At 39.5% G+C, this 860,000-nt stretch overlaps 20 protein-coding genes, 1 long non-coding RNA gene and 1 pseudogene across 29 annotated transcripts; 6 read left to right on the top strand and 16 right to left on the bottom strand.

The window, feature by feature from the left end:
- Positions 1-4,491: 4,491 nt before the first annotated feature.
- On the bottom strand, positions 4,492-5,809 carry LOC135706362 (uncharacterized). Its single transcript, XM_065227977.1, has 2 exons — positions 5,632-5,809; positions 4,492-5,516 (listed from the first exon to the last, which is right to left on the bottom strand). The coding sequence occupies exons 1-2, from the start codon at positions 5,807-5,809 to the stop codon at positions 4,492-4,494; spliced, it is 1,203 nt and encodes a 400-aa protein (XP_065084049.1).
- A 21,783-nt stretch (positions 5,810-27,592) lies between these two features.
- On the bottom strand, positions 27,593-29,163 carry LOC135706361 (uncharacterized; annotated as a pseudogene).
- A 5,252-nt stretch (positions 29,164-34,415) lies between these two features.
- LOC135706360 (uncharacterized) lies at positions 34,416-35,893 on the bottom strand. Its single transcript, XM_065227975.1, has 3 exons — positions 35,552-35,893; positions 35,377-35,491; positions 34,416-35,314 (listed from the first exon to the last, which is right to left on the bottom strand). The coding sequence occupies exons 1-3, from the start codon at positions 35,891-35,893 to the stop codon at positions 34,842-34,844; spliced, it is 930 nt and encodes a 309-aa protein (XP_065084047.1). The 3' UTR covers positions 34,416-34,841.
- A 430-nt stretch (positions 35,894-36,323) lies between these two features.
- Positions 36,324-38,058, bottom strand: LOC135706411 (uncharacterized). 2 transcript variants are annotated; one of them, XR_010518164.1, is made up of 4 exons: positions 37,727-38,058; positions 37,419-37,657; positions 36,852-37,354; positions 36,324-36,785 (listed from the first exon to the last, which is right to left on the bottom strand). It is a non-coding gene; the product is annotated as an uncharacterized LOC135706411 (long non-coding RNA). The 2 variants fall into 2 exon arrangements; XR_010518165.1 differs by having other exon boundaries at positions 36,852-37,351.
- Positions 38,059-39,150: 1,092 nt separating this feature from the next.
- On the bottom strand, positions 39,151-40,184 carry LOC135706410 (uncharacterized). The gene is made up of 2 exons (XM_065228019.1): positions 39,703-40,184; positions 39,151-39,639 (listed from the first exon to the last, which is right to left on the bottom strand). Exons 1-2 carry the CDS (start codon positions 40,141-40,143, stop codon positions 39,151-39,153), a joined length of 930 nt encoding a protein of 309 aa, XP_065084091.1. The 5' UTR covers positions 40,144-40,184.
- A 131-nt stretch (positions 40,185-40,315) lies between these two features.
- prom (prominin) lies at positions 40,316-84,517 on the bottom strand. 4 transcript variants are annotated; one of them, XM_065227901.1, is made up of 9 exons: positions 84,337-84,517; positions 43,826-43,937; positions 43,605-43,767; positions 43,461-43,516; positions 43,160-43,395; positions 42,817-43,100; positions 41,042-42,764; positions 40,885-40,986; positions 40,316-40,555 (listed from the first exon to the last, which is right to left on the bottom strand). In XM_065227901.1, exons 2-9 carry the CDS (start codon positions 43,826-43,828, stop codon positions 40,393-40,395), a joined length of 2,730 nt encoding a protein of 909 aa, XP_065083973.1. In that variant the 5' UTR covers positions 43,829-43,937; positions 84,337-84,517; the 3' UTR covers positions 40,316-40,392. The 4 variants fall into 4 exon arrangements, with proteins under 4 accessions (XP_065083973.1, XP_065083969.1, XP_065083972.1 ...); XM_065227897.1 differs by lacking the exon at positions 40,316-40,555 and adding an exon at positions 40,583-40,762 and having other exon boundaries at positions 43,461-43,531; XM_065227900.1 differs by lacking the exon at positions 40,316-40,555 and adding an exon at positions 40,583-40,762.
- A 1,162-nt stretch (positions 84,518-85,679) lies between these two features.
- Positions 85,680-86,764, bottom strand: LOC135706335 (caspase-like). The gene is made up of 2 exons (XM_065227952.1): positions 86,583-86,764; positions 85,680-86,526 (listed from the first exon to the last, which is right to left on the bottom strand). Exons 1-2 carry the CDS (start codon positions 86,636-86,638, stop codon positions 85,689-85,691), a joined length of 894 nt encoding a protein of 297 aa, XP_065084024.1. The 5' UTR covers positions 86,639-86,764; the 3' UTR covers positions 85,680-85,688.
- An 11,769-nt stretch (positions 86,765-98,533) lies between these two features.
- LOC135706336 (caspase-like) lies at positions 98,534-99,612 on the bottom strand. The gene is made up of 2 exons (XM_065227953.1): positions 99,509-99,612; positions 98,534-99,452 (listed from the first exon to the last, which is right to left on the bottom strand). The coding sequence occupies exons 1-2, from the start codon at positions 99,562-99,564 to the stop codon at positions 98,636-98,638; spliced, it is 873 nt and encodes a 290-aa protein (XP_065084025.1). The 5' UTR covers positions 99,565-99,612; the 3' UTR covers positions 98,534-98,635.
- Positions 99,613-100,113: 501 nt separating this feature from the next.
- On the top strand, positions 100,114-101,728 carry LOC135706344 (uncharacterized). Its single transcript, XM_065227962.1, has 3 exons — positions 100,114-100,340; positions 100,398-100,670; positions 101,386-101,728. Exons 1-3 carry the CDS (start codon positions 100,140-100,142, stop codon positions 101,665-101,667), a joined length of 756 nt encoding a protein of 251 aa, XP_065084034.1. The 5' UTR covers positions 100,114-100,139; the 3' UTR covers positions 101,668-101,728.
- A 14-nt stretch (positions 101,729-101,742) lies between these two features.
- Positions 101,743-572,178, bottom strand: Tdh (L-threonine dehydrogenase). Of its 2 annotated transcripts, XM_065227947.1 has the most exons (5): positions 571,013-572,178; positions 388,504-388,742; positions 376,567-376,748; positions 376,344-376,497; positions 351,883-353,270 (listed from the first exon to the last, which is right to left on the bottom strand). In XM_065227947.1, exons 1-5 carry the CDS (start codon positions 571,089-571,091, stop codon positions 353,016-353,018), a joined length of 909 nt encoding a protein of 302 aa, XP_065084019.1. In that variant the 5' UTR covers positions 571,092-572,178; the 3' UTR covers positions 351,883-353,015. The 2 variants fall into 2 exon arrangements, with proteins under 2 accessions (XP_065084018.1, XP_065084019.1); XM_065227946.1 differs by lacking the exons at positions 351,883-353,270; positions 376,344-376,497; positions 376,567-376,748; positions 388,504-388,742; positions 571,013-572,178 and adding exons at positions 101,743-102,258; positions 102,316-102,691; positions 102,756-102,904; positions 126,417-127,041.
- Positions 186,552-222,882, top strand: atk (artichoke). Its single transcript, XM_065227860.1, has 6 exons — positions 186,552-186,907; positions 217,587-218,027; positions 218,092-220,336; positions 220,399-220,777; positions 220,835-221,155; positions 221,246-222,882. The coding sequence occupies exons 2-6, from the start codon at positions 217,825-217,827 to the stop codon at positions 222,742-222,744; spliced, it is 4,647 nt and encodes a 1,548-aa protein (XP_065083932.1). The 5' UTR covers positions 186,552-186,907; positions 217,587-217,824; the 3' UTR covers positions 222,745-222,882.
- Positions 222,980-224,040, bottom strand: mRpL15 (mitochondrial ribosomal protein L15). Its single transcript, XM_065227955.1, has 2 exons — positions 223,858-224,040; positions 222,980-223,787 (listed from the first exon to the last, which is right to left on the bottom strand). Exons 1-2 carry the CDS (start codon positions 223,960-223,962, stop codon positions 223,026-223,028), a joined length of 867 nt encoding a protein of 288 aa, XP_065084027.1. The 5' UTR covers positions 223,963-224,040; the 3' UTR covers positions 222,980-223,025.
- Positions 229,717-254,214, top strand: LOC135706296 (alsin homolog). Its single transcript, XM_065227864.1, has 7 exons — positions 229,717-230,765; positions 240,196-241,737; positions 251,701-252,271; positions 252,336-253,088; positions 253,150-253,329; positions 253,391-253,536; positions 253,613-254,214. Exons 1-7 carry the CDS (start codon positions 230,006-230,008, stop codon positions 253,861-253,863), a joined length of 4,203 nt encoding a protein of 1,400 aa, XP_065083936.1. The 5' UTR covers positions 229,717-230,005; the 3' UTR covers positions 253,864-254,214.
- LOC135706354 (ATPase inhibitor A, mitochondrial) lies at positions 230,669-231,300 on the bottom strand. Its single transcript, XM_065227970.1, has 2 exons — positions 231,142-231,300; positions 230,669-231,048 (listed from the first exon to the last, which is right to left on the bottom strand). The coding sequence occupies exons 1-2, from the start codon at positions 231,189-231,191 to the stop codon at positions 230,823-230,825; spliced, it is 276 nt and encodes a 91-aa protein (XP_065084042.1). The 5' UTR covers positions 231,192-231,300; the 3' UTR covers positions 230,669-230,822.
- On the bottom strand, positions 273,792-275,905 carry LOC135706409 (alsin homolog). The gene is made up of 5 exons (XM_065228018.1): positions 275,564-275,905; positions 274,903-275,499; positions 274,574-274,750; positions 274,075-274,214; positions 273,792-274,010 (listed from the first exon to the last, which is right to left on the bottom strand). The coding sequence occupies exons 1-5, from the start codon at positions 275,902-275,904 to the stop codon at positions 273,814-273,816; spliced, it is 1,452 nt and encodes a 483-aa protein (XP_065084090.1). The 5' UTR covers position 275,905; the 3' UTR covers positions 273,792-273,813.
- LOC135706359 (alsin homolog) lies at positions 328,004-329,959 on the top strand. The gene is made up of 5 exons (XM_065227974.1): positions 328,004-328,344; positions 328,411-329,031; positions 329,174-329,350; positions 329,409-329,548; positions 329,611-329,959. The coding sequence occupies exons 1-5, from the start codon at positions 328,004-328,006 to the stop codon at positions 329,808-329,810; spliced, it is 1,479 nt and encodes a 492-aa protein (XP_065084046.1). The 3' UTR covers positions 329,811-329,959.
- A 12,797-nt stretch (positions 572,179-584,975) lies between the features above and the next one.
- Positions 584,976-586,033, top strand: Prosbeta2 (Proteasome beta2 subunit). The gene is made up of 2 exons (XM_065228017.1): positions 584,976-585,141; positions 585,211-586,033. The coding sequence occupies exons 1-2, from the start codon at positions 585,080-585,082 to the stop codon at positions 585,989-585,991; spliced, it is 843 nt and encodes a 280-aa protein (XP_065084089.1). The 5' UTR covers positions 584,976-585,079; the 3' UTR covers positions 585,992-586,033.
- A 489-nt stretch (positions 586,034-586,522) lies between these two features.
- Positions 586,523-587,660, top strand: RpS16 (ribosomal protein S16). The gene is made up of 3 exons (XM_065227853.1): positions 586,523-586,618; positions 586,701-586,745; positions 587,106-587,660. Exons 1-3 carry the CDS (start codon positions 586,610-586,612, stop codon positions 587,496-587,498), a joined length of 447 nt encoding a protein of 148 aa, XP_065083925.1. The 5' UTR covers positions 586,523-586,609; the 3' UTR covers positions 587,499-587,660.
- Positions 587,661-600,485: 12,825 nt separating this feature from the next.
- LOC135706316 (uncharacterized) lies at positions 600,486-623,732 on the bottom strand. Of its 3 annotated transcripts, XM_065227924.1 has the most exons (8): positions 623,697-623,732; positions 621,901-621,979; positions 621,777-621,834; positions 607,988-608,088; positions 607,465-607,670; positions 604,153-605,421; positions 603,590-603,641; positions 600,486-600,944 (listed from the first exon to the last, which is right to left on the bottom strand). In XM_065227924.1, exons 4-8 carry the CDS (start codon positions 608,085-608,087, stop codon positions 600,637-600,639), a joined length of 1,935 nt encoding a protein of 644 aa, XP_065083996.1. In that variant the 5' UTR covers position 608,088; positions 621,777-621,834; positions 621,901-621,979; positions 623,697-623,732; the 3' UTR covers positions 600,486-600,636. The 3 variants fall into 3 exon arrangements, with proteins under 3 accessions (XP_065083996.1, XP_065083998.1, XP_065083999.1); XM_065227926.1 differs by lacking the exon at positions 623,697-623,732 and having other exon boundaries at positions 621,901-622,123; XM_065227927.1 differs by lacking the exons at positions 607,988-608,088; positions 621,777-621,834; positions 621,901-621,979; positions 623,697-623,732 and having other exon boundaries at positions 604,153-605,198; positions 605,273-605,421; positions 607,465-607,582.
- LOC135706373 (uncharacterized) lies at positions 609,440-620,082 on the bottom strand. Its single transcript, XM_065227985.1, has 2 exons — positions 620,037-620,082; positions 609,440-610,719 (listed from the first exon to the last, which is right to left on the bottom strand). Exons 1-2 carry the CDS (start codon positions 620,080-620,082, stop codon positions 609,440-609,442), a joined length of 1,326 nt encoding a protein of 441 aa, XP_065084057.1.
- Positions 623,733-642,234: 18,502 nt separating the features above from the next.
- Positions 642,235-658,776, bottom strand: verm (LDLa and CE4_CDA_like_1 domain-containing protein vermiform). 2 transcript variants are annotated; one of them, XM_065227938.1, is made up of 5 exons: positions 658,372-658,776; positions 646,532-646,667; positions 645,624-645,736; positions 644,290-644,439; positions 642,235-644,222 (listed from the first exon to the last, which is right to left on the bottom strand). In XM_065227938.1, exons 1-5 carry the CDS (start codon positions 658,421-658,423, stop codon positions 643,069-643,071), a joined length of 1,605 nt encoding a protein of 534 aa, XP_065084010.1. In that variant the 5' UTR covers positions 658,424-658,776; the 3' UTR covers positions 642,235-643,068. The 2 variants fall into 2 exon arrangements, with proteins under 2 accessions (XP_065084010.1, XP_065084008.1); XM_065227936.1 differs by lacking the exon at positions 645,624-645,736 and adding an exon at positions 645,980-646,110 and having other exon boundaries at positions 658,372-658,773.
- A 99,649-nt stretch (positions 658,777-758,425) lies between these two features.
- serp (chitin deacetylase-like protein serp) lies at positions 758,426-829,711 on the bottom strand. The gene is made up of 5 exons (XM_065227943.1): positions 829,109-829,711; positions 793,522-793,679; positions 781,228-781,477; positions 769,633-769,954; positions 758,426-760,277 (listed from the first exon to the last, which is right to left on the bottom strand). The coding sequence occupies exons 1-5, from the start codon at positions 829,155-829,157 to the stop codon at positions 759,449-759,451; spliced, it is 1,608 nt and encodes a 535-aa protein (XP_065084015.1). The 5' UTR covers positions 829,158-829,711; the 3' UTR covers positions 758,426-759,448.
- Positions 829,712-860,000: the final 30,289 nt, after the last annotated feature.

Below are 860,000 nucleotides of genomic sequence, written 5' to 3'. Positions count from 1 at the left end.
AAAGCATGACTGAGATAGTCCTATGGCTCGACTGGCTAACTCGTGTGTATATATTTTATACATTTTACATTACACACATTTTAGACCAACTGAGTAGATTCTTCTCGTTTAGATTTGTATGTAACCATAAATTCGACGTCACATTCCTAGCAGCGTAGGAATAGCGGTATAATGAAAGAGATGATAATTTCACTAGGCCTTTTCTTTTTGACTTTGGATGTACCTACACATTTAGATTTTTTTTGCCGAGATGGGCACCACCGAGCAGCTTGGTATTTTATTTGGCTGGATCTCAGCGAAAAACTTGCCACGTGGTGAGAAAATTCTTAGCTACTGTCTACCAGACAAAAAGTCTTGACCCCCTAAACAACTTTGCCCAAGACAGCAACTTTCTAGCTGATCAAGATCTCGACCCAAATATGCGAGAAAGGCACGTATATGCTAGCGCCGCATAGTGAAAAAATTCTGAACTATTGTCACCCAACAAAAAGATTTTAACTTCCCGAAAAACTTTGCCGAATACATTTACTTTCTATCTGGTCAGGATCTAGAGATATTTTATATGCGAGAAATTCACATGTATAGTAGTGCTGCGAAGTGAGAAAACTCCAAACAACTGTTCACCTGCGGAAAGGCCTTGACCTCCTGAATAACTATGCCTAAGACAGTACCTTTCTATCTGGTTGGGAACTCGAGATATTTTATATAAGAATTTCACGTGTATACTAGCGTCGCATAGTGAGCAAATTCTGAACTATTGGTGCTCAATAGGATTTGACCTCCTGAAAAACTTTGTGGTAGACAGTAACTTTCTATCTGGTCAGGATCTCGATATATTCCATGTTCTAATAAATGAAGTCAAATCCCACGTAGTATTGCCACAGTTTACGCGATTTCCATTTACATTTTCCCTATTATCCACAATTTTTAGGTGTTTACTGTAATCAAAGTTTAGCTTGTTTAGATCAAAACAAGTTTTTTGAGGAATACTCCTTGGTTTCAGATCGACTGGTAACTCAGCAACAAAATGGCAATGGAAAACTCATGTGTGTTGTACAAAGTACACCAGCGCGAGTAACGGAGGGTTAATAAATGTATAATAGTGTCTAATTAAACATTATTTCACATGAGAATCAAGCGTCTATTGTAACGGTCACTCCATGTTGTAAATATTAAATCAGTCAGTCACTCCATGTTGCAAATATTTAAACAGCCAGTCACTCATTGTTGTAAATATCAAATTAGCTATAATTAAAGTAGGATGAAATGAATCTAATCTATACGCCAAAAACTACGCCAGTAGCGAAACGACACTGGTCGATTTACTATAAAAATAGAATATCTCGTGAGTAAAGCCACACGACCTTGTGCAATTTCTCCCAAGGCCGAGTCCAGTGAAATCTTCGGGAAAGTTGGGAAAAGAGAGAGTTGTGGCTACACCCGACATTGAACGAAGGACCAGCGATCGGAATGATCTCTCGCATTGCCGATCTAGTTCGAAGAAGTTCGCGGGAAAATCGAACTTCCGTTAAGTTCGGCCGAGGTCACCTTCCCTAATCTGAGGGTCACGGTTTCGCCTCACTTTCGTCCGAACCGCAGATAACAGTGGAAGTGTGTCCTTTTTTTGTTCGCGTTATTTGATAGTTTTGTATAGTGAGTTAAAGCAACGTGGTTTTACTTTATTCTTGAATTCTAATTTCTCCTCGTTGACTGTTTAGTTATAGCTATCAATCTAAAAGTAGTGTGCGTCATAGGCTAGACTTTGTGTGTGCAAAAAACAAGCTAGACCAGGTAATGTGCTGCTCGGTAAAGAAAATCTGTGCAATGTGCTTAATGGTATTTTCAACAGCCGACGGCTACATCCTCTTCCAACGCCATCATCTGCATCCCCGGGGCGAAAGATTCCGGCAACCGTCACCTTGGCCGGTGGAAAGCGATCCGCATCCACATCGCTTGTCGGGGTTTGGTGGTTGTCAAGCGCCACCTGTGGTAGAATTACCATCCGTCCAACCACGTGGAAATCGTTGGCCGTTTAATCACCAACGGTCGAACGCTAAGTAGCACCGTCGCCGCCCGTAACAGCAGCGCAGCAATCAACAGCAGCATCATCAACTGGTGAGTCCGTTCCAATTGTTTCTTTGTCGAGTGTGGCGTCCGGCGAGGGCGCCACGGAGGACCTTTTTTGCCGACCATAAGGTCGAAGAGCATGAATTGCTAAGATTTGGATAAGTCCAATATTTGTGAGGTTGGGTGTCGGCAGGTGGGTGCACACGTATCGTAATATATGGATGCCCACCCAACCCTTTAATGTGAGACACCTGGGTGCCAAGCTTTGCCGTTCCCCGCTTGCTGCATCGTCGTCGTCGAGATTAACCGAGAAGAAAAACACAAGAGCACAGCACAATATAATAGGTAGATAGAAGAACCGCACGCACACAAGTATAGGTAGAGGAATAGAATAAAGAGGAGTAGGAAAATACAAGCAATCCAAAGTTCTGAAAAGCATGAGTTTACAATAAACCTCAACTTACCGTTTTCCGTTATAAAATGAATGTTTGATTTGAATTGAATGTAATGTTGTTGATCAGTCCTATTAAAACTTTTGAATGAAAGGAAGAAAGTGTCTTCACGTTGTTTCGGGTCCGGGTAATTATGTTGTCTTCCACGTGGTCGGTATTTGACTTGTATGTGGCGTACCTCTTTTGTTGAAGCTGCACCTCTGGCGGAAATAAGTGGAACTACCGATGAGGAAAGCTTGACGTGTAACGTCGTTTAGGTTTGTGTGATCTCTTACCGTGAGCTTCGGGGAAATATTTCGGGGTGTGAGAGATTATGCTGTTTTAGCAATAAGGTTTTCTACCCGATCAATTTCGGTGGTAGTGAAGCTGGCTCGATCTCTTCTTTTTAGGAAGATTACACTTGGACTCGCCCTTGAGGCAGTCTCATCCGGGCAAACTCAACATGGTATGCGGTCTCCTTTATCGGAGTGGCGCTTAAGCCGCATACTTATTCGAGATCGACCAGTGACGGCTACACTATATACACACACCTTTATACCATCGCTGTTTAAGGAAGTAATTATGTCTAATAAACGCTGAATAATCAAAAATTTGATTGAATAAGCTCTGTTACCACTTATGTATGTCGAATGAAAGCTTCTCGACATATTTTATTCAACACCAAATATTTCGATATTTTGGTTGAATAAATTCTCCAAATTTGCGTGAAAAAAGCCTGAACAGAAGTTATTATTAAAAATAGTACAAGTATTATTAAGCATGAAGTGGAATAAAATCGCCAAGAAGTCGTTTCTTTAAAAGGCAATTGTTTGTTGGGTAGAGTACAAGTTTGATAATCGCAACGTTTCGGAGTGCAACCTTTTTTTTCGTCGGCATGATTAATTTCACTCACTAATACACTCCACATTATTTTTTCTGTGTTTGACACCTGTCAAATTCTTTATACCTGTCAAATTCACTTTGAAATAGTCATAATCAGCGATTTTACGACTCGCGACTCTGGGTGAACGCTCACGAATCATAAAATCTCTGATTGTAACACTCTGGAAGCGAAATTTACAGGTTTTATGCGTCAGATACTTGCCTTTCAATATCTTCTTGTATCTAACAAGTACAAAATATCATTATAACGTCTAATGATTTCAAAATTCAGAAAATCATTTTTTTTATAGCAAGTGAGTGGAAGCAACCATGGTCTCCACTAATATCCTGCGCTGATGAATCCCTCATAATGGTAAGCAAATCTCACATCCTTCGGTTGGGTGTAGCTATATAAATTCAAGATTTCGAAATTTGAAAAAATCTCAAGATCTAGAGTTAAAAAAAAAATCCCAGCCATTATAAATAATTAAATGAGACATTTTTAAAGATCAGAGAGCGAAAACTCGGGCCATGAATCAGGGTCATGAAAAATTGGAAAATATTTTGATAATCCGGAATTAAAAAAAATCAAAACCCTCTTACATGAAAAGATTAAAACCATCTAAAACTAAAGGAAGTATTCGATATGCCAGACTTCACAACATGCTTAGGATTGTATGTCTGAAACTTCGATAATTTTTAAGAATCATCTTCAAGTTGAATTTCCAAACAAACTTCAAACCAACTGCTCTTTCTTTTTCATATGATTTTAATGTTATGTTATATTAAGACAACTGTAGAAAATCTCTGCTCTAAGACAAAAAAAAATTGGACAACAATTATCAAATAAAGAAGAATATATATAAAAACAAAATGTTATGGATACTAGGTTGTTTATTGATACTTCAATTTGAAGGAGGCATTATTGTTATTTACAGTAATTTTGCCTATTTACACAAGAACTGGTTCGAGTAAGACTTAGAACTAAATAATATTTGCCACTTCCCAATCACGAATTGCTTAACAACATATTTACACTCACTTTAATAACAATATTTACAACACAAAATGTACGATTCATTCTCCATGCTGTAACTTGACGATGGCTAGTTTACCACCATTTATCATCCTCAGTCTCACTGCTAGCAGTCCGGAACCTATTACCCGTATCGATCACGTCAGCCCGTTTCCTAGCGTGGTGTCGTGCCGCCAGCATTATCAGCTCATTAATCGATGGATTCTCAAAGTCCCCCGGACTGAACCTCGGCTTGAAGTCAGTCATAAAATAATCATCATCAACTCCACTCTCATCGTACGCATAGTCCGGCGAATGGCCCTCCAAGCCGTTATTTTCACCCGACGCCCAACCGTCAACGTTCTCCACCTTTTCACCGCTGGCCTTAACCGTTTCAGTCGGCTCGTGCTCCACCAGGTAGTCGTCATCGTCTTCATAGTAATCATCATCATCCTCGACCCCACTGCTGTTGTCGTCGGCGTCGTCGTCGTCGTCGTCTAGACCATTGTTTCCAATCTGCGCGAGAACGGCTTCCATAATTGCCGCCTCGTTCGCATCGTCGATGTGCCGTTCCTCCGCCGATGTCAGACCAGCTGTCCTCTTGATTGCTACTCCCGAGTAGAGTGATCGCTTCGCCCGTGGCACCTTGATCGTTACTTCGACGTTTTCCAGCTTGATCGAATCCGATCGCTTGTTGCGTGTTTTCTGCGCAGGTCTCTCCCTGTAGACTTGCTGGCAAATTGCGGCTACCATGCGGAGCAATCGCTGCGAGGGTTCCATTCCGGGTTCGTGCGAGAACTTGATCGTTCGGGAATTGTCCGGATTGTACACCATCTGGACGGAGTTGCCTTTGAGGTCGTTTTTTAGGTGATTTCTGATTTCCTGCTTCCCAAAACGAATCTCGCGAGAACTCAACAGATCGGACAGAAGATCACTTCGCGGTTCGGAGCGTTTGCGATGGGCGTCTTCCTCAATCAAATCCCAAAAACTGCCGAAGATCTTTTGCAGCGCAACAAGCTCATCACTGCTAAGCTTGTGTTGACGAAGTTGTTTGATCGTCACTGGGACGAGTTGGAGCACTTCCAGTTCATCGAAATTTTGCACGTTGATAGATGAGATGTCTGTAATGGGGAGAGAATCATTGCATTAGTATCGATTCAGTGGGTGCTGGATGGAAGATTTTTCACTCTGTCACAAAGTGAAACTGTTACGCAACGGTACGAATGCTCAACTTACCAAGTTTTTTAGATTTAGGGAATAATCCTTCGATCTGCAGTCTCTGGCGATAAGATGCCAGAGTTTTGAAATAAACACTGTAGTCTTCGTTCATGTGTTGTTTTTCCCGGATAACGGATCCAGCTGCGAAGTGCATAATTGTGCACATTGCGATCAACAACACTGCTTTTGAGTACATTTTCGTTACTGTTTTTCAAAGTCTTCACTATCGCAAATCACTCGAATGTTGTTCTAATTAATGACACTAATCACTATATTTCAAATTTCCAGTTTCACTTCAGAATTGACGTTGTTGCTTTGAAGAACCACTTGCGAATGTGTATCACTTCTACTGAATCCAAACTTTAAATATCATATCTCTACCTCCCTTCCCCTGGGAGTTCATTTCTATGTTCTACCATGCATTGTACTCCAAGCACTTGTCTTGATTTTCCTTTTCACTCGTTCAAGAACGGCTACCCATTGGCGACGCGACCTTCTGGCGCACGCATAGTCTATCTCTGTTTACATAATTCTCAGCCTTGCCATTCCTCCTACCGTTTCCCAATGGAATGCATAGTCTGGTCGAGGATTGGTCGTCAGGAGGAAAATGTGTCCTGTGTAGCGACTTCTATGTACAGCAAAGGACACCCCGGCCTAAACCTGAATGGTAGGTTAAGTAAGCAGCAGCAAAGAAGGATAAACCACAGCAATCATGAGCTACTGGTGGAGGCGTGGCGCTTGGCTCCACGATAATCAAAACAAACGGATGGCGGCACGGGTGTTGATGGGATTTACTTTGATTGAAGCGATTAAAGGGTAAAAATGGGTTTAATCGACTTCATTTTTTGTAGCTGTTCTACATACTTTTTTTGAAGTAGGTACCTGAGTTTTTATTTTTATCTTTGAATGTTTTTTTTTTTTGTAATTAAAGAGAATAGATATTTTTACCTGAAAATCAGACCACTTTTTTCAAACGCACGCCATTTTGTTAAAAATCAATATTTTTACAATCGACCATGTACTTCACTAGTTTAAACATTCTAGCTTATGAAACTTTTATCCATGTTGTTCTAGGACTACCTCCGGCTGCAAATCGTTTCTGCCCGCTAACCGTTTCATGCCGGGGATGCTTTCTCTTAGACGACTGCAGCGCACCCTCGTTGCACATTTCAAAAACCAAAATTTAGGAAAATGATATTTAAAATATTTTCATTAAAATGCTGAAACCGCATTCTTTTAAGTGTTTCCGTTCGCCAAAAAAATGTGAAATTTACCCTTTTTTTCGTCTTTTCACTAGCCTAACCTTTAAGGTCATATTTACGGAGATAAACGGATTTAACCCTGTAATGGTAACCTTAAATCAAGGACCTGGGGCTGATATGCACCCCACACCAAGTATTGCTGTATCTCAAGATCTTAATTATTTAGAAGGGTGATGTCTCAAACAAAGTTGATCATGAGGTCAAGGTTTGTTTGATGGTGGACAGATAAATTCGGAATTCTGTCGCTAGGCCGCACTTTTGAGCATCCCGTATGTACATATTCTGAACTGCTGTATATCAATATTAGATTATATTCAATCCAGATTATATAGCAGGATAATGTTTCCGGCAAAGTTAATCAGGAGCATTTAAACAACAATTCCGGTGGAAGGTCGTAAGATAAATTGAAGAAATCTGAAGCTATTTGAATTGAAAAGTAAAAGAAAACTGCATTTCAGTGCATTGGCACAAGAAGATCCTCCAACCAACCTATGGACTAATAATTCTTCTTCTTCTTCTTCTTCTTCTTCTTCTTCGCATTTCAAGCTTATTGCATATCGCATATTAGCTTAATGTTCTAGATGCACTTCCACAGTTATTAATTTTGAGAGCTTTCGAAGCCTGTACCATTTTTGCATTGGTATAATTGTGTGGCAAAAGTCAAATCATACTTCTATGCCCAGGGAAGTCGAGAAATTTTCCAACCCGAAAAATTCCTAGACCGGACCGGGAGTTGAACCCAGCCACTTCCAGCTCTTGCTTTGTAGCTGTGCCTTTACCGGCTGAGCTACGGGCGGCCCCTATGGAGCCTATGGACTACTACACTACTTCATTTCATGAGGACACCCGTCTCCACAATTATTTCCAGTATAGCCTGAGTGATACAATTGATAATCCAGCGGATCGGGTTGAATTGATGCAGTTCGAACCGTCTTCTACCGAGCCTTCGCAGAATGGTAGTTGTTATCCGGTTGTGATTTATTCCGTGTTGTGTTTATGTTTGACAGCTGCGGATGTTGCTTCTTCTTATTTGTGAAATGTCGATGCATGCTAAGATTTCTGTGAATCAGCAATATACACTTGAGTTAAAACCGTTTTCAAATCCGTTATTTCAAATCCGAAATAGACCCAAATGATGTTGTTCCATTACTAAGTGGCCCATGCTTTATATAGAAGAGTGATGTCTTCGGCAAAGTTGACCAAGACTTATGGCCAAATAATGCTAGGAGGTGGACAGATCAACTCTGAAATTCTACCACTAGTGCTAGTGAGCATGCAAATATTTTTTACTGCTGTATGTCCACATACTGAAAATATAGAAGGGTGATGTCTTCGACAAAGTTTACCACGGGTCAAAGGCTGCCGAGGGGCTGACCGATCTCTCACTAGGTGGTGCTTGTGTGCATCTCACATGCAAATATTATGTGCAAATCGCGATTATGACCAAATTTAAGGAGATAAACGGGATTAACCCTGTAATGGTAACCCCACACCATGTATTGCTCTATCTCAATATCTTAATTATATAGACGGGTGATGTTTTGGACAAAGTTGATCAGAAGGTCTTGGATGGTGAACAGATCATGTTAGAATTTCTGCTATATATTTCCATTTCTGGGAAAAATTACGACGCAGCTTTGCCAGGTCATTTTCAGAAAAATCTGACCAGGGCAAATATAAAATCTGGAAAAATCTGGAATGCTCAAAAGAATCCAGTTCTTAACTTTATGCTATTGAAATCAAAGTGATTTGCCAATCTCCGGGCAGTATAATCATCTCGAATTTATTTAAAGTACTAGAATGGTTATGAATTACATGTCTAGATCAATTATATAAAGCAAATAACTTTTAAGCATTGCTAAAATCATACAAAAGTTAAGAAAAGTATTCACACAGTGTGCCTAAAAAGTTTAAATATCCATTACGCAGCATTTCAAAAATTGAGTTAAATTGTGGATAAAATACTGCAGAAAATAATTTTAGAATTTGTTTTAAACTGTAACTATTTTTTGAAAAAATGGATGGGTTTTTTAAGCTAATAGTCGGTGTAGTCCTTACTATTTGATGCGGTACCAGATTTTGAAGATTTTATTAGTTCTAAATAATTCTAATATTACCCTGAGGTTGACCAGTAGACCCTTAGGCTATTTTATTTTGAAGTAAAATTCACCTGACTGAAGTGGGAATCAAAACCTAACATCGTGGTACTCACACACAGTTTACCTAAACTACGGATAACTCCACTATTCGTATGATCATTACGAATAATTTTATGCCAAAGAATAATTTTATTATTTCATTTTATGATGTACAAGGGGGTCAGGGGCCATGTCACCGATATGAATATTCACACCATCCATAATACACCAGGGAAGGGGAGAGGAGTGAGCAACACAGCATCTTTACCCATGGGGGTTCTGTGAGGTACACTTATGGTGAACCAGCTGCTCAGGAAATGTAGAAAGGAAGAGGGTTGGGTAGGTTTAAAATGCAGAATTAGATGCAGAATTAGATGCCGTCACGATTGAATGCGCATGTTTAAAAAACATTGACCTGTCGTATAAATTTTCATATCATCTAGTTGTGGTTATTATCAATAATACTTACATTTCGATAAAGATGATGCTATCTATTTTACCTTATATGTGATACTTATAATCACATAATCCAACTTTGAATCGTAGACCAGGTCCATTAACAATACACTCGTTCCGAGAAGGGGGTCATCCTGTATAGTCATCTTTTTCTTCTTCAGGTTCGCTCACAACTCGGAATGAACGTTCAGTGTGGTTAGTAATATCAAATAGTGTTACATGCAAACGAAAAGCAGATACAGCAAGGATTAGTTTTTTAAAGTAATAGTTTCATCTGAATACCAAACTAACTATATTTCAGTGACATTGTCTCACTCTGAACCTACATTTAAATAATGAGAGAGAGAAGGATTAGTATTTTCCATTTAATTCCACTACTTTATTTGCTTATCCTTGACAGATACGCGTATTTCGTCTACAATGTGCAGACTTCTTCAGTGTCTTGTACTAATACTCGACTGAAGAAAAACATCGCATTTACCGAATATATATTAATACAGGTACATTTTCTCTTAGAAACTAGGTAAACTTAAATTTAATTTTCTATAGGAACAGGTACTCCGCTGCTTACTCGTTGATATGTCCTAGGTAGTAACTTGAAAAGCCATGTGTGTCCGTTTCCTTGATCCCTGTTGAGTAAAGTTGAATTACGTTGTTTGTTGATCTCGAGGCTTTCTGCAACATCCAATTTCCATGGTGTAGATACGGTTCGTAAAATCGTGATGTCCTCCGTCGATAGTTGGTGGTCCTCTGTGAAGATGTGTTCTGCAACCTTTGATTTAAAATCATATGTTAGGCCTTTTTCCTCTTGCTTTTTGGCCTTATTATTCTGTCTAGGGCCAAGGTAGCAGAGGAGTGCGAATCGGATAGGAAGCGGAAGCTGCAGGATAGGAAGCTAAACAGACTACGGCAGGAGTCTCAACGGAGACGGACGACACACCGAACGGGTGAGCAGATACCATCAACCATCACCACGGCGCCGAGGGTTCACTCCATTGATGGGTTGGTTGTCAACCGATCGACGACCGCATTCACGGAAGAACAATTGACACACCTCAACAAGGGGCTAGGATACGCGGTTACAACCAAGCCAGACGTGGAGCAGATCATCATTGACGTAGAAACAGCGATTACCAAGACGCTTCCAACAACATCACAGAATACGGTTAGGACTATTACATCGAACATAATCAAGGACGGACAGGACGGACGCGCCAACGAAAAAGAAATTCGGATTGTAAAGGAGCTTAAAAGTAAAGCAGTATACTACGTAAAGGCAGACAAGGGAAACGCGGTCGTTATCATGGACAAGGACGATTACGATAATCAAATGGCAACGAAGATTAACAACGGACCGTATAGACAGCTTCGAGTAGACCCCTTACAGAACATAGTGAAACGCGTGGAGAAAGCACTGAAGGAGTGCAAATCGATATTAGGAGATGGAGCAGGTCGTATACGGGAAGCCAATCCCATTCTACCCAGGATCAAAGGTCTTCCCAAAGTCCACAAACCAGGAAATGAAATGCGAGAGATCGTGTCTGCAGTTGGTTCCCCCACCCACAAACTAGCGAAGTGGCTAGTCAAAGAGTTCCAGAGTATGCCGAATCAGTTCCAGAGCAAAGCAGTTAGTAACACCCAGGAGTTCACCCAGCAACTACAATCTTCAGGAGACATCAACGAGGACGAGATTATGGTATCTTTCGACGTCACAGCTCTTTTTCCCAGCGTACCGGTCAAGGAAGCGATCAACCATTTGGAGGACTGGCTATTAACACAACGAGAGGATGCAGCATGGAGAAACAAGGTTCGGACGTACCTTAAGCTGACCCGCCTTTGCATGGAAGAGAACTACTTCTCTTTCCGAGGTAACTTCTACAAGCAGACGAAAGGAGCCCCAATGGGAAACCCCCTATCCCCCTTCTTGTGTGAACTTTTCATGGCCAACTTGGAGACAATCCTGAAGGAGAAAGGACTATTACCAAACCGTTGGTGGAGGTTTGTTGACGATATCTTCAGCGTAGTTAAACGGGAAGCCCTTCCACAAATTTTAGATGAGATCAACAGAATTCATAAGGATATCAAATTCACTCACGAGGTAGAAAAAGACGGGAAACTCGCATTTCTCGATCTTCTAGTCATCAGGGAATCGTCATCATCTTCCTCGCTTGAATACGAAATTTACAGGAAACCAACAAGCACCAAAAGAGTTATCCCCTATACTTCCAACCATTCGTTCCAGCAGAAAATGGCCGCCTTTCACCACATGATTCACCGAATGCAGACTTTTCCACTCAGCGATACAGGAAAGGTTAAGGAATTACAGTACATCTTCGAAACAGCAAGACTCAACGGATACAAGGAGACCACAATCCAGGCAATCATCGATAAAAAAGCGAGAATTCTACAAAGGAGATTATTTACAACCCTCACCACAGCACCTGAACCATTAAAACGAGTGTCCGTTCCATTTGATCAAGATATTACTTGTAAACTAAGACCACAGTTAAAACAATTCGGATTAGATTTAGTTTTCACCAGTAGACATAACCAGTTGAAATCATTGTTAGGATCCACTAAAGACCCAGTTAATGTTTTAGGTAAAGCAGGTGTATATAAAATAAGTTGTAATCATTGTAACAAAGTATATGTAGGACAAACCAAGAGAACTTTAGCAACTAGATTTAAAGAACATATAGCGGAGGTTAATAAGGTCAAAAAGCAAGAGGAAAAAGGCCTAACATATGATTTCAAATCAAAGGTTGCAGAACACATCTTCACAGAGGACCACCAACTATCGACGGAGGACATCACGATTTTACGAACCGTATCTACACCATGGAAATTGGATGTTGCAGAAAGCCTCGAGATCAACAAACAACGTAATTCAACTTTACTCAACAGGGATCAAGGAAACGGACACACATGGCTTTTCAAGTTACTACCTAGGACATATCAACGAGTAAGCAGCGGAGTACCTGTTCCTACAGAAAATTAAATTTAAGTTTACCTAGTTTCTAAGAGAAAATGTACCTGTATTAATATATATTCGGTAAATGCGATGTTTTTCTTCAGTCGAGTATTAGTACAAGACACTGAAGAAGTCTGCACATTGTAGACGAAATACGCGTATCTGTCAAGGATAAGCAAATAAAGTAGTGGAATTAAATGGAAAATACTAATCCTTCTCTCTCTCATTATACAGGTATTCCACTAAGACGCCCACATTCATCATGATTCTACATTTAAAGTTATTTTGTGATTACAGTTACTTTGGTACTCACATGAAATGTTGTGCAAGTACCACAAGTTCAACAACGCCCAACTATGGACAGCTCAATTTTAATACCATTTACTCTTTGAATCAGCGTACACCAACATGATAATCTACTAAGAAACACCTAAGAATGTATAGAGATAAAGCTCAAAATTACAATTTTAACTGATGGTACTTTATAAACATTAAACTGTCCAATATTGGACCCTGCCAACACACGGCGCCTGCACGGTAATGTGGACCGTCAGAATGGTTCATCGGTTGCGAAGTGAAGTGCTTCTCAAACTGAAGCGATACATTTCTCAATTTTTCAACGTTATCCTAACGTAAACTTAATATTATCACCCATATGCCCGTCCACGCCCGAAACCCATCCACCACACAAAATCAAATAAAAATGTTATTTAAACGAGAATATGGGTGTATATCTTCACTGTAACAACTACGGGTAATCATCGAAAATACTTGCATTTTACTCAGGCACTTTTGAGCAAACTGCAATCACTCTCTCATACACGAAATGTGCCACGACCAAATTGGCACAACGACGCCCTATACGCTCTCTTACCAAATCGCAGAGTATGCCAAAGAATAATTTTATTATATAACAAAAATGAAAGTCTAATAGCGTCATTTTAGAAGTCTCAGGATTTTGAATTGATTCTAAATTCTGGAATTCATATTTTCCCTAGGTTCCAGATCATGACATTTTTTGTTAGTCTGAATTTCCTTGGAAGTCTTCACAGGATACTTCGTCCTTTTTCCGAGTTTCATTTGAATCATCCTAGAATCCCATCGTACTTATTTTCTGGATTCCCCTAAAATAATCTTGATAATATCCAACTTTTCCAGTAACATTCTAAGAGTTCTTAGCATTACCTCCTGTAATCTCTTATAAATCACTCTCCAATTCCACAATTCCCTCAAACTGATAATAATTCCCAAGAATTGGCAAAATATCGTTTCCATTTTTCTCTATGAAATTCCTTCAGAATATTCTTAATAATTTTCTTGGTACACTCTTCAGAATGACCGTCACACTCTACTCAGACTTATCCGATCATTCCCTTTGAACTACTTTGTAGGTAAGGTCAGAATTGTTTTGAAATCCTCTTCAGTATTTCCTAAGTACTCAAGTACTTTGCCAAAGTAGCCTTGAAAGTTTCCCATGCCCATGCATTTATTATGTCATGTTAAATCTAGAAAAATTTTCTACCCCCTCCTAATAACGTGACGATTTTCCTATATCTAATGCATTGCTTGTCACCAAATCTTAACCCCCCCCCCTTAGAGCATGACATAATGTATGCATCAACCCTTAAATTTCCTAACATTTTATTAAAATTAATCTTCATAGACACATTGAACAAAATTCCATTCCGATTCGTATCAGCATACTCCTTAAGTTTCATAAAAGAATTTTCTATGATTTCTCTTCAGTATTCTATTCACAAAATCTCCATGCAATTGTGATCAGAATTGACAAGACAATCGACACCGTCTTCAACCAGAGGTTGCACAGACTGAATACTTAACACTAGATAACAGACACTAACAATTTTCGCAATGTAAACGCTTTGCTCATTTCATTTATACAGCCTCAAGCTGTATTCAAATGTTATACGATATGAGGAAACCTTTACTCAACCTCTTTGCAAACAAATCTGGCGAACTTAGTCAGCTACTTATAGCTGTTGTGACGGTTGAGACAAGCTCTTATTGCATATCTATTTACGCTTCTATACAGCTGATATCCTGCTGTTTAGTTGTGTGTGAACTTGTAAGGCGCTTACTCAACCTTTAATCGATTATCCAATAATCACTACACAGCTTTCTCTTGACGCCAGGTTAAATATTGTTTACGCTTTTTTTTTGTGTTGGAGGAATTTATCATGTTTATTTTACTGCGAATCAATTAATCGAAATTAGTTATAAGCACACCACCAAGTTGATTGACATTGTACCGGAACTTGGAATCGAACTCGAGACGACCACATTGGCGAACCTTCATACTACTAACTTCGCTACGCCAACACTTTGAACAAGATCGCTGTATAGAAGCTTTATAAAAGTGCACATGAATCACTTTTCTCGACTAGTTAATTCAGCTTTGTAAAGAAGCAGAGTAAAAGCTGTAAAACTACACAAGTCTAAAAATAAACCTAGTTGACTGTAAATTAGCTTCCAAAGAAGAGCTAACACAGTGAATTAGTTGAGTACAGGTAGTTTAGTTGTTGAAAAAGCACTTTTGATGTTTATGTTATTCAGCAAGAGTGGTTGGTTGTGTAGAAGCCATTAAGTAAGTAATATATTCGCTGTATTAGCTTTGTTTTGAAGCTAAAAGTTGAAAGTTGATTAATATTTGCATAGAAGTTACATTAGCGTTTATTGGGTGATGTGATTCAGTGCGTCTGACAAATTGAATAATGGTTGTGAAAAAGTTGAGTTAACGCTCTCCAAAACTATTTTGCAAGCTTTTGCTTGTAACTGTATCTGCAGCTTTGTTTCAGCTACTTTACAGCACAACGCTGGAAAGGTTGGCTTATAATGCTGAAAATGTTAGTTAGGAACACACCACACCCAGTAGACCAGTAAGGAAATTTTCAGATTGCCTAAAATTGCACCGGCTGGAGTGGTAATTGAACCCTCACTTTGTGGCACTCACAATACGCCTGTACGACGGGTGATGCCGCACTACCACGAAGCCCACAAAGGTGGATGGAACTCTACTCAGAATTAACTTGAAATTCTCCTTTGATTTCACAAGGAATTCGCCTCACACTTCACTGTGAACTATTTTCAGAATTACCTTAAAATTCTGAAATTCTATGGCAATTCAGAATTCTAATGAGGTAACTCATTATTCACAGGTACTTGAAACCCTAATGAATTATCTTAAAAAATCCATCCGGAATCAGGAGCCCCTTAACTGAAACGAGACAGGAACAAAACCAAAAAAAAACTCTGTTAAAATATGTTTCAAAGGAGTTCCTATCTGGAACTTCCACCCCTACCTTTTTGAGAGCCTCCCCTCTGGAGGTTTTAAAGACAAACCAGCCTAGGGGTGAAAGTCTTTTTAATACAGAAACAAACAAAAATTCTCACGAACATACATCACTTTGCTAAGATTCAAAAGCCTTGCTAATTTTCCAAAGCTCAATTTAAGTCTTAAATCCTGAATAGTTTTCGATTTCTCTAAATTCCAAATTATGAAAATTCCTCCATATTGAAATTTCGATTATTCTAAATTCAGCATTCCATCAAAATAAATTATAATCAAAATCTAAACAAAAACTCAAAATAAAAAATCCAGACCCGATATTTTAAAAAGTTTGAACTTTTGTTTCAGTTAATAATCTTAAGAAAATGTCTCAATTTTCATGATTCAGCAATCAATTAACATGTTGGAACAATTCCATGTACGATGTTGCAATAATGTCCAACGTTGATGGCCTTTAATAATTAAAGTAGCAAGGTTGGCTTTTATTTTTTGATTAGGGTAAATCAATGGCAGTGATATTTTTAAAGCAACATGTTAAAACAATCTGGGAAAATCTGGAACATATCAAGGTTGCAAAGACTCATTTCAGCTAAAATAATGTTTTTCGGAATAATAAAACCAAAAGATGGTATGATGGCATGTTTTACTTGTAACTTACAAGAAGAGGTTACAAAGTATGCGTTGGAAACATAAAACCTGTAAATTTTGCTTTCTATGAGTCACAATCAGCGATTTGCTGATCGCTGAGTGAGTGAGTGAGTGAGTGAGTGAGTTTGTAAAAAATCGGTGATTGTGACTCTCATGAAGTGAAATAAACAGGTTTAATATGTCAAACACATTCTTTGCAACCTCTTCTTGTATCCTACCAATTTAAAATTTGATCATGGCATCTAATTATTTCATAATTTAGAAAAACATTGTTTTAGCTGAAATGAGTCTTTGCAACCTTGGAACATATTTAAAAAATCTAGAAATATACGTGGTCTGTCTGTGTATCTGGAAAGACGACTAAAAATTTGGAAAATCCAGAAAAATGTGGAATACTGGCAACGCTGGTCGCAGCATGCTATTAAAGTTGATAATCTGACACCAAATGCTATGTTTTCTATGTATTGGCAATAACTAACCGTAGGTTCTATTTTGCGAGATGTTTAGGAGTTGATACATTTTGAAAACATATAGGGAAACGCTCCTATAGTTGCGGTACGTTAGAAGCGTTAGGTTCCTATAGTTGTGTATGGAGACTCAATACACAACTATAAGATCCAAACGCTTCTAACGTACCGCAACTATAGGAGCGTTTACCCTAGTTTTGTAGTGAAGAACTTGTCTATGAACCACAATGCAGTTGATCACTAGAAACAAATCCTTGATTGCTATGATATGATAGATGCAGACCACGAATTTTGATCATCTTCCATCATCAAGGTCAATCTCATATTTTTATAAGCTTTGAAAGAGATGCTTTATGATTAAAATTGTACATGAGGTAAGAACTAGCTAGGGATAGTGAAATGGATGAAAGTTTAAAATTGATGGTTCCGTTAATGAATGGCAGTGTGAAGTTTGAAATTGAAAACTAGCAAAAGTGTGCCATGAATTGAATTCCAATTCAACTTAAACAAATTATCAAATTTGAAGGTACTATGACAGAGGAACCGGTATGTTCCTTCAAATGCGTATGACTTTGATTCAAAGTAGCCTGGGGTGCATATGCACCCAACGTTTACTTTACAGGGTTAAAGATTTGGAAAACCCAAATAATTATTTAGGCCAAATCTACGGAGAAAATCGGGTTCAACAATTTCGAACACCAAACACCCCTCAAATCGCGATTCAGGCAGGATCAAATCGCAGAAGATTGGCTTTAAATGTATACTAAATTTACGGTTCTGACGTTCTGGGTACTCTTGGTGAAGTAGCCATATTCTGACATGAATCAAAACTCGTAATGCGACACAGATCAGTTATATATAGCTGAGTAGAGCCAAACATTCAAAAGAGCTCAGAAGTCACGTAGGTAGTTAAGGCCCACGCACATTACATCCGGATCGGACGCGTTGCGGCAAAGTAACAGCTAAATCTATTGTCTATCTGTCAAATTTACGTCAACGCAACGCAAACGGATCTAATGCGGGTGACCCTTTACTGTTTGAACCAGAAGTAAAGGTGTTGCCACAAATTAAGAATTATTATTATGAAACTGTCGAAACATCAATCTTAGTAGGCGGATAATGTAAATCATCGAGCGTGATGCTCGAAAAAGTGTTTTTATTTGATATTAATAATGTCAAAACTGGGTTGCTGAAGCAAGAATGTAATCAAACTTTATAAGAGTCATGTGAGCTTTGTGGGCAGGTGCTCTCCCATCACCATGTATACGTTATTTCTGGAGCAGAGGAGGAGAAGCCAAGCGTTCATTTCAGAGCTGTTTTCATTCAAGAGCTGTTTCAGCAAAACAATTTGAAACTTCGGAAGATTTTCAAGATGTTATCTAGCTCACTTGAAAAATAAAATCGAGAGATATTTAGTATTAGGATTGTTTGTAGCCGGCGCCGGAGGTGTAGAGGTAAGCGTGACTGCTTTCTCACCCAAATGGATCTGGGCTCAATCCCAGCTGAGATCGGTGGGATTTTTCTGAGGCATAAAAATATCTGGTCACGTCTTCCTTCGGAAGGGAAGTAAAGCCGTTGGTCCCGGCCCATGTGTATTTGAATGGGTGCGATATCCTAGGCATGTGTGGAAGCTGCCTTCCTGCACATTCGATTGCCGGTGTTTGGCACTAGATTGCGGAACAGAGACCGACGTTAAATAAAGGAAAGAAGAAGAAGAAGTACATTTACGTACATTTCAAGCTTTTTGCTTTTCGCATATTAGCTTATTGCGTGCTCTCAACTTAGTGTTCTAGGTGCACTTCCACAGTTATTGCGATGTTTCCGATGCCTGTACCAGTAGTATAATTGTGTGGCAAGTACAATCATACTCTATGCCAAGCGAGTCGAGAACCGAGCCCAGCCACCTCCAGCATGTTTTGCTTGGTAGCTGTGCCTTTAACGACTAAGCTAAGGGAGGCCTCAACCTTGCGCACACCAGTAGGACGTTAAACCACATAGGTTACACTCGGACATGATACGGGTGCTCCCCGAGAAGTGGTCAGAATCTTAACCAAGGTCCATCATGTAACGGATAAAAACACATAAGAAATCAAGATCAAGATACAAAGTGACTTTGGGGAAAGGGAATCAAACATTATTAAAGTTGATAGCTCCCAAAATTGGGTTCTATAAAAATCCACCAGCAAGCAGATCAGTCATCCACCTGCTGGATACAGGCAACAAGTCTATATGATATTAGGTACCCAGAAAGCAAAGGATTATCATTAGCTTTCACGCACGTCGAGTCAGTCAACTGTCCGTCAGCAAAAGATTGACTCCTAAATGCTTCCTAAGTACCCAAAACAACAGACACAAACACGCAGCATGGGGACCGGGGCGATCGGATTATAAAGTCTCTTTCGTCAAGGGTTGAAAGCAATATCGTTATTATCGGTCCCTCGCAACATTTTCTCTTCTAAACGTTTTCAATACTTCGACTTTGACAGGGGCTTCATAAACAACCTCCTCCGACCCGGTTCGGAATCGTATCGTCTGATCGGAAATGGAAATCAAATCAGGCGCCTAGCCAATTTCCTGTATGGGATTCGGGTTTCTCTCTGTCCAGACGTTCCTAAAAAGTCAAACAAGTCTTGTTTGTCACACACAATGAAAACAAGAGAAAACCATCAAGATAACGTTCACCCGGGAAGGAAGTGAATTTTATTATTCTCGTTTTATTTTTGGAAGGTTTATTTGCATCCGAAAAAAGACGACGACGACGAAACACAGCGGAGTCCACCCAGGAGATGACGAAGAGGTGCAACTCCTGGAAGCACACCAAAGGATTTGATCGGACTCAAGTGGCGCTCCACAGTAGGCTGGGAAATTGAGCCACTCTAATTGGTCTACGTCTAGTCATCCTTGTTTTGTTGATTTTTTGGGCGTACGTCTCATCTACTGTTGCCTCTATAGGGGTCCTGTGCTGGCAAGTGGCTCGTGGTTAAAGTTTGTTAAAAGGTTAGGAGACAGTTTTTTATGCCCGTTGTTTTCGACGAAAGGTTAAAATCGTAGACGATAAGTGGTTGGGACTAATTTGTGGGAGAGTTTACCGAATGATGTATGGTTCTTTGCTTAACAGAACATGTGTTGCCTGTCCTCTCAGGGTGGACGGAGGGAGATTTATTGATTTTCAATTGTTTACCCAAATTACGATCACTTAGTGTTGGAAATCTGTTCCGCGACTTCTTGGTTGGAGGTAGAAAGGCAGAGTCAGACGTCTGATATCCCGGTGTTTCCATTGAGGTAGAATTGGGCTAACTTGAAATTGAAAGGGGGCAGATACGAGTTCAAGTGGGTAATAAAACTGAGCTCTTTTTAGCAATGCTCACTTGTTCCGGGAGACGATAAAACAAAAGGACAAAATTTACATTCTGAGTTTAAAAAAATAACAGACGTCTAGAGCTAGCCGACGGCAGTAACGATGTCGTGGATGAATGAGCACTGATCGCTTGACGACCGGAACTTTGCTTTGTTTGTTGGAAACAGTAAAGCCTTAAAAATAACAATCGTAGTCGCTTTGACTGATTGGAGGGTTTTTCCAGACAGGGTTTCTTTCATTGATCAGATCCAGGTGCAGAGATAATAGGTAACATTAAATAGCTTTTCATTCTGCCATGACGATTCCATCAAGTGTCATATTGTGTCATATTGGTAATTATCAATTAATGTTTTGTATTCTCTGAATTCATATATAACATGATATTGGCTATAGTCTGAACTTAGGCTGTGTTCCATTTGGTAAATATTCACTTAAATTTTACACTTAGAAAATGAATTAAGATGTTCGAAAATCCCTCTGTTGCTGATCGACCGATTTTCGAGAAGGTGTCTGTCAAAATTGATTCCTTTTTTGTCAAAAATATGTCAGCTGGAATAGGTTTATTTGAAAATTTTCCATGTGTCACATTTAAGTGAAAATTCACCAAATGAAACACAGCTTTACTATTAATCCACAAATCACGCCATTTTTAATAGTTGAAGATTGAAGTGTGCTTCTAAATGCACGCGAAAAAAATCTGATGCAAAATTGATTGTCTATTCTTTTTATCTTTGTGGTTATCCGAGTTTTATCTAGAGATGGTTTTCCAGCTTTACAACACGATGACATTTTTGAAGCGTAACAAGTACAGCTGTTTGTGGCCAAACAAAGGCTATTCCCAAATGTATTTATGATCGGTATTTTGCTCGTTGGAAAAGTCGGAGAAAATTCTTGTTGTGTGATGGTGCGGCGGATGATGTTCTGTGTATGATATAATAAGATGATAAGAGCGGTATATAAGAAATAACTTGGTGATATGATTCGTCTCCTGTGCAAAGGAGTATTTAGATGTCACGATCGTTCAGTTACTGGTTCTATATTGTTTCAATAGTTGAAGTTAGAACCGACTGGATGGAATTACTGGAAACATTGGATTCATATGGTAAGACCTTTTCACTTCTTCTTCTTCTTCGCATTACAAGCTTATTGCATATCGCATATTAGCTTATTGCGTGCTCTCAACTTAGTGTTCTAGATGCACTTCCACAGTTATTAATTGAGAGCTTTCGATGCCTGTACCATTTTTGCATTGATATAATTGTGTGGCAAGTCCAATCATACTTCTATGCCCAGGGAAGTCGAGAAATTTTCCAATCCGAAAAATTCCTAGACCGGACCGGGAATTGAACACAGCCACCTCCAGCATGGTCTTGCTTTGTTGCTGCGCCTTTACCGACTGAGCTAAGGGCTTATGTTCCACTTATTCCATGACACATTATAATTGTAATCATGCTTATATAACTAGGAGCGTTTGGTATGGTTTGTCAACGCATCCCTACAACCCTGTGGATTGAAGAAATGCTTCGTTATTTGAATATTTTAAATTTATCTAGAATCATTTCTAAGAATCATCTTTGCGGCAAATACAACACAGTAGGCCTGGCGTTTTGATGTTTGTATCAAAGGTTTCTCAGATTTGCTGCAAGTATCACTATTGACAAGTTGATTATTACTGCCTACTATGTTCCAAATAGCATGTAAGTTTTTACGGTAACTCTCTTCAGAATTCTCTTGAAATTCCAATTAGAATTGACCAGCAATTATGCTCACAATCCCAGTGAAATTGAAATGGCTCTGATGTTGGCCTATGGATCTAAGATTGGGCCCATCGCTAAAAATCTGCTATTTATCAAATTTATCTAGATGAACGCGTCATTTGGACGGTACTAATGGATATTTTGGTCACTATTGAAAATTTAGTCGATTGCTGAATTTATGTATGGGCCCAAATTAGGGGCATTTAGGCTGACATTACTTAGATCTCTTCTTATAATTTGGTTGAAGTTCTTCTCACAATTTCCTTAGAATTCTACTATCAATCACCTTTGAGTTGTTATCAGAAATCTGCTGATTTTTATTATTATTTTTTTTGTTATCTATATTAATGGTTCTCAACCTTACGTTGATTGCGACCCACTTTGAGAAATTCAATAATCTCGTGACCAACCAATGTTCTTATAGTTAAAATAATAGTTCTTCGGCTTCAAATACGGGAAAATCGAGGGTTCTAGAATCGCCAAAAATATCAAGAATCGATAAATTAGTCTCAAAACTTTAGAAGTTTATTAATTCCAAAAAGGACTGACCCAATGACAAAAAAAAACGCAAAAAATGTCTTGACAACTCCAACAAAATAGCATTGAATCGCCCTAGACAGTCTTAATAGCCATCGTTTGAAAGTGATGCGGTTTTGGATATTCACAAGCAGTCGACGACTACTTAGCACCCGACAAAAAGAAAACAATTTTTAATATTTTCATCAGGAAAAGCGCAAACGAAATTAGATTACGAGAAGCTATGCTAAATTTTACTTGGAAAATTGCAAGCAAAATTTACTCGAAACACTAAAGGGTGATACGGTCAAAATTTGGTCAATATCAACTTGACGTATTTCTTTCAATTTTGCATTTAAAAAACCTGAACACCCCTCATTTTGAAGGTGTGTGTGTGTAGAATGTTGCTCCTATTTTGATTTTGGAATTCACTCTTCAGTTGTCAAAATGCCGTCCAAGCAAGAAGAGCAGCGTATCAAAATTTTGCTCGCGCATCGCGAAAATCCGAGCTACTCGCACGCAAAGTTGGCAAAATCGCTAAAAGTTGCCAAATCAACCGTTACAAATGTAATTAAAGTGTTTGGGGAACGTTTGTCGACAGCCAGGAAGTCTGGATCGGGGGGAAATCGAAAACCGGAAGCCGCTGAGACGACAAAGAGAGTTGCCGGTAGTTTCAAGCGAAACCCTAACCTCTCTCTCCGAGATGCCGCAAATAAGCTGGGTGTATCGTCTACAACCGTGCATCGAGCCAAAAAACGAGCCGGACTATCGACTTACAAGAAGGTAGTGACTCCAAATCGCGATTATAAACAAAATACGACGGCCAAAGCGCGATCCCGGAGGCTGTACACGACGATGCTGACGAAGTTTGACTGCGTGGTAATGGACGACGAAACCTACGTCAAAGCCGACTACAAGCAGCTTCCGGGACAGGAGTTTTATACGGCAAAAGGAAGGGGAAAGGTAGCAGATGTTTTCAAGCACATGAAACTGTCAAAGTTCGCAAAGAAATATAGTATAATGGTTTGGCAAGCCATCTGTACCTGTGGCTTGAAAAGCAGCATTTTCATAGCTTCCGGGACTGTCAACCAAGAAATTTACGTGAAAGAGTGTTTGAATAAACGTCTGCTGCCTTTCCTGAAGAAACACGGTTGTTCCGTACTGTTTTGGCCGGATTTGGCATCTTGCCATTACGGTAAAAAGGCCATGGAGTGGTACGCCGCCAACAACGTGCAGGTGGTTCCCAAGGACAAGAACCCTCCCAACACGCCAGAGCTCCGCCCAATTGAGAAATACTGGGCTATTGTCAAGCGGAACCTAAAGAAGACCAAAAAAACTGCTAAGGGCGAGCAGCAGTTCAAGGCAAACTGGCTTTCTGCGGCGAAGAAGGTGGACAAGGTGGCTGTACAAAATCTGATGGCAGGGGTCAAGTGTAAGGCCCGGCAATTCGGATTTGGAAAAGCGGAAGCCTAACTGAATATTTTTCCTGAATTTTATACTAATTGAACTTGAAAAAGAAATTTAATTTGATTTTTTAAATAAACGATTTCACCAATTTACACGCGTTTTTCCTTTACCAAATTTTGACCGTATCACCCTTTATATACAAATTTGGACTACAAGAAGCGAAGTCAACTTTTACTTGGAGGATTGCAATCTAATTTTTCTTGGAAAATTGAAAATTAATTTAGGCCTCGAGAAGCGAAGTCAAGTTTTACTAGGAACATTGCAATCGAATTTGGATTTCGAGAAGCGAGGTCCAATTTTACTTGCAAAAGTGCAATTGAATTTTATTACGAGATGCGAAGTCAAATTTTATTTCAAACATTGTAATCGAATTTAGTTTACGATTTTTTTTAATTGGAAAAGTACAATCGAATTTGGTTACAAGAAGCGAAAGCAAATGCACATTCGAGTTAGGATTACGAGTTGCGAAGTCAAAATTTTCTTGGCTCATTTCAAGAAAGGAAGTCAAATTTTACATGGAAAAGCGCAAACGAATTTGGATCACGAACAAAAAATATGTCCACATACGCCAAAATTGCACTTTTAAGGTTATTCCTTGTAGAGTCCACAAATGGCCGCCACGTTGGCTATACATGCACTTCCACTTCGAATTTTCAATTCCACAAATCTTGGAAATCGGTGCCCCATTTCAGGAGATTGCAGCAAACGTGGAGTAACAATTTGAATGTTACACGTGTCGTAGAAGCTGATATTTGTACACTTAAAGTTTCTAAGTGGTTCCGATAGTAAGGATGTCACAGCGATTTACCTTAATGCCAACAAACTCAGTTTAATTAATAAAAATTAAGTTTTTTTTTATATTTTAAGAAACTTTATTTTTAACTCTAAATTTAAGCCGTTATTAGCATTTAGCCACAGGTGTAAATTTCAACTCAGGGTTGATTCACCTGACGATACACCTAATTTAAAAAAGAATACTACGACCCGCCTATGGGCAGCTCGTGACCCACCGGTGGGAGATTGAGAAACGTTCAAGGGCAATAACGGCGCACCAGCCACGTCCTTACGGTCACCGGGAGGGAAAGGATTGTTAGTTCGACACCCATCGTTACTAGAGACCGAGTATACCTCTGCATCTCCACGGTTGTCACGAGAAGTAAGTTTTGTTAGAGGGAATGCATAATCCGATCTGCAGCCCTTACATCACAACAAGCTACAACCGACGATCGTTCAAGTCCGGGTAAAAGAAGCTTAGTTAACAATGTGTTTCAAACCGGTTCAAGCAGATGTCATGTCTCAAGAAAGGATCGTCTGATTTGAGCTGTCTTTTTTATTTTGTTGTGTTCATCTCCGCCCAAGGAACATTTTTACAATAGCGGCCTGGGATGGATCCTATTATCTACTCCTGAAGGGTGTCCCACATCAAATTTCTTCACAGAAAAAACGCTGTAGAAATTACCCAATGGGTATTTTCTCTTGAAGTAGTTTAGAGTGTATTGTTTACACTGTATTTTTATCGCTGTCACGCTGTCAGTTTTTTGAATGTTGGAAAAAATGGCACCACCCGAAAAGCAATGTCACGAATTCATTTTACGCAAGCACCTGGAAAATCCTCAACTCTCTCATCGTTACATCGGAAAACAACTCGGAATCGTGCAGTCAACGGTGATTCGTGTGATTAAACGTTGCTGCGAAACTCTGAGCATCGAACGGAAGGAGAAATGCGGTCATAATGGGTGTTCTATTAGTGATCAGGATCACAAGCGTGTCGTGAAAGCGTTGAATCTGTCCAAGTATTTCGTTCAGCGAGCCAAGGACCGGGAGTGACTGCATACGTACAAAGTGCAGAAGGCTCCAAATTGTGACGAACGGCGAAATATGGTGGGAAAGTCACGGACCCGGAAACTGTACACCCAGATGGTGACGAAGATGATGAGACTTACGTCAAGGCGGACCTCCGGCAGCTTCCGGGGCTACTGTTCTTTACCGCCCAGCACAAGTTTGTCGTGCTGTTAGAAGTGCTACCTTTATGGTGCCGGAAGAGTTTGCTGAACGAATATAACAGCATGCACCATATGCATTCTGTGAAGCGTCTGAAAAGAAATGCAGCTGGATCGACGTCGGTGTAGAACAGATGACCCATCGCTCGATTCACAGGTCATTAAACCGAGGTAGTTGTTCACAGTAGGCCAGCCAACGCTCCTTGATCACTGCTGGTAATTCCTCGTCCCAGCCCAGGCTTCACCGTTGTTGTTTTTCAGCGTGCACAGCTCTTGCATGAAGAATTATGCCGATGTTACCACAGGTCCGACTAATCCAATCGGATCGAAAAGTCGTGCAATTTCCGAGAAAACTGTTTGTTTGGTGATGGTAGCTTCTACAGCGTCGGGGGAGAGAAAAATACGATAGTGGAGGCAATCACTAGAGAGTTATCAGTGCAGTCCCAGCGTCTTTATGAATTGGTCACGATCGAAATCTACAGATGGTTGTAGTGCTCGATTATCGGGAGAGACATCATGGAGAACTGCAGGAATGTTGGAGGCCCATTTGCGTAGGGTAAATCCTCCCTTGGAAAGAAGAGTGTCGAGCTGTTCTCGAAGTTCGATGGCTTCTTCTTCGCTGTCTGCTCCGGAGAAAAGGTCGTCTACATAGAAGTCCTTTCGCAGTACTTCAGCAACTCGGGGAAAGTTGTCTTGCTCGTCGTCGGCCAACTGTTGTAGAACTCTTGTGGCCAGGAAAGGTGCGCATGCATGCTGTCCCACAGGTTACCGTTTTCAATTCGTACGTGTCCAATGGTAAGTCGGGAGAAATTTGTCATACAATTCGTAGCAACGGGGTGTCGCGTTCATCAACCAGAATCTGACGAAACATCTGCTTTGCCTCAGCAACCAAAATGATGCGGCGATGATATAGACGGATGATTTCTTCAGCAAAGTTAATCAGAAGATCAAGGACTGTTGGATGATGGACAGAACAATTCGGAATTCCTCCGCTAGGTGGCGCTAGTGAGCATTTGAAGTGTATATGTTTGTGCTGCTGTATCTCAAGATCCTGACTATTTAGACGGATGATTTCTTGGGCAAAGTTGATCAGGAGGTCAAGGACTGTTGGACGATGGACAGAAAAATTCGGAATTCTTCCACTAGGCGGCGCTAGTGAGCATTCGAAGTGTATATGTTTGTGCTGCTGTATCTCAAGATCCTGACTATTTAAACGGATGATTTCTTCGGCAAAGTTGATCAGGAGGTCAAGGACTGTTGGATGATGGACAGAACAATTCAGAATTCTTCCACTAGGCGGCGCTAGTGATTATTGAAAGTGAATATATTTGTGCTGCTGTATCTCAAGATCCTGACTATTTAGACGGATGATTTATTCGGTAAAGTTGATCAGGAGGTCAAGGACTGTTGGATGGTAAACAGAACAATTCAAAATTCCTCCGCTAGGTGGCGCTAGTGAGAATTCGAAGTGAATATGTTTGCACTGCTGTATCTCAAGATCCTGACTATTTAGCCGGATGATTTCTTCGGCAAAGTTGATCAGGAGGTCAAGGATTGTTGGATGATAGACAGAACAATTCGGAATGTGGCGCTAGTGATTATTGAAAGTGAATATATTTGTGCTGCTGTATCTCAAGATCCTGACTTTATATACTCTTCGATGAGTTCACCGGAGTCATCCGCTTTTCCATGGTTTTCATCGCTGTCATCTTGTTTCAAGGTGTATTCGTCCAGCCTCTCTTCGAACCTGGCATCAGTACTTCTCGATTGTCTGCTCTGGTTAAAAAAACAGGCAAGCTTTGGGTCAGACCTAGTCAAAGCTTCGGTCATCATGTCGGTCAAATTTTCTTACGGAGACGTTTTCCGAGCTAGATGTGGCCGAATAAATTTGTAAACCTTATGGCAACGTTCACCGGACTGCTCGTCAACAAAGTTCATGGTATAAGGCTGGATGTTTCAATTGAAGGAAAAGAAAACAAAACATTTATGATTGTGATTCGATATACTATTAAATCTAAGCTTACCAATTTTTCAATGAAATTTGCTAGATGCATGTACTTATGTATGGATGGCGGCAATTTCATTAGGTATGGGAATTCATTGAAAATCTGCTTTTCAAAAGTGTTATACAACTCCATAACTTTGGTAGGATCCAATACTCTAGAAGAAAGCGCCAGGCAACTGATGAGCCGCAGATTTTCCACCAGGTCCTTGTGTACGCCGATGATTTTTGCAAATTTTCCAGGTTCTGCCAATAAACGGCGGGCCATATTGCCGTTATTGCAGCTTCCGGACCCACCAATCTTAGGACGGTTGATGTTCATGCCATACTCACGTTCTAGTTCATCAGCTATTTCACGGGCTTTCTTTTTAACTAGGGGATTCGTGTATGCCGGGTGGTCAGGAACGGATTTTTTCGCTGCATTTTTGATCAACCATTCAACGGCGTTGAGACGTGAATGAAAAAACGATGGACCAATATGGGGATCAGCATTCGGAACACAAAGCGGACATACATGTGTATCCTGATTCCCTACAATTGCATTGGCCGCTTTCCCATCTATCATTGTATACATTGCCGAAATATAAACGCACACACGTACATCACCGGAAATTACTTCCACCGGATCCAGATTCAAGGAATCAACCTCTGCAAAAAACTGCTCAAACATGGACTTGGTAAGCGAGTTGGTCTCTTTAGTCCAATTCATAGAGCGTATTCTGCAGAACGAATCTGACTGGGGATTCGGGTTCCGCCAAATATCCTCTCCTCTTTCGGATACTAACAACAGGCTCATAAAATGCTCGGAGAGAAGAGAATCATCCTCTTTTAAAAAGCCAGTCTAGTTGTAGTGCGTAAAACCTGTAGCAGAGTCCGGACCAGCCGTGACATGCAATTTACAAGTCAACACTTTCTGGTTTAACTTTGAAATCCTGTCTGCTACATCATCCAGTTGTAGAATCCGTGTCAAATCGCATATAACCATATCACGGATTAAAACGCTTGATGATAAGTATCCTTTTTCTCGGTTTGGAGTTGAGAACGGTGGAATTATGGTGTTTCTAAATTCAGCTACTTTTTTCCAGGGCTGCAAAATTGCAATACCTAAATGGGACAATATGAAGGGACTAATAACAATGCACATCTCTAAAATTGATCAAAGATTTAGAAACTTGACCTATTTCAAACAAAAAAATGTTCTACTAAGTAGGGGAAATGTAGGTAATGTCGGCCTACATGTCCCTAATTTGGGCCCATCGCTAAAAGTCTGCTATTTATCAATTTTATCTAGATGAACGCGTTATTGGGACGTTACTAATGGATATTTTTGGTTGCTATTGAAAATTTAGTTGATTGCTGAATTTATGTATGGGCCCAAATTAGGGACACTTAGGCCGACATTACCTGCATTTCCCCTATTTCTTTTATATATACGTTAATTAAACTGTCATACCTAGATGCTTCTTAGTGAATCGAGCCAGCTCTCCATATTTGGTTTTACTTTACCCAAGTTTTGATTTTATTGCCAAAGATGACTCCTCCGAACACAGAGATGTTCCACGAACAGAGTCAACGGATTCGATGGTCTCTTTTGCCCAAACCTCACCGCCGCTCAACAAGTGCTGTAAGATTTGAGCAGTTGCTGGATTAGCAGCCTTTATGGCAGCAATTTTGGCTGAATACAGCAAGTTATCAAGACCTTGTTCTTTGAAAAGTCCGATACTGCGTCTGTATTTCGAAAATCTTGTCAACTGGCTAAACTCCTTGCGCTTTCGACCTCGAGGCTTTAGGGTTGACGGTGTTCGCTGACTGTTGGAACTGGTATCCAAATTCGGAGTGGCAAAAGGAGGTGAAATAGGAGAAGATTGTGACGAGGGATCTTTGGGTTTCTTTGAATGGACCCGCGTTTTTTTCGAAGGCCTGGATCCTGAGGGTTGGTCTTCAACCTGATAAAATAATTGATTATGAATTATAGTCAAGCATTTTTTCGTAAAATTTAGAGTCTGTAGTTTTTGTTTAGGATTTTTCTAAAATATTCATACAAATATCAAAGACAAATCTTCTTCTTATCGCGGTTGATGCTATTGATTATTTAGTAACAAGAACAAAAACAGATTTCATCAGTAGTATGTCTTGCTTTACATTATCGCATTTCCACGCTTTTACTAATTTTCATTCAAGTTCAATTTAAATTGGTTTGGAATCCGTTGTTTTTTTTTTAAAATTTAGCACTTCGCTCAACAGGTACAATTTTTCCGAACTGTTAATTTTTTTAATGTTCGACGGTATCGTATTAAAAACATTCCTTCGTTAATTTATGCTGCTTTCTAAAATTAAGCACGCCCAGAGATTCTTACCTCGAATATGCTTTCAAGCCATCCTGCATTCTTCTTAAAGAACCGATCCTTACTGTGGGTTTTTGACCATCGCCGATTAAATTGACCAATCCAGTTTTTAACACCTTGCGCAACATCCGCAGGTGCTTTCGACAGTGCCCTAGACACAAAGTCAAGTAAAAGGTTTTTATCTCGACCAGACGCAAAATATTCCTCAACGATATTTTTATTTGACAGCATTTTGCTTAATGAAATTCAGTAGAACACTCTTAACACCACGTAAGAATTGCACTACACTGAGCTTCTGCCACGCAAGAAACAAGAGTAAACAAATAATTCTTTTCGATTGGGTTTCCATGACGACATTTCACATTTTCGGGTCAAAGTGGTCTTCGTGGTTGAGTGGTTAGCGGCGTCACCCGTCTAACAGCTATTTTGCGTGTGCCATGGAGTGAGGGTTCGATTCCCGCTCCAGCCGGTGGAATTTTTTGTAAAGATATAATATATACAATAATGACCCGATTTTATCAGCCCCCGTTTTAAAAATATTTTCCAATATTCTACGAAACCCATGCGCTATTTCAAGGGTTTTATTGCACCAAAGTTTATCCTAAACATCGATCAAGAAGATTAATGGAAAAGATTTCGAATTATGGATATAGGAAATTACTGAACATTAAAAGAATAATGCGTGAAGGGACTGATAAAATTAGGTCATTACTGTAGTTTATATTTTAATGGATATTAAGAGACCAAACTTGCTTATATGTATAGGAAAAATCCCAATTTATTCACCTATGGTCTGACCCTATTAACACTCAATATGACTACCAATGATCTTATTTGAAAATTCTCACGTCATTTGATGTGGCACATGATCAACCATAACTGAAGAAATCATCCGTCTAAATAGTTAGGATATTGAGATACAGCAGCACAAATATATTCAATTTCAATAATCACTAGCACCACCTAGTGGAGGAATTCCGAATTGTTCTGTCCATCATCCAACAATCCTTGACCTCCTGATCAACTTTGCCGAATAAATCATCCGTCTAAATAGTTAGGATCTTGAGATACAGCAGCACAAATATATTCACTTTCAATAATCACTAGCGCCACCTAGTGGAGGAATTCCGAATTGTTCTGTCCATCATCCAACAATCCTTGACCTCCTGATCAACTTTGCCGAAGAAATCATCCGTCTAAAAAGTCAGGATCTTGAGATACAGCAGCACAAATATATTCACTTTCAATAATCACTAGCGCCACCTAGTGGAGGAATTCCGAATTGTTCTGTCCATCATCCAACAATCCTTGACCTCCTGATCAACTTTGCCGAAGAAATCATCCGTCTAAAAAGTCAGGATCTTGAGATACAGCAGCACAAATATATTCACTTTCAATAATCACTAGCGCCACCTAGTGGAGGAATTCCGAATTGTTCTGTCCATCATCCAACAATCCTTGACCTCCTGATCAACTTTGCCGAATAAATCATCCGTCTAAATAGTTAGGATTTTGAGATACAGTAGCACAAATATATTCACCTTCAATAATCACTAGCGCCACCTAGTGGAAGAATTCCGAATTGTTCTGTCCATCATTCAACAGTCCTTGACCTCCTGATCAACTTTGCCCAAGAAATCATCCGTCTAAATAGTCAGGATCCTGAGATACAGCAGCACAAACATATACACTTCAAATGCTCTCTAGCGCCACCTAGCGGAGGAATTCCGAATTTTTCTGTCCATCATCCAACAGTCCTTGATCTTCTAATTAACTTTGCTGAAGAAATCATCCGTCTATATCATCGGTATCTTGAGATACAGCATTCAAATCATGCAAAATAGGAGATTTTAGGGCAAAACTGTGAAAAACCCCAACTTACCCTATCGTGCCCAAGATGAAACGTACTCCAATCGATTCCTGAGACTTTTTTCTATAAGAATGACTATTTTTTAGTCTCTTGTTCCAGCGAGCACCGAAGTTATTGAATTTTAACACATTGTTTCGATTTTGTCCCCAGTGTGCGTTGGGTGAACTTCTTCGGCTGACTGTACGACGATGACGACGGCGGAGTTTCTACGCCTTTTCCATGAAGCGTTTGGAGGACGGATACTCTCCTCTGAATGAAGCTAGTGAGGTCCTTGAACGAGCCATCGTCCTTTGCTGATGAAAAATCCTCCCAATCGTGACGAGTTGCGGCATCGAGACGAACGCTGAGCATACGAAAGAGAATAAGATCCCAGAATCCCCCGTGTAAGTCTGCCGCTGACTCACGTTTGAGGGAGGAAAACTCGAACAAAGCGTTGAGGTACGACTGCTTCAATCGGGGTTTGTTCTGGAAATGCTTCTCAAGCATATTCCAGGCCACGGAGTAGTTCGCCGCAGGTATCGTCTGTACAAGTTTGAGGGCGTCGCCAGAGAGGGAAAAGTGAACCAAGGACATGTACAGGTCGTGAAAATTCATCCAATAATCCAAATTCCCACTAAAGACAGGCAGTTTAATATCCGGTAGACGCACATGGGATGACGTAGGACCTTGGAAGTTCGAATGAGAAGTCGAAGCGGTTGGTGTCGGGGAAGGAGGTGTCGATTTATTGACGGACAGGAGGAAACCTTTAACCTTATAGTGCGACGATTCGTATCCACACAAAAATCACAGCAGATCCATCGAATTTGAGTATCACTGCTCAGACTTCATTGTTCAGATTAACACTTCACAAACTTCAGATCTCTATTTGCTTGACTTCTAGTTGTAGAGTCAAAGTCTTGATATCCTCAAAAAAAATCACTCGTGCTCCTCAAGTAGAGAAAAATAAATTAGAACATCCGAGGTTAGAGACATATACCCTATGACTAATTTTTGTTGCGTTAAAATTGTGGAGGATGCTCACACAAACAAATATTCTGAAGACAGTTTATGGCTAAAATGAACGGGTCAGGCTCTAGGAAAAAAATCCTCATTTAGCCTTTTGTTCTGGACATGTTCCGAGTGCTCCCTGACCAAAATCTGCCATAAGTCGGAACGTATCGCATGGAAATTCAAACCCAGGCCCACATTTTAGAAATTTTCTTAATGCTCTTCCCAAGGGGCAAGTCACTCAGATCCAGATGGGCAGATCCATCGGCACAATCTCATAGGCATCGGATTGTTGTAAATAAAATGGGAGCACTGCTGGATAACTGTCATTGAAGTTGTTCACAACATTACGTGCACTGATAAATTAAGCTATTTATTTTAGCTTGAAATTTAATAAATTTGACATTAAACTCAGTTTAATCATATCAAATGATTGAAAATTAATACTCTCTTTCCAAAAAATAATCATCTGATATTAAACCCAGTTTAATCTTAGGTTTGATCATGGTTGATTAGATTGAAAATTATGTTTTTATAATAAATTTTAATCATTTTTGATTCTATTTTAATATTTTTATTGAATTTTAATCAATTTTGATTATCTATTAATATTCAAAAAGAATAAAATTTAATACTGGAAAGATTATTTCGAATTTAATCCTGCATGACTACTGCCGAAGTAATCATGGCTCAGACTCAATAAGATGAAGCGGGAATCTGCATACTTTTTAAGCTTTTTTGATTTAATTTATCTTTGAGTGTGCTGCTTGACTGTATATTCAGGACCATCCTCTACCATAGGTATACCAGAGAAACTCAGACTACGATTTTAGAGTGGGCTCAAGAGATAGACCCCATTAATTCAAATAATGATGCAACTCACACAAAACAAATTACATAAGTCTATTCATCATCCTCTATAGTCGGAACCAACAATATTCCCCACCGGTTCCATCTCTTTCCGGCCGCTGATAAAGCGTTGCTTTTCACAGCACGATAGTCGAGGTTTCTGGTCTGCCTTTGAGGGCATTTTAAAACCCTAAAACACAGGATTTGTATGATGCTATGAACATAAAACACCAACATTTCGTACACCCACGACTTCCCGCGTCATCCTCAATCCGATTTATCCTTGCGATTTCAAACCAAAACATTCAAGGTATCAGAAATACTGGGTTGCCGGGATGAGTATTTTACAAACAGTCGCAGCATGCTCTATGACCGGCAAAATCGGTACACGGAAATGAAAAACTACCCAAAATTGGCTTCTTTTGACTCAACCTTGTACTATCGTTCAATAAGGTAAATTTGGGTAAAAGTAGATATACCTAATTTTGGGTAAATTGGCGAAACTTCCTGCTAGGTAAATTGATGCAGTCCCAAAAAAGCCACCGTTGCGTAAAATTAACTTACCGGTAGGTAAAAGAGATTCGGAGAAGATCCAGCCAAATAAAGCCAGCAAATATAGGTGGTAAAAAAGATCAATAGGTGACGTTTTCATTGAATTTACGATATATATAAATCTGTAATAATTTCTTCAGACAATGAAGAAGAACCTAACGGAAAAAGAAGCTGTTTCAATCATCAAACAAATAAAAATACAGTTTATAAAAGTTTTAATTGACCACTGAAAATCAATTTTTATTGACCAAATCAATATACAAAATTTTTCACATTTCATTCGACTGTTGAATTATTCAAAAATTCCTTGTATCGCACAGTTAGCTCTGTGACGGATTTACATTTACTGTAATGTTTCGTTCCCCAGACATTTACCGATATCATGTCATTGAGTTTCCGGAGCAACATTGGTACTTTCAAGCCAAGCACAGCAAACGATTTGAACAAAATCTCGATAGCCCGTGTGCTTGAATCGCCACAAGGAATGACGTTTTGATTGAAGACAACGTACATATTGCCTTGTTTGTATCGATCAGCTACGCAGATGATAAGTGGTCCAACAACTGTTGCGGATGATTGTTTCACCGCAAGCTTCTCATCAAATCCAATGTCTGTTTGCGTGTATTTAGTCCATCTAATCAACGGTGCAGCGGTAATTTCCTCCATGCTAGCATTTTCCATAATTATGGTTCGCTTGATGCCTTTATTTGACAGCTTTTTCATCAGCCTCAAAGCTCCTCTGACAAAATCTGAATAAGGAAAAATAGAAATATATAATTTTAACGTGCGATATAATAATTAGCTTTCTTACCATCTTCTACCATATTCCAGCTAGTAGTGTCGAAGAGCAGTCCTACGCGAAGTAGTGTTTTCAAATCACCAGCTACATAAATATTTGCCTGGATTCGATCGAATGCCTGTATGATCTGTAAAAAAAACACTGTTAATAAAAATTAGTTTATGATACCCAATAAAGACCTACTTACCATCTCTCCCTCATAGGAAAGCAAGTGAGGAAATGTTTCAATAATGTCTTGGATGTTATTTTTCTGTAGGAGTAATTTTAGTAAATCATTCGTTTGTGCCATTCCTTCCGCTATTTGTCTAGCATTTGCTGCTGTAGGAATAAGTGCAGCAAGATGTGCAGCATGTCGAACGCATTCGTCCTCCACAATAATGATGTCCTTCTTAGTTCGCCGAAACAGCCTATCTTCGGGCAGTAAGTCCTTCCGTATGTTGCTTACCCTCGTTTCGATCAGGCCTGTGTGAGGTCCTTTGCCCAAACCTCCGTTGTGCCAAAAGAAGTAGGACTGTAATAAAGAAGTCATTCATTCATTCATTCATTCATGTTATTTCATTTTAAATAATCCTTCAAATTGTAAAAGTAACAAATTATAGGCGAAGGGTCAATCCTGATTGAGGTAGAAACAAATTTAGGTTAAATTTAAGACAAATGAGAGTAAATAGTAAATAGATGGTTTACAAAGCCGGGAGATCACTGAAGCACAAATAGTGAAATTTGTTTTGAGCTGATGTATTTTAATACTCTCCCTAATAAAAACTACCATAAACGAATGATATGCCAAATGGTTGAACCATTCTACAAATGGTTGAGATGATACCCGAAACACGTAGTTAAGCAAAATAACCATAACAGTTTATTAGGGCTGTATGAGATCTTTTTTGAATCAAGGCCTTGAAAATACGTGAGTATGTAGTAAAACAAACATCTTAATAGTTGATTTTAAATAAAAACATATCACACTTACCAGTGAGCTTTTCATAGGAACCGCCGTCCAATTTTTTTTGCAGCCGTTCCATTCCGTGATATCATCAATTCGAAACCGTTTGACGTTTGATTGGACTGTACGCCAATCGGAAGCTCAGACAAACCGAAAAACCACCGCAAGTGAAATGCGCTTTGCGCAATCCTTCTACCAATGCTGCAGAGAGAAATTTAATATATAACCTAAAATCAATCAATGTTATTAAAATAACATCATACTTACAAGATACTGCCAACTAGAACGGTCGGAGGTTTAGCCAAATCAGCAAGGGGCTCAGCCAAATTCAGAAAATCCGCCGCAAGGGAAGAGGAAGCGTAAAAATTACCGGGTACTGTTGTCAACTGGCTGCTTCCACTGCAACGCCTGCCAGGAGCTCAGTCAAATCCGGAAAAATCACCGTAAGTAAAGTGAAAGCGAAATCCTTCTACAACTGCTACTGAGAGAAGTTGATTATATAATTAAAAAACAATCGTTGTTGTTAAAATAACATCATACTTACAAAATACTGTCAACTGGAACGGTTGCAATGTTATCTGTCAGAGGTTAAGCCAAGTCCGGAAAATCCACCGTGAAGTGGAAGTGTAATCCAACTACAGTTGTCAACTGGAATGGCTATTGTTATGTTGCCAGCCGGATGCTTAACCAAATCTGCTGGAAGCTCTGCCAAATCCGGAAAATCTGCGACAAGCGAAATGAAAATGGAACTGCTGCTGCAGAGAGAAACCTAAAATTAACATAGAATTAAAAATCAACCAATGTTGTTAAAATAACATCATTCTTACAACACTAACCCGGAACGATTATTGTACTGTAGCCGAACGGAAGCTTAGCCAAAGCTACCGGAGGCTCAGTTAAATCCAGGAAATCCACCGCCAACGTTAACCAGGGAAGTGGTTAACAACTGGAACGGCTGTCGCACAACCACTCTACGCCTGCCGGAAGCTCAGCCAAAACCGAAAAAACCACCTCAAGCGAGGTGAAAGCGCAATCCGGCTACCACTGCTAGAGAGAAGTTTAATGTTAAATTAAAGATAAAGCAATGATGTTAAAATAACGTCATACTTACAAAATACTCTCAACGGCAAGGAACAATACCGGTATTGACCGGAACGGTCGTATTGTAGCTGGCAGGAAGCTTCACCAAATCTGCCGGACACTCGGCCAAATCAAGAAAATCTGGTGATCCAATTACAAAACAGCACTGATCCTGCTGTAAGCTCGAACGGCTATCACACAACCACTGCTAAGCCTGCCGGAAGCTCAGCCAAATCTAGAAAAAAACACAGCAAACAAAATCGGAATCCACTGTTGCAGAGAGAAGTTTAATATAGAATTAAAAATCAACCAATGCTGTTATAATAATATTATACTTACAAAATCAATCAATCAAAAATATCAGGAGACGAGACAGGAGTTGTCCACGAATTTTGTGTTTAAAATAATCCTTAAAACTGAAAAATATACAGAAACCAACTTGCCTTGTCAAAGATCGAAACAATTATGGCGCCGTAGTTTGCAATAACACTGGAGGAAATTTTCATCCAATTTTAAGTATATTTTACGCAACGTTAACTATACTTGATAAACTTAGCGTTGGGTAGTTTTGGACTTGCTTATTTTGGGAAATATAAAATAAAGATCGATAAGACATATTATAATATGCAATTAATGCGAAGCACCTATATTCTCGAAAAGCGAGTGTTTTAGAGAATGTCGAAGAGAATCTAGACTTATGTATTTTTTTTTTTCAATATTTTGGTATCACCATGATTATGATAAGGGCATAATTACAAGTTTTTTTTTACTCAACGCTAGGTATTGTAATATTTACTCAACCTATGAGTAAAAAGTATTTACCTGTCAGTTCAACTTTTACCCAACGGAACACTTTAAGCAATATACTCAATTTTGAGTACTTTAAACCTATTTTTTTGGGTATTTTTTTATTACCGTGTACACCTGCGGCACACTGACAAAAAAGATAACCCAAGATTGGTGTGCAGAGTGACCTACCCCTTGGCTCTTCCCTAAATGCAGAAATATCTTTTTGCTGATTTTTAGATTCTGAAAATGTATTCTACTAATAAATCCAAAGGGGCACTTGTCATCGCTACTGATTTATGATAATCATTATCTGCCGATGAACCACAATAAAAATCCTTCCCAAAAGTATCTTAAATACAGTATTCTGCTGAATCATCACAGCATCCATCAGTGTGAGAATGTTCATAAAACGAGCGACACGTGCTATTAGATGGAATCTTCTTGCACTGACAGAACAACACACGCATCACAATCATAACTTTTAACGCACGGACAAGCCAGCCATCAACCCCAATCAATCCAGCAGTCAGGTTCTCAAATGCAGTAAATTTCTCTACCCGAAATTACGTAATGTAGTTTAATTGTGACCCGACTGCGACTAACTGACTGACAGACTGCGGAGGGGTCTTGTCGTTCGAAGAATCGCAAATCATGCAGGTCAGACATGTACGGTGTCGGTGGACGGCGACGGCCGTCGTCTGCCTGTTTGTAAACTCCGTACCTACCTACCGACCATCTGGTGCGATCCGAAGAGCCTCATTTGAGGTGAGAAATTACTGATAATCACCTGTGCTACACATAGGTACATAGTCCGGACCATCAGACCAGAGCGACATTGTCCCCCGTCGTGTCTTTTGCGGTGTAAACAAAGCAAAACCGAAGGTGTGAGGTGTTTTACTTCATTTTCGTGTATTCAAAATTTATGCCACTTTGACACAATTTTACTGTATCTACTGCGTCGAATAGAGGGAACATTATACACTAACGATGGGTCGAAATTCATCGGGATGAGTGACGTGATAGTTTTGCAAGTGATCGGGCAGGCTCGCTCTGAACGACGATGGGTCGAAAGGTTCGACCGTTGTAAGACTGATCTCGGATGGGTCTTGGAGGCTTCCTGAGTGTTGAAAGTAGGACTGTGAAATAGGTTGAGGGAAATCCGCCAATTCTATGGGTTGCGATGGACGTTGGGAGGTGATTGAGTTGTCTTCAATTATGGGGATGGCAGTGCCGTGAAGCATCAGAGGTTCTTCCGTGGTTGATGGGTTGGTTTCGGTGGGGTCACTCAATTCAAGGGTAGATGTTTCCAATTGATTTTCATCTTCAGCCATTTGATCATCGGTCGTATCGCTTCGCAAAGTGCTTCGGATGATGCGGGTAGAAGGAATCTTGGATCGTTTTGATTTCTTTATTATCCTGGATTTCTTTGGCGTTTCTTCGGTCGATTCAGCTGACGATGATTCCTGGAGAAAGAGGATAAAAATTTGTCAGGAACATAAAATAGTTTGGAAAAAGACAAAACTCACCGCCACTGGATCAGCAAACGTCGGTCTTGGCTCAATCAAATTGGTAGTAACGTGCGATCCAAATTGTCCAGGTTGCCCAAAACTTCCACCAAACGCCGCTCCATCAAATCCATCATGCCCACCATCTGGCCGGATAGGGATTTTTATATTGATCGTCGGAACTGCTCCGTAATAGTATGGATTGTACGCATACTGGTAGTACGATTCCGGTCTTCCAATGTTGATCTTCACTATCCCTGCAGGAGGTCTGAATCGAGGTTCATTGTCGTCGAAGGAATCCACCAGAGATAGTCCTGTTAGAAGCCCTAGCAATCCTAGGAACCGACCTCTTCGAGGAGTACTTGGGTGTAACTGCAAATCTTTCTGACTGACTTCACTCGCTACCAATGTTGAGAGTAACGACAACTGAACCACAACTGCTACCGTTATTAAAAACCGCATCTTCCGCAGAAAGACAATAGCGAACTGATCGCGTAGCGATTCAACCATCAACTTATAAAACCTATCAGCAACGTATGCTGCGGAAAGTGAAAGTGTCATCCCGCATCTCTGTGCAATGCCAATTAGTTCTTATCGCTCCCGGTAGCACTCTCTAAATGAAACGAAACCCTACTTAAACTTACATCATCATTCTCGTTTTTATTAAATATAACCATTATGAAGCACGCATAAACCATGTCAGTAGAAAATTCAAATCAAACACTCTCGAAACTGGGTTGGATCGTCGTCGTCCATCTGCAGCTCTATGTACTCGATGACGACCTCGCCGTCCCGATGGGCATCCTCGTCGTCCGCAATAATCTCGTCGTCGGTGCAGCTCTCCTTGGCAGCGGCAATGTGCACCGACACAGATCTGATGATCCGCATTTGGCCAGAGGGAAGAACAACAACAAGAAGAACAAGAAGGGACACAGTTGGTGGCGCCGCCGATCGAGTGGAAATGGAATGAGGCTGGGAATAGCTCTTTGCTTTTTTGACAAATTCTGTGGGTTACCAATTGGACCTATCAATGTCCGGAAGCACGTTGACTGAGGTACCGGCTGAGGAAGCCATATGCGGTCTAAATGTGGAAGCGTCAGATTGCCAATTTGGAGTGCACATGGGGAGAGAGGTTAGAATTTTGAATTAGTTCAGTGCGTGGCAATGAGACTGTGAAGTGCCATATTTCAATGGGTAAATTACCTTTGGGTAGACCAATGACTAGATGTATCCTGCTGCTGTGTATAATGCTGCTGGTGGTGGTGATGATGTCCTTGCCGCTCGGAACGAGTTGAACTGGAATTGCTGAAACAATACGAATTGCAGATCAACTTCAGGAAAACCAGATCACAAAACTTACCCATAGTAGTTGCTATTAGAATGCTGCAGCTTTCCCGAAACCATCTCCAGCCTCCGGTACGTGGTTGACATCATCAACGAAACGGGAGTTGCAATCGCCCACAGGAACAGACACAGGAACGACGAAAACCACAATCCATTCATCGGATCCATTATGTGATGACAGAAAAGCATCCTCATAGCGTCAAACACCTCGAACAACGGCCTACAGCTTGCGCACTTGTCACTCAGAATGACATTCGTATGATTCCGATAAGCATCAAAATGTCCCTTTAACCTTCTTCGAAACTGCTCACTCTTATTGTGACAAATCTCCGCCGCTTCAGCGTCCAAGTACGATTGAGCGTTGCGCAGGTGGATCAAGCTTTTGTTGACCTGCGTCGCCCATGGGGAAAGCTGAAACTCCAGCGCCGTCAAATGGTACACAATGTCACCGCGGAGTTGCTCCAGCGGTGCCAAAAGTGACACCTGCAACCGCTTAGCCCTACTTCCAAGCGTCGTCATCCGAGAGGACGTTGCCACATCCTGAATCTGAGCGGAAACTCGCTGCAGCTGATCAATGAACGTGATAACATCCTTATCCGGTGAGATCTGAGTCAAATCCATACGGAAAGCAGTCAGATTGATATCCGAGTCGGTCAACATGTCCTCCAGGATCGCTTGTATCTGCTTCGTGAACCCGATGAAAGGAATCTCCGTTGCAGCCAGCTCTGCAATCGCATGATCCAGATGTGGATAGCTGTGGTAGTCCATGATCGACGAGACATTGAGTAGTCCTTCCAACTGGAAGGTCGAAAATGTTCCTTTGTTACGTTTGCATTCGTTGATAGCTGCTGCCAGTGGCACGTTGACAGAGAATGTCCGGTTCGGGTCTGCAGACTTCAGCAGTGCGTCAATTATTCCATTTTGTGGTTCAACCGGGTAGATCAATCCAGGTTTGTCAATCAGTTTACCGAGAACGGTGTAGTTCGGTTCATCGTACAGTGGATGACAGATGAAGACTTGCCCATGTGCACCCAGAAGCATTTCAACCATGGCAAACCCAGACAAAGCCATACTTGCCATGCAGATCACGATCGACCCAACTACCAGCGTGATTCCAGCCTTGTTATCAGCATGACAACATCCGCAGCTCAATGCTCCTAGCAGTATGAATGTGACCAACAATGTGCTGACGGTCGCTGTCAATCCTGTTAACCACTGGATAGCTCCCACTTCCCGGTAGTAATCGAAGAATGAGTCGGAAAAGTTCGCCGTCTTTGTCACTTCCATGACCAAATTATTCAAAGTGTTCGAAAACGTATTCGTCGACAGGAGCGTCGCATTACCCAAATCTTCCAAATAGTTCTCGATGTTCTCCTTGGAAGGAGCCGTCGTATTCTTCAACTCCGTCTTATAGTTCCGGAAGATCGATCGCGCCAACGTCAACTCCTGCGTCAGCATCTTCATCGTACTGTTCTTACCGGCTTCACCCATGGACATCAGCTTGGCCAATACGGGATCGTTTTGCAGTTTCCGTATCTTGTCAATCAATCCGGATTCTTCGAAGTTCTTGATCTTCAGCGTATCGCAAAGCGGTCGATCCCGATATGTACACTGACGCTGCAGCACAGATAACTGGATCTGCAACTCATCTAGCCGATATTCAGCTTCATATGAAATTTTCGCAGCCCTAGCTAGAGTTTCCTGAAGCAGGAAAATCCGCCTGGACAGATTGTTGCTACCTGTAAACATTCTTCTGTTAGAAACAGCTTGCATCGGATAATCAAAACTTACTCGTGCTGATTTCCATGATCGACTCAAAGATGATCTCGATCCCGGTGAACAACGACAAGTGATTCTGTATCGGTTCCCCTAACAGCTTATCCAGTTCGTTCAGATCACTCCGTATCCTATCCACGGTCGTCGCAAGACCTTCAAGCAGCACAAACGAAATCTGTTGTTCCGTATCCTTGAGAAACGTCTCCGCATCGGCCAGTGATGACCTCACCACCATCGGCGTCTGGTCGATTGCAGATGCAATCTGCTCGTTTGTTACAAACATAGCGATCACACTTGCTCTGAAAAATCCAATAACGATTAATCTTCACTCCAACAACCTCCCCAAACCAATGCTTACATCAGCAACAGAATTATAACCTGCAACATCAACCCTAGGAAACTCCTCCGACACTGCAGAGACTCTTCCAACGATAGCTCTTCGGCTTGTATGATCGCATCAACCGTCGGTCCCGCATTGATGTCTTCGTCCACGGATTTCGAGCATCCCCACGCGATCGTGTAGCACAGTGGGATCAAGGAAATCAGAAAGAATATCGCTATGAGGCAGATGTATCCGGATTCGACTTTCAAAGCCTGTAAGTCGAGAAAAAAAACTGTTGCCGAAAAAGAATCACGATCTACCACTCTAGAAACCCTACCTCCATGATCAGCTGCAGAAAGGAAACTCGCGTGTGGAACGCATCTCTCAAAAGCTCTAAAATACAATAGACTTTAATCGATTTTTTGGAAACCTGTGAGGACGTGGCCGCTGCCCGTGGAGGACAGACGACGGGACCGCTTACCTACTGGCAGATCGTACGGGGTGATGTACGAAAGGAACGTCGAAAGGTAGGAGAATACGAAGGTTCCCTCGTGGAGACCGAGCGTCGGGATAATGTACGCATCGGTTGCCGTTGGCTCGGGGAAATCTTGCGGAAGCGTAGGGGGACTTTGTGTTGGTGGATCCTGGGGAAAGTTTGAATGTATAACGATGTGTTAAGTGCAGCCAAAGAAGAGGTCTTACCATATCCTAATGGCAGTATTGATCACGTGTTTTCTGATTGTTGGTGTCGTTGAATTTTGGCTTTTCATCGTTTTCGTGTGGTTGTGCGGCTGCTCATGGTTTTTTTTTTCTTCTGAAAGGAGATATAATGTTGATTGAGAATGTTTGATCTATGTTTGAATACGGGAAGCGTTTAGAAACCATACACAGCATTCTGTTGACTCGGCTTTGGTGTATTTATCTGATTAATGTATTAGGTAATGATGCATAAATATATACTGTGTTCTAGTGGAAGTTATGAATTGGGTTCAGTGCCGTATTAACGGTAGGGGCCAGTGCTGCAAAATCTTGACAATACACGGTGATATTGACAATTCTGCTTTGGTTACTCACTTGAGCTAACAGTCATAGTCAAGGCAAACTATGTCAGTGGTCAATGACAATGATGTCAGTGACGTACGTTTTATTAACTAAATTTGTAACGACATTAAATGACTTGAGCAACAAGACTTTCAATGACAATGACAATGTTCAGCACTGGTAGGGGTCCTCTGCTCAAAGACATCCATCATATCCTTCGCAATAATATGCTTCTAAAAAAAATTAATCTTTGGTTAGTTTTGTATTTGTATCGAACACTAAAGCTTTGGAAATAAGGAGCAATAAATCATACAATTTAATAACATGAAAAGAAAAATAAAAACTCTCACACATACTGTCCGATTACAGAAAAACATTGGGACAGTTAGGTTGGTAGCATGTCCAAAATTCCTAGGGCATATTTCCTGCCGATTTACAAAGATCAACAAAGGACCAACTTTTGACGGTTTCTGTTTAAATTGAACATCCTAGGAAGATGGTTTTTTTGGGTAAAGTTGTGCATTTCATAATAGAGAAATGCTACCCGAAACATCAAAGGCCTGTGATTTACAAAAAGCAGGTCTACTTTTAAAAAATACTCAGTGTGGCCAGTAAATTTTCATTTTAAAATTCCCTGGTTTTCCCGGTGCAAACCTCAAAAATTTCTATGTTGTTCATATTCAACAAGAGACGAAATATGTTTAGAGTCTTAGACTATTTGAGAACAAATCAATCTGGGCCTGAGAGAATATTTCAAATGTTCAAGATCCCAGATTCTAGGCTTTGAAACTTCAAAGAGCTTTCAGGGATCTAGCTGCTGAGAATACCTTTGAAACGTTGGGTAAATTTTAACAGATTTAAAGTGTAAATTCAAAGAAAACGCTGTGGACAATTCCTGAAAAATCCATGGAGAAAATTTAAAGGGGCTGTGTCCATAATTCCAAGAAAATTTTAAGATATAGTTCTAAGAAATTCTGAGGTGAATTCCAAGGGGAAGACGAAAGGAAGTTCTTATCTGATTTCCTATGTTATTCTGAAGAGACTTGCATTTGAATCGTGAGGAGGATATCAAATGAATTATAAATATAATTCAAAGAGATTTATAAACATAACTAAAATGGTGCACTGTAGATAATTTCAAACGAATACTGAAGAAGATCCAGAAAAGTTCTGCAACGGAATTCTAATGATTGTTCCAAAAAATAGTGCGCTTCTTCTTCGCATTTCAACCTTATTGCCTGCTCTCAACTTAGTGTTCTAGATGCACTTCCACAGTTATTAATTGAGAGCTTTCGATGTCTGTACCATTTTTGCATTGGTATAATTGTGTGGCAAGTCCAATAATACTTCTATGCCCAGGGAAGTCGAGAAATTTTCCAACCCGAAAAATTCCTAGGCCGGACCGGGAATTGAACCGAGCCACCTCCAGCATGGTCTTGCTTTGAAGCTGCACCTTTACCGACTGAGCTAAGGGAGGCCCACAAATAGTGCACTAATCAAATTAAATTCTTAGGAATGTTTCAGGAAAATTCAAAAGTAAATTTCAAAGGATTTCTGATTATAAACCAAAGAATTTCGGTGGAGCAATTTTAGTTTTAAAAAATGAGATTAATTTCAAAGGAATTTTATTTTTGAAACAGGAAATTTAATAAGGATTCCAAGGTTATTCTAAGGAAAATTTCTAGGGAATTTCAATCAAATTCCATGGTAATTACGAGAAGAGTAGCTAGGGAATTTACCGTTAAGTTTAAGGGGAAAGGGGACGTCATTCATTTTTGGAAATTCAAAAACAGTTTTTTCGACGTAAACCAAAAGTTTTCGTCAATGAAAATGTGTTCTCTGTGTTCCGGTTACGAGATGAACTAGCCATTGTGTTAATCTCGCTAATAAAGAAAAAAATCTGTGTTCCGGTAGGCAAATTGAATACAATGAACACATTTTCATAAACTTAATTCTGGTTTTGAATTTTTGAAAATTATCAACGGCCCCTTTCACCCTAAGGATAATTTCATGATAAATCTGGATATGATAATATTTTTAACATGTTATGTCAAAAAAGCAATATCTTTTCGCAATGTTGAAGAACAGAACACAAATAAACATAAACCAAAATTTTGTCATTTCAACTATATATCCTACAACAGGGCTCTACGGATGCCAAAAATTTAGCCAGGACATCGTACAATATCTCTTTAAGTCTGTAGAACATCAAGATTTGAACTCCTGGATTATTTGGGGAATCTTAGATATTTTGTTATCACAATTTTAGAATGAAGATCTTATTGCGCCACGTATTTACTGATCTTGATTTCATATGGTGTTTGGGATTTGCGAGGATATTTTTAACATATACATGCAGAACATCTCTTTAGCGTCTCTGTTGATCTTTTAACGATGAAGGTCTAAACTTCAGAATTATTTGGATGTCCTACATCATACCAAAACATTTTTATTCGGAGATTTCTCTGTTTTTGAACTATTATAGCTAAATTCTAACAAGAATCGTTAAAAGTACAATAAAATATGCCATAGAAAAAAGAACTGAAACGATTAAACTTGATGAATAAGGTTTTCTCCTCCGATATCCGATAGCTTGCTTCCATTCTAGCAGCATTCGCATCCAGCATACCCTGGGCATAGATGTATGATTGGACTTGCCACACGATTATACCAATACAAAAATGGTACAGGCATCGAAAGCTCTCAATTAATAACTGTGGAAGTGCATCTTGAACACTAAGTTAAGAGCACGCAATAAGCTAATATGCGATATGCAATAAGCTTGAAATGTGAAGAATAAGAAGAAGGCGATCTTTTACATTGGAATGTATATTTTGAATTACCTTCTAATCGTCGATAAACAGCCATATAACACCTTGCGCATAAAACTTTCGGATACATTTGATCTGAATCATTATATAACGGCAAAAACTGTCGAACAATTGTTTACTTTCATTTGTCGCGTATTTTCCTCGGCGATTTGACTTTTTGGAAACACAAAGCACAAACTAATAGCGAATTCGTTTATTATCGGGGTTGGAACCAGTTCCAACCCAGTGCGAAACCGAACTTTTTGTCAGTGCGAACCTCAACCTGAGCTAGGTTTTAAAAACAAACGAGCAAACTGACGTTTGTCAGAAAACAAGCAGACCCAATCTTGATACCCGATCCAGGTTGGAACTGAATAATAAACGAATTCGCTATAAATTACGGCACTTCTCGTCAGTCCGCATCGTGCTCTCTTGCCGTGCGGATCTATTTGTTTTTTGCTGAAGGAAGTGTTACTACTACCTAAAGCTACAACAAATTTAAACAGCACTTTTCAGTGCTCAACCTGTAAAAATTTCTACCTTGTTCAGCTTTATTCCTCTTCGATCCTTGTTTGGACCCTACCCGAGGTAATCCTTCTTGGATATCGATTTGGAAAATTCCTCTTCGATCCTTCAGATTCTTATAGTAATCTGCTTGGAAGTCGATTTGGATAAAAATTTACTGCCGCCATGGCGCCTAAACGCAAAAGAAAGGGGCAAACTCTTGACCCCCCTTCTGAAGAAATTAATTTGAGTAATCAATTTGATTTGCTCACGGATGATGAGAATGATCCATCATCCAAGAAAAATTCTAGTAAACTTTCCCGGCTTAATGCCAAGAAGGAAAAGATTCCCCCTATTGTGATAACCACTTCCGATTTCCATGCTCTTTGCATGGAACTTTTGAACTTTGTGAAAGTTAAGTTTTCTCTACAAATTGGACGTCGGGGTGAATGCCGTGTATTGGCTGAAACCTTGGACGGATTTAAATGTCTTCTCAAGTATCTTACTGAGAAGAAGCACAATTTTTTTACTTACGACACCAAAACTGAACGTGTGTTCAAGGTTGTCATGAAAGGACTGCCCAGTGGTGAATCCCTGGATCAGATCAAAGATGAACTGGCAAAATTACTTGGAGTTGTGCCACTCCAAGTAATCAAAATGAAAATGAAATCCCGTCCTGGCGATTCGCGCAACGGGATTTCTAATGATTTTTATTTAGTTCACTTCAAGTCTAGTGAACTAAACAACCTTAAGGCCTTAGAAAAAGCTAGCCTTATGCTCCATGTCCAAGTGAAGTGGGAACACTTCAGGAAGACTGGAGGAAATTTCCAAAACCTCACTCAGTGCCGCAAGTGCCAGGGTTGGGGCCACGGAACTAAAAATTGCTACATGCCAGCATGAATTGTGGTGATTCCTCTCACGCAAAGGACGACTGTCCTGTGAAGGAAGATCCTAAGAAATTTAAATGTTCAAATTGTGGTGAAAACCACAAATCCAATTTTTGGGAATGTAAGACTCGCAAAGCGATCTTACAATCTCGTTCTAACCGACAGGTAAGAAACGCTCCACGTTTCCGACCAGGTACAAATTCCTCTGCTGTTAACAATGTTCAGCGAGTTAATGGAGCTACCTATGCTGCTATTGCAGCGGGTAGAAATCAAAATACTAACCAAAGTAATTCTAACGGAAATTTTGACAATTTTGACTTAGGAAGCGTTACTGCCCCTAAAATGGATTTTTTACAGAAATCATTCATTGACATGATTTCTGATATGCTTAAATCTAACTCCATGTTTGATGCTATTCAAACTGGAGTAAAATTTGCAAATAATATTGTCATGACTTTAAAATTCAGTAATGGATTTTAAAGCATTAAATATTGTAAATTGGAATGCTCGATCTCTTAAAGATAATGAAGACGAGCTATTTAACTTTTTGAGAGTTTATAACGTGCATATTGCCGTTATAACTGAAACGTTCCTTATACCTGACCATAAGTTTAAGAAGGACGCAAATTACTTGATTTATAGAAATGATCGTCTTGATGGACCCTGTGGTGGCGTTGCCATCATTATTCATAGACGAATCAAACATAAAATTCTTTCTTCATTTGAAACCAAAGTTTTTGAAACTTTGGGAGTTTCTGTTGAAACAAAATTTGGACAACTTACGTTTATAGCTGCCTATTTGCCATTCCAATGCGTAGGCCAGAAAAAGAATTTTCTCAAGGGTGACCTCCAGAAACTTACCCGTCATAGGTCTAAATTCTTCATTATTGGTGATTTTAATGCAAAACACCGCTCATGGAATAATGCTCAAAGCAATTCCAATGGTAATATTCTGTTTGATGATTATTCTGCAGGTTATTACACTATTCAATATCCAAACAGCCCAACATGCTTTTCTTCTGCAAGAAATCCCTCCACTATTGATTTGGTCTTAACTGATTCATGTCAACTTTGTAGCCAACTGGTTACCCATGCTGACTTCGGTTCTGATCACCTTCCAGTAACTTTTGAAACATCCCAAGAAATAATTTGTAATCCCAACAGCTCCACTTTCAATTACCATAGAGCTGATTGGGAGCAGTATCGAACATTTATGGAATATAACTTTGATCCAAACATTCCTTTGCAAACCAAAGATGAAATTAATTATGCTCTTGAATCTCTGACTACTTCTATAGTTGAATCAAGAGCTGCCTCAGTACCAAAATGCGAGGTTAAATTCGATTCAATTATAATAGACGACGATCTTCAGCTCTTGATCCGTCTTAAAAATGTCCGTAGGAGACAATATCAAAGAACACGCGATCCTGCCATGAAGTTTATCTAGCGGGATTTGCAAAAACAAATTAAAAAGCAATTCTCTGCCCTGAGGAACAAAACTTTTGAAAATAATATTTCTAAATTAGACCCGAGTTCCAAACCCTTTTGGAAACTCACAAAAATTTTGAAAAAACCTCAAAAGCCTATTCCAGCGCTTAAAGAAGGTGGTAAAATTTTGATCACAAATTTGGAAAAAGCTCAGAAACTTGCTAAGCAATTCGAGAGTTCCCATAATTTCAGTTTGGGTCTTACTAGTCCTATTGAGAATCAGGTTGCTCGGGATTTTCTGAATAATTAATTAATTTAGCTTTATTTAGGAGGCTTTCAGCCTTAGGCTGGTTCGCCTCCGATTTTCTGAATATTTTCTCTCGGGAAAATATTTTTGATGATTCCTGGGGGACTGATTTGGACGAAGTAAGGTCTATAACTAAAAAATTTCAAAATATGAAAGCTCCAGGTGATGATGGAATTTTCTATATCCTCATCAAAAAACTCCCAGAGAGTACCTTGTCTTTCTTGGTAAAATTATTTAACAGATGTTTCCATTTGGCATACTTTCCTGATAAATGGAAAAATGCAAAAGTTGTTCCAATTTTGAAGCCAGATAAAAATCCAGCTGAAGCTTCTAGCTACCGTCCAATAAGTTTGCTTTCTTCAATAAGTAAACTTTTTGAAAAGATAATTTTGAATAGAATGATGCTTCACATCAATACGAACTCAATTTTTGCAGATGAGCAGTTTGGATTTCGCCATGGGCATTCAACTACTCATCAACTCTTAAGAGTTAACAATTTAATTCGTTCAAACAAATCTGAAGGCCACTCAACTGGAGTTGCTCTTCTAGACATAGAAAAAGCATTCGACAGTGTTTGGCATGAAGGTTTGATTGCTAAATTGAAAAAGTTTAATTTTCCACTTTATATTATGAAATTAGTTCAAAATTATTTAACTGACAGAACTCTTCAAGTAAATTATCAAAATTCCAAATCTAATCGACTACCTATTAGGGCAGGAGTTCCTCAGGGTAGCATTCTTGGGCCTATATTGTATAACATTTTCACTTCGGACCTCCCTGATTTGCCTCAGGGTTGCCACAAATCTTTGTTCGCTGATGACACAGGCATCTCCGCTAAAGGAAGAAGTCTTCGTGTTATTTGCAGCAGACTGCAGAAAAGTTTAGATATTTTCTCTTCTTATTTACAAAAATGGAAGATTTCTCCCAACGCTTCCAAAACTCAACTTATATTATTTCCACATAAGCCTAGAGCTTCGTTTTTGAAACCTAGTAGTAGTCACATAGTCACTATGAACGGAGTTCCAATTTCCTGGTCAAACCAAGTGAAATATCTTGGATTAATACTTGACCAAAAATTAACTTTTAAAGATCACATAGAGGGCATTCAAGCCAAATGTAACAAATATATAAAATGTTTGTATCCTCTTATAAACAGGAAATCCAAACTTTGCCTGACAAATAAACTTCTAATATTTAAACAAGTTTTTAGACCGGCCATGCTTTACGCTGTGCCAATATGGTCTAGTTGCTGCACTACCAGGAAAAAAGCACTTCAAAGGATTCAGAACAAAATTCTGAAAATGATTTTGAAGTTGCCTCCCTGGTACAGTACAACCGAAGTACATAGAATTTCGAATGTTGAGACTTAAGCACAAATGTCCAACAAAATAATTAATAATTTCAGGCAAAAATCGTTGCAATCCTCAATTGCAACGATTAATTCCCTTTATACTTAGATAAGATTTAGTTTTAGTTTTTAGTTTTAAGATATCAATTGTTATACTGACATGCAGGTTAAAAAACCTGTTTAAAATACTGAATTGCCAAGACATGAACAATGTAAAAACACTTAGATATATATCATAACAATTAAGGCTGGTACGTTACTGCAGTAACTGGAGCACCTAGGTTAAAATGAAATGTAATTTATTTTGAATTTGGAACAAATAAAGAGTTAAAAAAAAAAAACTAAATTTATAACGACATTAAATGACTTGAGCAACACAATTACATGGAGCCGTTCAAGTGAACAAGCATCTACGTCCTGAACTGCTTGGATAACAATAATGTAACACAGAATGCACGAAATTACACTTGCTGTTGCCAAGTGAATCTTTGTCATTGATGAAACAATGAATGAAATTTTGACGAAGATTTTTTTGAGGATCAAGTCTGTCAGTGACTATGTGAAAAACAATTTAACCAATATCGCGCGAAAGACTTTCAATGACAATGACAATTCTCATCACTGGTAGGGGTCATCTGCTCAAAGACATCCATCATATCCTTCGCAATAATATGCTTCTAAAAAAAAATTAATCTTTGGTTAGTTTTGTATTTGTATCGAACACTAAAGCTTTGGAAATAAGGAGCAATAAATCATACAATTTAATAACATGAAAAGAAAAATAAAAACTCTCACACATACTGTCCGATTACAGAAAAACATTGGGATAGTTAGGTTGGTAGCATGGCTAAAATCCCTAGGGCATATTTCCTGCCGATTTACAAAGATCAACAAAGGACCAATTTTTGACGGTTTCTGTTTAAATTGAACATCCTAGGAAGATGGTTTTTTGGGTAAAGTTGTGCATTTCATAATAGAGAAATGCTACCCGAAACATCAAAGGCCTGTGATTAACAAAAAGCAGGTCTACTTTTAAAAAATACTCAGTGTGGCCAGTAAATTTTCATTTTAAAATTCCCTGGCACAACAAAAATTTCTCTGTTGTTCATATTCAACAAGAGACGAAATATGTTTAGAGTCTTAGACTATTTGAGAACAAATCAATCTGGACCTGAGAGCATATTTCAAATGTTTGATCTTTAAAAAAATAAAGATCCCAGATTCTAGGCTTTGAAACTTCAAAGAGCTTTCAGGGATCTAGCTGCTGAGAATACCTATGAAACGTTGGGTAAATTTTAACAGATTTAAAGTGTAAATTCAAAGAAAACGCTGTGGACGATTCCTGAAAAATCCATGGAGAAAATTTAAAGGAGCTGTGTCCATAATTCCAAGAAAATTTTAAGATATAGTTCTAACAAATTCTGAGGTGAATTCCAAGGGGAAGAGGAAAGGAAGTTCTTATCGGAATTCCTATGTTATTCTGAAGAGACTTGCATTTGAATCGTGAGGAGGATATCAAATGAATTATAAATATAATTCAAAGAGATTTATAAACATACCTCAAATGGTGCTCTGTAGATATTTTTTTTTTTTTTTTTTTTTTTTGTAAAATATTGTTTATTTATGTAGGTCTTAAATAACATATTCAAGCTATTTAAAAAATATATCAATCTTCTAGAGTCAAAATGAAATCTAGCTCGCCTACATCTATTCTATTTAATATTCACATTGACAAAGTTGATGTACTTAATGAACGTTTTTAAAATTTGATTTCTTCTCGCTGTTGTCATGTTACCCAAGATTGGCCGTACAAGATCGTCGAAGCTTAGCCTCTGCCAGCCGCCGAGCGTCGTCGTCAATTTTCGCTGGATGTGTGCCCAAGCTGCAGCAACTCGAGGGCATTCGCAAAACTTATGTTGCAAAGTCTCGATTCCTACCGCACAGTGCTGACAGTTTGGGTCGTTTGCACGGCCGATGACGTTCATCAGTCTACGGTGCTCCGTCTTCTCGTTCACTAGCAGGTAGAGATCAGTACGGTGGCTCGACGATAGCCTTCTCGATGATATGTTCATCCAGATCTTTTTCCAATTGATGCCTGGATGGTTTCGTTCCACTATGGATAGCTCAGTTTGTTCCTAGTAGAAACGATGGATTTGATCGCTGGAGGGGTTTTGTTGGATGTGGTGTGGAAATAAGGGAATTTGCTGTGTGAGAAGTTTTAGGCAAGGAAGATTGGCGGGGGGAGGAATATTTTGGGCGAGAAGGGACTGATAATAGGGAAGGGAAACGATCTCCTGGAGGTGACGATTGACTAGAAGTGCTTTGCATTTGATCGCCGGCAGTTGCAGTTTCAATCCACCCTGCTCTCTGCTGCGCGCCAACTGCTGCATTGGGACTCGTGCGGGTAGCCCACGAAAAAGGAAAGTCCCCATCGTTGATGTCAGCTTCGCCGTGTGAGCACATTGCGTTGGAATAACAGACGAGAGGTACCACACCTTCGCTGTAATGAAGATGTTCAGCAGTAGCACTTACTGCTGCAGGGAAAGGGAGCGTATGTTATGCAACCATATGAGTTGCGAGATCCTCGATACTAAAGCGTCCCAGTTTAGTTTAACCATCAGTCGCACTGAGTTGGTGAAAATAACGCCCAGTACCTTGACATTCTCCTTTGTCTGCAGCCCTGGTATCGTCAGTGGATCTCCATTGATAAAACCAACATCGATCGCCACTGTTTTCAGTCGATTTAGCTTTGCCCCGGATACGATCTCGAAGCTACCAAACAGCTGATAAATACGGTCGATCGTGTGTTTTGAGGTGGCAATCACCGTGATGTCATCAGCATACGCAACACAAAGGTCACCAGCGCATACACGCTCCACCCGTGTGAGGAGGGGATGAAGATAGAGCACGAACAGCAGCATCGACATCGGGTCTCCCTGACGTACGGACCGTTCTATACGGAACGGCTCTGAGAGGCACCCATTCACTAGCAGCCGTGATGAAGAGGCAGCAGCGACTCGAGAGAGCCAACAGACGAAACCCTGGTCGAAGCCCAGAGAGAGCAAGGTCCGATGCAGGAACTCATGAGAGACTCGATCGAACGCGTGGTCAAGATCGAACGAGATCAACTTCCCCTTCTGCTTCCTCGCGATTAGCTGCGCAATACGATCTTTGAGCGAGAGTGTAGCTTGGAAAATAGAACGGTCGGTATTTGCGCATTTTTGAGAGGCGCTCAGGACTCGATGGATCCGCAGTACTCGTTCCAGGCGGGCCTTCATCACGCGGGAGAGGATTTTAAAATCGACGTTGAGCAGGCTGATCGGACGGTATGCTCTTGCTGTTCCATCCCCACCTCGCTTTTTAACCAACACAATAGTGCCATCGGCGAATTCAGATGGGAGCTCATTCGTCATAGCTTCATTAATAACGAAGTAGAGCTCTCGATAGATGACGTCGAAAGTTCGTAGGTAGAACTCTACCGGCAAACCATCGATCCCCGGTGATTTACGTTTTTGCGACGTTCGGATGGAGTTTTTCAACTCGTCAATGCTGATCTCTGCCATTAGAGCTGCGTTGGCTTCGTCGTTCTCGGGTACGGCTCTCTCAGTTTCGAACATTTCTTCCCCCACCTGCCTCGTCTCTTCCGCCGCATACAGGTCCCTGAAGTATCGAAACATGTGTTGCTCGATCTCCAGAGAGCCTTGTAAGGGAGAACAGCCCATAATGCACCCCTGGGGTAAAATGCCCAGTTATAGAAAAACAGCGATAACTTTTCCTCAGATGCATTTTCCGGGTCACGGATTGTGTTTATTTTCAATTGGAGGTTTCACAAATAATTCTTGATCCTAAAATCATATATTGACCTAATGATTTATTTAAAAAATAGCATTTTGTGCAAAATATGACACAGTTGTTAAACTCGTCGACTGCAAATTAAGCTTTTAACAGCAAAATCGCAAAAAATTAACGAATTCACATTTCTTATATTTTTTTGGATGTTTTACTTCATGAATCACAGTTTAAAACTCTATTGAGACATTATATCAGATATAACGTAAAGGAATAATCATTTAAAATACCTCATCCCTTTGCATTATCTACTTGCAGGGGTTATGGTTTGTCTATCATTCGGTGCATTTTACCCCAGTGTTGTGGTGCGTTTTGGGCATTGTTGTCGTGCGTCTTACCCCAATGTTGTGGTGCATATCGCACCATGAATCAGGCGTTTTGCCCCGCTATCATTTTGGAACCAATTTATAAAATACCTTGAAAATCATGAAAATTCATCATTTTGTAGTTCGAAATCACTTGATCTTCGTAGAAAACATGGTAATGAACCATACACCATTACTTTCTACTTGATTTTAGCTTCCATACGCCAGCAATTGACGGTTTTGCTTAAACGGTGCATTTTGCACCATCCTACCCTATTTGCTCTCCTCGTTCGTTCTGCAGTCCTGTTATGGTTGTTTTTTTACGTCGTCTATCACCCAACTGGAAAGTGGATATGCTCTCGCCGGCTATAAACGTGAAGAAGATCCAGAAAAGTACTTCAACGGAATTCTAATGATTGTTCCAAAAAAATAGTGCACTTCTTCTTCGCATTTCAACCTTATTGCATATCGCATATAAGCTTATTGCCTGCTCTCAACTTAGTGTTCTAGATGCACTTCCACAGATATTAATTGAGAGCTTTCGATGTCTGTACCATTTTTGCATTGGTATAATTGTGTGGCAAGTCCAATAATACTTCTATGCCCAGGGAAGTCGAGAAATTTTCCAACCCGAAAAATTCCTAGGCCGGACCGGGAATTGAACCCAGCCACCTCCAGCATGCTCTTGCTCTGTAGCTGCGCCTTTACCGACTGAGCTAAGGGAGGCCCACAAATAGTGCACTAATCAAATTAAATTCTTAGGAATGTTTCAGGAAAATTCAAAAGTAAATTTCAAAGGATTTCTGATTATAAATCCAAGGAATTTCGGTGGAGCAATTTTAGTTTTAAAAAATGAGATTTATTTCAAAGGGATTTGATTTTTGAAACAGGAAATTTAATAAGGATTCCAAGGTTATTCTAAGGAAAATTTCTAGGGAATTTCAATCAAATTCCATGGTAATTACGAGAAGAGTAGCTAGGGAATTTACCGTTAAGTTTAAGGGGAATGGGGACGTCATTCATTTTTGGAAATTCAAAAACAGTTTTTTCGACGTAAACCAAAAGTTTTTGTCAATGAAAATGTGTTCTCTGTGTTCCGGTTACGAGATGAACTAGCCATTGTGTTAATCTCGCTAATAAAGAAAAAAAAATCTGTGTTCCGGTAGGCAAATTGAATACAATGAACACATTTTCATAAACTTAATTCTGGTTTTGAATTTTTGAAAATTATCAACGGCCCTTTTCACCCTAAGGATAATTTCATGATTAATCTGGATATGATATATTTATATTTTTAACATGTTATGTCAAAAAAGCAATATCTTTTCGCAATGTTGAAGAACAGAACACAAATAAACATAAACCAAAATTTTGTCATTTCAACTATATATCCTACAACAGGGCTCTACGGATGCCAAAAATTTAGCCAGGACATCGTACAATATCTCTTTAAGTCTGCAGAACATCACGATTTTAACTCCTGGATTATTTGGGGAATCTTAGATATTTTGTTATCACAATTTTAGAATGAAGATCTTATTGCGCCACGTATTTACTGATCTTGATGTCATATGGTGTTTGGGATTTGCGAGGATTTTTTTAACATATATCTGCAGAACATCTCTTAAGAGTCTCTGTTGATCTTTTAACGATGAAGGTCTAAACTTCAGAATAATTTGGATACCCTACATCATACCAAAATATTTTTATACGGAAACTTATCTGTTTTTGAACTATTATAGCTAAATTCTAACAAGAATCGTTAAAAGTTCAATAAAATATGCCATAGAAAAAAGAACTGAAACGATTAAACTTGATGAATAGGGTTTTCTCCTCCGATATCCGATAGCTTGCTTCCATCCTAGCAGCATTCGCATCCAGCATACCCTGGGCATAGATGTATGATTGGACTTGCCACACGATTATACCAATACAAAAATGGTACAGACATCGAAAGTTCTCAATTAATAACATTGGAAGTGCATCTAAAACACTAAGTTGAGAGCATGCAATAAGCTAATATGCGATATGCAATAAGCTTGAAATGTGAAGAAGAAGAAGAAGAAGAAGAAGACGATCTTTTATATTGGAATGTATATTTTGAATGGCCTTCTAATCGTCGATAAACAGCCATATAACACCTTGCGTATAAAACTTTCGGATACATTTGATCTGAATCATTATATAACGGCAAAAACTGTCGAACAATTGTTTACTTTCATTTGTCGCGTATTTTCCTCGGCAATTTGACTTTTTGGAAACACAAAGCACAAACTAAATTACGACACTTCTCGTGATCAAGCTTGAACGAGCGACTAGTCGCGACTAATCATGAATGCGCAAATGTCATGTCAATGTTTATTTATTCACTCGTGTTGCTTAGCACGTGTTTTGGAAACGAACATGAAAATGGAATATCTAAGCAACCTGTGTATCTTCACATTGATTCTATCTGGGTGTGGCCAATTCGGTCCATTAAACTCAATATTACCACCAACGACCTTAGTTTTGAATTTTCATCACATTCTAGGTCTCATATGATGAATTTCAGCCCACGTCGGAAACTGACCACTTCTCCGGGGGCAACCGAAATATGTCAAGCTATGGTCAATTTGGTCCTAGACACTCGGTATGACGTTATATCTTCGTTTTGAATTGTAATGTGATTTGATGTGCCACATGATGAGATGATAATGTTTTGGACAATTTTGTGATGCTGACCATGCACATCGTGGACATATTGTGGTCATATTTCAGAACCGAAGGACCAAATCAAATTAGTAGGTGATCTTAAACTTTTAGAAGAAAGTATCCTTAATTTGACGCAGAAATTTTCCAGATCAGTGCACTCATGGCAGAGATGCTGAAATCTGAAAAAGTTCTTTGACTATATGTTTTAGTATTACTTCTACGTGAAGTCAACGATTTACATAGTTGAAGATGCTAATTTCAAATAACAGACTTTAGTGGTAATTTTTATACGATAGATGGAGTAGATGAAAGCATAGAGTTGATAGTTCCGTTAGAGTACGGCAGTGTGAAGATTGCATATAGATATTAGAATAGCGAGCTAGAACAACTTTTAAGGAAGGTACAAATCGGTTTTTTCATCTCTCTTTACCAAACTCCCCCTTTGGAGAGGGATGGTGAAGTGCGGTAAAAATCGGTAGAACTGTTTCAAACACACAGTTGGTACATGAGCGGGTCGGTTTTCATCTCTTTTGCCAGTGGTGGCGGGGGGGGGGACACCCCTCACCATCCCTTTCCAAAGGGGGAGTTTGGTAAAGAGAGATGAAAAAACCGATTTGTACCTTCCTTAAAAGTTGTTCTAGCTCGCTATTCTAATATCTATATGCAATCTTCACACTGCCGTACTCTAACGGAACTATCAACTCTATGCTTTCATCTACTCCATCTATCGTATAAAAATTACCACTAAAGTCTGTTATTTGAAATTAGCATCTTCAACTACTAAAAAAGTTGTTTTTATATTATTCATAAGTGCAAAAAGGGTGAAATACTAAAATCCCTATTTTGAAACTTTCACAGTTTTTTTTTAACTCTATTGACTAACTTTTGATGAAGAAAGATCCGAGATTCATGCAAGTTCGATAATATTCATGTTCCGATACCCCGTGCAACGTTCCTAAATGACATGAAGATATTGACACCTAGTGTCTTCAGCAAAATTTCTTGTGTGATATTTTCTAAAACTTTGTCGAAAACACAAATCCTGAATGTGATATTTAAAAAAATTTGATCTCACTTCTAGGTTAAAATCAAAAGAAGGGGCTTTTCATATCCTAAAACTTTCCCAAAGACACCACTTATATAAAATGCTAGATTTACGAAATAATTACTTTTGACCGTACTTTCACAGTTCTGGGCCACTGTGCGCAGGTTTTTTGTATGTTTTATCATGCTCTTTACGTGCTTGGGTTTAAAACTAAAATTTAATTAAATCAAAGTTTAAAGCGATGTATGCTCCCCATTTAAATGGCATGAAAAATTCTATTTTTTTGCTGTATATCGGTAAAGGCGCAGCTATAAAGCAAGAACTTGCTGGAAACGGCTGATTCAAATCCCGGGCAGATCTTTTTGAGTTGAAAAATTTCTAGAATTCCCTGGATGTAGAGTATGATCGAAGACAACAAATCAAGAAGACTGGCAACTCTTCCATTTTCTCATACAAATGCTATGAGACAGGTACAATCGCGTCATCTGCCGCTCAAAGGTTAATGCTTCGAACGAATTTGATAGCAAAGATTACATCCTCAGAAGAAGGGTTTGTGTATTTGCTCATTTTTCTATGCGTTGCTTCCACCTTCACTCAAGTGCAGCGCTACTGTATCTGTCGCTTGGATTATGGCAAAGTTGCCAGTCTTTTTTTTTTTAACTCTTTATTTGTTCCAAATTCAAAATAAATTACATTTCATTTTAACCTAGGTGCTCCAGTTACTGCAGTAACGTACCAGCCTTAATTGTTATGATATATATCTATGTGTTTTTACATTGTTCATGTCTTGGCAATTCAGTATTTTAAACAGGTTTTTTTTTAACCTGCATGTCAGTATAACAATTGATATCTTAAAACTAAAAACTAAAACTAAATATAATGAGAGAGAGAAGGATTAGTATTTTCCATTTAATTCCACTACTTTATTTGCTTATCCTTGACAGATACGCGTATTTCGTCTACAATGTGCAGACTTCTTCAGTGTCTTGTACTAATACTCGACTATTAGTACAAGACACTGAAGAAGTCTGCACATTGTAGACGAAATACGCGTATCTGTCAAGGATAAGCAAATAAAGTAGTGGAATTAAATGGAAAATACTAATCCTTCTCTCTCTCATTATACAGGTATTCCACTAAGACGCCCACATTCATCAGGATTAAAACTAAATCTTATCTAAGTATAAAGGGAATTAATCGTTGCAATTGAGGATTGCAACGATTTTTGCCTGAAATTATTAATTATTTTGTTGGACATTTGTTCTAAAGTCTCAACATTCGAAATTCTATGTACCTCGGTAGTACTGTACCAAGGAGGCAACTTCAAAATCATTTTCAGAACTTTGTTCTGAATCCTTTGAAGTGCTTTTTTCCTGGTAGTGCAACAACTAGACCATATTGGCACAGCGTAAAGCATGGCCGGTCTAAAAACTTGTTTAAATATTAGAAGTTTATTCGTCAGGCAAAGTTTGGATTTCCTGTTAATAAGAGGATACAAACATTTTACATATTTGTTACATTTAGCTTGAATGCCCTCAATGTGATCTTTAAAAGTTAATTTTTGGTCAAGTATTAATCCAAGATATTTCACTTGTTTTGACCAGGAAATTGGAACTCCGTTCATAGTGACTATGTGACTATTACTAGGTTTCAAAAAGGAAGCTCTAGGCTTATGTGGAAATATTATAAGTTGAGTTTTGGAAGGGTTGGGAGAAATCTGCCATTTTTGTAAATAAGAAGAGAAAATATCTAAACTTTTCTGCAGTCTGCTACAAATAACACGAAGACTTCTTCCTTTAGCGGAAATGCCTGTGTCATCAGCGAACAAAGATTTGTGGCAACCCTGAGGCAAATCAGGGAGGTCCGAAGTGAAAATGTTATACAATATAGGCCCAAGAATGCTACCCTGAGGAACTCCTGCTCTAACAGGTAGTCGATTAGATTTGGAATTTTGATAATTTACCTGCAGTGTTCTGTCAGTTAAATAATTTTGAACTAATTTCATAATATAAAGTGGAAAATTAAACTTTTTCAATTTAGCAATCAAACCTTCATGCCAAACACTGTCGAATGCTTTTTCTATGTCTAGAAGAGCAACTCCAGTTGAGTGGCCTTCCGATTTGTTTGAACAAATTAAATTGGTAACTCTTAAGAGTTGATGAGTAGTTGAATGCCCATGGCGAAATCCAAACTGCTCATCTGCAAAAATTGAGTTCGTATTGATGTGAAGCATCATTCTATTCAAAATTATCTTTTCAAAAAGTTTACTTATTGAAGAAAGCAAACTTATTGGACGGTAGCTAGAACCTTCAGCTGGATTTTTATCCGGCTTCAAAATTGGAACAACTTTTTCATTTTTCCATTTATCAGGAAAGTATGCCAAATGGAAACATCTGTTAAATAATTTTACCAAGAAAGACAAGGTACTCTCTGGGAGTTTTTTGATGAGGATATAGAAAATTCCATCATCACCTGGAGCTTTCATATTTTGAAATTTTTTAGTTATAGACCTTACTTTGTCCAAATTCCCCCAGGAATCATCAAAAATATTTTCCCGAGAGAAAATATTCCGAAAATCCCGAGCAACCTGATTCTCAATAGGACTAGTAAGACCCAAACTGAAATTATGGGAACTCTCGAATTGCTTAGCAAGTTTCTGAGCTTTTTCCAAATTTGTGATCAAAATTTTACCACCTTCTTTAAGCGCTGGAATAGGCTTTTGAGGTTTTTTCAATTTTTTTGTGAGTTTCCAAAAGGGTTTGGAACTCGGGTCTAATTTAGAAATATTATTTTCAAAAGTTTTGTTCCTCAGGGCAGAGAATCGCTTTTTAATTTGTTTTTGCAAATCCCGCCAGATAACCTTCATGGCAGGATCGCGTGTTCTTTGATATTGTCTCCTACGGACATTTTTAAGACGGATCAAGAGCTGAAGATCGTCGTCTATTATAATTGAATCGAATTTAACCTCGCATTTTGGTACTGAGGCAGCTCTTGCTTCAACTATAGAAGTAGTCAGAGATTCAAGAGCATAATTAATTTCATCTTTGGTTTGCAAAGGAATGTTTGGATCGAAGTTATATTCCATAAATGTTCGATATTGCTCCCAATCAGCTCTATGGTAATTGAAAGTAGAGCTGTTGGGATTACAAATTATTTCTTGGGATATTTCAAAAGTTAATGGAAGGTGATCAGAACCGAAGTCAGCATGGGTAACCAGTTGGCTACAAAGTTGACATGAATCAGTTAAGACCAAATCAATAGTTGAGGGATTTCTTGCAGAAGAAAAGCATGTTGGGCTGTTTGGATATTGAATAGTGTAATAACCTGCAGAACAATCATCAAACAGAATATTACCATTGGAATTGCTTTGAGCATTATTCCATGAGCGGTGTTTTGCATTAAAATCACCAATAATGAAGAATTTAGACCTATGACGGGTAAGTTTCTGGAGGTCACCCTTGAGAAAATTCTTTTGCTGGCCTACGCATTGGAATGGCAAATAGGCAGCTATAAACGTAAGTTATCCAAATTTTGTTTCAACAGATACTCCCAAAGTTTCAAAAACTTTGGTTTCAAATGAAGAAAAAATTTTATGTTTGATTCGTCTATGAATAATGATGGCAACGCCACCACAGGGTCCATCAAGACGATCATTTCTATAAATAAAGTAATTTGCGTCCTTCTTAACCTTATGGTCAGGTTAAAGGAACGTTTCAATTATAACGGCAATATGCACGATATGAACTCTCAAAAAGTTAAATAGCTCGTCTTCATTATCTTTAAGAGATCGAGCATTCCAATTTACAATATTTAATGCTTTAAAATCCATTACTGAATTTTAAAGTCATGACAATATTATTTGCAAATTTTACTCCAGTTTGAATAGCATCAAACATGGAGTTAGATTTAAGCATATCAGAAATCATGTCAATTAATGATTTCTGTAAAAATTCCATTTTAGGGGCAGTAATGCTTCCTAAGTCAAAATTGTCAAAATTTCCGGTAGAACGTTGGTTAGTATTTTGATTTCTACCCGTTGCAATAGCAGCATAGGTAGCTCCATTAACTCGTTGAACATTGTTAACAGCAGAGGAATTTGTACCTGGTCGGAAACGTGGAGCGTTTCTTACCTGTCGGTTAGAACGAGATTGTAAGATCGCTTTGCGAGTCTTACATTCCCAAAAATTGGATTTGTGGTTTTCACCACAATTTGAACATTTAAATTTCTTAGGATCTTCCTTCACAGGACAGTCGTCCTTTGCGTGAGAGGAATCACCACAATTCATGCATTTGGCTGGCATGTAGCAATTTTTAGTTCCGTGGCCCCAACCCTGGCACTTGCGGCACTGAGTGAGGTTTTGGAAATTTCCTCCAGTCTTCCTGAAGTGTTCCCACTTCACTCGGACATGGAGCATAAGGTTAGCTTTTCTAAGGCCTTAAGGTTGTTTAGTTCACTAGACTTGAAGTGAACTAAATAAAAATCATTAGAAATCCCGTTGCGCGAATCGCCAGGACGGGATTTCATTTTCATTTTGATTACTTGGAGTGGCACAACTCCAAGTAATTTTGCCAGTTCATCTTTGATCTGATCCAGGGATTCACCACTGGGCAGTCCTTTCATGACAACCTTGAACACACGTTCAGTTTTGGTGTCGTAAGTAAAAAATTTGTGCTTCTTCTCAGTAAGATACTTGAGAAGACATTTAAATCCGTCCAAGGTTTCAGCCAATACACGGCATTCACCCCGACGTCCAATTTGTAGTGAAAACTTAACTTTTACGAAATTCAAAAGTTCCATGCGAAGAGCATGGAAATCGGTAGTGGTTATCACAATAGGGGGAATCTTTTCCTTCTTGGCATTAAACCGGGAAAGTTTACTAGAATTTTTCTTGGATGATGGATCATTCTCATCATCCGTGAGCAAATCAAATTGATTACTCAAATTAATTTCATCAGAAGGGGGGTCAAGAGTTTGCACCTTTCTTTTGCGTTTAGGCGCCATGGCGGCAGCAAATTTTTATCCAAATCGGCTTCCAAGCAGATTACTATAAGAATCTGAAGGATCGAAGAGGAATTTTCCAAATCGATATCCAAGAAGGATTACCTCGGGTAGGGTCCAAACAAGGATCGAAGAGGAATAAGAGTTGAACAAGGTAGAAAATTTTGTACAGGTTGAGCACTGAAAAGTGCTGTTTAAATTTGTTGTAGCTTTAGGTAGTAGTAACACTTCCTTAAGCAAAAAGCAAATAGATCCGCACGGCAAGGGAGCACGATACGGACTGAAGTTGTCAGTCTTCTTGATTTGTTTTCTTCGGTATAATTGAACTTGCCACACAATAATATTAATGCCAAAATTGTACTGGCATAGAAATCTCTCAATTAACAACTGTGGAAGTGCTCTAAGAACCTAATTTGAGAGCCGGTGTCTGTACCCAACCACAGTTTGAAAGATTGTATTATATTATTGTATTATAGTTATGTATAAAAGATATACAGAATCTATACTATATATAAAGTATATGAAATAAAAAACTGTACTCAAAAATTTGTAGTACACCCAGCTTGATCAAAAATGACCCAAAAATGGGTAAACAAAGTTATGAGCTACAATTTAACATAGGAATAACATCTTCAATCCAAATCCTGAATCCTGAATCCAGATTTGAAATTTTAAACAAAATCCAGTCAAAACGTGACGGGTCCTATTTGCGACTTCTCCCACAGCTGCACTTGCCATCTCATCATTTTCTGTGCAAATTTATAGGGAAACACGAACTTAAACGTGGCAGGGACGTTTCGTTATCCTCATGGATGCTTATAGGTGCGCTTGGTCAACATCTTCTAGTGTGATATTTGGCCATGAGGTTTTGCTTCATACTTCTGCTTGGATGCGTACTTGCACTAAAATAATTGTAAACCATCCCGCAAACGGATCCTCCGAACGGTATTACGGCTGGCACCGCATTTTCGGACGATATCACGATCTGAGATGCCTGGATTATTCCTGATAGTGCTCTGTACCTCCAGTAGTATGCAGTGTCCTCATACGCTCCCTTGAACAGAATACCGTGGTCCGGCCAGCTCATGAGTGAGCTAAGGGAGGCCCCAAGTTAGCTGGTCACTTATCTTAGATAACCGTCAAACCACTATCTTATCCAATATAAAAGCTTTTAAACCGCTCCCTGATAAATTTACGATAAAGCCTATTACTGAAAGCTAACGACAACTGCTCACCACTAACCAATTTAGTAACTCCTAAAGATGGGTGACTACAGCTAATGACTGATGGTTCAGTAAAGGTTTTACACGTTGAGTTTACTCGTAAATCGGATCGAACAACGTTTCATAACCGAAAATATTTCTTAGAAGAAGGCATCATAATATATTCTCCATTGCTGCCGTGCTGCGTCATTCCTTATTCGTGACACTCATAGGTTGTGCAAGGCCTTAGCAAGTGATTATGTGAGAATCCAATTCGACTTTATCATTACAATCAACACAAGCAGTTCAAGGAAATACTGCGATAAACGGTATGGATCGATCACGTCCGGTGTGTAGCCGTGTGGAAACATTGGATGATTTATTATCTCGAATGCAACATTTTCTCGAGATCACCACCAACAACATCAATTCAAAACTTGATTCCTGCAAATGTGAACTTCAAAACGAGATCTCAACGCTGCGGACCGACGTGCAACAGTTCAAAACAGAATGCCAAACCGAGCTCGGGAAATTGTCCGATTCGTTTGACCAAATCCGCGTGGATGTTATTCGCAACAACGAGCGCCTAGCTGTGATGGAGAGAGCTAATGACCTATTGCTCTCGGGAGTTCCTTATTCTTCAACAGAAAGTCTTTGCAGCATTATGTATTGTGTTGCCGTAGCACTCGGATATGGAGAGCATGATATGCCACTAGTCTATACGAAACGATTGGCACGCATCCCGATCTCCGATGGTGCGTCTCCTCCTATTATTCTCCAATTCGCCTTCAAGTTTGATCGAGACGATTTCTACCGCCGATACCACTCAAAGAAATATTTTTCATTAAGGCATATTGGGTGGAACGTGGACAAACGCATCTTCTTGAACGAAAACCTATCTGAATTGGGACGAAGGATCAGAGGAAGTGCGATGAACCTAAAAAAATCTGGAAAACTACACAGCGTTTTCACCAAGGATGGATGCGTGTACGTGACGGAATTTGCCGATACTGAAGCTCAGCCGATCTACTCGTTGGATCAGTTGCCGAATTAACCATCACTTCCTAGCGACTGATGCTGCAACTGCTACTGTTAATTCTATGAAAACCTGCTGCTTGTGGTTTAAAGGCGGTTAGTCTTTTTTTTTATACCGTGCTTTTATTTTGTGTACAGTCACGTCTTTAGAGTTAAGTGGTGTTGGATTAAAATTAAAATTAGGACTAGTGAAGGTTATTAGAAAATTTGAATTTTGTACAAAACAAGTGGGGTGAATCGCAATTACACTGCAAGTCATTGGTGAAGTTGTCTAAAATCAAAAGGTGGTGAAACCCCCCCCCCCCCCCCCTCCACAAGCAACAACACAGAGGCTACAACGGGTCCAAGAGAATAACGAGGAGCGCCATTGCTCAGAAAGTTACAGGCGTGTGTCTTCCTAATTTATAAGTGAGTGGTTTCCAGCTAAAAAAGGTGAGGAAGACGGATTCGTCAGGACCTTTTGCCCTATCCTGTTAAATCGCCATATTGTCTGATCAGAGGCTCGACCAGGTGCACCCAATACGGCGTAGAAGACTTCGGGTTGCTACGTCTAACTACAAAGGACCAATTCCAAATTCTGGGCCAGCGTTAAGGATGATTTCAAGCTTGGGGTCAAAACCCCAACCCGTATAGGAGCATTCCCCTTTTGAGATGGTCACTCCGGTATCGTCCTGGGCCGTGTCTATCTCCGTCAAAGAGGGAGGACGCCTGAAAGGCTTACACAGCCATACACCATCAACAAACATCGCCAAACCATCGTGCGGTTAAACGACCATATTCGCCGTCAGTAGCATAAACAGTAAGTATCAGGGTACGAACCGAAGAAGTTAGTTAATGTTACCCACACCCACACAATCCCACTAATATACCAATTTGCTAAATAAAAAACCTTGTTTCTCTTCGAAGAAATCCTTTCAATTCACACTACACAATATCTCTAGGCAGGTGACCATACGCTGCACCGCGAAGCTCTTCGTGATTACCAAGTAGTAAACCGACCCTGAGACCCAGCTTGAAGGCGTCTCTTGCTACTGAACATGCCGGGACAAACAAACAGTTGAAAAACTACAAGGGACAGCCCTATGGGGTTGTACGCAATGGTGACGTAGGACTACGTGGTCTTATATAATATATATTATTTGTTAACTGCAGCAGGAGCTTGAGTTTTGTGTAGGAATAGGAACTTGATCGGGGTTATCTCTGTTTATACTCTTTAGTATGACGCGTTTGACATAGATGGCCCACAGCGACTCACGAAGAGCTACTGATTCCGATCAATAGCGGTGCGGCTTCTTCTTTCTTCTATGGATACTCATGTGGGCTGCAGCTCGCTGCTTGCAGGCGGCCTTTCGTTGTGTTCTGGAGAACACCACCCCTCACCCCGCGGTGATTGAATAAACACCTAAAGGGTGATACGGTCAAAATTTGGTCAATATCAACTTGACGTATTTCTTTCAATTTTGCATTTAAAAAACCTGAACACCCCTCATTTTGAAGGTGTGTGTGTGTAGAATGTTGCTCCTATTTTGATTTTGGAATTCACTCTTCAGTTGTCAAAATGCCGTCCAAGCAAGAAGAGCAGCGTATCAAAATTTTGCTCGCGCATCGCGAAAATCCGAGCTACTCGCACGCAAAGTTGGCAAAATCGCTAAAAGTTGCCAAATCAACCGTTACAAATGTAATTAAAGTGTTTGGGGAACGTTTGTCAACAGCCAGGAAGTCTGGATCGGGGGGAAATCGAAAACCGGAAGCCGCTGAGACGACAAAGAGAGTTGCCGGTAGTTTCAAGCGAAACCCTAACCTCTCTCTCCGAGATGCCGCAAATAAGCTGGGTGTATCGTCTACAACCGTGCATCGAGCCAAAAAACGAGCCGGACTATCGACTTACAAGAAGGTAGTGACTCCAAATCGCGATGATAAACAAAATACGACGGCCAAAGCGCGATCCCGGAGGCTGTACACGTCGATGCTGACGAAGTTTGACTGCGTGGTAATGGACGACGAAACCTACGTCAAAGCCGACTACAAGCAGCTTCCGGGACAGGAGTTTTATACGGCAAAAGGAAGGGGAAAGGTAGCAAATGTTTTCAAGCACATGAAACTGTCAAAGTTCGCAAAGAAATATCTGGTTTGGCAAGCCATCTGTACCTGTGGCTTGAAAAGCAGCATTTTCATAGCTTTCGGGACTGTCAACCAAGAAATTTACGTGAAAGAGTGTTTGAATAAACGTCTGCTGCCTTTCCTGAAGAAACACGGTTGTTCCGTACTGTTTTGGCCGGATTTGGCATCTTGCCATTACGGTAAAAAGGCCATGGAGTGGTACGCCGCCAACAACGTGCAGGTGGTTGAGAAATACTGGGCTATTGTCAAGCGGAACCTAAAGAAGACCAAAAAAACTGCTAAGGGCGAGCAGCAGTTCAAGGCAAACTGGCTTTCTGCGGCGAAGAAGGTGGACAAGGTGGCTGTACAAAATCTGATGGCAGGGGTCAAGCGTAAGGCCCGGCAATTCGGATTTGGAAAAGCGGAAGCCTAACTGAATATTTTTCCTGAATTTTATACTAATTGAACTTGAAAAAGAAATTTAATTTGATTTTTTAAATAAACGATTTCACCGATTTACACGCGTTTTCCCTTGACCAAATTTTGACCGTATCGCCCTTTATAGTGAGACCGGATGGAATTAAACTTTGAAATCTGTGTTTGGAAAATCGCTTTTCATAGGCAATCCGTGATAATTTTAATGATCATAGAAAAAGTTGTACATTCGTGCAATTTTCAGCAGTAACACTTTAAAAATTGATAAAGTCTTAAATTTAACAGACGCGTTGAAATATTTCTGATCGATTGGTGATAAAATAATAGAAATTTTGTTACATGTTCCATTTTTGGTTTTCACAAAGTGTACCCCCATATAGAAATCACAGACGTAGTCCTACGTCATAACATTCAGTGTCTTTCCTTGATTTATTTTCCGTCGATCTTGTTTTTCGTACTGAGTACCAATGCTACCGACGCACAGTAGTACCAAGGGTATCAAAACACGTGCTTTTTTAATTACGCTGAAATGGTTGATTAAAGTTACCAGAAAACGAGAAGTTTCTCGGGTAACAACACTCCTTCTTATGGTAAAAGAAAATTAAAGATTAATCCACCTAAAAGTGAGATGCAACATTTATTTTTTTAATATAATGAGATACAAAATAATTGTGTTCGACAAAGCTGTATAGAACTTTACTGTGAACAACTTTGCTCAAGACTACAACTTTCTAGTAAAAGGTTTTTTTTTGTGGAAACATCGTTAAACTCAATTTTGTACCTGTAACTTTTTCTACAATATTTCTACATGTTTGGCATGTTGTACAAAGATGTTAGAAATATCAAAAAAACATATCTTTTAAGAAGACTGCAAATAGCTATCATTAATATTTGAAAAGTTATTTACATTGTTTGGTTTAACATTACCCAACTCCCAATACCAATAACTTCTAAATGGGCAAAAACGAGCAGGCCATTCTTTGAGCAACTGAAAGTACAAGAAAATGCAATGAAATGGTGAAGAAACCAGATCGCCCCCACCTGACCCTTAACCGAAATACTTGCATTGAAACTTGTTACTTTTCAAAATTTGAAATGGTGGTTTTGTGAAACCAAGGGACTGTTATCGAGTAGGTGTGAAAAGAGGCATACAAATGGATAACCAAGCAACCTGGGTTATTTTTAGTGACTAACAAAATGACTCAGGATCAAAACCAGGCCACCCCCAAACGACCCTTGATTGAATCGCTTATGTAATTTTAATATTTTTCGATTTTGTCAATAAATAATACCAAAATCATTCATGTTTAATGTTTATTACGTTCCGATTCAAATTGTAGGAATCTCAAAGAGCGCTTGCAGTTTCCTCTTCGTCGATATCGCTGTTCTCGCCGTTGTCATCTGTGATGGCCAAAAGTTGCTGAGCATCCTCGGAGCTCACCTCACTTTTGTTTTTCAGTAGTTCGCTCTTGTTGGAAATTAACGGATCAGAAGACGGTGAAGAAGATCTGTATTCGTGGCTCTCCAGCGATGTTGCAATTCTTCTTCTAACGGTTCGTCCCAGGTCTTCTTAATTTCTCAGAGCTCTTGCATAAAGCATTTAGCGAGTACGATGACAGGGTCTACGAGTCCTAGGATCGTAGAGGCGCGCAGGATCAGAGAGTGCGATACGTTTGGTGATGACACCTTCTTCATTCCATTTCGGTACGTGGAAACCGAGTTTGTCAGAGGCTGGTGTCCACTTGAGTCCCAGGGATTTAACCGATGAAGTGGAATCTAAGTCAAGAACGGAACGTTCGTCGCGGAGCTCAGCTGGGATGTTTTCCAGAATTTCTGGGGAATTTGACGAGCATTTACGGAGACTAAAACCGGCGGATTGCAACAACTCAAGGAGCTGAGTACAGTTTTTTCTTGAAGACACTTAGGCTCTGAACCATTTGGTGGATTATTTTAACTTTTGGTTAAAATTTGACAGATGAAAAGTTATCGATTAACCCTGCTATCCGAGCATGGTTATTTCTGACAGACAAGAAGTTAAATTTTGACAACCGTGGCTCGAAAACCGGTCGATCGACAGCACGGGGATTTTCGAACATAGAAAATAACTTTCGAAATATCACTTTTAACCACGAGTTAAATTTAACTCGGCAAATGGTTCACAGCCTTAGTCGCTAGGTAGGGTGCAGTGGATGTTTCGTACGTGACAGTCTTGAGTTTGAAGACCCGGATTGATCCACCAGGTTTGTTTTGCCACAGAATTTGCTTTCGAAGTCGTTCCATGAAGTTCATCCATATTTGACGATACATTTTCTCAATTTTTGAGATAGTGGCATATTTGGAAATCGGAAACGTAAGGTAATGCAGACTAGGTCTTTCTGAACTACCCGACCCACCAATTTCAGATATAATGACACACCACGCAGTGGTGTGGAAGAAAGTATGTAAAAGACGGACTTTATGACTCGTTGGGAACATCCTCCATATGCCCAAGCTCGAGGTATTCTTCAATGAAAGCCGAATAAGCTGATTTGAGTGAAGGATGTGCTCCGAGACGACGACTCAGCAACAAAAGCCGACGATGGGCTACATCGTAGGAGATCAGAGATTTTATGCCTCAGGAAATCCCGGATTGAACCCAGGCCCTTTGGCATGAGAGGAAATTACGCTTACCACTACACCACCGGCGCCGCTAATAAATTTTATCTTATGAATGCTACGTTTTAAATGAAAAATGCTTAATGAAATAAAATAAAATGATAACTTCGAAATGTTAACTATGTTATAGGTTATGTTAAATTGTTCATTCCAGAAATTATCTTACAAATGTTTCATATTAAATGTTGAACACATGTTAAATGGAAATTGGTTAAATGTTAGACTATTAGAAGTATAAAATGTTATATCAAAGTACATATACATTTTAACAATAAACATTAAAATTTAATTTATTTAGATTTTTTCATTGTAAATTCAAACCCTAAATAAAAAATAAGTTTTTTTCCTATGCAGTTCCAGTCCCGGTCGAACTCGGTGGTCGAAACAACCGCAGCCCCACTCGAATTTATCGTTTTAACTGCAATTCCAAATCAATCTTACATCCGACAATAGGGGATACTGAACACACTTGATTTCCCCCTGGTTTCTCGAAATTCTGAAGTTGGAGGCGAACCAGCCCCAGGCTGAAAGCCTCCCTAATAAAGATAAATCAATCAATCAATCGAAATTCTGAGCAGATTTTTTTGAGGTAAGCTTCAGCAAAGTTTCGTCTAGATGGAATGTATTGTTATGGTGACATTTGCGACTGAAGAACGAATACTATATATTGTTGAGACCAGTTCGTGTGTTTTCACTCAAATAGACTTTTATTTAGCCAACATGAAAATTCTTAATAACATTTTGGATTTTCAACCAAGACGTATACAACTTTCAGAGCTCAAATTCTGTGAATTTGTTGAATCGAATCCTTATCATTGAATTTGTGCTGTTTGTTTTGATTTATTGTTCAGTTTGATATGAAATTGACAACTCAGTTGGATGCTCGCTAAAATTAACATTCAAATGCATATAAAAAAAGGGGGGACAAGTGTCGTCCAATTCTTAAAATTGCGTTTCCTAGCAAATTTTAGAAAACCATACACTTAGGAATGTGTATATTAGGGTGGATTAAAATATCGATTTTGCACCACCCCATTCAATCGATTTTTAATAAGGTCTTGATTATTCTCCATAAATTTGAGCTCATTTGTTTGTGATCTCATACTGCACTCTAATCCTAGCCTTTTCCGTAATGAATTACGGGTAAGCATGCTATCTATTCTTATATTCTATTTAATCAGCTACAACTTTGCTCAAGACCACCTTCTGATTGAACTTCAAGATATTTAGGTATACTGCCATTTTCAACGATCTGAGACTAAGTAAATCAAGAGGTCTCTCTGAGAAAGAACATTGAAAGCATTACAAAATCATGAACTATGAATTTAATTTAAAAAAGTTAAGATTTCATTCTAAGAAAACTAAATTACGGTCCCGTATTATGTCCTGGGTCTTAGAACAATTTGAAGCTCATGGTCAAACAACTCATAGGTAGGAACAAGACAATCTTAGCCTATTAATTTTCATTGCTGATTTACATAATTGTATATACACAGCAAAATAAATTGTAATATCGATCAACGTAGTTCAAGCTGATGTATGAAATAATGATGTAATAAGAAAAAGCAGATGCAATATTACATCAACGGATGTAATTTAGTTTACAAAATCGATGTACATCGTACAAAGTAATATTACACAACCAGTGGAATGACCTCTGTGCAGCTGTTTGGATGTAATATTCAACAACTTTTTTTTTCTGTGTAATGTTCGACCTTAGTTTAAAAAAAATATTTCAAAATTTCAAGCATTCAAAATAAAACTAATTCCATATATCTTTTGATTCATTTTCAGTTAATTCGTAGTTAGAACATTTTTTTTCGAAAGAGTGTTTGCAACCGTGCACAGCAAAAAAATAATTTTGATATCACGTCAAAGTGGATGCACTACAATCATGTCGAAAATATGGTGTAATATTACTTGCTAAAAAGAACAAAATTATCATTAATACAATGCATGAACTGACATTACGCTGCTTTTACTGCATTTGTTTATTTATGTGGTCATAAAAATTACATGAAATTTTCGACATGATTGTAGTGCATCCACTTTGATGTGATATCAAAATTATTTTTTTGCTGTGTGGAGCAAAAGTTTGCAAATTTAATAGTAGTTTTTAAAACGTTTTAACATTAGTGGTGCTGGTGGTGTAGTGGTAAGCGTGATTATCTCTCACCCCAGCAGGCCTGGGTTCAATCCCAGTCAGCGCCGCCGGGATGTTCTGAGGCATAACATCTCTGATTACGCCTTCCTTCGGGAGGGGAGAATTTTGGGAGAATAAATCAAGACCTATTTTAGAATCGGTTGAGTTTGCTGGAGCAAAATCAATATTTTGAAGCATCTAATGTGGCATCTTTATGTCCATTTCACCATCATTTAAAGATTTGTTGTGTTAAAACTTCATTCTTTTTCCTAGATTTTGTTTTCCGTCGATCTTATTTTTCGTGCTGAGCACCAACGCAAGGGAGGCAGCTCCCACACTTGGACCCTGCCTATCGACTCATCAACTCATGAACCGGGGACCAATGGCATAACTTCCCTCCCCGAAGGAATGTGTGATCACAGGATAATGATATCTAGAGTAACATTTGAAATGGGCGTATATCCAAAACGTAAACAAACCAAAAAATGAATTTGAAATTTTTCCGACACGATTCAATTTATATTTAAGAAAACTGAAGTATTTTAAGCATCTATATTGTTCAAAATAACAATAGTAACCTAGATAGTAACTGTATATCAGTATACAACATCCAAAATATGTGAAAAGGTTAAAAAATAACAATTTAATTTCATAAATTAATAAGCCTTTATGTGAATCTTTCAATGGATAGGCTCTTTTTGTTAAGCCGTTGTGCTTGTCATCAGAAATGGTACGCCCCTTGCTAAGCCTTTTCCTAACGTCAAATAAATTCAAAACAAATCACACCAACATCTATACATGTACGAACCCACACAACTGAGCGGACGGTACAGCGCAAATCAAAACACGAAGCGGTGTCATCACTCATCGTCTTCATTCAACTTCGGCTACTTCCGTTTGCGTTTGCTTTCACCGGCGTTGACAAATACTTCCTACGTTATAAAATAGGAAAGTAATGATTATTCCAATGTAATTTTTGAATAGAATGCGTGCTGCGTTGGCCAAAAAAGACGGCATATTTTATAACGTTTAGCAATGATTTCGATACGTTGCATTTCCAGTGACTGGGGTGTTGGAATAATTCTTTAGAAAGAGTGAATGCTTTTCCCATGTTTACTTCTATGCACCAGCTCCGCAAATCATCAATTACTATTAGAGATTTGCATCTTAATGACACCGGTGGTATATTGAAAACTCTTTCGCTCGAAAACCTATTACAAACACATCATGACGCACGTTTGAATGTGTGATTGTTTTCTCAAGTGTTTCTGTTGCGTATAAAGTGGTAATGATTGAAAATCGGAACAATCACAAACAAGTAAGAATCTTGCTGTCGTGACTCGCAGTTCCACGGCTATTTTTCTCCATACCGATCACTGAATCAGGGACTATCGTTCGTTCAATTAATACACTGCTTTTTAACAACGTGTCCTTCCACCGCGAAATATGCCAGTAAACTGATTTATTGAATCGTTCTCTTTTTCTGCATTACATTCGCTCTCGCAGCTCAGCTAATACATTCACTGTCCTAGCAGTTGACGTTCTCTCTATTTTTCTTTTCTCTCACTCGCTCATCCCGTATATTTTAACTCATTTGCAGCTCACAGTGTTCCAATTCTCATCTATTGGCGTTGACGAGAGCTCTGTAACTCTTTACTCCTATGGAGAAATCCCATGTGTAACTGTCAGTCTATGTGTGAAATATGGCGGACTTTTTCTTATTCTCTCACTCCAACGCAAAACCCCATAAGGAACTGTCAAAATGTGTGTGAAGAAACGTCACTTCGGGACTGTTGTCAAGGCGAATTCTCTACACTTGCTATCGCAATATCAGTGCCAACATTTCAAAGGGGCGTAATTGCTTTTGTAAACAATGACTTTACCCGTAAATTTCTCGCGAATGAAATCTTACCTCTCCAAAATAACAATGCTAGATGGTAAAGGAAACATTCCTCTACCTGCTGGTGTCATTATTTTTCATGAGTGAGCTTTTATTCGCGAGAAATCGACGGCTAAAGCCATTGTTTACAAATACAATTACGCCCCTTTGAAATGTTGGCACTGATATAATGATGATGACATCGAGGATGATATCGTCCTCTTTCCTCGGCTGATCATCAACGTCCGCATTGACATCTATCATGCTGACACCTGTCAGTTATTGAGCCCAGGTGGTAAAGTTGGCGGGGAACTCCCAACAGTTTCAATGTGCACTCAACAGATGGCACTGCGATCACATACGGGTGGTAATTATATGCCTTGTATGAGGAATTGATTAGTGGGATATCTTGTTAATTAAATATCTTTGGTTTAGCTTTGGTTTGAAATTTTTCAATCATCGGCCCTTCTACGTCACTAGGCTTATCAATGAAATGAAATAAATGAATGGGTGGCCGTTTTAGTGTGCGGGCCATGAATCGAAAAAATTCGTTGTTTGGCAATTTCGAAATTCGAGTTATTTTTAATTATTTTTCTCGATTATGTCGAACTTTCCTACACAATTAGTAGCTATCAAGCGGTGCTAAAGAATGGTATCAAAAACCCGATCATTTGTTTACGTTTTGGACATAAAGCGAACCCACACATATCAATATATTGACGCGAAGGGGAATTATTGACATTAATATAGATGATGTGAATACAGAAATATTGTCAATACCGATGTATTGACGTCAATATTGAGTGTATTGACAATACGATTATTGTCAATAAAAGCAATCGTGTAGGGTCCACTATAGGCCCATTTCAAATGTTTCTCGAGATATATTACTTGCCTGCTTTGTTGCAATATACACGGATGAGGACATGCACTCAAAATAATTGTCACGTCAAAGCTACGAGAAAACATATGTGGATTTTTTCCATCGCACTTTTCACGGAAAACTTACGTGATTTTCATGTAGCCACTGGAGTTTCATGTAAATATTACGTTATTTTTTAGTTTTATCTACGAAATCTTTCAGTAGATTTTAAATTAAATTATGATACAATTTATGTTAAAATCAAATCAAAAGTAATACACTGGAACCTCCATTTACGAACCAACACGGGGGTTCGTAAATCGAATTAGTGCGTGAAAAAAACCTCGTTATTTGGGATTTACTTCGTAAAAAGAAAACTCCTTATTTGGGATTTACTTCGTAAAAAGAGGTTTTTGAAAATATTGGCAAATATCCCACAATATGGGTATTTTTGAAAACAGGGTGACGTGAAGCGACCGAAAATCGATGTTTGACGCCATTTTGAAATCCAAGATGGCGACTTCCGGTTACAGAAAAACTTGGAAATTCTGCCAAATACCCCACAATATGGGTATTTTTGGAATCGGAGTGACGTGTAGGGACCAAATATCGATGTTTGAAGCCATTTTGAAATCCAAGATGGCGGCTTCCGGTTACATAAAAACTCGGAAATTCTGTCAAATACCCCACAATATGGGTATTTTTGGAATCGGAGTGACGTGTACTGAATATCGATGTCTGACACCATCTTGGATTTAAAAATGGCGTCAGACATTGATTTCCGGTCCCTGCACGTCACTCCGATTCAAAAATACCCATATTGTGGGGTATATGACAAAATTTCCAAGTTTTTATGTAACCGGAAGTCACCATCTTGGATTTTAAAATGGCGTCAGTCATCGATTACCGGTCCCTACACGTCACTCCAATTCCAAAAATAATCATATTGTGGGGCATTTGGCAGAAATTCCAAGTTTTTATGTAAGCGGAAGTCGCCATCTTGGATTTCAAAATGGTGTCAGACATTGATTTCCGGTCCCAACACGTCACTCCGATTCCAAAAAACCCATATTGTGGGGTATATGGCAGAATTTCCAAGTTTGTCTGTAACCGGAAGCCGCCATCTTGGATTTCAAAATGGCGTCAGACATCGATTTTCGGTCGCTTCACGTCACCCTGTTTTCAAAAATACCCATATTGTGGGATATTTGCCAATATTTTCAAAAACCTCTTTTTACGAAGTAAATCCCAAATAAGGAGTTTTCTTTTTACGAAGTAAATCCCAAATAACGAGGTTTTTTTCACGCACTAATTCGATTTACGAACCCCCGTGTTGGTTCGTAAATGGAGGTTCCAGTGTATTACTTTTGATTTGATTTTAACATAAATTGTATCATAATTTAATTTAAAATCTACTGAAAGATTTCGTAGATAAAACTAAAAAATAACGTAAAAAGAGGGACGTAAATTGAATACTGCGTAAAAAAGACTTCGTAAACGGAGATTTCAGTGTAGCATTTTTGATGAATTTAATCTTCTTTATTAGAATTACTGTGATTTAATGTAAAGTAAATGTTGCAATAATTGCATTGATTTTTACATAACAATTAATTCAAGCATTGAATGCTATGAATATTACGCAATTTTTGAAACACTATCAGGATTACAACAAGCCGATATATTGTCCACTGTTTATTATTATAATGACAATGAATACTTATTGACTATTTCACAGTGGTTCAGAATTATCTGTATTAAACCTATTTTTGACCCGGAAGAAGAAGTGTACCGTCCAAAATCTGCAACAAATGACCGGCGATCTCTAAATCACTTAACAGCTCTTGCGGTGGCCATGTTATTATTATTAGAAAGTACGTAAAAATAGAACTGTCAGTATCGGCAGGATGATGTTCCCAACAACGGCGCCGGTGGTGTAGTGGTAAGCGTGATTACCTCTCACCCCAGCAGGCCTAGGTTCAATCCCAGTCGGCGCCACCGGGATGTTCTGAGGCATAACATCTCTGATCACGCCTTCCTTCGGATGGGAAGTAAAGCCGTTGGTCCCCGGTTCATGAGTTGATGGGTCGATAGGTAGGGTCCATATGTGGGAGCTGCCTTCCTGGCACGTCGGTAGCATTGGTGCTCAGCACGGAAAACAAGATCGACGGAAAAAACAAACCAAAGGAAAAAAAAAAGATGTTCCTAACGTACGTGATTTTCACGTAAGTGTTATCGGTTAACAAGGTGGATGTGAAATGTGTTTCAGAAAAAAAAAACCAGATGCTTACAACTAAATTCTACTTGTGTCAGGTAGCATAACAATCAAAAATACTTATTTAGATCTACGTTATTTTTCACGTAACTTTGACTTGACAATTATTTTGAGTGTAGCTTGATCTAAATCGAGAAAAGGCATAACAAAAAATTCCCATTAAAACACGTGTATCATCTTTGGCTTTACTTCGTGAAGCAAGCGCCAACAATTTGATCGTTTCTTTTAAAGAGCCTGAATTGGGTAGAGGCGACAGCTTACCCATTTGACAGGTATTCTGCTATTCTGCTTTGACAGATAATCGATTGTTCCAATTTCGACATGTCGTCTCTTTATAAATTTAGCCTCTTAGTCAGTGATGCAAAATATCATGACATTCACGTGACACTCGTCTTCGCATCAACCGACTATCGCTGACAGATCGTTTTGTCACGCAGTGAGAGTTAGAGCCATGGCAAACAACAATCACCAGTAATGGTCGCGGCTCACAAGCAAAACGTTACACTCGCTGCTGATGATGAAAAGCACAACGAAAACAGTGAAGACTTCTGCAGTACGATCATGAGAAAAAGCGAAACGACAGAAGAAAATGAAAACAATGCCTACGCATTCCAAGTACGTCTCGGCAGGCGCGACTGTGTGAGCTACAAACAAAGCAGGCAACATGAAACGGAAGCTGTTGGGCTCACTCACCAACTCACTCACTAACATAAGCAAGCAAAGCAGCAACTGCTTCAAAACGAGCACAGATGAGTGTCGTGATTGTCGGGAATGACCAGATCGGTGATGGATCACAACAAAAGACGACATTCATCAGTTGCTTTTTACTTCTTTCGTCAACTTGATGGATGATCATGTAGAGAGCTTCGACGAGCACATTGATAGGAATGTACAAAGCGTTAATACCATCAGCTGTTTGGCGATCGTGATTGTGATAGGTCACAACTCTGCTCTTAGTTTCCTTATACCGCCCCGAGTGAGCTGTGCCGCACGGGCTGCTTGTCATGAAAAAAGGAATAAGATTATATCATTGATAGCGCTATGTCAGAAGTGGGGCATAGCGCTATCATTCGGTTCGTTGATCGCTTGTCATTTTGTCATTTGGAGATATTTTTGAATCCTTGAACGGCACACATAAAGGCTCACAGAAACGAACCAGCCAATGGCTGAAAGTCTCTATAATAAAGTAACCTTACCTTACCTAAAATGAAGGTTTTTTAACCTTTTAGGTTATAAACTTTCTATTCAGAAATCGCATCTGTTTGAGTACTGGACAAAGTTGTTTTGCATTGTATTTTCAATGCAAGTTGAAGGTTTAATCAAAATTAATTTTTTTTTACAGAAAGTGAATACCTAGTATTGTTCCGTTTCCATACATTTTCCCATGTATGGCTGAAAGTATCTTAAACTGACAGAACCCCACAACTTCCTCAAAGAACCAAGGCTGCACACAACGTGTCGATTCATGGTTGACATGGCTGGTTCTCGACAATCCAATGATCAATCGCTATGATTCAGCCACCATTCAAAAGGTATGGCTATCTTCATTTGAAACAGATAGAATCCCGATTGGACCTGCCTAGTCGGAAAAGAAAACCCAGAAGAGTCCTGAAAAAAAACTGCGTGTTGTGATTCATGCTGACATGACTATTTCTCGGCAAATTGTGTAACGAAATTTTAAGATTGAGAAACTATTTGAAAGGTACGACCAGGACTGGAAAGCACCTCAGAGCGTTAGCAAAGCAACTTTGTGCATGTATCTCACAACACTCGACAAAGAGTGTGTGGTTCTCCCATTTGATTCGCACACTCTTTTCCAACTAATCCGTGAGAATGTGATCTACACAATGAGCGGTACACTCCGTGCGGCGCAGGGAGCGGGTGTAATACAACAAACGCTAATATCTTCTTTAAATTCTTAGCAGACTTTGCTTACCACGACTGCAAGCATAAGAGATTAAGAAGTGCATAACGAAGAAGAATATTGCCATTTTACTAGGTTTCCCATTTGCAACCCTACACTGAGTCTAGGCGCCTAATATATAGGTGCCACAGTCGGAAGAAGTGTTAGTTTGTTTACTAAAATGAATCGCCCATTTTGTTATGGCAAGTTTTGCTATAAGAAATGCTCCTCGTGTTTATTAGCGAAATTCACATCAAAGCTAGATTAATTGCGTAGGAAATCAGTTTGGCACGGCATTTGTGACCAGCTTACACCTTCCGGTGGTATGAAACAGGTCCAAAACAGTTCAAATCCGCAGATAAAAAAATTTGTTTTGAATTTCTGTGTAGCACAATAGTGAACTTTTCGTGAACATTAACGGCAAAGAACTCACCAACACTGGGAGACCGTGAGTTCCTGCCCACCTGTCATAAAACCACAAACGAAGTGACAGACGGAGCGACTCGAAAACTTTGGTGACTAACCTGCTATTTCAATTTTTCAGTGTACCACATGGCAACACCACTACTACTGGATTGTACCACATGGCAACACTACTATTAGATTGAACTAGCATTTTCACCAAATGTACTAGAATGTTTTGGTTCTATCTCATTCACTCTACTCAAAACTGAAATGCATAAAAAAATAACAAAATGATACGCACTCTTTGCACACTGTCAAAGAATCATTGTACACAAAATCAACTTTGTTCAAATCAAAACAAAAAAACTAACCCATCTGGTGGATGATGGCACAAGCTTCCAAGAAAATTCTATTACAGTGAACCACATTATTTTAATGGATTTCTTCGCCAGTATGTCGTCTGTAACTTCGTTTTTTGATAAAACCGTCTCGACACTGAGTGGCGTTCTTTGCATCAGACCCGTCGGGGCGATGGCTATACATTGAGTTTTCATTATTTCTGGGTGTGTATCTGTCTTCTCTTCTCGACTGCTTTACACATGCGCAGGGAGAAAGACAAGCAAACTTTGTGTTTACTTGATTCTCACTTTGTTTATTTCAGAAAATCAGTACATTGCGCACATTGAGCGATCAGATGACAGCCCTGGGTACGACTATCTACTTTCGACCGGAACAGACAGGTAACCAAAAGGACTTGCGCTAAGGCAGTCGGATCGGGAAAACCCATAAGAGGTGGCTCTCCGGAAATTCAGATTCTTAGGGAAAATGGTCAATTTCAGAAAGTATACCTAGAGATCCGCGTTTTTTTTTCTAAATTGCATAGAATCATGAGCATAGGTAAAATATGCATATAGTTTCTTCTACAGGGTGGTCAGAAAACGAACCTCTGCATATCCGTAATCACCGGACAAATTATAAATTCCTGATTTTTGCTAAATTGCAAGCAATCATGAGCATTGTTCGGAAAATCATTCTCATATCGCATTCATTGAGTCTCCCTGCGATAATAAACTCGCGTGCGAATGCGGCAAACAAAATTCACACCTGAGATTTTCATGCATATTCACGCACTCACACTCACAACGCTGGAAAATCATTCCAGCTTTAAACTCATAAAAAAAAACCCCTCAAACATCAATTGATATCATGCCTATGCATGTTGTGCTAGTTTTCCAACCCCTGATGCACAAACAATAGTAAAAACAACGAATAACGCCAAAATATAAAGCAATGAATTTTTGAACCTGAAAACTCATCGGTGATTTTTGCGACGTTGAATTTTGCAAGGCAAAACTCATAGGCGCATAAACTCATGCATGAGATTTGAGTTTTTGAGTTTTTCCGAACACTGACAGGAGTATAGAGGAAATACCGGGTGGCCAGAAAACGGTCCTCTGGATATCCGGAATCGCCGGTAAAATGGTCTACTCCCGAGATCTAGAGATCCGCGTTTTTTCTAGATTACATACAATCATAGGTCCATGGCATAGAAGAAATATGCCATCACCAAATCGGGAGGCCAGAAAACGGTCCTCTGAATATCCGGAACAACCGGATAAATTGTCATCTCCTGAATGTAGACCAAGAGATCCGCGTTTTTTTTTTTTTCTAAATTGCATACAAGGAGGAAATATGCCATCGATTCTGCTACTGTGTGGCCAAAAAATTATAAATTTTAAATCGCTTATATTTTTCGAATGAAGTACTTTTAATTAAATTGATTGTTAGTGTGAGGGATTTAAAGTCAAAATCTACCTTTTTGAACCGCTTTCATCAAACTAGCCCTTGAGCATTTATCGCCCGTAGAATCATCGAAAAAAAAACTTTAATTGATAAATAGAAGCAATTCAAAATTTAAAAACCGGAGTGGACTTTCCCAATAATAATGCGAACATTCCTCTTAAAACGTCTCGTCATTTACATAGCAAAACAGCACACTAATCTGGTAGGCAGCATGTAAACACCTGCCAGTCACCTGATCTACCACACGAAGGATGGTGCAATACATGGAGCCGGATGGTAGCTAAATCCTTTCCATCCAACCGAATGCATCAAACCAACTTGAGTCGGCTCTTGCAGGTGAAACACGATCACTTTAAGCACGTGATGAAGCAGAAAAGAACCAGAAAACGCCGCTAAGTAGACAGCTATATGATACGTGAATGAATTTTCTGCTTTTCCTCCTTCTTCCAGTAGCACAGTTTTCCTTATTCAGCATACCGACACTGCGTTTTAATGCTTCGACACTCTTGTTCTATGAATATTGGTGAACTGTATGCATTTGGTGAGTACAAGAAACATAAGCCAACTAATCACTAAGCATTGCCGTTCGAAGGAGCTTCACTGAAAATGCATGATATCCCTTAGGCGTGCTATTGCATTTCGGACACTTGCTTGAACTCTGTCACTTTTCCATGGATTCCGAGTTCTGTACGGTCGATTGAATTACAAACGGCTACAGTCACGTCACGACCGCACGTTCCTGGAACTTTCCTGCAAAAATAAAGCACTACCGCAGAACATTCATAAGCAAGCATAAGCTAATCTCGTGAACTAAAATTGTCCAAATCTGAGTCGAGTACATCCTATTAGGCAGGTCTCTTCCGTTGGGTTAGTTTTTTCCAATCAGGTGCTTCCGTGCATAATCTTCTCATAATAACCAGAGGTCGCGCAACGTGTGAGCGACCTATTCGTTACGCACCATCACGTGTTCATGGTGGAAGAACTGTACGAACGTTGATTAAATATCACTGCAGGAAGAGAGACACTCTGTTCAATCAACACCATATATTTAGTTCACCGCAATCGCCTCATTTCAATGTTGCATTAATTGAATTATCGCATCGATTTTCCAGCGCGACACAATTTTCCACCACTACAAAAAAAAACCCACCAGACACCGATACTTTCCCTTTCAACTTGCTGTCAAGAAATCAAGTCAAGTGTTATATCCGAATCCCATCCCCAATCCTTTCGCATCCACCAACCAAAGCTTGTCGCCAAGGGAATGCTCGACGGTTTACCGGTTCTCCCTCGAAGAAGCACCACCTGTTAATCCAATCCTCTCGCAAAACGCAAAGCGTGGGCCACGGGGCAGTCCAAAATCGCGGCCGGGTTAATCCAATTTGGCACTGCCAGACCTGTAGACACTGCCACACTAACACTTCACTTCACTTCAACCGTCGGTACAATGTTCCCTTTCTTCCTTCCAATCCGGACAACCGCACACGCGAAAAGCCAACGAAAAACTGAACCAGTTTTTTCAGCGTAGACTGCAAGCTGGACCACCGACTACTTCGGCCAATTGGGAGGGAAGCCCTAGGACTGTTCGTGTGGGTGGTGGCTAACGGAGTTACGAGACTGTAGCCAGAAGTAGGATTGTACGTTGTTAGGAACCCTATTTAGTTGGTTGTAACGTCTCTAGTGATGGCATAAGTGGCTAATGTTCCAAAAATGGTAACTACGAACGGAGGTGTCAGGTTCAATTCCGGTCCGGACTTGCGGTCTATCTGGGTTTAGAATGCTCTCAAATAACAATTGTGGGATTACGTTGAAAGTGCTTAAATAAAGCCCCGTTAAGGTTGAAGCCAGGGCTGTAGAGTCGGAGTCGAAGAATCGGAGTTGGAATTGAAAGTAGGGTTAAATACCCCATTTCCGGCCTATTAAGCACAACCCGCACTTAATCTTTCTTAATCTGGCGCAGTTTAGCACCAAAAGGAATGTTATTAAAACTGATGGCTTCCAAATGTATTTACCTTTCCGTACGGTAAGATTATATAAAAAGAAACCAATCGTTGAGATATTGTCAAAAGTCTAACACAGCTTCTTGACGCCAAACTCGGCCTACGGATTCTATACTCGGCCTAACGCATTGAAACGCCATTGAAACGCGAATGAATTCACTTCGGCCCATCGGATGAAGATAAAGATTGATTCGCTCGGAGCGCTTCATTTGTTTTTGAAAATATTGGGTGCAAACATTCATATCACGCGTTCTTATTGACTTTGTTCGGTAGCGTTTGAACTAAAGTATCGTACCAAAAGCATAATTTACCTGTTAACGCCGAAATCATTGATTTATTTGATGTTTTCTGCTTGATAGGCCAAAAATGGGCGCTTAGGCTGCAGTAGTTCTCTACCCTATTATTGTGAAATGATCATGTGTAAATCAGATAAAGATAAATTATAATGTATTTAGAGCTCTATAATTTTAACTACAATGAAACTAATGCCTTCATAGTATAGCAACACGTTTATTCAACTCCTTAACCAGAATAGAGTTCCATGCTTCTTTGTCAAGCCCTTCAGTTTGAAATGACCAAACTAAGTAGAATATAACGAAGTGGCAAGACATCGTATGAACAAATACATATATTTTTAAAAGAGATACATAGCAAAGTTTAATCGATATCAGTCACCACCTTACTCTTGGTCTTCTTGGCGAAATAGAAAACCTTCGTCAGCATGGAAACGATACAGGGGATCTGATTCATGGCGTCCATCCGCTCATCATGCGGCACAAACGTCTGATACTCGAAGACAGTCCTTCTCGTAACCCCAGTCAATAGCAACAGTAAATCTTTAGTACGTCCATTGTCCGTCAACTCCTTGCATAGAGACTGTATGAACCACGATCCCTGCTTGGGGTTTCTCCACAAATAGTCCCCATCGTAGTTGGAATACATCACCAGCAAATCTGCCATGGCCGGAATTGAGTACACGATTGGTTCTCGCCGTGAATCCACCATGTCCTTGGGTCCACGAGCTGCCATGGTGACTTCTTCATCGAGTTGTTCACCACGACAGCTCTGTATAAAGAACAACTTTGGTTTTCCAATCAACGATTCACATGATTTTCCTATGAAATTCTTCCACAACGAATCCACGGTGTATTTATTATCTCGAGCGTACAGCATACCCTGTTCCCCATGGGACATCACAACCACCACCAGGCAGTCATTGTCCGTGTGGTCCTCTCGAGAAACTTTCTTCAGCGTTTCCAGCACCTCGTTCTCACTTAGGTCATCAAAAACGCGTACCTCGAAATCCAACCCATAGAGAACATTGCAAATGTCATCGCGATCCTTATCAGTTCCGTTTCGCTTAACCATACTCGAGAAGTTCATGTGGCAAAACACCAGCGCTACGCCCCGGCGATTGTTCGTTGTGTCGTAGTACTCGTCCAGGGTAGGACGGGAAACCGCACTTTTCTTGGCTGCATTGGATGATTCATTTGACCTGTGAATAGATTAGTGCTAGGTAACTATTCCATTAAAGAAAATCGATTAACTCACTTGCTGCCAAATTTGACCACGTCCAGCTCATCTGATGTATTCGTATCAATTTCCATGGTCCCCGTGAAGGATTTTGCGATCCGATGTGCACCTTTGTCGGATTAAGACTAACTTTTGTCGTATTTCGTTTACCGCATCAGTCATCGTTAAGTGTCTCCGGGAAGACAGATAAGTACGATAGAACGAACGAAATCGAAATCGTAGATTTGATAAGAACTATGCTGCCGTTATCTCAATACATCCAACATAGGATTTCCTAACAAAGACCTTGATATCGGTGACATGAGTGTTGGTAGGAACAATGGACAGTCCGATGATGATAGCGGTGTTGGTGGTGTATGTATTTCATATTGCTCTGGTATCGACGATAGTGGCTCTTGCAACAACAGTTGTTGCGTCTGCTTTGACGACGGCACTCTACGTTATTCTGGATCAAACAATGTAGGCTGCTCAATGCGTGACTGTGGGAACAATCGCTGCTGATACTCTTTTGTTGGTAGAAACGAGACCGGTACTTGTACAGATGGTGACTTTGGCAGTAGAGGTTTTGAGAACAGCGATTTTGGAATAATCGGTCGTGGAACCAGCTTTGTCAGTATAGGCAGCTGTAAGCACCGGTGGTTTTGGTACGATTACCTTTGGAATCAATTCAACAGAACGTATGGGGGTAGACGATGTAACTGGTGCTTTAGTACCGGGTATCGAACACTCAATCGCAGGGGTTGGTTGTTGAATTTCAGGTACCAACGTCCATAGGAATTGTCGGCATTTTTGATAAACTTTGCTAGAATTCCAGTATTGGGTAGAATACTCGCATTTCCCACTCCAGCTCTGTTACTAATTTCCACAACTTGTTCAGGAACTGGGGCACCTCCAGCATGCTTGGCATGCACAGTTGTACACACCAACTGCTCATTTGGTAATAACTTTTCACTCAGATGTTGAAATTTATTTTTCTTTAAAGTTCTTGATAGCTTAGGCTCATAGTTTACTATAGATATGCGAAGATTAGGTAAAGCTTAACATCTGAATCAACACTAATCAATTTAACACTTAAATTCTGAGATGTGTAGTGAGCATTTCTCACCTCATTTTTACAACGCAAAAACAAATACAGTTTACTACTAGCATTAAAATCTACTTTTTTTTACATATATATAACAAGCTTACACTCTATTCTATCTACTGTTTCAAAAAGAACTAAGTTCCGTCAACTGTGTGCAAAGTTATTAGCAAATGAGCAGTTCGTGACCAAAACTGTGTATGCCAAGCATGACCTCCAGTAGCTTCATCGACTTTCTGTACCTCAACATTATCAGGAACTGTGTTGATTTCCACATCTACATCTAACACCTGTGACTCCGTGTCACAATTTCGCTAAGATCTAAGATTTTAATTCTATTTGTGTAATTAATTGAGTTGATACAAATACTGAACCAAGGAGAGGATGAGTTACCTATTCAAGAAGGATGGGATCTTTTTTATTGAATTATCGAGTAATTAAATGATTTATAAGACTAAATCAATGCAGGTTCTTATTTTCATTAAATCCTAGCCAATGGTATTTTGCAAATATCAACAATAGGAAATTTCTTACTGCAATTTCATTAATGTATAATGTACAATGTCCAGTTGGAATAATAAAAAATAATTGAATATAACCTGTAACCCTGAAACTGCTACATTGCTGCATTTATTTTTATCACTGCCCCCGTAAAGATCATTGGAATATTTTGAGAGCCGTGTTTTTTTTTTTAATTCAAGGGCCAGGTTAACCAAACGTCTTCTGGTAAATATGTCCAACTAGAAGGCTTATACTTAAGGTTCTACAAAGGGTAAGTAATTTTGTGTTCCTAATTTTTTTTAAATATCATAAAATCATCATCATTAGTTTACACATACATTCATGCATTATGTTTGTTTGTTACATACAAGTTTGTTTTTTTGAAAAACTCGAACAGCTGTTACAATTTGGATCTTTTGCGTCTTAAACGGAAAAGGGACAAATGGTACAATAAGTTTTGTAGATCAAATAATAACAATCATTGGACTAGGTACACAATCGCGCGTAATAAGTATTCACAATCGATAAAGAAAACTCGTTGTGAATATGTTCAAAGGAAGATTGATCAGCATCAAAACAACAGCTAAGAGTTATGGAAAATTTTGAAATCTTTATTAAAACCTAGTAATTGCAAACCGCGGTCCATAACTTTTAATGGCACATTAAAACAGTCATAACAAGTAATTGCATCTAAGTTTAATGATTATTTTGTTGAAAGTGTTTCACCTGACGAAATAAAACAGCCAGTTAATAGTAGTTGCAGATTGGAAGTTTTTCACCCAATGACATTAGATGAACTTAGAGTTATTTGTTTTTCATTAGGAAAATCGGCTGGAGTAGATAATGTTAATGCTAGAGTTATTCAAGATTGCTTTCATGTCATTGGCCACATCTTGCTGGACCTTATTAATGAATCATTACAAACTGGACATGTGCCACAAATTTGGAAGGAATCCTTAGTGGTCCCTATTCAAAAAGTTGCTGGAACGATTAAAGCCGAAGAGTTTCGTCCCATCAACATGTTGCACACATTAGGGAAAATCTTAGAACTTGTTGTTAAAGGCCAGCTGTTGGAGTATTTGAATAGCAACTTTTTGTTGATACCAGAACAGTCAGGATATCGGGAAGGTCATTCTTGTGGAACTGCGTTGAATTTGGTGTTAGCAAAGTGGAAAGACAACTTGGAGCGTAAAGATACGATTGTTGGATCTGAAACGAGCTGTTGAATCAATTTCTAGGCCCTTACTTTTAAGTACAATCAAGCGCTTTGGAATTACGAGTACTGCATATATATGGTTTGAAAGCTATTTGTCTGACAGAACGCAACGGACTGTTTTTAATGATTCTGTTTCCAGTTCCGTGGGGAATAACCTTGGAGTGCCCCAGGGAAGTGTATTAGGGCCCCTTTTATTTATTATGTATATTAATGACTTGCTACGTGTTTTACGGTTTTGCGGCATAAATCTTTTTGCAGATGATACTGTGTTATTCATTGCACCTAAGGATTTAGAAGTTGCCGTCTCAAACTTAAATGAAGATTTGCAGTATCTAAGTAGATGATTGAAGTGTAAGCAGTTAAAACTGAATACAAGTAAAACTAAATGTATGGTAATGTCGTGGAATCGATTAAATGAGAACGTCTCATGATGATGAGACTATTGATCGCGTTCAGGAGATTAAATATCTTGGCGTGATTATTGATGACAAACTTAAGTTCAACTCTCACATTGACAATGTCATCAAGAAAATTGCCAAGAAATATGAATTCTATGTCGATTGAAAAACGATTTAACTATTGCCAGTAAAATACAGCTATACAAATCAATCATCTCTTCTCATCTAGACTTTTGCCCATCCATTTTATTTCTGTCCAATGAAACACAAATATCGAGATTACAGCACTTGCAGAATAAAATAATGCGTTTGATTTTTCGATGCAATAGATTCACTTCCTCAACTTTGATGCTAGACGCCTTACAATGGTTGTCGGTGAAGCAAAGAATTGTATATTTGACTATGGTGTTCATTTTTAAAGTAGTTAACGGTTTGCTGCCTCGATATTTGTGTGATCGAGTTGAAAGAGGAAGTGATTATCATAGATATAATACTAGAAACGCGGATGAAATAAGAACACCACATTTCTTCACTTGTGCTTCACAGTATTCACTATATTTTAAAAGAATAAATGTTTTCAATTCGATGCCTACACGCTAAGAAAAGTTGATGTAAATTTAGGTGCGCTGAGACTGACATATACGAGCGTCAATTTTGACATAATATTGAGTCATAATAAACGCGAAATTCAGCTCAATCAAATGTACTTTCGAACTTTTCAGCCTCGGAGCACCTAATTTTTTGAAGCCATCGGAGTGGAGGTGAGCTCATCACTTGGCCCAATAACCATCATCGCGGCCTACTGCCCCAAGCAAACCAACAACAGGGACGCGTCGTCAGTGGCCCTCCGGAAAGACATCATCAAACTCACCCGGAGGAGCGGGAACCTTATCATCGCTGGCGATCTACACTAAGCTTGGGGCAACGGTCGGAGCAATAGAAACGGCATCATCCTCAATGAAGACCTGCAAGAGGGCCACTATACTATCTTGACCCCGGACTCTCCCACCCGGTTGAGTCGGTCTGGGTTCCATGCGATCATCGACATCCTAGTAAGCAACATGAGACACAACATATCGCAACCTGTGGCATTCCAGGAGCTGAGCTCGGACCACTACCCGGTGGTGGCCGAAGTTGGATCCTCGGTTAACCGATTCGAAGCTTCCCGGCGCAACTACCATCGAGTCAACTGGGCGCAATATCAACACTGCGTCGACACAACCTTCGACTACCATGTCCAACCGGTGACGTCCGAAGATGTTGACCGGTGTCTACAAACCATCGAGGAGGCGATTTCCCGGGCCAGGGAACAACACGTGCCAATATCCAGACAGGTGAGTAACACTCTGAACCTTGACAGCCCCACCAAAGATCTCATTAGACTCCGTAACACCATTCGTAGGCAGTACCAGCGTACCAGCGGCCTGCCTAACTTGAAGACCAATTGTAATCGATTACAAAGATCATTCAGGCCAGGATGGTGGATCTCAGAAATAACGATTTTGCTAGTAGGATCCGCTCTCTACCAGATTGTGCTAAGCCCTTCTGGAAACAAACAAAAATTCTTAAAAACAAGCCTAGGCCCATTCCACCACTGACCCCACTGGATCGTCCCGGCGACCCAGTGGTTCATCTGATAACTCCTGAAGAGAAGGCTGCCGCGATAGGTCAACACTTTGTCAGCTCCTATAATCTCGGACAAAACATCGTCAGCCCTCATGAATCTGAGGTTGCTGAAAATGCAACCAATCTTCTTCAGATTCCTAACATGGAAAACCAAGTGCAACATCTTGATAAGATCGTTGTATCCACTTATCAACAGGAAGTCAACCCTGTTCCTGAAAAATAAGCTTGATGTCTACAAACAAATCATCCTTCCCGTCATAGAATACGGTATGCCAATCTGGAAGAGTTGCGCAAAATGCCATCACCTTAAACTCCAAAGGATCCAAAACAAGATCCTTAGGATGGTCCTAGCTGGAATTCAGACATTAGAAGAACGGAGAGTATTCATCCTTGAAAGGCTCAGAGACACCTGTCTGAGATCAAATCATCAGATCATACGTGATCTAGCACGTTAGGTTAAGTTATACTCGAAGTTAGGTAGGTTAGCACTTTTTTCAATTCAAATAAAAAGGGGTATTCTGTAAACTAGTTGAAAAACGCAAATATTAATTTAGAATATCAAATTAAACAAAGATGAAGAGTCAGGTAGGGTAATCAATTAATATGATTGTCATACCTTGGTTAAATAACTTTGATATATTTCCTTATTGTTACCTGTAGTTAAATTACTTTGCTTTAGCTTACGGCAGCTGCCAACACTTCCCCCCAGCGCTGCCATTTATACAGATTTATCTGTATTATACAGATTTTTTAATCTTAATACAGACCTGATACAGAATACAGATTTATCACAGATTTTTAAATTACAATACAGATTTATACAGATTTTTATAAAATGCTTGAGAAAAAAAAATTCAAAATTTATAAAAACAAAATAACTTTTTTGATTGTATGGGGATTTACAGTATTAATTGAATATTTCCAATATAAGCATGTATGTTAAATACAAGAAAAGTGCCCGAGCACATTAAAATGGTACAAATACAAGTACTCGTAAACACTTTACTTGCATTGAAAATGTATTTCGTAAGAAATTGCGGATTTTCTGATATTCTCCATACTGCAAAAATGATTTTACAAGCACTGGCGGGGCGACATCTCTCGACTTTTCGGTGTAACTACCACACAAATGATGTAATTTAATTGTATTCATCTATATTAAAAATATCAAATAGTAATGAACTCGTGCACTTTTTTGCATTTAAAACTGCTTATCAGGAAGATAATGAATAGAAACTAAAATCTCCATACATTTTCAAACGGCTTCATATCACTCTTATAAATAAGTACGGACGATATAACAAATGGCGCAATTATATCCCGTATGGTTAGTACGATAGCCCGAATAGGTGGTTAAGCACTTTTTATGGCTATTTTGTATGCACTGTATTTGTAAAACAACAAAACATGATTAATTAAGAAAAAATCGTCAATACAGAAAATACAGATTTTTTAATAGAGTGGATACAGATTTTTTATAAAACCACCTGGCAGCTCTGCTTCCCCCGAGCAGAGAAAGAAAAGAAGTTTGTTCATTAAAAAGTTGTTATTAAATAAACACGTAATTCGTACACGCCATAATTCTTGTCCGGTCTTAATTAGTGAAATCCTCCTGAAAACCTTTTCTTGGCCACCGTGTAATCCGAATCTGGAGATTGATGATCACCCGTTGCCGAAGGTGGAAGAGCTTTTCGCCCCTGAAGCTGGTGGAGAAAAATTTACCAAAATTGATCTGACTCAAGCCTACCTGCAACTGGAGGTTGAGGAGGGTGATCGTGAGATACTAACTCTAAACACCCATAAAGGTTTGTACCGGCCTACACGTCTAATGTATGGCATTGCGTCTGCGCCTGCCATCTGGCAGAGGTTCATGGAACAGGTGTTGAATGGTATCCCGGGCGTGACTGTTTTCTTGGATGATATTCGTATCACAGGGCCGAACGACTACATCCATCTACAGAGGTTGGAAGAGGTTTTGAAACGCCTTAACTCGTACAACTTGAGGATCAACTTGGACAAATGCCAGTTCTTCGCAAACGAAGTTGAGTACTGTGGCTACCTGATCAACAAGGATGGTATTCACAAAATGCAGAAAAAGATTGATGCTGTCCAGGATATGCCCATACCAGAAAATAAGGACCAAGTTCGTTTTTTCGTAGGACTAGTCAATTACTACGGAAGGTTCTTTCAAAATCTAAGCACGACCTTGTACCCTCTCAATAACCTCTTGAAGAATTCTGTTCCTTTCGTGTGGTCAAAGGAATGTGCCGAGGCGTTCAGCAAGGAAAAGCAAGATATGCGTCCTGGTCTACTACGACACAACGTTGCCACTTGTGCTTGCTACTGATGCGTCGTCTTACGGAGTCAGCGCAGTGCTCAGTCACGTTTTCCCGGATGGTTCGGAGCGACCGATCTAATACGCATCGCAGACACTCAACTCTACTCAGCAAGCCTACAAGTAGGTCGATCGAGAAGCGTACGCGATAATCTTCGGAGTTCACAAGTTCTACCAGTATCTCTACGGCCGGAAGTTCACGCTGATTACGGACAACGAACCGCTGAAGCAAATATTTTCGGATACGAAAGGACTTCCAAAGATGTCGGCGCTTAGAATGCAACACTACGCGACATTCTTGCAATCTTTCAACTACAGCATACAATTTCGCCCTACAAATCAGCACGCTAACGCTGATGCTTTTTTTGCTTTTGATTGCCGCTGAAGGAAAGAACTCCCGATATAGTTGTCGAGGAAACGGATTTCCTGGAAGTAAATATCATCGAAACGTTGCCGTTGACTGTGGAGGAGCTTCGGCAAGCTACTGCCTTGGATTCAACAGTGAAGGTGCTTGTGCAGGGTTTGAAGAACGGGAAGCCTGTCAAGCCCAGGGATCGCTTTGGAGTAGATCAATCGGAGTTCACACTTCAGAAAGGATGTGTCCTGAGGGGAATACGTGTCTACGTTCCTCCAAGCTTGCGGAGCAAGATGTTGTCAGAACTACACTCGACACACTTTGGTATCACCAGATTGAAGACTTTGGCCCGTGGATATGTCTAGTGGGAAGGAGTAGACAGATGTATTGAGGTTCTAGTGATCAACTGCAGTCTATGTCAGTCCACTTGCGCTGAGCCAGCTAAAGTACCTACACATTGCTGGGAGACTCCCTCAAAGCCGTTTGAGCGAGTGCATGTCGACTTTGCTGGTTCGTTCAGAAACACGTATTTCATCGTACTCGTGGATGCCTACACAAAGTGGCCTGAGGCAAGGATTATCAACAATATTACGACTGCTACTACGATCCAGGTGTGCCGTGAATACTTTTCCACGTACGGAATTCCATCAGTGCTTGTATCCAACCACGGGGTATAATTCACGGCTGAGGAGTTTCAGAGATTCCTGAAAATGAACGGAGTCTACCACAAGATGGGCGCACCATACCATCCTGCGACGAATGGACTGGCAGAAAGATTCATCCAAACTCTGTAAGCGTAGTTGAAGAGTCTTCAGTGTGACAGAAGTACAATGCATGCTGAACTCTGTAACATTTTGCTGACCTACAGGAAGACCATCCACCCAGCTACTGGAAAGTCGCCATCGATGATGCTGTTTAACCGACAAATCCGTTTACGGTTGGATCTGCTGATTCCTGAATCTTCTGGAACTATGAAACTGGTAGAAGGAAAAGTACGCGATCTTCCAAAGGGGGCGTGAGTTGCTGCTAGAAATTATTACGACAAAACCAAGTGGAAGTACGGAGTAATCTCGGAGAAGTTGGGGAAACTGCACTACTACATTTATCTGGATGGTGGAAGGACTTGGAAACGACATGTTGACCAGCTACCGGAAGTCGGCGCAAACCTATTTGGTGATAGATTCGTTCCCGCTATAGTGCTTCCGGATGAACCAGTCGTCCCAATCGTTCCTGAAGCTTCTTCTGATTCTGGTGTTTTGCCCAATGCTACGCCGGAACAATTGCAACCTCAACAGTCAAGTCATATGCTGCCGCCGCCTGCGCCAAGGAGCACACCAATCGCCGCGACGATCGGGCAGAATCATTCGTCCTCCGAGAAGATTGAATTTGTGAAGATTCAAATATGTAATTGCATACTTTCAAGGGAGGAAGAGCTGTCATACCTTGGTTAAATAACTTTGATATATTTCCTTATTGTTACCTGTAGTTAAATTACTTTGCTTTTGCTTACGGCAGCTGCCAACACTTCCCCCGAGCAGAGAAAGAAGAGAAGTTTGTTCATTAAAAAGTTGTTATTAAATAAACACGTACTACTACTACTACTACTACTACTACTACTACTACTACTACTACTACTACTACTACTACTACTACTACTACTACTACTACTACTACTACTACTACTACTACTACTACTACTACTACTACTACTACTAGTACCATAGCATTCGTGATAAGGATTTAATCCGAGGATAGTACCGGTTGGAGTTTACCACCATCAGGGGTGTAAACACAATTTCATAAGCGAACCCCACACGTACCAATATATTGACGCGGAGGGGAATTATTGACAATTATATTGATGATGTGAATACAGAATTATTGTCAATACCGATGTATTGACGTCAATATAGAATGTATTGACAATACGATTATTTTAAATAAAAACAATCGTGTAGGGTCCACTATAGAGATTGCTAAAGTATGATTATGCACTATAGTACACAGTTCAAAAGAGTAGTGTAAATTTTTGTTCAGTATGATGCACATAAATGGAGCGTCACATATCATAAAAGTTTACATTAAATATCATGTAAAGTTCTGTGACATTTCATGCAGTGTAGCAAATATTGTATACAAATTCCCATTCTTGTAAACAACATTGTTTACAAGTTGCTCGGTTGCGTGAAATGAAATACAAGTTTACGTGAATGAATGTTTACATCACTATTAACATTCAGAATTTTTATCTGTGTAGGTAGTGTGAGGTCACATTTGCTGTTGTAGTGAAATGAAGGAAGAAAAGAGATGGTTAAACTTTCCTCACCATACCAGTTGATATTTATGAAACATGGACAGTTTTGGCACGTGACATGCACTTCCAATGAATTTTACCAATACATTTAGAAAATGATGATCGAACAATATTTCAAAAAGAAGAAGTAGACAAATTATTGACCCTTTGTAGAACCTTAATCTGAAAACGGTATGGAACAATTAAACGTTTAGAATCGATTGGTGAACATGGGTACTGAGTCAATACAAACAGAATTTTGAGCAGCTCGAGTTACTCAGAGTAACTTAAAATTAACTCCGTTCTAACTCATGATCAAAAGCTGTCTTGCCCCCAGCTTGAATGCGGTATATTTCCGAAGGAATGGAAAAAAAAACGCTACTTAATACCCATATATAAATCTGGTGAAAAATCCGATATGATCGTGCTATCATTTCAGGATTGCTGCATTCCAAAACTCTTCGAATCGTTTTTGGCCAATTAAAACAAAGAATAACTAGTGCACAACAAGGCTTTTTTAAAGGCCGTTCAACCCCCACAAACCTTTTGGAATTTGTGAACTTCGTATAAATGCAATGGATAGAGGTAACCAATTTTTATTACATTCACTACGTAAGTTAGGTTAGACGGCTTTTCCTCTCCCATCATATGAAGCACGTTGCTTGTTGATCAACATTCAAACATTGAAAGAACCTCGGGTTTACGCAAAGATTTCTTTATTAAACAATATCATTTCGCAACGCATTGCATTGGCTCAGCTGATCTACTGTCAAGATTAAATTTTTATGCACCTTCCCGACAATTACGCAATCGAAAAAAACGCAGTAGGCTCTGCCCGCGAACGGTTGGTTTTGTTTTCGCTGGCGCTGATTTCATCTGTTTTTCGCATATTTTTTAATTGTATCAAATCAAACAAATATTAGTTTTCGCGTGTGGATAAGTGTCAATTAAGATCTATCACGTCTTAAGAAGTTTTTTTAGTGATATTGTAATTAACGTGAAAAATTTGGGACAAGAATTTGTTTCGAGTAGCTGTGTTGCTGTGGTGTCGCGTCGGTCGGTTTTACATTTCGCTTGTTTTTGGTGCTTTGCCTCCCTCCCAAGAAGAATTTTTTTTTTTTTTTCCTTGGTGCTGGCGTTCTGCCTTCCGGAGGATGCACGCGAATGAGGTGTCAAGCAAAAATTCGGTGCAAATGAAAAACTTCGAATGTGATTCAACATGTCGTGTTGGGTTGTAAAAACAACGCGGAAGATTTTTTCGATTACCGCGAGTGAACAAACCGGTCCTTTTTCGGAGGCAGAATTTGGTGAGATCCATCTGATTTATAATCAATCATAAATGCATATTTCCATATGTTACTAAATACGCGCCAGATTTCTAAACATCACATTTCGAAATCTGGAAGTGTGTTTGCAGTACCATTATTCATATGATAACGGTAGTGTTTACATGCGGGGCTTATTGTATGTGAAAGTAGCCTCGGAATAGACGTGAATTACCAGGCATTCTGAAATGGGTTGCTGAATCTGCAGTAGAGCTATCGCTTTCTAACTCCCGGACTAAACTTGCTTTAAATTATTACATCAAGGATTGTCTTAAGCAATAATACTACTGCCGGCCAGTGGGGGTTAGATTGAATACAGACATACACACACACACACACACACACACACACACACACACACACACACACACACACCTTCCCGACAATTACGCAATCGACACTTGTTTGCAGTAGATCGCCATCGGACCAATTACGCTAAATTTGGACCGATAAATCAGATGATGACTGTTTATAATCATCATTGTGAAATGATTTACCTAAATATGCCCTCAACAGAATTAAAAATATATTTCAGAATCCTGCGAAGTCATAGAACATAAGCCCTAATGTTAATATGTAGTCTACGATTTGATTGATTGACGAATAAATAAATATATAAATATTATGAGTGAAATGTTTTTTCAGTATTAATGTAAAATGATCATGTATCAGCTTTGAAATGAAGGGTAACATAAAGATAAATCGTAATTTATTTTGAGCTCTATAATTATTACAACAATGAAACTAATGTCGTCATAGTATAGCAACACGTTTATTCAACTCCTTAACCAGAATAGAGTTCCATGCTACTTTGTTAAGCCCTTCAGTTTGAAATGACGAAACTAAGTAGAATATAACGAAGTGGCAAGACATCGTATGAACAAATACATATTTTTTTTAAAAGAGATACATAGCAAAGTCTAATCGATATCAGTCACCACCTAATTCTTGGTCTTCTTGGTGAAATAGAAAACCTTCGTCAGCATGGAAACGATACAGGGGATCTGCTTCATGGCGTCCATCCGCTTATCATGCGGCACAAACGACTGATACTCGAAGGCAGTCCTTCTCGTAACCCCAGTCAACAGCAACAGCAAATCTTTAGTACGTCCATTATCCGTCAACTCCTTGCATAGAGACTGAATGAACCACGATCCCTGCTTGGGGTTCCTCCACGAATAGTACCCATCGTAGGTGGAATACATCACCAGCAAATCTGCCATGGCCGGAATTGAGTACACGATTGGTTCTCGCCGTGAATCCACCATGTCCTTGGGTCCGTGAGCTGCCATGGTGACTCCTTCATCGAGTTGTTCACCACGACAGCCTTGTATGAAGAACAACTTTGGTTTTCCAATCAACGATTCACATGATTTTCCTACGAAATTCTTCCACAACGAATCCACGGTGTATTTGTTATCTCGAGCGTACAGCACACCCTGTTCCCCATGGGACATTACAACCACCACCAGGCAGTCATTGTCCGTGTGGTCCTCTCGGGAAACTTCCTTCAGCGTTTCCAGCACCTCCTTCCGACTCAGGTCATCAAAAACGCGTACCTCGAAATCCAACCCGTAGAGAACATTGCAAATGTCATCGCGATCCTTATCAGTTCCGTTTCGCTTAGCCATACTCGAGAAGTTCATGTGGCAAAAGACTAGCGCTACGCCCCGGCGATTGTTCGTCGTATCGTAGTACTCGTCCAGGGTAGGACGGGAAACCGCACGTTCCTCGGCTGCATTGGATGATTCATTTGACCTGTGAATAGATTAGTGCTAGGTGACTGCTCCATTAAAGAAAATCTATTTACTCACTTGCTGCCAAATTTGAACACGTCCAGCTCATCTGCTGTATTCGTCTCACTTTCCATTGTGAAGGATTTTGCGGTCCGATGTGCACCTTTGTCGGATTAAGACTAACATTTGTCGTATTTTATTTATCGCATCAGTCATCGTTAAGTGTCTCCGGGAAGACAGAGAAGTACGATCGAACGAACGAAATCGAAATCGTAGAGTTGATAAGAACTATGTAGACTCAATGTTTTATCTCAATACATCCAAACCGCATACGCGCGCGGTGGAGATAAGTGAAGGAACGAACGGTTGCACCGGTCTGTTTGGTACGTAGACTGATAACGTTATGTTTACGCGCTTTGGCGCGTCGGTGAAAGCAGCCATTGTCGATGCAGCCATTTATCGAGTGTATTGCTCTGTCAATCCTTATCAAACACGTAAACAACTCCTTTTCACGGCGATGACACCCTGTGCGCGCGGAAACTAAAACTGGAGCACGGTTAACTCGCGGCAATGTCAAGTTTAGCACGTGCTAGGCGACCAAGCAGCGGGATGGCAACCAAAGCTATCGATCCAACTAACGGCGGTTAGTTCTAGAACTTGAATAATCCTACATATCACTCAGTGCTCGTTTACTTCTACTAATGGAAAGATGGAAAACTTCAAGAACACCAGTGAAGATCCGATGATTCGGAAGAGGTTCTCCGAAAACATTATGGACATTTTGCGACCGCTGTCGGAAGCGGAAATGCCAAAGCTGGACTGGGAGGACGCTGCGTCCGAGTACAGTACACTCTCGGAGCCGTTCTCCGACCTGGATGAGTCCTACATTCTATTGGACCAACGGAAGAAGGTTTGTTTTTACAGTTCATGACACGTAATTGTAATTGATTTGTAATCAAACGCACAGAAACCGGGAGATGACGAAGGGGACGAGATGCTGCTGAATCAATTTACGCCGGAATTTCGGCGGGTCTACGACGAGATGATAGTTGCCAGGCAGGAGGGAAGGGAGGAAAGTGAACCGGATTTTTTGACGGACGAAGGGGAGAGAGATCCGGGACCGGAACAGGCACTGCTTCTGGACGATCCGGGACAATTTAGTCCGAAGTTTCAAGAGTTTATCGAGGATCTGTTGAAGAAGTGCGAACTTAACTCTCATTTGGAGGAGAAGAAGAAGAGGGTAAGTTTACCGTTTTGCTTGTACTTATCTTAAAAAAGTATCAAAAAGTGTAATAATTATAAATTTTATATAATTTGAATTGAATTATTCAAGAAGGTATTAACCGCTACCAGTACCGGTACACTATTGTTAAAAAGCATGTATTTTACACCATACGTTTATTATATAAAATAAACTGTTGTAGAGTTGCAATTTTCTTCTAGATTGGGTTTTTAAACAGTCAGGACAAAAAATTCCAATATCTTCGAATACTGAGAATTTCAACATTTTGTACAAGTTGTTAAATTAAAACGCCCCCTATGACTTCCCAAAGACTTCAAATCGTGAAAATGTTCCAATTTTCCTTCAAGATTGAATTCAGAATTCAGTTTTTTTTTGTTTCATAATCTTAGGGCAAAAAATCAAAATGTGAAAATTAACATCTAAAAATGATTCTATTGTTGGGTTTTCCACATCAAAATAATAATAAATCGATGAATTGGAATTTTCTACCATCTCAGTACGAGATCTTAGATCTTATCTTATCTTATCTTAAAATTTATCTAAAATCTCCTAATTTCACCCAAGTTCTTAAATCAAAAATTGGTTCCATGATTTCCATTCCAACTCTATATCTATAGCTATATGCTTTTATTTACTTATAGACAAATGCTAAATTCCCGTCCAACTTCTCAGAAACATTTTACTAACACAAAGTTTCACCATCCCCCTTCAGGACGCTCAGAAGAAAAAGGAACGCCGCGTCCGGCGAGGCACCTCAAGCGAATCTTTCGGCATTCCGGACACGGACAGCCTGTCCGGCGTATGGCGCATGTTGGATGCCGTCTCCGTTGACAACGGGTTCCCCATATCGCACAACTACTACAACCTGTACGACGATCGGCGCTTCGAGTGGCTCACCCGCGACGAGGTCCCGTGGGATGAAATCGAAGCCTCGAAGAAAAAGTGCGAACAGTGGCTGAAAATGAGCCCTTCCAAACCGGACACTACCAAGTAGAAGCATTATAAATTATAATAAGCGAAAAAGGAAACTTGTAAGGAATATTGGACACAACAACGAACGCGCGTGGGAAACTTGTCCGTGTACTTTTATTGAGATTGCATGCTATAAAATAAAATGCGAAAAATGGCGACGATGGAGCTTTCCAAGTTTACAACTTGCGTGCAATCGTTTTTTAAACATTGCTCAGCCCTTTATTGATGTAATTCTCTCGGACGTCGTTGAGCATGAGTTCTACCAGCTTCTTGAGGTCGTACTTTGGCTGCCAACCCCAGTCCCGGCGGGCTTCGGAATCGTCAAACACCTGGGGCCACGAGTCGGCAATTTCCTGGCGGCTGTCGGGACGGTAGCTGATGCGCAGCTCTGGAATATAGTTGGCCAGCTCGTTCGCTAGCTCCTCCGGGGTAAAGGACATGGCCGTTACGTTGTACACGCGACGTTTCAGCTTCTCTTCGGGAGCGGTCATAAATTCGTGCAACGACCGAAGACAATCCTCGATGTACATCATTGGCAGTCGGGTGTCGGGTTTCAGGTAGCAGTCGTACTTGCCCGACTTTAGTGCATCGAAGAAGATGGCCACTGCGTAATCTGAATATTAAAGAGTGATTTATATCTGAATTATAAAATTAAGTTACTAATTCTTACCAGTGGTGCCACCGCCTGGTGGATCGCTGGAGATCACACCCGGAAATCTCAGACAGCGGAAGTCCAGGCCAAACTTGTGGTGATAGTATTCCCCCATCAGTTCGGCGTGCACCTTCGACACACCGTAGATCGTCTTGGGTCGTTGGATTGTCACGTTCGGGGTGGGATTCCGTGGACTGTCCGGTCCGAAGGCACCAATCGTACTCGGTACGAATATCCGCAGTTTGTACTGTTTTGCCAGTTCGATCACATTGTGCAAACCTTCGATGTTGACCCGGACGGCCAGTGGGACGTTCTGTTCGCCGATGGCGCTGAGCAGTGCGGAAAAGTGGATGATCCAATCGACGCGGTGAGTGACGACGATTTTTTGCAGGCCCTGTGTTAAGAAAAGGGCACTTAAATCATTCGTTTTGATTCGGGTTGAAGTTGTGTAATCTCACCTTAAAATCTAAAATGTCCGCAAAAATGTACGGCCCACTATCGGCAATCTCCTGACTCGGTTTGATGATATCGGACAGGATAACGCTCTCCTCGCCATATGTGTTACGAAGCAATTTTGCGCATTCTGTCCCCAGCTGACCTAGGCCACCTGGAATGAAAATAGAAGATGGAAATTAACATAAAATTAAGATTTAGTACTGCTACTCTTCAATCTTCAGGACTATACCCTCTCTATCAGAGATGAAAGGTGTATTTTGAAAAAATCTTCAGAACGATGAGCGGGAGGGGATCTAGTGTTCAGATTTATAAAATTTAGTATTTACAGAAGTTTTAGAAAGTTAGATCTTCTTAAAAGTGCAGGAAACGTGGTAAAACTTCAAGCAACTTCAGATAATTCGTAGAGCTTCAGAAAAGCTCGTAGAAATTCAAGGAACTATGTAAAATGCAGGAATCTTCTAAGAGTACCCGCACCAATGCGTTGCTATTCGGGCTGCTAGTTTGACAACTTTAGTCATTGCTATTTTAGTTAGCAACTTGTTTACGCACCGGCACGTACTATCACGATTGTGTATTTACGTTTTCGGCTTTCGCACCGCTAAACAGAGATTCGTGATTGTTTTTTTTTTACAATATTGATATACCTAACCATGACCATTGAATATAATAATATCCAACTACAGACCCAGGTACTCAAGAAACGGTCCTCCGGAAGATCCGAAACATCCGTAAAGGTTATCAATTCGCAAAAAGATCCATAGTCCAGCATTTTTTGTTAAATCACTTGTTGTGATGCACATTAATGAATTTGAATCTGGGACCAGCATCTCTGGGAGATCCGGAACATCCATAACAGTGGTCAATTCGTAAAAATGATCGAAATATCAATCTTCGTATGCTCCTCTTACAAAAGTTGCATAAAGGCATTTTCGGATGTGTTTAAGTGTCCGAAATTTGAATCGGCACGGTATTTTAGCTTGTGAACGTAAAGTCTGGACTCGGAAAAATGAGACACACAAAAATGATCACCAAAAATTCATTTTAAATCGGATACTTCTCAAATTTTCAGGGATTAAATAACTAAATATTAGCTATGTTTTGGCATAATTTATTTAAAAGGCGAACACGAAATTATTGCGACACCGAAAATGTCATGCCAATTTTCTTATAATGTTTAGAATCAAACCAAAATTTTAGGGTAGTTTTATACATATATTTACTTCAAAAATCAAAAGAAAAGTTAATCGATGGAGCCTTGAGTGTAAAATTGAACGCATTTTCGCTTGATGCCCTCCATCAAAGTCTTTACAGTGTCATCCGGTACCAGTTTCTCAGTTTTTTTTTCCATTTTCTTAACATGTCCTTCTCGTCTTTGACTGTCTTCTTGCTCTTCCGAAGTTCCCGCTTCATTATTGCCCAGTACTGCTCCACCGGGCGCAGCTCCGGACAGTTTGGCGGATTCATGTCCTTTGGAATAAAATGGACAGAATTGGCCTCATACCACTCCAGATCACTTTTAGAATAGTGGCATGATGCCAAATCTGGCCAAAATAGCGGAGCTTTGTCGTGCTGCTGCAAGAACGGCAAAAGGCGCTTCTCGAGGCACTCAGATTTGTAGATCTCGCCATTTACTGTGCCCTTTGTCACGAAAGCCTCACTCCTCAGTCCGCAAGAGCAGATGGCCTGCCAAATGAGATATTTGGAGGCGAACTTCGACATTTTCTTCTTCTTAAATTTGTCGTCCACATCGAACTTGCTCTTGCCGGTGAAAAACTCCAACCCCGGAATTTGCTTAAAATCGGCTTTTATATATGTTTCGTCGTCCATCACACAGCAGCCATATTTTGTCAGCATCTTCTCGTAGAGCTTCCGTGCCCGAGTTTTAGCCGTCGATTGTTGACGCTCATCGCGGTTTGGGAAGTTCTGTACCTTGTATGTATGTAGTCCAGCTCTCTTCTTTGCATTCTGGACGTAGCTCTGCGACATGCCGATCTTTTTAGCCAAATCACGGCTTGAGACGTTGGGATTTGCTTTAATCATCCGCTTCACCTTTCCCTCCGTCTTTTTGTTCTCCGGTCCCAGTTTTCTTCCAGCTCCTTTGAACCGCTCCTGGAACCGCTTCAACACTCTGGAGACGGTTGAATGGTGAATGTTCAACATTTTTCCCAACTGCCGGTGCGACAGGTCAGGAAATTCCAGGTGTTTTTAAAGAATTTGTTCTCTCAACTCGCGTTGGTTCACCTCCATTTTTGTTGAATCGAAAAACACGACTTCGAGTTTGACAGCATGTACACAATACACATCGATGAGAAAGTGTGCAAAATTTGGTTGATTTTTACCTAATGGTAAAAAAGTTATGCCCTGTTGAATGTGTCGCAATAATTTCGTGTTCGCCCTTTATTGAATTTCTTCCCCCAAGCTGAATGCTCGTACATTTCTATTAACACTTGGGCGGACTTTGCCCATCTTCCTTACACAATTTCTCCCAGTTTTTCTTCAAAGCTTCATCGGTTTTGAATGTTTTTCCGCTTTTCTTCAACTTCTTCTTCATTATCGCCCAAAACTTTTCGATCGGACGAAGTTCTGGTGTATTTGGCCGGTTCGCCTCCTTCGGGACCACATTAACGCCCTTCGCTTCGTACCAATCCATTACAGGCTTGGCGTAATGGCACGAAGCGAGATCCGGCCAGAACAGCGTGAGACCACGGTGAGAGCGGAGGAAGGGTAGCAAGCGCTTCTGCAAGCATTCCTCTCGATAAATCTGCCCGTTTATGGTGCCGGTTGTAACGAACGGCTTGCTGTACCGTCCGCACTCGCAGATCGCCTGCCACAACAGGTACTTCTTCGTGAATTTGTTCATCTTTCTCTTCCGGAACTTTTCCGGAACCTCCATGCAGGACGTACCGACCAAAATTCGAGGCCGGGGATTTGTTTGGTGTCCGCCTTGATTTATGTCTCGTCGTCCATGACGAGACAGCCTGGCTTGACCAGCCACTCACGGTACAGCTTCCGCGCACGCAATTTGGCCACCGTGTTTTGCTTGTCAGTCCGGTTTGGCGCCTTCCTGACCTTAAAAACACGTAGCCTAGCCCGCTTCATGGTCTGCTGGACGAACCACTTCGACGAATTGACCTTTTTGGTTACTGTTGGATGTTTTAGTATTAAGCAATAATTGAATTATTTAAAATTGAATTTACAACACTGGTTGATACAAAACTGTTATACATTCACCACATATAGAAGACACTCACTAAATACTTACACTATTAGTACCTAAATGAACACTCAATACGAATAGAACACGAAGAGACAATTCCTAGGTATGATAGACAGATAACGAAACAGTGAGTTTAGTTAGCCAACCGATAGCGAACGAATAAAGGCAAAAAATATAACGCGCGCGCTTTACAAACCCCTTACAAATAAAGTGTATTAAACTTTGGTCCTGAAATAAAGTGTTTGGAAGTGGAATTGGTTCAGTTCTATTGCAATTGTGGAAGGAAAGGAAACAAGAGGAGCAAAAGGATACCTAGGATGTTCGGAAAAGGATCGGAATTGGAAGGACAAATAGTACGATTCTGGAAAAACACACAACGTAGGATCTAAGGTACATGAGGTGGCTTACAAGGTGTATATTTGGAGCACGGAAAGGCAAACGGAGTATTCAGCTCAACCAACGAACCTAAATCCCCCAACAGTCACGTCTCGGGTGGAAAGGTTCGGGTTATTCTTAAAGTACTGCCTTATCTTCCGCGCCTTCTCTGGGTATTCCGTTTTCGGTTTTCGGCCGCACCAGCCGCTCGATGGTCTTCGTCTCCTGGAACATCTTCACAACGCGGGACACGGTGGAATGGTGGATTCCAAGCCTTTTGCCGATCCATCTGTGCAACTGACCAGGATTACCGATCTCCGCGCCCAAGATTTGCTGTCGTAGCTCTTCTTGTTTCGAATGCATCTTGAAAACTACTTGACAGATCGCGATAAAATTTTGCACACGCTCTAAACTAGTATTACCCAAAATTTCATTAATTTTTGCCCACGCGATAAAAAGTTACAACCAAAACAAAGTGTCGCATTTTTTCCGAGTCCAGTCTTTATACATCTCGGTTAGTCGAATTTAATACGGAAGATTTATTAACATCAGGAAAAAAAAGTTGAAAAGAAGTTCTGATTGATTGAAATTTGGGAAAGTTAAAAGATCTTTAAGAGTAATTTTCGACAGCTCCAAGGCAATCTAATTGATTTCAGGAAATTTTATTGTAGTGAAGATCAAGCGCTTCATGGCAGTTCCATTATATTCAGGAAAATTTAATTGAGTAAGTTACGTGAACTCCTAAAACATTATGTTTGTTTCGACAAATTTATAGAATTTATTTCAACAAAATAAAGATAACCATCAAGAAGTTCCGAACATTTAAGGATAGTAACATTTATGGAATATAACTTCGATCCAAACATTCCTTTGCAAACCAAAGATGCAATTAATTATGCTCTTGAATCTCTGACTACTTCTATAGTTGCAGCAAGAGCTGCCTCAGTACCAAAGTGCGAGGTTAAATTCGATTCAATTATAATAGACGACGATCTTCAGCTCTTGATCCGTCTTAAAAATGTCCGTAGGAGACAATATCAAAGAACACGCGATCCTGCCATGAAAACTATCTGGCGGGATTTGCAAAAACAAATTAAAAAACGATTCTCTGCCCTGAGGAACAAAACTTTTGCAAATAATATTTCTAAATTAGACCCGAGTTCCAAACCCTTTTGGAAACTCACAAAAATTTTGAAAAAGCCTCAAAAGCTTATTCCAGCGCTTAAAGAAGGTGGTAAAATTTTGATCACAAATTTGGAAAAAAGCTCAGAAACTTGCTAAGCAATTCGAGAGTTCCCATAATTTCAGTTTGGGTCTTACTAGTCCTATTGAGAATCAGGTTGCTCGGGATTTTCTGAATATTTTCTCTCGGGAAAATATTTTTGATGATTCCTGGGGGACTGATTTGAACGAAGTAAGGTCTATAACTAAAAAGTTTCAAAATATGAAAGCTCCAGGTGATGATGGAATTTTCTATATCCTCATCAAAAAACTCCCAGAGAGTACCTTGTCTTTCTTGGTAAAATTATTTAACAGATGTTTCCATTTGGCATACTTTCCTGATAAATGGAAAAATGCAAAAGTTGTTCCAATTTTGAAGCCGGATAAAAATCCAGCTGAAGCTTCTAGCTACCGCCCAATAAGTTTGCTTTCTTCAATAAGTAAACTTTTTGAAAAGATAATTTTGAATAGAATGATGCTTCACATCAATACAAACTCAATTTTTGCAGATGAGCAGTTTGGATTTCGCCATGGGCATTCAACTACTCATCAACTCTTAAGAGTTACCAATTTAATTCGTTCAAACCAATCGGAAGGCCACTCAACTGGAGTTGCTCTTCTAGACATAGAAAAAGCATTCGACAGTGTTTGGCATGAAGGTTTGATTGCTAAATTGAAAATGTTTAATTTTCCACTTTATATTATGAAATTAGTTCAAAATTATTTAACTGACAGAACTCTGCAGGTAAATTATCAAAATTCCAAATCTAATCGACTACCTGTTAGAGCAGGAGTTCCTCAGGGTAGCATTCTTGGGCCTATATTGTATAACATTTTCACTTCGGACCTCCCTGATTTGCCTCAGGGTTGCCACAAATCTTTGTTCGCTGATGACACAGGCATTTCCGCTAAAGGAAGAAGTCTTCGTGTTATTTGCAGCAGACTGCAGAAAAGTTTGGATATTTTCTCTTCTTATTTACAAAAATGGAAGATTTCTCCCAACGCTTCCAAAACTCAACTTATAATATTTCCACATAAGCCTAGAGCTTCGTTTTTGAAACCTAGTAGTAGTCACATAGTCACTATGAACGGAGTTCCAATTTCCTGGTCAAACCAAGTGAAATATCTTGGATTAATACTTGACCAAAAATTAACTTTTAAAGATCACATTGAGGGCATCCAAGCCAAATGTAACAAATATATAAACTGTTTGTATCCTCTTATAAACAGGAAATCCAAACTTTGCCTGACGAATAAACTTCTAATATTTAAACAAGTTTTTAGACCGGCCATGCTTTACGCTGTGCCAATATGGTCTAGTTGCTGCACTACCAGGAAAAAAGCACTCCAAAGGATTCAGAACAAAATTCTGAAAATGATTTTGAAGTTGCCTCCCTGGTACAGTACTACCGAGGTACATAGAATTTCGAATGTTGAGACTTTAGAACAAATGTCCAACAAAATAATGAATAATTTCAGGCTGAAATCGTTGCAATCCTCAATTGCAACGATTAATTCCCTTTATACTTAGATAAGATTTAGTTTTAGTTTTTAGTTTTAAGATATCAATTGTTATACTGACATGCAGGTTAAAAAACCTGTTTAAAATACTTAATTGCCAAGACATGAACAATGTAAAAACACTTAGATATATATCATAACAAATAAGGCTGGTACGTTACTGCAGTAACTGGAGCACCTAGGTTAAAAATGAAATGTAATTTATTTTGAATTTGAAACAAATAAAGAGTTAAAAAAAAAAAAAAAAAAAAACGAGAGACGTCATTGTTTACAAAGGCTGTTACGCCCTAATTCCAGCTCTATCTAGAATTGATCATCATAGATAGCATTCACGGCATTCAGGCAAATCAATTGGGGCTTCCAATGTACAAAATTTTGTTTCACTTACATATCAACAGATTCAAAGCGTACGCAACACAGCCTGGCACTACCCAGGAATTGCTGTTTCCGGATCCATTTCGCAAACCAGGCACACGGCACAGGAAGTGATCTTTCGGGAAGCGAAGTAAGCTTCGTTTTACCGGTGCAGTTGCAGTGTAGCTGCAAAACATCGCGTAACATCGTATTTCAACTGCTTACGAGAAACGAAAAACGATCAACTAGATACTGTCGTTACAAGAGAGCCATGAACAGCTCATGTACTGATTTACTGTGTTTACCTGAGTACTGCGAACTAACTCAAAATGCTTGACATCTGGGAGCCGAGTCAAACTGTCAAACGGGAGCCAAACATTCAAAAGAGCTCAACCGAAATCCGAACGCCTCCGTTAGGGATGTGGCTAAGAAGCTGCACCTAAGCCGAAGTTTTGTCCAGAAGGCCAAAACTAAGGCTGGGCTTCGAACGTTCAAGGCACAAAAGGCCCCTAATCGCGACGAGAAGCAGAACAAGTCCGCCAAAACCCGTGCCAGGAAGTTGTACCTCAACATGCTGACGAAAGTTGAATGCTGCATCATGGACGACGAAACATATGTGAAGGCCGACTTCAAACAGATCCCCGGCAACCTGTTTTTCACGGCCAAGGATAAGTTCAGCGTTCCGGAGCATGTCCGCACTCAGAAGATGTCCAAATTTGCGAAGAAATTCCTGGTTTGGCAAGCCATCTGCACGTGCGGGAAGCGGAGTGCACCTTTCGTGACCCAGGACACGATGAACGGACAGGTGTACATAAAAGAGTGCCTCCAGAAGCGGCTGCTTCCTCTCCTGAAGGCCCACAACGTCCCAACAATCTTCTGGCCGGATTTGGCCTCATGCCACTACTCCAAGGACGTGCTGAAGTGGTATGCGGACAATAAGGTCAATTTCGTGCCGAAAATGTTCAACCCTCCCAACACTCCGGAGCTCCGCCCCATCGAGAAGTACTGGGCGATTATGAAGCAGCACCTTCTTAAACGACCTAAGGTAGTGAAGACAGTCGAGGAACTGAAGAAAGTATGGGTTTACATGCAAAAAACGGTTGATTCACAGGTTGTGCAGAATCTTATGGCCGGGGTTAAGGCCAAGGTGCGGGCATTTGCGTATGGACTGTAAATAAAATACGAGTAAAATGGTAAAATGAAGTTTAATAGTTATTTCTCAATCCCTGAAAATTTGATGGCAATCGGATGAAAACTCGAATTTTGCGAATCAATGTTGTGTGTGGCAATTTCATCGTGGACACCCTTTATTATACAGCAATGCCGAATTATAAACAATAAATTGTGACAGTAAAACATTCCTCTCATTTCAAGTGCAGTAAACACAATGTGGACACAAGTGCTATTATTGAATTCTATTTTTGAAATGCAGTATGAAAATTAAGTGCAATATAAAGTGGTGAACAGACAAAACACAGGAATACTAATGTTAATACTTCCGACGTCGTCGCAGCCCACTTTTAGGTGGAACTATTCTTGAAAAGCTCCTCTTCCTTTTCAATTGTCTCTACTGCTGGTGCTGCTTGGTATTAGAAAGGTAGGCAGTGAATTTAGAATAACTAAAATGTCGAAAATGCAACAAGTGAGACTGACGACATTTAACAAATTGTGCTATAAATTCATATTATTTTATCAGGCTATCGGAATATTTGTAGCGCATTGCTGATTTGTGGAGTAGTATTAAGCTTAAATAAGTCTTGTTCAGTCTTTATATCAGCTAACTTACTGAGGTTGAATTATGGGGATACAATTCGCTTCATGCACTACTAATCAACTGTATATTCAGCCTGGTGTTAATCAGCTTCGTACACCTTAAATCAACCAATAATCAACCTTTGTTCTTACAATTCAGCTTGAATTGTTACTTGGGTATGACCTGTTTTTTGTTTATTATTCCGTTCTTATAAATTATCTAATTAAAACAAACAAGATTATCAACTGGGAAAATCACATCATGATAGATTTGCCGTTGAATGTGATTGAATCGTCTTTTCTCAATTTTCAACTTCTGCATGTTTTTCAAACGATATGAAATGAATGAATTGATTAGCATAGCTAGCATTCATGGCATTCAGGCAAATCAATTGGGGCTTCCAATGTACACAATTTTGTTTCACTTACATATCAACTGATTCAAAACGTACACGACACAGCCTGGCACTACCGGGAATTGCCGTTTCCAGGTCCATTCCGTAAAATATCAACCAGGGACACGGCACAGGAAGTGATCTTTCGGGAAGCGAAGTAAGTTTCGTTTTACCGGTGCACTTGCAGTGCAGCTGCAAAACATCGCGTAACATCGTATTTCAACTGCTTACGAGAAACGAAAAACTATCAACTAGATACTGTCGTTGCAAGAGAGTCATGAACAGCTCATGTACTGATTTACTGTGTTTACCTGTGTTTACCAACTTGACACCGAGGGGAGGCAACCAAGAGGTGACTATGATGTGTCTTTGCCAGATCTAGGTTAAAAGTGGCCAAATCAACTGTCACCAACGTAATAAAACTGTTCGGGTAACGTTTGTCGACAGCCAGGAAGCCTGGATCGGGGAGAAATCGAAATCCGGAAGCCGCAGCGACGCCAAAAAGAGTGGCCAGCGGTTTCAAGCGGAACCCCAACCTCTCCATCCGAAATGTCGCAAACAAGCTGCTTCGAGCTAAAAAACGAGCCGGACTGTCGACTTATAAGAAGATAGTGTCTCCAAATCACGACGATAAACAAAACATGACGACCAAAACACGCTCCCGGAAGCTGTACACGACGATGCTGACGAAGTTCGATTGCGTGGTAATGGACGATGAAACTTACGGAGACTTCAAACAGCTTCCTGAGCAGGAGCTGTATACGGCAAGGTGGAAGACATTTTCAAGCATATGAAACTGTCAAAGTTTGCTAAGAAATATCTGGTTTGGCAGGTTATCTGTATTTATGGCTTGAAAAGCGACATTTTCATTGCAAAAGAGACCGTCAACCAGGAAATTTACGTGCCGTCAACAAGTGTAGGTGGGGCCATCGCCAAACGAAACCTGAAGAAGACCTGAACTTATACAAGAAAAATAACAAGTGACAGCCCTATGGGGTTGTACGCAATGGTGACGTAGGACTACGTGGTCTTATATAATAAATGTTATTTTTTAACTTATTGTTTTGTGTAGGTATAGAAGTTTGAGCGGAGTTCTCCCTGTTTATATTCTTAAGTATGACTATGATTGCCCTGAAAAGAACATTTTGATATAAATTTTAGTTGGGCAGATAGCGGCAGCCTTGATAGCTAGGTGCTCGGCGGGGAGCCTTTCGTTGTGTACTGGAGAACACCATCACTCACCACGCGGTGATTGAATAAACACCGTTCGATGAGACCGGATGGAATTCAACTTTGAAATCTGTGTTAGGGAAAGCGCTTTTCGCAAGCAAACTGTGATAATTCGCATCATCATAGCAACAGATGCACATTCGTGCAATTAAAAAAAAATACATTTCGAAAAAATGATAAGGTCTTTAACAGATGCATAAAAATATTTCTGATCGATTGGTGATAAAATTATTGAAATTGGTCCAGGGGCAGCTGAGTTATTAACGTTTAAAATCTTTCATAATTACGTTAGGGTAGAGCGCTACTTCGTCGTAATCGCCCATTTCCGTTCTATCGATCAGAAAAGATCAATAATATCAATTATTTCACCGTGCACAAATCAATATTAGGTTTGTTCCAATGCGTTAGTTCATTAGCTACAACATAAACCCTGTTAGAGCGCATTGTATGAATATTTACACTCATTGTTCTCAAAACAAAAGAAGCGCTCCTAGCGAATCCCCCTTTTCTATGTTTATCCGTAGGACGAAGAAAATCTAATGGCGTTTCAATGCGTTAGGACGGAATTGAAACTCGTAGAACGAATTTAGAATCAAGAAGCAGTGTTAGATTTTAGGCAATATCTCAACAATTTGTGACTCTTTATCAAATCCAACGGTACGTATGGAAAGGTGTATAAATTTGCAAGTCATCTTTGACAGAAATATTCCATTTTTTGTTTAAACTCGTTCAGAAAAGAGAGGTAAAGCGCGGGTTGTGCTTAGTAGGACGGAAATTAGGTCAAAAACCCTACATGTTCCATTTTTGGTTTTCACAAAGTGTACCCCCATACGTCAAAAGTTTAATAAATTTACACGGATTCATGTTTGACCAAATTTTGATCGTTACACCCGTTATGTACAAGTTTTATGAACTCCGTAGGGGTTTAAGGAACATTGTTTAGTTTCAAGAGACTTTATAAATGTGTGGGACAGTCTTTAAATTTCAAGGCACTTCGTTTAAGTTTAATGGACTTTAAATAGTTCAGGAAAATTCGTGCAACTTCGCTAAAAATCAACGAGAAACGTAAAGGTACAATGAACTTCTTAGAAGTGCAGCCAGCTTTGCAGGAGTTCAGATAATTATGTAGCAATTACGAAAGATGCGTTAAACTTCACAGAAGTATAGGGAATTGTGAAAAAAGTTCAGGGAATTTCGTAAAAAATCATAAACGTTTTGTAAAAGTTCAGCAAACAGCAAAGAATTTCAGGGATCTTCGTTTCAGTTCAAGAACTTTGTAGCAGTTTGTAAGAGATCTTACATTAAGAATGCGCAATGGGCTTCCAGATGTTCAAGAATATTCAAAGAAAAGGAAAAGGGGTTTACCGGAAGCTCGGCGATGTTCATTAATGTTCTGAGTTTTTAGTAAAGTTAAGAGAGCTTGAAAAAATTTGGAACTTGGGACAAGTTCAGGGCAGTTGCGATGTTTCTATAATTTCAGGAAATATTCAAAAAATCTCCAGATAGTCAAGATTTCAGTAAAGCCCTCTACATATTATTTTTCAAGGCTTCAGGCTGATCAAGTATTATTCTGAAGATCTTCTTCTTCTTCTTCTTCGCATTTCAAGCTTATTGCATATCGCATATTAGCTTATTGCGTGCTTTCAACATAGTGTTCTAGATGCACCTCCACAGTAATTAATTGAGAGCTTTCGATGCCTGTATCATTTTTGCATTGGTATAATTGTGTGGCAAGTCCAATCATACTTCTATGCCCAGGGACGTCGAGAAATTTTCCATCCCGAAATATTCCTAGACCGGACCGGGAATTGAACCCAACTACCTCCAGCATGGTCTTGCTTTGTAGCTGCGCCTTTACCGACTGAGCTAAGGGAGGCCCTGAAGATATCCAACCATTTAAAATATAAATAACGTCTCTTAGATATTCATCTGAAACGGCAGGTTGATCAGGAAGATTAAAAAATCTCCAGCTGATCGAAGATTACAATTAGTGCGCTTAAAGGAGTGCATTAAGGATTCAACAGACAAGGCATTTTCTTGTAGGTGATCTTAGAGGATATCTAAGTATTATAAAAAATTGGCAAAAATAGGGTCATCCACGAAATTCATCGGTCCTGAACCATTCTTTGGACTTTCTTTTTGTGCTTTAAAAATGGAGCTAAAAAACTGGGAAAAAACAAAGTTACAGTACAACTGGACCAGTACCTTAAACTCTCGGCAATCTAAACGTTTTATAAAGCCGAACGCTTTTCATACACAAAAGTTACTTAATCTTTCAAAAAAAGATTTGAGTACATACACTGTCCTTGTAAATATCACCTGAAAATCATTGGTAAACTTCATGAAGATAAATGTCGCTTTTGTAACTTAAAGAGTGAAAGCTCTGAACATTTGCTGTGTGACTGTGTTGCACTATTTCATAAACGATGCAGATATCATGATAAGGGTCTGATGAGACCTTGGGAAATCTGGGCTGCTGCTCCCAATCAGGTAATAAATTTCATAAGGAATGTATTACCGGCTTGGGATGATTGCTTACAACAGTAGAGGTAGTTACTCAAACAATAGTGGCTTACCGCTACGTTATGGCATAAATAAAAAGAGGATACACCACAATAGATCAAAGTAATGGTCGCGGTGGTATTATGTCCCCAACATAGGAAAAAAAAGTATTATAAAAAAATGATATCTATACTCTTCTAATAAAAACGAAGACTGGATGCAGACAAAATATCATTTCGATCGTTTATACAATGTGACAGACAGGCATGGAAAATCATGTACACTCATTTCGTGCTGATGATGAACAAATTAGAGGCTAATGAATATAAATGAATTCAAGAAATGAATGTAAATGATTTTCCATGCCTGGTGACAGACCCTGATCGTAATTTGTGGAAAAGTAGGGGACTAAACATCCGTCCAGGATCAATTTTATTTTTATACAGACGGTTCAAGATTGCATAATCGTGTAGGAGCAGGAGTAACTGGTTCAGGGATAGATATATCAATATGTATGAGTAACTGGTATACCGTGTTCCAATTCTTGAAGGCTCTGTAATATGCTTGCTTAGAAATTAGAGGCATTTGAATATCTGCAGTAGCAGCTGAGTAGCCTTAAATGCTTTAAAATCAGCAACATGTAATTCAAGACTAGTATGGGAATGTGCTATGACACTTTAGAAATTGGCCTGTCGAAACCAAGTAAACCTGTATTGGAATCCTGGTCCTGCGGAATTCAAAGAAATTAAAAAACCCGCCACGTTAGCAAGGCTAGGATCATCTTTTTTTCCCTTGATTTGTTTTCCGTGCAGAGCATCAATGCTACCGATGATAGGGAGGCAGCTCCTACACCTGTACCCTACCTATCGACCCATCAACTTATAGACCGGGGACCAACGGCTTTCCTTCCTTAGGAAGGCGTGATCAGAGATGTTATGCCTCAGAACATCCCGGCGTCGCCAACTGGAATTGAAACCAGGCCTGCTGGGGGTAATCACGCTTACCGGCGCCACTAGGATCATCTCAACAATTCATAGAACCAAAAAAATTCTGTGAAGTTTCTGTGGAGATCAAGAAATGGGGAAAAAAGTGAAAGTGGAAACCAACTGGGACAACACTTCCATTGCTAAGCAGTCGAAACGTTTTATAAATCCGAACATATCAATGACTAGCAAAATTCTTGAATCATAAAAAAAGATCTCATTGTCTATACTCGGTTACACCAGCAGGAGAAAATAACTTATGAATACCTAATTCTGTTCCTGATTCCAAAATTTGGTGTTAATCAGCCTGACATAAGAGGTAAAATACCAAAACATAATACCAAAAAAAATGTTCCCAATACCAAATAATGAAAATGCAATACCAAGCAATACCACACAGGTAAACTTTTGGTAGAAAAGGAAGACTCTGACCTGCAAAATATGCTGCAGTGCTGCAATCTTCAATAAACGGCGTATTTTCTGGATAATGGGCTGGCAGAACCCTTTGATATTTGGAATGCTTGTCACAGTCAAGAAATACATTTCATTCGAAATGTAATTCCTGGCTGAGAAAAGGCTTTTGGTCAGTCCATGCTGGTCACTTCACACATTCTCTTATCCGTTTTCGGAATTGTCACAGGATGTCAGCCCTTCACAGCATAATCCGAATCGCGTTTGCTTCTCCGACTTCGGCAATTCAGTATATTTTGATTGGTTTACGACGTGAGAGATTCGTGGAATTCTAGAGCATCATCGCTCAATGATTGCTCTGCTGCAAAGTTTGGAGAAGTTGATTCAGCAAGATCGTTCTTCACCGATGGATCACTCTTAGAATCACTAATAACGATTTCCATAGCGCCTCTTGAATGCTTCAAGCTCTTTGTTTCTAATATTTCGCTGGACTGGCGACAATACATAATACGCTAGAGACTATCGCTTCACTATCACCGGATCACTATTTCATTTTTACGAATAGTCTCAGTTCTGTAGCGGCTATTTGCTTCATAGGCCGATAAAGCACTGCTCGTATTTGCTCATGGAAATACAAGAGCTTCTAAGTGCTTTATCTTTACGTTCTTTTGTGAGCACCTTTGCATGGGTCCCATCTGATCGCTTGATTTCTGACAATGAGAAAGGCGAAATTTACGATCGATAAATCGTCTACAATGATGTTTTCTTCATTCACCGTCAACAGTCACTCGCTAGCTGGCAACCATGGTTGCCAAGTACCCTGATTTATCAGAATTTACCCTGATATTTTTCTCCATCCTGATAAAAAATAAAGGCCTCATTTATCTTGATTTTTATTTGAAAAAAAGTAAGAGGTTGTATCCAAGACTCGACCGTAGATTTCACGTAGGATTACGTGCTCGGTATCAATATTTGGCGATTATGTTAGGGAAACCACTATTTGCAGGCAATCGGTGATAATTTTGATCACCATTGCAACAGTTGGATATTTGTGTTATTTTCAATAGTGACCTATTAAAAATTGATAAAGTATTCATTTTAGCAGCTTTGTAGAAAAATTACTAATCAATTGGCTTGTTAAGAATTAAAATCCATCCGCTATTGACAGAGTTATAAGTGATCACAACCTGACCACTTTTCGTAACGCGGTCGATTTTGTTTTTTGTTTTTGTTTTTTTTTTTATTGCATCCCCATCCCCGAAAGACGTAATCCTACGTCAAAAACCCTGATTTATCCTGATTTTAAATAATTGATGCTCATCACTTCCAAAAAATTCCACTACCTGATAGTGGTGGTATTATTTGTGGGCGAGCTACGAATTACGTCACACCAAAGATCAAATGCATTGTTTACAAAAGCTTATACGTCCCTTCGAAGAAGTAATCAAGAGATAGCTGTTTAGAAAATGGTATTTAAAAAATATGCATTTTACTGAAGTAGATCAAAAGAGACGAACCAGTTTAAGGCTGAAAGTCCCTGTAATGAAGCCGAACAAAAATAGTTCAAGCTCCACAAAGACTCAACCAACCGCATACCAAAACCATACCGATAAAATTTGAATGGCTAATAAAATGGCCCCAAAATTGCACATTGTCTGGAAATCTGGGGGCTCACCAAATGATAAGGGAAATGGATGTAATGTCGGCCTAAATGCCCCTAATTTGGACCCATACATAAATTCAGCAATCGACTAAATTTTCAATAGCGACCAAAAATATCCATTAGTACCGTCCCAATGAAGCATTCATCTAGATAAAATTGATAATTAGCAGATTTTTAGCGATGGGCCAACATTAGAGCCATTTCCCCTACATAAGAGTGCTACAAACAAACCTTTGGGAAATGTTGTTTAGAGGTAGTCCCGAATATATTCTTGAAAAAAAGTTCATTTTCCATTGCTATAATATCGAAAAAAATGAAACCTAACCCTTTTAAATTTTCTACAGATTTCTAAGGGTCCAAACTATTAGAGAATCAAATTTTTTCGCATGTTTTGGATCAAAGAATCCCAATAAGGTAAGTGATCCTATTATTGGCCTATAGTCCTATTTTGGGTCTAACGCAAAAACTCAGTCGTAAAAGTAGGTTTAGGCCTGATTTTTCTGCTGTAATAAAGTTAATGAATTGTATAATATCATTAGTAAATCAAAATAAGTGACATGTTGCTTCAATCAGGCATGGAAAATCATTTGCATTCATTTCGTGCATTAATTTACATTCATTTGTCCCTAACTTTTTTCAACAACAGAATTCTGCAAAATAACACATGGAGTTTTTGTAGGTTTTCTTATTAATTACAACTTTTGTTAACAACTCAAATCTGTATCTCTTATGCATGACGAACCAGAGCGAACAGAAGCCACTACTGTTTTTCAGTGAATGTATTTTACATTCACTGAAAAGCAGTTACAACTTCTGCCCGCTCTAGTTCGTGATGCATAAGAGATACAGATTTGAGTTCTGGGCAAAAGTTGTAGCTAATAAGAAAACCTACAAAAACTCCATGTGTTATTTTGCAGAATTCTGTTGTTGAAAAAAGTTAGGGACAAATGAATGTAAATTAATGCACGAAATGAATGCAAATGATTTTCCATGCCTGGCTTCAATCCCGAGTTTTAGCGTTAGACCCAAAATAAGAGCATAGGCTGAGAATAGATTCCGTTCCCTATGTATCTAGGAAATTTTGAAAAGAAATTCTGGAATTCATCTAAGAAAATCCAGTTCAATCTCAGTCGGCAGTAAAGCCGGTCCCCGGTCCATGAATTGATGGGTCGATAGGAAGGCCCGTTCCGATCGACCCATCAATTCATGGACCTGGCTGGCCCCAGGTGTGGAAGCTGTATTGTCAGACCACCAATAGAAAAAAAAGTTTTCAAATGTTGTACCAAATACTAATATTTTATATTTGGGTACTATTCAACAATACATAAAAATGGTAAGTTAAAATTCATATTTGTATGACATCGTAAAATGAATTTTGTTATTTTACTTAAACTGTTGAAATAACACTTTAAAGTAGGGTGACTCATCTCACTGCGTCCTAGCAAGAAGTACGGTCGACTTGTTTCGCGCTCCGTTGTTTTGGAAGTTTTCTCGGTATTCGCTTGATATAAATTATCAGTTTTTTTCTCACTAAGTGACTCCTGGCATAGTTCCCGGTAAATTGATCGAAAAGTGAGTTTTTTTTGTAGTAGAAAGTGTCATTTTCGGAACGATTAATCCGTGCTATTGGTAATTCGCAAACCAATTTGGGCATCATCGTTGCGTGGTCACGCATACGCGCTCACGCATACCCGCCCACGTATCATCATCATCGAGTGTGAGCACCCGATTCTACATCTACATCGTTCATCAATCATCGTGCGCCTGTGTGCGCTGAGTACCGAGCCTCGATCAAGTGCACCACAACGAAGTTAATCCACGCAGCGCGTCTCTTCCAGCCATCTGTGTAAACGCCTACACATATAACGCTCGGTGGTAGTAGTATAGGATTATCAGATAAGTTTTTGTTTTTTTCTTGTTTCTTTTCCTCCCCCATTAGTTAAATTTTCATTTTGTATTTCTGTGTTTGTAGTGTTTTCTGTGTATTGTGTTTGTGCGTTCAGTGGGAGAGCGTTTTGCGCTCCCACTAGTTGAACAAAATGGATGTTTTGTCAGAAGACGACATGGATGACCATTCATCTCAGAATAATGATGATGTCATCCCTGGTTCGTCGTCTCAGTCTGACAATGGGCAGGCTGAGAAAAGCTCCAGATTGCGGGCCTACCCGAATGACTCGACTGGCCCATGGGTTGTCTATTTTCAGCCCAAAAACAAACCTTTGAATGTTGTTCAGATATCTGATGATCTGACAAAGCGATTCTCTGCCGTGACCGAAATAACGAAGGTTAGGCACAACAAACTTCGTGTGACCGTCGCTAACCTGAAACAGGCCAATGAAATTGCTGTTTCCCAGTTTTTCACACTGGAATATAGGGTGTACATTCCAGCCTCTGATGTGGAGATCGAAGGCTGGTCACTGAGGCGAGCCTGAACCCCGAGATACTGGAGAAGCAAGCGGTTGGCCGATTCAAGAACCCCTTGCTTCCTCCGGTAAAGATACTGGCCGTTCATAGAATGAAGTCAGTATCGCTCAGCGAGGGTAAAAAGAGTTTTACCCCCACAGACTCGTTTCGGGTGACCTTTTCTGGATCTGCCCTTCCTCAATACATCGAGCTGGGAAAACTTCGTCTTCCTGTGCGGTTGTTTGTACCTCGGGTCATGAACTGCCAGAATTGTAAGCGGTTGGGACATACGGCCTCCCACTGCGGCAACAAGGCACGCTGCTCCACATGCGGGGAGAAGCATGAGGATGGCGCCTGCGCAGCTACTGCACCAAAATGCGTGTACTGCAATGGAACTCCTCCTCATGCTCTCTCGTCGTGCCCGGCGTACAAACAGCTCGGGGACAAAATGAAACGCTCCCTTAAGGAACGTTCCAGGCGGTCTTTTGCAGAAATGCTTAAGACAGCCAAGCCATCGACCAACGAAACAAATCCCTTCGCTCTTTTGTCAGATGACGAGTCTGGCTCTGACTTGGCTGAGGAGGGAGTTTCTTTCAGTTTTCCGGAAGGTTCTGCCCGGAAACGAAAACGCATCCGTTCGCGGAAAGTTGCAGATCAAGAACCCCAAATCAGCTTGCCCAAATCAAGGAGTGGTGGAAAAAAGGAGACTTCTACTCCTCCTGGATTCCGCAGAACTGATTATACCCAGGATTTTCCACCTCTTCCGGGGACATCCAAAACCCCTGATGCCCCAATTTTAAGAACAGAAACCCCTTCTTCATCTGGGCTGTTCTCATTTGATGACATTGTGGACGGTATTCTCAAATACCTCAACATTTCTGATCCTCTGAAAAGCATTGTCCTCACATTGCTTCCGACTGTGAAATCCTTCTTGAAGCAATTGACTTCAAAATGGCCCCTTCTTGCAGCTATCATCTCCTTCGATGGATAATTTTCCAAACGAGGTCGGGGATTTGATCACTGTTCTACAGTGGAATTGTCGAAGTCTTATTCCGAAATTAGATTCGTTCAAGTATTTAGTCCATAACAATAATTGCGATGCATTTGCCCTCTGTGAAACATGGCTTTCTTCAGAAATTGATCTCCCTTTTTTTGATTTTAACATTATTCGATTGGATCGTGAGGATTCACGTGGAGGAGGGGTACTTTTGGGGATCAAAAAGTGCCATTCCTTCTATAGAGTGAATCTTCCCGAATTCCCCGGTATTGAAGTTGTCGCATGTCAGGCTACCATTAAAGGTAAGAGCCTTTGTATTGCTTCTGTATATATTGCTCCTAGAGTCTCTGTTAATCGCAAACAACTTTTCGACATATGTGCGGTACTTCCCGCTCCATGGTTGATCATGGGAGATTTTAACTCCCACGGTACAGGCTGGGGGGAGCTGTACGATGATAACCGTTCTACTTTGATTTATGATCTCTGCGACAACTTCAACATGACAATACTTAACAATGGAGAAGTAACACGTTTGGCTGGTCCATCCTCGAATGGTAGCAGATTAGACCTCACCTTTTGCTCCAATTCACTATCGTTGGATTGCACTTGGCATGTAATCCAGGATCCACACGGTAGTGATCATTTGCCGATCAAAATTTCGATTGCCAGTGGGTTCAACTCGTCAGAATCCGTTAACGTCGCGTATGATCTAACCCGTAACATCGATTGGACTAAGTTCCAATCCGCGATAGACGATACAGTATCGTCAGTGGAAGAGCTTCCGCCGTTGGAGGAATATAATTTCCTCTCTAATCTCATCGTCGACAGCGCACTTCAAGCTCAAACACGACCGGTGCCGCGATCGTCTATTCGTAAGAAAACACCATCGCTCTGGTGGGATCAACAATGCACGGAGGTTTACCGTAAAAAGTCCGACGCGTTTAAACTTTTTCGGAAACGCGGAACACGCGAGCATTTCGACGCATACACATCTCTTGAACGCGAACTCAAGAGCCTCATCAAGGCCAAAAAACGGGGTTACTGGCGGCAGTTTGTAGACGGATTGTCGCGCGAAACGTCTATGAATACGCTTTGGAGTACGGCGCGAAGAATGCGTAACCGGTCTACTAACAACGAAAGCGAGGAATGCTCGGATCAATGGATTCTTAAATTCGCGCGAAAAGTGTGTCCGGATTCCGTGCCGTCGCAGTTGATTCCTCGCGAAACCGCGAATTCGGTAGACGAAATCAGTCAGCTTTTTTCAATGGTGGAACTTTCACTCGCTCTCCTTTCGTGTGGCAATTCTGCCCCGGGATCTGATAGAATCAAGTTCAACTTGCTGAAAACCCTCCCAGACGTCGCTAAGAGGCGCATGTTGAACTTGTACAATCAGTTCTTGGAGCTCAATATTGTTCCCGACGATTGGAGACGAGTAAGGGTGATAGCCATTAAAAAGCCTGATAAACCCGCGTCGGATCACAATTCGTATCGGCCCATCGCGATGCTGTCGTGTATTCGGAAATTGATGGAGAAAATGATCCTTTTTCGTCTCGACAAATGGGTTGAGACGAACCACCTTCTTTCAGATACTCAATTTGGTTTCCGTAGGGGTAAGGGAACGAACGACTGTCTCGCGTTGCTTTCCTCGGAAATTCAGTTAGCTTTTGCTAAGAAAGAGCAAATGGCTTCTGTGTTCTTGGATATCAAGGGGGCTTTTGATTCAGTATCCGTTGAAGTTCTTTCAGAGAAACTCCACGTTTGTGGATTGTCTCCATTAATTAATAATTTTTTGTACAATTTACTGTCAGAAAAACATATGAGCTTTTCTCATGGAAACTCTACAGCTTTTCGATTTAGCTACATGGGTCTCCCCCAAGGCTCATGTTTAAGCCCCCTTTTGTACAATTTCTACGTTAGAGAAATTGACAATTGTCTTAGTGACAATTGCACGTTGAGACAACTTGCAGATGATGGCGTAGTGTCTATCACAGGGCCAAAAGAGGTTGACCTGCAAGGACCCTTACAGGATACCTTGGACAATTTGTCTACTTGGGCTATCCAGCTAGGTATCGAATTCTCCACGGAGAAAACTGAGTTGGTCGTTTTTTCTAGGAAGCATAGCCCAGCACAACCGAAGCTTCAACTTTTGGGTAAACCGATCACTCATTCCATGTCCTTTAAATATCTTGGGGTCTGGTTCGATTCCAAATGCACCTGGAGATCCCACATTGAGTATCTGAGACGAAAATGCCAACTAAGGATCAATTTCCTTCGATCAATTACCGGAACGTGGTGGGGAGCCCATCCACAAGATCTTCTGACGTTGTACCGGACAACGATTTTATCGGTTTTAGAGTACGGTAGTTTTTGCTTCCAGTCGGCAGCTAAAACGCACATCATCAAGCTGGAACGGATCCAGTATCGTTGTCTTCGTATCGCGTTAGGATGCATGCACTCGACTCATACTATGAGTCTCGAAGTGCTGGCGGGCATGTTGCCACTATCCGTCCGTTTTTCAGAGTTATCTCTGAGGCTCCTCACCCGTTGCGAAGTAATGAACCCACTGGTGATCGAAAATTTTGAGAAGCTTCTGGAGCTAAATCCTCAAACATGTTTTATGACTTTGTACTACCTATATTTAACACAGGATGTCAGCCCTTCAAGAAATATTCCCAATCGTGTAATATTCTCCGATTTCGGCAATTCAGTGAATTTTGATTTATCTATGACGCAGGAAATCCGCGGAATTCCAGAGCATCATCGTTCTATGATTGCTCCGTCATTATACGCTGCAAAGTTTGGCCATGTTGATTCTGCAAGAACGTTTTTCACAGATGGATCTCTAATAGAGGAGTCCGCTGGTTTTGGTGTATTTAATGAATTTCATAGCGCCTCTCGAAAACTTGAAGCTCCTTGTTCTGTGTATGTGGCTGAACTGGCAGCAATTCACTACACTTTGGAAACAATTGCTTCACTTCTTCCAGACCACTACTTTATTTTTACGGATAGTCTCAGTTCTGTCGAGGCTATCCGTTCCATTAGGCCGGTAGAGCACTTCTCGTATTTTCTCTTGAAAATACGAGAACTGCTTAGTACTTTATCCGTGCGCTCTTTCATCATCACCTTCGCGTGGGTCCCTTCGCATTGCTCAATTTTGGGCAATGAGAAGGCGGATTCACTTGCGAGGGTGGGCGCTATGGAAGGCGACATTTATGATCGACAGATCGCCTATAGTGAATTTTTCTCTATTTATCGTCAGCAGTCGCTCGTTAGCTGGCAACATCAATGGAGTGAAGGGAGCTTGGGACGATGGCTACATTCAATTATCCCTAAGGTGTCGAAGTTTGCATGGTTCAAAGGGTTGGACTTGAGTCGAGACTTCATACGCGTGATGTCTCGTCTCATGTCCAATCACTATTGTCTAAACGCTCACTTGTTCCGTGTGGGGTTGGGAGACAGCAATCTCTGTGAATGTGGACAAGGTTACCAGGACGCTGATCACATCCTTTGGTCTTGTGCGGAGTATCGTGGAGTCAGATCACATTTTTATGATTCCCTTCGGGCTCGAGGTAGACAACCTAATGTTCCAGTTCGGGATATTTTGGCTAGACGCGATCTGGAGTTTATGAAACTCATATATGTTTACTTTAAGGATATTAACCTTAGATTGTAAGTTTGATTAACCTTGTGTTTAGTTCGTATTTTGTACGTGTGGGTTTTTTTTTCAATGTTTGTTTTCAAGATGAATAGAAATAATTTCATGCTTTAGGATTAATTAAATAGTTGTATCGTAAACCACATTTCAAACCTCCTTCTTCCCTTTTCCCATCCAAAAAATTGTAAATCTCCACTAACCTCGAGACAACCGCGAGTACTCGGTCCAGTTCCTTTAACTTTAAATTTAAGACAGTAATAATGTATAACGCAAAGAATAACTCGGCTCTGTAAAGTTTATTCGATTGAGCCTGTACAAATAAAGTAATTATATAAAAAAAAAAAACACTTTAAAGTAAAAATGTAAACCAAAAATTATGATCAACTCAGAAATAAAATTCCCAATTCAATGCAATTCCGAACCAGTCTGCCACAACTATGTGCAATCAGAAAACTTTCGATTTCAATCTTTGCTACCCGTGTGCAACAACACACTGCAGCTGCCAAGCGACATCAAGCAAAACAGGCTCATAAATCTTCTAATCCTTCAGCAATTAGTATTCCAGACTCCCGCTCACGTGCTATCACATCCGGTCCGGTAGCCAAAGGGTAGTTTGATCTTGCACGTTTAAGGTTAGCAACATACACCGTACCGGTTGTTAGAACGCGCGAAAAGCCGGTCAAGATCGTACATTTACATATGTGCTAGAAGGCGAGAGCTTTTATCCGTCTGATCTTTCCGTTCCACAACGGCACAGTGAGAGTAATGTTTAGGTAAATTGCACTAAATTGATTCAGATTATGTTATATCACTTAAGTAAATGCGAACACGGAACAGAGTTTAATGTACGCAAATTGGTACCGTCTTCCGTCGATTTCAAGCATGGAAAGCAAGTAGTATGGATTTTATGGTATTTCATCCACAAATCCCCGTTTCCATGTGACCTTTACTGATTCACGTTGACAACCGCCGAACACTGCTTACCTGTAATCAATATTTTAGGACTTTTCTTCCCTCCATTGGAGGAAAAGTATCTGGCCAGTTGAAATTGCTGCTGTTGCAGTTGTTGTTGCTGCTGTGAAGCAACCGTTGAACAACTTCCGCCAACCTGGCGGACTAGTCCAGCGGTCAGTAGCCTCCTCGGGATCATCCTAACGACAATAACCGCACTCTCACACGCCCACGCACTATCTCGCGAAAAACGAAAAAACGTGTGCGATCAACCGAACGGCTCACGGAAAACTGTTTTCCACGCCACACAAATTGTCCGTTTGGGGCAATTCTTCTTTTACAAGGATCGATTGACAGCCAGCCACGATTGACTTGTCCCCGACCGGGAGATGACCGATGGAAGCCGTACAAAGAAAAAAAAATGTTCGGTCAAAAATAACTCCCACACACTTACTCTCCAAATTGGTTTGGCCAAAAGTAGCACCGCGACGCACTTGTCCCGAACGAAAATACGCTCCGATAAGACAACGATGACGACGACGACAACGATGACAGGATGAAGGTTGCCTTTTCTTGACGAAATTATTTCAAGACCACGAACGCGGATAAGGGACAGAACTCCAATGCGTGCGGCTACTTTCGCAAAAACCCAACAGGACGAACTGACTCCCGGGATCGTTGATTCGCAACTGACCGCGAGATATGCGCGAGAGTCCAGTTCATCAGGGCAATTTGAATATTAAGTTTGATCGAATTTCGCTGCGCTCGCTTGGTGATCCGTCTGAATGGAACGCGGTATGCGAAATTGAAGACTTCGTTGCAAATATAAAATGAAGCAATCTAATATTGCACGCGATCCATCTCGATTTCATAACACCGTCTTGGATAAATTACGATACAAGTTGCTGTTTGGTTGGTGATAGTAACCGGCACTGAGGTGTAACCTGCTGGAAGGCTGGAAAGAAGTAGCGTATCGTTGCTCGCTGCTGCCATTTCACGTGCTTTTCGTCGCGTTTTGTTGCTAATGGTATGGAGGTTGTTTGTTCATCAGGCCATCAGGCTGGAAGAAACATCACCAGACCCGGTGATACAAGGAAAGGATTCGCATAAAAACAACTAAGCGGTCGCATGGTGGGAAAAAATGGATAAAATGGCCATTTGTTCCCAAAAAAAGTACTTTAGTTAAGTTCAAAATTCTCCCACAACTCAGCACTATAGTGTAGCTTGAAACAAAATTCAATCAAAACTGTAAAAAATTTCCACGATAAGTTTAGTGATTGTTGATCTTTAGAGTACTTTCCCTAATTACATTGATTTTCAGAAAATTTCCTATTCGTTTGATGATGTTTTATCATGAATCAAAAACAGACTAAATAATGATAGATAAAAATCATGCGGGGTAAGGTCGGCCCCTCCTATGGGTGAGAGGGGCCACTTGGAATATATCATGATCCTTGCCATATGAAAGGTTACTGTCTTCGGCAAAATTGCACAGTAGGTCAAGGCGGATAGAGAACAGTAGTACAAAATTTTCTCACTATGCGACGCTAGTGTGTAAGTGAATTTCTTGTATGACATATATCTTGAGAACTTTACTATTTAGAATTTTTTCGTCTCGGGAAAGTTGTTCAGGTGATCAATGTCTTCACATTTGTGGGTTAGTTAGTTCACCCGAGCAAAGTTAGATATCAAATTGAAATCAGAATTTGCTGTTATGATGTAACTTATTTTGAATACTCTATTTGATTTCATTTTGGTTGACTTAACGGTTAACACAGCAAACATGAGAGCAACATTTTAAACTGTCGAATCAAACGGAAAACTAATCCTGCTTTCAATTAAATCAATTTAATTGCTGATTTTGCATTCATAATGTTTAACTGAATACGGGCCTGGAGCATCCATGCTTTTCACGCTGAAAGACTTGATCTCAAATCTCACCTCGGTTTAGTCACGAATGACCTAAAATGTGTTAAACAAAACAAATAAACGACATATGAACTTAAATCAAATTTTAAACAAGAAATTAACAGCAGAACTTCAAGTTAAGTTGCTTTAATTTAAAATGTCTTGACTGCATAATGAAAGCACAATATGAAATCAGACTTCTGTCGCGACAACTGAAATCAAAATGAGTTTTCATTATGATAGGAACTGCAAACTTTAATATCGATTTGCTTTCATTTTGTTAACCGACTTTGCTCGTGCAGAAGTCTCTCACTACGTGACACTAGTCTACGTGTGGACTTCTGGTGAGGATTTAAATATATAGCTTATAGATGCAGAAAGTTTACATGTACACAACCGCCGCGTAGTGAGGGAATTCCTAATTTACTTTTGCACCATCACCATTTGGAATGCCTTGATCATCTTACTAAGCTTCTTAGACGTCCTGAATCTAGTTTTAGGAATTGACTGCTTTTACGGATGTTCTGGATTCTCTGCCAGATTCATCGGGGTCTCCATATCACGAACTCATACTGATTACAGAACTACAAATGTTTTCGAAAAAAGCCTGACATATTACAGAATTTTGAATATATATTATATTGATTATTGAAAAAACGAAATATTTTCAAAGTGATTTTATGTTGCTTCATATGCGAAGTTTGCGATTTTCAGATTTTTTTATTAGCTAGAGAATGGTCTTTAGGAGAGGGTAGGTAGATAGTTCCGTTAGAGTACGGCATTATGAAAATTGAATAGAAGTTGAAATGAGCGAAGTGTCATAAATGCGACAGTACAAAGTCAAACGCACACCTTTCGCCTAACCCGTACGATGTACGCGGAGATTTGAAGTATGTCTTCAAATCTACAGGCAAAAAGTGTGCGCCTGCCTTTGTTTCATCACTACCTAAAGCCCCACGTTGCCGAAAGCATTTCCAGTCGATGGTGTGTTATAATGCAATTCTTGTTTACCCAACTATTGTGTTGCTCCTCTCGTCATGACCAACGTAGTCATCTCAGAGAGAAAGCAGTAGGGTGCTTGTTGCCTACTGTACCATCATCAGCATTGTTGACGGCTACTCCCGCCTTGAGTTGTTACATTCAAAGTGTTTTTATGTTACTTCATACGCGAAGTTTGCGATTTTCACAGTTGGTTGGAAATGCTATCTAACATGTTAATCAAAGAAAAGAAAAACACATAGTAGCCATGATTTTTGTGCTCTATTATTTGTGCCAGAAACACCAGCTGTTCAATGAGCATAATCATAAGACACCAGCGACTTGAATCATAAATAACTTTTGTTCCTTACATTCTATTGAAAAGTGGTTTTTAACAAAGTTGTAGCTGATAAAATTTTCTACAAGCACAGTTATCCGTTTTCAAAGAAGCACGATGGTGAATTGTTAGATAGATATGAACAAAAAAAAAGTAAGGGGTTGTATCCAAGACTCGACCGTAGATTTGACGTAGGATTACGTGCTCGGTATCAATATTTGGCGACTATGTGCTTGAGGGAAGCTATTGACAGAGTTATAAGTGGTCAAAACCTGATCACTTTTGGTAACGCGGTCGATTTTGTTTTTTTTTTTTAATTGCATCCCCAATATGTTACCGAGAGTCGTAATACTATGTCAAAATGTAAACTTTGCGGGAGACGATGTCATAACACTCGAATGCAATTTTGTGAAATATGAAGTAAAACAAATCCTAGCTAGTTCTGCATGATGATTTTGTTTGATTGTATTTATTTGTAAAGTCACCGGGAAATACCAGCTGGCGAATTGTTTTTTTATGATAATTCCTTGCTTGAAAACAGGCAAAAACTCACTAACAGGCTGTTTTTTTCATGGTATACGGAGTGCTAATTCAATAATCAATTAATTATCTCAACATTTACTGGCAGATAGTTCATAAATGTTGGTAACATAGGGGAAATGGATGTAATTTCGGCTTAAATGCCCCTAATTTGGGATTCATACATAAATTCAGCAATCAACTAAATATTCAATAGCAACCAAAAATATCCATTAGTACCGTCCCAATGACGCGTTCATCTGGATAAAATTGATAAATAACAGATTTTCAGCGATGGGCCCAATCTTTTAACCGTAGGCCAACATTAGAGCCATTTCCCCAACAAAAAATCCATAATCCATATTAAATTTCCTATGTAAGTGCCGATCGAAACAAACTTTTTGACGTCACTACAACCATCTTCATCACTTAACCATTTTGTCAAGCTTCTGCATTCATGTTCCATCAGATGTCACTGCTGTTGTTGGCGGTGGCATCTATCGGAAACTACACATAATTTGTTTTCCAATAATTGTTCACAGAGGACAGTGCAGTGCAAAACATGTCTGGTACCTCTATATATGCATTTAGATTAACAACCGAAGTCCCTCCTTCTTTACACATTGTGCACTCAAAATAGCTCACCCCTCACAAATTTCCTTCCGAATTATATTAATGGGGCAGGGCAGAAAGTATCGTTTGTGCAGAATATGTAAAAAAAAAGAGGGACTCGAATGTTAATCTAAATGCATATATAGAGGTACCAGACATGTTTTGTAGTTTCAGGTACTCTATCTTGTAATCTATGAAATGGAAATCACAAATTGGGTGTCATAAAAAACATGGCATGTTGAGAGATTGAGAGCTAATTTTCTGCCACAAAATGGAATTGTTTGGCTTTCTGGGGATTCGTAATAAAGCAGGTAAAACTGTATGGGGAAAAATCATTTATATTAAACAATAATTTCCGGAAAAAATGAATGTCCCTGACTAATTTATTTAGCTTGTCGTTCACTTTTTTGACCTGAATATGCACCTGACGCAAATTATTCCCATTTCTATATGTGGATTTTTTTTTTCCTACCAGCGGAACAGCGCCGTCTCTGGAAAATGGGCGGACGATATGATTAATCTCACCAATACATTCGGGCCTACAATTCCACACCTTCTATAGACCAGGTTGAGCCTTGATAGCTAGCTGCTTGCAGGAACTGATGACCTTGACAAATGTACAAATAATACTCTTTAAAAAATTTATGGTGGTCCTGAAAAGGACCGTTTTGTCGTGATGGTTGGCTGAGCTGAGCACGACGAGCTACTGATTCCGATCCTAGCCTAGCGGTGGGACTTCTTCCTCCTTCTCTATGGTTGCTCGCTGCTTGCAGGCAGCCTTTCGTTGTTACTGGAGAACAATGGTCAACGCCACACGCTGAAAGCACTCCTGCTGCTACAACTGCTGCTGCTGGTACCGATGACCGAACACCACCACACACGGTAATTGAATGAGCACCGTTCAGTGGCACCGCATGGAATTCGATTTTTAAGTCTGTGTTAGGGAATGCGCTGTTTACGGGCAATCGGTGATAATTTTGATCACCATTACAACAGTTGGACATTTGTGTAATTTTCAATAGTAATTGGACTTTGCTCGGGAAGTCAGTACCTTACTAAAGGTGTTAAAATTTTGGGAGGTTTATCAGAACCCATAGGAACCTTTTGAGCACAGTGGAGCAAAAATTTCAAATATTGCGTCAGTTTAATGGGTCCGTAAGTTCGGCGTGTTAATCCTATGGAAGTGGCCCATAATTGTGGGTGACCCATAATACTAGGGTGACTGTAGTTGTTTTTTTTTTAAGATATTAAGAAGCAAAGTAAACAAGATCGGAAGGACACGTGTGTATGAGAAAATTTTCCAAAAAAAAAAATACGGCGATAGGTGGGATGTGAACCCACAAATCCCATTCACGGGTGCGTTTCCAATTATACTACTAGGCTACCGCTTGACTGTACACGAGTATTTGGCTAATGAACGTATAGCATTCAAATCCGTTTCAGCTAAGGTAGAGAACTACTTCGGCCTATTCGCTCATTTTGGGCCTATCGAGCAGATAACTTCAAATAAGTCAATGATTTCGGAGTTAACAAGTCAATTATGGTTTTGGTACGATACTTTAGTTAATAAGCTACCGAACGAAGTCAATGAGAACGCGTGATATGAAGGTTTGCACCCATAATTCACAAAAACAAAAGAAGCGCTCGGACCGAAACAATTTTTATCTTCATTCGATAGGCCGAAGTGAATTCATTGGCGTTTCAATGGCGTTTCAATGCGTTAGGCCGAGTTTAGAATCCGTAGGCCGAGTTTGCGTCAAGAAGCACTGTTAGACTTTTGACAATATCTCAACGATTGGTTTCTCTTCATCAAATCTTACAGAAAAGTAAATACATTTGGAAGCCCTCAGTAATAATAACTGCGCTAGATTAAGAACGACTAAGTGCGGGTTGTGCTTAATAAGCCGGAAATGCATTTTATTCGCAAGCGTTTTCTAATATATATACAGTTCGAAAAAGTAGTGAAAATGTTCGTTACTATGATGAACATAAATGGAGCGTCATATATCATACAAGCTTACATTATAGATCGTGTAAATTTATGAGACAATTAATGAAATATTCAAAATAGTGTATGCAACCATCCATCTTTGTAAGCAACATTTCTTACTTACCTTACCAATCAGGCTAAGGCCTTGTTGTCCTCTGCTGTCCGAAGAAGTCGTCTCCACTCTACTCGATCCATGGCCACAGTTCGCCAGCCTCGTAGTCTGCGAAGGGTCCGCAGGTCACCTTCTACTTGGTCGATCCACCTTGCCCGCTGCGCGCCTCTTCTTCTTGTTCCTGTTGGGTCGCTTTCTAGAACCATTTTCACTGGGTCGTCGTGCGGCATTCTTACGACGTGCCCAGCCCACCGTAGTCGCCCAATTTTTGCAATGTGGACGATGGATGGTTCTCCCAGCAGCTGGTGCAATTCGTGGTTCATTCGCCTCCTCCACGTTCCGTCATCCATCTGCACTCCACCGTAGATGGTACGCAACACCTTCCGTTCGAAAACACCAAGGGCGCGTTGGTCCTCCACGAGCATAGTCCAGGTCTCGTGGCCGTAAAGGACCACCGGTCTAATCAGCGTCTTGTAGACAGTCAACTTCGTGCGGCGGCGAATTTTTTTCGACCGGAGCGTCCTCCGGAGTCCAAAGTAGGCACGATTCCCTGCCATAATGCGTCTTTGAATTTCTCTGCTGGTATCATTTTCGGCGGTCACCAGTGAGCCCAAATACACGAACTCATCGACCACCTCGATTTCGTCACCGTCAATCTGAACTCGGGGTGGGAGGCTAACATTGTCTTCCCTAGAACCTCTTGCTTTCATATATTTTGTCTTTGATGCGTTGATGGCAAGTCCAATCCGTCTAGCTTCAGCCTTCAGTCTGATGTACGTTTCCGCCATCATCTCAAAGTTCCGTGCCATAATGTCAATGTCATCGGCGAAACCAAGGAGCTGGATGGACTTCCTGAATATCGTGCCACTCGTGTCTATCCCAGCTCTTCTGATCACACCTTCTAACGCGATGTTGAACAGCAGACACGAAAGTCCATCACCCTGCCGTAACCCCCTTCGAGATTCAAAGGGACTCGAGAGTGTCCCCGATACTCGAACAACGCACGTCACTCGATCCATCGTCGCCTTGACCAATCGCGTCAGTTTATCCGGAAATCCGTACTCGTGCATAATCTGCCATAGCTGATCTCGATCGATTGTGTCGTATGCGGATTTGAAATCGATGAACAAATGATGTGTGGGCACGTTGTATTCGCGGCATTTCTGCAGAACCTGCCGAATCGCGAAAATTTGGTCCGTGGTAGCGCGGGCACCCATGAATCCCGCTTGGTATTGCCCCACGAACTCTCTTGCATATGGTGACAGACGGCGGCATAGAATTTGGGAGAGTACCTTGTAGGCGGCGCTCAGCAGTGTGATCGCGCGGTAGTTGCAGCAATCCAACTTGTCGCCCTTTTTGTAGATTGGGCATACGACACCTTCCATCCACTCCTCCGGTAATATCTCCTCCTCCCAAATCTTGGCAATTACCAAGTGCAGCGCTCTAGCCAGTGCTTCACCACCGTATTTCAATAGCTCACTTGGTAGTTGATCTACACCAGTTGCTTTGTTGTTCTTCAGCCGACCGATCTCCTCCTCAACTTCTTGAAGATCAGGGGCCGGTAGCCTGTCGTCCTCTGCGCGTGCTCCAAGGTCTGTTGCCGTGCCACCTTCGTTTTCTGCTGCTTCACCGTTGAGGTGCTCGTCATAGTACTGCTTCCACCTCTCAATCACCTCACACTCGTTCGTGAGAAGGTTACCGTCCAAGTCCTTGCACATATCGGCTTGCGGCACGTAGCCTTTGCGCGAACTATTTAGCTTCTCGTAGAACTTCCGTGTGTCGTTTACGCGGTACAGATTTTCCATCGCCTCGCGATCTCGGTCTTCTTGCTGACGCTTCTTCCTTCGGAAAACCGAGTTTTGTCTGTTCCGCGCTTGTCTGTATCGCTCCACATTCAATCTCGTGCGGTGTTGCAGCATTCTCGCCCGTGCTGCATTCTTCTCCTCTACTAACAGTTTGCATTCGCCGTCAAACCAGTCATTTCTTCGGTCCGGGATTGCAGTACCTAGTGCCGCTGCAGCAGTACTACCTATGGCTGAACGGATGTCCCTCCAGCCATCTTCAAGAGAAGCTGCGCCAAGCTGCTCTTCCGTGGGTAGTGCAACTTCCAGCTGCTGCGCGTAGTCCTGGGCAACTCCGGTGTCCCGTAGTTGCTCAATGTTGGGTCGTGGCGTTCGACTTCGACGTGTGTTATGCACCGTCGAGAGTTTTGAGCGCATGCATACTGCAACTAGGTAGTGGTCCGAATCTATGTTCGCACTGCGGTACGTGCGGACGTTGATAATGTCGGAGAAGAATTTCCCGTCGATTAGAACGTGATCGATTTGGTTTTCTGTGTGTTGGTCAGGTGATCTCCAGGTGGCTTTGTGGATATCCTTGCGGGGGAAAAAGGTACTTCGAACTACCATACCCCGGGAGGCTGCAAAGTTCACGCATCGTTGGCCGTTGTCGTTCGATACGGCATGCAGGCTGTTTGGCCCGATTGCCGGTCTATACATTGCCTCCCGTCCTACCTGAGCGTTCATGTCGCCGATGACGATTTTGACGTCCCGTTGCGAACAGCCGTCGTACACCTGCTCCAGCTGCGCATAGAACGCTTCTTTCTCGTCGTCGGGTCTCCCTTCATGTGGGCAGTGCACGTTGATGATGCTGTAGTTGAAGAAACGGCCCTTAATCCTCAACTTGCACATCCTCGCGTTGATCGGCTGCCAACCAATCACGCGTTGGCGCATCTTACCCAGCACTACAAAGCCGGTTCCCAGCTCGTTGGTGGTGCCACAGCTCTGGTAGAAAGTAGCCGCTCGATGCCCGCTTTTCCATACCTTTTGTCCCGTCCAGCAAAGTTCCTGCAGTGCTACGACTTCGAAGTTGCGTGGTTGAAGTTCGTCATAGATTAACCTATCGCAACCCGGGAAGCCGAGCGATTTGCAGTTCCATGTTCCGAGTTTCCAATCGTAGTCCTTATTTCGTCGCGTAGCACAGTGGCCGGAGGCCGGACGAAACCCAAAATTTTTTTTTTGTTATTTTGAGTATTTTATAATTTTCCAAGCTTTCTTACACTTTGAATAACGTTGTCGCAAAGTTTCATGACTATTGGATGTTATTTTGAATTTTGACAGCACTTTGAAGGCTGCGGTGTCAACAAATTTTAATGATTTTTGGTTCAAAAACTACATTTTTAAGGCTCACTTCAAATGGCTGTTACTCTTCCAATTTTAAACCGATTTGAGCACAACAAGTTTCATTTTGAAGTTTGATGGATAAACTTATTGTTCCATTCAAACCCATCCGTTTAGATTACTCTAAACTATGGAAAATGTTGATAATGTATGGTTAGTGGTATGATGAAACCTTATTTTTTTTGCAAATTCGTACTGTACAATCTTCTGAAACAGTCCGAAAAGGTCACATGATATACATTCTATAGGAAATTTCCTCAACTTTTTGAATTTATGCATCCCGACTTGCCCCTAGTTGCCCCAAGGGGTTAAAAACATATTTTAACCCTGTAACACCCAAGCCTGCTTTTTGGCAAGGTACGCTTAAACTGCTGGGACCAAACATATTGAATTTTCTACCAAATGGTGTGCACATGGTTAGAAAGATACATTGTTTATCTATCATTTCCATGAACATTTCAAGATAATCCGATGCAAAACCTTTCTGCTAAGTTATGATGAAAACAAATATTCGATGATTTTCTGAAAAATTATTATTTTTCAGATTTTGTCTGTAAAAAGTAAATTTTAATTTACCAGAATTCGCTCATTAATTCTAGACGCAACTGGCAAAATTTGGTGAAAACCTGTGCTATAGTATGCAAGAAATTAAAAAAAAACAAATCTTTTTTTACGAAAACTGCTCTAGACCAGCCGAATTGATCTAGATCAAAAAAAATATGTCAATTGTTCATATTTTCATGAAGGCCTATCGAAAGAAATTATATAGAATCAAATAAAAAATTTGGACATACGATTATTATTTTAGCTAATTTTATTAAGAAAAATAATGGTGTCTTAAAAATACTACTTTCACTCTTAGTCTTTTATAACACTAGCATTATCCTTACTACTTAATCGTCATCTTCATCAAAGATCAACAAATTAAGAACATGATTGCACTTCCTTTGGGAAATCACTTTTCGGTTTCGGCTTGTTGTGTCGGAAACTGGATACAACTGGATCTGATGCAACCAACAATCCATGAAAGATGTCAATTATTGTCCGTTCACGGGATCCTTTCCAAGAATGGCTTTCACGCATTCGACGAATCTCCTTGTTCATGCTTTCTTGGGCCTCTTCAGAGAGCATACCGATTGGAATTGAAGATTGGTCGATAATTTCACTTCCATGAATCAGTAATTTATGAACTGTTGTTGGCATGTGATACCAACTATACAGTTTTACGTAGTGGTGAGCTGTTTCCGTCGCGTATGACTTGAATTTTGAAACATCAATGCTCTCACCACTAGAAATCGCTGTTAGTAAAGTCCGAAATCGCAGTATCAAATCCAAATCAATTCCTGTAATCTCCGAAGATACTTGTGCATTGGCGAAGAATCGTCTAGCCGTATTACCATTGTTGCTGGTGCCAAATCCTGAACGCGGTTTGTCGATGTGTAAACCCAGTCTATTGAAGAATTCATCTTGTATGCGCTTTTTGGCACGGTTGAATTGTTCGATATGAGAAGTTTTCACCCATTTGCAGAAACTGAGCCGATAAGCGATATGCAACAGGCACTCAAAACATCTTATCCAGCAATGTAGACTGCTTAGACCCAGATCTAAGAATTGAGTAACAGGCTTTTTCAACATTTTGTCAATTTCGTTGAATTCCGCTGACGTTGATTTACACAAGTAGCATCTTTGGGCGGATGTTGTGTGTGTTACGGCATTGATGGTTTTACCATCTACCATACTCATGATAAGCTCGAATGTGACACTGAATTCTGTGTCGTTAATTGTTAAAACAAACGGGTGCAACTTTGCGATTTCGGTATTCATCCGATCATATTCTTGACGGGTTGTGTCACTAGTTTCCTTAGCTAATTGTATTGAAACTGGTCGACAGTATCGGGTTGACGATGGATAACAGTTTTCCCAAATTACATTTACCCCTTCAACCAATTTCAATGGAACAAGAGATGTCAAGATAACATTAGCGTCTGAGCTACCAGCTTTTTCAAATTTTTGATTGTACTCAGTTAAAGTTGTACCATCCATTCCCCATTTTAGGATAAGACGTAAATCTTTATGACTCCAATTCATATAGTCTGACTCTACAAGATTGATTAATCTTGATGTAGTGTGGTTCAGAAGCTCTTGCAATTCAATTTCGCAATGTACTTCTGAAGAATTGAAATATTGGTTCGAAGGATAACACTTCTTTTTAGCGGCAGTGATTTTGTCATACGATGGGTAGATGTTTTTCGCTGGTTCTCTCACGATATTATAGCTACGCTTTGATAACTTTGCATCGATAAAAATAGCTAATGCTTGTTCATCAGACAACGTTTGTGAAGTGACACCAGTCTTCAGAATGTTTGCAATGTCCCTCTGACCTTCAGACCGCAAAACGACTTCCGTAGCAAACCGCAACTCACCTATGAAAAGTATGAAATAGATATCTTCAAATATTAATATAATGATGGTGGAGTAAAATGAACCTACTAGAGCTACATGTTCGCCGCAAATCTTCAGTTTTGCGACGCTTGACTCGGTTGCAGTTATCGTCAAACTCCTTTGAAGGACGACCACCTTTATTTCTACCTTCCTCTGATGTTGATGAGCTAGGTCCAGAAAGCACAAGAAAATCTTCGAGCCATTCAGCGTTTGCTTTTAAGAAGCGTTCCTTCATCCGTTTTGCGTTGTTCCATCGACGCAAGAACTCTCGATAGAAGATTGAAATATGTTCCTTACATTCTTCATCAATATTTCCAGCATATGTTGCAATGTAGTTAGTAATTGCAGTACGCTTTTCTTCCGAATCCGGTATAGCATAGACCGCTTCCAGTATGTTTTTTCTTTTTAAGAACATTTCTAATTTAATAAAAAACAATCATTAAATGTAAATAATACATTTTTTCAATATAAGATCAATTACCTTTAGGTTTAGAACACATTTTACGACTGCTTGTTTTACTATTTTTTTTTTCAATTCCTGCCGGATAAAGTTCACCGGAAACTTCCAGTATCAAAGTCAACACATTTAAACTTTTTAAACTACTCTGGTATTCGGTTGACGTTTGAACAAGCTTCTAGGAACATCCGCATTTTACATAAGAGCAGCACAGTACTTTCTTATGAAATATTTCAGTGTCATACTGAATACCCGAGTAAAACATCTGAAAGAATGTAAATTTTAGTTTATATTGAATATGGAAACAAAGTCCAAATATCGTGTAACGCGAAACATTTAATTTGGTATGGGACGATCCACAAATGACGTAGCATTTTAGAGGGGAGGGGGTTTCAGAAGTTGTGACCAGCCGTGTATTAGGTATGGAAAAATACGCTACGAGGGGGGAGGGGGGACCTAAAATTGATCAAAAATATGCAACGTCATTTGTGTATCTTCCCTATGGAAACTGAAATGTTTCGCTTTACGTAATGTTTAAACGGCCCCTATATTTGATTATTTAAATTATTACCGGATTCGATGACAAGATAAAATGAACTTAAAAATATCATGTGTTGAAATAACTCAATAAATTATCAGTCATTAAATTTATTCTGATCCGAAAGATTATTTCGCACTTTAGGGGGATTAGTTTGCATTTTTATTGGTTGTTGACTTCAAAAATGAACTCAGCACCCAAAAATTAACATAATATGTCATTTTCAGCCAGTTTCATTGACATTTTAGGTTTCGTCCGACTTTTGTTCGCAGTGCCGCCACTGTGCGTAGGTCTGTGCCGATTGTTCCGATCCGTATTTCTTTCTTCGGTATTTGCAACTTTGTTTTTTTTCCAGGGCGGCTTGTTGGGCCTGCCCCAACCCCCTGTCTCGCCGGGGGACCATCGTGCACAGCTCTGTTTAGAGTCCCACGCTGGCACTAGGACGGTGATCAGCCGCTCCTAACATGGAGAACAGACGCCGTTTTGAGCCGCACCTCCATGGTGAGCAGACGCTCAGGTTTGGTGAAGCATTTCCTCTATCACCGTACTATGGTTACCGCGCCAGTGTTCGCGTCGCACCTCTTCACTTTGCTATTGCCGGACTGGCAACATTGCCCAGGCTACGCCAACCAGCTGTGTCCATGTTTCAGCTGGTAGTCTTTTGTTATCATATGACTCGAGGAGTCGTGAAGTAGGAACTTGTGAGGACCAGGGCTAGGTATTCCGCTCCTTCCAGGTTGTCAACTCACCATTTTGTCAACATTTCTTGCAAGTAGCTAACTACGTGAAAAGGAAGTTTACAGGCATTAATTTTTGCATGAATGGATGTTTACATCACCATTTAAATTCAGATTTGTTTTCATACATACTTGTCTCCTCCCGATCAAGGGTCTAGTGTAGGAGAGGAGCGGATTGAAAACAAATTGCTTTGGTGGTTTCTAAAAACACTGTAAATGCAATCAAGATAGGCGCTTCTCGATGGGCTCTGTCTTTGACAGTTCGTTTGACTCAAAACCAGCCAGTCAGCTCCTTTCTTATACTAGACCATACACACTTAGAAAAAATCATGTAAATTTAGGTGCTCTGAGAGTGACATATACGAGCGTCAATTTTGACATAAATTTGAGTCATAACAGACGTGAAATATAGCTTAATCAAACGTATTTTTGATCGAGCAACGAACTTTTCAGTCTCGAAGCTGGGGGCGACCCCGGCGTAGTGGTTCGCATCCATACCTTTCACGCCAAAGTCACGAGTTCAAATCTCACCCCCGAACAGGTCACGAATGACCCAAGAGCGTTAAAGTGACTATAATAAAAAAAAACTCTCGAAGCACTTAATATTAAATGACAAGTTTGTTTACGTCTCATCTTTTATGTTAAAGATGGATTCCGTCACGTGTAAAACTAGTTATTTCTAAGTGTGTATCTAGTACACTCTTTTTATACACGGGGGCTATGTACCATGTAAAAAAACCTACCGAGATTTTGATTTTTCACATGCTTAAATATTTTTAAAAAATCTGATTTTGATGCCATTCGTAATTATAGCTGGACAAATTTTTAAAATCTCTTAATTCACACCGAAATTTTTAATTTTTTTATAGTGTGCTCATTCGATTACCTATAGCTTAAAACGGATAATGTGATTGAAATCAAGTCGATAGATTTAATCGTTGTCGAGAAATCGTTAAAAACGTACCGTGTAAATCGTGACTTAGCGGCACTAACCGTGTAAAAAAAACCACGTTAAAAAAGACTTCACTGTACCTAGCTACTGAAAAGCTAGATGATGAACAAATTTGAAAGAATTTCTTGAAATTTGCAGCTTTAAAAGAACATCAAGAAGCTATAAAAATACAAATACAATTGTTGGTTTGTCAAATTACTTTTAAGCCATATAAAATCAGTTTAGGTGAGTTTATTAAAAATAAAAACAAAATATGCTTTCCTATAAAACAGCAAACAAGGGTTATCTTCCATTTAATTCCACTTAAATAATTTTGGTATCTATGAGAGATACGTATTTCGACTACAATGTGTAGTCTTCATCAGTGTCATTCCCACTAAAGACTTATCAAAAACCTAACCCCCTTAATGCATCCCCTAGGTAAAAATGTCAAGATCATAGGTCTAAAAATGAAACTACAATGTGTAGAATCGGAACCTACTTAACTAATAATAACCAAAGGTTTTAGTAAAGTAAAGGAGATAAATCTATGCAAATCTCTTTCCTGCTACTCGTCACAAAACTCATCTTTTGAAGCTGAATCATCAGCAAAAAAACCAAAATAAAAAAAAACTTAAACAGCAATAAATGTTAAAAAAAATCACTAGGGGCATCCCACTCTAAGCTATAGCTCTAGTATCAATTAAGTATTTCCAAGTATTTGATAAATATTGTTAAGTATTTTTAAGTTTTGGATTTTTTAAATCGTAGTGACCGGTTACTAATGTAGTTGTTTGTTGTTGTATATTCCGTTACGTTTAATCACGTACTATGAATGCTAGTTTCAATCTGTTTTAAAATTAAGGAAGTAGTGTAATCATGTATGTATGAGTAAGTATTTTAATTCTATTTATGAAATAGTTCATCAAAAACCAATTTTCTTTCAGCGAAAAAAATATTTATGATTTCGAACTGGCTGTTCAGTACGATATCAAACTTTAGAGTTCTATAGCTTAGCTGGAGACTAATGGTGCAGATGTCGTTCAGACTCGCAATCAGATTCCAAACTGGCTTCCAAACCAACCAGCCTGAATCGCAAGCTGCATGAGTATGACATTCTTGACTTTAAGCAGGTCAATGATGGTAAGACTACGCTGGTTATTTACCAGAGAACAATAGCAATACAATGAAGTGTAACTGCTAGCAAGTCGTTGGATTGGTTGACTAGAAATTCAAGCGATTGCAATTGGCACTGGTGGTCGTATCGTTCTGCGTTTTGCGAAACTTACATCTGTAAAGATGAGTTACGACGGACTGGCGAAGAAGTTTAGTGAGTATCCTTATAGTAACCGAAGGAATTACGTGAAATCAACATGAATTTCTCACTTTTAGGCATCGAAACCAATAAAGATAACAAGGAAAAAATTAATTTATTCTGAAATATTTAAAATCTAAAAATTTATTTCAAATCATTGTTATACCAAATACAACGGTTTAGTTCGAAAACGTTACTTATGTTTTCCCATTTCTTGTAAAACAATTCTAAGTTAGAATATACAAATTTGTTTCAAACAATTCCCCAAACATATGCCCAAATATTCTCCTTAATATCCCCATATTTATGTTTTGATACGTAACAACCGTTTCTGATGAATGATAGAATCAATTAGAGAGCAGTTCCGAGATTAACACCAAGCGAATATGTTGATACGATCATGTCCAGCCTTAATAATAAGCCTTAACCAGGAGAGCATCGAAGGTTCCAAATCCGAGGAAATGTGATTAACTTCTACAATAAACTCATTCGGCGGCAATCTAGGAGATGCGGCTTTCCGGATGTTATAAGTGCGGATGGTGCGGAAAGCTTTCACAACTTCTTATTCAGCTTCAATCCGCGTAAATGCCTGAAGCTATTGTCCGTTGGATCAAGATTCTATTGGACGAAAAATAATTTTGTATGGAGAGATGGTTTTGGGATGGAAAAATGTGTTTATAGGATTTGCTTCCACACCTTGTTCCACACGCAGTTTCTTCCACAGTAACATTCCAAATTAACCACTTCATTCGAGCAGTTAAAATAACGATTACTATCACTCGAACTTTGAAATAAAACATTATTTGGATATTTTTTCTTCTAGAACCTCGAGAAAAGAAGCCAACATTTGTGCGTTTCATAAAAAAATAGAAATTAGTTGGTCCAGTTTTGTGAAATCGATGATAGAAAGTCACGCCAAAACTGCTTGACAAAGTGGTCAATAGTTTCTTATTCTCCCTTTGAATGACAGGTGAATCGGTTTGGTAATGTAATATTGCTTGAATCAAAATTGTCTCCTCCTCGATTCCTACAAAAAAGGAATAGGGTTAACTACCCCATTTCCGGCCTATTAAGCATAACCCGCACTTAGTCTTTCTTAATCTAGTTCAGTTTAGCACCAAACGGAATATTATTATTATTGATGGCTTCCAAATTTATTTACCTTTCCGTACGTACCGTAAGATTTGAAAACGAGAAACCAATCGTTGAGATATTGTCAAAAGTCCAACACTGCTTCTTGACGCCAAACTCGGCCTACAGATTTTAAACTCGGCCTAACGCATTGAAATGGGTGCAAACGTTCATATCACGCGTTCTCATTGACTTTGTTCGGTAGTTTATCAACTAAAGTATCATACCAAATGCATAATTGACTCGTTAACTCTGAAATCATGGATTTATTTGATGTTTTCTGGTCGATAGGCCCAAAATGGGCGATTAGGCCGAAGTAGTTCTTTTCCCTACATTTAAAAATAATAGTTGATTTTTCTAAATACGTATACACCAAGTCCCAGATGACACCGGGTTAATAATCAAATGAAATCTGTCTAGAAACGGTGGTAACAAGCTACCGCTAAATATTTCTTAAGTATTTTAAAGTATTTTTAGGTATCTGTAATAGCTTTCTGAGTATAATGCGAGAAATACAAAATTTAGAGTGGGATGCCCCTAGATTTGTCATATTACTTTTGAGCACTACTGTATGTTTTCATCAGTAAACGATCATCATCATCATCATCTTTTGCCATCTATTGTAGAAAATATACTCTACCTGAGAAAGGGCATCCCTTACCGTACTCCTACGACATAAAGATCTTCATGACCTACTCGTCTTTTCCGCAGTTCAAAATTTTGACATTTACGCATCCTATCTCGTCCAAAAAATACCTTCCCAGGAAACAATATGAATCATCCGGAAATTCACGTGACGCCGGCGACCCCATCGACCAGCACGGAGTCGTTTGAAACGGCTTCCTCCAACAGGCACGAGTGGGACCTCACGCCGTACCAGTTCAACTGTCCTCTGCTACCGGCAGTAGACGACTCCAGTAAGGAACTCAACGAAATTGCCACCGTCCGTCTACCGGAGTACCACCGTCTAGTAGACCACACCCTCGGAGTAGCATGGAGGACCATCTGCAACGGTCGTCGAGACATTGGCAAGCTATCACCAGATCAGATCGCTTGGGCCATCAAGGTAGTCGAAGCTCATCGTAACGGACACAGTCAACATTCCGACGATATGCGGCTGTTGATCCAATACTGGCAGGAGATTTTGGTGGCCATGTACGTTACCATTCCCACCGAACGTACCGCAGACCAATCGCAATTACTAAAGGAAACCCCTCTGGAGGACAGTTCCTTCGTGCTAACCAACATGCGACCGAAGGGGACAGCAACGCCACCCACTACCTTGTCACCGTTGACGACTTCGACACCGCTGCCAAGAACAGATGAACGGCCGAGTTCTCTGAGCAGAACGCAGAAGGTGTTGAATCGGAATTTGGAATCGCTGCACCACATGCTGGTCCGCTGGAAGAAGGACCAACTGCGACGAATCGACATCGACATGCAGCAACTGGAGGCAATCGAGCGGTTGCTGGTTTCGATGGCAGCCGAAGATCGTACCCACAGTCAGCAACAGACAAAATCCACTGCAGACGGAACAAATTTTGGTAATGAAATTGAAAATGAGCACGAAGAAAATAAACACACAGGATGTTGGCCGTAGCGGGGATTAGGTTTTTAGTCGATGGCTTGCAAAAACATACAAATATTGTAATTAGGTTCGTTTAGAATACATTCTATGGAATCGTTAAAAAATTGGGCGTCTTAACATTTCAAGGAAAAACTTGAAAATGCAGGATATGAAGAATGCCATCAGCAGCCATGAATGGGTTGAAATTAGTGCAAAACGTGCCAAAGACACGAACTGTAAGTTATGTACTAGCAAAAAAGTGCGTGGATCATAATTTATGCGTTGCTAGTTTGATGTAAATGCAGCTAAATTTTAACGGGATTGTACGTTCATCTATTATAAGATCATTCTGGAGAAACATCCAATCTAAATATGAGGAGAACATTGCTCGTTTATTCTTCTTCTTCTTCGCATTTGTGCTTATCGCATACTACCTTATTGCGTGCGCTCAACTTAGTGTTCTAAATACACTTCCACAGTTATTTCGATGCCTGTACCATTTTTTGATTTGTATAATTGTGTGGCAAGTAGAATCATACTCTATGCCCAGGGAAGTCGAGAAATTTTCCAACCCAAGCCACCTACAGCATGATCTTGCTTTGTAGCTTCACCTTTACCGACTGAGCTATGGAGGCCCCATAGCATTGTTCGCACATATTTTAAACAGCATAAATTATTTTTGGCCAAAATAACCCAAATTGCGTCAACTGTCCCGAAGATGCTTGAATGAATAATATCGCAATAATTTTGTGGCAAACGGTCAGCGCTTCTTACATACATGCCTACATGCAAATCCTACACCGCCCAAAACGCAAGCCAAGTGCATATAGAGGAATCTGAAACCTGTTCCGATTTTGATTCGCTTTGCATTCTTTGTTGCAACTTTTCGCTGTTCTTTCCCTAAAAAAAAGTTTACCCCAGTCTCGAGACTTTTAATTCCACACAATTATGCTCCAAAGAGGAAACTTCGCTAATGTGGTTGTCGACCTCTTTCTCTCGCTGACGGTGGTAGCAGCAGAAGGGAAACCCAATTGGTACCTACCCACACGTGTAGCGACGGGTCGAGACAATCATCCGATGATGGATGCGCATTTTCTCAATCATCCAATCCAGTAAACAAGAGCCAAAAACAAAATTCCCTCCGATCTATGACGTCTTCTATTGCGCCGACTGTCACTTAATTTAACCACTGATAAACTATTTGAATCAATTTAAATTCTAATAGAGCTACATAGCAACTAACAGCGTGCTACGCACTACCAAACCGCTTGGTCAGCATCTGTCCAGCGAGACGAGGGAGATGACCTGCGTGCTCAGCAAATCACAACCGCCTAGCTGAGAAGTTCAACGAATGACATTGGCCCTCACGGAAACGCAATGAAGTCAGTTATGAGAAAATATATTTTTGTCTATTTCTGGGTAGTTATCGGATGATCCGACAACAACAATGGAGAACGGAACGGAAGGGAAATGAGGAAAACACAGACCCGGCAGAAGATGAGATAAATTCGTCCACAACGGACTGATGGACGGACGAACAGTTGTTGATGAGTTAATTGACATAACGAGCAGTAAACAAGGAGTAAGTTGGTCCGTTGTCAATGCGTAAACTGGTGGCGTGACACACCTCCAATATTCGTTCGTTGAGCACTTAAGTGCACCCCACACGACAGATGTTTCGTCAATATTTCCATCAATATTTTCATGTGTATATTTTCAACAATATTTTCGAGGTATCATTAATACAGGGTCGCTCCTCACTAAATTGTGGCATCCGATGGAAACTTTCCGAGAAGGAAAGGGGAAAATGAGGGGAACTTTTTTTGATTTTGCATCAATACGTTCATCAATATTTTCGTCGTGAATATTTGCATCAATATGACTGTCAATACATTCGAGTATTGACATTTTGTTTGCCCGTGTGGTGTCCGCTTTACACAATTGCGCATACGGCTGAGAATTATCGCGCAACCTTGTCTCAAATGACCCAGTTATTTAAAGCATCATTATTTCAATCGCACGTTACACTAGAAATTCCTTTAAGAAGATCATTACAACCACCGAAATGGAAAATCGTTCGAACAAGTATGTCACAACCCGTCCCGTGCCTGTCAACCTCGAATGCGCGCGTGCTTCATCGTTTGCGTCATTTTTCCTGCCCGACTAACTTATGGCTTGCATTGTATATTGTACACATTTGCATCTTCCGTAAGGAAAAAAAATGTATGCTATTATCTAACCATGCAGTGGCAGAAAGGTGTTCGCTAAGGTTAAACATATTGTTCATAATTTTATTATACACATAAAACCATCAAGTATAAACTATTGCACCGTCCCGGATCCACAAGATGCTTGGTTTTCCCTGGAAACCGTTCATCAAAATGACACAATTGACGACCTGCATATCACTGCAATTGTGATTGCCCTACGGATGGTTCCTAAACAAACACGTTATCAAACGGAACTCCGGCAGCAAACAGTTACTTATGTTCTGCATTTGGCTGAAAATACTCTATGCATTGACGTGAATACAACATCGGGCAGGGAAAATTCACCCGCCGGAAATTATCTTCAAATTTTGCTCAGAATTATCTTGGAGTTCTTTTCTAATTTTTTTTTTCTGGAAATTGCATTGAATTCTCATTAGAACTCTCTAGAAATTCCATTCGAAATGCGCTTGGGATTATCCTAGGAATTTCCTAATAGATCTTCGCAGAATTATTTTGGAATTTTACCTTCAAAATGAGCTTTCCTTGATATTTTTCACGAATCCTGTAATCCTCTTCACTCTTGGGAGTTCTAGTAAAAACTCTATTAAAGAATTTACCAAAGCTCCCTAGAAAATATTCTCTGAAATACCGTGATGTTATTTCTAGAATTCATTTCAAAATCTGTTCAAAATTGTTTTGGAAAAAAAATCTGAAATTCTCTTAATAGTTCTTTAAAGTCCAGTCCAAGGGTCTTGAAATCTTATTGTTTTCGATGGGATTTTTTTTCTTTGGTTTGTTTTCCGTCGATGTTGTTTTCCGTGCTGAGCACCAATGCTACCGACGCCAGGAAGGCAGCTCCCAAACACCAGGACCCTACCTATCGACCCATCAACTCATGAACCGGGGACCAACGGCTTTACTTCCCTTCCGAAGGAAGGCGTGATCAGAGATGTTATGCCTCAGAACATCCCGGCGGCGTCGACTGGGATTGAACCCAGGCCTTTTGGGGTGAGAGGTAATCACGCTTACCACTACACCACCGGCACCGCTGTTTTCGAAGAGATGATGATGTACATTTTTCCAGATCTGTCATCTTTCGGTTTTTTTGTCGGTGCCTTAAAATTCTTAGCTTTTTACCAGTTTTCCCGGTTCACTGGTCACTCGGCATTATACATATGAAACACTTGTTTTTAATCCTATTATATTTGATTTGCCTTGAGCACATTTTGAGACCCAGCTTCGCAGTAAAATTATTCCGGATAATACGCTTAATCAAAAGCTAATTCGCGGGCAGATTCTTCCAGTGGGAAATCGTAAAAACAGCACTTTCACCTCTAAAATTCTGTAAGTTAAGGCAGCCCTACTTTTGCTCAATAAAACAGATGAAATTATCCTTAATAAGTAAAAAAAATCTCCTTAAAATAGATCGGGTTGCTCCTTAAATGATTGATCAAAATATGTTAAAAATCTTAAAATGTTCAGTAAATATTTAAAGTACGCTCCCTAAAATAGAGAAAACTGTACATTAAGCATTTGAAATGCTCCTTAGTATGCACCGCTTTGCACCATTTTGAAGTGTAATTGTACCATATATCATCGGAAAAGCTGCTGTAGAAAGATTAATAAGTACCATGAAATCAGCTGAAATGTACAGTAAAAATGCACAAATGAACACAACGATTTACTGAACATTTCAGCTGATTTCATGGTACATATTTACCTTTTTACAGCAGCTTTTCCGATGATATATGGTACAATTCCACTTCAAAATGGTGCAAAGCGGTGCATACTAAGGAGCATTTTCAAATGCTTAATGTACAGTTTTCTCTATTTTAGGGAGCGTACTTTAAATATTTACTGAGCCTTTTAAGATTTTTAACGTATTTTGATCAATCATTTAAGGAGCAATCCGATCTATTTTAAGGAGATTTTTTTTTTACTTATTAAGGAACATCGTCATTGTTTAATGATTCATTTACATTTTTACCGTAAGTTAATTCCATCCAATTTGCAATAGCAGCAACATTACATCACTAAAATTTAACTAAGAAGCTACTTTTACGACCTAACCAGGTTTCAAATGGAGATCTAGAATACTCAATAAAGCCACTCTATGCTGTCAAAGCAATGCTTGTCTACGTATATTTGAATCATTATTAAATCATAAAAGTGCAAGACAATTCTTTCATTTCTCATTTAGTTATTTCTATGAGTTAATCAAGCTGTTAAGAACATATTAACGAACCATTACTAGAAGCATTCAGAAAAAAATCATCGTCTTTTCTTAAAGCTGAGTTTAGCCAAGACAAAGTCAATTGATCAACTCAGTTGAAACCATGCCATTCAACTGACTTGATCAACTCATTCGAATTGATACAAGTTGAACCAGGCTTAACTTTTCAAGCCAATTGAATTGAACTGAGTTGATCAATGACTTGCCTTGTATAAACCCAGTTAAACCCATTATTGAATTTACTCAAAGGTGCTCCAATTCCCTCAAGGGATTATTGTTGGACACAGCTGGATCGAGCAGACACACCAATCTACTCGAAGGTTAAATTTTGTCAGACGCAATTGGGTGTAACATCTATTAAGAGACGTACATACCCATTAGCAGCTTAAATTTTGCTGAATTTATACTAGGCTCAAAATCATCGAAATACCCTTTCATTTGAGTAACTTTTGCTCAACTTGCAAAAATGCAACATCAAGCATTGAACAACACCAAGTTCGCAACTCTATTTAAAATATGAAATGAAATACCATCATCTAACTACACCGAGTAATTAAGTTGTTTGAAACTAATGCAGGTAGTCATACTTATTAATAAGTTTCTGTTATAAAGATACATTTTCCTGAATTTGAATTAAATTCCCTGTCATTCACTAATTTTCCGGGTCCAAAAATGATTCCCTGATATTCAATGATTTTCCAGGTTTTTCCGTAGTCGACACCCTGTATCTTGTTGAACACCCGTGAATATCAACAATGTTCTCTAAAATTCTACGAAGTTTCCTGAGCTTCAATGAGAATTCCTGTACTTACACAGAGTTTCTTGAACTTAAACTCAGTTCCATGAACTCAAACAAAGCTCTCTGAACTTCTTCCCAATCCATTGAATTTATCCGAAGCTCCTTGAACCTGTACGAAGTATTCTGAATTTATGAGAAATTCTGCGAAATGCTGGAAAGTTGTGACCATTTCTACGAAGTTCCCTTAACATCTATGATCATAGCTTACACAAACTACAACTGAATTTTTACTAAGATTTCTTAACATGTATGTGTTTCCTATAACTCATACATTATTTCCTGAACATTTTTTTTTTATTATACCAAGATGTCAGAACATCCATACCAATTTGAAACCTACAAGAAGACCCTTAATCTTTCAACGTATTTTCCTGAGCATAAGGGCGAAGCAAAGTTCCCAAAACTTCCAGGAAGTTCCAGAAAATCCTGAAGTTCTTAGAAGTTTGCTCAACTTCTACAATATTCCTTGAGCATCTTCGAAACTTCCTGAACTCCTTCTGAAAAGCTTCTTGAAAGAGTGAAAATTGAACATTATTGCATTATTACACACCATCGCATCACAGACAAGCAGACATAACACATTAAATACTTCTCACTGTAAAACATTGTCAGTAAAACATTACCGCCATCCGTTGAGCACACTGTGATGGTCAGCACGCTGAACAGATGGCGGTAGTGTGTAAACGTCAAACGCAAGGGAATTTACTATGCGCGCCACATGTAGCGGTACTACCAACTACGATACTTTTATATTGACCGTTAAATGCGTGTTCTGTTTGTCTGTGATCGCATGGAAGTGCTTTCGGCAACGTGGAGATTTAGGTAGTGATAAACGTCGCTAAAACTATACAATTTCCTCATTGTCTCATCATGGATCATGAGACATATGTCAACGCGGACTTACGGTAGCTTCCGAGGCTACTGTTCTTCACCGCCCAGCACAAGTTTGATGTTCCGGTGGAATTAAGGAAGCAGAAACTTTCAAAGTTTGCCAAGAAACACATGATTTGGCAAGCAATCTGCTCATGTGGCAAACGGAGTACGCCGTTCGTCACTACCGGGACTATAAACGGGGAGATCTACCTCAAGGAGTGTCCACAGAAGCGTCTGCTTCCGCTGTTGAAGCAACACGAGGGCCCTACGATCTTATGGCTGGATCTAGCTTCCCCAAGTAACATTTTACGTGTTATGAAATACTACCAGGCTACTATAAACAACATTCATAAAACCCTGGTCAAGACGGTTTTGCCTTTATTACATCCACCAAAACCTCATTAAGACTAGAATCTGTCTAGTTAGCCCACTCCGAAGAAGGTTTTGAAGGGCATATTTTCGAGGCACTTCAAGATTGATTTGCTGCAAAAAGGTAATACGACGAAAGCATTGAAAACCTTTTGAAATCCTTGTCAAAACTACAACAAAAGCCATTTGGCATCAATACTTGTGCCATTTGCCCTTGAGGCTTGCCAACCGCACTGAAAATGAAGCATCAATCAAGATAAAAAGGGATATAAATATCATCAGATTCATTGTTCAAAAATGAATCTTTCAAAAATCTTCTTAAATTTCCTCATCTAATGTTTAAGAATCACCAAAATTATCAAAGCAGTTCTCATTTTACGGTCTATTCTCGAGTCTATTTTTAGGTGACAGAATAAATATAATATGAAATGTGCTTCAAAAGATCGAAAAAAATAAGTCCACCTTCGGAAATCGTTGATTAAACTTATTATGTTTATTTTAAGAAACAACGTATAGTTATGTTTTATATCAATCATTGCGTCCAGCCGAAATAATTTAAAGATTTTCGAAATCTTTATTACTGCTCATTGTTGAATTTATGAGATTAAAGTTATTTTCATGGAAAAACATCTTGAAAAACGAAGATAGTAGAAAAACAAATGTAATAATAGCAATATGGCGAATCAATCGCTAGCAAATACAAAAAGTTTTAATTTGGTTTTAATTAAGATAATTTGCAGTCTGAATTGTATTTAGCTGAGGCCATTTTGCTTGATCCTGTTCCGTTTAGTTTTATGACGGCATTAATGGTGCTTGGAAAAAGTAAACGTCAAAATTTGTTAACATTTCGATAGTTTTGTTGCGCGATCATTGCATCGAGCTTCTACTCCTGCGTTGGATCAACAAGTTGCGTGGCATCCTTGATAAGGGCAATTAAACAGGAAGTGTATCTGCATAACTTGGACATGGAAGCTCAATCGTTCCCAAGAAGGTTTCCTTCTCCCGGATGATCCGAGGAAGTTAATGTGCGCTTGCTTGGATATATTGGAACAGTTGACCCTTTCGCCGAATGAAACCGCTGGCGCTGCTATGGTTCGGAAGACAGTCAGTTTCCAGCTGACTGACAGTTTCTGAAGTTCCCTGTCGGCAGTTTTCCGCATTCCGTGATTTCTGGAGAAGGTTGGTCTGTGTTTATTCAGATCGTGTCCCAAATGCCATTGATAATATTTTGGGTATTCCTACCAATTGTAACCGTCTAATTTGACGGCTTCCAGTGCTTCACTCACCCTTATCAGTCGACTGTTCTGTGTACAGATGACCGGTTCAGTCAGAGCTGCTGGGCCTCCCAGGAAGTTCTGGAATTGGAGTTCTTTTCCTTTCCGTCGACAGCATCGCTACAATTATTCCTCCTACTATTGCTAGTATTATTATTCGGCATTTCCTTCTGATTCTTCGTTTAAAAGCTCAAATCGATTTATTTTTTCTCTGTCTCTAAGCGGATTCATATTTTTAGATTAATTTGTAAACAGTAGGGAGTTTTGTGATACACTTTATTGACACCGAAAAACAGTAATATATGCTTTTTGTTCCCGTTTGAAACCGAACGGTTTTATAATTACTTATATTATGATAAAATACCTTTATGGAGTATTTTGTCGCGGCATCAATAAAACAATAACGAGCAGGTTTATGATTGACTTACTGAACAGTTTTATACAGGGATAGAGTGTGGCTTTATATTCATTTTTAAAACCAGACCCGTTTGGACTTTATCGTCAGACCAAGGGGTGGTCACTCTATACACTCATGTTACGCCATTTTTTTTTCTCAGTGTACCTCAAGTGTGCCGCAGTTTTGCCGACAGTGTCAGTCATCAAACAGTCTGCGCTTGTTTGTGAATATTCAGGCATGCTTGGTAACCCGTTTTTTCAGATAGATTGAGTGTTTTGGTTTGATCGAGCCACTCAAAAATATTAGTAAATCTAAAATAAATTCAGCCCTTAGATTAAACGGTAATCTTTAGTAGAAAGTCTTTATGCATAAACATTTCATGTACAAAAAAGGAGAAAGGTATCAGTTTTTTTGTCGAAACGTGATGGTGTTATGAAAATTAACATGCAAAGATCATTATTAATTTCTAGAAATGTAAGGCAAAATGATCGAAAGGCATAACATCCACAAATTGGAAATCAGTGTTACTTAGCGCGGAAGTGAAATACCAACTATCGATTGGAGATGAACAGCATTATGGTGCATCCTGATGAATGTGGGCGTCTTAGTGGAATACCTGTATAATGAGAGAGAGAAGGATTAGTATTTTCCATTTAATTCCACTACTTTATTTGCTTATCCTTGACAGATACGCGTATTTGTACTAATACTCGACTGAAGAAAAACATCGCATTTACCGAATATATATTAACATTAGAAACTAGGTAAACTTAAATTTAATTTTCTATAGGAACAGGTACTCCGCTGCTTACTCGTTGATGTGTCCTAGGTAGTAATTTGAAAAGCCATGTGTGTCCGTTTCCTTGATCCCTGTTGAGTAAAGTTGAATTACGTTGTTTGTTGATCTCGAGGCTTTCTGCAACATCCAATTTCCATGGTGTAGATACGGTTCGTAAAATCGTGATGTCCTCCGTCGATAGTTGGTAGTCCTCTGTGAAGATGTGTTCTGCAACCTTTGATTTGAAATCATATGTTAGGCCTTTTTCCTCTTGCTTTTTGGCCTTATTAACCTCTGCTATATGTTCTTTAAATCTAGTTGCTAAAGTTGTCTTGGTTTGTCCTACATATACTTTGTTACAATGATTACAGCTTCATTTCCTCGCCGATAGCTTGAAGTAGCCGGACGTAGTTTGTTCGTGTCTCCGTTGCGGGTATTGGTTTCGTAGCCGGTGGAGTTTTTTCCCACCACAGTGGTTTTTTATATCGCGCGTTATTCCTACCGTGGACGAAGTTCAGTGCCCAAGGCAACCGCAGTCAGCAGAGGAAGTAGCCACCTTTAGCGACGCTATAGGTGGTCTATCATCTCACCGTCATCATCTCATCACCACTCCAAAGCAGCAAGCAACAACAACAAAGCAGCAAACGGAGTGGCTGCACCAGCTCACACAGCCGGCACCGGCCGGTGTTAAGTATACCTACTATACAATAGTCTTCTCTAGCCCATTGCCGCGCTTTTGTTATTCAATTTTTCGCGTGGCTTTGCCCTCTCCCCTGATAGGGTTGTGAGGGCTATAGTGGTGCAACTTCTTGCAACTAATAAAAAGTTTTTTTTTGTTTTGTTTTTTTTTTTTTGATAATTTTTTTATTGTTTTTTTTTTTGGTTGTTCATACACTGGGCAACAAAATATTAACAACTAGTAGTTAAGTAGATTAATTGGTGAAGGTTTTTTTTTATATTTTTTTCCCTTTTTAAGCGGTTGTGCACCGCTTTTGCGCAACACTTATGGCGTCTTCGGATGTCTACGTTGCGCGAACCAGGTACTACCAGCCGTCTTCGAAAGGACCATGGGTTGTCTTTTTTCGGCCCAAAAATAAACCTTTGAAAACTCTCGACATTTCGAGAGATTTGCTGCGTAAGTATCCGGGAATCTTGGTACACAAAGAAAGATTCAACAAACTGCGTGTAGAAGTCGGTTTATGATGTGGCAAATAAAATTGCTGAACACGAGCTGTTTAGTGTCGAGTACAACATCTACATCCCTTCTCGAGATGTGGAGATAGAAGGTGTGGTCTCCGACGCGAGTCTGAGTGTCGAGGACTTAAAACAAGCATCGGGTTGCTTCAAAAACTCGAAAATCGGAGAGCAGGTACAGATACTGGATGTCAGGCAACTGCATTCAGTATCTTTGCAAGATGGCAAGAAAGTTTATCAGCATTCAGACTCGTTTCGGGTGACTTTCGCTGGTTCAGTTCTCCCAAACTTTGTTAAAGTTGATGGTGCTTTTTTTCCGGTGCGGTTGTTTGTACAGAGGGTATATAATTGTACCAACTGCAAAAGGCTGGGACACTCGGCCAGCCATTGCGGCAACAAAACTCGTTGTGGCAAATGTGGTGAAAACCACAAAGAGGATTCTTGCCACAAAGAAACAGTAAAATGCGCATATTGTGGCGAGAATCCTCACCCCTTGCAGGAGTGCCCGATGTACAAACAGCACTCCGATAAAGTGCAGCGTTCAATCTCTGGACGCTCCAAGCAGTCATATGCACAAATGGTGAAGGCTGCATCAGCCGTCCAAGATGAAAACCAATTTTCGATTTTGTCAGCTGAAGAATCGGACTCTGACTCATCCGATGAGGGTGACTCTACGGTGGTACACGCACCTTTGAAAACAAATGGATCCTCAAAACGAAAATGCTCCTCCCCGAAAGTGCGCCGTAAGAAAACTAAAGTCACTCCCAGAGGATTGCAAAATTCCCAGGGTAATGGGGATGAAAAAATTAAATCGAAGGCTCCCACTGCTCCACTTCCTGGCTGCAGTAAGGATTTTCCGCCATTACCCAACAAAGATAAGAAAAACAAAAAAGCTGCTCCTCAAACTTCTCAAAAGAAATCCAAGTCCGAACGAGGTTTGCTAGCTTTTTCGGACATTGTGGAATTCATATTAAATATGTTCAACATACAAGACCCTCTTAGAAGCTTAGTTTCTGCCTTGCTTCCAACACTAGAATCATATCTTAAGCAATTGACTGTTTCATGGCCCCTCCTTGCATCAATCATATCTTTCGATGGATAATTCGTCGAACGAGGTTGAAGATATGATCACTGTGCTACAGTGGAACTGTCGTAGTCTAGTGCCTAAACTAGACTCGTTCAAATTTTTACTTCACAATTCTGATTGTGATATATTTGCTCTCTGTGAAACATGGCTTTCTTCCGATAAAGAACTCAACTTCCACGATTTTAACATTATTCACCTGGATAGAGACGATTCTTATGGAGGAGTACTTTTAGGGATCAAAAAGTGCTACCCTTTCTACAAAATTTCCCTTCCTGCTCTATCCGGCGTCGAAATCGTTGCTTGCCAAATAAATGTGAAGAACAAAGATCTTTGCATAGCTTCAGTATACGTTCCACCAAGAACCTCCATTAGCCGTAGTCAACTCTGGAATCTAGTTTCGATTCTTCCATCCCCAGTATTAATTCTGGGTGATATGAACTCCCATGGTACTGGGTGGGGCGATCTATATGACGACAATAGAGCGGCTATTTTTTACGATTTATGCGACGATTTCAACTTGACTATTTTAAACACTGGTGAAGCGACACGTATAGCAAAACCTCCGGCTCGAGAAAGCCGACTCGACCTATCTTTGTGTTCTAGATCGCTATCATTGGATTGTCTGTGGAAGGTTATCAATGATCCCCATGGTAGCGATCATTTGCCAATCATCATTTCAATTAAGTGTGCCCCTCACTCTGTAGAACCATCTCGAGTTCCATTTGATCTTACAAGGAACATAGATTGGCATAAATATGCAACGGCGGTGACAATCGGTGCCGAATCAATAGATACGCTTCCACCATTGGAAGAATATCGATTCCTCGCCGATTTGATATACAAAAGCTCACTGGAAGCACAAAAAAGAAAAGTTCCAAGTGCGCCCTTCAAAAGGAGACCAGCCACACCTGGATGGGACGAAGAATGCACAAAATTGTATGTAGAAAAATCTGATGCTTTCAAAGCTTTTCGTAGACACAAAACCTCCACATACTTCGAGGATTATTCCAAGCTTGAGACAAAGCTGAAACAATTAGTCAAAGAAAAGAAACGCGGTTATTGGCGCAATTTCGTCGAGGGACTCTCACGAGAAACCTCAATGAACACCTTGTGGAGGGTGGCTCGGAACATGCGTAACCGCTCATCTTCTAATGAGAGTGAAGAATACTCCAACCGATGGATATTCGATTTCGCTAAAAAGGTCTGTCCGGACTCAGCTCCAGCACAACACATTCTTCGAGAAGCGTCTCCGAGCGGCAGCTCTCTGGATAGACCATTCACAATGCTGGAATTCTCTATGGCTCTTCTTTCATCGAACAACTCCTCACCGGGAAGCGATATGATTAAATTCAATCTTCTGAAAAATCTCCCAGATATCGCTAAAAGACGCTTGCTAGACTTATTCAATTCCTTACTAGAAAACAACATTATACCGCCTGAATGGAGACAGGTCAAAGTAATAGCCATTCGAAAACCTGGCAAACCAGCGTCTGACCATAACTCATACCGTCCGATTGCGATGCTTTCGTGCATTAGGAAATTGTTGGAGAAAATGATCCTTCGGAGACTCGATCAGTGGGTCGAAACAAATAACTTGTTATCAAATACACAGTTTGGGTTCCGCAAGAGCAAAGGAACAAACGATTGTTTAGCGCTGCTTTCCACAGATATTCAACTGGCCTTTGCGCACAAGGAGCAATTGGCTTCAGTATTCTTGGACATTAAGGGGGCTTTTGATTCAGTTTCCATTGAAATTCTGTCAGACAATCTGCACAGATGTGGACTTTCCGGAATTTTAAATAATTTCTTGTACAATTTGTTGTCAGAAAAGCAAATGAACTTTTCCCTTGGACAACTGACAACTTCCAGAATTAGCTACATGGGCCTGCCCCAAGGCTCATGTCTCAGCCCTCTTCTTTATAACTTTTATGTCAAAGATATCGACAACTGTTTGGCAGAACAATGCACGCTAAGACAACTTGCAGATGACGGTGTGGTTTCCGTAAGAGGTCCACATGCCGTGGACTTGCAAGGACCATTGCAAAATTCCTTAGATAACTTGTCTTCTTGGGCTATGAATCTAGGGATCGAATTCTCGCCGCAGAAAACTGAACTGGTAGTGTTTACTCGAAAGCGGTACCCAGCCCAAATGCAGCTTAATCTTTTGGGCAGAAACATTACCCAATCATTGTCTTTCAAGTACCTTGGGGTCTGGTTTGATTCAAAGTGCACTTGGAATACTCATATTACGTATTTGAAGCAAAAATGTCAACAGAGGATCAACTTTCTCCGTTCAATTTGTGGCACATGGTGGGGTGCTCATCCGGGAGACCTCATAACGCTTTATAAAACAACTATTCTCTCTGTTCTAGAGTACGGCTCTTTCTGCTTTCTCTCGGCAAGAAAATGTCACCTAATAAAATTGGAACGAATTCAATATCGTTGTCTGCGTATTGCTCTCGGCTGTATGCACTCAACGCATAACATGAGTCTCGAGGTTCTGGCAGGAGTAACACCCCTCCAGAACCGTTTCTGGGAGCTCTCTCTCAGAATACTAATCAAATGCGGAGTGACAAACACACTTATAATTGAAAATTTTGAAGAAATTCTTGGGCTGAACACACAATCTCGATTTATGAGAATTTACCACCACTACATATCGTCAGATATGTGTCTTCCTTGTTACACTCCAGACCGTGCTCACTTCACCAATCGCAGTTCCTCAATTGAATATGATCTGACCATGAAACAAGCAACTCATGGGATTCCAGATCAACTTCGAACTATTATTATCCCGCGTATTTTTACTGAAAAGTACCAACACGTCAATTGCGTGAAAAGATATTTTACAGACGGGTCACGTCTCAATGGGTCCACTGGCTTCGGTGTCTTCAATGAAAACTCTAGCGCCTTCCGCAAACTTCAGGAACCTTGTTCTGTTTATGTTGCTGAGCTGGCAGCAATCAACTTCGCATTAGGGATGATTTCCAACATGCCCGCAGACCATTACTTCATCTTCTCGGATAGTCTCAGTTCGATTGAGGCTATTCGGTCGATGAAACAAGGTAGGCACTCATCTTATTTCCTTTCAAAGGTAAGGGAGCAGATGAGTGTACTGGTCGAAAGATCATATATGATTACCTTTGTATGGGTCCCCTCACATTGCTCAATCCCAGGCAATGAGAAGGCGGACTCTCTCGCAAAGGTGGGCGCGCAGGAAGGCGAATTTTATGACAGGCAAATTTCACACGATGAATTTTACCATTTAGTGCGTCAGAGTACCCTTTCGAGTTGGCAAACCGATTGGGACAATGGAAATCTTGGACGGTGGTTACATTCAATTATTCCTAATGTTTCTTCGAGAGCGTGGTTTAAAGGCTTGGGCTTAAGTCGTGACTTTATTCGCGTGATGAGTAGACTTATGTCCAACCACTACTCGCTAGATGCGCATCTCAATAGAATAAACCTCGTGGACAGCAACATATGTCGGTGTGGAAACGGTTACGACGACATCGATCACGCAGTTTGGCAATGTACGGATAATGACGCCGCCAGAGAGCGACTTTTGAATACCCTCGAGGCCCAAGGAAGACAACCCTGTATCCCTATCAGAGACGTGTTGGGTACCCGCGATCTCTGCTATATGCAGTCGATTTATGTGTTTCTGCAAATGTCTAGTATAAGAATTTAATTCGTTTGTCTTTTGTATCTCTTTATTAGTTTTTGTTTGTCTTGTCCCCCGTCTCGATGAGCCTCATCGTCGCCCACTGGTCACCATAGCCGGTCGAACTCCAGACGAATCTAGAACCACACTACCGTTCACACTGGCGACAACGCTCTGATGAGGCAACGATACCCTACTCCCAAGCTCCTCCCCTTTTCCTATCCTTCGACAATGTACCCTTCTAACCTCGAGTAAGCCGCGAGTATCCGGCCCAACTCCTACTAGACATAGAATTAAGTGAATTTTGTTACAAACAAAGAACAATGAATTATCGGCTCCGTAAAGCTAACGCGATTGAGCCTTACAAATAAACGAACTAGATAAAATGATTACAGCTTATTTTATATACACCTGCTTTACCTAAAACATTAACTGGGTCTTTAGTGGATCCTAACAATGATTTCAACTGGTTATGTCTACTGGTGAAAACTAAATCTAATCCGAATTGTTTTAACTGTGGTCTTAGCTTACAAGTAATATCTTGATCAAATGGAACGGACACTCGTTTCAATGGTTCAGGTGCTGCGGTGAGGGTTGTAAATAATTTCCTTTGTAGAATTCTCGCTTTTTTAGCGATGATTGCCTGGATTGTGGTCTCCTTGTATCCGTTGAGTCTTGCTGTTTCGAAGATGTACTGTAATTCCATAACCTTTCCTATATCGCTGAGTGGAAGAGTCTGCATTCGGTGAATTATGTGGTGAAAGGCGGCCATTTTCTGCTGGAACGAATGGTTAGAAGTATAGGGGATAACTCTTTTGGTGCTTGTTGGTTTCCTGTAAATTTCGTATTCAAGCGAGGAAGATGATGACGCTTCCCTGATGACTAGAAGATCGAGAAATGCGAGTTTCCTGTCTTTTTCTACCTCGTGAGTGAATTTGATATCCTTGTGAATTCTGTTGATCTCATCTAAAATTTGTGGAAGGGCTTCCCGTTTAACTACGCTGAAGATATCGTCAACAAACCTCCTTACTCCTTCAGGATTGTCTCCAAGTTGGCCATGAAAAGTTCACACAAGAAGGGGGATAGGGGGTTTCCCATTGGGGCTCCTTTCGTCTGCTTGTAGAAGTTACCTCGGAAAGAGAAGTAGTTCTCTTCCATACAAAGGCGGGTCAGCTTAAGGTATGTCCGAACCTTGTTTCTCCATGCTGCATCCTTTCGTTATGTTAATAGCCAGGAGATTATTTACAACCCTCACCGCAGCACCTGAACCATTGAAACGAGTGTCCGTTCCATTTGATCAAGATATTACTTGTAAGCTAAGACCACAGTTAAAACAATTCGGATTAGATTTAGTTTTCACCAGTTGAAATCATTGTTAGGATCCAATAAAGACCCAGTTTATGTTTTAGGTAAAGCAGGTATGTATAAAATAAGCTGTAATCATTGTAACAAAGTATACGTAGGACAAACCAAGAGAACTTTAGCAACTAGATTTAAAGAACATATAGCGGAGGTTAATAAGGCTAAAAAGCAAGAGGAAAAAGGCCTAACATATGATTTCAAATCAAAGGATGCAGAACACATCTTCACAGAGGACCACCAACTATCGACGGAGGTCATCACGATTTTACGAACCGTATCTACACCATGGAAATTGGATGTTGCAGAAAGCCTCGAGATCAACAAACAACGTAATTCAACTTTACTCAACAGGGATCAAGGAAACGGACACACATGGCTTTTCAAGTTACTACCTATGACACATCAACGAGTAAACAGCGGAGTACCTGTTCCTATAGAAAGTTAAATTTAAGTTTACCTAGTTTCTAAGTGAAAATGTACCTGTGTTAATATATATTCGGTACATGCGATGTTTTTCTTCAGTCGAGTACACTGAAGAAGTCTGCACATTGTAGACGAAATACGCGTATCTGTCAAGGATAAGCAAATAAAGTAGTGGAATTAAATGGAAAATACTAATCCTTCTCTCTCTCATTATATTATGATGCAGGATTTGTGTTGGTTGCTGAAGATTATCAGCTTCCGAACGAAGAGGAAAACCGTAGGATTGTTGGAAAAAGGAAAAGGTTTTCGAAACCTGTTTGATGGAATCTATAAAGGGATGCCAAGGTAAGTTCCTTGTATTTTTTTACATAGTTCAAAAATTCAATATGCATCGTTGGTGTGAGCCATCGATTTGTAAACCATTTCTTTCATCGGTCCAGATCAGTGCTGAAAAATTTCAACTGACAAATTGGAAAATGACAAACCAAAATATTTCAGTGTGGTGTTTTCTCTCTCACTATCATTATTTTCGCCTTTGTGAGAAGGATTGACAGGCCGCCGTGAGCACAATCCATCAGTGATTCTTACACTCGCCTGTTTTTGTTCTTTTCACTCTTTCTCTCGATTTCTTCATTCTGTCTGGTGTCATTTCGAGAATGACTAGGCAATGGTGCTTCGTCATTTTTGGTTTTTTCTATATCACTTCCTCAGTCATTCGCTATGTGACATGACAGGCTAAAGTGAATGACCTCTGCCTTTCAAAAGGTTCGTTCACGGCCCATGTCTCGCCTCTTTCAAATAAAATTTGACACGTGCTCAAGTAAAATTTTTCTTCGCTTCTCTGAAGTAGTTGTATTTGCCTAGGCTTGGTGAAATTCAGGTTTTTTTTTCGTGATTTTTAAGTGCTAAGTGAAAATATCATACCACCAGCTAAAGGGTATCCAAAAGAACATGTTTTTATGTATTTGTAAAAAGAAATCTAGAGAAAATAGTGATAATTTACCGAGCTACAGCTTTTTTTCTCGAAACGCATCAGTTTTTATAGCAGTTGCGGTTAGCACAATATCTCCATAATAAATTCACCAATCGATCTGTTTTTTTTCATGAGCTTTTGCTTACTATAATAGCTAGTTCGTGAAAAAGGAAACGGCGAATTAAGTGTTGGGAAATCCAGGGTTTTTACAAACATTTGCGGATTTCGTGAATTTTGCGGATTTGTCGCGGATTTGAACTTTCAGTCGCGAAAATCCCGGAAACATTAAATTATATCACGAAAATCGTGAAGAGACTGACGTGCTATCACATAGTTATGTATAATTTATGATAATTTTTAGGAAAAATTATCACGATTTTCCATTTATGTGTATTATGAGGTACAGAGCAGTGAAGTGTGATGATGCCTGGTGATGCCTACATGGTCCAGGTTTTTAGGACGCATCTAGTTAAACAGTTAAAGTTTGAAATCTTCCACTTTTTTAAAAATTCATCCAGTTTTCCACTGTTAATAGCAAAATATGTTGAGGTATGATTACCAGTATGATTGGAATAAAAATCTGGAAATTGCAGTATTCAAATTAAATGCAATATTTCAATTGAAATCTGCAAACTGCGTGGCGATGATAAAATCAAGCTCGCTTCACGGCAATGAGACAGGCGTGCTGTGTCACAACATCGACACGTATTTTGCAGGTTCTTATGCAGTTACAATTTTTCATGTTGTTTGTTGTCTCACAATACCAAAGGAGCTTGTAAATAAATAACAAGCTTGATATTGTGTTCCAATATCACTAGAAAGATTAAAAGCGAATACGTTTTTTATCGGGGTGCGAAACCGAACTTTTTGTCAGTGCGAACCTCAACCTGAGCCAGGTTTTAAAAACAAACGAGCAAACTGACGTTTGTCAGAAAACAAGCAGACCCAATCTTGAAACCCGGTGCAGGTTGGAGCTGAATAATAAACGAATACGATATAAGAGTCTTTGAGTTCACAAAAAATCAATTAAGTGATAATTATGCCGTCACTTAGTCCGATGATTTAGTTTTCTGAGCATTAAAAATACAATTTCCATCCAAATTAAAATCCCTTCGTCCACGAGCTAGTTAGATCAACCCCTGAACATTTCAGATCGATCGGTGCATTTGTTGCGGAGATATTGTGCACAACGCAAAGTTTTCGTAAAATGTAATTCGAGTTTAAAGTTGCACGCTGCACTCAAAAGTAGAACTGCTAGTGCTAGTGCTCGGATCTTCATGTTCACTTAATACGAATATGAGCGCGCTCTTTCAAATAAAATTTCACTCCACTTCTCGTGATCTGCATTCGAGCGCTCTTTCAAGTAAAATTTCACTTCGCTTTTCTTAATCCGAGTTCCATTGCTATACTATTGACTGTACCTCTCAAAATCCAAATTTGAGCGCGCTATTTATTGCAAGATTTGACTTCACCTCTCTTAATCCGAATTTGAGCGCACTCTTTCAAGTGAAATTTTACTTCGCTTCTCTTAATCCGAATTCGAGCGTGCTTTCTAGTCAAATTTGACTACGCCACTCAAAATGCAAATTTGAGCGCGCTTTTAAGTGAAATTTTCCTTCGCTTCTCTTAATTCGAATTCAGGTGCCCTTTCTAGTGGAATTTGACTCCGCTTCACATTATCCAAATTTGAGCGCGCTCTTCCAAATAAAATTTCACTTCGTTTCTCATTATCTGAATTCGATCGCGCTTTTTCAAATAAAATTTGACTTTGCTTCCCTTGATCCAAATTCAAAAGCGCACTTTATAGCAACAATTGACTACGCCTCTCAAAGTCCAAATTCAAGCGCACCCTTTCAAGTAAAAAATTACATCGCTCTCGATTAAAATTTTACTTCAGTTCTCCTAATCTGAATTTGAGCGCGCTCTTTCAAGTAGTATTTGACTTCACCTCTTGTAATCCGAATTTGAGTGCGCGAGTAAAATTTCGCTTCGCTTTTTGTAATCCAATTTTGAACGCTCTCTTTCAAGTAAAACTACACTTCAATTCTAATACAAAGTCGAGCGCGCCTTGTAAAGTGAAATTGACTGATTTGAATCCAAATTTAAGCGCACGTTTTCAAGTATAATTTCACTTCGCTTCTTGTAATATGAATTCGAGCGCACTCTTTCAAGTAATATTTGGCATAGCTTCTTCACATTTAAATTACTCATTTGTATATTTTCCTTGTATTGAAATATTTTTTCCCTTTCAGCGAAGTTCTGAACGTATCCAAAATGGAAAATCAAAATAACATGGAAGTGTCACCCGCCGGTAAGAAACAAGTTGGTAAAAGGCGCAGTGGTTCCAACGAAAACCAAAGTTCTTTGACGGAAATTGCTTCGAAGTTCATCCTGAGGAACGGAAATAAAGCTTCATGTCAAATCGACCCAAGCAGCAACTGTAAATACACGCAGGGATCCTATGACGTTGGCAACTTCATTCGCCATTTTCGTGCTCGGCACACGGAGGTGGCAAATGCAAAAGGATTACAAAAAAGTCCTGATGGATCCAAAAAGCCTCGAATTGCTGCGAAAAGACCCATCGCAATCGACAAACAACTGTTTGTTGATTCAAGCATCAAAATGGTATCGTACCACAATATGCCACTATCCTGCTTCGAGTGGGAAGGAATAAAGCAGCTTTTTGATCCGATCGCAGCAGCTGTTGGTGTATGTATTAATCGAAGTAACATAAAAGTCCATTTAAAAGTGGCGTATGAGATAATACACGATTACATAAAAGACGAAGTTCGTGGAAAATTACTTTCGATCAAAATCGACTCTGCTTCCCGGTACAACAGAAGTGTACTAGGCATAAATTCACAGTACACAGTAGATGGCGTGGTTGTAGTCCGCACATTAGGTTAGTAAATGTTTTCTAAAAGATTCTGGTTACGGAAGTCTTAAGCGTGGAGGTCTCTCTATTCTTAAACAACTACGCACAATGGATACGATTTTGTTGCTTTGCCCTAAGTTAGACGGATAACCCATGGGTTAACTGCCAAGCTAACGTCAACGCAACGTAAACGTATACATTGTGCTTGGGTCTTTAGCATCGAATTTTCATTGAAATTAATTGAAACACATGCGAAGAATTAAAGTTTTCCTGCTCCGTAAAATTAATGCAATTGTCCAAACAAACAATCTAGCTAGAAAAGAATTTGAAACTTTTTTCGCCATTTTTTTAAAATCAACATTGCACATTTAAGGTTTAAGTCACGAGTAACAATTCTGTATGCAGGGGGAAATGGCCTATCTGCTGTGATCGATTCTTTTCATCGACTTTCTCTTTTGAAAACCACAAAAACGTTCAAATTCAAAATCGTCGAACAGAACAAATAACGTTGTCGATGTATAGAGAAGCGATTAGAGCAGATAGGCCATTTTTCTAGCTCTGTATAGAACTAAAAGCAATGGCTTCTAACGTTAATTTAACGGAACTAGTCACGTTGATGGTAGTGCGAATTTGCGAAAGCAAGCTAGGAATTCCATGAAATTGACGTTTGAAGTCATAGTTTACGTTAAATGTGAACAGATTTTCTTATTTTCAACCAAATGACTTTTCAAATAGAAATGCTTTCTGCTTATTGTTTCCATGTCCACCAATTTCTCGAGAAAGTTTCAAATTGTTGAAAGCTAAAACTGTTAAAAATTACTTCACATGTCAAATTCTGAGCAGTACTTAGAATTTAACGTTTGAAATTTAGGGGAAACGAGTCAGTCAAAACGTAAAAAATAACATGTATCGTCGATTTCTCATGAATTACAACACCCACGCAAACTAACTAAATCATCTGATAGAAAATTTTTTGATCTAACAGATGGTGTACATTAAACGTTCGCTTACTGAAAAATGTTTACTTTTTAACTAGTGAACGGCATTCACTAACTGAAATGCAGTTTTATTGTGTCGAACTAGCTATCATTTTTTTTTCAAAATGCCAGTGTTCATCAGCTTCTGTCAGTCTCTCTGACATTTTGAAAGTTCATCATTTTGACTGATAAATGCTCTTTAACTGAAAAATAGTTTCAGTAAACGGACATTCAGTTAAAACCATTCAAGTTAAAAGTCTATTGCTAAGATTGCGTGGGCATTCGCGGGAAATCTATGTTCAATGTTTACGTAAAATTGTGTACGTTTTATGTTAGGCCATTTTAAAATGTTTCCCCTGAATTGTTATTTCCAACCTTAAGTAAACATTCTCGAGATTTTAGATCCTTTGACCAATTAAAAAACAATGTTATACCTTTCAATTATTACGTAACATTATACAGGTATGCTGGAAGTACAACAAAGACAAACTGCTTCATTCCTTAAATCTAAGGTACTGGAAATCATTAATGGTTACGGAATAACCATTGAACAGATTTTTTCTGTAACATGTGATAACGGTGCAAATATGATAGCAACGGTGAAGCTTTTGAAGCGTGAACTTGAAACTGAAATGTTGCGTTGCGAAGATGCTGAAGAAGATGCTGCTAGTGACACTGAACAAAAATTTCTGGAATCTTTGACAGAAGAGTTTCAAGGTCAGTTAAATTTGGTTAGGTGTGCAGCGCATACCATTCAACTAGCCATATTAGACGTAGTGAACAAGGGAAACGAAAACGTCAGGCAGATTACAGATGTGGTAAAAAAATGTAAACAAATCAAGTACCGAACGAGCTTTGAACTATACCATGCATCATACCCGCCGGTCTGGAACCAGACGAGATGGTGCGGCATTTATTTAATGATGGAAAGCTTAACCAAGCAAGAAGTATTTTTCCGCCACCTTGCTGAGGAGTTTCCTGAGTTAGGTAATTTTAATCAAATATTTCAATGAAAACTGAAGGGCTTAACTCAAAACGTAAACAACAGCTTGAATCGTTAGTTCCTCACGTTCTATCAGAGGGTATAAACAACAATCAATGCGAAACTATCGATTTTAAATTGGCTCACTACTTGACTAGCCTATTGGTCCCAAGTAAATCGATTAACGTACCCCATTCTTGTCAACATTCTAGTACTACACAATGTTTGTTTTGATTCGCTATGAAAGTTTGACAGATAAAATGAGGGGTTAGTGGATTTTCCTATGTTTCGAGGGGTGAATCGATTAGCTTGGGACCGAAGATAGTACCAGAGCTGAGCCAAAAAGTTGAACACGTTTCTTCGGGACCTTCTAGTCTTAGAGTTACCTCTATGGTATAAGCAAAAACGAAGTGACAGACGGAGCGGCTTTAAAACTTTGGTGACGAACCTACTATTGCAATTTTTCAGTGTTACACATGGCAACACTACTACTGGATTGTACTAGCATTTTCATCAAATGTACTCGAATGTTTTGGTTCTATCTCTTTCATTCTACTCAAAACTGAAATGCCTAAAAAATAACAGAATGATACACTCTTTGCACACTGTCAAAGATCATTAGCACACAAAATCAACTTTGTTCAAATAAAAACAAAAATACTAGCCTATCTGGTGGCTGATGACACAAGCTTCTAAGGAAATTCTATTACAGCGAACCACATTATTTAATCGATTTTTTCGCCAGTTAGTCGTCTGTCACTTCGTTTGTGCTTGTAAGAAAATTCTATTACAGAGGCATTCCACGAAGGTTCACAAATTGATCCTGACCGATCATTTCCAATTAAGCTGAAACTTTGCACAGTTGTTCCTTTTAAATAAAGATGCCAATTTGTTTTATCAGTTCTTCAAATTGAATCATGACTACTTTTTGAAAAGGGCCTGTGTAAAAATAGTACTAATGAGTTTAAAAACATATATTGTCGAAACGCTTTGTTCGATTGATTTGGTGTTCTCAGCAAAGTTGTAGATATTATTTTGGCAATTGTGTAAAAAATAGACACCGTAAAAAATTTTGTTTGTTTCAATGAAAAAAATTATATTTATTATTAAAAAAGTTCATTTCTCAAAAAGTACATTTTAATACATTGCAAAAACGGCTTGCTTGATTGCTATGGTGTCTTGAAGAAAGTTGTCCAAAATTTAAATGCGATTCTTGAAAAAATATACACGGTTGAAAAACATGTATTTTTAATAAAAATGTAAAAATCGTGAAATTTTCAAAAAATCATAACTTTTTTGTTTTTGAGTTTACCATCACCAAACTTTGCCAGTTTGTAGCAAACTATATGAGCTTCAATAAGGTATAAAACGAAATTTTTTAGAAATTAACTTTTTTAATAACAAATATAATTTTTTTCATTGAAACAAACGAATTTTTTTACAGTGTATATTTTTAACATTATTGCTAAAATTATATCTACAACTTTGCTCAAGAAACCAAATCAATCCAACAAACCGTTTCAGCAATATATATTTTTAAATTCATTAGTACTATTTTTACACAGGCCCTGTTAGAAAAGTAGTCGTGATTCAATTTAAAGAACTGATAGCACAAATTGACATCTTTACTAAAAAAGAACAACTGTGCAAATTTTCATCAAAATCGGAGCCGACAAATTAAAAAAAAATTAAAAAATTCGTCAATCTGTAGAGAATTGCTCTACAGCGAACCACATTATTTAATTGATTTCTTCGCCAGTTGTCTGTCACTTCGTTTGTGGTATAAGTGGTTAACGTGGATATTGTAAGAAATCGAAGTTCATAGTCATGTTTACGTTTCGAGTTAGATGCTTCTGACATGTTTGCCCTGATTCCTAAAATAAAATTCATAAGATTGAAAGTTTCAAGGGGTCATCCACAAATTATGTAACGGATTAGAAGGGGTAGGGATTCTCAGCATTTCGATTCAGAAACTTTTAAAATCTTTCTTAGATTTGAGTGAGAAGGGAGTTTAAATGGCAATCTTAAAGGGTCTTACAAGGGAGGGTTCCATAATCAAAGTCCCTTACATAATTTGTAGATGGCCCCCAATTGTTAACAATGACTTCAAACATTAATTTCTCAACACTGCCAGCTCAATGATCTGTAAACAATGAGCTTGCCGTCTGTTTCGTTTGCTACACTCCGTCATAAATTTAAATAGCCGAGTACTAAACAGACCTCAAATGCACTAGTCCTCACCTGTTTACATCTCATTGCTGCAACTGTGTTACCTGACTTATAGCGAATAATACGAATACACGTTGGATACGAGTATCTCAAATACAACGTATAGCTCGTCTAATATTGAATTGCAAATGCTATGCAAAATTAGGTGAGTTGTACGTTGTATTCGGGGTACTCGTAAGCAACGCATATTCGTTATAAGTCAGGTAACACAGTAGTTCACCCACGTAAACAAACACCAGAAGAAGGTTGGATAAATTTCCCCCTTCCTATTGATGGTGCTAGTCGTGGGCGAGCTAGTAGTGTCGTGAAATGACGTCATTGGGTAAAATTGTTCCTTTCGACCATATGACAATTTTCTCGAGATTATTTGAGTGTTAATCCTTTAAAAAAAAATAAATGTATTGTTGAACAATTGCAGAGCTCTCCAACTACTGGTCATTCATTTGTCAGTATGAAACAGCTTTCCGCCCTCTGTACGTATGTACTAAGAGAATGCAGGCCAACCACTTGCCACTGTCTGAGTGTTATATTCAGTGGTTGATGGTTGTTAATGAGATTCGGAAGCTAGATTCTAACCCGTTTGCAGCCGATCTCACTCAGTCGCTCAGCAATCGCTTGGAAAGTTTACGGACATCTAGAGCCTTTAAAATGGCCATTTATCTAGACCCCCGATTCACATACTTAGGATCGAAGATAATTGAACATGACCAAAAGGATATAGTACAGGTTTGTTTTTAATGTATTATCTTCCATGTGGTTAAAATATCATGCTATTTTTATTATTTCAGTCTTATATTGTCGAAACCTGGAAGCGGATCTGCCAGGTCAATCCTGTCCCAAATGAAAACGATACAAACACCCCAGTAACTGTTGGACATGATTTCGATGACTTCCTAACAGAGATGTTCGGTGGGTCTTTGACATCTCCATGCGCTGCAAGTGGCTCCTCGACATTCATGGAGCAGTTAAAAGCGATTGATGTTGGACAGCGTCAGCCACATGATTTTGATGTTTGGCAATACTGGGTTAGCCGAAAAATTACACACCCCGAATTGCACGCAGTTGCAATGGTAGTGTTTGCCACTCCTGCAACTCAGGTAACTGTGGAGAGAGCATTTAGTGCCCTTGCTCTAGTGCTTACAAGTCATCGGAGCACACTTGGTGAAGATACCCTTCAGAACATTTTGACTACCAAGCTAAATAAGGACTTGTACGAGAAACTGCTTCCAAATTTGTATAATTGGAGGGAGGATTCGCTGGATGAAAAGCTTGATGCGAGACTGGATGCTCTAAGTACTTCCTCGAGTACACTTCAAAGTCCAAGTACTACCTCGAGTACACTTTTAACTCCGAGCACATCATTGAAGTAGTCGGTTTGATGTCCGTCCGTCCGTTACCGTAGACTATAAAGTTGAATTTAACACTTAAATCCACGATTAGACACTTGTTGTTTTTAAGTTCCATGACGAAGGTGATGTTTTTTCAAGATCAAAGTATGTTTAAATAGTAAATTGTTATAATCTGCAGAGAAATAAGCAACAAAATTAAATTAATTGTTTAATAATAAACCAAAAAAAAAGAACATTTTATAGGGAAAATGGCTTTAAAATTGACTTTTGAAAAATCTTCTGTTTCCTGTAGATTGCGCGCAATCCGGCTCTCTTGAAAAAAAACACTCGTTTCCGTGCAGCACCATTTCACCGATGCCGGATTTGGCAGTGTTTCGCACCTCATTGTTGGACAAGAACATGGGCAACTGCAACTCGACCCAGTTCGCAGTAAACACTTTCAGGCCACGGAAGCACTCGTACAGTACGCCAATTGCAAAGGTCCGTCGTTTGGTTTTCTCCTGGTCATTAGAATAGTCAATGGTCAATGATTGGATAGGGGCCTAAGAATCGATAACAACTTACGATTTTTTGAATGAAGGCTAAACGCTTCCAAAATACACGGTAAATTTGATCGGAGGTAGGGCACTTCCAAATTTAGCCAGAATACCAAACCGACTCGATGATTGCCTCACTGACTCGCTTTCCTCTTGCTCTTCTTCGACTGGTTCATCAAATTTGCAGACTACTTTACCGTTCAGGACATCAACGACACACCCAAAAATGGCATCCTTCTGTTCTTCTGCATGCATAGTAGCAGCACCAACTGCATCCGTCCAGAGCCGACTTGACGATGATCCGTTCCTCGTTCGTCCGGATAGTATCGCTCTGCTTGGGAATCAAAATCCGAAAATTTTTAATGACTTCCTCGACGTTTCTCAGCTCGTGGAGCGACACGACGAACCGCTTCAAGACATCAATCGAAGCTTTGCGGATGTCTTTGTTGCGGTAGATAAGTTTGTAGATTTCTTCGAAAGCGGTTTGATTGAACGGCGCAAAGACTGGTTCAGTATGTTGGGCAAATTCCATCAATGCCAAGATAGCTTCCTCCTCTTCGTCCACGCAGGCGTTTTCCACTCTTTCGTCGTCGGCACCGTTCACTGCCAGATCATCCCAATCATCCTTGAACGTTGGCACGATTCCTTCCGTACTTTTGACGCTTTCCAGCAGATTCTTATCTTCGCAACTGATCAAAACAAAACAAACGGATCAAAACGTCAACTTTGATTTTCGCCCGTTTCGCTTGATATGGAAGGAGCAAAAGAGACAAGGAAAATGACTAGAAGAATACGTGAGTGATGAGATCGCTCGTTCTGAGATGCGAGCGACGAGAATTTTATTCTTTTGTCATTGACAAAGCGAATGAAAGAGGTGAAACCTTTGTCAGTGAATGACTGGGGATGACTGAGAAAGTGTTGGTGAATGACAAGAAATTGTTCTTTCTCGTTGGCGACTGAGCAGTAATAAATTGAAAAGTGACGATAAAAGAATGTAGTTTTCGGCGAATTTTGATAGTTGATAGTGATAGTTTTCAGCACTGGTCCAGATACACATTTTACATTGGTCCACCGTTTGCAATCGGGCGCCACCATGGCGGGCCCTATTCTGACCAGAACGATGAAGGATGTTTCAACCCGATATGCCCACCAGTAGGAGTACGTGGATATGTGGAGCGCCAGATTGATTGGAATTGTCATGGGTTGCCGGCCGTGTACGAAATCGAAAAGACATCAAGGCGTACAACAACGAGTGGCGGAAGATTTTGATGCGCTATGCAAAAGACTGGGAGGAGATTGCAAGCTGGACGGTGGATCGATTTGAAGAACGTCTGCAAGATACTATATCCTTGGTGGTAAACGGACTCAATCTGGTTTGTGTCCAAGGAGCTGAAACGTCTGCGGTGATGAGTTCATTAGCATAGCAAATTACTCTACGAACATCAAGGAGCACTGGGACTGCAAATCCAGTGATCAATCTCTCAGCAGTTCTATGACAATATCCTGTAGAAAAAAACATGTCACAAAACAATACACTTTATACTAGAAATATTATACAGTAGAATTAAAAATAAATCAGTTGAAATAACATCCTTCATTAGTTAAAACGGAAAACATCAACATCAAACCGTCAGATATATACATATTAAAAAGAAGTCTTCTGCAGTTATTAGTGGAACAAGTTTATGATAAATCATAAAATTTATGTAATTTTACCTGTTCGATACCGGAGTCCATGTCTGTCGGTTGCCGTTGCCATGGATATTTTTTCACGAAGCATAAGGATGTAAACAATGATTTGAAGCGTACTCAGAAACAGCGCGGTGTTGCCAGTTTTTTTTAATATTACATGCATTTCTGAATAGGGTGCCCAACAGCCCCAATACTGGTGCCAGAGCTGTGCCAAACCTGTTTTTGGTACACTGTGTAGAGTAACCACCCCCTTGCGTCAGACTTTAAAAGGTTTTTAAAACAGCAAAATTCTGAACTACTGACCAAGAATGTGTTGCACTTTTAAATGCTGTATATAAACTAAAAAGATTTTTTATTGCCATTAAAAAACAACAATAAATCAGTGTGAAGCCAAAAGGCTCCCAAATTGTTGCTTGGGTCGTGCCCCTATTCAAATGTTGTACTGGAGTGGTACGAAGCCAACGGGGTCACTTTCGTACCCAAGGACATGACCTCCCCCCCCCCCCCACGAGCCGGAACTAAGGCTCATCTTAAAATGCTGGGCTAGTATGAAGCAGGAACTACGGAAGCATCCCAAGGAGGTCAAATCTGAGGACGACATGAAGAAAAAGTGGGTTTCCGTACAGAAGAAGCTGCAGCCAGATGTTTTAAAGAACCTAATGAGTGGAGTTAAGCGTAAGGTGCAGGCGTACGGTTGTGGTATTGAAGTTGATGAAATAAAAAAAGGGCTTACTCATAGTAGGTTACATTTCATTGTCTGAAAGATTGAAAAGGATCGGTCAACTAAGTTATTTGCTACAGCGTTTTTACCATGATGCAATTTGATGTGGGACACTCTTTAGTAGCTTATTCAGCAAAAAAGGCACCACCCAGCACTTTCAGGGGGTTCCTGAATTTTCGGGCTATAAATCAAATAGGAGGGTGGCCTATAACATTGCAAATATTTTTTTTTTTCGGAATTTAGCATCCTAATGTGCATTTTCAAAGTTAGAACAATGAATTCTGTTTAAACGCGATGTTTTTTTTATCGATCTCTATGTTTTAAAATCACAAAAAAATCAAAGAAAAATCAGGTGATATTTAAATTGCATCCCGTATGAGGGCAAAATCAAAACATAAAAATCGCGTAGAAACTGAATTGAATTGAAAAAATCCACAGCATCATTCACATTAATTAAGACAACTCCAATCGACAGCTTTCCGTTGATTTCTTTTTTGTTGTGGTATTTTTTCCAGGCGTAAGACTCATACTGATTAATATCCTGTTGGATCAATTCCAAAATGATCCATCAATTCAATTATCGTCCAATGGATTTCAAATTCAATTAATTTCGCAAAGGTCATTACCAACGGTGCATCTAAACATTACATTCTAATGTAAATAATGATTACTTAATCACATTAGATCAATGTTGCATTGTTGTCAATATTTTCGTGCTGCCCGTCGATTCATGGGATCAGCTAAATAGCTTAATCAAATCCATTCGATCAATCGATCATGGTCATTATCGATCCGATTGAAAACCGCCGCACTTTTGCAAACAAACGAATGGCCCTCGAAAGGTATGTATGGGTGGTGGGCGGTGAAAATTTATGCCACAAAGATGCAATTCGTTTATTTGAATAGAGCCCCCACCGTACTGTATCGTTCCAATCGTTTGTTCGATGCCGTATATTGTTGCATCATTTGGGGTGCCATTTTCCATCGTTGATCGAGAACGGGCTTCCATTGTTGGCGATCAATGGTTCAAACAGTTTTGCTATTAGTCAATCAATGTCAAAAAAAGCTAGGCATTTCAATTTGGTTTGTTCGTTTAAATAAATGCAATCGATGACCTTCGGCGCGTAAACTCTGCAAGAGGCTAGTTAGGGACGCCCAATTAGCCGTTGACAAAAGACATTCTTGCTTTTTCTCAGCTGGAAACTTTTGAGGTCGCTACACTCAGTCACCGCGAAGGATTCAATTTCACTACGTACGCAACTCGAAAGACAATTATTATCCACACTTCCTTGAGGCACCTCTCGGCTTCTCTACATGATTTAAACCCTTTTAAACACCTTGAGGTGGCTAGTTTTGCACCGTGTGTGTGTGCGGTAGGTAAAACTAGGAATTCACTATCCACCAAGCCACTTTGGGCGAGAACAATGCGACAAACCTATAACGCTTTGGTGCACATGACAGGTGCGGTTAATTTGAACCTGGTTGGCGTTGGCGTCGTCGCCAACATCACTTGCTAAAATTAGCCTTGCCCAAGAAGTAACAATACCTTCAATGGGCTTACCGAAAAGGGTGACGACGACGCGGTGGTTTCAGGTTTGATGTATGCAAAAACTAACGCAAGAAATGTGTACTTCTATGAAATGGCATGCCTGGGGATTGGTGCGAGGAAATTAGTATTTCCTCAATTTGGAATGCATTGTTTTTCTTTTGTCTGTTTCAAATGTTATTATAGTCACTTTTAGCTAATGCTTTCTATTCCTATGAGGCTATTTGACAATGATGGAAAAACAGAACAAAAGCCGCTTCATGGGAAAGTTCAGATGTAACATTTTGAAGTGAAAAAGGACAAATATGATGGTTGTTATAAAAATTCAGGCTTCACAATCTATTTAACGCATAGCTATCAGCAAATCAGCAATAAGAAAGAGATAATGAATAATAATTTGGATTTATTTCAACAACCTTAAGTGCTTATCCTTGACCGATACGCGTATTTCGTCTACAATGTGCAGACTTCTTCAGTGTTTTGTGCAAATAATGGACTGTAGAAATCATCTCTTAAATCTAATCTTCAGTATGCACAGGTAGTCCACTTCACACCTGTTGATGTGTTACAGGTTATAACCTGAAAAGCCATGAACGTTCGTTTCCATATCCCTGTTGGAAAAGTTGAAGGTCGTTGTGTGTTAATCTCGGAACTCTCTGCAACGCCCTATTTCCCCGTTTAAGGAAATGTTCCAAACTGTTTCGTTTGAAGATATGATCTGTAACCTTTGATTTATAATCTTTCAGTAGGCCTTTGGTTTGTAGCTTTGTTTGCCTCAGAAATATGTTCTATAAAACTATTTTCATTACAGTTTTCCTGGTCTGTCCTACTTATACTTTGTTACAACATTTAGAACTTATTTCATTTATTTTATATTGAGCAGGTTATTGCGGATTGCTTTGGTTTTTAGACTAATGTGAAAATATTTGATAGTTGAAAACATATGTTCACACATCAAATTACAAAGGGAATAGCAGGTAAACAAACCAATTATTCGATACGCCACCCTAGAATGCGCCCTCGCTACAGGAAACTGTAGCATCGAAATGAACCAATGTATGCTGAAAACGGTGTGAACATTTTGTGGTGTGACAAAATTATTCTGCTGGGAATCTGATTGGGGGAAAAATATACAATACTCACTAATTTTTCATATGTGCGCCCACTTTATGCAGCGGCCATAATTTTAATTTCGAAATGTACACACAATTTAGTTTACTTTAAACTAGGATACGGGTAAACTTGTATGCTATCAGCTCGCCTTTAAACTTAAATAAAAAAAATACTATTTTTCGAATATTGGCTATTCGGTTTAACGATGGATGTTTTATGTTCAACAATTCGGTCTTTGGACTTAACCTTCTTCAGAATATATAAAGTTATTCAGCTCAAAAATCTTTACAATCTCAAACTAAAACTAACTCTGCTGAAGATTCCAACCCTTGAATCAAAACGTTGACGATGATAAAACTGTTAAACTATTTCTTGAAGACTGAATGCCGAAACAAAATCACCAATTCTTCAAGATCTATCATTTTCCCGGAAAGTCTAGAATTTTCTGAAGTTTTTGAAATTTACCTGAAGTGATTGGAACTGCCGTAAAGATCTCTGAACTTCAATCATGTTTCCTATACCTGAATTTCTCAGAGGTTATTGACGTAATTTTCCTGAAGATATTTGCACTGCTCTGAAGTTCTTTGATCTATTCTGAAGCTCCCACATTTTTTCTGATGTTTGCAATACTACTCATGGAACTTCCAAACACATTTCAAATCTTCCCTGCAAGGTGCCTTCCATTCATTTTGGATAAAAAAATGTTCTCTTAAATTATGGAATAATAAGATATTATAGTAGTATTTTGTTTGTGTAAGCAACAAGAAAAGACTGCGAAGTTTGTGTTTGACACATAATACCTGCCAATTTTGATATACGAGTGTCGCAATAAGCGATTTTGTCATTTATCTCACCCACTCTTCGCCCTTCACTCTTCGCGAAGCGGCGATTAGAAAATCGCTCATTGTGACTCTGCCAAAGCTAAATTTGCAGGTTTTATGCGTCAAACACAAACATTACAATCTTAATCAATCAATCAATTACATTTTCAATAATAAGATATTATAATGTTATTTTGTATGTGTAAGTAATACAAAATATCATTATAATATCTTATTATTCTATAATTTAATAAAACATTTTTTAGGCAAAATGAATGGAAGGCACCCTGCTTCCCTGAAGTTTAATAAATTTTCAAGAAGTTCCCAAATTTTCTTTAACGTTTCCTATTTTTTCAAGTAGTTCTCGGAACTTCTCTAGTGTTCCAACAATTTTCCAAACATTCATGGAACTTCCCTGAAGACCTCAAATACTTACAGAAATTTTTAAAACATTCCTGAAATTATCGTAATGGTTTAAAGATCCTCGGAACATCTTGAAAGTTCGTGCAATTAATTAATGAAACTGCTCTGAAGATCTCTGATTTTCCTCGAAGTACACAGATAAAAATTCTTAATTTTAATAGTGATGTAAACATTCATTCACGTAAACTTGTATTTCATTTCACGAAACCGAGCAACTTGTAAACAATGTTGTTTACAACAATGAGCTTTTGTATACAATATTTGCTACATTGCATGAAATGTCTCAGAACTTTACATGATATTTAATGTAAACTTATATGATATATGATGCTCCATTTATGTGCATCTTACTGAACAGAAATTTACACTACTTTTCGAACTGTGTACCTACACTGAGATTATTATTCCATCAGATTTCATAGAAATATCGTATGGTTTTTTGCGACAAGATTTTATGTTGGATTTCATACGATCGGACTATGAAAAACTGTCAGATGTTTTCAACCAGCCATCGTATGATTTTTCACGTATACAACTATGAATTTGAATACAAACGAATGATGGATATCATGGAATTGAACTATTGATTTCGTACGTCGTATGTTTTTAATTTATTGGATTTATTTACTCGTATTTCATTCAATTAACTTCATTTTTTAGAAAATTTCACGAGTTTTCTATTGGTAAATCAAAGTTGGCACTCGTCGAGAATAGACGAACTATGAAAGTGATGATGGTTTTAAAAATTTTCCGAGGAGAGCTATACGAGTGCAATCTTAAAATGCTTTTATTTTGAAAATGTAGCATGGTATTTAAATCTGGTTGTTGCTACAGTTTTAGAAAAGCTGAAATCTATGCATACACCTAAAAATCTGAAAAGAAATTATTTTTTCTATATTATATATCTATTGAGTAGTCCTTAAGTTTTCTACTAACGTAGCATTAACCAGATTTAAATAAAATGCTCCATTTGCAAAATAAAGGCATTTTAAGATTGAACTCATAAACCTCACCGTGTAAAATTTTGAAACCATCATCACTTTCATAGTTCATCTATTCTCCACGAGTGCAATCGGTGAAGAATAGACTATGTTGGTGCGAAAACTAGAAAAAAAGTTCGAAGGATCCAACAAACTTCTCGTTCCATTAGCGTTCGACTTTGATGTAATTGGGGAAGCTATTCGGTCAGTCGGTGCAGCTATGTGCGATGGATGCGGAAGAACCAGAAGCTAATCTGCAAATGTAAAACTATATAATTAAAATCATAAATAACTTAAATTTTCTTAATCTTACAGGATTACGAAGCCTTATACAATGTCACGAAACTGCATCCGCCATCTTTGTTGTTATTGTGATTTGAACTAACCTACTACCTTTCATACGATCGTCTTATGACTTTTTGACATAAGTTGCGTCAAAACAATTCATAAGAAGGGTTTATGGAATTCAAATATTTTTCGTGCACCTTTTATTGTATCCATCTATAAATGCTATAGATGGAGTATGAATTCATACGATACCTATGAAATTGGATAGAGCGCATATTTGTATGTGTTCATACGATGCAGCTTATGTAAATAGAAGGGATAGTTTCCTCAGAGTAGAACATCTCTGAAAAAAATTAAACTGCTTGAAAATCATTAAACTTCTCTAATGTTCTATGTTCTTCATTGAAGATGTCGCAGAAGTTTTCGGAATTACTCTGAGTTTCTTGGAACTTCTGTAAAGTTCCTGTAATTACCTTGAAGTTAATTGAACTTCCTCAAGGTTCTTGAAGCCATCCTAAACTTCTTGCAGTATTCTTGAAGTTATTGGTACTGCCCTGAAATAAACGGAACTGTCCTAAACGTCTTTAAACTACCCTGAAAATCTCTGACCTTCATTGAAAGTCACAAAATATATCTTGAATTGTCTAGATATTTCAGGAATATTTCAGAAATTCCATGAACTTGCTGACGTTCATGATGCTGTCCTAAGAACGTTCAAGGTTTTAAAACCTGCCCGAAAGAAGGGATGTTGCGGTACTTCGTGCCATACCCCCTCGGGCAGTGAAGGCGGTTAAATGACCAAACCGGTGCTATGAAGACCGGCGCACAATAGATACGTTTTCGGGTTTTTTGGCAGATAATGCATGGGCTAGCTGTCAAAAAACCCGAAAACGTATCTATTGTGCGCCGGCCTTAACGTCGAAGACAAAAAACTGACAGCTTGAGGAGTGTCTTTGATAGGTTGGTAGGAAGAGTAGACAGAAGAATCGGAATAAGAAGAAAGAAATAACAATTCATGCTGCCAAGAGGGCCAGAAATTGTTAGTGTAGTTAAATTGTATAAATTTGGTTTATATACAGTGAAAATTAGTTGGAGAAGGCATAAAAAGGAGTAAGGATATAGGGGAAATGGATGTAATGTCAGCCTAAAGGCCCCTAATTTGGGCCCATACATAAATTCAGCAACCGACTAAATTTTCAATAACGACCGAAAATATCCATTAGTGCCGTCCCAATGACGCGTTCATCTATATAAAATGGATAAATAGTAAATTTTTAGCGATGGGCCCAATCTTAGATCCATAGGCCAACATTAGAGCCCTTTTTACCCTACCAATGTGAGTATTTTTTAAGGAAGTAATCAATATTTAGTATGTATTAATAAGAAAATAAGGCTTTTAGCGTTCGTAAATTGCACGCCGAATGTGATTCCTTTGTCTGCTGAAAAGAATTCCGGACACTCCCCCCTCCCCCCAACAGTAGGGACGCCCTTGAAGTTATTCTTAAAATGACAGCCTTAAGATCTCTGAGCTATCCCGTTAATCTCAAGACCTATCTTTCCTGAGAATCTTGGAACTTCTCCAAAGTTTCCAAAATTTTCCTCAAGTTTTCGGAACATCTCTGAAGTTTTGTTGACATTTCTGAAGCTCTTTTGATATCTCTGAAATTCCTATAACTTCCGAAAAGTTCCTGCAGTTTTCCTGCAGCTGATGGAACCACAGCTCCCAAATTTTACAGAAGTTTCCTTACTATCCCGCTGTCCGTTCATGAAACTTCTTCAAAATCATCGGTATTTCCTCGAGGGGCTGTCAACTTGAGTATTTTCGATTCAACTAGCTGAACTCAAAAGGTGCATTTAGCATTTTTCGTACACGCTAACTTCTGCTTACTCACCAGGTGAGTCGATCGTACTCACTTTCGTCCGATGTATCGAGTTGTCAAAAATTGAGTAAACGAGAAATGTCAAACTGAGTAAAAGCCACTCAGTCAGCAAAATCCTGGGCTTGGAAAAAATGCCAGTCATGTAGGAGGAAACCTCATAGAAAATGTTACTCAAAACCGGCTGAAATGCCTTCAGGTAAGTTTTTTGCTCCGGTAGAATGAATCCGGAGCAGGCAATTTCCATTTCCTTGAATAAAAATCAAAACAAAAACCCTCCCCGCAACTGAAAATACTGGCGAGTGGATTTGACTCAGTCTACGTGAGAACGTAGTTTACTCAAAAGTTAGTCAACATAAGGCTACACAGATAAAAATTCTGAATTTTAATAGTGATGTAAACATTGATTCACGTAAACTTGTATTTAATTTCACGCAATCGAACAACTTTTAAACAATATTGTTTACAACAATGGGCTTTTGTATACAATATTTGCTAAATTGCATGAAATGTCTCAGAGCTTTACATGATATATAACGTAAACTTATATGATATGTGACGCTCCATTTATGTGCATTCTACTGAACAGAAATTTACACTAATTTTTCGAACTGTGTACTCAATTTTGAGTACACACTAAAAAAATCTGAATTTTACTGCTGATGTAAACATCCATGCATGCAAACATTCATGCATGTAAACTTCCTTTTCACGTAAACTAGCAGCTTGCAAGAAATGTTGCAAACAAAGGTGGAAAGTTGCATACAATATATGGAATATTGCATGACATGTCTCATAAATTTACACGATTTATAATGTAAATTTGTATGATTTATGACGCTCCATTTATGTGCATCATAGTAACGGAAATTTACATTCCTTTTTTTAGCTGTGTAGCCATACCTGCCGCTGAGATGAGTACATTCTACTCAATTTTGAGTTGACCACAATAAGCGTGTATATATGTATTTATAAGTTTTGTTTATTTTTGTATTAAAGTGTATTAAATTCATTATGAAATGGATTTTTCGGGTACAAAGTATTTTCAAGGTATTTTGTGTGTATTTTATTTAAGGTATTTTAGATTTAACGTGTACACATTAGCGTATTTTTGTGTGTATTTTTTGAAGTGTGTATTTACAATTCAGCCGATTTATGAAGTTGATCGCCCCTCGTATTTCCTTTAACTCCTCAGAAGTTCTTCAAAGTTTCTAAAATTTTGTTGAATGCCCTGAGGTTCTCTTATCTTTCCTGGAGTATTTACTATTCTTCCCAGTTAAGGGGGGTGGGGGAGAGAGAGGTTACAAAACCAGAGAAAAATATTATCTCATTTTACTAAAATATCTTAAAATGTTATTGGTATGGTGTGTTCCATAACGTGTTAATAGCATATTCTGCTTCAGAGCATAATTTTCTATTGTTTTGATATTTTGAAAACTAAACTTAGTATTTAAAAAAAAAACATAAAAGTAAATTATGACAGTAGAATGAGTTATTAATTAATATGATATTGATTTTAATTATTAAACAACAAACCAACAGTTGTTAGTTTGCTATGTAACTTCTCCCGAGATTAGCTGACGCTTCGGTTACTTCGTCGAATATAAACATTTACGCAAACAATTAAAACCACATACTAATTAATAATATCAAATACGCTGACAACAATATCTTATCCGTAACCATTTGAGATATTTTTGAACATTTTGAAAATCACGCGACACATAAAGCAGATCGTGTCATATTTGAAAAGTAATGACTAACGAAAAAACTGTTGGTATTTTTTCCTCCTACCTTCAACAAAAAGATACAACTGCGTGGTCAGCACACGAGACAGTCACGCAAACAACCTGGGTTTAAGACTAGTTGAATCTTTACTGTAGCTTTTTTAATTTTTATATTTCTGTAATTATAATATAATATAATATTGAGTATATTGATTTGTTATAGTAAAACTCAAAAACTGTGATATTCATTAGATATGCCAATAGCTTATATTTATATTACTCAGTTAGTAGCCCATTGGTTTTCTGATATTATTTTTGATATTTTATCTCTTAAATCTATCAAACAACAGTAAAATGAGTTCTTTAGATTTCCTATTTTAATATCAAAATTTGCTTACTTACCTTACCTTACCAATCAGACTAAGGTCTTATTGTCCTCTGTAGTCCGAAGAATTTGTTTCCACTCTACTCGATCCATGGCCACACTTCGCCAGCCTCGTAGTCTGCGATGGGTCCGCAGGTAGCCTTCTACTTGGCCGATCCACCTTGCCCGCTGCTCGCCTCTTCTTCTTGTTCCTGTTGGGTCGCTTTGATCCTCCAAGAGCATAGTCCAGGTCTCGTGGCCGTAGAGGACCATCGGTCTAATCAGCGTCGGGTAGATAGTCAACTTAGTTTGGCGGCGAATTTTATTGAACTGGAGCGTCCTGCGGCGCTCAAAGTAGGCGCGATTCCCTGTCATAATACGTCTTTGAATTTCTCTGCTGGTATCATTTTCGGTGGTCACCAGTGAGCCCAAATACACGAACTCGTCGACCACTTCGATTTCGTCACCGTCAATCTTAACTCGGGGTGGGAGACTAACATTGTCTTCCCTAGAACCTCTTCCTCTCATGTATTTCGTCTTCGATGCGTTGATGGCAACTCCAATCCGCCTTGCTTCAGCCTTCAGTCTGATGTACGTTTCCACCATCGTCTCAAAGATCCGTGCCATGATGTCGATGTCTTTGGCGAAGCCACGAAGCTGGATGGACTTCCTGAAGATCGTGCCACTGGTGTCCATCCCAGCTCTTCTGATCACACCTTCTAACGCGATGTTGAATAGCAGACACGAAAGTCTATCACCTTGCTGTAAACCCCTTCGAAATTCAAAAGGACTCGAGAGTGTCCCCGATACTCGAACAACGCACATCACTCGATTCATCGACGTCTTGGCCAATCGCGTCAGTTTATCCGGAAATCCGTACTCGTGCATAATCTGCCATTGCTAATCTCGATCGATTGTGTCGTAAGCGGATTTGAAATCGATGAACAAATGATGTGTAGGCACATTGTATTCGCGGCATTTCTGCAGAACCTGCCGAATCGTGAAAATTTGGTCCGTGGTACCGCGGGCACCCATGAATCACGCCTGGTATTGCCCCACGAACTCTCTTGCAAATGGTGACAGGCGGCGGCATAGAATTTGGGAGAGTACCTTGTAGGCGGCGCTCAGCAGTGTGATCGCGCGGTAGTTGCAGCAATCCAACTTTTCGCGCTTTTTGTAGATTGGACATACGATACCTTCCATCCACTCCTCCGGGAATATCTCATCCTCCCAAATCCTGGCAATTACCCAGTGCACCCAGTGCTTTACCACCGTATTTTAATAGCTCACTTGGTAGTTGATCTACACAAGTTGCTTTGTTGTTCTTCAGCCGACCGATCTCCTCCTCAACTTCTTGAAGATCAGGAGCCGGTAGCCTGTCGTTTTCTGCGCGTGCTAGAAGGTCTTTTGCCGTGCCACCTTCGTTTTCTGCTGCATCACCGTTGAGTTACTTGTCATAGTACTGCTTCCACCTCTCAATAACCTCACACTCGTTCGTGAGAAGCTTACCGTCCAAGTCTTTACACATATCGGTTTGCGGCACGTAGCCTTTGAGCGAACTGTTTAGCTTCTCGTAGAACTTCGGTGTGTCGTTTACGTGGTTCAAATTTTCCATCGCCTCGCGATCTCGGTCTTCCTGCTGACGCTTCTTCCTTCGGAAAACCGAGGTTTTGTCTCAAAATTTGCTATTGGTTTGATATTTTATTCTACTCGGGATCTGATGATGTTTCTGGACATGCCCTGAAATTAATAAGATAATCCTTAAGACCTCTAAAAATCACGTCATTAATTTTTGAAGGTTTTTGAAGGTTCTCGGTATTTTCATGAATTTAATACTACCCTAAAGTACCCAAAACTCACCTGAATTTTTCGGAACAATCCCATAATTTTCCTGATAATCATGAAACTGTCCTGAGTTGTCATTAAACTCATAGGATCATTAGGATCATTAAACTCAACTGAAGTTTTTCAAATGGAAGCTTAATTTTCCCTGAATTTAGTAGAACTGCTCTGAAGCTCTTGCATCTTCACTGATGTTCTCGAAACTTCCCTCAAATCTATGGAACTGCCCTGAAGCTATTGAAACCTTACCTAGAGATCTTAAAACTTACATGCTGTTCTAAACGTTCTGGACGATCTTGATGTTTGCAGAATTTCCTTTAAATTACTGGGATTTCCATAAAATTCTCAGATCTATACAGTAAATGTTTCAAACAATTTACAAATTCATGCATTGGATGACATAGAAAGCTCTCAATTAATAACTGTGGAAGTGCTTTTAAGAACGCTAACTTGAGAACAGACCGAGGGGGGCGACACATCTAAATCTCAAGTTTAGATGGTCAACAAATCTCACACTAGCGAATCAATCTTCGAACAATCTTCTTTCATTTGTCGCATCTACTTACATCGTTCATCAATTTTTTGAAGGAAATCTTCAGAATCGCCATCAATCTTCTTTCTATCTACTCAGCGTGCTAGCCACAGCAAAACACAATCTTTTTTGCATCGTAGATAGAGTCGTCCCCCTTGGAACAGACACATGCTCATGTAAGAACGTCAAAGCCAGGAAGAAGAAGAATAAGACCTGCCATACTTCCTCAAACCTCTCGCTCTCCGAAGTTCTTCCAAATCAACAACAATCATCCTATATACCAATGAGTTGGTGCCAAGATTCACGGCTCAGCTGCTACTCCCCATAGAGTCCGGTAGGTATAGGTAGTATGCCTATTACGAAAAGAGATCGCCACCCTCCGTACCATCAAATCATGCATCGGCTAAGGGAGGAGGCTGAAAAGCAACAATAGCTAAACAACAAAACACCACCTTCCTCTCCGACGCTCGAGCACGGCGGAAAAAAAGGGGCAATCCATGCTGGAAAAACCTCAGCAGCACCAAAACGTTCACCATTCAGCGAGCGGTTCGTCAGTTGAGCCTCGGATTTCCTTCGGAACGGTTGCCTTTTTTCCCTAGTGGGCGGAAAATCTCAAAGTGTCTTACTTGCAGTTCATAGCAGTAGTAGCACCAGTGCAAGATTGCACACATTTTCGGTGCAGTCAAGCAGTGCGAAAAAAAAACGACGCATCAGTTACGAAAAAAGAACCCATAACTCCCATAAATTTATTCACGACGACCATCACGACTCTTATTATAGCAGCACAGTGAAGCCTTTTTAATTTTCGCAACTATTAGGCAGCTGTCGAAATCGGTCGATGTGCGGTGCACGCGAAGGATCGTTTAAGGAAAATTCGGTTTGAACAGTTCAAGTGCGCAATTTTCACAGATTCCAAAAGAAGGTTCCTCTTCTCTCGTCCGAAGTCAAGTGAAGTCGAAAGTGAACACAACATGACCACCACAACGCATGCCAACACTTGGTGGTGCTGGAGCTCGAAATGAGAGTGAAAAGGTGGAAAACCACCAAGCCGTGTCCGTTTTAGTGTGGTGAAGATTTGATCATCGCCTAAAGGCAGCAAGAAAAAAAACAAAAACGATCAGTGGTCAGTGAAACTGCCTGTCAAAATCGAAGATTTATTGTCGTTTAGGAGGAAAATTCGGCGCAGTGCTTTGGCGGTTTGAGACTAATTACCGAATGGTACAGCTCATATGAGGAATAAGTGCTTTTCTCCAATATCCGTGTGAGTGATAACCGGAGATAAGTGAAAGGTTGTGGACCATGATGATTTAAGGCTGTTAAAATTTAGAGATTAATTTCCTAATAGATTGGAGAGTGAAAGTGATTTCCTAAGCCGGCTGGTGGGTTACTGATCGAAGATGAACTGATTGGAAATGATCAGCGTAAAAAAAAAGTTATCGTGTGTTATGCAGAACGAATCAATCTACCACGCGGCTTAGATGAAGGGTTTGTAATGAATTTAGGTGTGAAGCGAGTTGTCGATGAACTTGCGATTAAATTAGACGTATGAAAATTCGAAAACAAACCGAAGAAGTAATCATGGGTCTGCGATCAAATAAAATTTCACTGCTGTTTCAAAGCTATGATCTTCCTAGCTTCATTTATAATTTCAACAGCCAGTAGTACCAATGGTTATGCCGTCTACAATGAAACACTATTTCTTCATTGATACAAGGCTCAAAGTACAGACACTTTTAAAAATAATTTTAAAACCGTTCAGAATATCATACATATTTATTTTGCAACATAATAATAGACGTAATAAATGTCCGGATCAAGGGCGCTGCTATTAATTTGCTGTAAAAAATGTTTTTCGGAATAACGAAAGCATTACCTGTATGTACCTAATGATAGTTTATTCATGTCAGTTACAAGAACAAAATATCATCATAACATCTAATGATTTCATATGATTGGTTTGAAAATAATACAAATTAATGACTGAAAAAATCGACTATCGTGACTGGATGGGCCCTACATATATTTGAGTCTCAGAATATCAATGAATTCTTATTTGGCCACTATTGGAGTGAATTGGTCATAAGGTAGAATTTTTGAAACTTGATCTTATAAAAAGTTCGATTCAGGGAACAGATTTCGTTTTTTTTTTTCAAAGATTGAGGATTTAGAAAAATGTTCAAATAAGATTAGATAATTGTCTAGATCATGAGGGTTGGGTTTTGTTTTCAGATTTGGAACTTCTTATTTTTTTTTTATTTTAGACACAGAAAAATAATTCAAATTTGGAGACCTTTTCAAGATTCTTGAACTAAGGCCAATTTAAAAAATTTCATGGATTTCAGATTTATACAAAAAATCATCAACCAAGCTTTGAAATAATCAGGATTCTGGTTAAAAACATAGTTTTTGGTTCAGATTCTGGTCTGGTAAAAATTTTTTAGGAGGAAAAACAAATCAGATGAATTCAAACGAGGGATCGAAGGGGCAATATTGAAGAGAATTATACAGATTTTCAGGAAAATTCAAGAGAATTTTCGAAGAATATATATAATAAATAAATCCTGCAGAGAATTTCAAGGAAATTCTTAGGAGATTTCCAAAATAACATCCAAGGCAATTCTGAAGAAAATTCATAGGTAATTTCGGAGGGTATATCATTGCAATTCTTCTGAGACTTCTATTCCAGGAGAATCGTATTCTAAGAAAGGGTGGTCCTAGAGGCGCGCTATAACCGACGCAGGCAACGGCTGTAATTGGGTTGATTAACTTCGAAAAAAAAAACCAATTTTTACACATCATCTGATAGAGCTTCGTTTTCTGAGCACAACGATATTTTTATCGATCCCGTAGACGTTCATCTCGATTTTTAAATCAAGATTTAAATTTTTGATCATTGACACTAAATCTATTCGTTGACAGCTCGCTCCGATACAAAGTCCCACCAAAGGGCGCTAAGATGGTGATTTTTGCTAATGTAATCGAACTTATTTACAATAGTTCCAGTGTACCAAAATTGATGAAAGTTTGGATTTCGGTTCCATTTTTAATGCAGATAACGAATATGTATTTACCTCAATACCCCTAAACACCCCTAAACACCCCAATTAAATTAACTCCATGAACTACTGCTTTAATTACATTAATTACACAGTGTAGAATCTTTACAACTTTTCAGGTTCATTAATTACAGTCGACTTTTCGTAATTAAAGTACATTAATTGCATTTCAATACTTTTAATTACCGTCAGTACTACTTCAAAACGCATTAATTACTTTAATTACTTTTGATTGCATTTTAACTTCAACGTCAACTTTGCCCCAACATTTTTATCAGTGTGCCTGTAGTGTGCTGCGCTGTGCCGAGAGTTCCAGTTCCAGACCTTGTGTGTGAATAATTGTATGTTTGGCAACGCGACATTTTGACAGTTCAAATGTATTGTTTTGGTATGTCAAACAGTACGCACGCTATTTTGAGGCTACTCATTTTTGAGTCGAAAATCAGTCAGTCCAGCCAAAAGGGAACCCCAATAAAAATTGTATGGTTAATTTGCTTAACGACGTGTTCTGCGTATCATCCAAACCATTTGTGGAATAGTTCAATGATTTGGGTTATCGTTCGTTTATGGTTATTTTTTATTAGGGAAGTTACCCAAAAATTCCAATGGAGGAAACTGGGTAACGGTTACTCAGATGATGACATTTGTCAACTGAGTAAACCTTACCCATTTCGATAGAAACGCATGAAGGCCCGAGGGGAGTGACTATCTACGATGCAGGAAAGATTTTGTTTTGCTGTGGTTAGCTGCGCGCATGCTGAGTAGATAGCAAGCAAATTGATCACGATTCTGAAAATTTTCTGCAAAGAGATGATGCACGATGCAAGTAGGTGCGAGAAATGAATGAAGATTTTTCGTAGATTGATTCGCTAGTGAGGCATTCCACGAAGGTTCGCAAATCGATCCTGACTGATCATTTCCAATTACGCTGAAATATTGCACAGTTGTTCCTTTTTAGTAAAGGCGCCATTTTGTGCTCTCAGTTTTTCATATTGAATCACGACTACTTTTTGAAAAGGGCCTTTGTAAAAATAGTACTAATGAGTTTGAAAATATATATTGCCGAAACGCTTTGTTCGATTGATTTGGTGTCTTGAGCAAAGTTGTAGATATTATTTTGGCAATTGTGTAAAAAATATACACTGTAAAAAATTTCGTTAGTATCAATGAAAAAAATTGTATTTATTATTAAAAAAGTTATTTTCTCAAAAAGTGCATAAACATACCTATATTGCAAAAACGGCTTGCTTGATTGCTATGGTGTCTTCGGGAAAGTTGTGCAAAATTAAAATGCGATTCTTGAAAAATATACACGGTTGAAAAACATGCGTTTTTAATGAAAATGTAAAAATCGAGAAATTTTCAAAAAATCATAACTGTTTTTGAGTTTTCCATCACCAAACTTTGCCAGTTTGTAGCAAACATTATGAGCTTCAATGAGGCTTAAAACGAAAATTGGGTTCTTTAAGGGTATTGAGGTACATGCATATTCGTAATCTGCATTAAAAATGGAACCCAAACCCAAAATTTCATCAATTTTGGTACACTGGAACTATTTTAAATGAGTACGATTACATTTGCAAAAATCTCCTTATTAGCGCCCCTCGGTTTCACTTTGTATGGGAGCGAGCTGTCAGTTTGTCAGTTTAGTGTCAAACAGTGCAGTTATTATTTTGCTTTAAATCTTGATTTAAAAATCTAGATGAAAGTGTGTGGGTTCGAAAAAAATATCGCTGTGCTCAGAAAACGAAGCTCTTTCAGATGATATATAAAAACTGATATATTTTTCAAAATTAAAGAACCCAATTGCACTTTTTGATAAATAATAATAATTTGAAGAACTGATAACACAAATTGGCATCTTTACTAAAAAAGAACAACTGTGCAAATTTTCATCAAAATCAGAGCCGACAAATTAAAAAAAAATTAAAAAAATTCGTCAATCTGTAGAGAATTGCTCTAGTGCGAGGGGGATGACTCTATCTACGATGCAAAAAAGATTGTGTTTTGCTGTGGCTAGCCGTTGACGTTCAACAGCGTGACTAGTACGGTGGACAAGAATACTCGGCTCCGTCACCCGTATGACGCAGTGGTACACGCTGGTGAGGCACACCGGGAAGGGCGCGTACGGGTATGTGAAGCTGTGCTACCGGAACTCGGATAGGTTGCTGGTGATATCGAAAAATGATACTAAAAGACAAAGTCGAGCCACAGTTTATGTTTAAGACCTCGGAGAAGCAGGAAATTCCGATGAAAGTATAGCCGTTGTAGCACGTGAAGTATCCGAACGTTATCAACATGATTGATTGGTTCGAGAACGACAAATTCTTTCAGGTTGTGATGGAAATCCACGATTCCGGGATGGATCTTATCAAGTTTATCGATCAAAGACCCGTGATGACGGAGAAGCTGGGTTGTTGGATCGTTCGACAGATTGCTAATGCGGTTGCTTTTCTGCACTAGTTGAACATTCTGCACCGGGACATCATAGACGAGAACGTTATATCAAGCTGATTGACTTCGGATCGGTGACGTTTGTACGGGAAGGGCAACATTTTTCTACTTTCTACTGCCCGACCGAGCACTGCAGTTCGGAAGTGTTGGTAGGCAACCGCTACTCCGGCCCGGAACTGGATATGTGGGCTCTCGGTGTGACACTCTACGTGTTGATGTTCTTCAAAAACCCATTCGTGGACGTTATGGAATTCCTCCAATCCGAACTGGTCATTCCGCACGAGTACGTGTTGCTTTCGCTGTTGGACAAAAATCAAAAGACTCGGATCATCATCCAGGAGCTATTGGAGATGGAATGGATGCTACAGGAAATCAATTCGTCACTGTTTTTCCAAAATCGTCCCCTGTGAACCATACGAAACCAATCCGGAGAAGTATTACGTAAATGCGAATATCTGCTCCAGCCAGACGGGACTGTACACCCTTTCCATGGTAGATGATGTCGGTGGTGAAGATGACGATAAGCTTGTCCACATGGATGATTCGTTCATGGATCCCGACGAGATGCTGGACGATGATATTTTTCCTCTGTCGCACGATGATGAGATTGGTCTAGATGACGATATCTCCGGCAGAGATATGAATATTTTTCAACCAATCTCACCAGTTTGTATCGGAGGGTACCGGACGGCGAAATTATCTGTTGTGGATGCCAAAAATTGTTTGTTTCAACAATCAAATTTTGACACATCCGCACTGCACAGGCGCAGAAAATTATGTACCATGGGTGCCGAACGGTGCAAATGAATGTGCCATGATGTGCCCTACTTTGTGTTTGGCTTACGGTGCTGAGAGACCAACCCGTCGATTCAAAGCAGGGCTGGAAAGCACCTCAGAGCGTTAACAAAGCAACTTTGTGTATGCATCTCACAACACTCGACAAAGAGTGTGTGGTTCACCCATTTACTTCGCACACTCTTTTCCAACTAATCTGTGAGAAGCGATCCACACAATGAGCGGTACACTCCGTGCGGCGCACTGAGCGAATATAATACAACAAGCGCTAATGTCTTCTTTGAATTCTCTGCAGAGTTTTCTTACAACGACTGCATGCATAGGAGATGAAGAAGGGCATAACGAAGAAGAATTTTGTCTTTTTGCTGGGTTTCCCATTTGCAACCCTACACTGAGTGACGCTTTGCGTCGGAGCTGTCGGAGCGATGGCTACACATTGAGCTTTCGTTATTTCTGGGTGTGTGTGCAGGGTGAAAGACAAGCAAGCTTCGTGTTTGCTTGATTCTCACTTTGTTTATTTCTGAAAATCAGAACATTGCACACATTGAGTGATCAGATGACAGCCCTGATTCCAAGTATATTTGATTGTGATACGTTTCTTCTTTTTCTTTTCCTTTTTTGGTTTTTCCGGCTCTCAAATTCCGCAGTTATAAATTGAGAGCTTTATATGCCAAACAATGCAAGAATTTGAATATTGGGTTACCTCTATGATAATACCATAGAGGTAACTCTAAGACCACTGGGTCCCGAAGAAAATCATTATTATTTTTGGCTCACTCAGTACCAGAACAACGGTCCCAAGCAGTCCCAAGCTATTTCACTCACCCCTGCATGTTCTGCATGAATCCACACACCCCTGATGATATCTGTCAAACTTTCATAGCGAATCAAAATAAACATAGTGTAGATATAGAATTTCAACTAGAATAGGGTACGTTAATCGTTTGCTTGGGACCAATAGGCTACTAAAGTGGTGAGCCAATTTAAAATCGTTAGTTTCGTATTGATTGTTGATAATACCATACCACTCTAAGACCAGAAGGTACCGAAGAAACGTGCTCAACTTTTTGGCTCAGCTCTGGTACACTCTTCGGTCCCAAGCTGATCGATGCACCCCTCGAAAAATAAGAAAATCCACGAACCCCTCATTTTATCTGTCAAACTTTCATAGCGAATCAAAACAAGCATAGTGTAGTACTAGAATTTTGACTATAATGGGGTACGCTTTTAGACTTACTTGGGACCAATAGGCTAGTCCAGTAGTGAGCCAATTTAAAATCGTTAGTTTCCACCGGTTGATAATACTTTATGCACAGGGAAGTTGAGAAAATTTCAAGTACGAAAAATGTTCTCGACCGGACCGGGTATTGGGTTCTTTAATTTTGAAAAATGTATCGTTTTTTATACATCATCTGAAAGAGCTTCGTTTTCCGAGCACAGCGATATTTTTTTCGAACCCACACACTTTCATCTCGATTTTTAAATCAAGATTTAATGCAAAATAATAACTTCACTGTTTGACACTAAACTAACAAACTGACAGCTCGCTCCCATACAAAGTGACACCGAGGGGCGCTGATAAGGTGATTTTTGCAAATGTAATCGTACTTATTTAAAATAGTTCCAGTGTACCAAAATTGATGAAATTTTGGGTTTGAGTTCCATTTTTAATGCAGATTACGAATAGGCATTTACCTCAATACCCTTAAAGAATCCAATTGAACCCACTATGACTGACTGATAATATTGTGTCTTAATCAACTAGGCTATCAATGTGTAAACCATTTCATGGAATTTCCGTTAACTATCCTATGGCACTCTAAGAAGAATTCAATTGCAATTCAATTCAAAAGCAGTTCAGAGGTTTATCACCCGGTGGAAACTAACGATTTAAAATTGGCACACTACTTGACTAGCCTATTGGTCCCAAGCATATCGATTAACGTACCCCATTCTAGGCGAAATTCTAGTACTACACTATGTTTGTTTTGATTCGCTATGCAAGTTTGACAGATAAAATGAGGGGTTCGTGGATTTTCCTATGTTTCCTATATTCTCTTCGGTCCCAAGCTAATCGATGCACCCCTCGAAACATAGGAAAATCCACGAACCCCTCATTTTATCTGTCCAACTTTCATAGCGAATCAAAACAAACATTTTGTAGTAATAGAATTTCGACTATAATGGGCTACGTTAATCGATTTGCTTGGGACCAATAGGCTAGTCTAGTAGTGAGCCAACTTAAAATCGTTAGTTTCCACCGGTTGGTATTACCAACCATCAATACGAAACTATCGATTTTAAATTGGCTCACTACTTGACTAGCCTATTGGTCCCAAGCAAACGATTAACGTATTAACGTACTACACTATGTTTGTTTTGATTCGCTATGAAAGTTGGACAGATAAAATGAGGGTTAGTGGATTTTCCTATGTTTCGAGGGGTGAACTGATTAGCTTGGGACCGAAGAGAGTACCAGAGCTGAGCCAAAAAGTTGAGCACGTTTCTTCGGGACCTTCTAGTCTTAGAGTTATCTCTATGGTATTACCATCCGGAGGCAGCGAGTTCGATTCCCGGTCCGGTGGAAGCTGAAATTTTGCAATACATTCCTGGGCATAGAGAATAATTGAGCATAGAAAGCTCTCAATTGCTAACTGTAAAAATGCATCAATAACACTCGCAAAATAAACATAAAAATCCTAGAAGAAGACGGTAGATAATCCATTATAAAATCTAAGGATAATTTCAAGAGAATTCAGAGCAGACAATTTTAGAATAATTTCAGAAGCATTCCAAGAGATTTTTGAGGAAAATTATAAGGAAACTTTTGGAGAATACTGAGGAAATACTGAGAAGAATTTCAGGAGCAATCTGAGGATAGATTCAAGATAATTCTGAACACAATTCCAACGGAACTCATCTCGATATTATCTTCAATTTAGCATGAAGCAATTATTTGCCATCGATCTGTGTGCAAAAACCAACATGACACGTTTTCAGCGCTATATTTGTGTAAAATGAAAATAACCATTTGGCATTAGATCCTCAAAACCATCCTTACTACAGATACTATAGATTCCATAGAGAAGCAGAGGCACAAAACGTTGTTTTGGCAACCATGAAAAATAAATGATCTTACTGGCATCGGTGAAAAATGTTCATGTCATCATAGAGCTCTTCGTTATGCAGTTTAGTTTTGTGTTGTTTTCTTTCCTGCGCAAAATTTCAAAATAAAGTGCAAAGCAACAGTCCATCGAGGAGTGGTTTCCTTCTTCCGTTTTCCGCGAAATAAGTCGGAATGTGGAGTGTAGAAAGCGTTTTGTGCTCATAATATTACAATACTTCCCCGGCAAAAAAAAATCACGATGACGTCATGCTCGCTTGGCTACACTAACTGACAGTTCGTTTGGCTACATTCTACTTTGCCTCCGCTTATCTATATAGAATCTATATAGTATCTATAATCCGCACCAAGAAGAAGACGAATATTAATATTGACAACAACAGAGGCGTTAATGAACATCCAGCCACGAATGAAGAAAAGCAAATGTTGATTTCGATACTCAGAGGTTGCCTTGATCAAGGGATTGCTGTTATGCCAAAATTCTAATTCATGCAAGTAGTAGTTGGTCTATCTGCTAAGGTTGTCTTCATTTTCAGCTAAGTTGAGTGTCGATTAAATGATTTTTATCACCACTGTCCTTGACTAGACCACGCATCTCCATGGAATGTGCTTTATCCTCTTTTGTTGATAGCAAAAATCAATTTTCTTTATGGTTGTACACATATTCCCTGTCTTCGAAAAGACATCTACGAACCTTTTTGCATTTTACTCTATACTCGCGTGACGAAAATTGTGAGCCTGATGTGCAACACACGTCTACCTCATGCACCTACATACATCATGCTAGAGGTAGGTAATACTGTCTTCGGCAACTGCTGTAGACTGCAACCCACATACATATTGCCAGCTGAAGGTTTATTTCTTTGCAGCTCCCGAAGCGTGAAAAATAAAACGAGCTCTCAAAATGAGTCTACAGCACACTTAAGAGTGTCTACTGTACCGGAGTACGATCTATTTCGCTACCGGCTGGCAAAAAAAAACAAGCCCCAATATGAAGTGATTTAACCTATACAGTGCAAGGAAAGACCGCCACAGAAGATGACTTCGATAAAGCTGGCAGTTTTACATAATCTTACACACTAGCAGACGGTTCAAACGGGGACTGAAATGATCAGCGAGGATGTTCCTCTACAAAGTCTTCGTTTTGCAATCGTTTTTTGATTTATTTCGTACGCAGATCGTGGAAGTAGGTTTTGCCGCAAGACAACAACACACTGGTGCGTGGTTATGATTTTTACGGTTTTTCCTTTTGTTTCAAATCGGATCGTGAAGGTTTGTTTTCTTTGAATATGATGGATTTGAGGAAATGATGAAATCTTCACAACTATACTGCCGTCGGCAGACGCAGCCAAGCTACTAAAAGGAAATCAATTTTATGTAGAGGTTTATGTTAGGTTTGAGAGTTTTGCAACCTTTGCATTTTGCTAGATGTTAACGATTAACTGAACTGCATTTATGTGAAAGGAAATCGTCACATTTCGACATTTTCCTAGCATAATTATTCGACACAGTTTGTTGGAACGACCAGTTTAATATTTAACAGTTTAGCTCGCAATGCCCACTTTGTCGCAATCTGATTCCGTGGGGCGGCCAGTTGGATTCAGTTATAGTTTAGTTTGCCATCCACACACAGTAGGTTAATAAATTAGCATCGTCGTTAGGATACATTACATATTCCCTCAAGCCAAACATTAGTGTCCCACATTTTCCCGACCAAATTGTCTCTCATCATAATTCAGTCATTACGGATCGACTGCTTTCTTCGGATCTAATCACCTCCACGTTGTTGTTTCTTTTTTCTGTCGTTGTTGTTATTATTGCATGCAAAAGATCAGCATGTTCGCCGAGAGGCACAAAACTCTAAACTGTCACAAAGCGTATCTAATAGTGTTAACCGTAAAGTTATAAATAGACGCTGAAGATGCTTGATTTTCTCCATTTGGGATAATTTAGCACGCTATTTGCTTTGTATGGATGATCATATCATATAGCAGAAGCCGTTGGGTCGAACTCTTGGGAGTAACTTAAAACTTGATAACGAAAGGAATTGGACCGGATCAATTCCATGTTAATGATGTATTAGCAAACTGTCCTTGAAAGATGTCAATACGGATAAAGCGATTTGCTTAAGACGTTTTTCATCTTGGTACTGTGGAAAGGGGGAGAGGCAATTGTCCACGGGTTAGGTATATATTTTTTTAATTATGGGTGATTGTCCACGTAGAAAGAGAGATGATCGAAAATCTCTCGAAAACAGGCCACGTGGTGTGCGTGGTCAGTCCCTTATAATAACAATAAATTAATAGTTTTCTTTCTATCGGAAAATCATGCCAATCAAAGCTATAAATATTACAACTTTGTCACCACAGTGTTCACAATATTTAGTGCTACTGTCTCCTTTCACTTGCATGTGCACTTCACTCCTGCATTTTATTCTATCCACTGGTGGGTTGATTTTGCCGCGGTATCGTTGGAAAGTTTCATTTTGTTTTTTGCCGATCGACATTGAACTGCTGATTCTGATTAACAAGATGAGTATCGATCGATATCGTCACGGTGCTAACACCAAATTGAAACGCCATTACCGGGCCTCTCCCTTTATTTGCGTTCGTAATTTCATGGAACCATTGTACGAATATGAACCATTTTTTGAGTTTAATAGATCAATATCGCAATCATCAAAAAACTAAAACGGTACATTAATTCAATATCAGATCATAACTATACGGTTAGATGGTTTACTCTTTGTGAACAAAATTTAATCAAAAGGTGAAATGATCTTTCAAATGTTTGATTAATGTTTCACCAAGTACGAACTTTCGACAGTGTTGGGAATACATGCTCAATAAATAAGTATTACATATGACATGAAACGATGTTAAGATCGATTTCGCTGTAAGAAACTTATGATTTGGCAAGGGATTCGCCACTGCAGACGAGAAACCCAGGTTTTCGTCACAAACAAGACAAGCAAGAATGCCTGGACAAACGCATTCTTCCTTTCCTTAACCCGTTTTGGTTCGACATAAAAGATGGAGTTCGATAAACTTCCATGTAGGGGAAATGGTTCTAATATTGGCGTATGGATCGAAGATTGGACCCATCGCTAAAAATCTGCTATTTATCAATTTTACCTAGATGAACGCGACATTAGGACGGTACTTATGGATATTTTTAGTCGCTATTGAAAATTTATTCGATAGATGAATTTATGTATGGGCCCAAATAAGTGGCATTTAGACCGACATTACATCCATTTCCCCTATATATTCAGCAGCAAAACTACAGGATTTTTTTAAAGCAAATGTATTCAACTAAATAGGTCACTTGATCTATTCGAAAATAGATCTCTTCCGAGGGGGCAGCAACACGACAAAATTACCTTGAATACGGGAGGTATTCATTGGATGAAAGGGACCGTGAAAGAGGACACTGAAATAGAAAGTGTTTCTTCCGACAGTTTCATCTTAGTATTCATCTTTGGTCCATCACCCTGCCGTAACCCCCTTCGAGATTCAAAGGGACTCAAGAGTGTCCCCGATACTCGAACAACGCACATCACTCGATCCATCGTCGCCTTGACCAATCGCGTCAGTTTATCCGGAAATTCGTACTCGTGCATAATCTGCCATAGCTGATCTCGATCGATTGTGTCGTATGCGGGTTTGAAATCGATGAACAAATGATGTGTGGGCACGTTGTATTCGCGGCATTTCTGCAGAACCTGCCGAATCGCGAAAATTTGGTCACCCATGAATCCCGCCTGGTATTGCCCCACGAACTCTCTTGCATATGGTGACAGACGGCGGCATAGAATTTGGGAGAGTACCTTGTAGGCGGCGCTCAGCAGTGTGATCGCGCGGTAGTTGCAGCAATCCAACTTGTCGCCCTTTTTGTAGATTGGGCATACGACACCTTCCATCCACTCCTCCGGTAATATCTCCTCCTCCCAAATCTTGGCAATTACCCAGTGCAGCGCTCTAGCCAGTGCTTCACCACCGTATTTCAATAGCTCACTTGGTAGTTGATCTACACCAGTTGCTTTGTTGTTCTTCAGCCGACCGATCTCCTCCTCAACTTCTTGAAGATCAGGGGCCGGTAGCCTGTCGTCTTCTGCGCGTGCTCCAAGGTCTGTTGCCGTGTCACCTTCGTTTTCTCCTGCTTCACCGTTGAGGTGCTCGTCATAGTACTGCTTCCACCTCTCAATCACCTCACACTCGTTCGTGAGAAGGTTACCGTCCAAGTCCTTGCACATATCGGCTTGCGGCACGTAGCCTTTGCGCGAACTATTTAGCTTCTCGTAGAACTTCCGTGTGTCGTTTACGCGGTACAGATTTTCCATTGCCTCGCGATCTCGGTCTTCCTGCTGACGCTTCTTCCTTCGGAAAACCGAGTTTTGTCTGTTCCGCGCTTGTCTGTATCGCTCCACATTCAATCTCGTGCGGTGTTGCAGCATTCTCGCCCGTGCTGCATTCTTCTCCTCTACTAACAGTTTGCATTCGCCGTCAAACCAGTCATTTCTTCGGTCCGGGATTGCAGTACCTAGTGCCGCTGCAGCAGTACTACCTATGGCTGAACGGATGTCCCTCCAGCCATCTTCAAGAGAAGCTGCGCCAAGCTGCTCTTCCGTGGGTAGTGCAACTTCCAGCTGCTGCGCGTAGTCCTGGGCAACTCCGGTGTCCCGTAGTTGCTCAATGGTGGGTCGTGGTGTTCGACTTCGACGTGAGTTATGCACCGTCGAGAGTTTTGAGCGCATGTCGGAGAAGAATTTCCCGTCGATTAGAACGTGATTGATTTGGTTTTCTGTGTGTTGGTCAGGTGATCTCCAGGTGGCTTTGTGGATATCCTTGCGGGGGAAAAAGGTACTTCGAACTACCATACCCCGGAAGGCTGCAAAGTTCACGCATCGTTGGCCGTTGTCGTTCGATACGGCATGCAGGCTGTTTGGCCCGATTGCCGGTCTATACGTTGCCTCCCGTCCTACCTGAGCGTTCATGTCGCCGATGACGATTTTGACGTCCCGTTGCGAACAGCCGTCGTACACCTGCTCAAGCTGCACATAGAACGCTTCTTTCTCGTCGTCGGGTCTCCCTTCGTGTGGGCAGTGCACGTTGATGATGCTGTAGTTGAAGAAACGGCCCTTAATCCTCAACTTGCACATCCTCGCGTTGATCGACTGCCAACCAATCACGCGTTGGCGCATCTTACCCAGCACTACAAAGCCGGTTCCCAGCTCATTGGTGGTGCCACAGCTCTGGTAGAAAGTAGCCGCTCGATGCCCGCTTTTCCATACCTTTTGTCCCGTCCAGCAAAGTTCCTGCAGTGCTACGACTTCGAAGTTGCGTGGTTGAAGTTCGTCATAGATTAACCTATCGCAACCCGGGAAGCCGAGCGATTTGCAGTTCCATGTTCCGAGTTTCCAATCGTAGTCCTTATTTCGTCGCGTAGGTCTGTGCCGATTGTTCCGATCCGTATTTCTTTCTTCGGTATTTGCAACTTTGTTTTTTTTTCCAGGGCGGCTTGTTGGGCCTGCCCCAACCCCCTGTCTCGCCGGGGGACCATCGTGCACAGCTCTGTTTAGAGTCCCACGCTGGCACTAGGACGGTGATCAGCCGCTCCTAACATGGAGAACAGACGCCGTTTTGAGCCGCACCTCCATGGTGAGCAGACGCTCAGGTTTGGTGAAGCATTTCCTCTATCACCGTACTATGGTTACCGCGCCAGTGTTCGCGTCGCACCTCTTCACTTTGCTATTGCCGGACTGGCAACATTGCCCAGGCTACGCCAACCAGCTGTGTCCATGTTTCAGCTGGTAGTCTTTTGTTATCATATGACTCGAGGAGGCGTGAAGTAGGAACTTGTGAGGACCAGGGCTAGGTATTCGGCTCCTTCCAGGTTGTCAACTCACCATTTTGTAGCCCCCTACACCCTACACGATTGCTTTTATTAACAATAATCATATTGTCAATATATTCTATATTGACGTCAATACATCGAGATTGACAATATTTCTGAATTCACATCATCAATAATTCCTCTTCACGTCAATATATTGATACGTGTGGGGTTCGCTTAAGAAAACGATGTGCAACGGAATCATTTTTGTGTCGAGTCAACTCTCAGCTTGATTTTGGCACGTTGTGAATAGTCTCGCAATATCAAAGGAGCTTGTAAAATCAATATCAAGCATGATATTTTTTTTCCAATACCACGCGTGATATTGAGAGCCGAAAAATATCATTTGATTGATGATTTTGCCAACACTGGTGTTGAGTACTTGGCACTGATGAAGTCTGCAAGTCTAATACGCGTATCTGTCAAAAGATAAGCAATTATAACATAATTAAAAGGAAATAAACCAACACACTCAAAGCTCTTCATAAAGGGATTCAGTTAAGAGGTTCGACAAATTTAAAAGAATGAAAAACATGTTTTCTCTGGTGACATAGAATTTTGATGACATGGCAAAGTTGAACTCAAAAAACGGCAAGTTTCCCGATAATGTTTTGATCACGATCAGTTAATCATAATTATTAATCTTGGTTGTTAGCCAACTGGGAGCGATCTATAGCTGGGAAGTATATGAAAGGTAGACCAAATTGTAAGCAGAGAATGATAGGATTAAAAATTGTTTTAGAAATCTTGAATTTGATTATTGTTTTTTTTTTATTGATTTATTTGATTTTTTTTTTTTTTTTTCCTTTATTTACAAGGCTTTCAGCCATTGGCTGGTTCGCCTTGGAATTTATTTGATAAGGCTCAAACGAATTAACTTTACAGAGCCGAGGATTCTTGGTTACTATACAATACATCTTAAAACTATAGTCAAAAGGTACAACACAATAAACACTTTATCTTCCGCTATCCAAAAAGCCTCCTCCATCAGAACGGGAGCCGCTTCCAGTGGTTTTATTGTATGGCAGTATTGCCAACGGGGGTCAAAGCGCTTCTATTGCAGCAATGGATGCAAAACGTGGTCAGCACTCATACGCTCATCACTAAACGGTTGCTTTCCAAAGTCAACGACGCATTGACCGAAAGAACTGCTGATGAAGAACAATGAGGAGGACCACACAATGGTTGCTGCCGAGAAAACAGACGATCGCGTGGCACACATCGATAGTGGCCTGCTTTTGTCGACAGCTGAGCGAACACTGATTGCAAATTAGATGTAGGGAAAATTCTTGGAGACAATAGTTTGAAACTTCATTTTCTGTACTAATAGAAATCTTCAACATTTGCAGGGTCACCAATGAATTTTCATGTTGAAATTCCCGGTTTTCTATCGGTTTTCCCGGTTAAAATCTCAAACATTTCCCCGATTCTGGCGCGTGATCGGCCGTTTGTTTTTCGGTCATATCCAAGGGGCAAGACAGCTGTACTCAGAGTAAATATATTTGCTGCGAGTAAATTTGGGTTGCTCATATTTACTCAAAAATGAAAAAAAGTAGTCTCGTATTTTTCATCATATGAAGTTCTGGAAACAACCACCACCTGACAGAATCTTTTGATTAAATATTTTTAATTAAGAGAAAATGTAGCATTTGGCGTCAGATTATCAACGTTAATATAGCATGATGTCCATGAAACGGCAATATTAAGTTTTCATTATTAAATGATCCAACTTACATTGATTTTGTCCAGGCCAGGGGCCTCTTTTGCTTTTTAGGGATTGATGATCTTCGAAGTTTTTCGTGATGTGGTGGTGTGATTTCAAGACCAAAGAAGTTGGAATTTGACCTAATATTTTGAGACGATTATTTTAGCTCATGAACATTAATACTCAACATCTCAAAATCGTTCTAAGAGACTTCTTGTTCTGTGGAATCTGGCATGAGGAAACTCAACATTACTAATTATTTAATGACCAGCAAAATTAAATTTACAAGCTTTCAATCATCAAGTGTAGGATCGATGTATACCCCGGAAAATTTTTCGCTATAAAAAGTCAGAGTAATGATCAACTGTCACTAGAAACTTCCGTTGTTTCCCCTGATACTCTTAGAAAAGGACAGTTGAAAATTGTGATCAGAAACGGGTTAAATTTTCATCGCCTTGTGCTGTTGTGATGATCCACATTTAGCAGAAATCGAACATTGACGAATGCGGTCTTTTATGTTGCTGTTCAGCCCAAGTCACACTAGATTAGTTTTGGCCAACTTCATAGTTGATTCTATTCCGACACTTACATGAGCGATCGTCGAAGGGATGCAGGAATCCCTTCATCTCTTTTTTGTCATGCTACTTAGAATTGTTCAGAATCCTCCATTTGGGATGGCTGCAGTTCTCCCTGAGATTGTCTGGAATCTCCCTGGAATTGTACGGAATCCTTTCTGGGATTGTTTGGGATCCTCTCTGGACTGTCATAAATGCCCCTCAATTTTTACTGAAATCGTACTTTTGGGTTTGCCCGAAGTCCCCTCTGATATTGTCCGGAAGCCGTACTGAGAGTGTATGCAATCTTTTCTGATAATTGTCTGGAATCACTCCTAGGCTAGTTCAGAGTCCCTCCGTCATAAATCTATAGACTGGAATCCTTCCAGAGATTGTCCGAAGTCTTCTAGGGATTGTTCAGAATCCCTCTGGGACTGTCCTGGAACCTTCTTGTGATTGTCCATCAGAATCCGTATTAGGTGGCTGCTAATGTTTCGCAGCGTGCTATACGAAAGTGAAATTGCTGAAACATTTTCTCGGTTAAGCTTTAGTTTGAAAGGGCACCGCTTAAAATGTTGAAATACGTATTACAAATTTACAAATGCAATTACGCCCCTTCGAAATGTTTCCACTGAATTATCTTTGCTTGACAGAATCGGTTTCCACACAACAACCAGGTTGCTATGTGTAAATGTTGTTGAGCAATGGGAGTTACTCAAAATTAACTCCGATTATACTCATGATCGAAAACTGTCTTGCCCTAAGGTCATATCTTAAAAACGGTATCCTACACTCAGAAATTTTTACCAGTAAAAGATAAGAAATTTTCTAACACGTATTTTTTTTTTAGAAAATTTACTTCTTCTTCATTCCTTTATTTAACGTCGGTCTCTGTTCCGCAATCTAGTGCCAATCACCGACGGATATCGATTGCCATCCATTGACGGCAATCGAATGTGCAGGAAGGCAGCTTCCACACCTGCGTAGGATATCGCACCCATTCAACACACATGGGCCGGGACCAACGGCTTTACTTCCCTTCCGAAGGAAGACGTGACCAGAGATTTTTATGCCCCAGACCCATTGGGGTGTTAGAAAGCAGTCACGCTTACCACTACACCACCGGCGCCGGCTAGAAAATTTACATTTAGGTTAAATTTGTTCTTCTTGATTAACTTTGTAATTTCCTTCAACTGAAATAATTCGAGGAAAACCTTTTTCAGATCATTTTATCTCGGATTGCTGTGAAAAAAATGTTTGATTGATAAACTTGGCCCATGTGTTATAACTTTCTGGAGGTTTGAATTTGAACTAAAATATTCCAGATAATTTTACCAAGCCATTACCTCAAATACCATATCTAACCCATATTTCGGACACCTACTTTTTTCCATTAATTTATTTGATAAGACTCAACCGAATTAACTTATCCGAGGATTCCTGTTCACTATAAGAAAAGACTCCTCCATCAGAACGGGAGCCGCTTCCAGTGGTTTCATTGTATGGCGGCAGTATTGCCAACGGGGGTCAAAGCGCTTCCATTGCAGCAATGGATGCAAAACGTGGTCAGCACTCACACGCTCATCACTAAACGGTTGCTTTCCAAAGTCAACGACGCATTGACCGAAAGAACTGCTGATGAAGAACAATGAGGAGGACCACACAATAGTTGCTGCCGAGCAAACAAACGATCCCGTGACACACATGGAGAGTGACCTGGTTTTGTCGACAGCCGAGTGAACACTACTTTCATATTTTGGACACTTTATAATTATTTCTTGAAATACCGATACATCTATATGATAAAAATAAAACAAATATCACGCGGATTTATGACCACTTTAATAAGTATCACCGCTGAATGATTACATTGCAAATATTAACGAGCTACCAATATTTAAAAAAATAAAGGGTCTGACATATGAATCTCATTTTATTACTGTGAATAAATGTGATTCGTACATCGGACAAGACAGGTTTATTCATACACACTTAGAAAAATTCATGTAAATTTAGGTGCTATATACGAGCGTCAATTATGACATAAAATTGTCTCATAAGAGACGCAAAATTCAGCTCAATCAAACGTACTTTTCGTCGAGTAACGAACTTTTCAGTCTCGGAGCACTTAATTTTACATGACATGTTTATTTACGTCTCATCCTTTATGTCAAAGATGGATTCCGTCACGTGTAAAATTAAAAATAATAAGTGTGTATATTTAATAATTGCATTAGATTAAACTCATGTTTAATGTATACACATATAACGTAAGTACACACTACTAAAAAGTCATGTAAATTTCGGTTGCCTGAGACCGACGCATGTAAGCGGCTATTTTGACATAAGAATTAGTTGAAAGAAACAAGAATATAATTTCAATCAAACATTCTCTTCGTCGTCTTGCTTATGTTTCTGTTTGAGAGCACTTAATTTGGCATGAAACGTTTGTTTACGGTTTTGGAGGCGAACCAGCCTAAGGCTGAAAGCCTCCTAAATAAAGCTAAATTAATTAATTGTTTACGGTCCATGATTTACGTCCAATATGGTTTACGTCTCGTGTAGAAGTAGCTATTTCTAAGTGTGTATATGCCTTTATAATGCACCACCAACGTAGAGGGCACCACGCGAGTTCGAGAGGAAACGTCAACCAAACCGTTTGTTTACATCAGAAGAAGGATTTTTCACAACGCAAATTAAAGCATTTTTCATTGAACATCTTTTCAATTTCCATCAGTAATTGACTTCTTTTGCGATTTTCCACACATCTGAAATGATTTGCACCTAAACTATTCACACACAAGCAATCCGGAAGATCATAACCACTAAGGAACTTTTATAATTTTCCATTTTTCTCAACAAAAATATTCCTGGACACTAGCAGGATCCTTGCAAAAACGATACAGAATTAAATTTTTCAACTGTAAATCAAGTTTTGTAGCATCGCAGATGAATCAATTTATCAGGAAAAGTAAAAAAGTGTTCCGTTTCCTATGTCTCACGGCAAAAATTTCTGCTAACAACACTCTTTTTGACGTTCTCCTATTTACCAGCAGAGGTTGAATCGATCGTTTAGTTTTTATTAAAAAGGCGTATAATAAACGAATAAAATTAAATTATAAAGGGTGTCCCACATCAAATTGCATCACGGAAAAAATGCTGTAGAAAATTACCTAGTGGACCGATCCTTTTCAAACTTTCAGGCAATTAAATATAACCCATTAGTAAGGATTTGGCATATTTATTTTATTCAACTTCAATACCATAACCGTACGCTTAACTCCACTCATTAGGTTCGGTACAACATCTGGCTGCAGCTGCTTCTGTACGGAAACCCACTTTTTCTTCATGTCTTCTTCAGATTTTACCTCCTTGGGACGCTTCCGTAGAGCCTGCTTCATAATAGCCCAGTATTTTTCGATGGGCCTCAGTTCCGGTGCGTTGGGGGGGGGGGGGGGGGGGGTCATGTCCTTGGGTACGAAAGTGACCCCGTTGACTTCGTACCACTCCAGGACAACATTTGAATAGTGGCCCGAAGCTAGATCCGGCCAGAAGATCGTGTTGCTTCAACAGAGGAAGGAAACGCTTCTGTAGACACTCCTTGAGGTAGATCTCCCTGTTTACAGTCCCGGTAGTCACGAACGGCGCACTCCGTTTCGCTTGCCAAATCATGTATTTCTTGGCAAACTTTGAAAGTTTCTGCTTCCTTTTCCTCCGGAACATCAAACTTGTGCTAGGAGGTGAAGAACAGTAGCCCTGGAAGCTGCCGACACTCCGCCTTGACGTAAGTCTCATCATCCATGATGAGACCATGAGGCTTCATCAGCATCTCTGGGTGTACAGTTTCCGGGCCCGTGACTTTCCCACCGTATTTTGCCGTTCGTCACGATTTGGAGCCTTCTGCACTTTGTACCTCCTTGGCTCTCTGAACGAAAGACTTGGACAGATTCAACTTTTTGACCACATCCCTGACCGAAGCATTGGGATTCCGCTTAAACGCTTTCACGACACGCTTGTGATCCTGATCACTAATAGAACATCCATTCTGACCGCATTGCTCCTTCCGTTCGATGCTCAGAGTTTCGTAGTAACGTTTAATCACACGACTCACCGTTGACTGCACGATTTCGAGTTGTTTTCCGATGTCCCGATGAGAGAGTTGAGGCTTTTCCAAGGTGCTTGCGCAAAATCAATTCGCGACGTTGCTTTTCGGGTGACGCCAATTTTTCCAACTTTCGAAAAACTGACAGCGATAAAATATACAGTGTAAACAATACACTCTAAGCTACTTCTACCCAAATTTTCATGAGAAAATCCCAAATGGGTAATTTTCTTAGATAATGACTTTTCGAACACTGATTTTCATTACGAGAATATTAAGTCAAGAATTTTATAAACAAATACATAATCGCCATGGAAAATTTACGAATATCACATATTACTTCCAATTTAATTTGAAAATCTCACCAAATAGACTGTTGAATTCTTGGCTAACATGACGGAATTAAGAAATTGTGACTTTTTCAACGATCTGCAACGATTCAACACCATGGCAGAGAGTTGAATGTTTGTATTTGTTTCTATTCTTTGAGTCAATTCAATTCAGAACCAAACTTTTGTTTTCAAAGCCGTATAATATGATTTCCATCAACAACTTGCACTTTCAATCCCATTCGTTCCATTTCCAATAAACTCCATTCATAACAATACGGACATTGCACCTGTAACCCAATTCTATCAATTTGCTTTGTACTCCCACAATTTGCTTTGCACTGCATTCCCCATATTTCAGGTCGTGCTTTCCTACGTCAAGTCTCGGTGAGCATCACGCCACGCTCGGGTGCATATCCCCTTTTATAACCCTTTTTCGTTTCTCTAACTTATAAAAAGAAGAAGCTACGGCAAGCTTGAATCTTTGTTCGCCATCAGCTATATAGCTTCACCAAACCAACAAATGAAAACGAAAAATGCTTAGGAAATTAGAATTACTTTCTCTCTTTTCCTCTATAATTGGTGTCTAGCAGAATAGCTACGCAAGACTGTATTGAATTGCTGTGATTCCTGTTGGACACTGGCTCATTTCACAAACAGCATTGAATTCGAAGTTAGGCGAAGCAACTTGCCTGCTTACAATTTATGAGACACCCGCTCTAAGCTGAACAATTCACGCCTGCTCCATAGCTAGCTGCCGAACAATCATCGTGAACAGGTCGAGATTCGAAAAATATACGTTGTCTACCTTTGTGTCCGGGCCCAAGCACCTCAAGATGTACAAAAGTGACGATGGGGATTCACGCCTGAGTGAGTTGAATATTCTTATGGCTTTGCTATTCAAACTTCTTTAATTGATTCACTTTTTCCTCCCATATCTGACTATCGGTTTAGTACCGGCAGCGCATACCTAACGTATAATACCCCCAGCAACTGCAGTGGCAGGCACTCAACGGATTCTGTTTGTTTTGGTCCACTGACCGGGTGAAAAATGACCAATGATGCATTGTTCTTGCGTAACCTCCAAGCGCTGCGCCAGATAAAATCGGCGTAAGTCCTATGCTACCAGATGCCGAATGAGGTTTCAGAAGACCTCCAAAGCATTCGGTTTGTTGGCCTGCTGCTGACTAGTAGCTGTGGCAGGTACGGAGATTTCCATACCCCAAAGCTCAAGGTTAAATACCGCGGCGTCCCATCGCATTTGCATTCTTCCACTTCTCACCCACCCGCAGGGTGGTTGGTCGGAAGTTGAATCCGAATCCACCTTATAATTTTACCTCGGCAACGGCAGACGTCACGTATGTTGATCGTTGGTTCAAAGGAAACGCGCAATGGGATTATATAAGCACAATGAAAATTTGTTAACCAACTGACCATTAAATCAACGCATTTTCCCTTTTGCGGTCAACATTTCATTTCTTTGGCTGGCTGGGTTATATTTTGGTTTCGTCGGTTTGACCTTCCTTCAGCACTGAAACGGTTTTCACTTTCTTCGATTGACTAACTAGTTTTGATTTTACAGTGTGATTAGCATGGAATTTATTCACGCGCTAACAAGATTTGTTTTATGTTCATTAGATTGATCCGAGCAAGATTTCAGTATGCGGTAAGTATGGAAGCAACGAATCGTCAGCGCAAATAGAGATTTTCTACTTAGAAATTGTTAAATAATGTTCAAAGGACATAGAATCCGATATTCTTCGTTTAATACTTGTATCCCAAGTTCCCCGATCAGACCAAGGGGTAAGACAGCTCCTAATCATGAGCAATTTTAGAGTTGCTTTTGAGGCACCTAGAGTAACTCACATTGCTCAGTGAGCAAGATCACTGTCATTTGCTTTCTCACTTTTCACATCACAGCAACATATGAAGATGCGAAGCCGAAAAGCTGCTGTTAAGCAAAACAACAACAAACAACCGGCTTGATGTGGTAGAAGTACTCGATCCGCCTGACCAAATTGGGTTGTTTAACTTCGATAAATATACCGATTTTTATACATCATTTGATAGAGCTTCGTTTTCTGAGCACAGCGGTATTTTTATCGATCCCGTGGAAATTCAGCTCGATTTTTAAATCAAGATTTAAATTTCTGATCCTTGACACTAAATCTATTCGTTGACAGCTCGCTCCCATACAAAATCCAACCAAGGGGCACTAAGATGGTGATTTTCGCTAATGTAATCGTACTTATTTGAAATAGTTCCAGTGTACCAAAATTGATTAAATTTTGGATTTCGGTTCCATTTTTAATGCAGATAACGAATATGTATTTCCCTCAATACCCCTAAACAACCCAATTCTCCACATCCGGCAAATTATATGAACCCCGCCGTCCTCCGATACTCGTCGAAGTGAACCCGTTCCCATCGCTCAACAACCTGCGCTTTCTGCGATACACCACCGAGATTCTGTTGCGGCCGTCGAAGTATGTCTCCGTTGAAGTTGAACATAACTTCTTTAACACTCCGAATACGATGCCTCCGAAAAACGTGTAACGGCAAGTTTGCAATGGCACAAATTAGCTATTTCTCAATGAATTTCAAAAATTGTGGTACCTTTAGAATTCCTAGGGTTTCTAGATGATTTTGATTGCATAAAACTTGAAAATAGAGTCGTCTACTTTTTTAAAAAGCGAAAAGAGTTGTTACACGTTTTTTTGAAAGGTGTGTTTGTAGGGTTTTGCAAGTGGCGCAAGATCTGTAATTTAGATTCATGGGCACAAATGTTCACAATGGATCCTGGAGACAACGGAACGGTCCTCGAAAAATCCGGAACATCCGTAAAAATGGTCAATCCATGATCCTGATCCTAGAGCTCTGCGTTTTTTTGAAAACATTAGGAACTGTGATATAAACAAATATTTGGGGTCGTGACATAAACATGTACCTGGATGGCCATGGGACCGTCCTCCGGAAGATCCGGAACATCCGTAAAAGTGGACAATCCATAAAACCGATCCTAGAGCTCCGTGTTTTTTTAACATTAGGATCTGTGATTTAAGAATGAATTTGGATCATGGACCCAGATGGCCATGGACCCAGATGGCCATGGGACCGTCCTCCGGAAGATCCGGAACATCCGTAAAAGTAGTAAATCCACGATCCTGATCCTAGAGCTCCACGTTTTTTTTTTATAAACAATAGGAACTGTGATGATAGAAAGAATTTGGGCTTGTGACATAAACATGAACCTGGATGTACATAGGACCGTCCTGCGGAGGATCCGGAACATCCGTAAAAGTTGTCAATCCACGATCCTGATCCTAGAGCTCCGTGGTTTTCTTGAAAACATTAAGAACTGTGATGATAGAAAAAATTTAGGCTTGTGACATAAACATAAACCTTTATGTCCATGGGACCGTCCTCCGAAAGATCCGGAACATTCGTGAAAGTAGAAAATTCACGAAACTGATCCTAGAGCTCCGTGGTTTTCTTGAAAACGTTAGGAGCTGTGATATTAGAATGATTTTGGGATCGTGACATAAACATGGACCCAGATGGCCATCGGAACGTCCTCCGGAAGATCCGAAAATTCCGTAAAAGTGGTCAATGTATGGCACTGATCCTAGAGCTAAACGGTTTTTTTTTTCGAAAACACTTGGAACTGTCATATATAAATTAATTTGCAGTCGTGACATAAACATGTACCCAGAAGGCCATGAAACCGTCCTCCGCAAGATCTAGAACATCTTTAAAAATGGTCAATCCTCGAAACTGATCCTACCCAAGTAACATTTTAAGTTTTATGAAATACTACAAAGCAACTATAAAACAACATTCATAAAACCTTGGTCAAGGCTATTTTGTCATTAATGCATCCACCATAACCTCATTAAGACTAGAATATGTCTAGATGGCCCACCCTGGAGAAGGTTCTGAAGGGTGTATTCTCGAAGCTCTTCAAGATTGATTTACTGCAAAAGGTTGTATGACGAACGCATTGAGAACCATTTGAAAGCTACAATAAAAGCTATTTAGCAACAATAAAAACCCTTTCCGAGCCGTTTCCCCTAGCCGCATGCTGAATCCACTAGGAAAGCATCAATCAAGATAGAAAAGGATTTATGAATCCGATCATATCAAAATAATTAAATTAGAAACTGATGGTATAAAAATCTTGTTGAATATCCTAATTTGGCACTAGTTTTAAGTGCCATATTAAATTTTATGTGAAATGTACGTGAAAACATAGAAAAAATTAAGTCCACCCTCGTTAAACGTCGATTTGACTAATTATTTAACATTGTAAAAAGAAATATATTCTTCAGAACGAGCTTGGCCGAGATTTTTTTTATTAAATGTTTGCTCATTGCCAAATTTACCAAAATATAGTTATATCTAAGGAAATATTGATTGAAAATCGAAGATTGTAAAAAACAAGCAAACTAATTGTAACATGGCAGTGGCATAAAAGTTGATTTTCGTGGGTCATTTGTGAAAAAGTTGTTTTGCTTTCAAGAATTCCTTAACAAATTAATAAGGTTTTAAAATGGCTTTTATGAAGGAAACTTGCAGGCTGAATTTTATTTATCTAAAGCCATTTTGCTTGATCCTAACCCGTTCAGATTTATGGCAGCATTTATGGAGGCAAAGTCGCCTGCAAAAGTAAAACGTCAAAGTTTGTTTATCTTTCGATAGTTGCGCTGTGAGATCCAGGATTCTTCCAGGTGGTTTTCTCCCGATGGATTGGGAGCAGTTACTCAGATAATTTGCGCTTTTTGAACAGCTGGAAGCGCAATCGTTCCCGAAAAAGATCCCCTTCTTCCGGATGGTTACAGAAGTGCACCATCCAATGATGCAGAGATGTACGGTTGAATGAAATTTTCGAAGAGTCTTTGGCCGAACAAAATCGCTGTGTTGGATCGGAGACCAGCTGATCTCCGCTAACTAACAGTTTCAGTGGTTTGCTGTCGGTTGTTATTTCGATTGTCATCGCAAGATCGGGAGAAGGCTGGTATGTTTTTCAACTTTAGAAAATGTTTTATGAGTTCGAGGGCCCGCTCACTTTACTCTTCTCCGACAGATGGTCAGCCGTTAGTGGTGTGCTGGTTCTTCTAAAGAAGTAAATTTATCTGAAATTGACTTGATTTTTTCATCCTACTTCGTCTATCCTTCGAGATTTCCTTGTCATAAATTTGGCATTTTTTAACTATGAGGAACCGTCTTTTAAGCTCAATTTGTAAACAAAGTAATTGGGGAGTTAATGATGCTTTTAAAAAGGCTAAAAAGCAACAATAAATGCTTTTTTCTCTCATGCAAAACCTAATTGTTTTATGGTTGCTTTTATAATGATAGAACACGTTTATAAAGTATTTTATCATGACATTAATAAACAATTGCTAATGACGTTTATGCTTGAATTACAGAACAGTTTTAAGGAGGAATTGATAACTGTTTTAAATTTATTTTTAAAACAAGGCAGTTTTTGACTTTCTTGCCAGACTATAAAAGGTTTTTAAAACAGCAAAAAGCTGAATTTCTAAGCAGGAATGTTTTACACTTTAAAATGCTATATTTAAACTAAATGGATTGTTCATTGCCGTTATAAAACCATCATAAATCAGAGTGGATGCTAAATGGTTACTGAATTGTTACTTGGGTAGAGTTCTACGGTTTTTTTCGAAAGCATGTGGAACTGCGATATAAGAAATATTTTGGGGTCATGACATAAACATGGACCCAAATGGCCATGGAGCCATCCTCTGGTAAGTCCAGAACATGCGTAAAAGAGGTTAATCAATGAAACTGATCCTAGAGCTCCGCAGTTTTTATCCAAAAACATTAGGAACTGTGATATAAGAATGAATTTGTGATCGTGACATAAACATGATAGATAGCCATGGGACCGTCGTCCGGAAGATCAACAACATCCGTAAAATGGTCACTTCATAAAATTGAGAGGTGGAAGCTTTACTATGACGAGCACCTCAACGGCGATGCAGCAGAAAACGAAGGTGGCACGGCAACAGACCTTGGAGCACGTGCAGAAGACGACAGGCTACCGGCCCCTGATCTTCAAGAAGTTGAGGAGGAGATCGGTCGACTGAAGAACAACAAAGCAACTGGTGTAGATCAACAACCAAGTGAGCTATTAAAATACGGTGGTGAAGCACTGGCTAGAGCGCTGCATTGGGTAATTGCCAAGATTTGGTAGGAGGAGATATTACCGGAGGAGTGAAGCAAGGTGTTGTATGCCCAATCTACAAAAAGGACGACAAGTTGGATTGCTGCAACTACCGCGCGATCACACTCCTGAGCGCCACTTACAAGGTACACTCCCAAATTATACGCCACCGCCTGTCACCATTTGCAAGAGATTTCTTGGGCAATACCAGCAGAGATTCATGGGTTCATACTCGCGATTCGGCAGGCTCTACAGAAATGCCACAAATACAACTTGCTTACACATCATTTGTTTATCGATTTCAAATCCGCATACGACACAATCGATCGTGATCAGCTATGGCAGATTATGTACGAGTACGGATTTCCAGATAAACTGACGTGATTGGTTAAGGTTACGATGGATCGAGTGATGTGCGTTGTTCGAGTATCGGGGACACTCTCGAGTCCCTTAGAATCTCGAAGGGGGTTACGGCAAGGTGATGGACTTTCGTGTCTGCTATTCAACATTGCGTTAGAATGTGTGATCAGAAAAGCAGGGATAAACACGAGTGGCACGATTTTCAGGAAGTCCATCCAGCTTCTTGGCTTCACCGATGACATCGACATCATGGCACGGAACTTTGAGACGAAGGCGGAAAGGTACATCAGACTGAAGGCTGAAGCTAGGTGGATTGGACTTGCCATCAACGCATTAAACACAAAATACATGAAAGGAAGAGGTTCTAGGGAAGACAATGTTAGCCTTCCACCCCGAGTTCAGATTGACGGTGACGAAATCGAGGTGGTCGATGAGTTCGTGTATTTGGGCTCACTGGTGACCGTCGAAAATGATACCAGCAAAGAATTTCAAAGACGCATTATGGCAGGGAATCGTACCTACTTTGGAGTCCGGAGGACGCTCCGGAGAAGCTGATTAGACCGGTTGTCGTCTACAGCCAAGAGACCGTGACTATGCTGGATTGACCAAGTAGAAGGCGACCTGCGTACCCTTCGCAGACTACGAGGCTGGTGAAGTCTGGCCATAGATCGAGTAGAGTGGATACGACTTCTTCGGACAGCAGAGGACAACAAGGCCTTAGCCCGATTGCAAGCCATAAAATTGATCCAAGAAAGAAAAACCGTGGAACTGTGATATTAGAATGAATTTGGAGTCTTAACATAAACATGGAACCGAATGACCATGGGACAGTCCTCCGGAAGATCCGTAAAAATGGTCCATCCATGATACTGTTTCTAGAGCTCCGTAGTTTTGTCGAAAACACTTCTATATGAAATAATTTAGGGTCGAGACATCAACATGAACCTGGATGGCCATTGGAATGTCCTGCAGAAGATCCTGATCATCCGTAAAAGTGGATCATCGATGAAACTGTGAAAAAACCGTGGTTTTTTTTCGAAAACTCTTGGAACTGCGATTTAAGATAGAATTTAGGGTCGTGACATAAACATGGATCCGGATGGCCATGAGACTGTCCTCCAAAAGATCGGGAACATCCGTAAATTTATCATACTGAGAAACTGATCCTAGAGCTCTGCAGTTCTTTTTTAAATACTGTGATATAAGAAACCTCTGGATCACTTTTACGGATGTTCCGTATCTTCCGGAGGACGGTCCTATGGCCATCCAGGTCCATGTTTTTTTTTTATCTTTATTAAGGAGACTTTCAGCCCTGGGCTGGTTCGTCTCCGGTACGTGTTTATATCATGACCCCGAATTCTTTCTTATATCGCAGTTCCACATGCTTTCGAAAAAACCGTAGAACTCTAGGATCAGTTTCAAGGATTGACCATTTTTAAAGATGTTCTAGATCTTGCGGAGGATGGTCCCATGGCCTTCTAGGTACATGTTTATGTCACGACCGCAAATTAATTTATATATGACAGTTCCAAGTGATTTCGAAAAAACCGTGGAGCTCTAGGGTCAGTTTCATACAATGACCACTTTAACGGAATTTTCGGATCTTGCGGAGGATGGTCCGATGGCCATCTGGGTCCATGTTTATGTCACGATCCCAAATTCATTCTAATATCGCAGTTCCTAACGTTTTCAAGAAAACCACGGAGCTCTAGGATCAGTTTCGTGAATTTTCCACTTTCACGGATGTTCCGGATCTTTCGGAGGACGGTCCCATACCCATCAAGATCCATGTTTATGTCACGACCCCAAATTCATTCTATCATCTCAGTTCTTAGTGTTTTTTTTTCAAAAACTGCGGAGCTCTAGGATCATTTTCATTGATTGACCACTTTCAGGGATGTTCTGGATCTTGCGGAGGATGGTCCTATGTACATCCAGGTTCATGTTTATGTCACAACCCCAAATTATTTTTATCATCACAGTTCCTAATGTTTAAAAAAAAACGCGGAGCTCTAGGATCAGGAGAGTGGATTGACCACTTTTACGGATGTTCCGGATCTTCCGGAGGACGGTCTCATGGCCATCAAGGTCCATGACCCAAATTCATTCTTATATCACAGATCCTAACGTTAAAAAAAACACGGAGCTCTAGGATCAGTTTCATCGATGGTCCACTTTTACGGATGTTCCGGATCTTCCGGAGGACGGTCCTATGGACATCCAGGTTCATGTTTATGTCACAAGCCCGAATTCTTTCTATCATCACAGTTCCTTATGTTTATAAAAAAAACGCGGTGCTCTAGGATCAGGATCGTGGATTTACTACTTTTACGGATGTTCCGGATCTTCCGGAGGACGGTCCCATGGCCATCTGGGTCCATGACCCAAATTAATTCTTATATCACAGATCCTAATGTTAAAAAAACACGGAGCTCTAGGATCAGTTTCATCGATGGTCCACTTTTACGGATGTTCCGGATCATCCGGAGGACGGTCCCATGGCCATCCAGGTACATGTTTATGTCACGACCCCAAATATTTTTTTGTATCACAGTTCCTAATGTTTTTTAAAAAAAACCGCAGAGGTGTAGGATCAGGATCATGGATTGACCATTTTTACGGATGTTCCGAATTTTTCGAGGACCGTTCCGTTGTCTCCAGGATCCATATATAGGAACCATGACTGTATTCTGGCTAATTGTGAACATTTGTGCCCATTAATCTAAATTACAGATCTTGCGCCACTTGTAAAACCCTACAAACACACCTTTCAAAAAAACGTGTAACAACTCTTTTCGCTTTTTAAAAGAGTAGACGACTCTATTTCCAAGTTTGCAATCAAAATCATCTAGAAACCCTAGGAATTCTAAAGGTACCACAATTTTTGAAATTCATTAAGAAATGGCTAAGTTGTGCCATTGCAAACTTGCCGTTACACGTTTTTTTGGAGGCTTCGTAGTCGGCTAGTTTTTTACCCACCGTATTCGGAGTGTTAAATAATCTAGGTCCTATTTAAGATTATATCTGAAAAATCCAAATCTGGTCAACGCCCACCTAGAAATGATTTAATAGATAATAATGTGTTTATATATAAATTTACATAAGAATCACAGGAAAATACTGATTTTCAATGATTTATGATATGTTTTTCCAATGTTTTTAGAAAAAATAAAATCGTGCCAAAAAATGATGTTCATTTCGGTATGCTTCGCGTTAAGAGCATATTTGAAGTTTTAATTAAATAAATCCCATATAATCACCACAAGCCATGCGTGAATAATTATATTTACCATAACACACAATTACTGACTAACGTTAACCTCTTCCAGCGAAGATGATGAACAGCAAAGCTCATCCGTTACCCTTCCTTTATGTTCAGCAGCCCACGCAAAGAATGCACCCATAAACCTACGAGTGGCCACAGGAAAATGAACTACCACCAATTGACGATAAGATAAAACCTTGCCGGACTCTTTTGTTGTGCATTTATAATGAGATATGAAAACATTGAAAGTGAAAGTACCGAACCGGCAGAAAATGAAAACAGATTCACCGAACGATAAATTTGGATAGTATTGAATGCACATTACCGTTCCGTCTACGACGAGATCCGAATCAAGATGGAGAAAATCATAAAACTGTTACCAAAATGTGGCAGACGATCGAACGTGAAGCCCTCGAAGCTTCTGTTGACGATCGGGTTGCTCGCTGCCATCGCCGGAAGCTGGCACGGTGCCTCAGGTCAACGGGACACAATTTGTCCTCCGCAAGATATCATTCTGCCCTGTCGATGTTCCCAACGGGGTAGCGAAATTCAAATATGGTGAGTATGACCCTCCTATCCCGCGAAACGGTTAGTGATCTTTGGAACAACCTTTCATCCACAGGTGCTCGCACAGCGATTTGCCACGTGTACTGACCGGTTTGAAAGCCGTTTCCAAATCCATCAATAGACCCATTGATGAATTGATACTGGAGAACAATTTCCTCCCTTCTCTACCCGGACGAACCTTCGCTCCGTTGAACATCCTTCGGTTGATGCTGCGACACAATGGTCTGGAACGAGTTTCCAACGGGTGGTTGAACGATCTGGACAAGAGCTTGGTCGAGGTGTTCATCGTTGAACGAAATCTACGTAGTCTTCCGGTGGACAGCCTGGCAGGTTTGCGCAAACTGGAAGCCGTAACGATTCAGAGTGATAGTTTGAAGCGATTGCCGGACTTTTCCAGTCTACCGAAGCTGAGGTACATCTCGGTGCAGAGCTCATCCCTGATCGAGATGTCTCCACAGAGTTTCCGAGATTTGAAGAATCTGGAAACTGTTAGCATTGCCGGTAGTCGCACGTTGACGCGGTTGGAAGGTGGATTATTCAACGATCTGCCCAAGTTGAGTTTGATCAACTTGTCTGAAAACGGGATCGATTGGGTCCATCTGAGGGCATTCGCTGGACTACCAAGTCTAAAGACGCTGCAGCTTAGCGGAAATAAGCTTGCCGATGCTGGAATGATCGGACGGGCAGTGAAGGACATTCCTAATTTGACAGTGCTGAAGCTGGACCGGAACGTGATCTCCAAACTAAACGAAGCTAGTTTCGTTGATCTTCCGGCATTGAAGGAATTGTACCTGAATGACAATACAATTACGGAGATATTTCACGGTGCGTTTCATAGGACGCCCAGCTTGAAGTTGGTTCACTTGGAGAACAACTATTTGAGACGAGTTCATCCGGAGTCGTTCCTGCAGGCTTCCGGAAGCGGAGTGGAAGTTATCCATCTACAGCAGAATGAAGTTGCTCGCGTTGAAGAACTTCGCTCACTGCTGGATGCCCTGCCGATGCTTCGGTTCTTGGATCTGAGTTACAACAAACTGGAAGCGATCCCATTCGGAGCTCTACGAGGTCATGGTACTTTGGAACAATTGTACCTGAACAACAACAAGATTAGGATGATCGAGCGGGATGCTTTCATGGCTATGCCAGGACTTCGCGAGCTCCGTCTGAGTAACAATTCCCTTTCGGATGTGCTTCCGATGCCCTTCTGGAATCTTCCCGGGCTCAAGGGCATTGACATCTCGTACAACAACTTTCACCGCGTAGAACCAACCCTCCTGATTGGAGTGCCATCCCTGCGAAGATTCGACATCAGCGGAAACTCGCTGAGTGTTCTCGATCCAGCTGCCTTTGTAAACAGCCCGATGCTTGAAACAGTGAACATTTCGTTTAACGAATTGAGTTTGATCCACCCAGCAACTTTCCGTGATCTGAACCACCTCTTCGAGGTGGACGCTGGCAATAACAAGCTTCAGGAGTTCATTCCGGGACTACCGCTAGCCGTCGAAAGGGTAAACCTTCAGCGGAATCAAATCGCAACACTACCACAACCACCTTCCAACATCCTGGATCTGCCAGCTTTGAGAATGCTGGATATAAGCGCCAACCACTTGACTCGACTTGCCAAAGGTACGTTCCAGTCGACCCCTCAGCTGCGAATCCTCGGCTTGGCCAGAAATCAGCTTCAAAGTATAGACGAAGGCAGCCTAACTGGGATGAATCGCCTGGAGCTACTCAACTTGCAGGACAATCGGCTACTGGCTCTTCACGAGCGGTCGCTGAGTTCACTGGAGAACCTACGGGAGCTGAACCTGCAGGGCAATCGGATCGAGGTGCTTGTCGATCACCTTTTGGATAGCAACGGAAACTTGGAGCGGTTCGATGCTTCGCGAAACAGTATAGTGGATATTTCGGCAAAGGCTTTCCGGAATAGTCGATCGCTGCAGGTACTTGATCTGTCTGCCAACAAGTTGAGAGAATTACCGGAATCGTTGACTGGATTAAGTGAGCTGCGGGAGATTGACGTTAGTTTCAACGAACTGACGGATCTGACGCCGAATGTCCTTGGCTCGTGGAGAAACCTGGAAGAGCTGAAGGCTTCCAACAATCGGGTGAATCAGCTTCATCAAGGATCCTTGAGAAACCTACCGCTGCTTCAGTACATGGATTTGTCAAGTAATGAGTTGACGAATCTGGAGCATGGATCGCTGCGTAATTTGCCCGAACTACAGGAGATAGTATTGGCTGACAATAAGCTCACCGATTTGAAAGATCGAGTGTTTGAAGATCTACCGAATCTACAGGCGAGTAGCTTGAAGGTTTAGCTTAATTATGAATAACTGTATTGTGACTTTTTTCCCAACAGGCCGTTCACTTGCAGCAGAATAATCTGCAGTTCGTCGCATCACAGACCTTCTACCGGTCACCGTCGATCGTGTATCTGAACCTCTCATCGAACCAATTTCGCAACTTGGATAGCGTAGGATTACGAAGTGTACGTAATTTGGAGGTGCTGGATCTGTCCGGGAATTTCATCCGAAAGATCACGCCCAACCCGCTCCGTGGTCTAGATTGGATCGTCGAACTGAAGCTCGACAATAATAAAATCTGCGGAATTCAGGGCGAACCGTTCGCCACGATGCCTAGACTGCGGGTGTTGAGCATTCGCAACAACCAGCTGATTCGGGTCCCGGAATCGGTATTCCGTAATTTGCGAAGCAACATTGCCATTCTGGATATTGATGGTGAGTTGCGGTTGAATTTGGTTTTTGGTATAGAATTATAAAGATTGATCATTTCAGGTAATCCGCTGGATTGCAACTGCGATATGCTGTGGTACCGTGGTTGGCTTCAGGAAACGGGAAATCTCTACCCAGGTCCGCGATGTCGGGACGGGAAATTGCTCATGGATTTGCGTCTGTCTAGAAATGAATGTAACACTGGTGCAAGAGCTGGCACTGGTCCAGATGAACGTATTCCATTGACCAACGATCATGGGGACGTCTTCACGCGTGGTCTAGATTTCGATGATTGTGAATCGGAGAGCTACGAAACGCTGCCTCCGGGACCGGCACCGGGAATTGGTCCTGGCAGCATCGCCATCCCGCCATCGCCGGTGGAAAGTGAGTACTTCTTGGACCAGTACATTGACTACCCCAACGCACTGAACGATAGTAACCTGGTGGGACAAATTAATGGATCTACTATTTCAGGAGACCCTCAAGGCCCGCACAACTTCAGCCAGGGTTTCGTCAATTTCAACAATAACAAATTCAACAACCTGTACAATCAACCACCACCAACAGTGCAGAACAACTCGCCGTTTACGTTCTTTGGAGTGCCGATCCCCAGTTTGAACATTGGGAAGATGTTCGGAGGATCCGGGCGAAGTTCCAACAATAGAGCATCTGCGGGAACTAGGGGAAAAGGAAGGGTTCAGGTGTACCGTCCAAATGACCCGGCGGGCCCGTCGAATTACAAAAACGGCGATCGACTGGATTCGGCCATCGCGGTGAAAACTTCCGACGATAACCAAGAGAAGAATCCAGGAGCTTCCAACGACAACAACCTTTTCTATAGGCCTTACTTCCAGACGTCCTTCCAGAAACCTGACATCCAAAAGGGTGGTTTCACTCCGGTAATTCCTGGCAGTGAAGGTGGCTTTAAGCCAATAACCGATCCTACGATCAAGATCATCAAGCAGAACATCTCCGGCCCTGGAAAGTGGCCGGAAGAATTCAGCGATCGCGTTCCTCTGGTATCCGATACGACGCGCTATCTGCAGAAGAATAAATTCGAAGCGACCATCAAGCCGTCTCACCATGCTCCCTACTTTGTCGATGGAATAACCCACGGGAATCCACCACCCACGTCTCACCACGCTGCACCACCCAAGGATTCAGAAAACACCAAAGAAAGCACAAATCGTTCCGAGATAACGGAGAAACCGAACCCTTCGAAGAACTCCGAAATGGAAGAAGATGACGATGAGGACGGCGAAGAAGAAGAGGATACGGAGGAGGAGATTGACCAGGAACCAGCTACACCATTCCGAGGAGCTTCCAAATACGAAGAGTCCGATCTTACCACGCGTCTCTCGATCGAACTGGGAACCGCTACCACAGTTGGGCCCCTGAGTTTCAACAAACCTTACACTCTGCACAAGAACGAACCCACTATGACCCGAGAGCTAACCCGTGCACCAACAAGCGAGCTCTACGACGGAGTCAACCACTCTCCAAGCTCCCTTTCGGCGCTGGTCTCACCAGGATCAGCGGCTCAACAGAACACTGTACCCAGTGGCAGCGGTGGAGGATCAAGTGCCACAAAGCGACCGCCCGGCAAGTCCACGATCGTGAAGGTTGCCTCTCCTGTTTCCTCTACGGTGACCCCGTTTGTGGGAAGTTCTCCACGTGTGGACGAATTCTCGGCCGGGACGCATCGAAGCGTGTCCAAGTACGACAACGGAGGTGACTTTGTTACGCAGAATATCGTCGATCTGGCACAGCACCATCATCACCCGATCGAGGGCAATGAGATACGGAAGCGAGAGGACATGGATTGGTACTATGCCACCTACAATCGAACGCCGATCTACGATGACTTTGATGGACCCGGGTTGAATCCGTTCAAGAGCGGTTCTGGAAAGAGGCAATGGTCCTCGGTGATCTTGGCTGCTGTCGTCGGAATCGTGATGAGGTTTTTGAATTAGATTTATTATAAATAGCTTTATGAATTGTAAGATCCTAAGATAGTACGTAGATTTCAATGCGCGAAAGAAAAGATGTTACAATCAGAGAAGTGATATAGTTTTAGAAAAGCCGTTCATTTGTAAAAAGATTTCATTCTACTAAATTGTATGTAGCTATTATATTGAATAAAAACCCAGATTCTAACCATACTTCTCTCTCGAAAGGAATTTCTCCGAAATAACACCGCAACATCTCAACTAGTACAACACACAATCTCTATTTCCACACAATTCAAACCCTACTACTCACCTCCCTTCGCCTTAATGATCGCTCGATCCTTCAAGCTGACCACCCATCCCGGATTCAACCCATAGAAAATCTGCCGAGGGTCCTTCGCCTGTGCCAGCATCTCATAATCCGGATCCTCCTCGATCTTCGGCAACTCGTACCCATACTTCTGCGCCAGCACCAACCGCTCCCTACTGATCTCCTCCGGATCCGCCAGATACCCTCGGTTCTTCGCATCTGTATAGTAATCCACTGCATCCTGCGGTGGTAACATCCTCCTCGGAATAGGAACACCCTTCTCGAACCACTTCTTCGGATTCACCACTGCAAACAAACTGTGCGGATCGTAATAGGCCGTCCGGATAACTCCTCCAGCTCTCTCAATCGCCGCTATCACCAACTCCGGAGCATGTTGCACCTCCAGATTAATCTTTGCACGGAACTCATCGGCGCCCTCGTCCGTAATCTGTACTCCATGGTGCAACTGGTCCGGTCGAACCTGAAACAATCCGGTGTTGCAAATCGTGGTCAAATCGATCGGTTGACTAGTATCGAGCCGGTTGGTGTCGATCATCTTCTGCAGCTGGTGCAAACTGATCGGGGGATATTCGCGCTTCAGATGGTGACCCTTGTAGTACGGTTCGTAGCTGAAGCGCAGATAGAACGGCGAGTTGCCCGTTTCGTAGCCCAGTCGCATGTAGTTTTGTCGCTGGTTGGAACCCTTGTTGCCGGCGCCGTGTTTGTCACCACCGTGTTGTGCGCGGCCGCGCTTTTGCTAAAATATTGAAACATATTATGCTGTTATAAGATGGGATTATGTAAACATGCAACCGAGGGCCACTTACCGGTTTCTTGGAATTCGGATTATCCCTGATGTTCGCAATGGAAACGCGCGGTAGGGTTCGAAGCAATTGCAATGCTTTTTCGGTTGTGTGCTTTATTTTCGACATTTTCCCAGCAGAGGTATTTTAATCGTGAAATAAATAGGAAACACGAGTAACGAGATGTGTACAACGCACGAGAAAAATGTTTTTGATTTTCGGTTTGACAATTTCGTATGATTGTTTACTTATTGCAGGGCTGAATCAATGGGTGAAAATACGTTGTAGACTTTTATTAAGGGTCAATCAATAATTACGAAACACGCGTAAAACAAAAACTCTCCCCATTTTATAAATATTAAACAAACAGATATTATTTTACACATTAAGGGCCGATTTCTTCACCTCCGCTTAAGCCTTAAACCAGGTTTAACTATATGAGTAAGCCTGGTTTAAGATTTAAGCGGGAGTGAAGAAAACGGCCCTAAGAAGATTGAAATGTGGTTAACCACGAATTCAAAATTATTCTAAGTTTTGAATAACGGCTTGGAATTCGTTCAGTGTATACACTGCAACTGCCATGTACCCATTAATGGGTAAAAAAGGACCCATTTTTGATGACTATATGAGGCTGTCAAATAATGGGTGAAGTTCAATTTCAAATAATGGGTACTCTTTTACCCATTTCTCAGAGCGCTTCGGGCGAGAATAATGAGTACTTTTTTACTCATTAATGGGTGCAAAGCAACTTAGATAACATCTTCCAGTCCTCGCTTCAGTCGCAAAGTGCCTTAACGATGTCGAATGGAAATTGCTCGTTTGAAAAGTAGGTACACACAAATAACTAAAATTGTTGCTATAAAAATGATGCAATTTCAATATAAAAGTTTTCTAAATTTCGTAGTTTTAACTGTGAAAATTTTCAAAATGAAAGTTATATCATAGAGGTAACTCTAAGACCACTGGGTCCCGAAGAAAATCATTATTATTTTTGGCTCACTCAGTACCAGAACAACGGTCCCAAGCAGTCCCAAGCTATTTCACTCACCCCTGCATGTTCTGCATGAATCCACACACCCCTGATGTTATCTGTCAAACTTTCATAGCGAATCAAAACAAACATAGTGTAGTAATAGAATTTCAACTAGAATAGGGTACGTTAATCGTTTGCTTGGGACCAATAGGCTACTAAAGTGGTGAGCCAATTTAAAATCGTTAGTTTCGTATTGATTGTTGGTTATATCTTTGGTTTGAAAGTGTTTCTTTCATTTCTGACTTGTAATTTTAAAAGTACATTTTTTAAAATAAAAGTTGTTCAGCTATCAAAAATACCTCTTCATAGTAAAGTTTTTGGCAGCACTGAACTCCACTTAATTTACCGCCAAATTTGAGTTGGCGAGACGAGGAAAACAAATCGTTCTACGGAAATCAAATGCGTGGAATCACTATTTGATAGATACCTCCGGTGAAGGTAGTACAGTGGTACTTGATTGTGATTCCACCGCTACAACAGCGAATGATAGGGGAGTTGGATTTTTGTTTTTCTTAGGATCGATTAAATTTATTTTAACATTGTAGCTACATTGATCAGCCCGCTAACTATTGGCAAACAAGCGTTTCCGTCGGGTGGTTCCTGGTTGTCACCGTATACATCACTGTCATCATCGGCCAACAAATCCCGTAACAGTCTAAAGCGTCTCTCTTGGAAGAAAATACAATCCGCGCAAAAAACCCCGTAACATTGCACCAAACCCATCATTCCGGAATCTGACAGCCGATGGTATGTGGATGTAGAGCGGCTGAACAACAACACAATGATGTATGAATTATCCTGGACCATTAGTGATCTAGTTCGGGTGGTGGTCGTTTCCAGTGGCAGGTGGTGTTCTTTCATCGGTGTTGATGGCATTTGAATCCTAGGACTCGGACAAAATCTGCACTGGTTCCAAAAACAATGATGTATTTTCATTTTCTATATAAAGTATATGAATAAAGACAATTTTTATAAATGGTACAAATATGAGTAAGGGTATTTGTCTTTAATCTTGAAAACTATTAACCTGATAATATTTCAAATTTGAGATAAAACATATATTGTCATGATAAAAAAAAAAACCTTTTTTATTTGAAACATTTTGTACTTTATTTTAAAAGCATTGGTTTTTCATTTGACAGTTCTACAATTTGATTCGAAAGCTTCAACTTTTAAAATTAACGAGGGGCTTAACTTTTGATTTGACAGGCTACACATTTTTATTCTGAATGCTTCGGACTTTCTACCAAAAAGAACCAACGAAAACTTTTAATTTGACCAATGGTTTTTTTAATTTTAGAAATGATTATTTTTTGTGTGTATTTCTTATTTTATTTCTTTCTGCCCACATCTAAAAATCAATCTGAAACTTGCAGGGACAGAACTAGCCGAATCAGCAAGGTGATCCCAGGAGAGCTTTGGGAGCACCATTTCTTGCACGAACGATGGAAAGACCGCTGGATGGAAAATGGTGAAATAAAGATATAAATATAAATAACGTTTTGTATTCTTAACTATTCATTGTGGCTTTTTCAATGATCCATAAATCATACAAATTCTAAAAGAAAAATCCTGGTTTAAGGATTTCAAAATTGGGTACTTTGTACCCATTTTATAAAGACAATTATTATTTAAAAATGGGTAAAAAAGTACCCCATGATTTGACGTACAAGGTCTTTACCCATTAATGGGTAAAGACGTTTTACCCATTAAATGAGTTTATCTACTTTACTTCGAAATGGGCACTTTTTCACCCATTAATGAGTACTTTCCAGTTACAGTGTACCAAGGTAAATATACACAGAGATGAAAAACTACCCAAAATTAAGCACTTTTTTCTCAATTCCGGGGTTCAGCCCAGTAACCCAAATTTGAGTAAATCGCATACACGGTAACCAGCGTAAACACATTAATGTGTAAAATTTCACACATTTCGAGAAAAAATGGGCCTACTCATAAAATGTGTAAACTGCGTTTACACATTTATGTGTAAACCCAGCAAACGTCAAAAGAAGTGTATTTTTTACACATTTTTCAAGAACGGGTTTTACAGCAAAATGTGTAAAAAGTAATCATTTCTAAAACTTAAATACAATGGTTGCGCATGGTTTTTTATTAACTTCGGAATTTTCTTATTTGTGTCAAAGATTAAATAAAGATTGCTCGAATACAATAATATTTTATTAAAAAGGAATGCCATAAAAAAAAATCAGTAACGGCGCCGGTGGTATAGTGATAAGCGTGATTACCTCTTACCCCAGCAGACCTGATTTCAATCCCAGGCGGTACCGCTGGGATGTTCTGAGGCATAACATCTCTCATCACGCCGAGAATCGCGCCTTCCTTCGGACAGGAAGTAAAGCCATTGGTCCCCGGTTCATGAGTTCATGGATCGATAGGTAGGATCCAGGTATGGGAGCTGCCTTCCTGGCGTCAGTAGCATTGGTGCTCAGCACGGAAAACAAATCAAGGAAAAAACAAACATCATTATGAAGCAAGCAAGCGAGACACCGGACATTGATTATGATTATTTTTCTAAAACTTAACTATGAAAATAGTATAAACCACCTACCCTCTAGTATGTCCATCGTTGCACTGTCCAGCTTGGACCGTAGTTCTTTCATTTTCCTGGTGTACTTCACTGACATATATACAAATTACGTGCGTAAACAAGGCAGGATAGAGCAAAGTTTGAAGTATTTTTTTACCCATTAATGAGTATAAAAATACACATTTTTTGACTGGAACTACATTCTTAAAATGTGTATTTTTTACACATTTTAAGATCCCCAAATTTACACATTTTTTGACAGCTGCATATAAACCTAAAAAATGTGTATTTTTATACTCATTTATGTGTTTACGCTGGTTACCGTGTATAGTAGTTTATATTTAACACCAGCAAAAAAATACCTACTCTTAAGTATGTTCTACCCAAAATTAAGTTTAATTCACGTAAATTTGAGAAAATGCAATTTACTCAAAAGTAACTCATTGGGCTAAACTATATCGTTGGTTCGAACCTCTTGTTCCTTTTTTGACAACAATAACGAGTGCAAGTGAGAGACTGCAGTCAAAATTAAGTACAAAGAACTCAAATTTTGGGTGGTATTTTTTCTCCGTGTACAAAATTCAAAGCCTTAGGGCATCGTTAGCGGTGGTCTGTTCTAGATTTAAATTTATATCACTTTTGGACCAGTCAAACTAAAATAGACCAAGGTAAAATATAAAAAAATGTGCACCTTCACACTGGTTGGTCGATTTTTAACCGCTCTATTGTAGCCATTTTTTATCTTGTTCAGTACTCGTTTTTATCTAATTATACTCGACTCGGTGGATAATCTTAAAACTACGTGCATTCAAACCGCAATTTTTCAACAAAAGAACGATAATTGAAATCCAGAACGCTCCGAACAATAGATACTCGTAACCGGTGAAAGGCCGGTCTAGTTTTCCTGCAACATCATAAAGTTTCTGCTGGGACTCGAGTGTTCAGTTGAACAACATTGTCAACGCCACCCGCCAGAAGTACTTGTCACCGGTGTTGGATTATGCTTTTCACGTGAGTTATATCAAAAATCAATACGAAACTAACGATTTTAAATTGGCTCACCACTTTAGTAGCCTATTGGTCCCAAGCAAACGATTAACGTACCCTATTCTAGTTGAAATTCTATTACTACACTATGTTTGTTTTGATTCGCTATGAAAGTTTGACAGATAACATCAGGGGTGTGTGGATTCATGCAGAACATGCAGGGGTGAGTGAAATAGCTTGGGACTGCTTGGGACCGTTGTTCTGGTACTGAGTGAGCCAAAAATAATAATGATTTTCTTCGGGACCCAGTGGTCTTAGAGTTACCTCTATGCTACTACTGTCTCACTGCTGGGAAAAGTAATTATTGTCGAGATTATTGTCAGTAAATTAAAGCGTAAATTAATATTGTGGGGTGAGATTTGATTTTTTGATATTTTCCCAACACTGACATTGGCATTGATTGTTACTCTGTTTAATATTTCTTTTGACACTCGTCCTGCTACTGATGAGATCCATGTGCCATACACGTTAATTTGATAGTAGAAAACATTAGAACAGATCATACACGAAACGAAAATCAATTATTTTATTCATGTGTTTCACTTATACATTTTTGCCAAAACATCAGCCTTATACATTCCATAAGACAAACCTCATAGGTCCTATAGTAATGCATAAATGGTATGTGTGACCGCTTATACATTTCATTTGACGCATGATCTTAATTAACTTTTTGCAAGGCGTCTGCTTATTAGTTGACTTATACATTTTATGAATAATCAACAATACAAATTTGCCAAAAGGTATAAGAAGATTTCTATCCGTATATACGGAGGTCCCATAAATTTCAATAAGTAAACACATGAAATTATAGTGTAGTTTGTTTTGATTTCACCGACAGCTAGGGCATGTGATTTTTGGACATTGATGCCATTAAATGCGAATGTAAATCACATGATTTCATGGTGACTGGCAAATGGCAAAATTCATATTTGAAAACACATGAATGGAACGTGTGGATTTTTTTGAGTGCAGGAAAAGAAAACTACTTTAACCCGCTTTACCTACTTTTGGGTTCCTGCACTAGTGCCGAGATGAGTGAAAAGAACTTACTTTTGGGTACTTTTTTCTTACCGTGAAGATCTCCAGTGATGGTCTATTCTGTGTAGACTTTTGCTACATCCCTGCCGTTCGATTTTGACATTCTTCTTTGCGCTTCAATGCGCCAATCGATAATTACGAAATTAGGCCACAAAAAAGAATTCCAACCAAAACATTCCATAATTTTTCGCGTAATGTCCAGTCCGTTCGATTCCGTTCCCATTCTTATCACATTGCAAAATCAGTGGATCAGTGGATTAGTATCGTGATAATTTTAGGTAGCCTGATTTCGCTTTGTAGGTGATAACGTAGTGAAAGGTGTCGTTTTTCTTCGTTTGCCTGTGAATCGGATACGAAATTTGTTGGCCACAAAAATTAGGTCTTCGGTCTGGAGTGTATCGTAAACAAAGGATCCGCACAGCAGCAGCTGATCTCTAACTTGATCGCGGAACAAGAACGGGTGAACAATGAATCAGTAGTGGAAGGGGAAGGAATCAAATATGTCTGCAGGAATTTCCGTCTACAGTGAACTGAGTGACGCAAGTCGACTGTCGGTGTTGGTCAGTGGAGATCTGGAACATCCGCTCACATATGGAATCAAGTTAAAGGGTTGCGGAGAGTACTACCTGCTGCTGACGGTGGATGGAAAACTGTTTCTTGGGGAGCACCGACTCCGGGACAAGGCAATTGAATTCCGGTTTCTGAGAGATGATGTTGCTGATTTCGATACGGAAGGGAATTGGGTTTACTTGGTGAGCAAGTTGGAAGGGAAAGTGTACCAGGGAAAGAATGGTTCGTTCGAGCTATGGAGCCAGCTGTTCGAAGATAGTGAGATAAGGTTCGAGAAAATTTGCTGCAATAACAATGGACTGCTCGTGACTAGTTCGAGCGGAGATGAGTTGTACGCTCAGGGGGATTTTGGAAGTTTGCTGAATTATGAGGAGCTGGCTCCTGTGAAAGAGATCACTTCGGAAAATGTGGTTCAGATTACCGCCGGGATCGATTTTGTTATATTGTCTAGTAGGAAAACGGCAAAAGTGATAGTCGACGTCAAGAAGGATCCATTTTATGATCGCTACTGTTTGCAAGAAGACGGACGATATACGGATTGGAAAAATATCTATAGGGATTTGAACGTTAGCTTCGAGCGGACTCCGGTTGACAGTGATATCATTAATAATGTGAATGTGGACTCGGTCACCGTTTATGGACAAATGATACACGAAACTGGAGTCGCCAGCTTTGGAAAGGTCAACAAAGGTGAGTCACTTGCATTGAATTTACATATTTATTGTTTTATAAAAAAAAAACTACAATCTACTTTTTGGCACCTCCTTGGGCCTTGGGTTCGCCTCCGGCACCGCCATCAGTCTTGGGTTTTAAATTTTTCAGCTGTTCCTTCTGCTGTTTGTAGAAGTATTCCTCCTCGTGAGCAGCTTCCATTTTTCCGAAGGATCCACCAGCTTCCCGGATGCTTCCACCACCACCGCCTCCCTTTCCGGCACCGGCACCCAACTCACCGACTTGGCTCATTTTTGCAATCCTGCCCGGCAAAATAAATGTTACATAATTTGTTTTTGTAGTTTGCGGTTCACGAGTGTTATCTGAGCGTAATGTTAAACATATATCTAACTACCTTAATCCGCTAGGATAGAGTCGTGCAACGTTCCGTTGAATAGACTGCATTGAAACTTGACAGAATTTCTACTAAATAAACAGTTTTCCTAACGCTCCTATTTATTGATTGGACAAGTGCACTTCTACGTCTTTAGATTTGACTGCAATTTGCTAATGATGATGAAAGATTGACACAATATGGTGAGCAGTGTGCCGAGCGAAAGTGAATCATTCTTATTTGTACACGCTTCTCACGTTTGCTCACTCTGGTTTATTTTTGGATGGATTTTCTGATAGCGATTGGTGAGAATGCAACACCCGTTCGTTTTTGTTTGTTTCCATTTACCGTCTCACCATTTGAGTTTACGTGAAGAGGATTGGTGGTTTATCAAATAATGGAGTATTTGGTTTTTAGGGTAAGAAAATCGGGTGAATTCAAGGGCAAGTTGTTTGGTCTTTTAAGAAGAGTAGAATTTTTTGAAATTTCACCGCGCTTCTTGGAGGATTGTTCATAAGTGTAATTTAAGTTTAGTAGTAGTAAATTTTTTCTTTATTTTGATTTGTTATGCGGTTTACAATTACTAATACACTCAGGTCTTTTTTTACACGGGGGATACGGTCCGTGTAAAAAAAAAACCGTGTAAAAAAAACCTACGAGATTTTGATTTTTCGCATGCTTAAATGTTTTTAAAAAATCGGATTTTGATGCCATTTGTAATTAAAGCATGATATGGTCCATATAGACATATTTTAAAAATTTCTGTATTTACACCAAAAATTGTGATTTTTTTTTTTAAGTATGCCATTCGATTACAAATAGCTTGAAACGGATAATGTGATTGGAATCATGTCGATAGGTTGTATCGTTGTCGAGAAATCGTTAAAAACGTACCATGTAAATCGTGGAAAACCGTGTAAAAAAAACCGCGTAAAAAAAAACCGTGTAAAAAAAGACTTCAGTGTACAGGGCAAGAGGTTAGCCAGAAGGGCTCTTCATCTTTGGTGGACTTTTTGATTTTGTGTTGTACATGTTGTTTTTTACTGTGTAATGTTTTTCAATTTTCTTCTTGTGAGGTATGTTGTTTGAATGTATTAATTTGTTATTCTACCTACTTAACCTAACGTGCCAGATCCCTGACGATCTGTTGATCGGATCGCCTACAGCAACCTCTGAACCTTGCGATGGAGTCAGCTCTCCGTAACTCCAGTATCTGAAGACCAGGCCAGGCGGTGGACCTCAGAATTTCTAGTCAGCGGGGGACTGTTAAGGATCATCCTAAGGATCTTTTTTTGGATCCTTTGGAGTTAGAGGTGATGGCAGGCGCATTTCAACAGGTTGAATAGAATGGGGCCAAGGATGCTTCCTTGTGGAACCCCGGCACCGATGTTGAAAGCATCCGATGTGATGGTATTCAGAGAGACTCGGAACGGAATCCGATAGATAGTTGTTTATTATCTTCACTAGGAAGATTGGAAGACCGTACTGCTGCAATTTGAACACCAGGCCATCTTGCCAGACATTGTCGAAGGCTTTTTCAACGTCCAACAACGCCATGGCAGATGTTTTCGACACAGACTTGTTCCGTCTGAGAATGTTTGTCACTCGAGTCAGCTGGTGGACGGTCGAACGACCTTTCCGAAAACCAAACTGTTCCTCGAGTAAGATGTTGTTTTGTTCGGCAGATGTTAGGAGCAGGCTTCCAAATAGTACAGCCTTCTCGCGACAGTTGGTTTATACCTGAACTGACTGTTGCTTTGTGTGCTTTACTGCCGCTTGCTACCGTACGTTCAGATCTGAATTCGAAGTGTATTGGCAACAGCGCACGCACGAACGAATGAAAGCTGTATTAGGCCGATGACATATAGCGAATTCGTTTATTATCGGGGTTGGAACCAGTTCCAACCCAGTGCGAAACCGAACTTTTTGTCAGTGTGAACCTCAACCTGAGCTAGGTTTTAAAAACAAACGAACAAACTGACGTTTGTCAGAAAACAAGCAGACCCAATCTTGATACCCGATCCAGGTTGGAACTGAATAATAAACGAATTCGCTAATAGTAACGCGTTTAGCGAAGCGTGCGCGTGCGCGTGTGCGTGTGCGTCTGAGCTGCTTTGATGAACGTCCATGCAAAATGCTTGATGAAACGCTTACACATGTCATAGTACACGCGTTGCGATGCGTCAGCAATAGCGTCAAAGCACTCCTTGAAGTGTTTTCACGCGCGTGCACGCAAAAGACTGTTGTAGTGCCATCGAATTTAAATGGTGATCGACTAGGAAACTGCGATAACGTATAAATAGCATCGGTAGATCGGACGTTTTAAATATAGCCGTTGTTGTTTTGTTTAATGTTACATGTTAAATGTTAAACAAACTGTGAATAAGAAATTGTTAAATGTAAAATGTTAAATATTACATAATAAATTCTAAATTTCAAATGTAAAATTAAAAATGCTTAATGTTAATTGCCAAATGATGAATTCTAAAAGCTGAATGTTAAATGTTACATGCTCAATGCTAAAGGTTGAATGCTAAATACTAAACGTAATATGTTAGATGTTAAATGAGAATTGTCAATGTTAAATGCTAAATGTTAAATGCTAAATGTTAAATGCTAAATGTTAAATGCTAAATATTAAATGCTAAATGTTTAATGCTAAATGTTAAATGTTATTTGTTACATTTTACACGTAATACTTTAAATTATTAATTTTAAATGTGAAATGCTAAATGTTAAATTTGAAATTTTAAATGTTAAATGATAAATGTTAAGTGTTAAATATTAAATTGGTTATTTTTAAATGAATGTTAAATGTTTAATGCCAAATGATAGATGGTAATTGCATAAATGTTAGATGTTAATTGTTTAATGTTAAATGTGCATGTCAAAGTTTATTTGCTAATGTTAAATGTTTGATGTTAGACGTTAAATGCTTAATGTGTATGTCAAACGCTAAATGCTGAATATTAAATGTTACATGTTAAATGTAAATTGTTAATTGTCACATGTTACATGTTCATTTGTCATCATGTTAGTATCAATTTTGAGTAGCCCTAGTTTCGACGGAATTTGAGTAGATCGAAACTAGAGCTACTCAAAATTGAGTGCTAAAAGTTAGTACTAACAAGAAGACAAATGAACATGTAACATGTAACAATTAACAATTTACATTTAACATGTATCATTTAATATTAAGCATTTAGTATTTGACATACACATTCAGCATTTAACATCTAACATTAAACATTTAACATCTCTACTCAATCTCTTTTACTGAAAATTGGGTAGTTTAGGATTAGCGTAAAGACCAGTTATTTTAACTGACAACAATGCGAGCTGCGCTTTTAAAAACGCGTTGAGTATGTCATAGCACGCATCACTCGACGCTTTATTGAAATTCAGCAAACGTGAACAACACGCGTTGCTCGACGCTCCGCGTTACTATGTCATCGGCCTTAGAAAAGTCGCATCTACACCCGCTTTGCTAAAATCATCGTGCTTGGAACGTAGTGAACCGAATGGGCTGTATTTATACATTTCTTTATGAACAGGTTCTCAATGTTTCTGTCGTCATAACAGCCTTCATAAACCGACGACATCCCTCAGCTTACCCAAGTGGCTGTCACGAAAAGGCTGTCACGAGACATTATATACAATTGATATACGGCAGTGGAGTATGGAAAAAACACAGAAGAATGATCCCGAACAGATATGTCGGCCCGATGTCGGATCAATGTAAGGTCAATTTATGGTCGACGTCGGCCAAATGTCGGGTCGATGTCGGGTCAATTTTGTGTTTATGTCGGGTCAATGTCGGGCCAACATCGGGTTGGGGTTTGGTAGAAGTCAGGTTGGTGTCGGGTAGGCTTATATTTTTCGCCGGAGACCGCACGTTTTTAAAAAAATATTGGATGAAAATTTTGCAATGGGCCCCGCATAAACGCGAACCATTAATTGACCTTACCTAAAATGGTTAAAAATTGTTTATAATCCCTGCTGAACTTCAACTGAAATGGTTATGGAACTTTACATGAACGTTTAATGATAAAGTTTCAACCTTATGTATTATGGTTTTTTGGAACTGGACCTTACAAATAATGGGTTGTTAAGAACCATTACCGTTCCAAATTCTTGTTTTCTCCATACATTTTCGGAAAGAGAACTATATTAGAACCTTTTAACTTATGGTTTGAGAACTTTAATGGTAATGGTTATGGTAGTCAGTAAGGTCCACGAATGGTTTTGTAACATCGATCAACTTTATGTGGAATATATCGCGAATTGGTTGCCTGTAATTTACTGATTACCAATTCACGATATATTCCACGTAAAGTTGAGCGATAATACTAAACCATTAATGGACCTTACTGACTACCATAACCATTACCATTAATGTTCTCAAATCATAAGTAAAAACGTTCTTATATAGTTCTCTTTCTGAAAATGTATGGAGAAAACAAGAATTTGGAATGGTAATGGTTCTTAACAACCCATTATTTGTAAGGTCCATTTCCAAAAAACCATAATACATAAGGTTGAAACTTTATCATTAAACGTTCATGTAAAGTTCCATAACCATTTCAGTTAAAGTTTAGCAGGGATTATAAACAATTTTTAACCATTTTAGGTAAGGTCAATTTATGGTTCGCGTTTATGCGGGGCAGCACGAACGTGATAGCAACCGAATGAGCTCCGGCGCCACACTGGTAGTGTAGTAGCAGTCTTACGACATACAGACAAAATTTCAAAGACAGCAGCAACGAATCGGCAGTTCACCGAACTGCTTGTTGTATGTACGAGGAACGTTACGAATGACCATCCGAGGCTGTCATAGCCGAACGAACAAAATACATGACTAAGAACGAGCTGTCGTGTACTGCACAAGACGGCAACGTTGCATGTCGTATAACAGCCTCACTGTGGGCTGTTGCTTATAGCTCAATCTCAAGGCTGTCGTAGGGAAAAGAAAGCGACAGCCGTTGGAATACTGTCATGAGGCAGTACTTTTGGTATGCCTGGTTAGGAGCCGGTGGTAGACTGCTCTTTCGAACAGTTTTGATAACCCTGAGAGAAGGCTGATTGGTCGATAACTTGAAGGTAAGGACGGATCCTTCCCAGGTTTCCGGATGGGTATGACTTTAGCTGACTTCCAATACGAGGGGAAGTAGCCAAGTCTGAGGCACTGATAAAAAATCAAGTGTTTGAGTTCCAGATTCAGGATGTTGTCGAAACCTGGGCCCTTCATGTTTTTAGATGATTTGATAAAGGCCAACAGTTCGTCAGCCGTAATCTCAGATTCCTCTGGAAAAATGTTAGGAATCTGATGAAGATTGGTTGCATTTTCAGCAACCTCAGATTCATGAGGGCTGACAATGTTTTGTCCGAGATTATGGGAGCTGACGAAGTGTTGACCTATCGCGGCAACCTTCTCTTCAGGAGTTATCAGATGAACCACTGGGTCGCCGGGACGATCCAGTAGGGTCAGTGGTGCAATGGGTCTTGGCTTATTTTTAAGGATTTTCGCTAGTTTCCAGAAGGGCTTTGCACTATCTGGGAGAGAGCGGATGGCTTGGATGGTTTTTGTAAGACGATTGCAATGGGTCTTCAAGACACGTAAACCAGAACGCTGGTATTGCCTTCGGATGGAGTTACGGCGTCTGATGAGATCTTTGGTAATTCTATCAAGGTTAATTTTTTTTTTTTTTTAATTCTTTATTTAAGAGATTTTTAGCCTTAGGCTAGTTCATCTCTAAACGTATCAAGGTTCAGAGTATTGCTCACCTGTCTGGATACTGGCACGTGTTGTTCCCTGGCCCGGGATATCGCCTCCTCGATGGAACGTAGACACCGGTCAACGTCTTCGGACGTCTCCGGAAGGACACCGTAGTCGACAGTGGAGTCGACACAGTGTTGGAACTGCTCCCAGCTGACACGATGGTAGTTGCGTCGGGAAGCTTGGCTTCGGTTGATGGATGAGCCTACTTCGGCCATCACCGGATAGTGGTCCGAACTCAGCTCCTGATGAGTCACAGGTAGCGAGATGCTGTCTCCCATGTTGCTGATGAAGATGCCTATCGTGGAGTGTACGCCAGATCGGTTCAACCGGGTGGGACAGTCCGGTGCTAATATGGTGTAGCGAGCCTCTTGCAGGTCGTCGTTCAGGTTGGTGCCGTTTTGGTTGCGTCGACTGCTGCCCCAAGCCTGGTGTTTGGCGTTCAGGTCGCCAGCGATGATGTCCCTCCGCAGGTCTGCTGCCGACCCGTCCCTGATGGTGACTTGCTTGGGGCAGTAGGTCGCAATGATGGTGATAGGTCCGACAGGAGTAGAGACTTCTACCCCTAAAGCTTCGATGGTTTTCAGGTGAAAGCTCGGCAAAAGCCGACAGCAGATGTTTCTCCTTACAGTAATGGCTACTCCGGAGCTGGTTCGATCAAGTCTTAGAAGCCGGAAGTCAGGAAGGTAGATGTTTACCTCCGGTTTCAGGTGGGTTTCGGTGATAACGGCAATGTCGATGTTTTGTTCGTTGAGGAAGTCAACGAACTCGATGATCTTGCTCTTGAGCGAGCAAGCGTTCCAGTTGGCGATCTTGATGGTTTCACGGTCCATAACTGAGCATGAAGGTCAAGCCACAGCTTGGAGCTGGTCGGATTTGTTCTTGATGGTGTTGGCAATGTCGTGCATCTTGAGGAAGATGATCATTAGTTCCGCTGCGGTGAACCAAGAACCATCGTTGATTTCGGGCTGCGGTAGGGACGGTCCATCCTGACGCCAGTTTAGCCCAGGGGCTGTGGGGAGATCCTGAGGCTGTGGAGCAGCGGTCGTCTTTTGGCCTGAGTTTGCAGGGACTCTGGCAGTTTGAACTTGAGCGGTGGCGGTCGCCGTAGCAGCCAATCGTTGATTGAGTAGCGGTGGCAGCACTGTAATCGGTCGTCGAGGTATCGGTGGGAAGTTCTGGTCATTAATTTCCGGCACTTTCTTGCGGCCAGGCTGGTTTTTCGTCGATGCTTTCTTCCGGATCTCGATGTACTCGGTGCGCTTCGGACAGGCCTTGCTTGTAGCTTTGTGATCAGCACCGCAGATGGCGCAAATGGGATCGGCTTCATCGAGTCTGTCGCAGGCGTCGGTTTTGTGTTGTTTGCCACACTTGATGCAGCGGCTGACCATATGGCAATTCTTCGTTCCATGCCCGAACAGCAGGCAGTTCGAGCATTGGGTGACTCCACGACTGACCGGCTTGTACCGCTCCCACTTCAGGACGCGGATGCCCTGGAGGTCCATCAAAGTTGTTGAGTTCTTCTCAAGGTGGACCAGGTATAGCTGGTCGCGGTACTTGACGGCCTTGTTGTGGCGGGCCATCTTGTAAATTTGGACCGGCTTTAGTCCATTAGCCACCAGCTCTTCCAAGAGGACGCCTGTGTCCATGTCGTATAGTCCTCGCAGGACTACCTTGAACGGCTCAACAGCCTCGATGTCGTGGGAGAAGTACTCCACCTGTGCTTGGTCCAGAATGGCCTGAACCGCGTTGTAATGGTTCAACGCAGGAACCATCAATTTGTATCCTTCCGTGCACAGCTGGATGGTGCACCGGACGCCCTTCGTGATGTACAAGTTTATTTTTTCCCGCAGTCCGGGAGGGAAGCCTTTCACGTAGAAGGGCGGCATTCTGTCCTTTTTCGGCGGTCCTGTTGTTACCGTCACCGGTTCTGCACCGTCCTTCAGAACGGAGAACCGATTGTTGCCGAGCAGCTTCTTCGCGGCAGTCGCACTGTCACTGTTGTCTTCAGGCCTAGACCGTTTCCCGGGATTGCCGGCACTCGCGTTACCGCGCGATTTTTTACCCATGACTGGGTCAGAGAGAGCGTCACTATTAAACGCGAGGAAAAACGGAACAACGCAATCGAACGAACGAAGAGAGCGAAAGAAGAAACGTCGACTGTACTGCTCAACAGTTTGGCAGCGAATGATGTACACGGCGAATGAGAACGACCCAAATTTGAGTTTAGTTCACTCATAATCGCCAAAAGTGCAGGAACTCAGCGATGAGTAAAATTTGTCCCATGGTTTCCTGTAGAAAACCTAAAAAATCTGCCGGAAAATGAGGAAATTGACGAAAATTTTATTCAGTCTCGGAGTAGTACCAATAAAATGAGTGAATCCAATCTTTACTTTTCTCAAATTCGCGATTTTTTCCCTGGAAAATCCTGGAAAAACCTGGGAAAACATGAGGCAATTTAACTCATCGCTGAGTTCCTGCACTTTTGGCGATTATGAGTGAACTAAACTCAAATTTGAGTCGTCCTCATTCGCCGTGTAATTTAAGTTTGCATGCTTGAGTACAACCTCCTGTTGTCCTCTGCTCTTTCGATTTGTATTGAAGTTCCCAACAATTACGCTGAATTTGAACGAATTCGGTTGCGATCTGGATTTGCGGGAGAATTTTAAAGTTAGTATGAGAATCGGAAAGGTAATTTTCAAAAATTCACACTTTTCACCGAAACTTAAATTTAACAAACTACGCGAACAACTTGTTCGAACACCGCAAATCGATTCGACATATCATATGAAAAAAAAAATTACAGCACACGGCGAATGAGAACGACTCAAAATTGAGTTTAGTTCACTCATAATCGTCAAAAGTGCAGGAACTCAGCAATGAGTAAATTTGCCTCATGTTTTCCCAGGTTTTTCCAGGATTTTCCAGGGAAAAATTCCTGAATTTGAGAAAAGTAAAGATTGGATTCACTCAGTCTATTGGTACTACTCCGAGACTGAATAAAATTTTCTTCAATTTCCTCATTTTCCGGCAGATTTTTTAGGTTTTCCACAGGAAACCATGAGACAAATTTTACTCATCGCTGAGTTCCTGCACTTTTGGCGATTATGAGTGAACTAAACTCAAATTTGAGTCGTCCTCATTCGCCGTGTACGTACACCTATAAGCGTATATGAGATCAGAGAGCTTGTGCTCGAGGTGTCCTGCAAAATGTCACATGCCCCACCCAATTGTTCACACAGCGAACTTTTCCCATACATTAACTAATAATTTATTTTTGTCAAATCTTCTCCCAACAGGTCAACTCGGTACCGGCGATCACATCCGGAGGGACAAAATCGTCCACCTGAAGCTGTTCAATGTTTCGAAGATTGCCACCTGCTGTGACTACTCATCGGCCCTGACGCTCGATGGCAATTTGTTCCTCTGGGGTGACACCCACAAGAATCAAGCTTCCCTGGACAGCAGCCTCTCGTTGAGCAGTGCCAGCACTCCCACTTTGTTCAACCGGTTCCTGCACATTCTGGACGTAGCTTGCGGGAACTACCAGACCTACATTGTGACAAACGATTTGCGAATTCATGACGTACGAATGGACGAAGAAAGCTTAAATTACGAATGTGCAGATAGAAAGCAACAGCTAGAAATACCCAACTGGATTGCCCCGGACGAATTGCCTCTGATATTGGCAACCGATAGTCTTATCATCGTGAATCACCTCCCGCTGAACAAAGAACTGATACGAGTCTATACCAAGGAGCAAACAACGACTCAAAAATTGCTGAAACATTTCAAAGAATACGACATCACTCGAATATTGAGGAACCCCTCGAATATCCTAGCACCGCACTTCTTCTACCGTTCCTGCACGAGACTATTCTATCTTTTACTGCTTAATTTGAAATCTCTGTACAAATGTGCTCTGGATAACGATCTCACCAAAATTGTATCGCTACTGATGCACGAAGAGGTACATTTCCTGTACAGGCAGATCGTAAAATGCTACTGCGATAGCGACTGCCTCGGACTGATGCACGAGTCGGAACAGAAGCTGCTCCAAATCTACCTAGATAACGTTAAAAATTTCATCGAACTGATCGAAGTTCTAGTCAATGCAAACAAATCGCTCAGTGAGGAGGTGGAAAATCGACTGCTCAACATCAAAAGCGAGTGGCTCAGATTCCTGAACGAAGAGGTTAGTGAAGAAATGGGCAAGTTTACCAAAACAACCAAAGAATTTTGGCTGAACGAGGAAAACTTCCGATGGTACGCCCTCAGGGAATGCCACCGGAGGGTGATACTGGATTCGACAGATGTGCCATTGAAACTGCTGGAGGTGAACATATTCTCTTCGTCTCCGCGGATCGTCCTGTTTTCCGACGTTCTGTGCTATCTTTCCGGGATGCAACTCGTCGAGTACCCGCTGGAGCTGATTTGGATCTCGGCGGAGATCAAAGAAACGCTGAAAAACAAGCATCGGGATAAACTGCGCTTCATGATAAACATAATTGCTCCGGAGGAAAGTTTACGTTGCTATACGATGAATTCGGCGGACAAGGGGGTTTGGCTGAATACGCTCAAGGCACACGTGATGCGAAACCTGAAGAAGGAACCGTCGGCAAAGCAACCGATGTATCGATACAGCTCGTATCGGTTCACTGAGAAACATGCCAAGTACGGTGGAATGGAGTACAACGGAATTTGGAAGGTCGGGCAGATCGATGGCATTGGGGAACTGAAGGGAAAGGAACGATCGTACAAAGGAGAATTTTACCATGGGGACATTACCGGTTACGGTTGCATGAATCGAACGCTTTACGGAATCGGAACGGTGTATGAAGGTAAGTTGCATGTGGCTCTCGACTAGTATTTTATTTCATTCCTATCCAATTCAATCGAAAAATCCGGAGTTGCGCAGTCTCAGGGCGTGGTCAAAAATCATGTGTTTGTACACGAACCGGCAGGGCACGTTGGGTGGTGGGACGCTGAATGGGTAACAGCAGGGGTTGCAGGGTCTTCCACGGGGTGCACCGCAGTCATCGATGTTTGGAAGAGCTCCGCCGGGGTACATCTTCTTTTGACTAGGAGAACGTCTTGAAATGTATTTTGAATTTAGATTACCTTGCTTCCGAACTGTTCAAGACTCAAATGGTTAATGACGTTTTTGAAAAGAGTTTGTGTATGTGTGGCCTGCTGCGTGTATAGATTGTGGATCGAAAACCACCGAATTAAATTGATATTGCCGGTTCAGGGAAAATAATTCGACGGAACTGACTGGCGATTGCATATAAATAACGCTCAAAAAGTAAGACCAAAGAATCTCCGGGCGTAATTCTCCACTCTCAATAATTAATAATTATTTCTCTCAATAATTAATTCTTCACTCTCAATAATTAATTCTCCACATAAATTTGCGAAGGAAGAACCAAGGCGGAACAAAAAAAACATCCCGAGGGTGTATTTGCATGGTGTATCACTAGTGTTGGCAGTTCAAATGGTGGATGATTTGCTTGTAGACAGCAAGCTTATTTTTCAGGGACAGGGTGGACAACCGATATTGAAGTCATCCGATGTGATGCCATTCAGAGAGACTTGGATCGTCCTTGCTGATAGATAATTTTGTATGATCTTCGCGAGGAAGATGCAACCAGTACACCAAGCCATCATGCCAGACATTGTCAAACGCGTTTTTAACGTCTACCAATGTCTATTTTTATTTTATTGTTGTTTTACATTAACAGGTTGGATGAAGCCCCAATGATGTTAACCTTATCAACTATAGTAAAAAAAATACATTCAAGCTTGGTCATAACATAAAAAAACATATATCTCATAGTCAGTTACTCCTGCCGGCGAAAAACAGAAGAAAACTTTCGACGACTTCACGGGAGAGATGAAAGTCTAAAACAGATGCAACTCTGTTGAATGTTCTCTGCAGTCCGCAAATCGCACCGTATGCTCCATAATGTGTGCGACGTAGAGGCAGTCTTAGCATAAGGTTATTACGAAGCGGTCGGGGTTGAACATTCAGGTCAATTTGCCCCAAGATAGCCTCGCAATCTGTCCATCCTTGCAGGATATCGGCCACAGTTAGGATTCTGCTTGTGTCTACTAGTCCGGAGAAGTTCTAGGTCGATAATTTGACAACGGCTTTCGTAACTGGGTAATCGAGACGGATCATTCCAAGGCAATCTGCGCAACGCAAAACGAAGAAAGCGACGTTGAACAGATTCAATTCTCTCGGCACCGTTGTTGTAGTTTGGGTTCCAAACCGCTGAACAATGCTCAAGCGTCGATCGAACAAGCGAACAATAGAGAGATTTTAGACAGTAGATATCAGTGAAGTTTTCAGCTATCCTAAAATGAATCCTAAAGTTCTTGACGCCTTATCAACAACATATGCAATGTGTTGCTTGAATGAAAGCTGCGAATCCAAGATCACACCCAAGTCTTTCACCTGATTCACGCGTTCGATTGTCGAGCCAAGCAGGTCATAGCTAAATATTATCGGTTGTTGTTTTCGTGAGAACGTAATATAGCGGAGCATTTGGCTGGGTTCACTACCATTCTGTTTAACCTGCACCAACTAGCGAATACATTGAGCTGACGTTGAAGAAAGTGACAGTCAGCAATTGCTCCGATTCGTAGGAAGATTTTGAGGTCATCTGCATATGATAACCGAGGAGCTTCGATGACCAGATGCACGTCGTTGAAGTACAGTATAAAAATTAACGGTTCCATGTGGCTTCCCTGATGTATACCTGATGTGGCAAAGAAGCTAACTGATCTGCAATCTCCTATGGCAACCTTTAGTTGCCGACCGCATACACCGAGCTTGTCGAGTTTAGAAATCGCAATAGCATGGTTCAACTTGTCCAATGCTGCGGATAGGTCTGAATAAATAACGTCCGTTTGAACCCGATCCGACATGCTTTCGGTTATATACGATGTGAGACACAGCAGATTGGTGGTTGTAGAGCAGCCGACAGTAAACCCATGTTGATCAGCACTCAAATACTGCTTGCAATGGGTCAGCAACTTCGGATAGCTTCGAAACGGCACTTAACGATGTAATTCCTCGATAGTTATCCACAGCTCGTTTCCTTCCTTTTTTGTCGACGGGCAAACATGACACTGGAGAGCGACATTCGGAACAGGCGAAGAAGCGGAATTAACAAGCTAGCAATATGTCTCTTCAAAAATACATATGAAACTCCATCAGGTCCAGGATTGAAGGATGACTTGAGCAGAGTCGCGGCCTTAGAAATCATCTCAGCATTAACATCAATTGCACCCAGCGTTTGATCATTTACTGGAACGTTCCTGGCAGCCAGGTTAATATGGTCGTCAGTTAGTATCTCATTAGTGAATACACTGGCAAATTTTTCAGAAAAATTGTGACATATATCCTAAACGGTCGTTGAATTCCATAGACGATGGGAGGCCGGATTCCCTGCGTTGCTCGTTCACATAGTTCTGAAAAGATCGGGTTTAGCTTAAGTTTGCGCTGGATGCCTCGTTGGAAACTTGAAAAGCATTCACGACTGACTCGCTGGTACATGTGATTCAGCCTCACATAATGTAGTTTCAGAGGAAGCGTGCGATACTTCGTAAATCTTCTCAATGCTGCTCTCTTTATTGACTTCAACCTACGCAGCTCTCTCGTCGGCCAGGGAGGGTGAGACACTTTGTGGTATGTTCTTTTCGGGACGTGTCTGCACGGATAGAAATCTCCTTATACCTTTTGGCAAATTTCCATTGCTGATTATTCATAAAATGTATAAGTCAACTAATAAGCAGACGCATTGCAAAAAGTTAATAAAGATCATGTGTCAAATGAAATGTATAAGCGGTCACACATACCTTCTATGCATTCTAATAGGACCTATGTGGTTTGTCTTATGGAATGTATAAGGCTGATGCTTTGGCAAAAATGTATAAGTGAAACACATGAATTAAATATTTGATTTTCGTTTCGTGTGTCAATGTCATATGCCAAGACATGTGAAAAGGTTTGCGCTGCAGCCTCAACGTCATCTGGATCAAGGATGTTCTCCCATACCATGCTAGACAATGCATCTATGATGCTACGGTGGTCAGCTTTACGGAAGTCATAAGAAACCGTAGCAGGATAGTCGTCGAAATCACACACGAGTTTGTCCTCAACAGTGACAATTAGAGGAGGGTGATGTGAAACTAGCTTAGTTAGCGCAAAAGGAGCCGAGGAAATTGATGGAGCCCTGTCCTGTGTGCTCACGAAGCATAGGTTCGAACAACGATCATTTTCGTTAACTACACGGTTAATTTGAGAAAGCGTCGCTGCCCTGTAGTTGTCTAGAAGGCTAATAGCTCCTGCGTGAAATGTAGAGCTATCAGGATCTGGATACAGGAATCCGATTGAAGTCACCAAAAATGAATAACTCATCAACTGGAGTGGCACTGATCGACATTGAGTATCGATGAGTTCATTGTCCCGGACTCGATCAGGTGGAATGTACAGAGCGCATAGATTTCTGTGAGTGTGCGATCACCCAGATTGATGGCTGTCCAAACCTGCTCCACATAGTTCCATGAATCGTTCTCGATGGCCTTTGCCTCCAACCCGCCACGGACAGCTACAAGGACACCTCCACCAGTAGATTTACGGCTGTTGTTAGTATTCCGATCGCAACGAATGACCTCGTAGTCAGGACCAAAGACTTGACTGGAAAGCGTTCGATAATCGAGCCACGTTTCGCACAGGACAATTATATCGTAGCAACAATCCGATACAGCTAGGCGGTACTCTTCAACATCAGAATTCAGCCCACCGGCGTTTTGGTAGAAGATCACGACGTCCTGCTTGCGACAAGGAATCGAACGACTGCTCTCCCTGGAAATCACAGATACATCAGGCAATAACTGACCATTATCAAGTCTCATTGGATACTCGCCATAGTGAGTGGGTTGGAAGAGGGGCTCCACATCCCACAGCAGGTCCAGGACGACTATGCTGAACGCTGGCAGGAATCAGCACGATTATGCTGGAGGAACCAGGAGCTTCCAAAGAGCGGTCTATTGTGCGTCCCGGAGATGAATTAGGATTGTTCGAACAGTAAAGCGGATGTTGTCAATGAGCAGTGTCAGAAGTGATTCTCAACTGGAAATAGCCGGCAGATGCTTGAGGCGTTGCACTGAAACACGGAAGCTGATCAGGAAAATTACTGTAACTAATGTATGCATACTTGTCTGAAAACGATGGTTGGAAGACCCCACCACCGAACTCGACCGCAGGTCCAGAACGACGTTGATGGCAGGAAATAGATCGACTTTGATGGCGGGAAACAGCTAGCGCGACTGGATCGAGTGGTTCGAGGTCTCCCATAATGCGACAGGCAGTGAGTTCTGGTTTACTGTACACAACCTTTGACCAGCTTCTCGATTGTTTCCGATTTCACGCTAGGATGTATACGAGAAAGGTACAGCCAAAACAGCTCGGTGGGTTCAGGGACAGTAAGGTCCTCGGTAAAGACATTGTCATCCGTTACTGCTTTAGTGCCACCAACAAGGGATTTGTTGGTGAGCGAGCCTTCATCGCGGCACCGTTTTAATGGCGGTTGACGCATAAGATCGCTGGAACTCAAGTGTGTTGGAGTTGTCAATGCGATTCGTTTCGACAGCTGAGCGATCTGCTGTCCTTGTTTAGTCATTTCCTTCCTACACAGCAAAAAAAAAATGTAATATCGATCAACGTAATTCAAGCTGATGTATGAAATAATGATGTAATAGCAAAACGCAGATACAATATTACATCAATGGATGTAATTTTGTTCGCAAAATCGATGTACATCGTACAATGTGATATTACACAACCGATGGATTGACCTGGTTGCAGCAGTTTCGATGTAATAGTCAACAACTTTTTTTGCTGTGTAAGCTCAGCGTGTGCCATTTCCTGTTTCTTGGTGATAGAATTAATCGCACTACCAAACGACGAAACAGCAGTTTTGAACCGGGCACATTTCATCAGCTTCGCGCACTCGTTGCACCTTCAAAACAAGTTCGGGCTAGTGTAGAGCAGGAGACGGATTCTTCATCGCCTTTAACTGGTTTAGCGCATTGGTCACAAGCGGAAGTCATGCTGACTCAGTTTCCAAATCTAATTTAGAAACAGCGGTGGAGATGCTCTAATATGCAAGGAGCAGTTGGATTCGGCAGAGTGTCTGATATCGAAAATAACAACAGTAAACACTACACGGCGAATGAGAACGACCCAAATTTGAGTTTAGTTCACTCATAATCGCCAAAAGTGCATGAACTCAGCGATGAGTAAAATTTATCTCATGTTTTTCCAGGTTTTTCGAGGATTTTCCAGGGAAAAATTCCCGAATTTGAGAAAAGTAAAAATTGGATTCGCTCAGTCTATTGGTACTACTCCAAGACTGAATAAAATTTTCATCAATTTCCTCATTTTCCGGCAGATTTTTTAGGTTTTCCACAGGAAACCATGAGACAAATTTACTCATCGCTGAGTTCCTGCACTTTTGGCGATTATGAGTGAACTAAACTCAAATTTGGGTCGTTCTCATTCGCCGTGTACAAGATGACCGATTAGATAACTTTTTCACTGTTTTCACAACACGGAATATTGGCTCCAAATAGACGATTATCACAACGAACTGCACTTTCCAGTAACAACCGGTAAAATTTTGCAAGTCTACAGAACGGGAAAAACAAAGAACGATAGCCCGTGTGATAAAAAATCATCAAATTTAACAGCGCAAAATCACACCGATCTGAATAACAACACAGGTCGTAACGGTAACCTGGGTTATCAGATGAACCACTGAATCGTCGGAACGATTCAGCGGTATCAGTGGTGGAATGGGCCTAATTTGGGTAATTTTGGTAAGGCGATTGCAATTGGTCTTATGGACAGGCAGACCAGAGCATTGGTACTGCCTTCGGATGGTGTTACGGAGTCTTATAAGGTCTTTGGTATATCTGTCAAGGTTCAAAGTATTGCTCACCTGTCTGGGTACTGGTATGTGTTGATTCCTGGATCGGGATATCGCCTCTACGATGGAACGCAGACACTGGTCAAAGTCTTCGGACGATTCCGGTTGAACATCGTTGTTGACAGCGGTGTCGACGCAGTGTTGGAACTGACGCTTCAAATCGGTTCACGGAGGAACTAACTTCGGCCACCATCGGATAGTGGTCCTAGCTGAGTTCCTTATAGGTTGAGCGATGTTGTTGCTGCTTATGTTGCTGATGAAGATATCGATGGTAGCGTGAACACCGGACCTCGGGGCCTCCCTTAGCTCAGTCGGCAAAGGCGCAGCTACAAAGCAAGACCATGCTGGAGGTGGCTGGGTTCAATTCCCGGTCCGGTCTAGGAATTTTTCGGGTTGGAAAATTTCTCGACTTCCCTGGGCATAGAAGTATGATTGGACTTGCCACACAATTATACCAATGCAAAAATGGTACAGGCATCGAAAGCTCTCAATTAATAACTGTGGAAGTGCATCTAGAACACTAAGTTTAGAGCACGCAATAAGCTAATATGCGATATACAATAAGCTTGAAATGCGAAGAAGAAGAAGAAGTGAACACCGGACCGACTCAACCGGGTGGGCGTGTCCGGGTTCAAGATATTGTAGCGAGCTTCTTGCCGTTCGTTGTTTAGGATGGTTCCGTCTCTGGTGTTGAGTATTACTTGGGGCAATAGACCGCAATTATGGAAATGAAGCCGATAGAAGTGGCTTCGATGACTTTCAGCTGGAAACTTGGTAGTAGTCGGCAGCATATGTTCCTCCTTATAGTGACGGTCACTTCCCCTCCCCCGGAGCTGGTTCTATCAAACCGCACGAGCCGTAAGTCAGGAAAGAAGACATTTATCTCGGGCTTCGGGTGCGTTTAGGTAATGACGACAATGTCAATGTTTCGTTAGAAGTCAATGATCTCGATGTTTTTGCTCTTGAGCGAGCAAGCGTTCCAATTTGCGATGCTGATGGTTTCACAGGCCATATTGAATGACGAAAAGGCCCAGGGTTTGAATCTGATCGAATCGGGGTTTGCAGCTGCACAGAGAGTTGGACAGCTGGGTGAATAGGGGGATCAACTGCTCCGGTGAGTATGGAGCATTAGTGTTGTCGTTGGTTTGTGGTTTCGATTCCTGATCGCGACGCCAGTTAAGGTCCAGGCCCCGGGGAGGGTTCCGAACGTGGTGCAGCGTGCAGCAGTCGTTTGCTGGTTCGTGTTTGCAGCAACTGCGGAAGTGCGGATCGATGCACTACACAAGGGACTGTGAGTACAAAGACCATAAGTGCGCTAAATGTAACCAATATGGACGTTACTGTGAAAGTGATCGAAAAGTCCCCTCGGAAGCAGGTGAAGAGACGAACGAGAACAGTGGCTGTAGACACGAAGACTGTCCAAGTCGCAGTGAACAATGTACGAGGGAGAATCTGCCTCTGACATCACCGTCGTATCATCCGAGACCTGGAAGCAGCTAGGAAAACCACCAATCAGATCACCGTCAGTGAACGCGAAAACCGCATCGGGCGATCCTCTGAAGCTACTAGCGGAGTTCGATTGCTCGATCACCGTCAATGACGTAACGCAAGTAGGAACGATCTACGTCGTCGTGCAAGATCTACACATCCTAGGTCTGGATTTGGTGGAAGCATTCCAGCTCGACTCCGTTCCGATGAACGTCTTCTTTCGAGAGGTCAGCAATTCCTCTTCATCCATCGTAGAGCACCAACCTCGGACGGTGTACGAAAGCAACGGTAAAGTTCGACCTCAAGTCAGGACAAAGGTCAGTGTTTCGTCCAAAACGTCCGGTGGACTACGTCATGTACCAGGCTGTCGATGATGAGCTTGACCGTCTCGAGCGCTTGCGGATCATCACGCCAATCGACTATTCGGAGTGGGCTGCTCCGATTGTGGTGGTTCGGAAGGCAAACGGCAATATTCGGATTTGCGGTGATTATTTCACGGGCTTGAACGACGCTCCCCAGCTGCACCAATACCCGTTGCCGCTGCCGCAAGACATCTTCATCAAGCTCGCCAACTACAAGGTATTCAGCATCATCGACATGTCTGAATCGTACCTGCAGCTTGAAGTCGACGAATCATTGAGTAAGCTCCTCGCAATCAACACCCACCGGGGTATGTACAAAGTCAACCGACTGGCACCCGGAGTAAAAGCTGAGCCGGGAGCGTGCCAGTAACTCGTTGACATCATGTTGGCGGGTCTCAAGCACACTTGCGGTTACATCGATGCCATCGTAGTCGGCGGAGAAGATGAGGGACAGCATTGGCGGAACCTGCACGCACTTTTCCAGCGTCTGCAAGAGTTCGTCAGCAGATTAAATATCTTGGACACTTACTCGATCACCATGGAGTTCGTCCTGATCCATCCAAGATCGAAGCCATCAAGCTCATGTCGGCACCCACGAATGTGTCGGGAGCTCGGTCGTTTCTCGGAGCCGTAAACTTCTACGGGAAATTCGTACTGCAGCCAGACGATTGTTGAGTGGAGGCGGTGGAAGCACCGGGATCGAGAGCCGTGGAAAAGTTGTTATCTGGAAACTTCTTGCGACCGGGCTGGTTGTTTGTGGAGGCGGATTGCCACGAAATCCGCCCGTTTCAGGCAGGTCTTGCTGGTGGCCCGTGGTTGCCTCACAGTTGGCGCATTTGTAGTCCCCTTCCTCCATTGTTGGGATGAGTTTACACTTTGTGGGTTGTGTGTGTGATAGCTTAAAGCTGCAATTTAGAGTTTATTTCAGTAAAGATGCGTAACTTATTAATTTTAAGACTTACAAATTTGGTGTACTTGCTCTGGAAGTGGTATGACTCGAATTCCCACTCTACTTCTTCAATTTAGACCGTACTATAATTTTAATTTAATTAAATGAATATTAGATAAGTAGAATAATAGAATAAGGATAATAATAGATCAACAACTATGTCAACTTTTGTTCTTCGTGTTTGTTCTTCCTCTTTTCGTTTGACGCTATTCTCGTCGTCTCGTCGTGACATCCATGCTTTTGTTGCAGCGAGTGGCCATACGGCAGTTTCTGACACCGTGCCCGAACAGTAGGCAGTTCGAGCACTGAGTGACCCCACGGTGGACATGGGCGTAACTGCTCCCATTGCACCACGATGTGGAACAGGGCCCCAATGTTCTGCAGACCCTTCAGGCACGGTGAGTGTTTCTCCAGGTGGACCAGATACAGCTGGTCTCGGAACTTTCGACTGGTATCATGACGCGCCATCTTGTGCACCTGGACCGGTTTGAGTCCATTGCCCTTAAGCTCTTCCGACAGAGCATCCGTTCCCATGTCCGGGAGTCCTCGCACAACAACCTTGAGTGGTTTGTTGGCATCGTTGTCGTGGGAGAAGTATTCAACCTTCATCTTTTCCAGCATGGTTTGAACCGCCGGAACCATTAGCTTGTATTTGATGGTGCACTTCAGTCCTCGGGCGATGAAGAAGTATATTTGTTCCCGTAGGTAATCCATAATCCCTGCCGTAGGTATGACTAGAGAAGCTGAATTGGAAGTCCAAGTTTAGCCTCTGTAGTTTTGGTTGGTTAGTTGTCTTTATTTAGGAGACTTTCAGCCCGAGGCTGGTTCATCTCTGGCCCTGTAATTTTACCTCATAAAACCAGTCAATGTGATTTCGTTTAGTCATAATCACCCTAACCCTTTCTAAGAACCTTAACAGAAATCCCAACTTGAAAGCTGATTCTAGATCTGTTTCATTTGCAAATTTGAGTTATAGGTAATCGATTTTCAATTTTCTCTATACCCTAGGCGACTTCTACGACGGTAAGTACAACGGCTTCGGGAAGCTCAAATCCTCCAACACAAGCGCATCGCAGTACTTCAAATATCATGGATACTTCAAGGACGACAGGTACAGCGGCTACGGTACCTTGATAACCAGTGCATATCAGTACAATGGCAACTTTGTCAATGATCTCAAGGAAGGTTTCGGGGTGATCGAGGATAGTCTGAATGGGGTAAAGTACATTGGGATGTTTGCCAACGATAAAAAGTATGGCAACGGGATTCTGATAACGACCAACGGGACTTACTATGCGGGACTGTTCGCCAACGATGTACTGTCCAACTCCGCTGGCGGATTGGCAATTTTTCCGAGTGGAATCTATTATAAGGGCGAACTGACGATCGACGGTCCGAATGGGAAGGGCGTTTTCTACTATCCGGAGAGGGAGATTGAATCGGAGTCGTTCGAACTGGACGATACCAATACAAAGATGAGTGGACATACAATGACGGGAACGTTCGCCGGCACGTGGGATAATGTTAGAATATCCAATGGGAGCATGGCCATGAATCAACGGTTCAACAAGGTGCCGATGTAAGTTGGTTCCGCATTTCTTGATGAGTTGTTTTACTAGTGAAAAATTGTTTGCTTTGTATAGGTTGGATCTAAAAATCAACGCCGAGCGGAAATGGGCTTCCATCTTTACCTGCTTCCATCAGTCGGTGTTTGACACTAGTGATATTAGTAAAATGCGTTCCATGGACGTCAAGAGAATTTGGAACAAAATAGCCATTTATATTACCCGGGCAAAACGGAAAGAGCAAATAAAGACGAATAATTTCGAAACGAAACTGGTTGAATTCGATGACCAATCGGCAGCACAAATCTGCCAGAATGGTTTCCGGTTAACCAATCTTTCTGCTACTTCATTGAGGTCGAGCATTTCTGATTCCAAACTTTCGCTCAATGCTAACGGAACGGCTAATGGAACAGCCGACTCCCTGGCAGCATTGGACAACATCTCCATGCGAAGTTTTTCATCGATTGTATCCAGGGAATACGATGACGATTTCATGTTAAATCCATCCGGCGGTCAGAGTCGAACTTCACCGTTTCGTGATCTGGAAATCATTCCGGACTTCTGTATCTCCTCAGTCGACAAGCAAGGCCTGGAGCTGCTTCGGGACTACCTCAGCGAAGCCTTCCGTAACCAGTATCATCCGTTGCATCAACTGTTTGAAAAGCTGTCGAACTGTTTCTACTCAACCTACAGCTGCTGGAAGTTTACGCCGAATTCGATCCTCTGCGAGCCGGCCATGAACGAGTGGATCTCGGTTGTAAGCCGGATCTATACCCTCGTGATTACGGTAATGTTTCCAGCGCTGCCGAAGGATTCCACCATCGTAGATGGGTAGGTTCGACGAATGATTCTTGAAGTGTCTTTTTCATCCACTAGGTTCTGATTCTTCCAGGGAACTACTATCATATCAAACTCTACTGTATCCAATTTTAATGACTCAGGGAATCTATTCGGCATTGTTCGTACTGTATGCGAGTAAATGTAGTAAAAACGACGAAATCTACCGTCAAAGGATATTGATCTGCGAAAAGAAGACGGATGAGAATCTGATTCAACTCTTGGATATTGATAGGTCTGTTTCAACGATCCAACGTATTCGTAGCATTTTGTAGTTAAGGGTTCTTTTGTTGCAGGGTCCTCATTCCGATCATTCAAAGTTCGCGCTACCAGGAAGCAATAGAGAGTTTGAACCGCTTCAAGGAAAAGTGCTGTCCAAGCGAAATGATGAAACATATCAACGAGGCTTTCGAACTGGTCAATGCTGCTAGTAAAGAATATGGTAACTGGATCCCTAAATTTAAGAAGGAATTACTCATAGAAAAATAAAAACTTACCAATTTTCTCTAAATATGCAGATACCACCTTCCACATAGCCGCCGACAGTCTGCTGGAACTAGTCATCCTGCTCATCATCAAGGCCAACATACCTCAGCTGGGGGCGGAAATAAGCCTGCTGGAAGACCTGATGCAGAACGACGCATCCGCCGGCGATTACCACAGCAGCACCCAGAACGACTACTGTCTTACCACTTTGAAGGCTTCCTACCAGCATATCATTAGCGATAACTTCTTTGTCAACAAAATCTTCGACGGTGAGAGTTCTTAGAAATGGCGACGCTTAGGCAGGTCAACGTCAGCTCTGTGATCTGAGAATCATTCCCCGGATGGTAGTGAATTTTCAGTTTTGTGCTTGCTCATTTTTTTAAGTCGACAGTTAGTTTTATCCGAGGAAATCCAAAAGCAATCACGGTTTAGAAAAATATGTAGTGCTTCTTGGAATATATAATTGTTTTGTCAGTGCAGCATTAAGCAATATAGTTAGGTACTGATGATTCTTGTTAAATGTTTGTAGTTTATGGTTCATGCTTTGTATGTTTTGTGAGCATTTAAAAATATGCAAATAAAAGCTATAAGCGAATGATTGGCAATATCAGTATATCAGTACTAGTATAGAGAAAGGAACCATGGTAGCAGTCTTCTAAGCGGTCACCGTAGTCGACGCATTTTCTGCGACAATAGACTGCCTTTCCTTTCGACACTTGCAAAAAAGGCTATCAAATAACAGTACCAAACTAAAATGTCATATGACCAGGCTTTGTCACACGACACTGTCGCCGAAGACCGTCACGAATGTATGTATTTTAGTTTTTCTCATAATAAGAGCAGCTGATGTTGTGCTTGTGTGAATTCTGAAGATAGCAAGCAACAACGGTGTCCTAGCAATAACATTTCTGATCAGAAATGGTTAAATTTACACCAAATTGACTAATTAGAACGAAATCACACATGTCATATGTTAGTTATGTGATAATTTTATATTTGCTCGAATGTTGTTCTTCCGTTTATGGTGTGTAAAAACTGACGACGGTAGAGCACAAACGACAACGAAAAACGTCAACAGTTTTCAACTCCTGCATGGTAGCAACCAATCCAAACGAACGAATATATTGTTATTGTTATTGCTAGTGAGCGCTCAACTTCCGAGCTGAACAGACGCGCTTTTGTTAACGTTCTGTGGAAGTCGAACACAAGCTAGTTACCAGTGCCAACTGTGTTTTTTTTTCTTTTTCTCTCTCTGCTCATCGCTGAGCCGTTCCGTGTCGCTCCGCGTCCAAACGACTTCGCGATGGGCCGTCGAGAAAACACCTTTCGCATAGATTTTGCGAACGTGTAGAAGAAACCGGATAATGCCAAAGTGCACAAGTTCTGTGCGACCATATTAGGTCTGAAGCAAGGTGAAGTGCTACGAATCCAAAACAGTAGAACCCTCGGTGTTTCCTTCGTGAAAGTTGTCGACCTAGCATTGGCGCAACGAATTTTCGAGGAACACGACAACAAGCACGAGATTACAGTCGACGGGAAAAAGTATCCGTTGAGAATCACACTGGAGGAGGGAGCAGTGGAGGTGAGGCTGTACGATTTGTCCGAGGACGTGTCGGACCTAAAAATCGCCGATTTCCTAGGAAGATACGGTGATGTCATCGCTGTACGAGAGCAGCGAAATGGAACCGAAGTCGATTTTCCTGGAATCTCAACCGGTGTTCGTATGGCGAAAATGGTCGTTGAAAGGAACATTGAGTCGTGGGTCACGATAGACGGGGAGATGACACAAGTGTCGTATTTCGGGCAACGTCAAACTTGCCGACACTGCCGGGAATACATCCACGTAGGAGCTACCTGTGTGCAGAATAAAAAACTGCTCGTGCAGAAGACGTATGCCGATGCCGCAAAGCAGATGAGTCCATCACTTAAGACTTCACAAACAACGAAGCAAACCGCATCCACTGCGAACCCAACGAACACAATATTAAACTTCGTCACTCCTGGTGCCAACCAAACCAACACAAACTTGGCAAGTATGCAGCCGCCGAAACAAATTCCCCAACGAAAACAACAGAGGTTGTTACCACCACCGGTCGTCACTGATGAAAATTTTCCTACGTTAGCCTCTACCTCGGCTTCGCTTCACCCATCGGATAGCGGGCCGTTGATCCCCTCTACAGGTCAACAGCCCCCTGCTAGTGGCGGAGTGGATCGCAAAACTGCTAGTGGTAAGTCCGATGGAAACGAGACAGATTCATCTGTCGGCTCATCCAGCTCCAAAAGGCATCTCCGCACTCGTCCACCAGGCAAGAAGCCTCGAGTGGAGAACGACGACGATACGCGAGATGGGAGTAACCGACCGTCCTAATGGCTGAGTTCTCCAGTTATAACCTCGCAACTATCAACATCAACAACATCACGAACGCAACGAAGATCGGCGCACTTCGGTCTTTCGTACGAACGCTGCAACTGGACATCGTTTTCCTTCAGGAGGTGGAGAATGAGCAGCTCTCTCTTCCTGGTTTCAACGTCGTCTGTAATGTGGATCACGCGAGACGGGGAACGTCAATCGCGCTAAAAGACCTCATACAATTCTCGCATGTCGAGAAAAGCCTGGATGGCCGCCTCATTGCTTTGAGGGTGCAAAATACGACTCTCTGCAACGTCTACGCACCATCGGGGACAGCTTTTCGTGCGGAAAGAGAGAGGTTTTTCAACGGCACGATCGCTTCCTACCTTCGCTTCAACACGCAACACGTCATCCTTGCCGGTGATTTCAACTGCGTGCTACGTCCGAGTGACTCTACGAGTGCCAACTCAAGTCCAGCTCTCCAGGCGACCGTACGGCAGCTGCAGTTACACGACATATGGTTTAAACTGTACCCCACATCCCCCGCACCCACGTACGTCACTCACAATGCGGCGTCCAGGCTCAACCGTATGTATGTCAGCGCTGGGCTATGCGAGCATCTGCGAAGCGCTGCCACGCACGTATGTTCATTTTCAGACTACAAGGCTCTTACAACACGAATTTGCCTTCCCGACCTCGGCCGCGAACAAGGAAGTGGTTTTTGGTCCCTCCGCCCTCACCTTTTGACTGCCGCAAACATTGACGATTTTCAAGTCCGGTGGCAGTTTTGGACCCGCCAACGGAGGAATTTCCCCAGCTGGATGGCAGGGTGGCTTTCATACGCGAAGCCAAAAATCAAGTCATTTTTCCGCTGGAAGTCGAGCGAAGCATTCAGCATCTATAACGCTGAACACCAACGTCTGTACACGCAGCTACGACTCGCATATGATGCGTACTATCAGAATCCCACCATGCTGGTGACTATAAACCGCGTCAAAGCGCAAATGCTGATGTTGCAGCGACGTTTTGCACAAAATTTTATCCGCGTCAACGAGACGTTCGTTGCGGGTGAGAGCTTATCCACCTTCCAGCTGGGCGACAGACGAAGGAAAAAAACAACTATAACAGAACTGCAGAACGAGCGAGGAGAACAAATACAATGCTCCCTGGAGATCGAACAACACATGTTCCGATACTTCAGGGACCTGTATGCGGCTGGAGAGGCGAGGCAGGTTGGGGAAGAAACTTTTATAAACGAGAGAGTCGTACCCGAGAACGACGAAACCAACGATGCTCTAATGGCAGAGATCACTATTGACGATTTGAAAAATGCCATCCGAACATCGCAGAAACGAAAATCGCCTGGTACCGATGGCCTGCCGGTAGAGTTCTACCTACGAACATTCGACGTCATCTATCGGGAGCTGTACTTCGTAATAAATGAGGCTATGACGAATGAGCTCCCCTCGGAATTCACCGCTGGCACAATCGTGCTGGTCAAAAAGAGAGGTGGCGATGGGACAGCGAGAGCATACCGTCCGAGTAGCCTGCTCAACGTCGATTATAAAATTCTTAGCCGTGTGATGAAGGCCCGTTTGGAACGCGTGCTGCAGATACATCGAGTTCTGAGTGACGCTCAAAAATGCGCCAACACCGACCGCTCTATTTTTCAAGCTACACTTTCGCTCAAGGATCGTGTGGCCCAGCTTATCGCAAGAAAACAGAAAGGGAAGCTGATCTCGTTCGACCTAGATCACGCGTTTGATCGGGTCTCTCATGAGTTTCTTCATTGAACCCTTCTCTCTCTGGGAATCAATCATGATTTCGTCGGCTGGCTCTCTCGAGTGGCCGATACCTCTTCATCACGACTGTTAGTGAATGGGCACCTTTCACAGTCGTTCCGCATAGAACGATCCGTACGTCAGGGAGATCCGATGTCGATGCTGCTCTTTGTGCTCTACCTCCATCCCCTCCTCACACGGGTGGAGCGTGTGTGTGGCGGTGATCTTTGCGTTGCGTACGCTGACGATATCACGGTGATAGCAACATCAACGCAAACAATTGAACGGATCTTTCAGCTGTTCGACTGCTTTGAAGTCGTTGCCGGGGTAAAACTAAATCGCCATAAAACAGTGGCAATCGATGTTGGATTCATCAATGGGGATCCACTGTTGATACCAGGAGTACAGAATACAGAGAAGGTGAAGGTTCTGGGTGTTATTTTTGCAAACTCAGTGCGGCTGATGGTGAATGTGGCGACGAGAACCTCCCCGCGATGAAGATGCCCTACGGCGACGGCGCCGTACTCGGTACACTGGGACAGCGAGTGCCAACTGACACCGACAGACAGATGAGCGTGTTGTTTATGATTGATAAGAGTGATAGTGCCGTGATAACACCACGCGTGCATTCATTGAAAGCGCTATTAAAGTCTAGATAAACCTAGTTAATTAGTATATACAAATTAAAATTAGTATTTACAGTTACTACAAGTAAGTAAATCTTCAAATATAAAATGTGAAATTATATGCTAAAGCTTACATCTAACACGCAAAATTTACTATCCTAGTTTCGTAACCTAAAATTGAAAAACCACCTAAAGGGAAGAATCTCGTTGTTAAAGTGAAGATACTGAAAATTTGTAGGTAATATTATATATATTCTAAACATGTATACTTATAATAAAACACTTACAGCTAAAGCATATTCCAATAACAACAACCGTGTATTGGATCGCTTGAAAGAGTTTCAGTGGCTACAGTGAAGCTAAACTGGGATACGCTAATCAACAAAATTCGGCAGCTTATATGGATGCATAACATGCGCTCCCTTACCCTGCAGCAAAAGGTAATATTACTTAACACCTTCATCACAGCGAAGGTGTGGTACCTCTCTTCCATATTACCACCGCAATGTATCCACACGGCAAAGCTGACAGCGACAATGGGGACTTTCCTGTTTCGAGGATTGGCAGCACGTGTCCCAATGCAGCAGCTGGCGCGCAGTAAAGAGCATGGAGGACTAAAACTGCAATTGCCAGCGATCAAGTGCAAAGCGCTTCTCGTCAATCGCCATCTTCAAGAGATCGATTCCCTTCCCCACTATCAGTCCCTTCTCGCCCAAAATATTCCTTTCCCTGCCGATCTTCCCTGCCTAAAACTCCTCTCTCAGCAATTTTCCTTGTATCCCCACCACATCCAACAAAACCCCACCAGTGATCAAATTCACCGCTTCTATCTGGAGCAAACCGAGATACCAAAAGTGGAACGGAACCAGCCAGGCCTGAACTGGAAGAAGATATGGGCAAACATTTCATCAAGAAGACTGTCATCGAGCCAGCGCAGCGATCTCTACTTGTTAGTGAACGAAAAAACGGAGCACCGCAGACTGTGATGAACATCATCGGCCGTGCAAACGACCCACATTGTCAGCACTGCATGGTGGTCACCGAATCTTTGCAACACAAGTTCAGTGAGTGCCCCGAGTAACCGCGGCATGGGCGTACGTGCAACGAAGGATGACGGTGACTCTCGGTGGGTGGCAAAGGCCTACGTTCGAAGACCTTCTACGCCCGATCCTGGGTACAATTGGAACAGAGACAAGAATCAATTTACTTAAAATTTTTATAAAATACATCAACTTTATTAATGCCAATATTAATAGTAGAATCGATGTAGGTGAGCTAGAGTTTGTTCTAAATCTAGAAGAATAATTAAATTTTTTATCTGTTTGAATGTGTTATTTATTATTAAAAACTAAATAAACAATATTTTTACAAAAAAAAAAAAAAAAAAATTGCTCAGTTCACACCCTGGCCGGCTGCTGCCTACCGATCTGCACTTAAGCCAGGCATTAACCTACGGAAATTTAGTCGTGCCCTATGCTAGACCGTATAGCATACCGACTTTCCTTTCACTAGCAGGCTTGTTGGTCCCACTAGCGTCCGATTAGGGGATAGTAAAAGATTAAAAGAATAAAGAGAGAGATAGAAGATTTTGTTGTTTTGCTAAAAAAAAAAACGCCAGCTTGCAAACTGCGATGCAGAAGATATTAATAGCAAACTAATCTGGAACTGATCTAAGACATATAACCCAGTGAGTGATTTACTAGAGTATTAAATGCAAAATGCAAATGCAAAGTAAAACTTGACAAAACATTGTCAATCCCCTTATTCTTGGGCAGGGCCTAAAATGTGAATCTGATTTTGATCAGTGAACGGACCCCATATTGTACATTTTCTCACTATGACCCTGTCATTTCTAACCCATCTGAACTATTCAATAAATGGAAACCATAACATGGGTTACGCTCCCCGTAAGCGGGCCCTCCACATCCTATCTCAGTCCTATCTCAAATGCCAATGGTTTGAATGTATCAATATATACATTGGAAATGACGTTCAATCAAATAAACCCATACCCCACTCACTTGGCCAGGCTTCAGAATCGTCCAGTGGGCAGTGAGCTCTACACTCCAAGTTCCCTTTCTTTCAAATTCACCCCAAATTTATATTTTACACCTTTGAGTATTGATTAATCACAATGAAACATTGTGACAGAGCACGGACTTGAGGTTACTAGAGTATTAAATAATCTAGGTCCTACTTAGGATTATATCTGAAAAATCCAAATTTGGCCAACGCCCACCATGGTAGCAATCAATCCAAACGAACGAATATATCGCAGATAAAATAATGAGTAGGTTTTTTCGCTACACGCTTAATTTTATTTGTCGAATCTCGACAATAGACTAAGACCAACAATCAATACGAAACTAACTATTTTAAATTGGCTCACTACTTGACTAGCCTACTGGTCCCAAGCAAATCAATTAACGTACCCCATTCTAGTTGAAATTCTAGTACTACAGTATGTTTGTTTTGATTCGATATGAAAGTATGACAGATAAAATGAGGGGTTTGTGGATTTTCCTATGTTTCGAGGGGTACATCGATTAGCTTGGGACCGAAGAGAGTACCAGAGCTGAGCCAAAAAGTTGAGCACGTTTCTTCGGGACCTTCTAGTCTAAGAGTTACCTCTATGCTAAGACTGCCTGATTTACCATGGTCGGAGCTGAGATCGTTGTGCGCCTCCGGTTTGGATAGTCCGATGTTCGACAGTAAAAAGTCCAGGGTGGAGGGATCTCCCGCCGGAGTGATTAAAGTTGGATCTTCCGGAAACTGCACAGTGTACAGTCAACAATCAATACGAAACTAACGATTTTAAATTGGCTCACCACTTTAGTAGCCTATTGGTCCCAAGCAAACGATTAACGTACCCTTTTATAGTTGAAATTCTATTACTACCGAGGGGGGCGACACATCTAAATCTCATGTTTAGATGCTCAACAAATCTCACACTAGCGAATCAATCTTCGAAAAATCTACTTTTATTTGTCGCATCTACTTGCATCGCGCATCATCTTTTTGCAGGAAATCATCAGAATCGTCATCAATCTTCTTTTTATCTACTCAGCGTGCGCGCAGCTAGTCACAGCAAAACACAATCTTTTCTGCATCGTAGATAGAGTCGTCCCCCTCGATTACTACACTATGTTTGTTTTGATTCGCTATGAAAGTTTGACAGATAACATCAGGGGTATGTCCCTTCATGCAGAACATGCAGGGATGAATGAAATAGCTTGGGACTGCTTGGGACCGTTGTTCTGGTACTGAGTGAGCCAAAACTAATAATGATTTTCTTCGGGACCCAGTGGTCTTAGAGTTACCTCTATGGTACAGTCCATGTTGTGCGTGGTCGAACAATAGACAACCGTTCCGGTTTCACTGGTAGTTCCGTCAAACTTCATGGCGGGCATTCAGGTCACCCCCAACAATGAATCGGGAGCTAGTACGGGTGATGGCAGTCAGGTTGTTCTTGAATTGGATTCCTAGTCCGTTGCTTGCAGTACACTCATAGAGGTAACTCTAAGACTAGAAGGTCCCGAAATAACATGCTCAACTTTTTGGCTCAGCTCTGGTACTCTCTTCGGTCCCAAGCTAAACGATTCACCCCTCGAAACATAGGAAAAACCAATAACCCCTCATTTTATCTGTCAAACTTTCATAGCGAATCAAAACAAACATTGCGCAGTACTAGAATTTCGACTAGAATAGGGTACGTTAATCAACAATCAATACGAAACTAACGATTTTAAATTGGCTCACCACTTTAGTAGCCTATTGGTCCCAAGCAAACGATTAACGTACCCTATTCTAGTTGAAATTCTATTACTACACTATGTTTGTTTTGATTCGCTATGAAAGTTTGACAGATAACATCAGGGGTGTGTGGATTCATGCAGAACATGCAGGGGTGAGTGAAATAGCTTGGGACTGCTTGGGACCGTTGTTCTGGTACTGAGTGAGCCAAAAATTAAAATGATTTTCTTCGGGACCCAGTGGTCTTACAGTTACCTCTATGCGTTAATCGTTTGCTTGGGACCAATAGGCTACTAAAGTGGTGAGCCAATTTAAAATCGTTAGTTTCGTATTGATTGTTGGTACACTGGCGGGGGTAGGAAACAGCGATAAACCGGACGTTGCCAGTTGGTGATTCCACCTCCACATTAACGGCCTCGATGATAGAAGTGCGGATGTGGGGCAGAGTGCAGAACTTGATTCCCTTTTTGACGATGACCGCTACACCACCCCCCTGGAGCTGGTGTGATCAAGCCGGATAATGTTGTGGTCAAGCAACCAGAAACTGTCACCGGACTTTACTATCCATAATCGCATATCAGTCCCATCTTTGCTTGATTTCCTATCCATATGGGACTGATATGCGATTATGGGCAGTTTAGGTGGGTCTCAGATATGTAGAAGACCCACGTCGATGCTGTGCTTGCGGAGCTCTTCCAGTGCAAGCGTTCCAGGTAGCGATGGTTAGCGATTTAGAAAACATACTGGATGATGAACTTACCGAGCACTTGGATCTGTTCGGGCTTATTGCGGCACTTACGTAGAACACCGGTCATGTTGACGAAAATTTCCATCAGTTCATCCGCTGAAAACAGATCGGGGATGTTGTTTTGCATTGTTGGTTGTCTCCAGAATCCAGGGGAAGATGGAGTGCTTTGTCCAGCAGAAGATCCTGACGTTTGAGAGGGAGCAGATCGCACCCGCGAATTCGCTTATCCTTCCTTCGTCCTGGTTGATTGTTGGTGGACGCCTGTTTTCGGATGCGCTTGAAATCCTCACGTTTAGGGCACTGCTTGTCAGATCCTTAGTGAGCACCACCACAGTTGGCACATTTGGACGCCACAGCTTCATCCGCAGCACATTCGGGGGTGGCGTGGTTTTGAGCGCAATTGCCACAGCGTGGCTTAATCAACAATCAATACGAAACTAACGATTTTAAATTGGCTCACCACTTTAGTAGCCTATTGGTCCCAAGCAAACGATTAACGTACCCTATTCTAGTTGAAATTCTATTACTACACTATGTTTGTTTTGATTCGCTATGAAAGTTTGACAGATAACATCAGGGGTGTGTGGATTCATGCAGAACATGCAGGGGTGAGTGAAATAGCTTGGGACTGCTTGGGACCGTTGTTCTGGTACTGAGTGAGCCTAAAATCAAGAGCAAATTTTCATTATGTCGTAAGTAACATTCGCACCAATCCGAGAAAAATAAAGTTTTGTTTTGATGACCGAAAAGTTATTCCTATTTCCAAGTAAACACATATAATCTCATAGTGATAGCAATGTTTAACATATTTAGCAGGGTTTTAATCATACAAATGCAAATCGCTAGCTTTCATGCTAAAAAATACTGGTTTTTGAGTCAAAAGTTATTATACGTCGTTTGGTGGCCCCTATTGTTACTTAAGTCAAAGTGTATTTACCAGGATATTCGGGACAATTATCAATTACATCTTCTTACGTGCAGCCCATTCATCATTTTAGGACTACCGAAATTATCTTAGCAACAAACAGTTCGATTTATTCACTTTAATAATGAGAAAGCGAAACGACGAACGTACACTTTTCACGGGTTTCTCAGCGCTGTTACTTAAGTCAAACGGCATCTCCATAGAAATTGGGTGACTTAAGTAACATCGAAAACTATTTTTATCGGAAGGTGATTACGTCAAAAAGCAATTTGACTGGCAAATAAATTTAAAAATAGGATTTGATCCTATATTCGGACAGTATATAGTGTAATAGCAGGAGAATTGATTGACACTGATAGCTCGACTTTGTTTACCTTTGTTACATTCGACGTAATGAAAATTTGCTCTTGAAATAATAATGATTTTCTTCGGGACCCAGTGGTCTTAGAGTTACCTCTATGGCTTAATGTTGCACTGAGTCACATCGCGAAGGCCGCCACGATATGGCTCCCAGCGGATGATGATGGAATTGATGGAGCGGATGGCTTTCAGCGCGTTGAGCGTCACCGTTCCCTTCTGGAAGTGGGGAAGGGAATCCGGATAGGCCTTCAAATTTTCGTCCTTCCTTGTCATCCGATAGGCGGAGCTTGGGGCCAGCTTGTACCGGTTCCTGATTTCATGTTCAATAAACTTCGGGTCGAAGTTTGGAAGGCCCCTGATGACCACCTTGAACGGTTTCTGACCGGGAATGTCGTGGTTGAAGAATTCCACCTTGGATGTCCTCAGGTTTGACGCCCAGCGACGCCAGATCCGCGAAGAGCTCGTTAAGATGGCCATTTTTCACTACCAGCGGCAGTATTTTCTTTTTCGGCAGCGTCACCGAAATCTTCGTTCGTCGCAGAGGCATCGTCGCGACCAATCGTGCCATCGGACTGGCCCCGAGTTTTCTTCCTCTTCTTGCTGCGTTTTTCCGTCACAGCTGGCTGGATATTCTCAATCATGGAGAGAACAGCAAACCTGTTGGATGTATGTACATCAGAGCTTCCTTCACCGGGGTTCTTGTTCTTCACCGCACAGAAAAAAAACCGCGAAAGAGAGAGCGCGAACACTATCGCCAGAAACTTTTCGAACAACTCTGAAGAGTGAGCTAACGCTGAACTGAACTGCTTGACGATCAAGCAGAGAATCCATGAGTTGAGGCTAGACAGCAGCGCTCTTCTATATCTTTTCAGGTTAAAACAGAATGATGTGCAACCAATTGTTACTCGATTATGACGACTGGGTTTGGGAAGAACATTTATTTCATGAAAACCGTGATAAAATTATCACTTTTTATTTGTACATTGGACAATGCTTGACATTAGCACATTTTCAATAGTTGTTGAAAATCATCAGTCGGAAGTATTGCGTAGAAATAATTCTGATCGATTGGTGATACAATTATTGAAATTGGTCCAGGGGCAGCTAAGTTATGAATGTTCAAAATCATTCACAATTTTCGATTTTCACAAAGTGAATCCCCATATAGAAATCAAAAATATAAAATTACCTTCCTTTCCCTTTTAGCGAGCGAAACTACGACGACGATATTTTGTTTGATCATTCACTCCCTGTGCCAAGTCAGTTTCTTACCCAAAGAGTTTAAATTTTGGGAGCGATTGAGCACTGTGGAGAAAAACTTCATAGTCTTAATCACTTCAAACTAGAGAACAGTGAATAAAAGATTAGGAATTACGTAAAATTACTTCCTAACTAGTTTTTTCCTTGTTTCAAGATCATCCTCGGTGGACAGCGCCAAGTCGTGTCACTGTCAACAAGGCATAAGCATAAAAGGGCTAATATGTGTTCATTCGGTTACAAAAATAATCCTGTTCCTAGTTTGAAGTAGTTTGGACTAGGCTTAGATGGTATTCCTTAATGCTAGTAACGCACCACGAAAAGATAATCTACCACGCGTTTTTTCCTCTGTTCGGGACCTAACACCAGTGTCTGCTTTTATCATTTACCAACACACGTAAGGAGTAGCGCTTCAACCCAGTGTAGATGAATTGTGTTTGTTTTGAAAATCTTCTCTGTCACGTTCAAGCGAAATGAACAAATGAGTTCATTATACATCATCGAATTGACCAATGCACGGAATGAACTCATGAAAAAAATTGACTTTTGAGCGGTGCCGTGTTTACTAAAAATGAACACATGATGTAATGCTCGCGTAACTTTAGAAAAGGTCCTATCAACTTTTATAAACAACTTGTTAGGCCCTTGTCTCACGAGCCGAAGAACACCCACGCAAACCAAACCACTATCGGAAAGGGGATAATTCACGCTACCCGATGGTGTTGTTGGTTTGCATTGGCGAACTTCGGTTCGCGCGAAAAATGTCTAACAAGTTTTGTGCACATAAGTTGATAGGCCATTTTTAATTGTTACGCGAGTATTATTCATGTGTTCATTTTTAGTTAACACGCACAGAAATTCAAAACAACCCAAAATTAAGTTCTTTTCACTCATCTCCCATGTTCCGTACAATAAGCCAAATTTGGGTAAACCGGCTCAAAGTAGTTTGCATTTAAGCACGGCAAAAAAAATTACCCATCGCTAAGTAATTTTCAATTTTTTCTACCCAAAATTAAGTTCAATTAACTCAAATTTGGGTATATCGCATATTACTCAATTTTGGCTTCTTGTACGGAACTAGACGGTTGAGTCGAATCTTTCGTTCTATTTTTGACAACAATAGCGAGAGGAAATGAAACGGACAGAGGTCAAATAACTCAAATTTGAGTTTAAAAAACCCAAGCGGTGGGTAGTTTTGTTTTTCTGTGCGGCACCGCTCAAACGTCAAATTTGTTCATGCAGTTCATTCCGTGCATTGGTCAATACCTACACTGTACACAAACATCATCCTCTGATCGAATGAAACCTCAGACCATTAAAAACAAAACACCGAAATCGCTTTTTCGAATGATACATGCAACCGGATGACGGTTGTTTTGAAATCAGATGATTTTCCTCTAGAATACTGCATGAAAATTATTATGAGAAGGGATAGGGCCTCATTTGAAATGCGTAATGCTCTCTGCAGAATGACTGTCATACTAAATGGAAATGCATTTGGTATTGGTTCAGCCCCATAACGCAAATCATTCAAAACGATGATGTAAATAATTCTATCGAATGTCATTTGCTGATCTGAGCTGACAAGCGAGGTGGAAGCATATGCATTGCTATCAGAGCTGTTACGAACATAGGTAAAGGATGAAAACCAATGTTTGGCTAATTCGTGGTGGAGGAGGTTTCCTCCACCACGAAAAAAATTTGTATCCATAATGGAATGGCTTATTATGGCTATTCAGTATGGAAATGTAGATAATCAAATTATAAAGCTAATTAAAAGCACTTGCATGTCAAACTATTCTTAAATGTTTGTCCTCTGAGTGTCGTATGTTTTATAGCTAATTTTCAAACGAAAATCATCCTGTATTTGGATGACAGTCATATGGATGTTCATCATCTGACGACGAATTCAACCATAAGAAAATCATCCGAAATTCAAATGTATATTGTTAAAGGGCTCGAGCAATGCAATAATCATTCGAAGTATTGCGGATGTTTTGGATCAGTGTAGTGTCTAGTGCATAGACGAGTGCACGGATGGATTTGAGTTCACTCACTCCAACCTGGTCTATAGTGGACCCTACACGATTACTTTTATTGACAATAATCGTATTGTCAATACATTCTATATTGACGTCAATATATCGAGATTGACAATATTTTTGAATTCACATCATCAATATTATTGTCAATAATTCCCCTTCGCGTCAATATATTGATGCGTGTGGGGTTTGCTTATACAAGGTGTGGAATTGTAGGCCTGAATGTATTGGTGCACTTCGTTTTTCACTCGGCTTTCATTCCGCTTCGCACGATTCGTTTCTTTCGTTCACTCAATCACTCTTGTAGTGACGTCATAGCGTTTGTTTCGATCGGCGCTTGCATAGGAAAATTAATATGGATTATAAAATTTATGTATGTTACCAAAATTTATGAATGGTCTGCTACTAAATGTTGAGATAATTAATTGATTATTGAATTATCACACTGTATACCATGAAAAAGCAGCCTGTTTATGATTTTTTGCCTGTTTTCAAGTAAGAAGTTATCATACAATAAAAATTGCCAGCTGATACTTCGCGGCGACTTTACAAAAGAATACAATCAAGCAAAACCATCATGCACAAATAGCTAGGATTTGTTTTACTTCTTATTTCGCAAATTTTCCGTTCGAGTGTTATGACGTCTTCACCATCGTCTCCCGCAAAGTTTACATTTTTCCCTCTATACCAACACATACGTCAGGGATAGATCTCCACACCTTGTATACCAGGTTGCACTCACTCGACAACAAGTGACACAACAGCGCGGCCCTGTTTACTAAAAATGAACACATGAATAATGCTCGCATAACATTTGAAAATGGATTATCAATTTTTCAAAACAAGTTGCACGAGAACCGAAGTATGCTTACGTAAACCAAGAGCACTATCGGGAAGGGGAGAATCTCATCTGCCCGATGGTGTTGTTAGTTTGCGTGAACGTATTCTGTCCGCGTGAAAAAGGCTTAACAAGTTTTGTGTACATAAGTTGATAGACCCGTTTCAAATGTTACGTGAGTATTATTCATGTGTTCATTTTTTAGTAAACAGGGCCCCGCTGTTGTGTCACTTTTTGTCGAGTGAGTGAACTCAAATCCATCCGTGCACTCGTCTATGTCCATTGAGAAATGATGAAGTATTCGTTTTTTTACACTTGTCATTCTTGCATTTATCGCAAGGATCCGACTCTAATTCTAGATAGAGCTGGAATTAGGGCGTAACAGCTTTTGTAAACAATGACTTCTCTCGATGATTTCTTGAAACCAGAGTTACATTTTTCTCGTGTGTGCAAAAATGTGCTGCCGAGACTCTCAACAAACCGTCTCCCGTCGCAACGAAAACAACATGTGACGAGCGAGAAAGAGACACGCGAGAATAAGATACGAGCGAGAAACAAACGCGACACCCAAAAATCCTGGCGAAGCTAAGCTCGAAGTTCTGGAAGGTGTAAGTAAGCGAAATACAGGCTGTTGAAACTTGGTTGCTTTGACCGACATTTCATTTGCGTTTGCACAAATTCTATTTTAGAGGAAAGGTAGCATATATTTGCAGTGCTTAAATTCTTGAAATCCTCTAATAGCAAAAGCCATTAATTTGCCGGTCAATTAGAATATTCTTTGTTTATTTTTTCCGGTTCAACACTTAACTGCACTTGCATGACTAACACACACGTTATTTTCAAAATATAGAATGGACAAAAATTCTACAAAAAGTGAATCGGTATTGTTTAGTACGGGGATTTGACCGTTGCATGACGTTCACACATTTTCAACGAAATTTAACCATTCATCGGCAACACAACTGGTATATTTTGTTAGATGGAATTCAAAATACGAATAGATTATATCGGAATGCTACAAATGCAGCAATGTTATGATAATTCAATGGGTGATAGATTTTTTTGCAGAACATTTTTTCTTGGCGTATTACCTTTACACGTTCACTTGTACTTTGTTACCATTACTTTAAAAATGTTCAGATTTTTTTTTAATGTGCCTCATGCGATCGAGCATTCAGATAAATTCTATAACAGAAGCGGTGACCCACTGGGTGATGGCGCGGTATATGCTAAATAGTTGCAGCAAAATAGTGACATGAGCGGGCATCGTTGGCTTTAACTCAGATGAGCGTGTAGACCAGTGCAGTGATATATTTACCATTCCAATTATTAATATCACCAAGTCTACCGACCTTCTGTTCTGTTCCTTCAAATCGCTTTCTGGTTGGCACGGTACGATCTAGGTGGCTTCTGCTGACCATTGCTCTGCGGATTTCGATGGCATCGTTTTCGCGTCAATGTCCGTAATCGCTAAGAAGAAATAACCTTTTCGGTTAGATAACGGGGCGACCTTGCCTTTGTATACCAACAGTGTCAGAAGGAAGTGCCTGAGTATCGGCACCAATTCCACAAAGTGACCACCATCTCGCTACAACAAACCAGAAAGTGGTACAGCCATTGCTACAACCTGCAACAGATCAACCGATCAAATCACCATGTTGCCACCATGTTACCAGAGTGTATGGTTTAAATTTGGAAAATACCGTGTTGAAAGTTGATCTATCCATTTGAAAAATTATGATATTCAAAAACTTAAGCACATTCTTAAGTCATCCTTTTTTTAGCAACTCTCTAATTCAGATCAGAAGAACATCAGCAAATGCTGATCTTTTAAAACTTCCTGGCTGTATAGGGAGCATATCTGAAAGAATATCCTGTTACTTATGCAACGTTTCCTGAACATCTACAAAATTTCCTTAGGTTTTAGAAAATTTACTCAAATTTCAAAGTACCTTGAAATTAAACGGTGGGCCAAAATCTTCATCTTCAGGAAGTTCATTGAGGTTTTTAAAATCTCTGGCAAACTGCTATGAAGTTCCCTAAACTGAAACGAAGATCCCTAAAGTATTCTATCTTTACGAAATTCCCTAAACTTTTTCAAAATGCCCTGTACTTCTATGAAGTTATACGCAGTTCCTCGAATTATTACGCAGTCCACAAAACTTCATCCAAGCTTGCTTCACGTCTACGTTTCTCGTTGATTTTGCGCAAAGCTCGACGCCCGAAATTTACTGAATTTGTGCGGAATTCTCTGAACTATTTCAAGTCCATGAGGTTTCATCAAAGCTCTGAAGTTATAAAAAAGGTCCCTGAATAATAAAGAGGTTCCCTGCCATTAAACAATAAACTTCTACGAAGATACCTAAACTTGTATAAAGTTCCCACTTCTACGAATTTTTCTGAACTTTTCCATGATCTCATAATTTCAAATAATTTCACTAAATTTAGCTCATGATTCATCTGACATATATTGGTCTTAATGCATAAAACATAATATAATGTTCTAGTGAAAACAGTTAACGGAACATTAGTGTCAAACGAAGCATAAGTGTTACTAATCACATTAGCGACAGTATGAATAGCCTCATTCAGCCCATACTGTCAATTACGAGCTGCAAGGTGTATGAAGTGTCGTTGTCTTATAACTTTTTCAGGAACGTAGAAGAAAAGTTATCGAAGCAGTTCGATGAAACTCTACGAAGTTCAATAAGGTTCAGTGAGCTTCTACAAAGTTAGCTGAACTTTAAAGAAAAATCTGCACTTCAAGAAATTTTCCTGAACTTTTAAAAAGTTCCCTGAAGTACCAAGAAGTTTCTTGAAGAACTACAAAATTCCTTGCAACTCGGATAGCAGTTCGTACCCTGGTGTAGTGGCTGTAGGTGCATTGTCAGACAGCACCAGCAAATCAACAGAGGAAGTGGTAGAAGTGCTGCATGAAGAGGTAGTGATAATGGACGTGCCCTCAGGACCAGGAGGCCGATAAAGCATGCAAAAACGAACATCAGCATCCTCGACAGAAAGGGTTTGTGGATCTGTCGAGATTCGATACGTTGCAAACAAAAAAAAAATAATATAGGAAATCGATTTAGATCTCCATTGGAATATTTGTTTAGTCCTTCGGCTCCACAGAGCTTTCAAAGATATTGAACCTACTAAATAAACATTTTGGAAAACATGGTTTTCGATTCATATACTGACCGTTGAGTGTGACAAACATGTTGGATTCATCCCAAAATTTACAATCCAGTTTTCTTATTTCTCATCATATTTTCAGGTTGACTTCTACTTGGGACGAACATACCATGCTTTTTGTCTAAATATATTTGAACAGTTCTCAAATTTAAGTAGATGTTTGAATTAACTAGTTATGTCGGCTACAGCTTGAAAGGCTGAAAATACTGATGGATGAAGTCATACGAATCAATTTCAACAACGAAGTTTTTTTTAAAGGGCCCTCCGAACTATTGGTTCTCTGCCAGCTGCAAAATACCTATCAATTTGATCCACCAAGATCAATCGGATCCAAATCAGGCTGATCAATATCCCAAAATTTGAACTAATTTGGTGGCGAACTGATTCTGCACTGGCTCTTTGAAGTTTATATGGGAATTACTATAAGAAAAGTGTATTTTTTGTCCTCATCGTTCTAGCCCTGCACCATAATGATTTACGGAAAAGTTGTCCATCAGAGCCCCCCCCCCCTCTTACGTGAAAATTTCCCAGCTACAACTTTGTTGAATGTCAAGAAAATTTGTTCTTAATTAATTTCCAAGTTGATAACGTGCTGGTAGGATTAATCGGCTGTTTTCAGGGCAACACTGCATCTTGCCCTTATGACATAATAGCCTCAATTTTTTGTCTGCTGAACAGTAAATGAACCATGTCAGAAGAACATTATCTTCCTAATCAATCAATAACTAATAATCCTAACGTTCAATTTTCCAATTCCCACAAAAACTTCAAAGGGCCAAGTGCAATATGAGTTCGCATCCTATTGAGAACAAATTTTGTGAGAATTATTATTATTATTATTATTATTATTATTATTATTATTATTATTATTATTTAATTTTATTCATCGGACTATTGTCTACATGAAACAACCTTAAAGCTAAAACAATTCAAGTGTTTCTAATCCGTGCCAAAAAGCGAGATGAAGATTCCCCAAATTCGAATAATTCTTCGACAGCCGTAAACGTACGCATCATAGTTGTTAGTGGTTCGTTGTAACCGAACGCCGTTCGATGATCAGGTATGATCAGGTGCTGATTTGAAATCGTTTGAACTTGATGGAGCTAAATCAATATTTTGAACCATGAAAATTCCATGCGCATGGATCGGTAGCAAATAACCCCGCCGGTAATTGGTTCGTAATCGTTTAACACATCTTCCGCTTGAAATACTTCTATAAAACCACAATCTTTCAACTCTCAAAAACTGAATATCAACTGATTGAAATCAATCAGTTGTACCAGCAACACGAGAATGTGACAGGACTACAACAGTTCTCCACCAACCAGCCACTTTTAGCATGCACGCAGGACGTAGGTACGCTGCCGATCTCCCTGGAGCTCGCCGAGCTTAGCTCATGAGACACAGCACATGTGACACGAATGAGGCACGCAGAAACAAAAAAGAAACGCGAAATAATACGTCTCGAAATGTACCAGGCACCTACGATCTTATAGCAAGCGTGTCTCTATCACGCGGGATGGATGCACGTGTACATTAACTCTGCTTGAAAGTCATGGCTCTCACTGGCAAATCGACATCACCATCGAGTAAGGGAAGACTTACCCTGCCCGATGGATATGTTGGTTGGTGTAGGCGTGCCTTGAATTCTTAGAAATCAACGAGATAAGTCATTGTTTACAAAGGCTGTTACGCCCTTATTCCAGCTCTATCTAGAATTGAAAGGTCCCACTATTTATACCCTTCAGAGTATTGAAACACCCTCCAAAGGCGCGCCCCTTTGTCAGTCAAAATTGTATTCCTTAGCAACAAAATTAGGGAATGGCACCGATAATGACCATGCATCAGAACCCTAGTCTAGGGAACAACGAATAGAATATTAGGAATCACATAGATGCCCAACTAACTCATGTTTTCCTTGTTTCAAGATCATCCTCGGTGGACAAAGCCGAGTCTTGTCACTATCAACAAGGCATAAAAAGTAACAAGAACTAAGATGTGTTCCTTGGATTACTGAAAAATCCTTCCCCTAGTTTGAAGTAGTCAGAACTAGGAATCGGTGGTAGATCTTACATCCCGTAACGTACCACGAAAAGGTGAACTACCCAAGTTACGGGGCAAACCACCACGCCTGTTCACGTTGACCACTGAATGGGAATGTTTTTGGCTACATGATATTAACGTAAATGTTACGTGAAAAGTAGGATGGACGAAAGCTACTTATGTTTTCACGTAGATCGGACGTGCATATTTTTTTGAGTATAACAATCCGCTTGTACGATTGACCATGCTACAGAATATATTTTCGTAAATAGGTACTACAACGGTCTGTACAAAGCCACTTCTTAGCTTTACCACTTATCAGTTTTCCGGCATGCATAGATTCACATTAAGCAAATGTTTGTACATGGCTTGCAACATTGTAATTAAGTAATCGATGTTTCCATCAAAGGTCATCAACCCTGTCAAGGTACTGATTTCTGCACCAAAATGCGGTACATTCGCCTTCACTACGAGTATCTCCGTTAGCGGCATCAGGGCATCGGCGCCGTCTTTTTCTATAAGAATTAAAATTTGCTAATCATTTCAATAATAATTAAAAAAAAAAATCATCCAACTTACTGTTCTCAACCAGTGTGGTGTTGAGAAGATTGAAAACTATTCGTATAATATCCATCGTTTTGCAAGGAGTGCGTTTTTCCTTGATGCTGGTGAAAAGATCCACCGCTTGTTTGAAATTGATATTATTCAGCATATAAGCCCTGTAACAAGAAGATGAAGTGTGTGGAACATGATAAAGGTAATAGCACAGACAAACAGCACAGCCGAGCTCGGTAGAAAAAAAAAACTAAGTGTGTAACACTCGCAAGTTGTTCATTGAGCAAGCATTTAACGGTAAATTTAAAAGTATCATAGTTGGTAGTACCGCCACCTGTGGCGCGCATCGTCAATTTCCTTACGTTTACACGTTTACACACTACTGCCATCCGTTCTGCGTACTACCCACCATAGTGTACTCAACAGATGGCGGTAATGTTTTAGCGACGATGTTTTACTATGAGAAATATTCAATGTGTTATATCTGTTTGTCTGTGGCAATAGTGAAATGAACAAAACATACTCTTTGTATTCCATATGCTGCATGATAAACTCATCTGTTCGACCTTCGAAGAATAGCATCTTTTGTCGGTATAGTTCGTCCAACTTTCTATACTGATGTACGTACAGCTGAAGCAGTGATAGATAGATTGTATCGGTCAAAACAATCGGATACATCAGTTCAAGCGGATTGAGGTCACTGTATGTTGGAAAAAAACAACCATTTAGTAACCTTCAGGTGAGTGATAAACTGACGGCGGATGCATAACTGTCCCATGTGCGTAGATGACAGATTACATTTTTGCGTCCACCGGCAGTATAGTTAATCTTACTTCGGAGCTACTTCCTTACTTGTTTAAATTGTTCAAAGCTGGAAACATACGCACTATAAATGAGGTGTAGATACGATCGATCATTGCCATCAGTTCTTGCTTCGCTACTTCACAAAGGAATGAATCCTTTTCCGGTTGAGAGTATGTTCCGACGAAACAGTTCACAAGAATATCGTAAAGATGGTACAGCGGATGGACCTTGTTCTCAAATGCATTGCTAAGGTATTCCTTCAATTTCCTCCAATCTTTATCATCGATTTCGGTCCTTCCGAATTCAGGAACGACATTCAGTATGTCTGATAAAGTCAAATTGTTATCTTTTAAATCTACCGTGTCATTCAGTGATTTTTCTGGCGTTTCGGACGACAAAGTCAGTTCATGACCTTCCTGACAAAATCTAGCGATTGATTCGTAGTCGAAATCGGAAAATTTGTCCTCGAAACCAGCTTTTTCGAGCAGCTGTTTGCGCCTTGCCCGACCCATGTTGATGGCTATCTTGTTCCAGATTTCGGCTCCGTCACCCAGTTCGTCAATGTTATCGAGCCCGAAAACGTGCTTTGCAAAGCTGGTAAAAACGGATGACCATATACTTTCGACTGGGATGTGATCTTTTAAGCTGTGATTATTAACATTGATTAGAAATACTTAACCGAAATTGCTATAGATCAAAAGATTCTCACCACAATACAGCACTTGTCTGTTTGGTCCTTTGCAGTTTGCCATTGCTAACGATAACATCATCCCACGTTCCTCCAAAGCATCCAGAAAGCCCATATCCGCTTTCTTCGGTTATATTAGGATTTATTGCATTTTTTTCCAGATCATTGCTGGGTAGAAAGAAGGTCCCATTTCCAATCGGCCCCTCAAAGGTAAGCGGTCCTTCATATGACCTTCCATCGCGAAAGATTGCGACTCCTTTTTCGGAGTTATGCAGCTTATCATCCTCAAAATGACCAACAATACACCAATTCTTATCGATACACGTTGTATCATTAATTACCATGATTCCTTTGCCGTTCATTTTGTCATCGGAGAACATGCCTATGTATTTACTTTTCTGATGATTTTCTACATCATTATACACCAACACGCCAAATCCTTGCTTTAAACCTTTCGTGAAACCTCCTTTGTAGCAATGGTTTCCCTTTTCCAATGTTCCGAATCCATCAAACTCCTCATTTGTCAAGTAACCCTCATATTGCCATTGCATTGTAGGTGTAGCGACTTTCAGTGTACCATATCCGTGAAATTTTCCATCGATGAAATCACCTAACCGTGATATAATTAAAATAAGTGCTAAGTTACTTCAAATATTCAAATATAAAGTTTAAAAAGTACCTTTATACTCCTTGACACCATCGTTGTCCGCCCTCGTCATTCGCCCATATCCACGTATTTCACCTCGATGCAGCTCTCCTTCGTACTTCCAATGCTGGCCATGCAGTTTGCCGAATCCATCAATTTTTCCCAGCCTCCAGAAACCTTCGTACTGCATGCCACCATATTTGTCGTGTCCTTCCCGAAATAGATACGAACCACTTCGAAACTCTAAATTCTTACGAATATAGTGTTCTAACTTTTCCACCCAGATTTTTGTATTCTCCTTATTCAACGCATAACGGTATATCACCTCGTCTGGTGTGTACAGGGTAATCAGGCATAGATACTTCTGCTTGAACTTCTTATCCGGCTTTCCATTGGTCGTCAGCCAAACCAGCTCTAAGGGATACACAACCAGCTCCTTATCGCCGCTAATGTAACCGATCACGTCAGAGAACAGGACTATTCGTGAAGACCATGAGAATATTGATAATATTGACTGCTTCAAAGGATTGCTCAAAGAATCCAGCACAACTCGACGATGAGGTATTTTAAGCGAGAACCATGCTTCGTTCTTCTGATTGCTCCAAAAGCTTGCAGTAGATTGAGCCAACTCGATCTCTTCAGCTACCGTATCATTTAATTTTTGCCAGACTTCTTGTATTCCTGGTAAACTCAAACCATCTACCAGCAAACTGATGCTTTTCAAGTTTTCTATAAAGACGTCAAATATTTTGAAAGTTGATTGCTCCAAGGACGTCACTCCAATCGAGATAGCATTGCAATAATTTGTCAGCATTTCTTGGTATTGATGAACAAGCTCCTTGTGCATTTGTACTGCTATAATTGCTGAGGCATTACCTTCCAGAAGAAATTTGCGCAAAGATGTCACGTTCAGTATCAGCAAGTAGTATAAATTATTACAAGACTGTTTAAATTTTTCCACCAGTACAATGTTGTTTATATACTCCAGATCGTTCAGCTCATGATCCGAAATCTTTCGCTCTTCACTACAATGATTGGAGATTTTTTCACTCAATATCGAAATAAACTTGCAAAGCATCACATATTGGTTTATGGGTGCTTTTTGTATGGGTAGCTTATTGACCAGGATCAGCTGGTCAGTTGCCAGTATCATCGGTACATCATCCAAATCAAGATCCTTCAGATGATCCTTTTCTTTTGTGTTGGCTTTATGATCGTAGCTTATATAGTTGTCCTTTGAATTTGCATCATATATCTTAAGGTCATGCGTAACGACGTATGTTCTGGATTGTCCACAGGTTACGTCCAGCACATTTTTGCCTGAAAGCAGCAATTCTGGAGATGGCGACTTGCTCAGAGGATTTCTGTTTAGGAATAAATTGCCGTCTGCTGTTAAGATGACCACGTGGTTGGCGCATGAGGCAATCTTGGTGATGTTGGCAAGTTTTAGGTCGCGGACATTTTCAGGCTGGATATGTACATTGAGCAAACCTGGGAAGGGGAAAGGATTACTAACAGTATAAAACGCATACCAATATAATTTCTAGCTTAGCATTCGCTGAAATTGGAATTCCGATCCTAATGCATATTTTTTCACAGTTATCAATTCTTAGAACAATGCAGGACATACACGGCCGTTCAATCTCACTCAGAGAAGAAAGAAATACAGTGACTCAATTCCGAATTCGTACACCCTTAATGGGTTTGATCATTATGCTCTCACATCTACATCTAAGATCTAATATTAAAGGCATGGTGTGGATGTAGTAGTGTGACTACCATCTATCATTGCGCAGTAGTTGTTTCATTCGAAAAATCATGTTTTGGTTTCCTACGCGTTGAGCCATATTTTAAACACGGAAAAACAGGTCAATCCCGAATTCGTACAGTTGTTTTCCTTACTAAGTGTGGTTTTTTTTCACTCAACAGCATCTGTTAAGTAAAGGCTGCGGATCCAAATCTTTTCGATGGCGAGGAAGGGTCAACATACGTCAGTTGTGGAGCGAAAGCTTATCGTCGCTCACCATAAAGAGGGGAAATCACTCAGTGAAATTGCGACCATGGTGAAAAGACCCAGATCAACAGTTCAGTACATCATTAAACGGTTTGTAGAAGAGAAAATGATTGCCGATTCTCCTAGAAACTTAAATAGGAAAAAGTTGACAGCGGCAGATGAACGATTTGTAATGAGACAAATAAGAGAAAATCCAAAAACAACAGCTGTTGACATCACGAAAGAACTGAATCAGCGAAATGTAGTGAAGGTCTGCCCGGAAACGGTTCGTTCTGTGTTGAGAAGGAACAACTTCAACGCCCGTGTACCGAGAAAAAAACCATTCATTAGCAAGAAAAATAAAAAGCTTCGATTTGATTTCACTAAACAGCATGAAAACACTCCATCGACCTACTGGACAAATGTCATCTTTGTTGATGAGTCCAAATACAACATCTTCGGCTCAGATGGTCGTCGTTTTGTCTGGAGAAAGCCAAACGATGAACTGAATGTAAAAAATCTGAAACCGACGGTTAAACACGGTGGAGGAGGGGTAATGGTATGGGGTTGTATGTCTGCTAAAGGTGTGGACAACTTGGTTTTCATCGAAGGCATAATGGATCAGAATGTATATTTAAACATTCTAAAAGAAAATTTGAAGCAAAGCGCCAGCAAAATGGGATTAAATGAAGAGTTTAAGTTTTACCAAGATAACGATCCAAAACACAAAGCACATAAAGTACGTTCATGGCTGCTTTACAATTGCTCAAAAGTTATTGATACTCCACCACAATCTCCGGATATCAACCCCATTGAAAATCTTTGGGAATATCTTGATAAAAAAGTTAGAAGCCACCATATTTCAAACAAAAACGATCTGAAGAAACATTTGCTCGAAGAATGGACAAAAATTCCCACTGAATACACCCAGAAACTTGTAGACAGCATTCCAAAACGCCTAAAGGCAGTAGCAATGAGTAAAGGTATTAAATGGCAGTAGCAATGAGTAAACGAAGTATTAAACCGAAAAATTGTACGAATATGGATTTGAGTTTATTTTCGGCATTCATGCTATTTTTTATTATTTTCAAGAAAATAATATTCATTTTATCAGAAATAAAAATAATGCATTGTTTTTCACATTTGAGGCTATGACTGTACATACATGAAATGTCTAAAAAATATTTATTGACTCTTAGAAACTTAGGAGTAAAAATCTGTATGGTGGTGTACGAATTCGGAATTGAGTCACTGTATGAGTATATGAGGTATTCTCAAATTTGAGTCATTTGAACTCAACGCGTAAGTAATTATTCTTGCCGTAGTCAAATGTAAGCGGATTACTGAAAATTAGCTTATTGAACGGAACATGGGAGAGGAATGAAAAGAACTTAATTTTGGGTAATTTTTCGGTTCCGTGTAGGTCTATAGGATGCTGCACGCTGACGTCTCGAATTAACGCGATGAACCCACGTTCATCAGTTTAACCTCCAGTGGTGGTTTGTTTTTCTTTGCCTGTTAGTCGATTCAAGTGGATTCGAGTTTTTAAATAAAATGGAACAAAATATATGCTATCCGACTATTTTCTTTCAAAAATTCAAACCACCACCTGATGTCAAAAAAGTAATGTTCAACCGACCCTATAGGGAGCTGCATCGTCAAGATAACCTCACTTCTTTTTTACATCTGGCAGTTCTTTGTTTACATTTTGTAATTTTTTTTTTGTAAATGTTTTTAAAAGGCAGATTTTTGCCGGCGTTGCACAGTGGGACGAAATAAAAAAAAAAAACTACAAGCCCAATGGGGTTGTGCGAACAGTTGACGTAGGACTACACTCACATATGTTAACTATTTTGAATGAACGTTATTTGTAATTCCCAATATTATTATGACATCCGTGAATTGCTTCCGAAGCGTAATAATTGGTCAGTGTCCATTTTCCTTTTAATACTAATAAGATTCTTTTTCAGTTCATGTGTAATTATTCTTGTGTTAGAAAATATTCCAAACTAACTCTTTCTTTGAAAATTGTGGTGGCCCTGAAAAGGGCTGTTTTGATGTTGCATGGCCCTCGAAAGGACCGTTTTGGTGATGTGGTTTTAAAATGAACGGTATGTAAGGTGACGTTGTTGTAAAAGGATACTGTGAACACCCAGTTCAAAAGGTAAACATCCTACTGCCACTACTGTGTCGTCGGTGGCTATAAAATAAGGCAAATGATCAACCATATTCAAGAATTATTCCGAAACTTACAGCAGACAACAAGGTAAAAAAAAGGGGCGATGGTACGAAAAGTACGTAATAAACCTTTTGGTTGGCAATTCCGGTATTTTCCTTTCAAACACCAAATCGATGCCAGTGCCACCCAATGTAGTCGGCAGTCTAGGGTCTGATACGAGATCGAGTTGCAGAAAATTCGTCATAAATTGGACGAATCGAATATTCTCAGCTTTCGAGATGTCTACGTTGGAATCCCCCGCAACGATGATTGGATTATCTTTCGTTCTATAGTGGAACAGATTCCTGGTCATGAAGGTTTTGGCTTGCTTCATCGTAGTATTCGGTGCCAACACAAATATATGAATTTTGTATTGTGTGACAAGTACACAAAGTATGCTGTGCAGAATATGTAAAAAGGAAGGGACTTCGAATGTTAATCTAAATGCATATATAGAGGTACCAGACAAGTTTTGCACTGCATCGCATCATTCTCTGCTTGAACGTCAAGCAGTACAGTTTGGTCTTTGCTCGCTCTGTCGAGTTGTTCGATTAACCTATGGTTTGTTACAAACGTTCGCAGATATACTGCACGTCGCGTCGTCAGTAGTGTCGGTCGCATCGTGTAATGGGAAGACAGCGCTCCCGGAGCAGACTTCGTGACCAAGCTGAGAAGAAAAACAGTGGTGAGGGTAGCTCGGTACCTACCTCAAATAGGTACGCTACTCTTCCCACCGATACCAACCCAGTCCCGGTGAAGCGGACGAAAAAGAGGAAGAAGAATCAAGGACAGTCCGATGGTACGAGCGGACGCGACGATGTTTTTTTTTTTTTTTTTTTTTTCTTTATTTTTGTGATTTTTAGCCGTAGGCTAGTTCATCACATTTGATAATCGAGGGTCAGGCTTAGGGCCTGCCTCGAAAGAAAGCGTTTCAGTCTATCATTACATAACGTACAACTGGCTCTGATTACCCACCAAAAGGGACAGACAACATTTTAAAAAACTTAATGTAAAGTGGGAGTTACATCGGGACTGTGGTGAGGAATGGATGCGCGAACAAGGTAGAGCTCCACCGTAAGAGACAGTGCCCCAGTCCGGCAGAGATACCCCGACGGCAGGAAAATAGGAAGGTGAAAGAACACGGACAGCGCAGCCCACGACGAGAGGGCTAGATTTGGTTGTATAGGTGAGCGTCCTTCAAGAATGCAATCAGCGCAGTCAACGTCGAGGGGTCGTTGCCAAGTAGCTCCCTGATGCTCTCTGGGAGTCGGTGTTGTTCGCGTAGCCTCTGAAACTCTGGGCAGACACACAGCACGTGTTCCACCGAGGCAGGGATGCTGCAGATTGGACAAACCTTGTGGAAGGGTGTCCCACCAAAATTGTGGGAGATCCTCGCATGGCCGGTCCGGAGTCTTGAAATAATCCGCTGGTCTTTGTACTTGTGGCTGTCTTGCCAAGGTCGTACGGTTTCTTTGATCTTTCTCAGGAGGGTGGTGCGTGACTGAAACCATTCCTCCTGCCAGGCTTCCATGATGATATTCGCAATCCAACGCCTGACGTCTAGGAGTGGTACGTTCCTGGTGAAGCGGGGTCCGGATGGACCAGATCCCGCCAGCCTGTCCGCTGCCTCGTTTCCAGGAACTCCGCAGTGCCCGGGAATCCACGTAAAAACGGTTGAGGGTGGGGCAAAACGTGTAATGGCTTGTATCCAGGGGTGGCTCGGGGCTTCGGCTTCCAGCGCCTGGATGACGCTGTGTGAGTCCGTTAGCACAAGGATCGGTTGATCTGCAGGAGTGATGGCGGCGTCAAGAACAGCAGCGGCTTCTGCGGAAAAAACGGAACACTCCTCCGGAAGACTTTGACTTGTTGCGGTGTTTGGTCCTGCCACTCCGAGTCCCACTCCGGCCCGTGATCGCGATCCGTCCGTAAAGCGATGAACGTGCCCCGGATAAACCGACCTAAGAAGTTCTGCAACAGAGCGCCTCAACGCTACAGAGTTATCTCCGGCTTGGAATCCTCTCTTAATCCGCTTATCTATTTTGATAACGTTTGATCGCCAACTTTTCTCTCCATGCCAGTGGACCCTGGCCACCGGGGGGAGGTCTACGTTGGCTGCAGTGCGGAGGGCTCTGTTCCCCTCGTTGAGGAGAAAGACCCTATCGTTCCCGGATGTCTTAGCAGCGAGGGCAGCGGCTTTGGTGGCAGAGGCTGCAGCAGATCGATAGCGGAAAGGGAGGACTCCGGTTTCTGCACAAGCGGCGTCTGCGGGCGTGGAAGGTAGGAGGCCGGATACGATGCGTACGTAGGTATTGTATACCGGAGCGAGGATGCGGTTCAGCTTCTCGGTGGCTAAGCAGGTAATTTCGAGGCCGTAGAAAAGTCGACTGTCGATAACAGCCCGGGCGACACGAAGGCGGATCTCGCGGTTACTGGAGCGGTGCGGACGGGAGATTGTCCTGACGATGTTGATGCGGCTACGGCAGTTTTCTTTCACCGTTCTGAAGTGTTGGTCGAAACTTAGAGTCCGATCCAGAACTACCCCCAGAACGCGGACTGTTTTCTTAAGCGGAATTGGATGGTCCTGGATGGTGATCGGTGGTCCCCGCGACGATGTTACCGCGACGAACGCCAGCGACATCGGTGATTTCGGCGATGCCGTCGAAGCCGAGAATTCTGCCGGCCCGAGTGGGGTGAAAATCAATCCACTGGAGGTGAAGCAAGTACCACTCAACACGCTGATTGGCGATCTCTCATCGCTGGGCGTTGCAGCTGAGTTTAAGCTCGGCAGGATAGGCACCAAGGTGATGCTGCGAACAAAAGCGGAGTACGAAGTGGCCGTGAAATATCTGAAGGATTCCAAGGCGGAATTCTTCACGCATGACATGTGAGAAGCCCTTCAAGGTAGTCATCAGGGGTCTACCAAACTTCGACCCCAAGATGGTCGAAGCTGAAATCAACCGGTACAAGCTAGCCCCAATCGCTGTATTCCGAATGACAAGGAGAGACGAAAACGTGAAGACGTACCCGGATTGCCTCTTTCTGGTGCACTTCCAGAAAGGGACGGTGACTCTCAATGCGCTGCAAGCCATCCGATCGATCTACTCCATCATCGTACGATGGGAGCCATACCGTGGCGGCCATCGTGACGTAACGCAGTGCCAGCGGTGCCTCAATTTTGGACACGGTACCCGCAACTGCAACATCAAGCCACGCTGCAGCAACTGCGCTCAAGAACACGCCAGTTCCAACTGCCCTGCGGATGGAGCCGTGGCGTTAAAATGCGCCAACTGTGGTGGTGCACATCAAGGTTCCGACTGACAGTGCTCCAAACGCGAGGACTTCAAACGCATCCGAAAACAGGTGGCAACTAACAACCAACCAGGACGCAAGAAGGACAAAGTCCCGGCATTTCGGACGGAGGATTTTCCGCCTCTTCGTGCTCCTCAGCAAAGGCAAGCGAATTCGCGGGTGCATCTCGCTCAAGCAACTTCCGGTGATTCTGCTGGCCAAAGCTCTCCATCCCCCCTGGATTCTGGAGACAACCAACAGCGCAAAACAACAACCCCGATCTGTTCTCAGCGAATGAACTGATGGAAATTTACGTCAACATGTCCGGTGCTCTTCGTAAGTGCCGCAATAAGCCCGAACAGATCCAAGTGCTCGGTAAGTTCATCATCCAGTATGGCATCTAAACCGCTAACTATCGTCACCTGGAATGCTTGCTCTGTAAGAGCAAAAACAGATTGAGCTTGCCGACTTCCTCCGCAAGCACAGCATGGACGTGGGCCTTCTAACCGAGACCCATCTAAAGTCCGGCGACAGCTTCTGGTTGCCTGACCACAACATTATCCGACTTGATCGCACCAGCTCCAGGGGGGGTGGTGTTGCGGTCGTCGTCAAGAAAGGAATAAAATACCACACTCTGTCCCATATCCGCACCTCTATCATCGAGGCCCTTGGTGTGGAGGTGGAGTCAGTCGTCGACTGGATACGTCCAGTTCATCGCCGTCTACTGCCCTCGACAGTGTGCCGCCAGCAGTGGACTAGCGGCTAAATTTAAGAAGGACCTGTCCACCATCACCCGTACCGGTTCCCGCTTAGTAGTTGGAGGAGATCTGAATGCTCGCCATGAGGCCTGGCGGAACTACCAGCAGAACCAGAACGGTCGTCTGCTGTTCGACCACTCACAGCATGGGCTGTACTCCGTTTGGTTTTCGGATGAACCAACATTTATCTCACCGGCGGGCAACCCATCGACGCTAGACCTGTTCCTGACAAATATCGGCTTGTCCAAGCCGGTAGCCTTGAACGAACTCAGCTCCGACCACCACCCGGTGGTGGCTGAACTGGGCTGCAACGTGGCTCCTGCTTCAAGCCTGCGCAAGGATTACCATCGCTTAAACTGGGCCCAGTTTGGACGCGTGGTAGACAGGCACATCATCGACAACCCGCCGCTTGATACCGTGGAGAACATCGACCGAGCGTTGGAAGGACTCCACCAAGCCATAACCGTGGCTGACGAGGCGTGCGTCCAACGAGTTCCTGTGAGGGGTAAGTTTATTGCCATTGATTCCCACACCCAACTTTTGATTCGCCTGAGAAATGTTCGTAGACGCCAGTTTCAGAGGACTGGAGATCTGGGCAAAAAACGTGAAATGGCCGATCTGAACAGACAGATTGCTTCCAGAATGGACTCACTCCGAAATGAAAGTTTCGGGCGTGATGTCCAGAATCTGGACGACCGCTCCAGACCATTCTGGAAGGTAGCTAAGGTCCTGAAAACTCATCCCAAACCCGTTCCACCTCTCAGAGTCGAAAATGATGACGATCGGCTTTTAATCACCCCACAGGAGAAAGCAAATGCGATCGGCAAGCATGTCGCTTCATCGCATTTGCTTGGCTCGAATATTCAAAGTCCGCTCGAAGATCAGGCTACGCAATGCGTTCAACACCTTGATGCATCCCCTTGTGTCGTGCCTCCGGCGGATATGATTACAGTACAACAGATTTGCTCAGCGCTGAAATGCACCAAGAACATGAAGGCTCCCGGGTTTGACGGTCTATTCAATTTGATCTTGAAGAGACTCAGCATGAAAGTGCAGTCTCTTCTAACCGCTATCTTCAACAGATGTTTGGAACTGCACTACTTTCCAAGCATCTGGAAAGTAGCAAAAATCATACCAATCCGCAAGCCCGGTAAGGATCCAACATTGACTTCAAGCTACAGACCAATCAGCCTCCTTTCAGCGCTGAACAAATTGTTCGAGAAACTCATTCTCAATCGTTTGCTCAAGTTTGTCGAGGAAAATAACATTCTCTTTCCGGAACAGTTTGGGTTCAGAAAGGGGCACTCCACCAATCATCAGCTAGTACGGGTGATGAATAACATCCGAAGTAACAAAGCTGTATCCAAGTCCACAGCCATGGCCTTGTTAGACGTTGAGAAAGCGTTTGATAATGTCTGGCACAATGGGCTTGTATACAAGCTTAGTAACTTCAACTTTCCATTACATCTGGTTAAAATCACCCGTAACTACCTCCAGCAAAGGTCGTTTTAGGTATCGTTGAATGGTTGTCTTTCCGACACGTTTTCCATGCCAGCAGGAGTACCGCAAGGCAGTCTGCTGGGCCCCTAGATTTACACATGCGTTCACAGATGATACCGCAATAGCCGTCAAAGGAAGGATGCCTCGCGAAATAACGAACAAACTTCAACGATGCCTTAACGCCTTTGCTGATTATGCCACCACGTGGAAAATCAAAATCAATGCCTCCAAAACACAAGCGATCATGTTCCTCCATCGGTGAGTGGTCTGCCGAAATAACCTATCTCGGGATGTTGTTCGATGAAAAGCTCCTCCTCCGTTCGCATGTAGAGAAAACTGTAGTCAAGTGTTCTACCTTGGTTAGGTGTCTGTATCCGCTGATTTGCCGCAGATCCCGCCTCTCAAGGGTGAACAAACTGGCCGTCTACAAACAAATCATAGCACCTGCGATTCTCTACGCAGCTCCGGTGTGGGAATCATGTGCACAGACTCACAGGAACAAAATTCAGGTCGCTCAGAATAGAGTGCTGAGGATGGTACTTGATCGTCCTTTCGACACTAGAATAACGAATTTACATGAAGAGGCAGGCATTGCCAAAATAGATTCAAGAATTAACGAAATTAAGAATAAATTTGCACAAAAATGTAATTTATCAGAACATGCTTTGATAAGCAATTTGTATATAGTAGATTAGGTGTATATAGTAGTTGTAGGTTAGTTATAGTTGTAAATAGTAGTTATAAGTAGTCTTCTTTTTCTAATTTAAAACAAACCAATCTCACCAAGGTGGTCATTCTTAAAACAGGCCTGATAGGACTAGGAACTGTAATTAATAATAATTGAAATTTCAAAAGAACTAAAGTTGAAAAGACGCATCTGTGTCGCTTGATAAGTTATACATGTAAACCACACAAATTCAAGAAATATAGATCATTTAAAGTCAAAAAAAGTTTTGCACTGCACTGTCCTCTGTGAATAATTAACGGAGTGAACAATTGCGTAGTTTCAAACAACAGCAGTGATGGAAAATGAATGTAGAAGCTTGACAAAATGGTTAATTATCAAAATCAACTCTTTGGTGGTAAAATTAATATTGGCGCCCCGAACAAGACGGTTTTGTGTGAATTTTGTTCAGGCGGGTTTTGCTTCTAGAAAATTTATGAAAATTAACTCTTTAAGAGGAATCCTATTTGTTTTTTTTTTTGTTAATTACTTTATTTGTACAGGCTCAATCGAATAAACTTTACAGAGCCAAGTTATCATTTTGTTTATACATTATAAATATCTTAAATCTAAAATTAAAGGATTGGAACCGATTGCTCGCGGTCTTCTCGAGGTTAGTGGATGACAATTGTTTGGATCGGGAGAGGGAAAAGGAGATTTGGAATATGATTTATGATTCAAAAATTTCACTATTTCTAAAACATATACTTAATCCTATCGACGTTATATCAACTCTGTAATTATACAATTATTACAGAAACAAATCTACAAAAAAAAAACACACACACATACAAAACACAAACTAAACACAAGGTTAATCAAACTTACAATCTATGGTTAATATTCTTCAAGAAAACATATATGAGTTGCATAAACTCCAGATCGCATCTAGCCAAAATATCCCGAACTGGAACATTAGGTTGTCTACCTCGAGCCCGAAGGGAATCGTACAACTCGGATCTGACTCCACGGTGCTCAGCACATGACCAAATAATGTGATCTGCGTCCTGGTAACCTTGTCCACATTCACAGAGATTGCTGTCTCCCAGCCCAACACGGAACAAGTGAGCGTTTAACGAGTAGTGATTGGACATGAGGCGAGACATCATACGAATGAAGTCTCGACCCACATCCAACCCCTTGAACCAAGGACACTTCGACACCTTAGGGATGATTGAATATAACCATCGTCCCAAACTCCCTTCACTCCATTTATTTTGCCAGCTGGCGAGTGACTGTTGACGATAAATGAAGAAAAATTCGTCGTAGGTGATTTGTCGATCGTAAATATCGCCTTGCATAGCGCCCACCTTAGCAAGTGAGTCCGCCTTCTCATTGCCCGGAATCGAGCAATGAGATGGGACCCATGCAAAGGTGATGACAAAAGATCTTAAAGATAAAGCACTTAAAAGCTCTCGTATTTTCATGAGAAAATACGAGGAGTGCTTTACCGGCCTCATGGATCGAATAGCCTCGACAGAACTGAGACTATCCGTAAAAATAAAATAGTGATCTGGTGCAAGTGAGGCGATCGTTTCTAGCGTATAGTGTATTGCCGCCAGTTCAGCAACATATACGGAACAAGGAGCTTGAAGCATTCGAGAGGCGCTATGAAATTCGTTAAAAATACCAAAACCAGCGGACGACTCTATTAGTGATCCATCTGTGAAGAACGATCTTGCGGAATCAACTTGGCCAAACTTTGCAGCGTAAATTGACGGAACAATCATGGAACGATGATGTTCTGGGATTCCACGAATCTCCCGCGTCATAGATAAATCAAAACTAACTGAATTGCCGAAGTCAGAGAAGCATACAGGATGAGGATTATGGTGTGAAGGGCTGACATCCTGTGTTATGTACACGTAGTACAATGTCATAAAACGAGTTTGGGGGTTTAGCTCAAGAAGCTTCTCAAAGTTTGCAATCACCAGTGGGTTCATAATTTCACAACGGGTGAGGAGCCTGAGGGATAATTCCGAAAACCGATCAGATAGTGGCAACATGCCCGCTAACACTTCGAGACTCATCGTATGAGTCGAGTGCATGCATCCTAACGCGATACGAAGACAGCGATACTGGATCCGTTCCAGTTTGATGATGTGCGTTTTAGCCGCCGACTGGAAGCAAAAACTACCGTACTCTAAAACCGATAAAATCGTTGTCCGGTACAACGTCAGAAGATCTTGTGGATGGGCTCCCCACCACGTTCCGGTAATTGATCGAAGGAAATTGATCCTTAGTTGGCATTTTCGTCTCAGATACTCAATGTGGGATCTCCAGGTGCATTTGGAATCGAACCAGACCCCGAGATATTTAAAACACATGGAATGAGTGATCGGTTTACCCAAAAGTTGAAGCTTCGGTTGTGCTGGGCTATGCTTCCTAGAAAAAACGACCAACTCAGTTTTCTCCGTGGAGAATTCGATACCTAGCTGAATAGCCCAAGTAGACAAATTATCTAAGGTATCCTGTAAGGGTCCTTGCAGGTCGGCCTCTCTGGGCCCTGTCATAGACACAACTCCGTCATCTGCAAGTTGTCTCAGCGTGCAGTTGTCACTTAGACAATTGTCAATTTCTCTGACGTAGAAATTATACAAAAGGGGGCTTAAACATGAGCCCTGGGGGAGGCCCATGTAACTAAATCGAGAAGCTGTAGAGTTTCCATGAGAAAAGCTCATATGTTTCTCTGACAGCAAATTGTACAAAAAGTTATTAATTAATGGAGAAAGGCCACATGCGTGGAGTTTGTCTGAAAGGACCTCAACCGATACTGAATCAAAAGCCCCCTTAATATCCAAGAACACAGAAGCCATTTGCTCTTTTTTAGCAAAAGCCAACTGAATTTCGGTGGAAAGCAACGCGAGACAGTCGTTCGTTCCCTTGCCCCTACGGAAACCAAATTGAGTATCTGAGAGTAGGTGGTTCGTCTCAACCCATTTGTCCAAGCGAAAAAGGATCATTTTCTCCAACAATTTTCGAATGCACGATAACATCGCGATGGGACGATACGAGTTATGATCTGAAGCCGGTTTTCCAGGCTTTTTAATGGCTATAACTCTCACTTGCCTCCAATCATCCGGAACAATATTGAGCTCTAGGAACTGACCAAACAAGTTCAACATGCGCCTCTTAGCGACGTCTGGGAGGTTCTTCAACAAGTTGAACTTGATTCTATCAGCCCCCGGAGCCGAATTGCCACACGAAAGGAGCGCGAGTGAGAGCTCCAGCATTGAAAAAGGCTGGCTGATCTCGTCTACCGAATTCGTTGTTTCGCGAGGAATCATCTGTGCCGGCACGGAATCAGGACATACTTTTCGTGCGAACTTAAGAATCCAACGATCTGAGTACTCCTCGCTCTCGTTGTTTGAAGACCGGTTACGCATCCTTCGCGCTGCATTCCACAGCGTATTCATCGACGTTTCGCGCGATAATCCGTCCACGAATTGCCGCCAGTATCCGCGTTTCTTGGCTTTGATGAGGCTTTTGAGTTCGCGTTCAAGAGTCGAGTACGCTTCGAAATACACGGGTGTTCCACGTTTCCGGAAAAGCTTAAACGCGTCGGACTTTTTACGATAAACCTCAGTGCATTGGTGGTCCCACCAAGGGGAAGGAGGTTTCCTACGCAAAGACGTTCCAGGAACCGACCGAGTTTGAGCTCGAAGCGCGCTGTCCAAGATCAGATTGGAGAGGAAGTTATATTCCTCCAACGGTGGAAGCCCTTCTACCGACGACACGGCTTCCTCTATCGCGGTCTTGAACGTTGTCCAATCGATATTACGGGTGAGGTCGTACGCGACGTTAACGGATTCCGACGGATTGAACCCACTGGCAATCGAAATTTTGATCGGCAAGTGATCACTACCGTGGGGATCCTGGATCACATTCCACGTGCAATCCAACGATAATGAGTTAGAGCAAAGTGTGAGGTCTAATTTACTTCCATTCGAGGATGGTCCAGCCAAACGTGTTACTTCTCCATTGTTAAGTATTGTCATATTGAAGTTATCACAGAGGTCATATATAAAAGTAGAACGGTTCATACAGTTCCCCCCAGCCTGTACCGTGGGAATTGAAATCTCCCATGATCAACCGTGGAGCAGGAAGTACCGAACATATATCTGAAAGTTGTTTTCGATTAACAACGGCTCTAGGAGGAATATAAACAGAAGCAATACAAAGGCTCTTACCTTTAAAAATAGCCTGACATGCGATAACTTCAATACCTGGAAATTGTGGAAGATTCACTCTATAGAAGGAATGGCACTTTTTGATCCCCAAAAGTACCCCTCCTCCACGCGAATCCTCACGATCCAGTCGAATAATGTTAAAATCATAAAAAGGAAGATCAATATCTGAAGAGAGCCAAGTTTCACAAAGAGCAAATGCATCACAATCATTATTGTGAACTAAAAACTTAAAAGAGTCTAATTTAGGAATAAGACTTCGACAATTCCTGTAGAATAGTGATCAAATCCCCGACCTCGTTTGGAAAATTATCCATCGAAGGAAATGATTGCTGCAAGGAGGGGCCATTTCAATGTCAATTGCTTTAAGAGGGTCTTCACAGTAGGAAGCATTGCCAGAACAATGCTTTTCAGAGGATCAGAAATATTCAGGTACTTGAGGATATCGTCCACAATTTTATCAAATGAGAACAACCCAGATGAAGAAGGGGCTTCTGTTCTTAAAAATGGGACATCAGGGGTTTTGGATGTCCCCGGGAGAGGTGGAAAATCCTGGGTATAGTCAGTTCTTCTGAATCCAGGAGGAGTAGAAACTTCCTTTTTTCCACCACTCCTTGATTTGGGCAAGCTGATTTGAGGTTCTTCATTCTCAACTTTCCGCGAACGGATGCGTTTTCGTTTCCGTGCTGAAAAACAGAAAGAAGTTCCCTCCTCAGCCAAGTCAGAGTCAGTCTCGTCATCTGACAAAAGAGAAAAGGGATTTTTGTCGTTGGTCGATGGCGTGGCCGTCTTAAGCATTTCTGCAAAAGACTGCCGGGAACGTTCCTTAAGTGAGCGTTGTAATTTCTCCCCGCGTTGTTTGTACACCGGGCATGACGAGATACCATGAGGAGTTCCCTTACAGTACACGCATTTTGGTGCAGTGACTGTGCAGGCGCCATCCTCGTGCTTCTCCCCGCATTTGGAACAGCGTGCCTTGCTGCCACAGTGGGACGCCGTATGTCCCAACTGCTTACAATTTTGGCAGTTCATGACCCGGGGAACGAACAAGCGCACAGGTAGTCGAAGTTTTCCCAGCTCGATGTAGTGAGGAAGGGCTGAACCAGAAAAGGTCACACGGAACGAGTCTGTGGGGGTAAAACTCTTTTTACCCTCGCTGACAGATACTGAGCCCAGGTTTTGGACATCCAGTATCTTCACCGGGGGAAGCAAACGGTTCTTGAAACGGCCAACCACCTGCTTCTCCAAGATCTCGGGGGTCAGACTCGCTTCGGTGACCACACCTTCGATCTCCACATCACGAGCTGGGATGTAAGCTCTATACTCGAGCGTGAAGAGCTGGGAGGCAGCAATCTCGTTAGCCTGCTTCAGGTTAGAGACGGAGACACGAAGTTTATTGTGCCTAACCTTCGTGATTTCAGTCACGGCCGAGTATCGCTTCGTCAGATCATTCGTAATTTGCATTACATTCAAAGGTTTGTTTCTGGGCTGAAAGTAGACAACCCATGGGCCAGTCGAGTCATCTGGATAGGCTCGCGATCGGGGGTTTATCTGAGCCTGTCCTTTGCTAGACTGAGACGATGAACCAGGGATGACATCATCTTTCTTCTGAGATGACGTACGTTTTCGACCCTTCTTGCCATCTCGTGGCAAAGTGGTGTCATCTTCCGACAAAACGTCCATTTCGTCTTGCGACAAAATGTCCATTTTGCCGTACTAGTGGGAGCGAAAAACGCTCTACCACTGAAACGATAATCACTCGGACACAATACACAAAAAAAAACTACAAACACAGAACACAAACTTAAAATTTAACAGATGGGCGAAAGAGAGAAACAAGAACAAAAACTTATCTGATACTCCTATACTACTACCACCGAGCGTTTAAACAGCAGCAGCGGAGCGACGCGCAGCGTGGATGATCTTCGATCAGCGTGTGCGGGCGGTCTTCGTTGGTGTGTGCTTGTATGAGGGTCGGCACTCAGCTGAACACACGATGATAGATGAGCGGTGTAAATGCGGAGGCAGATGCTGACACTCGATGACGATGATCCGTGTGCACAGGTATGCGTGACCACGCACCGATGGTGCGCTAAATGGTTGGCGAATTGGCAATCGCAAAAACAATTTTCGATGATCCCGAAAACACACTTTCTTCTCAGAAAAAAACTCACTTTTTGATAAATTTATCCGGAATTATGCCAGGAATAACTAAGCGAGAAAAACTGATTATTTACGTCAGATAATAGCGAGAAAACTTCCAAATTAACGGAGCGCGAAACAAGTCGACCGTACTTCTTGCTAGGACGCGGTGGTGTGTGAATCCTATTTGTGTCGCCCTAAAAAGGACGCTTTTGGTTTGATACGCATCGTCGTCTGTCGAGTGGCAAGCACATTACCCGGCTGTTTGCCGATGAACAACACACACTATATCGTGAGCGTGACACCACTTACCACAGGTTCGTATTCTTCTGGACGCGACACATTACCGGGTTGTTCGATCTTTGTCGTGGTTGGAGAATTCTGAGACCTCCACGGATACGGTGAGCTAGTTTGAGCTTGGGTGAGCTTCGACATGACGATAACGTGCTTGATAACGATGGCCCGGAATACTTTCTCACGATGAGCAACTGTACCCAAACAGTGACAGTGTGACTTCATCACTGCTACTCTATCTAGAGCGCTCTTGCCAGGGATGCCAGATGATTTTTTTTAAAAAGTCTGTATGAGTGTCAAAAAATATGTCTGTATTTGTCTGTACACTAGAAAAATCGCCTTATTGCTGATTACGTATTTCCCACATGTATTTTGGCTATAAAATTGCTCGTCACACACTAAATTGAATAAATAAGCATTTTTAACTTAAAAAAGTGCGTTGTTGTGTTTTTTTTAATATTTATTTTTAGTAGTATACGAAGTCAAAGTTTGAATAGCATTTTGCTGTTATAAAAATAACGAGATTTAAAAGACTTTTGAAATTTTTGATGAACTTTCTTCGCCGTCGTCGTGTGCGAGAAGACGATTAAACGTCAAAAAGGCCAGGTTCATAAACAGTAAATCAAAATCTGGTAGGTGCACTGAACTAAAACATCCGCAATACATCGAATGATTATTGTATTGCTCGAGTCCTTTTACAATAAAGGGTGATACGGTCAAAATTTGGTCAATATCAACTTGACGTATTTCTTTCAATTTTGCATTTAAAAAACCTGAACACCCCTCATTTTGAAGGTGTGTGTGTGTAGAATGTTGCTCCTATTTTGATTTTGGAATTCACTCTTCAGTTGTCAAAATGCCGTCCAAGCAAGAAGAGCAGCGTATCAAAATTTTGCTCGCGCATCGCGAAAATCCGAGCTACTCGCACGCAAAGTTGGCAAAATCGCTAAAAGTTGCCAAATCAACCGTTACAAATGTAATTAAAGTGTTTGGGGAACGTTTGTCGACAGCCAGGAAGTCTGGATCGGGGGGAAATCGAAAACCGGAAGCCGCTGAGACGACAAAGAGAGTTGCCGGTAGTTTCAAGCGAAACCCTAACCTCTCTCTCCGAGATGCCGCAAATAAGCTGGGTGTATCGTCTACAACCGTGCATCGAGCCAAAAAACGAGCCGGACTATCGACTTACAAGTAGTGACTCCAAATCGCGATGATAAACAAAATACGACGGCCAAAGCGCGATCCCGGAGGCTGTACACGACGATGCTGACGAAGTTTGACTGCGTGGTAATGGACGACGAAACCTACGTCAAAGCCGACTACAAGCAGCTTCCGGGACAGGAGTTTTATACGGCAAAAGGAAGGGGAAAGGTAGCAGATGTTTTCAAGCACATGAAACTGTCAAAGTTCGCAAAGAAATATCTGGTTTGGCAAGCCATCTGTACCTGTGCCTTGAAAAGCAGCATTTTCATAGCTTCCGGGACTGTCAACCAAGAAATTTACGTGAAAGAGTGTTTGAATAAACGTCTGCTGCCTTTCCTGAAGAAACACGGTTGTTCCGTACTGTTTTGGCCGGATTTGGCATCTTGCCATTACGGTAAAAAGGCCATGGAGTGGTACGCCGCCAACAACGTGCAGGTGGTTCCCAAGGACAAGAACCCTCCCAACACGCCAGAGCTCCGCCCAATTGAGAAATACTGGGCTATTGTCAAGCGGAACCTAAAGAAGACCAAAAAACTGCTAAGGGCGAGCAGCAGTTCAAGGCAAACTGGCTTTCTGCGGCGAAGAAGGTGGACAAGGTGGCTGTACAAAATCTGATGGCAGGGGTCAAGCGTAAGGCCCGGCAATTCGGATTTGGAAAAGCGGAAGCCTAACTGAATATTTTTCCTGAATTTTATACTAATTGAACTTGAAAAAGAAATTTAATTTGATTTTTTAAATAAACGATTTCACCGATTTACACGCGTTTTCCCTTGACCAAATTTTGACCGTATCACCCTTTATTCTGTCGAATTTCGGATGATTTCATTATGGTTGAATTCGTCATCAACTGATGAGCATCCATATGACTGTCCTCCAAATAAACGATGATATTCATTTGAAAATTTGCTATAAAACATACTGTGCTCAGAGAAAAATAACTTTTTTATGTCTTGTTGAAATTGATGATTATCCATGGAAACATTGTAGATGAAGTCATTTGAAGGAACTTTGTCCAAGACGTCAATTTTCCATCTCTCAAGTGGACGAAATTATAGGGTGAAAATGGACATAGAGGTAACTCTAAGACCAGAAGGTCCCGAAGAAACGTGCTCAACTCTTTGGCTCAGCTCTGGTACTATCTTCGGTCCCAAGCTAATCGATGCACCCCTCGAAACATAAGAAAATCTACGAACCCCTCATTTTATCTATCAAACATTCATATCGAATCAAAACAAACATAGCGTAGTACTAGAATTTCAACTAGAATGCGGTACGTTAATCGATTTGCTTGGGACCAATAGTCTAGTCAAGTAGTGAGCCAATTTTAAATCGTTAGTTTCCAACCGGTGGTAGTACCCCCTTAAAAACCGTTTTTTACCATAACTTTTTAGTTTGAATCTTAGATTGTTTTTCAATGTTCTACAACGTTGTAAATGCTCTAAAACTGCACATTTTTGCTGCGAAAAACAAATCGCTATCTCTTTATTTTAAGGATTAAAGTCTTTTTATTATTTTTAACGCTATCTGTAAGGAGTGTATCTTGCAGGTTAGCAGGTATTAGCAGCTAATTTGAACGTTATTTTGTTCTGCATTTTCTACTCTACTGTTACATATACAATTCATAGGGTGATCCAATGGGATGCCTAATTAATTTTCTAAAAAAAGTAGATCAATTCCAAGTTTTTACATAAGAGTGGGTTTGCCAATGCTCTTTCAATGCTTATTCTGGTCGCCAACAACTTGGCAAAATTTGAACGAATTTGGTAATAATCTCGATTGGCGGGAGAATTTCTAATTTTGTATGGGAAACGGAACGATCCTATTTATTTGCTTACCAAAAATCCAAATATTACTCAAATTTCACCAAAACTCGCACTAAGATTGAGAATACTATACTAAACAACTTTGTCGAAGCTGCAACCTGTAGTATATTAGAAAATTCATTAGGCAACCCCTTCGATTCCCCTATGAAATGTACATGTAACAGTAGGGAATAAGTTGCTGAACGAAATTACGTCAAGTTTAAACCTTTAAAGTTAGTGTTGAAAAATTATAAATACGTATGTAAATCCTTTACATGAAGAGATAGCGATTTGCTTCATTCAGAAAAATGTGCATTTTTAGAGCACTTACAACTTTGTAGAACATTGAAAAAAATTAAAAATTCAAACTTAAAAGTTATGGTAATAACAGGTTTTCAAGGGGGTACTTGCGTTAGTACTCCATGTTCACCCTATAACTTCGTCCACTTGAGAGATAGAAAATGAACGTCTTAGACAAAATTTCTTAAAATGACCTCATCTACAATGGTTCCATAGGAGTTCATAAATTTCAACAAGACATAAAAAAGTTATTTTTTTTTATCTTAGTGTATACCCCCTTAATCAAAAATGTTCACTTCTCAATTAAAGTACACAAAAAAATGAAGAAACATTCTTAAATACATCAAAATGCTACACTCAATAGTTTCGTCGCAAATAGCCATGTCCCACTATTTTTGATTTCGTCCTACTGTGCGCCGGAAAGCAAATCGATATTAAAGTTTGCAGTTCCTACACTCAGAAATTTTTTCACTTAGATGTTACATGAAAACATACTTCGATTTTTTCCACCTTGTTTTTCACGTAAATTTTACGTTTTTCATATGTGGATTGGTTTGAAAGTTCTAATTTCAATCCACATACAACTCTAATAGATAGTATAGGCTTTGGAAGTGAATTTCAGCTTATTTTCATGTAGCATCTAAGTGAAAATTACTCAAAGTAAAAAGATCTTTGACCAATCCACTAGAAAACAACATAGATTTTATGGTACTTTCTAAGTAAATTTTATTATGTTTTCGCTTAAATTTTAGTAAATTTCTTCGTAGCATCATCCATTGTTAGGAATTTTAAAATAATTTTTCAAGTTAATAAAAATTGTATTGTTCAGAAAGCTGATAATATATTCCTAATAAAAAAAACCATAAGCGAACGATAGCCCAAATAATAGAACTATTCCACAAATGGATACCCAAACACTTCGTTAATCAAAATAACCATAACAATTTTATAAGGGATGCATGTTCCAGCAACTTCTGGCCAGCTGCATTTCCTCTGCCAATCTTTCAGGTGAGATCATTCCTGGTCCGTCAATTCCTCGTTCTAAAAACATACCATAAATAAATGGTGAATTATGACAAAAATAAAACATCATACTTATCAGAAAATTCAACAAATCCAATGGTAATTGTGAATGCAGCAACAATTCGTCAGCAATGCACCGTTTGGACGCCATGTTAGGTTTTGTTTGTGCCATCACCACTCAGAAATTTTCACACTATAAATTCATGTAGAATCTAAGTGAAATTATCTCACATGAAATTCATTTGAAACTTATATATATATATTCATCTAAGTTTCAAAGCGTATTACATTGGTTTTAGTACGATTTGGTAATAAATTTTATTAACGTCATGTACTTTACAGACAATTCTTAATATCCGAAGGTTACGTGTTTTTTCCAGTGAAATTTATGTGACAAATTTTTGAAAGGGTGCTGTTCATTAACTACGTAGACAGTTTTTTTTGGGATTCTTGACCCCCCATCCCCCTGCGTAGACAATTGTCCATACAAAAAAATTAAAATTTGTATAAGCCGTGGATAATTGCCAACCCCCCCTTAACTGTCTACGTAGTTTATGAACAGCGCCAAACTCATTTTGATTACAATCGTCGCAACAGAAGTCTGATTTCATATTGCGCTTTGATTATGCAGCCAAGTCATTTTAAATCATAGCAACTTAACTTGAAGTCTTGCTGTTAATTTTTTGTTTAAAATTTGATTTAAGTTCATCTGTCGTTGAACTAACGATTATGGTTTATTTGTTTTGTTTAACACATTTTAGGTCATTCGTGATTGAACTGAGGTGAGATTTGAGATCAAGTCTTTCAGCGTGAAAAGCATGGATCCTAACCATTTACGTCAGGCCCGTATTCAGTTAAACATTCTGAATGCAAAATCAGTAATCACATTGATTTCATTGAAAGCAGGATTAGTTTTCTGTTTGATTCAACAGTGTAAAATGTTGCTCTCATTTTTGCTGTGTTAACCGTTAAGTCAACCAAAATGAGATTAAATGGAGTATTCAAAATAAGTCACATCATAACAGCAAATTCTGATTTCAATTTGATCTCTGGGTTCAATCCCAGCCGAGGTCGGTGGGATTTTTCTGAGGCATAACAATCTCTGGTCACGTTTTCCTTCGGAAGGGAAGTAAAACCGTTGGTCCCGGCCCATGTGTGTTTGAATGGGTGCAATATCCTACGCAGCTGTGGAAGCTGCCTTCCTGCACATTCGATTGCCGTCAATCGATGGCAATCGATGTCCATCGGTTATTGGCACTAGATTGCGGAACAGAGAACCGACGTTTAATAAAGGAATGAAGAAGAAGATTTTAAAACTTGGATCCACTTAAATCGACTTACAGGCAAAGGTAAAAAAAAAACATTGCATTTGTTCATTTCGCTTGTACGTGACAACGAAGATTTTCAAATCAAACGCAATTCATCTACACTGGTTTGAACCGCTAGTAATTGCTTGTTGTGGTGATTGATAAAATCAGACACTGATAACACTAGCAACCCCTTAATATTATGATGCTTATGTTCACGGTGGACATTCAGCCAGAAAACTTATTTACTAGCTTACAAAAAATATATTCAAAATAAACCAAGAAACCGGTTGTTTCACTACGAGTCACTATCATAATTTAAAAACAGATAGAAGCCAAGCCCCCCGATGGCGAACGACTTTTTTTAATTCCGCTATGAGACTAAACCAGTATTCCGAAAATCCCCTTTTAGATCGACTTACGCTTTATTTTCGTTTTTGATACTCACTTATGTAGTTCCCGAAACTAGCCATTTCGGTTTCATGCAGCATGTGTCCATAGGGTACAACCGAGCTTGCTGCTGCTTCAAATTCGGATGGCTGTTGCAACTCACTACTGCTGGGATGTTGATAAATGTTCTTCCAATTCAAATATCGTTCGAAGTCAATATTGTTTGAACACTTTTGACGCATAAACGAACTATTTTTGAAATCCGCCTCCACTGCATTCGAATTCCGGTTTAATAACGTCACAAAATTACTTCCAGATGTAAGTGCAACAGTTTTCTTGATATCTCCGAATATCAACCGGCGGAGATCTTTGTTATATATATAGACAGCCGCATCATCCTCACTGATCAATATCAACTCGTTCTTCTTGATGCAAATTTGTGCAAACCTGACCTGGCTTTCTTCGCATACCGATTTCCATTCAGAAAATGGTTCGTCACTTCCTTCGTAAACTTTGCCATCCTTATTGCTGATCACATACACGGATGTATCTGAGATATCGAAATCGGTCACATGCGTTCGTATTAACTGGAAGTCGATTAGCTTTCGTTCTATTTGATATTCTCCAACGAGCAAATCGCCACTGACCGTCAACAATAGATGATGGGATCCAAATTGCTTCAACTTCTTACCGCAGGTTAGCGAGCGGCTCGAATTAGAAACCACCACTTCCAGAATGCTCGTTTGCTTCAATTCATTGAAGACTGAAAAGGCAGCCATTTTCCTTGGAACTTCGGACGTTTATTTTTCAAAGATCTGCATTTCAATTTTCTTCTAATTGATGATGGGATATTGTCCCACTAGAAAAAAAAACTACGAGCCACGTTGATCCATGGGAGATGGCGTGTGTGTAAATTGAAAACCTCGACCGTCCGCGACGCGAACCCGTAACCACATGGAGAGTCGTCTCGTGTGATAGTTTATTCCGCGATTGGTAAAATTTCGTGGTAACAGTGTGGTGAATTTGGTGGTTTTGAAAACTGGATTCTCTTCTCACAGTACACTCAAGTCTTTTTTCTACACAGGGATACGTACCGCGTTATTTCAAAATTCGTCGTAAAAAAGAACAGAGCAGTGTGCTTGAAAATGTTGTCTATAGACAACATTTTCAAGCACACTGCTCAGTTCTTTTTTACGACGAATTTTGAAATAACGCGGTACGTATCCCTGTGTAGAAAAAAGACTTGAGTGTACTATATACTTCTAAGTCCTGATGGCCTAGAAAATTTTCAGGAGTCGATTCTCTGCTTGATCGTCAAGCAGTTCAGTTCGGTGTTAGCTCGCTCTCTCGAGTTGTTTGAAAAGTTCATTGCGATAGTGTTCACGCTCTCTCTTTCGCGGTTTGTCGTGCGGGTGTGTGTGCCCCGTAATGGGGAAGCATCGGTCGCGAAGCCCGGCGAACCCCGGTGAAGGAAGCTCCGGTGTGCCTACCTCGAACAGGTTTGCTGTTCTCCCAATGGATGGGAATATCCAGCCAGCTGTGTTGGTAAAACGTAGTAAGAAGAGGAAGAAGAATCGAGGCCAGTCCGATGTCACTGCGACGAACAACAGCGATGTTGGAGATTTCGGTGACGCTGCCGAAACCGTGAATACTGCCGAAATGAGCACGGCAAAAGTGAAGCTACCTCCATTGGTAGTGAAAAATGCCCATCTTAATGTGCTCATTGCGGATCTAGCGACGCTGGGCGTTAAAGCCGAATACAAGTTGGACAGAGTCGGCACTAAAGTGGTGCTCCGTACCAAAACGGAGTTTGACGTGGTCGTCGCCCACCTGAGGACTTCCAAGGTGGAATTCTTTACCCACGACATTCCCGGTGAGAAGCCGTTCAAGGTCGTCATCAGGGGCCTACCAAACTTCGACCCGAAGTTTATCGAATCAGAAATCAGGGACCGGTACAAGCTGGCCCCAAGTGCCGTGTATCGAATGACAAGAAGAGACGAGAATGTGAAGGCGTATCCGGATAGCCTTTTCCTGGTACACTTCCAGAAAGGAACGGTGACGCTCAACGCACTGAAAGCCATCCGGTCCATCAATTCCATCATCGTTCGCTGGGAGCCATACCGTGGCGGCCATCGCGATGTGACTCGGTGCCAGCGGTGTCTGAACTTCGGACACGGTACCCGCAACTGCAACATTAAGCCACGCTGCGGAAATTGCGCTCAACACCATGCCACCTCCGAATGTGCTGCGGATGAAGCTGTGGCGTCCAAATGCGCCAACTGTGGTGGTGCTCACCAAGGATCCAACAAGCAGTGCTCTAAACGCGAGGAATTTCAAGCCCATCCGAAATCAAGCGTCCACCAACAATCAACCAGCACGAAGGAAGGATAAGGCCCCGGCTTTCAGGACGGAGGACTTTCCGCCAAGCGACAAGCGAATCCCAGGGTGCGATCCGCGCCCCCTCAAGAAACGTCTGGATGTTCTGCTGGACAAAGCTCTCTCCACCCCCCCCCCCCCTGGATTCTGGAGGCAACCAACAGCTCAAACAAACCCGATCTGTTCTCAGCAGACGAACTGATGGAGATTTTTATCAACATGACCGGTGCTCTACGTAAGTGCCGCAATAAGCCCGAACAGATCCAAGTGCTCGGTAAGTTCATCATCCAGTATGGTGTCTAAACCGCTAACCATCGCTACCTGGAACGCTTGCTCTGTAAGAGCAAAACAGATTGAGCTTGCCGACTTCCTCCGCAAGCACAGCATCGACGACATCTTCTAACCGAAACCCACCTAAAGTCCGGTGACAGCTTCTGGTTGCCTGACCACAACATTATCCGGCTTGAGCGCACCAGCCCCAGAGGGGGGGGGGGTGTAGCGGTCATCGTCAGAAAGGAAATCAAGTTTTGCACTCTGCCCCACATCCGCACTTCTATCATCGAGGCCGTAAATGTGGAGGTGGAATCACCAACTGGAAACGTCCGGTTTATCGCAGTTTACTGCCCCCGTCAGTGTACCAACGGGCTAGGCGTCCAATTCAAGAAAGACCTGACCGCCATCACTCGTACTAGCTCCCGATTCATCGTTGGGGGCGACCTGAACGCCCGCCATGAAGCTTGGCGGAACTACCAGCGGAACCGGGACGGATGTCTATTGCTCGACCACGCACAACATGGACTGTATACACTGTGCAATTTCCGGACGAACCAACTTTCATCTCTCCGAGGGGAAATCCCTCCACCCTGGACTTCTTCCTGTCAAACATCGGACTATCCAAGCCGGAGGCGCACAACGATCTCAGCTCCGACCACCAACCGGTGGTGACTGAAGTCAGTGTCAACGTGGTTCTTGCTAGAAGCTGCCTGCGTAAAGACTACCACCATGCCAACTGGGTGCAGTACGGTCGAATGGTGGACAGCAACATCGATGAAAATCCACTGCTCGACACCGTAGATGACATCGACCGGGCGCTGGAAGGACTCCAACAGGGCATACGAGGCTGATATTTCACGGTAGTTAGGCGCTGATTGGTATTAGGGTACCGTATGCGTGATAATGTTTGCACCATCGTACAAATAAGGTTCCCGTTTCACCTGTGCATGCAATACCTTGTTTTTCTTTGCATGCACACGGTAACAAAAAAGGACCTAACGGAAAGTTCACTTTTACCTACTTTTGACTAGTTTATCTCCTTTTATCCTTCTAATGTTGTCAAAAACGGAGGAGCAAAACCACCCAACAGGGGTAGTAAAGTGAGGGAACCCAACGTTGAGTATAATCATCACTAGCGTGCACAGGAATCTTGTTAAGGAGGGGCATTTTTTTATATGGTGCATTTAATCTGGGGATGGGGGAGTACTCCAAAGTATGTGGTGGATGGTGCTGTCCACCTCCCACTATTTTCCTACTGTTCAATTTAGCTAATTTAATTATTTTTTGCTCCGGTGGTGGTTCATCCTCTTTAACGCAAACTGCTTTCAGACAGCCAATGGAAATATGCAATTCAATCCCATCGACGATGTCGATGATGATCGGTTCGTCAAATGGTTGCGATATTAGGGCTTTAACCGAAATGATACATTTGCTGAAACGTTGTTGTCTTGGTGGTTGGGTTCAGCTGAAGTCACGTCAGATGGTGGTGATAGCACCGACAAACCGACATGAATGACCAATAAAGAATCGCATTCTCCTTTCGCATGCACACTGCTTCGACAAGTACAAGGTTTAAACAGTGCGCATAGCAGTGAACAAACAGTATATTGCTCTTGATCAATCCAATCTTGATCGGTGGTGTTGAGTACTTGGCACTGATGAAGTCTTCAAGAAGTAGATGAAATACGCGTATCTGTCAAAAGATAAGCAATTATAACGGAATGAAAATGAAATAAACCAACACACTCAAAGCTCTTCATAAAAGTATATGGTTGTTTTTGTCCTTGCACTTGGCTTGTACTCCAGCAGTGCTGCCAGCCATTGTACTGGCACTGTCAAAACATACTGCCATCACCTGCTCCCAAGAAATCTGCATCGCTGTCAGGACCTCAGCAATAGTATTGAAGATTGTCGTCGCGTCTGTTTTCAACACCCGTCTCACAACCACCGAATGTTTCCGTCGGTCAATTCGGCGTTATTAATGCCCCTAATTTGGGCCCATAGATAAATTCAGCAATCGACTAAATTTTCAATAGCGACCAAAAATATCCATTAGTACCGTCCCAATGACGCATTCATCTAAATAAAATTAATAAATAGCAGACTTATACCCACTTTTCAATTAGGGAATCCAAAAGCATCTTCAACCTTTGTACAGTTGCGAAAAAGTCCATCCTCAGAATACCTTGAGGTTCTTTTCGAAATTTTTAGAACTCTATGAGCTCTTTTGAAATTCTTCTCAGAATTCCACTGGAATTATTTTTAGAACTCTTCTTGACGTTTACTCAGAACACCTTGAAACTGAAATTCCCTTAAAGTTTCAGAAGAATTTCCTCAGTAGTTTCAGAAATTTTTCCCGGAATGAGCTTGAGATTATCCTCGGAATTCGCTTTAAATTTTGCGTAAAATCCCTTTGGAATTTCACTCAAAATCTAATTTTTCTCGGTCTTCTTTTCGGAATTATCTTGGAACTATCTGCAGGATTCACTAGAAATTATTCACAGACTTTTCTTGGAATACTCCCCAAAAATCTTTTGGAACTGTCCTCAGAATTCAATATCCTTAAGGTTCTTCTCGGATTTTTTTAGAACCCTCCTAAGAGCTCTTTTGAAATTCTCCTCAAAAATCCACTGGAATTATATTTAGAACTCTTCATGTTTTTTTTCTCATTACACCTTAAAACTGAAATTCGTTTAGAGTTTCAGAAATTTTTCCTGGAATGAGCTTGAGATTATCCTCGAAATTCACTTTAAATTTTGCGTAAAATCCCTTTGAAATTTTACTCCAAATTTGATTTTCTCGGTATTCTTTTCGAAATTATCTTGGAACAATCTGCAGGATGCACTACAAATTAACCGCAGAATTTTATTTGAACTCTACCTAGAAATATTTTAAAACTGTTAAAGAATTCAATATCCTTGAGGTTCTTCTCGGAATATTTTAGACCTTTTTTTTCTCAGAACACCTCGGAACAGAAATTCCCCTAAAGTTTCAGAAGAATTTCCTCTGAATTCTCCAGAAATTCTTCCTAAAATGAGCTTGAAATTATCCTCGGAATTTCCTTGAAATTTTCCCCTACATACCTTTGTAATTTCATTCAAAATTCGATTCTCTCGGTATTCTTTTCGAAATTATCTTGGAACTATCTGCAAGAATCACTAGAAATCATTCGCAGAATTTTCATGCAATCATCCCCAGAAATCTTTTCTTTTGGAACAATCTTCAGAATTTAATACCCTTGAGGTTCTTCTCGGAAGTCAAATTTAAGTTGTCCGTCCATCCACCAAAACGTTGTAGTTTTTCTACCAGAAATGTTCAATAAAGCTTGCCCCTTAATTCACCAGAACTGTGCAATTTTTACATAAGGAATTTTCAATTCAGCCCACCCACCATGCAGCAGATTGTTGCAAATTTTACACCAGAAATTTTCAATACAAACTTGTCCCCAGAAAATTTCATTTGATCAGAACGATGCAAATTTTCCATCGTTAATGTTTAATAAAAATTGCTTCTCCAATCTTCTGATTGGTGCAGATTTCCTTTTTTTTTCATTTTCCTCCAGTAATTTTCAATATACCGTGCCGATTCAAATTTCGGACACTTAAACTCGAATTTCGGACACTTTTAAAAGTTGATTATCTCGGTCGAATATGATCCACATGTCTTGTAAATTTTAAATTTTTTTGACTAGTGCCCTCCACGATCATCTAACATTATTACTTTGTTTCTAACTGGATGTAATATTTAATTAAAAATGAAAGTGTCCGAAATTTGAATCGGAACAGTAGCTTGTTTCTCCTATCATCAGAATGTTGCAGGTTTTCCACCAAATAAAGTTTGCCCTATTTTCAGATTATTCATCATAAATTTTCAGTAAAGCAGCTTCCCTTCAATCATCAGTGCAAATCAATGGTGCAAATTTAACACTAGAAATTATTATTAAAGTATGTTTCTCTATTCAGCAGAAGGATGCAAATTTAAGACCAAAAATTTTCCGAAAAGCTTGCCCATCCGTTCATTGTTGTGGTGCAGATTTTCCACCAGATATTTTCAATATAGCTTAATTTTAAATAAAGATTGTGCCTTCACACTAAGATTTTTTTACAGTATACCGTAATTTTTTACCGAATATGGAACAGCTGAACATTCGGTAATCTATTCGGTATTTTTTTATTTACAATCCGTTCGGTAAATTTTGTTCACTTTGTGAGCTGTCAAAATGTACGGACCAGGACTGTAAATTTTGCTGAATGATCGGTGAAGTTTGCAATATAGCGTTCGGTATAATTTTTACCGAATGGCTGTACTTAATTTGCCTGAATTAATCATTAATAACATGATTTTTATTGATTAATTAATCATTTATTTTACTAATAATCTATTTATTATCTATAAACATACATTTTCATCGTGCGTCCGTATATAAAGTAAGAACCTGACCGTGGTTAGCGATCCAGTAGCGAACCGTGCACAAATTCGCTTTTTGCTGTTGGGGACGAGGTTTGTGTGTGAGATTTGGCCATTTAATGTCCATGTCGTCTGAAAGCAATTGTCGAAGAAATGAAGAAGCATTATATAATTTATACTTTCGATGTAAATTGGACGGATTATAGGAATGACAGCAAAGCTTTACAGTGTGAAGTTTGCAAATCTGTTCTGTATTTTTTACAAAAGTCTGGTACATTACTGCTGTTTGTTTTTGTAAAAGATTATATTTACAGCACATTCGTCACAATGTTTACAGTATTGCGGAATTGTAGCAATTTACGATTTAGATCAGTAATTTTGATTTACAGTTTTCGGTAGATTTCTATAAATTACGGAAATTCAGCAGTTTTGATTGCGGAAAATTGGTAAATCAATACTTTTACAAAGTTTTTGGTAAAATTTATATTTTACAGAACGAATCCAGCAAAAAAAAGTACCGAACAAGATTTAAGAAATTTGGTGTGTTCATTTACCAGACCGGTGCAAGATTTCCACGAGAAATTTTCTATTCATTTCATTTATAAGAGCGATGCAAATTTTGCACCAGAATTTTTCAATAAATCATGCTCCTCCATTCATCAGAACGGTGCACCAAAAATTGCCAGTGAAGTTTGTTTCACCATGCACCTTTGTGGGTCAATTTTCAGGCTTTACCTTTTCATGCACCATAATGGTGCAAATTTTCCACCACAAATTTTCAATGAAGCTTACATTCATCAGAACGATGAAAATTATGCACCAGAAAAATGAATAAACCTTGCTTCTACATTTACATGTTGCGAATTTTCCACCAGAAATTTTCAGGTAAATGTGCAGCTCCAGATTTTTAGTGTGATTCAATTAATTCATTACGATCAATTAATTCATTACGAAGTTTAATTTTTTCAACCTTAAATTTGCCCTCTTGTTTTAACCCTCCATTAGCCACCTTAAAAAAAATTACACCAGAATTTTTTTGTACCGGTGCCGGTGCGGTGCAATTTTTCGACCAAAAAAATTCATTCAAGTTTGTCCCTTCATGCACCTTTGTGGTGCAATTTTCAGGCACCATCTCAAAGGATTGATGCAATATAAGGTTTTCATTTACCTTCAAATCAAGTTCAGGTTATTTTACCTTCAAATCAAGTTATTTTATATCATAATTTTGTATATGTGAAAATATTTTTATTTTTAAAAGGGTGGGCAATTGCCCCACCTTGCCCCACCCTGTGCACGCCAGTGATAATCATATTTACCTACTGTTGGGTACAACTAACTTACTTTTGGTGAAAAAGTCAGTGGAAAATTCCATACGAACTGCACACAAGTAAATGAAAATTACTTTGACCCGCTTTACCTACTTTTGGGTTCCTGCCCTATAGTGCCGAGATGAGTGAAAATAACTTAATTTTGAGTACTTTTTTTTCTAACCTTGCACGTAACCTATAGCTCATACCGTTGTAGGCTGTGTATAAAAGAAAATGATTTAGGGTTAACTACCCCATTTCCTGCCTATTAAGCACAACCCGCACTTAGTCTTATTAATCTAGCGCAGTTTTGCACGAAACGGAATGTTATTTTTACTGATGACTTCCAAATTTATTTACCTTTCCGTACGTACCGTAAGATTTGATCAAGAGAAACCAATCGTTGAGATATTGTCAAAAGTCTAACACTGCTTCTTGACGCCAAACTCGGCCTCCGGATTCTAAACTCGGCCTAACGCATTGAAACGCCATTGAAAAGCCACTGAATTAGGTGCAAACCTTCATACCATGCGGTCTCATTGACTTCGTTCGGTAGCTTATTAACTAAAGTATCGTACCAAACGCATAATTGACTTGTTAACTCTGAAATCATGGATTTATTTGAAGTTTTCTGCTCGATAGGCCCAAAATGGGCGATTAGGCTGAAGTAGTTCTCTACCCTACTTAGTTTGACAGTTGCACCATGACGAAGTGGCAGCGTATTCGTGATTTTTTCACGCCCAAAAGTTGCAAAAAGACATTTCAATCGCCGTGGGAGTGTTCTGGTGGACCGTCAAAAGGGTTTTAGACCGAGAAAAGAAAGGACAACTATCCACAGGTCGTCCGAGGTCAGCTCGGGATCCGAGGGTTATCGCTGCTATCAAAAGGAAGATTAGGGTGAATCCAGTGCGTTCAATAAGGAATCGATTCCGTATCAAATTCCAGAACTGACCAGTATATTAGTTCTCTTCCGGTAAAAGACGTGGCCGACGAGCACAAGAACGTGTATCTGACCAAGCATCCTGCTAGCGTTATGGTGTTTGGATTGGTGGCTTCCGATGTCAAAAAAAAATGAACCCGGTGTTTATCCCAGAAGGCGACAAGGTCAACACGGAGGTCTACATCGGAATTTTAAGTAAGTATGTTCTTCCGTGGATCAAAGAACAGTACGGTCCGAAGCCAAATGTTGTATTTCAACAAGATGGGGCTCCGTACCACACCTCGAACCGCACTCAGAAGTGGTTGCAGGAACATCTTCCGTTTTGGGCGAAGGATATGTGGCCGCCAGCCAGCTCCGATCTTAATCCGCTGGATTACTCAATATGGCGCGTCGTGAAGGCCAAGGCCTGTTCTATACGGCACCTGAGTACAGCAAGCCTCAGACAAACATTGACCCGTACCTGGAGAGAAATGGATCCAGACTACATTATTAGAACCTGCCGTGCATTCCGGAAGCGTGTGGAAGCCGAAATTGCAGCAAGTGGAAACTCGATCGATGATTAACATAGTTTAAGACTCTGAGAAACATCCCCCCTTTGAATAAATAAAAAAAACTCGAATACAAAGTTTTTGAGATTTTTTTTTATTTTAACATTGCTCAATGGTGCAAACATTATCACGTATACGGTACATCACGGTACATATAAACTTCCTGATTATGGTGTTCCTCGAAATCCCGATCATCGTGAATGCTGCAGTGGAGCATTGCACGCCAAACAGCGAACATTTTTTTTGCTATATTATGGAGACTTTCAGCTGTTAGCTGGTTCGTCTCTTAAACAATTCATATCTCGCAACAGTCAGTACCAGATCGTGGCCGCAGAATTATTTTCAAATTAACTTTTTTACCCCAATCAACACCGGCTGGAATGAATCTGTAAACTCAATCAATCGCACGAATTGCCAATATTATAATAAATAATAATAATACCATAGAGGTAACCCTAAGACTAGAGGGTCCCGCAGAAATGTGCTGAAATTTTTGGTTCAGCTCTGGTACTATCTTCGGTCCCAAGCTAATCGATGCACCCCTCGAAACATAAGAAAATCCCCGAACAAATCATTAGAAATCAAATTCCCCGTGAGGACTGGCTCAACTCCAAGTACTTTTGTCAATTTATCTTTGATCTCATCTAGGGATTCACCACTGGGCAGACCTTTGAAGACAAACTTGAACAGAAGATCAGTTTTGGTTGTTGGGCACAGCCAACAGACACGAACGAACACGATTTTTCTTGTTGGCTCACTGCCAACGAGATCGACGGACAGACTGATTGTTGGCCACTGCCAACGATGAACACGAACTATGCTTCGTTGGCCCACTGCCAACGACAAACGATGGAACGGATTGCTGCTCCCGGAACGGAGTGGGCACTAGTTCTGCTGGTGAAGCCACTTACCACACGATATCGGAAGTTCTGAAAAGAACTCCGATGAAATAAACTCTTTTGGAAAAGTGATAATGTGGAAACACGCAGCAGAAAACTAGTAGGACCATCTCAGAGCAGGACGCTGACGACCGGAACTTCAAACAGCAAGCAGACGAAACCAATCAACAGCAGGAGCAAGCAAACTGGAAGACGTTTCTTCTTTGAAATAATACTGCCCAAACCTTTTTACTTGTTGTGGTTGATTTATTCTCCAGGATGCAAGAAAGACTGACAAAGTTTTTAGTAGCAGTAAAATTTACGTTTATTTTCTGGGTTTTATGTTTCAACATTTGATTTAACATTTCAATTGGTTAGCCTTTGGCTCTTCATCTTTGTTCTAGTTAATTGGTTATTCTAATGTGATGATTGCGTTTAGCGCTAATTTACAGGATACCCTTTGTGGGATTGTTTTGGTTTGAATTTAAAAATTTGATAACCTACCTACTTGAGCACCTAACTACTTAAACTAGGTTGCCAAATCACGAATGATCTGGTGGTTTGATCGCAGACAGGCGACTCTGAACCTTTCCAGCGTGGAAGTCTTTCGCTCCTCGAGTGTTTGAAGACCGGCCAGGCGGTGAATCTCAGAATTACGAGTTCGCGGTGGACTGTTAAGGATCATTCTGAGGATCTTGTTTTGGATCCTCTGAAGCTTTAAGTGGTGGCACTTTGCACAACTCTCCCAGATTGGCATACCATACTGAATAGCCGGCAGAATGATTTGCTTGTGGACAGCAAGCTTGTTTTTGAGGGACAGGGTGGACTTCCTGTTTATCAGAGGGTAGAGCGACCTGATCAAGATGTTACACTTGGTGGATGTCTTGTCCACATGGGATCGGAATAGCAATTTGCTATCGAGGGTGAGACCAAGGTAGACTACTTCACTCGACCATTCAATGGGAGTGCTATCAAGATGGATCTTGACGTTAGCAGGCGGAACAAGCCGAGGTGAATACGAATGTGGAAACAGAATGGTTTGTGTTTTAACTGCATTGCACAGTGGTACAGAATGCAGATTTAGCTGGAATGATATGTTTGGAGCCTGAAATTGAAACTTTAGACTAAAAGTCTCTTCTACAAAGTTGTTCCTTATAGTTAGGCCCTCATTTTTATGAGAATGAATTCTAGGGTGGTTCCTATTATCATTAAAATCAAAAATCTAACTTTTTTGTTTGAATAAATTAAGGTATACATTCTTTGGCAAAGTTATAGCTGAGCTAATTTCAAGCAACTTTGTTGAGAATAATTTTTTTGTGTCTCTGAAATTGGCCGATCTAGAGCTATTTTCTTGAATTGAGTTAGGGTGACTCTTAAAAAAAACAGTTTTTTTGCTCTGTTTTTCTTATTTCGAATTTCTCATCAAATAACTTCACATATCTTTTAGATCTTAAGAAGACGCAAATTTTTGCTGCACAAAGCTTGTCAATATCTTTCGCCGATCAAGAGTTATTGACGTTTGTATACTAAAAATATGCACTTTTCAAATGTTAATATCTCTGGTTGGGGCAAACAAAAAAAAAGTTTTTTTGCAGCATTTGAAAGGGCGTATGTTATTCTCAATAATATGAAAAAAATGGAGGTATGTTATTTTTTAAACTCGTATAAATTCAATTTGAATTCATTCTTATTTTTTACTACATTTGAGTTTATCTTTTTTATTAGAAGAGATACAGGCAACAAATTCAGCTATAAAACATTCGTCTTAAAGAGTTTTAAAATGCTCTAGAAGATAACTTTCATGAGAATTTTCAAATAAAAAAGTTATTGCTAAAAAACTATTTTTTCCATGAACACCCTAAGTCAACTCCGAAAAATTACTCTAAAATGAGAACGTTAAGAGATAGAAAAAAATTTCTTCGACAAAGTTGCTCGCAAGTAACTTATCTACAACTTTTTTGAACAACACATGTTTATATTTTGTAAAACAAAAAAGTTAGTTTTAAAAATTCCCTAATTTGAGGACCACCCTGACGTCTGCAATCACCAAAAGAAGGGAATTTTTAAGAACAAAAACTTCTTCGAAGACACTAAATGTCCAAATATTGAACCAAATGTACTAGCACATTTTATATAAATTTGTCATTAGAGTGGTCCTATAAAATCCATCTTTTGCCAATAACTTTTTTATTTGAAATTTATTATGAAAGTCATCTTCTAAAGACTTTTAAAACTCTTTAAGACGAATGTTTTATAGCGGGATTTGTTGCCTGTATCTCTTCTAATAAAAAAGATATACTCAAATATAGTAAAAAATATGAATAAATTCAAATTGATTTTATACGAGTTTAAAAAATAACATGCCTCCAATTTTTTCATATTATTGAGAATAACATACGCCCTTTCAAATGCTGCAAAAAAACTTTTTTTTTGTTTGCCCCAACCAGAGATATTAACATTTGGAAAGTGCATATTTTTAGTATAAAAACGTCAATAACTCTTGATCGGCGAAAGATATTGACAAGCTTTGTGCAGCAAAAATTTGCGTCTTCTTAAGATCTAAAAGTTATGTGAAGACACCTTTGATGAGAAATTCGAAATAAGAAAAACAGAGCAAAAAAACTGTTTTTTTAAGAGTCACCCTAACTCAATTCAAGAAAATAGCTCTAAATCGGCCAATTTCAGAGACACAAAAAAGTTATTCTCAACAAAGTTGCTTGAAATTAGCTCAGCTATAACTTTGCCAAAGAATGTATACCTTAATTTATTCAAACAAAAAAGTTAGATTTTTGATTTTAATGATAATAGGAACCACCCTAGAATTCATTCTCATAAAAATGAGGGCCTAACTATAAGGAACAACTTTGTAGAAGAGACTTTTAGTCTAAAGTTTCAATTTCAGGCTCAAAACATATCATTCCAGCTAAATCTGCATTCTGGACCACTGTGCATTGATACAAATCTTCCAGCTCTTAAAATAGTCGGACAAAACATACAGGCCTGATTGTAGTTTACTCGCCAGAGCACGGATCACTCGACCCTTATAGATGATGGAGGTGTCATCTGCGAACATTGACACGATACCACCACCCGGCAGGGGAGGAACGTCTGACGTGAAAATGTTGAATAGGATAGGCCCAAGCAGGCTACCTTGAGGGACCCCTGCATCAACGTTGAACGTATCAGAGGAGACATTGTTCAAGTAGACCTGGAATGATCTGCCCGACAAGTAGTTTTTGATGATCTTCACGAGGTAGTTCGGAAAGTTGTATCGATGCAGCTTGTACACTAGACCATCATGCCAGACATTGTCGAACGCCTTCTCGACGTCCAACAATGCCATGGCAGATGTATTGGAAACGGACTTGTTCCGCTTGATGATGTTAGTAACCCGTGCGAGTTGGTGGATGGTAGAGTGGCCTTTCCTAAACCCGAATTGCTCTTTGAGAAAGATGTTATTATCATTTGAAAACACCAGCAGACGGCTGAGTATCAATTTTTCGAATAGCTTCGAGATGGAGGACAAGAGGCTGATGGGGCGATAGCTTTTGGCACTGGTAGGGTCTTTGCCAGGTTTGTGAATTGGAATAACTTTGGCTAACTTCCAGCATGCAGGGAAGTAGCCAAGCATTAAACACTTGTTGAAGACCACTGCAAGGTGCTTGAAGAAGTCAACACTCAAGTTTTTCAGCTCGAGGTTGACCACTCCATCGACACCAGCGGCCTTCATGTTCTTTGTTGATTTAATCGCTGCTATCACCTCATCAGCCGATATTCTACTTTCGTCAGGGACTACGGGGGTGGCAGCGACACTAGCCATTGCCTGTGATACTGTAGGCTCGTGGGGACTCACCATGGCGTGGCCAAGGTTATGTGAATTTACAAAGTGTTGTCCAAGAGCATTGGCCTTTTCAAATGGGGTTATTAGTAAAGATGGGTCCGCATTTTGGTTAGGAGAGGAAAGGGGAGGAATGGGCCTCGGCTTATTTTTCAAAATCTTTGCCATTTTCCAGAATGGCTTAGCACAATCTGAGAGAGAGCGAATCTTGTTTGCAAAATCGATATTTCTGAGATCCACCATCCTGGCTTGGATGATTTTGTTCAAACGGTTGCAATTGGTCTTCAGGTTAGGCAGACCAGTACGCTGGTACTACCTACGAATCGTGTTGCGGAGTCTAATGAGGTCTTTAGTAGGCCTGTCAAGGTTCAGAGTATTACTCACCTGTCTGGATACCCTGGCCCGGGAAATTGCTTGATCGATGGAGCGCAGACACCGGTCAACATCTTCGGACGATTCCGGTTGGACATCGTAGTCTACAGCGGTGTCGACGCAATGTTGGAACTGACCCCAGTCAACACGATGATAGTTGCGCCGGAAAGCTTCAAATCGATTTACGGAGCATCCCACCTCAGTCACCACCGGGTAGTGGTCCGAGCTGAGTTCCTGATAGGTGATAGGTTGAGCGATGTTGTTGCCCATGTTGCTGATGAAGATATCGATGGTAGCGTGAACACCGGACCGACTCAACCGGGTGGGAGTTTCCGGACTCAAGATGTTGTACTGCGCTTCCTGCAGGTCATTGTTCAGGATGGTGCCGTTTTGATTGTGCCGATTGTTGCCCCAAGCTTGATGTTTGGCGTTCAGGTCGCCAGCGATGATAAAGTTTTCCCGTCGTCGTGTTAGCTTGATAATATCTCGTCGCAGATCTGCTGCCGATCCGTCCCTGATGTTGACTTGTTTGGGGCAGTAAGCCGCGACGATGGTGATGGGGCCGATAGGAGTAGAAACTTCCACCCCTACGGTTTCGATGATCTTCAGCTGAAAGCTGGGCATCAGTCGACAGCAGATGTTTCTCCTTATTGCAATAGCCACTCCTCCTCCTCCAGAGTTGGTTCGATCTAGCCTCACGAGCCGGAAATCGGGAAGGTAGACGTTTGTTTCAGGCTTCAGGTGAGTTTCAGTTATGATGGCAATGTCGATGTTTCGTTCATTGAGAAACTCAACAAACTCGATGTTTTTGCTCTTCAAGGAGCAAGCATTCCAATTTACGATCTTGATGGCTTCACGGTCCATACTTAGTGACAAGGGACAGGGCAGCATGAAGCTGTTCAGATCGAGTCTTGCAGGTGCGCAAGATGATGATGACCTCGGCCACGAGCGTCACAAGTTCCTCCGAGGAGAACGGAGAATCGTCGACAGGCTCACCTGAGACAACACCAGCGTATGATAAACCAGGGGCGGTGGAGGGACCTGGCATTGGCTGGGCAGCAGCAGCAGCGAGACGATGCTGGACTGTTCGATTGTTAGGAATACTCACATGCTTGACTTGTTGGTTGTTGAGCGGAAGTGGTTCTAAGTTCGGAACATGTCGACGGGGCTGGAGAGCTGGGTACTGGACTTCCGTGCGTGCAGGAGGCGAACGATGATTACGGAGGCGACCGGGCTGATTATTGATCGTAGCCTTCCGACAGATACTGATGAACTCCACTCGCTTGGGACATCCGCGATTGGAGGCTTGGTGGTTACCACCGCAGTTGACACACGTTGGCTCGATGTCATCATCTTGCTCACAGGACGCAGTCGAGTGAGTTCCAGCACACTTGCCGCAGATAGTCTTCATATGGCAGTTTTTGGTGCCATGGCCGTAGGAGAGGCAGTTCATACACTGCGTAACATCACGATGTTGGGATTTGTAATGTTCCCAACTGATGATGACCTGAAACAGGTCCCGGATTTTGGATCTCAGAGCCGCTAGACTGGTGGATCCCTTCGTGAAGTGCACCAGGAACAACTGGTCACGGAAGCTGGTGTTGTGGTTGGAACGCCGGTTTATTGGGAACACTGCCTCAGGTTTGAGCCCAAGCCGCTCCAGCTCGGATTTAACCACAGCCGCCTCGAACGACGGTAATCCACGCAATACCAGCTTCAGTGGCTTGCTCGATGGCAGATCGTGCGTGAAGAAGTCAACGTTGTTTTCCTTTAGGAAACATCCTGTTTGATTGTACTCCTCCAGGCTGGAGCACATGATTTTGGTGCCGATGCTGCAAAGCTTGAAGCGAGGCAGCAGCTTGTGTTTTGCCAGTTCGGCACGCAGCTTGGCAACATCCTTCTCCGGCGTGAAAAGCGGAGGAATCCGCTCTCTTGCAGCGATGGGAACGACGTCACCATCGCCATTTTCTTCGGGGAGCACCGCAAACTGGTTGGCTTGCAGTACCCGTTTTCCGGCGTCATCCTGCGACGCGCTGTGCTGGATTACCACCTTCTTTGAAGGGCCCGCTGCTGAATCATTGGTACGTTTACGCACCATTTGTTTCGTGTTGGCAAGTTGCAGTAAACTTGCCAGAACGCGCGAAGGTGGCGACGCTTCCACGGCGCAACGCGACAGCACAAACCGAATCGAAGCGAGAACTCGAGCGAAAAAGAAAACGAACTGAACAGCTCAACAGTCGAGCAAAGAGTGACAAAGTTTTTGGTGCGTACTCTACTTTTAAACATTTTAATATTTCATCAGCCACTGCTGATTGGGTGTTACTGCGCAACGCAAAAAGGGAAGAAAAGTGTACTTTAAAATACAATCTTGATTGTGATTGGTTGTTGTCATGTTAGTAGGGAGGCCGTTTTCCCGCCGCTATCTCGGGGTTAGTAAAAAAAGGATGAGGAGGAAGGAAGGGACATTTTTTCTGCTGCTGAAGCGTTGACGGTCGGTAAACCCAGGACGTTTACAGTGCCAGCGGCGGTGCAGGATCGTCTCGAAACTTATTCGCTGTTGCGAACATTGGTGTCGTAAAAATTTGCGTTGATTCTCAGTAAAATACTTGAGAGGACGTTTGAATCCGTCTAAGGTTTCAGCCATTACACGTTGAATACCGAGGTAACTCTAAGGCCAGAAGATCCCGAATAAATGTGCTCAACTTTTTGGCTCAGCTCTGGTACTCTCTTCGGTCCCAAGCTAATCGATGCACCCTTCGAAACATAGGAAAATCCACGAACCCCTCATTTTATCTGTCAAACATTCATATCGAATCAAAACAAACATTGTGTAGTACTAGAATTTCGACTAGAATGGGATACGTTAATCGATTTGCTTGGGACCAATTCATCCCGACGACCAATTTGAAGTGAAAACTAGATTTTAACGAAGTTCAAAAGGTCCTTCTTGGCGTTAATCCAGAAATGTTTAATGGAATTTTAATTGGATGAAGGATCATCCTCATCATCTGTGACGATATCAAATTGATTGCCCTTTTCTTTTGCGCTTAGGCGCCATGGCGGCAGAAGAAAATGTCTCCAAAATCGACCAAAAATTTTCCAAATTGATAATAAGCAGGATTACCTCGGGTAGGGTCCAAACAATGATCGAAGAGGAATAATAATCGAACAAAGGTAGAATATTTTCAGGTAATATTTAGCACTAAGAAGTGCTAATTAAATTTGTTGTAGCTTTAGGTAGCAGTAACACTTCCTTCAGCAAAAAGCAAACAGATCAGCACGACTAGAGAGCACGTTGCGGACTCCCCGTTCCGTGTTTGTTTTCTCTTCAGAGGAGCCCGTAGAGAATCTCCACCGAGACGATCTGTGATTCACCCCAGTGGTGTATACCTTCAATACTGCTCAAAATTCTGAAATTCACCACTCTCGCGTGACAACTCTACATTCAGTTGCTGGATCGTGTCGCGATCAGTCGGGGTTTTCAATGTAGGCAGGCGTGCCTAAGTAAAACGTGATTAAAAAAATTGTATAAGCATATCCCGCGAAGTTAAATCAGAGAAAAATGGCTGCCTTTGCAGTCTTCAGTGAATTAAAGCAAATGAGCATTCTAGAAACAGTGGTTTCTTTTTCGAGTCGTTCGCTAACGTACGGAAAGAAGTTGAAGCAATTCGGGCCCCAACACCTATTGTTGACGGTCAGTGGCGATTTGTTCGTTGGAGAATATCAAATAGAACGAAAACTAGTCGATTTCCGGTTTCGACGATCCGATGTGACTGATTTCGACATCTCAGGGAAATCGGTGTATGTGATTAGCAGTCAGGACGGCAAAGTTTACGAAGGAAGCGTCACACCTTTTTGTAAATGGAAACAGATATGCGCAGAAAGTCAGGTCAGATTCGAACACATATGCATCAACAACAACAATTTGATACTGACCAGCGAGGGTGGAGCGAAAGTCTATACTTTTTCAAACGATCTCCGTCTTAAGGAGTTTGGGGATGGCACCGCGATCAACAATACTGTTGCAGTTACATCTGGAAGTAATTTTGTGTCGTTGTTGAACCGGAACTCCAGTAATGTGATGGCGTATTTCAGAAAGAGGATCGATCGATATCGTTCGGAAATCCTTTACTTCGAACGATATTTAAATTGGAAAAACATATATCAACATTCCTGCAGTGATTTGGAACAGCCATCCGAAGTTGAAGCAACCGTAAGATCGATTATACCCTATGGGCAGATGCTGCAAGAAACCGGAATCGTTAGTTTCGAGATGAGCAATGCATGTGAGTATCAACAAATCCGACATCAACTTAACGAAAATGTAGCGAGCGCCAATCGAAAGGGGACTTCCCCGGTAACTCGTTTAGTCTTATAGGGGAATTTACGTATTCTCGGCAACCTAAGCAGCGGCCTGCTTTCTGTAGCCTTTTTCTCTATGGAACGCACACATATGCAGTATTGGTTTGTTTACAATCTTTTGCTGCCAGCTGCTCTAACAATTTCAGTCGAAAGAATTGTCAAAAACTGTTTTGAAACACTTTTACAAAGTTCCAATCTTCTCTAGTGAGAGCGAGTATTGTCGGCAACCAGTTTTTCTTCGGCAACCGTTCCATTTGAACTGCATGTAAATCTGCTGTTCTATTATCGGCAACTCGAAATCAGCTACAATTTGTAGTGCATGTGTTTCATTTCAAGAAAACCCTGCTAGATTGCTTTTTCTCAGTGGTAAAAATATAGTCAAATTGAAGCTGAAAGCATAAATAATCGTTTGCATGCATTCAGCGAAGTGTTTTCGTAAGAAAATCCAGTGAAAATAGTGTTTCAATTTGGGTTGCCGAAAATAGTCTGTCATGCCGAAGCCGTCATTTCCCCTATTTCGGTTCTCTGATATTTCGTTAGCATGCCGTTGTTTGGCGTTCTCCGGTTACATCATGATAGCGACTCGTAGTTTCTATGATCTATGTTGTAGAGGGAGATCAATCTTTTTATTGCACCAACAGGTAGTATTTTGGAATTAAATGCTATTCTAATATAAAAATATACTGGCGCTTGTAGGACCTATTTTGACGAAACACAAGGGCTGCACTTTGATCGATGACGAAACATACCGTATGCGTGATAATGTTTGCACCATTGAGCAATGACAAAATTAAATTATAATTTCATTTTCGAGTTTTTTTTTATTTATTCAAAGGGGGGATGTTTCTCAGAGTCTTAAACTATGTTAATCATCGATCGAGTTTCCACTTGCTGCAATTACGGCCTCCACACGCTTCCGGAATGCACGGCAGGTTCTAATAATGTAGTCTGGATCCATTTCTCTCCAGGTACGGGTCAATGTGTGTCTGAGGCTTGCTGTACTCGGGTGGCGTTTAGAACAGGCCTTGGCCTTCATGACGCGCCATATTGAGTAACTCAGCGGAATAAGATCGTGGCTGGATGGCGACCACATATCCTTCGCCCAGAACGGAAGATGTTCCTGCAACCACTTCTGAGTGCGGTTCGAGGTGTGTCACGGAGCCCCATCTTGCTGAAATACAACGCCAACGTTTGGCTTCGGACCGTACTGTTCTTTGATTCACGGAAGAACATACTTACTAAAAATCCCGATGTAGACCTCCGTGTTGACCTTGTCGCCTTCTGGAAAGAACACCGGGTCCAATTTTTTACCATCGGAAGCCACCAATCCAAACACCATAACGCTAGCAGGATGCTTGGTCAGATGCACGTTCTTGTGCTTGCGGGCACGTCTTTTACCGGAAGAGAACTAATATACCGGTCGGTTCTGATACGGGATCGACGGTAAACATGCTCTCGTCGGTGAACAGGATTACCGGATTTTTTCGCTTAAGGAAGTTCAAGATTTTCTTGCATCGTTCGACTCGTAGCGCCCGGATGCGGTTGGAAATCATGTGAGTTTTTTTTCCGTACCCTCGGCTTCGCCCCGCAATCTTCCGTGCCGTAAAGTCACTGATCCCGTGTTTCTTTGCCATTTTCCTTATTGAACGCAGTGGATTCACCCGAATCTTCCTTTTGATAGCAGCGATAACCCTCGGAACCCTGTGGCCACCTTCGTGGATAGTTGTTCCTTCTTTTCTCGGTCTAAAACCCACTTCGTCATGGTGCAACTGTCAAACTAAGTAAATCATTTTCTTTTATACACAGCCTACTACATCAGAGAACCTTAATTGCGGCAAAGTCATCTTTTGGCCCGATTTGGCCAGCTGCCACTACTCCAAGGTGGTTCTGGAGTGGTATGCTGCCAACAAGATCGATTTTGTCCTCAAGCTAATGAATCCTGAGAATTGCCCGGAATTTCGACCAATCGAAAAATAATGGGCAATTTCAAAGCAGCGACTTCGACGAAGCGGCGGGGCAGTCAAGGACATCCAAGCAAATGCGGGCATAATGGAAGAAATGCGCTGATTCCGTGTCCGTTTCCACTGTGCGGGCGCTGATGGGCTCCATCACGAGGAAGGTTCGAGATTTTGTTCGAACTGGATAATTTTTAAACTGATTGAATCACGAATAACAGGTCTTTTAGTGCATACCAATTAACTTTTAGTCAGCCTTTATTGTGGAAGCGATTTTCATCATTGTGCTGGACTAACGTGCGTTTGTCTCGAAAAGGATTACCTATCACTTCCGACGAAAGGGCACTCGGAAGTATTCTACAGAACGACGAACGACACCGCGTCGAGAGAAGGTTAGCGGTACACTTTTCCAAGCGAGATTGGCCAGTCGCACAGTGGCACGAATATGAATAAAGACGGTCAAAAATATTTTCTACCCTTTTTCGACGTTTTAGAGACTGGGTGTCTTGGGGGAAGTTGCTCAAAATTATAACTCGCATCTTTTGAAATACACACCTGAATAATCTTTAAGCTAGTATTACACATCCAAATTCTAACTTTTTCCAGTTACGAGATAATGTCCATGTCTTGGACAAAGTTGCAGAGCAGTTTATTTTATGAAAATTTGCTAAAGACACCAAATTTCTACATCATAGCTCTGTTAGACTACCGTAATATTGGTTTTTTGAGTGAGCATTTGTAAACAAACTTTCTAAGGCCCTTTACACGCGAACCAAAGTACGCCCACGCAAACCAATACTACTTTCGGAAAGGTGATAGTTGCCCCTATCCGATGATGTTGTTGGTTTGCGTGAGAATACTTTGGTTCGCGTGTAAAGGGCCTTGGAAAGTTTGTTTACAAATGCTTTTGTGCCGTTATCAAATGTTATGCCTGAAATGATAAAATTCTGACTACGGTTCTAAAGGGTTCCAACTTTGGACCTACCCACCCCACCCTCTTTTCAGAACATGAAACGTGACTTCACAACAAATGTTTGAAATTTCCGCGTGCACATCGCTGAACGCTGCGCTGCAGATGACTATTTTGCGCTTGACGTTTTGGCGATAGCAAAAAGCGATAGGGTTCATTTAATTATCTAGGTGTGATTTTTTTCACGAACAACTTGTATTGAAGTTGTGGTTCAGAATAAATTCATTCAATCTTTGTCGGATGGAATTGTTCAAAGTGTGGGCGGAGAAGATTCACGGAAATTGTCATGTCAAATATTATCGAAGATAGTCAGGTAAGGAGTAGTTAAAACATATTGTTTTCAATATTGGCATATAGACTGTTCCAGAAAGTATAAGTACACTTTCAAAATAATAAAAAAAGTCATGTTTTTTTAAGTTTTAATAATTTTATTTGGCAAATCATATTTGTATTTGTATTTCAAATGATATCTTACTCTCGTTTAATCAACATATTTAATCATAGCCAAGACTCGTAACTTTTCCTCGAACATGACCCATTAGCTTCTGCACAGTGGTACTTCCCACAATTTTGACCACTTTTGGCCAATCTTTTTTGAATTTTTGGATGTCGTCCGCTGGTTTTATTAATTTTCGAAGCTTTGCTTTGGTTAAAGCCCAAAAAGTCTCGATTGGCCGTGCCTCCGGGCAGTTCGGCGGATTCATGTCTTTCAGCACGAAACATACATTTTGACTTTTGTACCATGGAACGGCGCCGGTGGTGTAGTGGTAAGCGTGATTACCTCTCACCCCAGCAGGCCTGGGTTCAATCCCAGTCGGCGCCGCCGGGATGTTCTGAAACATAACATCTCTGATCACGCCTTCCTTCGGATGGGAAGTAAAGCCGTTGGTTCCCGGTTCATGAGTTGATGGGTCGATAGGTAGGGTCCAGGTGTGGGAGCTGTCTTCCTGGCACGTCGGTAGCATTGGTGCTCAGCACGGAAAACAAGATCGACGGAAAAAACAAACCAAAGGACTTTCCTACTATTCTAAAGTGTCCTTTGCGTAATGACATGACGCCAAATCAGGCCAAAATACTACTTGACCTTCGTGCTGCCTGATCATCGGCAACAATCGCTTCTGGAGACATTCCTTAACGTATTTCTGAGTGTTCATCGTCTCCGTTGTAATGTACGGACTATTTTACCACACTCGCATATTGCCTGCTAAACCATAACCTTCTTACCGAATTTTTCGGTAAAAATTGCCTTCTCCGTTTCGGGGATGTCCTTGCCTTCGCTTACAGTATAGAATTGTGGTCCGGGAAGCGTTTTGTAATCTAGTTTCACGTACGTTTCGTCGTCCATTATTATACACCCAGAATTTCGACACAATAACGAATCGTAGCGTTTGCGGGCCCGTGGTTTCACAGGAAACACAAACACAAAACTGAGCACTTTTTTGATGCTATGTCATTCAGAAATGAGCAAACAAAAGGACGCAGCCAAAACATGTTGAAATATTTCATTATATTCAAAGTGACCGTTAAAATAAGGTGTGCTTATACTTTCTGGAACAGTCTATACTCAAAATATCAAAGTTCAGAATATACAGTTGATGAACATAAATCAATAAAACAAAACAAAAAACAATAACGAAAAAAAAAGTTGATGAACAAACCCATTGATTACATTTCAAGATAATGCATTTTTATATAGTTGTAAATTTTATCATGAGTAAGTAGCACACTCGTAGCACTGGGGGAGAGGTACCTCATCGATTCTTCCGGTTCGCCTCCTAGCATCGTGCTATAAGGTACCAGGCGATAACCAGGGTAGTTGATCGATAGCTCGATGACGTCATTTCGTTGGCGTCTGCAATGGGAAATTCTCATAGCAAGCGTTGACGATGGGACGTTGTCGAGTTATTGAATAGCAACTATCGTGGTAACTCACCGATTACCTGTCGATCTGCCAAATTTGGAAAGACGTCTGCATTGAATTGTCTCATATAATAATATTCCGCCCACTATATCACAAGAAATTGCGAGTAGCTGAGTGGAATGGAGATAAGTTAAGCATTGGGTACAGGACCAAGTCTCCGCTGGGTGGTGCCAAAAGATGAGCGCAATAGAATCATCAAGTTGCCATAAGGCACGGAATGAGACTATTGCATGGTTGGGTAGTCAAAGTCTTCCATTCGTTAGTCATTTCACGTGGATTAGAACAGGTTTAGGTTTAGGGTGGGCGTTGGCCAGATTTGGATTTTTCAGATGTAATCCTGGATAGGACCCTGTCATTGAACGTCGCGTGAAAGTGGAACTTAATGAAGGTCTAAGTACTTTTTCGTAGTTTTTAGTTTTCGGATTTGAAAGATCGTCGGTTACAGTGGCCTGCTTACTGAGCAGAAAAACGCGGTCCCAGGTCCTTACATATCAAAGAGATTTATGGTAAAATCGCTTGTGTATCGTGTATTTTGCGAAACTCGTTGTTGTCGTTGGTTCCGGGTTTGAATGGATACACAAATTTGAGCAAAGGTATTATGTGATATGAGGGGCTCGGTGGCCTTAGAGCAACTGTTTTTGCTTACTGAGCAGAACATCATGAGTCTAATCTCAGGCTCATCCACATTCAAGATTCGTCAATCGTTTTATTTGTTAATATGACTACATGGTAATAACAGCAACTCGGTGATTAAAAAGGTGCTCGTCTGCCTAGTGGCAAACGTTTTTGCTTACTGAGCAGAAGACCGTGGGTTTAGTCCCAAGTTCCTTCGCGGTATATGATCGTTAGGACATCAATTCAGCTTATCGTTTACCAAAACGAACCCTGCTGCAAACCCAACCCTCTTATCCAACATCCCAGTGATTCCTCGTGGAAGTGCAGAGGTGTTCTCGGCTTCCATCAAAGCGAGTGTCATGTGAACACAATCCTTCCCATTCCTTTCTTGACCTGTGTTCGGGCGCGGCCGGCGCTGGTATTGCCTAATTTAAGATCACCAGTTTTTACACATTGAGGATGATTGCTAGTCCCAAGCATCGTCTATTGGTTCTCTGTGTAATTACAGCTGATCTGGCAGTAACAGAGTAGCAACCGTGGGCGGTCAATCAAGCTCAAGCTCAAGCTCAAGTAAGTAGCACACTCGTAGCACACTCGTAGCACACATTGGTTTATAACTTGTACTAAATATATATAAACGAAATTTGACTAGGTACCCCTCGGTACCCAACGCTCAAATTTTCAGGAGTACTATTTTATAAGGTGATCTTCCAAATACAATCAGTTTTCGACTACATCAAGGCCCGTCTACCCTATTTTCGAGCCATTGAATATGACGTCACAAAAACGCATGATGGGGTACATATAACATTGACTATTTCGACTCGAGATTTGACTAGATACCCCTGGAAACCCAGCACTGAACTTTTCAGGAGTATTATTTTATAATGTAATCTTGTAATCAGCGGTAAAAAAAAAACGCTATTTTTAGAAGATTTTCTGTAAAATAACTTTCTCAGTGATAAGCGCATATTTACACATGATGTTTTCGAAAATTTCGAAGGTTATTCCGACTAATGAATGACCTGAAATAGAATGTTTATGTTTGGTTAAAATGTTGTGAAAATCGATCTTTTCCTTAGAGGGCTATTTTCCAATGGTTATTTTAGAACTAGCGATGGAAAGCTCCAACACATTTGTAAGATTTGGAAGATTTCTCCCAACAGTTCCAAAACTCAACTTATAATATTTCCAGATAAGCCTAGAGCTTTCTTTTCGAAACCTAGTAGTAGTCACATAGTCACTATGAACGGAGTTCCAATTTTTTTGGTCAAGTCAAGTGAAATATATTGGATTAGTACACAATAGAGCTAATAAACTATACAGGAAGAATAGCGCTGCCGTCGCTGTCGAAACATCTTTTCCTTACATCTAATAGGGACACAACTAGCTGTCAAAGCGAGAAGTAACTATGCAGTTTGACAGTTCTGTACCCGGTATTATTCAACATCGGAACAAAGGGAACACCAGCGCTATTCTTCCTTATAGTATATTAGCTCTATTTAGTACACCCAACCGGGGGATGTAAGATTCGCTTATAATTATGTGGGATTCATCATTAGAGGATGTAAGTGGAGACCGCATGAACCGAGGATGCGATATACCGAGCTGCGATCCTATGCAAGAAATTGGAGAAAGAAAAATGTGGAGTGTATTAGCAGCCGGTGGTAACTAACGATTTTAAATTGGCTAACTACTTGACTAGCCTATTGGTCCCAAGCAAATCGATTAACGTACCCCATAATAGTCGAAATTCTATTACTACACTATGTTTGTTTTGATTCGCTATGAAAGTTTGACAGGTAAAATGAGGGGTTCGTAGATTTTCCAATGTTTCGAGGGGTGCATCGATTAGCTTGGGACTGAAGATAGTACCAGAGCTGAGCCAAAAAGCTCGTTTCTTCGGGACGTTCGGGTCTCAGAGTTACCTCTACGATTGTACCGTGTATGCTACCAGTTGGTGTTTGCTGAAATTTCTCAGTAAATGTATATTTTTCGAAACATTTTGATCTCTGGCACACTAACAATTCACCAATTTATGAATCTAAAAGAGTTTCAATTAGTTACTGACAATTTTATGAGGGATGCAGATGTCTCAGTTCAAATTTTAGCAAGTACTAAATTAGTAATAATTGTTATGAATTGCATGATCACAATAATTATTTCTTTCAGCGGAAAAAGTTTGCGATTTAAAACTTGCCAACATCACCAAGATTGCCTCATGCGCCAACCACGTGGTCATCTTAACAGCAGACGGCAATTTATTCCTCAACAGAAATCCTCTGAGCGAGTCGCCATCTCCTGAATTGCTGCTTTCAGGCAACAATGTGCTGGACGTAGCCTGTGGACAATCCAGAACATACGTCGTTACGCATGACCTTAAGATCTATGATGCAAATTCAAAGGACAACTATCAAAGCTACGATCATAAAGCCAACACAAAAGAAAAGGATCATCTGAAGGATCTTGATTTGGATGATGTGCCGATGATACTGGCAACTGACCAGCTGATCCTGGTCAATAAGCTACCCATACAAAAAGCACCCATAAACCAATATGTGATGCTTTGCAAGTTTATTTCGATATTGAGTGAAAAAATCTCCAATCATTGTAGTGAAGAGCGAAAGATTTCGGATCATGAGCTGAACGATCTGGAGTATATAAACAACATTGTACTGGTGGAAAAATTTAAGCAGTCTTGTAATAATTTATACTACTTGCTGATACTGAACGTGAAATCTTTGCGCAAATTTCTTCTGGAAGGTAATGCCTCAGCAATTATAGCAGTACAAATGCACAAGGAGCTTGTTCATCAATACCAAGAAATGCTGACAAATTATTGCAATGCTATCTCGATTGGAGTGACGTCCTTGGAGCAATCAACTTTCGAAATATTTGACGTCTTTATAGAAAACTTGAAAAGCATCAGCTTGCTGGTAGATGGTTTGAGTTTACCAGGAATACAAAAAGTCTGGCATAAATTAAATGATACGGTAGCTGAAGAGATCAAGTTGGCTCAATCTACTGCAAGCTTTTGGAGCAATCAGAAGAACGAAGCATGGTTCTCACTTAAAACACCTCACCGTCGAGTTGTGCTGGATTCTGATAGTATTCCTATGAGAAACTCATTATTGTTTTCAAGAATGGTTCTGTTTTCTGACTTTATCGGTTACATTGGCGATAGCAGCTTGGTTGTATATCCTTTGAATTTGATATGGCTCTCAACCAAAGAAATTGATAACAATCATCGATTTAATGTGAGCTTGTATACGCCTGAGGAGGTGATACACAATTATGCGGAAACAATGGAGGATAGAACAATTTGGGTGGAAAAATTGACGCAGTATATTCGCCAGAACCTGGATTTGCAGTTTGTGGAGCATGCAGTGCTTCGAAGTGGTTCGTATCTATTTCGGGAAGGACATGTAAAGTATGGCGGCATGAAGTACGAAGGTTTTTGGAGGCTAGGAAAAATTGATGGATTTGGAAAACTGGAAGGTCGGAATTGGAAATACGAGGGAGAGCTGCATCGAGGTGAAATAAGCGGATATGGGCAAATGACCAAGACGGAAAACGATAGTGTCAAGGAGTACGAAGGTAACTTTTTCAAATTTTATATTAGAATTTAGGACTTGATACTTGGAAGCAACTTAGAACTTTTTTTTAAATTTGTTACGGTTAGGTGATTTCATCAATGGCAAATTTCATGGATATGGTATACTGAAAGTCACTACACCTGCAATGCATTGGAAATATGAGGGTTACATGAAAAATAACGAGTTTCACGGATTTGGATTTTTGGATAGGGGAAACTGTTGCTACAGGGGAGGCTACTCGAAAGGATTAAAAGACGGTTTCGGGGTTTTGGTAAAGAATGAAAGAGAAAACCATCACGTCAAGTACATAGGACTGTTTTCGAAAGACAAAATGAAGGGGAAAGGAATCATGATTAGCAACGATACAACGTGCATCGATAAGGATTGGTGTATCTTTGGACAGTTTAAGGACGATAAACTGCACAGCACCGAAAAAGGAGTCGCAATATTTCGCGATGGAAGGTCATTCAAGGGACTGCTATCCTTCGAAGGACCGCTCGGAAATGGGACCTGGTTCCACCCCGCCAAAGGTTCAATGAATATTTTCACAAATCCTGACGAAACCGGACAAATCGGATATGCTCTTTCCGGATTTTTTAGAGGAACGTGGGATGATGTTATCGTTTCCAATGGAAAACTTGAGAGAAGCGAACAGAAAAGTGCTGTGTTGTGGTGAGAATCTGCAGAACTATCGTAATTCCTATTAAGTATATTACTAGTTATTCTTTAAAATTACAGCTTGAAAGATCACATCCCACCCGAAACCATATGGGCATCCGTCTTCAACAGCTTTGCAGAGCACGTTTTAGGGACCGATAGCATTGACGAACAGGTTGATGGAGGCAAAATATGGATCAAGATAGGAATCTACATGGCTCGGGCAAAGCGCAAACAACAACTCAAAAAAAAAGGGTTCGAACTCATATTTTCCGACTTCGACGAAGACAAGATTGCTCGATTTTGTCAGTACGGTCATGCACTGACATTGCTGTCAGAAAAGCCACTCAATGACGTGGAAGGCTACGGTGAAGCGGACGATATGGACAACGACCCTCATCTACATTCGACTTTATCAAAAGAACTGGATGTCGCGCCTGAAATCGACTGTAACGATTGGGAGAAATTGCAAAAATATCTTGGCGATGCATTTCAGAACCAAAGCCATCCACTATGCCATATTCACGAGCTTCTCGGGAACTGTTTTTTCGCAACATATTCCCAACCGGAAAAGGATTCATTACTTTGTGAAATGGCGAAACAGGAACTGATCGCAATGTGCAGTCGTATTTACACCTCATTAATAATGCGTATGTTTCCAGCGTTGCCCAAACTGGTTTACGATATGGATGGAAATTCAATGTAAGATTAACTTTACTGCCGAAGGACACTGTCCCATGTCCTAAGTATGGAATTTTCTATACACATGGGATAGTTATGCTTCCACCGGCAGTTTATCACTCACATGTGTGCAATTTAATCAAAGTTTTATTTCAACAAACAGCGACCCCACACCGTTTCAATTGATGTATCCGATTGTCTTGACCGATGCAATATATCTAACACTGCTTCAGCTGTACGTTCATCAGTACAGGGAGTTGGACGAATTATACAGTCAAAAGATGCTATTCTTCGAAGGACGAACAGATGAGTTTATCATGCAGCATATGGAATGCAAAGAGTATGGTTCGTTCATTTCACTACTGTATTCACTATTTTCAATATTCTTCTTCTTACAGAGCTGATATGCTGCAAAATAACAATTTCAAACAAGCGGTGGCTCTTTTCTCCAGTTTCAAGAACAATCGCAATCCTTGCGAAACGATGTACGTCATACAACAGGTTTTCAATCTTCTCAACAAAACGCTGGTTGAGCACAGTAAGTTGATTAGACATGTTTTTACGATCATTGAAATGCTTAATACTTTTAATTGAGCTTAGAAAAAGACGGAGCTGATGCACTGATCCCGCTAACGGAGATGCTCGTAGTAAAGGCGAGTGTGCCACATTTTGGTGCAGAGATCAGTACCTTGACAGGGTTGATGAGTTTTGAAGGAAACAACTGGTACCTAATAACAACGTTGCAAGCCATGTACAAACATCTGCTTAATGTGGATATTTTCCAGCCTGATGATCAGTGATAAGGCTAAATAATGGAATAGTGTGGATCAAGGCAGACTATAGTATTCAGCCATTCCATAGCAAAACGATATAGTGGTTCTCAGAATTTCGTAAAGATGGGTAGTTTTGTTCCTTATCGCAAAATATTAGACCCGTTTTTTTTTATTTTGTCATTAGGGTAACCAGTCGCTATAAATCGATGGGGACGCATGGTAAAAACGAAAAAAAAAACACATTTCTAATTTTGTGATCTCTAATCAAAAATCGAGAATTGCGATCGTCACGAAAAGGTGTTCGGTGAACGCTTATAACTTTGTCATTTATAGATGAAAGTAAAATCCAAGTACACCAAGAATAGAAAATAACTCTGCGAATCTGCTGAATAAAATAATTTAACAATGTCCCATAAAAAAGTTTTTAAAAAATGTTCAAATAAAAACAAGTAATGTTATCACCGTTTTCATGAAAAAAAAAATCAAAAAATCCATTCACTAATATATTAATAAAAAAAATAAATGGTTTATAAACTTAACTCCAAAACGAATAATTCATTATTATTATTTTTAAATTGGGCGGTTATTGTGGGGTTCAGATTAGTACCCATTTGATGCTCTTATGTTTAGAGTAGAGATGGGCGCTTCGTTCTCGAACGGTTCAAAAGAACTAGGTCCCGGCAGTGAACGAAGAGCAAGAACGAGAAAGAATTAAATGAGAAGACTGAGAACGACATGTAACAAGTCGAACGAACGATAGCTCGGGTACACGGAGATGAAAAACTACCCAAAATTAAGTACTTTTCCCTCAATTCACGGGTTCAGCCCAATAACACAAATTGGAGTAAATCGCGTATAGTAGTTTCCACAACAAAAAAAATTACTTACTCTGCCTAAAATTGAGTTTCATTCACGTAAATTTGAGAATATGCAATTTACTCAAAAGTAATTAATATAAAAGTTTTTAGTGTAAGCATCTTAGTCATTCTGTACAGGTAATCATACTTCAAAAAAATTTGCAAATGATAATGTAAAGCTGGAAATTTATCCAGTTTTAATTCTATAAAAACTGGAAGATTTCAAACTTCAACTGTTTGCGAACTGGTTGCGTTTAAAAACTGGAAGAATCCAGCTCAAAAAAAATGTTGGTATCACCTCGGGCATCACTGCTCTGTACACCATAATTCACGATACATAGAAAGTCGTGATAATTATTCCTTAAAACAATTCGCGTCATCACAATGAATTTTCGCGACATCATTTAATGTTTCCGCGATGTTCGCGACTGACAGTTCAAATCCACTACAAATCCGCAAAATCCGCGCATGTTGTAACAGCCCTGCATATGTCATAATGTCATACCCAATTAGGTCTACACGTATTGTAGAGTATTCGATAAATTTTGCCAAACCCGTCCCAATAGTTCCCGCGATTAATGTGTTCAGATCAAGGAATGAAAAATATCTCCAAATGACAAAACGACAAACGATCAACGAATTGAATGATATCGCTATGTCAGAAGTGGAAGCAAAAATGATTTAACCTTCTTTTTCATGACAAGCAGTCCGTGCGTCACAGCTCACTCGGGGCGGTAGAAGGAAACGAGCAAATTGTTGGCAAGCTGCTTCACGAAGTAAAGCCGAAGGTGATACACGTGCGTTAATGGGATTTTTTTTTTGTTATGTCTTTTCTCGATTCAGATCAAGCTATGTCCTCATCCGTATATAGGGTAGGTGTTCCAGTAATAGTGGTGTACCTATAGTTGCGGTATGGAGGTTGTGCCGGAATAGTGTGGAGGATCCGGATAAGATTATTTTTCAGCGGTAGCTCTCCTAAAATAAAGCATATTTGCATATTTCAAACTTAAAATATCCCCAAAAATGACGGAAAATAATTAATTTTCCTTAAGATTTTCACTCCTTTGCACCTATAGTTGCGGTAGTGTGCCTATAATAATAGAACCCATAAGAAACCAACGCATTCCACTATTATAGGAAACAAAGTTAGCAACTACCACAACTACTGGAACAGTGTTTCTATTAATGGAGGACGATATTTCTAAAATTTTATGCAATTTTAATACAATGTAATATTTTTCTATCAAAATAGAGGTTGAAAGCTATAGATTGACGTATAACAATTGTGTGTACATCGTGTATTTATTTTTAAATTGATAAATTGCCTTAGTACCTCCACTACTGGCTCACCCACCCTACGTGGTTTTCGATGTTCCACTAGCCACTACATATCAGTCTAGTTTTCAAGCTTATCGGTATCAAATGTTTAAAAAAACAGTATTTATCGGTATTTACTATTGATGTAGAACTACGCCTTTGTCGACTATACTGAAGTGCAAAGCAAAAAAATATGTATGGTGAAACAGTGTTAGGTTTTAAACGCTTGTAACTTTGCCATTTATTGATGAAAATAGAATCCAAATACGCCAATCGATTGGATAATACATTACGAATCTGCTGAAATAAATGTTCTTTTTTTGATTTTACTTTAAAAAACATTTTACAAATGTACAAATGATAATTTTATCTCTGTTTTAATGAAATAAACGTTTTTCCTAAGCCCAGTCATCATCATCATCAGGTTGCACATCGTTCTGCTTGAACCTGAAAAGATATAAAACAGCGCTGCTGTCGTACCTCTGCTCATTACCGCTTCGGACGGCGTGGCACTTGATCCTGCACCAAGTCAGCGGATAAAGGTGGATCACGGCGTGATCACCTTCTCACAACCAACGATGGGCTGAAATATAACTTGGTTTCCGTTTAACTTAAACGACACACGGAAAAGTTATATAACACCCAATTTAAGATAAAGGATAATAGTCGAAAATGCATGACATACATCAATTTTGCGTGGTTCTACGTCATACTGCGGTTGTGTATAGAACACAACTCTTTATTTGTTTTTTAATTATTTTTTTTTATTTTTATCGTCTTTAATGGCGAAAATCCAAACTTTTGGACTAATAATGAATTAGCTTCTGACGGAAATCGAAAAACTTTCAGAGAGAGAATAAAGAAACTCTTTTGGTGGAAGATTGAAGAAAGTTCTAAGAAAAGTCGGAAAACATCAGTTTCGGAAGCGAATTCCAGGAGTATCAATTTCCAGGGGAAGCCAGAAGAAGCTCGGAAAAACCTTCCAATAGAAGTCAGGAAAAAACCTACGTAGAATGGCGTAATGGAGAAACTTCCAGAGGAAGACGAAAAAATTCTGACAGAAGATTAATGTAACTTCCTTTATATATATGCTGGAAGAAACTTCTGGGTCTCTAGACCAGTCGAAAGAAAGGAGAAGTTGGGAAACAAATCTGGAAGATAGAGATTTATGGAGGGTGTTAGCACAATATTACCTGAAGTTCCTTACTTGTTCTAATGGTCCAGCAAGTTTTCTGGTATTATTCCCTGAAGTTTTCGAAACATTCCTGAAGTGCACATCGGAATATCACATAATTTTTCGGAACTCCTTGAATGTTCTTGCAATTTTCCTAAAGATCTTCCCTTAAAATGTTCTCAAATTTTTCTGATGTAACTTCCCTTGCATTTCCAGGTTTATGACAATACCTTTCGGAACTTTTCTGACGTTTCTCGGAGCTTCATTAAAACTTCAGCAATTTCCTTGATGTGATTAGAGCTTACCTAATGTTCTCTCTAATCACCTGAACCAAAATGAAACTGTGCTGAAAAACAATAAAATTTCCCTGAAGTTCTTTGGACTTGTGAAGTTTTCGAAATATTTCTGATGATTCCTTAAGTTCACTGGAGTTTTCTGGACTTTCCTGAAATTCCTGGGTTCTGGAATTTTAGCAGAACTTAGTGAGAACATATTTAATTTATTGGAACTTACCCTTACAGATCTTTTATGTAACCCACAATTCTGGATATTTTTTTCAAGTTTCAGAACTTTTTGAAAGTCATCCACTAACTTCGAGAAGACCGCGAGTAATCGGTCAAATCCTTTAATTTTAGATTTAAAACATTTATAATGTATAAAGAAAATTATAACTTGGCCATGTAGAGTTTACAAATAAAGTAATTAACGAAAAAGGAACATTTTGAAAGTTCCTGAAGTTTTCCTGAAGCTAATGGAACCGCAATAAACTCTGGAAGCATCCCTGAACCTCAGGGGAAGTTAGAAAACTGGCGGGAGAAGACGGAAGAACCTTTTTAGCAAAGCCAGAAGAACCTTCCAAGGGAAGTCGAATTAACTATCCGGGAGGAATCGGAAAACAACTTACGGGGTATGGTGGAAAAAATCCAGGGAAAGTTGGAAAAAACATCAAAGGGAAGATTAAATAAAGTTCAAAAAGGCTAAAAAATGAACGAATTGATGGTCTTATAATCCTAAGCCTTAGTAGATCCATAGATGCACTGAATAAAAGTATTTCCCGATTCCTAGAAATTTCCAGGATGAACCATTTCTCGATTCCTGGGTAGCCAAAAACGGGGAAGAAATGAATACATTAGTCGAAAGAGTATCACACATAATACATTTTTAAATATAATTAATTTTTAAAAATTTTGAGGCTAAAAAAATTTGAAATATTTAAAGAGATAAAAATAAAAGAAAGTCTCTCACAATAGTTTTTTGTTCTAACTGTTCAGCCGGGCAGGTAATAATCTTTTTGATTATTAAAAAAATCGGTATAAAATCCCAAAAATCTTCATCTGCATATCGGTATCAAGTTTAAAAATCGTTATAAATAACAATAAATCGTTATATCTGGCAAATCTGCTGTTTAAAAGTTCGTTCTTGTTAGTTATAAATGAATCAGGCTGCAAAAGAGGAAAACGTTAACAAATTAAATGACGCATTTAGCGCCAAATCGTTTTCGAAGCTGGCAGCACCCTCTCAGATTTCAATGAAACTTTATGGATGTGTGGACCTTGACTAAATAAGCCACTTTGCATGTACTTAGTTTTTCCAAAATTTATCGAGACTGACCATTGAGAAGGGCCAAACTTGTTTTGCCGATTTTTTTCAAAAAAAAATATTATGGAAAAATGACAACTCCTACAAAAATGTGTTGTATCGATGACTTTTAGGAAATTGTCCAAATTATCGAAAAAAAAATACTGAACAAATTCCTAGAATCCTATGAAGCTCAATTTGCGATTCAATGTTTGCACTTAAGTTCACTTTGATATATCGAGAATTTTATATGATGCATTTCTCGATAAATCGTATTCGGAATTGGCAGCACCCTCTCAGAGTTCAATAAAACTTTCTGGATATGTAGACCTTGTCAAAAATATAATTCCCTTATTCTGTTGTCTACTACTGAGGCAAAATCTGATAATATGTGAGAGAGAAAAGACATGCTATTTTTTCATATATCATTTATTTATATATTTTCAATGTTTTAAACCTTTTTTCATACATGCTATTTTTTCCTTTTTCCAATCAAGTAAAATATTTTTGGATCTTCTGAATTAGAATACCTTTTTGCCGCTACTATGTCACCAGTTATAGGCACAAAACTGTGGAATTTCTGTGTGCCAAATATTGTCTTTGTGCTAATATATAGTTCTTTGAGTTCTTCTGTCATTTCGATGTACTGTTCAGTGGATATGTACTCGAAACGTAGTTTTGTGACATATTCATCTGCCAAGTTATATAATTCTCGTGGAGTTGTTATGGTGTTTCCATAATCTCGAGCAAGACTAGCTCTCTTTGCCATCCAGGGCTGATAGCGATCAATGCTGTAAAAAATAGTGATTTTAGTGACCATGTTGAAGAAATAAGTGACCAAATAGTGACTTATAGTTGTAAAAAAGTGACTAAAAAGTGACCTAAGTTTAGCAAATATGTTTGATATTTTAGACTTATTCAATTAGATTCTCATAAACACTTAAATATGTTCTATAGGAACCTTTAAAGCGAAAGATTCAATAGAAAGTTTATGACTAAACCTCTAAGCTTCTACTACCTGGAAAACCTGAAAAACCGGAACTCGCAGAGAATTTTATTTTTCCTGAAAATACTTGGAAGTCTCAGGGAATCTTATCATTATTCAGGAAATTTAATAATTTTCTTACTTAGAATTCATTTTAAAATAAAAGCATTTAATACTCCTAGTTATTTTCATTCACACATTGAACTTTATAGATCCAGCATGGATTAATCTTCAGTAACAAATAGATTTTTAAAATTCAGAAGTTTAAACGATTTTTTTTTTTGGTTCTAAAATATGCATATTTCCCACAAATTTTATAAACTCTTAACTGAAAAGTTATAATACTTCAAAAAATGTTCAAGAATCTGGAGTCCAATTCCTTGCACAGTTTTAAGGCTCATGGAATTTTATTATAATTTCTAAGGACCTCATTCCACGGGAGTTCTGGGAAAAAAAATCTATGAGAAGAACATCAACTGCAATCTGGTTTCATGGTAGTTCTGAGGAATTTTAGACTTCATGAGATTTTCATGAGAAATCTCCGTTGAATATGGAATGGACTATTCTGAGGTATGCAGAACTACTTGAAAATTACCAAAATATTCCTGAAGTTTATTAAATTGCCTTGAACTTCTTTTGTAGTTTGAGAAACTAGCCTGATCCTCGCAACACTTATCAATTTTTTTAACGTCTCTAAAGTTTTTCGGACTTCTTAAAGTTTCCACAATTTTCCTAACAATCATTAATCTTCTCGAAAGTGTTAAAAATACACTGAATTTCTAGAATTTTTTTTTAAACTAATGTAATTTACCTGCTCTGGAATATCTCTGCTCTGAGGATATATGTTCTTTTTTGAAGTATTTTTTTTATTGTTTAGAGCTTTATAAGCGAGATCACTATCTTTCTTGAAGTTCTCGAAACTTCTCTTAAGTGTTTGCAGTTCTCATGAAGCTACCATGAATTTAATTGAACTGTTCTAAAAATGTTTAAGCTTGCGTGAACTTCTGGACTTATGTGAAAACCTCAATGGAGTTATTCTGAAATTTCAGGAACTTATATTAAAATCTCCTAAATAAAAAAAGAAACTTCTTTAAGTTTCCGCTGATATAGTTCTATGATTTTCACTGAAGGTCTCAAGGTTAGTCTAAAGTTCAAATTATGGAAACTAACTTCTTCAATAGTCTAAAGTTCCTGATGTTTTTAAAACTGCCAAAATATTTCTAAATTTCCTTAAAATTCTCTAGATTTCCCCTAGATGTCTTAAAAACGTTTGCGTTAAAATCATATTAAACATATTTATATTTGTAACGCATTTCATAAATAGCATTTTTATTATAAACCTGGAAATTATCCGCCAAAGTTATGGAAAAACCTGGAAAACTCAGGGAACTTCATTTAACCTAATAAGTGAACACCCTGATATAGACAAGACCGATTAAACGTTAAAAAAACTCTATACAAGGTTGTCAACTTAGAATTGTTAAAAAAAAAAATAGAACAAAATCTAGGCCTATTCAGAAGAATGATCAATCTTGAAATTAATTCACGTTTAAAATAGTTTAAAATAGTGACTTATTACAAGAAAAAGTGACTATAGTGACTTGGCTTTTAAAAAAAGAGACTTTTTAGTGACTGGCTTGAAAAAAGTGACCAAGTCACTAAAAAGTGACTCGCTACCAGTCCTGCCATTCGCTTGAGAGTGCCACCAGTGGCATCACAGGGACCTTTTCCATGAGACGTTGCAAAAAAAATGCCATTCTGCTTATAATCCATGCTTTGACTGAAATCTACACAGACTAGCAAGGTTTATTTTTTATAATTTTTGTATTGTGATGCTGCCCCATCTGACATAAAAGTAATTTTAGAAAAATCTATCGATTGTAGAATAAAATCTATCATTTTTGAGATGAACAACTGAGCTGCAACTGTATCGTGAGTCATTACTTCTGATATGATAATGAAGCTAACATTTTCAAGTTTACTGTCTTTCTTATAATAAACTTCAAATTGATGTACTGTTGCTTGAGAATTATTCCAGTGATATCCTTGAGCAGCGCTTTGGATAATGAAGGAATAATTTTCAGAAAAATCTCAAATTGCTAGAATTTTCCCTTCCTTTAATGATTCTTTTTTATTTCTTAGAAAAGATGACTGTTGTTTGTAAATAAAGTCATGAGTTATAAGTTTGTTAATTTTATCAACGAGATATGGAACAAATTCATCAACAGACTTGATAATCGTTTCCAAATTACAACGATCAGTATTCAGCCACTGTTGAAACAAAACATCTTGTTTGTCATTTGATTCTAATAGCAAAGTAAGTTCCTCTTCAATGTGTTCATTGGAAGCACACTTTTCGCAAGCACGGAAATTCAACGTTTCCACAAAGCCATTAAACTTCTCAACATTGTATGGGCGTTGCAGATCATCTGCTGATGGAACTGACTCCAATGATGGAACCGATGGTACCGTATCTGAAGGAAAGAAGAAAATAAAAAAAAAATAATAAGGCCGGAACAAATCACAAGTTTTTCTTTTGTCACTCGATGCTCGCACCAGTCGAGGGAGAGGCGGAGGAGGATAAAAAATAAACCAAAAAAAATAAAACATTTAAAATTCGTTTTACATTATATCTAAACTGTATATTTCAAACGCTAACATTTTTTCTTAGCCTTCGCTTTAGCCTTATACTTCTTTGAAGCCGTGATTTTTAACACTAATGCCACAAATATTGACTTTATTATGTGTAACACTCGAGTTATCAACAAGGAATTCAAGGAATAACATTGGTAATAATGTAGATGAATAGGATCAAAGCAATTGATTTTTGAGTATTGATAAATTCCAGATAAACCATCAAGCGGAATACCACAAACGTAACAGTTCTTATGAAAAAAAACGTTCTGTTTTCGATACTTCCTCCCTATCCAAATATTACTCAGTTTTCTTAACAATTGTTCGTGCTTCAAAAAATCTAACTAGACGTATGGGTTCAGGAAGGTCTATTCAACAAAATCCAAGCGTAATATTCAAAGAAAGGAGCCAAAATCCATCTTGGCTGAACATAAAAACCAAATTTTAACAAAAATACGTAGTTTTGTCAATTTAAACCTGACTTTGGGTGTGCTTAAAAAATAATCATCACATATGAATTCAGCAAGGTCAATTCTATAAAATCTAAGCATAACTTTCAAAGGACAGTATCAAAATCCAACTTAGCAGAAAAGGAAAAGCAAAAAAAAACCTTTTCGAATTACAAACCCGGTTCAACCTTCACGTATGGATTCAGCAAGGTCCATTCTAAAAAATACAAGCCTATTTTTCAAATATATGAGCCAAAATGCAAAAGAAAAACTTGATATTTGTTCCGGCCTAAGTGCAATTAGGAGGTTGCAGTTAAAAGTTGATAGAATCATCAGGAGGATGTTCTTACCTAGCTCATCTACGGATTGATGGCCACTCGTTGGTAAACCTGGATCATCACTATGCTGCTGAACACTAGTTGGATGTTTACTTCTTTTACAACCGATCGGCGTTTTTTCATTGGACTTCTATTATGAGATATCACGCTACTCACAAATGCTCATCGTTTCATCAATTTTGTGGTTATATTCCATAGAATGTATTTTTTCTACCATCGTTGACGATATGGCCCGTAACTTATTTCGGTTGCATCTCGGATTATTTATATTTGCACAACATTTCAATCCTTTGAGCCTTAATTTACTACTTTGGTCCATGGTAATAATTTTACTAAAACTTGTCTTCACAACTTTCGTTATCAGATTGATTGCTGCTTGTATGAAATCAAACTTAGTTTTATAGTGCTCATAGGTAGAATGTAGTGGTAGGTATATAAAGTTAATGGTTTAGGTATAAATAACAGAAGGGCATACAGAATTATGATGCGATAGGTGGACTTCCCAAATCGTTGTTGATACGAAAGAAGATCTCAATTTAAATTTTATTCATATTGCTGATTGCATCTGAAACTGGACTGTCCCAAAAATGCAAAAAGTGTGATAAAAGTGCACGTTTCCGTCAAATCGTTTTGATGTCTTCGGAGCCCTTGCAGTTTTATCATACTTTTTAATAAGTGAAAACGCGCTTATTAGTCCAATTTGGTGTGAAACGCGCAATACCTATGCCCTTATTACGGGTGTCACTTCACGGTGAAAACGAAGTGAAGTGACCACTTGTTACTCACGGTGAAGTAATTGCCGTGTAAATCAAGTGGGAATCACTTCACCGTGAGTGATAAGTTGTCACTTCACCGTGAAGTGACATCGGTAATAAGAGCCCTAAATATTTATGGATAATTTTAGCTAAGAATGCTAAGTTGCTATAGAAGTATCGGATTTTCCTCAGGACAAAAAGTGACCGGTTTCAGCGAGAAATGCTATTTTGACGTACATACGACTACGTCTGTGATTTCTATATGAGAGTACACTTTGTGAAAACCGAAAATGGAACATGTAACGAAATTATTGAAGATTTTGAACATTAATAACTCAGCTGCCTCTGGACCAATTTGAATAAATTTATCACAAATCGATCAGAGATATGCACTATAAAAACTTGGGCATCCGTCCCGTGCAGTAATATCGAGTGAATTGACCCTCTCAACTTGATGGTTAAAACGTTAATCCTTGTATATTCAAATTCTTGACTTAACCTAGCTCTTATTTACTGGAGGTATCCGAATTCTTATATATTGAGCAACCAATCAGTGACCCATGCACGGATCGGGAGAATATGCTAACGAGAATGCGCATAGTCGGTGCTGTCGCACCACATGCTTGGGAACAGCCATAGAGTAATAACTCTGTAAAACGACACTTTCTTATTGAAAGTGCTTATGCAATGCAACGGTCATCGACTCGACGAGTTGCTAACTAAAAGAATCTAGAATTCGACTCAGCATGAAACAACGTGTGAGTTCTGTTGAACTTAGGCATGGTTCGATGACATGTGTGAAGCACATGCCACAGATATTTCCACACGTCGATAGCAAAGCTGCCGACTGTTGATTTTTAACAAGAAACTATTGAAAAAGTGGTAAATGTCAAGCATTGTCCATAAGCGTCGAAATAACTAACAAATCCACCAATTAGGTACACGGATATGCTCTTCCCCAACACTGTCGTCAGAGAGTAGTAAGTAGACGAAACAAGTCGAAGTGGCATTCGCCTCCGATCTTCGGGCGTGTGCGAATAGGGAGGATGAAATTGCGTAAAATTTTGCATACTCATCGACATATTAAGAACCACACGCCCCCAACGACCATACAAAATGCTATCCAGAGTTGTAATCGTGTAACCAAACTTGGAAGCAGGGTTGCAAGTGATTTTGATTTCTCTTCATCGACTTTCTGTTTCGTTAATAACTGGACGGCAAACACATTCATTGATACGTTTGTTGTTCTGGATGATAGAAGAGCATAGCAGAAATAGTGCAAAATGGGTTAGTTAAGCCATGGTCATCAAAAAAAAAAGAAAAAATGATGAAATCGATGAAGAGAATTGACTTTCACCCCTCTGCTTCTTATTTACTTACTTAAGGGGTTACGCCTACCTGCAAACTTTCAAAAAATCGATTTTTTTATTGTCCTAATCGAAAGTATATAAAGTCAAGAATATTTCCTCAAAAGATCAAGTTGATCCGATGAAAATTGTGAAAGTTATGCGACGTACAAAAATATTCACTTATAGTGGACTAAACCCAACTTGAAACTTTAAACGCGATTATCTCGGAATCATATTTTCAAAACCGGTGCCAAAAATTTCTCGAAATGTATACATTAATTTCGTCCGATTCGTTTTGATTTCTGTTCAGTACTATTTTGTGCAGTCCACGATCGTTCGGATTTCGTCTATCATTTAATTTCGATTTTTTACAGCCGATCAAGGACAAATTTTAAGGATCAAAAATCGGCACTTCAACTTTGCAAGGCCGCCATTTTGTCAAAAAAAACCGAACGATCAAGGACTAGTTTAACACATGCTTAACGATTTGGCATGGTTTTTTTTTATTTCAGATGATTACATCACAAACCGCAGTTGGCACGGCAGAAAGCGTTTTTTAGAACATCGTCCACGGGGAGCAGCCGTACGGGGCACCAGGACCTCGTTTTTACAGCATCGACTGATAAATGTACCATTTAATGTGTGTTCAATAAACGGCAGAAAACCGATTTTCAATATGTTGCGTCGTTTTCGAGAAAAAATCCAAACTTTCGCTTTTTTTCGGTCTTGCAGGTAGGCGTAACCCCTTAAGGGTCCTGTGCACCACCAGTGGTGCAAAGGGCCAACGTGAAAGACTTCCATCCTGGGCTGCTGCTCGCTTTTGCCTTGACCTGGGCCCAGGTCAGATTCCTATCGACGTGCTTAATTTCCTTATTGAGGCTCCGCCGCCATAAGCCCCTGGGTCTGCCTCTACTGCGATGTCCTGCCGGATTCCAATCCAGCGCTTGCTTGCAGATTTCGTTTCCGCCCCGTCGAAGTGTGTGGCCGACCCACCTCCACTTTCGCTCTCGAATTTCTGCTGCTATCGGCTTCTGATGGCATCGACGATGGAGCTTGGCATTCGAGATCCAGTTGTGAGGCCACCAGGCACGAATTATGTACCGCAGGCATCGGTTGATGAAGACATGCAGCTTTTGTGTGTTCTCCGCTGATACACACCACGTCTCGCTGGCGTATAACAACACAGATTTCACGTTTGAGTTGAAAATTCGAATTTTGGTGCATTGACTTATCTGGTTGGATCTCCATACGTTTCGTAAACTCGCAAAGGCAGCTTAGCCTTCTTGATTCGTGCACCTAAAGGGTGTCCACGATGAAATTGCCACACACAAAATTGATTCGCAAAATTCGAGTTTTCATCCGATTGCCATCAAATTTTCAGGGATTGAGAAATAACTATTAAACTTCATTTTACCATTTTACTCGTATTTTATTTACAGTCCATACGCAAATGCCCGCACCTTGGCCTTAACCCCGGCCATAAGATTCTACACAACCTGTGAATCAACCGTTTTTTGCATGTAAACCCATACTTTCTTCAGTTCCTCGACTGTCTTCACTACCTTAGGTCGTTTAAGAAGGTGCTGCTTCATAATCGCCCAGTACTTCTCGATGGGGCGGAGCTCCGAAGTGTTGGGAGGGTTGAACATTTTCGGCACGAAATTGACCTTATTGTCCGCATACCACTTCAGCACGTTCTTGGAGTAGTGGCAAGAGGCCAAATCCGGCCAGAAGATTGTTGGAACGTTGTGGGCCTTCAGGAGAGGAAGCAGCCGCTTCTGGAGGCACTCTTTTATGTACACCTGTCCGTTCATCGTGTCCTGGGTCACGAAAGGTGCACTCCGCTTCCCGCACGTGCAGATGGCTTGCCAAACCAGGAATTTCTTCGCAAATTTGGACATCTTCTGAGTGCGGACATGCTCCGGAACGCTGAACTTATCCTTGGCCGTGAAAACAGATTGCCGGGGATCTGTTTGAAGTCGGCCTTCACATATGTTTCGTCGTCCATGATGCAGCATTCAACTTTCGTCAGCATGTTGAGGTACAACTTCCTGGCACGGGTTTTGGCGGACTTGTTCTGCTTCTCGTCGCGATTAGGGGCCTTTTGTACCTTGAACGTTCGAAGCCCAGCCTTAGTTTTGGCCTTCTGGACAAAACTTCGGCTTAGGTGCAGCTTCTTAGCCACATCCCTAACGGAGGCGTTCGGATTTCGGTTGAAGGCCCCAACTACGCGGTTGTGATTTTTGGTGTTGTACGGAATACTTTTTCCTTCACTTCTGGGCTTCCGATCGGTGGTCAACCGTTCCTCGAACCGCTTAATCACTCGCGACACCGTGGAATTCGCGATTCCCAACGTTTTAGCGATGGAACGATGCGAGAGATCCTTGTTCTCGTGATGAATGCGCAAGATTTTATCACGCACGAGCTGTTCTTTCGACTCCATTTCCGCGAGTTTTGATCACAGGACTTTAAAACTTGCAGGATGTAAATAATGCACTATGAACTAAATCCACCCAAATTTTCATTAAATTCTACCCAACGGTTAAAAAGTTAGAGCAATTTCATAGTGTGGCAATTTCATCGTGGACACCCTTTATGTCGCTCTTGGTCCCGCCGTCCGACGCTATTTGGCTACCAAGATATTGGAAACTTTCGACCTTCTCCACTGCTTGCCCCGCTACCGTAAAGTTGGAAGGGTTGCGCGTGTTGATATCCAAAGCAGCCCACGGTTCGGTACAAGGTCAATTGCACCCACCGTGATCTCGTCGATTACGATGAGAAACAGTAGCGGTGATAGTATACATCCTTGCCTCACACCAGCAAATACCCGGATATGGTCGGACAAGGCTCCGTTATGCAGAACTCTGCTCGTGAAAGCCTCATACTGCGCTTCGATGAGGTTGACGATTTTATCCGGGACTCCCTTGCGTCTCAGGGCGCCCCACAGATTCTCGTGATTGAGACGGTCGAAAGCTTTTTCGTAGTCAATGAATACCAAATAAAGGGACTCTTGGAATTCATTGACCTGCTCCAGGATGATACGGAGCGTGACAATATGGTCCACACAAGATCTTCCGACACGGAATCCTTGCTGCCATCGGAGAGTCGCGTCGATTAAGGATAACTTTGCACAGAACTTTGAGAACAATACACAGTAACATGATGCCTCGCACAGAGTCTTGTTCGAAGTTGTTCGAAGTGCTAAAACCAGCGTTTCAGCTGGTCAGTGGGGTCGGTAAGCAATTGTCCAGTCGTGACCTTCACTGGCATCCTCGGGTTCATCCTTGCTCCACTCAGGCGTCGTGAGATATCGTAGAGGAGGCGTATATCACCAGTGTTTGCGGCTTTCTCCCCTTCGTCGGCCAGGGAGTTCACCCACGCTCGCTTGTCCCGTCTGCAAGAGCGCTTGACTCCCTTCTCTATAGCCGAGTACCGTTGAAGGGCTTCGTTCTTGGCTCCTCTGGTTCTCGCCCGCTCTATCGCGGCTTTTGCTTCTCTACGCTCCTCAATCTTCCGCCAGGTTTGATCTGTGATCCACTCTTTCCTCTGGGTGCGTAGCTCACCCAAGTTGTTCTCGCTTGTTTCTATGAAGGCATTCTTGATGGCCGTCCATTGTTCTTCTACGCTGCCACCTTCTGGAACGTCCGCAGCTCGAGTCTCAAGTTCTTCAACAAAAGACCTTTTTACCGTGTGTTGAACCGCCGCCCGAGTCTCTCCTCCCGTCGCTGGATCCGCGCCATGCGTAGGCGGATTTCGCCGATTAGAAGGTGATGGTCAGACGCGATGTCGGCGCTGCGTTTATTCCGGACATCAAGGAGGCATCGTGTCTCCATTTTCGGCTGATGCAGATGTGGTCGATCTGATTCTAAGCCCCTTAATTCAGTCTTCGTCATAGCAATGGAAACTAGCATCACACCGCTTTTGGTTCTTAGGTTACGTTTGCTGGTTGCAATTCTGCTGTTCGACATTTTCGAAGGACCACCTAAAAACATGAAATTACACTATTTTCTAGGAATGCCTAAAAGTCCAAAGTCGTAAAGATTTTTCCAACTAGGCGATTAAATATTTATCGAATTTTCAATTACTCGACATCCCTTCTTAATTCTACTCATTAGATTTAGTGAAGTAGAGAAAATAAATAAAGTACTAATTTATCTGAACAGGCATAGAGAAGAACCATGAAATGAATCAGGATCATAAATTTGCCAAAAAAGTATTAAGCGTTTTTTTGCTAAAGACTAATATTTACCAACTTAATGAGAGAAGGAGTTTAACGAGAAAAACTAAAAAGGGAAACAGCTTCAGCTGGGTGGACACTGATATTCTGCGGTCTTCCAACCTGTCGCAGACACCAGTTCAACCCATCTAGATAGAGCTGGAATTAGGGCGAAACAGCTTTTATAAACAATGATTTCTCTCGATGATTTCTTGGAAGCCATGGCTCTCATTGGAAAATCGACATCACCATCGAGTAGGGGAAGACTTTACCTACAAGATGGATATATTGTTTTATGTAGGCGTGCCTTGAACTCCTAGAAATCAACGAGAAAAGTCATTGTTTACAAAGGCTGTTACGCCCCAATTCCAGCTCTATCTAGCCATGTCCAGCAGCAGACGGCCCGAGACTCCTGCGAGTGCCCAATCATTGAACAGAAGAATATGCACACTTAATTTTTTCTACCGAGCTCGGCTGTGCAAATCTCGGCAAAAACAAGTTTCACTGAGATCTCAGCAAAAGTGACATTTGATTACAGAGTCTCGGATAATGCTTAGCTGAATCTCAGCAAACAAATGAAATGTTTGCTGAGATCTCAGTAAAACTTTTTTAGCCAAGATTTGCACAGCCGAGCTCGGTAGAAAAAAACCAAGTGTGTGGGATTGTCCGGATCGATTTGCTGACCAGCTGTCGACCGTTTTCAGGGCCTCAAAGCAACGAAAACGCTTCTGGATGGGAAAGGGTAAACAATAATCGAACAGTTATGAAAAACAGACATAACACATTGAATATTTCTCACTGTAGAACACCGTCGCTAAAACGATTATCGAATAATGGTACGGTAGATCAGATGCTATCAGCTTTTTACGAATCTCTCTCAGAAGTTATCAACCGTCATGTACCTCGAAAAAGACAAAAATCGATATCTGTTTTCAACCAACCGTGGTGGACTCCTGAGCTACGTAACCTTCGTAACAATGTACGTAAGACGCGCAACCGATATTTCCTTACAAAAACTGGGTCTGACAAAGCTAGACTCCGTGAGCTTGAGTTGGATTACAAAGTCATTCTTTCTGCAACACATGAAAACTATTTGCTCAGTATTCAGTCAACCGTCAAGCACCGCTTCTGGGACTTCATCAAGAAACGGAAAGCTGGAAATGGAATCCCTGGCTCAGTCAACTTCGATGGAACTACTTCTCGGTCAAGCTCAGAAGCAGCCAATCTTTTTGCTACTTTCTTCGAGAGCGTGTTTAGTAAAGCATCACCCGTGCAACGTCAAAACTGTTTTGAACAGATACCGTCCCATAACATTAATCTACCGTGTATACAGTTTTCTCCAGACGAAGTACACAAAAAGTTCTCGATGAGCTTGATTCAAAGAAAGGACCCGGAACAGACAGCTTGCCTCCTGTGTTTTTGAAGAACTGCGCCGCTACGCTGGCGACGCCCATCGCTGCTGTTTTCAACCGTTCGCTCCAAGACAGAACGTTCCCAAATGCATGGAAAATGGCGTCCATAGTACCGATCCATAAATCCGGAAGCTACAAGTGTGTCACCAATTATCGAGGTGTATCTATACTTTGTAGTGTCAGTAAGGTATTTGAGAAACTGATCCACACCGTTTTGTACAGAGCTGCTGCACCGATCATCTCCAACAGTCAGCACGGCTTTATGAAGCATCGTTCAACAACATCGAACCCAATGTGTTATGTATCAGCGATATCCCGTAGCTTAGAATCGAAGCAACAAGTGGATTCGGTTTATGTTGATTTTGCGAAAGCGTTTGATACAGTACCGCACAATCTCATCGCTGCCAAAATGAACCACATTGGATTTCCGACATGGATCACTGAATGGCTCTATTCATACCTGTCTAATCGCAATGCTTTCGTGATGGTGAATTTCGCACGCTCCAGGACTTTCAACATACCATCTGGCGTGCCACAAGGCAGTGTTCTCGGTCCTCTTATTTTTATCATTTATGTTAATGACCTGTGTGACATGCTCTCATCATCCAAACTTTCTTTTGCCGATGATCTAAAATTTTTCCGTGTGATTGTTTCTCCCACTGACTGTGTCACGTTGCAAGAAGATATACATCGTGTGATAGTCTGAACGAACACATAAACATCGTAACTGCTAACTGCTGTGCTTGGTTTTATTCGTCGTCATGCTTCTGGTTTCACCGATGTTTATTGTCTCAAGACGCTATTCTGCTCGCTGGTTCGCAGCATTTTAGAATATGCTTCCCCGGTTTGGTCTCCATTTTACGTTACGCACATCCTTGCGGTTGAAAGGATTCAGAAAAGTTTTATAAGGTTTGCATTGCGTCAGCTCCCCTGGAATGATCCAGTCAATCTTCCAAGTTATCCCGACCGATGCAAGCTGATTGATTTGGAATCCCTCTCTGCCAGGCGTCTCAAATTGCAACGACTGTTTATCTTTGACCTCATAACAGGAAACGTGGACTGTCCTGAACTTCTGGAACTGATTCCATGGAATACTCCTCCTCGACGATTCCGTAATTCCCCGTTACTTGCAATTCCCTTTCACAGAACGAACTTTGGATTCAATAATTGTTTTAATTCTTGTTTGCGTTCCTTTAATGATGTTTGTAGCGAGTTTGATTTTATTTTGACCAAACATGTGTTTAGTGCTAGAATAAGGCGTTTAGATTAAATTAGGTTTTAAGTAATGAGTCTGTACGACGTAGTCGAAGATGGTGATCAAATAAACAAATAAACAAATTACCGCCATCTGTTGAGTACACTGTGGTGGCCACTACACTGAACAGATGGCGATAGTGTGTAAACGTCAAACGCAAGGGAATTGACTATGCGCGCCACAGATGGCGGTGCTACCAACTACATACGATACTTTTAAATTGTCCGTTAAATGCTTGTTCGATGAACAACTTGCGAGTGTTGTGTCTGTTTGTCTGTGGTAAAAGGGTAAGTTGCGAAGGCATTTTCTGATTTGTTCTAATAAATTAAAAAAAAATTGTTCATTTGGTCAAATAATTATATAACTTTGTCATCGTAAACAGGGAAGTTGTGATACATCACTGGCATTTCAATTTCTAGGTCGTTCCAACAAAGCTAAATTAACAAAAAAAATTACAAAAACTAGGCCAAACAAAAAACTTCATACTAATCAAATGAAATATATTATAACGCATTTTTCTCAATTTTCCAGTTGTGCTTAAATACATAAATGCTTAAATAAAAAAAAATAAAATAATAATATTTGATTCTTTGCATCTCTCTGTATATGAAGGTGTGTGTGTGTGTGTGTGTTCTTATTCCTTGCAATATTAGTTTAACCTTCCACACTCTGGAAGTTGCTTTCCTCTCAGCGAAAATAAATACGTGCTCAAACCGAATGTTTTCCCTCAATTTTGACCATCGAGACGTACGGATTCTCTTATCATGAACCCAATTTCATCTCTTTCCCTCTCACTAGACACAATGCAAAATTGGGCACTCTAGGATGCATGATTCTGCACCGGAAGAAAAATGATCAAACCAATTACTGTTTGATTTTTGTATGCAACTTTTGACTACTTAACATTAGCTTCTTAATGTATTCTAATATGGGGAGAGAACTGTAATGTAATTTTCAAACGGTTCGCTTCAAATTTGTTTCATGCGTTAAATAAAACCGAAACGAATAACGGTAAAATCATGTTCAGAAATAAAGTACTGTTGTAGTGGTGCCACCTTTCGGGGCTTTTCGATCTGTTTAATCTTCAAATCGTTGCAGCAAACTTCCAATATACGCATTTTTCATCAACTGAAAATACACTTTGTGCAAATTTAGTACCGTCTATTAGATGCTTCAAATCTTTCAGAAGCTAAATATGTTAAAACAAAAACAACTAAGGATTTGACAGCTGGAGAAAAAAAAACTTAATACTACAACAGAAGGAAAATAAGACTTTCAATCGTTCTTCTATGGTCGATTGTGATTGCTTCTTTTTAACTGATTAACCGTTCCCGTTCATTCCTTGCGGTCGTTCAAATTCCATTCATTCGTTTCATTTCGCGTGTTCATCTTTTTATTACGTACGGCAATGCGTCGATAGCAAAACAGACACTCGTTCGATTGATTTTTTTTTTCGTTATGATTTTTTACGAAAATTAGTTCCATGACTTTATTGATTCTATTACTATATTGATTTTGTTGGTTTTTTTTGCTTCTCATGTGCTTTTTTTTTATCTTTTGCAACAATACACATGCACATGCACAGACATATTCACGCTCGCGATCACTTTCATTGCTTTCTGTAGAAAGTTTCATATACCTACGCTTACAAAAAAGTGGGTTCTATTGTTCGCGGTAGCTCGCACACTAATGCACGCACTCGTTCTGCGGTGAGTGCTTTGCTTTCTTGGTGTGTGTGTGTGTGTGTGTGTGTGTGTGTGTGTGTGTGTGTGTGTGTGTGTGTGTGTGTGTGTGTGTGTGTGTGTGTGTGTGTGTGTGTGCAATCTGTGGGTATCAAATCGCTTGCCACGCGTTTTTATTTGTGTTTGCTTTGTTCTAGTATGGTACAAATTTTACAGACAATCTGTTTGTTGTATTAAAATACACAATGTGTGATTTGATTTGTATAATTTAGCTTATCAATGTATTGTTATAAGTTGTTTTACGTTTTTTTTTTGTTTTGTTATTCTATTACTTTCTTACTACAATTTATTATTTTCATTTCCTTTCATATGTGTATATAAAAAATATATACTTTATTCCTTCGTCACTGTTTTCAATCTGTTTGCACTAGTAGCTAGAATGTCACTCCTGCTTGGACACTCACTGACCAAAGTACTTACAAAAATGTGTATGGGAAAACTCCCATCGTCCTATGCGTTTCTCTCAAAGTTTTGTTTGTTTCTCTTCCTCACACGCTGTAGCCTGATTTGCGACACAGTTATTGTTTGCTTACTTACTCAAATATGTTACCGTCACACAACACGTCATCATTCACATGCATAGATGTATCAAAATATCGACGACAAGTTGAACGGCGCGTTTTTGTATGTTATACTACACGGGAACCAATTCAGTTGTTATGATCTACGTAAAGTAAGCGAAAAGTAATCAAAACGTCATTCAGCTAAATGCAACAGTGTTGTGTTTTATCTCTCTCTCTCTCTTTCCATTCGAACAATCAAGTTGCAAAAACAAAACAGAAACAAGTATGCAACAACTTCCCGATTGATTGAAGATTTCTTTTGTTTGTTTGTTTGTTTGTTTGCGGACAAAGCTTTTTGCGTTTGAGAAATGTATTGGACCAGGTTTGTCTACGATAGAGGTAGTAGTAGTAGTAGTAGTGTGGTAGAAAATTGCTAGTAATAGTTGTTGTAGTGCAGTTGCAGTAGTAATCAATTTAGCATCAATTCGTGTAGTTTTGTATTTCTGCTTTTGGTAGTCAAAACGGACTGCAGCATCCTTCTTGCGTGTATGTGCTTTGATTTTTGATTTGCTGTTGTTTTTTAGAACAAGGTTTTCGAGTAAGAGATTTTCATATTTCCCTCTCGCTTTAGCTATCTACTTACAGATCGGTTAAATTTTGTTGTTGTATCAATTCCTTTTCCCTAATAGGTTCGACTAGTGGTCAATTTTTGTTGCTTGTTGATGCTTCTTGTTATGGAGTAGAACAGTGTTGAATAAATGCAACAAAATCACTTTTAAGGAACACTTCACTTTAGCCACTCTGAACGAAGATGTTCGTATTTTAAAGAAAATAGAATGATGTTTTTCTTGTTTTCTTTGTTATTGCTCAAATCATTCGACTCGGTAACTCATTATTCCGACTCTGATTGTTGGTATTGCATCGCGTCTCTCTAATCAACAGTCAAACGTTTCTGTTGGTGAAATTCTTAAAAAGATCACAATGATAACTGAAAACAAAACCTACTTCGGAAATGGTTGAAATATTTACAAATATTACGCACAGAATACGTTAAATGTGAGTGCCACGGGGAAACTGAACGTTTGAATTTTGGCAGATGGTGTGAGTAATGTTTGCAATCAAAACTTAAAACTTAAACATGATTTTTTACAGTCATAAACTCACAAAAAACAGATAGGGGAAATGACGGCTTCGGCATGACAGACTATTTTCGGAAACCCAAATTGAAACACTATTTTCACTGGATTTTCTTACGAAAAAATTTCGCTGAATGCATGCAAACGATTCTTTATGCTTTCAGCTTCAATTTGACTATATTTTTACCACTGAGAAAAAGCAATCTAGCAAAGTTTTCTTGAAATGCAACACACGCACTACAAATTGTAGCTGATTTCGAGTTGCCGATAATAGAACAGCAGATTTACATGCAGTTCAAATGGAACGGTTGGCGAAGAAAAACTGGTTGCCGACAATACTCGCTCTCACTAGAGAAGATTGGAGCTTTGTAAAAGCGTTTCAAAACAGTTTTTGACAATTCTTTTGACTGAAATTGTTAGAGCAGCTGGCAGCAAAAGATTGTAAACAAACCAATACTGAGTATGTGTGCGTTCCATAGAGAAAAAGGCTATAGAAAGAAGGTCGCTGCTTAGGTTGCCGAGAATACGTAAATTCCCCTACTACCTAAAGGGTTCCAACGTTCGGTTAACTATCAGAATAACCGAAGAAACGTCTAAAAAATGACTGTTTCATCAGAGTTTTCCACCAACAAAAAAGCACCGTAAATAAATGACTTCATTCACTTTCTCACGTTCCTACCAAGTGCCAACCCTACAAAGAACGTTACGCACGCTACGATCGTTCATCAAACGGCTTTGCTGTCCCTGTCTTTGCACTAATCCTACAATTCGGTACAACAACTTGCAGAAAACCTATTTAATTCCCTTCTATCCTCTACTCAACACACAACAATTTCAGCCACTTTAGTAACGGATGTGCTGTATGTATGTGTGTGTGTGTCTGTTTGTTTGGTGTATAAACGAAGTGGTGATATGTACGATGATATACATTGTTCCCTATCGCTATCTGATCGCGCTAACTCTATTTGTCTTCCACCGTTTGATTACTCATCGTAGCGCGCCAATCGCTGTTCACCACGGTTGGCATCATCATCATCGCCGACTACATTCGCCCAACACTGCTCCACTCCTTTTTGCTTAACCTGTGTTCTTCTCGAGAGGCAGTGTATTACAGAAACCAAACAATACAGTGTAGATGTCCCCAAAAAGTAAGCAGAAAGCGTAGCTTATTTATTTTTCTTTTTACCTCAAAATCATGCATTGCATACATACATATACTACTATCTCGTGGTATATAAATTAATTTGTTTCCCGATTCGATTTTGCCTAATAAAATGGGTAATTATCAATTTGTTTTTTGTTTTGTAAAATCTCCTAGCTTTTCACAAATAATTTGTTGCACATAAATCGCTTTGCCATTTTCGAAAAAAAAACCTAATTTGCGGGGCCTATTAAATAAGTTTTATTTAATTTAAAACATTTTTTAAAATAATAATATTAATAATAAACAACTGATAAAAACTGTTTTCTGTTATTTTTTTTTTTCTGTTTTAAATTAATCATATAATTTTGACAAACATTCGTTGCCAATGTTACGTGTTGTTTACATCGGTCGAATTGGACTGTGATTGTTGTTGTTGCTGCTGCTGCTGTTGCTGGCTTGGGAGCAGATGATTCTGGCTGGATTGATGTTGCAGCTGCTGTAGCGACGCCTGCAGCTGGGACTGCGAACTGGAGTTACATAATACGGTATATACAGAGTCGACCTTACTCAGCTTCTCAAACAACGGTATTAGATCTAACAGTTCCGAATCACTAGTGTCGTCGAACCATGATTTCACTGGCACCTGAAGTTTCGGATTTTTATCAGGGGTGGGAGAGTAGAAGAGCAGCAAATTGTTTTAGTTGGTTTGAGTTTCATTTACTTGGGTATTTTTTTTTTGGTTTTTGGTGAGCAACCGGAGTACAAATTAGCTGTATTCGACGGATCAATAACAATGCTTTACTATTTTAATTTTGTCTTGATTTCGAGTTTAGCAAAGTGGCACTGTAACGTAAACGGGTATTCCGGGCTCGGTCCTTTCCCTAGGATCTCGTTTTAGTAGGACTTATGGTGAAGTTTATTAAAATATAACTTACGAGTCAAAAGACATTATATGACGGAATTGAGCTCGGAGATGAACTAGCCATAGGCTAAAAATCTCCTTAATAAAGAATTAAAAAAAGGAATTGAGCATTTCCAGGCCAAAAAGCAAAATAATCATGAATTTTAGACTTCTAGATAGAGCTGGAATTAGGGTGTAACAGCCTTTGTAAACAATGACTTCCCTCGATGATTTCTAGGAATTCAAGGCACGCATACATAAAGCAACATATCCATCGAGTAGGGTAAGTCTTCCCCTACTCGATGGTGATGTCGATTTACCAATAGGAGCCATGGCTTTCAAGAAATCATCGAGAGAAATCATTGTTTACAAAAGCTGTTTCGCCCTAATTCCAGCTCTATCTAGATTTGACCTTTTCCGATTTGCATGAAACTATGCATAATTGGGTGTGTATTATGTATTCAATCTAACCCCCACTGGCCGGCAGTGGTATTATGGAAGAAATTTGCTTACAACAATCCTTGATGTAATAGGTTAAAGCAAGTTTAGTCCGGGAGTTAGAAAGCGATAGCTCTACTGCAGATTCAGCAACCCATTTCAGAATGCCTGCAGGGCTGGTAGCGATCACTGGTGTCAAAATAGTGATTTTAGTGACCATGTTGAAGAAATAAGTGACCAAATAGTGACTTATAGTTGTAAAAATAATGAATCAAAAGTGACCTAAGAGAAAATAAATGTTTGATGTTTTAGACTTATTCACCAAGTATCTCATAAACACTTATGTACTATATGAACCTTTAAAATTAAAGATTCAATTGAAAGTGTATGGCCAAACCCACGGTATTAGTCAGGGTGTCTACTAACTGCAAAAACCTGGAAAACTAAGGATATTTAAAGAAAAGAATGAATTTTAAAATACAAGCATTTAATGTTTCTCGTTATTTACATTCACACTTTTAACTTTATAGATCCACATTGGAGTAATATTCAGTAACAAATATAAAAAAAAAACAGAGGCTTGAAATGTATTTTTTTTGGTTTGAAACATGCATCACAGACAAACAGACATAACACATTGAATATATCTCACTTTAAAACATCGTCACTAAAACATTACCGCCATGTGTTGAATACACTGTGGTGGGTAGTACGCTGAACAGATGGCGGTAGTGTGTAAACGTCAAACGCAAGGGAATTGACTATGCACGCCACAGGTGGCGACTGGCGGTACTACCAACCACGATACGTTTAAATTGATCGTTAAATGCTTGTTCAATAAACTACTTGCGAGTGTTATGTCTGTTTGTCTGTGCATGCATATTTCCTAGAAATTTTAAATTTGAACTAGTTCTGGACTTAAAAGCTATAATACTTCAAGAAACTTTCAAGAATCTGGAGTAAAAATCCATGCACAGTTTTAAAACCTTGTGGGATTTTACTTTAATTTCTAAGGACCTTATTTTAAGGAAGTTCTGGGAAAAGGATCTTTCAGAAAAACATCAAATGCAATCTGCTTTTAAGGTAGTTCTGAAGAATTTTAGATTTCTTGTGAAGCCTGAAAGTTTTGACAAAAATTTGAAGAAACCCTGAATTGAATTAAAAGCAAATTTTAATGAAAACTCTGAAAATTTCTGAGCAGCACAACTTCTTCAGAGAAAAATTTCAAGGGCCTTCTGATGATAATTTTATAAAGTTGTGGAAGAAAACTAATCCGGAGCATAAGTCCTTGGAATCTTTTTGAAAATACTAAAAGGAGGATTACAATTAAATCTGAGAATAACTCCAGAACATCTTCAAAGGAATTCGGAAAATAAATTCAGGAGGGTTTGCCAAACAAATTATGCGAAGAAATCTAAGGAATTTGTGAGGAGAAATGCCACTGAATTCTTAGGAGACTTTCAATGTGAGTAGAATTCCAAGGGAAAGATATCTGAAACGAATTCAATGAATATTCGGAGAGTTTTTTCAAAGGGTTTCTTATTGTGGAGAATTTCCGAGGAAAACTAAAAAAAATTAAATTAGGAGGATAGCTTTATTGAAATGTTGAGGAATATTCAAATGGAAATCAAAATAGACAATTCTGAGGTCTTCCGAACTACTTGAAAGTTCCCAAATTTTTCCTGAAGTTAATGAAACTGCCTTAAAACTCTTTTGTAGTTTGAGAAACTATGCTCACTGATGCTCACAATACTTCTCATCAAATTCTTAAACTTCCCTGAACTTTATAGGCCTTCCTAAAGTTTCCGCAATGTTTCTAACGTTGCCTTGAAGTTTCGACAATTTTCGTTAAGTATTATAACCATTATAGACACTCACTAATTTTCCCTGAATTTATCTATGGTTACCTAAATTTGTTTAATAATCCGGCAAATTTTGTGATATATATTCATAATTCCCTGACGCTTCTGACGTTTTCCGATCAATCATAGAATTCATAGAATACCCCATAACGGAACTCCTTGTAAGTCTCTGCAAATTTGCTTAAATTAGTGGTATCATTCTGAGGCTATCTGATCGCCATTGAAGTACTCGGAACTTCGCTGAATATCATGAAACTATCTAAAAGTATCTAAATTTATAATGAGTTCTCTGGAATTTCTTGAAGATATCACTGATTGCTAAAAGTTCTCACTGATTGCCATGTCTTTGGCAAAAGTTTGGAAAACTCATGTAATTCTATTTAGAAAAATGAGTAGACACCCTGTAGATAGAGAAAGACGATTAAACGCCACAAAGCAAAGAATGATCAATCTTGAAATAAATTCACGCTAAAATAGTTGAAAATAGTGATTGATTACAAGAAAAAGTGACTTTAGTGACTTGGCCTTAAAAAAGAGACTTTTAAGTGACTGGCTTGAAAAAAGTGACCAAGTCCGTAAAAAGTGACTCGCTACCAGCCCTGTGCCTGGTAATTCACGTCCATTCCGAGGTTACTTTTACATACAATAAGACCCGCATGTAAGCACTACCGTTATCATATGAATAATGGTAATGCAAACACACTTCCAGGTTTGGAAATGCGATGTTTCAAAATCTGGCGCGTATTTAGTAATATATGGAAATATGCATTTATGATTGATTCATAATCAGATGGATCTCACCAAATTCTGCCTCCGAAAAAGCACCACTCGCGGTAATCGAAAAAATCTTCCGCGTTGCACCAAAAAAAAGCGAAAAGAAAAACCGACCAACGCGACACCACAGTTACTCGAAACAAATTATTGCCCCAGTGTTTTCACGTCAATTACAATATCACTAAAAGGTTATTGAAACGTGATAGATTTTAATTTACGCTTATCCACACGCGAAAACTAATACTTTTTGATTTGGTACAATTAAAAAATATGCGGAAAACAGATGAAATCAGCGCCAGCGAGGACAAAACCAACCGTTCGCGGGCAAAGCCTACTGCGTTCTTGCATGAAGCTCTGCAAAATTGTTTGTTTATTGTCATTCACATTTTAGCTAAAATTAGACCATTTATAAATTTCCAAATGGTGTAAATTATTGCTCAGAAAATAATATTGATAGCCTAAAAAAGGTTTTTCGAGCAGAATTTCACAAAAGTTGGTGTACGGTTTTTTAATGTTTAAGTGTCCAACTAGAAGTCGATTTATATGTTTCTGTAAATGTCTAGTATAAGAATTTAATTCGTTTGTCTTTTGTGTCCCTTTATTAGTTTTTGATGGTCTTTTCCCCCGTCTCGATAAGTCTCATCGTCGCCCACTGGTCACCATAGCCGGTCGAACTCCAGACGAATCTAGAACCACACTACCATTCATACTGGCGACATCGCTCTGATGAGACAACGAAACCCTACCCCCAAGCTCCTCCCCTTTTCCTATCCAATGTACCACTCTAACCTCGGGTAAGCCACGAGTATTCGGCCCAACTCCTACTAGACATAGAATTAAGTGAATTTTGTTACCAGCAAAGAACAATTACCTATCGGCTCCGTAAAATTAACGCGATTAAGCCTTACAAATAAACGAACTAGATAAAAAATGTCCAACTTGATATTTGGTAAGATCAGTTTTTAGGGGTCATGATTTTTTTTTTCAAAACACGCTCCTGCACTAAAAAAAATTTAAAATTTGGATGAACTCTCCTCATCTCCTTCCATCAAAATCTTACTAAGATTTTCCAAATTACCAGGATTTTTAAATTTAATCAAGAAATCAGGGCTGGTAGTCGATATGTAATATAAAAGTAGTGACTTTAGTGACTAAAATAATGAAAATAGTGACCAAATAGTGACTTTAAAGCAATGAAAAAGTGACTAATAGGGTAACCAACTGATTTTGGACCCCTAGAGGAAGTGAGATCACGTTTATGTCAAAATAATATTATTTGTTTATTATTATTATGCAATTTACATGCGGTTGAGTTTGAAAGCTACTCATCTTGGATGTAAAATGTCACTGGATGTTTTATTTATTGATATATACTCGAAAAATAATTCTTTTCACATCATGATATTCACATATTTTGGACCCTTCCACTTGATTCTGGACAGTGTCCATAATATATTTTGGACACACTGAATGGTAACGAATATATTTTGGACATGCTGAAGTTCTTTCAACCTATGAGCCTAAAATTAATTACGACGGTCACTTCTTCCTATCTCGCATTTGTTAGGTCCGTCTAGGTGGGAAAATTTTCAAAGAAGGTGCCGTAAAACGGGGTGAAATTGATCAGCGGGGTGAATTTGATCGCTGAGTATACCCAATATTGTACTTATGCATAATATTTTTACAATGTATACAAATATACATTCGTACGCTTAGTAACGAAAAACATGTTACACATGAAAAAATATCACGAGAAATTTCAGCGATCAATTTTGCCCCGCTGATCAATTACACCCCGTTTTACGGTATGCATAAAAGTTAACCCCCCGTTACTCGCGCTGTTGTACTTTGTACAACACATATGAGTTTTCCATTGCCATTTTGTTGCTGCCAATCGATCTGAAACCAACTTGTATTCCTCAAAAAACTTGTTTTGAACTAAAAAAGCTAAACTTTGATTACAATTAACCCCCAAAATGCGGATAATAGAGAAAATTTAAATGGAAACCGCCTAAACGGTGTCCATACTACGTGGGATTGACTTAATTGGTTACAACATGGAATATCTCGAGATCCTGACCAGATAGAAAGTTACTGTCTTCGGCAAAGTTGTTCAGGAGGTCAAAGCCTATTTCTTAGTGTACAATAATTCAGAATTATCTCACTTCGTGGTGCTAGTATACATGTGAAATTCTCGTGTATAAAATATCTCTAGATCCTGACCAGATAGAAAGTAAATGCCTTCAGCAAAGTTGTTCAGGAAGTCAAGCTCTTTTCGTTGGTGGAGTAGTTCAGAAATTTCACACTACGAGGCGCTAGTATATACGTGTAATTCTCGCATATACAATAGCTCGAGTTCTTGACCAGCTAGAAAGTTACTGTATTGGGCAAACTTGTTCAGGGGGTCAAGACTTTTCGACTGGTAGACAGTAGTTCAGAATTTTCTCACCACGTGGCGTTTGTATACATATACACTTCTCGCATATGATATATCTCGAGATCCTGACCAAATAGAAAGTTACTGTCTTTGAAAAAGTTGTTCAGGAGGTCAAAGCCTACTGCTTGGTGTAGAATAGTTTGTAGTTTTAGTATACACGTTAAATTCTCTCATATAAAATATCTAGAGAGCATGACAAGATATAATGTTACTGTCTTGGGCAAAGTTGTTCAGGGGATCAAGGCCTTTTGGCTAGTGGACGGTAGTTCAGAATATTTCACTTCATGGTACTAGTATATACGTGCAATTCTAACATATGATATATCTCAAGACCTGCTAAAAATGTACTGTAATCGGCAAACTTGTCCAGGAGATCAAACCCTATCGTTGGTGCAAAGTACATAATTTTCTCACTAGGTGACGTTGAAAGACACGTGAAATCCTTGCATATAAAATATCTCTAAATGACCCGCATACTAGTGCCACGTAAAGGGAAAATTCTGAATTACCGTACACCAACGAAAAGATCCTAACATCCTGAACAACTTTGCCGAAGACAGTAACTTTCTGTCTGGTCAGGATCTAGAGATATTTTATATGCGAGAATTCCTCATGTATACTAGCGTTGCAAAGTGATAAAACTCTGAACTTAAGTCCACCAGCAAAAAGGCCTTGACTTCCTGAACAACTTTGCCGAAGACAGTAACTTTTTATATGATCAGGATTTCGAGATATTTTATATGAGAATTTCACGTATATACTAGCACCATATAGTGAAAAAATTCTGAACTATAGGCTTTGAACTCCTGAACAACTTTTTCGAAGACAGTAACTTTCTATCTGGTCAGGATTTCGAGATATATCACATGCGAGAACTTCACATGTATACTAGCGCTATGTAGTGAGTAAATTTTGAACTACTGTCCACCACCAAAAAGGTTATGATCCCTTGAACTACTTTGGCAAAGACAGTAACTTTCTATCTGGTCAGGATTTCGAGATATTCCATGTTGTAACCAATTAAGTCAGAACCCTCGAAGTATGGACACCATTTACGCGGTTTCCATTTACATTTTCTCTATTATCCGCATATTTTGGGGGTTAACTGTAATAAATATTTAGCTTGTTTAGTTAAAAGCAAGTTTTTTGAGGAATACTCGTTGATTTCAGATCGATTGGTAGCTCGGCTGCAAAATGGAAATGGAAAACTCACACTGTTGTACAAAGTACAACGCGTGAGTACTCGTGTTACAAAAGTTGGCGCGAGTAACGGAGGAAATATAATATAACATAAGGAAACAACTGATCATACCATAAAAAAAATCATTCAGAAGTAAATCTTAATACGGAGACCTGACTCTATGCTTGCAGTCCATATTATTTTTTGTATGGGCTGTTCATAAACTACGTAGACGGTTTTTGAGAGATTTCAACCCCCCCCCCCCCTTCCGTAGAAGACAGTCTCAAACACAAAATTTAAAAAAATGTATGGACCGTAGACATCTGCCAAGCGCTCCCACCCCCCTAAAGCGTCTACGTAGTTTATGAACAGCCCCTTAGTTAAATGCGTTTGGGAGATAGGAAAACTTTTGTGCAAAACTAGGAACTAGGAAAACTAGGAAAACTCAGAGTGGACCACTCTACGTGTTTTGCCGTTTTTCCCATTTTGAATCGCCTGATAAACAAGAAATATATTTAAAAACAATGAATTCATATAATTTTGATTGATTTACTTACCAATTTAATCAGAAATCTGAGATAATAGCACGATCGACCAACCGGAATTTTTTTTTTGTCGCTCTTTTGATGATTCTCATTTGATAAGTGTCCAAAATAAGTTGGTAACATTTTTTTACGATCTTTTTTGGACACTTTTTATTTAATACTTTTTAAGTAAAATCTTAAGGTGAAATCTTTATAAACACGTGAAATACATCTTCCAAAGTCAGATAAACTGATTTGATAAAAAAAAATCATTGAATTGTATATTTTAGACCAAATTTAAAACAAGTCCACTAACGCCGATTCCTCTTGACAAACGTCGAAACGTGAAACTTTTTCGATAACATTTTCTAAAACTGCATAAATTGAGCAATTGTAAGCAATTTTAGGTGAACTAATGATCTTGAGACATAGCAAGTAATTGAAAGAATGTAATTACAACATCAAACGAGATGAATTTGAAGAAACTAGACAGTAAGCGAGAAAAATATATGAAAAGGGTCCAAAATATGTAGGGGTCCAATCCAAGTTGGTTACCCTAGTGACATTTATTGATCGGAAAAAAATGGTTAGTAATTTCGTTGACTGCGACCCACTTCGAGAAATTTTATAAACTCACAATCACAACCCATCCTGAACATTTTTCATGCTCCTTTAAAATAAAACAAGTAATGGATTACCGATCCCATAAATTTACCTCAAACATTATTATTTATTTATTATACAGTGAACCAGGAATTCAGGAAAACCGAGAAAAGGCCGCGAATTCGAAAACACCGGGAAAAAATCGGAAAAATTCCGTGAATTTCGATGACAAACCGGGAAAAATAAGATTCTGGACCTTAAAAAAATTGCGGGCCCCTGGACTGGAAAATATTTTCAGGATACAGTCACTTTCATGAACTAAATATTATGAGATTTTGAAAAGATTTTAGGATGAATTCTGCAGATAACAACAATGTTTTTCAGAGAAAAACACCAACAGATCTTTTTTAAGAACTCTAAGAGAGATTTCACTAGAACTCCAAGTCATTTGTTTTGGGACTTCAGACGTTCAGAGTAGAATCTTTACGTAGTTCTTTTGGAAAATTCATGACGATTGTGAAGCGGATTCCAGGTCCATTTCAAATTAATATTCAAAATAAGTTCTTAGAAGAATTGTGATGGCCATTCAAAGAAATTTTTTAGAAAATTTAAAGATAATATCAAGCGAATTCTGAAAAGAGTTTCATGGATCTCACAGTAAAAACCAAGGGAGTCAAATTTTGAGGGAACAATTCCAAAGGAATTCTCATGTGAGTTTTATGAGAATTCTGAGTTTAATTCCAAGAGCATATCGAGAAGAATTTAAAAGGGTATTCTGAGGAGAATTCCAATCGAATTTTCAGAAGAATTTAGTGGAGAGCTCCAAGATAGTTATGAGAAAAATTGTGTGACAATTCTGAGGATAATTGCATGTTAATTATAAGGAATATTCAGACTAATTCTAAATAGAATATAAGGAGTATGTAAGTAAGTTTCAGTAAGTTTTTACGAAGCGAATCTTAGGATGAATTCTTCGATTTTTTTTCCTGAAATGTTGTATAGACATTTTCAACGGTCTCTCGGAGAGAATCTCAAATTAATTTTAGAGAAACTCTGAAAATAACTCGTTGATAGAAAATGATTCTAAAGGAAATTTGAGAACATTTCATAAAAATCCTGTAAAGAGTTTCAAGCGAACTTTTTTTCAATATAGTTAAAACATCGAAAAATCTTAATGACTTCTTGATAAGAAGCTAACGATCTTGTCAAAAAAATTTGGTATTTCCCTGTTGTGAAATATACATTTAAATGAAGCATATATGCAATTGAGCCGAAGAGCTAGCTAAATGGGTTATAATTTAGTAATCAGAAAATTTCCTTGGCTCAAATCAACCGGGAAAATCACCAAAATTTCGGGAAAGCCCCGGAAAATTACAAATTGGGATTTGCTGGTCACCATGATTATGACTAATGCTAATTTGATTTTTGTTTTATGTCACCCAAAATTTGAAAATTTGGCTCTTTTTAAAATTATTTTTCACTCTACGCTTTATCCTTAAAGTACACAATTTTTTTATTATTGATTTAAGAATTTATCATTAAATGAGTAACTTACTCGTCCTATTTGAGTGATGTCGGACATAAAATGAAAATATTATTTGCATCATCCTTATGCCTTATTAGGTAATCAAATAATAATAATAACAAGGCAAATGTTGACAATTTTTAGACAGTAAATTTTAAAGACCTCGGATATAGAAACTTTTGAAACACCTCAGATTTGTAGCGGTCCAAGAAAAAATCTCATTATTCTGGAACGAGGAAAATTTTCCAAGATGGAAAAATCGTGAATACACACGGCAAATTAATCTGACTCATATTTGAGTCAAGTTAACTTAAATTCGCAAAAACGTAAGTCAAAGAAATGAGTAAATTTTTACTCAAAGATGCGTAATTGTCACTCATTAATGAATAAATGGCATTCAAATATCAGTGATATTTGCTCCTATTTCAATAAAAAATTACTCAAATGCAAATTTTATTGAACGGGACTCACATATGAGTCAGATTTATTTGCTGTGTAAAATAGTTTGCATGCGCCACTTAACATCTGGAAATCGAAAAAAAAAATTGAAAAATTTCGGGATATCGAAATCTCTAAGACAAACAAGTTAAGAAACTTGTGCGGCCCGGAATAATTTTCATATTTTGAATATAGGGAATGTAAGTTCACAGTCCTTGAAAAATTTAAATTAGTAAATTTTCGTAGACCATTTTTTGAAATATCTAAGATTTGGAAAACTTCCAAGATCACGAAGTAAAGAAGCCAGGATGTTGGAATCAGATTTTTTTTTTATCGAAACTTCAGAAAATTTGCGATTAAATTTTCTTTATATTTCAAGATCACAAGGCAAAAGAAAAACTAAGAAATTTTAAAATTTGGTCTGGAAAAAAAATCGAAGATAACGTCTAAATCACGGAGATGTGAAAAAAAAAATATTATTGATTCCATCAGCACCAATTGAACAGTTGTGGTCTGTTCGCAACTCTTCTTTGTCGTACTTTAAACTCTGATTTTTAATGAAACTTTTAACAAATTTTTTTTTTACCAAATTTGATATGATTTTTTAAAAGAAAATTATTTACTCTTGACATTATTAGTCGTAAAAAAGTGACTTTAGTGACTAAATTTTAAGAAATAGTGACTATAGTGACTTTTAGGTGAAATAAGTGACTTTTTAGTGACAGACTTGAAAATAGTGACCAAGTTACTAAAAAGAGACCTGCTACCAGCCCTGCAATAAGAGCCATGGCTTTCACGAAATCATCAAGAGAAATCATTGTTTACAAAAGCTGTTTCGCCCTAATTCCAGCTCTATCTAGATTTGACCTTGTCCGATTTGTATGAAACTTTGCATAATTGTTTGTTTATTGTCATTCACATTTTAGCTAAAATTCGACCATTTATAAATTTCCAAATGGTGTAAATTTTTGCCCAGAAAATGATATTGATAGCCTAAACACGGTTTTTTTTTAACAGAATTTCACAAAAGTTGGTGTACGATTTTTTTTAATGTTTATGTGTCCAACTAGCAGTCGATTTATGTGCTTCTGCAAATGTCTAGTATAAGAATTTAATTCGTTTGTCTTTTGTACCTTTTTATTAGTTTCTGATGGTCTTGTACCCCGTTTCGATGAGTTTCATCGTCGCCCACTGGTCACCATAGCCGGTCGAACTCCAGACGAATCTAGAACCACACTACGATTCATACTGGCGACATCGCTCTGATGAGACAACGAAACCCTACCCCCAAGCTCCTCCCCTTTTCCGATCCTTCGACAATGTACCCCTATAACCTCGGGTAAGCCACGAGTATTCGGCCCAACTCCTACTAGACATAGAATTAAGTGAATTTTGTTACAAACAAAGAACAATGAACTATCGGCCCCGTAAAGGTAACGCGATTGAGCCTTACAAATAAACGAACTAGATAAAAAAAATTCCGACTTGATATTTTGGTAAGAGCAGTTTTTATGGTTGAATGAACCCTCCTCATCTCCCTCCATTAAAATCTTACTAAGATTTCCCAAATTACCAGGATTTTCAAATTTAATCAAGAAATAGCAAAAATTAAGCAACTAATTAAGTTCAAATTTTTAACTATCACAGTATGTTATGGGAAAATAAAACAAAAAAGTTTAGTGTGAAGTGGCACAATCGTATTCAGCAAATTATTTAAATAGCTCGGTGCAGGAAAAATCAAGAACTCTGTATATATAATACATTATAAAAAAATAATTATATAATTATATATATATGATTGGCATCATGAATTTCCGAAAAATAACTGTTGGAATATAATGATAAAATCATTTTAAAGCTTATCCACGTCATTTGATTCCACGCATTTTACGTCTTCTGAACATGTTGCTTGATTCATCAAATTTAGGAAAGAACGTCAATTGTTTTAACCCCAGATCTTTGGGAGGACAGTCTCAGAACCACATTCTGATCAAAACTAAAAACTTACTCTCATATCGCAACTAAAAGTGTTCCAGTTCTTTCGGAGAAATCATTCGTTTGGGAATTCTTGAACTTCAAGCACATCACAAAATTCCAGAAATTCTGAAAACCGAAGATTTTTTCTCTATTTGAAACCAAAGTTTTTGAAACTTTGGGAGTCTCTGTCGAAGCAAAATTTGGACAACTTACCCCAAGTAACATTGCAATTTTTATTGAGGTTTTAAAGCATTCTACAAGTATAAATCATGGTCTACAGAACCCTCATAAAACCACAATTGTTACTTGGGACACTTATAGCAGCCTATTTCCAATGCGTAGGCCAGCAACATAATGTTCTCAAGAGTGACCTTCAGAAACTTACCAGCCATAGGTCTAAATTCTTCATTATTGTTGAATTTATTGTAAAACACCGCTCATGGAATAATGCTCAAAGCAATTCCTATGGTAATATTCTGTTTGATGACTGTTCTGCAGGTTATTACACTATTCAATATCCAAACAGCCCAACATGCTTTTCTTCAGCAAGAAATCTCTCAACTATTGATTTGCTCTTAACTGATTCATGTCAACTTTGTAGCCAATTGGTTACCCATGCTGAACTGACGGTTCTGATCACCTTCCCGTAACTTTTGAAATATCCCAAGAAATCCCTAATCCCAACAGCTCTACTTTCAATTACCATAGAGCTCCCAATCATATCGAACATTTATGGAATAAAGCTTTGATCCAAACATTCCTTTGCTAATCAAAGATGAAATTAATTATGACTCTTCTATAGTTGAAGCAAGAGCTCAATTCAACTATAATATACGACGATCTTCAGCTCTTGATCCGTCTGAAAAATGTCCGTAAGCGGCAATATCAAAGAATACGCGATCCTGCCATGAAAGTTTTCTGGCGAGATTTGCAAAAACAAATTAAAAAGCGATTCTCTGTCCGAGGAACATTTTTTTTTTTGAAAATAATGTGTCGAAATTAGACCCGAGTTCCGAACCCTTGCAGAACTTAAAGAAAGTGGAAAAATTATGATCACAAATTCGGAAAAAGTTCAGAAACTTGCTAAGCAATTCGAGAGTTCCCATAATTTTGGTTTGGGTCTTACTAGTCCTATTATCTGAATATTTTCTCTCGGGAAAATATTTTTGATGATTCCTTGGGGACTGATTTGGACGAAGTAGGATCTATAACTACAAAGTTTGATAATATGAAAACTCCAGGTGATGATGGAATTTTCTATATCCTCATAAAAAAAAGTCCTTGTCTTTCTTGGTAAAACTAGTTAACAGATGTTTCCATTTCGCATACTTTCCTGATAAATTGAAAAATGCAAAAGTTGTTCCAATTTTGAAGCCGTATGAAAATCCAGTCTAAGCTCCTAGCTACCGTCCAATAAGTTTGCTTTCATCAATAAGTAAGCTTTTTGAAAAGATAATTTGGAATAGAATGATGCTTCATATCAATTCGAACTCAATTTTCGCAGATGAGCAGTGTGGATTTCGCCATGGGCACTCATCAACTCTTAAGAGTTACCAATTTAATTCGCTCAAACAAATCTGAAGGCTGCTCAACTGGAGTTGCTCTTCTAGACATAGAAAAAGCATTCGACAATGTTTGGCATGAAGGTTTGATTGCTAAATTGGAAAAGTTTAATTTTCCACTCTATATTATAAAATTAGTTCAAAATATTTAACTGACAGAACTCCGGAGGTATATTATCAAAATTCTAAATCCGATCGACTACATGTTTGAGCTGGAGTTCCTCAGGGTATCATTCTTGGGCCTATATTGTATAACATTTTCACTACGGACCTTCCTGCTTTTTCTCAGGATTGCTACAAATCTTTGTTCGACGATGACACAGGCATTTCCGCTAAATGAAGAAGTCTTCGTGTTAAAGGGTGATACGGTCAAAATTTGGTCAAGGGAAAACGCGTGTAAATCGGTGAAATCGTTTATTTAAAAAATCAAATTAAATTTCTTTTTCAAGTTCCATTAGTATAAAATTCAGGAAAAATATTCAGTTAGGCTTCCGCTTTTTCAAATCCGAATTGCCGGGCCTTACGCTTGACCCCTGCCATCAGATTTTGTACAGCCACCTTGTCCACCTTCTTCGCCGCAGAAAGCCAGTTTGCCTTGAACTGCTGCTAGCCCTTAGCAGTTTTTTTGGTCTTCTTTAGGTTCCGCTTGACAATAGCCCAGTATTTCTCAATTGGGCGGAGCTCTGGCGTGTTGGGAGGGTTCTTGTCCTTGGGAACCACCTGCACGTTGTTGGCGGTGTACCACTCCATGGCCTTTTTACCGTAATGGCAAGATGCCAAATCCGGCCAAAACAGTACGGAACAACCGTGTTTCTTCAGGAAAGGCAGCAGACGTTTATTCAAACACTCTTTCACGTAAATTTCTTGGTTGACAGTCCCGGAAGCTATGAAAATGCTGCTTTTCAAGCCACAGGTACAGATGGCTTGCCAAACCAGATATTTCTTTGCGAACTTTGACAGTTTCATGTGCTTGAAAACATCTGCTACCTTTCCCCTTCCTTTTGCCGTATAAAACTCCTGTCCCGGAAGCTGCTTGTAGTCGGCTTTGACGTAGGTTTCGTCGTCCATTACCACGCAGTCAAACTTCGTCAGCATCGTCGTGTACAGCCTCCGGGATCGCGCTTTGGCCGTCGTATTTTGTTTATCATCGCGATTTGGAGTCACTACCTTCTTGTAAGTCGATAGTCCGGCTCGTTTTTTGGCTCGATGCACGGTTGTAGACGATACACCCAGCTTATTTGCGACATCTCGGAGAGAGAGGTTAGGGTTTCGCTTGAAACTACCGGCAACTCTCTTTGTCGTCTCAGCGGCTTCCGGTTTTCGATTTCCCCCCGATCCAGACTTCCTGGCTGTCGACAAACGTTCCCCAAACACTTTAATTACATTTGTAACGGTTGATTTGGCAACTTTTAGCGATTTTGCCAACTTTGCGTGCGAGTAGCTCGGATTTTCGCGATGCGCGAGCAAAATTTTGATACGCTGCTCTTCTTGCTTGGACGGCATTTTGACAACTGAAGAGTGAATTCCAAAATCAAAATAGGAGCAACATTCTACACACACACACCTTCAAAATGAGGGGTGTTCAGGTTTTTTAAATGCAAAATTGAAAGAAATACGTCAAGTTGATATTGACCAAATTTTGACCGTATCACCCTTTATTTGCAACAGACTTCAGAAAAGTTTACATATTTTATCTTCTTATTTACAATGGATTTACCCTCGCAATTCGGCAGGTTCTGCAGAAATACCGCGAATACAACGTGCCCACACATCATTTGTTCATCGATTTCAAATCCGCATACGACACAATCGATCGAGATCAGCTATTGCAGATTATGCACGAGTACGGATTTCTGGATAAACTGACGCGATTGGCCAAGGCGGCGATGAATCGAGTGATGTGCGTTGTTCGAGTATCGGGGACACTCTCGAGTCCGAATCTCGAAGGGGGTTACGGCAAGGTGATGGACTTACGTGTCTGCTGTTCAACATCGCGTTAGAAGGTGCGATCAGAAGAGCTGGGATAGACACGAGTGGCACGATATTCAGGACTTCCATCCAGTTCCTTGGCTTCACCGATGACATTGACATCATGGCACGGAACTTTGAGATGATGGCGGAAATGTACATCAGACTGAAGGCTGAAGCTAAGCGGATTGGACTTGCCATCAACGCATCGAAGACGAAATACATCAGAGGAAGAGGTTCTAGGGAAGACAATGTTAGCCTCCCACCCCGAGTTCAAATTGACGGTGACGAAATCGAGGTGGTCGATGAGTTCGTGTATTTGGGCTCACTGGTGACCGCCGAAAATGATACCAGCAGAGAAATTCAAAGACACATTATGGCAGGGAATCGTGCCTACTTTAGACGGCTTTGGAGGACGCTCCGGTCGAATAAAATTCGCCGCCGCACGAAGTTGACTGTCTACAAGACGCTGATTAGACCGGTGGTCATCTACGGCCACGAGACCTGGACTATGCTCGTGGAGGACCAACGCGCCCTTGGTGTTTTCGAACGGAAGGTGTTGTGTACCATCTACGGTGGAGATCAGATGGATGACGGAACGTGGAAGAGGCGAATGAACCACGAATTGCACCAGCTGCTGGGAGAACCATCCATCGTCCACATTGCAAAAATTGTGGGCTGGGCACGTCGTAAGAATGCCGCACGACGACCCAGTGAAAATGGTTTTAGAAAGCGACCCAACAGGAACAAGAAGAAGAGGCGCGCAGCGGGCAAGGTGGATCGACCAAGTAGAAGGTGACCTGCGGACCCTTCGCAGACTACGAGGCTGGCGAACTGTGGCCGTGGATCGAGTAGAGTGGAGACGACTTCTTCGGACAGCAGAGGACAACAAGGCCTTAGCCTGATTGGTAAGGTAAGTAAGGGAGGAGGTTTCAGAAGTTGTGACCGGTCATGTATTAGGTGTAGCAAAACACGCTTCGAGATAGAGAGGGGGGTCTAAATTTGGTCAAAAATAGACTACGTCATTTATGGATGGTCCCTAAGTTGGTGCAAAAAACACATCATCAGTTATAATAAACTTATATATTCATAATAAATAAAAATATAACCTATAACCATCTATTAGGCTGTATTGATATTTCCCGGTTCTCCCATCGAATTCTCTAGTTTTTCCCGGTTTTCCAGGTTACTTTTATGATCCCCGGTTATTTTTCGGTTTTCCTTGGGCCACGAAGAATAGGGCAAACATATAAGGCTACTATGTCATGTACTTGGACATCAATTAATAACTAATTTCTTTGACGTTCAAACAAAAAGTGGCCTTCAGCAACGTTGTAGCTGAAGTAAACCTTTCCGTATATCATTATGGAGAAGGGTTAGGACGAAGAGTACAAAAAGGTTTTCCATAATAATTCCCATATAACTTAAAAGGGCCAGTGTAGTAAAAGTTCGCATCCAAATGAGCTCAAATTTAGGGACCTGATTTGGAATCGATTGAATGGGGAGCGAATTCGATATTAAGAAGAACCCTAATTTATAGCCAAGTGGCACCGAGTTTCATGTTTGTTTATTTTGTTTTAATACATTCAAAAGAAAAGACAATTTGGCAACAAACGACAAAATTCATTGCAGTAGAAGATCGCAGTAGGCCGCGCTTGAAAGCTGAGGTTTTTTTTTTCTTTTGCTGCGTATTTTTCGTAAACACATTCTGGCTTTAAATTTATTAATTTGCGTGCTAAAATTTAGTTGCAAGTGTTCATAAAGTGTTTTGCCTGTGTTTGCCTTGAATAGCTCAGTTGAACTTGAATCTAACCTCTAAAATATACAACGCAGATTCAGTTCCATTGTTCGGTGTCGATTTTCATTGCCTCCCGGGAGCCCGGTTCTCCGAGTTCGGATGCTACATTTTCGGCGTGTAGTTCTATTGAGAGATCGGTCCGGTTGGTGAATTAGCCCGGGAACGTGTCGATAATGTGTCCGTCGCGAGTTTTGGTGGTGATTCAGTTGTCGACGCTGCCGTGAATCAGCAAGTTTTCCGCTTGCTAAAGTGCTCGGCTGCTGATCTATCACCGGTGTCGGAAATTGCGAGCAATATGAAAGATGCCTCGCTGGATACGCCCAAGACTAGACGGGTGGCAGTTGGTGGCCGCGAACTGTTCCTGGGGAAAGCACTACATGCGAACCTCCTCCCAGATGACCATGGCAATGCAAGAAAATTTGTGTTCGTTAAAGGAAGTATGCGACATTGTAGAGAGAGTTCTTCCATAATAACACTGCCGGCCAGTGGGGGTTAGAGGGAATACACACACACAAACGACAAAATTCGATGCAGTAAAAATTGAACAAATCATTATTACACAAGGAAAATAAAAAAATCTTTCTAGAAGCACCATCTCAACAATTATTTGTTTTAGCAATTTCTTAAGAACTGCGTACAGGGTTACGAAATGATAAACCAAAACTTTTTCTTGAGTGTTTCTTGTCTTGTGTAGTAAGCACGTGAAAAAAACAAACTTTTCAACACGGCATCGAAAAATATAAAACAAAAATTCGGTTTGCCTTGTTGTGACTCATACGGCATACACTCCTCTTTGATTTCGGGCTGGTGTTCTTAGAGCACTACCCTATCATGAATTATCCGTTTCCTAAAAGGGGAGAATAACTGATCCATCTGAATATCCATCCCCCAATTTTGTTCGAAATCATAACCAGGAAGCACACGCCATTTAGTGTATTCCTTTGATTCCCCTAAAAATCGAACCCAAAAGTTTTAGGACTGAACCTTCCTTCACAAGGAAGCACAGAAACGTAGAACGCAATAAAACCGATGCACCAATAATGCTTCCATATTCTTGGCTCATACCCTCATACGTATAAGGGAAGTACGTACGAATGACAGCACCACACAGTTGTTTTCAGAGCAATGCAAAAAAATAAAAATGGCCTTGGTCGCCGGTCGGTACGGTATCGTGTTGCGCGACGGAATCGACCACCCTCGCCTTTTGCCATGTTGCCTTTAGAACATGATCTCTATCGCCCATTGCTCAAGGATACCCAACCGAAAAAGGGGAGCAAGGAAAATCCGAGCTGACGAGTCGTAAAACACGTCTTAGCCGTAAAGTGGCTGGTTTTAGTTAGTGCAGCGTACATTTTTATGCTCTGTACTATTTAACCTCCTCATGACTGGTGGAAGTGTTGCCGACCGTTGAAGCACTTAGTGCTGTTTGTTCACGCGGAGAGAAGTTATCCTGGCAGCCACGGTCTCAAGGCAATGCCACTTCTTCCTCACCGCACTCTAATTTTCGAGTATGAATAAAAAATGAGTGCAAGGACTCGGTTCTTCCAGGAGTTCTGTCTGACTCACACTGGCACCGCCGTCTGATTCTGTTTGGCCACGTCATGCGAAAGAAATTCTAGGCACTTTTTGTTTCGACGCAACTTGCTTTCAAGAAACGATTTCGCTGAAAAGTTTCATCCCCCTGCTTTCGAAATGAGAGATGTGACTGGAATACGAAATGATAAATTTGATTTATACGGGTGAAATTCGATAACGTACTTCGAGGCCTTTTGCCTTGAGGCTCTTGGTTTCAGCTGAGGAAATTGAATCGGAGGACTGGTAGAATATTTGAACTGGGAAATTAATATATTAGGCTCGCGGTTCTGAAGGGAAGGGTGACACTTTTTTAAGAAGGGAGAGTTAATAAATTTGCAAATTGAATGTTTAAAATCCCTTGAAGATTTTCTTAAATACCATCAAACTTGAATAATATATCAACAACAGTTTTCACGTCGGTCTTCCGTGGTGGAGACTTCCAACTTTGCTACAATAAAAGCATATCCATCGAAGACAACAGATCGAAAAGGCTTGCGATTTTGTATGAATGGATGACTCGACATTTGGTCTGTCTCTTGGCGTTTGTACGAGAAACCTTAAGAGTGACCAACAATCTCTGGACTTGACCCACAAGGCCACTGGATTTAACCCATAAGACCTTCGGAGTTGACCCATAAGACCATGAACTAAGTCTTTTAAGTAAGCCAATACATTTTACGCACTTGGTATACTCTGAAAAATGATTCATAGACCTATATTTTTATTTGAAAGGTAAAGGTTGAGAACAAGGCAAGAGATATTTTTAAAATCTTAGCCAATCTTTTAAATTCTGATTTTTTTTTACTTAGAGTGTAAAAAACGAGACTAAGAGAATATTTACGATGTAATTACTCAAAATAAAACTAGAGTTCTAGGACATTGAAGAAAATGATCGACGATTTAACATATGTGGACATTGCAAAGAATCGAAATTTTAAACTCATCAGGTACGCGAACTTGATGGAATTTTAGATGTGTGGATACATATTTATCTTAAACCAATCAGAAGATTAACTATATATATATATAACCAACCATCACTACTTGATCTTAATTTCTTTATTTAACGCCGGTCTCTGTTCCGCAATCGAGTGCCAATCACCGACGAAAAATTACTACTTGATGAAGTGTATGATTTTAGTTGCAATAAGGTTTTTATATTTATTATCACGAATAAAATATTTTACATGGATATTTCAGACTGTTCAGTTATTGGTAACAAAACAAATTCCAACTTTCGGTATTTAAAGTTTCAGAGAAGCTTAACGCAAAATTCAGCTCCGAAACAACTTTGGAAATAATTCCAATCTAATTAAGAGTGCATTTTAGTTCTGAGAAGAATTCTATGATGTTTGGATGAGGATTCTAGGCCCAATTCTAATAAGAATTCAAAATTAGTTCTGAAATTTCGCTTATGGGAGCTATGAAAATTCCATGAAAATCCCGTGAACTAGAAAGATGTTCTCTGCCGATAGTTCTAAAAGAATTCTGGGTGAATTCTGAACATACTTTCAAGAGAATTCTAAAGAGTTCTAAATTAATTCCGAGAAGAATTCCAATGGAATCGAATATTGAGGGTTCAATTTTAAAGGAATTATGAGAAGAGTATCAAAGTTTGTGATAAATTGTTTTGAGAATTCTGAGGAAATACTATGGGAATTCTAAGGAAAATACGAATTGAATTTCCAATCGAAGGCAGAGGAGATTTCCAAGGTTATTCTAAGCAGAAATTTCTGAGGTTAATTGCATGGATAGAATTTCTGCAGGTTAAATTGCATGGATAGAGTAGAATTCAAATAAATTTAAAATGAATATATGGAAGGAGCCTTCAGGGAGTTCCTAGAAGAATCAATAAAAATCGAACATAATCTACTTTAACTAATTATGTGTTATTACTTCATGCGTGGAGATTTTATATGATATATGATGATATATCATATGATAGATGATGAGATTAAATTATAGAGTTAATAGTTCCGCAGTGTTAGCAGTGTAAAAATTGTAAATACAAAGTAGAAAGCGAGCAAAGGACAATTTTGAGGAAGGTGTGAATCGGGTAGTTGTTTACGTCAGATGGCGACTTGAGTGTAAAACAATCGATAGAACTGTTTCCGCACATCGAAGGTACATGAGCAAATCGGTGATCATCCCTTTTGCCAGTTGTGGCAGGGGGAAACACCCCTCACCATCCATCATTAACGGATTAGCTTGGTAAAGGAGATGCCCTATCCGATTCGTACCTTCCTCAAAATTGTCCTAGGTTCGCTTTCTACTTTCTATATACAAATTTCACACTGCCGTACTATAACGGAACTATCAACTCTTTACTTTCATCTCCTCATCGATCGTATAAAATGTCCTCTTTAATTCTGATATTTGATGTTAAGAATTTCCAACTAGAAAATCATCTATTCCAAGAATTTTGTTGATTGTTCTGCAAAGAATTTCAAGAATGCAATATTATTTTTGTAAAAGCTTATTTGCCTCTAAGTTTAAGAGAAGGGGAATTATTCTAAAAATGTTCTTGAGATCATTCTGCAGAAATTCTGTGAAAAGTTCTTAGCGAATTATCAAAGTTACCTACATAGATATATCAAAATTTTAAAGATTTCGAACGCAAAATCAAATTCAAGCTCATAAAAAAAAATGAGAATTACTATTTGCTAGTCATCATGTATAACGTAAGCAAAAGTAAATTATTCAAAATGTTCTTCACAGGAGATTCCGTTGTGAGATTTGATTAAATTAGAGGAATTTATGAAATTTGATTTTAAGCTCAATGATTTCAATATCAAACCGTACTTGAAATTCTAAGTTACCATATAAATGGTTACTTATTTTGTATTTACAAGTCACTATTTCCATAATTTTAGTCACTAAAGTCACTACTATTATATCGCATCAGCACTACCAGCCCTGTTCTTCTCGTGTTTGTCGTATTAGAAGCTTGATAAAAGCTTCTTTCATCGATCGATCATCAAATAGCAGAGAATGTCTTAATATGGCCGTGAGGATGTAAAGAAAAAGTCGACGAAGAGAATCTGTTAATATTATTTAGGACCTAATGCATTACTCAGCTTGAATTGAATTGGAATTCTCCGTAAAGTTTAGAAAATAAATGCTTTCTAAGTAGCCCTTGTAATTATCCTCGGAATTTCCTTCCTATATCTAGAATCCATTCTAAAATCTGCCCAAATTGCTTTCGGAAAAACGTTCTTATAAAAGTTATTTAAAGTGACTATATCCTGAAAATCTAGTCCAGTTCGACTTGATTTTTTTTAAAAGAGGAGAAAGTACATTTTTTAATGTGTGCTTTGATAATGTATCGCCTTCTTTCTTCTGCGTACTTTTCCGTTCGTTAGTTTAATGAACACCCAACTAGGAACTAAGCGTACTGTAGCCCTGTAACAACTTTTATTTATTTTTTGAACAAATTTTCCATTGCAATTCAAGCAGGTATGGCGAAAAAAGGGACTTTAGTGACCACCTTTAAAAAAGCAACCCGCTATCAATCATACACAATTCAATGTAGATCACCTAGGGGAAATGACGGCTTCGGCATAACAGACTATTTTCGGCAACCCAAATTGAAACACTATTTTCACTGGATTTTCTTATGAAAACACTTCGCTGAATGCATGCAAACGATTCTTTATGCTTTCAGCTTCAATTTGACTATATTTTTACCACTGAGAAAAAGCAATCTAGCAGGGTGTTCTTGAAATGAAACACACGCACTACAAATTGTAGCTGATTTCGAGTTGCCGATAATAGAACAGCAGATTTACATGCAGTTCAAATGGAACGGTTGCCCAAGAAAAACTGTTTGCCGACAATACTCGCTCTCACTAGAGAAGATTGGAGCTTTGTAAAAGCGTTTCAAAACAGTTGTTGACAATTCTTTCGACTGAAATTGTTAGAGCAGCTGGCAGCAAAAGATTGTAATCAAACCAATACTGCATATGTGTGCGTTCCATAGAGAAAAAGGCTATAGAAAGAAGGTCGCTGCTTAGGTTGCCGAGAATACGTAAATTCCCCTATGTCAATAATTGAGTTACGAAAAATTTCATTGTAAAACTAGTTTTGAACAGACAGCTCATTTGAAAAGTTCACCCAACCATCGATTACAGATCAACAACAAAATTCATACTTACAGCGTTGTCCGGATGGAAAATATAACTAGCAGGTGAATTATCAACAATAACTATCTTTTGTAAATCTCTCCCTAGTTTGTTCAGATCCTTCACATAGTTGCCCATGTGATAGACGCACGATTCGCGAAATAACCGCGCCCGAAACACGTTCCACCTGCAAATGGGGAGGATGCAAAATAAAGTAAATTTCATGTACGTGATTAAACCATAACAAGGAACTTACTGATCCAACAGGTCCGCCACAGGGTCAGCATACTTGGCCAGCGACGCCGTAAACAGCACGCACTCGTACAGCTCGCCCATCTTCTTCAGGAACTCGTCGACGTGCGGTCGCTTCAGAACGTACACCTGGTGCACGGTTCCGTCTATTTCAACTGGCACTATGAAATCGGCGTTTGGAATTGGCTGCAATAAGAAGATCGTATTTGTCAGAAATCAGTGCAATTTTGGGTGGGGGAAAATATGAGCGGATCTGTCCGTCCCCTGGCGGCAGTTTCGGTGGAAGAGTGAGCTGAGGATAATCGGGTGCAAAAGGGCAACGCAAAAGTCGACCGACAATTGCGACAACAACGGCCAGGGACAACATCGTTGACGACGACGACGACGATGATGAAGGATAATTGCATTAGGCAATTATATTGTCATTGTACACACTGGCTACGGTCGTCTAGTCGTAAGTTATATCGACCATGTGGAGGAGAATGGTCCCCTGGTTTTCTATAATGTTAGGGGTGATATGGTGCGATGGATGGCGGAACTATGGCGACTGATGTTTGTTTGCTAATGATTGTGAAGAACCCATAACTCACGGACAGGAGGTATTATGGAATGACGTCTTATCTGGGTCGGAGAGCTAATAAGAAATTATGAACTTTTTGTGACAGCATGTTACGACTTTGTTGGTATTCATGTAATGTAGATTGCGTGTACAGAATCCTACGGAGTGAAGAATTTAAGTGAAGTCAAAAAGTAATTCCGCAAATTACTCATAATTCATTCTTGATATCAATCTCAATTGCTCCAATCAAAGCTTCAATCAATCAGCCACTTTCATCCTACACATCATTCGCCGCCACTTGGGAAGAAACACTCTGTCGATTCCGCGCAATGATACACACACCAACCTTCGAGAGTGGGATGAAATTACCGCTCCATCTTTCATATAGATTGAAAATTGCACTCCTTGCATGCATTCATGTGCATCACTGTTGAAGTGGTCGGCGGTTGTTTAGTTAGATGAAGAACACAGTGCTACTCTGCTCCTCCAATCGACAGTAGCCGTAATTATTATTGTTCCTCATCGCGTGCAACGGCACAGTCAAAGCAATGTGCACACGTACACCACTCGAGGAGAAAATTACAAGTACAGGTTGCGGAGCAGAACTTCAAACCATATCAATAAAAAGGTAAACAGTGCAGCTAAACACCTTCCTTCCACTTAACCTTAAGTGAGTCACACACGTTTCAAGTAGAAGGGATGCAAATGCGTTATTTTCCTTGCAATCGTTGAATAATTCTAAATACAGGAATTTGATCACCTTGGATGGTGGGTGTGGAATGCAATTCGATGTTGAAATTTGAGACCTGCCTAAAGGACAGTGGAGGAGCGAGAAAGGGGTGGTGGGAAAGAGGTCAAGTAGTGTTGACAAGAATTACCAGAACAGGTGTAACATTAATCTTGTAATCACGTCCGTCGGCCTGTTCGATTGTTACGAAGCGAGCAAAGCGTCGGAGGCGAACATAAATTCACAGCTGCGCGCTGGAGCAGGAGTTTTATTACTATGGTGCCGTTTGCTGCAGTAGTTATAAAATTGAATAAAAGGAAACCGAGATAGAGAGCGAGACAGAGAGGAAGGACACGGGCGGACGATTTTGTTAAACATCTAGCATTATGTTTGTATACAAGAATTCAGACATGGATTCACGTTTATCCTTTCAAACAGCAACGTATACAGTGGATGGTCTAATGCACCACAGGTAGAATTTTCTTTTTTGTGAATGAAACTCAAACTGAATCGATCAGAATATTTCTACGCTTCTGTCAAATTTAAGACTTTATAATTTTTCAAAATGTCGCTATTGAAAATTGAACGAATGTGCAACTGTTCCTATGATAATTAAAATTATCACATATCGCCTGCGAAAAGCGATTTCCCTAACACAGATTTCAAATTTGTATTCCAACCGGTCTCACCTAACGGTGTTTATTCAATCACTGCGTGATGAGTGATGGCGTTCTCCAGTGCACAACCAAAGGCTGCCTGCAAGCAGCGAGCTGCAGCCAATATGAGCATCCATAGAAGGAGGGAGAATCCGCACCGCTATTTATCATAATCAGTAGTTCTTCGTGAGTCCCTGTGGGCCATCTATGTCAAGCGCGTCATACTGAAGAGTATAAACAGGCAGAACCCCGCTCAAATTCCTATTTCTACACAAAAAACAAGCTCCTGATGCAGTTTACCAATAAGATTTATTATATAAGACCACGTAGTCCTACGTCACCATTGCGTACAGCCCCATAGGCCTGTCCCTTGTAGTTTTTTAATACAGCGCTATTTTTTCAAGCAGCTTTGAAGTAACTTTTTAGTTTTTATTTTTTATTGAGAAACAATGTAGAGAATTGATATTATATGTATCGACATTTAATCGATAGCATAATAAGACGACTTTAGGCTCTACCAATTGGCCAAGAGTTCAGGGATTTTCAATTTAACTCAAAGAACTTCGTAACACTTTAAGGATTTTTAAGAAGTTCAGGGATCATCGGTGAAATTGACGAAACTTAGAAGAAACTTTGGTAACTTCATAGAGCTTCAGAAAAATTCGTACAAACTCAGGGAGCTTTGGAAAAGTTCAGAAAACTGCGTAGAAGTGGCAACTCTATTTAAGTGTTGGGATCTTCGTCGAAGTTAAACATTATTAAATTTCAGAGTACCTCATTATTGTTCATATGATTTCAGGATACTTTTTTGAAGCCGCATGAGCTTGGAATTACGTACAAGTTCAAGAAATTCTATGCGTGGAACTTCGCGGAAAATCAAGGAGAAACGTAGAAATGCAGCAAATTTTGTAGAAGCTTTGGAAATTTCGTAGTATTTTGAGCAGCTGCATAAAACTTCATATAAGTGCAAGAAATTTTGTAGAAGACCTAAAAATATATCAACAAACTTTTAAGATCTTCATGGATCCCCGCATCAGTTTAGGGAACTTCGTTACAGTTTTGACGTAGGACTACATCTGTGATTTCTATATGGGGGTACACTTTGTGAAAACCGAAAATAGAACATGTAACAACATTATGAAAGATTTTGAATGTTAATAACTCAGTTGCCCGTGGACCAATTTCAATAATTTTATCACCAATCGATCAGAAATATTCCTACTGTAAGACTTTGTCATTTTACAAAAGGCCACTTTTGAAAATTTTACGAATGTGCAACTGTTGCTATGTTAATTAAAATTATCACCGATTGTCTGCGAAAAGCGATTTCCCTAACACAGATTTCAAAGTTGCATTCCATCCAGTCTCACCAAACGGTGTTTATGCAATCACCGCATGGTGAGTGGTGGTGTTCTCCGGTTGGCAACGAAAGGCTTCACGTAAGTTGGATTAGGGCGTAAAAGCTTTTTAAAACAATGACTTTTTTCGGTGATATCTTGAAAGTCAAGGCTCGCCCATGCAAATCAACATCACCATCAGGTAGGGTAAGACTTCTCCTACCCGACGGTAATGTTGATTTGCGTGAGCGTGCCTTGAATTCCTAAAAATCATCGAGAGAAGCCATTATTTACAAAAGGATGTTACGCCTTATTCCAGCTCTACCTAGATATGTTTAAATCTAACATACCATGTACTTAAAACAACACTGAGGGTGCAATTTCAAAAACCAAAGTCGGTCGTGGCATGAAAACGGTAGGGTTTTGATCCAGAGATGATGGATTTTAATTCTTAAAACGCCAATCGATAGGATTTGCGTTTCAACGAATCTGTTAAAATTAAGACCCTTTCATTTTTCAAAATTGAAAATTGCGCGAATGGGCAACTGTTGCTATGTTAGTAAAAATTATCACCGATTGCCTGCGAAAAGCGATTTCTCTAACACAGATTTCAAATTTATTCAATCACCACGTGGTGAGTGGTGGTGTTCTCCAAGGCTGCCATAGAAGGAGGAAGAAGTCGCACCGCTATTGATCGGAATCAGTAGCTCTTTGTGAGTCATTGTGGGCCATCTATGTCAAGCGCGTTATACTAAAGAGTATTAACAGAGAGAAGCCCTCTCAAATTCCTATTCCTACACAAAACACAAGCTCCTACAGCAGTTAACCAATAAGATTTATTCTATAAAACCACGTATTTAGTCCTACGTCACCATTGCGTAGAACCCCATAGGGCTGTCTCTTGTAGTTTTTCAGAGATCTTACTGCTAAAAAGCTCAATGAACTTCTTGAAAGTTTTGGGAACTTTGTAAAATTTCAAGGAACTTTCCAGATGTTCAAGAATATTTGTAGATGATGGGTTTTCAGAAGTAACCGTAGAACTTCATTTCAAATAAAAGAACTAAAATAACTCAAAAAGCTTTTGTAGAAATACATTCAATTAGTATCTAATTTCAAACGGGGGCACCAATCATACAAGTTTAGAGTTCAATCCTTTCGATTAGAATTAAAGTTAAATTTGAGACTTTAATCTTGATTTTATCTCTCGTGATCTTAGAAGTTAGTTAGCCCGAGGCATCGAAAAGAAAATCTAGATAAATGCTAAATAATTTACTTTTTTCATCAAACATTATTAACTGAACATTCAAAATCCAGTAGGTATTTTAAAAATCTAACGAAAATTAAATTATAATCAATTTTGATGATTATAATTAAATTTTGAAAAAAAAAAACGATTTGTTGGACTACCCTAACATGGCAATGGTCTCCCTAATGACAAAATAAAAAAAATACGGGTCTAATATTTTGCGGTAAGGAACAGTACTAAAAAATTAACGAAATTCTGCGAACCACTATATCTGTTTGCTATGGAATGGCTGAACAATGTTTTTAGTAATTTGAATTACATGTTTTTTAACAGAAAATTATTTAAAACGTCTCAAACGTCTGAGTATAAATTGCATAACAGACCGATTAAACAAAAGATTTAAAAAATATATCAAAAGTTCATGTTTAATTTTAAGGTATCCATAATTTTAAACGATCAAAAAGTTTTTATTCATCATGAGCTGTTTTTTTAAAGAAAAATTTCAAACATAGTAGTTTTTTCTTCAAATATTCGAGTTTTTTTTTACATTTTTTTTAAGTCTGGGACCTCCCTTAGCTCAGTCGGTAAAGGCGCAGCTACAAAGCAAGACCATGCTGGAGGTGGCTGGGTTCGATTCCCGGTACGGTCTAGGAATTTTTCGGGTAGGAAAATTTCTCGACTTCCCTGAGCATAGAAGTATGATTGGACTTGCCACACAATTATACCAATGCAAAAATGGTACAGGCATCGAATGCTCTCAATTAATAACTGTGGAAGTGCATCTAGAACACTAAGTTGAGAGCACGCAATAAGCTAATATATGCGATATGCAATAAGCTTGAAATTCGAAGAAGAAGAAAAAGATATATTAACTAAATTGACTCTCTGTGCTTTTTTCCGAATTGGCTATTGTAGCTTAAGTTATTTCCGTTGACATCGTTTATAGTTTCAGGGTGGCAAGTGAATTTCTGATTTTAAATTTCTGTTTTTTCCCGGTTTTCCTGGTTTCTTCTATACAAATTCCTGGGTTTTCAAAGCTTTAAATTTGTCAGTTTTACAGATTTCCTATAATTCTTCTACATAAGAGAAATGTCTTAAGTATATTATACATATATTTACTGAAATACTTCAAATTATATGCTTCGCACACACTTAGTTTTTTTTCTGCCTCCGCTCAAGCCTTAATCCTGGTAATTTTCTGAATTTTGAAAACATTTGATGTTATAATCATATTTTGTTCTTGGTAGATACAATAAGAGGTTGAAAGGCAAGTGTTTGACACATGAAACCTGTCAAATTTGCTTTCAGATAGTCACAATCAGCGATTTTACAACTCGCGAGCGCTCACTCTGAGTGAACGCTCACGAATCATAAGATCGCTGATTGTAACACTCTGGTAGCGAAATTGACAGATTATATTAGTCAAACACTTGCCTTTCGACCTCTTCTTGTATATAACAAGTACAAAATATCATTATAACATCTAATGATTTCAAAATTCAGGAAATCATTTTTTTATAGCAAGTGAGTGGAAGCAACCCTGATCCTGGTTTAACTAAATGGGTTCCGTAATGCACCGAAATCCGGACACTTAGTCCAAAAATCCGGACACTTTAAAAAGCTGATTAATATGCCCAAATACGATTCAAATGCCACGAACATTTTAGTAGGATCCTATAGTGTCGTCCATGTTCATCTAAAATAATTATTATGTTGCCAAGTGGGTGTCATATTTATTCAAAAATGTAACGTCCGGATTAAAAGACTGCCCGGTATTCGGTACATTACGGTACATTGGTCCTTAGCGAAATTGACAAAAACGATATAACTGACATATAAAATGACGATATAATTGACAAAAACGATATAATATAAAATGGCATCACTGTTGGGTGTTGACGTTTTGCCAATCGTTGCTAAGGTTGACTACTCGGTTGAATACTTTGTTTAACCAAAATTGAGGCTAGTGAGAGAATTTGTTGTCATTTATAAAACTAGTAAAACAACGATTCAATCAAGAATTTAAGAACGACAAACCGGTTTCGAGGGTCGCTCTGAAAAAAATCTGTAATCTCTGAACCGTGAATCTATTTAAATCTAACAAAACTAAGTCCGTCTCATCCGATTCACAGCAAAAATCCCAGTGGCGCGTGATTTCATCCAGAACAGCTTCTATTCTGGATCGAATTCAATCTAGTTCATGGCCGGTCGAGAGTAGAAACACTGGAATAAGCGACCAGTGGAGACACTGTTATGATTCCAATCGAACTGTCAAAATCGGTTCCAATCTGCAATGTTTACAAATGGTTTGCTTCAATTAGGTAAGAGTATTAAAATCGTTTAACAATCACTCATGAACTCGCTCGTCGGTGCATTGGCGAAGTCACTTGCAACCAGTTGGAAATGCGAGTCATGCCAGGATTGCTTTGATGTTTATCTTGTTGCCAAATTCATGTTTTTTTTTTCTCCGCTGGTCTCTTATTCCAGTGTTTCTAGTCGAGAGGGTATTGTCTATACGGCAGTCAAGACGGCTGAAACTGGTTACCTCCAGCGACCGACGGTTGGTCAAAAGCTACCTATTGTGCAAACTGGTTGGATCCCGTGATCATCAAAATCAAAAACAAACCTGGAGACAATGAACGTCATTTTATACACGTTCACAGTCATTGGTCACAATTGATATTGGCTACGATGGGATATCCACAGGACTTTATAGGGATGTCCATATAATTTTGAATGAAGTCCCAGTACTGCTGGGGGAAGTCAATGGGTATTAACCACACATATTCCATCAGTCCTGGATCGGAGTACGATTGCCTTAGTGCAATAGTATAGGACAAGTCTGTTGTACTAGCTCGTATCAAGGGACCCCAGAACGATAGGTGGTCTGCCGATTGGTCAACTGTAAAGCCTTGCTCATTACAGAAAATTTGATTTGAGGCTTTATTAGAAACTGGCCCGAGGATGTTGCTACTAGGGTGAGATTGAATTCTCGCCCGTTCAAATTCTGAGTTACTTTAGTCGGGAATAATTTGATAGGAAGCAGGTGGCAATTTTGGGTTACGCCTTCGTTTCTGTACAGCTGCAAGGAATCAGCAGCAGGGACATCGAGCCGGAATCTGGTGGACGGGTTGAACACCGTACAGGTTTGATGGCTTTCACTTCCATGGAATTCATGGAATATTGACACATTGATAGGCACACTTTGATTGAAACCACGTTCGGCATAGCGCTTGGCACAGCTTTCGGCGCTGCTCAAAAACTCGGCACAGATTAAAATGTGCAGATTTGAATACCCCTTGGGTAACAGTTTTCATACAACAACGAAATCTAATGAAAGCTCGCACTTTCTCTTCCCTAATAAACAAATACCATAAACGAACTGTATCCCAGATGGGTAAACTATCCCACACATGGTTTGGATGATACCCCGAACACGTCGTTAAGCTCTCTTTTATGGTTATTTTTATTAGGGTTGTCAATCACGTATCCATCCAGCACCGAAAGCAAGATTTGTGATAGATCAGTGCACGAAGATGTCAAATTTGACCATTTTAGGTGGTTGCCATCACTTTTACTCTGGTGTAAAATGAAAGGGATACAACAAGACCAAAGTGTGAGGTTAGGGACCGTGCACTGATGTATGAGCTTTCATTGTGTTCGTACTGAGAACATAAAGCACAGTTGCGCCGTCATGACGGCAGCGAAGAAAGCTCTGATGCTTTTCTGCTCGATTATCAAAGTGTATTGAATATACAGGTATATTATTTTGCACACATCACACATAAATAGTAACGTCATCATTTCAAACCGACATGCACCTGAATATTATTATTTTTCCTGGTCTTGCTTAAAAATTCCCAGTTTTTTCTCAGTTTTTCCTGGTAGAAAAACATTCCCGAAATTTGCCAAGTTTTCCTGCTTCACTTGCCACTCTGTAGTTTTTATATAGTTTGTAATTATTTTACAAACATATTAAAAAACAATTTTTTTGTTTTGAAATGAATTTACGATATAGCCATCACAAATTTAATGTTGTATTATTATTGTTTATAATGTTTTCTGATTATATACTCATTCAAAGTTTCATATTTCTTGAAATCAATTGTTTTAGTTTCACGCATTTTTTTTCTACATTCATGGAGCATTATCAAAGTAACTCCAAATCAAAATACTGATGTTCGGTCACAAAACTAAAAATTAGTGCAAATTATTTGATTTCCGTTAAACATTTCACTAGCGATTTGACTCTAGGATCCGCAGTACTTGTTTAAAAATAAAATAAAATATGAAAAACATTCATTGCTGTAAGAAATATTTACAATAAACTTTAAAAAGAACTATCAATGTTACCCCATTTTACGGTACCATGATTTTTACTTCTTTTTCTCTACAACTTTTTCTCAGACGTCATTTTGATCAGAAATTCCGTTTCCGTGCTACATTTTTTTTTTAATTTAAGGACGCCATTTTCAAAATGTTACAAGATCTAAAATGGTCGAATTTTTGCAGGAATGTGAATCATTGCCCATAACAAATAATTAGGCAAAGTTTCATACAAATAGGAGAAGGTCGATTCAAAAACATTTTGTTTTGCTATTTTGCTTGGAACTGCTACACTGCAAGAAGAATGATATACATTGAAATAAATTCAAGTGTTCACTCGACTGTCGACAGAAGCAGACCACTCTCAATGTGTGTCACGCGATCGTATTTTCTTTCCTTTAACGTCGGTCTCTGTTTCGCAATCTAGTGCCAATCACCGACGGACATCGATTGCCATCCATTGACGGCAATCGAATGTGCAGAAAGGCAGCTTCCACACCTGCGTAGGATATCGTACCCATTCAACACACATGGGCCGAGACCAACGGCTTTACTTCCCTTCCGAAGGAAGACGTGACCAGAGATTTTTATGCCTCAGAAAAATCCCACCGACCTCGGCTAGGATTGAACCCAGACCCATCGGGGTGTTAGAAAGCAGTCACGCTTACCACTACACCACCGGCGCCGGCTACGCGATCGTCTGTTTACTCGGAAGCAACCTTTGTGTGGTCCTCCTCATTGTTCTTCATCAACAGTTCTTTCAGTCGATGCGTCGTCGACTTTGGAAAGCAACCGTTTCGTGATGAATGTGTGAGTGCTGGCCACGCTTTGCGTCCATTGCTGCAATGGAAGCGTTTTGACCCTTGTTGGCGAATCTGCCATACAATGAAACCACTGGAAGCGGCTCCCGTTCTGGTGGAGGAGGCTTATTGGATAGCGGAAGATAACATGTTTATTGTGTTGTACCTTTTGATTATAGTTTTAAGATGTATTGTACAGTGACTTTAGTGAGTTGCCTTTTTAAGGGCTTTTTAGTGACTAGCCTGAAAAAAGTGACTATGTCACTAAAAAGTGTCTCGCTATCAGCCCTGCAATTATAGCTTTTGAGTATTATTTGTCCTTAATATCAAGTGTTCATTTGAAGTTAAATCGCTAAATGAATAAATGGTCAGCAAGTTGTTTCCCAGGATTGAACCTGCAGTGTATCGCAAAATTGAGCATAGTGAAACATTTTTTGAAACATTATGAATAGATAGGGGAAATTTCTCTAATGTTGGCCTATGGATCTAAGATTGGGCCCATCGCTAAAAATCTGCTATTTATCAATTTTATCTAGGTGAACGCGTTATTAGCACGTTACTAATGGATATTTTTGGTTGCTATTGAAAATTTAGTCGATTGCTGAATTTATGTATGGGCCCAAATTAGGGACACTTAGGCCGACATTACCTGCATCTCCCCTATATTTTTTTTAATCTTGGCTGATGGTTAAATAGATGTTTAGTGGGGGGAGACCCCGGCGTAGCGGTTAAGATCCTACATCTCACGCCAAAGTCACGAGTTCAACTCTCACCTCTCAACACTCATTCAAGTCACGAATGACCCAAGAGCGTTAAAGTAACTATAATATAAAAAAAGATGTTTATTGATTTATGGTTTTAGTTTTGGACTTTATTGGAATAACCTACATGAAGTTAGATTTATTTTAGTAAAACGTATGATTTTTATCTTTTTACCTAGTGGACGAATTTTAGTAAAATTATTGGAATATGAATGATCTTTACTATGACTAAAAATGAGCTAAATTTCAAAAAGTTTAGTTCATTTTATTTTAGGTTTATCAAGGAAAAGGCGTTTTCCCAAAAAGCTCTTACTTTTAATAAACGCAACCCAATAAGCCGAACACTGTACCAATAATTGATAAATGTATGATGCTTCAGCAGCCAGAAATTCAGAAACCTATCTCTTTAAATTGTGCGTTTAAAGCTGTTTTTTTTTTTCTGAAATTTAAGGACATCTTTTTCCTTTGGTTTGTTTTTTTCCGTCGATCTTGTTTTCCGTGCTGAGCACCAATGCTACCGACGTGCCAGGAAGGCAGCTCCCACACCTGGACCCTACCTATCGACCCATCAACTCATGAACCGGGGACCAACGGCTTTACTTCCCATCCGAAGGAAGGCGTGATCAGAGATGTTATGCCTCAGAACATCCCGGCGGTGCCGACTGGGATTGAACTCAGGCCTGCTGGGGTGAGAGGTAATCACGCTTACCACTACACCACCGGCGCCGCTATTTAAGGACATCGGTACGCTCAATTTTGAGATACACTGTATATTATCTGATCTTATATATTTGATCATTACCGGACATAAGCTAGAGGTGTTGGGTTAGAATATGTAGTGTAATCTTTTTACAGTTTTAAATGCATTTTAATAGCAAGTCTCCTACACACTTTAAATCAATAACTCTAGCTCGTGTAGCGAAGAAAAGAACTCGTATATTCTGGCATTCTCGTAACGAAACAGGGGGTAACGCCCCCACCCCCATTAAAACAACGACTTTTGTGTACTTGAACCACCCTAATCTAACCATCGCCAAGAAGCCAGCGGTGACATGCAAACATGCCAACAAAGGCCACCAATGTAGGTTTATCGGTTCAAGACCTTGGTAACCCTGAAAAAGCTCTGACATTGAATGGAAGTTATTTAAAACACGCTACATATACCAAATATAAACCATATAGCAACAATATAGCCGCAATAACTTGTGTCCGCTATCCTTCTCGTATTGCTTCTTTTCTTCTGCATGCACTCCGGTGCATCGCATCGCGCCCGCTTTTATTCCACATCCATAGAGCGCAGCGCATTGCAGCACTGCATTGAACTTGAACTTGCATGGATTCCCGCCCTCTTCGTTCCACATGCTTGTACGGAAATAAACAATCCAAAGTGACCTTTACCACCCAAACAGCTCGCTTATTAGCACTCAACGACATCAGCCATAATAATGCACTTTCACCAACAACCCGCTCGTAAGGATCGACCCGATTGTACATAATTATAAATACCTTTTCCCCCGCCTGCCACTTACCTTAAAACTGCTATGCACTAGTGTTTCGTCTAAGTCTATCACCATGCACTTTCTGTGCATATCCGAGTGTCGCATCTGTGGCAGCAGATACCGGGGCTGGCCCTGGATTGGCGGGGGCGTGATCGAACCATCGATGGGGGTCCCATTTTGATTGCTTTTCGTCCGCGCATTCCGCCAGCAGCAGAATATCGTCTCGAAGAAGCCCCGTTTGGGGGGTTTTAGCCTATCTACATTGTTCACTGCAAAATGGAGAAAGAGAGAGAGAGAGAGAGAGAGAGAAAAAAAACGATAATTAGTGAACTAATGGTTGCCAATCAAATGACGTTTAAAGGAGTGAGAGTTTTAAGGAGTCTGGATTTTTTTTGGGAGATAAAGTGAATTAGATTCCCAGACTGGCTGTGGGATGGGAGAAATATACCACGTTGTTGTTTTATTACTGGGTTCGTCGAAGGTAAGCTGCAATGCTTTTTGAATTAATGAGCACATACAAATGAGGTAACCTTGATGAGCAGCCGTGAAAATACAAACACACACCCTTATAGAGGCAACGAAACCCGCAACGAAGTCGCCAATGACCACAAAGAAAGCAGTGCAATTTACTGCAACCATTAGAAGGTGCTGTAGATTACCTTTTTTTTCTACCGCCACCCAGCCGTTCAGGCAGAAAACGTGATCTTTTTGCTGATTAGATAGGTTATCTTTCCGTAAACACAAGTCCGCTCGTGCTTGGTATCATTTACAGCAGTGCTATCGCATCCTTTTGGTGCGCTGCGGCAAGGTCGTATACTGCGGTTCGTGTTCCGACAATGTATCCAGAGAGATTGCAGAACTGCAGCATCTTCTTATTTTTCTAGGCGTTGATTACATTTTACAACTCGAAAGATTTCCTCGACCGAACCGGGAATCGAACCCGACGCCTCCGTCTTGGTAATACCGGGCCTTTACTGACTAGGCTATGTACCCGAGCAAAGTCTGAGATCAAATTGAAATCTAAATTTGATATTGTGATTTCGCTGATAATGATTACTCAGGTTGCTGCCGTTTTGGTCGTTTTAACGGTTAAAATATCAAAATTGAGAGCAAACATATCTTCCTGTGACATCACATTGAAAACTATTTCTGCTATCAGTGAGAGCAAACTGAAAACCAAATTTGATATCCATTTTTCCTGTTGATACCATAACAAGTATTCAATTTGAGGTATTTCTAAGGCAATGAAAACAAACCCACAACAACATATTTTTGAAGAGCAAATGTACAGCAAAATGAAAACAAAATTAGGTATCAAATTTGTCAATTGCGTAAACTGAAATCAAATTATGATTTCAGTTTGATGTTGATATCAAAACTTGATTTCAATTTGCTGTCATTTTGATGCTGGACTTTGCTCGGGTAGCTCCAGACCTGCAGCATTGCTTCCATTTTTCCGAATTGGCTAGTGCATATACCCACCTCCCCCAGGTTTCCCCGGTATTATCAGCCACATAAACCACGAATTCGTGAGCAGCGTTTGTTATCATCACGAGAGTAGCGAGATCCATTTCGGAGCAATTTTCAAAGAAGAGCAACAATTTCGTTCTTCATTTTTCACGCAAAATCCCACGTTATAAATATCCAGCTTTCGAATGGAAATATGAAACCGCTGGGTATGGCGAGCACGGCGACAGTCACGTTTCTAGATTTCTCCAGGGAAATGTCAGGACCAAAATTTGCCGGTACCGCTTCCAGCGAGTTATTTTCCAGCGGACACAAATTCCCATACTGGCGCAAGAGACTTTGATGAAGGTAATTTATATTCGACGGTTTATTTTACACCCTTTGCGCGCCTATTCGTATTATTCAATGATTCTCCCATACCATAATACAATCAAGTGAAGTACTGGCGGCAGGTAGGATCTAATTTGGTGATGATGTTGCTGATGTAGCATTATGGTAGACAGTAGATTGTTCATTTGAACTAAAAATAGAACGAGAAAAACACTCATTGCTTCATGTGCTTTGATACACACTGGAGTAGTCAGCACATGCAGGGGCATCCTTCATCGCAACCACGGGAAATACAAAAAAAGGATCTTGCTTGGCGAACTACAAGAAAGTACATAGGGGGAATGACGGCTTCGGCATGACAGACTATTTTCGGCAACCCAAATTGAAACACTATTTTCACTAGATTTTCTTACGAAAACACTTCGCTGAATGCATGCAAACGATTCTTTATGCTTTCAGCTTCAATTTGACTATATTTTTACCACTGAGAAAAAGCAATCTAGCAAGGTTTTCTTGAAATGAAACACACGCACTACAAATTGTAGCTGATTTCGAGTTGCCGATAATAGAACAGCAGATTTACATGCAGTTCAAATGGAACGGTTGCCGACAATACTCGCTCTCACTAGAGAAGATAGGAGCTTTGTAAAAGCGTTTCAAAACAGTTTTTGACAATTCTTTCGGCTGAAATTGTTAGAGCAGTTGGCAGCAAAAGATTGTAAACAAACCAATACTGCATATGTGTGCGTTCCTTAGAGAAAAAGGCTATAGAAAGAAGGTCGCTGCTTAGGTTGCCGAGAATACGTAAATTCCCCTATGTAGTAAAATTATATGCGGAGTCTGAATTGTGCACAGACGCTTAACAAACTTTACTTGTTATGTTATTGAGTAAAGTACGCAATTACGAAATCGCATTTACATGAAATTTTTGAACGATGTACCAACACAGCAAAAATTTAATTTTGATATCACATCAAAGTGGATGCACTTCAATCGTGTCGAAAATATGGTATAATTCTTGCCAAAAAGGACAAAATTATCATTAATACAGTGCATGAACTGACATTACGCTGCTATTACTGCATTTGTTTATTTTTGCGGCCATAAACATTACATGAGATCTTCGACATGATTGAAGCGCATTCTTTTGGAGGTACCGTGGAGATTCTAAAATTGAGATAACAATTTGAGATTCTAAAATAAAACAACCCCGAAAAAAACGTTGGTATTTTTCTAAAAATATTGGAAAAATATATAAAAAATCTGAATAACTAAGATTTTTGTCATTTTCTAAACAAAATTTACATGTAAAAACATTTTTTCTTAGTCATCATGACAAAAAGTTGAACTAAAAAAACAACAAAATTCGACCTTTTGGTTTTAGTTAGAGCAGTTCTACGCCAAATGACGAATTGATCTGATGCAACCATCTCCTATTTGCATGAAACTTTGCATAATTGGTTGTTATGGTCAATCATTCACATTTCTACTAAAATTATTCCATTTAGAATCTCACAAAAAACTTCAGAATGACTTATTCGAGATTACTCAACAAATCATAGCTCAAAAACGTAATTTCCAATCGAAATAACGTCTGAACCGAAGTTGTGAAAAATAGCTATTTCTAGATAGAGCTGAAATTAGAGCGTAACAGCTTTTGTAAACAATGACTTCTACCGATGATTTCTAGGAACTCAAGGCACGCTCACACAGACCAACATAACCATCGGATAGGGGATGTCTTTCACTACCTGGTGAGGATGTTGGTTTGCGTGGGCGAGCCTTGAATTTCATTAAATCATTGATAGAATTCATTGTTTACAAAAGCTGTTAGGCCCTAATTCCAGCTCTATCTAGATTTATGAAACAAGTTGCAAAAAGAAGTTTTTTTTCAGCACGAGTCGTAGTTTGTCCAAAGAGACTTGCCGAGTTGGAGAATTATTATTGTTTGAATGTCAATTCTGATATTAATTTTTTTTTCTATTTCGCCTGTAAATTCATTATAGTTTAACTTGTTTCATGATAAGATAGAAAAAATATGTTCAGATGTAATTTTTTTTTTCAGAAATCAATGGAAAAAAACTATTTTTTTAGACAAATCAAAACGTGCCAGAAAAGTTTTTTTGTTCCTCCCCAGGATACAATCCAGGAATTTTTATGAATAATATCTTTATATAGAGATTACTACACGAACAAACAAGTTTTTTTTTATATATCTTTATTAAGGAGACTTTCAGCCTTAAGCTGGTTCGTCTCCGGACACCCCAGAAGGGGGTATCCCAAAGGGAGAGAAGGTATAGAGTTTTTATTTTGCGGAGTTGAATGATGGTTGCGGTTCCAGAGGGGAACTTATTTTGCCTTACTGTCCTATGTTGCTGTCATCTTTTGTGTTTTCTGTTTTGTTTTGAGGACCCCAGCAGAGCCCCACCGGTAGCAGCTGCCAGGAGAGACCTGGCACCCGCTACCGGCAGGGAATGCCGGGCCTACTGTCATAATGTATATGGGTTAAACCCTCTTGAAGATTCCGGCCTCCTTCGCGAAACATATCAGTTGTGCCTCTGCTACCGGGTCGTTCTGAAGGGCGTCTCGGATGTTGCCCGGGATCCCGTAAAGTTCTCGTGGTCCGTGGAAACAAGGGCAGTTTATAAGAATGTGCTCGACCGTCATTATTGCTCTGCAGGTGTCGCATCTTTGGCGGAACTTTCTGCCACTGCTGCTCCCCATGTTGTGGGTGATGCGGGTGTGGCCGGTTCTTAACCGGGACAAGAATCTCTGGTCGTTAAACCTTGGGACATCCGTCCAGGGAAGGGTTACCCCTTTGGTCTTCCGGATGAAGAGGTCTCTCCTGGCGAACCATTCGCGGTCCCATGCCGTCCTGAGGGTTGACTTGATCCAACTTTTCAGGTCCTGTCTGGGACCGAAGTGTTGGCGAGTCGGCCATTTTGTCCAATGGCAGCAAGGTGGTCTGCTTCTGTGTTTCCGGCAATTCCGCAGTGTCCCGGTATCCACATGAAAGTGGTGCCAGGGGGGGTGTGGTTTTGTATGGCCTGAATCCAAGGGTGGCGGGCAGTGGCGGATTCCAGTGCCGTGAGGGCGCTAGCAGAGTCGGTTAGTACACATAGCGGGGAGGAGGATGGTAGGGAAGCTGCCTGACTCCTGGAAGCATAGCCTTATCGTTCCCATCCCGAAAAACCTCGGTCCAGCACTATTACCGAAGGATTTCCGGTCGATCTCCTTGACCAGTTGTTGCAGCAAAATAATGGAGCGTCTTGTCAACCGGAGATTAGCGAGATTCCTTGAGGGGAACAACCTACTAGACCACCGACAGCATGCTTTCCGTTCGGGGCACGGAACTGGTACATACTTTAGTAGTCTTGGCCATATAGTACATGAGGCACTCCGTAAGGACCAGCACGTCGAGGTGGCCTCCCTGGATTTGGCCAAAGCTTACAACAGAGCCTGGACACCCCAAGTAGTACAGTAGCTAGCCAGATGGGGCCTCGGAGGAAATATCCTCTCCTTTTTAAAGAATTTCCTGCAGGACAGAACCTTCCAGGTGACCGTCGGGAACCACCGCTCCAGCACCAGACGGGAAGAAACCGGGGTTCCCCAGGGTTCCGTAATTGCAGTGACCATCTTCCTGGTGGCAATGAACGGAATCTTTATGGGGCTCCCCAAGGAGATTTACATTCTCGTCTATGCGGACGACATTTTGCTACTGATCATAGGGAAGACCCTGAAGGCCATGAGGATAAAGCTCCAAGCTGCGGTCTCCGCTGTTGGCCGATGGGTCGCTAGGACCGGCTTTGAGATATCAACTGAAAAGAGCTCAATCTCCCACGTCTGCCGCCTTGGCCACCGACCGCTTCCGACACCAATCAAAATTAACAGCCACACTATCCCTAGAAAGAAGACCATATCCATCCTCGGGGTCACGATTGACGGAACTTTCGGCTTTGGAGTAACTGATGGACAGACCTCACACTTCTGGAGACTCCCCGATCAACAAACAAGTTCTTTGTGATCGTGATCCACCATTTTGATGGGTCTGTTTTTTTTTTAAATTAGGTTTTTGTCTTGTAGCAGAATGGCTACTAAATTTTCTTGATCAGGGTAAGTTTGGTGGTAAGCGTGATTGCCTGGATTCATCGGCACCGCCCGGATTTTCTGAGGCACAAAATCTCTGATCACAGGGAAGAAAATCCGTTAATTCACGGTCCATTAGTTGATGGGTTGATAGGTAGGGTTCAGGTGTGAGAGCTGCCTCCGTGGTGCCGGTAGCATTGGTACTCAGTACGGAAAACAAGATCGACGGAAAACAAATCAAGGAAAAAAAATGTTGGTAGTGGGCATGTAATATAAAAGTAGTGACTTTAGTGACTAAAATAACGGAAATAATGACCGAATACTGACTTTAAACCAATAAAAAAAAGTGGGAGACGACCCCGGCGTAGTGGTTAACATCCATACCTCCCACGCCAAAGTCACGAGTTCAAATCTCACCCACAGACAAGTCACGAATGACCCAAGAGCGTTAAAGTGACTATAATAAAAAAAATTAACTAATAGCGGCATTTATTGATCGAAAAATTATTTCGATAATTGCATTCGGAGGATAGCTTCATCGAAATTTACATTGAATATGGAATGGATTATTCTGAGGTCTTCAGAACTTCCCAAATTTTAAACTTTATGTGACTTCTCTAATGTTAACGGAACTGCTCTGATGTTCTCTGTTCTTTTCTGAAATTCTCAAAACTGCTCTACCGTTTTTGCAGTCATCATGAAGCTTGTTGTACTTCGCTTAATTTAATTGAACCGTCCTTAAAATGTTTAAGCTTCAGTGAACATCTGAACTTATGTGAAGACCTCAATTAAATTATTAACGTCTCTGAAGTTATCTGACTAACTGCTTTAAATTTCCCACTAATTTTTTGAAACTAATGGAACTGACCTCTCACTGAAATTCCTCCAATTTTCGGAGCTTAATAAACGTTTTTCAAATGCTCCCGCATTTTGCTAGAGTTCATAAAAAAAATCCTGAAGTTCGCGGATCTCCCCATAAGCTCCATAGATTTCTATGAAGTTCTCTAAATGTTTCTGAAGACCACTGTCCTTCTAAGAATTTTTCGAAGTTTTTGTAAATTTCTAGAACTTTTGTGCTCCCGCAATTTTAATGGAATAATGGAATAACGAAATAATCAATATAGTTTTATGATTTTCACTGAAGTTCTTATGACTTTGCTGAAGTTCATGAAACTTCTCTTAAATTATCGACACTAGTATAAAACTTCTTCAATAGTCTAGACTTTCCTTGTGTTATGAAATTATCTATGCTTACCTGAAGTTTTCTAAATTTGTTTAATAATTCGGAAAATTTTCTAATATAAGGGAAATGTCACTAATGTTGGCCTATGGATCTAAGATTGGGCCCATCGCTAAAAATCTGCTATTTATCAATTTTATCTAGATGAACGCGTTATTGGGACGTTACTGATGGATATTTTTGGTTGCTATTGAAAATTTAGTCGATTACTGAATTTATGTATGGGCAAAAAATAAGGGAAACTTAGGCTGACATTACCTGCATTTCCCCTATATTCAAAACTCCCTGACGTTTTTGGATCAATCATAGAATTCTTGCAATAATTCCACGGAATTCCTTGTAAGTCTCTGCAAATTTGCTTAAGCTAATCTGATTATTCTGAAGCTATCTGATCGTCCTCGAAGTACTCGGATCTTCGCTGAATATCATGACACTATCTTAATTCTAAGTCCTCTGGAATTTCTTGAATTTATCGCTGCTTGCTAACAGTTTGCGCATTTTTTTTTTTTTGAATAACGGAACTTCGTTGATATTCTCTAATCAACTTAGCTAAATTTTCGCATTTGTCAAAGTTCTTATAACATGCATGATATAACACCCTTAAAATACTCTCCATGATATAACACCCTTAAAATAATCTCACGTTTTCCGAAGTTTCATATAAGTTTTATCACGGGTCTTATTACGAGTGTCACTTCACGGTGAAAACGATGTGAAGTGACCAGTTGTCACTCGCGGTGAAGTGATTGCCGTGTAAATCAAATTGGAATCACTTCACCGTGAGTGATAAGTTGTCACTTCACCGTGAAGTGACATTGGTAATAAGGACCCACGTTCCAGAAATTCTATCGGAGCTTTGCTGAAGTTCCCGGAACTTCTTTAAGGTATCTGCAATTTCCTTGAAATTATTTGAACGCCCCTTTGATACTCTGATGTTTCTTGATGTTCTCGAAGCTTCCCTAAAGCTCTTAATTCAATAGAAGATAAATTTCCCTGAAATTCTTTGGACTTCTGTGAAGTTCCTGAAATATTTCTGAAGTTTTCATAAATTCTTCGATGGTCTCTGTACTTCCCTGAATATCTCGGAACATCTTAAGGGTTCTCAATTTTTCTAAATTGACGATTACTGATACATAAACTACTCCAAAAAGTCTGAACTAAAGCCATGAGAACTGCTCTTAAGATCTGAAATTCTCCAAAGATCTCTAGATCAAGCTTTTCTGAGGTGCTTAGAACTTCTTAAAAAATTGCACAATACCCCTCAAGATTTCTATATTTCTCAAGTCCGCTTAACATCTGTGGTCTGCTCTGAAATTCGACGAACACCTAAAAAGTTCCTGAAATTTTTCGGATGTTAAAAGAACCGATTTGAGGATCTTAAAGCTTCCAGTAAGTTCCCCATAATTTCAGTGTGTTAACTTTCCTTATGTTCCCGCAGTTTGTTTATGGAGGTTCACTGCAATGAAGATCTTATCTTTCATAAAATTAGCTACGAACTTGAAATAAATCATTTAATGTTTTCCTTAATTCAGGTGCTTTGAAAATTTTCAATATCTTGAACTTGTACGTGGAATACGGAACTACAAGACATTGAATATTTTTAGATCTTGGACTTACTCAAATTAAGTACGTTTTTTTTTAACTTTTTTAAAGCGAGAAATTAAGTAAGTGCCAAACATCAATATTCAATAGATTTTATTATAAAGTTTTTTCTTTAAACGGATTGCCATGTCTTAAAAACTTTTGGGTTAGTTACTATTGTCTTTTGATCTTCCAGAAAAGGCATATTTTGAACGCATTTTGGAAATAGCTTTCTTATTATAAGCCTGGAATTTATCCGTTAAAGTTCTGGAAAAACCTGGAAACTCAGGAAATTTTATTTATAAAATGAGTGGACACCTTGTAGATAGAGAAAGACGATTAAACGTCGCAAAGCAAAGAATGATCAATCTTGAAATAAATTCACGCTAAAAACGTTGAAAATAATGACTGATTACAAGAAAAAGTGACTTTAGTGACTTGACCTTAAAAAGGAGACTTTTTGGTGACTAGCTTGAAAAAAGTAACCAAGTCACTAAAAAGTGACTCGCTACCAGCCCTGAGAGTTAGACAAATTTTGACAATTTTTAGACAATAAATTTTATAGATCTCGGATACAGAAACTGTTGTAACACCTCAAATTTGTATAACACTGGGACCTACACAACTTTTCTAAATAGAAGGCTATTAAAAAAACTCATGATTCTGGAACGAGGAAAACGTTTCAAGATGGAAAGGTCGCGGACATAGATAATTTTGCATGCGTCTAGAACTTTAATCTCAATCTCCATTTTTTTCTATATTCCTGGATAAATTTTAGAGATTTTGGACCAAACAAGAAACTCGTGTGGCTTGGAATAATTTTCCTATTTTGAATATAAAGAATTTAACTTCATAGTCCTAGAAAAATTGCAATGTTTCTGAAGCTTAAATAACATTTAATGATCTTGGACAGACATTCTTTTCAAGATACTGGTCTTAGAATTTTTTCGATTCCAGGTTACAAGTCCGGGAAAAAGGCAATACAATTTAATGAACTAAGAAAAGAATTCAAGATTCTGCGACATGATTTTTTTTCGAAGTTTGAACGAATACTAAAGCTATCTGGCTTCAAAGATTTTTTAAAATTCTAGTCTTTGTAAAAATGTCTAGAGCATGAACATTTTCCTAGACCATTATTCGAAATATAAGGCTTGGATAACTTATATAGGGTAAACGCTCCTATAGTTGCGGTACGTTAGAAGCGTTAGGTTCCTATAGTTGTTTATTGAGTCTCCGTGCACAACTATAGGTAACTAACGCTTCTAACGTACCGCAACTGGAACGTTTTCCCTATTATATTCTAATTTTTAAGAATATATTAAATTCCCTGAGATTTTCAGGGTTTTCCAAGAAAAAACAAAATTCCCTGAAATTAATACAAAGCGAGTTGAAGTAAGAGGGGCTTCAGAGAGGAGTATTTCGAGGAATTCTGAGGAGAATTCCAAAAAAATTCCAAGAGAATCAAATTTTGACGATAACTCCAAAGCAATTCTAAGGAGAAACAGCAGAGAATTCCAAGAGAATTTCAGTGAATTTGTAAGGAGAAGCCAAGGAGAATTTTCAATAATTCTGAGGAGAAACCCCAGGTATTTTTGAGCAGAAATTCCGGATTGATTTGGGATTTGGGCGTAACCAATGACTTCAATCTTCGATCTCTCGCAATTAAATACCAACTGCTAAAGGAATCACTCCCCTGTTTGATTGTGTTGTTAGCTTGCGAGATTGAGTTGTTATTGGCGAGAAATCGTTGATTTAAATCATTGTTTCCAATAAACAGTTACACTCAAATCTTTAATCAGTTCGGAATTCAAAGTTCATAGCACTTCTGAGAGAATTCTCAAATGAGGTTCAAGGGCGTTTTGAGAAGAATTCGTAGAAAATTGAATTTCGAAAGTAAAGTAATTCCAGGCAAATTCTGTAATTTTACATCATCAAACAAATAACATCAAGGAAATATCGAAGAGAATTGCAAGGGTATTCTGAGAAGAATTTCAATGAAATGTTTAGGAGAAATATATGAAAGGTCCAGTGGAATTCTAAAGAATACTCCAAGAGGGGGCGAGCACGTCGTAGTGGTTAGCAAACAAGTACCTCACGCTTAAGTTCAAATCTTATCCCCGGACCAGTCATGAATGACTTAAAATGTGTTGAAGTGACTATAATAAAAATATATATAATAAAGAGAATCAAATTGTGATGATAACTCCAAAGCAATTCTGAGGATAAATACCAGAGGAAATTTGTAAGAGAATTTCACTGAATTTGAGAAGAGAAATCTAAGGTATTTCTAAGTAGAAAGTCCAAATCCAAAGCATTTCTGAGTGAACTGAGGTTCAAGGGAGTTCCGAGAAGACAATCGAATTCTGTAATTCTAAGGCAAATGTGAGAAGTTTCAAGGCAATTTCGAGCGATTCGAGAATTCTGAGGTAATTTAAAGGGATCGTGAGAAGAACTATAATAATTCCAAGAGATTCCAGAAATAAATGCAAGAGTATCAAATTATGTAATACCAAGGAAAATTTTAGGAACGGTTCAAGGAAATTAGGAAGATTTCAAGAGAATTCTGAGGTTAGTTTCAATCGAATTAATAGTATAATTTGGAGGAGAACTTCGGAAAAATTACGAACAATATTCAAATAAAATCTGAACTGATTCCAAGAGATTGTGAGAAAAAAAGTTTCAAGGGGATATCAAGGTTATTCCAAGAGATTAAGAGGACAATTCTAAACTAACTCAGATAACCGTTTTTGGATATGCCAATAACCGTTTTTGAATATGCCAATGCAAGTGTGTCGAATTCAAAGGATAATTCCAAAGTAATCCTGAGGCATATTTTCAACGAACTCTAAGCCGAGGATAATATCATAAGGGAATTTCTGGAGAAATATAAAGAGAATTCCAAGATATTGTTGGTGAATTGTAATGGAATTCTGAGAAAAATTAATCTAAGGAAATGCCCAAGAAGAATTATAAGAGAGAAAAACTGAAACTTGTAGTCTACGAGCATGCACCCAAGGGCATCCTTGCAAGTTTGCCTAGGAACTCTTGTATAATTGCATTACAAATTCTTTGATTTCTGTTGAAAAAAGTTTCTTGAGATGAACAGGATTTTTCTCTCGGTTCCTACTCTACATAGGTTCTGCCTTTGAAAATTGAAATCCGAATCTTTTCGGGCAACTGATTTTGAATCAGTTCGACAGCTACTTTGAATCAGATACTACGACCTATTGTAAATTTAAATACAATCGCAAAATAAAATACAATTGATCCACCTTACTACGTCATCGTTCGAACCATGGATTACATATAAGGCGCTAACAGACCCATGACGGGATAAAGGTCGTATCATCATCGTGCTGATCCCACCAGTTTCCGATGGCATTATCAACATCCGCAAACGTGTGTGGAGTCTCGCCACAGAGCCTAGCGTTCCATGAAGTACTAACAAAAAACGGGGTGTTGACACAATATATTCCGAGGATATCGCGCGGATACGGCATTTCCCATCCCTCGAACACGATTCTAAGCTTCATTAAAAAGGAAAATCTCATCCTGCTGTTTAAGCTTCAGGTACGTGACACTCTAGAGCCCGGAGTTGATCGATTTTGTGTAACACATTTACTCTTTTCCGCAACGACCACCCCACCCCCCGTACCGTTTTGGTTTAGCATGCTTGACCTGGTTGTGCAAGATTTATAAATAATTAAATTTAGGTTGGAGATTGATTTATCGGTTAAAACTGAATTGCCGTTGCCGTTGTCATCGGCTAAGAATTCCTTCACACCATTCCATTTGCACCATGCAGTAGCGGTGTGTGTCCCTTCTACTCATTGGAACAAATTCGTGTGAAGTATTTCATTTGGAACCGCCTTTCCTCCAACCACTTCCAATTTAGCTAGAGAAAACCATCGTGGTGACAGCTTTTATTGATTCAAGAGAATTCCACACCGCCGGCCCCCTGATTGAGCTTCAATCGACAACTCGTTTTTCCATTCAGCGCATGCTAATTTGCATAACTTTACGCTTCGTCGATACTTTTTCCTCCCTTGGAGGGATGGGGAGGTGCTTCGTTCAAAAAGAGCCTGAGGAAATCTAGTCTTTCATTACATCTTTCGTTTTTAGCTCTCTGTCTGTGTTGTTTATCGTCATCGACTAGGGTGATTGGGCGATGGGTTTCCTGGAATGATCCTTTAGTGCGGAATTAGCTTGCTCTTAATAGAAAGGGTTTCCCAGCGAGAGCGATTATATAGTTGTTAATGGAAAAGCATTTAAGAATATGGAAATGTTGTGGTGTTGATGAGGGGAACTTTATTGACGCTTTTTGAAGAAGGGTGTAGATGTAATAACCTCAGTACTACGTAGCGGAAGTTTACCGAATTTTTTGAACAAGTTTGCAAAGCTATTTGTTGCGCTTGAATAATTCAACGAAGAAAATATCCTTTTGTTAAACATAATAACGCAGCCCTGTTCAAATACACCGTAACGTGCGGTTATGTAGAACGCACAAGTCAAAACATTCCCGCCATATCGATTCTCACGCTCCTTCCTCCGAAATCATGAAACGCTCTCTTCCCTATTGGTGTCCTGTCGAGGGAGTTTTGATAAAAAAAACAGGACAAAAATAGAATACACGCAAGCTATGTCAACCCAACCACTAAGTTCACTTTTGATGAAGGAATTTTCATGCTGTTTTGAGCACACAAAAGACGGTTTGGTATGGCCAATTCAATACAGTTGGCAAGCAGCGCTGAAAGGGAGTAATGTTCGGCGAAATCTGATTTCCACCAAAGATGCTACGGAACACAATTTACGCCTTTTCTCGGCAAAGAAATGGGTATTCAATAGCTGTCAACTTTCGGGGGTGAGACGTGCTGACGACGACAGAGATATTTTTTGTTTGGTGGAAAAATAGGTAAATATAAGATCAGATAACATACCCGAACGGAATTGAAAAACGGAATACAAGACGATTTGTTGGAATGTTGCTGACTTTGTATGATGGAAGTGGTGCAGTACCAGTCGAAAAGCGTTCATCTTCACTGAAAATGCCTTGAATTTAGCGAAATTTGATTAAGAAACTGTAACCACCAAGTTATGGTATACAATTGAAGGGGAATTTTCTTGTAAACAACAAGCCTACTTGTAATATCCTGTATGCAATTTCTGACTAGGTTGCACGCTTTTGCACTCATCCAAATGTAGGATTTTGCTGTTGCATTGTGTAACCAATTTAAAGACATAGGGGAAATGGCTCTAATGTTGGCCTATGGATCTAAGATTGGGCCCATCGCTAAAAATCTGCTATTTATCAGTTTTATCTACATGAACGCGTCATTGGGACGGTACTAATGGATATTTTTGGTCGCTATTGAAAATTTAGTCGATTGCTGAATTTATGTATGTTCCCAAATTAGGGGCATTTAGGCCGACATTATATCCATTTCCCCTACTTTATATTATTAGCAAAATCAACAAACTGTTTCATTGATGTAATGATAGTTCTTATCATTCTAGATTCTAGACCAAACAAAATTAATTATAAAACTACATGTATAGAAAATACATACAAGTAAGCCAGTTTTCGGCACTAGTGGTCTTCTAATTGGTTCTATCTTAATGTTCACACTTTTTCATTATTTATCAAATTTATTTCGATACAACATATATTTTGCCAAATATAATAAAACCTTGAAAATTTGTTTCAAATTTATTTTAGTTCCTAGGGCCAAAACCTGGTGCACTTGTGCCAACTGGCAAACTTACAATACTGGTGCAATTGTACATGTACACAAATTGAATAATCATAATTTAAGGAATTGATAATGAATTTATGATTGAATTTAAAATACCGTCGGTCGGGGCTTCTTTTGACACTTTATTTGATGTAAACGAACTTTAATACAAGGATGTGGTGTATATACAATAGGAATACCATTATGGTGCGCAATCAGAAGCATATGAACGACCAAGATGATTGTAGAAAATGATCACCATATAGCCATCAAACCGCAGTCGAAAATGTTAACAGAGGGGCTACTTTGGACACGTGATAAATTTTCATCTGTTTTACTTATTAAAAAATCAAACATCAATCGACATCATAAACTCCATCCAAAAATAAACAACCTGTACAAAATTTGTAGACAGATCACTCAAATTACTGGTTTGACAGATATTGCAAAAAATCATGAATTATTGGTACGATGGAGATTTAATATGGAGAAACATCAACTCTCTTTCCTTTACATTGCTGCATTATTTGCTTTCACAAGGTCACAACTAACGATTTTATGATCGCTGATTGCTCGTTCATCGCGTTGCTCATCGTTACAGCTAATCGCTAGTTGTGACCTTCTGAAAGCAAAATTGACACATTTTATATGTCATATAAGAACTTTACCACCTCTTCTTGCATCTTACAAATAACATCTTATCGTTATAGTATCCCATTGTATCATAATACCGAAAAATAGCATTTTAGCTGTAATGAGCAATTGCAAGCCTGACCAAAACTATGAGAGTTTATAGAATGGAACACTGTCAAATGTCTATTGACTGAATGTGTATTCCATTGAAGTAGCGACAAATTGAAGCAACTTAGAGATATTAGCGACCAAGCAGAGAATATCAGCAGAGCCGCTGTGATATTCATGTCAGTGATATTTAGTTTGACACTGGCAAACTGATTTTCACTTCAAGAGACTCATAAAATTCAGCATTTTGATGGAATTGAATTGATATTAACGTTTTCAAAAGTATGAAATGTGGTCCTACTCCATCTCTTCCACTGAGAGGCGAAGAGGAAAGAAAAGCTTTTTAACCAGCAGCTGCAAAACATTGTAAAGAACGCTTTTCATATACACGAAGACCGCCATTACCGAGCATACGGTACATCCATCCTATGAAGTAATGTCATTCTCATGTTGACTACATTTCTCATGGTGACATAGGAAAGGTGGGAGCATATAGGAAAGCAAGAGTTTTCGTGTTTTGATGTCCCTCAATTGAGTTTTTTTTTTTTTTTTGCTTTATTAGAGAGATTTTTAGCCTTGGTCTGGTTCATCTCTATCATTGAGTTTTTAAATCGAACACATCAACGGCGCCGGTGGTGTAGTGGTAAGCGTGATTACCTCTCACCCCAGCAGGCCTGGGTTCAATCCCAGTCGGCGCCGCCGGGATGTTCTGAGGCATAACATCTCTGATCACGCCTTCCTTCGGATGGGAAGTAAAGCCGTTGTTCCCCGGTTCATGAGTTGATGGGTCGATAGGTAGGGTCCAGGTGTGGGAGCACGTCGGTAGCATTGGTGCTCAGCACGGAAAATAAGATCGACGGAAAAAACAAACCAAAGGAAATCGAACACATTATCTGTTCATTTAAATAAAATGTGTATGAGCTTTTACTCACGAGAAATTAGCAGTTGATGTTGACACTGATTTTAAAACATAGTCAGATCAGCGTACAATATTCCCACCTCTACTAAGTTTTATATACACCTTGTATGAAAGCTTCTGTCAAACACTGTTATTGATCTACACTGAACGAAAACATCCGCAATACTTCGAATGATTATTGCATTGCCGGCATCCATATGACTGTCCTCTAAATAAAGGATGATCATTATTTGAAAATTGGCAGTACAACATACAGTGCTTAGAGGATATCAGTTTAATAATAGGATGCCTTGCAAATGCTTAAAATTGGGTTGATAGTTCGCTTGTTTATATTTCCATATTGAATAGCCAGGAACAGCCATTCCATCATGGATACAAAAATCTTTTGTTGGTAGAGGAAACTTCCTCCACCACGAAATGGACAATCTTCGGTTCCTACGCTTTACATAATCGTTTTGGAGGATTTGCGTTATGGGGCTGAATCAGTACAATATGCATTTCAATTTGGGATGACAATCATTCTACAGAGAGCATTACGTATTTCAACTGAGGCCCATTCACTTCTTGTATCAATGTTCATCCTGTATTCGAGTGGAGCATCATCTGATTACAAAACAATCGTCGTCCGGTTGCAGCTATCATTCGTAAAAGCAATTTCGATGTTTCGATTCGAATGGTCTGAGGTTTCATTCGAAAAGAGCATGATGTTTTGGTACAGTGTAAGAGAAGTGGAGACAATACGGAGGCGAAAACGAACCACTTTTCTGTCAAACGCGAACCAGCTCGTGATTGGTCGATTTGAAGTGCGTAAGATAGAGATAGGGATAGAGATAGAAATAAAAGAGTAAGGAGGCAACTGTCTCCTCTTCCTCTTAGTTATTGATATAGGACCAGTGGCTTACACACATTCATTCAATGTTCAAATCAGGTCGAAACAAATTCACAAAAATGGCTCCGAAAATTCCCAAAGAATTAACTTGTAAGAAAACAACGAAAGAATCAAAATAATGCAAAATGAAAAGTGTTTCTTAATTAAAAAAGTAAAGGGTTGTGTCCTAGACACGACCGCAGTATGACGTAGAACCACACAAAATTGTTGTTTTTCATGCATTTTTGACTATTATACTTTATCTTAAAATTTTCAAGTATTTCAATGTTTCGGTTATGGTTGATTCAAAACAATTTACACATTTTCTTTACAAATATCCATGTGAAATTCCACATGATGTTCATTTGACCACACATAAACAGAATCCACTCAGAAGTACACATGAAATTTACACGCAAATGAATAGTATGTGTGGTCACTAGACTGATGCAAAATTTGAAATTTTCGCTCCACAGTGCTCAAACGGTGCCAAATCGGGTCCTGATTAGCCTCCAAAAGAGAAAACTCATTTTATAAGAAACTGACTTGGCACAAACCATTTGAAGTTTACATGGAAATTACTATGGGAAAACAAAACTTTTTGTTCATTGTCTTCTTGCCTTTTTACACATTGTACTGTTAACACATTTTATTGCTATTCTTATGGGAATTTTTATCAGCTACAACTTTGCAGAAGATCATTTTTCATCCAAACGTCAAATTAAATAGTTATTAATTTTTTAAGAGATTGATAATCTTATGGCAAGATTAAGCAACTGTATTGTGGGCAACACTGTATTCTGCAGTGTGACATAGTAGCCATGATTTTTGTCCTCTATTCTACGCGCCATAAACACCAATGTTGCCTGCTGAACAGTTGATTGAGCATAATCATAAGACATCAGGGACTTGAATCATTAATAATTTTTGTTCCTTACGTTTGATCGAAAAGTGGTTTTCAACAAGTTCAGCTATCATTTTCTAAAGTAGAGTGAACTGGTGAATTTTGAGATAGATATAAACTGAAATTATGGTTTCTCCATAGTAATTCCCATATAAACTTCAAATGGTTTGTGCCAAGTCAGTTTCTCACTAAATGAGTTCAAATTTTGGGAGGCTTATCAGGGCCCAATTTGGAACCATTTGAGCACTGTGGAGCGAAAATTTCAAATTTTGCATCAGTCTAGTGGTCACGCATGGTTTTTAAATGTACATATTTTAAGTAGGGGAATTTACGTATTCTCGGCAACCTAAGCAGCGACCTTCTTTCTATAGCCTTTTTCTCTGAGGAACGCACACATATGCAGTATTGGTTTGTTTACAATCTTTTGCTGCCAGCTGCTCTAACAATTTCAGTCGAAAGAATTGTCAAAAACTGTTTTGAAACGCTTTTAAAAAGCTCCAATCTTCTCTAGTGAGAGCGAGTATTGTCGGCAACCGTTCCATTTGAACTGCATGTAAATCTGCTGTTCTATTATCGGCAACTCGAAATCAGCTACAATTTGTAGTGTGTGTGTTTCATTTCAAGAAAACCTTGCTAGATTGCTTTTTCCCAGTGGTAAAAATATAGTCAAATTGAAGCTGAAAGCATAAAGAATCGTTTGCATGCATTCAGCGAAGTGTTTTCGTAAGAAAATCCAGTGAAAATAGTGTTTCAATTTGGGTTGCCGAAAATAGTCTTGCAAGCCGAAGGCGTCATTTCCCCTATGTGGCTGACACATAGATATTGTTTTGTTAGGAGCGGTATTTGAGGGGTGGGGGGGGGGGGGTTAGGAAAGGTTGTTGAGGGGTGGGGAGGGGGTTGGTTAGGAAAGGTTGTTGATGAGTGGGGGAGGGGTTAGGAAAGGTTGTTGATGAGTGGTGGTGGGGGGTTAGGAGAGGTCGTTGAGGGAGGGGAGAGATTGTTGTGAAGGGGGGAGGGGAAGAGATTGTTGTGAAGGGGGGAGAGGGAGAGATTGTTGTGAAGGGGGAGGGGGAGAGGTTGTTGTGAAAGGGGGAGGGGGTTTCATCATTATTGTGGTCACGCCGTGATCCACCTTAAGTCGCTGATTTGGTCCTGCTTACTGCAGGACCAAGCGCCACGCCGTCCGAAGCGACAATGAGCAAAAGCATGACAGCAGCGCTGTTTTATATCTTTTCAGGTTCAGGACCTGATAGGATTTCCCGCAGTTTTTTATGAATGGGGCGGAGCAGAAAGTTTCTTTTGTGCAGAATATGTAAAATAGGATGGACTTTGGATGTTAATATAATTGCATATATAGAGGCACCAGATATGTTTTACCGTCAGTTGTGTGTAATTCACCAACTGAATGTCATCAAACATGTCTTCAATGCAATTTTTTGTTCAAATTTGGTAAAACTTGGTTTTACTAATGATTGTGGTATGTTTAAAATTTATTTCCCGGAAAAAAGGGATCATTAAAGTCTGTCTCGTTTTCGGGTTATTGATGAGGGGGGTTTTAGAAGTGGTATTTGAGGGGGGGGTGGGTAGGAGAGGTATTTGAGGGGGGGGGGGTTAGGAGAGGTATTTGAGGGGGGGGGGTAGGAGAGGAATTTGAGGGGGGGGGGGGTTAGGAGAGGTATTTGAGGGGGGGGGGTTTAGGAGAGGTATTTGAGGGGGGGTAAGAGGGGTTTGATGGTGGGGAGAGGGGTAGGAGAGGTTTCATGGTGGGGGGGGGGGTAGGAGAGGTTTGATGGTGGGGGAGGGTAGGAGAGGTTGTTGAGGGGGGGGCCGAGAGATTGTTGTGAAGGACGTGTGTGCTTTTCCTCATTGTGGTCACGCCGTGATCCACCTTAAGCTGCTGATTTGGTCCTGCTTACTGCAGGACCAAGCGCCACGCCGTCCGAAGCGTTAATGAGCAGTGGCATGAGACCAGCGCTGATTTATATCTTTTCAGATTCAAGCAGAATGATGTGCAACCAAGTGGTATTCGTTTATGATGACTGGGTTTGCGAAAAAGGCTTATTTCATGAAAACAGTGATAAAATTATCATTTGTACATTTTCAAAAGTTTAATTACAGAAAAATTGGAAAAATATTTATTTCAACAGGTTCGTAATGTAATATCCTATCGATTGGCGTATTTGGATTTTAATTTCATCTATAAATGACAAAGTTACAAGCGTTCAAAACCTAACACTCCTTCACCACACATATTTTTTGACTTGCACCCCAGTATAGTCGACAAAGACGTAGTTCTACGTCAAAAATCATGCTTCGATATAAGATACAATTCGATATAACATACATTCGTGAAATCAAAATGTGATTTTTTTTAAGAAAGGCTGTTTTGCACTTCTAGGTGAACAATATTACCAAAATATGCTATATTTTTTATAATTTATCAAAATAATGCAAAATTAAATGTGTTTCTTAATTTAAAAATCATGCTTCGATATAAGATACAATTCGATATAACATACATTCGTAAAATCAAAATGTATGTTATATCGAAGTTTACCTGTATAACGCTCTTTGATTCACCTTGTAATTATCATAAAAAAAAAATAAAAAATATCGCTATATTATCTAGGAATTCATCAACGAATTTTGCTGAAAAAATCTCTCCAAAATATTCTTTAAAATTCACTCAATATTCCACTCAAAATTCTCTTGGGGTGATTTCGTGAATTTCTTGAAATGGTCATCAGAATTCCCTATAAATTCTTCCATGTGTTCTCTAAAGATGATAAGGGCTCAGTCGGTAAAGGCGTAGCTACAAAGCAAGACCATGCTGGAGGTGACTGGGTTCGATTCCCGGTCCGGTCTAGGAATTTTTCAGGTTGGAAAATTCCACGACTTTTCTGGGCATAGAGTATTTAATTAATAACCGTGGAAGTGCATCTAGAACACTAAGTTGTTAGCACGCATTAAGCTAATATTCGATAAGCAATAAGCTTGCAATGCGAAGAAGAATAAGAATAAGAAAGATGATAATAGGAACAACCTTGAGATTTTCCATTATATTCCTTTGAAATTTAACTTAAAACTTCGTAGGAAATTTCCATGAAACTATCACAGGGTGTCGACTCAAAGTCGAAAATAAAATTCCCTGACTTTCCAGTCGGTTTTCAGAAAAATTCCAGTCCACAAAACTTCGTTATTTTAACCTAAGAAGCTACAACGTGATGTGCTTCATTATACCGTAGCTTAAATTAAGGTTAGTTTAAAATGAGCAGCAGGGTAAGCTTTCGAAAATATCAAGAATAACATACTCATGGCACTTACAACAGAACTTGATACTAATACAATTTTTACAGACCATATGACCGACTACCAACGAAGGATGTGAATAGACCTAGGGCTATAAATACATATTATAATATAATAATGAATAACTACTGCTCACAACTAGGCTCCCTATTCATTACTAAGTAAGGGGTACCACAAAATATCAAATAATGGACGCAGTGGTTCAACTCCCCCCAACAAAAAAGGTAATAATAGGAATATTTAATCAATGTCACCAAGCTCTCAATTTGTGTTCATAATTTCACAGCCAAATAAAAATCAACCCGTAGACGATCCTTTCTCTTTACATATAAATTATTGTAAAATAACAGAGCAGTGATTATTCTTGCTTTTGCAACCGAACCTGAGGATGCACTGCTCATGCATTAGTCAGTTTCGTACTTTCTGGAACTCCATATGACAACCGCAGACATGGTAAAATAATTTAAGTTTAATTATCATTAACATTTTATTCTCTCAGTGAGTTCACATTACAACGAGAAATTGCAAGTTTAATATGTGTTTATTTTCGGATTACGTTTAAAAATATTTATCATTTGAGCAGAACAATTTTCTCCTGCAAACGACGATCCTTGTCTACTTGGAAAGCGAATGCGATTTTTCGAACTCACTGAATAAGTTCATTCAAAATTTGTAAGTTTTCGAACCCGCTTGCATGAGTAACACCATCATAGATCTGACGTCGCGCTACGACTGAAGGCCCAAACGCAATGTGGGCGGAAGCGGAACGGAAACGCTGTCACAAATGACATCAAGATGCCTAACCGCACTCGATTTGATTCTAACTAGTTTTCAATCCGACTAACAACGGCGCCGGTGGTGTAGTGGTAAGCGTGATTACCTCTCACCCCAGAAGGCCTGGGTTCAATCCCAGTCGGCGCCGCCGGGATGTTCTGAGGCATATTTAACATCTCTGATCACGCCTTCCTTCGGATGGGAAGTAAAGCCGTTGGTCCCCGGTTCATGAGTTGATGGGTCGATAGGTAGGGTCCAGGTGTAGAAGCTGCCTTCCTGGCACGTCGGTAGCATTGGTGCTCAGCACGGAAAACAAGATCGACGGAAAAAACAAACCAAAGAAAAAAAAAAAAAATAATCCGACTAATAGGCTTACTCAGATCGGGCTTTTCCGCTACCACTGCCGTTCCGCTGTCATTGCGCTTGGGCCTTGACTCTTCCCTCATGTTTTCAAAGATATTCTGCATTTACCGAAAAACCTCTCTCTGCATTGGCGTTGCCATGCGATAAGCAGCAAATCATTTTCACAACCAACAATAGTTCTGATTACGCCGACCAATAACCTGTGCCAAAAAACGTCCAGTCGTTCCGTTTTTGCGATCATATTGATCAAATGTGCATTTACCTGTGCAATATTGTTATTATTATTTATTATTGGTCGGATACTAAGTTGAATTGACGAACCATGGCGACAAGAGAGCTGTTAGCTGCATGATTGGTATTGTGCGCTTCCTCGTGTAGCAAAGCTCTCGGATGGAGTGTACGGACAGGTGCATATACATTAATCTTAGCCAGTAACTCCGGCACATCATATTCAGCAAGCAAAACTTTGGCAACGAAGACAGCCTGCGATGCGTTTCTCCGCTCACCAAGAATATCCAAGCCCAGCAAACGACAGCGATCAGCATACGGTGGTAGATTAAGCGGGTCGCTCCAAGGAAGATGGCGCAATGCGTATCTGACGAATCTACGTTGGACTCGAAGCTGTGCAATCCATACTGCCTGGTAGGGACTCTAGACAACACACGCAAACTCAAGCAATGAGAGCAGCAATGAGCAGTAAAGAGCTTTAAAACACAAAGGATCCCATAAAATTGCGCACATACGAAACATAAAAGATCTCCGAAAGCTTTTGTAATTCTAAGTAATCAGCTTGGTTGCGAACAGCAATGTAAATTTTCAGGTCATCAGCAAAAAACAATTTACCTCCGCTAGGCAGGATAAACGTTGCATCGTTCACAAATAGAGAGAAGAGCAGTGGTCCCAGTATGCTTCCCTGTGGAACTCCGGAACTGTTCGAGAAGCAGTAAGATGAGTAGTTTCCGATGCAGGCAGTAACTTGCCGTTGTACGAGGTACGATCTCAGCCAACTGCAGAAGGGAGCAGAACATCCAATTTTGTCCAGTTTTGCTAGTAGAATGACGTGCACAACTTTATCAAACGCAGCTTTAAGATCTGAGTAGATGGCATCCACTTAGAGTTTCTTAGATACATTTTCCATGCAGAGAGACGTAAAGCTGACGAGATTCGTTTCGACGGAGCGGCCAGGAAAGAAGCCATGCTAATGTATTTTTTGCAGAAACCAAACAATCTCTCATTGACCAGCGAGTCGAACACTTTCGATTCGACCCCGAGCGAGGTAATCCCACGGTAGTTTTCCACATTGCATTTGTCTCCTTTCTTGAAAACTGGGAACATAGTAGAGCATTTCCAAAGGGTGGGAAACTTACGCTGATGGAGCGATAGATTAAAAGCAGGGTCATCATTGCATCATTGTGGCTAAGATATCACAGCATTTTTTCAGCACAGCAGATTGCATAACGCTCGGTCCGGGTTAAAAAGAAGATTTAGTTTTCCTTATCGCAGAGAGAACCATTTCAACATCCACAGTAAAAACATCCATGTTTACGACATCGGTTGGCACATCGCGGACTGCTAGATTGATTTCAACTTGCGATGGTGAGTCGTTCGAGAAAACGCCCGAGAAGTGCCTTGCAAAAAGCCTGCATTTATCCTCAGTTGCAATGCTACGTCGTTGCCCAGAAAAACCTTCGACGGGAGACCAGTTTCCTTTCCTTCAGTATTTACGAACGACCAGAATCATTGCTTCGCAGATTGCGTTCAGTGCGAATTACATACCGCTGGTAGAGAAGCTTGTTGTAGCGGCGATAGGGTAAACGCTCCTATAGTTGCGGTACGTCAGAAGCGTTAGGTTCCTATAGTTGTGTATTGAGTATCCATACACAACTATAGGAACCTAACGCTTCTAACGTACCGCTACTATAGGAGCGTTTACCCTAGTTGTTACTGGCAATTGAAAAATTCCGTTTGGTCAAGAAGCAGAAATACAGTCGCGCAGAAAGCAATTATAGTGATCGACAGCTATGTCGATCTCCAGGTCATTCAACACGTTCCAGTCTATCTTGGACTAGGAACGTCGCAGCAAACGTAAATCAGTCTTCCGGAAGTTGAGACGATAGACAATCGAAGTTTCATCAAAGTGAAGTTGAGATCTATTTGCGATAGAAATATCCAAAGCAGGATAGAAATTGTCAAGAGGAACGATGACATCAGGTGCCTCAGTAACGGTACAGTCAAGAAGTGAATTTTCACTAACGAACACCAAGTCTAGGAAATGAGACTGAAAGTTGGGAACTAGATTTATCTGCCTCAATCCATGAAAACCAGTACCGTCCACAAGCAAGCGGCTGGCCGGAGTAGTAACAGATGCTATTGGATCTGGATATGCAATATCCTGAGTGCGACCAGATAAGCCCAGGTTGATTGAAATCACCGAGCATAAGAATCATGTCCAAATAATAGTCCAAATGTAAAGTCATAGAAGAAAAAAATTCTACAGCATCCATATGAAGTTGCATTATACTACAGTCGAGACGTCGTTCAGGGGGAATGTACACCGTTCAGATGGTCAATATTAATGAACCTTTCCATAACGCCTCTAACCATTTGAGACATCGCGTTGCACAAAAAAGGCACCATAGGGTTGTCCATCTGAAATTCGCATTGAAATGGCTCAACTTCGACAGCAACTGATTTAAAGAAAGCTAGCTTAATACCACGTTCAGACTACAGAGTTATAACATATTATAACGGTTATCAAATAATTGCAACACAGAAACCACCATCAAGATAGTGCTATCAGCAGCGAGACATTCAAACAGTTTTTAACATCTTGGTAGGAAGCTGACGTTGGTTCAATTTTGTCTTTCTGGACGCCTTGAATAAATTTTCGTATTTGCGGAGTAATTTTGATTGCCCTCTGAACAGCAGCACTATTTTCCAACCATCGGTGACCGCAAAACTTTAACGGGAATATGGTAGATCCAGAATACATCGTGATAAACGCTCGTCTTGCTGGTGCATCTTTGAAGATATTGTAGATACCACGCAAATATTTGACAACATCCCAACTGATACTGTGAACACTATCCTTGAATGTATTATGCAAAATATACAGCCCACAGCTTCCCAGATCTATCAGCTTCTCGCCACCTTTTTGTACCTCTAGCTTCAATTTACATTGGGCCCATCCATGGACACTTGCAGCAACTTGTTCGAAGAGATACCGGCAAGGGAGTCCATAAACGCAGCGAGTAGATCTGATGCCCGGGATCTTCCCAAAAACTTTCACGTCATGCACTGATACAATTTCAAAGATTGTTTTATGTGTCCCACACATGATTTTTTGCAATGTGATCAACATTATTTTTTTCCCTGACCTACATTAAAATTCCCTGATATTCCCTGACTTTCCAGATCATAAATAGAATTCCCTGACTTTCCAGGTTTTTCCAGGTAGTCGACACCCCATCAAAACTTCTTTCAAATACTCTTAAGCGAACTTTAGGAAGCATCATCAGAATTTTCATTGACTTTTTTTTAGAGTTCCCTTTGGATAGCTTTCTTCTCTTGGAATTCTACTTACCAGTACCATGGAATTTCCCTTAGAATTTACTTTCAGTTCTCGTTACAAATCTCTTAGAAAAGTCCTCTCAAAATTACATTGCAGTTTTAGTCAGAATGCTACAAACGATGCCCTGGTAAATTTAATACTCAGGAATTATCCTTACGTTTCACTTGGAGTCTGGAGTTCCGTGGAACTAATTAAATTTCAGTTTCCAAAAAAATCTTTCTTTGATATTTTCCTCTGAATTTCCTTGAAATTATTCCTGAAGATTATTCTAAATTCTCATCAACTTTATTAATTAAACATCATAACCTTTGGAACTTTATCAAAACCCTTAATTTGTTTTAAATCTAAGTTTTTAGATATTATTTTCCGTACTCATGAAAGTTTATTTTCATTTAAGCTTCTTGAAAATTTCTTCAAGTTTTATTTCATTCGGTCCAAGCAGGGTTACACTTCAACTCACTTGCTATAAAAACAATTGTTTTTCAGAATTATGAAATCATTAGATGTTATAATGATAATTCTAACTTGTAAGTTACAAGTACAGGTCGTGAAGTATGTGTTTAACACATACAATCTGTCAATATTGCTTTCAGTGCGTCACAATCAGCGATTTTACGATTCGTGAGCGCTTACTCTGAGTGAATGCTCACGAATCATAAGATCGATGATTGTGATGCTCTGAAACCAAAATTGACAGGTTTCATGAGTCAAACACATACTTTACCCCCCTATTCTTGTTACTTACAAGTTCAACATACCATTATATTATTTTATGATTTCATTATTCAGGGTGGCCAGTGAATTTTCATTTTGAAATTCCCGGTTTTTTCCCGGTTTTCCCGGTTCAAATATTAAAAATTTCCCGCCTTTTAATATTCAATAAAAAATCAAATTGAACGCATTTTTAAAAACGTGCTGAAACGAATTTACTGAAAGGATAAAAAAATAATTTTTAAGCGCCGGTGGTGTAGTGGTAAGCGTGATTACCTCTCACCCCAGCAGGCCTGGGTTCAATCCCAGTCGGCGCCGCCGGGATGTTCTGAGGCATAACATCTCTGATCACGCCTTCCTTCGGATGGGAAGTAAAGCCGTTGGTCCCCGGTCCCATGAGTTGATGGGTCGATAGGTAGGGTCCAGGTGTGGGAGCTGCTTTCCTGGCACGTCGGTAGCATTGGTGCTCAGCACGGAAAACAAGATCGACGGAAAAAAAACAAACCAAGGAAAAAAAAAAATTTAAGAAGATTCCCAAGATTCTGGGGCTTTGAAATTTGTGTAGAGTCTGAAACTAGAACTTTACTTCAAAATTTATGATTAATAACAATCTTCGTGATGCCAGACTTGGAGAAAAAATAATTAAAATGAGAGATTTTGAAAAAATTTCAAGATCACAGATTTGAAAAAAAAACATACTTATGAGTCGTGGAGTCACAATTGTCACGTTGTGAGACTTGGCAGCATTTTAAGGGTTATAACAAATTACAGAACAATCTATAGAATCTTGCGGACAAACCCTGGAATTTTTAATAAAATTGAAAAGAATTCAAAGTGTTGATTTCAAACAAATATTTAGAATGTTTTTGAAGGATAAGTTCTGAGCAGAATTCCAGAATTATTCTGACATGAAATTCTTATAAATTGTTCGATGAATTTGGAATGATTTCTGTGGAGAAGAATGCAAGTTCGAAATTAAATTGTTACGTAATTTTAGAAAATTCCAAAAGGAGTTGTGAAAAATAAAACATAAAGTAAACTTCCTACGTGATTTTGTGAAGATTTGTATGGGGATCGTGAGGAAAATGACAGATAAATTTTAAGAAACATTTCAAGAGAAGTAGGGGGATGGCGGAAAGAAAACCATACGGAGCATTTTTGTACAAACTTGTTGAAAATGCTTCTAATATGCATCTCCATGAAAACCGTATCAAAATTCAATTACATGTCTAAGATAATAATGGAAATGTTATTTTCTAGTGAAACCCCGTCAAAACGTTAACTTTTACTAGGGTGCTCATATTGCCCCGTATGGTTGTTGATCGGAGCAAAAACTGAAATTTTTCAAACATAATAATTTATTGAGTCTATCATATTTTATCCTTATTTTTAACATTATATATTATCAAACATATTACAAAGCATGATCATGATCACAGCTATCATACATTTATGAATGTTTTTCATGTGTTATGATGTGTTTTTCTTAGGTGGACCATATTGCCCCTATCTACCCTATGATCAGAATTCAACAAGAAACAGAGTTCTAAGAGTGTTCTGGCCAGAGCTGGTAAATATCACGGCCATCATGTGACGATGAGAAAACAGGTTCTCTCACTATCACGAGACGAAACTACCTATCATTAGCTTTCTTGTCATTTTTCAATGATCAAGCATTCATGAGAATAATTCCTATGCGGTTTTGACTTCGGTTCTTCTATCTGATTTAGATAAATTTAAGCAAACAAACGTATATAATTGGTAGAGTGAATATATTATTAAGGTTTCTTCGTTACAAGTAACTTTAATAGCATTAAATGAGCTAGTTATTACGATGATCACAACACTGTCACGTTCTGTCATGACAAAAAATTCGATGAGATTTTGAAAAAATCTCTATCATCGTTTTCTTATCCAATAATAGTGACAGAAGTATCTATGTAAATATCGCTTGAGATCTTTCATTGAAAATGACATTTGCCAGCCCTGGTTCTGGCAATAATTTCAACCCTAGTGCGAAAAATTCATCACAGAAATCCAACAAAATTGATTGCAAAAAATTGCTAATAATTACAAAGAAATTCTTTAAAATATTCCAAGGGGTTTCTAAATAAAATTTCGAAAGATTTCTGCTGTTTAGAATAGAGTCAAAAGAAATTTTTGAAAATATTTTCAAACGAATCAAAGTCGCCTAAGTGGCTCAAGGGAATTCTAAGAAGGATTCAAATTAAATTCTTAGAAGGGGTTTCAAGTGAATTCCAAATTACTGGTTAATTTCAAAAGAATTTCATGATAATTCAGAGCAGGATTACAAGTTAATTCTGGAATTCATATCATCACAATTGTGAACAACGAACAATAATTCAATTTCGGTTTTTACAAATATTTGTATCCACAGTCCAGCATCTTCAAAATTTTCTTTTAAGGACCATGCTCTTTACATCTAAAATTGAAACTTATTGCAATATTGCTGAGTGATTAAATTCTAAAAACAATAAGACGGGTAACCGAAGAAAATTATGCAATTTATACCTGAAATTCTGGTGTAAAAATTTGTTCCTATGGTATGGTTAATTTATTTTTCCCGGTTCTCTCTTCGAATTCCCGGGTTTTCCCCGGTTACTTTTCAAATTCCCGGATATTTCCCGATATTCCCGGTTTTCCCGGTTTGCTGGCCACCCTGATTATTCCAAAAAACAATGTTTTATAGCAAGATTTCAAAAAAAAAATAGTCTAAGTTTAAAATCTGTATAAATTATTCATGTTTCAGAACCATAAAAAACACGGTGTCCATTCAAATCCAATTTTCCCGGTTTTTCCCGGTTATTTAAAAAAACAACTCAAACATCCCTATTACTTAAACAAAAAAGGCGTTCAAAATAACCATTTATAGGTTATCATATAACATTTCAGCAGAATTGCTACACAATACGTCTGCTTTGTAAAAAAATGAGATGAAATTTGCACTAACATTTTGATGATTTAGATCTCCAAAATCTCATGGAATCATTAATTCGTATAAAATTAAAGAATCTCCTGCAAAAAATGAGCCAAAATGTTGTTTTGGTATGTCAGAAAGAGCATATATCATATACAAGGGACCTGAGGAGGAGAAACGCAGCATTAAAAGTTCTTCAAATCTTCCTGGAGTTTAGTTCTTAAAGTATAAGCCAAACAACATTGTATAGAATACAAAGATGTTTTACCAAAATATAAAACAAATCGTCCTGGAGAAGCTTTACAGGTTGATCGAAATCCTGTTCGATTTACACTCAGAAGTTTTGAACATTTTTGTGCATCACATCATTTGAAATTATTAATTGTGTTTGGAAATAATATCCAAATTATTCCGGATATCTGATCATGAAGTTGTGCAGACTCAACAAGGTATACGATGATTCGATTCAATGATAGAATGGGTAAACCTTGGAGTAATCCCATAACATAATTTGTTTGGTTTATTACGTTTCCCAAAATGCGTGAAGATCAGATCTCAATTTTTTTGTATATTCAGTTTAACACTTATGGATCATTCGTGACATATCCGCGTTAGATTTGAACTCATGACTTTGGAGTAAGAGGTTTGGAATCAGATCTTTATGTTTTACGGGCTAACCAAGGTATTGAACGATGCCCTGACCAGTGGTAGCACGAGTAGTGGGTTTAAACATTTTTCCCTAACAATTGATACTTGGCAAGCTGCAAAAATGTCATGACATTTCTAAACTGTTTTCTGCCAGCGACAGAACATTATCGCACAAAGAAGCAGACAAGACTAGCGGCGCGCGATCCATAGGCCAACATTAGAGCCATTTCCCCTATGATGGTGGCGAAGTAAATTAATAATTTTGATTAGCTTAATTTTTTGAAACGCAAACTAGAATACTGGTCGATGATTTTCCTGATGAATTTATCGAATTACCGACATTTTCCCGGTTCTACCTGTTGACAATGAAATACTTTTCCCGGTTTTTCAGTCTCTTCCTGGCTCTGCTAATTGCGATTTCGAGAGCAGCACCGACAGCTACATCCTCCAGTTACTGTGGTTCTCGAGGGTCATAGCACTCAAAATGGGAACGGATAATGTTCCAAACCACCAACTTAACATGCCAGCAGCTTTCACAGAACGCAATGCGAGAACAAAATTTGAACAACTTCCAAGAAAGCAGGCTCTTTAAAATCCGCGAAAAAGGTCGTCGATCTCTTCCCTTGCCATCGCTACTGTTGTGATTGCCTACTGCTGTTTGGCTCTCATCGGAGTGGTTTTGTACTGCTCCTTCCCCGAAGGGTTGATGGGTGGCAGCAACAATTTGTCAAACATCGAGCATAGCAAGCGGAACGTAGCAACATGCTGTTTCCGCGTGCTGAAAACTAGGACAAAATGTAGATTTGTTTTTTTTTCATGCCGCGAGGACGCTGAACTTTGTCCGCCGTAGGACTTGGAGCGCAGTAGCGCGACGAATGAAATCCTTATTGCATGTTTACAGTAGTTTGTCTTTGTCCGCATTTTGGGCAGACCCAGCATCCATCTGAGCATCGAGGGAGAGGGGGGTCACCGCTTGTTGCTAGATTTCCGAGGAGACAGGATATTACACTTGTTGTTCCAAGTTTTGTGTTCGTTCATTGTCGGAAAGTTGGTTCACCCATTATCCTGAGTAGTAGAAGTAGCATTGCAGTGGCACTAGGCCAAAACTAGAAGCCAGTTCTTGGAAAATTTTCATTGTTTTGTGCACTTATAGCCTTGGCAGGGAGCAAGTCTAGTCTAGGAGATATGTTTGCGATATATACGAGAGTCATTGTACTTTCCAGCAAAGCTAAACGGCAGTGCAGCAACGACCGACCGACACCGGCAAACGGCAACCAGCAGCAGTGGAAGCGGTGCTTGATCTCGCAATTATAAGATTAAAGTCGTCTCGTCTTTGATGTTGGAATGACTCTTCAAGAGCACTATTGTTTTGCCGTGGAAATTAGAACAGCACCGGAATGGGGTAACTACAACTTGGGTATCTACTCTCGGCGGAGTTTCACCGGTTATAAGCAGGCCGTTGACGAAGTGATTTAAAGTATAACTCACTGTGATGCTAATTTTTAACTTTGATGCGACCAACTTTGATGTTAGCTAAAGCTTAACTTGTGTGGTGCATGTACATGTGGATAGCTAATGAGGGCGCCCAGGCCCCCTGCAAGAAGGGTTCAGAGCAATTTCTCGCTTACGGACTTCAAACTTTTTAAGATCTTAAAAATGTCTAATAAAAGTTCTACAGAAAAAAACATTGGTTTTGACCCAACGCGTTTTTATTAAATATTTTAAATTGTAGGCATGAATCATGCACAATCTTCTTCTTTCTTATTCTTCGCATTTCAAGCTTATTGCTTATCTCATATTTTAGCTTATTGCGTGTTCTCAATTTAGTGTTCTAGATGCACTTCCACAGTTATTAATTGAGAGCTAGTATAATTGTGTGGCAAGGACAATCATACTCTATTGCCCAGGAAAGTTGAGAAATTTTCCAACCCGAAACATTTCTAGACCGGACCGGGAATCGAACCCAGCCACCTCCAGCATGGTCTTGCTTTGTAGCTGTGTCTTTATCGACTGAGCTAATCATGCAGAGCCTTTACAAATTAAAAAAAAAGTTGCAATTCCTGACCGCAAATGCAATTCCTGACCGGTCAAGAATTGACAAAATGGAAGCAACATCCTTTTTTTTTTTGGCGGCATTGGCTAAGTTTAGTTAAAAAGTTGTTATTGCATCAGACCGCCCCCAGAAAAATATCCTTGCTATGATAATGAACATGTTATGTTGTATCCTATAAGTCCACATTGGGGGAAAACGAAATCAACAGTGAATTTTCAAATATCCGTATCTGCTTTTGTAAACACAGATTCAAATGTCAATTTGTCGAAACTCTTAGCCCGCCTACGTAAACTAATACCACCTCAAAATTTTGACAAATTGACGTTTGCAGATTTACGGCTATTTGAAAATTCACTCTTGAAATATAGTAATGATAGAACGTTTTCAATTTTACTAAAGAAATTCGATATACCACCACAACGGTATCAACAATGTTTCTGCTATCAGTACAGACAGTCCAATTTAATTTAATAAAAAAAAAAAACAATGTTTACACTCGTTCCCCGGGCCGCTAGTCACATTTTAGGCAAAAATTCCCGCATCAAACCGGATCTTTAGCTACCAAAACGTGGCTACACACTCCACTGACAACACGAGGCACATCTACCTCGATCAATCTCTCCGGGTCGTTCCCAAAAACAGCAAAAAGAAAAATCCCCATCATCACCCGAGCATCGCCATCACAGTCAGTGTCCGCACGCGAAACCAAAGGTCCATTATAAATTGTACCCCTCTAATTCACACACTTCTGGGTGTAAATCTTCCACTCTGTCAGTTTGGCTACTTTTTCGCAGCTTTTCCATTCCCATTTTTGCGCCCAGGGGAAGGCACTCTTGTTTCCATTTCATTACCCTGTGAAGAAAGACGAGCTACTCGCTCTATTGAACTTTGGATTTCGGCTAAAAGTTTGCCGCACCACTGGCATCATCGACTCCGGCTTCCCAGGGATTGGTGCCACCGGTTCCGGAGGGTGTTAAATGGGATTCCGGTTCATAAAAATTCGGGAAAATGGAGGACGGCGACGAAGGACGCATGGAAATCGAAAACTTACTCTGATCCAAAATTGAAAAACGTCTCTACCATGGGTGTGATAGTAGATTGAATTGCTTGATTCGAACCAAAGTTTCCAGGCCATGAATCTCTTCGCCGTCCACCGTCCGGCGTCCTAGGGTGCTGATGGCAATATCGGAAACGATGGTCCATGCCCAGCAAGGTCTAGCAATTTAATTAAGGCATCCCGTGTCCGGTCAGCAGGTTTATCGACACATGGATCGTCGTACACCGCATGACCTTTACGTCTCTGTATATCTGGCTTTCGCCATGCATTGACTTCCTGGCGACCGCGCAGGCATCCGGTTCTCTGGGTGTTATGGAGTGAGAGTGAAGGTTTCCTTTTTTTTTGTGCGCTGCAAATACCTTGGTGGATGAAATATGGGGCCATCCCAACAACCAACGGCAGGCTTTGTGTAATCCAAGTTAATGAGATCATTGGGAAGTTAAACAATGGTGATACTACCGCGAACCACCAGGTGTGGGTGGTACAGTGGAAAAGCGTAGATTACAGCGTGTATACATAAATTGCAGCAGCCACGATTCGCGCCGCTTTATGAATATTAATCAGTTTGGATACGTCGCCTGTTCTGTGTCGGTGGGAGAGAGAGGTAAGAATGTAGGAATCTATTTGCAATACCTGAGATTTTAATTGTTTGATATGGCTGATGTCATATTCATGGCTGTTGTGGTATAAATTTATTTCGATACGATGGCACCAGAGTCTAAGCTATTCAGCTTAAATAACTTATTTTCAAATGAATCTTACAATCTGGGATCCAGAAAACATTTGTACGTTTGAGAGCCTGAACATTTGTCAAATTGAAAATTCCATACATTTTCCACCAAAATTGTTCGAAATCTAGGATTTTTTAAAATGTAACACTCCAAGGTCGCAATTGTTTGAGCTAAATAAATAGATTTATTTTTCTTAGTCTGTGAGAAAACGTCTATGTATGTAAACAACATTCAAAACAAAATATAAAGGGCGAACACGAAATTATTGCGACACATTCAACAGGGCATAACTTTTTTACCATTGGGTAAAAATCAACCAAATTTTGCACACTTTCTCATTGATGTGTATTGTGTACATGCTGTCAAACTCGAAGTCGTGTTTTTCGATTCAACGAAAATGGAGGTGAACCAACGCGAGTTGAGAGAACAAATTCTTTCCAAACACCTGGAATTTCCTGACCTGTCGCACCGGCAGTTGGGAAAAATGTTGAACATTCACCATTCAACCGTCTCCAGAGTGTTGAAGCGGTTCCAGGAGCGGTTGACGTTGGACCACGGCAAAGGAGCTGGAAGAAAACCGGGACCGGAGAACAAAAAGACGGAGGGAAAGGTGAAGCGGATGATTAAAGCAAATCCCAACGTCTCAAGCCGTGATTTGGCTAAAAAGATCGGCATGTCGCAGAGCTACGTCCAGAATGCAAAGAAGAGAGCTGGACAACAAGGTACAGAACTTCCCAAACCACGATGAGCGGCAACAATCGACGGCTAAAACTCGGGCACGGAAGCTCTACGAAAAGATGCTGACAAAATATGGCTGCTGTGTGATGGACGACGAAACGTATATAAAAGCCGATTTTAAGCAAATTCCGGGGTTGGAGTTTTTCACCGGCAAGAGCAAGTTCGATGTGGACGACAAATTTAAGAAGAAGAAAATGTCGAAGTTCGCCTCCAAATATCTCATTTGGCAGGCCATCTGCTCTTGCGGACTGAGGAGTGAGCCTTTCGTGACAAAGGGCACAGTAAATGGCGAGATCTACAAATCTGAGTGCCTCGAGAAGCGCCTTTTGCCGTTCTTGCAGCAGCACGACGAAGCTCCGCTATTTTGGCCAGATTTGGCATCATGCCACTATTCTAAAAGTGTCCTGGAGTGGTATGAGGCCAATTCTGTCCATTTTGTTCCAAAGGACATGAATCCGCCAAACTGTCCGGAGCTGCGCCCGGTGGAGCAGTACTGGGCAATAATGAAGCGGGAACTTCGGAAGAGCAAGAAGACAGTCAAAGACGAGAAGGACATGTTAAGAAAATGGAAAAAAAAAACTGAGAAACTGGTACCGGATGACACTGTAAAGACTTTGATGGAGGGCATCAAGTGAAAATGCGTTCAATTTTACACTGAAGGCTCCATCGATTAACTTTTCTTTTGATTTTTGAAGTAAATATATGTATAAAACTACCCTAAAATTTTGGTTTGATTCTAAACATTATAAGAAAATTGGCATGACATTTTCGGTGTCGCAATAATTTCGTGTTCGCCCTATAATCCAAATCTCTCTCCATGCTGAGATCACAACCGGAAAAAATCCTTTTCTGTTACGACCAGAACGAATCGTATTGATCGGGGGCAAAAAGGCTCATTTTGCTGAGCGGATTTCACCCGTTTAGCTCATTAAGGTGAACCGGTTCAATTTGAACAGCTCTTTACCTCATTTTGAAATTAATGAAATATTGACACACTCAAAATCAGAAGTACAAAAAATCGACCTTGTAACAATTTAAAGATTAGGGTTTATAACGAATTTTAATGAAATTTCAAAATAAAATTAGTTAGGGGAAATGGCTCTAATGTTGGCCTATGGATCTAAGATTGGGCCCATCGCTAAAAAACTGCTATTTATCAATTGTATCTAGATGAACGCGTCATTGGGACTAATGACTAATAAAACTAATGAATATTTTTGGTTGCTATTGGAAATTTAGTCGATTGCTGGATTTATGTATGGGCCCAAATTTATTAGGGACACTAAGGCCGACATTACATACATTTCCCCTATATAGCCAGGGAAATTTTGAAAAGGTTTCTAATATGGGCAAAACTACCAGGGAGTTCTGACAGAAATTTTAAAGAAATTCTAGGGCTGGTAACGATCAATGCTGCCAAAAATAGTGATTTTAGTGACCATGTTGAAGAAATAAATGACCAGATAGTGACTTACAGTTGTGGACAAAAGTGACTAAAAAGTAACCTAAGAGAAGAAAAGTAGTCGATCAACTACCTGGAAAACCTGGAAAACCGGAAATCTTTAGGGAATATGTTTTCCAGTAAATATCTGGAAGTCTAATCATTGCTCAGGGAATTTAATAAATTTCTTACTAAGGATATTTTAAAGAAAAGAATGCATTTTGAAATACAAACATTTAATTTTCCTCATTATTTTCATTGACACATTGAACTTTATAGAGCTAGATTAATCTTCAGTAACATATAAATTATTAAAATCCTGATACCTACTTGATTTTTTTTTTGTTCTGGAATATTTATTTTTCCACAAATATTAAATTTTAACAAATCTTTGAAATTCTGGACTTAAAAGTTATAATACTTCAAGAATCTGAAGTCAAATTCGTAGCACAGTTTTAAAGGCTCAGGGCATTTAATTATAATGTCTAAGGAACTCTTTGAGAAAATCATCCAGTGCAATCTGTTTTCAAGGTAGTTTTAGATTTCATGTGAAGTTTGAGATAGTTTGGAGTAGAATTTCAAGAAGACCCTGAATTGAATTAATAATAAATTTTAAGGACAACTCATAGGAATTTCTCAGGAACAGAACACTTGGGAACATCAGAAGAAAATTCCAACCGCATTCTGAGGATAATTTCATGAAGGTTGTGAGAGAAAACGAATCTAGAGCAGAAGTCCTTGAAAATTATGGAGAATACTTAGTTAGGGGGTTTACAGAAGGATTACAATTAAATCTGAGAATAGATCCAGGAGATCTTCAAACGAATTCGGAATATAATTCCAGGAGAGTTTGCCAAACAAATTATGAGCAGAAATCTAAGGAATTTGTGAGGATAACTGCAAATCAATTTTTAAGAGTCTTTCAATGAATGAGATTCAAAAGGAAATCTTAAATGAATTCAATGAAAATTTAGAGAATCTTTCGAAAAGGTCTCTTACGGAGGAGATTCCGAGGAAAATAAAAAAAAAAAAATTAAATTCGGAGGATGGTTCCAGCCATGTACCAAATGGATTTCTAGAATAATTCCCTGACAGTTTCGGGAGAATAACAAAGCAAATTATGATTATCATAAAACTTGTTGTATTGCCCAGAATTAAATTTTTTTTTTTTTTCCTTTGGTTTGTTTTTTTTTCGTCGATCTTGTTTTCCGTGCTGAGCACCAATGCTACCGACGTGCCAGGAAGGCAGCTCCCACACCTGGACCCTACCTATCGACCCATCAACTCATGAACCGGGGACCAACGGCTTTACTTCCCATCCGAAGGAAGGCGTGATCACCCAGAATTAAATTGAACTGTCCTAAAAAAAATTTAAGCTTCCATGAGTTTCTGAAGTTATGTGAAGGCCTCAATAATTTTCTTAACATCTCTGAAGCTCTCTGAAAATTAGGGAACTTCTTAAAATGTCCCGTTAATTATCCGAAACTTATGAAACAGAACTCCATCTCCTGAAAATCCCTCTAATTTTGGAGCTTACTAAGCTTCTTTGAAATGCTCCCGCATTTTGCTAATGTTCAAGAAAAGTCCTGAAGTTTTCGGATATTCTCTTAAAGAGGGACACCTGTTGAGATCTCTAAAAACAAAGGATATTTTCTGTAATTTTTTAGAACATTAGAATAGATGCAGTCAGTTCGGGTTTTCAGTATTTTATTAAGGAACATTTCAGGTTTATTTTCGAAAAATTTCAGTCCAAAACGTTAATTTTTCCGCTGTTGGTAGCAGCGTAGATTCAGGCAATGTTAGTCGCTTGCAGGACAGCGTTGTCAGCACTGAAACATCGGAGAAAATAAATAATTAGTGTTTTGGATTCTTTATTAAAATATGTAAAATCTAACATAGGGTTTTTCTAAATTCGCAAAATTACCAAACATTTAGTTGAAAAAATCGCTACTCACTACTTTACTGCATGAAAACAATCGGAAAGTTGGAATATCCGAAAAATCCTGTGTTAGATTTTAAATAATTCCAGGTACAAAAATGTGGTTTTGAGAAAAAGGTTGCCAACAGCGAAAAAAAATGTTGGGGTGAAAGTTTTTGAAAATAAGCTGAAATGTTGGTTAACAACATACTGAAAAGCCGAAGTGATTGCATTTATTCTAATGGTCTACTCTTTTTTTTAGATATCTCAACAGGTTTGCCGTCTTAAGTTCCCTAGACTTCGATGAAGTTCTGGAAATTTTTCTGAAGATCACTACACTTCTGTGAAGTTTTCGAAGTTTTTCTGAAATTTCTGGAAATTCTTTAAGCACCCGTAGTTTTCTAGGAATCGAAACGAAATAATTTGTATAGTTCTGATTTTCACTGAAGATTTTTCTTATGTTCATAGAACTGCCCTTAAATTATCGACACTAATTCATAACTTCTTTGATAGTCTAGACTTCCTGGTGTTATTAAAACTGTCCAAAATATGTATGAACTTCCTTAAAGTTATCCAGACTGACCCGAATTTCTCAGTATGTTTTATAAGAACCCGCAATTTTACTGAAATTAATTGAATTGACATGACGTTTCCGCAATTTTCCATAAGTTTTATAAGCTTTATAAACGCTCGCGGAACTTTGCTTTAAATAACAAATTTTACCTGATTTTATCTGGACAACCCTGAAGTTCCCTTAAATTTGATCAATGATCCAGTAAATTTTCTAATTTATAGGATAAATGGATGTAATGTCGGCCTAAATGCCCCTAATTTGGGCCCATACATAAATTCAACAATCGACTAAATTTTCAATAGCGACCAAAAATATCCTTTAGTACCGTCCCAATGACGCGTTCATCTAGATAAAATTGATAAATAGCAGATTTTTAGCGATGGGCTCAATCTTAGATCCATAGGCCAACATTAGATCCATTTCCCCTATATGCATGAAGTTTTCGGATTAATCATAAAATTCTCGGAACATCCATTAATTCCACAGAACTCCTTGTAAGTGGTTGCGATTGTTTTGATGTTATGTGATCGTCCTCGTAGTACTCAGAACTTCGCTGAATATCATGAACCTAGTTAAAAATATCTTAATTTCTTAGAAATTCTCTAGAATTTCTTGAAGATATCGGTACTTGCTAAAAGTTCTCGCATTTTCTTGTTAATTGATGGCCTTTAATCAACTGAGCTAAGATTGCCGCAATTTTTTAAATTCTTGAAATTTCCATTATATAACACCCTTAAAATACTCTATTATTTTCCAGATGTTCTTATATTTTTTATTTCGTTCCAGAAATTCCCTCGGAGCTTTGCTGAAGTTTCCGGAAATTCCCTGAGTTTCTCGAAACTTTTTTATGGTTTCTACAATTTTCTTAGAAATGTTTGAACTTCCCTATGATTCTCTGGTCTGTCTGAAGATCTCGGTTCTGCTCTGAAATAAATCGAATCCTCTTGAAGACATTTAAGCTTCCCGAAAATTCTCTGCACTTCTGTGAAGTTCATGAAATATTTCTGAAGTTTTCATAAAATCTCTGTACTTCCTTGAAATTCTTGGAACATCTTAAGGGGGCTCGATTTTTATTCAGCACATCATGGATCTTATAGATCTTTAAACTGCTCCAAAACTCTGGATAAAAGATACGCGGACTGCCCATAAGATCTCTTATCTGAGGTGCTTAGAACTTCTTAAAAGGTTCCACAATTTTACTCAAGTTCTCTACCGTATGCGTGATAATGTTTGCACCATTGAGCAATGTCCAAATTAAAAAAAATTCTCAAAACTTTCGTTTTCGAGTTTTTTTATTTATTCAAAGCGGGGATGTTTCTCAGAGTCTTAAACTATGTTAATCATCGATCGAGTTTCCACTTGCTGCAATTACGGCCTCCACACGCTTCCGGAATGCACGGCAGGTTCTAATAATGTAGTCTGGATCCATTTCTCTCCAGGTATGGGTCAATGTTTGTCTGAGGCTTGCTGTACTCGGGTGGCGTTTAGAACAGGCCTTGGCCTTCATGACGCGCCATATTGAGTAATCCAGCGGATTAAGATCGGGGCTGGATGGTGGCCACATATCCTTCGCCCAAACGGAAGATGTTCCTGCAACCACTTCTGAGTACGGTTCGAGGTGTGGCACGGAGCCCCATCTTGTTGAAATACAACAGTTGGCTTCGGACCGTACTGTTCTTTGATCCACGGAAGAACATACTTACTTAAAATCCTGATGTAGACCTCCGTGTTGACCTTGTCGCCTTCTGGAATGAACACCGGGTCCATTTTTTGCCATCGGAAGCCACCAATCCAAACACCATAACGCTAGCAGGATGCTTGGTCAGATACACGTTCTTGTGCTCGTCGGCCATGTCTTTTACCGGAAGAGAACTAATATACCGGTCGGTTCTGGAATTTGATACGGGATCGACGGTAAACATGCTCTCGTCGGTGAACAGGATTACCGGATTTTTTTCTCTTAAGGAAGTTCAAGATTTTCTTGCATCGTTCGACTCGTAGCTCCCGGATGCGGGTGGTAATCATGTGAGTTTTTTTTCCGTGCCCTCGACTTCGCCCCGCAACCTTCCTCTACGATCTTCCGTGCCGTAAAGTCACTGATCCCGTGTTCCTTTGCCATTTTACTTATTGCACACACTGGATTCACCCGAATCTTCCTTTTGATAGCAGCGATAACCCTCGGAACCCGAGCTGACCTCGAACGACCTGTGGCCACCTTCGCGGATAGTTGTCCTTTCTTTTCTCGGTCTAAAACACTTTTGACGGTCCACCAGGACACTCCCACGGCGATTGAAATGTTGCGACATTTGCGTGTGGGACAAATCACGAATACGCTGCCACTTCGTCACGGTGCAACTGTCAAACTAAGTAAATCATTTTCTTTTATACACAGCCTACTACGGTATGAGCTATAGGTTACGTGCATGCAAAGAAAACCAAGGCATTGTATGCACAGGTGAAACGGGAACCTTATTTGTACGATGGTGCAAACATTATCACGCATACGGTATATTACTGAAGTTCTCTTGACACCAGTGAAGTTCTCTGAATTTCTAGGAACTTCTTAAAAGTTGCTGCAGTTTTTCGGCTGCTAATAGAACCGCTTTGAGTATACTAAGCTTCCAGTAAGTTACCTATATTTTCAGGATGTTCCCGCAGATTGTTTATGAAACTTCACTGAAATTCTCAGCATTTCCTTTCGCTCCTCAGAACTTCTTTAACGTTGCTACAATTATTGTGAAGTTAATGGGACTTCACTGAAGATTTATAATCTTTCGAAAAGTTAATTACAAACTTGAAATAAATCATTTATAATTTTTTCCTTAATTCTGACGCTTAGAAAATTTTCAATATCTTGAACTTGTAAATGGAATACAAAACTTCAAAGCATTGCAAATTTTGAAATCTTTGAATTTCTTGAATTAAGTAAGTGTTAACTGATTGTCATGTCTTAAAAAACGTTCCGATTAATTACTGTTTTTGTTGTTTCACAAAAAAGCATATTTTAACGCATGCAAAAAAAAAAGCTTTGTTGTTGTAAACCTGGGAATTATCCGTAAAAGTTATGGAAAATTCTGGAAAACTAAAGGAAATTTATTTAATAGTGATTTTAGTGACCATGTTGAAGAAATAAGTGACTAAATAGTGACTGATAGTTGTTAAAATAGTGACTAAAATGTGACCCTGAATTGAATTAAATTGAAAAAAATTGAATTGAAAACTCTTATGAATTTCTGAGGAGCATAACTCCTGTGAACTTCAAAGGAAAATTCCAAGGGCATTCTGAGAATAATTTCATAAAGTGTGTGGGAGAAAACAAATTCGGAGCATAAGTCCTTGGATTTTTTTGAAAATACTAAAGAAGGATTACAATTAAATCATCATCATCAACATCTTCAAAGGAATTTGGAAAATAAATTCAGGAAAGTTTTCCAAACAAATTATGAGAAGAAATCTAAGGAAATTGTGAGTAGAAATGCCAATGAATTCTTAGAAGACTTTCAATGTGAGTGGAATTCCAAGGGAACGAGTGAGATTCAAAAGAAAATCAATTATTTATCAATTCAATTAATATTCTGATAATCTTTCGAAAGGGTGTCTTATTGTGGAGAATTTCAAGGTAAATCCGATAAAAACTAAAAGATAATTGAATTCGGAGGATAGCTTCATCGAAATTTCTGTTGCATATAAAATGGACTATTCTGAGAACTTCCCAAATTTTTCCTATGAAGTTCTCGAAATGTTTCTGAATACCACTGTCTTTCTGTGAAGTTTTCGAAGTTTTTCTAAATTTCTGGAACTTTTGTGCACCCGCAATTTTCATGGAATTAAAATGAAATAATTAGTGTAGTTTTATGATTTTCACTTAAGTTCTCATGATTTTTCTGAAGTTCATGAAACTTCCATTAAATTATCGACACTAATTTAAAACTTCTTCAATAGTCTAGACTTTCCGGGTGTTATTAAAACTGCCTAAACGAATTTCTTTAAAGTTCTCTAGGTTGCCCTGAATGTATCAGTATTTTTTAACAACCCGCAACTTTACTGAAATTAATTGATTTGCCTTGAAGTTTGGACAATTTTCCTTAAGTATTCTAACCATTAAAAACGCTCACTTATTTTCCCTGAACTATGCTTACCTGAAGTTCTCTAAATTTGTTTGTTCGGCAAATTTTCTAATATATATATTATATATTTAAAATTCCCTGACGTTTTTCTTGGAATTCTTGGAATACCCCATAACTCTACGGAATTCCTTGTAAGTCACTGCAAATTTGCTTAAGATAATGGGATTATTCAGAAGCTATTTGATCGTCCTCGAAGTACTCGGAACTTCACTGAATATCATGAAACTATCTAAATTCTAAGTTCTCTGGAATTTCTTGAAGATATTTATCGCTTCTTGCTAAAAGTTCTCGCATTTTTTTTAAATGAATGGAACTTCGTTAATATTCTCTAATCAACTTAGCTCAAATTTCGTATTTTCTAAAGTTCTTGATGTTTCCATGATATAACACCTTTAAAATACTGTCACGTTTACCGGATGTTCATGTAATTTTTATCACGTTTCAGAAGTTCTATCGGAGCTTTGTTGAAGTTTCCGGAACTCCTTTAAGGTTTCTACAATTTTCTTTGAATTATTTGAACTGCCCTTGATTCTCTGATCTGTTTTGATGTTCGCGAAGCTTTCCTAAAGCTCTCAATTCTATTGAAGATAAATTTCCCAGAAATTCTTTGGACTTCTGTGAAGTTCCTGAAATATTTATGAAGTTTTCATAAATTATCTGATGTTCTATGTACTTCCCTGAAATTCTCGGAACATCCTAAATTTACGATTATAGATATTTAAACTGCTCTAAAAAGTCTGAACTAAAGTCATGGCAACTGCTCTTAAGATCTGAAATTCCCCAAAGATCTCTAGATCTAGCTTTTCTGAGGTGCTTTGATTTTTTTAAATTTGCACAATACCCCTCAAGGTTTCTATATTTCTTAAGTTTGCTTAACGCCTGTGATGTGCTCTAAAATTCTAGGAACCTTAGAAAGTTTCTGAAAATTTTAGAATGTTAAAAGAACCGATTTGAGGTTCTTAAAGCTTCCAATAAGTTCCCCATAATTTCAGTGTGTTAACTCCCTTATGTTCCCGCAGTTTGTTTATGGAGCTTTACTGAAATTCTCAGAATTTCCTTTCATTCCTCAGAACTTCTTTAAAGTTCCTACAATTGTTGTGAAGTTAATGGGAATGCAATGAAGATCTCTAATGTTTCATAAAGTTAATTACGAACTTGAAATAAATCATTTAATGTTTTCCTTAATTCAGGCACTTTGGAAATTTTCAATATCATGAACTTGTACATGGAATACGAAACTACAAGACATTGAATATTTTTAGATCTTGGACTTACTCAAATAAAGAACGTTTTTTTTAACTTTTTTAAAGTGAGAAATTTAGTAAGCGCCAAACATCAACATTCAATAGATTTGATTATAAAGTTGTTTCTTTAAAACTGATTGCCATGTCTTAAAAACTTTTGGGTTAATTACTATTGTTTTTGATCTTCCAGAAAAGGCATATTTTGAACGCATTTAAAAAAAGCTTTCTTGAATTTATCCGTTAAACCTGGAAAACTCAGGAAATTTTATTTAGAAAAATAAGTAGACAGCCTGTAGATAAAGAACGACAATTAAACGCCACAAAGCAGTCTATTACATAGGCTCCGTAGAGTTTGCAAAGACAGTTGAACCTTAGTATTTAAAAATATGGAAGACAAAGAGCAAATGGTGGAATTTTCAAAAAGTATTGCAGAGCAGTGCTGCAAATATCGACAATATACGGCAACATTGACAATTATGCTTTTTTATTAGCTGAATTTGTACCGAAATTTAATGACTTGAGCAAAACAATTACTGAACACGTTAAAGTGAACAATCATCTACGTCCTAAAATGCTTGGATAACAATAATGTGACACGGAATGCACGAAGCTACACTTTTTGTTACCAGGTGAATCTTTGTCATTGACGAAAAATTAATGAGATTTTGACGAAGGTTTATTTGAGGATCAAGCCTATCACTGACGACACTGACTATGTGAAAAACAATTTTGTCAATATCGCGCGAAAATCTGCAAATGACAATGACAAATCTCTTAAGGGCGCCGGTGGTGTAGTGGTAAGCGTGATTACCTCTCACCCTAGCAGGCCTGGGTTCAATTCCAGTCGGCGCCGCCGGGATGTTCTGAGGCATAACATCTCTGATCACACCTTCCTTCGGATGGGAAGTAAAGCCGTTGGTCCCCGGTTCATGAGTTGATGGGTCGATAGGTAGGGTCCAGGTGTGGGAGCTGCCTTCCTGGCACGTCGGTAGCATTGGTGCTCAGCACGGAATACAAGATCGACGGAAAAAACAAACCAAAGGAAAAAAAAATGACAAATCTCAGTACTGTTACAGAGATATTGGCAACCATTTTCATCGCTATCCTGACATCTTTCAGACTTTCAACATTCAAAATCCAACTTCGATAAGCAAATCAAATTGATGCCAGTTTTAAACCTTGTGCTGCTTTGTATTGATTTCTCGCGATCCTTGGATACCAAAACCTTCCCACAGCCAGTTTGGATACTGTTCGCCCTGTTGTAGTCGAAAGAAGCATGTACAAACCTATAACGAAACGAAAGAGATAAGGAAACTGTGGTTAGTATGAACATAAAGTGTGAGTTCGAAGCTGTGTGAAGTTGTTAATATTTTTACAACGTCGCTGAAATTAAGATTGTGCAACTTTGCGAGCAAAAAATAAAGTCCCGTGAATGGAGGCACAGTGAAGCTATGCAACTTTTACACATTCCATTACTTAAATGCTACTCCGCCAGCAAACCGGTAGGAGGAGAGAGGTCGTGAAACTGACGGTGCAAGTGGAATGGCAAGTGACAAAAACGATTTTCCACCCTAAGGGAAGTTACATTTTCATTTTGCACTTTAAATATGGAGACATAAAAGCCTCTCACTCTCACCTCCGAAAAGTCTAAGCCGTACTCCCATCAGTAAGTGGCTGGATGGGAGAGAGAGGTAATGTTACTTTTCGCGCGCTATGAATATAATTTTCATAAATTATTTCATGAAGCACCACGGCCAGACAACGGCGACGGTGCATATTTGCTTTTTTTTGCTACTCCCCGAATCCAGCCGACCTATCGAGAACCGATTGTGGGACTCTTGAGAGCACTCGGAGAGCAGCGTTGCGGAAGCTTAGCGTAATGGAAAAGTTGTTTGCTTGACTCCTCGGAGGGTTGATCCCTTCCAGCAAACCGAACGAGTAGGCCAATTTTCCAGGTATGCACATAACAGAATATAACGGGAACTGACAGAGACACAGTGTAGGTGCCGCTTGCTACAATATTGTCCGCAGAACTCGCCTGACGTCAATACCTTACCTCCGCAGTAGACAGACGTTTGTAGGAATTCCCTGGGGTAAAATTTGGTAAAGCTAAAGCAAACTGACGCTTGTATTATACTTGTAATTGCTCTGGAATTTTTCGCCTAACAAGCACCCCGCAGCACTTTCCATGACAGTCCAACAGCGGGAATTTGGCCTCCCGAGCTTTTCCGGATTGCTGGCTTGTCTCGTGGATTTGATTCACCCCGGCCCAGTGCGGCGCAACAACAACCAAATGCGGAACACTAGAGGAAAATTTAATTAAATTTCCTGAAATTCCAGATTGTGTTGATATTTTGATGGGTGCCGAAAATTAATTACAATGAATGTGCTCACAGTGCAAGCGAATATTATCTCCCTAATGATACTGCCTCCAAGCTTCTCTCGGAGGAAATTGGATGCGGCTGTCCGTCAAAGTGATGGAAAAGCAGCTACCCGGTTCGTCCGTCATCATCGTCCAAGGCCGGTCGGTACACATCATGTTAATTCCGAGTGTCTCCCGGTAAGAGGAAATTAATCATTTTCAATCCCCGTGGTGCAGAATACCGGCCACATACGGTTTGCTGCTGGTTGTTTCCACTGGTTGTGGGTCATATGGCATAAAATCGACTAGTGTGAAGATAGCATCTAGGAGTGCGAAAATTGAAGCAACTATTTATTATGTGAAAAGCTAACTTCCATTTCTAGCAAACACAATAGACTTTACACCAAGCAAAACGAGCACACAATCCTCATCTACTTGCACAACGATGACCACATAACAACAGCGACGCATCAGCATTCTGCCGAAAACCGGAATCGGAAACGTCATGTGACTAAATGATAGATGGTCATGCTCTAGGGCAACCAAATGCCAATGATGATGATGATGATGATGATGAGTTACTCAATTTCCTCACACTTTACTCTAATTCAGCAGGGCCGAAGATTTTTCTCATGAAAACTCTTTTCTCTTTCTCTCGGAAGAAGCCTATCGCTTTCCAGGAAAAACACATCAGCCTGTTTTAAATGGCGGTGGCACTTGGACACTCTTCCGGAAAAAACCGGTTACCGGTCTGGAGTGGAACAGGTTCTAGGAAATGGAACTGGTTTCAATAAAATTACAGTCATATGCAAGGCATGCCAGAAGGATGGTGTGGATGGGAAAAAGTGCGACCTTGTATACAAGAGGAAAATTCGTGGAAGCATACGATGTTGGGGCATTGTTGTCTACTGTAGACTCTACGGAAAAACGTGATCAGGGGCCGTTAATAAATTACGTCTGCTTGGAATATATAACGCAATTGTTAACAACATTGTTTGCAAGTTGTATGCAATATTGCCGTATTACGTCAAGCACTGTGGCAAGTGGTGCTTGAGAAATGTTGGTGTATGAATCTAAAGTTGGGACCATCGATACATATACCCTGTTCTTCAATTTTTCGTAGAACAAAGCATCATCTGGACAATACAAATGGATATTTTTGAACGCTAGTGAAAAATTGACAAATAATGCTCTAGTTCGAAATTTATATAAGGGTCCAATATTAGGAACACTTAGGCCGACATTAGGGACATTAGGCCTACATATGTGCAACAGTTAAGCCAATTTTATCGAAATGTGTTCATAAGTTGTTTAATTTTATTTGGAGCATTATGCGCTAGTATATTAAGACAAAATTGCTTATAATTAGGTTTAGAAGAGCAATTCTCCATTCTAGTGAGTTGATTCAGTAGTATGATTCATTTTTCTCAATAGAATGGACCGAAATGTTCCCAGTAACCAATAACAGATAGATCATACGTCCGATTTTACCGATAATATTACTTTTTTCGTATGTTTTAACGGAGCCTGGGATTTGAACCACGATCTTCTGTTCGGTTAGCAAAACCGGTCACCACTAGGCCATCGAGCTCCTAACAACACCTCAACCTATTACGACAGACGACCGGCCACAAATAGTAACACGGTACAATTGAATCGATTTAATAAATTAACGGGTGTTCAATAGAAAATGAGAATGATTTCAGTGCCGTCCAGCGCTCTTGTGAGAGCTTCGCGACTAAGTTGCGTCGTACGTCGTAGTTGGTCAGCCTTCTTCAATATTCATTGACGTTTTTTTTTTTTTAAAGAACAAACATTATATTTAAAAAAAAATACTGAACTCATTTAAAAAAATTTTTTTTACTAGCTTTATGACTGAAAAAAATCTAATTTTTTATGGAACACCCGTTAATTTATCAAATCGATTCAATTGTACCGTGTTACTATTTGTGGCCGGTCGTCTGTCGTAATAGGTTGAGGTGTTGTTAGGAGCTCGATGGCCTAGTGGTGACCGGTTTTGCTAACCGAACAGAAGATCGTGGTTCAAATCCCAGGCTCCGTTAAAACATACGAAAAAAGTAATATTATCGGTAACATCGGACGTATGATCTATCTGTTATTGGTTACTGGGAACATTTCGGTCCATTCTATTGAGAAAAATGAATCATACTACTGACTCATCTAGTAATGATCATGGTGACCAGCAAATTCCGAATAGCAGTTTCCCGGAATTTTGGAATTTTTTCCGATAGTGCGACTATACATTTAAATTAAGTATAAAATCGAATTTGATTGGGCCACAGGGATCACTGGTTATATGAGTAATGTTTTCCCTCTGATCGGGACATAAACCATTTGTTTTTTTGCAGTATATATGGGGAATTACTACGGTAGCATAACTTATGTATGCCTTAAAAATTCACTCAGAACTCTATACAGCATCCCTTTTTAATGATCCCAAGAATTTCCTTTAGAATCATTTCCCTTCACAGAGTTCTTTTCAAAATTCCTCTAAAAAATATTTGAGGTTTTCATTGAGAGTCCTATTGGAAATGTTTTCATAACAGTCCACAATTTGTTTGCAGAACACTCCCAAAAAATTAATGGAATTCATAGTATGCTTGCTTCCATAATTATATTTTAAACTAGCTTAAATTCTCATTCAGAATCTCAGAATTTTCTGAGGTAAAATAGAGCTCAAAATCATCTAGAAGCTCTCCTCTAAACTCTTCTGAAAATCCACCAGAAATTCTTCTCTAGACGCCTTTTGAATTATCTGATTCGATTTCCTTGGTATTTTTCGATAAACGCCTTTGGGACTCTTTTTAGAATGCACTTGACATTATCTTTCGAATTTCATCAGAATTTAATAACCTCGGGATTTCAATGGAATACTCAGCAGAACTCTCTTCAAATTCTTCTCAGAGCTTATTTAGAATATTAATAAAAAATGGACCTAGCATTTTCTACAGAATTGCCATGGATTTTACCACAGAACTGCCTAAAAATTTTACTCCGGATTCTCATAACTGGCTTGAAGTTCAAATCCAAACTCTCTTATGGCTGTAAGCTCCAATCGGTATTATCCTCGGATTAAATCCCGATCAAGAATGTCCGCCTGCTTTGATGTCAGAGTTATTCAACACGATGCTATGCAAACAATTCGCAGATCATTCAAACAGGGACGGTATTAAAAGTTAATCCGAGTTGGAGCTTACCGCCATTAAAGTTCTTTCCAACAATCCCTTGTCATTTTTCTCTGAAGTAGGGTTTTTAATCTAATTTCCGTCCTACTAAGCACAACCCATGCTTTACCTCTCTTTTTTTGGAAAGGTTTATTGGTTATGTTTCTATCAAAGATAACTTCAAATTTATTCACCTTTCCATACGTATCGTTGGATTTTATAGAGTCAAACAATGTTGAGATATTATTAAAAATCTAACACTACTTCTTGATTCTAAATTCGTCCTACCAGTTTCAATTCCGTCCTACCGCATTGAAACGCCATTAGATTTTCTTCGTCTTACGGATGATGGTAGAAAAAGTGGATTCGCTAGGGGCGTTTCTTTTGTTTTGAGAACAATGAGTGTAAATATTCATACGATACGCTGTAATAGACTTCATGATGTGGCTTATGAACTAACAGATCGGAGCAAACGGATTACTGTTTTGTGCATGATAAAATCATTGATATTATTGATGATTTCTGCTCGATAGAACGGAAATGGGCGATTACGACGAAGTAGCGCTCTTCCCTACCGTAGTTTCCTAGAATTAATTCTAAAATTTCCTCAAAATTTATTTGGAATGTTTGTACTGTATCCTGAAAATCTAGTTCAGTCCAAGGTTATATAATTTTTTAAAGATCCAGCAGTTTAGCAGTTTAATAAAAATTGTGATTAATTGCTGAAACATTATTTATTTTGTTCATAAGCCGAATTGAGGGGCTAGGCTTAAATAACATCTTGTAAACCTATCTAGTGAATTCTAGTGGTCAAGAGATAATATAGAGAACTATAGTTCAATATTAGCGGCGCCGGTGGTGTACTGGTAAGCGTGATTACCTCTCACTCCAGCAGGCCTGAGTTCAATCCCAGTCGGCGCCGCCGGGATGTTCTGCTGAGGCATAACATCTCAGATCACGGCTTCCTTCGGAAGGGAAGTAAAGCCGTTGGTCCCCGGTTCATGAGTTGATGGGTCGATATGTAGGGTCCAAGTGAGGGAGCTGCCTTCCTGGCGTCGGTAACATTGGTGCTCAGCAAGATCAACGGAAAACAAATCAAGGAAAAAAATAGTTCAATATGAATTGAGAGGGTCAGAAGAAAAGGGGTACAAGTGACAAATAGAAACGGGCACTATCAGATAATATAAACCGTTAAAACTTATCAAAACCTTTAAAGTGTTTATGGACAGCCCTTAATGTGAAAGGCGTTTATAAAATGTTGTACAATGTATCGGAGAGTAGCATTTTCAGTGTTTAGAGGTTTGTTATTTGCACTCCTTTTCTTTCTCAATTATGAAGATTCTGCGGCTATTTTTTGACACCACATAGAAATTAAATAGATTTTTCTACACTTAGTTTATTTCTTATTTTGTAGTTGTTTATTAATTTATTTGATAAGGCTCAATCGAATTAACTTTAAAGAGCCGAGGATTCTTGGTCACCATACAATACATCTTAAAACTATAGTCAAAAGGTACAACACAATAAACACTTTATCTTCCGCTATCCAAAAAACATCCTGCATCAGAACGGGAACCGCTTCTAGTGGTTTCATTGTACGGCAGTAACGCCAACGGGGATTAAAGCCTGCTTTTGTCGACAGCCGAGTGAACAATGAGTTGATTACTTATACCGAATTTGTTTTTGATTCAGTTCCAACCTAGATCGGGTATTAAGATTTAGTGTGCCTGTTTTCTGACTTACATCAGTTTGATCGTTTGTTTTTAAAACCTATATCAGGTTGAGGTTCGCACTGACAAAAAGTTCGATTTCGTACTGGGTTGGAACTGGTTCCAACCTGGATAAAAAAACAAATTCGCTATTAATTAGATATTTAAATGTTGACATCGAGTCATCATCGAAACATTAAAGTGACAACAAATTAAGTTTTTTGCTATATTAATAATAACATATTGATTACTTATTGTGCAAAATATTAACGATTATGCCAATATTAAAATGCCTAAATTCAGTTGTAACCAGTAGAGCCACATTTTGTTAATCTTCATATAGGGTAAATGATGGCTTCGGCACCCATTGACAATTTTCGACAACCTTAATTTAAACGTTAATTTCGCTGTATTTTCTCACCAAAACACTTCGCTGAATGTATTTAAACGATTATTTAGCCTTGCAGATTCAATCTGATTACATTTTGCCGATTGAGCAAACCTCATATACCTGGTTCTATTCAAATGAAACATACACACAACAAAATAGGGCTGATTTCGAGTTGCCGGTAATAGAACAGCTGGTTAACACGCACTTCAAATGGAAAGGTTGCCGAAGAAAAAGAGGCTGCCGGAAATAGTCTCACTCACCTGAGTTTTCAACACTGTTTTCAACCCATTTTGGACAATTCTTCGATGCAATCGGTGTAAATATTTACATTATTTGATAAATCTCAGGTAATCATGACAGCAGTAGGTCATTCAAATTGTTTTCAATAATCAAACGTCAAGATTACCTGGGTTTTGTCAAATAAGGTAACTATTTTCATTGCTTGCACCAAAGAATTCTGTCGATTGGAATAGCAAGCAGCAAATAAATGTAAACAAACAAACACGTCATATGTGCGGGTCACGCTTAGAAATTGCTAATAGACGGTTGACAAATTATGTTATCATGAACGATTACATCATAATATCAAATTATGTTTTTATTTAGCGTTCTGCGTTGAACTGACTCCATTTACTCAGCTCCTCTAAAGAGCAGTTCCACGCAAATAGTGAAAAAATGAATTTTGAATCCACACTCTTCGATTTGTATGAATCTTTGCGAAATTGTTTGTTATGGGAAATTCACATTTTTGCTAAAATTCAGCCATTTTGGATCGTGTATCGTGTATGATTGTCAAAACATTTTCTTTGAAGTTTTTCTAAAAATTGCAGCATGAAAACGTAATTTCTAATCGATATGACTTTTGAGACAATGTTGTAGCGATAAATAATGTCTTTCTGTTTTATTATTTTAAGTAAAAATTAAAAAACGGACAAGAGTATTTTGAAAAATTCAGGATTGTAAGTTTTTTTTTAATTTTTACTTCAAATTACTAAAAACATGCATCTGTATATTTTACCAGAAAAACATTATTTATCTCTACAACTGTTCATTTTGATCAGAAGTGCAGTTTCCGAGCTATATTTTTTTGAAGAATTTCAAGGCTTCATTTTGAAAATTTTACGCAATCCAAAATGGCCGAATTTTAACAAAAATGTGAATCATTGCCCATGACAAACAATAATGCAAAGTTACATGCAAGTCGGAGAAGGTCGAGTGTATGGTCATTTGGCGTGGAACTGTTTTAAAGTAGAGCGTATTAGGGAACGGTATATCGATTTTAGCCTGTATACGGCGGTATACTTAGCTATTCTGAAAATTAAACCCAGCCATCAATCGCGAGGCTTTGTTGCCGTTTGAACATCAATTGTGAGTCCAAGATGATTTCTAAATCTTCACGTAACTTTACTCGTTCAATTAACGCTCTGAACTCATTCGGTTCTAGTTTGACACCAGGCACTGAACCTATCAATCTGTTTTTATTTAGAAACAAAGCGTCATCCAAGCGGCGCCGGCGGTGTGGTGGTAAGCGTGATTACCTCTCACCCCAGCAGGCCTGGGTTCAATCCCAGTCGGCACCGCCGGGAAATTCTGAGGCAAAAAATGTCTGATCACGGGAAGTAAAGCCGTTGGTCCCCGGTTCATAAGTTGATGGATCGATAGGTAGGGTCCAGATGTGGGAGCTGCCTCCCTGGCGTCGTTAGCATTGGCGCTCAGCATGGAAAACAAGATCGACGGAAAATAAACCAAAGGAAAAAAGAACGTCATCTTGAAGAACATTTTAAGATCATCAGCGAAAGACAGGCGTGGTCCCTCTAACAAGCGATTCACATCGTTGAAATTAATTATGGGGCTATGTAACATTGCAGAAGGTAATTTCTATTTGAATTATAAATTTTTTTATACACGGAATATATATAAAAAAGAAATTAACAACAACTTAGCCGAATCAAGAGGAAATGCCGACAACGAATAAATTATCAAGCGAAGTAAGGATATTCTACTCTCCACCCAAATAGTTATTGTAGCTATGCAAAAAAACCAAGATCTTTCAAAAGAAGTGTGACTTAAAGTTTCATCCATTAGGCCTGAAATAACAAAAACAATAGAATTAGAAAGAACGACTCATGTCTAATAGACGGAACAATTTCATATATCACTAAATGTTAGTGAAACAAATTATGGGAAAGGAAGAAACAGCTTTGGGTTTTCTCATCGTTGATATCAATCAACGAAAGTCTGATAACCGCTGACATAAAGGATTTTAATAGAGCGGTGCCATAACTGGTACACTTTCCACTACTGGTACATCTCTGCTCTTTGTCAATTGTAACGTTGAACTTCTCCGTTGATATTGAAACATTTGAAAAAAAAGCTTATTTTTAAAGAAGTTAATTCTTCCAATCACAATATCCTCTATCCAGCGTTTTTAGCATCAATTCCCTACAGGCAGAGCAAACGAAATCCATGTTACAAGGAATCCACGTTTCCCTTCAAAAATCCTTCCACGAAGAAGCTATTGTTGCTTTTCCGACGAGACACACTTAAGGCGATGCTCTCCCTTTTTCTCTCTCCCCCTATCGTCATGCATCAGATTTATGCGTGACACGTGTCAAACGCTTGGGGATCAATCGTTCCCGCAATCCAACTGCTATGCATCAGATTAATTAGATCCTACGTTAAAAGGCAGCTGGTAGTCAGCAAAGTGCCATTTGTTTTTCAATTTACAACGAATTTTTGCACGAGTGTTTGTTTGTTTAGAACATCTCGCACCATCTTACGTAACCATAAAGTTGAGTGATTCCGATACGCTGGACTTGTTCATCGTTACACTTGGTTGATTGAAGGTTCGGGTAGCCGTCAACGGCAACCGGAAACATTACCTGGATTGTATCCCTATGGCGGCAGCAGCAGCAGCAGCAGCATCATCATCGTTGGGATATTTGCTCAACAAAGCAGGGATTCATTCAAATGGAAAACGCGCGTTGGCAAATATACTTTCCACACGAACTGATATTGTTGTTACGTGATACTGTACAGGGAATTTACCATACCGAGAATCGTACCAGTGTAGACACGTGTAGGGCTTAATTGGGTTGGATCTTCTGGATGTTTAGAAAGTTAATCTGTGCAATTATACTTCCATTTTCATCAGTCATTTAAATCTAATCAAATATTGGACAGTTTCGACAAATGTTACAGTCACCAGCTGCTGTAAATTGTGTTATTGTTGAATCAATCCTTCAGGAAAAGTTTCGATTTAATAATAAATTGAAGCTTTATTGTCGAGTCGCGAGTCGCAGGACATTCATTCCAGGAACAGCACCACACAAATACATTAGGTTGATTTATTAACTGCCTCTGTTAGACGTCTACGGATTCCGACCAATAATGGGGACCACATGGGGGGATAACCCACCTAACTTAACCAGAAACACCACGTATTGCCACGTTCGGTCGTGGTGTCGCACGTGGAAATGATGGAAAACTGTTATGTGCAATTAATTATAACTTTTGCGACGGTGAAGAAGGAAACGGAACTCGGTGGTGGTGCGTAGTGGGCGCTTCTAAATTTAGCCTGCCGTCTTTCTGTTGTTAAATTTTTTCACCGGTGTATTTTACGACCGGGCATACATTCTGCTTCAGTGTAAGTGCTTCGCTTCAGGAAATGACAACATCGAGCAGAGTTCGCCTAAGCTTTTTGCTTGTAGCATACGTCATAGTTGTTGGGGCGTGGTGTCGAGCCGAACGATGACGATAGCGGCAAAATCGTGTGGTTTACACCTCTGCCTGTTCGGCTGGGCAATTTGTTAACAAGTTTTGATGACAGTCAGTCCAGGGCTTTGGGCAGGCCGAATGAGTCTCCAGATGATGTGCGGTGCCAGACATGGGACAGGTCCACGTTCTGGCAGTTGTGATTAATCGTTTTGACTAAATTGGTCCCACCGGTGCTGTGGAAATTTTAGGCGGAGGTAGGTATGATTAAGTATGGTTTTCATATTACAAATCATACCAGGTTTTTTAAAAGGTGAGTTGCTTTTACTGTTCTATGAAATGATTATATATTTGACGCAGAAAATTATACTTAGGGTAGAGCGCTACTTCGTCGTAATCGCCCATTTCCGTTCTATCGAACAGAAAAGATGAATAATATCAATGATTTCATCGTGCACAAATCAGTAATTGGTTTGTTCCTAGGCGTTAGTTCATTAGCTTCAACATAAATCCTGTTAGAGCGCATTACATGCATATTTACGCTCATTGTTCTCAAAACAAAAGAAGCGCTCCCAGCGAATCTCCTTTTTCTACGTTTATCCGTAGGACGAAGAAAATCTAATGGCGTTTCAATGCGTTAGGACGGAATTGAAACTCGTAGAACGAATTTAGAATCAAGAAGCAGTATTAAATTTTAAACAATATCTCAACAATTTGTGACTCTTTTTCAAATCTAACGGTACGTATGGAAAGGTGAATAAATTTAGAACTCATCTTTGACAGAAATATTCCGTTTTTTGTTTAATCTCGTTCAGTAAAGAGAGGTAAAGCACGGGTTGTGCTTAGTACGACGGAAATTAGATCAAAAACCCTATTTCTAAATTATCCCATCTAAAAGAATCACAAATTGAAATTTGGGGTTTCCCGAAGTCACGGAAGGGTTTTGAGAATATTACATTTAAGTTTTTTTTTCTTTGATTTGTTTTCTGTCGATCTTGCTTTCCGTACTGAGTACCAATGCCACCGATGCCAGGGAGGCAGCTCTCATACCTGGACACTACCTATCGACCCATCAACTCATAGACCGGGGACCAACGGCTTTACTTCTTTCCGAGATTTTATGCCTCAGAAAATCCCGGCAGCCCGACTGGGATTGAACTCAGGCCTTTTGGAAGGAGGTTTTATGGAAATCGGATAGGGTCGAGTCTGAATATTGTTTGTTTTGCTATTTGATATAGTTTGAGAAATTTATATACTCTGAATCTACAAAAGACAGATAAGTTGCTATTTTCTAAATATTTAGGGCAATAATTTCATAGCTTTACTTATATGATGGTAATTTTCCAAACTCTGAATAACAACCAAGCAATACAGGGTTTTTAAATATATACATGGGCGTAATTCTTTAGTAGAATACATTTTCAGAAAAATCTTTAAAATGTGAACGTGTGATTTTTTTTTTAATTTCAGGTTTAGACAATCTTTTAAGATTCCGAACATAAAAGAGGTTTGAAACTCTGAGCTTGAAGACATTAATCAATACTCCGGGACATTAAAAATTATACCAGGACGGGATGATGTGGAAGAGAAAAAATCAAGATTCCGGTTAGAAAAATAATACTACGATTTCGATATGATTTCAGACTTGGAGATGATTATCCACATTTCGGAATAAATAAATTTTTGTAAAAAATTGCTACTGATACAACAAGGAATTTTAGATAACAAATGAAGTATGCTCGATCCAGTTTCAAGAACATAATTCTCGGCTTATGGGACGTCATTTCATTGCAATAGCTCCATGTTTCTGGGATTGAACGGTCGTCGGTCGAAGTGGTTTATTGTGATGTACGAAGATCGGTGGCTTTAGAGCGACTGTTTTTGCTTACTGAGCAGAAGATTGAGGGTTCAATCTCAGGCCCTTTTACATTACTTTGCTGATAGGGTCGTGTAATTTGCTTACCATGATTTGAAAGGTCGTATCACTTTCCAAAGCGAATGCAGCAGGGGGATGCGAAGGAAATAATTTTGCCTATGCATCATAGATTCAACATTTCGTCCAATGTTTTGTTTTGATTATTAAGAGTTATTATCAAAATATTACTTTGCCTTTATTAAACATTATTGGGGGAGGGGGCATGCCATGTTGACGCCTTTGGTAGTAGACTGGCTAAAAAAATAAAAGTTCATATTGTCTAATGGCCCCCAGATTTGTGTCTATAGATGAGTAAATCATTGTCTGAAAGTTTCAGCTCATTTGGTGCTTATGGTTAAAATGTATGGAGAAATGACACTTACTCTTGACGACTGGATTGAAATTTTACATTGATGTTCTACACTCAGTAATGTCAGTAATGTAAACACTGCAGGAACAGTGTACAGTTTGAGAAAAAATATATCAACTCTTTATTGTATATTTTTTCAAAAATCGTTTTAGGCGGGGTCAGTCCTAATTTAGTTGTAATTAATTTCAGGTCAATTTCAACAACAAAACGCATATTCAATTTACTTATTATTACAGGGCTGCCAGCGATGAATGTTGTCAAAATAGTGATTTTAGTGACCAAATAAAGAAATTAGTGACCAAATAGTGACTTATAGTTGTAAAAAAGTGAATAAAAAGTAACCTAAAGGAAGAAAAATAGTCGTTCTGATGGCACACCAAATAAATGGTTGATGTTTTAGATCTATTCAATTAGAAGCTCTTAAACACATAAATATGTACGATATGTAGATTTCATAGAAAACTTATGACCTAAGTGTCTCCTACCTGGAAGAACATGAAAACCCGGGAATTCTTAGGGAATTTTATTTCTCGTGAAAATACCTGGAAATCTCAGGGAATCTTATCATTACTCACGAAATTTAATAATTTCCTTACTAAGGATATTCCAAAGAAAAAAATGCATTTTAAAATAAAAACATTATATATTCCTAGTTATTTGGTATTGTTTGGTGAATACTTAGGGGGTGAAGGGGATTCTAAAGGGAGGATTACAATTAAATATTTGAATAGCTCCAGGAGATCTTCAAAGAAATTCCAGAAGAGTTTGCCAAGAAATCTAAGGAATTTGTGAGGAGAAATTAAAATGAATTCATAAGAGGCTTTCAATGTGAGTAGAATTCCAAAGAAAGGAGTTAGATTAAAAAAGAAATCTGTAATAAATTCAATGAAAATGAGCATCTTTCCATACATAGGATTTATTACTGACGAGAATTTCAAGACAATTCCTAGGAAAATTAAAAGAAAATTGGATTCGGAGGATTGTTGCGAGAACTATTCTAACAGTATTATTAATATTTTTTTAGATTTAGCGAATGATGAGGAGAACTCCAAGCTAATTTTCATGAGAAATCTCCGTTGAATATGTAATGAACTATTCTGAGGTCTTCAGAACAATTTAAAAGTTCCCAAAATATTCCTGAAGTTAATGAAACTGCCTTGAAGTTATTTTGTTGTTTGCGAAACTAGCCTGATGCTCACAATACTTCTCATCATTGTTTTTAACTTCTCTAAACTTTTCCGGACTTCCTAAAGTTTTCACAATTTTCCTAACGATGAATCTTCTCTAAAGTTTTAACAATTCACTGAATTTCTCGAAACTTTTTTTTAAATTTATGTAATTTCGCAGCTCTGGAATATCTCTGCTCTTTCTTAAAGTTTTTTTTCAGTTTTTTAGCGAGATCAATATCTTTCTTGAAGTTCTCGAAACTTCTCTAAAGTGTATGCAGTTCTCATGAAGCTTGTTGTACTACTCTGAATTGAACTGTCCTAAAAATGTTTAAGCTTCCGTGAACTTCTGGACTTATATGAAAATCTCAATAATTTTCTTAACATCTCTAAAGTTCTCTGAAAATTTGGGAACTTCTTGAAATTTTCCGCTATTTTAGTGAAACTAATGAAATTGAACTCCCCTGAAATTACCCTTGTTTTTGGAACTTTACTAAACTTATTTGAAATGTTTCTGAAGATCTGTGTACTTCTGTGATGTTTTCTGAAATTTTAGGAACATCTTGAAGCTCCCGCAACAAAATAATTAATATAGTTCTATGATTTTTATTGAAGTTCTCAAGATTTGTCGATTTTCGAAACTTATTCATAGCTTCTTCAATAGTCTAAAGTTTTCTGATGTTTTTAAAACTGCCCAAAATATTTCTCAATTTTCTTTGAATTCTCTGGGCTGCTCTAAATATCTAAGTATTTTTTTAAAAGAACCCACAATTTTACTGGAATTGATTGAATTGCTTTAAAGTTCTTCAATTTTCCTTAAGTTTTATAAAGTTTATAAACGCTCACGGAATTTTGCCTTAAATCACTATTTTTTCCTGGAAAGTCCAGCCCTGAGCATAGAAATCACCTTAATTTCTCTAAATAGAACAAATGTTCCGGTAAATTTTCTGAACATATTTATAATTCCCTGAATCTTCTCAAGATTTTAGATCAATCATAGAATTCTCGGAATATCCCATAATTCAAAAGAACTCCCTGTAAGTCGAAGCAAATTTCCTTAAGTTCATGGGATTTTTGTGATGTTATCTGATCGTCCTCGAAGTAATCGGAACTTCACTGAATATAACGAAACAATCTAAAAATATCTATATTTACTTTAGTTCTTTGGAATTTCTTGAAAATATCGGTGCTTGTTAAAAGTTCTCGCATTTTTTTTAATTAATGGAGCTTCGTTGATGTTCTCTAATCAACTTAGCTAAATTTTCGAAAGTTTTTAGATCTTGAAATTTCCATGATATAACACCCTTGAAATACTCTCACATTTTTCGGATGTTCATATAATTTTGATTGCGTTCCAGAAAGTTTCCAGAAAGTCCTGGAAATTTTCATGAAACTTGTTTAAGGTTTCTGCAATTTTTTGACATTTTTTTACCTGTCCTTTAATTCTATGATCTGTCTTGATGTTCTCCGAGCTTCCCTAAAGCTCTCAATTCTAATGACGATCTCGGTTCTGCTTTAAAATAAATGGAATTCTCGTGAACACCTTTAAACTTCCCTGAAATTCTCTGGATTTCTGTGAAGTTCCTGAAATATTTCTGAAGTTTTCATAAATATTCTGAAGGTCTCTGTACTGAATCTTTCGGAACATCTTAAGGGTTCTCGATTTTATTTCAGCACATCTTGGAATTATCCTGAATTTGTCTAACCTCACGCTTATGCATTTTGGAAGAATGGCAACTCTTCCATTTTCTCGTATGACCGCTATTAGACAGGTACAATTGCATCATCTGTCGCTCAAAGGTAAATGCTTCGAACGAATTTGATAACAAAGATTACTTCCTCAGAAGAAAGGTTTGTGTATTTGCTCAATTTTCTATGCGTTGCTTCCACCTTCGTTGCAGCGCTACTGTATCTCGCTTGGATTCTGGCAAAGTTGCCAGTCTTCTTGATATGATGTCTTTGACAAAACTGTAGGCCTATCCTATACAGTGCAAGAAGAATGATCAATCTTAAAATAAATTAACATTAAAAAAGTTTAAAATAGTGACTGATTACAAGGAAAAGTGACTTTAGTGACGGCCTTAAAAAGGAGACTTTTTAGTGACTTGCCTGAAAAAAATGACTCGCTACCAGCCCTGTTATTATTGCAATTAAGGTTTTTTAAACATAAGTGATGAGAATAAAATTGTTTCTTTAAAATAACTTTTTTTTTATAATAAGGGTAAAAATTATTCAATATATAGGGAAGGTTAATTAATTACGTAACGCAAAAGGCTCATTTTCCTCCTTTATTACGTTTATTGTATGGGCCTTAAAACATTTTGTATGGATTGTCATGGTTTCTAACCCCCGGCCTTCCCTCTCCTCTAAAAGCGTGACGTAATTTATGATCGTTCCCTTACTCGATAAAACACAAGCAATGATTTTTTTGATTTGAACCATATTAAAACATGTGTCTTAATGTTCAAGACTCTTTGTCTCACTGGTTCTGCCTAATGAGGAACAGTCAGACAAAAATTTACCTTTACATTTCTTGTTGTAACTGAATAAGATTACAACCAATTCACCTGAAAATTTTGTAAAGCCAACCATTCGAATAGAATCCCCTACATTTTTTTCTTCAAATTTCAAGGTAACAATTTGAGAAATATATGACCGTTATTTTCCCCTATTGAAAATTATGGAGGGAGGGCAAAAGTGCAATGCCCCCCCCCCCTAACTTGGCTCCTATGGTAGTAGACTAACCCAAAAAAAATAATGTTCATATGTTCAACCCCCAGATTTGTGTCTTTAGATAAGGAAATCCCTCTCTGAAAGTTTTAGCTCATTTGATTGTAACATGAGCTGGTACTTCTGGTTTAAAGCAGGCCTGCACAACGTTTCAAAACTTGCATTTTTAAATGGCTGCATCTATTTTCGATGAACATGTTTCAAACTGCATTTTGTTCCTCATTCATTCCTCATTGAAATTTATAATCTATCTATCTATCTTCTATCTATATATATAAAAATGAATTTCTGTCTGTCTGTCTGTCTGTCTGACCCTTATAGACTCGGAAACTACTGAACCGATTGGCGTGAAAATTTGTATACAGGGGTTTTTGGGGCCGTGGAAGGTTCTTATGATAGTTCGAGACCCCTCCCCCTTCTGTAAGGGGGGGCTCCCATACAAATGAAACAGAAATTTCTGAATAACTCGAGAACTAATCAAGCAAATGGAACCAAATTAGGCATGTGGGGGTATAAGGAGATAATCATAGGAGGTAGCCCCTTAGATAATGGGGGGGGGGAGGGTCTACGTACAATATAGCATGTTTTTTTTTAAATCGGCGCATAAACTCAAGCTAATATTGAATCCCGAGCAAGACCGGGCATACTCAGCTAGTGATTAATAAAACTGGACTGGAATGATGCCAGATCAGCGCTGATTTAAAGAATATATGGAGATTTTGGTTGAAATGTAAGGAGAAATGACACTCCTTCACTCATTAGTGCATAGAACTGGTTCAGTATACGCGATTAAGGTGAAAGTTGAAGGATTTTTTCGACTTGCCATTTCGAACTTTTGATGGCACTGAGATTCGTGCAATCGAAAATTCGAAGTGATAAGGCAAAAAAAAACCAAAGCAGCCGTCATTTGCGTTTTACTCAAACTCAGAATTTCAGCACATGTAGTTTTAACTACGATGAACATCTTTGCAGTCTTCACATCATGATTTAAATTAGTTTTATTGGCAAATCCCAAGCTAAGCTAAAATTTTAAAATGCCTTAGATACACAAATGATGATGATCATAGTGATCTACCACCCATTGTAGCACGAAAACTAAGTTCGATAACGGACTGTTCGACTTGCTTCTCCGCGCTGTTCGACTTGCTTAAACTCAATAACCTCTGATTGTTCTCCATATGTCACTGAATGGCCAAAACGGATTGGGTGGATCGAAAGGGAATTTCACCTATACGCATCCACGGGACAGTCAAGAATCTCCTTCCAAAAACATGATCATACTAGTGATCAAAAACAAGCCCTCCAACAGGAGGGTGCCCCAATGAGTGTGGAGAAAAGCCGGCCCTTTATCCACGACATGTTAACAACAGGGAGTTGTCAATTTTACTCACCCCATCCAAACCACTTCAATGGGGTGCCCTGACGCCTGAGATACACACATTTGCAACAACTTATAAATTTGAGAATTCATCCAGGCTTAAAACCTCAGAATTTTTTTTAAAGTGCCGCAAATTTCAGAGCGAAGTCCCAGACACTTGATTTATATTTATTTCGAAATATTAAACATTTAGCAATTACGACATTTCGCATATTTTAGTTAGTTTTGAATTATCAAAGTTTCTTATGCACTAAAACCTTGAAAATTTTTCAATGTCCAAAATATTGGTCTGAGAACATACATTTTATAAGTCCTGAAAGTCTAAATAAAAACTTTTCTAATCTAGAAGATTTTTCTTAACTCAGAAGAATTTCCTTTGAATCAAGTAAAAATTTCTTCTCAGTTAGTTTCATCAGAGTTCATCTTAGGGTTTTTCTTTACCATTTGCTACATAATATTCTAGAAACTCTCCATAGAACGCTCTTTGATTCATCCTGCAATTCTCATAAAATTCTTAACAATTCTCGCTGTATTTACCTACGAATCCTCTAAAGATTATGACAGGAATAACCTTTAAACTCTCCATAGTATCCCTTTGAAATTTATCTCAAAGCTTCGTTGGAAATTTCCTTGAAGCTTTCCACAAAACTTCTTTGAAATACTCCTAATAGTACTTTTGGAATAATCCTCAGAATTTCATGGTAGACCTAAATTAACAATTGAATCAAAATTCTAAACTGAACCGCTTCTCCAACGTTTTAACCAACGCAGTTTCGCGTATTTAATATGCAAGGAGTAACTACTCTGCACCTACATAAAAGGTGATGGAAATGCCCTCTACCTTCTTACTACCTTTCTCATCATTTTGTGCGACAAAGATCAACAACAGACAAACAGGCAAAAGCACACCTCTATGCTCAGACTGCGGAAAGAAGATGCCACTCTGCCGACGCATCGTGACGGTACCAGATAGTGAACGAGGAAATGCCATTTCCTGATGAGATCTGTCATCTTCTGAAGGTGCTGATGTGCCAACTGGAACTATACTCAGACGATATTTCATGCATGTTTTATAACTCCGGAAAGTGTTGTAAGGGACTCCAACGCACCAAACCGTGTGTGTGCATGCGAGTAGGTGTTCTAATTTGTTCCATTTTTACTCAACTCCCTTCTTTATTACTTGAAAGAATGACTACGTTGGAATGTGTGTTATAAACAAACGAATGGTCGAACGAACGACGAACTCTTTTTGATTTCCAAGCCTGGAGTCAAACAACCTTTCTGGTGGTGGAGTGACGTTGGAAAGATAAACGACGAGGTACTATAAGGGCGACTATAAAATTTTAACGACTTTAATCTTCATCCGTTTATGTTCTGTGGACATTTCACCGGATCTAGACCCGGATGACGGAGTGCTGTGTAAATGGAGCTAAGCTGAGCTCCATAATGACTAAATCAACTGAAATGACTCCAATAAACGAACAAACAAGGGGGTGCTCGGGATCTGAGTCGGAACAGAACCAAACCATACCGCTTGTTGATGGTGTAATGAGTTAGCAAGAAATGGAGGCCTATTATCAGAGCGAATTAAGGTCAATGTACAAACTCTCGAGGGGTAAGGTCGTTTCCGAAGGATATAATAAGTAACCGTCATCAGGATTATCTACCGAGCCGCACAAGCGGTTCCTTCGAATAAATCTCTGCTATTTTGCATTTCTTTACCCTGCGGCCCACGGCAACCGGCTTAACTCGTCGCATTTCTGAGCGCATCTTGCAGCATGGTATTACACTAGCATTGACCTCAAACATCTGTTCTGGTTCAATCTGATCGGTATTCGTCTGGCGATGACGATGACGACGACGCCGTTGGACCGGGAAGAATCTGGCAGCAGCGCCACCGACAGCATCGGCGACGGAAAAGGTACAGTCCGAAAATAAAACTCTGCGTTTCTAAAATTACTCGGGAGTAGGGAGCAAAAATAAACTCTTTTGTTTCCTCAACAACGTGTGGATGAATATTTGCTTCTGCTGGCAAGATTCGGACAGATCCAACGAAATATCGAGGGGGACGGTTGACTCTGAAGTAGCAGTCACATGATATGTTATTGTTGGTCGGCGGGATTGGGGCGTGCTACGCTCGCAGTCATTAGAGAACCAGAGACCAGAGATCCGGATGAACCGAACCAGATGTTGCGTAGAGACGTGAGGGTGTGTGTATGTTTTGGGTATTTTATGTTCACTCAATGTTTATTTTCTCAACAAGAACAAATTCGATATGTGTGCAGTGTATCTATCCGGTGATCATGACCCGCCGCCGTTGGGGTAATCATTGTATTTATAGTTGCATATTCATTTTTTTGGATGGGGAAAGCAAAAAGTAAACACTAGATCCGTAACGTCATAGTAGACGATTCTCCGAAACTTGGTATCGTACAAAACGATGTTATTTAATCGCTTTTCATCTTTCTGCGACTTCTTCTCAACACGACCATTTCGACGAAATTATCGACCGCCTTCTCAGTAACTGAAATCGTGTTGCTATCGGAGCTTTGACCTCCCGATTGACGTTGTTTGCAGAAAGTTTGCCATCACTGATAAGCATTTCGATCAAAACAAGCACTCCAATTCTCGATGGAATTACATTTTGGGTGTGATATCTATGATTGCACCGTCAAGATTGTTATTGAATGCTCGTGTCGATTGTCACCTTTATCGAAGGAATGTTAATTCCATCGAGATCGTCGTAAACGACAAAGACAAATATTTATCCATGCATGTAGGTTTTGAGCTGCTACATTGCAATTAAGCTTCACCAAAAGGGTCGTTCTTCCCCAGACCATCGTACGCGAAAAATCGGAAAATGATTCAATGGAACAACGTGTGCAAAATCCCTTCTGCTTTGATCCATGATCCGTGGTCGACCGACCTGCCAGGTAGGGCCCCGGAACGATGTGATGCTAGTACAAGCGCCAAAGCCCGATCTGCTTGAAGGCTCCGTCGTCAATGCTTGGCAGGTTGGGTTATTTTTAAAACTAATTTATTTGCTACCTTGCTCGTCATCGTCCGGATATCCGAGGAAGAATTACCTTCTGGAAGAGCTGCGGCCGGGAAGGTTGGGGTTTGTTAGCGTTTGAAGATGCATTCATTTCAAATGGAACTCGTTGAATTATTGATTCAACGGGAAAGTCTAGGTGGTTTGTTGTTTTTGTGTGGTTTCTTTTAGCTGTCCAGGGAGGTGTGTTTTAGGAAAGTATAAACGAGCCACACATTTTTTTTAAAGAAATTTTTGTAAACGACTATTTACGTTGAGGGATGGCGGGGGGTCAGCCCCTTTGCAAACATTGATCTAGAATACATGTTGCAGTTAAATCAATGCTTTTAATGGAATTCTTCATTTTTTTCCTCTGTTCGGGACCTAACACCACTGCGACCAGTAATTTGATCTATTGTAGTATATCCCGTGTCCTTAGTTTAGTGCATGTCGTATTACTCCATCACTATTGAGAAATGATGAAGCATTCGATTTTCTTTACAGTTGTCATTCTTGCATTTATCGCAAGGATCCGACTCTAATTGAAAGGTCCCGCTATTTATACCCTTCGGGGTGTTGGAATACCCTCCAAAGGAGCGCCCCTTTGTCAGTCAAAATTAGATTCCTTAGCAACAGAATTAAGGAATGACACCGATAATGACCATGCATCAGAACCCTAGTCTTAACCACTTCAAACTAGGGAACAACTAATAGAAGATTAGGACTCACATAGATGAAGACTAACTAACTCATTGTTTCCTTGTTTCAAGATCATCCTCGGTGGACAAAGCCGAGTCTTGTCACTATCAACAAGGCATAAAAAGTAACAAGGACTAAGATGTGTTCCTTTGATTACTGAAAAATCCTGTTCACCTAGTTTGAAGTAGTCGGGACTAGGAATCGGTGGTAGATCTTACATCCCGTAACGTACCACGAAAAGGTGATCTACCCACGTTACGGGGAAAATTCTCCATTAGGAGGATTTGCAGTTGGTTGAGTAATTATTTTTTTTTAATTCAATAATAAAGCCTTTAATATTTTGGCAATTTCAAATCATTTATGAATTGCAATATTTTTTTTTTGGCTGTTGATGGGTCATTTTTGGTTGCTTAATACCGTTTTAAAATCTGGACGCTTTAACTCACCTATTTGAGGATGTTTTGATTGGCAAAGTAGATCAGATGGACAAGATTTATTTGATGGTAAATATAGAATTTATAAATCTATCACCAGGTAACACTAGTGTAACATTTGACTTCTATTTGCAAACTTTAATTTGATAAGAATTCAAGAATTCCACCACCACGCGGCTCTAGTATGTAATTTGACTTCTAGTAGCTTGCTTAAATTGATAAGTTCCGGTGATAAGTTCCATGGGGTTTGAGTATGATTGTACATGCCAAACAATTATACTTGCATTGGTACAGGCATCGAAAACTCTCAATTAATCATATCGCCCGGCCATTTTTCACAGAGATGGCGCTGTTCCGCAGGTAGGAAGTGATAAAGATCCCTATATAGAAATTGAGAGAAGTGGTAAGAATTCACTTTCAGTGCATATTCAGGTCAAACAAAGTGAACGAAAACCTAAATAACTTAGTCAGGGACTTCTATCATTTTTTCCCGGAAATTATTGTTAAACAAGCTACAATGAAATAAAAATGATTTTTCCCCATACAGTTTTACCTGCTTTACTGCCACTCCCCAAAGAGCCAAAAAAAATTCTAATTTATGAGAGAATTTTTTTTCTCACGACCTCAATCTCTCAACATGCCATGTATTTTGATGACAATCGATTTGTGATTTCCCTTTCACAGATTACAAAATAGAGTACCTGACACTTCAAAACATGTCTGGTACCTCTATATAAGCTTGACGATTAACATTCAAAGTCCCTCCTTTTTTACATATTCTGCACAAAAGATACTTTCTACCCCGCCCCATTCATAAAAATCGACGGGAAATTCTGTGAGGGGTGAGCTATTTTGTGTGCAGAATGTGTAAAAAAAATGAGGGACTTCGAATGTTAATCTAAATGCATATATAGATGTACCAGACATGTTTTCCACTGCAGTGTCCTCTGTGAACAATTAACGGAAAACAGATTGTGTGTAGTTTCCGGAAGATGTCACCGCAAACAACAGCAGTGACGTCTGATGGAACATGAATGCAGAAGCTTGACAAAATGATTAATTAATAACTGACGAAGTATATCTAGAACACTAAGTTGAGAGCACGCAATAAGCATGAAATGCGAGGAAGAAGACGATAATGAGTACTGAAGAAAAATTGTGGTGGGCGTGAAAATTTTACTCACTGACTTGAGCTATACAGCGGGAAAACAGTTGGAATAAGTGTACTATACTCACTTTTGTTTACATATCGTTTACTCAGTTGTGCCATGTTTTTCTATTATTGACAAGTGAGCAGGCTTCAAAATTATACGGATAGGCATGGATAATATAATTATCCGGATAGACCTATCCAGTGGATAGAAATAAACGGAGTCTATCCCTATCCACATTTCTTTCCCTCCGGATAATATCCAAGTTAAAATTATCCGGATAATTTTAACTTGGATATTATCCATTATTTTTCCCTCCGGATAGTATCCGGAGTACTCCGAGCAGTTTATGTTTAGAATAGGGATGTTTGATATCAAATATGAACTCCTAAAAATGGGTATTTTTAGTACCGGGATGATGTCCAGAGGCCGGAAATCGATATCTGACGCCATTTTGAAATCCAAGATGGCGGCTTCAGGTTTCATAAAAGTGGGAAATACTGTCAAATACCCATCAATATGGGTATTTTTGGAATCGGGGTGATGTCCAGAGGCCGAAAATTGATATCCGACGACATTTTGAAATCCAATATGGCGGCTTCCGGTTTGATAGAAGGTGGAAAATACTGTCAAATACCCATCAATATGGGTATTTTAGGAGTCGGGGTGATGTCCAGAGGCCGGAAATTGATATCTGACACCATTTTGAAATCCAAAATGGCGGCTTCCGGTTTCATAAAAGTGGGAAATACTGTCAAATACCCATCAATATGGACATTTTAGGAATCTGGGTGATGTCCAAAGGCCGTAAAATGATATCCTATGCCGTTTTGGAATCCAAGATGGTGGTCATTGGGTTCAAAATAAGTGGCCAATTCCCTTAAATATTGCTTATTTTGGAACGAGGATGACGTATAGGTGCAGAAAGCTGATGTCCCATGTCATTTTTAAATCCAATATGGTGACTATATCGTATAATATTTTACATATTTTATAAAACAGGTGGCCACCATATTGCATTTCAAAATGGCGTTGGAAATCGATTTTAGGTCTTCATGCGTTACCCGCTTACCACTAAAACCCATATTTTAAGGTATTTCACTGGTTTTTAAAACCAATGGCCACCATCTTAGATTCCAGTTGGGTGTCGGACAGCGATTTTCCGCCTCAACACGTCGTCTTCTATCCGAAAGTACCCATATTGTAGGGTATTTGACACTCTTTTTGAAACTAATGGCTTTCTTGGATTCCAAAATGGTGTAGGACATCGATTTTCGGCTTTTACCGGCCGTCCCCGTTCTGAAAGTAGCCATATTGTAGAGTATTTGACACTTATTTTGAACCCATTGGTCACTGTATTGGATTCCAAAATGGCGTCGGACATTAATTTTAGGCATCTACACGTCGTCTCCGTTCCGAAAATACCCATATTGTAAGGTATATGACACTTCTTCTGAAACCGAAAGCCACCATATTAGATTTCAAGATGAGATCGGACATCGATTTCCGGCATCTACATATCACCCCGATTATAAAAGTACCCATATTGTGAGGTATTTGACACTTTTTCTTAATCCGACTGCCGCGATGTTGGATTTCAAAATGGCATCGGGTATCGATCTCCGGCATCTACACGTAATCCCCGTTCTGAAAATACCCATATTATTGAGTATTGCAAACTTTTTGAACCCAATGGCCGGCATCTTGCATTCCAACATTTCGCTCACGTTCTGAAAATACCAATATTGTAGGGTATTTGCTACTCTTTCTAAACCCAATGAAAGATATATTTGATTTCAAAATGGCGTTGGATATCAATTTCTGGCCTCTGGACATTACCCCGATTCCAAAAATACCCATATTGATGGGTATTTGACAGTATTTCCCACTTTATGAAACCGGAAGCCGCCATATTGGATTTCAAAATGTCGTAGGATATCAATTTTCGGCCTCTGGACATCACCCGGACTCCTAAAATACCCATATTGATGGGTATTTGACAGTATTTCCACCTTCTATCAAACCGGAAGCCGCCATATTGGATTTCAAAATGTCGTCGGATATCAATTTTCGGCCTCTGGACATCACCCCGATTCCAAAAATACCCATATTGATGGGTATTTGACAGTATTTTCCACCTTCTATCAAACCGGAAGCCGCCATATTGGATTTCAAAATGTCGTCGGATATCGATTTCCGGCCTCTGGACATCATCCCGGTTCTAAAAATACCCATATTGATGGGTATTTGACAGTATTTTCCACCTCCTATCAAACCGGAAGCCGCCATATTGGATTTCAAAATGTCGTCGGATATAAATTTTCGGCCTCTGGACATCACCCCGATTCCAAAAATACCCATATTGATGGGTATTTGACAGTATTTCCCACTTTTATGAAACTGGAAGCCGCCATCTTGGATTTCAAAATGCCGTTAGATATCGATTTCCGGCCTCTGGACATCATCCCGGTTCTAAAAATACCCATTTTTAGGAGTTCATATTTGATATCAAACATCCCTATTCTAAACATAAACTGTTCGGAGTACTCCGGATACTATCCGGAGGGAAAAATAATGGATATTATCCCTATCCACTTTTTCTTTCCTCCGGATAATTTTAAAACTTTTCTATCCGGATAATTTTAACTTGGATATTATCCGTTTTAAAATTATCCGGATAGGGATAGGGATAATATCCAATGATAGATTGGATAGTGGATAATGAATAGGGATAATTTTGATGCCTGCAAGTGAGTAGAAGTGACTCACACACTAAGTTAAATTGGCTGGCCGTGTGCAATTGGCAGAATTGTCCAAAACTTGTTGAAAGCGTTTTTAGAACGCTCTAAACTTCTCAGGTGAGTGCGACTAAAGGGTGATACGGTCAAAATTTGGTCAATATCAACTTGACGTATTTCTTTCAATTTTGCATTTAAAAAACCTGAACACCCCTCATTTTGAAGGTGTGTGTGTGTAGAATGTTGCTCCTATTTTGATTTTGGAATTCACTCTTCAGTTGTCAAAATGCCGTCCAAGCAAGAAGAGCAGCGTATCAAAATTTTGCTCGCGCATCGCGAAAATCCGAGCTACTCGCACGCAAAGTTGGCAAAATCGCTAAAAGTTGCCAAATCAACCGTTACAAATGTAATTAAAGTGTTTGGGGAACGTTTGTCGACAGCCAGGAAGTCTGGATCGGGGGGAAATCGAAAACCGGAAGCCGCTGAGACGACAAAGAGAGTTGCCGGTAGTTTCAAGCGAAACCCTAACCTCTCTCTCCGAGATGCCGCAAATAAGCTGGGTGTATCGTCTACAACCGTGCATCGAGCCAAAAAACGAGCCGGACTATCGACTTACAAGAAGGTAGTGACTCCAAATCGCGATGATAAACAAAATACGACGGCCAAAGCGCGATCCCGGAGGCTGTACACGACGATGCTGACGAAGTTTGACTGCGTGGTAATGGCGACGAAACCTAAATACGTCAAAGCCGACTACAAGCAGCTTCCGGGACAGGAGTTTTATACGGCAAAAGGAAGAGGAAAGGTAGCAGATGTTTTCAAGCACATGAAACTGTCAACGTTCGCAAAGAAATATCTGGTTTGGCAAGCCATCTGTACCTGTGGCTTGAAAAGCAGCATTTTCATAGCTTCCGGGACTGTCAACCAAGAAATTTACGTGAAAGAGTGTTTGAATAAACGTCTGCTGCCTTTCCTGAAGAAACACGGTTGTTCCGTACTGTTTTGGCCGGATTTGGAATCTTGCCATTACGGTAAAAAGGCCATGGAGTGGTACGCCGCCAACAACGTGCAGGTGGTTCCCAAGGACAAGAACCCTCCCAACACGCCAGAGCTCCGCCCAATTGAGAAATACTGGGCTATTGTCAAGCGGAACCTAAAGAAGACCAAAAAAACTGCTAAGGGCGAGCAGCAGTTCAAGGCAAACTGGCTTTCTGCGGCGAAGAAGGTGGACAAGGTGGCTGTACAAAATCTGATGGCAGGGGTCAAGCGTAAGGCCCGGCAATTCGGATTTGGAAAAGCGGAAGCCTAACTGAATATTTTTCCTGAATTTTATACTAATTGAACTTGAAAAAGAAATTTAATTTGATTTTTTAAATAAACGATTTCACCGATTTACACGCGTTTTCCCTTGACCAAATTTTGACCGTATCACCCTTTATTGTCGCAAGCCCCTTTTTCTTCGGCATTTGAACTGCCCTTTAAACCAGCAGTTCTATTATCGGTAACTCGAATTCATTTAAAGAAAAATCTGGCCTAACTTGATTGCCCAGTCGTAAAAATGTAATCAGATTGAAGCTGAAAGACTAAATAATCGCTTGAATACATTCAAAGAATTGTTGTGATGGGATAATACAGTGAAATTAACGTTTAAATTTTGGTTTTTGAAGACAGCCAAGGGGTGCCGAAGCCGACATTTACCCTACTTTATTGAGTTTCTTAAATTTTGACGAGATTTCCTGAACTAATTTGATGTTTTCCAAGCTTTTTTGAGGTTTCTAGTATTTGTAGGCGCTTTGAACAACTCTAAAGTACCCAGAACTTTTCTGATTTGTTTTCTGGCATTTATAAACTCCGAGTTAATTCGAGGGTTTTTAGTTTAGAAGCACCTCTACTAACAAAATTAATTAATAATGCTCTCGAAAAAAATCACACTTCAAGCGTACTGGAAGGTGTAGGTTCGATTCCCACCTTTAGGCAGTGGATTTTGACGTAGGACTACGTCTTTAATTTCTATACCCGAGCCGGAATCGATAGCTAATAGATAACAAATGTATATATTAATGTGGTATGATACCAGATTTTGGTATGCCTGTAGTATATAACCTTGTTTTGATATTATTCAGTTATAGAAATATTTTGTAAAATATCAAATGTATACCAAAATAACAAAATGTGATCTTTCAGTTTTTAGACAATAACACCTAAAAGAGTTATTGAATTGGTATTAAAAGACCTTCAAAATAACAAACTATGGTATTTTGGCATCTAAAAGAGCGTTTCGTTATCCGTTTGTTATTGTAATAACTAAATTATTTATTAGTTCGTTATTCGTAGAACATTTTTGAGGTATTATTTTTGGTATTTTACTTCGTATGTCAGCCTCACTAAAACCATATTTAGGTTATGCTATTTTCTTACCTGAATTTGGTATTAATAAATTATTTTTTCCTGCTCGGGTACTGGGGGTCACATTAAAAAAAATCAAAATTCAGACATGTAACGAAAAATCCCAAACACGGACGCAACAATAGAGCACAAATCGGACACACGACACATTGCGCATGCTCACATAAGCGAGCTCAATACTCGGTTGACCGCTCACCATTTCACCAGTGAAAGGAAGGGAGGAGAAAAGCAGAGATAATAAAAACGCTTGCCAAATCGTTTTCTTTGTCATTTGCTTTCGACCGACGGACGGATAAGCGTCGAACACGACGTATGAGTGGAACATCACGCATCGCACCAATACTAAGACGAGACGACGACGAAAGCACCCACATCGACCGGAGCAAAGGCTTCCCGCAATAGGCAGCATGACTAGGCCGTTGTCATCCGGTCGGCATCGACTTGCACTGTTGTGGCCACCATTTGAAAAACAACCTTTTTCAGGGCCACCAATTCAAAAACAGAAAGAGTTAAGAACTAAATGATCAACATATTTGTTCCTTCCAGTAGTGGTTCTACGTCAAACTTTCGTTCGTGCCCCTAGGCACAGACCCTTCTACTTTTTTACACCATTTTCGCAACACATCAAGTATCGTTTCAAAAAATTTAAAATAAGTTTCACGAAAGATTGTACGATTTTCAACCAAATTTTACCATCAGAAACGATAGTTCAAAAGCAAACTGTGGGCAATACAATAGAAAATATCCATCATATCAATTTTTCAATCACCAAGATTAAAAGTAAGTTGTCCAACATACGATGTGACTTTATCGATGATTCATGACTCATCGCCATCGTCAGAATTTGTCTACGACAAGATACCGTCGTTATCGGCTGTTTTGGGTGTTTTATCTACCCTGGTAACAATACACGGCCTGGAAACGATAAGTTTGGACTCCTCGAGTGCTTTTGTTACGTCAAATGATAGTTGACGTTATTGACGTCATTGAGCTATGAAACAGGAAATATGCAACTATGCATTAGCAAATATTTAGACCATGTGATGTCAAACAACGACTTCCAGAGACAGTAAATCAGATTTAACAATGCAGCATAACTCATTGAATCAGCCACTCTTCGTTCCTCTATCTTTACACACCTACTATCAGTTCAATTCCGTCTAAGCTATTTACTATCATTAGCATCATCAGCTACGATCCTAATAATGTTCCGCTAAAAAGCCATAAATCGTTCCACAATTAGCACAACGACGCACCGCTCTAATTGGCCATTAAACGGGGACTGATTCCGGGCGACGGTAGCCCCAGCACATAATTGTTAATTTAATTATATCAGCCACACCTTCAATTAGAATCAGTTCTTGATGCAAAAGACGCAACTCCATTTCAGATTTTGACCACCGAAATTTTCCGCAAACCACTTCCGCCCGACCTGTTCAAATCCATTTCCACTTAATTGCCGTAGTATAATAAAAACTTTAAACAATACAATCATAGAACTGCCTCGCAAGAAGAGAAAAAAATCGCACCACGACCGGATCGTTTCTATTTCCCATCATTCACCAATTGGCAATTTATCACAATAGAACAAAAACGCCGCCGCCACCACGGTCGCCACTGGCGGGTGCAATATCATCTACTAGGCAACTGGCTATTATTCCAACCTTATTAATGTTGCTACCACCGCCGACACCGGGTGGAAAAACGGAACCCGGGTGCCACCTGTAATAATTAAAATTGATTTACGACGCACACACCTTTTCTCGTCAGTCAAAAGAATTCGCGCCAGATTCAACCGAGCGATATATGGGTTTCGAATGCGGCAGCAGAAGCAGTAGGGATTCATTTTAATTTTGAAGAGCAAATAGCAGACCGTGTGGGTGAATGATTATCCTGAAATACCTCTACCTACCCGAGCAAAGTCGGTTAACAAAATGAAAGCAAATCGATATTAAAGTGTGCAGTTCCTATCATAATGAAAACTCATTTTGATTTCAAATGTCGCGACATAAGTCTGATATCATATTGTGCTTTCATTATGCAGTCAAGACTTTTTAAATGAAAGCAACTTAACTTGAAGTTCTGCTGTTAACGTCTTGTTTAAAATTTAATTGAAGTTTATCTGTCGTTGAACTAATGATTATTGTTTATTTGTTCTGTTTAACACATTTTAGATCATTCGTGACTTGCCCGGGGTGAGGTTTGAGCCCAAGTCTTTCAGCGTGAGAAGCATGAATGCTAACCATTAACTCCAGGCCCGTATTCAGTTAAACTTTATGAATGCAAAATCAGTAATCAAATTGATTTCATTGAAAGCAGGATTAGTTTTCCGTTTGCTTCAACAGTGTAAAATTTTGCTCTCATTTTTGCTGTGTTAACCGTTAAGTCAACCAAAATGAGATCAACTGGAGTATTCAAAATAAGTTACATCATAACAGCAAATTTTGATTTCAATTTGATCTCCAGCTTTGCTCGGGTAGCCAGCAGACAACAACGTTGCAATAAAAGCTCTCGGTCTGGAATCTTGAATTCCATATGTGCTTTCCGTGCAGCACCGACCGACCGACCGACCGACCATTGCGTTTCAATATTATGACGGTCGGTGGTACAGTTTACCCGGTGCAAATGTTTATTTGTGGGGTAGCAATTTATTGCATTTATTAATTACCGAGTTTTTACCGACGTCTACGTCTGGATTGCCGGTCAGGTTGGATCTGGATCCTTTCAGATCCTCATATGCTATATCGCTATGGCAAATTGGATTGCTCTGTCGGAAGGATACCGGATGGCTGGCCGTCGATCGGTGGGAAGTAGCTCGTATTTTTTCCCCCCTCGACTGATTGCTATATCCGAACATGGCCATGGGGGTGGAAACTGATTTAGTGGTTTCACGATATAGATTTATGGTGTAAATGGTGTTGTAATTGCCCATGTAGTCACATATCAATAGAAAATTTATAATATTTCATATACTCTAATAATACCCTATGTTGACACTGCATTTTGATGTCGTCATACCTGAAAATAGGAAAAAGGAAAATTAATTAGAATTTGCTGAGTAGGTATGTTATGTGAAGTAATTTATCTTGTTTAAACAAATTTTGCGTCTTTTTTTCAATTGGTCCCATCTATCTTCATCGAGCTTCTCTTTGGATGACCACGCCCATGCAAACAGATTTCGTACTATTTTTTGCCGAATATGATCTCAAATGAAGGTATTATTTAGCACCCAACATGTCAAACATAACAGATAATGTTTTTGCTGTTGAATTATTAACGAAAGAGAAGGATGATGTAGAGAATTGATCAATGCAGATAGGACCTTCTTATTATAAGTATGAGTACAATAAACAATTTGACAGATAAGAGAATAGCCCCGGCCCAAAGAGCGACAATAATAATAATAAAAAATGGCGGAGTTGGTCCAGTGGATCAAGCAATTCTAAAGGGAATATTAGGGGAACTTCTAGGACAAGCCTAGAAACCTATCAGGCAGACATAGATCATCTAAGGAAAGTTTAGGGAACATCCTTGCCTAGTTCAGGAAAATTTGAAATCATTTTTATCGAGCTTCCAGTGAAAATTTAGAGAACAGTTCTGGAAACTCAGAAATCTCATACAAATTTCCGAATCAAACGAATGGCATAATTTTTCAAACTTTTAGAGTAAATTCAGAGATCATCAAAGAGAGATCGCAGTAGCCCGCGCTTGAAAGCTGACGTGTTTTTCGATTGCTTCGTATTTTTCGTAAGCGAATTAAACACATTTTGGCTTTAAATTTGTTAATTTGTTAGCTGAAATTTAGTTGCAAGTGTTCATAAAGTTATCATTTAGTGATATATCGTGTTTTGCTTTGAATCTAACCTCCAAAATATACAACGCAGATTCAGTTCCATTGTTCGGTGTCGATTTTCATTGCCTCGGTTCTGTAGCATCCGAACTCGGGAGCCCGGTTCTCCGAGTTCGGATGCTACACTTTCGGCGTGTAGTTCTATTGAGAAATTGATCCGGATGTCGGAGATTGCGAGCAATATGAAAGATGCCTCGCTAGATACGCCCAAAACTGGACAGGTGGTGGTTGGTGGCCGCGAACTGTTCCTGGAGAAAGCACTAAACGTGAACCTCCTCCCAGATGACCATGACAATGCAAGAAAATGTATGTTCGTTAAAGGATGGTGCATCGACAAAGGTGCATCACGAGAATGAGATGCAAAGCTTAGAGAAAATCAAAATTACGGAACCCATGGATTGGAGGATTAAATTAACATGGTGAGACCAGTCCAAATACACTTTACAATTTAAAAAACAGAAACTAAATACGTGCCAGGTTTGAAAAGAATATTTTCGAAACTGGAAGCGTGTATGTAAGACCAATATCCATTTGATAACGGTGATGCATACATGCGGGGCTTATTGTAAGTGAAAGTAACCTCGAAATGGGCGTGACTCTCCAGACATTCTGAAATGGGTTGCTGTATCTGCAATAGAGCTATCACTTTCTAACTCCCGGACTAAAGCTGTCTACAATGACCATAAATGCGACATTGTAGAGAGAGTTCTTCCATAATAACACTGCCGGCCAGTGGGGATTAGAGGGAATACACACAGAAATTCAGGGATCATCGAAAGCAATTTCAGGAACCTTTTATAGGCAGTTCATGGTACTGCTAGAGGATATCCTGGTTCTGAATACTTCACGGTCTAATTAAAAAATGTTCTAGGGAAAGCATATGCTAGGTTTGGAAATTTTTAAGAAAATACAAAAATTAAAAATCAGGGAATTTCGTGATCTGCTTCAGAAAGTCTTCAGGACAATTTAGCGAAAATTTTAGAGGATGTACTTGTACTACTTGATACTTTTAAGAGGTATAACTGTATTGATTTAGGACACAATAAGGAACTCATTTAGGATATTCAACCTTTTCGGAAGAGCGGTAAAATTGCAAGTAAGATCAAACATCTTTCAGCGCAAGTTTAGGGAACTTTCAAGTCTGTATCAGAAACCGTTCAGAAAAACAGGGTGGCCACTGGATTCAAGAATTTTCAATTCAATTTAAGAATAGCATATACCGGTTTTTCTGGGTGTATTTCTCCCGGTATATTATAAACTTTTTTTTTCTTATTTTATTTTTGACATTGTTAGCCAGTTGTTCATCTCACATTATAAACTGATGAATATGGTAAAACAAAAGAATATGGAATAGTTGATTTTAGCCGAATATGTCAGTAGAAACCGTTACCACTTAAAATATTATATAGGGGAAATGGATGTAATGTCGGCCAAGTGTCCCTAATTTGGGCCCATACATAAATTCAGCAATCGACTAAATTTTCAATAGCGACCAAAAATATCCATAAGTACCGTCCCAATGACGCGTTCATCTAGATAAAAATTAATGAATAGCAGATTTTTAGCGATGGACCCAATCTTAGATCCATAGGCTAACATTAGAGCCATTTCCCCTATGCCTCCAACAAAATAATTATGAAGATATTTGAAAAAAAAATCGACTCCAGAATAGCGATTGTCAATAAACTTATGAAGCCTGAAACTCACTAGGCTGAAGGCTACTTTGCAGAATGTTGGAAAATAATAGATTGAACTATGATTTTTTTAGAATATTACGAACCAAGAAAAATGCTCATGATTCTGAGACAAAGGAATTTTATTCATTTCTGAGGCAAGGTCATTGTTCAGATTGTTGAACTTGATTTTTGTGGAGCATTCTAAGCGAATTTTATTGATAATTCTAGAGGAATTCAGTGGTGTACATCACAGGAATTTGACTAAAATTTCAAAGAATTTTTGAGAAGTATTTTAAGAAATTTGTATGAAGAACTAAAGCTGTATTCTAAGGTAGTTCTGAAGACAATTTTATGGGTATCGAGAGGAGCACTCTAGGGGATTATGGGGCCTCATAGCCTAGTCAGTAAAGGCACGGTATTACCAAGCCGGAGGCGGCGGGTTCGTTTCCCGGTCCGGTCGAGGGAATCTTTTCGGGTTGGAAATTTTAGAGTATCATTGTGTGACAACAATATACAAATTCATACATTGGTATTGGCATCGAAAGCTCTCAATTAATAACTGTGGAAGTGCATTTAGAACACTAAGTTGAGAGCTCGCAATAAGCTAATAAGCACTAAGCAATAGCTTGAAATGCGAATAAGAAGGAGAAGACTCTAGGGGATTATACAATTTAATGACATTTCAGAGAGCATTCTAAGGAAATTCTAAGGCGAATTCAAAGGGAAGTACCTACGTAATACTTTGCCAAAGAAGTCCTCTTTCCATTTATTATCACTCTTATCTGGAAACGAACCAACCTATGGCTGTAAATCTCTTAAATGCTAATCAATCAATCAAATTCAAAGTGAATTAGGAGAGCTGAGTCCCAAGGGAATGCCGATAATAATTCCAAGCGAATTTAATTCTAAAAGTTAGTTTTAACATAGTCTTTAGGAGAATGCTTGAAAATTGTGAGGGGAATTAATTGGAACTTCTGGAAGAGTTCCGACGAAATTCTATAAGCAATCCAGATACATTACAAAAGAGTTCCAATGTATTTTCGAGAAGAGTTGCAAGGAAACTCCGAAAAGAATTCAAAGGAAAATTTGAAGGGAACTTTGAAAAGAACTACAATCGATTTCTGAGGAATCCTGGAGTTCTGAGGTTGATTCCAAAGGGATTTTGGGGAAAAAATTTAGAAGTTTAAGCAGGGTGACCAGTGAACTTTCATTTTAAAAATTCCTGGTTTTTTCCCGGCTTTCCCGGTTCGTATCTTTAAAAATTGCCGGTTGTTTATATTCAGAAAAACACATACAGTATGCAAAAAAAGTTTATCCACCCCCCCTACCAATTAACATTTTTTTTTGTTTTTCTGGTGAAAATCAGTTTAATTTTATGAGTGTTGCTCCATGATTTATCAATTTATGTTTATTTATCACATTGCCATTGAAACTACGGCGTTTATATCTTTTCTTGAGATTTCATGTGATAAATTATGACAAATTGTAAAAAATTACGCAAAAAAAGTTTATCCACCCCCAAACGGATACTATGACTAAAGTGTGTTTTACAGAGTTTTAGTGTGTATTCTGCAACTTTATCGAATGTAAACATTGTGTCTATCTGTCATTTAGTGCCCTTGAAGTTTTCATGCTCAAAATTTCAGTTTTGTGTTCAAAATTGGAAGTTTTTTGTTTCATAATGCCCAAAAAAGACCAAATTTCGATCAGTATCCGAAATTTGATTATTGAACATCACAAAACTGGCGAAAGCTACCGTGATATTGCCGATATTGTGCAGCTTCACAAAGATACGGTCGCTAGAATTGTACAGATGTACAAAAAGCGTGGTTCTATCTCACCAGCTAAGCGATCGGGGCGTCCTTCAAAGACAACTGACCGAATTGACAGAGCTATCGTGAAGAAGGCGGAGCTGGACCGGGGACTATCCGCTCCGAAAATTTCGACACAGATTGAAAACGAGTTTTCCATTCAACTGACATCACAATCCCTACGAAATCGTCTTCATAAGAAAAGTCTTAAGGGCAGAGAAGCTCTTAAGAAGCCATGGTTGTCCGCAATATATATCAAAAAAAGATCAAAGTGGGCCCAGGACCACATTTCATGGACCAAAATTTTATGGTATCTGATGGTATGGTCTGATGGTATCAATGGTGACCCAAATAGCATTATTTTCGTCTCGTCTGACCAGATCACCTTATTCCAGTCATCACTGGTCCATGAAATGTGGTCCTGGGCCCACTTCAATCTTTTTTTAATTTTTTTTGCGGACAACCATGGCTTCTTAAGAGATACTTTGCCCTTAAGGGGGTATTCCCAATCTTTTGCCTTTTTTCGGCCTGTTTTTCAATTAATTTTTTTTCAAGGAAAATGAATAGTAATGCGCCTAACTCTTTGGGATTCTTGTTTATTGAACATTAAAGTTTACAAATAAATTTTTTTCGACATAAAAAAAGACATTATTGACGTCACAAAATGGTGGAAAACAGACCCCTGTTCGCCGCAAACGCCTGGACGGGCGAAGACTTTTCTCTGGAACGGCTTCATCTGAAACAGATTTCGTGATGAAATTATAATCTGCATAAGATTCTCTGGAGCTTCTCCCGTTGGCAGCAAAAAATCTTGCAAATTAACAAAATGGCGGCCATATGAAAAAACAGGCGATTTTTAGCCCGCTTTTTTGCAGCTTTAAGGTGCTTCAAACAATGTTAAATGTTAATATTTTTGGCTGAAAGTGGGAGAAGCTCTAAAGAATTTAATAAGGAACAAAATGCGCAAAGATTCAAGTCAATATCTCTTATAGTTTCTGAGAAAAATCTTCGCCCGATAAAAAAAATGTGGTTTCGAGAAAAACGCGTTTAAAGTTTTGACTTTAGTTAAAACCATTTGGGGGTTCTTACCATTAGTCAGCTATGCCTGGACACCGAATTCGCTGATCGGAAAACGGCTTGGGGGGATGAAAGTATATAGTCTAAAGTACAAAAAAACGTGAAAAAAAAAATTTGATATTTTGAAAAAAAAAGATCGGGAATACCCCCTTAAGACTTTTCTTATGAAGACGATTTCGTACGGATTGTGATGTCAGTTGAATGGAAATCTCGTTTTCAATCTGTTTCGCAATTTTCGGAGCTGATAGTCCCCGGTCCAGCTCTGCCTTCTTCCCGATAGCTCTGTCAATTCGGTCAGTTGTCTTTGAAGGACGCCCCGATCGCTTAGCTGGTGAGATAGAACCACGCTTTTTGTAATCTTTACAATTCTAGCGACCGTATCTTTGTGAAGCTGCACAATATCGGCAATATCACGGTAGCTTTCGCCAGTTTTGTGATGTTCAATAATCAAATTTCGGATACTGATCGAAATTTGGTCTTTTTTGGGCATTATGAAACAAAAAACTTCCAATTTTGAACACAAAACTGAAATTTTGAGCATGAAAACTTCAAGAGCACTAAATGACAGATAGACACAATGTTTACATTCGATAAAGGTGCAGAAGACACACTAGAACTCTGTAAAACACACTTAAATCATAGTATCCGTTTGGAGGTGGATAAACTTTTTTTGCGTAATTTTTTACAATTTGTCATAATTTATCACATGAAATCTCAAGAAAAGATATAAACGCCGTATTTTCAATGGCAATGTGATAAATAAACATAAATTGATAAATCATGAAAGAACACTCATAAAATTAAACTGATTTTCACCAGAAAAACAAAAAAAATGTTAATTGGTAGGGGGTGGATAAACTTTTTTTGCATACTGTATAAATAAAACGTGACCAACTGGAATTTTTTGGAAGCTATTTGTAGGAAAATTATCGTTAGAAGCAAAACTACAGGTATTTTTTAAAGCTGAAACTCGGGTTAAAAGGTTCAAATATGAATGTTGGTGGGGGCGATGTCACTGCTGATTCATTGAATTATTACTTTGTTTCACATTTTGCCCCATCATCGTTTATTGAAACTGAGCAAGTTGGTGAGCTTTCCGCTAATTTTTTATTCAGATGTATTACTAGTAATGATATTTTGGAAGAGTTTGCGTCTGCTTCATGTGATTCTGTGGGTACTGATCTCATTCCTCTAAATATTTTGAAAGTGTCCTTACGTGTCACTCTACCTTACATCACAGACTTATTTAATTTTTGTACAACCACTTCAGAATTTCCATGTTCATGGAAAGTGGCTAAGATTGTTCCTATTGGTAAGATTGACAATCCTACTACAGAAAAGGATTATACTTTGTGCTCTGTCGAAAATTTTTGAATCAATTCTATCCAAACAATTACACGAATATCTTAATAATCATAACCTGCTATGTTTTTTTACAATCTGGTTATCGTAAGAACTGCAGCACGATTACAGCTCTTATAAAAATTGAAGACGATTTAAGAAATGCTCTTGATAACAAAATGTTAACCGTGATGGCGCTCTTAGATTTCAGCAAAGCTTTTGATTCAATTGATCATCGGAAACTCTGCAATAAACTCGCTAGTTGTTTTAAAATTGGTAATTCCTCAGTGAATTTAATTGAATCATATTTGGCTGACCGATCACATTATGTTGAATTTAATAACATGCAATCCAATTACGTGCATGTTCTGAGTGGGGTTCCTCAGGGATCCATCCTGGGACCCCTACTTTTTTTCTATGTTCATCAATGATATGCCCAACGTTTTATCAAATTGTAAATTTCACTTATATGCAGATGACTGTCAACTATACATCTCTGGCAAATTGAATAATATTTCTGAAACTATATCATTATTAAATAGTGATATAGAAAATATCTTAAAATGGTGTGAAACTAATGGTCTTATTTTGAATAGGGCAAAAACACAAACTATTATTTTTAGATAAAAACGAACTGGTATTCAGGATATCCCATTAGTTAAAGTGGGTGGTGATATCATTATGTATTCTGACACAATTAAAAACCTTGGTATTGTAATGGATTGTAACCTCAACTTTAATGCTCAAGTCAATGCTGTGTGCAGCAAAGTTTATTGTACGCTTCACTCCCTAGTTTTGTTACGTCACTCCACGCCTCAACATATCAGACTTCAACTTGCTAGATCCTTGATCATTCCGTTATTTTTGTACGGAGATATTCTCTTTAGTTTAACTTCTAAGACAAATACAAAGAAATTAAACTTGGTATTTAATGCCGTTACCAGATACGTATACGACCTGCGGAAATACGATCACATTTCTAACTTTTCTAATTTATTACTCGGCTACGATTTCGTCAACTACATGAAACTTAGAATGTGTATTCAAACTTTTAAAATTTTAAACGAAAGTCCGATATATCTTCGAAACTTCTTTATTAACTCACAATCTTCTAGGTCAAGTGTTTTAATTATTCCAAGATGCTCGACACATTTTTTAAGTGAATCAATGCGCTATCGTTCGATTCGATTATGGAATGAACTACCGAGGGAATGCAACAGCAAGAAGTTTAACAACATTCAAAAACTTATGCAGCAACTATTTCAGTTAGGTTAATAGGTACATCGGTAGTGTAATAGTAGCATATACTCTGAAAATCATTAGTAGATTACTTGTGCTATTATTCTTGTATTGTATAAATAAATAAATAAATATAATTCAACTCTATGAGTCACTCAGTCGAGGCCTCTCTTAGCTCAATCGGTAAAGGCGCAGCTACAAAGGAAGACCATGCTGAAGATGGCTGGGTTCGATTCGCGGTCCGGTCAGGGAATGTTTTTAAGGTTGGAAAATTTCTCGATTTCCTTGTACTTGTCACACAAGGATTGCAATAAAATTCAAAGAAAATTTTATGTTTCTGGTTTCTTGGAGAGCTTACTGGTTAGTTTAAGAATAATGTGACGATAATTCAGAGCAGAAGTCCAAGTTAATTCTGGAACTCATATCATGGAAATTGTGAATAAAATTGCACGTTGCACTAACGTACCTCTCTTATTGGTGCGTTTACCCTATTCGCTTATGAAGACTTCCGGACATTTTCTTTGAATGTAAGTCTGGAGGGCCTTTAGAGGACAAATAAAGCTTAGATGACACGCTCAGAGAACCCAAGAGCCATACAAAAAAGATCCAGAGAACTGTTTCGGATTTGTCCCGAGGATCTTGAACCGGATACATAGAGCACTCTCCGTAGAGTCTGGACTAACTCTTAAAGTCTCATGGTGTTGTCCTTTTAACACACCAGGCCTGCCCTAAAAGTTCTTAGTACGGTCCCTAAAGTTCTCCAGGCCTTCTCCCTATACCAACCAACAAAGACTGACCCACCTCAAATTACCTTAGAATTCACATCAAGCATTTTTTCTAGACTCCACAAATAAACAAGACTATTCGAAACATTGTTCTTGACATAATTGTACATTCCGAGATCATGGGGTCCAAGGTCAAAACAACCACGCAAACCATTGCGACAGTGCCGCGCTGCCATAAGCTTATTTCGGTCGTAGATGAGTGATCTCAACTTCCCATACGGGGCCCATTTCCATTCTACAATGTTGCACAACAAACAAAGTGCACCATCCATTTGCCATAATTTTCCGGCCGTACAAATATACACCTTCTTGCTCCAAAGTCGCTCGTCCCCGGCAAAAAGACACCGATATAAATACAAACACCAAAACAGAAACTTCCAAGGCCACTCATTCGACCATACCCGTTTTTTTGCGCTCCTACACTCCTTGCAGCGAAACTACCCGTTCTATAGCAAGTTGAAAAATTAATACTGCATTATGCAGATTAGCGCCTCTGTAGTAGAATTCCAATTGCCACTACGAGCAAAAAACTACATTCAAAATCAAAACACTCACCCCGTCCCCCTTCCTTCCATGACCCTATAACAGGACGGTAATAGTTTTGTCACCTCGATGGTTTTATATTCGCACCCATCATCGTGCCCTCAGTTATGTAAATTAACTCGGCCGTAGCCGTGTATTCACGTTTTGCCTACATCATTCAGCACGATGTTCGCAGTGTTCCACCCCCTGTACTGCATCCCCACCGAACCAAGATAATTCGTCACCGAACGATAAACGCGACGACCGACCAGCTGTCGCCAGCTTGAAGGACCTGCAAAACTTATCGCCTGTTCGTGCCTTGACCATATGAAACATGATGGGACAATTGAAATTCATTAACACACGAACGAGCTCACCGTATTGTCGGTCGCACGCGGTGGATGATCCTTCGACTTGTGTTAGAGGAAAGAGCAAAGTTATTGGCAATTGTCACGACAGTCCATCACACAATTAATGAAAGACAAAAAAAAACGAGGGAAATCGGTAATGTTTATCACCTATGACACACCACCAGAAGATAGTTGGATGGCTCATCCCAGAGGGCAAAGCTCGAGCTTTGAAGTCAGCCAGCAGTGCTAGTTGGTGGCTTTTTAGGGAACTAAAAAACTTGCTCAGAAAATGTCGTCGAATATTATTTTCTTCGATAAAGGGCGTTCTGTTCTCCCCGGTCTTTGGGTTTGATAAATTGTTCATTCAGATACGGTGCCTTTTCCATTCCAGCGAGTAAGAAGCGTAAGCACTCTCATAGATATAGCATCATCTAAATCTATTTTTATCCACCGTGTCAATTTAGGATTTTACCGCGGAGCGGGGACTGTCACAACAATACTCTTCCGCCTCGCTCGTCCTACACTACAGGGGCGCTGGCGAACCGGGCTATGACGATGATGGGTCCACAGTATCACACCACATACCAACGAAAACGAGACCAGATGTCATTTGACAGAATTACACAAACACCCAGAAGTATAATGCACATTATTCTTCTCTGCGTTACACTTATCCTACATATCCTACCTTCCTATGTAATCTAATTTTATTAAAGAGATGCGCACGTCTCCCCCTGTCTCTTCTTGTTCCGGCTCTCCGTCGTCGTCGTCGTCGTCGTATGAATTCGAATGAGAGAGGGACACACGAGTTAACTTTTACTGCACTCGTGATCTTATTTGGCGCGTAATTATTATGATTATTACAATTCGCGTACTCATAAATAGACGAAGAGGTGGGGACAGCATGAGCTTCCTTCTTGTTTGTCCGGGTGGTGGTATTTGTTTCCGCTGTGCTGTGTTTTAGTACACTTACACTCTTTGTGGAATGATCTGTTGGAAAAAGTGGGAGAGGAACTGCTGTCACTAGATCTGTCGTTTGTCAGCGTTCGGTCGGCAGCGGCAGTCAGGGCGTGGTGGTCGTTGGATTGATGGTCGTTTTATTTTAATTGAAGTTGAACCTTATTCGAGCTATGCGGCAGTAAAACATTGATGATGATTCAATTAGGTGGTACTTGACGATACATATAGAATGTAACTTAACTGGGTCGTAAAACAAAGAATTGCAACCGTTATTGACATGTCGTTTGGGGATGTTCTTGAGTTAATTAAAATGGTGTAAAAAATAATTGAATTAATGTTTCATTTCAACCAGGAACCAGTCTATTAACACAAGTTATAATTTGATGAGATCCTTTCACAATTTATGACAGTGAAAAGTGGTGATCAGGCGAACAACCGACTGGAGTAATTTGCACTGCAAGAATGGATCAGTCCACTTCCTTTTCTGAATCTTCCGCGACAGCCTCTTTTCCCAACGGCGCCGGTGGTGTAGTGGTAAGCGTGATTACCTCTCACCCCAGCAGGCCTGGGTTCAATCCCAGTCGGCGCCGCCGGGATGTTCTGAGGCATAACATTTCTGATCACGCCTTCCTTCGGATGGGAAGTAAAGCCGTTGGTCCCCGGTTCATGAGTTGATGGGTCGATAGGTAGGGTCCAGGTGTGGGAGCTGCCTTCCTGGCACGTCGGTAGCATTGGTGCTTAGCACGGAAAACAAGATCGACGGAAAAAACAAACCAAAGGAAAAAAAAAAAAAAGCCTCTTTTCCCGATTTTGAGACCAAAAGTGTGATCATCTTTCTAGATGGAGAAAAACCTATTTGGGCCAAACTGGAGCATATTTAAGAAGAAGAAGTTAGAAAATTTTCTGGTTATATAAATCATGTTTCTAGCTACCAATTGAAAATTTGTTACAACAATATTTTAAATCTTCTACCAATGTTATTACACATTTATTTGAATTGGTAGTACATGCAGTGCATCCACGACTATAAGAATCCAACAGTTCAGCGCTATTACCTTCCTCATCACGCTGTGATACGCGAGGAAAGCACGAAAACGAAGCTACGGGTTGTCTTTGATACCTCGTGTATAACGCCAAACGGACCTTCGCTCAACGACGCTCTAATGGTTGGGCCGACGGTTCAGGAAGACATCCGTTCAATTACTATACATTCCAGGGAGCATCAAGTTATGATAGCTGCTGATGCTTAAATAATGTACCGTCAAATTCTCGTGATTGTCGATTGCAACTCATCGTCTGGAAACCGTCACGGGACCATCCCATACGAGTTGCAAACTGTAACGTACGGTACTGCTAGCGCTCCTTTCCTAGCCACTCGGGTACTGATCCAACTTGCCGACGAAGAATGTCATCATTTTCCTCTGGCAGCCAATGCTCTTAAGAAGGATTTCTACGTCGACGACCTTTTTTTCCGACGGGAACAACACAGCAGAACTCGTCGAACTAAGGAACCAGCTAGATGAACTCCTAGCAAAGGGTGGATTTCAATTGCGAAAGTGGGCTTCGAACGACGAAGCAGTAGTCGAAGGAATTCCACCAGAGAATCGCGCACTAAAGGCCTCCGTAGACCTCGACCGAGATCAGGTCATCAGGCTGAGAGTCTGCACTGGGAACCAGCCACAGATTGCCTTAGATACAAGGCCGACCTATCATCCGACACTGTAGAAAAGCTTATCACCAAACCGATGGCGCTTTCGATGGTCGGTCGCTTCAACGAGCCTCTCGGCCTAGTAGGCCCCGTCTTAACTACTGCCAAGGTCTTTATCCAGAGCCTGTGGATGTTGAAAAACGAAGATGGATCATCGTGGAGCTGGGACAAGGAATTACCGATCGAGTGTCACACCCGGTGGACCAAATACCAGACGCAGCTACCGAGACTCAACGAACTTCGCATCGACCACTGTATCCTCTGTTACCCGAACCAGAAACCATCCAGATCCATATCTTTGCAGATGCCTCGCAACTCGACTACGGAGCCTGTGTAATGGTAAAGGTTGCTCTTCCGAAGTCATGAGTGGCACCTCTCAAAAGGCAATCGATTCCACGACTCGAGCTCTGTGGAGCACTTCTAGCAGCGCAACTCTTCGAGAAGGTGAAAGCATCACTTCAGCTCGACGCAGAATGCTATTTATAGCTCGACAGCACAGTTGTACTCTGCTGGCTCAACGAATCTCCATCTGCCACACTTTCGTGGCAGTCCGAACTTCGAAAATCCAACTTGCCACTCAACACTGCTCGTTGAATCATATTGCTGGGCTAGAGAACCCCGGGGGCTGAATTTCTCGTGGAATAGCTGCCGATGCTATCATCGGCTTCGATCTCTGGTGGCACGGACCTGAATGGCTTCGACAACCCCAAGATTGCTGGCCAATAGCCACCGGTTTACCTAACAAAAAAAAGGAAGATTTTTCATAATTTTAATCCCAAGGAAATTTTAAAATCTATTTTTTATAAGATCTTAAATCAACGATAGTCTAATAAGCTTTTCCAACCACTGCGGTTTATGCAATGTTGATGCTTCTTATTAAATGTATCTATGCAGATTTATGTTTAAATTATTAAAATATTCCTGAAATCTAGCTCTTGCAAACCAATTTGGTAATGCACAAAGAAGACCGCTGCACCAATTTTGCACCAGAGAAGATGATTCTTCTTGATTTCCCTCGCTTTAGGCAAGTGGAAGTTTAAAAAAAATCATTTTGAATCGAATATAGCACTGCATTTATAATGGGGAGCTTGAGCTTGAGCTTGATTGACCGCCCACGGTTGCTACTCTGTTACTGCCAGATCAGCTGTAATTACACAGAGAACCAATAGACGATGCTTGGGACTAGCAATCATCCTCAATGTGTAAAAACTGGCGTTCTTAAATTAGGCAATACCAGCGCCGGCCTTGCCCGAACACAGGTCAAGAAAGGAATGGGAAGGATTGTGTTGACATGACACTCGCTTTGATGGAAGCCGAGAACACCTCTGCACTTCCACGAGGAATCACTGGGATGTTGGATAAGAGGGTTGGGTTTGCAGCAGGGTTCGTTTTGGTAAACGATAAGCTGAATTGATGTCCTAACGATCATATAACGCGAAGGAGCTTGGGACTAAACCCACGGTCTTCTGCTCAGTAAGCAAAAACGTTTGCCACTAGGCAGACGAGCACCTTTTTAATCATCGAGTTGCTGTTATTACCATGTAGTCATATTAACAAATAAAACGATTGACGAATCTTGAATGTGGATGGGTCTGAGATTAGACTCATGATGTTCTGCTCAGTAAGCAAAAACGGTTGCTCTAAGGCCACCGAGCCCCTCATATCACATAATACCGTTGTGTATCCATTCAAACCCGGAACCAACGACAACAACGAGTTTCGCAAAATACACGATACACAAGCGATTTTACCATAAATCTCTTTGATATGTTAGGACCTGGGACAGCGTGTTTCTGCTCAGTAAGCAGGCCACTGTAACCGACGATCTTTAAAATCCAAAAACTAAAAACTACGAAAAAGAACTTAGGCCCTCATTAAGTTCCACTTTCACGCGACGTTCAATGACAGGGTCCTATCCAGGATTACATCTGAAAAATCCAAATCTGGCCAACGCCCACCTAAACCTGTTCTAATCCACCTGAAATGACTAACGAATGGAAGACTTTGACTACCCAGCCATGCAATAGTCTCATTCCGTGCCTTATGGCAACTTGATGATTCTATTGCGCTCATATTTTGGCACCACCCAGGGGAGACTTGGTCCTGTACCCAATGCTTAACTTATCTCCATTCCACTCAGCTACTCGCAATTTCTTGTGATATAGTGGGCGGAATATTATTATATGAGACAATTCAATGCAGACGTCTTTCCAAATTTGGCAGATCGACAGGTAATCGGTGAGTTACCACGATAGTTGCTATTCAACAACTCGACAACGTCTCATCGGCAACGCTTGCTATGAGAATTTCCCATTACAGACGCCAACGAAATGACTTCATCGAGCTATCGATCAACTACCCTGGTTATCGCCTGGTACCTTATAGCACGATGCTAGGAGGCGAACCGGAAGAATCGATGAGCTACCTCTCCCCCCCTATCGAATATAGCACTGCATTTATAATGGATGCAAAAAGATAGCTGGACGAGTGGAACTGACAGCAGCAGTAGAACGAAACAGGCGAGAAACTGAAAGAATATGAAACACTTTCTCACCGTCTGAACAATAAGATCTAAAATCAGTGAGTGAGTCGTTTTTGGCTCAGATTCCACCCTTTTCGATTGATTTTATCTACGAAAACAAATTGATTTGGTCTATCTTGCTACCTGTAAATATACTTGAAAGTGACTCAGTAATCAGCCACAGCACATTCACTAGACTGATGCAAAATTTGAAATATTCGCTCCACAGGGCTCAAACGGTTCCAAATTGGGCTCTGATTCGCCTCCTAAAATTTGTACTCATTTAGTGAGAAACTGACTTGGCACAAATCATTTGAAGTTTATAAGGGAATTACAATGGAGAAACCATAATTTCGGTTCATATCTATCTCAAAATTCACCAGCTCACTCTACTTTTGAAAATTATAGCTGAGCTTTTTGAAAATTTTATCAGCTACAACTTTGTTGAAGACCACTTTTCGATCAAATGTAAGGAACAAACATTATTAATAATTCAAGTCACTGATGTCTTATGATTATGCTCAATCAACTGTTCAGCAGGCAACATTGGTGTTTTTGGCGCGTAGAATAAAGGACAAAAATCATGGCTACTATGTCACACTGCAGAATACAGTGTTGCCTACAATACAGTAGCTTAATCTTGTCATAAGATAATCAATATCTTAAACAACTAATAACTATTTAATTTGACGTTTGGCTGAAAAACGATTTTTTGCAAAGTTGTAGCTGATAAAAATTCCCATTAGAAAAGCAATAGAATTTGTTAACAGTACAACATGTAAAAAGGCTAGAAGACAATGAACAAAAAGTTTTGTTTTTCCATAGTAATTTCCATATAAACTTAAATGGTTTGTGCCAAGCCAGCTTATTATCAAATGAGTTTAAGCTTTCGGAGGCTAATCAGGACCCGATTTAAAACCGTTTGAACACTGTGGAGCGAAAATTTCAAATTTTACCTGTCAATTTTCACTTGATTCTGCGATCAACGAAGCACGTCGCTATCCACTCGATTCAAACAAATAAAACAATATGAAAAAGACGATAAATTATGTTCAACTTGCAGTTCATTTTTCGTTGCGTAGAAGTTTTTGTTTGAACAAAATGATAAGTTTTGATTTTTAATACTTTTGAGCCATAAGCCAATATTGCTTACGTGAAATCATTAAAACAAGATTATTTTCCATGAAACCATCATTTAGATTTAAGTAAGTGTTTTAGAAATAGTTACCATGAAATTCGTAATCCTCTCAACCTTTCCCCATCCTTAAATTGTAAAACTCCCGAACCTCGAGACGACCACGAGTAATCGGTTAAACCCCCTAGCTCTAGTTTTAAGATTCTTATTGTAGAAGAAAAAGAATATATCGGCTCTGTAAAGTTTATTCAACGGAGCCTTACAAAAAAAAAAACGAATTAACATTAAAAAAGGGGCTTTAGGTAGTGTTGAAACGTCGCTAGAACTATTCCACAGCCACAGTCAGTAATGAGCAAAAGGCGAACGCACATCTTTTGCCTGTAGACTTGAAGACATACTTCAAGATGTGCGTTTGACTGTATACTGTCGCATTAATGACCCTTCGCTCATTTTCAACTTCTATTCAATTTTCATACTGCCGTACTCTAACGGAACTATCCACCTACCTTCTTCTGAAGATCATTCTCTAGCCAATAAATTATCACACTAAAGCTTCATGTCAGCATTTCCAACCAACTAAAAAAAAAGATTATTTTCCTGGTGGATTATTAAAATTCCCAATTTTTTCCCGGTTCATTTTTCTGGGGAAAAAATCCCGTCCTTTTCCCGGTTTTCCTGAACTTGGTTGAAATCCAAAAAATGTTCAGGTCCAGCATCCATCAACCGGAAATCAACAGTTCAAGAAGCTTAATTTGTTTGATAACATCCTGAAAGTTGAACAAACAACTATTTTTCAATTACTTTAGGAATTTTTATTGCCCAGAGCAAGGAAAACACATAAATTTTCTCCATACTAGCAGCGATAGCGAACTGGTACTTTAGACTTCCAGGAATGGAAAAAAAAACAAACACATTTCAATTCCCATTGAATCAAGAATGCACTACTTTCCGTTTTATTTTTATAAAACGGCTTAGCAACAACTCACAATGGCAACCAACCTACTAGACCGTTTTCCTGATCCAATTCTTCCGAGCCCCCTCCATCCTTCCAGTTGCTTGCTGTGAACTGTGTTTCCAAGAACTTTGTCCTTTTGCGCGTCTTCGGTACAATCACATGGTGGAATTTCACCCGAGCACTTATTTTATATTTGTAACATATTTCACTGGGCAACATTCTCACAGGTAGTGTACTTCTAGCATCCAACGTACACACAGGAATTGCGGAGAATCGCATGGGTGGCAGAGCACTAGACGCCACCAGACTGCTCTCCCAGCTTGGAGGGACGTGAAAAATTGCACATTTTTCTTATATAAATAAACTTTCATTGGATACACACGCAGCTGGGTTCGCGAATTGTCACCGAGGGAAGCACCTTGGGGGAAAATATCCATTTCATCAGCTTCTTGCCATCGTTCTACGGTTTAGAGCGGAGACCCACAGCGCAGCGTTTCTCAACCGATGGGATCCGAGGCCCACCGCCATCCAACGACAGCCTTCGATCGAATTTTCCGACGTTCAGGCAACTGGGTTATTCTTTTTAAAAATGTAGCTGAAAATTGGTTGATCACCTTAAAATTAAGACATTTCGTTATTTTTTTAACGGTTTTGATGGAACAACTTCAAATCGATAATTTAAAAATCTCAAGGAGGCAATCGTTTATTTAGAAAATGGTTTTGACCCCACGCGTTTTTAATTATGTTGAAAGTTCGGGACGAAAGCTGAACTGTTACAAAATCAAAAACTAGAAGCAATTCTTGATAGATTGGAAGTGTTATTTGATCAAAATCGGTCAAGAAATGACGAAACGGGAGCAATTTTTGCTAGGCGAAAAAGTTTGGGTACGCAAACGTTAAATCCATGAGCTAAAATGAGACTCTATTGCTTTTATTTGTATTAGTAAAACAGTTTTAATTTTTCATTATTGAAAAAAAAAAAACAAATTCGAACAAAATTGCAAGAGAAACATATTATTTGTAATAAACAAGTTGAATACCTCTGGCGCTGCAAGGGAAAATTTTATGCATTAATAAGCTAACTCACTTACTTATCATCCATCTATCCATAATCTCTGATGTATCGTACATATTCTGAAATGGATTGACTTGGCTTTACATATTTTGAAACCATTTTTGCGATTTATGGGCTACATTTGCGTTCTTGGGCGGTTTTATCAGGGCTATTTTTCCTATTTTAGGCCATTTTGGATATTTCAACCTGCCAGCCAGCGTTGCCAAATCTTCCAATACACCAGAATTTCCACTGATTTATGAGCTCCATATCGATCCATATGGAACTCTTCACATAATTATTTTATAATTAGAGCTAACATGGAATTCTCCTTATACTGGAATCTCCTTGGAATTTGAGTCAATTCATCCTTGTTGCTCAGATTCTGCTCAGTATTTTGGAATTCACTATGAATTAATATTCACGTTCAAAATTCCTATTTAGAATTTTTATAACAAATCTTTAAAGTACCTAAACATGTTTCCTTCTTATTTTTTCTGGTCTCGGTAACATCTGTCACCGCGATATGAAAGTCATTTTGGCGATTCTAGGCCATTTCGGTGTTTCCGATGTTATCAGCCATTTTGAAAATTCGAAGCCATTTAGCGATTCCAGGCCATTACGGTGTGATTATTTTGGGGGATTAGAAGCCGTTTATACGTTGTAAGGTAATTTTGTCGTTCTAGATTTAAAACTAAATATAATGGCAGCGTTCTTATGGTCATGTAATTCTGAATTTTTGGACTAAGGTTTTATTTTTTCAAGATCTCGGATGTCATGAACTAAGATAATTTTTTAACATCTACAATCCTCATGACTCATTTTGCAGATCCTAGAATTAGAAACAAGTGCAAGAACCCAGAAAAGAAGAAAATATCTCGGACTTTACAAAACTTTATAAAATCTGGGACTTGGTAAAATATTTAAAACTCCAGAATATGAAGAAGAAAAAAAGAGTAAGAAGTTTTTTTTCCTTGATTTGTGGTGCTGAGCAGCAATGCTACCGAAGCCAGGAAGGCAGCTCCCACACCTGGACCCTACTTATCGACCCATCAACTCATGAACCGGGGACCAACGGCTTGTTACTGCCTAGCCAGAAGGGCTAGTTTAAAGGTTCCCCTAACCTCTGGTCTAGCCACGGAGGTCGTCTGGGGTGGGCTACATCCGCCTCTTTTTACTGGCTAGCTCGAGCTTGAGGCCTCTCGCTCTCAGGGTCGGTTTTTGTCATGGAATCGCTATTCAAGAGTCCAATCTTTCATTGATTAAACGACACATAAATTCACTTTAATCCTTTTTATTTTCTAACTAACACTTACAGTGGGTTGGGTGTGTAATGGTTGGCCGGCCGGCTGCTGAGGGGACACGTGGTCGCGGGCGAATGGTCGGCGGGGACCGTGATGGTTCTGGGCGCCGTCGTCTGGTTGGGTTCACTCAGGGAACCAGTGTGATTGACCGTGGTTCGGGCTACGGCCAGGGTTATCGTCGGGCGTGGCTCACACAGGGAACAGAACGCGATGTCGGGATGAGCGCCGTCGGTTTAACCTCGAGATTTGGTCCACAAGGGGGTAACACTGGGAGCTAGCGTGGGTCGTCGCGTCCTGATTGGCGACATAACACAAGGCCGAAGCCTCAAGCCGATAAACTTCAGGCTACGAGCGGTACAGACTAACCCCTTTCGCTCCGTGGGTGTCTGGGGAAAACGGCCACAATCGCTCACGAGGTTCTAGCTTCGTCTACTTAATTTTGCACGATGATCTGTTCACTTCCGTGGTACTTTGGAAAAAGCCTGGATTGTTGCTCCAATCCCAGTAGCTAGCCGTTCTTTTCTTCTTCTCCTTTTTCTGTTCCTTTCTTTCTATTAGTCCTATATCCACCCGCGACAATTCAATAACCGTCCCCTGCAGCAATTTTAACGTGTTGTTGTGTGTACTAAATGTGTATTTTAACAAACTTTATGCTTACTTTTATTATACATATGACGGATTTCACGCCAACTCATCCAGTGGTTGGCAGCACCCTCTCAGAACCTTATGGAACTTTGTGGGTGTGGAGACTTAGCAATTTTAAGCAACTTTGCGTACATATTTTTTTCAAAATTTATCTCGCCTAACATTTGATAAGGGTCAAAGTTTTTTGTCGATTTTTTTTTCAAATCGATATAGCTTAAAAATGACAAGCCCTACAAAAAAGTGATGTATCGCGAACTTTTAGCAAATAATCTGAAATTTTATAAAAAAATTTAAATAAAATAAAAAATCGGTTTCTACACTCTAAAAAAATATATTTAAAAATTAAAAGTCATTTTCCCAAAAATGGTACCCCTCAGATTTGCTTGATATTTTTTCTCATGAAAGGCAATATAATTACCTAACTTTTCTTCATACATCGCAAAGTGGGCGCTTTTAAGGAAAAAAAGTTGTTCGAACAACAACTTTTTCATGTTAATTTTTTTTTTAGTGTGTTTCACTCAAAGTCGAATAGTAATACGCGCACAACCTTATTAAAATTCGATTAAACTTTATGGGTATACTTTTCGATAATCTGGGTGAAATCTAGCCTAACATTTGAAAAGGGTACAGAGAAGTTACCTGCAAATCGTCCAATAAGAGTTCAGAACAAAACGTTCTAATGAGGAACAGCCATCTCAGCATGGTTTGCACTTTCCTGTGATGGATTGTATTATAATATATGCATACACTCTATCCAACTTCTATAAAACCACCCTCAAATTGTTCCAAATCAACAGGTAAACTAAGTAAAAATCACTTAGTATGTTTTATTCATGAAAAGATTTCAATTCATGTATTTGTGATTAATTTAATTAGAAAAATAATCATTCATTTATTTTTATGTATTAGGTGTGTCGTGTGTAGTAAGCAATATGCATATATGTTTATACCTAATCTCTCAAGTGAATACATATAATAGCGCAGGTAACTTAACGATTATTTAAGGCATGCCTAAAATAATCGTTAAGTTACCTGCTATATAGCAGTTATATAACAACGCAGGTAGTCACATGAGAGATATAAGGTATAAACTTAAAGCACCGCAGTCTGTTTCTACCGACATAATCTAATATTTAAGTTTGGTGATATCACAACAATGCTCATAGTTGCTGTAGTGCATAGTTGTTGAAAGTGTAGTGCTGCATAGTTGTTGAAACGAAAAAGTGTTTATATATACAACAATGGAAAAATCTGCTGAATTGATTATTAAAAGGGTGCAATGTAGTGCCAACATAAACAATCCCAATTGCAGCCGCAATAATTTACGTAATTTATCATCAAGTCTCATAGAGAAAATACATTCATGGGGCTTTGATCATCAATTGGATGTAACAATGCGTATTTGTGAATCGTGTCGTGGAATTTTAGTGCACAATAGGACACCTCTCCCGAAAAAGAGGCGATCGGATGGAAAAGAATCAAGCCATGCTCGGAAGTTTTTTCATTGTTTTGTACCTATTTCTCAAAACATAATTTCTACTAAGCGATTTTCACATTCAAAGGAAACTCCGAAAAATTTCACTCTGTTTCCGATAGACTAATAATCAATGAAAAACTCAAATTATGTATGGAGAATTATAGGAAAATAAATTATGCACTAAACAAAAACACTAGAGTTTTCATTTATTAAAACACCATTCGAAATGCAGGAAAATCCTCTGTATTAGGCCCTTTCAAATGTTAGGCTAGATTTTTGTTTTAAGCACGCCCAGATTATCAAAAGGTCAAAATCTTTATGCTCATTAAGTTTCAACGGATTTTAATAAGGTTGTGCGCGTATTACTATTCGACTTTGAGTGAAACACGCTAAAAAAAAATTAACATGAAAAAGTTGTTGTTAGAACAACTTTTTTTCCTTAAAAGCGCCTACTTTGCGATGTATGAAGAAAAGTTAGGTAATTATATTGCCTTTCATGAGAAAAAATATCAAGCAAATCTGAGGGGTACTATTTTTGGGAAAATGACTTTTAATTTTTAAATATATTTTTTTAGAGTGTAGAAACCAATTTTTTAATTTATTTAAATTTTTTTTATAAAATTTCAGATTATTTGCTAAAAGTTCGCCATACATCACTATTTTGTAGGGCTTGTCATTTTTAAGCTATATCGATTTGAAAAAAAAAACGACAAAAAACTTTGACCCTTATCAAATGTTAGGCGAGATAAATTTTGAAAAAAATAAGTACTCAAAGTTGCTTAAAATTGCTAAGTCTCCACACCCACAAAGTTTCATAAGGTTCTGAGAGGGTGCTGCCAACTCCGAAGACGAGTTGGCGTGAAATCCGTCATATATATAACATTTTAACTTGTAGAGTGTGCAGGTAACTTGTATATTCCTAACAAGAAGTTTATATTAACTTTCATATTTATTTTTAGACATATACACATAATAATTAGACATTTAACAATTAATCATTGAAATTTTAATACGAATAGGTTTGTATTCGGCAAGCAAGTTGGGATATTACGTCGCAACGGTAACAGGCTTTACTTCCCTTCCGAAGAAAGGCGTGATCAGAGATGTTATGCCTCAGAACATCCCAGCGGCGCCGACTGGGATTGAACCCAGGCCTGCTGGGGTGAGAGGTAATCACGCTTACCACTACACTTCCAGCGCCACTAAGAGTAAGAAGTTGTAGACCATAGATTTGACGTAAGATTACATGCTCGGTATCAATATTCGGCGACTGTGTTAGAGAAACCACTTTTTCCCATCACGGAAACGCCTCGTTTTCTGTTGACAAGATTACGCATTTTCGTGCACTAAACGCACGGAATTTTTGTTTTATTCAATAGATAATAAAAAAAAAGCGAAAAGTGATTAGAGGAATTTCTTGCTAACATTTTCCAATCGCGAGACAATCATATAAATTCGAGATTTTTTTGCTTTTTTCTAGTGTTCTGGAGAAAGCTTTACCTTAATTCGAAGTGTTTCTGGTTCATTGACAAGGTCGTGTCATGTGGTATTCGGTCATTGCGAGAATGTTTATGTACCACTTCAATACAGTTACGCATTTGACCACAAACGTTTGGTTGCTGGGTACATTATCAAAGAGCTTTGGAGTGATGTGACTGGCAGCAAGGCGAGCGAAAGTTCAATGAAAATTAACTCTTAACCAACAATAATTTGTGGTGGTACTGAAAAGAACCGTTTTGTCGTGATGGTTGAGTAATGCTGAGCTATTAGGGTGTTCAACACGGATGAGGCTGGCGAGCTGTATGTTGTTTAGAACGAGGATGACGCACTTGGCATAGATGGCCCACAGCGACTCACGACGAGTAACTGAATCCGATTAGTAGCGGTGAATCAGGGGCTCTTGAGGGCAGTCTTGATAGCTAGTTGCTTGCGGGGAGCTTTTCGTTGGACACTGGATAAAAATGTACAACGCCACGTGCTGAAAGTAGTGCAGCTGCTGCTGCTGATGACGAATAAACACCGTTCGGCTAGACCAGATAGAATTCGATTATGAAATCTGTGTTAGGGAAAGCGGTTTTTGCAGGCAATCAATGATAATTTTGATCACCATTGCAACAGTTGGACATTTGTGTAATTTTTAATAGTGACCTATTCAAAATTGATAGTATTCATTTTATCAGACTCGTAGAAAAATTTAATATCGATTGGCTTGTTTAGAATTATAATCCATCGGCTATTGACAGAGTTATAAGTGGTCAAAACCTGACCACTTTTCGCAACGTGGTCGATTTTGGCTTTTTTTTTTAAATTGCACTCCCAATATGTAACCGAAAGAAGTAATCCTTCGCAAAAAACGAATGGAAATAAAAAAAAAAATCATAAATTTTGAAAAAGTTGCAGATCTTGGGCGTAGACAATGAGGAACATCATAGAAATATTTTTTTTTTTACGTTACTAGGACTCAAGAATTCCAATTTGCATATCAAGAAACTCCTTAAAAAAATTGAGATCTCTTAGTTGGATCCTGAACAGATCAAAGCATTTCAAAATCCAGTCACTTAAAAAAATCATCACGATCTTGAACTATTGAAAAACTTACAAAAATCTAGACCTAGACATCTTCAAAATAAATTAAGATATAAATACACACTTAGAAAAATTCATGTAAATTTAGGTGCTCAGAGACTGACATATACGAGCGTCAATTTTGACATAAAATTGAGTCCAAATAGACGCAAAATTCAGCTCAATCAAACGTACTTACTTTCAAGTTTTTCAGTCTCGGAGCACTTAATTTTACATTACATGTCAGTTTACGTCTCATCGTTTATGTCAAAGATGGATTCCGTCTCGTGTAAGAATAGGTATTTCTAAGTGTGTAGATAAACAAATTATGTTATGGACGCGATCAAATTCTTGATGATTCCCGGTTGTTCTCAATTCCTGATTTTCCCGTTTCAGTGACCACCCTGTTTAAGGCTCATTCACTTAACATCTAGATTGAAATAGGGACAAGCAATAATTAGAAATTATGCTGAGTAATTAAATACTAAAAATGTAAGATGAAAATTATTCAGCAAAAAGAGCAAGTTTTATTTTAGTAAGACTCACTCTGAAGCATTAATTTATTCTGAAATTCTGACGTAAAAATTTGTTCATATCGTAAGGCTTATTGATTTTTCGCGATTTTTCCGTCGAATTCCCGGGTTTATCCCGGTTTCCCGGTGATTTCCCAGTTCGCTGGCCACCCTGGACACTATATGAAAAATCTATCGAAGAGCAAATTACGGGCAGGAAATATCGATATTGACACTTTGACTTTGCAGCTACGGAAGCAATTCCATAATCCAGTTCAAACACCCGACGTAATGTTTCCAGTTTCCGTCTATTTTTGGATACGCGGGAATCGGGAAACAGCTGATGGCTTTTCACGGAATTCCTGAGAATAGGTGAATATTTTAATCCAGTGACCAGATAGGTTTTTCAGAATGCAATTGAGAATTCCGGCTTATTCTGACATCGTCATCTCACTTCCCAAGAAGAATTTTTCTACCTTTTCCGGAAGTTTATCCTGACATCACCCGGAAGTTCCTCCTGTATTCTCCGTAAACTTCTTCCATGTTTCATCACATGTTTTTCATTTCATTTCCCTTAGAACATTATTCAAGTATTCCTTTACTGGATTCCCATGGAAAGATATTCTTCCGAGTTATTTCGGTTATTTCTTTTAACTTCCCTTAGAGTGTTCCGCCTACTTCTCTCGATGTCTCCCCGAAGTTTCTTCCGTTCTTCTCCTAGAAGTTTGTTCTGACTGCCTCTTAAAGCCCTTCTAGCTTAGTCTTTTCCCGGAACCTTTCAAACTTTTATAAGTTTTTCTGAGTTCTTCCAGATGTTTTTTTTTTAGATCTCATCTGGAAGATGTCCTTGAACGATGTTTTCAACAAATACTTGAATTTTCCCTTAAGGTTCTTCCCAAGAAGTTGTAACCGACTTCAACCGGAAGTTTCTGTTCACTTCCCTTGGAGGATTCATCCATCTTCTCCTGAAACTGTCTTTTGGATGCTTACAGAAATCTTTGTGGCTTCCCCTGGGAGTGTCTTCCGACTATTACTGGATTTTTTTTCCAAGATATCTCGCGAAAATATTTTTTTCCTTTTTTTCCCGGAACTTTATTCCATTTTTCCGTGGAAGTTCCTTCCAACTTTTATCGATTTTTTCTCCGATTACCACCGGAAGATTCTTCCGATTTGTTGTAGAAATTTCTTCCTGCTTTCCTCTGTTATTTTTTCAACTTCTTGCAGAAGCTTCTTCCAACATCCCACGGACGTTTCATACGGTTTCTCCCGGAAGCATAAGGCCAATAGTGTCGTGTGGTGTAATCCATTTTTAAAGAAATTGTTTATTTAGCATGCCTTTTCCAAAGAAGAACTCTTTTAGTATACCCAAATTCTTCCTCATCCTTGTCTTTTAGTTTTTTTTTTTTTTCCTTTGGTTTGTTTTTTCCGTCGATCTTGTTTTCCGTGCTGAGCACCAATGCTACCGACGTGCCAGGAAGGCAGCTCCCACACCTGGACCCTACCTATCGACCCATCAACTCATGAACCGGGGACCAACGGCTTTACTTCCCATCCGAAGGAAGGCGTGATCAGAGATGTTATGCCTCAGAACATCCCAGCGGCGCCGACTGGGATTGAACCCAGGCCTGCTGGGGTAAGAGGTAATCACCTTACCACTACACCACCGGCGCCGTTATGTCTTTTAGTTGTTACAGCACGTAGTTTATTACAGTCTTGTCCATGTTCGGAGCGAACCTGTAGTTTATGTGTTGCTTTGGTTAGTCTTTCTCAGCTACGTTCCGTTCGCTTGTATTGAAGACCATGGGGTCCTCTTTAAAAGTCCTTCTCCTTTTTAAGAGGCGGCGCAGCCTAAGTTTGAAGTTCCCTTAAAAGTTCATGGAATTTTCCGAGTGCGTCGTAATCGGCGAAAGCTGGAGAACCGCTGCCATAGTGAAACACCATTTTTTGCTATCGTCATTGTGTGACGAAGTAGCTAGTGGTGGCGTCTTGTATTGTCAATCATTTCTCCTGCCACTGTAGTCCTGTCTCGGCTTCGGCTGAGCGATTCCCGATAGCGTGTGACAGCCAGGTGGAACGTTAAGTTGACACCCTTAGACGGGTATAAATCCTTCCGCGCGCAACCTTTCGTGCTGTAACCGGTTTGAGTTTTTATGGTCCCAGAAGTGTGGAATTTATGCGACCTTCGTTCCGGTGCGCACGTAACCTTGTGTTACTTTAAGCGATTGATTTCAGTTTGTATTCAGATTTGTATACAGGTGAAATAAGTTCAGATAATATCGTCACAGTTTTTTTTAATAATATTTAAATTTCGAACCATTTACGTCGTCAAATCGCTTTTAATATCCGCTTTTTTTCAGTGCCATTATGCCTCACCATTGGTTCACAGTTATCTACTAGCTCTGTGCATAACCTATTATATGAAACTACGTACATACTAGAATGAAATGGTATGGACAGAGCAGTGCTGTAACAAAAAATATGCCATCGATTTTGGGAAGCACATTTTTCGTCTCGGATTACTGTCAACGTGCATTTACGTTACGTTCTATTCTGCTTTCACATGAGTGTCTATTATCTAGACTAATGGAATACAAACCGTAGCAAGCCTTTCCGCGTCTTTATCGGCTTCTGTAATGTCATTAGCAATGCGGTAAATGAGTTTTCTACCATTCCATTTCTGACATGACGATTTGAAGGCATAAAAATTTATCCTTCATTTTCATACTTCCTCATTTCTTCAAAATCCGCCCATGAATTATATAATTAATTTGCAATCATACACCCGCGTACATCATTGTCTGGATTGTGTCCGGAGAATTGCTAGGTTGCAATTACAAAAAATCTTCTAGTGAAACGGATTCCAAAAGCTATTTCTTCTAAGGAAAAAGAGAAGAAAACAAGTTCCATTCCTGAAAGGCCAAATGTCGTACACTGCCTAATCAATTATTCACTCCATTCACAAACCGGACACAATCGGATGCAAACGGCGCAAATTGTTTGGCTCGATCAAACAAACCAGAAACATTTGAACTAATACCTCAATACAAATTCCCACAAAAGTCACCCGACCCGATAAAGTAGCAAAGTGGAAATTTTCCATTCCATTTCCATCGCGTAGCTTTTCCCCGTGCCTTTAGTACATGTACGTATTCGCTGTAAGACGTCGTAGTCGGAATCGAATTTCCGCTTCCACCCACCACCCACCATCCACAGACTCTGCTCTGGGGTACAAAGCTCGGAAGCTCATAAAATCACAATTACCAACCGACAAGTGAACGTCGAAAAACGACGCAAAACATGCACTGCCATACTACAGTTGTAGTGGCTGATGGGGGGTTGTCGTCAAAGCACCACAACACAAAAAAAGTCATACTCAACTCATGTTTTCAGTGTGACATCCAGCCATCAACAACAGTATCATCATCCGCCGCCCGTCGACGGACGACAAAGGCGCGCGTGGTCGCTTTTATCCAACTTTGCTTCGGTTTTATCGTGTCTCTGACGGAGAGTCGTACGAAAGCAGCACCCGGGAAATAAGGACAACAATGTAGGACTCGGCATCACTACATGGGAGCATATAAGCATTGTATGCTGATCCCGGTGGAGCTAGAGAAACTATATTCCGGTTGACGGTGGGTGTGTTGAGTTCGAAATAAAAACGCAAACTAGGTTTAATCCGGAAATAACAGCAATGGCAAGCGAAGGAAAATTGAAACCGCACGTGGTGGGTTGGGTGTTAACAAAGTTTTGTGGATGAAGACAGTACTGTCCAACTATTGCAATAAATGCAGTCGCAAGCTCGGAAGCGGATCAGGATGTATCGTATTACAAGAAAGAGGCTATCCTAAACTACGTTGACTGTAGTTCAAACAAAAAACTTATAAATTTGTACGGACTGTACCGCCGTTATTTGCATAACATTTCTATGTTCTGTGGATTTTCTATCAACATGAGATTGTTATGCGAATAGCCAAAGTGTAGCTGTCTACGTAGTTTATGAACAGGCCCAAAGTGTATTGCATTATTAGTGTACGGTTTCAACAGTTGAGTTTTATATGACACATAGGGCGCTTCTTCTTGTTCCTGTTGGGTCGCTTTCGAGAACCATTTTCACTAAGTCGTCGTGCGGCATTCTTACGACGTGCTCAACCCACCGTAGTCGACCGTTTTTTGCAATGTGGACGATGGATGGTTCTCCCAGCAGCTGGTGCAATTCGTGGTTCATTCGCCTCCTCCACGTTCCATCATCCATCTGCACTCCACCGTAGATGGTACGCAACACCTTCCGTTCGAAAACACCAAGGGCGCGTTGGTCCTCCACGAGCATAGTCCAGGTCTTGTAGACAGTCAACTTCGTGCGGCGGCGAATTTTATTCAACCGGAGCGTCCTCCGGAGTCCAAAGTAGGCACGATTCCCTGCCATAATTCGTCTTTGAATTTCTCTGCCGGTATCATTTTCAGCGGTCACCAGTGAGCCCAAATACACGAACTCGTCGACCACTTCAATTTCGTCACCGTCAATCTGAACTCGGGTTGGGAGGCTAACATTGTCTTCCCTAGAACCTCTTCCTCTCATGTATTTTGTCTTCGATGCGTTGATGGCAAGTCCAATCCGCCTAGCTTCAGCCTTCAGTCTGATGTACGTTTCCACCATCGTCTCAAAGTTCCGTTCCATGATGTCGATGTCATCGGCGAAGCCAAGAAGCTGGATGGACTTCCTGAAGATCGTGCCACTCGTGTCTATCCCAGCTCTTCTGATCACACCTTCTAACGTGATGTTGAATAGCAGACACGAAAGTCCATCAGCTTGCCGTAGCCCCCTTCGAGATTCAGGGGGACTCGAAAGCCTTGACCAATCGCGCCAGTTTTTCCGGAAATCCGTACTCGTGCATAATCTGTCATAGCTGATTTCGATCGATTGTGTCTTCTGCGGATTTGAAATCGATGAACAAGTGATGTGCGGGCACGTTGTATTCGCGGCATTTCTGCAGAACCTGCCGAATCGCGAAAATTTGATCCGAGGTAGCGCGGGCACCCATGAATCCCACCTGTTGCAGCAATCCAATTTGTCGCCCTTTTTGTAGATTGGGCATACGACACCTTCCATCCACTCCTCCGGTGGAATCTCCTCCTCCCAACTCTAGGCAATTACCCAGTGCAGTGCTCTAGCCAGTGCTTCGCACCGTATATGGTAGTTGATCTACACCAGTCGCTTTGTTGTTCTTCAGCCGACCAATCTCCTCCTCAACATCTTGAAGATCAGGGGCCGGTCTTCTGCGCGTGCTCCAAGGTCTGTTGCCGTGCCACCTTCGTTTTCCGCTGCATCACCGTTGAGGTGCTCGTCATAGTACTGCTTTCACCTCTCAATAACCTCACACTCGTTCGTGAGAAGGTTACCGTCCTAGTCCTTGCACATGTCGGCTTGCGGCACGTAGCCTTTGCGCGAACTATTTAGCTTCTAGTAGAACTTCCGTGTGTCGTTTACGCGGTACAGATTTTCCATCGCCTCGCGATCTCGGTCTTCCTGCTGACGCTTCTTCCTTTGGAAAACCGAGTTTTGTCTGCTCCACGCTTATCTGTATCGCTCCACATTCTCGTGTGGTGTTGCAGCATTCTTGTCCGTGCCGCATTCTTCTCCTCTACTAACAGTTTGCATTCGCCGTCAAACCAGTCATTTCTTCGGTCCGGAATCGCAGTACCTAGTGCCGCTGCAGCAGTACTACCTATGGCGGAACGGATGTCCCTCCAACCATCTTCAAGAGTAGCTAAGCCAAGCTGCCCTTCCAGCTGTTGCGCGTAATCCTGAGTAATTCCGATGTCCCGTAATTGCTTATTGTTGGGTCGCGGCGTTCAACTTCGACGGGTGTTATGCACCGTTGAGAGTTTTGGTCCTAATCTATGTTCGCACTGCGGTACGTGCGGACGTTGATAATGTCGGAGAAAAATTTCCCGTCGATTGGAACGTGATCGATTGGGTTTTCTGTGTGTTGGTCAGGTGATCTCCAGGTGGCTTTGTGGATATCCTTGCAGGGGGAAAAGGTGTACTACGGACTACCATACCCCGAGAGGCTGCAAAGTTACGTATCGTTGGTCGTTGTCGTTCGAAACGGCATGCAGGCTGTTTGGCCTACCGTCCTACCTGAGCGTTCATGTCGCCAATGACGATACGTCCCGTTGCGAACAGCTGTCGTACACCTACTCCAGCTGCGCATAGAACGCTTCTTTCTCGTCGTTGAGTGTCCTTTCGTGTGGACAGTGTACGTTGATGATGCTGTAGTTGAAGAAACGGCCCTTAATCCTCAACTTGCACATCCTCGCGTTGATCGACTGCCAACCAATCACGCGTTGGTGCATCTTACCCAGCACTGCAAGTGCTACGACTTCGAAGTTGCGTGGTTGATGTTCGTCATAGACAGGCATGGAAAATCATTTACATTCATTTCATGCATTCATTTACATTCATTTGCCTCTAACTTTTTTCATCAACAGCATTCCGCAAAATGATGTATAGAACATTAGTAGGTTTTGTTATTAGCTACAACTTTTGCCCATAACTCAAATCTGTATCTCTTATGCATCACGAATTAGAGCGGGCAGAACTTGTTACCGTTTTTCAGTGAATGTAAAAATACATTCACTGAAAAACAGTAGTGGATTCTCTTCGCTCTGGTTCGTCTTGCATAAGAGATACGGATTTGAGTTGTTAACAAAAGTTTAAACTAATAACAAAACCTACAAAAGTTCTATACATTATTTTGTGGAATTCTGTTGATGTAAAAAGTTAGAGGCAAATGAATGCAAATGATTTTTCATGCCTGGTCATAGATTAACTTATCGCAGCCCGGGAAGCCGATCGATTTGCAGTTCCATGTTCCGAGTTTCCAATTGTAGTCCTTATTTCGTCGCTTAGTTCTGTGCCGATTGTTCCGATCCGTATTCCTGTCTTGCCGGGGGACTATCGTGCACAGCTCTGTTTAGAGTCCCACGCTGGCACTAGAACGGTAATCAGCCGCCCCTAACATAGAGAACAGACGCCATTTTGAGCCGCACCTCAATGGTGAGTGTACAGACGCTCGGGTTTGATGAAGGATTTCCTCTATCGCCGTACTATGGTTACCGCAAGAGTCTACAACTGCAAATCTACTGCCGTTTTTTTTCGCCAATTTTAACTTATTCTCGATTGACCACGTCGGTTTTTCGACGATTTGTGCAACCGTTGTTTCTTCTCTCGGCATCCATCTGACATAACTTTTTTAAATCAGCAAGAATCGTGATGCAACTTTCAGCACTGCAAGAGCAGCTCTTTCAAAACAAACTGCTGTCAAAACATTCCAGAATCGACCTCTAGGGGTGCTACCATAACATAAATGCTGCGTACAGATTCTAACTGGACCAATGCCCAACCCAAGGTGTCTACGTGGAAACAATTATCCAAGATTCTAGTTTAAAAAATGCATAATTTTGTACTATATTGTAACAAAACGGATTTTAAATTATGGAAGTTCCTTTCCAGACTATGAATCTGATTAGATCCATTAAATATGTCAAGAAGGAAAAATTAAGGGAAGAAAAGCTGTTGGTCCCCAGTCCATGAGTTGATGGGTCGATAGGTAGCATCCAGGCCTTCCTGGCGTCGGTAGCATTGCTACTCAGTACGGAAAACGAATCAAGGGAAAAAAGAACTCTTGTTCATGCATTATAGCTCATTTGACCAATTTTTAGAAATAAGAACAATACTGGAACTGATAAAATTTGTGGGAATTAATTAACAAATACTTCTTTTTACCTTACAAATGCGTTCCCTAGATTACCTGCAAAAAGAAGAGAGGAAAGAAATGAGTAAGCTCTATTTAATTTCGCTACTTAGAAAATATTATATTTATACACGGTGGCAAGTGAATTTCCATTTTGAAATTCCTGGTTTTTTCCTGGTTTTCCTGGTCAATGAATTAAAAATTTCCTGGTTTTAAAAACCATATATTTAAAAAAAAAACAATTTTTAATTAAAAATATAGTGAATCCTTGTGCCATCATTCTTTGCGCAATGCGGAATTTCACAAACCAAAATAGGTATTAAGGTTCTTGTGTATGCCCGTGAAATCTATATCTGATTGTTTGCTGTAAAGAAGCCAGTAGGGAGTCGCGCACTTCTTCGTATCATGGTGCCTATTTCCGTTCTATGTGCTAAAACTATATTAGCAAAGCGTTTTCACTCATATTTTTGGAAAAACATCTTTGCTTACAAGATTAATTACGATTGACACTGAAACATTTGCGATAGCCCGTAAAATCAGCGATTTTACGGGTGTATGACGAAGAAAAGCTGAGATACGACGGACTAGCGCGGAGCCCTATCTAATGTCTGAAATTTAGAGATCTATAAGCCCCTAAATCTTGAGGTTTCTGTTTTTGAAACTGCGATTTTTTAACTTTATTATTGAGATTTTTAGCCAACAGGCTAGTTTATCTCAAGGTGAAATTGCGAAGTGTGATATCAATGAGGACTCTTTAAACAAACCTTTGCTCCTAACAATTTTAAGGATTTCCAGTTTGTTTAAAAATTCCGCAAATTGTCAACGATTAAGGATCTTATTTAGCGGAATTTTGATTACAACATGATTTCAAAATCATCTGATGTAAATATTTCATAAACAACGCTGGTTTAATAACTTTTATTATTAAAAAGACTGGCTGCTGAAGTTCATAGAAACTCCCTAAAGTTCGTAGAACTTCCCTCAAACGTTAAAGTCTTTCCTGAAGGGTTCATTGAAGTTTGTATTGCCTGAATTTCTTGAACTTCCCCGAAGTTCGAACGACTTTTTTTAAGATCTTAGGACTTCCCTGAAGTTCGGAGTTTTTTGAAATTCATGAGAATTTCTTAAATATCGTAGAAGTACCACGAAGTTCGTAGAAATTCTCAGAAGTTCGTAAGACTTCCTTCAAGTTCGAAGAACTTTCTCGAAGATCTGAGGACTTCCCTGAAGTTTGAAGAACTTAACTGAATATATGAGTACCCTAAATTTAGAAGAGCTTCCCTGAAGTTCATAAGGCTTTAAATATCGAAGGGTTTTCCAAAAGTTTGTGGGTCTTAATCTCTTGGAAATTCCCTGAAGTTTGGAGAGCTCCCATGAATTTCGCATGACTACCTGTAGTTCAATCGACTTCTCGGAAGTTCTAGGAACTTTTTTGAACTTGGAGAACTATGTTAAGTTTAGAGGACTTCCCAAGAGTATTGAAGACTTCTCTGAAGCTCGGAAAAAATCCATAAGTGATCGATTGACGATTATCCTTATGTTTTAAGCAATGCCTAAATGTCGTAGAAGTTACATTAAATCTGTAGAAAATTTTGTAAAATTCGTAGTTATTCCCCAAAGATTAAAGGACTTCCCTGAAGTTCGTAAGACTTCTCTGAAATTTGTAGAACTTTTCAGAAGGTTCGGAGAGAGTAGTTCACAGGATTTTCCAGAAACTTGTATGACTTTCCCGAATTTTGTAGAACTTGCATGAAGTTCGAAGGCCTTATCTAAAGTTTTTAGAAATAGAACTTTTTTATTGAACATGTTGAACAGGTACTTCAAAGTAGTTACGCGTCGGCACTGCTTAAGTCTGCTAACAATTAATAATGCACAAATCATACATGCAATTGATTCGAGAAAAAAAATTAAATTAAAAATAAATACAAAATATATTTACTAAATTCTCAGGATAAATTTTGTTCATAAATGTTTAGTTGTGTGAAAGATTTAGCTTGAACAAAATGGTTAGTTTTGATCTGATTATAAAAAGAAACTTTGACATACATAAAATTTAAAACCTATTTAAATTATACAAACAAGATTATTTTCCTGGTGGACTTTAGCGGTGGGCAGGTGAGCAGGTGAGCGGATCAGAGCCGTCAGCTCACTAAGGAGAGCTAATTCTTTGGAACAACTCTTCAGCTCACATTGAAATTATTGAAATTTTGAAACAAAATACCAAAATACAGAGCTATAGAAGCTTAAAACTACATAAAATCGTAAAATTAGTCTAAAACAAAAAATCCATGTGCCGGCGCCAGTGGTGTAGTGGTAAGCGTGACTGCTTTCTAACACCCCGATGAGTCTGGGTTCAATTCCAGCCGAGGTCGGTGGGACTTTTCTGAGGCATAAAAATCTCTGGTCACGTCTTCCTTCGGAAGGGTAGTAAAGCCGTTGGTGCCGGCCCATGTGTGTTGAATGGGTGCGATATCCTACGCAGGTGTGGAAGCTGCCTTCCTGCACATTCGATTGCCGTCAATGGATGGCGATCGATGTCCGTCGGTGATTGGTACTAGATTGCGGAACAGAGACCGACGTTAAATAAAGGAAAGAAGAAGAAGGCTCTACTTTTCAATTAATTACGCAACAACTGAATAACCACCGCGTAAAACAAAATGCGTGCAAATTGAGCCAACAACACATTTACATGAGCCAGTAAAAGCAAAAAAAAATGTATGCGATAGAGCTACATCTATATCACACGGGAGGATTTGACATCGTTTCACACGATGTTGCACTTTTTGTCATATGTTCTGCAATCCATTCTAAATTGTTGTTAATTCTCCAGCAGAAATGCTCTCAAAATATGATTTCAGTTCCAGATCATCAGCATGATCCGGGGAGCTGAATCATAAAAAAACGAGAAAAAAGATCCGAAGAGCAGGACGGGTCCAAGTGCAGGACGGATCCAAAGAGCTCGACGGGTCCGGGAGCTGGTATCCTAAACAGCTCCCACTGAATCATCCGGGTTGATGATTCAGATCCGGAGCTGAGCTGTGAAGTGGAGAGCTGCATTTTGTTTTTCGGTTATTTGCTTTTGTGCGGATCTTCCGCTCTCCCAGAGAATGGTGGGAGGTGAAGTGAGAGTACATATGCTGTAGCAATAACATCAGCAATAAGTGCCGGGTTTAATTTCTACTAGTATTATCCAATGTATGTAAATACATTGGATAATACTAGTAGAAATTTAACATCGTGTAACACATGTGCATATGTCTCTCTTCCTCAATCATTCGCTTGGAAATTTCCTTTACCGTTGATCCTACCAATTAGTAGGCACATGTTGTATTACGCGCGCATCTTGGTTTACGCAGTGGCTGTTCAATGAGTAAGTGGAGTAATCAGTCCTTTTTTATGATTCGCTGTAAGTGACGGATTGAATGGTTTAGACTTGTGATATCAGTGAGCTGATGAGCTGCGGTTCCTAAAAAATGAACCGTGGGTCATCAGCTCACTTTAGTGAATCGGGTCTTTAGAACAGCTCAGGAGCGGATCGCCCATCCCTAGTGGACTTATGAAATTCCTGGTTTTTTCCCGGTTCTCCTGGTTTTCCTAATTCACTTGCCACCCTGTTTATATGATAATCATGTGGCACAACGGGCAGCAAAGATTTTGTTTTACTGAATTATAATTATAATTATAAAAGTAACTATAGAAAAATGATGGAAACAGCAATGTGGCATTATCATGCTTTAATGTCAATGTAATGTTGTTATGACATATTACAAATTTACAATGATTGAAGATATAATGCTAGTTTAATGAAAATGCCATTATGAACACTGTCCAATGAATCACAGTAGCGGTGTAGTGGTAAGCGTGATTGCCTTTCACCCCAAAGGGCCTGCGTTCAATCCCAGTCAGAGCCCCCGAGATTTTCTGATCACGTAGGGAAGTAAAGCTGTTGGTCCCGGATCCATGAGTTGGTGGGTCGATAGGTTGGGTCCAGGTGCCTCCCCTGGCGTCGGTAGCATTGGTACTCAGTACGGAAAACAATATCGACGGAAAACAAATCAAGGAAAAAACCTACCTCATAAAGGCTTATTTCGCGATTTTATCTATGTATTTGAGCTGAAAACCTTTCACCGCGTTTTCTCACTTTGGGGGTGTTTTGAAGTTGGAAATCTTTAATCACGTTGTCTGGCCTTATTTTGAGATTCTAGGAGTGTTATTTCACAAAACGGCAAAGTACAGTAGAATAGTGATACACTATATGGCTCATATAAATTTGCCAACGATTTAAAACGAAGATTATTTCATCGAATGAGTTCAATACCAACTAACCTTGCAGCACTCCAATGCAGTCAACACTGCTCTGATTTTATATTTGCGAAATCAAAGCCCCAATACGGATGACAACCCATGCGGATGTGTTACCACACACTCTTTTGCACATGTCCCAACCAACAACAACCCCGTTACAGTGTGTATGTGTGCAATATCTACACCAGCAGTAGAGCCCTTTCCGCAACGACAACATTTTTGCCATTTGCTCGTTCTTTTTTTTTCCTATTTCTATTTCCATTAATTGATATCAAATGTTTTTGCACGAACGCCTCCACGCTCACCGCTTCAGCAAACTCACTGACTGACTGACTAACTAACTGACTGACTTACTGATATCACGCGTCAATGCCATTGCATGCTACAGTAGCTGTTGCTCGTTGGTAGAAATGAACAATTTTGACGGTTTGGAGGGAAGGGGACGAAATATGAATTGATTGATATGGATGGTTATTTTGGGATTCACTATAAACTAAAAAGGAGAACGCCGATGGTTTACGTGGTTTCCAGCCGCAATTTGATCGATGGTGGATGCGGATAATTCGGGGAACTCAATTAGGACGATGGATTGGAAACCGGAAAAAGGGGTCGTAGAGCAGTTTGTAGACAATATCGATCATTTCAACGATAAATACTTAAACTGAATGTGACAACATTTTCTCTAGAGTTCTAGAGCGCTGCTCCCCATTTCAACAGTACGGTCAGCTCAAAATCATCCACTTTGAGAGTAGATTGCCCAGACTTTTTTTTTCTGATTTCACGGTCGACGAGTTAACTTCATCGGTTATTCAGATGTCAGTGACTCAATTTTCACAAAACACTCGACGTTCTGAACTGATTACCTCACAGCTCCATGTACCCAGGTTACGTTCACATGGCAGTTCTGAGCAAACATCAGCAACAAAAACAACAATAGCAACTCTGACTTGGAAGTGTGCAAGGGGTTATCTCTAAATAAATATCATAATTTATTACGCAATCTACAAACGTTCACACTCTCGTCGTCACACATTATGCCAAAGCGCTGCTCGTCTTCGTCTCGAAGCGAGAATTTACAGCTCCACAACGACAGACAGGCTATATATGTGTAAGACAGAATCGGTCCTACAACCATGTTTCCGTTTTTGCTGTGCTAAATTACCACCTACATCATACGTACATATATGTCGCAGACGAGAGATCGAGGAAAAAGTTTTCTGCCATTTCCAGGAAGTAAATTTAATCAAACGCAATCCAACTAGCTCTTGTTACCAGCGATATGAATAATACAATTTGTAATTCATCGTACTCCCTACTCTCTGAGTTGTGCTTGCTACTCCTTCATCGGTTCCGGAGGCAATTGATCGTATAGTGTTTAAATTCAAATGTCAATAAAATTTGAATCAATTCAAAGCAATAAGCGATTGAACAAACTGCAACAGAAAGTATAGAGGTACATACAAACGTGCAACTGGTATTCTAGCCGGATGTCAACTGGCAATTCGAGTTGGAATTTTATGGCACATCGACCACAAACGTGTGTATCTACCCGAGCAAAAATGCATACAAAATCTACGGGGTGATTCAGAGTAACTGCCACCGATTTCATATGTATGAAATTCTCAATGTACACAAATGTGTACAAATGTCAGCGTGTATTGATAGTAGGATTATAAATTTCATTCGTTTTCGATTCCAAAACACGAAACATTTATTTTTCACAACATAATAGACGTACAAAGGAACCATGCTTGGAAAATCCGTTCAATATCAGGGCTTAACCGTATCGCCAGAACTCCAGAAGTACTGAAACTAAAACGTGCGTCAGCTGTGAATCATTTTCGTGACAAATGTAGGTGGTAATTAAGTGATGAAGAGAGATTTGAATTTAGGTATGCCAAGTTGAAGGTTATATGTGGTATTATATCTGAAATATCCTGATATCAAAAATTCATGCAAGCATGCAATCGTTATGAATATATTTTTCAAGTGACAGTTACTCCGAATCACCCTGTATATTGTGGTCACATCAAAAAGAAAGTTTCTTCGGGATGCACCAACGTACGCTACTCAGCCATACAATTAGACCTGTCGTACAAGGTTCGAAAGGCAATTTATTTAGGACATGTGGAAAAGTTTTGCCCACCCTCAACGAAGCGGGAGGGGGGAACTATTAGCGCAGACGCCATTTGCCACCGCCAGTCATTGTCGTCGAGGGATTTAGGGAACGAAAGTCAACGAACTTTTCCCCCCAAATTTCATTATGAATAATGAAGGTTCAAATTTGGGGAGAGAATGAAAGTTTCAATCCTCGCCAATTTCGGGTTCATATTTAGCACATACACCACACACCCATACCAAGGAACGAACCACAGTTTCATTAGTAGCAGGTGCGTGAACTGCCAACTGTGTTGTTGTTGCCACGGAAATATGGCAAAGTAGGCATTAATTTGTTCTCATCGCCCACACACGCGCTGACTCAGACAGAGCACATGATTGTTCATTGCTTATCCAAGCACTTTGATCTCCGACAGCTCTCAGATCAACCATAATTGCTAACAAGGGAATGGCTAGCGAAATGGGAACTGGGAACGACGCATATCGTCAAGACGGAGGGCTGAAGGTGGCGCTTTATTGATTTTAGCAAGAAGGCTTTGTTTACACAGAAATCCGTCGCGTGTCTTTACAGTAGATGGTTGTTGACAGCGCGCTCTTCGTGTGCACTGTAAGCCAATGGGACGTATCCGTGTGATCGGAACGTGAGAAATAGTGCTGAACTGAATTTAAACAACAGTCTGATGCGATGATTATTTGCAGCATAATGAAAATAACGGCACCTTTTGAGTTGGTTCATAATTTGTAGGATTGAATTGAATTAAAGTTCGAATTGAATTTAGAACTGAAGTTGGAATTGAGTTTAGAATTGGGAAAAATCATTTTAATTTCATTGTACCTTGTTTAACAATAATTTCCGGGGAATAAATGAACGACAAAGTCCATTAATGATTTCTTTAGGATGTCGTTGATCGTCCTGAATTTGCAACGAAAGCGAATTATTCACATTTCTCTCAATTTCTATATGGAGATTTTTATTGCTGCCTACCAGCGGAACAGCGCCATCTCTGTGAAAAATGACTTGACGATATGATTAATTGCCGTCAAATCGCCAAAATGCTCTGTGAGACAGCGAAACCAATAGTTTTCAATAATCAAACGTCATGATTACCTGGGGTTTGTCAAATAAGGTTGATATTTACACCAAAGAATGGTTATTAAAACAACGCCTCAAAACAGCTAAATACGTAACAAAAAACGCCAAAATAGCCTTAAAATCCAAACTAACATTAATGGCGGTAAGCTCAATCGATGATTATATGCCAATCTCGAAGTATCTTCGATCTTGGTAAGCACCATGCCGTATTATCCTCAAATTTAATCTCGTATTTAATTATCTTCCATTTAATTCCACTTAATTAATTTTGGTATTTATGACAGATACGTATTTTGACTACAATCTGTAGTCTTCATTAGTGTCATTCCCACTAAAGACTTATCAAAAACCTAAGCCCCTTAAGTTCTCATGCCCTAGGTAAAAATGTCAAGATAACAGGTATAAAATGAAAATACAACGTGTAGAATCGGAACCTACCTAACTAATAATAACCAAAGATTAAAGAAAAGTAAAGGAGGAAAATCTAATCAAATCTCTAATAAGGAAAAAAATTCCAAAATTCAAATTCCACAAATATGCACAAGGAACAAAATGTCATTTTCATTACCGAAACTGATTCACCTGCAGCTGTTCCGACTGAAATTCCGGCAACAGAAAATTTAATATATCTTTAAGATAAACCTGCCAGAAGTTGTACTACGGTTTGTTTTCCAATCGGAACGGTTTTTTCCGAGGCACGCCAGTGATAATGTGGATATTCGGACAAGTTCTGCAAGCACATCCACTGACAGACGAAGATGATGCCCCACAGGATCATAACTCGGCAGGTCAAGCTGCTGGCGATGCTTTTCTTATCTAGACATTAGCAACAGCAAGCACTGTATCTGGATCAATTGGCGAGGAAGATCTACATTTTCGATTTATTTGGTTGTTGTCAGCGATAAAGGATTTTTTTTTTTCATGATCGAAGCTTCCGGCCGGCCGTCACAATTGCTTCGCCCCTCACCATCCCTCTCCAACGGGGGAGTTTGGTAAACAGGGATGATTATCCCGATTTGTACCTTCCCCAAATTTGTCCTTGCTCGCTTTCTACTCACTATATACAATTTTCACACTGCCGTACTCTAACGGAACTATCAACTCTATACTTTCATCTCCTCATCTATCGTATAAAATTACCACTTTAAGCCTGTTATTTGAAACTTGGCATCTTCAACTATGTAAAGTATTTTGATAATTGCTTATGTTTTAAGAGTTGGTGCACAAGTAGATTGAGGTTAAGAAAACGCCACTGGATAACGCAGGGTGGCCAGTGAATTTTCATTTTGAAATTCCCGGTTTTTCCGGTTTTCCCGGTTCAAGTTTTCTATTTCCCGGTTGTTAATATTCAACAAAAAACGAAATTGAACGTATTTAAAAAAAAAAAAAAACGTGCTGAAAAGAATTTACTGAAAGGATAATAATTGTCACGTGGGGTCATAATTGTCACGCTCTGAGATTTGGAAGCATGTTAAGGGTTATAACAAATTACAGCACAATCTGTAGAATCTTGCGGACAAACCCTTGAATTTTAAGTCAAATTTAAAAGTATTCAGTGTTGATTTCAAAAAAATATAGAGGAGGATTCCCACACAGTTTTCGAAGGAGAAGCTTTGAGCAGAATTCCAGAATTATTCTGAAATGAAGTCCTTAGAAATTGTTAGAAGAATTTGGAGGGATTTCGGTGGAGAAGAATGCAAGTTCTAAATTAAATTGAAGGTAATTTTAGAAGATTTCAAAAAGGGTTGTGAAAAACAAAACTTTAAGGAAAATTTCTACGTGATTCTGACGAGCTTTGTATGGGGATCGCGAGGAAAATGACAGATGAATTTCAAGAAAAAATCCTAGAGAATTATGATCTGAATTCAACAAGAAACAGAGTTCTAAGAGTGTTCTGGCAATAATTTGCTGACAATTAGAAAAATCTTTAAAATACTCCAAACGGTTTCTAAATAAAATTTCGAAAGATTTCAGCTGAGTTAAAATAAATTTTTGAAATTTTTCAAAAAGTCTTCGAATAGGTTCAAGGGAATTCTAAGAAGGATTCCAATTGAATTCTTAGAAAGGGTTTCAAGGAAATTCCACAAAGAATTCAATGGTAATTATTACGCGGAGTGCTTTCTGTTTAATTTGCGAAGAATTCCATAATAATTTAGAGCAGAATCCAGCATCTTCAATATTTTTTTTCAAGGACCATGCACTTTACATCTAAAATTGAATCGACGAAAATCAATTTGCAATTTGCTGAGTGATTAAATTCTAAAAACAATAAGACGGGAAACTGAAGAAAATTATGCAGCAAATAGAGCAAGACGTTCATTTGATAAAGGATCACTCTGTTTTAATGGTTTATTCTGAAATTCTGGTGTAAAAATTTGTTCCTGTGGTACGGTCAATTTATTTTTCCCGGTTCTCTCGCTAAATTCCCGGGTTTTTCCGGTTACTTTTTAAATTCCCAGATATTTCACGGTATTCCCGGTTTTCTCGGTTTGCTGGCCACACCCCTGATAACGGTATTTTCGATCCAAAATCTACCAGATGTGAGTCGTGTTTCGAAAACGACGATGAAATGCAACTTGGTCCAATTGAGCATTCTTCTCATGTTATGAGGTTCTAATGGGCAAGATAAAGACAAAATCATCTTCGTCGTCTACAGGTGCCACTGGATCCACTTTGTGCCAAGCAGTTCTGTCGCTCATGCAACGGCCTATGAACTAATATAGAACAATGCGATTCTGGTGGTGCGCGCCAACCAATAAACTGCTCAAGGTAACTTTGGACGGACTCTCGTCGGACATACAACCTTCTTTGCCAGGCAGTATGACAAAGGTTCCACCAACGTTTTTGAACTGTCTCCTGATTCTGCTGTATCAGATTCTTACAGACCTGGTCTTTCGAAGAGAAGTTCAGCGAACTTCCGACGAGAAATTCCAAGACTTTCCGAGGATTTGTTCAGAGGACTTCCGAGGAGACGATCCGTTCAGATAACTTTCGAGCAGAAATTCAGAGAACTTCCGGCGAGAAACTCGAGGAGAAGTTCATAGAAATTCCAAAGGGAGGTTCGGAGAACTTCTAATGAGAAATCCAGAGAACTTCCGAGCAGAAGTTGAGAGAAATTCCAGCAAAGTTCTGGGAAGAAGTTCAGAGAACTTCCGACTATGAGAAAACTGAGTTGGTCGTTTTTTCTAGGAAGCATAGCCCAGCACAACCGAAGCTTCAACTTTTGGGTAAGCCGATCACTCATTCCATGTCTTTCAAATATCTCGGGGTCTGGTTCGATTCCAAATGCACCTGGAGATCCCACATTGAGTATTCAATTACCGGAACGTGGTGGGGAGCCCATCCACAAGATCTTCTGACGTTGAACCGGACAACGATTTTATCTGTTGTAGAATATGGTAGTTTTTGTTTCCAGTCGGCAGCTAAAACGCACATCATCAAGCTGGAACGGATCCAGTATCGTTGTCTTCGTATCGCGTTAGGATGCATGCACTCGACTCATACTATGAATCACGAAGTGCTGGCGGGGATGTTGCCACTATCCGTCCGTTTTTCAGAGTTATCTCTGAGGCTCCTCACCCGTTGTAATGAACCCACTGGTAATCGAAAACTTTGAGAAGCTTCTGGAGCTAAATTCTCAAACATGTTTTATGATTTTGTACTACCTATATTTAACACAGGATGTCAGCCCTTCAAGAAATATTCCCAATCGTGTAGTCTTCTCCGATTTCGGCAATTCAGTGAATTTTGATTTATCTATGACGCAGGAAATCCGCGGAATTCCTGAGCATCATCGTCCTATGATTGCTCCGTCATTATACTGTGCAAAGTTTGGCCATGTAGATTCTGCAAGAACGTTTTTCACAGATGGATCTTTAATAGAGGAGTCCGCTGGTTTTGGTGTATTTAGTGAATTTCATAGCGCCTCTCGAAAACTTGAAGCTCCTTGTTCTGTGTATGTGGCTGAACTGGCAGCAATTCACTACACTTTGGAAACTATTGCTTCACTTCTTCCAGACCACTACTTTATTTTTACGGATAGTCTCAGTTCTGTAGAGGCTATCCGTTCCATTAGGCCGGTAAAGCACTTCTCGTATTTTCTCTTGAAAATACGAGAGCTGCTTAGTGCTTTATCCGTACGCTCTTCCATCATCACCTTCACCTTAAAAAAAATGGAAGGCGACATTTATGATCGACAAATCGCCTATAGTGAATGTTTCTCTATTTATCGTCAGCAGTCGCTCGTTAGCTGGCAACATCAATTAAGTGAAGAGAGCTTGGAACGATGGCTATATTCAATTATCTCTAAGGTGTCGAAGTTTGCATGGTTCAAAGGGTTGGACTTGGTTCGAGACTTCATACGCGTGATGTCTCGACTCATGTCCAATCACTATGGTCTAAACGCTCACTTGTTCCGTGTGAGGTTGGGGGACAGCAATCTCTGTGAATGTGGACAAGGTTACCAGGACGCTGATCACATCCTTTGGTCTTTTGCGGAGTATCGTGGAGTCGGATCTTTTTGATTCCCTTCGGGCTCGAGGTAGACAACCTAATGTTCCAGTTCGGGATATTTTGGCTAGACGCGATCTGGAGTTAATGAAACTCATATATGTTTACTTTAATAATATTTACCTTAGATTGTAAGTTTGATTAACCTTGTTTTTAGTTTGTATTTTGTACGTGTGGATTTTTTTTAAATGTTTGTTTTCAAGATGAATAGAAATAATTTCATGTTTTAGGATTAATTAAATATTTGTATCGTAAACTACATTTCAAACCTCCTTTTTCCATTCAAAAAATTGTAAATCTCCACTAACCTCGAGACAACCGCGAGTACTCGGTCCAGTTTAACTTTAAATATAAGACAGTAATAATGTATAACGAAAATGATAACTCGGCTCTGTAAAGTTTATTCGATTCAGCCTGTACAAATAAAGTAATTATTAAAAAAAAACTTCCGGCTATAATAATAGAGAACTTTCGAGATGAAATTCAATGAACTTCCTTGGAGAACTTCCGAAGAGAAGTTTAGAGTACTTCCAAGGAGAAGTTCAGAGAGGTTCTGAGGAAAATTGAAAAGAAATTCCGAGAAATTCAGAGAATTTTTGAGGAGACGTTTAGAGAACTTCCGATGAGAATCTCGGAGTAATTTTGGAGAAACATTCGGAGAACTTCAGAAGATATCAAGTAGATCATTGTAAAATGGTAAAATTTTCCGAGTTTATGAACAGCTGAACAAGTGAAATTACCGTTACATGTAGCCATGTACAAAGATAATAAAATTTACAAATGAAGTTAGTTAGTTATCTTTATTAAGGAGACTTTCAGCCGAACGCTGGTTCGTCTCCGGCAAATGAATTTTGTACAAGTCTGGAATAAATTAACTTATTTTGAATATACCGAACATTTCCGTAGTTTAAAAATTACCGAACAGGCCTACCGGAGGCCTAGATTAGTGTGCAGGTACTATTCTGAAGATCTAGAACTTCAATCAATTCAATTCAAGTCTCTCAGATATTGCTGCACCTTTACCGACTGAGCTAAGAGAAGCCCAAAATCAGGGGGCAGGGAGTAGGGACAATATGTAAACCATAAAACATCAAAGAACTTCCGAGTAGTTCCGAGAATTTATCGATAAGCACAGAAATAAGTCGAGAAGTTCAGGAAACTTCATGTAACACCAGAGGTAAAAGATTAAATGACTTCTCGCAAGTTACATGAGTTGTTTTGATGTTCTTTGAACCCCTCGGATGTTTGCTTAATTTTTAGAAAGGTGTCTAAACGACTTGGAAATTCTAATCATTAAGGTAAATTTTCGAACATCAAGCAAGTTCTCGGAAGCAATCTGAACTTCTTAGAAGTTTATTAATCCAAAATTCAAATTTTTACTGTCGAGAACGGCACCATCGGCTAGCTTGGAATTTTGCTGGATCTCAGCAAAAATAACAGACGAAACTCAGATAAAAAAAAAACGAGCATTTTTCTGAGATCTGAGTTAATAGAGATACATTTTGCTAAGATCTCAATTAAAAAAAGCTAGCTTGAGTAAGTATGAGAAGCTCTTGGAAATTCCGAAAGTTTTATGAAGTCATATTTTTAAGAAAATAGCTCTAGATCAATGGCGTTTCCTTAACCTCAATCAGCCTGTGCTCCAACTCTCAAAACATAAACAATTATCAAAATATTGCTTGCAATGGATAGATATCGAGTAAACTAGAAGATTTAGTGTATTTTTCAACCGATTCGAGTATGAATATGGCATTAAATCTGGTTTAAAAAGTTACGGGACACCACTGCACTAGATACAACCGACAAGTTCTGATAGCTTTTGAGAACTTAAGCTCATTTGCTTCAACATCTAGCAATATCCAAGGACTTCTGCTCAACAATCTCGAAATTTAAGAAAATGTCTATTATATCTGAGAAGTTCAGGCTTCCAAAAAGCTCAGTGCACTTCCAAGAAGCTCTTGAATTGTCCAAGCAGTCTTGAGGACTTCCTAGAAGTTCAGAGAACTCCCAAGACCTTCGGATAAGTTCAGAGAACTTCGGAAAGTGCCATGTTAGACCAGAGAAGTTTAAAGATTTCTTGGCTTCAAGATTACTCTGAAGCTAGTCAATTGGCGCAATTTATTACACAATTCAATCAAATGAATATGCCATGTCGCTTTGGCTCGGCAAAGAGCCACTACTAGCCGAAACGGATACTGGAAACATGCAAGCCCAGAAGCTCAGTTACAAGAGTAAGACCGTAGCTTGCGAACACAAATGTTCCCATCCGTCTCCGTGCTGGGCCTGAATATGGAAGTAAACCCCAGGATCCTTTTCCTAGCCAAGATAATTGTGATGAAGAATCTGTTATACTTTCGGAGAAGCATTATAGCTGAGAGAAATTTCTAGACCGGTAAGTTGGTTTCGATCAGTCCGTAAGTGAAGTGAGGTAAGTATGTGGTTTACAGGTTTGTCAGTACTGTTCATTACTTCAGGGAATCAGAATGTGATGTACTGCAGAACACTACAGCGAAAAGTGCTAGAAGTGCCGACGGCGGAATTACCCGATTGTACGTCTGTCAAAACATATCAGAACCGATCACCACGGGTACTGCTATAAAATACATGATTACACATTAATACAATTTAAATTCTAAATTGAACTCACTAATGCAGGGTTGCTTCCACTCACTTTGAAATCATTAAATGTTATTGTGATAATAATTTCTTGTAAGTTACAAGAAGAGCAAAAGTATGTGTTTGACTCTGTCAATATTGCTTACAGAGCGACACAATCAGCAATATTACGATTCGTGAGCGCTCACTTTGAGTGAATGCTCACGAATCATAAAATCGCTGATTGTGGCGCTCTGAAAGCGAAAACATTTTTTATAGCAAGTGAGTGGATGCAACCCTGAACTAATCTAGTCATTAGGCAATGCTTGGGAACCCATGGTCTACAAATCATTAGGTTGTGATCGTCTCAATCTGGTTGCACTTTTTCCATTTTTTATTGTTGAGGCTCAACGCTCACAGCTGAACATCACGTATTTTGATTTAATAAAAAAAATACAACGATTTGCACTTTCTATTAAAAATGGGAATTTTTCTTTGAAGATAGATTCCAGATCAACACCATATTACGAACATGAATGAATCTGCATTCGACAAGCTGCTATCAATAGCTCAAATTTAAAACGGATGGGATCCATTCTCCGGTTTCGCAAATCATAAATCATTCCAAGTAAAACCAAACGAACGTGCGCTTCATCAGCCGGCCAGATATCAATTACTAAATTGAACTCATCAAGAAAGATGCACACATAAACTTTTCTAGCTGACTTGTCTGTACCGGTTTTATTTGTGCTATGCATTCCAATTTGGCATTTCCATCTAAGACATATTGATAGATCTCTCCTTCTCGTATTTCGAAATTGAAACTGATGATGAGGCCAAAAGGCAAACCCTTGGGTCGACGTCGCTTTCAGCGCTAACTTTTACTCCTAATTAAGTGTATGACTAATAGAATTTATCTCGTGCTCCATCTTTGCCAACACTGTTGACCTTTTGGCCTTTGGTTTGATGATCATCGTTTCTAGTCGGAGAGATCCAGTTCTCCCTCGGGATCTTGGTAGTTAAGAGGTTCATTTCTTTGAGATTGTTATCATAATTTGCCAAGCAAAACAAAATGTGGCTGGAGACTGGTGTAGAAATTATTGAACACTTGTCAAGTTGATATTTTGAATGCCAGGCATGAACTAGTCTACTCAGGAGATGCTATCAACCTCAACCTCAATCTTTTTGCTTATGAATAAATCATGCAAACTGTGAATGCATACAAACACTTCAAGTTACACAGAGAGGAAAAAGATGGCAGCAACTCCGCAAACGAGATGAAGATAAGGAAGATATCGTCAGAAACGTACACATTTCCCCGTTTGATGAAGAAATAGAAAACATCAGAAATTGCGAAAGAAAACGCTTTGCACCCGCAGAAGAAGGGGAAACAATTTCATTCTTTGATGAGATTAAATCTTGCCCCGAAAAAGGCAGCTTTAATAACCATATAAAGCTCACAATTAACGTGCTTCATCTCTTCTTCGGAACTATTATCCTAATTTGCAATTATTGGCGATTGTTTTTGCTCACGTTTTTCTGCCAAAAAAGGTGCGTCAGTAAGCATTCATCCCATTGGTTGCGATGAGTCATCGAGAATTACCAATACGGCGATTCATTGGTGAAACCTTAAAAACGGTTATGATTATCGTAGTGCTAAACGACGCATCGAGGGGAACCTGTTTGCTGGAATAATTTATGATTGACTTGGTCTATCGAACGACATACAGCTTTGTAGTGGTAAATTTATGAAAAAAAAGGCATGGCACTCATTCGAACGTATATGTGCGTGATTCATCGATCAATCCGCTCTCCGGTCTGGTTAGTTGTATACTCTGTATAGCACAACGAACGTGTTAACGTATGTGGGTCACGTCACAATTATGAGAAACGTTGGACAAGCATAAGATAACCTTTTGACGGTTAATTGTTGACATCAGTAGAGAATACACTGAGCAGACGCTGAGGCGCTCATTCGTCTCATTGTACCGTAACCACGTTCAGCGAGTTTAGATGTACTTCGAAGAACAGTACAAGGAGAAGAGCTCCTAAACTTCTTAATTTATTAGAATAAATGGTTAAATAGTTATCATCTAACTGTAATCAGTTCTGAAAAATCCTTACACTCAATTCTTAGAATTGAAACATAGATCAATCCACCTATAGCTCTCTATCTCATGGTGGAACGTTAGGTGGAAATTTATATCATTTGATCTTATCTCCAAAACCAAATGTCCAATCACCCAGGTAACAACAAAATGTAAACTGTTGACATATCGCACACACATTCGACACATTATTAGTATTATCGATTAGTATGTGACACTTGACCTTCTCGGCCACGGATCGAAAATTCTAAATTTTCTAGTCATGCTTAGCTTTTAACTATTTTAGGTGTACGAGAAAGCCATCCAGATTTGTAACACTCACCCTGCAATCCATACCCCCTTAATCAAAAACCATCCATCCATGCACCAGTTACTACATTATACTGCCTACAACATCAGTATCAGTAGGGTTACGTCGTGTTAGATTGGTGTATGACTGCGACTGGGATTCAGATTACACTCGAGCTCTCTCTCATCATCCCGTGCACACGCAACAGATTGAATCTCTTCCGGCGACAAATGAATCGGATTAGGCTGAATCCGACGACGATGGTGTGACGATGATGGCGCACAGGGATCGGTTTTCCCTCCCGCTATTCACGGTGCTGGTTCAAGGTCAATGTGGTGTGTATTGGACACACGGCGATAGAATGGACACAGTTCTACAAGGAGTGGCAGGATGTGTAGAAGAGAACCAGGGGCAGATATCGGTAATCAATCATCAACGGCTGGTTAAGTAAGGCAGACACCACCTGGTAGAGATACGAGTGGACATGGACATTGGCATTGATTCGGATGTAGGGTTGCAGATAGGTTGGTTTGAAGACTACGATAAGGAAATGGAAAATTCCCTTGCCAAAGATATGCGAAATTTGTAATGTATCACCGCATGGACAGATTAAAAAAAAGCTTGTTCAATGCCATTCTCATTGCTGGTAGTAGATATGTGTCATAATAGTAGTGACTTTAATAACTACAATAACAAAAATAGTGACCAAATAGTGACTTTAAAACATTAAAAAATACCATTTATTGATCGGAAAGATATGGTTTCAATCTTAAGTTGATTACGACCCACTTCGAGAAATTGTATGTATTCACACCAGAACTGTAATTTCATCGCTCAATGCGGACGCGCGCTGATTTTCTGGAATCCACAAAGTTAAAAACAGTCAAACACGAAGTTTGCTAGCCTTTCTCACTGCGTAAGTGCGTAGCAGTGGAGAAGAGAAGAAAGACGCGCACTCAGAATTAACGAAAACGCACAAAGTGTAGAATTGCAAATGAGAAACCCTGCCTAAAGTTAAAGTTCTTCTTTATCCTCTATTTTGCAAAGACGACAAAGCAGACATTAGCTGCCTTTTGTATTTAATTCGCTCTCTACAGCGCACGAAGTCTGATTTTTCTCACCGCTCTTTGTGCGGATTGCTTTCTCTATGATTAGTTGGAAAAGAGTGTGCGAAAAATGGGAGGACAAAACTTTTTTTGCCAAGTGCTGTGCTATACATGTAAACCGTTGCTTTGCAAACGTTCTGAGGCGCTTTCTGAAACCTATCATGAACGTTTTTCATACTACTTAAAAAAACAAATGACTTAAGGATTCCATACACTTGTTCTCGAAAAATCCGTATTAATTGAACAAGCAAGAGTACGGTCCAATTCTAACTTGTATTTCCTAACTATTCACTTATGTTTCAACCTTGATAAACAAACAAGTTGGTTTTAGGTTCAGATTGCGGGATTGGTGGTTTGAACAAAAAAATGATGAAGAGAATTGAAACATTGTTGAATTAGAGAAAAACGGTCAAAGTCTCGAGCTTAGACAAACGTTTACAATTTTAAGACCATCCATTTTAAAGATCTAGGATAGAGAAACTTCTGTAACACATCAAAAATAGACAAATAATATCGTAACTCTGGGACCTAGACAACTATGGAAAAATCTCATTATAGTGGAACTTGGAAAAATTTCCTTAATGGAAAGATGACAAAGAATATTTTGCATGCGTCTGGGGCTTAAAATTGCGATCTTGAAAAAGAAATAAGATACCGGGATAAAATTTAGAGATTATGAACCATTTCATTAATGTTGGGGCCTTGGGTTGGGACTTAAAAGACAAGAATCCAACAACAATTTAATTTAAAAAATGTGCTTCTTACAATAATTTTAGATGTTATAGAATGAAAGAAGAGATGAGCTAGCCTTCGGCTAAAAATCTCTATAATAAAGATGTAATTAGAAAAGAACTCAAGCTTCTATGACAGGATTTTTTTTGTCGATGTTTGGCCAAAAACTAAAAGACCGTTGCTTTTCACATCACGAAAATCTAGGTTTCTGGTCTGCCTTTGAGGGTATTATAAAACCCTAAAACACAAGACTTTTATTGTCCTATGAACACAAAACACCTTAATTTCAAACACCCGCCACTTCCAGCGTCATTCTCAATCCGATTTATCCTTGCGATTTCAAACCAAAACATTCAAGGTGTCAGAAATACCGGGTTGCCGGGATGGGTATTTTACAAACAATCGCAGCTTGCTCTATGATCGGCACAATCAGCACACCTGCGGCACACTGACAAAAAATATGACCCAACATTGGTGTGTGAAGTGACCTACCCCTTGGGTCGAACACATATGGCTACAAACGATTTACTAAATATAGAGCTGAGAAAATACATTCGATTTCCAAGACTTTTTACATTCGAAAAACTCAATGTTTATGGACGGAATTTCAACATCCTTTTTAGATATTGACTTTTGGGTAACAAGGTCCAACCCTGTTTTTCCCATAGTGCAATGTATTGATTTGTATATTGTGGGGCAATCCCAGGGAAATCGAGAAAATTTCCATCCCGGAAGATTTCCTAGATCGGAACGGGAATAAAACCAGCCACCTTCGCTTTGGTAATGTCGTGCCGTTACCGACTAAAGGGTGATACGGTCAGAATTTGGTCAATATCAACTTGACGTATTTCTTTCAATTTTGCATTTAAAAAACCTGAACACCCCTCATTTTGAAGGTGTGTGTGTGTAGAATGTTGCTCCTATTTTGATTTTGGAATTCACTCTTCAGTTGTCAAAATGCCGTCCAAGCAAGAAGAGCAGCGTATCAAAATTTTGCTCGCGCATCGCGAAAATCCGAGCTACTCGCACGCAAAGTTGGCAAAATCGCTAAAAGTTGCCAAATCAACCGTTACAAATGTAATTAAAGTGTTTGGGGAACGTTTGTCGACAGCCAGGAAGTCTGGATCGGGGGGAAATCGAAAACCGGAAGCCGCTGAGACGACAAAGAGAGTTGCCGGTAGTTTCAAGCGAAACCCTAACCTCTCTCTCCGAGATGCCGCAAATAAGCTGGGTGTATCGTCTACAACCGTGCATCGAGCCAAAAAACGAGCCGGACTATCGACTTACAAGAAGGTAGTGACTCCAAATCGCGATGATAAACAAAATACGACGGCCAAAGCGCGATCCCGGAGGCTGTACACGACGATGCTGACGAAGTTTGACTGCGTGGTAATGGACGACGAAACCTACGTCAAAGCCGACTACAAGCAGCTTCCGGGACAGGAGTTTTATACGGCAAAAGGAAGGGGAAAGGTAGCAGATGTTTTCAAGCACATGAAACTGTCAAAGTTCGCAAAGAAATATCTGGTTTGGCAAGCCATCTGTACCTGTGGCTTGAAAAGCAGCATTTTCATAGCTTCCGGGACTGTCAACCAAGAAATTTACGTGAAAGAGTGTTTGAATAAACGTCTGTTGCCTTTCCTGAAGAAACACGGTTGTTCCGTACTGTTTTGGCCGGATTTGGCATCTTGCCATTACGGTAAAAAGGCCATGGAGTGGTACGCCGCCAACAACGTGCAGGTGGTTCCCAAGGACAAGAACCCTCCCAACACGCCAGAGCTCCGCCCAATTGAGAAATACTGGGCTATTGTCAAGCGGAACCTAAAGAAGACCAAAAAAACTGCTAAGGGCGAGCAGCAGTTCAAGGCAAACTGGCTTTCTGCGGCGAAGAAGGTGGACAAGGTGGCTGTACAAAATCTGATGGCAGGAGTCAAGCGTAAGGCCCGGCAATTCGGATTTGGAAAAGCGGAAGCCTAACTGAATATTTTTCCTGAATTTTATACTAATTGAACTTGAAAAAGAAATTTAATTTGATTTTTTAAATAAACGATTTCACCGATTTACACGCGTTTTCCCTTGACCAAATTTTGACCGTATCACCCTTTACACAGATAAAAATTCTGAATTTTAATAGTGATGTAAACATTCATTCACGTAAACTTGTATTTCATTTCACGCAACCGAGCAACTTGTAAACAATGTTGTTTACAAAGATGGGCTTTTGTATACAATATTTGCTACATTGCATGAAATGTGTCAGAACTTTACATGATATATATAGTAAACGTACATGATATGTGACGCTCCATTTATGTGCACCATATTGAACAGAAATTTACACTACTTTTTCGAACTGTGTAGGTTATCTGAGGCCACGCCCACCATAAGTATATGTGCCTGCTTTCAGGACCGCTCATTATTGTAATATAGGAATGTATGTATAACTGCTTGTACACTCAATTAAGTTCCCTCAAATTGACACTGGAGTAAGGGTAAAACTTGTCTGAAATCATATCGCCATAAAATTTTCTGAGACTTAAAATACTTTCATCATAGAAAATTGAACCGAGACCCTCAGAACAGGCAATAGAGACCTCTAATTTAAGCAAGAATATGAATCTCCTAGCTTCATATGTGATCAGATATTAAAAGTACGGCTAAGGCCAAAGAGCAGCCATTCCACAGCAAAACAATATTGTGGTTATCAGAATTTTGTAAAAAATGAAAGTTTTGTTTCTTATCGCAAAATATTAGACCAGTATTTTTATGTTGTCATTAGGGTTACCATTTTCATTTGATACATTGATCTTTAAAATTGACTCAGTGGTTCAAAAGTTATAATTTTTTGAAAAAAATCATTTTTGAAAAAAAAATATTTTTTTGGGCCACCCTAACATGGAAACGGTCACCTAATGACAGAATAAAATAATACCAGTCTATTTTTTTACGATAAAGAACAAAACTATAAATTTTTACAATATTCTGACAACGTTTTGCTATCGAATGGCTAGGAGATCATGCATTTTTTTAGATGATCAAAGAACAGCCCTGAAGGTCCCGGAATTTTCTTGAAGTTCTCGGAACTTTCTTGGCGATCTCTAAACTTTCGTGAATTTCTATGGATTTCCAAGTTCTCTGATTTTTCTTGAAATTTTCTCGACCTTTTTTTTTGGGAAATTTTAGAAAGTTCTAAAGGGGTTTAGAACTTTCTAAAATTTCCTAAAAAATTCCTAAAGCTCATGCAACTGCATTGAAGTACATTCGAAGTTTTCGAAACTACCCGGAAGCTCAAAAGCAGTTCCACGCCAAATGAGGAATCGAAAAATCTCGACCTTATCCGATATGCATATAACTTTGAATAATTGTGTGTTAAGGCCAATCATACACATTTTTTGTAAAAAAAATCAGCCATTTTGGATTTTGCATTTTTTTTATCAAAATGGCGTTTTTGTAAATTTACTATAAAAAAATGTCCACATTTTTTACCCAAATAGTCTTTATTTTTGTCTACAACTTGTCTCACCCGTCATTTCGATCAGAAGTGACACTTTTCGTGCTACAATTCAGGCATAACATTTGATAACGACACAAAACCATTTGTAAACAAACTTTCTGAGACCCTTTACACGCAAACCAAAGTACGCTCACGCAAACCAACAAAATCATCGAAAGTGGTATTGGTTTGCATGGGTGTAGTTTGGTTCGCGTGTAAAGGGCCTTAGAAAGTTTGTTTACAAATGCTTTTGTGCCGTTATCAAATGTTATGCCTGAATTGTAGCACGAAAGTATCACTTCTGATCGAAATGACGGATGAGACAAAGTTGTAGACAAAAATTAAGACTATTTGGGTAAAAAAAATGTGGACATTTTTTTGATAGTAGTTTTGAATAAACATTAAAAAAGAAAGTGTTAAAACTCAAATATATAAAAAAAAGTATATCTTCATTAAAAACTGAAGGTCATGAAAAATACGAACTTTTTAAATACTTGAAATCACGAAAACTTTAAAATTGAAAAAAAACGTTGACCAGAACTTTTGGTCAAACTTTTAAACTTTTTGCTAGTAGTAGTTTTGTAAATATTTTTGAGATATTTGAGTTTTTAACACTTTTTTGAATTTTTAGTCAAAATTCATAACAAAAACCGTGCAATTTGTTTCTGCCTTTGGCCTGGAACTGCTCTCAAGGTACTTCCCTTGAAATCCTGCAATTTCCCTGAACTCTTCTAGACTTTCCTTAAGTCCTCTTAATTTAGCTAACCAGTGTTGGCAAAATCATCAATCAAATTATATTTTCCGCTCTCATACGCTCTCAATATCACGCGTTATATTGGAACGAAATATTACGCTTGATATTGATTTGACAAGCTACTTTGATATTGCGAGACTATTTACAACTTGCAAAAATCAAGCGGAGAGTTGACTGGACACAAAAATCATTCCGTTGCACATCGTTTTCTTAGAAAGAGAAAATATAGTATGATATCTCTTTTTACTGTTCAACCATGGCAGACACGAAGTGACTGCTGCCAGCCGTTATGGAAGTTTCGGTTGCGTTCGGGTTTAAAGAAGAAATCATTAAACTCAATATCACCACAGTTTGTTAAAAATTTGCAGCTGGCGAGTTTCGTCAGTTTGATATCTCAAGCTGCGTTATCACAGCTTGCAAAATCAACCGCAGATTTGATTTTTTGATATTTTCCTAACACTGTAGCTAACAATCATCCCTGAAAGTCTCTAAAAGTTTCCGGAAATTCTTGAAACTCCTGAAGTTTGAATGATTTCCCTGAGGCTCGCGAAACTTCTTATAAATTCTTATTATTTCCAGTAACCTTTGGTACTGCCCTGAACAAAATTGAACTGTTCTAAAATCCACATTAGCATAAATAAAGAGGGGCTAAAGGGGGCCTGGCCTCCCTCAGACCTAAAGCTGGCCAATTTTAGTGAATTTAATAAACTGTGCTGTGGCTTTGAATTTCTTAATTAATTCCTCATTATCTCATAATAAAAGATTTTTCAAATATCTGGTTTTTGAAAAATGTAGCTTCAAATTTTTTCCAGACCATTTTTCGACATTTTAGGTTTGAAAACTTTCAACATCACGAAATAAAAAGCATGACATTGAAGCCAGAGATTTTTCCAAACCTCAGAAAATGTGTGATAAGTCTTACAATCACAGATCGAGAGATCACAGGCAAGGGAAAAAATAGAATTTTTTTAATATGGACAAATTTTGAAGATAGTGGACTCTAGATCACGGAGTTGAAAAAAAAAATTAAAATATTAGCGATTCGTTCAACACCAATTAACCACTGCATTCGAGCAGTTAGAATGGCGTGTGTGTGTGTGTGTGTCATCCTCTATCCCTCAACCAGCCGGGGGCGTTGGACAAGTAGAACTGCGAATAATTTAATCAAATCTCATGCTCCGTAATGGTGCCCTTTATGTTGTGAAGACTAGTACTCCAAAAAGGGTAACTTTTGAGGCAAGACAGGGTGTCCTCAACAAGATAAGCGAACAGGATGCACTAGATGTCCACAACAGGTACAGCAAAACATCACATAGACGCCCTTATTCACACTAACTACTCAGGGGATAGAAGGTCAAGAAGAGCCACCGCCGCCAACTAAAGCTTGAACCGGGTACCTGGGACTCCCACGATATACCCGCGGCAATGGTCAGCAGACGATGCCCTGTGCGTATTTAGTATGTAATATGTTTTATTTGGATACACAAAATGTTTGAAGCCATGCGTCATCTAAACCATAATTTGCATCACCACAAATACACTTGTCAACAATCTTCAACTGGAACGTGCTCATCAAATCACTTCACCCGGGAGCGCATTCCCGATGCTTCCACGCATATTTTTCTCTCCACTCCAACCACACAACAACCAAATATCACTTTTCTTTTTCAAGACACTCCGTGCACAAAAGCAATGCACATCGCAAAACCCTAAAGCTGGGTTTAGATAGGGCAAGTCAATTGATCAAGTCAGTTGAATTCAACTGACTTGAACGTGAATTGAACGTGTAAACCATGCCATTCAACTGACTTGATCAACTCACTTGAATTGAAAAAAGTTGAACCAGGCTCAACTTTTCAAGCCAATTGAATTCAACTGAGTTGATCATTTGACTTGCCCTATCTAAACCCAGCTTAACAATAGATCAGCGCCGTGCTCATCACCGCGTAAATAAAAAGAAATTAAAATTTTCACTCGCGATGCCACAAATTTTTGGTCCGGGAGAAACAATAAAACCACGCAGCGCCAAATCTTCTGATGCTTGCAATTTTGCAAACATGATGAATCATGTTTTCTTTCTTGATTCTAAAACTTCTCGGAAAGCGAGAAAACCACCACTCACACACGTATAACCGTCCGGGAGGCAGAGTGCCAGCGCTAATCCGGCAAATGCAGCCGAAAACTATGAAAGAGAATGCACGCACAAAACAGAGAGCAAATTTAGATACAACCGTATCCAAAGGCGTTCAAAACCATTCGAGCAGTTAGAATAGCGTGACTCCGAAATAAAACAATATTTTTAGATTTTTTCTTCAAGAATCACGAGAAAGCAGCTAAAATTTGTGGGTTTCTACAAATATAGAAATTTGTTGGTTCAATTTAGTGAAATCGCTTGTGAACTGCTTGACAAAATTGTCCATTGGACACTCAACGTTCCCGTCTATTTGCAACTCTTCTTGTCAGACTTTACAAGCTGATTATTAATTAATCTTTCACACATTTGTTACACATAAGATTTTTTAGATGCAAAATCTTTATTCTCAACATTGATCATTAATGGTTACTTTAGTGACTTAAATTTAATAAATATGTAGTGACTTTAGTGCCTTTTCGGGGGAAAAAATAAACTTAGATAAACCTTCATGAAGAGCTTTGTGTGTTGGTTTATTTCCTTTGAATTCCGTTTTAATTGCTTATCTTTTGACAGATACACGTATTTCGTCTACTACTTGACACTGAGGAAGTCTGCAAGTAGTAGACGAAATACGCGTATCTGTCAAAAGATAAGCAATTATAACGGAATTTAAAGGAAATAAACCAACACACTCAAAGCTCTTCATAAAAGGGATTCCGTTAAGAGGTTCGTCAAATTTCAAAGATTAAACCTTCAAATTTATTATGAAAATTAGATGACATTTAAACCATGTTTAGATTAGAGAGCTGTAAAGTATGATATTTTCGGTTTTCGTAATAGAAGAATAATGTATCACAATCGTTCTGGTATCTTAAAAGCAGCTCGTAGTTTTAACATGACATTGGAGTCACCGAAAATTAATTAATTAAAATTAAATTAATCTAAAACAATTACAGTGGAGTCGCTTTTTACGCGGTTTTTTTACGCGGTTTTTGTTTACGCGGATTTCGGAATTTACGCGGTTTTTTTACGCGGATTTTGTTTTTTTTTTTACGCGGATTTCAGAATTAACGCGGTATATCGTTATACACTAGAGTCGCTTTTTACGCGGTTTTTTTTTTACACGGTCTTTTTTTACGTGGATTTCGGAATTTACGCGGTTTTTTTTACGCGGATCCCGGAATTTACGCGGTTTTTTTACGCGGTTTTTTTTACGCGGTTTTTTTAACGCGGGACGTATCACCCGCGTAAAAAGCGACTCCAGTGTACCTTTAATTAAAAAATTTATTTTAATATAAAACCAACTGGAAAAATAACCAAAGGATGACACATTTTTAAGTTTCATTTCACAAACTTAAAATAAGTTTGAGTAGAAACAAAATTCCTAATAAAAAAAAACTTGTACAATAATAATAAAAAAACTATCATTTAAGTGGCCGTATGCTAAGGTTTATTGATTTTCTCGATTCTACTATCGAATTTCTGGTTACTTTTCAACCTCCCGATTATTTCCTGCTTTGCTAGCCAACCTGATTGCAAGAGTTTTCTGGAAGGAATTTCAATAGTGTTCTACAGCAACTTTTATGAGTAAAATTTAAAGGAAATTTCGGAGAGAGTTATCTGATTATTGTGGAGAACCCTGGAAGTAACCTTTGAAGGCATGCTGTGGTGTTTCTAGATATATCCGGTGAACATTTTCAAGACCCCCAATCCTAGATCCATAGGCCAACAATAAAGCAATTTCTCCTAGTAAGCGGAGCAAACTTATAAAGCAAAAATATAAATTACGACATTTCTAGCCTGTGAGTAGACGGTTCTGACGAAACAACTGACGAACATCATGGAAAAAAAAACTCGTGAAAAGCTTTACAGATTTGAAGATCTGCTATCTTCTTTTTTATATAGGGGAAATGGATGTAATGTCGGCCTAAATACTCCTAGTTTGGGCCCATACATAAATTCAGACTAAATTTTCAATAGCAACCAAAAATATCAATTAGTACCGTCCCAATGACGCGTTCATCTAGATAAAATTGATAAATAGCAGATGTTTAACAATGGGCCCAATCTTAGATCCATAGGTCAACATTAGAACCATTTCCCCTATATCTTTATTAATGAGACTTTCAGCCCAGGGCTGGTTCGTCTCCGAATTGGAATAATCAATCCAACATATATTCATCATCAACTTGAATTACATCCCTCAATCTTCGTACCGAAAGAGCAACTGCAACTTTCATTGAATGCGATATATGCCTCCTGGTAGTAGTTGTTAGTAAAAATTCGAATGTATGGTCAGTACGATCAACATTTATAGCAAGCCCAGAAATGGATGTCCGTCCCCCATGTCCCTTCCGATACGATGCAGCTCCTTGCAAACGAAGCACATGACATCACCAGTCGTCGATCGGGGTGAAATTGTATTGCAATGGAAACCGGTATCCAACAGCAACACCCCATAAGGAAAAAAAGGGGAAATCCAAGTGGCACGGAACCCTCCCGCCTGGGGGAATGGAGCATATCGACAAGCGGCCCGGTAGGACAAATAGTTTATGAATTCTATTGACATACTTTGGGGCCGAAACGGGTTGAGGAAGAAATCGATGTGAAAATGAAATGTCTGCAACTTTTATGTTGTGTCTGCCGAGTTGGTTCCAGTTGAGAAACTGGAAAAATTGGTTCTCTTCACGCAAACTTGAAAGTACCCATTGATGAGTAAAATTACACCCATTTTGAAGTTAGTTAGTTTTCTATAATTAAGAGACAAATCCATTTTGAAGAAAAGTGGCTTAACTCATTAGAATGGGTAAAAGTTTTTTACCCATTTTATCGGTATCATTATTACTCATTCAATGGGAAACTGTTACTCATTATTGGAATTTAGTAGGTAACAGCCACTATTCTTCAAAATGGGTGAAATTTTACTCATCGATGAGTACTTTCAGGTTAGCGTTTTTGTTCAACCGACGACGTCTGTCTACCGAGCTCGACGAGACTCTTCACCGATAGGTTTGTGTAAATGTGGTGATAGAGCTTTGAACGTGAATGAAATCGAGAATCACAACTACGGCGACTAGGTTGACATCACCAATATAATGGCGCAGAGGCTTGAGGAGCAAACGGAGACGAAAGGTAAACAACAAACTAAAATATGTGATAATTGCACTGGTGTGATTCAATCATTGGCAAATCAGGATTGGTTTATTATATTGCTTCGCTTGATAGCGATAAGAGCGCAAGGTTTGATTGAGTATAATAAAACAAATTCAGCTATAAAAGAATTTCAAGAATTTCCCGTGCGGCTTTGTGTTTTTAGGAGAATTTGTTTACATTAATTTTTATGACTCCAGCAAACATTAAATTAACGAAAATTGCGAACAGCGGTTGAATTTGCTCCGAGAAATAATTACACCCACCGTCGTGCGGGTTTTGCGTAACGAAAGCGAAATCTCTCAGACAGACATCGCTAATGCTACTCTGTCGGCCAAATTAAAGCACATATGGTGGAACTGAGATTGCAGCAGAACTGCGAACAACTGGGGGTGGGTGGTTGGTAAATAGTAAAAAAAAAATTGATTGTCGTTATCTTTTAGCGGAGGAGAAGATTACCGATGCATCATCTTTGGCTGTTGAGTCAAATCCAAGATGTTCATTTCAATAGGGCCTATGCAAGTTACGATTTTATTAAGAGACTGGCATCTTAAGTCAAATTGCGGCAATCTCTACCACAGATAATAGACAAACTTCGCACAAAAGTAGACAGAAAATTTGATCTTATCAAGCCCAAATAAACTACTCAAACCCATTACGGTCAGCTGTAGAAATCATAATTTGGTTTCATTTTCAAATTTTGTTTGATACTCGCGCATGCCGCTCAGCAGCTGCACCCATGTTGATTGGTTGAACACTATTGGCATTGTTTTGACGGGTGGAATCGTGCATGAATGGGAAACACCAAAGCAAAGGCGAATACAATGAGCCTGCGCGTGCGCGCACGCTTACACACGTCGACACTGTCGGGAAAGTGGCCGATTAGCCTATATTAGCACCCCTGGGCAAACGCGGTAGGTGGTAGGAACCGGCTGACTACTTATTATTAGGGCATCAACTTTCGCTGGTGCGCTAGAGTCAGAAAGTCTAGCACAGACGTCATACTACCTATAAGGGTTTGGTTGTCTTTCTTACTAGTTTAACCTCAGAGGGGTTTTAACCAAATTTATGATCCAAGTCCAAGTCACATGGCCGAAACCATTCAATCGAAGATTTCATTTTGAAGGGTAATTGAGTGCCATACTGCCGCATAACTGTCCCATGTTCTACGGAAGTTCCATAGAAGTGACAGCTGTGAACTTAATTATGTTTAATCTAGTTCCTGAGATAAGGTCAAAACGGGGAACACTGGCCATCCCACCCAAAAACCCTGTATGCAAGAAAGGCACATACCACTTGATGGGTGAATTGATTTTGAGTTTTTTTTAAATAACCAATCGAGATGATTAATTATAGCAGCCGAATACAAAAGTGGAAGCTAACTGTGTTTAATGAAAATAATCCGAAATTGGTTTCGGAAATGATGATTGAACAATTATAGCCCTTTGAAAGCGATACAGGAAGTATAATTGCACCAGAAAATGGTTAAACCAGTACGGCTGGTTGTTTGTTTTTTATAGATGAGATTAGTTCAGTAATGAAGCAACTCAATTATCTTTTGTAGGGCTCAATTTCAGGTTTTTTGATGCTTGAACCTAGACAACGACAAAGACCAGATTGAATCGTAAAGAAGTAAAAATAAACAGTTTTTTTTTCTGGCATTAGTATTAATTGATACTTTCAGCCGTAGGCTGATTTCTAATCTAATCCAATATAATCTCAGCCATTTCTTTAAAGAATCCTGGAAAACATGCGCAGCATGTGCCGCAAATAGAAACTATCTAAAACACGCTCCACTCTTTGAGATCAAGGGAAGTGAAGAAAGTGTGGACATCCCGGACCAAAAGCTTTCAGTATAGAAGTTTAGTAATGTAACGTTATCGAAGCTCATAGAAGAAGTTTTTAGAAAAAGTCTGCAATAGAAGGTTCCAGAAGAAACTCCCAAAAATAGGAGTTAGCAAGGTTTGCAATAGTTCTCGAAGGCAGCAATCTACTATATAGTCAAGTATTTATGTTTAAGTTAGCAATTACTCTTGATAAATTGTTGCAGCATCTACGATTCGAGAAAGCATAAGCAGGATTTTGAATATTTCAATTGTTCAAGTTTAGTACATTTGATGCTAAATTGCAAATGATTTACATAGCTCGAAGTGCTCTACACCTTTATAAATCGGTTTCGTTCCAGTAGAGTTTAATTTTAAGGGATTACCCTAATGTACACTTAGCCTACAAAAAAGGCATGTTTAGAAGATTTCAATTTGATATTTTGATAGCCTACCTAACTAATGAACAGGAATTTCTGGTCAGTACTATTTATACGTACAGAGAGCAAATGATGCAATTTGCTATTGCTTCTACATTTGAAATGCGTTCAATGGTTGAATCTCAGTTAGTGTTAGTGTTTTGGTGTCCGCGTTAGGAATTCGCTATCGGCAAATTTGGCCACATTCGATAGTCAGAACGTGCAAGCGAGTTTGATCAGTAGAGATCGGCTGTACAAGTTCAAACTATGTCTGATTTCGGCTTATCAGTCTAATACGCTTATTTAGAACGACACGTTTATTATTCGTCCCAACGTTTCAGAACTTGTTGGTGCATTCTTCACGGGAAACCGGTTGGAAGTGGATTTATTATTTAGAGTGATTTTACTTAGTATAAAATGGTTACGGAATGGGTACGGATCCGATTTCAGATTCAGATTCAGATTCAGCAAATCAAATCTAGTAGTGATTTTTTGTTAGCTCGATGGCCTAGGAGCGACCGTTATTGCCTACTGAGGTAGAAGGTTCGTAAAAAATTGCTGCGAATAGAACTCGGTCGCGAGCAAACAAAATACCTATTCATGTTAAAACTATGTCCAATATAAAATCGATTCAGGTTCGAAAACATGGAAAACTATTTCCGAGCAGGCAATATTTTCATTTGACAGTTTGCGGTGACATAATATGCTCGGTAACCACCAAGCCCATTAATAACACGATAAGGGCTCTTTTTGCAATATAAGGCTGATATATGGCTTTCAATTATTATGTTAGCACTTATGTATGTTGTTTATATTAGGACTTTTTTGCATTTTGCAAACTTGATGGATACTTGGGGTGACCGAGTTCAGACCATACCTGATTTTACAAATCGGCAACAAAAGTCAAACGAAATTTCGGTAGCAAAAATTTAAAAAATCGACGAATGGAACTATGAGAATCGATCTTCCGAGTTTCGATTCAAAATCGCCCGTTCCTAGTCGCAAAGCAAAGCATTAACCATAGGGAATAATTTTATTTATTTATTCATTTGGTCAAGCCAGTGTAGACTACATACAATGATTATTACAATGTTTACTTACATACTATGCATTAATTCTATTCTGTTTTAGCTTAGTTTTTATTTGCTGCTTGGACATAGTAATGTCAATAGTTCCGCAATGCAAATTATACAGGCGCATCATTCCATTGATTGGGCTATTTTTTGTATAGTTTGTTCTGTACAATTTTTTAGAAAATAAATTCCGTGTTCTAAGGTGTCGACAAGGTGTGTAAAAGTTTAATTGTGCGAGAATTTCTGCCGAATCTATGCGCATTGAAATAATATCGTTGATGAAGAAAAGCATTGCAAATTGGCGACGCTCCTTAAGTGTTTGTATATTGATGAGCATGCAGCGCGCTTCATAAAATGGTAATGGAAATGCAGTCCAATTCAATTTACGTAAAGCATATAAAAGGAATTGTTTTTGGACAGATTCTATGCATTCTTCGTGTATGGAAATGTATGGATTCCATACTAGGTGGCAGTATTCCAAAATTGGCCTTACATAGGTGGTATATAATAGCTTAATAGTGTGGGGGCGACCCCGGGGTAGTGGTTAGCATCCATACCTCTCACGCCAAAGTCACGAGCTCAAATCTCACCCCGGACAAGTCACGAATGACCCAAGAACGTTAAAGTGACTATATAAAAAAAAAGCTTAATAGTGTATGGGTCTTCGAAATTATGACTGAACCTTTTAATGAAGCATAGCATTCTGTTTGCTTTACTAATGATAAGCATGATAGTATTATAATGTTCTATAAAAGTTAGTTTGGAGTCTAGGATTACACCTAGATCTCTTACAATTTTGCATTTTTCTACTATTTGGCTGCCTAATGATATTTCAATATGCAGTGTTTCAATTTTTCTGCTAAATGCTATTGCGGTACATTTTGTTTACGTTCAGTTGAAGAAAACTTTTACTACATCAGGTGTGGAATATATTGATTTCATTTTGGAATTCTTCTGCATCGCTAGAATTACTTATTTCCATGAAGACCTTCATGTCGTCTGTATATACAAGCAGTTTTATTTTTTTAAGTATGTAGGAAATGTCGTTTATGTACAAAATAAAAAGAAGTCGGCCTAAATGAGAACCCGGGGGTACCCAAAAGTCCAGGCTCCATTCTTATTTTCTGCAATTTGAGGATTAATAATGATATGTCCGAACCCAACCTACTAACAAAAAATAACCTTCCTGTGACAATCGACGTGCATCGATTGCTATTCATTGACGGCAATCGAATACCAGGCAGCTGACTCCACGCCTCGAGCCTAGATATCGAACCCATCATCATCAAATGAGAATAAGAGGAAGTTGTTAGGGATATCTGATAAAGAAAATGTGTCTTCACTCCGTTATATATACTAACGTAAATATTAATTTTTCAGTGTCTTGGCGTGTTAATGGCTGTCGACAGAAGCAGACCACTCACGATGTGTGTCACGCGAGCGTCTGTTTACTCGGTAGCAACCATTGTGTGGTCCTCCTCATTGTTCTTCATCATCTGTTCTTTCGGTCGATTCGTCGTTGACTTTGGAAAGCAACCGTTTCGTGATGAGTGTGCGAATGATGACCACGTTTTGCGTCCATTGCTGCAATGTGGAAGCGATCTGCCTCCCGTTGGCGATACTGCCATACAATGAAACCACTGATGGAGGAGGCTTATTGGATAGCGGAAGTGTTTATTGTGCCGTACCTTTTTGACTATAGTTTTCCGATGTTGTGTATAGTAAACAAGAATCCTTGGCTTTGCAAAGTTAATTCGATTGAGCCTTATCAAATAAATTGATGAACAAAAAAAAATATTAATCTTTCAGTACTTTTCTTCAAAATTTTAGATTAATAACAATCTTCGTGATGCAAGATTTGGAGTATTTTAAGGGTTATAACAAATTACAGATCAATCTGAAGAATCTTGCGGAATTTTTAGTAAAATTTAAAATTATTCAAAGTGTTGATTTCAAACGAGAAGAATTCCCACATAAATTTCGAAGGAGAAGTTCTGAGCAGAATTCCAGAATTATTCTGACGTGAAGTCCTTAAAATTGTTAGATGATTTGGAGGGATTTATGTGGAAAAGAATACAAGTTCTAAATTAAACTTTAAATTAATTTAAATTAAATGTCAAAAATGTCAAAAAAAGTTGTAAAATAAAAAGAACTTCAAGAAAAATTCCTACGTAATTCTGAGGAGATTTGTATGGGGATGATGAGAAAAATGACAGATGAATTTTAAAAAGATTTCAAAGATAATTAAGATGAGAATTCAACAAGAAACAGAGTTCTAAGAGTGTTCTGGGGATAATTTCAAGCCTAGTGCGAAAGATTCATCACAGATGCTGATATTAAGAAAAAAAATATTTAAAATACTCCAAGGGGTTTCTAAATAAAATTTTGAAAGTTTTCTGCTGCTTTGAATATAGTGAATAGAAAATTTTGAAAAGAATTTCAAAGGAACCAAAGTCTCCCAATAGGTTCATGGGGATTTTAAGAAGGATTCCAATAAAATTTTTAGAAGGGGTTTCAAGGAAATTCCAAAAAGAATTTAGTGATAATTATTACGCGGAGTGTTTTTTGGTTAATTTCAGAAAAATTCCATGATTACTCAGAGCAGAATTCCAATTTAATTCAGGAATTCAGATCATGACAATTTTGAATAACGGAAAATTAAAATCCCGGAAAAGAATAGTCCAGGTTCGGTTTTTACAAATATTTGTTTCCAAAGTCCCAACATCTTCAATATTTTCTGTAAAGCCCATGCACTTTACATCTGAAATTGAAACGACAAAAATCAATTTGAATATTGCTGATTGGATTATTATTGATCGGAAAGATATGGTTCCAATCTTCCGTTGATTGCGATTGCCACTTCGATAGGTTTTGTAAACTCTCAAACCCATCATGCGCATTTTTCATTTTTCTAAAAAATTAAACAAATGGTTAAAATCCATCCCATAAAATTGTTCTTGAAAAATAAGTATGAATTAAATAAGCAAGCGCATGGGCCAATTCTAACTTCCACTTCTAACTCACTCTGCACGCTTTTGTCTATTTCGATTTTTTTTAAACAAACAATTTACTAAGTTGATATTAGATTCAAATCGTGAATTGGTGATTAGATCACAAAATTTAGGTACAGGCAAATTTTGACAATAATTTTAGGATAGTTAATTTTAAAGATCTACACACTTAGAAATCTCGCGTAACATTTGAAAAGGGCCTATGATCAAAATGTAAACAAACCGATTTTTGATACCATTCTGTAGCACTGGTAATTAGCTACCAGTCGTATAGGAATGTTCCGCATTATCGATAAAAATCATTAAAAATAACTTGATTTTAAAAACGGCCGATCCACGAAATTTTTCCAATCATTCATGCTAAAACGGCCTAACCTCGGGCCTAACATATATTTTTTTTTCGTTCGATGAGGTTCCATTCATAAGCCTAGCGACGTAGAAGGGCCGATGATTGAAAAATTTCAAATCAAAGCTAGGCCCTACTGCTTGAGGCAGGGCCGATGATTTATTTGACGTTAAGAAAAGGCTTAGCAAAGGGCCTATAATTTATGATGACAAGCACAACGGCTTAACAAAAAGGGCCTAACCATTTAAGGATTCACAAAAAGGCTTATTACTGTGATATTAAATTTTTATCGATTTTCATGTATTTTTGAAAACGTTTCGCATGTTTTGGATGTTGTGTACTGAGATATAGTTACTATAGTTATTGTGAACAATATAAATGCCTAAAATACTTCAATTTATTTATATAGGAATTAAATACTGGCGGAAAAATTTACAATTCATTTTCTGGATTGTTTACATTTTGGACATAGGCCCTTTTCAAATGTTACGCGAGAAATAACTAATTTTACACGTGATGGAATCCATTTTTGACATAAAAGATGAGACGTAAACAAACATGCCATGTAATATTAAGTGCTCCGTGACTGAAAAGTTCGTTGCTCGATGAAAAGTACGTTTGATTGAGCTATATTTTGCGTCTGTTATGACTCAAATTTATGTCAAAATGGACGCTCGTATATGTCACTCTCAGAGCACCTAAATTTACATGATTTTTTCTAAGTGTGTAGGATAGAGATGAAGCGATACGTTTAGCTAATTGTGGATCTATGTTAGGCAGGAGTATTTTAATAAATAAAAAAATCATTCTCTTTTTTGTACTCCGTTCCTCCCAAGAATAGAAAACATAGAAACAAAATCATAACGCTGGAACTTAGACAACTTTTCTAGATCACAGTCTAAGAAAAAATCTCATTATTATGGACCAAGGAAAATTATCCCAGAAGGAATGATCACGGACATAAAACAAAATTAAAATGCATCAAGGACTTAAAAATCTTGTTCGTGAAAAATTAGTTATTTAGGGATACATTTTAGAGTTTTGGACTATATTTTTTATTGCTGGGACTTTAAAATTCGAGACATCTAAGACAAACAAATTGCTCGGCCTGAAATAATTTTCTATATTTTGAACATATAGAATGTAAGTTCACAGTCCTTAAACAATGTTAATGCTTCTGAAAAATAGAAAACATTTTATTATCATGGACATATTTTTTTTTTTCTAAAATGGGGCCTAGACATTTGTTTCCGTATTACCGGTTTATTAGGACGAAAAAAAATACAATACAATTTAAAGTACATAAAAGGGAACTCAAGATTCTGTGACATGATTGTTTCTCGATGTTTATACAAATACTAAAGCTACTCGGTGTCAATTTTTTTTACAAATTTCATGCCTTTGAAAAAATGTCAAGACTTAAAAATTTTCCTAGAACATTTTTTTTTACATTTTAGGATCGAAAACATTCAAGATCTCGAAGTAAAATAGCGAAAATATTTGCTCTAGAATTTGTGTTCGAACCCTCTGATAATTTGTCGTAGGTCTACAAATTTATTTCGAGAACAAAAAAAAATAATACATGAATTGAACAGTTAACGTTTCCGTCTGTTCGCAACTAAAAAGTGACCTGCTACCAGCACTGCGATTCGCTGGCTACCCTGGATTAATCAAGTTTCAACATGAATACATTTTTTTAAAAACGAGAAATTTTAACATAGGATTATGTTTTTCTTTATATAAAGGGTGATACGGTCAAAATTTGGTCAATATCAACTTGACGTATTTCTTTCAATTTTGCATTTAAAAAACCTGAACACCCCTCATTTTGAAGGTGTGTGTGTGTAGAATGTTGCTCCTATTTTGATTTTGGAATTCACTCTTCAGTTGTCAAAATGCCGTCCAAGCAGATGTTTTCAAGCACATGAAACTGTCAAAGTTCGCAAAGAAATATCTGGTTTGGCAAGTCATCTGTACCTGTGGCTTGAAAAGCAGCATTTTCATAGCTTCCGGGACTGTCAGCCAAGAAATTTACGTGAAAGAGTGTTTGAATAAACGTCTGCTGCCTTTCCTGAAGAAACACGGTTGTTCCGTACTGTTTTGGCCGGATTTGGCATCTTGCCATTACGGTAAAAGGCCATGGAGTGGTACGCCGCCAACAACGTGCAGGTGGTTCCCAAGGACAAGAACCCTCCCAACACGCCAGAGCTCCGCCCAATTGAGAAATACTGGGCTATTGTCAAGCGGAACCTAAAGAAGACCAAAAAAAAACTGCTAAGGGCGAGCAGCAGTTCAAGGCAAACTGGCTTTCTGCGGCGAAGAAGGTGGACAAGGTGGCTGTACAAAATCTGATGGCAGGGGTCAAGCGTAAGGCCCGGCAATTCGGATTTGGAAAAGCGGAAGCCTAACTGAATATTTTTTCTGAATTTTATACTGATTGAACTTGAAAAAAAATTTAATTTGATTTTTTAAATAAACGATTTCACCGATTTACACGCGTTTTCCCTTGACCAAATTTTGACCGTATCACCCTTTATAACTATAAATACCTCGATGATTGAATCAGATTTGAGTTGGCTTAAAGGAATTGCAGGCCTTGCTGCAGAAGGATCGTCAACCAAAGAAATCCATATTGAAAGAGCTCCGCATGAGAACATCTAGAGAAAACGCGTCGTCTAGTAGGTATGCTGAAAAAGGTCTTCAATTCAAGGTAGGTAATCAAAGTTTGATTAAAGGCGCCAAAATAACCATTCACTAACGTTACAGTAACATCTAGCTGCGTGCAATATTATTAATGTCAGCGATTGCTTACAGTATAAAATTCAAACATCAATTTAAATCCAACAATTTTCAAAATTAGCATTCGAATATTTTGCGTATTAGTTTTGATTTCATAATTTTGGTTAAGCTTCTTTTTTCTTGAAAAATCATTCAAGCTTGATTTCAAATTAGTGTTCCTTGAGCACCTTTCAACGGCACCAAAATATTGATACGAATGCTTCTGACATTGGAAATCGGCATAAATCTATTGCGGAAAATCGATTTTACTGGTGAAATGAAGAATAACGCTTCATTTTATGGAGCAAAATGCTCCAACGCTGAAATGTTCTTCTCCATAGGATGAACAGTTGCCCATTGCCAACAAAACAGGCTTGTTTTCGACGAGAACGACACAAACATAATAAGTCACGTCTTCCTTACTCGATGGAAAGCCAGGCTAATTCTATCAACTTTACTTCGAGGTACACTTTTGGTTTTCCAAGTACTCATCAGCTGTTCAACGAAATCGTCAATTTTGCCGCGCAGAAAAAAGCAGAAGGAACTAATTAATTGGAAAACTTCACTCCGTTCATGTTGCGACGAAACTTACTCGCTCATCGTTACAATAACCTTCACCTTCCACGCCGGATGTACCTACTTCATCTGGAAACAGTTCAAACTAACGAACGAGAAACGCCAACAAAAACGACGAAAGAACTTCAATCCGTTTAAAGTACCAAACAATATGAACCGGAGAGCCGGCAATCTTCGTTCACCGTAACATATACCGTTGTTGCTGAGTTCGGCTGCTTTGCAGGTTAGTTAATCTGACGGTACGAGTTTTCTTATGTACCTACGTAACTATTTCCTCGTCCACATAATACACAACTAAAGCACGCTTTGTTCCTCGAGCACGAAATCTCTCAAGTACCTTCTACCGCTGCCGCCACCGGTGCTCTGGCCAACGTATAGATGTGTAGATCAAGCACCACGAGTAGCGACGGGTGTGCTATTAAAATGCATGATTTTCAACTAACAACCCCGAAAAAAAGATGGTCAAGGTCGCAGCCCCGAGAATCCGAACCGAATGTTTGTTTACATTCGAGGACGGTAGGGCTGCAGCAAGAACGAGGAATCAAAACAAGACTGGCGAAGGTCGCAACATGCAAAATTGGATGACCCGATTGGAATCTTGCTTGCTTACTCAACGGCCGAATGATTGGCTTTCGTTTGGATTTGAATTGCCCCAAGTCAATCAATCAGTGTCCTAATTAGTGCCACTGGTTTGGGGCGACAGGGGGAAGAGCTTGACATTGGTACGTCAAACACAAGAATACACTCTAATCTTGGAACGTTATAATGACTTATTAGAAACGGGCACCAACTGCAATGCAGCTCCGGGATCCAAGGTGCGTTGTTTACCAATAACAGACAGGCGACACTGACGTCCGGTTCCGGTCCTGAGGAAATGGACTAACCACCCTGTAGTCGGATAAGAGTTGTGTGCCTTTTTTGTGCTCCCTCAGGCGTGAGGCGATGAGGACGTTGAAAGATGTAAACATACTCCAAGCCATCGTCTACGTCGTCATCGTCGTCGTCGTCGTCGTCATCATCATCTCATAATCATCTCATAATCATCGTAGTCGGGGTTTGGATGTAGAAAATAGAAAACTGAACGAGGATAGCGTCTCTTTGGCCACTAGCCAGCCCAGCTACTTGTGGTGGTAAATGGCGATGAAACGAAACAGGATTAGACATTCTGACAAGGACCTTTCAACAATCTCTTGATGGCTTTCTTCCCACTTTCGGGCCCGGGTAAAAACTTGCGAGCGTTTTTTGTAGATATTTAAACCCTTTTGCAATTGAATCGCACTCGAGTTGCGTTCTGGCTGATGGACATTCAAATTTGCGTGTGGATAAAGGGTGGCACATTTTCCATAGATCCATCCGTAAAAATTTACTCGGGCTCTCACCTAAAGTATACGTTCAGCAAAATAGACCCATCCAGTCTTCCTTTCCATTGTCTCACTCTTCTTCCGTCCGGGAAAAACGAGTGAACAACACATCATAACGAAGTTAAAATGCTTTTGATGTTTTCTACTAAAACACTTCCCGTGGCTTCCCTCATTCCTCATGATGATGATGGTCAGATGAGCAACATCCTTTCACTATTTACCTTGAGAGCGTCCCACCGACCGAGATAAGGACGCGCCAATGCCAGTGGTGAAAGAGTGCGGTACTCGTTCAAGTGCCGAGATAAAATCTTAGCAATGTGACAAAAACACATTTTTCAAACAAATTTCAAATACTTTCCTTCAACTGCAGGGTTGCTTCCAAGAATCAAAATCTCAGCAAAGGCAACAACTAATGTATTGAGGAAAGAATGACTGGAAGAACACACAGTTGCCTGTGACAACGCCGCTAAATGAAGGAAAATATTTTCAACGTCGTCGTAGACTGGAAAGGTGGAGAAAATCGGTTTCACCTTGGTTGCTCATGGTCGCGAGATGATAGTAACTGAACATCCGCGACCCCATCGCTGCACCAGCCAGCGAACAACAGTTCTCTGCTACTGACTGGCTGTAACAGAAAACAGAAGGGTCGTCAAGCAACAACTGATGTATGAAAGATTCACGATGGAGAAAGTCGACGTTGATAACGACGACGAAGAAGAAGCAACCGAATTGGGAGCATGACAAGTTCTACTTTATAATGAAAGAAAATTTGCACAATAAAGAGATGCTGAACTGTGTGTAGGTGAGATCTAATGAAGATGATGAGGGTTCTCTGATACAGCTGGTTCTGACAGTGATGCAATGAGAACCAAGATTGGATTTTATCATGGGGAGAATGAGTCACCAAAGCGCAAATTAAGGATGAATTGCTGCTTGAGTAACCACATATTTTCATTGTAGTATGAATTATTGAATAAATCAGATGCTAACAATAACTAGTTGGTTTTGATTGCTTAACCTTTTATTGCACATATTTAAGAATTCTTATTTCTAAGGAGTTACTCATCTGTTTCCGTTGAATTCGTCGAACACATACCTGCAAATAATAAGAAAATTAAAAATATTAGAATATTTCCTGCACAATGGGCCAGATGAACTTGAAAAAAATCAATAACTCCTTAGCGTTACATTTTAGCAATTTGGTGTTTACCAGAAAGTTCCTCCACTATGCTTCCAAATCATTGTAAGTTTGGAAATTACTAAAAAGCGAGTTTAGGATGGCCATAAACCAGCCCAGAAGTGGCTAAAAATCACTCTAAAAAGCTTTTAAAAATCTAAAAAACATAACATTTTCATTTTAATAAGTATCTCCTACTGACATAAGCAAATAGGTCAAAACCCATCCGCATAGATGGCGCCAAAATAGAACTTTATACTCTGACATTGTATTAGAAAAATAAACAGCTCTTCTGACGGGGTCAAAATTCCACAGTCAGGGACGCCACTGAGAGTGCCAGGCCAGCCGGGTCACCTCCAGACAGAAACAGATGGAATACTCGACGGTTTGTGAAACATTGCAGACCAGTCTAAAGTCCAGGAGTTCCATATTGTCGTCGAAATGCACCGCTTCAATTCTTGAGCAGTAAAAGGCGGCTTGTTTGCTCAATGCCGCCAGGAGATACGCCTTCTCGTTTCCGGTTAATCTTTGGATCTTTTTGATATTCTCATGATCATGATCTCATGATCAGCTCAAACCAGAACGCACTGCTTGCTGCCTCAAGGAAGCCCTCGATCCACTCAACACAGTCGCGCCTTCTGGTTCCTGCCATCGTAGTCGTTCTGGCCCTGTGGTTGATGATGGTGACGGGGTCTTCCAAGCACCTAATTCAGGCAAGTATATTAGTTTAACAAACTCTTTTCCGCCTGATTTCTCTCCGAGTTGCAGCAATACGTCATACTCAGATGGCTTCAAATCCCACATCACCGACGGGACATACAGCACTGCACCGGATCTTGCTCGCCACGTTTTGGAACATCCCAGACCAGAACGCGCTTCCTGCTGCCTCATGGAAGCCCCTGAGCCACTCAACCCAGTCGCGCTTGCTGATTCCTGTCATCGTAGTCGTTCTGGCCCTGTGGTTGAGAATGGTGAAGGGGTCTTCCAACCTTCAAACCTTCTACATCAGGCAAGTATGCGTTTGTTGAAAACAGTTCTTCTCCTGATCCGTCTCTGTGTTCCAGAGTACCACCATGCTCGTTTCGGCTGATCGATCATTCTGCAGACCTCCAACCGACTTCGTTCGACCGCCTGTAGGTGTATTACCAGAACGTTCGTGGCCTGCGAACAAAGATTGATGATTTTTTCCTGACTGCCGTTGACTCTGACTACGATGTCATAGTTCTTACGGAAACCTGGCTCGATGACCGCATTAATTCATCTTAATTATTTAGCAGTCTATTCACGATATTTCGAAACGACCGCAACCACCAGAATAGTACCAAATCGCGTGGGGAAGGCGTCTTGATTGCGGTATCCAAACGCCTAAACTCCTGCATCGATCCTGCTCCAGTTTGCACTTCTCTAGAGCAGCTGTGGGTCAAAATAACGACACCTCTTAGATCAATAAGTATTGGCGCTATGTATCTACCTCCAGACCGGAAATCTGATTCGAGCAGCATTGCAAACCACATCAGTTCGATTGGTACCGTGTTCTCTCGACTAGAACAAAACGACCTAGCTCTGGTGTTTGGTGACTACAATCAGTCTGGGCTCTCATGGAACGTTCCTGCAAACGATCTTCCTAGCATTTATGTTCTTCGCTGGAACATGCCCGCATCCTGCTGTGCTCTCCTTGATGGTTTCAACCTGCATGGCTTAACGCAAATCAACTCGATACTGAATAAGCAACTCTCGGCTGCTTGATCTCGTTCTGGCGAACGAAGCTGCAGAACTGGAATGTTCTATCCTAGAAGCCCCAGAGCCTTTGATTGGCATCGACACCAATCATCCTGCGTTGGAAGTTTCCATCAACCTTTCTGTTCCTGTTCGCTACGATAACCCCGATAACCTACGATGATCAACAGGTACATGAGCTCGACTTTCGTAGAGCAGATTTCGTCGCGCTGAGTCACTCGCTTGCCCAGGCAGATTGGCAGTCTATTGATGAAGCCGTCAACTACTTTTAATCTTCTGGCAGAACATTTCAAAAGCATTTTCAATGACACTACGGCTTCGTTGTCCCAAGTTGCTGAAGCGGTGAGGGACACTCCCAGTGATGCTTTCAATTTTTCGATTACCTCGGTTACAGTAGACCTCGTCGAATCCGCCATCAAGAAGCTGAAATTTTCTAATGCTGCTGTCCCTGACGGGATCCCCTCAAGCATCCTGAAGCGATGCTGTTCAGAGCTTACAACACCGCTTAGCTATATCGGATCCAAGTGCCAATCGAGCTAGTAAAAACGGTTATCGGCTATCTCGGCAACCTTAAACATGACATCTACAGGGTGGCAACTGAATTTCCACTATAAAATTACAGGTTTTATCCCGGTTTACCTGGTCTAAGATAAGAAAATTTTCCGGATTTATGAATCATGATTTTAGCTAACATTTGGAAAATTGTCATAAGAATATTTCCATCTTTAAATAATTTTAAATTCAAACCGTTTTGCCTGACAAAAAATCAAACAATACAATTTTCATTTCAGCATTTAAAATTCAGACAAATTATTTGCAACATTTTGAAAATAACTCCGTTCAAATAACCTTTTCAACCCACTGCAATTTATTGAGCTCCGATAATTTTTTGATGATTCTGAATAATTTGAAACTAGAACAGAAATCAACTCTGTTACAAGTTTCTTTTGATGTACTTATTGAAGTTTCTCGTAAATGTTCAAAGAACTTCATAGAAGTTGAGGAGATTCAATAGATTTTTTTTGAATTTTATAGAAAATTTGGGTACTTCTGAGAAGTTTGAGGAAATTTTATAGAAGTTCATTTACATAACGAACAGCTTCATAAAAAATCTAAGAACTTCATACAAAACAGTAAACTGTTTAGGTAATTTAAAAGAAGTGAAAGGTATTTCATAACAGATCGGGGAACATCATAGTAGTTCTGAGAATTTCATAGTATATTATAGAACTTCATGGAAATCCATGGATCTGCACAGAATTTCATGAAAGCGCTTGCGTCTTTTACATCAAGAAGATATCCTCTCGTATGATACCAAACTGCAAGAAATTATTCAAATGATCATCAGGTTTTCTAAAATCTCCATGAAGTCTTTTAGATATTTTTTTTTTCAATACAATCTGAATCACATTTCTCAGAAATTCAAGATAAAGGATTTGGTAAAAATTTTAAACTCTGAAACTCCGAAGATTTAAGATTATGGGCTACAAAATTCTTCAAAAAGGCAAGTCTGACTCGCACAACCTGAGTCGAAACCCATTATAAGTCAGATCGGTAAAGCCACTTCAGGACTTTGAAAAAGTTTGAGAATCTAAAATGCCTTACGATTATTTTTTAATGATTTTCAATACCGAATCAAGAAAAATGAAGTTTCCTTTGAAAAAATACAGATGAGTTTGCATACAAAGGCAGAGGAAAGTAATTAGCATTGTTAGCAAATCAACAGAATTCGATACAAATATGTTATGAGATTGCAATTAAATTCCCGGATTTTTCCGGCTCATTTCTATTCCCGAATTTCTCGATTGAGCGGATGCAGTTATCATTCTTGATATTCTCTCATACATGAATCCACTATTTGCACCCTGAAATGAGATAGATAAAACGGCTTTTCTTTGAAGGCGCCTCCTTTTTGCGACGATACTGATAGCTCACCATTCCTAGTCCTAACCTCCTCCTGTATCTTGTTTGTCTCCATAAAAATGGGAAAACCATAAAAATAAAAAGGAAGAGGATAAAAACAGAGTTCGGTAGATTTTACACCGTAAAGCTTCTTTGAGGAGCAATCTACCCATGCTACAGTACATCAATGGTGAGGTGAAGGCATCCTAATTGATCGACCTTCATGTAATATTTATACAGGTAGCCTAAGCAATCAAACGGAATTAACATCAGATTATCATTTAGATACCTAAACTTATTCTACCCAACCCAATATTGATATACGTTTGTGCATCTCAACAACGTAGGTACATTTATCATTCAGTTCGACTACCTTTTTTCATACCAAACATCCGTATAAAGCTTCCAACGCATCATCATTCATCATTGCTAGCTGTACATCAGTACATACAGTAGAATAGAAGAACCTCAACGTCAACGACCAAAATTAAGTTGGAATTCGGTATTGTTCCAGATATACCAGGATGCAGCTAACCAACCCAGGAATCTTGCTTTGCCGTAGCAATCAAATTTGTTGCCGAACCATAACGCTCTAACGGACGTTACGTTTCTGGCAACAAATTTAATAGAAATTACAGTGGTTGGTATCTTTACGAAAGTGAAAAATCACAAATGGATAGTTTATAAGATAAACAGAGGTGATAATAAAATTATGAAAATTTAAAATCGGTTGTTTTTATTGATTGCATTTCTTAAGAAAAGGTTAGGGTGTCACTCATTTGGCTAAAACCTGAGTATTACAGGTTTTTGAAGGACTTGAACGTCACATTTCCAATTGGTTCAAGACACATTTAACAAAACAGCTTAATCAAAACTATTAATATTAAGGATAATTTTCCACATCCGGAATATTAATTTAAGAACTAACTTATCTGCCAGAATACGTTTTGAATTCTCTCTTCAGTTTTTTTTTTAATTCGTAATAATTTTCGAAATTCATCAGAAGTATCTTTGACTTCTTCTCAACATTCGGTAAATAGCTTCCATAAAATTCTCCTCCTCCCTTGGAATACACCTAAGAATTCACTTGAAGCTCTCTAAATTATTTCCTTGGAGGAAATGAAATGAAAATATATCAACATGAAGCTTTAGTGCGATAATTTATCAGCCTAGAAAAAGTTCTGGAGACCATAGATTGATAGTTCCGCTAGAGTAAGGCAGTGTGAAAATTTAATAGAAGTTGAAATTGAGCGAAGGATTAATGCCATTAATGCGATCATACTAATCAATACGTTGGTCATGACGAGAGAAACAAAAACACACCATTGTATGGAAGTGCTTTCGGTAACGTTGGGCTTTAGGTAGTGATAAACGTTGCTAGAACTATTCCACAGCCGTACAGTAGGGTAAAGAACTACTTCGGCCTAATCGCCCATTTTGGCCTATCGATCAGAAAACTTCAACTTCAGAGTTAACAAGTCAATTGTGCGTTTGGTACGATACTTTAGTTAATAAGCTACCGAACGAAGTCAATGAGAACGCGTGGTATGAAAGTTTGCACCCATTATTCCCAAAAACAAAAGAAGCGCTCCGACCGAATCCATTTTTATCTTCATCCGATAGGCCGAACTGAATTCATTGGCGTTTCAATGCGTTAGGCCGAGTTTAAAATCCGTAGGCCGAGTTTGGCGTCAAGAAGCAGTGTTGGACTTTTGACAATATCTCAACGATTGGTTTCTCGTTTTCAAATCTTATGGTACGTACGGAAAGGTAAATAAATTTGGAAGCCATCAGTGATAATAACATTCTGTTTGGTGCTAAACTGATCTAGATTAAGAAAGACTAAGCGCTGGTTGTGCTTAATAGGCCGTAAATGGGATATTTAACCCTACTCACTATTCCACAGCAAGTCAAACGTGCACCCTTTTTTTTGGGTATGAGTTAGGTAAATGAGTGCGCGTTTGATTAGTATACTATTAGTATATATTGTCGCATTAATGGCCCTTCGCCCAATTTCAACTTCTGTTCAATTTTCACACTGCCGTACTCTAGCGGATCTATCAATCTATCCTCTTCAGAACTTTCTCTAGCTAATAAATGATCGCACTACAGCTTCATGTTGATATAAGTATAGCATTTCCTCCCAACTCTGAAAGTCGTAAAGTAACAACACACTTGGATTTTTCAACATGTAGTTAGGACCATCCTCAGAATTGAAAAAAAAGAGAAGGGTTATTTAGCCTACACTATGCAGACTTCATCAGTACCTTATTGTAATAAACTAGTATCACTATAAACACAAGCATTTATCAGGATTTTCTCCTCAGAATTTCTTTGGAATGATGCTCAGAATTAGCATTGAAATCTTTTAACAATTCTCCTTTGAATTCTACTCTTAACATAGCAATTCTCTTTACAAATCCTAAGAATTTTCCTCAGAATTTGTTTGAAGTTCTCCTGAAATTCTCATGGAATTATGCGCCTCAATGCTTGAATTTACATACACAAAAGTATGTTTACCCTAAATTTCCTTTAAAACATATTCAGGGTTCCGTTGGAATTTTACTTAGAACTACCTTTGAATTCTCCTGAGGTTTCACCTGATATTTCCACAGAACTACCTTGGAAGCAATCCTTAGATTTCACTTGTAATTTCCCTCACAATTCCCAGAACTCTATAGGAATTATAAACTGAATTCAATTGTAATTATCACATAAGTTCCATCGATAATCACATCAAATTCATTCACAAAGTTTTGTTTTTTTTTTTAATCTCGGGCATGGAAAATGTTTAATGTCTAACAAATATGTATTTTTGCTGCAGATTCCAGATTATATTTTTGTCTAGGATTTTGAAAAAAAAATGTTTTAGCTTAAATTAAATCTAAATAAAAAAAATGTTCCAGAACCTAAAAAAAGATCAAGCTTCAGTACTTTTTTTATACTGGAGATCAATCCATTGTGGCAATAAGAAATTCAATAAGTAAAAGAAAATATGGAGGAAGGTACAATTGATTACAATAAGTTTTTTTTTTAAAGGTACTTCAATTATTGTTTTTTTTTAATTTGCTTGGCAATTGAAACAAACATTTGAAAATTCCCTCTGTAATGATGATATTTCCTGAGAATTCCAGGTGTTTCCAGGAAAAGTAACATTCCCTGATGTTTCCCGGTTTTCCAGGGTTTTTTAGCTAGTTGACACCCAGAGGTAGCAATTTTACTTAGCTATGAATTTTCGGCCATGCTCAGTTTGATTAAAGATGTCTAGATTTACCTGAAGCTGCAAAAAAAGATATCAGCCGAGTTATTAGTAAGGTTAAGTCCTTGGTTTTGTAATTTTTAACTAATAAATTCCTACACATACATACATACATACATTTATTTGTACAACATGACATTTAAGATAAGACATAATCAACAATAGTACGCCACAATACTCGGCAATACGCGGCTGCCGCTCTCCATCCTCGGTCATGGCCCAATGCTCGCTAGATCACGCTCTACCTGGTCCGCCCATCGTGCTCTCTGCGCTCCACGCCTTCTTGTGCCAACCGGATCAGTAGCGAACACCAACATTGCAGGGTTGTTGTCCGGTATTATTGCAACATGCCCTGCCCACCGCATCCTTCCGGCTTTGGCCACCTTCTGGATGCTTGGTTCGCCGTAGAGTGCAGCGAGCTCGTGGTTCATTCTTCGCCGCCACTCACCGTTCTCCAGCACACCGCCGAAGATCGTCCTTAGCACACGTCGCTCGAAAACTCCGAGTGCTTGCAGGTCCTCCTCAAGCATAGTCCATGTCTCGTGTCTCTGTACGTGGTACATTTGGTGCGGGGTTGAATCTTTTTTGACCGTAGTTTCTTCTGGAGCCCGTAGTAGGCACGACTTCCACTGATGATGCGCCTTCTTATTTCACGACTCACATTGTTGTCATCCGTCATTAAGGATCCAAGGTAAACGAATTCCTCCACTACATCGAAAGTATCCCCGTCTATCGTGACATTACTTCCTAGACGAATCCTGTCATGTTCGGTTCCACCTACTAGCATGTACTTTGTTTTTGACGCACTCACCACCAGTCCGACCTTTGCTGCTTCGTGTTATAGTTCTGCCACCGTTCCAAATGTTCTTGCGATAATGTCCATGCCGTCGGCAAAGCACACAAATTGACCGGATTTCGTGAAAATCGTACCCTGGCTGTTGAGCCCGGCTCGTCGCATTACACCTTTTAGAGCGATGTTGAAGAGTAGGCATGAAAGTCCGTCACCTTGTCGCAGCCCCCGGCGAGATTCGAATGAACTGGATAGTTCACCCGAAACCCTTACGCAGTTTTGCACACCGTCCATCGTTGCTTTGATCAGTCTGATCAGCTTCCCAGGAAAGCCGTTCTCGTCCATGATTTTCCATAGTTCTGTGCGATCGATACTGTCGTATGCCGCCTTAAAGTCGATCAACAAATGATGCGTTGGGACCTGGTATTCACGGCATTTCTGGAGGATTTGCCGTGCGGTAAAGATCTGGTCCGTTGTCGATCGGCCGTCGATGAAGCCGGCTTGATAACTTCCCACGAACTCAGTCATTTTAAGGTGATAGACGACGGAAGCTGATCTGGGATAGCACTTTGTAGGCGGCATTCAAAATGGTGATCGCTCTGAAGTTCTCACATTCCAAATGGTCGCCTTTCTTGTGAATGGGGCAGATTACCCTCTCCTTCCACTCCTCCGGTAGCTGTTCTGTTTCCCAGATTCTGACTATCATCCGGTGCAGGCAGGTGGCCAACTTTTCTGGGCCCATCTTGATGAGGTCGGCTGCGATACCATCCTTACCAGCTGCTTTGTTGTTGGCACAGCAGTTCCATTTCCTCGCACTCCGCTTCTTCCAGGCGGCGTTTTTTCTCCCGAAAGATGCGGGTCTGCTGTTTCCGCTTCTGTTTATACCGTTCCACGTTCTGTCGGGTTCCATGCTGCAGCATTACACCCAACCGGCAAATGTAAGATTCTATTACAGATTTGCATGAAAAGTATGCAGAATTTGCAATGTTTTGCGACATGGATAGAGTCTGTAATAATTGTGAATTTTTTTGTTAGCCTATTTTCTACAGTCTATTGAAAGAACTGACATTTGTTGTATTAAACTCATGCAGACGATGCAATAAATCCAACCTTACATTGGTTTTCTGAGAATTTTATAAGCGTGTATGACTTCAACAGAGTGGCAACTTAATGCTGAAAACCCAATTCTTTGATATACTATGCTGTTGCAGTAATGTTTGAAAAAATTACATTGTACAGTGCCTACCTATTTTTGGCAACACGACCTTATCAGCTATTACTTTACTCAGATATGTACTCGTGCTTTCTGGACATTTTCGAATGAAATGTCCCATAGACCTCTAACCCATGAAGAGTGGTCCAGTACAATCTCAAATAGATTGCAAAAAATACATAATTGGCATATTGTCAAAAACGGGAAGGCACCACATTTTTTTTTCTAAATTCACAAATTATAAACGTGATAAGCACCAGGTACCAGTTCAAGCAGTAACCGGAATAGTAATTGATAATGATGTGTGAAGGAAACTGCAAGCATCTCAATATAAATCTACAAAAAGGTTTGCTAAATCGCTTAATGTTTTCAGCATGTTCAAGATCCGTTTCTTACCTCAATTTACTCCATGATATCAGAAGAGATCCTTGGCATGACAATTTTCTAACAGTTTGAAGTTCTTTTCTAACTGTTCCCGAACTCAACGCTAGGAGCAGAAATTCACCCAGTTTTCCCACATCTTACATATGAAACACTAAAATGCCTTGCGATTATTTTTTAATGATTTTCAATACCGAATCAAGAAAAATGAAGTTCTTAATTAAGTGTTACACCTCTGAAAAAAAATACAAATGAGTTTGCATACACAGGTTGAGGAAAGTAATTAGAACAGAGGGAAAAAAGTTAGTAAATCAACAGAATTCGATACAAATATGTTATGAGATTGCAATTAAATTCCCGAATTCTTCCGACTCGTTTCTATTCCCAATTCTCTCGATTGAGCGGATGCAGTTATCATTCTTGATATTCTCGCATATATGAATCCACTATTTGTACCCTGAAATGAGATAGATAAAAAGGCTTTCCTTTGAAGGCGCCTGCTTTTTGCGATGATACTGATAGCTCACCATTCCTAGTCCTAACCTCCTCCTGTATCTTGTTTGTCTCCATAAAAATGGGAAAACCATATTTTTATGGAAGAGGATAAAAACAGAGTTCGGTAGTTTTTACACCGTAAAGCTTCTTTGAGGAGCAATCTACCCATGCTACAGTACATCAATGGTGAGGTGAAGGCATCCTAATTGATCGACCTTCATGTAACATTTATACGGGTAGCCTAAGCAATCAAACGGAATTAACATCAGATTATCATTTAGGTACCTAAACTCATTCTACCCAACCCAATATTGATATACGTTTGTGCATCTCAAAAACGTAGGTACATTTACCATTCAGTTCGACTATCTTTTTTCATACCAAACATCGGTATAAAGCTTCCAACACTAGACCAACGCATCATCATTCATCATTGCTAGCTGTCCATCAGTACATACAGTAGAGTAGAAGAACCTCAACGTCAACAACCAAAATTAAGTTGGAAATCGGTATTGTTCCAGATATACCAGGATGCAGCTAACCAACCAAGGAATCTTGCTTTGCCGTAGCGATCAAATTTGTTGCCAAACCATAACGCTCTAACGGGCGTTACGTTTCTGGCAACAAATTTAATAGAAATTACAGTGGTTGGTATCTTTACGAAAGTGAAAAATCACGAATGGATAGTTTATAAGATAAACAGAGGTGAAAATAAAATTATGAAAATTTAAAATAGGCTGCTTTTATTGATTGCATTTTTGGGAAAAAGAAAGAAAAAAAATGTACGAGTAATAAGAAAAGGATAGGGTCACTCATTTGGCTAAAACCTGAGTATTCCAGGTTTTTGAAACACTTGAACGTCAAATTTGGTTCAAGACACAAAAATAAAAAAATAAATCGTCCATACTTTTGCTTAGATCTCTATGATGCATAGCGTCCTCTGCTGGAATTAATTTGTGCATTACGAACGTATGGCCGAAATGATTGGGAAACACGCAAAATTCAATTAAAAATGGGCACAGACAAAGAACTTCGATTTGTGGAAATCTCGATGGTAGGATACATTGAAAAATTAAGGGACCGCTGAATCCATCGAGTTATAGAAAATATCGAGCTGTGGAGAGTTGACTGTAAACTTAGTATAACACATCTTAGATCATATGTGACTTTTCCAGGATAAGATTTGATTTTGTGACCTTTAGCGTATGAGGCATGGATGCTAAGCACTACGCAGGGCCTGTTCCCTAATCTTTGCATTAAATCAACTCTCGTTTCAAGGGGTTTTGCATTTAACAACAAATGCAGGCCCGTTACAAGATTTTCAAAATTTGATTCGGGAAATCCGCGATTCCTCAAATGAAATCCGCGACTTATAAAAAACTGTTTTCAATGCCATGTGTTTTACTACTACATACATGGCATTTCAAGCATATTGCTTTTAGCATATTAGCATTTTGCCTGCTCTCGACTTCTTTGAAGCACTTCAACATTTAACTGACAGCTTTCTATGCCTGTACTATGCTATGCCAAAGAAGTCGAGTAAATTTTCAACCCATGGACATTAGACTGATGCAAAATTTGAAATTTTCGCTCCACAGTGTTCAAACGGTTTCAAATCGGGTCCTGATTAGCCTCCGAAAGTTTAAACTCATTTGATAAGAAACTGACTTGGCACAAACCATTTGAAGTTTAAATGGAAATTACTATGGGAAAACAAAACTTTTTGTTCATGGTCTTTTGCTCTTTTTACATATTGTACTGTTAACAAATTCCATTGCTATTTTCATCAGCTACAACTTGGCAGAATATCGTTTTTCAGCCAAATATCAAATTAAATAGTTATTAATTGTTTAAGAGATTGATAATCTTATGGCATGATCAAGCAGCTGTTCTGTTAGCAACACTGTATTCTGCAGTGTGACATAGTAGCCATGATCTTTGTCCTCTATTGTACGCGCCATAAACACTAATGTTGCCTGTTGAACAGTTGATTGAGCATTTTTTTATATATCTTTATTAAGGAGATTTTCTGCCCTGGGCTGGTTCGTCTCCAAGATTGAGCATAATCATAAGACATCAGTGACTTGAATCTTTAGTAATTTTTGTTCCTTACATTTGATCGAAAAGTGGTCTTCAACAAAGTTGTAGCTGAGCAAATTTTCAACAAGCCAAGCTATCAATTTTTAAAGTAGAGTGAACTGGTGAATTTTGAGATAGATATGAACCTTCAAATGGTTTGTGCCAAGTCAGTTTCTAACTAAATGAATTCAAATTTTGGGAGGCTAATCAGGGCCCAATTTGGAACCGTTTGAGCACTGTGGAGTGAAAATTTCAAATTTTGCATCAGTCTAATGGACATGCTTCGTAGCTGCGCCTTGAATTAACTTGAAATTATCAACATTCAAATAACAATAAAAAATAGGGCACATAAAACAAATTACCATGCCACACATTTATTTTGAGGTTTTCATTTTTAAGAAGTTTTAGCAAAAATTTTATGGTAATTTCAAAGAAAATTCCAATGGGATTAAATTTTGAATTCCGAGCACAGTTGCAACTAAATTTTGAGGAAAATTTCTAAGGAATTCTGAGGAGTATTCCAAGGATATTCAGGTGATATTTTGTTTTTAAAATTGAAAAGAGGGTTCCAAGGAAATTATGAGGAGCATGTCAAAGAGTTAATGGGAATTTTGGGCAGAACTAAAAAGGAATTCCTATGATAATTCTGCTTAGATTTTTGCATGCTTTGACAATTATATGATCCTGGATTCAGACAAATCTTCAAGATTCAGGGTGCTTGATTTAAAATTAAATATTCCGGACATGACGGGGGGATTACGGAGAAGATTAGGAAACGTGAAAAGAGTTCCAAAATATTTTAAATGCCGAACTTTGAAATTTAGGGTTGCGAACTAGAAATTAATCAAATGGCTGAAACTTCATTTTTCTAATGCTGGGATTTTGGTTCTTTGTAAAGTTTCTAGATCTGCTTAAGATCTGCTGCTAAAATATTACTTCAATTGCATTTAATAAATTCACAAGAGAAGATGACGAAGGCATAAGAAGATCCGATAATTTCAAATAATGTTGGTAGATAAACAACAGATTTGTTTCCCTTGATTTGTTTTCCGTGCTGAATACCAATGCTACCGACGCCAGGGAGGCAACTCCCACACCTGAACTCTACCTATCGACCCATCAACTCATGAACCGGGGACCAACGGCTGCAAGACTTGACTGCAAGATTTGAGATGGTTCCATTGTTCTGCAGCTTACAGATTTATTACAAGTTCTCAACATCAGATAAGTTAACTTTGAAATAAAGTTATGTTTACTTATCATCGCCACGTATTTTGCAGATTTCAGTTCGACTATTGCATTTCAATTAAAAGCTGCAATTTCTATATTTCAAATCCAATCTACAAAGCAAAAAAATAATTTTGATATCACATCAAAGTGGATGCACTACAATCATGTCGAAAATTTCATGTAATTTTTATGACCACATAAATAAACAAATGCAGTAAAAGCAGCGTAATGTCAGTTCATGCATTGCATTAATGATAATTTTGTCCTTTTTTGCAAGTAATATTACACCATATTTTCGACATGATTGTAGTGCATCCACTTTGACGTGATATCAAAATTATTTTTTTGCTGTGTAGAGTATGAGTGCTTCAACTGAATCATTCTGTACTGGTAATCATACTTCAAAATACTTTGAAACTAATAATGGAAAACTGTATAAGACTGGATGAATTCTAAAAAAACTGGAAGATTTCAAACTTCAACTGTTTGACTGCATGCGTTCAAAACCCTACTACAAATCCGCAAAAATCAGAAAATCCGCGCCTGTTGTAACAGCCCTACAAATGTGATTGTACAAGAACTTAACTATGATCAAGAAGTAACTGATAACCTTAATTTTATGAATTATGGAAATGCCATCTAGAAAACTGATTTGTATCCTTTTCTGTTATGCCATGGAGAATGTGCGGTTAACAGTGTCATATTTATCATAGCGCAATAATTGGCAATAATTAAAAAAACAGGTTAAAACAATCTATTGTATGTAGTATTACACAGGGAACTCAATCTCCTTTTCCAGATATACAGTTATTATTTGTTATTTGTTTCCCTCAACTTACTATGTGTTAGTAAACTTTAATTTAAGATGATTTTGACCAGTTTCATTCAAAATGTGCAGGATGTACATTTTATCAAAGAATGACAGTTTTCCTATCGTATGGAGAAGGTTACTTCAAAATTAGTAGCAACGGATTCAAAGACATATGATTTGATGCTGTTCCCACCCACCACAATATATCCCATAAATGTTTTAATCATCGGATAAACCCATAGCAAATAGAGGTACAGAATATGAACCCTTATTTAAGTATGAAAAGAATTGAAGGTTTTCTACCTATAATTTTATGAGTATGTCACGCTACAGAGGTAAAACAAATCGAAATGTATACCTATAGGTAGATAAACCAAAAGCCGAATAGAGCTATAAAAGATCACACTGGAAGCTCAAAAAACATCATTAGCCCTCCAGGTTTGACGTATTGGTTTTCATCTGTACAGCCGCAACCGGGACCTGAGTTCGATATACAATGCAGTTCACCGATCAAGACGTCTTACTATTCCGCACTGATCAAATTTGTTGTCAAAGCGTAACGACCTAGCCGTTACGTTTCTGGCAACAAATTTAATAGAAATTACAGTGGTTGGTATCTTTACGGCGACGTTCAAGAACATCACATCTAGATTTTAAGGATAACAAATGTTTTCATCAAAGCGTAAATAAACTTCTGAAATTAATAAAGCAAATTTAGTTCTTATTAAAAAAATATATATAGTTATGTTGGAACATCCACCCGAGTCAGTTAAGCCAGCAGCGGACACCACCCGAGTCAGTGGATCGTCAACCTGGCAACGGACTTATCGATTTCATCGAGAAGCACGGTCGGCGAACGCGACTGCCCATTATCGCTAAATGGCGACTGGATTGTATTCACTAGATAACTGTAGAAACGACCACATCGTGACCACCACAATCGATCGCACTAGACACTTGAGAGTCAGTGCTGCTGATGACAGCGGTCAGCGGTTGGCCACCAATGTCAGCAGGTTTGTTAAAATTCAAACCTTGACAACACTTCGGTATGGTCCGCAAAAGCTGATTGCCCATAAATGGTGGTATGTCAATGTCAAGGCTAAAAATGTCTGCAGAGCCAATGTAAGTAAATCGGGCATAACTGTTTTAGACTTGGAAAATGATCTAGTCGGTTGGGAAACAGTAAACCTAATCGGGGTTTCAATCACATTTTCTCCCCTCGATTACTCAAGTGGTGCATGTGATTGTGCGGTTAAATTTTGCAAACGACGTGAACCACTTTTTGGATCAGTGGCAGCAGCAGAAGCTTGCATTTCAATGCTGGGGTTTTTTGTTTGAATTTTATATTTTGTCGTAGAAGTGTGTCCATAAAGTGGTTCGTTCGAGATTGGGTATGTTTGAAATTGCAATGAAAAAAAAAAGCACGAACAACTAATTACTATCCCTGTTTGATCAGCATTACCCATACATATTTGTATGGTGATAACATAAAGCAATGCACTTATTATCGGTAGTTGCTCGACTAGAACGAATGAACTAGCTGAGTTGGTAAATATTTGATCTTTGGGAACGGCATGAATTTTGCAGAATATGATATAAGCGCGATAAGAAATTGGTTAAATAAGATAAGATTGTTTTCCGTCGATATTATTTTCCGTGCTGAGCACCAATGCTACCGACGCCAGGGAGGCAGCTCCCACACCTGGACCCTACCTATCGACCCATCAACTCATGATCCGGGGACCAACGGCTTTACTTCCCTTCCGAAGGAAGGCGTGATCACTACACCACCGGCACCCACTTGATGAACAAATTTCATGATTTAAAGTTAAACTTATTTTGCAATTTGATTTTATAGAACATTCAAAGTTCTTCAAAGTTTTTTTCAAGGTATTATATTAAAGCAATATTTCAATCATGATTTAAAGAGTTAAACGCATTTAAAATAATGAAAACCTCCATCCTCCTCCTCACTGGAAAGAATCCAATTAAATAAATCTCTATAGGATTAAAACATAAAGCTTTCGTGGCACACCACTACTCTCTTGATGACAGCAACCCCCCATAGCAACCCATGAATTCATCCAATCAAACTTTAAACCGCAAAAATAATCAGCTAACAGAATCAATCTGCTGCCTGTCAGGCAACGAACGATACGATGACAGTAGCAAAGCACTAACCCATCACTGATAATCACTGCGGTTCATTTCCACACTGATGATGCTCCCAATATTCTCGCCCTAATGTACTTCCTCTGCTACTCCTAGCCATCGACCTTCCGCTTTCGTAATACTTAATAAATATTGAAAACCAAGGAACGGAGTTACAGACCACTAACTTCTGCGCCTCTATGGGAGGATTTAACCGTGCGCTTTGGTGATTTCCTTTGTTCATGACTACGAACGAAATCAGTTGCAGCGAGGTATCGTTGTTGACCAAATTCCACTGAGCAAGGTAGGACGATTCCTACAAGCTTAAGATAAGACTGCAAATGTAAAGCCAAGCGTGACAAGCGGCACTTAAGACACGGGATGTTTTGGTTCGAACTGCGATAATCCAAGATAACTACCCTGTTATGCCAAGGAACGACATATAATGTATGAAAACGTGAAACTGTACCTATTCCAGGGTGGCCACTTTAATCTACGAAATTAAATTCCCGGCATGATTGACTTCAGCAATTGATGTCACTGGCAAAAAAGTTACAGCATTTTATTTTAAATGCAGAAAACTGCAGAGTTTGGAAAACGTACCAGGCACATCGCAACAAATTTTCAAGTTACGCTTTGAAATGTATGTATGTACATTATTCGAAGGCCACAAAACAGAGTCGAGTGTACTCGGGCTGAGATTATTTATTCTAAATTGTAAATTTTCGCATTCTTCAACTTGGCTAGATTATAAACTTCAAATAATGCGTATTTTGAAGATCTCAGATTTAAACAAAAAAATAAATAAACATCGCTCTTGATTGGTAAGAATATAATGATACGAGAATGCCAAATGAATTTATTTGTAAAGGTATCCTAAGATGAGTTCCTTCCTATGAAGTAATTCAGAAAATTCAAACATTGAACAAATTCAATATTATTTTTTTTTTATTCTGATACTATAACTGTTTCTAACCTGTTTCTAACCTGTTCAAGAATATTGAGCAAGAAATTTAAGAAAAGTGTGACACTAAAGTTTGTGAGATCTCAAACATGGAGATTAGACTGATGCAAATTTTGACTTTTTCGCTCCACAGTGCTTAAATGGTTTCAAATCGGGTCCTGATTAGCCTCCCAAAGCTACAACTCATTTGGTTAGAAACAGACTTCGCACAAGCCATTTGAATTTTACATGTAAATTACTATGGGAAATCTCAACTTTTTGTTAATTGCCTTCTATTCTTTTTCCATATTGAGCTGCAAAACAGTTCGATAACCATTCTTATAGAAAATTTTCTCAGCTTCAACTTTGCTCAAGATCGTTTCTAGGTAAAACGAGACAGGAAAAAGTTATTGATTATTTAAGAGATTGGTAAACTTATGACATGATCAAGCAGCTGCTCTGTAGGCAACACTGTATTTTGCAGTGTGACATAGTAGCCATGATTTTTGTGTCCTATTCAACGCCCCAGAAACACCAATGTTGCCTGCTGAGCAGTTGATTGAGCATGATCATAAGACATCAGCGCATTGAACCATTGATAACTTTCGATCCTTGCATTTAATCAAAAAGTGGTCTTGAGCAATGTTGTAGCTGGGAAAATTGTCTACAAGTATAATTGAAAGCTTTTGCAGCAGACCGATATGGTGAATTATTAAATAGACATGAACAAAAATCTTGGTTTTACCATAGTAATTCCCATACAAATTTCAAATCGTTTGTGCCATCTCAGTTTCTCACCAAATGGGTTCAAATTTTGAGAGGTTAGTCAGGATCCGATTTGGAATCGTTTAAGTATTGTGGAGTGAAAATTTCAAATTTTGCATCACTCTAATGGAGATATTCTTTAAAATTTGATACATTTTATATTTTAAAGGCTCTAAAATCATATTAAAATTCCTAGACTCTGGGATATTGCTAAGTTATAGGTCTAAGCCTAAATTTTTGGTGCCATGGAAAAGTAACACAAAATCTATACTTAAACAAATATTCGACACATCGGGCTTAAAGTATTCATCAATGGGACTCCATCAACAAACGTACGAAAAATATTATAAAATTTCAATCAAATTCCTGTTCTTTCCGGTTTGGTGGCACCCTGCTAGCTTTACCAAACAGCAGTTGGTTGAAAATGCTATATTAATATCAACATGAAGCTATAGTGTGATAATTTATTAACTAGAGAAAGTTTCGAAGAGGATAGGTTTATAGTTCCGCTAGAGTACGGAAGTGTGAGTAAAGATAAACGTCACTAAGACTTTTCCACAGCCGCAGACAGTAGGGTAAGTTGCCAATTGTTGCATACCACCCAATTGTTGCACACTTCACATTGTTTACTATGCAGCATTTATCCATGGCCATAACGTTTACCGATCATGGTGACATGTTGAACATTGATCAATTGCTGAATAATAATAATAAATGTTATTTTGATATTCAATATAGTGTGATTAAATTTGTATTAAATATTGTTGGTATTGTACATATGGTTTCAGGTGAAATCTTAATTCTTCTGTTAATAATCTTCAGTTGCAAAATATGCTATATAAGCTTAAAATTCAGTAAACTTAAGAAATCTTAACAGGAAAATGTTCATTATTCTTATATCAACTATCTATTGCAATACATTCATCAATGTCAAATAAATGAAAAGGTAAAACATTGACAGGGCTGTTACATGATTTTCTAAATTTGATCCACGAAATCCGTGATTTCTCAAGAGAAATCCGCGACTTCAAATACAAATCCGCGACAAAAAAAATGTTGTCATTGCCTAAAAATACTATTTGTATGCTACTACATGGCATTTCAAGCTTATTGCTTATAGCATATTAGATTTTTGCCTGCTTTCAACTTAGTGTTCTTTGAAGTACTTTCACATTTTAATTGAGAGCTTTCTATGCCTGTACCATTCTATGCCCAAAGAAGTAGAGAAATTTTACAACCCGAAAAATTAATAGACCGGACGGGAATCGAACTCAGTCGCCTCCAGCATGGACTTGCTTTGTAGCTGCGCCTTTACCGACTGAGCTAAAGGAGTATCGTTTGTAACCTTTAAAAAAATAATGTATCATCTTCAGTTATTTATGTATAATAAATATTCTGAGTAATTAGTGAACATAAAAAAACCGTTACATTATGAGATTCTATTGAATAATACCGGCCTAGATTTGATGAAACATTATTTAAAAAAAATAATAATGCATTTTCATTTGAAATGTAAATTTTCTTCAAAGTTAACCTTTGCGTCTCTGACGTATTTTGCTGTCCTAAATGTTGTAGTTAATTTGGGTCTAGTTTTTTTTTTTAATTTTGACCGATGCAAACCAAATACCCTGCACATAATCGAGAAATTACCAGAGTTTCATAAGTCACACTTGTTGGTCACGTCACGGTTCTGTATTTACACGGATATTCCTTGGGGTCTGTCCAATGGAGAGACATTTTCATGATATTTATTTTATTTCTAATATGAACCTTTTCGTTGTCAAATCATAACCGCTTATTACTATGTATACCGGAAATTATAGGTTTTCCAAATCGTCCAGGACATCAGTTGATTTGTTCTACTAGATCAACCAGGACTGCAATAATGTCTGTAGTATCGAAAAATGTCAAATCAGATTCAAAGTGTCTATGTGGATCATGCATGATCTATTTTCGTGTAATCCAGATGTTCATGGTTCTCCAAATCGTCCTGGAGTTCAGATAATTTGATCTACTAGATCAACCGAGATTGGGACAATGTCTTTAGTATCGAATTATTTCCAGACAGATGCACAGTGTCTATGTGGATCATGCATGAACTATTGCCATGTATATCAGATGTTTTAAGTGCTCCAAATCGTTCTGGAGTTCAGATGATTTATTCTACTAGATCAACCAGGACGGCACACTTACATTATTTTACAGGAGTCAGTATTTTTTACTGGGTTTTTGAATTGCTGAGAAAGTCGGTAAAACTTCAAATGACTGTTATACATAAGGAATCAATGAAATCCACTAAATTTATTTTCTACCATTAAATGGGGTTAACAGAACTAATTCCGTACAAGTTCAGGGTGAATTTTCACATTTTTAAATATAACAGATTTTTAAACTTTTACTGAACAGTTCCGCAATTCAAAAACCTAGTAAAACCTTACTGACTGGATTAGTGTGTGGGATAAAGTCTGTAGTATCGAAATATGTCCAAACCGATTCATAGTGTATGTATGGATAATGTTTAATTATTTCCACGTAAACCAGATGATCTAGGTTCTCCAAACGATTTTTTTACTAGATCAACAAAGACTGGGATAATATCTGTAGTATCGAAATATCAATATGGAAATCCTAGAACATTTGACATACACGAAAATAGGTTGACATGATCCACATATGCACTGCACATTTGTTTGGATATATTTTGATACTTCAGACATTGAATTAGTCTTGGGTGATCTAGTAGAAAAATAATCTGATCTCCAGAATGATTTCAGAACCTATAACATCTTGTATACGTAGCAATAGGTTGGGCACGATCCACATAGACACTTTCAATCTGTCTGGACATATTTCGATACTACAGACCCCAAGTAACATTGCATGTTTTATGGAGGTTTTAAAGCATGCTACAAGTCTAAATTATGGTCTACAGAACCCTTATAAAACCGAAGTTGTTACTTGGGACATTATTGCAGTCTTGGTTGATATAGTAAAACAAATCAACTGAACTCCAGGATGATTTGGAGATCCTAGAATATCCGATATACATGGCAATTAATCACATATATACGATTCGTTTATGATTTGACAACAAAAAATACTATGTTCATATTGGAAATGAAAATATCTCACATTGGACAGACCCCAGTGAATTTCTGTGTAAATCCGGTGTGACTTATGGAATTGAAATCATTTCTCGATTATTTGCAGGGTGTTTGGTTTGAACCGGTTAAAATTGTGACAGCACATCAGTCCCTTCGCGATTTTCGCGACATCATTTAATTTTTCCGCGATTTTCGCGACTGAAAGTTCAAATCCGCGAAAATCGCGAAACCCGCGTAATTCGCGAAATCCGCGCCTGTTGTAACAGCCCTGCATTGATGTTCAATAATTGGATGATAGCGGCGCCGGTGGTGTGACGCTGGATTGTTGTCTGTGGGGATAACGCCTAAAGGTATGCAACGGTTCCTATAAAACAGCTGCTGCGTACATTTTTCTCCCATGGTTGACCGGTACAATAAAATAACTGATACCGAGAGTACAATATACCTGAAAATTACGTTCAATCATCTATCAGAACTATTTAAGGATTATTTTTGCTGAAAAATTGCATCCTAGAGTGCATTTAGCCATATTTTTGGGTGTATAATAATTAGATACATGCGTGCAACAATTGGGCTCTAAGACACATTAAAAAGGTTTATTATAAGAAAAGTTTTAACGAATATAAATTGCAAATAAACCCAATATATACAATACAATATTTCTTGATTAATTCTTACTTAGAACAAGTTTTCAAACTCGTAAATTCGCGTGCTTAGCTGTGCAACAATTGGAAAATTACCCTACACGAAACGAAAATCAATTATTTTATTCATGTTTTTCACTTATACATTTTTGCCAAAACATCAGCCATCACTCCATATGACAAACCACATGGGTCCTATAAGAATGTATTAAAGGTATGTGTGACCGGTTATACATTTCATTTGACACATGATCTTTATTAACTTTTTGCTGGGCGTCTGCTTATTAGTTGACTTATACATTTTCTGAATAATCAGCAATAGAAATTTGCCAAAAGGTATAAGAAGATTTCTATCCGTGTATATGAGCAAGTCAAACGCGCACTCTTTTGCCTGTGGATTTGAGTAAAAATGTCAGCTACCCTCATCCATTAATGTATGAGTTAGGTAAAGGAGTGTGCGTTTGACTAGTACTGTCGTATCAATGGCCCTTCGCTTAATTTAAACTTCTATCCAAATTTTCACACTGCCGTACTCTAGCGGAACCATCGCCATATCATCTTCAGAGCTTAATCTAGTTGATAAAGTATCACACTAAAGCTTCATGTTGATATTTAAATAGTATGTCCAACCAACTCCATCGACTATCTAGTTAATTTAGAAATCTAACATAGTTTTGATATTCCAGACACAGAAATTCTAGATTCAAGATTTTATACTTTTAAACTCTCCGACTTTTAACAGTTCTTGAGATTATCACCCGTATTCTTGTTTTCGTTCGAACCGTATTTTCCATACAAAAAAAAAGTTTTTTTGTATGGAAATTACGGTTCGAACGAAAACAAGAATATGGGTGTATATTCTTACAACAAAAGATTCCGGTCAAGGGATACTCTTTCCGAGTTGAACCCCATTAAAAGTCTGATCGGTGAGCTCACGTTAGATTTTTTTTAAATGAACCAATCCAAGTCCAATGATAAAAACGAATATTAATATTGACAACAACACAGGAGATAATAAACATCCCAGACACGAATGGAAAAAACAAACGTTGTCTTTTTCTTCTTCTTCCCTTTATTTAACGTCGGTCTCTGTTTCGCAATCTAGTGCCATCCATTGACGACAATCGAATGTGCAGGAAGGCAGCGTCCACACCTTCGTAGGATATCGCACCCACTCAAACACACATGGGCCGGGAGCAACGGCTTTACTTCCCTTCCGAAGGAAAACGTGACCAGAGATTTTTATGCCTCAGCAAAATACCACCGACCTCGGCTGGGATTGAACCCAGACCCATTGGGGTGAGAAAGCAGTCACGCTTACCACTACACCACCAGCGCCTGCTGAACGTTGACTTTGATACTCAGATGTTGCCTTGACCAAGAGAATGTTGTTAAAATTTTAATTCATGCAGGTAGTTGGTCTATCTGTTAAGGTTGTCTTCATTTTCAGCTAAGTTGAGTGTAGAAGAAATGATTTTAATCAGCACTGATCGTTTTCCCTCATTTATTGAGATATTCTTCAATAGATTTGGTCGGATTTGTGCTCGGATCTCAGCGATATTTTCGCTGTCTCAGATTACCTAGTCAATAACGGCACGGTATTACCAAGCCGGTGGTGGCGGGTTCGATTAATTAAGTATCATTTTGCTTGCCACACAATATACAATTTGATGGCATTGGTTGGCATAGAAAGCTTTCAATTAATAAGAATCTCAGCGATGCTTCCTACTGAATCCGATTTTCCCAACGATTTCTGCAGGATCCAGCTGATGATCTTCATCCATATTTTCCTGGCTAGATCCGTTCAAAGTTTTTTAATGATTCCAAATTCTGAGCCGAAGTCGAGAATAGTAGATTGTACCACAAATTTTGAATCTATATACTTCAATAATGCCTCCAACTCCGACTCGACTCCGAAGCCCTGGTTCGGTTCAATTTGTGCCGCGACCTGCATCCAATTTTACGACCAGATTCCATCTGGTTACTCAAGTAAACTTTGTTTTCTCTGCATTAGTTACTCTGATTTAGTAATAAATGTTTTGAAATTTTGCTCAGAATTATCTTGGAGTTCTAGGAATTGTTCTCAAACTTCTCTAGAAATGCTTCTCGGAATGCCCTAGGAATTATTCTAGGAATTCTTATGACACTCTTCTCAGAATCTCTTACTAATTTCATCCGCAAAATTTGATTCTCTTGGTATGCTTCTCGGAATTCTCTTTGAATATTTTTCACTTGGGATTTTCTTGGAATTCTCTCCAGAATTATTTTGGAACTAATTTCAGAATTCGATATCATTGAAGCGCTTTTCGAAATTTCCTTGGAAACCTCACCAGAACTCCCAAAACATTCTTCTCAAACCTTATTTGCAATATTAATTACAACTGGACCGAGATCTTTCTCAAAATTGTTTTATGGAATTCTCTTCAGAAACAACTAAACATTGTCCTTAAATTAAAAAAAAGAGCAGAGGAGCCACTGAATTTCAGAAATTAAATTCCCAATTTTTCCCTTATGCCGGGAACAGCTAAATATGGTATGGCATGATTGATTTCAGCAATTCTCGATTACTTTTTCGAAGGGACGTATAAGCTTTTGTAAACAATGCATTTTATCGTTGGTTTGGCGTAACTGGTAGCTCACCCACGCATACTAACACCACACTCAGATAGGGGAAAATTACCCATACCTATATAGATAGAGGAAACAAGCACCAAATCCCTTATCTTAGCTCAATAAATCGTCCCCGCAAGAAACAAGGTCAACAACCGTAACAGGTGCACCCCTTATGTCCGCTAAGCGAAAGGTCAACTTTTCATCCCCTATAGGTATCTTCACTCTTCAATGCTTTCCATTAATGTCCTCTTTTCAGCAGTGCGCTTGCACTTTGATGAAAGCCACCTCATGTACAATAGCATTTAACAAACAAACAAACAAAAAAAAAGCCGACAATTGCAACCAGCCAAACACACAAAAAATGAGATCTTTGACCACGCTTTCCTTTCTTTTGCGACGACGACGACAACGATCAGAAAATCGCAATAAGAAATTCAAACTTTCGTGTGGGACGCAGCATATTACGGAAGCATTCCGAGGCAAATGTTCCTTGTTGTTCTGCGTCACAAAACGAGGAAGGCAAAGGAAACGATGGACGTTCAATTCCCACTCGGAATTGGTGTCTTTTGAAAGCTGCTTTCTGCAGACAAGATACATCCATGAGTGAGGCGGTACAAGGGAAGCAAAGGGCAGTAAGCCAGTCGGTATAAAAATAAATAAGCCACCCATCACGGTACGTGTTGACGTTTGTAGAAATTGCTGTCTGTTTTCGGTGGTTCGAGCACACGCATACCGATTCGCAGTACGAGCCAGCACGCATTTCCAATCTCTCACCAACACAAACGAGCAAGTCGCAAGAGCAAGTTGGTGTTTGTTTACGGTCCAATTTTAATAAATACGGACAGTGTTGCCAGGCACCATACTGTCCAATACGAACTATTTTGTGCAATTCGAACGTCAGACACACCTCTTGTATTGGTGGAACCTCTCGGGCCAAATAAATGGGCGCAGCTACTTTGAAAATCGATGTGTTTGTGTTTCCGCACTACCATCATTATTGTTGTTATTGCTGCTAGTGTGCACACTGCGCGTAACGAATAGTAATGCCGTGGCTGCCGCTGCACTAGTATTGTGGTGAGCTCACCCATTACTTCACCTTAGAAATATTTACTGTTTCGATTGAAATCAAGCTGGAAATCGGCAGCGGCAATCACCCTCCCCCTCTCCAGGTCCATTGTGTGACTCTGGAATGCTTTCATGAATAGAGGAGGAAAAAAAACTGGTCGGTGCAGTTTTTCACCAACAACCAGCTGAGTTATTATTATTCGCTACTCTACTGCAGCAGCAGCACACGAATGGAACAGGGTCGTCATGTAGTAGAGCAGATAGCGAGCGAATCGCTCTCTGCTGAGTGATCTTTAAATGTCCGGCTGCACACTGACTGGACGGCGAACATGGGATGACGTGTGTTGCTTGAATTGAGGAGCCGAATGCGAGAAGCCGAGTGGAATTTCATTCGTGGGGCAATGTCAAACTATAGTCCGATCGGAAATGGATGATTGCTAGTGTGATTCAGGTGCAAACTTCTTTCTACATTGGAGGCAGATGTTGTTTGAGGAAAAGTCTCGGGAAAAGTATTAATTAACTGCGGCAATGCGGCAGAAAATTTAGCCCATATGTTGGTACTTTTTGCCAGCAAGTAGTGTGAACATTTGATAAACGATTTAGAAATTTTATTCGAAATATTTGTGAATCAAATTGCATTTATTGAAGAAAAAAAACACGCTAAGTCTTTAACTATTTATAATGGTACGACAATAAGAGCAAATTCTATATTATGTTATCTTCAGATATTCGTCATGTGGCCTCAGATAACTAAGTCAGTGAAGGCACGGTTCGATTTCCAGACCGGTTGAAGAAATCTTCCGGGTTGGAAATTTTCTCAACTTACAAATTCATGCATTGGTGTTGGCAAAGAAAGCTTACAATTAATAACTCTAGAACGCTAAGTTGAAAGCCGCTACAGAAATATAATCTTCTACGACAATTATAAATCAAAATTACTTTCATTATTTACAGGATGGTGCAGAGTAACTTGGGGTCTATAAAGTTGCAACGCGCACATGAATCCGGAGTGATTGGAGATTTGAACGTAAGCTCAATCTCACAAACAAATTATACCAAATGGTAGAGAAATCATTCCTCCTCTGATTGTATTGCTAGTTTAAGAGTTTTAGAATTTTTCGCAATTTAAAGTAGTACTACTCGTAGAAGTCAATTTGCAATATTTTAGAATGGAACCATACTTACCGTTACAGCACCAGAGGCAGAAACAAAATGGGAGAGGAGATGTAGCATGGAGGTTGAATCGGAATAATATGTGTTCAAAATTATGGTAGTTTACGGTTATTTCCATTGCAATTTATTTTATTATTGACTTAGAAACATGTATTCAATACATTAAAAGGAGACTGATGATTGATCAAAACCCAACTCAATTGATCGATATACACATTCCACAATAGTGGCGCCGGTGGTGTAGTGCTAAGTGTGATTATCTCTCACCCCAGCAGACTTGGGTTCAATCCCAGTCAGCGTCGCCGGGATGTTCTGAGGTATAACATCTCTGATCACGACGAGTTGATGGGTCGATAGGTAGGGTCCAGGTGTGGGAGCTGCTTCACTGGCGTCGGGATCGCTATTGAATTTTTTCTCGATCTGACTTCCGGTTTCGGAGATATATAGGCCAGAATGATTTTAGTAAACGATTTTTTAAAAATCAACGGTACACTTTATCAACATGATTTCTTTAACAGTAGAAATATCTCATCCATATCTACTTGGGGAAAAAATTTCATACCGATCTGACTTCCGGTTCCGGAGATTTACAGGATAGAATGATTTTAGTTAAATATTTTTTTAAAATTTGGGAAAAAAAATGTAACCTATACATCAGTAGGTATTATGCTTATTGTAAGACCATTGTTTCAGTCTTTCTTTTTACCATACACACTTAGTTTTTTCTACCGAAATCGGCTGTGCAAATCTCGGCAAAAAAAGTTTCGCTGAGATCTCAGCAAAAGTGACATTTGATTGCTGAATCTCGGATAATGCTTAGCTGAATCTCAGCAAACAAATGAAATGTTTGCTGAGATCTCAGTAAAACTTTTTTTGCCGAGATTTGCACAGCCGAGCTCGGTAGAAAAAAACTAAGTGTGTAGGTCATTGCTCGAATTTCTTTGTACATGGTCCATCATCTTTTGCACGAGCCCTGTTCCCACTGTTTTCAAATTTCTTTTCCGCTTGAAATCCTTCAGGTCAATACAGAAATCAGAAAAGGCAGTAGTCTCTTCCGTAGGCACTGCTCCTGGTAACTTTTCTGGTTCATGGTCCCAGAAGTAACGAAAGATTCACTTTCAGCCCACAACTGCAGATTGCTTGCCAGACAAGGAACCTTTTGGGAATTTCGATTTCTGTTTTGATTTTATATTCTGCCGGTCAACCGAGGTACATAAATTTTAGAAAAACGTCTCTAAAATCACTAGTTAATAAGATACGCCTATGAATTTTTGGCAGCTGACTCAGCACACATTTATCAATTATTGGCTAAGGATTGGGCATATTTGGTTGAGTTTGCAAAAAGTAAGAAATAAAATAAACATAACTTCTTGAAGTTTTGCTCATTTATGATTGTAATAAAGGTCATTCATCTGCCACAAATTTCACTAAAATTCTTCCACTAGGTAAAAAGTTGAAAATCGAGCGTTTTACTAAAATGAATCTAACTTCATACAGGCTCCTCCAATAAAGACCAAAACTATAGCAATAAATCAATCATCTGTTCAATCACCAGCCACGATTTTAAAAAATACGTCTAATCACAAGGGATGTTCAACTCTGCACATCCCAATCTGTGCCGAGTACTTTATCTGTGCCGAAAACTAGGTCAAGCGTTGTGCCGAACGTGCCGAAGTGTGGCAATCAAGCTAACAGTCTCAGAAACCCATGAGTTTGGAAACCCTGCACTTATGACTTTTGAGATTGTGTTCTTAATTCCAATATAATATTCAACGAGCTGGTTGCCGGTCATCCGCTTCAAGAAAATGACACTCGAAGATTAGCCCCTCCGCGAGAAGGAGAAGGGTGACTGATGGCAGAAGCTGTCCACCCAGGAGAAGAAAGTTCTCTACCGTGCGCCATTCTGACTGAAGTTTGCCGAAACCAAGTATCCAACCGGCAAGTGGAAGATAAATCTTGTCTGCAATATCATCATGCTACTCGGGCAATGCTGTAATCTGAAAAATAGGAAGAACTCGACCTAAAATGCCCACTGGCGGTAGTAGACCGGCAGCAGCTTCCCAGTGTCAGCAGTCGTGGTTAGTTATTAAATTCGTGCAAATGTCGGTCCAGAATCTCGATACTGGTTGCTTGTATCTGCCTGTTGTTCCTTCATATTTTTTTATCCTTGGTCATGTCAGAATCGCCTATTAATCTCCCTGAAACTTCTGCCGGTTCCGATTGCGTTCATTAAGACCGCGATTCAGATTGGCTCTGTTACCTCCGGTGTGGTTATCTTCACAATTCTGTTAGCAGCATTTTTCTTAATGTTGCTGTTGCCGTCGGTGATATGAATAGAGCGTAGAGAGACCTCCACAGTGTAACGCACGCCCGCTACCTGTGAGATTTTAACCACTGAATGCGCTTCCTGTCTCGATAACGCGTGGCTTAAGCGCCACCTCCGAAGAGGACCACTCGTCTAGGTTTAGTGTGTGGGTTTATGTATAAAAGGGACCGAAATTTAGGTTAGGGCAATCCAGTAGACTGAAATCCCAGGAGGGATTGAGATCCTCACAGATAGAGGCCGCTTCAAACGGTCTTAAGTGAAAGTTGGTGCTTACCGTTGTTCTACCGAAACACAACAACCCCACTCACATTCATCATCACTGGAGGAACTTCCGTTTCAAATTTCTTCTACCGATCCTGACCCGTGAGTGCGGAGACTGTTTTCCCAGGCAGTCCAACCTGGAGTAAATTCAGCTACAAAATTAACATTACTGGGAAAGCTTTAATTTCACGGATCAATATTTATTTCAGTGCCAAATAAAGGAAATCATTCTCTTATTTATTAGTGTTTCTAACCTAGGTTTATTCATAGCATTTGTTCCTTTCCCATTTGTTGTTTTGCTTGATATCTCTCCCTAATTGTGTGTGCGGTTGCCTAAACTAGTTCTAGCGATTGCTAAAGGGTGATACGGTCAAAATTTGGTCAAGGGAAAACGTGTGTAAATCGGTGAAATCGTTTATTTAAAAAATCAAATTAAATTTCTTTTTCAAGTTCAATTAGTATAAAATTCAGGAAAAATATTCAGTTAGAATTCCGCTTTTCCAAATCCGAATTGCCGGGCCTTACGCTTGACCCTTGCCATCAGATTTTGTACAGCCACCTTGTCCACCTTCTTCGCCGCAGAAAGCCAGTTTGCCTTGAACTGCTGCTCGCCCTTAGCAGTTTTTTTGGTCTTCTTTAGGTTCCGCTTGACAATAGCCCAGTATTTCTCAATTGGGCGGAGCTCTGGCGTGTTGGGAGGGTTCTTGTCCTTGGGAACCACCTGCACGTTGTTGGCGGCGTACCACTCCATGGCCTTTTTACCGTAATGGCAAGATGCCAAATCCGGCCAAAACAGTACGGAACAACCGTGTTTCTTCAGAAAAGGCAGCAGACGTTTATTCAAACACTCTTTCACGTAAATTTCTTGGTTGACAGTCCCGGAAGCTATGGAAATGCTGCTTTTCAAGCCACAGGTACAGATGGCTTGCCAAACCAGATATTTCTTTGCGAACTTTGACAGTTTCATGTGCTTGAAAACATCTGCTACCTTTCCCCTTCCTTTTGCCGTATAAAACTCCTGTCCCGGAAGCTGCTTGTAGTCGGCTTTGACGTAGGTTTCGTCGTCCATTACCACGCAGTCAAACTTCGTCAGCATCGTCGTGTACAGCCTCCGGGATCGCGCTTTGGCCGTCGTATTTTGTTTATAATCGCGATTTGGAGTCACTACCTTCTTGTAAGTCGATAGTCCGGCTCGTTTTTTGGCTCGATGCACGGTTGTAGACGATACACCCAGCTTATTTGCGGCATCTCGGAGAGAGAGGTTAGGGTTTCGCTTGAAACTACCGGCAACTCTCTTTGTCGTCTCAGCGGCTTCCGGTTTTCGATTTCCCCCCGATCCAGACTTCCTGGCTGTCGACAAACGTTCCCCAAACACTTTAATTACATTTGTAACGGTTGATTTGGCAACTTTTAGCGATTTTGCCAACTTTGCGTGCGAGTAGCTCGGATTTTCGCGATGCGCGAGCAAAATTTTGATACGCTGCTCTTCTTGCTTGGACGGCATTTTGACAACTGAAGAGTGAATTCCAAAATCAAAATAGGAGCAACATTCTACACACACACACCTTCAAAATGAGGGGTGTTCAGGTTTTTTAAATGCAAAATTGAAAGAAATACGTCAAGTTGATATTGACCAAATTTTGACCGTATCACCCTTTAGCCTATCCTGGTCTTGTCTTCGAGCTCATGTGTTTGTGTGTGAGGAGATTTGCATGCGTTTGTTTACTCACGGTACCATCGATGTCGTCGCTGTTTTACCTGCGTTGGCAAAGTAGCATCCCTTTGTCGAAGTGAGGTCGGCAAAGTAGCACCCTATTCAGCATTGGCGGTGTTGCGCATTGCACCCCGGACTGGTGTGATGCAGATATTCCCAATCGATCTTCGAGTTGGTACTGAAGTAACTCCGATTGCCGGTGGCGCAAATATCGACGAGGGGGTCGTCGGCTATGAATACAGCACGTGCGTTCACGTGGTGGATATTTGCAGATTTGGCCAACGCTCTGTCGGAGAACAGGGTCACGGTGTCTCCCTTCCGGATTCTTCCCCAAACCGGGAACCTTGACACTGAAGCGTGGGGTCTAGAGAGTGCAATCAAATCTCATGGGTGCGGTGTGCCGAGCAAAGCCATGTATGTGGTGCAAACTTCAACACAAAACCGATCCTGCACAAAAAGCCGTCGAACGGCTTTCTACACACTTTGTACGAAAAACACACCGCGACACTAAGTACACTTAAGTACTAATTACTCGCACTCCCGCCTCTTCCACGGTTCAAGTCAAAGTGAACGAGTGGAAGTTCCAGATACCCTCAGATAGGCGTGATTTCAACGGTCATCGTGGCCGGAAGTACGTCAAATTACCGAAGTAATTCAACGACCTTTCAAACGACAATTCTCATCATCTTTCTCTGAAGAACATTCAATGCTACATCTCTTTCCTTGTCATGCAATTTCAGTATACTATCTTGCTCCAATCTATTTTCGGTTACTCTTTTATAAGAGAGAACGGTTCGGATTCGAACCTCGGACTTTAACGACAGATAGCGCATTCGGGTCACATGAGTGGACATTCCTTGACGGGGAACAAATATACGAATTTAATGGTAAAATCGCAACTTCATGCAATTTGATTAAATAAGTAAATTGTATAAATATTAATTCTATACAAATAAATAACTAACTAAATAAATGAAAAGCGTACTTGTTACAACAGTCAATCGAATCCGAGTTCAGTCCATAGAATGAGCTGTACAGTTGACTGATTGGTGAATCATCAATCGTACCGGGGTGTTCTGCGGGAGAAACATCTGCGATTGCAGATACATCTGAAGAATGGTAGGATCGTTCGGCACCGGGGTGTTGTTGACACCGTACATTATCGCTGCAATGCTCCTTACCCATACAATTGACTCTCGGTCTGGATCCTACGGCCATCTAGTTAATACTTAATTCTAGTTAGTTCTGGCCTATTCTGTGGGGCGTGGTGACTCTGACTAGTTCGTTTGGACTTCCCTGAAACTATGGACATCTCTCAAAAACCGTGTGAACTTTCTGTAGAGGTTCATCCCTCAGAAGGCATAAGGACAAAGAGCGTCTCGTCAATTATACAATCTCTTATTATGATTAGGGGAAATTTCGCTGGAAAATGGCACTGACAAAAAAAATCCATTTCCCCTTACTTTGAAGTACACGAAAAAGCAAACCTTAGCAACGATTGGCAAAATTTTAACACAGAGCAGTGATGCCATTTTATATTATAATTTGGCTCATACTTGTCATCGTGTGCCACGATGTGTTTCGGCACAATGTGCAGAGTTGATTACCCCTTGTCTAATCACCATGTTTAAAAAAATATTCTAGGGTGTACGATCAATTTTGAGATACATTGTATCGAGGGGGGCGACTCTATCTAAGATGCAGGAAATTTTTTGCTTTGCTGTTGTGAGATGCACTCGCGCTAAATAGATAGAAACACGATTGATTATAATTTTGAAGATTTCCTGCTTAAAGGTAGAGATCGATGCAAGTAGATGGGTTTAGATGCAAGAGATGAAAAAAGATTTTTCGTAGATTGATTCGCTAGTGTGAGATTTTTCGATCATTTAAAATCGAGATTTAGATGTGTCGCACCCCTCGCATTGTATAAGATTCCTGCCCAGGAATTTGATCGAAAACTGCCAGGAGCGGGTAGACCAGGATTTTTGTTTCGAGCGTGCAGGATCGAATCGCGATGTAAACAAATGAACTTACCCTGAAAACCTATGCCTACTGTGATTCTATACACTCTTAGCTTGATTCAGTCAAATTTTGAAAAAAAAAATTACTTAATGACAGCGATTTTAATGTGTACGGATTTGTTCGTGTTCAACCTTTAATACACCCGGCCACATTTATTTAAAGTAGCCTAGGATTGGAAATTTAATTGCCATATTTAGCACTAATCTTCTTGTTTAATAACACCTACCTTTTTCGCCTGGATAGCTACTATTCAGTTGCTGCTCGTCATCGCGCGATACTTGCGTAATGATGGATGTTGCGTCCATTTAAACATTAGCTTTTGGACGCTCCCCTCCGGAAATATTATTGCGCGCTGTGTCGCTGCTGCAAGTTGAGTAGTACCTCCTAGTTACTACCGAATCCTCCTCCCTAGACGGTCCCTCTCTCTCTCTCTCTCCTTTTCTCTCGTTCACCGCACGGAACTTTGCAAAAACAGCACAACCTGCTGTAACTGCTGGATGGACCCTGGGTGATGCTGCGAACTTCCCAACGTGTATTTTTGTTTGTTTTCGCAAATTTTGTTTTCTTAATTTTCCACGTTTTTTTTTCTACTCCGGCTATTATTTACACTTTCTCTCCGCTCACACCTCTATTTTCCTTCGGTTGTATATCGATTCCAATTTTCACACACACCGTGTTTTGGCTGGCTGCTAGGAAAAACTTTCCCCCAAACTGGCCGAAGCTGCGAAACGCACAAGAAAAATAAAATCACATGAACTGCGCGAAATAGAGATAAATACGAAATTCCAATCACAAAAATGTGCCGATCGGAAAACGAAACGAGAAATCCACAACTTTTTCCACTTCTTCGCTTTTTTTTTCAAATAGCCTGCCTATCGCTCCACTCCGGTGTACATATATTATTCTTTTATTTTTCTTTCTCGGCTTATTCGTCTTTACCGTGAGCAGACACACTCACACACGGGCACGTGCGCAATTCACGGTTCACTCTTCACGAAAATATACACACACACACGGGCAGAGGCCCCGGAGTCGGTAGATTTCGAATTCAAGAAAAATTCACATTCGCCATAAACTGGGACGGGGGGAACCAATCCACACCAGGCACACTCTCTGTGTGTATCCCCAAAAACCAATGCCTTCCTTCTGTTTTTAGAACCACCGAAAATATTCGAAACCGCACTACGTTGGTGCAGATATTCCTTCCTGGTACCGGCGGAAAAATGCGAATTTTCCACACACCTTCGATAAATCACGCAAATTTATTTTACTTTTCTTCGGTTGAGCAACACAAAAAAAAAACACGTCTCACTTCGCCGAGAGATGGCCTCTGTCAATCAACACTGGCAGCGAGCGACCGACCGTCACCCTCTAGTAGTGTAGCAGAATGGAGCGAGCCGGATTTGAAGTTCACTCGTACTCATGCTGCGGTTTGTTCGCGTCCACCGCCGTTCGTCGTCGCCATTCGTAAATATTCGGTTTTTTGTCGTTATTTTTTTTTTTAGTCACAGAAACTTGACGTGTATTGGGGAGAATCTAGTTGTTTGAGTGTTTACTAACGACTGGGAGATCAGTGTTGCCACTGATGATGGGAAGAGCACATGACACATTGCCCACAATGCTATATTAATGACGTTAAAAGCATGTCCCATGATTATATCTTCTTCTTTTCCTGGCTTATTATGATCCTACTGAAACTTATGCTTTCTTTTGATTTTGTGCATTTTGATCCTTTGATTGGAAGTCTTTTGTATATTAGTTGGCAAAGCCCTTTAAGGGGGATTTCCGGTTCAATTGACCTAAACTTTGGATTTTTTTTTCCAGGAAACTGGTAAGAGTTAGAGACCTGAGTTTTTTTTTGTCAAATCTTTATTCATTCTTGCTCTACAACTGGGAATTTTTTCAAGTCCAAAAATTCAAAATGGCGTCCAATATGGCGGCTGCCCGGCGGGTACTTCCCAAAACTGCGAGCAGCCTAGAGGTCGCAAATCGTCACCTAGAAAGAAAATCGGCTCAGTTTCTTGAAGAGTATAGTTCAGAGAATGGAATGAAATTTGACAAAATGGCGGGCATTTGAAAAAAAGTCGTTTTTTTCGGTCGATTTTTTGACTTTGACAGGCTGTGAAAAATCGAAAATTGCACATTTCTCCTTGAGTCTAAAGTTCATTCCATGAAGAAAAGTGTTTTCAATAAGGGAAGCAAAGAACGAAGTCAATTGGTTGAACCGTTCAAAAGCTAGAGTGCTCGCAGTTTTGAAAAATGCAGTTTCGAGAAAAACGCGTTTAAAGTTTGCGAAACATTTTTTCTTATACCTGCGCGACCCATACCGCTCGGGAGGTCGATGCACTCAAAGGCCTGTAGCGACGTAAATATTTGCTTTACCCACATATTCTAGACATGTTTAGCTTTGATTTCATGCAAAAAAAATCGATTTTTTTGAAAATATTGAACCGGAAATCCCCCTTAAGCACTTAAAGTATGATTGGTATCGATGCAATTTTACGCTAGATTGGCAGAGTCTGTATGAAGATTGGGCAATTTTAGTAAAATTACTTTTCAATAATCTTGACTATTTGACCACCAACCCGCAGCAAAGATCTCAGATATTTATATTATGCTCAACATAGTGTTGGAAGTAGTACGCTGTATAGCGCATCATTGTTCGATTACAGCGCACTACTTCCGACACCATTGAACTTACTGGACGATAGTAAAATCGATTGTCGCTAGTGGGTTATTCCGGTTTTCAACTGTACGAGTAATAATATACAAGGATAGCTGTTCGGGCAGATATCTGATATGGTGGAAATGGATGTAATGTCGGCCTAAATGTCGCTAATTTGGGCCCATACATACTGCGCAAAAATATCAATTAGTACCGTCCCAATGAAGCGTTCATCTTGATAAAATTGATTGCAGATTCTTAGCGATGGGCCCAATATTAGATCCATAGGCCAACATTAAAGTAATTTTATCCAACTGTTTGTTTTCGCACAATATTTTAACACTGGAAAACAGCAAACAAAAAAAGGATTTTGCTTCTCCATCCAACGATTTTGGTTATATATTTTCAACCTATTGCACGGATTACAAGCATTTTGTCTTATTGTTGTCAACGTCTCCTTCGCTGCATCGATTTCTACAAGTACCACTGTTCACACAAACGAGCTGATAGATGCAAAAGTAATAATAACAGATCACATAACAGTTCTGGGGATATCCATCCCATCTATTTCAATTATACTCAGTGAGTGAGTCGGATTTTATTGCCCTCTCTTTTTCTCTTACGGGAAAGTTATACCATAGAGGTAACTCTAAGACTAATAGGTCCCGAAGAAACGTGATCAACTTTTTGGCTCAGCTCTTGTACTATCTTCGGTCCCAAGCTAATCTATTCACCCCTCTAAACATAGGAAAATCGACTAACCCCTCATTTTATCTGTCAAACTTTCATAGCGAATCAAGTCAATTTCAAATCGATAGTTTCGTATTGATTGTTGGTTATACTCAGTTGCAGTTCAAAAAGGAGTTTACTCGGTGATCGAGTACATGCTCTTTTTTAACTGCATTTAAGTAAAATTTATGTGAGTCACTGAGAAGAATTGAAATAAGAGTGTAGATTAAGTAGTTGGGACCAATAGGGTCGTCAATAATTGGAGAGATGAGGCAATCAAATATCGTTAGTTTCCTATTGATTGTTGATTGTATTGTGCGTACGACTTAAAATCGTAGCAACATTTCTCGCTGGCATCACTGGTCTTCATAATGTATCTAATGACGTTGGAAGTCGCTAAGCTGACTGCATTGAACAAAAACATCCGCAATACTTCGAATGATTATTGCATTGCTCGAGCCCTTTAACAATATGCATTCGAATTTCGGATGATTGATTGACGGTCGAATTCGTCGTCAGATGAAGAGCATCCATATGACTGTTATCCAAATAAAGGATGAATTTTATTAGAAAATTGGCTGTAAAATACAGCGCTCAGAGGACACAAATTTAAGAATAGTGTGACATTCAAGAACCTTAAATTCTTTTTATACTTCAATTATTTACATTTCCATACTGAATAGCCATGATCAGCAATTCCATTATGGATACTAACATTTTTCGTTGGTAGAGGAAACTTCCACCACCACGAATTATACAAACTTTGGTTTTCATGCTTTACCCATGTTCGTACCAGCTCTGATAGCGATGGCTACCCGAGCAAAGTCGGTTAACAAAATGAAAGCAAATCGATATTAAAGTGTGCAGTTCCTATCATAATGAAAACTCATTTTGATTTCAAATGTTGCGACATAAGTCTGATATCATATTGTGCTTTCATTATGCAGTCAAGACGTTTTAAATGAAAGCAACTTAACTTGAAGTTCTGCTGTTTACGTCTTGTTTAAAATTTAATTGAAATTCATCTGTCGTTGAACTTATGATTATCGTTTATCTGATTTGTTTAACACATTTTAGGTCATTCGTGACTTGCCCGTGGTGAGATTGGAGCCTAAGTCTTTCAGCTTGAGAAACATGAATGGTAACCATTTACTCTAGGCCCGTATTCAGTTAAACATTATGAATGCAAAATCAGTAATCAAATTGATTTCATTGAAAGCAGGATTAGTTTTCCGTTTGCTTCAACAGTGCAAAATTTTGCTCTCATTTTTGCTGTGTTAACCGTTAAGTCAACCAAAATGAGATCAACTGGAGTATTCAAAATAAGTTACATCATAACAGCAAATTTTGATTTCAATTTGATCTTCAGCTCGGGTATGCTTTCACCTCGTTTGTCTGCTCATATCAGTAAATGACTTTCGATAGAATTATATAACATCATCGTTTTGAATGATTTGCGTTATAGGGCTGAACCAATACCATCTCTAGAGTAACATTTGAAATGAGCCTATGTCCAAAACGTAAACAAACCAGAAAATGAATTTTAAATTTGTCCGCTACTATTCAATTCATATTTAAGAACATTGAAGTATTTTAGGCATTTATATTGTTCACAATAACAATAGTAACTGTATCTCAGCATACAACATCAAAAATATGCGAAAACCTTTCAAAAATATATGAAAATCGATAACAATTTAATTTCATAAATTAATAAGCCTTTTTGTGAATCTTTCAATGGATAGGCCCTTTTTGTTAAGCCGTTGTGCTTGTCATCAGAACTGGTACGCCCTTTGCTAAGCCTTTTCGCAACGTCAAATAAATTCAAAACAAATCATCGGCCCTGCCTCAAGCAGTAGGGCCTAGCTTTGTTTTGAAAATGTTCAATCATTGGCCCTCTACGTCACTAGGCCTATCAATGAAATGAAATAAATGAATGGTTGGCCGTTTTAGCGTGCGGGCCTATCAATGAATTGAAAAATTTCGTTGATCGGCCGTTTCGAAAATCGAGTTATTTTTAATGATTTTTCTCGATTATGCGGAACTTTCCTACACGTCTAGTAGCTATCAAGCGGTGCTAAATAATGGTATCAAAACCCGATTTGTTTACGTTTTGGACATAGGCCCATTTCAAATGTTACTCGAGATATGCATTTTAATTTAGGATAACAATCATTCTGCAGAGAGCATTACGCATTTCAACGGAAGGCTCTAGCGCTTATAATAGAAATGTGTATCCTGTATTCGAGAGAAAAATAATCTGATTCCAAAACAACCGTCATCCAGTTGCAGCTCATTCGAAAAACCGATTTCGATTTGAATGATCTGAGGATGATATTTGTGTACAGTGTACAGTCGTTAATGTTAATTTTCACGTCGGATGTCGTGTGTCCCACAATACTTTAAAATACCCAACATTTGAATACATTACGATTACCAACATTCTGGCAACACTACTTTGCATGTCGCCATTCAAAGTAGTGCGAAGTGCGACATGGCAGCAACTCGCAATCATCCCGAAGGAAAAGCTTCCCAGTAAAAGTTGAACAAAAGTGGAAAATCAACACACCCCACCGGTCCACAACCCCCTACCACCCTACCGATGAAATACTTTACAGATTTAGGGTGTGTGTAGCTGGACACAGGTTTATTTTTTTGTCGGGCACACACTACTACACCAATTCATTCAAACTAGTATAGTGAATACTAGTGTATGTAGTGGTGACAGGAACCGAAAGGAGTAGCCGCCCGCGGTCGCGACAAACGACGACGACGACGGCGGCGGCAATGGAGACACAACAAAGCTGTTGATGAGCAGTTGTTGGCCCGACTGGCGAAGACGGAAAGGCAGAGACAGGTCCCCTCCCTCCTATGTTCATCGTCGATTTCGACGACGGTGGATCGAAGGTGTAGGCGCGCGGAGATGACCAGCCAGCAGCAGCAGTAGCAGAGGTGGAATGTGAGGGATGCTGTTGCTGCTGCTGGCTGAATGGTTCGTTCGCGAATATTATGAAAACACACACTTTCAACAACACTAATATCAGCTTCTAAATTTTGGCACCGACTGTAGCATTTCACGGCACAATGTGCTTTTTTTCTGGGATTTCGGGAATCTCCAACTATTACACACCTTTCAGATAGTCACTTCCGATTAATGGTTTGCTACACGGTCGAGTGCGTGAATTAATGGACCTATTCGAATGCACTGAAGAAAAAAATAATACTGGAACAACACACACACACACCGCAATCCGCGAGCAAAAACGAAACACCACAGTCAAGTACGGAATCCAACTTGAAACTGAAATCTGGAAGGTGCTGTTCGATGCAACAAATTTGTGCAACTTTTGTTCTGACTGGTACTGCAACATTTTGATGTCTACGGAGGACGAAAAGGAGAGCATAAATTCTCTCTTCGTCGAGAATTGATGCATGTAAGCACAGTTGCCAGAACTATTTTTCGAATATCGGTAACATCCGATTACAGAAATCGGTATTTTTTGGTCTTTCAATTTATTTACTTAAATCGAGCCATGCATGTTAGAAGATCGCAAGTCAAAACAGGATGATTGATTGTATGTTACTGTTTTTATCCCTATTCCCACTCTATTAACACGACATAATATTAGTTATCGGTATGGAGGTCAACACATTTTTTAATCAGAAGAAATACTGATTTATCTGTAGTTCTGGCAACGCTGCATAAAAGATGCTAGCCGCTTCATCGAAAGATCGTGATCTACACTCAAAAGTATTACAAAGCGTAGAAAGATTAAATTTTAAGCGTTTTATGGATAGAGAATATCAAGAGCAAATTTTCATTACGTCGAATGTAACAAAGGTAAACAAAGTCGAGCCATCAGTGTCAATCGATTCTCCTGCTATTACACTATATACTGTCCGAATATAGGATCAAATCCAATTTTTAAATTTATTTGCCAGTCAAATTGCTTTTTGACGTAATCATCTTCCGATCAAAATAGTTTTCGATGTTACTTAAGTCACCCAATTTCTATGGAGATGCCGTTTAACTTAAGTAACAGCGCTGAGAAACCCGTGAAAAGTGTACGTTCGTCGTTTCGCTTTCTCATTATTAAAGTGAATAAATCGATCTGTTTGTTGCTAAGATGATTTCGGTGCTCCTTAAATGATGAATGGGCTGCACGTAAGGAGACGTAATTGATAATTCTCCCGAATATCCTGGTAAATACACTTTGACTTAAGTAACAATAGGGGCCACCAAACGACGTATAATAACTTTTGACTCAAAAACCAGTATTTTTTAGCATGAAAGCTAGCGATTTGGATTTTTATGATTAAAACCTTGCTAAATATGTTAAACATTGCTATCACTATGAGATTATATGTGTTTACTTGGAAATAGGAATAACTTTTCGGTCATCAAAACAAAACTTTATTTTTCTCGGATTGGTGCGAATGTTACTTACGACATAATGAAAATTTGCTCTTGAAATTTATACTTTGATCTGCTTTGAAAAGTATGCTAAGCCAGAACGACGGAGAATTTGCTCAGTGTTTACTAAGTGTCAAACTCACCCGAAATCAGATAAGAACCAGCAGGCTGGGTGGCCAGACCTACCGATTTTTGGGATGCCTACCAGGGGGTAAGTCACTCTACCACCTTGTGTCTATGCTTATTGTGTTTCATGTGTGTTTTTGGGTGCCGGAAGGTGTTTCTAGGTGTTTCATCCTATTGACCGAGCTGTCAAAACTACAACCGAAGAAATATATTTACTGGCAACCATATCCTCAACCACAGACAAACAGACGTAACTCTTTGAAAAACTTGTTCTTGAAAACATAGTATCTCAAACCATATAACTTCAGTAACGACATCTATCTGGCTTCTCGCGGAAAACAAGCTTGCTCGCTAACTCGTAAACAATATTGCATAAAATTTCTATAGAATATATAGAAACGTCAAAGTGATCCGATGCCAGCGCTGCGGCGAGTAGTTCGCGGAACTGATAATATTCAAATCAACCGGTAAATGCATGAACGAAGATACATAATGAAGAGTTACGTCTGTTTGTCTGTGTCCTCAACCATAACATCACGCTGATAATGACAGATCCTCCTGTGGCTCCTTTGTGTGCAGATTTGTCCATGAAACGGGCATTGGCCCTCTCAAGGCCGGTGCACAATGGATATGTTTTCAGATTTTTTGACAGTTAGCCCACAGACAAACAGACGTAACTCTTCATTGTGTATCTTCGTTCACGCATTAAACGATTGATTTGAATATTATCAGTTTCGCGAAGTACTCGCTGCAGCGCTGGCATCGGATCACTTTGACGTTTCTATACATTCTATAGAACTTTCATGCAATATTGTTTGCGAGTTAGGGAGCAAGCTTGTTTTCCGCGAGAAGCCTGAGAGATGTCGTTACTGTGGTCCTATGTTTTGAGATACTACACACTTAAAATTTTTCGCCGAGATTCCAACAGCCGAATAATTCTGCAAATTATTTTGCTGAGATTCAGTCAAATAATTGCCGAGAATCAGCTAACAAATAACATTTTGCTGAGATATCAGCTAACAAACATATATTTTGCAGAGATATCAGCAAAAGTAAATGCCGAAGTAATCGGCTGTTGGAGATTTTACCGAGCTTTATTAAGTGTGTATGTCAGTGCTAACATTTGAAAACGGCGCAAAAGCCATTTGTAAACAAATGGTTTGTGGGCCCTTTACTCGCTACCCGAAGAACACCCACGCAAACCAACAGCATCGTCAGGAAGGGGAAAATTTCCCCTACCCGATGTTGCTGTTGTGTCGCGTGGGTGTACTTCAAGTAGTGAGTAAAGGGCCCACAAACCATTTGTTTACAAATGGCTTTTATACCGTTTTCAAATGTTAGCACTGATGTTTTCAAGAAAAACTTTTCCAAAGAGTTACGTCTGTTTGTCTGTGGTTAGCCCATGCATTATCTGTCAAAAAACCCGGAAGCTTATGCATTGTGCGCCAGCCTTCACTGCAGGAGGAAGACGAAATAGACGCCTAAAATAATATTATTGCATCAGGCCAGGGAACGGTTGGACACAACACAGCAAAAAAAGTTGTTGAATATTACATCGAAACTGCTGCAACCAGGTCAATCCATCGGTTGTGTAATATCACATTGTACGATGTACATCGATTTTGCGAACAAAATTACGTCCATTGATGTAATATTGTATCTGCTTTTTGCTATTACATCATTATTTCATACATCAGCTTGAATTACGTTGATCGATATTACATATTTTTTTGCTGTGAAGATTCTCGGTGGAGCGAAAAAGTTGGTGTTCGAGAATCGACAGGTGGTTGAATTTAAGATGTCGATCAAATACATGAGTTTCAGTGCTAATGCAGATCCAGTAGTGTGAACCCAAGAACGTAATGTTGGTCGAAGCGATAAAGATGGATTGTTTGAAGGAAAAGATAAAAGAAAAGTTCCACATCGGCCAGCGAATACTAAAGGATGAAGCTAAAAAGAACAATGCCGAGCCCTCGGCCGAGCCACCAGATTCGAAGCGTAGACGCGTCATCCACGGGTTGTTGGTGATGAAGAATAACAAAATCTTGCTTATGAGCATCGATGAAATCTTCAACGAATATGGAATCAATCGTCATGTAATAAGGTAAACTTTATGCCATTTAATCATGACGTTCAAGCGTGACTCATATACTATATTTTTCTAGATATTTTTAATGCTTGTTTCAGATTCATTTTGAATGTGAAAATTGACAATTCGGGACCAACCCTGCAAACAGTTGAGAAGCTGTACAATCCGTTTTGATGAATGAGAATGGCTCGATCAATGTGGAATCGGTGAATATCAAGATCGAAGGCGACGATCCGATATCCGTACCACTGGGAGCGGCTTCCGTTGCCCCACCACCGCCAGGCATTTCAACGAAGCATACAATTTATACCGTTTCGTGGGTCAACCAAGATGAAGATTTAGCTGTACCTAACGACAAAACATTGTTGTCTTTTCTATCCATTTTAAATTTAATATGGAAGCCTAATAAAGCTGGGAGCTCGGCTGGGAGTAACTTGAAGATTTATTTCATTAAAGGCCCAAGCGCAATGACAGCGGAAGCGAAACGGCAGTTGCAGCGGCAGCGGAAAAGCCCGATCTGAGTAAGCCCTTCTTGTCGGATTGAAAACTAGTTAGAACCAAATCGACTTCGGTTAGGCATCTTGATGTCATTTGTGACAACTGTCAAACTTTTCGTTTCCGTTCCGCTTCCGCCCACTTTGCGTTTGAGCTCTCATCGCAACTAAATTATAAAACATTTTATTTTTTACTGGTATTAATCATTTTTACCCAACTTTAGGACCTCTCTCGGTTTAACTTCCTCCAAAATTGTTCCAGATGGTCACCAACCTTAGCATCTTAACGTAGGTGATCCACTGCTTTCCCGTCCATCTTGTTTCACTATGTCGATTTATTTTACATTTTTAGTGGAGTTTTTAGTGGAGATGAGAATACGTTCCAAATTGATTCGGTTCTAGGAACAAGCTCATCTGCACAATGTTGCAAACCATCTAGAAAATAATTTATTCCATTAGCAATCATCCTAACTATACAGTTCAAACACCTCTATCTCTATACAGTTCAAACAAACAGCCGTACGTCCGTAAAGAGCAACTCAGTGAAAGCCGAGGTGAAAGCGAAGCCAAACGCGCTGAAGATGAAATGAAATTCTGATACCTGTCCCCCTGTAGAAAATTCGACAAATTTGGAATGCCACCGCAACAGCAGCAACCACTGGTGGCGGAGAATAATTCACTGTTCTATTTGAAGGGATTGAGTCTTGGAAGAAAAAAACAACTGAATTGGCGTTGACGGCACCGTCGAAAAATTTACTCTTCCAGCAAATTTAGACAGTTCCTTATGGGAATTTTCGGTGGAGTGAAAGGATACTACAAAGTCCACCATGTTTCACGCACAGTCTGACGTTTGCTTACGGATTTTCTCATAGGAGTAAAGAGCTACAGAGTCGTCGTCAACGCCAATTGATCAACAAACGTAAAAATTAATGGCAGTGGTGCCAGAATTCAACAAAACATTAGCTTTTCATGCGACGGACGCGTGTTAGTGGGTGTTTGAAGTGTGTATTTTTTTGAAGATCGAAAGAAAAAATCGATTTTTTCGATCTTTTCGTGGACAAAGAATCGATTCGTAAAATCGAAAATTGGGATGAAAAAGATCGATCTTTCAACACGCTATTTCAAAACTACCCAAATTTGGGTAGAATTCACCCAGATCGGTCAAAACTGAACCTACCCAAAAATGAGTAAACTGTGTTGGGAGTGACAAGTTGACAAATGAACAACGTCGGATCGGATTCATGTCGATGTTCTTCATTTATCAACTTGTCACTTCAAACACAGTTTACCCGTTTTTTGGTAGGTTCAGTTTTGACCGATCTGGGTGGATTTTACTCAAAATTGGGTAGTTTTGAAATAGCGTGAAAGAAGAGTTATCCCAGGGGGAACGACACTCATTCAGATGAATTTTATTTTACCATGCTTGTCTGTAAAAATAATGTAAATGAAGAGATTTTTCGAATTTGTCGTCTTGACGAAAATAGAGTAAGGATAAAAAATATATGGGATTCCTAATGGGATTGCATTGGATACGAGGATGCTTTAAGTTGTCATGGGGATGCGTGCAACTGAAATGAAACAGTTTGAAAAAAAAAACATCGAAGGAGCCATTTTAGTCATTGATCAGTGAAAAATAATGTTTGGATGGTGACAGCTGGACTACAAAAGCCCTCTACTGATAGAATGTATCGATTCCACGCAAACGAAATTTGTGAAAGCCAGTAGAAGTGGCAGGAGCTGCAGGAATAGCAGCATCGCGGATTCGTGTAGCCGCTTCCGAGATCTTCTCAACCGATTTGCGATTCTCCATAGATTGACTTAAAAATTCTACCCTGAATTTAAACTCACAAAAGTGATTTGGAGTAAAAGTCTAAAATCTCTTAAAGCGCTTTCTAAAACTACCTTTAATATCATCTGAAATAACTTTTCTATCCCTGAGATCCATTTTAAAATCTAAAGTCTACTCAAAATTCCAACAAAGTTTAGGTTGGTCCAAGAATCTTAAAACTTATCAAAACCCCAAACTCTTTTTTTCTGAAAAATTGATTAAGTATTTTTTTCACCGATTTGTCATTGAAATTCCCGGCTTTTTCCCGATTTCCCGGTTCACTGATCATCCTGCTCATCCCGCTGCCCTAAAAAATATTCGATCGACTCTCCACAAAGGAGAGAGCGAGAAATATCATCGGATTCGTGCAATATTGCCACCACTCAAAATCTGGGAAATTACACATTCAACGTTTGAAAATTTGGGGTTCAGGACAATCGCCACCTTGCACGGCTCAACGCGTATCAAATTTTTTTAACATTTATTATGGAGATCGTTGAAAACTGACAGTACTTCGCGATCGACCCAAAAACAGCACGGCTTGCTTGATGATTTGCAGAAGGGATAATTTGGGAATAGAAAGATAGATAGATAGGATGGATTGAAATTTTGTGCACGTTGAAAATTTTAGGAGTGATTTGGGTCAAAAAGGGATAATCCTGAAGTGTCGTTCCCCCTGAGTTATCCTGACCAACCATTTCGTTAATTTTCACAACTGTTGTAAAATCAAAATATAGATACACAACTGCTGATTTTATTTGTGATTTTTTATCTGCATAATTTCTAGTTTCGATCCCATGCCATCTGGGGTGTACTGATTTCGTTGTTGGTTGCTAATACTCGGGTCCACGGCTGCTGTTGATGAGCTTATCAACGACAGGCAAACATGTGGTGTATTGAAATTTCTGTAAATCTTTTCATACATGAATTCAATATTTATTTGTCATAACCATCAACCAGCCAGCCATGTAGGTGTAATAGAGGTAAAAAAGGTGTAAATTTTCCTCATTGGGTTCCAAATGCTGAGAATCCCACTACGCATGCTATCACGGGTTATTAAATATATAGACGTAAACTTGAAGAACGACAATGGTAAACATTTGCTGCATCGCGGCCATCGGTCTTCTCGTTCATTTACCGGCAGATTGCTTCTTCCGATGAAATGCCGAATATGTCGATAAATAATATAAACATTGCCACATGTCACCTGGTGTGTCTCGAACTCTCTTTAACCAGCGATGCAAATCGATAACAAGGAGATTATAAATGTGCATCGATGGCAATATTTGTTGTTCTTTGTCAAAGTTCAAAGTTACGATGATATCAGTATTTAAATATTTATTGATGAATATTTGTAAAGAATACTAAAGTCCATGTGACATATCGAAATTTAAAGAAATTTAGTATGGTACGTTCATAGATTACTATCATATGACCGATGAAGAAATAATCTTAAATGTAAGTATCGATCAATAAAGATTTTTAAATGTGTACAGAAAATTTAAAGTAAATAATTGCTGACATAAATCTTTATTTCTGTATAAAGAACTTTGAAGAAGTTTCACGAATGGTTGGTCGGGATTAACAAACCTGGAAATTGACGAAGAGAATCGATCATCGAGTTTACGCCCTTATGCATGCTCACTGTCGATATAATAATTTTGCGGTGGCACGAATTAAAATTATAATTCATTGGATGTTTTCTTCAGTGCATTTTTTTTGCACTTTCTGTATAACATCTCACATCTCCAATTCTTTTGCAAATCATTTCATCGACTTTTCCGTCAAATTACTTTTTCGTCGACAAAATCTGTCAAACTCGTGAAACAGCAGAAATTCAACATCAGAAAGCGTTCGGCATTCCAGAAATCAGCATCCAAAACATAGTAATATTTTTCATTGAATTTCATTTGGCAATTCGCGTTTGCTGCTGTTTATAACAAACAATATGACTACCGACATTGCCCGCAATCCGGAAGCACCCGGTTTCAGCTTCGAGAACTGCCGCAGGTAAGGATTTACGGCTGTTGATTGTGTCGAGTCACCGACGAATCACCCCTAACCTCTTGATGCCCGTAGGAATGCCCAACTGGTGAAGCAGGGATTCGTCGCACCGAAGATGATCAAAACGGGAACGACCATCGTCGGAATCATCTACAAGGATGGTGTGATTCTGGGTGCTGATACCAGGGCCACTGAGGGACCGATCGTGGCGGATAAGAACTGCGAGAAGATACATTATCTGGCGAAGAACATGTACTGCTGCGGTGCCGGAACTGCTGCCGATACGGAGATGACCACGCAGATGATTTCCTCCAATTTGGAGCTGCATCGCATGAACACTGGGAGGACGGTTCCAGTTGTGGTGGCGAATACAATGCTGAAGCAGTTTTTGTTCCGCTACCAGGGGTACATTAGTGCCGCTTTGGTTCTGGGAGGTGTGGACAGTACCGGATCATACATCTACTGTATCTATCCGCACGGATCGACGGATAAGCTGCCGTACGCGACGATGGGATCGGGAAGCTTGGCAGCGATGTCGGTGTTCGAATCGCGCTGGAAGCCGGACATGGAGGAAGAGGAAGGCAAGAAGCTGGTCCGGGATGCGATTGCTGCCGGCGTTTTCAACGATTTGGGTTCCGGTTCGAACATTGATCTGTGTGTGATCAAGAAGGATGGAGCGCAATATCTGAGGACGTTTGAGGAAGCCAACAAGAAAGGAACTCGTACACTGAACTACGACTTCCTGCCGGGCACGACGGGAGTGCTGCAGAGCAAGAGCTTCAAGATTGACATTACGGAGACGTGCGTGCGTACGCTGATCCCGCAGGGAGGCGTGGAGAGTATGGATACGGCTTAAGTCGATGTGGATTCTTTTTCTTGGGTCTCCTAATCTGATTCATTGTATTGGTCTATCAATAAATAACTGCGTTTTGAATAAGTACGGAAAATAGATTTTAGATATACTTATTTATAAAGCAAGCAGAGAACGATTGATGAGGGAAAGCTAATCTAAATTCATAATGAGGGTGGGACAACTTGGCTATTATCTAGATCAAGGCATTTGTTGATACTCACCCATATTCTCGTTTTCTTTCGAACCGTTTTTCAAAACAAAAAAAAACTGAGAAAAACCGGTTGGAACGGAAACAGCGTTTATTCGCAAAATATCTCAGTGTTCAGTGTTGTTGATTTCATATAAACAGTTAAACTGTTTTAATTTACTATTATGCCGGAAAAGCATTGGTTTTCTTGGTTCAATAACTTTTCAAAACAATTCCATCTATTTGCGCATCTGTGTCCCATTGCATCACCCCTTGCTTGCTTGTTTATCCTGGAAGTGCGCCACATCAGCCCTCACCGTTTGACAGCTCGGTTGTCTCTTTTGACAGCCGAGCTGTCAAAATCGGTCGATTTCAGTTCAGCGGCCTCGTTTCTACTTCCTTTCTTTTCGAAGGTTTTGTGTACAGAATCAGACATGGCAAAGGTATCCGTCGCTTCGAAAAATATCATTTTCTGTTCTTAAAATCGTCTTTCAGTTAACTAATGGCGTATATTTTCCGTTTTAGTCACGCAAGGAACCCGTTAACGCTGTCCAGGTCTTCGGACGTAAGGTAATTATAGTGATTTTGCGAGGAAATAGTTGCCACATGTAGGATTCGCCTGAGCAGGGATATTCTGGAGGTCGTTGAATGAACGAGCGGAAGATACGGTTCATTGTGTTAGATTTGATGAAAATGCGGATGTTTGAGAGCGGATTTCAGCGAGGATTCATGAATCTGTAGTTTCCTTTAGAATAGATTGTTTGAAATTCGTAGTTCAGTGAATTAAGCGTCCCGAATTGACATTGTTTTTTGAGGTTAGACTCCAAAGAGTATAGTGGTAAACAAAATAGTGCAACCAAGGCTTCTCGCAATCCTACATCGTGAAACAATACACAACGTTTTATCTAATCCGGTTCTTTGCCTTTTAAGAAAACCGCTACCGCCGTAGCGTACTGCAAGCGCGGCCGTGGTCTGCTGCGAGTGAACGGTCGCCCACTGGAGCAGATCGAACCCAAGGTTCTGCAGTACAAACTGCAGGAGCCTCTGCTGCTGCTCGGAAAGGAGAAATTCGCCGGTGTCGACATTCGCATCCGGGTTTCCGGTGGTGGTCATGTCGCCCAGGTCTACGCCATCCGACAGGCCATCTCGAAGGCCCTGGTTTCCTTCTACCAGAAGTACGTCGATGAAGCTTCCCGCAAGGAGCTGAAGGACATCCTCACCCAGTACGACCGTACCTTGCTGGTTGCCGATCCGCGTCGGTGCGAACCGAAGAAATTCGGAGGTCCAGGTGCCCGTGCTCGCTACCAGAAGTCGTACCGTTAAGGCGCGGATTCGCTTTACGGCTCTGTTGGTCATTTGTGGTTCGAAGTTTTTTTTTGCTGCCTCACTGTCCGGCGGGGTTGAATATACATTCTAAGATTAATGCAGATAAGGAGGATCACTTTGGGAATATGTGAATTAAAACTGGATGGAGAAAAGAGAAAATGTTTGTTGTCAGTGACGGTACGGGAGATCCGAAACTCTGGTGCCTTTTGTCGATCGATAGAGCTTGGTAAGTAATTCTGAAAGATGATTCGTGGGACGATTCGTACAGCATATAAACAGTTAAGTATTTTGTTATTGCAAGTGATTAATTTAAGCAGCTTCCCCTTCTTTGTAAATTTTCACTGTCTTATTCTATCCATTGCTTATAACAAATCTGCCAGTAACGTTTACCGAACGTAGCCTATGGTTTTACCCCTTCCACTAACAAACTTCCAAATTTTTGTGGCACTTTTGAGAGGTCGTAGACTTATCTGCGTCTCTCTTAAGTGTTTAACAATCCTTCCCATCCCCACGGACGGAGGTGGCAATACTCTCGAAACAATGGTCTAGGACAGTGGTGCTTAGTTGAATTTTGCGTATTTCCCAAACATTTCGGCCGTACATTCGAAAGACAAAAACAAATTCAAGCTGAAGTTGTTGCATCATAGAGATCCAAGCACCACGTGTGGCCAGCGGTCTAGGACTTGTACCACATATTTGTGTATCTTGCTTAATGTGAATGCGAATGCAAGTGACTAATTTTGGCAGGTGACTTGGATTGAAAGCACTAACATTTCTGGATCATTTTAGAATTTTGATGAATTCGATAAAAGTTCCATGCAGAACTTCAATTACAAAAAGAAGTTTTTTTTTAGAAGCTAGAATAGATCACAAAGAAGGTTTTCTAATCTGCTAGGTAGCTGTTCATAAAGTATGTACATATGTAGATAATTTAGGGGTTGGGGAATGTCTAGGGTCCATATAAAAAAAATACTAGGTACTGAACCAAAACATCATACATCAGGTTCGTATGATTATTACCTCACCCAAGCCCAAATCCTATAATCAGATGATTGCCATTCGTAACATACACAGGTAAGTTAAAGCAATTCAAATGTAAATCATTATTATCTTGGATTTATTTTAGTTCAATTGATAAAAATTAAAGTGAATGATTATCAAACTATACTGCTGTGTTCGATAAAATAGCAGCGCATGCCGATTTTCATACAAAATGGTCAACTTAGACATGATCTAACTTTGTTAACTTATGATCAATTGAGCTGAAACGTTCGCCAAAAAACTACACATATATTTCTCAAAATTCTAACAATCCCCACTCAATTAGCAAATGTACACAATAGTTGAAAATGTTTAAAATATTTACAGTACGTTAATTTTTAAATAAAAAACTTCTAGTGAGAGCACTTTCCGGCAGGTGCTTCCAAAATTTAATATTTTGTAATCGTAAAATTGAACATATTTGTAGTTCTTTGGCGAATGTTTCAGTTCAATTGATCATAAGTTAACAAAGCTACATCATGTCAAAGTTGACCATTTTGTAATTGTAATTGTAATTGTTCAGTGTATAGGCTGTGCCAACCGCTAAGTTGGCTTATCTAGGGACTAACCCCCTCGTCTATACACCTACTGTCCTTCCCGTTGCACTCGTCAGCTCGTGCGATACTCTAGGCACACATGAGTGGTCGTATCCGGGTCCTCCCCTGGGTAGGCTCGTGTCCGTCCAGGTTCTGGAACATTAACTTATATCTATGCATGGTAATTATACTTTGCAACTCACCTTTTGATTACAAATGTCGATAATGCTGAAACTATATGAATGTTAGTTAGTGATCATTATTAGGTGTGTGCTGCAATGGAGTAGTAATTGAAGGAAATGAGGTTCTCATGTTGTCGCCGCCAAAAGCTACTTTCTTCTCCGGTTAGGGAGAGTCTTTCGCTTCCAGGTCAGACACTGTTTCTCGATTCTAGGAGCTACTTTTTTCCCCGGTTAAGGAGAGAAGTTTTCACTTCTAGGCCGAAAGTTCTTTCGGATTCAAAAAAAGAGAAGAATCTGGAGTAACCTACGAAACTTAATTTTATTCTTTTTTTTTTTTTTTTTACTTAAAAAAAAATGATCTTTATTTCTTGTGTTTGTGTGGTTTACATTTATGAATTTTTTCAAGTGACACAGATGCGTCTTTTCAACTTTAGTTCATTTGAGATTTTAATTATTATTTACAGTTACTAGTCCTATCAGGCCTATTTTAAAGTATGACCACCTTGGTGGGATTGGTTTGATTTGAATTGGAAAAAGGAGACTACTTATAACTACTATTTACAACTACAACTAACCTACAACTACTATATGCACCTAACCTACTATATACAAGTTGCTTATCAAAGCATGTTCTGATAAATTACATTTTTCTGCAAATTTAGTCTTAATTTCGTTAATTCTTGAATCTATTTTGGCAATTCCTGCCTCTTCGTGTAAATTTGTTATTCTAGTGTCGAAAGGACGATCAAGAACCATCCTCAGCACTCTATTTTGTGCGACCTGAATTTTGTTCCTGTGAGTCTGTGCACATGATTCCCACACCGGAGCTGCGTAGAGGATCGCAGGTGCTATGATTTGTTTGTAGACGGCCAGTTTGTTTACCCTTGAGAGGCGAGATCTGCGGCAAATCAGCGGATACAGACACCTAACCAAGGCAGAACACTTGACTACTGTTTTCTCTACATGCGAACGGAAGAGGAGCTTTTCATCAAACAACATCCCGAGATAGGTTACTTCGGCGGACCACTCAACCCTTGTGCCATCCATGATTACAGTACAAGATGGAGCCGGTTTCAGTTTGGGCGATTGCCGATGGAGGAACATGATCGCTTGTGTTTTGGAGGCATTGATTTTGATTTTCCACATTTTGGCATAATCAGCAAAGGCGTTAAGGCATCGTTGAAGTTTGTTCGTTATTTCGCGAGGCATCCTTCCTTTGACGGCTATTGCGGTATCATCTGCGAACAGGAAAAACACGCAACCGTCACCGAGGGGAGGAATGTCGGAAGTGTAAATGCTGTAAAGCAAGGGGCCCAGCAGACTGCCTTGCGGGACTCCTGCTGGGATGGAAAACGTGTCTGAAAGACAACCATTCAACGATACCTTAAACGACCTTTGCTGAAGGTAGTTTCGGGTGATTTTAACCAGATGTAATGGGAAGTTGAAGTTACAAAGCTTGTACACAAGTCCGTCATGCCAAACATTGTCAAACGCCTTTTCAACGTCTAACAAGGCCATGGCTGTGGACTTGGATACAGCTTTGTTACTTCGGATGTTATTCATCACCCGTACTAGCTGATGATTGGTGGAGTGCCCCTTTCTGAACCCAAACTGTTCCGGAAAGAGAATGTTATTTTCCTCGACAAACTTGAGCAAACGATTGAGAATGAGTTTCTCGAACAATTTGTTCAGCGCTGAAAGGAGGCTGATTGGTCTGTAGCTTGAAGTCAATGTTGGATCCTTACCGGGCTTGCGGATTGGTATGATTTTTGCTACTTTCCAGATGTTTGGAAAGTAGTGCAGTTCCAAACATCTGTTGAAGATAGCGGTTAGAAGAGACTGCACTTTCATGCTGAGTCTCTTCAAGATCAAGTTGAATATGCCGTCAAACCCGGGGGCCTTCATGTTCTTGGTGCATTTCAGCGCTGAGCAAATTTGTTGTACTGTAATCATATCCACCGGAGGCACGACACAAGGGGAGGCATCTAGGTTTTGAACGCATTGCGCAACCTGATCTTCGAGCGGACTTTGGATAGACGAGCCAAGCAAATGCGATGAAGCGACATGCTCGCCGATCGCATTTGCTTTCTCCTGTGGGGTGATTAAAAGCCGATCGTCATCATTTTCGACTCTGAGAGGTGGAACGGGTTTGGGATGAGTTTTCAGCACCTTGGCTACCTTCCAGAATGGACGGGAGCGGTCATCCAGATTCTGGACAACACGCCCGAAACTTTCATTTCGGAGTGAGTCCATTCTGGAAGCAATCTGCCTGTTCAGATCGGCCATTTCACGTTTCCTCGCTAGATCTCCAGTCCTCTGAAACTGGCGTCTACGCACATTTCTCAAGCGAATCAGTAATTGGGTGTGGGAATCAATGGAAACAAACTTACCCCTCACAGGAACTTGTCGAACACACGTCTCGTCAGCCACGGATATGGCCTGGTGGAGCCCTTCCAGTGCCCGGTCGATGTCCTCTACGGTGTCAAGTGGCGGATTTTCATCGATGTTTCTGTCGACCACATGCCCAAACTGCACCCAGTTGACATGATGGTAGTCTTTGCGCAGGCTTTGAGCAGGTTCCACGTGGGTGCCGACTTCAGCCACCACCGGTTGATGGTCGGAACTGAGATCGTTGATCGCCATCGGTTTGGATAGTCCAATGTTCGATAGAAAAAAGTCCAACGTGGAAGGGTTTCCCGCCGGAGAGATGAATGTCGGTTCATCAGGGAATTTCACTGTATACAGCCCATGCTGCGAGTGGTCGAAGAGCAGACGTCCGTTCTGATTCCGCTGATAGTTCCGCCATGCTTCGTGGCGATGACGAATCGTGAGCTCGTGCGAGTGATGGTGGTCAGATCATGCTTGAATTGGATGCCTAATCCATTACTGGCAGCACACTGACGAGGGCAGTATACGGCGACGAACCGGACGTTTCCGGTTGGTGATTCCACCTCGACACTAAGGGCCTCGATGATAGAAGTGCGAATATGCGGCAGCGTGCAGAACTTGATTCCTTTCTTGATGATGATCGCAACACCACCCCCCCTGGAGTCAATACGATCAAGCCGGATAATGTGGTGATCAGGCAACCAAAAGCTGTCACCGGATTTAAGATGGGTCTCTGTTAGGAGGCCCACGTCGATACTATGCTTGCGGAGGAAGTCAGCAAGCTCGAGTCTTTTTGCTCTTACAGAGCATGCGTTCCATGTGACGACAGTTATCGGTTTAGACACCATACTGAATAATAAACTTACCGAGCACTTGGATCTGTTCGGGCTTGCTGCGGCACTGGCGAAGAGCGCTGGTCATGTCGACGAAAATCTTCATCAGCTCATCCGCAGAGAAGAGATCGGGATTGGCGTTTTGTGCTGGTGGTTGTCTCCAGAATCCAGGGGGGGATGGAGAGCTTTGTCCAGCTGAGGCACCAGACGTTTCTTGGCGGGGGCCGGATTGCACCCGTGGATTTGCTTGACCGTGTTGCGTAGCAGGAAGAGGCGGGAAATCCTCCAGTCTGAATGCCGGCGTATTTTCCTTCTTTCGTCCTGGTTGATTTCTTGTGGACGCCTGCTTTCGGATCCGTTTGAAATCTTCGCGTTTGGGGCACTGTTTGTCGGACCCTTGATGAGCGCCATTACAGTTGGCGCATTTGGCCGCTTCCGACTCGTCGACAACACACTCGGAGGAGATATGGTTTTGGGCGCATTTTCCACAGCGCGGCTTGACGAAGCAGTTTCGGGTGCCGTGCCCGAAATTCAGGCAACGTTGACACTGGGTGACGTCGTGACGACCGCCACGGTATGGCTCCCATCGGACAATGATGGAATTGATGGAGCGGATAGCCTTCAACGCATTGAGCGTCACCGTTCCCTTCTGGAAATGCACCAGGAAAAGACAATCTGGATACCTTTTGACGTTCTCGTCCCTCCTTGTCATCCGGAAGACGGCAGTTGGGGCCAGCTTGTAGTGGTTCTTGATTTCCGCTTCAATCAGCTTCGGGTCAAAATTCGGTAGACCCCTGATGACGACCTTGAATGGTTTCTCGCCGGGAATGTCGTGGGTGAAAAATTCCACCTTGGTAGTCCTCAGGTGGGCAACGACCAAGTCATATTCCGCTTTCGTGCGGAGCATAACCTTGGTGCCGACTCTGCCCAACTTGAATTCGGCTTTAACGCCCAGCGAAGCCAGATCTGCGATGAGATCGTTAAGATGGGCATTTTTTACTACCAACGGAGGTAGCTTTACTTTTGCCGTGCTTGTGTCGGCAACGTCACCGAAATCTCCGACATCACTACCGTTTGTCGCAGTAGCATCGCCGCGAGAAATCGTGCAATCGGACTGGCTCCGATTCTTCTTCCTCTTCTTGCTGCGCTTTCCTTTTGCAGCTGGCTGGGTATGCTCATCGATGGGAAGAACAGCAAACCTGTTCGATGTGGACACACCGGAGCTTCCTTCACCGGCGTCCTGGTCCTTCACCGGGCTTCGCGAGCGATGCTTCCCCATTTCGGGGCACACCCACACGCGCGACAAATCACGTACGAAAGAGCGCGAACACTATCTCAAAAAATATCTTTCCCAACAACTCACGAGAGCGAGCTTAAACCGAACTAAACTGCTTGCCGTTCAAGCAGAGAATGTATCTTGATGACTTAATTTTATTCAACAAAATTGTACAAAGTGATCTTACGGCTACGTGTTGCATTAGCAACTTATAATGATGTAAAACTTTTACATGATTTGTCCAGGGTTTTACATATCCCTTTCAATACCGGACTTTTGACCTAATTTTGCCTATTCTATTAGCTAGGATTTCGATCGCCCTTGAAAGGGTAAATTTGTGTTATTTGGATCTTATATACTATGCCCTCTCAGATCTGGGATTTCTCGGGTTATCTTGTAAGTTTATTTCTTTTTGTAACTCAGATCTGATATGGCTCTACAAATAAGAATGAGACATTTGTAACGTTCAAACATTATAATTATATCCTTCGTTAAGGATAAACAGAGAGGGAAAGCTAAACGTAACCTAGATGCGCAAGCATGCCATGCGTGAGCGTGTTTATCCTACTTGAACGCAGAAACGTTCCTAAGTAAATACTGCAGTTAGATTATGTAAAACGAGCTCTCGCTCCTTTTGCCCTACTTTTCATTTCATATTCTTGGCCTTGGTATCAACGTCAGCTAGGGCTATGCAAACGGGATGCAACTGTGAGTATCTTATGGTTTTGGTTTGAAATTAATTGCCTCGCGGTAACACATGTGGCTTATAGGTAATTCTAAAATAGGTAAATCATGCAAGCACACACCTTTTACAATTCTTATCCTACTTACCAGTTCCGTCCAGTATAAATTGGCTGTTTCCAAATGGCCTAATCCTTTCTGACTGCTTACTCTCTTACGTTTTCTCGCTTTTTTCCTTCTTCCTATTGAAAATCTGGCCGTGTTACCATTTGTTCTCAGGTAGGTAATATTGGTACATGAGGGGAAGAAAGAAATAGAACATGTTAAGTGTGAGTTGCATGCGTTGGTTAGTCGTTTGGGTCATGGTGTTGTGTTCCCTATTTTATTTGCCTCTATTCAGCTCTCAGATCGCCCCCTCCCCCCAAACTATTGCGGATGAGAAAAAGAACCCATATTTGGTAACCTCTCACGAGCTGCAATGCATAAAATATGAATAACAAACAAATCTAGAACGGGGCTTAAACATATAACATTTTCTAAGACTGAACATGATTAGTATAGTATGAATAATGAGAATTGTATGAAGAAAAGACGATCCCAAAAAAAAAGTTCCCTAGCAATAAAACTATTACTCTGTGCTAATATGAGTTATTTCAAAATGGGCATCCATACTCAGAAACTATACCCGACCTCAACAAACTGAACCTAAATCAGAACAGCTAAACTACTCGGTAAGATTTTGGCATTTCTATTTAATTGTATTAAGCTATCTCACAGAGACCAGACGTCCCAGTTCGGTCAGAAACTTGTGTAAAGTTAAGTGGAAACGTTGCCGTTACGTAGCGCTAGCATCTCCTGATTTCCTCTATAAATTTATCACTTTCGATCAATTTGGCGCTAGTACCGATAAATTACCTGCTGAAAATTGCCACTTGGCGCTACCAGCACTTAGTGTCTAGTGTAAGTTTTGCAACGCCAGCGCCATCATGTTGTCAAAGAGGGTTTTTAAGTGGGGAAGTCGCCGTTAGTGGCGCTTAAGTCGAATAGGAATCTTTACACAAGTTTTTAGAGAAATTTTGGAGCCTCAACGTCTGTTTTCTGTGGCTATCTTATATCGAGCTCTTTTCAATAATTGCAACATGTGAATAATGCAGAACAAGTTTAAAATTGTTCTAGTGCCAAATTGGTTTTGAAGGAAGGTCAAACTACAAACGAACAGCTCAGCCGCTCTGAACCCTATGAAAATGATGCTTTCCCAATATGGTTACCTTACCTTACCAATCAGGCTAAGGCCTTGTTGTCCTCTGCTGTCCGAAGAAGTCGTCTCCACTCTACTCGATCCATGGCCACAGTTCGCCAGCCTCGTAGTCTGCGAAGGGTCCGCAGGTCACCTTCTACTTGGTCGATCCACCTTGCCCGCTGCGCGCCTCTTCTTCTTGTTCCTGTTGGGTCGCTTTCTAGAACCATTTTCACTGGGTCGTCGTGCGGCATTCTTACGACGTGCCCAGCCCACCGTAGTCGCCCTATTTTTGCAATGTGGACGATGGATGGTTCTCCCAGCAGCTGGTGCAATTCGTGGTTCATTCGCCTCCTCCACGTTCCGTCATCCATCTGCACTCCACCGTAGATGGTACGCAACACCTTCCGTTCGAAAACACCAAGGGCGCGTTGGTCCTCCACGAGCATAGTCCAGGTCTCGTGGCCGTAAAGGACCACCGGTCTAATCAGCGTCTTGTAGACAGTCAACTTCGTGCGGCGGCGAATTTTATTCGACCGGAGCGTCCTCCGGAGTCCAAAGTAGGCACGATTCCCTGCCATAATGCGTCTTTGAATTTCTCTGCTGGTATCATTTTCGGCGGTCACCAGTGAGCCCAAATACACGAACTCATCGACCACCTCGATTTCGTCACCGTCAATCTGAACTCGGGGTGGGAGGCTAACATTGTCTTCCCTAGAACCTCTTGCTTTCATATATTTTGTCTTTGATGCGTTGATGGCAAGTCCAATCCGTCTAGCTTCAGCCTTCAGTCTGATGTACGTTTCCGCCATCATCTCAAAGTTCCGTGCCATAATGTCAATGTCATCGGCGAAACCAAGGAGCTGGATGGACTTCCTGAATATCGTGCCACTCGTGTCTATCCCAGCTCTTCTGATCACACCTTCTAACGCGATGTTGAACAGCAGACACGAAAGTCCATCACCCTGCCGTAACCCCCTTCGAGATTCAAAGGGACTCGAGAGTGTCCCCGATACTCGAACAACGCACGTCACTCGATCCATCGTCGCCTTGACCAATCGCGTCAGTTTATCCGGAAATCCGTACTCGTGCATAATCTGCCATAGCTGATCTCGATCGATTGTGTCGTATGCGGATTTGAAATCGATGAACAAATGATGTGTGGGCACGCTGTATTCGCGGCATTTCTGCAGAACCTGCCGAATCGCGAAAATTTGGTCCGTGGTAGCGCGGGCACCCATGAATCCCGCCTGGTATTGCCCCACGAACTCTCTTGCATATGGTGACAGACGGCGGCATAGAATTTGGGAGAGTACCTTGAAGGCGGCGCTCAGCAGTGTGATCGCGCGGTAGTTGCAGCAATCCAACTTGTCGCCCTTTTTGTAGATTGGGCATACGACACCTTCCATCCACTCCTCCGGTAATATCTCCTCCCGAATATAAATTTACATTAGCCCAACGTTTGATTTTGATGTCTACATCAGCATCGAAATCAAATGTATGCCTGATGTCAAACATTAGAAAACATTATGATTTAGTTGTATTTAAGCAACGTAACATGGTGTATACATCAGAAATTTTGGAACAAAATTTTGCCATTCTAATGTCGGTCTGACGTCAAAAATTTCAATCTATTGACATTAGAATCAAACGTTTTAAGGATGTTTTCAGATGTAAAAAACGTTAGAACTAAACGTTGTTCGGATGTTTTTAAATGTAAACGTTTTCTGATGTTTTCTAATGTAGATGTTTCCTGATGTTAGAACCAAACGTTTTTGGATGTTTTCGGATGTAAAAAACGTTAGAACTAAACGTTGTTCGGATGTTTTTATATGTAAATGTATTCTGATGTTTTCTAATGTAGATGTTTCCTGATGTTAGAATCAAACGTTTTTCGGTTGTTTTCGGATGTAAAAAACGTTAGAACTAAACGTTGTTCGGATGTTTTTATATGTAAATGTATTCTGATGTTTTCTAACGTAGATGTTTCCCGATGCTAGAACCAAACATTTTTTGGATGTTTTCGGATGTACACAACGTTAGAACTAAACGTTGTTCGGATGTTTTCAATTGTACTTCGTGTTTGTTGTTCTCTGATGTTTTCAGATGTACAAAACGTTTAAAGTAAACGTTGTTTGAATGTTTTCAAATGTAGATGTTTACTAATGTTTTTAGATATACAAAACACTAGAATCTTACTTTTCAAATGCTTTCAATTATATTTACAACACATTAGAATTAGAAACATGATCGTGTAAACACTACACACCATTGTTGTTAGATAACATCATAAAAATGCGTACATAATAGTCAATGCTGAAGCTCCCGTTTCCCACCAGTCAGATAACTGACCTTAGCTAACCAAATATCATTGCGGCAACTCTCTATGCGGCAGGGGAACTATGCCATTAGCGCGCTAAGAGTTATTAGACCACTGACATAGGCGCCAATTTGTAGGTGACGAGGCACTTGGTGACATTACAGCAAGCTTGGCGATTGTTATAGCATTTTTGAGTGAACTACCAGACAATCATGACAATAAGATCGCTGCGCCTCCAGATCTCCCTTTAAATCGACCCGCTGTGCCAATTTGTCAATAATGCATGACACTTTGGACGTGGATCGGGATGATCCACAAATGCGGAAAGTTTTGGGCTACCAGTCTTCTACCTAATTGACGAACTGCAAATATATAATAAACAAAATTATTGTGCATGAAAAATATGACAATGTACAATGCTCGAGGAACACTGGGAGTTTTCGAACGACGCGTGCTTAGGAATGCCGGACAACAATCCCGCAAAAATGGTGTTTTCCTCAAATCCGGCCGGTACAAGACAAAGAAAAGTACAGCGTGCTACACAGCAAAAAAAGTTGTTGAATATTACATCGAAACTGCTGCAACCAGATCAATCCATCGGTTGTGTAATATCACATTGTACGATGTACACAGAATCAAATGATGTGACACACAAAACCGATGTAATTTTTCTGACGTAATAAATGTGATGTACACAGATGCGATGTAAACGAAGCGATATAATAGTGATGCGATGTAATAGTGATGCGATGTAAAAGTGATGCGATGTAAAGAAGAAACGATGTATAGGTATACGTGGCTGATTAAATTGCTTTGTTATCTTTTTTCTCACATAAATTTTAATCAGTTGTAAAAACTGCAGTTACTCAGAGCTACAAATAATCGCAGTTTTTACAGCAGAGTAAAATATGCGTAAGAAAAGAGATAGCAATGCAATTTAATGAGCAACTGAGTAGGATTCAACGGCGTTGCAAAAAGATGTTTGTTTTCGAAGGAAAAAAGAACAAATACCTAATAAAAATTGTATTCAATATATTTATCTGTCCTTTAGCGGCGGCAGTAAAATTCATTCGCACCAAACACGGCAGCAGAGGACGGATTTTTACGTCGAGTTGTCCGCCGGGTTGAAGGGTGGACCACCGGCTGGTAGGAGCCATGGACCATGGACAATTAACAATTATTTGGTACAGCCATCTGAATGGACTTCCTCCGGGACTGCGTAGAGCACTGTCAGTGTTAGTCAGCATGGAGGGCTCCCAGAAAGCATGGCGTCTCTTCCTAGTTCACCCAGTTCACCGTCTGGTTGAAGAAGGCAAGACATCTCGTCGCAGATGTTCTGAAAAGATAAAAGCGAAATCGGCAATAAATCAACTGAGACCTAACATTTGAAAACGGCACATAATCATTTATAAACAAACTTTTGTGGACCCTTTACTCGCCACCCGAGGTACGCCCACGCAAACCAACAATATCATTAGGAAGGGGAGAATTTGTCCCACCCAATAGTGTTTTTGGTTTGCATGGGCGTACTTCGGGTGACAAGTAAAGGGTCCACTAAAGTTTGTTAACGCCGTTTTCAAATGTTACTTGAGAACTAAAATATAAAGAAAAACATATTAGAACTTACAGATTACGGCTTCATCTGGTACTACGTGGAGTACTGCGCAGTGTTGGTCGGCATGAAAGACTTCCAGAAAGCATAACGACTAGTCTCCGTTGTGTTGAAGGGCAGGAATTGGGTGGTAGGAGCCATGAACCATGGACAATCAGCATTCCTACTGAATTCGGGTCACGTTGAAGGTACTGCTAGCTGAATGGACTTCCTCCGGCACTGCGTGAAGCACTTACAGTATTGGTCGGCATTGAGGGTTCCCAGAAAGCATGGCGTCTCTGCCTAGTTAACCGTCTGGTTGAAGGCAAGAAATCTCGTCGCGGATGTTCTGCAAAGATAAAAACGGAATCGTCAATAAATCAACTAAAATTTGTAAAAATTATTTCAACTTACAGGTTGCGGCTTCCTCTGGAAATGCGTGGAGTACTGCACAGGGTTGGCCAAAAAATTACGACTGCGTATAGTTCTCCGTCAGGCTGAAACGCGGTCCACCGGGTGGTAGAAACCCACGATCCTTCCGTCACCATGGACAATCAACATTCCTGCTGTCACGTAGAAGATACAGCTACCTGGTTGGACTTTCTCCGGCATTTTGGTTCAAGGGAGGACCATAGGGTGGTAGAAACCCAGGATCATTCGGCTTTTGGCGATATTTTTTATCTTTCGTTGACGCATCCCGGTCAAATGAAGGTTTTCTGATTAAACTTGCAGATAGTTTTGCTATAGTATAATAGTTTGAATAGAGAATATCTGATTAAATAATTCTTATAACAAAAACAGCAAACGAAAAAACACTCACCACGGAAAGCAACGTTCGATATTTGTTTCCTGGTTTTGCGGAGAGATATACCATTTTAAATCAACGTTAGGACGTTCGCCAAGATATATATTCCGATTAAATGACGTTTTACGTGAATGAAGACTTTTCTCTCTCATCGAAAACATGATGTGTGCAAAATGCTTTTCGGTTTTTGGATGTGGGTAAAATGCTTTTTAATTTTGGAAGCAATGGCATTTGAGTAGGCTGGACTAGTTCTTATTTTCGGTCTGTTGTTTTCTCCAATCCAATTTTGATATTTTTGATATTAATGAAGTCACCATACGCTGATGTCTTCCAACAATAGTGGCCGTTGAGCGCGTGCCATTTTCTGGATACAGCTTCAAAAGGAACATTTGGAGAAATTCTAGTGTTTTGGATACATCTTTAGGATATTTGTAGAAATACACAAAATATACAGCCAAAAGCTGCTGGAACGCATGAATGATATTATTGACGCCTAAGGTCAATAGTGTGTTTTCGGCCTGAATAAAAAACTTTTGCCCATTGTCGGTCTGATCTGAAAAATTAATGAAATCAATTATTGTATTTTGCATTTCTAACTAGACTCCTAAAACCTGCAAAATCGCTCATCGTCTTGGTTTTTTTCTGCGCATTTTTTCACAGGGTGGCCAGTTAAAATCAATTTTGAAATTCTCGGTTTTCCAGGTTCAAATCACAAAATTTTCCAAATTGAATATTAATATTCAACGAAAAACGAAAGTGTTGTTTTTTCAAAACCGCAACCATGTGCAAATTTTTTAGGTCATGAGAAAATTATTTTCAGTAGCAAGACTGCAGCAAGCATTTTATGAAATTGAAAGTATAACTTCTTTATTAATAAGTGTAAGTGTAAGGACCACTTATTTTTTTTTTTCAAAAAATATGTTTCAACTTAATTGGCAAGTGCACTTTCAAATTCTAACCTCAAATTTTGTAAACAAATCACCCCAAACTGTCAATTAGTTGCTTAAGGAAAATTGATATTGGTTTGAATCGAATGGGTCATTTGAACCCATTTCGGGAATTTAAACATTGGACATCGAAATTGATTGAGAGATCTTGAACTTGGAAAATTAAGAATCAGAGAGATAATTCGAGATCTCGAACTATAAACAATTCTCAAGATATCGTAGTTTTAGGGACTTCGAAAAATTTCCATAACTCTGAGACTTTGAAAAAATGTGCGGGTCTCGGCGATAGATTTTTTTTCGAGATCCCAGTCTTGTTATTTTTTATGACAAAATAAATAACAATGGACGAAAAAAAAATAATTATTTAATTAAATAATGAAAAAAATAATATATTAATAATAAAAAAATGTTTTTGTAATTTTATGAAAAATCGCAGAGGAAATTTCAATTCTAAATTGGGCATTTTCTTTTGCCCCATTATTATTATGGAATTTGCATAAGCCTATCGACATATTTCCATTGATGTAGAAAAATTACGTTACTAAAAATTTAAAAACTTTTGGTGAGTCAAAACAAATTATGAACCAATTTCTGTTAGATTTTAAATTTTATGCAGGTTAGTGGTATCAGGGACGTCCAACATTACATATTCATTCATCTCTTAGAAGTTTGAGATAAAAATTACGGAAAATTAAAAAAAAATGTGTACCAATAATTGAGAGAAAAGTAATACCACAGACAAACAGACATAAGACATTGAATATTTCTCATTGCAAAACATCGTCGCAAAAACATTACCGCCATCTGTTGAGTACACTGTGGTGGGTAGCACGCAGAACAGATGGCGGTAGTGTGTAAACGCCAAACGCAAGGGAATTGACTATGCGCGCCACAGGTGGCGGTACTACCAACTACGATACTTTTAAATTGACCGTGAAATGCTTGTTCGATGAACAACTTGCGAGTGTTATGTCTGTTTGTCTGTGGTAATACAAAAAGTAATAGAGGTGAAATCACAGACAAACAGACATAACACATTGAATATTTCTCACTGTAAAACATCGTCGCTAAAACATTACCGCCATCTTTTGAGTACACTATGGTGGGTAGTACGCAGTACAGATGGCGGTAGTGTGTAAACGTCAAACGCAAGGGAATTGACTATGCGTGCCGCAGGTGGCGGTACTACCAACTACGATACTTTTAAATTTACCGTTAAATGCTTGTTTGATGAACAACTTGCGAGTGTTATGTCTGTTTATCTGTGGTGAAATCTACATGATCCAGAAATCATTGATTACTACTTTAGTTTAATTTTCATAAACTTTATGAATAGTTTGTACAAACATAGTGAAAGTCTATCGTCAATGAGAAACTTTTACAAAAAAAAATAATCTATACACTTTAAATAAATGCATGTTAAAGTTTTTGTGATTCATCCCGGTTCTCTCATAGAATTCCCGGATTTTTCCGGGTTACTTTTCAAATTCCCGGTTATTTCTCAGTTTTTCCGGTTCACTGGCCAAGCTGTTTTCGTTATGATGCAAGGAAAAAGTGGGCCGAAGACAACAAAACAATTTTTACGTAAACGCGCACTTTTATTAGCGTTTTCGCACTTTCCGTCAATGTGCACAATATGCTATATTAACACTTTAACCAAGGTAAGTATAAGGGAGGTACTCCAATCTGTCAGATTATGCATTCTGCCATATTGGAATGCACTACGACCAAGGGGGGGAGGTGACTGTCAAATACGAACAATCTTCGCCTACCTCGCATAACTGGTTCCAAACGTAAACAAGCCATAAGAAATCTACAGGGTTTGTTTACGTTTGGAACCAATTTCATACAAGAATGATCAGTAGGCTGATTTGACAGCACGTCCCACCCCAGACTTCGACAGCTGGCGAGTTACTTTCACGCTAAAATGCACATCCCTAATAATCTTAAAATTTACACATACTGAAATTATCGATAATTATCAATTACCTAACATTTAGCAAACGTTTACTATATTTGTAGTATATTGTTATTAAAAAAGAGCCTATTGTAAGCAAAAATTAACGTTTTTTATCGATAAGTTGCTTTTGTGAGTAACTCTTTTTGACCGTGTCAGCCAGCTGTCATTTTCCCGCCCCCACGCAGCATGTTTCCCTGCGCTCCCCACACCCACTGACTAACCAGATCGGACTACCTCCCTTCTACTTACCTTGACTTTAACCAATAACTAAACTAATCCGAATTAACTTACCAAGGAACACAATTGAAGGGAAGTTATCAGTTGACTGCATCTCATGGATATCCTGTGTAAGTATTGCAAAAAAAAAAAACAATTCAAAAGATATTAGTTTGTGCACTGACAACGAAAGGTCAAAGGGCCATGCGAGTGAACAATAGTGCAAGAATCCCTCCATTTACGCGGTTCGTGCAAATGTAGCAATGTTGGATTTTTACTGTATAAAAAAAACAATCAGATACAAGCATGTTTGAAAAGAGTGATTCACAAATTATGTCACGCTCTAAATGGGAGCGGGGCGAAGAAATGTGCGACAAGCAATATATTGGGTATAGGAAAAACTTGATGAAGAGAAGAGGGGGGAGGGGGGTCGGGGTTAATATTTACTAAATTTCACGTGACATAATTAAAGCATGACCCCATCTGATTTTTCTTTGAATTTTTTGAAACTAGTTGCATTGAATTTAGTTGAAAATTGAGATCACACGATCAAAAATAGCATCCAAAAAAGTGTCGTAAAAAGAGATAGAAGTGTATCTATAAACGGCAGGCAACATATGACAAATATATTCATTTACCTCAATTTCGTGAATTAACGATGAAACATTTTCCCCAAGCAATCTTGAAACGCCTTCAAGTACTTCAAAATCAGATGCTTTAGATGGAATATGCAGCGGTCGCTTGTAAGACTTCGACACTTCGATTAATTTTGCTCTTTTTTTCGCGAAATTAGTACTGAATGCTTCAGCACTACACCCAGTGGCTCTATAGAAATGGTAGTTTAGAACCTCGTTCCTACCAATCGATGGCAATTCCTGATGCAGCGTGTGTAGATTGATAGAACTGTCAATTTTATGGCGAATGAATGCTTCTGTGCCAATCAAAGCATCTTCGTTCAAGTTGTCAACTCGTTTTCTTGTAAGCACAATTAAAAGGTCTTTACTACAATGATTTTTACCGGATTTGAAGTATTCTGGGCGTACACCCACTGTACATCGACGATTGAAGCAAACCTTGCGACGTGTGGTATGTACTTCACTTCGATGGGCTCTGTTTAAATAAGCATTATGATTGCGTAGTTTGTCAGCTAAACTATTAGACCCGTCACCTATGGTATGTCCTTCGTCATCGCAATCTCGGAGTGTGGGATATTTGTTGATGATCTTTAGAGCAACTCTTCTAAAGACAAAGAACGGAATCTTTGAACTTGTAGTCCTTATTTGAGCAGTTAAGTGGTCAACAAATCGGTTATAGTTTGTTTCCGATATTCCCCTGTATCCAACGTTAGGTTGACGGCCTTGCAGCTGATGCATTACGTCGTTTGGAATTATTTTCCAGTCGACTTCGAATTTGGCCAATTTAACTGACGTAGGAAGGTCATTATTTTTAGGAGCGACTGGAACTTGTGCCGTACACTTTTGGCTGAGGGTGTTAGGATCAGGTGTAGCAGCAGTGTCGTCAACCCCTTGTGACGATGAATTTTCTTCCACTCCTGAGGTGACGGATACAGACAGCGTGTCGTCTTGCACGGATAGTTGCGAATCATTTACATAGATATTAGAACAGTATGCTTCTTCGCGCGTGGTACAAGTTGAAGCGATTGACAGGATACTCGAGTATTGATCTGTAGACAGATTCGCAATGCGTTTGTGAGTCAGATGTGCACTATCGTCCAAAGATAGTTTTCGTTTCTCTAACCTTGATGTGCTCGGTACTGCCAGAGGGTCTTCTTTAGTTGAAAGATTTGATACACTGGCATTGACAATATCACAATTGCCATATTCAATAGATAATAGTGCAGAATTGATGGCACTTGGTGGTTGACAATTGAGTAGCTCTTGAGAAATCTGAAAATATATAATGAGAGAGAGAAAAAATGTTCAATATAATTATTATGAAGATTGATGCCACCCAACAAATAAGGTCAATAAGTGATATAGTTCTAATGTGGATTTAAAGATTAAAAATATAAATACCTGATGTGTAAAATTGCGCAATCATTTTTTTCTTTCTATTTTAGTCATCATTTACTGATTGGAAAGCACCCTCATCCCATCTAATGAATGCAATTCAATAGTGAGGATAGTATTTAAACTATTAAACTGTAATTTTTCATACAGAACAGCTCCCAAGATCTCTACCAAGTAACAACAATGAAATATCAAGGCTACTTCAACAACATTTACTGACGAGATAACTGATTTTTAGTTGGGACGTCACCCCGATCTCACTACCGAACTAGAAAGCAACCCAACGAGAAAGCTCCCACCGAGCGAATGATAGGGTAACGGAGGTTTGGTCCGCTTTAGGAAGTCAGTATAAATTAAAAAAAAATATGATTTTGTTAAAATAAATGGTAAATTTATCAGGTCATTACAAAGAGCTGAATGTTTTCTGCCAAAGGAAATCGTTGCACAACGCAATTTGACAAACAAGTAAGCAGAACATGTGGACCAATACATTTTATTTTGGACCACCAATAAACCATATAACACTCCGAAAATATGTGGTGTAGTGGTAAATGTGATTGCCTCTCACCCCAAAAGGCCTGGATTCAATCCCAGTTGGCGCCTCCGTATTTTCTGAGGTATCCCTGTTACCTGATCACGAAGTAAAGCCGCTGGTACCCGGTCCCTGGGTTGATGGGTCGATAGGTAGGGTCCAGGTGTGGGAGCTGCCTACCTGGCATCGGTAGCATTCATATTCAGTACGGAAAACAGATCGACGGAAAACAAATCAAAGAAAAAAAGACGCTTCTCTGAGCAACGGTTTCAATCGAATCTAAATGACGCAATAACCCCATTTATACATTTAAAATGTATACATTTTTACAAAACTCTTGAAAGGTGGGTACAATTATGCCACTTTGACTTTGGACCGATTCAGCACGAATGTGGAAATGCGTGAGTATATTTTCAATTTACTACCGCTAAATCATAAATGAAACGTTTTTACTGAAAACAAAAATCTAAGACGCTTAGTAGTGTAATAATTTTAATGTTACTTTCACAATATTCTAAAATTTTATAAATTTTATGAGTTAAAATGGTGGGCCAAAATATGATATTAGGCCAAAATACATCCATTATCCATTCAAAAATTCGTAAGAACTGGTTTTAGGGGTATTTTTTGGGTAATGCGTTTGCACTTAAATTGCCTTGAAATTTGCGGGAAAAGTTTTATACAAAGTTCGAATGTGGGTCCCATAGTCGTTTTTGTCAAAACTGAGTTTTTAAATGCATGTGGTAGCGCTAATCACACATATTTTCATAATACTAGATTAACTCAACAACTTTGTTCTGAAAAAGTTTGAAAGACAGGCAAATTGGTTGTCCTATCACATAAGCTGTCGTCCATCAATTATGTCACACATTTAGGGGGGAGGGGGGTTTTGAAAACTGTGACGAGCCATACAAAAAAAAAAATTAAGGTCCATACAAAAAATGTGACAAAGGGGGGAGGGAGGGGGGGTTGAAAATGGACCAAATTTGCGTGACATAATTAATGGACCATCCCTAAGAAGCAACGGTACGAAGCAAACTTAAAACGCGATTTTCTCGGCTTAATTACTTGTGATTAAGAGCCGTCTTGCCCCTTTTATTATACGTATAACACAGACAAACAGACATAACACTCGTAAGTTGTTCATCGAACAAGCATTTAACGGACAATTTAAAAGTATCGCAGTTGGTAGTACCGCCACCTGTGGCGCGCATAGTCAATTCCGTTGCATTTGACGTTTACACACTACCGCCATCTGTTCAGTGTACTACCCACCACAGTGTGCTCAACAGATGGCGGTAATGTTTTAGCGACGATATTTTACAGTGAGAATTATTCAATGTGTTATGTCTGTTTGTCTGTGCGTATAATACATTTAAAATCCTTACCTGTGTTTGCTGCGTGTTAAATTGGTCATTGTTACCAATGCTGAAAGTAAGGTTGCTTTCGGCTAGCGTCCATTCTTCAGAATTTTCTAATAGCATAAAGCTTAATCCCTCTGATGATAATAAATCTAGAACCTCGTCCTCGACGATCATGGATCCGTCTACTTCCAAAACGACCTTGGTAAAATCTTTTTGAAAATGTGATCGACCTGCAAGAGTAAAAAGTGTTTGTTGATAAACTAATGGAAACATAAAATCATTGCACTGTGCTTTTCTTGAAATTCAACAGATTAATGACCTGATTTTGTCAGCCAACATGCATCTTACTTTTATCTTTCAATAATGTTAACGTTATTCTAAATAATTCTCATGCATCTTTTAGATGGATGTTTAAGGTATAAATTGATTCAATAAGGCCACAAAAAGTTTTCATAGAAGATTACAAATAAATCAAAAAAGAGGCTGACAAATCGTGTCATAAAAAAAAATCGGTTCAGTTTAAATAAAATAAAATTGCAAAACTCACCTCTTGCTAGTAAGTTAACGATTGAAGGAACACATTTAACATATGATTTTCTTCTGTGCGCATTGCATATGCGAATAAGACGAAACATTGAAGAATTCATACTGTAAAAAATATGACAATTGTTATCAATAACAATCTTAATAAACGCTCTTTTACTTGTGACACACATGCTTTTTGTTCACATAAACCATGCTAAATAAGATCAAGCTAATTTGGGCTCAAGTTTACGATTGATGAAATAAAGACTTATAAAAACATTTAATTGTAGAATATCGTGTTGTGGAGAGTTGACGATTGTTTTGATCTTTACATGAGCAGGGCAGACACTGAATTTAAGAAATTTAAATTCCGATTATTCCCGAGTGCTCAACACATATTTCCCGGTTAAACAATTGAAGAAAAACGTTACGAAATATTATTTTAAATGTAGAAAACCGAAAAATAACTATTGAAAAACCAAATGATCTATTTTAAAATTTAATATCGCAATAAAATGTCAATAATATTCAGATATGTCCATAATTGTACACAATTCAGATTATTTAAAAAGACAACTGGAATTTGATATTTTTCCATAAGTTTTAAAAAAAAAAATACGTGTCTAGGAACAGTTCTATAGAATAAATTTGAATTTAAGCCCTTGGGCTGATACATTTTTTGAAGATCACATGAGGACATTATCAAGATTCATAGCTAATCATTCTTGAACTTTGCGAGATTTGTTACTTCAAATAGGCGAATTTTTGATCTTTTTGATAAGGGTATTAGTTCCTCTTTCTTATGGTTTAATTGTTACTTTCACATTGTGGTAGGTATGATTTTCAATTAGGCTTGGATTTTTAATTTTTTGTCGAATCGGTAGACAAGACGTTTTAGCAAGTTAAAACTAATTAATATTTTTCGCTGAATGCTTATAAAAATATGTAATATTCAAAATGCTTCATAGTGGAATTTTTATTTGCACTACTGAAAAAGTGCACGTGGCATTGAGTTCTGCAGCGGCTGAAGCACAGGAATCCTTAGTGACCTTGGGTTGGAAGATGTTAAACTTGTTCCGTTGTTCGCGGACAATAGAGGGAGTGTATCAGAATGGCGAAGAACGTCAAGTGCAAGAGGGTCAAGCACCACTTCGATCGAGATCATGTCGCCACTGGAGGATTGACGGTAGAATCAATCCCTATGTTGGAACACATCTTTAACGAAGGCTTTGAACGCTGTCCGATTCGAAGGGTTGAGAAAGAAGCTGGGAGTGTTCGATCGAGAGAAGGTGAAGACGAAGTATGCATCTATTATTTGAATCTTTATCACTTTCTTTAGTCAATAACGAAGTGATCTTGTGTGTTGTCCGATGTCTAATTTTAAGTGTTCAGTGTGTACAACCTTTGGTTGGAGACGGTGTAAATTATTTGATGTTTTTATTGTCTATTTTAAGTTCATTTGAACTAACTTACCTTATTTTCTAGGAATGGCATGTTTATTGAACAAATACGTATTTCCCTGGCAGGTATATAACTTGAGAGGCGTAATGTCCGGCAGGTCTTTCACGTTCACACAGCTCAATGTTTTGGTACAATTGTCATCCTCAACAACTGGGATTCCGAGTTCCGTAAAATAAGTTGCACTCATTATTTCACCATATACAACAATGTCATTGGTGATGTCATTGTGAACGATTCCTTTTATCGAAATGGTATTAAAAGATTCCTCGTAGTCGTCATGCTCCATAAACAAACAGTGTCCAATTTTGAGACAAGTACCCATGTAGATAATTGAATTCACGTATTTGTAGTGTTGTGCATAACAATCAAATGATTCCATTATATGTCTTTCATTTTCGTCTAACTCATTACAGGTACGCACGATGCCATCGTACACAACCTTTTCATTGAATCTTTGCTTATCCGTACTTAAATACGCTTGCCAATACTGGTGTCTTTCGCTACATAGCTTCAAAATATTTTTGTAATTTCCTGCATGTCGCAGTGCTGTTTTGAAGTAAGAATGCTTGCGTTCACCGCTTAGAGTACTGAATTGCATAAGTGGTCCGTACTGAAGGATGAGATGGGGATAATGTGCAAGGTAGTGGTGTTTAGGCCGTAGAAGAGTCATAAAAAGAGATGATCTGATTTCTAAGTAATGACTTATCTCGAGTTTTAGCATCCCAACTTGCCTTACAGAGATCAGAGGAGCTGTAATTAAGTCAGTTATGTTTTTCAACATAATAATGAGTTTAAACGCAGGGTCAGCTTGAACTTTTTTGATCTTGATTAGTAACAAAGGTATCACTTGCATCATATGCCACATATCTATAGCTTTGCTAGTGACACACTTCTTTTTAAAATTAAGGTTGATCCTTGAGTTCAACTCAAACTTTTTCAAAAGATAGTTCAGCCTACTTTGTACATATTTTTCTCCAACCAGCTTGTTCCTGATAAATCGCCGAAATACTAGCATGATATCATAGTTGAAACATCCAAGAAACAAATCATGGGCCAAACAAGGCGGCATTCCGTATTCGAATAGTTGAAAATGTTTGAGTTCATTAAAAATCGTTGGTTTTTTAACACCTCTTATCGGATTTCCGCTACTGTAAAAATTCTGTAGATCTCTTTCATATGTAGTTTGATGCCTCATTTGACAGCTTTTTAGTGGAGAACGCCGGAAGTCTTCTAAGGTAGTGTAACAATACCGTGAACAATACTGCTGGGCTGAGAAATTTTCTACCAATCCAGCTATTTGATGTGTTCCTAACAGAGCAATACAAAATGTTAAACTTTCTTATAACTAACAAAAATATCGCCCATGACCTAATAGTGGCATGCATATACACAATTTTATTGAAAACGTACAAGAACTAAGGATACAGTCACACCACTTATAACCAACACTGTACAATGACCAACAAAAGAAATGCCGGATAATTACCGTAAACCACCCAAATCCTGCGCAGTTTAGAAATAGGAAAATTCAACTAAGTAGTAAAACAATATTATTGATACTAGCGATGAACTCTTTTTACCCAAAGGTAGTGCTGATATAAAGGGTGATACGGTCAAAATTTGGTCAAGGGAAAACGCGTGTAAATCGGTGAAATCGTTTATTTAAAAAATCAAATTAAATTTCATTTTCAAGTTCAATTAGTATAAAATTCAGGAAAAATATTCAGTTAGCCTTCCGCTTTTCCAAATCCGAATTGCCGGGCCTTACGCTTGACCCCTGCCATCAGATTTTGTACAGCCACCTTGTCCACCTTCTTCGCCGCAGAAAGCCAGTTTGCCTTGAACTGCTGCTCGCCCTTAGCAGTTTTTTTGGTCTTCTTTAGGTTCCGCTTGACAATAGCCCAGTATTTCTCAATTGGGCGGAGCTCTGGCGTGTTGGGAGGGTTCTTGTCCTTGGGAGCCACCTGCACGTTGTTGGCGGCGTACCACTCCATGGCCTTTTTACCGTAATGGCAAGATGCCAAATCCGGCCAAAACAGTACGGAACAACCGTGTTTCTTCAGGAAAGGCAGCAGACGTTTATTCAAACACTCTTTCACGTAAATTTCTTGGTTGACAGTCCCGGAAGCTATGAAAATGCTGCTTTTCAAGCCACAGGTACAGATGGCTTGCCAAACCAGATATTTCTTTGCGAACTTTGACAGTTTCATGTGCTTGAAAACATCTGCTACCTTTCCCCTTCCTTTTGCCGTATAAAACTCCTGTCCCGGAAGCTGCTTGTAGTCGGCTTTGACGTAGGTTTCGTCGTCCATTACCACGCAGTCAAACTTCGTCAGCATCGTCGTGTACAGCCTCCGGGATCGCGCTTTGGCCGTCGTATTTTGTTTATCATCGCGATTTGGAGTCACTACCTTCTTGTAAGTCGATAGTCCGGCTCGTTTTTTGGCTCGATGCACGGTTGTAGACGATACACCCAGCTTATTTGCGGCATCTCGGAGAGAGAGGTTAGGGTTTCGCTTGAAACTACCGGCAACTCTCTTTGTCGTCTCAGCGGCTTCCGGTTTTCGATTTCCCCCCGATCCAGACTTCCTGGCTGTCGAGAAACGTTCCCCAAACACTTTAATTACATTTGTAACGGTTGATTTGGCAACTTTTAGCGATTTTGCCAACTTTGCGTGCGAGTAGCTCGGATTTTCGCGATGCGCGAGCAAAATTTTGATACGCTGCTCTTCTTGCTTGGACGGCATTTTGACAACTGAAGAGTGAATTCCAAAATCAAAATAGGAGCAACATTCTACACACACACACCTTCAAAATGAGGGGTGTTCAGGTTTTTTTAATGCAAAATTGAAAGAAATACGTCAAGTTGATATTGCCCAAATTTTGACCGTATCACCCTTTAGTAGTATCACAGACAAACAGACATAACGCTTTGAATCTCTTTCACTATAAAACATCGTCGTTAAACACTAACGCTATCTGTTGAGGACACTCTCACGGCCATATACGCTCAATAGATGGCTGTAGTGTGTAAATGTCAAACGCAAGGGAATTGACTATGCGCGCCACAGGCGACGGTGCTGCCTACTAAGATATTATTAAATTGACCGTTAAACGCGTGTTCGATGAACAAGATGCGAGTGTTATGTCTGTTTGTCTGTTAGTATATTAGAAAAATATACACACACAAAACCTACGACCTAAACGTGTTAAAAAACGGAAATTGATTACTATGTAATTGTGCTTAATTCTGCGCATTTGAAAATTGCGATTCCTAATTCCACGCACTTTTAAAATCACTGTGATTGTTATATGTTTTCCTGTTTTCATTAGTACAATCTAATTAAACCTCTGGGAGGAGTGTCGGGTTAAACCTCATATGTTAGGGGCTAACCATTAAGTGCGTCCCGCTCTCGGGAAGGAGGTTTCCCTTTCACGTAACGTGCTTAATGGATGCTCCCTTAATAAAATCAGAAATACATAATTCGTCTTGATGTTAGTTATGAAGATTTTTCTGTAGTGGTAGGTGGGGCAATTTGGCCATAGGTTAGTGTTTTAGCGACGATGTTTGACAGTTAAAGATATTCAATGCGTTATGTCTATTTGTCTATGCTGGTAGTGTATATATGTTCCTTATCAAAAAATTGTAGACCCGTATTTTTTTATTTCGTCCTTAGGGTTCACCTTCCTGAGTTAGGGTGGTCCACAAAATCGACATTTTTGCTTATATGTATACCCTACTTTGAAAATTTATAACCTGTTAACTACTAGACCAATTTTCAATAATAAAAAAATAAAATAAAGGTATTTAAAAGGGCTATCTAGAAAAAAAACAATTCTTCTTCTTTTTTTTATTTAACGTCGGTCTCTGTTCCGCAATCTAGTGCCAATCACCGACGGACATCGATTGCCATCCATTGACAGCAATCGAATGTGCAGGAAGGCAGCTTCCACACCTGCGTAGGATATCGCACCCATTCAACACACATACATGGGGCGGGACCAACGGCTTTACTTCCCTTCCGAAGGAAGACGTGACCAGAGATTTTTATGCCTCAGAAAAATCCCACCGACCTCGGCTGGGATTTAACCCACACCCATTGGGGTGAGAAAGCAGTCACGCTTACCACTACACCACCGGCGCCGGCTAAAAAAAAAAAAAAAAAAAAAAAAAAAAAAAAAAAAAAAACAATTAACTGAAGGTCTACTGAATTCTAATATGCTAATTATTTTTTTTATGGATTTAACAACGGGGCAAGTGCATTCCCTATTGTGACTTACATAGTAGCTTTTATACGCCTTTCGTATATCCTGTATAAACATGCACAGACAAACAATTGGTCAAGGTACGGACTCTATGATAATAATAATATAATGCTGATTGCCGCTATACGTATAAATGTCCCATGGTTAAATTTACTTCGATGTATTTTAGAAACTTTCAAAGCAATTTTTTTTCGACGCATCATTTCAGCACATTTCAGATTGCTTAAACCTCGCATCATTCTTTTCTGTTTGCTGTGATACACAAAATGACGGTATATCTGAAATGATGCGTAGTGAAAAACTGCTTTTTATTTTTTCTAAAATACATGAACATAAAATACATAAATTATGCGTATAATGAAAGTTCCTATGGTATCTGATTCAGTAGTTGTTGTACCTTTCACATTACTATACTGCCGTTCTACGCATATCAGTCCCATGTTTCAACAGTTGCTTCTGAGAAAATCGCGAATAATGTTTCGAATCATTTCTGCTCATTGGAAGAAATATACGTTAAAACAAGTTAGCGCATTGTTCACATTTCAACAGAATCAATATGTTTTAGTGAAAACTACAGAAATTACCTTCAATGAAATAGTTAAGCCTATTTTTATACGAACAATATTTAAAGGGACTGTTATGCCTAGAAATTTACACTGAAGTAGGAAATTCTACGCATGTTAGTCCCACTAGGAACTGTTACTGTCAGTGTTGCTTTGATGGTCACGTTGCGTTTGACGTCTTTACTCTTGTGGTTACATGAGCGTGCTTGCGTTCTCCGCAGTTTTGGAAGATCCTAGATAGTTTGTATAGCTTTCAATCATTAAATTATACCAACAATAAATTTGTTGACACATCTATAAAACCATTTGAAGAATGGGCATCTCAAGAAACTAATGATGAATGCACTATTTAGAACATAAACTTCATAGCATCTTGTTCTACTCCTTAGCAAGATGAACGTAGGCCTAAAGGAGATTGTGCTTAATCATTTTGAGTCCAACCATAGATTTATGGCTGACATGCTGTGGACAAAAGATCAATAAGTTACACGATCGTTGAACGTGGGCTTCGATGATTTTAAGAAATACTTTGGAAGAGTTGACATGCACATGCAAATTTCTTCCGTACGGAGTTGACCTTTATACTACGTATTATTATATTATATAAGGGGCTTTTCATGAAACACGTAGACAGTGGTGGCACGAGTCCTGGAGTTTAACATTTTTTCCTTAACATTTGATACTTTTTGCGATAACCATTTTGACGACACACAAAAACAAACTGGCAAGCGGCAAAAATGTCATGACATTTCTAAACTGTTTTCTGCCAGCGACAGAACATTTTCGCACAAAGAAGCAGACAAGACCAGCGGCGCGCGCTACATAAATTTATGTCGTGTAGAATTTTGCTGATTTCTGGCTAATTACTGCATTTATTTGATGTTTATTGCATGGAATTAAATGATAAGAATGAAGACTGACCACTCATAAGCATTAATGTTAAAATTATGCGTAAATAAGGGAGTTGGTAATTTACTGTCACACGCAAGCCTGCAGCTAAAATTTCATTACAATAAACTGTTTGGAAAAATCAGGCTGCGAGATTTTATTTATTCTCTATCTCCGCTGTTCGCTTGGAATGTAGTTATAAACGGCCGCCCGTGTGCTGGCTGTTTTGTTTCGCTCTGGACGATGGTTTTTCAAAAAATGTACTGTTGCCACCTCTGCACGTAGACACTAGAGAGGGTCTAGTATAAGAGAGGAGCGGACTAGCTGGTTTTGAGCCAAACGAACTGTCAAAGCCAGAGTCAATCGAGCAACGGCATCTGGATTGCATTGGCAGTGTTGCTAGAAACTACCCATGCATAGGTTGCCAAGGCAGTTTGTTTTGAATCCGCTTCTCTTTTATACTAGACCCTCTCTAGTAGACACTATAGGGCGAGTGTGGGGGGTGGCGAGTGTCTACATTAGTGTCTAATATTGCATTTTTTTGAAATTAGAAACTGGCTTTTTTATATGAAATCCTGATTTTCTTAATATTTATCAACATTAAATAAAACTGCCACTCCCTAAAATAGTTCATACTGTTTCTTTTGATTGTATAAATCCTGTTTCCATAATTTGTGTACACAAATCGATTCGTAATGATAAATTCAGTCGAGAAAATCTTTGAGGGACACTTATGCGTAGAATTTCAACATGGGACAATTAGGCTTGATGTTGTTTTTATACAAACCCAGAACAAACAATATGTTTTTCTATTTTCAATCCAAACCCGCATAAGCGCGAACCATAAATTGACCTTACCTAAAATGGTTATAAATTGTTTATAATCCCTGCTAAACTTCAACTGAAATGGTTATGGAACTTTACATGAACGTTTAATGATAAAGTTTTAACCTTAAGTATTATAGTTTTTTGGAAGTGGACCTTACAAATAATGGGTTGTTAAGAACCATTACCATTCAACATTCTTGTTTTCTCCATACATTTTCGGAAAGAAAACTATACTAAAACCTTTTAACTTATGGTTTGAGAACATTAATGGTAATGGTTATGGTAACCAGTAAGGTCCATGAATGGTTTTGTAACATCGATCAACTTTATGTGGAATATATCGCGAATTGGTTGCCTGTAAATTACTGATTACCAATTCACGATATTTTTCACGTAAAGTTGAGCGATAATACAAAACCATTAAAGGACCTTACTGACTACCATAACCTTAACCATTAATGTTCTCAAACCATAAGTAAAAACGTTCTAATATAGTTCTCTTTCCGAAAATGTATGGAGAAAACAAGAATTTGGAATGGTAATGGCTCTTAACAACCCATTATTTGTAAGGTCCGCTTCCAAAAAACCCTAATACATAAGGTTAAAACTTTATCACACAAACGTTCATGTAAAGTTCCATAACCATTTCAGTTGAAGTTTAGCAGGGATTATAAACAATTTATAACCATTATCGGTAAGGTCATGTGATGGTTCGCGTTTATGCGGGAAGTCTACCTAAAAGAGTACTGTTTTATGAACAAAAGTGAAAAACGCCCAAAAGTAACATGGGACAGATACGCGTAGAACGGCAGTATATCAACTTAAAATATTTATGTAATATTCAAATTGTGTTTAGTGACTTTCATCAGTATCTGTTTGATTTTGGCAACATGACTTCAATGTCGTTAATTTACTTATGCTCTGCAGCTTGAAGTCTTAATCTCTGCTTAATTTTTTTAGATTGTCAGTATAATGGATCATTTTAGATGGCTGAGTTTTGAACCCACCACAGCTTGCATTTGGCGCTACTAATACGGACGATCCAATGTAAAATACTGTGGTAGCCACAGTACGGTCACAAACGAAGTGACAGACGGAGCGGCTCGAAAACTTTAGTGACTAACTTGCTTTTTCAATTTTTCAGTGTACCACATGGCAACACCACTACTACTGGATTGTACCACATGGCAACACTACTACTGGATTGTACTAGCATTTTTACCAAATGTATTAGAATGTTTTGGTTCTTTCTCTTTCACTCTACTCAAAACTGAAATGCATAAAAAAATGACAAAATGATACACTCTTTGCACACTGCACAGCAAAAAAAGTTGTTGAATATTACATCGAAACTGCTGCAACCAGGTCAATCCATCGGTTGCGTAATATCACATTGTACGATGTACATCGATTCTGCGAACAAAATTACATCGATTGATGTAATATTGTATCTGCTTTTTGCTATTACATCATTATTTCATACATCAGCTTGAATTACGTTGATCGATATTACATTTTTTTTGCTGTGTGTCAAAAATTAATTGTACACAAAATCAACTTTTTTCAAATCAAAACAAAAAAACTAACCCATCTGGTGGATGATGGCACAAGCTTCCAAGAAAATTCTATTACAGTGAACCACATTATTTTAATGGATTTCTTCGCCAGTTAGTCGTCTGTCACTTCGTTTGTGGTACGGTGCTGTCAAAACCTCAGCATCTCCAATGATCCATTATGAAGGTTTGGACTTGCCCAGATAATCAGATTAGCATAAAGTGTGTGGAAAGCTGAGGATTCAATAATCGTATGTTGCTATAATCGAACGGGTACTGTAAATAGAGATTTTCACGTCCGGATGTATTGGTGCGATATGTGAGAGCGTGTTAGTGAATATCCGAGGAAAATACATAACAAATCGATATCAAACTCATTTTTACAGATCTACTTTCATACATTTTTAGGTTAGCCAGAGGAAAATAATAAACAACTTTACACGGCGTTTCTCCCTCTAGTGTGCGTGTGTTAAACGTCACTAATCTCTATAGCATTATGTTGTAACGTGCATATTTACTCACAACTACTGAATAAACTGGACCTAAGTAACATGTTAAAATAATTATCAACAAGAAACATGTACCGCGGAACCGTTAATCTGAACGACACTTCGTTCTAGTAACCCTATGAGCATCAGAAAAGCGTATTTCTGGTAGCCTTATTTGCCGTTTCGTTTTGCAATGTTCCATATCAAATGGCGAATCTGCTTTTATGAACAATGGCGTTAGCCGTCGAGTTCTCGCGAATTAAAGCTCACGCATTCAAATTTACGACGCTATCAGGTAGAGGAATGTTTCTTTTATCTGCTAGTATCGTTCATTTGCATGTGTGTGCTTGCTAAAGCCATTATTTACAGAAGCAGATTCGCCCTTTTGGCATGACATTGGGATATAATGACGTTTGGGCAATTTTTAGGTTGCACTGCGTGCAGATTAGTGGGGTGCAAATTAAAAAGGGTCAGATTACCGAGGATCCACGGTACTGGATATTACAATTGGTTACCCTAGCCAATGTTTATGAATAAATTTAATAAATACCTAAATTATCTCCAAGTAATGTGAATAAAGTTCCATGAATCACAACCTTAGTTTCCTCAATAAGTATCTGCAGACCTTCGGTTTCTAATAGCTTTATGTCATCTATAAGAACCTTGAAGATAGATTCGACTCCATATAATTTTAGATCTTTTTCTAAGCACAGCAAAGCTAAGAAGCTATTTTCTGTTGTTGCCCGTAAGGCTGGATGCATGTTGCCGATAGTGAAGTATACTCCAATCAGCTTATGACGCGTCTTAGCATCACCCAATGGATTAACAGTACCGAAGCCATCTTGATATAAAAATATATGCACACTGTTGGTTTGTTGACAGAACATATTGTTTAAGAATCGAAGACCCTCTGTGTAGTTCGTCATATATCCGTCAATCTTTCTATGAGTGGTAAAAAGTGATGGGATGAGTTCGAATCCTCCATAAAATAACGATTCCAATGTTCGTAAAATAGGGACATAGTAAATGTAACGGTTGCTGTTAGCTGATATCTCTATTTGTACTGGTTCAACATAGCTGAAGTTATCTTTAAAATATTTTTTACGCATATGTTCCGAGCGAAATATTCCGTAGTCATGATTGAATAATATAGAATTGACATTTTCTGCTCCTAAATCATGCAAAATTTCATCAGTTTCGTATTCAGATAGTTGAAATTTGTTTGCAATTTTAGAAATCTTATGACGGTTGAATTTTTCTTGAGATGATGTTAGTTCAGCCATAGCATCGACAACTTGCTGCACAGCAACGCTCGTGACATGATGTTTAGATAGTAACCCTAAAAACATAGTTCCGAATGAATTCGCGGCATTCGAAATGTGCTGGTTTTCCTCAACATGAATTATCGATTCATTTTGATTTTCAAATACTGTAGAGCTTGTTGTACTGGGTGATTCGACGCAGTCTACTGGAGCACGTAAATTCTCGACGTTTTTGTGATAATATATGTTGTGTATCTTTAGAGCGTTCGCTGTTTCGAATGACTTTTTCCTGCACTTTAGAGGGCAATATACTGGAACACCTTCTGCCAAATGATCCTTTAGGTGTTTAGTCATGACTTCAAAACTGTCATGTAAAAAAAAACATTGATGAGCAGTACATTTGTATACAAACATATTCGAACTTGATATATGCATGTGTGATCTACCCAAATGTGATATAAATGTTGAATATTTTTTTATAGTGATGTTACAGCCATGAAGACCACACGAAAAAGATGTGTTGAACCTGTGGATATGCATGTGGCTTTGATAAATTGTCACATGGCTGAATTTTGAACCACAACATTTACAAGTGATATCCATCATATCTGGAAATTATAAAATGTAGGTTTATAGTTGATATTGTTACTGACACCATAGTACAACATTTATCATTTTTTGTTAAATTTATGTAGTACGGCTAGTATATTCATTAACTTATTTATTTGGTAATATCAACAGATTCAATTCACACACACATACACAGATAGTGCCACGTAGTGACGGAATTCCGAACCATAGCGGCCATCTTGTGGACGCCCTTGGTCTTTTGAAAAACTATGCTAAAGAGTCGAACTTTCTAGGTGGTCGGGTCGGGACCACAAGCTAAAACAAGTTCGTAGTGCCAGAATTCCGAACCAAACAGTCCATGTTGCAAACGCCCTTGGCTTTCTGAACAGCTTTGCTGAAGACTTGAACTTTCTAGGTGGTCGGAACCACAAGATAAAATGATCTTTTTTACATACACTAGTGCCACGTAGTGCCAGAATTCCGAACCATAGCGACCATCTTGTGAAGGCCCAAGACTCGAACTTTCTAGGTGATAAAACAAGTTCAAAAAATGGTCTTTTTTACAAGCACACTAGCGCCACTTAGTGACAAAATTCCGAACAAAACTGTCCATGTGCCGGATGGTCTTGGCCTTCTGAATAACTTTGCTGAAGACTTGAAATTTCTAGGTGGTCGAGATCACGAGATAAACAAGTTTAGAAATGCTACTTGAAGAATGATCAACATACCGGTACTGTGGCCGAACCTGACTTCATTTGGCATCGATTATTAGTGGCCAATCACGTAAAAACCGGTTTTACATACCAGAAACTCAAAATTTAGACTCTCACAAACAATTTGACCATATAAACATTTAGGTTTTAATGCAAAACACTTCTCCTAATATAGTTTGAAATCCGGGTCAATATGACTCGTAACACCACATTCGTAACTTTTTTTTTCTGTACCCCTTCAGAAACAATTTCAATGCAGAAATCTAGATTGATTTTAGAATATGTCCTATCTCCATGTGTCGATCAAAGAATCGATTAACTTTGTTCGGTTTGCAAATCCATCGGATATTGCAAATTCATCGCTCAGATCGCCATAGAAAGCGAATAAAGTTAATCGACAAATGAAGGACATATTCTAAAATCAATCGAGAAATGTTAGTTCTCAGAAATTAGGAGAAGTCAAGAAAAATCAGATCAGATAGTTGCTCACCATAAAAAGTTATACTGTTTCGAAAGTTCTTTTCGGGTCATATTGACCCTAACACCTAAAGAAGGTTTAACATAAATGTCTTCTATTGCTATAGGGTAAGTGAGCCAGTTATGGCACTAGTGCTCAAGGACAAAACTCAAATTTGAAATAAATTTTCCTGGTATGGTCCGCGTAGACATAGGTATGATAAAATGTATGTTCTAACCTTGCATGTTAATAATTTTGGATAAGAATGATAAATACTGAAAATTGAAATACAGATGGATCTCGATTTTGGCTACACAACTGCTTCATCATCAAGCTTAAATCAATGCTGACTATTTAAAGCTGAATTTACAAACCAAAGAAGGATCGAAAAGTTGTGGATCACCTGTGCTACCATGGGAAGGAAAGGGTTAATTGCTTGCATGCGTAATCGATCCAGGTTGCGTGTAAAGGTCCTACAAAAGTTTGTTCATAAATGTTTATGTGCCGTTTTAAAATGTTAGGCCTCCGTTCTTTGATTCAGGTTCAGTGTAAAATTGGATAACGATAACGTAAACACGAGTAATTTTGTTGTTGTTGTGAGGCAGCACAAATTTCCCGGTGTTCCCATTGAACTCCCGGTGATTTCAAATTCCTGGGTTTTCCGGCTTTCCCGGAATACCCGGTGGGCCAATATTAATACTGTTTAATACGACTGACACCATACAATTAGTTTGTTTTTTTTTCTTTTCAAAAAGCACTCACCTGTGTGTTCGCAGGATCTTGTCGGTCAATGGATATTATTACGGCATACACGACGCATCTGTAATTTTCAAAATTTACATGTGATACAGCGCTACATAAACATAATTTTTGGTGTACCTAGTACCTGTGATTGGGTGTCCGTTTAGCGTATTGCACGAGTGCTGCTCAGCAATGCGGATGGAGCTGTTCCTGCCGTGGTGTCACTGAAAGGATAAAAGATACAAATTACATTCATGTGCGAGAAGCTAAAACGGCGAGGAAGACGAAATTGTTTCTTGTTGGAATACAGTGGAGATTCGCTATTTGGGGGAGGTCTTTTCGTGTTTTTGACGTATTAAATCAACCGGAATGAGTGATTGAACCTAGGGGCGTATCACTTTTAAAATGCTTATTAACGATGTATTTAATAAAAAAAATGCATTTAATTTCCATCGTTTACATCAACCATTCAGTGGGATGTGAACGTCAAAACAAAGCAAGATATACAAACAAAACATGAAAAGAAAAATCGTCTATCCACACGATTTTGGTGGACCTCTAGTCTAGTTATATGCTGCGTTGCCAACGGAGGTTCCCAGGGAGTTTCGACGGTGTTTCCACGCATTTTCATCAGAGGAGCTTTGGCCAGTGAGGAGTTTGGATGCTGCCAACGGGATTTTCTCTCGTTCTCGGTGGAGGAGGTTCTGCATGAATTCTTTTGGAGACTTTTCTATATGCTGCAAATGCAGATTTTAGGAAAGTTTTTCTTGTACGTCGTTTGACTAAATTACGTAATTTTCGAATTACGTTTGACTAAATAAATAACAATTACAATTACAAACAGTATAACCAATAAAAAAATGTGAAAATACAAAATTTCGATGGCATTCTCTTGCGTTCATGGCGGACGAGGTTCCACACGGTTTCGGTGGCGATTTCTGATGCTTCCAGTGGAGATTCCAAATAATTTCGGTGGAAGTTTTCTGGTGTGCACGGTCGAGAAGTACGATTTCGGTGGATATTGTCGGTGCTAACAACGGATGTTCCAGGAAATGTCTATGTCGGGCCTTATTACGGGTGTCTCTACACGGTGATAAGGAAGTGATATTCAGAATTAGAGCCGTGATTGCCGTGCAAATCAAATGGGAATCACTTCACCGTGACGACAAGTGACAAGTTTTCACCGGGAAGTGACATCCGTAATAAGCCCCGTAATTTCCTCGTGTTTTCGGTGAAGATTCTGGTGGAGATTTGCTATGCTGCCAACGAAGGTTCAACGGAATTTTGCCGGGGTTTTCTCGCGTTCTCGGTGAAGCGGGCTTAGCACGATTTCGGAGAAGGTTTTCGATGTTGACACTGGAAGTTCCGGAGGCAGCTTCTGCACTATTTCGTTTGAGATTTCCGTTACTACCGGAGGAGGTTGCAGGGATTTTCTAGTAAGCTTATGCGTGTTCACGGCGGAGAGAATACCTTAGCATGATTTCGGTGGATATTTTGTATGTTACGGATGTTCCGGGGAGATTCGACAGTGTTTTCAAATGTTCACGTCGGATAAAGTTCCCGGTGATTTCGATGGAGATTTTCGCTGCTGTCAACGGAGGTTCCAGTGGGTTTCATCAGAGTTTATTTCGTCCGATGCTCCCATCGGTTACAGGGAATTTCGACGGATTTTTTCCGCATTCTCAGTCGAGGAGATTCAGGAAAAAAATTCTCTAGTCAGGAGTCTGGATTTGAGCTAACCGATGTGAACAACAACATGTTTTGGTAGGAACTGTCACTTAGAGCATCACGCTACAAAAAATGCACTAAGAGAATGCATTTATTTTTTTTGTTTCTAGTCAAAATGCATTTATTTATGTTTTATTGTAATAAATGCACCACAAGTGATCTACCCCTAGGATTGAACCATTCAAAAACAAAATTAAGCATAATTTTACTTACATGTAGATTTTAGCTCGACGCTGACGAAAAAAAAAACATTCACTCCCGACAACAAACAAACTTAAAATGGCGCATCAATCATCATCAGAACGAAGTTTGGCAGTGTTGCGAGATTTAATATAGCATCAACATTATATGATATTACACAAATTTTGTGTAATATTACACAACTATTTTGGAATGACTTGGTTGCATCTGATTCTGTGTAATAATTATGTTATTAATATGTGAATATTACACAGATGCAACGTAATGGACAATGGTAATTTTGTTTCGGTGTAATTTAAGGAGCGATGTAATAGGACATCCAAATGGATGTTATTATACATCTACTTTTCTTGATTACATCCATTTTGTTGTACATCATGTGAATTACGTTGATGCATATTACTTTTTTTTTTGCTGTGTAGGTGGTTAGACCAAGTGGAGCAAGATGTAGGAAGTGTGGGATGCTCGAGAAATTGGAGACAAGCAGTCAGGGACCGAGTTAGTTGGCGCAACTTTGTTATACAGGTCAAATCTTGAGGGACGTCGGACCAGCAAAAGTAAAGTAAGTATCTTATACGTTTGCCAACATTCCACGACAATATATGATTAGGTTTTCACTTGGTATGTAATGAACAACAGAGATACGCGATAATTCGTATAGTTTCTGCGATTGATGGTTAATTTTAAATGTACGTATAGTACTATATAACAGCATAACTGGATCGTCATGTTCACCATCTGTCATTGTCTGCAAAAATATTTAATAGCAGTTACCTGTGTTGTGATACTTCCTTCAATGAAAACTAATTTTCTTGCATTGCCATGGTCATCTGGGATGAGGCTGGTCCACTGATCATTCGGAATGAGCTCTCCACACATCATTGAATCAATATAGGATCAATGTAGATATGTAGATATCAATGTACATAGATGGTGTCATATGCAAAGTGCGAAAAGAGAATGAAAGAAATACGAAAAAGATTAGCATCAAGAAGTAACAGTTTCATCGGATTAGTCACCAAGTCCCCCACCACTGCTATCTGCAGCCCTATCACTCCCATCCCCACGATTGCGGAAGAGAATAATAAAGTTCTTGATTTAATTTAAAGAAATTAATATTTAATATCGGGATCCGTATTCGGTTTCCCCATCGGAATCCGTATTCGGTTTCCCCATTGGGACACGTACTCGGTTTCCCCATCGGGATCCGTATTCGGTTTCCCCATCGGGATCCGTATTCGGTTTCCCCATCGGGATTCGTATTCGGTTTCCCCATCGGGATCCGTCTACGGAATCCCTATTGGGATGCGTATTCGGTTTCCCCATCGGGATCCGTATTCGGTTTCCCCATCGGGATCCGTATTCGGTTTCCCCATCGGGATTCGTATTCGGTTTCCCCATCGGGATCCGTCTACGGAATCCCTATTGGGATGCGTATTCGGTTTCCCAATCGGGATCCGTATTCGGTTTCCCCATCGGGATCCGTATTCGGTTTCCCCATCGGAATTCGTATTCGGTTTCCCCATCGGGACCCGTCTACGGAATCCCCATCGGGATGCGTATTCGGTTTCCCCATCGGGATCCGTATTCGGTTTCCCCATCGGGATCCGTATTCGGTTTCCCCATTGGGACACGTACTCGGTTTCCCCATCGGGATCCGTATTCGGTTTCCCCATCGGGATCCGTATTCGGTTTCCCCATCGGGATTCGTATTCGGTTTCCCCATCGGGATCCGTCTACGGAATCCCTATTGGGATGCGTATTCGGTTTCCCCATCGGGATCCGTATTCGGTTTCCCCATCGGGATCCGTATTCGGTTTCCCCATCGGGATTCGTATTCGGTTTCCCCATCGGGATCCGTCTACGGAATCCCTATTGGGATGCGTATTCGGTTTCCCAATCGGGATCCGTATTCGGTTTCCCCATCGGGATCCGTATTCGGTTTCCCCATCGGTATCCGTATTCGGTTTCCCCATCGGGATCCGTATTCGGTTTCCCCATCGGGATCCGTATTCGGTTTCCCCATTGGGACCCGTACTCGGTTTCCCCATCGGGATTCGTATTCGGTTTCCCCATCGGGATCCGTCTACGGAATCCCTATTGGGATGCGTATTCGGTTTCCCAATCGGGATCCGTATTCGGTTTGCCCATCGGGATCCGTATTCGGTTTCGCCATTGGGACCCGTATTCGGTTTGCCCATCGGGATCCGTATTCGGTTTCCCCATCGGGATCCGTATTCGGTTTCCCCATTGGGACCCGTACTCGGTTTCCCCATCGGGATCCGTATTCGGTTTCCCCATCGGGATCCGTATTCGGTTTCCCCATTGGGACCCGTCTCGGTTTCCCCATCGGGATCCGTATTCGGTTTCCCCATCGAGATCCGTATTCGGTTTCCCCATCGGGATTCGTATTCGGTTTCCCCATTGGGATCCGTCTACGGAATCCCTATTGGGATGCGTATTCGGTTTCCCCATCGGGATCCGTATTCGGTTTTCCCATTGGGACCCGTACTCGGTTTCCCCATCGGGATCCGTATTCGGTTTGCCCATCGGGATCCGTATTCGGTTTCCCCATCGGGATCCGTATTCGGTTTCCCCATTGGGACCCGTACTCGGTTTCCCCATCGGGATCCGTATTCGGTTTCCCCATCGGGATCCGTATTCGGTTTCCCCATTGGGACCCGTCTCGGTTTCCCCATCGGGATCCGTATTCGGTTTCCCCATCGGGATCCGTATTCGGTTTCCCCATCGGGATTCGTATTCGGTTTCCCCATCGGGATCCGTCTACGGAATCCCTATTGGGATGCGTATTCGGTTTCCCCATCGGGATCCGTATTCGGTTTCCCCATTGGGACCCGTACTCGATTTCCCCATCGGGATTCGTATTCGGTTTCCCCATCGGGATCCGTATTCGGTTTCCCCATCGGGATTCGTATTCGGTTTTCCCATCGGGATTCGTATTCGGTTTCCCCATCGGGATCCGTATTCGGTTTCCCCATCGGGATTCGTATTCGGTTTCCCCATCGGGATTCGTATTCGGTTTCCCCATCGGAATCCGTCTACGAAATCCCCATCGGGATCCGTCTACGGAATCCCCATCGGGATCCGTATTCGGTTTCCCCATCGGGATCCGTATTCGGTTTCCCCATCGGGATCCGTCTACGGAATCCCTATTGGGATGCGTATTCGGTTTCCCCATCGGGATCCGTATTCGGTTTCCCCATCGGGATCCGTATTCGGTTTCCCCATCGGAATTCGTATTCGGTTTCCCCATCGGGACCCGTCTACGGAATCCCCATCGGGATGCGTATTCGGTTTCCCCATCGGGATCCGTATTCGGTTTCCCCATCGGGATCCGTATTCGGTTTCCCCATCGGGATTCGTATTCGGTTTCCCCATCGGAATCCGTCTACGAAATCCCCATCGGGATCCGTCTACGGAATCCCCATCGGGACCCGTATTCGGTTTCCCCATCGGGATCTGTCGATGGAACCCGTCATCGGGATCCGTCTACGGAACCCGTCATCGGGATCTGTCTACGGAACCCGTCATCGGGATCCGCCTACGGAACCCGTCATTTTCCACTTTATTTTAGCTTTTAGTAGGGGTAAGAGGGGCATAGTGAACAGGTGGGGCATAGTGAGCATCCAGCTTGAACTTCCGGCTGTTCGGAAAAAAAAATTGTTGGTGGTAGGATCAATATCATAATGATATTGAACCTACTACCAGTTGATTTGTTTCATGCAGCTGGAGATCCAAAGCCAAACTGCGGGATGCTCACTATGCCCCTCTTCCACCTATTTATTTATTTATTTGTCAATCAAATAAAAAAAAAACAATAAACACATTCACTAACCTGCAAAGAGATCCGGCTTCGAATTCCCCGCCGGGATCCAGCTTCGGACTCCCTACCGGGATCCGGCTTCGCACTGGTGCACTTTCCTAAAAAAAAACATAATTACAGTACATTATTTTAAAATTTTAAATTTTACTTACCTGAAAAACAGCCTTCCTTTTCCAAGGGCGATCGCGGGACTCGCAATCTTCGAAACTGGCGGGGGTCCAGGTGTGGGAGCTGCCTTCCTGGCACGTCGGTAGCATTGGTGCTCAGCACGGAAAACAAGATCGACGGAAAAAACAAACCAAAGGATTTGCCGCAACGCCGGACACCGAATCGCCACCAAAACTCGCGACGGACACCGCGAAAAAAAAACTGTACACGGCCAATGTGATGAACCCAAATTTGAATACAGTGTACTCAAAATCGCAAAAAAATGCAGGAACGCAGCGATGAGTAAATTTGCCTCGAGATTTGCCTCATGTTTTCCGGTGGAAAACTTCAAAAATCTTCCGGAAAATTAGGATTGACGAAAATCCACAGAATCCAATCTTTACTTTTCTTATATTCGGAAAAATTTTACTGGAAAAACCTGGAAAACCTGGAAAAACAGAGGTAAATTAACTCAAAACTGAGTTCCTGTACTTTTTGCGATTTATGAGTGAACTAAACTCAAATTTGGGTGTTCTCATTCGCCGTGTAGTGCTGACTCAGGACAAAACAAACTTTGCATGCGACGAGGGACCGAAGGACAACAATTTACATCGTGATGAAGTTTGATTCTAATGTAACGTTAGGTTCTGTTGTCATTGGATGTATTGTGATGTTTTATGCGTGCAACAAATTACATCGTGATGAAGTTTGATTCTAATGTAACGTTTGGTTCTGTTGTCATTGGATGTATTCTGATGTTTTATGCGTGCAACAAATTACATCGTGATGAAGTTTGATTCTTATGTAACGTTTGGTTCTGTTGTAATTGGATGTATTGTGATGTTTTATGCGTGCAACAAATTACATCGTGATGAAGTTTGATTCTAATGTAACGTTTGGTTCTGTTGTCATTGGATGTATTCTGATGTTTTATGCGTGCAACAAATTACATCGTGATGAAGTTTGATTCTAATGTAACGTTAGGTTCTGTTGTAATTGGATGTATTCTGATGTTTTATGCGTGCAACAAATTACATCGTGATGAAGTTTGATTCTTATGTAACGTTTGGTTCTGTTGTCATAGGATGTATTCTGATGTTTTATGCGTGCAACAAATTACATCGTGATGATGTTTGATTCTAATGTAACGTTAGGTTCTGTTGTAATTGGATGTATTCTGATGTTTTATGCGTGCAACAAATTACATCGTGATGAAGTTTGATTCTTATGTAACGTTTGGTTCTGTTGTCATTGGATGTATTCTGATGTCAAATTTTACATCGTCAAGACGTTTGATTCTGATGTAACGTTTGAGGCTAATGTATTTTTATGTACTTGGATGTCGCACTGAAGTCTGAATACATTAAGGGTACAGCAATACACATTAAAATTTAATGTATTGAAGATGTCTGCTGATGTTTCCTACATTACAATTTCTATTCGGGCTCCTCCCCAATCTTGGCAATTACCCAGTGCAGCGCTCTAGCCAGTGCTTCACCACCGTATTTCAATAGCTCACTTGGTAGTTGATCTACACCAGTTGCTTTGTTGTTCTTCAGCCGACCGATCTCCTCCTCAACTTTTTGAAGATCAGGGGCCGGTAGCCTGTCGTCTTCTGCGCGTGCTCCAAGGTCTGTTGCCGTGCCACCTTCGTTTTCTGCTGCTTCACCGTTGAGGTGCTCGTCATAGTACTGCTTCCACCTCTCAATCACCTCACACTCGTTCGTGAGAAGGTTACCGTCCAAGTCCTTGCACATATCGGCTTGCGGCACGTAGCCTTTGCGCGAACTATTTAGCTTCTCGTAGAACTTCCGTGTGTCGTTTACGCGGTACAGATTTTCCATCGCCTCGCGATCTCGATCTTCCTGCTGACGCTTCTTCCTTCGGAAAACCGAGTTTTGTCTGTTCCGCGCTTGTCTGTATCGCTCCACATTCAATCTCGTGCGGTGTTGCAGCATTCTCGCCCGTGCTGCATTCTTCTCCTCTACTAACAGTTTGCATTCGCCGTCAAACCAGTCATTTCTTCGGTCCGGGATTGCAGTACCTAGTGCCGCTACAGCAGTACTACCTATGGCTGAACGGATGTCCCTCCAGCCATCTTCAAGAGAAGCTGCGCCAAGCTGCTCTTCCGTGGGTAGTGCAACTTCCAGCTGCTGCGCGTAGTCCTGGGCAACTCCGGTGTCCCGTAGTTGCTCAATGTTGGGTCGTGGCGTTCGACTTCGACGTGTGTTATGCACCGTCGAGAGTTTTGAGCGCATGCATACTGCAACTAGGTAGTGGTCCGAATCTATGTTCGCACTGCGGTACGTGCGGACGTTGATAATGTCGGAGAAGAATTTCCCGTCGATTAGAACGTGATCGATTTGGTTTTCTGTGTGTTGGTCAGGTGATCTCCAGGTGGCTTTGTGGATATCCTTGCGGGGGAAAAAGGTACTTCGAACTACCATACCCCGGGAGGCTGCAAAGTTCACGCATCGTTGGCCGTTGTCGTTCGATACGGCATGCAGGCTGTTTGGCCCGATTGCCGGTCTATACATTGCCTCCCGTCCTACCTGAGCGTTCATGTCGCCGATGACGATTTTGACGTCCCGTTGCGAACAGCCGTCGTACACCTGCTCCAGCTGCGCATAGAACGCTTCTTTCTCGTCGTCGGGTCTCCCTTCGTGTGGGCAGTGCACGTTGATGATGCTGTAGTTGAAGAAACGGCCCTTAATCCTCAACTTGCACATCCTCGCGTTGATCGGCTGCCAACCAATCACGCGTTGGCGCATCTTACCCAGCACTACAAAGCCGGTTCCCAGCTCGTTGGTGGTGCCACAGCTCTGGTAGAAAGTAGCCGCTCGATGCCCGCTTTTCCATACCTTTTGTCCCGTCCAGCAAAGTTCCTGCAGTGCTACGACTTCGAAGTTGCGTGGTTGAAGTTCGTCATAGATTAACCTATCGCAACCCGGGAAGCCGAGCGATTTGCAGTTCCATGTTCCGAGTTTCCAATCGTAGTCCTTATTTCGTCGCGTAGGTCTGTGCCGATTGTTCCGATCCGTATTTCTTTCTTCGGTATTTGCAACTTTGTTTTTTTCCAGGGCGGCTTGTTGGGCCTGCCCCAACCCCCTGTCTCGCCGGGGGACCATCGTGCACAGCTCTGTTTAGAGTCCCACGCTGGCACTAGGACGGTGATCAGCCGCTCCTAACATGGAGAACAGACGCCGTTTTGAGCCGCACCTCCATGGTGAGCAGACGCTCAGGTTTGGTGAAGCATTTCCTCTATCACCGTACTATGGTTACCGCGCCAGTGTTCGCGTCGCACCTCTTCACTTTGCTATTGCCGGACTGGCAACATTGCCCAGGCTACGCCAACCAGCTGTGTCCATGTTTCAGCTGGTAGTCTTTTGTTATCATATGACTCGAGGAGGCGTGAAGTAGGAACTTGTGAGGACCAGGGCTAGGTATTCCGCTCCTTCCAGGTTGTCAACTCACCATTTTGTAGCCCAATATGGTACATTCTCTCACTATAAACCTGTCATTTCTAGCCTATCTGAACTATTTAATAAATGGAAACCATTGGCGTTGACGGCGACTCTGTAGCTCTTTACTCCTATGAGAAAATCCATAAGCAAACGTCAGACTGTGCGTGAAACATGGCGGACTTTGTACTATCCTTTCACTCCACCGAAAATTCCCATAAGAAACTGTCTAAATTTGCTGGAAGAGCAAATTTTTCGACGGTGCCGTCAACGCCAATAACATGGGTTACGCTCCTCCTAAGCGGGCCCTCCGCATCCTATCTCTGTCTTATCTCAAATGCCAATGGTTTGAAATTTTACCCCTCTGAGTGTTGATTAATCACAATGAAACATTGTGACAGAGCACGGACTTGAGGTTACTAGAGTATTAAATAATCTAGGTCCTATTTAGGATTATATCTGAAAAATCCAAATTTGGCCAACGCCAACCACATCATGTCAAAGTTGACCATTTTGTATGAAAATCGGCATGGGCTGCTATTTTATCGAACACAGCTGTACGTTATTTTAAAAGTCAGCTATTTTTATTCCTCTTTTGATATGATTGAAACTTATAGCTAATTCGTTTATTATCAGGGTTGGGACCAGTTCCAACCCAGTGCGAAACCGAACTTTTTGTCAGTGGAACCACAGAGAACAGACATGGAGGCTCGAACAAAATTTCTCTACAAACTTGTGTGGAGATTCCTATTCGACTTAAGCGCCACTAACGGCGACTTCCCCACTTAAAAACCCTCTTTGACAACATGATGGCGCTGGCGTTGCACAAATTACACTAGACACTAAGTGCTAGTAGTGCCAAGTGGCAATTTTCAACAGAAAATTTATCGATACTAGCGCCAAATTGGTCGAAAGTGGAAAATTTATAGAGAAAATCAGGAGATGCTAACACCACGTAACAGCGACGTTCCCACTTATTTTACACAAGTTTCTGACCGAACTTGAACGTCTGTTCTCTGTGGTGGAACCCCAACCTGTGGTAGGTTTTAAAAACAAACGATCAAGCTGACGTTTGTAAGAAGACAAGCACGACAAGCACATCCCCCAGGTTAGAACTGAATAATATTTATTATTATTATTGTTGTATTATTATTGAGGAATTTCCAAGGGATAATCAACTCTGCACACTGTGCCGAAACACATCACTGCACACTGATCGTATGTCGTTAGGGCACACTTTGGCAAGTATGACACTTGATTGGCGTTTCCGGTAGCGACAATACCGGTAATCACGGTTCACATAGGTCAATGCCACAGGGTGGCCAGATATACATAGCGTCATTAAAAACACGCTACCTCCCCGGATGAAAAATCTATGGACCACCGGTCGCTCACGCTGTTTATTCTTTCAATAAATATTATGTTACCCTACTGTACATTTTTACGAGCATTTTTAGACAATTTATAGGCTTTCTTAAAAAAAAAATTGTTTTATTCACCTTACAATATGCGTTTTAACAACCTGAACCTCATCATTAACCACTTGAAACCTTCCCCTTGGCATAAAACAGAACCGCATTAGGAACCTCGTAGTTGTTCACCTCGAGCAAATTGACCAACTTTTTTTTTCTAAATTAACCACTTCATTCGAGCAGATAAAATGACAGGGTGTCTACTACCTGTAAAACCCTGGAAAACCGGGAATTTACAGGGAATTTTATTTTTTTCTGGGACAACCTGGAATATTCAGGGAATTTTGGTTCCACTCAGGGAATTTTCCAATTATCACTCCATTCGTAATTCAAAAGAAGTTTTTCGGTCAGTTTCTCGAAACGTTTCTTAAGGACACTGGATTTGACAAGCATCTGACATCTAAGACAACGTGTGCGAACAAGACAAGTTCATTCAGAGAGTCTTGTCACGCTCGCTCTTCGCTGATTTGTATGTGGAGGATCAAAATCGTCGTAAAAAGGAAACAGCCGAAAAAGAGAGACTGGCAAAAGGAAGCATACGAAGCATGTATAGACGAGTGCACGGATGGATTTGAGTTCACTCACTCGACAAAAAGTGACACAACAGCGGGGCCCTGTTTACTAAAAATGAACACATATGTGTTCCATCCGTGCACTCGTCTATTGTATAAGAATAAGCATGCCAGACAGCAGGTCTGAGAGCCTACATAGATTTTTTTTTTTGAGCTTCAGAGAGGGTCGGAGATCTACTGAGAAATTTGTTGAGCTTCAGGGTAGGTCGTAGATCTTGAGAACAGAACTACAAACAAATTAAAAGTAATTAACAGAAATTCATAAAAACAACATCACAAGAGAGGTCGTAGATCTTCAGATAAATGTTCAAAGAAATTTTCAAAACTCAAGCAAGCAAAAATAATTTCAAATCAATTTGTAAAACTATAAGCGAAATTTTGCAAATCTTCAGGAAAATTTGCATAACTTCAGACAAGTCCAAGAATCTACAGTGAAATATAAAGTATTTCACAGAAGTTTGGAGATCCTCGAAACATTCCCAGACAACCAGAATGCACGTATATTCAAAGTTGTTTTCGTGATAAACAAACGTATATACAAACAAACAACTCGTATAGAATGTAAAGAAATGGCTTATACGTACAAAAGTGGAGGCCATATACGTGCATATTTTAATTTAATTTTGAACGAGTTTATTTAACATCATACGCGATTTAATCTGTAATAACAAATTCATTTTGAAAAGTCTTACGATGTAATCCAATTTAATTTGTGATACAGTACGACGGAAAAATGAGTAATCGTATATAAGTCGGAAATCTGCATTCTATACGATTTAACTTAAACATAATGCGAGGTATGCCATTCTTATATGCGATTTTGTCTTAAACTGTAGCAATTTACGATACTGTCTGTACATTGTTATACGAATTCTGGTTGTCTGGGTTATTCAACATCAGAAAAGTTCGTAGATCTTCAGAACAAAGTTACAGAACTTTGAAAAAAATTACAGGATTTCTGAAAAAAATCACAAGAATCTCAGAAATGTTAATGGCTCTTCAGTAAAAATTGCAGAACTTCAGGGAAGTTCGGCGGTTTAAAAAAAATATTTACACGATTTCAGGAAAATTTGTAGATCTTGAGAGAGACATTTGAAACTTCAAAGAAGCTCAAATATTTTCAGATAAATTCTGACAACTTGAGGTAATCTTCAACGAAATTTTCAAATCTTCAGGGTAACCCGAGAGGAATTTACAAAACATCAGAGAAGTTTGCAGATCTACTGGGAAATATATTGAGCCTCAACTTTTTTTTGTAGATCTTGGGAATAGAGCTACGGAGCTTAAGACAACTTTACAGAACTTTAAAGATATTTGCAGGAAGTTGACAGAAAGTTTCACAGTTTCACACAAATGTGAGATCTTCAGAAAAATACGTTAAATGTCAGAAAAGCACCTCAATTCCAAAAACAAATCGCAGCGAAGTACTAAAGTACAATATTTTGCAGAACTCCATGGAAGTCGGAAATAGATAGATTTAAAGAACTTCAGAGAAGTCCGTAGACCTTAAGAGAAGTCTGTAGAACGTCAGAAAGTTCGTACAATTTTAGAAAAATTTGCAAAACTTCAGCAAAACTCACAGATCTTCGGGAAATTTCGCCGATCTTTAGGTCAAGAATCCACAAAGAAATTTAAGGTTCAATTTACTTTGATGAATTTTCGAAAAATTCAAGTGCAGTTTTTTTCGACGCATCATTTGAGATTGCAAAAAGCCCGCGTGAGTTTGTGTAAAATAGCAAAAATAATAGAATGACGCGAGCTTTTTGCAATCTAAAATGATGCGTCGAAAAAAAATGCAGTTGAATTTTTCAAAAATGTCTCAAAGTAAATTGAACCTTAAAGAACTATAGAAAAGTTCGGAGATCTACTGTGAAATTTATTGAACTTCAGGGCAGTTCGTAGATCTTTAGAGCAGAAAAACAGTACTTCAGAAAACTTTACAGAATTTGAAATAAATTTTAGGAACTTCAGAAAAGTTCAGAGGGTAGATCGTAAATATACTCAAAAATAAGCAGATGTTTAAATAAATTTTCAGAATTTTACTGCGGTTCTTGGATTTTAAAAGACATATACAGAACTTCAGGTAAGTTTGCTGATCTTTAGAGATATTTGCACAGCTTTAGAAAAATTAGAAAAACTTCAGAATACTTCCTAAAACTTCCGGAAAGCTCAAAAATTTCTAGATAATCTTTAAATTCTTTAGAAAATTGTATAGATGTTCAGAGCTATTTTCAGATATTCATTGAATCATGAAAATCTGCAGAGAAAATTGCTGAACTTTCGAGAAGTTTGTAGATTATTAGACATTTTGTGAACATCAGAGATTATTGTTGATCTTCAAGGATCTTAATCTTCAGGGATTCAGGAACTTTGTAGATTTTTAGGAAAATTTGCAGAACTTCTGAAGAACACACAGAACTTCAAAGAAATCTGTAGAGCTACCGAGAAATTTGCAGATCGTCAGGAAAGATTGTTGATCTTTAAAGAGATTTTACCGGAGAACAGAAACAAAACTTCAGGGACGTCAGAAGGTTTGAAGACCTTGCAGAATTGAGTTGTTAACAGAAATTTTCAGAACTCAAGGAATCATGTAGATCTAGTGAGAACTTTTCCCATTAGCTTGTCTAAAGTTGGTATCGACATCCTGGCGAAGTTTTGAAATCCATTTTCATCTTCATATCGCAGCTCTTGAAGGACAAGATGAGCCAGATCCCTGTGTTCTTCCTGAGCAACCATTTCCTACTCCACAAAGTTCACCTTCTCTTTCACATTTTATTTAAAGTAATAAAAGCATGCAAATACGTCTGCCGAAACTAAAGCAATTTTCCGGTAATTCATGATGGAAGTATTTACATTTGATTCCTGATACAGTTTTGTTTTGAAATCTAAATTGACAGTTCTTTCGACTTGTGCAAGCAGTGTGAACACCAGCAAACAGGGGGGATCGACAAAGTGTGTCGAAAGTAAGTTCGAACAGATTTTCCATTATGGCGGCGGTCAAAATCAGACCAAGAAATCAGATAGTCTAAACGGACTTGAAGTGATTTTAGATATGTGAAACCATGATTTATTCTGTCTTGATCTTCCAAACGGAGCTGGACTCAAACATATTATCAAAATGATATTTTGTTTTTGAAAGCATATTGTTATCAAATTTCGATATATCGTTTTATCGAAATAGTATAGACAGGTTTCTTACTTGTATTTATATTCTTGAACTAAAAAAATACTACAAAAATACCAAAAAAGAATGTAATATTGATGGACGTAATGCATGCTACTGTATGAATAACTAATGTGATTGCAAACACTAAATACAATATTACGCACATGGATATAATTTCTTTTCGCAAATTATGTGTAGGATAAATGCACCAATAGTGGAGGTACTTTAGTGCAATGTGTTCCCATGGTGGCTTATAGAGTCTCCCTAAGCCGTTATAGAAGTACATTGTACTAACGAACCTCCACTACTGGTGAATTTACTAAACATAAATTGTACAATTTAATATTAAACAACCTATGTGCATCTGTTCTGCTGTAATATTCAATAACTTTTTTGCTGTGCCGACTTATAAGTACCAACGCCCAAGTTTGAACAACCGAAAATAACATAAATCAATAAGTACATAAAAGGGATTCCAGATAGATAAATAGATAAAATAATAATGTGTATAATTTGTATGCACCTGGAATTTTTTACATCCTACCTGGAAAAACCTGGAAAACTCAGGGAATTTGATTCCTTGGATTGAGTAGACACCCTGGTTAGGCAGTCCGAATGACCGAAGTAACAATCATGTACCCATCATTTCAAACTGTACATTGGACAATTTTTGATCAATGATTATCTTAAATAAATGAAAGTAAATTTGGATGTATGTTTTTGTATCACATACAATGATAGAAGAGCAATAGTTTGTATCGCTTAACTCGATTTGTTTACATTTGTTACTTAGAACCTTTTGAAAGGTGACGCGAGAAATCCATCGAACATCGATGATCAATTTCCGGATTAGAAGACAAACATATACTTTTCTCGGTACTTCGTCAAACTCCCTACAAGAGTTGTTAAAGTGTGATTCGCCAAGATCATGACAAGCAACATACATAACTAGGTCACGCTTAGGGCTCGGCTTAGGGTCATACACTTTTGCAACCAACACTTGATTGGCGTTTCCGGTAGCGACAATACCGGTAATCACGGTTCACATAGGTCAATGCCACAGGGTGGCCAGATATACATAGCGTCATAAAAAACACACTACACACTTAAATTTTTTCGCCGAGATTCCAACAGCCGAGTAGTTCTGCAATTTATTTTGCTGAGATTCAGTAAAACAATTGCTGAGACTCAGCTAACAAATAACTATTTGCAGAAATATCAGCTAATAAACAGACATTTTGCAGAGATATCAGCAAAAGTAAATGCCGAGGTAATCGGCTGTTGGAGATTTTACCGAGCTAGATTAAGTGTGTACCTCCCCAGATGAAAAATCTATGGAACCACCGGTCGCTCACGCTGTTTATTCTTTCAATAAATATTATGTTACCCTACTGTACATTTTTACGAGCATTTTTAAACAATTTATTAGATAGGCTTTCTTAAAAAAAAATAAGTTTTGTTTTATTCACCTAACAATATAGGGGAAATGCAGGTAATGTCGGCCTAAGTGTCCCTAATTTGGGCCCATACATAAGTAATCGACTAAATTTTCAATAGCAACCAAAAATATCCATTAGTAACGTCCCAATGACGCGTTCATGTAGATAAAATTGATAAATAGCAGATTTTTAGCGATGGGCCCAATCTTAGATCCATAGGCCAACATTAGAAACATTTCCCCAACGTTTTAACAACCTGAACCTGATCATTATATAACCACTTCAAACCTTCCTCTTGGCATAAAACAGAACCGCATAAGGAACCTCGTAGTTGTTCACCTCGAGCAAATTGATCAACTTTTTCTTCTAAATTTCCACTAATCTTGAATTAGCCGTCCTCCGATTACAGCCGATTGAACCGCTACCTCGCAGTTTTTATCGCTGTTGTACTGTTTGATTATCAATTCCATGGACGTAGAACCACTCGTGTTCAACGTGCTTTTCCGGATTTATGAGGATCCGATGGTGGACGGTGTTAAGCTTCAGAACCGGCTTCCACCAGGGCTACAATTAGTGTTTTGTTTGAGGTTTTGTCGGTGTTAAACGGCTCGAATCTTGGATCATATTACGTTTACTTTGCCCAGTTTGATTATTCGGGTGAAATTTCGGTGCTGCCGCAGTGATTTTATAGTGAACGTTATAATGGTTATAACATGTTATAGCGCTATCTTGATGGTGGATTATGTGTTGCAATTATTTGACAACCGTTATAACATGTTATAACTATCCAGTCTGGCCCAAGGTGACTACAAATAGGTGTTCTAATGTGTCAAATTCATGATTCAGCCATGTTGGATTTTTGTATGGGACAGCGACCGAGTTTGTTTACAATTTGCTCTAAAACCGCACTTTCCCCCCCTCGCCTATATAGTGACAAAGCTGTATCACCATTTATATACCCACCATGGTCTGGCCAGCGTTTTAGGTTAGATACATCAATGCACAATTACAAAAGTCACTTAAAATTCAGGGTTGCCAAACTCATGGGACACTTGATTGGTATGCTTCGGCACAGCGTTTAGAACAGCTTTCGGCGCTGCTAAAACATTGAGGTGTGCAGCTCTGGTACTATCTTCGGTCCCAAGCTAATCGATTCACCCCTCGAAACATAGGAAAATCCACTAACCCCTCATTTTATCCGCCAAACTTTCATAGGAAATCTAAACAAACATTGTATAGTACTAGAATTTCGACTAGAATGGGGTACGTTAATCGATTTGCTTGGGACCATAGGATAGTCAAGTAGTGAGCCAACTTAAAATCGATAGTTTCATATTGATTGTTGGTAATACCATAGAGGTAACTCTAAGACTAGAAGGTCCCGAAATGACGTGCTCAACTTTTTGGCGCAGCTCTGGTACTCTCTTCGGTCCCAAGCTAACCGATTCACCCCTCGAAACATAGGAAAAACCAATAACCCCTCATTTTATCTGTCAAAAATACATTCACGTAACCAACGTGAACACATTAATGTGTAAAATTTCACACATTTCGTGAAAAAAGGGGTCTACCGTTGCTCTTCCTAGCCATTTACTTTGGCTACTGTTCGAATTAGAGATATTTTTCACTTCAAAATATTTAAAAAAAAAACTTCAGGCAGTCTACGTACGCGGCGAATGCAAATATCTAGTCGAACTGAAAGCAAACAAAAAACGACGACCACGGTGTTGCTAGTGAAAACAAAATCGAATGACAGCTGTATGTAGATGTATGTGTGGGAAATGTTTTATACCTATATGATAGATAAAAAATCGCGCGGAATGCTTAATAGATAGCGTTAGTGTTTTAACGTATATTAGTTTGAATTAATGACGAAAATTATTTTGATAATTTCCATCAAGAGTTACGTCTGTATGTCTGTGATTAATTAATTCAACGTTGTTTTAAATGAGACCAATTGCCTCTTCACATCGCCAAGTCGAAAGAAAGGATGCTCGGTTATATTTTAAACAAGATCAATGCATTCATTATCGTGAGTCATGTGATCGATGATTACTATTTAAATTAATTATGTTCTACACAAATAAAAAAAGGGTTGAGCTTGGGATTGAACTCACGACCTTCTAATTGGAAAGCGGAAACGGTAACCACTACTCTACTGATTTCGCCTTGTTGTAAGACTGAATCAGTGTTGTCGAATAATGAATCAAATCCGTCGTTTATAAAGCATTTACAAATCATGTGATTACAACATGGACGCATAGTGGTATAAGAGCTATTATGCTGACTGTATTCACCTTTATTCAGCAATATTGTAAAGTAATGCAATGAAATCTAATAAAGGAGCCGGAGAACATTTATTAGACGTTTAATAAAGCATGTTATTAAATCAATTGAAAACAGTCGAATTAAAGTGTCAATGTATGTACAAATTACACTTATTCAGTTTGTTATTAGATCGAACTTGCGGCGTTGAATTGGGAAGACATTAACACTTTTACAGCTTTTAATAAGAAAATAATCAAATCAGAGGAAACAGTGGAAAAAATGTGCATCTATCGATCTCAATGAGCCTTTTCGGCACATAATTCGACAACTTTTTTAATTCAGCATTGTACACTGTTATACAGCATATGCTTAGTGTAATTTATCATATCAGAGCAAACGGCGGATCTATCGATCTCAATGAGCTTTTTTCAGCACATAGTTCGACATCCTGTTGTATTCAGCATTGTACACTGTTATACAGCATTTATTCAATGTGTATGCTTATTTGTGACTTTGAATTGTTTGTTGGGTACCCACCACAGTGTACTGAACAGATGGCGGTAATGTTTTAGCGACGATGTTTTACAGTGAGAAATATTCAATGTGTTTTGTATGTTTGTCTGTGGTTTGTGTATTTGCTCATTTTTTCTATGCGTTGCTTCACCTTCACTCAAGCGCAGCGCGCAGCGCTATTGTATCTTTCGCTTGGATTCTAGCAAAGTTGTCAGTCTTCTTGATATGTCTTCGGTATTAAAGGGTGATACGGTCAAAATTTGGTCAAGGGAAAATGCGTGTAAATCGGTGAAATTGTTTATTTAAAAAATCAAATTAAATTTCTTTTTCAAGTTCAATTAGTATAAAATTCAGCAAAAATACTCAGTTAGGAAGTAAAACAGTTGGTCCCAGGTTCATGAGTTGATGATGGGTCGATAGGTAGGGTCCAGGTACCCAACTAACATTTTTGCAATGTAAACGCTTCACTCATATCATTTATACAGCCTCAAGCTCTATTCAAACAAATCTGGCGAACTTGATCAGCTACTTATGACTGTTGGGACGGTTGTGACAAGCTCTTATTACATATCCCATTAACGCTTATATACAGCCGTTATCCTGCTGTTTAGTTGTGTGTGAACTTGAAAGGCGCTTACTCAACCTTTTCCCGGGTATCCAAATCACTACCCAGCTTTCTCTTGATGCCGGGTTAAATATTATTTACGCTTTTTTTTGTTGGAGGAATTGATTGAGTTATTTTGCTGTGCGAATCAAATTATTCGAAATTAGTTATAAACACACCACCAAATTATTTACCCTGCACCGGAAGAACCTGGAATCGAACTTGAGACGACCGTATTGGCAAACCTTGACACTACCAACTTCGCTACGCCAACACTTTGAACTGACGTAAACAAATATACATGACTTTCTACAATAATACCGTTGAGTAGAGGCTTTATAATAGTGCACATGAATCACTTTTCTCGACTAGTCAGTTTTGTAAAGGAGCAGAGTAAAAGCTGTGGAACTGCACACGTCTAAAAATAAAACCTAGCTGACTGTAAAATTGCTTCCAAAGTAGCACTAACACAGTTAATTAGCTGAGTACAGGTTGTTTAGTTATTGAAAAAGCACTTTTGATGTTTATGTTATTCAGCAAGAGTGGTTGGTTGTGTAGAAGTCATCAAATGAGTAATATATTCACTTTGTTAGCTTTGTTTTGCAGCTACAAGTTGAAAGTTGATTAGTATGTGTATAGAAGTGACATTAGCGTTTATTGGCTGATGTTATTCAGTGCGACTGACAAATTGTATAATGGTTGTGAGAAAGTTGAGAAAACGCTCTCCAAAACTATTTTGCTAGCTTCTGCTTGTAGCTGTATCAGCAGCTTTGTTTCAGCTACTTTACAGCACACTGCTGGAAAAGTTGACTTATAAAGCTGAAAATGTTAGTTGGGTATGGAAGCTGCCGTCCTGGCGTCGGTAGCATTGGTGCTCAGCACGGAAAACAAGATCGACGGAAAACAAATCAAGGAAAAAAAGATCAGAAGCATTGGTCATTCATGTTTGTCTCCTTTCGGTTACGGTACGGTACACGATTGAAACTGATGTCTGTGTTAGGGGCAACGAACAACGGATAGTTTTTTTTTGGGCAATGTCATCAGCAAATCCTTACGCACCGACGTTATTTTTATGTAAAATTTATTTTCTTGCCATTTTGTGTGTTTTCATATCATTCTAAACTACCAGCCGCAAGCACTCACCAGACTGAGGGTAATAAAGGTAGCAACAACTACAGGATGTTTACCGCGCAAAAATCAAATTTCAATCATCTCTCTTCTACTGTTCCTTTCAACTTTCAACTCACGCCACCTTGCGGCTGCGGCGATCCATTTACTCAATTTAAGTTAGGAAAAAATAGTTTAAAATATAATTATTTAAAAAGCAAACGAGTAATCTTAAATGACGACAATAAACAAAAAACACCTGATCCGTGCGACCAGCCGGCTCCGCAGTAAAATCGCGATTATGCGGGTGGCCACACGGTTTTCTCGCGCTCTCGTTCTTCTGCTTTATTTTCTTAAAATCGTGCTCTATCTTTCTTTCTCATCTCGGTTCGGTTATGCGCGCCTAGTTTTTTATATTTTCCGCTCTTTTTTTTTTGATGGTAGTTTTGAAAGAGTATTTTTGTTTTTAAATAAAATTATCACGTTCAATCTTTTAAGTTTTTTTTTGTTGATATAATTATCATATCCCGATTCTCCGTGAATAGGAAAATGGTTGTTCAGATTGTTTGGGGGAAGGGGAGCTTTATGTTTTTTTTTCTTGGGGAAGGGATGTGTTTGGGAGGGGAGAATGTAAGAAGTTATAATTATTTACAACAGGCGTCTCTACTCCGTTGGGGAAGGGGACGGGTTAGGAGGAGTCAACGGAGACTCTTTCTTACGTTCGTAGTGTTTCTTCTTCAACGCAACTAAATCAGACTTTCGGTGGATGTAGGTTCCCTCGGGAGACTAGCTTACTTGGTGGAGAAGCCATCTCCAGTTGGGTCCAGGATCCATGGGTAGTTGTTGGGGCACTCCATGCAGGTGAAGAGACGCAGAGTTTCGCCAGGTAGTTCGCGGGTCGTCAGCGGGCAGGCGTTCGGGAGGGAACAGTAGGGCTGTCCCTTGACGTCGCACTTCTCCTTCCATTCCTGGAAGTCTCGCAGAGCGTTCAGCTCGGTTGGGTTCTGCATCCACTGGATGACCTGGAGCATGGTGACGAAGAAGACATCGTTGCGGACGAGCATTTCTTCGATGAACTTGATCAGTTCTTCGCGGTATTCCTTCTTGGACTTGAGCCACGAGGCGTGGAAGTTCAGACCCAGCGGGGCACGGTTGGTATTGTAGTGGCGGTTGAAGTTGTGACGCAGAAGGCGACCGAACTGTTCGCCGGACTGGATGTTGGAGCAAGAGTCAACCATGTGACAACCTGGCAGCGATTCGTCGAAGGTTGGATCATCACGACGATCGAGTTCGTTCATGACCATTTCCCAAACAGGGTGGCTACGCGATGGGCAGTTGTGGGCATTACCGTTGCACTTGTGCGGCATACGGAAGTACAGGGTGTACGGCCAGATTGGAACGCGTCCTAGCGAGGCAGTGATCGAGGCGTCGTACACGAAGAACTGGTCAGCCATCATTTCGAATTGCTTGTTTCCACCGACGCGAAGGTACGGGGCGCGTACACCGATGATCGAACCGTCGGTGATGTTGGCGAATCGTTCGATGATCAGACGAGCTCCGGCCATCTCAGCCAGCCAATCGTCGTAGGTTCCCTGGGACCAGTAGTTGGGGTCGTCCTTGTGCGTCAGCGAGAAGACCGAGATTTCGTGTCCCTTCCGGTGCAGATCCTGAACGGCCGAGTAGTTGGTGTACTTGTGCGACACGAAGAATGTACCACGGATCTGGCACCCGTTCGGGTTCTGGCGCTGACCGTTGAAGATGTCCTCGTACAGATCGATGTTGTCGACGTTGGCGGCACCGTTGAAGGTGATGGTGATCATCTGCGGAACCTGCTGGGGTTCGATGTTTCCGGGGATGCGGGTACCATCGGCCGAGCAGAAGCAATCCGGCAGCACACACTGCGTGGTGTCACAATCGGGAGCACGGTTCGGATCCAGCTCGACAGCTGAGGAAGGATTGAGGAAAATTTATTAGAGACAAAGAAATTGTGATTTTCGGCGATTCGAACTTACTACACGCGTTCTCGTCGGATTCGTCCTTGCAGTCGGGCTTGCCGTTACAGAAGAGTTCCTTGTCGACGCAATCGCCATTACCGCAGGATAGCTTACCCTCCGGGCAGATGGGCTCGTCGGTCTTCAGGATGGGAAGAACCTTTCTTGGTTCTTTTGTAGGTCGGCAAAGAGTTTTATTAGGGGAAGATCAAAGAAATCGTTAGAACAATTGGGAGAATGTGTGACCTTTGTTGGGGTTTTAGTTTGAGCGTGAAGTGATGAAGAAGGTGTGGAGTTCTTCAGGGGGAACGCTGTAGAACGTGTTGTAAATAGGTGTGTTCGTGTAGTTGTGTAGGCACGTGGGCGATTGGAACCCTTTAACTTCGAACTACAACGGTCACTGGGAGGGAGAACAGTTGGCTAATCCTATATTTTGCTGTTTTGTAGTGTGTTCATGTCTACGGTGTGTCTTTTACTTGAGTTGAGTTAGTGTTGTTTTGCGAGCAATTATTGTGGATTTGTCACAATGGTAAATTTTGCTGTAGTATTAGCAAAACCCATGCATTGTTTAAGGATGCCAAACTGGTATTCGTGATGAATTATAGAGTTGATCGTTCCATTCAATGGATTGACGAAACGTGTGTGTTTTTAGCACATACAAATAGATGAGAAGAGAATTAGGATAACGATGAAGAACACAGACCATTGATCGTTATGTAACTTTTTTTGTTTTTAGCGAAGTTTAGTGTTTAGTAATAGTGTTCCTTTTTTTTGTAAAGTGTTCGGAAGTTTGAAAAGCAATTTACAGACACATTCTACAATAGTGTTAGGAGACGTTCGGTATTGTTAGACAATGTTAGTAACCTCCACCTTAAGCTAAAGCTAATTTCTCAAACAAAAAGCAAGCTTTCGAGTTTGAATTCGGGGTTAATGGGAGCCAAATTAGGTTATGTCAGTGTCAGGTGTCTGCTGTCAATGACCTACAACTATATAGTTTGAATGTCATCGCGTAGTAGGCGCTGCGTCACATTGCTCTAATCTAGTACTGCCTGGAAGAGGCGTAACGCAACGCCTTCTAGATGCATGGTGCACTAATCACTACAGTTCTAGCTATGCCGATCCAACCTGCCTAGCCTATCTTTTGCGGGTGTGTATCGAAAACTAGTGCACTAAGGGTTCATTGCCATCCCAAACCAAATTGCGTGTGTAAAGTAGCAAAAGTTCTGCAAAATGCTGTGCACATGTCGTTGTCTTCCCGTTCCCGGAAAGGAACGCACATACAAAGCGGTGGTAAGGAACTTTGGCGACTTGCTTCCCTCGGCCGAAAAGATTTACGTTTTTGGTTTGAGACTTACTTTCCTTCTTGTCACACGTGGTGACCTTTGCTTTCCAATCGCAAGTTTGCTTTTCAATGTCGAACGCTAGACCGGACGGGCAAGTAATTTGCTTCAATCCGGAACGGGTACACCTATTTATTTGCCAACACGGAAGGGGGAGAGGGGTTCGCAGATGGTTTTCGGTTTGTTTGCAGGGGGTGGTGAATTTTGGGTTCAATTTTGTTTTTTTTTTCATGTATTCAAAAGACAAGGAGATGAAAATAGAGAAAGAGAAAGAAAAGTTTTAGTGGTGACGGTTTGCTCCGGTGGACCCGGATCCAAGGATGGAACTGAAACGGGTTCCATCGTTGGCCGGTCCACCGTCGTAGACTTACTTCCTAGTTCATCGCAATTTTTAACGTTCGTTTTCCAATCGCAGGTCTGACGGTAAACGTCAAAGTACAACCCGGTTGGGCAACGCACGCGTGCCAGCCTTGTGATGCCATTTTCCCCAGCATTATCGCACCTATACATTGACGAGCGGATGGAAATTAGACGTGTGATCTTTTGGATTCGAATGAGCAATTTTTTTTTGGTAAATTTTCTGGAACGTCGATTCAGGGAGTACTAGATTTGTATTTTATGGCGTTTCAAAGCGAAATTTTAAACTAATCGTAGTACTAGACGCATCAAAGCACAAACCTTCCCGCGTGATTTGACATGTGTAGTACTAGATTTTGGTTGGGAAACTAATCGCTCACTGTACCGACTTCCTGGAGGAAAACAATAGCAAGTAAAACCGAAGGCATCACAAAGAAACACTTGGCAACACACACACACACACACACACTCGCTCTCGCACACGTGTCGCTCACTACTACAATTATAGCAATAGTAAATTTCACTGGAAAGGGTTGGGAATGACACACGAAGACGCTGATCTTCACCTCACGACTTCGCGGCAATCGCCATCGGTGCTCAGACGGAAGTACTCGTCGGCCGGTCGGTCCTTGCACAGATCATCGATGCTTTCTTCGCCGTCGCCGTCATCGTCCTGTCGCTTGACACGGAAATCGACCGCAGCTATAAGAGAAAGAGAAAGAGAGATAAGTGGAAAATATGAAAGTAGGTTTATGACTGAAGTTGCGACGGTGTTATGCAATTTTACGGTTACAACACAAATGGAGGACAATTTTCGAGAGTGGAAAGTGTTGAACTCGAAGGGTGGTTAACCGCTATGGGCATGAAAGTGGAACCACAGACAAACAGACGTAACTCTGTCTCTTCAGTCGATGTACACGCATTAAACGTTCAATTTAAATATTAATAGTTTCGTGAATCCCCCACCACAGCGCTGGCATCGGACTACTTTGACGTTTCTATACATTTTATCGAACTTGTATGCAACATTGTTTGAGACTTGGCAAGTAAGCATTTTCCGCGAATGAGAGATGACGTTGGTGAGTTTCGTTATATAAATCAATCCTGAGCTATTACAGGAGCAGTACTAGATCATGTTTGAAAATCGTAGATCATCTTCAAATAACTCCATATGCTTCTGAGATTGATTAGACCAATTTTGCACACGTTTCTGCCCCTCACTCGACTGATTCGGGTGCGGGAAACCTCTTAAAAGCAGTAGGTTTACTCAAAAACAATTTTCATTATTCTAAGCACGTCCAGCAGACCGCCGGGTGGTATGATCGCAACGACTCGACGGGCCACTTAAACTCAACCAGTCTTGCGAATTCCGCACCTAATGCGGCGTAGCACATTGCAAATCACCTTCCCGAAGGGCCCACTTCACTCCGCCCTGCTTCCCTCTCGGCAACGGCGAGGCTACGGAAACCAGTTTCATTCTATGGCAACACCTTCTCTTTTTCCGCAATCTCTCAGTGGAAATTTCTTGAAAGCTGCAGCAAAAAACTGCACCGCCAGGAGTGCTGCGGTATGCAACTATTTTGTGTGCTTTACGTAACCCCCACTTGGTCGCTTGACTGCTGGCGCGACGAACAGTCGATCCTTAAGTGGAGTCTAGCTCACTTTCATTATAAAATCAGGCAACGCGACGACAAACTCGCAAAGTGAATGGAGTTCGTCATGATGGGTATGACATCAGACATCAATCAACTGAGGAGCGGAGGTGACCACTTACAAGCTGTTCGGAATAATCGTGCACCTGGTGATGGGCTTCTACGATGATCGGGAGATTCACCGAAGGACATGGTCCGAGGAACAAAGGAAGCCACAGTTGCTTACTGCGACAGATTAAAATCTATCTGGTGAACGTCGAGATTGCTCAAAGCTAACTCAATTACCGCACAGCAACGAATGACCCTTATTAGGACCGGTTAGGGTCATGGTCAGCAGAACGTTGAAAAAATAAAAAGTAATGGCTGGTGGGAAAATGAATTATGCATTGGTTTTCTCGTTACTTGTGGGATCTCATTGTCTGCGGCATAAAGGGCCATATAATTGGATATGGACATGCGTGCTGCTCGTGGGAATTGGCCATTGCAGATGATGGATTGTGCGCTGGGATCGTTTGTTGGTACAGCGCTTACGTTACCATCGCAGATGTGACCATGAACTCCCAAGGGTTGAATTAATTGAAGATTATGCAAACTGTCGTGAGTTGGTTAACACGTTTGAGTTTCTCTTTATCGAAAATCTAACGTCTTTCTTACATTATTTGTACATAGAAAATATCCCAGCACATTTCGATCGAAAACAAAATCATGTGCCGGGAACATTTATCGATAGACAGCATGTCCCGGGCCCAAATAATAGGTCTGTTCCAGTATTTGCTTCTGCTGTAGGTTGCTTCAGCTTTCTGTAAGCTGCTGTAAAGCTGGGTTAAGACAGGGCAAGTCAATTGATCAAGTCAGTTGAATAATTCAACTTGAATTCAACTGACTTGAAACGTGTAAACCATGCCATTCAACTGACTTGATCAACTCACTTGAAAAAAGTTTAACCATGCTCAACTTTTCAAGCCAATTGAATTCAACTGAGTTGATCATTTGAGTAACCTAGTCTAAAACCAGCTTAAGAAAATAATATGGTGCAGCAAGTACGGAAACATTCTTTTGCTTTCAATTTGCAGACTCTTACAAAAAAAAAGCAAGTACGGGAACAGACCTAATTTTTGTTGCTTGTCATTAAAGTTCAATTAACTTTGGTGCGATGTCCAAAAATACAAACCCAGTTTATTTCGACGCATCAATTCAGATAGTAAACAGCTCCCGTTATTACTTCCCATGGTTTGGACATGTAGAATGCTTTAAAATCTTGATAAAACCTACAATGTTACTTGGGTTTTGTTGTTTTACAATCTGAAATGATGCGTCGAAAAAAATGGGGTTGAATTTTTCTAAAATGCATCACAGTAAATTGCACCTTAAGTTGGTTTCTTCATCTGTTGGTATACATGCAGAGTGATTCGAGATAAGGGTGCAATTGCTTTTGTTATTAAACACAATTGCTCAATTGTATCAATTGTAATTGTAATTGTATCGATTGTAATCAATCACAATATAATAATTTAATATCAATAGCAAAAAAGCTAACACTCACATTCTAATAACACTATCATGTAGGGCACAGGTAGGGCAATGATTCCGCTATCAGTTGTTAAACAGTATCCCCGTGCTAATCTAACACATTTCTGGCCGGATTAGTGGGGTTGATCCGATAATCGGTTTGTCAAATCCATACAAATCAATGTTACTAGCCTAAAGGCCCAAACACAATGTGGACGGAAGCGGAACGGAAACGGAAAGTTTGACAGTTGTCACAAATAACATAAAGAAGCCTAACCGATGTCGATTTGGTTCTAACTAGTTTTCAATCCGACAAGTAGGCTTACTCAGATCAGGCTTTTCCGCTGCCGCTGCCGTTCCGCTTCCGCTTTCATTGAGCTTGGGCCTTAACTGTTATGCCCTAACAGCTGCATAAGAGACAGTGATGTCGGATTATCGAGTCGTTGGAATAACGAGAGCCGGATTAGCGGGGGATACTGTAGTTTGGCGGACATGTGCAAAAGGTCTATCCAGCTTTTCACGCTCAGAAATGATAGCATAGTTTTTAAAATTCATACTTCTCTGTAGTTTTTGACACTTCCTGATGAAGATTCCATCCAAATGGCAGTTAAATCTATTATCAATTGTCTAATGTCGTTTTCGGTTTTGCTACACTACACCGGTGTAGTGTAAGCAGTAATAAGCGCGAGTCATTGACAGCTCATCATGATTTGTTTGTAAACAAAGGTGCAATCGATAGCTACAAACTGATTTTTTTTTTGTGTACGGCGGTGTAACCAAACAAGAATACAAAGATGAAACAGTCCGAAGAAAAACTTTCTATTTTTATTGATTCTTTTTTGTTCGCTGTGCTGTCATTTTTTCACCAATGAGATCACAGCACATGTTTGTAACGATGGGTGATGATCCTCTGGAGAAGTTAATGCTTATATCGGCATGATAATATCTGATTACAAATATTTTACTTTTCGGTTCGTTAATCGATTAATCGATTATTCGAATGAAAATCGGCCATCACTAGATGAATGTGAAACGTCATTTCAAATATAAGGACCGTACATAAATAATGATACAATTTGAAAGGGACCGGGGCAAATCACAAGTTACGTCCCCACGGTAACTGAAATAAACACGAGTGCTGACCGGTTGGTGTAACACCGGCCCGTCAACGCGAGGCGACTTGACAGATTCAAAATAATCCTATTCTCTTTTGATAACCACTGCTATGCAAACAGATTTCGGGCTGTTTTAACCATAGAGTTTGATGAAGGAGGTTCTCATCTAGCGTCCAAAACGTCAAATACAACAGGAAAATATTTTGCTTCTGATTTATCAACGAAAGAGAAAGTCGATGAAGAGAATCCAGCAATGCAGATAGGACCTTTTGGAATGTTTATCTAGATTTATTAGCATTTGTTGCGTTGGTCATATCGCGTCGCGTCGCTCTGGCCACATTCTAGCTGTCAGATTTTTCGCAATGGATCGGATTGTGTCCGTCCCTTTTTTGTTTTTTGTTCTTATGTTCTCCGAAACCCATGTAGGTTTTCAGCTGTCTTATTGCACCAAACATCCATCTTGAAGATTATTGAGAAGGATCGGCTGATGAAATCGGATCATTGTTGTATTTTGGAAAAGTGTTAACATAGAGGTAACTCTAAGACTAGAAGGTCCCGAAATAACGTGCTCAACTTTTTGGCTCAGCTCTGGTACTCTCTTCGGTCCCAAGTTAATCGATTCGCCCCTCGAAACATAGGAAAAACCAATAACCCCTCATTTTATCTGTCAAACTTTCATAGCGAATCAAAACAAACATTGCGTAGTACTAGAATTTCGACTAGAATAGGGTACGTTAATCGTTTGCTTGGGACCAATAGGCTACTAAAGTGGTGAGCCAAGTGTTAACATCTCGATGCACATCAGAGCAACCGTACCAATGAGTAAATAAGGCACATTTACCTACCTCTACCATAACGCTACTTGCGTACCGGGGGTTGCTATTCAGGTGGGGGAAATAGGAATCCGCACCTTGGGAAGTAGTGAGTTCATAAATTTAGCAACCCGGTCCGGTAGCCACGCATCAGACGGTTGCTATTTTAAATAAACGTCAAAAGTTTGTTTTGCCGGTATGGAAAACGGTAACTTAAATTATGACTCTGATAGCAACGACCGGTGTTTAGATCAGTGATTCAGCCAAAATGGAAACGCTGTGCGTAAGTAAAATAGTGCCGCAAATGGCAACGACTGGTACGGTTGCTCTTATTTTAGGCCCCTGAGAAAGTGGCGGTATACTGTCAGTAGTTTTGAGATTAAAACTGACAGCATACGGTAATCATTTGAACTGCCAAGCTGAATTTAACGAACACTAATGTAGCATGTAAATTCCTAATATTTTGACAGTTCTTACCAGTGTTGGCAAAATCAATAATCAAGCGATATATTTTCACCCTCATTGGCTCTCATTATTACGCGTGATATTGAAACAACCCAACAAACAGTTTGAGTTAATCAACAGCTGAATAAGCTTTTTTTTTTAGCTGAAGAAGCTTACCTTTGTCTAAATAAGATCTCATTCAACTTTCAATGTTTGTTGGGAAAATATTATGCTTGATACTGCTTTTACAAGATCCTTTGACATTGCGAGACTATTCACAACATGTAAAAATTAAGCTGAGAGTTGATTCGACACAAAAATGAATCCGTTGTACATCGTTTTCTTAGAAAGAGATAGTATTTATAGTTTGCTATGTTTCTTTACTCTTCACCGATGCCAGACACGAAACTACTGCTGCCAGCAGCGATGGTACTTTCGGGTCGCGTGCGAATATAAAGCAAAAATCATGAAACTCAAACTCACCACGGTTTGGTTAGAATTGTAGCTGGTGAGTTTTGTTTGCTTGATATTCGTAGCTACGATATCACAGCTTGTTGATTTTTGTCTACGAAAATCAAGCGTGATCTTGAGCCATTGGTGGGATTGGAATTTTTGATATTACCCAACACTGGTTCTAACAGTAATACATATGGAATTTGTAAATAACGAATTAATGTAAACTGTCAGTTTTAATCTCACAACTACTGCCAGCATAGCACCACCTCACTATGGGTAAAAAGATATTAAAAAAAATAAGCATGAACATATTTCTAAAGATATCCATTTTAGAAGCAGAAACGAGCAAATTTTTGGTAGGCCGCACTGGTAAAAATAAAAGCTACCACTTTCACAACATTTTTTTTTTTGAAAAGGTTATAATTTTGTAGAAATCAATATATTTTGCGAGGGGGACGACTCTATCTACGATGCAAAAAAGATTGTGTTTTGCTGTGGCTAGCTGCGCGCACGCTGAGTAGATAGAAAGAAGATTGATGACGATTCTGAAGATTTCCTGCAAAAAGATGATGAGCGATGCAAGTAGATGCGACAAATGAAAGAAGATTTTTCGAAGATTGATTCGCTAGTGTGAGATTTTTTGAGCATCTAAACTTGAGATTTAGATGTGCCGCCCCCTCGATATTTTGGGCTTCTGCATGCAAAATAAAATGCGTTATTTTTTTTCTTCCCCTTATGGCACCTTTTTTCGAAAATTAACTATGATTTTAATCTGGGATGGAACTTGCCAATCGGGTAGCGATTTCGAGCCGATTTGATGTCAAATCCTAGCCAGTTTCTGATTGATCGATTTGACAGTAGCAATCGTGGAATAAAAAGGACAGAGGGATCGCATCAATCTGGCTGGCAGTGATGCCGGAATTAATGTTGACATCAATGGCGTTGTTAATTGTTTATATTTGCCAAAGGAAAGTTGTTTGTTTATGGTTGTTTTTAATGTGTTGAACAAAAATGACGTACAAGCTGCTAAAGTGCGGTAGAAACTTCGAATAAAATCCAAATTAATATAGAAAAAAATATTATACATTCCTGGCATCCTTGGTCAACTTCGTTAAACACCACGCAAAAGTTTCCGAAGGGCATTCTTCAAAAACATTGAAGAGTGAGAAGCTCGATTGTCAAGTCCCGTCCCGGATTTTAATGAATTCATATACAGCTGATTTGCCTTTACAGCTTTCAGTTTTTTACCACCTTCTTATGATTGTGTTAGTGAAATTATGTGTACGTATTCGTCAACACCATCGCACGTAGAGAAGTAGTCAATTTGAGTTGCCATTTCTATGATTGTATGAGTGAAATGGCGTGTAAACAAAAAGATAAAGTCCATGTAAACAAGGCCATGGTACCAACAATCAATACGAAACTAACGATTTTAAATTGGCTCACTACTTGACTAGCCTATTGGTCCCAAGCAAACGATTAACGTACCCGATTCTAGTCGAAATTCTACTACTACACAATGTTTGTTTTGATTCGCTATGAAAGTTTGACAGATAAAATGAGGGGTTAGTGGATTTTCCTATGTTTCGAGGGGTGAAATGATTAGCTTGGGACCGAAGAGCTGAGCCAAAAAGTTGAGCACGTTATTTCGGGACCTTCTAGTCTTAGAGTTACCTCTATGATGGTACTGTCAACATTTGAATGACAGCAAGGTTTTTATTCACGAACAATCGGCCTTTGAAATCATTATCTATAACAGCAGTTCTGGCCTAATCTCAAATCACTTTGGATTTATGTATTCCTTATTGCCATTAGGGTGGGTCAACTTTACAATTGCTTGCTCTCCACTGGTTTTTCGATTGAGGTCCTACAACAGCTGTACCAAATTTGAACGAATTTGGTTATGATCTGGATTTACGGGAGAACTTTAAAGTTTGTATGGGAAAATGTCTTGGAACCGGAAAGAAACTATGCAATCGATTAACAGCTTGGTTGATCTTCCCAACAGATGTCGCTGGTAAAAAAAAGTTACAGCGATTTTTGTGTGGCCGGAAAACAGAAAATGTTGATTTTTACGAAAATAGAGCCTTTTTCGAAAAAAATATTTGGTACAAGTAGTAGCTTTTATTTTACCGAACTGGCCACCAAATTTATTTTCGATAATATATAAATCGATATTTTTGCAAAAATGTTGAAATCTCCATACATATTTTTTTTTGGGAATAACTTTTTGCCCATGTGCAGGTGCTGTTAGTCGTGGTGAGGTTAAAACTTAGATTGTGAAAACTAACTTTTTACTCGGAAGTCGAATCGATTTGCGGTCTTCAACAAAGTTTTCCTGCAAAAATGATCCAATCTAAGTAGGTATCAGATTTGAGCAGTGTTTAGTTTTTTGGAAAGAAAAATAAATAGTTTCTGTTCGATTTCCATATTTTTTCCCACACAAACTTTAAAGTACTCCCGCAAATCCAGATCATAGCTCTATTCTCTTAAATTTGGCAAGTTGTTGGGGACCTAAAAACAGATTGAGAGAGCAGTGGGGCGTATTCCAACATACCAACTTTACCCATTACTAATAGTCAAATTTTGCTTGTATCAGCTGTCCGATCTGTTCGCCGGTGCTTACAGTTACCACAGCTGATCGGTAGTTTTTGTAATATCCGTAGAACCTTACCTTCCCAAGCAGCACACTGCCATCGAAATAATTGTGACTGGAATAAGTCACACACAAGTAACCACAATTGTTCAGTGACAAGTGCGCTGCTAGGGTTACCCGAAAGACTCAAAAGATTCGCTTGGCTTCACTCTGTTACAAATACAGGAGCAAATCTGGAGAATTCCATCATCAGGATTGATATAGCCGATGCTTGTTTTGTAGATACATTGGCACACTTAAAAATTACTAATTTTTACGTGCCGGAATCAGGGCTGGCAAATGTCAATTTCAATGAAAGATCTCACGCGATATTTACAGAGATACTTCTGTCACTATCATCGGATGAGAAAACCATGATAGAGATTTACTTCGTCATGACAGAACGTGACAGTGTTGTTATCATCGCTATTACTAGCTCAATTATTGATATTATTGTAATTTGTACAGCTGAAATCTTAAAAATATATTCATTCTACCGATTACATGCTGTTGCTTGTCTTAATTTATCTACATCAGTTGAAAATGTTGATGTCAAAGCCGTATGACAATTATTCTCATGAATGCTATAGATTATTGGAAAATGATAAGAAATCTCATGATAGGTAGTTTCGTCTCGTGATAGTGAGAGGGCCTGTTTTCTCATTGTCACATGACGGTTGTGATATTTACCAGCTCTGGATGGAATCCATCGTTGTCATAAATGGTGAGATGTAAACAAACATGTCATCTAAAGTTTAGCTCGTTACTCAATGAAAAGTACGTTGCATTGAGCTGAATTGACGCTCGTATATGTTAGTCGCAGAGCATCTAAATTTACATGAATTTTTCCAAGTTGGGGGAACTAGAATTGATTTTTATTATTGCTTTAAAATCGAATACAGTAATGACTCGATTTTGTCAGCCCCTCCGTGAATCAGACTTTTATCTTTTTCAATAATTTCACAAAACCGTAATTCCAAATCTTTCACATTCATCTTCAAGATGGATGTTTAAGGTATACTTTGGTGATATAAGACCACTGAAAAAGCGTATGGGTATCGTAGAACATTAGAAAAGATTTTCAACTAGAGGACGGACAAAATCGGGTAATTTCTGTACTATGTTTTATGTCCGCCGTTTCGGTCTTTGAACTTGACCTTCGACAGGGACAGCGTTGGAAAATTTCACGATATTTCACGAAGTTCACCAAGGGAAAAGTTGGCTAGTCATAGTGAGTTTTGGTGAACTCACTGGATAGGGTTGTCGTCGTTCAGCACAGGATGCTGTGAGATTGATTACCAAAGCTGTGTGGTTCTGTTCCTGGATACCGTATCGTAGGTATGATTGTTCGATCCAATGTGGCAAGATATATGATCACTTTCTTGCATACAACTCCTCAGTAGTAGTTTACTGTCTTTGTAAATTTAGGGACTGTCTGTCTAACATTGAACGAAAACTCGATTCGAATAATAGAATTGAGGACTGCAAGTTTCTGCATTAATATCTAGTGTGAAATGTTAACGTATTTCGCCTTACTCGAATCTTCAATTATCATATCCAAATTTCGCCACATAGTTTCAGATTTTATGACAGTTGAATGTATTATGCAAGACCTTGTGGCATAACCAATTGCCACTGTGATAATTGTTGATACATGAATTATGGTATCACATTCAGAGTATTTCTGATTCAGGGCCATATAATCAAACATAACTGGAAGGCAAACCAGCGAATGACTGAAAGCTTCTATAATCTAAGAAAAAAACATAACTAGAAAGTATTTTTTGAACCAATCAGAATTATCCATTTCTACAGCGACTCTACACCGCAAGCATGACTGCATTGCATAAGTTGCAATGAGTTTTGCTCGGAAATTTTGCATCACTAGCCAATTATTCCATAATGGAAAACGTGTGGAAAACATATGCAAGCAAATTGGTGTGTCCCTCGTTTCATTATGACAATGCAATACATATTAGAAATTGAAAGGAAACAAAATCTTATGCAACTAATAAAGATAATTGGTACACCCAACCTGGAAATGTAAGATTCTATTACGGATTTTAATAAAAAGCATACAAAATTTGCAATGTTTTGCAGGATGAACAGATTTTGTAAGGCGGTCGCCAGAAGGTTTTTAAAGTAATTTTGTAATTTTTGTATTGGACTTATTTTTCGAATAAAAATTGTGTTCCCAAATGCATTGCGACTACAAAATCATCTCGTGAAGGTTTTATACAAAAATATGCATTTAGGAAAATCTTGCTTATACGCTGCAGTCCACTGCAAGAACTGCCATAACATTAAGAGAATTTGGTTTTGCGTATACTCAAGTCGTAAATACTAGTTGCATAACTTAATATTGAATATGCTTCCAACTTTCAACTAGTATAATTGCCTTATATAGCTAGAAGTTTGAAGCTCCTTGCGGAGATATCATTTGCTATTTCGTTTACTCAATATTACGTGTAAATTGCTATAGTGTTGCATAAAAAATCCTTAAGATTATATGCATAGAAAAGGTGTCAATTGATGTTTAATACTAAAATTTAAGCTTAAAGCTAGCTTAATTAATAAATTATAGAATCTAAGCTGCTTATTGTGAAAGCTGCTGTCAAAAGATGTTTATTCGTCTCAGAGGTGACACATTCCAACAGCAATATTATTAAGTTAGGATAGCAAATATAGATTCAGGAAATCATAAGCAAAACCAGAAGCAGAAATCTATGCTTTCTGTCATTACTGATGTCCATGTTAACTTCAACAAAGAAGCAGTCTGCTTTGTGTGGAACTGGTTCTTAATATCTCGGTGCACTTCTTAGGAAATGGCTTCGTTGCGATGTAGAAGCAAATAAATCGATCCAATATAACTGCCCCCAGTCGGTGTACCTAATCAAGAAGTGCATAAATCTACCAAGCCCGCATTGCTTCAAGACTGGCTCTCGAACTAGGTGCAGTCAGATTTGCATTCATCTACTCAACACGAGCTCACATACAGCCTCAAACAAACATGTCTCAAGAGATAGCAAACAAAAGTGAAAACCAATCAACTGCAACAGCTCAGCCCAGCACGGCACCCAGCCCACCATAGCAATCAGGTTGAGCTAAAAAGTTATGCAAATGCCTGCCAGTAGATCAGGGCCCGAACGAAACGGGGATCTTGGGTGGGTCAGGACGGGGACGCGAAAACTGGTTTAAGTCTTTCTCGATCTCGAGCTCTGATGTCTGCCTCTAGCATCTCACACATCTCTGTTTTCTGCCACCTGTTATTATTGACTGCAAACCACATCGTTTCGGTTTTCGCTTTCGGTGTCGACCCCGAAGTGGTTTTTTTTTTAAATATTCCGTAATAATCCGAAAGAGGAGAAATGCAAATGGGATATTATATAATCGCGTGCGGGGTTGGTTGGGTTGATTCAGTTTGACCACATCATCATCATCCTGGAGCGATCATCACCGCCGAAGCAGCCGGAGATGGAAATTAAGACAACCGCTTTATTTTTATTGAAGGAATAAAAAAAAACTGTCCGTTTCGTAAGATGAAATGCGATGATCACCCTCGAGTCCATCATCATCAACATCAGTTGCATAAAGATACAAATCACACATTCGCTTTCGTTTACAACCTCTCACTTCCCACTCTCCGGTGCGGTTCGATGTTTTAGCTACTTGTATCTCTTATAACTATAATTGGTGACCAATTGGTGTGCCCTGCAGGAAATACAAGCCCACACTTCCTTGAAATAAGTAGATGCCGAGCTCAATTATATCAATTTTCCTTACCGATTGCCACCACTAAGCACAGAAAACCGAACAACTTTATCACATTCGCCATTTCAAGGCTACTGCACTGTGCCACTCCTAGCACTGAACTGATTCCACTGAATTCACTGTTGCGTGCGCGCACGCTGGCCTAATCCACCACACACACTCTCCGCTGTCCTGCGAGCAGGAGCTCCTTTCTTCGCTCACCACCAAATGAAAAAGGAGGAAAACAAAAACTAGAATTCTCCACGGATTAGGGAGCCGGAGACGGGCTCGAATGTTCAACAGCACTAAAACCTTTCCGACCAGACCATCAACTATTTATATATAGGCGCACGCGTTTTGCCGTGGCACGAAGCACGCGCGCTTGTACCCGCGAGTTCTCCCGGGGTCCCCCCGCCGAGCTGAACACGCTCACTCTCGCAGCACACTCGCGAAGAACTCACTCTCTCGCAACGATGGCGCCGACGAAGACGCGATGGTGAGTGACCGTGGGGGTGGGGTGGGGGTCAAGCACTCAATAAGAGGTCCAATTTTTTTTCTTTTCGTTTGCGATTGATCACTTGGGGTGGCTAATGTTAGTAGTGCATATGACGGATAGCAAATGATACGGTAAACGTACCGGCAATGGCACAGACACGGTCCTACTAGATGAGGATTAAGTTTCATAAGGTGTATTTATGGAAGACTTTCATTTTTTCGTTACTTCCTGAGTGCAACGACGATTACGAGTACAATTTAAGTACTCGCAACGATGGTGGGGATGGGTGCGATCCCAGATGAGTGGCTGAGTGAGAGTGTACTCACGCGCACTCAACGAGAAAGGAAATCTTGCGGGGAGACTTCAATGAGTGGTTAAGAGACGAACCGCAGTTGCAGAGGGCAGTGAAGTGGCTGCTGGTTTGGTTGCGGAGAAGTTTTATGGAATTTTTTTTCAGTCTTTGAATTTACTTGCACTTGCAGTGCATGATAAAAATATAATATTTTATGTGTTGAATTTGAGTTATTTTCTCTAAATAAATATAAGTTGTGATTTCAGTGAAGGAAGCTGCATTTGGGTCCCCAATTTATTGAACGTTTCGTGATTCGGGTGAATGCAACCCATTACAAATATCTTTCAAACAAAATCGAGCGTATGAATGGGTTTAAAATAAATTCCATATCATTTTTCGTATCCTACTAAACGCCCACGGTGTGATTCCCAAATTAGAAAACTGGCAACCACGATATTTTCATCACGTTTATTATTTGCACTTTAACCTTTTACTTGTTTCGGTCTGTTCACAAATTATGTAACGCAAAAATGGCCACTTTTACACTCCACCCTCCAACATGTTACAAAGCATACCCCATTCACCAATTCCCCCTCCCCCTTGCATTGTGTAACGCGTGGCACTATGACTGGCGTAAAGATGTATGAGCTTTGATAAAGTTTTTGAAACTATTCAAAAATTCTTGGATCTTCGCAAACATTTTATAATCTTAGCTGAAGTTTTTGGAACTTTGCTGATGTTCTTGAAGCTTAGCTGAATTTCTAAGTGTTTATAACAAGTACTTGAAGTTCATTAAGTTCTCGGAACTTCTCCAAAGTTCTCGAAAATTCCGCAAAGTTCTCGGAACTTCTCTTAAGCTCATGGAATATCTCCGAAGTTTTTAGAGCTAATCTCAAGTTTTTAGATCTTCACTGAAGTGATTTGCATTTTGCTGAAATGTTTGGAACTTCACCGACTTTTTTAACTTTGCTTAGATTTTCGGACCATTGCTGAAGTACTAGGAGCATATCTTAAGTTGTTCACATGTCGTTGATGCTTTTGAACCTTCACTGTTTTTTTTTAAGGCTTGTTTAAAATATTTAAACTCTGGTTGCGATATGCGAACTTAGCTGAACTTTTGCTTACTAAAACAACATAAATAGTGTTTTGCTAACTCCTCTGAATTTTTTGTAACTTCTGAAATTTGATGATATTGTTGGATCTTTGTTGACGATTTAGGAATTCCGCTACTACAGTTTGCTGAAACTGCTCCTAACTTGCCATGATTTTCACATTGGAATATGAATTGGTTTTAACTCTGGATATAGTATTGTTTGTTTGGCTGCTGAATTGCTTGTACGTTAAGTTTATGTTCATAAAATACTTTTTCTTAAATAAAACAAAACACTACCCATACTATGCACAAAAAACAGGCTTCAACTAAATAATGTCATAATTCCGTCTACTATTTCGCATTCTGCATCATTTCTGTGAGTGTCCATCTTACCCTTAGAAGTGTTCGTCCGAAAAATGTCCGAGAAAAGCATGGTTTTTATTGTAGATTAAAAAATATATTTTTTTTAAACTCACAAGCAGTAATGACTTTTCTTATAAAATATGAGTATAATGCATAAGAGGAGATGAACCAGCCTACGGCTGAAAATCTCCTAAATAAAGAAAAAAAAAAATATATATAATGCATAAATATATTGGTATTATTATTATTTAGCTTTATTTAGGAGGCTTTCAGCCTTAGGCTGGTTCGCCTCCAAAAATATATTAGTAGATTTTCTAACTTAAACTTAAGATGTCCGTCTTTACCTACTTTCCACTAGTGAAATTTTTGAAGCATTTCATGGAGACGCTTGGTCCGTATGTGTGACAATGCACAGTGGTTCAGAATGCAGATTTAGGTGGAATGATATGTTTTGAGCCTAAAATTGAAACTTTTTTGTTTGAATAAATTAAGGTATACATTTTTTGGCAAAATTATAGCTGAGCTAATTTCAAGCAACTTTGTAGAAAATAACTTTTTTGTATCTCTTAAATTGGCCGATTTAGAGCTATTTTCTTGAATTGAGTTAGGGTGGCTCTTAAAAAACAGTTGTTTTGCTCTAGTTTTCTTATTTCGAATTTCTCAGCTAAAGGTGTCTTCAAATAACTTTTAGATCTTAAGAAGGCGCAAATTTTTGCTGCACAAAGTTTGTCAATATCTTTCGCCGATCAAGAGTTATTGACGTTTTTATACTAAAAATATGCCCTTTTAAAATGTTCATATCTCTGGCTGGGGCAAACAAAAAAAAAAAAGTAACATTTGAAAAGTGCATATTTTTAGTATAAAAACGTCAATAACTCTTGATCGGCGAAAGATATTGACAAGCTTTGTGCAGCAAAAATTTGCGCCTTCTTAAGATCTAAAAGTTATTTGAAGACACCTTTTGCTGAGAAATTCGAAATAAGAAAACTAGAGCAAAACAACTGTTTTTTTAAGAGCCACCCGAACTCAATTCAAGAAAATAGCTCTAAATCGGCCAATTTAAGAGATACAAAAAAGTTATTTTCTACAAAGTTGCTTGAAATTAGCTCAGCTATAACTTTTCCAAAGAATGTATACCTTAATTTATTCAAACAAAAAAGTTAGATTTTTGATTTTAATGATAATAGGAGCCACCCTAGAATTCATTGTCATAAAAATGAGGGCCTAACTATAAGGAACAACTTTGTAGAAGATACTTTTAGTCTAAAGTTTCAATTTCAGGCTCAAAACATATCATTCCACCTAAATCTGCATTCTGGACCACTGTGCAATGTTTGCAACATTCCTGAAGGGGATAAAGTGAATTTTTTGACAATGTTTGCACCATTACTGAAGGGGATACAGTGAATACGGTGATATTGGCATTCTTAGGCTCTGAACCATTTGGTGGATTATTTTAACTTTTGGTTAAAATTTGACAGATGAAAAGTTATCGATTAACCCTGCTATCCGAGCATGGTTATTTCTGACAGACAAGAAGTTAAATTTTGACAACCGTGGCTCTAAAACCGGTCGATCGACAGCACGGGGATTTTCGAACATAGAAAATAACTTTCGAAATGTCACTTTTAACCACGAGTTAAATTTAACTCGGCAAATGGTTCACAGCCTTAGGCTGTGTTCCATTTGCTGAATTTTCACTTAAATTTGACAGATAGAAAATTTTCAAATAAACCTGCTATTCGAGCAGTCCTATTTCTGACAGATCAGGACTTAATTTAGGCCTTTTTAATGGGAACTAAACGATCGATTCAACCTCTGGTGGTGAATAGGAGAACGTTAAAAAGAGTGTTGTGAGCAGAAATTTTTGCCTTGAGGCATAGGAAGCGGAACCCTTTTTTACTTTTCCTGATAAATTGATTCATCTGAAATGCTCCAAAACTTAATCTACAGTTGAAAAATTTAATTCTGTAACGTTTTTGCAAAGTTCCTGATGCTGTACAGGAATATTTTTTGTTGCGAAAAATGAAAAATTAGAAAAGTGCCTTAGTGGTTATGATCTTCCGGATTTCTTGTGTGTGGATAGTAAGGGTACAAATCAGTTCAGATCTGTGGAAAATCGTACAATAAGACAATTACCGATCGAAATTGGCAAGATGATGAATGAAAAATGCTTTAATTTGCGTTGTGAAAAATAGTTATTCTGCTGTAAATAAACGGTTTGGTGACGTTTCTTCTCGAACTCGCGTGGCGCACTCTACGTTGATGGTGCATTAAAAATGCGTATTTTGACAAACGCCTTTTTGAAAATCGGACGATCAGCAAGAGAGGGATTTTCGAAGAGAATAATTTATTTTCGAAGTGTCAAATTTAAGTCAAAATTCACCAAATGGAACGCAGCCTTAGTAAGTATGTCCTTCCGTGGCTTACAGAGCACTATGGACCGGAGACGAAAGTGGTCTTTCAGCACTATACCACACAGCAAAAAATAAACCTTAATATTCCATCCAAGAGGATGCACTTCAATCATGTCGAAAATCTCATGTAATTGTATGGCCACAACAATAAACGAATGCAGTAAAAGCAGTGTAATGTCAGTTTATGCACTGTATTAATGATAATTTTGTCCTTTTGGCAAGTAATATTACACCATATTTCCAACACGATTGAAGTGCATCCACTTTGATGCGATATTAAAATAAGTTTTTTACTGTGCACGCCTGAACCGCATGCAGAATTGGCCGAAAGATATGTGGACATCATTCAGCCATGATATTAACCCCTTGTATTATTCAGTGTGGTGCATCATGAAGGCCTATGGCCTGCGTCAAACACCACTACAGTACAGCAAGCCTCAGACAAATATTGACCTGTACCTGGAGGGATGTGGATCCGGACTATATTATCAGAACCTGTCGAATATTTGAGGCCGTAATTGAGGCAAATGGAAATTCTATAGATTATTAACATAGGCTTAAGTTCTTACAAACACATCCCTTTTGAATAAATGATTTTTTCCACACCGAATTTTTTTAGATTTTTGTTTGTTTTCACAGCGATTAATGGTTTAATTTTTTGATTCAATTCAGCATTCCAAACCGGCCCTACCCGATGTGGATACCGGAGGACAACAAATAGATTGTTTGTTGGTAGTTTGAAAAGCTCAAACACAGTGTATCTCAAAATTGAGCGTACAGCCAGCGTTGCCAGGTCATTTGCAGAAAAATCTGGACCAAGTAAAATATAAAATCTGGAATTCTCCCAAAAATCCTCTTTTTAACATAATGCTATTGAAATCAAAGTGATGTGCCAATCTCCCGTAAAAATAGGTTAGTGTGCTCATCTGGAATTTATTTAAAGTACTAGAATGGTTATAAATTACATGTTTAAATAATTTAACAAAAGTAAATAACTTGTTAGCATTGCTAAAATCATCATTCTCCCTCAAATTTGTAATAATTCCCAAGAAGTGGCTCAATTTTGTGTCCATTTTTCTCTATTAAATTTACAATTTACCATTTCCTTGGTACACTCTTCAGAATGACCGTCTCACTCTTCTCAGACTTATCCGATAATTCCCTTTAAACTGCTTTGTAGGTAAGGTCAGAATTGTTTTGAAATGCTTGCATTTATTACTTGTAAAATGCTACCTAAGTACTCAAGCACTTTTCCAAAATGGTTTTGAAAGTCTTCCAGAAATTGCGCTTATTTCTTTCCTTTATTCAACGTCGGTCTCTGTTCCGCAATCAAGTGCCAATCACCGACGGACATCGATAGCCATCCATTGATGGCAATCGAATGTGCAGGAAGGCAGCTTCCACACCTGCGTAGGAGTAGGATATCGCACCCATTCAACACACCTGGGCCGGGACCAACGGCTTTACTTCCCTTCCGAAGGAAGACGTGACCAGAGATTTTAATGCCTCAGAAAAATCCCACCGACCTCGGCTGGGATTGAACCCAGACTCATCGGGGTGTTAGAAAGCAGTCACGCTTACCTCTACACCACCGGCGCCGGCTTAGAAATTGCGCTTAAAATTTTATTAAAATTAATCTCCATAGAAACATTGGACAGAATTCCATTGAAATTATTCTCACGATTCGTATCACATTGTATTTCCTTTATTGACAAAATCTCCATGCAATTGTCATCAGAGTTGACAAGACCAGAGGTTGCACAGACTGAATATTTAACACTAGACAACGGACAACACACCCAAGCAGGGTTGCCACGTCATTTTCTGAAAAATCTGGGCCAGTCTAAATATAAAATCTGGATAAATCTGGAATGCTCCAAAAATCCTGTTTTTAACATAATGCTACTGAAATCAAAGGGATGTGTCAATCTCCCGTAAAAATCGGTCAGTATGATCATCTGGAATTTATTCAAAGTTCACCAGAATGTTTATGAAATCCATGTTTAAAAAATATATAAAGCCAACTTGTTAGCATTGCTAAAATCATCCAAAAGTTAAGAAAAGTATTGACACAGTGTTCCCAAAAAGTTTAAGTATCCATTACGCAGCATTTCAAAATTGATTTAAATTTTTGGTAAAATACTGCAGCAAATATTTTTAGGATTCTGAAACAGCAAGGGTCAAGCAACTTTGTTGGGATGATCTCAAAAAAAAAAAAAAAAAATAATTGTCGATTTAGTCCTTAATATTTGATACAGTGCCAGAATATGTTTTAATTTTTTTATTAGGTTTAAATAATTGTAATATAACTCTACGATTGATCAGACTTCCAATTTCATTTTTGACATCATACAACTCACAACACTCACTATACCAGTAGGCAATTTTATTTTAAACTAAAATTCTCCTGGCTGAAGTGAGAATCAAAGTCTAACATCGTGGTACTCACAAAAAGTTTACCTAAACTACGGGTAACTCCACATGACTGACCATTACAAATAATTGTATGCCACAGAATAATATTATTATATAACTAAAGTGAAAGTATGAAAGCGTCATTTTTGAAGTCTCAAGATCTTGAAATGATTCTAAATTCTGGAATTTATATTTTTCCTGGGTCCAAGATCATGAAGTTTTTTGTTAGTCTGAATTTACTTCATTTACAGAGTTCAATTTTAATCATACTTCTATTCTAGATTTCCCTTAACTAATCTTGATATTATCGAAACTTATAACATTCTAAGAGTGCTTAGCATTATCTCTTGTAATATCTTATAAATCAGTCTCTGATTCCACAATTTCCTCAAACTGGTAATAATTTTCAAGAATTGGCATAATTTTGTCTCATTTTTTCTCTATGAAATTCCCTAACAATATTCTTGATAACTTCCTTGGTAAGCTCTTCAGAACGACCGTCACATTCTTCTCAGACTTATCATTTGAACTGCTTTGTAGGGAAGATCAGAATTGTTTTGAAATCCTCTTCAGTATTTCCTAAGTACTCAAGTACTTTACCAAAAAGGCCTTGAAAGTCTCCCATAAATGGCCAGATTTCTTAAAATTTGATGTAAATTAATCTCCATAGAAACATTGGACATACTTCCATTGAAATTATTCTCACGATTCGTATCAGCATTCTCCTTAAGTTTCATTTTAGAATTTTCTATGATTACTCTTCCGAATTTTAACAATTTCCTTTCTTGACAAAAATCTCCATGTAATTGTCATCAGAGTTTGCAAAAAACAATTTACACTTCACTGTAAACTATTTTCAGAATTACCTAAAAATTCTGAAATTTAGGGCAATTCAGACAGCTAAGGTAACTCAATATTTACAGGTACTTTAAAACTCTATTTAGAAATCCAATTAGTTATCCTTAAAAATATCACGAACATATTTCAAAGTCCTGGTGGTTGTCTATATTCAAAAGTCTTGCTAATTTTCCAAAGCTCAATTTATTGTTTTCAATCCTGAACAGTTTTCGATTTCTCTAAATTCCAAAATTAGGAAAATTCCTCCAAGATTCAAAAAAATAATAATTATAGCCAAAATCTATGCAAAAACTCAAAATAAAAAACAAAACATGGCTCGATATTTTTAAAAAATTTAAGATTTTTGACAGTCAACAATGTTTAGAAAATGTCTCATTTTTTATGATTCTGCAACCCATTGCAAACATGTTGTAACAATTCAATGTATTACGTTGCAATAACGTCCAACTTTGATGGCCTTAAGTAACTAAAGTAGTAAGTTTGGCTTTTTATTTTTTGATTAGAGGGTCCATTAATTGCAGTGATATTTATGACTTCTTCTTCTTTTTCGCTTTTTAAGCTTATTGCATATGGCATATTAGCTTATTGCGTGCTCTCAACTTAGTGTTCTAGATGCACTTCCACAGTTATTAATTGAGAGCTTTCGATGCCTGTACCATTTTTGCATTGGTATAATTGTGTGGCAAGCAGGGTTACTTCCACTCACTTGCTATAAAAAAATGTTTTTTCGGAATTATGAAATCATGAAATAGAATAATGCAAATTAGTACTTGTATGTTACAAGAAGAGGTCGTGAAGTATATGTTTGACTCATAAAACCTGTCAATTTCGCTTTGAGGGCGTCACAATCAGCGGTCTTATGATTCGTGAACGTTCACTCAGAGTGAGCGCTCACGAGTTGTAAAATCGCTGACTGTGACGCACTGAAAGCAATATTGACAGATTTTATGTGTCAAACATATACTTCACGACCTCTTCTTGTAACTTACAAGTACTAATTTGCATTATTCTATTTCATGATTTCATAATTCCGAAAAACATTTTTTTATAGCAAGTGAGTGGAAATAACCCTGGTGGCAAGTCCAATCATACTTATATGCCCAGGGAAGTCGAGAAATTTTCCAACCCGAAAAATTCCTAGACCGGACCGGGAATTGAACCCAGCCACCTCCAGCATGGTCTTGCTTTGTAGCTGCGCCTTTACCGACTGAGCTAAGGGAGGCCCCGATATTTATGAAGCAACACATTTTAAAAATCTGGGAAAATCTAAACATATTTAAAAAATCTGGAAATAAACGTGATCTGTCTGTGTATCTGGCAAGACAACTGAAAATCTGTAAAATCCAGATAAATCTGGAATACTGGCAACGCTGCACCCAAGGATGGAAAATTTCATTCAGTTGCATTCTTCTTGCCGACTGTATGCTTTGCTTTGACGTTTCTCTTTCGATCATTCCCAGTCGCATAAAAACTCTCCCAATCAACTCTGTAGACTGTTTACACCGATGAATTCATGAATCAGCAAATGAAGCGACTGAATGACTCTAACAAATTGACACACGCTATATCCACATTCATTAGGAATCATTTGAGTCATAGGATTGCTTTCTAAAAAATCATTCGTGAATCAAATTTCTGAATCCATATGAATGAAAGATTGCATTCATGAAGTTGTGTGTAGAATGGAATAGAAGTCAAATCGCAAATGGTATTCTTCTATGCTTTTCGCTGGTCACGCTTATTTGACAAGGTTTTTTTTTTCTCGCTCCGTAATAAAATTTTCTATTTGCACTTCATATCCGTCTTCCAGAATGTTTACGCATCTGTAGGGAGTGCATTGCGAACTCTCAACATACTGTTTTAGATGCATTTCCACATTTATTAATTGAGAGCTTTCTATGCAAACCACAAGCACAGTGATACTCTAGGGAAGTCGAGAAAATTTTCAACTTGAAAGATTCCTTCGACCGAACCCATTGCCTCCGGCTTGCTAATTTCGTGTTTTTTAGGTTATCTGAGACCCCTGCGAGACGTAAAATACGGAAATCGTTACTTCTAATTTTACTAGGTAAGCAACCTTTTAAAAATAATTATAATTCCAGCCAGTTCGAAGGATTTATTTATATTCAACAGAGCCATAATTAAAGCAGCATAAATCACATCAGTTTAAGTCATCTTCCTCACTCATCAACAGAAAAATCTTAGTTTTAGCAGGAGAAAATTCTCGACGGATGCTGCTGTTAGGTTCATCCAGCGATCAGATAACATAAGCTTCAGTGCACTAAATCCACGTTCAACTGAAACCTGTGTAGCTGAACTTGTCATAACGATCATCACAACTCTGTAAAGCTCGGGATTGATGCATTCTAAGCTTCCCAGTATTTAACCAGATCAAAATGAGTTGGTGGTTCATTGCTCTTAGATGATCTTGGACGTGAAGTCTCAATTATAGGTACCTTCTCCCTAATTTCGAGCTGCTTTATTGTCTGTGCGATGGAACATTTGCTGGTCATCGATGAGTTTCCTTGTGTATCTTCTTTAAAAAAATCCTGCCAAGATTATCTCCATATTATCTTCGTTTATGTCGTTGTTTGAAGCATCGCTGGAATCGTCGGCTTTGCCATTTACACACCGTAACAATGGTTATGGTCCGATAGCAACAATAGAAACCCCACAATGCACAACATGAAGTCAACATATTGAGTATATTGAATGGTACAAAAAATAAATTTGCTATGAGCCCCCGATTTACACGGTATGTTGTGCCGTCCACCCACCGCAATTTATCGGTTGTGCTTTATCAATTTGAGCTGATTTTTAGTATGTGATTAGGGTTAACCATAATATAGTCACCTATTGAAAATCACTGCTGAGAAATCTGAGGGTCGGCATCATTCACCGCGTAAATCGGGGGATTCCTATAGTGTACTATCGAAATAACGAGATTTTGAGAATATTGAGTACTGAGGTAGGTGCTTTTCTATGGATTTATTACAGGAAGCCATCGAATAGCACGGTGAATGGATGAGTGATGAGCATATATTAGGTTGATACTTAGGTTGATCACGTAGGAAAAATCAGTTTAATTGGATGGAACACAGCCAAGAAATAACTATGAGAGAACTGAACCACCCACCGTGCTCTTGCAAGAATTTTCGTTTTGTTTGCCTTTTTAACAGAGTGGTACCATTGTTTGCGGATGAAGTTTTAGCCGGTATCCCTTTTTACGAATTCTTTGCTTCCTGATTTTTGATATTAAGAATACTGACCCCAAATGGTATATTTATTACCATAAATCGGCTACCAACGAATGAACAAATAATTATGCATAAATCTTCATCTGGAAACAATATATGGTTTCATACTTACTTGGATCTGCTTTTTATCATTCGAAGAAGTTCTCTTGGATTCCAGGAAATTGAAGCGGGGATCAAGGAAGATACATGCTTTGAACTTAATGCTCTCAGTGAGTTTTGCAAACGCTTTGGGAATCGATCCACAACGATCCAGGTGAATGTTTTGCAAACAATCATTGTGAATCAATAAATGCATTAATAAACGATTCTTCTGTCGTTCATTCATAGAACGATGAATGCATTGTAGGAATGAACCAACGCATGAACAAAAACATCAATGATCGCTTCCTTTGCTTTCGCTCCTTCATTCACGGGAATGCGTTACTCTCCATAGATATGGTTACTGAGATTGAAATTTTTCCAAGAACATGTTTGTAAATGATTTCAAATTGAGCGTTAGGCGATGCGATTTTTTCCATCACTGAACACATCACACCCATTAGACCAGTAGGGAAATTTTTAGGTTGCCAAAATTTGCACCGGCTGGAGCGGGAATCGAACCCTCACTTCGTGGCACTCACAATACGCCTAAATGATGCGTGACACCGCACGACCCCGAAGCCCACAAAGATGGATGTAATTCTACTCAGAAGTAGCTTAAAATTCTCCTTTGATTTCACAAAGAATTAGCCTCACACTTAACTGTGAACTATTTGCAGAATTATATTAAAATTCCAATAATGTCCAATGTTGATGACCTTTAATAATTAAAGTAGCAAGTTTGGCTTTTTATTTTTTTATTAGAGGGTAAATCAATTGCAGTGATATTTTTAAAGCAACATGATTAAAAAATCTGGGAAAATCTGGAACATATTTAAAAAATCTGGAAATATACGTGGTCTGTCTGTGTATCTGGTAAGACGACTAAAAATCTGGAAATCCAGATAAATCTGGAATACTGGCAACGCTGCGTACAGCGGTCCTTCAATTTTAGAAAAATAACTTTACGAGCACAAGAAAGATAGATTTCTGAATTTTAGGTTGCTGTTTCGGTTATCGGTATAGTATTGTCCTTATTGGGCTGAGTGGTAAGAGTTAGAGCTATTTTCGAAAAACTTCACATTTTCACCAAACTTTTTGAAATTTTTGTTATGCTAAAATAGTTTACTACGAAAAAAATTGAAAATCGAGCGTATTACTAAAATTACTCAAACTTACCGGCTCTGTCAATAATGGCCAAAGGTATACCGATAACTCAATAAATGGTTGTTCAACCACCAGCCAAGCTTTAAAAAATCTATCTATTTAAAAATTCAATCAGTTGTACGCTCAATTTTGAGATTCAGTAACCCCTCCATATATGCGGTGGGTGGTACCGTCCTCCCACCGCTGTTTCTCGGTTGCCCTTCAATTAATTACGCTGATTTTTGGTATGTGATTAGTGGCAACCGTAAAGTAGTTATCTACAGAAAATCTGCTCAATTGGTTAAATGACATTCGAGAAATTGCGGTGTGTGGACGGTACCACCCATCGCATATATGGAGTAGCTACTGTATCTCAAAATTAACTACTAATACTACACGGGAACAAATCAAAAATCAGAAATGATAAAAATTACTCATGATTTCATGAACATATCGTATTTTCATGTTATGAAAATACACCATGAATAATATTCACGATATCATGAGCTATGTTTGCGTAACGCACCCAAGATTCCCGAAATCGTGAAGCATCAGAGTTAAAATCATGAACTACATTCATGAGTTTAACTTTTAGTTTTTAAACCAAAACAATTATAAAAAAACTATGCATTAGACTGGATTCGAACCAAGAAACTTACGATCATTAAACCCACTAGACTATCAGCACTTGTATAAGACGGAAGGCAAAAGGCGTATAAGAGATACCTATGTAGTGTGGTGAACACGGTTTTCAGGTAACGCTTGAAGCGGTCATGATTGCGCTGCATTATGAAATCATGAATTTCCATAACGAAATCATGAATCTTTGTTATGATTTCATGGGATGGCAAGTTTTTTGATTTCATGATTTTTTATTCATGAAAATGGAATCGGATTTTTTCCCGTGTACCAAAAGTCAAACTGGAGGAATAGTGTTGCATGAGATTCAGTTCCAAATTCCAATTTCGACAAACCATCCAGCGCTAAAATAAGTTTACATCAAATGTGGATCCAGAATACATTCACAAATAAATTAATGAATAACCTGTTTGAGGACGAAGATTAAGAACCAAAGGGAATGGAATGTGCTAAAACTAGTTTATTATTCTGCTTCTAGCGAATTAATTTGAACCATACAGATCTTCCGTGGCTTAGCCACGGATGAGTAATTAAAACTGAAAGGAGAAGTGTTATTGAGCCTCGCTGGATCGGGTTCGATGGATTAATCAAAAAGATAAGTGGCCATTAAACTATTTTTGACGGGATGTTTTACCCAAACGCGTAAGGCATCTAAAGTGACTCGGTGCCAACTTCATGCATGATTTCTACGTTTCCATTCTCCAGAACTACCAATTAGCAATTGGGGAATTCCACATGTCAGTCGAAAATATAAATAAACCACTCACCATAACTACCCCAGTCAACGATTAAACATTTCCTCATGTCACTCACGGTGCTCTCCTCTCAATTGCAGTAAATCGGGACATATCTCCAAAAAAATTAGTGATCAAAGTGAGCGCTTAAATTTGCACACTCAACTGAGTGCCCCCCCTTTTACTAGGCTCGACGCGCTTGCTGCTTGTAGAGTGGGAGTCAAAGCACAATTTTGCAGTCGGACGTACGTCTTTGATCGGTGGAACAGTCTGTCTCGCAGCAGAGGTCCATACACCCGGACTTGTTCTGAAAAAAATGCTATTGCTCGAATGACTCCGAGTAAGCTGGGTAGGGGAACCAATCGCTACCGTGATAGACGAAGATTTTGATTACTTTTTCCTAAAAAGCACCTTGGTGCCATTTTGGCGTGGCCTACTACCAGTGTCGATCTAAAGTTCACCGACGAGAAGCAGTCGGCTGCGTTAGTCGATAGTAGGAGGAGATTTGTCAAATTTTCTAAGCTTTTTTTTAATTTTGAGGTCACGTTGCTGCTGCTGCGGCCACACTATCATGTGGTGTGGAAGGATTGGGGCTGACCGAAAAAAATGCGTGAATTGTGGGACGACAGGTTTGTGTCACGGATTGGGCTAGTGACAGAAACCAGTCTGGCTGGCGGCTGGCGACATGGACTGTTCAGTGTTCTTCGGGCTCTGGGTTTTCTCCGAGGAGCAGTCGAAGTTCGCAAGAGTCTTACGTAATTGTCTCGCCTTATGTTTCGCTCGAACAAAATAATTTCAGCGATTCAGAAAAAAAACATGGATATGAGTGTTAACGGTTGTTTATTCGCCGATAAAGAAAGGTGTATGCGTAAGGCAAAGTCTTAGGAGAGGTAATTTTCTGCATGTTTCAGAGTTGGGAGTACGTTTGCCACGTAGCCACATATTTCTGTTAGAAGTGCGCGAATTGAAATTCACGAAGGAATTTTTGAAAGTTGAATTTGAATGTACGAAAAACGACGAACCGTTGTTGGTTACTTGCGATTTTTGTTTCGGTGTACCAGATTTATTGCTTGACAAGGTGGAACAAATTTGCGCTACTTATTGCATGTCGACACACTTTATTTGTCATGCCACTAGTTGCAAGACTTGTTGACCTAGTATTAGGATAAAAATAGCATTATCGACAGAGTAGAATAGTGGCTGGGAATTCTCCAACTGACGGTGCATTGAACGGTTGGAAAATGCAAACTGTTCTTAGGTTCTATGAATCTCCGTATGATTCAGTCTTGAATCAAGACCAAGATCAACCGCCTCGAAGTTGTCCCTGAAATCTACCCGATGGGTATACATGTTCGTATATCGGATTTCCCCACAATATGCTCTGAACTCGTTGACAGTGTCAACCTTCGAATGGAACTGAAATGCACATTTCGCACTAATAAAATTGGATTAACCGCCACCGCATGGATGACATAAGTCAGCAACCTTGAGTGACGCATTCCTTATAGGCATCAACGCAGTCGATCCTGTCAGATCTATGAACGTTAGTCTGCATCCAGTCGCAGGATCCAAATATAGATCTGCATCAAATAACTTTCAGTGACGTAAAGCTTTTCCTTTCTGTCCCCCCAACTTCCCCACCCAACATTGCCACAATTGTTTCTGTGGAAGGTGGTGCAGTAAAAGGGAGACCCAGTTGTTGCCCGTCAATATGCGAGAAGGAAGCCTTTAATGGGTGAAATCAAGAAAACTGCTTTTGTTTCGTAAAAGGTGAAAGCGTTTTGCACTGTTGGTTGGTTGATGTTGGCGAAGTAAGTTTTGTATAGTTGTATGCAAAGCGATTGAAAGAGCGGACATGAATGTACAAAAAATAAGACTGCAAGCAAAATAACAAACTGTCGCGATTGATAACATCTATGCGAAACGTGACACACAACACAACACAACACAACTCAAAAGATGAAAGAAGCCTTTCATCAACTGCAAATGGACAATCGACGTTGGACGATGACAGACGGTCATATGAGGTGACGCCAACGATGACGCCAGGTTAAAATGTTGTGTCTGATGGCTGAGATGGGGGTTCAACTTTCATCTTACAATTAAGTGAGGTGATTGTTTTGCAGCTATTGGAATAAGGATCTCGATTGGCTAATGGGGTATGCTCCACCGAAATTTATCACTTTCGGTGTTTGGAAACCGTGACTGCATGCATGTTGCTTGTATACTTGAATTGTGTAACACGGTAATTGCGATATATTTGTGTTCATTACAATTGAACCGCGGCAAATGACACGTGCGTGCCGAAAATGTATCCAAATTGGTATTACTAATTAAGGTCAATATTTGATTTAGAAATTAGCCGGTAGGTGATGTGTCACTTGAGTTGTCTTGATCCATCGTACAAGTTCAAAGATTTGGTAATGATTTATACGGTTTGCTAACAATTGTATTTGAGATTTTTCATTTATTTGCTTTTCTGATATTTCGCAAAGTAGCGGGTTCCGGGGCTGGGTGTGTTTGCTTATTTTATTTGAAGAGGCTTACACCATCCTGCGATCATTCACCTCTCAAAGGCAGCTTTCATTAAGTACGACATCATTAAGGGATACTCGCACTATTTTGTTATGTTTTTCCTATGCTTAGTGCATTGCTTGTCACTGATTTAAATAACTGCCCCCTTACAATATGACGTCGAGGTCGGAGCGCAGTTAAAAAAACACCCTGTGGTAAAATACCCGTTGTGGGTTTTCATAGCTTTTAAATTGTTATAGCCTTAATTTGTTAAGCAGCATTGCTAGCTCAGTACTTAAACTATAGCATCTATGTATAAAAAATCCCAGATTTATGCTTGGTTTACACTACTGCAGGATCTTAACGGTGATTAACCATATTTGAGGTAAATTGGCCAATTTTTTTTGCCAGAAATTGTTACGTCAGTATTAATCAGCAGCGAAAAAATGTTTACATTATGCTGACAAGCATGCGACAAGCTCTCCAGCATAAGTTTAAACTAGACGTTAGGCATGACAACATCAACTATATGGGGGTACACTTTGTGAAATCCGAGAATGGAACATGTAACAAAATTATGAAAGATTTTGAGCGCTAATAACTCAGCTGCTCCTGGACCAATTTCAAGGCTTTTACCACCAATCGATCAGAAATATTTCTACGGATCTGCTAAATTTGAGACTTCATCCTTTTTTTTAATTTCACTGTTGAAAACTGCACGAATGTGCCACTGTTGCTATGATAATTGAAATTATCACCGATTTCCCTACCACAGATTTCAATGATGAATTCCATCTGGTTTCACCAAACGGTGTTTATTCAATTACCGAGTGGTGAGTGGTGGTGTTCTCCAGTACACAAATAAAGGCTACCTGCAAGCAGCGAGCTGCAGCCCACATCAGCCCACATCGGAATCAGTAGCTTTTCGTGAGTCGGTGTGGGCCATCTATGTCAAGCGCATCATACTAAAGAGTATAATCAGAGAGATCCCCGCTCAAATTCCTATTCCTACACAAAACACAAGCTCCTGCTGCAGTTAAAAAATAAGATTTATTATATAAGACCACGTAGTCCTACGTTACCATTGCGTACAACCCCATAGGGCTGTCTCTTGTAGTTATTATTTTGGCCTATCCTTCCTGTTGTTAACCATCTTCCATGTCCGAACTAAATCATTTTCGTTTGCATCTTAATTGGTTTAAGTTCGCCCGCTTTCAGAACTTTGCAACGCGTGCTGAAGTATGATCATTTCGATCTTGCTGCCTGTTCTGATTGGCACTGCGTTTTCGCTAGAAGTTGGTCAGTCGGGAACTGACCGGTGCCGGCAGGGCTACGTGCTGCGTTGATCAGTACTCGTCATAGAACTTACTCTTCATATGAGGACACTAGGAGTGCTAATACAGCAATATCATTAACCAAATTAAAGTTTTGCATTTAGAATAGTGAAAAATCCATTCTGGTGGTTCTCAAACTTCATTCCAATCCAGTGGCTCTCAAAGTTCCGTTGACTGCGACCCACTTTTAAAAATTGCATAATCTCACGATCCATCAAATTTGAAGATATATCACCTCAAACCACCAGCCAAAAACGCGTGACTTGTAAATCACATGAATACCATTAGAATGTCAAAATAGCTTAAAATAGCTTCAAACAGCCAAAAATGGTAAAAATTGAGTTACAACGCGAAAGAAGCTATCAAAACGCTTAAGTGACCGTTAAATGATCATTATCATTTTAATTCGGGTTATCATGAAAATTCGATCTTATAATGCCAAAATGAGCTAAAATTCGCCAAATGGCCTTAAAATTGCAAAACAGCTTAAAAATCTTCAAATAGCTTTGAAAACATCATAGAGCATTTCCACCCCAAAACACACAAAAAAAAAATACCATTTTGTATAGATCTTTTCCGATTTGAATGAAAATTATCTGCTTTTATGTTGGTTACAAAACAAAGGTTGCATTTTTTGGATTGTCGGCTATCACTTTTCAACAACTTTTCGGACATAACTTCAGTTGTCTTCGCAAAAAAATATTACGAAATTCCAAGGGAGGAACCCTTCGAGAAAATAAATGTTTCATTATATTTTGACCAGAATTTACTGATTTTTTTTCTATCGGTGTATTTTTTCTCATATAACATTTATTTATCTACAATTTCTTCTGAGATGCAGTTTTGTTCAGATAAGTCATTTTTAAGCTATGATTTTTTGAAAAAAATTAAATCCGGTTTTAGATACGGCAAAAAAAAATCAAATTTAAATGACAAATGCTGCCTTGGGTTGTAACAAACATATAAACAAAGTTTTATTCAATTCGGAAAGGGTTGAGACGAAATTGTTATTTGTGCGTTTTGGGCTGGCAATGTTGGAAATTTATTTATATTATAAAATAATAAATAATAAGGACCTAAAATGGTACTCTGAGAAAATCAATGTTGCATTATTTATTGACATGAATTCAGTGATTTTTTACTATCAATGTATTTTTTTCTTCTCAAAGTACATTTAATTACCGTCAACATAATCTCAGATGTCATTTTGGTCAGATAGTTTACAGTGGCAGTCAAATTTAATTATTTTTGATCCTAAAATCTCCACTGTAACATGGTGAGAATACTTGGTATGCTTTTTCAAATTCAAGAAAGTGGATTTAAACTTCACTGAAAATAATTTTCTTCTTCAACTGCTATGGTCATTGAAGTGTGTCTTAGTAACAGCTATCAAAAACAAAAAACTACGAGGTTTACCTGTATTCGAGCTTCATTTTCAAGCTATAAAATGAACTCGAGCTTTGTCTCTTTCATACAACCTGTTCAACGCATAATTTCTCCAACGTCCAGCTAGACTATCAGCTTGAAACGAAAATGAAAAAGAAGCACGATTAGCATGAAAGGCTGGCTGTGGATTTTCACGTTGATGTGTTTCATGAAAGACGAAACTATCAAAGTCAAGAAAATATAACTCTTCCGCTTCACCGAAGCATGAAAGAAAGACCAATGAAGCGACGGGAGAAAGAGAGACAAGCGATTGAAAATTTATGTTTAGACGCCGATTCAGTTTCTAGAATGCTGCGAAGCTGTTCGACTTCAACAGAAAAATGAAGCGAACCAAGTTACCAACAAGTCCGCTAATTCGCCTTTATGCAATAAAAGGCTAATTTGCGGCTATTATTAAGCTTAGCATGCCATATGTTAGCCGTGTATCAGCCTTATATTACCAAAAGGCGAATTAGCGGGCTTGTTGGTTACTTGGGTAGTCTCTTCGTCGAATCGGTTTTGTCGATTGAAGCCAAGGTTGCAAATACACATTTCAGCTAAAATAATGTTTTTCGGAATAATAAAACTAAAAGATGGCATGATGGCATGCTTTACTTGTAACTTACAAGAAGAGGTTACAAAGTATGCGTTTGAAACATAAAACCTGTAAATTTTGCTTTCTATGAGTCACAATCAGCGATTTGCTGATCGCTGAGTGAGTGAGTGAGTAAGTGAGTATGTGAAAAACCGCTGACTGTGACTCTCATGAAGTGAAATAAACAGGTTCAATATGTCAAACACATTCTTTGCAACCTCTTCTTGTATCCTACCAATTCATTTTATGATCATGGCATATAATTATTTCATAATTAAAAAAAAAACATTTTTTTAGCTGAAATGAGTATTTGCAACCTTGATTGAAGCTGATATTGTGACGCCTTGTTCGCAACTGCTATTTTTTAGAGTGATTCAAAAATAAGTCTTCGAAATTTCCAAGATAATGTAAACAGATATGAGGAGTTCCAGGGTAAATAGAAATTAAATTTTTGTCTCGACCTTCTCCGATTGGCATGAAACTTTGCATAAGTGTTTGTCATGGACAATCATTTGCATTTCAGCAAAAAATCGACCATTTTGAGTCATATAAATTATCTACAAAAGATATGCAAAACCAAAGCAACTGTCAGTCTAAAGAGACGAACCAGCTAAAGGTTGAAATTCTCTATAATAATGAAAAAAAAAACTGTCAGTCTATCAGCCAGTTCCATATACGCGATTAGAGAAAACATACATCTACCTGATGTGACCAGTTTTTGAGAGCTTTTAAACCGCACCTTCCTCTGGATAAATAATTATCCATACACATATATTACATTTGGTATGGACTGTGGATACTCGTCAACCACCCTTCTCCCCCAATCCGCCAACTTGCCTTCCTTGTTAATTCGCAAATCTCTCTCCCCCCTAAAAACATAAAAGATTTCCATCCTTGGTGGCTGCTTGTTTTTACTTTGACCTGGGCCTTGGTCCAATTCCTGATCGACTAGCTTGATGTTCTTGTTCAGGCTCTTCTCTCAGCTCCACTGCCATGATTGCTGCCGCTGCTGCGATCAGGGTTGCTTCCACTCACTTGCTATAAAAAAATATTTTTCGGAATTATGCAATCATTAGATGTTATAATGATATGTTGTACTAGTAAGTAACAACAAGATGGTGTAAAGTATGTGTTTGACTCATAAAACCTGTCAATTTCGCTCTCAGAGCGTCACAATCAGCGATCTTATGATTCGTGAGCGTTCACTCAGAGTGAGCGCTCACGAGTCGAAAAATCACTGATTGTGACGCACTGAATGCAATATTGACAGATTTTATGTGTCAAACATATACTTCATGACCTCTTCTTGTAACTTACAAGTACTAATTAGCATTATGCTATTTCATGATTTCATAATTCCGAAAAACATTTTTTTATAGCAAGTGAGTGGAAGTAACCCTGGCTGCGATAACTTGTCTGATTCTAATCGAGCACTTGCTTCCGCTTCCACCCATCCATAGTGCATTGTCGATTCACCTTCACTCATGTTTCTCAAATTCTGTTGACATCGACTTCAGATCTTTTATTTTTATTTTTGAATCTTTACTAAGGATATATTTAGCCACGGGCTAGTTCATCTACGATCTCTTACAACTTCGGATCTGTGAGATTCAGTTTAGCTATATTATACCATAACAACTAACAATAAAAAACGGCCCATCAGCATTTGTAAACAAACTGTTCTTTCTTGAAACTTTCCCCTATCTGATGATGGTGTTGGTTTGCGTGAGCGACCTTCGCTTTGTGAGGAAAGGGCTTTAAGGGCAGATATATATTCGAAACACCTTAAATGGACTTTTAGGCCATGTTGCTGGCTCTATGATTGTTGCTTTGGGTTGGTCATTGGCCATATTTCGTTGAGTAGATGTGATGTGAAATGGCTATGACAGATAATGTATTTGACCATGGGGAGCCATAATTCAGGATATCCGGAACTGGTTCTACGGTGACCATAAGGCTCTGTTATTCATTGTTAGAGCTATTGGTCATATTTTATCGAGTAGATGTGATTTTACATGTCGCTTGATATGTTTAAGATAAATAACAAATTTAACCATTTAGAACCATAATCCTGAATATCTGGATCCTGTTCTACGGTAGCCAAATGGCTCTATGGTTGTTGTTTGAGTGCCATTGGTCATATTTCGTAGAATAGATGTGATTTGATTTGTCGCTTGATATGGTTATCGGAGATATCAGATTTTACCATGTGGAACCATAATCCGGAATATCCGGACCGGTTCAAAGGTGACCATATGGCTTTATGATTTTCGTTTTCAGAGCCATTGGTAATATTTTGTCGAACAGATAAGATTTGATACGTCGCTTGGTATGGTAATGAAATATATCAAATTTGACGATTGGGGCCATAATTTGAAACAGCCGGAACCGGTTTTACGGTGGCCATATGACTCTATGGATGTCGTTTTGCATGCCATTGATCATATTTCGTCGAGTAGATGTAATGATATGTCGCTTGACATGGTATGAGACATATCAAATATTACCATACGGAATCATCCAGAATATCCAGATCCTGTTCTACGGTGGCGTCGTTTTCGTTGTCATTTTGAGTACCAGTGATCATATTTCGCCAAGTAGATGTGATTTGATATGTCACTTGATATGGTTATGGTAGATATCAAATTTTACCATATGTAACCATAATCCAGAATATCCAGAACTGGTTCTACGGTGACCATATGGTTCTATGGTTGTCGTTTTGAGTGTCATTAGTCATATTTCGTCGAGTATATATGATTTGATGTGTCGCATGATATGGTTATGGTATATAATAAATTTGACCACATGGAATCATAATCCGGAACATCCGGAACCGATTCCAAGGTAGGCCTTATGATTGTTCTCTATGATTTTTGGGAGTTCCACGAAAAAAAAATAATTAGGTTGGTGCAATGATAAGCAAGATATCCCAAGTAACATTACAGGTTTTATAGCGGTTTTTTAGCATTCTAAAAGTCTAAATCATGGTCTACAGAACACTCATAAAACCAAAATTGTTTCAATTCAATAAAAATTGATAAAAAAACACCCCCGTTTCAACACATTCTTTAAAATACCGTTCCGATTCAAATTTCAGACGATTCAAATTTCGGACACTTTCATTTTTAATTAAATATTACATCCAGTTAGAAACAAAGTAATAATGTTAGATGATCGTGGAGGGCACTAGTCAAAAAAATTTTAAATTTACAAGACATGTGGATCATATTCGACCGAGATAATCAACTTTTAAAAGTGTCCGAAATTCGAGTTTAAGTGTCCGAAATTTGAATCGGCACGGTATAACAAAGAGGGTGGGGCCTGGAGGAGTATCTCCCAACAGATTTAAGAATCACTCACTGGAACGATGATAAAAATAATAAATATATCGGCCACGGCATCTCTGGGATACAAATTTTTGAATATTACAAGTTGGTCCCGGCCTTTTACGGATTAAGTTCTCTAAACTGTTCCTCGAAAATTTCAAATATTGTTCTCCGAGGGCTTCTACACGCAATACAAATGACATGGACATCATATATAACTGCACACTTTGAAAAAATCATGTAAATTTAGGTGCTCCGAGAGTGACATATACGAGCGTCAATTTGGACATAGATTTGAGTCATAACAGACGCGAAATATAGCTGAATTAAACGTACTTTTCGTCGAGCAACGAACAGTTCAGTCTCGGAGCACTTAATATTACGTGACATGTTTTATTTACGTCTCATCTTTGATGTCAAAGATGGATTCCGTCACGTGTAAAATTAATTATTTCTAAGTGTGTGTGAATTTTTTACACTTTTTGTATATGTTTCTTACAACAAATGTAACGGCAGTACATACTTACAATGGTCTGTAGCGTACAAGCAAGGTTTTCCAGAATGAATATTATCGGATCAAAACCTTCACGAGATGATTTTCCACCCACACTATAATGTGTATACAATTGGGGAAACAATCTTTGTTCAAGAATTTAGAACACATAAAAAATGCAAAATTTCTGAAAAAAACCTTGACCGTCACATTACAATATCTCTTCATGTGGTGAAACATTACAAATTCTGCATACATTTTAAGGAAATCTTTTATGTTACATTTTCTGGTTCGGTATATGCTTTTTATTCTTTGAAAAATCCTTTAAAATTGCTCTTGAAGCATATCCAACAATGCTGAGTTATTATTCGATGTGGACTTTAATCGAAGTTGACGTCATATTTGAACCGCCCCTAAATTCAAATGAACTTCCTTATGAAAGTGTTCCACAATTGTGGGCTGCCTGTAGGTCGAGTTTTGCTGTGCAGTGTTACAAAATTGCCATCACCGACCAGAAAGTATGCTGACAGCCCGCTTATATGTAAGCAAAGCTGGCTTTCAACTCATGGGACGTTCAGGGTTTTGTCCGTCCAGCTCCAGCCGTGTCAGTGGAAATGGTGAAAGATGAAGATTATGCAACTGACCGAAAGATGACGGTGGTGATGAACCGTTCAGGCTCGGGCGCATATTTTTCGAATATGATCATCGCCATCATACTGACAGGCTGAAGCAAAAGCGTCAACCCATCCGTTGCTGCTGTTGATGTTGAGGGGATTGTTTTACGTTTTCCCCAACGACGGAAAGTTTTTACCTCGAGTTGGCAATGTGCATTAATTTATTGATTTTTTTTTGCACTGCTTAATGATTGCTAATGTTCGGTAATTCACTTCCCCGAACCGCTGGTTGCATCCAATTCCCATCACCACCGACGATCGCGAGAGCGGGAGGAAGAGATTTGTTGCTACCACCACTCAGGCTTTTAGGTCTCGCAGAAATGCAGTTAACCTTCGTCTCGCTGTAGTACCCACGAAAAGTAATGACAAAAATATTGCACCGCTCATAAAAGCAAACTACTTAGGCTTGCTTTTAACCCTTGCGCGTTTGCGTTTGCTTCCCGATCTGACTCGTTCCGCACCGGTCCGGTTGAACTCCACATGAGAAAACTAACTTGCATAGTTGAGCGCCCCCGCCTTCACGGCAGGTTCTATGTTGAAACAATTTATCTACAGTTTTATGTCGGAATGCTATTACGACAGCCGCGTAGGAAATGGTACTCTACGGATTAATCATCAGAAATGGTGCGACTTGAGTGTAGTTGTAGGTTTGGTTAAGAGCTATGGGTTCTAACGCTTTATAAGGTGGCGTCTACTCGCAGTTGTAATTGTATGATTCACTGTGTAATTATTATTTTTCCCTTCTAGAACCAGGACACAATTCCCGACCTACGGAAACCTAGATCCGCATCGTTGTGACCTTTCCCTTTTCTTGAAATGCTACCCAGTCACACCATAACCACTCATTTAAAAACAACTTTTCATTCAGTAGAGTCCTTAGCTCGGAAATCGTCCATCGAAGATGACTGTCAAGTTCAACAGCATTGATCTCAATTTCAACCGAAGCGAACTTGTTTAAACGCTATAGCTATAAGAATAGCAGCATCATTGGCAATGGTCGCATCGCAAGACAGGACGCCCTTGATATTTGTGCCGAATTTTAATGCCATTGTACGTGGTCGATGTTCATTGTCGGTGCCAGAACAAGTTCACTATCGACATTTAGGAAGCGCCGACGTCGTCGCAAGGATAGCTGGCTGCGTGCTTGGAGAGCCAAGATGAACCTCTTTTTTTCATTATTTAGGTCACGTCCCATCCCGTCACAGCTGGTTAGCTCGGCGAGGATCGACCTTGCCGGATGCAAAAATGTTTATTTTCAACAATCTTAACCAAAAGCATCAACAGTTCTCGACTGCATTTGCATTGGAAGTATTTCGATCTGTCTAGACGACAGATTTCGATCGGATAGATAAACCAGTCAATCAACATTCTCATACAAGCGCTCTGCTGGTACCGAACTCTACACGAGCGTTTAAATCTTTTATTAGCATATCAACGGTAACCGCAGCAGGTCAGGATCAATCATCAGAGATAACATACTGGTTGTCCTTTAAAACTTTCACGCTTGAACTGGGTTCTAATGGATCAAGAGTCAACATATCGCGCGCTATATAGGAGATTGTCCCCACGATTAATCTATGTGATGTGTGTAAACCTGACCGTATTCAAATTATCACAATTCCTCCCGGATGAACCAATAACAACGGTAATGTCGACATATCTTCTGTGACAAATGTCATGGTCAATAACATTACCTATGCCTCATTTACCTATCGATAACACGGTGTTGTGTGTGCACGGGCGTGCGATTCCGAAAAATTCACATCGAAACTGTCAGCTATCGATCGTTAGTTTGTTTTTCTATTGGAAACGCATTTCATGACCTTGCACCAGTCTTGTGCTATCCAAACAACTAGGTATGCATAAAGCAACCAGAGAAAGGCTGAATAAAAGCCGTTGGTTGACGTCTACCTCCCGAATGCCGAAACGACTCGAACGAAATCGGCGAATGGTGAAATTAATGCTAATTTGTTGCACTCCTAATGTCGTGGCATTGACGTGCGATTTTTTTTTCGTATGTGGGTTGAAGTGTATAACTAGGTGTAGTGAATGTTCGGTTGCTTTGTGGAAATTGACGGTTCGGGTAGTCTGAAATCTTCCAAAATCCCAGAATAATCCACCTACCAGAGGCACGTGCTTTGATTAAATTGAACTTGTATTGGGGAATGGTGATATCCGGAAAATAAAATAGAACCGGTTGCGCTTGAATCGGTTCATCCAGCATAAAGCTCTTAAGTTCAAGAAACCCTTCTTAATTGTTTGACTATGTTAAACCGCACCTCCATGGTACACAGATGCTCAGGTTGACGAACCGTTCCTCCTATATCCGTTCTATGGTTACCGTGCCAGTGCACTCGTCATATTTCTGCAATCAGATTGACAAAATTGTGACTCAGCTGTGTCCATTTTAAATCTGGTACTCGTTACTAAATAATAATGTAACTTCAGAAGACGTGCGTTAGGAATCTGTTACGACCGGAGATAGATATTACACACCTTCCATATTGTCGACTCGCTATTGTAGCCCACTGAAAGGACAGGACTCCTGATATTCAGGAACGTTTGAAACTTATCCGCAAGAGCAGTTCCAGGCCAAATAGCGAAAAAATAAACAAATTTTATCCTGATGAAGGTGGGCCTCTTACACCGGTAAGCTCCATCGAGGATAATACGTGAATCTTGTATTATTCTAGATTTTGCTTAGAATCATGGCGTATTATCCTCAATTTAAATCTCAGATTTCACATTAATTAATGAAAATCCGAAATTTTCTAAAAATACGCAGCCAAAACAAAATCTGACTCTCCCTTTTTATGACACAGACCTGTTGGTCCATATTTGAAAATCTGGATCTCTCCACTGTCACACACACATGTGCAACAAATCTCGGGTAGCATTTGAAATGGGCCTATGTCCAAAACGTAAACAAATCGGGTTCTGATACCATTGTTTAGCACCGCTTGATAGCTACTAGTCGTGTAATATATAATAATTTAATAGTGTATGAGTCTTGAAAATTTTAGCTGAACCTCTTAATGAAGCCGAACATACTATTTGCTTTCGTTATGATTGTATTATAATGTTCTACAAAAGTGAGATTGGAGTCTAGGATTACACTAGGCCCCTTACAAATTTAAATTTTTCTACTTTTTATTCCTTAAAATATGGTTCTATTTTTCTGCTAAATACAATTGCGTTGCAATTTTTACATTGAGTTGGAGTAGACTTTTACTACACCAAGTTTTAAATAAGTTGATTTCATTCTGGAATTCTTCTATGTCGTTAGAATTACACTCAGGTCTTTTTTTACACGGGGGATACGTACCGTGTAAAAAAAAAACCGTGTAAAAAAAACCCACGAGATTTTGATTTTTCGCATGCTTAAATGTTTTTAAAAAATCGGATTTTGATGCCATTTGTAATTAAAGCATGATATGATCCATACAGACATATTTTAAAAATTTCTGTATTTACACCAAAAATTGTGATTTTTTCTAAGTATGCCATTCGATTACCTATAGCTTGAAACGGATAATGTGATTGGAATCAAGTCGATAGGTTGTATCGTTGTCGAGAAATCGTTAAAAACGTACCGTGTAAATCGTGGAAAACCGTGTAAAAATATCCGTGTAAAAAAAACCGCGTAAAAAAAACCGTGTAAAAAAAGACTTCAGTGTACTTATTGTCATGAAGAGCTACATGTCGTCTGCATATATAAGAACCTTTATTTTCTTAAGTATGTAAGAAATGTCGTTTACGTACAAAATAAAAATAATTGGGCCTAAATGAGAAACCTGGGGCACCCCAGGGTGACCGAAATAGGTTTTGAAAGTTTATTTTGAATACGAACTATTTGTTTGCGTTGCGTTAAGCATGATTGGAGCCAATTCAGAAGTCTAGATTCTGAATCTGCAATTTACAGAGTAATAATTACGCCCAAAATGCAACCCGAACTGAATACTTTAAACAAAATATTATTCAAACACGTTACTGAAATTTTTATCATGGAACCGGGTTGCTCAGAAATAATTCCAAGAACTTTCAGGATATCAAAGATTGTTTGTGCAAACGTCAACTAAGTGTGAACAATAACAAGCGGTTGCTGCTGGTAGTGGAATCAATGTACCATCTTCTATGGTGAATTGAATCCTTATCAACTATAACAGATAATTGATCGTGTTTTATTTTCATCAGTTATTACACAACGTAGGAATGTTCTGCCCGTGCGTGATCAAAGGACTTAGGGAAGTCCTCTGCATATTTTTCCTAGACTTCAGGATGATCAGGTTTTATTCTGAAGGTCTTGAATTCTCCAACCATTCAACTAACAGATATTCTTTGATATTACCAGGTTGACCAGATACTATTACAAAGTCTTTCCGGATATCAAAGATATTAAGAAAGATATCTGGAATTTTCTGAAGACTTCAGGATGACAGGTATTATTCTGAAGATCCACAGCCGTTCATCAATTCAAATCACGTCTCTTAGGTTTTTTTCTTCATTGTACCGGGTTGCTCAAAAATTATTCCAAAAACATTCAGGATATCAAAGATCTTAAGGAAGTCCTCTGGATATTTTTCAAAAACTTCAAAATGGTCAGGTTTTATTCTGAAGATCTTGAACTGTGTAACCATTCAAATGACGTCTATGAAATGTTCTGTCACGATACCAGGTTGCTGAGAAATTATTCCAAAGTGCATCAGGATATCAAAGATCTCTAGAATGTCCTCAAAATATTTTCTCAAGACTTCAAGATGAACAAACAGGAACTGGTAATATTCTGAAGATTTAGAAGTGACCAACAATTCAAGTCACGCTTTTCAGATATTTTTTCTCGGTACCAGGTTGCTCAGAAATTATTCCAAATACCTTCAGGATGTCAAAAAAATTCCTCAGGATATTTTCTCAAAACTTCAGGATGACCAGCTATTATTCCGAAAATCTAGACCTGTCGAACAATTCAAGTCACGTTTTTCATGATCCGGCATTATTTTGAAGACTTAGAACTGTCCAGTAATTCAAATCACGTCTTCCAGATTTTCTTTGATGACAACAGGTTGCTCAAAAATAAGTTCAAAGTCCTTCAGGATTCCAAAAATCTTAATGAGAGCCTCTGGACATTTTTCAAGATGTCAGGATGGTCAGGTATTATTCTGATTTAGAACTACCCAACCATTCAAATCACGTCTCAGGTATTTCTGCGCCTTCTGAGCTAAGAGAAACCCTAAAACAGGGGGCAGGGAACGAGGACCTTATGTTAATCATAAAACATCAAAGAACTTACGAGAACATTCACGAAGCTCAGAGATAATCCGAAAAGTTTACGTAATATCAGAGAAGTTTAAAGATTTTTGGACTTCTTACAAGTTTCATAAACTTCCGAGGGGGTTAATGCAGTTCTTTAAGCTTTTGCTTCCTTCGAAACAACTCTTTACGTTCTCTGAACGTCCTGGGAAATTCTAGTCTAATTGATTTGCAGTGTTTAAAACAGTTGTTCTGCATGAATTTGTGACAAGCAAATTAATATTTTCATTCCGTTTCCCTTCCCCTTCCGACCAAACATTGCTTAAAAGTTTCCATGGTTAGTCCCTTGGTATTCCCTAATTTTCGTACCACAGTGCTTCAAATGGTTCCAAATTGGATCATGATTAGCCTCCCAAAATTTGAACGAATTACGAAAGAAGCTGACTCGACACAAACCATTTTTTTCTAGTTCGTTTATGTGTAAGGCTCAATTGCGTTAGCTTTACGGAGCCGATAATTCATTGTTTTTTGTTTGTAACAAAATTCACTTAATTCTATGTCTAGTAGGAGTTTGACCGAATACTCGTGGCTTACCCGATGTTAGAGGGGTACATTTTCGAAGGATAGGAAAAGGGGAGGAGCTTGGGGTAGGGGTTCGTTGTCTCATCAGAGCGATGTCGCCAGTATGAACGGTAGTGTGGTTATAGATTCGTCTGGAGTTCGACCGGTTATGGTCAGTGGGCGACGATGAGACTCATCGAACTACACAAACCATTTCAAGTTAACCTGGAAATTACTATAGGAAAACCATATTTTTTGTTCATATCTATCTAACCAATTCACTATATTTATCTGCTTTATAAAATGATAGCTATTCTCGCAATATTTATTCTCTGCTACAACTTTGTTGGAGACCACTTTTCAATGAACTGTAAGAAGCAAAAGATAATAATGACTCAAGTCACTGATGTCTTACGATTATGCCCAATCAACTGTTCAGCTGGCAACATTGGTGTTTCTGACGTGTAGAATAGTGCACACAAATCATGGTTATTATGACACACTGCAGAATACAGTGTTGCCCACAAAACAGCTGGTTGGTCATGAAATAAGATAATCAATCTCTTAAACAATTAATAGCAATATAAATTCACGTTTTACTCCAAAGATGTAGCTGAGAAAATATCCCATAAGGATAGATATTGAACTTTTTAACAGTGTTATATTGAAAAAGCTAGAAGACAATGAACAAAAATTTTGGGTTTCCCATAGTAATTTCCATATAAACTTCAAGTGCTTTGTGCCATGTCGGTTTCTTACCAAATAAGTTCAAATTATGGGCAGCTGATAAGGATCCAATTTGGAACCATTTGAGCATATTTTGCATCAGTCTAATGTAGCCCCATGCATAGAAGTCAAGAGGATTCAAATCGGGTGAATCGACGAAATAAAATCCGGAAAATTTACCTCACTCCAAATCTGTGTAGCTTTTGACTGGTGGGACGGTGCAGAGTCGATGTAATATTTACTGTTGATGTTTAACACCAGGTCCAATGAACAGGACTGGAACCTTCAAAGTTTTGGAGAAACAACCATCATCCTGGAAACATTCTGGGACCCTTGAACAGCCTGTTTGTCACGAGAAATATCAGAAAAATTTGCTGCATAAACCCGATCATTTGGCTGGTTGTGGTGATCCTGTAGCAGGAACATTTGCTCGTCCGAAAACAGAATTTCACAATCACCGTGCTGCTTGAGCAGCTTATCACGAGTTCCCTTTTCGCGTCCACGATTACCACGAGTCTCAAACGAATGAAAATTCAAAACGAACCGTTCCAAACACTGAAAGGAATTATACTTCATAAACTATTAGTATTTTCATACTGATCCACTTATTCTCTACATTACCTGACTCCACTACTCACAATTCGTCACGATTGTTTAACATTAGACCTCTGACGAATGAATGTCGTTTCTATCTGAAGAGCTTAAAGCTCTACTATCAAAAATGTAACTGTGACGGATATTGTTCTTTTAGAAAAAATTTCAAGTACTTACTCTAAGAACGTCAAACTCGTCCATTATAGAAACTCAATTAAATAGAAAAATCTTCCATTTGAGCATCATCACAATACTTAAGCTTCACTGAGAAGCTTATTTTTAGAGGAAACCAGGATTTTTAGTATATAAAAATCTTTAATACTAAATAATGCTACTCTTCTTCTTCTTCTTCTTCTTCTTCTTATTCTTCGCATTTCAAGCTTATTGCATATCGCATATTAGCTTATTGCGTGATCTCAACTTAGTGTTCAAGATGCACTTCCACAGTTATTAATTGAGAGCCTTCAATGCCTGTACCATTTTTGCATTGGTATAATTGTGTGGCAAGTCCAATCATACTCTATGCCCAGGGAAGTCGAGAAATTTTCCAACTCGAAAAATTCCTAGACCGGACCGGGAATCGAACCCAGCCACCTCCAGCATAGTCTTGCTTTGTAGCTGCGCCTTTACCGACTGAGCTAAGGGAGGCCCCGCTACTCTGCCCAAGTATCACAAATTCATAGAATTATGTTGAGTAAACTACTTTACAACCTAAACCAGTCATACACATTTATATAAGCTGTTATAGGACATGTGAATCTGCTTGTCTACGTATCGTTGATTATTCAATCATAACCGTATAACTGCAAGCATCAAAAATTCATCCATCCAAACTAGACCCTTATCCTAAATTCATATATAAGTATATAAATATTGTATTTGGGTAAGTTGTCGGCAATAGTGCTGCTAATTTTTAAATTCTATTGAAAATGCTCGACGGAAATGTGAATGGTTATCATCCATTGTAAAAAAACAAACGTGGAGCATTTCTAGTTAAAAAAAATCCTTATAAATCATTCAACTTACATTCAATTGAATGATTTATAAGGATTTTTTTTAACTAGATATGCTCCATGGTTCCACCCGTTTGTTTTTTACAATGGATGATAACCATTCACATTTTCGTCGAGCATTTTCAATAGAATTTAAAAATTAGCAGTACTATTGGCAACAACTTACCCAAAGACAATATTTTCCTGGTTGCCCATAGACTAGAGATATAATAATTAAATGCACATTGGATTAACCCTGTGACAGAATTCTAAACTTGTATGTGTTTAGTTCGTTTGAGGTTGGCTGTGTTCGAATAGCATTTATGACAAGCTTTGGCCATCATAACGCGTGGCATCGAATAAATCAAATAGATTTAGATCGGGGCTGGAAGATGCCTTCAAGTCTTAGTCTCAGAATGCCGATTTACACACCTACATGTTTGCTTTATCAGATTTACTAGATTTGACGGATGTCGCAAACATTATCTCGTTTGCGGTACATGGAATCTTGACTGCCTTAAGATGACAGCGTGATGTGAATCCATTTAGTGAATTGTTCAGAAAACAGATAGTTGTGTTAAACCTCACAATGTTATCGGAAATGTGTAGAAATATGTATCGCTCTGTTGAATATGACCAAAACAAAGTAAAAAATATGAAGCTTGCATGTGGAAGACGTCACTTTTGCGTAGAAACAATGCTTCTGCTCAAATGATACCGACACATGTAAGCGGCCCTTTTGACATAATTATCAGTTGACAGAAGCGAGAAAATCAATTTAAACATCGTGAAATTTTTTTCCTAGGACAGCAACATTTTATCGTCATCTACGGAAAGTTAGTTTGCCTTCTAGCTCCTACTAGAGGTAGAATTTATAACTAAACTATACATCTTATTGTAGTCCTTGTTCATATGATACATTTTATCTCCATCCTGTCCAATCCAACCTCAATTTAAATCACCATTCAATCCAATCGGTTACATTTGTATGCCCAACAGCGTTTCAGTAATAACCCGCTATGCTTGACTTTAAAGTTCATTGAACAAATTACCAACCATTCAGCAAGGCCGACCTCCCAAGAACAGAACGTCTTCTGTGACTTTGAATTTCCGCACGGAATATTCCCTATCGGCTATGAGGTGATCATGTTGACCAATAAAAATAAATTACAAGTTTCAGTCACGTTGAATCCTTGGCTGAATCTCGACGTCCCATAAATTGTACACTCGTGCCGTGCAACCATTATGATATGTTACAGTGGGATGACGTTCTTGGAGTGCACTCCCATGCTAAGAAATTGTACACGCGCACCGACGAAAGAACTCTTCACTCCGTCGCCCCCGGCCGGATTCGAAATCGAATCGAAGAGGCACATGTTCAACATGGTTTCTCATTGTGCACAAATGAATCTTCTCGCAAGTTTTGGTTCTCGTGTGCCTCAGCCGTCGTCACCGAAGGATCGTTATTGGAAGAGCGATTTTTTTTTGTCGCTGGGGTTTTTTGCTGCTTAGTTGAATAATAAATAGCATTTTAAATGCACCCTCATTCATCGTATCGATGCCAAGGACATCCGCAGCCGCAGTGTGGAGATGAGCTGCGTGCAACCCCGAGAAATATTCAAGAGATCTCGAAGATCAAGTTTTGCGAGTCTCAGCAGCAGCCACCGCCGGTCGCCATCGTGGTGCGTCGTTGAGGGGGAAGTTTTTGCTATTTGTTTGAGAACACTGCGATCGTTCAGTGTGATCGATCTGTGAGCGTGTGATCGGTGTAGATTTCCTGGAATTTTCTACATCTCATGGAGGTTAATTGTTTTTCGAACCGATCGATACCTCTTGATGCTAGTCAGTGCAGGATGGTGGCAATTTGGAGAATCGATTATTAAATAGTGACTTGAGGTCCTCATAAACATAGCCGCGGGTTGACATTGATTTAGCTTGGTTGAATGCGACAAGTGGTGGTTATTTTGACACAGAAATGGCGATTAATAATTCTGCTTGATTGATAGTGGATGAATTGGCAAAAAAAAGTTTAATACTATGGTGGGTAGTATTGGGCCTTAGCGGTGCTGGCATGTTATTGGAATAATGAATCAGAAGGTTATTTGTTTTTTTCCACATACGGTAATAAGCCGTATCGATTTTCGAAGGATTATTGATTCCCATGGCCCAAAATGATGCATATCTAAATCATAGCTGCATACAATCATATTTTATGAAAATCGTTTGGTGGGTCAACTTTGATTTGTTTGAAGTTAAAGTAAGAATAATTGTTATTATTAATCTAGTCCGTTTATTTGGAAGGCTTAATCACGTTAGCTTTACGGAGCTGATAATTCATTGTCCATTGTTTGGATAGGATCAAGAGACGAGCTTGGAGCAACTATGCCACCTTTTTGCAGCAAGTTATTCTCGTTATTGTCTCGATAATGCAGTCTTTAGAACCTTCTTCAGGGTGGGCCAACTAGACAGATTCTAGTCTTAATGAGGTTTTGGTGGATGTAATAAAGGCATAGCTATCTTGACCAGGGTTTTATGAATGTTGTTTTATATAAGCCTTGTAGTACTTCATAAAACTTTATTTTTGTCCACCTAAAATATTCATAAGTATTACAAGCAATCAAGAGTTAATGAATAATCAACAAAGCATCCTATTAAACTAGCAAACCCGCAATCTGATGCTATCATAATTTTCAGCAATGTCAGGAATGCTGATGAACCCCCAACATTTGCCAAAAAACTACAATAATTATTAAAAAGTCGTTATGCCAGCTATCCATTTAAAATAAGCCATTAGAGATAACTTCGTCAAGATACATAATTTGTCAATTAATAAAAAATCACTGGATAACTGTTCCAAAGACAGTTTTATCGTCGGAAAGGCACTATCTTTTAAATTCTGTACGTTAGTAAAGAAAACTAAACTAAACTTAAATTCTGTAAGGGTTGCTGAACGTTTGATATGTCTAGGCGTCGAATTGAAAACATTTATTCTTTTAACATATAATGCATTTTGTGAAGCACAAGTCAAGAAATGTGGTGTTCTTATTTCAACCACGTTTCTAGTATTATATCTATGAAAGTTATTTCCTCTTTCAATTCGATCACACAAATATCGAGGCAGCAAACCGTTAACTACTTTAAAAATGAACACCATAGTCAAACATACAATTCTTTGCTTCACCGATAAGGCATTGTAAGGCGTCTAGCATCAAAGTTCAGGAAGTGAATCTATTACATCTCAAAATCAAACGCATTATTTTACTCTGCATGCGCTTTAATCTCGATATTTGTGTTTCATTGGCCAGAAATAAAATGGAATGGCAAAAGTCTAGGTGAGGAGAGATGATTGATTTGTATAGCTGTATTTTACTGGCAATAGTTAAATTGTTTTTCAGTCGACATATAATTCCATACTTCTTGGCAATTTTCTGGATGACATTGTCAATGTGAGAGTTGAACTTAAGTTTGTCATCAACAATCACGCCAAGATATTTAATCTCCCGAACGCGATCAATAGTCTCATCATCAATTACAACAGAGACGTTCTCATTTAATCGATTCCGCGAAATTACCATAAATTTAGTTTTACTTGTATTCAATTTCAACTGATTATACTTCAACCATCTACTTAGAGAACGCAAATCTTCATTCAAGTTTAAAACGGCATCATCTAAATCCTTAGCTGCAATGAATAACACAGTATCATATGCTAAAAGATTAATATCGCAAAATCGTAAAACACGTCGCAAGTCATTAATATACATAATAAATAAAAGGGGCCCTAATACACTTCCCTGGGGCACTCCAAGGTTATTCCCCACGGGACTGGAAACAGAATAATTAAAAAAGTCCGTTGAGTTCTGTCAGACAAGTAGCTTTCAAACCATTTATATGCAGTACTCTAGTATACTAGTCTTTGAATTTCTCTGCTGGTATCATTTTCGGCGGTTACCAGTGAGCCCAAATACACGAACTCATCGACCACCTCGATTTCGTCACTGTCAATCTGAACTCGGGGTGGGAGGCTAACATTGTCTTCTCTAGAACCTCTTCCTTTCATGTATTTTGTCTTCGATGCGTCAATGGCAAGTCCAATCCGCCTAGCTTCAGCCTTCAGTCTAATGTACGTTTCCGCCATCGTCTCAAAGTTCAGTGCCATGATGTCAATGTCATCAGCGAAGCCAAGAAGCTGGATAGATTTCCTGAAGATCGTGCCACTCGTGTCTATCCCAGCTCTTCTGATCACACCTTCTAAGGTGATGTTGAATAGCAGACACGAAAGTCCATCACCTTGCTGTAACCCCCTTCGAGATTCGAGGGACTCAAGAGTGTCCCCGATACTCGAACAACGCACATCACTCGATCCATCGGCGCCTTGACCAATTGCGTCAGTTTATCCGGAAATCCGTACTCGTGCATAATCTGCCATAGCTGATCTCGATCGATTGTGGCGTATACGGATTTGAAATCGATGAACCAATGATGTGTGGGCACGTTGTATTCGCGGCATTTCTGCAGAATCTGCCGAATCGCGAAAATTTGGTCCGTGGTAGCGCGAGCACCCATGAATCCCGCCTGGTATTGCCCCCCGAAATCTCTTGCAAATGGTGACAGGTGGCGGCATATATTTTGGGAGAGTACCTTGTAGACGGCGCTCAGCAGTGTGATTGCGTGGTAGTTGCAGCAATCCAACTTGTGGCCCTTTTTGTAGATTGGGCATTCGACACCTTCCATCCACTTCTCCGGTAATATCTCCTTCTCCCAAATCTTGGCAATTACCCAGTGCAGCGCTCTAGCCAGTGCTTCACCACCGTATTTTAATAGCTCACTTGGTAGTTGATCTACACCAGTTGCTTTGTTGTTCTTCAGCTGACCGATCTCCTCCTCAACTTCTTCAAGATCAGGGGCCGGTAGCCTGTCGTCTTCTGCGCGTGCTCCAAGGTATGTTGCTGTGCCACCTTCGTTTTCTGCTGCTTCACCGTTGAGGTTCTCGTCATAGTACCAACAATCAATACGAAACTATCGATTTGAAATTGGCTCACTACTTGACCAGCCTATTGGTCCCAAGCAAATTGATTAACGTACCCTATTCTAGTCGAAATTCTAGTACTACACTATGTTTGTTTTGATTCTCTATGAAAGTTTGACAGATGAAATGAGGGGTTCGTTAATTTTCCTATATTTCGAGGGGTGCATCGATTAGCTTGGGACCGAAGATAGTACCAGAGCTTAGCCAAAAAGTTGAGCACGTTTCTTCGAGACCTACTGGTCTTAGAGTTACCTCTATGTTACTACCTATGGCGGAACGGATGTCCCTCCAGCCATCTTCAAGAGAAGCTGCGCCAAGCTGCGCCAAGCTGCTCTTCCGTAGGTAGTGCAACTTCCAGCTGCTGCGCGTAGTCCTGGGCAACTTCGGCGTCCCGTAGTTGCTCAATGTTGGGTCGCGGCGTTCGACTTTGACGGGTTTTATGCACCGTCGAGAGTTTTGAGCGCATGCATACTGTAACTAGGTAGTGGTCCGAATCTATATTCGCACTGCGGTACGTGCGGACGTTGATAATGTCGGAGAAGAATTTCCCGTCGATTAGAACGTGATCGATTTGGTTTTCTGTGTGTTGGTCAGGTGATCTCCAGGTGGCATTGTGGATATCCTTGCGGGGGAAAAAATATACTTCAAACTACCATTCCTCGAGAGGCTGCAAAGTTGGCCGTTGTCGTTCGATACGACATGCAGGCTGTTTGGCCCGATTGCCGGTCTATACATTGCCTCCCGTCCTACCTGAGCGTTCATGTCGCCGATGACGATTTTGACGTCCCGTTGCGAACAGCCATCGTACACCTGCTCCAGCTGCGGATAGAACGCTTCTTTCTCGTCGTCGGGTCTCCCTTCGTGTGGGCAGTGCACGTTGATGATGCTGTAGTTGAAGAAACGGCCCTTAATCCTCAACTTGCACATCCTCGCGTTGATCGGCTGCCAACCAATCACGCGTTGGCGCATCTTACCCAGCACTACAAAGCCGGTTCCCAGCTCATTGGTGGCGCCACAGCTCTGGTAGAAAGTAGCCGCTCGATGCCCGCTTTTCCATACCTTTTGTCCCGTCCAGCAAAGTTCCTGCAGTTCTACGACTTCGAAGTTGCGTCGTTGAAGTTCGTCATAGATAAACCTACCGCAGCCCGGGAAGCCGAGCGATTTGCAGTTCCATGTTCCGAGTTTCCAATCGTAGTACTTATTTTGTCGCGTAGGTCTGTGCCGATTGTTCCTATCCGTATTTCTTTCTTCAGTATTTGCAACTTTATATTTTTTTCCAGGGCGGCTTGTTGGGTCTGACCCAACCCCCTGTCGGGGGACCATCGTGCACAGCTCTGTTTAGAGTTCCACGCTGGCACTAGGACGGTGATCAGCCGCTCCTAACATGGAGAACATACGCCGTTTTGAGCCGCACCTCCATGGTGAACAGGCGCTCAGGTTACGTGAAGCATTTCCTATATCACCGTACTATGGTTACCGCGCCAGTGTTCGCGTCGCACGTTTTCACTTTGCTATTGCCCAGGCTACGCCACCCAGCTGTGTCCAGCTGTGTTTAGCTGATAGTCTTTTATTTTCATATGACTCGGGGAGGCGTGAAGTAGGAACTTGTGAGGACCAGGGCTAGGTATTCCGCTCCTTCCAGGTTGTCAACAAACCATTTGGTAGCCCAAATCGTATCTTTACACTCCAAGTTATTTTTCCACTTCGCTAATAGCAAATTCAACGTGGTTTCACAAGAATGACCTTCCCGATATCCCGATTGTTCTGGTATCAACAAACTATTACTATTTAAATACTCCAATTGGGTTCTTTATTTTTTTAAATATATCGGTTTTTATCTATCATCTGAAAGAGCTTCGTTTTCTGAGCACAGCGATATTTTTTTCAAACCCACACGCTTTCATCTCGATTTTTAAATCAAGATTTAAAGCAAAACAATAACTCACTGTTTGACACTAAACTGACAAACTGAAAACTGACAGCTCGCTCCCATACAAAGTGACACCGAGGGGCGCTAATTAGGTGATTTTTTCAAATTTAATCGTTCTTATTTAAAATAGTTCTAGTGAACCTAAATTATTGAAATTTTGGGTTTGGGTTCCCTTTTCAATGCAGATTACGAATATGCATTTAGCTCCATACGCGTAAAGAACCCAATTGATTGCATGGCTGCTTGTTTCCAGTTTCTTAAACGTCCCAGTCCCAATACGTTTGACCTATTTCTTTTTAATTTAATTGCTAGTAATAACGTTAAAAAATGGGCCTCCCTCAGCTCAGTCGGTAAAGGCACAGCTACAATGCAAAACCATGCAGGTGGTGTCTGGGTTCGATTCCCGGTCTGGTCTAGGAATTTTTAGGATTGGAAAATTTCTCGACTTCCCTGGGTATAGAGTATGATTTTACTTGCCACACAATTCAGTGCCAACATTTCAAAGGGGCGTAATTGCTTTTGTAAACAATGGCTTTAGCCGTCGATTTCTAGCAACTAAAAGCTCGCCCCTTCAAATTAACAATGCTAACTAGTAGAGTAAACATTCCTCTACCTGTTGGTGTCATTATTTTTCATGAGTGAACTTTTCTTCGCGAGAAATCGACAGGTAAAGCCATTGTTGACAAATGCAATTACGCCCCTTTGAAATGTTGGCACTGAATTATACTAATGCAAAAATGGTACAGGCATCGAGAGCTGTCAATTAATAACTGTGGAAGTGCATGTAGAACACTAAGTTGAGAGCACGCAATAAGCTAATATTCGATAAGCAAACAAGCTTGAAATGCGAAGAAGAAGAAGAAGAAAAAGAACGTTAAAAATTAAAATATTTCATCCATTTCTCATACTACATCAATGTTCTTAAAGAAATTCTTCGTTATGCCATATATAATCATAAAGATTCAAACTCATTTGGGAAATTCAACATCATCTTGCCAATTTATGGGCTATTTGGTTGTTTTTAGTACTGGTTTATGTAATAATTTTATTGTTTTTTTTTTAGGCTATTTGGGAGGTTTAGGGTTCAAACTGTGTGGAATCGCACCATTGAACATCGATTGTGGTGAGTTTGTTCCAGTTAAAAATATTATTGTAAAACTTTCATCATTGTTGTTGATTTCCGTTTGTTCCAAGCGTGCGTGATTTATTCGGTGAGTTTGAGCTTTCCACGTAAGCAAAGTAAAGTTGGTTCCATTTTGATTCGTTGTATTTGAGTCCGTACCACTAGACTTATAATGCGTAATTGGAAAATATTGAAATTATTTATCAAAAATCAACAATAATACGAAGGCTTTGTAAATTCTGTTCCCATCTTATGTAAAAACCTAACCAAAATAATTAACATTGCGTAAAAATAGAACTAAGTAAAGGAATAAATGCTTTTTCGTAGCTACGATCTTTCAATCGTAGGTCACCGTGGCTTGTTCTGGTGCAAGGGTCACCGACATCCGGTCTGAACGGTTATAGGATTAACTCCATCATAAGTGGTGTGTTCAGATATGAAGGGCTCGGTTGCCTCAGACAGCCGTTTTTTTCTTACTGGGCAGAAAATCATGAGATCAAACCCAGGCCCCATCATATTAAAGAGTTTCATAGTCACATTACCTTCGTGATCTGTGTTCTGTGAAAATTATCGTCGTATCGTCGGTTCCGGGTTTGAATTGCACAACAACTCAATCATAAGTGTTGTGATGTAATATGAGGGGATCGGTGGCCTTAGAGCGACTGGTTTTGCTTTCTGAGCAGAACATCATGAGTTTAATCTGATGCCCCTCCACATTCAAGAGTCGTTATTTGCTCTGTTTTTTACTCCACTGTAATTCAGCGTACCGTTTGCCAAAACGATCTTTGCTGCATATCCAACCCTTTTATCCAACATCCCAGTGATTTCTTGTGGAAGTGCAGAGGACTTCTTGTCTTTAAACAAAGCGAGTGTCTACAGGTGTCTACACATTTTGTCAACATGCCTAACTTCATTCCTTGTTCCTTTATTTGCTTGTGTGATTTTTTTTGTGTTATAATTGTTATTTACACACACATAAATAAATAAACTATATTTTCTTCCACTCACAGATTGTTATGTAAGATGTTATATTTACAACATCTCAAAACAAAATAAAATATTCTAAATGCTACCTTGGAGACTGTTATGCGCTTCCTTCACTGGAGCAAATTGCTCTCAGTTACCAAAATGCAATCAGTAGTAGTCTCTGGAAAAGATGTATTCCATAGCCAAATGATTCGGTAACACATTCCATATATGTAGACCACGATTGTACAAGATTGGTGTCTAGGTTTGCCAGGTGGCAGTGACATTTAAGCGATTGTTTTTTTTTTCCGTGAAATAACCTGCTGGCCGTACAAGTTTAGCTGTGCCGCTGCCATGCTCTTTAGTGAAAATAAAAGAAGCGCACCCCAACACAACCCAATCGGAATCGTGTCGTTCGGTGGTCATCGTCGAATGAATATGCATATCGCAGTCTGATTTTAGTCCGATATTATTTCGCTAATCATTTGACATTTTCGTGCGATTGGCATAAATTTGCAACTTATCTCTTTCTCTGCAACCATTTGGCCCAAATACCTAGTGGTTATTGCTGCTGCTCAACCAGGTGGCAAAGTGTTTCTATCGATCCACCGCATCGATGTAAGATTAAACTCCACAAAAAGACAAATGTAAAAACATGCTGGCGCATAATCGCGACATACATTACACCAGCAGAGCAAGCGACCAACGGCATCAGCTCCAGTGCTGAGCGCGCCGTTGATCATTAACATCGATTATGTGAAAAGCGCGCTTTTGATTGGAGATCATACGTAAGAAAGGTGATTACCCGACGAATCGCGCGCATTCCGCTGGGCTCTGGCACCGGATGCGCGACACTTGCATCAGATCCCCGCCCGTTGCGATGCTGATGATGATGATGATGATGGCGATGATGGTGTGTGACGACGAAAGGAATGTATTTATGACTGTGATAACGGACCTGCGTGTGAATTATAGATCAACAGGCGTGATTACCCAATCGATACCACCGCGTTTCAGTGGTCAGTGTGTAAGCAACACGAAATATGTGGGCAGTTTGTCCAATCGGTTATCAACCGGTCAAATCAAGTTTCCTTTCAGCCTTTTTTTTTTCTTTACTTGCGTAATAATCGGAGGAATTTCAATATTGATATCAGCATTGGACGTACATTCTTTGAGAAAAAAAACTTATGATTGATTTAAAAACAGACTATTGAGCAGCGGTGGATTTGAACTGCCATTTACTTTATCGAGTCATCGCTCGGGGCAAATTTCGTGACTGCTGTCATTTGAACATAATATTAGTTTATTTTTTTTTTCGTTCGTTGTTCGGAATTCCTTTGAACTTGTATTGCAGCTTTGGCTGGGTTGGGCTCTCGGTTGTATGTCAAGTGCAACATGTTGCTTGAACATATTTTGGATAACCTTGAACATCATTCTTCGATCGACTAGGGTTTTGTCCTAGCTGGCATTGTTGAGATGAATTGTTTTCATCATATCGCATGGCTGACAACGATGGTGCGAGTTCCCCCCAGAAGGTCATCCGAAGATCAAAGGAATGTCGTCATGGTGTCATGCATCACAGAAGAAATGTTTAACTCTGGGACTTAGGTTTATATTTGTTTATAATATTTTGATTTTCTTTCTGTTTAAGCCCGGGAGGATTTAAAATTGTTAGATCGCAGAGATTTTAACTGAATAAAAAAAAGGTTGTGTCAGAAGCACAACCGCATTATTGACGTAGGACTACGAGTTTCGTATGTGGTTCAATTCAATAATAATTACAAAATTATTTTCTCTTAAATCCTGGCTGGTTTCCTTACATCCTCTGCATATATTTCATACAGCAAATGTAATGGCAGTTATTACAATGAACTGCAGCTTAGAAGCAAGTTTTGCCATGTTGCATATTTTTGTATAACACCTTCACGCAATGATTTTTTAGACGCAATGCATTTCGGAAAAATAAAATTTGTTCGAAAAATATGCTAACATAATAAACGCAAAATTACAGAATCTGTTCATGTCGCGAAACATTGCAAATTCTATATACTCTTCATACAAATCTGTAATAGAAACTTTCATTTCTCGGTTGGGCGTGGGGGCTTCCTTTAGCTTAGTCGGTAAAGGCACAGCTATAAAGCAAGACCATACTGGAGGCGGATGGGTTTGATTCCCGGTCCGGTCTAGGAATTTTTCGGGTTGGAAAATTTTTCAACTTCTCTGGGCATAGAGTATGATCGTACTTGTCACACAATATATGAAATGCAAAAATGGTTTAGGCTTAGAAAGCTCTCAATTAACTCAAAGAACACAAAGTTGAGAGCCTGTGTAAAATCTGAGTAAAGACGTAATGATGCCATAATAATAAGGAAGTACAATATTGTTACTCTCCTCCGAAGCACGCGAACTCGGTCTACACGAATTCCATTTACGTTGGTCTCGAATGATTCCGTTTTCGCGAGGGAATCGGGTAAATGGAGTACACGTTGCATATGGGATTTGACCTAACAGGGACCAACATGGAATATCTCGCGATCCTGGACATATAAAAGGTTACTGTCTTCTGCAAAGTTGTTCAGTAGATCAAGACCTAATGGTAGGTGGTTCGAAATTTTCTCACTACGTGGCGCTAGTGTGCATGTATTAGTGATTTACTTTTTTATGTCATATCTTGAAATCCTTGCCATCTAAGAAGTTGCTGTCTTCGGCAAAATTGTTCAGTATATTAAGACCTTATGGTTGGTGGACAGAAGTTCAGAATTTTCTCATTGATCCACTAAACAACTTCGCCGAAAAAAGCAACTTCCTAGATGACAAGGATTTCAAGATATCACAAAACAAGGGCATCATTAATTTATTCAGTTTTCTCATAATTTATTTATTTGTCGTCAATCAGAGTAGACTGTTTCACAATAATGCTGTTGCCTTACATGCTATTTTAAAACATATGTTTTATTTGAAATTGTCAATAAATGTAGACTGCATATACAAATATCTAAAAATAAAAATTGTTTTAAATTTAACGAGATGAAATCCTAGCAGTTAGTGTTCTCCTTACTGTATCTTTAGACATCGTTAGATCTATACGCTCACTATAATTATTATACACTCTCATCATTCTATTGATTGGTCCATTTTTACCATAATTCGTTCTGTGAGGTGAGAGTTGAAATACATTTCGAGTTTTTAACATGCGTGATGGTGCGTAAAAATTTAAGCTTGCTAATATTTTTTTCTGAATTTACGCGTTGTGAGATAATATCATTAACAAAGGAAATCATGGAAATTTCTCTTCGTTTCTTAAGTGTTTCAATGTTTATCAACATGCAACGGGACTCATAAGAAGGAAGGGGAAAAGAGGTCCAGCCTAGAGCAAATAACAAAAACTGTTTTTGAACTGATTCTATACGATTTATATAAGTTTCATGGTATGGAGCCCAAACCACACTGCAATATTTGAGAATTGATCTCACGTAAGCTATATAAAATGTTTTGATGGTATATGGGTATATGGGGCCTCCCTTAGCTCAGTCGGCAAAGGCGCAGCTACAAAGCAAGACCATGCTGGAGGTGGCTGGGTTCAATTCCCGATCCGGTCTAGGAATTTTTCGGGTTGGAAAATTTCTCGACTTCCCTGGGCATAGAAGTGTATGATTGGACTTGCCACACAATTATACCAATGCAAAAATGGTACTGGCATCGAGAGCTCTCAATTAATAACTGTGGAAGTGCATCTAGAACACTAAGTTGAGAGCATGCAATAAGCTAATATGCGATATGCAATAAGCTTGAAATGGGAAGAAGAAGAAGAAGAAGAAGGGTCTTTAAAATGATAACTAAATCTTTTTTATGAATCCCAACATATTATTTGCTTTGTGAATTGTGGTATTCACATGATCTACAAATGTCAACTTCGAGTCAAGAATTACTCCTAAGTCCCTAATTTTATCGCACCTTACAACCAGCTGGTTTCCTAGAGTACATGTAAAATCTAGAGTAGTGTGTTTTCTGGAATAAGATATAATATTGCATTTTGTAACATTAATATCCAGCAGACTTTTAACGCACCAATTGTAGAAAACATCAATTTCATTTTTAAAATGTAGCAAATCAGAATTGTTAAAGATTTCCATGTACAGTTTCATATCGTCAGCATATATGAGCACATTTAAGCGATTCAACACAAACTTCACGTCATCCACAAATAAAATAAATAATAAAGGACCTAAATGAGTGAATATGTTAAATTTCAAAATCAATAAAAATACAAATAAATATTCAAAATTTTGAAAATAGCGACATTCCATATCGTTTATTATCTTTCGGTAACTGAATAATGTTCATTATACTGTATCCGGAGCGGCTATCCGCTAATTAAAATATATTTCAGTGTCAACATTTCAAAGGGGCCTAATTGCTGTTGTAAACAATTGCTTTAGCCGTCGATTTCTCGCGAATAAAAGCTCACACATGAAAATTAATTAAACCAAGGCGGCGATCTTAAACTACGTAACGCTTATAGGGGGAAGGAGTCACCTTTACCGTTACGAATTGTTATAAAAGAGGGGGTGAGTAAAGCTTTGCATTAAGTAACAAAGAGAAACATAATCGATGAAACTTAAGTTTTATTTTGTTTTATTTTGTATGTAACGTTTGAAAATACAGATCAAGAAATATCATCACTAAATATTGCTTGCAAAATTAATATCAGTGCCAACATTTCAAAGGGGCGTAATTGAATTTGTAAACAATGACTTTAGCCATCGATTTTTCGAAGCTCACTCATGAAAAATGATGACACCAGCTGGTAGAGGTTGCTATTTTGGAGAGGTAAGATTTGATTCACGAGAATTTGACGGCTAAAGTCATTGTTTACAAAAGCAATTACGCCCCTTTTAAATGTTGGCACTGATATGATTAAGTTTTATATCTTGAATTTTAAATTTTTATTTTTATAGGCCTTTTTAATGCACCACCAACGTAGAGTGCGCTCCGTGAGTTCGAGAGGAAACGTCAACCAAACCGTTTGTTTACATCAGAATAAGAATTTTTCACAACTCAAATTAAAGCATTTTTCATTCAACATCTTGCCAATTTCCATCGGTGATTGTCTTATTGTAAAATTTTCCACCGATCTGAACTAATTCGCCCTCAAAACATGTACACACAAGAAATCCGGAAGATCATAACCACTAAGGCACTTTCCTAATTTTCCATTATTCTCAACAAAAATATTCGTGAAAACCAGCAGGATCCTTGCAAAAACGATACAGAATTAAATTTTTCGACTGTAGATCAAGTTTTGGAGGATCTCTGATTAATCAATTTATATGGAAAAGTGAAAAAGTGTTCCGCTTCCTATGTCTCACGGCAGAAATTTCTGCTCACAACACTCTTTTTGGCGTTTTCCTATTCACCACCAGAGGTTGAATCGATCGCTTGGGTTCTTTTAAAAAGGCGTATATAACCAAATTAAAAATTATATTGAAAAATCTGATTCACACAGAGGCTTTAAGAGCATTGCGTAATAAAAAGAGGAGTTACTTACCGCGTAACGTTTTGATACGCAATTTTTAGTGGTACGTAATTAAAGGACGCCACCCAACAGATCGAGGAATGTTCCCTCTACCAGCTAGCATTGTTAATTTGGAGGCGTTAGCTTTTATTTGTAAGAAATCAATGGCTAAGACCAGTGTTCACAAAAGCACTTACGCCACTTTGAAATATTTGCACTGAATTCATATAGCAAGCCTGTTAAACAAGTTTAAAAGTGCGTCTGACATTATATTTTGATGTTGCAGAATTATGACAGATATGCTGATTCTAATTTGAGTTTGCCTGTTATACATGTTGAGTAAAAATAACAAGGTAAAGGGCGTACAATTTAAATTTGCAAACAGTGAAGTGCCATTTTGATTATTTTGCTGCTGAACGTGATGAAAGTTGCATATCATTTACTGACAATGCAATACGTTACAAGCCAAAACGTTATATTTCTTTAGTCTTCATTTCACAAGTATCGGCGACAGTAAATAAAGAATTGGAAAAGCTAATCAATATTTCAAATTAAAGAATGATTATTTCAAAGGCACGCTTACATGACAGAATTCTGATCCATACTGGGCATCATCCAATAGGTCTTATAAAGCTGAATAAATTCACCAAAAACAGCAACCTTCTATCAAGTTGAGGTTTCAAGTTAGAGAAAGTAAGTAACTGCACTGTTCACTATCTAATCCATCTGAACATCTTTGGTAAAGACCGCAAAATTTCTCAAAAAATCGTAGAAAGTGGGGTTATTCACAATTTTACGCGATTTAAAAAAAAATCTGCCGAAATATGATAAAAACCGACAACAAATTTACTCAGCCTACGAGTAAATTCATAGACTTAAAATACGTAAAATTATCATAGAGTGATAGTAATCTTAGGGGGACGACACATCTAAAGCTGAATTATAAGATAACCAAAAATCTCACGCTAGCGAATCAATCTTTTATCATTTCACGAATCTTAATCCATCTTCTTGCATCCCGTTCCATATTTTTGCTTAAAAACTTCAGAATCGTCTTCAATTTACTTTCCATCTACTCTTCGCGAGCGCATCTGACGTCAAGAAAACAAAATGTTCACTGGATTTCTACGATTTTGACTGAAATCCTACTCAATTTTGAGTTAGTATCATCCGTCGTGTGCTCTGGATGTTTTATTGCGAGTGAAGATTGGCGACTTTTGCGAGTATTGGAAAGTTATTTGCCGTTAAATTTCATGAAAATTCACTTTTTTTTCTATACAAATTGCCCAAAAATTGATATTTCACGAACGGATGTTGACAGGTTTGAACCTATTTGATACGTCCGGAAGGTGCTGGACAAAATGCCTTCCCAAAATGATTTTCCACACAAGTAATCAATCTTTGATGAGGGTTTTGCGAATAAACTGTATGAGCAGTTCTTATGGCACTAACTTGTCATACAAATCTACACCCTACAATCCAGTTCTTGAAACTGCCGAAAACAGAAGCGAAATGCTGCTCCATAACAAATTTAAGCTCCAACCATGTAACATTAAACTGGCAAGGTGGAAAAAATGTAATGCCCAACAAACTATTATTAAGGGAGAGTTCACCGCTCCGAAAAATATAATTACGGTTTGATTTTTCTACAAATATTAAAAAAAGGTATCAACAATCTAAAAAAAAAAAAAAAATTTTTCTGATTTAAAAAAAAAATCACTTGCAAAAACATTTTTTATAAGTCATTATGGCGTTAAGCTGGACTTAAAAAACCGCAAAACATCGACTTTTCGGTTTTGCTGAGGGTCCATTTTTTTCAAGATAAGATAGAAAAAAATATTTTTACATGTGATTTTTGACAAAAATCTAAGGAAAAAACTGATTTTCTTAGATTTTTGATAATTTTTCCCAATATTTAAAAAAAAATAAAACGTACCGAAAATATTTTTTTTTATTTTGGAGCCGGTAAACTTCCCCTTAATTTCTGCAATGGTCAATAAAAAATTGATTTGATTGTTTTTGAATTGGCGAGCACAATTTGCGCAAATCATGCTTTACGTTATCTAGAAAACTTTCTCTATTTCCACAACACAGCACGACATGTACCAAGCTTAGCCGTAGAGGAAAAGGAGGAGTCAAAATTAGCACCAGAGCACCAGAGAAATTAGGCTTGCAGGCAGATGACAGGCACAGACCTGTGATACAAATGGTCCATAGTTTATTGACGGCGTTTAACGATGTAACCACCACCACATTCACAGATGAACTGAAACAAGTCTTCTGACTTTAAATGATCTTTATTTCTTGAATTTGTGTGGTTTACTTGTTTGAATTCTCAAGTGACACTTGCTTACCTTACCTTACCAATCAGGCTAAGGCCTTGTTGTCCTCTGCTGTCCGAAGAAGTCGTCTCCACTCTACTCGATCCATGGCCACAGTTCGCCAGCCTCGTAGTCTGCGAAGGGTCCGCAGGTCACCTTCTACTTGGTCGATCCACCTTGCCCGCTGCGCGCCTCTTCTTCTTGTTCATGTTGGGTCGCTTTCTAGAACCATTTTCACTGGGTCGTCGTGCGGCATTCTTACGACGTGCCCAGCCCACCGTAGTCACCCAATTTTCGCAATGTGGACGATGGATGGTTCTCCCAGCAGCTGGTGCAGTTCGTGGTTCATTTGCCTCCTCCACGTTCCGTCATCCATCTGCACTCCACCGTAGATGGTACGCAACACCTTCCGCTCGAAAACACCAAGGGTGCGTTGGTCCTCCACGAGCATAGTCCAGGTCTCGTGGCCGTAGAGGACCACCGGTCTAATCAGCGTCTTGTAGACAGTCAACTTCGTGCGGCGGCGAATTTTATTCGACCGGAGCGTCTTCCGAAGTCCAAAGTAGGCACGAATCCCTGCCATAATGCGGCTTTGAATTTCTCTGCTGGTATCATTTTCGGCGGTCACCAGTGAGCCCAAATACACGAACTCATCGACCACCTCGATTTCGTCACCGTCAATCTGAACTCTGGGTGGGAGGCTAACATTGTCTTCGCTAGAACCTCTTCCTTTCTTGCATTTTGTCTTTGATGCGTTTATGGCAAGTCCAATCCGTCTAGCTTTAGCCTTCAGTCTGATGTACGTTTCCGCCATCATCTCAAAGTTCCGTGCCATAATGTCAATGTCATCGGCGAAGCCAAGGAGCTGCATGGACTTCCTGAATATCGTAACACTCGTGTCTATCCCAGCTCTTCTGATCACACCTTCTAACGCGATGTTGAACAGCAGACACGAAAGTCCATCACCTTGCCGTAACCCCCTTCGAGATTCAAAGGGACTCGAGAGTGTCCCCGATACTCGAACAACGCACATCACTCGATCCATCGTCGCCTTGTCCAATCGCTTTAGTTTATCCGGAAATCCGTACTCGTGCATAATCTGCCATAGCTGATCTCGATCGATTGTGTCGTATGCGGATTTGAAATCGATGAACAAATGATGTGTGGGCACGTTGTATTCGCGGCATTTCTGCAGAACCTGCCGAATCGCGAAAATTTGGTCCGTGGTAGCGCGGGCACCCATGAATCCCGCCTGGTATTGTCCCACGAACTCTCTTGCAAATGGTGACAGACGGTGGCATAGAATTTGGGAGAGTACCTTGTAGGCGGCGCTCAGCAGTGTGATCGCGCGGTAGTTGCAGCAATCCAACTTGTCGCCCTTTTTGTAGATTGGGCACACGACACCTTCCATCCACTCCTCCGGTAATATCTTCTCCTCCCAAATCTTATTACCCAGTGCAGCGCTCTAGCCAGTGCTTCACCACCGTATTTTAATAGCTCACTTGGTAGTTGATCTACACCAGTTGCTTTGTTGTTCTTCAGCCGACCGATCTCCTCCTCAACTTCTTGAAGATCAGGGGCCGGTAGCCTGTCGTCTTCTGCGCGTGTTGCCGTGCCACCTTCGTTTTCTGCTGCTTCACCGTTGAGGTGCTCTCAAGTGACACAGACGTGTCTTTTCAACTTTAATTAATTTTCAATTTTTAAATTTAATATTTGAGTTTCTAGTCCTATCAGGCCTGTTTAGAGAATTATCACCGTGGGAGGATTGAAATAAATCGTACAGGTACGCTCTTCTATAACCTCACGATTGACTCGTCTCTCTCTGTTATCTCGATAGTAATACCAAGTAAGACACCATTTATCTAAAACGAATTGTTTAAGCGCAAACAATTTGGTCTTTCTAAATTTGGCTTTGGGACCATTGTCTTGGACCTCCATATTCAACCACCGAGCAGCTTGGCAATCAGTTTTACTGAGATCTCAGAAAAAGTTATCTTTGGAAGCTTAGGGAAAACGAAAATACGTCCTGGTCCGGAAATCAAACCATTCACAGGATCCTATCCTACCTTGCGTCAACATGGCGTTTGTACTATCTAAAAGGGGGTTTTCAAGACCGTTCCAAATATCTAGACTACATTTTGATAAACTTTGAGGTTCAGTGTTAAAATTGTATTCGATTATATTTGGGTGACTCCTAGGGTATCGTCTGGTTTTTGTATGGCGTCGCTCACTGTGCAATGATTTCATATAATGAGAGATTCATATTAATTACGTGTGTCATAATGAGTGTCATAGATATTATGTGGTGAAAAAAAGTCACGACATTTTTCCCTCATACATTTTCATAGTGAAATTTTTGACATAGGACTACGTCTGTGATTTCTATATGGGGGTACACTTTGTGAAAACCGAAAATGGAACATGAAACAAAATTGTGAAAGATGTTGAACGTTAATAACTCACTGTAATTTTTATGGCCACAAAAATAAACAAATGCAGTAAAAGCTGCGTAATATCAGTTCATGCACTGTATTAATGATAATTTTGTCCTTTTTGGCAAGTAATATTACACCATATTTTCAACACGATTGATGTGCATCCACTTTGATGTGATATTAAAATTATTTTTTTGCTGTGTACATACATATGCTGCTTCCCCAGCACAGTCGTCAGAGAGTAGTAAGTAGACGAAACAAGTCGAAGTGGCATTCGCCTCCGATCCTCGGGCGCGTGCGAATAGGGAGGATGGAATTGCGTAATATTTTGCACACTCATCGCCATATTCAGAACCACACGCTCCCAACGACGACACAAAATGCTCTCCAGAGTTGTAATCTTGGAGAAGTGAGAAAATATGGTACCGGCAGAGCTGGTTCCCTATATAACAGGTAGCTAACTGTCGTCAAGTGTCATCGAAAGGTTCTGCGTGATAACATCCAGGGCCTGCCATTCGTCGTCTGGCTCGACGTGGTGGTGTCAAGCTCATCTCCGGTCTGATGTACGAGGAAACCCGAGGTGTGCTGAAGGTGTGCCGAGAAAATGTGATCCGTGATGCCGACACTGAATACGCTGCTGCCTACACGTCATCATCATCTTCCAAAGGCTTTAAGCCTGTGTTACCAAAAGAGTTAATTTTCCCTACTAAAATTCATATCAAGGACAATTCAGGACAATCATAGTCATACTAAACAGAGCTCCTGCTGCAGTTAACAAAAGTATTTATTATATCATACCACGTAGTCCTACGTCATCATTGCGTACAACCCCATTGGGTTGTCCCTTGTAGTTTTTTTTTCTTCGAAAATAGTCTCGTTACCACCACTGATTCACGTTTTCAACACACGAGTGCCCGATAGTAAAGTGGAAGTTTTAGGTGCTACCGGTTTTTTCTCAGTTAAACTCTTTTCCGTCATTTTAATTTCAGCTATTAAGCACAATTTCCACCCGAACAATGCAAAAGATCCTCCCTTAGCTAAGTCGGGAAAGGCGCAGCTACAAACCAAGACTATGCTGGGTTCGATTCCCGGTCTGGTCTAGGAATTTTTCGGATTGGACAATTTCTCGACTTCCCTGGACATAGAGTATGGTTGTACTTACCACACAATTATACTAATGCAAACATTGTACAGGCATCGAAAGCTCTAAATTCATAACTGTGGAAGTTCACCTAGAGCGCTAAGTTGAAAGCACACAATAAGCTTATATGCCATAAGCAATAAGCTTGTAATGCGAAGAAGACAAAAAATAATAACAAGAAGAAGAATATTGCAGAAGGTCCAATTATGTTCGTCGATATCCTCTTTGAATTCCCAGTCGGCGCCGCCGGGATGTTATGAGGAATAACATCTCTGATCACGCCTTCCTTCGGAAGGGAAATAAAGCCGTTTGTTCCCTGGTTCATGAGTTGATGGGACGATAGGTAGGGTTCAGGTGTGGGAGCTGCCTCCCTGGCATCGGTAGCATGTTCAGAACGGAAAACAAGATCGACGGAAAACAAATCGAGGAAAAAATCCTTTTTGAATTCTGGTTATCACAGTTCGATCACGGAGAAACAGACGTAATTCTACGTTTAAAGTCATCGCACACGCTTTTCTGTTCAATTCAAATTTTATTAGTTTTGCAAAGTACCTTCTACAGCGATGATCACTTTAAAGTTTCTATACAATATATTGAACTTTTACGTATAGCTCGCGAGATGTCATTTGTGAGTTCCTTGGCGATATTTTGAAGGAAAAGTTGTTCCACCGGTACCGTCGTTTCAAGAAACTTGCGCATAGGTATCAGAAATTGTGTCGATGTTTTATAAAAACAGTTGTGAAAAGTGAAGTTGCCCTTACCATCCTGAACATTCCTTCTCAGCAAAGTTGTGCGATTCCATTGAAAAGCACGACACAAGTTCACCATTACGATGCTGGACGACTTTGTCGCAACTCGTAACGCAAAGGTACAAGACCCAACATCATCGAAGTCAGGACAGTCACCGCGGGGGAAGCAGAAAAATGGCATATTTCAAATTGGTGGCGTGGTTGTAATATTTATGATAATGTCCTCGATTTGTTACTACAGACATACACTGTGGTCACTGAAAATTGGTTCATTTATGCTAGGCACAAGTCACAAGGCACAAGAGTTGTGACGGATGTTTGGAATGTATGGCTTCTGATTCTAATGCCGTCTCTAACCAGTTGTTGTACGAGGTATATGCCCTGGAATTCGCCTCCAGCTGCAAAATAACGACTTTGTTCTATTGGAATTTCGGAATCCAGTGTACAGTTTCTACCACTGGCAATATAGGATTGGTGGAAAGAATTAATCGGATTTGAATTTTAAATACCACTCTATCACATTTGAAATTCAAATTTATTAGGATAAAAATAAACAACGACCTGAGATATTCACTGAAACAAATCGTTGGTTATAATTGTGTGCATTAAAACAAATATTTTGTCAAAACCAGATAAACGAGAAAATTCGAGCTAATTAAAAACTACTCAATCAGCAAAAGTCAGGATTTGGAAATATATACCAACTATATTATGGCAAATGCTTTATTCAACTGCGGACCTTAAAATTTAGTCAAATTTGACTAACAATTAAAAAAAAGTGGACCATTTTTTCTTGGTTTTCCTCCAAAACTGGCTCGAAAATCAGGAAATCTGAGTAAAATTTTCATAAATTATTCTGATATTAGATATTTTCCTCGATTTTCCTCAAAATGGAGCAAAATTTGGAGGCAAATCGAGGAAAATTTGACTTACTCAGTCAGGAACCCCACACGACCGATCACTCTTACTCAGAAACTGAGTAAAATATGAATTGTCACCTCTTTTTCTCTGACGGAAATCTTACTCATGTGTCATAAAAATTGGGGTTATAGCTTCAAGACACTCCAGTTGTTATGAAAACTGAGTAGTATTTCCATGAGAGAAAAAAGAAGGCAATACAAATGTACTCATTAACTGAGCAGGATTGAACGGCAGTGCTTACAATTTTTAATGAAATTTGACACAATTTTAAGTTTGTTTCATCGGCCGTGTACTATTCTCAGTAATTGATTCGAATTCAACTCATCACTGCAAAAAGCGGGGCTACTCAGTGAGTGAGTAAAAATTTTCGCTCTATCCCGGGCAAAACTACTTGAATATGAGTAAAATTTACCAACATTTTGCTCAGTCTAGGAGTATAATTAAATGTTTTCGCCGAGAATCCAACAGCCGAGTAGTTTTGCAATTTATTTTGCTGAGAATCAGTAAAACAATTGCCGAGACTCAGCTAACAAAGAAATATTTTGCAGAGATACTAGCAAAAGTAAATGCCGAGGTAATCGGCTGATGAAGAATTTACCGAGCTAGATTAAGTGTGTAATAGTAAAATATCTCTCGGTTTCCCGATATTCAAGATTTTTTTTCTGTGAAATCGAAGAAAAATATACTCATTCACACTTTTTTGCAATTTTGAGTCAAATTTGACCGACTTTTGAGATCCTCTAATTTCTCATGTAGCCAGATTGGACGGGTTTTAAATCTACTTGATAAAACTGCCATCTGAGTTCAAACAAAAGAAGTTTCCTCTAGTACTGCGTGCTGATTACTCTAGCTTAGTTCAAAGTGAAAGTGCAATTGGACCGCATTTTGAAATACATACGTAAATCAAGAAGGGGCTTCCCTTAGCTCAGCCGGTAAAGGCGCATCTACAAAGCAAGACCATGCTGGAGGTGGCTGGGTTCGATTCCCGCTCCGGTCTAGGAATTTTTCGGGTTGGAAAATTTCTCGACTTTCCTGGGCATAGAGTATGATTGTACTTGCCACACAATTTTACTGATAAAGAAATGGTACAGGCATCGAAAGCTCTCAATTAATAACTGTGGAAGTGCATCTAGAACACTAAGTTGAGAGCACGCAATAAGCTAATATGCGATATGCAATATACTTGAAATGCGAAGAAGAAGAAGAAGAAGACGTAAGTAAAGAAACGTAAACAGTGATGATTGCGACAATCCACTATTTTGATTATACAGTGTGTCTCTAAATTGAGCGTACAGCTGTCCGTGTATTTCAGAAAAACAGCTGTACGAGCACAAGATATAAAGATAGATTTCTTAATTTTTGGCTGCTGGCTCATCAACCATTTATTGGTTATCGGTATAGTATTGGGCTCAGTGTTGGCAAAATTAGAAATCAATTGATATTTTTCCGCTCTCATGCGCTCGCAATATCACACGCAATATTGGAAAAATATCATGCTTGATATTGATTTTACAAGCTCTTTTGATATTGCGAGACTATTCACAACGTGCAAAAATCAAGCTGAGAGTTGACTCGACACAAAAATGATTCCGCTGCACATCGTTTTCTTAGAAAGAGAAAGTATAGTTTGCTATCTCTTTTTACTCTTCACCGATGGCAGACACGAAGTGACTGCTTCCAGCCGTTATGGAAGTTTCGGTTGCATTCGGGTGTCAAACAAAAATCATGAAACTCAATCTCACCAAAGTTTGTTGAGATTTGCAGCTGGTGAGTTTTGTTAGTTTGATATTCCAAGCTGCGAATTTCACAGCTTGCAAAATCAACCGCAGTTGTTTGCTTGTTGATTTTTGTCTACGAAAATCAAGCGTGATCTTGGGCGTTGGTGAGATTTGATTTTTTTGATAATTTCCCAACACTGATTGGGCTTATTTGGATGATTGTGTATGAAGTTAGAGCTATTTAAAAAAAAATAGATTTCCTAAAAAAACATATTTTCTTGACATTCAATGAGCCAAACATATAGCAATTTTGCTAATCTGTAGTCATTATAAAGATCTTTAAAATGCAGCTAATTTTACTTAAATCCACCTACTATGAAAAAACATGAAAATCGACTGATTTACTGAAATTACATTAACTTCATACATACTCTGCCAATAAAGTCCAAAGCTATACTGATAAATCAATAAATAGTCGTTCAAACACTAGCCAAAATTTCAAAAATCTATCTACTCACAGTCCTTCAAAAAATCGCCCATTCAGGTGTGCGTTTAATTTTGAGATACACTGTATGTTCGTAAATGTACAGTCTTTATAACATTAATTGGGGATCCTTGGGTATCAATCAAGAACATATTGTAGCCAGTTGCACTTAAATCGATCCAGCCATATTTTTTTTCAAACTGTGTTAGTAAAACTTTTTTTTTTTTTTTTTTTTTTTTTTTTTTTTTTTTTTTTTTTTTTTATAGTCACTTTAACACTCTTGGGTCATTCGTGACTTGTCCGGGGGTGAGATTTGAACTCGTGACTTTGGCGTGAGAGGTATGGATGTTAACCACTACGCCGGGGTCGCCCCCGTGTTAGTAACACAGTTGTATCAACCAGTGGAAACTAACGATTTTAAATTGACTCACTAATTGACTAGTCTATTGGTCCCAAGTAAATATATAAGCGTACCCCATTCTAGTCGAAATTCTAGTACTACAATATGTTTGTTTTGATTCGCTATGAAAGTTTGACAGATAAAATGAGGGGTTCGTGGATTTTCCTATGTTTCGAGGGGTGCATCGATTAGCTTCGGACCGAAGAGAGTACCAGAGCTGAGCCAAAAAATTGAGCACGTTTCTTCGGGACCTTCTGGTCTTAGAATTACTTCTAAGGTTGTATAGTGAAATTCCACTATTTAGTTCATATCTATAAAACGGAATGCATGAACGGTATAAAACTCTAAAACAAACAAAATACAAGCGGTTGCGCTCAAATCGATTCTGTAATCGCCGAGAAAAGCCAGTGACTGACACAATTTGATTGGGAAATTTTACTTTTCTGTTTATATCTCTGGAACCATATGTCCGATCGGCATAAAATTCAATAGCGTTACATGCATCAAATCGGCTCAGCAATCGCTTAGAAAATTGAATATAACATTGAGCTTAAATTGAGTCGATTGGTATGTGAAACTTGACCCTTCCAGGCCTCGGTTCGAAAATGTATTTTTCAAGTGATGTTATAGCCTTTCGGTACACCTAGGTGTACTAGTAGGCCCAAACTTATCAGTCTCATCAAACGCGACATCCTCCTGTGCTGATTCAAATTCGGCTCACATCACACGATAAATCATACAAAATTTCGTTTGGAGTCCTCAGGCCCCTCTTATCGCAATCAACACATCACGTCCACGAAATCACGGTCCGTTTCTTTTCACCCAAATTGCAGCGTCTCTACTATGCGAGTGAGCGAACGTTAATTTTTATAGTCCATCTTCCTATCGTTTTTACGAGACCATTTAGAGAGTAGGTATCATGTGTTGCTCAATTTAATATTTGGTCTCCGGCTCGAATGCCACCTGCCTGCCGAACAATTATTGTCTCAAACATTTGCTTACGGACGAAACAATACACCGGCGAGGGACAGTACTCAACTATCGCTCACGTCTTCTGCAATTGTTTGTTTATATTTTTCAGACTGAAGCTACACGGAATTGAATCCCGGTCATGAGCGTGTGTGCAAGGCAAAGAAATGGGCTGAGCACTTGATCTAGTTGCCAAAGAAAATTATCGTATTTTGATACTTAATTTAAGCCAACCTTTACGCTTTCAGTTGATCCGATTTTTTATTTGGTGCAACTTACATTTCGAGGACCAGGGGGTCTTCAAAGCCCCCACTTGTTACTGCCAACCGTACAAATAAATCTTAGTCACTGCATCAGCTTGGTACGATGACGGTTGACAGTGAACGGATTTACGACAGAGTGGAACTTTCTCGCGCCTTCACCGCCGCCGCCATTGTCTATTGTTGACTTGAGTGTCCGATGGAAGGTGACTTCTTTCGTTGACCATGGACTTGACTACTGGTGAACGACGGATCGCTTGAGCAGTAGGGGCAGACAAATTTGTCAGGGCGCATTAGCGCACACACTTGTGATGATAATGATGGCTGGGTAACGTTGTCAGCGGCGGAACGTGCGCAAAATGCCTAATGGATCCTGAGTGATTGTTCACCGTGTGCTCGGAATTATTACCGTATGGTATGGCACCTCTCACCGCGGATGTGAATGGAATACATCTACCGCCGTTTCGATATCGCCTAGGGTTGATGAACCTTCCCGAAGTTGAAAAACAAAATCCATGTACAGGATGAACAGTTAGTATTGCATTTCGATTCTTGGTTCAACAAGTGACGTGCGTTTATACGGATATCGCTAAAAATACAAAGCGAAATTCTCAACGATATCAACGAATTACTTGTACCGGAAATCATGTAAAAGGGAAAGTTTATTACGACTGTTTTATATTCATTCCATGTTGCGAAATAATGTAGTAACGCGTTGGCATCCTGTCAATAAATAATACAAAATATTAGTTTTATCGTGTTTTGTTTATACACATCTGCTCTCAGAGCTTTCGAGTACGTCCGTGAAAAGTGAGACATTCATAAATGAGAGAATTTAACACCAAAACACGCACTTGTTTGCGGTAGCACCTATCAACATGTAACTACATAATTTATCGCTTGAACAACTATTGACAACCGTTCACTACGTAATCCTAATGAGTGGGCCGTTATCAGTGGATTTCATCCAGCAGCCCTGTATCGTTGATGCAACAAAGTTGTCGCATCAAAACTACTGGGCGTGGTTCCGGTTTACAGGGGTATTATTAACAAAGTGTGTCGGTGAAATGTTTTTTTTTTACGTAACAAGTGGCTGTCCATAAATTATGTTGGCAATTTTCAACCGCCGTGACAAAAATAAACTTAAATATTTACGTAAAATCTTCAAGGTAGGGTTAGTTGTTTGTGTGCTGAAATTAATTAAAAAAAACCGTATAGTGTGCATGGATATGTAGTTGTTCCAACAAATAAAAGAAAATAATTTTCATTTTGAAAATAAAATAAGTGTTGAGTCCCAAGGCTTTTGGCTGGTAAATGGTTGGACAATGCGTACCATTGATACTTCGCGTATCTGCAGGTTTATACCTTATAGACCCCACTAGCGGTCCTTAGCCTCTTGCCCAGTAACTTCTATCCCTACCTCTCCGCGGTGCCGGCTGGGGTACGAGTAACCATAGGGAAAATCGGGTAACCAACCCCGGTGGGACCTTGGTCGTAAGCTGACAAGGAAAGGGGGACTCCTCTCTCCGCAGAGTTCAGTCTTCGAGCGTCTGTTCACCATGGAGGTGCGGCTCAAAACGGCGTCTGTTCTCCATGTTAGGAGCGGCTGATCAACGTCCTGGTGTCAGCGTGGGACACTAAACAGTGCTGTGCACGATGATCCCCCGGCGAGACAATGGGGGTTGGTGCAGGCCCTACAAGCCAGCCGTAAAAAAACAAAAGTACAGGAGAAACTCGGAACATGGAACTGCAAGTCTATCAATTTCTTGGGAAGTACCCGCATTCTTTCCGATTTATTGAGAGTCCGCGAGTTCGACATCGTAGCGCTGCAGGGGGTTTGCTGGAAGGGATCGTCGGTACATAGTGACGATGACGATAAAGACGCTTTTTACGCGCAGCTGGAACGGGAATACGACAGCTGCCCAAGCCATGACGTCAAAATCGTCATCGATGATCTTAACGCTCAGGCCGGCCAGGAGGAGGAATTCAGACCGGTTTAGACTCATCGATTTCGCCACCACTAAGAACATGACCATATACGTACTACCTACTTCCAGCGTAGCCTCCCATATCGGTACACCTGTAGATCACCGCAGCAAACAGAATCGTAAATCGACCACGTTTTGATCGATGGAAGGAACTTCTCGGACATTATAGACGTCAGGACCTATCGCGGCGCAAATATTGATTCGGACCACTACCTTCTAATGGTCAAGGTGCATCAAAAACTTTTCGTTACAAAAAACATTCGGTACCGACGCCCGCCACAGTACAATCTGGAGCGACTGAAGCTGCCCGAAGTCGCAACTGAGTACGTGCAATGTCTCGACGCAGCGTTGCTGGATGAGGAAGAGCTCAACGAAGCCCCTCTTGAGGACTGCTGGAGCAACGTGAAAGCAGCTGCTGAAGGTGCCATTGGGTTCGTGGAGCGGAACCGACCGACGGAACGATTGGTTCGACGAAGAGTGTCACACGGCGATGCTGCAGCAAGGAACCCGTCATAATGTGGAGCGATATAATCAAAAGCGAAAACAGCAAACCCATCTTTTTCGGGATAAGAAGCGCTGCCTTTAAGAGCTGGAGTGCGAATAAATGGAGCAACTATATCGTTCTCAAGAAACACGCAAGCTCTACAAGAAACTCAACGCATCCCGCCAAGGCTTTGTGCCGCGAGCCGAAATGTGTTGGGATAAGGAAGAGGGTATCTTAACGGACGCAGAGGTGGAGGACCAAGGCGGCAGGAGGAATGGCTTCGTCGGTACAGCGGATGAGGGGAACATACTAGCTTCCACGATAGGTGAAGTTAATGATGCTATCCGACAGCTTAAGAACAACAAAGCAGCTGGGAAAGATGGTATCGGAGCGGAACTTATCAAAATGGGCCCGGATAAGTTGGCCACTTGTCTGCACCGACTGATAGTCAGGATCTGGGATACAGAACAGCTACCGGAGGAGTGGAAGGAGGGAGTAATATGCCCAGTATATGAAAAAGGTGACAAACTAGAATGTGAGACCTATTGAGCGATCACTATTCTTAACGGGGCCTACAAAGTGCTTTTTTTTCCTCTGTTCGGGACCTAACACAACTGCGACCAGTAAATTGATCTATTGTAGTATATCCCGTGTCATTAGTTTAGTGCATGTCGTATTTCTCCATCACTATTGAGAAATGATGAAGTATTCGATTTTTTTTTACAGTTGCCACTCTTGCGTTTATCGCAAGGATCGGACTATAATTGAAAGGTCCCGCTATTTATACCCTTCGGAGTGTTGAAACACCCTCCAAAGGCGCGCCCCTTTGTCAGTCAAGATTGGGTTCCTTAGTAACAAAATTAAGGTATGACACCGATAATGACCATGCATCAGAACCCTAGTCTTAACCACTTCAAACTAGAGAACAACGAATAGAAGATTAGGAATCACATAGATGAAGACAACTAACTCATTTTTTTCCTTGTTTCAAGATCATCCTCGGTAGACAAAGCCGAGTCTTGTCACTATCAACAAGGCATAAAAAGTAATAAAGACTAAGATGTGTTCCTTGGATTACTGAAAAATCCTGTTCCCCTAGTTTGAAGTAGTCAGTACTAGGAATCGGTGGTAGATCTTACATCCCGTAACGTACCACGAAAAGGTGATCTACCCTCGTTACGGGGCGAAGTGCTTTCCCAGATCATCTTTCGCCGTATATCGCCGTTAGCAAGCAGATTTGTGGGAAGTTATCAAGCCGGTTTTGTGGACGGGCGATCGACAACGGACCAAATCTTTACGTTGCGGCAGATCCTCCAAAAGTGTCGTGAATATCAAGTCCCTACGCACCACCTATTCATCGATTTCAAGGCCACTTATGATGCTATTGACCGTGAAGAGCTATGGAAGATTATGGACGAGAACGGTTTTCCCGGGAAGCTGACCAGACTGATCAGGGCTACGATGGATGGTGTATCTACAGTGCTGCAGCAGAGAAATTCGTCGGCGTATTATTGTTGGAAGTCGTGCTTACTACGGAGTCCACAAGACCCTGAGGTCGGGTAAACTTCACCTCCGTACTAAATGTACCATGTATAAGACGCTGATAAGACCGGTAGTTCTCTACGGGCATGAGACGTGGACGATGCTCGAGGAGGATCTGCAAGCACTGGGTGTTTTCGAATGATAAGTTCTTATGACCATCTTTGGCGGGGTATGTGAGAACGGTGTATGGAGGCGAATGATGAACTACGAGCTGGCGCAACTCTATGGCGAACCCTGTATCCAGAAAGCTGCGAAAGCTGGACGGGTACGATTGGCGGGACACGTTTTACGAATGCCGGACAACAATCCCGCAAAAATGGTGTTTGCCTCGAATCCGACCGGTACAAGACGAAGAGGAGCACAACGAGCAAGGTGGTTACACCAAGTGGAAAAGTCTTTGCCCGGCTCTGTTTCGCTGATGTATGCCTTGAATGTTCCAAATCGTATACTGAAAAAACCAATACGTTACAAGTCAATACGTTACATTCGTGTTATCTACATTTCACAAGTAACAACGGCATTCCCAAAACCGCTGATAAACGAAAGTTGAAAAAACAAAGTTCCAATTGGGACGTAATAACTATGAATAATAAGAATTTTGATTTAAAGAATTATTATTTCAAAGGCAGCACTACTTCACTGGTAACAGAATTCTGACCTAAACTGTGCACCACCCAATAGGTCTTGTGTATCTGAACAACTCGTCTAATGGTAGCAAGTCTGTTCGTACACTGGTGAAGACATTTTCGACTTAACTGGTCACCATACAATATGAATCTAATCAATTTTGTCAAAACAGCAACTAGTTGAGCTTTCAGTTAAAGCAAATAATTATAAGTCAAATCGTAAACTCGTCGGCCCTGGTGTGAGAATTTTGAACTGAACTGTCCACTATACAATAGGTCTTGTTGACTGCAAGCTTCTATCTAGTCGAGATGTCGAAACCATTAGAATCAAATGGCACTACCCAAGTAACAATAAAAGCTGAACATTAAGAACAGAAGCTGATTATTGGTTGATTTAAGATGTACAAAGCTGATTAACATCAGGCTGAATATATAGTTGATTAGTAGTGCATGAAGCGAATTGTATCCCCATAATCCAACCTCAACAGGTTAGCTGATCCAAAGATTGAACAATCCTTATTTAAGCTTAAGCAATGCGTTACACATATTTTGATAGCTTGATTTGTTAAATGTCGTCAGTGTCTGTGTCACTCGTTGCATCTCCGGCATTTTAGTTCTACTAAATTCACTGCCTACCTTTCTAATTACAGGCAGTGGCAGCCGTAGAGACAAGGCAAAGGAGATTTCTAGGAATAGCTCCAGGTAGACGTGGTCTGCGAGGACGTCGTAAGTATTAACATTTGTACTTCTGTGTTTTGACTGTTCACCTTTTTATATTGCACTGAATTTTCAGACCGCATTCCAAAAATATTACTCGATTATGGCACTAAAATAGCATCCAATGACCATCAACATTAATCGCGTGCTTTTTTTCCTTGATTTTGTTTTCCGTGCTGCCAGGGAGGCAGCTCCCACACCTGGACCCTACCTATCGACCCATCAACTCATGAACCGGGGACCAACGGCTTTTACTTCCCTTCCGAAGAAAGGAGTGATCAGAGATGTTATGCCTCAGAACATCCCGGCGGCGCCGACTGGGATTGAACCCAGGCCTGCTGGGGTGAGAGGCAATCACGCTTACCACTACACAACCGGCGCTGCTGTCTTAAGTGCACTTCAAAATGAGAGGAATGTTTAACTATCACCAGTTGTTGCTTAAAATTCTGCATTGCTGTATAATACTCTTCCGGTTGCTGTTATTCAACTTAAATTTGACTTGCTTTAAGTTAATGATCATACCTTTAACCGCACATATGCCTTAATGGTCCAGTAGGTATGGTTGACGCCTATGAATCAGCGACTGCCGGTTCGAATCCCGAAATGCAAAGTTAATTTTTAGACTTATATTAACAATATACATACACACTACGACTTTTTCGGCTCCCTGTAAATTTCGGTTCCCTGAGACCGACACATGTAAGCGGCCTTTTTGACATAAGAATCAGTTGAAAGAAACGAGAAAATCAATTCAATCAAACGCACTCTTCTTCGAGTTGCTTATGTTTCGGTTTGAAAACACTTAATTTTATATGAAATGTTTGTTTACGTTCCATGATTTACGTCCAATATAGATTACGTCTCGTGTAAAAGTAGTTATTTCTAAGTGTGTATGTTAATCCAATTAGTCAGCAACAAGTTAAAGCAGTTCCATATAAATGCATAAGATTTGAAGCGTTCTTGCATTATTATTTTTGAAATAAAACTAGAAGGTTGAATAAGGGTTGGAAAAGACTGTTATTTAATGCCTTAAAAAGCTTATAATGTATATTACTGTTAAGCTTTTGGCTGATTTAGATGTTTAAAAGCTGGACAAAGGTTAACGTAGTCTATGTACAGCAATTATTCAATCTAAGGTTGAATTGAAATCGATTCATCAACACTTGTTAAGCATCAAATTGTTACCTGTGTAGTGATTAGTGATTTTTTTTAGTGAGATACGATAGGTCTTGTCGTTTAGAACTGAAGACAGCCAACTTCTATCTAGTCATATTGTCAAATTATAACAAGCAATGAAATGTAAAATTGCACACTAGCGTCATATGGTGAGTGAACTCTGAACTGAGCTGTCCATCATCCAATAGGTCTTATTCATTAAAACAACTTTGTCCATGACCGCTACCTTCTATCTAGTCGAAGTCACAAGTTAAAGCAATAAGTGAAATGGTATATTAGCAATAAGAAGATAAAAAGTATACTAGTGTGATTTACACCATCCAATATGTCTTTCACTTGACAAACTTGTGCAAAGACAGAAACCTTCTATCTAGTCAAGATGTCAAGTTAAGCAAATAATTTATTTGTGCCACCTGGAAGGCGATAGGCCTTATGCATCTGAACAGCTTTGATAAAGACCGCAACCCAGTAATGTCATGGTAAATTTGGAACTAGTTACTTATGTAGAATTACCCTTTGCGCCGTTGTAGTAAATAAATAGGGGAAATGGCTCTAATGTTGGCCTATGGATCTAAGATTGAGCCCATCGCTAAAAACGGTTCTAATGGATATTTTTGATCGCTATTGAAAATTTAGTCGATTGCTGAATTTATGCATGGGCCCAAATTAGGGGCATTTAGGCTGACATTACATCTGTTTCCACTATATATTTCTTTCAATACGTATTTATCCTGGCGGGTCACCAGTTCTAACCACCATGAAACCAATGAACATTTCACTTAAATCCTTGAAAGTGGGGTCAAAAATCTGCACGAATATGACGAAAATTGACAAAAAATTACCCTGTCTACACGGCCGATAAAAGTAACTCAATACTTGAGTCGAATTCAACTCACAATTGTATTACATTGCGCAGCGCCATTGGGCGCTGTATGGATACCCGTTAAACAAATTTTAAGTGCTATTAGCTATTCAACGGGGTTCTACGGTATTCAAGACGTTTTTCCTAGAAAATCGAGGAAACATTTACTTATTCATCCTTTTTTCTGCAAATTTTGAGTCATATTCGACTCGATTTTGAGTTAATTTCATTGGACGTGTACTCATAGACTTAAAAGATATTTTTTTTTCTTTTTTAAAGCAGGTTTATGTATGTGAGTCGAGCATCACTTCCTGTCACTGGTCTATTTTGGTATTACCACAAACAAAGTGACAGACGGAGCGGCTCGAAAACTTTGGTGACGCACCAGCTATTGAAATTTTTCAGTTTACTACATGGCAACACTATTTCTGGACTGTACTAGCATTTTCACCAAATGTACTAGAATGTTTTGTTTCTATCTCTTTCACTCTACTCAAAACTGAAATGCATATAAAAAATGACAAAATGATACACTCTTTGTACACTGTCAAAGATCAGTGCACACAAAATCAACTTTGTTCAAATCAAAACAAAAATACTGGCTCATCTGGTGGCTGATGGTACAAGCTTCTAAGAAAAGTATATTATAGCGAATCACATTATTTTAATTGATTTCTTCGCCAGTTAGTCGTCTGTCTCTTCGTTTTTGGTATTACAGCAGTAAATAATACAAAATTTGACCGGTGACCAGAAGTGACGCTCGACTCAACTTACATAATAGGGCCCATATTTTGAACAGTAGCAACCCATCGGCTTAGATGAGTTTTTGGTTATGTCTCTTTATATGACTAAATTGTCCATATGGTAATTGTTTGAGTTTGGTAATGCTAACGGTTAACTATTCTGCCTTATAAATGACTGTTACATAATCAACTTTTTGTTTTCAGCAATTCAGTTATAATTTTGGTAGTCTCGATCAAGTTTTCTTTTAAAAAATCATTCAACGAAATCCGTAGCAATAGTACGGAAAATTTCCTCCAGTGCATTGGCTGCATTTCAACCGAAAGAAAGCGGAAACCCAGGATTCCGGTATCGAGACGCAGCCGGGTTGTTGGTCGGTCAGTTGATTACGACGATAGTGGACCAGGCCAAAACAAAGTTCGAGTTATGCACACACAGAGCTCCTCAAGTAAAACAACCATGGTGCACAGCACAAACACGCATGCACAACGTGGCATATGCATGGCTGTACAATTTGTGAACTCCGTTATTGGTGGCGTTGGCGATCGAGAAACTCTCTGTTCACGATAAACAACAACACCGACGACGCAGTCCCTCTACTTCTGCACCTTCTCCGCCCTCACCTCTCGTGCAGGAGTGTGCGCGCGAACGCGTGAGATTATGCAATGTGATTAATTTAAATGATTACCGCATCGGATATATCTTTCTCTTCGGGCCAACAGCAATGGGCTGGCTGAATTGCTGTTGGCATGCAACACGGCCGATCCGGGCACTGGGTTGAGAGGTGATAGTGTATTGAGCAAAAATTGAATGGGTCATTTCGGGTTTATTTTTGGACCGCCGCACCACAGCAGCACCGTTCAGTGGGTCGAGTCGAGTCGGTCGGTCACTTGCTGCATGGCTTTCATTTCGTGTTTACCAGGTATGGTTTGACATGCAAAATACATAACCACACTTTAGTGATTCTACATATGCTTATCGATTGATTACGAGGTGTTTCCAAAGTCCTGAACAAGAAGAGAGCAAAACATGCTCCATGCGGATCGCACACTGTATTGCACAAGTGTGACATCATGGAGCCACTCCTGAACGTTTGATTCATCTCCCAAGGCATTAAATGTTGAACAACTGGGATCGTCTGCCATTTTCAATTAATTAGTATCACTAGCACGACCATATCATGCACCCGACAGGGGTTGCAACTGCTTCTTGTTGAACGATCCAATAGGTAACGATCTGTTAATTTGTCATGATCGCGTTACAAAAACCCAAGGGGGTGGCTGCTGATGATAGTTGTGGAATGCTATGCTATTGCTACTAACGACTATTACTTTTCAAACAAAACACGGTAGATCACTCTGTTGGGCCACTATGATCACCGCTGCTATATGTCAAGTTCGTGAGGTTGAAGTTTTCCCCTCTGCAATCCGCCTTGTCTCAACGACGAACGGTTATGTCTTACGAAATACCGTTGTGGTCCATCGATCGATCGATCACGACGACGATGACGACGACGACAATGACGATCCTACCTTCATGGCATGAGATCGTAATAGTGGTTATTTTGCTGTTTCGATTATTGATTATCGATTTTTCATCGTCATCGAACTGTGATATTTGTACGCGATTAATCTTGCAGAGGAATCTACCGAAAACTTTGACCTTTTCGTCGCTGAAGAAGTAGCATGAATTTTAACGATCTTCACACCACCGTCGTTTGAGAGTTATCCTCCTGCTGTTAAGCCCCAAGGACATCCACTGTCTACGATAATCCCCATGGAGAAAAAAAAAGAACTTAACTCCTGACAGCAAGTCCAATGCTTCCTCATTTGAATCACTTGTTTTGCAACCCCAAAACTTGATCACACTAGGAAGTGTGTTCAAATCGTTTCACCATGTGCTGCCCAACAGTAGTTAGCAAAGTGAGACCTTTCATTCCAACTTTGCGATTGGAATAAATTGATTCCAATAGGTAGTGATTGCCACTGCCGCCGCCGACGCCACCACCCATTCGGCACAAGTTAAGTAGGTTCCTTTTACAATCCTTTTCCAAATCGAAACCAGTTGAACCCGTTCACCTGCCACCGGTTGTATGTATGTACTAAACCATGACGCTAAACGGTAAGTCAAACAAATCGGAGAACTATTCAACGATGACGATTTACTAGTTGCTACTATAGACACAGTATAGAAGAACCGGTACATTCTATTCAGCACGTATGTCGCCGCACTATAATGGAAATCGTACACATATGGCTCAATTAAGTCGCGCCCGAGTGTAACTGTTCGGTGGCATTAATATTCCATACAGTTATTATTGGTGGGCAACGAATCGTTTTGACGTGTGATACTTTTGTATGTGTAGAATAGTGGGACGAGCTAGTAAATCTTCGAGACAGGAAGGAGTAAAAAGGTTTTTTTTAGGTGAAACCCACTAGGAAGTCGCTGGTCATGCAGTGTGCGCTGCCACGTTATAATTTTTGAAGCTAAATATTTACTGCTTCGGCTGAATGACTGTCTATTTTGTAAGTGATATTTTATTGTAGTTTTAAGCATTGAAAACATGAAGCAAGTTTTTTGTATTGTTATACACTTTACTGTAGTTTAAGAACAAGAGAGGGATCAGGTTTTTGATGTACATCAGCAATCCTTTCACACCTGGAACATTGTTATAATCAAGCTTGCAAATGCTCATTACAGCTAAAATGCTATTTTTCAAGCCTGGTTATAATCACGATGGGGAATTCATAAGGCGCAGTGAATGGAAGTTCTAGCGTCTGGGTAGGTGGAAAGATTACTATGATAAAATAATACTTACTGTTTTACTGACACGTCTGATAAGACTGATGCATCCTAATGTCAAAAGTCAAGCTATACAAAGAACAAACCTGCTATGGCTTTTGTAAGGCATCCGTTCTATGATCCACCTAAATCGTTCAAAGACGTGCCTGGCCGTCTCGATGAAGACTACTGGATGAAAGTCATTGATGCCTCTCAACACAAACTAAGAGCAGAAAAAGAGAAAAGTAAAATTCCAGCTTCACTCCCTTTTCCATACCATGCGCTCTTGTCCGCTTTGCTTCAGCTTTCCTCTTCAAAACTGACCGGGTTTTCATCACAGACCTCAGCAAGCGTCGCTAGAATAACTGATTAGTGTGTGCATGTGGATCCCAGAGTCCTTAGTTCGATTCTCATTTGTATCTTTTTTATTTGTCTTTTGCTATTATCTACACTAAAAAAATTCCACACGTTTGATCGAAGTGTTTTGCATTTCAATGCGATGTGAATTGCTTGCTCAGAAAGATAAACATCGAAAACAAGACTTGTGACTTTATCCTATGAGAACAACCGTGGCACAGTTAGATCGAACGAAGGCTCCGGCAGCAGCACACCCCAACAGTCCGTGATCGAATCCCAAATCAGACCCATTAAAAAGATATGTGAATGCTCTGGCCCCTGGCAGTTTTGTTTATATATTTGTTGATTCATTTTTAGAGTCGGTAAAGTAGAAGTCCATAAAGTAGAATATTGTAGAATATTGATCTATGATGTGCAAAGCTATTGATATCACCAAATGAGGCACATAGAATCCAAGTTTGTCACAATTCAAATCCATAGTGTTCAGGCATGATTCATAGCACAAGATTCACACATGAAATGGATGTGTTTCACAATAAGCGCAAAATTAAGTGTAAGACACATGATGATGACGTGTGGAATTTTTTGAGTGTACGTCATTCGCCACCAGGAGCAAAATCGAAAACTTCTCATTTAAGGAGCACATTGAGGAAGTAACTTATATAAGCGCAGCATTCTTCTCTGTTTTGATTTATGTTTGCCTCAATGTGAATGTGTTTTCATAAAGCTGTTCAATCGTTCTCCTCAATTTGATAAACTGTACAGTTTGCTCTTTGTGCTCAATTTGTGAGGAAATAACAAGCCTGATTGTTGGTATGAAAAAAGTTTGTCATTTTGACTTGCGAAATGAGGACCCAGGTCAACATAGATGAGCGCAAAATCTCGAGCTAACTGGTTATATTCAATTAAGAATTTTATATTTAAAAGTTTTACTAAATAACGTGTTTCGATAATTTTTATTAAATCCATGTTCTCAATTTTGACGTAGTACTTCGTCTGTGATTTCTATATGGGGGTACACTTTGTGAAAACCGAAAATGGAACATGTAACAAAATTATGAAAGATTTTGAACGTTAATAACTCAGCTGCGCCTGGACCAATTTCAATAATTTTATCACCAATCGATTAGATATATTTCTACGCATCTGTTAGATTTAAGACTTTTTCATTTTTCAAAATGCCACTGTTGAAAATTGCACGAATGTGCAACTTTTGCTATGATAGTTAAAATTATCACCGATTGCCTGCGAAAAGCGATTTCCCTAGCACAGATTTCAATGTTGAATTCTATCCGATCCGGTGTTTATTAAATCACCGCGTGGTTAATTGGTAATGCTCTCCAGTACACAACGAAAGGCTCCCCACAAGCAGTAGCTATCAAGGCTGGCCTCAACCGCTGATCGAATTCAGTTCCAATCACCAGTTGTGGTGTTGCCCGGTCGTGAGCAACAGCTGCAGCAGTAGCAGTGCTTTCGGCGCGTGGCGTTCTCCATTACACGATGAAAGGCTGCCTTCAAGCAGCAAGCTGCAGCCCACATGAGCATCCATATAAGGAGGAAGAAGCCGCACCGCTATTGATCGAAATCATACTAAAGAGTATAAACAGAGAGAACCCTGCTCAAATTCCTATTCACACAAAACACAAGCTCCTTGAAATGCGCCTCAAAATTCCCTTGAATCTCTCCTATTTATGCTTGCAAAATTATCAACGAAATAGCCTTGGAATATAGCTAGAAGTTTCATAGTAGTTTCTTTGAATGTTTCTTGAAAACCCATTGGAGCGTTTCTAGGTATTCAATTCCCTTTAAATTCTACTCTGAATTCCCCTGAAACCTTTTCAGAACTCTTTTGACATTATACTTACAATTTCGGTTGAAGTCTTTTTAGAATTACCTTCTTTCCTTTTAATTCTACACACTTAGAAATTACTCTTTTTACACGAGACGTAATTCAGCTTTGACGTAAATCATGGAACGTAACAAACATGGCATGAAAAATTAAGTGTCCTGAACCTGAAACATATGCAACTGCGTTTGATTGAGCTGATTTTCTCGTCCTTTTTAACTGATTCTTGTATTGTGCGATCGTACTGCATATGTTGCGGTCAACTCGACTCGATCCCGCACTTTCAAAATCACGTCTGGTGTACCCCAAGGAAGCGTTCTGGGACCATTAATATTCAACATTTTTATAAATGACCTGTGTCTGCTGCTTTCCTCGTTTAAGCTTTCATTCGCTGATGACCTAAAAATGTATCGTGTCATAGCTTCTCTTCCGGATTGTATTGCCCTACAAGAAGATATTGATACTATACTGGTATGGTGTGGCGATAACGACATGCGGGTCAATAACATGAAGTGCAATTCGGTCGCTGCAATAACCCCATTCTTCATCAATACAGAATGGAAACTGCATCATTGGAACGTGTGTCTTCAATCTGTGACCTTGGCGTTAACATCGATTTGAGGCTCAGATTCAACGAACACGTGAGCATTACCACTGCCAAAGTTTTTTCTGTGCTGGGATTCATCCGTCGCCACGCTTCCGAGTTACCGACATCCACGCTTTAAAAACTCTCTATTGCTTGTTGGATCGTAGCATTCTGGAGTACGCTGCTCCGATTTGGTCCCCTTATTATGTAGCTTATGTTCTCACGATTGAACGGGTGCAGAAAAGGTTCTTACGGTTTGCACTGAGACAACTTCCTTGGAACGATCCGACCAATCTTCCTCCTTATTCTGACCGATGCAAGCTCATAGGATTGGAACCACTATCTGTAAAACGAGTAACGATGCAGCGGCTATTTATTTTCGATGTCATTGGAGGATCTATCGATTGCCCTGAACTTCTCGCACAGATCCCGCTAACATTCCTCCTCGACGGTTTCGGAGCTCAGCTTTAATAGCAGTCCCATACCACAGAACAAACTACGGCTACAACAACCCTTTTGATTCGTGTCTTCGCTTGTTCAATGTTGTCTGTGACGAATTCGATTTTAGCTTGACTAAAAACGTTTTTAGAAATAGGATTAGTAGTAATTTCTAGTTTATAAGTAAAATAGTTCAATCTGTACGACTAGTCGAAGACGGTGATAAATAAATAAATAAATAAATAAAGGGGCCTCTTGCATGTGTCGGTCTCAGGGCACTTAAAATTTACATGTCTTTTTCGTAGTGTGTACCCACAACATTTGCTCACAGATTACTTAAAATTTTCGCTAAAAATAAATCTGGAATTCTAGTCATAACTCTTATGAAGTTCTCAGCCTTTATTTGAAGTTCTCCTGGATTCTTCTTACATTTGTAATCTTCTTAAACATACCCTGAGTCTTCTAAAATTCGTTAGGACTGATGTTTTGGATTCCTTTTCCATGCTCCCAGCAATTTCATGAATTTCTCCTCATAATTCCATATGTACTGTTCTATGTTACTTACCTAACAAATGCGGTCCGAAGAAGTCATTTACACTCTACTCGGTCCATGGTCACACTTCACCAGCCTCGTAAGTGTGCGAAGGGTCCGCAGATCGCCTGTCCTTAGTATTGAATTTGACTTATGCTCAGTACATTCATGAAATTATCTTCAGAATTCTCTCAGAAATTTCATCAGAATTCCTTAGAAATTATCCTCAGAAATTCGTTTTTCTAATCTAATCCAATCTAATCTAACACCAATACATCCAGTTCATGAAAGCATCCTGGAAAATGATGGATATACCTCCATAATTTGTATTGTCTATTTGATATATGTTTCACATTGAAGATGCGTCACACACACCAAAATGTTCAGGCCTACTGTGCAGCATTTAAGGGGCAAGTTGATTCCATGCTTGGCATGCACAGTTGTACACACAAACTGCTCATTTGTTAATAACTTTTCACTCAGTTGTTGAAATTTGTTTTTCTTTAAAGTAATTGATAGATTAGGATCATAGCACATAACATATGTGGAACTTCATGCTAATGAACTGACTAAAAGATGACCCCTTTTTGTGTTGTTGTTGTGGTTTAACTGGTATAAATGGCCATCGATCTGTCAAAATACAATTTTCGTGATAACGACACTGAGCGTTCATAAGGACCAATGACGAAAACGTAAACAATTCCACCAAATTCTCTTGGAAAGTGGGCCTTTCCACAATCATCGTGGTGGTTTACTTGAGTGGTTTTTCATTCTTGAGAAATTCGTAGAAAAAGGAATTGTTAAACGTTTGCGACATTGGCTATGATGAAAGAAAACCAGATATATGGTTACATGCTCAGTAAGCATTGACGTTGACGACGACAAGCATCGGACAGTCTAAACATGAAGTCTAGCGGACTTTGTCTTATCTCTTCACTCCACCGTGGTACCAGCGAGCCGCCGTCTTTTCACACATAGATTGACAGTATCTTATGGGATTTTCATATGAGTGGAAGGGTAAGGAAATGTCCACCATGTTTCACGCACAGACTGTTGTTTGCTGATGGGATTTTACCATGAGAGTAAAGAGTTACAGAGTGGCGGAAAAGGTGAATTGTCATGGTAATGCGGCCATTCTTTTTTCGACTAGCTCTACGGGGGGCTTATCAAAGAATTTTTAACTAGTATTTTCAAGTCGGTCAAAAGCCAATCTAGAGAGCTATTAACCAGTATCATTGCCTATTTACAGATGTAATATTTCTTCGTCTCTTAGACCTGGTTGAATTGCATTGCATTCATTACGGAAATTACGATAATTGAATGTAATGTACTGCAACCAATTTGAAGATTCAATGATTGTTGTATGTTGGAAAATTGATCACTGTTCTTTTAGTAAGTCAATTTGGGAATTTTAAGATTGCATCACGAAATATTCTGTTGATGGATAATAACGTTTGTACTAAAAAAAGTAGATTTTTTTTTTCTAAAAAGGCTAGAAATAAAACTAGGGTAAGTGTTCCAGCTGTTGATCCTTTAGCCGCTCCTGTTAACTTTGAGACTGCTAGCTGGAAGTTCCAGACTAGGACATTAGTCATAATGGTCGAAAAAAGCTTGTTGGGATCGTCTTTTGGCTTTTCTATCAACTTTTCCACGTTTTTTAAAGGGTGTCCACGATGAAATTGCCACACACAAAATTGATTCGCAAAATTCGAGTTTTCATCCGATTGCCATCAAATTTTCAGGGATTGAGAAACAACTATTAAACTTCATTTTACCATTTTACTCGTATTTTATTTACAGTCCATACGCAAATGCCCGTACCTTGGCCTTAACCCCGGCCATAAGATTCTGCACAACCTGTGAATCAACCGTTTTTTGCATGTAAACCCATACTTTCTTCAGTTCCTCGACTGTCTTCACTACCTTAGGTCGTTTAAGAAGGTGCTGCTTCATAATCGCCCAGTACTTCTCGATGGGGCGGAGCTCCGGAGTGTTGGGAGGGTTGAACATTTTCGGCACGAAATTGACCTTATTGTCCGCATACCACTTCAGTACGTCCTTGGAGTAGTGGCATGAGGCCAAATCCGGCCAGAAGATTGTTGGGACGTTGTGGGCCTTCAGGAGATGAAGCAGCCGCTTCTGGAGGCACTCTTTTATGTACACCTGTCCGTTCATCGTGTCCTGGGTCACGAAAGGTGCACTCCGCTTCCCGCACGTGCTGATGGCTTGCCAAACCAGGAATTTCTTCGCAAATTTGGACATCTTCTGAGTGCGGACATGCTCCGGAACGCTGAACTTATCCTTGGCCGTGAAAAACAGGTTGCCGGGGATCTGTTTGAAGTCGGCCTTCACATATGTTTCGTCGTCCAGGATGCAGCATTCAACTTTCGTCAGCATGTTGAGGTACAACTTCCTGGCACGGGTTTTGGCGGACTTGTTCTGCTTCTCGTTGCAATTAGGGGCCTTTTGTACCTTGAACGTTCGAAGCCCAGCCTTAGTTTTGGCCTTCTGGACAAAACTTCGGCTTAGGTGCAGCTTCTTAGCCACATCCCTAACGGAGGTGTTCGGATTTCGGCTGAAGGCCCCAACTACGCGGTTGTGATTTTTGGTGTTGTACGGAAATACTTTTTCCTTCACTTCTGGGCTTCCGATCGGTGGTCAACCGTTCCTCGAACCGCTTAATCACTCGCGACACCGTGGAATTCGCGATTCCCAACGTTTTAGCGATGGAACGATGCGAGAGATCCTTGTTCTCGTGATGAATGCGCAAGATTTTATCACGCACGAGCTGTTCTTTCGACTCCATTTCCGCGAGTTTTGATCACTTTAAAACTTGCAGGATGTAAATAATGCACTATGAACTAAATCCACCCAAATTTTCATTAAATTCTACCCAACGGTTAAAAAGTTAGAGCAATTTCATAGTGTGGCAATTTCATCGTGGACACCCTTTAGTACAAAGTAATTGCTGTAGATCTTTGTGCAAAATTTTTCATTTGGCCGTAGTTGAGAAATATATCGAGGGTTGAATCCCTGGGTACTACAGGTCAATGTTCTTGTGAATGGAACGATGGTCAGCATATTTTCCACATAAACCGTAATATTTTGCTGCTTTTTGTGCAGATAACTCCTTATTTGGGCGGTCGAATTTTCCCCCTACGAATCCAAATTAAATTAAAGGTTGATGCAATTGGTTCCAAGCAATGAGAAAAAGTTAACGAAAAAAATCATACATACCCGCTCATACTTAGAGTTAGAAGAAGACTGCGTACAGTTAACAAATGGTAACTTACAATGAAATTTTAGGATTAGTCGTTGAGTGGCAGGTCATTGCATAAAAAATCGGCAAAAAATTTCTACTTTTTTAGGCAAGCGTTGATTTACTTTTTGTTGTGTGAAGCAAGGTGATGAGTTTGTTAAAGCTAGTTACATACTTATAAATAAAGGACATTAATAGTTAAGGAAAAATAAAGACATAAGTTCAGAAGTGCTAAGAAAATGTAGAATTGTAAACCAGGTTATAATTATTTAAATATAATCGGCGACCCCCTTGAACCCCTCACTCATTTTACAGCTGGTATAATCAATTTGACAGATCGATGGCCAACTTTATCACTTGAAATTATTGAACTGGGGTCGATTTTTGATGATCGGGTTCCACATATGTTATGTGATCATAGTTTACTATATATATGCAAAGGGTAAGTAAAACTTAACATTGGAATCAACACCAATGAATTTTTACACTTGAAGTCCGAGATGTGCAGCAAGCATTTCTCACTTCATTTTTACAAAGCAAAAACAAATACAGTTTATTACTAGAATTAAAATCTCCTTTTTTACGTACCCATAACAAGCTTAAACTCTAATCTATCTACTGCTCTCTTGTCTAAATTTTGTCCTAGCTTTTTTTATGGCTTATGGTTGTGCCATTACTCGCTTTCTAAAAAGAGAAGGTGGAAAGGAGAAGGACAAAAATCATGTTCCCTTAGTTTGAAATTGACAGACTTTCTTCTTAATTTTTCGTTGTGCTGCAGACCAAATTTTCTTGAAGCAGTCAACAGAGCTTTGCTTCTTTTCCATCTTTCTTAGGATGTCGTTTAATTATTGCCCAGTATATTTCGATAGGACGCAGTTCAGGGCCGTTTGGGGGAAAATCGACTTTTCCTTAGTTGAAGATGCTAATTTCAAATAACAGACTGTAGTGGTAATTTTTATACGATAGATGGAGTAGATGAAAGCATAGAGTTGATAGTTCCGTTAGAGTACGGCAGTGTGAAGATTGCATATAGATATTAGAATAGAGAGCTAGGACAACTTTTAAGGAAGGTACAAATCGGTTTTTTCATCTCTCATTACCAAACTCCCCCTTTGGAGAGGGATGGTGAGGGGTGTCCCCCCCCCGCCACCACTCGCAAAAAGAGATGAAAACCGACCGCTCAAGTACCAACTGTGTGTTTGAAACAGTTCTACCAATTTTTTACCGCACTTCAGTTGTTATTCGAAGGAAGGCATCCAGTCGTAGGTTTGGAAATTGCAACTATTGACTTTTTCTTCTTGAGCATCTCCAACGTAGCAGAAGCATAGTGAGCAGATGCCAGATCCGGCCAAAACAATGGAATGCCAAACTTGACCGAAGTAGACTTCTCTAACTGTTTCCGAAGTGTGTATTCTACTCGGAAGGCGCAGCTCTTAAACTGTATTCTAACGTTCATCCAACATCGATAGAACGATTTGAAAAGCCTTAACCTTGATGGTGTTTTAGTCGACGATATAAAGATGGGTAGAAGCCGTTTTTTGATGCATTTTTTTCTGTAATTTTCACCATTGATTGGGCCCGTTGTGAAATACGAAGAACTCTTCAAGCCACATGAGGAAATGGTTGCCACACCAAAACCTTTTTTTTCAAATTTTTCAGTTCGGGTGTATCGCACATCATCAGACACATCTGTCCTCTGCTCAGCGTTGAAAAATTGCGGCTCAGGAAATGTACTGGTATTCAATTTGACGTACGTCTCATCGTCCATCAAAATGCAAAAAGCATCGTTCGGCTTTTGAAGGAGAACGTCATACAAGTTCCGTCACCGTATTTTCGAAGAAGCTTTCTGTGAATCCGTCCTTTTCAGTTCTTTTTGCTTCTTGTAAGTTCTGATATTGTTTCGATTTTTGATAATCTGCACAGTTCCGACGCTAATGTCCAATTTTTTTGCAATTTCACGAACGGAACACGGTTTATTCGATTTCAAAAGACGTACTGCTACCAGCTCCTTTTTCTGGTCCGGTGCCCCCTTTTTGCGCCCAGATTCCGATTAATCTACAAGAGAACACGTTTGTCAAAACTTCTTAACAATTTGGAACATTGTAGATTTACTGCACTTCACGCTTTTTACCAATTTTCTAAACGACAACTTTTCAGAAATCCATTTGTTCATAATTAATCTACGAGTTGATAAGCTGATTCGACCCATCGAAATTTTTCACTTTTGTTTTTAATTTTTCAGGTGTGTTGCCAAAATAAACAATGTTTTTGCACACTGAGCGAAAATTCACAATATTTCGAAACGTTTAAACCCTTAACCATTGATAAACAGGAGTCCTCTTTCTTGAATAAACAGTCCTTAGATCTTATACCAGTAACGCACCACGAAATCAGAAATCTGGTGAATCTGGTTAACCTCAGAAATCCGTGTTTACCATGAAACTTCATTTGAATTCTTCTAAGGAATCCTCTGAAATCCCTAGAGTCCCTTAGAAATTCTCATAAAATGCGCGGAGCCTTGAAAATTTTGCAAGGTTCCTTATCTTATTTTTGGATCTGGGGATTTGGGATCTTCAAAAAATTTCGATGACCATCAACTTGATATCTTTCTTTGAGATTCTTTAACAAAAAATCTACAATCATGATTATTTTAAGTCTAGGATTAAGATACAAATCTGTAAAAAAAAATATCAACGAGCCAGAACCGGAAGAAAATCCAATTCCAGCCTCAAAGTTTTTTTTTATTTATTTATTAAGTTACTTAAGAATTTTTAAGCTCGATGAGTAAAAACGAAGGAGGTGGTAAAGGTGGTTGCATTATACAATGTATTGCAATTCCCGAGAAGATTGTTTAACAGGCAATTCCAGGTTTTGCCAGGAAAAATTAAATTCCCTGAGGATTCCCGATGGATGATTAACTGCTCGGCCTGAAGGATTTAGGTGATGATTTGTCGTTTTATTAGCCTTCGGAATAAATATAACCGATATTGCATGCCAGGTTATCAGAAGATACCTTAATGTTGAGCTTTCCCTATACATGACTGTAAGAATAAGTGTCAAAGTTTCTTTTCTCTGAAGTATTACTGGAAATATTCCGTCCCTACCTGGTGATTTGAATGGTTTAAAATAAGCAATCGCCAATTCGACTCGTTTTTCAGTAATCAATATATTAACCAAATTATGAGCATTTTTCCTGGCTATCGCTCCAGTCGATATATATATTATTCTGAACTCCCGTCCTGTTTTTTGATTCCAGAGCCAGTTTGCACTGCTCGTATATTCTGGTCTTCATTTGTGATGGGAATTGAACATGGAAAGTGTTTTCTGATGTATATTGCACATATCCAGTAAAAGTGCTGCCCTTTTGTTTTGGACTTCTCATGTCATTTAAATGATATTTCGAATGGACTTTCTGCAATCTGGCAGCAATTGGAGTATTTTCAATGTTTTCACATGTATGCCTTCAATCCTTCCTTCCTTCATAGAATTTCAATTAAGATTTTTGAGAAGGAAGATTTTAATGGGGTCTTTTCAAACAATTCCTAGGGAATTCCAAGTACAATGCCATGAACAATCTGAGGAGAATTCCTAGAAAAAATTAGAAATAATTGAAAGAAATATCTGACTAGAATTCAAAGAGAATTTAATATACAGTTCCTGGGTGAACTCTAATTCAGAGAGGAGAATGTCAAGAAAGTTCTGGTAGCATTTGAAAGGAACTGTTTGGATAATTTTGGGGCAATTTAGGATGTTTTGTTTTCGGTAGAAATAATTTTCCCCCAGAATAGATTGCTGGTTTTAATTCTTTTGTTTGACCAAAGAAATTGAGGATCCTTACTTCTTGTAGCTGAAATCTAAAAGTTAAAAGCTAAAGCGAAAATCTGTTATTTATTGACACTAACAGTTCGGTTACAGTAAATAAAGACCTTTCTGGAAAAAATTCAACTCATTGAGACAAAATTGAACCGTGAAGTTGAAAAACAAAAAAACTAATAAGCTTTCCAAAACAAAACCCACATTTCTACCAGTGCACACACGTGAATGCATAACCCTACCAGCGGCAAACGCATGTGTAACTGATAGCACGCGGTCGGTCAGACTGACGCGTTTGCTAGTCAAAGCCCACATAGTGATGCCAATGATACTGCCATAAATGCGCGAGCGATGGAAAACCGACGAGAAAGTAACCGATAATCAAAAATGCATCACATTCGGAAAAAGAAAGAAAAAAATAATATCCAAATGACAGCTTGTGTATAACCACCATCGATCGGTGGCAACCTCGAGTCACACAAACACATCACATATGGTCTCCGCACAAATTACTCTAACCAGCACGTTGAAGCGGCGATGTTATGCTATCGGTAGTAATATTCGGTGGCTGCGGTAATTTATGGACGATGGATGTAGGATGCAATTAAAAACTCCAGCGATTCAACTCACCCGTGGTAATCGTCACACACAACCACCGTCCGTCGTCCGCATCGGGGTGTGGTTACATACAAACACATTTGTGTTTTCAAATTTTCCAACAGCCAACCCTTGCTTTAATAGGGCCATTAACTGATTAGGTCTTTATGTATGTTTGTATGTAGGTATCTCTGTTTTCTTATTCAGGTCTTCCTCATCAAGCGATTCCCATTCGGTGGCGGAGAAAGTTTGTGCAATCGCGTCTTCGGTAACTTCTGTTTCCTCAAAGTGTAAGCGATCCCAATCTCAATCGTTACGTTCGGAATGTAGATGCCTGATGATTCCTTGTCGAGGGGAGCAACATTGGATGCAAATGCATGATTGAGCTTTAATTTGTGAGGAACTTGCAGAGTGCAGCTGATTGACATCCATGGCGAATCCAATTAATCATATTGTCAGACAGTTTTGGGCGACCTTCTGTCAGCGATTTAAAAAAATAAGCAATCAATTCTTTATTTTTCAAGCTTAGCATAAATAAGACCCAATTTCCTCGAGGTTCTGCACGGTGAATGAGAATGACCCAAATTTGAGTTTAGCTTACTCATAAATCATTTAAAGTGCAGGAGCTCAGCGATGAGTAAATTTGCCTCATGTTTTTTCAGCTTTTCCAGGTTTGTCCAGGAACAAATTCCCGAGTATCTAGAATATCTACTTCTAGACTGAGTAAAGTTTTCGTTAATTTTCCTCATTTTCCGGCAGATTTTTCAGGTTTTCGACAGAAAAACATGAGGCAAATTTACTCATTGCTGAGTTCCTGCACTTGTGGCGATTATGAGTAACCTAAACTTCTCATTCGGGTCGTTCTCATTTGCCGTGTACAAGAATAAAATCAAAATATTGCCCCACGGCAAAGTTCGAGTGGTAGGAAATGTTATTCTGGAATCTCTTAAAAATGGCAACGTCTGGTCCGTTAGATGTTTCCTTCAAAGCTAATGTGAATACTGCTTCTAGAATTAGCTCCAGAATATGGTGCCGACACGGAAAATGCAGTAACTTCCGTCCCAGGCGTTTCTCTAACGAAGCAGCCGCACCATTGTGTACACCAGAGTTGGAGGCAGTGGTATCATACCCATTGGCTTTAATTTGGTTGATGATTCCCCACTTTTCTAATTCTGCATAAACACCGTCCGCGATATTTCTTCCAGATCCACTGGGAATGATTGGAATCCCAAGTAATTGCTCATTATTATTGCCTGTCACCGTAATTGCAAGTCGCTCCTCTGGTTTCTGAGTTGGTCCTTTCGACATTTGCTTGGTATCCATGTGTAATACCAAGGCATCTTTCACGATGAGCTCAGTTTTGCCGATGTTTTCCGTATCAAGTCGGGTCTGTTAACAAAATAAATACCAACTATTAACAGGCTAGAAGAAATTTCGTTGCTATTCAAATCCAGATCAATCCCACTGGCTGTTCGAGATCATGCTTCTGTCTAAAAGCGTGAGGGTATTTGCGCTCCATGGGAAAATCTTTTTCTTTTTGCGATCTGGTTCCAAATATTCATTATCCGAATTTTCTGCTGCAGATTCTGAGTCTTGCATGTTTTCTTCTTTCCTGATTACATAGCTTAATGTTGCCTGTACAGTAATTGTTTTTTTTTGTATTTGAATTTTTAATGTTATATTATCCATCAAAGCACCTATCATATACTTACTCTCCATCAGGGTCTCATCATCTCAATCGACTTCGGACCTAGCCATCAGCTGTCCCTTTTGATGTGCCACATTGAAAATTTAGGTTAGACGGTTTTTCCATCTTAAACGCATGTTATCATAACATTTTCCGACCTTTTTGTGATTTATTTGGAACTTCCTCCAGTTATGGTACAGATCTTTAATTTTCTTAGCGATATGCCATATTCGCTGGGTGCGGATGTTCGTTATTTTATAAATTGCTGTTATTTTCTGAGCAACTATAGCGCAACTCTGGAAAAAATACCAGAAGAACTCGCCTTGTGGATGGTAGACCATTTCTTTCAAAATGCGGTCTTACCACACCAACTCCAGGGATTGTAGCCCTTTCCACATTTTCCATTTTGGATGGCTCGAGTGACACTTTCCTTTGATAAAAAACACGTCTTACTGAGGATTTATATTTCCAAAAAAAAAACATCAATCAATGAAACAGTCAGCGGTCGTCATTCAAAAGCAATGCAACTATGTTTTGTCAATCTAATTGAAACTTTTATTGGCTCTGTTGTCTTGTGAATTTTAGCTATATCGGCCTCTTTTCTAATTTTTATCTCTCAATCTATGGAATCTATACGAAAACTATGTTTGAACGAAATTTTTCAAACAGTATAAGGAACATTATGCCTTAGACAAATTTTTTTTATATCATATGGGTGGAAAGTTCGTAGAACAAATACTTTAAAATTATTCACTTTTTAAGATATCTTCGAGCATTAAACTAAGTCAAACTTCAATAAAATCACTTTGAATAGTCAACCTTTGGTCACAAAGTTGTTAGATAACACATTAAGCTTAACCATGAAATTTATTTGTATGTACTTACGAGGCCCGTTTATAACCAAAAACATGCCTATGGTTACTTGGGTATATCTAATTTTCAACGGGCCAACCCCTAGGTTTGTGCCATTAGGTGAGAAAACCACTCTCTGAAAATTTCAGCTCATTCGGATGGAACACGAGCTGGCGCTTTTAAATTTTGTATGGGGAATTTGGATTAAATACATGAAAAATGACATTCCTACACTCTATCGACCATAAAAAAGTTTTCTTACTATCGATTTGATTCAGATTTTCAAAACTTGTAGTTCAATCAATGAGTAACAACTTTGCTGAAAATTGCATCATGAATCCAGTTAGTTTTATTGAGATATTCTTTTTTTTTTTTCTCCTTTGGTTTGTTTTTTCCGTCGATCTTGTTTTCCGTGCTGAGCACCAATGCTACCGACGTGCCAGGAAGGCAGCTCCCACACCTGGACCCTACCTATCGACCCATCAACTCATGAACCGGGGACCAACGGCTTTACTTCCCATCCGAAGGAAGGCGTGATCAGAGATGTTATGCCTCAGAACATCCCGGCGGCGCCGACTGGGATTGAACCCAGGCCTGCTGGGGTGAGAGGTAATCACGCTTACCACTACACCACCGGCGCCGTTATTATTGAGATATTCGCTTTTGAATGTATATGGGCATTTTGTATATGAAAATTTCAACCAAATCTCCTATATGAATGTTAAACCAAAAGCACCAGCCCGTGTAACGTCAGAAAGAGCTGAAAAATTCAGAGAGTGGTTATCGCACCAAAAGACACGACGCTGGATGTTGGCCTGTGGAAAATATGAACTTTTATTTTTAGTGGTAATCTAGTTGATACATTGCATAAGCTGCCTGAATTTTCTTGCAATATACGAGCAGAATGCACATAATATCCATTAATATCTCCATAATAATAATTGGAATCATGATGCTGTGTTGAACAAAGTTGATCCTTATAGTTTAAACTACTTGTGCTGAAATTCTCAGCTTAATCGAGTTTGCTGAATCAGTTATATGCAAGAAAGAGTGAAGTAATGTTATTTCTCCATACATTTCAACCAATATCCCCATATAAATTTTAAATCAAAAGCGCCAGCTCGTGTTACATCCTAATGAGCTGAAATTTTCAGAGAGTGATTTTTTCACCTAATGGCACAAATCTAGGGGTTGGCCCATTGATAAAAATGATAAAAAAAATTCCCCATATAAATATAAATATGCATATAAATATGCAACACACATGCTCGAGAAATTCACTTGCTTTAGAACCACGCAATGGCCAAAATTCAATTGAACAATTTACCACCAAGCGGACGGGCTTGACTTGTTGAGTTACATATATCACTTACATGAAGTTTACATGCACATTAGTGTTATTTACCTAATGGGAGATTTCTGATATTCTAAAGGACCTTGGTCTCCTGTTTAACTTTTCCGAAGACAGAAACGTTTTATATGGACAAGCTCTCGAGATATTGCGTATTCAGCACCTCCTTGATTGTCATGCTTTCGTGATATAACGCAAACAGGAAATTATCATGCACACTGGCGCTGCGTAGTGAATGAATTCTGATCTTTTATGTACACTATACTAAGTGCCTTACCCCCTGAAGAAGTTTGCCGAAGATAGCAACATTTATTATGGCCATGATCACGGGATATTCTATTTTACATCCAGTTATCCTGAATCGCATGTTCTACTCTAACCACCCCCTTTCCGATTAAAGCTTGAGACATTTCTCGATGAACATTTCAACTGGTCCTATCTGCTTGGACCGATTCTCGTAATCGACTTTGTCTTTTGATAACCACGACAATACAAACAGATTTCACGCTATTTTTGCAACATAGTTTGGTGAAGGAGTTTCTCATCTAGCATCCAGAACATCAAATACATCAGGGAATGTTTTTGCAGCTAAGTTATTAGCAAAGGAGAAAGTCGATGAAGAGTATCGATCAAAGCAGATAGGATCTTTTGAACTGTTCGTCTAGATTTATTATCTGTACGCAATGTTTATTTTACTGCAGTGCTCCTATCGGTCGGATTTGGAATGTTTTGACAGCAGTTTGTTTTGAAATGTTTCTTCGTTCAGTACTGAAAAGTTCGTCACGATTAATTTTGTTTAAAAGAAGTCATACTTCATGGAAGCCGCGAACCGAAAATTAATTTTAGACACTCATTTTGTCAGGTTAAAAAATCGCGAAGTCCTTGAAATTGGCTAAATCGACCGTGTGCAGTATTCTCAAACTTTTCCGTGAGCTGCATACTATCGATCGGCAGAATCATAGCAAGCGTCATAGTGGAACTAAGGATCAGAAGCTGCATTTGAAGGTGTTGAGAACGGTTAGGACAAACCCAGGGCAGTCGAATTATGATATAGCCAAGAAATTTAATGCCAGCCAAAGCACCGTCAGAACCGCCAGTAAGCAACCCAACACGACACTGCATAGCAGAATCTAGTGGCCAAAATGCGTGGCCGGAAGTTGTTCAATGAGGTTCTTACAAAGGATGCATCCCTCATGGACGACGAAACGTACGAGAAGATGGATTATGGGAAGCTTCCCGGACAAAAGTTCTATTGGCAATGTATTTGCAGCTGCGGACAAAAAACCCAGGTTTTCGTGACAAACAAGATTATGGATTCCAAAATTTACACACAGGAGTGCCTGAAAAATCGTTTTTTTTTCCCGTTCATTAAGGCTCTCACACTCACAGGCTGGACCTGTAAAGTTTTGGCCTGATTTGGCAAGCTGCCACTACAGCGGAGAAGTTCTACACTGGTATCGAGACAACGGGGTAGATTACTTCGAAAAGGACATCAATCACCCCAACTGCCCTCAATTCCGCCCAATTGAGAAATTTTTGGCAATTGTCAAACAAAAGTTGAAGAAGAGTGGAAAGGTGATTCAGGATGCGACAGAGATTAAGAGATGGTGGAACAAAACGGCAGCTCTGGTTAGCCAACACAATTTGATGAGTGGTATTCGAAGAAAAGTTCGAAATTTCATCAAAACCAAACCGGAATAAATTTTTTTCGCTAGTTTTCCTTTAAAGTGCAACAAATGACCTTCATTTAGAGTACTCAGCATTTTTATTCCATTAAGATGGTTCCGAGATACATCTGTTTTTTTTGCATCCAGATAAAACAGCAAAAAAGGGTTATCTTCCATTTAATTCCACTTAATTAATTTTGGTATCCATGACAGATATGTATTTCGACTACAGCAAAAAAAGGGGTTATCTTCCATTTAATTCCACTTAATTAATTTTGGTATTCTTGACAGATAAAACTTCTTTAGTGGGAATGACACTGATGAAGACTGCACATTGTAGTCGAAATACGTATCTGTCATGGATACCAAAATTAATTAAGTGGAATTAAATGGAAGATAACCCTTTTTTGGTGTTTTATTTAGCATTCCACTAACAACCCAATTTCGTTACTGCATCCAGATATTAAATGACTCATGCTTTATACTTTGTGACCAACTGGATTTTTTTTAAATGGTTGAAAAATCTAACCATATTTAACTATATTGTGGTCATTTCAATAAAAGTTAAGAATATTCTTATGCCCTAACAAATTACGTTACGAAGAATGCGAAACCCACCGCTTTATCTCGGCGGGTTTTCAACCAATCGCTCTGATTTTCAGTGAGTGACTAGTTCTTCGTTGAAACTACTCACTTGCAAAAAATCAGACCGACTCGTTAAAAACCCGCCGAGAAAAACCGGTGCAACATTCTATAAGCACAAGTTTAACACGGTGCCATTTGTAAACCGAGAACTGTCTTTTGCAAATATAATCAGGAATAGTTGTTCTTTATGCTACTTGAGTATTGCTGAATTAAAAAAAAAGAAAAACTTTTCTTGTTCGCAAATGCTAAGAAAGAGACTTTTGCCATACTGAGCAAGTGAGTTTTTAATGTAAAAATGAAAATAAATATCGTACATGCTAAAAAAATAGAACGATAACAAATATCGCATCAGCGACTCATCCTGTCTAATGGCAACCAATTTGAAATTTCCAAAATCAATTACATAATCACTAAGATATGGCGAATGGAAACCAGCGTCAACGAGAGATTTCTAAGAAAACGGTTGAAAGGGAGTTTTTTTCAAGTATTTTGGACAGTGATGATAAAGATAATATCTTCTGCACTCAAAGTAGCTGAAACTCGAGGCAACGTTAAAAGATTAACCAACTGGCCGCATGAATTTGAATGTTGACCTGACAACATTCTCTTGATCAAGGACGCTGAGCTTCGATGTCAACATTAAATTTTGTTTTTGTTCATTCATAGATGCATGTTCATTAGACTGGCCCACATTTAAATGGAGGAAATTTTTTATCAATTTTTTCAACGGGCTAACCTCTAGATTTGTGCCATTAGGTGAGAAAATCACTCTCTGAAAATGTCAGCTCACTCGGATGTAACACTAGCAGGCGCTTTTGATTTAAAATTTATAAGGAAATATTGGTTGAAATGTATGGAGAAATAATATCCCTTCACTTTTTCGTGCATATAACTGGTTCAGTAAGCTCGATTAAGCTCAGAATTTTAGCACACATAGTTTGAACAATAAGGATCAACTTTGCTCAACGCAGCATCACGATTCCAGTTAGCATTATGGAGATATTAATTAATTAAGTGCATTCTGCTCGTATATTGCAACAAAATACAGGCAGCTTATGGAATTTTTGGCCAAATAAAACAAAGAATAACTAGTGCACAACACGGTTTTTTAAAGGCCATTCAACCACCACAAACCTTTTGGAATTTGTGGACTTCGTATTAAATGCAATGGACAGAGGTAATCAAGTAGAAGCTCAATATACAGACTTCAGCAAAGCGTTTGACAGAATTGATATCCCAATGCTGATTTTTAAATTAGAAAAAAAATGGGAATTGAGATGGAGCTCCTCAACGAGAAAACATCTAAGCTCGCACCTAGGTCCCATTCTTTTTATTTTGTACATTAATGACGTCCCTCTTATTTAAAAAAATATCAGGGTGCTTATATACGCTGATGACATGAAGTTTTTTTTAGAAATAGAAAGCGATAACAATATAAATGTGTTTCAGAATGAAATACATGTTTTTTTTACAGATGGTGTAGTAAAAGTTTATTGAAACTAAATATTAAAAAATGTAATCTTATAACGTTCAGTAGAAAACTAAACAAACAAAATCTTTGTATTACATTAAGTAATGAAAATGTCCAAAAATGTGAAAATGTAAGAGATTTAGGTGTTATTCTAGATTCTAAATTGACATTTGTGGACCATTATAACACAATAATACATAGAGCAGGCAATATGCTTAATTTTATAAAACTTTTCGGTATCCACTTCCTTATCCTTATTACCGGTATCCACTTTAAAGATCCTTATACAATAAAATAACTTTACGTTGCTTATGTGAGGTCAATTTTAGAATATTGTAGCGTTGTTTGGTCACCCTATATGAAAAGACATGAAGAACGAATAGAGTCAATCTAAAAGCAATTTTTATTATATGCACTACATAAGTTAGGTTGGACGGCTTTTCCTCTCCCGTCATATGAAGCACATTGCTTGCTGATCAGCATTCAAACATAGAAAGAACGTCGGGATTACGCAAAGATTCTTTATTAAACAATATCATTTCGCAGCGCATTGACTCAGCTGATCTATTGTCAAGGTTAAATTTGTATGCACCTTCCCGACAATTACGCAATCGACAGTTGTTCGCAGTAGATCGCCATCGGACCAATTACGCTAAATTTGGACCTGTAAATCAGATGATGACTGTTTATAATCATCATTGTGAAATGATTGACCTGAATATGCCCTCAACAGAATTATAAATATATTTCAGAACCCTGAACATAAGTCCTAATGTTAATATGTAGTCTACGATTTGATTTATTGACGAATAAATAAATAAATAAATGTATCAACTAAAAATAAAAGTTCATATTTTCAACAGGCCAACATCCAGGCTCGTATCATTTGGTGCGATAACCACTATCTGAATGTTTCTGCTCTTTTTGAAGTTACACAGGCTGGCGCTTTAGGTTTAATGTTTATACAGAATATTTGGTTGAAATTTTCTCATTCAAAAGCAAATATCTCAATAAAACTGATTGGATTCATGATGCAATCTTCAGCAAAGTTGTTACTCATAGTTTGAACTACAAGTTTTGAATATCTGAAACTTTTTTTTTATGGTCGATAGGGCGAAGGACTGTCATTTTTTCATGTTATTTATCCAAATACCCCATACAAAATTCAAACTAAAAGCGCCAGTTGATCCTACAACCAAATGACCTAAAACTCCCATAAAATAGTTTTCTCACCTAAAGGCACAAATCTAGAGGTTGGCCTTTGGCAAATTAGAACTTTTATTATTGTGGGCCAGTCTAATGTTCATTATCGCCTGTGTTGTTGTCATATCAATAATCATAATCGTCTTGGTAGAGATGACTTTGAGTATCAAATGCAAAATGTTTTTTTTTATGTTATACAAATATAACGTTATAACGTTATAACATGTGATGTGGTTTTTCACCCTTGGATCGAAGAATGATTATAGCCTTCTTTCAAATTGATCGTGGTATTAGATAATATTCAAAATAATAATTTTTCCAAAATGAATTTGATTTTATGTTGCTCGAAACTCAAGCGTATTCGTCGCTTCTCGCGCAACATTTGAAAACGGCACAAAAGCTTATGTAAACAAAAGTTGTAAGGCCATTTACACTCCAACCGAAGGAGGCAAGATAAAAATATACATTGAGCTTGAACACATTTCAAGACGATGAACCTAAACAGGAAGGAAATATACCAATGGATTTGCAATTAAAGATCCAGCTTGACAAATTGGCCTGTGATCATATTGACAAAGGGTTGGAGTTTGGCAACCTCTGATATAGTTTCAAAAACTCGATCATCCCATTGCACTCGTCGTGGATCAACAAACCGAACTATAGCATTTTGAGTGCATGTCTTGAGTATATTTCACACTTAATGGTGCTAAGCTTGTTAGGTAACACAACTTGATTGATGGCATTGAGATATTTGTGATTCCCTAGCCAGGAATCACAAATATCTCAAAATGAGAATTGTAAAATGAGCCAAATGATAACGCATTGTCAGTAACTTCATGGATTTTTTCATGGAAATTCTCCGTCTGGAATAGTGGTGGAGGTACTAGGACAATTTATTTATTAAAAAATAAAGATACGATTGGCATATAATTTTTATATGTCAATCTATAGCTTTAAAACTCTTTTTTTGTTTCGTCCTACAGTAATAGGAACACTGTTCCAATAGTTGTGGTAGTTGCTAACTTTGGTTCTTATGGATTCCACTATAAAAGGAACGCTCCCGCAACTATGGAAGCGGTCAAAATCTTAAGGAAAATTTATTGTTTTCTGTCATTTTTAGCTAATTTGAAGTTTCAAGTATGCATATCTACTTTGTTTTAGGAGAGCTACCTATGAAACATAAATTTATCTGGTTTTTCACCAATGGTCAGGCATAAACCCACACCGCAAGGTACACCACTATTACTGGAGCACCTCATCCACACAGTTAAAATAAAATCAAATTTTTACCTAGAGGATTTGTACTTAAGGGGGTTAGATTTTGAGTCTTTAGTGGGAATGACACTGATGAAGACTGCACATTGTAGTCGAAATACGTATCTGTCTTGATGATGATAGTGGTATACAACTCATTGTAGTAGGAAACTAGTCCGATAGCGGTGGGATCTCCTCACTGTTGAATTTGATCAAGCTTAATAACTTCTGATTGAATAGTGGCTCTCACCCCAGCAGGCCTGGGTTCAATCCTAGTTGGCGCCGCTGGGATTTTCTGGGAAGTAAAGCCGTTGGACCCCGGTCTATGAGTTGATATAGGTCGATAGGTAGGGTTCACGTGTAGGAGCTACCTCCCTGGCGTTGGTAGCATTGGTACTCAGTACGGAAAACAAGATCGACGGAAAACAAAATCGACGGAAAATAAGTCAAGAAAAAAAGTTCTGATTGTCATCAGCAAGTCGCTGCACAGTGGGCAAAAATTGACAAAACCGCGACTAAATTGAATATCTCGGCTGCCAAACGGTTTCAGTCAACATGTTATACATATTCTCAAATGAAAACTCTGCTGAATCGATTAGTGGTGGTCTCATTGGCCGGAGACTTTTGCGTACCTAGATAGAGGGCCGGGATCAAACCGAGCTTCCGGTAAAGTAGAAAATGCCAATATCTATCGACATAATTTTACACATTACTTAACGTATATTACTGGAAATTGATAGTACTAAGTATAATGGTGTAAAGACACTCTATACGCTCTCAGGAAAATTCTACTGGCCAAAAAGAAGATCCGGAACGACCGGTAAAGTGGCCACATTATAAAAAAATGTCTTAGAACCCTATGATTTTTTCTTTGTTGTTCAGAATCAAGAGATCAAAGCGTATTTAACTTGGAATACATATTTTGGAATAAAGTGGCCATATCCTGGTTCTCCGGATAATCTGGATTGACCGATAAAGTGGCCACATTATAAAAATTGTCCTAGAACCTTGCGATTTTTTCTATGTTTGTTCAGAATCATGAGATCAAAGCGAATTTAATAAAGAACATAAACTTTGAGGTAAAGTGGCCACATGCTCTGAAAAATCGGGATTGACGTAGAAGTTGTCACAGCATGTAAACAGTCCTGCAAAACCACGATCTTTTTTCTTAATAATCTTGTTCATATTCAAATAATTGAAACTAACAGGGACAGTTAAGAATCTCTTTCCAACAACTTGGTCAGATAACGAACCATCCAACAGGGGAGAAGAGCCTGCCCTTTATCAACAAAATTTTAGCAACAGGTAGTTGAAATGTGCACTCTCCCCATCCAAATGGCTTCAATTGGTCCCTCCTCATCCCTAATTTTTGATATATAGTAATATGTAATAAAATAATACGTTAATTGAATCAGAAGCATAACGTCTACAAAAATATCGTTATACAATTAGATCGTTGACCATCTGTTGCTAAACTCGAGTCCTAAATGTATAACTATTTTTTTATGAAATACGTAACTGTCTTGGATACCAAAATTAAATAAATGGAATTAAATGAAAGACAACTATTTTTTGCAGTATTATTTAAACATTCCGCTAACAAGCAAATAACATTACTTCATTACTTCCGCCTTATGTTTTTGTGCACGCTTCTCAGCATTTCAAGATAAAAATAGGTAGTATCCTAACATTTACATAACATAATCATTTAAATACATATACAAAAGTGAAGGGAGGGTCCAACAGGGCACCCGATTGAAGCGATTTGGACGGGGAGAGTGGGAATGCCAACTCCCTGTTGATATCATTTCGTGGATAAAGGGCGGGTTCCCCACTCATTAAGGCATCTTCCTGATTGGAGGCTCGTCTTTTTGACCAATTGTGCGATCATGTTGCTAGAAGGAGATTCTTTATTGTTTAGTAGATGCGTTTAGGCGATTTTGCCTATCGATCCACCCAATCCGTTTTTGGCCCTTCATTCAGTGACATGTTGAGGACAATCAGAGGTTTTTTAGCTTGATCAAGACAAACATAAAAGAGAGCCCACTGCTATCGGACTTAGTTTCCAATGGGTGGTAAACCACTATCATGCATCATCACAGCATGATGCTTCTCAGCATTTCAAGATCTGTCTCCTCAAAAGTACATGTTGAAAGTGTGCACTTCCGCAGATGACCGTGCATTGCATTAAATTTTCGATAGCACTTGAACACTATTTGTATTTGTTTACTGGGCACTTGAACAATTTATAATTCCGAAGAAACTCGACATATTTGCACAAAGAAATTAAAAAAAAACCCGAAGTTATCCACCTATGGTGTGATCAGACCCTTCTTACTTATTCAAGTTTATTTATTTTATTGTCATTATCAGTGACCAAGCTCCCACCCCCGTGTCATCCAGTGACGCTACGCCACTGCCTGGGGGTACCCGGAATATATCCGGGTGTAGTCTATTTGGTGAGGCTACCAATCACGTTATCATCGTATTTTAATGTGATTTAATGGGTTTTAATTCAATTCATATTCAAGCAACTTCCCCGGGGTACCCGGAACATGTCCAAGTGTGTCCAAAGTGGTCTGGAACACTTAACACGACTTGCATTGAACTTATTTTTGAATTCTGTAGTAATTTGATGTGTCGCATGATGGTTTTAATACGTTTTCCGTTAAATCCAGCGTGAAGGCCCATATTCACCGGATCTTATTCCGGCCATATCTCCGGAACCGGTTCACCGATTCCAAAACCGTTGAATAGCGTTCAATGGGGGGACCCCAAGACCTATCATTTGGCGCCGAGTTTGTCCAAATCGGTTGAACGGTTGCTGAGAAACGTGAGCGCATTCATTTCGTTACATACACACACACATACACACATACACACATACACACACACACACACACAGACACACACACACACACACACACACACACACACACACACACACACACAGACACACACACACACACACAGACACACACACACACACACACACACACACACACACACACACACACACACACACACAGACACACACACACACACACACACACACACACACACACACACACACACACACACACACACACACATACACACACACACACACACACACACACACACACACACACACACACACACACACACACACACACACACACACACACACACACACACACACACACACACACACACACACACACACACACACACACACACACACACACACACACACACACACACACACACACACACACACACACACACACACACACACACACACACACAGACACACACACACACACACACAGACATGTTCCGATCTCGTTGAGCTGAGTCGAATGGTATATGATGGTTTTGATACGTTTTCCGTTAAATCCAGCGTGAAGGCCCATATTCACCGGATCTTATTCCGGCCATATCTCCGGAACCGGTTCACCGATTCCAAAACCGTTCAATACCGTTCAATGGGACCCCAAGACCTATCATTTGGCGCCGAGTTTGTCCAAATCGGTTGAGCGGTTGCTGAGAAACGTGAGCGCATTCATTTCGTTACATACACACACACATACACACATACACACATACACACATACACACATACACACACACACCCACACACACACACAGACATGTTCCGAGTTGAGCTGAGTCGAATGGTATATGGCACTCGGCCCTCCGGGCCTCGGATCGATAGTCGGTTTTTCAAGTGATATCTATACCCTTCTTTGTAAGAAGGGTAAAAACACAACATCTTCACTGTTACTATTTTTTTTCAAGTAATAGCAGAGCTGCACAGTTTAGCTATTTTATGTAAGGTAGGGGAAATGGATGTAATGTTGGTCTAAGTGTCCCTAATTTGGGCCCATTCATAAATTCAGCAATCGACTAAATTTTCAATAGCGACCAAAATATCCATTAGTACCGTCCCAATGACGCGTTCATCTAGATAAAATTGTTAAATAGCCGATATTTAGCAACCGGCCCAATATTGGATTCATAGGCCAACATTAGAGCCATTTCCCCTACATGTAAATTTAAAGCATATGTATCTAATTGAAAAATGGATTGAGTAGTGTACAATTATATGTCGTATGAATGAAATTTAAAACACTTTAGTAAAATAACATGATTAAGGCTTGAGCTTTGAGATATAACTCATGGGATTCTTATTTATTTCACAGCTATGGATAAACATTTCAAAAGGTCCTACCTGCATTAATCGATTCGTGATAAGAATCTCTTTTATCAAACTAGGGGAAATGGATGTAATGTCGGCCTAAATGCCCCTAATTTGGGCTCATATATAAATTCAGTAATCGACTACATTTTCAATAGCGACCAAAAAATCCATTAGTACCGTCCCAATGACGCGTTTATCTAGATAAAATTGTTAAATAGCAGGTTTTTAGTGACGAACCCAATCTTAGATCCATAGGCCAACATTAGAGCCATTTCCCCTACGTGGTAAAAATAGAGCGAGATCTGCAGTGGTTATCAAAAGAGAATCGATGAAAGCAGATAAGACCGTTTGAAATGTTCATCGAGACCTCTGATCAAGCTATGTCGTCCACTGCGTTTATTGCAATGTTGTTTGTTCAAAGTTTGCAAACAGTTTGATCTTTTTTTTTTCCTCAAATATAGCTGACCAAAACCCATTTTTTTCAAAAGGGGGCTAACTGTCAATGAAGTGAAGTGCATTGGACACGTATTGTATTCGGGTGCATTCGTGCGATGTGAATAAGAATCAGACGAAATACGCGTATCTGTCAAAAGATAAGCAATTATAACGGAATTTAAAGGAAATAAACCAACACACTCAAAGCTCTTCATAAAAATGCTGTTTTTCTATCTTTTTAAATTACATTGAAGGTAATGTACTAAATCATCTGGTTAAATTTTAATGGCAGGATAAGAAGAAGTTTTGGACGCCATAATTGTATAAAACTCTATATTTAATATCATAACTAAGTACACGAAATATGATTCACTGTGTCTGTGGACTATGAGTACTACAGGCCTAGTGAGCGTAAGCAGAGTAGATTACGTTTGTACAATACTTCAGCACGCAGATGCATGTACATATCGTTGATAATAGACGATTGTTGTGTATTAGAGAACGCTTGCGGAAAAAAAAACTACGGTGGTAAACGGATTCGAAACTCAAATATCATTAGTCAAATACATCCGTACATCCTTTGGTCTTGTGCTGAGCATCGTGGAGTCAGATCTGAGCTGTGCGATTCCCTTCGGGCTCGAGGTAGACAATCTAATGTTCCAGTTCGGGATATTTTGGCTAGACGTGATCTGGAGGTTATGAAACTCATATATGTTTACTTTAAGAATACTAACCTTAGATTGTAAGTTTGATTAACCTTGTGTTTAGTTTGTGTATTGTGCGTGTAGTTTTTTTTTATGTTTGTTTTCAAGATGAATAGAAATAAGTTCATGTTTTAGGATTAATTAAATATTTATATAATAAATCATATTTCAAACCTCCTTCTCCCTTTCCCCATCCAAAAAATTGTAAATCTCCATTAACCTCAAGACGACCGCGAGTAATCTGTTCAATTCCTTTAACTCTAGATTTAAGACATTAATCATGTATAATGCAAATGATAACTCGGCTCTGTAAAGTTTATTCGATTGAGCCTGAACAAATAAATTAATATATAAAAAAAATACATCCGTTGACTTTTGTATAATTGACAATGCACCCGTGTACTGAATGGCAATTGTGGGTTCGAATCCGAGTGTACCTCATTAGGCATAAATACGTTAGGCATACGGACATTAGGCATACGGACGTTAGGCATAATGGACGTTAGGCATAAAGTCACTAGGCATATTGGACGTTAGGCATAATATACGTTAGGCATAATGGACGTTAGGCATAAAATACCTTGCTGCTGTGCAACTCTAGAAACCTGTTTCGAGCATGGTAAAAATGCTTAAATTAGGCTAAGCGTTGAATAAAATATGATACAAGTTAAACAAACATAGTTTATTTAATATGCACAATTTGGAATCCATTATTAATCGTATCATAAGTGACGTAGCTACATATTAACTAAGATCCAAGATTAGTAGCGATAGCGGTTAAGTAATCTGGCAATGAAAACTCAGCATAGTTTTGATATAATCTAGAAATAAAAAAAATCACACATTTGTTGTAATATATTCTTACACACATATTGCAATTGTCAAAGAAGAAAAGGTTTTCCTCAAAAAACAGATCATGAAAAAAAGGATAGTGAATTCTGTGATTTTTCATTCAATAACAAAAAAACAGCTAAGGTTGAATAAAATATGATGCCAAAGAACAGCTCATGAAACGAAGAATGGTGAATTCTGTGGTTTTTCATTCAATAACAAAAAACATATCTGCTGCTTCCAGGATTTCCTGCCATTCTTTTCGATACAACGATTCTGTTTTTGTTGCCATCAGAATAAAAATTAGAGGAACCGTCTGCTGATGTGAGGGAGCGATACTTCCATGAACAGTGACGAGTTGCCGAAACAAACAAGGGACTGTGGCAAACGTACCATCCGTAACCCAATACTTTGCCTGTCCAAGACATCGCAAGTTTTCATGAGTTCCAAAAATTATGGCTCTTTCATTATTATCACCGAACTCAGCAATCAATAGACGGTCCCCATTATCATCCTTCTGGAATTCATCGGGTAGATTATGCCTAACGTCCATTATGCCTAACGTCCTTTATGCCCAACGTCCATTAAGCCTATCGTACATTATGCCTAACGTCCGTATGCCTAACGTCGTGTACCCTTCGAATCCCACCGGTGCCCTTAGATTTTTTCGCAAATTTTCTCACACTTACACGTCTCTCATCGATGATATGTGCTTACCTCTCAGTACACTCAAAAAATTCCACACGTTTGATCTAAGTGTTTAAACACTCGATTTTTTAAATGTACAATCACATTTACTTTAAGTGTATTTCACCTTGGTTCAATGTGCTATACACGTTAATTTCTAGTGTTTCAAACTTTGAAATGTTGAAAATCTTTCACTATCAATTCAAGTGTATTGCACATAGAATCACACTTCTGTTCAAAACAGATGGATTTAAAGTGTTTTGCATTTCAATGCGATGTGAATTGCTTGCTCAGAAAGGTAAACATCGAGAACAAGAGTTGTGACTTTATCCTATTAATCCACCTCATATATGAGAACAACCATGGCACAGTGAGATCGAACGAAGACTCCGGCAGCAGCACACCTCAACAGTTCATGATCGAATCCCAAATCAGAACCATTAAAATGATATGTGACAGCTCTGACCTCTGGCAGTTTTGTTTATATATGGTCGATTCATTTTTAGAGTCGGCAAAGTAGAAGTCGATAAAGTAGAATATTGAACTATGATCCGCAAAACTATTGATATCACCATATGAGGCACATAGAAACCAAGTGTGTCACAATTCAAATCCATAGTGTTCAGGCATGATTCATAGCATAAGATTCACACATGAAATGGATTTGTTTCACAATAAGCACAAAATTAAGTGAGAGACACATGATGATGACGTGTAGAATTTTTTGAGTGTATGATCAAACGTTCTTATATATATTATCTCGACGTCCATGGTTCGGTCCCAGTCTGCTCCGTGTTATTATTTTTTTGTCGACATTATTTTTCATGAGGCAAATTCTAACGATTTCTTGTGGCTAAAATTCATAAGTGGTTCTAGTGGAATTCTCACGTTCTTTTGCCTCAGTGTAGCAGTTTGAGGATTTATTTCCGGTGTAACAAAAGGGAGAAAAAGTGGTGAAAAGCTACCCTCAATATCCAAAGTTACACCTATGCACGGTACTGGTAGTTGGTTTTTAGTCTGAAAATATGACATGGTCTTAGTACCATTATGAAGTTGTCAAAATATGTTCGGTAGGAGTTTTTACATTATTGTTTAGTGTGTCAAAAAAGGGGAAAAGTGATGAACAGTTATCCTAGTAAACCAAGTTTACACCCATTTACGGTACTGTTAGCTGGTTTAAATCTTAAAATATAGCATGCCTATGGTCATAGCACCGTTTAAGAAGTGACAAAACGTGTTTTTTAGCAAATTTTTGACAAATTTCTATTGCTGATTATTCATAAAATGTATGAGTCAACTTGTCAAATGAAATGTATGAATGGTCACACATACCGTTTATGCATTCTTATAGGAGCTATGTGGTTTGTCTTATGGAATGTATAAGGCTAATGTTTTGGCAAAACTGTATAATTGAAACATATCAATAAAATAATTAATCTTCGTTTCGTGTACACTGTAACTTGAAAGTACCCATTAATGGGTGAAAAAGTGCCCACTCCGCGGTAAAGTAGATGATCTAATTATCCAAAATTACACCCATGTACGGTACTGGTAATTGGTTTTAGTCTGAAAATATTCCATGTATATGGTCACAGTACCGTTATGGAGGTATTAAAATGACATCTGAAATAGTTACAACCAGGGTTGCTTCCACTCACTTGCCATAAAAAAATATTTTTCGGAACTATGCAATCATTAGATGTTATAATGATATGTTGTACATGTAAGTAACCAGAAGAGGGTGTAAAGTATGTGTTTGATTTATAAAACCTGTCAATTTCGCTTTCAGAGCGTCACAATCTGCGATCTTATGATTCGTGAGCGTTCACTCAGAGTGAGCGCTCACGAGTCGTAAAATCGCTGATTGTGACGCACTTAAAGCAATATTGACAGATTTTATGTGTCATACATATACTGCATGATCTCTTCTTGTAATTTACATGTACAACATATCATTATAACATCTAATGATTGCATAATTCCAAACAACATTTTTTTATAGTAAGTGAGTGGAAGTAACCCTGGTTACAACGTAAACATAATTTTGACCAGCTAGATTTATCAAATACCCCTACGTGCACCGTTCCGATCAAGCTATAGTTATTGCTGAAAGAGTTTATTGTGGTAGTATTCGCAAGCATTTTGTCCATATTGTTGGTTGATCTCTCTCTGCTTTGATTCCCTGCTCCCTAGCATATGCACCTCAGAAAGACTGGTTGGCTGAGACTGGAAAGAGATTGCGCAGCCGGCGAGAGTGAACAACTCTGTGCCTTCGGAGTCGACTGGATCACCTTGGAGGTTCGATTACATTAGCAAAGAAAGAAAATTACTAAACACTTTTTTTGCATCTCTCCCACTCTGCCGCGGCCGGGGGAGGTCTAGTTGGGTGCGTTGCAGGCTGAAGGTATGTAATAGGAAAAATAAATAGAAACATCAAGGGGTTGCGGTATGTGTGTGTGTGCGCGCGCGTTAGGGTGCTCGAGCCAATTCGGTGAAAGGGAAGGGTGATTGTATTTCGAAGTAGTAAATAGATTGAGTCTTAATTTTTATTCAATTTTAATTTATTACTTATTACGATGAGTAAAAGTCCTTTTCGGAAAGGACAAAACGTTCACATCTGTCGTCAAACTTTTTTCAAAACATTTAAGTAATTTTGTTTTTTTTTCCTAACTTCATACCGTCAAAAGTTCTCGTTTTGAGATTGGGTTTTTTTGTATGATTGTTCGTACTTTTTGTAGAACCTGGTTCCGAAGAAATCATTTAAAAAAATGGTTGGCAGTAGATAGTAGTTCAGCTGTCTGTCTGAAAAACACATTTTGAATCACTACCCTATCATTCATAGTCAAGGTGCTAATAAAAAGTGTTTTATTGTTGTCTTTCGCCATTTGTATTATCAAGTAGATCACTTAAAACTACGCAGTTGAACAGTATTTACATTTTACACAAATTAATAAAAATGTATAGTTGGGAGGAGAAAAAGGCAGTAATTAAAATTAAAATGTCGTTTCAAAACATAATTACGTTTAAAAAATATAAACATTTCATTTCATTCAATTACATAAGGATTGCGTTTTTGTCTTTTTTGTTTTTCATAATTAAATTAAATTAAAACGACACAAAAATATCCACAGCATGTTTTTGTTCTCTCAATCTCGTTTCGTTTGGTTGGCGTTCCTTTGTCATGAGATACCGGAGATGTATGGATGTTGCTGTTCCGAGAGATTGATTTGAGAGGGGGTTTCCCACGACGGCACGCCATTGGCCATAGCTTTGTCATTCAATGATGATGATGTTGGTTTATCGCGCGATTCATTCATTTCATTTGACATATGTTCGAACATGTTTCGAACCGCCTTCCGATGGTCCGAGGAGGTTGCAGTTCTTCAAGTCTTTTTTTGTTTCATTCAAGAGAAAAGAGTTGATCTTCATAGTATTGGGGCATACGAGGGGCTAGACGATAGTGTATATACTTGTTGTTGTTTTTAAACACAGTTAATAGTTCAAAGCAGAATGATCATAAAAGGTGAGCTAGAAATTTTCTAAGGAAGTTCAATGACTGGATTTAGAAGAAACCATCACCAGTTGGATCGTTCAACCATGGGTAGTTGTTGGGGCAGCGCACGCAAGTTTGCAGATTGATGGTTTCTCCGGGAACTTCCTTGGAGGTCAGTTTGCAAGAGCTTGGCACCCAACAGGCTGGTTTGCCTTCAACGGAGCATTTCTCCCTCCATGGTTCGAAGTTCTTGACTTCGGAGACTGTACGTGGGTTCTGGATCCACTGGATGACTTGGGTCATGGTGACAAAGTACACATCGTTGTGGTTGGACAGAACTTCATCGATCCAGTACACGAAGGCATCCAGGAATTCGGGGTTGTTTTTCAACCAGGCAGCGTGGAAGTACAGTCCCAGTGGAGCGCGGTTCTGTTCGTAGTGACGATCAAAGTTGTGATTCAGGAAGTTGTAGAACTGATCTCCGGTCAGGATGTTGGAGCAAGAGTCAACCATAGCGCATCCGGGCAGGTATTCGTCGATGCTGGGGTCCTCTCGGCGATCCAGTTCATTCATGACCATTTCCCAGACGGCGTGGGAACGGGTTGGGCAGCTCTGCAGATTACCGTGGCAACGATGGGGCATGCGGAAGTACATGGTGTATGGCCATAGCGGTGGGTTGGACAGCGGAGCAGTGATGGTGGAATCGTACAGGAAGGCTTGCTCTTCCATCATGGTGAACTGGTTGTTACCACCGACACGCAGGTATGGGGCACGGACTCCGACCACGGAGTTGTCTGTCAGGTTGGCGAACTTTTCGATGATGATACGCATACCGGCCATTTCCTTGGCCCAGTCGTCGACGGTGGCGTTGGACCAGAAGCGTTCGTCATCGTTGTGGCTGTAGGCGAGAGAGGAAAAGGGAGGAGTGATATGATTTATATTTTTTCGGCAACATGATCCCTTTCATGCAGAATAGATAGTCAGTATGAGAATTTTTTTTGATTATTATGAAATTTCATTCCCGCAAAAGTGAATCAACTGTTCAAGGTTTGGGACTTTTTCATTTCAGTTTCAGTCAAATTATACAAATTACCCAGACAACCAGAATGCATGTATATCAAAGTTGTTTCTGTGATATACGGACATGTATACCGACAAACAAATCGTATATAATGCACAAAAATGGCTAATACGTACAAAAGTGGAAGCCATCTACGTGCAAATTTGAATTACCATTATAAACGATTTCATTTGACATCATATACGATTTAATCTGTAAAAAACAAATTCAGATCGACAAACATTAAGATTTTATCCGATTTAATTTATACTATTGTACAATACAAAAATGATAAAGCGTATAAAAGTCGGAAAGTTGTATTATATATGATTAAACCTAAACATCATGCAATGATTTTGACTTAATCTGTAGCATTTTACGATTCTATCTGTGTACTGTTGTATAACTTCTGGTTGTCTGGGATGTAATACTTACGTGGACTTGCTAAAATGAAAAGAACAAAAATTGTAAGGTTTGGAAATTTTGTGATGCAGCGTTTCTCATTTTATGTCCAAAGGGTTTAGTTTTTGAATGGGTCGCGAAGGCTTGCAAAATTTGTCATTTCCAATGCAGTAGGGGGTAGGGGAAGTGTACCAGTTATGGTCATTTTTTACACTTCTCACAGAGAAGGGTATACATTTAGGGTGGGTCAACTTAACAACCCTCTTATCCCCACTGCGCTTTCGATCTTTATTGAGGTCGCCAACAACTGTGTCAAATTTGAACTAATTTGATTACGATCTGTATTTGTGGAAAATTTTAAAGTTCGTATGGAAAAATGTTTGGAAAACGGAAGAAAACTGTTCAGTGGCTTTACAAATATTGAAAAATTGCTCAATTTTTACCAAACCTGGAAAATAGATTGGGAATTAACTCTGTGCAGAACAACTTTGTAAATTGATTCTAATTCTGTGCAAAAAGTTATTACCCTTTTATTTGGGCCAAGTGGTCCAAGCATGCCTAGAGGCATATATGTAAGCTTGTAGGTATACGTATTAAAATAATAACTTTTTGCACAGAAGTCGAATCGATTTGCGGTCTTGGAAAAAGATGTTCTGCATAGTTTTCCCAATCTAAGTATCAGGTTTGATCAAACTATAGCAATTTTTGCAATTTGTTCAAAGTTGGCATAGTTATTGGGGACCTCAATACAGATCGAGAGAGCAAAGGGGAACAGGTGGTTGTGATCCGCTATACCATACAAATTCGACCCACCCTAGTATACATACCGCTTGGAAAACTGACTTTCGTTTCAAGGCCCCAAGACCCAAGTGTCATATGCCGTTCGACTCAGCTCGACGAGATCGGAAAATGTCTGTGTGTGTGTCTGTGTGTGTATGAAAGTGTGCGTGTGAAACAAAAAATCTGGACTCATATTTCTCGGCAATCATTTAATGGAATTGTTCGCAACAAACACCAAATGAAAGGTACTATGGTCCCACATTTCTTGAATTTGTCAACTGGTTCCGGAGATATGGTCGGAACATGTTCCGGTTTGTATGGACCATGAGACTTAATCCAACCTGTAACGCGCTATACTCATTATGGGACACCTTAAGTCACATGAGAATTCAAGAAAACAAGATCAATAGTAGTTCAAACGACTACTCAGAATTTCACTGGCCACATCCGAACGTGTTCCGGGTACCCACGAAGGAGTGGCCAGTTTGACAAAAACTTGTAACATTGGCACAACAAGCACCAAATAAAATATATTTTGGCCTCATCGGTTAGCTGATTCCGGAGATACGGCCGGAACATATCCCGGTGAATACGGGTTATGAAACAATAACCGACCTGAAATGCGCCAAATCGATCATGCGAATCACATGAGAATTCGAAAACAAGATCAATGGTTGTTATAACGAGTGCTCTGGACCATATTGGCCACATCTGGACATGTTGTGGGTGTCCCGGGGGACAGGCTCAGTATTTCGGCAATCACTGCACTGAATTGGCAGCCAAACGCCAAACAAAATATACTATGGTCTATGGCTATTGAATATTATTGGGAACTGGTCAACTGGTTCCGGAGACATGACCCAAACGGGTTCCAGTGAGCATGGATCTTGAGACTAAAAACAACCTGAAACATCAAATCACATGATAATTCGATAACCAGATCAATGGCAGTCACACTGAGTTCCCAGGACCACATTAGTCACACTTGGACATGTTCCATGTCCATGACAATTTTCATCATGCGACACTTCAAATCACATGGGAATTCGATAATTATATCAATTGTAGTCATAGTGAGTGGCCTGGACCACATTGGTCAAATCTGGACATGCTCCGGGTGCCCTCGGTGAAGTAACCAGAATCTGATTTGAGTAAAATCTCATGATGCGATGTTTCAAATTTGAAAGAGCGCACCATGGTGGATACATTCAGGTTTTTTTTAACTGACAATATTTAAAGATTAAGACAATCTTGAGAGTGCTTTAATGATCCAGAATAGAGAGGCATAAGGTATAAGATGAGAGCGGACTGGCTGGTTTTGCGCCAAATGAACTGTCAAAACCAGAGCCAATTGAGCAGCGTCTGCCTTGATTACATTGGCAGTGTTGCTAGAAACTGACTAGGCATAGGTTGTCACGGCAGTTTGTTTTCAATCCACTTATTTTTTATGCTAGACCCTCTCTAATGCAGAATATGTTTAATTATCTTACATTTGGCATCTCCATGTAGCAAGTATTTGTACAGTAAAGTTTTGATTTCATCATGGTCGAAATAAAAATCAAATGTCTTATTTGACAAGATTTTCGAGCAGTTTGCATATCTAGGGCTACATCAATATTGACAGTTTTAGTGGATTTTTCTCTTTAGTGGTTGTTTTACCCAAAAAAAAAAAAAATAACGATAGTTTGTGGGGTAATCCCAGGACCACGGTCCAAATTTTCGCGATTTTGCATATTTTGTAGAAATACAATGCGAATACAAAGTGGACACACATAATTTGTTTGTCGATTCCAGTGCGCAAAACAGTCAGATTCATTGAGTCATTTTGATATGAATATGAACTGCCTCTGCCTCATCATTCACTGCCTCGTGAGAGTCTGAATGGTTGAGAGGTAAACGAGTCACTGACAGCCGAGCACTCAGTCAGTAGCTCAGTCAACACGTTTATTCTGCCGTGATGGTACCCAATATTTGTTTTGAATGACTGAGCGTACATTTGCTATGGAAAAAATGACTCAATTACATGCTGTGTGAGCGAAGGCATGCGGTGTGCGTCGCCTGCTCGTGAGTGACTGAATGTTTTTGTTGGCTCTTTCATTGGCTCGTCCTTTACCGTTTGGTACAAACGGTCTGCACAGAGCAATTGAATAGTACAGTGCTTTCACACTTAGCCTAGGCAGTCAATAATTTTACGCTCTGGTCGATTCTAAATCAGTATATTTATGCATCACAATAGTTCTAGACCAGCTAAGCAGATTATGCCTGAATACGGATTTCCGGATAAACTAATGCGATTGGCAATTAAGGCTACGATGGATCGAGTTATTTTTGGGAATATTCTCGAGTCCCTTCGAATTTCGAACCGACTAACGGCTAGGTGACGAGCTTTTGTGTCTTCTGTTTAACATCGCATTGAAAGTTATGATCATAGGAGGTGAGATAGACAAAAGTGTTACTATCTTCATGGAGTCCGAATAGCTTCTTGGCTTCGCCGATGACATAGACATCATGGCATGTAACTTTGAGACAATAGCAGTACCGAATGAAGGGTTCACAAGCGGATTGGTCTTGTTATGGAAGAAGAGAATGTTGAGCTGAGCTCGTGTGTTTTGTGTCATTTCCGGTGCACTGGTGACCGCCGATAATGACACCAGCAGAGAATTTCATAGGCGTATTATGACAGTGACGGAGTGGAATGAAGACAACTTCTAAAAAAATGACAACCTTTCCTTTCGTGAAAGGTAAGGTAAATAAGTTAAACATGTCAACAGAGGAAACGCTCCAGGGCAAGCAACAAACATCTATTGCGACTACGGGAAGAACTAGCTTTCGAGCGCAGTGGTTTCACTGTTCCAAGGGACAACTTAGAATACAAAAATTACGACTAACGAGTGCAGTGAGTGTTCTCTTCGTACCCAAAAGGAGGCGGTGGACGATCAGCTCATTGAAACCGAGAAGGGAAATGGATCGTCACGTTGCTGAAATTGTCAAGAGCACAGAACTTCATCCATGCCCTCAGTAATGTATTGCGGACGTTCTCGACAACTACGCAGTGTTTTTGCAAAACGGATGCCGCATTATAGAGAAAAAGCTTTAATCGGGTGGAAGAAACCCGAATGTTCAACACTAACGATTAGGAGATCTACAAATGCATCTTTAGCAACCAAACCCACTACAGCGATCGACTCCCGGAGATTACTGGTCACACAGTTTTATTAGAATCCTGTTCAACACAATAGTTCTTTTGGCTTTCAACTTAGTGTTCTTTGAGCCCTACCACAGTTATTGAGTGCTGTCTAAGCCTGTACCATTTTTGTACTAGTATATTTAGTATATATTGCGTGGCAAGTACAATTCTCGATGAACATTTCAAATGGTCCTTTCTGCTTTGATCGATTCTCTTCATCGACTTTCTCTTTCCATAACCACTGCTATGCAAATAGATTTTGCGCTAATTCTACCACATAGTTTGATAAAGGAGGTTCTTATCTAGCGTCCAAAACGTCAAATACAACAGGGAAAGGTTTTGCCGCTGAATTATTAACGAAAGAGAAAGTCGATGAAGAGAATCGAAGTCGATACGAAGTCGAGAAGTTTTCCAACCTTACTGAGCTCTTTGTGGTACCTTAAGTTTTTTTGAGCTTTCCTAGACAACTCTGAAGTTCCTTGAGCAACTTTAATGATCGCTAAACTTTTCTGAAGATCGCTGAATCGCTATGAAGTTGATTATATATTAACTTCTCTTATGACCACTTGGGTTCCACTTAGGTTTCCTGGACTTTCTGTACGGCTTTGCCCTAAGCAACTTTGGAATAGTTCGGAAAATTTTACGAAGTTCGCACAAAGAAAAGTTTGCGCGTCGTAGTGAGTATTCGCGAGCTTTTCCATCACTGATGGTCGTAAGGATTCTGAAGTATTTCTGAACATCTTTAGGCTCGTGTAGATTTTCGAGGTTGTCTGAAGTTTGCTAATCTTCCCCGCAGTATCTTGTTTTTATTCTAAAGGTTCGGCAGTACCATGATTTTCATCAAATATGTTCTAATCAACTCTAAGGTATCGATGGGCTTCTTTGAAGTTCTCCTGAATCTATCTGAGGTCCTCCAAGTTTTTTTTTGGTTCCCAAAACTACTCTAATGTTCCCTTAATTTCAGTCAAGATCATGAAATTTCCCTGAAGTTCACTTAACTTTTCCTATGTTCATTTGAGATTCTCTGAGGATAATGCCTTAAGTCTTTCTGAGGTTCCCTTAAATTGATTCTTGATGAACATTTTTGAAATCCCCTTTGGCTTTGAAAAGCCTTCTGAGTTTCTCAGAAACTCACCTAACATCTCCGACATACCCCTGAATTTATGTGAAATTTTCTGAAGGACCCTGATTTTCTATTAGTTTTTTTACTTCTTTAAAGTTCCCCTTATATTTTTTGAAGTTCTACAGACTACCCAAATGTTACCACAGCTTCTATAATATTCGATAAGTAGACGAAGGTTCATGGAATTTTTCGGGAGAATTTTTAACTTCTCTGGAGTTCTTCAGAACATGTTTGACGTAGACTTAACTACTTTGAAGTCCGGTAAACTTCTCCGAAGTACTTTGACCTTTTTTGAAGTTCTTTAAATTTCTCCGATTTACATTTAATTTCTCCTGGGCTTTTTTGTTGTTTCATTAGTAATCACAGAAATTCAACTCAACATCTTTGAGGTTTTACGATTTTTTATGAGGTTTCCTGAGTAGTTTTGAGGTTATTTTGATTACGCTTGATGTTTCCTGAGCTTTTCTGAAGATCGCTGACTATTTCTGAAGGTTTTGTTGAACTTTTCTACGCTTCTGCTGGCCTTCTCTGAGGTTTCCCATATCATCTAATATTGCTGAAGTTTTTTCAGCATATCAGAGAGTTACTACGAAATTCAGAGAGTTAGCTGTGAGCAGGGTTGGCTTGCTAAATTTATCGCAAAAATTACTCAGTTTTTAGTGACTCACTTTACGAAACACGTTTTTTCTTGAAGCAACTGATAGAAAAGAACTTGAGCTTTATAAACGTACGTTAAACACTGTAGATTTCTATTTAGGAAAAAAAAAACTGTTCTAATTTATGCGTCACAAAAACGTTTAAAAAAATATTCGCTGCTCATATCATACTTTAAATGAAAAAACTCAGTGGTGTGAAATCAAATGTTTATATTTGTCAATTTTTTGCGTGTCTACAATAAACTCAGATCTCACTCTATCAATTGTTTAAAATAAAACCTAGTTATATGAACTGAGTGAAAAGTTATTAAAAGCTATAGGTGTAAGCAAATGAGCATGCTAACCCTGGCTGTGAGATTAGAATAACGTCTGATAGTTTGTAGGAACTTCTGTCTGACAAAAAGCTTTAAAGATTTTTAAATTCCTTAGTGTTTCAGATAAAGTCTTAAAACTTCAGCGGATTGTTGAGATTGTGTTGGGTCGCAATGTTCAGTCAACGCACTCGGCCAAGATCAAGAAAGTACCACGAGTTGGTGGAGCAGATTCCGAAACCTTCCACATTTGTCTATATTTAACTATCTTGATAATCTACTCAGAAGTCTTGATGTTTTGTAGCGTTCTCAAAATTATCTTTAGAACCATTGCTCTTCATAGATATTTTTTTTAGAATTCCCCTAATCTAAACATGAGATTTTTTAAATTATTGCTTTATTATCGAAACTTTCAGCTTAAGGCTGGTTCATCTCCCTAAACATAAGATTCTCTCTGTTATTCTTTCCTAATTTTTTTTAATTAGCTGTCCAAAAATTCTCTGTGGAACAGTGCACAAACTTTCATTTAATTCACTCTATGTTTCTTTTAGATGTTTTAATGATTCTCCCAAGAATTCGCCTAAGCCTCGACCTTACTTTCAAAATTCTTCTTAGTATTCTCATGCAATTCAGCTCTGAATGTATTGATATTCTGCCCAGAATTATCTTGGATATCTCCTCTGAATTTTTCTGAACATTATCTTGAAATTCTCATCGGAATTATCAAGAAATTTTGCTCTGAATACTCTTCTTATTATCCTTGGAATTCCCTTGAAACTCTTCTCTGAATTTCTTTAGAATTATATCCTCATTATTTGATTCCCTCGGATTCTCCAAATTACTTTGAAATCGTCTATGATATCCAATTGGAATTATCCTCTCAATTTTCTTGGAATTTGCCCAAGAATTATGAAGGTGCTACTCACCGAATTCAATAGGCTTAAGTTTTTATTTGAGTTTCATTGGAGCCCTCATCAGAACTCTATAACCTATATAGCTGAAAGTCTCCTTAATAAAGATATAAAAAAAAATCTAACCTATATTAGCTTACTTATTATAAATAATATTCATTAAAATTTGCTCTGAAATATCTAGGCAAAACTCTTTTGTCGTTAATCTTGAAATGTCACAGTGCTATCCCTATAGAAAAGCATTTAAATGCTTGAAGAAGCATGAAAAAATTCTGAAAATCAAGTCCCGTCCATTCCACGGGCCTTTGAATCATCCCAACGACCTGAATCTTTTCTTTTTCCCGGGGAGAGGACGATTTGTAATCGAAATACACGGTTTATTTTCTGTGATTTTGGATTTCCAATATTTTCCCGGATTTCCCAATTTCCTGGTTTACTAGTCATCCTGATTAAGAGAGATTTCCTGAGAGCAAATTTATGGAATGCTTAATTTTTTTTTACTTTGTAAGTTTACAGAATGTCTCTAAATGGAGCTTAATATGTTTGTTAACCGTTGTTTAAAATGTTTCGAATTTCGTTTTGAAGCTATCATTTTTGTCCCACTGGTCTTTGTTTGCCGCTGAGCAGGGATTTGTTACAGTTTGTTTGATATTTCTGCTCAAAGTTTTCGGCAATGAATTCATATCTAACCTAATCATAATCTAATCTAACACCAACACAGCCAGTTCTTGAAAGCATCCTGGAAAATGATATGCCTCCATCATTTTTCTTGTTTATTTCCACAATGGTCAGGCCTACTGTGCAGCATTTAAGGGGCAAGATGATTAAAAAATCATCGGACCTGTTTAAATCGAAGATTCAAATACGATGCTTCAGCACCCAAATAAATGGATGAAAGGTGGACATCTCGTACCGCACGTTCCGTTTTTGGTAATTATATCATTGGTTGATTGTTGGAAGCATCAAAGCTAGAAAAGTTAAGTGATTCTGACGGTTGGGACATGAGCACTAAAAGTTTTCGGTTATGAATTAATGTTAACCCAAATCAGTTCGTTCTTCACGTTTCGGTACTAGCAAGGGTCTTCTTAAGGAGAAAGAAATTCGGCTTTCCAAGAATTCCCAGCCTATGCAATTCAACGGTCGAGCACTGCACATAGAAGCTACCCAACAAATATTGGACACATAATAAGAGACTATTCAGGCAAACATATGCTTCTTCAGCTTTAAAAAATGATTAATCAGCCTTTAAGCAGCTCAAATTATATGTTGGGTACATTGTCATTCAAATTGCATTGGACTCTGTCACTAGGGGGCCCCCTTCAGGAGTCCCCAACATTCATCAAGAGATGAACCAACATATGGCTGAAATTCTCTTTAATAGAGATAACTTAAATTGAAATTTTCATTGTTCAAATGCTCCGTTCAGTTTTTATTAGGTTCCCACCAATGGGAAGATAAATTATCAATTTTTTGTTGCAATATACTTCCCAGAATTGAGATATTTTCATTTATATAATTTATACGGTAGTCATATTTACTGAAAGTCAATTGAAATCATTTAACCACAGTCAATCATTTGCTGTCATGACATTACAAGGAATGGAAATGCTGACGAATATTGCCTGTCACCTGTGAATTAATTCAGAGTGACAGAAATATTTTTGAATTCTTGCATTGAAAATGACATTTGCCAGCCCTGCGCAGCATTCGATAGAATTTCTGCACATAGCTGTATGCTGCAGATCTATGTTCACACGCACAATATTTACGTCAAATTCTGACTTTCTGACCTGTCGGGGAAATCTAATCGATTCAACACTTACGTGATCGAGTGCACGGCGATTTCGTGTCCCTTGCGGTGGGTTTCCGCCACGGCCGAGTAGTTGGTGTATTTGTGGGAGACGAAGTACGTCGCCTTGATGTCGCACCCGTTCGGGTTCTTGCGCTTGCCGTTGAAGATCTCCTTGTACAGGTCGATGTTGTTGTTGTTGATGGCATCGTCGAAGGTGATGGTGATCATCATCGGGACGTCCTTGGACGGCAGGTCCCCAGGAATGGTGGTACCGTCCTCGGAGCAGAAGCAATCGGGCAGCACGCACACGGCCGGGTCGCAGGGCGGTGCGCGGTTTGGATCGCTCTCGATGTCTGTGGGTGGGAAAAGATAGGAAAAACATGTTGTTTAGACGTTGCGATAGAGGCTGCGATGGAGAGGCAATTTCAGTTTTCAGTTCAAGGTCCAACGCAAATCACGCAAGATTGACAGGCGTGCGTTCGCCGCACGCGGATTAGCTGTCATGTCGGGTTTAGAAACGTCGACGACCGGTTTGCCGGGCAGAGATAAATATTGCATCGGCACTATGGGATGATTAATCGAAGCATCAGCAAAAGAAGTAGTAACGACATTCATTTCGACGACAATGACGAGATTTCCCATAAATTTAAAGATTCGTAAGTGGTAAATCATGGTTTGAGTTGGTGTGTGGACAAAAGAAAAACAAATGGCTGTTTGCCGTTGTCGTCGCATAGATAGAGGGAGAAAGAGAGAGGGTGATCGGGAGTTGTGCAAATGCATGCGCGCACCCTTTGAATCAGCGATGACGACGACGACATGCGATCGTGCATGTTCTGGTGCCGTCAACAACTACCACAGCGAGCACAGCAAGGGTTGTTGAGTGGTTTCGAAAGATTCTTGTTGCATTCTTTCGAAGCCGGCTTGGGTTAAGTGTTGGCGTGATGACGTTGTTTAATTGGTTAAGGCATTTGCGGGTTGGGCTCAACACCCGGTAGTCCGCACAGGTAGCGGGTGAATGTGCGCTTCGTAAAAAGTGCTCACAAGGCGTCCTTGCTGAAGTGGTTCGATTTCCTTGTTCCTCGTTTAGTCTGATTTATAGTAATTCGGCATGAAGGGGACTTACACATAGTACAAACCTAGGCTTGTGAGACATTACATGAATCCAAGACTGCGCTTGCATCACCTCTGCTACCGGCGTCCTTTCGAGGGCAACTAACCTTAAACCTGATGCTTGATCATGGCCCATGAATAGTTGTGGCCATATCGACCCACCAGACCCGGGTCAGTTTTACATAACCCGTGTGGTATCTGATATAACCATGCATGCCCATGGTCCTGCGCTTATGCTTTGACCACAACACTTTCCCTTTCACACCGACCTATGCATGATGCTATTGATGGTCGCGTTCACCGGTTCGCCATAAATATCACACATTGTTCAACAGAAGAAGAAAAAAACAAGGTGTTTCAGAGTGATTCATGCTTTCACATTTCGCATGGTTGAAGAAAGGCAAAGAAGTGCAGTGTCGATAAGTGCAAGAGAGTTGTATAATGGACAGACAAAGTGCAGGGTCATTAATCGTCTTGGGGCTGACTTTTGGTCTTCCTTCTCCATGGATTAGGCGTTGAACGACCAATGGACTACCGGATGCGCACTGCGCTGTCCACGGAGGTATCACAATTGAAGGTTAATTACGGAAGGCACAGTTGGTTTTTTATGACTCTTTGGTCGTCCGCAATCGTAATCCATAAAAGCAGGAACTGCTCGTTAATTGCAAAGTTCAAAAGTTCAAACGATTTACGAGATTGCATCGAGTGAGATTAATGATGGATCCGCGTGTTCGTCGTCGTCGTCGTCGTCTTGGTCTTGGCTAATTTATGCAAATTCCAGTACCGTTACATCCATCACTCGTCAGAGAGGAATCACTCTGCGCAGCACCAGCTGCAGCAATTAAATACAATGCACCTACTAAAGTCTCCACCGTTGCCACTTGATATGCAAAGCTGGTAGACGGCAGTAGTGGTAGACGCTGCTTAACGGAGGTTTCGTAATCGCATCGAAAATGGACAGGATGACGATGACTGCCGTTGCGGCTGCAAACAGGTAGTAAAACACTTGTTTTGCATTTTGAGCAGTTGTAGATGTTTGGATTGAATGCCAGGTTTGTTAGTTGGTCGGAAAAAGAAACGGGCTGTGTTGGGTAGTGTTTTGTCACGATTAGCTTATTAATGAGGTGTAACTGATTGGTTCGTTGTCGCTTGGCATCGGAATTGTAGGTCTTGTAATCACACGGTTACTCGGGTGTAATGTCTGCTGTCATAGGTTGGTAATAACTGTGTTTAGTTAATTAGAAGGATATTGGTTTGGTAATGTGTGGAGGTAGGTACATGAACTGAGCTCCGCCCTAAGAACGTTAATTGATCTTTGTCGCAGGGAGATCTGGTTCACAAATACCTTGACTGATATTTGGAACTACAATGTTATTTTCCTTAACGATGGCTACGGGAAGCATTGGTACTTGTTGATTGACGATTTAAGGGGAGCAAATAATTTGAACAGGATTTAAACTTAACACACAAGTTATGGTAGACTGTTATCCTACCGTCAAAAGTGGTCTTAATTTATTAATTTGTGGGTTGCTGGACTGCCTTAGCGGTTCTTTGGGTCGTATCCAAGATTAGGGCAAATGACAAGATCTTTGTTATCGGTGGTTTTAACCTAGCTTCCATCAACTCCATCCACACCTAGCAACCCACCATGGTTTAACCTCCGACTAAAGTGGCTGAAAGTCAGCTGAAAACGGTGCCTTGCTTAAGATCCTCCGCAAAATTTCCTAGGAAAACCAATAGACCTTTACTTACAATATGCTCCCAACGGGTATTTTTTTTTGGTTCTCCAAGCCGTTCGGAAGCTTATGTATTATGATAGCCCAAACGGAATGGTATAGACATCAGTCATTCCATAGCAAAACAATATTGTGGATCTCAGAATTTCACAAAAATTGGTAGTTTTGTTCCTTATTGCATAATATTGGACCCATGTTTTTTTTATTTTGTCATTAAGGTGATCATATGGGCGGTCCAAAAAATCGTTTTTTAAATTATATTTTTCAAAACTTCATATCTTTTGAACTACTGGGTTGATTTCAAAGATCATAAAATCAAATGAAAGGTTATTAAAAATAATTTTTAGAAAAAATATAATTTTATTTAAAAATTGGTATTTTCTATTGAAAAAGATTGATTTTATTTGTTTTTCAATAGTTTCATGGTTTGTAGACAGAGGGGCAATACGTTTTCATATTTTCCTTGATTTTTTATTTATTTTTATGCAAAATATCAAACAATTAGTGGCTATTTTTCGTTGTTGAGTTATATATTTTTGAAATTATCAAGTTTTGGGTTTTCGCTCAGTACTCCTATGCGACTTGAGCTTTCGATGCCAATACCAATGCATGAATTTGTATATTGTGTGGCAAGCACAATGATACTCTATGCCCAGGGAAGTCAAGAAAATGTTCAACCCGAAATATTCCCTCAACCGGACCGGGAATCGAACCAGCCACCTTGTTTAACGGGCATAATACCTAATCTCTTGGTATGCCATTGAGAATTTAAAATGCATTATTTCAAAATTTTGTTGACTTTCACTTCAGATTTTTTCTCAAAATGACCCTTAGAAGAACTCTCCTTAGTATTTCCTTGGAAATTTCTTCTGATTCTATTGGAGCACTACTCATAGTTTCCTTGTGAATATATTTAATATTTCTTGCCAAATACTTGCGGAAACGTCTTTAAATTCCCTCAAAATTCTTATAAATTCTCTTGAATTTATCTTCAAACTAACATGAGATTCTGCATAGAATTTTTTGAGCTATTTTAAGAATTAGATTTCTCTTTGATTGATTGATTGGTTGATCAATATTTAATAGATTTTCAGCCGTAGGTGATCATTAGCTTCTGAATTGTATGCACTAAGATTATTTCACAGATTTATGTGATATTTTACTGAAATCTCAACAGCTGAACGTTTGGTAATCAGTTTGGTGATTTTTCACAGATTTCCTGTAATTTTTCACAGAATATCAGTAGCTGTGAAAAATCACCGAACTGTTTAGCAAACGTTCAGCTGTTCAAATTTCGGGAAAATTTCACAGAAATCTGTGAAATAAGCTTAGTGTGAAGTTATGTAGTCAAGTCTTCGGTAGGATTAATTCACTTTGTTCATGTAATTTTTCTAAATATTACCTGAATGTGTATCAGAGAAATGTGAATGTGAATTGTGTATCAGAGAACGCTTGCGCAAAAAGACCAGGGTGGAGAACGGATTCGAAACTCAAATGTCATTAGCCAAATACATCCGTAGACCATAGGTCCACCGTTGTATAATTGGCAATGCACCCGTGTACTGAATGGGAATTGTGGGTTCGAATCCCACCGGTGCCCTTAGATTTTTTCGCAAATTTTCTCACACACACGTCTCTTACCGATGATATGAGCTTACCTCTCAGTATGTTCAAACTTTTCTATAAACAATTAAATTGACTGCAAAGTCGCTAACCGTAAATCAAAAAAAAAAATACCTGAAATTTCTAGTTAAATTCCATTGGTATTCTCCGCAGAGCAGCGTTGTCAGATTTTTAAAGGTATCAAAGGTTTACTATTTAAATAAATTTCACACTTTTGCCGTTTTTCAAGGTAAAAATTTAAACTTTAAGACTATGAACGGAAAATTTGCTTCCGGTAGAAGTTGAAAAGAATTTCCGGGTAATGTTTGAACTATCTTCTGAAGGAAGCTTAACAAAACTTCCAGAAGCTCTTTTGGAGGAAGTTTGAAGAAATTCTAGGAAAAGCCGGAAAACATCCGGGGGACTTACAAGAAAGGGAAACGTCTGTAGAATATTTGGACAAACTTTCGGAAAATTTGGATGACACGTCCAGAGGATGCGGAATTCTAGGAGAAGCCGTTTCCAGAGGGGAAGTCAGAAGAAGTTTAGAAAAACCTTCCTGTATATGTTGGAAAAAAACCTCCAGAAGAAACTTGTGGAGAAACTTCCAAATGAAGACTAAACAAACTTCTGGAAGAATTCGATAGGTACTTCCTGTAGAAGTTTAAAAGATCTTTCTGGAGAAGAGGGAAGAAGCTTCCTAAGGTAGTTTGGAAGAAAATTCTGCAGAAAGTTGGAAGCCAGAGGTCAGGACAGTCAATAGAAGGTTCTAGAAGAAGTTGGGGGAAACATTCCGACAGAAAAAATTTCTAGGGAAGGATGAAAGAAATTTCCGGTGGAAATTGGTAGAACATCCTAGAGAAAATCAACACAATAATCCGGAGGATGTTGGATAAAACTGGCAGGAGACAGAAGAGCCTTTCGAGCGAAGCCAGAATAAGCTTTCGAGGGATACCAAAAAAACTTTCCGGAAGGAACCGTAAGATAGCTAACGGGATAAGGGGGAAGAAAATTCCAGGGAAAGTTGGAAGAAATTTCCAAGGTAAGATTCAATAACCTTCAAGAAGTTAAAAAATTAACAAGTATTTTCCGATTCTCAATGATTATCTGAATTCTTCGATTCCTGCGTAGCCAAAAACGGTGAGGAAATGGAAACATTTGTCGAAATAATATCAAGCATAAGACAATGTAAGCTTTTGAAAGGTTCTAAAAATTTAAGAAATCCAAGAAGATAAAAGTCCCTCACAATAGTTTTCTCTGACATAAGAGTGCAGGTAGGCAATAATCTTTTTGATTATTTAAAAAATCGGTTTAAATCGGTATAAAATCATAAACATCTCTCGTCTGTATATCGGTATCAAGTTTGAATATCGGAATAAATACGGATAGATTGGTACATCTGGCAACGCTGCCCAAGAGTTCATTAAGAATTATCCATTTATTTCCTCTATAACTATCCGAAAAACTCCTTTTGCATTCTCAGCATAATTCTAGCTAATGCATCGTAGTATCAAAATCCTTAAATTTTATTCAAGTCCAAGAAACATGATTTTTTTTTAATCTGAGGTATTTAAAAGATTTTTTTTGCAAAGATCAATAATCTGAAAACTGGCCAGACCTGTATAATTTTGTCATGCAATCCCTGAATAAAATTTCAGTCCGAGTATTCAAATGTTCGTAGATCCTTCCTGAGGAATTTCCTTGTTCTTTCCATCAATTCGCCCTTGGATGAACAATTTAGGTGTAACTTAGATACATTCTAAAAATTTAGAGACTTTGACGATTTTTTTAAATTTCGGGCTACATAAAATTATCTCAATTGTGGTCATGATTTTACAAGTTGTTGCGATCTTGAATCCAAATAAATTTACTATTTTTTTTTTTCGTCGATCTTGTTTTCCGTGCTGAGCACCAATGCTACCGACGTGCCAGGAAGGCAGCTCCCACACCTGGACCCTACCTATCGACCCATCAACTCATGAACCGGGGACCAACGGCTTTACTTCCCATCCGAAGGAAGGCGTGATCAGAGATGTTATGCCTCAGAACATCCCGGTGGCGCCGACTGGGATTGAACCCAGGCCTTCTGGGGTGAGAGGTAATCACCAATTTACTAAATTTTGAAAGGTTAATTTGTTTCTTTTTCACCGGTTTAGAGGCTGTTCATAAACCGCGTAGATACTTAAGGGGGGGAAGGTTTGGCGAATGTCTACGGACCATAAATTTTTAAAAAAATGTATGGACGCTTGTCTACGTGGGAAAGGAGAAGGGTCAAAATCCTCTATAAACTTTATACGTAGTTCATGAACACTCCCTTTTTAATTTTTAATTCGGTGACAACTCTGTAATTTATCAACACTACGTCTTTAAGCGAAAAATACAAGCGTTGCTGCTTTAGGATCAGTTTAATAAATTTTCTACTTTTAAGGTTAATCTAGATCTTCTGAAGCACCATTTCGTGACCCTCAGGATCTATTACAATAATACAATCCCAATTTCACTCTTATACTAAAAACAGTACTCGAAAAAAGTTAGTTTGTACCTTTTTAGCATGTAGGTAAAAGTTGATGGAATTTTGACAGACACCAGCTAAGAGCCCTAGTAACAATTTAGGTTTCATGAAGGTTCTGTAGACCACAATTTAGACTTGTAGCTTGCTATAAAACCTCTATAAAACTTGCAATGTTACTTGGGAGTATAATGTGTACGCTGGCAGACTTTCATCATTATATGTCAAGTGGTTATCGAGATGGCATCGGAGCAAGAGTAGATCCGCCAAAAGAGCTTGTGCCCCGCCGTGGAAAATCCGACTGCGTCCCACAGATCAATCGGGAAACACCTGAGAATCCATCATTCAACAATTTCCCTGACAATGTTGCAGAAAATCAAAGACAGCTGACCCGGTGAAGGTCAGAAAGGTGTTGGTTGAGTCTGTTCAAGCGTCGGTCGAATCTTTCGATCCACGATGCGGCGAAGAAGGCGGATGTTTCTATCTGGTTTGTAAAAAAAAAAAACGATGATACGTGCCGGCATCCACGTCTACAAGGTCCGGAAGGCACCGAACCGGAACAACAAACAAAACACGATGGCCAAAACCTGCGCCAGTAAGCTGTACCGGAAGTGGCTGACGAAACCGCCCAAGTAGCATTACAAGTTTTATTAAGGTTTTAAAGCACTCTAAAGTCTAAATAATGATCTACAGAACCCTCATAAAACCCAAATTTTTACTAGGGTGAGGTGCGTTGTGATGGACGACGAGACTTACATCAAGGCGGACACTAAGTAGTTACAGGAGTAGGAGTTTTACGTTGCCATATCACGGTTGGCCGTTCCTGAGGAGGTGGACAAATTCGCCAAAAAAATCTTGGTTTGGCAGGTCATCTATGGGTGCGGAAAGATGAGCCGTACATCACGACGGGTACTATCAATGGGCAAATCTACCGGGATGAGTGCCTCCAGAAGCGTCTCCTACACTTCCTGCGGTCTCACGGAGGCGAGACGCTGTTTTGGCCGGATTTGTCCGATGTTAGACTGGTATAGAGACAACAATGTTGTTTTTGTACCAAAAGACATAAACCCAGCGAACTTGCCGGAACTTCACCCGATTGAGAAGTTTTGGGCCATCATGAAGGCCAGACATCGAAAAACACCTAAGGTGTTGGAAAACGAGCTGGCTTTGAAGAAACAGTGGGTAAAAGTATCAAAAGGAGTCGGCCCCACCATTGCCCAAAACCTTATGAGTGGTGTCGAGTAGAAACCTAACCTAACCTAACATTAGTTGTAGCACTCTAGAAAACATCAGTAATTCTGAGAACTGAAAAGAATAGCGGTACACTGGATTGTTAGGAAATTCCGTAGCATCTTAACTTCAAATTTTCAAGAAACTGTAGAATCTACTGATTTTAAGGGGACTCCAGTATTTCAGGGTACTATTAGCACCGACAAACCGACATAAATGACCATATCAAAAACAATTTTTTGTTACCAAAGCACACTACTGACATCTGGCTCCGTGTTCGCGGGAAATATTTAGCTAAGCCATGATCCGCATGCAAAATTTATGAATTTGATCGTGTCTGATCTATTTTGGACACATTATTTTTATCTAAATAAACAATTCCTATGGTTTTGACAGTTCGGACCACTGCACATTTAAATCAGCCGTTTAAGATTTTCGGGCATAAGTCAGAATTAAGTGTCATGTCAGTTTGTCGGTGCTATTAGCTCAAAATCTCTGATATGATGTTTCAAATGATTAAAATTTGTTTAGTCCCTTCAATTTCAGAAGATTTGAGAGTTAAAGAAAGATACAAGCATCCTGGGGGCAAGACAGCTGTACTCAGAGTAAATATATTTGCAGCGAGTAAATTTGAGTTACTCATATTTACTCAAAAATGATCAAAGTAGTCTCAATTTTCTGATCAAAGAAAATATCGTCTGGCAGCATATTTCGTATGAAGCATCTGTTCGCCCATTTAACAGATCGAATCGCTCGTTTAACAAATCGAATTGTGGACAATCGAAATGCTCCAATGGTATTTTGACTGCACGACGGTTTTGGGTGCCTTCCAGTGAAGTTTGACTCATAAACATGGATGAGTGGATGTATTTAATGGTGAATAAGTATCGAAGGAGATCCTGGAAGTTAAAAAATATAAATGTGAACAATATTGCTCTAAAAATTTAATTTATTGAATTAATTTAGCCTAATCCGAACCTATCGAACCACCTCAAAGTCCCTACACATAAATTCCAAGAAAGCACGTCAACTAACTTTGCTTGACAGCATCGGTTGCAACGATATTTTCAATATAACAATCAGGTTACTATGTGTATATAAGATATTGAGCAACGTGAGTTACTCAGAGTTACTCAAAATTAACTCCGGTTTTACTCATGATCGAAAGCTGTCTTACCCCCAGCAAGAATCCTATAAATTTTGCACACTTTAAATATGTATACGAAGTTCCATGAGCTGTCATGTTTTTGATGAGTAACGAAGGGTAAGTAATGTAACTTGAAGATTTTCGTCAATCATCGCTTGCAGTACTCTTCTTGAACTATCTCTTTCGTAATTCTGTGAAATTTGTACCAAACTATTCCTTAGATCAGTTGGTAAAGGAGCAGCTATAGATCGACAGTAGGCTGGGTTCAATTCGCAGTCCGGTCGACGAATTTTTCAGTTTGGAAATTTTTTCCCAACTTCCTTGGGCATAGATTAACATTGTGCTTGAATCACAATAAACCTAATGCAAAAATTGGCTCTGAAAGATATATATAGATATATATTGTCTAGATCAAAAACACGAAATTAATGCCCGATCTTCGATTGGGAAAATTTGCGGGTTAATGAGACCATGCTCGTAGCTTGTACGATAAAGAGATCAACCGAGCATAAAAAACCATTCCATTTAAATATGTTAATCCTTTCAAGTTCTTCTATGGAAACTTACATGTTAGAATGGAACGTTCCTTCTTCTTAGCTATTTTGATCCCAATCCACGACTATCGTTTTGTTCTGGATTGAATTCCACGTTTGCTCGCTCCCACTTGAAATAATATCGGATTCCGTCGAAAATATCCAGGAAACAAAAACCTATCTAGCACACACCTGATCTGATCCGGTTAGGCCGGTACGTACGTCAACAAGCGATCCATAAATAGCTATCAAGTCTTTGCTTTCAACAAATCCAGTACGTACGTAGACGAGATATGGTGCGTTTTGATAGGGAAGTATTTAATTATGGTTCAAGCATAACGACAGGTTTCAGAATGGGACTGCGTTGAAACCCCAAAATCCGATCTTGAATAAAAATCAGTTTTCAGTAGGCTCGATTTTAATCCAACAAAGTGATGAAATTGGCGCTTAAGTTTCGCTTTCAACAGTGACACAATAACCCGAAAAAATTCTCAAAAAAGGTCTCATTATCATAAACTCAATCCTCATTAGCATATGGTCGTTAATAAACTCCAATCCTAGCATGATGGTCTCAGAGCTATGAGGTAACCGCGAATTCGCACAAGATGAAAAGAAAAGGAAGACTAGAAGAAAGGTTGGACTTGGGCTGAATCCGCCATGGTAACCACAAAGCGAGACTTTTTCGTAGCCAGTTATTAATTTATTGCGGTGGCGCGACAGCCGGTTCTCCACTTTTACTGAAACCAGTAGTCATCCAGCTGTTGACCTTGAAACCGAAAAAATGCTACTTATTTTTTTTCGTGTGTTTCACTTTTCCTAAATTGATGTCAGGTTTAGATGGAGTGGAGATGTGAAAGTGGGCCAATGTAGGAAATATGCTGCAGGTATCCCAATGCAATAGCTGACCAGGTGATTAAAGTTTGGTTACGGTTAAAATTAGTACTGAGTACTGATTACTGCCAGTGTAGCCGAACAGGTTCGTTGGTACAAGTCGTAGAAGGATTGCATAAGTAGCAACTCGCTGACTCTCCGAGCATTGCTAGATATCAGCATTGTAACCAGACGAACGTACGCCTTGATACAATCTGTTTTGTATTAGCTAAAAATGAAGCCAAAACCTCGGAACTTTCCATTAAGTTAAGAAGATGGAAATCTCCATAACCTGGCAACATTGCCCATGGTAGCGAAATTTTCAGAAATCCATCGTAGCAACATCATAACCTACAAACCTGCATACATTCTTCTGCGCTGGAGAGGCAGCCTACTAGACAAGTTACTGTGCTAGAAGCTCCGATAGAGGAGGCTGGCGCGGTGCAGAGCGAGGTAAAAAAACAAGTCTTGGTCTCCCAAGCTCAGGTTATCTGAACAAGATTATAACACCACCGCTAGCTGTCTGAATGACTGGCTGCGAAATTTCGCTTTCGTTTGAACAAATATTTGCCTAGTCGCACGTGCGTATCTACCAACAGCTCGCTCACCGGCTGCTGCTGCCACCACTGGTGTGTTGTGTTGAGCTATAATTTGCGCTTAGGAGCAAAACCTGAATCTCTACAGTGCAGCTGCCGCCGTCCGAGTGACACGCTAGTCAACTGACCTATAACTATCTAGCGGCTCGACGAGACCATGTGGTCAGTGTGCCACGCAAAGCAGCATTTATGGAGGCAAGCTGTTTCCATCTAATGTTTCTATCGAAATTGGTTGGACCTTGCAAAGGGGAGTTAACAATACATTCCAGGGAAACAAAAAGTGCTCAACTTACCGCACGAGTTCTCGTCCGAACCATCGGTACAGTCCTTCTCGCCGTTACAGAACAGACCACGCTCGATACAGTTGCCATCACCGCAGGCCAGGAATCCGTCCTGGCAGAGCGGTTCGTCGGTGATCAGCAGGGGCTTGATCTTTCGCTCGCGGTTCTTGTTCTTGCAGTTCTTGACGGCGTCCTTCCAGTCGCACGTCTGCTTCTCGATGTCAAAGTACAGACCGGCCGGGCATCGAATGGCTTGCAGGCCCTGAACAAAGAAAGACAAAAGAGACACGGTGATTAATAAATTTCCTGCAACCATAAAGAGACGTGCATATTTATGGATCTAGATAAGCTGACAAATGAATGTTGTTTTACTAAAAGCCAATCGAAAGACAGCATGTCGGAAGTTTCGCGCTCGATTAATTTTACAAGATTGAGCTATTTACTGGGCAATCTTCTTCGAGCGAGGCGTACCAGAGGCAATTAAAAGAAAATCGGTGCGCGTTAGTTTTATGGAGCTGGTTAAGTGTGAAAAAATTGCGACGCCGCGGATCCAGCCAAGGTCGTAAAAGTGCACATAAATTTCGCTGCAACGCCCGATTGCTGCACACGCTGAAGTTGGCGGCAGTCTTTTGTTGTTAATTTCCTACTCTGTCATCGTTTGCATGCTGCCGTGTAGCATTAAGTATTTAGTTGCATGAGAAACTAATTAGCAATTTCATGGGGGTCTTTGGAAGTGGTGCCAAGGAAAATCGAGCCGCTTTGAGTAAGTAGCATTCATTTGATGGGCCCATTTAGTTGCACTTGAGTAAGGTCCACGTGTGGGTAGCACAGGCAATCGGGGGAACGGATCGCGCGATGAGCCGATGAACTTGGGCAAGCCATTGATGAGCGAAACAGTTTAGTTCAGGTTTAAAATTATGCACGTTTTGAGATGTGTTCTTGTAAATGAATGGACATTGAATTGTTCATGTGCATAGCCTTTTGAATATATTAGATCAAGCAGATAATTTGTAAAACTGGTGTTAACCGTGGAAAATGTGCTTTTTTCAGAAAATTGAGCTTGATCTTAATTGACCTTCCGTAGATCTGAGGTTCCCTGAGCTGTTATTTTGACTTCTCCAGGCTATTCTAAGCTTCTATAATGTTACCAACACCTTTTTCATGAATTTCTCTGATCTTCTCAGTGATTATTTGAACATACTTTAAATTCCACGGGCTTCATCAAAGTACCCTTAGCTTTTCAGGGTTGCTCTGAACTAGTCTTTATAAATTTTATTATTTATGAGATTCTCTGAACTTCTCTGATACTCGCAGAGAATGCATAAAATATTCATCTAAAGTTGTCTTTTTTTAGAAGATCCCACTACTTCAAAACCCGAGCTTCTCTGATGAATCCCATTTATCCGGCATTTATGCACATCTTTGATATTTTAAGAACTTTGTTGTACTTTAAATTAAAGTGTTTTGTTACTTCATACGTGAAGTTTCCGATTATCAAGTTAGGAGAAAATGTTATAGTAATACCAACCATTGATGCGAATACAAATCAAATGCATACTGTGCCTAGCTATCAACGAGGGGATTTGAGGTGTTTCCTCAAATCCACTAGCAAAAGAGTGCGCGTTTGACTTGCTCATATACTGTCTACGGCTGTGGAATAGTTCTAGCGCCGAAAGCTTCATTGCTGTTATTTTGAACTTCGATGAGCTTTCTCGATCTTTCCAGGAATTCATAAAAGTTCTTTGAGGTTTACTGAGTTCTTAGTAACCTGAACGGCTCTGGGATTTCTTAGATTTTTATGTAACACGCTTAGCTTCTTTTTGTGATAGTCACTGAACTAAGATGTCATTCGTGACTTGTCCGGGATAAGATTTGAACTCGTGACTTCTAACCGCTACGCTAGGGCGTCCTTGCTGAACTTCTGATTCTCTTCCACGGACACCTTTAAAATTCTCTGAACTTCTGTGTTTTTTCGGAAATTTCATCAACTACTCTGAGATTTCTTGTGATTTTTTAAATTCCTAGAATATCTCTTGAGTATTCATGCAGTTCCCTAAAGCACCTTTCTGAGGTTTCCAGAGCTTTCTTTAGTTTATCTGAGATTCTTTGATTATTTATCTAAAAAACACTCTGAGTTTCTCTGATGTTGTCAGGAAATTTCCTTAACTTCCCTTAACCTTCTCACAAACTCTTTGGGCTTCTCATAATTTCCTTAAACTTATCTAAAGCACCCTGAGTTTCATTGATACTCCCAGGGCTGTCATCTGATCACTCAATGCGCGCAATGTACTGATTTTCTGAAATATACAAAGTGAGAATCAAGCAAACACAAAGTTGGCTTGTTTTTACCCTGCGCAAGTGTAAAGCAGCGGAGAAGAGAAGACAGACACACGTCCAGAAATAACGAAAGATTAATGTGTAGCCATCGCTCCGACACAAAGAGCGCCACTCAGACAAAATTCTTCTATGTGCAGGCTTGCTGAAACTCCTCAAACTCACTGGAGGTTTTAAAACACTCTTGTCCTGCGAGTTTAGCCAGCCCTTACGTCGAGTGAGTGGCGGCAGGAATATGAAAAACTTCTCAAGAAAGAGAGGGAGAGTGAACTTCAGCGAGAGGATGATTTGACGTGAGGTGCGCTTTTCGAGACTCTGGATGACTTTTTTGTTCGACGCAAGAAGCTCAGAGTGATAATAAGGGCGTGTGGATAGAAAACATGAACATGAATGGCAGCAAAGCTCACTCTCATTTTATCCCCCTTCGCTCATAAGCTCTGAAGCTCAGTTGAATGATTTGGCAATAGGCATTCTACTCCTCAGAAAAATGCATTTCAAACTCGCGAGCGAGGCTCCATCAAGCCTGGTTATGCCCTTCTTCATCTTCTATGCATGCAGTCGTGGTAGTCGGCAAAGAATTCAAAGAATACATTAGCGCTTTTTGAATTATATTCGCTCCCTGCGCCGCACGGAGTGTACCGCTCATTGTGTGGATCGCTTTCTCACAGATTAGTTGGAAAAGAGTGTGCGAAGTAAATGGGAGAACCACACACTCTGTCGAGTGTTGTGAGATGCATCCACAAAGTTGCTTTGCTAACGCTGTGAGGTGTTTTCCAGCCCTGGATGCTCCCCTGAACTATTAAGAACTTCTCTCATAGGAGATCCTAAAGTTTTTCTGCAGTGTCTATAGTTTTACGAAAGATCCTTAAAATTCGTTGGCACTCCTTAAACTTCAGTACAGCATCTTGAGCTTCTCTGATGTTTTCCTGATCATTTAAAGATCTTGATGAACTTTTTTGAATATATTGGAACAATTCCGGGGTTCCTTGAATATTTATTTATCAGAAATCTGAGCTTTTCTTTTGTTCCGTGTACTTATTTGAGGTTCCTTCCACTTTCAATGAAGTTTTAGGCAACTTCTGGGCTTTACTGAATTATTAAAAGACAAAAATACTGCGAACACTAGACAACGGAAAATACCCAGCACCCAGAAGACCAGTAGCAAAATTTAACGATTCAGCACTTGATGGCTTCTTCACGAGTTGGCACCAAAAAATTCTGAAGTATTAAGACGAATATCAGAAGAGGCCTTCAAATTTGTTTGATTTGACTCATAATGCTACCTTATGTCACTCTTTTTTATATGAGAATATGTATGAGGCAAGGTTTACCGAGCATCTGTCGTAATTAGAATGACACTTTTGTTATTGCTACCAAAGTTTCATTATCTGTTGAAGCCTTCTTCAGGGGAAGGTACCAACAAGTATCGTTATAATTCCAAGTATTTTATTAGATAGACGAGACTAGATATGGTTGCAATCGCTTTAAAGGGTGAGTCGGTAATTATTGTGACACTTTCAAACGTTTTTTTTATACTTGACTGAAATTAACAAAATTTTGTTCAGTTTCTCTTTAGAGTGTATTATTTACATCCGCTCAGTTGTGCAGTCGTCAGTGAAATTCCAGTCGAGATGGAATAAAATCAGCAAACCGTTCGTGAAAGGATTTTGTTTACCCACATGCAAAAACCTGGGTTGTCGCATCGTGCCTTGGGAATACTGATGTATATACATCATTTGACCGTCTCAAGCGTCCTTAAAAAGTTCCAGGAACGAATGACAGTGGACCACAATCCAGAAGCAGAACGAAAACCGGGAACAACGCACGAAAAAAAAACGAGGGAGCGTTGATTGTTCATTTCAAGCGGAATCCGAACATTTCGACGCGGGCCTTGACCAAAAAACGTACAAGGTGTAGAACTTCCCAAATCGGGACGAACGCCAGCAGAGCGTTGCCAAAACGCGCTCCCGAAAACTCTACATGAAGCTGCTAACGAAATACCGGTGCTGCGTCATTGATGATGAGACCTACATCAAAGCGGATTTTTAGCAGTTGCCGTGACAGGATTATTTCACGGGTTAGGACAGTGCGCGAACTTCGGAGTACCAAAGGAGTGGCAAAGGACGAAAAGGAAATGATGAGGAAGTGGGTAAAAACTGAGAAAAACGTACCGGAAACGACTGTACAGGCTCTGATGGAGGGCGTCAATCGCAAATATCGAGCTCATCCTAAAATTTAAGGAACGTATGTAAGCTACACATACTAAACTATTGTAACATTTTGGTTTCATTTCAATAACTATAGCCGATTTACCAATCAATCTAATGTGTCGCAATATTTATCGACTCACTGTTTATTTACCTAGCATTGAAGTAAACTTTTCTGAACCGACTAGAACAACTTGGAAGCAAGCCTGAGCTTCTCTTAAGTCACTTGAACTTCTTTGAGAGGTTCTCTGAGCTTCTATAAAGTATGTTGAACTTCTTTGAGGTTATATGAAGATTCTTAAAAACAGAGCGTAAAATTATTGACTGTCTAGACTGAGTGTGAAAGCACTGCACTATTCAATCCATTGCTCTGTGCAGACCGTTTTTACCAAACGGTAAAGGACGAGGCAATGAAAGAGCCAACAAAAACATTCAGTCACTCACGAACAGGCGACTCACACCGCTTGCCTTCACTCACACAACATGTAATTGAGGCATTTTTCCATAGAAAATGTACGCTCAGTCATTCAAAACAAGTATTGGATACCATCACGGAAGAATAAACGTGCTGACTGAGCTACTGACTGAGTACTCGGCTGTCAGTGACTCGTTTACCTCTCAATCATTCAGACTCTCACGAGACGGTGAATGATGAGGCAGATGGCAGTTCATATTCATATGAAAATGACTCATTGAACCTGACTGTTTTGCGCACTGCTTAAAAATATCTGGCGTTTCCAAATTTGCTCTAAAGTTTAAGTTAAGTCTCTGAACTTCTTTGATTTGAATAACGCGAAATTTGAACGAAACTTTTGCTATATGTTCCAACGTTTCATCATGTGTTGAAGCTTTATTCAGCGGAAGGCACCAACTAGCGCTGAAACGTTGTGACTGATAATACGAGATTTGAAATGGGTTGAATTTAATAGCTAAGCAATTCTCGAAGAATTAAACCGTATAAATCATATTCATTTGCATTGCACTGATGTTCCTTGAACTTCTCTGAGGTTCTCTGAGCTTCTCTCGGAATGAGAACGTCACGTTTGTTGTTGTTCATTTCCTTAAGCCATATTCTGGAGAATTCGTCTGCAAGTACTGAATCGTTGGGATACACAACAAACTTGTCATATATTTCTGATAAGACGAAATAAGACATGGTTTGAACGTCCGCTGGTCACCTCTTGTTATTGAGTTCTTTTAAATTTTATGTAATACCTTGAACAAATTTGAGTTTCTCAGCTGTTTCGAGAAGTTTCTGGATAACTCCAAACTGGTATTAAGCATCCTAAGCATCACTGAAATTCGAACGAATTAATCTTAGGCAATTTTTAGTTTCCCTGTTTCGTACTTCTGCGAACTTCTACGATGTTCTCTGAGTTTCTCGGAAGATCTTAGAATTCTTCAGAGGTTCTCTAAAGTACCCTGAGTTCCTTTGATGTTGCTCTGAACTTCACTGAGACGAAATTCAAAATTTCTAGGGTTCTCTAGATCTTTTCTGAAATTGTTTGCTTTAACATGATGTTCAATAGGCTTCTCTGATGTTTCTACATACTCTCTTGGCTTTCCTGAATTTCTCTGAGGCAACACTGAATTTTTGGAAACTTCTAAGATCTTCTAAGAGGTTCTTATGGGGTTTCCTGTGCTCATTTCGGACGTTCGTAAGCGTTCTAATGCACACTGAGCTTTACTGATTATATGAACTTCGCTGAAACGTAGTAAACGCCGACGTGGCTTTTTGATCCTTCGATGTCGGTTCTTCCTATCATTGTCAAGCAAAATTCACAAAGCGCAGGATTGTTCACTCTTTCAAGGGAACGTGAGCTGGGTTTAGACCGTCGTGAGACAGGTTAGTTTTACCCTCCTGGTGTGCGATATTGTTGCGCTATCTTTACTCGAATTGCTGTGCAGTACGAGAGGAACCACAGCTATGGCCGCCGGGTAAAGCAGGTGCATAAGAACGCCTATCAATGGTTGTTGGGTTCTGCCCTGACCGGCGATTTGCGACCTCTGTGTACCTGAACTCCGATTCTTACCTCCACGCGGTGCCCGGTGGGATTGCTGGCGGTGATATTTGCCGTCAGTAATGCGAACAAGAACGGGGGATCATCGTTGTCACCAAAGCACTTCTGTCAATTATCGGTCGTGCCCGTGATGACGATGACAGAGCAATGAGGTTATTGCCAACTCTCGAAGTAGCCCAAGATTATCGCTACCTGGGGATGCTAACCGGCTCGGTCTGGTTACGACTTGGCCGTCCTGAATGAACTATATCCACCTTTTCAAGGTGGTTTGTTTAAAAGGACGTTAATAGATGGAAGCACAGCTATGGCCGGGTAAAGCAGGTGCATAAGAACGCCTATCAATGGTTGTTGGGTTCTGCCCTGACCGGCGATTTGCGACCTCTGTGTACCTGAACTCCGATTCTTACCTCCACGCGGTGCCCGGTGGGATTGCTGGCGGTGATATTTGCCGTCAGTAATGCGAACAAGAACGGGGGATCATCGTTGTCACCAAAGCACTACTGTCAATTATCGGTAGTGCCCGTGATGACGATGACAGAGCAATAAGGTTATAGCCAACTCTCGAAGTAGCCTGTGATTATCGCTACCTGGGGATGCTAACCGGCTCGGTCTGGTTACGACTTGGCCGTCCTGAATGAACTATTTCCACCTTCTCAAGGTGGTTTGTTTAAAAGGACGTTAATAAATGGAAGCACAGCTATGGTCCCCGTCTCGAATTAACTAAATTCTCTTCTTGTAGGGGAACAGTTTAAAGAGACGTTAATAGACGTATCCACAGTTATGGTACCTCCTCAAGGTGGTTTGTTTAAAAGGACGTTAATAAATGGAAGCACAGCTATGGTTATGCCGTCCTGAATGAACTATCTCCACCTCCTCAAGATGGTTTGTTTAAAAGGACGTTAATAAATGGAAGCACAGCTATGGTTATAGCCAACTCTAAGTAGCCTGTGATTATCGCTACCTGGGGATGCTAACCGACTGGGTCTGGTTACAACTTGGCCGTCCTGAATGAACTATCTCCACCTCCTCAAGGTGGTTTGTTTAAAAGGACGTTAATAAATGGAAGCACAGCTATGGTCTCTTATAGGGGAACAGTTTAAAGAGACGTTAATAGACGTATCCACAGCTATGGGCCGCCGGGTAAAGCAGGTGCATAAGAACGCCTATCAATGGTTGTTGGGTTCTGCCCTGACCGGCGATTTGCGACCTCCGTGCACCTGAACTCCGATTCTTACCTCCACGCGGTGCCCGGTGGGGTTGCTGGCGGTGATATTTGCCGTCAGTAATGCGAACAAGAACGGGGGATCATTGTTGTCACTAATGCACTATTGTTTATAAGTCGCTAGTGTCGGTGATGACGATGATAGAGCAAATAGGTTATAGCCAACTCTAAGTAGCCCGTGATTATCGCTACTTGGGGATGCTAATCGGCTGGGTGCTGAATGAACTTTTTCCACCTATTCAAGGTGGGTTGTTCAAAAGGACGTTAATAAATGGAAGCACAGCTACGAAATCGTCCTGAATGAACTATTTCCATCTCTTCAAGGTGGTTTGTTTAAAAGGACGTTAATAAATGGAAGCACAGCTACGAACCTCTACCAGGGGAACAGTTTTAAGAGACGTTAATAAACTTAGCCACAGCTACGAACCAATGGCTCAATACTGGTTCGACCGGACACGCCGAACTTTTCAGATAATTTTTGAGTAGCTGCTGAGAGATTCGATGATCTTCTGAGAGGATCAGGGAGCTTTGTAGAACAACTTCCAACTTCTGAAATATTCGGGTTCACATACGTTTAGAGAGGTTCAGCAAACTTCAGAGATAAGAGGTGAACCAGTCAGTGCACAGTGGCCCAAAAATGGATTCAGGTGGAATAAATTCAATCAAAGTGTTTGTTACTTCATACGTGAATTATACGATTGCAACGGTGGTCAAAATGCTTTATTTTTATCAACATGAAGCATTAGTGCGATAAAATATTAGGTAGAGAAAGTTTTGAAGAGACATAGATATGGATAGCTCCGCAAGAATACGGCAGTGTTAAAATTGAAAAGAAGTTAAAATTGAACGAAGGGCCATTAATGCGACAATACTAATGAAATCTTCTAACTTTGAAATACATTTCCAACCAATTTTGTGATGTTTAAGACATTAGGATTACGGTCGATCAGTTCTAAATATAAACTTTTAGTTATTCCAGATGTATCGGCATAATGTTGTACAAAGTTGAAGAATAAGTTAGTTGAATCAAATTTGCTCAAGCAATCAATTTTCTCACTCTAATGGTTCACAATACTGGTTTTTAATAACTATGGTGGCCATTAAAAATCGGGTTTTCAAGAGTAAGTTTTTAAGCACTGATTTCTCGTAAATGATTTGTGATGACTTTATAATCTTTTCTTAGCACAAATTTTTGCCGAAGCAACCAAGCTATCTCTATTTGTTGCAAAGTTATAAACGATTTTCATTAAAAATATATGGCATTTTCAAATGTTTATATCTATTAATAGCGCAAGTAGAATTTTGTGCTTGTTAGATACTTTTGAAAGATCATACTTTAATTAATCTACGGTCAGATCAAAACACAGCAGTCTATGTAACCTTTGCGTTACTGATTTTGGTTGTATAGAAGTATACTCTGCATAATTCACACTCTTCACACCGTTTCAGTCTTTTTTGTTGAGCTCATTAAATGGACTTATGAAAAAGACGTATTTTTTAAATAAAAATCGTTTATAACTTTCGGACAAACAGAGATATAAACATGGTTGTTTCGGCTAAAATGTGCACCTTAAAAATTCTAAAAATGTCTAGAGTAAATCATTGACCAGAAATCAGTTACTAGAATATATTAAGGGCCACCCTAAATTACATATTAAAAACCACTATAAATCGTGAAGCATTAGAAATAGAACATTGATTTATTCAGCAACTTCGTTTCAATTAACTTGTTCTACAACTGTGACAAACATTACACCGGTTAATATCGAATACCTAAAACTATGAATTTTAGAACTCATCAACCATTTGGAGCACCCTAGTGTCTTGAACATCAAAACGTTGGTTAAATAAATGTAAAACTTTCCCGGAGACATTTTTTCCCTCAAACGAATGACTTAGACACATACAACTTATTCCACCTAAATACGGTTTATAGACCATAGTGCAGTGGCTGAAAGCTACTACAGTTAATTCTCCATATCTCGATATTGATGGTACCATCAACATATGGAGAGATCGAGGTATCGATCAAGAGAAGCCTACTCGACCGATTGAAGGGATCAAGATAACCAACGACCACTGGAATAAAGTGGTCGAGATATAGCACATCGAGATATGGAGAGTTGACTGTATAACAAAGAAAAAACACACACAAATTTAAGAGATGATTATCGAGCTTCTTGAGGCTCAAAGAACTTCAGTTTTTCTGAGCTTCTCTAGTCTTCTCTAAACCTCTCTCAGGTTCGTATTTCTCGGAGGTGTTTTTTCTTAATATTTCCAAACCATGCATCCTATGATCTTCACTGAGACATTCTAGAACTTTACTGTAATTAATCTGAACAAATCTTTGGTTCGCTGAGGTTCCCTGAGGTTGAAAAAATCTTTGGTTCGCTGAGGTTCCCGAAAGTTCCACTGAAGTTCTGTGAAGCTCGCTTATCTAATCTGAAATTCGATTAACTACACTGATTTCTTCTGATCCATATACCACAAAATGACTGTCAATATCAAGGTGCTGCCACTAAGTTTGACAGAGTAATCATCTACGAACATAGTGACAGCTCCTTGAATATGGGAACTTCTAGGAAGAAAAAACTGAGAAACTCTCATGAGAAATTCGAAATATATCTATTGTGATTAGGGAGGTTCGAACATCTTCAGATATGTTCAGCAGCCATTAGGAAGTCTTGAGAGATTTAAGGCACTTTAGGGATGTTTGGAGAATAAATAAGCAGTTCCACACCAAATGAAGAATCGATCTAACTTGAACTTCTCCAATTTGCATGAAACTTTGCATAATTGTTTGTTGTGGTCAATTATTCACACTAAAATTAGGCCATTTTGAATCTTGCAAACAACTTCAATATGGCGTGTTCGATATTTTCCAACGAATCATAACTCGAAAACGTAATTTCCAATCGAAACGACGACTGAGACAAAGTTGTATTGGCTGGTTCGACTCTGAATAATTTTGGGTATACAATCCTAAACAATGTTTAAAACTTGAATAACAAAAAATGATAATATTTGTTTTGAATATTATTCATTTAAAATGTGAAATTTTTAAGATGCTCACTTACAAATTAACAAAAATCATAGATCAACAACTTTTGGAGAAAAAAATGATAGAAACTGTCTACCGCACACACCAAATTTTGGAATAGATTTCCAGCAAAACAAATTGCTGAATGGCTTCCAGCAAAACTATATCTTGCTGCATGTTCAGTAATTTGAGATATTTTGCTGGATGCTAAATAACTTGTACGAAACGTCAAAATCATCACCGTTCACTTTCCCGCGTATTCTGTTTTGCTATTGAAGAGAGTGAGTGAGAGAGAGAGAAATAATGAATTACATGTAAAATATAAGTCGAATATTCGCAAGTGTATAGTTAACTCAATATATACTATGGAATACATCGATTCTCTGTTTATCTGTAGCTGCAAGGATTGCCGGATTTAACATCAAATGAGTTTAAAAACCGTCGATAGATCCAACGAAATTAATTCAACGCCTTAAAGTGAACAATCACATTTGATATGTTAAACTTCCATGCATGTAGTAAATTACCAAATATAATTTAGTTTCATATCAGTTCGAAATCCAATCCCGGTTCAATTGTTTTGTATCAAACAACTGGTCTTTCAGCAATATCATTGCCACTCTAATTTGCTGGATATTCAGTAAATAGCTGTCACTTTTACGTAGGGTCAATTTACTGGTCGTTCAACGAAAGTAATTTGCTGGAAGAATTGCTGGTTTTACAGCTCGGCAAAATCCAGCAAAATTTTGCTGGTTTCCAGCGATATAAAAATAGTGTGCAGACTTGGTTCACTACCCAAGTCTGCCGTAGAGTTCTACCGCAGTTGTCAAAGTTGTACCGCCAGTATGAAATTGGTCACGAGTGTGGATTGACAAACTTGAACTATGTTTGCTGTCGTGTTGGAGGCGAACCAGCCTAAGGCTGAAAGCCTCCTAAATAAAGCTAAATAATAATAATAATGTTTGCTGTCGATTCATTCAAGTCTAGTTCAAACGGAAATAATTTTCTGGAAAGAAAACAGCTTGTTGTTCAAATGAATTAATCAGACCATCGAATTGAAGAACATCAAATAAGAGAGACTAGGCTGCATAAGCATCCAAGCATGCTTTATCAAACAGTTGTTGTTGAAGCAAAGCTAAGTGTTTCAGTTTCAGCTTCAATTTCTGCGCTGTCCAAGCTATACCACACATAGGAAGGCACTCATTTTAAAACGATTGTTTCGATTCATGAATATACTCAACTTGTTCAAGGCAGAAACTTTCCCTTATTCACGCTTCTAACAAGGTTACATGTCCTATAAGCTTGAAATTTATACAAGGCACTATACGCTCATCAACGCCAAAAAAGGGTATCCATTTATATGCGAATAGCTAAATTAGACAATCGTCTTCCGACCCGCACATGCTATTCAATTGAAAGCAACCCACCAATTAGATGATTCGCACTGATGAATGTCTACATGTCGTTGCAAAAGGTACTTACCGACGATGTGCACTGGATGACGTCACGGCAGTTGTCGCCGTCGCCGGCCACTAATCGGAACCATTCACCGGCGTCTTTGTCCTTGCAAAGCTCTTTCTCGAATGACTCTTCCTTCTTGGGTTCATCCGACTGTCGCTTCGTTCGCCCGGTGGCCGCGGCTGTGCAGAGCAAGAACAAGAATGGAAATAAATTAGTTACAATTCTAACGAATTAAATGAATACACTGAAACAGTTATCGCTCGTAACCCGTTTTCAACTGAATTATTCATTCATTCCTTCATTCAATCACTCAGCCGGAAAACAGCTGATCGCAACAATCGATTACCCAATTTCGAGCACCACTTTTTCGGATCAATTTTTCTATTTGGTAATAATCGTGGAGCATCATCATCATCATCACCATCTTCAGCAGTATTTGTTTCTCATTCCGGATGATTCACCTTCTCCAATTAGCTCATGTATGTTGGATCGTGTGCAGACACCGAATATATGATGACGACGGCGCGTGTTTGGCACTCGTTGCTCAACACGGGCAAAATTATCTAATCAAAAATTATCGCATTTTTTTGGCAGCTGGGTAATGTAAACAATAACACACGATAATTGACTCAGTAAACACTTTGAGTTTTGTTAGCAAGGTGCATCACCATCATCATCATCATCATCATCATCATCATCTTCATCATGTATCAGGCAATTAGCATTGTTCATGGTTGAGAGGTTCCTCTAGGACAGCTATGGAAACGTAATATTAAAACGATGAAGTGCTCCTTAAACTTTGGAAAAATGATCTTTTACTGCGTAGCTACTCAGATTTATTATTCTGCTTGGGGTTTAATTAGTCAGAGGGTAAGTGTCTAGAATGAGCTTCTAAATCTTCTTTACCTTATTGTAGACGCTAACATGTCGCTCCGCTCCTCTGACAAAAAAAATCACAGGTAAGACAGTAAATATGAGTAGCTAAGCAGTAAACGAGCAGTTTTCCAAGTTTTGGAGCATTTCATCGTGTTAATATTGCAAAATTAATTTTCTCGTTCCTCTGGAGATCCGCCATACATACATTGTTTATTGGTTGCTACGAACAACGAACGATCAAAATATATGGGTGGATCCGTTTTTAATTCGAAATGGCACTCCAAGCATTGTTGGTGAATGCTAAACAGTGTTCAATGCTGCTGCCATAGGTCATTGCTGTGAGATGACATCGAACGTGAAAGGTGTCGTCTTTTGAAAGGTCTCACAATAGCATAAAAATGATAATGCAATAAAAACTTTAAATGTCACCCCGCGAAATATTTCTTGCTCCAAGGCAAGCGAAAAAGTCGCGAAATCGATCGGATACATCACAACTTAAAGTGTGTTCCCTGCTTCTCGGGAGAGTCAATGGTGCAGTGGTGCACCTTAATCGTGAACCCGAAGAACGCTTTTCAAGCTCGAGACATGGGTTTGGGCACGACTTTCTGATTACGGTCCTCCTCCCACCCAGCGGCCCCGGTACCGATAGATGGTGCAAGTTCTATTCAGGCACTTCGTTTACCGCCCGCCGACCGATGATGATGATGATGATGATGATGATGATGATGATGTTGTGACATATGAACGTGAAAGACTAATGTTTTCACGACATTTGATCTTTAGACATTCAAGCGCCGTTCACATAAGTTGGCACCTCTTGTTTCGTTCGCAAGGAATGGCAAGCTGTCGAACGTCGGCATCGATCGGGCTCGTTATTTTCTGCGAACTAATTTGGCATGCTTCACGCGCGCGCACCCGTTGCTCTTCTCCGGTCGGCGGCGGCGGTGCATCGATTGCGGATTTGCGAGAAAAAAAAAGAGGATTGGCGCTCCAATGGCGTGCGAACTGCGAGTTGCGAGCGCGTTTCTAAACGTGTCTCGATTCAGCCATTAATCGCAGTGAATAGAGATTGCAGGGTATAAAGCAATCCAATGATGGTATATGGTGCTTTCCAGTTGTCGGTCGGTTTGCTCCTCTCATACGTGCAACATTGTATCGAGTGTCATGAGGAATCTTCAAATGGAGGGAAAGGTAGCCGTACAACTATGTGCTGTGCCGTTTCGTGAGTCCCAGTGGTTTCGTTGAAGGTTGTAGCTGACATTTGCCTTGTGGTGAGATGTCGATGAGATGCCTTTTGATTGAGGTGGGCTTGAATGCCGATCGATTCAGGGAATGAATACTGTTTCACATTTTTGTCTTAATTTCATCATTAACACACATTTGTAGAATTGATCTGCTCTAAGAATAGTATAATAGACATAAGTCAAGCTTACATTTCGGTCACCGACAGTATCAGGTGATGTGTTTTTAAGTTTCGTGAACAGTTTTTTATTGCAGTAGTTATCAAGCTTTCGTTGATTGAGCCTAACTTTTAGAAATTCCATAAACTTGCAACCCACCAAGATTGAAGACCAAAATGACCTTTTAAATGCTGAAATTCGAATTGCAAACAAGTCAAAAACCGCATGATGGTCTAAAAGCTCTCAATATCCTCCATCGTTAACAGCCAAAAAATCCAAGATGACCCAACAAACAAAAAAAGTAGCAGTGAAACAACTTAAAAACATAAAAAAAAACATTAAACGCATTAAGCCAAATCAGGCAAAAAATGGCCTTGTTAGTTAAAAAATGGTCTGACAACATCACAGGAGCCATAAGGTCATAAAACGATAAAATAGTATTAAATATACTAAACAGCTTTTCAAATTGAAAAGGATCTTAACGTTTAAATTAAATCACAAAAAATGTTCAAATGGCCTTAAAATTCCAGCAATGACTTAAGAGGCAACTAACCATCACTCGATTTTCTTTTGCTTCTTCTTCATGTAATCCTAAATCATCACTTTCTAAAAGTATTGGTAAAATTCGTTGGTAGCGTGCGTCGCCGTGCCAAAACAGTCAATGAATCGTATATATCAACTGGTATGGTGAGCAAAATCTGCCATCTCTTTTATTCTTTTACTTATCAATACAACAGCAAATGTGACGTCACACATGCACGTGTATAAGAATGTCGTAGACAAAACATTCACACTGCCAGACTACGGTGTATGACATTTCGTTTACACCCCTCAGCGGGAAAGCAAATAACATGCTACATGCAATGCTGCCATCTCGCCTGTTTGTGTTTAATTCAATCTTTGTTTACCTTTGTAATTGGAACGTTTAAGTTCCAAAAAAGGACCTTTTATTTTTATTCATTCAGTTTTTGATATTTATTCGCCATTAAAAACATCCACTCATCTAAGTTATTGGGTTAAACTTCGTATTGGCATGTTTAAAAAAAATTATATTCAATGCTAGAGGTAATACATCTGGCAACGCTTGATTCAATGATTCTTCTACGTTCGCTAGCAAAGAAGTGGAAACGAAGTGATTTTCTTGGTGTTTTGTTGTGTTCACCAAGAGATTTGACTTCCAGTTTTAATAAATTTAGTGTATACGATTACGTGAAACTGTGGAATGCTATGAAGAACACAAGTAAGGAAATGCAGTGATAGTGTTTTACCCAGAACATATACGACATAAAATCATGAAATACTTGCTTTAAATTTTCGGATGGCTTGTGTGTGAATGTATGTGCATATTAATGATGATGATTGAAGAAGATTTCAAAAACAAGAGGAATCGCAATTGATTGACTGTGTCTTGAACCTTAAAATTGCCAAATCAGCATCAAGGAAGCGTCAACCGACTCAAAAGTTTAGTTTTGATATTAAATTTGTATTCATGATGTAAATAGGGCTTGGAACCAGGGATCGGGTGCTACTCAATTTTTTGCGAGTAAAACACACGCTGTTGCGAGACTGCACTTTCGTTTCCAAAGAGACGTGAATGAGCATTTTAAATCGTGCAGCACATTTCATTCTTCCAACGATGTTGAGTCTCTTTCTCTCTTTCTCTTTGTTTCTCCGACAGTGTACTTTCTCTATAACTGTAGCGTTGTTGGATAGCTAGCATCAGTGCTGCTAATTTTCATATCATTCGATTGAAGATGAACCAATACAACTATTCAATCGATTCTGTGTTCTCTCGTGCCCATCTTTTGAAGAGCCCCTTTCTCATTCGAGCCTCATCGTCACTGTCAACTGAGTCTATCACTTTCATTTGATATTCGACAGTGGAGTATAGAAGAAACCCAGAAAAATTGTCCCGAACAGACATGTCGACCCGATGTCGGATCAATGTAAGACAAATTTAAAGTGGAGATTTTTCGCCGGAATGTCGACCAGAGCTAACCCCCTTGTGAAGAAAATTACACATCGATCTTAAAAAAATCTCTTTAGGAAAAGCATCAAAATTTGAATTTCCCGTCATAACACCGTGCACTACTCGATTGTGCTATACGCAAGTAGCACCTGGGCTGTCCAGGTCCTTAGTCTCTCTCCTTTGTCTCTTTCTCCTTCCAAATATAAGGGACGCACTTCCTTATTTTAGAATGGCACCAGTGTTTTTTGCACCACACTGAGTTTTTAGTCGATCCCTGCTTGGAACTATCCAGTTGGTTAAAAATCATTTGAATTTTCCACTGAATTTGGTATCATCAGTGATGATTTTCTTAAGGTGTGAAAACTGCCCCACGTTCCCCTACATTTCATGCTCTTTCGTTTTTTTTTAATGATGCGCAATTTCTATTCAAATAAAGTAAATTGTGTTTACAAGGGACTGTCTTGGGGACTTTCGGCTCTTTCAGTCTTCCAAAGCAGCAAAAACATATATGGTTATAGAAATACCTAAAGATGGTGAAACATATCACCGAAACGTCGAAGAGTTGAGGCAATACAACGTTTTTTGCTGTCTTGGATGAGTCAAAAATCTCGAAGACCGTCCATTATATACACTACACTAGACAGCTAGAAAGTACTGCTCCTGTTTAAAAGAAGGAAACATTTACTAAAAAAATTAAATTTTGAGGAAAGAATGAACAGCTTTCAGATGAAGGAAAAGTAATCGTATTAATTTTTCAAATACCAGGTCTCAAAAGAAATGTCAGGATGGATAAATGTCCTTGAACTGTTTGTTAAATATAACAAGTAAAGGACGAGAATCTTTAAAAAAAGTTAAAACCAATATCAGTGATCTTTTGAATTCCGATTTTGGAATTAACAAGTAATTAGTAAGTCTTAAACGCGCTGCTCAAGTTTAAAAGATGTAAAAGTTTCATTTAATATTTGAATGTTTATGTGATAAATTTAAGGAAAGAATTAGATCTGCTCCTTGTGTGGATAGGGGAATGAATTGAATGGTGCGGCACTCTTACACTAAGTCTGAACTCGTGTTTGTTTGCACTGTCAGTTGGTTGTTCAGATATCTCTATTTAAATATCTCTATCATAATCTATAATAGTGAAGAGAGAATCAAAAGCGCATTGAACAGAATAAATGAAGCTGTTTTTCAATTAGTCATACTTTTATCGTGATAGCAATTGGATGCCGCTCTGCTTACTGACTGGCTATAATTTTACTCATATTTTCGTTTCTCTGTTTCGACCAGTCTTGTAACTGGTCACCGTAGTCGACATATTTTCTGTGATAATCGACTGCCTTTGCTTCCAACAGTTGCAAAACAAGCTATCATATTACAGTACCAAACTAAAATGTCATATGACAGGCTCTGCCATAGGACACTGTTGCCGAGGACCGTCACGAATGTATGTTTTTTAGTTTTTCTCATGATAAGAGCTACTGATGTTGTGCTTGTGTGAATTCTGAAAATAGCAAGCAATGATGTCCTAGTTATAACATTTCTGATCAAAAATGGTTTGATTTACACCAAATTTAAGAATTAGAACGAAATCACACATGTCATATGAGAGTTATTTGAAAATATTCTTTTTGCTCGAATGTTGTTCTACTGTTTGTGTTGTGTAAGAGAGACGACGGTAGAGCATGACACTACAAATAAAAACAGACTGTCACGCACGACAACGAAGAGAGTGTCGTAAAAACGTCAACAGTTTCAACCCCTGGCTACGACTTCTGTGTACAGTAAAGGACAGCGTGAATGTTAAGGTAAGTACTTGTATGCAGTGATGGCATAAACATTTACGCGCGTGATATTGGAACAATGAAATTTACATTGGAAGTCCCTACGAATTGCGAGATCATCCACAATTTGTAAAACTGAAGCTACTAATAAATAATGTGATGCCAAATTTTTCATCTGTATGTTGAGCTCCACCTTTTTTATGATTGATCAGCTTTAAAGTTCTGTATTTTCCCAGAATCTGTATAAATTTGTATAATTTTCATAAAAATCTGTAATCTGTATCACAAATTGTCAAAAAATCTGTATCACTCCAGAAAAATCTATACATGTGGCATCACTGGATGAGAGCTGACTTGGCACACAACAAAATCCGTTGTTCATTGTTTTTTATTAGAAAGAGAAAGTATAGTTTGCTATCTCTCTTTGTTCTTCACCAAAGACAGGCACGATGACAGAAATTCCATCTTAACCCACACACTTGGAAATACCTAATTTTACACGTGACGGAATCCATCTTTGACATAAAGGATGAGACGTAAACAAACATGTCATGTAAAATTAAGTGCTCCGAGACTGAAAAGTTCGTTGCTCGACGAAAAGTACGTTTGATTGAGCTGAATTTCGCGTCTATTATGACTCAATTTTGTGTCATAATTGACGCTCGTATATGTCAGTCTCAGAGCACCTAAATTGACATGAATTTTTCTAAGTGTGTGCAGTATTAGCAGCATTTGTTTGCTTGCTCATTAGTGTCTACGAAAATCAAGCGTGATTATGGTAATTGGTAAGATTTGGTTTTTGATATAGTCCCAACACTGTTTCTATGTTTCATGGAACAACACTATTTCACTGGTAGATCAAGTTTAAGTACTTACATTATTTCGTAAAAATATGTCACGATTATATTAACAGCGTTGAATTTCGCAACATATGTCACTAATAGAAAAAAATTACGGCAATTTAATGTGTGTGCAAAAAATCGAAATTTTTCTTATTTTTACGAAATTAGAACATATTTTGATTAAAAATTTGGCGATATATGTATATGTGTACCCCGATAAATATGATTTGAATCAACTATCTTAACAGAACTCAAGGCCTCCAACTTGTAAAAACGTTAAAAATCGTCAAAACATGGCCAAAATACACTCAAAAAATTCTACACGTCATCATCATGTGTCTCACACATAATTTTGCGCTTATTGTGACACACATCCATTTCATGTGTGAATCTTATGCTATGAATCATGCCTGAACACTATGGATTTGAATTGTGACACACTTGGATTCTATGTGCCTCAATAGCTTTGCACATCATAGTTCAATATTCTACAATATTCTACTTTATCGACTTCTATTTTGCCGACTCTAAAAATGAATCGACAAATATATAAACAAAACTGCCAGAGGCCAGAGCTTTCACATATATTTTTAATGGTTCTGATTTGGGATTCGATCATGGACTGTTGAGGTGTGCTGCTGCCGGAGTCTTCGTTCGATCCCACTGTGCCTCGGTTGTTCTCATCAGGGCGTCACAATATCAGCTTCAATCGACCAAATCGATGCGACGAAGAGACTGCTGGCTTTCTTTTTCTGTTAAAGTCGAACAGCTTCGCAGCATTCTAGAACCTCAGTCGGCGTGCACAAACAAATGTTCAATCGCTTGTCTCTCTTTCTCCCGTCGCTCCATTGGTCTTCCTTTCAAGCTTCGTCGAAACGGATGAGCGAAAGAGCGCTCGACTTTGATAGTTTTCTCTTTCATGAAACACATCAACAGAGGTTTCATGACGTATATGACGGAAAATGAAATAACACATTTAAAGCATTTCTCACGTCAAAACACTTGAAGATTACACGTCATATTTTTAATTTATCTTCCATCCATATATTTATCTAAAAAAAATGATCGAAAACGGGACATAACGCATTTTAAACAAATTGAAAGAGCGGTGATAGAGTTTTCGTGAAAGGGGATTGAAAGCCATAATGAGGTTCGTTTAACTAGAAAATCGACGTTAGTTACATTGAAAGCGATGAGCAAAGCAACGACGAGAAGTTCCACAGACAGCCTTTCATTCTAAGCGTCCTGCTTTTTTATTTTCGTTTCTTGCTGATAGTCTAGCTAAGCGTTATAGAAATGAAGCGTCGAACACGTATGTATGAGAGAAACAAAACACGAGTTCATTTTAGAGCTTCGAAATTGTAGAGCCCTGGTTCTCATATATGAGGCGGGTTGATAGGATAAAGTCACAACTCTTGTTTTCGATGTTTACGTTTCTGAGCAAGCAATTCACATCGCATTGAAATGCAAAATACTTTAAATCCATCTGTTTTGAACAGTAGTGTGATTCTGAAAAACATATTTTTATTGCAAGTGAGTGGAAGTAACCCTGGTTTGAAGCACTAGAAATTAACGTGTATAACACATTGAACCAAGGTGAAATACACTTAAAGTAAATGTGATTGTGCATTTAACAAAATCAAGTGTTTAAACATTTCGATCAAACGTGTGGAATTTTTTGAGTTTAGGTGCGTTTCACCTACACGGATAGAAATCTCCTTATACCTCTTGGCAAATTTTCATTGCTGATTATTCATAAAATGTATAAGTCAACTAATAAGCAGACGCCTTGCAAAAAGTTAATAAAGATCATGTGTCAAATGAAATGTATAAGCGGTCACACATACCTTTTATGCATTCTTATAGGACCTATGTGGTTTGTCTTATGGAATGTATAAGGCTGATGCTTTGGCAAAAATGTATAAGTGAAACACATGAATTAAATAATTGATTTTCGTTTCGTGTAGTAGTTTTTATTTTTACCAAACTCTTCTACCAAATATCCTTTTTAGGTTCAAATCTCAAGGTATTTTTTTAACTACTTTGTGCCCATAGAAAGGTGACGCCTTGCTGTCAGTAGTGGGGAGATCAAAACTGACAGCATGCAGTGATCCATTGGAAATGAAAATTGTATTCAGTTTACAAGCTGTCCAACTGTTACTTAACAATTCCCCCTATTCTGCGAGTCACGAGACTCTATCTCACCAGTGAGGTGACAATAGTCACCTCGTGTGAGGTGACTCTCCATTTGATTTGCATGGAGAGTCACCTCACACGAGGTGACAATTGTCATCTCACCGGTAACAAAGAGTCACGTGACTCGCAGAATTAGGGGGAATGTGTGAGTGAAAGTCACTATACGGACCAGCACCACCACACTTCACTGTAAACGAATCTTACCCAGAGAGGGAGTAACTTTTACTCATTAGTATGGAGAAATGCGAATGAGTAAACGTTACTAGTAAGTCCAGGCTTGCTTCCACTGACTTGCTATAAAACAATGGTATTCAAAATTATGAGATTATTAGATGATATAATTATATGTTGTACTTGTAAGTAACAAGAAAAGGCTGTACAGGATGTGTTTGACTCATAAAACCTGTCAATTTCGCTTCCAGAGCATCACAATCGACGATCTCATGATTCGCGAGCGTTCACTCTGAGTGAGCGCTCAAGAATCGTTAAATCGCTGATTGTGACGCACTGGTAGCAATATTGACAGGTTTAATGTGTCAAACACATACTTCACGACTTCTTCTTGTAACTTACAAGTACTAATTATCATTATAACATCTTATGTTTTCATAATTTGGAAACAAAATTTTTATAGCAAGTGAGTGGAAGTAACCCTGCTCAGGGATGGGAAATCATTTACATTCATTTCGTGCATTCATTTATATTCATTTGTCTATAACTTTTTTCATCAACAGAATTTAGTGAAATGGTGTGAAAAGCTTTTTTAGCTTTTGACATAAGCTACAACTTTTGTCAAAAACTGAAATCTGAATCTCTTATGCATGACGAACTAGAGCTGGCAAAACATGTTATTGTTTTTCAGTGAATGCAATTTACATTCACTGAAAATCAATGGTGGGTTGTGATTGATTTGGTTCATCATGCATAAGAGATACAGATTTGAGTTGTTGACAAAAAATGTAGCTAATATTAAAGGCTACAAAAGCTTTTTATACTATTTCACAAAAGTCTGTTGATGAAAAATGTTATAGACAAATGAATGTAAATGAATGCACGAAATGAATGCAAATGATTTTCCATCCCTGACCCTGCTAGTAACTGAGTAGAAGAGACTCACTCTTTGAGCTAGTTTCGTTTTAAGTGTTAATTATTGCAGTGTAGCTACACCTTCAACAAGCGCGAGTCATTGACAACTCAACATAATTCGTTAGTAAACAAACGTTCAGCCGATACCTACCCCACAATGGATCACTTCATTCGAGCAGTTAAAAATAACGAGGAACAATATTTTAATATTGTTTCAGGATTGGTTTGCTTCATTTTCTGAACATCGCTGCTCGGAAATATGATTAGGTGTAGCTACACTACATCATCTCTTTTTGCATTGGTATTAGTGTGATGTCTATCCTTACTTCCCCGCGGTGGCGACTGAGGTACCAGTACCCTAAGGAAAGCTAGAGTATCAAACCTCGGTGGGATCTGGGTCGTATGCTAACAGGGAACGGTTATGGTTTTATAAGGGTTCTGTGGACCATAATTTAGACCTAAAGAATGCTTTAAAACCTCGTTAAAACTAGCATTGTTGCTTCTGTGGGCTTTCCACATTAGGGACGGCTCAAAACAGCGTCTATTATCCATGTTAGGAGTGCCTGATCATCATCATGGTGTCAGCATAGCGACTCTTACCAATGTTGTGCACGATGTTCTTCTGGTGAGACAGACTAATATAAACAATATAAAGACGGGCTACAACAATCGGTGTTGATCCAGACAACGAAAATGGGCGAACGATTCACGAAACTTGGAAAATAGAACAGTAAGTCTCCTCTTAATTTCTTGGATAGTAGGGTTAACTACCCCATTTCCGGCCTATTAAGCATAACCCGCACTTAGTCTTTCTTAATCTAGTTCAGTTTAATATTAATAAAGAGAAACCAATCGTTGAGATATTTTCAAAAGTCTAAACTGCTTCTTGACGCCAAACTCGGCCTACGGACTCTAAACTAGGTCTAACGCATTGAAACGCCAATGAATTCACTTCGGCCTATCGAATGAAGATAAAAATTGATTCGGTCGGAGCGCTTCTTTTGTTTTTGGGAATATTGGGTGCAAACCTTCATACCACGCGTTCTCATTGACTTCGTTCGGTAGCTTATTAACTTAAGTATCGTACCAAACGCATAATTGACTTGTTAACTCTGAAATCATGGATTTATTTGAAGTTTTCTGCTCGATAGGCCCAAAATGGGTGATTAGGCCGAAGTAGCTCTCTACCCTACCTGCATTATTTTTGACTTGGGGGTACGCAAGTTCGACATCGTTGCGCTGTAGATTGTGGTGTGGTTTTCAGGGCCTACAGGAGCTTTCAAAGTGATTGGTATTGCACTTGCAAGCACATGGTTTAAAACAGATTATAATGATTAAAGCTCCAAAACGGTGGGAGATTCTCCATAGTAATCATTACGCTAAAATATATATTGGTCTACGATTTCCAAAATGAATTTAAAATGATTGGCTTAAAAACTTAAAACAAAATGCAAAAATATGAAAACTTTAATGTGAGTGTTTCTAACGCAGACTGATAAGCCAAAATAAGATAAAAATTGAACCTCTACAGTCAATCATTATTACACTATTTCAGTATCACTTTGGTAAAATGAAGCTCGGAAGCCCTTTGTTAGCCGTATTTCAGCCTTATATTGTAAAATGCGAATCGGTGGGATTCCTAGGTAATTGATTAGATAACATCAATGCTTTATTTTGTTCATATCCATTTATATCAGAACTACATTTTAGAACATTTTCCCTCACAAATTGACTCAAATTGGTAACTCTAAAATTTTGCGAAATAACCATGTTGCCACGCAAATAAAAGAAAAAAACAATCCCTTTGCCGTTCGTTCAACCTATCCAGGTCAAATCCAACGCCTTTTTCCAATCTGGCCAAAAACCAGTTCCAAACCGGGACAGAAGGTTATACCCGTTCCGAAAAAAGAGAAAAATTGCGTCACTCATTCACTCAGACGACTACACCATGCAATTGCCTGACACGGCGACGACGGCGGCAGCGACGGGGTCAATAGAGTTATATACCAGTTATATTCTCCGGTAAACCTGGCAATTCAACATATCTGCGCGCAAGCACACACTGGATCCGCAAAACTGGATCGTAGCTGGTATGATAGAGTTGCAGAAATTTGTTTGTGAACTTGCACACGCACGCCGTGAGCCGTGCTTCTTGGTAAGGTAATGGAGACCTGTCAGCAGTCTGCAGTACAGAGAGATTGCGCTGTTTGCGGATGGTTTTTAGTCATGAAGATACCATTTGCGGTCAGTATCCTTACTACCAAAGATCAGGCAGCTCAGGAGTTGGGGAAAATAAATACCGACTAAAACTCCATCCGCATACAATGGTACCTTTCTGTATCAACGGTGTAACCGCGCCCCGTTGCTGAATGACTGCCTGGCAGGCTGGCTGGCGTATAATTTAAGACCACGTAAGTGGTGGTCTGTTACAAGGGGTCCATGAAAAGAAATGTGCCAGCAGTACAATTACCAACACCACCACCACCGGATGCACTGCACATATGTAGATACACGGGTGGCTGTCGAAATTCGGGCGTGGAAAGACAGGTCACCCGAGCATCGATTAATGTGGACGGAGACGAGATAATATTACACAATCTTGCAGTCAGCCTCCGAGTTGGAGCCCGAGGTGAATGGGTAGTGATCATGCATATGGCAAGGTAAAAGTAAAAGGAGTGAAATCGGCATCATCGATCTAAACTAAAATGTACGCCAAATAAAAACAAGCTGTAACAATTGCAAAAAAAAAAAGAGTTAGGAATCAGACCCGCAACAATCTGCCCTAATGGAGAAGAAAAACAACTTTTGAAAATTTTAAAACACCTACACAGATAAAAATTCTGAATTTTAATTGTGATGTAAACATTCATTCACGTAAACTTAAATTTAATTTCACACAACCGAGCAACTTGTAAACAATGTTGTTTACAAAGATGGGCTTTTGTATACAATATTTGCTACATTGCATGAATTGTGCTAGAAATTTACATGATATTTAATGTAAACTTATATGATATATGACGCTCCATTTGTGTGCATCATATTGAACAGAAATTTACACTACTTTTCGAGCTGTGTACTACTAGTGCACGTTAAGCACACATAAACTCGAAGGGGGTACCAACGCAACTCATAATTACCAGTATGCATGTCACAGCAAATTGGTGATCATCCCCATTTTATTGCATGTCCCTAGTCGTACCAGTTGCCACACAATCAATTAGGTGGGGGTTCATTTTACAATGATTTTCGGAATTTTGAAATCATTAGATGTTATAATGATATGTTGTACTTGTTATATACGAGCGTCAATTTTGACATAAAATTGAGCCATAATAGACGCAAAATTCAGCTCAATCAAACGTACTTTCGAACATTTCAGTCTCGGAGCACTTAATTTTACATGACATGTTTGTTTACGTCAAAGATGGATTCCATCACGTGTTAAATTAGTCACTTCTAAGTGTGTAGCAAAAGGAATAGAATGAGGCTTTTGTAAAGTAAGCAAAGTAAATTGAACCATAAGTTGAAACCGTAAAACTTGGTCAAACTTTTACAGCGTGGCGATCGGGCATTAGGCTGGGTAGTAAACCCGTGGCACTAATCTAGCGTGAAGTTTTTCATTGAATGCTTTTGCAAAACATATTTTACGGTCTAGCGCCTTTCGTTTTCTGTTTTGCTGTTGTTGTGATTGCTAAGAGGTGCTGATTGATTTTGGAGAATTGGGACTCACGAAAGGGGTTGGATTGGATTGGGTTCGGTTGTGTATGGTTAAATGTTGCGGTTCGTCGCTGGTATGGGCGTTGAAGTCTTTTTCGGGTTCGTTCTCGAACGTACTGAGAAACGTAGGGTTGATGCATATATTATGTCACGCTCTAAGGGGGAGGGGGGGGGGTCTAAGATTTTGTGACAAGTAATGCATTAGGTATAGGAAAAACGGCACGATAGTCGATTGCTGAATTTATGTATGGGCCCAAATTAGGGGCATTTAGGCCGACATTACGTCCATTTCCCCTATATGTTAGAAATAACTACTTTTACACGAAACGTAATCCATATTGGATGTAAACCATGGAACGCAAACAAACATTTTATTAAAAATTAAGTTCTCTCAAACCGAAACATAAGCAACTCGCCGAAGAGAACGTTTGACTGAATTGATTTTCTCGTTTCTTTCAACTGATTCTTATGTCAAAAGGGCCGCTTACATATGTCGATCTTAGGGAACCGAAATTTACATGACTTTTTCGTAGTGTGTATTTTCATTTGCAAAGGTCAGATCGTAGTTCTCAGATTAGTTTAGACTTCCAATATTTTTTTCCGTTTGATTTAATTGATAATATTAAAATCAATGATCCATGCAGTCTTCAATACTGACCGGTTTTTGAAAAGTTCTGAGAAGATAATAGGAGACGAACCAGGCCATATGGACGATCAGACCGACTCAAAACTGCGTCGAGTCGCCTCAATTTCCTCAAAAGTTGATTGACTCAAAAGTGAGTTAAATTTAAAAGTTAGCAGTTGTTATTTTTTTAAGCCATTGGAAGAGTAACAGCTGACAACTGAGCTAACCAGCAAAAGGAATAACAACACACTTAGAAATAACTAATTTTACTCGTGACGGAATCCGTCTTTGACCTAAAAGATGAGACGTAAGCAAACATGTCATGTTATATTAAGTGTCTGTTATGACTCAAATTTATGTCGAAATTGAAAGTTTCGGTCCAAAATTGAATATCATTCAAAGCCGCTTCTGGCGCCACTTGGATGGTAATTTTTGAAAATAAGTAGAAAAGAGGTTTTTGGTCCTCACCAATTTTATATTTAGTTCGCACTTTTATGAAAGTTCTAAAGCTAGTGCATGCAATATATTTATGATCGTGTTAAAAATTTGCTAAAATTAGTATTAGGAGCTGCTTGAAGAATAGAAAACATGTGTCAACATCAGCGTGCGAGCCCCAGCACGATTTGCTACGCCATCTGAAATATGTTTAAATATCTTGAATGCCGGCTGACTGAGTTGAACACGAAACACAACACCTTGATGAATTTCAAATTGGTGTTTTCCAGCATTGTACCATGCACAGCAAGACTAGCTTCAGCGTCGTCTGAAATTAAATCCTATGAACATTTAGCGCCATGTGAATGCCCAAAGAAAAGAAACCGGACTACCCTCAAGTATGGCGAACGGCGTAGTGGAAATGAACTCTATCGTGGGTATTGCCGGCTTGTTTCGCACACAATTCAGCAGTGTTTTCAACGACGAACGACTGAGCACTCAGGATGTAATTGCTGCGTCTAGTAACGTCTATTCCTCAACTTTCTCCAGCCATCCATTTTCTTTCTATGGTTATGGTTGTTCCCAATCCACAAGAAAGGCTGCAAAAGGACTGTTTCAAACTACCGTGGAATAGCTTCGTTAAGTGCTACCTCCAAACTTTTTGAGTTGATTATACTCGAAAATTTGGTTCAAAGTTTTGCACACTGTATCTTGACGGATCAGCATGGCTTCATGCCTAAGCGTTCCACGACGACCATTTTAGTTCCGTTCACTTCGTTCATCATTCATGAAGTAGAACGTGGCCATCAAGTAGATGGCATTTACACAGACCTCTCCACAGCATTTTACAAAATGAACCATTGACATTGACATTGCGTTGGCTAAATACGACAGGATAGGTGTTCCAGATGGCCTGCTTACTTGGCTCTACTCCTACCTGACTGGTCGGAACATGTCTGTCAAGATTGGAGACTATGTTTCTTCATCCTTCCCCGTGACATCCAGCGTTCCCCAAGGTAGCCATCTTGGGCCATTTCTGTTTCTGTTGTACATAAATGATGTCAATACCATCCTGAAATGCCTTAAACTATCGTATGCGGACGAATTGAAACTCTACTTCGTGATAAAAGAACCTAGTGATGCCATTTTTTTGCACCAACAATTGGAAGTCTTCGCTGAGTGGTGTCGTATTAATCGCTTGTCACTGAATGTTTCGAAATGCTCTGTAATTTCCTTTGGACGCAAACGTTCGCTTCTTCACCATGACTACACCCTGACGGGCATAACTTTGCAACGTGAATTGACTATCAAGAATCTGGGCAATACTGATCGACTCCGAGCTCAGCTTCAAGGATCATGTTGCATACGCAGTATCCAAAGCTTCCTCACAACTCGGGTTCATATTGCGCTTCGCCAAAAAGTTAAAAATGTATACTGCTTAAAAGCATTATACTGTTCGTTGGTGCGACCTATTTTGGAGTATTTGACGGTCGTGTGGTGTCCATACTACCAAAATGAAACCATGCGTATTGAAGCTATTCAACGGAAGTTCATCCGGTATGCTTTAAGGCATTTTCGCTGGAATGACCGTAGAAATCTGCCTAGCTATGAAAGCCGTTGTATGCTTATCAACTTAGAGCTTTTGCATGCGAGACGTAACGTAGCAATGGCGAGCTTCGTCGGTGATCTTCTTCAGGGAAACATTGACTGTTCTACACTGCTGAGTAGTATCGACATCAATACCCACCGCCGTAATCTACGATCGCATGCTTTCCTGAACAACCGCCTCTCACGAACCAACTACGGATGGAATGAGCCTATGAGGAGGATGCTACATGGATACATGGATGCTACAATGTATTTGACCTCAATGTTTCCCGTTTTAGAAATAAGTGCAATTTCAAGAGTATTTTATGTTAATTTGTCTAGTAAGTATACTGTCATTGGGGTGAATATTTTACCTGTTGACCATAACATAAATAAATAAACACACTTGTGGCGCAGTGGTTATCGATCGTAGAATCCATGAAATGCTCTTTTATTTTTTTTTAATATTTTGATATAAAAATGATGCTCTGCATAGATATAAAAATTTAGATTTATTTGAGAATATTGTTACAAATAAAGTCTTGTGCGGATTGCTTCATGTGGGCTTCACGGAATTTTTTTTATTGTGGATTTATTAAGGAAAGCGGAACTTTGGTTGCTTGGGAACATTGCTGAAGAACATGTGATTTTATTTTCAAAAATAATAAAAAATAGTATTTCGATCACAATAACTTGAGGACCACCCTAATTAAAAAAAAACAGCCAAACGAAGGAAATTTTCAAGCTGAAACAATTTACAGACAAAACTACACCTCTAACAATTAAGATACATGCACTAGGACTTGTGTCTTGTTAATTTTCCATCCTGGACCACTGTGCACCGTTCTGATAAAGCTATGTTACAGAGAGAGTTTGTCATGAAAATCGTCGTTTTGATACCCTGGTAAGGGCTATTGGTGAGCTAGTTGGTTACTTGGGTTTGTTAGTCAGGCACCTACCAAATGCTCATTTTCAAAAATATAAAATACCTATAAGTCACAGAATTCAACTAAAATTTTAGTATCATCTCTTTTATTTTCTCATGAAGCACGGTTATTGATAGACTGAGTACAATTTGACTCGATTTTCCTCATATTAGAACAGATTTACTAACTTATGTTCGAGTACATTTTACATCTTGCTCGATTATAAGCGACACTTTTGGAATTTTTTTTACACTTAGTCTTTGTGAATTTGAGTGTATGGTACTCAAATTTGAGTTGAATTCTGCGGCCGTGTAGAGCAGCGCTGAATTGTGCTATTTGGCCAGGTGTTCGAAGATTACATATACACTTTTGCAGATATTTACCCTTCTTCCAGCTAACAAGCGGCCGACAAAATGTTTGGGTGAAATTTTGCTAGCTCTAAACTCTATGCTGGGCCATATTTATTCGATGTTCAATCAGTTATCATTATTCAGCTTGCTTGGAAGCTGTATGTAAACAAACAAATGGTAAACATTAGAATCTGACGTTGAAACAGAGTCATGAATGCAATTGATCACTGTAAATTTCTACAAAAAGGACATTAGCCAACTAATGGCTACCAGTACCAGAAGCTATGAAGGATATATGATAATTTATCATATTGAATATTTCGAGTATTTTTAGGAATCTTATGAAATCTCAAATATGAATATTTCTAAATGGGGTGAAATTGATCAACTCTTCAAATAGCCTTCCAATACATTTGTGGTAAATTTGCTTTTTAAATTTGGGCTCCCTGAATACGAATTGGACGTTTGAATCCTTGTACAAAGTGTATTTTAAGTAAAACTGCCAAAATCTTAAAAAAAACATAGCATAGTACCCCAAAATGTCCGCATTTTTTTAATCTTTAGAAATTTACCAAAAGTACTCTGATTTTTTGACGTATGAATTAGATTTTAAATAATTAGAATTCAGTGACAGATCACTTTCGAGCTGATGGCAACAGTTGTTTCAGGCCTTTCGCTTTTTTTTTTAATGATGATATTATAAGCCAGTCATACGCTACAGAAGGCATATGGCTGGCCATATTGCTAGTTTCTACGTTAAGTGGGAGGGGGCGACAATCTTCGGTGGATTAAAATATTTTTTTGAATTTTGAATAATGGAAAATATTTTTGCTATAAAACTGCAGCAAATTTTCAATGCTCTATATTTATGTTAATATTTTGATGTTCAAAATAACGAAAGATTTCTAAAGTTTCATTAATATTCAAGAAGATTTTCGAGTTACCGAATCTTAAAAATTAAACGGAGGCAGCCATTTGCCATTCGCCATTGAGCTGAATGAGTAACAAGGTTGAATTTAGACAAATGAAAGATTATAGTCGAAAACTTAAAACTTGTTTAGAAACCATGAGCTTGAAAAAAACTTGGATAAGCTTGCAGGATAAAAATATAATTCATAGGTTATTCCGAAGAGAACTCCTATGGAGTTCTGGAAAGTATTCATGAGGAATTCCATGCATACTAGAAAGTGGTTCTGAAAAGAATTTCAAAGGCTTTGTGAAGAAAGTTTTAAGAAGATTCTTTGGATAATTTGAAGGTAAGTACAATTACATGGTAATTCTGAAGAAATTTCCAAGAGGATTTTGAGGACATGTTTGGAAGAATTTCAAAGAAAATCTATGAAGAACTCAAAGAGAATTCAGATGATAATTCCCATAAAATATCAAAACCTTCACAACTCCAAGTAAATTCTGACAAGAATTCCAAAGCAATGCTAACAAAAACTTTTAAGGATATCTGCCATAAATTTTCAAGAGACTTGTGAAAAGAATTCGGAATGAATCTGTACTGGGTAAAAGTGCCATAATCCACCACTTCAGGGGATGACCCCAGCGTACTGCTTAGCATCTCTACCTCTCACGCCAAAGTCACGAGTTCAAAAATTTCATCTCCTGACAAGTCATGAATAACTCTAGGGTGTTAAAGTGACTAAAACCGAAAAAAATAATAAACGCCGCATCTACGATACCGTAAAAACTCTAAATCCAGGGACTTAGGAATTCCATGGATACTAGAAAGTGATTCTTAAATGAATTTCAAAGGCTTTGTGAAAAAAGTTTTAAGATTTTTTTTTTTTTTTTAATTTGAAGGTAAGTAGAATTACATGGTAATTCTGAAGAGAGTTCCAAATGAATATTGAGAAAATGTTCGGAAGAATTTCAAAGAAAATCTGTGAAGAACCCAAAGAGAATTCATAGGATAATTCTCAAAAATATCAAAACCACCCCAACTCCAAGTACGTTCTGACAAGAATTCCAAAGCAATACTAACAAAAACGTTTAAGTAGCTCTGACATAAATTTCAAGAGAATAGTTACAAGAATTTGGAAGGAATCTGAATCTGAAACTAATTCGATTCCAATGGAAATCTAGGAATTAAATATTTTCAAAAGCGTAAAGGTTATTTACCTGCAGTTTTGAGTTGAATTTCATGGAAGTTCAACCTCCCAACATCTGAGGATGGTGTGATGGGAGTATCGAGGAGAATTTAACAGAATTAAACAGTATTTATAACGTAATTTTCTGAAAATTCGAAAGGAATTTTGGAAAGTATTCAGAGAATGGAAATCAAAAAAGTACTGAAGGGAATTCCAAGGAAAACTTGACATAAAATGCGTAAAAGGCATCCTGAAAAGAGTTTCCAAAGAATTATGATAAAAAAACCAAGGAAATCTCAATCTGATAAAAGTTTTAAAGAAACCCCAAGGAAAATCATAATTCAGAGGATAGTTTCTTACGAATCATTAGGAGTATTCTACTAGACTTCTATGGAAAATATCAAAGAACTTGTGGAAACACTCCAAGGATACTTTTGAAAAGAGGCTCACTGATATGGTTAAAAATTTCCAAGACAATTTGAAGGAGGATTTTAACCGAATTTAGACAGAAAACTTAATGTGTTTCTAGGCAATCAACAGAAAAATTCTGAGAAAAATTCCAAGTTAATTGTGGGCATAACGGCTATAATGACATCACAAATTACACTAAGCATCTTTGAAATGTTTGGGCAGTCTGCGGGCATACAATCCACCCAAGTAACACAAATTCATGGAATTCTGTTAAATAAACTGATTTACAACCAAAACCAGTCAGTCATACAAAGGTTATATAAACTGCTATTAAACATGAGTGTTGCTTGGGACAGACTGAAAGCATTCCTCGGACCACGTGAGCTCACTAGGTGGGCCGCAAGTTGCCCGCGGGACATTAGATGAGAACCACTGTTATAACCTATTGAACACCAGTTCAATCAAACCAAAGTTTATGGAGTGAAATGAACTTTTTTTATTTAGAAAAGCTTATCAAAACAATAGTTAGGGTCATTTGATGAAATCCTATCAAAAAAATTATGGTATCTATTGCCCAAAACTTTGTACAGGTCTTCTGAAAACGCAAGCTATTATGATCAATTTCACCCCGGTGATTAATTTTCCCCCGGATTACCGTACTAAAGCTTTCAATTCCATATTTGAACACTTTTGATTGAGATCAGTGCATAATATATATTTATGTCAAAACCTTCTAGGAATGTCAGTTGAATCAAATGATTACGTGTGTTTATCGATATATGTACTGGGTACTGGCGCCGGGGATGTACTGGGTACCACTTCAAGGGACGACCCCGGGGTAATGGTTAACATGTATACCTTTCAAGCCAAAATCATGGGTTCCAATCTCATCCCCGGACAATTCATGAATTACTCTTGATCAGCGTTTCTCAATCTTCCTTTTCTCTTTTTTAATTTTGAAAGTTGACAAGTTCCCAACCTTTCACTATTGAATACAGATGTTGTATATGAATATAATGTGATGCTGTATTATTACCTGAAACTTAAAAACAGATTGACATTGAATCGGACTGAAAAACATAACATTACCACGATGGGTCGCGAGTCACCAGATGCGTTGCAATCCATAGATTGAGAAAAGCTGCTCTAGAGTGTTAAGGGGGTATTCCCGATCTTTTTTTTTCAAAAAATCAAATTTTTTTTTCACGTTTTTTTGTACTTTAGACTATATACTTTCATCCCCCCAAGCCGTTTTTCGATCAGCGAATTCGGTGTCCAGGCATTGCTGACTAATGGTAAGAACCCCCAAAAGGTTTTAACTAAAGTCAAATTTTAAACGCGTTTTTCTCGAAACCACATTTTTTTTATCGGGCGAAGATTTTTCTCAGAAACTATAAGAGATATTGACTTGAATCTTTACGCATTTTGTTCCTTATTAAATTCTTTGGAGCTTCTCCCACTTTCAGCCAAAAATATTAACATTTAACATTGTTTGAAGCACCTTAAAGCTGCAAAAAAGCGGGCTAAAAATCGCCTGTTTTTTCATATGGCCGCCATTTTGTTAATTTGCAAGATTTTTTGCTGCTAACGGGAGAAGCTCCAGAGAATCTTATGCAGATTATTAATTTCATCACGAAATCTGTTTCAGATGAAGCCGTTCCAGAGAAAAGTCTTCGCCCGTCCAGGCGTTTGCGGCGAACAGGGGTCTGTTTGCCGCCATTTTGTGACGTCAATAATGTCTTTTTTTATGTCGAAAAAAATTTATTTGTAAACTTTAATGTTCAATAAACAAGAATCCCAAAGAGTTAGGCGCATTACAGGCCGAAAAAAGGCAAAAGATTGGGAATACCCCCTTAAAGCGACTTAAATCGAAAAAACAAATTCGCCGAACCTACTCTAAATCCAGGCACTTTGTCAATAAATCCGGACCCTTAAAAAAATATTATCAATCTTTTAGTATTGCTCTGAATCATCTCACATATTTATTATGTTGCAAAGTAGACGTAATATTTGACAGTAAATGAAATGTCCTGATTAATGGACTGTCTGGTATTTGGTGCATTACGGTTTGAACCAGTGAAATACATTTCATTTGGCCAAGTACATTTCAATGTCTCGCATTCCTTTATGATAGTTTTCACCGACTTCAAATGCATCGTCAGCCGGCGCCGGTGGTGTAGTGGTAAGCGTGACTGCTTTCTAACACCCCGATGGGTCTAGGTTCAATCCCAGCCGAAGTCGGTGGGATTTTTCTGAGGCATAAAAATCTCTGGTCACGTCTTCCTTCGGAAGGGAAGTAAAGCCGTTGGTCTCGGTCCATGTGTGTTGAATGGGTGCAATATCCTACGCAGGTGTGGAAGCTGCCTTCCTGCACATTCGATTGCCGTCAATGGATGGCAATCGATGTCCGTCGGTGATTGGCACTAGATTGCGGAACGGAGACCGACGTTAAATAAAGGAAAGAAAAAAAAAAAGAAATGCATCGTCTCGCAGTCCTTGCTGGAAAGCTATAGGGTGGAGTACTACTTGAGCATATGGGACCAATTTTCGTCATATTGAAGCGTAACAATGAAGACAAACAGTTACATCCAACATTCAATTGTGTTTGGCTGTCGGATGACTGATTTACGGGGGGTGTGCCGAAGCGAAGTGAGGTATGCCGAAACTGTGCCGCAACCCATTGAGCAGAGGGGCAGTGATGCGACAACATTAATCAAATGCGCACTCCTTCGCCTAGCTCACTTGATGGGTTAGGGGATTTGAGGTAATTCCCTAAATTCACAGACAAAACAGTGCCGTGCTCCAACGGAACTAGCAATCTATCCTCTTCAGAACTTTCTAATAAATTATTGCACAAAAACTTCATGTTGATATTAGTATAGCATTTTCTCCCAACTCTGTAAACGCAAACTTCACTTACGTATTAACACACATTTTGATTGCTTATGTAGCAATGCTAGTTGATTCCAGTGCTAAAGAGCACAAATCAACATACCGGAAACCAATGCCACAATTCGCAACTTTTAAGATGCAGCATACAAAAAAAGGCTAGCGAATACATTCCAATTATTGGTGCATGTTGATCAACCACGCAGGAATTTAAATTGCTTTGTTACTCTTTCAGCACTTTCATGTGTTTTTGCTGGGAATAAGTGGTGCTTGAGTGCTGTTTTGGCCAAGCGCATTTTAATTTCCATATGCAAAAATAGCTGATTTTCGCTTTGACATTGTCTGGCACTTAAGCAAACAACATCACGTAGGTATGGAACGCTTCGATATTTGGAAGCTATAAGTGTACAGATGTGTGGAGAAACATAGCAAAAAATAAGAATAAGGTGCACCGGTTGATGAGCCGTATTCCGGGAAATGTCCGATAATTTCTTCGAAATCGGGATGAATAATTTTTGGTTTTTATTTTTCCTTTGAAGAACACATAAAATCCAACATTTTGGTTGAAACAGGTAAGTTGGGATCTAAAGGGTGATACGGTCAAAATTTGGTCAAGGGAAAACGCGTGTAAATCGGTAGTATAAAATTCAGGAAAAATATTCAGTTAGGCTTCCGCTTTTCCAAATCCGAATTGCCGGGCCTTACGCTTGACCCCTGCCATCAGATTTTGTACAGCCACCTTGTCCACCTTCTTCGCCGCAGAAAGCCAGTTTGCCTTGAACTGCTGCTCGCCCTTAGCAGTTTTTTTGGTCTTCTTTAGGTTCCGCTTGACAATAGCCCAGTATTTCTCAATTGGGCGGAGCTCTGGCGTGTTGGGAGGGTTCTTGTCCTTGGGAACCACCTGCACGTTGTTGGCGGCGTACCACTCCATGGCCTTTTTACCGTAATGGCAAGATGCCAAATCCGGCCAAAACAGTACGGAACAACCGTGTTTCTTCAGGAAAGGCAGCAGACGTTTATTCAAACACTCTTTCACGTAAATTTCTTGGTTGACAGTCCCGGAAGCTATGAAAATGCTGCTTTTCAAGCCACAGGTACAGATGGTTTGCCAAACCAGATATTTCTTTGCGAACTTTGACAGTTTCATGTGCTTGAAAACATCTGCTACCTTTCCCCTTCCTTTTGCCGTATAAAACTCCTGTCCCGGAAGCTGCTTGTAGTCGGCTTTGACGTAGGTTTCGTCGTCCATTACCACGCAGTCAAACTTCGTCAGCATCGTCGTGTACAGCCTCCGGGATTGCGCTTTGGCCGTCGTATATTGTTTATCATCGCGATTTGGAGTCACTACCTTCTTGTAAGTCGATAGTCCGGCTCGTTTTTTGGCTCGATGCACGGTTGTAGACGATACACCCAGCTTATTTGCGGCATCTCGGAGAGAGAGGTTAGGGTTTCGCTTGAAACTACCGGCAACTCTCTTTGTCGTCTCAGCGGCTTCCGGTTTTCGATTTCCCCCCGATCCAGACTTCCTAGCTGTCGACAAACGTTCCCCAAACACTTTAATTACATTTGTAACGGTTGATTTGGCAACTTTTAGCGATTTTGCCAACTTTGCGTGCGAGTAGCTCGGATTTTCGCGATGCGCGAGCAAAATTTTGATACGCTGCTCTTCTTGCTTGGACGGCATTTTGACAACTGAAGAGTGAATTCCAAAATCAAAATAGGAGCAACATTCTACACACACACACCTTCAAAATGAGGGGTGTTCAGGTTTTTTAAATGCAAAATTGAAAGAAATACGTCAAGTTGATATTGACCAAATTTTGACCGTATCACCCTTTACCTATCGAACTGTCAAACCGTCTACATATCGAGCATAGTAGACAAGCTGGCTTTGTTGTGTGGGAAGTATTGTTATCGAAACTAGAGGAAACTTTCACTACCCAGACGAAGTCATCTGAGGTATAAACAAAAACAAAGGTTGCCAAAATAATAAAATGCCCATTGATCTACATCACTGTTGCACTCTGCATAACTCTTCTATTATCAACTCCGGTTTCTACACAGTAAAACATTAATTTTAATATCACATCAAAGTGGATGTACTTCAATCGTGTCGAAAATATGGTGTTATATTACTTGTCAAAAAGGACAAAATTATCATTAATACAGTGCATGAACTGACATAACGCTGCTTTTACTGCATTTGTTTTTTTTGTGACAGTAAAAAATACTTGATATTTTCGACATGGTTGAAATGCATCCTTATTTAACCGCAATGGATGAAAATGATAAAGGCGGGGGATGGTCGCTTTCCATCTCAGACGACGAAACTCTTAATTCCTCCTCACACGAAAGTCTCGAGGAAGTTGTGGAAATGGAAACCCTTGACGTCCCAGTTGACTCGCTCTCCAGCAAAAATACTGGAGCATATCCCAAGAAAAGGTATCCCCCACAACCCTCTCCCCCACCATCACCTCCTCGTCCTGCACCCCCGACACCATTGCCCCCAAAAATCTCTGCGCTCCCCCGCCTAAAGGCTTACCCAGAAGCCTCGAAAGGCCCATGGGTTGTTTTTTTCCGGCCCAAACAAAAACCTTTGAACATTCCGAGGATCTCTAAGGATCTAACAACACATTTTTCGGCCGTTACCGATATTTTCAAGGTAACACCAATAAAACTGCGCGTTACCGTTGATGACCGGAAGCAGGCTAACCAAATTGTTGCGTGCGAGCTTTTTTCATTGGAATACCGAGTCTACATACCCAGTAGTGAGGTAGAAATTGAAGGAGTGGTCACCGAAGCGAGTTTGACTAGTGATGATTTCTTGGGTCCCGATTCCTTCGGAATCTTTAAAAACCGTGCTCTGCCGAAGGTGAAGATATTGGACTGCCTTCAAATGCAGTCAGTATCCGTAGTAGGCTCCAAAAAACCGTATTCCTTGTCAAACTCGTTTCGTGTGACCTTTTCGGGTTCAGCGTTACCTCACTACGTCGCTATTGGCAAGGTTCGTCTGCCTGTACGTCTGTTTGTACCTCGGGTAATGAACTGCTCGAAATGTAAACAACTTGGTCATACATCGGACTACTGCTCGAACAAACCACGCTGCGATCAGTGTGGCGAGCAACATCAAGAGGGCCCTTGCGGTGCTCCTCCAAAATGCGTGTACTGCAAGGAAAGCCTACATACCCTGACTGACTGCCCGAGGTATAAACAGCAGGGAGAAAAACTTAAGCGGTCTCTGCAAGCTCGCTCCAAGAGAACTCTAGCAGAACTCTTGAAGAATACCGCTTCATCTTCTCAGACCACACCAAAAAACAGTAACACGTTCTCCATTTTGCCAGTTGATGATCTAGACTCTGACTCAGAGGGCGGTGAGGGTAATCCGTTTGTCTTTAAAGGCAATACGAGAAAACGAGCAAAACAACACACCACCGAAAAGCCTCGCAAGGCCACTCGTACGGACCACCCTTCCACCTTGGAAAATTCAAGAGGTAACGGAAATACACCGAAACCCATTCCACCGGGTTTTAAACCTTGTAATTATGACAAGAACTTTCCGTCACTTCCAGGATCATCTAAAACCCCAGATGTCCCAGTTTTTCGGCCAGAAAAGCAGCTGAATAATCAGCAAGAACATGCCCCCATGTTCACGTTTTCTGGTATTGTGGATAGCTTCTTCAGTATATTCAATGTCTCTGACTCAACGAGGAGCATTATTAATTTAGTGCTGCCAATGGTGAAAACTCTTTTGAAGCAACTAGCTTCTACACGGAAACAAATCCGATTCCATTTTCATGAATAAGAAATCATGAAATGGAAAAACTTGCCATCCCATGAAATCATAACAATGATTCATGATTTCGTCATGGAAATTCATGATTTCATAATGCAGTGGAATCAAGGCCGCTACAAGCGTTACACGTACTTGGCAAACCGTGTTCATAAACCGCACTTCATAGGTATCTCTTATACGCCTTTTGTCTTCCTTCTTATACATGTACTGATAGTCTAGTGGTCAAAGACTGGGTTTGATAATCTCAAGGTTCTTGGTTCGAATCCAGTCTGATGCTTTATTCTATTCTTTTTACATTTTTTTTGGTAAAAGTTAAACCCATGAATTTTAGATCATGATTTCAAATCGGATGATTCATGATTTTGGGTATGTTTGCTGCGTTACGCAAAAGTTGCTCATGATATCATGAATATTATTCATGGTGTATTTTCATAACATGAAAATACGCTTTGTTCATGAAATCATGAGTCATTTTCCTCATTTCGGAGATCGAATTTTTTCCCGTGTAGGTGGTCCTTCCTTGCATCGATCATATCCTTCGATGGATAATTCTCCGAATGAGGTCGGGGATATGATCTCTGTTCTTCAGTGGAACTGTAGAAGTCTTATGCCAAAACTTGACACATTTAAATTTTTAGTTAACAACTCACTTTCTGATGCATTTGCCCTTTGTGAAACATGGCTCTCTTCAGACAACGATATTGCTTTCCACGATTTCAACATTATTCGCCTTGACCGCGCAGATTCGTATGGAGGGGTGCTTCTGGGGATCAACAAGCTCCATTCCTTCTACAGAATCGATCTGCCTTCGGTGACAGGCATTGAAGTTGTTGCATGTCAGGTTAATATTCGAGGTAAATGCCTCAGTATTGCCTCAGTATATCTTCCACCGCGAACTGCGATTTTTCGTCAAAGTTTCTCGGATATCTGCACGGCTATGCCGGAGCCACGGTTGATCTTGGGAGATTTTAACTCTCACGGTACAGGCTGGGGGGAACTGTACGACGACAACCGCTCAACCTTGATATACGACATGTGCGACTTCTTCAAAATGACAATTCTGAACACCGGGGAAGCAACACGAGTAGCCAAACCTCCAGCAAAAATAAGCAGATTAGACCTCTCACTTTGTTCGAGTTCACTATCGTTGGATTGCTCGTGGAAAGTAATTCAAGATCCCTACGGTAGTGACCATTTGCCAATCAAAATTTCTATTACCAATGGTTCATCTTCTACTCACTCGGTCGACATCGCGTACGATCTTACGAAAAACATTGACTGGCGAAAATTCGCGTCCGCGGTTCTTGATGCCAGTCAATCGGTTGACGTACTTCCTCCGCTGGACGAGTACTCCTTTCTCGCGCGTGTCATCATCGATTGTGCGCTGCGAGCACAGACGAAACGTGTTCCGGGTGTTTCCGTCCGCAAGCGACCTCCCACCTCGTGGTGGGATAAGGATTGCACCGACGCGAACAGCGAGAAGTCCGCCGCGTTTAAACGCTTCCACAAACACGGTAAGGTCGGGGATTTCGAGCGGTACACCGACCTCGAGAAAACCTTTAAGGACTTAATTAAAGCAAAAAAACGCGGATACTGGCGTCGGTTCGTCGGTGGTTTGTCGCGAGAGACTTCCATGAGAACACTCTGGAATGTCGGCAGGAGAATGCGAAACGCGTCATCACCGATTAATGAAGACAAGGAGTACTCGGACAGATGGATTTTCAGCTTCGCGCGGAAAGTTTGCCCGGATTCGGTGTCGGTTCAAACCAACGTTCGTGATCGTCCGTCGGGTAATAACGAAATAGATTCCCCGTTTTCGATGGTGGAATTCTCACTTGCTCTCCTTTCATGTAACAATTCAGCTCCAGGAATGGATAGAATCAAGTTCAACTTGCTTAAAAATCTCCCAGATGTCGCGAAGAGACGCTTGTTGAACTTATTCAATCAATTTCTCGAGCACAACATTGTTCCGGATGACTGGAGGCAAGTAAGAGTTATCGCCATTCGAAAACCCGGTAAACCCGCGTCGGATTATAACTCGTACCGTCCCATCGCGATGCTGTCCTGTATACGGAAATTGTTGGAGAAAATGATTCTTTTTCGTCTAGAAAAATGGGTCGAGTCGAATGGTTTACTTTCAGATACGCAATTTGGATTTCGGAGAGGCAAAGGAACGAGCGACTGTCTTGCGTTGCTTTCAACTGAAATTCAACTGGCCTATGCGCAAAAACAGCAAATGGGTTCAGTTTTCTTGGACATTAAGGGGGCTTTTGATTCTGTTTGTATCGATGTCCTTTCGGATAAACTCCACGATAGTGGGCTTTCACCAATTATGAACAACTATTTGAGCAACTTGTTGTCTGAGAAATATATGAGCTTTTCTCATGGAAACTCGACAACTTCACGAATTAGTTACATGGGTCTCCCCCAGGGTTCATGTTTAAGCCCCCTTCTTTATAATTTTTACGTTAAAGACATTGATGGTTGTCTTGATGAAAATTGCTCGCTAAGGCAGCTTGCAGATGACGGCGTTGTGTCCGTTATAGGGCCAAGTGCACCGGACCTGCAAGGACCATTGCAAGATACCTTAGACAATTTGTCTACTTGGGCTATGAAGCTGGGTATCGAATTCTCTCCGGAGAAAACTGAGTTGGTTGTTTTTTCTAGGAAGCATCATCCTGCACAGTTACAGCTTCAACTAAAGGGTAGAACAATCACTCAAAGTATATCTTTCAAGTATTTAGGTGTCTGGTTCGATTCCAAAAGCACATGGGGAAAACATATTGCGTATGTGAAACAAAAATGCCAACAAAGAATCAATTTTCTTCGTACAATTACCGGAACTTGGTGGGGAGCACACCCGGAAGATCTGATCAGGTTGTATCGAACAACGATCTTGTCGGTTCTAGAGTACGGTAGCTTCTGCTTTCAATCCGCGGCGAAAACACATATCTTGAAGCTGCAACGGGTTCAATACCGTTGCCTCCGAATCGCGCTTGGCTGTATGCACTCGACGCATACGATGAGCCTCGAAGTACTCGCGGGTGTTCTTCCACTGACAGATCGTTTCGCGGAGCTTTCCTTTCGGTTTCTTATCCGTTGTGAAGTAATGAACCCATTGGTAATAGAAAACTTTGAGAAGCTGCTCGACAGAAATCCTCAAACAAGATTCATGAGTCTCTATTACGATTACATGACGCTGGAGATTGGCCCTTCTTCATTCAATTCCTCTCGTGTTTGCCTCCAAGACTTTTATAGTTCCTCTGTAAATTTTGATCTGACCATGTTGCAAGAAATCCGTGGAATACCAGATCACCATCGGTCGATGGTTGTTCCCTTAATTTTTGCAAACAAGTACCACCATATTAGTAACAATAAGAGTTTTTTCACAGATGGGTCAACTATAAACGCTTCCACTGGATTTGGAGTATTCAACGAATTTCATAGCGCCTCATATCAACTGCAAAAACCCTGTTCCGTATACGTTGCGGAACTAGCAGCCATATTTTACGCAGTAGAGCAAATTGCCTCACTACCATCTGATCACTATTTTATTTTTACTGATAGCCTTAGCTCGTTGGAGGCTATTCGATCAATGAGGCCGATGAAGCACTCCTCGTATTTCCTGACCGAAATCCGAGCTAAATTGAGTACTTTATCTAACTGCTCCTATACTATCACCTTAGTTTGGGTCCCATCTCATTGCTCAATTCCGGGTAATGAGAAAGCGGACTCGCTAGCTAAGGTGGGCGCTATGGAAGGCGATATTTTTGATCGACAAATCGCCTTTGCGGATTTTTTTTCAATTACCCGTCAGCACGTCCTCACCAACTGGCAACAAAAATGGAATGAGAGTGATCTGGGAAGATGGTTACATTCTATTCTCCCACAGGTGTCGAACAAACCATGGTTCAAAGGGTTGGACATGAGCCGCGACTTTATTCGCGTTATATCAAGGCTCATGTCCAATCACTACTCGTTAGACTCGCATTTCTTCCGAATCGGGCTCGCAGGCAGCAATTTGTGCGCTTGTGGTAGTGGCTATCACGATATCGACCACGTGCTTTGGTCATGCACCCTCCATTGTGTTGCTAGATCCGAGTTATCCGCATCCCTCAGGGCCCGAGGAAAACAACCTATGCGGCCCGTTAGAGACATCTTGGCGAGCCGAGATCCCGATTATTTCAATTTAATTTATGTGTTTTTAAAACGGATCGATCTGAGGATTTAGTAGTTAGTGTCATCTTGTGTTCTCTCAAGTTGCTAGGTCTCCATCGGTGTACCCCCATGTTTGTCTTTTTCTCCAGTATGTCGCTTAGTTCTAGATCAAGAGCACATTGCTCTAAAAAACCTTGTGTTCTCAATCCCTACCCTGCCACCCGTTTGTTACAATTTGTTACCCCTAACCTCGAGAAAGCCGCGAGTAATCGGCCCCCGCTTTACTAACGTTAGTTTTAAGTAATTTTGTACCCAAACGATGAATATCGGCTCCGCAAAGCTACGGCAAATGAGCCTGGAAAAATAAACGCATTAATAAAAAAAAAAGAAATGCATCCTCTCGGATGTAATATAAAATTTATTTTTTGCTGTGTAATATGTTAATCTATATCTGAAATATGCGCAATTGTGTATGTTCCAATTCCAAATGGGCCACACCCTACGCAATAAAGGAGTGTTTTCAAAAGTTTAAGGTGCATCGGTATCAACAATTTGATGTTTGTGAGGGAACACGATCCGGTTCTGGGCTGAAAACCGACTTCAGTTGCTGAAATCGTCTCACCACTAATATCATTTGCATCCAGTGTTTGACCGTCGAGTGAAACATTACTAACAGCTAGGGTAGCATGTTCATCGATTAATCTTTCAAACGAGAAAACGGTTTGCAAACTTATCAAAAAACAAGCAAAAGATTTCCTAAGGGAAGGCTGGACTCGTAATTCCATAATTACTTCGGATGCAACTAAAGTGGACTGTTTTGGGACAGTTAAAAAAAACCTTCGATTGAATTTTTCCAGACTGTGTAACTAAAACCTTAGTAGAACATTAACCAACAGTCGGAGACCAAAAAAGATTGGCTATAATTGTACTCCAATATCGACCGAAGACCCAGATGATCTCAGAAATATCGGTTCGTGTGGGTGTAGTTGCATTTTTTTAAACTCATCCACTTTTCTTTAAGATGAGTTATCCAATTTTTGCCCCATTATTTTTTATTTTTTTCATTTTCAGATGATATTGGACACCATTTTTTTTCATCCGGATTGAACATCTGATGTTGGGGAGGCATTAAGTTTGTTCTTCCTAGGAAGTGGCCAATATTTGATTTGTGCCAATCGGCTTTCTGTGACTCATCAACTGACAGTAACTTTCAACGACTGGATTAATGGTGGTTATATTGAGCGCCCGTTATCTCGTTGGTCACAGTCGGAGACGTTCTGGATGACCCCGAAGAAGTGAACAAAATGTGCCATGAGCCAAAGCACATAATTAATCAGCTGGAAATTCAAATTCGCAATGAGTGCCCAGTAAGGTGCATCATGGCAAACATCTCAACAAACATTGAATGCTGCATAAGTGTCTATTCAGGCAAAAATATTTTTCTTCAGCTAAAAAATGGATGATCCAGCTTAAAATCAGCTCATATTGTTTTTTGAGATGGCTTCAAATCATAACTCCAAAACATGGTCAAGATTGATAAAGATTTCGGAATCACGCAAAAAGGTTTAAAGTCTGTAAGGGGATTACTGTGAGAGATTCTCAAACTTCATTAATATTGGTCTAACATTGATTCTAGCCGCTTAAATGCCGTCCAAAGTTGTTTTAGCTGCAACAATAATTTACGAGCCTGTTCTTGTTAAGGCCCAAACGCAATGTGGGCGGAAGCGGAACGGAAGCGGAAAGTTTGACAGTTTTCACAAATGACAACAAGATGCCTAACCGAAGCCGATTTGGTTCTAACTAGTTTTCAGTCCGTCAAATAGGCTTACTCCGATCGGGCTTTTCCACTGCCGCTGTCATTGCGCTTGGGCCTTTATGCTTAGTTTGGTGGTAATTCAATTGCTTGATCAATTCAATAGAGATGGGAATGTGTAAAAATGTTAAAATAGGGTAAGTTGTGGGTTGAATATGTGTTCGTCAACTTTACCAATTTCATTACAACAAAGACAAACTTCTTCATCATTCTCATAGCAACATATTAAACATATTAAAAAAATTCAGCATTTGAAGCGGTATTTTTCAAATCCAGGGAGATTTCTCAAAATTGTCATACAAACTTCGATCCATTTGTGCGGCTCTTAAAACCATTCTAAATATTTTCCATTTTTCCTAGGCTCATATTGTTGGGCTATAAATCGAAATGGAGGGTGGCTTCCATGATTGCAAACATTTTTTTTCCCAATATGAAGCACCTTAGTGCCCTCATCACAGTGGCTACATCCGTGGATGCCTCCAGTAAAGTGGCAAACATTTTGACTGAGTCAAAATCCATCACGTGATGCACCTGACAAGTATGTTGGCGGTCGCTGAGTGCTCAGGATAACATTAGTAACTGCCGAACATGGATTGAATAAACCGGAGAAAATTACCGAAGCTTCTTGTTAGGTTTGGCCACTTGTTCATAAGTACCAATCACATGATTAAAAATAAATGCAAGGTTATTTTTGTGATTATTAACGAGACACACAGCTGACCACTTAAAAATCAACAAATTATATCGTTTCCGTAGAAAATTAAAATTAACTCTTTGATTCCTATTTTTTTACGTATAAGCCGGATTTTTTTTTTATACATTCTGAAACACCATTGTAGATTGGAATGGTCTACTTTGTATGGGAGAGAAGGTCACGAATACTAATTTGGCTCCTAATTGCATAATTCAAATTATTAAGGAAGTTGAATATAATTTGGAAGGTTCCCGTATTTGAGATTGAATACTTCCTTTTCGGTAGTTTCGGTTGACACAGTCTACTCTCGCTTTCTCTTTTTTAACTCGATGATTTCTCTAAATCGATGGAAAATTAGACTATTAAAATTTTAAAAAATTTACCTCCAAAACTCGAAATTATCTGTAATTTGGTGCTTCTTTCATTATCGAATTAGAGAGAGTTGATTGTATCTGTAATTTATAGTTAAAATCAATAATAAGCTGATTTTTGTATAGTCTAAAAAACATGATTTAATTACAGTTCATTGATATTCGATCATGTTTGATGATCCAGACAACGAGAAGTCGATATAATCGTAAAATAATACAGATTGAGTCAAAATCGTATAGAGGAAAGGGTTTCATCGCACAATGTTATTTTACATCGTATATAATGCAAAATGTTGACCTAAATACGATAAATTATTTTTGCATCGTACAAGAGTACAAATTAAATCAGATAAATCTGCCAAACTAAAAAGATAAATAAGACAAACTGAATTTATTCTAATAGATTAAGTCACCTATGATAACAAATGAATCGATCACAAAGTAATTTTAAATTTTTACCATTACTTAAAATCTCCACCAGTTTAAATTTGAGCTATAGTTTGCGTAAATAATGAACAAGCTTGTATTAAATATTGCTACAAGCTTCAAGCTTGTATACAACATTGCTGATTTAAGAGATATTGCGCTTAAAGTTACATGATATATCGTGTAATCTTATGGCGAATTTATCATTAACTACGTGTGCGCTATAAATGGCAGAAATTTAGATGAATTTTTCAAACGATTTATATGACCTCCACTTTTGAAGGTATAAGTATGTTATTTATGTTGTTTCGCCTCTACACAGAAAAAAATTCTGAATTTTAACTATCGCGTAAAATCTCCCTTCGTTTAATTTTGAGCTATACTTGGCATAAAGAACGAAATCGTTTACAAGCTTGTATACAATATTGCTAATTTATGCAATATTGCGCTTAAATTTACACGAAATATCGCGTAAATTTATGCCAAATCTAGCGTTAATTTTATGTGCGCTATTTCTCGCAGAAATTAACATGAATTCTTCAAACGGTGTAGTTTTGATCGTGTAATCTTGAATTTCAACCAAATTTAATGCAACTTGTTTTAAAAAATCACCAAAAAATCATGCTGTGCTGGCAAAATCACGTAAAAGCATAATTTAGAGTATATGTTTTAGGTTTTGGGTAAAGGTGTTCGGCTGAATTCCAATTTGATTAAAAATCACTCGTTACCTTTACATGTTCGTATTGTTTATCAACATTATTGAATAGAGGGCTAAAACAAGAACATGTTTCGAATAAAATTAATTGAATCTGCTATATGTCTATCAACAACTCTATATTTGCCGTATCGAAGTTGAAGCTAAGTAATAAAAATTTATTTTCAAGGTACGATTTTCCGTAACATATATTTTTAAGCTAAATATAATTTTAAAGGGTTCGATTCCAAAATTTGACTGTATTAAAAAAAAAAAACAACAACAAATCTAAGTTCGTCGCTGCAACCCCTTTGATGTCACCACCTGTATTCCTGCCTCCGTTTGCTCCAATCACTGCGTAATGCAACCACCGAGAACTCTCGCATTTCCAATCACACATCTTACATAACGCGCACACATTCCCACACACTGACTCACGCACGCACCCGCTTAAAATAGGTTCCAGTACTCACCCGAAGCCACAAGTGCCAGGACGCCTATTAAGGCTAACAATTTCACCATATTTTCCACCGCTGGATGTGTACGAGTGTGTTTGCTACCGTGCTGCGTATTGTTTACTGCACAGCTCGCGAAGAATTAAAACGCGGGACTTGCCCGGAAAACCAGCAACAACCTTAACACTACGGGAAAAAAAATCCACGAACCAAACTTCTCGTCGATCTTCCCAGTCTGGTTGTTCTTATTTTCTATGGTTCAAATCTTCAAAAGAAAAAAAAAAAAACCTCCCGGAATCCCGCAATCTTTGCGATCACCGAACACTTAATCACACATTCACTCGGTAGCTGTGGGGCGTTTTAACCGTTCACACACTGGTCGTTGGTTCGAGATGGAAAATATCCTTTTCTTTGCTGAAAGGAGCGTCGCCGTCTCCAAGCGTATCGTTCTGTCTCCTCTTGGAGAGCGTGATGCTGGCGAAGACGTTGTTGAGGCACTGAATCACACTGAAAGCACACTGGCACTGGTTGGCTACTAGGGCTGCCTTTTTGGATCAACCGCGCGATTCACCGGGGGTCGTTCGGGTTCGGTCCGCAGTGAGTGAAAACCGTGAGCGGTGCAGAGCGGAGTGGCTTTTCTGGTGGTGAGGGCGAATCACAGCTCACACACACACACGGTACACCAGAAGGAAAAAGGAAAAAGATTGCGATTGTCTCTGTTGCTGCAGTTACACACTGCTAGCGGCGTCCGAATCGGCGCCGAACTTCTTTAGTAAACGCAAGAGAGCATCCGGCGAGAATCACGCTTTTATATGGCTCGCAATTTTGGAGCCCACTCTGTCTCGGCGCTGTCTGGGCTCCTCAGAAGGGGAGGTAACGCTTGTACGAGTGTCGGTCGGAACTCGGAGAGTGAGTTCGAGTGGGTTTGGGGGTTGTTGAAGTGCGCACCCAGCATAGTGCGATGTGAATGAAGGTGATAGCGATAGGTTGTTGGGAGGCAAGTCAAGAGCTCTGGTACTCAGGAGTGCAATTGCGGAAAAAGAGGAGAAATGTCTGACGTTGAGTGATCTCAAAACTTGTACGAGCATTGCACACCTATGTTTATTTAGAATACCTCCCAAAGAATGGTGGTGCAAACAACATCACGTTAGATTCAAACAAGAACATTCAATAATTGCTTCCTCGGTCAGTTTGTCTAGTGTGGGGTTTGTTTTGGGCCTCAGGCGTATCGAATCCGGTATCCAGTTAATAATTGTGCTTCGACATCGGGGGGAACTTCCAAATCTGCAGCCTGAAGCATTTGTCAACTTGTTTTATTGGCATTTATTTCGGATCTTTGTTTTGGCGGATACCTATATTATTACCGTCGATGTGATTGAAACCCAATGTTTGGACAGATGACCGTGACTATTGTGTAGCAGGTAGATGAACCGACATAAAACGGGTCCGAAAGCTGATCTGGAAATATATCCTGAAGTTTGTTTTGTTGACTGTTATCTGATGATGTCATTTGAAGATGATGATGTTATAATAGCGTTAAAATTAGAATTTTGCAATTGAGAAGATGTTTCTTATTTCCGGTATGACCAATTCGATCGTATTTGTTGTGTCGATTGGTTGAAGTTGATCTGGAGATTTTTAATGATATGCATTGGCGCTACAGATGCTAAAGGAGATGCTTGATAGCGGACAACTACAATTTAAGGATACATCTTTAACGTTTTCAATTTTAAATCTAAATTCCACCGGAGCGTGAAAATCGATTTTCGGGAGTCTTCCGATTCTCGGTTTCCGTTCTCTAAAATGGTTATAATTAGTACTTAGATACTTTTGGACCACCTAGTCAGATCCTAAACGAACATTTTGGGATTTATCTTCAAAGGATTTATTGTGTAGTTTGTGAGCACTATTAAAATGAAAATTCCACTGGACCTTTGAGATTCTCGGGTATCTTTCTATTCTCAGTTTCCGATCTCTACAACGTTCAAAGTTTGCACCTTGATACTTGCTCAACGCCAAACCAGATTCCAAACGAACGTTTTGGCATGTATTTCCGGAGAACCCTTTGTGTCCTCAGTGAGATCAGTCTAGAAGAAATCCGATCACCGGAGCAAAAATAATTACACCCCAAATCGTCGTTTTCATCGGCAACTGGCAGCCTTGACTCAATTCATTTGCTTTTCACAAGCTAGTACAGAATATGGTTTGGTATTGTAACCATGGCTACTGTGAATACTGGCCGTGGAGTGAACTTTTCATACACTCAGCAATTATAGACGTTGTTAAGTTTGTTGATTGTAATGCATGCTTACAGACACTGTCCTGTCACACTTAGAATCTTAAAATCTGACTATTTTTTTAAGTTCTTGCGTCCCTTTTTAATATACTCTATTAGGTCTTATGAGACTACAGCTTCATCAAATACTCCCGATTAACTAGCATAGTTGGTCGAACGCCCTGAACTATGTCACAAGGCCAGAATATTACTGAGTATTCAATGAGACTACGTGGACAAGTATTAAAAACAATACACTTTCAGGATACAATTCATATAGGGGAAATGGATGTAATGTCGGCCTAAATGCCCCTAATTTGAACCCATACATAAATTCAGCAATCGACTAAGTTTTCAATAGAGATCAAAAATATCCATTAGCATAAATAGCAGATTTTTGGCGATGGGCCCAATCTTCGATCCATAGGCCAACATTAGAGCTATTTCCCCTATTACTCTTTTCTGTGGCGCAGTAGTGTGTTTTATATCATTTTGTGAGCGTAGGCGAGAGTTCGGAAGCAAAAAAGGATTTTCTGCGGGTTCTTTTTTTCCCTTGATTTGTTTTCCGTCGATCTTATTTTCCGTACTGAGCACCAATGCTACCGACGCCAAGAAGGCAGCTCCCACATCTGGACCCTACCTATCGACCAATCATCTCATGAACCGGCGACCAACGGCTTTACTTCCCTGATCAAAGATGTTATGCCTCAGAACATCTCGGTGGCGCCGACTTGGATTGAACCCAGGCCTGCTGGGGGGAGATATGTTTCAAGAAATTAATCGTTGATTAGTTTTGTATTTGTATCGAACACTAAAGCTTTGAAAACTTGAAACATTGAATCATACAAGTTGACAACATGATAAGAATAATAAAAACTTTCATGGACTAATCCCAAGTAGTATTGCATGTTTTATCAAAGTTTTAAAGCATTATATAAGACCAAATCATGGGTAACAAGGCTGTCATAGAACCAAAATTGCTATTTGGGAAATTGCTTTTCCCAAATGTAGAAATAATGCTCAGGATATTTATTTCTAAGATAGTTTGAACCAAGGGCCTGACACGCCACCTTCTTTTCATAGCCAGCATAAAAAACGTGAATCCATATCAAACCAAGTGGGCCCAGAGCGTGGGCCCGCACCTATGCTCGCTACGACTACTTGTTATTTGTAGAGATAGGGGTGCCACCTCCTTGATTTGAACATACTGAGAGGTAAGCACACACAGATAAAAATTCTGAATTTTAATTGTGATGTAAACATTCATTCACGTAAACTTAAATTTAATTTCACACAACCGAGCAACTTGTAAACAATATTGTTTACAAAGATGGGGTTTGTATACAATATTTGCTACATTGCATGAATTGTGCTAGAACTTTACATGATATATAATGTAAACTTATATGAAATATGACGCTCCATTTGTGTGCATCATATTGAACAGAAATTTACACTACTTTTCGAACTGTGCATATCAAAATTGCATAAAATCGAATTTGCGAAAAAATCTAAGGGCACCGGTGGGATGTGTTTACCTCTCAGTATGTTCAAACTATCTTATAAAGAATTAAATTGACTGCAAGTCGCTAAACCGTAAATCGAAAAGATATGAATTTCATTGATGACCACCAACTGCTCAAGATAGATTAAAATGAGTGAAACATAAATTGAGGGATGCTGTAAACCAGACTTAATTGGTTACTGATCATGAATATTAAGTACAAAATATTGATGAAAATTGATATCAACACTTCTATTTACAAATTCGCTAAGTATGAGGAGTCATAAACAGATTTAGTTTATTTGGTGTAAATATGTGTTAAAATGAAAGAAGGTTAGATAAAGGAATTAAATGGAAAAGGATGCAATTTGAAAATTGATATCAAATCATATGGGGTCCCTCCGTAAAAATAGATCAGGGGCCTCAAGGGTGGTTAAGATGGCGCTGGTTTACATAGCTGTTTGGCTAAATTTTTGAAAGTCGATATTGGCGAGAGCACAGCCGTACTCAGGATTTTTGTTTAGGTGGCGAACTCTCAGTTTTTTAAAAGCTCAGTGGATTAAATAGATCTCCAAAGAATTTTTCAAAACTAACTTCAGCAAGTTTTATAGTTGAGTACTGGCTGTGTATGTGTAGACTAGATTTAATTAGATTAACTCCAGCAAGTTTTATAGTGTTTCTATAAAGATCAGATAAATATAATCTAGTCTTCACATACACTGCCAGTACTCAACTATAAAACTTCCTGGAGTTAGTTTTGCAAAATGAATCACACATTGTTGAAAGTTTGCGAACTTTAGAGAAATTATGCGAATTTTGTAGAAGCGGAAGTTCGATGAAGCTCAGGGATTTTTTTTAAATTTCTATAAAAATCCTTTTTGTTACGCCCGCTCAGCCCACAAGCGTCAGATGTCTCCGTGCCTAGTCGAATCCTTTGTCTCCTTCCTTGCTGTTTGCGCCAATTGTGCCGATTGCCCCGATTGCCGACACCTGCTACGACGGGACTACGATATGTCAGTCTCGCTTCGTCCACTTGTGTCAGTTTACCGTTTTTTATGGCAGGTTTCGTAGAACCTTTCCACCGTTTTATGGAGAATACATTCCTTCACTAAAATTTTCTTCGTGAACTAAGGTGTGGGTGCTAACCTGGTGCTCCAGCAAGTGACCGAGCCTCCAGACTTGCAATCCTTAAGAACCGGCAAATCCACCCATCAGGCAGTACTGCTACCAAAAATACCAGCGTTTAGGGGTGTATTGTGGGTGTGTCGTGTTGTTGAGGCTGCGTACAAAACCTTCACAATGTGTAGTGTTTTTTTTTTAAATTTAGTCGTTAGTCGTCTTTTGCCTCCTAGATTAATTTTGCATGATACCTAGATTAGGCATTTATTTATTTGCATGGATTGTATTATTTATAAAGCTTTTAGTTTTATTATTTTAGTTTAAATTAAGTCCCTATCTAGCTAGCTAAGGTTTTATTAATGATTTTTTCTCTATAAACGCATATAAATCCTCATTTGTGGAAATAATACTCTGGACTGAGTGAAAGAACGGAGTGACTTGTCACTGTAGAAATTCTGATTTTTTTCAAATTCGGAGAGTTTCATTGAGCTTTGTAGAATTGGGAACTTGTGCAAGTTTAGGAAACATCGTTGAGGTTTTATATACTTTGTTTGATTTAAAGAAACTATTTTTTTTTAGTTTGAAGATGCTAATTTTAAATAACAGACTTACACACTTAGATTTTTTTTGCCGAGATGGGCACCACCGAGCAGCTCGACATTTTATTTTGCTGGATCTCAGTGAAAAGCTTGCCGAGATTCAGTTAACAAACGGGAATTTTGCCGAGATCTCAGCTAACAAACATATTTTTTGCTGAATTTCCAGCAAAATAAAATGCCGAGCTGCTCGGTGGTGCCCATCTCGGCAAAAAAATCTAAGTGTGTAAGTGGTAATTTGTATAAGATAGATGAGGAGGAGATGACAGTATAGAATTGATAGTTCCGTTTAGAGTACGGCAGTGTGAAAATTGCATATAGAGAGTAGACAGCGAGCTAGATAACTTTTTAGGAAGGTACAAATCGGTTTTATCATCTCTCTTTACCAAACTCCCCCTTTGGAGAGGGATGGTGAGGGGTGTCCCCCCCCCCCCGCCACCACTGGTAAAAAGAGATGAACGCCAACCGCTCAAGTACCAACGATGTGTTTGAACAGTTCTACCGATTTTTTTAAATCCCTCTCCAAAGGGGGAGTTTGGTAAAGAGAGATGATAAAACCGATTTGTACCTTCCTTAAAAGTTGTCTAGCTCGCTGTCTACTCTCTATATGCAATTTTCACACTGCCGTACTCTAAACGGAACTATCAATTCTATACTTTCATCTCCTCTTCATCTATCGTATAAAAATTACCACTTAAGTCTGTTATTTGAAATTAGCATCTTCAAACTATGTAAATCGTTGACTTCACGCAGAAGTAATACTAAACATATAGTCAAAGTACTTTTTTGTTCAGGACAACTCTTTCAAAATTTGATGAACTTAAATAAATCAGGAAATTCCATGGACATTCATGGAAACTTTTGAGAACGTCAAGGAATTTCCCAGAAAATCAACAAAATTCTAAAAAGTTCAAGAAACTTTGTAGAACAGCAGCCATCATAATAGGAATTCTGAGATCTTTGTAGAAGTCAAGCAAAACTATCAATGAACTTCGTAAAATTTCATTGAAGCGTTGGGATTTTTTTTAATTCAAGGAACTTCGTAGAAGTTCAACCAAAATTGCAGAAGCCCTGGGAACTTCGTAGAAGATAAGAGAATTTTGAAAGGAAGGGTTTGATTTTGAATTTTACTTGAACTTTTGGGATTGGGGGTCACGCAAGAGGGCATGCACGCTTTTTGTTAACAAACATTTGTAGGCCCTGTTCTCGCCAACCGAGGCTCACTCACGCAAACCAACAACATCATCCGTAAGGAGAAAGTTTACCCTACCCGATGAAGTTGATGGTTTGCGTCAGCGACCCTCGGTTGGCAAAAAAAGGGCCTACAAAGGTTTGTGGCTCTTGAGTTATGAAAAGTCTTTCATGAAATGGAAGTAAGACGCACCAAACAGTGAATTTGATACCCATAAGAGGACAATTAATTGTTTCTTGCTATATGTATATGACTTAAGCTGGATGCTTCATATACTAGTTCTGGAAGTCTTAAAAAATGCTTCAAACTCATACGTATCAAACAATTATGTGAATATTTAGATTATTTTTTCTGTTTACTCGTGGCGTGCGGCTTATTTTGAATATTCCAGATATAGGATCCAGCACCAGGAACCGGTAAAAAGCCTGGATTTCGGGACTCGGGATCAGGAAAGATCGTCTAACGTTAATTCTGAGAGAGAATTGAGGTCCAATTCTTTTGATCATTCTAAATACGTTTGAGATAAATTTCAAAAAGTACGGAAATTCCTTGTTGAAACCTGTGGTAATTAAATTCTTATGCTATTATTCTGGAGTTAATTTCTTGGATATTTTTCGAATAGTTCAATAGAAATTTAAATACAATTCCCTGTAAATTTTAAATAGAACTCCAAAGAAATTGCGAAAATTATACCAAGGGAATCAAATTGTGAGAATACAATTCTAAAAAAATGGGTTGGAACCTAGCAGGACAGCAGCAAAGGTTCATGGTGGCAAAGCCTCAACAAGGAAATAAAAAAATTTGACAGGAACCTGACCTGGGTTCAGGTCAAGGCAAAAGCGAGCAGCAGGATGGAAATCTTTCAAGTTGACCCTATGCACCACTAGGGGTGTGCAGGATACATGATAGAGAATGAGTTAATTCTAAACGGAAATCAGATAAGTTTGAAGAGAAAAGCACTGAGTACCAGTGCTACCGACACCAGGGATGCAGCTCCCACACCTGGACCCTACCTATCGACCCATCAACTCATGGCCATAAAAGTCTTAAATTCCAGTCAAATCGAGATAGAGAGCGTTGTTTGAGGACAAACCCACAAAAACACGTTTTTCATCAAAACAAATATTTTCTTTAATTTTAGGTCTTCACTATGTTCAACAAAGTTGATTGGTATTTTAAAATACACATCTTTTTAGAACACACTATACCTGCATCACTTTAATAGGATGAGTTATTGATACATTTTCTTCTATTTTCCTTATATTTTGGACTTGCGTATCTTTCTTAGGTGCAAGAAGGTGCAGATGAAGTCAAATGCATCTAAAACTTAAAAGAGCTTTCAAACCGTGGTAAATTTGTCCGTCCACGACCGTCTGCTGGAGAGTTGTTATAAAAACAAACACCCGTTGATAGGCTTTATAGAAGTCATGTAAATAACAAGAGGATACTGGGTTTTCTACAGCGTAATAAATCCGTTTCCATAGTTACCGTCTCCAAAACACTTCTCAGAGCTTGTAAAATTCAAGAACTGCACATTTTCTTTTCAAACGGTTCCCAGAAGACAAAACTGAATCATCAAGAACGAAAAAATCTATCAAATTCAGTTAAACTTGTGAGTCGATAAGTGTTTTTCCATAGTGCTCATCACTGTTTTTCATCAAGCGTGAAGCAATTCTGCCAAAGAAACCGGACAGCAGAAGAAACTACGAGAGCAGGACTTTGAAGTAAAATGGCATTATTTGGTAGGGCTTAATTTATTTTAAATTTTTCAATTCATCGTTAGATCACAACAAGTGATAATGATTTGATTTTTCTAGATTCAATTTAAGTTAAAATTGATAAGCGTTATCTCTTGTCACTATGGTCAAAAACGAGTGGAGGCCGATCATCAAAATTCAACTGCGTTTATGAGACGGTACTCCAGTATTATGTCATAAATGTGAATATTATGCCGGGTGTGGCTGCACGTGTCGGAAAACCCATGAAAACGATGTGCGACTTTTTTTCAAAAGCTTTGGACCAAACATGCTCGTGCATGGTTGTCAAGTGTCACACCGAGTATTTCAGTAAGCCGTTCACGCTTCCGGAAAACGTTTTAAACTTGCTTTCTTCTACTTCTGAAAATGCGAAAAGTGTGACAGGACGGAAGGTTGTTCCTTTCGAAGAATGTCTCACGCAAGTCCTGCAGATGAAAATAAGTTGGTTCATTCTTTGAAGAAGTCCTTGAGCAACCTTATACCCAAATACACAGATCTACAAGCTTTGGCTTTGTTAATCGACACCAACCTATCGAACCTGGTAACCTGGAAACTTTTATTTAACAGATACCGAGAGTTCAATACCCGCAAGCAATCAAGATCGCTTAAAAATCGTGATCTATTGAACTGGCTCATCAGATCCATTGATTACTAGTATTCGTGGATTGCCTAAAAAGTACGAAAAGTCATTGTCGAGTGATGCTAAACAGCTGCTTGCAGAAGAATCTAAAGGAAATGAAAATGATTATATTAATGGTTATGATTATGATAATAATGATGATAATTGAATACAATACAAAATATTGACAACAAAAATGCAAAACCAATCGAACAAAAAGATTGTAATTAAGAAAAATATGTGGGCACATTGAAGTTGATAATCTTTTCTACTCTGGTTATATCATACAACAGAGTAAAGAAATGGTTACTTGTTTTGATCACAACTCCCCAGCAGACGGTCGTGGACGGACAAGTTTGCCACCGTTTGAAAGCTATTTTAATGTAGTTTTAGATGCAATTGACTTCATCTGCACCTTCTTGCACCTAAGAAAGATACGCGAGGCCAAAATATGAGGAAAATAGAAGAAAATTTATCAATAAATCATCCTGTTAAAATGGTGCAGGTATAGTATGTTCTAGAAAGGTGTGTATTTTAGTATACCAATCAACTTTGTTGAACATAGTGAAGACCTAAAATTAAAGAAAATATTTGTTTTGATGAAAAACGTGTTTATGGGGGTCTGTCCTCAAACAACGCTCTCTATCACGATTTGAGTGGAATTTACGACTTTCAGTTAAGTTGTTTGTAACTATTTTTGCTATAACTTTGCTGAAAACGTCAACCATTTATCTCGACATTGTGGAAAAATAAATTTTCCATTTCACTTTTAGGGGGATTAATCACAAAACCCATGCCTTCAAAAGATGAAGCATGTTATATTTATCAACTTTGCTGAAGACGTCATTACTCTAAATCCACTCTCCATGGTGCTATTAATTAAGAGCGTCAAAATGAACTTTTCAACCACTGTGCACCGGTGCCGCTGCTCTGCTGGGTCTGTTCTTATTTTTTAATCATCATTAAACAAACATTTGTGTCAACTACAGCTAACATCGCAGCACCTGCAAAAGATTTTTTTCATTTTAAGACAGTAGCAATTTATTGATTTATTGCATGGAGATATTGCGACATTGAATACTTACTTAGAAGTTGTATCTGAATGTAGTATTTAATAATGTGTTTCTCTTGCAATCTATGTTCTTGTGATAATCTTGTTTTATCAAAGAATGAATTACAGGTTAAAGACATTACAGCAAAGTGAATAAACATGGTCATATACTGATAATAAATATCTTTCGCCGTTCATGTTTCGCATGTAAACTAGTTATTTATGAATAAACCCTCAAATTACCAGTTAGTGTACTCGATCCAATTTGAATCTATAATACAACAGAAACTGGAGAAAATAGTAATTTGCATTCGAAACCTGCTGCCCACAATGTAGCTCTAGCCACTCTAAAATTAATTTGAGCAAAAACACAAACTATAACTAAAGCAGTCAGATCGCACGTGTGCTCATATGTGGACGTCTATGCTTACCGAGAGCAAAAGGCAAGAATCAGGAAGCCATTATCATCATCGTCATGATGAAGTATACATTCTCGGTCGCAGACCGGACCAGACGGGCTTATACTAGTGACAGTGTCGATCGGTCTCGATCGTCGGTAGAGAGTGAGAGTGGCGAAACCTGTTCGATTCCATCGGGAGAACCTCTTAGCAACAAGTCGGATCCCTCACCATACGTTTCGCACCCCTCAGCCAGCCAGCGACTAGTTCCACACTAACTGCCACGACGGCTAGGATCAGCATTTAAGCAGGTGCCCAGAGTGAATGTGTGCGGAAAATGAGATTCAAGATCAGTTCACCTTGAAATTATTATGCTAATAATTGGAAAGATGTATGTCGTCGCCCCGGTCCAGTGGCTGAATAGATGGCAAAAACTCCAGGCCGCGTCGCCGAGCAGCTTTTTGTTATTTTGAAGCAGGAATAGATAAACTAGGTTCCATAAGAAAAAAAAAAATCCCATCCAACCGAAGACGATTGATCCAAGCTGCTTATAGCCACAAAAACCAATATCTGTCATTTTCGGTAATTGTTGCCTCTTCGAGAAGGAGTAATGATTGTTGTGCACTCTATGAAAGTGAACATAGGAGATGTGTGTAAGCAAATTTGAAAGAGTACACATTTTATGAATCCACTCACGTCCATTTGCCCCATCAGACTTGCCTCTGTTCGCCGAAGGAAGTTACGTGCGATGATGTACCGAACTATCGGAAAGCTTGTATGTGTTTTAAGCTCATATGTGCGGCTAACTTTGTCGATGACCGAATCGATTCAATTGGTATTGCGGGGGGTGCATTGTGCATATGATTGTTATTGAAAAAAGCGGCATCGTTAACAAAAAAGAAACAAATAGACAAAAGCGACGAGCCATGTTTCCATTTTGAAGTTGGATAATTGATTGCACATGTTTACAAGCGTTGTATTCAAAACACAGTGGTTTTTTAGAAGACGTAGCATGGTGGTTGTACGATTTGGACAAGTAGTTAGGTGCATTGATTTTCATCAAACTTGATTATACACTAACACAGTATTACTTAGCTTATAATAGCTGACCTTCTATCATGGTTTATTTTTCTCATAAATGTTTTCAAAACACTTTCATCTTTTTGAGAATATCCATTGAGTACGTCATGTTTTTCCTAAACCTCTAGAACTTTGCAGAACATGGTGCCGATCTATCGAACTAATTAGTGTGGTCTCTATATTCAGTGAATTAGTAATAAAAATCTTTGAGTTAGACCGACACTATATTTTCTTCAAAGATGTATAACAATTTAATTGAAACAACTTTGTTAAACAAACCATTTTTAATCACTATTGGTAAATGATTAATACTATTATTTTAAAAGTGAACAAGGATGACCCATTAAGAGTATTTGAGCTTGGCTCTTGACAGATTGGAGTGAATTAATAAGATATGAAAGTGTTAGTCAAAATGAAAATAATATGGAAGAAAAGTTAATCATACCTTATTATTGTGCTGCTCCAATCCTGGATCAAACGAATGCGGTATGACGCGATTTGAATGCATAGTGTATGAATTCACAATATTGAACATCGATCATGGATTGATTTGGTGAGTACGTTCCAGTTGAAAATATATTTAACTATCCAATAAATTTATTTCTTTGCTATTGATTTCCTTTTGCTACCCAACGGGATTATCGCGATCATGCGTGATTTATTGTTCGGTTGGTGAGGCTGGGTTTGTCATTTTTTTGTTCATATTGAAATATGATTCGTTTTAAGTGAGAAAAGGAATTAGTGCTTGACCAATTTGATGTCGATGTGTTTGTAGAAATAGATGATCAAAATCAATCAGTTTTGATTTCATCACTACTGACAGACCTTCCTCTAGGAAAAATATTTGGAAACTGGTGAACAGTAAATAGAGATAGAAAAATTTTCTATCTCATTTAAAAAAAAACTACGTGCAACGGAATCAATTTAGCGTCAGCTGCAATCCCACATGTGATGAGTAGTTTAGCAGTATCAAAGGAGCTTGTAAAATCAATCGTAAAACAAGCATTTTATTTTGTTCCAATGATATTGGTAGCGTATGAGAGCAAAGAATATAAATTTGTAAAATGATTATGCCATCACCGCCTCGGTACAATGTACTTGTTGTTGCCCTTCTTACAGAGAAGGGTAAACACTTCACTTGAAAACCCGACTTTTGATCCGAGGCCTAGATAAATTTTCGGACAATACCACATAACTCCTAAAATTCAAGCCATATGTGTGGTGTCTCTGGAAAACTGGTTCAGGTAAATAAGATCTTTCATTTTGATCTAGATCAACTATATATTTTGCGAGAAGCACGCTATTAAAATAAAACCTTCGACAAATTTCTCCAGATAGACAAGAGCTAACTTTTGATAGCATTAGAACCAGAGATAGAAATTCTCACTCAGCTGCACGATAACCATTTCCTCAAGCTACTTTTCGGTGAGTTGTGAACCGTTCACATTTTCATCTCTCCTTTTTCACCGATAATTCATTATCCTCTCTCATACATAATCCAAAAATATATCTCTTCAAAAACCAACGAAAATACTTTTTCATCACCCATTTGGCTCTGAAAACTACCAAGAGCGAAAAAAATACCACCCCAAATGTGATGTAAACAGTTGTGGCTTGGGAATTCGCCGTCTCTTTTGTTCTTCCGCTGATTAAATGGTTGACGGAGTGTGACGTCATACTGTGTTATCCATTTAAACAGCGGCAGAACGAAAAGGACAACGATTTCACATAGCCTCACCTGTTTGCATTTCATTGGTTTCAACCAAACCGGCTCCCCAATGGGCCTAGGTTCAATCCCAGTCGGCGCCGTCGGAATTTTCTGAGGCATAAAATCTCTGGTCACGCCTTCCTTTGGAAGGGAAGTAAAGCCGTTGGTCCTCGGTCCATGAGTTGATGGGTCGGTTAGTTAGGGTTCAGGGTGGGAGCTGCCTCCCTGACGTCGGTAGCATTGGTACTTCAGTACGGAAAACAAGATCGACGGAAAGCACATCGAGATATCGAACCAGTCCGGCAGATTTTTTTATTTCCTTTTTATCATAATCATAAGGGTCATCCATAAATGAAGATACAATTTTCTTACCAATTTAAGACCTTCCCCTCCCTTTTTGTGGCGTTTTTTCTATACCTTATGCATGGTCCGTTACAAATGTTGAAATCCCCTCTCCATTACTCCTCAGATTCTACGTTACTTATGGATGTGCCCTAACTGTTGTTTTGGTTCTTAATTTCGGATCATCGTTTACGTGCGGAAATTGCCGCTCATGCTCTCCGAAAAAAATAAATCGCTGTTGCTTTTCTCGCGAAAACTGCTGTGAGCATATAATATTCTCTCGCTTCTCACATTCTCATCAATTTCTCCTGGCAGGTGAAAAATGACGTTTCTCTCCTCAAGTAGGCGAAAATTTCGATCTCTGATTAGAACTGACATTGAGCACAATATTTTCATCTAGATTGGTTCATAGCAAACATAACCTTGATCAAAGTCGTTCATGTGGATAAAAGAAAGTCTTTGGCATCACTGGTTTTGATCTAGAGCACCCTAGTAGCACACTTGCCACAATTCGGTTGAGGTAACTTCTATATGACTGAATTTAGTCATAATTAAGTTGCTGTAACTATTTACGATGGATGTGTGCTACTTGGGCAATTTATGTTTAGATTAGTTCTATAATTTGATAGATGCATTCTATCGAAGCATTTTAGCAAAATCTTAGACGAAGTTATTCAACTATATTGAATCTATATTTTGACATAATGAACGCTGATGTTGATCATTTATTTTTTATCTAGATCAGTTAAATATTTTTATAGAAGCATCCCATAGTGTTATGAAAAGACACATTTATGAAATTAAATATTTGAATGAGTAGCACTTAATCTAATTTAGTAGTTGTTAAACATTTTGGAGGAACGGTTTCAAGCCCATACTGTTGGATTATACACAAGATAATTAAAAATATGATGAGTACACGTATAGTATTGTTTATGCTATTAATTTTTGGATCGAGTTTCATTGTAGATTGCCTCCGAGAAGCTGGTTATAACCCTAGCACCGGTCTACAACAGCTACATCCGCATCATATCTGGTCTCCTGCCATCCACTCCAGCAGACGCCGCATGCATCGAAGACGGTCTTCTTCCTTTCCGGTTCAGCTTAAACGCAAATATTGCTACAAAAGCCGCCGCCTTTTCCGCCAAGACCTCCGGAAACAATAGGATCTTTCTCTTCGACGAGGGGAACAGAGTTCTCCGCACGGCCACCGACAACGACCTACCCAAAATTTGACACTCTTCACGAATCCAATTGGACAATCGGATCAAGAACCGCTTCAAAGCAGGGGATGCATCCGTGATTCTGCGCAGATCGGTCGCCGAGTTATTTGGGTCTAACAATGCCGACCACGTACACCGGTACACCGACGGATTCCGATCGGTAAACGGAGAAGTTGTCGGGATTTTCAGAGACGATATTGCTGAAAACATCAGTCTTCCTCCACAGTGCTCGGTTTTCTCGGCCGAGGCTGCAGTGATCTTCCGTGCCGCTACGACGCCAGCCAACAAACCGATAATTATCTTAGTCGACTCACACAGCGTCGCTCAAGCGATCACCTCGGAAGCACCAAAACACCCATGGATCCAGGTGATTATCAAGTACGTTCCACCGAACACCGTGTACACACTCCGGAACACTGCGGAGTGCCAGGTAACGAGTCTGCTGATCACCTTGCCGGAGCCAGGACATCGAGTCCCAGACTCACCGACAAGGTATCCATGCAGGACGTCAGACGGTGGATCATGCGGATCATTCGAGCGGCATGAGAGGCCGAGTGGTTCCGCAACAGAACTGCCCTCACCCACAAAGTAAAAGGATCAACTGAAGCATGGAGCGAACTGGACAACCTGAGGGATCAACGCTTGGTTTCGCGGTTTCGGACCGGGCACACCAAACTTTACTATAAATATGGTGGCCTGCCATTCCATAGAAGCTGCATCATCTGCGGGATACCCTACACCGTCGAACACATCCTGTGCAACTGCCCGGAGTTCCAAAATCTTCGGGAGTCGCTCTGCCTAACTTCCAGCATTAGGAGTTTGCTCGGGGAATATACTCTGGCCTCGGCAGCTCTAGTAACCTTCTTAAAAGAAGCCAAAATCTACCACTTGGTATAGCAGGAATTTCTTTCGGTCGTCGGGACATCTCAACTGGATGGATTTCCTCTATTGAACCGATGCCAGCTGAGCTCTGTTTTGTTTGGATTATTCTGGCTTGTTTTAAATCATTTTGCTTTCTGTTGTTCCTCTGTTTCACTATTTTATATATTTTTATTTTTTTTTTCCATATAAGTTGAAGAGCAAAGTCAGTTACAAAATGTTAATATACCATGTATTTAGAGATTACTCACTCTGAGGCCTCTCCTTTCTCCGGAGATGAACTAACCATAGGCTAAACATCTCCTTAATAAAAAAATAAAAAAAAAAGCTTTATTTTAGAGGAAAAACAAATTATTAATATTCTTGTATTTCATTGATGAAATACGGTGTAAATACCGTGCACTCTAAGGCTCGTTGCAATGCTCGCTGAGCTTAATCGAGTTTGCCGAACCAGTTCTATGCTCGAAAGAGTGAAGGAATATTATTTCTCCATACATTTTAACCAATATCCCCACATAATTTTCAAATCAGAAGCACCAGCTCGCGTTACATCCGAATGAGCTGAAATGTTCAGAGAGTGGTTTTCTCACCTAATGGCACAAGCCAAGGGGTTTGCCCGTTGAAAAAATGATAAAAAATTACCCCCATACAAATATGGGCCAGTCTAATCTATATGTAGTAACTAGTTTTAATAAAACATTTGAAAATGTGTGGCGGCCAGTGGCCCCCAGACCTGCACCGGATGTTTGGAGCCAAAAACTGATAGCTTTCATGGCTTGTTTTTTTTTTCGGGTATGAAAATTTGTTTGAATTCATATTTTTACCAAATAGGGTAAATGTCGGCTTCGGCACCCATTGACTGTTTTCGGCAATCAAAATTTAAACGTTAATTTCACTATGTTTTACCATCAACACACTTCCCTGAATGTATCCAAATGATTATTTAGTCTTTCAGCTTCAATCTGATTATATTTGTAGGACCGAGCAATCCTTTTATGCCAGATTTTTCTTCAAATGAAGCATACGTAATACAAAATGGGGCTGATTTCGAGTTGCCGATAATAGAACAGCTGGTTAACACGCAGCCGAAGAAAAAGAGGCTGCCGACAATAGTCACACTCACCTGAGAAGTTTAGAGCGTTGTAAAAACGCTTTCAAACAGTTTTGAAGAATTCTGTCGATTGGAATGGATAGAGAAGCAAGCAGCAGATGAATTGAAACAAACAGACACGTCACTGCTTAGATTGACGAGAAAACGTAAATTCCCCTACTTGAAATAATTCTGAATTCAATGCTGGACACAGATCCAAGATTTGTTGAGAAATAATCGAGATCTGGCCATGTCCTTGAAATCAGTTCCGGTAAAGTGACCAGTTAATCTTCTGAATCACGTCAATATGGGTATCATTCCTCATGATTTTTAAGCGTGATACTTCCAGAATCGTTTTCAGTGCCACCAGTTGTGAGGGCCATCCTGGAGCAGGTTCTTTGTTCCCCGGGGGAAGTGACCAATTTAGGAAATGACCGGAACCATATCAATATGGGTGTCAAACTTCAAGATTTTACAAACCAATGCACAGTGGTCCAGAATGCAGATTTAAGTGGAATGATATGTTTTGAGCCTGAAATTGAATCTTTAGACTAAAAGTCTCTTCTACAAAGTTGTTCCTTATAATTAGGCGCTCATTTTTATTGCAATGAACAACGAATGTTTTATAGCTGAATTTGTTGCCTGTATCTATTCTAATAAAAAAGATAAGTAAAGATAGTAAAGATATGAATAAATTCAAATTGATTTTATACGAGTTTTAAAACTAACATACCTCCATTTATTGAGAATAACATATGCCCTTTCAAATGCCGTAAAAAAACTTTTTTTTGTTTGCCCCAACCAGAGTGGAAAGTGCATATTTTTAGTATTAAAACGTCAATAACTCTTGATCGGCGAAAGATATAGACAAGTTTTGCGAAGCAAAAATTTGCGCCTTCTTAAGATCTAAGAGTTATCTGAAGACACCTCTGTTGAGAAATTCGAAATAAGAAAACTAGAGCAAAAAAACTGTGTTTTTAAGAGCCACCCTAACTCAATTCAAGAAAATAACTCTGAATCAGCCAATTTAAGAGATACAAAAAAGTTGTTTTGAGCAAAGTTGCTTGAAAATATCTGAATTCATAGACTACAATGTTTATTCAAGCAGCGTTCGCCAACGCATGGCTTGCTGGCTGCATGCGATGGAAACGATGGAATATGTCTCTTATGCTTCGCTAGCTGCACGTTGGCGAACGCTGTACTAATGTATGCACAAAACTTCTTCATGTATATTCTCGAACATGTGTGCTTGTGTGATGAGATATCTAGATTCAAAGTATTTTTTTTTTTTATTCTAACAACTACCTGTTATCTTGCATTGTCGATTATTAACAGCATTTGCACGGGTTCTGAAAATTGGTGTTTCCTGGTTTGAGGAAACTGTTTCTGCACTGTCATCACCGGGTCAGAGGCCAGCAAAAGTCGATTAAATACGTCCTCGATTTTTGCAAGACGACTGAATAGTCGAGAATGGTACTCCCGATATTTTCTGATGGATTTGTTTCGTCGCTCTTACACCTCTTCGAATAATAAACCAATCGGAATATCACAATGGCTTATGATTGTCAGTCTAACTCGATTTCAAGCTTGCTAGATAGTGCACACAGAATTGTAACGAATCAACGAAGGATATCCTTCTCAATTCCTGTAATTCTTGCTGTTATTTCTGGATTCTGAAATAATCTTCTGGCGGTGTTGCCATCATTACTATTACCCGATGAAATGAAAATATATTCGTAATGTAATGTAACAAAACGATAAAATGAACTTACCTCCAGATGGCAACGGTTCACTTATTCTCAGTCCTATTTTCTTGAACTCCGTACTTCAGCTGTAAATCGTTCGATCTCTGGTTTGGCACTTGATTGGGCAATATTTTTAACCTTGTTCTTTGGCTATCTTCACGAAAAGATTGTTTTGGTCTTCCACCTACATTTTTCTTTGGGCTATCGTCCTGAACTTTGAAGTGGGAATCCATTCATTTTGTATATTTTTGGAAAAACAAACGCTTGTTGCGGCAGGACTTGGCATAACGTGAATCAAAGTCTGCTTTTAGAAATCCAAGCGATTTGTGAAAAGAGTGTTCAAAGTCTTCACTTTCGGGACAATTTTCAATGTCACGATTTATTTTCAATAATGAAAACAATACCTTCTGAACAATTAAAAATAACCTACCTTCTGCCATAATTATCAGTTATATACTCCAAATTAACACAAATTATAATCCACCGGAAGAGTCAACATTACTTCGAAATGACAGAGCTTCCGTTTTCGTACTTACATTTTCAGTTAGTCAATCAGTAAGTAGTACACGTGTATTCTAATTTCAACATTAGATCAGTGCACGAAGATTGGCTGCACTCTTCTCTCACCCGTAAATTTTGACAGTTTTGGGTGGTTTGTTTTGGCTCCCATTCGTTGCCATCTCTTTTACTCACTGACAAAATTATTGGAACCAAAAGTGAGGTTAGGGACCGTGCACTGCTCTATCAACTATCATTATAGACTTTTGTCACACGCACACATGTTCGAGAATGAATATGAACATGAAGAAGCTTTGTGTATACATTAGTACAGCGTTCGCCAACGTCTAGCTAGCGAAGCATAAGAGTCATATTCCATCGTTTCCATCCATGCGTTGGCGAACGCTGCTTGAATAAACATTGTAGTCTATGAATTCAGATATCTCAAATATATAAAATTATATGTCCCGAAAACTTTCACCTTTGATTGATGATAAATTATACATTTCAGAAAGCAAATGACTTTTTGCTAAAACTTGCTACTTTCGAGAAACCGGATTATGAAAATCATGGTAATTTTCACTATTTTGGCTAATATTTCGCTTGTATCGACCCAAAACATTGGGAGCTCTTCCTTAAAACTTGAAAATTATCCGGCTTAAAAGATACATGGCGTTAAAAATGAAGGATTTGTCGTTTGTATGGAAAATAGTACAAAAAACGTAAATTTCAGTTAAATTTTACAATATTCACTATATCTTTGTTATTTGAAAACCTAGAACTTTAAGTTCTGGAACATTTTTTTTATATTTTTTAATGTTCTACAACTTTGCCGAAGACATAAAACCTCTAGCATGTGAAATAAGAAAGTTAGTATCGCAGCACCATCTATGCGGAGAAAATTGGAACTAATTTCTACTGCCAGATGAAGGCGCATGTTAAACCAAGAAACTTTGCCAAAGACACCATTTCAATATAATGCAAACCCAATGCGCTAGAGGTTTTGTCTTGCTAATTTCGGTTCCTGGCCCAGTGTGCAATGGTAGATTTGTAATGGTAGATGTCCACTGCTTGTTACTCTGGAGCAAGTTCTGAGTGCAAATTTCATACATGACCGGAACCATGTTAATGTGGATGTCAAACTTCAAGATTTTACAAGCTAATACCAATGGTAGTTTTAACAAGTAAACGACTTGCCATGGGTACTCTGTAGCAGGTTCTTGATGCCCCGGGGGTGGTGGCCAGTTTGGAAAATGACTGGAACCATATCAATATGGGTGTCAAACTTCATGATTTTGCAAGCCAATGTCAATGGTAGCTTTTTCAGGTTCACAGCTTACCCCGGTTTCCGCCAAATGAAAGGTACTATGATCCCATTGAATGCTATTGTATATATTTGGAATCAGTTATCTGGTTCCGGAGATATGGCTGGTTGCGAGAGTGGAGGTGTGTGTGTGTGTATTCAATCTAACCCCCACTGGCCGGCAGTGTTATTATGGAAGAACTCTCTCTACAATGTCGCATTTGTCGTATGTCGCAATGTTGTATTTATTGTAGACAGCTTTAGTCCGGGAGTTAGAAGGTGATAGCTCTATTGCAGATCCAGCAACCCATTTCAGAATGTCTGGAGAGTCACGATATTTAAAATTTTTATGAACACTTGAAACTAAATTTCAGCACATAAATTAACAAATTTAAACAAAAAAATGTTTAATTCGCTGTCGAAAAATAAACAGCAAAAGAAAGACAGGTCAGCAAAGAAAAACGACAAACAAATAAAAAAAAAAATCATTGTCCTCTAAGAGTCACGAATGCTACATGTGTTCTTCCTAGTAGTATCATTAAAATTAAGTGCGCAAATTTGAGCATGCATTAAAGAGCATTTGAAAAAGTGATCTTTTCGTATAAAAATGTTCCCATCTCAAAATTCATCACTATGATCCAAATTTTGAAGTCTTCCTAAACTTTAGGGGAGGAGGATTTAATAATCATTAAAAAATCCATACATAATCTGTTTGTTTGTTCGGTCCAGTTCCTCTAACTTAAAATATAAGACAGTAATAATGTATAACAAACATGATAACTCGGCTCTGTAAAGTTTATTCGATTGAACCTGTAAAAATAAAGTAATTATTGAAAAATATAGTAATTACCAAAAAAAAAATATTTGTTTGTGGATGACCCGTAATTCGATGATGCCATTTTTGAGTCGAATATATTTGAAAATCCTTGATAGAAAGACCAAAGAGCATTCTGCCCCACAGAGCAATTTTGAACGTCCCCTACAGCAAGTATCAGGACTGGGTGTCTTATGGCTTTCGTACAAGGGGCAATGTAATGATCAATCTAGTTGAGTTACTCACAATGCGCATATTTTTTCTCAAAAGAAGCTAATATCATCCCTGATATGATCTGACAGTGATCACACAAATTAGTCTTAAACTGACTGTCTTTTTGAAGAAATGTGAGTAAATCTGAACAGCTTTTCATCGTAACTTTACACTCTCCCAACATAATTCGTTAAAATTTCCATACAAACATTAAACCTTCCACACGACTCCTAAACCTTCTAGCAATCTTGAACATTTTTTACTTGCACAGACTCAGTTTACAGCTAACGAATCGAATTGAATCTGACATGATTGCAACCATTGATTGCTTTTTTCTTCCAGCCTTTGTTGCGCTGTTTACCTTCACTATGGCTTCTGGTTTTCACTTCTTTCTCTTCATTATTTTTTCTTGCTACCTCCTTTAATCACTGCCCATAAAGACAACAATAATTTTTTATGAGTCCACTTTGGGGCGGAATTGCAAAACCAGAAATTCTGCATGAAGGTCAGTATAACAAATTGTTGCTGGCGCCGCCGCTGCCAGTCACCACAGCAGCCGCCAGGCGTCGTCGCATGGGGAGAAGCAGATTCCCATCACATCGCCAAAGATCAACCTTGGAAACGATCACCTGGTTTCAATCGGCTCACCGGTACAGACTCGGAGATAGTAGATCCATTTTTTTTTCTCGGGCAGATGATCCGGTAGTCGAGAGGATGATACTGGTTTTTGGTCTAATTTGAATATCTAATGCGATTACAGGTAGCGCGATGAATTGCCAATGATGACGAAAATAGATGAGTTGGCAGCATTTGAAGCGAAACAGCCGGTATTTGATTGTAAACTTTCAGATCAATCTCAAGTATTAACTCTAGAACTGCTCATTCAGGATACTAAGCCATAAGAAGCATAATAAAGGGAAAAAAATCCTTGAACTCCGGAAGCATATTCCTTTCATTGCAAGCAACTTTTTAAGCTTTGACCAGTATCGGCCGTTTACCCGTCGGGGACCAGTTCGACTGCTCCTCCCAGATCCTAACTGGCATGACATGCTTGCTCAACTGGAACTTGCCACAACAACAACAAAAAACGTGTAAAACTTCCGCAAACGTGTGTCCGTTCTTCTACTGGATTGGTGAGTGCACACAGGCTTTCCTTGGTCGAGCAATTGTGGTGAATGGGTACTTCACCTTTCAATTAACAGAAATCGACAGAGAATGGATCGGTTTGTGAAGAATTTCGACAATACTTGATTTATATCGTTCGTCAGTGACTTGAACGATCTTTTTCCCTTCGTTTACAGTCCGCTAACTTGCACGTGTTGCTGGTAAATAATTGCATGAGCAAAACGAGGATTTGGAAGCGGATTGATTTTATTGGTATTTATAAAGTCGTCAAAATGTCGTTTCGTTTTTTTTCCGATTAGAATGTAGTTGAATCATCGACTCTATTCAAATTCGTTTAAAAAGGCTAAACACCGACTTGGCAACACAAGATAGCTCACATTCTAGTGCTTCTTGAGCAATCTGTCCCTCTTGGAAACAGAAAGAAATTCTTACCAGCCCAAGCACATCTTGCAAAACTCACCAGGCTGAACCCAGCAATCGCGCAAAAGTCAGTTCCCGAGTCGAATCGCGCGGTATGCACAAATTATGCAAAATAAAGCCACCTTATAACGAAATGATTAACATTTTCGATGTGTCGCAACCAGATACCGTGGTGGATGTGTTTCGCGCTGTTTCTGTCTTCAATTCAAATCTTCGAACAACACCCGCGACTGACTGGCGGCCGGCGCTTCATACTGCACATCATTCTCCCCCGCATCTGCCGCTGCCGCAGCAGCAGCCACAGTCGCGTCACCTTCCTACCTACCTGTTGCTGTTAGTTGTCTATGATGAAGCTAATTCTTTCCATGGAGGCAAATGTCATCGTGTCGTCTCTTCATTTTCCATACCAACACTCAAACACCCCTGTGTGTTGTTCTTTCCCAGGGGTCGAATAATGCCTACTAAATTCATGCCCAACCCATCCACGAGGCGGCCAAGGCACGAGGTAGGCAACGTTGAAGAAGATTAACTCATAAAGAAGTTGTAGTTTGATTCAAATTTCGAATTTAATACAATTTACTGATGCTTGGCACGATTTTCCAACCACTGACTGCCGCTGCTGCTGCTGTTGATGCAACTGCAGTTTGGGCAGTTCGGGGGTGGTGACGACGATGGTGGTCGGTGGTGGCGTGGCATACTAAGCGGTGCAGTTTTACGGTACTGTACACTTCACTTTTTATCCATTGTTTCAGATGTCTTGGGTGAGTTGAAGTTCTTCTTATTCATCTTCCAACTTTGTTGGTTTGTCATAGTAGGTAATGATTACTCAGTAAGGTGCCGCTTGCAATCCGCCGATGATGCAGCTTAATGTCTACGGTGCATTGCTGTGACATACCGCAAGCCGAGGATCGTGGGAGATAGTATATGGAACTATGACTGGGAATAAATTCATCAACTGAGAACTAATCGTTTATTACTTACAGGTGTTTCATTACTTGGTGTTCTATTTATGCTACAAATCATGATTAATTGACATGTAAAACTTGCCAAGGAATTAATCTGAATGCCTCAGTGTCCACGTTTCGTCTGAAATCTAGAACGTTTGTCAGACGCAGTTTATCAACTGATGTTTGCTTGTTTAAAAAGTGTTGTACATTTACATGTGGTACATTAATTCTTATTCTGGTCATTGTTGTTATCTAACACCAACACAGCCAGTTCATGAAAGCATCCTGGAAAATGAAAACTATACCTCCATCATTTTTCTTGTCTATTTGGTATATGTTGCAGAGATGCCCAAAATATATCAAAACGGCCAGGCCTACTGTGCAGCATTTAAGGGGCAAGATGATTCAGACACATTGGGCCTGTTTAAGTCAAAGATTTAAGCACAATGCTTCAGAATCCAATAAATGGATGAAACGTGGACATCTCGTACCGTACGTTCCGTTGTATTGTTATTTATAAATGACTAGTTGGTTCGTGATAGCCGTGGCGCCCGTTGTAGCTTTTTTTGTTAGCATTTGTTGTTGGCATTCAAGATTTTTTTTTTAATTTTCGACAGATTCTATCTTGCAAATATTTCTATATGGAAACACAATCTGCGTAACACTAAGATTTTTTGTCCTACCTATTTTTTATGAGGTAGAATAGCGTAGCAATGGGCAAGCGCATATTTGAGCTTCCTTATGATGATACTGTTAAAAGCTTATTTGAGAAGCTTCTAAAAACGCACATCTAACTAAAGAACAGGACTTAGAATCTCAGAAACTGATCGTTGTTGCAGTTTTTCGTGTATAGAGCATTTTATCGATTAATATCAAATTCTGATACACACACATAAACATGTCACTAAATAATCGTTCCATAAACTTGCCGAAATGCTCCATAAACTACGTTGCCTTCAGATTAATTGTCCTATTCATGTTTTTTATGAAATAGAGCAGCATAGTGATGATCAAACCAATAGAATTTTATTTTGAAAATTTTTGTTGGAAGCATCTAGAGTAAGCTTGCCCGTCGCTGCGCTCCTCTAACTAAAAAAACATGGACAGGACAATAAATCTGAGGGCTACGCGGTAATTGAGCGTTTCTCATTTATGGAGCAATTATTCGATTTAAACGCTGCAAAAACCTTTTTCCAAAGGCATTGCATCGATGTTTAGGGAAATCTAATTTTGTTTTTTTTTTATACCTTTATTAAGGAGACTTTCAGCCGTTGGCTGGCTCGTCTCCGCTGGAAATCTAATTAATTAAAGATGGAAAAAAAAACTCATACTGAACCGTTGAACGGCAAACTTGCAATCATTACTCAACCATTTGGTGAGAAATTTCAAATGCTTTGGAAAGTTATAACTTGTACTTTTCATCAGCACCAGAACTTTTGAAATTCGTCAATAAATATATGTGTTATGATTTTTCAAAAGTTCGGCGTCTTTTCACAAAACCTGCTCATCTTTAAATTTTTCATCCACGAAGCATTTTTTCTTTCTGTCACGCAACATTTTCAGGCCTAAAATTCTAAGGCCAGAAATCACGATTTAAAGATTTTAATAAAAAAAAACCGAAAGACACGACAAAAAAGTGTTTCTATGGCCAAAAATTGCGTTTGGGTCTGCAAGAGTGTTGTGGTCCATACAAAATTGTAGAAATTTGTTTCGAAGTGGGGAGGATAAAAAATAACCAATTAAAGCGTTACGCCATTTGCGAATGAAACCTATGGTACTTCGCATCAAAAACAAAAAACGTTCCTACGGCCAGGAAAAGGAATTTTTAAGATTTTTACTCCAAAGTAGGCTTTAAACGTTCCTACACTGATTTGATCTGTCGCATGATGGGTTTTAATTCAATTCATATTCTGACCACTTCCCCGTCGAACACGGATCATTTCCGGGTATGGCCAATGTGATCCTGGACACTTAATAGGGGTACCATTGAGTATATAATTAAATTTAAAAAATAAAACAAAAATTAAAAAAATAAATCGAATATTAAAAAAAAAATTAAAATAAAAAAATATATAAAATAAAAAAAAAATATTAAGAATAAAACAAATTGAAAAAAAATAAAAATAAAAAATAAACAAAACTATTTAAAATAATAAAAATATATTAAAATCAAAAAATATTATAAATGAAAAAAAAAATAATAATAAAAAAAAATATTTCAAAAATAAAAACTATTTTTTGGTTTGTTATCTGTGATCTTTGGCCTAACATCTGTGTCTGTTTCAATTGTCTAGGGACGCTGGGATTTTATATATATTAATTGGTCGTTGATAGCATCTAGTCTAAAAATGTTAAGGGAAGCTCCATCTTCCTTTACTGGTCCAGACATGAGCACTAACTCTTGTCTATGATTATAGCGCCATTACTCGCGATCTGAAAAGAGATGAAGGAAATGAAAAAGAGGAAAAGAAGCTAGTTTTGTGGGCATCTCTAAGAGGAAGTTCATCGAAATGAAAATTAAATTTATTTTTCGGGGTGTTTTAATTTTCCCAAAAATACCAGGATAAAACATAAAAAAATCCTAGAAAATCAGATTCCTGAGAAAATTCACATGCTAAAACATCATCATTAAAAAAATTAGACACTCAGCAAAACCGAAAGGTCGCTGTTTCGTGTTTTTTGAGTCCAGCTTTCTGCCAAAACGACTAGAAAATGTTCGTGCACAAGAATCCTCCTTAAAAAAATAAAAAATATGATGTATTTAGATTTCTGTTATCTCTCTCCAATACCTTTACAAAAATCAAAACGTAATTATTTTTTCGGAGCAGTGAACTTCCCCTTAACTGGATATCTGTGTGTGTGAGTTTGTGTCTTCACGTCAGCTGACCAGAGTTAAACAGTGGAATTAAGGAAAAAATCAAGTCTGCATTATCGATCGATTTTAATTAACACCAGCAATGTCTAGGACCCAACACACAACTTGTTGCCATATATAAATTAAAATTGTTCGCAAAATAATATAAAATATGGAAAGATCTCACCGATCTCTCAAAAATGACATGGTCCAAATCGCAGAATTTTTGTTTTGTAGGTAGCAGAAACAGAAGAGCAGCAACGCCTCTAGCGATAGATGTGTCACTGGCCGTCTTCGTCCTCCTTCTTTTCAGCTCAGAATCATAAATACACCAGAACTGCTGTTGGTTTCCGAATCTTCAGCATTCAGCTGCTCCAAAATATCAGAGGTAACCAAAATCGTAAAAGCACCACTACACTTCGCAACCCGTAAATATTACTCTTGAACCGCGCAATAGAAACTACAAATCTCACGACCGAACCGAAAATAACGAAAAATCCGAATCACAGCACACACACAACAAGAATTCCGTTTAAAATACTTATAGAAATAACCTTAATTTTTTTTACTCACGCACTTTCTAGAAAAATCTTATCAAGCACCTTCAACAAAAATCGAAAAAAACGCGACGAAAAAACATATGGTATGTTGGTATGTTTGATATACCATATCAAAAGTCCTAAAAGGTGCTAAAACTAATAATTTGTATGAAATCAGACAGACAGACAGACAGACAGACAGATAGACAGACAGACAGACAGACAGACAGACAGACAGACAGACAGACAGACAGACAGACAGACAGACAGACAGACAGACAGACAGACAGACAGACAGACAGACAGACAGACAGACAGACAGACAGACAGACAGACAGACAGACAGACAGACAGACAGACAGACAGACAGACAGACAGACAGACAGACAGACAGACAGACAGACAGACAGACAGACAGACAGACAGACAGACAGACAGACAGACAGACAGACGGACAGAGTTAATTTTGAAAAATATTGTATTTTTGGGTGAACTTTTAGCACACAAAATTTGAAAATTATATTGAACAATTTGCCTACGAGGAAAGTTCCATTTAAAACCTTTCAAATGATCTAAAGAGAACGAAAATTGGACGTAACATGACAGAGATATGAACATAACAAATTTGTCATGTTTTTTTGGGGGTGTCCTTAAACTAATGATCGGGATAAATGTTGCAACATTATTTCACTATCTATTATACAATACTCTAAATATACTCAAATACGATGTTCTAGACATCATAAAAATGAATGCAAACAAGCACAATGTTTGAAAATTTTCAAGAAAATAGCAAAGAGGAACCAGGAGGAACATTTACATCTGTCACAATGTTCCAAAGCCTTAATTTTTTTTGGTTTATGAATGTATGCTGGGAAAAACCCAGAAAGTAACTTATTAGTTAATTTAAGGCAACATGTTTCTAGATTATATTTTCATTGTCATTCTCCGTGATAATATAAGTGTTTATTTTATGTATTTGTAGCTATAAACTGTTGAAAAACGTTATATTCATTTTGCATGCTAACTAATGTCAAGTCAAAACTATTACATTACAAAACATCATCTTGTTGCACCGCACTACTGACATAAAGGGTGTCCACAGTTAAATTGCATCTTTTTTTTTTAAACTGTAACATTTTGCCCTTTGGGTTAATTTTAATAAAATTTTGGGTGAGATGGTCTCAGTGTGTATTGTTTATACTGCGTCAGTTTCATTGTGAAATTTCTAGTAGTTTCGAAAACGGTGTCGAAGGAACAGCGCACCGAGCCATCGGAAAGTTTTTGGGAATCCAACAATCTACTGTTTCTCGTGTCATAAAACGTTTCGGAGAACGTTTAACTGTGGATAGGAAGCAAGGGAGTGCAAGACAAAGTGTTCCGTACTGCGTTGAAGATCACAAGCGAGTGGTTGCTGCCTTCAAACGCAAACTCAGCTATTCCGTTCGGGATGTCGCGAAAAAACTGCATCTGACAAAAAGTTTCGAGCAGAAAGCCAAGAAACGAGCGGGACTTCGTTCATTTAAAGTTTAGAAAGCACCAAACCGCAATGAACGACACACAAATAATGACAAAACCACACTGATGTATCATTAACAATGAAACATACGTAAAAGTGGACTTCAAATAAATTCCGGGAAACCAGTACCTATGTGAGTGCAAAAGACAAGTTCGATGTTTCTCCCTCGGTCAACTCATGGACCGGGAACCAACCAGGCCAATGACAAGGCCTATACCAACAGCAGCGTTTGACAGTAGGCAGCATGTTCCGGGCTCAAATCGTTTATTTTGCTGTGCTAGGCCCGCTGTCACGGTATAACATGTTGCCTACGCGCCTGCCACTGGGCTGGGACCAACGGCTTTACTACCCTTCCGAAGGAAGGCGTGATCAGCGATTTTATGTCTCAGAAAATCCCGGCGGCGCCCACTGGGATTGAACCTAGGCTTTTTTGGGGTGAGAGGTAATCACGCTTACCCCTACACCACCGGCGCCTATTTTGCTTTTCCGTTTTCGGAAAAAAAAATCTGTCACATTTCTTGTTACATTGGTATTTTTGGAATGGTAACGACGTGTAAAATTTTGAAATCGTTGTTCGTTGCAATCTTGGAATCCAAGATGGCGGCTTTCAGATATCTAAAAACTATTAGATTCCATACAAATGTATATTTTCGAAACGGGAACAACATGTAGAGGTTTAAAATCGATGTCTAACACCACCTTGCAATACAATATGGCGGTACCAGATCTATGATTTTTGTATTTTTGTTTTCCAGTCACTACATGTCGTTCCCGCTCTGAACATACCCATATTGTATGATATCTTACAGCTTTTTGGAAACCGAAAGTCGCCATCATGGATTCCAATATGGCGTCGGATACCGAGTTTAGGGCTCTAGACGTTGCATCGTTTCAAAAATACCGATATTGATGATTATCCGCCAGTTTTCCGGAAACCGAAAGCTAGGATTCGAAAATAACGTCGGACATCGATATCTGGCTTGTACCCGTTGTCTCAGTTCCAAACATATCCACAAATAGAAAGTTCACGTGCAAATTAGCGCTGCAAAGTGAAATAGTTCCAAACTTATCGGTTGACCATATGGAAGGCTTGGGTCATCTGTGCAACTTTTCCCAAGACAGCAACTTCCTTAGACGTCAGGATCTCAAGATATGGTTGATGTAAGAAGTTCATATGTACATAAAGTGCCACCTACAGCAGTTCCACGTCAAATGATTTATGCTGAGTAACCTCAGTTTTTAGAAATTTCGCATACAACTGAGTAGAAGTGACTTTCATTCTGAGCTACTCTCATTAGTCGTGTAGGTTGTTAGTTGCATGGACGATGAGACCACCTCAAAATTGAGTTGTATTCGAAGTGAGTAAAATTTTCCTCGATTTTCCAGGAAAAACTTCGTCATTATGAGGAAAATCTTCGACTGGGTAAAACCTCTCTCGATTTTCCTCATACTCAAGCAGGTTGTCCTGGAAAGTCAAGGGAAATTGTATTCACTTTGTGAGCAAATTCACTTTTTGCAAAATTGAGTCGAATTTAACACAATTTTGAGTCATCCGTGTATCTTACTTCACATTCAGAGCTTTCTGCTGCCAGTACACGGACGATCAGTCTAATTCGAGCAGACCGACAATTTTGCCAAAAGTGGATTTACTTAAAAGTGAGCTGAATTTACTGGCCTTTTCCCATTGGAGTAGCTAATGGGGTGCCAAGGGGGCCAGGCCCCCTCCAGAATTATCTAGGCCCCGGCCCCAGAAATTTTCGGTGTTTTTTTTTTGACTCACCGGTATTTTATCAAGCTTGTCAAGTTAGATGTTACTAATTAACAGCGATTAATAAAATTGGACCACACAAAAAGATTTTTTTTAAAGTCCTTCATGTTGACTACTTTTCTTATGATCTGGATTAGAAGAACTAATTTTGGGAAATTATATGATATCGATATTTAATCGATGGCATAATAATACGTCTTCATGCTCTACAAATAGACCATGAGCCCAGGGATTTTTCTTTAACTTCTGGGAACTTCGCAAAACTTCAAGGACTTCTAAAAAGTTCAGGCAACATCGTAGAAGTTGAGGAAACTTAGTAGAAATTATGGGAA

Source organism: Ochlerotatus camptorhynchus, unplaced genomic scaffold, assembly GCF_037179485.1.
Source record: "Ochlerotatus camptorhynchus isolate MF236.1 unplaced genomic scaffold, CSIRO-AGI_Acam_v1.1 ptg000277l, whole genome shotgun sequence".
NCBI classification, from domain to species: domain Eukaryota; kingdom Metazoa; phylum Arthropoda; class Insecta; order Diptera; family Culicidae; genus Ochlerotatus; species Ochlerotatus camptorhynchus.
The sequence above is the reverse complement of the archived record's forward strand: the minus strand, read 5'-3'. Positions and strand labels throughout refer to the sequence as shown.

Excerpts from the sequence above, each read along its gene's own strand:
- LOC135706362 (XM_065227977.1), bottom strand. The coding sequence starts at position 5,809 with ATGTACTCAAAAGCAGTGTTGTTGATCGCAATGTGCACAATTATGCAC. Across the intron at positions 5,517-5,631 it reads CCCTAAATCTAAAAAACTTG|ACATCTCATCTATCAACGTG; the intron begins GTAAGTTGAGCA and ends TCCCCATTACAG.
- LOC135706360 (XM_065227975.1), bottom strand. The coding sequence starts at position 35,893 with ATGACTTCTTTATTACAGTCCTACTTCTTTTGGCACAACGGAGGTTTG. Across the intron at positions 35,492-35,551 it reads TTTCCTATGAGGGAGAGATG|ATCATACAGGCATTCGATCG; the intron begins GTAAGTAGGTCT and ends TTTTTTTTACAG. Across the intron at positions 35,315-35,376 it reads CTGGAATATGGTAGAAGATG|ATTTTGTCAGAGGAGCTTTG; the intron begins GTAAGAAAGCTA and ends TTCCTTATTCAG.
- LOC135706410 (XM_065228019.1), bottom strand. The coding sequence starts at position 40,143 with ATGCGGTTTTTAATAACGGTAGCAGTTGTGGTTCAGTTGTCGTTACTC. Across the intron at positions 39,640-39,702 it reads CGTTTGCTGATCCAGTGGCG|GAATCATCGTCAGCTGAATC; the intron begins GTGAGTTTTGTC and ends CTCTTTCTCCAG.
- prom (XM_065227901.1), bottom strand. Across the intron at positions 42,765-42,816 it reads GATCATGGAAATCAGCACGA|GTAGCAACAATCTGTCCAGG; the intron begins GTAAGTTTTGAT and ends GAATGTTTACAG. Across the intron at positions 40,556-40,884 it reads AGTCATTGGTCTACCCAAAG|ATCTGTGTCGGTGCACATTG; the intron begins GTAATTTACCCA and ends GCGGATCATCAG.
- LOC135706335 (XM_065227952.1), bottom strand. The coding sequence starts at position 86,638 with ATGGAAATTGATACGAATACATCAGATGAGCTGGACGTGGTCAAATTT. Across the intron at positions 86,527-86,582 it reads GTGGTCAAATTTGGCAGCAA|GTCAAATGAATCATCCAATG; the intron begins GTGAGTTAATCG and ends ATCTATTCACAG.
- LOC135706336 (XM_065227953.1), bottom strand. The coding sequence starts at position 99,564 with ATGGAAAGTGAGACGAATACAGCAGATGAGCTGGACGTGTTCAAATTT. Across the intron at positions 99,453-99,508 it reads GTGTTCAAATTTGGCAGCAA|GTCAAATGAATCATCCAATG; the intron begins GTGAGTAAATAG and ends ATCTATTCACAG.
- LOC135706344 (XM_065227962.1), top strand. The coding sequence starts at position 100,140 with ATGGAAAACTTCAAGAACACCAGTGAAGATCCGATGATTCGGAAGAGG. Across the intron at positions 100,341-100,397 it reads TATTGGACCAACGGAAGAAG|AAACCGGGAGATGACGAAGG; the intron begins GTTTGTTTTTAC and ends TCAAACGCACAG. Across the intron at positions 100,671-101,385 it reads TGGAGGAGAAGAAGAAGAGG|GACGCTCAGAAGAAAAAGGA; the intron begins GTAAGTTTACCG and ends ATCCCCCTTCAG.
- Tdh (XM_065227946.1), bottom strand. The coding sequence starts at position 126,582 with ATGATCCCGAGGAGGCTACTGACCGCTGGACTAGTCCGCCAGGTTGGC. Across the intron at positions 102,905-126,416 it reads TCCTAAAATATTGATTACAG|GTGGCCTAGGTCAGCTGGGG; the intron begins GTAAGCAGTGTT and ends TTTTCATTCCAG. Across the intron at positions 102,259-102,315 it reads ACCAGGCGGTGGCACCACTG|ATTACGCAGTGGCCATCTTC; the intron begins GTAAGAATTAGT and ends TTTAATATTCAG.
- atk (XM_065227860.1), top strand. The coding sequence starts at position 217,825 with ATGGAGAAAATCATAAAACTGTTACCAAAATGTGGCAGACGATCGAAC. Across the intron at positions 220,778-220,834 it reads TGCCATTCTGGATATTGATG|GTAATCCGCTGGATTGCAAC; the intron begins GTGAGTTGCGGT and ends TGATCATTTCAG. Across the intron at positions 221,156-221,245 it reads CCCGCCATCGCCGGTGGAAA|GAGACCCTCAAGGCCCGCAC; the intron begins GTGAGTACTTCT and ends CTACTATTTCAG.
- mRpL15 (XM_065227955.1), bottom strand. The coding sequence starts at position 223,962 with ATGTCGAAAATAAAGCACACAACCGAAAAAGCATTGCAATTGCTTCGA. Across the intron at positions 223,788-223,857 it reads ATCCGAATTCCAAGAAACCG|CAAAAGCGCGGCCGCGCACA; the intron begins GTAAGTGGCCCT and ends TCAATATTTTAG.
- LOC135706296 (XM_065227864.1), top strand. The coding sequence starts at position 230,006 with ATGTCTGCAGGAATTTCCGTCTACAGTGAACTGAGTGACGCAAGTCGA. Across the intron at positions 253,089-253,149 it reads GATTCCACCATCGTAGATGG|GGAACTACTATCATATCAAA; the intron begins GTAGGTTCGACG and ends TGATTCTTCCAG. Across the intron at positions 253,330-253,390 it reads CAACTCTTGGATATTGATAG|GGTCCTCATTCCGATCATTC; the intron begins GTCTGTTTCAAC and ends CTTTTGTTGCAG.
- LOC135706354 (XM_065227970.1), bottom strand. The coding sequence starts at position 231,191 with ATGCAGTCTATTCAACGGAACGTTGCACGACTCTATCCTAGCGGATTA. Across the intron at positions 231,049-231,141 it reads CTCTATCCTAGCGGATTAAG|GATTGCAAAAATGAGCCAAG; the intron begins GTAGTTAGATAT and ends TTTGCCGGGCAG.
- LOC135706409 (XM_065228018.1), bottom strand. The coding sequence starts at position 275,904 with ATGAACGGCAAAGGAATCATGGTAATTAATGATACAACGTGTATCGAT. Across the intron at positions 275,500-275,563 it reads CAGACAAGTGCTGTATTGTG|CTTAAAAGATCACATCCCAG; the intron begins GTGAGAATCTTT and ends TAATAATCACAG. Across the intron at positions 274,751-274,902 it reads GCTTTGAACAATTTAAACAA|TGACCTCAATCCGCTTGAAC; the intron begins GTAAGGAAGTAG and ends TCCAACATACAG.
- LOC135706359 (XM_065227974.1), top strand. The coding sequence starts at position 328,004 with ATGAAGGGGAAAGGAATCATGATTAGCAACGATACAACGTGCATCGAT. Across the intron at positions 329,032-329,173 it reads GATATGGATGGAAATTCAAT|CGACCCCACACCGTTTCAAT; the intron begins GTAAGATTAACT and ends TTCAACAAACAG. Across the intron at positions 329,351-329,408 it reads CAGCATATGGAATGCAAAGA|AGCTGATATGCTGCAAAATA; the intron begins GTATGGTTCGTT and ends TTCTTCTTACAG.
- Prosbeta2 (XM_065228017.1), top strand. The coding sequence starts at position 585,080 with ATGACTACCGACATTGCCCGCAATCCGGAAGCACCCGGTTTCAGCTTC. Across the intron at positions 585,142-585,210 it reads AGCTTCGAGAACTGCCGCAG|GAATGCCCAACTGGTGAAGC; the intron begins GTAAGGATTTAC and ends TGATGCCCGTAG.
- RpS16 (XM_065227853.1), top strand. Across the intron at positions 586,746-587,105 it reads TCCAGGTCTTCGGACGTAAG|AAAACCGCTACCGCCGTAGC; the intron begins GTAATTATAGTG and ends TTGCCTTTTAAG.
- LOC135706316 (XM_065227924.1), bottom strand. The coding sequence starts at position 608,087 with ATGAATTCTTCAATGTTTCGTCTTATTCGCATATGCAATGCGCACAGA. Across the intron at positions 603,642-604,152 it reads CGTTAATTCACGAAATTGAG|GATATCCATGAGATGCAGTC; the intron begins GTAAATGAATAT and ends ATACTTACACAG. Across the intron at positions 600,945-603,589 it reads CCCTTCAATTGTGTTCCTTG|ATCAGACCGACAATGGGCAA; the intron begins GTAAGTTAATTC and ends TTAATTTTTCAG.
- LOC135706373 (XM_065227985.1), bottom strand. The coding sequence starts at position 620,082 with ATGGCCGCTATGGTTCGGAATTCCGTCACTACGTGGCACTATCTGT. Across the intron at positions 610,720-620,036 it reads CACTACGTGGCACTATCTGT|CTGGATTGGTAGAAAATTTC; the intron begins GTATGTGTGTGT and ends CACATCAAATAG.
- verm (XM_065227936.1), bottom strand. The coding sequence starts at position 658,423 with ATGGCGAATGTGATAAAGTTGTTCGGTTTTCTGTGCTTAGTGGTGGCA. Across the intron at positions 646,668-658,371 it reads GTGCTTAGTGGTGGCAATCG|CTGCGGTCGATTTCCGTGTC; the intron begins GTAAGGAAAATT and ends TTTCTCTTATAG. Across the intron at positions 644,440-645,979 it reads AAATTGCGATGAACTAGGAA|AACCAAGAAAGGTTCTTCCC; the intron begins GTAAGTCTACGA and ends GACCTACAAAAG.
- serp (XM_065227943.1), bottom strand. The coding sequence starts at position 829,157 with ATGGTGAAATTGTTAGCCTTAATAGGCGTCCTGGCACTTGTGGCTTCG. Across the intron at positions 781,478-793,521 it reads TCATCCAGTGCACATCGTCG|GGCCTGCAAGCCATTCGATG; the intron begins GTAAGTACCTTT and ends TTCTTTGTTCAG. Across the intron at positions 769,955-781,227 it reads TTCGGACGAGAACTCGTGCG|ACATCGAGAGCGATCCAAAC; the intron begins GTAAGTTGAGCA and ends TCCCACCCACAG.